At 40.8% G+C, this 991,974-nt stretch overlaps 4 protein-coding genes and 2 long non-coding RNA genes across 24 annotated transcripts; 2 read left to right on the top strand and 4 right to left on the bottom strand.

Annotated features, from left to right (window-relative positions):
• Nucleotides 1–294,004: 294,004 nt before the first annotated feature.
• On the bottom strand, nucleotides 294,005–304,969 carry OXSM (3-oxoacyl-ACP synthase, mitochondrial). Of its 4 annotated transcripts, none has more exons than XM_067561627.1 (3): nucleotides 304,963–304,969; nucleotides 298,403–299,419; nucleotides 294,005–295,332 (listed from the first exon to the last, which is right to left on the bottom strand). In XM_067561627.1, the coding sequence occupies exons 2-3, from the start codon at nucleotides 299,386–299,388 to the stop codon at nucleotides 294,930–294,932; spliced, it is 1,389 nt and encodes a 462-aa protein (XP_067417728.1). In that variant the 5' UTR covers nucleotides 299,389–299,419; nucleotides 304,963–304,969; the 3' UTR covers nucleotides 294,005–294,929. The 4 variants fall into 4 exon arrangements, with proteins under 4 accessions (XP_067417728.1, XP_067417725.1, XP_067417727.1 ...); XM_067561624.1 differs by lacking the exon at nucleotides 304,963–304,969 and adding an exon at nucleotides 304,869–304,921; XM_067561626.1 differs by lacking the exon at nucleotides 304,963–304,969 and adding an exon at nucleotides 303,953–303,994.
• Nucleotides 304,970–312,282: 7,313 nt separating this feature from the next.
• Nucleotides 312,283–342,587, top strand: NGLY1 (N-glycanase 1). The gene is made up of 12 exons (XM_067561892.1): nucleotides 312,283–312,809; nucleotides 315,235–315,349; nucleotides 316,354–316,596; nucleotides 328,488–328,650; nucleotides 332,512–332,731; nucleotides 333,505–333,626; nucleotides 334,099–334,244; nucleotides 334,459–334,569; nucleotides 336,025–336,189; nucleotides 337,608–337,796; nucleotides 340,656–340,833; nucleotides 341,350–342,587. Exons 1-12 carry the CDS (start codon nucleotides 312,682–312,684, stop codon nucleotides 341,523–341,525), a joined length of 1,956 nt encoding a protein of 651 aa, XP_067417993.1. The 5' UTR covers nucleotides 312,283–312,681; the 3' UTR covers nucleotides 341,526–342,587.
• Nucleotides 314,436–362,442, bottom strand: LOC137162269 (uncharacterized). Of its 2 annotated transcripts, XR_010922343.1 has the most exons (4): nucleotides 362,335–362,442; nucleotides 361,459–361,528; nucleotides 360,948–361,130; nucleotides 314,436–314,639 (listed from the first exon to the last, which is right to left on the bottom strand). It is a non-coding gene; the product is annotated as an uncharacterized lncRNA (long non-coding RNA). The 2 variants fall into 2 exon arrangements; XR_010922342.1 differs by lacking the exon at nucleotides 360,948–361,130.
• Nucleotides 362,443–373,161: 10,719 nt separating this feature from the next.
• TOP2B (DNA topoisomerase II beta) lies at nucleotides 373,162–482,231 on the top strand. Of its 3 annotated transcripts, none has more exons than XM_067561894.1 (36): nucleotides 373,168–373,437; nucleotides 405,498–405,671; nucleotides 406,363–406,453; nucleotides 408,871–408,934; nucleotides 409,863–410,008; nucleotides 411,675–411,772; nucleotides 412,903–413,115; nucleotides 413,197–413,370; nucleotides 424,084–424,185; nucleotides 424,284–424,421; nucleotides 426,498–426,636; nucleotides 428,435–428,592; nucleotides 429,022–429,147; nucleotides 437,658–437,768; nucleotides 437,870–437,975; nucleotides 438,159–438,268; nucleotides 440,100–440,192; nucleotides 440,289–440,403; nucleotides 442,621–442,742; nucleotides 443,638–443,786; nucleotides 445,261–445,492; nucleotides 446,174–446,308; nucleotides 446,827–447,027; nucleotides 449,065–449,260; nucleotides 449,406–449,497; nucleotides 457,433–457,588; nucleotides 457,749–457,832; nucleotides 461,427–461,624; nucleotides 468,323–468,467; nucleotides 469,733–469,891; nucleotides 470,482–470,683; nucleotides 471,442–471,521; nucleotides 471,862–471,972; nucleotides 474,063–474,185; nucleotides 481,395–481,492; nucleotides 481,744–482,231. In XM_067561894.1, the coding sequence occupies exons 1-36, from the start codon at nucleotides 373,387–373,389 to the stop codon at nucleotides 481,903–481,905; spliced, it is 4,854 nt and encodes a 1,617-aa protein (XP_067417995.1). In that variant the 5' UTR covers nucleotides 373,168–373,386; the 3' UTR covers nucleotides 481,906–482,231. The 3 variants fall into 3 exon arrangements, 2 of the variants coding, with proteins under 2 accessions (XP_067417995.1, XP_067417994.1); XM_067561893.1 differs by having other exon boundaries at nucleotides 373,169–373,437; nucleotides 471,439–471,521; XR_010922344.1 differs by lacking the exon at nucleotides 481,744–482,231 and having other exon boundaries at nucleotides 373,162–373,437; nucleotides 471,439–471,521; nucleotides 471,862–471,971; nucleotides 474,061–474,185.
• A 43-nt stretch (nucleotides 482,232–482,274) lies between these two features.
• On the bottom strand, nucleotides 482,275–965,589 carry RARB (retinoic acid receptor beta). Of its 13 annotated transcripts, XM_067561900.1 has the most exons (15): nucleotides 965,235–965,589; nucleotides 949,730–949,810; nucleotides 941,008–941,093; nucleotides 940,109–940,206; nucleotides 935,670–935,778; nucleotides 913,109–913,157; nucleotides 858,381–858,506; nucleotides 770,045–770,554; nucleotides 579,016–579,164; nucleotides 554,564–554,705; nucleotides 509,822–509,982; nucleotides 502,591–502,767; nucleotides 492,498–492,702; nucleotides 490,822–490,980; nucleotides 482,275–483,708 (listed from the first exon to the last, which is right to left on the bottom strand). In XM_067561900.1, the coding sequence occupies exons 8-15, from the start codon at nucleotides 770,220–770,222 to the stop codon at nucleotides 483,512–483,514; spliced, it is 1,368 nt and encodes a 455-aa protein (XP_067418001.1). In that variant the 5' UTR covers nucleotides 770,223–770,554; nucleotides 858,381–858,506; nucleotides 913,109–913,157; nucleotides 935,670–935,778; nucleotides 940,109–940,206; nucleotides 941,008–941,093; nucleotides 949,730–949,810; nucleotides 965,235–965,589; the 3' UTR covers nucleotides 482,275–483,511. The 13 variants fall into 13 exon arrangements, with proteins under 13 accessions (XP_067418001.1, XP_067417998.1, XP_067418002.1 ...); XM_067561897.1 differs by lacking the exon at nucleotides 940,109–940,206; XM_067561901.1 differs by lacking the exon at nucleotides 935,670–935,778.
• Nucleotides 965,590–967,263: 1,674 nt separating this feature from the next.
• On the bottom strand, nucleotides 967,264–974,638 carry LOC137162060 (uncharacterized). Its single transcript, XR_010922262.1, has 3 exons — nucleotides 974,086–974,638; nucleotides 973,824–974,012; nucleotides 967,264–967,423 (listed from the first exon to the last, which is right to left on the bottom strand). It is a non-coding gene; the product is annotated as an uncharacterized lncRNA (long non-coding RNA).
• Between the last annotated feature and the right edge of the window lie 17,336 nt (nucleotides 974,639–991,974).

Here is a 991,974-nt window from a genome sequence, read left to right on the forward strand (position 1 = left end):
TCTGGCTCTCTTTGTTGGTCCCAGTCTGGGCAATACATCTTTCAGATTTAGCATGAAGGTGGGCCAGGGTCCCACAAGATGGTGGGATGCCACGATGGTGAAACTCACTCCAGTGGCCCATTTGGCTCCCAAAGACTTTGAGGACCCCCAAAAGGGATTGATGAGTGGAAAAGCCCAGCACCTCATTTTGTCCACCACCAATTAGGCCTCGTTTCTGATACACCAAATTTAGTTCACTGATTTCTGCTTCCAACTCTCGTTTACCAGGCATGATCTTAACACAGTCCTTGAATTATATCAGTAGCCCTTTTTGTTTGGACTAATTCAGTCTGTCTCCTTTGTACCATCAACATTAGTTATAGAGTACTGTGACACTTCATGAACTTACATTCACTTCTTACAGTTGAGCTCAGAAATGGGGTAAGTTTGTAGGCCCAGTTATCACAACAGGTTACACAGTTTGCTAATAGTCTCCTGCTTGACTTTCTTGCCTCTCCCTCTCTCTGTTCTTGTCTCTTCCCAGTTTCTGTGTGATCTCTTCCCACCTCCAAATACACCCCTCCACCCAAAACAATTTTCAGTCAAAAGTTCCTGGGCAGGTTTACACACAACTGTTGTCTTAGGTGGGGTCTTATGCTTACAGTTATGTTAACTGATGGGTGAGTTCAATGAGGTTTTAACTCAACCCATAACAAGATTTCACCCAGCTCAAAAGAACCCCCTTCGATTATGTATTGTTGTTTTATTAAAACCATGTGTGCTTCCTCAAAAGTTCAGCAATCATTACACCTCTCCCTCAGTGTCTTTTGTATGGAATCATTCAACTATATTTGTCTCTTATTCTCCTCAGTCAGAAAAAACAGCTAATAATTATCCTTTAAATGCACAATTACCAACAACGTATGTAGTGCAGTTCATGCTCCGCTTTGCATCTGGTTATGCAATGATCCAGTGTCAAAGGAAAACCCGGGAGATATTTTTGTATTGTCTACATTTTAAATTTGACATGGCATTTCTACACTGAGGAAACTGACATTTCAAAGCTTTTACTACACTATGGCCCTTATAAAAAACTACAATAACCTGATGGCTGTGGGTGAATTTAGTATAGTGATCGGAAAGGGTAGGAGCTGGGAGAAGGCTAATAGCATTGGTTAGAGCCAAGCACATGTAGGCAAGAGCTGTGCAAACTTCCCTACAGGCAGCCTAATCCTGCGAGGTGCTGTCAATCAGAATGGAGGGTAGCAGCACCTTGCAGGGCTGTTAGCGCCCATAGCCTGGCTTCTGACCTCACACCCCCAAAACTTCAAGGACTGAACTTGTGTAAGGCTGCTTGTGTTCCAAGAGATGCTGAATGCCCGGAGCTCCTGTTGGGCTTCAAGGGCAGGTGCGGGCACTCAGCACATCTTGGAAGGTGCTTGACCATTCTAAAGATTGGTCCTCACATTTAGCTGGGATGAAGTCTAGTTTTCATTTGGCCCCATCTCTAATAGCAAGCAAGGCTTGTCTTTCAATTATCAACCCATTTAAAACATGATGGAAACTGGTTTACAATCTCTCTCCTTAGGTTTACATGCTGCAAGTGGAACCTGTGACACCCCTTTCCAGCAAGATAGATGCCTCCAGCAGTATGGTGAGTAATGCCAACTGCAATTAAACACTTTACAGTATTTCAGTTTATGAATAGTGACAAACACGTCTTGCCTTGTAGACTCCTAGGCTGTTGGGATGGGTGCAATTTTGCATCACGACTGCATCCTTTATCCACTCAAATCAACCAGAATTTTGCCATCACTTTAATGGGAGCCAGCTAGGATATGTATCAATCTGCGCATACATAACTCCCACTTCTTATGCATGCCGATTGAAGAAAGAATAGATCCTCTAAGGCGCACACTGCAACAATAGCTCTGATACAAAGGGGTGTGATGCAACTAATGCTAAAATGCATCCACTAGGGCATGTTTTATAGCTGAGTGTTTTGAATACTGCAGTTAGAAGGCATTTCCTTTTGAAAATAATGCATGGATCCAAAGAAGCTCTTTTGTTGAAAGGGGTTTGTTCTCCCTCCAGCCAAGCATAAGCAAAGCAAGTCGTTGCTCACCCCACATAGATTGATAATTCATGGGTCACCCTAATCTTCCTTAGCGAGGTGGGAAATGGAGGTAGTGGATGGTCTCATCCCCTTCAAGAGGGTGAGGTCCAACAAACTGTGAGACTAACCCTGTCCTCCGTGCACATGCATAGCACCCTCCTCCCCATTAGCATCAGTGGGAGGGAGGTATGTGTAGATATGGAAGGAGACTAGGTCGATGTATGGTCCTCTTCACAGTGTAATTCAAGCCATATCTTATTCTGGAAAAGACTGTATTTAAAGGGCCAGCTTCTGGCCCCCTTAAGGCTGCACTGCACCATCCTGGATTCACCAGGTGTGGGAAATGCCCAGCTGGTGTGTTCACTCTACTCTACTCGTTCCTAGATCCCAGCAGAGATGGTATGTTGGGGAACAGCCTGGGAGAAAAGGGATGTGGCCAGGGAGCTGCAATCTCCAGCTAACCCCTGTCTGTGGGAACAGCCAACGGGAGCTACTGGTTGCTGATTGTAAGATACATTAGCCTCAGGGCTGCTTTGTTCAAGCATGCCAACTACAGGGTGTTGCTGGGAGTGTTGTGATACGTTGATCTCTTTTGGTATCTGGCAGCATGCTGGGCGTACCACACGCACAGAGCTGAGCACTGTGGACACTCAGAGCACTTGGCTCTCCAGGCTCTTGCCCATGGTGGGTGCCCATAAACACTGTCATTTTTGGTAACACAATTCCTATGCAATGATTGCCAGAAACTGAACAGTGCAAATACTTTAGGCACAGTGGGTGAAATCCTCACCCCAGTGAACGAGGCGCAAAGCTCACTGACTTCAGCGGAGCCAGGATTTCACCCAGTGACAGTTACAACAAAAGACCAAACCCAACAGCTCCAAACCCAGCCCCTAAAGGCAGCCAAAGCTAACAGAGTCTCATAACCCCTCCATACCATCCCCTTTCCTGTAAGCTACTTTCCTGTATCTTCCTGCTGCAGCCATTGCTAGCCCTCTGCCTCCCCAAGTCTATTATACTCACCACCTATGAACACAGAGGTGGCTTAGAGCCAGATACAGCATGTTCAGTCTCCAGCTTCTGCCCCGTAAAATATGTATAAAAAAATGAGCTCTCAATTTAAAAAAACCCCAAAAATACACAATACCTTTTTCACTAGGAGGGTGGTGAAACACTGGAATGGGTTACCTAGGGAGGTGGTGGAATCACCATCCCTAGAGGTTTTTAAGGTGCAACTAGACAAAGCCTTGACCGGGATGATTTAGTTGGGATTGGTTCTGCTTTGAACAGGGAATTGGACTAGATGACCTCCTGAGGTCCCTTCCAATCCCAATCTTTTGTGAATCTATGATTCTTCAGCAGCCACTGTTGCTGCTTATGTAAAGGTGTGTGGAGTCCAAGTCTACCTTAGGACTGTTTTGAAAAAGATCTCCATATTTCTGTAAATAGGAGGAAAGATTTTTACCCTCCGGTAGAGTCACTTGTTTCCATTGAAATGTCTCACTTCACCACTAGAACTTGCAGTGATATGCAGAGAGCCACACTATAGGATCAAAGGAGAGTCTCAAATTTTTTTTTTTTTTAATCGTCTTCCCATCCCCCCCAAGGACAAATATTTCAGTGACTTTAGTACTTATGAAAAGTGTCACACTGAGAATACTGGGAGACCGTAAAGACATCTCTCCTTGACAGGTATAGTACCAGCAATGGTGTGGCACACTTCTCTATACCGTCCAGTAGATATATATCTTGGCACTGAAATGGAGGCTCCATACCTTGGGTTAAGAGTGTAGGGATCAGATTTTTAAAGATATTTAGGCACCTAAAGATGTAGATTGGCACCTCAGGCACTGGACTTTCATTGAATTAATGGGGGCTAGGCATTTAGGTACTTTTGAAAATCCAAGTAGGTGCCTGTCTGCACTTAAATTCATTTAAATATCTAGGCTGTGGTCCCTATATTCATCCAGTTGCTATCTTCTTGTGGAGGCCATCATCAGAGTTACGTAATTATTACAGGCGCTAGTGCTGAGGTACACCAAACTTAAGGTATCGCGCCAGATGTATCACAGCTCAGAGGCAAGTTCTACAGGTGCTTCAGATACTAGCTCCTGTAGGCACTGGTCCTGTTGAGGCCCAATTATGACTTGGACATATGGCTAAATAAAGAGCATTTTACTAGGGTTGACAGAAAGGGGAAGGTTGCAAATACGCTGGGTACAGTGACTTAAACATTGCAATCGAATGTTAAACAAGAACAGTTCCTCGTTGGGCTTTTTGGGGAGGGCAGACCACTGTTGGGCAAAGGCTCCTCAGGCCAAGGGCCTATCCAGTCCAGCCTCTGCTAGAGACTAATGAGAGCTTGCGTGTTTCCAGGTCAGGGTCACTTAGTGGTGAGTCTCAGAGCCCCTCTGCATTGGCTCCCTGCCCAGTCTCTGATGCTTCCCCACCAGTCCCACACAGACCTGCACACCATCCACAGTTACTCCCTGTCCCACATGCAGTTCCTTGTCTCCACTGCCCACAGTTCCCTGGTTGTTTCCCTTGCATTCAGCTGCTCTGCCACATTATGCTGCCCAGTTGCTCCTGCCTTTCCATGCTGCAGGGGCTTCTCCAAGTGTGAGGTTACTTGTCAGAGTCTTTCCCTAGAGTTTCTTCCCCCTCCCCCTGTGGGTCATAGATCAGTGGGGTGGGGGTTAACAGCAATAGCAGTTTCCTGCATAACTGATCCATCACAATTTCAAATTAGTGCCAGCTGTGATGGTGGAGTCTGTTGAGGACATACGTCCACTAGAGGCGGAACTGAACTCACCATCTCACTCCTCATGGACCACCAAGAAGCCATCACATGGAAACCACTTTTGGTCATGAATAATCTGGGCTGGGTGGCACTCAGGGACATAGAGGTAAATTCTGTTGATCATTCTACCAACCACCCTGAGCTGTACCGTTCCTAGGAAAAAAACCTCATCTAAATGCAAGAAATCCAGCTGCAGCTTAGAAATCAGTCTGTTCATTTTTCCTGATTACTTCTTGGTGACAAGTACGAGTAACAAAATGGCCTGGCAAATATGCCAAATGTATATGGGGCTATTACTATTTCCTCCTCTACTCTTATTAGTTATTGGCATGTGCAACTCTGTATTCATCTTAGAACGGTACCTAAAGTGCCTAAGGGTGCAGTGCTAGGGCAAGTAGGAGCCTCCTCCTACTTTATGTGTTGCCCTATATAACCCCTATGGGAAACATTCAGATTTGTCTCTGATTCATTTTCCTTATATAAATGCAATATTGCTTATTGTGAGCCTAGAAATAGAGTGAACAGCCTATGGTATATTTTTCTACCGTGTATTTTTTCCACAGTACTTTCATTGGGTGTATATAGTCTTATCTGATTTCCATCCAAAATATGATTGCTATAGAGTATTATACCAATCAAGTTGTCCGCCTACCTATGCATTTCCATATAGAATTTGCAAATGAGCCAGCAGATAAGACCTCCAGTATATTTAGCTAAGGACAGTTTTGTTAAATTGACCAGTACATCAAAGTTCAAGGCAAGTTAGAGCCACAAAAAAACCCCAAAAACCTTGTAAATACAGGGTCTCTGTCACAATGCCATGCAGCAAACATGTGGTGCTGTTACTATGTACCCATTTATTAAATACGATGGTTGAGTAAAGTAGATCAAGAAAGTTACCACTACAATGATATTTACCCTTCCATTATTAAAAACTAATCCTCACACCACCTGGAGGTATTTATACTATACCTTTTTTTTTCTTCCCAGGTGGCTAGTTCTAGAATGAATGCCTGATAAAATTCAGCACAATCAGATATGTAAGAAAAACCACTGTCATGCTGAAGAGATTTGGAATATTTTGTGATATGTTGCAAAAGCCATATTGAATGACGATGATAATATTGATATAGATTATGAAAAGATCTGTTTTAATTCTTAGTGGTTAATATATCTGATTACTGAGTAGAAAAGATAAGTCAATATACATGCTATTTGATCATTTTGGAAGGAAATTAAAAACTTGGTAGAGAAATATTGAAATGAAAGCTATTTGTCCTGTGCTTACTAATATGTACTAGGTCCCCAAATATCATGCAGCTGGTTTCTTTCTTTGCAAGTATAGTGTTCTAATGGATTAAATTTAGGAGTGTAAACTGGGAATCCTGAGTTCTCACGTCAGCTCTGCTGCTCAAATCTTAAATGAATCAAACAGTACCATAGAATCTCTATGGGTAGAAATTCCATGTTTGAATAATAAGAGTATATCAGTAGGAATATACTACTGACCACCTGACCAGGTTGGGGACGGTGATTGTGAAATGTTCAGAGAGATTAGAGGCTACAAATACAGAAAACCAAATAATAATGGGAGATTTCAACTATTCCTATATTGACTAGGAACATGTCATCTCAGGACAGGATGCAGAGATAAAATCTCTAGACAACATTAATGACTGCTTCTTGGAGCAACTGGTCCTGGAACCCACTAGGGGAGAGGCAATTACTGATTTAGTGCTAAGTGGCACACAAGATGTAGTCCAAAAGGTGAATATAGCTGAATCACTTGGTAATGGAGACCATAATGTAATTAAATGTAACATCCTTCTAGGGGGGGAAATTCCAAAGAACCCCAAAACAGTAGCATTTAACATAAAAAAGGAGAATTCCACTAAACTGAGCAGGCTAGTTAAACAGATTTTAAAAGGAACAGTCAAGAGAGAAATACCTGCAAGCTGCATGGAAGCTTTTTAAAAACAAGATAGAGGTTCAAACGATATGTATACCCAAATAAAAAACCACAATAGTAAGAGGGCCAAAAAATGCCACCATGACTAACCTGAGCAAAAGAGGTAATTAGAGTCAAAAAGGCATTCTTTAAAAATTGGAAGTCAAATATGAGGAAAATAGAAAGCAGAATAAACTCTGGCAAGTCAAGTGCAAAAGTATAATTAGGCAGGCCAAAAAAGAATTTGAAGACCAGCTAGCAAAAGACAAAAACTAACAGCAAAAAAACCAAACATTTAAGTACATCGGAAGCAGGAAGCCTGTCAAACAATCAATGTGGTCACTGGACGACTGAGGTGCTAAAAGAGCACTCACAGATGACAAGGCCATTGCAGAAAAGCTAAATCAAATCTTTGCACCAGTCTTCACTGCAGAGGAAGTGAAGGAGCCACCTGAGCCATTCTTTTCAGGGGACAAATCTGAGGACCAGTCCTAGATTGAGTTGTCAGTAGAGATAGTTTTGGAACAAACTGATAAATTAAACATTAATAGGCATCAGGACCAGATGGTATTCACCCATGAGTTCATAAGGAACTCAATTATGAAATTGCAGAACTACTAATGGTGGTACATAACCTATCACTTATATCAGCCTCTGTACCAGATGACTGGAGGATAGTTAATGTGATGCAGATTTTTTAAAAAGGCTCCAGAGGTGATCCTGGCAATTACAGGCCAGTAAGCTTAACTTCAGTCCCAGGCAAACTGGTTGAAACTATAGTAAAGAACAGAATTATCAGACACATAAATAACAAAATATATGGGGGATGAGTCAATATGGCTCTATTCTATTAGAATTTATTCTATTCTATTAGAATTCTCTGAGGAAGTCAAACACGTGGACAAGAGTAATCCACTGTATTTGTACTTTCAGAAAGTCTTTGTCAAGGTCCCTCACCAAAAACTCTTAAGCAAAGTGAGGAGTCATGATATAAAAGGGAAGGTCCTCTCATGGATCAGTAAGTTGTTAAAAGATAGGAAACAGAGGGTGGGAATAAAAGGACAGTTTTCACAATGGATAGAGGTAAATAACGGAGTCCCCCTGGGATCTGTACTGGGATAAGTGCTGTTCAACATATTCATAAACAATTTGGAAAAGAGGATAAGCAGCGAGGTGGCAAAGTTTTCAGATGATACAAAATTACTCAAGAGAGTTAAGTCCAAAGCTGACTGTGAAGAACTACAAAAGGATCTGACAAAACTGGGCGATTGGGCAAGAAAATAGCAGACAAAATTCAATGTTGATAACTGCAAAGAAATGCAAATTAGAAAACAATCCAATGATACATACAAAATGATGGGGTCTAAATTATCTGTTACCACTCCAAAAAAAAGCTATCTTGGAATCATCATGGACAGTTCTCTGAAAACATCTGCTCAACATGCAGCAGCAGTCAAAAAAGCAAACAGAATGTTAGGAGCCATTGGGAAAGGAACAGATCAGAAGACAGAAAAAATCATAATGCCACTATGAAAATCAATGGTATGCCTACACCTGAATACTGCTCTGGTCACCCCATCTCAAAAACATTTGTATTGGAAAAGGTAGAGAGGAGGGCAACAACAATGATAGGGGTACATAACAGCTTCCATAGGTGGAGAGATTAAATAGACTGGGACAGTTCAACTTGGAAAAAGAGATGACTGCTGGGGGATAGGATACAGGTCTATAAAATCATGAATGGTGTAGAGAAAGTAAATAGAGAAGTGTTCTTCACATAACAAATGAACCAGCAGTCAGCCAATGAAATTAATGGGCACCAAGTTTAACAAACATAAGGAAATACTTCATATAAAGTACCGTCAACCTGTGGAATTTATTGCCAAGGGATGCTGTGAAGGCCAAAAGTATAAGGGGATTAAAAAAGAATTAGATAAATTCCTGGAGGATAGGCCAATCAATAGCTATTAACCAAGATGGTCAGGGATGGGACCCCATGCTCTGGGTGTCCCTAAAGGTATGACTGCTAGAATCTGGGACTGGACAACAGGTGATGGATCACTCAGTAACTTGCCCTGTTCTGTTCCTCCCTCTGAAGCATCTGACATTGGCCACTGTCGAAAGACAAGATACAGGGCTAGATGGACATGGGATCAATTTGCTTTTTGTCTCTATTCAGTCACTAAAATAAAAACATTAATAGCTATTTATGTAATTACTGTTACTTAGGGAATGTGTGCACAGTGCTTTCCTAGCATGAAGATCTGCAAGTGATAAGGGGTAAAGAAAATGTTAAGAGTCTGAAAATATGTAAATTAACTCTTATGAAAATGATACTTGTTAACCAATTTACTTTCCTTAACTATATCACTCTTGTTGAACCCTATTGCTGAACTTTCCCTTTGCATAACAATCACCAGCTCTCTGATGAGCATGCTATTCACTTCATCCCTGAAAAGGCTCATTTATTTTAAAAAGAAATTGATCTTATGTCAAAAATACAGAGTCCAACTTTTGCTTTTGTTACTATTACCCCTTTGGCCCAAGCAATTAGACAATATTCAGGGCAATGTAGGGTTATTTTCATTAGGAGGATAAATCGATGATACAACCCAGGTTTATTCTTTGATGCAATACTGTTTATTTACCAGGAATGTACACAAAGTCCTGTTTCCCTGAACACAGTAGAAACAAACAGCAGGAAGTTTCCTTGCTCAGAAATCCCCAAGTCTGCCTCCCCAGTGAGTTCTGTAGCCAAGAAACTCAGTCTCTGCTCTCTCTCTCTCTCAGGGCTATACTCATTGCTGCTCCTCTCAGCATCTGCTGGCTCTCTCTTTTCTAACACACTAATTACTTTCCAAACAATCCCTTAGCCTCTGTTTTACCAGCTAATCCCAAGGAACCCCCTCAAACCACATAATTTAGAGCTGCTCAAACTTAACTATGTGGCCCCGTGCCTTGGGCAGTAGCTTTCTGTTGTTTTCAGCTATCATTCCATAAAGGGACATTAATTTCTCCTTCCATTTAGCCTGAAAGAATGGTGCTTAGTACACCCATCAGCTCTAGCCAGGTCTGTGACTATCTATAGCTCAAAACACACTTGATGGCATCCATTAACACCTTCCAGCATAACATCACAGAGCCAGAAATTAAGAACAAAGTGTTCAAGTTTCAAAGTGCCAATTTTGCTATAAGGACAAGTATCCGTCATTGGGCCAGTCAGACCAAGAGCTCTGGGAATTTGTCATTTTGTATGCACTACATTTGTATCCTGCCCCAGTCACTGCTGTCCTCAGAATCCGGAAGGTTGTCTTATAATTGTTACAATATTATCCTGTTTGAATTTTTAAATAAAGGTATGGAATGGGCCAGACTCTCAGCTAGTGTAATTAGGCTTCCATTGACTCTATTGCATTTTATGTATTTATTGTACTGCAGTTAATCAAAATCCAAATAATGCCTTTGCAGTGCTCCAGGAGCCCTTGACAATCTTGTAAGATTACAACAAACAGACACATCATTTCCCCTGGATCAAATCAAATAACCAGTGACAACATAAGTATCACAGGAATTGAATTAACCTCCCACATAATACCCAGAATCCCACAGCACTGCAACCCAGCTCTATGCAACCCCAGCTCCTCATGGAGGAGGGAGAACAGGCATGCTTTCAGCACACTGAAGGCTAACAAACTAGAGCAGTTATTAACCTTCGGATAAAGTGAGTCCCTTAAGTCCCCTGAGCCCTAACTGAGAATGCCCCTCCAGTCACCCCCACTTTCCTATACCAATGGGGCTTCAACACAGGCACTTCCACTGGCCACAACAGTGGCTGTAAGTGTGACATGGTAGAGAGACAGCATAGAAGATGAAATCATACTGTATCATTTCCTCTGGCACTACACTCTTCATCCTTTCCCCTTTGAAGATGGGGCAACAAACGGGATCCATCCAGTCTGCAGAAGTTCTGCCAAACTGGCTGGAGAGCTCAGCACTCAACACACAATCAGAAGCTGGTCACCAGTTCTAATCCAGCCAATGACAGCTGCTGTTGGGGGACGCAGAACAAGCAGTACCTTGGGGAGAGTGGTCCTACATTAATAAGGGCTGTAAATAATGACATTAAAATCTTAAAGTGCATACAGTGCAAGTGATAGGTGGCACCAACAGCCCCTGAATAGCCAGGCTATGTTCTGCAGTAGCTTGGCATGCGGAGAGATTTTTCAGGAGTATTCCCAAATGAAGTGATACAGCCTAAGGGCACAGTCAGTATATTGCCCCTCGTAGGAGGCGTTCCAGGGCAGAGGCACGAGAGGGAACACCCTGGCAATTATGTGCTGTTGCAGTGGTCTATAGAGGCCGTTGCAGAAGGGCACAAGTTAGGGCAGCCTCAGGGTTGGTGACCAACCAGCCACTAACAGACTCTGAACTGGCAAAGCACCGCTTCCCCACCCCAGCATCAGCACAGGGATGAATCAGGCCAATGTCCATAAAGGGAAGTGGAATGTATTTTACATTTCCACTGATCAGATTTCTATCGGGCCCAAGCCCATTGATACCACTGGACTTACACCAGAGATGGAATTGGCCCATTGACTCCAGAGGCAGTATTGTTTCACCAAGTGTAAGGAAGTTTCAATGCTATGGGGATAGTGCTCAGATTATGCCTTTTTTTCCATTTCTTTTCCCCCCTCTTTGGATAAAATGAATACCGTGGATTCTAGGCCATAAATACGCAACATGCAAAATGTTAACATGCAAACCAACCTACCAACCAACTTGAAAGCTGTAATATGCCCTCTTACGGATAGATTTTAATCTTAACTTTTGACAAACAGTGACTCTAGAAAATAGTGATGCACAATCCACACAAACTCTTACCCCTCCTGCTCATTCATTTTGTTGCCATAAATATATAAGGAGAGGAAAAATCTCAGCCAAAGCCTGGGAGCACAACTGTTTTCCCCATTTGATCAGGGCAGGGAGAGAGATTAAAAGTGAGAGGTTTCAGAACATTATGAGTAAACTCCCAGCTATTACCTGTTGGTACTTCTTTTTCTGTAAAACAATAGGCTTAAATCATCCACTTCATGGGAAAAGGAGGGAGTCCAAGGGGAAGAAATCTTTGTGAGGATATATCTAGGGAGAAAGAAGAGAGAGGATGAATAGGAAACAGGACCCACCCAGAACTGCTAAAGTTCTGCATAGTGCTCTCCAACTGCCAGTTCATGGCTGTGGATGCATCAAGGGGTCTAGGTATGGGGAGAGAGGGAGCACCAGAGAAAAGGTAGCACCACCACCTCTGGAATCAGTGGAATCCATGTGGAAATACAATGTGGGACAAAATTGCCCTGGTGTGGCTGATCTGGCTTTGAAAATGGGTCTATTGATCCCTGAGACAAGAGACTTAGCATCATGTGTTGGGGCAATGTAACAGTATGGTACCCACCTCTTGAGAGCACTCCCTCTGGTCAGGTGTATCTGCAGTCTTTCAGTTTATGGTGACATCCATCAGTGGCGTCTCACGCAGGTTTTCAGTGACTCAGCCCTCCACATGAGTCTCACACACAGTCTGTATGTGAAAAAGAACAGACCCTCCCAGGGTATATAGTCCACCAGGACACCTATCCCACTACCCCTCTGATGGTGCCTCTCTAGCCCTCCCCAGGCTCATTCTTTAAATAGCCCCGGCCCTGTTATGGGGCTGTATTCTAGGGCTTCCTCCCTGGAGACACTATCTTCCTGCAGCCCTCCCTGGGCTCAGTCCTTACTCAGCCCCAGCAGCCAGCCAAGAGCTCTCTACTGGTCCCTAAGAGCACTGAGCTGTCCATGGTTCTGCTGCTTCTTCAGCCACCCAGGAACACAGTCCTCACTCCTCCAGGTTCAGGCAGCAACTAAGGGACTCTGCCGCCTGCTGCTCCTTTTATGTGAGTCTGCTGGACCCTGATTGGCTGCTCCCTGCAGACTTTCTCACTGGCTTCTTCCCCACAACCACTCTAGGACTTCTCTTCTGCTCCTCTCTGGGATGGGGTGTGGCAGGACCCTGAGCCTCCACAGGTACTTTTTCTCAAAGTGAAGGCTGATATGCTCTACTTTTAGGCCTGGGTGGCATGTATGGGAAGATTCAGTGGATGCTTTGCTCCTATCATTTCCCTATGAAAACTTAGCTGCTCATTAGATCATCCAATCCTAGGTACTTTAGAGCAGGGATGGAAGGAACCTATGGTCTGGAGCCACTGAATCACTTGGGGAGGTAGAAAGGGAATGTATGTAAGTGGAACTGATGTGGTCTTTAGTACAGTATAATAGTTTTCAGTATAGATTTATTAGACAATAACTCTCCTTAGAAGGCTAGTCATTTTGACATTATGCAGACATACCAAAGATTGAAATCCCAAACACACAGACACAGGAAGTGGTCAGTTCAAGTACTGGTCCATGAACAGGGCTCTAAGGTGCTGCCATAATACAGATAATTAGTAAGTGTCACTGGTCTATATCTGGTCCTGAATACTTTATACAAAACCTACATCCATTGAGGAAATCATACAACTATGCAATTATGACAAGGAGTGAAATAATGAAATGATTCATGTGGGCTCATTATCATGAAAATCTTAAAATGGGATCATTCATTAAACGGGTGCATTTTATATTGTGAAATGCTAGCAAGAATATCATGAATTTAAGGTAAGCAGGAGGGATCTAATAGCAAGTATTGTGGCTTCTTTGATTTACTTTACTTGGGGAATTTTATTTATTTTTAATTTTTTTACAGAATGATAGATAAAACAACAACCTTGTGCTGGGATTTTTCTGCTATCTTGGTATATGCATATATGTTTCTTTAGGTAGTTGTTGGCCAGCATACAGGAATAGTTAACCAAGTAAACTTAGTTTGAAGTGATTACCATGGGATTCATGAAGAAATCTCAATTTTTAGCATTTGTAGATTAAGGTATATGGGCCAATATAGAGATCTGATGGAAGGGAAACAAACTAACATTAGTTAGCTACAAATAAGCCCCAAAACACCCTTGAAAGATAGTTCATTCTAATGAAAAAAGTAAACTGAATGAACATATAATGAACATATATGTGATTATGAAAAATATTTCATTCTAACTCTTGTAGGAAACCCAGATTTATTTATTTATATAAAAACAATGTCCATGTAATTTGAAGGCACTGTGTTATATAGATACAAAGTGTAATTGAAGTGATTCATACTAGCAATGGCATCTAATTGCACTGAAGGCTAGTTCACTGATACTACATTAATTCATGCTATGTTCAGTAGCTAGGATCAAGACTCTGGCACATTTAACTGAGTTGCAGGTTTAGGGAACATGAATCATACAACTATTGTTACATGCACTACCTGCCATGCCTCACTGAGCTTTTCTAGGATTCACGTTAGCTTGATCTACAGGGGAAAATACATCATAGCTTTTTTATTATTATTATTTTTAGGGAAAAAAGACATTTATTTCACTGCACTCTATGTGGACATGGAAAATTAGTTGCATCCATGTGTTTATGTAATGGTTTCCAATAATGCTTCATGTAAAAAGGATTAGCAAAAAACAACATGACAACAACAACTCAGTTTGCCCCCCACTCAGGGGGTATTGAAAGGGTAGCAGGGAATGAGTTATATGCTACCAAAGTACTAGCATTGTCCAAAACTCTTATACACACACATGTACATGCACACACACACACCAGCCACCTTAACCAGATAAAGCAGCATTATTTGGACTAGACTGCAAACTGTTTCGGATGAGGATTATCATTTACTCTACGTTTGTATCATGCTTACCACTATGGGGCTTGGGGCTCTAGCTTGGTTGCAGGGTTGCCAGCTCTCAAAATTTTACTGTGAGACTTGTGCTGTTAGGTGTTTTTCATAAAATCCCAGCTTCTGGAATCTAATGAGTCCATGAGAATCTCAGCTTTTACCCATACAATAAAATAAGCCTACATGGTTGCAGAGGGTGGAAAAAAGCTTGAAAATGTGAACTCAAAAGTCTCAAAAAACCAGAAAGCAAACAAAAAGACTCCATTTGTTATTTCTAAAAGCTCATGATTTTGAATGCTTGGTGCAGGCAATGCTGTGGTTGAGACCTATCGGTGCTACCATAGTACAAATGTTAAACTAATAAAAAGCACAGAATAAAAATTGAGAGAATATTCCATATTTTCTGTGGTCATTGAAATAAACAATGTAGTTTGCAGTCCTTGTTTGGGTATGTATGTGGGTGGGGAGCAGAGCATACTGTAAACTGATTCAATTTCCACTTGTTAACACAGTGTATAATCTACAACTCAGAGGAGGAGATTTCTAAAAAAGAAAATAATTCCAAGACTAAAGTTCCATCGCTGATGACAAAATTACGATTTGCAGTTCAGTGATGCCAGCAGTGAACATTATCCAGAGGAAGCAAGAAAACCAAATCGGAGATCAAAATGCAAATCAAGTTGTTATCCAGGTAAAACTAGTCTAATTAATCACGTTACTATCAGGTGATCATGTCAAAGCCTAAAGGCTGGCCTATGCTGAAAATTTACCTCAGCATAGCTACATCTCTCAGGGTCTGAAAAATCCATGCCCCTGAAAGACATAACTATGCCAACCTATTCCACAGCCTAAAGCAGTGGTGCTCAAATTTTTTCAGTCATGTCCCCCCTTACTAGTAACGGAATCTGTTTGCACTCCATCCCCTCCCCCGCCGCACCCCTATGCTTTTCCCCTGAGTTTATCAGCATCCTGCAAGGAGGAGAGCACAAGTAGCTGCAGCCAGAATCTGAGCTGCAACCCCCTCAGAGCAGAACAGCCAGTCTTCTAGGCCCACTCACCTACAGACACCTTGTTCCCCCTTCCTCACTCCCACTGAGCAACTGCAAAGAGGAGGAAGGAAGAAATCCTCACAAAGTCAATTTTCACTTCCTCACACTGAATTAAACAAACCATAGTGCCATAGGGAGAACATGCACATCCATTTTAAAGGGTAAATTTTGAAATCTCCTGTGCTGTATGTGTATGATAAACAGAATAGAAGTGCAAATGTTTCGTAATGGTGCAAAGAAACTTGTCTTATGCTGTGTCTTTATGACAAATGAAACAACACATTGCAACAGAGAGAGAATAGTTGTATTGCTATAGTTTTTGTTCATGAAAATTTGAATGAAAAGAAATAGAAATGTGCTAAACAACCTGTGTTGAAAATAAAATGGTATTTGAGGGCATATTCTACTACGTCAGATACTGTATTATTCCAAACAAATATGATGTCCTTAGATTGCCCAATTTAGCAAGGGAGGATTGTACTTTATTATATTAATCTCATTGAATTGGGCCCATTACATTTTTTTATAATTAAAAGAAGAGTTGGTTACTCTGACTCTCATGGTCAAATCACTGGGAACTTCTGTTTGTGCATCAGGTTTTCATAAGACAGTTTTCTAAAGCACATTTTCTTACCAAGATGATGATGCTCAGGCCAATGTTATTATGGCATAGATAGCTGATTGGAAGAATTACATTTAAAATGAGGAATGGCCTTGTGGACTGGACAATGGAATAGGATTTGGAGGTCTGACTTCAATTCTTTGTTCTGCCACAGACTGAGTGTGACTTTGTGCACATCAGTGTCTCTCTCTGTGCCTCAGTTCCCCCATCTAAAATGGGGATAACAGTATTTCTTTTCTTGTCTTGCCTAATTAGACTGCAAGTGCTTCATGGCAGGGACTGCCTCTTATCTGTTTGTACAGTGTCCAGCACTGGTTTAGGTGGAGACTGTGTAGCAATGGACTTTAACTACACTACAGCTCAATTTCAGCTTTGTTTTTACAAGATGCAGGCTATTTGGACAGGTCCACATCAGAGGAATAATTTAATGCTGTACTCTTCATTATATTGTATCAATCTTGCAAGAGCTGCAGCTTAATGCTACATCAAAGAAATTGTATTCTTATTTTAATTTGCATTGTGCTTACTAAAGAGAATCATTATTACGATTATGATTTAATAAACAGCAGCTTGAACCTGAGCCAGGTTAATACAGGCCCAGGCTGCCAGACATAACAGCAGGGGAAAGCATAAGAACTTCCATTTTCCAGGCTTAGAGAAAGCTTAATCCAGCAGGACATCAAACAACATATTCACTTGTGCACAGTTTGTAATTAAATAAGTAAAGTGGCTATTTTGCATCTAGAACCATAAAACAATCAGATTCTCATACCTAACATGTGACCTGGTTACACTGGACGGGTTAGAATGGGGACATCAGTGTCTAATCAGTACTATCTTTTCAGATCCTATTTAAAAGGAGCAAGAAACCTGGCAAGAAAATTTTACCAATGGGAAGGAAATCACAGCCACCAGCAATCAGTTTGGCCATCACTCTGGGTCATTTTTCAGTTTAATTCAACAACGACTTTTAGCTTAACATATTAAGCGGTAGTTGCTTGTTTATTTTTCACTAAGGGCTAGTTCAGAGCCTGGGGGCTGAGTATAAATCATCAAAGACTGTTGATGACAGATGTGGTAGCAAAAGACATATATACTCCTGCTTTTTTCTTTTTAACATCTGGACAGTCATTTAAAATATGTTTTGTTAAAGAATGTACCAGCTGCATAAGACAATAAACTAACCTTCATAAGACACCATATTCTCATTCCAGAGAAACTTCAGTCATATTGTCACTTGTCCAATTCAAAAAGAATATGCTGGTAAAAACCTGAGTGATAAAATGTAGACAGCATGTGTGAATAGGATGGCATTATGTGTATAGAAAGGTAATGTCAGCCAACATAGGACAGTAGCTACAATATTTCAATAGGATCTACATAAGTCTTGTAGACAAAAGAATGCTCCTAGGTTCATCTTCTGTGATATGATAAATAGAGAGATGTAAAATATTATATAGTTTCAAATTTGTGTTGTTGACCAAGTATTATTGCATGCGGTCAGCACTTGCCTGCTTCTGGATAAGCCTTTTAATTTACTGCAGTTTAAAATGTTTCAAAGCAGGTAAATTTCACAACAGAGTATGATAATCTGTACACAGGGAAAGTGCAGCAGTTTTTAATTTGGAGAATCTTTAGTCTACATTCTCTCCATTAGATGCATTTTAAATCCCAACTCCTGCCCAGGAAATGAATAAAACAATGTAGAGCGTTTTCCCACTATTCCCATCATACACAGAGGAAGAGAGTTGTTGAATGTTCTGGTTTTCTTGGGTTGCATCATTAAAAAAAAAGGTAAAAGAGGCAAGAAAGTAGACAGCAAAGATGTGTTAAAGTGATTAATTTGACTACTGTAATAAAATAGATTATTTTTAGGACTACTGTAGCTAAAGTTATTAATTTCATTGGAATTGCTGTGTTCTTGACACTTCGAAAATCACACCACTTATTTAGGTACCTAAAGATGGATTTATAAATCTGACTTTAGCAATTTTTTTTTTTAATCTTGGCCCCTAATTTTATATGGTCTCTCCCAAAGTGCCAAGCTGTCTTTCAACGGTAGTTTGTGGACCTGCAGCTACTGTAAATCACTTCTATTATAAAATTGAAATAATGAACTGTTTAATATTCCAAAGGAAAGGAAAGATATTTGAAGTTTACATCCACCTCCAAGATTTGTCAGATGAGCTAGATGTTTTTTAATATATAGGAATACTGTAAAGAGTGGGTTAAAAGTGGTTGGTTTGCCACTAACTCGTATTGAAAATGCAGCTGTGGGATAGTTAAACTACAGCACCTATTTTTTAAAATTCTGGCTTTTAATTTTAAACTACTCAATCTATATTTTAGGCACCTGAATAAATGCCTAGCATTCTGCTGCTCCTGTTAAAGTAATTAATTTTACTTATAATATTCCTCAAAAACAAGCTCATTTTATCATAATACTTAAATGGACCTATTCATATTTTGGAACTAATAAATGCACCAATTGTTCTTAATGAAGGCTGCCTTAACACAGTAGTCTTTAATTTAAGGCTCCTAAATTGAGGCCTCTTCAACTCAGTTATCTGTAAAAAACAAACAAAAAACCCTAACCCCTCCAAACACCTTTTGCATTCTATTATTACACCTGCAGGAAATTTGTGTCTTCAGACTTTCAAACCTCTAAAAATACTGACCAGTTGTCTTCAAACTTGACTTGTTTAAGATTCAGTGAACACTATCAAACAAACCAAAATTAAGGTTTCTCACTTCAGCAATTTTTGAGTTATACGAGTACAAATTTGCATATTGGAACATATGGGGAACATGTTTCTCTCTCCACCCTCACATAACTTAAAAATGGCTGAACCAAATTTACGCAAACTTTCCAACATAAAATTCTCCTTTGAGACCAAGCATGGAAATTTTATCTTAGAGAAAGTTAAGAGTCACTGAGATAGAGAAAGAGAAAATATATTTAAATCTTCACTTGTTCCTTAAGGTCCAATCTTGCTCCAGTTAAAATTAATGGGAATTTCACCACTGACTTCAACATGAGCAGGAACAAGTCCTTAGTTTTATTTTAAAATTGTACTGTTTAATACATAACCTACCATCATGCTGCATTCAGAATCTCACTACCTGTCTGATACAATTACAGTTAAGACAAATGTGACGTGTGTATGCACACATCCCCACTACACCACCAGCATAAACCCATTATTAAAAAGCCCCAAACCTGGAGTCATTTCAGAACTCCTGTTAACTTGAATTGGATTTTTGCATGTAGTAGGTCCTTGTCTACACACAAAAAATTTTTAGTGTAACTTTAGTTTTTTTCAGCATAAAATGCCTTATGTCCACACACAAAAGTGATGGGTTTGGTTTTGTTTTTTTAAAATCTGGCTTCTTATCACACTTTAATTAATCCCCTTTGGAAGCAACATAACTCTATTCTGGGATGAATTATACTGGTATAAAATTCATGTGGATGCCAGCCTATTTGAAATTAACTCTAATTAGCAGGCAGTCCTCCCACTGCTATCCCACAATGCATCGCTTCCTTTCTGAATGAGCCTGTGTGGTTCCTCTGCACCCTCTGCTGCTTGACCACATGTCTCACTCCTATTTAAATTCCGACACACTCAAGTTTGCCCCTTGGCAATTCCTGGTCCTGGCAAGTTCGCATCCTGAGTCCATTAAAGCAGCAATGCCCCAGGCTTCTGCATGGTCCCATCAGGAGGTCCTGGACTTCCTTATTCTTTGGGGAGAGGAGCATGTTCAGTCCTATCTCAACAGCAGTCACTGAAATGTGAAAATTTACAAGGAGCTAGCACAGAAAATGCAGGAGAAGGGGTACTCCCGGGAGATGGCCCAGTGCCTTGCCAAAGCCAAGGAGTTCTGGCAGAATTGCAAGAACACTGGAGACAAAAACCAGAACTTCTGGTAATGCCCACAGTACATACACTTACTATGAGGAGCTGGCCTAGATTTTGGCAGGGAGTCTAGAACAGAACCCTTTTATATGCAAGACAGTTTGCCCACAACATCGGAAAGCAGCTAATCGACCACAGATACCAGCAAGGAGGAGATTTCCCCCAGACAGCCAACATCTCTTTGGCCCATCCAAGCCCAGGCAGAGAAGGAACTGGAGATGGCCCCCAAGACCTACATGGAGAGCCAGCCTGACAGTACAGCAGAGAAGACTATATCAGCATTAGGTACAAGGTACTGTATTAAAATAAACTGTCTAGGTACTGACTTATAGGGAGATTTAAACAACTTTGTTTGGGGTATCGCCTGGGTGCTGCAATTTGGATGGACATTGCTATGTGAAAGGATTGATATGTGCCCTTAACTCTGCCTGCTCAGCTTTTATCACCTCTCCTTGCCTTGTGAGCTCAAAATGACATCCACGCCAAAGAGTTTAAGCTCAAGTGGTTTATTTCCCAGAAATATCAAATCCTGCAACCATGGACCTAACGTGCCAGCCACCACTCTCCTTCCCTTGCTGCTTGATGGCCCCTCTTCCTCACAGTTGGGCTCTATATTTCTGTTTAGAGAGACAGCTGTTATGAGGAATACAAGAATTAGATAGGTTATCAAGGATTTAAGTTGTTTGTGGGATGCTGTTGTGTGTTAGGAGGCACAATTATTTATTCTGTAATTTTGTAATTTGTAATTTTTAAAAACTTGTAATTTTTAAGCCCCTATCATGCACATTTTAATTTAAAAAAAGCAAATCTTGACCAATTATCCAAACACAAACTATAAAAACATGCAGGGTAGGATTTTCATAAGCACTTGTAATTTTTAAACCCCTGTCATGCACATTTTTGTTAAAACAAACAAACAAACAAACCCTGACTAATTATTCAAACACAAATCATAAAAACATGCATGGTAGGATTTTCATAAGCACTTAGCATTGGCCAGACTGCTCCCATTGCAGTCAATGGTACAAACTCCCGTTAGCTTCAGCTCGAGCAGAGTTAAGCCAATGCTGAGTGCTTCTACAAGTCGTCAGATACATGTGTAGGATTTCTGAAGTATTGGTATGGGCAAAATCCTAGAGGCTTCACTTAGTTATTCAGACCTTACTCAGGCAACATTCCTGCTGAAATCAATGAGAGTTTTGACTGAGTAAAGGCATCAGGATTTGATCTCATGCAAATATGATAAAAAATTGAATGCAAAACAATGTGTGCGCCAAGAAGAGGCGTAGCAGTATTTTTATACAAATACTTTATCATAATTTTTCATAGAAGGAATAACATAGCAGAGAAATAGATTAACCGATACATTGGTAGCCAGCATTTCCAGAGTACAACATTCATTTTATAAGACTATATACAAAGCTGTGAAACATTATGTATCCGAAATGCAAAATCAGATAAAATTATGAAGATGTTTACACGGCTTAATGATGGTCCTCTGGTACCAAGTCCAATCAGCTCCTTTGGAGAGTCTTGGGTTGGTATGTCTCCTATGGAGGGTTGACATATTTCTTTCTTAAAAAGCATAAAAGGTTCTTTTAATTAGATGGAACAAAAATATTATCTAAATTCTTGGTACATTATGTATGACTCCTTTATACTTATAATCAGACTGGAGTAACAGCAACTGTAAGTCACACACAACACAAATGAAGAAAAGTCAATGTTGCTATCTCTGTATTTAGGAACATGGGAATCCCCAAACTGGATCAGAGCAATGCTGCATCTTCTCTAGTATCTTGTCACCAACAGTGACTAGTAACAGCTGCTTCAGAGGAAGCCAGTTATGGAATAACCTGTCCATGAGGAAGTTTTCTTCCAAGCCCCCATTAGTGAAAAATCTGTTATGTCCTGAAGCATGAGGGTTTGTAGACTCCCAAAAGTCTTGAATTTTTTTAAAAGCTTCACTCTTCCACACTAAAACTGGAAACTCTGCCACTGTTAAGGTGAACCAGTAAAACTGAGTATTTAAAAAAGGAAATTATGTTGTTGATGTTATATCTACTGTACATTGTAACTGACCCCCCTGCAGGGAGTTACTGTGACTGTTGTGGTCAACCAATCCCCTAGATGTTTGGTTGTATACGAAGTGTACCACGTGCTTGGAGGCAAGTACGTTGGGGCTCTAAGGACTAGACTTTTCAGGCTCTGGCCATTGGTGGGTGCCTAAAGCCACTCAGACATGTTTTATAACTGAGGGTCCCTTTTCTAGGGTTGCCAGAAACTCAGGATTTGTTTTCACTGCAAAATTAATTTGAATTATAAGTTGAATAGTTCCCCTAACTTAAGTCCCATCCACACAAAAAAAACCCCAAATCCTTATCTCTTAACACAGTGGCCAGTAATAAATCAGCAGATTCATTACAATATCTTTAAAATATGCCCAGAACTATAACATTCATCAGCAAATGAGCCATGTGCTCCTCCGTAGGGCCTGCGAGTCATTCATTTTGAAAACATGCCATTTAAAAAAAACGCTGTCCAGCACATCAATAATGAGAGACAAGGCAATTTAGAAATGGCTCTGTACAGTATTTACCAAATGCAAATAAAAAATCCCCATTAAAATGCTAATGCAGATTGATCACATGCATGTTGTGAGATTTTTAATCTTCTTGTAACTCTCTGCAAGTCAGACAATTCTCATACAAAGCCACTGCTCCTCTGTCATGACCCGTTGCAGTAGAGAGGAATCATAAAGCTGTCTTTACCTGTGACTGTGAGCACTGTGCCCTTAAATAAAGAAGCAGTCCTTTATGTGATCAGATTTTTAAAAGAAGCTATGAGCCCGGCTACTCCTTCCTGCATGGAAAGCCATAGGAGGGAATGTAACGGTGGGACTCTTTTTGAAGTTCCTCTCAGGATGGGAATCTCAGGGGACTGAGGTTGCGGTCAAATAGGCTGCCAGTCCTAAACCCAAACCCTGCCAAATCCCCCAGAATCCACATGAAAACCTTGTGTCTCCTGTTCCCCAGCAACACAGCCTGAGGTACTGCAGCGACAGGAGCCATATATATAAAAAGATAGCCTTGAGACTCCCCTTAAAGGGGAGGCGAAATCCACATGCAGAGCTCAGGGTCATGGTAGAGATTGGTATTTTTAGATTAGTATTATAACGCAAATGCACTGTTCAGAATGAAATCCTGCTTGCCTTTCAATTGTTGTGTTAAGCCTCAATCCTGTACCAGGGTCTAGTAGCACCGACCCCTGCACCTGTGCCAACCCTTATTGAAATCTGCACAGGTGCAGGGGTCGGTGCAAGTAGATCCTGATGCAGGGTGGGAGTCTTAATCTTAAACTGCTATGGAAAGAGCAGAACCTTAACACATTCATAAGTCATTATTTTCTTTTCACATGTGGTGTACACACACACACACACGCTACTTTGAAATTTGCCCATCTTCCGGCATACGATGTGTGTGAACTTTCCTGATGGTCTCATTTAGGATGCAATCCAGCAGTGATGAAGAGGGAGGCTGGGAGAGAGCAGCACTGATCTGACAGGGCTGAGCAGCATGGTGCCTTGTTACTCAAAATAAGCTGAGTTGAGTGGCTGCTGCAGGCTGACTGCCAGACAAACATTGTGCCTTGTCCAAGCCATGAGCACTGAATAGGTGGCTGTTAAGAAAACTATTTTGTTAGACCATTTGAAGCGTTTCTAATCATGGCTGGGCTCTCCCAGTGGCCCCTGTTATTAATATCTTCTCTCTTATGCGCACTCATGTAGACTCTTCTCCTAGCTGGCAGTAAAAGTAATGGAAAAATCTCATAAGCAGCACATCATTTGCATCCATTGGATTGCACTTAAGTATGTATGGCAGGCCCACGCTCAATTTATCTCCTCACCCCCTCCCGTTCACCAATGGTCCGTTCAATGCTGAGCTTTGCTCACATTGTTGCATACTGTGCCTATTTCCCCATAACACATTGAAGCTGTTTTCATGAGTGCTGAGCGAACACTGAGGCCCAGATCCTCAAAGGTGTATTCACCATTCCCATCGAAATCAGTGGGAGTTAGGCACCGAAATATCTTTGAGGATCTGGGCTTGAGTGCTTTGATTCTATGCATTTTTCAGCCATACTCAGCATCCTGAAGGTTTGAGTCCTTATAAACTATGGGCCCTATTCTTATTTACACCAAGTTACATTTACATGACCAGAGTGATGTAAAGAGCCCATAGTACAAATGAGATTCAGGTGCCATGACTTCCTCTATTTAGTACAGCACTGAACATACTGACAGTGCTCAGTAAATCATAAACAACATCTGAGGACAAGGTGGCTCTCCAGCAGCTTGAAGATCCTTGGATTACTGCATTTTATAAGGCAAAAGACAGGAGGATTTGGATGAGCCATTCGTAGGAACTATGACCTGGTGTTGGGCTTAATTGCAGAACTGTTCAATCCTTTGCGGCTTTGCAAAACGAGCAAGGCTTTCCTGGATATAAATGTCACCAACAGGGTAATGTGAATGAAAGGCTGAGACCTTTCTTCAGCAGCGTGGGTATGTGGGGTCAGGTAGGGTCATGTTATTGTTAATGCATAAACGTTTGGAATAATTTGATGAAACAGAGTCTGGGCAGAGAATTCAGGGAACCTCTGAGAGAGACGGCAGATATTAACATGTCATTGTTAATGCACAGCTAAGCCACTAAAACAGGGCTGTTCTACCATATTAGCAACTGCTGCAATTACCTCTGACTAGATGGCTTTTAATGTTTTTATATCACTGCATAATATATGAAGATAGCAATTTGCAAGCACAATTCCTTTCTAATTAAGAAAAAAGAATGTTCATGAACACTGATTTTCCCAGTGACTTTAATGTTCCACAAAAAGGCTTTTAAATATCATGTGATTCACAAACATTTGCTAATGGTCTATGATGTCTATGATAAAAGAAAAAAGAAAAAGACTGAAGAACTTTAAAAATGTTTGTAAGTATTTCTGAAAACTACTAAATATAGGTTATTAAACACTGCTGGAGACCACAAACCCTTTTTATAAAAGATTAATTAAAAGCCCCCATTAAGTTGAGATCTACTCGGGTCACTGAAAACAACTCAAAATGGAGAAAAAAGGTATGATTGTCTTGTGAAACAAGAACCTTTATAAATAAAAAGTAATTTTCTTACTAGCTCATTGACAGTAGTGGCTCTAGGTGTAAATTAACCTAGGCCCAAACCTGCAGAGATTTACACATGTAAATAATTTTAAGGAAATGAGGCCATTGAAGTCAATAGGACTCCTCATATACACAGAATTATGCACATGTAACAGCTTTTGCAGAATTGGGGCCAGATTTATGTTTAACAGAGCCCTACATCAGCCAGAAGGCCAAAGGGCTGGGAAGAAAAGGGACAAAGTGTTGTTCCTCTCTTTAAAGGTGGTGCAGAGAAAGAAGGGGTATGGTTGTGAGTAGCCATAGTCCCAGGAGTTGTAGGAAAATCTATCAAAGTTAATGGGGTTTACAGTTACCTGATAGGTGTACACAGAGGCTTCGCAAAGGTTTCTAAACACAATTACTCTTTACTTTAGATAGCACAGAAGATATACAGAGCCTGACAGAAATAATAAAAACACCATATGCATTTCTATGCCTCAGTTTCCTCACCACTCTGGAGTAGTCTTTGGGCTTATATCAGAATCCTCTGGTGTATCCGGGATTTCTATCCTGCAGTTCATGGCTTCTCCTTTTAATCATAGTGACACTCTCTCACACCCATACCCCCTCACCCACCAGCAGTCAGTGCTCTTCCACACGCTCTGAAATAGCTAATGAGAGACCCTCTCTTTTACAAACTCCAGGCCCCTTTCAGATGATGCCCTGATCAGTCTTGTATGATCAATGTCCCTCACTGAGTGATCCATTGCTTAGTTACCTCCCCATTGGAGTTTAGACTTGAAAAACTGGTGTGCCCTGAGAAGCCACCATCTCTTTGTCCAAGGGGGCCCTCACTTGAATGGACGATCATCCGAATTTAACCACCATGAACTGTTAGTCTTGGGCCAGGTACAAGAATTTCTCCTTTGACCTCCTGTGGGATTTGGTTCAATATAGAGGCAAAAGACAGCAGAAAAGGCAAACAAGCTCCATATTCAAAATGGAATTTGCAGTCTGACACAGAAAGTCCCCAATATCAAGCAGAATTCATGAACTGTATATAGACAGATTCCCCCAAAATGTCACAACCAGCAAGTGATACAAATTGTTAAGGACAGGTAGGAAGGAAAGGGTGAGAGTGTATGAGATTAAGGAAACAAATGTATTTTCTTTTTGATATCTGACACAAAGATAGGTCCAGATGGATCACTATTGATCAATGGAAGCAGAATTAAAGGTTATCAAATCACGTTTGGCCTGTGTTCAAGACCATCCCCTCCTCCCCATGTGACACAAAAGTTCAAGAGCTAGTTGAAACTTTTTGAACAAAAGAGTCTTTGTTGAAAATTGCCTTTTTCAGCTGCCAAAACACACACGTGTACACATATATAGGTGTTTGTGTGCAAAGCAGGCTCTTATGCACGACGTCACCTTTCCTTGCTGGCAAATATAGATTTTTGAGAAGGAAACAGGTTCATATATATTTCTGGAGGCACAGCCTAAGGCAAGAGCCTCCTCAATTTTGCATCTCACCACCCCAAGGCAGAGCTGTAGCACAGATGCTCCATGCCCACTATCCTGGTCTTAGAACTGCAGACTATCCCAGTCATAAGACTTCACCTTCTGCAGGAAGAGAGAAACAGAGGATCTAGTAGCAGCAGCAACATTAATAGCAATTGTCATACTGATACCAAAATAGTGACCAGTCTTACCTGAAATAAGTGCCTGAAATATTTAAGACAGAAGTTCCCAACCTGTGGTTCCTGGATCCACATAGAGCTGATTGGTCATGTGATTCTAACACCTCTTTTTTCCAGAAGCTAAATTAGAATTAAGAAAATTAAATACTTTCCTAATATTATTTTTCCATGTAAACAATTGCTATAGTTGCCACAGAGATGTTCTGCGATAGGTGGTCCATGTGATTATGAATGGGAGAGGAATTGGCTCATGAGACATTCTCTGTGTTAATAATGTTCTACAATAAAGTCTCAGAACCCTTGCTTTAGATAAAGTCAAGCAAAACCACCTCCTGCCACCAACTGCCTCATAAGGCTACCCAACACTACAAAAATACATGAGTAAAAACAATTCTAATCTTATCTGGCAGTCAGGTACCACCCTGCAGGATTAATAAAGCTATGGTTCTGAATTATTTCCTATATAAACACTTATTTTCAAGGGTTTAAAGCTTTGCAAAAACTGTGCTTCTAGTTTTTATTAATCTCCCAGGGAAAAAGCTCAAGGACCACTACACAGTCACTTACACCCATTTCACAATGACCAGCATTTCACCTGCCTAAGGGTAGGCTCTGTGCACACTCCTACACAGACAGGCAGGAATTGCATAGATCCGATGTGCACATGGTGAAAAAAAAAACATTGTAAGAAAAAGTACGACAACCCTTCTGAATCTATTTTTAAAATTGTGTGGGTTTCCTATGATCCTCTTTCCCCTGCCCCCCTCCACTTCCTTTTCTCTTTAGAATGACTGAAGCAGGAAAGAAAAAGGGGGGGGAGAAGAATAATCCAAAGGTGGCATTTCAACTGCCTGAAGTGTTTTTTAACCTACTGTGTACATGGTGCCTGTTTAAACAGAATCTGATCATGCCATCAACATGGGTTGCACTGCAGGATTAATTGAAGATTTACGCTGCAGGGTGCTATGCTAGTCTAACAAAAATCTGTTATGTTACCTGAGCTACTGATCCTGTAAGGTTTGAGCTCAGTGATTTGCATTTTTCATACAATTTTAATGACAATATGTATTAAGCTTTAGGGCATTGTTAGGCTGGGATAATTTATTTTAGGTTTCATGGCAGATTATTTGTATTTAAAAAAAATAGCATAGAAGTAAGACTATTTGACGAATAAATGCCCTGTTTATCGCATTTTCCCCACTCCCATCTCTATACCATTTTTCCCCCCATGCTGCAGAGAATGCTTTTCCCATCTGGGTTAGCAAAGCCATCAACCTCCCCCATTTTCAAGCCTCTCCTGAAATCTTACTTCTCCAGTGATGTCCACCAAACAAAAAAACCAAAAAACAAACACACACACACATCTCCCAGTTACTGCTTCCCCTCTTCTTTCCAATGGATCCTCATTTTTCTCTTTCTGTTCATGAGGGCTGCAAGCTCTTCACTGCAGGGATTCCCTTATTTCTGTGTCTTGTACAGTGCTTAATCCCTTGTCAGCAATGAACTCATCATAACATCTGGGTAATCCTAGAATAATATTTAGGGAACTACTGGAACCCCATGCTACATGTAATATGTTTCTGTATTCACAAGTTTAAGGGTTTGGCAATCTGTTCAGATACAAGCTGATCCAATCAAGCCAAAGGTTTGTTGCCATGATTGTTCTGTACATTTCTTGAATGTGGTCTTGACTGGAAGAACGGAAATACCAGGAGATACACTGTTCTCATAATATGTCTGGCCTTTGACAGACCTGAACTACCAGATGTTAAATAAAATTATCTTACAATGAAGAATTTCAGACCAAAGCATTTACATACTTCGAACATAAATGCAAACATTCACCTGCTTTCTGGTTTCATTTCATATGTGAAACTTGGATCTAGTTTGCCAACTTTTGGGTGAATTTGGTTGGATGTGGAAACTATGCAAAACTTTTTTTTTTTTTTTTGGTCTTTGCAGTGTTACAACCCAAATATCATGCAAAATATAGTGCTTTTGCCTGGTTTGGGATTAAAAACAATGCAAAACACTAATTTTGTATGAGTTTCACTTTTTGATTTTGGGTTTGTCTGAAACTAAAGCTTAGAGGATATAAATCTACTTAAAATGAAACTGAAAAGAGATTTGCACTTATCCATGTAAACTAGAGACTCAATTTTGCAAGGTAATGGCTGTTTGTTTCCATTGCCTGATCAAACCTTTCTTTCTGTTTGTCAAAGGTATCAGTGGGTCAGAAATCAACGATGCCACTGGCCACATCTCTATTCACAACTTGCTGCTAGATAGCTATACTTCTCTGAGACACTGCAGTTTACAGAGCCTTGGATGCAGCAGGTGACAGCCAGAAGTAAAGCATTCTTGGTTGAGGGAATTTGACTATGTAACAAGAACCAGCTAATCCAGATTCTGACCACTTCCAGAATGAGCTACAAGAACTTCCTCTTTGACAAAGCATTTCCACCATAGCCTACATATGGGGGGAGCAGAAGCACAGAGAACCACCTGAATTCTACTGGGAATCACACCGTGCAGATTTAAACAATCTTGGAAGCACTTAGATAGTATGGCAATGGGCTCTGTAGAAAATCCAAAAAAATAGATTAACCCCAAATGAGAGTTCATGTCACTCAGTGACATTCAGAAGATGCTTGGAAGATCAGCTCTTAAGGACAACCCTTGGCTTCAGAGGGAGTTGCAGGTGCATGGCACTTCATAGGATATAGCCTTTAAAAAAAACAGACTTTCACACATTTCTACTCCTAACATTATCCAAATGAAACTGTGGGACAGAGTTTTAGATGATGTAAGTCAGCATACCTCTATTGACTTCAGCAGAGTTGTGGCAATTTACACCAGCTATATCTGTATCTCTGAGTCCATCACTAGTAATTATCGCTGCTAAAAAAAAACATAATAATACATTGTTCAGACTTTTTATATGAAGCATATGCCATTCTATTAAAAGAAATAATAGACATGATCAAAAACTAAACTGCACAGTTCTAATCAGGTAGCTACTTCACAGAAAAATGGAACACAAGAGCCTGCCAAGCAGGTTATTGTATAAATCAAATACAGCAGGGATTTCCTAACCACTTATCATACCACAGATGTAGTTTCTTTGATATACAAGGAACAGGCCATGGAAAAGGCCTGCCTCTCAGGCATAAAGGTAAGGAGCAAATGTGATTGAGAATCTTCTAATGAAGTCTGTGTGTATGAATGCCATTTGCCCAGATGCGCTGTATTAGAAATGTTGGAACTACTAATAGAGAGCTCAATTCTATGTACTTTGCAGCTCTGCGTTCAGAATTCAGAGACCAAGAAAGATTCACTACTTGAATTTCTAGTCATTTGAAAAGGTTTTCCTACCGCATTGCCATGAAATCAATAAGGGCCAGATCCTGCTTCCTTTGAAGATGATGGGAACTTTGCCATTGACTTCAGCGGAAGCAAGATCAGCCAGCTCTAAATCAACATGATCCTTAGGTGATGAATAATTGGTTTAGAAATTTCATGGACTGGATAAATGTGAGTAGAATATGCTCGGAGGGGTGCGGGTTGTGTTGACGACTAGAGCATGACTGGATTAGAATTGCTCACCAGTTCTTACTAGCTTGAACAAAGGAAATGAAAGAGTGATGATATTATGAAACAATTCAGGGAACGAAGGGAGTGATGAAAGTAGAAAGGACAAATAGGAAGGGAACAGTAAATATAATGAGGAGAGTAGAGAATTCTGGTCAGACTAAAAAAAATGGTTACTGTAGATAAGAGGTTCAGGCAATTAAAGGCAGAAAAATAATGGATTCGGAACAGAATATGAAATTAGAGAATCCCTGAGGTCTAGGATATGCTTAAACATAGGCATTAAGGCAAGTGTTTCTCACAGTTACACCAGTGTATATTTGAAGGAACTATGATGGAATACTCAGATTTTCAACCAGTGTAAACTGTGAGTAGAATCTGCCCCATTAAATATAACAGAAGAGAAATTATTCCAACACTGTGCAGTTAAAATTAGTTTGAAATGCTGCATGTGTATCTGGATCCCTGAATTACAAAAAGAAAAATTATGTTATCGGTATGGAACAGGTAGAATAGAGGCAAGCACAATAAGGCTCGCATTTGAGAATATTGGCTATTCAAAAGTGGGGGGGACCCCAAACAGGTAGGTATTGTTGGGACCAGAGTGAGGAGGGAGCTCCACTGTAAGTGCACATGATTTTGTTTTGTATTTTCAGATTTGTGATGATTTAAAACAAAACAAAGGTAAATAATTATGTTACCACAAGATATTCTTAATACAAGATAGGTACATTACAAAATAGGGAATATTCACATCAAATACAGCCAGGCTCACATTAAGGTTCCTACAAGGGGTGGGGAAGTACACTGGCAAGGGGCCTTTGGAGATATTGAGATTCATTGAGATTCATATAAATCAGGAACAAAATGTCCCTAGTGGCACTACAGGGAAGCATACTCTCTAACAGGCTCTGGGACACCCATCAGACAGATGTATTCTGTGCTCCCCTTACAACTGATGCACATTAGGTAAGACCTTGACCATGACCCAGCCCAGCTTAGACAAATCTGCTCTGGTTGGTGTGCATTGCAGACAGTCTTGTTGGCTTCACCTCCCTTCCCATACTGCATTCCCAGAACACAAACAGACAAACTATGGCCACATTCTGTAGTAGGATGTACGGGGGAGGAGCGGACGGGCAGCGGCGTGGTTGTTAGGATCGGTCCCCAGAACCTGTATGACAGAGACTATGAGTTGGCATTCAGAAGGATAGCACATAGAGTTGGTTGGGACCAGGTCCAGAAGAATAGCTCTGTGTAAGCTCGAAAGCTCATCTCTCTCACCAACAGAAGTTGGTCCAATAAAAGATATTACCTCACTCACCTAGTCTCGCTAATATCCTGGGACCAACCTGGCTACAACAACGCTGCATATCTCTTGAGAGAACTAGGACAAAAGATTTAATAAACTTAAAAAAAAAAAGTCAGGATGGCTACCTGTGAGACTACAATTTTCCACTGTCATTTCCTCTTATACTGAAACTCTACAGGATACCAGTGGAGACACACAGGGTACGTCTACACAGTGTTTTCGAGGCTGCAGGAATGAGCCTTCCAGTCTGCCCATCAGCTTTAACGATGACTGTGATTTGCCATAGATCAAAGAGATGCATGTTGTTAGCCATTAACACCTTCCAGAATAACAATATGTCTTGCATCTTCCATCTTCTCCTTAGTATGAGGTCAGAGACTTTACATACACCATAGATCTGGTCTGTATTGCAATTCATTCTGTGACCTGGCACTGGACACACACACACTCTACTGTAAATGCATAGCTAAATATGACTAGGGAACATAGGTGCAGAGTGCATCATAGTTAGGGGAGTGCAGAGATGTCTTGTGTAGACACAAAATGAACAATGTCATTCATATCCAATTAAAGCAGACGGGCTTAAAGTAGATTACAAAATCACTGTTAAAAGTTGCAGTGAAAACAGGGCTTCCACCAGACAAATTTCTGTTTCATAAAACCAGTTTTTCCAAAACATCCAAATAAAAAACAGTTCTTCTCCTCAAAGCATCTGTCCTACAATGTGCATCTCTCTCTCTCCTCAGAACCACCACTCTGTTTCTTTCTTCCCTGACAGTGATGCGTCTGTCCCCCCAGAGACACTTTCTTCCGTGGTAGAAAAAAGGTTTGATATTTCTGAAGCAGAACTTCTAACAGCAAGGGGCCTCTGGCTGTTTCCAGCTCTCCTCACTGCAGGAGATTGGGCATCGGACTCTTTATTTCTAACATTTGTTTGTTCACATTATTTCTCTCTTAAACTAGTGATGGGGGAAGGGGGGGGGGGAGGTAGGTAGAAGTTCAAGAATGATAAATAAAACTAACAAGGTCCTTTAATAATGGTTTCTTGTAGCATGGGTGTGCATTACAGAGAAAAGAATATAACATACCAGGGGTGCAAAAAGAGTAATATTTTTCTTCTTTAGGCTGTCATAACCTGGGAAGAGAGTCGGAGTTTTTAAAATAATTTTCTACTAATAACCAATAAAATGACCAATAACACTGGAGGATACATGCTATAGTTGAAATTTGTATCCACCCTCCATAAATCATATACCTATCATCTACCAAAAGTGACACCTATCATTTGTTGGAATGAAGGCTGATGCTTTAGGGCCCAGATTCACAAAGGAATTTAGACACCTAAGTATCTTTGTGACTCTGGGCCTTACAATACAGAGACTATAGGGTTTGGCTTTTTTAATTATCATCTACATGTGAATTACTTTTATTGGTGTTTGAAGTATAGGGTGTTGTGTATTTTGTGTCTTGCCTGATTATCAATGTTGCCGTAGCAACAGAGCTTAGCTTGTTGCCGTAGCAATAGAGTTAGACTATTAGGGGATAGCTCAGCCAGTCCTGGCTGGTTTTAGTGTTAGAGATGCAAACCCATGAAAAGTCTTTATCGAACTCTGTTCTGTGCTGCTTTCTCTCTGAATACAAGTACTTTCCAAGGATTTAACATATCAAAAGTGGCAACGGAGGATGGGATCGACCTGTGCTGCACTGGCAAAGAAGTAAAAGTCAATGTAAGAAAAAACCCTTTTTGCTGTCTTGGGGGTTGGGCTGTTTACATTGACAGTTCAAACTGAAACTAAAACAGGCTCTGCTTTGTTCTAACCGAAGTGAAGCAGACAGTCTGGGAACAGTGCTAGTAAATGGAAATCACCAGCAACTGTGTGTGAACGACCCCAACACACATGAATAAAAGACACTAAAAATCAAGAGAAAGAAAGGGAAAAAAAAAAAGAGGGGCAGCAATGGCTACATTTATGGGGCCCCTGGGGTCTTTTGATGAGACTCTACAGAATTGGAACTCATATACTGAGCGCTTTCAGCTTTTCGTTATTGCAAATGAAATTACAAATGCAAGGAAGGTGCCCATTTTCTTAAGTGTTGTAGGAGCTAAAACCTATACTTTATTGAGCAGCTTAGTGCACCCTGATAATCCAGAGACAAAATCTTACAGTGACATTTTGAAAATCCTGGAGGCATATTTTTCTCCAAAACCGCTGGTAATTGCAGAGATTTAGGTTCCACAAAAGGAATCAAGAAGAAGGTGAAACAATTGTGCAATTTGTAGCAGCTCTGAAGAAGCTTGCTGAGCACTGTGAATTTAATGATGTGTTAAATGACACCCTCTATGATAGGTTAGTGTGTGGTCTGCACAATGAAGCAGTACAGAAGTGCCTATTGACAGAGGCAGAAAGCCATTGAAATTGCAATCTCTATGGAGCTGGCCGCAAAGGAAGCCAACAGCTCAGTGCATCGACCAGAGTGCATAAGGTGTCACAAGAACCTACCCACAAGACAGTGGGGAGCCGGGAATGTTACTGCTGTGGGAAGCCAGGTCACCATGCATCAGAATGCTGGTGTAAAGACCTAGTGTGTCGACAGTGTGGCAAAAAGGGACACATTGAGTGTGCCTGCATACAAAAGAAAGAAGAGTCAAACAGAATAGGCAAACCGGAGAAAAAGCCTGCTGTCTGGCGGACCAAAACGGAAAATCTGCACACAGTAGAGCAGACTCAGGATAATCAAAGTGACACCCAGTCAGAAGAAGAAATGCCACTCCATGTCTTGTCCATGGCAGTTGGCTCACATGAATACTGGGTAACCCCATTGTTGGAAGGTAAACTGTACGCATGGAACTTGACACCAGTGCAGCAGTTTCGCTGGTCTCAGACACTGTGTATAAGGAGAAGCTAAAGCATCTTCCACTTAAGCTGACAAAAATTGCTGTGAAGATATACCTGGAGAAGCTGTACCTATGTTCGGCACTACCGATGTTAAGGTGTAGCTCAATGGACAGACTGCTCAATTGCCACTGTTTGTGGTGGAAGGCAATTACCCAGCCTTAATGAAAAGGTTATGGCTTAGGAAGATCCACCTGAACTGGGCAGAAGTGTACAGGATAACTAAAGAAGAAACAGGTCTGGCAGCTGTATTAAAGAAACATGCTGCTGTTTTTGAAGATGACCTGGGAAGCATGAAGGGAATCACTGTGAAATTGAACATTAAGCCTGACAACCAATCAAAATGTCTAAAAGCCAGAGCAATGCCATATGCCATCAGCCAAAAGTTGAAGCGGACCTGGAGCGCTTGATCAAAAATGGAGTCCTAGTACCAGTTACCCACAGCCAATGGGCAACCCCAATCGTTCCAGTATTGAAGAAAGATGGCTCCATTCAGATTTGTGGGGATTTTAAGGTCACTGTTAATCCAGTGTTGTGTGCAGAGCAACCCTCTTCCCTGCATCGATGACCTCTCACTGGCTTGGCTGGTGGACAAAAGTTCAGCAAGATTGATCTGAGTCAGGCATATTTACAGATGCACATCAGTGAGAAGTCCCAAGAGCTGTTGACTATCGTGACACATAAAAGGCTGTACCGATACTGTCGCTTGCCTTTCGGAATAACATCTGCTACAGCTTTGTTCCAGAGGCTATGGATCAGATCTTGAGTGGCTTGCCAGAGTCCAGTGCTATCTTGACGACACCCTGGTCACTGGCAAGAATGAGGAGGATCACCTTAAGAACTTAAGGGCTGCGACTGCCTTATAAAGACTGAAAGAGTATGGCCTATGAGTTCGCAAAGACAAATGTGAATTCTTCCAGCTCTCTGTTGAAGATCTGGGACATATCATAGATGCTGCTAGCCTTCATAAGGCTCCTGCAAAAGTCAAAGTTATTGTGGAAGCTCCACCTCCTCAAAACTAAGCCAACTTCGCTCTTTTTTAGGGTTATTGATCTATTATGGAAAGTTTATTCCACAGTTAGCAACACTGCTAAAACCACTATATGAACTCCTTGGCCAAAACAAGGTCTGGAAGTGGATGGAAGCCTGTGATGTTGCATTTAACAAGGCTAAACACGCATTGCTAAATTTAGAGATTCTGACGCATTTTGATCCGTCCTTACCTCTACAGTTGGCTTGCGATGCCTCCCCTTATGGAGTGGGAGCAGTCGTGTCACACATGCCTTTGGGAGAGAAGAGACCCATTGCTTTTGCCTCACGCACCTTATTCAAAGCAGAAATTAACTATGCCCAAATCGAATGTGAAGCACTGGGAATCATTTTCAGAATTTGGAAATTACACCAGTACCTGTATGGACTTCTCATCACACTTCTCATCAACCATCGACCTCTAACATCAATTTTTGGACCAAGCACAGGCATTCCACCATTGGCTGCTAGTCGTATGCAACGATGGGCATTGTTACTTTCCATGCACACATATGAGATCAAATATCGGAAATCCACTCTGCACTGCAACGCAGATGATCTCTCAAAGCTCCCTTTACCAGTTAAACATCAAGATATTGGCCAGAAAGAAATCTTCTACTTTGAACAGGTAGAGAACACACCCATCACTGCTACTCAAGTAAAGAAGGCAACTTGCATTGACCCAGTCCTGTCCCAAGTTATGGGCCTAGTGATGCATGGAACATCTCTACAGGACTCTCAGGTCTCACCTGACCTTCTTCCTACATGTCCAGGAGGATGGAGTTATCAATCCATTCTGGTTGCTTGTTGTAAGGGATGCACATCATTATTCCATCACTACTGAGATCACAGATGTTAGAACAGCTACATTCAGTTCACTGTGGAATAATGTTCATGAAAGAAATTGCACGAAGCTACTTTTGGTGGCCTGGCCTGGACAGTGCTATTGAAGAGAAGGCAAGAGCTTGTATTTCATATCCGAGTGTGAGGAACGCGCCTCAGGTGGCGCCCCTACTCATGGGACTGGTCTGAAAACCTGTGGCAGCGTATTCACGTTGATTTTGCTGGGCCATTTGAAGGAAACACGTTCCTGGTTGTTGTAGACACCCACTCTAAATGGCCAGAAGTCTCTGTAATGCCATCCACTACTGCTGAAAGTACTATCCAGAAACTGCGTGAAATCTTTAGTCATTTCAGTCTGCCAGAACAACTTGTGAGTGACAACAGACTGCAGTTCATCTCTCAGGAGTTTGGACATTTTATGAAAGCAAATGGGATACATCATGTCACTTCTTCACTGTATCATCCATCCACCAATGGATTAGCTGAAAGGTTTGTGCAGACCATGAAACTAGCTTTAAGATCCTCAAGGGGACATTCGTCCATTCAAAAGCATCTGGACACCTTCTCACTATCGTACAGAAACACACCTCATGCTACGACCAAAGCATTCCCAGCCTTTCTAATGATGGGACGACAGCTGCGCACTTGCTTTGATCTGCTGAAACCTGCCAAAGCACGACAAGTTGTGCAATGTCAACAGCAAAACCAAGTCATCAGACATGCACCCAGAGCAAAAGACCAAATCTTTAGACTTGGACAGCCTGTCCTATCTCGGAACTATGCTTCTGGAGCTAAATGGGTCCTGCTACAGTCATCACCCAAACAGGACTTGTTTCCTACACTGTCCAGACTGCAGATGATCTCATCTGGCTGCAGCATGTAGATCAGTTGTTGCCAGGTCATATATGTCCCAAGAATACATCTCCAGTTGAACTGCCTGACCTCACCATTACAGGTGAGATATCATAGAGTCAAGAGTTACCTGTTTCTGACTCCCCTTCTCCATCCACCTCTGCAGCAGATACAATCCCCTCCCCTGTTTAAGCGGATACAACATCCTCACCCGTCGAGCTACGAGTCCTGAGTCCATTATTAGACTCGCACCAATAACACCTTCCGGTGCAAGAACACCAGAAGTCCTACCATAATCCATCTAGAGAGAAAAGGCCTTCTCAGCAGCTGGATCTTTAGATAGGGCAAACCCACGTTACGGGACAGAATAATCTGCAGGGTTTAGCCGGGAACTGAGGCAGTCTACCCTCATTCCCTAGTTTAGTGATTGTTCTGTTAAATGGGAATTTTCATTAAGGGGGAAGAAATACGTTGTGTAGTTTGTATCTTGCCTAATTGCCTAGGTTGCGTAGCGACAGATCTTAGCTTGTTGCCATAGCAACAGAGTTAGACTATTCAGGGATAACTCAGCCAGTCCTGGCTGGTTTTAGTGTTAGTTCAATAAAGACTTTTCATGGGTTTACATCTCTCTGTGTTCCGTGCTGATTTCTCTCTGAATACAAGTACTTTCCAAGGTTTTAACATAACATAGGGAATAAATGTTATGTAGAGGGCCATCTCTGCTAAGACCTTATAGAAGACGCCTTCCTATGTTTTGAAATACTATTTAGTTCAATTGAGTACATTCCAAAAGCTTCCTCCTCCCCCAAGAAAGTGCACTCTTCAGAAATATCTTTATTAGCCAAGGACAAACGTAATCCCTGTCCGGAATGGTTTAGCAGTTGTCACAGGAGGCAATGAACCTCATCCAAGGAAGTATTTCTTCACACAACGCACAGTCAACTTGTGGAACTCCTTGCCAGAGGATGTTGTAAAGGCCAAGACTATAATGGGGTTCAAAAAAGAACTAGGTAAGTTAATAGAGGATAGGTCCATCAATGGCTATTAGCCAGAATAGGCAGGGATTGCTGTTTGCCAGAGGCTGGGAATGGCTGACGGGATGGATCACTTGATGATTACCTGTTCTGTTCATTCTCTCTGAAGCACCTGGCATTGGCCACTGTTGAAAGACAGGATACTGGACTAGATGGACCACTGGTCTGACCCAGTATGGCTGTTCTTATGTTCTTAAAGGAAATTCCCACCATGCCCACACCCCCTTTCAATTAAAAAAACTAACCGCTTCTATAGGCAAAGAGAATTTTTTGTCCCCTCACAGATTTAGTGCTAATGCAACATTAGAAACCTTGCTGCTGTATCATTTTTTATTAAAAAAAATAAAAGCACTGTTCTGTTTTATTCCAAAACTCACTTGCGATCCAGCAAGGAGGATCTAAATCTCAGTGTACAGGAGGTATGCGTCAGCCAGTGATGGAATTAGAATGTTTCTGACAAAGCAGATGGCAAAGAGCAAATCAGAGATGATTTTATAACCTAGAAGGATTTTATCGGGTATTCAAGGAGATGGAGTGTCCCTACATAGTTTCCAATGTGTCTGAAGGATTGATTCTACTTTTCTGGACCAAGAAATATTCTCTAAAGTATTCCATGAAAGCCCCCAAAGTCCTTGATCATTATTATGAATGGATTGAATATTTGATTAACTGTTACTCCCCATCTGTGATAGGGGTCTCAGAGGGACAGGTTGCTTAGTGGTTAGTACACTTGATGCCAATCCCTTGTCTTTCTATTGGGGGCACAGGCAGACAGTAGCGAAGCCTGGCTCCTGACTCCAGTCTGGGAGTGTTTGGTTCTCCCCATTGCATCATCTGGGCCTTTATCCTTAAGTGGGCCATGATAGGAGGACCCTTTCCATCAGGTCCCAGCCCAGAACCCTGTGGGAAGTAATGCCAGCAGGTTCCTCCCCATGGAGCACCTAAAGGTGTGACTACACTGCAATTAAAACCCGTGCCTGGCTGGTGCCAGCTGACTCAGGCTCAGGCTAAGAAGGGGCTGTTTAATTGCAATGTAGACATCTGGTCTTGGGCCCGAGCTATAAGACCCTATGAGTTGGGAGAGTCCTAGAGCTCAGGCTACAGCCTGAGCCAGAATGTCTACACCACAATTAAACAACCCCAAAGCCCAAGCCTCACAAGCCTGAGTCATCTGGCATGGGCCAGGCATAGGTGCTTAACTGCAATGCAGACAATAGCCAAGGGTGGTAGACTTAGGGTACTTCCTAGCCTATATGCTCCTTCGGTTTGGGGCATGGCCTCTACAGTCCAAACAGTCAATAATTTAAAAAATAAACTGCTAGCTCTCAAAAGGGGTGAGGGTTGAAGAAGATGCTGTCAAGGGCCTTACCTACTCTGTGGTGCCCTTTCAGGCTGCACCTTCTATCTGGCTTCCTGGAGAAGGATTCTTCTCACCTGCAGCCACCACCGAGGCTTCTGAGCTGCTTTTAACCTGCTACTCGAGTGGGAGCATGCTTGGTAGGCCTGTGAGGGTCAGGCTTTCTGTGCTCAGTGTTGTCTTTTAACCCCTTCGGGCCCAGTGTGGGGTTTGTATACCCCATCACATCATCTTGTCTACATTCCTATCTATAGCCCACTCCCATTTTAGGAGACTGCAGAAATCTTGGGTGGCCAGCTTATCAGTAAGTACAATGTAGTCTTTAGAACTGATAACTGTATAGATTATTGAGCATTTGAAGCAAATATTATTCTAATTAACTGCATTCACAAATAACCAAGGCTCTCTTGGCTTATGACTTCCCCTGACTCAAGAGGACAGCAGCACGATACATGATGGATGCATAATGCCAGCATGCATTTGATAAAAGAAACATTATAGTCTTCAAAGAGCAGTGTGCTGTCTGTAGCCATGTATGGACCATAAGTAAAAGAAAAGTGTCTGTCTGTCTGTTTACTATGTACTGAAGCTTCAAAAGGAGGGAGGGCAGCATCAGAAGGCTCTGGAATGCAGAGGAAAGCAGCCATTTTTTGCTTTATTTCAGATGCATCTAGGGTGACCAGATGTTCAGATTTTATAGGGACAGTCCCAATATTTGGGGCTTTGTCTTGTATAAGCACCTATTACCTCACACACCCCGCACCATCACCCCCATCCCAATATTTCACATTTGCTGTCTGGTCACCCTAGAGACAGGACATTCCAGGAAGTCAGCTGTGTTTTCTCTCTCCCTCCCAAAGACATTTATTTAACAAAGGACATTTAAACGATTCTGTGTCTCTAGCTGTATCCAATTTGGCAGGCAAGTTACTGCTTTAACTACTGGATCCAGGCACTGGTGCTGTAACTAGGAGTATGAGAGGGTGCTGCCACATCCCCTGGCTTGAAGTGGTTTCCATTATATACAGGATGTACAATTTGGTTCAATGGCTCTCAGCACCCCCACTATAAAAATTGTTCTAGCACCCCCGAATCCAGGTGGCTGTTTTTGCCACTATCTTGAGCACTTGCTACTTTTGTCACTGATAATCCTTCAGTGTTTTGAATAGGGAAATTAAATCCTCTCTCTAGGCAACTTTTGGGGGTTAAAAATGCTGAGATTCTCCCTTTGTTCTCTGGGAAGATAACCTGCCTTTGTTTTCAGTGACTACAGGTTATGTCAGTATAACTTATGTCGCTCAGTGGTGTGAATAAGCCTCTCCCCTGAGCGACATAAATTACACCGACCTAAGCGCCAGTACAGACAGTGCCATGTCAGCGGGAGAGTTTCACCGCTGCAGATGCGCTGTTGTAGCACTTTTGGTATAGACTAGACTATCTGATATACACTCGGGAAGCCTGTAGCATGCCAACCATTTAAAAAGTGATTTCCATACCAATTTCCATCTTGATAGTGATGTGGATGGTGGAGCCTGTTCTGTTTTGTCTTGTCTTAACACTTGAATATTCTCCTTCCTACATCTGAAGATTGCTGCCACTGCCAGATTGATCCTCTGTGACTAATACAGGAATTGATTCTCCTTCTTCACCCAGTGAGACACCTTCTTTTTTGGTCAAATTTGACATTTTACTGTCAAAAATCCACCAACAGTAATCCACTAACAGACTAACAGTTAGATTTTTCTCAATAAAATAACGTTAGTAAAAAAAAGCTAGGCACCAAACTACATTATTGCCTATCCATTGCCATTAGCTAAGGAGAGGAAGAGGGGAAGGAAAAAAATCAGATGAAATCCTTTATTTTGTATTGTTTTTTTTTCTTCAATGTAGCACTGCCGAAGCACTCTGGAAAAAAGGAATCTGATTCAAGGTTGCACTTTATATCACCAGCTACTGTGAAAATCTGATTTTTTTAATGCATCATTATTCTGACAAAGGCTAGTCTAAGATTGACTGTGTGTTGCTTTTGAGCTGTTTAAAAGGGAAATTTTTCAATGTGTTACTACTTGGTGAAAGTCTGACTGAAGAGCCGTGCAAGGAAGGGACAGGATTTCTTTTGCGTTCCTTTTATATGGTTTCTCCTTTCTTTCTACTATGCCAGGTTTTCCTGTAAGATGTCGTTTTTACATCTGTGTTGGTTTCCTTTGATATTTCTCCCCTTGAGAAATCCTGGTTTCTCTATAGCTCTTAGCAACTCATAAAATATCCCCTTCACAGCCAGTCAGAGAATAACAAAAGATTATAATACATGTTGTATAGAATGCTGAGTGGCCATTAATTGGACACATCAAATAATCTGACCAGATGGGATTGGATGGACTAGGTATAGTTTGGTGGTTCACACCGCACATTTAGGACCCACTTTCTCAAAAAGTGTAATCCTGCAGTTGAGATACAAATGAGCAGCTCCCAGGACATTGTGGTGGCACCCACATTTCTAGGAACAGAATTTGGCCTTTTAACATATGTAGGAATATAAATATGGGCTGCTGGTAAGTGTGACCCATAGTTCTGACATGATGCACATAGTCTCTAATCATCAGAAACACAGCCCACTTATGTAACCCTTATTTGCACTGGTGAACACTTACTCAGCCAAATAGTCCTATTGCCTCTGTGCTCCTTCCATTAGCCGCACCACAACTCAACCAAAGGGGTTGTTGGAGCACCCCTGGAGAAATCCAGAGGTCACCCTTCAAAAATTAATAACATTTACAGCTGGGGGCAACTAAAGTTATACATCAGTCCTCAGAGGCCTTCATTCTGGACTGGGGTTCTAGTTATGTTAGCTCTGGCAGCACCTAGCAATTTACTGTAAAATAGGACATAATGAGCAAACGTAATGAAAAATAAGGGAAGGGAGGGAGGATGAGGTTACCAGTAATAAAGAACATCTAGTTACAGAGACTAATAATGTGTACAACTTGATGGTTCTGAGTCACTCAGGGTCAGATCCTAATACCCTTGTCCTCATGCTGATTAGCACCATCCTTCACAAGCAGCCCCAAAGTGCAATCCAGAGAGACTGTGTTTGTGTGTGAAGGGGATACTCATTATGAGCAGGTATATCAGAATCTGGGCCTTAAACATTTTTAAAAATTACTTAAACAGTCCCCTCACATACTACAATCCCTTCTGCTCCATGGACCAGGTGACTGTGAGCTCTCTGCCACTTATGTTTGTTTACTGTATGTGGTTTTCTCAGATCATCCCCAACCTCCCCCGCTAACTAGCATAGTTCATCTTAAAAAAACCCCAAAAAACACAACAGCCCTCCCTCAGACTCTGGGCTCCTTGCCCCTAGGGGGCCTGCCCCACGTAGAGCTGGGAAGGTACCAGGGCCCTGGGATTTCTCTGATTCTTTCTGCTGCTGCCCAAGTGGAATGGGTGGATCCATGAAGGGGTCAGGTGAATTTTGGAGCTCCCACCGTGTTGTTGGAAATGGGCTGTGAAGGTCAGTCTCCCGATACCACAAAGCAGCGTAAAGAGTACAGGACCGCCGACATCACCAGAACTCCTGTGGCTTTAAAGGAGCTGCTTAGCAATTGCTGGCAGTTGCTGCTGAGTTTCTTCTTCCTGGAGGATGTGAGGGCTTCCTAAACTGCCCCGTCTCCTTGGGAAATTCTGTGAAGAGTTCCTGCCCACGTGGGGGTCTGGGTAGATGAGCTGCGGGTCTATGTACAAGTCTATCCTTACTAATTGACTTTGTTAGCACTGGCCCTCCCCGTTGTTATGTTTCTTACCCTTGGATGGATATATATACCTCCTATCTGTGATTTCCATTTCATGCATCTGAAGAAGTGGGTTGTAGCCCACAAAAGCTTATGCCCGCAGAAATTTGTTAGTATTTAAGGTGCTACAGGACTCTTGTTGTTTTTTCTGTTATTTCTGTATATCTGAATATCGGTTTTGACAACACAAAACAATTGGACCATTAGAACTGATTGCTAAGTGTAAACTTCATAGTATAATGGACCCTATTCAGGCTAATTCCTAAAGGACAGATGCCTCCCATGCCAGTCCTGCCGTGGCTGCATGCTGCCTAACGGGCAGCAGAACTACTGTGGTCCCAATGCATGGGATGGGGGACTGGATGCGGAGAATCCCTTCCCCCATGTACTTCACAGCTGTGTTCTATGGACACTGTAGCCATTTTAGCACTGAGGGAAAATGGAGTGTGTGTGTGGTGGTGGACACTGTATGGGACAGAGTGCGGGTGGGGAGGGGGGAAGGGGAGGTATGGCAGATGCAGCTGAACCCTGTGTTGCCACATTGGGACTAGAGGCTACAGCTGCCTGCAAGAGCGAGTGCTGTTCTGTGAATTGAGGGGAGGATTCTCTCTCCCCTCATCTCTGAGGAATTAGCCTGTGCAGAGTCTGTTTACTTTTGCTGTGAGCAGGAATCAGGATTCGCCCTACGTGCTTTCATTAAACAAACAGGCATCTGAGGTGGTGAAACAGAAATCTCAAGAAAGCCATACTAATTTATTCTAAGCCATAAAACAAACAAGAGACAAGGTGGGTGAGGTAATATCTTTCATTAAACCAACTTGAGAGACAAGCTTTCATGCTCACACTGAGCACTTCTTCACCAGAGTGCTCATTTCCCAGACCTGAGGAAGAGCTCTGTATAAGCTCAAAATTTTGTCTCTTTCACCAACAGAAGTTGGTACAATAAAAGACATTACCTCATGTGATATTCTGGGATGCAATCCTGACCAATCTGGGGTTGTGTCACCACCTGCCCTGCAACCTGGGCTGCCTCACAATGCTTCATTATTGTAGCTGGCCTCTCACAACAGCCAAATAGCATGTATGTCATACCCTGTGTCATGCTCTGGGTCCCATCATACTTGATTATCACTTCCAGTGTGACCCCAACACATTCCCAGTCCAAAAACATGTGTTCCACACTCTCCAGTCCTCTCCTGGAGCATTCAGATATTTTAGGTCTGTTGCATCTGTAAGTGAACAATATCCAGCAGTTTGCTACTTTAAATGGAGTTACCCAAACAATTCACAACACTGGATTAGTTTTGATTAAAGAATAAAACAAGGTTATTTAACTACACGAAGATAGATTTTAAGTGAGTACAAGTATAAGGCATTAAAGTCAGAAATTTTTACAAGATAAAACATTTCCTAGTACTAAAACTTAAAGTAGACTTGGGTCAAGATGAAATCACCTACCACATTTTCCCAGTGACACTGCTGACCAAATTCTCAGACCAGGAGCTGATCCCAAAGTCCATAGGCTGTTTCTTTTATTTTCATAGGTGAAAGAGAGAGATGGATAGGGAGAAATATCTTGGGGTGTTTTTGCCCCTTACTTTTATAGTCCAGTCCCCTTCTTGAGTGTTACCCCTAGATAAAGTTCATTCCTGCTGTGAGGACAGAGACAAGGAGTCTCATGGTGAAAGAAATTCCATGCTAAAATGCAGATTAATTTGTTCCTGCCCCTCTGTCTTGCCAAAGAATAGCCACTTGACAGATGATTTGGGCCATCATTTTTGTGACACCTAGCTAGAGGCATCAGTTTGTCTTTTGTGTTTAAGAAACTTGTTTACCCAGACTAATCTGGTAAACACATTTCAGACCTGGTATCAGCTTATGTTTATAACTTTATATATAAAGTTGCTACATACATGTCACTACAATATTGACCAGTGAGTTACTAGTTTTCAAATGATCCATCACAAGGCATATTTTGTTCAAAGATTATTACAATAGTGTGCACAGGATGAATGCTGGGATGCATTCGGTCACACCTCATCTCTCTACTATCCTGGGATCAACACGGCTACAACAACACTGCATAAAACAAACAAAGCAGTCAACAAAACCAAGGTCTAAGAATGAAGATACAACCGCAGTACTTCTCATACTCTGTGCAATACTCAAGAGTACAGGTTTATCCAAGGAGATTATAGTTCCTAAATCACTCTTCACTTATCAAGAATTAATTTACTTCCAACCTGGTTGACAAACCATTGACCTTCAAGCTTTTCTATAGGTTTCATAAGACAAGCCACACATCAAAACATTCACACAGTTTCTATGACACTGACAACATTTTAAATTTAAAAAATAAAGCTGTGCAAAGACAGCTCATTCATGGCTTCCAAAATACATCGCCTCATATCTTTGTAAATTAGCTGTACTCTCGAGTATGTGATTTCTTACTACTACTGTGTATGGCAACTTGACCCAAGCATTGGACAGCAGACCTGATTCCTTATCATCACCATCATCAGAGACACAATCTATTTGAGGACCTTTGCACCATCCTGAGTAACCATGGTTGAGACCCTATAATGCATAGCAAAGCGTAACATGATCTATAATTCCAGCTTGTTAGGGAATGAATCACACATACACTCCTCCCCCACATAAATTTTTTTGACAAAAACAATTTTTCTTGTTTTTTGTTTTTAAAATTGAAATTTTACAGGTTTTCATCAATAAACTGAGAATCTAAAAATTTTCTATGAATACAGTTTGCCTCCATTTTCTCTCACTTCATTCACTTATGCCCTCTGTTTTTTATTGTTTGTGTAAAACTTTCTATTAACTGACATCAATTTTCAAAGTAATTTCCATCTATAACCTATTTACATCTACCAGTGTCTCAACTGATGCCACCACAATTACCATTACCATAACTAACCACTTACCTCCAAACATACAGTTCAACTTGCTTGAGTGATACTAGTCCATCAGCATTCCTTTTGCTGAATTAGGGTAAAAAATGACGCTGTAAAAAGCTCCCTGCCTCAGAGTCATCACCATTGTAAATACTGGTATGGCAGCTCAACCTGAAACACCATTACACGTATTGTCATTATCACACAATGTGTTTGTCACTACTAGTCCACATGAAAGATTAGACGTGGTTATTGCTCCTACCCTCAGTAATCCCCTATTCTCATAAACATATTCCTATAATAATCAGGGCACTCTTCTTCCAATGGTGATGTTATAAATCCAATGGCCTGCACAGAAATAGGAAGAATATAATTTAAAGTTTGAGGTCATGACAGCTTTTGAGTTCTGTACTTCCTCTGTCTGAGAGAATTGAATTTCCCCAGTAAAGTAGAAAGAGGGAGAACAATCCAAACACAGCTTTTTTTTACTACCTGCCAACAAGATTCAGAGAATGTAAGGAAAGATGATGTACAGTATAAATACAAATCAACTGTGGAGAAGGACAATTCCTAAAGAATCCAGCCAGCATGTTCTTTTGCTTCAACTCCTGTCAGTTTATGCCAGAATTAAACTCTGATTCAGCCTAGACGGTGCGACTGGTACCTACGCATTATTTCTGTGTGTTTAAATCCATCCTCGTGTAGAGCCCACCACTGGTGAGCTGAGAGCTTGATGTTGACATAGGTAAAAAAAAAATCAAGCTATTAAGGACATACGAAATCCTGACTGGGAATAAGAATGCTAGTGAGACGCTTGCTGTATGAACATGGTGTTAATATTGAAACAAGTGACCCTGGGACACAAGATATCCCTCAGATCTGTGCAGCAGCTGCCCAAGCAGTCTGCACCTCCATCTTCTTTTGTTTCATTCTGTTATCTGCTCTCTTTTTGGTTGTTTATCATTAAAACTACACACACCTCTCCCAAATGTGAAATTGTTCACGGCCAAAACCATAATCAGGATTAGGTACAGGGGGCAGAGAAGTGGGGGCCAATAAAGTTTCCACAGAACACTTCTGCACACTGAGCTGACTGCAGAGGGAAACGAAGAATCATTTGCCTTCTGTATTGTTGTTTTTATATGCAGCAGAGCTGGTGGATCCTAACAATTTATAAAAAGCCGGAGGAGGAGTTGGGGGGAGGAGGAAGTAGGGGTAAGCCTGAGAAGAACTCTACACCTGTTACTTCTACTGAAGTAGATAGGATGTCTGGGTGTTCTGCATCTATTAGGATAAAAATCAAACCGAGGCATCAGTTTTCTTCCGCACAAGGGGTAGAAACCTTTCTAGGTAAAGTAAGCTAGGTAGGGAAACTCAATTCTAGTCCATTTCTGTTTGCCTTCTGTCAGGGCCAAATTAAGGAATAGGCATTACATGCCTGTGTCTAGGGCCTCAGCTCCCAGTGGCACAGGATGAAATCAGCATCCTAGCTTACAAAACAGATTTCTAGCCCCTAATGGATGCAAAAGGAAAGCTTGCATGAGCATGACTGATGCCTGTCTGAGTGTGCAGACAGCCTGAAACAATAGCTCCAAGAGGTATGTTTGGCCTCAATCATCATAACTGTGAAACCTGCTGCCACAGAGGAAGCTATGGCATGGCGTGGGACCACAGAAGTGTGAGGTGTGTATCAGGCCTGAATTCAGTCCTGGACTCAGTAGCTTTTCCTTGTGTAAAGTTTACAGCTTCTGATCTGGCTGAAAATTTTAAAAGTCACAAAGAGAAAAGGGGCAAATAAAGCCCAAAATAAGGTTGGGGAAGGGACAAAAAACCCAACAAATCACCTAAATAAAGACCTGAAACCTACCTGTACATCAATTAATATAATTGTTCCTATCTTGTATTGGTTAGGCAGCTGGAGAACTATGACTTCAGCTTTCCTCTTAAAGCTTATTTTATTGTTACTTCATTCTTCCACATTAAGGCCATTATGTTTCATCCACTTGTTGCATCCTCTCTGACATGTAGATTGTAAGCTCTCTGGGGCAGGGTCTGTCACATTTGTGACTTGTCTGTACAGCATCTCGCACAATGATTCTTGAATGAAGATTTTAGTTACTACAGTAATAATAAAAGTAGAAATGGCCCTGAGCGGCAGAATTTGGATATACATTGGATTTTTCCCTGAGTTTGGACCCATCTATAGAAATATGAGGAGGAAAAAGGAACTAAGAAGAGGATATAAGAGATAAAAAGTAGCTGCAGGAAGAAAGGAAGAAGGGAACAATATAGAGAAAAAGAATAAGAGATGGGGGGGAGGGGACAACAAGGGGGAACGCACACACACACACACACACAGATAATTATAACATTGCATTGCATTTAACTTTTTCTCTCTGCTATCCATAATACCTATGAAGATGTGAAGAGCAAGTGTCTTCACACACTTTTTATTTTACCACCTCCCAGAAGAACACTCACTCCCCAATAACATCACATTGGTAGGCGGGATGGTAGACTGAGCAAATTATTCCTGTTAAATCCTAAATTTGACAATGTATGTGTGCTTTATTTACAGGTTTTCAATGAAAAAACAGTTGCACCATGCGATAAGAAGTTCTGAAGAGCAAGCACTTTTCCTGCAACACTAAACACACATACTGTGCAACTGTACACTAAGAAAGAATGTCAAAAAAGAGTAAAGAGTAGCTGGAATTGGAACTCAAATGGAATACAGAAGAAAGAATAAAAGATAGCCCAGAGCCTCCTGCTCACTGCAGTTTCCTCAGACTACAGAGAATTTGGCCCAACTGTCTTCAAAGGTGATGTACTCTAGTAACATCCCTCTGGTGGGTATAGGCCCAGTAGCCTTTGTGAAGCACTTAAAGACCTACCAATTAGAAGTGCTATCTAAGAGTTAGGTATTATTCTTATTGCCAACCCCAAAAAATGATGAAAATAGCTAAAAAGGATTTTTAAAAATAATAAATGCTGTATTATTTTTCTTTACCTTCTAGTTTCTGAGCCTTTAGGATGCACTTTCTTCATGTTTTTAAGCTTCTCTCTGCAACCATGAGGACTAAAAAACATGCTCTCTTCATCTGAAATCTCAATATCAGAAGACTCATGATAACATCATGGGAGTTGGCAACGCTGTAGGTGAAGTGGGCTATTGATATTAATATTGCAGACTCCCACTGCCTGTTCACTCAAGCAAGTACTTAATAGATCGGGCAGGGCAACATATCAGACAATTACATTTTAAACTTACTATTTAGAAAGGAGGGGAAGCTTCATGGAACTTGTTTCTATTATAAATCCCTGAAACAACAACAAGAACAACCACCTCTAATCAAGCAGAGGACCCACCAACACTGTAAACACATCTTTTGCCCTAAAGAGATGTTGTCTCATGCTGTAGAAACTTTATATGTAGAACCACAAAGAGTAACAGAACATCTGCAAGATTCCATTACAGCAGAAACTGCAATGTGAATAGAGAGGGATGATGGTGGGAATTAAAATAAGTAGTTTTTTCCTCCTTACTGTCCATAATGTTCAATGCTTAACAAATCCAGGAAAACACCAAATTATCCAAAGGGCTTGAGGGCCAGCAGAAATCTCTGGATAATGATGTATTGAGATAATCAAGAGAGCTAATTCAACAGACTTTCTAGTCTGCGCTCAGCGTAAAGAGACCTGAGGGAACCAGTTCCCTCGATTACAAAAAGCTAGCCAGCCAGTTTCCCACAGGGCTGTGTTGCAGCAGGTCTTCAGTGAACAGAACAGGTTTTTAGTATTATTCACTATATGCAAGATAATAGTGCCTCTCCAGCAAGATCGGGGCTCTGTTGTGCTAGATACTGCATATAGACACTGTAAGAGAGAGTTCCTGTCACAAAAAGATTATAATTCAACTAAGACAATACAGAGAAAGGAAATACTATTGCCCCCATTTTACGGAGGGGGATCTAAGGCACAGGGAGATTAAGGGACTTGCCTGAGGCCACACAAGAAGTCTGTGTCAGAAGGCAACTGAACCCAGATTCACTGAGTAATAATCCAATGCCTTATCCACAAAATCACGCTTCCCCTCTTTGTATCTAAGTAGGATTTGTTGCTCATGATAGGTTTTTCATACACAAAGAGTCAAAATGTATTTTAAGTCTAGAAGATTTTGTGGAGATTAAGGAAAATTACAAATAAAGAACAAATCTCTTCACTGGTGCATGATCTGCCATCTTGGATTGCCTCACAGCAATATCCTTACTCCTTCCAACACACAGGCAGGAAGCAGGCCTGACCTTAGCCATAGGCGAAGCAGGCAATTGCCTAGGGTGGCAAAAGGTAAAAGACGGCTGCTGGGCTGCAGCTGCCCGCCTCCCGCCCGGTCCTGGCGCGCAAGCTAGCAACCCCTGAAGCGGCAGCTGACAGCAACCCCTGAAGCGGCAGCTACCCGTGTCCCCGCTGGCAGTGGGCAGCAGCCACCCTATCCCCTCCCAGAGCCAGGCTCCAGCTTCCCCTGACACCACCTGCACCGCTGCAAATACTCAAATTTTTCTCCTGGGTGGGGGATGGGTGCGCGTTTTTATTTTGCCTAGGGCGGCAAAACATTTAAAGCCGGCACTGGCAGGAAGACTCCTTACATTTAAAAGTGCAGTACAGAGAAAGCAGAATAATATCTTCTAACAGTCACGTAGCTACATACACCACAGCAATGTTTATACCTATGGCAAGCTTCTACACATGCCTCACATGAATTCCCAGAAATCTGAGCAGCCTGCTTATAAAATTAATGGAAGTGTTATGCCTCCTCCTCTGACCAACCTGCCTCCTGAGTGCTTGCTAAGATGTCATGTGCACATAAATCATGTACCTTTATTAATTTAGATTTATATTTAGCAATTTAATAATCACCCATCTGAACTGCTCAAGGTACTTATACATTATTAAACAGTCAAGGTATTAGAATAGTAACAACAAAACAACAAAACCCTGCCAAATACAAAGTGCATCCAAGTACATTTACCACCTCGAATAATCAACGTCCACCTGACAACTTAGCATAAACTCCATGCACATAACTCTCAGCCCCAGAGCCCCAAGACTCCATCCTTCAGTAAATGCCTGAGAAAAAAAGTCCAGGGGCCTTCACAGAGAACACCCTGCTAGCAGCTCCTTCTACTTTAAAACAAACCACTTCAGACGAAGTGGCTCAGTTGTTCTCAGCGGTGGCATGACGGCACGGGGAGGGACATGGTCTCTCTCACGTAGCTTGGTCCCAAGTTACTTAGGGTTTTGCAAGTCAAAACCAACACCATGAACTCCCCCTTAAAACCAAAAGGCAGTTAATCCAGATCATAGAACACAGATGTTCACCATTGTCAGCTTTTTAAAGGTTAAGCTACCCCATAGAAAGCACATTGCTATAGTCTGGTGTCAGTGACAAAGATATGGATAACTGTAGCAAGTTTCACATCTTCAATAAACGGCTGCACCACTCATTCCAGGCACAGATGAAAATGTGTGTTCTTAGTGACAGCAACTATATGAGCATCTAACAGAAGCTCTGGATCTAGCCCGATCGCTGAGGATATGTGTATTGTTTCTTTAAATTTGCAGCAGGAAGCCAGACAGGAATGGTCCTGGAATAAGCTCTAGGCAGAAGCTCTGTCGTGAAGAAGAGCAACTGACAGAGTAGTTTTACAGATGATACCATTTTCCTTAATTTAAGAAAGTTTCTTGTTCTGTGCTAGACGAAAGCAACTTGTTATGGGATTACCTTTGTCTCATGACAATCTCTAGTGCAACCTGTATTATAAACGGTGACCATACTACCTCAGTCAATAACCTCTACTAATTCTTCACATTACTTTTCTTCAACATCCCCTTGTTGCCTCTGCCTCACCTGGATTAAGCCTCAGACAGCTATCCTACATTCAAGCTACAGTCTGTCTCTGCTGCAGACCATTCATTCAATAGCTCAGGAAAGGCTGGATGAGATGGAGACCCAGAACTGGGTATTGCTACTTCTAAGAAGATTGAGCACCCCATGTCTCCTTACTAACCCAGTATCATAAATCCATTGAACATGGCTGGGGGGAGGAGACTTAGTAGGATATGATTAAGAGTTATGCTCATAAATGCTTGTACACAGAAGGTTAGACCATGGCATTTATCCCACAGGCTGATGAAAGATCATCACCAAAGAGATAACTCAGGAAGGCACAATCTCTTCCAGCACAGCCCTTGCACATAGGGATGGGCGATGATATTTGCAGAATGGGGCAGATTACTTCCCCAGCCAAGATGCTGGCCTCAATCCACCTCCTTCTTTCCCCCTGTTCAGCGTCCTCCCGGCCTAGAGTGCAAAGACTGCTGTTGTGTGGCCCTTGCATACAGGGCTCCCACATGGGGGGAAGGGAGAAGGGTACATTTTACCGGCCCAGGCTGCAACCCCCATTACCATGTGAAAAAATTTTTCATGGCTCATGAGATTATATGTATGGGATGAGGGATTGTGGTAAGTGTGTGTGTGGGAGGGGGGCCCGTGTTACAAGTTTGTACTGAAAATATTATGCTTGGGCCCTGCTTGCACAAGCACATAAGGGAAAGAGAAAGCTTCTTGCACCTGCATAAGTGTCTGTTACTATCTGGCCCTAAAGTCATGTTGACTAACTGACCTTGGAGACACTGGTCAGCTGTCTGTCACTGTGGGAACCAGCTGCTTTAAGAATAAACTTCAGAGCTTATTGAGCTGGCTCCCCCAATTAAGTATCAAAGACTTTATATGCTATGCCTGACTGCAGCTCATTCAAACTTCATGTGGAGTCAAACCTTGGGGGACTTATCTAAACTTCAGTTTTGGACATCTGCCTGCAAGTTTGTGTTCATTCTGGCTGGATGACATTTCCTGGGCCTCCACTCAGTTACTCTTTTTGCAATTTCATGACCATTCCCCTCCAGTTTCATGACACTTGCCACCATAAAAACCACAAGAACCCTTTACCAGAAAGAGCCAGGCAGTGGAAGCCTTAAAATTATATAGTATATTGTTTACAACTATTTGTACTGAGGGCTACAAAGATTCAGTAAGTTGAGAATCTACTGATGTCACTTAGGAAATTGGAAACTTATTATGCCAAGTTAGAATTCTGCAACACAGTGAGGTCATGCCTTTTCAGCTGCTGCACGTTCCACACAGCCTCATTCTCTGTTCTACCACTGTCCAGTTCCTTGCCCTTCCTTCTGGTACCCCAGCCATCTTCCTTTCCTGAAGTTCTTAGTAAAACTCAATGTGATGGCCAAAAATTAGCAAATAGTTAACAATGAAAAACCGCAAGAAAAAAGGATATTGTACTTATCCAGTTGAAGGCTTCCAGCAGAGCAGAGAGTTGGAGATTTAGTGTTTGCCAACTCAAGTTGTTTCCTTGGTAGCTTCCTCTTCCTTATTTAGACTTTACTTTCTAACCATTAAAACAATACAGCAGCTTCCCTATCCCAAATATCTGCTTTTATTTAAAAATGTTTGCCTGCTTTTTTAAAAACTGGTTTTCCTTTTGATTTAATTTTTCTGATCTATTTCACTGTTGTTCTCTTTATTCTCCATGTTCTTCATTTACATCCTTTTATTTATTTGGATCGGTAAAATCTAACTAATTCCTGCTGCACTGTTTTGCTGCTTTTGTTAAATTTGGTATTTTCACTACCTCTGTTTATTTAGATCTTCATTTCTTTTTTAATCCTTCTTTGTTTTGGGAGAAACCAAAACAGCCCATGTCCTATTGCTGAAGAGTGAAAAGTCCCCTACCTCCTCTTTCATCAGCCTGTTATGGACTTCCCATTCTCCTATTTTATTGGATGGTTGAACTCTCATTCTCATCTTTGACCAATTTCATTAAATGAATTTAAAATAAGGGTGGGTTTTCCGTCAAACTGCAGGAATTAACAGTTTGCCAGATTTATTTATTTGTAAATTGCACCAGGATATCTGAGGTAGAGCTGCGAAAACCTGTTCAGTCATAACACGTTTTTTCAACTAAATATGCAGCGTCCGGTCAACAGAGACGTTTCACAAATTCATGTCAAATTCACCAAATTATTTCCACTGGAAAAAAAAAACCTAAAAAATTCTGAAAAAAATTAAAACATTTGGTTTTGACTATTTCGAAAGAAATTTGGATTTTTTTTTAATTCAAAATGATATTTTCTTTAGAAATTTTATTTTATTTTAAAAAAATAAAAATAAAAAGCAGTTTTTAAAACTTGAAAACCAAATGAAACATTTTGTTTCAGTCTGAACAAAATATTTCATTGGACCCAAAATATTTTTTTTTACTTTATGGCTCATCAACAATTTTTGAAAATGTTATCCCCAAAACTAAATTCTTTTTCACTTTTTTGGTACAGCCAGTGAACTGAAAAATCAGTTATTCACACACCTCTAATCTGAGCACAAATTAGATATTTTTTAAATTCATCAGTAAGTGACACAAATAAAACCCATCCCAGACACCACCAGCCTCACTTTTTAGGAAGATTAGTACCACAGGCCCAAATGAAGAAAAAGCCAGAATGAACAAATGCATCTTTCATAGAGTCCTCAAACTCTGCCCACTGTGGACCATAAAAGACTGCAAGGTTCAGAGCCAAAAATCCATATTCACCCCCAGATATTTAACCCTTGGTACAGATAGCAAGAGTGTTTCAGCACAACAATATTTCTGTTTTCCTACCTAACATACAGGAGAACCTCAGAGTTACGAACACCTCCGGAATGGAAGTTGTTTGTAAAGCTGAACAAAACGTTATGGTTCTTTCAAAAGTTTACAACTGAACATTGACTTAATACAGCTTTGAAACTTTACTATGCAAAAGAAAAATGCTGCTTTTAACCATCTTAATTTAAATGAAGCAAGCACAGAAACAGTTTCCTTATCTTGTCAAATCCTTTTTTTTTTTAACTTTCTCTTTATTTTTTCGGTAGTTTACGCTTAACACAGTACTGTACTGTATTTGCTTTTTTTGGGTCTCTGCTGCTGCCTGACTGTGCACTACTTCCGGTTCCAAATGAAGTATGTGGTTGACCAGTCAGCTCATAATTCTGGTGTTCATAATTCTGAGTTTCTACTGTACATGCAGGTAAGGAGGGCAAGATTGCCTGATAGTTTTCTGATCTATCCTACACATCCTTGCTGATCTCTCTCTGAAACTTTATACCTCCATTTCTAATTAGTGAAAGTACTAGCTCCCCCTTTTCTCCTCCCAAATTCCTCAGACAAGATACCAGTACTTTTCAATTTGTGGTTGTCACTATAGGTGAAGTACTGCTCCCTCTCTTCTTTTCAAAAGAAAATGGATGTGGGGAGAACTAATATAGGGACTTTTTTTGGCATGACATCATTTGATGTCAGACATTTTCCTTCTGAAGGTAAACATGGCATCAGTAAATCTGTCTAACCTGTTTTCCCAACAACAACCAATCTGTCACTTTTCCTTCCTTAATAGCTTGCCACCAGCTACTTACTATGGACGAAGACTTAACTGGTATCCAGCCATACTCCATATTAGTGCATGTAATATTTATACCTGAACATGGGAATTTGTAATGCAAGTCTGGTAGTCAGATATGGACTAGCAGATATGCAGTGAATGTGTGGGCTATGGGCTATGTCCCATTCACACATACACATTTGGCTTGGCATATATAAATAAATGGGGAAGTGAAATTTTAATGGGGATTCTCTGCAGGCTGAGCATGTGCTAGAGTATTTTGAACAGTGTCTGTGTGAGAACACAAATGAACATGTGGTTGTGGGTGAGAATATTATGGCTTGTTATTCCTCTAGTCTCTTCCAAAGCTATCATTCTTCATTTTCAAAGAGCAAGCATCCTCAATAATAAATGCTGTTGCCAAAATCAGTTCACACCTCTTCTACGGTCAGGGTATGTTCTTGCTGTCGTACAGCTTGATGGATTTTAAAGTAACTGCCCTTTAAGAAGAAAGAGAAAAGAAACAAAAATCATTTTTTGTACTTCTAGTTTGGCTACCAGAGGATATTTAGAGTCATTTTACAACCTGATGATCAGAAAAATGTAAATGATGGGAAGGAGGAAATGACATTTTTTAAGATAACAACAGGAATTTCCACTGTGTCTTCACTTCTGTCTAGCTGGATAATTTGTGTGACACTCTTTCAAATCACCAACCAGATAAGTACCATTAACTGGTTGTTTTTAATGTATCTGGGAATACAGTTGCATTTAATCACAGTTCATGTGGTAGGGAGCAGCAGAAAAATATTTTCATTTTACAAATTAGGCCTTCCCTCCTCAAAACAAATCTAATATTTATAGACATTTTGACAGACTAATGAATAGATAGATACATTTGCATAGCAGGACACGTACTAGGCTTCGAGATGAAAGATGTGATAAAACATTAAAGAAAGACAAACATGTCATGTAGGTTCTGATTATACCATTTGACTGTCAAGAAAAATGGAAGTAGCTTGCCAACCACATGTTAAGTAGACAACCCGCTGATCAGAAGGACTTTGAAAATTTCATCAGAGTCTGAATAATTTAAATTTTTGGAGTTTGCCAATAATTACTATGCCAAGATGGGTTTTGCTCTTGTTACTAGGAATGTGCCTTAAAAATGATTATTGAGAGTTATCGTGTGTTTTCAGGAGATGCATTGACCAAGGGGAGAGGTGGGTGGACATTTTAATGTTAAAAAGCAGCCGGGAAGAATGTCGAATATATTACCTGTGTGATGATGTTATTATGGAGGAGAAATTTGATCTTATTGCTTTTTGGTATTCAGCAGGCTCATTATTCCACCCTCTCATACACATTTTTACTGTCATCATTAACAAGGAAATTGGCATAATGAAAGCAGTAAGAAGAGATCATTTAATTAAAAAATAAATCTATCAGCCAATCTGTAGTAAATAAATACTGGAATATTTAAATGCATAGCATGATACTGTGGGAACTAAGGAATCAGTATGTTTAAAAGAGAGATGAATCAGAATAACAACTTTTTATTTGTAGAGCTAAGAGGACATCTGTGTGCCTAACAAAATACAAGTGAAAACATAACTTAGTAAAGAGTGTTTATAATAGAGATGGCCTGGAGAGCTTAGCTGTGGCTAAACAGAATTGTTCAGAAGCCTTCAGGGTTGATAGGTTAGGTATTTTGTCTACCGGGATGCTGAAGGGTTTTGATTAACACCATAAATAGGAGTTTCAATCCTGGATGTTATTGAGTACTGTTCCTAACAGCAGTTTGTCCTGGACAGATATCACAGCATTAGGGAACAGGCTGGCCAGTGCTATGATAGGGAGAGAGAAGAAACACAAAGCATTTATAAGAACCCAATGATTACTCATGATTTTTTAACTCATTAATTGCCTACGGAAGTTGTGGAGATTTTTAAGAGCAGGTTAGATAAACGTCAGTCAGGGATGGTCTAGATAATACCTAGTCTTGCCATAAGTGCACTGGACTGGTCTAGATGACCTCTCCAGGTCCCTTCCAGTCTTACGATTCTGAGATAAGCCATACTTACTCATGGCCAGTAGTTCCATTGACCGGGACCACTTTCATGAAAAAAGGTTGCAGAGCTGGATTTTTAGTATTGTGGAATATGGTAGGCACCCTTCATATCTGCTCAGAAAGACTGCCTGAAGAGGATTGCCAAATAAGAGGATGGGGCCCAGCGTAGGAAGATGCAGAGCTAAGCTACCCTGAAGATGCAATGATGCAGCACTTCTCCTGGCTATTTTCTACTGGAGTCGGGCCTCTTGCCCTAATTCAGCAAGATACTTCACTATGTGCTGAACTTTAAGCATGTGATTAGTCCCAATTAGAACGGGTCAGGAATTTTCCAACAAAAAATTTTCATCAGAAAATGCTGATTGGTCAAAAACGAAATTGTTCATGGGAAAGGGTCAGTTTTGACTAATTTCCCAATATTCAAATGTTTGAAACATTTTTGGGGGAGAAAAGTTTCACAATTGTCAAAACAAGATGTTTCCACATTTTTTTAAAAAAAAGTTTCTTTTTCTGGTTCAAAATGACTTTTCATTTCAATTTTTTAGTTAATTTTTTCAAAAAGTTTTAAAAAATTATAAAGGTCAAACCTGAACAAAACTTTCAATTGACCCAATGTGAATTTTTTTTCAGATTCGAGATTGGATGGAAAAAAATTTGAACCCTCAAAAACTCTTACAGAATGGGAAAACCATTTCCCACCCAGCTCTACTGTCAGTGCAGTAAATAGGATTATGTACTCACTTGCGTGGTGTGAATTAAATACCTTGTTGAACCAGGGCCCTATGAAGCCTGAGGCAAACTTTACAGCTGAGCTTTGGGAGCAGAATACCAAGGGAATGTGGGAGAGACAGCTGCTACTGTTGTTGCTGAGGTGTGTAGTTATCATTTCTACAGGCACAGGTAGATGTATCTGGTCCAGTCAGTTTTCAGAGCAGGACAGCACTTTAATGCAGTCAGACTGAAACCATACTTGTACTTCCCAGAGTGGAAAGTAATTGTAACATAATAGCTAGATAAGGATCACACACATAACACAGAGAAGCACAAGTAAAACAACACTGCAATTACTTGCTATCAGTTATTAAGATTCATATCACACAGGCAGAATAACTTGATTTTAGTAAAGCTTTTGATACTGTGTTGCATGACCTTCTCTTAAACACACTAGGGAAATATAGCCTAGAGAGCTTCTATAAGGTGGGTGCATAACTGGTTGGAAAACCATGCCCAGAGAATAGTTATTAGTAGTTCACAGTCAAGCTGGAAGGGCATATCAAGTGGGGTCCTGCAGGGATTGGTCCTAAAGTCTGGTTCTGTTCAATATCTTCATAAATGAGTTAGATAATGGCATATAGAGAACACATATAAAATTGGTGGATGATACCAAGCTGGGAGGGATTGCAAGTACTTTGGATGATAGGATTAAAATTCAAAATTTTCTGCACAAACTGGAGAATGGACTGAACTAAATAGGATGAAATTTAATAAGGACAAATGCAAAGTATTCCAATTAGGAAGGAACAAGCAATTGCACACATGCAAAATGACTCCCTAGGAAAGAGTACTGTGGAAAGGGATATGGGGCTTTTAGTGGATCACAAGCTAAATATGAGTCAATAGTGTAACACTGTGGGGAAAAAAAGCAAACATGATTGGGATATATTAGCAGGAGTGAGGTAAGCAAGACAGGAGGAGTAATTCTTCCATTCTACTCCATGCTGATTAGGCCTCAACTGGAGTATTGTGTCCAGTTCTGAGTGCCATATTTCAGCACAGATGTGGAGAAAGTCCAGAGAAGAGCAACAAAAATGATTAAAAGGTCTAGAAAACATGACCTATATGGGAAGATTGAAAAAAATTGGGTTTGTGTCATCTGGAGAAGAGAAGACTAAGGGGGGGGGAACATGATAACAGTTTTCAAGTGCATAAAAGATTGTTACAAGGAAGAGTGTGAAAAATTGTTCTCATTTACCTCTGAGGATAGAACAAGAAGCAATGGGCTTAAGTAGCAGCAAGGAAGGTTTAGGTTGAACATTAGGAATAACTTCCTAACTCTCAGGGTAGTTAAGCATTGGAATAAATTGCCTGGGGGAATTGTGGAATCTCAGTCACTGGAGATTTTTACGAGCAGGTTGGACAGACATGTGTCAGTAATGCTCCAGTTATTACGTAGTCCTGCCTTGTGTGCGAGGGACTAGACTAGATGACTTATTGAGGTTCTTCTAGTCCTACACTTCTATGATTCTCTGTTATTTATTATAGCATTATTGGCTGAAGGTACATGGAATATCACAAAGGCAGATGCCTTAGCCGACTCTTACCTGCAATTTCATACAACAGGGTCCCATGGAAATTAGGGGCTAAATCTGTACTTAAGGATTGTCCCATATTTTCTAAGTTTGTCCCAAATTTACCCTGCAAACTCATACAAGAAGTCATGCTGGAGGATCAGTGCCTTGGATGTGCCTCAGACTAGTTTTTATTCCTCAGGTTATCAAGGCTTCCACTCTTTGATAACCTCTGCTGCTGGAAAAGCATTTCTGGCTTTGGACAGCAACACCACCACAACTAGCGAATCACTGGCACTAAGAATAGCTAAACCCCATTTTTGCTCTTTTCACCAAGGTAGAAGCTGTCTTTTTGGTAGTCGTCCATTTCCCCAAAACCATTTAAACATCTCTTAAAGGTTTATGTATTAGTATCTCACTTCTCAGCCTGATTTGATCATCATAAAAGTGTAGGGCTGGAAAGGACTCCCAGCTTGGTAACATCTGCAAACTTTAAAAGTGTACTCTCTGCGCCATGATCTAAATAATTTATTAAGTTATTGAACAGAACCAGACTCTGGACTGATCCACGCAGGAACCCATTCAATATGCCTTCCAGCCTTGACTGTGAACCACTGATAACTACTCTCTGGGAATGGTTTTCCAACCAATTATGCACCCACCTTATAGTAGCTCCATCTAATTTTTATTTCTCTAGTTTGTTAATGAGGTCATGCAAGACAGTATTAAAAGCCTTACTAAAGTCAAGATATATCACATCTACTGCTTCCCCCACCCACCCTCCTGCTTCCCTTCATCCCCAAGGCTTTTTACCCTGTCAAAGAAAGATATTAGGCTGGTATGACATGCTTTGTTCTTGACAAATCCATGCTGACTCTTACTTATCACCTTATTACCTTCTAAGTGTTTGCAAATTGATTGCTTGACTATTTGTTCCATTATCTTTCCAAGTAATAAAGTTAAGATGACTGTCTGTAATTCCCCAGGTTGTCCTTATTCCCCTTTTTATAGATTGGCACTATATTTACCCTAGAACCTCTCCTGTCTTCCAAGAGTTTTCAAAGATAATCACTAATGGCTCAGATATCTCCTCTGTCAGCTCCTGGAGTATTCTTGGATATATTTCATCAGGCTCTGCCAACTTGAAGACATCTAAACTTGTTTAAGTAATTTTTTATTTGTTTTTTCCCTATTTTAGCCTCAGATCCTGCCTCATTTTCACTGGTGTTCACTATGTTAGATGTCTGATTGCCACTAATCTTTTTGGTGAAAACTGCAACAAAAAAGTAATTTTGCACTTCTGCCATTTCCTGTTATTGTCACCACCCCTCCCCGCATCGAGCAATGGGCCTACCCTGTCTCTGGTCTTTTTCCTCTTGCTTCTAATGTATTTGTAGGATTCTTTCTATAATGATCTGACTGAACTAAAGTAAAGATCTTAACTGAAGTATTACTAGGACATATGTCCTATGTAGGTCAGTGACTAGGAGATGATGTGGTCACATACTCCTGAGCAGGTCCAACATTCTGGCCTACAGAGGGGAGCGATACACTTAGGTATCACCCAGTCTTCTGTATAGTTATTTTGTGAAATTCAAATTGTCAGGATATGTCAAGCTTGGGGATTAGCATCTGTGTTTTTATAAATCAAAAACATAAATAAATATGACATATAACAGCAGCAATAACTTCCCCCCTTAAATTTTAATCTTTCTATCGGTGCTTCTGTTGACATAATTGTAAAGCTAACCATTAAGCAAAACAAATTATAGATGCATGTAAATCCTCTGATGAATACATTATGGGAGTCACCATGACTTTCAAGAGTGTTGCAGCTTGGGACTAGGGCAGGATGCAAGTCTGAGATAAGAGTTCAGGTCTCCTACTACTGATGGTTAATGGAAAGTCTCGATAAACTCAGGGTCTGACTACACTGCCGGGGCTGCACAGATCGATGCACTGGGATCAATTGAGAGGGCAGTGGAGACCTGTTCAATCGATCCCGGAAGTGTTCTCTGGCCAACGCAGAAAATCCACCGCCCCAAAAAGAGTAAGGCTGCGGCAACCGGGCAGCATCTCCTGCCGACACAGCACATTGGAAACACGGTGGTAAGGGAGCGTAAGTAAGTAAGTGGGAGATACGCAAGCTACAACTATGACTTAGGGATACAAATGCTGTAGATCCAAGTTTCAGCTGGGAAGGATTCCTTCTTAATGCAAAAATGAAAAGAATCCCCTGAGGATAATCTTTCATTTGACTTTTACTTGGTAACCTTCCTACCTACATCTCTACTTTTTTTCACTCACCCCAATTTATTCTCACCATGTTCTGCTTATTTATTGTCTATTTCAGTTTCGGTGTTTCCTGTACAAAATTTTTAAATCTTTTCACAGGAAAAAAGATAAAGAATGAAGAGGCTTGTTTTGGGGAGATCAGTGCTGGTCCCATTCCACCAAAACATTTACTTGACCTTTTGAACTGCACTAGTGCCAGTAGACCATAGATTTTTACTCTGTAGCAAGTCATGCTATACAGATGGAAGGTCAGCCATTGAAGAAAGACAAGCCCATCCAAAACCCCCTCAGATCCCAGGTTCTCGAGTTTCAGAGCCACCTGGGAGGTGGCATTCTTTGAATATGAGCTTATCATCTCTTTAGCTACACTACCCTCAATCCATAGGCCCACATGAAAGGGCACTGATGGGCTCAAGCACAGATTTCCAGTTGTGAGGTTCTAGTTTGTTTTGTTTCTTCTAATTTTCTCTTAAAACCCAAGGAAATTAAATCAAATAACTTCTGTGAGGAAACTCTAAATTAGAGATTTTAAATCCACAACAGCCAGAAGTAAGATCCGGCATGTTAAAATCTTTTATGGGAGATGCAGATAACAGCATGTCTCAGGATTTGGCCCAATAAAAATAATGAACTCTGCATGCTAAATAGATTTGTTTTCATGATGGATATTGGACAGTTTTAAATATGTTGTTTTGAAAACAGGTCAAGTGACAATGAGTACTCATGAAGGGCAAGGGAAGTTCCCAGGTTCAGATTTGGAGACTTTTGGAACCAATCCTGCAAACCTTTATTAATGGTAACATTCTTAAGCCACTCACACATGAATGTGAGTTCTGAACTCAGTGGGAATATGCATGTGGGCAGGGATTACTCACACATGGAATGATTTGCAGGATCACGCCTAAAGGCTTTATTCAGTTTGGTGCTAAAAGTCTTCTTAAATTCAAGATCGTTCAATGAGCTACATGTGGACAGGTCTCTTCAATTCTCTTCAGGTCTCAGGATTGAGACTTTATTTTGCATTCTGTTAATTCAAAAACAGCCTAACCAAACGTGGTCAAACTGACACAGAAAATTAATTTTCAGACTGAGAACAGGGATAGAAAATTTCATCCTGGCAGGAATAATTCTGACAATTATGACTGAAAACAGGGGTTGTATATTCTCTTAAATTTGGGTCAGATTCTCATACCTATATATTGGGTAGTAACATACTCCATGAAGAGTCCCAACTACTCACAGGGCATAGTCATCAGAGTCCAGCCCTTAGCGATTAGTCATCCTCCCTCACAATAGTTATGCATAGGGCCTCTAGGATCTCTTCACTTGAGTCTAATACATCTATACTGCAAAAAAACAAAGAAACAAAAACTCATGGTGCCGAGTCCCAGAGCCCAGGTCAGCTGCTTTGGCACTGCAGCTAAAAATAGCAAGGTAGAAGTTCAGACTCAGGCTGAAGCCTGGACTCTGAAACCCACCCCACTTGTGGGGCCTCAGAACCCAGGCTCCAGCCCAAGCTTGACCATCTACACTACAATTTTATAGCCCTGCCTCCCGAGCCTTGTGAGGCCGAGGCAGCTGACCTGGGCCAGCCACGGCTGTGTGGCAGGTCTTTTATTGCAGTGTAGATGGAAAGCCTGGAAAAGGACTTGAGTTTCAATAAAGTTGGCATTTTATATATAGATTCATGCCCAAAAATTACCCCCTTGTATCTCAGTCCCTAAACTCTTATGATACATTTTGCAATGAGAGCTGTAAGTGATACCAGCTTAATCCATTCTTGTGACAAAGCATGGGGGCTGGCTCAGAATGAAGCCATGTTCATTATACTCCTACAATTGTTATCTCAAGTTCTTTCTCAGATGTAGTAGTTATGAGGCCAAGGTCAATGTGTTTATGTTCTAACTGATTATAAACACACAAGCATTGTCTGACCTAGTAATTAGCCTTTTTTACACTCTGAATTAAACATCTCCTTTTCTAACACATAAGATTAGGCTTGTGAATACATAGTTCTGCTCTGCACTCAGGTACAAATTGCTAGAATGAATCCCATGAGCAAAAATAGAGGCTTGAAGGCTAAATGTTATCAATTGCTTTTTCAATATTGCTATTAGCCTTGATTAATGTATCAGACTCCTTTGACAATACAAAATGTATAAGAATTATGAGCTCTGAAGAGAATCTCCATGTTCACTTCTTGAGGAGTTTTTTGTTGTTTTGTTTTAAACTGGGTTTATAATTTACAAGCAAATACTGTAATTGCCCACATAGACAAACATACAGCACTCCAGACGTGGAGAAGGTTTGAGAGATCATCATATCTCCAAGGATATTGCCATATAAGGATATAGGCACGTATTTTACACTGGAATGATATTACCAATCCTTATTCACTGACATCCAAAAGCTTGCCACTAACATGAATATAAAGCACTGCACAGCCCAACAAAATATCGGTCCAAAACAGCATATTCCCATTACTTATTTACATGTGGTACTAAGCAGTGCTCTAGCAAGGAGTAAGCATTTCCCAAGGCTGTTTTATACCTATTAATTATTAGACACTGATGAAAATAAATTTGCAAAGTATTCTTTTCTCTGTGTGAAATATATACCTAAAGCCAATCTCACACCAAGCCTGGGTGCTTTTCCTTCTTTGGCTCCCTTCAAAAAAATCTTGAAACTAACTAAAGTTAACACATTTGTTGCTGATTAAGAATTATGGTCACTGTCTGCTGTGGGCCCATTTCAGCTACTAGTAGATCTATGTCTAGAGATGTTGTAGGGCCTGACTTTGAACCAAACCAGAACTTTTCATGAGTTTTGGAAAGAGTGAGTTATCCCTTTATTCATGAGCTTCTAGTTTGCGCTTCCTGGTGTTGTTTACAAGTTAAAGCAGAGGTAATGGAAGTGCATGAGAAAGCTTACTCCCCTGAAGTTTCCAGTCTGCATACTAGAATAATGATTCCACTCAGAATGGCATTTTTAGGGATTACGGTATATACTACTCCATATTAGTAAAAATTATATATATATAATATATATATGATATAATATATAATATAATATATATATAATATATATATATATTAAGGTACTATATTAATTATTATTATTGATGATGATAACATCTGAGCCAGACTTATTAATATGCTTATAAGAACCATTATAAGCATTTATAAGTCAGAAAGCAACACTGAGCCAGAGGGAAAAATAAAATAAGTAGACATTTTAAATTATTAAAATTACTACTTAATGAAAAAAGGTGCAATTCACTGACTGGAATTTCTCCACTATTTGAGAGGCCTGATTTCATTTCCCAGTTCACATCTTTTGCTCCTAACTCCTGTTAGAACAGAGAGTGCTGTGGAAGTCATGTGTTGAGTGTTGGGGATGAGGAGTTTAGTGAATTACCCAACAATGATCACTGTTTGAAATGAATGCTAAGAGAATCCGAGCCAGTGCCGCTTCCAGTCCTTCTTCCAGAAGAATAGTGACAAAAATTCAGGGCTTTAGTGACAGTAATGTATATAGAGGGAAATTAGTAGGAGTCAGAGAGGGAAGAATTACTCAAGGGGAACCTACTTCTATCATGGAGGAGGTGGGATAGGGAAGGGAAGAGAGGCATTTGAATTTTATTTTCAGCTATTTTTAAATATTAGTGATAATTATTAATGGCACACCCCTGCTATCATTTAAATTATATAAAGTTTTGCCACTGACTTACAATAGGAAGATAATTGGACCCCAACTTTCTATATTCAGCATAAAATAACTTTGTTACTATCACTGTCAACTACATAGGAACGTTTTCTCTAAGGGTCGGATTCCAACATCAGGCTAAGGACGTTAGTCTACAAGTAGTCCAGTTGACTTAGACAGCATTATTTGTGAAATAAGGTGATACTCAGTGTAAGGCTATGAGAATCTAGGCCTATCAATTGTCTCTAAAAGAATCTCTTAAAATTCAAAAAATAAAAACCCTCTCCATGTTCTCTCTTTGATGAATCCAGCCCACTTTTGCTGCTCTTTAAAGATGGAAAGGAAAGTGATTTTCTGTATGTGTGAAGCACCAAACAAAGCAACAGAAAACAAGATACCCCAATGCTAAGTGGCACTAAATAGTGCACTACATATATCCTTTAATGATGACAAAAGCCAGACAGTGGGCAACAGTAATACTAAAACCAAAAATCTGTTTCATTCATCAAAATGATATTTTGTTGGCTGCCACAATGTTCCCATGCCAATGTATACAACCCCATATCCATCTGCCTCAAAGCTCATGACACTCCAAGGAGCAGTGACAATGCAATATAAGTAACAAATTGAAGTATTATATTTACCACATGTACTTGTCTTCCTCAGAAATGAGACGGTTTTAAAATAATGGCCTGTGTTTTTATATTCTGAATGGTGAACTCAATTTCCACCCTTCAATCTTTTCCTCGGGAGAAGTACAGTACCTCTTCAATACACAAGTAGTGTGGTGGGCATGAAATAAGAGATCAAAGTGGGTGAATCAGCAGAGATAACTAGAGCATTCAGTCTAATTCATAGGGACTGCAGTGCAAGTCTCCAGGCCAAGCCCCCAGGAAATCGATGCGTCTATGTATTTGTATCCACTATTGCCTTACCTCTGCTCCCACTGAAGTAAATGGAAATGTTCCCATTCACTTTAATGGAGCAGGATGATGCCCTATGTGCAAGTGTGCATTTACACTCATGCACATTACAAAAAATCAACAAAATGACCATTTAAAAATAGCCCAGTGATATTGTTAATGATGCCACAAATGTTCAGTTACTGTGAATTGTGCAAATGTAACTCAGACAACAAAGATCCCAACAATGAAAATGGAAGAACATTTGCTTTATTGCCCTAGTATACCGTCCACTGACACAGTAAGCCTCTGATTCCCTTGTCAGATCAGTTCTCTTCAGTGCAATTGGCATAACTTCCCTTTCACACTTCTCTCCCAACCAAGAGCAAGAAGGGTGGAACACATATCAGGGCTGTCCTTTGCTTTCGCTACCGTCTAATAGAGCATTGGATTTCCTGGTGGCTTCTGTTTGACAACACAGTCTAATGTGGTGGAAGAGGATCAGAAAAAGATTCTCTCTCTCTCTCTCAATCACACGCTGACAGTACCCTTTCTTTCACTTCCCAGTTGGATATTTTATTTCCCCACTGCCTGACCTCAATTGAGTCCTATGGCCTCCAATTTAGAATCACAATTAACTGGTCAAAATGTGAGGGATTATCCCTCTCCTGGGAAGTATAATTTTTCAACAACGGGTTTTAGATGGGGGCCCCTAAGAGCTATAAATACCTGGAAATACGGACACCCAAGTTACTTTCAGAGGCAGTTAAACATAAGCTGGACCCTCTACTAAACTCTGTCTTCATGGATTTGGCATGTGCTGGTGTTTGTTGTGTATATAATAAATATGATTAAAGCTAAGATGCTACCTAGATTGTTTTGCGCTCACTTCTAGTTTCTGCTTCTTCCATATATAAATGGAATAAATATGTTGCTGTTCACTACTTTCCTGTGGTCTATTGGGTAAAAAGGTGAATTTACCTTTTGCCAAAATGCATGTGCCCTTGCTTCAGGGAGCTGTTAGGTTATCTAATAATAAAGTGTCTGGGTAACATTTTCTCCAAGGAACAGACTCAAAATTGTAATATTTTTTAAAATGGTAAAGAGTCAACATTTTTGACCTTCTGAACTCTATATTTCAGTGTTTTACTTATCTGAAGAAAACCTTCACATTAGATGCCACCCTTTTTGAGGGCAATGTGTACCCACAAAATTCACATCTGCAGTTTAGCTAAGGCTGTAAACTGAAGTAACCTCTCCCGACCAGATTTGTTCCCAAAGTTCATTTTGTGGGTGCCAAAACATGGGCAGAAGATTTGAGGGTACCAATGCACATGCAAAGAGGCCGAGCCTGAGCCTACAACTTACAAAAATCCGTGCTACCTAGTGGCCACAACTTTTTGCCACACTGTTGCTCAACCAGCTTTTGAAAAACACCACTCTCCCTTTGGCTTCAATAAAGTAAAAAAGACCCAAAGGCAACCCTTGCACATTGGCTGGGAATTGGTGGTTTGTTTGGTCTTTTTGGTAGCTCTCAGATGTACTCAGTAACTGCTTCTATTTGCAACAGCAATAATGGTGTATCAGAAGATTCAATGAGAAACCTTGCTATAAGACAAAGGGGATGGTTGAGTTAACTAATTTGCTTAGCATTTTTTTTTCTTTTACACTAGTTCAGAAGTTAAAGTTTGATCATCTGGAAAACGTAAAAGAGCAAAACCAATGCATAGGCCATAAAGCAGAAAAGAAATGATCAAATCAAGCATGCTAGCAGACACAGAGATCAATTCCTTGTCAGGGTCAAGTAGAATAAATCAATAAATGTTTACCACTGAAGTTTTGCCATATTACTCTTGTCAATGGATTTTTCTGCACATTCCTCTGAACAGATATGGGCTGAGGCAAGCACTGAGTGAATAGGTTTGCAATAAGAAGTTATTTGATTGTTTTTGCCTTTCCCCCCTATTTGTGAATCGTTCATACAAATTAAATCTTCACATTATTATTGTTATTATTATTATTATTATTATTCATAGATTTCTACTGGGTGAAATTCACCCCTGTGGAGAGGCCAGCACAAGTCATAAGTGGGACTTGATGTCTGTGCCTTGTATGGGCCCACAGCACAAGGGTGAATTTCAGCATTAGGGAAAAATCTTGGTGTGCAGTTCATTTAAACTACAAACTGTTAAACTGACAGTTGAATACTTCACATTTTTTAATTTATGAAACCAGCAAATAGACGCTGCATAATTTGGAATTTTATACTGAATTGTTATATTTTTAATTTATGCTATGTTAGCGAGTTATCTATATCGGTCCATCAGGGAATAAATATAACATCACATAATTCAAGTTACTAACCAAACACTGCATGAATTTCAATATGTGACTCCTACAGTACAATAAACAATTCAAATTCTGTTAGTGGATATTTGAGCTAAAAATTCACTTTCCATGAGTACTAGTTCAAGTAAAGCTTGAGCACTGGAATATTTGTGGAAAGTTAAAAAACAAAACAAAACAAAAAAACCCACCAATCACATAAAAGGATTCTGACTCAAACAGCTTGCTTCCAAATTCAAAAGAATATTTGCAGAACATTATTCATTCAGCTCTGGTAGAAAACTAGAATATTTATTATCTAGATTTACATTAAAATATAGCTAATAGTTTGCTATTAAAATGCCATAATACTTTTGGTATGAAATGGGATTTTTGGAGATAGCTACTATGTTAATCCATTGAAAGTATCCTTTTTACATTTGTAATTTTTTTTAAAAAGGGGGGGGGGGGCTATAGGTTTTGTCTTGTTCAATGGAAATAGTAAGAACAAATAACTCAAATTTGACTCTGTTATCAATTACTAACTTTCTCACTGATTATTTCCGTTTCCAGTTTGAACATGGTGACCTTTCACTTTTCTGGGAGATCTGTTGTTCCTATGGGAGGTGCATGAAGAATTGTTCTCCCTAATTAATTCAGAGGTACATACATATAAAATAATCCTCTTGAAAAGAGAATTTATCACCTTCTTCAGTGGCTTTGACTTAAAAGCCTGCCACAGCTTGATAAACAGCATGCAATAAATATATATTTCCCTAAGCATTAAGCTACTTAATCTACACTCTAAATTAAAAAACAAAAGAAGATAAAACTTTTTTCCCCATTCAGTATTGCATTTAATTCCAAATGCCTAGAAGCTCCCATTTATGCAAATCACTCTTTCCCATTTTCTGTACTTACCCTTATACACAAAGTATTTAAAAACTCCTAAAAACTATTAAGTTTGCAGGTCATTATCAACATCTACAATTAGGAATGTCCAATACATCATTAATGAGGCAAAAATTAAAGTGAAACCAATCAAACAGAAAATAATTGAGGCCTAATTTTTCAAAAATGACTAGTGTTTATGGGTGCCCACTATGAAACACCAGAAATGGACCTGGTTTTAAGTGCTGAACCTTCCGAAAGATTCCTCACATTGGACACCTAAAAATTGAAGCACCCAAAAAAATAAAATCACTACTTATTTTTTAGCCTTGTTTACATTTTGCAAATTTTTAGTAGGCTAAAGTAAATTCCTTCAGCAAATATGGCAAATTAGAAGATAATGTTTTTTAACAAAAACCCAACCAGTTGGTCAAGTGAAAGTTCATCCACCATTCTGACACAGTAAAATCCCAGAACACAGCAAGCCCATAGATGATGTCAAAAGGTTGAGCTGCATTTGTTTTTCATTTTCCTGTCAATAAGATAGTTTCTCATGGACTTTCTGGCAGACAATGAAAACACACTTAAATATCACTTTAATGCAGTGATTTGAGGTGTTCCTAGGATTAGGGCAAATGGCTCATGTGCTTCAATTGGAAGAGAAAAAACCTTCTCCACTGCAAAGTATGTAGAGTAGGTTTATTTACATAAAGTGACAAACTATCTATAATGGGTCATAGTTATAACTTTAGTTAAGGCTGCAGGAGCCATGCTGCATTAGGCCTTATTTTTCATACCTTTTTGACTTTCACCAGAAAAATAAAATTCTTTGGGGCTGAAATGTCACATAATTTGTTCCAGCCCAGAAGCCTTTTTTTTTTTTTTTTTTTAAAGTTTGAGCCAAATGAAGTGAGACATTTTTACAGTATATGTTTTCCCTAAGTGGTTAATGCTAATTTAGAACCCAACAATGCATATAAGTAGTTCCAATTAATCTTTCCAATGAGCATTACCACGGATTTGTCAACAATGCATTCCATTTGCCATCATAGTGACCATTCCCATATACAGTGCATAGAAAAATATGAACTTTTGGGAGGTTTTTGGTTAAAAAAAAAAATCAAACTCAAAATTCAGAAAATGTTGGCCATGTCTATATAGCTGCTGTTCCTATGAGTTCTTCACAGTCTTTTGTAGAACTTAAATAATTGGGTTATCTTCAGGTTTTGACATGTCACTGCTGATCCCATTTTCCAAGTGACTAATATTTATCAGAGTTGGCTGAAGAAAGGAAATTTCATTCCACAGAAGATTTCAATATTTCAAAATTCAGATATTTTCTAATTCAGAATTAAAACCAAAATTTTGAAATTCTCCAGGCAAGAAAATGAAGCCATAGCTCTGAGTTAGCCTGCCCACGGACCTGCCACAGAATTGCAGACCCTGGAAGCCTGGGTTCCCCGGTAGCTCATCAAGAAGACTGCTGGGGATCTGGGCAGGCAAGCTGGCAGGTAAATAGGCTGATTTCCAACAACGCAACCTGGAATCTTTTGGAACATCATCAAAATCAAACTATGTCCACAGACCCACTAGCTTTTGACTAACGAAACATTTCATCAGAATTTTTTTCTGGTTCTAATAATTATGTTAAACGAAACTGGTCCTAGTACAGACCTTTTGATTATCCACTGTTAACCTTTAGCCATGTTGAAAGTTGACCAGTTATTCCTAAACTTAGTTTTGTGTCTCAGACAGTCTCCAGTCTATGACACAAATTTAGTTCTCACCCTATGACTACTTAGTTTCTTTAATAGCCTCCTCTGATAGACTTTGTCAGTGCTGAAATTAAAGTTAAGAGTATTAGAACACCTCTTGTTACTATTTTTCTAAAAAGATCCATAACAGTAGGAAATTCTTGAATGCACTAAAGTTAGACAATACAGTTGATTTATTGCCAAGGTTGATTTATTGATTGAGGAATTACCAATGATATAAGAAATAAGAGTTGATTTGATCAATTGATACATTCTTATTGTTATTAATTATGTATAATCAGATATTATAATTCAATCCTGTTTCTGGAAGCTCTTCATGTCATGGTAATGTAGTGATTGTAACAATGGGCTCTAGTCCCATGCAGAGCAGGTATAGCCAAGATCCGTTCTGCATGGGACTAGAGGAGGAGGCATTTATGCATCCCTGATTTTGGGGCTAGCCAGTGGCTGCTATAATTTGCACCTACCTGCAACAGCATCCAAGGGGCCATTCCAACAGTGAGGGATCTCACAATGAAGTCTTGTGGTCCTGGCTTACCTTTCCATCTTTAGGTCTAGCCACTGCCTTAATTTCCCTTTCTCTGTGCCTTGGCTTCCCTCTCTCTGATAGAGAAGTTTAGTCCTCCAATCATCTAAACAACCAGACCTCTTTGTCTTCTGAGAAGGGGAGAAACCAAAGTCTAAAACCCTTACCCTTCAATGCAGAACCTCACCTATCTTGGCCAAAAGGGCTAACAAATCCTTCACCTAAAAACAAGCAAACAAACCTTCTCCCCTCATTGTAGACCCCTCTCTGTCCCCTCAGCCCTCCCGCTCCAGCGCCTCATCAGCAGACCTTTAACACAGCCCTTTGGTGGAGACCCATGAGCATCTTCTGCTTTCTCCTGGACACCAGTTTCTAGCTCCAAATACCACCCCGCAGGGTATGTCTACAATGCAATGTTATCCCAGGGTTAGTAGAACTTGAGTTAGCAGTTCCCAAGTTTGTTAACCTAGGATTTGAGCATCTACACCCATTTGTAACCGCAGATTAGGAATTGTTGAACCCTGCGTCCCAATCTGGGGCTCCAGAGTCTACACTGCATTATGCAGACCTGAGTCCACCCACCCATAACCCAGACTTTCTAGAACCCTCCCAAAATGTGGCCGCTCATGGTGTAGTGTGGGAGAACTTGACTGTTCACCAAACTTGACTATCCAGAAGACAAAGAAAATTGCCCTATGGGATTGTGGGATACTTTTGGTGGACTTCCACACCATGAGTGCAGTGGGTCTGCATCTATACTGCAAAGCAATAGGGCTTGAACCCTGGGTCCCAGCTTGAGTCAGGCTCAGACCCTCCACCCCTGTGGGATCCTGAGTCCCTGGGTCTGAGCCCTGAGTTAGTGTGATGTGCGTAGGCAGAAGGAGAGTGGGCTTGAGCCTGTTAGAACCCTGGGCTAACATGGCAGTGTAAACATACCCTCAGAGTACTTACCTAGCACTTTGGCTGTCCCACTTCATCTTTCCCTATGTTCTTCCAAAATTCTCCCCAGACTCTTTGCCTATAGAGACCCAATATCAGGCATTGTTCCCCCAGGTAGAAAGACCAACAGCTCTTGCCTCTTCCTTTGTGTGTCTACACTTGAAAGAAAAACCCACAGTGCAGAGTCTCAGAGCCTGGGTCAACTGATCCGGGCTCATGGGGCTCAGGCTGCGGGGCAAACACAATGATGTAGACATTTGGGCTTGGGCTGGAACCTGGGGACTCGGAGCCTGGACTCCAGGCCAAGCCTGAATGTCTACATTGATACTGTTAGCCCCATAGCCTGTGGCCTACAAGCCCAAGTCAATTGACCTGGGCTGTAAGACTTGGTGACACAGGTTTTTCTTTGCATTGCTGACATGCCCTTACTAAAGGGAAAGTGACTTCTTTTATATCTCTGCCTCCTTTCTCAGCATACATTGCCATCCATCCTAGAACTTCCTTCAGTCCCTCTGTAGTACAAGTCCCAGAATGCTTTGGTTCTAGCCTGAAATAGGAACAGCGTGAGAGCTAAACCTTGAAAGGCCAGCTCCCCTGGGACATACCTAAATTAGTATAGCCTACTTTTTGAGTGCTTCCTCAACAATTTTTCATAATAATTTATCAAACAATTGTGTTATATTATTAAATTAATTGTGTAGATGACTACTGAGCAATCTGATGATTCCTGAATTATCTGTATGAGAAAACAAGTGACTCACTTCAGCCGGTGCTAACAATTGTTGGTTGTCATTTCCTGATTCGTGACATGAAGCCTTTGTAAAATCGAGCCTCTCCTCCCCCCAAAGTGATGGATTTTATTGGCTCTGAAAAAGATACATTTGTGTAAAAAGAGCTACTCTCTTTTATATGTTCACTATTAATTCTAATTGCTAGCCTATTTACTATCTATTCTAAAATATTTGACTTTCCCATTTTAAGAGTGTCATGCCCTTTCGTTTTTAATTTGCCACTTTGCAGTTGCAGCAGCACTTGGCTGTTTGAGACAGTGTTTGTTGAGCATTCATATTTATAAAACATTTCCTTTGTAAAGTGCTTTGAGATCTCCTGATGAAAAGTACTATACAAGAGCTAGATACTATTTATTATTACTTTTTTTGATTAAGTATGTTGTAGATTTATTTTAGTTTTGTCTTCTGGTGAATGTTTAAATGCTTTCTTGGTATGCTAATTATACTGTTATTTTAACATTTTAAAATTATCCAGTAGCAAAATGCCCAAACTATAGGAAAGAAAGGGAATAGGTTATATCAGGGATGTGCAAATTATACATTATTAGAAGATACTACAGCAGATCTAGTCTGTATTTTGGGCATTGAGAAAATTCAATTAACTGTTCTGTTGTTTTACTCTCTCCAGTGATTGCATATCTCATGGCTTTTGCCGGGGCTGAAAGCAGGTGTAATGAAAGACCACAGCTGACCAGAATCATAAAGCGCTGGAAATCTCACATGAATACCTATTTTCAATGATTCCTGGCTCACTTTCCAGACCAAAAAGAGTTTTAACTGCTTCAAATAAGCCTCTGAAATTTTGGATGCTTTCCTGGTCCAAACCTCAACATTCATTCATCACTAGTTTCTTTGGGGTCTCCTGAAACTGGCTAATAAAACTCCATGACATGTAAACCATGCTAGTTTGTAAGTGAGCTGTGCGTTTCTATTCCCACAGGCCTCAGTAGTCCCACACAGCTTCCTCTCCTGAGTGCATTGATAAGTAAATTAAAGAGTAAACTGAATGGTTGCCTTATTTGATTTCCCAAGAAATTAGTGAAATGACGGCTAGAACATTTACATGTGTAAATAGCTTAGATGAATAAAATTAGTTTGCGGTGTAATTGCTCTCTCTATCCCCCAGTCCCTCATTCCCCCTCGCCACGCACACCATTTCCTTCTAGATGACAAGGCTGACCATGCCTCTGATCAAGCATGCTGCCAATACTGACAATGACAAATCCTTTTCACAGCTCGGAAGCACCTTAAATAAATTCTCCAAAGCAGCTGGCCGACATTCTATTCCCCACACTGTCAATCAAGGCTGATTCAAAATTAAGGTGGGGGGGGGATTGTGGAATGCAAAATCTTGCTTGATGGGGAGTAAGTCAGAACTATAAAGTGCATTTCATTCCCTCTCCTTCCAACTTCAATTTTAATTAGGATTAAAATGTCACAAGCAGAAATTTTGGAATTATTTTTCATTTTCATGCATTATATATGAGTTTAGCTGCTTCACAGTATCATAAATGATAGTGTGGAATTAATCACTTTTGGGGGAAATAAAAAATGGCCTGCCAAAAAAATCCATGTCTCCCATCCATTCTTTTTGGATCCCCAAAAATAAAAGCATAGCTACAGGCATACCATAACATCCACACCCCAAATACTTTTCAGGCCCTCTTGTATTGTAACAGAGAGCCATTTTTTTTAGATATTACATCTGCAAATGACAAGTAAAAATGGAGGCAACAAGCAGAGGCTCCAATCCTGCCAGATGAAGTCAGTGGTGGTCATGGCCATGCAAGATCTTGACACCTCACAGGCCAATTGCCTATAAACAAAACCAGTGGCCCTCCAAACAAATAGGAATGGACAAATTGGGTCAGGATCAGTGAGAACCGACTCCAAGCTCAGCCCAAAATCTCGAAGTATTTTTACCTTTGAAAATATTCAGATAAGTGTCTCCCCTTCCCCAACAGGGCTTCTATAACCTTTACTGGAATCCATCTTGGACTACAACAGTCACTGCTGGGCCATCAGTGGTCTTCACATTCTGAGAGTCTGAGACTTTCCCAGGGGCATGACATGAGACAGTCATGTCTGGGGCACCTCTAACTCTGGAAACAGGGCCGTATTATCCATTAGGCACAATAGGCACGGTGCCCAGGGTCTATGAAACTTTCAGGGCCTACGAAAAAAAATTTATATATAACTTTTTTTATTTAAAAAACTATTTATTAATAGCTTAAAATCAAATTAGTTATTTCGGTCAGGGGGCCTACGAAGGCAAGTGTGCCTAGGGCCTACGAAGGTCTTAAAACGGCCCTGTCTGGAAACCATGGTCAACTAAGTCTGACTAATTAACGAAAGCCATTTTTGGAGAGTGCAAGACCCAACCTACTCTTAGCCCCAACAGAATCTCACCAAAGTGTGGACACTTCACTACAGTAATAAATCCACTGCCTGGAGCAGTTAGGCCAATAGAAGAATTCTTCCATCGACCTAGCCACATCTACACCGCAGCTTACGTTGGTTTAACTACCTCTCTCAATGGTGTGAAAAGTTGTCAACCTCAGTTTTAGGTGTAGACCAGGCCTTAGGTGCCTTCACACCACTCTCGCAGAATGAGAGGGCTTTAAAGTACATTAAGGGTATGCGTACACTGCAATCAAAGATGTGATTGCAGCCCAGAGAGGCCTACCCATGCCAGCTTTAACGTAGCTAGCACAGATAAAAGTAGCAGTGAAGATACGGCAGCAAGAGCTTCAGCATGGACTGTCAAGCCCAACCAGAACCCTGCGTACATACTTGCATTGCTAGCCCACATCAGGGTCCATGCCACCATGGCTTCATTGTTACATTTAGCTGTGCTAGCTAAATTAAACCCAGTATGGATATGCCGACCTGAGCTGCAAATCATCTCTCTGGTTTCAGTGTAGACACACCCTGACACCCACTTTATACTGCCAGAACCATGCGAAGGGGCCTTAGTGTAAATTATGCTCAGGCCCAATGTGTCCAATCATAATGTTTCCTGTGTTTTGCCATTTTGGTAACTACAAAAGCAGCAAAAAGCCTAAGCTTTAGACATAAGGTTGGCTGTTCCTACAGTTTCCCAGCACCAACCTCTGTCCTAAAAGCCATGTCCTCTGCCCAAAGAGCCACTCATCGCCCTTATATCTGGGGTGTAATTAATGAACTGTCCCTTCTACAATGTTTCAGCATCCTGCTGTAGGCACCCAAACCGGCTCACATGATGTCTCCCATCTTGGCTGACACACAGGGTATTGAATCAGGGAACATAAAAGCGGGAGTTGGTATTCACTGAGAGCTGTAACAGACTCACAACCTCCATAGATTGGACGCACAGGGGGACACATAACACACACTGTCCAGTGGGTTATACTAGCAGCCAGGGGAAGGCATCAACTGGGGAGACTTCAAAAACTTTCCTTAAGTTTGGATAAGCTTGAGATAAACCTTGAAACACTTTAGGGATTACACATACAGTTCAGGTATTTCTGCATATACAGACCCAGTTAGTATCCAATACACAGTCTAGTCTTCATTGAACCTGCTATGTCACCCTCAGGGTTGAAAGGAGTTGGTAATTCTTCAGAGGCAGTGTATTCAGTCCCAATAGGGAACAAATAACTTATCCCTCTTATCAATGAACTCTCTCTGTGGCACTGGTGGGCTCCAGAGGGACTACTGTCCACAGGAGTCTGAGTAAGGAGGGCTGTACACAGGGTGGATGGAGAGAAGTCTTTGGCCTTCAGGCCATTCTCATTAAAATCCACTAGGTTTAGACTACATCTGTGCCCCTAGCTAGTAGCATTAACCTTGCTTGCTTACACACACTCAAGTTAGCACTCATTGTGCCTCCATTGCTGCTACCCATGCTACTGCAGCTACATTGCTATCAAGAAAGCACAAGTATGTGCACATGAGCTGTCGCCTAAAAGAGCTTGTTCAGGCCTTTTCCACAAGGGGCTTCCTAGAATAAACAAAAGGGGGAGGAGAGACAGAGACTACAATATTTATAGTCACTATTCAAAGAAATAGGAGCATCCTTTTCCTTTTTGGTGGAATACTTCCGCTGTCAAGCATATGAAATACACTAATGCTAGAATCCACTCTACATTTCAACAAAAGGATTGAGTGTGTACTTACAAAAACTAGTAATGTATTTCTGATTTCAGAGAAATGATGTTAAAATAACCTGTAATTAATTGCTAAAGTTAATGCTAGTAAACTGTCGGGGGCGGGAGGGAGTTGAAAAGAAGGAGATTGTGAAGAGAGAAAGAGAAAAGGTGTGAGAAGACAGTAGAGGATGTCTGTCTGGATTTTTAGCAAGGGGGTTAAGTTTTTTAATTTCTATACAGCACAGCTCTGAATGAGCCCAAGACATTATTTTAACTGTAGTCTAATCTATTATATAGGAGCTCAGACTAGATGATCTAATGGTCTCTTCTAGCCTTAAACTCCATGAATCCACACAGGGCACACAGCTGTTTAGTCATTCTCTGTTGATGATTCCCAGACTAGATATGCAAACAACACAATCACATCCTCAGAAACACCCTGTTATTGCATAGGGCTCTGTTGTAGATTCTGTATTCCTATGGAACCCCTCTCTTATTCACAGTAAAAACTCATGTACTGCAGAAGAGCAAAAAAAAGAAAGCAGACATATGGAAGAAATTACAGTTTGTGTCTCTTGTTAAGTGTATGTCTCTGTAAGTATGTTTCCCTCAAGACCCCATTGACTTAAATGCCTGCAGGACTCGACTGTGTTAAAGCAGCTGGCTTGTTGACTATTTTGCTCTTGAGAGACCATCCTCAGATGTGAATGTGAGGCCAGTATTACTCAAACAAGTCAGAGGCATGAGCCATCAGTGTGAGTCACCCACTTCTCATATTGGAGAAAAGGGAAAAAATACTTCTTAGATTGTGCTAGAGCTAGTCAGGGGGGCTGCCAAAGTCCTGAGATCTATCTTCCAAACTCATGGAGTTACACTAACAAGTATTCTATTTGTGGATTATAGATGCTGTTTGAAGTGCATTGTCAAAATCAAACACTGAACTGGAAAAAGAATAGTCTGCCAACAGGCTAAGGAGTGGAGGATCTGGTGAGTCATTATGACTTATCAATAAGCCATCACCAACACAATGTCCCAACTGTCCCCTTCCTCCATAACACTCACAGAGATCCCAATGGTTCTAGGATGCCTCGTGTCTGATGAGAGGAGGTGGTTCCACAATATCTATTGACTTGAAGCTGTTATTACCTCAAGATATACATTCCTTTCATTTGTCTCAAAATAAAAAAATAGTTAACAACAACACACAAACATGACTTTTAATCCATAGATCTCAGCACATTTTACAAAGGTGGGAAGGTTTAATTATCAGTATTTTATAGATGGGCAACTGACACCCAGAAAGGTCAATGATAAAATTTTTGAATCTACTAATTTTCAGTGCCCGACTTAAGGCACCTTCCACGTGTCTTTCAGAAGTGCTCAGTACCTATAATTTTCAATGATTTTAATGAAAATAGAAGCCAGGCTTCCTGATTGCCAGACCAGCAGCTTATCGACTAGCCCACACTGCCTACAAACAATAAACAGATGCTTTGTCTATTCTAACAGCAGTGACTTCAGCATCAGCAGTACATTGTTACACCCTGTTAACTTTCATAGACACCATGAAGACTGCTGCAGAGTGTAGGACACTGCAATGATTTCAAATGAAGAGCAATACTCAGCAATATCAAGTGCTATCCCTTGGTAGAAAACTTCTTTTATCTCATTAGCATGGAGACAGCATCAAAGAATAAGAATGCACAATCACATTTATTTTTCTAAATGCATCTGACCTTGGCTATTTTCCCCATAGAGCTAGTGTCATGTTGCTAAAACAAATCTTTTCTTAATCATTTTTCTTAGTAGAATAAGAAGGTGTTTCTTTATGATTGAAGGTCAATCAACCCAAAGCAAGAACAGTAGTAATGACTATTGATTGGGAATGCCCAGCTTTTGTTTACCTGTCTGCTGATCTGGCATTTAAAAAATAATCAATAGCAACCAAGATGGGGAAAGGAAGGGAACAACTCAACAGGGGAAGGGGGTAAATTCACTTTAGACTTATGTAAATGGTTGTAATTTATTACTACAGTCTATTTAAGTGAAAGCCTTTGAAGAGCATTTTAAAAGATCACCATGTCACTTACGTAATGATGGAAACAAGGGTACTTTTGTTTTTATTTTAGCCTTTAGGGAAACATCAAGCCAAACCTGAATAAAAAATTCTAAGAGCATGATTATTTCTTTCAAACGGAACAACATGTATTTTGATCCTTCGCGTGAAATGCAATCTAGGCATAGAAAAAAGAAATGGCGTACACAAATTGGCCAGCCTAGTGGCAGCACACTGTAAGGTTGCCAACTTTCTAATTGCTGAAAACTGAACCCTCATGCTCCGCACCTTCCTCAGAGGCCCCGTCTCTCCACCCCTTCGTTGCTCCTCTCCCCTGGGACTCACCTAACGAGCCAGACTGAGAGGAGCTGGCCCGGAGCCTGCCCAATCGAGACACAGTGGGGCATGACAGGGGTCAGTACCTGGAGTGAGGGGCTGGGATGGGGATTCCCCTCCCATGAGTGGCCATGACACTGGTAGTGCCAGTACCTCATTTGGAACTGGGTCCGGGAGCTAGCCAGTTCTCTCTGTCAGGCATCAGCAGCTAAGCAAAGCAGCTCTTCCAGTCTCCAGCTGCAGCCCTTGGTCTGAACAAGGCAGAGGAGGTAGAAAGTGATCATTCCAGACACTGTGGAACTTCCTCTTGGCCTGTTAAAGGAAAAGCATTGGCATTCTTCCTGTGGTTACACGTTTGCCCTCATGTCCTGAGGATTAGCATAGCATAAGGGAGGGGATTCGAGATCCTGAAGAGAAGATGGTGGACCTACAATAAGAGGATGACAAGGGAAGGTCCATGCTTAGTGAGTGCCTGGGAGGAAGAGCTGCAGAAAACTGTTCTCTTGGGATTCTGACCACAATGAGTTCCTGGGAAGGCTACTTTTCTCATTGCCATCAGAGTGAAAGCTCACCCTCAGTCTGTTAGGCCTGGTCTACATCTGTAGCTCCGTTGATTCAAGTTACATTATGTAAGTAACATAACTGATGTCAATGTACTCTCCCGTTGACATAGCTTACACTTCTTGTTCCGGTGGAGTGCCAGAGTTGATGGGAGAAGCACTCAGCAATCGATTGAGCATGTCTTCACCTGACCCGCTCAATTGATGCTGCTGCATTGATGGCTGTAGCACCAATAGAGTCGCCCAGTGTAGACATGCCCTTAGTATTTGGAAAGTCAGTAATCCAGGAGGGAGAGAAGGGAACACTTTGTCAGCCCAGAACAACAAAAAGAAACCATTTACTTAGAAACACCTCCAAGAAATTAATTAAGCTTCCTCTGAACTTTCACTTTTCAGCAGAGTAAAATAAAGAGAGAGCGAGCGAGAGAGTCTGACCACCAGATGAGTTCAGCCAACCCCTCACCTTCCTTCTACTGGGATGCCTTTAACAAAAGTAAATTAATCCCTTTAAGCCTCATCCTGAGAGATTGGGACTCATGATCAGTTTATCTCAGGTCAGGCCACATAATAAGCCATGCAATTCCCTTTTTTCAGGTCAGTTTAGCAAACCAGTACATTGTCTGCATCTATGTACTACAAGACTGCTGCCTACATTATGCTAATGCAGTGAGATAACTTTTTGTCTAGGAATTTATATGGCCCCATCTCTACAGTAGCCAAGCACCTGCATTTTCCAAATGAATTGGAGGATGGCAATTCAAAATTGTAAAATAACACAAATTAACTGCACTAAAGGTAACTTCTGATGCACAAACAGTATAAACTTTCCCCACCTATTTCAAGGCAAGTCTGAAAAAATAGGTCTTCATTCTCGCAATCCAGAAAAGTCAAGTCATTGTGGCTTCTTTGCATGCAAATGCCTACTTATTCTAACTTGATCATGTAAATTCCATTTTTATGTATAATATCAATACAAAACAGAGACAACAAGCCACATTCTCCTCTCATTTTATATTGGTGTAAATCAGAAGCAGCTATAATGACTTTGATGGCGTTGCTCTTGATTTATACTATCTTACTGGAGCAGAGTGTGGCCAATTTTCTTCATCTTATTTCCAGATAGTGAAATTGTTATAGAGAAAAAGTTTAGGTGAGTGTAATTCATAACAATAATAATTTTTATCTTTTCCCGTAAGAAGACACTGTAGGACACACAATACATTCTTATATACTGCACTATTGTTCATAGAATTAATAGTATATTTAATATAAGGGAATTAGTGCAAAAACAATTACAAAATGTAGAAATGCAAATGTTTCTAAGGAGTCTATTACCATAGTCTGGGGAGACAGCATGGAGTAGGAGATAAAGCATTAGCTCAGGAGATATAGGTTCAATTCCCAGCTCTGCTGTGTGAACCTGAGTGAGCCTCTGTATTTCTGATTCCCCTTTTTCTAACTTGTCTATAAAGATTGCAAGTTCTTGGGATGGGGGTGGGAGGGTGAGGTTCTGTCTATTTGTTCAGGTGAAATCCTGGATCCACCAAAGTCAATGTACACTTTGCAATTTAAATAATCTCCCTTGTCTGAAATTTAGCCCTTGTGATCACAGTGCAGGACCAAATGGGGGGAAAAAAACAAACTACAAAGACTTATTTCCTTTAAAAATGTGTGAGAGCTTGTGCTTGTGAAAGATAATGTGGGCTTGTGAATGTCTAGTGCTCATAAGAGTTTGACAGCCCTGGAAACCTACATTCTTTATTTTTCCATAGATCAGGTATAGTATGGGCAGTAATGGTGCCATCTTCCCCAAACTGCTCTACTAATGTGACTTAAGTCTGACCTGGAAAGACAACTACTAAAGGAAGAGTGGTTTGTTTTTCATGCCTAGTCAACCCTTGGGCACTCTGGAGAGGCTGTAAACAATGATACCACAATTAATGTCAGATTTATTGGTGATTTTTTTGCTATGTGGACATTAACTGGAGTGAGAACACCAGATTCATTCCCCATAGGGTGCCAACTGACCATAAGATGGAGTAAAACCACTTTTGAGGCAAAGAAATATAAACAGGAAATGGGACAGGGGACTTCTGAAGGATATATATGTTCAGTCTAGTTTAGATTATTCAAAACTGGCAAGTAACTAATCCTTAAGGACCTGTTTTTTGCTTGCTTTGAAAAAAAAGTAAATATAACAAAGCTATTATATAACATTAAAAGAGGAGCCAGCTGAAAAGTTCATGAGCTGGAGATAAAATCATTCAGGTTGGCAGGGTAAGGGGTACATGAATCATGAAACAGCTCATGAAACTAAGACAAAGTTATTTTTGCACTGTTTACCTCTCACTTTTTACACCATGAACAAGATAAGCAAAAATAACTAAGAGAATATGTAAATAAGTTAATTTTTATTCATGCACATTACTCTCCTGGAATAGTCTGACTGGATCACTCATGTAGGGCATCTCTGAACTTCTCTTCTTTAACACAACAGTTTGTTGAATTAATTTCATGTATGGTCTGTATGCCTATATTTTGTTCTGCAACATAAGCTCCAATTGCTCTACTGTTTGGCTTTGGTTTATTACATCCGAAAATAATTAAACAAACATTTTCCTTTTAAAAAAGGGGTGGGCGATAACAGATTATTAATAATGCTTTAAAATATGTATGAGCGACATTTGATTTTTAAGCAGGGTCAGAAGGCAGAAGAAGAGTGATCCAATTGGGTTCCAGGTCTTCCCATAGGTTGGGATAGGACAAGAAATCAAGCAAACACCCAGGGGCTGGGGGGTGGGGGGCAGGCAACTAAACAAACATCGAAGGGTCGGGGCAGGGCAGGCAAACTAACAGAAACTCCTAAGGGACCAGGGTGAGGAAAAAGGGGGTGGGAAACAAGGTGAACAGCAAGGGGAAAGGGGGCAAGCTGCTGCAGAGAGGCCAGTGGGCAAAGCAGAGGTTGGGGGAAAGCCCTCCAGCCAAATGCAGTTGGGGAAGGGAGGGCAAGTCCAAGGGAAGGGAGAAGGCACATGCACCCACAAACACAGTCACTGCCTGCTTCTGTAAACAAAGTCCCAGATGGTAGCAGTATCAGGGTGAGCAGCCAGGTCGAGGAGCAAAGGCAGTCTCAAATGGTAATCAGGGATGTTGGAGGGGGTAGCAGTGGTGGTGGTAGGGGGGTTGGGTAGATGGATCCACCCCATGCCCCCTGTCCCCGAGATGACAGTAGTGACCACCACAAGCCCAAGAGACAGCAGAGAGAACACAGTCACTTAATCCAGGTGCAGCATCCACTCCATAGTGTGCTGAAGCAGCTTCACATTCTCCCCTAGCAGCAACAGCAGCTTCTTTCCTCCTCCTCCTCTTCTGCCGCGTCAGCAGCAAGCTTTTGGGCAGCAGCAGGCCAGCAGAGACCCTTGAGGTAAGGGTGGCAATAGGGGCCCTTCACTCCCTCCTTGGAAGGTGGACCAGCAGCGCCCCTCAAAGAGCAGCAGCAATGGCCAGGGGACAACCAGACAACAGGAGACTGATTGATGGGAGGTCTATCAGCCCCAGAATGATGAGAGCCTTGATCCTTGTGGACTGAGAGAGGTTACTACAGGTCATTTAGAGCACCTGAGGCCAGTCAAGGCCCTGCCAGGGACCTGATAAGAAACCCCTGCTCCAGCCACCCAGGGGAGAGAGTGAGGAGAGCTGGCGGTAGTGGTGGAGGAATGCTGGAACTGACTGAAGGACCAGGAAACTGGGTGAAGGAGAAACGCTGGGGGGAGGCTTGCCTCCTAAGCCCCCTGGCCCAAGGGTACAGAGACCTAGCTTGGGAAACCCTGCTTAGGCATGGTGGAGGGACTTCTCAGGCACAGAGGTGTGGGGGAAAAGAACCCTGCTACAAAGGGGCATGAGAGTGAGAAACTCCCCAAGTAGGAGGGCCAGGAGAGACCCTGTCCAAGGAGAAGGAGGGCAGGGAGCCCAAGCAGCTGCAGAGGCAGAGTGGGAAATAGACCAAGGGAAAAAATCACAACCTCAAGCACTGGAAGCTACTGGAGTGGCCAACGCCAGAAACAGGGACAAAAAGTGATGCCCTGACCCACCACAAGAGAGAAAAGCATGGGACCCACTATAGCAGAGTTGGTAATTGCCGGACAAGATAGCTACAAGGTCAATTTATATCTATTTCTTCAGTCCAGATAACTTGTACAGACAAAGATAAAGAAATTATGGACACATTTCCCTTACTAACTCCATGGGTAGAGGGGATGAAAACCGAGGGGCAGGAGGAAAAGGTAAGGAAGATAGGCATGCCACCTCACATTATCAGACAAGGCACTCTTCCCCACAACCTTGCAGAAGCTTCTCCATGGCAACTGAACTCTGCAAAATTTGAGGCTGTAGTTCAGCATCCTGGGTCATTCCTGGTAGACCTATGGATGCCTATGAGAACTGAACACTGCTCCAAGCAGTCACATGAACTCTGCAAAGTCCCCGCCATGGCTACTACAGAACAATGCCAGCATGACTCCAAATTTATAAAAATGGATTAAAAACAAGTATTTCTCAATGAAATGCACAGTTAGCAAGTGAAATGATTGCTACAGGATATTGTGCAGGTAAATAGTTTTAAAACAGTCTTTAAAAGAGAGCAGTGGTGAATGGATATGATTCAGGTTTACGAGCCAGGAACAACAGAGTTCTATGCTGACCCCAAATGCCCCAGAAATCAGGTACAATACAATCCAGTTGGGTTAAGTTGAAACAAGGCAAATTCATATAAGGAACAGGTTGTACATTTTGAATGGTGATGTTATTTAACCATTGGAACAACTTGCCCAGGGTTGTGGTGGATTCTCAATCACTGGAAATTTTTAAATCAAGATTGGATGTTTTTCAAAAAGACGTGCTGTAGTTCAGACAGGAATTAATTCAGGGAAGTTCTATAAATCTCCTGTACAATGTAGGCTGTCAGTCTAGATAATCATGATGGGCCCTTCTGGCTGTATAATCTATGAACTATCTGAGGCCTCATCTTTACTATAAAATTTAGCTGACACAATACATCATAAAACTGACCCTGGTCTACACTAACCACATTGTACACATTGTATCAGCTAACTTTACTCTGCACAGTCACGTTCTAACATGACAAAACTATGTAATGAAGACAAGGCCTCAGTTAGCTGGTCTTTAGACTCTCCTTCCTATAAATTTGGATGGATTTATTTTAAAGACAGTTATGTTTTTCTTTGTATCTGCTAAAAATAGATTTATTTTAGGCAGCACATATAGCTGCCATTATAGCCTGAAACAAGAAGTTTGGGTCTGGATCCAAACTTCCCTAAAATCCTTCAGAGAATGGATCTATTGTCCAGATGCAGCCCGACATAGAAATGAGCCCAAGCCAAGAAGTTTGTATCTGGACACAAAAATGAGTACATATTTTCCCAAGGTGTGTCCTCATGGAGTGGAAATCCAGTCAGAAGGGGCTTGGTAAGTAGCACCACAATGTGGCCTTGCCCTGGGGTGTGGATTTCATCTCCTTGACCACTTTGTATTATAGCTACATGAGCCTGAATACTGATGCTTTAAGTTGGTATGGTAGAGTTCATTCTGAGTGAATTTCACCTTTATATAGAGAGCTATTATAAATGAAATTGCAGTTACTGCAACGTATTGAAACAATTCAGGACATTTACTATATCTGCATGCACTGTAACATGGCTCCACTGTACTATAATATAGCTATATTCATTGTCAACATGTAATCATTGTCCTTAATATTAATACTCTGGGGCAAACACTACATAAGTGTGCTTAGAACCCTTATAATAATAAGGGGCATTACTGTAAGATGAGATAGCTGAGTTCTGTTAAACCATTAGTTAATGTCTCATCAATATTTTTTACTGCTTTGGATTGGTTTGCTGAGAGCAATTATAATACACTCCTAAATTACAAGGCACCATAAAACCATTTACATATACTCAACCTGCACTGTACTATTCTATTCCTGACTCCAATAAACCATTAAGCACATATTTCCTGAACCCTTTAAAAATGGTTGTTAGTACTCCAAAAAATTATTTTAGCTTTTGGATATTCTGAATCCATTACTGGGTAAATTTTTTTTTTATTTCTAAGCGATTTTACAAAGTGAATCTTAAGAAGATTTAATACACCAGAGCCATCTGAGTGAAAAGATCAAATGTTTAGTAAAAGAATAAAAGTCACCTTGGTTCTCATAAATCCTGGATAATAATATGGCAAAACTCCTTTATTTGAGACATGAATAGATAATGAGAACACTATGAAATGTTCCCTTGTATATTTTCAATCTTGTCTCTAAAAAAGCTTCCCAATTAGGACAAAGTCAAAATTTAATTACTGAAACTGAAACCCACTCTAAATTTACTGTTTATTTTTAGTTACAAAAGGTTATTACAAACAGGTTTTGCATTAACAGTTAATATGCAAGTGAATAAATATGCAGATATGAAAACATCTGCTTTAAAAATTAGAAGGAAAGGTATAACTATATTGATACACACATACGATATAATTCTGAAGATTCATTTATATATTTCTGGTGCAATAAAAGAATAAACTGACTTCTAGCTATCCAGGGGATAACTTACTATTCAAAATGTTATAATTTATTTATAAATAATCATGAACATGGAATGACTTAATAGTTGTCATGTAGTCAATCAGTGCTGGTTTCTAGAAGGCTACTTCCATTCATTGACGCTAGGCTTTATAAGAAAGAAAACATCTGAGAAGTTGACAACTGCAACATAATATGCTATAGATCATCACAGCACCCACTGGCCTCCCAGGCTGGTGTTTTTGAGACTGAGAGGACCGTTTTCACAGTCTAAGAGTATCTCAAGAATCCCTCAAGTATTTACTGATCACTTAAAAAGTCCTTTAAGGACAATCAATAGTGTTCTCTTGAAAGATCTGTCATTGTCTGGATGGTAACTGACAGGACGATGGAATGAAAATATGGTGGTCCAAAAAAAAATAAAGAATCTGGGATTTAAAAAAAATAATTTACCTGCAAGACATTCTGTGCATGTTTATATTAATTGGGGATGGTGCTTTGTCCCTTGTTTTGGAGGTTTTTCCCGGGTCTGTTTAGTAATGATCTACATTATAGAACTTATCCTAAAGTTCCTAGTCAGGACTCAGATCATGCCTCTAAGGCACAAACCTACACGGGTGGCAGTGAGTACTCACTACTACATCCTTTTATGGGATACACTTTAGTTTTACATACACTAGTCAGCTAGCCCTGCTGGCCAGCACACAGGAGGATGTAGCCATGGCTTAACCCCCAAAAGGCAGCAGGAAGTGGGCAGTGACTCATAATCAGGTGACAAATGACTGAGGATTTTACAGGTTAAAACCAACATCTTGAACTCACAGGCAGCCAGTGTAACTCAATGTAAAACTCCACTTAATAAACAGGCAACTGTATTCTGTATTAGCTTCAGTTTCAGAATGGTTTCAGGATTTAATTTAGTATAATACTCTATTAGAATGGTCTACTCTTGGGTATCAAAGACATAATTGTAGTAAGGTGCAACGACAACTCAATACAATATTAATTCTAGTTATAGTAAAAGCAGTGGATTATAGTCTTGACTGCTGATATAGCAATCAGGAGAGTATAGTAGTAGTATTAAGTTTGCCACTTCTGAGATGCACCAATTTGTATTACTTCTTGATAAGTTGTAACTTCCTATGTTAAATTAATTCATTTAAAGTGCAAAAATGATATAACCATCTTCATTTTACCTTCTGCAATTTCTTATTTATCTCTAAGTTCTGTTTTGTTTAATAACACTTACACACAAGAATTCTTGAGCCTATACTTCAGCTAAGCAACTTAAAATCAACACATTCATAAGAAACAAGGTGTGAGTAAGTAGAAAAGTAACATTTAATGAATGTGCATTTTATGCTGTATCTACCTGTGTCTTCTCAGCAACATCCACATCTCAAAGAATTAGTCACATTCGCCCCACCAAGGTTACATGGAATTAAAGGGCCCTTGGCCATAGCTGTTTCTGAGCATCCAGTCCCAGCCTTATGTTTAACAATACTCCTAAATTGTGAGTGTCAGAGAGGTGACTACTACCGCTTGACCTGGGACACACCAACAGAATGTTAGACCGCTGCTCTGGTTGCCTCCCACAGCCAACTAACATTATCTCATCTTTTTTGGCCTTAGCCAACGAGGCTTCATTCATGCTACAGTCTCCTGCAGACATTGGCTCATTCACTTTACTGCGCTGGCAGAGTCAGATGAAATGGAGGCATAGATAAAGATGCTGTCAGTGGGCTAAAGAACTGCAGAACATGGGTAAAATCCTGACACCACTGAAGTCAGTGGCAAAACTCCCATTGATTTCAGTGGGGCCAGGATTTCACCCCATGTCTCCTTACTAGTAGAGCTGGTCAAAAATTAAAATGCCATTTTCATCAAAATCAAAACCTTTAAAAATGTGTCAGTTTTGATGAAAGTTCCCATAGTAAAGTTATATTTGAAATGAAGACAAACTGTTTCAGAAAATGCTCATTTCCGAAAATTTTAAATGTTTGTTTCACATTTTATTTTTTCATTTCTATAATTTCATGACATTTCTGATCAAAGCGTTTCCTGTTGGTTTGTGTCAGTGTCAAACTATTTCATTACAACACAAACAGGAGAAACATTTATCTAGAAAAGATGTTTCAATCAGAACTAATTAGCAGCAGCCCTTGATGATTTTAAAAATCAAATCAAATAAAGGAATATTTCAACTATTATATCATATTATGACATGACAATTAGTAGTAGTGCATAATATTATGCATAGTACGCACAATTACATGTCATGAAATAATGTAAAAAATAAAAATATAAAAATGAAAAAAAATAAAACAAAGTACAAATTTTCAAAACAAAAATTTTCAGAAACTGACATTTTTTGGAACTTCCTTTTTGTGGGAAATGAAAAATAATTGGTTTTGTACTGAACTGGAAAAAAGCAAATTTTGAATGTTGAAATTTCCAGTGAAATGGAAAGTCCAAGTTTGACCAACTGTCATATACATTGACCGGAACAGGATGGGGAGACAGAATGGAACTCCAAGGTACCTCCAGTGCAAATGAACAATTTCCCATAATCACACTCTGGATTCTCCCACATATAAAGGAAGCAGAGCTGCTCCAAAGTATCTCCGTCTGCTCCTGCAAGACAGTACAGATGTATCCAACAACACCTCATGGTCAAGTATATCAAAGTCAGCCATTAAAGCTAACAGAGTACGGAATATGCTGCTTACAGTATTCTGCAGTCTGCACAAAATATTTAGGCAGAAGATGATCCCAAGCAGATTCTAAATTCAGTTTTTAGGAGAACGTAAACTTGAATATGTTATCTGTAAATATTCAGGGAAGAAGCTACAGAAAAACCTGTTTGATTTTTCTGTTCAGGAGTGTGATATCAGAATAGGCAACATAACTAAAGCCAGTAGCACGTACCTAGGTAGATATGAGGGGACATCTTGTGCACATACTTCAGGGTCCAAACTGATCAGCCACTAACCTATTTGCACATTGTACTTTGAAAAGAGGAGCTGCGGGATGTAGACTGCAAATCAGCACATACATCAGAATTTAACATCGCTTTAGTTAGTGTCCCTGGGCTTCAGAAACAGAATAATACAACAGCATGCAAATATGGTTGGTTCCCTTTGAACCATGTTTGCTTTGTTGCTGGCTGGCGGGGATAGAAAATATTGCATCTTTTTACTGTCCCTCATTAGATGGCACAAGCCTTGAGATGCAAATCTCCTTCTGTCCCATGTGGACCATAATTGTCCCATATACTGTTAATGTCTATTACTTCAAATATTTTGAATGATACAACTAAAAATTGGACAGCATTTTCCATCTTTAAAGGTTTCTCTCTTGCTAGTTTTTGCTGCGTCTTTCCTGTGGGTCCTTTATTTTTTTCATATTCTGAAAAAAAGCAGCATTTGGTTTCCAGAAACATCTTAACCTATGCAAAAGATTAACTAAATATTGTTTCATATATTCCCATCCCAACAGGCAAAATGTGGCAATCTATATATACACAGCATTGAAAGATCTCATAATGTAGGCCCTTATTCAGCACAACATTTAAGCATGTGTTACATTTTAAGCATATGTTTGGTACTTTTCTGACTAAAGATGAATGTAAGCACATGCTTAAGCATATATTTCAGAAGCTGCTGCATGACCAGATCACTAAGTTATCTTTTGATCTCTCTTTTCCCCCTCCATTCTCTTGGGAGTTATTTCTTCAGATTAAAGCTGAGAGAGCTAGTCACAATAAAAGAATTTTAAAAATTTAGCACCTTTTCCCCCTGTATGTAAATTATCCATATCTAGCCTTTGTTAGTGTTCTTTCGTCACTTACACTGGTTTTCTATTGTCTTCAGAAAAGAATCGAGTCCCTCTGATTTTTATTAATCTATTCATTAACTGTAAACGTGTCACGAACACTTCATCCAAACATATTTCAATCTATTGGTTGTTCATGACCTGTTTGCTTTAACTAGATCTTTGGCAGTTTGCCATTTGTGGCATGTGACTGGTCACCTAAGTCACTGGTTCTCAGCCAGGGGTATACGTACCCAACGTACGTACTCTAGTTTTACAAAAGGCTACAAAAAAAGCATTAGTGAATCAGTACAAACTAAAATTTCATACGACTTGTTTATGCCGCTCTATATATTATACACTGAAATGCAAGTACAGTATTTATATTCCAATTGATTTATTTTATAATTATACTGTAAAAATAAGTAAGCAATTTTCAATAATAGTATGTTGTGACACTTTTGTACTTTTTTCATGTTTGATTTTGTAAGCCAGTAGTTTTTAAGTGAAGTGAAATTTGGGATACGCAAGACAAATGAGACTCCTGAAAAGGGTACAGTGGTCTGGAAAGGTTGACAGCTACTGACCTAAGTCACATGATATTGTTCTGCTTCTTGTGGGATGACTGAAGCTACATGAACAAGGGCTGAGCCTTAATAGCACAAACAGTGAATTCCTTTCTTCACACACAAATTCTTTTGTTCACACATGACTATGGATACTCACACAATGAATAGGCACCTGGTTTATAGTCGCAGGCTCCTATTCTTCCTTGACTATTGGGTAGCAATGGTGGATTACAGGGATTTTAACACTGGCTGGCCAAGAAGTTATGGCTACTTCTCGCTACAGTGGATCTGGCAGCATACATCCAGAACTGAGCTACTTCCAATGTATTCTTAGGTCTGAGGAATACACAGCCTCCTCAACTGATGCAGAAAATATCTGCTTACCTTCTGAGTGGGGCAGGCCACTATGATATGCTTGTACTCAAATCTCGGCACTGTCTTCTGTTCACATCTGTGTCCAGTTCGAGGTCTTGATTCCACAGATGCTATGTCTATGTACGTTTCCATAAATTTTTAAAGCCAAAAAAAAGATGTTTCAAATAATTTATCTGACCTCTTCCATAGGACTGCACCATGTAATTTGTTTATCAAGACCAATAACTTTTGGTTACATTGGACCATATCTTTTAGCAAAAGACATCCAATCTAAAATTTAAAGACATCACTTGATGGAGAATCAACCACATCCCCTGGTAAGTATTCCAGTGATTAATTACCTTCATTATGAAAAACAGAACATATTTCTGATTTTATTTTTGTAGTGCCTACGAGCCCCGTTCATGGACCAGGACCCCATTGTGTTAGATGCTGTACAAACACACAAAAAAGGACTAAAGTTATAACAGAATGGTCTAATTACTGCATAGTCCTGCCTTGAGGGCAGGGGTCTGGACTAGATGACCTCTCAAGGTCCCTTCCAGTCCTACACTTCTATTATTCTATCTCTGCACCAAAGAGCTTACAATTAAGCATCTTAATCATCTCTTTAATAAGATAAAGAGATTGAGCCCCTTTAATCTCAAGTCATATTTTCCAGATTTTGAATAATTCTTATAGCTCTTCTGGACCATCTCCATTTTTCAAATTCCTTTTTGAAGTGTAGATACCAAAACAACATGCAGTATTCCAGTAGTGGGTTCACCAAAGAGGCACAGCACAGAATGCAATGCCTGAAATTTATCTTTCCAAGAATGGCAAAAATATCACTCAGAAAATGGCTGCAAACTTAGAAACATGCTCCCCTACTAAGGTTTTCAGAACCCCATCTAGGTAGATTTCAAGGTATGAGGCTTTTTTGTGTGTGTGTGTAATCTCATTCTTGTCTCCCCCACCACTCCCCCAGCAACATGACAGTTAATGTTTCTAAAAGAAGCAGTCATAGTGTTTAAATACCAGCCATATTGGATAACCTTAGCTAACTTGTGTTTTAATTTAATTTATAAATAAGCTGTTGTAACGATAGACACCTTAGTAACTAAAAACAAAATACATAAACATCGGCTTTGAGTCTGAGTCCCAAACAAGTGACTGGTGCATTTAGCATTTTGAGGAGAAGATATGGGCATTTTTGAGGAGAAGATATGGATGTGTCTTTGAGATTTGAACAGTTATTGTTGCCTAGTATTTGCTGTATCTGTCTTTTCTCCTCACAAATTCTCCTCCTAATGCTTTGATCTCCATTGTTCACTGGAGTGGCTGACAATAGCAGCTTTTTTTCCTTATTTCATAGAACTATAATCATTTGCCTCATAGGACACCAAAAACTTTTATTTTTAGTAAATTAAAAAAAAAGGTTCCTTCATCAGACACAACAACAAAGAGAAGGAAGGGGATGAGACACCAAAAGCCTGTAAGAAGGTATTTTTATGTAGTGTGGGGGATGCACAAGATGCACTGTGAATAACTCAAGACTTGAGGCAACTGATTACAAAGACAGTCAGTTAAAAGCAAGGACCAAATCTGGAGTAAGAAGTCACAAGGGAGTTGCTCCCAACAGAGTTCATTGGGTATTTCATCTTCTGCTTCACGATGGCATGTCCTAAAACCTTCGTGCTGTCTGACTGTCACAACATAATCTCCCTATAATCACTAGGGTTATACTCAGGCAGCCTTAATGGACGCTCCAGTAGCTCATCAAAAGCACCGTATAGTAAAGTATGACCCTTCCATACCTAGGGTAGCCACCTGAAAATGCCAAGGTCAGGGCAGGCTGCAAAAGGAGAGCAGATTCTCCCAGTACTGGTGGGTGGCACTGAAGCCAGACTTCCAAACCAGCCACAAACTGTGCTTTTGATTCCCCACACTGGTTATCAAGAAGCCAGAATACAAATACACACAGCCCCCTTTACTGCATTTCAGTCTCCGGCTCCCAATCAGCCAGTAGGTCCAGTAAAGAGACCAGTTATTTAAATTCTGTGCTCTTTACTAAAAAGGTTCCCTCTGCCCCAAAGGGTCAGCCACAGTACCAGATCAATATAAGTTTGGATCTTACCCAAAATATCATGCTACCAGCCAATCCTTTAGTAATTAAAACTAAAGGTTTATTATAAAAGGAAAGAAACAAACCATAAGAGAACTGTTAAAGGATTAAAGCAATCGGATACATACAAATGATTTGAAAGTCCATATACATCAGGTTTCTAGGAGAATTGTGGAGTTAGCAGGCTTGTATACATCCTCTGGTATACATCCAGTACCTGGATGGGTCTCAGTCCTTTGTTTCACAGCTTCAGTTTAGTTATAGATGAGCTGATCCAGAGAGAGGTAGGTTGGTAGCTGAAGCTGAATCCCGACAGAAGAACAAAATGGATTCCCAGGCCTTTGCCTTATATATCCTCTGGCCCCTGCCATGCTGTTTGTGGAATTTTACAGGAACCAAAATGGAGTTTAGAGTCACATGAGCAAGTCCTGGTGACTCATCAGGTATACCTCTGGCTTTTTCCCTGAGCCCCTTGCATGAGTGAATGTCTCAATGGGCCGTTAAGCAGGCTATTGTTCTGCAGCCACCTTGTCTAGGGTGTGTCTCAGACAGCACAATTTGAAATACAGATATGTCAAATATATCCATAACTTCCATTACACATATAACACGTGAACATAAACATTATCATCTTACTTAGCACATTATAGCCTTTCTAACAGTACCTGACATGGCATATCTTACATGAATTATTATGATTTTGACATACTGATGTCTCACAATATAATAAATGCCCTCCCCCCCCATCCAGCCAGCATGACACCCCCAACGCGAGACTGGTGTAGAAGGGAGTAATCAGAGCTCCTGAATACACCTCAAGGGCCCCCCTTATCCAGCCAATGTGACATAAAGTACTTAGGAAACCCGTCAAGCCCAGGATTTGATACTAAACACACATTGTAAAACTAAACACACAGGAAACTAAACACACAGGAAAGCGGGTCCAATTGAAGGAAACCTGAAAACCTCAGATGACTCAAATAATTAGTCATGTTTCTCTAACTCAGAGAAAATCTCTGAATGAAACCTTAAACCAGAAGAATCAAAGGAGCTTGTACAAGAGCCAGTCATGGGACTGCGCTCCAAGTTGCTGATGCTGAATCACCTTTCAGAAACTCTCTGCCCTCCTAAAGCAATTCACTAAACTGTGCTAGTAAATCAAACTATTGCTGGAACTAAAGTCCTCCAAAACAAATTGAAATCTTGAACCCAGAAGCAGGGTTGTGAGCAATGGAAATCTGTGCTGAAGCACCACACAAATCTCTCTTTGACTGACAGAGCTACAAATTGATGCAGCTAGAGGAATCCCACAGTTCCTGAAAGCTTTACTCACTACTCACTGCCAAACTGTTTATGTAGTTACTGTGCACAGGGGCTTAGTGAAGTACTTACATCCACTTGAATATCTTCATAAATTAAGTAATCAGATCTCATCAGAATGTAAATGAAGAAAGAGATGGAAGCTCTCCCTGGGAATTTCGTTACTTAGTGCATGGGTGGAAAAAGGTATCTTGAAAACACTTGAAAATCTGATCTGATACAAGGCTATTTCCTCCTGGTGAAAAAAGATTAAAACTGACAAGTAACTGTTTGATTTCTTAGATTATTAAAGCTGGGATCATGCCTAATTATGTGAAAAGATATTTTCAGGAAGCTTTCAGTGGGAGCTACTATATTTGAAATATTCAGTAAAAAGTTGCTATTTTTATCTCTCTCCGTTGCTTTCTTCAAAGAGAACAATGGTTTGAATGGTTTTCTCAATTATCATTTCACATGGCGTTTAACATTCTGCAAATGGTCTTTTCCTTAGGAAGCAGATTGTCCAGTTGCTTTACATGTTACATAGCAAAAACAGCTCTTTTGTTGTTCTGTAATTAAATACCAGCCATGTAATTTCATTACCATACTCACAAGGCTGTTTCTCATTTCTAAACTAGTACTTCACAAGAGATTAAAAAACCAAGAACAAAAATAATCAATCATTAGTTGACCCTCTGAATTACATGGTAACCTCAAATAAGGTAAACAACCCATGAAGCCTTATGAAAACAAGCACTCTTGGAAATCTTTCAATAAAGCAGATTTTAAAAAAAGATTTTCCATCCCAAATGTCCAATAATTTGACATTTGTTCTAATCCTAAATTGGAACAAAAATCCAAATATCGAATTTTTTTGACAAAAACATGCAAAAATATTTTGCTTTGGAAATGTCAAACTGAATCAAAACATTTCATTTCATTGATCTGTGCCCACCTAAGTTGCCATGGTGACTGATGGGCATTGTAGTTCAGGTATCTCATGCCACCATTTTCCCTTATGGGCTGGGCATTATCTTCTCTGTGCATTAAAGTCATGGGATTCCTTTGATGCACTGCAGCAGTTCAGCTAGAGGCAAAACCTAATGCATCATGGGAGATGTAGTCCAGGCAGAAAGCTGTCTCAGAGAAGAAGGGGAACATCAGGCTTCACAGCAGCTCAGACAGACAGATTAATGTTGAACTGTCTCAAAACACGTCTCAATTCAGTTTAACAAACTGAAATGTTTCAATATGGGACAACCCCACCATAGACAAAATATTTCATTTCAATTTTCCTCACAAAAAAATTGTCAAATTTCAGCAAAATTTAATGTGGAAATCAAATTTTCCATAAAAAAAAAAAACAAAAAAAAAACATTTGATGGAAAATTCCCAACCAACTCCAATTTCCAGAACTTTCTTTCTGCATTCTGCAGAAAACAGGCCCTTTCACATCATTTCTGCAATTCTGCTGCTATTCTCAGCCAGCACACAGAAGTGCAGAGTGGCACAAAATGAAATATACTAAAAAGAAAGTTAACCAAGCATTCTCTAACTTCACCAAGAGTTCAAAGGGTGCATTTGGGGTCGGGGGGATTTCTTATTCTATCTGCCTTCCTTCAGCCATCACTAATGGTAACTTCAAGTATAATTACTTAGTAATTTCCATGAACATATAATAATTGTGTTCTATGTTTACAGAATATTACATTTAGAACATTATTTCAGTGAAGCTTTATTGGATTTAAAACCTAGGCATTCCTGTCCTGCCCATTCACTGATTTTCTCCATCTCTCCATTGTTGCAGCGGTACTCATCTGGGAGGAGAAACCAAAAAAGCTTGTTTAATGAGTTACACTGTAAAACAGATTAAATCAGATTCTGTTACTTAAGGCCAAATCTTGCTCCCAGTGAAGTCCATTAATTCTGACTCCCAATTGCTTATGATCTTCATTGATTCAGTAGGCCCAAGATTTTGCCCTTGATACATAACATGACATTACATAGAGGAGAATGACAAGTATAATTTTTTAGTAGCAGATCATGTCATCAGGAGCCATCATTCTGAAGCTTTATGACAGAGAACAGAAGCAAGTTTATCCAGAACTGATTTCTTAAATCACAATTAGTGGTTACTGTTGAATGTGAAGCAGGAAATAAAGAAAGGCAGAGGAAGAAATACCCTGGCATACTGCTCTCCCTGATCCTTCCTCCATCCTGAGAAAAAGGAAATGAAATGCCAACCTTTTATCTTTTGAAGTACAGTACTGTTACAGAAAGAACTCAGACAGCAGAATTTACACAATTTGGTAATTTCAAACAATATACTAGCTTTAATGCACTATACAGGTTTTATTATCAATGGAGAAAGAAAAAAGAACAATCTCTTATCCAAAGTGCACACATTTCTTTTCTATGCACCTATACTTTATTGCATATGAAAACTTACATTAGACGGATGTCTGGTGGTACAGAGCAATTATTAGCCATTCAATGTGTGAGTGATGAATCCAGCTCCCAAAGCCTCTATAAGGATATTCAAATAAGAAGAAACAGGCTTTTCTTTATTCCCTTCCTCAGAGATAAATAATCTAAATAATAAGTAGGGCATGTCCAAAGAGGTTGGCCCCAATTCTTTACTCCGACCAACAAATTAACTCTTATAAAATGTTCCAAATCTACAAATGAACAAATTCTGGCTAACGTGACCCACACCGACACTTTCATGGACACATTTACATTAGGGCAGAAGATGATATAGTTCTTCCAGATACAGCCATCATGTAGTTAATCCATCATTCAATGGATCCTGAGCATGTTAGTTCATTGAATAATAGGCTTTGCTTTACTGTTAACCAGGTTATCGGTGCAGGAGCAGACTCTTTATTTGCTTACTGATTTGTGAATATAAAAATTTCAACCCATGTTTCTTAATATACACTTTAGTGCTAGTCACAATTTGTATAAAAAGTAGACTACTGGAAGGAATTTCTCTGGATTAGTTCAGGCCTAGTCTAGACTTAAATTTGATTACTTAAGTGGTTAGGCTTTGGCACAAATTTGGATTCCAAGAGAAATCTACTTAGTACTTCAGGGATATTATGTAAAGAGAAGTTACTGAATATTTTGCTATTATTCAGTTGTGGATGAAAAGAAAGACAACTCAAAACCAAGATGGTTTTAAAGTGATTGAGTGTCTGTCTGATTAAAACAGACTTTTGTCATTGTGCCGCAAGTGTCTCCTGTATTCATAATCTATTTGAAATTTAATGCTGGGTAAATACTATCAAACAGCACTGTAGCACTAGCACACTTTACCCCTCATAATTATCACGAAGCCTAAGGAGGAACAGTTTATGATACCAGAAGAGTGGTGTATTAAATCTCAGTGTGGCACTTCAAATTTATGAACTAATTAATGTGTAATGGTAATGGACTCTGTCTGTGTATACTATGCCGCGCAAGAGCAGAAAAAATAAATCTTTTCATTAACACTGTCTCAGCTCTGGAGCTGAGGAAGCTGAAAGTGTGGATTTAAGCAACCAATCAATCACCAGAGATTGGTGTTTCCTCTCCCAGCAAACTTTCACCTGACTCAAAGCCACTTCGTTTGTCATTCAAACCTAAGCTTTGCTTCACCACATCAGCAACAGACACTTACAGGCTGTGAGCTCTACCACAACTCTCACACTCTCCAAAAGAGTCATATTTTTGTGTGTGCTTTCCAAAACAAAAACCAAACCCCCCCCCCCCCCCCCCCCCCCCCCCACACACACACACACACACACACACACACACACACACCAGTGGTCAGGCTAGGCTATGCTAACTGTGAAGAGAGGCAGAGGCAAACCAAGACAAAAGGGATCATTTTAAATTGTTAGGACTTCATAAGGGAAAACCCACAAATTGTACCAGAAGCATAAATAATATAGGACATTACAAAAGATTTACTACTTACAATAATAAACCATAGGTTGCCAACCCATTAACCTTTGCAAACTTGTACATGCTACTCTTCCTCACTCTGTGCAGTTAATACCACATGCATTGTTATAAGGAAGAAAAGGAATTACTCAGCAATATACTGTGTTGCTTCAGAGAAGAATGAACTTTTCCTCTCCTTGGCTGTAAGGCCGGCTGCGCTTTTGCTGTGCTATTCTTTGCTTCTCTGGGGCTTGAAGTGCTCTTTTCACTCCATGTTCCTGTGGCTGTACCTCTTTTTTCACCAAGTTTATTCACAACTGGGTTTTCTTCACCTGGTTGGCCCTCACTTTTTTATTAGGCACCTTTGAACTGGTCCTTTTGGGGAGGGTTTCTCATTTACTATTTTAGGATCTGTTTTCATCTAACCCAGCTTTTTGATCAATTCTCCCTTTTTCACCAGTTATATTTCCTTTCCGGTTTTTCCCCTCTCCTGTACATATGTATATTTTATTTCCCTCTACTTCCTTTCTCTAATAGTGTCTGTTCACATATCTAGGTCTATTTTTTTTCTATTTCTCCTGATCTGGACCATTTCCTATTTTCTTTCTTTCTTTCTTTCTTCCTTCTCACTTCCTAGTCCCCTACTTTTATTCTCCTGTTCTTTAATTTTATCCCCAGTTCATCTGCTAGCTCAGTATCTAGATCCCTGTCCTTCTTCTCTAATACCTTTTTCTAGCTGCCCCCTTCAGGGGGCTTCTGAGCCCCTTCCCCAGCTCAATCTGCCCTCTCAATGACTCTATCTCCCCAGGACAGCAGCCTACGCTGCTGCATGGCAGCTGTAGCAGGTCTTAGTGCCAAGGTGAGAGTTACTACACTCAACGCCCTCCTTAACATACACGCCCCCATGTACATCTAGAGGGAACTCCTTTAATAACTAACTCATACTCCTATCATCCTTTATGTTACCTCTCGATTAGAATCATTCTATTCAGCATATACGCATGTACATTGTTCACTTTTCCCATAGGTACCATACACTCATAGGGTTGGTGGGGTCCCATCACTCCAATTCTTTGGTAACTGTGCATTTATTGCCTGCTGTAACACCTTTTTGGAGGTACCCCTTTTGTATTGTGTTCAGAGCATCTGGGCACTGGTTCACACACCTCATCTGTGTCAGTTTCTCCTTAGATTACACATACTTACAGGGGTCTGGGGAAAAGAAATACATTATACCAATGTATGACCAAGAGCCCTCAAAGCAAAAGATCTGGAAATGCACTTTGAATTCTAGTCATCATATACTAAGATTTGAAAACAGCAAAAGATCCATCTGCTTTTGAGGGATCTGGGGAAAGCAATCTGAATATCAGGTTCCATAAGTTCCTTCAAGCAGTCAAAGATGAAAATAATGCGTTCACTTTACAACATTGCAATGTGTCTTTTAATGTAGGGTAAATGGCTTCTGCTAATGTACTCCATTAACTTTATGGGCTTGTTAATCAGGCAGATCTATTCAGTGTTATTGTACTGACTCATTCATGACAACTGCTTCCTGAGTTTTGTTTTTAACTCATTAAGGGTGTGGATATGTACAGCCTGGTGAGAAGTAAATCTAGACACATATATGGGAACAAGTCCACCAATATTATATTAACAGACAGGCTTTACCCTCAGTAGCTGTTTGTTCACACCACTGACTGATTCTACCAATAGCCTCTAATTTTGTGTGCACCACTATATAAGTGCAACCTATGGAGCAGGCACATGAAAGAACTAAGCCAACTAAGTCCCATATTTCTTCTCTGCATAGTTTTACTTTCATTTTCAAAATGTGGAGGGAGCAGAGAGGTTATATATAATTGTTAGCCACATAGACCCTCTACTGAACAATGACATGTAAGAAACAGAGTCTTTAAGCTCAACCCTGCATAGATGGTGGCATACACAGTTTCTCCTGCGGTGGAGCAACTAGAAAGGAATTTTGACTCCTCTGCTCCCCTCTGCCTCGTGGGGAAACTGGGGAGGAAATAAATGATAACAGTCCTTGATAGGGTGTAATTTACTTCCCCCCTTACATTCTGGCTTGCAAGTGGGGGATAGGGGAGCATAGGCAGGACTCTGCTCATTCCACACTTCTCTCCACCGTATCACAGATGTAAACAGTATTCAGAAAGCAGAGACTGCACCTTGTTGCATTAGTGCCAGACCTGAGTAAGCTATTTACTCTAGCTCTCCTGATCAGCTGAATAATAGAAAGGCATAAATCAAGCCCATAAACTGATTAAACAGGTTCCTGAATGAATGGAGGAGGGTATTAGCAGATGCACATATTAGCAGATAAACCTCTATCTAAAGAAAAGCAAACCTGACTCAAAATGTATAACATATAAGAAGCTAGACAACTGTCAGCAAGGATCACATAATAAGTTATGAATTCAAAGGAGAGTCCTGTAGCAACCAAAGCTCTAGTTACATGGATCTGTTCCTCATTAAAGGGATGTAATTCACTCTCATCCAGACAAACCTGCTTAGACCTTATTGAGTTTAGAACCACTTGGACCACAGTACTGAAACAACACACATTTGAGTACAAAAATGCTTACCATGCAAAATCTTAACTTTCAGGAGGATTTGCATACTATCTACTGCTCTGCACACACGCAGCCAACATCCTGCCAACATAAAGAGCCTGCAAAACACCCCTAAAGACAAGGGAGCCTCTCCTACAGGTGCAGAGCTAGTTCTGCCAACTCTAACCCCTCGCTTTACCCCACACACAGGTACCCGGTGGTGGATTGACTATGAGGCAGCTGGAAAGGGGAATGCAGGGTTGGGAGAAAGCATAAGCAAGGAATTACATACAATGAATGCTTCAAGGCCTATAGCCAAGCTGCAAGTTAAGGCAGCCTGCAGGGCTCTCTTAACGTGCACCAGGGGCCAAATCAGCCCATCGCAGCCCTCGGCACTGGACAGGAAGAGGCCAAGCAGCCCCCTTTCTCAGCTATCCTTGAGCTGGCCTCTGAACCTGCACAGGGAGGAATTCCTCCCACAACTTTAAAAGCCAAAAGCACCACCCCAGAGTGTTTTATGTGAAAGTCCCAGTCTGGATTTATATTAAGACAACCAATTCCAGTGCCATCACTACCAGCATTAGGTGTGACCCTGACAATCTCACCATCATGCTGTGCCTGGAGTATTTCGTTTGGCATTTGTGTGTATAGAACTATAGATTAATCATTAATCAGCACGGGATAATATAATGAGTGGTGACATAGCTATGCAGCCTGAGTGGTGCACAGACTTTGAAACGCGACATAGCGGAAGGCTACACCAGCCTTGACTACAGTGGAGGTTGTTGCAGGAAAGTTGTTAAGTACAATGTCTGCTAGGCAGCCAGTCACTTAGGGACCCGTAAGGAAAATCATTCAGGTTGGTTGATAGATATAAACTGACCACTGTAAACCAGCCAAAAACATTCCTCACAAACCTCAAAGCACCATCCCATATGGAAAATAGCCACACAACACTGGCTTGAGAAAGGGCAGTGAGGACAACGGGCTGTCTCCCCTTCTCCCCAATCATCACTAGGGCAAATGTATCTAGTAGCCAGAGGCTAGTCAGTGCTGTGCTGGGGGGATCTCCTGACAGATAGTCAATGATCTTCTGCGATCCTGATGCTATCAGCTCAGGCCTGCTCACTGCCGGATCCAACCCCCCCACCAATCGCTTGGTCCCCCTCCTCTCTTCCACACCCCCTCTTCCTGCAGAGGGTGAGTGCCAGCTGGGGGGCTGAGCAGGGAGGGAGGGGAAAAGGCATGCAGCGAGCCATGGTGGGGGAGGAAAGGAGGGATATTCATGGCAAGGAGGGGACTTAGCAAGGAAAGGAGGGTGTGGAAGAGAGAAGGGGGGCCAAGCAGGGAGGTAGGCTGGTGGGGAGAGATGCAGCAGCGAGCGGGCCGAAGCAGGGGTGGACTGTGGTTGGGGCCATGGGCGGAAGAGGTGAGATTGGGAGCTAGCCTGCCCGAGGGGAAACTTTCACCCCCCCGACACCCATGGCCCAGGCCCCTTTTAAAATTGCCCCCCCACCCCATCAGCGGGCCTGCTAACAGCAGACTGTGACCAATAAGGAGAAGCAGCAGCTTGTCTTTGAACGTTTAAAGAACTGATCATCCCTTTTGCTTTAAAAATGCTTTTTGAAAGGCTCTGGGTAATTCGCCACCTCCTGCCTCAATCTTCTGTTTGGGAAGATGAGCTGGAGGCAGGAGCTAACAGCCATGAAGATTTAAATGACTGGAGGATTTAAGATTTAGTGTCAGAATGATAGTGGGGAATCATACTATCTTACTTTGTTAATGTTTCCCACCAGAGTGCCTGAGGAACATCTGTGTGGTGGCCGTCTGCAGCCTGCTCTGCATATATATTATTAAAAATCAGTCGGGGGTCCAATAATGTCAAAGAATTTCACCAACAAAACCTTGGCCTCTAGTTGCTGTTCTGCCTTTGTAATGATGCATCATGTGCACACAATGATTCTCTTCCTTCCCCAGGCTGGTTCTTTTATGTTCCTATAATAATTGTGTATACAACACTTGAAGTATGAGCCAAAATTTCAGTATGAACTGATTTTATACTTCTTTCTTATTTGTCTGATGAAAACCTTGCCAAGTCCCAGCACTGCTCGTTTGGGGTATAAATAGTGTTCTGCATTTTCATTTTTTACTGATTTTCACTGATAAATTACCAGGTTTTTTCATTCAAGGGGTTTGGTTTTTACTGATTTACACCAGTTTATCAATCCACTCAATATTTTGTGGGTATTTACCTCTGTTAAACACTAACACTTTACATGAGTGTTTTGTCCTGCAACTCTGAGATTGAAGCAGTTTCACAGTGTAAAACACAGAACACACACACAGTGGAGGTCAGAAAATCAAATAATGTTAATATCACGCTATGATTGGCTCACAAGGAGACACTGACCCCCTATTTATTTGCGTCTGTTTAGTGCAGCGTTGAATTTAAACAATCAATCCTCCAGAGATAAAGATAAGGTAAAAACATAAACATGGGGCAAAAACTCAAATCCACGCCAGAATACCAACAAGAAAATCAGGTGCTTAGAAATTTTCAAGAAAAGTAGATGGTAATGAAGAGGATGCAAGTACAGCAGCATTGAGGTCAGTGCTTGCACTGACAGAATAAAGGAACATGTCGAAAGCAAGCGAAACAAGAAACTCAAAGAAGAAAGTGAGCTTTGGGATAAACAGTCAATATCAGGAGCTTTCACCAAGGCTTAAATGAAAGAAAGGACGCAGCACGATTAGATCAATGAATTTGTGAGTGCTCTTTGTTTCACCAGACAACCGCTGTTAATTGCAATGGGGCATGTTGGTGACTTTGTGCGATGATACTGTCCAGCAGAAACCCTCCTTCCTAATGCAGACAACCTCACTCGTATCTGAAAGAAAATGACGATGCTTTAATATCTAAACTGATGGAACAAATTGATGGAAATGTAGTGGCTAGTCTGATTTTTGATGAGTCTCCTGATGATTTGGACCATCTGATTCTTAGCCTTTTGTTTTCATTTTTTGCTTTCAAAGCGAATAAACCCACATTGTTTTGTGCTAATGTGACGTTCATCCCCTCCGCTGACACCTGTTTATCAACAAGCAATAACTGACATGTTTGAGATGTAGCAACAAACTTGGGAAAACATGGCCACTGATAACACATATTCTGCTTCCTACATGGCTAAATTTGCATGGGAGATTAAACTCAATCAGAAACCAGAGCAGCTATGTATTACTTGTCCTGCTCGTCTGCACTATCAGCAGCTATTGCTACAGAAAAAATGAAAGACATGAAATTTTGCATCATTGGCCATTGCATCGGGGCCATTTTCAAACACGCAAACAAATTGAAAGTTTACAGCGCTAGAGGAGTACAGAGCTAACTGCTGATCACCTACCCCTGTTGTGCCACGTTGGTGGATGAGCCTGTACTTTGTTGCCTGTCACGTAAATAACACATGGATTGTGCTAATGAATCTCCTAGATCATCCTGAGTTTGTTGGATCTAAAGCAGAACCTCTAAAGACTGGCAAATAATCAAAATGACTGCCAGATTCTGCACACCAAGGTAATCTTCACTGAAAACTTGGAATCACTGTGTGACACACAGAAAACACTGGAATTTTCTCCAACTACTGCCAACATGTTTGCCAATACAAAAGATTCCTGGATCCTGACAACCAAAATCTCAGCTGAACTGAGCACAAAAGCTGCAGAAGAAACATATGGTGAGGATTTCCAGCTATTTCTGGAAATCCTACCAACCCTGGAAGACGAGAAAACCAAAAAAAGCATTCAAAACCTTCAACACAACACTCAGGGAGAAATCGGAGACAGCCATGGCCTGTAATCTGAATTCCTACGTATTTGGTGTAGAAGATTCTTTTTGGAATGTCATCCATGTTTTGCACCCCTTTCTCAGGGTGAATTTTCCAGCAGACTACCACCCTAATGCCAGAGTGTTTCAACCATTTGCCACTACAGATGAAATTTCAATTCTGAAAGGGGAATTTACTACTTACATGAACATGCCTAACCCTGACAATGTGAAACTGGATGTGCTGGCTTCTCAGAACAGTCATCAAGGCACACTTCACAACTTCAGCCAAGTGGCAACTGTGAACTTTTTGAGTGGAGCCCCTGGATCTATTGATGCAGAGCACATATTTTCAAAGTTGGACTATATCCAAGACAGCAAGAGGCTCAACATGTGAGGATACTTTGAAGAAAATTACGCATGTGTATGTAATCCAGGATTTCTGGAAAAACTCCTAGTTCTGAGAGAGACAAAAAATACCCTTGTACATGAAAAATAAATTTAAATTATACTATTCTAAAATGTATATATTCTGAAAGTTATTTTGTTTTACTCCGCCTCTTCCCCCAATTTTTTTTTTAATTAACCCAATTTCACCCCTGTTTTAATTTTGGAAAGTAAACATCGAAAAAGTCCTGGAATTTTTTTTTTTTTACAAATAAAAACTGAAAACGCATAACACTACTTACAAACATGTTTTGAATAAGATGCAATGAATTTGAAAATATTTTAGATGTCAAACAAATGATTAGCTTAGCAATAGCAATGAAATACCCATGTAAAGAGTCTGGACTACATGCCTAGAGGACAGAATAGAATTGGACTTAGTCTTTTTTATATTCAAAGTGCTTTAAAATAATCACTTAAATATTGGTGTAAACAAATGCAGTAGTTATAGTACATTCAGCAAAAGGTTACACAGCCCTGACCATTTTAACTTGTTTTTATTAAGAGAAAAGGACAGCTGGGTTAATAATCAATAATATCCCTTTTACTCCCTCATGTTTAGAGATTACTACAGACCATATTTCTGACCTTTCATATTTTGTTGCCTACCAGAGACCTGATCCAGCTCCCATTGAAGTCCATGAGAATCTATTTACTTCAATGATTATTGAATCAAGCCCTAAGAGAGCACTTGGAGATGGAGATATAATCCATGTCACCAGAGTGCTGGAAGTCAGGTAAGGATTACAATAGAATGCATTGCTTGTCGAAGAAGCTATTTGTCTCTCCATTTGAAGTACAATATAGCAGAGGACATTTCATCATTCTTGACTTTTCAGAATGCAGTCTAAAGCAAGGTGTATACCTGCAGTATGGGTGTGCAATATTAATACTGTCTTATTATTGGTATTTGTATTATTGTAACTCCTAGGGTTCCCAGTCATGGACCAGAATCCCATTGCACTAGACAGTGTACCAACATAATACAAAATAAATTTGATATTTGTGGTCCGAACATAAACAGTGGTGGGTCTGTACATCCTCAGAAAAAATAACGGAATTTAGGGAATAGACAGAGAGAGAGACACTGATGATGGGGCGGGGGCGAGGGTGACTCAGAAGGAAGAAAGCTTATTGGACTTTCATTAAGCTGTGCTTGTAGTCACATTAACAGCAAGGAAACATTCCCTTTGCAAACATCTTTGGCTGAAGATGTCACTGGGGTAAATGGGTACAACTCCACTGAAGACAATGAAGTTGACCTTTCTTTGTCAGAGGTGAATGTATCCCTTTGTACTCAATGAAATGTGTCAGGAAGAGATTTCACTTACTACTTCAGAGCACAAGATGGAGGTACTCTACAACATGAATATTTCAGTCCCTTAAACTCATTATAACGTCACAAGTTTTGGTAATGCCACATTTTTATGAACTTCAGCACAATGAAGATATTGCATTGATATGTGAATATGTCACTTTATAATTACCCTGATTTGATTTCAGAATGAAAAGTTCCTAATTATGCACTAATCAGGCTTCTAATCCTTCAACCCTCCCTTGCCTTTCCTCCTTTGGGAAACCACACAGACTTATCAAACCTAACATCTTCATTTTTTAATGTGTTCATAAAAAATCATCAAATAAGAGACACCCTGGCATAAGAAAGGTGATTAGGCTATTTACACAGAGCATATCCCACATTGTGATATGATTAATTCAACAAAGTCTACATTTTTAAAAAAATCAAATAAAAAGTCAATCCATTTTAGAATAATAAAGCTTCTTTTTTGTCTACTTTACAAACTAGCAATTATGCATCATATCACAGAGGATGGATCCATGTTACTCCACTGACATATGAAAAATAGAAATCAAAACTCTTGTTTACCCAAGAAAGAACAATATTCTTTCAGTGGATTTATCAAATAAACATATAAAATTGCCAGACCAAATTACACTTTGGTCCATTTTAGATCTAGTCCAGGAGCCTGTCTTTGGTAGTAACCAGCAACAGCTGTTCCAGGTAAAGGTGCATGAAACCACACAGTGGGCAACTGTGAGATAGCCTCTAAGTGAGAGTGGGTTGGGACTAAACACCCACCAATGGGTATGCTATCTTATGTTTTGAAGCATACAGGATAGGGTGACATACAGCAAATGTGAAAAATAGGGACAGAGGGTGGAGGGAATAAGTGCCTTTATAAGAAAAAGCCCCAAATATTGGGACTGTCTTTATAAAATCAGGACATCTGGTCACCCTAATACAGGAAAACATTTAAGCATGTGCTCAAGTCTATCCCTATTCAAGACAGCACTTAAGCACATGCTTAACTCCTATCCTGAATAGTGGATGCTTTCCTGAATGGTACCTGAAGCATGTGAGGTTATTTTTCTCCTAATCTTGGAAGGTTTGTTAGTCCTATCTAATTAAAATATGATGTTCTCATCATCCATATAAATATCCAGTCAGTTTTTGTATACAGACAGCTTGTGTCCTCCAATATCTTGTGGCAATGAGTCCTTGAATTTTGTGACCAATAAAAAACCTTTGATCATTTTTAAGTTTTCAGCCTTTCAGTTTCTTTGGCTGATGCCCTTCATTCTGCATTAGAAAGGTAGAAGAGAACACCTAATCTATTTTTGTCTATTGTTCATTATTTTGTATCCCCCTAACATTGTTTCTTCTTTTTCATCTCTTCTGAACGGTACCAATCTTTTCAATCTCTCTTCCTAGGGAAGTTTTCCATGCCTCTACTCATGATTGTTGCCCTTCTGAATGACCTCTATTTCTGCTACAGTTAATTTCTAACCCACTAAGGACCTTCTGGGGTTTCATGATTGCCTCTCTATTATCTGGATTATTATTATCCTGATTTAAACCTCTACTGCCTTAAGCTCAAACAGATCAAGATTTTTTTCCACTGGTACAAAGTTCATATTTCTAGCTTTCATAAGATATCAGACCTTAAGCCTGCTCCAAATCCAAGAATGAATATTACTTATCCTGTATTTCACACCAGTGTAATTTTGGGGAAGGAGAAGAGGTTGAGGGAAGGAAAGGAATAAATATATGTTTTGTTGGATTTTTTTTTTAATTGTGAGTTTTTGAATCAGGGGGTTGGAATGTTAGTAGTAGTCCTGTCAGAGATGGATTAATGGACAGAGTGCAGGTCAAACGTGAATCATAAATGCTATTAATCACATAGCTCTACAATTAAGTACATGGAAATCATCACTAAAAATGTGGTATGTTATGAGTCATTATGAACTTTGCCTCCATGCTGTTTTTAACCATTTCACTTCTTAACTAAAGCATATATACTAATATATATCTACACACGCATATGGACATGGGTATGTTAATGGAGATACTGTAATTAAGATGACAACTGGTTAAAACAGTATAAATCAGTGAAATCTAAAAAAATGTACAGTATACACACTAGCATAATCTACTATTACAAGTAAAATATGTAAAGGGACAAAAATTTCACGACTTTAATGGGACTACTCATATAAGTACTATGGTTTTTATTATAGAGGCATTAGTCTTTTGCAGTGTTGGTGTAGCTGTATTGGTCCCAGGGTATTAGAAAGCTAAGGTGGGTGATGTAATATATGTTATTTATCCAACTTCTGTTGGTGAAAGAGACAAGCTTTCAAGCATACACAGAGCTCTTCTGAGGTCTGGGAAAGTTACAGCTAAATACAAGTTGGAACAGATTGTTGGGTGTAAGGAGTTGGCAGGTGTTGCAAGAAGGTGAAGTGGGCAGTTCACACCTCTGCAGTCGTAGAACAAAGGAATCCTATGATGCAGAGATATTAACTGCCCACTTCCCCTCGAATGGTCTCCTGCAACATGTTGCAAATATCTATTGTGAGACAAGGTGGGTGAAGTAATGATTTTTTTTATTGAGCCAACTTCCGTTGGAGAAAGAGATGAGCTTTTTGAGTTTTGTCCTATAATCAGAGATGCTAACTGCTCATTTCGTCTTGAATGTTCTCTTGCAGCATAAGTTAACTCCTTATGCCTACCAATCTGTTCCATCTTGTATTAAGCGGTGACATATTGAGACTATGTCTACACTTAAATTGCTACAGCAGCACAGCTTCAGCACGGCAACTACACTGCTGTAGCACTTCAGTGTAGACACTATCTATGCTGGCAGGAGGGGTTCTCCTGTTGGCATAGGTAATCCACCTCAAGAGGCAGTAGCTAGGTCAATGGAAGACTTCTTCTATCAATCTAGTACAGTCTACACAGTCTACATCAGCATAGCTACATCTCTCAGGGGTCTGGATTTTTCATAGCCTTGAGTGTCGTAGGGCATGTCTACACTACAAAATTAAGTTTACCTAATTTACATCGGCATACAGCCATCACGGTAATTATATCACTTGGGCGTGTCTACACTTCACTCTTTGTGTCAGCGGTGCACATCCTCACCAGGAGCACTTGCCCAATCGAATGGTCAGTGTGGGGCATTGTGGGACAGCTTCTGAAAGCCAGTCAATGTGAGCAATGCAGTGTCTACACTGACACTGCATCGACTTAACTACATCAACATTGACTGTACACCTCTCAAGGAGATGGAGTTATTAAATCAGGCTGCAGTGGGTGAATTACATCAGCAGGAGTGAAATTTTAGTGTAGACACTTACATAGTTAAGTCAACATAAGCTGTCTTGTGTCGACCTAACTCTGTAGCATAGACCAGGGCGAAGCGTTTCCAATATAAGTACTCAGTGTTGATCAGCACTTAGTACCTTTCCCAGACCTCAAGAGCTTTATCTAAGCTCAAAAGTTTGCCTTTTTCACAAACAGAAGTTGGTCTAATAAAAGATATTACCATAGCCATCTTCTCTCGCATTAGTCTTTGGCATTTATGTAAGTAGTCAATTTGTGTTTGGGACACTGATCTATAGTCCTGTTATTTTATTTACATTTTTAAAACATACATACTAGGAATGCCCATCCCATACTCCAGGTGCCCCTTCCAGAATTTAACACACAATAAATCAATAATTACCACTAAAATCCTACTAATCACCATGCATACAATCATAATTAATTCCCAGCTCAGAATTTCCTGACACCACAATTAACAACTCCTCCTACCCTTTATTCTGTCCCTTCCCCAACCATCTACAAAAAAGAGAGCTTTGCAGCATGTCCAGACAGTCACTAAATAGGAGATTTTTTCAGACCCAGATGGAAAGTATATTCCTGATATAACAGCAATCAAAGTAATAAATAGGTAACAGTAAGTACTATATAGAATTGAGGGGCCTCATTGAGAATGCCCATTCCCCACTGGCAGCTCCCTTTCTTCTGTCTCCAGGGAGATCCAAGTAGATCACAACTCCAGTAGTCTGAAGTGAGATGGAAAGTAGTGTCTCTGGACTCAAACTATTTAAGGTCAAAACAGTCACCTTGGATTCCACCTGGAAACTCATGGACAGTCAGTTCAACTAGCAGAGCTCCAGTATTATGTGCTCCCCATGAAAAAGGCTACTTTACAGATGGGCTGCTACATTCTGGACTAGCTGTAGCTCCTAAAAAGTCCTAAGATTTAACCCTAAGCAGAGTACATGATAGTATTTTAATCTTGAGGTGACAACAGTTCTCATCTTCCCTTATCGTCTACTAAAAATACATCTACCTATTCAGTTAACTTGAAAAACTGTCAGTGTAATTCACAAAATTCCTAGAAGTCCAACTCAGTTAAATATTTCTTCAGTACCTAGTTGACAACTGACCCATTTCTTTGAGATGCTGACCACCCTTTACTCCCATTGAGGAGAATGGGAATGCAGCGAGCTCAGCATCCTGTATGGTCAGACATTAAAGGTATGTCTATACTGCAGCTGAGAGCATGCTTCCCAAAGTGGGTAGACATGTGCACGAGGTTTCCTTGAGCTAGCAAACTAAATACAGCAGTGTGACCATGGTAGAATGGGTGGCAGCTTGGGCTAGCTACCCAAGTACCAACCCTCCTGACCTCTTGGGTATATAATCAGGTGGCTTAATCCAAGCAGCTGCAGCCACGCTTCTATTTTAGCAAAGTGACTCAAGCAGAGCTAGCTCCCATCTGTCTGCCTGTTCTGGGAAGCATGTTCCCAGCTGCTGTGTAGACATACCTGAGAGAGGAATAAAGTTTGACTCTGGCACAAGCCAGTGAATCATAGATAATATTTAAACATTTCTGGTCAATTATAGCAAGTCTCAGACAGTGTTATACACAGAAAGAAAGCAAAAGGGAAGAGCAATTACTGTCATGCAATTCACTGCCTGGAGAGTTCAAAGACACAACAGCCAGGATTCTTTGTACTAGAAAACAGATATAACAGGACAAAATGTGCTAAATGTTACAGTGTTTCATAAGAGATACAAAATTCAAGTAAAAAATGTATTAGACAAATGTAAAACTTTAGTCGTTCAAAATAGAAAGGTTTATATGAACTCTGGATCTGGCTGCATCAATTCTAGCGCAGTGGCTTCCCTGTGTTTTAAGCAGGACACTTTAAAAGTTAAAGATCATCCTGCTGCTTAAACATACCTAGACATGTGGGGAGAGAAAATGAAACATAAAACTGACCCAGGCTCTCAAGGCAGAAGTAACTAACAAAACAAAAACAGTGTTCTGCCTCTTTAAAGGCTAAGTCAGACAAATTAACCAAGCCCTCCCCAGTGGGGGTACATGCAAGAAGGGAAAATTAACTAGGCTCACCTCACCCTGACCAGCAGCATTAGACTTTGCTTCATTATAGGGATTATAGAATAATAGAAGCTGTTGTGTATTTTGTGTTCTGCCTAGCTTGCCGTAGCTAAACTAAAGAGCTAAAATATTATGGGATAGCCCAGCCAGTTCTGGCTGGTCTTAGAGTAGAAGAATAAACTCAGTCTGTGTGTGTTTATATTTCTCCCTGTGTTCCTGTCTGCTGGTTTCTCTCTGAGTGCAAGAAACTTCCAAGTATCCAACCATAACAAAGAGGCAATGAGGATGACGGACCTGTGCCTGTACGGCTACCAGCAAGAAGCAAAAGCAAAATGTAAGGAAAACCTTTTGCTGTTCTGGGTGGCTGTGCTGTTTGTGCTGACAGTGGAAACCGAAAGTGAAGCAGATAGATTGGGAAGAGGGAGGAAGCAGTGCTAGTGAAAGGAAATTGCTAGTAATTGTGTTTGAATGACCCCCAACAGATGTGAATAAAAGGCACTAAAAGAAAAGAAAGAAAAAAAAGGCAGCAATGGCTACACTTACTGGGCCCCTGGAACATTTTGATGAAACTGTGGAGCAATGGAGCTCATATACTGAGTGTTTTGAGGGGGTTTTTTTGTTGCAAATAGAACTGGAGATGATAAGAAGGTGGCAACTTTCTTAAGTATTGTGGGAGCTAAAACATTTAGTTTGCTGCACAGCTTAGTGCAACCTGATAAGCCAGGCACAAAATCTTACAGTGACAATTTAAAATCCTGGAGGCACATTTTCCCCCCAAACCATTGGTAATTGCAGAGAGATTCAGGTTCCACAAAAGGAATCAAGAAGAAGATGTAACATCTCTTAAGAAGTTTGCGGAGCACTGTGAATTTAATGATGACACCCTGAGTGATAGGTTCGTGTGCGGTTTGCTCTGTGAAGCAATACAGAAGCGCCTATTGACAAAGGCCAAGTTTACCGTGCAGAAGGCCATTGAAATTGCAGTTTCCATGGAACTGGCAGCAAAGGAAGCACAACAACTAAGTGCATCAACCAGAGTGCATAAGGTGTCACAAGAACCTACCAACAAGATAGTGGGAAGCCAGGAATGTTACTGCTGTGGAAAGTCTGGTCATCATGTATCGGAATGCTGATGTAAAGATGTAGTGTGTCAACAATGTGGCAAAAAGGGACACATTGCGCGTGCCTGCAAACAAAAGAAAGAAGAAAGAACAAAAGAAAGAAAGAAGTGACATTCAGGTCACTGTGGAATAGTGTGCATGAAAGAAATTACACAAAGCTACTTTTGGTGGCCTGGCCTGGACAGTGCCATTGAAAAGAAGGCAAGAGCTTGTACTTCATGTCAGAGTGTGACAAACACACCTCAGTTGGCACCCTTACACCCACAGGACTGCCCTGAAAATCCATGGCAGAGTAGTCACGTTGATTTTTCCAGCCCATTTGAAGGAAGCATGTTCCTGGTTGTTGTCAACACCCACTCCAAATGGCCAGAAATCTCTGTAAGGCCGTCCACTACTGCTGAAAGTACTATCCAGAAACTGTGTGAAATCTTTCGTTGTTTCGGTCCACCAGAACAACTTGTTAGCAACAACAGACTGCAGTTCATCTCTCAGGTATTTGAAAATTTTATGAAAGCAAATGGGATACATCACATCACTTCAGCACCGTATTATCCACCCACCAATGGATTAGCTGAAAGGTTTGTGCAGACAACAAAACAAGCTTTAAAATATGCACGGGGACATTCGTCCATTCAAAAGCATCTGGACACCTTCTTACTATCCTACAAAAACACACCTCATGCTATGACCAAAGTGTCTCCGGCCTTTCTAATGATGGGACGACAGCTGCACACTTGTTTTGATCTGCTGAAACCTGCCAAAGCACGACAAGTTGTGCAATGTCAACAGCAAAACCAAGTCATCAGACGTGCACACAAATCAAAAGACCGAACCTTTAGTCCTGGACAGCCTGTTCTAGCTTGAAACTATGCTTCTGGAGCTAAATGGGTCCCTGCTACAGTCGTCGCCGAGACAGGACCTGTTTCCTACACTGTCCAGACTGCAAATGATCTCACCTGGAGTGACATGTAGATCAGCTGTTGCCAGGTCATACAAGTCCCAAGGACACATCTCCAGTTGAACTGCCTGACCTCACCATTGCAGGTGAGGTATCCTTGAGTCAAAAGTCACCCGTTCCTGACTCCCCTCCTCCATCCAGCCTTGCAGCAGATACAGCACCCTCAGTTGTTCAAGCTACAAGTCCTGAGCCCATTGTTAGATCCGCACCAATAACACCTTCCGGTGCAAGAACACCAGAAGCCTGCCATAATCCATGTAAAGAGAGAAGGCCTCCTCAATGGTTAAATCTTTAGCTAGGGCAAACCCACCTTTATGGGGCAAAATAATCCCCAGGGTTTAGCCAGGAAATGAGGCAGTCTACCCTCATTCCCTTGTTTAGTTATTGTTCTGTTAAATGGATCTTTTCATTAAGGGGGGGGGGAATATGTCGTGTATTTTGTGTCCTGCCTAGCTTGCCATAGCTAACATAGCTAGAATATTATGGGATAGCTTAGCCAATTCTGGCTGGTCTTAGATTAGAAGAAGAAACTCAGTCTGTGTGTTTACATTTCTCCCTGTGTTCCTGTCTGCTGGTTTCTCTCCAAGTGCAAGTAACTTCCAAGTATCCAAACATAACAGAAACATTGGGCTGGAAGGGACCCTGAGAGGTCATCTAGTCCAGCCCCATGCATTCAGGCAGGACCAAATAAACCTAGACTATTCTTGTTTGTCTGACCTGTTCTTAAAAACCTCCAAAGTTGAGGGTTCCATAACCTCTCTTGGTAACCTATTCCCATGCTTAATTCTCATGAGAAAGTTTTTCCTAAAATCTAACCTAAATCTCCCTTGCTTCAGATTAAGCCCATACTTCTTGTTCTACTTTTAGTGGACACAGAGAACAATTGATCACCATCCTCTTTATAACACTCCTTAACATATTTGGAAGACTTATCAGTTCTTCAGTCTTCTTTTCTCCAGACTAAAAATACCCAGTTTTTTTAACGTTTCCTTTTAGGTCAGGTTTTTAAAACCTTTTATCGTATTTCTTGTTTTCCTCTGTACTCTCGCCAACTTGTCCTTACCTTTTTTAAAGTGTGGCATCAAAAACTGGAGTACTCCAGCTGAGGCCACACCAGTACCAAGAAAAGTGGGACAATTACCTTCTGTGTGTTACATATGACATGCCTGTTAATAATCCCAGAATGATAGCTTTTTTTGCAATTACATCACATTGGTGGCTCGTGTTCAATTTGTGATCTACTACAATCCGCAGATCCTTTTCTGCAGTACTACTGACCAGCCAGTTATTCCCCATTTTATATTTGTGCATTTTATTTTTCTTAAGTGTAGTACTTTGCACTTGTTTTTACTGAATTTCATCTTGTTGATTTCAGACCATTGCTCCAATTTTTAAAAGTCCTTTTGAATAATCCAGTCCTCCAAAGTACTTGCAACCTCTCCTAGTTTGGACATCTGCAAATTTAATAAGCACACTCTCCACTCCATTAACCAAGTCATTAATGAAAATACTGACTGGTACCAGACCCTGTACAGACTCTTGCACACTCCACTAAATACATCCTCCCAGTTTGACAACAAAACATTGATAACCACTCTGAGTACAGTCTTTCAACCAGTTGTGCACCCACCTTGTAATAATTTCATCTAGACTACATTTCCCTTGTTTGCTTATGAAAATATCATGCGGAACTGTTTCAAAAACGTTACTAACATCAAGGTAAATCACATCTGCTGTTTCCCACCATCCACTAGTCCAGGAACCCTGTCAAAGAAGGAAAGTAAGTTGGGTTGGCATGATTTGTTCTTGACAAATCTATGTTAGTTATTATTTCTCACCCTATTATCTTGTAGGTGCTCACAAATTAATCATTTAATAATTTGTTCCAGCATCTTTCCAGGTATTGAAGTTAGACTGACTGGTCTATAATTCCCTGGGTCCTTTTTTGTTCCTTTTTTTTTAAAGATAGATACTATGTTTGCTTTTTTCCAGTCCTCTGGAACCTCAATGTTCTGAATGAGTTCTCAAAGATAATTTCTAACAATTCCAAGATTGCTTCAGGGTGCATTTCATTAGGCCTTGTTAACTTGTATACATCTAATTTATCTAAATATTCTTTCACCCGTTCTTCCCCTATTCTGTCTTGCATTCTTTACCCCAGTTGTTAATATTAAGTGTGTTAAGTATCTGATCACAGTTTACCTTTTTTGTGAAGGCTGACGCAAAACAGGCATTAAGTATTTCAGCCTTCTTGATGTCATCCATTATTCATTCTCCTTTCCCGCTAATTAGTGGACCTCTATTTCTTTCATCTTTCTCTTGCTCCTAATGTAGTGATGGAATCTCTTCTTATTGCTTTTTATGTCCCTTGCTACATGTAACTCATTTTGTAAACCTTACTAATTTTGTCCCTCTACATGCTTGTGCTATTCTTTTGTACACATTCTTAGTAGTTTGTCCGTATTTCCACTTTTAATAGGATTTCTATTTGATTTCAGGTCATTAAAGAGCTCTTAATGGGTCCATATTGACAACTTACTATTCTTGCTATCTTTCCTTCAATTTGTTGTTGCACCTTTAATATTGGCTCTTTGAGAAACTGCCAGCTCTCCTGAAGTCCTTTTTCCCTTAGATTTTCTTCCCATGGTAATTTACCTTCTAGTTCTCTGAGTTTGTTAAAGTCTGCCTTTTTGAAGTCCATTGTCCTTATTCTGCTGCTCTCACTCCTTCCTTTCCCTAGAATCATAAAATCTATAGTTTCATGATTATGTTCACCCAAATTGTCTTCAACCTTCAGATTTGCAACCAATTCTTCCCTATTAGTCAGAATTAAGCCTAAAATGGCTTTCCCCTTGGTTATTGCCTCAACCTTCTGAAACAAGAAGTTGTCTTCAACACATTCCAAGAATTTATTGGACATTTTGTGTTTTGTCAGATTACTTTTGCAACAGATATCAGGGAAAAGTCCCCTATCAATACCAGATCTTGTGTTTTTGATATTTGTTGTTTGTTTTAGAAATGCCTTCTCCACCTCCTCATTTGGTAGCCTATAGTAGATGTCTACAATAAAATCACCCATTTTCCCCCCTTTTATCTTCACCCCATGGACTTTTCACTTGGTCTGCCTCTCACCTACTTCGGGACCTTAAAACAAATATATGTATGCTTCATGTATAATCAACACCTTCTCCCTTTTTTCCTTCCTGAACAAACTATACCCTTCTATACCAGTATTCCAGTCATGAGATTTATCCCACCAAGCCTCGGGGATGGCAGTTAAACTAATTTATGACTTACATGCTAATACCTCTAGTTCTTCCTATGTATTCCCCATACTCCTTTAAATGTGTGTCTATAGTGGAATTGCAGCCCAGTAACTTCCTTCACTTCCATTTTCCACTGTCTCTGGAAAGAGAGTTACTGATTCCCTCCACAGCTGAGTTAGCCCAGCATCTAAACTGTTCCTTTGCAGATCCTTGCAATAAGTGCAGGCAAGCACAATGGTCTTTTGGTAAAGAAGCTGATGTTTTCCTCATTTCTCCAGGGATGGGATATATAGACACTCATAACGCTACTACTTTTATTAAGTGTCTCTTTGAAGAATGACACAAAAAACATGGCGACACTCCTCTTCTGCTAAATAGTGGTCAGGGTAACAAGAACAATCATGCCTTGCTTCTGGGATTGCAAACACTGTCCTCAATTCACACACACACACATACACAAATCCCATTTCTCTAACTGTTACAGCTTTTTCCCAGAAAGCTAATGTTTACAGATAAGGAACATGACAACCTGGAAGATTAAAAGATGACACGTTTCAGGAAACATCTAAACATTTAGTTTTTATTATGACCGTTGTTTTCACTTCAGAAAGCATTTTTGACAAAGATCCATATCAAAGGTTAATGGCAAAGTTTGAGGTGTGAGAATCATGAAATGAGTGGAAAGCTAGCCTAGAAAATGTAAAGCAGAGTTGCATGAAGCACCAGGAAAGGAGTGGGGAAAAAACTAGCCACATATACGATGATTGATAAAATATTGGAAGAATGGGTAACTAAGGAAAAATGAAGCAGACAGCCATAGAAAAGCTTTGATCATTTAAAGGCTCATAAATGACAGGGAGTTTAAAGTAGATGGACAGATGTAAAATGAGGATGAATAAAAGAAGAGTATGTCTGGCAAGGGCTTGCAGCTTCATTAGGGATGAAAGACAAAAGAGTAAAAAAAAATCCATTCTGGGTTCAAACACTAAATACAAATGGGCACTGATAAGGAAAAAATAGCATGAAGAACAAGCATATGGATGATCATAATCAAAACATCAAAGTTTGCTTCTTATCATATCAGGAAATAGCGGCAGTTTTTGCCCAAGTGGAAACAAAACAGAATGTGGATATGTATGCAGACTGTGGGAATGTAAAAGGGTTTATCAGCTGTTACCTGTCTACAGGTGGAATCTTGTCTTGCTTGTCCTTGATATAACAATGGATATAATAATACTGCTGCAGTGCATCTGCCTTCCACGGTCCTACACCTGCATGGATCTATCACACTAATGATAAAATTCAGATGTTGTCAGATTTGTTGCAATGAGGGCTTGCTGAAAATTTCTTGTCATCATGACTCAGAAGAAATGTTGAAATATTTATATTTTTCATTGAATGTAAACTTCTGAAAAAAATTGATTGAGAAATGTCAAAACATTAGCTTGGTTCAACAATAATCTGAGCTGCCAGAATGCCACATGGTAGTTGTAATTTGAGTCCCCCATGGTTCCATTCTCTTCTATGAGCTGTGGTCCTGGGCCAGAGTACATCTCCAGGGATGCACCACTGTGGTTCAAGTAGAAAGGAGACTGCCATATTTCATGGGGATGTATTCCAGTGAGGGAGCCCATCCTATAGAAGAGAATGGGAGCATGAAGTACAACTCCCATGAGGCAACACAGAACCTCAGGCAAACACAAATTAATGACAAACTGACCTGAAATGATTGTTTTGATTCAGGTTGACAAACCAAAATGTATTGATTTAGTGCTGGAATGACCCCAAGTCAACAATTTCATTTTTATTTTCCTGATAGAAAAAAAACCATGTTGGAGGATCAAATTTTTCCCACAGAAAATTTTGCTTTTGCAGAAACAGCATTTTCTGTCAGAAAAACAGCTCTGTCAACCAACTCTAATTACCACCAAACTCTGTTAACAGTCTCTAATTAGAGACTCAGCCTTCACAGTTGAAGTCAATGGGTGTTTTGCCAACAGGAGCAGGACAAGCCCTAGTGATTATGAGGTAGTGTCACTGCATTCTAGGCATAGGATAGTGCAAATGAATGATGTGCAAACCTAGCAAGACCTGACACTCACTATTATTCAAAGTATAATTCTCTCTCTCTCTCTCTCTCTCTAACACACACACACACACACATGTAATTTCAAACACTTCCCTGTCCCAGGTGGGTCAGGAATAACAGCTTTTCTTGTGGTATTTTGATACTGGTTCTGGCCAGCACTGGATGCAGCTGAATAAAAATGCAGAAAAATGGAAGAAACTGTAAATTTACTTAATAAATCATAGGCATTATTGGCATAGAATTGTCATCACACATCACAGCCAATCACATTGTCACCTGTGGTTTATTGACAATGTAACTTGACTGGACAGTTTAAAAAAAAACCCTAACGTTGGAAGAGCTTATATACTGTAAATCATGAACTGGAAATGGAGGGAGGGATGCTGATTTTTATCACAAACATCATGGTGGAATTATTTCAAAATATGGGTATTTGGGGAACTGATTAGAAATCATATAAACTTTAGCAAAGAGGAATGGTGATTAAATTCCAAGATTTTGGCTCTTCTGCGATCAAAGGATATTTTCCATAGGATAGGAATGAAGTATCTTATCCTATTAAGGTCCTGGAGCTTATATATGTGCTTAACTTGAGATCAGTGGAATTACTCTTGTTTAAAATATAACATGTACATAAAAGTCTTTACAGAACCAGGGCCTTAGCACAGATCTGTGTGTGCCACAAAACACAATTGTAAAGCAGCATTCCCTGGAGGCATACTCTCAGTAGAAGTGATTCAATAAAGTTTAGGCTAGCCTGTCAATGCAAAAGCTTACCACTCTGAAGAGGAGCACTTCTGGCACCTATATTAAGGTTTGAACTCCATTCCTCAAGTTTGCAGTGAGGTCAGCTGTACCCAAAAGCCTAACTCAATGACTTTGAATTATATTGTTTAAAGAGAAAGGACTCAGTTAACTATTTTTAAAATAATCTGTGCCTTTCACTAGAACTATTAGATGAGCATTTAAAGGTCATTTGCTGTAAGCAACCCAGTAATTTTCTTTTAGAGGTCAAACGGTAAAGGCATTTCTCTGCTCTGAGACAGTATTGATGGAGGTGCTTTAATAACCTTTTCCATGTTGGTGTTATGTTTAGAATTGTTAAATTTGGTGAAAGCTTTCAAAGCAAATGTTATAAATTTTCAGCACAAGAGGGGCGAAACATATTGAATGTTGGCAAACTGTAATGCTATTAACTTTTTCAACTACCATCAGAATACCATAAATCATCCAAAGAATAGGTAGCCTTCTAGTCATGTGAGTAAAGACTATTCCCAGGAGCCAAAAGGAGTCTAATTTTCTTGTGGGGTGCTGGTTGGTTATTTATATACAAAATGGCTCGCAGAGATCATCCCATCCATTCACCATGATGCCGCAATCCTTCGGAAATTCGAGAGGATCGTGGAAAACAAACATCTTCCCATCCACCAGGACCTTAACAACATCCCTCACCACCGCTTGAAGTCACATAAGCCGTTTTGGACCCATGTGTTTAACCTTCAACAGCGCAACTTCAATCCTGATGAAGCTTGGAAAGCTGAATGGAGTTTACAAGAAGTTACAGATAAAGGCCCCATAAAAGACCCGACACAGAAGATCCCTGGCTTTGATCTCCCATGAAGCTTATGAGCAACTGCATCCACCCAAACCATGGCAGATGTGAATACACTCCAGTGTACAATGGTGGTCACATAGAACACACCATGGACCATATAACAACTTAATGACTGATTCACAAATACAAAGGAGGCATCACAACAATACTCTCTGCTACTCCAGACACAATTATATGGCTTAACCATCTGAATGTAAAATTATAGTTGTTGCTCTACATTTACATCAGCCATATGAAGAAGAAATCATCCCTAAATGAAAATTCTACATTTATTTCACTTGTTACCTTATCCAGTTATTAACCTGAACAAGACTTCAGAGGTGAAATGCTAGTGTCACTAAATAAGCTATCCTACACGGACATTTTATAAGAAACACTTTGCCCCCACACACAATAGAACCATTTGATTGACACATTGCTACAAAAAAAATAGTATTGATCTAGAGAAGTTCAGAGAGAACAATCTGAACTTTGCTTATTTTGTAATTATCAGTCTCCTGATGGTCGATCTCATTGTGATTCTACAGTAGGTGGTGCAGGTTTGAGCAGTATAAAGGATCTGCAGGAAAGTATCCTGGTCCCAGGGTCCACAGTGCTACATACCAACTACTCTTGACTTCATTTTCTTCCTGCTAGGAGAACATAAGTTATTTTTGCACCATGGCATTTTCCTGTGGGCTCAGATCCCTCTTTCTGTGTTCATCCCTCGTGTCTATACTGTGAGTGGAACAGTACTATGAGGGCTAAAGGCAAAGGAATCTCTGTGGCCCCATGGCTACATAGAGCAATAGCAAAGTTGTTTCTAGGCAAATTAAATGAGGCTGACAGTCTTACATTAAGGATTGAAGGAAGTCAGTGGAACTATGACAATTTACACCAGCTAAGCATCTGCCCCTTGGATTGCCAAATGTTCCTGACAACACATTTTGGGTTCTAATCACACAGTTTGTAAGGCAAGTAGGGAGTGTATCCTTTGCATTTCCACAAAGACCTCAGAAGTGTTACAGTCATCCAAACACTCGGACTTCAAGTCTTGCGCTCAGGTAAGTGGGGTTTCTCCTTAATACATTTCCAGCATAGTGTCTTTGACTAGAGAAAGGCTAATAAGAGTTAATATTGGTGAGAGCCAATATTTTCCTCATATTTTTCCATCCCAATTTCCACCTACATTATATTATATTATATTATTGGTCCTGGTTTGGAGGACATGAGAGCTTCCTCTAATGTTGTCACTTGTTCAGCCAATAAGGAAGCATAAGAGGAATTCAGCCATTCTCTTTCTTTCTAGAGACAACAGACTCTTCCCTTCTGTCTATGGACTTGCTTTTTCTATGGCCATCTTTTTCTACTCTCAGTCTTGCCATCTGTATTATTATTTTGCCACTGCCAACAAGCTTTGCTTAAAAGACTCAGAGCTGAATCATATCATAAGGGTCATCCTCATCTGAACCCTCTAGTTCCATAGTGTAGATAAAAGAGCATGTATGGTAATACATTAACGTTTCCAGTCCATTCTACTTTTATTTTTCAGAAATCCCAAAGTATTTATTTTATTCAAAAAAGGTCATTCTTGTTCAAACAGATTTAATTGCCAAAATACCATTATGGAAAATTAACATTTATTATGATTAATGGCTTGGAATGGACATTCCTGTTCCTTTCCAATCAAAAGTGGACATTTCTGGCTAGCCATGCTTCCATAATGCAAATCAGTAAGGAAGGCTCCCTGTCCCATCTTGTAAACCCACACAGATGCAGTCACAAGCTGATCCAGAGTGTTTACTTTTGATTTAAAAGGTACACTGATTTCAGAATCAAGACCCTAGTCATCATTAAAGGTTGGTATCCTATAAATCTAGCACCAGCACTGGTACTAGTTCTCCCAAATCTAGCACAAAGAGTTATAACTAGATCCAAAGGCTGGAAGTTGAAATGGAATTTGACAAATTCAGGCTAAAAACCAGGCACAAATTGTGATTGTAGCTAGGGCTGTCAAATGATTTAAAAAATTAATCGCAATTAATCACAGTTTTAATTACACTGTTAAACAATAATAGAATACCATTTATTTAAATATTTTTAATGTTTTCTAGATTTTATATATATTGATTTCAATTTCAACGGAATAGAAAGCGTATAATGCTCACTTTATATTATTTTTATTACAAATATTTGCACTGTAAAAAAGATGAACAAAAGAAATAGTATTTTTCAATTCACCTTCTACAAGTACCGTAGTGCAATTTCTTTATCCTGAAAGTGCAACTTACAAATGTAGATTTTTTTGTTACATAATTGCACTCAAAAAATCAAACAATTGTGATAAAGTCAGGCCTAAATCCCTGGTTCCTGCAAACAGGAGAGAGATGATTGCAGGGCAATTAGAGACACCTGGACACAATGAAGGACTAGTCCAGGTGTACTTAAACCCTGCCTTCCCTAGAGGGAGGGGGGGAAAAGCACAAGAGGAGGAAGCTGCCAGAAGGCAGGTAGCAGCTAAAGAAGAACCCCCTGGCCATGAGACAGTGCTTCTCTGCAGCTACAGAAGGAGAAAAACCCTGGCCCCAGCCAACAGAAGGAAGCTGGAGCAAGGTACTGTCAAGGGGAGACAGGGTTACTGGGGACTCCCTGGCCCACTACAAGGGGTTGAAGTGTGAGACCCATTAGGGAGGAGCTGGCTGTTTGCCACACAATGTAAAACTTTAGATCCTTCAAGTCCACTCAATCCTACTTCTTGTTCAGCCAATCTCTAAGACAAACAAGCTTGTTTACATTTATGGGAGATAATGCTGCCAGATTCTTATTTACAATGCCACCTGAAAGTGAGAACAGGTGTTTGCATGGCACTTTTGTAGCCAGCATTGCAAGGTATTTACATGCCAGATATAACATTTGTATGCTTTGGCCACCGATTCAGATGACATGATTCCATGCCATCACTATTGGACCTGAAACAGGAATTAATTCAGGGGAGTCCTATGGCCAATGTTATTCAGGAATTTAGACTAGATATTCATAATAGTCCCTTTTGGCTTTCCCTCTATGAAGAGGGTCATGGGCTTCTGCTACTTACATACAGGTCAGCAAAGCTGAGCTAGCTTTTGAGGTGGAATGAAGAACACACAAAACATCTTTCAAAAACCAGTGGAGCTCCCCCAGAAGCCCCCAAAGAAATTCTGACTAAGTCAGCCAGAATGCCTCTGGGAACAACTCCTGCTAGCCTATCCATATTTGTAATGCAGGGTAGAGTTTAAAAGCTAAAGTATAGACTATCTACTTATTTTTCCATACTATATGAAGTTATTAATATAATACACCAGGAAGAGTGGTTGCTAACTAATAGGTTCTGTTTCATAAGGTTATGAGGTTGGCTAACTATTGGTATTGGATTGCTTATTAATATGCTGCAGAAATAAACTAGCCAATAAAACATGTGACTATCATTTATTTCTTTACCTGCTACTAGGCTTCTAGTGTGATTTAAACCATGTACAATTTCCAGTTATTTACAATTCAGCTGAATACTGCCACTAGATGTTCTATGCATTCCTAGAGCTAAATCCTTGCTAAGTGAAGTCAATGGCAAAACTCCCATGAGGCCAGAATTCAACTCTAGTCTCTTTTCCTGTTTAAAGGATGCCTGTTCAAAGCACATTAAAGTTGGCAATGGAACTTCTTCAATTCCAACTGTAAATTTCTTCATCGACATCAAAGGCCACATAGGTTGATACATTGTGTTTTTACTTTGGCTGTAATCTGCACATTTTTAAATGAATAAACAAGAAACCATTTGCAATCTGGAACTGGAAAAGTGTGGCTCTGTTTGTGACGTTATTTACGATTCAGCTGAATACTGCCACTAGATGTTCTCTGCATTCCTAGCCTACCATGTGTGAGTGGATTAGAATTTTCTATATAAATGTCTGCCCATTTTTAATATGATGTCATGGGATAAAGAGCCATAAAAATGCAAACCATTTACTGATAAATTTATTAGTGGATTTTTTTTTAAAGGCTATTTCCAAATTGCTACCCAAATAGTAAAGGATGGCACCCAAGCTTCCTATTTCCTTGGAATAAAGGAACATGAGCATAAAAGGAAATTGACAAGTTAGTAAGGTATTGCCCACATCTGTCCTTGGAAGAATTAGGCAAAGATATCTTATACATAGAAGAGGCTGAGATCATTTAAAGGCTCAGATAGAACCCTCTGGCTTACAGTCATGTGTTGGCAGCTTGCATCAAGTCTCTGGCACAAAGCAAATAGTCCCATTAAAGATCACTTTGAAATGAGCTGCACATTACAGTACTGATGTACAAGCCAAAACACAGCTGCTTTGACCAATGAGTTGCTGCAAAATATCAGTTTATAACATAGCTAAATTAGGGTTTCTGATTTTAGGTTTTAGCTGATAAACACCAATAAAACACTCTTCATATCAAAAAGAGAGAAGTCACTGTTTATCCAATAAACACTGGACAAACACCAGAAAATGTTTGCTTATCTACATGGATCAGTAACATGGATGTCGGGGGTGTGATTTCTAAAGTGCACAAGTGTGTTTCACATTAATTGGTCCATGTAGATCCTTCTAGTGAGCACTTCAGGTTCCCTCGTGTGCATTAACATAGTGCTGTTTCAATGTGAAATTGCACTAGAGAACAGTGCAAAGAGGTTACTCATCACAGTATATACTCATATACTACTGTGATGAGTAAATGTATATAAACATACATTATTAATTACAATATATACAAAAAGAAATCCCCAACCTCCACTCCCACCCCCAATTTTTGGACAGCTACATACAATTCAAATTGCTTTAAACCCCCCAAAAATGAAATTAATAAATCCTGAGAAACAGAAATCCTATAAATAGCGCACCAACAATGGGTACTTTGAAGAGGTGTCATTTTGGTTTTTAAGTCAGTGCTTTGAAAGTTACAAATTTTAAAACAAATCAAGTACAAAAGTAATTAACTCCTAATCATGCTAAAAAGAAACAACCCTAATTACTATCTTTTAGAATAAGATTGTATCAACTGTGTTAATCCCTGTGGCAGCTGCTGTAAAAGTTGGTAGGAGCCTAGGGACAGAATTTTTATGATGTGTGTGGCAGTGGTAATATTTCTGACCCTCCACAGGTAACTCCTTTCTCATGTGCTACTCCGTCAGGTGGCTGGATGATTCCTTGGCAAAAGAGTGCTAGTTTTATAGGATTATCAAAAGGCATCATCTAAGTGTTAAAAAACACATAATAGCAACACAAGACTTATTTGATAATGGAACTGGGGCTGCTTAAGTTCTAGCCGTGGCTGGACCTGAACAGTTGTGCTGCCTAAAGCTTTTCTTGTAAGCAAACTTTTGAGATGAAAATAAATTTGTATTTTATTTTATTTTCAGAACTATAAAAGTACTAGACTACAATCCCCTTTTTTAACCTATGCTTTTTGGGGGGAAAACCATATCACTGTTGCAGTGGATAGTGGCATTTTTGGTTTCTATTACTCTTCACATAATCCCTTTTATAGATATAGATCCCCCTCTATAAAAAGAACAAAGCCTAACTTTTCATAAATTACTAGTAATTTGCGGTGACTCAATTTTTTTTGTGTGCCTTCGACTACATCTACACTTACAGTGGTGTGTAGAGTATAAACACTGCCCATCTTGCAAGGGTATAAATAGCAGTGTAGACTGTGAAACATGGTTTAGGCAAGTAAAGTAGATGGAGTACCCCACAGACCTGAACCACTATGCTATATACCCTACACAGCTCTCTGCATTCCCATGCAGTGCCTCCCACATCTACACTGCTTTTTTTAACAGTGTAGTGTCCCCCTGCCGGAGCCTTTTCTGGTTGCAGAAAAGTGGTGAAAGGCTCTGGCAGGGGGGAGCTGTCAGAGCTTTTCCCCTGCAGCCTTTCCCTGATGCCTCCCCACTGCCCGTGCCTTTCCCTGCTGCCACCTTTCATGTAGCTACATATAAGTATGGATGCATCCAGCCTTTTTACCGTGGTGTGTAGCTACACATGTAGTGCCTGTACTCTACACATCACCGTAAGTGTAGACATAACCATATGTAAGACACCTTGAAGGGCCTGATTATCTGGGGGTGGATGTTTAAAACTTTCTGGGGTGGGGAGAAAACAAAACACAAACCATAGGCCCCTCTGAGGTATCTCAGAGTAAAGACCCCAAAAATTAAGGCATCCAAAAATCACTTAGTTTGCTTTTGAAAACTTAGGCCTTTCTGTTTGTGAAAGATGCCAGATTAACTGTGCTGGAGATTGAAATCCTCTCTTCATCAATAAACCAGTTACAGCATGGGAGCAGCAGTACAAGTTTCACCACACTGCATCTTCACCTAGAAGGGCCAGCTCAAGAGGGAGGGTGTAATTCACACTCCTCACTCGCTCACTTCATGGCACCTCTAGACTGCCAACAGGTCATGTCGGGTTTTGTTACATGACATGAATTAGTTACCAATAGGAACTGAAATGAAACCACCTCTGCATTTCACTTAGATTGCAGAACAGCCAAAAAGTGGAGACAATTTCAATTTATAAATAAGCATTTGTAATTACTGATTTGTAATTCCAAATCATGCCTGGAAGTGATAGTCCTCCCTGCCTTCTTGCATTCGGACTCTGACCTAGAGTTCCCCCAAAACAGAAAACTACTCACTTATATTTTTCAACAAGGAAAGAGACAATTTAATTTGTGATAACACAGTATTCATTGTTCATGAGTACTCAGATACCGCCCAGCAGCTTGTAGAATTTTCATGTCAAGTTTTTAGTTATTTTCCTGTTTAAAAAAGTTTTCCTCCTGGGTGACAGAAAATATTACTTTGTGACATTTAGATGGCCACTTGCACACCAACAGCAAATGCTCAAAAAAAACAAACCCCCAAAAAACCCCACAGCTCTCAAACAGCCTATGGGTTGATTTCTTTCTCCTCACAAGCTCTTTAGCAAAGACTAATGAATAATAAAATACACTTGTAAAACTCAGGATTGATTCATGAACAAAACAAAGGGCTAATTTCACAACAAATATTATTCACAGTGAATAGTTTAACCAACTGTTCTTTTAATCAATTTGTACTGTGGTTGTACTTGAGGTAAACCTTACCCTTGAGGAGCACTTATCCTTTTCTTTTTGTGAGCATTTCACCACCTGTTTATTAAAACTATCCATCATGACCATATCTGTATTTTGCCCCAATGTGATTGGCTCTTCTATGTTGCATAAGACATCCTGTCCCTTTCTTGTCTCACTTATCCCACTAAAGCTTTATTCCTCTATTTAATTTTTGACCAATTACTATTTCTCATCTTTTTTCCCCTCTCGTATTGGGCTCTTCCACCCTCTGTGGTTTTTCCTTAAACACTTACTCTTCAAAAATTAATTAATTAACTTTTTTCTCTCTCCATCGATTCCTTTTTGTCTTCTCACATATGCTTATTTATGTAATTTTTTAAATTCTAAAACGTGTCCTTACACAGAACATTTTAGACCAGATTCTGACACTCCTACTCATGCTGAGTACCAACTTACTATCTCTATAGTCCCATTGATTTCAATGGAGTTGCTTGCAGATAAAGATACTACTCAATGTAAAACTATTGAGTTGATATAGCTGATTTTAATCCACCTAACAGGATGTTTTTCCCCCAGCGTTATCCTTAAAATCAGTAACTCAGTTAGGTATTTTTTGGATTCACCTAAGATTTGATATTACATACTGTACCTGGCACACCTGTTGTGAAAATTTAACCATAACTATTGCGTAATCTGGAATTTACCATGGAAAGTGGGTCAAGTTATTTTCAATAAAGAATGTTATAAACAGGCTCAGAGAACCAACAGAGAAACTAGATTAGTTTAAACCAAAAAGTACACGGTGACGTAATCCAAGGACTATTGAAACTATGCTTGTTAAAAGCAGATGATGTGGAGCTGGAACTCAATGAACCAAAATTGGTGTGTTAAATGTTAGGCTAATTGGTGGACAAAATAATGAGGAGATGGGCTATTCCAGTCAGCATTCCCTGTGTGGGTCCTTAAAGAAAGACTTTGAGGGGAAAGACAGAATGAATAGACTGAGAAAGAAAAGACTGAGGCTACTGAAGTAAGCTTCACCATAATGTCTGCCACCACCACCATCTACTAAGACCTCAGGCCTTCATCATCCTGATTCTGAAAGAAGTCCTGACCAGACTGGTCCAGAGAGAGGGATCCACAGATGACCTCATCACTCCTATGAGCTCCAGCTGAATCCCAAACATCACCGGAGATGAAATGGGATCAGATCTTAACAACAACTGCAGCCGTAGCTGCTGCTGAAACACATCTCAAGTAACTTCTCTTTTACCCAAAAGGACAGTTACCATCTAAGAGACTGTCAAACAAGGGGTGGGGGTTCCTTCTAAAACTCTCTCTAGCATAGGGAAAGGGAAGAAGAAATGTTGTTACAATGAAAGCTTGACTGAAATTTGCCCTTTGATTATGCAGATTTGTTCAAAGTAACCTATTACTGCTGAGGGAGTGAACACCTGTGTACGGTAAGCTCTGCTCAGATAAAAAAAATTATTGCAATTAATTAAAAGAATTCCACGGATGGAAGTAAAATATGTCAGGACAAGAGGGAGCTTGGTCAGAGGGCCACCAAAGACATATTGGCAGGCCTAAGGAGAGCTACGGGGGTCTGGGAGACAGCACAGAAGCACAGGAACCCCATTTGGATAAGGCAAACTCCATTTTTGACTTTCCCTTTCCCATATAATTCATGGTGGAAACTCTGACAGGGGAACATCCTAGTTTCCTGTACTCTGCATGGGTTTTTTCCATATAATCAAAGCCTATAATATTTAGAGGTAATAGGTTTACCCATCCAAAGCAGGTCCCTTTTGGGTTTTCACAGGCAGAAGAATAGCAAAATACATCCTGACTCCTTTTAATGATGTCATTGCTAGTGAAATGATAATAGCATTTCCTTTCTTTGTCTTTTCAGGTACTGGGTGTCATGGACTCACAGGGCCTGGTCTATGCCCCAGCCTGTAACTAGTCTCTTGGGAATAATCTCTTTAATGTGTCAAACCTCAAGGGTCCACACAGTTCTCCCCAGGGGCAGGCTCGCGATCTCCATAGCTCTGAAACTGGGCCTTCGGACACCAGTATCCTTCCATGCTGCAGCAAGACTTCCAGGGAAGGCTTGTACTGTATCTCTTCAGGGCACAGTGCTCTCAGTAAGTACTTGCAGTGACAACAGGCAGCCTTTTCAAGAACAAGGTAACAATTGATTAGTCACGTGGAAACTGAAAGTCCTTAGGTTAGCATAGAGAAGCAAAGGTTAAGACTGGCCAGTATCAGAGCTCCAACCAGCCAAACTACTGTAGAATCCATTTTGGCTTCTCTCTGTCAGATGGTCAGTCCGAATTGAGCACTTCTATCTTTCCAAAGTCCAGCTCTTAACACAGCCATCTGACACCTTCCCCTTTTTTCTCCTGCTCAGGGCCTTTGCTCTGCTCTCCCACAGAGAGGCAGGGTTGCGGGGGAATTCTCCTTCCTTTCAGCCTTTGGTTACTAGGTACCAATGTCCTGGTCATTGGGGTTCCTACTCTCTTTCTGGATCCTCCACTGACATGGGTCACTTTCCCCAGTTCTTAACGATCTATTCATACCAGTTACATGACCCCAACACTTCATGTCTCTTGTTTTGCCCCAGGAGCATTTTAACCTTTTAATCTTTTTGACTAGCAGTCCCTAGTCAATTAAGTCACTGCCACACATCTCTTTCATAAAAATATTACAGAAAGTTCCCACTTTGTCACACTTGGTTCCAGTATGATTTAGTCGTCATATCACATCAAGGAGCTTCTCCCACGGGTGGTTAGTAATATCTTGTTAGAGCAATGAAATTATTCTGGTTGGGTTTTATTTAACTAAATCATATGTATTTAAATAAAAAGGATAAAAATTACTTTCCTCTGCATCACAATGAAAGAGACTTGTAATTAATTCTTGGCCAGTTGGACTGAATATTTCAGCTTTTGTCATTTTTTCTTTATAATCTTGGGACCTGAACCAACTCACACTGAAGCCAATGGAAGTCTTTCAATGGGAGCTGGATTGGGCCCTTGATACTTTACAGTGCAGGGTGAAAAAAAAAACCACACTTACTAAACACTTTTTTAATTTCTATATATTTTAAATAGGAGTTTTGGATACTCGCTTAAAATATCAATTTCATCATAAAAGATAAGACCTTTCCACAGAAATAATCTACATCTTACTTCAGTATTTCTTACTCCCATCCGTGGAATACTTTTCATTAATTGCAATAATTTTTTGATCTGAGCAGATCTTATCGTACATAAGTGTTCACCCCCTCAATAGTAATAGGTTATTTTGAAAAAGTCTGCCTAATCAAAGGTCAAATCACTTTGAAACCAAATGGAAAGCATTTCTTTGCTCTTGAAATAATGAGCTCATCTCATTGGAAAATGTGTGCCTATTACAAAACTGGAAAGCCGTTAAAATCAAAATGTTATTCAGCGCTTACCTCTTCTTAGATGTCCTACTGTTTGTCTCTTCTTTAATCTCCACTTAAGATTTTTATTTAGAGGACATTTTCAAAGGCATAAATGGGAGTTCAGCTCCTAGCTCCCATTGCCTTTAAAGTTTAAAGGGCAAAGAATTCATTAACTATCACACTTACATTAATTATCTTTTTTTTAAAGGGAGCGGGGAATTCCAAGAAAAATAATTGACATTATCTCTTCCAAATGTTTTATTCTTTTTAATTTCAAGTGTGTCCTTGTAGTTGGACTATGAAACTGATGGATATATTTCATTCCCTAATTGTTTCTAATTAGTACTGTAATTTTATCCACCATAAAAAGTGAGTCCTCTCAGAGGAAAGACAATCTACTTCACAGCACATCTGTGATGCATGCTTCCAATGAACTCCTCAAATAGTAAGGGGGAGAAAGTCTTGTCTCTATCCTGGGGCTTTCTTGCCTGCAATTTATTATGCTGCATGTGGTGCTACTAGGCCTTCATATGGTCACAAGCACAATGATTAGAATTCAGCAAGGAACTGTGAAATATGAGGCCATGATGGCTAAGACTCATTCACATAAAACACTTTGAAACAGTGGAAGGTGCACATACATCGTACTAACAGAATATTTTAGAAGTTAAAAGGGATGTTATCAAGGTTGACAGACCTGTCACCTACATTCATAGGTTTATTGAAAGTTTTACATTCCATGTACCTGACTATTGTCCCCACAACAAGAAATTACACCCCCGCCTCCCCAAAAGAAACAAACAAACCACATCGGTAGCGCACATCTAGATTGATTTGTTTGTTGTCAGTCTATGTCACATGTCTGGAGAGGACAGGAAGTTTCTATTCTAAATGTCTCTGGATCTTTTCTCAGCTATTTTACATCTTTCTGTATGCAGAAGCATTTCTGGACAGTTTTACAGAATTGCACCTTTTTTTTTTCAAGCAAGATCCATGACACGCTTGTGCTTGAACATTCCTCTACAAGGATAATGTAACATCCTGCATCATGCCATTCCAGTGGTGAATATATCTTAGGATGCTTTTGTTTTATTGAAAATGATCATCATTAAGTTTAAAATAACCTTCATCTTCCACATACCTGAAATCCACAAGGTTTTGGTTGATAAGTAGCAAAGCAGTTTCCATACAGCAGTGCTCAGAAGCTCTACATAGAAAAGGTAAAGTACAGATGTTTAACTCCACTGGTAAGCCAAGAGTTTCTAGTCAGAGCCATAATTATGTGTTCACTATTGTCCTGAATTGGTCAGAGTTACTGGGGGTAAATTAGGATTCCTTTACTGTATTGGAGAGATTGCTGGAGACACAAAGGATCAATTTATGAATGGAGAAAACAGTTGTAAGAGCTGCGGGTAGGGTGACCAGATGTCCTGATTTTATAGGGACAGTTCCAATATTCAGGGCTTTGTCTTTTATAGGTGTCTATTACCCTCCTCCCTGTCCCGATTTTTCACACTTTCTGTCTGGTCACACTAATTGTGGGCATAGTTTCTGTTCTTTGCTTCATACTTTTTAGATCTACAACCCCTCCCTCCCTGCTGGAGTTTTCTCCCTTTGCTTCACCCTGGCCATCCAACTGTTTTCTTTTCTCCTCTCCTTCTCCCCCACTGCTGAGAAGGTACTGTTCAACCTCTCACAACTCTACGCCATGCTCTTACCCTCAGAAGAGATTGAGGCAGAGCATACTGCAAAATTAGACTCATCTCACCCTGATCTGTACATTCAGCCAGGATGTCTAATTCAACGCTATTCCCTTCCACTAGGGGAGTTCATTCATGAGAGTTCAGTTGGGGCAGTAATGAACTGCAAATTGCATCACACCATCATTAACACAATCGATCCAAGGTCACCATTAAAAAAGAACGAACATTTAGCAGTGGTTAACTTCATATACCACTGGATATTCCTCTGCTTAGAATAAGTAATAACTGCAACGACTGACAATGTGATCTTGAAACTGTTGATAAATGTTGACTTTTTTCTGATAACCATTGTTCTGTGTATATTTGTAAATACTTTCAACAACTTGGCCTAATGACATCTTGGTCTTAGGAGACAGCACTTCTTAGTAAAATGCGTAGAATATTGCTCATTAAGATTAACTGTTTTGTTCCTTTTATAATGTCTTCTGGTATTCTATTTTCTTCTGCCACACACCAGCAGACTTCTTATTGCAAAATCCTTTTTCCTTAGATAATCCAATACATTCAGCACATATGTACATATAGACATTTTTTACTATTTTTGTCAATCTGCAATAACTACAGTATTTTATATTTAATAGATGCTGAATATCATCTGCCATTATACTGCCCAATGTGCTCAAATCCACTTAGAAATTGTCACAATCCAGACTTTTTAGTGTCTGAAATAACTATGTCATCAAACTTCCCCAATAGGTTATTTTTTCTAAGGTTATGAGGTTGGCTGTCTACTGGAATTGGACTGGTTATTAACACATTCACTTTCTGCAAATCGTTAATAAATATATAAACCATCACTGGTGCTTATACCAGCCATTGGTTTATTAACCTTTTTCTACTGTGAAGAACAACTGTTCATTAAAACAACTGTCATTGAACTAGTTTAATCTCACATACAGTGTGAATAGAACTTGACGTTCTGTTCCAAAAATTCAGACCACTTGCCCCTAAAAAAAGAAATGTTTATTAGCCTTAATTAAGATTCGGATTGGTTTGTCACCTGCCTCGCTCTATGCCATCCACTTATGGATGAGAGAGTCACCAACACATTTGATTTCACCCAGTTGAGGGCAGTGATACACATACACAAAAGCCTAAATATCATGATGAGACACAGTTAAAAATAAAATCAGCATCAAACAAACCAGTCATCCAGACACACCTTTAAAAGCTTATTCTAACATCATGTGAAATTGTGTGTGTTTGTAACCCTTTGGCTAAGTGTTGTCAGCAGCAACAAGGGCTGGCTTCAAATAGGTAGGGGGCCTTCTTAAAAGCTAATAAACACCACCAGCTCAAGCCCACACCCAGAATTTCTGGGATCATTAACTATCTCCCCTAGATGCCCTTAACAAACAATACATCCCCACTGGCAAGCACTAAGTCTGAATGAAACAAGAAAAACATTATTAGGGAAAAAGAGAATAGAGTATAAGTTTGAAAAACCACAGCAACAATATATCTATATGAATGTTAAGTAAACATGCCCCCATGGCAACTTCAGCAGTAGTCCATTAACTCGGTTCCCCACCATCGTGAACATCCAATAGGCAAATGTTCTCTGCCATGTCCCTTCTCCCTCCACTAAACCCCACTCATGGTTTGATGTCACAGATATCATAGTTTCAGAGTTCCTGAGGTGCACGCTTGGGAAGTGCTGCCTGTTCCCGTCCTGAAACTCCATCATTTAACCCAACGACAGCTGACTCAGCTGTACTGCTGTGTTCTGTGGCTTCAGCAAAGGGCCACCCTTTCTACAGTCTCTCCTATTAAAGAGACTTCCCAATAGAGACTTGAGCAGAGTCTCTCCCATAAAGTAGGAGCTCTTATCCTCTTCTCTCTCATTTCAGTTCCATTGCCCAACAATTCTAAGTTTGTGTACAGTTATGGTGATGTCCAAAGTGTCACTTGAAGGAATTCTGGGGAGAAAAATTATACAAATGAAAGTCATATGGATCCTGATCATCAATAGATAGATAATGCCTTCACCTCTGGAGTATCAGTTCATCTGGAGTTCTGAGTAAATAATTTATGCAGATATAGCAGTTCTGTGGCTGTTCTTCCCTCTGTTCACCAACAGATGGGCGCAGAGTGCTCCTTACCCTTTGGAACTTCAGGCCACAGAGTTACATGTACAGAATACAATAGAATTGTATTTCCCCAAAAACAATGAGACAAATTAAGACCTGAATTTTAAATTTCATTGAAACAAAGTGGTATGTGCTTACTCCAAGTACAATTTTGACCTTGTAGATATAATTTAGTAATAAATACTAAGATGAAAAGAAAATTCAAGGAAAGTCAGAGGCTCTCTCATTGGAAAGGAATGAAGTTAAGATATTTATTTTCTTTGCCTTTTTTGTGTCTTGTTGAATGACAGAATTTCCAGTAGTGACATCTTACATCCCAATATGTGCTTGAAGATGGCAATATGTAAGGCAAAATCAATTTCAAATCAATGGAACTACTCAAGTGAGTATAGCAGGATTCAGTCCATCATGCCTTTACACGTAAGGGATCCAGAATAAGAGTGTTAATTGCAATTTCTATTTGGTCCTGAAATTACATCTGCTAAAACAAAATGATCAAATGCCTCAGAGTTTTGTTTCATTTGGTGAATTACAAAAAATTCAACAGGAAAAATTAAAAGCTACTTCATAGGGAAAAAAAAAAAAAAAAAGAATTTTGCCATGGTCAAGGTTTCACAGCATCAGATAATTTTTTTGGTGAATTATCCCTTGTTAAAAATTTCAACAGGAATTTTATACTGTAAAAATTAAAAGCTGAAATAATACCTGCCAATACTAACACCCCATTTTGCCTACTGGGGCAAGTCACTCTGTGAGGGGGTCCACTCACCTCTCACAAGCACTCTCTATTTGGTCTGTGTGTATGCCTCCCGCCAGCTACCGCCCTTATCAGGTGGATCTTTGGTCACTCAACCCTTCAACCAAGTCTCACACAGCCCATATGTGAACAAAACAAACTCCTTCCAGGGTACAAATCCAACAGGCCAATCACAGTACCCATTGTTGGGCCCCCTCCTGCAGTGTCCCTCAGCCCCTTCTGGGCTCTCTCTCAAATTGCCCCAGTCTTGGTATGAAGCAGTGCCCCAGGGCTTCATCCTTGGAGACTCTTCACCAGTTGCCCCAGCTCTCTAGCTGGGTCACTCTTTCAAGTTCAGTTCCCCCCCTGCTGGGGTTAACACAGTTCCACAAACACTAACCCTCTTCTGTGCCTTCTGCCTTTTCTCTGGGCCTATATAAACCCCCTTTCTCAGGGCTTGGTTAAACTCCCTTCTCTGGGCTTAAGCCACTTCACTAGAGGCTGGTGTGGAGGACCTGGGCCTGCCCACTACTCTAGGTCCCAAGCCAGGAACCATATAATAGCAGTCACCTGCTGCATCCCTTTTTACTCTTTTGTTGCTCCTCTTTTCTGAGCCATTTCCCCACAGCCCCAGCAGCTTCACCCCTATACTAGGGCTGAAGTCCTGCTTGCATCCCTTCAGTCCCTGCTAGCAACTGCTGTGTCCAGCCCTGCAGCTAGCCAGGAGCAACTTTCTTGCTCCCCTGGCTCCAGCCAGCAACTCAATCTGCTTTGTCCAGCAGCTTGTTTTAAATGAACCTGCTGGACTCTAATTGGCTGCTTCCCCACAGCCTCTCTAGGCAGCCTGGAGAACATACCTCTACGGCTTTTTCCTGGGGCAGGGCATGGTAGGACAGTGAAGCCTCCAGCAGGGGGCTTCTGGGCCATCATACATGCCTTTCTCAGAATTATTGTTTTAGCCTGGATCCTTGAAACACTTAAACACATATTTAACTTTGACACAGACTTCAGTGGGAATACTCAGCTGCTTAAAATTAAGCACTGTGCAAGTGTTAGAAGGATTGGGACCATAGTCTGTGTAGACTCACGTAAACTCATTAGGCAAGAAACTTTTTCTGAAACACAATGCTGCAGCAAAGGATGGATTCTGTGGCTAATGGGGCCCTGGTCATGGTGGTGTTTAAACAGTTCCGTTTTTGTAACTGTTTAGCACCTTTGCATTTAAAAGCCACATTCAAAACATCTAAACATCATTTCTTCAAAAAGGTGTTAATATTCCACTTCTTTGAGCTTTTTGGACAAAAATAATGTGTTATGAGAGCAGTAATTTCCATCAAGAACAGTCTCAATAGTGTTTCAGTGGGTTCGATTCCATTAACTGAACGAACATTTAGTTTAATTTCCAAGCCAAACTAAATTATAATGGAATGCTTGGCACATGAAGGATACATATTTCTATTGGACTTTTTCAGTCCAATCAATGCTTATTCAGCCACAAAAGTCAGCAATAAGAATTTAGTGTGGTAAAAAGAAATTTGCCACGTGAAATCATTTTAGCTTTGTCTTTGGCAATAGATACTCTGTCATCCACAGTGACACTGAGTAGGAATTATTTTCCTCTCTGCCAAAAGGTCTGCAAGCTGAACATAGCTATTTTGCTGTCTGGCATGTCAAGACTCCAGGCTATAAAGCAGCATTTATAAATACAGTGCTTGGGAAATGTCTGGAGCTTCTATTGCAGATTTCTATCTGTCTATCTTGTGTTCTCACTGGCTGATAGAGGCTGCGATCACTATGGACACAGTACACTCAGGTTCCTCTTGGGGACAAAGAACAACCCCTCAGGCCTCTTCAGAAGCAGTACTGAATGGAGCAACCTATCTTGGCTGGATGGGCAACCATCATTATATGCAGTCTTGGGGATAAGCGAACAAAGCAGGTCAAAATTGGATTCTAAAGAATTTAGAAGACAGCTTTCTCTTCCATGTAAAAAAGGAGTTTGTTCCTCTCAAATATTGACATTAGAGCATTCCAATAGATTGGAGGGGGCAAAAAAAGCTAACGCCCGAAAGGTTATTTGAGAAATCATGTTCTTTCGGCAGCTGGATTAAAAATTCTCTTTGTTTTTCTAGTGACCATATCATTCGTGGATTTTATATGTTATAGGAAATGTATTGCAAACAGAAGGTGGCTGCTGTAAACACAACCATAAGGTGAAAGTGGCAAACATTTCCTGAGCTTATTCTCTGATACACACCTGTTGTTACCCTCTTACCTGTATTTATAAAATGCATAGTTAAGTATGCTCTGCTGCAAATGTCATGTTACTGCCCTGCGGTGTTTAGTCTTTATAAACCACAGTAAGAAACTATTCACAATTGGGGAGGAAAAACCCACAAACAAGTAGTTAAGGAGATTTCCATTTCCAGTCCTTTCGTAGCCAACAGGAAAGAAAGAAAAAAGCCATGGAGAGGCTACAGAGTGAGGCAGTGAGAGAGATCAATCCATGCATTCTTCAGCACACTGACCCTAAGTTCCGTAGCAAAGGTCCCAGATTGCTGTGGCACCGTGGAAATTTTATCACTGCTTGAAACATAGGAATAGCCACACGAGAGCAGACAGTAATCCATCTAGTCTAATAGCCTACCTCTGTCAGTAGCCAAAACCTACTGCTTCAGAAGGAGGAACAAGAAATCCATCAGAAGGTAGTTTCAGAATAATCTACTCATAGAGAACGTTTCCTCCCAGCCCCCATGCATCACATGAGTCAGAGGTTGGCTTATGGAGCATGAGGGTTTATAGAAATTCTAGAAAAATTAGCTATATTTAATCCATGAAATGACTTTTAAATACTGAAAACCTGGGTTTAAATTTCTTCTCTCTTTATCAATTACCAAAATACTCTAATTACCTTAATGAAAATATGAGGTTATGTTTGTTAAGAGAAAAAGACTGGAATGCAACAGGTAAGGATCCTAGTAACACTGTTACACTGCCCACCTTACATAACCAGCATATTTTAAGGCATGCAACATATCATACTGGAATACATTAAACAAAAATCTTCACAGTAAGGGAATTACACTCAGTTAAGAAGAACAAGAAACTGTAAAATAATCTATACCTGCAACATGGCTGGGTTAGTGTTACTGTGGGAACTTCACTTTTTGCATTTCCCAACTTTCTGTTTTGTCTCTGCAGTCTTAGTGATGCATTACTGTAGATTTGCATACATAACAGATGTATTGACTCTTTCACTACAGTGATGTTTTTATGATGTAAGAGATTTCAATTCTTTTTATAAATTTAAAGCTCAGTGGAGGCTAGGAAGGTTAATTTATGGTAACAGCCTAGGAGATTGCTCATTTTCTCAGTGACATTAATGGTTTAATTATTCCTATTATTCCCATAGCTCTTATTTCCTTTGAACTTTCTTTGAAGACCAGATTTAGGGCTCTTGTCTAATCTGATTTATTTATATCTCCCATATATTCCACTTCTAAGCAGATCTTCTGCTGTACTTGGATTTCATGATTCGTAGTATTATGTTCCGAATACTGGAAATACAAAGGCCTGAACAATATGAGGTGAGACAATAAAAGACATATAAAAATGGGAAATTTAAGTATGATCATGGGAATTCTTGTTTCAAAAACTTAAAGTATGAGAGAAATGTGAAAGATACAGGCTATTTCTACGCTACAGAGCCTTTGTCGGCATAGTCCCCTAGAGTAGACACAGTGTGCCTGACAGAGGAGTTTTTCTGCTGGTGTAGTAACCCCACCTCTGCGGATGACATTAGCTATGCCAACAGAAGCACTCTTCCATCAGCATCCGCACTGGGAGTTTTGTTGATATCAATTGTGTTGATCAGGAGTGTGGGTTTTTTCACACCCATAACCAACTCAGTTATACTAGTATAAGTTTTAAGTGTCACCCAATAAAATCCTCAAACAACCTCAGGAACAGGGATTTGTCCCTCATGTATCATCGTAACCACCCAGCTACCAAGAATCTTACTGATGTGGGACATCAGATAGGAGTTAAAACGCCATGAGTCTGATTCTCTGTAGCCCTTGTGTCGTCATTTTAGCTAACAGTTAAGTAAGTGTTGAATGCTACTAAATCAGAGATAGTATTTTCCCTACTTCACACTGAAGCAAAGCCTTGTCTTCACCAAGAAAAAAAGGTGTGTTATTCAAGGTAAACCCCTAATGAAGACAAGGGAGTTGGTAGTTTTCATAGAAGTTAGCAAATGGAGTTAATTCATGTGAAAACTACCAACTGCCTTGTCTTCACTACGATTTTACCTTGAGTTAAGAACATATTCTTTTTCCCTAGTAAAGATACAGCCTAAATATCTCCACAAGGTGCCAAGCAATGGGGAATTAAGTCTAATTTCGTGATTATTTAAGGTACATGTCTTCACTGCAGAGTTAATTCTAGTTATCTACACTGAAGTTACTTCTCTCGAGTTTGCCTAGCTTAACTGACAATGGCCAAATGGCAAAATAAAGTTCCCAAGTCCAAATTGGTGCTTCGCTCACTCGTGTGTGGCGCTAAGACATATGGGGGCACATCCCACCATCCTTAGTGTGCCAGTAAGCTGAGTCACTCTATGGATTTTTTCCCAGTGAATTGTGGGAGAACCTTTCTGCCCTTTCTGGGCACGGGGGGGAACTGCGGGAAGGTATTGGAAGTGGGTGGTATTTAAGGGGCAGGAGCTGGTATCCACACTACAGAGTGATCGTGTTAGCAGCTGATGAGTTGTGCTACCTCAGACTTTAGCCTATAGCCCCTGACACATAAGCCAACTCAAGTTAAAAGCACTACTGCACTTGAGTTAATGGGTTTTTTGTGTCACAATTCCCAAGGTAACTGCACTCTGATCCCTTTGTGGCCTCCTTTAAAGCACCCCACTCAGGTCTCAGGCCTCTAGCTCTCACCTTTCTCAGCATGGAGTCCTGTGATTTTTTTTTCCTTCTGCACTGAGGATTTAGGCTCTAATTCCTCCTACAAGTCACCAAGATCACCTCAGCAAGTCTGACAAATTCAGCATCTGCAGTCCTGTTTTTCAGGGGCAATGACAGGGTTAACCAGTGACCAACCAGCTTTCAAAAGTAAAGTATTATTTATTCAGAACAAACCATTTCAGGGAAAACAATCTGAAAACAATGAAGAGCTTATATGCATGCCTAGCTTACCAGGCGTCACCCATCTTCCACATGGAGGCCCTGACAGATTTCAAAGTACTTCTTCAGGTCCTCTCTCGGGGCCTATCCCTCTAGATCACAGTCTCATATCAGTAAGTTCTTGGAAAGAGTGTGGGTGACCTTCCTCCCTATATCAGGCTGGTCACGTTATATTGTTTTCAGTTGTTTGTTCAGCATCTTTAACAAGGTCAAACCAATCTATGCAATTTTACCTAGGGAATGAGGTATCTCCAGACTTGTCACCAGCCTATGGATTTGAATTCTTTACTCCCCAGTGATTTTAGTTCCTGCAAGAAATTCTATAATGCCCCATAGAACCAAAATACAATCCCTAGTCCATAAAGATACATGCAGCAGTTATAAAGTTGACACAGTAGTCTTCAAACAGTCCATGTGTCCATAGTATGTGTCAGACATGACATTAGGGCTCCTCCGCCCAGTCCGCTCTCAGTTCCCAGACACAGTTTGCCAGAAAGCAACAGCGTAGAGTTCAATCTACAGGCACTCCGCGAAAGGTTTATTGAGGGTTACACTGACAAGCTTAGAACCATAACTGTATCTCCAAGCCGTTCACACTAGTTGGGCTTAATCCTCTATACATCAATAGTTTCCTCCCCCAACCCTAGTTCTATATGCCCATAGAACTCCCTCTTTCCCTGACCATAGTTCCAGATGCCAACGAAACCCCCTTCCCCTTCTTCTTCTTGATAGCCTTAATTATACCTGTAGTCCCCTCCCCCCCAGTACCACCCCTTTCAATAATGGTCATATTCCGTTTTCGGGGATCTGGGTCTGGGGGCTTTGGTACAACCCTTTTTGTACTCCATGGGAGGGTCAGGGAGTGGGGTCACATCTTGGCCATGGTCAGTTTATGGCCCTATGTTTGTTTCTTTTTAATACCTCCCTTCACCTCCTTCACTTTCCCAGCCGGTTGGTTGGCCTTGCTCTGGCATCTGTTTTGAAGAGGAGTCAGAGCTATCCCTCACTTGTGCATTCATAAATCACACCTTCACTATGCCTTGAAACATTTTAACTGCATCCCTTAGCTTTTCACAATAATAAAGAAAAACCCATCTAATTGCAGACAGGCAAGAGGAACACATTATGTCTTTTTCTTTGCTAACATATGTAGCTCAGAGACTTTGACTTTCAGGAAGGCATAGAGGTCCAGAATCCCATCTCAGGCAGATACATAGGCCTAAATATTTATATGAATTTACATTATATACTTATACCCTAACACATAAGACTCGAGTTAGGAGCAATTTTGCAGTGAAGACAACTCATAAAACACTGAGGTTGACCCTTGGCTGGTGTAAATCAGCATAATTCAGTTTACTTCAACAAAGCTATGCTGATTTAGATGAGCTCAAATTCCCTTTTTTTTTTTCTTCTTTTTTTTTGCAAAAATTTTCGCAAGCTATTTGTTTGGGGGTTTTTTTCCAACCAAAATTTTGAAAATTTCCAGCCTGGTCTGTAGTAAATTATTCTCTTGACTTGTCTCATTCCACCATATCAGCACTCCAAAGAAAAGAACATGAAATCTGGTGGCAGACTTTCATTTTCCCAGATGCCAATATTTCCTATCAAATCACTCCATATGCAACTGTAGCTTACCCAAAACGTCTGAACAAAGACTACATAGCGTCCTGGGGAAACTGTTTATAATAATGACATTAATATATTACTAACTATTACAGATTGGGAGTTTCTGAACTTGTAGCAACAGTAGCATATTCTCCACTCTCCATCCTCCCACCTATCAATAGTGTTTTCAAGTCTTTCTGATTTATGGCATGGTTGAGTGTACCTGACTGAATTATGATTCATATCAGAATCTGTTGTTCCAAGATGATGACCTGGCCAGATTCCCTTTTTGTCTATTAGTGAGGGCACATCTTTTATAAATACAAGGCCTTTCAGGTAATCATAGATTATGGGAAAATAAAGGACCCAATTCTGCAAAGCCTTAATCATGTAATTCTTATTCACACAAACAATCCCCATTGTCTTGAATATTTATTGTCATGGGAGGTAGCTGCAGGACTGAGCCCTAAATATTTATATTACTTTAAAAAACTGCCAGGCTTTTTTTAGTTTTGTATGTATGGCATAGCCATTTTATTCCCTTATAGGCTCAAATGAACTAACCCAAGTAAAAAACAAAATCCTTTGAGTGCACCAATTTAATTTGAGTCCAGAGATAAGCATGATCTGAGCATCCTTCTAATCTATAAACCCTCAGACACCAAAGGCTTCTCAGATGAAGTAATATAGATATTATCTGACAGGGTAAAGGAGTTCACGAGACGCATCATCCTGAGAGATTTCAATATCCATGTAGATGACATACCGATACACTAGTGCAGTATCTCCTATATGAACTTTCTTCATTATGTTTCCTTATAGGCAACCTCTGAAACCATACACAAAGTTAGCCATACACTGGACTGGATCTTCAGGTTGGCTGTGGACACAAATGCAAGAACAACATACCCCTATCTTGGTCAGACCACCTTCTGTTCCACAATCCAAAATCCCCCACATTGCAAGGCACATGGAAGCCATCACCAATGGTCTGCCTCCAAAAAACTCTTGGACCTGGCCAAATTCTAAAACTTATGGAAAACTCTACTGGAAGGGAAAAAGTAGATGCATATAGATCACTATAACCAGCCTCTAATGGAGCCCTTTGTTCCACCTCACTATACACATAGATTGCTTGGGTCTCAGATGATCTACAAAAGGAGATTATGTTCGGATAAGTTATTCCTCTACCTACAATCCTCTCACTTGAGGAGTTCTGCAAAGCCCAGCTATCTAATCAATATCTATATGATACTGTTGGGAGAGCTAGTGAGTTGACACAGACTAAAACATAAGGTGTTTGTAACTACAAAGATATGGATCTTTAATTATTATAACATATATACACATTAATTTTAAAGACATTATCCTTTTAACAAATATAAATGATGAGATCAGCACAGCTCTCTCTTCACTGTCTTCTAATGTTGGCTTTGTTTATCTCAAGTTACTATGAGAATATCTAGGTCAGGTCTAGCCCACTGCTCCAAATATATACTCAGTACCTGCAAAATACAGAGATTCTATCATGATCAGCCCAATTGTCATGGGAAACTGAACCCATAACAATTTAATAAAACACAAACAAGCAGGAAAAACTCATATATTTCTCTATTGCATTAAGAGTCAACAAACCAAAAAAAAAATGTAAACCACCATTTGTTAATGGCAATAAATCTAGAATGTACAGATGAAGAGCAGTACATCACTGATGTCTGGTGTCCTGACCATTTTTAAAGCAACTTGTTCATCTCATTTGGATGTTGCCCTGAATTTTAGAAAGCCCCCTTGAATCTTCTGCACATTGATGAAGTCCTACTATAGTTACTAAATAAGGACAGATTCTGATACTTTACTCATGTTCAATAGTATCTTACTTCACAAATAGTGCCAATGAAGCCAAATAGACTATTTTGCATAATAAGGGCCTCCCACTAATATGTTTAGCAAACTTTGGCCCTAAATAAGTATTAAATATAAGAATGACCAAATTCTGTTCCATTTTTTACTATCTATACAACTCTTTCAAACAATATTCACAGAATTATTTTCATCTCAATCACAGATCCCACCAAAAATAGATTTTTAAATTCCCTTCCTCACAAGTTTCAGGAAAGTATGACAAGAATGTGAGTCAAGTGCTTGTTCACACAGATGTATAAGGGTAATTTACTAAAAACAGTCTCTAACATTGCACCAACAAGCATCTGTATCTGCATGCATTTGTATGGCTTTCATGTATGTTAGTTGGACACCTGCACAACTCTCACCATAACAAATGAGGGGTTTAGTGTCTGTCAAATAAAAGACATGAAAAACTTAGGGTGATAAGTTAGAAGAAAGGTGAAGGCTTTTTGAAAATTTGGCCCACTGAATTCAATTACTTATCTGAATCTTGTTTTGGTTCCTTTCCATGTCTGTACTGTGCTCTGGAGAACATCATAATAAGAGGATCCCAAATTTATCACCCTCATATTGAGAACGTCTTTAGTGATCACAGAATCAGAGGCAAATGCAATGTGCATCTCTGCGATGGGTGTAACTGGCTCTTCGAGGCCTTGTGCTGCAGGCCCTGAAGTCCTAGCACACCCCGCCTCAGGAAAGGAGCAGCAAAGGTGAATCCTCCGGGCCTGCCTAGGAAGGCAGCATGGAAGCAGCCAGTCAGAGCCCTGCAGACTCAGATAAAAGCAGCTGCAGGGCCTAAGCAGGTCAGTGCTTGGCTTGGATCAGAGGAGCAGGGAAGGGTGCTCCTTTCCTGTCACAGAAGCTCAGGGAAGAACCAGAAGATGGGTTCTGGTGATATTTTGCATTCAGCAAGGAGGAAGAGGATCTGAGAACTTCAGTCCTGAGGTAAGGGTGAAGAGAAGGGGTCTATGTGGGAAAAGGCCCGGGAATAGCTACAGCACTGAATTGGAGGGAGAAGTATGTTGCTGCTGTGTATAGGGTCCCCTCAACAGCCAATGCTGGAATGTCCTAAGCCCTGGAAAGGGGACATGGCTAGTTTAAAAATCCTAAGAAAAGATGCTAGACTCAAAGGGCCCAGAGGAAGGACTGAAGACCCTAGTGAGGGCAGACAATTTTGTTGAACTCTTTGCTACCCCTGGAAGGGGTTCATTCAATTTTGGTTGTGTGATTTAGCAGGAGGACTGAGCTGCTGAAGACCTGCCTAACAATGTTGACAACTTACAGCGGGCTCGAGGAGAAAAAAAAATATTGCAGCACCACACCCAGCCAGTAGGAGGCACTCATGAGAGATGAGAGTCCCCGTCACAGTATCTCACCAGGGGCACAATTCCACAAGGCATTCAGCCAACACCATCATCAATTCCCATTGCCTATGGGCCAGATCCTGTTCCCATTCAAGCAGCTGGGGGAAAAGCACCAAGCACCTTGCAGGATTAAACCCTAACTGCCTGTCTGTGAGCCAATACACACAAAATCACAGGTCGCCTACATATGTAAGTATCAGAACACCAAGATCTAATTCAGTATCATCCTATACTGCAATATTTTTGTTTCTATTGACTTGCTGTTCCCGTCTCAAGAAGGATAGCCATTTTCAAGTGGAATGTAGGAAGTAATCGCAGCAGCTCCACCGTTGTTTTCCATGGTAGCAGGCAAATACATGCAGAGTTGTTTTAAATGTGTGGTTAGTTCTCATGGTAGTTCTAGGAATAGGTATCATGCAGCTGATAAGGGCAGGTGCTTCTTAAATTCAGTGCTGTGGGGTACTGTGGTGAACAAGATGCTCCAAGAAAAATCAGGACACTGAAATGTCAGTGGTGTCCTTCCTTTCATCTGTGCATTAAATAATTACTGCTGTTCCTATGGGGAAGGATGTGGGGGAGGGTGGCTCAAATTGTATTTTGTTGGGAAATGAATTGTTGTCTATGTTAGAGGTACTTCAGTGTGCTCAGCCTCTTAGAAGACTATGGGGGGAAACATCTCTAACTTGCTGTCAACAATTACTCCATCAGGGCATTAAAAATGAAAGCAAAATAACTCTTACTGCTCATTACAGTGGATTAAAGAACTCTACAAATCCTAATAGATAACATGTCTTTTGCAACTTGCATTGTATTACCAACAGGGAGTGTGCTACCAGTGCTCTGTTCCATCATGTATGATATGACTACTGTCCTTTATTGCCCTGAAAGAACTAAATATAATCGGGAGTTAATTTACCATGAAAATCTTAATGATATTTGAAATTACAGATTAATGCACTGGAAAGATAACAATGAAAACTGTCATCCTAGGAAAATATGAACAATAATAGCAGTAATAAAATCACAATGTTTTTAAATGCTGCCTATTAACACCTGCAATCTTTTGCAAGATTTGCAAGCAAATGTGTTACTTTTCATTTTATTCTTTGCTTTGTTCATTCAGAGCTTCTCAATCTCTCATCTTTCAGGGAAACACTAGCAAAATTTTTAAAAAAAGCCTATGTCCTTTCATGCCCTCTAGCTAAATACCATTCTATGTGTCTATATTCTCTGCTGCATCAAGTCCCAGTAAAGAAGCTATTTCAGGCAACATTCTTTTTGCCAAAATTGGCCTAAAATTTATGGTGCTTGAATTTAAGTGGGACAATTTAAATTGTGCCTCGGAGAGGGGTGTTGAGAGGTTGTGAAGGGCAGTAGACACAATTGAGTATCATTCTCTTCATTACAGTCTGTCTCTCAGCAGAAATATCACTCTTGTCTTAGTCTCTAAATGGTACAGTCAATATCACTGAAATTTGTGATCCTCTTTTCACATTCATTATTTTCAGTTAAAATTAATCCACTTATTTCCACAAAGGGATCTGCCATCATCTCTAATTTGTTCATTCCTTAGCCTGCTTACAAGGTATTTCCCACTCTCTCTGATATCTGTGCTACATCTAAAAACATATTAAAGAGCCTTTACTAAGGCCTGGTCTACACTGGCGATGGAGGTCGACGTAAAGTCATGTATGTTGATCTCCGAACACCTGCGTCTCCACTGGCACTACTGTTAAGTTGACTTAAGTCACAGCAAAAGTCGACTTAATAAGACCACCTCTGCAAGTGGCATAGCTCCTAATTCAAATTTATTAATTTGATTTAGTGTCAGTGTAGACACAACTTCACTTAAATCGACTTTATTGGCCTCCGGGAGGTATCCCACAATGCCCCATTGTGACCGCTCTGGACATTCGCGCTGTGCTGTACTGTGGTCACACTACCAGGAAATGTCCCCTTCCCTCAAGCCCTGGGAAGATTTGAATTTTCATTTCCTGTGCTGCCAGCATGGAGAGAGCTTTGTCGCTTTATTCCTCATGGCTACTGCAAAGCCCAAACGCGCTCCAGCATGGAGTTGAGCAGAGGTCTTAGACCTCATCGGTCTGTGGGGTGAGGAGTCCATTCTGGCTCAGCTCAGAGCCAGCAAAAGGAATCTGGACATTTATGGGAAGATATCCCAGGGCATGCTGGCGAAGGGACACAAGAGGGATGCGCAGCAGTGCCACGTGAAGATCAAGGAGCTGCATCAGTCATATCAGAAAGCCAGGGAAGCTAACAGCCGTTCTGGCTCCTTGCCCAAAACATGCCGCTTCTACGATTAGGTGCATGCAATTCTCGGTGGTGATCTCACCACAGTGCCACCCCACAGCTTCAATACCTCCACTGGGTCACAGTCCATGGACAATGATGAGGAATCTGTGGATGAGGAGGAGGAGGCGGCTGAGGAGAGCAGGGTGCATGAGAGCAGGGTGTCCGTTCTCCGTGAAAGTCAGGACATATTCTTGACCCCAGAGCAGTCCAGCAGCACACAGGACAGCAATAATGATCCCTGGGAAGGCACATCTGGTGAGTTTTTTTTATTCTCAGCAGTTCTGTACTTTTACATTGGGGGGGCAGGAAGGGGATTTCAGGCGTTTCGGTGACTGTACTGGGGGGTTAGCCAGGGAACAGTTTATTTCTGTGATGAGATATGCTCCGATAATCATCAGTTGATATCTCACGGAAACTTTGCAAAAAGGTTCTGGGGAGGGCTGCCTTGTTCCTCCCTCCACGGTAGGATACTTTGCCGTGCCACACTGCAATCAAGGGAGCCTGCATCATGGCGGAAAACAGCTGGTTCTCCGCTGCGTGCAGCAAGTCTTTCCTTTCCTCGTGAGTGATCCTCAGGAGACTGATATCGCTTATGGTCACCAAGGGAAGACGGCACATGTTTAAAATACCCGAGCTATACAGCAGATGCCCTGTACCTTTGTATTCCCCATTGTAGTGTCCTACCAAGTCACTTTGATTACTTTTATTTGGTTTAAGGAGAGACTATAACCACCCCCCTCTCTGGTGTCTGCAGATCCCCTATGTAAGGGCACAGCAAGCAGACCCCTCTTGGATGCCAGGAATGGCATGAGGGTCTGTGTTTGCCCTGTGCACTGCATGGGGAGTATTGTCTACATTGTTGCAGTTGCATCATTTTCTTCAGTCTGCTAACAGTGGCTACCTTGTGAATTTTTTTTCATTCTGTAGACACCTCGGCCTTGGCCCCACCCTCAAGAAATGCTGTGGAAAGACTATCGCAGATTAAAAAGAGGGAAAAAACCCAAGAGATGACATGTTTGGTGAGCTCATGAACGCCTCAGCGGCCACAGAGACCAAGTTCAGAGCGTGGCAGCTCACCTTGTCCCAGAATATGGACATGGACAGGAAGAGTCGCAGAGAAATGCAGGAGAATAATCGCAGTACCACGCAGGAGATGCTGTGAATCATGGGCGACCAGGCAGACATGCGCCGGCAGCTTGTGGAGATTCAGGAGGAGCGGAGGCAGGACAGAGTCCCACTGCAGCCCCTCCATAATGCTCCTCAACGGAGGGCTTTGCTGCCCTGCCCCTCCCCCGCCCCTAAGAGGTCTCGGAGGAGATTGGCCAGGCTGCAGTACGTGCTCGCCTCCACCCCGGTGGAGGCAAGCAGAAAGCAGCGGCGCCACGCTGACAGCTGACCAGCAAGCTACCACCATACCCCTTGAAAGAGTGAATGAACACTCCCTCCTCCTCACCCATGACTTGAATGTTCATAAATAAAAGTTTGCATCATTTCAACACGTTTCTTTATAAAATCATATCTTGTTCTGGAGGGATTTGGAGGGTACAGATATCGAATGAGGGGGGATGTTCACCAAAGGCAAACAACATACAGGAACAGAACTAGTCCTGCATCCCATTGCAGAACCTGGTTTTCAAAGCTTCCCTAATGCAAAGCACTCTGCGGGTAGCTCTCAGTGTAGTGCTGGCATCTGGCTGCTCTTAATTGTCGGCCAGTCTTTCTGCCTCCACAGCCCAACCCTGGGGGAACCTGTCACCCTTCATTTCACACACATTATGAAGAACACAGCATGCAGATATCACCGAAGGGAGGTTCTTTTCACTCATGCACAGCCTAGTGATGAGACTCCTCCATGTACCCTTTAAACGCCCAAAGGCACATTCTACAACCATTCTGCAACTGCTTAACCTCTTATTAAAACACTTCTTGTTGCTGTCAAGGTGCTCGGCGTATGGCTTCATTAGTCAAGGTAGCAATGGGTAAGCAGGATCCCCCAGGATCACTATTGGCATTTCCACACCCCCAATGTGAATTTTTTGGTCAGGGAAGAAAGTGCCCGTCTGCCTATTAGAGAACAGCCCCGAATTCCGAAATATGCATGCGTCATGCACCCTCCCAGACCACCCCACATAGATGTCGGTAAAATGACCCCTGTGATCTACAAGGCCCTGCAAGACCATGGCAAAGTCCCCCTTGTGTTTATGTACTCGGTTGCTAGGTGGGCAAGCGCTAAGATAGGGATGTGCATCCCATCAATGGACCCCTGCAGTTTGGGAACCCCATCGTGGCAAACCCGTCCACTATGTTCTGCACATTTCCCAAAGTCACTATCCTTCGTAGCAGAAGTCTATTGATGGCCCTGCATACTTGAATCACGGCAGCGCCCACGGTAGATTTACCAACTCCAAATTGATTCCCAACCAAGCGGTAACAGTAGGGAGATGCCAGCTTCCACAGCGTGATGGCAACTCTCTTCTCCACCATCAGAGCTTGTCTCAAGCGAGCATTCACACGCTTCAGGGATGGGGCCAGCTCCGAGCACAGTTCCAGGAAAGTTGCCTTTCGCATACAAAAGTTTTGCAGCTACTGATCATCATCCCACAGCTGCATAACGATGCAGTCCCACCAGTCTGTGCTTGTTTCCCTGCACCAGAACCGGCGCTCCACGGACTGCAGATGATTCGTTACAGCCTGCAGCAATTGGGAATTGTTCTGATCAATGGCTTGTAGCAGGGCAACCTTGGTGGCATCACTGTTTCCTGTGCTTTGGCTTCTTGCTTTACTTCAAAAATACTTGATGATAAGCCACGATGTATTTTGACACTCACAATTATAATGCAGAGTTGAGCTGGCTCCATGTCTCCGCAGCAATGGCGAGTGCGGGGAGTAAAAAAATGGCACAAAAACAGTTTTCCTGTTTGTTTGGGGGAAGAAGGGAGGGGGAAGCAGCGTTGCATCATGGGATGATAACACTCGTCCCAACAGCCACCACGGCTGATTGCACTGTGGGATAGCAACCCACAGTGCACTGGTCTGAAAGTCGAAATAAGCATGGACGCACGAGGCCTGCACAAACAGCATGGTGTGTACACGCTGCTGCGACTTCTAAAAATCGGCTGCTGAAAGTAAGTCGACTTCACTCGGCAGTGTAGACATAACCTCAGTAAGAAACACTGGCTGTGTTGGGTGTTAGATTAAATTGTTTCCCCTTAATGCAGTAGCCTTTTCACAGAAGAGGCATACCAAGGAATGCAGAAATGAAGAACTGAAAAACATTCTGTTTTGAAAACTGTAAATAGTTTTAGGAGAGAAGATTCAACTGAGTGGCTTAACATCAACATGTCATGGAATTGTCACACGCTGACTGCCAAATGAGTACATTCCATCTGAAGTGCTGAAGGGAAGAGAGACACTGCAGGATTGTATAGAGGAGATATGCATCAACGCATGCTAATCTATTTCTTGCTAGCCCCAGCGAATATATGCCAATGGGGAGTTAAAAGGGATTATAGGAGCGGTGCACTACTTATTGGGGGGGAGCAGAAAATCAGCCCGAGATAAAGTGTTCATCACAATCAGTGTAGCTTGCTGGTGAGGTGAGGTAATAAGAGATGAGAATACTGTGCAAACTGGAGAGTGAAGAGGATCATTATCTGTTAATGTACGGCAGTACAGGGAAACACGAGCACTAAGTGGTCCCCACTAGAAAGTTTTGAAAGTGCAGCATAATGAACTAAGAAGGTGAGCCCTTAACTGATGTCATCTGCGCTGGTGGGACCTAAAGATTGTGAAATGTGATAAAATGTAAAGCAATGGAATTCTCTCTGCCTCAGGCTGAAGGGACATATGGACATAAGAAATACAGTGATAATCTGATCTTGATTTTTCTAAAGAAAGTGAAAAGAAAGAAAGACTAGAAAATTCACAACTCTACCAATAAAATTTGTAGATAATTCCTAAAAGATGCATTCCTAAGGTGTCATGGGACTTTATTTGCAAATCTGGCCTGAAGCAGAGTTGTACTGAAGGCTACTTGTTTGTGTTTATTCCTGAACATGTTTTGGGGAAAAAAATCCATCTCTCTCCAACACAAATTGCCACCTTCTAGTTGCCCTCAAAAATATTTTTTTTAGACAAAACTTGTGAGGATGAAGATTCTGACTTCTCCCTTTGCCCCTACCCAAATCCAGCTTTGCACAAGGAAGCTCAGAAAAAGTATGACTTTATGACACAGAGATTTTATAAAGTAATAGAAACTGCTTATAACAACTATATTATCTTTGTACACACACACTCAAACACAAACCATCAAAGCTAGTCAAACACATCACGCCTCAAACATCAACAACTTAAATCAAATGTAGAGTTTTTAGTCCAAGCAGTTTGGAAATATGATGAACCAAAAGTACGTTAGGAAATTGACCCAGAAATTAAATTCACCTTAGTTTCTCACTACTGGTAGGATTTGACTCCTGCTGATTTTGATTTCAAACCCATGATCCCAATTGCCTCAAATGTACGTAAACATTTTACACTGAAGTAAGATTGCACCTGTGAAATGTCAGGCAAAGCACTTCCACACCTGACACTTAGGAAATAAGCTTGCTCCCAGCTGTCATCCATCTGACAATTAGTGAGTTTCCTATTGCTTATTGTTTAGTTTTTATTATTTTTAAGTTTACTAATATGCAGTTTTGAAAAAATGTTTAAAATTTTAGTTGGATTTTAAAAAAATAATAATAATGGGCCTAACCCTTCAAGGTGCTGAGCATCTCCTGTGAAGTATGAAGCATCCTCAGCTTTCATTGCTGAAGTTAATGGGAGGGGAGGATCCTCAGTAAGCAGCAGGATTTAGTCCTAAAATAGACATTACTCAGGTGTTTGCAACCTGAAGTTAGCAGCATTGTGCTAGGGTCTTAGAATAAATGAAACTTACTCAGAGGTCAGTTAAGAAAACCATTTAAGTTCATGCTTAAGTTTAAGCATGTGCTTGAATGTCAATGACTTCACTTTGACTTAAGCACATCCTTACCACCTTTTGCCATCTTGGTCCTATCATTATTATTTTTATGGTGGTAGATAATAAATGACCAGTGGAGAATACTTAAACAGGTGCTTAAGTTTTTTATCAAATAGGATGGACTTAAGCAAGTGCTTTGTTGTGCTGAATCAGGGCCTAACCACACATTAACTTGGTCTCACAGTCCACAATGAGAGAAATGTAAAAAAGCAAACAATATGCATGGTACAAAATTAATTAGATTTAAAAAATTCTCTCTGTTTCAAGAAATCCATGTTGGTGTTACAAACAAAACTAAGTCAAAACATATTTTTTAAACTTTTAATAAAAAGAATGAAACAAGCAGCCCATGCTCATATTCTGGGCAAAGGACATTGCTAAGGTGGGCATTTTGCTCACTTTAAAGAACCAACTATGTAGTGCTGGTTTATGCCCAGATGCTATCATGGAAGTGTTATTTAATGGACAATAAATAATAGAAAGTAAATTACCAACTATTTATTGGGATGATCCAAAGGGGTAAATCCTTCAGCCATATTTAATTATAAATAAATTACTCAGACCAAATCGGTAAGACTATGATTTCTAGGTTTGTTTTGATTTTACTTGTTCTTCCTTTTTATCTTGACTTCTCTCTGCCTCTCACAAAAACCCGCTGGCTTTGGCACACTCATTCTCGCCACATAATACTTTCATTCATTAACTGGGTTTCTTGGGAATGCAATGGTTAGCATGCTAATAGTTTTGTCTGTGTTTCTGCTCAGACAGCTGGCACAGGATAAAGACAAAAGTGATGCTGGATTTAATCACCTATCAAAAACTTTAGTGCAGCACTGTTAACCCATGTGTCAACTTTAAAAATTAATGGGTAAAAAGCACTGGGAAAGGGGTGGGCAAAGTGACAAAGAAGCAGTAAATTGACATATTACCGGTCAGTAGTTACTTTTACAAGAAGACTCTGGAAGGCCAAATTTTCAACAGGCCTCTTTAAATCCATCCACAATAATCAAATATCTGACTGCATGTGCAAAAGCTAGCATTTGCAAGCAAATACAATTCTGTAGTAGCAAACCTAACTAAACAATTTATGTATACAAGATTATTGCATGCAAGTATGGATTTTGCATGTTTACACGAATGTGCTTGCACACATGGGCACAGTCAGGGATAATCATTATATAATTGGGTCTCAGTTCCCAATGAGCAGTGGGGCCATCACAGAGCTAGCTACAGCTCCCTGATTCTTCACTGGTCCACCAGAGCATCAATTAGAGTAGTCTAGGTGCTGCTCTAACTCACACCAGTGGAGATCTGGCATACCGGAGATCTGCCTTGTCACTGACACATCCTATCCTGGGACGTCCCCTATATAAAGCCACTTCCAGGGGATGTGGGGCAGTAGATGACTACTCTAGAGGAGGAAAGTTATTTATAACCAGAATCCAGCCCCTTTGTGCACCTGAGTGATGCAATGGAACCATACTGTACTTGAGGATGTGGCCCTTAGTCTTTAGTGTCCAAGTATGTGCAATGAGCAAGAAGGGTTTTCCTTTGGACTGAGTGTCTTCTTCAAATTTCCCACAATTGTATTATCAATGGTAGGAGTTCCACTGTAACCAAGTTGCTTGTAGTTGGCAGTATGTTTACCATCATATTGCCTAGACTTGCGCTGAGCACAGTTAGGCAACATAACGGTAAGTAAAGTGGCACCTTGTTTATACTAGATCTCCCAGAAGTGCTACTAATATTGTAGATACCAGTCTGTATTACTTAAGTTTCAGGATATGGAGTAGTAATTACAGAAAATGGATTCCTAGAGCAGAGTTGTAACATGTAATGACTCACTGCTGAATGCTCACTGGATCCCCCGCATTTCTGAATGCACAGTGAAGTAAGCCAAAACCACATTGAGTGTTCATCATAGAACAGGCAGAGCCATTTAACCATAAGTGCCCCCCCTGCCTCCCTGCCCCTCCTCCAGGGCAAGACATTTTATCTCAGCCAATAAGAAACTTCCTGATTTCCTCTATTGGACAGCTTTGTCTAAATCTGAGAGCCTGCCATAAAAACGTAATATCTGAGATCTCGATAACACCCTACTATGGTATGCAACATTCCAAACATTACAGATAGCTGTTGCTGTCTGTGAATAGTGTTGTCTGTAAGGTAAGGTGCAAAGGTAGGATCCTTCCATCATGATTCATGCTGAATATAGAGTAATAGATTTTAAGGCCAGGAGGAACCAACAGATCATCTAGTCTGATCTCCTGTATATCCCAGGCCACCAACTCCACCCAGCACCCACACACTAAACCCAACAACTGAAAGGAGACCAAAGTATTACAGCCTCCAGAAGACTAGACTATTACATGACAGAGGCAGAGAATAAGCGAGGCCAAGACGCATCAGGGTTCAAGGACCCTGCAATGACAAGGAAATGCTTAAGTGAGAGAAGCACAGTTAATCCTGGCAACTGACCCACAAGCTGCAAATGAAGGTGTAAAAAAAAAACCCCCCAAAAACCCCAGCTCTCTGCCAATCTGAACTGAGAGAAAATTCCTTCCCAACCCCACATATGGCGATCAGTTAGACAATGAGCCTCTGAGCAAGAACCAGCCAGCCAAACATCTGAGAGAGAAAATGCTTGGTGCCACCTCAGGGCCCTGGCCAACCCCATCTAGTGTCCCATCTCCAGCCTCAGCCATCTCTGATACTTCAGAAGAAGGAGATTTTAAAAAACACCATCCCAGAATACACTGGGAGGCAGGAGGAGGAACGCCGGGGGCCAGTTAAAACTCAGTGTTAGTAACATAAGACTGCCCCCTACCATCGCAAGCAACCCTGTAGTTTCTTACTCGGTGAGACATCCCACTGATTTCAGTGGGACTATTCTAGGAGCAGTGTTTTAAGGGTGACAAATTCTGGCCCTGAATCGTTAATTAACTATGGGCTAATTTGTGGCAGTTATGCACAGCCCATAGTAGTAGGGAGCAGTGCTCTGAGACACAGTGCCTCCCAGGGCTCCTTATTTGCGATGAAGCGATTGGGGGGGGGGGGGGAGGGAAGGAAGAAAGAGAGGAAGGAGAGAGGAATTGCCTTCAACCCTTTAAGGAGTGCAGCATGCTGCCTCTCATTGTGGCGAGCCAGCATTGCTTCCTGCTGCAGGCAGAAGGGAGGAATGCAGCCATGGCTTTGCCCGCACCGGACCCCTCCCTGTCCCTTCTTTTCCAATATGCTCCCATGAAGGAGCAACTTGGTAGTAAGGCCTTTGCTCTATCCAGTCAGATATCTTGCCTCCAACAGTGGACATATCTAGCCACATATTACTATATCAAGGGATGATGTCTCCACTGTCAGCTGAAGTTACACACTGAAGCATGAGGATGTTCCCTAGATATTGTACTTTAACAGAATGTGTAATAGACTAGCATATTAATAAAGCACTGCATGTTCTAAGGTTACACATGTTCTAAGGTTATGCATATTTGTTCTCAATTCTAATACTTGCCCTGGCTATCTCCCCATCTGTGACTTCACTAATACCCACATTGCTCCCTCCACACCACTCAGAATACATCTACTAGAATGATTTCTCTCACCCATTGATCAGAACTTGTCAGTCTCCACTTTGAATCTCTACATGGGCTCCCCTTTGGTCTCCACATCAACTTTAAACTTCCTTTCATCTTCAAGCTGTGTAGGGTGACCAGATGTCGTGATTTTATAGGGTCAGTTCTGATATTTGGGGCTTTTTCTTATATAGGTGCCTATCACCGCCACCACCCAATCCTGATCTTTCACACTTGCTCTTTGGTCACCCTAAACCTGCACAGCTCTATCATGGCCTAAATTTCAGATCAGATTACCTATGCTCCTCCTGCTAGCCTCACTATTAGAGCTGGTCAGAAAATGGGAGGGAGGGGGTTCTTGTTGAAAGTTTCTGCTTTTTGTTGGAAAAACTGGAAACCTGAAAACTAAAATTTTTCCACCAAAAATACCCCAAAGTTTCAAAACAATTCCAAAAGCCAAAGCATTTTAAACCCAACACTGCCAAAATATATATATATATATATATATATATATTAACCCAAAACAGAAAAATATTCAGTTTTCAGCCAAAGAATTTCAGTTGGAGGGGAAAGAGAGTTGGACCAAACAAAATAAAAAAAATTATGGAAAGCAGATGTTTATGAAATTTTTCATTTAATCAAAAACTCGATTTTTTCATTGCAAAAAGTTTTGATGGACATTTTTCAACCAGCACTATACGAAGAGGAGTGAAGTCAGACGCATATTTTCTCCTTAGTGTAATCCTCACGTTTGCTTCTTTGTGGCCCACAGGGCCATGATGGTGTTAACATCTCTTGGTGAAGAAAATACAGTATTCATGCAGGCTGCACTGTATCAAGGACATATTTCTTGATTGTGCTTGATTTCCCAATATTACTAGCGCTGCTACCAGCAAGAAGCAAGCTACACTTGCCTTGGGCTGTGCTGATGAAATGATACTTTTGAGGAGGATTAATGAAAGCAAAATGAGACTGAGAAGGGATTTTCCATGATTAGATTTCTGGGGAAGGTTGGGGCACTCGAAGCTGCTACTCAGTCAATGAAAAAGTTGTGATTTTTAAATCACCGTTAGAAGACCTGTACCATCGCAGTGCTGATAACAGCATTAGACTTATGTAATGCAGTCAGGGCCCTTTCTAGTGATTTGTTTGACATTTGTACTTCATTTCAATGGGAGCTCCAGGTGCTCAGCATCCTTCAGAATATGCCCATTTAATTTGTATTTTAAGCATCTCTGAGACACTTTATTAAGGAGATTCATTAATCCCTGCCTTTTCATATATTCTGTATGGAAATGTGCTGCCTAAACAACATCTTGTTTTGACTCAGCTAGCGTAGGGATTTTCTTGCTAGCAGACTTAATATGTACAATATTATTGCGAGGTGCTGACTGAGCCTCCAATGCGGATATTCAATGCAGAGACAGGTATGCAAGAAGCCTCTCAAAAGCAGATACCCCTTCACTAAACAGGATTGTACTAACCGTGTGCCATATGGTCAGACAACCCCAGTTGTACCATTACAGCGAGCTTGTAATATTCATCTGTAAATTAAATATAGTGAAATCATTTCCAAAAGGCAAGTGATCAGCGGATTAGGGTCTCTGAGCACAATCAGCATAGGAATTGCCTGAGCAGAACACACAGTAACAATCCAGCTAATCTGATATCCTCTCTTCACCAATGGCCAATGCTGGATTCTCCTGAGGAAGGCATAACGCTGCTTTCAAAATACACCTCGCTGCTAGAGCTGGTTAAAAACATTTCAAAGGAAAAATTTCATTTGAAAAATGTTTTTTTCATCAAAATGGAAACATCCACCAAAAGTGTTCTGGTTTGAGGAAATATTTAAAAAAAAAAAATCCAGAAACTGCACATTTTTGGGTTTGTCAGTGAAAGTATTTGGTCAAAACCAAACTATTTTTGGTTTTCAGCAGACGTGTTTCTGTTTGCAATTTTTGGAAGAAAACCTGGAAACTTTTGAAGAAAAACTTTCAACAAAAAGTTAAAATTTTGTTATTAATTGCATTTTTTATAGGAACAAAAAGAATTTCAGGATCAGCTGTACTAGCTATGCGCTGCTATACCAGGGGAGCATGTTCCATGTGATCAGCCAATCTTACATTCTGAAACATGAAGATTGCAAATATATGCTAATTTCCATCATAACAACACCAATTTCTTGATTTTTCTGAATTTTTAAAAAAGGAGACACACTATTTATTGTTCTTAATCCTTGAAGGATATTTTCCCCCTCACATATAAAATATTCCATTTTTAGCTTGTTATACTCTGGGGGTAATTTCTGCACTTTCTGATTTATCAAATACTGGCCACTTTCAGAGGCAAGGCACAAGACATAAGTGACCAGGAGTGTGATCTGGTATAACAAACCTTGTGCAACACCCTGCCAGAGTCCAAGGGACAACTGTAGCTAGGGAAAAGTTGATGGAACCATGTTGCCGAGGAATTTAGGGGGGTCTTTCCAAGTGTCAGAGCTACTGTGGAGATATGAGGCCTCTGGACAAATGGCTATGAAGACTCACCAGGTTTGAGGCAGGCCGCAAGGCCATATTGCAGGAGAGCAAATCTTCCCTGGTGGGATGATGTGGGAAACCTTTGAGATGGGAGCTCATAGAGATTAAGTTCCCGGAAAACACTCACAGATTTTATTGTGAGAAGGGTTAATCTGGATTTGTGTATGGATTTTACTTGGCAGGCTAGTGTTTAATACAATCCAGCCTGAATTAATGACTTTACTATGAGTGATGGCTATTAGATTGCCTTTATGAATATACATAAATACATCTCTGGTTCTTGGTGGTGTTCCAAGAAGAGGGAATGAACAGCACCGTGGTTAACACTTGCTAACTAATATTGTTTGTTTTTAAATCCCCAGGCCCTGTGATCTTCACGTTGCTTTACTTTTACTTTAACAAGAATATGACTTCTATTGGCTGTGAAACTGAACCTAAGAGTTGCTGGGAAACGGCAGCTCCCTTTGTTTCCAATTCCTGAGAACTGCAGGAGCTCAGTCCCACTCATGATCAAGCCCTGAGAGTAGATGTCTTCCTGGACTGATAATGAAAAATTTCTTGATCACTGGTATGAATCCAGCCATGGGCAGTAATAACCAGATTTCATTACTGTGGGTTCTTTGGTGGCCTGTGTGAAATGATTTGGTGGCTTCAGTCCAGATTTGCATTGTGAAAACCAGCCCTGCCACTTCTAGCACTAATAAGCCCCCTCACTGGCAGTGCTGGACTAGTTGTATGGGCACAATACTATTTGACTATCTGTATAATTATATAGAACTTGTTATCAAAGAGTTTTATAAACATTGACTAATTAATCATGGAGAATGACCTACCCTGTTACCCCTGGGAGGTGATCCAAGGAGGTCAGGATTGAGGCACACAGATGAAACAGTGGAAGGAATCTGGTTCTCTTACTGGAATTGTTTTGTGGGCAAAAAAAGCAGAGCTCAGTTTGCAAAGCTGCTACTCTGGGAGCTACTCTCCTGCATTACATTCACTTTAAAATGGTTTATAAAATAGAATAAAGGACTGGTGGCAATAGCTATTAATTCTGAACATGAATTGATGAATTCCACAAAACATTCTATATTCCAAGCAAAAAAAAATCCAAAAACCATAAAAACTATCATTAATGCAAGATTAAGGTTTACAAATCAATCATATAAGTCAAGAAATATGGCAATGGGGTTAAAAGCTCAACTTTAGTTATGCTTCCTTGTATTTCATAGAATCATAGAATATTAGGGTTGGAATGGACTTCAGGAGGTCAACTAGTCCAACCCCCTGCTCAAAGCAGGACCAACCCCAACTAAATCATCCCAGCCAGGGCTTTGTCAAGCCGCAGCTTAAAAGCCTTTAAGGATGGAAATTCCACACCTCCTTAGGAAACCCATTCCAGTGCTTCACCACCCTCCTAGTGAAAAACTTTTTCCTAATATCTAACCTAGACCTCCCCCACTGCAACTTGAAACCATTGCTCCTTGTTCTGTCATCTGCCACCACTAAGAACAGCCTAGCTTTATCCTCTTTGGAACCCCACTTCAGGTAGTTGAAGGCTGCTATCCAATCTCCCCTCACTCTTCTCTTCTTCAGATTAAATAAACCCAGTTCCCTCAGCCTTTCCTCATAAGTCTTGTGCTCCAGCCCTCTAATAATTTTTGTTGCCCTCTGCTGGCTCCCTCCAATTTGTCCACATCCTTCTTGTAGTGGGGGGCCCAAAACTGGACACAATACCCCAAATGCAGCCTCACCAGTGCTGAATAGAGGGGAATAACCTACTAATGCAGCCCAATATGCCATTAGCCTTCTTGGCAATAAGGGCACCCTGTTGACTCATATCCAGCTTCTTGTCCCCTGTAACCCCCAGGTCCTTTTCTTCAGAACTGCTGCTTAGCCAATTGGTCCCCAGTCTGTAGCCATGCATGGGATTCTTCCGTCCTAAATGCAGGACTCTGCATTTGTCCTTGTTGAACCTCATCAGATTTCTTTTGGCCCAATCCTTCAATTGTCTAGGTCACTCTGTAGCCTATCCCTCCCTTCCAGCATATCTATCACTACCCCCATCTTAGTGTCATCTGCAAACTTGCTGAGGATGCAATCCACCCCATCACCCAGATCATTAATGAAGATGTTGAACAAAACCAGCCCCAGGACTGACCTCTGGGGCACTCCGCTTGTTAACAGCTGCCAACTAGACATCAAGCTGTTGATCAATACCCATTGAGCCTAACGATCTAGCCAGCTTTCTATTCACCTTATGGCTTAAAATATGGTCTATCACTATGAATTATTTGTCAGTCCATGCAATCTGTAACACAAGCTTTTATGTAGCTTTACAAATTTCCATCCTGATTCAGACGCCCCATTCCAATTTTAACTTTGGTGTCAGATTTAAAATGCAAAATGAAAGCCTAAACAAAAAGAAACACAATTTTGCATTAAGTAGGAAACATTTCTTGTCATGTTAAATTATTCTAAAAATATGTAGCTACCATTTTAGTAATGCCTTTTACATAAACAATTCCCATGATATTAATGAATTAACACTGAACACACCTGTGAGGTAAGTAAGCCTTATTATCCACATATTAAATATGGGGGAGGGAGGGAAATTGAGACACAGACATTAAGGCTCAAATTTTAGCTTTGGGTGCCTTCCTTTTGGATGCCCACTTTATTATTCACTCATACGATAGACATTCAGATCCTAGTTGTCACACCTGTTGCACACCCACAGCTCCCAGCTTCGATTGGGGTTGTGGGTGCTCAACACTCGGATATTTAGGCCCCACACATCTAAAGCTGGGCAACAAAAGCGGAGGTGCTCAAAATGAGAAAGCCGTTTTGAAAAATTGTCTTAAATGACTTGTCCAAGCTCACAAAGGGTCACTGTCAGAACCAAGATTAGAATATAGGTGGTTTTGCCCCAATAAAATCTAATGATGCTACATTTGGCAATGAAGACAGACTTTGGCCTCCGTATACCACTTGTCTAACCAATCAGTGAAGAAAACAATGGTAACTAGTAATTTTTTTGAAACTGTTATTTTATTCAGGACTAAAACCCATTCCAGGCCTGGACAGAATGGCAAAGTTTATTGGACACAGGCTGAATCCTGTGAATCGTATACTGAAAGACTGAAGCATTTTTTGTTCTAGCAGTGTAGCAGATGATAAGTACCTTCACTCTTGAGTCTATTGGAAGAAAAACCTATCAACCATTATACACACTCCATGGCACCAACGAAGCCAAAAAGAAGAGATTTGAGCTATTTTAGAAAGGTATTTGACTCCTGACTATAAATGGACTCAGTAGTCTGCAGAGGGCATAAAAACGGCATACCTGAAGACATTACACCAGTATGTGAATCTGGAGCAAATCTGGAAGATCCGTTGAGGGCTCCATTAGTGAAGGGTCTGAGACATTAAGCCACAAAGAATCATATGCTAATATCTTACTTATTCGTAACATCTGGATGTCGCTCTGTCAATGAAAACTACGGCAAAAAACATGGATAAAACTAAAAAAAACCCAGGTTGACACAGGCCAAATTAATGTCAATTTTGCCCACTATTGGACTGAGCAACTTAATTTTAAACTCTTTGGTCAAACAGATCATAAATCAGAACATTGTCATTTTAAGGGGGAATTGTGTTGAAATTACTGTAAGAAAGGACATATACAACATACACGTAATAATAAATGCAGTTGGTGATTGATTCAGCCAACAGAATAAAGCAGATCTGCCTGGGATACATCAGGGTTGTAAAGATTTATGGTGATTTCAAATTAAAATTTAATCCCATTTTTACAATAGAGAATGGCACTTTATCGTGCATAAAAGTTATTTTGCTAAAAGCAGGTGGACAGACACACACAAAACTGGATTTACCTTATGTTCATTTACAGATGGCGATGAGCTCTGAATTTTGTTTGCCACCCACACTGAATACTCATAAGGGACTCTTTCAGTTTAATAACTGCCCTTTGGAATAGCATCAGCTCCCACAATATGGCAAAGAGCCACAGAACAAGCATTGCTAGGAATCCCTGGAAACCTGTGCTGTTTAGATATTCATGTCACACAAAAAGCTAATGCTTTGATAGGAACTGCAGGGTGCTTACTTTTGAAAATCAGGACACTTAATTAGGTATCTAAATATGGATTTAGAGGCCTAATATTAAGCATTCACATTTGAAATTCCTGGCTTTTTGCAAGAATTGATATACCTAAGCAAATTGACAGTGATAATGTGGGCCACAGTTTACTTCATCAAAATTCCAGGAATTCATGAAGTTACGTGGAATCGTACATATAACAACCCTATATCGTCCCATCACAAGCTTATAGCATCTATAGGCTTTCCTAGGAAAAAGTTGCAATGTAAGGCAGGCACACATAGAGCCAGTTTTGAGCTAAATGTGTTAACAAATATCTGGAAGAACAGAACAAGAACAGCCTGTAACTTGTTATATACAGAAACACCATTGGGGGCAAGCTATTACTCATTCCATTTCCATGCAACTCATTTTAAAAGTAAAAATCTTTGTATCTAGGCATATTGCACAGTATTCAAATACTGAAGTTATGCTAGGCTGCCACTTCTCCACTGCCAGAGATCCTAAATAATACATATAAAGAAAAGGGCGGCTTATTTTCTCATATCCCAGATATGGTCTAGAATTGAAAAAAGGACTTTAATCAGAGCCTACCTGTTTTTCTGCATGCTTTCTCAATCTGTCTACACATTTATCCTCCAATTCTTCCTTTCCAGCTAGATACTGTCTTGGCACAAGCACACAGAAGGACATCATCATCTCTACAGACATGCCCACTCTCATGAATTTATCATGATAGACACAATTTCTAAGTAAAATTAATTTTAGGGTGAGAGTTGATCTCATGATAGAACTCTTAAAGCTCAGGATTTTTTTTCCAGCCCACATGGCAGGGCTCCGGTCTGTCAGCCTGGGAAGTGGGAGAGGAGACCGCCACTGCAGTGTCCCCAGGTGTGGGGAGGGTGAAGAACCCTAAGAGGAGCAGAGGTGAGGCTGGGAGGGCTGACCTATGCTTGGGGTCTCCAGAGGGACTGAAATGAGGGGGTGGGTGATGAGGCTATATTGATGGTGGGGTCTGAGCAGATGGGGTGAGTGCTAAGCGGGTGAACTGAGGGCAGTGGGAGGTTGATGAAATAGGAGGCTGAACTGATGAGGTAGTAATGCTGGGGGCTGGGAGACTGAACTGAGGTGGGTCTGAATTAAGGGTTGAGTGGGGACAGAAATGATCGGGGACAGGATTAATTGCTGAGCAGGAGATGGGCAGATGTGGGGGTGAGAGCCCCTGCAGTAGGGCCAAAAATCACCTTATCCAGTACATGTGGGAGCGTAGTTAACAATAATTGTCACATATACACACTCTGGGGATGTGCAGGGTGGTGTGTGCAAAAATTAATCAAGAGACTGACTAAAAAACACAATATGATCTTTTTTTTAAAATCTCACGATTTTTTGGATCAATTGTGATGGGGGGGGGGGGGTCCGACTCATGATTTTCATCTCTTGAAGTTGGCAATATTGACTCTGAAATAGGAAGGCGAGCAAGCATGGTGACGGCTGTCTATAGAAAGAGTTGAACCAAGAACTAAGCTAGATGAGAGCAAAGACAAAAGCAAACCGAATATCAAAGTGATGCAAGAGAAATCTAGGAAGCGTGCCTTACATCTTCAAGGAAAAAAAAAGAACTTGTTAACATGCTGACAGCATATGTGTCTGTTTCATATTCTTCTTAGCAGCACTGAAAATCTGAGTTACCCTTATACATCTATAAGTATTCTTAATATAAATATATATCATATAAAATTACATCCCAAAAATCACATGAAAAGAACGTTAGGGCTGAAAAGTCAAACACTGAAAAGTTAGGAAATGTCAGAATTAAGGTTGCCTGTGCAACCTTAACTAGGCCTCTTGTGCATATTCATTATGATATAGTCTGAATAATTATGGTAATAATAGGCAGCACTATATTATTTATCCTCTCCATAATACTGTGGCGAGCTAGCAAGTTATTTTACCTATTATGATTCAACTGAATGCATAAAGATTTTCTCTTTAAAAAAATACACATGTATTTTATTATTGTTTTCCACCTGCTTTCAATTTAGCTTGTTTGTTTTTTACTGTATTCTTACTGGGAGCTGCACTTGCATAATGCTCTCTGTTCTCCCCTATTCCAGAAACCTAGCAGCGAAGCCTGCTGCAAATCGTGGTACTCTTTGTAGCATGGTGACTGACTAGGCAATTCTGAAGTTAAAATGAAATCTGAAAGTTTATGAATATTTCACACGCCATCAAGGCTCCTCCATGCACTTTTCCAGCTCTACAACCTCAGAAATAAAATGTTTCATTTTTCAAGCCTTATAAGTTTTAACTTTAAAATAAACACTGAAGGAACCTGTGCTAGTTTACCTGACCCTATAGATCCCATGGCTATTGCCATCTCAAGTGTAATACACCATCGGAGCAATAACAATTTGATGTTCATTTATGTTCAGAATGGTTTCTCAGCTAGAAGATTAAGAGGTCAGGAAATGCACTCAATGTATATCTTTTGTTTGTTGCTTTAGACTAACATTTTAAGCAGGAAGCTTTTTTATTGTTCAGAGTTCTAGGAGCTTTCCAGTGATGGTAAATAAGCTACCCCTTAAGGATTTTAAAAAAATCTCCTTTAAAAAGAATTTGTAAAAAAAAATGGGTGGGGGGCAGGGGGTGAACCTTGTTAATGCAACTTTATACTATCTGCTGAAGGTAACAAAAGGGACAGCTGAGTGCTGCTGCAGTTCAGAAATTGCTTTATTATCTGACTCACACTCACAGCAGCCTTCAGTCTTGGCACCTATCACAAAGCATCGCAAGAACAGCACTAGAATGTAATTTTAAAATTACAAGGGAAAGGGGCTATTATTCCACTTTGTAAGAGTCTGACGGAAGCCAGATCCCTGCTATCTAGAATAGCTATTTTCCCCGCTTCTGATTGGGGATCATTAGAAGTTAATTGTTCTGTCTAAATATTGTTGTTTCTTAGAGTTACAGGGCATAAGTCTGAAAGAAATTTAGTAACATTTTCTGTTGGGTTCCCTATTAATATAATGATTTGGTATATTAACTACAAATTGCATTTATGTGTATCTATAGCAGTAATTATGAATTATAGTTAATAAAGTTTACAAAAACAACTAATGAGTCTCTTACTGCAGAGAGTCTGCTTCTTTATGGGTCTCTCAGTATATAGCAGCTGCTTTCCTTTCCCCATCATATTCACTTCAAGTGAATAAACAAAGAAGTGTAATCCCCGTCTTCAAAAAAATGCAATACTTGGCTGTTGTCTGGGGCTTGCTTGTCCTAAACAGCCCTGCCTCACTCCTGTTGAAGGGAGTTAACCCTGCCGCTGTAGATCAAATCCTGGCTGCTGATAGAACTTGAGGTAGCCCAGAAAAGTGCTCTCTCATGCCAGCAGAGCAGACTAACTACCACAAGTATCAGTCCCTCAAACCCCTGTCCATAAACAGGGCTGGTTCTAGGGGTGAGTGAGCAGGGAGGTTGCCCTTGGTTCCAACTTCCAGGGGGTGCTGGACCGCTGTGCCGCATGGCTTCCCCGCCTCTTATCAGCCAGCTTCTCTGTCTGTTTCTTCTCGACTGATTTTTTCTTTCTTAGCCACTCAGAGAATTTTCCTCCTGGCTGGCAAAGTGACTCCTGTCCATAATAACCTCATCTCACCCACACAACTCAAGGTTTTTACTGTCTAAAGCATGCTCCCTAGCCATTTTGAGTACTATTAATTCTTTAATATATTCATCTTCCTCCTCCCAAACTACCCCTTCCCTGTCTATCTTCTCCACATCAGCCAAGCCAGTGCCTACAACACACAAAACTCCACTCTTGAAGATTACAACTCTCTCTCTCTAGAGAGGTTCAGAGAGAGGTACTAGGCCAGGCTCTAGGTAGTTCTGGCCCAGGTTGCAGCTCTGATCCATGACTCCCTCACAGTGATGCTGTTCTGTGGTGGAGATAGGCAGGCTCTTTCAACGCTCACTCTGGGCCTTTTTTCCCCAGGAGAGGCAGGGACAGAGGCCAGGTCAGATTAAAGCAGCAGTGCAGATCCACGGCTCTCTCACAGTGTTGCTGTGTTACTACACTGAGTCTCCGGTAACGTTGGGGGGGGGAACCCCACTCAAAGTTCATTCTGATGGTTTATACCAGAACACCTCAGTTGAATTAAAGCTTCGTTGTGGACCACATTTCCCTTGTCACTTCCATGGGCAAAAGGGTGCCAGACATATCAAAACCACAGGCGTCGGAAGACAGAGTATGCTGGGTCCATAACACACTATCCCCCTCTACGTCCCCTGATCCTGTTGTAACCCTTCTATGGGCACTCCAGAGGAGCCAACTGGCAAGCCGTATTCAGCATGGATTTCACACAGAAAACATGATGGGGAGTTAATCCTCCTGCAGCCAGTAATAACTCCTGCTGGGTTCTTTCCAGACATCTACTTCCATGGCATAGCTAATGGGGGCAAGCAGCTAATGGTGGAGGGAATCAGCAGGGCAGCTATGCAGAGGCACTGGGTCTTTGGGGTTGTCCCAAGATACACACGTATCTCAGCACATCCGCTGGTTTGCAGAGCTGGACCCCTTTCTTGTGCTACAGACACCATCTCACAAACCACACACAGAACCTTGAGGTTGAAATTCCATGAGTTTTATCCCGAGCAATAGAGAATATGTCTAACTGGTGGTAGGTACAGTATGTTACCCCTCACATGAAGTCAGCCTGCATCAGTTAACTAAACCAAAGGCAAAAAGAAGCTGGAAGCCACTTATGGTCTTCACACACATGCATTAATGCACCCACAGTTACTGAGATGGAAAAAAAAGAATAAAAGGACAATAATAGATTTACTGCTCTGGACCTATCTTAATTGGATAAAATATGAAGCTTTGGTATCCAAGCAACACTGAGAGAATAAGAGGGTTTCATTGAAGTTGGATCATGACCTGCTTTAGTTGTTAACTTGCACCCTTCTTCCATCTCATGTCAGATTAACCCCTTACTCAGTATGCAAATGGAATTACTTTTTATATCAAATGTAATGCTAGTGAAGGTGCCAGACTGACAGCCCCGGAGAATGCATTCTCTCTTTATACACAGAACAGGTACAGCAAAGACCAAAGCAGTACAAGCCTCCACACATTTTACCTGCTAATCAGCCTCATCCCATCTCTGGAGAAACCACTTCTAGGGACGAGAGGGTAGTTTGCTCTCTGTGACCCTTTCAATTCTTGGCTGCTTTGCTGAGACTACCAACAGTTTTGATGGTGGTGGTTGTGAAGGAGGAAGTTTTGTACAACACTGATTAGTATGAAGGACTGGAAGTCAGGACACCAAGTTTCTGTTCCCAGCACTTTGCCTCACAGAAACATTGTAGAATTTAAGTATTTTTCAGTCGTCAGTTCAGAATATTATTACCTGTGATGCAAACAGCTATTCATTAGTAACCGAGCTAAGGATTACAAGAATAATAACTGAAATAGACTTATAGCTTTAAAGAGAGACCCTAAGGCATATTGTCAATTATTTTTAAGGGGGAAATACATTTTATCTACATGGGTCGGTTGTTTTTTTCCTCCCCTATAACTACTGAACTGTACAAATAAATTCTGGGTTTACTGCACCACTGTGTTACTGCAGTTTTACAGTGGTGAAAGTCCATTGATTTCATTGGAGTTCCATGAATGTAAAATGGGAAAAACATAGGAGTGAATCAAGCCCTCCATTTGTATTTTCATCTTAAAATCACTTTTTTTAAAATAGTATCAGCATTACTGGTATCTCTACTGCTTGTTACTTACAAGATTTGGGCCAAATCCTGGTCTCACTGAAGTCCATGAGAATTTTGCCATTGACTTCAATGGAAATGGGAACTGGTCTCTTGCCTTTTTCAACCTTCTGTTTTAGGCTGGCTACATAAATGTCAACAACGCACTTGCATTGATTGCATTTTTAATGATGTAGTGTTTGGTACCTGTGGTAATGCCAACACTCTTGTGCTCTTCCGTTCATTATTACTTTGGAATAAGATACAGTAAGACTGCAGTATCAGCACTGCTGTAGTATTTGAGTTTAGACTGTCAACTCTTCTCTTACACACATAATTAACAGAGTTTCTGCCATCCCTGTCCCATGGCATTTAGCATAACAGACACCTGCTCAGGTTTATACAGTGCCATTGTGTGAGCACCCTAAGGCATTGTACAATAATAAAAAGATACTAACAGGTTGCAAGGAAAGGATGATCTAATATGAAAACACTAACTAAACAGGGGTTCTAACTTTGTTTTTGAAATTACACAAATGTGAAATCTGACTGCCTTCAACTTTGCCCTCCTTTGCAGCATCTGACATTCTGAAACCGAACCATGGTGCATTGTACTGAAAGATTGTGGAAGAATACAAAGGCATACGTCAGTTAAGATTGTCAAAACATATGCAAGTCCTCACTGAATGACAGGAAGGGTCCAAAGTTTATGGGAGGACTGGTTCAAATGGTGTCTCAGAAGTTGACACAACAGTACAATTTGCTTTCCTCCTGTATTCCTGTGTAGCAATTTCTGTCCAAATAATCGTGATGTCTCACTTCTTTGATATTGCATTCTGTTTCTGTGCTATGTTGAGGGAGTACCAAGAACTGTACCAGATACACTGAATATGGTGGCCAAAATTTCCAGAAATGCCCACTAATTTGAGATGCCTCAAGTTTTGGGTGCTCAACTTGAGACACCTAGAGCTTGTCTATACTTACCTCCAAGATTCGGCAGCAGTCGACCAGAGTTACGCAAGCTACGCAAAAAACTTGCGTAACTCCTGTCAACTTCTCTGCTTCTCTTCTGCGTGCCGTCTTCACTGCACTGTGCCGATGGGAACCATGTTCCCGTCAATGCAGCGCTACACCACTTGAGAAGGTGGTCTTAATACGTCGATTTCTGGATCAACTAAGTGGGTCTTCACTGACTGCTCAGTCGATCCAGAGAAATTGATCTGACGGCGGCGAATTTGCCGCCGTCAATGAAGATGTAGCCCTAGACCTTAATTTACAGAGAGACTGAGCATTCGTGGCACCCATCGACTCCAGTTTAGGTAGAAAACACCAGAACCAACGCATAACGGTAAACTTTATATTCTTTCTATGGGCCAGCCACTAGAGGGATTCAACATTACACACACTTGACTAGATCTAACATACCTGCCAATAAAAGACGATGGTATATACTTGCACAGGTAAATAGAATGGGCAATACACACGTTTATCTCTGACTCTGCTGTGGAAGACAAGCTTCATATGTTCAAAAGGATGGTATTATTTACATAGCCCTTTCCATGCATGTGCATTAGCTGTCACAGTGATTTGACTCTTGATTTCTCCCCGCCGCCCCTCCCAGGTATCATGCTCATTACCCTTGTTAGTATAATCTCCTCAATGTATTTGGCTCCAGAGAAATAGCAAAAGCACATTCCCACTGGGCATTTGAATCCCATCAAAAAATCTCAGTCTTATGAATTCATTCTTCAAACAAAAAACATTTTCTGCCAAAATGATAATGGCAACAGGCAGGCCAGGCAACTGTGGGTGCTCATACATTTTGAAATCAAGGCTTAAGTGTCAGAACAATATTAGAACTCAGTTTTTAAAGGGTTACCAAAAAGTACAACAAAATACTCTTCTCCGTAACATTCAAAGTGTTTTACTGTTCTTCTCTAATACTGTTATTATAGACCACGGGTCCCCAAATTTTTAGCTGCCAGGGCCACATCACTCAGTATTGTTCTTTTGGTGGGCGAGAGCAGCTCCTCCTGGCCAGGGCACTGGGCCCGCAACATATGGGAGAGGGAAGGGAGGAAAGGGTGGGGCCAGGAGGGGGAAGCAACCGTCACGCAGCACTGCTTGGGGCTGGGAGCAGCTCCTGGCTAGGGTGCTGGATCCATGTCATGTGGGAGAGGGGTGGGGATAAGAGACGGGGCCGCGAGAGAGGAGCAGACTCAGCGGGCTGGTCAAAATGTGTCAGTGGGCCGAAGTGGCCTGCGGGCCATAGTTTGGGGACCCCTGTTATAGACCCCAATCATGTGATTAATCTGTCACAATTGATCACCATACCTTATATGGATTACTGTCAGCACCCGACCATTTTCAAAACCAGTAGCCATCAAATAAGAGATCTCTATGCTTATCTAGTGCCTTACTGCCCATTACAAATATCAAAAAAGGACACCTTAACTCTTTCATGTTACACCACACATCCCATCCTTTCCATTCTTGCCCAGACATCTGCAGCACAAGGAGATACTGGCAAGCCAGAAATTGCACTGGTAGCAGCTGGAGCTGTTGCATCAGGAGGGCTAGTTGCAACAGGAGCCCCTGATGGGGCTTTCAGAGTCTCTGAATCCCCCTGACATGGTTGGAATCTTCTGGACATTTTTGCAGTTTGATCCTGGTATCTGTGACAACCTCCAAAGGAAGCCCCATCCTTTCCCACAATAGAAGGACCATAAGGGCCCTCCACTAAAAACTCTCGACCTCATTCCAAAATATCCAGGAACCACAGAGGGCTAAAAGCCATTTCTTGTGTGCTAACTTACCAGAAAGACATTGCCAGGCTGCCTGCTCAATGAGAGAGTTTTGTTTGAGTAAAAAGTGAGTAAGGATGTTAAGATTTGACCCAGATTCAATTCCTCTGAAAAAAGCTGAATTGTACCTTCCCCGATTATTTTTGTACATCATGACCCCATTTCTGCTGGTTTATGTTTTCTACCATTTTCAGCAACTCCAAATTGGCAGCATTTGCAAAGTGTAATTTGTCATATTATATTATTTTTAGACTTTTCTTCCAGCCATTGGTTCTAGAACTGAGCTAACAACGTGCAATCAGGAGAACAGGTTTACACTTTATGCCATTTTTGTTTCTCAGTCTCGGTCACTGAGAGAAGGTGAGGATGGCAATTCTCATGCCAGGTGACCATTCTTCCAATGTCATATTTTGTGACACTGCCTGCTGATGCTTTCTACATCTCTAGCATAAGACTGAGTTATTACAGAATTCTCATTCATCTCTAATAAACCCGGTTCTGCTTTCTACTCTCCTCTTTTATTCTGTGACAAAGATTGTAGTCAGAGTAGAAGTTAAGTGTAAACTCCTCTTCTCCATTAAAAATAATTTTTTAAAAAATAGAATATGGAAGATGATTAAACCCACAATAGAGAAAATATTGGTAGCCGTATATGCTACATTTGTGTCTAGCTTATCCAAGTTTGATAAACAATTCCTTTTTTAAAATACAAAACCTGAAACAGCAATATACAAAAAGAACAGTAAGAACCATCCTATATCTCACCAACTCCAAACCTCTAAAAGGATTGGGTAAATCATTCAAACCTCTGGCTCAGAGGGACCCATATTGTAGAATTTACATCCAGCTCTGATCTGTTCTGTAGTATGGGATTGGTTAAGATTCATGCCCATCTCTGCTGTTGAGATACTGCCAGCAGCTACTACCCAGGTGCTTTATAAGGTATTCCCATTTAGCCTTAGATAACTTTGTCTTGCTATTTGCAGTATAGCATCAAGTAGAAAGAATGTCTCAGGAGCACTGCACACAACTGAGACAACCTTATTTAGTCATCTAAAACAAGCGACCACTTTTTATCCACAGTTATAAATATTTATTTGTTGGCATACACTTCAATAGGAACGCTAAGCTTAAAGCCCATTTTCCAGCAAGATATGAGCTAAAGCAACTGTCTAGTTAAACTAAAAGGTTTCTGCTGCCGTCCATAAGATCTAGCAATATGGCATCAGCATTGCGCCATGGATTGGACTCAACACTTAAAATCTCTGAAGGACAGAAGGGATCATTCTGATCATCTAGCCTGACCCTGTGCATAACACAAGCCAAATAGACTCATCTAGGAAAGTCTCAGTCTTACAAACTGATACATCAGTAACAAAAACACAAAGACAGAGAAGGAAATTGAAACAAAAAGACAAACGTGAATTTACTCCATTTAAGTTCTTATACTGTGCCCATTGGTGTGGTATCTCAGCAACCATTTAATTGAGAACCCATGAAAATGAAGAACTAGCAACATTAGCTACAGCCAGGAGTAGCGTAGGCATGTTCTGTGCAAACCTCCACACACAGTACCATAAATTTACAATGGGTGAAATTCACCCCTATGCAGAGGACCGGCACAGGGCCTTCAGAATGGTGTAGGACTTAAATGATGCTGATGCATTGTGGTAGCCCTCTGTTTATCCAAACACTATCCCATGGGAGAATTGGCTTTGATTCTTGGAACTGATCTTGCCCTATTCAATCAATGGCATATTCAGTCACTTGAGAAAATGCCTTGCTTTGCTCAACACTATGGCCCATAGTGCAAATAGTCATGTATATTAATAACTTTACACACAAGTAGTCCCCATTGATTTCAATGGTCCTGCTCACATGCATAAAGTTACACGTGGCATAGCTGTTTGCAGGATCAGGGCCAATGGCAATAAAAGGGTCCAAAAGTAAATCGCATCTGGTCAGATGAAGTATGGTAGCCAGTTATAACACATGAAGGGTCATGGTGGATACAGACAGAGTTAGAACCTCAAGGATTTGGATCATCAGGCAGTCAAGGTGACATTCAGACTAAGGCCTGGCAAAAAAAAATAATCAACTATAACTAGATTCAATTTATGGCCAAAATAACATCCAGGCTGACAACTTGCATGCCAGCTAAGTGATTTTCCTTTAAATTATAATTACTTTTCCTGCACTGTTGAGGAAATAAAACAAGAAATAAATTCAATGTATTAAAAGATCATCTCTCACTAAGCATTGTTACTGATGTTGGACTAAATTCAGTCTTGGCACAAGCAGAGTGAATGAGAATTCCCCCATTTAAGACAGGGTTGAATTTGGCTCATTGTACTGATAATTTGCTTTAACCTGCAGCTCTGAATATGGCAACAGCAACACAACTGCAGAATTCTTACCTTCTCTCTACTACCCTAGACCTGAGAAAGGAACAGAACTTGTGAAAACTCTAGTACATGACAGGATGTAATAACACATACCGCTGCTAAGAGTTATATGAACTAAGGGTTTCTGTGGGAAACAGAGAGTAGTTCAGGCCAATCATTATCATGAAGGGCACCTTCTGAGGCACAGCCAATGAGCTCAGAGTGCTTTAATATACACCATGAATAAACAAGATGTTACAGAATACTAAATTCTATTCTATTCACATCTCTCCCCACAAACAGGCCAGTCATCAAACTCAGACATATAATGTAGACAGCAGATAGGCAGCTGTCATGTCATTTTGACATCTGTGGAACAGTGGCTTAAGTCAGTCAAATTGAACTACAGACTCAAGTTGAAGCAGCACCAGAACCTCATGCAGTGCTCACCTGTCAAGTCCTCATTGCCTGTGTGGGTGGAGGTGAGACATGGTAGCTCCCTGTCTGAGGGAGGGGACAGTCCAGCTGGGCTCATTAATGCTGGTGACATAATAAGGTTATCTTCTTGATTTGCGTGGCAGCCAATAACTCACAAAATCTCATGGTCAGAGAGGTATACAAGTCAAAGAAGAGATTAGTCGGTACAACCTGTTCCTTTGTGATTTATAGGTGAAAAGCTTTGCATTAATATATTTGATGAGGGAGCAACATCTTGCATTCCGATCCACAAGCATGAGACAAAGTGAAGACTGGCAAGGGTAAAGCAGAAGGCCATTATTTTTTAGGATGCAATGTGCTGTGATTATAGCTACTCTGCAAATTTAATTCATATTGATAACGTCTCATGTAGTGAGCAAACTATTTTGAAGAATTAAACCTTCCAGTTTCTTCCCAGCCATACACAGAGCAGTAGAACATTTCAAAATAAATGCCACTGTCTTTTCCTCTCCATCCTGTGGATTAAAATGAGATTTAATTCCTTAGCCAAAAAAAATACCATTACTAACTGTGATTTATTTCTTCGCACTGTGTGTAAGAAAAATATTCTCAGTTGTTTGACATTTTGCCTTATGAGCAGGAGTCAAAATATCTGCTGTTGCTGATAGTTACCAGATAAAACTATGCCTTAGAGACATCACCTACTGGGACGGGAATGGAAGGGCACCCCTTATTTTCCACTTGTCTTATTCACAAGCGTTCCATCACAGCAACTGGACACCTGTGACTGGCCTGTGCCAGCTGGCTCAGGCTCATGGAGCTCGGGCTGTGGGGCTGTTTCATTGTGGAGTAGACTTCTGGGCTCAGGCTGGAGCCTGGGCTATAGGATCCTGCGAGGTAGGAAGGTCCTAGAGCTCAGCTCCAGCCCAGACCTAGATGTCTACACAGCAGTGAAAGAGTCCTGCAGTCCGAGTCGGCTGGCACAGTCCAGCTGTGGGTGCCTAGTTGCTGGATGTAGACATACCCTGAGAACTGAGTGGGAGCACCGCCAGTATCTGTCCCATGGTGTTGCTGTGTCAGAAGAGCTGCTGTACCCAAGAGCAGAGATCCAAAGGGAATGTGTAAGGGAAAGAAATAAAGATTTCACCATTGCCTATCTTCTCCATAATGGGGTGGGTATATGTGTACAGATGCCAGGAGCACAGTTTGAGAGTGGAGTTCTGGGGCTGGTCGAGGCAGGGAGAGAGAAAGGGTTTGACAGAAGCACAGCTGGGAACACCAGTGAGACTTCCTATAAATCTCTGGGAGGAAAATTATGATTTCTATATAACTTATTAGAGGAAAAATTCACTGTGACAAATTTATAACCTAGGGCTTGGTCTTGCCCTCATTGAAATCAATTGCAAAATCCCATTAATTTCAATGAAAGCAGGATTGAGACTGCAATCTGGCAAAGCATGTGCCTAAACACTTGCTTAAGTGCTTCACTTGATCAGGCCTGAGTGAAGTCAGTGGAAATAATTCAATTGACTTCAGTGGAAACTGGATCAGACTCATAGCCATTAAAATATATACAGACTCACTCACAGCTATCTTTGAATCACAAAGTGCTAGAAATATCTACTTTAAAAGAAAATTAATGAAAGTGGAATTTAGGAAGAGTGGAGTTTGTATTATTTGCTCGGCCTTAAACTGAAGTTATAATGTGAAATTTACCTCTAATAGCTAACAGCATGTGTAATCCAAGGCCCTGATCCTCCAGTTCAATCCACACTGATGAAACCCTGTACTGGTCTGGAGCCCCATTGAAATCTATGGGGTTCTTTATGGACACAGGACTCTGCCCACATAGATCCATTTTGGAGATTGGGGCCCACTCTGGTAAAAGTACTCCTCTGTGCTAGTTCTCAGTGGAAATTCATATTTATGGTTGAAAGCTTTTATATCAAGCCACTTTAAAATTCCAAGTGGACTTTTAAGAAGTTGAACAAATTTCAAGTTGTGAAAAACTAAGATTCTTAAAAACATTACACATAAAACCCAACTGATCTGATTCAACTCACATGTTCAAGAAAATGTATGCTCTGAGAAGGGACTACACATAAAAATTTTATGGAAAAAGAAGCTTTTTCCAGAAAATCTAAGTCTTTTCAATTATAGGCTTACAGTGATTGATGACTTATAATTAGAGCTCAGATACTACGGTGATGAGCACAATATAGGAACTTAAAAGAGAACAGAATAGAATAGAAACTACAAGATTTAAAAAAAGGTTCCTATCTTGAATTGGGCCAAAGTCAAAATCTCAAAAGATTGTGAACCAAAACTTCTAAAATAAATAAATAAATACATACATAAATTTAGATTGGATCAATTGAAATATTTTGTTTTTATTTCAACCTTTTAAAATCACTTTATTTTACTTTTTTTAATGTAAAATTATTTAAATTTCAAACTATGACATCATCTTATAGTGGTCAATGTTAAAATTTACCATTTACCAAATTTGTCCCCTAAACTTAGAATAGGACATATCTGAAATAACTGCATGTTAATGGTTGGTAAATGTTAGTGTTTTAATGGTGTCTATTGAACATATATCCCTCAATTTGTGATGATCATGAATATCATATAAAATCATGCATAATATCTGTAACAAACACCATTGTTTTGCTCAGATTTGTCTTCACCAGTTACATGAATTTTTTTTTTACTTCATTCTTAAATCTGAAAAAAAACAACTTGTGATTTCTCGTACAGTGGATGCTATTAAAATAAAAAACAGCCTGTAACAGCAACTACTACATCATGGTAATTGAGATACAGAACTATTTCCCTATACTTAGAATATAAAACAAATATGGTAACCGTTGGTAAATTCTGACCTTTCAATGGCAACTATTCTAATTAGTCATGTTTGAGAAGAATTTTAAGCTGCATGAAAAACACGAATAATATTCAAACTGGTTTAATGATATTGGCAATTTTGTAATCAGTTTCATGAATCCATTTAATTTAATTAAACTGGTTACAAAATTTCCAATTTCATGAAACCTGTGAAGTACTTAAAATATTTTTCATGCAGTTAAAATTCTTAAACTTATATATTTAGAGTTTCTGTCAGTCATCTTTTAATAGTTACATTTGTTTAATATTCCAAGTATAAGAAAATATTGCTGAATCTCAGATATACAATGCACTAGACTACACTGATTTTACTAGATTTATTTAATTAATGAATACATTTTACATACTCACACCCTAGCTTACAAATTCTATGCTAAATAAATATTTTAGCAGCACAAGAATAATTACTTTTTCTTCTTTACTCAATCAGTAAAAACAGAAATTGATTCATTATACTATTATCATTAAAATCTTCTTCCTTATGGTCCTACTTGGAGAACAGTTTTGTTAGTTCTATTCTTGTAATTTAAATTACTTTCATTAAGATATTTAGTCTATAACAGTGGAAGTGACACATAGTGGCAATGCTGTGAAATTTCTTGCATAACTGTGGTGTTTGAGTGCCTAGATTTTCACACCACAAAACTAACATGAAAGGCATTACAAAGCTGTGAAATCAAATTATAGATGCAATGGAAATTCACAGCTGGAACTGAAACATGCCAGGTAGGGTCGAACACCATCACAGATTTTATATTATATCCTTGTTTTTTTCCCAAAAAATAAATGCTGTTATGAGCCTTGATTCCTGGTGTTTTTTTAAGGGTTTTTATACTTTAAAGAGCCCTCTTGGTTTTAAATTTAAGAAAAGCTACTATGTAATATCTGTAGTTGTTGTTTTTAAAAAAAATACCACCACCCTTGTCAATGACAGTGGGCCAAATACATCCCATTGCCCGTTATTATTTTACCATTTATTTTAACACAACTTGGCAATATTACCAAGTTTTTAAGATGATCCCTCTGCAAATCTGTGTGGAGACCATGAGCTGATAAGATGAAGAGTAAAACATCAATAAATATATACTCCACAGACACACTAATCTCAAAATAAAACCACAACAGTGAAATAGAATGATAATGACAGGACAAGGTCAAAACAAATCAAAGGCTTAAACTAGGGGCAACTAGGCGAAATACTGCTCTCCTTGCAATAATGACAGTTATTTAGGGTGAGGATTCCAACTCATATTAGACAGGGAAGGGAATAAAAGGAGGAGAGAGACCCCCCACACTTAGGTCCCTGTGGGGGACTTTCTGATTCTTGAGTCCAGACACATACAAGTAATTCAGTCTAATCATCCACATACCTGCCTCCTAGAACTGGTGAGTGGAGAGGGTCAAGGAATGGAAGGAGCCATAACTCCACCCCTTCTATTCACTGGCCAGAATAATTGAGCCAGCATGGAAGAAGGCAGCAATTTACCTCTGACCTATACCTATATTCATGTAGGCCACTTGTGAATTACTATTCCCAGGAAGCAAGGACGAAGGAGGAGTGGGACAGTCTCTATTTTACCATATTAAATGATTTCTTTACCTCACTGTTTTCACCCATTAAAGATTTGTAGGATGAATGCATGTTCCCCCCTTAGTCATCACTTAGACAAATATATATTTTATTTGTAATCTTTCCTCTAAAAAAATAAATAAATCACTCTCTCAGCCCCCACCTAGTTTTTTTGCTTTTCTCTGAACTCTCTCGTTCTTTCTGGTAATGAGATACCCAGAAATCAACATAGTATTTGATTTATGGACTGTTACCTCCCTGCTTCATGATATGATGTCTCTGTAGGCCAAAACTGCATTGGCCTTTTTATATATGGATAAACCCATATATAATGAAGATGCTGATGGGCATGCACTTCCAAAATCCCATTTCAATGGGGTTACAGAGTTGGTACTTCTTAACTGAGATGCCCACTCTCAGGGAAAGCATATCCAAGTAGTTAGTCCTTTCAGACATCATGGTCAGTACAACAATGTGCATAATCCCAAATAAAATTTGTTGGATGGCTGCAAAATACATAGCCTACCATCTGATCAGTGAATCCTTCCAGGATCAGTGTCTGTGAGTTCCTGTGACTTCTCAGATCTCTACCTTACAATTATTTTAAATCACATTTTCTTTCTGTTTAATCAGATAAGGTTTCTTCAGACATTAGTGGCAGTGAGTGAATATCTACAAGATTGGTGCTACTTATACATCTCAAACCATGCACTCCTTTGTCACCTTTTTGTCCATTATCTTTTCTAAGAGACAACTAGCTATGACGTAATGACACAAGTAAATAAGGACTGACAAAAAGCCAAGAGTTTACCATACAGCTGAATATCTCCAGGAGCCTTACATTAATCAAATGTGTATGGCAGTGGTTGAATTTATTGTGCAGCACTACCTAAATAAACTGGCAGACCTGCAACACACATCATTCTGCAAATAATGACATAGCATAACAGAACACAATATAGCTCAGTGTCCTGTGACACACCAATGGCATCTGTAAATTATTACTTAATAAAAGTAAACCTGTAGACCAAGTGGTTTGCAATTATTCTAGAAAGGACATCGGCCAGGACTAGATGAAATGTGATCATGTCTTCAAAAACAACAAAACCATCATGAAAATTCCTTTTTGGATCTCAGTGGTAGCTTCCAAATACCAAGTCTAATTGGTTGTACAGACCATCCAATTCCAAAGCCAATGACAGAGGCAGAGGATACAAATATAACAACAGAATTAATCTCTACCCAAGAAAGAAAAAGAAATTAAAGCATTTGAGATAAATCCCAGATTTTTACAAACAAATATGAAAAGCAGCCAAGATTTTCAAAAGTGATTAGTGATTTTTGGTGCCTTGGTTTTGGGTACCAACTTGAAACAAACCTGAGGGATCTGATGTCAGTAAGTACAGAGGACCTACTCACAGAAAGTCAAGACTCTTTAAGAGGAATCAAATTGAGCAGCCAAAAAGTGAAACGCCCCAGGTCATTAGTCTCTTTTGAAAATCTTGACCTCTAAGAGTCTTACCTCTTTTCCTCTCTCTCTAATACAAATGGTAGATCTTCCCAAATGCCCCGCAAATGAGAAATGTGGATCTATGAACAGCTAACAAAGACCTGTTAAAGAATCTTTCAGAGATAAAGCAAAACATTCAGATACTGAAATCACTTAGGGATTGCATGCATGGTAAATCACCTAACATATAAGCTGATATATGCTGCAGAGCACTGAAGGCGTCTTTAAAAAAAGAAAATCAAACTAGACATCCTTCTGTATTCTCTTAATTGTACAGCAGAGACCAATGTAGAGCCATGACCTTATTAATCAGATTATTGAGGCAAAACAAGGTGTGTTCATTCTTATGGGAAATCCTATTAGGCCTTCTACTTTCCTAAGGCGGCAGCAACTTGGGTATAATTATCCATAGTAAAATGAATGAGAGGTCACAGTGCACTAACCTTGCCCCCCTCCCCCCGTCTCTCAAAAAAAAAATCCAACCAACTCTATTCTGGTACTCATCTATATAGGGGAGTTATAGCCACTTCACACCGAAGCCTTGATCTTACAAGTCCTTCTGCATTGCACAGTAGGGTATACACAAGCTGGCATGCTATAGCACAACTGTGACCAGTGGTTGCAACTGCACAAGTAAGATTAAATGCAAAGCATAGTGCACTGCACTGCACAGCAGTAAGCCTTGCTCCCTTACAGTGCACAGGGTGAAAGGGGAATGGGAAATGGGCAGAGAATGGTCATATCTGAGGAGACAAGTGCTTGCTTGGTGTTATCCCACTTAGACTGCAAGCTCTTCAGGGCAGGGATATAGTGTCTTTATTATATGTTTGAACTGTATCTAGCCTGTTCTCCAGTTGCTACTGTAATTCAAATATTAAATAATTATCATCATCATCTTAATGAGGAAATCTACTGGGTTGTCTTCTTGAGTTCAACTCACACGGCACATAGGCCTTGCACTCACCCTTTGCACAGAGGTGAATTTCCGGTTGCAGGAGTAACATGACCAGCATGCCGCAGCACCCATTAAGTCAAGGAATCCCCTACATTTTTTGTTCTCCTCGTCACTTTCCTCTTATGTGTGCAACACTCCACACGTGGGCTGTGCAGGATCAGGTACTGCATAACCACCACCACAGCTGGGCTATTCTACATATTCATGGTCATCACAATTAAAAATGCCTGTCTATTATAACGAGTAGAAAGAAGGCTAGACAAAAGTGTGGTCTGCCATTCTGAGCACAACACTGGGGAGGCCAATAATCACTGGGTTCTAATTTTACTTCTGCCTCCCTCTGTGGGTTGAAGATAAATAATTTAACCTCTGTGCCTCCGTTTCCAAAGTCTGCAGAACGGTGATAATAATACCTGCTTGATGTATACGGGTTTTGTGAGTGTTAAGTAATTGTTTCTAAAGTCCAATGAAAATGAGAAGCACCATAGAAGTGATAAAGTATTATTATGAATAGAGAAGGCCAACCCAGGAAATACATGATTTTAAAGTTTACAATGCCTGTGATAAGAATGAAGGAACACTATCTAAAAAATAAAAAACAAAAACAAAAAACCAGACGTGTGGGGACATGATAACCCTAACACATTTGATGGCCAGCAATACACGATAAGACAATGGGACTATTCACACTAAATATGAGCTGGAAAATAAGCTAAGGTTCAGAAAGAATAAAATTTAGACTGGATAAAGACATAAGGAAAACTATTTTGAACAGTAGGATAATTCAGACAGTGAAATCTTATGCCTAGTGCTATAGATATAAGCATACATGCTAGAAGTTTTCAAGGATGGATTAAATCAGTGGGCATGAATAATATTACAATGGGCATGACTAAAAAGTCAACATTCACTAGCAGGTGTGACCTGTCCGTACCTAGGGTAGCCACCTGAAAATGCCAAGGTCAGGGCAGGCTGTAAAAGGAGAGCAGATTCTTCCAGCACTGGTGGGTGACACTGAAGTCAGACTTCCCAACCAGCCACAAACTGTGCTTCTGATTCCCCACACTGGTTATCAAGAAGCCAAAATAAAAATATACACAGCCCCCTTTACTGCATTTCAGTCTCTGGCTCCCAATCAGCCACTAGGTCCAGTAAAGAGACCACTTATTTAAAACTCTATGCTCTTTACCAAAAAGGTTTCTCCTGACCTCAAAGGGTCAGCCACAGTACCAGATCAATATAAGTTTAGTTCTTACCCAAAATACCATTCTGCCAGCTAATCCTTTATTAACTAAAACTAAAGGTTTATAATAAAAAGAAAGAAAGAAACTATAAGAGAAATGTTAAAGGATTAAAGCAATCAGACACATACAAATGATTTGAAAGTCCATATAGATCAGGTTTCTAGTAGAATTGTGGAGTTTGCAGGCTTGTATAGTCCTCCTGGTGTACATCCAGTACTTGGATGGGTCTCAGTCCTTTGTTTCCCAGCTTAAGTTCAGTTCAGTTGTAGATGAGTTGATCCAGAGTTAGGCTGGAGACTAAAGTCAAAGACGGACTAAAGACAAAATGGATGTCGGGCAGCTGCCTTTTATGTCCTTTTCTTTGCCATGCTGCTTGTGGAACTTTACAGGAATAAAATGGAGTCCAGAGTCACATGAGTAAGTCCTGGTGACTCATCAGGTATATCCCTGGCTTCTCCCCGTTGGCCCCTTGTACCTGTGAATTTCTTAATGGGCCATTAAGCAGGCTATTGCTGCAGCCATCCTGACTGTGGTGAAATATTAACCATATCCATAACTTCCATTACACATATAACACATGAACATAAATATGATCCTCTTACTTAACATATTATAGCCTTTCTAACAGTATCTGACATGGCATATCTCACTTGAATTATTGTAATTTTGACATATTGATGTTAAATAATATAATAAATGCCCCCCCAATCTAGCCAGCGTGACAGCAGGAATCACATAATGGTAACTACTATTGAAAGGGATCTTCTTACTCGAACCTGGATGTCAAACTAGAGGAATAAAGGTGTTCCATCCAATTCTATCCTCTATAATGTTACCTAATGCACCTGATTCTATTTTCAAGTTTTGACCAAGGCGGACTGAGTAAACTTCAGACTGAAAAGAAAGAATAGAAGTGAACAGCCTCAGATCATTCATGAGTGTCCCCATTTTTTTCAAATACAGCCTGTATTTGAAAATGGGCATGGAAGTGTCTATGCAAATTGGTGGCATTGGTACTTCAGAAGCCAGTAAGTACATTTGGCATAGATATAGGGCTGTATTAGATTACCGTGGATGAAGTAAAGAAAGACTAAAGGCCTGATTTTCAAAGGTGTTTGAATACACCCATATCAGTGAATGCTAGACATTGAGGAGGAGGGAATAAGATGGAGGAACCCTTTGAGCTCTAATTAATATACAGTATGCACTTCTTGTTATGGCCATCAATTCATGACTAAATAATATAATTTAGGATTTTTCTGTGATCCCATGTGCAGTTACCTGAACCATCACAAACTTCTTGTGTGACCTTGGATAAACCCCTTAGTCCCTCTGTACAGATTGGGATCTGACGCAAAGTGGGGCTAATTTGAATAGTTCTTCCCTACCTCAGATATTGAAAGGATAAATATGTTTGATTGTGAGGTGCTCAGATAATGGGTGCCATACATTATAATATCCATTCATATGGGCTATTCAATGGATTTTGAAAATTATCTTAAAATAAAGAATATTTTACATCTCCCTTTGCCACTCTACCACAAACAGCCAGAGCATGATTTTTTGTATAAATTTCCTATGTGGCAACAAATTAATATGAATTAAAATTTCACATACTGGGAGTTTTCCTATGTTTTCATTGTGGAGGGTTTTTTAATTAAAAGTCTGGCATAACCATTTTTTGCTGTGATAAACGTATGACTTTCCCCATGACAAACAACCAGCCTTCTTCATGATGAATAGATGCCAATGGTTGGTTTATTGACTCAGCGCACACGCCTTTTTCCCCCGAAGCCCATTTCACTTCAGTGAGTTAGTTATTGGGGAAAAAGGAGAAAACAGGAGGCTCAGATCACTAGTCGAAGGCAAATAGCAAAAAAGACAGCTTCCCACTAATGTCAGTCACCTTGTTGGAACTGCTTCTCACCCTCTCTCTTTCATTCAAATACTTACATTCATCTGTACCTTTATGTGTGTATTAGAACTGCAAATGGCTGGGTTGGGTGACTCTATTCTCCAATGTGATTATTCTTCATCCATAATTATAGGCAGCACTGGACTGGTAACCTTTATTGTCAAAGTTGCCTAAACACCCCATAATACGAACACCCAGTTTTCAGTTACTTATCCGTTTGCCAAACTAACGGTTTGGGCTCAAATTTTCCATCCTTGCTCTCTGGCTCCAGGTGTTGTTGGGGTTTTTTGTTTTGTTTAAATTACCATTAAAAAAAATATCAATACAGCTGTTTCAAAACAGCAAAATTAGAGGAAAAGGTAGATTAGAGGAAAGAGGTAGTTTTGCCAATATTAGCCTATTTTTTGGAAAGGTTATTTGTTTTGTTTTTTAAAAGAGCTCTGGCACTTTGCAGGGCTATAGCAGAAATTTGACTGGGGAATCTTTCTTTCTTGCCTAAGACTGTTTGGAAAAGGAGGGGCTGAAGTGGATATACTTATGAGCCGTTCTTTGTTTACGTTGTGATTTTTAATTCATGGAAGGGGCTCACATCACTCCAGGCTACATTCCCTAGTCTTCTACGTAACACAGAGTTTGTCTGACAAACTCTAGCGGGAGCTGCAACCGCTCCTCCTCTCTACAGTTTGGATAAGAGGATGATGTGGGCTAAATAAAAGGATCGTGGAGAACATGCTACCTTTTTAAAAGAGGAAAGATAGTATTCTGCAAATCCATCAGGCTTAAAGATCTTATTAATATAGATCATTGTTGGCATTTGCAATCTTAATAGTTCTAATGAAGTCTTTTAATGATCGTTGCCAATAAATATGCTAAAAGTCTAAATGCAAACTTTTTCCTCCTCCTCGGGGTATATGGTTTTGGTGCAACAGCTGGTAGCAGTCTCTAATTATTGTGTCAGTCACCCCTGTTGTCTGTTAGATTTTCAGTTGCAGTTGTTGTAACTGACAATACCATCTGTCTTAAAAAACCTGGCCTGGAGCCCACCAGTTTTGTTGCCTTTTTACTTGTAATTTTCTTTCATATTCTCCCCCTGACACCAAAACAAAAAATAATATCCACACTTGCACTCTGTCGAAGTTTTACAGACCTTCTGGCCTCCTTAAATAATCAGAGAAGTCAAAATAGCTTTTGTGGAATCAGCTTTTCTGACATGGAAGTAGCAGCAGCAGCCGCCGCCGCCTGTTCTTTTCAGTCTGGTTCCAAGATCATGTTGTTACTTCATCTGTTGTGCTCTCTTTCTGGCGTCTATCCCTGTGGTGAATTATTTGGCTCATCTCCATGCAAAATATAGGCGCTTTAGGGAAATGTCTGTTGTGGGGACTCTGCTCTTCATCCACAGGAATAGGTAACATTTCTAAATTCACCTTCATGAAATAAGGAATCATTGAACAGCCAGACAGTGGTAAGCTTGTCTATTCCTTCCCTGTGGGCAGTGGCAGAGAGCTTGATTACTCTTGGTCTTTTGATTGACCAGCCTCTATAAGATAGAGAATGAAGAAACAAAGGAGTCTATTCTAAAGTGACAATAATGAAGGTTTGAGAAAGAATGCAACATCTCACGGTTTCATTATGCAACAACACTTGAAACATGGATTTGAATAGCTGGACATGTGTAGTACTGGAGATACTATTTCTAAAGAGAGGATTTAATGTCAGCTTTGGAGACAGGATCTGATGGTTACTGTGGTAAACCTATTCTCAATCCTATTCATCCACAAATGTATGCATTCCCACCCCATGAAGGTGGAAAGTTGACATTTCCAGAGATACAAAAGATTTCTTTTCTACTTCTCACCCCCCTTCAATAGAAAAACATAGGTGTGAATTTAGTACTTGTGAAAAACCTGTCATGACAATGCTCAGGGGAAAATCCTATATTCATCCACTGAGCAGACACATACTGGGCAGTGTGGTGAACGTTTCCCCTCTAGGCCTCACCTCTGACCTACCTCTATCCACGGTAGCCATGACAGAAATAAATAGTTTGATCTCCAAGCCCATTAAGTCTTTGGCCTTTTGGTCAAAGTTGTCAACACTAGAGCCAAATGTGGTGGTGATTGTTTTAAAATGTTACAAAGAAAGACTTGATTAATTTAGTGGTACATTTTGGCCAAGATTTTCAAAATGGATGGAATAAGAGACCCTTAATTTATTCCCAACTTGAGATAGTTTAAAAGGAACCTGATTTGCAGTGGGTGATTGCTAAGCATTTTCTGTAAAGCAGCTTCCCTTTAAGGCATCTCACACTGGGCACACAGAAAATTCAGGCATCCACATTTGCTAGTCCCATTTGAGAATCCTGGCCATAGCTTTTAATTTTGTATCTCTAACATTAGTATTAATACTATTCATTGACTAGTTCAATCAGGACCTGACTAATCCAAATGAAAGTTAGAGCTTATTCCTGTATTGTTAACCGGGTGTTATGATATAAAATATAGGAATTCATCTTAACTGATGTTGAAAGAGCAATAGCTAGGGTTATTAGCAGCCACACTTGATAAAGAAAAATGGTTTCACTGACCAATCAGAGTGCTATTAAAAAGGCCTGAAGAAATATGTAATTTTGGTTTTTTGAGAAGGCTAAATTAGTAAGAAAATTCAGTTAATTCTGGTTACAGTGGGACTCCTGTGCCAGGTGCTAAATACAATAAAAAGCACCCGATTCAATACAATATGATGTCTAGGTTTACAGCTAGAAGCCCTTTTCTTAACGAAGGAAAGAACCTTATTCATACTTAAGAGTATAAGCAACTTAAAACTAAGAACCCAGCAACTTTTAGTAGTACTCCTTCTATACACTGTAAGCACTTTATGGAGCCTGGTCACACAACTATTTCTCTATTACCAGGCAGAGGCAGGGACATCGGCAGAAAATGAAGGGATCCCATAATGTCCCTCCCTCCCAATGCTCTCTTGCGTCCTCCCCTGAGGCCAGCTGCACCAGACTTTTCCCTAACAGAAACTCTTAGCCAGGGCCGGTCCTAGACCAAATGTCTTCGGTGCCCCCACCCTCTCCATTTGTTAAACTTTTGAATGCCTTATTTTTTATAGCATTTGTAGCCCATTTCACAACTTTGATTCCCTGTCATATAGGACAATAAATTAGCACACTAGGATCTGTAAATCTGTATTTATTTATTTATAAACAAATAGAAGGAATTTCCTTAAGCTTACAGAAACTTTTGTTGTTCTTAAAATTTAAAGATGTATTAACATCAAGAAATTGAACTGTGCACCAACACTGGGTAATCCAGTATTAAATAGTGTTACAGTATGTGACAGCCTTAGAATGTTAACCTTAGTCCTGTATTTCAAAAGGTCGCTTTTCTCACCTTTGCCCTTGTGAACTGAAGCACAGTGTCAGAGAAATCCAAAGACTGGCCAATGGCATATTCAATGGCAACAACAATCAATCAATGTCAGTTTCCCAATGGGCATTGTCAATCAATGTTTTAATAAGCCTGAGCTTCAAAAAGCTGCTCTCACCACTCGTGACTGTAACAGGCAGCATGAGCAGAATCCTCAAAGCTATCAACACATTAGGGGGAAAAGCATCCTTCAGCTCTGCATCATGAATGAATTGGAGAACTTGGAGTGGACAGTGCTTCCCATATGACAAAATGTGATGGGTGTTGTCCAATTTGACATAGAGGTCTTTTTCATTGATGTCCAAATATTCCCCATGTGTCAGCATTTGCTGAAGGTCTGTACAATTGTTCAAGAGTGTTTTCCTGTCCACCGGCAGCTTATTAAGGCCATACAAAGACCCCAGGTCTTTTTTGTGGTGTTTCATTTGTCTACACCTTTCTTCGATGGACACTTGAGGAGTGTCAACAAGCGAGCAAAAAAAATACTCCTTCTTGAATTTTTCTTCCAAGTTTCCCATCTCTGCCCTCGTAGCAAAACTCTCTCTTTTCTGAAGAATATGAGTTTCCTTGAAGATGGGCTCAAAAAAGTTTTCTACCATTTCTTTGGCAGTAGTGATGGCATCTTCAAATCTGTTGCCTCTGTAGGCCACATCAAAATCAAGGCAGCTTCTCAAAGTAGTGGTTTTGATGTCCATCGACTGAGTTTGTAATGCCTTGCTTACAACGTTTACTTGGAACAGGATATTGTGCCAAGCCACAATTAAAACCAGTAATGTAGAAGTCAGTGATCTGGTTTGCCAGGCTTTGCACCTCATGTCAGATTTCAGCCTTGGCTTTACTCGACTGCACCAGTTTCACCAGGACATCATCAATCTCAGTCATTTGGTACCTCACTGTCCTCACGCTGTCACAGCAGCTCCCTCAGCAAGCATCACTTAGTGGCTTCACAGTCAATTTTGTAACATTGTCCATGAGGATCTTTCACCTGATAGTTGATGCTAAAAACAAGACATATATCCTTTGCAGTACTCCAAAGAGAGAGATACTGAATCTAAAGAAGAGGATGCTGCATCTGACATAACCAGGTTGAAGATATGGCTGCCATAAGGCATGAAGAAATCTCTTGGATTCTGTGCAAGGATCCTTGCCTGGATGCCACTGTTGCTCTCCTTCATGTTCGCTCCGTTGCCATAGAATCATAGACGATTAGGGTTGGAAGAGACCTCAGGAGGTCACCTAGTCCAATCCCCTACTCAAAGCAGGACCAACCCTAACTAGTTGTAGCCTTGGCCATGACAGTCCTGAAGCTTTATTTTATTCTCATTCAAAATGTTCATAAACAGTTCTGTTAGGCCTTTTCTAGTAGCATCATCCACAGACCAGCAACAGATAAAGTGTTCCTTTACTTGGAGACAGCCATCCTTATAGTAAGCAAATCTTACTATAAATGTCATCTTTTCATAGATCAATGTTGGAAATTTAGTCCATTATTACAGCGTAATAATTCGCTTTGCCAAGCTGCATCAATATGTTATCAAGCACCTTCCTTACCATAAAGTCAATCAATTCGTTTTGAATTGTTTTGCTGCAGTAATGGCCCATAGTTTCGTGTTGCTTTAGAGCATCAGCTAAATTATGCTAGTAATTGTAGCCAGAAAGCACAAGCAAACATTTGGCATTTTTTTCAAATACTTTGCAACAAAAACAGACCACTGTCAGTTGATTTTGAGTAAACTAGCCAATGTTGGTTCAGACGTGTCACTTATGCTCATTTACTGGAAATGTCATATCTTCAATTTTGCCCAGCCCATTCAAAATCGTACAATCAATATCGGCAGAGTTTAGCATCGCTAGCCATAAAGCAGAATTTGATGCATCAATTTGTGGTGTGCAATTTTCTCACTGCTGTTTCTGTCATCATACAAGGCTGATTCTTCTTTATTGTTTCTCTCCTCTTCATGTAAACCAGAATTTTTTCTTTGCCACTCTTTTCTATGCCACCAGGAAAACGGGATGATTCTCCATCACTTTCCTTACATTTCCATGCTTTATCTTCAGGTAAAATTTATTAATTCCTTAGTAGTTGGTCTTCCATTATTTACACTTTGCTCCTCAATTTCTTCTGCACTGGGATGATTGCTATTGCCCATAGTCTGGTCTATATTTTCCTGTTTCAGATATTTTCCCATCAAATTTGCCCCTTGTTGAAAGCTAGATTGCATCTGAGCTTTTCACTTCCTATACTGAGCTACTGAAGGCTCCATTGGGAGCATCTTTTATTTTCTGTTGGGGTAAAAACAGTATTAGGGAGAGCAAAAGTCTATGTTCTGCAGTGTTAGAAAGTCATCAAACATGTATTAAGCATGACAAAGGTAATAACAATATTTCTTTTATATTGTTGCATAGATAGGGGTTCGATATCTGACATCTCATTAAATATGTCCTTTATTAGTTGCTACTCTTCAAGTCTCAAAACACAAGTACACTTTCACAATTACACAATAAAACAAGGTTCACAATATTGCAGCTGGGCTCTCACTTCACTTCAGTTCGCTTTCATACCTCACTGACTGGCGACGCTCCACCCGTTATATACCCACGAGGGCATGGCTGCCAACAGTCTAGGAAGGTCAAGGAAAATGTAGTTCTCAGAAAGTCTGGAAGGTTCCACAAGATTCTACGACAGTCCAGAACATTCTAGGAGGTTAGTAAAAAATGAATGCACACACGGAATACCTGAAACATTTTACTTCAAACATTATATTTTCTCTTTTGTCACTAACAAAGAACAGCACCCTGAGTCCAGTGGCCCCCAAACCCGGCACTCCAGGTGGTCACCTGTCCCTAAATCTTGCCCTGCTCCTAGTCCCGTCTCCTCTCAGCCTTTTGCTCCCAGGATTCCCACCTGCCTACCCAGTACCCGTTACCTCAGCATTCTCTATCCACAGGAACTCCCTGCCCCTCAATGCAACATTCATATGAACAATAGACAGACGGGCACTCCCATTACAGCTGTATCTCTTGTGTTTTATAATGGTATTTTTTCAGTTGATTCGTCAATACAATTTTTGTGTTAAACTTGCTGAGGGCAGAGTACTGCTACATTTAATGCATACCTACACACAAGCCAAAGTGCCACATCTCAATCTCATTATTGATTTAAGGCTTGTCTTCCCTGTGCTGTTAGCTCAAGGTATTAACTCCCATTCCCACACAAAAATTTCTAGCTAAGCAGTGCTTTAATCTGAAACTAGCTGGGATGGAGTGAAGCTCAAGTGCAGCTAATGCTGGAACTAATAATACAGTGGAGACCCAGCCATTCTATGCTGCGAATTCAAAACACACAGCTCGAGTGGTGTTTTGCAGTGTCACCACTCTCACTCAACTAGTATTGTATACCTAAATATGTATGCAAAAATGCAGTGAGGCAACATAATGCAGAAAAAATAGGGCACAATCATAAATCTGGACTCTGTCTTCTACTCTCCAGGTCAGCAAGAGACTGAAGTATTGCAAACCTATCTATCTATGGAGTCTCCAGAAATGCAATTCAGGTCTTGTGATTGTCATTCAGCAGCGCCCTCTTGCCAAGTGACTTATACAACTGCTTGCAGAAGCGATCAAATTGAAAAAAAAAAAAAAAGCCATGTGACTGTCCTACATTATAAATTTCTACTGAAGGATAGATTGGGAAATTAAAGGTAAACTTTGCAGTGACAGAAAAGTAGGAAAAACCCACTATTTCCTTCTTAAATTCACATTCTGAAGAGAGAACAAACAAAAAGTTTTTTCTGAGCAAAATGTGGGTGGATGAATATGAATATAAAGATAAAGGGCCTCATTCTGCTCAGAGTTATGCTAGCATAAGTCAGGAGTAAAACTGTGCAAATAATTGATTTTTTTGATTCAGTGGCTGTATTTAAAAAAGTTGTTTCAGGTTGATTCAAAATGAAAAATTTTCAAATTTTTTGTGAACCGAAAGAGTAAGGGGAAAAAGCATGTGTGTGTCAAACAAAATAATTAGTTTAACCCAAAATTAAAGTTTTTTAAATTTGTACCTTTAAATTGAAACAATTCAAATGAGAAGTCATTTTGCATTGAAAAGTTGAAATGTTTAAAAAAACAGTCAAGACAAAAGAGTTTCAACTTTCAAGATTGTTATTTATGGAAACAATTTGGTGAACTCAATAAAAATTGATAAAATGTTTCTGTCAACCCAAATCTGCATTTTTCAGAGAGAAAAATTTTCATCCCCCCCCAAAAAAAAAAAAATTGCCCAGTTCTAGTCAGGAGAAAGTCTGATTAAAGCCACTGGAGTAACACCAATATAAAACTGATGTGAGATCAAAAGCAAGTCCGGAGTTTTATAACATCCCTACTTCAGATATTCTATTTGAAGGGGGGAAAAAAAGTCTAAATCCACTGGATAAGGTATTTGTTGCAAATTATTTGCTCAGCCATAGTGAGGGGTTTGGAAAAGCTCATTACACCATTCCATAAACAGTCACATAAAAGGAAAATAAATGTTATTTAAGTCACTCAAAAATCCTAACTTGGAATTATCCTTGTGGAATTCATGGTTTTGTCTGATCCTTTTTCAGACAGCAGGGCTAAACTAATCCTTGGTGCAACTCTGCCAGCTTCACTTGAGTTACACTAAGGATGAATTACTTCTCAAAATTGATTTTATTCCTCTCTTTGGAACTCTCCATAGGACGAGTGTCTGTTTGTCTCTAGGTCCACATAGGAGACAATCTTCTTTGGTGGCAGTTCAGGCAACTTATTCCCAAAATACATCTTCCAAAAGACATATTGACCTTTCATTAGAATCCACCCTGTGAGATTTATAGTAGCTTTTTAACATTCTTCTTGTGCACCTCTTTTCTGGGTGTCTGTGGGTATGTCTACACTGGAGCTTAAATGAGAGATATCTGCATTAGCTTTAATTGAGTTAGCACACCAAAAATTGAAGCATAGCCATGATGGCACCAGTGACAAGAGGGGCTAACTTCCCTGATTACATAGCTATGGTCTGAGATCAGATTTTACTCGAGGCAGCTATCCCCTCCTGCTGCTTTAACAGCAGCACCTATACTTCTAATTTTAGTGCATTCGTTTGATGAGAGCTAGAGTGAGTAGGTCTCCTCAAGATGGAATTTACACAACGGCGTACTGTGGGTCTCCAGCATCCAGGGGCCAAACCTATGTTTCTGACCCCCCCAGCTCACACACCCCACCCCCCACCCAGTTGCCCCAGGGAGGGGGGTCTGTACCTGCGGGGTGGGAGGGAGGCATGAGACCTGGATGGGACGCAAATGCAGGCTTGGCTCCAGCGTACACCCCCCCACCACCACACACACACACACACACACACACACACACACACTTACTCACCATGCGGCGCCCACCTTTCCTACTCTAGCCCTGCAGCCCAATGCCTGCTCAGACAGGGGTGGCCTCATCCCCCATCCTGAGGGGGAGAGGGTGTTAGGCCAGCCCTTCATGATGCATGGGGGGGGGGGCCTGGGAGCAGGAGCAGCTGCCCCTCAGGCTCCTGAGCCCCCCACCTGTCATGAAGGGCCGGCCTGGTATCCCACATTTACCCTCCTCTCCAGCCCCACAGTCCAGCGCTGGCTCAAACAGGGGGGCCTCTCCCCCTAGCCTGGGAGGAGGGATGCCAGTCCAGCCCTTCACGATCTGCAGGGGATGGGGGCGCTGGAGGGGCTGGTGCCCCATCTCCTGTGTGTCATAAAGGGTGGGGCTGGCGCCCCCCTCCCCCACAGAACAGCACCTGGGAGCCTGCCCCCTGCTTCCCCCTTTGGTAAGCCACTGGATTTACACCTTCCACCGCTAGTGATGACATACTCTGTGGGTCAAATAGAGCACAACAATGAAGTACTTGGAATGTCAGTCAAAAGTGATTCCTTGACTCAACAATTCTATGATAATTGTCTACTTCTTTGTACAGCACAGGGCACAATGCCCACTCTATTCTATCTGTCACTGTAATAGAAGTGTTAAATAATCATAGTGATCAGCAGGTATACATACTTTTTAAAGTTTAGCCACTTCCTCTGGAGCTATCATTCTAAGGGCTTGAGTTATCTGTGCTCAAGTTAATTCCTCTCCATTTAGCTTAGCTGAGTGTGATCTGTCACACTGCAAAACAACATTGGCAATAACTGGAAGTTTCACACTTGTATGCTGAATTACAAGCATCGCTAGGGATATGAAGGTACCAGTAGTCACTGCAGTCAGTGGAAACGGACCCTGGCCATGTGACAGTGGTGTAACCTTTTGTAACCCTGAGGCATGGCATACGACTGGCCCAGGGAACAGAAATCTGTCTCTTACAAGCACACCTGTCTGCTTCCCCTTTAAGACACTGCTCTTTCCTCTGCATAACTGACAATATGGCAGCTAATGCTACCACTACTGTGTGGGTAAGTTTGTCTTTCTCCAGACCATTTTGTAAGAGGGCGATCAGCATAGAAAAGGCTCCCTCAATCATTACAACAGCCTCTATGGATCACTGTTGTTTCACAGACCATTGCCTGAGAACCTGTTGATAAATACACTCCCACCTCCAGTACTGAAAGGTGTCAGAACTTCAAAACACAATTAAATTCACTCAAACATTTTAAAAAGGAAAAGGAAACACATAGTTCAGAAAGAAAATAACTCAGCCTGCCATCAAGAGCTTAATGATAATTGATAAATGCTTTACCAAAACATGAATGGATTCTGACACTTCTCTCAGATATTTACAGGAGGGAGAGGAATTATTCTGTCCAATTGACACTGAAATCTATATGTTCAATTATTTGGATAGGTAGAGGGAGAACAAACCTGAACCCATCACCACAGAAATATTTTAAAAAATCATCAAGAAAAACCAAGAGTGGGACCTAAACTACCCACTTTACATCTTCTTAATAATTTCAGAAGTTCACTAAGCCTCCATCCTGCAGCTTCTTTAAACACACAGTAAACACAACATGTGGGGTTGTTCAAACCAGAACAGCTTCACGTTTCCTCAAAAATAAACTGCCAGATTGTGAGGTCTTTACTTAGTGCTTGCTCAGCTAAAACTGCCACTGCTGACTTCACATAGGACTTTTGCCTGAATAAGAAGTGAGTAAAAAACTGGTAATCTCGGGATATGGCCAAAGGAGGTAAATAATGAGAAGCAATAAGATGACATTAGAAAAGATAAATGAGGACGAAGTATCAGGAAACACATCCCTATGTGAGAGCTATTAGATTGCAGACTGCGTCCCAGGAAGTGGGGAGTGTCCCAATGCTTGAAACATTTCAAACAGGTCTGAACCACACTCTAGAACGTACTCTGTAGGGAAATCCTGCAGTAGCATAGTGATAGACTGGAGGACTAAAAGAGGCCTTTACTATTTGTCTTCCATAGTCCTGCTAAACCAAGCTATTTTCCTACTGAGCATTACTCAGACCCCAATCCAACAGAGCACTTAGACTTAATGTTAAGCAAGTGAGCAGTTCCATGGAGTGGGGAAAAAAATTCTCATACATCACATAGGAGAGAGGGGAAATTCTAAACTGGTTTTACTTTATAAATGCCAGAGCTTGATCAAATGTGGACACAGGAATCAACAGGTCCACAGCTAAAGTCCTGAGGAAAGTAAACCAAAAAAGGATCATATACAAAATGTTTACATGGCAATGATGGGGTGTGATTGCAGCTCACAGAGACATACCCAAGCTACCAGAGCATTGACACCACAACAGCATAGACTTCAGCCTGGACTCACTGCCTGAGCAAGTATGCAGGGTCCCAGATGGGCTTGTACAGCCTGCGCTGATGTCCGTGCTGCAGCTCTTCTGGTCCAGATTAAAAACTAGCTCAGGCATATCTGCACAAGCTACAGTCACACCCCATGACTCCAGTGTAGATAAGTTGCACTGAATCTGCCGCATGCAGACTATTTCCTCTCCTAGACCTAGGATCAAATCTTGGTCCTACCGACACGAATTGTAAAATGGACCATGATTTGTCCCTGAGTCTTTCTTTTGGAGTTATAGTATGTGTGCTGTATAATCAAAAGTAAAATGATTTATTACTCTGATACCATTAGTGACAACCCTCATTTCTGCAGAGTAGTGTGATCATCTCAGGCCTTTAGCATACTGACTGGAGTGTTCCCCAGTAGCTGTCTGTGGCACATCTCCATTTCACTAATGGTTGACCAAGGGAACACTAAAGACTAAACACCCCAAGATGCATTAGACATGAAATACCATGTGATACAGAGGGGTGCCAACTGGCAAAAGGTTCACTGTTCTTTACTAACAACGTCTATCTCAGATCTGACAAATTACACTTAACTCACTGCTTTCAGGGTGTTCATCCATGAAGGGGAGCATGTGAGGTCTTTACTGAAAACTTGTAACTTAGCAATATTAAATCATTGTGGGATGTGTGTACAGGTAATATTTAAGGAATAATGTAACTACAATGAAAATTATGCCTTTATGGCTTTGGAGTGGAAGTGAGTCATCAGGGAATCATAGGTCTTGGTGATGGCCCATTCAAAAGGGAGGGAGTTGCCATCCCTCCTGGTTAGCTGATTATGAACATATTGCTCAGTTGTCCACCATTGCAACAACCCAGAAAAATCAAAAGACAAACTACACATCACAACTATTAGGAAGTGAAAATGCATGAAATAATAGCAAGAAGAGCACCTTGTGTGGGAATAAGGATAAAAGCCTGATTCAGTATAGCACAGGGTGGAGAAAGATGGATCCATTCACTGAGGAGGTACCTTGATGAGTGGGGGTATTTCATGAAAAAGTGCTAGCAAGTGCTGAAAAAACCTGAACTTTGGGGTAAGATTAGGTAGGAAAGGTAACCATTAATCAGAGTAGGTCCTAGTTCATGTTTTATATGTAGTCATTTGTTTCCATCACTATACTTGTTTCTATTTAAATAAATCTCTTTTTGGCCTAATAATTGAAATCAAGTATTGCGTGAGTTACAGAAGCAGTAGAATCATAGGTTAGGGTTGGAAGGACCTCAGAAGGTCATCTAGTCCAACCCCCTGCTCAAAACAGGACCAATCCCAACTAAATCATCCCAGCCAGAGCTTTGTCAAGTCACACCTTAAAAACCTCTAAGGATGGAGATTCCACCACCTCCTTCGGTAACCTATTAGGTAACTCCTTAGGTAACCCATTCAAGTGCTTCCCTACTATACAACCTAGACCTCCCCCACTGCAACTTGAGACCCTTGCTCCTAGTCTGTCATCTACTACCACTGAGAACAGCCTAGTTCCATCCTCCCGGAACCCCCTTTCAGTTAATTAAAGGCTGCTATCAAATCCCCCCTCATTCTTCTCTTCTGCAGACTGAACAAGCCTAGTTCCCTCAGCCTCTCCTCTTAAGTCATGTGCTCCAGCCCCCTAACTATTTTTATTGCCCTCCCTCCAATTTGTCCACATCCTTTCTGTAGTGGAGGGCCCAACACTGGACACAGTACTCCAAATGAGGCATCATCAATGCCAAATATAGGGGAATAATCACTTCCCTCGATCCGCTGGCAATGCTCCTACTAATGACTATTGTCATTCTTGACAATAAGGGCACACTGTTGACTCATATCCAGCTGCTTGTCCACTATAACTCCCAGGTCCTTTTCTCCTGAACTGTTGCCTAGATAGTCGGTCCTCAGTCTGTAGCAGTCCATGGGATTTTTCTGTCCTAAGTGCAGGACTCTGCACTGGTCCTTGTGAACCTTATCAGATTTCTTTTGGCCCAATCCTCCAATTTTTCTGGGTCACTCCATATCCTGTCCCTACCCTCCAGGGTATCTACTACCCCTCCCCTCCCCCAGCTTAGTGTCATTTGCAAGCTTGCTGAAGGTGCAATCCACCTCATCCTCCAGATCATAAATCAAGATGTTAAACAAAACCAGCCCCGGGACCAACCCCTGCGGCACTCTGCTTGTTACCAGTTGCCAACTAGACATCAAGCCATTGATCACTATCCATTGAACCCAATGATCTAGCCAGCTTTCTATCCATCTTATAGTCCATTCATCCAACTCATACTTCTTTAACTTGCTAATAAGAATACTGTGGGAGACCATATCAAAAGCTTTGCTAAAGTCAAGGTATATCACATCCACCACTTTCCCCACATCCACAGAGTCAGTCATCTCATCATAGAAGGCAATCAGGTTGGTCAGACATGACTTGCCATTGGTGAATCCATGCTGACTGTTCCTGATCACTTAGTAGTCTACGGTAAAACTGGGATACACTCTTCCTTTCAGAACAGAAGATCTGGGTTTTCTGTGGGTGTCCAGTGATCAGGGGCTGGATACCTCAGGGTCACTTTGAAGGGACGTGAGGGCTGGGGTGCATCTGTTGTCAACCTGCAGAGAAAAGGTAGGGCTGATGTAGCCCACAGAAGAGTGCTTGTGTGGGTGATAGGCTGGTTATGTGAGGAAGCGAACACCCAGGTGGCACAGGCAAGACTCCCTCATGCTGGAGGTAAGTGGCAAGGATGTGGCTTGCTCAGCCCTGAGGGCTCTGAGAAGCATCACAACATATTTCTTCATTTTGAATCCATCTCATTTAGTAGCAGCATCTTTACCAAGCAAGCCGCAAAGGAAAATAATTAAGTTTAATAAAAAAACCAGCCTTGATTTAAAACTGCAGGGAGAAATAATTAAGTTTCATAGAAGCCATAGTTTCTGAATGAAGATTTACTGTATGTAACAGAAAATTAATGTCTTGATCCACATGATAAGTCATTCATTTTTTGTAGAATAGAGAATTTAGGCTTGAAAAATCATTCTAATATCTTCCTTGTTTGGTCTACTATTTATTTGATTAAAAAATTCACTATTCAGCTTTCTAACTGATGTGTAAATATAAACTCAACTGAATAAAGGGGGGGAAAATAGCATGCCATAAATTCACAGTGCTGGACTCCGAAAATAAATAAATTTTGAAGACTGTTTTTCCCCTCATCCATTTATGATATCAATATACACACAGCTCATTTAAGTTTTGTTCTCTGTAATTCCACAGGACAATGTTTAGCTTTTTATTTCTCTTTCATAAATTTTCATTGTAGGATCCCTTTAGGTACAACAATTTTAAATCTACATACACCATTTTAGGGATGCCAGTGTCACTGACAGAGCTGTCTTGGTGAAGCTCCATAACTAAGTTCAGCCGATGAAAGAACAGACTAGCATTTTTCTATCCCATACTCATATTTATCCTCCCAAATATTGTTAATGCTTATCAGTGTTTTAAAATCAATCCACTTTTTCCCCAAAATATCTTCCATCATATAAAAACTTTACATACATATTCATGTACCTACCAATGTTTATCCATATATTTATCCACATGGCAAGCTGCCAATACAGTTCAATAGATGAAACAGATTCTAAAGAGTGATTAAAGCTTGAAAGTACTTAGTGCACGATATCCACCATGCTTTGGGATGGTTCAGAAAAAAATCTGTCCTTAAAACGTCCTGTTATCAGACAATAACATTCTCCATAATTTTATGTTCCAAAAACTTTTGGCAGCAGCAAAGAACAAAGGACCTTGTAATTGGCTTTTAAGATGATAGAATTACAGCATTGTTTTTCATAAGAAAAATGAAGGTTATTGTTCAAGGCCATGTACTTCACCCTTACTGTATTAACTGATTAATCAACATTGGTACCACAAATATAATGGATCAAAAATGTTCTTTTGTCATATAAAGCAGCTCTCTTGAATTGATTACAAATGGCAAGGCACACGATTGTTACATTACTTACAGAGATCAATTATGTAAACGCTGCGTAGCTAGACCCTATTCCTTGGTTGGCAGTTCCATGCACCATTCACATCTATGGGTGTTGGGGGTGCATATTGAACTAAGAGCAAGTAGGCCACTGATTCATCGTGTTGTCATATTATGCGTTTGACTATGATGCAGAACTTTCCCCCATCTGTCTGACAACTTGTCCATTATTTTCTTGTGTTTGTATATTTACTAGCATTTACACTTGTAGCTTGAGTGTCTTAAGGGTATAATTCAAGGCTGATAATGCTTAATATCATTGTAGCCAGGGGATGAACAAGTTGGTATAATAGTTCTGTAACCAGGACATACATAGATCAAGCTGTGCATCACAAGGTTCTAGAGTTCAGAAGCCTAATCTAAAATTGGAATCAAGTGGTATGGAAAGAAACCTGCTGAATTATCTGATAAATCTAATAAATATGGAGGTTATGAGAACTACTGAAGTCTACTGGGGCCGGTGAGCAAAAAGATTAAAAAACCTTTTGTGCATTGATATAAATCTCTTACAATGTTACCAGTCTGAGTTACAAAGCAGGACTCAAATTCCACAACTTTTCAGTTACAGAAATATATTTTCTCAGTGAGAAGGCTTTTTATTTAATTCATTTATTTTGAGCAATGATCGCAGTAAGCCCTTTGCATACCCCTTTAGTCAATCTACCTCTGGACTGGGTTTGTAGCAATAATATTCAAGAGCTGTGCTGATCTATATATTGGAGAGTCAGCGTAGTCCAGTGGAACATGCAGTGCACTGGGATTCATTAGACTATGGTTCTAACCAGGCTTTGCCATGGACCTCAAGAAAGTCACTTGAGCTCTTTGTGCTTCTGTTTCCCTTCCCACTTTTTATGTAGCACTAGCATCTCTATTTAGACTGAAAGCTTTTTTGGAGCAGGAGCTGTCTCTTACTAACAGTTTGTACAGCACATAACACAATTTTCCCTGATCTCACCTGAGGTCTCCAGGCACCAAGCTCATACAAATAAAATAAATAAATAAATAAATCACTAAGTGTTTCTTTTCTTTGAACTGGACCTGACTTAAAATTTATGTTTCCTGATAGCAACAAGATCAGGACCATCCTCGTATAAATAAAATGTTCTTGTATCTCAACAAGATGTCAAATATGAATTATTAGAATGTATCAAGATTACAAGTGTAAGTTACATGTGGTCTTTTGGTCCTGTAGCCATGCCTCGGGGTCAGCCAGCTTTCCCCCAAGTCCCTATCAACTGCAGCCAGTTTTTGGTCTGCGTTGCTTTAGCAGTTGCCACAACCAAGAGCTTCAAATTAGGGATCTTTGGCTCCACATCCGCCTCTCAAGGGGTTATCAGGTTGTTTCCATTTCAAGGATGGATCACGGTGAACTTGCTTCAAAAATCTAAGATCCAAACTGGTTCTTATTAAAACCAAGGATTAGGCTTACTCTGACTAGACAGAGAAAAATAGAGCAAACAGAAAAGGGTGCAAACATGCTAGGTTAGCATTTCACAAATTTAAAGCAAGGTAAATACAGGTATGTATTTACACTAAAAGCAAAGAGCTATTTATAAAACACAGGCGGGTTTCTTTTTTCGGTTATTCGAGGTAAGGGTTATCCCCAGGTGGCCCGTCCAACCTAGTTTTGCCAAGTCAGGTGATTCCAGTCATGAATTATTATAATCATTACGAGAACTCCACCACTGTGTTGGTTTTATTGGTTATGTTTACAGCATTCTTCTCGATATTTGCAAAGATGTTAATTACATCGGCAGAGTATAGTAAAGCCCTCCTACTAAACAGTTTTGCAACTGTCCCCTGTCTACCTTCCGATAGCCCGAGATCCGTCAAAAGTTTATAATTAATCTTGGGCCATTTCCCTCTCGCGCCGATTGGGAAGCCATAATATAGTATAGTCTTAGCACAGGTCAGTGCTTTGATTTCTTCTGTCAAGTCCTGGTAATGCCATGCCTTTTCAACAGCTGCATCTGTGAACACTTTGTCTTTATATTCAAAGCGAACCATGACATCAACTACCAGGGCTACTCCATCCTTGTTGAATATTAAGTTTGGCTTCCTCAGCTCGCCATTCTTCATGTGTAGTCTAGGTTCTTGATAGACCTCCCATTTCAACGTTTTAGCTTCTGTTTTTAAGATTTTGCATAATTTATTGTGCCGTGATATTCTGGCATCCTGTACAGCTGGGCATTGTCCCAGTATGTGGGATAGGGATTCGTATTTGGCAGAGCAGTGCCTGCATGTAATGAGAGCTTTGTTTTTTCCCCGCCCTAGGTATTCACAGGTTGGATACACCTTTGCCTTGATTTTTAAGGCTGTCAAGAACTGGTGTTCAGAGAATCCACCGTGGTTTCTGATCCAGTCATTACTGACTGGATCGTTATGAAACTGATCAATGCCACTGCCCTGGCATGGTAAGTTTTTCCAGTGGGAGAATTCAACCTCTCTCCAGTTGCATGGGATCGGATATATAGCTTTGGGAGTTGGTTTTTCCCATTCATTTAGTGTTTCCAGGACGTGTTGGGGTATTCTGGTCTCTCTGAACTGCATTATTGGGTGTGTTATCACAGGCAAATCTTCTTTAGTTCTCCCTGCAGCTAGCCATAGCCTCTCATACTCTTCATTGATGTTATTTTCCCATGCAATATTTCTTGTCACTTAATCTGAGGAGTACGCAATACGGTGTACACACCATGTCTGGACTGGGACAAGGCTAGCAAGTTTAATTACGCCTAGGCCGCTGTTCCTCATGCTAGCATAGATAAGTCCATTGCTTGTGTCGGCAGGTAAGTGCAGCCACTCCTTGACAGCCCTCCTGATGTCATCATTGAGGGATGATAGCATGGTCTTTTTGCAGTCATTGTGGTCAGCCAAGTATATCAACCTTGGAATTGTGAAGGTGTTCAATATTTCCAGCTTCTGGGATGGTTTGAGAGGGGCATTGGTGATTCTTTCCAGCCAGGTAGTAAGCTTGTGAGCTAGGGTTGGTTTAGAGAACCCAATCCAGGGATCAACTCTGACCCCAAGGTATTTCTCAGATTGTCCTGGTTCTATCATATTAAGCGTGCCCATTCTGATTTTCCAAGCTTCATAATTGTTGATGGTATAGGAATCATGTGTTGGGCTCAGGAAGAACCCATGGCACTTTTTGGCTTGTACCTTCAGGCCGGATAGTCTGCAAAATGATTCCAGGATATTGATGTTTTCATTCATGCCTTCCCATGAATCACTTAGTAGGACTAAGTCATCAGCAAAAGCAAGAGCTGTTGTTTCCTTCGTCCCGCACAAGAATCCCTTTCCGCTCTTTTCAAGCATTGTGAGCAACGGATCGAGTGCCAAGTTGAACAGCAGTGGTGACATTGGATCTCCTTGTTTTATGCCAACTTTAATCGCAATGGGCAGGGTGAGCTCTTCCCCTACCTCCATTCGGGTATTGACATTCTGGTAGGAGTCATCAATGATGTTAATGACATGTTGATCAAGGCCTCTTTCTCTCAGCACCCACATGATGTACTCGTGGGAAACGGAATCAAAAGCTTTAGCAATGTTCACAAACACAACTCCCAGGGGCTTTTTGTTGTTCTTGGCATACTTGGTTAATATCTGGAGGGTCTTAAGATTTTCCGAGCAGACAGGTACTGCTATAAACCCCCTTTGTCTTCTATTTATTGGGCATGCCTTTGCCAGTCTGTTTGTTAGTATTCAGGGAAAAAGTTGCAGCTCTATGGATCCGATGGTGAGAGGTCTCCAATTCCCTATATTTTACAGCACCTCTGGATCCATGGTTTCTGGAATAAAGAGGGATCTGCATTCCTTGATGGTATCTGGAATGATACCTGTGGTCATCCATGTATTGAAGAGCCCTGCCAGTGTCTCTCCCTCATTGTCTCTGTGCACCAGATCCTTCAGGCTCACTTTGTCAGGGCCAGGAGCAGAGTTTTTATTCATCTCTTTTACGTTTTTGATTATTTCTTTGACCGATAACTTTAGTTCAAATGCTGAGTTTTCAGCTTTTCCATAGGATTTAAATCGAAGGGAGTGTCCGTTTCCCACTTGTCCTTGTACACTTTATGGATTTCAGCAAGGGAGATTTGACATTGGTGTCATTCTGTGCCATCTAGGATGATGGATGCGAGCTTTCCCCTCTTGGTCTCATATAGATGTTGGTATTTACAGTATGCGCCTCTTTTCTCTGCTCTCTTCCTCATCCATGATTTTTCCTTGCCTGTCCTTTTGTTGTTATTTGGCTTGGATCTTATTCTGGGTTTTGGTCCTTCATGCAGAAAGGTGGAGAGGACATCAATACTTGTTGATTCGACCCTTGATCTTATGTTGGGCTCACCCTTGACCCACGCATTGAGGATGTTGGCCTCAAAGATTTCCAGCACTGGTCATTTTCGCTCTCTGTAGGTATATGACTCTCAGCCCGATTGTGGCTCTCTGTCGTTCAGATGGAGCCTCTAGATTACAAACAACTGTTCCAGGTTCTGGCATAGTGGCTTTTGTGCCTATTTTGTTCAACAGACCCATTGTCGCCCTTTTGTCTCTAATCTGAATAGCCGTTTTAGTTGTTAGTTTGTCTGCTATGAGTTTGTTGATAAGTCTCTGTCCCAGGTACATAAAGTGGAGCTCAATGAGAAGTTTTTCCTCCTCCTCAGTTCAGCAGCTCTTGTGTTTGCCTCGCTGTGAGTATGTTTTGGGCAGGCTTGCCTGAATACGTTCAGCATTGTGGGTTACTGGATGAGTCAGTCTCTTGTGTTGGGAGAGACCTGACTTGGTGCCAAACTGTCTGGCCCATATCTCGCATTCTCATTCTCCAGGTGGTTCTTGCATTCTCGTCCCTTTGCATTTTGGGATGTGGCATAGGATGCTGAGAGGCTTCTGATCTGTTTTTCCACACATGGAACATTGGAAAACAGCCTCTTTGTCCCCGTGTTGTCATTCAAGGCGAGCAGCTTACTGACATGATCCCCACAGAATGGGCAGGCTGGGTTGTTGTTGGGAAGCTTCACCACTGCCTTATCTTTTGGCCTGTGTCTCACTCGAATTATCAAGTTGCTCTTCGGTGTTCTCACTCTGGACATTTACGATTGATTCAGGTTCAGTAATGTTCCTTCCTTCCTTATTCACAGGGGCATCACTTTCATATAACTTTTAATTTCCATCACCCTCATTAGATGTTCTCTTTTCATTGCTGGCGGTGGTACCTAAGACATGAGGGTCTGGAGGCATAGTGGTATTTTTGCACCCCTTTCTTGTGTTCTCTATCTCCATAGGAAAAATTGGGCGACGAGGCTTCACCCTTTTATGTCTTGCTGCAGTTCCCTTACTGGCAGCTTCACTATTAGTGGTTGTCTGTGGGTTCTCCACTATGGGGAGCACACCACTTCTCAGTCTCACTGTGGACTCAAACTTGATAACAAGTCAGGGGTTCGAAGAGTCTGATGATTCACCTACCCCAAGGTACAATCATCTTGTCTAGCAGCATAGAGTGAGTCAGCTGACTCGGGCAAATCTTGGCACACATTGGTGCTGCCATTTTCCTTGGTTCCATCTTCCTCTGAACCTTAGCGGGGGAGCACCTTGAAGCTCTTCCTTGGTACAAAATATCTGCTGTCAATCTCTTCCCTTATATTCCTGGCAACAATCCAGTTGTACTTTCCAGGTTACCCTGATGCTGCCACCTTTGATCTTCATAATACCAGGAATTTTACAAATTTGCTTATACAGGGCTCCCCTCAGAGGGGGAAGATGGGAAAGGACAGTGTGTCTCATGCAATAACTACCCTGTTTTCCATAGTCATTCCCTATTATAATCCTTAAGAAAATACATACCTTTTAAATATATTTTAGTCTTCTATGGCTAATAAATGCCTCTGACTAGTCTGCTAGAAATAGGTTGGAGGAGGGGTTGCAAGCCCCTTTTGGGCAAGCAATATTTTCCCATTCACCTTTCCAAGACCACATTCAAAAAGCAGCTTGGTGTATGGCACTTGCCAAGACTAAGTTAGAAAACAGGCCAGCATCCATTCAGACTGTTCACAATAGCTTCCTGTGGGCCCATCAGTCACTACAGAATTCATAGAGGCAAATGGTATGACAAATTTATTCTTGTCAGACTTCCAGCTTTCACTGGCCTGGGGGGAGAGTGTATGAAAGTCTCAAAGCAAAGTCAAAACTGAGGTCCCTTGCAGTAGTAATAGACACAATGTCACTAAAAGCAGATTCTACAAGTCAGTGCCTTTGTGTTTAGTCAGTCATTTGACACTGGAACACATTTTTGCCAGTTTTACTTTAATAATTTTCAACTTGATTTTTAAAATAATTATGAAAAGAGGGATCAAACCAGATTATTTTAGGGAAAGGTGACAAGCAGTAGATGTCAGGAACTGCCTCTGGAAGAATACCCACCATAGCAGTCCAGAGCCATAATACCATGAGCTGCTTGGGGTGCAATAAAAGGACTAAAACCACATTAGACATAGCATCTAGTTTTGTTTAGTTGTCCATCTAGGGCCTGATTTTCAAACACCGATCATCTGCAGTTCCCATTGGTTTTATTGAAGTGTGGGTGCTCTGCACGTCTGTAAATTAGGCTTGGTGGGGGGGAGATTTACATTTTAGGTACTCCAAAAATAGGGCACCCAAATTTAGGGGCACTTTTGAAAATTCAGACTATAGTATCTTTCTGAGAAGAACCCCATGCAAATTCTGATCATGAGATAATCAATACCAAGATACTTCCTATTTATGAACTGGACAAAAGTAAATGTATAGATTGATTTCCCTTGATGCATATTAAGGTGTTATTTTTGTTCATGGTGTTCCTTTGAAAGGCATGTAGCTTTCTTCTCTACCTCTGTGTTTTATATAAAAACAGGAATTTTTTTTTCTGCTGCAAAATGGCTTTTTGGGGGGAATTTATTCCATTCATAGCTTTTCAAAACTGATTGCAGTTGTATTTAGATACCAGACCCACCAAATCACCCTCTCATCACTCTTATCTTAGACCTTAAGTGTAGACTTTATGAACAGCTAATGTTGATTATGAGGAACCTTAACTGGAGGGCATCTTTGGAATATGTGCAGATTAGATAGTTTTTTATTTGTATCCAACTTTAGTGTCTATCAGCCTCAAGTAAGCCTGAACTTGAAGAATTTTTGGATCTGGATTTCAACTCTGCAGCTCAGGGCCAAGTACACAATTGATTATTTAAATCTCTTTTCATGCTCCTCCCATCTTTTAGATAAGGTTTAAAAACCAAAAACAAAACTGGTATATAATTTACTTCACTCCAACATTGCCACCAGATTGTACTGGCAGACAAAAAGGCTATGAGATCAATGGGTTGGTTTTGTTTTTTTTTAAATTGAGCTACAGAACTCCCTAGGCTTTGGTCCTTATCTAGCAGAGACTCTCCCTCCACCCCCCATGCTGATTCACTTCCCTCCTTCCTAGCACACTGGTCTTCTGGTAGTTCCTCCTGTACAATTGAATTTGGCAAGTGCAAGAGCATTTGCTTCTACTGTGCTCAAACTGTAGAACTCTCTGCAACATCCTCTGAGACTTTAAAAGAACATTGAAAACTTTATTGACAAAAGGTTCACATCTGGGCCTCCCTTCACTGACTTGTTATAGGAAACTTTTACTGTACTTTTATACAGGCCTTGCATAAATCTTGAGAGGTTTGTCTGAACATTTAAAAGGTGCCATTTGGGGGACTTGAAAATTCATCTTCTCTCATTCTTCCTCTGCCATTGATGCTTTTGTTGGAGAAGCCGCGCATGGAAGTGTCATTGGGACCCTCTCTCCTTTTTTCAGTTCTTCCCTGCAGCAATTACCAGTTGAACTCTCCTTAGTTCCACACAGAATCAAACATTCATAATGCAACTGTACTCTAGTAAACACATTCAGGAGGTCATCTCACATTTTAACAGTTCGTTGGCCATGTGCTTGCAAAGATTTGAATTTCCCACTGGTTTGGTGGCATGATCATTTTGAAAGTCAGTGTGCACTTGATCACTAGCGTCTCAGACATTGCCAGAAAAGCTATTTCCCCCATTTCCAGAGCAAAGTCAATTGAGATTAATGTTTTCAAGTTTGCGAAAAATGCCAGGTTTTTTTAAACTCTCTCTTTTTTAAATAAGAGCAGCACAGGAGAAAATCTAAGGACCTAAGAAGTGCTCAGAACACCCACAATGACAACTGAAATCAGTAGGAGCTGCAGGTGTTCAACACCTCTGAAAATGAGGCCTAGCTCTATATTTATGCCATGCTCATTACCGTGATCTTGAGCAGGTGCTCAGCTACCAATGTGATAAAGTCGCAAGAGTTGGCAACAAGTTGCATGATATTTGGCATTTTTATTGAAGATCCAGCTTCTGAACCCGCGTCATTTCATGAGAATCTCAACTTTCATTAAAAACCACAGTAAATTTCTAGTCCTCTGGCATCCAAAGAAAAGCATGAAAACATGACCCAGGTGCACCCTAAGTGTTCAAAAATCAGAAGGCAAATAAAATAGGGTCTCTCTCACCACGTCAGTTCCCTGCCATTGCAGTGACCTCAGGCACTGGTGGCACCTTGGTCTCTCCTGTTCTCTGCCTGTGGCGCACACTAGTTTAGTCTCCTGAGGACTGAAATGCTTTAATCAAATGAAAGTCATTGGGCTTAATATAGGGTATCTGGGTGAAGTGTAATAGCCTGTGATAGACAGGAATTCAGACTAGATGATTTAATGGTCCCTTTTGGTGTTAAACTCTATGAAATTGAACCCCACATTTATTAGTAAAAATCTCATTTTTTATGGGGCATACTCAAGATGTTTGAATAACTAGGGTTGGCAAGATTGATCTGAGGTCTCATAGGACCTGAATAAATTTAAAATTTCCATGCGCAAATGAAGAATTTAGTAGGTCCCACATGTGAGGGAGGAATGGAACTTGGACTGTATGAGAAGCCCAAATTAGTACAACTCCAGCCCAACTAAGCCAATATTTTCCTTCACCTGCATAAAAATTTCTCTGTGTGATCCTGCATGATACAGTGGGGACATCTGACACATCCCTACTATCCAAGGAGATAAGACCTGAAAGGTTGTGGGTTTCTTCAGGTAAAAATAGAAGGTATACTAGGTCAATGCTAGAAAACCTGGGCAAATGCTGCCACACATTTTGTCTAACTGATCATTCACTTTTAATTATTTGCTTAATTAATTATTTAAGACCCTTGTGTTAACTTTCCACAGCCATTCTAGCCAGCAAGGTCATTGGCAGGAATGTTCACTGAAACAGCGATCACAGAATTTCCATGGAAAGCAAATTTCCTGAAGCCTGATTCTAAGAGCTATACTCGTCCAAACAGGAAACCTAAACATACCATGTAATATATGCATCCAATCAAGACAGCTCAGATTTTGAATACTGAACGCTCACAGCCAACGACATATATACGCGCTACAGTCCTAGAATTAGTCACTGAAGTTACTTGGCAATTAATTTCAAGCAACGAAGTGTGCGAATCATAATCCCTTTGCAGACAAATAGAAGCTCATCAGATAAGTGACTTATTGATTCAGCTCAAGTCCATGCCTAATAAGTCTTTTTCTTTCTCTCCAGGGCTTTGATTGCATATAAACAGTCTTTACTTAAGGGCTGATCCAGCTCCCATGGAATCCCATGGGAATCACCAAAGCATCAGAGGTTTCCCATATGAGCTGATAGAAATGGTGTCTAACACTCACCATCTTGGCAGACTTCCACATCCACTCAGCTGACACCTCTGATAAGGTAACCAAATATCCTCCGAGACAAAATGGAGCATTTAGCTTTTGTCACAGGCAATCTCCTGGGATATAAAATTGGTGGTAGAGATTGGACATTTACTTAGTTTAAGCTTGCCGTGACAAACTTTTTGAGTTTCAGTGGACACCACTGATCTTTTCATTAACACTCACACTGTGCCATCCTCTATACAGCGGGTATTGGGACTTCGAGGCATCTGTAAGGCTTTGCTGGTCTTAGCTGTTATTCTTCATTGTGATGTAATAGTATTGGGGATGTGTGTGTGTCATGGTGGTTATATCTTTTCACCTTTATTGTTTGCAGTTTAAGGAAACAGAGGAACATTATTGTTCTGGTATGGTATTTGTATTGTTTGCTATAATGACAATTGCTATTATGCACCTACTCTGCAATGCTGTCTCCAGAAGTGGCCTACAAAAGATACTTCAGAGGAAAGTGGGTCAAACATACACGAGTACCTTAAAGTAACTGATTAGCTCTGCCACAACATAGTGTATAATTAGAAATTTCTTCCTAAACCTACCTGTTAACTTGCTTATGCCCTGAAACAAAGATTGATGGCTTTTCCCATTTTTTATCCTATGGAGCACTTTCATGTGTCTAGTCCTTTTTAATTCACTCTACTTGCCTTAATGTCTCATCACAATGAGATGCACAGGTTAGTTATGTGTTACATACATGGCCTACCAAATTCTCTTTTTCAGAAGGTTTATGTCATCAGCTAGACTGTCCCCTTGGTTTCTTGAATTATGGAGCAGCACTTGTCTCGACTAAAATAAATATTTTAGCTTGCTGTCTAAAATGGTTCTTAAGGGCCTGGGTTTGATAATCCTTTGGATAATTACTGCTGAGCTCAACAGTAAATTGCTTTGTAAATTGAGAAACCCTGTAGCCTTTTAAAAGCTATTGCATGTTGGAGAATATTTGAGGGTATCTCGGAGGGGCAAGTAGCCTAATTCCAGGCCTTTTAGAAATCTACTCATTCTGTTTCATACCAGATCATGAGCCTACAAAAAAAAAAAACAATTTAGAATGTGTGGGGAGTTGGATGAAATCTTTTCATTAACTGGTTCACTCATAGGGAGGTGGGGGTGGGGAGTGATTTCTTGGAAATAAGTAAGTAATATCCTAGCCTTTAATCTTACAGTTTTCCTAATGAAGTCAAGTAAGTGCAATTCCCAGCCCATAAATTATTAATTTTTTTCACCTATTTTTACTTCAGTACTATTTATAAACTGACTGTACATATTCAGTGCATCTACATACTTTTAATCAATACCAGCTTTTATCTAAACACACAGTTTTACTGAATGGACTTACTCAAGAACTTTAAACCTTATGAACAATACCTAAAAATGAAGTGCTAGCAAAAAATCCTATTGTACAAAGAGAAAAAAAATAATTTTTCATGTTTGCTCTGAAAAGGAAATTTGCCATAAAAGGTTCTTCTTCTTTGATTTTAATTGCAATTTGTTTTTGTATCGATTTCTTGTAAACATTGTAATTAGTGGCACTTGCCTGTCAGCAATATACTGTAAAAGACATTTTCTGACAGAGTGGGCAGGGAGGAAAGGTAAATGTTATCCAAGAACAACATTGACATGGTTTTTAATAGAACATGTGAAAGATGAGTTTACTTTGGAGGTTGCATCAAATCAAGAAAGTCAGAGAAACTTCAAGGGATCTCCAAATTACTTGGTGTGTGTAAAGAGGCTAGTTCAAGGGGCCTAGAAATCAAAATATACTTTCAGTTCAGATTATGTATTTTGTGTGCATTAGGAGGCCACGTTAGTGTTTCCTACAAGAAATTTAGGCTAATACTAAAACCATAATTCAGGAAAATAAAAGGACAATAGCACATCAGCAGAGGCCCAGTTAGGACATGAACCAAGAAGGTGAAAATAGACAAGGGGAGAATACCATTTACTGACAATGAAGACAGCAACCATAAGAGAGGGCCCACACTGACATGTATAGCTGTGATGAATACCATGTGGAGCATCTCATCTGGAAGAGTCTTCTTCAGTCACCCAGGCCTACAATTCACAACACAGCAGTGGTGTCTTCACTGTACTGACACAGCTTCACTAGTGGTTGCTGCAGAGATACATAGTAGGAAAGGGAGGAGGCCATGGGTGTATAAAGTGAGCTGTGATACTAGTCCTTCAAGCAATGAATGAGTATCACATCCTTGTCCTTCAGAACCCCACCACAGTTTGTACTGTTCCCCAAATCCTCAGGAGACTGAGCAATACAGAACTGGGAGGGGTAGATCATCCTGCAGTAGCCACATGCAATAGAGTCACAAGGTACTGTGCATGAGTTCTGGAGGGCACAGGGCATCAGTGATGCTGCATGCCCATGGCAATTGAGTGGGTATAACACAAGAACCAACACTAATCAGAACCCACAAGCACTGTCTGGTGCACATGGAAGCAATTAAGTTGTAGTGCACCTGCATGCACAGTCTTGCCAGTCCTCCCTCCCCAGCACACACGCTGCCTGTGCACAAAAAGGGGCAGTACATGTCATTGGGGTAAAGAGCTGAATTCTATATACCAGACTAATAAAGCAACATGCACATTTTGAGTTTCAGTAACATGATAGTGACCTTAATCCCTATCAGCTGCAATACCTCATTCAGTCAAAGGCATTTGCTAAGGGGTGAAAGCTGTCTGAGAAGGCAGGCTCCAGCTTCCAGTGGGGTGAAACTAGAGCAGCACACACAGGAAAAGGCCACATACACTTATAAACAGCCAACTTCCATTAGCAGACGCCATTAGGCCAGAGTTGCTGCAGGAGGCCTGCTCAAGCAAGACATGGACAGTGGGCCAGACACTACCACGAGGCATTTTTAGTAGGGAGAGAGGGTGAGGAGGGAGAAAGATGGCCCTGTGACTAAAATCACTGATTAGGACTCAGGAGAACTCAGACTGAGTCAGTTATTCCATCAACTAACTACCTGTGTCACCTTGGGCAAGTCGCACAACCCCATTTAACAGGTATGGAACAGAGAGACTAATAATACTTGCCCACCTCTCAGGAGTTTTGTACACACGTGAAGAGCTCAGAGACTATAGTGATGGCAATCATACCTGGATCTAGATAGACTGAATGAGTACCTAGCCATGGTATTTTTAAGAGCACCCACGCTATCATACTTAAGCACATTTTATAATGCAATCACTTGTAAGTGACATACAAAAAAAAAAGAAGTTATTTTATACTAGAGACAGGCTCATGTGGAGAATGGAAATATAACTGTGGAAGCTGCCAGAGAATGCAGTTCGTAGGGCATCTGGTTACTGCTATGATACAGTAATTTATTATACAGTTAGAAGTGCGAGACAGGCTGCTATACAAAAAGCAAAGGTTGTTTTGCCTTCCTCCAGTAGAGGAGAATATCCACATGACAGCCTTAGTGACACACATGTACAATAGCAAACAGACAATATCCAAGAAAATAGCACAGTAGAGACACTTTAGAACAAGCAGGAAGAAACAACACACAGATAATTACAGTTGTGATGAGCAACCCGTACTGGACACCAACTTCAACCTGGTCAGGAAGCATAAGTAGAACGTGTACCTGATCTCAAATTCCAAAGGTATTTGAGCTCCCCTAGACATGAGCAGATCAAGCACTGCATTGACCAAAGAGTCACATGTGGAAAGTCTGGTTGAGGGTATTCACAAGAAGAGAGATCCTTTCCCAGCCCGCACACATAGTCAGACAAACAAACACTTTGCCACCAAGTAGTTTTTCCATCCTCCCTAAAACCAATGTCAAAGCCCAGCACTCTCACAGTTAGAGAGTTAGTCTCTATTGCCAAACGTATGGCAGCAGTGATTGTAATCAGCATGCATTCCAAGCCTGAAGGAAAGGGCGCACACATGCACAAAGAACCACACTCCGATTTGAAATTCCCGTATTTACACATCCAGGGCAGCACTGCAGGTAATAAGTAAGATCACCCTGGAATGCCAGCCCCCCATGCTCATATTGCTGGTGTGGTTTTATTCTGAAAGACCAATGCAGTGCCCATTCTAAAGCTTCAAATGGGCAAATGAGCTAATGGGTAAGTCACAGCAATAATCAACAGCCCTAAGGTCTGTATCGATATATCATTCTGAGGGCCCAGGTACTTCTAGTCTCTCTTGCAATAATTCATCCTTTCATTTCTCTGCATTCCTCTCTCTTTACACATCCCTTCTCCCCACAAGTGCAGCTATTAAAAATGCAGTTAAATGATAAAGGAAAGATGACATCCAATAGATATTTAGCACTTTCAAAATCTGACTCGGTACTGTCTCACCTGAAGAACAAAATGAGATAAATTCATCCCTGATGTAATGCCACTGATTTCAATGAAGTTACTTCAGTGATTTATAAATTATAAAACCAGAGGGGACTATTGCAATTATCTACTATGACCTGTATAACACTTGCCACACAACTTCCAAAAATAATTCCTTTTGATCTAGAGCCTCTTTCTTTTGGAAAAACATCCATTCTTGATGTTAAAGTTGCCAGTGATGGAGAATCCACCACAGTCCTTGAGAAGTTGTTCCAACAGTTAATACCCTGCACTGTTAAAAATGTGCACCTTAATTCTAGTTTGAATTAAACCTTGCTTTAATTTCCAATCATTGGCTCTTGTTATACCCTTTGTCTGCTAGATTGAGGAGCCAATTATCTATGCTTTTCTCCTTTTGAAGGTATTTATATACTTATCAAGTCACCTCTCTGCCTTTTCTTGGTTAAACTAAACTGATTGAGCTCCTTGAGTCTATCGCTATAAACTTTGTTTTCCAATCCTTTAATCATTTTTGTGGCTCTTCTCTGAACCCTCTCCAATTTATCAATATCCTCCCTGAACCGTGGATACTTGAAATAGCCAGTAGCTGTCACACCAGTGCCAAATATAGAGGTAATTAACTGCCTTACTCCTACTTGAGATTTATATATCCAAGGGCATTAGCTCTTTTGGCAACACTGACAAACTCATGTTCTGACCAACAAGTCTTTATCAGAGTTTCTGCTTCCCAGGATGGAGTCCCCCCTCCCCAAGTATGGCCTACATTTTTTTTGTTCCTAGATGAATATGTATTTGACCATATTCAAATGCATATTGTTTAGGCAGCTTCGTGCAAGCAATTAATACAGTGACCAGTCCTATTAATTGTTTACCATTCCTGCAGTCATCTGCAAACTTTGTCAGTAATGAATCTGTGTGTTTATCCAGGTCATTGATAAAAATGTTAAAATAGCATAGGGCCAAAATCCAATCCCTGTGGGACTCCACTAGAAATATACCCACTCAGTTATGGTTCCCTATTTACCATTACATTTTGAGACCTGTCAGCTATACGGTTTTTTAATCTAGTTAATGTGCGCCATGTTTTTGTATCTTTCTAGTTTCTTAATCAAAATGTCATGCAGTACCAAGTCAAATGACTTACAAAAGTCTATCACATCAACACTTTATCAACCAAATTTATAATCCATCAAAAATATATGAAGTTCATTTGACAGATCTATTTTCCATAAACTCATGTTGTTTGGCATTGATTATATGATGATGAATGTGCCCTATTAGTTTCTTAAAGTCAGGAAATTAAAGTGGATTTTCATATTTGTATCTAATGAATAAAAAAAATGAATGTGTATCCCTGAATTCTAAAGTGATTATGCTTCTGCTGCAATTGCCATGGCTTTTTGCCTTGAGAGTTACTGTGAATCAGTTGTAAAATATTCTTGACTTGCGTTATGCATCTAGTCCTTGTGCCTGTAAAAAAATTGGCTCAGCCCAGCACGTGTTTCTCACTGGTAGCCAGAAGAGGGAGTTCAGATGAAGAAACAAACATCCTTTACAATTCTCTCTACAGTGGGTAATGAAAAGCAGCTTTGTAAAATATGCTTCCCCAATCACAAACATAGGCCAGCAAACAATAGCTGGTGCTTCCAAACAGCAAACCTGGCATCTGGTCACTGCAGTTGATTTGGCTGCCTGAGTGCCCATGGTTACATAGCATCTGTCCTGTACAGCATATTTCATACTGCCTTAGGATGACTGCTGTATGTTCAGATGTTGCTTGTCAACTCTCCACTGACAAAAGAAAAGAAGTCCTTACTTAGAAAGACAGCCTGGGGTGAACTATAATAATGGTCTTTGTCCATGAGAGCAAGGAGGAGATGAGCACCAGCCTTGGTATGATCATCATCAATTACTAGCAATAGTTATTGTATTACACTAGCACCGAGAAGCCCCAATTGCAGTCACAGCCTCCATGCACTAGGCACTGTCCAAGGAAAGTTTACCATAAAAATATACAAGGGGGACAGAGGGTGAAGAGGAAAGACGCCAGAGAAGTGACATGATTGATCCAAGGTCCCAGAGGTCAGTGGCAGAATCTGACTCTCAGATCTGTCAACTGGACTACACTGCCACTCAGTGGATTGATCTGAGATGTGCCTTTCCCATGCACTAGTAAGTTGAAGAGAAGTGTGTTCTTCCAATATCCAATTATAAAGAGGCTATAAATGTGTCCTTGTGGGTCCTGCTACAACACCTGACGCAAGGACGCTCCTCACGTTCAAACTGAATTCCATTGAAACACTTAAATACACCCAAGGATTTTTATTTACCAATCCCCCCCCTTTTTTTTTCAAATGCCAGTTTAAACAGGGATGGCCAGAAATTAAATCAAGTAGTTTTCCCTCTTTCAATCTTAAATTCTGCATTTACTTTTTACTGTACATATCTGGTCAGGGCAAGCAATGTCATTATCATTCTGACAAAAAGTTGAATTCATTCATTCCCATTCAACCTCACAGGTGAAATTCAGCTCTGGGTGGCAACACAGCCATCCTCTTTCACCAGGGTTCAGTTTGGCTTTAGATTCCCACCTCAGATAAGTTAAACCTGGAACAGATAATTATAGCAATTCTATGTCTTCCTTGTGGCTTCAGTCACAGGCAGGGACAAAAGAAAAAAGGTAGATTCCTAACTATTATCAGAATTGTACACCATTGTCACATACCTGGTGCTGTTTTGATCCTTAGAACTTTAAAAAAAACCAACCATAATATTTTCAACCTTTAATAAAAAGATATTGATAACATGGAAAGTCACTACAAATGCATGCAGATAGATAGATAGATGACAGGAGAGGTCCTAAAAGAATTGAGAAGGGCTAACGTAATGCCAATCTTTAAAAAGGGGGGAGAAAGAAGGAGCCAGGGAACTATAAATCAGTCAGCCTGACTACAATACCTGGGAAGCTACTAGAGCAATGTATAAAACATTCAGTTCGCAAATACCTGGAGGATGAAAGGGTAAAGCAGATGGCATGGATTTACTAAGAAGAAATCATGCCAAACCAGCTTGATTTCTTTCTTTGACAAGAAAAACTGGTTTGCTGGATAAGGGAAATGTGGTGGACATAATATGCTCGGATTTTAGCAACGCTTTTGACATAGTCCCACATGACATTTTTATAAGTAAGCTGGAGAAATGAACTACCATCAGAACTACCATTAAGTGGATACGTAATTGGGTTAAACAACCACAAAGAATAACTATTAATGTAATTATGTCAGATTGGAGGGAGGTCTCAAGTGGGGTTCCACAGGGATCTGTTCTGGGTCCGGTGTTTAATATCTTTATTAATGACCTGGATGTAGGAATAGAGAACATACTGATCAAATTTATAGATGAAACAGAACTAGGGAGGTTTGCAAACACTTCAGAGGATAGAGCTAAAATTCAAAGGGATCTTGATAAATTGGAGAACTGGGTCATAGACAACAAAATGAAATTCAACAAAGACGGATGTAAGATGCTACACTTAGGGAAGAAAAACCAAATGCATAAATACAGAATGGAGGATAACTGGCTTGGCAGCAGCACTGCTAAAAAGTATCTGAGAGTTGTGGTGGATCACAACCTCAACATGAGTCAACAGTGTGATGTTTCTGGGGGAAAAAAAGTGCAAATGCAATTTTGGGTTGCATTAACAGAGGCCTAGCATGTAAGTCATAGGAGGTGGTGGTACTGCTCTACTCGGCGATAGACAGGCCTTGGATGTAGTACTGTGTCCAATTTTGGTCACCAATGTATAGAAAGGATGTAGGGAAACTGGAAAGGATCCAGAGACCAGCAACAAAGATGCTCAAAGGGATGGAATGCAAGCCACATAAGCAAAGGCTGAAAGAAGTGGGCATGTTTAGTTTGAAAAAAAAGAGATGGGGGGCATGATAGTGGTCTTCAAATACTGTAAAGGCTGCCATAAAAACAGATGGAGAAAAATTGTTCTCTCGTGCCACAAAGGGCAGGAAAAGAGGCAATGGGTTCAAACTACAGCATAGAAGTTTTAGATTAAAACTCAGGGGGAGGGGGGAACTTACTAAAACAGTAAGAACAGTAGGACAATGGAACAAACTGCCTTGGGAAGTTGTGGAAGCTCCTTCACTGGAGGTTTTCGAGAGAGGCTGGCCATCTGTCTTGGATGGCTTAGACACAACAAATCCTGCATCTTGGCAGAGGGTTAGACTAGATGACCCTGGAAGTCCGTTCTAACTCTGTGGTTCTATGAATAGAAAACTTTGGCAGAGCAACATTGATGGATGCAACAGAATTACAGTTTGGTAATATGTATAAATAAGTTGTACCTATTGTGAAGTGTTTTTGTATTTATCATTGTATTACTTTCAAAATTATGCATTGTATTGACACAGTTTTGGTTTTAAAATCTTTTCTTTAGCCACTTTCTAAATGCATCCAGTCATGTATAAATATAGAGGCAATTTGTAAATTAATCTTAGAAATTGCTACAGCTGATTGACCTATGGAAACATCTGCTGTGGACCAGGAAAAATTCTTTGACTATGACGTGTATATGATATGGATCTGCAGGGGGTCAGTGAGCCAAGAAACTGAAGGAAAATTTAGGTTGAATATCAGAAGCAGCTTCTTGACAGTAAGATGTATTCAGCAGTGGAATACTCCCACCACTTCTCTTGGGAAATGTCCCATCACATTAAAAGTTAAAGTATCAGAACAATAGCATTATAATGTACGGAAGAATCTTGCATTGACAGGGAGGTGGAGTGGATGAACAGATGGGTCTTTCCATCTTATATATATATATATTGCAGTGAAGTAAGGCATTCTACTTCCAGCCATCAAACGATCACATGAAATGCCAAAGAAGAGAAAGAACGATGCCAACTGTATAAGAGTGATACACACAGAAGGGCAGGGAGGGGGTGGCGGGGGGAATTGTATTTTCCTTTACCCATGTTTATGGCCACTGATTGGCTCATACAACTTACTTCCTATGGGAATTTAAGGCAACTTACATTTGTTTTATGTACTTTATTTTGGGGGTGCAGGCTGGTATTAAGGGGAATTATTTTGCTTTAAAAGTTTGGTGTATTTATGTAGTGGGTTTTTGTTTTTATTATTACTGGTAGGTTAAATCATATTTAACCCAGGTTATGTAATTTATGAAGTACCTACAGAGTGCATAAAGGAGATTTGCTTAATAGCCTCAAAGACAAATGGTAACTTTCATGATTCAGACAGCCACACACATCCAGTTACAGAGTAACTTCAATAAAACCAGTGTGTCAGAGAGAGTACACACTAGAATTTCCCATCCCACTTTTTCATAATGGAATACAGGATGCTTTTGGAACATACAGATTTTACTCATATTTAGGTTTCCAAAGACAGTTTTCCATTTAATTCTCCAGCATTTTTGCCTGAGTAAATGTTTGAGTTTAGGCATTAATTTTAAGAAGGCTAAGTGAGTCATGAAGGACGCAATATTTGACAGGCCTTTCTATATGCACATACAGCGAAGGAAGCGAATGCTAAAATGTTTCCTTCCAACTGGAAGACAGTTACTGGATGTTGTGCACTGCATGCTTTGAAACTCTAGCTGAATGTATGTCAATAGATGAAGTAATTTGCCACAATCCTCCTAGGCTACCTAAACTAAGAATTATTTCTTCTAACAGAAAAAGCTAAAAGCTTCTCATGGAGTACTATCCTAATTATATACCGTACTTAAAGATTTTTATGTCCTAACAATACAATACAAAGAGGTGTGGGTTTTAAATGTAACACTAGAAAATAAAAATTTGGAAAGCATATGGATGGATTTACTGAAAGCTTCACAAATAATTGTAACCATAAATTATAGCACAGCTCATAGTTTATTACTCCTAAAATGTTAATAAGCTGTGCATATGAACATAAGAATGGCCATACTGGGTCAGAACAATGGTCCATCTAGCCCAGCATCCTGTCTTCTGACAGTGGCCAATGCCAGGTTCTTCAGAGGGAATGGATAGAACAAATAATCAAATGATCCATCCCATCGGCCTTTCCCAGCCTCTGGCAATCAACAATCCCTGCTTATCGTGGCTAACAGCCATTGATGGGCCTATTCTCCATGAACTTATCTAGTTCTTTTTTGAACCCCATTATAGTCTTGGCCATCACAACATCCTCTGGCAAGGAGTTCCATAGGTTGACTGTGCATTTTGTGAAGAAATATTCCTTTTGTTCATTTTAAACCTGCTGTCTATTAATTTCATTTGATGAGCCCTAGTTTGTGTTATGAGAAGGCGTAAACAACACACTTCCTTATTTACTTTCTCCACACCAGTCATGATTTTATAGACCTCTATCATATATGCCCCCTTAGTCATCTCTTTTCCAAGCTGAAAAGTCCCAGTCTTATTAATCTCTCCTCATATGGAAGCTTTTCCATACCCCTAATCATTTTAGTTGCCTTTTTCTGCACCTTTTCCAATTCCAATATATCTTTTTTTGAGATGGGGTGGACCAGATCTGCACTCAGTATAAATCCATGGTACGCCCACATCTTGAATAAAGAGACAATATAATATTTTCTGTCTTATTCTCTCTCCCTTTCCTAATGATTCCCAACTTTCTTTTAGCTTTTTTGACTGCTGCTGCACATTGAGTGGATATTTCCTGTGAATTATCCACAGTGACTCGAGATTTTTCTTGAGTGGTAACAGCTAATTTAGACCCCATCATTTCATATGCATAGTAGGGATTGTTTTCCCATGTGCGTTATTTGCATTTATCCACTTTGGGCAACAAAAAGGCAGATGAAATTCAGTCATCCAGTTTTGTGAGACCCCTTTGAAACTCTTTGCAGTCTGCTTTGGAATTAACTATCTTGAGTATTTGTATCATCTGCAAATTTTGCCATCTCACTGCTTACCCCTTTTTCCAGCTCATTTATGAACATGTTAACAGTACTGTTCGCCCCTGTGGAAACCACTATTTTACCTCTCTCCATTCTGAAAGGTGACCATTTATTCCTACCCTTTATTTCCCATCTTTTAACCAGTTACTGATCCCGGAGAGGACCTTCCCTCTTATCCCAGGACCGCTTAATTTGTTGGCATTATAATGCAGTACAAGGGGACGCTGCCAATGTATTTCTATTGTAAACCTTTTGTGCTATTCAGGACGTTCTATGGATCACCTGTTTTGCTATGTCTGCATTTAATAGTGCATCCTTTCTGGCTTTGTATTTGCTAGATTTCAAAAGGGAAATTATAACTGGACAAAATAGCCATACATAGTAAATCTAGCAACAGCTGTGGCCAAGCAGCAAATCACAGGTAACGAAATCAGCATGGAATCACTTAATGAATAGATGACTGACAGCTTTTTCAAGCTCCAGATACAAAAACACAGTCTGTAAGCCATAAGGAATAGTAGTATTTAGAGAGATACCTATTGGCCAAATCTAAAAACTATTTGGAAGATTTAAGATTCCTGAATTAGTTATGGGATACATTTGTACATATACAATATTAAAAAATTAATTTATTCTTAAATAACGTTTTACTGGAAGCCAGTAAGTAAGCAGCATATATTAAAGGCAACCACTAATGTGATCATCAATGTATTGAATTTTTTGTCCTGCTATTCATTACCCTCCCAAGATATGCTAGATATATACTAAATCATCAGTAAAAACAAAAGAAATCTGTTAAGAAAAAAACCCCTATCTAACCCCTGTAGATTGAGCAGACCCAGTATTGGCCAGTATTGTTTAAACAGAAAACAAAAGTCCCCACTGAAGTCAGTAGAGCACATAGGTGGTAGGTCAACACATGTAGATCCATTTGCAGGATCAAGGCCTATTTCTTCATCTTTTAATCAAAATGATATTATTTATTTCCATTAGAGCCAATAATGTGCTAGGAACTCAAACACAAAAGAAGGTTCAGTTTTGCCCAGAGGAGTTTCACTCAAATAAAAAAAAAGTGTTACTCTCATCCAACCATGGGACAATATCACGTATGTGACATCTGGGAACAGAAACAACCACCAACATGTTAGCCAGCATAGCTTGAATTTCAAATACTGAGTCCCGAATGCCCATAGTGAATGGTTATCAGTGACCATTTAAATATTGTCTTGAGTTCCAATTTTAAATATTTAATATATATGCTAAACCTGCATTAAAAGTAAGATGAATATATGGAACAAAATTCTACTCGCTTACACCCATACAACCTCGTTGAATTTGATCCTATTGTCTGTGCTTATGATGAATTACCACTGTGACCACAGTTATCATGCTGACCAATATTGTCTCACTGCACTCCCCTGTCTGTTGTCTCCTATCTTCTACTTAAATTATAAACTCTTTGGGTCAGGACTGGTTTCTTTGTTTGGTGTTTGTACAGCATCTAGCACAAAGGGTCCTGACCTGTGACTAGTGTTTACATGTACAATATTTTAATAGTCATTAACATATACTAAATTTTACATCTATAGAGCAAACATTTTGTAACCGTACTTTTAGCAATTTAATTTTCACATCTGTTTGTGCAATATGTATTAAGCTGGTTTTAAAGCATGCCATTAAAAGCCACACACAAGTTTTAGATCTTTTAATCTAGAAAATATTCAGTCTGTGCTGTGCATTGTAATAGAATATAGACAACACAGTTGTCTTGGCCTATCAAAAAAATGATTGAGCAAGGAGGCAGCAGCTGGATGTCTCAGAGAACAGACCGTGGAATAAGCAACCTCTCCCCTAGATCATTGCTAATTGAAATCCAGCCCATAACAACAGTAACCCAGGTCACTATAATTTGATGACTGCTTGATGATGATAGCCTATTTCATACAGCAGACTGAGGTTTTTTCCATGTTTTATTTTAAAGAACTAAATTTAGCTAGTGACTGATCATAGCAGCTGGTCTACTAGGTACTGCTGCTATGAATTCATTCATATTTTAAAGAATTAAGAAAAATCTGGATCATAGGTTATTAGAATTATTCACCAAAAACCTTAAGCCACAGCATGATTATATAACTGCTGTTTTGTAGTACGACTGTGGCTGCTGGTATCAGTACTACTCTGAAATGAAGACTAAGAACTGCTGTCTATTAGACGCAAACATAATTTATGTTCCTGAATGCATAAAGACACTTCAGTCTTGCCAATACTTATGTGCCTTATTTCAACCTGTGCTGCTTCAACAAATAGTTAAAGCAGCTGACGTATATCATTGGGTTTTTATAACAGTTGACTTAGTTATTTTTGTTTTTTCAGCAGAGAATTATCCCCTGATAAATCATAGGGCAGAAACACATATAGATCACCTTTTTCTCTAAGCTGTAATGAAGTTACAGGTTATAACAGCAATATTTATACTGAATTTAACTGACATGGGAACCAGATCATTATATCCATGAATAAGCGTGCTACAATACACATAAACTAATTTGACCTGTAAATGCACATTGTTTGCTGTGTTCTATTCATTTCAGAAGAGAATACCATTAATATATTTATGTGAGTTTCTCAACAGGCTTGTGATTTTTGGTACATCTGCAGCAAATAGCGTAATAGATCTCATTTCAAGTAATGCTTCATAGTCTCACAGATTTTAAGGCCAGACGGGACCATCATGATCTAGTCTGACCTCCTGCACATTACTGACCACAGAACCTCACTCACCCACTCCTGTAATAGACCCATAACCTCAGTTTATAGGAAGCCAACAAACAAACAAACCAATGCACCCTGGGATTAAAGTTGTTTCTCTTCTTTCTTATCTGGAAATACAAGGCAGAGCAGAATAACTTGTATTTCATTTCTAATTCTGACAGCATTTTAAACATAGTTTGTCAACTTTACCTTATCTTTCAGTATAGTTGCTGGAAACCCAGTTCCTTTTCAGTAGTCTCTTTCTTCCATAGGAACTGCATAAAAGATTATTTGACTTCTTTGAAGCCCCTGACAGACGTGCATCCTGCTGCTTCAGAACCGTAAAGACTCGGTTTGATATGCTAAATTAGACTGGTTCATTCCCTGCAAAGAATATGTTAAAGTTACCTTGAAATAGGTGTTTGTGGAAGAATCCCAATACAGAGTTCCTGTGTGAAGGGCAAGAAAATTATCTGGAACAGGCATCACCCTTCAGAATCAAACAGATGTTTCACAGAGTATTTGCACAGTTTACTGCAAATATTACAGTATGTGTACACTAAATATATATTTCACTGCAACTGATATCACAATTCTTTCCAAGTCCCCAGGTCCAAGTTTCTGCAGTAATCTCTTGCTTTCACAGTAAATAGAAGTTTTTACTGCATGTTACTAGTTCCAAGGCAAAAATCTTTAGTGATCCTAACAAGGAGTAAGGTCAGACCTTTTGCTAACATCCCTTTTCTTTCAGTTGGGAGGAACAGGGTGTTACAAAAAGACACCTGAATAGGACCAGTAGTGCCTTGAACTAGGATCAGAGAGGCAGTAGCTGGCCTTGGAAAAGGGTCCTTAATGAATGTTCAGCTACAACATTCAGCAGCTAAAACAATCTTCCTTTCCATTTCCTTGAACCATATTACTCACACCTTCAAGTAAACTCACTAGCTCCCTGTGTCTTTGACAGGGTTACCAGCCTAGTGGAAGGGGAGGAAGCTGCAGATGTGAAATATCTTGATTTTAGTAAGGCTTTTGACAGTCACACATGACATTCTCATAAGCAAACTAGGGAAATGTGGCCTAGACAGAATTACTAAAGGGTGGGTGCACAACTTGTTGAAAGCCTGTACTGAAAATGGTTTGATGTCAAACTGGTAGGACATATCTAATGGGATCCTGCAGAGGTCTGTCCTGGGTCTGGTACTATTCAATATTTTCATTAATGACTTGGATAATGAATTGGCTAGAATGCTCATAAACTTTGCAGTTGACACCAAGCTGGGAGGGGCTGCAAGCGCTTTGGGGGACAGGATTAGAATTCAAAGTGACCTTGACAAATTGGAGAATTGCTCTGAAATCAACAAGATGAAATTTAATAAAGGCAAGTGGAAAGTCCTACACTTAGGAAGGGGGGGCGGGAGGAAATCAAAGCACAAGTACAAAATGGGTAATAAATGGCTAGGTGGCAGTACTGCTGGAAAAGATTTGAGGGTTACAGTGAATCACAAATTGAATAAGAGTCAACAATGTGATGCAGCTGCAAAAAAGGCTAATATTCTGGGATATATTAACAGGGGTGTTGTATGTATGCAAGACATGGGAAGTAATTGTCCTACTCTATTCAGTACTAGAAAGGCCTCAGCTGGAGAACCATGTCCAATTCTGGGCAGCACACTTCAGGAAAGATGTGGATGAATTGGAGAGAGTCCAAAAAAGAGCAACAAAAATGATAAAAGGTTTAGGAAAACCTGACCTCTGAGGAAAGGTTTAAAAAAACTGGGTATGTTTAATCCTAAGAAAAAAAGACTGAGGGGGACCTGAAAACAGTCTTCAAATATGTTAAAGGCTGTTATAAAGAGGATAGTGATCATTGTTATCCATGTCCACAGAAGGTAGGACAAGAAGTAATGGGTATAATCGGCAGGGAGAGAGAATTAGGTTTTTTCCCACACATATCTAACCTAACTATAAAGGGTAGTTAAGCTCTGAAATAGGCTTCCAAGGGAGGTTTTTAAAAATATGTTGGACAAACACCTGTCAGGGATGGTCTAGGTTTACTTGGTCCCGCCACAACACAGGAGACTGGATAACTTCTTGAGGTCCCTTCCATTCTTACATTTCTAGGATTCTTTCCGTATAATGTTAAACACTGTTTTTTCACTTTTAAGACTCTGCTTAGCTCTGCTACTGCCTACTTGAGCTGGTTGAAAAAATGGGGAAATGATTTTTGCACCATATTTCAAAATATTGAAGTTGTTTCCATTTAACACTGACCCATTTTCTATTAAAAAAAATATTTGCAACTTTAACTGAAATTCAAATATATGTAATCAAAATATTTTTAAGTTAGAGATTTTTCATTTACCAAAAACTGTTTTCTTACTGAAAACTGGGTTTTCAGAAAAGTAAAATTTCAGTGATGATTTCAGTGCACATTTAGACAGAATTTCCATATGAATACTGATAAAAAGTCTAAGGAAGTGTCATCCTTGGTCTCTTCTTCCCACTTTCACCTTCTTGCTTTCTTTCTTGCTGCTTCCTATGCTTTGAAGAATGCCCGCTTTCTGTAAATCTTTCCTCAATACCCAGTTCTTTTGCCTTGATTTCTACTTCTTTGTCTACTCTTGCCCCACCTCACATTCTACTTAATGAGATCAGAACTGCTCTGATTCACTCCAGAATATACGACTTATTGTTTTACCCTTTCCTTTATACCTTTGCTTTTTCTGTCTTAATGATCTATTACTATTAACTGTAGATTATAAGATATTTGAGGCAGGGGTCATTATGCCTTTTTTAAAATTTCTGTGGAGTGTCATGCAAAATTATGGTGCTTTGTGAAAGTATGTGAATAAGAAGGTAACAAGAACAAGTCCTCTTGTGGTGAATTTTACATAGCTACAGCCCACCTTTGCAAATGTTTATAATGGAGTTCAGGATATTTGGTGTTTGTCTTAACAGCCCAAATGCTGGAATCAAGAGAGTGCGTGTGAATCTCAGCTTTCATTAAAAGCCAAAACACAAGTTTCACACCATTATGGTTGCATAGAAAAGCTTGCAAAAGTGAAGCAACTGCACCCTAAGGCTCAGAAACAAGGAGGCAAAGAAAAGAACCCCAAGATTATGTTTTCAACCAATTTATTAATTTTGGGGGCCTAATTCATGATTTTTGAATGTTTGGGGGTGGCAAAACACAGCAGCTATGTTGAAATTGAGGACACCTACAAATGGCATGTTTCTAGACCCAAACCAAAAAGATGGTAGACCACTGGAAATAATCAAGGCATCACCCTTCTCACTAGAGTTTACCACCATAATGATGATTTCCATTGTACGTTGTCTATCAAGAAAACAATTTTAGGTAATGGATTCAATAGCCCTTCAGCGCCGAGTCTCAGAGTTTTCTTGCAGCTATGCATAGATGTGGTAAAAAATTTCATTTACCTGTGCAAATTGCAAATCTTATCAGACTCCTGGTGACAATCCTGTTAGTTTGTAAGATTACAGATTGAGGCTTTATCCTGTGAGGTCTCATAGCTCCATTGGTGTAAATTGTTCATTAACTAAAGTGGAGCTATAACAATTTTCACCAGCTGAGAATCTCTGCCTCCATATCTGTTTCAGTGTTTTTTCCCCAGACTTAATTCCCCACGGTTGTCACCATTTACATACTAGCTCAGAGCAAAGCTCAAAGGTTGGTTTCATCTTACTGTAATAAAGGTGTCACCCATGTGAGTGCTAATAAGAGACTTACCTTTATATCCTGACCTCTGTCACATGGTTACCAAAATCTGTACCCCTGTGAGGTGGCAGAGATAAGTATCAACTGACCCTAGTAACTAGTGTTATACTTAATACAATAAATCTAAGAACACCCTATAAAACTGATGTTAGACCGCATGCAAAAATATAGCATGCACTGATGATATAGGTATAGAAAGAAATTCCCAGACTACAAAGTAAAGATAATATAAAACTTATTAATTAAAATAAAACTGATGAGTGGTTTTGATAATGGCAGTTTTTCTGTTTAATCTTATGTGGGATTCAAAGGAATAGTTTACAGGTAGATGTGCTGTTAGATACGCTCAGCCATGACAGACACTGCCTTGTGCAAAGTCCTAATTTAAGCTGCCTGGGAAAAAGGGGCTTTCATTAAATCAACAAGAAAAAAGGCAGTCCATGATTATAACATAAGTGAGCCCCATAGCCCCCAAGGCTTCCATCTCTGGTTACCTGACTTGTACTTCTAGGAGGTAATAAGCCTCTCAGAGGCAATCTGGTACCAAATCCTTTAGCACAAAGTTGGTACTCCTTGAGAGCTCAAGATCTCCTGTCCTTTCTTTGCAGGTTCTTCCTTCTTTATGCTTGGTCTTTCCCCCATTAGCTAAGCAGTCTCCCAAATTGACATTTCTCACAGCTGAGCCAGGTTGCCATTTGCAGTACTGGGACAGGCAGGTGTCAGGCTGTCCGAAACTAAAGGCTTTCCCCCTCAGTCAAGGGAGAGGCACCACTAATCCCAGGCTACAATTGATTACTGGGGACAACAAAGGAGAAAACAGGAATGGGAGTGAGGTCAAAGGTTGAAAATTAGGGAACAAGAGGGTGACACCAAGTAGAGAACCCCATGGTGAAGCTAGTTTTGCTGTCTGCAAGCAGAAAGTGTTCTTAATGTCGTCTGCTTGTGTTTTGTAGACCTCATCACAGTTCACAAGTAGAAATACAAGCAGCATAAGTAAAGTGACAGGATTTTCAAAAATCTATACGTTTCTTAGGAGCACCTGTCCCATTAAAAGTAAATGGGACACATGCTCCTAAGTTAAGTGATTTTCAAAAGGAGCTTTTGAAAATCCAACCCATTATTATTTGTTATTTAGATTGCAGTATCATCCAGGCACTTTTCAAAGGAAGAATGTTCAATCTAAAAAAATTCTAAAACAAAGTTAGATGGGAAGTTCTAGATACAGTTAGGTTAACGGTCAGTTGTTACACAGACAAGCTGGGTGAGGTAATGTGTTTTATTGGACCAACGGGAAAAGAAATGCACAACGTTGCCATTGTTAGCAGATACAGAAAACTGAAGCAAATGCAACAATGTTTAAAATACTCCCCTTAGTGTGCACAAGGCTAAGCCAGACCCTCATTCCATTCCGAACATCTCAGGAAGGTTGGCTTTACAGAGATGGCAAGCCAGGGGCACTTTACTCTGCTACAGAGAGGATTAATGATCTCTAAAAAGCTAATTTCAAATGCCCTCTAAGAGAGGGGTGACCGGGCGCTATGGTATAATTAAGATGACCATTTTGTCCAGAGGTGACCACAGGGGATCTGAGGACAGTGCAGAGGGGTTAACAGTCTCATCATAAACCAAAGCAAAACAATTAAAGTAACTCCGTAGGACAATACAATGGGGAATAGAGAGGTATAGGTATCGGCTGTATCGCTCGGGTATTTTAAACATGTGCCGTCTTCCCTAGGTGACCATGAATGATATCAGTCTCCTGAGGGTAATGCACAAGGAAAGGGAAGATTTGCTGCACGAAGTGGGTACCAGCCTGGCCCTTATGCAGCTGTGCTGTGTTCTGCCATGATTCCAGCTCACTTGATTGCAGTGTGGCGCAGCAAAGTATCCTACTGGGGAGGAAGGAACAAGGCTGCCCTCCCTCAAAACCTTCTGCATAGGAAAACAGATTACCTACATGAAAGTTTCCTTAAGCTATCAACGGATGATTCTCGGAGCATACCTCTGCACATAAATACTCTGCTCCTGGAGTAACCCCCCAGAAAAGTCCACTAAACCCCTGAAATCCCCTCCCCCACACCTTTTAAAAGGACATAACTGCTAAGAAGAAAAATAAAACTCACCAGATGTGCCTTCCCCGGGATCATTATTGCTGTCCTGTGTACTGCTGGATTGCTCTGGGGTCAGGAATAGGTCCTGACTGTCTGGGAGAAGGGGACCGCTCTCCTGCACCCTGCTCTCTTCATCCTCATCCATGGAGTCCTCATCATTCTCCTTGGACTGGAATGCAATGGAGGTATCAATGCTGCATGGCGGCACCGTGGTGGGGTCCCCGCCAAGAATTGCATGCAACTCCTCATAGAAGCAGCATATTTTGGGCGAGGAGCCAGAATGTCTGTTAGCTTCCCTGGCTTTTTGATATGCCTGTCATAGCTCCTTGATCTTCATGTGGCACTGCTGCGCATCCCGGTTGTGCCCCTTCTCCCACATGCCCTGCGAAATCTTCCCGTAAATGTCAAAATTTCTTTTGCTGGCTCTGAGCTGAGCCATACTGGACTACTCGCCCCAAAGACCGATGAGATCTAAGACCTCTGGTCGACTCCATGCTGGAGCGCGTTTGGGCTTTGCAGTAGCCATAACGAGTTCAGCTACAAGCTCCCTCCACGCTGGCTGCACAGGAAATGAAAATTCAAATTTTCCCAGGGCATGAGGGGAGGGGCCATTTCTGGTTGGCATGACCACATAACAGCAGAGCGCAAATGTCCAGAGTGGTCTCAACAGGGCATTGTGGGATACCTCCCGGAGGCCATTAACGTTGAATTACATTACGCTCTGTGTACACTGATGCAAAATCGACCCAACAAAATCGAATTAGGCACTACGCCACTTGTGGAAGTGGTTTAATTACGTCGACTTTTGCTGTGCTTTAAATCGACGGAACTACCGTGCCAGTGTACCTTGTGTACCTCAGCCTTGGCACCCCCCTCTTGAAATGCTATGGAAAGACTATTGCAGATTAGAAAGAGGGGGAAAAAAATCAAGAGACGACATGTTTTGTGAGCTCATGAACGCCTCAGCAGCCACAGAGACAGAGCTCCAAGCATGGTGGCTGACCTTGTCCCAGAATATGGACATGGACAGTCGAAGAGCGATGCAGGAGATGTTGCGAATCATGTGCGACCAGGCAGACATGCTCTGGCGGCTTGTGGAGCTTCAGGGGGAGCGGTGGCTGGACAGAGTCCCACTGCAGCCCCTCCAGAACACTCCTCCGCCTATGGCTTTGCTGCTCTTCCACTCCCCCACCCCCAAGTGGTCTCAGAGGGGAATGGCCAGGTTGCAGTACGTGGTGCACTCCACCCCGGTGGACGCGAGCAGAAAGCAGCGGCGGCACTGCTGACAGCTGGCCTGCAAGCAAATGCGCTACCCCTTGAGACTGTGAATGAACACTAGTTCCCTGCCCACACCGACTTGAATGTTCATAAATAGAAGTTTGCATCATTTCAATACATGTTTCTTTATTAAATCATATCTTGTTTGGGAGGGATCTGGAGGGTACTGATATCGATGGTAGGGGGGATGTTAAGCAAAGGCACATAACATACAGGAACAGAAATCAGTACTGCATCTCATTGAGGAACCTGTTTTTTCAATGCTTCCCTAATGCAAAGTGCTCCACGGTCAGCTTTCAGCATAGTGCTGGCATCTGGCTGGTCATAATTGGCGGCCAGTCTTTCTGCCTCCACAGCCCAACCCTGGGAGAACCTTTCCTCCTTTACTTCACACAAATTATGAAAAACACAGCATGCAGATATAACTGATGGCATGTTCTTTTCACTCATGTCCAGCCTAATAAGGAGACTTCTCCATCTGGCCTTTAAATGCCCAAACGCACATTCTACAACCATTCTGCAACTGCTTAACCTCTTATTAAAATGCTCCTTGTCGCTGTCAAGGTGCCCGGTGTATGGCTTCATTAGCCAAGGGAGAAAGGGCTAAGCAGGATCCCCCAGGATCACTATTGGCATTTCCACACCCCCGATGTGAATTGTTTGGTCTGGGAAGGAAGTGCCCGCCTGCATGTTAGAGAACAGCCCCGAATTCCAAAATACCCGTGCATCATGCACCTTTCCAGACCACCCCACACAGATGTCGGTAAAACGACCCCTGTGATCCACAAGGGCCTGCAGGACCATGTAAAAGTACCCCTTACGGTTTATGTACTCAGTTGCTAGGTGGGCAGGTGCTAAGATAGGGACGAGCATCCCATCAATGGCCCCTCCCCCCCGCAGTTTGGGAACCCCATTGCGGAAAACCCATCCACTATGTCCTGCACGTTTTCCAAAATCACTAGCCTTCATAGAAGAAGTCTATTGATGGCCCTGCACACTTGAATCATGGCAGCTCCCACTATAGATTTACCAACTCCAAACTGATTCCCAACCGAGCAGTAAGTTGGGGGTTGCTAGTTTCCACAGAGTGATGGCCACTTTCTTCTCCACTGTCAGAGTTTGTCTCAAGTGAGTATTCATACACTTCTGAGACGGGGCCAGCTCTGAGCAAAGTTCAAGGAAAGTGGCCTTTCGCATACGAAAGTTTTGCAGCCACTGGTCATCATCCCACAGCTGCATAACGATGCAGTCCCACCAGTCTGTGCTTGTTTCCTGGGACCAGAACCGGCACTCCATGGACTGCAGATGATGCGTTACAGCCTGCAGCAATTGGGAATTGTTCCGCTCGATGGCTTGTAGCAAGGCAGCCTCAGTGGCACAGCAGTTGCCTGTGCTTCGGGCTCTTATTCTACTTCAAAAATACTCAATGATAAGCTGCAATGTATTTGTGACACTCACAATAATAGTGCAGAGTTGAGCTGGCTCCATGTCTCCGCAGCAATGGTGAGCACGCGGCATAACAAATGGCAAGAAAATCGGTTTCCTATTTGTTTGGGGGAAGAAGAGAGGGGGAAGGAGCATTGCATCATAGGACGATGAAACTCATCCCAACAGCCACTATGGCTATTTGCACTGTGGGATAGCAACCCACAGTGCATTTCTTTAACTGCCGACACAAGCGTGGCGAGTGTGGACACACGAGCCCAGCGCAAGGAGCATGGTGTGGACACGATTCAGTGCCTTCTAAAAATCGGCAGGTGAAAGTCGATTTTAAGTAAGTCAACTTCACTCTGCAGCGTAGATATACCCTTATTTATTACATCAGAAGCACATGTTTGCAAGAGACAAGTTTTGTGCTTTTGTTGTTAATTTGCATTGTGGTAGTGTCTAGGAGCCCCAGCCATGGACTGCGTTCACTGTTGTGCAAACACAACAAAAAGGTGGTCTTGGCCCAAAGACCTTATATTCTAAGTAGCCTTTGCCACATGCTACTTGGGACGACACCTTAAATCCATTCAGAAGCTGAACCTAGTGCAAAATACAGCAGCCCACTTGTTAAGTGACATATCTCCATGGGTATGTCTACACTGCAATTAGGTGCCAGCTGACTCGGAGTCACGGGGCTAAGTCTAAGGGACTGTTTAATTGCTGTGCGGACGCTGAGGCTCAGGCTAGAGCCCAGGCTCTAGGACCCTGTGCGGTGAGAGGTTCCCAGATCTTGGGCTACAACCCAAGCCCAAACATCTACAGCCCAGTTAAACAGCCTTTTAGTCTGAGCCCTGTAGCCTGAACCAGCTGGCAAGAGCCAGCCGTGGGTTTTTAATTGCAGCATAGACATACCCTGTATGCACATCCTGGGGCCTGTGCTGGCTATCGACTGGCTTGAAGGTGAAGTTTAAGGCATTGGTGTTCACCTACAAAGCCCTACGGCCCGGGATCTGCTCTCCCGGTGTGATACTGCCAAAGCTCAGGTCAGAGAGTGCTCTCTATTTGAAAGTCCCTTGGTAGAGAGGAAACTGGCAAGAGACCAGTCTCCGTGAGTTGCCTCTTGACTTTGGAATTCCATTCCTTTTCCCTTCTTTGTCTGAAATACTCAAATGTGTTGATTTCAAAGCACACTATAAAGCCCATCCTTTTCAACAGGTATTTGGGAGGGGCTTTTGTGGAAATATAAGGGAGGGGGAGACTCGGTTATCCCTGCTGACTGGTTGTTTTATGTAGGTGAGATTTGAGGGGGGGGGGGGGGGTTATTAATTACTATGTACTTTGTTTTCAGTTAATGGGAAAGGGAGGCTAAAATCTCAGATAAATAGAACAGAACAGTAAATGCATTAGGGGTCCAACTATATGAATACCTGGCTGATGCACGAGCACTTTTCATTGTGACTATTTGCTATTCAAAATAAAATTGTTTTTATTGGGAGAGCTAATAGTTCGTCTTCTTTAAAAGTGACCTGCCAACCCACAAGGAAAATCAGATATGCACACTGAATATTCCCATTAAATAGCCCTTAGAGAGGGATTGTTCAGCACAGAAATAAGTTTATTACAGCTTAAAAATACTTTCCACTGTAACATTGTGTGGTTTTGCTAAAGGCATTCTTTGCCTTCAAAGAATCTGATCCTGATATCCAGCTGAACTCAGTGGAGGGTCATTGGGAGGGTCCAAAGTTGGCATAAAGCTCACATTTATACTCTTCCAATTCTGGGCCATTGTGGGCAAACCTGTTTTCAAACCGTAAAATATCAGCTGGTAGAAGGGCAAATTGCAAACAGTGATTGGAACATTGTAGGATTATAATGTGTGAAGAATAAGAGTATTATATTTTATGAATATCCTATGTACCTCAATTTACCTGCTTGATATTAGCCTGCCTGTCTCCATAAGTTAAGTCAAAGAAGGCTGTTAAGAGGAAACAAACAGGAAATGAAACAATGGTAAAGATAATACACTTGGGGAAAACAAACTCAGGGGAGCTAACATAACTGCAAGTGGGCCAAAAAGAGGGAAGATGCATCTGCAGTGACCATCTTTTTGTTCTGTGTTTGTACAGCACCTAGACCAATAGGGGCCTAGTCCATGACTGGAGCTCCTAAGCTCTACTGCAATTCAAAAAATAAATAATATTTTAAAGGCACAAGGTGGAGTTAGACAGCTGGATTGCCAAGGATGAAAGTCTAGAGCTCAAAAAGAACATAAACGGTTAAAAAGATCCCCTGGAACAAGGAAGGAGAAAGAATTATCAGTAGTTGCCACAGGAGGAGGAAAGGGTGAGGGTAAACACTGACAGAGACAAATGTAGAAACTGTTGCAAGCAGAATAACCCTCCTAGCCAAAGATGGAGGAGATAAAGGAGCTGGGTGGGACTTACCAAAGCTTGCAAGGAAAAATTAAGATTTAGGTAAGGAGAAACTTGTGTATAGTTAAGGCTCTACTTGAATTGTAGGATGATTATCAAAAAATTGTGTCTGAGTTGCTGACAAACCACGGTAAATTGCAGAAAAATAATAATGGAGAATATTATTTGCAGTAATAAAGTCTATTATTACTTTTCTGCGATTTTCCACTGGCGGGTGCCCGGGGCTGACAGCAGGAACACAGGGCTCCCACTGTCAGCCCTGCGCCCAGCAGGGCTCCTGCTGTCAAACTGCAGTGGAAGCCTAATATTGTGCAATCCACACCATCACAAGTTAAATAAGGCCTTACTTATAGGCCTTTATTGTTTTAATCCTAGTCTCGGATCGCTGTGTTCCTTTGGGTGAATAAATAATGCTTTGTTTTGAAGAAACAGTTTGTGAGTCCCTTTAAGCAGCTGCAGTCACAAGCTACTGGAGTGAAATAGTTTGCAGGTGCCAAACACAGTAAGGCCTGCCAGGTTAACACAATTGGTAAACGGTGAGCTATAGCCTAGAAATCCTGTCCAAAAGTGGTAGAAATGCTAGGTTCAACCTGGAGGAGGGAGAAGGTAGCAAAACCTGTCCCGAAAGAATGCACTCAAGAAGGACTACAAGGGGTCTAAAGCACAGTTTATCTTGTAACGTGACAAATGGCTGTGGTTCCTATGCCAGAAACAGAGAGCATGAAGGTGTAGGAGTCTCAGATACTGGCTTCATACCACCAGAGAATCCCCCTTGAACTGGGGAAATCCTTCCAGGACTAGCGCTTCCTGTTATCAGCTAGAATACGCCATGGTCACACCACACAGGAAATGCAAAAGATGTCGTTAGCAAACCAGATTGTGCCAAAGGATTTCATGCAGCAAGGAGAGAATTTTAAAATAAGTTAAAACTTATTTGATGAACACTCCTAGTAACCCAGTTAATGAGGGTACTCTTTACATATTTCTAGGGTTAATTCAGTTTTCCTTGTAGCTTGCAGTTCACCTTGAAAGCATCTGCTTTTATTTGATTCCTGCTCTGCTATTTAAATAACTAACCATATAGTAAATCAGTACAGGCTGTTGTAAATTAAAGATTGAGTCAAATTGCACAGTAAGGACATAAGCAACTCTTCTGTAAATCTACATAATAAATTGCTGTTGAAGTTCAGCGTACTATTATTTGTCTTGTGATTCATGATTGCTGCTGCCATAGAAATGCTGTGCTGATCATTTTAAACATAATGCAATGGATTCCAACTGATTCCTCATAAACAGACACTCCCCTCTTTATTCTGAACTGCATGTGTGTCCCATAGTGTAGACTCATTTTTTAAAAGGTGTTTTTCATTAAAGCAGATTATTCTACGTACATAGTCAAATTCTTTATTATTTCATTAAACACAGTGTTTCTTCAAAGCAGCAGGCACTCTTCAGAAACTCACAAGAGACAGAAAGACCAATTACCTATCCCACAATGCCAGTTTCAATGAGACATCAGACTTCCAGCTAAACTCTACTGGCTCACAAATTCTCACATATATATTTACAACTTTAAAAGCATCCCATCTTTGTAGCTCCTGTAACTATGCAAAATTCACACAGAAAAGTAGAATATTTGGGGGCTGCTCAAGGTAGCCAACTTACTGCCAAACTCATCTCTGGGTCAGTCTTTCATCCTCATTCATGACCCTTGCTCTATGGCAGAATTCTCACTGATGGAGTTATAGGCAAGCAAATAGAGGGTAGTATCTGAGCCTCTGTTTATGTACTGCTTATTTGTTACACTCTGTCACCACTGACAGTAACTCCCCTACTGTGCATCTTAATAAAATATATTTTATCCTTCATTGCATGGAATGTTCTCTTAGAAGTCTGAATGTGATGCACTTCCCCTAAATCTTTTGTCCTTTATTAGCCTAGATTGATTTCTTGGCCCCTGCATGCAAGTACAGACAAAACACCACTGTGTGTCAAAGTAGAAATAAAGCCATCATAGTTCCATTTTGCCAAACTGCCGAAGTGTTCCACTTCTTCTTGCACAAGCATCAGTGGCAGTATTAGCAGAAGTGTGCACATCTGTGCACATACCTCTTTATCTGCAGCTGAACTAGCAAAAGATAGTACCCATTGTTTTTATAGGCCCCACAGAAATGGTGGCTATGCTGGTTTCGGTAATTTTAATTTTCCATCAGATTATTAAGATGTATGTGTAGGTCAAATATTGGGCCTAAGCTGCCTCATCGGAATTTAAAACTTTTTGTACCTTTAACTTTTCACATGAGGAAAAATAAATTAAAGCAATGGACCCTGTGAACCAAAATCAAAGCTAGATGCGTGAGTCTAAAAAATAAATTTACCATTTCCTGATCTTTATTCATAAAGCTAAGGTGAACTAATGCCAAGAGCATTTGGTCTCTTAACTTACATAGGTGCATTTACCTGAGTACCTAGAAGATTTTATTTATTTGCCATTTTGAATAAAAAAAAAGACACCTAAGTTTTTATATTATTTATTTATTGATGTGTTCCACTAGCTTTTCATTCTGTGTCTAGCATCCAGTAGAACATAGACAATATATTAAATCATGCAGGTTGTAATTTTTTCATATCATAAACAAAAACATTGTTGCATAGGGCCAAATAAATAAAGTTACTTTTACTTTGTTTTCTTTAACAACTGTATTTTATATATATGGAACAGATGGTAGGTAGGTAGGTAGGTATATTTTCTTGGGAAAAACAAGACCACCATATCATAACCTTAAAGGACAAAGTTTATGTTGTTGGTGTTGCTTCAGATTTCATAATAGGATAGTCCTCACGTGGTGGTAAAATGCAGAAGCTTGAAGTAGTAGTAACTGGGCCAGTTAGCTTCTTTCTTGAAGGCATTTTGCTTCATATGTCCCATCTGCTCCACCCACTACATCAAAATGGTGATCTTCTGTGCACCAAGATTAAATATTGCTGTTCTGGGAGCTGAATGCACTTACTGCCTGCCCAGAATCAAAGAGCCAAACCTCATTCTCTAACTTGGATGCCCTAATCTCTAGCTCTCATACACTCCCATTATTTCACGCCTATTTTTCTTGCTATGGGTTTCCCTTGCAACATAGGCACTGGAAATTATTCCCTTCCTTTCTCTTCCTCCTAACCCCCTCTTTTCAGGAGATAAGAGCTTTTCTGCTTCTTCCTGCTATATGGCATGGAGAGGACCAGAAAAGCACACAAAGCAGTATGTTCAGCAATATGCTCCCACCCTTCACAGGGATCTGCATATGTTCCTCCACTGCAATTTCATACAGTCAGGATCTGTTGTTTTGGGTGAGGAGCAGGACTGAGCCTGGGAGCAACTGTTTTATAATATATTCTCCCCTGCCTCATAGGCAGTATTTCTCTGAATTTCTGAGATGAAATCAAAGCTTCTATAAGGAGCATTAGCTCTGATCTGCACTCTTCCCTTCCTGTGAAAGGGAAGTAGGACATAGAGGTAGCAGAAAGAGCCAATTGTTGCTAAGGGAGCTGTGCAGCTAGGGCAGAAGGAGGTCCAGACAGCAATGAAGAGTGGCTGGCCCCATAGATCCATGGGAGGGCGAGCAAATTTCATCATGGTTCTTGCCTTCTGCTGGTTTAAAGAACTACACTTCCTGGCATCTGTGCAGGCCAGTATACTCTGCTCCATGGAAGAGGGCATTAAAGAGAAAATGCCTCAAGATTCAGCAGTTTTCCTAAGTGCTTTTTCATCCTGCTGAGGTTTCACCCAGAAATCCTACAATATGTTCCTAATGCGCTGCTAGTGGCTGCTCAAAACACCTCCTCCCTCCCGCTAACAGGGGTTGTTCCTACTGCAGAATGTTAGAAGGGTTCATCTGACTTACTAAGGCAGTTGGTTCATTGCCCCCCCAGTTAAGAAAGGGATCTAAGATGCATGTTGAGCACTTAGAACGCAGACATTGTATCAGACCCGAAGTCCATCTAGTTAAGTATTCTGTCTGATAATGGCCAGTGTCAGATGCTTCAGAAGCAGGTGTAAGAACCTTGCAGTGGGCAGATGTGGAATAATCCACCCCTCACATTTGGTCTTGTGCTGATCTTCAATACTTAGAGATTGGTTTATGCTCCGAAGCATGAGGTTTAACATCCCTATCAAATTTGTTATTATTTATCACAATTGTGTATAATCTTGGTACCTGCATAAATGTCCAATCCCTATTTGAATCTTAAATTCTTTGCCTCAATGACTTCCTATGGTAATGAGTTTCCCAATCCAATCACACACTGCAAAAAGATTTCCTTTGCTCAATTGTGAATTTCCCACCTTTTGATTTCATTGAATGTCTCCCTTGTTCTTGTGTTATGGGACAGGGATAACAGAAGTTTCCAAACTACCTTCTCTATACAATGCATTATTTTACACTTGTGTCATGTCCCCTCTTATTCATCTAATTTCTAATGTAAACAACCCCTATCTGTTCAATCTCTTTTCATTAGAGTTTCCATGCCCTTGATCATTCTCATCACCCGTTTCTGAACCTCATATTATTCACCATCCCATTCCTTAAGCATCCTAACATCTATTGGTTGGGGTTTTTTTTAAACCAACTGCACATTGATCAGCAGTCTTATCTGAACTATGAACAATGATATCCAGGTCCCTTTCTGGAGTTAGTGTAGTCAAAACCCTCTGAGGGTTTTCTTTTCCCCTCCAATATGCATTACTTTTCATTTATAGGAGGAGGAAAAGCAGCAGCCCTTGCTGGGGAGAAGGTTTGAGTTGAAGTTTGTTATCTTATTCTTAGTTGCTATATTTATAAAGCCAAACCTCAGGAAGTAGATGATTTTGGATTCTATGCTGCGTATGGACTAGATCTGAAAATAGGCTGGGAAAGGTACCTGCTCACTATGGAAGTAAAACAGCAATCAGTAAAGCTAATCTTAAAGAAAAATGGGCAATGCAGTTTTCAGAAAACTCTTTTTTGTATTCTCTCCAAGTTTTTCTATTGATAAATAGTTTTTGAAAATGTTCTACAAAGCTCCTGCTCACAAACCAAGCTCATGCTGGAAAATGATAAGGGCTCTTACCCATCCTGTGCTAATTAAGCCTGTTTATATTCTGCCTAATTGACTACAGTACATCCTCCCAGGAATCCTCAAACAATTTACAGCCCAGCTCATCATTTTGTTTTATCACATCTGTACCAATCCTACTGCTAGAGTTAAAGGTCTGTCAGCATTTCCTATATAATAAATACTCTACTCTTGGAGGTTTATAAATCAAGTTTACCAATTTGCTTCAGCTGAAATTTGGCACACTAGATTTCAGCTCAGTGATGTGGGGATTTTTCTAGACATGATGCACCAATATAACTTCAACAACAACATAACTGAACCTTCACCCAAAATGCAAATTTTATCCTTGAGATTCAAAGATATTTGATTAAACTTATTCATTAGTTGCTTTTATTGCTTACCTCTCTGCTTCCACTTCCCACCTAGAAGCAAAGAAATGCACTGGGCACCCAGCTGGAAACAAGCAGCACTAGAAAGTTTCTGACAGCCTTTTCTCATAAGATTACCAGCCCAAATTAGTGGATCCAGGAAGTTCAAATGGTGTAAATAAGGATCTAAACTGAAACTCCAAACCTTTCAGTGTTCTCTCATCTCTTTTTTACCTCTGCTTTATATTCCTGGGTTAGAGAAGTACAAAATGGAAAGAAAGGCTTTATAACTCATGCTCTATTTTTTGTGCTTACACAGTATAACTAAAAATACTTCTATTTGTTTTTACAACAATACAAACTAACACAAACACCTCCCTCCTTTCACATTTAATGGACACAAAGGCGGGGATTTTGAAAGGGGCTTTCCAAGAGGTTTGTACCCTATCCCACTGAAATTCAGAAGAAGTTAGGTACCACCTGACTTTAAGCCACTTGAACACCCAGCCAAATTATACAAGTAAACAGTCAATTAACTCTTAAGCATTAATACAACACCTAAATTGGCAGAGATTGCATTTCACCTGAAAACACAAAAGCCAGAGGTTCCAATAGGTGTTTAATTCTTGTACCTGCACCCAGAACTTCAGAGGCTCACGCATGTGTTTAAAAATAAAAACAAAACAAACCCATAGTAAAAAAAAGAAACATTCTAAATATACTGCCAGAATTCACCATCTGATTAACTAAACTCCAGGTGCTTCTGAATCTACTCCAATAAACACTCATCCTCCAGGGAATCACAGATTTAATGTAGAGGGACAAATTCACCCCTCCTGTAAATCCTTTGACTTCAGAGAGCTTCTATAGAAATTGATTTGTCCCATAGTGCCCACATATATTAGGCTGTCAACCAAACATTTAAAGTAACTGCCTGCATCAACAAGAAATCCAAACAATGTGAAAGGGGCCTTTTGACCAGATTTTTCCTCATGTGAGTAGTCCCATGAAACCAGAGCAACACTTTAAATCAATGACACTACTTGCAAGAGTAATGATTATTTGCATGAATAAGTGTGGCAGGATTGGGCCCATTGTTAGCATCCACCCTGTGCCCCACTAATGATGCTTCCAACTATTGTGAAATCCAAAGATTAGGAGCTGAGGAAACCGAAAAAAAATCTGTGTTCATAACCCTTCAGACTCATTTTATGTGTCTGGTTTGCCAATGCATGAGCACTACATATTTTATTTATCCCAGAGGCAGAGACAATTTCAACTTGTGTGATGTTCTTACTTCATGTACAAAAAACTCAAAATGGCATTCTATCTATATTGAATTCAATAAAAACATTCCTAAAATTTATAACAGGCAGCTACAAATGCAAATTAAAATTCTGTTCATAGATTCCCACAGAATGTTTGGTACACCTAATACAAAGCCTGGATATGCAGTACATAATATATTAGAATAGCCTCAAGTCATAATTTTTGTTACTCCCTTATAACCACTATAATATCTGGTTTTACATAGCTGCCTTATGACATATTTATGCCACAGAAAAAGCCATTCTAGTCTTGTGAAATTACACACACACACCCTATGCAAAAAAAAAGCCAGACACCTGCAGTGTGAGGTTGAGAAACCATACAATGGACAAAGGGAAACTTCATCTGCTCAAAAACAGAACCAGCTACACTCATCAAAAGTTAAGGAGTCTCAACCTTAAGTTCAGTCTGCACCCATTTTGCTAAGTGAATGAATTTCCATATGGGAAGAAGAATTTAATTGTAACCAGTGACATTTGTCTTGCATACGTGTGACATCATTTGCAATACCTTTAAGAAATGCTGCACAAGATGCTCAGTCAGGCACCACAAGCGGACTCTAGTCTGATTAAATCGTAGTCCTCCATCTGGCAGATGTAATGTGCTATATGCACAGGTCTACACAATTCACTACATTCCACTGCAGCATTTGTGACTTTAAAGCACTGCGTAAACATCTAGAATTGTCCCAAGAAAGCTGCTTGAATAATTTCGATAATTTGTTTTAAGTGATTGGAAACTTACTTCATTTAGTGCGGGGGGGAGGAGGGGGGGGGAGAATTACCTATTTCTTGTGAGCTTCTGCCCATTAAAACAGATTCCCAAATATCCATGTCCCATGCAAGTATGTTTGACTACGTTAAAATAACTTGGAATGTCAAATACTAACATATTTCTGATTATTCAAGAGGTAATAAAAAAGGAAGAAAGCTACATTACAGCCTTGCACCCTGATCCTGCAAACACCCACGCATGTGTTAACTTTAAGAACGTGAGCAGTCCCAAAGAATTCACTGGATTAGTCAAGTTGTGCTTGAAGTTAAGCACGTGTGTAAGTGTTTGTAGGATCAGGCCATTACACCGACATCTCAACCTGCTGATGTTATAAAGGCTCACTATTATGAAATGCACAAGAATAAAACAAATGCTACATTTTGGCATGATGAATGTAAATTGCCTACGGGCACTGTGTGGCTTTGTATAGTTAACATGTAGAATGCTTTTTGGCTGTAAATATGCTAAGCAGTCACAGGAGTCTTAAGTTTTCTGTTTGTTGAAATATCTAAGGGCACAGGTGCCAACTCCAAGAGGGCTGAAGTACTCACGGGGAGGAGGGGGGGGATAGTGGGTGCTCAGCACCCACCCCGAGGATCCATTCTCTGCCCATCAGCTATTCCCCCACATGGCTGCTGCTGAGCTGTTCGGCTAGCTCAGCCTGCTGACTGATCAGCTTGATCTAATCAGCTGTTCGACCGCATCTCTCTGCTCTGGCAGGGGCTGTCAGCCCTCCCCTTCCGGAGGCTGTTCTGGCAGTCAGGGGTCAGGGAGGCTTCAGGTGCTAACAAGGAGAGCAGGCCACAGGGCCATGTAACAAACAAACAAAAAGCCTTAGAGATAGGGAGGGATGGGGTGTGTGAGTGGTCAAAGAGCACTGGCCCTGGCTGGGCGGGGCTTGTGTTCAGCTGCTAAGGTGCTCACTCACCTGCTGGGGACACCCCTTCTGCAGTGTCTTTTCCTTGGCTACCGCATCTATTCTGGGTGGGCAGCAGATGGTGAGTGACTTGCCTGAATTGTGTGTGTCTGCAGCCGCTCCCCCTTCGCAGCCAGGCTTTAAAAAGAACTCACACAGACAGTCATGGTTCTTTGCCCAGAGGATCTTTTTAAACTTTGCACAAAGTTTGACACCATGGAATAAAAAAAAAATCTACTTCTCTCCCAATCCTTTCATCCAGCAGCAGGCAGAGAAAAGGAAAAGTGAGTCTTCACAGGTTTGTTTGGAGTTGCTCCAGGTTAGCAAAGTGGAGCTCTTAATTCCTGGCCTAAATAAACAAGTGGTATTTTTTTCCTTTTTTGTTGTTTAATTAACCAGTGGGGTCACATGCACTGATTTCTTTCAGCAAGCTTTATCAGTAGTTTATTGCCTATCCAACTGTGTAAAAGAAATACTCACTAACGCTTAGTCAAACACTTTGTGAGCATTTTACCTGGTCTTGAAATAGCCAGCAACAGATCAACATGCTCCATGCAGTCACGAAGTATGATGAGGCAAAGCAAGATGACAAAGGTCACACAGAGAGCACCCTCCATACTTCTTCAGTCCCGCAAATCCTCAGATAATTGAGTTGGAAAGAGGTGAAGATGAAGAAACAGATTTGTTCAGAGTAATCCTGAAGGAAATAGGAAAAGGTAAGTTACTGCTCCAATACTAAACAATTTGCAGACATTTAAAAAAAAAAAAAGCTTCCTGACTTGAATGCCAGCACCAATGTGAAAGAAGATAGAATCAGTAATGTTGCAGGTGCCACTGCAAGTCTCCAAGAAAATAAAGAAACGTATGATAAAAAATTAATACCACTGGTAGGCAAAAATAAATTATGAGAAAACTACCATAGAATAATGAAGGCTGTAGGTATTCTATGAGGGTGCAGAAATTGGCAGTTTTATATATATACGCATCTTATGTGAAAAGTTAGATACTGGAGGGGTCATGATATAAGGAATCCCTATCAGTCTTAAACTGGTAGCATTAAAGAAAACTCAAACTATACACACATACAAACAGGCTTCCATACAAGTTGAGTCCCTTGTTTATCAGGGACCACATCCTGTCTGGAACTGTGTAACATGCCACTTCACCTTGAATGGTCCCTTCAAATATGTGTTAACCACTTATGCTAAACAATCTGTTCCACTTTGTATTTAGTTGTGATACCGAATAAATTTCCCAGACCTGAAGAAGAGCTCTATGTAAGCTCAAAAGCTTGTCTCTGTCACCAACAGAAGCTGGTCTAGTAAAAGATATTACTTCAACCACCTCGTGTCTCAACATCCCACAGAGGCGGCTAGTGGCTGAATAGTACACTACACTGTAAATCTATCCAGGATGTGGGGAAATCTTTCTTCCCTGGATCTCCAGTTTTAGAAAGAGCTTAGAGTTGGCTTGCCTGTTGAGTATTCTTGACCCTGTTGAGTATTCTTTACAAATTGTTAAACTTTCACTGGCTAGTTTTAAAATGGCTTTGGGGGGGAAACTATTAATTTTTTTTTTAAAAGATTCCAGTTTTTCCACTGGGCATTTTAGAAGATGTCAAATTTTTTTGGTCAGGTAAAAAGAAAAATTCCTTGCCAGCTCTGGGATAAGGCATTTTAAATATTCAGCAAAATTAAGCAAAATTCATCTTGGATAAGACAGAGATTCTTTTCTAACAAGACTGCCAAGAGCTCTCACTTTATTCAATCAAAAGGGCTCCTGCTGGATAATAAAAGAGAGAGAGAGTGTGTGTTCTCCAGGAAAATAAGGCCATCTGGTTGTCCCAATAGAATCAATAGTTGTTGATTAGATCAGTTCAGTGGGATGTGCAAGTTGTTATTTGATTTTGACTAGGTAGTGTCCTAACAGTGGAGGGGATTGACAAAGACTTATAAAAAGAAAGCACTAATAAAGATGGAAAATAAATTAAAACAGAATCTAATTTTTAAAAGCCAATGGTGTGTTTGTAATTGGGAAAATTATTGGTTCAATCACAGGTTTGAAAAAAGATTTTTTTTTAAATAGATTAAGATTTAAGATTTTTTTAAATAGAGAAAAAACTGACTGATGATTATCATGGGGCATGGCTCAGATATAAACCTACATGGCTAAACAGTTTGGGAAACCTTTGCCTCATCAGCCTCTCATATTCATACTTCCTGAAAAAATCCAAAGAGAGCAGAAAAAAACTAAGAATTCTCTCTACAATTTTTCTTTTTTTTTAAATTCTTATTTAAAAAAATACATTATAGTCATTAGGTTCCTGGGGTTCCTAAGGTCTTCAAGGAGAAGACAAGATTCGCATCTTCACAGCAGGTTCTTTTCTTGCCCTATTCCAAACTCCACGCAGAATTTTACAGGGAGCCAAATGTTGGCAGGGGTATGACACATCAGCAAATACATATCACCCTCTTTAAAGGCTCTCCTGAGGAAAAGCTTGCAACAAAGTTAATGCAGACTGAGCAGATCCCCTTCACAAGGGGTGATCTGCCAGCTGGGAATGCACTTGTGATGTGGTTTTATGGAAGCATCCTGTCAGAGACCCACAGGGTAAACAGGAGCTGAAAAGTCAGAGCCTAGGCACAGGTTTATCTATGGCCTCCAACACGTCTCACAGACAGAACCATGCCCACTCCACAAGGAGCAGCCAATAGCTCCACCCCTAGATCAAATCAGGGTATTTCTATGAGAGGAAGTGATGCCCCCAAATGCCCTTCCCTGGCTCTGAAGCTTCCCCATGTGGAGTTCAATGCCCCTGGTCCAAATAGTACATAGCTCCTGTCCTTTCCCAGATATATCCTCTCTAGTCTTTTATTCTGATCAACACATTTCTAAGGGAAGTTAGGCAAGGAATAACTCTAATTTATTTAATCTCCTGCAAATTACAATAGAGAAGCTCATTTTAGGACTTGTCTATGCGAACAACTAGTTCACAGCAAGATGAGGTGTGAATCTACCCCCGCACTAGCCTGCCATGCACTAATAGCCCATGTGGACACTGCTGATGTGTAGTAATAGTTCCTTAGCAAGCTGTGATCTAGTCCCATTTCAAAGCAGGATAAATCGAAGTGCACTAAGGAACGGTTAGTGCGCCACAGCAGGATCCACACAGATACTTAGTGTGCAGCATGCTAGTGCAGGGTAGATTTACACCCCAGAAAGCCGCAAACTAAATGTTTGTGTATACAAGCCCTTAGAGAGACTGAGCTGTGGAACATTTTCCCTTCTTATAAAAAAGAGCCAGCAGAAGCCAACATTTAATCCACTTGCTCCCTCCAAAAATAAAACAATAATGGCTTTTAAAAATGAATAAAACTTTTCCAGTGCTGGAGAGAGACTATTATATTTTCTTATTCTAAGATGTGCAGGAACCAAAAATCAAGATCAAAACCATCTTAAAATAGAGGCAATCAGACAATTCAGGCAGAAGGAATACTTCCACTGGTTGCCTAATAACCGTCAAATAAATCTGTTGTACATTCACACCAGCAGTGTGATGTTTGTATTCCCTTTCATATACTGTAGCTCTGCTGAAACAATCCATTAGCAAATTATATAATTTATGCCCTAATCTTTATTATTAGGCTTCAATGTCACATTTAAAACCAATAAACTATTAAAGTGATATCACTCCAAGGCTTAGTGTGAGAACCAAAGACCAAATGGGTGGAGGTGGTCAGGTTTTTAGGTTGATCGGCTAATATACATCCAGGTCCTCAAGAATTCAAGACCAATGTTGCTTATTGAAAGAATCATAATTCAGTATCTTTTAATAAGAGATATTAAAACTGTTAACGAAAATTAAGAAAACAAATTAGTCTCAGCACTGGACTGGAATTAAATCACAAAATGAGTTAAATCAATTTAGTTATAGAAATAATAAATCCTTGTATGTTCTAAAGAGGATTCTAAAAAGGTGGCTGTCCATTTAGTTAGAACTCCCAAGTAAAAAAAAATTATCAAAGTCAAACAAATCTATGACTTGGAGCTGGTTATCAATGCAATACTGAAACCTGAAATATTGAAATTATGTTTTGGGGGCTACTTAAGCTTGGGGAACTTTCTCTCTTGTACCTTCCCTGCATGGACTTTTTGGGTGCTCATGCACCCAATCACATCTCACACCCTAAATTTAAAAAATATGAAAGTCATCTTCCCACTAATACAGGGCATGTCTACACTATGGAAACTATACTGGCAAAGCTATGGTTGGTATAGTTATGTCAGCATCACCCCATAGTGCAGACTCAGCCTACACTGACAGAAGGGGTTTTTCAGTCAGTGTAGGAACGCCACCTCCCAAATGACATTATGTCAAGGGAAGCCCTCTTCTGTCAATATAGCTGTGTCTACACTGGGAAGGGGGAGGAGGGGCAGGGCATGGCTACATTGGTCAGGGATGTGCTTTATTCAGAGCAGACCAGGCTAAAAAACAGAAGACTAAAATAAGATACTTAAGATGACAAGGTGTTCACAAACTCTTCAGCTCTCACGGTCTTCTGGACTCTTCCATGGCAGGAGCTGGGATTGTGGTCAAGAAGCCAGACGATGATCTTGCTGGCATGGTGCTTCCTGCTAGTGGGACCTCTTCAGATGCAGGGACACTAGTCAAAGGCTGATATAGCCTGTTTGTCAATATCTTGACTTCTTCTCCACAAGATGACTGGGTTCAGGATTACAAGGAATGTCAGTCTTCTTATGGGTGGCTTGATGATCCAACAGACAAATTCTCAGTTCTGCCATTGGTTCTTACAGTTTGCATCAAACTTTGCTTACTCAGTCCTGCAGTGACTCCTCAAAGGTCTTTGGACAAATCAGGTGCAAGGTTTACCATAGAGCTTTGTGAATTAGGTCATCTTGAGACAAGGTGAAAAAGTCTGATTTAATATCATTGAGGGCTACATCCCACAGAGATAGAACATCCATGACCTCACAAAATCCAGACATGAAACTACCTTTGAGGAAGCTGATGTCACAGTATGTCACCAATTTACAGAAAAAAAAACAAAAAACGTACATACACACACCTCCTTAGCGACAATCAATCACTCAGTCACTCGCCTGGCAATAAATTTTTTTGAAAATGTGACAAATATACAGTAATCTTCCTGTTTTACAATAAGACAAATGTACAGTAACATTTGAAACATTCAAATATCTTATATCCTGAAGTTTCACCTTGATAGAGGAAAATTATAGTAAAGCCTCATTTAAAACATAAGATTTTCAATTTTCAATTCAATAGTCTCAGATAGGCTATTTCTCTCACACTAGTGAGGATCAGATCCCCATTGTCTCAGGTGCTATAAAAAGATAGTCTAATTTGAAACAAAATGCAACAAAATAATTGTAAGCAAACAGCAGGAGTAAAGTTCAGGGAAGTCCACATGAGGATAACAATACGATCATACAGTTATGGAAGACAGTTATATGCACAGGTGGATGGTTGTGAATCACTTGAAAGTTATTTTAAAATAAATCAGTAAATACTAGCTATCCCTGAGTGCCATTCAATCAATCCACTACTAGTTGGTTGATTTCTTGTAGGCATCCCCACAAAAGTGGATCTAGAGGAGGGATTTGAAGGAGGAGAGGAAAGTGGCCTTGTGGATCAGTTTAGGGAAGGTGTTCCAAGGGGCAGAATGGAAGAAAGAACAGATTAGTTTATGGGAGAAACAGACAAATAGTTGTAAAAAATAATCCAAAGAGGCAAAAATGTGAGTGTAGTGATTTCCATGAAAACCTGCAGTAATGGGAAACGTAACATTTTTTAAGTGGTCAAGAGAGTTTGTGGAAAGAATTACACTGGCAGCTCCTTCGTGTGTGTGCAGACCTTTAGAGCCCTTGTTTTTGTTTTGATGTTGGTGCTTTGGTTTGTTATACAATTCAAGAAAAGCAATTTTGTAAACACAGATTAAAAAAAAAAAAAAACCAATGTATCCAACCTTTCAGAGTCAAAAAAGTTCAGTTCGGATGAAATTTTGAAATAGTTCTTACTAACTTTATCCAAACTGGTTAACTCAAATGTAGTAATAGCCCTGGAGAAATCACATTGATCTTTAAAATGTGGTTCTACTATGAAACACGACTATATTTCTTCTTATTTTACTTGTCAAGTTGAAACATTACTGTTTTTCCTTGTTAGCACTGCAGAGCTAATGCAGTGAACTAGATTCTACTGGCTCATGTCAAAAGAATTGTTTTGGTTTTTTTAAAAGGCCCTAACTGAGCCCCGGTCTACACTTACCTGGAGATTCGGCGGCAGTAGACTGCAGCCATGTAAATTGTGCAGGTGTAGACAATGCTACTTGGCAGGAGAGGTTCTCCCACCAACATAGCTACTGCCTCTTGTAGGAGATGGAGTAATTAAGCCGGCGGGAGAGGTCTCTCACATCAGCTTACAGCATCTCCACCACAAGTGCTGCAATTGCACGCTGTAAATGCTGTAATGTAGATATAGCCTTGTTGTGACAGAGTTCTGGGAATTAGCAACTGAACCAGCACTCTGGTCACTGATTAATGAATTAGGCCCCAGGGAGGACCTGATTAAGGAGAGGAGTTCCTGACTTCCAAATTAGATTGGGGTAAAGAAACTAATGACCTAGATAACCCATTAACAAGGAAACTAGACAAAGAGCAGAAACAGGAAGTGCAAGAGATGGGGGGAAGCAGGAGAGAGAGAATTCTCTGGGCAAAGACACCTTTACCGTCTTTCCCCCATCCCTATTAAGGAGAAGGGGTAGTGAACACTGGAAATACCACAGCTGCTCTAGTATGTAAAGGTGGTGGAGGGAATACTGTAAATAAACTGCATGGGGGTATCTACAAAAGTGAAGGTCTGAGTGGTCGTGGGAAGCAGAGAAGACTGGAGCAGTGATGGCCCTGTTACACTTGTACTAATAGGTAATGTCTTTATTTCTCACCCCTCAAAAGTGTATCTTTTAGAAGCAGATGAGACATCAGTAAACAGTTTGAATACCTTCTCCCTACACTATTGGTGAAAGATCTTCACCTCAGAACTTCTCTGCTCTGGCTTCTGCAGCTATTTTTTTTTTTAATTAAAAAAAAAAGGACAAAAATCAGACCTAGAGGAAGATTACATTTAAAATATGCATTGTTTTCATTTTAGATTGCTGTAATTTACAAATGCTTCAGGCCTGATTAGTAAATGTTTCCTAAAAGTGATAATGAAGTGCATTATTAAGCAAACCTAACTGAACAGTGAGTATCTCCAGTATGGACTGGGGGATATGAAATTATTATTTATTTCATTTTAGATTCCCCTTCTAGTTTTATTTCTAAAACACATCTATAATGTGATAACAAAATGCTATAAAACAAATACAGAATGCAGAAATCTAAAAAAACGTAAATGTTTCTATATGCGTTTTCAAACAAGATAGGATGTGGAAGTAGGAACTGAGTCAAAAGGCTTTCATTGAAATTAATAGCGATTGTGTGGCTAACTCCCCATGGATTGCTTTGCAAATGAACTCATTACATTTATAATATTCTATTAGAATGTACAAGGAATCAGTCACTGTGAGAAAGCCAAAGTAGAATATTGTTTTGGGAGCTACCACTAAAGGAAGTGCCACCCACCTGCCTCAGTGGGTGGGGACCTTGATGTGGCCTGCAGTGAAAGGGGATAGTCCCAGCAGCAAGGAAGGAGACACATGCTGAGGGACACCAGATAGAGACTCCCAAGGGGGAAGTGTGGGGGGAGGATCTGGCACCCATTGGCCAGCTTGGGGGAGAGGTGCTGATTGGCCAGCATTCTCTAGTTCCAAGAATTTAATGTTGAACAGGAGCCATGTGAAGCCTCTTTCATTAGCTGATTTCTGTGGGGTAGGTTGAGGAGAGCCTATCCTGCATTACGGGTTATGTGGTAAGAGCCATAAAACCCCTGCACTGGAACCCATCATATGCCTGGTATAGGAGAGTGTGATGTGTGATGATGGGCATGTAGCGCCCCTCTCCTGTGTTAAAGCTTAATAAAAGTTGCAGCCTGCCACTTAAATCCATCCATGTGTCTGTCCTCATTTTGACGCTATGTCTGCATCAAGGATGCTGGGGGGGGGGAGGAAGAGAGGGGAGAAGGGAAGCCGTTCCAGTGTTTATAGTCCATTTCTGACCCCTAACTCAAAGTAAATTACTGAAGTCTCTGGGAGTTGGCCTGAGAGAGGACATCAGCACTGGGTCCCACGTGTTTTAAAAACTGTCCTTATTGTAGTAGTTTACCTGGCAGCCTTTCTTCCTAAAGGACATTTCATTTTGGCTTATTTTGGCTTTTGGACATTTCATTTTGGCTTATTTTCAGATCAGATATTATATACATTACACATCTCCTCTTTTTGGCCATATTCACCAAAGCTCTTAAACATGTTCTTAGGCCTAAGCACAGGAATAGTTCCACTGGAGTCAATGCTGAATCAGGACTTCTGATAATACACAGACTATCACCCGTTGTAACACCCTCTTGAGTATCCGTGTTCCAACATCCCTGTCTTCAACAAAAAATCTATCAGTAATATCATTTCTGGCTTTCTTACTAATCTCTCTCATAGGAAAGAAAGATTCTGAAGAGGATTGTCTCGTCTTTACAGAGCATATTCTCCGTGTGTCAGGCACAGAAATGTAAAATTGTATCATTTTGTCAACTGGACTTTAACTACATTCTTGATAATCTGAGTTGCTGACTCAAATGTGGAAAAGAAAAGTAATGGTGCATCTACCGTCTGTCTAATAATGCAGTCCTCAGAGCAGCATTTCTAAAAATTGGCTGTTCTGTTGAGTTATCAGATTCAATTAGACCCTTTCAGGAAAGTAATCGATACCCTGCCTGTTTCACTAGATTTAACAAAGTTGCTATGCTGTTGGTTTGTAATGAGAAAGTCCACATTTTGTTTGAGTATCTACTGCCACTGTCTCCTTTCTTGTGTCATAAAACATTTGAGTTACGTATCAATTCCTGATTTATAAGAAAAAAAACAAACTGAGCTATTGTGCTGTACAATGCCATTTGGACTGTCTCTAGTTAATTGTAGGCCTATTCTCTCCTCACTCCAGTCTTACTCAATGTAACATCATTGGCTTCAATGGAGTTACTATTAATTTACATTGGTGTGAGGAAAATGAGTGGCACACTGAACCCTATACTTTATTTACAGTTGTTTTTAATTCTCACTCCTTTTAAATTAGTATCTCTAATCATATTAGTAGCTCTTGTTCTTGTACCTTAACTTCCTACCTATTATTATGATGCATCCAGATTGAAAATCACAGATTTAAATAAAGCTATTTTGTTTCCTCTCTTTAAAAAATGAAATTGATATATTAAGGTGTTAATCCTGATCTGAGATCTGTGATCATGTTACTTGTCAAAATGATATGTTCACAAGTGCAGTAGCTTAATTATGTGAAATATGGGAAACAGACAAGCTTAGGTCTGAGGTCTAAAAAGAAGCTAATGAAGTTCACAAATCAAGTTGTGCAACCCTCTTAATAACCGGCCATTTGTATTTTGCATGAACTGAGAGTGGAAGAGCAGTGACATTAGTAGCCCAGCAATTAACTAAAAATGGCTACCCACAAGAGTGAATAAGTGTTTCTGCATAACCTTAGTAGAGAGAACCAAGCCTTTGCAATATTGTATAAATGCTAATAGATAGACATTAATGTGTCAGAGAAATCAGTTTTAAAATATAAAACATTATCTGAGTGACTCCACATGAATGAAGGCTGAATATATTTCAGCGTAAGTTACAAGATTACTCTATTTTACAGGAGTGAAGTTACATAGTGAATTAAGTCTTGAAGGCATTATGCAGAATAATATTAGCAGTCCAATTCTGTATGGTTGAGAAGCAATTCTGAAGAATAGCAACCAATGAGATGCCCTTTTTACTCAAAGTAGAACTATGAGAGTCATTTGCACGAAGATGGAAATTCATTCCAAAGCTCTCAGTAACATTACCCGAGGGAAAGATGGAAAGCAAAATCAGGGGACTGCTGCAGCGCATTAGATTTCAAAGAATCATTTTCAGGACTATTCTTCTTCAGGAAACCATTTGGCTATTTCTGTGAGATCAGACCATAACCACTGAGTGATATTTGGGTCAAAACCACAATTGTAAGCTATTCAACATAATGTAAGCTATTCGACAGTATTAAAGGCAATTGAAATAACTAGAAGAAAAAGATAGTGATGTGACCTATGAGGTAGTTGATGCCAGTAACAAATCATTTGTAAAGCACTATAGTCAGTGCTACAGTATGTACACATAGGCAGCAGGTGCCTGGGGCTAGAGGGGACTCAGACCCCCAAATCTATTTTCTGAGCCACTCTGCCAGCCATGCACATGCCCCGTTCAGCAGGCAAAGCCTTATGTCTGGCCATGCTAGGGACAGGAAGGGAGTGGGGCTGAGGGAGAGCTCTGCCTGCGCATGGATGTATGTATCAGTGATGCTGCAATGGGGTCCTCCAAATCTGTGAGTGGCAAGAGCCAATGCGACGGGAGCTGCTGCTGTGGACAGAGTGTAAGGCTCACTCATCTCCCTGAAAAAATATTTTTATCAGCTAACAATTTATGTATACATCAAAGGGATAAGTACCAGGGAGGGAGAGGAGTTATTTAAGGAGTTATTTAAGTTATTTAAGGAGTTATTTAAGGCTATGTCTACACTTACCTCAGCGATTCAGCGGCAGTTGACCGGAGTTACGCAAAGTACGCAAAAAACGTGCATAACTCCCGTTGACTTCTGTGCTTCTCTTCTGCACTCCGTCTTCACTGCACTGCACCGATGGGAACCACGATCCCGTCGACGAAGCACTACACCATTTGAGAAGGTGGTCTTCGTACGTCGACTTCTGGATCGACTGTGCAGGTCTCCACTGACCATTCAGATGATCCAGATAAGTCGATCTGATGGCGGCGACTTTGCCACCATCAGTGTAGACATAGCCTAAGTTAAGTTAAGGAACAGTGTTCCAAGGGGAGCAGTGGGGGCAAAAAACCTAACTAGCTTCAAGACTGAGCTTGATAAGTTTATGGGGGGGATCTGCGACTGCTAGATATCCCCAACAGCTAGTGATGGGACTCTAGATGTGAGTTACTACAGAGAATTCTATCCCAGATGTCTAGCTGGTGGCTCTTGCTAAATGCTCAGAGTCCAATTGATCACCATATTTGGGATCAGGAAGGAGTTTTCCCCCAAGTCAGATTGGCAGAGACCCTGGGGGGTTTTCACCTTCCTCTGCAACATGGGGCCTGGGTCACTTATAGGTTTAAATTAGTGTAAATGGTGAATTCTCTGTAATTTGAAGTCTTTATATGATTTGAGGACTTGAGTAACTCAGCCACAGATTAGGGGTCGATTACAGGAGTGAGTGGGTGACGTTCTGAGGTCAGATAGATGATCATGATGATCGCTTCTGGCCTTAAAGTCTATAAGTATGTACAACAAAAAAGAAAGACTGAAGCCTGTAAAGCAGTCTGTTAAGGCAGATAGCTGATCAATCACCACTCTTTCAAAAACCACATAAGAAAGGAGAGGCTGATACACAAACCCCAGATGGGGGACTGGGTACAGGAGCATGGGAGCAGGGAGGGACACTGGAGGAAAATGTTGGCCTGGGTAGGATAAGACTCAATGGGGGCCTTTTTTTTTCGAAGTGCCACTCTTTGAAAGAGCCAAATTCTGGACTCTGCAAGGAGGCAGACTCAGCCAGTGCCGCCCACAGCCATACTCACCTTACACACGGTGCATGCCATTACCTGGCTGCCGATGGCTCCTCGAGATCTCTGGACAGAAGGAGGCTTCCCCATTGTCCCTCAGGTTTGGCCCTGCAGCCCTTCCATCATGATGGGGAAGGAGAGGCAGCAGGGCCAAAACTGAGCAGTGCTGCAATGCCTCTCCTCCCCCCATGTGCTAGATCACAACACCACTCACTATTTTGTCCTCCCTTACATCATGATGGAGGGGCTGCTGGGTCAAACCTGAGAAGCGCTGTGACCCCCATGACCCAATGTGATGGCTGAGACTCCTGCTCCTCTTGGCACTGGAACGCAGAATGGATCCAAGGTTCACCAGCAGGGAGGGGTCAGGACTTGGGTGAGGGAGGCAGAGGCTCCTGGGAAAGGGTGGTAAGGGGACCCCCTGAACTGAGGGTCCTGGGAGGGGTGGGTGTAAGGGTTAATGAGCCAGGGAGAAGGAACACCTGAAAGGGGAAGAGGAGGTTGGATATGAGAGGTACAAACCATGTGAAAAATTTCTGGGGTGCCCTTGGATTCAGCAGCACCAAGACATTTCATGAATTCATGTCAGTTTTAGCAAAATAGTTTATGTTAAAAAAAAAAAAAAAAAAAAAGAGGTTTTGTTTTGACATTTCCAAAACATTTTGATTTTTCAGGTCAAACTGACTTTTCATTTCAAAATTTCCTTCAATTCTTTTTTTTTTAAATGCAAAAATATTTTAAAAGGCTTGGAATTGAAACAAAATATATAAAATGTTTTATTTGACCTGAAACTTTTTTTTTTTTTATTTTTCCATTCACCAAAAATTTCAAAAAAAATTCTGTTTTTCCAGTTGACTGAAAATTAATTTTTTAAAATTATTCTCTGGAACTGTCAGTGAACCAAAAAATTCATTATTCACATAGCTCTAGCTAATACATACTGATAGTTGTCTATTCCAAAATAACTATCAATGTTTATACACACTTCCAAAAAACCTGAAAAATGTACACACCAAAATCTAACTATGAGTTAAAATTTCTCAATTGCACAGTCCACCAATGCAAGCCACAAAAAGCAAGAAAATAAACAGCGAAGTCCACCTACACTCCACTCATTAGTTATCACTCTCAAATTCAATTATCTCCACACACATTGAATAGCCAACACCTTAATTCTGACCATAAATATAATACACCAGAGTAATTTTAGCATGGCAATTTCTACATAAAAATCAATACCACATTTAGAACAAGCACTAACAACATAGATCACTCATTATAATAGAATTATAGCAAAACATCTCAGAGCCACCGTTTTCAGTCTCACACTCTGCCTCAGTCACTCACACACCCCAATACAAAAGTGCACACAGTGTAATTTATGAAAGCCGCAGTATGCATCGGACATGTCAGTCAAAAGACAAACAAATACAAATGTCCAAAAGTGCCTATTGACTATCCAGGATGAAGGAGGAGATATGTAGGCTATGGATGGTGGAAGGGAGGTTGCTGAGGTTGAGAAGTGGAACAGATGATTGGGGTGTAGAGGGGCAGTTGAGTGACTTAACCAGGGCCCCCACATGGAGGGGAAGGTTACACTTTACTGGGGCCCGGAGGCCCTGGGGGGCCCAGTGCAGGCTGCGACCCCCAATACCATGAGGAAAAAAATTTTCATGGCTCATGAGATTGTATGTATGAGATTAGAGATTGTGGTATGTGTGAGGGAGGGGGCCTGTGTTACAAGTTTATACTGGGCCTGAAAAAATTATGTTTGGTCCTTGCCAGTGGCGGCTTTGCAACAGGATCTGATCTTGGCGGGGAGCAGCTCCTGCAGCCTGTCTGCAGGACCTACCAGTTTAGGACTGCTGCCTTGCTCTGTCCACTCTGACTGAGCTGGGCCATTCCCTTTTGAGCTCTGCTTCCACTGTGAGCATACACAGCAGATGTGGCTGGGTGGGGTCTTCTGGGCACAAAAGTTGCTAGTTAACCCTTGGTTCCCCAGTGTGGGGTCTATACACCTATCATAGATGGATACAACAAATTGATTCAAGCAGTACAAGTATCATATAGATCGTGTGTGGTAAGTCTAACTCCTATGTTCTTGAATACAAAAATAAAATAAATACTCAATGCAACATTGTGTTTAATTTGAATGAGCAGTCATGGAAAATCTCAATGCACATTTGTATGAAACCAAACCAAATAAATGAGTACATTTATTTCAGTGTGTGATTATTCTGTTTGTCATGCTGTCTGGAGTGGCTCACAAACATGAGTGCCTATCTCAGGGCAGACTGTCAAAAACAGGGCGGACATTCCCAAACTGGTGGTATGTTCTATAATTAGATTTCACCAAGCCAACAACAAATGTGACCTCCTGGATCACTATAACAGTCTTACCATGGAGTCAAAGACAATCTTCTTAGACTCTCCAGTCCGTCTTGCCACCCAGGCAGCTGGAGTTAGTGATAAATGGTCACTTACACCAAAAAAAATCACAAAATATTGCTTCCAGTAGCAAGAGACCAGTCACTTTTCCCTGAACAATTGATACCCTAGATCTTATACCAAAGACAATACCTGTAGCCAATCCTGTAATACACTATCTAAAGATTTATTAACTAGGAAAAAGAAATAAGAGTTATTTACAGGTTAAAACAAGCAAACATATACACACAATTTTGTAAAGATAAATATGTTTGCTTACTTTTTAATAAGATCTTTAAGGCATTATGATGCTCACAAAGGGTGTTACTTTACCATTTGTGTACTGGAAGGAAATATTTCAACAGCAGACTAGTAATCAGTTTTTATGTATAATTAGTAAAAGCAATGCTTCACCCATTTACTGACAGTTAAAGATTGTGCAGGTTATAAATAAGTCTTTTTGATTTTTCAAAAAAAATCTTCAAAAGAATCGCACAAGATTAAAGATCATCATGACACTTAAATTCAAAGTGAAATGTCTCAATTTTCAACAGTTCTTCATATGTCTTGGCAATTCACTGGGTTCCAAACAATGACGCCTGGAGAGTGAACCTCAAAAGACCCAAGAACACTTAATAAAATTAGTTTGGTCTGGGGGCAGGGAGAAATCAGAATAGAGATAATATATTTCTACCCTAATTTTTCAGATTAAATAAATATGATAACACACTCATACAGGAGTTCCTATATATGTATACAATATGCTGAGATTAGATACTTATGTATCTTTAACTGATAATTCCTAGGGTCTTGCTTTAATAAGGAGCTATTCCAGTTTTAACCTGGGGCACTTGGTTTTTTTAATGTGTCAGCTTTCTGAGACCCTAGAATTAATATGGTGAGACTGACCAGTGTTGTAATGAAACAGTTGTCTTATTGAACACATCGCTTCTTACTAGAGGTCTGTAGTACATAAAACCAAGTGATAGTTGTGAAGTCATTTCCTAGAATCACTGAGACTATGTGAAAACCTAGACTGAAATCCTGGCCCTATTGAAATAAATGTGAGTTTTGCCATTGACTTCATGTTCCATCATAGGGGTAAAATCCTGGCCCCCAATGAAGTCTTTGGACTTTCGTGAAACTCCCATTCACCTCAGTAGAGCTAGACTTTCACCCCTGGAATGGACTATGAAAGAGATATTTGCAAAATATTACTCCAAATACCTGGAAAGGATTTTGCATGTTAGTCACCATAAAAGTACATGGGAGTGTTGAACAGGTAAGAACAATGATGAGAAAATATTCTTTTAGTACTTAAATATTGTCATTTCCTATCCTATTTGATTCCAAATAATGCAAAAGTTTCAAAAATCTTTTTGAATAAAGCTTTTGAGACTTTGGATTAATTTTTTCAAGCTTTTCTCTGCAATCATGAAGGCTAGAAAATGATCTTTTGAACAAAAAGGGAAACCTGAGATTCTTACAAACATAGGACTGAAGGAGCTGGAGCTTTAAGAAAAATACCAAATATTGTAAGAGTTGGCAACACTGCATAAGATATTTGAATCAAGATCAACAACATTTAAGACTATGTCCCAAAGATATTTGGGGCATATGGATATAAGCTAGCAGGGAAGATTTACAGTGAGTATAATATAAATGGTCTTCGAGTTAGTTCAATATTCTCTCTCTCTAACATAGCCTCTAGGCGTTTCAAGCTCTTATCTTGAAAGCTGGGGAAAGAGTATCTTCATTCTTGAATGGTAAAATAAATAATCCCAAATAGCTGATAAAACCGTAGGCTTCAAACACAAAAAAGATAGAGGACTACATTGACCCAAAAGGAAGCTTTCTCAAATGACTTTCACTGCTACCTTGACTAACATGCAAATCCTTTTCTGGTATTTGGAGTAATATTTTGCAAATATCTCTTTCATAGTCCATTCCAGGGGTGAAAGTCTAGCTCTACTGAGGTAAATGGGAGTTTCACGAAAGTCCGAAGACTTCATTGGGGGCCAGGATTTTACCCCTAAGATGGAACATCAAGTCAATGGCAAAACTCACATTTATTTCAATAGGGCCAGGATTTCAGTCTAGGTTTTTACATAGTCTCAGTGATTCTAGGAAATGACTTCACAACTATCACTTGGTTTTATGTACTACAGACCTCTAGTAAGAAGCGATGTGTTCAATAAGACAACTGTTTCATTACAACACTGGTCAGTCTCACCATATTAATTCTAGGGTCTCAGAAAGCTGACACATTAAAAAAACCAAGTGCCCCAGGTTAAAACTGGAATAGCTCCTTATTAAAGCAAGACCCTAGGAATTATCAGTTAAAGATACATAAGTATCTAATCTCAGCATATTGTATACTGCTGGAAAATAATTAACACAATTCATTACAAAAATCCCCACTCACATCATTTTGGGTTTATACATGAAGAAACTTCCCGATAAAAGGAAACCAAAGGAAACCCTATTTTCTTGCCCCCAAACAACTTTTATTCTTTCTGCCTAAGGTTCCCACTTTGTTTGTTTCATCCACTCTTGTCTTTACCCCCATTTCCTCCTTCCCCAACTAACAGGAATAATCTCCCTCCTAGTTTACACAAAACTCCTTTCTTTTCCTCCTTCAAGGAGGAAACAAAAATCCACCTATTCCATGAAGCATACAAGTTCTAATGGCCAAATTCTGCTCTGTTTGTTCCATTTGTCTTCATTTGCCTTGTTTGCCAGCCCTTCAAGAACTTTTGTCCCATGTACATTTATGGTGCTATATAAATGATTTTATTCATACTGGGATAATGAGATACAGGATGGGTTTATAGTACTTCACACCTGTTATAGAGAGAACAGTTCTTAACATATGCAGAGAAATAAGTGAGGCAAAGACTTAGAAAAGGAGACATCTCTCTTTATCTAAGGTTTTTCTATAGAACTTATTACCTCTCTATCTAAGCAAGATTTTTTAGTAATACAGTGAATTCAATTTAATCAGCACCTGAAGCATATCAGGTCTGCATAATTGGTACATGTGCCAGGAAAAAGATTCAGTGCAGTGCATTTCAGCAAAACTGTACAATGAATAAATTGCAGACATAGCCACTACTTCACTAGATAGCCAGTCTGCTCACCAGAAGCAGTTTGCAAATAAGATGCTCCATGAGATATATAGGATTTTGCTTTTAATTGGGCCATTTCTGTTTCCACCAAATCAGTGCTAATTAAGAGGATTCTACTGTGTAGAAAGAAGGGAATATATATGCAACAGATTTTAGGAAATTGGATTAACTATCCAAAATGTGCAAGGGTAGATAATTACAGAGCATACAGTTTCAGGTGAATCAGGCCTTCATGGAGTCCTTCTACTGAATGCCTGGTTGCATATTGACTCACAGCTGCCATGGGAGTCAGATTCTAGGACACATTAAAAACATCTATAACTTTTGACATATTTGGGATTTTTGCTCACTAATTAGTGAGAGGATGAAAAGGTGGGTGAGGGCACAGCCCTATAAAGTTCTGAGGTTGCATATTCTCACTGAAGCTGCATATTTGGCATTTGGTACTGTGATAGGGTATACAACCCCACACTGGTCAACAAGTGCTTAAGGAGTTGCTCTGGCCTCAGCCAGCTCCACCACACCACACTTGCAAGGCATGCACAGGCAGAAGAAGGAGGAGCTTAAGAGAGGAGCAGAACAGTTCACTTGTGGGCAGACCAGAGAGGAGAAGATAACAGACCTTCCTGAGGAAAAGGATAATTTAAGGCAGGAACTTCCCAGACAACCACTGCCTGAAGGCCCCTCCCTCAGGGAAAGGAGGCCCAGATCCTGATACACCCTGAGAAGGAGCATTCCTCTCTAAATCCATTTATTTGTGTTACTTCCTCTTGCTTTTTGTTCATGGACCACCCCAGAAGGGGAGAGACTTTGAAGTGACCCTGCCAGAAGGCCAAGTCATAAGAAGAGGCAGGCCACTGCGGAGGTGGAGCAGCCACTGTCAGCAGACCCCAGCAGGGAGAGAGCTGCCATTTCATGCCTGACCATGAGGAAACACCAGCAATGAATCAAGCCTTTCACAAATACCCATTTGAATGAAAAAAGCCCAATTTGCAAGCACAATTGTACAAACTGCTCAAACAAAATAGTCATTGAACATGCACTTGGACCTCAACTTTCTGAAAACTGTACACTTAATCTCTAACTAGTGGTTTGCTAATTGCTAAATTCACAGTGGAAATATAATGGAGAAACAGCATGATGTTAATAAAACTGATGTAAAAGTCTGATATTCCACACCCTTCCGAAGACAAAACACTTTGGCAGGAGCAGTACGTTTTCCAATCACTGCTATTGGGCCAAAAAATTTCAGTCACTCGACATTTAAAATTCACCCAGACCTATCTATTACAATAACAACACAGCAACAGCTCAGCAACAAGGTTATAGGTCTAACCAATTCAGCAGACAACAGTGATACACATACCACAACTAGTTGGCCACAAGTCCAATCAATATTCTTAAAGTCAAATTATTTTCATCATTACCAACATCATTCACAAACAGGCTTGAATTTTATTTCCTGGTTTAATACACACAAGTAATGTTCCACTAGTGAAGTTGCTATAGGAGGCTAGTGATTCATCAGCAATTTCTGTGCAAAAGAATGTATGTGTAATAACTAGAGCTGACGGGAGGATGACAATTCTGTTTCACAACAATTTTTAACGTTTTGAAATTTGTTTTTTTTTCCACATTGGAACAAAATCGAAACCTTTCAAAAGTTTTTGCAAATATTGAATTGGGTAAATCTGAGAAAATTGGACAATACTTCATTTTCTTCACAAAAATATGAAAGAAATAAAATAAAGTATATGAAATTAAACCTTTGTAGGTAAATATCGTCTATATAAGAATTTCTGATCAAAATGTATAGATACAAGTGAAATCCAGACCCAGTAAATTCAACGGGAAAACTTCCACTGAGTTCAGTGAGGCCTGGATTGCACCTTAGATTTTTATTACAGTGAATGAGTCTTTTATTTCAAACAAGCAGCTTCTCTTTGTGGAATAATTGGCAGTTATTAGTGTCAGTTTGCCAGATACAAGGTTGCATGGGTCTGTGTGAAATTGTGCCTGCCAGTCTGTCATGCTAAATTGTAACTTGCTGCATAAGGTGCAGATTCATTGCCATACCTATAACATAACTAAAAATATCTACAGAGAGTTCAAGGAAACGTAATATTGATTCAAAATAAAATAAAGGGTTCAAGTGTGTTCTGGCCTTTGACACCTACACTAAAAAAATATTGGTAACTCACAAAAGTGAAATGATCCACCCTCAAGTTTTAACTTTAATAAATTTGTGAGACACCCAGAAACCACAGTGATGGTGTAGACAGGTGCCAGTCACTCCTCCCCCTCTGGGTCACCTCACCACCTCACTCACTCACTGTCTATTGGCAGGGGGATTTAGCTAATCAACCAAGTAGCAAGCTATTGCCCCTAGTCATCAGGCAGGGCTGGGCAAGCAAATAGTCTATAGCCCAAGTCCTTAAGCAGGATGAGGCAAACAAACAGTCCATAGCCCTAAGGCAGGGCTAAACCAGACAAACGGGTTGTGGCTCAATGAAGCTTCACAGGCCGGGGTGAGGCTGTCACCTCAGGGTTCGGGTGGCAAGGAGGGAGAGGGAAGCGGGCCCTCCCGACTCCACCATGTCCCAGCCCCAGGGCCCTAACAATGGCAGAGCACCCTGCCACTGGGTCAGCAGGGCTCCAGTCAAAACTTGCTAACCGGCTTCAGCCTGGTTCCCCTGGGCTTCCTTCCTAACCACCTTCCTTATAGTACTTGGCCCCAGGGTCGCCATCAGTCTCCCCAGGGTAAACTGCAAGTAGCAGCCCCAGCAGGTCCTCAGCGTCGCAGGCTGCTCCTCCGGGTCACAGGTGGCAGGCAGCTCCTCAGCAGTGTAATGGTCAGGCTTGAGCCCAGATTAAATAAGGGAGTTCGATGAAGTCTTGTCTTTTTGGCATTTAGCACTACTGCTTATCCTGAAATGAAAACTTCCAGAAACATCAGGAGAGCAATGAAAGAAAATAAGGTTTATTTTTTCTGTTGTGAAGTTTCTGTTCTGTGATGGATCCACGGCAAGTAAAGCACATGCACATACTGCAAAAGGATCAGCAGCTATATCAAGTGTACTGTATCATACATGGCCACTTCCAATTTTGTATGTACCAGCTACGCAGCCTCAGCCTATATTTTTTGGAGATTTGCACACAGATATGAGAATACTTCACCTATGAACTTATATACATTCAGTTCCGAAGCTATTGCTCTTGATCCCTTGCCATCTTCCTCTTGAGAGAGCAAAATAAATTAATTACAAGTGGGCAAAAGTAGATTTGAATCTATGCCTAATTCTAAGATACACACAAACCTTTTCATGCAATTAAAGAAGCCCATCAAGCCCAGGACTGGCTGCTTGTATTCAAGTTTTGTGAATTCCTGGGCTTCCCCTGGGTCTGAGAGAGCTGCATCTTCTGAGGCATATCTGACCCAGGGAAGTCCCAGATTACATAAAATCTGTATAGAAAAGTCAGTTACCAGCACTGAGAACGACAGGCCTGAGAAACACCTACTATCTTCACCAGTAAGATATCACAAAGAAAGAGCTAGTCCAAATGTCCCAAATTTCAAGTTTTCAAGGAAACATTAAACTTGAACATTTTCAACAAAACGTTAGTCTAAAATTTTCATTTTTTCCCCCAACCAGCTCTTTTTTCACAATAGAAAAATTGTGATGAAATTTTGAAAAACTAGTTTAAAAAATCTTGAAAAATTCTTGTAAAATTTTTTATTTTTTTCCCCCAGCTCTAGTCACGAAACAGAAGCCAGATAGGGACTTCAAAAGAGGAGTTATATTTTCACTGGTGACTCAGGGACTCAGTAAGGGTCAGGAGAAGGAAGGTGGGAGGGTAACAAAAGGCTGAGATCAGGTGTGGGGAGGGGAAGAGTGATATACACAAGTTAAGGAGAAGGATGTGAAGTAAATAAAGCGTAAGTAAAGTAATTAAAGCATAAAATTTTAATGGAGAGAGAAATTAACCATGGGAACAGTTTACCAAAGGTAATGGTGGATTCTCCAGCACTGACAATTTTTAAATGAAGATTGAATGTTTTTTCTCAAATAGATGCTCTAAGAATTATTCAGGGAAGTTCTATGGCCTGTTTTATACAGGAGGTTAGACTAAATTATTACAATGATTCTTCTCATCTTGACTCTATGAATAAGTGGAGAAGGGAGACCAGAAAAAATGTGGATAGGTTCCAAAGGAATACCTGAGCTTTGAGAGATTTACATAAAACATTTAGGTTTGCCCACCACTGAAAACAATGGGGGGGCGGGAAAAGAGGAGTGAAAGTAGAAAGGGTGATAGGAGAGTACACTGTTCTCCCTGGTCTGCCAGAGGAGCAGGAGAACTGTAAATGCACTCATTAACAAAGGCTTCTGTTCAAATATTTATGTTTACTCCAAGATTGTTTTCAACTTTTAGAACACAATGCAGGTGGACAACTTGTAGTAACACAATTATCACAGGTCCACTGTAGTGTAAGAAAATAAATGTCTTTGTTTGCCTCATTGAGCTTCAAATCACTATGCAGATTTGGAGATAAGGATGTCAAGGTATTGTGTGTGAAGTGTGAAATGTTACATTTACACTGAATGTGTACATTTTCATATGTATTTACAGGCCCTATTCCTGATGTCCCACTAGCTCCTTTACATTCATTTCCACAAAGATTGTAGAAATAACAGTTTAACTGAATGAGGAATTTCAACTGAAGGTTAAATCCTCCAACCTAAATCCAGGCTGAAGAAGGCTATGCGGTTCAGCTAGGGACCAGGCTGCAAAGAGGTTACACCTGGGGTCCCTGCCAGTGAGCCTGTGGAGAATGGGGATTTTCAGGGCATGTCAGGAGGCACGGATAGTGAGTGTGTAACTAAGGCCTTGTTTATGCTAGGAAATAGCACCATTTCAGCCAATGTTTCTCAGGAATTCATTTAGCTAAACAGGTGCTGATTGTAGTTGAACTTAGCTGACAAGCACAAACTGTAGCCAGTTACATGGATTTCTAAAATTGTGTCATTTTTTAATGTAGGCAAGACCTAAGAAGATTCACTGACTGAATCCCATGTTTATGGGCTGCATAGTGCAAGATGGACACTAATGCAGCTTGAGGCTGATGTGATATCTCCAGAGGAGCTCTGCAAGTAAATCATACCCTGCCCCCATTTTCGGGGAGTGGGAAAGCTTCCGTAAGCTCCCCTGCACACAGTCCATGGAAACCAAATCCCTTCAGTGAGTTTTCCTTATATTCTTCCTCATATTTAAGCTCCTTGTGCTTGCCTTCCAGACCCTTCAGAATTTAGCTTCTCCCTTCCTCTCTCTCATTCCCATCTGTCTACCCAAGCTATTTGACTAATTGCCCCTTTGTCGTCCTCTCACACTTCTGTCTATTCTTCCAAATGGATACATCTCCCTATAACTCTTCTTCTTGACCCAGCACGGAAAAATTCTCCTCCGACAGATTCCTTTTTAAAACACACATCTTCCTGAAGGCCATGGACCCTAGGTCAACCCCACCCAAAGTTTACTGAATAGGTGGTGATAAAAAAAAAAAAAGCTACAAAAATTGTGAAATTGATAAATTGTAAGAAAAGCACAATGCTTGATTACTTCATTTGCTGCTCCCTTCCCCTATTCCTCTGTACAGACTGTAAAAAAAGGAAATTTTCTACAAACCTTTCTGTTGAGGCTACATAAATACTAAATAATAATAATAGTTTACAAGGGCTGTGACCAGATACCAGGATTTGGCACGTAGTAAACACTAGTTATCTGAACTCATCACAAGTGGGATTACTCTAATGATTTTTTCCCTAGTAGCTATTTTATATGTCTGTATAATTTTCTTAACACAATCATCAAGTGGCCTTAGTAATTGGGGTCCCCCATTCACATTAAATATCTTGTGATTGTTTCTGCTATAGAGAAACTGCCTGTCACAGTGTGCAGCACTCACTGCTGATCCGGCACCTCCTCCTGATCAATCTGGGAATTAGCTCAAGGCCAACACACCCTGTCCATAGTTTGCCCACCATCGCTCCTCTCTATTGTCCACCCGCAGTCCCTCTCACAGCCTCTGGAACCACAGTGTCCTGTTCATGGCTCAATCTGCTGCTCCACTCAGTCCTGGATCTGCAGCTCTCTCCTCATGGATTGGCCCTCCAGCCAGGTCATTTAAGTTCTCTCCTTCCAGAGAATCACAATTTTTTCACACCCTGTTGTTGGGTGGGAGTCTTCCATGCCCTTAGCCACTACCTAGTGGCTGGGGTGGGGACCTAGGCCTACCCACTGCTCTGTGTCCCCACCCACAGACCCTCTGAATCACAGTCATCTACTGTTTTCCTTTGCCTTGACTATCGCTGCACTTCCCTGGGCCACTTCCCCATGGCCACAGCACCCTACTCAGTCCCGGTAGCCCATCCGGAACTCCTGATCTACTCCCAGATCCTTGCCTGCACTGCTCTGCCTAAGGTGCTGTAGGGTTGCAGCCTACTAAGGACACAGTCCTCTCTCTTCAAGCTCCCAGAAACCACTAGCCCTACTCTACCCTATGGTTCTTCTTATATGGGCCTGGATTGGCTGCTCCTTACAACTCCTCCCTGATTGGCTGAGCCTCATGCAGCTTCTCCAGGTCATTTGCCGCTCCACTGCTCCCTGCGGAGATTAACCCTTTCTAAAACAGCATGGGGCAGACACCCCATCACACAGCCTAAGCACATATGGCCAAATCCCCAGGCCGAGAGCTGCAGAGAGCATTGATCTTAAAAGAACAAGTGCAGTTGCTCTGTGTAGTGGCAGGTGACAGATGGCGCAAAGCCCTTGAATTGATAAGCTGAGCTCTGCGGCAGTTGCCTCCATCATTGCATGTAGGGTGGGGGTAGGGCACTACCAGTGGAGAAGCAACTAGCTTGATTTTGCCCAAGTTTTCCTTTAGTTTCCTTCCCTCTTTTGTCAAATGCCAAAATAGAATTTACTCTCCAGTCAGACTTCTTAAAGACATACAAGACTGATCTTAATATTCCTCCCCAGTGCTACAGTAGAAGCCAGTGTGACTGGTATCCGCCTTCCCTTCTGTGACACATCCCTTCTTCACAGGTGGACATCCTAATGTCATTTCCAAACCCAGGTTCTCCCTCATGGCAACATGCTGCTCTACAGTCAATTCACTGGAACCAAATTCAGAGACTTTTAGTGGAGCCAGAAAATTATTTATTCTATTCCAAATTCTTTAATGGCTCATTTACACTACTGAGCTGTAGATACTGGAGCTTGGGGGGAAGAGCACTAAGTTTACAGGCTCTGGTTCCGATCACTCAGAAATGTTATCAGTTTTACAACGAGGTTAACTCCACTCCTCACAGCTGTGAACCAGAGCAAAATCAGACATAACATAATCACATTTAGATTTAGAGTTACACAGGAGATTAATTTGATCCAGTCAATTTTTCAAATGACGAAGCCTAACTGCTTGTTTCTGGTACTCTTTCTAACCCAATCAAGCTTTGTTCAAACTAGCAATATTAAACTGAGCGAAGAGATTACCTTTAGAAGATAGTACTAAGGGAAGAGAAATAACTCATGTGAAAGGCTTTTTAAACAGTTGAGAAATGTAGCCACATCATAGAATCCTTTTTAATCCCTCGAGTGCTGAATGACATGAAGTGCAGGGCACATTCCGGCCTGACATACTAATGAAATAAAGGGATTTCCTATTGGAAAATTCCATAAACATCTACTGTATTTTCCAGCAGTAACAATGGGTCAAAATCAGATAGCTCCCTGAAAATTAGTATTCAGGATTTGAATATTTCATCTGTTTTGTTATTTGCCTCTTAGTGCTAATCCTAAAAAATAACAGAGAAAAACACCACTAGCCAGATAATTATAATCACAGACAATAAGGTGCCTATAACCTAGTATCTACGTGCCATCCATGTCTGAAGTAGGTGGGAAGAACCTAAGGTCCTAAATTTCTCTTCTGAGGAGCACTGCAGGCCAAATATATTAAGTTTAGATCTTAGGATTGATTCTTAATATTAAGATTCACCCACCCTTCACAGATACAGGACTGAGAAAAGTTGGGTGGCTACTGCCATTTTTCTGAAAGTTTTTTTTTAATAAATCTTAGTTTAGTTAATAAGAATTGTTTTGAGGAGAGTCAATAGCACATTTAAGATAATTTTTAGCAGATTTATTGAGTTATTTATTGATCATTAGAAGCTAGATAGAAAGTGGAAGATGAATGTGTGTCTTCAGCACCTTGCACAATGGAGTCATGATCTCAGTTGGGACTGCTAGGCACTACTTCAATAAATACAAAAATAATAAAAGGCAGAAGCTGAGGTGCTGTCAATCAAACAGATTGTCAATCAGAAAAGAAGAGGTGTGTGAAGGACTGAGATGGAGACCCTGGCTTCTTGGCTCCCCCAGACATTTCAGTGGCAGTGATAATAGCATAAAGATGTCTATTTTACCTCATTCGAATTGGCTCTAGCTGTCTGTATAATAAAGCCAACCTGTTGCTTGACAAGAAGTTGTTTGTCTCCCTGATTGTGTCTGCCATTTCTGTGATGGTTTCAACGGTAGAAAGAGGCTTGAATGAGAGAGTCAATCTTTTTCTTGTCATCAGTGCTGAAGTCAGAATGTTAAATATTGCTTTTTATAAATAGCAAGGTTAATTGAAGCTTGGAGCTATAAGGCTCCTCCCTCCCTTTTCAATAGAAAGTCATTCTTGTGTCCTGAATATGTTGTTTTGTGTAAAAGTACAGAGGAGGAGTGTTCTTTTTGGTAATTCAGCCTGCATGTCTGGAAAATCTCTCTCTCTCTCTCACTCACTCTGCAAACTGCAGATCAATTGTTCCAGTAGCAACATTCAGAAGAAGAGCTGGATTTCTCAGAAAGTATTAGATCCTTACAGAAGGACAGTAACTTGGGGTGAATTCCTGGCCCCATTGTAGTGAATGGCAAAACTCCCATTGACTTCATGAAGCCCATGATTTCATCTCAGATGAGGAAAGTGTTTGAAAGTTCAATGCTGGCTTGCAGGGCACTCAGAATTAGCATCTGTTGCAATAGGCACTGGCAGGTACACATTATACCATCTTTGACATCTGCCAGACATGCAGGTATCCATCTACTTTTGACTTAATGGTAAATATATTATTTGTCAGTGGCTGTAATTTTCTATGCCATTTCTGAAGGGAGAGCCATTCTTCAAAGTGGTACAGCACGTCTGGAACTGACATCATAGAATTAGGCAATCAAAACTGTCACTTTCAAATAATTTCCCATAATGAAATTATAAATGACGCCCTCTCAGTGTTCAGGAAGTCAGATAACCACCCTGAACATTTAGATGATTTTCTGAACCACCAATGAACTACCTGAGGTTGGTTTCTCCAGCACCATTAAAATCAGGTATGAGAATTTATTGCAATTTTGCTATCTTTCCTCTTCTTTTCTCTTTTCTTCTAAATGGTTATTAAGCAGTATGTATCATCATTCATCTAGGAATGTGATTTGAAAATTTTCTTTCAAGTCCCCCTAAAGACTTCCTTTTGTTTCCGTAATTACAAAACACCAAGCTTAGCAATTTGAGAATCTCTCCAGGGAGTGGGGAGGAAGAGGGAGGCAGAGGGAAACAAGTATGTAATAAGTAACATTAAGGACAAAGTCACATTCATTATTTCATTCATAAGAAGAACTTTTAGGCTACCTCTATTTCAGTTTAACAAATGATCTGATATTCTGCAGGAAACTAATGGTGCTAAAATATTAATGATGAAGATTGAGAACAAGGAAATTTATAGGGAGATATATATTCAATCTCCCCTGGATACTAAGGTACCTCCAAACAGGGGGGATTCAGAGGCCCCGTAAGGTACTAGACCACATGCTCTATTAGACTAGACTTCTGAAAATGAGATGCAGCCTTTCAAGTATTTGGAGATTTTATGTCTGTGCCAGAAATTCAATAAGGTGGTGGAAGTTTCATTTTCACACCTTAAAGCTTCTTCAAGGCTAGACAGGAATGTCTCTCTCTCTGCAAATACCTACACGCAGAGACATTTAACAACTTAGAGTCACCTCCATTATTGTTCTTTAATCTTGTTTTTTTACCTTCTTTTCTGTGTGTGTGTGTCTGTGTGGATTTGATCCTTAGGAAAGAAGTTCACTGGCAGAGTTTCCACCACTGCCAATATCCCTCATTCCTCATGTTGTAGCACTACAGCTTTTCCAAGTCTTCCTCCCTCCCAAGTCTGTCCAGTTAGTATGATGGGCCTGTGGCCTGCTGTTTACTCATGAAGCTGAATGAGAGGAGTTTTTTTCAGGGAGGGGCAAAAATTTTATGACATTTGCTTACTGCAGCAGTCCTTCTTCCTCTCACGCATCTCCTTTCTCTTCTCCTTCTCTATAACTAATGCCACGGTTGTTGCTGTGTTAAAGAAAAGTGATTATTTAAATTGAGGTGGGAAGTGATTGGTTACTTCTCAGAGTCAGTCTATACCACATACAGCCACCTAACTACTGAGGTTTTGGTGCCACCATGTGGTCATTCTGATTTTGCCCAAGGATGATATGGTTCTCTCTGTTCAGAATAACAGTGCTTGATTTGGTTATAATCTTGTGATAACAATGTAGGATCTAGCCTGTATTTGTGAGAAAAGGACTGAGACATAGTGACTTAAATGGATCTACATGGGTCTAACCAAAGCTGTATTTGAACCACATTTAATAGCTTCTGTAGCATGGGTAGGCAGGTATTTGGCATCTTTGCTCATGCCCAGCGGATCCCCCACTTATGCCCTCTGATGCTTCTGCCCTTTCTTCTCCACCCCTGAGGGTCAGCAGAGATATGGAGAAAGGCAGCAGTTGGAACTTGACTTCTGCTTATAGAAACAGCTCCTGCAGGGACCCTGGACTCAGGAATCATTAAGCACTTTGGAACTGAAGGGGCAGGATTTACACTCACAGGCAAGGAATGGTTCAGTTCTGCAGCTCTGTGCCCATTCCTGAGGGACAGGCTAAAGGCCCCTGTCTGGGGAAGAGTAGGGTGAGTATACACAATATACAGCTGTCACTATAAACATTAGAGATCAGGGTAGTCCCAAGGCAATGACAAGACAGGTGATGACAGCTTCTGGGCAAAGAGGAGGCTTCATACATTTCTCTAGTAGTTCTTTCCACAACACACTGACAACAGACCACAGACTTATATAACACCTTTCATAATTGCCATAACAAAGCGTTTTACAATAGTGACTGAGACAGCAGTAATTCAGGCACTGTGCATACAAATGCAGCAGACATTACATAGTCAACAAGTTATCACACAACGTTGGACATCCAGGGTCAAATTCATCCCTGCTATAACTCCACTGATTTCCAGGGCATATACCAATGATGGATGTGATTCTGGAATTTTATTCAGAAAGCATATTAACCAAGAAACCAGGACACTCAGCCATACTCTCTTTAAGTCTCATGGGTTCTTTAAACTTGCATCTGAACAGCTGCCTGAGATAAGCAGAGAGACTATTAACTTCCTATACAGATATTACTGCTTACAGAATATCTCTCCAGTGTGCTACTCTGTAGCATAAGCAATAGGCGTGGACCAATCCTGCCTGAGACAGGGCTGTAATCCCTACTATATTGGCTCAGATCTGAGAGTGCTACCAAATGAACCTGACAGCCGATTAATCCAGGTGACTCAGCTGTGCTGTGAAGTACATTCCTTGTTAGTTGCTGCAAAAGTATGCAGTGCTATGGTTGGATGCCTGTGGAATTGGAATGAATCATTCAAAGCAAAAAATTCCAAAGATATGGGCAAACATTCCCACAGGACAGTGATCAGGTATACTTTTTTCCTATTTAGTTTGCAATCTTGTGGACATGGATGGCACAAGGGATGATAACAACATATGGGGCATTATACCTGAAAATTTAAGCTCAGGTCGTTGGTAATTCTGGTAATTTCCAAATAAGATGGTCTATGGGAACTGAATATGTTGTGTTGGTCCATCTCCTAGTTGACAGGTGTCCATATCCAAAATATAACCATCACCCTCAGTGGCACCCTCAGTCTGAGGGGGAACAAAGACTAATTGAACCCAAGCCTGAATTACTCTCTCACATTTAGAGGCTGTTGGTCCAGATCAAGGTTGAGGAACAGTGTAGGGAAGCTAGTATAGACCCTATGGCTGCTCTTTGGATAAACAGATTATCTCAATCTCCAGGACTGTCAACTTAGTACTAGTAACAGCAGCCAGTAAAGATGGAGATGACTGCCAGGTTTCAGTGGATTTGAGTTTTGAAAGCAAGACAGTTTGGTTCCTGTTTGATTCAGAGACTTAACATTTTTCTTTAGGGGTCTCTGTGTAATGGAAGTTCATTCTTTTTTTCTATTACACATCAGAGTGCTGTCCTAATCCTGTATAAACACCCAAAATAAAGGGGAGGGGGTTAAAACTTGCACATCTTAACATTAGAAAATTAAATTCTGGGGCCAGATTGTTGCTGGTCCTGCATGGGGGAGGTAGGGCCCAATGAGTTTTCTCCTCCCTTATCTCTTTGCACACCTGCAAAAGGGACAACCCCATTTTCCACCCAGGTAGCAAGTGACAAGTGGAAGATATTGCCTCCAGTGATGGTCCCACCCTTTCTGTACTGTTACACCAAAGTTGGCATGAAGTGCATTCTGCATCCTTTTGAAGGTTGCAGCAGTTGCCATTCTGGCATACCCCCAGGGTTCCCAACCCTAGTCCTGCCTCTCCTATTACTGTGCTGGGGTGGAGTGAAAGTAAGAATGCCTCTAAACCTGCTGCTAGCATAGACTCCCTCCTCCCTGTCTATGCCAAAGCAGTAAAATCCCTAATGGATGTTTTGCTAAGAGTTTGAATAGCCAAATTAGCCCGCCTGACTTTTCAATATTATTATAAAAGTCTCTTCAAAATTAATATAGCATCGTTCCAATAAAGGTCATCCAACCTTTTCTATTAAAAAGAGCATGCTGTATTTTCATATTTTACATGGCTTTATTACATGGATAGCCTTGTCAAAAATCAGACACTGGCTATGATAGACCCACTCAATATCCTGCTTTCCCAAATGGGCTGTTATTTTTGTGGTCTCTCTCTGTCTCTCTCTCTCTCACACGTGTAATCATTCCTCATGTTTTTATACAGATGTGGATTGGGACATCAAAGCAAGACCCGCACAGGAAATAAACCAGAGATGAGCCCCAGCTGCAAGATTTTTAACCAAAGCAGGATCCAACCTTCCCCAAAACATGTGGATGTTTGGATACAAGGACTGAGTCTGACCATGGCAAATATCCAAAGTAAACGGGAATGACAGAGAATCTTCTCCTATCCCTCCTCTTGTAGCCAGATGCCTACAAGTGAACTGGCTCCTATCCAACTATGCTAGTGGGGTCTAGTGGACTAGATATTGGACAGAGAACAAAGAACTCCCCACATTGTATTCCCAGCTCTGATTCAGACTCCTTCAAGTCACCTTATCTTCTGTAAAATGGAGGCAATAATGCTAACCCCACAGTATGGGGACAGGGTGAAAGTTGTAAAGATTAAGAAGATCATATTTGTAAAACTCATGGAAAAATCACAGACCCCTCCTGTTACTGGCAAACTAGCAACGCCGAGACCCCATTTTACTTGGGCAAGCATCTATTTCAAACCTTTTAAAAGCTGGCACCAATGCACTGAACCCAGCAAAAGCTCCCTCTCTGCCCATCCCTCTATTTCAAGGACTCAATGCAGCACCCTTCCTCCCTCCCTCATGCCTGGGGTTCTATGTACCCCCTCCCCCATACCAGGCACTTCCATTCTCCCACCCCCACCATGGCAGGGGCCCTATCTCCTTTTTCCCCAATGCCACTATCCCCCAATGCCAGTGGGCTCTGGGTGTGCCTCCTGTTCCCTTCACCATTAATTTCTTTTCTGACAGAGATAGTTTAAACTGTGTGGGCAGATCTAAAATTGGTATTATTGTTACGATTCAATGTGTTAATGGCTGTCATCAACCAGTTGTCTATAGATGAAATAACTACAGAGGTGGTTAAAATGGATGGGTCTAATAACCAGATGGCAGGGGCTCTGTGGGTCATATAATCATAGAATATTAGGGACCTCAGGAGGTCACCTAGTCCAGTGCCCTGCTCAAAGCAGGACCAACCCCAACTAAATCATCGCAGTCAGGGCTTTGTCAAGTCAGGCCTTAAAACCTCTAAGGATGGAGAATCCACCACCTCCCTTCTGATTTTCCAATTTTCACCAAAATCAATAGAATTCTACCCAATGATATCTAAAATATTCCCTGAAATTTTGGAATTGATTGAATGTGAAGTTCAAATGTTATCCTGTTACATACAGACAAAAGCCATCAAGTTGAGTGTAAGGTCTCACTTCACTTGATCAATTAATTCCCTTCTTGTGGGGTTCATGGGAGAAGTAAGTCTTTGGGAGGGACTCGAATAAGAAGGTGGTGACTCCTCTTTAACTCTTAAAATAGTTGGCATGGTTAATCATTCTTTTTAGAAGCTCTTTCTGAACTAACCGCTTGGAAATTTTATATTATATATTTTATATTAAATTAAATATAAATTATATTAAATTATATTAATTATAATTTCATATAAAATCAGTGGCAAGAGCACCAAAAATGTTTCCAAAAATCAGCAAAGCGTTTACTTTTGCTTTCCTGTAGCCTACACTCAGCAAACTGGATTATTTCTCAAAGTAAATTGTGCTCCTAGTACAATGGTAATGCTGTATTTCAGCCCACAGCAAATTTTGATAGCGTTCAGAACCCATGAAAACAGGGAGTTATAAGGGAAACTGTCTATAGCTAATGACAATAAGACTTACATGCAGTTGGGTTAATTTTTTTTTCTCCACTTACATTTTCTGATATCCTGATGCGGACATTATGATGAAACTGTAAAATTATAATAGCGAACTTCTGGATGTTCAGCTATTTAACATCAACTCCTTTAGAAAATTATAAAATCTATATCATAAACCAACCCTCTCCTTTCAGTGTTTTTTTATAAATGTATGTCTTTGTCCAACCCCTCATTACTATTTTATTTTACTTTAATCCTATTTCACATTTTGCCAGAAACCTTGTGCTGCAGTAGTCTTCTATATTACCATCTGGTAATCCCGTATATTAGTTGTCATAGTAAAATTATTGTGCCTCCTACCCAGAGTCACTGAGATTCTAAGAAATGGATATTGACATTTCTTTACAGTTCACTGACTAATAGTGGAAAATAGGTTTTCTACCAAGCTAAAATTAATCACCACTGTTACAGAAGTTGGAATGATGTCTACTGCCTTGGCAAAAACTATTATATGCTTTGCTTGGGTTATGCAACTGCTTTCATCTATGTTTCTTATACCAGTGATGCTATTCTCTGAAATCAATAAGGACCCTATTTTCTTCCCAGAGAGAGGACTGAAGTGCATACCTAATATGTGATATAGAGAAACAGTTATTCCTCATTCACAAAGAGAATTCAATGCACATTAAATTTAGAGTGCCTTCCACGGAGGTAGAAATATCCAGTACGAATCCAACAAAAAGTGATATTTTGTCACTAGTCTATATCTCTGGCAAATGCAAACTGCACTCTCCATATATTTTACTTTACAAAATCTAGCTAGCTAGCTTAGGAATTTACATAGCACCCATTACCATAGTATCCGAACACCACAGTCTTCAATGTTTTAGCCTCACAGCACACCTCATTACCTCCATTTTACAAATGGGGAACTGAAGCACAGAACCATGAAGTGTGAGCATCACAGCACCTAACTTTAGAAAACCACAGGAGCAATGCTGTGATCTACAAAGCTGAGTCAGGTACCTAGGCTTCCCATACAATGCTTGGGGGAAACAGGTGCCTTAGAATGGGAACCACAAAAGTCAGCATGCTTGGAGGGGAGCCACCGAAACGTGACAATGGGAGATGCCAACAGCAGGGGTATGTCCTAAGCTCTGCCCCTCTCTCACCTAGTTCCAGCATGCAGGGAGGCGCCTAGCTCCACCTAGTGATCCACGAACTGGAATCAGCCCCCGGGAGTCAGGCAGCTTAGGCCCACAAAGCGTTTCTTGCGGGAAAGAGTTAGGAAACTGCTTCACTCCACACAAATGAGTTGTGGTGGAGGAGGTTGTGCTAGTACCTATCCTATACCTATTAGCCCAGGAGTTAGATCACTCCCCTGGGATGTGGGAGTCCCAGGTTGAATTCTCCCTGGGGGAGGGGAAGAAAGCACTTAAACGGGGGTCTCCCTACCACTCAGGCTCCTACCACTGGACTACAGCGTCAAACTCACTCTTACTCTCTCTCTGGCCCAATGACAGTTCCACTGTGAATAAATAGTCATTTGGCCAGACAAAGGGAAGGGCACTCACTTGGCAGATGGGAGACCCTGGGACCAGTCTCTCTGCTCCCATCACTCTTTCACTAGTTATCCAATAGTGGAACAGCTTCACTGAGAGAGACTGAGGGAGCCCCATGTCACAATATTCCAGAGCTAAATGGTTGGTGGTCTCCTGAGACGTGGGAGATATGGCAGAGAGGGGGCAATTGAACCGAGGTCTCCCATATCGCAGGCAAGTGCAAGGCAACACCACTGGGCTAAAAGTTGTGAAGTGGACAGCACCACCACCACCTCCTCTGGCCAGATATTGACTGGGACCTGATACAGTAGATGGTTCCTATGCACATCTATTGGATTGGCTCCAGGCTCAACTTAGGAAGCCAAATTACTATCTTCCTCTGGTTTGTGAATTGTTGTGGGGCTTATGTGGGAATTAGGTGGCGGGTTGCCTGGAGTGGGTCAGCACTACACATGCCCGGAGGCTGAAACTTAGCACCTGGGAAACTTTTGCTCTGAAAACTTAGGTTCTGAGTAAGTTTAGGTGCCTGCAGCATTTGGCAGGAGTTTTGTGGATTGCAATGGAGCTAAACCTAGACTTTATAACCTAAGCGGAGCTGGGCCTAAGATTCACAGGAAGAGCAAGTAATTGAAACTAGCTTTTCTAAGGCCCAGTCTAGCACCTTAGCCATTGTACCACGTTTCCTGTCCTGCAAAAGGCAGCTTGGGTGGTGCTCTGAAAATCCATTGAATGTAGACAATCCAGAAAAACTAGTCTGATCAGGCTTTTTTTCCCTTCCTCTAAAAAAAAGTTAACGGTTCACTCTCCACATCACAAAAAGCCATGCCACTTCCTTATGAAAGCATTTAACTCCCTGTAAGGGCTTGGTATCTCTCTGCTATCTGCCGCTTTTTTATTTTTTTATGTTCCAAGCTATTTTTATTGCTGCAAAATCATACACGGCTTTGAGACTAAAACTGACAAAATACAGCAAGAGGTTTTTCTTTTTCAAATAGCAAGATACAATGGTCACAATATTTAAACAAGTAGGGAAGGAAATGAGACAGAGGAATGGAAAAAGAAAAGAGAGGGAGGCAAAAGTGAGCTTTCCTGTTTATTCTTCATAACAGAAGCAAGCATGTATTGCAGGACCAAGTCCTACCCTTGACTGTGGTGTGGTAAAGGTCATAGCAAGTCTTCCCCTCTCATAGGAACAAGGTAGGAACTCTCCATATAGTGTTCAAAAGACAGAAGGATGGCTCTTGTACCAGGCCTGTTTAGCCCTGCCCTGCATGGCTTCCTAAAGGAAGGGCAGAGTTTTGCCCTAGAAATAGACATAGGAATTCCCCTGGCCGGGATCTTTGATTAAATTATCTTATTATTTTTCCAACAGCTGTTAATGTGAAACTTTACCAAGTAAAATATTTCACACTGAACAAATCTGCTCTAAATCTAACCTACAAGCAAATTTGTACCATCCCTTATTTCACATTGCCCTAAATGAAACACTCAGCCCCAAAGGAATGTTGTGCATTTTGGCCCAGTCCAAAAATCCATTCCTGCAGGATATTTATTTTTTATCATACTTCAAAAGCCAATACAACTTTTTATACTCTTTATCATGTAGATTTCCCCTTCGGGCTTAATTTCAATGCATACCCATTCTCCAATCCATTCCCCAAAAATATTTCAACAAATATATTTACATCCTGTGACAATCTTCAAATCCACTTCTCTTTCATTAAAGTGGATATAAACTTATAAGACTACTTCACAAAGAATTGGAAACTAACCACTTTTCTTTTTGCCTTCTACCAGGCAGCTTTACCTCCAGTGACTGCGGCCTGGTCTATACTATGAAATTAGGTCGATGGAACCCGCCATCTGTTGACCACATAATCTATGCATCTCCACTGCCAGGTCCGTTCCGCTGACCTAACTCGCTGGAAACATCAGCTTAATAAATCTACCTCTGCAAGAGGTGTAGCACTAAAATCGAAGTGGCTGCGTCAAATGAGAGGCAGTGTGGGCAGAGTGTTGCATACATCAACCTCATTGGCCTCCAGAAGGTGTCCCACAATGCTTCACTGTGACTGCTCTGGACATTGTTTTTAACTCCACCGCACCACAGCAACATGCACAGGAAAAAGCCCTTCCCCTGGTCAAGCCGCAGGAAATTTTGAATTCCCATTTCTATTTGGTCAGCATAAAGAGCTTGCAAGCACAACTAATCGTGGCAACTGAACACCCCTAATGCACTCCTGGAGTAGACCTGAGGTGTTGGATCTCATCTTTCTTTGGGAAGAAGAGTCTGTTCAGGCACTGCTCCAATCCAGCAGAAGAAGCATTGATATCTACAAAAAGATATCGCAGTGAATGTTGGAGAAGGGGCACAGAAGGGACACGCAGCAATGTTGCGTTAAAATCAAAGAACTCAGGCAGGCATATCAAAAAACAAGGGAGGCGAACTCTCGTTCTGGTTCGGCACCAATGACATGCCACTTCTACAATGATCTGCATGCAATTCTCAGTGGCGACCCCACCACTGCCCCCAGACGCAGCGTGGATACCTCAGGGAATCTGAGTTCCGGGTCAATGATGATGAGACTGTGGACGAGGAAGAAGAGGAGGAGGAGAATGGTGGGGGCAGGCAAGTGGGATATCCATTCTCCCCGACAGCCAGGAGCTGTTTTTAACCCCTAAGTAGTCCAGCCGGATCATAGAATCATAGAATATTAGAGTTGGAAGGGACCTCAGGAGGTCATCTAGTCCAACCCCCTGCTCAAAGCAGGACTAACCTCAGCTATATCATCCCAACTAGGGCTTTGTCAAGCCTCAGCTTAAAAACCTCTAAAGATGGAGATTCCACCACCTCCCTAGGTAACCTATTCCAGTGCTTCACCACCCTCCTAGTAAAAAACTTTTTCCTAATGTCCAACCTAGACCTCCCGCCCTGCAACTTGAGACCGTTGCTCCTTGTTCTGTCATCTGCCACCACCGAGAACAGCCTAGCCCCATCCTCCCTGGAACCCCCTTTCAGGTAGTTAAAGGCCGCTATCAAATCCCCCCTCACTCTTCTCTTTTGCAGACTAAACAAGCCCAGTTCCCTCAGCCTCTCCTCATAAGTCCTGTGCTCCAGCCCCCTAATCATTTTGGTTGCCCTCCGCTGCACTCTCTCCAACTTATCCACATCCTTTTTGTAGTGGGGGGCCCAAAACTGGACACAATATTCTAAATGCGGCCTCACCAATGCCGAATAGAGGGGAATAATCACTTCCCGTGACCTGCTGGCAATGCCCCTCCTAATGCAGCCCAATATGCCATTAGCCTTCTTGACAACCAGGGCACACTGCTGACTCATATCCAGCTTTTTATCCACCGTTACCCCCAGGTCCCTTTCTGCAGAGCTGCTGCCCAGTTCGTTGGTCCCCAGTCTATAGCTGTGCATGGGATTCTTCCTTCCTAAGCGGAGGACTCTGCACTTATCTTTGTTGAACCTCATTAGGTTTCTTTTGGCCCAATCCTCCAGTTTGTTTAGGTCACTCTGTATCCTATCCCTACCTTGCAGGGTATCTACCACTCCCCCCAGCATCCTGGCTGATCAAGATGCCAGGGAAAGCACCTCTGGTGAGTATGGAATTTCAATCACAATGTTGGGGTTATATTCTCTGATATGTTCTGTTTAATATGAAAAAATATTAGGTATAGTGGGAGTGGGCTTCCCTGTACATGCTCCAGCTATGCAGAGGGTTGCCCCCGAAAAAGACTGTTTATATGCACAGAGATGGGCCGAGAATCCTCCATGAATATCTCCAGGAAACATTTCAAAATATCTCCAGGAAACTTCAGAAGGTCTCTTGGGAAGTCAGCCTTATTTCTTCCACCAAGATAGGACACTTTCCCACAGCACTCCATTATTAAATCTGAAGGCATCATCATGGAACGCAGCATAAGGACCAGGTCTGCACCCAGACACTTGCAGCAACTGCTCCCTTTTTGCCTATCTTACCCTCAGGAGACTAATATCACATAGGGTCACCTAGGGGAGATGGTGCAAGTTTACAATACACATGCTCATACCAGAAACAACAGTGCATGTGATCCATCATGCTGGGAGAATTCTGGGTCCCTCAACCACAGTTTCCCTAACATGAGATTGTTCTGGGGGGCAGGGATCTGGGAATGGGTCTTAATGTTTTTTCTCTGGAGCAAATCCCTCCCAAACCCTCTAGGGCTGCATCCTTCAAAAAAAAAAAAAATTTAGGGAGGCTAAATGATGTTCCCTACTAAGGTTGCTGGGGAAGGGGGCTCTTGTCCAGAGATGTGCACTTGTCCAGGGGTGAGGTCGAGATTTCCCAAAACTGGAGCTGCAAGCCCCTTACTCACCATTGCTGGCACACCAAACCGACCTATGGAATAGGTAGAGATTGTGATTCAATATTACCATTCACTTGAGAATAATGAGGAGAGTGATTTTTACATTGCAACCTTGAATTTCACCCATGGTATGCACTAACAACAGTTGCCTTGTGCTTTGCGTGCCTTTTCACTGGAAAGCGTGATGAATCCTCCACTCGTGGTGAGGCTGTCGCAGTGGAAAAAGGGACCTCGGGATGACATGTTCAACGAGATAATGAATGCCTCCAGAGCTGACATGGAGCGAAGAGCCTGGAGGATTTCATTGTCTGAAAAACTGGACATGGAAATGGAGAGCAGCCCAGAAGCATGAGCACGCCACACAGGACGAGATGCTGCAGATAATGAGGGATGAATCAAACATGTCGAGGCATCTGGTTGAGCTTCAGGAACAGCAGCAGCAGGATAGCCTCCCTCTGCAGCTCTTGCAGAACTGCCAGCAACAATCACCCTCTTCCAAAGCCTCCACCCCCAAACGATCCAGGAGGAGAGTGGGCACGGTGCAGCATATGCGCCACTCAACACTGGGGGAGGGGAATAGGAAGAGAAGGCAGCCATTCTAAAAACTTTTAATGTGCAGGCTTTGGTGCTTGCACAGATAAGCTGCATTTTTTTCTCCCCTCTCACTTCCATGAAAATGGTTGCTAACAGTTAAATTATTTTTCTGTCCCTCAACTGTTACATGCAATAAAAGTCAACTTCTTTGTAACTAAGTACTCTTTATTTATTACAATCATGGGGGTGATGGAGAAAGAGATGGTGAAGGGACAATGCTGCGATGGAGGGGATGGTATGGAAAGGCACAGCATAGATAAGTGGCGTGCATTACTGTGATTCATGCAAAAACAGGTTTTCAATGCCTACCTGAGGCACAGAGCTCCTCATTATGCTCTCAGCATTGTGCTGGTATCTGACTGCTCAAGGTTTGCGACCAGCTGATCTGCCTCCACGACCCAACCCAATGGAAATTTCACTCTCTTTGTCTCGCAGACATTATGGAGAACACAGCAGGCAGAAATAATAATGGGAATATTACTTTCACTGAGGTCTAACATAGTGAGCAAACTGCACCAGCGAGCCTTTCAACATCCAAAGGCACATTCCACAAGCATTCTGCACTTGCTCAGCCTATTATTGAATCACTCCTTTTCACTGTCCAGGTGTCCGGCTTCATGAGTCATGGGAGCAAGGGGTACACTGGGTCTCCCAGGATCACTACTGGCATTTCACCATCATTTAATAGTTATTTTTGGTCTGGAAAAAAAGTCCCTGCTTGCATCTTTCTGAACAGACCTGAGTTCCTAAAGATGCGTGCGTCATGCACCTTTCCAGATCACCCTATGTTGATGTTGGTGAAATGCCCCCTGTGATCCACCAGTGCTTGCAACACCATGAAAAAGTATCTTTTTCGATTTATGTACTCTGTGGCAAGGTGGTCTGGTGCTAAGATAGATGGCACACAGATCCCTATCGCCCCACCACAGTTAGGAAACACCATCATGCCAAACCCACCTGCTATGTCCTGCACATTTCCCAAACTCACTACGTTTCTTAGCAGAAGTCTATTAATGGCCCTGCACACTTGTATCACAGTAGTTCCCATGGTGGATTTACCCACCCCGAATTGATTCCCAACTGACCAGTAGCAGTCTGGCATTGCTAGCTTTCATAGAGTGATGGCCACTCGCTTCTCCACTGTCAGAGCAGGTCTCAAGTTAGTATTCCCATGCTTCAGGACTGGGAACAGCTCTGTGCAAAGTTACAGGAAAGTGGCCTTACGCATCCAAAAGCTCTGCAGCCACTGCTTGTCATCCCAGAGCTTTATAATGATGTGATCCCACCAGTCAGTGCTTTTTTTCCTGGGACCAAAAACGGCGCTCCACCGAGTTCAGCTGCTGTGTGACAGCCAGCAGCAACTGGGAATTGTTTCATTCTATGGCTTGTAGCAGGGCGGCTTGAGTAACATCGCAATTTTCCGTGCTGCAGCTCCTCTCTCGGCCTTGGAAATGCTGCAGGATAAGTCGCGAGGTGTTTGTGATGCTCACGATAGTGCACAGCTGAGTGGTCTCCATGCTTCTCGGGCAATGGCATACACACAGCTGAGCCAGGGTTTCATGTGGCGCGAAAAACTATTCGTTTTTTTGCTGTTGACATCAGGAGGAGGGAGGACCATTGCATCATGGGAGTCCAAAGACCTTCCCCAAAGCCCCTGTGGCTAGTTGCACTGTGGGAGAGCTACCCATGGTGCACGGCTCTGTTCATCGATACAAGCACAGCTGGTGGGATCGCACTCCCCCAACGCAATGAGCGTGGTGTGATCATGCCTGACAAACTTCATGAGTTCAGCGACTGGATGTCGACTGAAATTAAATCGACTTCATTTGTAGACATACCGAGACACTGCAGTAACATGACAAAGAGATTCTTTTCCACTCTCCCACAACATGGTAATAAATCTAAATCTGCCAGTGAATTGCCTGTGTTACAGATTTCATTGTTTTGAATTAAGTGTCCCAGTGCTTTGAGGTACTTGCAGAGCTGTCTTAACATTCCCCAAGATAAGACTAATGAAATACAATAAAAAATATTTTAATCTACACTACAAAAAAAAAAAAAAATTGGTGTTAGCTGAACCCATCTTAAAAAACAAAGTGCATTGGCCAAAGAGTGAGTAATTAGGGACTTGAAAATAGTTTTAAAAAATGGTATAAGCATGCTTTTCCCACTGACCAATCAAAGCATTGGAAACACATTTTAGGCTGACTATGCTTTTCAAAAATGGATTCACATAAAACAAGGTTACTTCCCAGTAACTGCTGTTCTTCAAGATGTGTTGCTCATGTCCATTCCACTATAGGTGTGTGGACACCTCCGTGCACAGTTACCCGGAACTTTTTTCCCCTTACCAGACCCCGTAGGGCTGGCTTCAGCGGCCCCTGGAGCCCCGCGCACATGTCGCAGTATATGAAGCACTGCCGGCCCTACACACCCTCCATCCCTTCTTTCTGCCAACTCCGGCAGTGGGGACGGGGGTGGGTTGTGGAATGGACATGAGCAACACATCTCAAAGAACATCAGTTACTGATAAGTAACCTTGTTTTCTTCTTTGAGTGCCTACTCATGTCCATTCCACTATAGGTGACTAACAAGCAATACCTTCGGAGGTGGGTCAGAGTTACCAATGAGCTGCCCTCAGCGCCGCTCTGCCAAAACCCGCATCCTCTCTCACCTGCTGGACAATGGCATAGTGGGACATGAAGGTGTGCACCGACGACCAGGTGGCAACTTTGCACATGTCCTGCATTGGCACTCCCTCCAGGAAGGCTATAGATGAGGCTTGAGCTCTGGTTGAGTGTGCTGTGATGGTTCCTGGGAGCGGCACCCTCACCTGCTTGTAGTAGAACTTGATGCATGACGTGATCCACAAGGAGATGTGCTAGGTGGAGACAGGTGAGCCTTTCATCCAGTCAGCCACTGCGACGAAGATCTGCGTCAATTTCCGGAACGGCTTTGTGCGCGCGATGTAGAAGGGCCAGGGCCCGTCTCACGTCCAGCAAGTGCCACTTCCTCTCCTCCTCCGAACCGTGAGGTTTGGAAAGAAACACAGGGAGAAAAATATCCTGATTACAATGAAACTGGGAAACCACCTTGGGCAGAAAGGCTGGGTGTGGCCTTAACTGAACCTTGTCTTTATAAAACATCGTATAAGGGGGCGCCGAGGTCAGTGCCCTAATCTTGGAGACCCTCCTAGCTGAGGTAATGGCCACCAGGAAGGCCACCTTCCATGAAAGCAGGAGCAGAGGGCATGAAGCTATGGGTTCAAATGGGGGCCCCGTGAGTCTCAAGAGGACTAGGTTGAGATCCCAGGGAGGCACCAGGTCATGGACCTGCGGATAAAGCCTCTCCACACCCTTGAGGAACCTGACCGACATAGGGTGGAAGAACAGCAATCTCCCCTCTAGTGGCTAATGGAAGGCCGAAATAGCCGCCAGGTGAACCTTCAACGAGGCCAGCACCAGACCCTGGAGCTTTAGCTAGAGCAGATACTCCAGGATCGCCTGTATAGACGAGAGGCTGTGCGGGATATCCCGGGACTCCGCCCAACAGGTAAACCGTCTCCACTTAGCCCGATACACGACCTTCGTAGAAGGCTTCCTGCTGCCAAGCAGGACTTGTTGGACCTGCACCAAGCAGGCTCTCTCATCTTCCATCAGCCATAGACTCCATGCCGTAAGGTGCAGGGAGTTCAGGTCCAGGTACAACAGGCGACCACGGTCCTGGGACAGAAGGTCGTGCTGTCTTGGGAGCTCCAGGGGTGGGGCGATTAAGAGGTCCAGCAGCATGCTGAACCAGTGCTGTCTCAGCCAGGCTGGAGCGATTAGTATAACGTCTGCTTTGTCCCTCTTTATTGTCAGCAGAACCCTGAGAAGGAGCGGAATGGGCGGGAATGCGTATATAGGGTCCCCATCCAATCCATGAGGAACGCTTCAGAAATCAACCCAGTCTCGACCCCAGAGAGAGCAGAATCATGAACACTTCTTGTTCCAGGCCGATGCAAACAGGTCCACTTGGGGAACACCCCACTTCCAGAAGATCATAGATGCCACCTGTGTGTGTAGCGACCAGTCATGGCGGGGTAGAAATGACCTGCTGAGGCAATCCGCCTCATCATCCCTCACTCCCAGAAGGTGAGAAGCCGTCAAGTGGAAATCGTGCCTCATGGCGAAGTCCCACAGATGGATAGCTTCCTTGCAGAGGGCTGAGGAGTGCGCTCCTCCCTGCCTGTTTATGTAGAACATGGCTGTGGTGTTGTCTGTCAGAACCTGCACCACCCGGCCTGTCAGGAATCGAAGGAACACCCCATACTCTAGGCGAATGGCCCTCAGCTCTTTCACATTGATGTGCAGGCGCCTCTTCTCCATCAACCAGATCCCCTGAGTGCCTAGGTTGGCGCTGATGTGGGCCCCCGATCCTATATCCAAAGCATTGGAAATTAGGGTAATCGACGAGACTAGTTCCTCAAATGGAACGCCCTTCAGCACTGTCCAGGGAGTCCGCCACCAGTCGAGGGAGGTTAGGCTGGGTGAGGGAACTGAGACCACCCGGTCCAGTGGGTGTCTGCTCGGGACATATACCGAGGTCAGCCATGCCTGAAGCGGTCTGAGTCTCAGACGAGCGAGTCTCACCACATAAGTGCAGGCCACCATGTGACCCAACAGCTGCAGGCAATGCCTGGCTGTTGTTGTGGGACATCGGTGCAGCTGGGAGATGATGGAGATCATCGCCTCAAAGCGCAGCTGGGGCAGAAAGGCTCTGGCCTGGGAAATGTCCAGGGTAGCCCCAATTAACTCTATGTGTTGCACTGGAGTTAAGGTGGACTTCTGTTCGTTTATGACTAGACCCAGCCGCAGCCAATCGTCCAAGTAAGGAAAAATTTGCACACCTTTTTGTCTCTGGTGGGCAGCCACTACTGCCATACACTTGGTAAACACCCTTGGAGCTGAAGACAGGCCAAAGGGCAGGGCTGTGAACTAGTAGTGGGAGCCAGCCACCATGAAACGGAGAAAACGCCTGTGGCTGGGGAGGATAGATACATGAAAGTATGTGTCTTTGAAGTCAAGGGCGGCATACAAGTCTCCTGGATCCAGGGAAGGGATTATGGAAGCTAGGGACACCATGTGAAACTTGAGTCTCTTGATATATTTGTTTAGACGACGCAGATCTAATATGGGCCTTAGACCCCCTTTCACCTTGGAGATGAGGAAGTACCTCGAATAGAACCCTTTCCCCTTTCAGCCCTGAGGGACAGTTTCCACCGCTCCCAGACTAAGAAGGGTGTCCACCTCCTGTAAGAGGAGCTGCTCATGAGAGGGGTCCCTGAAGCGGGACGGAGGGGGAGGGTTGTTGGGGGGAGTAGATGTGAATTGTAGGGCATAGCCAACCGAGACTACCCCAAGGACCCAGCAGTCTGAAGTAATTTTGGCCCCCTCGGACGGAAGGGCCCTAGCTGGTTTAAAAAGGGGCGGGATGGATCCAGGAGAATGGTCGGGGCACCATCCTCGGGCGCACCATCAAAAGTGCCTCCTTTGGTTGCCCGACCTCCTAGAGGACCCTTGCTGGGGGGCTGAGGATGAACTAGGGGGCTGATTCCATCTTCTAGACCCCCAATTTCTGTCCTGTTGTCTATAGGACTGGAATGGCCTAGGCTGAAATCTTGGCTGCTGCTGCGCCTAGGGGCATGACGGACACCTAGAAGACTGAAGCATGTAAAGGCCCAGGGAGCAAAGCGTGGCCCTTGAGTCCTTCAGACCGTGCAACTTCACATCAGTCTGGTCCAAAAACAAGGCCGACCCATCAAAGGGAAGGTCCTGGATGGACTGCTGAACCTCCTGGGACAGCCCGGAGGATTGGAGCCACGAGCACCTTTGCATGCAAATTGTGGAGGCTATAGCCCTGCCCACAAAGTCAGCCACATCCGAGGACGCCTGGAGCACTGCTCTAGATACCACGGTACCCTCCTCCACAATAGTGTTAAAATCTACGTCCTGGTCGTGGGGCAGGGCCACAGCAAAGCATCACAGGGAGTCCCACAGGTTAAAATTATACCTGCCCAAGAGAGCCTGCTGATTGGCAATCCTAAACTGGAAACTTGCCATTGAATAAATTTTTCTCCCAAACAAGTCCAGCTTCTTGTTATCCTTGCCCTTGGGAGTCGACCCAGGCTGTCCCTGCCTATCCCTCTGGTTGGCCGCATCAACCACCAGGGTTCCAGGGGCGGGATGAGTAAATATATACTCAAACCCCTTAGTCGGAACGTAATATTTCTTCTCAGCCGCCTTTGACGTCGGGGCAACCGAGGAAGGGGTTTGCCACAGGGCCTTCACTATTTTAAGGACCCCTTCGTGGACTGGAAGGGCTACACGAGCTGGGGCAGCCACCACAGCCACATTAAAGAGACTGTCTGTGGCCTCTTTTAGTTCCTCAACCTCCAGCCCCAAGTTGGAGGCAACCCTCTTGAGCAGCAGAGTGGTCCTGAGAGACAGCCTCGTCCAGCGAGGAGGAGGATTGCAGGGATGCAGCCTGAGGGTGTGCCCCCTCCTGGCGATGCGCAGTACTCGCTGAGGTTCCCTCATGCAGGTCTGACTCCTCATGCAAGGAGTGATGATGATAGGCCTTCTCCGGTACTAGAGGCATGGATTGCAAACCCGAAGATTTGATTGATTGGGGTCCTGGCCCCACCTGGAGACCCCAGGAGGCCCAACAGCTCAATGCATCTCAGGACTCGACCCCACCCATACCAAAGGTGTCAGGGAGTGTCCACGTTCCGTGCGCTGCTTCTTCCTCTTCTTCGGTACCGGAGAAGCAGCATGGTGCCAAGTTGCGGACGGTGCCGACCGGCGCACTCTGTACCAATGCCACACTCGGCACCGAGGTGGAGTGGGCTGGCTCGGAGGCGAGGAAAAGCGCTGCCTCCATAAGCAAAGCTTTCAAGCAGATTTCTTTGTTTTTGAGTCCTCGGTTTGAACGCTTTGCAGATTTTACATTTATTCCTTGTGGTGGGCTTCCCGCAGCCAGGACTACCTTATCTCTAACTACTCTATTAACAACTACTTAACTAAACTATCTACAAAACAGAATAATCAAGTCCAAAAATGGGGAATAGTGCTTGCAATGCAAGCAAGGCTAGTTCCAGCAACCGTCATGGGTGGAAAGAAGGAACTGGGGGGGTGTAGGGCTAGCAGCACCTTATATACTGTGGCACATGCACAAAGCTCCAGGGGGCACCAAAGCCAGCCCTACAGGATTTGCTAAGGGGAAAAAAATTCCGGGTAACCATGCATGGGGGCGTACACACACCTATAGTTGAATGGACAAGAGCAAGCACTCGAAGAAGAACATGATTTTTTTGTATTCTTTCCAGGGATTAAAAATAAAATTAAGCAAGGATATGCCTACTCACTATTAGGCAGGTATGCAATTGTTTGAATAATTGCCAGTTAAAGCTGTGATTCTGCCATCTTTACTTGTACGAATAATATTTACTCAGCTAAGTATTCCTATTGTCACAGTGGGATCGTTCATAAGAGTATGTTTGTAAGATAAGGCTATAAAAAAACATCTCAAATAACATGTGGCTTAAATTCACTAATAGGGAATCCTTTTTTCCCCAATAGCTTAAATGAAATTCTTGTCTTAAGTACATTTCTTCCACTTGGAGATTACAGATATGTGATAATAGCCTTTCTGCATCTTATTTGGTTTTGTTATTTGAGACTAATAAAAATATACAAACAAACAGTAATAAGTTACACAGCATCTACCCTACCCCTTTTTTTCATTCACAAAAATTCAATTAACACACATACATTTTACTCATACTTACAGAAAGAAGTAACAGTATTTCTTCTTTTTGCATATTCAGGATATGGATGCATGAGTCCAAGAGAGGAGTCATAAAAGTGCATCTGTGTCATCTTGGAGAGAAAATCCAGTTTAAATATTGTCCTTCATTCCTCTCACACTCTTTATCTCCCCATAAATTAGCTATCCCATCACTTGACATTGGTGCCTAACCGTAGCTATGAGAATCAATAAAACTTTCATTAGGATCCAGGTTTTCATACATTAACTAGCAGTCAGTATAGGTCACAGTAACTGAAATGGAAACCTAGCTTCTGTTCTCAGCTCCATTAATGTCCTCAACTGTGCAAGCTTGGCCCAAGTCACTTATCTTTTCTGTGCTGCAGTTTCCCCATTACCAAACCTAATGGGGATAATACTATTGTAAAGCACTTAGAGATCTTTTCAAAAAGACCTATGTAACTCTTAAAATAAAAATGTCCTAGGCTAGCACTCAGAAAGGAGCCAGGAAACCATGAGTTCAAGCCTTTGTTTTCAATGACTGCTTTTCATATTTCTGTGCATTTAATAGCCCTTTTATACATAACGAGGCCAAAAGCTCAGCATGATTAAAAAAGGATTGGACATTTATATTTATAATAAGACTATCTAGAATTATAATTGTGAATATTTTTAAAAGACTTGGAAGATACATGAACCCTGATGGTTTAGATCATAAACCAATCTTTAACAACTGGGAGGTGAGGGAGAAACTTTCACTGTAACTGCCTACTGCAGGATTTCTTGCACCTTGCCCCAGAGCAGCTGGTACTGGCTACTGCTGGAGACAGTATATGGGACTAGATGGATCACTTTTCTGATCCAACATAGCAATGCCTACATTATCATATGGTATTATATAGCACAACAAAAGCATAAATTTTCATCTGTTCCTTTCTGTCTCTCTGTGAGAAAGTTTAATCTCATATCTTCTTTTACTAAATGAAATAGATATCCACATGTATAACCAGAAGTAATTTAATCTTGATTCCGGGGAAGATTTTTGTACTCAAATATTTAACTGATAATGTGAGGGGCAAATGTAAAAAAAAGTTTCTAAGGTAAATATTTCAGTGTGAAATTTTATATTTGAATTTCATTTTTAACTGAACAACTAAGTTGTTTATATAGAGTCAAATGGACAGACTCATAATGAAGTTACCAGGTACGGGATGCAGCAGCTATACCTTCAGAACTTCATTTGAATTCAATATTACCATTTTGATGTATCAAATAGCTCTGTTTATGAAGTTAACGAAACACTGTCAAGATAAACATGATATATTACCAGAAAACAGAAGCTTCATACCTATGCATCCTAACTTGCAAGGTGCTGAATCCACTTACCATCCATTGATTTCAATGGCAATGAATCCTGCATTAACAGCACAGATTAGTAAAATTTTGAAAATGTAATTTACTTTTCACTATTTATGCTCTATATCTTTGGATTTCACTGATGATAGAAAATTAAAATAGATGAGTCAGTTTTTCTTCAAGGCAGTTATGCGCTAGGACAAGAGCGGAATGTTTGGACTGCAAACATAGCAGGGGAATTTATATTTATTTTTAATCTTTCTATTAAAATTTAAAATAAAATCAGAGTTACCAATATATACAAAGAAGACACAAAAACATCATGCTTTCAATTCAAATAAATTTCTGTTCACTGTTAAGTCTTTTAAGAAAAAGGCAATTCAGCTGAGTCTACTTCTTTGATGTTGCAAAAGATATAGTATTGATGTAAATAAAGCCCTCAGTTTAGACAGCATCTCCCTCACTCAGAAAAGTTAAAATAGGTTTATTTTTCCATATAACTACATCTTACCACACCATTTGCAAGAACAATTCCATTTAGAATCTTTTTACATTCTTGACCTTACTGACCAAAAAAATAGAGCAATTAAAAGGTTTTTTTTACAGTGGTATCTACTTTTGAATATTTAATTTAATATAAAACATTTTAGAGCATATCAAACTTTAATACCTTTCTTTTTAAAAGAGGACATTTCTAATTAAAGTGCTGAATTTGGTATTTCAAAGTTATGCATAACCTGAAGTAATGCAAACAATATCTTAAAGGGGAGAATGAGATGAATGGGGGAGTTGATCAAGCAAGAGTTACAATAAGGACTAAATCCTGCCAAGTGCAGAGCATCCTAAACATCCAGTGAAGTGCACGGAATCCAAGGAAGCACTTCACATTTGCAAGATCAGACTCCAAAGGAGCAATGCTCATTCTTTTCTCAGCTGTAGTATAAATTGGTAAGGACTGGAAGACTTAAAAGAAAAAAATAAGCAAATCTCAACTATGATTGAATGGAAAGCAATATGGTTTATGTGTTATAGTACAACAAATAATTATGCAGTACCACAAATCATTTTTCAGGCCTTTTACCAATCTGCATTTGTAGTATTCTCTCTCTCTCTCTCTCTCTCACACACACACACAAAGCTAAATTAAGCTAAGCTAAACATTAGCAAAGCACAGTGTTGCATTTGTGCCACCAAAGCCAAATGAATTAGTGAGAGCAATGCGTCGTTTTTCACATTTCCACTTTTGGGCTCTTAGTGGAACATAATTGAGGTCAAACTCTGGCTCGGTTCTATCCAGGTTGAGAGTAGGTGGTAAAATTCCATGGTAACAGGACAGTGCAGTAAAAGCTGCCTCTATCGCCCCTGCACCCCCCAGGAGATGTCCTGTTGCTCCCTTTGTTGATGAAACTGCAAGATTGTATGCATGCTCTTTAAAAAGTCTCTTGATAGCTTGATTCTCAACAGCATCTCCTAGTAGCGTAGAAGTGGCATGTGCGTTGACATATGTTACATCCTCAGGACATATTCCAGAATTTTTTATTGCTGCAGACATACATCTAAAGAAAAAGAAAAATAGAGAGCTTGATTTCCCAGCCTTTTGTAGTCACTGCCATCTGTACAGAGTGGAAGTGATTATTAAATGCTAAAATCAGAATGGTAGCATTTCACATGCATTTTGCTCAAACGTAAATGATTACACAAGATGCAAGGCAGGGAAGAATCAGACCCATACACTTTATCAATAACACAAGAATAATATACTCACTTAGATCTTGGTCATATTAAATGTTTTATTCTTATATAGAATATACGGACTGGAGGTAAAGTCTACAGTGGAAAAACTGTTATCCGACAGGTTGAAAAAGGGGGAGTATAATAAATGAAGCCACAAGCCATAGATATTGTTGTCCATTAGAGGTCAGTTTTCAATCCAAAGATCAATCATTCTCCTTCTACAATAAAAGCCAGTTGATAAGCTTTATTATTTTAACAATTATTTTTGTCCCAACTATTTTACAACTTCAATTATCTTCTGCTGAAGTTTCTCTGGTTTAGCCAACCGCCTTAAATGGTACTCAATCAAAAGCAGAGTTCCCTCAATGATTACAGCAATCATTAAATGAAAAGTTTCCTAATTTTTTACATTTTCTGTCCCTGATATTTACATTGTTCCCTTTTGCTCACAACATCTATAGACACACCATCACTAATGTTTGTAACTTCGGTGCAAATTGCTTTCTCCCCTGGAAAAAACCAGAGGGGCAGGAAAATTCCACCGTTCTCCTTGTGAGCTTCTTTTGAATTCTTCCATCAGGGTTAGGGAGGGTTTGCCTTCCTTCCTCTAGAAGGTAGATAACAGAAGATTCACTGGAAGCACAGTGCCAATATGGAGAACCTGTACCTCCATTCTAGCTCCAAGGTCCCAGCTACTCTTTCTAGAAGTGCATCTCAAATGCCTGGGGCTGATTCTGGCACCCCTTTTTAAAGTAAGTTCTACTCTAAGGAGAGATTCCACAAGAAGATTAATATAGCTCCACTCTGTATTGACTATCTGACAGATTTCCGACAGAGGAAGGGGGATCATGAGCGCATCTTTCCCTGCTCCCTCTGCCTACATGGATGACACATCTGGAAAGCAACAGACAAGTAAAAAGTGAGCGTCATTAGGTATACAAAACATTGCATAAATTAAAACATCTCTGACTTTGAATCTTCCACTCTTTCAGGCATGTTGCAGTGTCCAGCTTCTAAGTTAGTTCAGAGAGTCCAGTGATCCTGTCTGTCACTTACTAGTAAGCCACAATACTGGCAACAAAGAGTTACTAACCAACCAGAACAGATATAGTTAAATTAATTTAGGTTATTATGCTCCTTAGGGCTACTATATTATCCAAGGATACATCACATATATTATACAGTACGCACTTCAAACACAAGTTTTGGGCCCAGTCCTGTTCTCCTTCGCTGAGAGTTTTGCCTGAATAACACATGTAGGATCATGTCCTACTTATATATTATTATTGGGTTGAAGTAGCTCTTAAAATATCACAGAAAATATATGCCCTTGAATTTATGTAAATTGGGATGCCAATAATAGAGAAATTATTGGGAGATATTGAGATTAACTCTCATCATAACTATCTCATTATAAATGTCTTAAGTCTCTAAAGCAATTAAGTAAGAATCAAGTATTATAAGGAGAAAACTGGTATATTATTCTTCTACTTTAAAATGAGCTAATCCAGCAAAGATATGATATTAAATACATAGACAGTCAGAACAACCTAAAATATAGAGGACCATCTCTTTGATCATTTAGTCTATTTCCTTGCCAGGGCAGTTCTCCTTTGGAAAGGAAAAAATCCCTGGAGGCATGGCATATTGAGAACAGAAGAACTGAACTGACTAAACTATGATATAATTCCATTGTGATCAGTACAGTGCATTGACTCACATGGACACGCTATGATCAAACCCAGATTGTAGACAAATAGGTTTAGCTTTGATGAGGTCCCACTGTCATCCATGCTTTCACTTTTTATTCGGTCTGTATTCTTGGACAGTTGTACCATATTTGCTTTTGCTTTGACCATTTGATATGGTAACAACAATATTACATAAACACAAAGGGCATCACATCTGCTATGAAAACCATTACTTTGTGTAGTCTGGAGAAGAAAAGACTGAGGGGGACATGATAACAGTTTTCAAGTACATAAAAGATTGTTACAAGGAGGAGGGGAAAAGATTTTTCTCCTTGACTGAGGATAGGACAAGAAGCAATGGTCTTAAATTGCAGCAAGGGCAGTTTAGGTTGGACATTAGGAAAAGTTTCCTAAGGATCAGGGTAATTAAGTACTGGAATCAATTGCCTAGAGAGGCTGTGGAATTGCCATCATTGGAGATTTTTAAGAGCAGATTAGACAAACACCTGTCAGGAATGGTCTAAATAATGCCTGGTCCTGCCATAAGTGCAGGGGACTGAACTAAATGACCTCTCAAGGTCCCTTCCAGTCCGTACAATTCTATAATTCTATGCTGATAAAATCTAAGGTAATTATTCTGGGAATTGAGCTTCTCCAATTACTACACAATTGTTTATGTACTTTTCGGGAGTTCAGTGTGGGCTAATTAAATAGCATTCCTAAATTAAACAGGTGGCAGCATTACCTGCTTTCAGAACTGAATGTCTCTCCTATTAAATAGAGGTTCAAAAGATTTTATTGTACTAACAGACCCTTCAACATTAAGCTGTAGTTCAAAGTCATTTATGTGAACAGCTGTGTACGTCAAAAGTAAAAGTGAAATACTTTCCACATCGAATAAAGCTTCCATAATATTACATGAGAAGGCTGAATCTAGTGAGAGTCTACCTTCCTCCTACATCACTTAAAAAAACAAAAAAGATAAAACTTTACAAAAATCTTCCATTGTTCAAATTAAGTTTTCAGGCTTTTTCAAAATCTGCATGCCATTTTATTTTAAACACTCCTACATTGGTTAAAAGATATGTGGGTGGTATTCATGCTGAGGTGCACAATATTTCTCTAGACAAATTTACAGAGAATGTTGACTAACAGAAGATAATAGCTGAATAATATATCAAATTAATCCACAAATTCTTACCTAAAAGGACCATCTCCATCTGGACTAGGTGCTGTTATGTGGAAAGCATCACCAGAGAGTCCATAACCTAAAATTTCTGCATAGATCCTGGCTCCTCTTTGCATAGCATGTTCATATTCTTCCAACACCAAAACAGCTGCACCCTCTCCCATTACAAATCCTTCTCTTTGTGCGTGGAATGGTCGACATGCCAGTTTAGGGCTTGAGTTAAAGTTAGTGCTGAGTGCTCGAACTCTTGCAAATGCAGCCAAGGAAAAGGAGCTAATAAGAGCCTCTGTTCCTCCAGCCAACATCACATCAGCATCACCATAAGATATAAATCTAAAGGAATCTCCAACAGCATGTGATCCTGAGGTACAAGCAGTTGACACAGCATGATTTGGCCCTTTCAGTTGGTATCTAATGCTGACGTGACCTGCTGCCATATTGATTAAGATCTTAGGGATAAAGAACGGGCTGACTTTGTTATAACCTTTTGTTTTAAACATCAAGGCTGTATTGAAAATTTCTTCCAGTGGAGCCATTCCCATTCCAATTGCCACACCAGCAGTTAAGTGATCCTGTTCAGACTGTGGATGCCAGCCAGAGTCTTTTATTGCTAGTTCTGCAGCACCCATGGCCATGATAGTGGCAGAAGACATAGATTTGCTCTCTGATTTTGACACAAAATTTTCTTCATTGAACTGACCCTGGCCATTTCCTCTTGGCACACAAGCAGCTACTTTACATGGGACACCTGTATATTCTTCCCCATCCAAAGAAATAATCCCACTTTCTCCTTGGAGAAGGCGATTCCACACAAATTCAGTCCCAACACCAAGTGGAGACACTAAGCCAATACCCGTGACAACTACTTGCCTTCGATGTTTGGAAAGTGACTTGGTGCTGAAACCATTTTTGCTACTTCTTAAGCACTGATATAATTTGGGACTCTGAAGATGAAAATTTACAATTTTTAATAAATCTTGTAAGCACCGTGAGAACATGGTGGAGACCACGGTAGCCTGAAATGCGTTTCTGTAACAGAAGGAAAAAAAAGGTAACAATGAAGTAGCTGATGAAAAAAGCATTTAACGTACACTACATAAAAATGACCATACCCAGTCAGACCAATGGTCCATCTACCCTAGTATCCTGTCTTCTGACAGTGGCCAATGCCAGGTGCTTCAGAGGGAATGAACAGAACAGGTAACCATCAAGTGATCCAACCTGTTGCCTATTCCCAGCTTCTGGCAAACAGTTATAGTCTTGGCCTTCACAACATTCTCTGGCAGAGTTCCACAGGTTGACTGTGTGTTATGGAAAGAAATACTTCCTTTTGTTCGTTTTAAACCTGCTGCCTATTAATTTCACTTGGTAACGCCTAATTCCTGTGTTATGAGGAGGAGTAAACACTTATTGACTTTCTCCACACCAGTCATGTTTTATAGACCTCTATCATATCTCTCCTTAGTCGTCTCTTTCCCAAACTAAAAAGTCCCAGTCTTATCAAACTCTCCTCATATGGAAGCTGTTCCATACCCCTAATCATTTTTGTTACCCATTTCCAATTCCAGTATCTCTTTTTTGAGATGGGGTGACATGGGCGTACCAGGGATTTATAAAGAGGCAATATGATATTTTCTGTCTTATCATCTATCCCTTTCCTAAGGATTCACAACATTCCATTAGCTTTTTTGACTGCCACTGCACATTGAGTGGATGTTTTCAGAGAACTATCCACAATGACGCCAAGATCTCTTTCTTGAGTGGTAACAGCTAATTTAGACCCCATCATTTTATATGTATAGTTGGGATTATGTTTTCCAACGTGCATTACTTTGTATTTATCAACATTGAATTTCATCTGCCATATTTTGCCCAGTCACCCAGTTTTGTGAGATCCCTTTGTAACTCTTCGCACTCTGCTTTGGACTTGACTATCTTGAGTAGTTTTGTATCATGATAATTTGTATCATCTAAAATTAGGACTTGCCTTTTAAATTCATGTCTGTTTTCTAATTGCGGAGTCATGTTCCTTGTGTGACTAGTGCCCTATCGTAACTATTTGTTACAGTAAGTTAATGACCTCATCAAAACCTTTATGGGAGACAGCATGGTCTTGTGAATAGGGTACTAGACTGGATGTTGGGAGACTTGGATTCTGTTTCCAGTTCTACTACTGATCTGATGCGACACCTTAGGAAAGTCACTTCACCTCTCCATGCCTCTTCTTCCCCCTTGCACATTTTGTCTGTCTTGTCTATTTAGATTGTAAGCTCTCTGGGACAGGGACTGTCTCTTACGATATGTTTGTACAGCACCTATTACAATAGGGCCTCGATCTCAGATGGGGTCTCTTGCTGGTATTGTAACACAAATAACTAAGAGTCTTCACTTAGCGATCCCTTACTTTGTACTAACATAGAGATTTATATTTTCAATATGCTGTAAAAAATATTAACTAATCCTTTGATTGCCCTTAATCTTAGTTTAACATTACTTTACTTTATTTCTTCTTATAGAACATTAATAACCATTAAAAGGAACAGTGGTGTCTAAGCATTGTTTTTTCAGAACACACCTTGTTAGAAGGTTTTTTCTGACAATATATCATAATGTATTAAGTCACATGCTGAAGTCTGACTGCCAAATATGCTGACTGTTGACCCACAGCAGAATATAAAAATGAAAGCTGCAGCCTTAAGATACAATAGTGCTGCTGTGAATTTAAAATGAACAGTGTTTTGTAGTCCATTGTCATGGGAAATAAAATTACTTTCACTTTTTCGTCCCCTTTATTCCAACTGGAAAAGATATTCACCGAACTTGAAGAAGCTAAATGCAAAAAATAAAATAGGTTTCCCTGTGCTTTCAATGCTCTTCATTTTTGCCTCTGGCCATGACTTTGATATGTATGAAGAGGATAAATCATGAGAAAAAAAGTGAGAAAAGTTTTACTAGTACTTGTCCTTGGCAAAAACAACAACGGCAACATCCAAAATACCTAGTGTTCTACAATCACATTTTTACTCACATAAAACAACATTACACCATTAGACATTTGGCACAATAGAATTAAAGTTACCACTAGAACCAAATGCTGTCAGAGGATTAATACTCTCTATTCAAAAATAACCATCCAAGTTTTTATCTAGCAGCAGGAGTATATAACAACATTCTATTACAGTGATATTACCTCCAAGGGCAGTTCCCTTTGTAAAAACAATTTGGTAAAAAAATGGCATAGTGGGGTTCCAAGTTTATTTGTTTCTCCTGGATGTGAAACCAAATTTGCTTCATTTAGAAGAGAAAAAAATTGTTTCTCCATTTGGAAACCCTGCAAACTCTGTTTGGATTCTTAATAGTCAAGTTGGGTTATTTCTTTTTTGTACATCATCACCAGTAATAAAGTTCCTACAAGCCAAGTCATACCCTCATTAGTACCTGCACAACAACAGAAACACAAATTGCCAAACCAGATCAGACCAACAGTGATCAATACCAGATTTTTCAGATGAAGGTGTACTTTAAAAGATAACATTAATACAGTAACACAGTTTTATGGTGCTAGATATGGTTATTTTCAAAGTGAGAGCTATTAATTCTGTGACAGCATTATGTTCCAGTGCATTTATTTTCACTATACCAATACAACTAATAGTATAGATGTCATCTGATGAAAGCAAATACACGATTGTGTGACATAGTGTGTTTTGAAGACTTTTCAAATCATTTCTTAAAATGAGCAAGTGGCCATATTTTATGGCCTTCTCAATCACAACTGTACTACATTTTTAATAAATATAAATGAACTGCTGCAGACACAGTGTTGGAAACACTTCATTTTTTTCTTGGTTTGACAGAATGGAAAACTTGCATGCCTATCCACACACTTTCCATAATATTTATAAGGCTTGGTTTACACTGACCGGGAAAATCAGCAGCAGTCGACAGGAGATATGCAAGCTACATAGCTCCCATCGACTTCCTAACTTCTACTTACTGTGGCGTCTTCACTTCACTGATGGGAAATGCACTCCCATCAGCGCAGCGTTACTCTTTTTCTGGGGGTGGATATATTAGATCGACTTCAAGATCGATTGAGCAACTCTCCACTTCCACTCAGTTGATCCTGAGGAATCGATCTGACGGCAGCAAATTTGCTGCCGTCAGTGAAGACATACCCCTAAGACAGTAACACTTCTTAGGCAGAATGCTCAATTTCACAATTAAACTACAGCAAAGAAAATGAAAATAATATGAGCTACTGAGCAGCAACTAGGTGCTGTTGAGAAGTGTATCAGCCTGGAATCAGAACAGAAGCTAAAACAAAAGTCAAATTAATAAAGTTCTATGGGCTGTCAAGCCCATCCAAGTAACTGCATGATTGCAATTGACAGTATGTTTCCCTGCACTTTATTTACAGAGCCCAGCTAATACGCACATACCCGCGGACCATGTTCGTAAATCACAGATCAGATGCAGATACCCACTTTTGAATTTATCTACTCTAGTGTTTGCTGTTACTATCTGATCTCTATTGCATAGCAAACCAGCTCCTTTGGGAGCAGTTTACACTTGCCACTAGAGCAGCATTGCCAGGTGTCATGATTTTGTCATGAGTCTCATGATAATTATTATTTTCCTTAAAGCCCCAGCTCTAGCATCAAGTGGCTATGTGATGATTTCAGCCTTCATTCTTAAAAGAAAATTAAATCTCTAGCCCTTGTGGTTATGGAAAAAGCTTAAAAATATGACCCCTAAAAGCAAATAAAGAGACCACCACACCTATTATGTTTACATAATCTCAAGTTTTTTTGGTGAGCCTAGCTCACGATTTTTGAACACTTGTGGCTGGCAATGCTGCTAGAGTAGCTGAGATTATTACATAGACTATTATTTTGTTATAGGGGCCAAACCTCACAGTTCACCAGTGACGGAGTGGTGGAGCCCTCTAAACTGAAAATGATGCGGGGGGGGGCCCGGTTTATTTTAGTGTTTTGCTCCCTTGGCTTCACCGCCATGCCCCAGGCATAGCAGGGAAAACCACCACGGCTTTTCAATCCTCACCCCTCTTAACCAGACGGGGGCAGGACGGGTTGCACCACACACTGGAGGGGGGGGGGGAGCTAACGGCCTGACGTTGAGCGATGCCAACAGGGCAAGTGACAGCCCAGCACCTCTAGGACCGGAGGCGGCTCCCTCCCCACAGCAATGCCGGGGCTCTGCGGCGAGCGGGGGGAGCCCCCGGCGCGGGGCGTCTCTCAACCAGCCCGGCTTGGGTCAGACTCGTCCGACAGGACAGCCCAGCCCAGCCCAACCCCCGCCCCGCGTTCAATCCAGCCGCCAGCTCGCCCGGCGCCGCCTGTGGGGCCGGCCCCTTATCTCAGGGCGGGGGGAACACCCTCCCGCAGTGCCCGGCGGAGGAGGAGGAAGCGGAACCTTCCCGCACCCGCTCCGCGCTCTTCCGGCACCTCCGTCTTTCCCGTCCCGCCGTGCAGCCCAGCCCAGCCCTGAGAGCGGCGCGGAAACTCAGGGACGTTCCCTCCCCTGCGCTGTCTATCTCACCTACCTCCCCTCCGCCTCTGTGGTCCGCCCCAGTCGCCCTCTCCTTCTCCAATGGCGGTGGACTAAACCACGTGAGGGAAAAAAAAAGGGGGGGAGGGGTGTGAAAGCTCAATGACTCGACAATCGAATACCGATTCCTCGATTGGTCAGACGCTCCTGCGCCAATCGAGAAAGCGGAGCTGGGCTCGCAGGCCGTGTGACCTGCTGCTGCTGTACTGCGGTGCTCCGTCTCGCGCCTCTGCCTGCCCATGTACTCTGTGAGGCTGGCTGCGTGCGTAGGTTAAGGGGCTTCTGTATTCATGTCACAGGGGGCGCTAGAAACATGCGTTTGAATCCCCCACGTGACACTAAGAGAAGCCTCTCCCGAATTTGCTCGCAGAGGGAAATGTTCTCCCTACTTACCATAGAGCACAGTCCAAAGCTATTAGAGTTTATCTACAGAGACCCAAAAGAAGTGACAGAACACAAGCAGCAAGGAGGATCCCTATAAGGTGGAATCAGAGAGTAAACGAAGACACAGAATAAAATGATATTAAAAAGCAAATTAATAGGCAGGAAAAGGAGAGCCAAGCACTCCCCCAAAAGTCACCTCCAGAAGTAGAAAACATGCAAAAGAGAGAGTCAAAAACAACAGATAATTAGAAAATATGTATTACAAGGACTAAAAGAAAAATTCACTTCCCCTTATTTTATCTTTTTCACATCATCTTATTTAGTATTACATACATAAAACTTTGTTAAAAAGAACATTAAGGTTGCAAACTCAGAAGTTGGGAAATGCCAGAATGAAGATTGCTTATCACAAAAACAATCTTTAATCACACTATTACATAATATAAAGCATACCCTCAAGGGGACCAAATTAAGATTGCACAGTCTGTCCTTGTCCCAGTCCTATATTATCACCCACACCTACCTTAACTCCTTGTTCCAGTGGGAACCCCTTGAGCTTCACGTCCCAGTTCTCTCTCTCCCACCCGTGCCCCACCTCCTTGTCCCAGTCTCCCCACCTCAATAGCTTCCTCGGCCATATTCCAGTCAAGTGGCTTCCTCCTTATTTCCTCTCTGCCTGGATGGGGGAGGAGGGATTAAGAGCAGGGGAAAGACAGGCTCCTGGCTCCAGTTGCCTTGTGCCCTGCAGCTCTCAGCAATCTCCAACAGCTGGGAGGAGCAACTGAGAAAGTCCTGCTCAGCCTAGTCTGCATCCCTGTGGCAGAGTATGCCCCACTAAAGCAAATGGAATCGTCAGAGGAGTGAGCTGCCATGCTCCCCTGAGCATGTGCAAAATGAGATTTTTCAGAGTAGAGGCTCATACCTTGACCAGAGTTGGACAGATTTTCATGGGGATCAGATGGCAAAAAGGCACATCCCTGATGCCAGGGCCACCCTCCCCCCTCCACCACTGCCATCACCAAATTACAGGGCGACCCCTGCCCCCACCAAATTTTAAGTCCCTACTCCAAAGTATGGAGGCACTAGAGTTGCTAAACAAAATGAATTTTTTTACCTGGGCAAAACATATTTTTCCATAACTTTGTTCTGAGAAACAATAGCAGTTTTTGCTGAAATTTTCCAAAAAATAGTTCAGTGTGAGGCTGACATGTCAGCATGGAAAATTTCAGCCCAAACGTTTAAATCAGGCAGTTATAAACCACTGAAAACCGGGTCTTATAACAGAAAGTGTCCAAGCAACATTAAAACGATGGCTGTTGCTATCTGTGTTGCCTGTAATAAACTCACTGACTCACCCTGTGCTCTTGCCTCAATTTACTCATTTATAAAATGGGGATCACTTTACCTCACAGGGATGCTAAGGATTAATAAACCAAGCTGAGTTTATAAAATACTAAGAGATGCTTGGATAAAAGCACCTGTAAATGCACATTATTTGGTAGAAGGAAGTTTCTCAGGTGTGTAAATGAGCTGCTCTGGTTCAAAGACCCAGGTACTCTTTGGCTTCATGGGAGCCTTATCTCTGAAGAAAGTTGTGTATGACTATCCCTAGAGTTTCAATGCAAACAGACAAAAATGAAATATGTTGGTACTTCCTTATAGGCAAAAGAATTATGAAATGGAGAGGCCATACTGATGTAGGTACAGTACTCAACACCAGAGGAGACACAGATGTGGGTGGTGTTCAGGCAGTTGCCTTTTGACTGCATCTGACTTCCATAGCATTCGTTGGAGAACTGAGGCATTAGCTGGTTTTTGAATTAAGCATTTTGTTCTCTCGTTTTCACGCTTGTGGGAAAATAGTCTGTAGATAGTTTCCTGTGTCCTTGTCTATTTGTTGAGAGCACTTCCAACCGAAAAAATATTTGGAAATGTTAGTTTTTATATGCAATTAGTATTATATGTTTACACTATTGTAACGGATAGTATTCAATAACAGACATTTGTCTCTCTACTATTCTGGGACTGACACGACTACAACTACACTGCATACGACAGGTAAAATTAGACAGTAAAAGAGGAAACATTAATATTTATTGTTCATGTATTTAAATAAAATTGTGATTTTTCCCAAACACTCTTTAAAATCTTATGTTAATAATCCATAGTGCATTATTTTATAAAGGGATTCACATATGATAAACTGCATTCCATGATGTTGGACGCATTAAAGTGGCTTCCAGTGCAGATACATAGCAACAACTTATATTTATAGTATCTCATCATTAAGGAACCCCAGGTGCTTTACAAACTGTTGTGCATCAATTCAGGAATAATTTCAACTAACAGGCACCACTGTAGTGGAATGTGAAAACTGTTTGTCAGTGCACAGCAACAGTACATTATTTATCTACGTTGTTGTATTATGCTCATGAGTCCTCTACATGATTTTTGGTAACACACAACAGAGAAGTTCAGAAAGTGAATAAAACCCTCATCCACCTGAAGAGAGAGAGAAAATTTTAGGTAGCCAGATGATATTGGAGTTTGGGCAGAACACCTGAAACAGTGTGACCAACACTTAGTGTTTAATCACCAATACCCAATTTTAGGCCCTGCTGAAGCCAGTCTCAGGGTAACACACGGAGCTCTGAGAAATCCCTGTCTGACTGGCTGCCTTTCCCAGTGTGACATTCCCCTCTGCAATCTGGACTGGTATATCACTGTGTCACCCCAATCTCCCCACTCCTGGGGCTGTCTTGCACTTGCCTCGCTATGTGAACCCCCATTTCTGGGTCAGCCCATGCCTAGCCACCTGCAGCAAGCGGTCCCTGACCTAGTGAATGAGTGCTTCTGGCCAGCCACTCATGTGATTATGCAATGGTGTGACCCTCAACCACCACCCCCAGTCACAGATGCAACCTTAGGAACTGCCATTTTACAGAGTTCAGTGCTGCCTGCTGGACTCTGCAATCTCCTTGGTTAGTCAATTTATCAAAGAAATTGATATGCACCAGCTCTGTTGCTCTAAATGAAGTCATTTAGACACACACCCATACCACATGAACTGCTTTAAATAAAACAAACAATTAAGTTTATTAAGTACAAAATGATTTTAAGTGATTATAAACTGGAATAATGTAAGTCAGATTTGGTCAGGAAGAAATAAAAGCAAATCACATTCTAAACTAAGCTGAACACTTTCAGTAGCCTTGCAGTCTTAGATGGTTCTCACTACAGGCTGTTGGTTATTGGCCACCAACCTGGCTCCCCCTCTGGGGGGGGCAGTCTATCTTGATGTTGTTTTGTAGATGGATTGGAAGAGAGAGCTCAAGAAACCAAAACGTCTCTGCCTTTAACCCGTTTCTTTGCCACCCCCTGGGATCAAGTGAACGGTAATGTCTTGCATGGTTTCCTCCACTTCAGTCAATGAGCATCCCCTTATCAGATACTTAGGCCAGTCCATTGTTCCTCTATGCATGCCTCAGCGAGGTGTGAATTATCTTTGTAGTCAGTGTTTACCTGGATCTGCTCCAAACAATGTGAGACACGTATTTGGGAATATTACATAGCAGAGCTTCATAACCACATGTATGACACTGCAAGAAACACACAATCATAACATTAATGTTCTGTATGTCATGAGCATTCCAAAAACACCTTACATGACATACTTTGCATTACACAATACACAGTACACTCTAAGGATGAACATGAATGATATACAATCACACCATGAGGGTGTACATGGGGTACATTGTGTCACACCCAGTTCTCCGCCATCTGGGAAAAGCAGCCAATCAGAGCTGCAACAAGAGACAGGCAGAGCTTTCCCCTCTATTCCTCAGACAGGAGCCCAGATACATTTTTGGATAAGGAGATGGGAGAGAGAGCAATTGACACCATTCTCACAAGAGGGAGGTGAGAGCAGAAAGAGCCCACCAGCTCAGAGTGGCTCTGCTCCCTCTCCTCCAGTGAAAAATGGGTCAGTCTTCTCTCTGTTCCCCCACCTCCTGCAATATCTCCCCTGAGAATAGGCCTGGGAGAGAGGAGTTAGAGGCAAAGGGCAGATGCATGCTGCATTATCCAGAACCATCCATCCAGAAGCATCATCCAGCATCATCATTCTGCACCATCCAGAAGCACTTTATACAAATTCTTGTATAAATTTGATGTCACTTGCATCTTTCAACAAGAATTCCTGCAGTGAGGGCAAAATAGCCTTTCTCTATAAATCTGAGAGAGCTGGCAACACTGTTAACACACACAAAGGATGAATAAGGGGAGTTCAAAAATCAAGACATCAAAATCACAGTATCTTATTTTAATCACATGATTTTTGGATCAATCTCATGATTTTTTGGGGTCTCGCTCATGATGTTTGAACTTGTGGGGTTGGCGTTACTATTGGAATAATATTCCCACTCTTAGCAAAAGTGCTATTCAAGCTTTTATAATTAATACAAGGATTTCAGTTTTAATTATCATCCAAAAGACTCCAGGAGCACAGTACCCCCCAGCTGAAACTTCTATTTTGTATTGCCTAGTGGACAGAGTGCCACCTACTGAAATATCCACTTCCTGTAGCCACATACATTCTCCTTGGAGGTCTCACACCAGAATCTACCCAAATTAATTCATGACATCTGAAGAGATCACCTCACCACCCTAGGTGGTATACGTGTGCACTTTTATCCCTTCATTCCTCTTCTAATGGTATTTTTAACAACAGTGCCACCAAGTGCTAATTAAAAATGTCACCACTGATTAACATAAATGTAGTAATTTAAAGTGAAGCAAGAAAGCACAAATATAAGAGAAAATATTAGATGAATCACAGGTCTGGTATTAGCATATTTGTTGCCAAGAAGAACTATAAACTGAATGTGTCTTTTACATACAAGGGGAGGAATGAGTCAGGATACTTACACATTTTACATACTTCTTGTGAAATGGGATGGATCTGTTCTTGCATGGTAAAAGGTCCATTTTAGGGGTAAAATGCAAAACATGTACTGCCTGTTAATAGTGGAAATACAGGGCTTTATAGGACCACAGTATGAAAAAAGCAGCTTCAAAATTACTGTAAAAGCAAAGCAACCAGACCACACCATGTAGGAACTGACCAATAGAAATTATTTTGTATTTTATATACTACATACACTAGGGCCTTATTTTCTGAGGGCCTAAACACCCACAACTCCAACTGAAGTCAAGGGACACTGCATGTGGTTAGCACATCTACAAATCAGATGTATAAAGTACATTTTTAGCTAAAGGGATTTAAAAAAAACATGAGACTTACTAGGACAGATTTTTTAAAGGACCCATTTTTAATTAACTGTAACTCAATCTAACAGATTTATTTGAAAATTCTCAGAAAATTCAAAGTATACTCACTCCTTATCTGCTGTAAATTTGGGGGAAGATGCTATATTTTTCATATAAAACGAAGAAGTTGAATCCTAACTTTAAGTGGAAAACTCAATGGAATTTCACTATGGAGGCACTGGTTGTGATTCCATAATATAACATGGTGCAACTAGAATATATATTTTAATTGTATTACTGTATATGCTCTTATTTTTCTGGATGCGGAGGGAAAGATCTTCCATGCCTCCATCAGAATTTCCAACGGAAAAGAGTGACTACAACTATTTAATAAATTTGTTTGTTAAACTGCTCCTACTAAACTTGGGATTTTATACAGCAAAAGTGTGTGTGTGAGAGAGAGTGAGAGAGAGAGACCACATCTCAGTGGTTGCTATTTGATATTATCAGTCAGAAGAAAAAAGCACATCCACAAAAGTGTCAAAAACAAGCCATACCTGTATATTTTTACAATGGTCACTAAAAGATCTGTCACTCAAAAAATCTGAAACATTGTCTCATTCAAACAATACTAAACATATATAAAAACCTTTATTAAAGATAATGTTTTTAAAAAAAAGATCAGGTACGGAGTTTAAACACGACAGTTTCTGGACATCCGGGCATAATGTACAGATTATCAGTGGGTACAGAGATTGGTTTTAAATTGGAGCATACAAGGAAAGCATAATCTGTGGTATCCCGGATGGAGGGTAATAGGTTTGACGGTTAAAAATACAAGCAGTCAGGTAAGAGGGTACAAAATCCTTTCCCCAAGCCCCATCCTCTCCCCACTAGATTGGAGAAAAGTGTCACACACAAATAGCAAAAAATAAAATAACATGAATACATACACACACACACCCTTACCTCTCCAAAACTACCACCAGCATAATCATTTAGACATGAAGGCAGTAGGTGCTATAGGCCTGTCTACACTAGAAAATTTAACACTGATATTATAGCAACTGCCAGCACAGGTGGCACCATGCCAGTAGTAGCAGTGGTGTAAATACTACCATAGACAAGACTAAGGTGTTTTTATCATTGGAAAAACTGCTAACTTTTGTGAGATGGTGATAAAAACATCTGTGTCCAGTTTTCAGGAACAATTTAGCAATTGTGCAGCTGCACCATTGTTGGAATACACGCATTAATTTTTCTGGTATTGACGTAACATTCGGCAATGTCTACACTCATCCATTTCCTCCTAAGATTTCCCATCATTGCTACTCCACCACTGATAGTAAAGATGGGAGCTTTAGGATAAACAAGCTGGTGGTGGCAGCTGACATTTTACTACCTTGTTACCCAGACATGCTTCAAGCAAGCTTCAACAACACAGTGGTAAAAACATTGGTGGCATTACCACCATTTCTATCACAGGTGGAGTTGAGCTGAAGGCAGCAATAGTAGGAAATTTTGGGCAAAAAAGGCTAGTATAGAAACAGCCCAAACATGCCACCACCATCCAGCTAGAAGGTACCATCTCTAGAGACTTAAGGGCCTATGGAAACATCCCTGGAAACTGTCTCTAGAGACAGTAAGGGCCTATGTACACTACATAAGTAGCTATATCAGGGTGTACATGGTTAAAATTAGTGATGTGGACATAAACTGGTATAATTTGGCTGCATAACCTGAAGCCAGGGCGGGGGCAGAGGGGGAGGCAGGGGAAATAATGGCTTTAGACACTGTTGCCAGCTTTTGCAACTGTATCACAGACCTCATGATATTCATTATTTTTCTTAAAGCCCCAGCTGTAGTAATCCTGTGATTGCCCCTAAGGGCTAGTCTAAGCTGGAAGCGCTACATCAGCACTGCTGTCTGGGCATCTAGTGAAGACGCTCTACGCTGAGAGGAAGGCACCCTCCCGTCAGTTTAATTACTCCACTTCTGCGAGAGATTGAAGCTATGTCGGTGGGAGAGCATCTCCCACAGACAGCACTGGTGTGGACAATGCTTAGGTCACTGTAACTTGCATCGCTTGGAGGGGCGGGGGTGGCTTTTACACACCCAAGCGAGGTCCGTTACATTATCTTAAGCTGTAGGGTAGACCTGCCCTCAAGACACTCAGCTTTCATTACCGAAAAACCAACATCCACTCCCTACGGTTGCAGAGAAAAGCTTATGAACCTGACCAAGGACACACTAAACTAAAGGCTGCAAAAACAGCCAACCTCCTTGAACTCTCAGGAAGGTTTGGAGCCTGACTGCAGGTCGTTCACTGGCAGGGTGACAGGGCAGTAGTCAGGGGCCCAGCTCCACCACACACTTGAACCCTGCAGAAAGATGACGGGGGGAGGGAGGGAGGTAAAGCCTCCCCCCCCCAACCCCTGAGCTGATCTCGCCAGTTCTGGAGCTGGTCTCACGACGCGTGTGTCGCATGGGAGTGTCCCACGTGTCCCGCACAGAGGCTGCACTAGCTACGCTCAGCTGCAGCTGCAGCAGCACCACCCGAGGGCTCTGGCCCTTTAAGGGCCGCCCGCGCCAGGGTTCTGATGTCCGCCGGTGGGGTCAGGGAGCAGTAGGCCCGCCGGCCGGGCAGCGGCCTCACGGTTGATACCGCGCATGCGCAGAAAGGCCAATGCTGACACCTTCCCCCCCGCGACCTCCTCGGAGGACCGAAGAAGCAGCCGCGAATCGCTGTCGATTCACCAATCGCGCTCCGCGTTGTGTCCCTTCTGCAGCAGCGCGGTTGGTCCCCTCCCCCCCCCCCGCCTGTGAAGGACACAGGCGCGGAAGGGCTCGCTCTGCTGGCTGCTCGCGCTGAGGAATTGCCCATGAAGCTGTTGTTGAAACTGAAAGGGAAACTTGCCCGCCCGCTCCACGTTCGGCCTCCGGGTGACTCAGCGCGCGTGCTCGTCTCGGAGATTCCGGGGGCGGGTGGGCGCTAGACGACAGCGCCAGCTCATCATTCTCACTGGGGAGGACATCGCCCTCGGCCCCCCAGGAGAGTAGGTCGGATGGCGGCCGTGGGGGGTCCCTCCGCGCCACCCCTCTCTCGAGCCGTGAGCGAGCTCTGCCAGAACGCCCGAGACACCTTCCTAGAGGCCTCGCGGCTACTGCTCACCTACGCGGACAACATCATCAGGTGAGCTGAGCAGGGCGCGCGGGCCCGCGCCGAGGGGGGGGGCACCGTCCCTTTGCAGGGTATAAAGCTTTTGACTCACAGACTGCGGCCTGGTGGCGGCGTCGCGGGCGGGCGGGCACGGCCTGACCTTTTGTACCTGGAAGAGCTGTTGACTCAGCAGGGGAGGGGGCGGCTTAGCCCAGCCTGTGCTGAGTCAGTTGCACCCACCCCCGGCCTCAGAGAGCTCCCAGAGGTGGAAATTGCCCCCAGGCTGCATCGCCCCAAGTAGCTTGGCTGCCATGTCCCCATGGGGCAGCCCCCTTGATGCCATGTCCTGCTGGGCCACATCTCATGCGCCTAGACCTGGCTTCGTGACCTGCCTCCTCGCCCATTGCCCTGGCAACCCCTGAATTGGCCCACCTGGCAGCCCTGGCTCCGGCTTTCCCCTGGCGTCAGGGTGGACAGGGCGAGGGCACAAGATTGACTCTAATGAGTCCATTGCTTTTCCTGCCATGAGGGCACAGGCCTTGTGCATTTCACACCTGTCACCCAGGCACCTGTGCAATCTGTGAGGGGTTCGGGTGCTTATATCATGCCCATCACCACAGTGTTTTAGCATTGTGGTGTTCCTGTATTGCACAATATATTGCTATGGGGGTGTGCGTATGGTAAATGGCGATTCATCCCAGGTTTGTTCCTCTTGGTTCGTTTCTTTTTAGTGATGATTTTAAAAGGTCCAGGTCTTTCCTTTGTGCATTTCTCTCTATTTGCTTAATGGAAAAGCAAGTAAATTGGTTTTATTTTCAGGTTACCTCAGCTGCAGTATCTGACTTTCAGATGCTATGAATGTTCTTTAAAAATTGTTTTGATTCCCTCCACCCTTTAAATTCTGTGTGCGTGTGTAATCTCAGATGTCATAGGATGTTTTACAAAAATTTAAAATTGGGGTCACATTGAAGTGGAGTGCACCACTTAAACATATGGCCAAAGTTTTCTAGATGTCAACATTTACATTCAGGATCAAATCCGTATTTAGGCTCTTAAAATGGCCTGATTTTTAGAAGGTTGAGCACTAAAATCTCACTGAAGTCCATGGGATCTGCAGATGCTCAGCTCCTTTGCAAATCAGACCCCTTTGATTTGTGTTTCTGAAAAATGGATTTTATAACCTGATTCATCAAAACTCAGGCTTGACCTATATTTATTATCTTCAGCAAGAGCTGTAACCACTTTGGGTTACTTTATGAGATATTGCATTTTTGTTTATGAAAAACTAAGGCCCCTTCCCCTCCTCCCCCCCCCCCCAAAAAAACCAAAAAAACAAAAAAAACACAACAACCTGGGAGATAACCCTGTCCATGATCTTAATATCTCCTATTAGGTTACTAACACAACTTTAAAAATGCTTGTACTGTACAGCAACTTCCTGTGGGCTTAATGGCATCTCTGTGCAATTTACACCTCTATCAACCAAAAAACCAGAGGTGGCCAATTTAGGTAATTGAGGCACTGTTAGTACATACTTAGTACATATAGCAGCTAAATGAAAAAGTCAAAAATTATTTTCAGAATTTTCCAAATATGTGTAAAATGGACCACGGAACTTTTTTTTTTTTTTTTTTTTTTTTTTTTTTAAATAAGCACAATAAAAACTTTCAGATGCTTAAACATTCAAATACAAATTGGCCCTGATACTACAAACACTTAAGCACATGCTTGTTTTTAGATGTTTGAGTAGTCCCGTTGAAGTGATTTAGAATTATCTTGGTCTCTATGCCCATTTCATCCTCTCTCCACTTGCTAAGACTAGCATCAAGAATCCATTCTGATAGTATTTTGTGATGTAGACACCTGTTCACAAGAAGACATGTTATACAAAATGTTTATGTAAAGTTAAATTGGTCCAAATCTGAATAACGCTATTGACTTCAGGCACATGCATGAACTTTGAGGGGGTTCTAAACTTAAGCATATGACTTATGCTTAACTCTTTAAGTTATTATTATATTTATATTATCAAAGCACCTAGGAGCCCTAGTCATTGACCAGGAGCACATTGTGCTAGGTGCTGCACAAACACACACAAAGATAGCACCCATCCCAAAGAGCTTACAAAAGTAAGTGTAAGACAGATGGACACAGAAATGGGGGAGGACAAGGAAACAATGAGATATTAGCACTATGAGTAGTGATGTCAGCACAGCAGTGGTCTAACCATTGTCAGGTTTTTTGTAGGATGAATTAATAGTGTAGATTTAGAAACTATCTTTCATGTGCTGCCTACACTCTATATATGAAAGCAAGTATAAGTTTCTTAGCTTCTAAAAATGTTAGCACCTTGAATCCAGTGAAAGGTGTCAGTACCCACACTATATGTTTCTAAGTTTTTTAGCTGATATTTACTTATTTGTTCAAATATAGTTTTAATTTTTTTTATTTGTATCAGACACCCAAATGAAGAAAAATATAGGTCTATTCGGATTGGAAATCCAGCGTTTTCTACTCGATTGTTACCGGTCAGAGGAGCAGTTGAATGTTTGTTTGAAATGGGATTTGAAGAGGTGAGTAATCTAGATGTTTGTCTCCCAGGTTTGTTTCATCCTGTTGTAACTTCAGCAGTTACATTGTAATAGGTGATTTTTCCGTCTTCTGGTGTCATTCTGAGTTCACGGGTAACTTTACAATTGCAAAGCTATAGGGCCTTCCCTGGAGGTGGCACCTTGACATGGTGAGAAGGCTTGTGTGTTCCATGATCCAGCAGGAGTCCAGTTGGACAGGTCAGAGGGTAGACACCAGACAAAAAGTCCATTACTGAGGTTAATCAGACTCCTTAGCCTCGATAGGCACCTGGTTGAAGGAGAAGGCATACTCTGTATTCAAACTGGGGTTGTCCAACCTGCTCACCAGTTATGGCCATAGACTTCAGTGGAACAGCCACTTTCTGTTTCAATCTGTAATGGAGTTAGCAAGCTAGTTTGGCACTGCTGCACAGCCCGGACACTGGGCTGTGTTCACTTTGACCTTCAATGGGTTCAGCAAGCAATTTTCTTGATTTGTTTCACCTGCACCTTGCAGAGAGCTGTGTTGTCAACCCTTGCATTGCAGCCTTCTGCATCAATGGACAAAATAGCCAACAAGGATGAGAAAGTGTGACTAGTCATGCACAACGTAGTATCACTTTAAACAATTCTTTGTGCAGGTCTATAGTCCTTCTTCCTTGCTTCTAGGTTTCCTTTGAGGCATGGCGGTTTCCTTACCAGCCTTCCCACTGCATAGCTGCAGCACAAGACCTTGTTTAGAGGAGAAATTAGACACTTCCCCTTACTTCTGGAGTAATAAGAAAAATAAAAATGTGAGGCCCTTTTCCTCCTTCTTTCCTCTTAATCCAAGTTGAAGATAGGCAAGTTCTTTTAGAAACATCTTGTTCCAGTTTTCCTGGGTCTCTAAGGATAAGGGTGCCTCTTTTCTCTGCAGCAAGGCCAGTAGAGAAAGGATTAAACTGTATTGTTTTATTTGCATGCACTAAATACAGAAAAATTAACTTTTCTGTGTTTCTACATTTCAGGGAGAAACTCATCTTGTTTTTCCTAAGGAAGCCTCAATTGAACAACTACACAAAATCAGAGATCTGATTGCTGGAGAGAGAAATAGCAGATTAAGTGAATCAAGTGAAACCCAAAGATCAGGATCTTCTCAAACTATAACCAGTATGCAGCCTATTGTACCTCAGTCTTCAAGAGCTGCTGACTCCACCCCAATCCCTGTGAATAGGCAACTACAAACATCCACTGCACAACTTGCTGCAACGGTAAGCACTTTTTAAAACCCTCTTAATACCTACCATGTAAAAGGGATTAGTATTTATAAGACTTGGAAAAACTTCCATAAGGGCAGAAATAGAAATGAGAACTAGGGACAACTGAAAATTTAATTCCCTTGGTAACATCTTTTCCCATTACTTTAATGAGTTGTGGAAATTCTGCTTTGTCTGCATCAGGCCTTAAAGTTGAATATGCTATAGGCCAAACAAAAACAAGTGATGCAACAGAAAAGGTTTTTGGGTGTGCAATTTCCAGAAGAAGGTTCACTAAATGTATGTTTTTTAGATGGAAAACTTTTCCAAAGTAACAGTGAATTTCATCCAACTCAGTAACTTACAGTCAAGAATGAGCAATGCTGAATAGTTCAGAAGAAAACTCTATTTTTAAAAAAAATCCTGTTTGTGATAGGCAAGAGGTTCTCATAGCTTTTTCCCTTGCATTTGCATTCTTTTAGTAGTAATTACATCATTGTGTATAGCAATTACATGGAGAAGTAAATATTAGGAAAGTATTGTATTTTTAGCTGGTTTGTATGTGATATACCAGAGGGAAATGAGGAGAGCCAGTATCATGTGATCAGCCAGCTCTCTACAGACTACTAGTGAATTCCACAAGTTAGTTAACTAAACACTGTGGAAGTGTAGGTTACACTTTGCCCTCTGAGTATTACATTTTCTAAGACTATATGTTAAGAAGTTAATATTAGTGGAATCAGTAAGGAGGATGTTTAGCTTTTCAGTTAATCTTGTTTTTAACTTCAATTCTTTAAAAATCCGTTTCTCTATTCTTTAAATTTCAGCACAACTCTGTGCTTCTGTAAAAAGGTTAATAATTGTTTCTAGTATAGCTCTTTTTAGATGATCTGATTTTATAAATGTTAGTTAAACCTTGTAATATGCCAGTATATAAAGTATTATACCCATTTACAAATGAAGACACAGAAGCCCCTCCTCTCCCCTCCCCTCCCTTCCCCTGGGGGAGGAGGGGATTAAGTAATTTAAATTCACCCAGTGGTAGAATTAGGAATAAACCCAAGACGTCCTGATTTTAGTTCTCCTGTTCTACCCATTAGACACTTCTGTCTCCCTTATTTACAAAAAGGACCTAGACAACTTAAGTACAAAATGGCTTAATTCTCAAACATATGAGGTAAAATACAAAGAACTATCTACCTACTTAACTTTAGGGGTCTTCTGTCTCCCATTGCTGTAGGATCTGAGCACCTTCCATGTAAAATCAATAGCAAAGTCTCTAATGGATTTAATGGATTTTCTGGTTCTTCACCCTTTATACGGTTTATACTCTGCTTGGGGTAGGTTTTTTTTTGGTGGAGGTAAGGGAAAGAGTTGGTAGTTTGGAAATAAAAGGGATTTTTATGGTGCAAAAGCTTTCTCTTTGAGAGAGCCTTCCTACCATGTTGGGTGGGATTCAAACCCATGCCTCCAAAGGGGATGGTGACATGAACACAGTACTGTAGACCACTCAGCCAACCTGATGGCCTCTGGGCTGGCCATTCAGCTACCTGTCATTGAAGAGGGCAATACTCAGTCACACTGAAGTCAAGGCCTGCTCCCGCAGGAGATGGTTAGACTCTAGATTTGCCTGATCTTCTCTGCAAGATTGTTCCATAGCCATGTCCTGTCAGAGAATGCTTTGTCCCTAGCTCTCACAAGCTTCATCCTGCTTTTTATGATCTACGTTGTCCCAGAAGAGTGCAGCTGTTGCAATGGTTTATAGATCAACATTTGGTCTTTGATGTAGCTGCAGTTTGAGCTGTTGATTACTTTGAAAACTAGGATCAAGGTCATTAAAAACTGGCATCAGAAGCTGATTGGGAGCCAGTGGAAGGACTTCAGCACAGGCCTGGTCTGCTCACAGTGTCTTAATGCATGAAGAAGCTGGTCAAACATATTCTGTACCAAAAGGAGCCTGTGCACAGCCTTCACATTCAGCATCAGCTGCAGTGAGTTACAATAATCCAATGGGAAGATGACATAGTTGGATTACTGTGGCTAGGTTCTCATTGGGAATGAATGGATGATGTTTCCTAGCAACCTGGAGGTGAAAGAAGGCATTTCTGGAAATTGTGATGTTACCTGGTCACCCAGGTTTAACAAGGAGTCAGACAGGAGCTGGAGACTATGTCCATGGCCATGAAGAAATCATCTTTTAAGTGCCACAAGAGTGGTTTAAGCTGTGTCCTGGCCTGAACATGATTGTGAGGCATCCAGGATGTAGACACTTGGTAGTTACTACTTTTTCAATTATTTTTGCTCAGGAACAGGAATTTGGGGACATGATGCTGGTTTGAGAGATCTGCAGGGTGAGTGTTGGCTTCTTGAGGATTGGGTGAACTATTGCATTTTTTCAAGGAGCTTGGTAGATATTTCTCTGAAGGAGGCTTGACTATTTCCATTAGGAGAGATATTATCGATCCATTTAACGGATTGTGGTTCTAATATTTCTTAGGGCTTCTTGAGCTTTGGCATCAGTGATGGAGTCAAATTCCAGGGTGGTGGGGCAAATAATACCCTATTTTCAGAGTGGAATTGTCCCAGTTAGTTCCATACACATTTGATTGATCTTAGCAATGGAATACGCTGACAGCTCTTCACAACAGTCAGTGCTGGGTCTGATGTGTGGGCTATGCCGTATGGGTTGATTAGACGGGTAACTACAAAATAGCTCTGCTGGTTGTGGTTCTGTTGCATTAATTGCAGATAAGTGGATGGTTTGTTATGTCTCCTTTACTGCAATGGCATAGTCCTGTGAGTGTTTTGTGCTGCTGACAGGGATTCAGAATGATTTTTTGTACCACTTGCATTCTAACTTTTAGTCTCTGCACTTCACCTGCCATAGTTCTTGATGATCTTCAAGGTTTGGGGAGGGGGGGAATGGATGGCTTGTAGCCATGGTATTGATGGTAGCGGACCATGAGTGATTGTTTTGGTGTACTAACTCATCAGCGCCTTGGATTTGGGTGGCTTGTATTCCTAGGGTGAGTTGAAAACCTAGGAACGTCAGGAATTTTCAGGGATGGAATACTTTTGGTTGCTCAGTGCCCTAGTGGGAAGGCAGGATGGCTCTGATCTCTGCCTAGATGAGGTGATGATCAGACCAAAAGAGTGGTATGTTGATGTCTCCAATACCCAGTCCTACACTGAAGATAAGATCCAGCATATGGTCAGTTGAATTTATAGGTCCAGAGGATGCTTGGGAAAATCCAAGCGTTTCCCTGTAGGCCATGAGATCAAGTGCTACTGTATCACTGAAGTGGTCTGTGAAGGTTGGTCACTGTAGACAAGGAATCTGTGGATTCCAGTACCATGGTGGGAAGCAGCAGCTCCATATGTACCTGTAAAAAAGTTGACCGTGTTTCCATCTGGAGATATGTACACCACTAGGAGTCCTAGATTCCTTTTGTCTTCCACCTTGCAGTGCATATGGATGCACTGAAATGTTTGTTTCTTGGATGGAACATCTTCTGAATACCATCATAATATATTCAATAAGTTATAAATGAAGCTTTTTGCTAAAACTATACAATATTTGACCATTTATAGACTGCAACAGGCTTTTAAAATAAGTTATTTAAAACCTTCTAATGAGGTCAGGGAGTGCAGGATTGGCAATTTTCTGGGGATAAACTAGTTTAGGACAGGACACTGGTAAATCTGGCTTAAACGTGGTTTAAACCGGGAAACTAGTAAAAAAAGTATTGCATCACTGTGCAGCAAGTTCAGCAAGCATAGAATGAATCTTTTCAACCTTTGAATACATCCATTCAAAACTGAAGAATAGGATTGGTGTATCTACTACATCAGAGTTGGTCTTCTGCTGCAGGACGCTGTGTGGCCAAATGGACCTGGACTGGTAGTCTGCAACTGTGCATGCTTCTGATTGTTTAAAGTTTCAAGCCTACAACTCTGTATTATTGTCATTTTTATATAATCAGATGTTTTGACTTTTGTTTATATAATATTGAAAACTGAAATATTAGTCATCACATGTGTAACTTCCTTGAGAAAATATCAAACCAAAATGTATACAGACATTCCGTTGCTCAGTATTATAGTTATATACATTAGTATTACACCCACTGCCATATTATTTACTGTTTGTACAATAATAAATTAATCTGAATCTACTGCCTTATGTAACCACAATTTGAATATATAACTAAAACTAAGCTAGTAAAAAACATGATTTTACTGGTGAAAACTATCTCTGCTAAATACCATGCCACCTCCGGGAGGGTGGGGAATATATGCTTCCCACATTCTACCATGACTTATGCTCCATGCAACTGCATTGAGGTGAATCAGGGCAGATCTTGGTCTGTTATATTAAACCAGTTACCTACAGCTGATGAGCTCCAGGAAGAGCGAAACCAGTTCCGCCCTGTTTCAATAGTTATGAAAAGTTCGGACTGGTCCTGTAGTACTGTCCTGCAGCAAAAGGGTCACTCCTGAGTTAAGAATAATGTTGTGAAGGAAGCTCTCTTCCTGGGATTCTCCTACTCACCAATGTCATATTTGCTTTTGGTTTCCCATATATACAGGTGTCTCAGTGCTAATGAAGGATGCTAGATTCACACCACTGAAGAATGCTGTAGCCCCAGAAAAGATTTAGCAGTAGCATTGCATGCTTCCCTGAGTGTATCTTAACCATATTCTGAAAGGATAGCCTGTGAGATAAGTTTAGTTTTCATGTCCAGTCAGTCTTTAGCTATTATAGAGGCTCTTTATGAGGCCACAAGTTTTATATAGATCCTTGTATAACCATCAAATAGTAATTGCTTCAGACCAGGAAAAATCCTATTGGCTGAAAACGGGAGCAACCAAAAGTCTGGTCTGGACAAGAAAAAGCTGAATGACTTGCTGCCTGCTGGACAGGCCTTAATTTAGTTCTCCCATCTCACTTTCCTTGTCCTGTTATGCTAAATGGGAGGGCAGGGAATGCATTTGTCTACTCAGCTACTACTCTGCTAAATTCCTCAGCTAATTACTTCAGTAGAGAAGGTGTCATGTGTAGCAGGATGTAGTTGCTATTACATGGTACTTCGAGAAACTCACTGGAGGAGGCCAGTTCCCATCTTCATCAATTATATTTATAAGGCACCATTGTGATCATCTAGTTTGACCTCTTCGAGAGTACAGGCCTAAATTAATTCCAGTTTGATGGTGAGATATGCTACTAAAAAAAAAAAAAAAAAACCTGGCTGCACTCAGTAAGTACAGTAAGTAAGGCAGCAGCTGCCTCTAGAAAGAAGGAAGAAACATACAAGAATCTTCTTTTCATCCAGGTGTCAGTCTAGTTTTAGATGACAGACCGTAGTGGCCTGCTATCCTTTCCTACTTTCACCTCTGACCTCAGTACCAAAAAACTCTTTCAGAAATGGAGGAGGGCCAGTGACTAACTGAAAACATACATACAATAAGTCAGACAAGTGTGGCATACATACAATGCAACTTAGCTTTAAAAAGTGGAAAAGCATTTTATTAGACAACCAGATGATGTGCAACTCAGTTAACAAGCTTCCTTAGCCTGAAAAACAGTTGATCACTGTTCACTTAGGCAGATTTTGACTACTGAATGGTAAAAGGCTCCATACTTCATTATTAAGCCTCCCCTTAGCAAATTCTGTTTACCTTAGCAAGTTGTATTTTCTTATCTTCACTGTAACAAATTATTAATGCACCTAATCATGCTAAAGGTGTTTTCACAAGATCCATCTCTATATAACTATTGCATTTCCTATCCTGTGTCAATTACGTCTCTGTGCTAAACTTTCTAATTCAGTGGTTTGCTGGCAGACACTTCACCTATTCCACTTAATTTAGTACACTAAATGGGCTTCTGAAAGATGACTTATGTTAAAAAATGAGTGTGTGTGCTCTAACTTGCTGAATAATCATCAGCCTTAGCAGGAACCAAGGATATACTAAACACACCATCAGTGAAACCACAGCTACTGTACTGAGTGCAAGTCCATACACTGTCACCAGAAATATATTGATATATTGGAGAGTATTCAAAGAAAAACAATTAAAATAAGAAACAAAAGTAATTAATTTGAGTGAGTGAACAACATATGTATAATGTGGTCGGCCAGGTGATTAAGGGGAGAGAAAATAATCTACAGCTACTGTAAGGATATAAAGGAATTATATAGGAAAGCACGGGGGGGCTGGTGGGGGCTCTCCAAGACCCAATCAAATTCAATATGAAACAGCATAAAGTATGATGCCATCTTAAGCAGCAGATAATGAAAGAACATAACTGTCAGAAAATATGACCAGTCTCAGTGAAAAGTAGCAGAAACAGACCATACTAGTAGTGAGGAGAAAATAGAGCTAGAAGGAAAAAAATCTGCATCTCAGAGCATGTAGAGGGAATCACTTCTACATTCATAGAAACCAGTTTCTCTTTATATGGTTTAGTGGAAGCCAGATGCCATATTGGAGGCTTAGAGAATAGAGGCCATTGAGAGCAGCTAAATGGAGTGGGTTTAAGTGACTGGACAGATAATTTGAAGGACAGATTGATTTGATCCAATATTCACTTATTAGGCCTCTGTGAACAGGCAGCCTTCCCACCCATTGCAAGATAGTCAATTTGTGTTATGTAAGATGAAAACTCACTATTTTTAAGCAGTCATTTTAGATAGATTCACTTTCAATTACATTGTTGAACATCATGAGGCTGTATCATAACACAATACTGTCTTGGCTTACCAGTACTTCATACATAAATACATGCAGGCTTCCCCACTCTCCCCCCTCCCCTCCCAAAAAAATTGTTGACATAAGAGAAAAGTCCAACAACACAAACATTGTTTCCTTTTGCATACTGAGATTGATATTACCCAGGGTTTGCATAGCTGGCATGTTGTCTGCTTTATGGACTTCTGAGGCTTTTGTACAAGACTTCCTCATGCTGAAGACAAAGTTATTTGCCTACAATTGTCTGAAACCATAAGCTGTAAGAGTGCTACATTCTTGAGGTCCCGTGGCTCCAGTGTTTCACTGGTAGAGCTTGCTAGCCAGCAAAAAAAAATTCACCCTTATTAAAGTCAGAGTTATGTGATCTGAGGTTAGAATGCTCACAAAATTGCTGTTCCTTAATTCTACTCCAGAGCAATCTGATTGGCTGGGAAAGAGCGACAACTGTTCATTGAGACCTCCTCTGACCACTCCCAAATCTGTAGGTATGCTGTCATTCCTAGTATCAAAAAGAGAATCTGAGCATGTTGGACCTCTTCTTGAAAGACAGTAACAGTTCTTACAGAATCTGTTGTAATGTATAAAATGAAGATATAGGTACTTATATTTTAATTACTAACTCTATTTTATCTACATATTTCAAACAGTGAAGCACAGCAGCTTCCTGAGAGGCATACCAGCAGTGCACACTATTCTGCCTACAGGTCAATTGGTTAGCTCAACAACCCATATTATGAAAGCCATAATGTATACAATCAATGGTGCATGTGGTGCAAGGAGGAAACAGCACTTTTCCTCAGTAAATTGTAATTAACATCCATTGCATACCTTGTTTCCTATAAGAGCATAAAATTCTAGTTATATTTACACGGTAAAGGAAACGTGATCAACTGCTACTTGATCTTAAATTACTCAAACTGTGACGTGCCTATTCGAATGACTTGTTTTTAGGTCAGAGTGCAGAGAGAGATTTCGGCATTACATTTCCTTGGAAATTTAGAGAGCACCAGTAATGCTGAACCAACCACCATGGCACACCTTCAGGGCTTGACACAGTGAGGAGAACAAGCTATCTAGCACTCTAAATATGGTACACTAAAGTGTCAGAGAGGTTTCAGCATCTCTTGAGACTTAAGTATTCCAGAATGTTTTGTCATCCCTAAATGTAACTATCCCCAATAAGATGCACTCTAGAAATCCTGGTGGCTCACGTGAGACACCCCTTGAGGTTAGAAGTTACTCAGGATTAAGGGAGCATCTCTCATGGAGCTGATGCCTGCTCAGGCTATCAGTTGATAATCAGACAACTCCTTGAGGCAGCATAATCTCTCTCAAGGAATCAAAAACTTTTCCAAGGTCATGAGCTGAGAATCCTTTGGAAACACCAAGAAATTCCTTCAGGGCGGCTGATGTCATAAGACACCAAATCTCTGTATAAATGGTGAGAGTAACACATCCTCAAAGTCACGGGAAGCTGCTCAAAACAGCAGGGAGGTGCCACAGAACTGTTGGAGGTACCAGCTGTGCTTCCAACAACTACGGAATGCAAATCTGGCTTCAAGTCATTCAGAATGGACCAAAGCCAAATTCAAGATACCCAACAACCTAAATCCAGATAATTCACTTCAGCACTATGTAGAGTTAGGAGAACCATCCTGACTGGCATAATTTTTGCCAGAAGTTTTACATATCAGTCAGTGAACACTGAATGGCAGCTGAGAGCCAGTGCTGACTGCCCATTGACTTTCTTTGACAAACTTCTAAATGCCTTTCTGTAGGAAGACACTGTTACTGCCTGTAATGTGCAGGGAATATACCCTTCAGATTACTTACCAAGACTTTGGTAAGTGAAGTGATTGCCCCAAAGGAGTTTATTCTACTTTTGCAGTGAGTCCAGTGCATGCTCTCACAGGACTTTAGAGAATTTAGTGAATGCTTTGTGAATATTTATACAGTCCAGACATGAGTAATAACATTTGTGTTCTAGATATCTTGTTAAAGAGTTTTAGCATGTAGTCTGTTATCCTGTCTCCCCATCCCAGAAAGGATTAAGGCCATGCCCAGAGTCTGTTCATGTTCTTTTTTCAGCTTTTTTCACCTTTTATTGGTTGTACTGACAGTATTTAGCTGACCCCCCCCCCGCCAAAAAAACAGTTCAACATAAATACAACAGCTACCTTTTCCCTGACCCGGGGGGGCTTCCCTACCAGACCCTTCCTGCTCCTGGCAGCTCTTTTCCAGCCTATAACCAGTCTGCTTAGGCATGCCCCAGCACAGGAGCCAACCTGCTTCCATAGTTCTCAATAGAGCTTTTTCAGCCTTTATAGAAATCGAGTACTCATCAGACAGTCACAAGTCCCTTTCCCAGCTGGCTCTGATAATCCCCTCTACCAGACCCAAACACCTGTTTTTAAAGGGCCTTTGCCTCAGAAGAGGGCTGGCTGGCCCCAAACCCACTGACCTTTAAAGAAGCAAACCACACTGTTACACGTGGCTTTGGTTTAAAGTGATCACAGTAAGAATGGCCCATCACAGGATATATGAAAGAATCCTTCTAGGAAACAGCCAAACTGAACAAAATCATTAAGGAGGAGTTAGGACAAACAGGGAATCTCAGGAATATATAATTCTATGGATCGTGCACAGAATAAGTTTGTAGAAGTTGGATTCTAGCGACATATGAAAGCCAAAAAGAGAAACAGTAGAGTATGGCACTGAAATAGACCATGCAAATAGAGATGTCAGCTCCCAACATCCAAGGGATGTACTTCATCTGGAACCAATTGAAAGGGATATTCTTCTGCATCAACATCCACAGCTCCTGGCTGAATGGGCAAAAAGCTTTCAGAACTTATTATCTTTGATCAAGCTACTTGTCTGCATGTATCTCTCCAAACTGTATATAACAGCAGATTGCCTAATAGAGTAATACAGATGATGAAACAGCCTTTATCAGTGGAGGTGGCAGACCCACTTGTCTTAAATTAGTAGCTTAAATGTCCTTGTCTACAACGACATTGATGTCTGTAAACCAAGGGACTGAGTTTATTGGACATGAGTGGGGGCTGATGTTGAAGCTTGTCAATCAGCTGATCAAGCACCAAAACTAACCATGTCCCCCTGGGGAAAGCCATCTATGATCCAGGCCAATAAATTGCTTACCTCTTGAAAACCCCCTGAAGCATACTATGCCCTATAATTCAGGTTAAGATTTTGTCATAATTATTTTTAGTAAAAGTCAGAGGCAGGTCATGATCAATAAACAAAAATTCACAAAAGCCTGTGACTTGTCTGTGAGTTTTACTAAAATAATGGGGGGTATGGGACTGATGGCAGATAACTGAAGCCCGAGCCAGGGTGGCAGGATGAGAACCTGAGCCCTGCTGCAGGAGGGTGGTCTGGGAACTGCAAGCCTGCCCCTCCCCTCCGAGCAGCTGAAAGCAGTGGGGCCTCCAGCAGCTCAGATCTCCAGGGTCCCTGCAGACTGACATCTTTAGCCCCGCCATCCTGTGGCTGAAGTGGAGAATGTTTTGGAGGCCTCTGAAAGTCATAGATATTGAGACACAAGTCTGAAGTCCAAAAGCATGCAGAAATTAGTCATTCAAATATCCATCTCCATTTTTGTTTTTGTTCATTTTTTAAAAAATGTGAACATTTTTAATTAAATTTATTTATGGGTGATTTATTTGTTTGGTTTTTATTGGGGGTGGGAGAGGAGAAAGGAAGGATGTGAACAGCCCACACAAAACATGGTTGTTTGGGGACTAAAGTAGACAAAATAATATGGCTATTGCCATGCTGGCCAATTCAGTGTTGATATTTTATTGTTAGTAAATGTGCATATGGTGGGTGAGTGGAATGAAAGTCTCAAATCTAGTGGCTGGATGGTACCAGCTGAGACCCTCCCCCATGCCCAGTTACCAGCTCCTGAGCCAAAAGATACTGCTGAAAAAGCAGTGTTGAGGTTGATAGTCTTGCACCATTACACTGATAAGCTTCACCCTACCCAACACAACAAATGGATGAAACAGAAGGACATGAGTATCTGTATGCTGTCATACCTAGTATGAGTTCTGCATCTAATTGATGATCAATCCTCCAAATCTTGGGGTACTCTATAATATGTGCACCAGAGGGTATAATGGCCAGAGATCAGAAACCCCACCAAATAAGAGCAAGGTCATTCTCCTTAACTACCATTCCTATTTGCCTCATACAGCGTGGGAAAATGGACTTCTAATCTGAGCTCTCTCTGAGAAAGGAAGAAGTATGTAAAGTCTATCCATTGTGACTGCAGGAATGGGCCATGAAGCACTTTTGTCAATGCCAAATCCCTTGTGCTTCAGCTTTAGGACTATGCCGGCCTTGTTGTAGGCTTCAGCCTGGCTTTTCGAGTAACTGTCAAACACCTTTCCCACTAGTGACAAGAAAGAAAATTAGTAATGTTGTTAGTAATGCCTATAACATGCATATCCCTGAGAGTGCAAGTTTGATGAAGTTGGGGCATATATTGCTTTTGGGTATTTTTTGGATGTGGAAGAGAAAGCCTTATATGACATGTTGGAGTCTATCATCAACTGTGTTGTAGGCAATGAAGGTGGCAGAGCATACAAGAGACTTCTACCGTAACTTCTTATGTCCATGCTTTTAAGGTTTTAAGTGGGTGGGTGTCTCCTTAATTGCTGCTAAACATTGTTTTGGGTAGTTGATTTCCTAGGGTTTTTTATATAGCTTTAAGGTACCTCAGTGGATAGGGAGAAAGGGAGCTGCACCTGCTTGGGAATTGGAAGGAGAAGCTGTGCTGCCAAAGCTGCTCCTGACTGTGTTGACCCTCCTGAAGGATATGAAAGGCCGTGATATGCCTAATTAGAAATAGGATAACCAAAACTCGTTTAGTCAATCTGATGGTGTGGTACAGTAAACAAGATGAAGGTAGGAGAGCTGAGAATAGAATCTAGGTTTCCTGAGTCTCACTCCAGTACATCTTATAACAAGAAATGTTCAAAAACCTTAACAGTAGACATCACTACCTCCAATAAAGGGTTTTTCAGTTTACACCTTAATGAAGAAAAGACCAGATGTTTTTAACTCATCCAATTACTAGAAAATGTTTTCCATAGATTGTAATAATACCTATGTTTTTTCCATATTAGGAGGCTGAAATAATCTTCTTTAAAACCCTTCAATCAAACTTTCAGCATGTGCTAGTATATGAGAACCAGTCGCTTCAGAAAAAAGCATTGGCTTCTATTCCAGTCCAAAAATTGAAAGAGAGAGCTCAAGAAAAGTTAGCGCAAGCCAGAAAAGTGGACAAAGGTATTAGTTCTGATAATTTACGAGACACTAAAAATATTAGGTTAAACATTTGGGCATAATGTGTATGTCTATTACATGTTATAGGGTAGGATTGTCATTATATTTTTGTGAGTTCAGAATTCTAGTTTTAAGTTACACTAATATTCAGAATTGTGTAGTATGCCATGTTATTCAATTAGTTTATCTTCTTTGTCAAAAAAGAAAAGTGCTTGGAGAATTAATACTAATTCTTTGTTTAGTTTTGTTTTCTTTGTCTAGAATCATATTAGATGAAGTTTTGAGGCTCACATTTCTTCTATCCTTCAGGTTAACCTATTGAGTAACAGCACATCATATGCATTTAAAATCCATATGTGCACAGGGCTGAAGCAAAGTACTGTGTTGTTTACAGATGGGGCTTTGAGAGGTTTCATAAATTCAGTTCAGTTGAACCCTTTCTTAAATTTATTAACTCTCTGTCTTATCTTCCATTCTCATCTGTCCTCCCTTCATCCACTGTGCACTGATCTCTTAAATTTTGTATTTTCTCTTCCTTTGCATGCTTTTCTTTTATGCCCATCTGCTGTCCATCTGTTCATGGCTGGGAGTGGGAGGAGGGATGAGAGAGCAAAGAAAATTTACTTGAATCCAGATTTTTAAACTAGCAGCAAATAGCACTAGATGCAGCAGGATTCTGTATGTATTACTTGGCTGCTTGCATCTGGAGTAGAATGAAGATAATAAATGGACGTCTTTAAGGAAAGGCGGAGCAATTTAAATCATTGATTAAAATCACTGTTTATTTTTTTAAATAATTGATTTAGATCATCTTGAGACTTTGTAAAATTAATTTGAAAACTTGTACTATTGCAACTTTAGTTTATAACGTATAATGAACTAAATTACAAATGCTGTTTCTATTTTAAAATGCCACTTTTGGTAGTGTCTTTTCTGAATTTTATAGAAATATAAAAGGCAAAAACCAAAATAATGGAAGTTAAGGCCATGATCCTGCAAACAAGTATGTGACTTCACTCACATGAATAATCCCTTTGATTATTTGCCTAAAGTGAAGCATGTGCAGAAGTGTGTCCAGCATCAGGATCTTAAACTGTATGTTTAATAAAAACTACTTTTAGTGGCATAAAATCTTTGCCACTTCAAAATAAAATTGCTTCAGTTTTAACAGTGAAAAGTTTGACTTTCTATATTTTAAGAAATATATTTTGAAATTTTTATGCACACATGTTAAAAAATTCCATTAACAGAAGTGTAAAATTAGGCCTCTATACCCAGATTTAGGAACCAAAAGGTGGGATTTTCAAAAGTACTGTAGTGATTTAGGCACATAAGTCCTATTGACTTCAAACTGTAAACCCTGATGGATGAGTATCAGAGAATTTCAGCTTTCTTTACTTGTAGAAGTTTAGTATATTACAAGGTTATGTTGGTTACAAATATAGGATGAGGTATTTGCTTATCAGTTTTATGTTTGAGATTGTGTTCACATAATAAGAATACTGAGCATTTAAAGTATGAAATTACCTAAAAGAAAAAAATCACTATGTAAAATGTGAAATTCTTCCAACAATTAAGAAACTAAAAAAGTTACTACAACACATCTGCTGTAACAATTTGAGACTACAATAAAGGGAAAGAACTAACTAGTAATAGGTAAACAAGAAATATTATTTAACTTTAAAAAGTTGATTCAAACCAAAAAATTGATGTTTTTGGTATTTTTTAAAAATAATGATTTTTATCCACTCTGCTTTAAGGGGGATGGGGCTTGTGTTCATGTGACCTCATCCTCTACAGCTGATGTATCCAAAGCAGTACTCAAGGTTTCAGACCTTGCATCTTAAACTCAGGGTGTAAAAGAATGTGGGAAAACCACTGCCATTTGTTAGGCAATGACAACTTAAAAGCAACAGTAGTGTGTTAGCTTTAATTTTAAAAAGCTATATAGAAAGACATACTCCATTGAGAATGGGTTGGTTGAAAGAGGGTAGCTACTGCTGCTAGGAAATAATTTGCTCTTCCCGTTTCTTTGTAAATCTGTCACTGTTGTATTAAGTCAGCCACCTAAAGAAATTGCCATTGCTGTTGGAGAACAGTTATTAGAGGCAGATCTAAAACATTTTGGGGATTTTGAAAACCAAGTCAAAGCTATAGGCATTTGGCTCATAAAAACCACCCTGATAAAGTTATGGTCATTTGAACAAGAGATTACGTTTGTCTTCATCCTCATTGGCCACATAGCAATGTAAATTGACCAGAATTGTGTATACGTTTAACTTTTGTAATACCTGGATATTTTCAAACAATCATTTCTTGTTGAAACAGATCATATTTGTCATTGCTTTATGCTGAGCCTTTTATGGAGGATTCACTTTATGAACCCAGAGAAGGATATTTATGTTATAGCAGCAATTTTCTTTTCGTAGAGGGGCATCGTTATATTCACCACTAACCAACAGAAAGAAAAAATTGTCCATTGATTGAAATTACCTCATTCAGTTTCTGGCTCACAGCTCAGAGAAAAGGTAGCAGTGAAATAAACACAAAGCATATCCAGCATATAAGCAAAAGATGTTATTTCTGTAGAATCATTTATGGAACATTTTTCATTTGTATAATGCTAAAAAGGAGGTTTTATTCAATCAAAATTCAGTCTTAAATACCAGACTTATCTGCTTGCACTTTGCTTAACAGACTACCCTCTTTTATCATGCCCTTCACATTTCTGGCACTGTAAGTTTAATGGCGTTGGTGACACAAGGAGTATTATGACCTAGACAAACAAATTGTGAAATCCATAGGAAGATTCAGATCAGGCTTATAAAAGAGTAGCACCAACTTGGATCATCTAATCCATCTCCGTATACCACATCTTTTTTTCGGGATGTTGAAAATGTAGTGCAACTTTGTTTTGTACAGCATCTTCATTATAAAAATATCATATTATAATTAGTCCAATTTGTAAATACAAACAAGCAAATAGGTAAATTATTGTATAGGCATTAACATCTGTGACTGTGATATGGTCAGGGTGATGAAAGTGCAAATGTCAGATTTATGGAAAATGTTTATGAATGGGGGAGGGAGGAACACTCAAGGTATAATATTCAAAATATATTTAAATTAGAGGTGATGAGGAGTCAGAACAAAGAAAAGATGGGTCTCAAAATTGGATTTTAAAATCAATTAGATGCAATGGGGTTGTACGAGATGGTGGGTTATCAACAGTAGGAGAGAAGGCTATACACCTCTTCCTGTGAATAGAAGAGTCTGGTATTCAAGCATAGATAAGGGAAATGGCTGGACAATAGAAAGATATGGGGCCAGACAGCTATGTCTAGTTTGGATAAGTTGAAGTGAAAGGGCACATTTGCTTAAGAGTTATGAATGAACTCAAAAATTTGTTCACAAACCTTAATTATTGAAAAATATGCACAGTGCAGTACAATTTTAAAAAGTCTGTTCGTACTACACGTATTTGGCTACACTGCCACTAGCTTCTGGTTAAAAAACTTTTGGTATTTTGGAGTCAAAACAATTGTTATTCATTGCTTAAAAGCTATTCCATATCTCTGTTTGGAAGAATATGAGTTAATACATTCTATGGTAAAGTTCTCTGTGTTCAGTTCTCTTCTGCTCAGTTCCTTATTCTAATTTCTTTTTGGCTTTTTTTAAACATGATATTATTTACCATTATTCAATCTTTAAATATTACTTTAAAAAAAGACATCTGTATCATAATTTGTTTGTTCATACTTCAACTCTAAGTTATGATAAAGGTCTAGACATAGTAATTATGTAGATGTTGGAAAGGTCAATTGAATCTGAACTTGTTTGAATCGCTATGTTTTAATGTTATAGGCACCCATGTGAATGAAGATGATTTTTTGTTGTTGGAGCTCTTGCACTGGTTTAAGGGTGAATTTTTTCAGTGGGTAAATAACCTTCCTTGCAGCAAGTGTGGTGGTCCAACAGAGTCTAAAGGTAGCTTATCACCTAATGATGATGATCTGAGATGGGATGCAAACAGAGTTGAAAATCATCACTGTAACCAGTGCCAGTTCAGCAGTAGATTCCCAAGGTGAGCATAACCTTGGATTTTCTAAAATGCCACTTTGGATTTGTGTATTCTGTAAAGTGTTGGGAGATTGTTGCTTGTATTTTGTTCTACACAGATTGAAATCCATGCTATGGATCCATAAATAGAGAGATCATTTTAAACAGTGCCATGGGGATGTTGTTGGCGCTGTTATTTATATTTAATCACCAATCAGCATAGAATGCTTAATTTTTTTTTAAATGATTGCTTTTAAAAAAGAGGGCCCTGATTTTTTACTGAATATTTGACTGATGTTAAAACTGTTAAAATTTACAAGTGCATTTTCGACATGTAATGATTTTAACTAATAAATACACCATTATCAAAGAGGTTTTAAAAAAGACACAAATACACTATTGCACTCTTCTGGGAGCCCACAAAAGAGGGCGTATTTCTGCTGACTGTAGCAGTAGATATATACGAATTTCAGAATTGTGCTGACATCTGTCAATAAGATTAGGGTACAAAAACCTTACCTAAGTTGAGTTTTTTAAAATAAGAACAGTCATGTAAATTTTAGCTCTCCTAGAAACAAGGAGATGGTTAGTCAAATGTTAATTTTGTCCAGTGCAACTGTCATCTTAGCAACTAGTGTGAAGTCAGTGGCACTGAGAACAGATCCCCTGTGAACCCAAAGAACATCAAGAGGATTATAATGGTTCAAAGATTTAGAAGGGGGAAATATATATTCCTGTTAAAGTCTACTAACATGTACAAAGCACATAATTTACAATGAATAAAGTTTAATTTTCTAGGTACAATAATCCTGAGAAACTTCTGGAAACAAGACGTGGACGTTGTGGAGAGTGGGCTAACTGTTTTACACTGTGCTGCAGAGCTCTGGGGTTTGAAGCTAGATATGTCTGGGATTCAACAGGTATCAGTGCTCTAGAACAACTTAAACTTAATATAAGCATGCATAAAAATGGCACTTACAACTATTAGATGTGTGTGTTCATGTTAGCTAACTGGTAACCTCTGAAGTTTTATTGTATCTAATGAATAAAATGGCATAAGTTAAATTTCCATTGGCTGATTACATGAAATAGTCTACAACTGAAGTCAGACTGCTGCTTTCAGCATGATGAAATCTTGATATCTTACATTACATCTTACATTCAGGGTCTCCTATTTCCAATAAAAGGAAGCAGAATTTATTGTTTGTGCTTTCACATTTAACAGGAGATGTTTCTGAATATATATGAACTGAAAATGCAGTCTTCCCTCTAAACAGTTCCAAGTTATGCTCCCCATTTAATTGATTTGGAAGAGTTTTAATATCTCAGACTGTAAGAATAGAAAACCCATCTAAAACATTCAGTGTCATCCTCTGCCTCTCTCTCATGCAGATCACGTGTGGACTGAGGTATATTCTTCATCCCAGCAGAGGTGGCTTCATTGTGACCCTTGTGAAAATGTCTGTGATAAACCTCTTCTCTATGAGATTGGCTGGGGAAAGACGCTCTCCTATATAATTGCATTCTCCAAGGATGAGGTAGGGGTAGGGACAATAATATGCTATGAAATAAAAAATACAACTTTGCCTTGAGAAAGAAGTGGTGCAAAGTGTATCATTTTTAATGGGATCTGCTAGATTATTGTAAGGGAAGACAGTCTCTTGATCATGTTGTCTATTTAAAATACACCGATATTTAAGAGGCAGAGCATTATATGTATTTTTTTTTTAACTTCTGCAATTTATGCTTGAGGTTGTTGATGTCACCTGGAGATATTCCTGTAAACATGAAGAACTACTTTCTAGAAGGACACAGATCACAGAAGCAGCATTGCGTGAAACAGTTGACAGACTTAATAAAATGGTACGTAGCTTTTCCTCAACTGATTTGTTAAAACGATGTGTATTGGAAACAGACTATGTAAATTCTTTGGACAAGGGACTATGTTTTCAAATGTATTTGTACTGGGGGCCCCAGTCCTGATAATGGCCTCTATGTACCACAGAATTTAAACATTGCTTTTTATATGTACTTTATGATTTTATATAAGACCAATTAAGAACCAGTCACAGCATAGGATTTTTGTCAGCTGAGAATTCTTAAAGTGCCATTCTCCTCTGTGAAAGTAACAGTATAAAAATGTCACCTACTTATACCAGTCTGTTCTTTGTATAGTCAGTCATATCTCCTTACTTTAGTGGGGAAAAGGAAATTATTACCTTTTACTCCTGTTGGCTCTGCAGAGAAAATGAGCTGGATTCTATTCTGTGTTGTGCATCAACAGATATGTCAACTAAATTTCTATCAGCTATACCTATACAAACAGTTGAGTTGCATAACATCAATGAGAGTATAATTTTAAGACCATAAGGTGGTATAGTTGTAAGAGAGGATCTAATTCATTGTGCAGAATTTTTTTTACTGGCTATAAGAGAAGAACCCAGCCTGACTCTCAGGCTGTTTGCAGGACTGTCTGTGAAGAAATAAAAAGTGTTACATGTCAGCTTAGCATATTTGACATGGGAATCATTGAGACAAAAATGGATTCTCTCAATCCAATGCATTTTTTAAAGTTGTTTTCTTAAGAAAACCCACCCTTTTAATCATATGGTAAAAAAATGTTATATAATAACTCTTGTTATGTTAATAACAATGTTAATAACATAGTGGACATCTTTGGGCTCACTTGATTTACCTTGAAGTGGAATGGCATGATTTTACTCAAATTGTATTACTTCTTAAAAATATGCAACTCATACTGCATTTGTAATGGCGTTCATCATGGTGAATCTGCTGTACAGGCATCACGTGATTTTTATGCTTAGACTTAATCACCAAACCAAGACTGCTAGTAACCAGAACAGTCCACCATGTAGAAGAAAGGCTAATTCAATAATCATGCCTTCTTTCTATTCCCAGACAAAAAATTAATTAAGGTTGAGAGTACATATCAGTAATTAGGATAAAAATAAGTTACAAGGATGTTTTAACAATGCAAAAATATGCATTATCATCCCAGGAAATTCAGTTAGAGTTTACGTTAAAAGAAATCCCAACAGATTAAGGTATGGGAATATGCAGTTAGGGCACTCAATTGTTTTTTAAAGTCACTGCATGATGACATGCAGTAACCATACAATTAGGATTGAGGCATATTAGTGCATGTGATCCCAGTTTAATGCTTTAACAATCAGTTTAATCTAGAGTCTTTCATGTTTATTTCCTTATGGTATCATTCCAAGGCAGAGCTACAGTTGGAACTAATTTGAAAGATTATTTTTTCTTTGAGGTTTTTTGCACTTTTTTTTCTTATTACAGAGACAACAATCCTTTTCAGAAAGCAGAAAGAGAGAGCTCCTGGAGAGGATAATTGTGGAGCTTGTTGAGTTCATTTCTCCCAAAACTCCTAAACCTGGTGAACTTGGTGGAAGGATATCTGGTTCAATGGCTTGGAGAGTAGCCAGGGGTGAAATTGGTTCAGAGGTATTTAATTTGTGAACTGGTGATCATTTTAGAGGTGACTAAAGTGTTTGTCTCTGAATTGTAGGTTCATGGCTGACTTTCTTTTGATTAAAGCTACAACATAACAAAAGCGGGAAATGTAAGAAGACTAGCAGTAAGGTGTTTTACTTCCAGTTTTCCTAAATTTCCTGCTTTTATGTTGTGGCTTTAATCAAAAGAATGGCAGTTATGAAATTCTGAAATAAACAAACACCTTAAATTGTTGACAATTGCCTCAAGAATCCTGGGGAGTCTAAACTAATTAAGCTTGAGAGCAATTTTCTGCAGACTATTTCTTTTGTGAATAAAATGTAAATCAGTGCCCACTGCGAATGTGTAAATGCAGCCCCCACAAAATGGGATTAATGTTTACATAATTCCCCCTTACTTCAGGGTTCTTGGCTAAATGTAGTTTTTTATTTTTGTAATCCCTTATGCTGACACAGAATTTCCTAAAAATAACCACCCTAGATAGGCCAGGACACAAAGGTATGAATTATTCCTGCCATTTTGCACATCCTTTTCTGAGTGATCCTGTCATTTGATGTAAAATAGGTGAATTAGAGCTAGTTATGTGGAACTAATGGATTTTATGGCCATGTTCAAATTTGAGAAACTAGAGTTTATTTCAACTATACATGTTTTATAGACTTTATTTCTTTTGCGTTACTGAATCTCATGATATGAAAGATGATTAGAAATCTATTTTAAGTGCATGTACTCCATTTCCTCTTGTTTTCTAATTTTTACAGTTATCTTTATCAAATTCATATGTACTCTTAATTTTGAAAGCCCATCTTTATTATTGTTTCCTATCAGATTTAGAAAGACATTGTTCTGTAAATTGCTATAGTTAGCTGCAACTTTCGATGTTAGTCATTGAGCTACACTTGTTCTCTTAATATAGTTTAATAATTTGCTTTTTTGTCAGTCTGTTAAATTTTTTAACACACTTAACTCCTGCAGCCCCCTGTCATCAATCAGCATGAAAATGCTTTTGTAAACAACAATTTACTTTAGACAGATTCATGATACCAATTCTTTTAAAATAAATTATTGCCCCTTTCTCTGGGAAGGATGTATATTTATTCTAGCGAAGTAGTGTAAAATTTCTAAGTTGGGGGCAAATATTTTTCAATGGAAAAAAATTCTGGCATTTTTTAATTGGCTGCTGTACAGTTTTTCATGAAGAACTGTGAACCTCTTTGGTGTACTGCTTATAGAATAGATAAGGGCATGGTGATCTACTTTATCTATCTACTTTATCAAATATATATCTACTTTATCAAATATATATATTTGCCAGATGTTTATGCTAAACAAAAAGCAAAAACAAAACTAGCATGATCCCCTTCAAATATATTGCAAAACACCAATATATTGTTTTTGGTTTTGTTCAGAAGAGAAAAGAAGTCATTTTTATTCCATCTGGGAAAGAGAAGATCTCTAAACTTTTCCACCTCAGTTACAATATAGTGGAAGATAGCTATACACGAGTTTCCAATAATAATGAAAAAATCACTGGCTGGGAGAAAGGTGTGTGGAAGATGGAGTCTCTATGGAGAAAGGTTGAAACGGATTGGAAAATGGTAAGGATTGCAATAAAATAAGTTACTGTAGAATCTTCTAGATTATTAATATAATAGTCCCAATGAAGTCTAAAATTACTAAGCATATTATGCATCAAAATCTGTCTTAATGCTTAAGGATTCAGTTGGAGTAGCCAAATTTTACTGTCCTGCTTCAGATAAGATTGTTAATTGATATGAGAAATTGGAAATAAAGTCAACTTGCCTTTCAGAATGGGATGACTGACATTTCTGCAGATAACAAGAACCCTGCTGGAGCACTAACGTTTAAGACCTACCTTCGCTCTGTGTTCACACAGACACACACAATACTGCATGTATTAAAAAGGAATACTTCTTTACAAAGTCTAAATTATTTTTCAGCTGTGGTGAAATAGCTTTGTAGGATATCATATCTTTTCATTGCACAGAAAAGGAAGAAGTTCCTTTTCCTAAATATTACAGCTCCATCTGCAAGAGGGGAAAAAACTGTCAATTACCGAGATTATTGAAGACCCTGACCAAACCCTTCCCATATGCTTAGACACTGAGCAACAGAAGGATCATACACTCCAAATCGAAAGAGGCAGAGGAATTAAGGCTAAGATTGGGAAGGGGACATTCAGCAAACAACCAACACGTCTGGAACTGAGCATTCTATATTAGCAACTATTGTTTTGTTCTCCCTAACATCTTGTTAGCCTGACTGCTCCCTCTGTCCAGTCATACCACCAACTTAGGCCAGGCTTTGCCTCCTATCCACAATGGAAAATGAAGTTTACCAGAGAAGTTAATTTCACTCTGAAGTTTGTATGCTCCGTATACTCTGTATACTGTGCTGGCCCAGTACACAGAAACCTGTAAGAGCACCATGGGAGAACAGGTTAGGGAAGCGCACATTGAAGAAAGGAGAGAAACAGCTAGCAGGTAAGATGAAGAGTAACAGAAGATGCAACAGAATGAGATAGTGGAGGAAGAAGAATAGGGAAGGCTATGAAATCAGATCGAGAGATATGAGGCTACTTCTCAGCCTTCCCTGGTCTGCTAACAACATGGCTGTACCTCATTCCTTTAGGTACTCATATGATCAGTCTTCCTATTTTTGCCAGAAACATACGGTCCTGGTGATGAAACTAGCCACTAATCAGGGGAGTGCTCTGTTTAAATACAGATATCTGCTCTTTTGCTTAGCTGTCTACTCTGGCTATATGTAACAAGTGGGGCAGGGAGCACTAATTTGTGTGACTGAGCAAGAAGAGTTTACCAGCAATAAGCAGCTCTTCCATGAAGTTGGAAGAATTGGGGGTGGGTAGGAGAACTGACAGCAGATATCCCCTCAGGCCTGTAACTCTGACGTGGCACTTCTACAGAATGCCACCTTGTGGAATGTTCAGTCTGTTAACTTGAGCAGATGTACAACGTAAGAAGTTGGAGTCCAGATAAGCAACTGTCCAAGAAACAATTCAGCCAGAGAAGCCTTCATTTGAAAAGAAAAAAAAAAAAGGTTCATTCTTTAGTTTGGAATGAAGGGAGAGGAAACTACCAAAGGCTACCCAAAAGGTAAAGTTACCCTAAAGCTAGCTATGGATCTCAGCCCAGAAGCTGTAGAGAAGAAATGCCAACTGAAATGCAAAACAGATAAGAACGGTAAACTGATACAAGTAAAATGGATTTGCTGATCCTCCTTGCTAGTATCCTGATTAGCAGTAATCACCACCTTATTAATATGCTCCAGTGCTATAAACAAACATGTCCATGAGGTAAAATGTCATAGAATTAGAGCCAGCCAGCTGAAGAGAACTAGAATTCAATAGACCAGATTCCCCCAAAACCATCTGGTGGAAACATGCACAATGTAAGGAGCAATATAAGAACCTGTTCATCTAAAATCCACAGATTTTTAAAACCTTGTATCCTCAGGTTTTTTCTTAAAGTCTACATTAACCATCTTCCAAAAAAATTTTACTCATGGATGAGAATGTAACCTGGATTTTATCCTTCTAAATTCAGACTGCTTGCAGTCCCTTCAATAAAGCTGAGCAGTATAAACAAGTAGGCACAAATAAAGAAGCACTATGGCACTATGTAATATAGGCAAGAAACGTCAGGGATACTCTAAGCTATGCCAGCTGCTGATGGCCCCAAAAGGATAATCACAGTGATTGGGGTTGCTGGAGTGTAGTGGACTCTGGTCAACCCTTCTCTTACTCCTGGCATGCCACGGCCTAGAAAGAGTGGCACAGAGCCAGCTGCACCAGTTCAGGAGTCCCACACATCTGTTTGTTGTTACACAGGCTTTCCCGACCCTTTTACGCTACCATAAAAGGGCAAAGGACCCAAAACAGGATGAAGAATCGGTGCCCATTGAATTTAGTAAAAAGCAGAACCCTACGTACTTAAAACAGTTTGAGTCTATTTCACTAAAATACCATGCAGCACATTAAATCTTCCCCTACTATTTCAATTAAGTAAATTTCACTGAAAATGTACAAGTATCCAATATCACTATAAAAACAAGAGTGAGGAATTAGAAAGAGATTCTATACAAAGTTTTATTGTGTACAAACTTATTACAGTAGACCCATTTGCAGCAACACCTGGTAAGAACAACTGCCACTTACAAGTTACATTTCCCCTGGGAACGCTTTCCCTATTGTGAATTGTCAACACTCCCCATAACAGCAACAGTCACTTAAGAGCAACATAGCAAAAAGGCACCGACATGTTGCTACTAATGTACTACTGTATTCAATGACTTAATAAAGACTAAATTTTTTACTTGACGGTTTGGTGTCCTTATACAATAGTTAAAGACATTTAATTTGATCTGTGCTCAGCATCCATCTTTTAATACTTTAACCATGATGTCTTTCCATCTAGGTTTATTTAGCCCGAAAAGAAGGGTCATCCTCTGCTTACATCTGCTGGAAGTTTGAGTGTGGGTCAGTTGGTTTAAAAATAGACAACATTTCAGTTAGAACAAACAGTCAGACATTTCACAGTGGAAAAATAAGGTGGAGCTTGCGCTCTAGCACGGCAGAAGTTGATCTGACTGGAGGTAAGTGTGAAATCTGATTGATTTTATTTTTTAAATCATGAAGTATAAGGGCTAATGCAAGCGGAATGCACTAGTAAGTGGGAAGTGGAGGTGGAAGAAACAAAGGAACCATTTCCTACTCAAGCTTTTTACCAAAGATAAGGAAAAATGTGAGAACAATCAATATACAACTCCCACCCGCCACATTTTTCCATATTTGGAGAAAATAGCTAAAATTAGGATCCAGCAAAACTCCCTTAAGTGGACACAGGGGAGATATATGGGTTCTTCAAAGCAGGGACTGTCTTTGTATTTGTAGATCATGTAGCAGAATGGGGCCTCTGGAGACTATCACAATACAAATAATAATAATTTGTAGGGGACTTTTTCCACCAGTGGAATTAATAGATATATTTGATTATCTGCAAGTCAGACACTTAAATGTTCATTACAGATTGCCTCTTGAACATGTATTCTATCAATATAAATTATCTCTGGCAGAACTTTAATTGTTTGGGGTTTTTTCTGTCCCAACAGACAAAATTCTTCATTCCTATTCAGATTTCTCTGATGCAACAGAAGTTATTTTGGAAGCTGAACTAAGTGGAGGGGATGGTGATATTGCATGGCAGCACACCCAGCTGTTTAGAGAGAGCTTAAGTAACGATGGAGAAAATTGTTTGGAGATAATTATAAAACTCAGTGGTCTCTGAGAACATAAACAGAGGAGAAATGTTGTTGGCAAACGGATTTATTGTATAAAATACGCTGTGAATACAGTGTAAGGACTTGATTGTCAATTACCATGGTTCATACTTCTGGCATTTTATTTCCCATTTGCCAGTTTTCATTTCCATCATGAAAATAATAAATTTTTTTACTATGGACCATAAAGAAACCTTGGAATTTTGTAAGTTTTCTTCCTGTGTAAACTTGTAGCAAATATGTAAATGTCAAAGTAAAAAACCTGTTTCATCCAAAACACAAACATGGAAATTAAGGTATTAAAAGTTACAATTGACACTCCATCCTAAACTTGCTTCATAGTGAGAGGGGGAAATAATTATTGGAAAGCCAAACTGAGTGAGAAACATACAGCAGTTTTAACTTTGAATTTGGGGGCTGGTTTGTTTCACGATCTCTGCTGTTATTTGGAGTTCCCCTCTGCACTTAATTGTCTGGTAGGTAACATATTATGTTGTTTTTAATTTTTGAAGACTTGTATAAAGGGTAGTATTGGCCCCTAACATCTCCTGCGGTTAAATCTATACCCTATTCAGGAATTTAAAAGATAAAAAAATGTTATTTTATGTGATACACCAGAACAGCAGCTTTGGATAAATATTAAGGCAGTTTTTAAAGATGGCCTAGTTATATGCGTGTGTTTGGTGTAAGCAATAAACATATTTTAGAGTATGATAGTATACTGGTAAATACCTTAATTTGAAAGTCCTGTTCAGCATATACTTAAAAATTCTGTTATGGTCTATCATGTAAAATAGAAATTTAAAATTGGATAAAACAAATAATTGTTATCCTGGAAACTACCATGTTTGTTATACATATTTTTGTACTGTATTAATCCATTTTTATCCAATTTTTTGTTAAGCTGTTTATTGAGCTGATAGATTATGATCACTTTTTAAGCAGCATATTATCTTGTGTCAGGCCTGGTCTATACTGCTGGCTGCCATCAACAGGAGATACGCTACATAAGCTACATATAAGATATGATAAGCTACATACTGTCGCTTGCAAATCTCCTGTCGACTTACTTACACTCCCTTACCGCAGTGTCTCCACTGTATTGCGTCGACAGAAGATGCCCTGCGATCAACGCAGCCTTACTCTTTTCAAGGAAAAGGGGGTGGATTTACTGCTTCGGCTGGAGAGCATTTCCGGGATCGATTGAGCAGGTCTCCACTGCCCGCTTAATTGATTCCACTGCATCAATCTGTGCAGCCCCAGCAGTGAAGACTAGGGATTCTCAAACTGGGGATCGGGACCCTATAAGGGGTTGTGAGGTTATAGGGAGGTCGCAAGCTGTCAGCCCCCCCGCACATGCTGTGGCTGCGGCTGTAAGCCCCGTGCATGGCTGACAGCCAGAGCCCTTCAGAGCTGGGTGGCCAGAGAGCAGTGGCTGCTGGCAGTGCCGCCTGCAGTAGCAGCGCAGAAGTAAGGGTGGCATGGCATGGGGTCACTTTTTTGACGGGGGTTGTCACAGCCTGCAATATTTTCAAAGGGGGTCCCAGAAAAAAAAGTTTGAGAACTCCTGGTGTACCCTCAGTCTGAGTCATGTGCACCAAATTTGGTGCTAGAAGTACAGGAGGTGCTTTTTTTCCCCTTGATACATAAAATTTTTCAGACCTTAAAATTCAGTTTTTAACTTTTTTGCCCCAAACAGAACCAACACTACCATCCAGGATATTGGATTTTGATTTTCAGTCCTGGTCTAGCTCCCTGGCCTATCACGGACTGGGAGTTCTGTGGCTGCAGTATACTGGGCCACTGGAGAGTGAATGCTTGGTTTCAACAGCCCCCAAGAATTACTAGAAAATTGTGTAACTCTGTCCCCTCCTCCCTCACGCGCGTGCACACACACGCGCACACACACACAAAATCAACAAACATCTGAGGGACTTAGAGGGATTTTGAAAAGTGATGGATTATCTTATTACCCATGTAGTTATGCAAACGAAGAAGAAACTTCAGGATTTAAACTGATCATTTATGGGGCATTAGGAAGAAACACTTTGCACTCCCTATATATATACACATGACATTTGAGCAACTCCACACATGTGAAATGCACAGAATTGTGTCTAACAGAATAATATTAATATACACGTATATACTCCCATGCACACTTAGGACAACCTGACAGCATACCTTAATTAACCTGTAGCTTTAAAGAAAAAATCAAAAAGTACTAATAGTGAGGAATTCTGGATAAGACAGAACTAAACAGTAAGGAAATAGTTCATGTAGAATAAGAGTTTGTATAAAACATAGGAGAGTTTGAAAGAACTAATTATCAAGTAGAATCAATGGAAAACACACAAAAGAAGAGGGAATAAAGTGATAGCACAATCTTTTACATGCTGCTTGATCAGCAAGGGCAGCAAGAATTACAAAGATGAGGAAAACTAGTAGGAATGAAGATCTCAAAGCAAGACAGTAAAGAGAAGGAATAAATTGATTAAGTTTGCGGACATGTTTCAAGGCCATTTCTCTATAAATTATGGACTTCATCACCCATTGAAGTCAATAGCAAAGCTCAGAGCTTTATTATAAGGAGAATTGAAAGGGGTTTGCAATGTTTAGTAACACAAAGGATGACTGGTGATATAAAAGCGAGGAAGCATCCCTATACCGGTAACTAATAAAAAGCAGAAATATTCCTTTTCTGTAGGATGATGCTCAAGGAAACCAAAACCACAGTTTCCTATAAAACAGACCCATAACAGGATGGGTTTGGAGGACCAAGTGTGTTTTGGAGGAAGTAAGGCCTCACAGCCATCTTCATCTATGCAGGAAGACATAATCTGCAGAAGACTGCATACTCCTTCCTCTGTAGATCTCCATTCCCATGGTGAGCAAAAGCAGTGCAGTGTCAGTCACTGAGGGCACACACTGGGAGTTAGTGTTGAGTTACAAGAAAATTCTCAGCTTTCCCTGGTGTCATGAATTGTTTTATAGGAAAAAAAACCAAGCATCAAGAGACTTGCAATCACAGGAGTTAGTAACTCGAAACATGAAACCTATTGTCTCTTAGCTCTGCATTTAGTCCACAATTAATATCGCTTTTTTTAAGGGGCATTAGTAAGAGGAGTAGCCTTCTCCTCCCCAAAAACGTTTTGAGATTTATATAATTGTGATTTTTTTGGGGGGTCAAAATGGCTGCCTTGCTATTTATGTGCAAACTTTTGAATCATCTCAAAATAAAATACATAGCTAGATGTGGATTTCATAACTCCATCTGAAATGTTGGGGTTCTTAAAAAACACCAGACATTTATTTATTTTTACAGAAAAATAAATGGAAAAATTGTTTGCAGTGTTGTAACCATGCCAGATTCTTCCAGTGACAGCACTTGCTTTCTTTCATCAAAGATTCCTTGACAACACCTTACGCTATACTGGACTTAAAATACTGTAATGTAAAAAGTTTCTGTGCTATGAAGTGCTTCAAAAGTTTGGGTATCTATTTGTGTAGACTGTGGTGTGTGTTCTTGATTGAGTTAAATGGGGAAATTGTCAGGCCATGTATAGATGGAAGACATCACTTATATGGCTTTTAGGAGTTTGGAGTGTGAACAGAAAAAAAATACAGGTTCCAAAAAAAGCTGCAAGGCCAAATCATAATATATGGACCTCAGCTAATTACTGAATTCAATGTAATTGTGTACAGTTAAGGAATATATAGCTACATGGCATACCCACACTACCTCCAAAGCATCACTGAGATGTAACACAGTAATCTTTCAAACAAGTTCTTCTAATAAGCAGAAAAATTGCCAAATTAACACTTGCAACATAATTTTAAATGCCATTGCTACTCAAACTTATATTAACTTGATTTTGTAGACCTCTATCACAGTTCTCTTTTCTAAAATGGACTGCCTAAGTCTTTTTAATTTCTCCTAGTATAGAAGCTATACCCCTAATCACTTTTGTTGTTCTTCCCTGTACCTTTCCAGTTCTAATATATCTTTTTTTGAGATGAAGTGATCAGAATTGCACACGGTATTCAAGGTGTGCGTGTACCATCAATTTAAATAGACGCATTATTATATTTCCTGCTTTATCATCTATCCCTTTGCTAATGGTTCCTAACATTCTGTTAGCCTTTTTGACTGCCAGTGCATATTTTTCAGAGAACTATCCACAATGACTCCAAGATCTCTTTCTTGAGTGCTTACAGCTCATTTACACTCCATCATTTTGCATGTATAGCTGGGATTATTTTTTCCAATGTACATTAATTTGCACTTACCAACATTGAATTTCATATACCATTTTGTCACCCAATCATCCAGTTTAATAAGATCACTTTGTAACTCTTCACAGTCAGCTTTGGATTTAACTGTTTTGAGTAATTTTCACCAGAGAGAAAACTCAGGCATACAGGAATCAAGGGGACAGATCTTAACACAAATTAGGGCTTGTCTACATGTACAGTGCTGCAGCTGCGCCACTGTAGCATTTTAGTGAAGATGCTACTACACCAAAAGTAGAGCTTCTCCCATCAGCATAGTTAATCCACCTCCATGAGAGGAGGTAGCTATGTCGAAGAGAGAAGCTCTCCCATTAACATAGTGCAGTCTACACTGGGGGTTCGATTGATATAACTATGTCCCTCGGAAACACCCATCAGCAGAGTTCTGACAGCATGAAACGAAAACCAAAGGAAATTCCGTTAAACGCCAGTGATGATCACAGGCAGCTACCAGGAGTCCCCCATCTCCCTTTCCACCCCCATGTGTGGCAATGTTACTGTCTCCTGGCATATGTTCAGTTAATGTATTAATGGCCATTAACATGGACCACCTTCCATATTGGAATAGTACAGTCTTGTGTTATGATAGGGTGAAGGGTCTAGTCAAAGCACAAAATCTAAACTGTATGGGGTTGAGAAAAAATAGTCATTGTTGACTTGGCAAAAACCAACTCATAATACCTTTGCTTAACCCCTGCAATCAGAATTATGGAACAGGGATCGTATGCTAACTAGACAGATAATGACAGAAACACCATCAACTCTCATATAGCACTTTATAAATGAGGGTAAGAATCACCCCTATTTTACAGATGAGGAAACAGGCACGTGTGGAAGTGATTTACGCAAATTCACACAGCTCATTAATGGCAGCAGCAGGAGCAGAAACTGATCTTCTGATGACCTAGCCTCTGAACTACATAGTCTAGTTCTCACACTGTGGTGATTTCTTATTGCAGACAACAAAATACAATACACAACAAAACATCAAAATTGAGATGCTACTTTAGGCTCCCTTCAATTCTTAGATGGTGTTTTACCTACGGTCACATTGTTCGGTTCCAGACTGCAGCTTCAGCATGCTGTGGCCTAGCAGAGCAATCCTCTCTCTCAATAACTCCCCTTTCAAACTATCCTGAGTTTGTCAGCAGCACAGCTTTTACAGCCCTGAAGTCTCCAAAAAGCTTTTGTCACTCTCTCTTTCCCCCTCTGTATCTTGCCTCTGCATCTTATTTCAGACTTCTATAGCTGATCAGGGCACAGTTTCCTCAGTAAAGATCCTTCAAGGCAATCTGTCTCTCATTTTTCTCCTTCCATTCTCCCAGTTGGTCTGTTTTCCCTGTACTGCTTAAACATCAGCAAATATTTTTTCGTTCTCTGTTTAGTAGGGTCTGGGTTAAGGGCTTTTTCTAAATACTCTTACTTGGGAGACAAGATCCTCTAGCAGGACTTGACAGTTCGGGGAAGCGTGGGTTCCTCTCTTCCATCTTGAAATACAAAGTGCCTGGAAGAAATAGTCAAACACTCAACATCAGACATCCATCATGCAGTTCTGAGATTTTGGAAAGGGAAATCAGACCTCACAAATCTACTAGAATTCTTTGAGGGAGTCAATAAACATGTAGATAAGCATGATCCACTGGATATAGTGTACTTAGATTTCCAGAAAGCCTTTGACAAGGTTCCTCCCCAAAGCCTCTTAAACAAAATAAGCGGTCATGAGATAAGAGGGAAGGTCCTTTCCTGAATCAGTAACTGGTTAAAAGATAGGAAACAAAGAGTAGAAATAAATGGTCAGTTTTCAGAATGGAGAGAGGTAAATAGTGGTGTCCCCAGGGATCTGTACTGGGACCAGTTCTGTTCAACATATTCATAAATGATCTGGAAAAAGGGGTAACAGTGAGGTGGCAAAATTTGCAGATGATACAAAACTACTCAATAGTTAAGTTAAAGTAGACTGTGAAGAGTTACAAAGGGATCTCACAAAACTGGGTGGCTGGGCAACAAAATAGCAGATGAAATTTAACGTTGATAAATGCAAAGTAATCCACATTGGAAAACATAATTCCAAGTATAAATATAAATTGATGGGGTCTTAATTAGCTGTTACCACTTAAGAAAGAGATCTTGGATTCATTGTGGATAGTTCTCTGAAAACATCCACTCGATGTGCAGCAGCAGTCAAAAAAGCTAACAGAATGTTGGGAATCAGTAGGAAACAGATAGATAATAAGACAGAAAATATCGTATTGCTTTTTTATAAAATTGTTTTTTATAAAACCATGTTACACCCACATCTTGAATACTGTGTGCAGATCTGTTCATCCCATCTCAAAAAAGATATATTGGAATTGGAAAAGTACAAAAAAGGGCAACTAAAATGATTAGGAGTATGGAAAAGCTTCCGTATGAGGAGAGATAAATAAGACTGGGACTTTTCAGCTTGGAAAAGAGATGACTAAGGGGGGATATGATAGAGGTCTATAAAATCATGACTGGTGTGGAGAAAGTAAATAAGGAAGTGTTATTTACTCCTTCTCATAATACAAAAACTAGGGGTTACCAAATGAAATTAATAGGCAGCAGGTTTAAAACAAACAAAAGGAAGTATTTCTTCACACAACACACAGTCAACCTGTGGAAATTCTTGCCAGAGGATGTTGTGAAAGCCAGGACTATAGTGGGGTTCAAAGAAGAACTAGATAAGTTAATAGAGAATAGGTCCATCAATGGTTATTAGCCAGGATAGGCAGGGATTGCTGTTTGCCAGAGGCTGGGAATGGCCGATGGGATGAATCACTTGATGATTATCTGTTCTATTCATTCTCTCTGAAGCACCTGGCATTGGCCACTGTTGGAAGACAGGATACTGGGCTAAATGGACCATTGGTCTGACCCAGTATGGATGTTCTTATGTTCTGAGATGGATTATCTCATTGACACTAGGGTTGCCTAAACTAAACTGATATACACAATATGTTAAGAAATCTATATTATTTTACAGTGACTAATAAGGTTTCCAATTTGCTACATATCAAAATTTATTAAATACAATTCATTTTTAAATAAATCAGTCATTCCCAGCATTGGTTCAACACCATGGATTTCCTCTAATATCCAATAGTCTTAAATTTCTACTTCTAATTTAGTTCTCCACATATCCTTTTTTCCTTGCATAAGAAGTATAGAAGTATAGTATAGTATATTGTGTCATGCTATCTAAGGCTATTGTTAAATCAGTATATTGGTATTAATAGACTGATCAGACAACAATTGCCATTTTATCCTCAAGCTTAAAAGTTCTTGAAGCAAAATGTTTAAATTCTGACAATATGTCTTACAAATGACCTGATAACTTGTAAAACTGTTTGTGGTGAAACCTTAGAAGAACCCTTCTATTACTACTGCCTCATATATTGAGGACCAGGAAGAACCTTATAGACTAGTGACTTCTGATACATGTTTCCCGTAAACTTCAGTTAGAGATCTTGAATACATATCTAAAGATCTCTGGGACTGTTCCAGCTCATCAATCGATTTCAGTCACTGCACTTTCTAAGGTGCTTCCATTGACAGAGCATATTAAACTGCTGGGACAGAACAAGATCCTGGCTATACTAAGGACATTTTTATAAACTTTCCCAATGATACTGACATCAGTCCAGCATAATCAGTGTTAGCAAGATTGGTTAGCAAGATTGGCCCTAGTCTAGATGGGTCACTGGTTATCACTGCTGTTTTAAGCACCATGTTCTGAGCAATGTTAGATGTCAGGATGCTTAATGCTGGGGGCCTGTCTACATTAAAACTCCCAACACTGTTAACACAGATGGAGTTGAGCCAATGTTAGCAATGGTAAATTGGGCCAAAGTGAGCCCACCATATTGTCACGTTCAATGCTCAGCCCAGCCTGAAAGATAATACAAAACAGTGAAGTAAAATATCTCAGGGCCATTAGTACATTGACAGCCAGAGGAGCAGGTACTTCAGTGACCTGGGGAGCCTAGTCAGGACTAACAACAAGGAGCCAGAGCAAGAGGATTTGGAAGCAGGGCCCCCACATGGGGGGAAGGGGTACACTTTACCAGGGCCTGGAGGCTCTGGGGGGCCCAGCCCAGGCTGCAACCCACCATTACCATGAGGAAAAAATTGAGGCTAAATTGTAGATCATGTCTAAGGATATTTATAGAATATAGTGCACGTGCTGATGCTGTCCATCCACTCACAAAGCATCTTCTAGGTATTCTGGAAGCACTGGAATGTGCTCTTGAATTAAACTTGACACATGAAGCTCAATCACAAGTAGAAGCACTGAAAAGGTACTTCAGCTCATTTTTATGCCTTTTGATGGCTAGCTTCTGGTACAAAGTTATTTCAAGTACTGAGGACAGAAACAAGATTTTACAAGCCAGAGGAATCTCTCTTAAATCAGAGGTAGCTCTCATTACTGATATTATTGAAGAAATAAAACAACTTAGAGATCAGTGGCTCAAAATTTTACAGGAAGCATGTCTTGTAGCAGAAGGCATGGGAATTTTGGCATAATTGCTAAAGAAGAGAGGAATGAAATGGAAAAGATTTCATGATGAGACATCTGAGCCTGAGGAATCATATTCCACCATCTCTGAAAATGAACCAGTCTTTATTCAGAAGGAATGTTTTCGATGCAACTTTGGACAATGTCATCTGTAAATTAGAGCACAGATTCAAAGCAACCAATAACATTTGTTTGGCATTCCATTCAGTCCTAAAATATGATACACTAGAGAAGAAGTTTCCAAATGTCTACTTCACAAGTATCCTACAGATCTTTCTGAGAATATTCCTTGTGAAATGTTGCACCTGAAATAAATCTTGAAGTCTACTTTTAGAAAAGAATATGAACTACCCCCACTTATCTTATTAAATGAGATTTACAAAAAACAACTGCAACTAATTTTCAGTGAAGTGTGCATAGCCCTACGGATTATTTGCACACTGCCAGTGACTGGTAGACGCTGAAAGAAGTTTCAGCAAGCTGGCACTCATCAAAAACTGTAGGTGTTCTACAATGGGGCAAGAATGGTTAAGCCACCTAGCTATCTTGTCTATTGAGTGTGAACTTGCAAGAGAAATTGACTTTGGGTGGCTAATTAATGATTTTACAATGAAAAAGGCAAAAAAATAAAGCTTTAAAGTTAATTGGCCTAATTATAAAATGTTTGCAGTCACATTGGTCCATTAAAATAAAAAAAATCAAGACATTGACAGGATATAATACCTTTAAAATGATCAAAAATTTACAGAATAGTCAGCAAACTTGTAGGACTCTCAGGCTGGGTGTTATGTTAAACAAAAATAGCAAAGGGGGGCATTTTTCAGAAATGTAGAATATGTAACAGTAATTTCAGAATTCAAACTTTTTTTTCATGGCTCATGAGATTGTATGTATGGGATGAGGGATTGTGGTATGTGTGTGGGTGGGGGCCCGTGTTACAAGTTTGTATTGGGCCCAAAAAAATTATGTTTGGGCTCTCTTTGGAAGACTCCTGGGATGCGGGGATTGGGAATGGCAAAGTGGCAAGCCAAGTCAAGATCAAGTAGGCTCCAGCTGAACCACAGAGTTAGGCACTGTGATTTCTATGAGAATTTGAGCACCCATCTTTTGAATGCAAGCAAATAGTTTAATTCTTTGGATTTTATATCTGTGTTTTTAAGCTTCATTTTGATATTGAGCTTTATAATGACGCCATAGTTCAATTTATGGTTAGATTACATCAATTTATTCAGCTTCATCTGTTTTCTACATATATTATAATTCCCATTTTATTCATACAGAAGATTGTAACCATATAGCTGCAAATACACTATGTCAAGAAAATCAAGCTATTTTAAATCAAGAGCAAACTAAACTGATAGATTAAACTCAGCAAAAAGAATTAGTAATTGAAATGTTGATGACACCCATAAACCATCAAAAATGACAAGATTTAACAGAATTTAATGTAGAACCAATATTCACTGGGCTCCTCACAAGTTAGTATCAGCAAGAGTACTTTGCACTGTAGACCCCAATTTCCCTCTCTGCTCATTTACATTGCATTCAACAAGAACTAGAAGTTTTCAGTCTAGGAAAAACAATTTTTTTTCAGAACAACTGATAGATTGCCTTACAATTAAAAATGGCTCTAAAAATTAAGATGTTTCATATGTCAGGTTTTTGTTTCTGAAGGGTTGCGGGGTTTTTTAACCAGTTTAAGTTACAGCAATAATTTTAAAATGAAATTATTTCTTGATGTAGGTTAGTAATGTTTTTGTTTTCTAGTGAATATCTTAGATCTTGGGAAACAGTGTTGAAGTTTATTAATGAAAGGAACATCATCTGTAATAATAACAGGATTGTAGTGGTTCATGATGCACTAGCACAAAGACTTTCTACACCGGATGTAAAAAGCATGTGTCTCCATTTTAAAACAAAGATTCCATTAGAATATTTTGTACATGAAACTTATGTGATCTGTCTAAGCATTTGTTACCAATGAGCCTCTGCTAGAGCCCTTTTAAGTTGAAGAAAAGAAAATTGCACTGGATATTTTGAATGTAATCTAATCTTTCCATTTATGTTGTAATCATTTCTAAGAAAACACATCAGTTATTTTTAAACAGTGATCATCTAATTGCATAATACTTTGTATTATCATCATCATGCTATAGCCAAGATATTAATTAAAAAATCTTATTTACCCATTTCCCCAGAGTCCAGCATGATCATTTTTAGTATCTCTCAAAGGACATACTTTGCCATCTATTGACTAAGGGCAGGTCTACACTGCCGCTTAAGTCAATCTAACTTATGTCGCTCAGGGGAGTGAAAAAGACACTTAGGCAAGTTACAATGACCTAAACGTTGTCCACACCAGCACTGTGTCGGTGGAAGATACTCTTCTACTGACATAGCTTCCGCCTCTCACGGAGGTGGAGTAATTTTGCTGATGGGAGAGCATTCTTCACCAGACGCATCTTCACCAGACCACTCACAGAGGCGCAGCTGCATCAGTGCAGCTGCGCTGTTGTAGTGCTTCTAATATAGACCTGCCCCAATCGAGAGTGTCATCTTACTCTCAGAGTTAAAGAACTGCAAAGTGAAACAAAGAAAAGTCCTTTAGATATTATGATGATGGGGCACTATAGAAAACCCTAAAATAGAAAGAATCTGATTAGTACATACAGAAGCCTACCTATTATTAATCATTCTAAGAGCATGGACATGCTTTAAAAGATGAGGGAGGCATGATATTATTCTTCTATTGCAGTCTTCTAGAAATTATATATTCATATTTTATTATGTAATTTTAATATATTATAACTATATAATAATAATGTCCATATATGTTATATACAATTCTGAAAATTTGTGAGAATGTTGTAGAAGCTATTTGGAGAGGGAAGTAGGCTTCGCCACAACCCCTGCCTTGCAGTGCTGATATATTCTTCTCTCGGTCTTGGCAATAGTCTTCATTAAACATAATGAGAGTTATGCATGCACAATAAGAGGTGAATGTAGCCTTTAGTTCACCAGCTACACACACCAGTACACAGATGTCATGACTCAGAGATGAAAGATCTTAGTGCCAAAGAAGCCACAAAGTTAAAAGCCAGGTATCTGACAATTAGGGTCACTCAGTGATGGGTGACTGAAGGGTGACCTAGTTCTTTCTCAAACATATTGAGACAGAAGGTTATAAGCACAAAATAACCGTTCCTTGAGTCTTGCCAATGATCACACTTATTTATTGTATTGTTTGCTGTGCTGATTGAAGCACGTCATCTCCATGATATATGGCAGGGGTGGCCAAACTGTGGCTTGTGAGCTAAATGCAGCTCTTTTACCCTGCACACTATTGGAATAATTTTTGTACAAGGCATGTCTTGTGAAGTATCATTTAAAGACTCATAACTTGCTGACCAATATCACCATGGCTAAGGATAAGATTCTGTCATGGGTATTTTTAGTAAAAGTCAGGGACAGGTCGTGGGCTATAAACAAAAATTCATGGAGTTTGCAACCAGTCTCTGACTTTTACTAAAAATACTCTGGTGAAAGAGGGTAAACAGCTGCCGGGGCTTGCAGCCGCTCCAGCCTGCTGCTCCAACTGGCGAGCTGGCTGATCAGCTGTTCAGTAGTGGCCCTGGGGCTTACAGTCGCTCCAGCCCTGTCCCAGAAGTCATGGAGGTCCAGAAAGTCACAGAATATGTGACCTCCATGACCAAATCGGATCCTTAATCATGGCAAAATGCACATAGCAGTATTATATGTGAAGTTATAAACATAAGATGAAATCATGACTGAAAGTATGTTTTTCAGATAAGCTTGCAAAGTGGCTAAATCAGTTCCTCAAAGACAAAGGATAAGTTGATGACTCAGCCAGGTGTAAACAAGGCTGATGGGCCTTTATCTGCTAAGTCAATGTTTCTCAACGACCTGTCCCTGGACCAGCATCGGTCCCTGAGATCTCCTTGAAACAGTATAGGAAGCCGGTCCCTGAAGCATTGCCCTAAGTGGCCATTCTTTGGCAGGAAAGGGGGCAGAAGCAAAAATTTACATCTTAGTAAAGAAACAGCATGGAGTTCCCTTCCACCCAGACTGCCTGTTGCCTTGTTCCCAGCTGGAAATCCTTCTCTGAGGGGTAATAGGACTATAAAAAGAAGTGGCAGACATCTCTTCCTGCCCATTGCATTCACTGCACCTAAAGAGACAAAGGAAGCAGTTGTTTGACTCTGGAGGAGGGGTCCTGACCTAAAGAGTTTGGCCAGTAAAACTGCTCAAAGCATGTGTGGAGAAACTTTGCTTTGAATCTAATGTAGCTTGTTACTCTAGGCACCAATAAGCATTTTATCTTTATTTCTTTTGTAACCAGTTCTGACTTTTATGCCTCATTACTTGTACTCACTTAAAATCTCTCCTTTTGTAGTTAATAAACTTGTTTTATTGTTTTATCTAATCCAGTGTGTTCAAGTTAAAGTGTCTGGGTAATTCCATTTGGGGTAACAAGTTGTGTGCATATTACTCCCTTAAAGGAATAACGGATTTAATATATTCATGCTGTCAAGAAAAGGGCAGGGCAGTACAGGAAATAAATTTCTGGGGCAAAACTTGGGACTGGGAGTGTGTTGTGGTCACTCTGTGGTAATCTCTTAGGCTGGTAAGAGCCAAGGTGTGTCACAGCTGGGAGTGACTTACATGGTGGTGGCGGTTTGTGAACAGTCCAGGTTGGAGGCTACAGAAGCAAGGCATTGTAAAGGGCACCCCTAGTTATAAGGCAGGGTGACACAGCTACATGTTAATCTGGATTTTATCCTGGTATGTCACTTAGATTGAATTTTTGTCAATCAACAAATAGCAAGGCATTTGACACTTAAAAGAAACTGGAGAAAGGTTTTTTCTACATGGTGCCTTTCTTTGTCCACACTAGTTGGGGTGTAAATTTCTAATTCACACTGGAGTGTTGTGCACTAACTGGCCTCTGTGGACCCTTTAACACACACGGGAAGGTGTTTTTAGTGCATGCCAACAGGGTCCACGCCGGGCAGTTAGTGTGCAACACGGTGGGGTGCCCATTAAAATTTACACTCCAGCTACTGTGGACTAAGCCACCATGTAGAGAATCCCAAAGATAGAAGCCCAAGGGACAAAAAACCAGCACACATTGAAAAGGGGAATACAAAGCAAAGTTATTCAGAGGGACAGAAAAGTAAAGTAATTCCAGAAAGACAACTTTTGGACTTGATCATGCAAGATCTGTAGCACCCTGAACTATCCTGGTCAGTAGCTTGCAGGTTAAGGCCTTTAAACAGAAAGGAAATTACCCTACCTTCACCACTAACAAAACTGAAGCTTAAAGACAACACTGAAAAAGTAATGTGATGAGGTGTTCACTCCACACAAGACCTGAACAGGTTAATGTGGGCCAGAAGGGCCCTTATATGCTGCACCTGGAGGGAATCCAGGGATTGATAAGCACTAACTAGAGATGAATCCCAGCTACGGGATGAACTGGGATAGTATAAAGCCAGAAAGTGAGCGAAGGAAGAGGCTCCAGGGAGGAGATCTGTAGTCAATCCCTAGAGGGAAAGGGAGTTGGCCAGGGACAAGCAGGAAGTCTAGGAGGAAAGTAAGCTGTGGGGTCCTGCCCTGGAATAGGAAGTTTTACACGAGGTCTAGAGGGATGGAAGTAGCAATGGGGGAAGCACCATTGGTAAACCCAGAGATAGAGCTGTGGATTAAGAAGGAGCCCAAGGAAACAGCAACTGGAGACTGAGCAAACCTAGGTTGTTAGGCATAGGTCCCTAGACTGGAACCCAGAGTAGCAGGCAGAACTGGGTTCCCCTATCAGTCACTGGAAAAGTGGCACAGGACCAGAATCAGAATGATAGACTGCCTGAAACAGCAAATGGACATATTGTCCAGTGGGACTTTGAAGGAGGGGACCTGGCTGGAGGGCCAAGTCATAAAGACGGCACACCCTGTATCATTTAGAGAGAGAGAAAGAGTGAGAGAGAGAGAAGAACCCCAATACACACAACCAGTGAAAGAGATGCCAAATGGGTAGGGCCCTACCAAATTCATGGACATGAAAAACAAGTTGCGAACCTGTGAAATCTGGCTAGTGTAAGGGAGGGACAGGGCTCCTACCATGCGCTTTGCTTCAGTTACTTGTCCCAGTTGGCTGGGGAGGAATGGGACATCCCCTTCCCCTGCAGAGGCCACTCCCAGGGCCGGGTCAGACCCACCTCTGAAAACCTCCCCAGCTGCTGGCTGAGAGCCCAGCTCTGAAGGCAGCACCGCCACCAGCAGCAGCGCAGAAGTATGGGTGGCAATACTGAGACCCTCCCCTACAATAGCCTTGCAACCCCCTCTCACTACCCTCTTTTGGGTCAGGACCCTCATGGTTCCAACACCGTGAAATTTCAGATTTAAGTATCTGAAAATATGAAATTTTATTTTTAAAATCCTATGACCATGAATTTGGCCAAATGGACCATGAATTTGGTAGGGTCCTACACATGGGGCAAGAACTAATTTCAAGACCCAGCCACAAGGAAGGGCCCATTGTGGATTATACCAATTGGTATGAAAGTAAACTTTGTTGCTTTATGTTTCTGACTAAAGATATTCTAAAGTATTTTTGGTTTGGATGTTTTCTTTGTTGGGAAGAAGTCTGCCTATATCTTTGTATAGCAACTCCCATAAGGGGAGTAATAGTTTATGCAGATCTAGCACGAGCAAACAAAACCTAAAATGATACTCTGGAATTCCAAAAAGAAATACCAGAGAGAGAAGAGTTTGGGGGATTGTTCCTATAGCTAATTGCCATGCAATTTTCAACACATTTTGAATGTAAACTGTTATGACTACAGTTTTTTATTCAAACAAAGTAAGTCAATATGTCCAGCTATTAGGTTATACTTCATCTCTCTCAGGAAGGGAAGAAAATTAATGTCTTGGAAACCTACAAAGAAAACCAGTATCCCTATAAATGAAACAGTTCAAGTCCAAGAACTTTTCACAACATTTTTTCATTAGGAAAAGTTCACAGTTTCCAAACAATATTATGATTGAAATCAGTAATTCAGTGTATGAATACTTGACCATTCATCAAGGATCAAAACCTAAGGATCATATTTCAGTGGGAGTTTGAGTAAGAACTTCAGGATTGGTTTTTTTACTACATGCTGTGGATCTACAGAACCATGATTATATCACCTCTAGTGTATGGAACTTAAATATGAGTGCTGACGAAGGCTAAACACTGGATTAACATTTTTATTCTTGCCATTTTTGTCCATATCAAGTGGCAGGACAAGATCAGAATATAGGATATTCGAAGCCACACCCAGCAACTGCATCCAAGAGCAGTGGTTCAGTTTTGACAGCTTTCTTAGTATCGATATATTATTAGAATGGAAGACCAACACATTCCAGGGCATGCGTATCAGAGAATGCTGCTACATGGCTGGCTATCACATGGGTGTCAAAAGCTTTGGTGACGCATTAAGATTGCCAGTGAAAGACGTAAACTGAATATCCAGACAGACCACTTAAGCACCTTGCCAGGGATCCATCTGGGTGGTGCTCGACATGAAAGAAGGCCATGCCCCTTCAGGATTTGCCACAATTATACCATACTTGCTGTTACAATCTATATTTTACTCCTATTTCACACTGTTAGAATTTTGATGTTTGTCATGGATTCTGAATTATTTAGGGAAAGAATGTGTAGTCCCTATTTGGTTCTCAACTCCCTTGCTTTATTGCTTCAGCAGAAGTGTATCTTTTTAGTATGGGCTGAAAGATTCACAACTTTCAGAACTTTGCTTTCCCACATGTAGCTCCTTTGCTACCTGATCTATCAATAAATAATAATAGTCTACTTGAAAAATTTCTTGTTTTTAAAATGGAATACTTACTGTATGTTATACAGTCTTTAATAGTATGAGATAATCCTTTATTAATAAATAAGGAATTATTGAGTGACAAAATGAGGCAAAGAAACAGGCATTGCTTGTTGTATTTGCCCAGCAGAGCCAAAAACCATGATTGAAAACAGAAAAAAGCTAAATAGAAACAAGTATGGCCAGAGGCAATTTGTCTATATGTTTTAAAATGTTGTATTTTATTGCATTTGCTTTTCACCCAGTATTAGTTACAGATCATATAAGGAAATTCAGGAAATTGTGTAGCTCAGCCATTTGTGAATATTCAATGCCAAAACAAAAGCACAAAGTCCAGATTCCCACGGGACACACAGGCAATGTATATGGTAATAAACAGGAGTGAGTCAAATTCAAAGAAAAAAAATTCATTTCAGAGATAGGGTAGGTGGAAGGAAAAGGAAGAGAAAGGGGAAATAATGTATAATTCAGTTTGTAAAACATGTAGATTTGCTGATATAGAATTAGCATGATAACAAGTTGACCTTTTTTTAAAGAAAAACTAGATTTAGTACATTCTAAGCATTGCACATTAAATCACCACTGGAAAAATATTTACAGAGATGTAAACTGCTGGTATGCTGAGACCACTGCCCATCATTCTGATCAATTATCTCACTGTGTATTTCTACTTCCCTGTCCATCTGCATCCATCTGCTATCTCTTGTCTTAAACTTAGATAGTAAGCTCCTGGAGGCAGGGACCATCTTTTTGTTCTGTATTGTACAGCACTTAGTGCATTAGAGTCTTGGTTGAAGAATAGGGCTCCTAGATACTATGGTAATATTAATATATGAATGGAAAACTCATTTGTGGAAAATTCTAATTCATTCACTGCTGTTTGGGAGTCATTAAACAATCACCACCCATTTGCTATATTTATCACCACTTCCACATTTACTACAGTTAAAGTGAGAGTCTAATTAATCCAGCACTGACAATGGAAAAGTAAGATGAACTGGACAGTTATATATGAATCAGATGTCCTGCCCACCTTCCAGAAGATTCTATATTCTATTGAACCAAGCCCTCCTTCTCCTCTCACCCATTCCACAACTTCACTCACTTCCCTCTTCAACATCTAATGATAGCGGAGTCCACCCTCTAACTGTGCTCCTTCACCCCACTCAATGATCCCACTCATTCTCCTTCCCCAAAAAAATTCTAAGTTTTCTATTGTTTCCTAATAGGCATAACAAAAACCTTGATGTTTTCATTACTTCCCTTGTAAATTTTTTAGAATAGTTGAAGTTCTCATTCATAGATCAAAATTAGAACCTAATGTTTCAAGTACAAAGAAAAAAACCCTTTGAAATATGTACATGAACATAGTATATATTTGCAAGGGACAAAAGTTAAATAAACGACAACTTGATAAAACCCAATAAAACCCAATAAACCCAATAAAAATCAGCTAAGATTTTTTTCTTGGAAAAAACTTTTCCTGAGTTGTGAAAAACAATAAGGTTCTATAGAAATTGCAAAATACCTATACAATTGAATAGAGAATTATATCCTGTGTATAGTCTTTTTTAAACCATCAGATAAAATTTTATAGCAGGGATATAAGTCTCTATTCTACATCATAGGATGAGAAAAAAAATCACATAGAGTTGGATATATTTTTTCTACTGGAGTTTTGCATAAGGGGTAACTGCTACTTTTTTATAGCGCAGACTAAGATTTAACTCTTTAAGGCTTTTAAAACTGGCAACATTGTATGGAACTAACATACAGCACAATACCAACATATAAATGCACCAGTCCCATCGACACCGAATGCAAGAGGTAGTGTCAGTTTGAGGGGTCAGTATCTCTTTAAAGGCCTCTGGAAACTGACTAAGCTATCCTCATGGTATTTTCTGGGATGGTTACAGAGCCTGTTGAACAACCCCATCTCCCTGGCACAGTTACATCCCTGGAGGGGCCATCACACCCCTCATCAATCATGTGAGATCCCTTTATGAACAACATGAAATATAAGGATGTTTACTGGGAGTAGCACAGATGAAGGGAAGCATGCTAGACTATGCAGGCCTTCTTACTGGTTAAGGAATGCACTGGTGCCTAACTGATAGTTAGCTCTCAAATGTGATCTAAGAACCCCTTGATTTCAGCTGGTCAGGGGTTACAAAGATATCCTGATTTTGGTATGCACATTCTGGTTCAACAAAGAATGTTATGTGATGTTGTGATGAGGCGCTGCCTCCTAGCAATTCTGGGGATTAGCTCTGCCAGGCCAATACCCTTTCCTGCAGTTGCTCTCTCTCTCTCTCTTTCTCTCTCTCTGTGTTCACAGCCCCTCTCTTGCTCCAGGTGCTCCTGCTTCCTCTTCGTGACTCGGCCCTCCGGCCAGGTCGCTTAGTGGTTTCCCCTTCTGGGGTACCAAAGTCTTCCACCACAAATTGTCCCAGGCAGTCCTCTCTCCCCTGCCTGGTCTATGCCGCTTTCCCAGTGGCTGGTAGGGGAATCCAGTCCCACCCTCTACTCCTGGTTCCAGCTCAGGGTCCATCCAATCAACAGCAAAGGTCTGCCCTATCCCATATCTCACTGCTTCTCCCCTAAACCTTTCCTACCTTTCTGGTTCTCCCCATTCTCTGGATTTGCCAGCCCAAATTTCTTCCTCCCTCAGGGAGTAACTGTAGGCTACTTACCTCCCCACCTACCTTGCTTTTACTAGGGAGCAACTGCAGCCTACTTCTGCTCTCAGCTCCCGGGCTTTCTACATGCCCTTCCTGTTCCCTGCTTCCTGGCTCCTCTTCCAGGTGCAGCCCAGGCAGTTAGTTGGTCTACCTCGTCACTTTAACCCCTTCTGGCCTTGTATGGGGTGGACACCTCATCATGGATGTCTTAAATGGAAACCAAGGTCACAGTGGTTGTAACTATCATTGTGAACTGTATGTACAGATACTATGTAAGGCGTTTATATATATATATAAAAATATACAAACACATACTAAAAATATATTTTAAAATCTGTATCAAGGCAAAGTTGACAAACAGGGTTTCTGCCAGATACAGGATGTTTATTCACCAGACTCTCTGCTGAAATGAAAAGTAAGTATTCTCTCATTCACAAGGGTCTCCCATCACCCCCTCAGATGAATGCAGATGAAGGCTTATAAAAATATTAGAAAGGAACAGGTAAAGAAACACAGTGGGGGAAGAGAACCTTACCTTGAGGGACACATCAAAGGTTTGCTAGACTATATTTGGGGAACAAAGAAGACGTCTCATCATCCTACACCTACGAAGTAAACAAGCAATGCATTTACATTCATGAAAAATGGAATCACAGCCAGCTTTGGTTAAAGATACTGCTAACGGTGTCGGGTGAGATAAGCCTCCTTCGATAGGAGGAAAGCCTAATAGTTAAATTTATTCTCTAGAAAGCACGCTATGATTTTGTTTTATATGTGACCTTTTGTTTCCATTATCCTTACTCACTACCTCTTCAATCTTTGATAATAAACGTATTGTTGTTTTCCACTATAAATATATCTCAGTGCTGTGATATTAAGCTAGGTGCTGATCCTGAGTTGAATCATGCAAGCTGGTGTGTAATCTGTTCTCCTAGGGACAGCAGACCTGGTATTTCTGGGAGTGTTCAATGGATAAGTGGCTGGACACTACAGGGGAATGCTTCAAAGGGGCTTGGAGATTGGGCTACACCTACTGTTAATCTGCAAGGCACAGTAAGAGTTTACACAGGCCAGAAGAGAATGCTTGGGTGGCCCACAGGCTGATTGGGTCAGGGAGCTGACACCTACTTAGGCACAAGTAAATCTGTTTCATGATGGAGACAGGGGGTGTCAGGCACTGCCTCTGATAAGCAGACCTAGTGGTTGGAGCAAAAAAGTTGGGCCTGGGCCAAGGATGGTCCTAGTATTGAGATCTGGGGGCAGCCGAGAGTCAAAACTGAGATCAGACTATGTAGACAAACCAGAATCAGAACTGTAGCCAGAGTCCAGCTGCAGGCCAAATGTCAAAGCTGAGTGGTCAGTGTTCAAAGACAAGGCAAGCTGATACTGAAGCCAGAGTCCAGATACTCACTGAAGGTTAAAACCAGGTAGTCAGAGTCCGAGGGGGGAGAGGAGGGAGAGACTTGGAGTCACATGCACGGCAAGGCACCAGAAGTATTCCTGATCACATAGTACTGTTGCTCAGACTGACCTGTAGCTCTGCTGGAGTTGTAGAAATACCTGAGCCTGGAGTCATCTGACCCAGGCTCTGTGCAGTGATAGGTTGCTGCTGCATGCCTGAGGGCTGACTCATTGCAGCTCAATAGCTAGCAGCCCTGGTTTGGCTGTGAGTTTTCCTCACTGGGAGGCAACAGGATGACTCACAGTCCTGGGTACCCTGAGAACTGTCAAAACAAGGAAGATTTAAAGACCCAAAAGAAGCTATACAGAAACTTAAGAGTATGAAATTGTACTCCATGCAGCATTACAAAGCAATTTACTTTATGTGACAAAGTTATAAGGCTGGTTTTGTGAAGCAATTTGGAACTAATCATGTACCTCAGTGTGCAGCTTGCATTATGTTAGATTGCTGCAGCCTGTGCTTTGTTCTCTTGGGTTTGTGAGCATGTCTCACCCTATCCTCTGTAATGAGTGTGTCCCTGCCTTTAATATCCTTTTATAATTTATACTGTTTTTAATGTTTTATTGCACTTTAATAAAAACTGTCAGATGAAAGTTTCTCTGTTGTGTTTGGGTTTCTTCCACATAGCACAGCAATTAGAGAATAGTTCTCAAAGGTTGTGAGAACAATAATCCTGATTAAAGAGATGAAGAAAATCTAGTATGTATATTGGCAATTTCAAAGTCACAAAGTGTAGAGTCTAAAGTGCATAAACTTGCTCTTCAAATTTGAGCTGATTTGTTACTTTACATTAAATTATTGCATTGCCTGTTCGATCATTCTTTGCTTTTGCTTGAGCTACTGAATGATTGTTAATGTCTGGATTGTGGGAGCACTGAGCTGTCTGTCCCACAAATTTGGGGTATCCCTCTGACACTGTGCTGCTGTGTCAACCCACAAACCTCTGGCAGGTACTGCACTTACACAGGCATCCATAGGCAGGGATACACCCAACTGAGTTACATGAATGATCTCCCAAACACTCATGAACCACTAATAGGGAGGCTCCAGCCAATTCTTCCCAGCTCCCCAACCTTGCACCCCAGAACTGTACTGTCTCTCACTGGTCAGAAACCAGGCCAGTGTAAGTTTATTACCACTCCTCACTCAGAGTGGAGAAGACACACACTAGCCTTTTGTAAACTGAGCTCTGATTGCCCAAGCACTTCAACCAAAACACAGTGTTTTAGATAAAATATAAAACAGATTTATTAACTATTGAAAGATAGATTTTAGGTGATTATAAGTAGCAAGCATAGGGATAAAAATTGGCTACGTCAGAAATAAAAATAAATTCACAGTCTGAGTTATACAAACGAAACAGGATTTGAATCAAGCAGTCTTTCACTCTGACAGATGGTACAAACAGGTTAGATCCTCAATACACTGGATTCATTCCAGCCTAGGACTCCCTTCCTCCGATCAAAGTCTTTGTCCTCCAGATGTTCCTCCAGGTGTTGAGTTTGGGGGGGGGGGGGAGAGGCGGGAGAGAGGCCAAGTGATGATGTCACTTCCCCTCTTTTATATGTTCTTCCAGCTTGCTGGAAAGATCTTTGTGTAATGTAGATCTCTGTGTAATGTAGATCTCAGGCAGTCCGCATTGGTCAAGCAGTCTCCATTGCACAAAGTCTCTGGGATAGTGGATTTCTTCCTTGATGAGTGTTGATAGCCATTAACTGCTGTCTGGCTACTCCACTATAGTACCGGAAAGACTGGTTGTGGGTGTTCCCAACCTTACAATATATTTCAGTGACATATACAGCAATAATTCATAACTTCACATATAATGACAGCACATACAATCCAACAGGATATTAATGTTCAACAGATCAAGACTTTTAAAATGATTCTTCACATGGCATACTTTGTACAAATCATATTATAATTATATGAAAGTGGTGAATGTGGGGGTTTCAGGGTACTACTTTGAGGTATGGAGTGCCACAATCTCTCAAGGGAATAAGTATAGAATACTTAGGGAATAGGACGGAAAACAAAGAACACATCCAGGACAGCATTAACAAATTTGAGATGCCTATGTTTACATTATTTGAGAGCATCACAAAGCTTTTTCAAAAAGCTGAAATGTAGGATCTGATGCAAAAGAGGACCTTTGGCTCATCCCTGCCACCCACCACAGAGAAGAAAGGAATTCAACAGAGGGAAATCATGTTCACCATATATGAATATAGAGGAGCTCATAAAATCTGTGCCTCTTCATAAAGAGATGGCTTGCCACTTTTCAGAACGGTCTGTGGTGGAGGATAAATGGGATTCTAATGCGCTGTACTGAGTTACAAAAAATAAAAGATCTGCAAATGTGAGGACAGATATTGATACAGGGGCTGCATTTTTTAATTTTTGAAGATATATACAAGAAAAAACATTAATGTTACACAAAGAGAAACTGACATAGTGTTGAAAAATTCTGTTTAAGATGTACCACCTCCTCAGGAAAATGAAGGGAAAAACATAACAAAAGTTAACGCTTACCAAATAGAGATGTAAGATGCAACAGCTATTTGCAAAATGGTCATTTTAGGGCTGCAGATGCTTCTTCTACCAGATTTAAAGAGCCACTCCTACTTCTCAAATGCATACTGGGAAAGAGTTCCAGTAAAAAGGGTGAGCCTAGAAGAAAGGCTTATTAAAGACCAAATATAAAAGAAAAGGCTGTTGTTTGTATATGCCATTTTATCATAGGTAAAGACTTTATGATGTTTGGTAGTCAACGCAGAGTACAAGGATACTTATTTGTTATCTTGAATTTATTTACTGTAGCTAGATTTATTTATCGTATACCTTTTATTAGATTTTATTGATGTTTAAAAATATATGTAAACACTTTTCAATACAGACGGGTTTGAAGACAAGCATATACAACAAAACTTGGAATTCAATATCATAGTCTCCTTTTTAAGGTTTATCCTATGCTCCATCTTTTGCAAGAATCTGTAGAAAGGTAGCTAGAAGAACTGAAGAAGCAGGAAATAGTTTTATCTATAAAGTTCATTAAATAGGATGCACCAGTTGTGTTGTGTGTATGTTCCTAAGAAAAATGTGAAATTGTGAAAACTTATAAGTAACCATATTCTCCTGGATGAAAATGCATCTCTATATAATTCCAAAACAAGAGACTTATTTGCCATAGTGGTAGGAAGTGTGAAGGTTACAAAAAGTGACTTAATTCAGGCTTTTCACCAGGTGACATAATAATACCTAGCTTTTAGAATATAAAAAACCTCTTTATGGCAAGCACACTTTCAAGTATGAAAACTACTACATTGTGTAGCTAGTGCCAATGACCTATTCCAAAGTATTATGGATTCCATTCTCTTAGTTTTATATTTTGTTGGTTCTTTAGGAGATATGTTAATAACAAGTAGAAAGAAATATGGAGCAATACTTTTAATGCCTTGAAGAGGTTCTAAGAAGGCTGCAAAAATATGAGTTTAGAGATAAGCAATTTGCACTTTTTTCTAGAACCAAGGTGCTTATTTAAGAATGGTATAGATGCAGAGGGGCCATTTTTCTTAAAGAAGGAAAAACTGAGCAAATAGATGCACTTGAGTGTTTCAGAATTAATTTAGCTACAGTATTTAAACTATTATGGCAAGATTTCTTCTATGTTTGTCCACATTAATGAGTCTGTTGACTTCTTTGCTGCAAAAACTGCAAAATGGGTTGGAACTATGTAAATAAAACTTTGAAGTAGAAAAACCAAGACTGAGTAGTTCTAACATTTTGGTATATTTTATCCAGACCTTTCCTTAATATTAACATTACAGTGTTTCTCCAGCAGTAGGTAGATGTTATTTCACATATATGCAAAGGTGAAGAGGAGAAATTCATAACTAACTTCCAGAACATTAAATATTGAAAATAATTTCTCTCATTTCTCATTGGAGATTATGTTTAGAAGAACTCAATTCCATGAGTTCTTACCAAACCAAGACTTCTGAATGGAGGGAAACATTCTGGGACTATCTTGCAGATGTGGTACATTTGGCAATCTTTTGCTGTGCAGCTTTTAAAATAACACAACTTGAAGTAAATCCACTATGTATAATGGTGACTAATGGTAAGGTAAAGTGACATAGGCCCAAATTCAACAAAACACTTAAGCACTAAAGGAGTTGTTTATCTGCCTTTTACAGGTATGAAGAGACACTAAATCCAATAGGTGAATGCCGAGGAGTCAACATTCTTAGTGTGTGGCAGAGGGAGGGATGCTTCTGGCAGCCAATCTGGACTGAGGATGATCCAGATGCTTTTGCTTCAACAAAAGATGGAGGTAATTGATTCCTTTTTCCACTTCAGAAGAAAAGATGGTACTAAGAAAATAAAGTGTCTACCACAGTAAAGGAGGGAAGTGTAAAATGGTAAGTAGAAAGAAAAGACAGGTATGTTACAGTAAAAACAGAACAGGAGAACCATAGCCTGAGCATTCAGATTAAAACTGAACATAAAAACAAAACCCTTAGTTTAGACACTTAATCTTTTCCACCCAGTAAATATGGTATGAATTAAGAACAAAGAAGAAACATCCCAGGAACAGTAACAGACAATCATCTGAGTTGACATATAACTGTCAAGAGAGTGGTACGGTAACTAGGACTGACACAGTCTCAAAACTCAGGAGGCTTGGAATGTTTAACAGTATAAAAAGAGATAATGGAAGCGTGTTCTTAGCTGTTTAATATATAACATCAGCCATTTCCAGATCTTGTTTGCTTAATATAAGTTACTATTCAGTGAAGAGTTAAAGAACTGCAGTCATCTAGAAAACAATGTTCACAAATAGGATATTCCTGCATAAAACTTCTTCTTATAGATAAATTGTTTTCTAGTTATCTGAAGCACATAATGAGTGTGTTCTCTAAATTCCATTCAGAGTTAGGAAAATAGACACAGTAAACAACCATTATTTCACAGTACTGTCATTCATTAAATAAAATTAGACATAGCAATTACATTAATATGTTCTGATTAAGATTTTTATATGCACAAAAGTCAGGCAATAACTCTGACCTTTTGTAAATGTAAGTATTTTGTATTACTACGTATGGTGTTCACTTATACCTTATTGCAGCTATGTGCAAGATGGTAGATTTACAATTGTCACAGTGTCATAACTTAGCATCAAGATTTATTTTGGATTAACATTTCAAATAACACTGTATTTATACAGTTTCTAGCCATGTAACTTCTTCTGCCTTTGGAAAGCAAGAACTATGATTACACATTGAGATAAGTGCTGGTATCTGAAAGTGTTTTCAGAATAATTGAATGTACATAGCTCCAGATATAGGCAAGCTCAACACACATCAAACTAGTTTTCCTGCCCTTCACGTCTGGTACCAAGAAAATCATAGAAAAAAAAATAGTTTTAATAAATAGCAAGTTACAAAAGCAGTCAGACTCAAATGATTTAAAATAGATAGTAAGTCTATATACAACAAAACATACTGAAACTTTTAAATACCATCACACATGACCACAATGGTTACTAACAAAATATCTTACTGGTCTATAATATGAAAACTATTGCTAAACTCACTATATAAACTAGAGCTATGCTAAGTGCTTAACTTAGTGCCTAAAAACATCAAAATTCAGTACTCAGTTGTCATTGAAATTATTAGAGACCATGTGTTTGTATTAAGGTCAAATTTAGGACCTGACCCTGAGAGGTGCTGAGCACTCAGAAGTCTCATTGATTTAAGTGGGAATTGAGGTGCTTTTCAGCTCCCAGGATTATTTTAAGGCCTAAAACATTTCACACAATAAGTGTCAAGTTTTTCCCATAAAATAGAAGCTAGTGGATTTACCCATTTTATCTATGGGATTGGGGCTCTAATAGGAGAGATTCCACTCCCCATAAAATTTTACCTCATGTTTTAAATGTAATACTTTAACTACTTGTTTCTTTCCAGCAAGAGTCAACTGAATCATAAACTATCTAGGATAACTCCTTTGCAACAAATCCCAAAGAGTCATAATGGACAGCTGTCTCATCCTCCCAAGAACTCTGTCACAGTCTCACAGGGCAGTCATGCCACCACTCAACATATATGTAGTACCAAGGGGGATATTCTGAGCCAAGCCAGCTGTGATGCCAGTGATATGCAGCTCTATAGATCTTTTTAATCAAGCACAGACAGTGCTGCTTCCCATTTCTCTCAGTGCATGAAGAGAACTGGACCGGGATGAAGAATAACTGGAATAAGATTATCCAGGAAAAACTAAACTAATGCTAATAGGAAGAGGGAAATGCTCCGAGGAACCATCATCTCCCCTCAGTTGGAGACACCTCCCTTCCAGTAGTTAAGATAGTCCTGAATGACCTAGAGGCTGTGCATTCATTTCTGATCTTGCTCACTCAACACAGCAACAGTTGCCAAGAATACCTTCCATTTCTGGCTAGCAAGAAGATTCCATTATTCATGGAGAATGATCTGCCTATAATATTTCAAGTGTTTGCCACCTCCAATCTGGACTATTATAACTTAATACCCGAGTCTAGATAAGTGAATTAAGATATACTTGTTACACTTAGCATAGTCCATCTCCTAAGCAAGATTAGGTAATGGCAGCATAATACACTAGTGCTCTGCAACCTGTACTCATGCCTCTCATTAATGGACCTACTTCAAGATTCTCTATTGGTCTACAAAAAGCCTTAATAAATAGGCCCATCCAGTGACCATCTCTGGATCTTCCCAGACCCACTATGTATGGCTTACTACAACTAACAGAGTCGAAGTATACACTTTAAGGAGCTGGAAAGAGTCTTAACAGGAGGCCCAAGATTCTGGAACCACATCCAGAAGATCAGGAAGAGTCCTACCACTGCCATCTTCAGGTTGCTCTGTTAGACACACTTCTCAAGAGCAATACCCAAAGTAACAGCAGAAGAAACTGCAGCAGTATGCTCAGAGATATAAGGCTGCAGATAAAAATAATAATAAATAAGGGTATGTCTACTCCACAGCAACTATAACAGCATAGTCATGATGCTGTAGCTGCTGGTGTAGTGTAGATGCTACCTGCAATGGAAGGAATCAATTTTTACTTCAATGTGAGTAGTCCACCTCTCTGAGCGGTAGTAGCTAAGGCGGATGGAAGAATTCTGTCAACCGAGCTGCATCTACAGTGGAAGTTACATTGACCTAATTACATCGTACTGGGCACAAAATTTTTCACAGCTCTGAGTGATGTAGCCAGATGGATCTAATTTTTAGGTGTACACTAGACCTAATTTACTGTCCCTTCTGTACAGTTATCACTATTTCATATAATCCTGCTGTAGCACTTTTAGATATTATGCTCATAGACTTCAGAAACTGGCAGATGTAAATATTGCTTACTTTGCAGAATTTAATAGAAATTCTTTTTGTGCCTCCCTGAGGGATAATTGAACATTACTATTGATTTTTGACAAGCAGCTGCTCAATTTTTAATACCTTTACTTACTAGGAAAAGCATTAAGGAAAAGGAAAACTGTTAAGTTACTACTCTTCTGTTTAAAACTACTTATTCTCTTTACATACTAATTTGTCTACTAACTCTGATGCAGGTCTGTTATCAATCCCACCTTTTGTGTTGAAACATTGGGAATAACTCAAGGAGAAAGGGCTGGCTACATTTGTAGCCAGGTCTTTGAATCTCTTATAAAAAAGCTGAAAGTAATTGTTACTAATGGAGAAGTTATATGGTATGCAAACAATTAGGGCAGATCTACACTTAAAAGCTGCAGCAGGGCAGTAAAGATGCTACAACGCTGACTGAAGATTTTCTCCCATCAATATAATTAATCTCCCTCCACAAGAGGCAATAGTTATGTCAACAGGAATAGCCCTCCATTCAACATAGCACTTTATACACCAGGGTTTGGTTGGTATAACTGCGTCACTAAGGGGTATAGATTTTCACACCCTCATGTGATATAGTTATACCAATGTAGGTTTGTAGCATAGACCTGGCATTGTTTCTTCAAGTTTGTCTAAGGCCTGTGACCATGACATTTCTTAAGTTGAAAGCTCTGAGTTTGTTTGGCACAATGTGAAAATATCTTATATTGTAAATTTTTATGCTCATATCTAAAATAATTAAACTGAGTTTTAAACTTTATAAACATACCATCTGGGCTCAGAAAAAGGTTGGTCTATTAAATCATAAATCATAATTTTTCAAATGTGACAAATACCTGAAAATAAGGCCCTATAAAAGTGTCTTATTATGTGATTATTTAACAAAGCAACAAATCTCCAGATAAAAATATTTATCAAGTACACCACATGTTGTAATATGTAAATGTAGGATCCATGGATCTTGAAAGGTGTGGTGTGTGTGTGTGTGTGTGTGTGGGGGGGGGGGGGTGCTAATCAATATAGCAGTGGAGAAATGTCTGTAGGTTTTGCATCTGTTATTCTGGCATGGTATACCTCATCAGTGCACTAAATGTCCCAATAACAACTATGTGGGTGAAACCAGACAATCACGATGCTCTCGAATAAATGCACACAGGAAAATGATAAAAGACAAAAACACCCTATCACCTGTGGTTAAACACTTTTCACAAAGCGATCACTTGATGTCTGACTTATCAGTCCTCATCCTCAAAGGAAGCCTGTACAACATTTCAAAAGATGATCCTAGGAACTTAAATTCATAATTCTACTAGACACTAAAAATCATGGACTGAACAGACACTGGATTTATAGCTTATTACAACAAGCTGTAACACACTAATCACCTCTTTTTGTCCTATGACTGCAGACGTTAACAGGCCTCTCTACCTTGGATGGTACCTTAAAATATGTGCTAACTACTTATGCTAAACAATCTGTTCCACCTTGCATTTAACTGTGATGCTCAGAATACCTTTCCCAGACATGAAGAAGAGCTCTGTGTGACTCAAAGGCTTGTCTCTCTCAACAACAGAAGTTGGTCTAATAAAAGATACCACCTCACACACTTTGCCTCTCTAACCTCCTATCAGCACAGTTGAGAGTGCCAGTAGAGGGCAGTAGCATACTCTACACCAGTGTTTCTCAATTAAATTTGGTCACGGAACCCTTTTGAACTCCATAAATAATTGTGGAACCCCCCAAACTCTTAGCAGTCTTCAAATGTTGAAATAAGCAAAGGTCAGCATTTCTCACTTAAATTACACTTGCACTGGATACCCTCCGCCGGAAAATCCGAGACATCTTCCCTTTTTCGGCGGCGCGAAGAACAGCTGCTCGCGGAACCCTAACAGTGTTCCCATGGAACACCAATTGAGAAACACTGGTCTACACCTTAACTGCCATTTCTATTCTTACTTAAGAGGTATTAAGCAAGGCCTTAATTACTTCTTGAAATGCAGCAAAATTGTTAGCTTTTCATTGGATGCGACACCAGCAGCACTTTAAAAAAATTGCAGACTGTAGCTGTATAGCTGCTAGCAATGGCAGAAATAGGCAGAAACAGAGGGGTTAACATTTGGGCCCTATAATATGTATTTATTAACCTAATCTGGTTTACAAAACTAGATCCCTTAAGGATACCTATTACTCCAATTTGAAAGACTAGGAAAGTGAAGCCCTGGAGTCTGACAGCACCAGTAGGCGGTTTAAAACTCAGGAGTTCCTGTTCCAGCACAGACCACTCGGGCACACTACCCCCCACCCCACCTATCACCCTAAAATGGCTTCCATGTCTGCCAGCCCCCTGCCCCACTCCCCAGTTACAATCAGAGCCTCCTGAAGTCAGGAAAAAGCTTCCCGTGTTGGCGCGGGCGCTTTCAGCGAGCTCAGAGCTGAAGAAATGATGCCCCTGCCCTGGCTCTTCTACCCCAGGCCGCTTCTTTTCGCCCGCCCTGTTCCCTCTTCAGAACCGCTGGACAACCAACACCAGCCCCCGGCCCCGGCCCGCATCACTCTCGCATCCTCAGCAGCACCGCGGACGGTCCCTCCCTAGGCCGGCAGTTTCCGCACCGCGCTGGAGCGCCCCCGCTTGGAGAGATTCTTCTTCCCTGTTGCCACCCGCAGTGACGTAGGCTAGGCCCACCGGGGCGCTTTGTTCTTTTTTTTCTGATTGGCTGGCTTTGGGCGCGGAGTGCCCGCCCCTGGCCGGGGATTGGCGGGATGGCGGGGGGCCGGGCCGGCGGTGTTTGGCTGCGGCCGCGGCGGTTATGCCGGACGGGGGCAGCGCAGTTATTGTCTGAGAGCTGGGCCTCCTCAGTGCGGCGGGGGGCGGGGAAGCGGGCCGGTGACGGCGGCAGCGGGCTGGCGCGGGGGTTGGGCCGGCTCCTTTAATCCCGTTTTTAACGTATTCCTCGGGGCCGCTGTGGGCTCGGGAGCCGCCGCGGAGCCGCCTCGGGACCAGCCGCCCCCGCCCGCCGCCTCGGTGTGAGCGAGAGCCGCAGGCCGGGCCCGCCTGCGTCGCCGCCCAGCCTCGAGTTTGAGAGCGGCCGGCGGACGAGCGCCTTGTGCGGGCTCGGCGCGGCCCGGCCTGGCCTGGCGCACGCGGAGCGAGGGGTGATCCGCGACTTTGTAGTACGCGGCTGCACGCCGCAGAATGACATAGACGCCGGGCCGGGACCGAGGGGACTGGCAGCCGGGTGTGGGTGTGTGTGAGGGGGGAGCCAGGTGCCAACTGTGTGTGTGTGTGCGCGCGCAAGGGGGTAGCCCGAGCCAGCTGTGTGTGTGTGTGCGGGTGCAAGGGGGGAAGTGAGCCCGAGCTAGCTCTGTGTGTGCGCGCAAGAGGGGAGCCCGAGCCAGCTGTGTGTGTGTGTCCGTGCGCGCGCAAGGGGGGGAGCCTGAGCCAGTTGTGTGTGTGTGTGTGTGTGTGTGTACCTGCAAGGGGTGGGAGCCCAAGTCAGTTGGGTGTGTACTGTGAAGTGAGGGGTGAAGCCCTGTCTTGGCCCGGGGCCTTTTAGCTCGTCCTTATTTATATTGAGGCAACGGGAAGAAAATGGCTAAATCCGGAGGAGGTGGCGGTGGCAGCGGGGGACTGACTTGGGTGGTAAGTTATTTTTCCCACTGTTCTCTTATGAGGCTTGAACCAGGGGGAAAGACTGCAGATTTAGAAATTGGAGTCTTGTCCACTCATGGAGTTAAGTATGGAGCTTTTAATATCTCCCTATGAGGGCAAGCTCCAGCGGAGTAGATGGTGCGTGGAGGGAAACTGGGATGGTGGGGAAAGGTTACAGAGATGGAGAGCATGGTGCTGAGTTTGGGATTGTAGGAAGAGGATGGTATTGGGTGACTTTGGGCTGTGTATGTGAACTGTGTGGGAGGGAGGCTCCTGTGTTTCAACTAGTAGTGAGGACAGGTTGTTTGAGTGGTAAATTGGTGCCCTGGGAGGGGCTGGAGGACAGGAATAGAATATGCTCTATAGCCATCTCTCTCCAGAGTGAGGGGCCGTCCATCACCCTCTTCATGCTGCTGAGAGTTTTGTGGTGCTAGATTGTTGGATTAGAATGAAAAGTTCTGGGGGTTAGAAAAGGGTTACGGAGGTGAACTTCTGTCCCACACTGACATCCTCAATTCCCAGTTGTCACTTTAAAATGATGAAAGTTAAGCTTTATGTAAGTGATTTTAATCATTTTAGCTTTAGTCTTAAGGATATTCATATCTCAGAACCTAGAAGTAAGGGGAGAGGAGGCTGTCCAGCTGGGATGTTGAAAGCTTCACAGTGTACCCATGAATTAAACTTTACAACCTTTTGAAAGTTCTCTTTTCTGTGACAGATAGAGACGGTTTTGGCCTCTCTTCTTAAGCTGAGCAGACAGAACTAAATTCAGGATTTTGGGGATGTTAAGTGACTTTGGAACTGGTGAAGGTCTTTCAACTTCTCAAAAGCATTTGGCAATGGTAGGAATAGGAAGGATGAAGAGAAATGCCATCCTGGCCTGTTAACAATAGGTCTCCCTGGTTCTGGAAAGACCCCAGGACAGAGGAGAGAAGACCTGAAGGGACCCGGTTCCCACGCACGATCAATAATTCACCAGCATTTGTCTTGCTCAGCATAGAGTTCAGAGTAGGGTCACTTCCTTAATATAGTGAACAAGAAAAGGCAATATAGCTGAATGGGTAGTAAAGCAGCAGCAAACAGGCATTCACTGTCTTACTAGGGAATGTCAGTGCAATATTCCCCTTTAATAGGGGGCCTAGATATTCTCCATCCACAACCCCACAGCAAAGATTTTTAATGAATTCATAAGCTTGGTGGGGTGTACCCTACAACTGCAGAATTGAAAATGTAGTGCATGTATTTAAGAAAGGAAAAGAAACAATCAGGGAAACGATAGGCCTGTTAGTTTATCCTCAGTTGTATGCATTTTCCCCCCCTTTTTAAAAGGATTTATAAATCTAAAGAGGGGGAAAAAGCATTATCAGCTTCTGGAACCTTTGTTTTTTCCCCGTTTTAAAGACTACATGTTTAAAACAAAATGTTGTAAGTAATTAAAAGCCGAGGTAAATGGTAATTTAGATAAAATACAACAGAAGATACTTTTGTAAAAAGATATCAGGTTGGTCTGGCACAATCTCTTTCTTTGAGAGAATAATGAATTTTCTAGACAAAGGAAATGCAATAGATCTAACCTATCTGGATTTCAGTTAAGCATTTGATACAGTTCCACATGGGAGATTAGTTAAATTAGAAAAGATGGGTATTTAATATGAGAATTGAAAGGTGGGTAAGGAACTGGTTAAAGGAGAGTCTACAATGGGTCATGCTGAAAGGTAAACTGTCAGACTAGAGGTAGGTTACTAGTGGAGTTCCTTAACATTTCTTTTTCACATTTTCATTAATGACCTTGGCACAAAAAATGTGAATGTGCTGTTAAAACTTGTGGATGACAAAGTAGGGAAATACTGTCAATACAGAAAAGGATTGGAATATCATACAAGATTTGGAATGGGATGAATTTAATATTGCAAAATGCAAGTTAATGAATTTAGGGACTAACAACAAGGGTTTTTGCTTTAAGCTGGGGATTTACCAGTGGAAAGTGACAGAGTAGGAAAAAGACTTGGGTGTATTTGTTGATCACACAACCCACCACTGTAATGCGGCCATGAAAAAGGCTAATTGAATCTTAAAATATGGTAAGTGAGAGAGAAGTGTTACTGCTGGGTACAAGGCACTGCTGAGACCTCAGCTGGAATACTGTGTGCTATTCTGATCTCCCATGTTTAAGAAAGATGAATTCAGAATGGAACAGGTGTACAGAAGGTCTACTAGGATGAAGAACCTGCTTTATGAAAGGAGAATTAAATAGCTTGGCTTGTTTAGCCTAACTAAATGAAAGCTGAGGGGAAATATGATTTGTCCCTCTGATGTATTTATAGAGAGAAACTCCAGGAAAGGAGTTGGCACAAGAACAAATGGATATAAACTGGCTATTGACAAGTTTAGGCTTGAAATTAGACAAAGGTTTCTAACCATCAGAGGAGTGAAGTTCTGCAATAGCCTTTTCAGTGGAGTAGTGGGGGCAAAACCCCTCATTTGTTTCAAGACTGAGCTTGACAAGTTGATGGAGGAGAAGGTATGATAAGGTTGTCTACAATGGTATTTGGTCCATCTACGTGTGCTATTACCAAATATCTCCAATGGCAGGCAGTGGGGAGGGTTAGGAGTTTCTAGAGAGAATTCTTTCTGAGGTGTCTGGCTGGTAGGTCTCACCTCATGTCAGGGTCTAACTGGTAGCCACATTTGGGAGTGGTGGAAATTTTCCCCTAGGTGAGATTGGCAGAGACCACCTTAAGGGTTTTTCATCTTCTTCTGTAGTGCAGGGGACGGGTCACTTGCAGATTTTAACGAGAGCAATTGTTGTTCCTTTTAACTTGAAGTCATTAAATCAAGATTTGAGGACTTCAGTAACTGAGCCAGAGGTTATGGGCCCACTGCAGGAGTGAGCGGGTGAGGTTCTGTGTCCTGAAATGTGCAGGAAGTCAGACTAGATGATGATGGTTCCTTCTGACCTTAAAGTTTGAGACAGATGTTTTGGTGCTCTCTCCTCTCACTCTCTCCCTTCCCCCACGGTTGGGTATCCCCTTTCCCATTTTCAAGTTTTCATAAGAAAAGAAAAGAAATGTTATGGAGATTAACAGATCTTGTATACATCTTACCAGGCTATCTTCTTTCCATTTTATGTTAAAGAAATAACTTCTATGAGAAGGCAATTACTAGATTAAATTTCTTATATTGAAAATTAGTGTAGCAGAAGTTTCTTGCTAAACCAGTTTAAAAAATACAGAATTGTGGTTTAGATATAGGAGATACCTATTAGATAATTACTTTTTCTAAAACTTGGTTCAATTTATTCTTAAATGGGAGTTTTTTAGTAAAAAAGTGAGATTCTTGGAGGCTGGAGTAGATGTTGGTATAGTGTGTGGGGATAAGAGTCCAAAAATCAGTCTTATAGCTCATGAAGACAGTTAACTTTACAGTTCATTTTGCAATTGAAAAGATTTTTTTTTGGTTTTGTTTGCCTTTTTAAATAAAGGCTTTTTAAATCTAAAGAGGGGAAGGCATTATCATTTTCTGGAACCTTCATTTTTCCCCCATTTTAAATGTATGAATCTTTATTCCTGTTAAGTCAGGATAGGGATCTAATAGTTATGAAGTTTTAACTGAGTTCAGCTAACAGTTTAGGGCAGTAGTGCTCCCTCTTTTGTGCTTTGAAACATTGAAATTAGAGAGCTCAGCTCTTAAAAGCACACCTTTCCAATGGCAACTGTAGTGGGTAGGTACCTGAAAAAGGCATATAAGGAGACAATTCATTTTAATCATCAGTTTAGCTATAGCATCTTCCCTATTTCCTTACACACTATGTGGTTGTCTTTCTGAGTAAAGGGTTTGTGTTTTAATACCTAATCTTCCCTAGCAACTTACACTGCTCTATCTATCCTCTTCAGATCCCTCTACAGCTTGGTTCAATCTTATGTGTTTGCCCTTCCAACTTGGGTGTGTTCTGTAAATATGATGAACTGATTTTGCTTAGGCACATGGCAGACATGACCAAGCCAAACAGGGTACAGCATTACTTGTTTAGTTCATCAAAAACTAAAGACAAAACTCTGAATATGCTTGTTGTCCAAAAGAATAGAGACCAACTCCTGAACTATGAGAGCTACAAGGCATTGATAAACATGACATCACTGCTTTATGGCAGGCAAGCGTTTCAGACCATCCTGAAATTGCTCTGCAGACCTGCAAGATGGATACCCTGTTTAGAGATTTGTAATGAGACCATCTTTAGCTCTAGGGCAATGATTCAACCACTAATGGAGAAGTTACCATTTCAATATCATTTTATGAGTGTTTGATAGTTTGAAATTAGTTTGGTTTTAGGCCTTGCATTAGATAAACTGAAATAAGTGTCGTCAAAACAGTTAAGTGTCTTATTTCTGTTCAGCTTAAATCTGGTCCTTGTCAATTTAACAGGAATAAGCATAGTTTAAACCAAAATGTCTAAGTTTAGCACCAGTTTAAATAAATCATTAAATTTACACCACAAGTTAAATTTGCATGTAGACAATCCCTTACTCTGGTTGATAGTAGAGAGCTGCCTCCATCAAGCTACCACCACAATTGGCATTAATTGCACTCTTATTGATAGTCATCAGCCAAAAAGCCAGTAATTGAAAGAAAAAGATTGAACAAACCTTCTCATTCCAAGAAATGGTCACAAGGACGAGAGGCACATTGCATTTAATTGTGAAGGAACACCACCTCTAGCCCAGGCACATACTTGAGTTGTGCACCCCTGGTGTAAAGGTGGTAACCCTACCCACACTAGATCTGACATCTGTCATATCACGGCCTTATATATTCAGCCCTTCTTTCAACATATGGCTCATATTAGTTGGTAAGTATAGAATCCCGTGGAAAATTGGGTGTTGGGGTACTTATTAAAATTTTCAGACGTTAGGGGGTACTTGCTACTTAAAAGGTTGAGAAACACTGGTCTAGGTTCACTTGGTCCTGCTACAGTGGACTTGATAACTTCACAAGGTCCCTTCCAGCCTTACACTTATATGATCAGATTTTAGTCAAATGTGACAACACTTATCATCCCATGTATAAAGCTACTTGTTTGGGGCTGTGACTATATTAAAGTTTTCCAAAATCATTTCTTGGATAAGTTTGAATAGCCAGGATTACTTAATATACATTTTTATTAACTGGCTGGGAAACAAGCAAGGCAAAGCTATGTAAATCTAGGTCTTTAAAGATTTTTTTTTTGGCAAGGCGGAGTCATAACCCAGGATAATTTATGATTTACAAACTAATAGTATGAGGGTAGTACTCATGAAACTTCCTTAAACATTTTTTTCTGCTTGTTGCTTGGCCTTAATTCAATTAGGACTCCTTTTGGATAAAATTAGTCTGAAGCATGTCACTTGTGTAAAATTGACTTTCTTGTAAGTGTTATCGTTTTTGAACTTCTACATTCCTAAAACAAAAGTCAGTGGTTAATTCTATGTCTGATTTCCAAATCAAACAATTTTTCAAATGGCACTCCAGTATGTGAAAGGGGTTGGGGAGGCAGATAAAAACCAACAAAAAGCCCTCCCCCAAAGATGGTGGTAGATTTTATGTAAAGGAAACAATTTATATATGATTTGGAACAGAGATCAAAGGATCATGTTCAAGAGTTATCTTTTTAGGGAAGATAGGCATTAATCTCAAAGTATTAGTTCGTAACTAAAGTGTCAAACTAAGGATGGTCGTGTTTGGATTACTGCAGAATTTCCCACTCTTTTGAAATCTGAGTTATTCCCCCCCAGTTCAGGAAAAAGAAAATCAGTCACATTCACCTTCAGCCTTGCCACACATTAGATGTTGTAACAGGGTTGGCACCTACCTCTAACAAGCACCGTCTTTTCTTGTTGATACATGTCTGCTATCTCTCTGGTTTTTGAGCAGGGCAACATCCACATCTCAAGTGCCCCCACCCCTTCTGGTTAGGTTTTACAACAGGAGGGCCTTCTTGGAGGCAACGCCTTCTTCGACAACCCCATGGTGGCCAATCTTGGTACCCTCAGTTGGTGTCCTTTCAGCAGCCCTCTCTGGGCTCAGTCTGCAGCCAAACCAGCAGAGCTCATCACACTACCATCACATGGTCTGGCTAAGTTCTAGGCTCAGCCCTCCTGTACTTACCTGTTCATGGTCCTGCCACTCTGCTAGCCAGCCAGGCACCTGGTCTTCATTAGCCTTCACTGGGCTCAGTTGTGCCTGCACGAGCTGGCCCACAGTCTTGTTGCTCTTTTAGCCAGACAGGCACCCACTTCTCCTTTAAGCTCCAGGCAGCAACTAAATGCTTTGCCGCTGCTGCTTGCTTTTATATGGCCCTTCTAGCCCCTGATTGGCTGCTCCAGCAGCCCCTCTAATTGGCTGCTCCAGCAGCCCCTCTAATTGGCTGCCGGAGGACTTCTCCTCTGCTTTTTTCTGGGGTCAGGTGAGGGAAGGCCATATGTTTCTCTCAGCAGTTTTAATGGACAAGCTTTAAGTTGATTTCTGATTTCTTGTGTGAAAGCTAGCAGGTGTATGAGTTGGGATAAAAGTATTAGTTCTTTTGAATCAAACATTGGAGCATGATCTGTCTTTAGTTAGACTTGACAGTTGACATTAGAGGGAGCTTGTCTTCCCCTCATTTAAAGTCCATTTAAAAGTAAATGGAATATACAGAATGAATCAGACCCTTTTCAGTTAATTATGTTGAAAATGAAGGGATAGCTTTCAGTTTTGATTGATAGTTTAAATAAATCTGCTGTTCTGCTTTAGCAGGAGAAAGACAAGTACTTCTTTGAAACAATGTCCAGAAATCGCCACAGATACCCCTCTTCATAATTCACTAAAACTTGCTTTGAGGACTCTGCATTAGCTGATCTTCCTTTACCTTTTTGTTCCATTTTGTATCTAGCTAATTGTAGAATGTACATGACACTTGCCTACCTTAACTATTCATTCTGATTTGTCCACCCTTAGTCTTGTCTGTTTGCTTTGTAGCTCTTTGGGCAGGGACCATCCTTCACTATTTGTATGGTGCCTGAAATAAGAGGGTCCTAATCTGATTGGTACTTGTGGGTGCTGTTGTACTACATACAATGGATAAGTAGCCTTTAAATCAAGCTTGGCAAAATTCCGATTATTAAAAGAAGTAGTAACACTTTCTATGTATGTATGTCCAGTACCATCAACCGCTGCATAATTTAGGTTGTACTTTTAAAAAAAAGCTTAGCCTGTATGACACACAAAAGACCCTTTAATATGAGAAACAAGCCTAAGTGATGCTGTTGCTTCTTTTCTTACTATCAGGTTTGTAGACAGACCGCCCCTAATATTTGTTCTGTTCAACTGCAGAGCAAGTGGCGGAGGAAGAGCTGTGGTGACCCCTGCTGAATCCTCCAGATTCCTTTTATCCTGGGCCTGTGAGGAGGGGAATTGAAGATCAGCATCTTCATTGTCTTGCCACTCTCTCTCTGGATTAGGCCTGTTTTCTCCTTACTTCTTGGCCAGCTGAGGCCAGGTCTAGAACACTCCCGTTCTAAGCCACTTTGATATTCTCCGTCAAGCCCCTCCTTAAAATTCTTCTCTTTTTGCTAATCAGGAAGATACACTGTCTATACATTTAAGCAATTATATAGTTTAACATGCATTTATTGAGGTTCTTAATTTGTATGTTTTCTATCACATTGAAAATGGCAAATGATAAATTATGTATTACTCATGATTTGTATCAAGCTACATTGGGATGGAAATTGGAATTCAATTAAATGCACAAAAACAGCATCTTAGAACGTTTTAGTTAACTAAAACTATCTTTAATGTGCTGGATATGTAAGAAAAATGTATGTTTACCTAAACACATTTTGCATTTAAAACTGATTCATTAAACAGAAGTAGTATTTGTAGTTAGTAAACTGAATTAATTGTTTCTGTTCACTGAGTCCTTTAAGATTTTGGAGGTTAATAGATCTCATCTTCTCACCTTGTTTTTTATTCATGGAGGTTTCAACTCTCAATCAGTGTTTCAAATTTGAATGAACTAGTCATTGAACTGAACTAATTGAATAAACTGAAATGAAGAAAATATTCTTTGTAGCTGAAAAAGAGGCTCTAGCTGTCAAAAGTTGATTTAGCATTTAAACAAACTTTCTGGTTCTTGGTGCTTAGCCAATGACTTCCACTGATTCAGTGGTTTGACTTTCTTTAAAGCTTTGGCAGTTAACATGTAAAATTCATATGTTTTTGTTTCATTTAAAAGGCTAATTATATTACATTTTAGGCCTTAATATAGGTTATCATAACTTCAAATTTAATTTTGAATTGATTTAGGAAATTAAATAAAATCCAACTTTTAAATAAAATCACTTTTTAATTTTTTTTTTTAAATCAATTATTTTTATCCACCATGTTTTTACCCATCTTTCAAGTTTCATGTCTTTCATATTCTTTGTAGATTGTAAACTCCTTAGGCTAGGGGACTTTTTTCAGTGCCTACCACACTGGGTCATGATCTATGGTTGGGGTGTAGGCTGTACAGTAATTCAAATAATATACTCTGTTGTTCTTCAGCCTCATCTGGGGTTTTGAATACCAGGTAGCTCCAAATACCTAGCTCATTTCTTCCTACTGAGGGGCCAGAATTCTCAACAGCTCCAGTGGGAGTAGGGAAGTTGTGTTTCAAATGGAATACACAAGAGCAGCAGGGCATTTGCTATCAGGAGAACATTTTGAGGCTTGACTTGGGAAGAGGAGGTGTGACATCAGCCACTGCAGTCCTGAAGAGAGACCATGGTTTGGTCAGAAAAGAATTTTACTTGTTTTGGTGTTGGTGGGAGAGACCTGAACTTTTGTTTGTAAGTAGCGCTAAGAGGCAGTGTAGTTATGATTGATTGGAAATCTTTGTCACTCAACCAAAATAAGTTTCACAGAGTACTTAAAGACCTACATTCACTGTAGCAGGTGGGAATGAAGCAGGTCTAGCAAAACTATCCCCACTTTGGAATCCTCTTCAGGAAGGTCTGAGGAGGGGAGCCACTATATCTGCTCAGCATAGTTAGTACCATAAAGGTGGGTGCGAGTGATAGGACTGTAGGGAACCTTCAGCTTTGCTTGGAAGAAGCCCTCTTTAGCCACCTCACTGTCCGTTGTCTAGTAACATTGGGGATTCTTGGCTTTCTAGGGCTTTCCTTAAAAAAATATTTTCTGCATACTGAAACTGAGTTGTCCATCTACTTTTGTTCACATAGGCATCAGTGCTATTAGTTGCTCAGAGTCTCAGCTGATAGTTTTAAGTCAACAAGTAGCCATTAGAATGGAGGAGCTTAGATCTTGAAAGGAAGAGCTCACAAGCACCCATTCCCACTACCAAACAGTTGGATGTGGGGGAGGGTGGCTGTTAGATTGCCAGATTGAAGAACAAAGGGGTAGGTGTGGTGAAGGAAGACTTCTGGGCTTTGCAAGGAAGAAAAGATGACCCCAGATATGTGGGAGAGGGGAACTAGGTGGCAAAGTTTAGCAACTTGAGGATGCCCTCATCCAGAACACTGAATTATAACCTTGGGTATGTGGCCAAACTTTGTGTCAGAATAAAGTGTAAGTTTCTGTGCTTTCTAGCTGAGAGGTTTCACTCATAGTTTAAGATCAGGTAAGAAAGCAGGAGGTCATTAGAGTATGAAAGTTTTGCACTTTTTATGTTGAACAGTTTAAAAAGTAGAATTAAGAAACTTTTGTTGGAAGTTATAAAAACAAAATAAATTACATCACGCTCTGTTTAAAATTCATTTGAAAAGTAGATTTTTGTCAGTAATCATTGATGTTAATAGTAACTTTTGGGGAAGAAATTCTTATACTTGTTTGCTGGAACATGATGAATCATCCATCTTGAATCAGCAGGGAAGATTAAAGTTCTAGTGGGATTTCCTTTTTAAAATAGCGGTACTTGTAATGAGCCACGTCCAGAAGACTCTCCCATTAACTTCTGTGGGAATGATGGTAGAGGTGGGAGTATGCAGAGAACAAACACACAAATTTCAGATACCCATGGTTAAGGGCCCTTCCTGATAGAAATTCTTTGATTTTCTAGATTTAATTTCTCTGTTTACAGTCATCCTTCTATATCTCTGGATTGTTATAAATAAATATCTGTCTGAAACGCCTGTGATCCTCTTCATGGAGTTCTCTGGGGTCAGAGTTTTTAGCAAACTTATTGGGCTTGTGAAAAACTCGTGATCAATAAAATCTCAATGGAATTACCATTTGCTGTGCAACAAGATTCAAATAGCTAAAATGAGATATGCTGGATTCATATTTCCTTTAATCTGTAACACTGGAAGACAAACTTTTAATCATTCCAAGATACTATTTTGTTAATAAAAAGTGGTTGTGTTGGCATAGTCACGTAAGATGAAAGTGTAAGACGTATAATGTCCTAGGATAGTTTTGTTATCCTAATGGAAGAAGTATGAGAATATGATTGCTTTTAAATTTCTAACTGTTCCATGTGAAAAAACATGAAAAAGGGACTAGTCTTATTAATTTTCATTTGTTATCTGGTCCATAGTATTAAGGGAAATATACTGCAGCTGTTTCTTTGCCCCCTAGAATCTTAATCTATTGTAATGGCTGTAATTGATCATATACTTTATTCTTTCACAGGGCAATATTGCATAAGCCTTAAAAGTGTGGTTCTGCAAAAGAACTTAAGATACACTGTACAGTATATAAATGCATGTTCAGCAGTAGTACTCTACTATAAAGTCATTAGTCAGTAAGCATAAAATTATACCAATCCTAAAGTACCAGTTGCAGTTCCATAGTTAGGATTGTAAAGCTCTTTTTATTCTAAGCCTGATTTTTGGACTTTTGTAAGTTTTGTTGGAGAAAAACCTGAAATTTTGCATGGATTCTCTTATGCCATTCTTTTATTAGGATAATAGGGGTATAAAGGATGGAATCTAGTTTATAATTTGAAAATTATTTATTGGGGATAATCTCTTTCCCAACATGGTCCTTTTATGCTACTTTGGCAGCATGAAGGGACCATAAGAGTCCTGAATCTGTCTGAAAGATAACTTCCCTTTGAAGCACAGATCAGCACAAAATATCCTTCTAGGTCTTTTTTTTAAGAGTGGTCCAGCTCCTCATGTAGTGTAAATCAGTTTGGCTCCACTGAATTCAATAGCACCACGCCGAGTGTATGTTCACACTTTTTTTTCCTCTCATAAGTCTGAAGCTTTCAAACTTTTCACCTCCATTTAAAAACAGGTGCATGGGCCTAGTTTTATATTTTTAGGATCCCACAACCAAAGTTTTTTTTTTCCACCTACAAGCATGGTAAACTCCACATACTCCCATATAGCATTTATAACATTTCATATGGTGGCCTGTGGACATGGTAATAGCCACATCAGAGATTAAAAGGTGAAAATATAGGCTCAGATGTGAGAGGGAGGAGAAGTATCTGGTTCAGGCATAGCCTTGAGTTCTGAGGACTTGAAATTTGTTGCAGAATTTACTTTTCCTGCAGAATTGTGCGCTAGAATCTAATCTTTAATTTAAAAAAAAATGCAACCTGTACAGTTAGAGAAACCTTGAAAACCTGAATTGAGTGTGAACTGATGCGCTGTGGTCTTCCTGAGTGTGCATAGCTTAAAACAATAGCTCTGAGAGGTGTGAGAAAGTCCAAATAATATACTTTATGCTACAATCCCCAGCTACTTTCTACAACTCCCTGTCTGCCAAAGGCCCCAACCGTCAGTCTCCAGCTGTGGGATATTTCTGTATTGTATTGATGGGATTACTTCTTTTCTCCCAGAGAATTGTGGGAGTTTGGACACACATGTTCCTCCTCCCACATACCACAAAGTCCAGCAGAAAGGTTGTAGGCTAATGCTGCAAGATAAGGGTGAACTGGAGCCAGGCCTACACAGGTGTGTCTGCAGAGTTGATAGGGAAAGAGGCATTTCCAAAATATACTGGGATTTATAAATGGGAAGAAGTGGCCTGCTGGTCATTGACTTCTGGGCAGCAGAGTTCAAAATAACAGAGGTCACTGCTGTAGGGACAGCTGCATTGTGGGGCTCATTGCTGGAGGACTGCTTATAGCTGTACAGATACTTCTGCATCAACACCATCATTTTGGTGGTAGAAGGCTTAGTTTTATTATTATTTCACAACTTATTTTGACTCAATTGTGTAGATGCTTATACTACCAGAAAGAAAATTTTGTGCTGGTAAAACACTATAGTGAGAGCACTCCTGGGAATTATTCAGGGCTAAAGTCGTCCTCTGGAAACAGACTTTGATTCTGCTTTAGCCAGCACTATCCTGTGGATCCTCAGCAAAGGATCAGTAAAGGTAACCTTGACATGTAATGCAACAAAGGCATTATTGGCCAGTGTGGATTGATTAAATCAAGGCGATTTAAATCATGATTTAAATTACCAAGAGAAAATCATTGATTTAAATCAAGTTTCCCAATGATACTACTTCACATATTTCTTAAACAATGGTGCAAATCTGATCATTAAAACATGTTAATTTACAACTCAGTACAGCATTTTACAACATCTAGGAGGGAATACTTTTGTGTAATTTTTTAGATAACTTGATTTTTATTAATTTAGGAAATAGTACCTAATATTCATTACCTGTGTCAAGCTGCAGATACAGCAGCAATATGTTAGGAATGGTAAGGACTAAATCACACACACAAATAATAGCACTTATATCTTATTAAACTAAATCTTAAATGTTACATAAATGTTTCACATTTGCAGTTGCAGTAGTCTCCTGAGTTGCTGGCTGTCCTTAAACTCTTCTTTCCCCCAAATTTTATTAATTCTAACAGACAAGTCATCACAACACTAAACATATGCTGTCCTTAAAACTTCTACAACTAGCTCTCATCTTCCCCACTCACACTGTGAGACACTTCTACTCCCACTCTGAAATAGAGAAAGCTACTGCTGTGAAAAGTTGGCTTAGCAACTGAAGGAACTCTGTTTCAAGGTGCCTGGCTAATGATTTCCACCAATTCAGGGGAGTGACTTTGTTCAAAACATCATCAGTAAATGTACAAATGGTTCCGATCCAGCCCTGAAATTTATTATAACTGGCATAACTGAGGAGTGATTTTGAGATGTCCATGCCATGGCAGCATTATCTTCAGAAGCTGGCATCTACCTTCATATCTGGGGTCGAGAATGTTCACAAGAAAATGAGGTGGAGTTAGTGCTTGATCCATTCGCTTCTTTATTGCCTGCAGTTTAACTTTCTGATGAGGTATTTCTTTCTTTAATGTCTTGAAGTGCCTTCCAGATTTTGACAGCATCAGCAATGGAGCAACAATTTCTCTGAAGTTTGTTTAAGGCTATGGATATAAGCTTCAGTGTACTGAACATATCCTCTACATTCCTCTTTAATCCAATGTTAGATACTTTGGAAGAGATACTTCCATCTATTTTATCACAATTTTCTTCAGAACGTTTTATGAGAATAGGTCAGTTCTTAATAAATTGTTAAAAACAATCAACCACAGAATTCCATCGAACATCTTGAGGGAGAATTAGTTTGAATCTTCCTGCTCTCAGGAACCTGAGAGTGAAACTTCAGTGAAACTGAAGCAAAATGGTTGTTGTGGAAGTATTTTGCAACTACAACATTTTCTTTTATTCCTGGAGAAGATGTACTTAAGTCTTTGGCTAAAAAATGCATTAAATGGGCACCGCAGCCATGTTATTAAGGAGCATCCTTCTGTTTCTTCTTCTAAGTTTCTTCTCATCTTTACCACCTTTGCAGCATTGTCTTTGACAAAACTGCACACGTGAGAGTTGAATTTCTGTTCACAGTTTATTACAGATCTCACTGCCACTTCTTTTAAATATTCTGTTGTGTGGGCATTTCCTGATGTATCTATTGTTTATGAAAGATATGCAACCCCATCTTCTGTTGTCACTCAGGCACATATTACTGGATCATTGTGTACATTGCTTCACCCATCAAGGCTTAAACTGGCAAATTTCCCCTCAGTATTTCTTGCACGCTGTTCAAGTTCCTTCTCATATACTGAATCTAGCAACCTTCCACCAATGTCTGCTATACCAGGTGGAGTGTAGCCTGGTCGTAAGGACTCAACCATGTCAATGAAGTGTTTATTGTTAACAATGCGAAAAGGAGAATTTGTGGCATAAATGAACAGAGCAACCTTTTCATCTATGGTGTCTTGTTGGTATTTGCTGGTCCTTACTACAAACCCATCCATGGTGGTGGTTTTACTGGATGATTGAAATCTTTTGCTTGCTACTGATACTTTGTTTGTCTGAAATACATTTAGTTGCAGCACTGCTGCTAAAAGTACCAATGGATGACTCTGAAGTTGTTGCAGATAGACAGTCACAGTTAAAGTCTCTTATGCTTAAATGGAATCCTGAAACAAAATTCAAAAATGATTTTTGAATAGTCATTCTTCTCAGTTCCTCTCACTCTATTATTCAGTTAATCATTTTTTACATTTCTTACATATTTTTCAGCAAGGATGCAGATCTGATTCCAAATTACCAAAAAAGCTAAGACCGACTGCACTTAGAGTGCACTTAATTTTGGAGTAAGACCCATAGAACTCACTGGCACGTCTGTTTTTTGAGAAAACAAGTATAGGATGGGGTTCCCTTGAGAAAGCTGAGTTATGCTGAAATAAAATAGGGAATAGACTTTTGGTATCACCATTATGGTCTGTGGCCATGATGTTTCAAAATAAAGGGGCATGTATTGTGTAATATAAAATAAGAAAATGACACCCAGGGGCAACTGGCAACTCTAGATTTCTCTTACTGAAGCTTTCTGTGCCGTATACTTGGGTGATAGATTTTAAACTTAGTTAACTAATTAAACAAGCCTTAAAGATTAACTAAGCTAAACTTATTTTTCTAACAGCATCCAACATAGCAAACAGCTTAGGAATTTACTTGTTAAATCACATTTATACTAAAAGGCATAGAGAGAGTCTTGAAGAATGATGCATTGCAAAGTGAATTATTTAAGTTACTAACCAGTTGATCCACATTGTTCTTCAGACATATTCACGTCTTCATCCACATCATTTTCTCCCAATAAGCAGTTTTCATTATGGATGTTTCATTTTTGCAAGTAGGCCCTGCATCTCCTTCTTGCATTGCTTACACTTGACACGTTTTCCTTTTTTACCCAGGGAAGGAATTTCTTCAAAATATTCCACAAAGGGTCTCTCTTGTGCCCAGAAGCCATGACAGCTTTTCTGTGGCAAAAGTGTGGGGGAATATAAGAAGCTGTGTGTGTACTGAATAATGTCTTCCCTTTTTCTTTCCAGTCCACTCCACAGTTTTTCTTCTCTGCCTCTGTCCTTTGTCTCTCTCTGTCTTTAAGACTGTCTTAACTAACTGCTCTGCCTTGCTTGGCCCAGCTCCACCACCACATAAGCACAAAACAACAGTTCTATTCAGCCTGTGTCTTTCTTTGCATATGTGACTTTAGTCTGCTGAGAAACTGAAACAGAAACTGAAAGCCCAGAACTTTCAAGAAGCAAGAGCTGGTAGTTAGGCTGGACAGACTAGAACCATTAATTCATTTTTATGAGACTGTAAGAGTAGGTTTAGCATGTTTGTAATGAGATTTAATTGTAACTATTATTTTTAAATGAGAGAAAGTTAGTATTTTATTGATGATTTAAAAAAAACAAAAAACAAAAAAAAATCTTTTAAAAAAAAATCCTTGATTTTTATACACCCTGTTTAATGCTACTGCTGCAGGACCCTCAGTGCTGGAGTGTCAGCCTATGCCCTCTCCATGTCTGCTTAGGCTGTTGCTGTCAGCTATTTGGGTGCACAGGGTGTTCTTGGCCTCGGAGATACCTGTTGACCCTTATTCTGCCACTGGTGCCATGTCACCATTGGATCAGGCAGTGCAGTTGGATTTAAAATTTCTAAGTGGACTGAGTCTTCTGTCCTTTGCCCTCAAATCTGAGTACAAGAGGAAGAGGAGCTCTGTGGTGTACTTGGTGCCAAAGGATTCTTGATCTCCAAAGAAATATTTGTACAGACATACATCAAAGGAGCTGGTCAGAAATCATGGTTCCGTCTTCCCCAGAACCAAGGGTGCATCTAGCCCTCGCAGTGCTGTCAGTTCTCTGGATTGTGTCTCTCTCCTAAAGAGAAGAGACTTATCCTATAGCACCAGACTGCTCCTGCTCCATGACACTGCATACCCATTGATTGGATCTGATAAGTGTTTCTTTGAATGTCCCTCTGTTGATGCCTCTGTTCCAGAAGTTGTCAGAGTTGACTCTGGTACTATCTGGGATAAGTTTGGAGGGTCCTTCTGGGCACTTCCTGGAATAAACTAGCCCAAACTGTGATAAGATCCTGCCTTGGTTAGGAGACTTAAAAATAGAAGTCTCTTGTGGTGACTTAATTCAGCACCTTCTTTCTGGCTTCTGTTAAATGAATTTGGCCTCTCTGGTAGACCCCTATGTCAGGTATTCTTCAGACCACAGGAGGGAGGCCACGTCTGCAGTCCAGTCTACTCTTCCAGCCTCTTGCAGAATCATGGTCCTTAGAAGCCTCTCATCTCCTCCCTCCAGCAGCTGAATCACATGTTCCTTCCTCTCCTTCACTAGCCGGCATTGTAGATGATCTGTCTGAATCTGAAGGATAACATCCTATGTAGGATATGGGAGGTGATACTGTACAGACCAAGATAGCCTAGCTTAATTGGTCATCAACTGAGAATGTCATGGTTTCTTTTACATCCCCCTCTAATGGCAGATGCTCTGAATATTGGGACTCTGTCATTCCAGAAGGCACATCATTATTTATAGCTTCAAAGGATAAAAACAGGATTACTTTACCTATGAATCAATGCCCTGGTGGTAATCAGGGATAGATGACACTTCCACTTTCTGTATCCAAGGCTGATAAATTTTACCAACTTCCTCAACAGGTTTTGTGCACTCTTTTATGCACCCATCACCAAAATCCCTTGTCTGCATCTTCTGAGATCAAAGTATGTCAGTTGACAAGGAAGAGAGAGAAGAGAAATGGTTTGTGCAGAAACATCTCCTTTGGGATTTAGAAATTGTATTTTCAAATTAGCAGGCAGTTACCAGTTTACTCTCTGGGAGTGTATACAACCCATTAAACCAACTGCTGGAGGAGCAAGATGAAAACAGGCCAAGATGCCATATCTGAAGGTCACTTGGTAACAACACTCTGTGAACCTCAGTTGGTATCTTGGACTTTGATTGCAAGGGCTGTAGCACTATGAGTATCTCTATGGCAATATGCACCTGCAGTTTCCAGGCCTTTTATCATATACTCAGGTCAGGGTAAATCCCTCAATGGAGAGGGGCCTATTCAGTGAAAAGAGAAGTTATTGCTCACCCTTTACGTAACTACCCTAGAAAAGACGATTCCAAATGCTGTCATACTTTAGGTGTCTTCAGCAGTATACTTCCTTGACACCTTATTTGGCCTAGTACAGGTGTCAGCCTTATCAGAGGAAGCTGTACAAATCCAAGTCCAGCAAACATTTGATTGCTCAGAAGTCATTAGCATACTAGTTATTTCTCCTTCCTTTTTAATGACATCCTAATTCCTTGCATTAATGTATGGAATTACCACAAATAGTTCAGTTCTGGAAGACATGAAATTTGGCAACCTAAACCAATTCTACTCCATGCCATTCTACCTCTCATCCTGTATCAGAGATCATGGACCTCACAAAGCTATGCAGTTATGAGGTTCACATTTTGGATGTTCATTTGGCCTTTACTCCTTAACTTTCCTGTAAGACTAATTCAGAATTCTCTATTTAAAGGATACTTATTTTCATACTGCCATCAAATAATTCCACTAGTATGTGCAGTGATGAGGTGAGACTATTAAGTCTGTATTAGTGTTAAAACTTTTAGGTAACAGCACAGTGTCTAATATATGCACATAAAAATTAGGATATTAAAACTATATCCAAACTTTTAAATTAATAATATTGCCAAGTGTATTGTCTGTTTTGGAAATCCAATAAATCAAATAAACGATGTAGTGAGACTGATGGTGTATTAGTAATTTAACACAGAATCAGCAATCATTGGGTATAGATTTCCTCTCTTTTGAAATGTAGGTAAGTGGATTAATCCCTTATTTTGACCATGCAAAGTCTTTATCAAGGATGCCTGAGCAAAATTTGGGATTTGCTTTCTTTATATTGAAATAGATTGCATTTATGTAACATTGCTTTTGAATACAGTGTAGTCTGTATAGACTTTGGCTTCTCTGTGATAAAGGTCCACTAATTATATCATTTCCGTTTTTTGTTGTGTAGCTCTCCAAAACCCGCTAGTCACTGTACAGCAGCTATAAAACACACATGATCCTGTCCCCAAACAGTTAACAGTCTAAGGTCCTGGTCCCTCCAGGTGATCTCTGAGAATAACCATTGCTAAGAGAGTTCTACTGAGTTCTTCAGAGGGACTCCGATGTGGCCAAAAGGATACATCTTTGTGGATCATTTTGCAAGATTGGACTAAATAAAAGCATGACAGAGGAAACAGATACAAGGAAAACATGGGAGGCAGGGTGAAAGGAGGCTAAGGGTTGTTTAGAATAGTGTGCATAACCCATTCATTGGTTTATAAAACTGACTTTTTATAGAGGCTAATCTGCAAGTGTTTCTCAGATATCCCTGTGTAAGATTTACAGTTTTCACTTAAGATCAGGAAATACGGTGACTATTTTTTCAAGAAGGCTTCGGTTTAAACTCGTGTATTAGAGGCAGGATACAGTCTCAATAGTCCATACTTATTAAATGAAATAATCCTTAACATTATTGTCATGCACATTACATTACCAGCTTAAACACTTCATGGGCCCAGTTCTGCAAGATGCTAAGTGCCTTCTGCAAAGTCATGAATGCTCTTTAGGTCTCATTGATACTTGAAGATACTCATCATTGTTCATGATAGGGCATAGATTTACAAAAACTACAAACCTGGAATGTTGGTTCTTAAAACCTAATGACTCATTTTTACACTAGGGCAGCTTTTGAAAAATGTGTCTCACTATTGCTAACATCAGTTTACATAAACCTGTGTTGACAACAGTGCTACTGAAGACAACCTACCATTGGTTGATGCTGTTTTCGGAACTGTGATTAGTCTTGTTCAAGAGTATGGCTAGGTCAGTAGTTCCCAACCTTTTTGACTAGCGGGCCACAGATATCATTGTTACAACTCTGAAGGACCACCAGTCTCCACCAGCAGCCCTCGCCCTGTCCCCCTGTCTCCCACTGCAGCCAGACAGAAGGAGTTTAACGAAGAGGCTGCCTCCCTCTTCACTGATCTTGCATCTCCCTGGCTGCAGCAGGGAAACTGTACACGTCCTGTAGTCCTGTGCACTCCACCTGGGTACCTAGGCAGTGGCTCCCTTCTGCAGCCAGGGGGATGGGAGATCAGTGCTCCCCTCTCTCTGGCTCCAGCAGGGACCTCAGTGCCTATGGACCTAGGCAGAGTACTTTGCCATGCTCCCTGCTACAGAGAGGGGGAGGAAAGAGCTGATCTCCCATCCCCTTGGCTGCAACAAGGAGCCCTTACCGCTCTTTTAGCACTGTGGAAACGCGCTCCGCCTGGGTTCTTAGGCAGCAGCTCCCTTCTGCAGCCAGAGGGAGGGGAGCTGCGGGCCACTTTGAAAGCCCCCGTGAGCCACTTTTGGCCCCCAGGCCACAGGTTGGGAATCACTGGGCTAGATGATACACTTGCAAACGGCTCTCTGAATGGTGGTATTACCAGTTCAGGTGAATGGGTAATATCAACAATACAAAATTGTTAAAAATTTTCCATACTGTAGACAAGGAACACCGGTTGAAGACTATGAAAATGATCACTTATGGTCATGTGGAGTTTAATTTTCCTGCCCTGAAGATATTAGTCTAAATAGCAAGATGGTGGGGGAGGAAAGGATGCAACAGAGTGATGTGTGGCAAATGCTGTTTTCTGTGGGGTTTTTTGTTTTTTCTTGATATATAATGAGGGATTGGACAAAAGAAGAATGTGGAGATAAGTTCCCACATGCATGAGAGTAGGGGAAGTAATGAAGTGATGGGCAACAGTGAGTGAGGTGGGAAAAAACGAGGGGAAGGGAATTAGTTTGCAAAGTGGAACTATGATGGAGGGATTGGGGAGTCAAGCAGTTATGTAGAAAAAATGTGCAGTCAAAACAGAAGAAAGATCCCAATGATGTCACTGCTTCAGTTCCTGCAACATAACACACTTTCATGCTTTGAATTCAAATGGTTGTCTTTCACTCTGCAACGAGCCCTCCACAACAAATGTACAAGCAGAATTATTAAATAAACTGCATCAGTGTGCAGAACCAGGACTGGAATGCTGCTTTGTGTCCCCGCCTATTCTCCCCCACCAAAAAAGACCACTACCACTTAAATGAAAAGTTAACTTTTTGTAGGCAGCTGTGTTTCCTTGTACTATTCCGCTGCATACCACACAAAATACTCCAAAAATTATATTCTCCCCTCCCCTCTCCCCCTGGATATTTTCCTTTATTCTGTGGATTTAGAAACATCAGTAATAAAGTCTTGGAAACAGGACTACTCTATATCAGTTCTCCTTAGACTTTCCCCTAAGCTTGCTCTCAGGCTGGCGTATTACTATGGTCTCTTATTGTAGAAGTTTTGTTTCTTCCTCTAGCTTCCAGGGCTAATCTTTGAACTACTGCACATGCATACAGGTTTCTAAAGCCAGACCTATATATTGCCTGCATAGTCTTGCAATTACTTTTATAATTATAATACAACTGTAAATAATTTTGCTTGGGTACAGCTTTAGTCCTTCAAATAGAGCTTGAGTGCTAGTTTTCAAATAGATTTAATTATATGGGAGGAAAAAATAGATTCTGATGGAATCCTCATTGTATCCTTACCTAATGATCCGTGACCTGAATGGTGCCTTAATATTGGGTGACCTGTGTTTCTAGTTGTTGTAATAAACTTTCTTTTTTGGATACAGTTTCAGTAGTCATGTTTTAAACTTACCATTTGTAAATTGGCAACTTAATTTACATCTACAACTGACCTGAAAACATCTGGTTTGTGATGATCCTGTCCAGAAGAGACATTAGTCATATGTTTCACATTATTTTACTCAGTAGAGTAGAACCTGGGAAAATGTAATGGTTGTCTGTTGAAACCTGTTCCAAATCAAAATGTAATCGCTTGCAATATGCATGATGTTTTTCAGTTTGAAAATAGTTATTGCAGAACCATGCTAATTTGCACAAAAGGATGGTCTCTCTTCACTTCTCAAAGATGTTGTGATACCTTATTCTTGCCTTGTTTCTTTTATTTGCTAATTCACAAAGTTCAGTAATTTAAAGTGTGACTCCTATGGAAGGGGAAGCTAGACTACTATTTAAAGTCTAACTCTAAGGCTGAGCCCCCTTTACCAAACTTTGCTAAATCTAAACCAGTATCATAGAAACTTCATGGGAATAGGATAGTGTTTTTTCCCTGAATGAGAGGCAAATACTACACCGCAATAGGGATAAATGGGGATTTAAAAAATGAGCTTCTCGGTGCTTGAGCTACTCCCCGCCGTCCCCCAACTTCCCTAGCCCCAGAATAGTTTGGGCTGGAAACTCCTAAACTAATTCTAATTGGTTCTGGAGAGAACTGGTGCCTTTGGTTAGTTTGAGAAGCAGGTGGTAAAAATATTTTTCATTATACTAAGGTCCACAGCTCTGTTACAGTTTTCAGCCTGCTTGCAAGTTGGAGCAGAACCAGACCTCTCATCACTGGCAGCAGAGGAATGGCCTATTTCCTGAAGTCCTCTCCAGTTCCATCTGCCTGCACAGTGGAAGGCATGCCCAATCAGACCTCTCTGCAGAACTTTTCTGAGTAAAGTTCCAAACTTTATTTCAAATTCTGATGAACAATTTGTCTCAGTAATGTGACTGTCTAATTTTCACTGGGGGTTTCTAGGGCTACATTTGCTTTTGAGGAGACTTACCTATTGGTCTTCTTTACTTCTGAGATATTTGCAGCAGCTTGTACCCCTGTTAGCATCAGGGAGAGAGCTAGGCCAAGAAAGTTTTAGCCCACTCAACCCCAAGGCAAAGAGGCAGGCAGGTTTGGAATAATTGACAGCAGGGGCAAGCAGCTCCCCTTCTCCCATGTACATGAGCATTATGACACCAGAGGGGCAGCTAGCCAGATGGAAAATCACATCTAAGTCCAGATTGTGTCTCAGCAGCCACTGACAGTGGAGTTGTGCTGTGTCTTCTCCTCAGGATGTGATGAAGGCACTGGACACGGCAAAGACACTGTCAGTGCTAAAGAATGCAGTAAGATTCCTAGCTCAGTCCACCCTCCAGTCCATCCTCTGTAGTACCCCCCTGCAGGGAATCCTTACAGATATCCCAGGCTGTAGTCTCCCAAGGAAATGCAGACCAATAAGGATCTCCTTCTGTAAAATGAGGGGGAAAGCCTGTGGGGATTCGGTTTATGAACCCCAGTACCTTCCATGAGAGACCCATAAGGGCTCCTTTTTGAGGAGCGAAGACAGTAAGCCCAGCATTTTTGAGGACAGGGCAATCACTAAACACTTGAAATACTTTTTGAGCAATATCTGGCCCAGTTTTGCTTTTCCTTCTGAAGCACGATCATTGTGACAGACTCCCAAAGGGGATATCAATAAAATCAGCACTGGTTCCCCTGCTCATCTTCATGGAGTGCATCATGGTGGATTAATGCAGAAAAGGCTAAACCAAAGATCTGTATTGATTTCTCTGGGTGCATGCACTTGCTAAAAAAGGAAATTCTTCCTCCATGGGCCAGCAAGTCCAGCTCTCTGAATTACAGTTAGGTGATCAAATAATGTATAATATTAAAAAGTAAACAGAAGAGATACTCATTCAGGTAGAGTACAGAGTACTCTGAAACTATGCTTAGCACCTCTGTGGCTGCTCTACTATAGCTATTTATCCATCCCCATCTTCCCTGGGAAGATATAGTAGATGAATGGGGATTTCCTACCATACCGAAAAGACTAGGGAAGTATTGGACTATCATTCTGGTTGCCTTGGTAGATAGCCATGCTGTAATATACAGATTATTTCTAGCTGCTCCTGCCAGTTGCCATGCCTCGCCACCACTTTACTCTCCTCCCTGCCCAGCTCACTATGGAATAACACGAGGGAGGGCAGCCCAGATGACAACAAGCAGGCACAGAGAGACTTTTTTGGCCCACTATTTAATTATTTCTAGCCCACCTCTATCTATTTTATGAGGCCTTATTGTTCCTCAGTGTGCACCAGTTCAGATTCAGCCTGGTGTCACTACTGAAGGTAAACACTGCTATCTTTGCTGGTGATCAGGATCATGGTGTTTCTAATGGAGGACACTGTTTATCTGAAAGTGGCCTCACTAAACAGGTCTTTCCACTTAGTTCCCTCTTTTGGGCGTAAAAACTGTCTGGTGACATCAGAACAACATCAACAGAAATAAAAAATTTGACATGCTCCACATGCTTTCACAAGCAGTGCTAATGTCGGTGGTTACTTTTGCAAGTATTCTCTCTCTCATTGTAAACTAAATACTCCTTGAAAAAGATAATGGGACACATCTTTTTCTTGAAGGCTTTTGTCATTGAGATCAGAGGGTCAGGGAGATCAGTTCCCAGCTCTCTTAAGCTATGTCTACACTTCCGTGGGAATTCAACTTTAATTCAACTTTCAGCAGCCAATTTTTAGAAATCGCAGCAGAGTGTACACACTATGCTGTTTGCACTGGTCCCTTGCATTCACACTGGCCAGCCTTAATTCAAATTAGAAAGCAGTGTAGTGTGGGTAGCTATCCCACAGTGCAACTAGCCATGGTGGCTGTTTGGACAAGTGTCTTTGTCCCAGGATGCAATGCTGCTTCCTCCCCCTCCCCCCTCTTCCTCCCCCAACAAACAGGAAAAGGATTTTCGCGCCGTTTTTTTACTCACCGCGATTGCCATTGCTGCAGAGACATGGAGCCAGCTCAACTCTGCACTATAATTGTGAGCGTGACAAATACATTGCGGCTTATCATGGAGTACTTTTAGAAATAGAGCAAGAAGGCGAAGCAGATATAACACCTATGCCACCGAGGCTGCCTTGCTACACGCCGTCGAGCAGAACAATTCACGATTGCTGCAGACTGTAACATGTCATCTGTAGTCATCTGCAGGGAAACAAGCACAGATTGGTGGGACCACATCGTTATGCAGCTGTGGGATGATGATCAGTGGCTGCAAAACTTTCGTATGTGAAAGGCAACTTTCCTCGAACTGTGCTCGGAGCTGGCACCATCCTGAAGCGCGTGAACACTCGCTTGAGACAAGCTATGACGGTGGAGAAGAGAGTGGCCATCGCTCTGTGGAACCTGGCAACCCCCGACTGTTACCGCTCGGTTGGGAATCAATTCAGAGTCGGTAAATGTACAGTGGGCATAGCCATGAATCAAGCATGCAGTGTCATAAATAGACTTCTGCTACGAAGGATAGTGACTTTGGGAAATGTGCAGAACATAGTGGAAGGGTTTGCCACAATGGGCTTCCCAAACTGCGGGGGGGCCATTGATGGGATGCTCTTAGCGCCCGCACACCTAGCGACCGAGTACATAAACTGCAAGGGGTACTTTTCCATGGTCCTGCAGGGGCTTGTGGATCACAGGGGTCATTTCACAGACATCTGTGTCAGGTGGTCTGGAAAGATGCATGACGCTCATGTATTTTGTAACTCAGGGCTGTTCTCTAAGAAGCAGGCGGGAACTTTTTTCCCCGAACAAAATATTCAGATTGAGAGTGTGGAAATGCCCATAGTGATCCTGGGGGATCCTGCTTACCCCTTGCTCCCTTGGCTAATGAAGCCATACACCCGTCACCTTGACAGTGACAAGGAGTGTTTTAATAAGAGGTTAAGCAGTTGCAGAATGGTTGTAGAATGTGCCTTTGGGCGTTTAAAGAGTAGATGGAGGAGTCTCCTCACTAGGCTGGATATGAGTGAGAAGTACCTCCCTTCTGTTCTATCTGCTTGCTGTGTTCTTCATAATGTGTGTGAAGCGAAGGGTGAGCGGTTCCCCCCGGGTTAGGCTGTGGAGGCAGAAAGACCTGCCGCCAATTATGAGCAGCTAGATGCCAGCATTATGCTGAGAACTATTTGCGGAGCACTTTGCATTAGGGAAGCTTTGAAAACCAGGTTCTGCAATGAGATGCAAGAGTGATTTCTGTTCTTGTATGTTGTTTGTCTTTGATGATCCCCCCCCCCGACCCCCTTCAATATCTGTGCCTGACAAATTCCTCCTGAACAAGATACGATTTAATAAAGAAACATTTTGGAATGATGCAAAACTTTATTTTTTTAACATTAAAGTCATGGGGGAAGGGGGGGGAGGGTTCATTCACTGTCTCCAGGGGCAGGGTGGTAGCTCGCTGGCCAGCAGTCAGCGTGGTTGCTGCAGCTTTCTGCTCCCCTCCACCGGAGTGGAGGAGAGCACATACTGCATGCTGGACAATCTTCTCTGAGACCTATTGGGGGTAGGGGAGGGGGAAGGCGGCATAGCCCTCGGTTGTGGAGCATTATTGAGGGGCTGCAGTGGGACTCTGTCCTGCCTCCGCTCCTCCTGAAGCTCCACAAGATGCCGGAGCATATCTGACTGGTCCTGCAGGAGTCGCAGCATCTCCTTCGTGGTACTGCAGTCATGCTTCTGCATTTGTATTTGACTCTCCGTGACCCTGTCCATGTTCTGGGAGAAGGTCAGCCACCTCACTCTTTGCTCTGTTTCTGCTGCTGCTGAGGCGTTCATGAGCTCCGAAAACATGTAATCTCTGCTACCCCCCTCCCCCCCAAAAATCTGAGACAGTCTGTCCGCAGCATTTCTTAAGGTCCGTCCACTGCCTAGTGTCTACAGAATGAAAGAAAAATAACAAGGTAGCCACAGTTAGCATAGTGAAGAACATCATGCAGATGTTACAATTTAGAGAATGATCCCATGATACAGTGTAGCAAATGATTTCCTCTCTCTGCTTGTATTTCAAACCCTTGCAGAGAGGAACTGCGGACAGCGTGGTGGTGGTGGTGGGGAGACTGTGCTTAAAACACATGAAGCCGTGATGCTGGCTACCTTGATTGCAGAGAAGAATCCTACCGTGGAGGGAGGAACAAGGCAGCCCTCCCCTGAAAAGTTTTTCGAAGCGAGGGTTAACAGATTACATACATTAAATTTTCCACGTGATATCAAGTGATGATAAACGTAGCATTTTTCATCACATAAAAAAACAGATCCCTGGGTAACCGCCCAGTACAGTCAACTAAATGCCTGAGATCCCCTTTGTGCTCCCCCTCCCCCAATGTACAAGGACAGAAATGCTAATAAGAAAGAAAACTCACCAGATGTGCCTTCCCTGGTATCATTTGTGCTGTCATGTGTGCTGCTGGACTGCTCTGGGGTCAGGAATAAGTCCTGAGTTTCTGGGAGAACGGACACCCCACTCAGCCTGCTCTCCACAGCTTCCTCCTCCTCCTCGTCCACAGAGTCCTCCTCATCGATCATGGACTGTGAACTAGCGGAGGTATTGATGCACCGTGGTGGGATTGCAACCAAGAATTGCGTGCACCTCGTCATAGAACCTGCATGTTTTGGGAGAGGAGCTAGAGTGGCTGTTAGCTTCCCTGACTTTCTGATACGACTGGCGCTGCTCTTTGATCTTCACTCGGCGTTGCTGAACGTCCCTCTGGTGTCCCTTCTCCAGCATGCCCTTTAATATCTTCCCATAAATTTCCAGATTCCTTTTGCTGGCTCTGAGGTGAGCCAGAACGGACTCCTTGCCCCACAGCCCGATGAGGTTTAAGACTTCTGGTCAACTCCATGCTGGAGCGCATTTGGGCTTTACAGCAGCCATGCGGAGAACAGTGGCAAAGCTCTCTCCATGCTGGCAACAAGCACAGGAAATGAACATTCAAATCTTCCCAGGGCTTGAGGGGAGGGGACTTTTCCTGCTAGCGTGACCACAGAGCAGCACAGCGCGACTGTCCAGAGCGGTCAAAATGGGGCATTGTGGGATACATTCCAGAGGTCAATTAATTCGATTTAAGTCCCGTTGCATCTACATTGACACTAAATCGATTTAACAAATTCGAAATAGGCGCTATGCCACTTTCAGAGGTGGTCTTAAGTCAATTTTACAGGCATCTTAATTCGAATTAACAGTGGGGTCAGTGTAGACACGGGTGTAATTAAATCAAATTAAGGGAGTTTAATTCAACCTAAGTCACCAGTGTAGACCAGGGAAAGCTGAGGCTATTGGAGTCACTGGAAAAGTATAATCCTGGCTCTTGCCAGACACTATGAAAAGAAATACAGGTTACATGGCAAGTTGAAGTCCTGAAAGTATGAGAGAGAATACCACTTTGTAAGTGGTAGCTTGAACAAATCAGGTGAGGTCTGTAATGGTCTTCAGTTGCCTCAGAGCAATTTACATGACTCCCACCCACTCTTATTTGGACTTAGACCTCAGTTTGGGGGTAAATGGCTACCTATGTCTTTGGTCAAAATGAGGTCACTGGACATTGCCCAAAGGGGATACTTTAGGGAGCTTTGCAAGAATCACAGACACAGTCTTGTCCCGCTTCTAATCTCAAGTAGCCCAGGGAAATGCCAGGATATTATTACCACTTGATCTCATAAGGGCTCCCAAGATCACGGTAGTATTAATACTGACTTCAAGGAAAAAATAAATTGATTTTCTGCCTTTTTCTAGAAAGTTCTCCTCATCAGGCTCTGCAAAAAGCTGAAAAACACAGCGTGAGGTAGTTTCTGGAGTTTTGTGTATTCTTGATAAACACAAAGATATGGCACCTGCGAAGTAAATCATAGTCCTGGGCTGAGGATGAATCCTATTAGGCATAACATCTCATCTCATAAAAACGTTAACAGAAGATGAAGATAGGGAAACAAGTGGTGTCAAAGAAACAAAAGTACAGTTCTTAGTGAAGCCTGGTGGTGGAATGCTGATCTCATGCACAGACATGCTTCAGTGCTTCCCCTTCCCCCAGCATCCCACTGGACCCAGAACTTCAGGGAGGACACCCTCCTGCCCTCCTCAGTGGCACTGAGACTCAAATAGTGCCTTGTCCACTTCCGTCCATGGGGCGTTTGGGGGAGAACAGCAGATAGGAGCCATTCAGAGACAGCAGCTGGTAGGAGCAGCTGCAGAAACAGCCAAAGCAGGGAACTTCAGACATTTTGGAGAACTTTTCACAATTTTGACTGGATTTTCTCTGCACTGTGATGATTAGTTGTTTGCACCAACCTTCTCCTTCCCCCTCCTCACAGTCTCTTCACCTCAGGCTCACTCCGCACCTTTCACTCTTACTTCCTTCTTCCCTACTCCCACCCTTCCCTTAACTTTTTCTTTCCATTTAGCTTATCTCCTCCTAGTAACCCTAATTGCCTGAACAAAAATTATAGAACTAACAGGACATTTGCTGCCATCACTATAGTCACTCTGCTTTTATGTTATACTCCATCTTATGTCTGTCTTGTCCATGTAGATTGTAAGCATTTCAGGGCAGGGACTGTCTACTACTCTCTTCATACAGTGTCTAGCACAATGGGCCCAATTCTTGGTTGTCCCTTAGGCACTACCATAATAAATACGATTAATAATAATCATGAGCCAGAATTAATGAGCGGTGAAATTGACAAGAATGACAGCCCCTCCATCACTGTAAGGGAATGCAGTGTCTACACTGACACTGTGTCGCCCTAGCTATGCTGACAAAAGCCCTACATCTCTCGTTGAGATGGTTTTATTTTGTTGAGAAAACGGCAGTTTTGTTGGTGGGGGAGAGGAGGCGAGGGGGGCGTGATTGCAGTGTGTACACCAGCACTGTTTTGCTGACTTTTGTCAATAAAACTCTCTAATATAGACCAGGCCTTACCTCACCCACCTTGTTCTTCTCATATCCTGGGACCAGTACGGCTACAGCACCACTGCAGACTGGGATAACGTTATGTCTATGTGACTTTTGACCTCTTCCGTTGCTTCTCAGTGGTAGGAAGTAGAGAGCACCACTGAAAAAAAGAAGTCAACAAACAAAACATATTCCAGTAGATGAAGCAAAAGTCCAGGGTTTCACTGCCACGTTAAACAACTGAACCATAGCCTTGAATTCTTCCAAGAGGGTATATGAGAGTGTCCAAGTAAAAGGTCAAATCTCTGTACTGTAATGTTCTCAGAAAGCTCAAGAAAAAAGAAGCTTTGTATAAACCTCAACATTAAATACTCCTTGATGGTATCTATCCTAATTCCAGCCCCACAGGAATTGAGTGCACATCCTTGGAACCCCATTCTGGTCCTGTACATGCTACTCCAGTTGAACCCTTGTGGCAGGTGTCAGTGTACTTTCCATTCATTAAAGTAGACTTCCTGATAACTACTATTTTCAGTAAGATTTCTGAATTTTGAAGCTGAGAGCTTTCTCTGATGACACCTAGTATTGTACTTCTGATTCAGACATGTAGTCTTCATAACTGTCACAGCATTTATTCCAAAGCAAATCCTTCCCTCTGTGAAGTGACAAAATCCGATCTGTGGAAGCACTGACAATCTCAGAGAAGAGAAGTCATGTGTCTTCTAATGAGATCCGCTACGTGGTCATGTGGCTGTCAGTACATACATTCATCATATTCTACATATTGATCATTCAGTCTTTATCCACAACAGGGGAAGATAAGATGTGTAGGCACATTTCTTTGGCCTTCCTTTTGTTAATATAAACACATAGCAACAATATATTAAAAAGCATTCTACCAAAACAACATCTGGGGAGAGAATGAGAGAACAAACAATGTGTGAAAGATGTGTCATGTTGCTTAATGCATTACTAGAAGGCACTCAGGTACTATCGTGATGATCAAGATATAACAAACTTGTATAACATCTCCTTAACATCTGAGGATAAGACAAGAAGCAATGGGCTTAAATTGCAGCAAGGAAGATGTAGGTTGGACATTAGTAAAAAATTCCTAACTGTCAGCGTAGTTAAGCACTGGAACAAATTGCCTAGAGAGGTTGTGGAATCTCTGTCATTTGAAGTTTTTAAGAACAAGTTAGACAAACACCTGACAGGAATGGTTTCGTCAGTCCTGCCTTTAGTGCAGGTGACTGGACTAGACAACCTGTTGAGCTCTCTTCCAGTCCTACATGTCTATGATTCTGTGATTTCAGTGAAGCTATACCCTTAGAAATTACATCTCCTTTGTTAGGCTAGTAGAGGTATGTTCATGAAATGTTAAATAATTGATGTAGTCAACTTCAGGGTCTCACTGGTTGCTGTGCCTTAGCACTCAGAGCCTTAATCCTGGTTCTGCTGAGATCATTTTACACTGGTTTTGCATAAAGCTAGCCAAATGAGTGCATTGGGAACTCCTTTGGCATTGGAGGATCCCCAGGATGGCATAGCAATGGCAGAATACCTGTATGCCATCCTGTTTCTCGGTTTTTTGATTTGGGGGGTCCAGGATGGAGTGCCATTGTGTTTGATCCTTTGGATTTATGATAGTTGAATGTAAGTAGTGCAGCCATTGGGCTGCTCTAGTTTATAACTTATGTGGCTTCAGATTCAGGGGTGGGGAAGGGCACAAAGAGGTATTGTCACTTTGTCTGTCCTCCCATAGCTGCACTGAGTTTAGAATCAGAACCCAGGTGTCTGTATTGATAAACTGGTTAAAGAGAAATGCGCTTTCTTACTTTTATATAAACTTCTTTTCTGGAATCACCCACACAGTCCTCCTCCCTTCTTTCTTGTTTCCCTTCCCTTTCCCTCTTCAGAAAATATGCTTGTTGGCCTAATTGGTTTATTGATGCTTTTAAATGTTTATATCGATAGTTGCTTCTAAGTCAGTGAACTGGCTTTATGAGAGAAGACTGTTTCATATACTAGGGGAATACCGCCAGTATTATGTCTCCTACTAACTTCTCTGCCTGTCAGGCAAATGTGTGATATGGGACCAGGTACCTTTGGGGGTGATTCCAATTAAAAGAATCCTTATGTACAAATAAGGATAAATACCATAGCATTTCTGTATCTAGTCATTCACTAGATTTGCTCTGGCTGGCACAGAGAAGTGTTTCAGTAAAGCCTGTTACTCTGAGAGGATTTAACCTCTCCTTTGGAGTTTATGTTGTGGGAGGGAAATGTTTTAACCAGAGGGAGATGCCCCGAATTAGCATATTACTGGAAGACTTGGCCATACTTCTCCTCCCACACCCTCCCAGTACGGTACACTGTACAAGTTACAACTGTGATTCTCCTCTCCTTATACCAACTGATGGGAGGTTGTGTCTGTTTTCTCTCATTGTAGCCTCTCCATCTTTCTGGTGCTGAATGCCCTGCATCCAGCTTACTTCATCATAAACCAGTGTAAATCACTTTTGAATCCGGTCTTAATTACTCAGTGGGCTAAAAAGGATGTGTAAATTATGTTTGGTGTGCTTTAAGGCCTATAGTCCAGAAAGCATTCCTGTTCAGGACAGTACTTTTACATATTCTTAAGCCCTACTGAAATTGATCAGGGCCTAACAGTCCACACCAAAATTTAAAGGAATTTAGTTTCATTGTTTAGAGTACTGCTAGTTGGATGAGTTCAGCATTAGTACATTTAAGCACAAAATTGAAATTTTCAGTGTCATCTCAGAAACAGAAAGAACCTTACTTAAATTATTCCTTTTGTAACATACTATTTTACCATAATATGATGTCTCGCACAGAGTAAGTTGCAAGAGGTTTAAAACCTGTGGAAATTAGTATGCAAACCATCTAGTAATGTGCTCAATTATTTCTGTAACCAGTGTTCTGAGCTCAAGAATTGAATTTGAAAATGAATCTCTAAATTAATTTAAAGCTCAATCAAGATTTGTTTACAGCTTTAGAGAGTTATAAAGATGGATTGAGTGAACTAGATTGTTAGTAACTTGCTTCATTCTCTTTTTTTAGACTTTATTTGATAATCAGAACAATGCTTCAAAAAAAGAAGAGTCAGAAAACGTTAGTAAGAATGATACTTCAAAGAAGATGTCAGTTGAGAGAGTTTATCAGAAAAAGACTCAACTTGAGCATATCCTTCTTCGTCCTGATACGTATATTGGATCAGTGGAACCTTTAACTCAGGTGGGTTTCCATTAAATTCAGTTTTCCTGGTGTGCAAGATTACTAGTTTCTCAGTGTGTTTGTTGGTATTTTTAGAATGTCCAGCCACTGAAATGCAACCTATCAGGATTTGTTATTTATTCTGATAAGGTAAAATTTGTACATAATAACTTTTTCTGACCATGGATCTGACTATGAACCCAGGGAAAATGGGAGTTACTATACGCACTTTTGTATCTTCCAAATTCTGGGCTGCTTTAGGGTCGAAATAGTTCCCACTATAAGTTAGCGCAGTCTGCACTATGTTGCCTGTGGCCTATACTGCTCTTGTATGCTGCCAGAGTGGCATATAGAGGTCAGAGAGGGAGACAGAATTCATCCCCATAACTGTAATTTGAAGTAAGTAGAAAGTAAATAACTGCAATAGCTTTCCCTGTGGGGAAATCTAGATCCATCTAACATAATATGTCTATCAGATGGTTACAAATGCCTAAGATATAAAAATAGAAGCAATTACTCCCCCCCCCCCTTTTTTTTTTTTCAAAGGGCTGACAGATTGGTTTAATGTCAAATAAGATATCAGATGAAGGGATTAAAATAAAATTTTACATCAAATTCTTTAAATGTTAAGTAATCCATATTATATCAGCATGAACATTTCCTTTTGAATACAAGACAATAAGTATTTTTATTTTATTTTCCTTATATGTAGTTAATGTGGATTTATGATGAAGATATTGGAATGAACTGCAGAGAAGTCACTTTTGTCCCAGGCTTGTACAAGATCTTTGATGAAATTCTTGGTAAGTATTTTTAATAATGATAATGATCTTAAAGCTCTGCCACATATTTCCTCCTGAAAGTTCTGAAACTACTTAACATATTAAACGGATATACAAACTACAGACAGAAATACCTTGATCCACTACTGAAATGAAGTGTAATAACTGTTCAGTGCACATCAGCTCTACAGAACAGTTTAGAAAAGGAGGTGAACGTTTGGAGGAAGAAGTACTATATCCAGAATATAAATACCCAAATTTGACTTTTTACCAGGACATTAGAATCAGTTGCTATGGAATTTTTTAATAAGCAAAAAAGGTCATGACTTCATCAACTGATTTGAAAGAAGAAACATCCAGCAGCACATCTAGCACTGTGGAGGGAAGTTGATTCAGTATTGACTCAGATGAAGGAGTACCACTTCCTGAATCACCAACACTGCCTCCTGCAGCACCTAGGTGTCTCTTGAAAATTTTGTAAGCAAGCATTTGAGTTAATCCTTTGGCTGGTAGGTGATTTTTAAAATCCTGAGATTGGCCCTAATCCTTCCACATACCGTGTGTGAAATTCTGGCCCCATGTAAGTCAGTTGGAGTTTTGCTATTTACATCATTGAGGCCAGAATTTCACCTCATACCACTAAAGCTGTGCTGATATCTGAAATGAAAAGGAAAGAATACATTTTAGCTAAATGGAGAGGAAGAGAGATTTTTATTTCAAATTTCTAAATATATTATAAACAGTGAGAGGCATGAAAATGAGTACCATGCATCACTTTTTCTATGCTCCTGTTGCTGACTCAGTAATAGAATTTACAGACTTTAAAAAGGAACCATTTCCAGCCTGCCTCTTTCAAAAGGAAGGTGCCTAACAAAGGTTCATGACAGGAGAAGTTAGTATCATATAGTTTGTCACCTCTCTGCAGATTACCAGCAAATGCTTCAGAGACGATTGTTTGAGGACCCGTGGCGTATATAAAAACAACATAAAAATTACAGTTGTAATTGTGCATGCTTTTTAATGAAGTTTCCTGCTTGATGGTCTTTAACAAGAACACTTGAAATGTGCCTGATTTCATATTGCACTGGGATATACTGTATTCTCTTTCTATCCATTAAAATGTGTTTTATTTTTCTCTGAGTTTATCTTTCTGTCCTTGGGGTGTTTGTTTTAATCCATATTTTGTCTGAGGAGGCATATTCTGAAAATTACTGTAATATATTTTCATGTTCGATGACCACCTTAGAATTTCTCAGTTCAGTTGCTTGTCATTCATAGAAATTCAAATGTAGTTTGATTAATTTCCTGATCAAATTTTAACTTCTTTATAACCTGGCTTTTACAGCTATTCTGAGTTAACACAGTCTGCAATCAATCATTCAAGCCCTTTAAAAAAGAATTTCCCTGTGACTTCAGCACAAGTCCCACTTATGGTGTGCTGCAGGATTGGGCTTGCAGTGGGGAATGGGTATAAATATATTTTGGGAGGTCAGCTAATTTGGTGATGCATGCTATGTGTAAGTTTTTTAGTTAATATTTTTAGTTATTATAACGTCTGATGTTAAGAAATTTCAGAACATAATAAACTGAATTTCCTCCATACTACACTTGATTGTATTCAAATACTTGGTCCAATAAAAGATAAAACCTCATCCATGGTGTCTTTCTACTAGGAAAACAGTAATTTCAGTATAATAGATGTAATTAATTGTGTATTCAAAACACCACTGAGCAAGGGTTAGTCTAGAACCAAAATTAAAATGTTGGTATGAATGTCTGTTTTGTACTGTAGTCAGCTTATAATACTAATTAGTTGTAAATTTAACCCCCATCCTATTTGTGTTGGGCTCATCTTTTTGCTATGTGTTTGTACAATGCCAATCACAGTGGGACCTTGGCATGGGATAAGACACTACTGCAATACAAATAAATAATAATAGCAATCTGTAAAAGCTGATGAATTTTTAATTTGTGTTTAACTTTAGGAATATTCTTCTCCAAGAGATTATCTCAGGATTTGAGGCCAGGAAGAAATAGTTAATAATGAGTGAAAGTATAATAAAATTTGTAGTTAGATTCCATAGCATTGCAAAATGGAAATAATGATGGTTGAGATGTACAGTATGTTAGAATCAATTATGAAAATGGGCTTATGACCTATTCTTTTGTGTTTACTAATAACATAGCCTAGTTGTTTGAAATAGAAAACGTAACCCAGAAAGTCTGATTGAAGGAATCAAATCATTTCCTTCAGCTTGTTATATTTACCTAGTTATATTTCCTGATTTCAGTAAGAGGTAAAGAAAATGTCAAAAGGGGAGTTTCTCAAACATTTTCTGTACATTGTAACTTGTAATGGCGCGTGTATGTAATTAGTTTCGTACATCAAGTAATTGGTTGTTATTTATTGGCCCTAAAAATGTTAATTTTTTTCATAGTAAATGCCGCTGACAATAAGCAGAGGGACAAGAATATGACCTGTATTAAAATTTCCATTGATCCGTAAGTAGAAGCACTTGCTAGCTGACCTTCTCTGTCTGGGAAATGAGAGTTGAACTTTTTACAACAGATCATATTTATTTAAATATACCATTTTCTCATATCTTATTGAAAGTATTTATTCTGTTATATTTGAAGGAGAAATTGTTCTGAAATTGTGAAGAATAATTATCACCACTTTGAATTCAAAGTAACTTGCTTACCTAAACCACCCTTTAATAAATTTTGTGTACAGAGCTGATAAAACCTGAAATAATCTAAACATTCAAAGTTGAAGCAAGTTTGGCAGTGTACTTTAATACCAGAAATGGAGTTTGAATCAACCTTGATCTCTGCTGCATAAACTTCTACTTCTTGAGCTATGGAACTAATTACTTTAGCAGGCAACAGCATACGGCTATTTTACATGAATCATTTACAAGGGGAGGTTGCATAACACACTGAACTGGTTGGTTGTGTGTGTGTATGTATGTCTATATATATATATATATATGAATATAAACAGCATAGCTAAGGATAAGAATATGGCAGATTCTTTCTGAGCGGCATCCTTGTAGCTATGTGGATGGGATCTGGGTTTGCCATATTAAAGACCTGGATTCTGTTTGCAGTTTGTCTAATTTCTCAGTAGGATATGAGGTATTACTTAATAATATTGAGTTGTTAAGAGCATAGAATTATTAACGCCAGTCAGTAGGACAAGAGAGTAAAAAATTCATGGTTATCTGCTTTCCAGTGCATTGCACATTCTCCTTGGACAAAAAGATTTTTATGGCAGGGAATGGGAGAAGGAAGAAGATGATTATCAAGAGTACAGTCCTTGATAGTATATTCTTGATTGATATTAATTGAATCTGTGTAAAAACTTCTGTAGGAGTGTTTTGGTACTAATAAATTATTTGAATGGATGTCACTATTTGTTCATTTGCAGTGAATCAAACATTATTAGTATCTGGAATAATGGGAAAGGAATTCCAGTTGTGGAACACAAAGTAGAAAAGGTGTATGTTCCTGCTTTAATCTTTGGACAGCTGTTAACATCTAGCAATTATGACGATGATGAGAAAAAAGTTACAGGCAAGAATCTTATTAATATGTTTTTGGCTGGTTAAACAACTAATTCTGAGTTTTCTTTTCTTGATTCGTGGTGAGAGATGACGATTTGTGAACTTCCTAATCATTATTTGCCAGTTTTTCTGTTTCTATAAAATTGTCAGAAACAAACTGCGTTTGCATGGATTTTTTTGTTTTATTTTTTGCACAAACATTGTTTATAGAGAACTGTATTCTTGCAAGTAACTAACAGTACCCATTTATATGTAATTATCCCCTTAGCATTGTCCTAACAAAGAAAATCCCAATTCTTAGATTTTAAAAATACTATATTTTCTTTTACACAATTTCAGGATTCAAAATATATTATAAAATACAAATTTACATTTAATACATTATATAGTATTAATCTGAAATAGTAGTTTATATGCATACTCAAATATTAAACATTTTAAACTGGCAAAACAGAAGGAAAAGTTTAGTGGGCTAGATGATGCAGTCAGTTAGGCTCTGGATCAGCACTTAAACACATGCTAATCCTGATTTAGGTCACGAATGAAAGTAAATTTTGTTTCATTCTAGTGTATTTGCACCACTAAACTATGATGATTTGGCATGGTTTCAAGATTCTTCTCAAGTGACACCCAAGAATGAAATAATATATACATTACTGGTTGGGTTTCAGATGCATTGCTAAAGATTTTTTGGGAACTTGTATATGGTTTTTTTGCTCCATGCTTGATTTAAGCCAGGAATACTATTCTCTCACCTTCTTGAATATTAAATTGAGCTGTGATGTATAATTATAGCTTAAATATTTACATTTGTAATCGGGGTTCTTGTGTGCCCTCCATTCCATGTAATTAATAGGCACAAAAGAGTAAAACGTGCCCACATTTGGGTAGAAGAGGGAAGCAGTAGCTATAGTGATTATTTTTTACCTCATCTCTGGGAACCCAGGAAAATTTCTCTATGCAGACAATACGCAAATAGGGATCTGTGTGTCTGGGGATGTATGCACAGATAGGTAGTGATGGAGTTGGGGAGCAGTCACGCTGTGGCATATGCCTCTATGTACACAGGATCTGATTCTGTTAAGTTAACTGCACTTTGTACCCAATCCCTAGTGAATTTCTAAGTGGAAATATGAACTGTAGATAATACCAGATTAACTAACCATACACTGTACCTTCTGTTCCCCTTCAAATAGGGGTTTTGTTGTGCTGACATGTCAGGCAGAATCATTGGCAGCAGGGTTTCTGAGAGTTTTGCCAGCAGAGGGGGCATAAGGTGTGTGGAGATGTTTTCTTTCCTCAAAGAAATATCAAGATTCATGGGATTTGGCCAGGAGTTGCCCATGGAGTTAGTGCATCCATGGGAATTCCAGGACTGCATCCCTTTACCTCCTCTGCAAAGCTGCCCCCCATGAATGGGGGTAACATTTAGTCCCAGGTTGATACCCAGTTAGCTTGTAAAATGAAAACAGCATGTGCAACTTCCTTGTGAATGTCCAAGGCAAAAAGTTACTAAATTAGGTCCCAGTCCTTTACTGATGTCTGTTAGCATGGTCCCTTGCACCTGGTAGAAGTCCTTAATAATGGGAACACTTTACTTCATTGAAGTAATTTGCAAATATGATACGTGTAATTTCTGCTTTAAAAAAACTTAATGTTTTTAATTGTTGTTCCAGGTGGTCGTAATGGTTATGGTGCGAAACTTTGTAATATATTCAGTACAAAATTTACAGTTGAAACAGCTTGCAAAGAATACAAACACAGTTTCAAACAGGTATGCAGATGTTCTTTGATTTTTCTCATCTTCATTTTTCTAACTAGAAACTTAATTTTTAACATATTTTCTGAGCTCCATAAAATAAATTATTGAAAATTCAGCAGGAACAATTACATAAGCACCAGAGTTAATTGATTATAAAATTGTTAATTGTTAATAAAATTATTGTTGGTATTCATTGGAGTTGTTGAATTTTTCTCAAGTAACAAATTTATATTTGTTCTTGATAATCTTATTAATGTGTTAAAAATTGATAGGAACTGCAGTAGTCTGGGAATCCTAATATTTAAAGACTGTCCTTGTCCTTCTATAAAAATATAAATAAAACAAAACCTTATACAATCGTATATTAAATAATTTTTTTCTGTGTATGTTTCTCATTGATGTCGTTAACACTATTGGACAGACAACCACTTTGCAAAATATACCAACCCATATAGTCCATTGTTGAATTCTCTGCACAGAGACCAAGGATTGACTGGGCATGTACATTATCTACCTTCTCACTCTTAGAGGTGGTCACTTTGATATATGTTTGAGGCACTTTGGTTAGGGTACTCCGTTTGTAATCTTTCACAGCTGTTGCTTTTACTATGTCTCTGGTGGATAAATAGGACTTCAGTTTCCAGCTATTCTTAGGCTTTTAATTTTTTCAGTGGACTGCTAAAAATCATGTTAATGATGGCATGAGTGTATATTTCTATAGAGTGCTTTAAAATGTTCACAGTTTAACATTGGATATTTTCAAGAAAAATTATGTAAGAAAAAAATTTGCACAAGTGAGCTGTTTATTCTCCTGTTCACTTCCCCACATCAGAGAATCAGCTAGCTGCTTGGTTTGTTCTTATACACTTAGATGTCATGGTCTGTCAGCATAATTTCACTTCCACAAAGCCCTTGAGCCTATCACCATATTAATACTCATGCAGAACATGGGAAAGCAGTTGATTCTGTGTTTTTTGTGTTAGCAGTAAGGTGAAGTATGCAAATTTTTCATGCTGCTGTTTAATGTAAAGTTAGCATAGCTGGAAACTGGAAAAAAAGAAGGGTTTTAGTTATGTTGTTTAATTTTTATTAAATTATATTTAGAGAAGATTCTTACTAACATCTAAAATTTGTTTCCAAAGACTTGGCTGAACAATATGATGAAGACTTCTGATCCCAAGATTAAGCATTTTGAAGGAGATGACTTCACATGCATCACATTCCAACCAGATCTTTCTAAATTTAAGATGGAAAAGCTTGACAAGGATATTATGGCCCTCATGACAAGAAGAGCTTATGATTTAGCTGGGTCATGCAAAGGGGTCAAAGTTATGTTTAATGGGAAGAAACTACCTGTAAGAATACAATTTAAAATATTTTATAAATTGCATAGGTTGGTGTAAAGACAGTAATTGCTTATCTTTTTAAACCCTTAGGTAAACGGATTCCGTAGTTACGTAGATCTTTACGTAAAGGACAAGTTGGATGAAACTGGAGTTGCACTCAAAGTTATTCATGAACTTGCGAATGAACGATGGGATGTGTGCCTCACTTTAAGTGAAAAAGGGTTTCAGCAAATCAGCTTTGTAAATAGCATAGCTACCACAAAGGTGAGTAGTTTTATATATTTCAAATGAGAGAAATATAAGGGATAAAAAATGTACACTAAAGTTATGTCTACTCAGCTATTTAATAAATATAAATCTTAATTATAAAAAATAATTAAAATGGGTGAACTAATCCTATTGCATGAAATACAATAGTCTGTCAAGGCAGTTGAGTGCAATCAAAATATCTTCATGGCAGAACTGAATTTCTAAATACATTTTCTGATTTACTTTAAAATACTAGTAGTCATTTGGAGTGACGCAAATAACTTATTAATACATATAATGATATTGGGAAGGGTGTGAAATGAACTGCAATTATTGTTTAGTACCGACAGTGTTTTATACTTACCTTTTAAAAAATATACTGCAATAAAATATTACTGATCCTTGTTTGGAGATTACATTATGTACAAAAATTAATTTACAAAGTGTGGGGGGGGAATGAACTTGAGCTCCGCTCCCCTCCCCCCGCACCTTTTTCTTTCTTTCCTGTTATTTCTTTATGACATATAAAGCAGGCCTGAAGTGCATGGGCTATTTTTTCCCTTGCTTGCGTTTTTACATTAGATATCCAAGTGTTCTCAACACTGGAAGGCTCGATGTTGACTAAAGAAGTCACAAATTGATAAGAGCCAAATCCAAAGCTATAGCCAAGAAGCAGTCTACTCACCTCACACGGTGCAAAATTCACTTTAAGTCATCTTATGAATCCCCCTGGTTGAGATCCACTAGCTTAAACCATTTTAGGGAAACATAGCTGTGAATTTCCCCGAAAGGTGAAATACTGAGAGGGAAAGGGATTTTCAGACAGTTTAAAACTCTTTGGTCAGGTCTGTGCTAGGCAATAGTACAAAAAAGTAGTAATAATCCCACCAATGCAATGCTGCCACTGCTTCAGCAGCACCAGTGGTAGCACTAAGTGAGAGCCCTACTGTTGTCAAGGCTCCAGTGAAATCAGAGGCAGTACTGGTGGGAGCTTAAGTATAGATATGGCTCTTGTGGCTTCTGTCATTTTTACTACACAGTCCCTCCAGTGCTGTCTTCAGTGCAGCTGAACTAGTGACAGATATGTTAGGAATATTTTGCTAAAAATCCATAGTACAGACATGGTTATTTTTTAAAAAACATCTATCTATTTAATATGAATTCCTTACTGACAACAGTCAAAACCAGGGAAAAACAGACTTAACATTCCTGGTATTTCTGAAATAATAATTAAAAAATCCAAGGAGAACCTCCTTGTTTTAATTCAGGCCTTTTTTATACAACATAAAGAGGCAAAAAAAGTGTGCAAATACCATTTTTAAAAGTCTGTCACAGGTCACCTTTTAATATTAAGTTTGTGAAAAAAGTCAAGAATGGAGGGGAAATCATATCTACAGCTAATTTCACATACAGAGTAAAAAATAAATGTCTCTAATAGAAAGTTATTACATATATTATTTATCTGAGGGGAAAAAGAGCAGTTGTTGAATCTTAAGTAAATATTACATACTTTACTCAGAGAATCGAGAATGACTCCTTTGGATCATGCACTTACACATCTGTACTATCAGAAATTCTTTATGAAAAATCTTGTGTATTCTTCAAAGGTAAGTGTTGTAATTTCTAGTTTCTCCCACTCTTGGATCCATGCCTTATGTATGTGACTGGATGTGGAGTGTTCGGAGCCGGTGATCCACCTCACCAGCAATTGATGTGCAACTACCTACTGATGAGACATAATGGCTAGTAACTAACTGCATCAACTGCCTGTTCCCTTTAATCTGCTAACAGGTGAGGAGCTCATTTCAGCTGTTTTTTGGTTGTATATCGCTCTGTTTGCCAAAATCCTTTTATTTTCTGTTTCTAGATACATTTCAGCCAGTGGTAATTTTTCCCCTGCCTTCTTTTTTTTTAAAAAAAACCTGTCAGTTACAAAATAAGTTTTCTTCAGGTAGCATGTTGAGGCATCACTTCCTGTTTTTTGTAAAATTGTTGTCTTGTCTATTATGGCCAGGTCCCTGTGTATTCACAATTCTGCAGAATCCACCACCTGCTATAGAATTATACTTGGGAATTTAAGATTTCATTTAAAAGAATGTTTCTAGCTATTATGGTTATGTAGCTAACCTTCCAAATATGAATCATTTGTAAACTGATTAAATGTTGTTGTCTTTCTGATTTCTCAAACAGCTTCAATAATAGCTGTAATAGAGGTATGAACTGTATTATTCAGCTCAGTTGTTAGCTCTGAAGTCTAATGATGATTTTAAATAAGTCAACATTGTTAATTGTTTCACTACTGATCATTTTAGCAGAAACATTCAACTAATATGGGTGCTGTGAAATTTAAGGTGGGTGCAGGGGCTCTGATGTGTGTTTCTAAGATTTTTTGGTGTTGGCAGTGAGAAATTCAAGGCCCTCCCAGAATTTAAAATAATATGCAACCTCATCCACAAGAGTGGAGGAGATGCATTCCACCTTCCACAACTCTTTAGATAATCAAAGTCTCAGTTGTAAATTGGAAATGTGGTGACATTCTAAAATAAATTGAATTTAATATTAATAGAAAAATAAATACCACAAGGGATACTGTAACAATTGTATTTACATATATAATTCATAGATAAACTCTGCTTTTGAAATTCATTTAAATAAGCTATAGAAATGTCAGTTTGCCACACAAACTATTGGCCTTTCCTTAGAATTTAGGTTTAGTTTACCACAAAATACTGGGTACCATGGCTCTTAATGGTACTTTTAGGCCATGTCTACGGGCGCAGTTGTGTCATAACTGTAGCACTGCAGCTGTGCTGCTATGCATTCTAGTATAGATATTTCCTACAGCAACAGAAGGGATTTTTCCATCACTGTAGGTAATCCATCTCTCTGAGTGGTGGTTGCAAGGTTGACGGAAGAATTTTCCGTCGACGTAGCCATGTCTATGCCAGGGATTAGGTCATCATAGCTATGGTGCTCAGGGCCATAGCTATGTTGACCTAACTTTTAAGTGTAGACCAGGCCTCATTGTGACATATGTAGAAACCAACCAGTTACGATTTATTACACACATCCCTTGAATCTCCAAGAGTAGGGTGCAATTATAACACTTACCTTTTGGGAAAAGAAAATTATGTGCCTGTAATTATCTTTCTCAGAAGGTGGTAGTTATAATAGTTACCCATCCATATCCCCTCAGAGTTGCAAGATAGATCTAACTTTTCAATCTTGTGAACTTGCATTAAAGTGTACTGACAGTTGGGGCAGTTACAGGCTATAAGTTATTGGGTAAGTATGCCACCTACTGATGAGATGGTTAAAAGGCTCCTAACTTCGAGCTCTCAACATTCCTCACTCAATTATGCACACTAGGAATGGACCCAAGAGTGGGAAACTATTATAACTATTATCTTCTGAGACCAAGAATTACAGGTAAGTAGTTATAATTTTTTGATATATCAACAGCTACATTTTTCACAAAATATTAAGAGTGGTAAAAGCAGATTTCTATAACCCCACTATAAACATTTGAAATAGGGTTTATAAGAGAGATATTGACAAAGTCTGAGCTATAGTGATGTGGTGAGTAAAATTATAACAAAACTAGTTGAAAACACTTTTTTAAAAGAATTGTTCTGCCAATTGTTTTATGGACATTTTCAGTAGGAATGATCTAGATAACACTTAATCTTGCCTTGAGTGCAGGGGACTGGACTAGAAGACCTCTCGAGGTCCCTTCCAGTCCTACAGTACTATGATTCTATGAATATAGAGGTCAGTAGATATTAAATTTCAGTAAACTGAACTACCTCGCACTGTTAGAGAGGCAGTACTATCTTACTGTGAATAAAGTACACTAATAATAATACACTACTGGAGTGTAGTGCTTTATAATGAGACAAATAATGGATAGATTTTTTTAAAAATCACTATTATTTTTTGAAAAGTGTGGTTATTCTAGCTCCCACAGTGATTGTTTGTGGTACTATTTATGTTGATAGGCTCTGCATGGATGCAGGGATCTGCCTGACTTGGCCAGAGGGCAGGATTGGAGTGTAAGGGTATGTTTGCACTTCTGATTAGGAGTGTGATTCCCATCATAAGGAGACACACTCTCACTAGCTCTAACTGAGCTGGTGTGCAAAAAATAGAATCTAACTGAGGCAGCACAAGCAGTGGGGAGGGGTTAGATGCCCAGTATGAATGCCCTTCAAAGACCCTAGGTATGTATTTAGGATGGCTAGTCCCTCCCGCTGCTTGTACCATTGTAGCTACATTCTGTTTTTAGTATGCTAGCTCTATGAGGGGTAGTGTGAGTATGTCTCCTTAAGCTGGGATTCATACCCCCAGCTTCAAGTGTAGCCATTTACTTAGTGTAAACTTCCCCATCACTCTTCTTTTTTACAGAATCTTGTCAAATAGAATATACACTTCAAATTTCTGTGTTCCTACTTCTCCTGAGATACTAAATTGTAACGTAAAATGGAAGGGGAACTAGATGGCTCAGAGGATTGGTAATGTATATAGATTCCTTGACAATTAGGTTGCCAGCCTTGTTTGGTAATGACCAAAAGTCGTTATCATCTCATGGCTGTTTTGTGATCTCTGTGGAGTGAGTTCAGTTCCCAGTGGTTCAGCTGTTCAAATCGCAAAGTCCATACTGAGTATTGGAGTTATTTGAAACCACTACCTGCAGTCTCAGCAGAGATCAAGGACTGAATGGGAATGGAGACTGACCTACTATCTTCACCCATATCTTGTCCCTCACTAAATCTAGCCATCTCTTTTTCTGATATCACCAATGTCCTCCCTTCTACTAAAACCTTTGGTCACTTCTTGATCATTTCTTGCCATGTTTACTGCACCCTTCTCTTCTTTGGCATTCTTTCTTTTAATCTCTTCCCCCTACAGTACATTGAAAACACAGCTACTATTTCTTGTCACTCCAACCATATTACCTCTTCGCCAATCCCTTCACTGAGTTCCTGTGTTTACAATTTTATAGTCAAACTCCCTGTGTTCTTTGAACCACAAAAAGTGTGTATTCATTGGTCTTCTCATCAATGATGTCTCCATAGCTTAACTGTTTTATTTATTTTCATGTCTGTTAGATTATAAACTCTTTGAGGGAGGGACCTTGATTTAATACTTTACAAAATACAGAATGTATGTTGTTGTACATATCTACAATAGAGGTGGTCCACCCGCTCAGAGAGTTAGTGAGCACTGAGTTAGAAGGGAAGCTTACATTGCTGTTTTCTGTGTTGCACCTTTTTTGTAATAACTTAGGATTTCAGTTTCCAGTATTGTTGTGTGGCAAATTTCACAACCACTGTATTCAAACACATTTTTTCTTATGTGAATTATGCTCAGATAGTACTAAACCAAAATATTTATTTTTAAAAGTTCTTGTATTCACATTTTAGATTCATCCCCACTCCACCCTTTGAGTTTAAAGACATTGCAACAGGTTTTATCTGTTACCGTGCTTTTGTTAAAGAATTTGTCCAAATGGACAAGGTCATTCTCAAGGTCATTTAAAATACCCTTGACTAGGCATGGAATTTTGGAGCACCATAGAGGTTGTCTCAAGACTCCTGTCAGCTTTCTTAATTATACTCTGTTTTGCAGAGAGTGAACAACATGAATGTTTTGCTCTCAATCTTCCTTTCTGAGCATTCACTTTTGCCTCACTTACTCTGATGTTAGTTAGGCCCGCGACCTAATTAAATGGTTGAAAAACTGGGGAATGCTAATAAGAAAATCAGTAAATGCCTTCAGGGCAACTGTTGTATGACATAGTAAGGCCAGGTCTCTCTGCTTCTTATACAAAACTTTGTAACAGTTGTGGTTGGTGGTGTTTAAGAAATAAGTCTCTTAGCCACAACTACAGCTGTAAAGGAGCAACTCAGCAGTTGAAGAGCCATAGGTATGCATACACCAGAGACCTTAAAACAAACTCAGACTTTGACGTATGATTGTACTCTCCCCTTTTCTCCCAAACTTACCTTTTCTTTTGACCAAATTATTTGGGTCTTCCAGAGTTTAGCTGGATAATTGCAAGCCTAAAAATAAATTAAAGAAAAGGCCCATTTTAAACTTCTTCAGACCCATCAATCAAGGCTAAATTGTACATTCTTCTTCTGTTCAGTCTGATAATGAGCCTTTAAACAAACTGCAAACAGTTGTTACAGAGGAGTTTGCTTTCTGCCCTTTGAGTTACTCTTCATCTCTCTCCAATTGGTTTAATAAATATACTTATCTGAACCTGACTTCTCTGGTACCTTCAGGAAAAACTTGGTAATTAGCTTTGCTGTTTTTGTACTTCAAGATTTGTCTTGATGAGGAAGAGCTGTTGTATAAATATGAGAACAAGCCAGATGATGCTGTTCCCCATTTCGTAACTGTACAGAAAAAAATGTTGATATATAGGTTCTAATTTCACCTGTCATAGTGATAAGAATTATTTAGATATTATTTTGATACAATCTGGCTAGCATGATATTTTAGGTTTTTTTTTAATGGTCTTGGTGGTTAACCTTCTACTTTGTTAGCCTAAGTGTCCAAAAAATTGCAAGTTACAAAAACAGCATTGGTTTAACCTGTTTTTTAAATGATGGAATGGTTGCTTACAAAGTTAAGAATTTTTTTTAGTCAGTTTCCCTAACTAAATGCAGACAAACAAATATAGACAAAAAGAAGACATGAGAAGGGATAAGGAAACGAATAGGTACTCCCACTACAGTTTTGGTGGTAGGTAGGTGTTAACTGTTGTCAGATACAGAATTAAGTCATGAATTTCAGCTTGGATTGGCACTCTATGGTCCGTCTGAGGACAAGTTGAAAAGCCTGGTTTGTTAACATGGGCTCCTTGCTGAATGACGTTTCTTCTCTCTCTTAGTGGTAGGAACTAGTCAAGACAGTGTCTGATGAGCAGGCAAAACTAAATCCTGGAACAAATTAAGATACAAGAAACACTGTAGCCTGAGATTCAACAGGCTTGATGCCTACAAGTTGGGGCAGAAAATAAAGAAAAGAAAAAGACATGCACAGAACAAATGCAAAGACACAGACCAGCCAATCTGAGCCCCTCTTTTGGATTATTCTCTTTTTAGTCCTTCTGGCTTTTATATTTCTCAGTTTGTGAAAAACTTTGCAGCAGTCCTTCCAGAATTTTCCAGCAGTTCTTTCAACCCAAACAATCCTAACTCCAAGACAAGGAATCTTGAGCAAATGCTAAACAAATCAACAAGAGTCTAGTTCTACAGATTGGTTATTGAAAAAATGAAGATCCTTCTCTCTCCTGACAAAAATTGTCATCATCCCTTGAGATCCTAGTCAAACAAATAGCCTTCTGAAGTGCTTCCATAAATTCTATCTTGGCTGAAGGTTTCTGTTCACCATCTTTACAACACTAAGATTTTCCTCTCCCACACAACCAGAAGGATCTTCATATTGTTAGATAAGATGTCATAATATTTGGATAATGGCTTTCATGAATCTGTCAGAGAGACAAGGTGGGTGAGGTAAAATCTTTTATTGGACCAACTTCTGTTGGTGAGAGAGACAAGCTTTTGAGCCACACAGAGATCTTCTTCAGAGAGCTCTGTATGGCTCAAAAGCTTGTCTCTCTCACAAACAGAAATTGGTCCAATAAAAGATATTAACTCAGCCACCCTGTCTCTCTGATATCCTTGGATCAACGCGGCTACAACTACACTGGATGAATTTGTCAGATTCAACTAGATTAGTGGCTATGTTAATTCTAGTCTAAAGTGCACTTAAACAGAGATCCTGATTTGGAGGAGAATTGTCAGTGAAATACAAATTCCCTATGGCAGCAGACATCTGTTTGGGAACTTCTAAATCAAGCACTTAAAAGTCCTAAAGAATAAAAGCTCTCATAACCTCCATTTAATAGGTGGGGGGATGGAAGTCTCAACCTTAAAGTTTTACTCTTGCCCCAAACCTAACTTCAGGTATTCATTCTCTTTTAAGAAGCAATGAAAGTAAGAGACTTACCATACTTACAAGATGAGAGGATCATCCTGCAAGGCTGCAGAGTATAGACTTATTATTAGAGAAAGAATAATTTTATCTTAGTGTACCCAAACTTCTATATATGCAGGATTTCTTGCTTCATTTTCAGTACTTGAGGTATATCATCATCTTGGACTGCTGAATAATATGTGTTGTTGCAGATGGTTATTACATACTTCTATGAGCTTCCCATTCTCCGGTCCCTCCTCTCAACTCTCAGAAAAGATATCCGGGGCATTAAAAATAGTCCAGCACCTCTTTGCCATAAGAGGAGTGATGTCATTTCTCCTAGATAAAATTCCAATTCACTCTATGGGGAGATTGTCCCACCTTGGACTTGAAATCTTTAAACAGATTCATCACCATCAGTCTGATTGGTCTTACTAGCTGTTGTCCCAGGGAATTACTTACTATCGCAGATTTGCAGGATGCCTACCTGCATGTACTGATTGCTCATCGCCATCAGCAGTACCTCTGGTTCTGTTTATCAGTGATGTTTACAATGATTAGGGCTTACTTCTGGGAATATGGCTCATTTCATAAGAACCATTGCCAACTCACGGGCTGAGAGGCAATATTTTCCTAGAACAGATCTGAAGAGCTCCTAGTTGGTCCTCTATGCATGCTTTAATTAGACATTATCTGACATAAAATAAATGCATATACAGCTACATATGCAGTATTTGATAAAATTATTCTATTTTCTGCTCTTAAAAATAATTTTGTCCTACTGTGTTAAGGAAATATGTATATCCCATCTAACTATAGACTAAATTTGTTCATTCAGATAATGGATAGTTTTTCTTATCTAATGGATAAGAATATTTTATACTGCCTCACTCTTTGTGATGTTATTTTAATTATAGTTATCTATTTTAGGATATAAGATATATCTTATATAAGATATATATATATATTTAGGATATAAGATATATGCCTTTTTTTAAGGACAGTCACTGTTAGTGTTTAATTTGATTTTTTTTCCTGCATAAAGCTTTTGTGAAATGCCTTTATTTCCCTAACCAGTTTAATTCCAAATAGGTGTGTCTGATCCTGCAGTTTATAAGTTTTTTTTTTTTTTTTTTTTAGTGTAATTGCTCTGAGAATTGCAGCTGGGGAAGCTAATAGGAGTTACAAGATAACTTCTGTAGGTGGTTAGCATTTTTTTTATTTGCTTGTGACATATCTGTGCCTGTTCTAATGTGACCAAAGTGAAAACCCATCTGTTTAGCGACTGAGCTTATTCATTGGAGAAATACCGTTTACAGGTTATTACATCAGAACTGTTTGGGTTTTTTTTAGAGTCTGATTGCAAAACCTGTAGTAATTGGCTTTTACAAATGGTAGCTGAGTATTCTTCCTATTTGAACTCAGAAGTTTAGGGATGAGATTGTGTCCTATATTCAGTTTCCATTGTACTGAAGTTGGAAGGTAGAAGTCTTAGTTGGGGGTTAAATACATTGTCCCAGTTCATTAATGTAAAATAATAATAATTCTGGCCCATCTGAAGACAATAGCTAGTTGAAGAATTCTCTACAAGGAAGATGAACCAGATTTGTGAGCCACCTTTTGTGGACAGGAGGGAGCTGACAGGCATTGTGGATTCTGTACTTTCAGCTTTTGTGGTGGAATAAAGACAAAACGCTCTTTGATCTTGCATTTTATGCTCTCGGCTGTGGTAGAGAGTGCATATTAGTGCTTTCCTCTTCTCCTTCATCCAGGCAGTAGCTGGACAGGATTCCAATAGACTGCTCTTGAGTGCTAGACAAGTGGCTGCATGCTAATGCACCCAAAAGTAATTGCTCCATGGTCCCAAGAGTGGGCAGTCTGCTGGCTTTTGTGATATGGTCAGGTAGATGGACCCCAGTGTGTATGGTGTCATAGCAGCAGGCATTGAATAAGGGGAACGTGTCATGCCTAAGCAGTAGTAAGAAGGCTACTGACCTTCGCCAAGTCATCTTGCTCTGTACTGGTGGGATGTTTCTTGGATCCTTTACTAGTTCATTACTGGTCTGCTGTTCTTTCTATGTATTGACATGAGGCACAGGGTAGCAAAGAAAAGGTTTTGCTTCAAGTTAACAGCACACAAATAGCTCTCAGTGTTATTCCAGGAGTGTTTTATAAGTTCTGCTAAGAAAAAAATAGATGGATTGCGTAAGTGGAGGAAGGAATCTGGGCCTAAATCCCTGCAGTGAGAAGAATTTGACTTGATGAGACAGAATCTCACATTCAGATGCTTATGCTATCATACTCTAAAACCAGTTGTGCTGTTTTTACCAGTTGTGCTGGGGGGTCACGGAAAGTTGCTTATACCATTCCTGAGCTTCAGAGTCATCTGTCTCTAGAGTTGTCAGGAACACAAGGATGGCATGCATGCTACTACATTGTGAAGCCATGGATTATATTTGTTGTCTGCCATTGCACAGTGGGTGCAAAAGATAATGCTACTTTTGCCTTATACCCCTCCTGTGTATCCACACAGATGATTACTACTATATCTGGTATTATAAAAGCTTTAAACTAATTTTTCAAGCATTATATTATAATATTGTGATAAATATTCTTGAATAAGTGATTGCTCACTGTATTTAGATCATTCAGCCTCAGTATGAATACAGTAATTTTTGGTAACACAATTGCAAGATGTTTGGAATTTCAGTGGTTTTGTTCTTTTTTTTTTTTTTCATTAAGGGTGGTAGGCATGTTGATTATGTAGTGGATCAGATTGTTGGTAAATTGATTGAGGTGGTGAAGAAGAAGAACAAAGCTGGAGTTTCAGTGAAACCGTTTCAGGCAAGTAGTTGAATATGTACTAAATTAAATATTAAAATATTGAAAAAGGATGGAGGCAACAGTTTTGATAAATGAATTGATTTCTGTGTTTTCAACAGGTGAAGAATCATATATGGGTTTTTGTGAATTGCTTAATAGAAAATCCAACTTTTGATTCTCAGACAAAGGAAAACATGACCCTTCAGCCTAAAAGTTTTGGATCCAAGTGTCAGCTATCAGAGAAATTTTTCAAAGCAGTAAGTATTGCACATTTCTTTTATGATAGGAACATAGGCATTACCATCCTGGATCTGGTACTCATGTGTTCCCAAATGAAGTACAGATGAATTGGGCTGTGGAATCTGCATTTTCATGAATCCAGAGGCTCCAGCGAATAGTGCAAGTGGCATGGAGGGATTTCTGCTGCTCTTCTAGTCTGAGTAGTGGGGGCAATGGGCTCCACTGCAGCCCTTGCTCAATTTGCATGTGGATTTCATCTCCATGCCCCACCTGTGGCAAATTACATGCTATTTATGCTGGTAAAGTGGATTTAACTGTTCCAATACAAAGACAGGCATTTAGAAATTTTAGTAGTACAGTACCTTTTGAGTTGAGGAATATTATTGTCTCTACTTTAACCTTTGAAATGTGTCTTCAGCTCTTTATGAAAGGATGCATTGAAGAACTTGTCTTTTCTTCTGTGAATCAAGTAACATACAACTATTAATATGCCATTCAAAAATGTATATTCTCCAATTATATAATATGAAAATACAGGTTTGTGTTTCAATTCAGACAGTTTAGGTATAGCCTCTTTAAACAAATGCACTGGTGTAAATGCAAGTTCCCCCCACCAGGGGCTCTTTATAAGGCTCTATTAAGGAAGAAAAACTAGAATTAAATTTCAGCCAGAAGTCATTAAGCTGAGTCCTCTTTAGTGCTAGTAACCTAAATGGAAATGTAGCAGCATGTGAATAGGAGATTTACGACTTGTACTCCTAACATCAAACACAGATTTACACTGAATAAATAAAAAAATTCAACCTCCTGCTCTTAAAATACTAGTTCCATACCCTGTGTGAAAGCTTTTCCATTACAAGGACAGTTTATATTTGACTATATCACAACCAAATATGTATACAATAGAAGCACCAAAAAGTGGAAGGTATTTAGAAATTTGGACACCTGTTTTAGAAAACTCAGATGGGGAAGGCTCCCCACCCAGCAAGCCAGAATTGTTAGCTAGGTTCTTTGAACATTAACCTGATCTTGAATAAGTAATATATCTTGTAGTACGTTAATATTTTATTGTAACTTTGCCTTAATTAAAAGTTTTAAAAAAAAAACTACTAGTTCCATCACATGAAATCAGCTACATTCTTCAAACCTTTTAGTACTTAAGTGAAAAACAGCTAACCAAAATAATGAGAGACTGGATACAACCTCTAGAATTGCACTTTATTGTGTCTTTTCTATTTCTGGCAGTATTTTTGATTTGCAGTGTTTGTACTCTTTCCTTGAAGTGTACATTTATATTTAAAGGTATTAAATGTTACGGGTATTAAGGGCAGTGAAGTCTCTAACCAGTGAATTCTTTATGACTAGGGAATAGTGAAAAGCCAAAGCATGTGGAATCTGCCTATAGTAGTGGTTTCTTTTGGTGTGAAATTATCTTGACAACTAGTTACTCCATGGAAATATTTGCCATAGAAACATGTTATTCATGCTGAAGAAATTTGTCTTACATTGGCTTATAATTCCTGGGTAAAGTTCTAGTGGTTTGCTGATATAGGGCCCAATTCTCATTTACGCTCAGGCCGTTTTATACCATACTGACCATATAATGGGATCTTTAAAGTGAGCATAAATGTAGCTCATTCCCATTGTAAGACCCTTTTATGCTGCCAGAAAGGTATAAAGTGGCCTTAGTATAAATAGAATCAGGCTCATGGTATCTAAAATGTATTCACAAATCTAGTATAAGACAGGTCCCTTACTTCAAAAGTTTATAGTTTAATAGACAATTCAGAGATAAAATACTGACAAAGAAGTGGGGAAAGGAAGCAGGAAGGTGGGAGAAGGATAATAAACGTGGGGAGATATAAAAGAGAAGAAAGGAAAACATAAGGTAGGTTAGGGGGTTGTTTGGGCAATGTACATGTGATGTTAGTTCCTTGAATTTTTTAATCATGCTTTTACAAAATTGTTTAGGGGGAATTTGAAAACCATTGATTGATCTTTGATTGGATTCCTTCACTTTACTGCATTATTTTAAGTTAGTGTGTGAAGCTCTACTTCTGTGTTCATGCACAACTCTAATCTATCATTTATAGGCCTCTAATTGTGGTATCGTAGAGAGTATTCTGAACTGGGTCAAATTCAAGGCACAGACTCAGCTGAACAAAAAATGTTCGTCGGTGAAGCACAGTAAAATCAAGGGCATTCCAAAATTAGATGATGCTAATGATGCTGGTAAGAGCTTTAAAATGTTTACTTTATGCTAAGAAGTTTATTATGTAAATACCTTTAATTTTATCAGTGATTGTTGTAAAGATAGTTTATCATTATGTTAGTGGTCTGTCAAAAAAAGTATACTTTTGTTCTGTTCAAACATTATTATCTTGAACAGAACTGCATACTTACGTCTTTATGCAAACTTTTAACGATCAGTGAAATAAAGGTGAACCTCTCACTATCGTAATTACCATTGCAGCTGTCAGTTTGATGCTAGGACAGCAGATGCTTTATGGTAAGGAGTTAATAATTCTGACTTAGTGTCTGTTAAGGGGTACATAGCAATAAGGAACGTGTCCAATTTAGTTTTTTAAATATATGTCACTATTCACTGAATATATAAAAATAATAATTCAGTATGACTATGTAGCACCATGTAAGACTGCTGAGGAGGCTTCATAATCCCTTTTCTGAAAATTTTCTAGTTTTTTATCCAGAGAAACCTCGGGAGAAATTGTTCCATCACCTGAGATTAGGGTTTTTTTTAGGTTTTCTTTAGGTAGAGATGAGATTTTAGGGACAGAGAAGCAGTCTGACTTTTGGGCATTATAATTTGAGGCAGAGTTTGTTTACTGATCTCTTTGCACCAGGAACAAACCATTCTGAGTACACTGTACCTTTCAGAAAATTAGGAATTTGAAAGGAGTAGCCCCTTTTAAACATTTTCATTTTAAGGGTTTTGATTTGGGGTTTTCTGAGAATGTAGGGTATGTCTACTGCAATTAAAAACCCATGGCTGGCCTGTGCCAGCTGACTCGGACTTGTAGGGCTAGGGCTAAGGGGCTGTTTAATTGCAGTGTAGACGTTCAGACTCAGGGTGGAACTTGGGCTTTAGAACCTTGTGAGGTGGGAGGACTGCAGCCAGAGCCTGAATGTCTACACCACATTTAAACAGTTGGAGCCCCACGAGCCTGAGTTTCTAATTGCAATGTAGACATACTTTTAGAGTCCATCTTTTCAATTTTTCAATCTTTTCAAATGAGAACTGCTTGTGGAGAAGTCCCAAGTTTGAGGCCTTTCCCTAGGCAAACAAGTATTCTTGTCTTGTTATTCTGCTTCTGTCAGATGGATGCAGAATACTGGGAATATGGCTTCGTTCCTGAGAAACCAGAGGGGGCACAAGACTTTGATACATTGAGCAACTTCCATGTGTGTGTACTTTTGTATGTGGTTACCCAGTAGTCTCTTCCAGACTAGTAGATTGTGTGTGTATGAGAAAGCCGGATGTGGAGGATGAAGTTACATGTATAAAAATTATGCAGATATATGGGCGGAGGGATGAATAAGCCCTCTGTAGTGTATTTGTGTTTATATGTGTATGTCATTTGGAGACAGAGTGTAGGGCTGCAAGACAGGCCCCCAGAAGTGGCTATTCAATCAAAGGTATAATAACAGCCTCTGCTCCTCTATTTTCCTTATGCAGGAGTTTTGGGTCCCTGCATTTGTGAGGGATACCTCCACCCTCTTCCACTGCATCCATCCTCCCCCTCCACATCAGCCCATCCATCACTGGGATGAGGACCTCCTCCAAGTAGGGGTGGGTGAGGAGGCTGCTTCACTCCCACTGTGGAGCTTAAGTGGTATGGATGTCCCTCACATCCTGAGTGAAATTCTCCCTGTATTGAAGAATTATCTATCATTTTGGTTTAGGGAGAATACTGGTAATTCAGCACAATCACATTTCCCTGTATTTGAATTTAATATTCTTTCTATTTTGGTTTGCTTTGTTTCTTTCCTCTTTCCCACCCCTCCCTAGGTGGCAAACATTCTTTGGACTGCACGTTGATTTTAACAGAAGGAGACTCTGCCAAATCTTTAGCTGTATCTGGCTTAGGGGTCATTGGACGAGACAGATATGGGGTATTCCCACTCAGGGGTAAAATTCTTAATGTTCGGGAAGCTTCTCACAAACAGGTAAGCATTACTGCCAACCCCCAATGTTAAAAAATCTTGTCAGCCTCAGTATATATGATGACTTAAAAATTGTGAGATTTTAAAAATAGTGATTTTTGGTCTTTATTTGGTATTTGAGCCTTCAGAGTTTGCATATTCAAAAAGTTTCTCAGCAGATATGAGGGCCAGAAACTTACTTTTTAATTGAAATCTGAGATTCCCACCTAATAAAGTGACTTTTGGAGATGGGACTTCTAGAATATATCATTTATTGCAAAACTTGTGATAAGATCATGCGAGTTGGCAACATTGGGAAGAACAGCATTGGAACTAAGAGATTTTTTTTAAATATAGGGGCTTTTGGTATAGTTGACTTAATATTAAACAAATATCAAGGTATCAAAATATGATGCTTTCTCACCCCATGCTGAATCTTTGCTTTTTACACAGATTATGGAAAATGCAGAAATCAACAACATTATCAAAATAGTTGGTCTGCAGTACAAGAAAAGTTATGAAGATCCAGAATCTCTAAAAAGCTTGAGATATGGAAAGATTATGATTATGACTGATCAGGTCAGTTTGAGATTTACAGATTTTAAAAATACAAAACTAAGATATTTTAGAGTCCTTAGCTTTTTGTTTTTGCTAGTTTTGTAAATATCATTTTTACCCAGCCTTTGTAGAACTTGGGCACAGATCTGTGCAGAGAAGCTCCCCATTGCATGATGTTCTGTGTGGGGATGAAGTCCCCATACACATTGTATAGGCTACAACAGGTATCAAACAGATAACCAAAATCTGCTTTGCTATACCAGAGCAACCATATTGATTTCAAATCTTTGTCACATTGGTGTAAATGAGAACATATCTGACCTAGCAAATGTTGGGACATGAGTGGGAAAAAATGGTATGAAAGCCACATTTTAGGGCAAATGACACTAGAAGGCTCAGGAGATAGTAGATATACTGTTAGTAGTGTCTTTTTTTAAAAAGAGATAAATGTTAGCAGAAAATATTGTATGAACCCTTTCCAAAATGGCTGGTATTAAAATGAGTGTCCTTTTGTTAGGAATTATGAAAACAAAACACTGATAAGCTAAATCAAACAAGATTTTATACATTGTGTTTGAAGCTCACTGATAATAATTAGTACTTGCGTAGTACTTCCCTTTTTGAAAGCACTTTACAAACAATCCTTAAATACCCCTCTGATGTATGTATGTATTATCCCCATTTTACAGATGTGAAACTGAGGGGGAAACGAAGATCCACATTTTAAAAAATCTAGCTGATCTGATTTTTGTCAAAGGTGCTGAACCACCACAACACTAATTGAAATTAGTTGTGGTTTCTTACTGGCCCTGAAAATCAGGCTTAGGAGTCTAAAGTTGGGGACACACACGAAAGTAGACAACAATTTTGAATATTTGGGCTTTAGTGATTTGCCAAAGGCCATGCAGTGAATAAGTGATAGAACAGGGATTAGAATTCAGGAATGTTTGATTCCTAAACTTGTGCCATATCAATTAGATCATGCTATCTTACTAGACAATCAGTATGTTAGATAGCCGCAGGAAACAAATTCCAGTGGTAGGGGTTCTCAACTGGGTGAACTCTTTTACTTGATTTCAATGGGAGTTAGATTCATAGGCACCTAAGAAAATCCCATTAGTCAATCTGCATCTTTAGTTGCCTAAATACCTTTGAAAAACTTGTCCAACCTACTTAACCCCTGGGATTGACAGTGAAGTTCTCCATATTAATGTTAACTGCTGCAATGGGATATAGAATGAAAGGTGATGTCTAAATTGAGTGCCAGATCACTCTGGGCTCTGAAGATTATCACCAACATTTATAATTACACCTGGAAGTGAATATGACATCACCACAGATACATCAGTGCAGGTGTTTTATGGTTGTGGTGGCTCATCTTTCTCAGGTTATCAACTGTCACAGGAAGTAATATTTTCTACCAGCTAAAAATTCTGGGTGGATTTCAAGGATAAACATAAGAACAACACTGCAGTAATCTAGCGTGGAAGTAACAAAAGCATGGATGACTGTTGTACTATACGTTTTAGAGAAGAATAGTTGCAGTTTTTCAGCCATTCACAGATGATGAAAACCAGTTGTCTTTTGCTGCCACCTGAGAATGTAGGTGCATCAGTGGATTCAGTAGTCATTTGGGACTATATACTGCTACTGTGAAATGCAATCATGCAATCTGTAGCTTGATATTGGGCTAATCACAGTTTGCTGAGTCACTGGAGACCAATGTGCCCTTTGGTGTATTCACTTGCAGAAAAGTGTACAGGATTTAATTGGGAAAGGCAGCTTCTTCTTCAGGTAGTGTCCCTATGGGTGCTTCACTGTAGATGTGCTTGCTCCCTCTTCGGCCTTTAATCAGAGATATCTCATAGCAATGTCTGTTCCTCCTGCACATGTGTTACTCAGTCTCCTGGTATGTGCTGTTGTTATATAATACTGCATGAGCATACTGCCTTCAGTTCCTTCTCAACCATCTCAGCCTGAGATGGAGCCTTAACAGTTGTCTGTGTTTAGTTTTACCTCAACTGTGCTCCTTAGCTCTTTTAGTAGTTAATTTATTGTAGTTGTTCTTAGTAGTACTTCTTAGTCATTTTAGCTGTAGTACTTTAAGAACAAAAACTTAAAAAAAAATTATATATAGCTTTTAGATAGTTTCTCCCCTCCTGGGAGTTTTTACTTTACTGAGAGGACATGCCCAAAAGCACATGACTTATTCGGAGAGGCTGAGGGAACTAGGCTTGTTTAGTCTACAGAAAAGAAGAATGAGGAGGGATTTGATAGCAGCCTTTAACTACTTGAAGCGGGTTCCAAAAAGGATGGAGCTAGGCTGTTCTCAGTGGTAGTAGATGACAGAATGAGGAGCAATGGTCTCAAGTTGCAGTGGGGGAGGTCTAGGTTGCATATTAGGAAAATCTTTTTCACCAGGATGATGGTGAAGCACTGGACTGGGTTATCTAGGGAGGTGGCAGAATCTCCATCCTTAGAGGTTTTTAAGATGTGGCTTGACAAAGCCCTGGCTGGGGTGATTTAGTTGGGGTTGGCCCTGCTTTGAGCAGAGCGTTGGACTAGGTGACCTCCTGATGTCCCTTCCAACCCTAATCTTCTATAATTCTATGATTAAAATCTAGAGCCAGAAAAAACAGGGAGATCAAACTTTGATTCTTCATGATGGAGTGCTCTCTGCGCCTAGCCTCTGTCCCTGGCCAGGGGATCCCCCCATATGTTGGTCTCTGAGTAAGTCTAGTGCTTTCACTGTCTCTGAACCACACTCCTCATTGACATCTAAGAGGAGGACCCAAGATTGCTCTGTAAGACTCCTAAAGACTGTCCCTCCTGAGTTCTCCATGTAGGGTATCTACCTCAAAGAAGTCATGGTCTCTGATGACTCCAGCAACTTTGGCACCCACTGCTGTCTGACCTGAGGCTGCTGGTTGCTCAGGTACTAAAGGCACTGTGATATATAAAAACTGTAAAGTTCTGATTTCTGAGCAGTCATCGGTTACTGTCAGTAGAGAGAGGTGGTAAGAAGAACCTCTTCTCATCTGGTACTGAAGAAGCCCGCTAGGGCTCCATCTGGACACTCCTTGGAGCAGTTGAGATTCATGGTACTGTCAACTCCCTCAGCCACTTTCATTTAGCACAGGCAGTGTACACAGTACTGACAACACTCTCGGTACCACAGGAGTTGCACTTTCCCTGACACCTTGCTGCGTCCAAGACGTCCAACTCACCATTGCTCAGCTCTGATATACTCCTGGTACCAAGGATTTCTTGATCTGATTTTTCCCTGGTACCAATAGTTTCACCTCATGTTTCTTCCAGTGCTCTACTGCTACAGAGTGATTTAGAAGAGGAGGATTCTGATGAAGATCTTTCCTCGATCTCCCAAATATCTGTGCAAGGCTCTTCTATCCATTCCTAGAGAGCAGTGGTTCTCAACCTGTGGGCCGCTTGCAGCCCAGTTAGCACACAGCTGTGGCCCATTTGACATCCTCAGGGCCATACAGGTAGTATATATATTGTGTAGATGTCGCCCACATAACCGATAGAGAGCTGCATATGTGGCCCACAATGGTAACTAGGTTAAGAACCACTGCTGTAGAGACTCTTTTCCAGAGATCTCAGAGGAGATTGGTGTCTCTTGAGAGACGGCCACAAGCACAATCTCACTGGTATGAACATCCATGGATGCTTCCACCCATGCCATATATTTTGTCAGACCTTGAGCATTGCCCGTCATAGAGAAAGACAGCTTTCTTCACCCTCCCTTTCGAGACACCAGTACCTCAGGAAGAAACCTTTGAGGAACAGGAAGCTGGTGCTGATGAAGATGTCTCTCCATTGGTCAACCTCTCTCCTTCATCCCTGGATAAAGTGGTTATGCCACCTCCTCTATACCTGGCAGATGATTTCAAGCGATTTCAGGACCTTGTCAAGAGAATTGCAGATTCTTTGTAGATTCCTCTTGAGTAGGTTAAAGAATTACATCATAAGCTGCTTGACATCCTTCATTCAGCTTCATCTGCCTGCTTTGCCTTGCCTGTTAACCTTTGCAGGGTCCTGTAGGGCCTTGTTATCTGGCACACCTCAGCCACAATTTTGCCTACATACAAGAGAATAGATAAGAAATATTATGTTCCATCTAAGGACTCAGGATATTTATTCTTTTATCCCTCTCCTAACTCTCCATGAGGTTAACAAAGATGGGAGTCAGTACCTTACTAAATCCACACCCTAAGGCAAAGATCATAAGCGTCTTCATCTGTTTGGTAGAAAATTATATTTGTCAGCTACTTTATAATTCAGAATTGCCAATTACCAAGCTTTAAAGGTGAAATACAATCATACAAATTATACCGAGCTGAACTCATTTATTGAGTACCTAACCACAGAACATAGAGAGCAATTTCAGGCAATTATTGCAGAAGGTCAGCTGCTCACTAGAACATCTCTGCAGGCCTCCTTTGACTCTGCTGATACTGCCGCCCAGTCAGGTTCTACAGCAGTAGTTATGAGGAGAGCCTCCTAGCTCCAGCTGTCAGGATTTCCAAAGGCAGTCCAAAATATGGTCAAAGACTTCACTTTTGATGACGTTAAACTGTTTGCTGATAACATGGATGAATCTGCACTTGTTAAATGGGCTACTTTGTGTTCTCTCAGGATCTATGCACCTGCCCCAAAGAGAAAGTTTAGTAAGTCTCAGAAGGCACAGAGATCCCTTCCCACCCAGTTGTCAAACTCCCTGAGATCATAAGAACCTCAACACAAGAGACAGAGGTTCCAGAGACGAAAACCACCCACTTCTCAACCTTTGACCTCACAGCCTTTTACCTCCAAGCACCAATTTGACAGTGTGGTCGAGTCTTGACTTATCATCCTCATTTTTACTAGCTGCATTGATTCAGCTGCCTTTCGCCCTTCGATGACCATCTTTACCACTTCCAACAGGCTTGGGAGTCAATCACTATAGACAAATGGGTTTTGGAGATGATCTTTGCAGGGTACTCCATCCACTTTACTTCTCTTGTGGCTGCCAAACCCCTTCCCTGTCACTTTTCAGGAACCCTTCATGAGAACCTTCTGCCAACAGGAAATAGGCTATCTCCTACTCTTGGGTGCTATAGAACTGGTTCCCACACAACACAGAGGGAAGGGGTTTTATTCCAGGAATTTTCTGGTTCCAAAAAAGAACGGCAGTTGGAGACCCATCCTACCTAGAGGCTCTTCAGCGCCTTTGTGAAGGCAAAAATTCAAAATGGTGATGCAGCAATAATTCCATCACTGGACCAAAGGAATTGGATCTCAGCACTTGGTTTTCATAAATAAATACATTTTCATAAATACACATATTTCCATGTAGCCATTCACCCACCTCACAAAAGATTCCTACACTTCATTGTTGGACAAGACCACTTTCAGTACAGAGTGTTCCTTTTCAGGCTCTGATTCCAAGGATCTTTTCAAAAGTTATGTCAGTAGTAGGGGCACACCCACACAGAAGAGGAATTCTGGTGTTCCCTTACCTAGATGGCTGGCTTCTGAAAGGTCGCTCCCTGGACACAACTTTACGGGAAACTTGCAAAGCCATAGACCTCTTCCTCAAAGTGTGCCTACAATTGAACACTCATAAATCCATCTTAGCCACTGTGAAAAAGTTAGAATTAATAGGAGCTCATCTTGATTCAGTAGCGGCAAGAGCCTACCTCCTAATGCACAGATTTATGGCCCTATCCAACATTGTCAACAAAATCCAGATCAGCCCTAAAACCACAGTCAAGAACTGTCTTCAGCTGTTGGGGCATATGGCAGCTGGTGCTTTCATTATAGACCATGCAAGAGTGAGAATGTGTTGCTTCCAAGGGTAGCTCAGGTCTGTTTATTTGCCAAATAGACACAGTCTAACGACACTACCTTCCGTATTCACCTTCAGAAAGGAATCTCTCAGTTGGAGGAAATACCCTCATAATGTTTGTGCAGGAGTTCCTTTCGCCTGCCCTCCCCAACGACAGATGCATCTCTGTTGGGGTGGAGAGCACATCTAGATACCCACATGGCCCGGAGCAGGTGGATGCCTCCAGAAACCACTCTGCACATCAGTTTTCTGGAACTCAGGACAGTCAGATATACCGGTCTCCAGTTTCTATCACTAATCAGGGGCAAACATATAAAGGTCATGATGGACAACATATTATGTATGTACTATATTAACCTCCCTCTTTGACAAGGCAGTCAAGCTTTGGAATTGGTACATACATAATCACATCGTCATCACTGCAGTTTTACCTTCCAGGAATTCAGAATCTGACCGTGGATACACTCAGCAGGCATGTCTCTCAAGACCATGAGTAGGAGATAGATTCCATCATACTTCACCACATATTTTGGCAATGGGGCACCCCTTGAATAGACCTGTTCACCACAGCGATAAGTAAGATATGCGCCCAATTTTGCTCCAGAGGCAGGCTGGGTCACCAATCCTTGGGGGATGCCTTTCACCTTCAGTAGGCATCGTATCTACTGTATGCATTGCCCCCGACACTGCTAATATTCAAAGTGCTACTCAAAATAAAAAAGGACAAAGCCAGAATTATTGTAATAGTTCCGACCTGATCCAGGTTCCTTACCAGATATAGCTGGCCATTTACTCAATCATCACTCTCCAGGCTGCTCCTCATCTCCTCTCCTAGAAAGACAGGAAGTTCCTTCACCCCAATCTTGCAGTTCTTCGCCTCAAAGAATGGGTGGTCAATGGTTCATGGGAGTAAAAATAACCTGTTCAGAGTAAGAAAAAAAAAAGTGCTATTATATAGCAGAAAACAGTTTACATAGTGCACTTACTTACACAAATGGACAGGATTTGCCTGCTGATATGACCTCAAAACATATTCCAGCAACAATCTCATCACTTTCAGATATACTGAACTACATCTGAGAACTAAAAAACTCGGGACTGTTGTTGAGCTCCATTAAAGTCCACCTGGCAGCCATCACGGCTTTCCATTCTCCAATAGAAGGTTATTCTGTATTCGCCTGCTCAATGACAAGCCCTCATGGGGCTCAGAAATCTCTTTCCACCAGTGAGATGTCCTGCTCTGATTTGGAACCTCAATCTGGTTCTTAAATGCCTTACAAGATCTCTGTCTGAACTGATGGCTACCTGCTCACTCCTCCATTTATCAATGTAAACAGCATTTCTAGTAGCTATCCTGTCAGCTCAATGAGTTAGGGAAATAGGGGCCCTTCAGTATTCCCCCTTTTCGCAGTATTTTTCAAAGACAAGGTCACATTACGACCACAGCCCAAGATTTTACCAAAAATATCTTCTCAGATCCACATTAACCAACCTATTCACCTTCTGATCTAACACCCTGAATCTCACCTTGGCAAAAAAGAAGCATTCTTACACACACCTGAGGTCAGAACAGCCCTGGCCTTCTATCCTGACAGGATCCTTTCAGAAAGACACCCAAATTATTGTCTTGATCTCAGACAGATTAGAAGGGTCTGAGATCTCTAACCAAAGACTTTCCAAGTGGATATCCAACTGCATTAGTTGTTGCTATCAATCTTGTAATCTCCCAACACCCATAGACATATGAATTTACTCTTCGAGGTCTATTGCCACCTCTAGTCTTTCTCAAAAATGTTCCCATCATTGAAATATGTAGAGCTGCGACCTGGACTTTACGTTTGCTGAGCTGTATGCAGTAACTCACAACTCTGCTTCCAATACTGCGTTCAGGTCAGCTATCCTTTCCTCTATATTGGACTCAACTCCAAAGTCCCCTTCTTCTTACGGGGAACTGCTCAGTAGTCATCTGGTGGAGCATCCATAGGGACACTATTTGAAGAAAAAGAAATGGTTATTCACCCTATGCAATAACTGCGGTTCTTTGAGATGTGTCTCCCTGTGGGTGCTCCACTACCCGCCCTCCTTCCTCTCTGCTTTGCAGTTCTCTGCTGTAGAGCATTGCAGTAGAGAAGGAACTGAGGGTGTTTCTCCTACACAATGCTATATAATAATAGCACGGAGCACAAGGCTGAGTAACATACATGTGTGGGCTGAATGAACACTGCTATGAAATATTGCTGATCAAAGTCACAAGGGGACACAAGTGCACCCAGAGTGGAGCACCCATAGGGACACACATCTCAAAGAATCACAGGTACTGCACAGGGGAGGATGTGAGGCTGCTGAAGAGCCCTATCAACAAAACCTGCCTACGGGATCCACTCAGCCACTCCCCTTTTAGTTCAAGCCATACACTTCTGCATCTGTGCTGGCTTGCTGATGATGAAAAGAAGGTTGTAGGTGCTTTGTGCTTTGGCAACCACCCTCTGAGGCCTTCTGCTATAGGAGGTCTTGTCCCCTGTACTGTACTGTAACCCAGCACTGAAACTACCCATTCCATTAGATGTTTCCCACCAAAAAACATGCTGACTCCTTAATCACACATTTTCTTTGTTTTTGTCAGTTCAATTGCACTGGAGCTAACATGCGGTATTCACTAATAGTGTTCCTTTTTCATATTTAGGATCAGGATGGATCTCACATAAAAGGCTTGTTAATCAATTTTATTCATCACAATTGGCCATCTCTTTTGAAACATGGTTTTCTTGAGGAATTCATTACTCCCATTGTAAAGGTACAGCTTATACTGACATTATAAAGTTTTTATAATGTTACCTACAATTATACTGTTATCCACCAAAAAGGTTGACCAGGTATATTTTTGTTGTTTTTAAGGCAAGCAAAAGTAAGCAGGAACTTGCCTTCTATAGTATTCCTGAATTTGATGAGTGGAAGAAACATATGGAGAATCATAAAGCATGGAAGATAAAATACTACAAAGGTTTGTTTTTAAAAAAACACTCATAGACCTGAAAAAGCAATAATTGGGTGGTATCTGTTTTAGTAGGCACTTCTAGAATTGTATCTAGAAGTTATTTCAAAGTCAACCCCAGAAAATTGTCAGGAAAACATGATAATTAAAATAGTATGATTATGTAGTAATAATTTTCTCCTCATCATGCAGGTTTAGGTACCAGCACTGCTAAAGAAGCAAAGGAATACTTTGCTGACATGGAGAGGCATCGGATCTTATTCAGATATGCAGGTCCTGAAGATGATGCTGCCATTACATTGGTAAGGACATGTAAAACTCCTATGTGCCAGGTTTTATGAATGCCATCACTTGCAGCAGGTTTTGGATCAAGAAATCATGATTCTTAGTGTCCAGTGGTTACTTATTTTATTTCTTCATTTTTCAGGTTATTTTGTAAATGTTTGGAAAATATTATTTACTCTTGGATTAAGTGTGGTTTAACGTACTAAGGCAATAGCTTTATTCTCTGCTTGTTAGTTTTGATCAGCTTAAATAACAAGGATATCAAGAAGCATTACAGTTAGATTCACTACTGAAAGACATAGGTAGCAAAGAAATGCCTGCTTTGATTAAAGCTCTGAAGGAGATTATAAAACAAATGGCTGAGTGATCATTTCAGACACAAATCGGAAACATACATCTGACAGTCCAAGTGAGATTAGAGATAGAAGGATCATTTATAATTTCACGTGTGATTGTATTATTAAAGAAGGAAGAGATGGTTTGGGTACTGTGGCACAAAAAGAAATAAAACATTTGAAACAAAATTTGGAAAACAATAACTATATTGCGTAATCTGAAAACATTTCTACAGGATGTATATCACTGTGGATTGTGTTCAGATGAGAGGTAGCTCATGCTGGTTTTTATCAATAGTTATCAGACAAATAGGGAAAAAAAGGGTGCAAAAGTAGCCTTCCTTTCAATAAGGGGAAGTAGGATTGAGTAATTTAGGGAGAAGGCAGGAGCATTTTTCCGTAGGACACTGTTGATGTAAGAAGCCTCCTGGCCTCATGATTTTTGGTGGGAGAATCCTCACGGCCAAGTATTTAAAAACATTTCCCATTCAGAGGCTGAGCCTCATGGACATCTGTCTCACCACATGACATTATGCCAGGGCATTACAATAGCTCTTAAAGAGATACTGTCAATATGATTTTTTTAATTAACTAATTTCAACCAAAAAAATTCTTTAAGCTCTGTTAGTGTCTTTTGGAGAGGGGACCTGTAAATCTGGAGTTGTAGGGGGGCAGGAGGTAGCAAACTCATATATACTCATTGAATCTTTCTTTCAGACTCCACCCTGACAGCTCCACTTTTCTCCTTAGGAGCAGGTTTTTTTGGAGGATGGAAGTGGGAACTATGGCCTTCTAGGGCTTACATGGTTGGAATTCTAAAAAGAGTTGTACTGGATTGTATCAGAGCAGAATAAAATTAATTTTTAAAGTTCAGATAATTTTTTTAGGGACGTTTATTGAATGGTTTATAACTGAAATAGAATAGCATACAGAAAATAATTGCCACATACACGGTCTTTTAAAACATTTTTGCTCTGTGCTGGAGAAGCATGATGCACTTAGAAAGCACAGATAAACAGCTACAGAATTCTCTAGTTCCAAAGCCATTTATTTAAGCTTCATGTTGGTATGAAACTGTGGTTCAAAGGGCTCTATCTTGCAATCCATATGTGAGAGAAGCTCACAGCTATTTAAAGTTTAATTTGAAAGTATATTTCTACTCTGAAAAATGGGTTTTTTTTCTTGAGAAAGGCCTATAGGATTTGGCCATTATATGTGGATCTCAGAAAGTGTTGTAAAGCTCAAGCACCTGCTGCAATCTGAAAACCTACCAACAATTGTTCTCACTATAGTGAGAATAGTTTGCTGTGAGCAGGTGTATAAAACGATATGTATTAAACTAATGCCTCTATTGGAGCAGTAATTTATACAGATTGTTTTTTATAATTTTTACCTTTAATAAAAAAAGTTACTGTATATTTAAAAGATCACTGCAACATTTTACAGTGATTATTAAAACTACACATGTATAATGCTGTATGCTAACGGTTTAGATTATCTGAAATATTTGCAGGCCTTCAGTAAAAAGAAAATTGATGACCGAAAAGAGTGGTTAACAAACTTCATGGAAGACAGACGACAACGTCGGTTACATGGCCTACCAGAGGTTAGTTCTAAATAAGGAGAAGAGGCCTGTAGGAAGCTGGCTAAAAGTAATGCAATTTCAATGTTGAAATTATACTGATATATACATTTCTTTTAGCAATTTCTGTATGGTACAGCAACGAAGCATTTGACTTACAATGACTTTATTAACAAGGAGTTGATTCTCTTCTCAAACTCAGACAATGAGAGATCCATTCCATCCCTTGTTGATGGTAAGTAGATATTCATGATGATTTATGAGGATGTACCTTTTTATCCTTGTCATTTGATTGTATTAGAAAAGAAGTTTGTACTCTGAGAGTGAAATGTTGGAATTAGTGGGAGAAATTGAGAACCTGTATGTTTCTGCTTCATTATATTGCCACTGATGTACAATACTGAGTTGTCTCCTCTCTCTAGTGCACCAGAGGCGGTAGCTTAACCTATCCACTTGGCCAAACCTCATCCCTGTGCTGTTCAGGTGCTCTACTTTTGGTGCCGGTGTTCCTGTCTTTCAGTGCTCATATTCATCAACATTAAATTCAAATTAGCAATAGGGAGCAGATTAGGCTGAAAATCCTGTTCTCTTCCCTTCTCACATCAAGGACAGTGTTTTGGAGGCATTGGACCATGCTGGGAATTCAGTCAGGTTCACCATCTTTTCTCCCATTCAGCAACATGGGCGTGCAAAGAAGCACCCAGACACAAATCATGCTCCATTTGTAAAGCTCACAGCAGACAGCAGGAGAAGGAGATCTATGCCTATCCTGTTTTCAGCTCATGTACTCTTGCTCATCCAGGAAAAAGGGGCTTGGAGTCTCATAGGTGAGATAGGATTTCCCCTTCCCCTCAACAACATAGACTTCACAGCAAAGCACAAGGCTTGCTTAAGGCAGGTGTTATCCAGAGAAAGGAACACACAGACCACAGTTCTCATCCAGCTGCAACAGAGAAGAACCATTTATCAGACAACTTCTAATTTAGGTGAGAACCCCAAGAACTAATGTTCCTTGCTCATAGTACTTAAATGGGGACTAGCCTGCCTGGGGGGAAGGCAGATATCTTCTCCTTTCATGCAAGGGGAATCCTTCTACTACCCCTTCTCTATTGACCTCTTCTCAGATGAGGAAGAATAGCATACAAGCTCCCAACCAAAAGCATCCAGGGAAAGCATATCCAAACATCTCAAAATCCCCTTAAGGATCCTATGGAAAGAGAGTATTTGATCATGTAAATAAAGACTGTATCATTGTGCATCTTCACAAGAGGTTGAATTAAGATTGCATGGATTACATTGATTATGTCATTTCTTAACTTTTGAGTGCTTGACTTTGCAACCTTAATGTTCTTTTAACATAATTTTTTATGTAGTCTCCTCAGTTTTTAAATAAAGCAAACTGAAAGAAATTTCATCATGTGGAACCATATTCATCCCCACATAGGTTATTAGTGGGGTTGAAACTTTAAATCCACAGCACAAACCTCTACTGCCTGAGAAAGAGAAAACTGTTAGCAGTAGCTGTTGTCCTCTATGTAGACAAGTCACTAGAGGGGAATGACATACAGTTCGCTAGTGGATTTCACAGCTACTTGCTAGAGAGCAGACGAGTGTTTGGCACTCAGGAATCCTGGGTTCTGTTCCAAGTTCTGGAAGGAAGTGTGTTTTTATGGTTACATACCCTTCTGCAGCTATCCCCCTAACATTGCTCTCTTCACCTCCTGTCCCCACTGTACATCAGTTCACTCTGTAGTGTGACCCTTTGCACTCCCTAGCCTGCCCCTGTTTCTCTCTGCTGCTCACCCCTCTTTGTTTGAGTCCCTTCTCTCATGCTGTTTGGGCACCAGCAGAGGGAGCACTGAGCGCATAAGGGAGTCCTTGCTCTTAGTTCTGGTGCCTAACACCACCCTAGATCCCAGCAGCTGTGAGCAACAATTTCAGGGAAAGTCTGCTTAGCCTTGGACTGGAGCATGCTCAATGCATATGAAATGTTCCTAACATTTAGCCTCCACTCTCTAACAGATGTATGTAGAGCATGTGCAAGAGGCAATTTTCAGAAACAACAGCCATATTTGGGTGGATTTTCAGGGGAAAGCAAAAGGCACCTCTTTGAATCCTGGGGTAGGATTGAGATTTAGCAGGATAGTGCGGGGAACTATTGAATGCTGCATGTTAATATTAAGTTAATTGGCTAGAAAACATCAGTTTATAGTGCTCTCTCTTTTCATGAGCACAATGCTCACTTACACTTAGTTTAAAAAACACATTTATATTAAATACGTTTATTAATTTTCTAAATATCATATAGATTTGTTTTTATTCTACATGGAAGTTAGCTCCCTTTCAAAAGAAATTAGAAATGTGTTGTCTTAAAGAGAGAGATAGAAATTATAATTTCAAAACGGGGTGTGTGTGTATATATGTATTTAAAAAGCTTTATTCTTGTACACAGGTTTTAAACCAGGGCAGCGCAAAGTCTTGTACACTTGCTTTAAGAGAAACGATAAACGTGAAGTCAAAGTTGCTCAGCTGGCTGGTTCTGTTGCTGAAATGTCAGCCTATCATCATGGAGAGGTGAGTATGAAGAATGGGAAGGATGTATTTTTTCTATATCGAATACAGGTGAATTTATTTAATCAAAAGCACTTACCAACTGACCAAGAATCGTACCAGTAAAAGTGTTTAGAACCTTTCTAAGGAAGTGAACCAAATTGAATCCAGTTTGTTACGAAGACAGTAGTTTCATTCTTCCAGGCACAGCCATGTCCCAAACAAAGGTTCTGGGCTGGGGCAGCTACTTAGTGAACTTGGACCAAGTCCTCAGTTATGCCAGCTCTATACCTGACCACATTTTAGACTTAGCAAAGAAAGATAAATTGTTTTATGCAAAAGTAAAGAAAGTTAAAATGGGATTCTGGTTATCTCTTTACAGAACATTTTGAAAAAGTCTGATACAATTTCTTGCATTTCATCAAATTAAAGTATTTCAGATAAAATATTGTTTTCTAGTTTTTCTGTTATTTATCTGGAGTATTAACAATACTGCCAAAGACTAGCATTGTCAAAATATACGTTTAAAAAGCCACCATCAACATTTTGTGGGAGAGGAGGGATGATGCACAATGAACAGAGGTTATCCTCTCCTGTACACAAAGGTGCACGTTTGAAAACTCAAACCAAAAAAAAGCATGTGTATGAGGTTAGAGGTGAGAAAATAATGCATATGAAAACTTTCCTGTAGGGAGGAACAATGAGAGAGATCACAGTATCCTCACAGTTGTAGTTCAGCAGTTGATTCCCTATTTCTGTAACAAATTATAGCCTTCCATGTTTCAGAGAGACCATGTTTGAAATCAGAGTAGAATGAGGTATGCATTACCTGGAAATGAAAACATTTTATACTAGCTGATTAGGAAAGAGTACAATTTCTTACATTGAATAGTAACAATGTGTATGTATTTTCTTTCAGCAAGCATTAATGATGACTATTGTCAACTTGGCTCAGAATTTTGTTGGAAGTAACAATGTTAATCTACTGCAGCCTATTGGTCAGTTTGGTACCAGACTTCATGGTGGCAAAGATGCTGCTAGCCCTCGTTATATTTTCACAATGTTAAGGTAAACCCTTGCTCAAAACAAATTAAACTAAAAACACATAGAGCCAAATTTTCAAATTGCCTTTCTTACTGCACCACAAGATTTGCAAGCATGTATTTGTGTTTATGAGCATGCATGTAAGAGACAGAGAAAATCAAATAGCTGTGTGTGCTAAAATTCCTGATTTGCATGTGCAAATACAATTTTGCACACAGATTTTCCTGCCAATTTTGTGAGAATAGTACTTGAGGACTTTTAAAAAGTTAGCTCTACAGATTTTACTTCGAATCATAAGGTTAGAGATTGAAAAGGCAGATCATCTAGTCCAATTGTCAGTCTTCAAGTGTGGCTCTTAGAAGAACACATTTGGAAAAACGGAACTGTGGGATTTCATGTTCAGTGTCTTTCTGATTCTACATAAAATGTGTTACGATTCTTTTACCCGTAAATTTATTTCTATGTGGCAGTCCTACAACTCAATATAGCCTTTGAAAGTCAAGCTGTGTGGTTTCCTTCTTCCACTTGACCGGTATTAAGATTCTTCAAACAAAATTAAGATTTCAGTTGCACCTGTGCAGTCACAATGCAAACTAATGGGATTCCTAAATGTAATCAAGAGCATAATTTAAAGACAGTGAGGTGGCCTGGAAATAAATTAGGGTGTGGATTAGCAGACAGAATTTGATCCCTACAGTAAATTCTATTATTTTGTACAGTTTGATTGTAAATGTTACAAGCAATGTGGCTTCTACCATTTCCCTTCATAAATTATTTCACATTGATATTGACCCGTAATTTCCTTTTGTTAATTTCATTAGATTTGTCTAGTTAATTCCCCCTTCTGCATGAATAGGAGTTTTGGATCTCTTCCATATATAGATGTTTCTGTGGTATGTTTCTGTGGTACCGTACTTAAATAGATTTAACATGTTCTCCAGTTTATTTGATCCATATGTGCTGGAAGGCTTATTTGCCTAGTTCATTGTGCGTAATTGGCAAAGGGTCCACTGATGAAACCTCTGTTTGCAAAGTGTTTCATGGACTATAGTTGAGGCTGTCATGCCTACAATTAAGGCTGACTTTTTTGGTTTGGTTTGAAACTCTGTGAGTATTGCTGTTTTCTGACTGTCTGCTTGACCTACCTCTAGTCTTTTGAGTAGAGGTATTGAAATACATGAGTCTTGAGTTCTTTAATGTACTGGATTTCTGTATGTTTTAAACATCAGTCAGTAAGCTACATACACACATTGTCACAAAAAACTGAGCACCTGGCATTTATTATGAACTGGTTGTTCCACTGTGAAGATTCAGTAATACCTCTGTCCTTGTTTCACAGGACAGTATTTTCAGCATCATAATGACAATTAGAAAGAGAGAAAATACATTTTTTTTAATTAGATGAAATTTTGGCCCATTAATCTTCATAGTGTAACAACGTTTTGATGTACTGGACTCTGATTAAATTATGTTTTTTTCTTTTATCTTTTTTTCAAAGCACTTTAGCAAGGCTGCTTTTTCCTGCAGTGGATGACAACCTGCTTAAGTTCCTTTATGATGATAACCAGCGCGTAGAACCAGAGTGGTATATTCCCATCATTCCCATGGTTTTAATAAATGGTGCGGAGGGAATTGGTACAGGATGGGCTTGTAAACTTCCTAACTATGATACCAGAGAGATTGTGAACAATGTCAGACGAATGCTGGATGGCTTGGATCCCCATCCTATGGTAATGTAACTTACATTGCATGCTGCTATTTTATATATTTTTTAAAAAACCTTAGGTTTGCTTTTATAAAGACATCTTATATCACTTTAGAAACGTTTCACAGCCAAATAATTACCACCTCAGAAGAGGAATTGATTGTCTTATGCAAGGACACTACACAACTATTGGAGTGAAGCTAGAGAAATGAAGATTTTTATTCCTATTGAAACCAGTACATTGTAATTTTACTGATCTTTTAAAGGGTTTTTCTCCATTCTACTCATTGATTTGTCAGTGTGCTCTCAAAATCATAACTGTTGTGGAAAAATCTATTGCATTTTGTGATCTGCTGGATAAAAAGCTGTATCAATCATTCCTTTATGATAAATTACAATATATCTTCAGCCAACCTTAAAGCCTCTATGGCTTGCATTGGAATCTCTAAAGTCTCCTTTGTTTCAAGTAAACTGTGTTCCGTTTTATGTTCCTCCATAACTACAAGAAAGATATTGTTATTAAACCGGAAAACCAACAATTCCTAAATTATAACTCCTATGTGTTCATTTGTTTAAAGTTCTTTTGGGGAAGCTCTCAATTTTGCCACATACCGGAAAAGGCTCCAAATGCTAGAAGAAAAGAAGAGACCAGCAACATTTTGTATTAAAGAACATTACTAATGTGTATTATTACTTGCACTTGCAGCTTCCAAACTACAAAAACTTTAAAGGAACTATCCAGGAACTTGGTCAGAATCAGTATGCAGTTAGTGGTGAAATATTTGTGGTGGATAGGAATACAGTAGAGATTACAGAGCTTCCAGTGAGAACATGGACCCAGGTTAGTAACAGTGAAATACATTTAGTTTAAAATAGCTTCCCTAGACTACTTAATCGCATATTCAGATGAATTCTTCAGACTGATGGTAGTGTGCATTGCAGGAAACAAAGTGTGGGTTTCCTTTTGCTTTGCCTCAGTAGAAGGTGTGTTTATTCTCATGCTACCTTCTGTACTTTACTTTCAGGAATACCATTTTTTCCTCTTGAATTAATCCACAATCCCTTTTCTCCTCTGGATGGCTTCAAACATGCTGTCAATCTTTTGCCCAGGGACGTCAAATGCCTGAGAAACTGCTGCCAATTCTGGTCTGCATTCTGCAGATTGTCTTGTCAAAGGGTTCAAGCACTGATTTTTTTTACCAAGTGGCTCTATAAGTGACTCCTGGTGACACAGGGCATTATAATCCCTTAACATTGTGTGACTTTGGAGTTTATCCATTTACATTGCTTAGTCACCTTGAGGAATTACAATTCTTGCTTTAAATAGTTCATTTGTACTGTTTGATATTTTTGTTGTAGGTATACAAAGAACAGGTGCTAGAACCTATGTTGAATGGGACCGAAAAAACTCCAGCATTAATTTCCGATTACAAAGAGTACCACACTGACACAACTGTGAAATTTGTTGTGAAAATGACAGAAGAAAAACTTGCTCAAGCAGAAGCTGCTGGATTGCACAAAGTCTTTAAACTTCAAACAAGTCTTACTTGTAATTCTATGGTAACTTTTCTATGTTTGACTACCAAAATCATAACGGTAGCTTGTTGTGCACTTACCTGTTTTTGTGATGGCCCAGTAGTGGCATTTTATCAGTCCAGTACATGACTTAACACATCTCTTTCATGTGTTGTTTCTGACAAAAAGAATTACTGAGCATTTAAGTTGTTAGTTCTGTGAGACAACAGATTTGTCTCTGGCTTATTCATTCATACTGGTGCATTAGACAATGGTGTGTACTTAAAGAATTTTTTTAAATATCAGTTATCATTATAGAATGACGGCTATAATATAGTTCAGAGGCTGTAGAATATCGATCTTCATTATAGTGCTAAGATATCTTTCAACTGCATTTTTTTCTGCCACCTAGACAGTTTACATTTCTTTTCACCCAAAAGCTGTTCAGCTAGGCAATAACATTTAAATATAAAAGATACTATCATATGAACACTTATTTTCTGCCTTGCCTTACCTTACACTACATCTACACTATGAGCTAGGAGGTGATTCCCCTGCTTGTGCACATATACCTACGCTAGCTTTCATCGAGCTGGCATAAGTATAAATAGCAGTGTTGCCTTGGTAGCATTGGTAGTGGCAGTGGAGGCAAAGCTGTTTTGATCGGAGTACAAACCCACCTGAAACAGGTGAATATGTACGTGGCACAACTCAGCTGTGCTTTTGCTGCCACTACCAGCGCTAACATGGCTACTCTGCTGTTGATACTCACGCTAGTTTGATGAGAGGTAGTGCAGGTATGTATACATAAGCAGGGGACTCTCAGCCTAACTCGTAGTCTTAGATAAATCTGAGTCTCAAACTTCAGTCAAATGACATTTTCATGTTCCCATTTTACTTAGCTTCCACTGTAGGATCAGGGTTTGAGTGGGCACAACAGTCTATCTGCACAGTTCTTATTTTGGGATCGAGGTCATAGAAAGCTTTTATTTAGGCCTCTATCACACAAACTTTTAAACATATACATAATTTTTCATGTGAGTTGTCCTGTTTGAAGCCAAATAGGATTATCCATGTTAGTAAATCTATGCATATGTTTACAAGATTATACCATGAAGGCTCGAGTTGTAAACTCTTTGGGTCAGAAATTGTGTTTTAACTATGTGTTTGCATAGAGACTGGGAGAATGGAGCTCCAATTCTGCTTCGGGTGTCTAGGTCTTACCATAAGATAATAATTGATATAAAAAATGTAACTTAAAGTACCTGATCATAGTATTTACTGCAAGATCACAGAGAGTGCCTTGCACCTGACATAGTTATTTAAACCATGGAAAGTGAGTATTGTATACCAAATAAAAATGATGGCATTTTATATCCACCTTGTACAGATTTAAATAACTACACAGGACACTAAAAATGGGGACTAATGCCCAAAATATCTGCTTTTAGGCTTATTAGAATTTAAAGCCTAATCCTCCATTTCCCACACATCCAAATGCATACTAAAGGGATGGATACTAAATGGATACTAGAATTGAATCATTATTTTATGGGTTTTGTATTCAAAGTATTGCTGAAGTGGCAATTTACATAATTGACCCGAGAGGCAAAGTTTCTTTATTTCTACGTTATCACAGATGCTCTTCAAGTGTTACCTGACAATTATTATAAATCAGTATGCTTTATTAAACTATTGCTTTATATATGTTAAAATTAGGCCCTGAATGTCTATGCTAAATACCGGAATTTTAGCAAATATTTTAAATAGTGTTTGAAATTATTCATGCATTAGCTGGCTGGGATTTATTTCTATTACTATGCATGTCCATTGTCTGTAGGATTGTAAGGGCCGGATTTTAATCTCACACCAATTGTACATAGGTACAACTACAGTGATGTTAATGTAGTTATTCTTGATTTACACCTCTGTGAGATTATAATCTGTAAGAAATTTTTAAAAAATCGAACTCAGTATACATTGTATCTGTATATGTAATGTTACAATATACATAAACTCACACTTATGGTGTTTTAACAAAATTTAACTTCCAAACAAAATAATATTTTATATCTTCTGTAGGTGCTGTTTGATCATATGGGATGTCTGAAGAAGTATGAAACTGTGCAAGATATTCTGAAGGAATTCTTTGATTTACGATTAAATTATTATAGTTTGCGCAAAGAGTGGCTTGTAGGAATGTTGGGAGCAGAATCTACCAAACTCAACAATCAAGCTCGCTTCATCCTAGAGAAGATACAGGGGAAAATTACCATAGGTAAGAAGAAAAACTATAGAACTTAAAAGTTAGAACTGATAAATGTAGAAAAAAACATTTCTAGAAGTAATTTAGCTCAACAGAATATATAGACAAAAGGGCATCAATTTTCTTGACCCAAACTTTTTTTTATCTCCTCACATAGAGAATAGGTCAAAGAGAGATTTGATTCAAATGTTAGTCCAGAGAGGTTTTGAATCTGACCCAGTGAAAGCCTGGAAGGAAGCGCAAGAAAAGGTAATGATCTGAGGCCACCTCGATTCTTTGCAGATTAAATAATGTGGTATTTGTAGGGGAGAGAGGTAGAAATTGTTTTATAGTTATGGATAAGATTTATTATTCTTGTGTGGAATTGTGAAATTTTTAATAGATTAATGTTAAGAACTATAAACCTCTGTGTAATTTAAATGGTTATAGAATCATAGAAGATTAGTGTTGGAAGGGAACTCAGGAGGTCACCTAGTCCAATGCCCTGCTCAAAGCAGGACCAACACCAACTAAATCATCCCAGCCAGGGCTTTGTCAAGCCGGGCCTAGTGAAAAAGTTTTTCCTAATATCCAACCTAGACCTCTCCCCCACTGCAACTTGAGACCATTGCTCTTTGTCCTGTCATCTACCACCACTAGCTCCGTCCTCTCTGGAACCCCCCCTGTTCAGGTAGTTGAAGGCTGCTATCAAATTCCCCCTCACTCTTCTCTTCTGCAGACTAAATAAGCCCAGTTCCCTCAGCCTCTTCTCAAAAGTCATGTGCCCCAGCCCCTAATCATTTTCATTGCCCTCTGCTGGACACTCTCTATTTTGTCCACATCCTTTCTGTAGTGGGGGGCCCAAAACTGGACACAATACTCCAGATGTGGCCTCACCAGTGCCAAATAGAGGGGAATAATAACTTCCCTCAGTCTGCTGGCAGTGCTCCTACTAATGCAGTGCAATATGTTGTTAGCCTTCTTGGCAGCATGGGCACAGTGTTGACTTATATCCAGTTTCTTGTCCACTGTAACCCCCACGTCCTTTTCTACAGAACTGCTGCTTAGCCAGTGTAGGTCCCCCAATCTGTAGCAGTTCATGGGATTCCTCAATCTTAAACGCAGGACTCTGCATTTGTCCTTGTTGAACCTCCTGAGATTTCTTTTGGCCCAATCTTCCAATTTATCTGGGTCATTCTGTATCCTGTCCGTACCATCCAGTGTGGTGTCATCCCCAGCTTAGTGTCATCTGCGAACTAGCTGAGGGTGCAATACGTCCCATTATCCAGATCATTAATGAATATGTTGAACAAAACCAGCCTCAACCGAGCACCAACCCCTGGGGCACTTCGCTTGATACCGGCTGCCAACTAGACATCGAGCCGTTGATCATTACCTATTGAGCCCGATGATCTATCCACCTCATAGTTCATTCATCCAACTCATACTGCTTTAATTTGCTGGCAAGAATACTGTGGGAGACCGTATCCAAAGTTTTGCTAAAGTCAAGGTATATCACGTCCACCACTTTCCCCACATCCACAAAACCAGTTATCTCATCATAGAAGGCAATTGAGTTCGTCAGGCATGATTTGCCCTTGGTGAATCCATGCTGACTGTTCCTGATCACCTTCCTCTCCTCCAGGTGCTTCAAAATGAATTCCCTGAGGACCTGCTCTATGCTTTTTCCAGAGACTGATGTGAGGCCAATTGGTCTGTAGTTCCCCGGATCCTCCTCCTTCCCTTTTTTAAAGATGGGCACTATATTGGCTTTGTTTCAAATGTCCGGGACCTCCTCCGATTGCCACGGGTTTTGAGAGATAATGGCCAATGGCTTTGCAATCACATCAGCCAACTCCCTCAGCACTCTTGGATGCATTGCATCCGACCCCATGGACTTCTGCATGTCCTGAACCTGTTCTTTCACCACTGAGGCAGCTCACCTCCTTCCCATACTGTACTGGCCAGTGTAGTAGTCTGGGAGCTGACCTTGTCTGTGAAGATAGAGGCAAAAAAAACATTGAGTACTTCAGCTTTCTCCACATTAACTGTCACTAGGTTGCCTCCCCCAGTTAGTAAGGGGCCCACACTTTCCCAGACCACCTTCTTGTTGCTAACATACATGTAGAAACCCTTCTTTTTACCCTTCATATGTCTTGCTAGCTGCAACTCCAATTGTGCTTTGGCCTTCCTGATTTCACCTATGTATGCTCGAGCAGTATTTTTATATTCCTCCTTAGTCATCTTTCTAAGCTTCCACTTCTTGTAAGCTTCCTTTTTGTGTTTAAGTTCACAGACTATTTCTCTGTTAAGCCAAGCTGGTCGCCTGCCATATTTGCTATTGTTTCTGTACACTGGGTTGGTTTGTTCCTGTGCCCTCAAAAAGATTTCTTTAAAATACAGCCAGCTCTCCTGGATTCCTTTCCCCCTCATATTAGCCTCACAGGGATCCTGCCCATCAGTTCCCTGAGAGAGTCAAAGTCTGCTTTTCTGAAGTCAAGGGTCCGTATTCTGCTACTCTCCTTTCTTCCTTTTGTCAGGATTTTGAACTCAGTCATCTCATGGTCACTGCCGCCCAGGCTGCCATCCAGGTCTACTTCTTCTTCGAGTGGTGTCCCTGTGGATGCTTCGCTTTAGGTGTCGGCGCATCCTTGTGTCCCTTGATCAGAGATTTTACAGCTGTACTCATCTGGGTCACTCATTCACAACTCCCGTCCTGTGGTGCCGTTGGCGACTCTTTTGGCGCAACCCTACCCCGTCAGTTCCTTCTCAACCTTTTGTGGTCTGAGACAGATCCTCAGCAGTTCCTACTAACCTCGTCTCATTTTTACTTATACCTGTTAGGAAAAATGTTAGTTTAGTCAGTAGTTTGTTTTAGTCAGTTAGTACTTACCTTTATGTCTTACCTAAAAAAAATTTTAAAAACATTTTTTTTTTCCTCTCCTCTTCAGTTTTTCAAAATACCTGACAACATGCCTGGTTTGCCAGGTTTTAAAAGGTGCACATCATGCAGAGAGGTCATGCCAGCTTCAGATGGACACGCAGAATGTGTCCACTGTCTGGGTGGGAGCCATGAACCTCAAAAACGCATACATTGCAGCAACCTCAAAGCCAGAGCCAGGAGAGAGAGGGATCTCAGACTTAAGCTAATCCTGATTGAAAAGTCTATGAGACCCTCTTCTGACCCAGGGCTGGATAATCCTCCAACAGATCAGTCAGAGAGATCCTCAAGAAAGAGATCTTCAACCTCACCTAGGAGGGAGCCACCGAAGAAGAGGAGTTTGCCCCTAGCGGTAACAAAAACCACAAGGTCAAATACCTATAAGACGTCAGGTTCCTCAGGTATGGTGCAGGCTGTAGTACTAACGAGCTCTTAGTGTGGAGTCGAGAGTCAAAACGAAGCCAACTTCCTCCAGTACAGCACCGACAAAAGCTACAGTACAGACATTGCAAGCTAAACAGCAAAGTGAGAAATCTTCGGTACCAACAGAGTATGTGGCACCGGCTATGGCACCACATAGGACAAAGGTGCCGTTGGCTAACATGGCACCAACTGCGGCACCCCATAAAGAGATGGCGCTGATGATGGACATAGCACCTCTAACTACTTTGACATCAAGTACAGCACCGACATCAACGCCGGCACCAACAGCTGATGGTGGTGGTACCGAATCAAGATAGCGCATCGACATTGGCTCCGATGCTAAAGAGAAGAGAGAAGACACCCCTACCAGCAAATCAAGATGACACTAACATCATCACCTCTGTCACCATTGCTCGAGACAGAAACATCCCCAGTGCATTTCGCACATGATGAGGCTCTTTCCCATCAAAAATGACAGCAGGAGTGACAAAGGCAAATTCTCTTTCCAACACTCCTCCCTCACCAGACCAACTTCAGAAGGACCCAGATGTACACCACACTTGGGACGTCATGTGCACTGATGGTACAGACCACCATGGTTTGGACCACACATGCCTTATCATATGCGATGGCTGGGTTGGGACACTTGGTCAAACTACAGCAGGGCTTTCAGTAAAACTCCCAACCCCTACACACACAGATCCAGATCTTATGCAACATTGGTTCCATCGGTCGCTGAACCAATGCCAGAAACTGGGGAGGAAAGAGAGGAAAGTGTCGAACAGGACACGTCACCTCCTGCACATAACTCCTCCTCCTCACCAGACAAAACAATAATGCCCCCTCTACCAACCAACACAGATGACTTCGAACCATTTCATGATCTGTTCAAAAGGGTGTTAGCAGAAGATCATGAAGTCCCTCCTGAAGAAGTCAAAGAATTTCACTAACCACATAAACACGGTTTGAACAGAACACTAATGATGCAAACAAGGTCAAGGAATCACTACTATGGTGGACCAATCCACCAACATGATGACTGAAATCCCAATTGCACAACAACCACCCTCAGTTATGATCACCACGGATGCATCCCTACTCGGTTGGGGAGCACATTTACAAAACGGTATGATACAAGGCCGATGGTCCAAAACCAAAACGGGTTTATATATAGAGCTTCACGCAGTTCGGAATGCATGCTGCCACTTTTTTCCACTCATAAAGAACAAGACAATAAAGGTAATCATGGACAACATCGCGTGCATATTTTACATAAACCAACAGAGAGGAGCAAGATCCCATTCCCTATGTGCCGAAGTGTTAAAACTCTGGAATTGGTGCATCCAACACAACATCAACATATACTGCGGTGTACTTTAAGTATGCCAGAATCCGGGATGCCAGAAAATCACCGCAGATGCCCTCAGCAGACAATTTGGCTAAAACCATGAGTGGGAATTGAACAATATGGTTCTGAAAAACATTTTCCAACAATGGGGTCACCCAACGATTGACCTCTTCACGATTACACAAAATCACAAATGTCTGCTTTTCTGCTCAAGGGTGGGAATGGGAAGGGGTTGATATGGGATGCATTTCTTCTCAATCGGAGTGGACACCTCCTGTACGCATTCCCACCCATTCCTCTGATACCCAGAGTTATTCACAAGATACACATGGACAGGGCGATGGTGATAATGATAGCGCCCTCATGGCCCAGACAAATTTGGTACTTCTATCTATTTCAGATGTCCATGTACACACCAGTCATTCTCCCACATCGCACATGATCTTCTCTCTCAGCACAATGGACGGATTTTCCACCTGGATCTACAGAAGCTTCACCTAACAGCATGGCTCCTAAATGGTTTGATATAGAAGAACTAGCAGGTTGAACACATCTTTTTAAATAGTAGAAAACCGATGACAAGGAAATGGTCTTCAGAATGGTCTTCTGTCTTCAGAAATGGTGTAGATTTGTGGCCTGGTACAAAGAGAGACATATTGCCACAATATCTTCACCCATTCCAACCATCCTGGAATACATCCTAGAATTAAAAAAATCGTGACTATTGATTAGCTTGCTAAAGGTCCATTTAGCAGCCATTGTGGTCTTTCACAACAAAAACAATGATAAAACAGTGTTCACTCACCCAACAATAAAACAATTTATGTCAGGGATACAAAAGGTATGCCCCAGTATACATACCTCTACAACACTGTGGGACTTAAACCTAGTACTAAGGACCATTACCAAAACCCAATTTGAACCTTTAGCAACATGTTCACTTCTATGTATGTCAATGGAAGTGTCCTTTTAGTAGCTGTTACATCGGCTCAGTGGGTAGAAGAGATTGAAGCACTCATGGCCCATTCACCCTACATGATTTTCCACAAGGATAAAATTATGCTCAGATCTCACCCAAGGTTCCTCCCAAAAATTGTATCAGACTTCCATATAAACCAGCCAATTCATTTACTTATTTTCTATCCTAAACCTCATCAAAACGCACAGGAAGCCATACTGCACACTCTAGATGTAAGATGGGAAATAGCTTTCTACCTAGACAGAACAATACCCTTTAGAAAATCAGGGCTGGTTTACGTTTACCTCGCGATTCGGCGGTAGTCGACGGGAGTTACGCAAACTATGCAGAGTAGTTTGCATAACTCAACATCGACTGCTCAGCTTCCCTTCTGCGCGCTGTTCACACTGTGCTGCGCCGACGGGAACAGCGTTTCCATCGACGCAGCGCTACGCTTCTTGATGGGGTGGATTTACTCAGTCGACTTTCTGATTGATTGAGCAGGTCTATACTGACCGCTCAATCGATCCTGAAAGATCGAACTGGCGGCGGTGAATTTGCTGCCGTCAGTATAAACATAGCCTCAGAAAAGCTCTTTGTATCAGTGGCGGAACGCACAAAAGGCAATCCAATATCTACTCAGAGATTATCAAAGTGGATAACGGTGCATCCATTCATGCTATGAACTAAAAAATTTACAAGCTCCCTTGGAGACCAAAACACATTCAACGAGAGCAATGTCCGCTTCCATAGCATACCTCAACAACCTGTTATAGATATATGTAAGGCAGCTTCGTGGGCCTCTGCACATACATTCACAAAACATTATACCATCGATCGCACATCTAGAAGAGATGCTGCCATAGGACTGTTAGTACTTTCAACCATCCAACCAAAAGACTCCGAAGTCCCTTCCCCTGAATGGGGCAGTGCTCTAGAGTCACCTAAAGTGGAGCACCCACAGGGACACCAGTCAAAGAAAAAGAGAGGGTTACTCACTTTGTGTAGTAACTGAGGTTCTTTGAGAGGTGTGTCCCTGGAGGTGCTCCACTATACCCCTCCCTACTTTGGAGTTCATACACTGGACTCTACGATGGAGAAGGAACAGAGGGGGTCGGGTCACGCTTGCGCCAAAAGAGGCGCCTATGGTGCCGCGAGATAGGAGCTGTGCATGTGCAACCTGAATGAGTACTGCTGTAAAATCTCAGATTAAGGGATGCAAGGATGCGCCAACACATAAAGTGGAGCACCCTCAGGGACACACATCTTGAAGAACCTTAGTTACTGCACGAAGTGAATAATCCTCTCTTCCCCTACCAATTATTCCCTGTTTGTGAGCAGCACTTGCACCAGAAAGTTGTCCCCAACACTCTCCAAAAACTTCCTGAATTGTTTGTGCACTGCAGTATTGCTTTCCCAGCAAATGTCAGAGTGATTAAAGTCCCCCATGAGAACCAGGGCCTGTGATCTGGAAACTTCTGTTAGTTGTCTGAAGAAAGCCTCGTCTACCTCATCCTCCTGGTCTTGTAGTCAATAGCAGACAACCACCACAACGTTATTTTTTTTCATGTATGTCAATGACAATAAAAAAAATAGATTCTCCTTCTCTTCTTCCGTCTGCCAGTTTACCATTTAAATTAGTATAAAGAGAAATACTTAAGTAAGAACATTGTCATATATCACTCTCCTGCATATAAATACATTAAAAACACAAAACTAGGCTAATGCAAAGTTGAAATTTAAACACATAAAAATAAGAAAATTCAAAGTTATCATTTCCAGAAGAACAATAATTTCACCTCCTCAAACATTATTTACAGAGTATTATTACATCAGTAACTTTGAAGTGTAACCCGTACGTTCATGATTAATCATTCTCTAATAGTATGATCATGTGAGCATACAGTATGATACTTGCACATGAAAGAAATATCTGATTGACCTTTGGAATACAAAATGAATATTGTCTTTGTTCTTTGTAATTATACATTAGTTAGGGTCAAATTTACTAGAGTATTTCATTTTTTAAAAGTTTTTTATTTAAAGTAACTTACGTGAGTGAAAGATGTAAGAGCTCTTTTTTGCCTCTACAAGATTCATAGTTGATTTCGCTTTATCTTCCAACTTTTAAACGTTAGAAATCACTTAAGAAAGAGGTTTTTAATTTTAATCACAGTTAATTTTCAATGCTGCTGCTGAATTTGGCTGTTTGGTTTAATTATTCATTGTTTATTTGTTTTGTATTGTGTTTGTGTTTTAATTATTTTCTATTTATTGCTCCCATATTTGAATTGTAGGTAATGTATAGTATTTAATAATAGAATTTCTGCTAGAGAAGGGGAAATGTTGATTCCGTACAAAATTAAAATTCATAATACCCTTGTTTATGGCAGCAGTTCCGTATAAGAACTAAAATATTAGTGCCCCTTCCCAAAAGAGACAGTTGTATAATGTGATTGGAATGCACTGTTATCTAATTCAGTCTCTTTTTATAGTTTAATTTAAAATTATAGTTTTAATATGATTTCATTGCAGGCAGCAGAAGAGGAGGAAACACAGAACCTGAATGATGATGCGTCCTCCTCTTCTGGCTCTACCTCAGGCCCTGATTTTAACTACATCCTAAACATGTCTCTGTGGTGTCTTACTAAGGAGAAAGTAGAAGAGCTGATTAAACAGAGAGATTCAAAGGTTTGCATATCGTGAAAAAACTATTTTGAAACCATTTCATCTGCGCCAGTATAATGAATATAAAGCATTTATATTGTGAATGTTTAAGTTTGGTATTCTTCATATTGTTTAGTAATTGAAATAGCTACTACTATAGTTACATGCTAACTTTATGTTTTAGGGGAGAGAACTCACTGACCTCAGGAGGAAATCTCCTTCAGATCTCTGGAAAGAAGATTTAGCAGCTTTCATTGAAGAGCTTGATGTATGTTTAAAAATCTTTCTGAATAACTATTTATTAAGAATTAATGGGAATTTTTAGTGTTTTCCTTAAAAAGCATTTATAGACATAATGTACAATAAATTGAGAGCAGGAAATCTTTTGATACATCGTGCCAGGATGGCTGTTTTCTTTCATCAATATATAATCATAGAAATGTAGGGCTGGAAGGGACTGTGAGAAGTCATTTATTCCAGCGCCCCATGCCAGGGCAGGACCAAGTATACCTAGATCATTTCTGGCAGATGTTTGTCTAACCTGTTCTTAAAACCTCCAATGACAGAGATTGCATAACCTCCCTTGGAAACCTGTTTCAGAATTTAACTCTCCTTATAGTTAGAACATTTTTGCTAATATCTAACCTAAATCTCCTTTGATGCAAATTAAGCCCATTACTACTACTTCTATTTTCAGTGGACATGAAGCACAATTGATTACCATTCTCTTTATAGCAGCCCTTAGCATATTTGAAGACTGTTATCAGATCCCCTCTGAGTCTTCTTTCTCCAGACTAGAAATGCCCAATTTTTTTAACCTTTCCACATAGGGCAGGTGTTTTAAATCTTTTATCATTTTTGTTGCTTTCCTTTGGACTCTCTCCAATTTGTCCACATCTTTTTTTAAAATGTGGCACTCAAAACTGGACGCAGTACTCCAGCCTCACTATTGTCGGGACATTTACCTCCCATGTTTTATATACAAGACTCCTGTTAATACATCCCAGAATATTAGCCTTTTTTGCAGCTGCATCATATTGTTGACTCATATTCAATTGGTGATCCACTGTAACCTCCATGTCCTTTTCAGCAGTACTATTGCTTAGCCTGTTCTTACCCATTTTGTATTTGTGCATATGATTTTTCCTTCCTAAATGTAGTACTTTGCACTTGTCTTTATTGAATTTCACTTGTTGATTTCAGACCAATTCTCCAATTTGTCAATGTCATTTTGAATTCTAATCCTGTCTTCCAGTGTTTTTGCAACCCTTCCAAGCTTAGTGTCATCTGCAGATTTTATAAGCATACTCTCCACTCCATTATCTAAGTCATTAATCAAAATGTTGCAAAGTACCTGATCCAGGACAGACCTTATTGGACCTGACTAGATATGTCCTCCCAGTTTTACTGTGAGCCATTGATGATAACTCTTGAGTATGTTCTTTCAACCAGTTGTGCATTCGCTTTGTAATAATTTCAGCTAGATCACATTTCCCTGGTTTTCTTATGAGAATGTGTTGGGGGACTGTATCAAAAACCTTACAAATATAAAGATATGCCACATCTGCAGCTTCTCCCCTTTCTAATAGGCCAGTAACTCTGTCAAAGAAGGAGATTAGGTTTATTTTGGCATGATTTGTTCTTGACAGATCCTTGCTCACTATTTTTTATAATCCTATTATGCTTTAAGTGCTTAAAAATTGATTATTTAATAATTTTTTCCAGTATCTTTCCAGGTATCAAAGTTAGGCTTATTGGTCTGTGATTCCCCAGGTCTTCTTTGTTCCCCTTTTTAAAGATAGATACTATGTTTGGCCTTCTCCCATCCTCAGGGACCTTACCTGTTCTCAAAGTTAATTGCTAACAGTTCCAAGATTACTTCATCTTAAGTACCAAAGGTTGAAGTTCATCAGGCCCTGCTGACTTGAACACATCTAATTTATCTAAATATTTTAACCTGTTCTTTCCCTATTCTGGCTTGTGTTCAATCCCCTATGTTTGTTCCATCCCCTATGTTATTAATATTAATTGAAAAAGCATCAATGTTTTTGGTGAACGCTGAAGCAAAATAGACACGAAACACCTCAGCCTTCTTGCTTTTTTGTCCGTTATTAGCTCCCCTTCCCTGCTAAGTAATGAACCTACACTTTCCTTAGTATTTCTCTTGTCCTAATGTATTTATAGAACCTCTTTTTATTGCCTTTTTATGTCCCTTGCTAGGTATAACTCACATTATAAGATTCTTTGCTCACATGTTAATTGCAGATCCTATCCCAGATTTCCTTTTTCATGCGAAACACTGTCTGCTCAGAGTGTCTCTTTCTTCAATTCCCAATACCTGTGGCAATAGGAACAAACTGAAAGAAGTGATTTTTGGAATAGCTGCTGTGCAAAAGATCATTCCTTTGAAAACTGAATGTAAAGTCAAGTTTCATGTGGTTCCAGCTACACTTGGATCAGTCTGTCCAGAATTAGATGAAGTCTGTAATTCCAAAAGTTAAAAAGACAATTGAGCTAAATGGCAGTGCCCAGAAAATCCTCACATGCTCAGAATTTTAATGTCTATAGAATTGATCTAACTCCTAAATAGGTCTAATACATTGTAATATAATTAATGCCAATCAGAATGAGTTTATGGAAGATCAATCTTGTCAAACTAATTTGATATCATTTTTTATGAGATCACAAGTTTGGTTGATAAAGGTAATAAGTTGATACACGTAGACTTCTGTAAGGCATTTGACTTGGTACCATACAACATTGTGACTGAGAAACTAGAATGATGCAAAATCAACATGGCACACCTTAAACTGAGTAAAAACCGGTTAAGCAATAGGTCTCAAAATATATTGTAAACAGGGAATCATCATTGAATGGGTGTGTTTCTAGTAGGGTTCTTCAGGGATCAATTCTTGGCCCTACACTATTTAACATTTTTATTAATGATCTGAAAGAAAAAAATATTGCTGCTAAAGATGACACAAAGATTGGGGGAGAGGTGAATAACGGAGAGGAAAGGGCACTGAAACAGAGCAATCTGGATCACTTGGTATTCTGTATGCAAGCAAACAATGTGCACTTTAATACAGCCAAATATAGTCATACAGTTAGGCCATCCTTACAGGATGGGGGACTGTATCTGGGAACAGTAATTCTGAAAAGGACTTGGGTATGTTAGAAAATCAGCTGAACAGAAGCTCCCAGTATGACCAAAAAGGCTAATGAAATCCTTCAGTGTATAAAAAGGGGAATATTGAGTAAAAGTAGGGATGTTATATTACATCTGCATTCGGCATGTGGTGCAACAGCTATGTCCAGTTCTGGTGTCTGCAATTCAAGAAGGATGTTGATAAGTTGGGCAGGGTTCAGAGAAGATCACAAGAATGATTAAAGAATTGGAAAATATTCCTTTATCACGAAAGACTCAAGAAGCCCCGTCAGTCTGTTTAGCTTATCAAAGAGAAGGTTAAGGGTTGACTTGATCACAGACTATATGTACCTATGTGGGGAACCAAAATTTGATAATAGAAGGCTCTTCAGTCTAGCAAGCAAAGAAATCCAGTGCCTGGAAGTCGAAGCTAGGCAAATTCAAACTAGAAATAATATGTAATATTTGAACAGTGTGGGTTACTGACTGTTGAATAACTTGCCAGGTGTTGTGGTGGATTCTCCATCACTGGAAGTTTCTAAATCAAGTTTGTATGTTGTTCTAACTAAAAGATATGCTAAGCAGAAATTAATTCAAGGAAGTCAGTTGAGACTACCTTAACTAGGTGGTCCTAATGGTCCCTTTTGTCCATATAGTCTATGAATTGTGTTTAACAAGTTACTTACATTACTTTTTCCCCTTATTGCTCATTAGAAAGTAGAAGCTCAAGAAAGAGAAGATGCTTTGGCTGGCATGGCTGGCAAACCAATAAAGGGTAAAGTTGGTAAACCCAAGATGAAGAAACTTCAGTTAGAAGAGACCATGCCATCACCATATGGTAGAAGAATAGTTCCACAGGTTACATCTGCCATGAAAGCTGATGCTAGTAAGAAATTGCTTAAGAAGAAGAAGGCAAGTCAAAATATTTAATTTATTATTTTGATACTAGTTCTGTAAAATCCCCCTGCGAAGTGCTACTGCTTTTTATGTTAGCAGTTTGCACAGGAAAAAACTAAACTATTAGACCCAGAGAACTATAAAGACACTTTTGTTCTATGTTGCCCACATAATGTACACAGAAGGACAGCATTAAATTTCTAGTTGTTTTATATTGGCAGGCTTATTGTAATTACTTATTGCTGATTTTTTCACCAATAATAACTCAGTATTGGCCTGTTTGTTCTTTGGCAAAGAATAATAAATTTATTCCAGTTTGGTCTTGAAGCACATAGTATTGTTAGTTCTCTCTTTGAGTGATTGCTCATATGCATTCCAATTTAGGTGTGTGCGCGCCCTGTGCACAGATTCCCGGAACCTTTTTCCCTTAGCCCGCCCGCAGGGCCAGCTCAGGCGCCCCCTGGAGTGCCGCGCTCATGTTGCGGTATAAAGGGCGCTGCTGGCCCCGCAGGTCCCCAGTTCCTTCTTTCCGCCTCTGACGGTTGCTGGAACTTCTGCCCTTGCCATTGCAAGCAGCAGTCTTTAGCCTCATTACTATAGTTCAAGCTACTAGTTCTCAGTTAGTTCGTTGTTATTCAAATTCAGTTGATCGTCGGCAGTTCAACACTGTCAATTGCCCTTAGGGGTTCTTCGAAACTAAAGAACCATGCCGAGCTCGGCTGGTTTCAAGAGCTGTTCCATCTGCTCCAAGCAATTTGCGGTGAGTGACCCTCATGACCGCTGCCTCCGGTGCCTCGGAGAGCAGCACTGCAAAGAGAAGTGTAAAATCTGCAAGTCCTTCAAGCCCCGCACCCAAAAAGAAAGGGATGCCAGGCTGAAGGTCTTGCTCATGGAATCTGCACTCCGTCTGGCCTCAGAGCCATCAAGATCACCAGCACCGAGCAGATGCTCGGTGCAGAGCGCACTGCCGGCACCGACGACGGCACCGAAGCCTTCGGTGCCGAAGAAATCAAAGCGATCCGGCACCACCTCCATGGACTCCTCCCTGCGACCAACGAAGCAGGGAGAAGCTCAGGAGACACCCCAGCCACGTGCCGTGGAGGTTCCTCCGGCACCGGTGTCTCCTCGCAGGGAGCCTCCCCCGACTCCTGGAAGTGGGGGAGTGCCCTTGCAAGGGCCGTCGACGCCGGAGGCGTTCGTCGCGGCAAAGGCCCTCTTAGCCTTGCCTACTCCTCCGTCCCCCCCTCCGCCGAGGGGCGCGGGACTAGCGTCTCGGGGCAAACCCGCGCTGGGTAGCCCCGGTGGGTGGAGGAAACATCACTCCCCATCCTCACCCAGACAGCCAAGGAGGGTGGAGAGCACATCCCCTCCAAGCTCCGACTCCAAGTCGTCGAGCGCCTCAGCACCGCGGCACCGGCGGCAGTCAGGAGGCACCAAGAGCCGGCGCAGAAGTGTCAGCGCCGACTCTGACACCACCCACAGCTCGGGCTCGAGCTCTCCGGTGCGGGGGAGGTCGTGGCATCGCTCTCCAAGCAACACCCGGGCGGCACCGAGTACTGTTGACCCCGAGACCTCCTCAGCCCCGGCAGCAGCAGCACCGTCTCTTCCGGCACCGACTGCAGCACAGACGATGTCGGGACCGATTACGACGCCGGCTTTGTCAGCGGCATCACACATCTCCTTGGCGTGGTCTGCCTTAATGGGCCAGTCCACAGTACCTCCAGGACTACCGGCACCGGGGGATGCGGTACCGCCGGCACAGATGTATCCGCCGGCACCGATGTATGCGGCTCCGCCATCAGCATTTGCGCCACCAATGGCACTGACCTATGCGGCACCGGGGCTCCCGGCACCGCTGACTTCGGCACTGGGAAAACCAGTGCGTTCCTGCTCCGCTTCGACGGCACGCAGCCGAAGGAGCCGTCACTCCCGGTCCCGTAGTGGGAAGCGCCGCTACAAACAGTCGGGACGCAGACGCAGGAGGTCCACCAGTTCCTCCAGCCGATCCTCCTCAAGGAGACACCATAGGCGTCGGCACCGGTCCTACTCCTCTTCCCAGAGCTGTTCCCCGCCGAAAGGTCGCAAGAGACCATCTGGAGGCTCAAGCCACAAGAGACAATATGTGGACACCCAGCAGCCACCTATGTCAGGGTGGCCGCAAGGGCCTTGGCAGTGGCCATATTGGGGACCTTGGACTGCTCAGCCTGGTCAGGTTGCTGAGTCGCTCCCCTCTGGGGTGCTACAGCCCCCACCTCTCCCGACACAGCTGCCTCCACAGCTCCCTTCTGATATGGAGTCATACCCGGAGGAAGGTCCCTCCACAGGGCCTGTCCCCCCGTCCTCCTCTTCATCCCCGGATGAAGGGACGTCCAGGGACCATAAGGCGCCCCTTTTCGATTTCCGGGCGCTCCAAGACCTCCTTAAGCAGGTAGCCTCCAATTTGGGCCTACCGCTTAAGGAGATGTCAGAAGAGGATGACCCCCTCTTTGGCCCTTCGGGGTCCTCAGGCCTCTCTCGAGTGGCCCTCCCAGTCCATGAGAGGGTAATGAAAATTGTGAAGGCTCTTTGGCAAATGCCTTCCTCTGTTCCCCCAACATCGAAGGGAACAGAAAGGAAGTACTATGTGCTGAAGGAAAACTTAGAGTTCCTGTACAATCATCCCCTCCCAGGGACTCTAGTTGTGGATGCGGCAAACCAAAGAGATCGACAGGGAGGTCAGGGAAGTACCCGCAAAGATAAGGAGGGGAAGAACTTAGATCTCTTCGGCCGCAAGGTTTATTCCACGGCTGCTTTACAACTAAGAGTGGCGAACCATCAGGCCCTCTTGGGAAAATATAATCAGAACCTGTGGGGATCAATGCAACGTCTGATCTCAGCGCTTCCTGCAGATCAAGCTGCAGACCTGGCCACACTGGCACGGGAGGGTGAGACAGTGGCCCAAGCAGCTCTGCAATCCGCCAGCGATGCGGCAGATACCTCAGGCAGGGCAATGGCCTCTGCCATAGTAATGCGCCGATGTTCCTGGCTGCAGGCATCAGCAAGCCATCCAGGACCTCCCCTTTGAGGGTTCTGCCCTCTTCTCAGAGAGGACGGATGATAAATTACACGCCCTTAAAGATTCGAGGGCTACCCTGAGGTCCTTAGGGTTATACACCCCTCAGGCATCGAGACGTCAGTCTCGCCCCTAGCCTCAAAGGCAGCCATCTCCCCCACCAAGACAAGCCCCCAGGGCTGCTCAGCAGAGACGGGGGCAGGAGCGCTTCAGAGGCCCTAACCGCCGTGGTCGGCAGGGCTCGTCGGCGCGGGCGCAGCATGGCGCAAAAACCGGGAGTGGCAACAGTAATAAACGCTTTTGACAGCGACTATGAGGGTGGCGCTCTTCCTTTTCCCCAGGAGCTTGACCCACCCTTTGAAAATATTCTTCGGCCTTACTATCAGGCTTGGGAATCGATTACTATGGACCGTTGGGTCCTTGGGGTGGTCCTCAGGGGTTACGCCCTTCAGCTTATGTCCTTTCCCCCGGACTCCCCTCCCATTCTATCCCCTATCAGGGACCCCGCGCATAAGCAACTACTCATTCAGGAAGTCCATTCGGTCCTGAGCCTCGGTGCGATTGAGGAGGTCCCGGGGAGGGAAAAGGGAAAGGGATTTTATTCCAGATACTTCCTGATCCCCAAGGCCAAGGGCGGCCTAAGACCGATCCTGGACCTCCGCTGTCTGAATAGATATATCAGATGTATTAAGTTCCGTATGGTTTCCCTAGCCTCCATAATTCCGGCATTAGATCCAGGGGATTGGTACGCGGCCCTTGATTTAAAGGATGCCTACTTTCACATCTCCATTTTGCCAGGGCATAGCAGATTCTTGAGATTCACGATAGAAGGAGGTCACTACCAATTTGCTGCCCTCCCATTTGGCCTGTCTTCAGCCCCAAGGGTTTTCACAAAGTGTATGGCTGTAGTGGCGGCCTACTTACGCCGTACGGGGGTTCAGATCTTCCCCTACCTGGATGACTGGCTCATTAAGGGCAGATCCAGGTCTCAAGTGCAAAATAGCCTGGAGTTGGTCTGCGCCACATGCACCAGACTGGGGCTTCTTATCAATGAACAAAAGTCCACACTTACCCCGGTGCAGCGCATTGACTTTATTGGGGCTACGCTTGATGCTGTTCAGGCCAGAGCCTTCCTGCCACGACCGCGTTTCGAGGCAATGGGTTCCATTATCGCAGAGCTGCATAGGTCCCCCATGACGACAGCTAGGCGCTGCCTACAGCTGTTGGGACATAGGTCGCCTCAAGCTAAGACCCTTGCAGGTCCGGTTAGCTTCGGTTTAAGTTCCCTCTACAAATGTACTGACCAAGCTGGTCACGATTCCCCCACAAGTGCTGTCCTCCCTCCATTGGTGGATGAACCCGAGGGAGGTGCTCAAAGGAGTCCCATTCAGAGATCTGGCTCCGTCCGTAATCCTTATCACGGATGCCTCGGATGTGGGATGGGGAGCCCACATCAGCGGCAATCTGGGCACCCAAGGGTTATGGTCACCGATGGAGAGAGCCCTACACATCAACGTCTGCGAGCTCAGGGCGGTCCGTTTAGCCTGCAAAACCTTCCTCAGATTCCTGAAGGGCAGGGCGGTACGGGTCCTCACGGACAATACAGCAGCCATGTTCTATATGAACAGGCAGGGGGGAGCGCGTTCCTCGGCCCTGTGCAAGAAAGCCACGCGTCTCTGGGAATTCACAGTGAGGCACGACTTTCATTTGTTTGCCTATCACCTCCCGGGGAACAGGAACGACGAGGCGGACCGCCTCAGTCGGTTGTTCTCACCCAGACACGAGTGGTCGCTGCACCAGGAGGTGGCAGCTTTAATCTTCCGAGAGTGGGGAGTTCCCCAAATGGACCTGTTCGCGTCGTCTTGGAACAGGAAGTGCCCCACATACTGCTCGCTTCGAGGTCGCGAGCCGGGCTTCCTATCCGACGCGTTCCTAGTGGAATGGGGAGGGGTCCTGATGTATGCATTTCCCCCCATTCCACTCCTCCCTCAGGCCCTTCTCAAGATCAAGAGGGACAAAGCGAATGTCATATTGATTGCCCCAGCGTGGCCGAGACAGTACTGGTACAGTACACTACTCCACCTATCTATCGCCACACCGATTACACTCCCCAGGCGATACGACCTGCTCTCCCAGGACCAGGGGCGCCTTCTGCACCTGGAACTGGATTCCCTCCATCTAACAGCCTGGAGACTCTCTGACTGACGGAAAGTGAAAGGGCCTGTTCTTTACAGGTCCAACAGATTCTGCTTGGTAGCAGAAAACCCTCCACACAGGTTACATACCGAGCTAAGTGGAGGTGCTTTACGGGTTGGGCAGAAGCCAGGGGTATCACACCAACCTGCTCACCTATACAGGTGATTCTGGAGTACCTTCTACACCTTAAAACCCAGGGCCTAGCCTTGGCATCCCTGAAGGTACACTTGGCGGCTATTTCGGCTTTTCACCAGCCGCTGCAAGGGTGGTCGCTGTTCTCCCATCCCATGTCGGTTAGATTTTTGAAAGGGGTGGAGAGGGTGTTTCCTCAGGTTCGAGATCCAATCCCCCCCTGGGATTTAAACCTGGTCCTCACCATGTTGACAGGACCCCCCTTTGAACCCATGGCCACATGCTCCCTGCTACTCCTCTCTTGGAAGGTAGCGTTCCTGGTGGCCATCACTTCGGCCAGGAGGGTCTCTGAGAGAAGAGCCTTAACTTCGGAGCCCCCCTATACAGTCTTTTACAAGGATAAGGTCAGGTTGAGGCCCCACCCGGCCTTCCTTCCCAAGGTGGTGTCCCACTTCCACTGTAACCAAGATATTTTCCTCCCTGTGTTTTTCCCAAAACCCCACGGTTCGGAAGAGGAACGGAGATGCATTCGCTGGATGTCAGGCGGGCCCTGGCACACTACGTGGAGAGGACCAGACCCTTCCATAAATCATCACAGCTGTTCGTAGCAGTGGCAGACAGGATGAAGGGCTCTCCCGTCTCCACCCAGCGGATCTCTTCTTGGATAACGTCTTGCATTAAGGCATGTTACGAGCAGGTGAAAGTGCCTTTGCCAGGAATGGTGACGGCACATTCGACTAGGGCTCAGGCCTCATCGGCAGCCTTCCTAGAGAATGTGCCACTGCAGGACATCTGCAGGGCAGCCACCTGGTCGTCAGTTCACACTTTCACGACCCATTATGCCATTGTTCAACAGGCGAGAGACAACGCAGTGGTTGGCAGAGCCGTATTGAGTAGAGCTGCTCGTCAGTGACTCCTACCCGCCTCCATGGGTATGGCTACTCAATCACCTAAATTGGAATGCATATGAGCAATCACTCGAAGAGAGAAAACAAGGTTACTTACCAGTAACTGTTCTTCGAGATGTATTGCTCATATCCATTCCAAACCCACCCCCGTCCCTGCTGTCGGAGTCGGCAGAAAGAAGGGACTGGGGCCCCGCGGGGCCAGCAGCGCCCTTTATACCGCGACATGAGCGCGGCACTCCAGGGGGCGCCTGAGCTGGCCCTGCGGGCAGGCTAAGGGAAAAAGGTTCCGGGAATCTGTGCATGGGGCGCGCACACACCTAAATTGGAATGGATATGAGCAACACATCTCGAAGAACAACAGTTACTGGTAAGTAACCTTGTTTTCTTTTCACTTCAGATTTATCCATCTCCTTTTTAATTTGTAGGGTGATCTTGATTCTCTAGCAATAAAAATGGAATTTGATGAGGAATTTGGTGGAACCCCAGCAGAGGGCGGTGGAGAGGACTCACTGAATACATCAGTCTCAGTGACTAAAACTCCCAAACCCAAGAGGGAGAAAAAGGAGCCTGGTAAGTTACTTGCACAGCGTAATTAAACTCATTATATATTATATGTGCTTAAGATACAGCTGGCTCAAGCTATGTGCTGTATTTATGTTCATTATATTATCAAGTTTTTTTTGTACTTTTAGTTTGTTAGAGGCTGTAGGAATCTTAAACATGCAGTTTTTGTTTTATACTGTATTAGTGTACCAGAAGAGACCTTATGCATTTTTAAAATCATCGTCACAGGAGAAACATACCATAATAATTACCACTGTATAGCTTTATATAATCCTTCTCATGCTAAGGTATGTCCAAATGCTTTAGAAATGCTATACAATAGTTTAGTAACACAGTAGCGATGACAGCAGGCGTGGTAGTAAATGCTGTAGTTAGTTGCATAATCATATCCATTCTAACCCTTGGTTTTAGTAACTAGTAATTTAACAAAAATTTCCACTATTGAGCTGAATTTTTCCAGGCTTTATCTCTGTCCAGAGATGATTTTTTTTTTTTAATTGAGCCAAAATTCTTACATTTTGGGAGTATAAGTAGAGTAGAAAAATACATCTATTTATTATAAAAAGAGAACTGTTTTCTAACAATCTTTGGGGTTGCCAGACTACTGCAAAGGTAGAGGTGAGGAGCAGGGAGGCAACACTGCATGACCTTAGATCAGCTGTGGATTTCCATAGTCTAGACAAGCTTTTGAATCTCAAGAACAAATGTGCTCCTGTGTGTAGTAAAAGGCAGCTCGAAGTAGCCCCAATACCACTGGTCATAGTTCATACATACAGAGCTACAGGGTCATGAAGCAGCTCAGTACCCAGGCTATGAATGTCTCTTCTTAGAACATATAATTCAGTTTCCGGAGTGTGTGTCCTGGCACCACAGAGTAAACAGTGGATGCCTCTGCCCTGAGCAGCATATATAACCCTCAATTGATACAAGAAATAGGTGATGAAAGCAAAAAAAGAGAAAATAAAAATAGGTTGGCGCCGCCCCCCCCCCCCAAAAGGATGCAAAATGAGAATGGAAAACACAGAGCAGGAGAGGTATGTGTATAAGAGAAGGGGCTTCAGTGTTCTGTGAGGTTGTATTACCCAGACCTCAGAATAGTGGTAAATGTCCTTCAGGAAGAAGAGGGAAATGAGAATTTGATATTCCTTTCGGAAAAGCTTTTACAAAAATGTAGGAAGCCAATTTTAGACATTATAAAGAATAAGAAAAAAACCCATAAATCGGTGTCCTCTCCACTCCGCTACTGTTTTAAGTATTTCATTTTACTGTAGGTACCAGGGTGAGAAGAACACCATCTTCCACAAAGTCCACTGCAAAAAAAGTGAAGAAACGAAACCCTTGGTCAGATGACGAATCCAAGTCTGAAAGTGATTTAGAAGAAAACGAACCTGTGATTATTCCAAGGGATTCTTTGCTTAGAAGAGCTGCAGGTACTCCCGGTTTCTTTGTAAAAGAATCACTATATATTATAGAATGAGTGTAGGTGAACTATTATATGAACAGAATATGCAAATGTAAGTGTTAAATATGCTTCTCAAAATATCTTTAGCCATGATCTTTTCTTATTTTAAACAGGGAACTTGATCACTTGCCTATAGCTTGTGTTGTAAATTCTGCTGAAAATATTGCTAACATTCTGCTTAAAACACTAAGCTTTATATTAAAGAAGGTGATGCATTCAGTTATTTATGTTCCCTCATAAGAGGTAGATTTCAAATCCTTCCTTAAGAACTGAATGTATGTGGCATTAATTAATGTCGACAGAACACTACCATCTGACAGTGGCTGGGCATTGACAAGCTGTGATTTCTGCTTGTTATGCAAAATGTGTTAATTTTATTACCTTGCCCTCCCAATCCCCAAATTACCATTTGTTTGGTTTTTCCACCTGTTGCATCTTGTCATAAACTTAGATTGCATACGCCATCTTTTTATTAATTATGTGTGGCTAGCTCATGGGGATACTGATATGCTACCGCAAAACAAAGAACTACATTTAAATACTTTTCATTTTTCTTAGCTGAAAGACCCAAATATACTTTTGATTTCTCAGAAGAGGAAGATGATGCTGATGATGATGATGCCAACAATAATGATTTAGATGAACTAAAAGTAAAAGCATCTCCAGTCATAAATGACAGAGAGGATGAGTTTGTTCCTTCGGACAGTTTAGATAAAGATGAATATGACTTCTCCCCAATTAAATCAAAACCTTCTCCGGAGTAAGTACGGTAACCAAATAGTTACTTTAATATTATTCTTTAATTTAAAATAACTTTTTAGAGCCAATGATTTTGGCCCATCTCCAATCAGAAACATGGAGATCATGTTGGGGACAGTAGGGCAATGGATTAACATATTAATAATATGCATACACACTATGAGCATATCAAAGGCTAAATTATACGCGACTGGGAAGGAGTGGAGGTGTGTATCACTTGAGTGTGTCAGTGAAGCATAATGTGTTCTAGGAATACTTCCTGATCCCTTTGAGAGTTTGGCCCATACCGACATGCCCGCTTTGGAACCTAGAGCTATCCTAACCGTATGCTCATCCATACATCCTAAACACCATCTGCAATCTCCTTATGAGTGCCTCCGGTACAGGTGGATTGGAGAGCAGGGAAGAGATTCTCAGCATATTCTCATCTTTTCAATGCATCTATGCAGAAGCAAACATATAGTGTTGAAGATACTGCTTGCAAGTTTGCATTGATAAGTTTCTCTCTGCTTCTAACAATGCCCCTGTCTGTTTTAGTCTACAAAATTGGTTGACAAAAATAGCAACATTGACATTTTCCAATAATGTCAAATGGCCAAACAATTTGGCTAACAAATAGTTATATAGTGGTAGTTTTTTGCAAACAGGTAGCAAAAATGCTATATTTTTGTAATGCTAGTTTAAACTCTGAAGTATATAGTACAGTGCTTGTATAGTACAATGCATATACAGTTTCTTTTTTCATATTTTTTAAAGTAGAAAAACATCCCAAGACAAGAAGAATCAAGATTTTGGGAACCTGTTCTCATTTCCATCTTATTCTCGGAAGACAGATGATGGTATGTGTACTCAGCCTGTACTCAGTCAATGAACACTTCAGTGCTGGGCATAGAATAAATTAGATGGATATATATATATATATATACACACACACATATATATAGTCAATACAGACTTTGTAGTTTTTTGGGTCAGATTTGGTCAAAGCAGAAAAATGCCCAGATTTACAGGTAGAGTAATGCTGGTAATCTTTAGAAAAACAAAGCATATGCCAAACGTTTTGTGGGATTATCACAGATAAGAACAAGTTGCAGTGTCCTTACAGGATCTCTAGAATGTCAGATGTACATGCTTATATCATGTCCTGATTTAAAAAAAAAAATTTTTTTTTGCTTTTAGATGCAACAAAATTAGACAGTGATGAAGAGGATTCTACTCCAGTTTTCTCATCTTCTTTTACACTGAAACAAACAGAGAAAACTCCAAGTAAAACAGTAGCTGCTAAAAAAGGTAAGTAGCTGGATTTGTAGTAACCCAACCTATTTATTTAACGCTTAGTTCTCCTACATAACATTACTCCTGCAGATCCCCATACTAGGAGTGCCTTTCCTTGGACCCAGTGATGTGGAACAGAAGGTACAAACCCCTTCCAGCTCCTTAGTGAACTTAGTCTCTCTCTCTTCACTAGCCACTGTGATCACAGATTGTAATTCTTTCATGTCTGGGATTAGTGTTAAAATTCAGATTGGTGTTTATTAACTTTTTTTTGCCATTAGAGGCTCCATCACCTGAGTGAAACTCCAGGTCCATCTCAGATAGCTCCAAGAGGCACTTTTAAACAAAAGTAGTCACTCTGAGGTGCTTATGCTTTCAAGACTTTGAAGTCTTCTTCAGTGGATTGAGCAAGTAATCTAAAGGCTCAGAGCACTTCTTGGATCCTCTATTGCTGTTCGTAAAAGAAATAAAAGATAGCATGAGGATAGAGGAGGAATCACCAGGATTCTTTGAATCCGGTAGGGAGTTGTTCAGTTTCAATTAGTGTAGTTGTCTTTCTTGGGTATCAGGAATCCTGAGGATAACAGGTCCTCCTTGAAGCATTGGGCACCCTCCATTTGTTCCAGTGAGGTTTTCAGAACTGGTCTCTCACACGGCCTTTGCATGCACTGCAGAGAACTATATGGAAACAGTTCATCCATTCCAAGTGCAGACTATTCATCAGCTGGATCTGGTCCTGTGGTGGTGTAGGAGGTTTTTTTTAGAGCTGTTAGCCAGAGCCAAGACTCATGAGGGAGTAAAGCTCTATCAGTCATGGTTATGAAGAGAAATTGAGGTACAAAGCTACTAATCTCTCCGGGCAACCCTCAGATACTGCCATTTGTATTTCTGCTTCCTATTTTCATTTTGAACTGTGCCCCACCGAGTATTTCTTCTGGGCAAATTCCTTCCTTATGGGTTCCATCTCATGGGGTATAAGCCTGTGGACCACTTGCACAGTGAGACCCTTTTTAAGTGCTTTGCTAGCTCTTGGCCTTAGTGAATGATGAGATACTTGTTTTTCTTACCACTCACATTAACTTATGATGCTGAACATACAGTTCTCCTCCACATGGTGTTCAGACTTCTTGGTCCTTGCCTTTCAGCCACTGCAGAACTCTTCTCCTCCCAACCTTTCTGCTCATCTCACATTATTTTCCTTCCACTCTCCTGCACCCAGCTGATCTGCTCTTTCATGGCACTGGCCTCTGTACCCTGCCTCATCTCCTTCATGCCCAACAGTTTCATAATCTCTTTCCTGCTACCCCTCCTTTTTCATATCCTTCCTCAAACAGAAAAATGTTTCTCTCCTGTGCTGTTCACTAGCCCTCATTAAATTACTACATTATATCTTACTGCTGTTATCTTATCCTTCCTCCCCAAGTCCCTGACTGACCTGTACCCCTTTGTCACATCATGTCTGATACTTTTCACGGCAGTGATTGTCAGTTTTTGGGACATATTTCACAAGTATTTGGACTTTGTGATATATAATAACTATTATTAATTTATTATGTAAGTCTAAAACAGTAAAACTGAATATTGAAATAAAAACGTCTGTTCTAATAGAATATTCTTCCATTCTGAGGTTAACTTTCTTGGCTGCCAAAAATATGGAAAAGAAATATGCACACTTGAATATCTCTACACATGGATGCAGACAATTTAACTTTGTGCAAAACTGAAGTGATGCGTTGTCATTAAAAACAAATACCCATTTTTAGACTTTAAAACAAAGCTTTGTTTGAGTTATTTGAGCACAAAACAAGTGTCGTAACTACATTTCAGTTTTTGAACTCCAGTACCTCATTGATGCAACTAATTCCACACATGACAAAAAACTGAACTCCAGCTGATGTAACACGTAGAAAGCTTCAGTCTGAGTACAAAGGGAATCATTTTCCCAAGTACAGAAAGCTCTTCCTACCTATTAATTTGCTAGGGAAATTGAGTAGACATGATAATTTTGCTATAAGCACTGTGTCTAGTACTTCTTATTTAACTACAAGTTTTATTAACCTAATATGTGAATTCAGCATCTTTAGTATCTCTGATTTTGTGAACAGCAAAACCAGCTTCAGACACACCCCCTAAACCTAAAAGATCTCCCAAGACGAAGAAGATGGAAATTATAAACTCTGATTCAGATTCAGAATTTGGCATTCCAAAGAAGACTGCACCACCCAAAGGTAAGGATTTTGGTGCACTGCATCTTTAGGTTACTACATTGTATTATTATATTATTATTCTTGTGTGTGTGTATGTGTGTGTAACTGTAGAATTACTACATGATATCTTACTAATGTTACCCAATGACCACTGATGTTTCCAAGCATGTTGTATTAAGTGAAGTGTCTGGCTATCTCAGCTTCTCTGCATAATACAGGGGTCATGTTCAGTTTTGTGAATGAAAAGAACAGCACTGGCCCTAAAACTAGAGCTCAGTGTCCTGAAAACTATGTTCATTATATATGCTAGTCAGTCATGAGATGTTGTACCACTGAGAAACATTACACATGGATTTGGTACTTCTCACAATAGACAGTGTTGTAAAACTGTGCTAAATGAACTGTACTTTATGGGAATTCATTTAAATGCACAAAACCTCTGTTCTTCTTCGAGTGCTTGCTCATGTCCATTCCACTATAAGTGAGTGCACATCTCTGTGCACGGTTCCCAGAACTTTTTTCCCCTTAGCAGATCTCGTAGGGCCGGCTCCGGCACCCCCTGGACCCCTGCGCACATGCTGCAGTATATGAGGCACCGCCGGTCCTATACCCCCTCAGATCCTTCTTTCCACCCGTGACAGTTGCTGGAACTAGCCTTGCTCTCAGCAAGTACTATTCCCCTTGTTTGTTGTTCCAAGTTAGTTTTAGTTAGTTAAGTGTTGTTAAGAATAGCTAGAGATAAGGCAAGTCCCTGCGGGGACTTCGAGCAGTCGGGCTATGCCCTGATCGCCGGGATTCAAGCCCTGTGCCTCCTGCGGGAAGGCCTTCCTGCTCAGCGACCCCCATGACCGCTGCCTTAAGTGCTTGGGGGAAGCACACAGAAAAGTGTAAGATCTGCAAGACTTTTAAACCAAGGACTCAAAAGGACCGAGAAATCCAGTTGAAAGCCCTGCTGATGGAGGCAGCGCTCCACCCAGTGTCTGAGCCAGCCCACTCCACCGTGGCACAGCGCATGACCTCGGTGCAGAGCGCATTGCCGGCACAGGCCTTGACTCGGCACTGCTCAACATCACCGGCACCGAAGAGGAAGCGCGGAGTGTGGACAGTCCCCTGTGCTGTCGATACGGGCAGGGTTGAGTACGGAGATGCACTGGTCCCGGCCCATTAAGTCTTCTCCGGTGCCTGCATCTCCGGTCAGGGAACCTCCCCAGACTCCTGGGAATGGGAGAATGCCCCTGCCGATGCCGTCGACACCGGAAGCTTTTCAGGCAGCAAGAGCCTTCTTGGCCTTGCCTACGCCCACTCCATCCTCCCCCACCGAGGGAGAAAGGGCTAGTGTCACGGGGGAAACCCGTGAAGGATGGTGGAGATCCCTAGTACGGGGAGGAAAATCTCCCGCCAGATGGTCTCCAAGGGTAGAGCAGAGCTGCTCCCCCAGCAGTCGCTTCAAGTCGGAGTCACTGAGCCGACCTGCACCGGCACGGGACATGGAGTTTCCCTCTCAGCGCCAATGTCAATCCCCAGCACTAGAGGCAGTGCGTGCCAGGAGGGGGCACCAGTTGAGGTCTGCCAGAAAGCGCTCGGACAGCTCCCGGTCCAGATCCCTGGCAAGGCGTTCACCTGCACCGAGGTGGCGCAGAACCTGGTCGCTGTCGGAGGACCCGGCACCGCTCAGTCCACGATGCGGAACCCGGTCGCCAGAGTCAAGCTTGTCACCAAGGAGTTTGGAGTGGTGCCAACCCCGGTCACCGAAGGTGTCTGCAGAGCCGCAAGGCAACCGGCACCTGAAATCATCGGTACTGAGATGACACTCTGGTACCTCTAGCTCTTCGGAGCACACCTCCATTTGTCAGCACCGCTCGCGGCGATGGAGGCATTCTTCATCGTCCTCCAGGTCGGAGGCATTGAGAGGGTGATCTACGGCACGGAAGGGCACCCGGGTCCAAGGATGGACATGGCACCACTGGTCCAGTGACTCGGGGTCTCCCAGGGGGGACAGTCATCAGGAGAGCCGATACCCCCCCAAAGCATCACAGCCTGTGGTGCAGTCAGCCCCGGTTTGGCCTCAGGGTCAATGGCCGCAACAATGGCCTTATTGGGCCCCTTGGGGTATCCGGATGGGGCCAGGGCCCCAATCCTTTATGTCATCAGGGCTGCAGTCTGTGCCTCTGGCACAGGAGAAGGCCCCTAGACACCACCCATGGAGGGACTCTCAACAGGTGCAATCCTTCGCCACGAGGGGCGCACCCACAGGACGTGCCTCAACAGTCCTTTTCCTCCTCCCCGCCGAGACAGTTTCCCAGAACCACTCACCGCCACTGAAGGATTTCAAGGCACACCAGGAGCTGCTCAAGAGGGTGGCCTCCAACTTGGGGCTGGATGTGAAGGAGTTAGAAGAGGCCGAGGATAGCCTCTTTAATGTGCTGGTGGCGGCTGCCCCAGTGAGAGTGGCCCTCTTAGTCCATGAAAGGGTCCTTAAGATTGTAAAGGCCCTGTGGCAAACCCCTTCCTTGGTCGCCCCTACGTCAAGGGTGGCCAAGAAAAAATATTATGTCCTGACTGAAGGGTTTGAGTATTTATTCACTTGCCCTGCGCCGGAAACCCTGGTGGTAGATGCAGCTAGCCAGCGAGACAGGCAAGGTCAGCCAGGGTCCACTCCCAAAAACAAAGACAATAAGAAGCTGGATTTGTTTGGGAGAAAGGTTTATTCCCCCACAAGCCTGCAGTTTAGGATTGCCAATCATCAGGCCCTCCTGGCTAGATACAGTTTCAACCTGTGGGACTCCTGCAGGCAGTTCGCTGAGGCCCTAGCCCAGGACCAGACTGCAGACTTTAGCACCATTGTGGAGGAAGGAACCACAGTAGCTAGGGCAGCGCTCCAGACATCCTGTGACGCTGCTGACTCGGCGGGTAGGGCCATAGCCTCCACCAACAGCATGAGAAGGTGTTCGTGGCTGCAATCCTTGGGCCTGTCCCGGAAGGTGCAGCAGTCTATTCAGGACTTCCCCTTTGATGGGTCGGCAAAGATCACTTTGGACCATTGGATCCTTGGGATAGTCTCAGGGGGCTATGCTCTATGGTTTACATCTACCCCCCCAACAACCCTCCCCCTCCGTCCCCCTTTAGGGACCCCTCTCATGAGCAACTCCTCTTGCAGGAGGTGGACACCCTCCTCAACATAGGAGCGGTGAAAATGGTCCCTCAAAGCAGAAGGGGGAAGGGGTTTTATTGGAGGTACTTTCTCATCCCCAAGGCGAAGGGGGCCTGAGACTCATATTAGACCTGCGTCGACTAAACAAATATGTCAAACGACTCAGGTTCCGCATGGTCTCCCTAGCCTCCATAATCCCTTCCCTGGATCCAGGAGACCGGTATGCCACCCTTGACCTCAAGGACGCATACTTTCATGTGTCTATCTTCCCCAGCCACAGGCGTTTTCTCAGTTTCACGGTGGCTGGCTCCCACTACCAGTTTACAGCCCTACCCTTTGGCCTATCTTCGGCTCCAAGGCTGTTCACCAAGTGCATGGTGGTAGTGGCTGCCCAGCTAAGGGTGTGCAAATTTTTCCTTACCTGGACGATTGGCTGATCAGGGGCAGGTCCCAAGTGCAGGAGAGTGTGACCCTCACTTGCTCCACGTGCAGCAGGCTGGGACTGCTCAGAAACGAGCAGAAGTCCACACTAACCCCAGAATAGAATAGAATTCATTGGGGCCACCCTGGATGCTTTCCAGGCTAGAGCCTTCCTGCTTTAGCCACGTTTCAAGGCGATGGTCTCTATCATCTCTCAGCTGCACCGATGCCCCATGACAACAGCCAGGCACTGCCTACAGCTGTTAGGCCACTGGCGGCCTGCACGTACATAGTGAGACTAGCTTGCCTGAGGCTCAGACCATTTCAGGTATGGTTGGCCTCGGTATATGTGCCGAGCAGACACCCACTGGACCGGGTGGTCACAGTTCCCCCGCCCATCTTAGCCTCCCTAAACTGGTGGCGGATTCCCAGGGGAGTGATGAATGGTGTTCCGTTCAGGGAACTGGTCCCTTCAGTCACCCTAATTTCTGACGCTTCGGATGTAGGATGGGGAGCCCACATCAGTGCCAACCTAGTCACTCAGGGGCCCTGGTCAGGGGAGGAGAGGCGCCTGCACATCAACATGAAGGAACTGAAGGCCATTCACCTAGTGTGCAAGGTGTTCCTCCAATTCCTGACAGGCAGAGCGGTGTAGGTGCTGACAGACAACACATCAGCCATGTTTTACATAAACAGGCAGGGGGGAGCGCACTCCTCAGCCCTCTGCAAGGAAGCTATCCGTCTGTGGGACTTTGCCCTGAGGCACGATTTCCACTTGACTGCCTCTCACCTCCCGGGAGTGAGGAACGACGAGGCAGATCACCTTAACATGTCGTTTCTACCCTGCCACGACTGGTCGTTGCACCTAAAGGTGGTGCCTATGATCTTCCAGAAGTGGGGTGTTCCCCAACTGGACCTATTCGCATCAGTCTGGAACACGAAGTGTCCGAGGTTCTGCTCAGTCCGGGGTTGCGAGATTGGGTCGATTTCCGACGCGTTCCTCATGGACTGGATGGGGACCCTCATGTACGCGTTTCTGCCCATTCCGCTCCTGCCCAAGGTCCTGCTGAAAATAAAGAGGGACAGGGTGGACATTATACTCATCGCTCTGACCTGGCCGAGACAGCACTGGTTCAGCATGCTGATGGACCTTTTGATTGCCCCACCTCTAGAGCTCCCGAGGCGGCACGACCTTCTATCCTAGGACCATGGTCGCCTGTTGCACCTGGACCTGGACTCTCTGCACCTCACAGCCTGGAGGCTCTGTGGCTGACAGAAGGAGAGTGAGCCTGTTCGGTGCAGGTCCAACAAGTCCTGCTTGGCAGCAGGAAACCTTCTACACAGATCGTGTATCGGGCTAAGTGGAAACGGTTTACCTCTTGGGCTGAGTCCTGGGGCATTCCGTCCAGCCTCTCGCCTGTACAGGTGATCCTGGAATACCTGCTCCAGCTAAAGCTCCAGGGTCTGGCGCTGGCCTCGCTGAAGGTTCACCTGGCGGCCATTTCGGCCTTCCATTAGCCACTAGAGGGGAGATTCCTGTTCTCCCACCCCATGTTGGTCAGGTTCCTCAAGGGGGTGGAGAGGCTTTATCCACAGGTCTGTGACCTGGTGCCTCCCTGGGATCTCAACCTAGTCCTCTCGAGACTCACGGGCCTCCCTTTGAACCCATGGCTTCGTGCCCACTACTCATGCTTTCATGGAACGTAGCCTTCCTGGTGGCCATTACCTCAGCTAGGAGGGTCTCCGAAATTAGGGCCTTGACCTCGGAGCCCCCTTATACAGTATTCTATAAGGATAAGGCGCAGTTGAAGCCGCATCCAGCCTTCCTGCCCCAGGTGGTTTCCCAATTTCATTGTAATCAAGATATTTTTCTCCCCGTGTTTTTTCCCAAACCGCACGGTTCAGAGGAGGAGAGGAGATTGAGACGAGTCCTGGCCTACATCGAGCGTACAAAGCTGTTTCGGAAATCGATGCAGCTCCTTGTCCCAGTGGCTGACTGGATGAAAGGCTCACTTTTCTCTACCCAGCGAATCTCCTCATGGATTACATCATGCATCATGTTCTGCTACAAGCAGGCGAAGGTGCTGCTTCCAGGAACCATCACAGCGCACTCAACCAGAGCTGAAGCCTCGTCTGCAGCCTTCCTGGAGAGAGTGCCCTGCAGGACATCTGCAAAGCTGCCACCTGGTTGTCTGTGCATACCTACACGTCCCACTACACCATCGTCCAGCAGGCGCGAGAGGACATGGGATTCGGCAGAGCAGTGCTGAGGACAGCTCACCAGTAACTCCTACCCATCTCCAAAGGTATTGCTTGTTAGTCACCTATAGTGGAATGGACATGAGCAAGCACTTGAAGAAGAAAACAAGGTTACTTACCAGTGACTGATGTTCTTCGAAATGTGTTGCTCATGTCCATTCCACAACCCATCCCCCATCCCCACTTCCAGAGTTGGCAGAAAGAAGGGACTGAGGGGGCGTAGGTCCGGTGGCGCCTCATATACTGCGGCATGTGCGTGGAGCTCCAGGGGGCACCGGAACCAGCCCTACGGGATCTGCTAAGGGGAAAAAAGTTCCAGGAACTGTGCACAGAGGCGTGCACTCACCTATAGTAGAATGGACATGAGCAACACATCTCGAAGAACATCAGTTACTGGTAAGTAACCTTGTTTTTCTTCATTATTACTAATGTTTCTTATAGATACTATAAGATAACTATAAGATAGTTTCTTTAGATACTATTTTCACTCTTGGGTGTCATGTTCCCAGTAAAAGACAGAGCAAAGCTCTCCTAGGCTATGTCTACACGGATGGCAGCAAAGTCGCTGCCATCAGATAGATTTATCTGGATCGACTGAGCGGTCAGTGAAGACCCACTCAGTCGATCTAGAAGTTGACGTACTAAAACCATCTCCTCAAGTGATGTAGCGCTGCATCGACGGGAACACACGCAGTGCATTGAAAACAGCACACAGAATAGAAGCAAAGAAGTCGACGGGAGTAAAGCAAGTTTTTTGTGTACTTTGCGTAACTCCCGTCAACTGCCGCCAAGTCGCTGAGGTAAGTGTAGACCAAGTCCTAGTGTAGAAGGTTTTGTCTCTTCGAATCAGTTCAGTTCGCCCCTCACTACAGCCACATTAGGATTTTTATGGTAGAGCCACTCCATCACAGCTGAGAGCTCTGAAGTGGCTACAACACAGAAGACCAAGCAGAATAGTCACAAACACCAGACAGAAAGAATGCCTTAGTAATGAGAGGCCAGGCTAATTCCTCTAAATAGATGGTAATGACGGTTGGTCACAAAGAGCTTGTAAGGGGAGTGCAGGTTTCATTTAACTGCTACCGCCTCAGAGATCCAACTGTACATCAAGTAGAGCACTCCCCTGTCTTGAACTAAGAGCATGAAATCCAAGAGTGAGAATCCTATGAGAAGATGATAGCTTCAAAGAAGCAGAATTAAAGATATGAAAGAGAAAGTGAGCTACATTGGAATGTTATCATTTTACTTACCTTTTGCCTAGGTAGAAGTGAAACTGTAGGATAAGTTTTGACCTCTAGATGAAATTAAACTGTTTTAGTAATAGATCTGCTAGCATTCAAAACACAGAAATTTCACTTTTTTAGTATCAGTAAAATTATATTTTATTTTCTCTCAACCAGGAAAGGGTAGGGGATCAAAGAAAAGGAAAGCATCCGGTTCTGAAAATGAAGGTGAATACCATCCTGGGAAGAAAACACCCAAGTCAGCCCCAAGCAAGGTCAGTTCAAAGTCTGTTGTTGCATGTAAATGACAAGATTTGGCTTCTTGGTCTGGATATTATTTTCTGTATCACATGAAGCATCTTTTACAATATTTTAAAATATGTCTATAACTAATCATTATTCTGAACTGGGATTTTAGGTGGGTCTAGAATCTAGATGATATAGAAATGTTGTTTCCAGTATGAATGCCAGAATTCAGTATTTTTATGGCATCATTGGGTTTTTTCTCCATTTTTTTTTTTTAAAGAAATCCAAGAAGGCCTCCTTTGACCAAGATTCTGATGTAGACATCTTTCAATCAGACTTTGCTTCTGAAGCAACAGCTAAGCCACGGATGGGTCGGGCTAGAAAAGAAGTGAAATATTTTGTAGAGTCTGATGAAGATGACGATTTTGCTATGTTTAATTAAGTGCCCGAAGAGCACACAAACATTTTCCAACAAATAACTTGTGTTGTCCTTTTGTCCCTTCTGTCGCAGACTTTTGTACATTTGACTTATTTTATGTGATGATGTAATTGATGGTTTTTATCGTGTGTAGGCATTTTAACATTTTGTTCTTACACCTACAGTTTTATGATCTTTTTTACTCATTGAAATGTCATGTATTTGTCTGATTGGCTTGTAGAAATGTTCTAGACAGCTGTGCTAAAGCACACATTTTAATTGTCATGGTTGCAAACTGCAAACCTGCTTTTTTGAAATGAAGTTTAAACATTAAAAATGAAAAAGCGTCAGTCGTGTGTGAAGATTTGGACTACAGAACTACTTCTACACAGCTTTAAAATAAATATATTTTATTCTTTGCCAGGAGACTCCATGGAAAAAGGTAAACAGTATATGAACATAGAAAGCATTGTTAAACAATCTCAATGTACAAACAGAGCCAGTGAAAGTACATCACAGACTTGCTAGAATATATATATATATAAAAAAATCCACTAGTGCTTTAAATGAAACCTAAGAAACTGACACTTTTTTAACCAGTTAACCATTCTACCACAGTTTTCACTCTGCTTCATGATGATTTAACAAGGTCAAGAAGCCAGGTTCTCGCCCCCCTATGTTTTGGAAGTCCTAGTGGTAGCCCGTTGGCATCAGGCAGGTTGGGAAAGCCCAACTCCCAGCACCAGTTTCTTAAGGAAATAAACTAGACTCACCAGTTCAAAAATAGTGAAAAAGCCTGTTGATTATCCCATGAAGTTTCCCTAATGGCTTGTGAACAAGTAAACAAAAACATGGTAACACTGAAAAAAAGTGTTTCTGCCTTGGAGGCTATCATTATTGAAAAAAAGTATTTTTTTTAATATGTGTAGATATGTCATCAGCCAAGTAATAAATCACTTTGTAAAGTGACATTAACAGTGGAACAAATGACATCTGAATCACTGATCTGGCAGTTACACTGATACAGAAGTCCCTTCTGCTAGTGCAGACTTTTTGTATATGTTTATGGGGAAGGAGATGCAAACTTGAGGGCATCAAAAAGAGCAATGACAAGTTTTCATACTAACTAAATCAGAATGTCTTTTTAAATGTTCTTATCTGGACATGTACAAGTAGTCCATTTTATAAGCATGATGGCCTGATCATTGTATGTATGCAAGACAAAAAAAGGAAAGCACCAAACATCCAGTATAGAAAGTAGAACCATACATTTGTATGTACAAAGTCATCAGAAATGTAACGAGAATTTAAAGTTTGAGATTGGTCTTGTCACCATGCAGTCTTGGTTGTTCAGAAGAGAAAATAGAAGTTTAACTACTTTCTTGTTGCTGATTGCTAGTTTCTTGAAATGGCTGATTTAGAGTTTCAAACTTTTGCATTTTCTAGTTTTAAGAATTTAAACAGCAGGAGTAATATACTGATACATATGAAAACGTCTTGGTCCTTGTTGAGTTTTAATATAATATATATATTAAGTCCAGAAACTAAGCAGCAGTAAAAATGGTTTTCTTGCTTTTTTTCATCCCTGTACATAAGGTATTAGGAATGTCTAAAGTAACTGTAAAATGTCTTATTGCACCAGTGGAGATTGACTGACACTGCTGTTATCCACTGAGCTTGGTGAGATGCTAGGACTGTGCTCTGCTGTATTTCCACTTGAGCTTGGTGTCAGTGGTTCGTGTCCCTCAGAGTTCTCCAACATTTCCTGAATAAGAGGTGGCATTGATCCAGGGATTTCCATTTTCAATGTAATGACACGTTCTGCACCTTTAAAAACAAAAGAAAAACCCTTTTGGTTAACAGAAGTAATGTGGTTGTCCATATTACTATTTAGTATTACTTTTAGAAATCTCGGTTCAGGACAAAATAGTTTGAAGCATTGAGATGGGATACAGTACAACCTTTGGGTTAATATTTTAAACTCCTTGCCTGTAATCAATTTATTAAATATTTTGCTGTCAGTGGTTTAATGTCCTTCAGAGTTGAGTTGCACAAGGTCTTGTAAGCAAAATATTTCATAAATTGTAGTAGTGCAAAAAAAAAAAAAAAAAAAAGCAGTACTTGGACTATATTAAAAACTATGAAATAGTCAAAATTATTTGCCACTAAAAAAGCAGCATGAGATCAACTCCTTTTGAACATTTTGTGAAGTTTCAAAATAAATGATACCAGCAAATACAAGGTACAGTATGGGTTAAAAGGACTGAGAAGTAACTATTTTTATTGAAGGAAAATGGTTTTCAACAACTCTTCTGAATCACCCAAAATCACTTCCAACCTGAAGTCTCAATGTACCATGAAGTAGTTCACAGTTCCTTTCATTTTCTCTTTTAATATGTCATCATATCCCTACTAACAAAACGTTTGTACTCTGAACTACATTCTTGGGGTATTTTATTTCTTAGTAAAGTATTTGGAAACTACATGGGCTGTCTTGAGGACATTGGTAATAACACCAGTTTCCTCTGAATTGTATTTTTATGGAGAAATGGCACTGTAGAAAGTCTTACAAAGAGGGCTTATAAACCCTCATTGCTTGAAAGCATGAGCAAGCAGTTGCTGATGGAATAGGAAGAAACTTACCCTCTGTTGTATAGGTTGTTTCATAATTATATACTAAGGTTTCTCTGTATCTTCTTCTGAATGATCTATTATAGGCTACTATTAGATAAAAGACAATTAACTAGAGAAGCCTCTGTTTGATCCCGTATGCCATTTCCTATATGGAAAGTTCTCCATGCCTGCACCCTAAAAGAACAATGGATTTCATTTCCCTCACTTCTTGGATTGCCCTCAAATGAACCTCAGCTCTACCCTGAATTCAAGAAATTTTGATAACAGTACACTGGGTTTAAAGTAGCTACTATGGAGGGGATTTTTGAAGGCCACCCAAGGGAATTAGGTCCCTTTGAAAATCCCAGTCCTTTTCAGTTACCATAGTAATACATTTCTGTTGCTCCTAGGAGTTATCTTAGTATACACAGAGAGTGGGATTTAGGATGAGCATTGGAAGCACGTAAGTTGTAGGCGCCCTGCCACCGAGTCAAATTCACATCCCCAGGTTAGGCATCCGGGCTGCCTCTACAATGGAGAGGGAGAGTTAAGTGCTTAAGAATGGGATTTTTAAAAGCCAGCATACTGAGCAGGGAGCTGTATAAACTAACTCATAGGAAAGGCAGAGTGAGAGGTGTGCCCATCAAAAGGAGGTAGGCATCTAACTCTGGAGGGAGGTGCCTCCCTTTGTATTACACAGGATTCAGAGCTTTTAACCTCTCCTGTAGTTAGGTGCCTAAGCCAGTAAGTCCTTTCTTAAAAAAAACCTAAAACAGCAACTGAGCAGTCTGCACTGGGTGAGGTGAATCCATGTTTGGGTAGTTATTCATTGGGCCACAGAGAGAGAGACTATACCCACTGATCAGGACACTCTCTTGGGACATGGGAATCCCACATCCCTGCTACATATCAGGCAGGCTGGAGTTTTGAATGCAGGTCTAACCACTGGGATGAACGTTGGTGGATATTTTATGCAGGACTCAATCTGATAGACATGCTCCAAATTAGCCTCAGAGTATGTCTACCAGACTGAGCCTGGCAGACAAAATGGGGGGGGGCGGGGGGGGGGGTTTGTGAACCTTATGGGGACTTTACCAGTGAAAAGTGAGATACCTATAGGGTTAGAGGGGAGCCAAACAGGCATTTTGAATGGCTAAATTTTGGACTTAGATGCCTGGATGCAATTTGCTTGCATAAGAGCAAACAAAGCTGGTCATATAGAGAACATGATATCACAATTCACAACAAAGAAACCTTTTGCTGGCAGAGTCCAGAACCTGGAGTTAGTGGAAAGCCTTCAGAAAGAAATGCATCTCGGAACTTGGTCATGTTTGCAGTCATATATTTCTAGCAGGAGTGAATTTCAGAGGCAAAAGCCCATTACTAAGAATTCCCAATCCTCAAGTGCTTGCTCTTAAGCAGAAGTGTTCCAGTTAAATGGAAGTGCCTTAAAGGGAGACTGGAACCCAGGTGATTTCTGAGGTGTGAACTGGCAGTGTACTGATACACAACTGTTTGCTGTGCTTCTCAAAAGTCATGCAACCATATTCTGCACTTGCTCAGTTTCTGAATATTCAAGGATAGTCTAAATTAGAAAGTGTTGTAGTAATTAAGCCTTGAGGGATCTACTAAGGTCTGAATGACCATGGTAAGGTATGCAGAAAGGCAGTGTTTTCAGTCACTACTGCTAACTGGGACCTCAGGTGCAGAGATTAACTCAATGAGATGCTGAGATGGTGACCCACTTTGATAGTAGTCCCAACTGACAAGTGGGTAAAGACATCTCAAGTTCCATAAAATGATTCACTCTGTCAACCGCATCACTTCCATCTACCCTGTATTGACTGTAAACTATTGGTCACTGTCTGCCAGCTACCAGGAAAATGCATAAGGCTCTGTAGTCAGTTTATTGATAAAACTATCACCCAGAAGGGCTCTCAGTTTCCTTCATCAGCTTGACTGAACCATGCAGAACTTCAAAACTAATGCTCAAGGAAGAAAAGCACGACTGGCCTACATTCTCTTAGAACAGAACAAGTGAAACCATTCTAGAGCCATTCCCAGCACTGGATCAGCAGTACCTCATAATAAACAGTATTGACAGGTGCCAAAAGCTCAATAAATACTGGCAAAGCAGCAGGAATATCCTACAATATCATACAGCATTCACCTGACCTACACTTTTTAAAATCTGGATTTAAAAGGTACGGATTCGTATTAATTAAAAGTTTGTTGTTTCTTTAAAAAGAAAATGACAGAGAATAAGTATAAGAAAGCAGAAAAATAAAATTATGGAGCCATGGAAAAAGGAGAAGACTGCTGGGCATTTGTATTTATTTAGGGGCTTTGGGAAGAGAGCACTATTAATAACACTGATGATCCCGGTTTAGAAGGGTGGACAGTTTACCCTCACACTTTAATTGAGAAGTTTCAGAAATCAAAGTCTAGTGCCTGTTACATTTCCAAAGGTAATGACCAACTCTCCAACTAAGTACAGATAAAGAAGACAAGTTTCCTAATAAGCTGTCAGGGACAAAGGGATGTGCATTGTAATCAGAAAGCGTACATTGGTACAGAATCACCTATTGAATTTATCTGGAAGTAATACCTGAACTAGGATGAAGGAACTGTATTTGGATTTAATTAGAAAGTGGAATATTTGAAGATGAAGTTTCCTTTCTAATAGTGGAATGATATGGGTTGGTAGCAGTAGTCCGGTACTCAGAGTGGTCTAGAGGTACCATTTGCCACTTTGAAACTTCCCCAGACTTTCCAATGTCTTAGGAAAACATAAGCTATTTCAGGAGGTGTGCTGTTGCTTCAGTTCCAGGAGCACTTACTCTAAATTCTCCATATTTGAAGTATATAGTTGCATATAAAGCCTATCACTGTGTTCAGCTCTTAGTTTGGTACTTGCTTTTAAAGATCATATGCAGTCAACAGTCACTATCTTCTTATGTACATTACTGCAAATGAAGTTTACTTTTATAGGGACACTCTCAAGATACCACCAACCTGTTCTTTACTGTGATTTAGTTTCTGGTACTAAACATTAATGGAATTACATTCAATGCCTGAGAACAAATTCTTCTTTCCCTCTTGACAGACACATTTAATTCTTAAGACACAGAGATGTGTTCTCAAAGAGGAACTTGATGACTATGGTAAAAAAAACCCGAAAAGTGGAAATAAGACAAAACTTCCTAGAAGCACGCATGATAGACTGGATGGCCTTTCCTAAACATTTTTGTAGCTGTATATTGCTACAAGCTGACTTAAGTTCAGAAAGTTAATTGTGTCACCACCAGGCTAAATCTACAAATTATTAACTTTATTAAACTATGTATGGTATGTAGATCTTCGAGGACCACTTTTGCTTTCTACTCCAGTTCTAGAACTCCCCTCTCGAATAATCTTAATTTGCATCAATCCATAAAGGTAACTTCTCACTTCTGTGTATAAATCTGACTTCAACATATGAATTGAATTCTAACCTCTTAATCTAGATCCATGTGGTCTTAAAGTATGGCAATTTAGATTTTAAATTAAAGCAAGTATACTCAGATACTGACTTCTTTTCTGGGACCTGACTGGGAAAAGTTTTGAGCCACACTGTCAAATATAAATGCAGTCAGTTCAAAAAATATATATAACAGATTTCATTCATTTACATATAGAAAGCTCATGACAAATCTAGGAGCTGAAGGAAACCTAACATTGCTTTTGATACCTGCAGGAGAGGAGAGAGAGGCCAGAAACTTTCAAGAAAGTAGCCCAATACTGACCATTAAAAATGGGGTAGGTGGTGCAATGGGTCAATACATTAACGGTTCATCTGGAGATTTATGGCCCGGCTCTGCTCTAACATTGGTGTAAGTCAGATGTAACTCCTCTCAAGCCAGTGCAGTTCACCTATGTAAAACTGATGAGTGGCGCATCAGGTCCACAGCATCAAAGTCTGACATTGGATGCAATCACATACTTAACAAAGGTGGCAGTGTGGGTACCAAAGCAGAGCAGTCTCTGTTCAGGACTAGAACTATCTCACAGTGCAAGATGGCTCAGGGTGTTCGGGAGAGTGGTGTTGGGGAGACATGCTGCCGATCGTTCATAATTCTTTTTCAGATCTAGCTGCTAGAGATCATTCCCTCTTGGAACCAAGGTGAACCATATGGTATAGGAGTCAGTCCTCTCTTTAGCACTAAGTAGAGATCCTGCCTACCGGAAGAATCCAATTTCCAATAATTACTAGTAAGTAGAGAATTTATTTTGTGTGGGCAGGAAATGTATTTATTCTGTCTGACAGACCCACTAAGCTCTAAGTTTCTCAGACACTGTCAATAAGAAGTTCAAATATGTGAAAAATAGGGTAGTTTGAATTAGATGGGCTAAGTTTCTAAAGTTCAGGAGTGTTTGGATCCAGGAATCTGGTCCATGAGACCATTGCTTAGGAGAGTTTTGCATCTGTTAGATTTTTTGGTGCTGTCTGATAAATAGGTTTTCTACTTGAAAGCAATTTCTGATGTGCTAATTCAATTAGGCTGTGTCCAACTAGAAACATTAACAAAGGTGGCTGTGTTCAGCTCTGAATGTCAGTGAAACACTGTGCAGCAGTTTTGGGGCTGGAGCAAATACCAGTGCCAGGACTGAATAAAACATTTGTCTCTGCTCCCCAGGAAGTTCCAGCTTGTTTCTAGATCAAGGCAGGTGATCTTTTTCTTTAAGCATTGTAGATGGGACCAGTACATTAGATTGCAGTCCATTCTGATTCCTAAATAAGTGACAACTGGCTGGAAAAGGAGTGGACAATCCTCAACACACACTGTAAGGGATCAACTGGCTTGGTAATTGTTCAGATGGAAGGTTGTGACCACCTTCTTAGACTCACTTAATGTAAGTCTCCTCTGATGAAGGTAAGTGGCCAGAGCATTCATGTCCTGGTTGAGTGACCCTTCAATATCATGTAGATCGTTTCCCACATCAGCGAGACAGATGTCATCCGAATATACATACTTATCAGCCTTAGCTCTTGGTCGGTCATAAGTATATATGTTAAAAAGGAGAGAAGTTAGACTGAATCTTGCGGAAGTCCATTACAGAGATGCATAAGCCAGACAGCTTTATCTCCAGCCTAAACCCCCCCCTCCAATTTGTTATCATTTCCATGATAAACTGCTCCATGGGCTTACAGGAAATAGTTCGCAACAACTTGGCGGTGAGCCCCACATGCCAGATAGTATCACATGCAGCTGACAGATCTGTCAGAAGGGTGCCGACTTCCTTGCCCTCCTTGAAGGCATCTTTGAGATGTCTTGTGTGAGGCAAATTATGTGATCTTGCTATCTGTACCATTAGTGCCTTAGCCACAGATTAACATTTCATTTGTGTGTGCTGGCTCAGAGAGATCCCTCAAAACTTTGACGAGATGTCATTACCATTAAAACTATATGGAAGGCTATGTTGGATGAAAACAACCTGCTGTACACAAGGCTGACAATGGTTCCAATAGGTATAAATAAGCAACGCACACTTCTTATAAGATCTCCCTGCCTCCAGGAGAAAAACCTACACCTGCTGACTTGCCATGACTGACTATGACATCCTTTTTCAGCAGCCACTTTCATACACTCATGTCCAGTGCTGCCAGCCCAGTGCCAATTTCAGATGAACAATGGCATATCAGGGCCAACAGTTACATCCTTACAGAGTGGCAGCAACTGTGGACAGAAATGCTGATGAATTTCAGATGTTCTAACTCACAACCAGCTGTTTGCAAGGATGGATACAGATCCTGGACTATGCTGTCAGGGAGTGGCTGCCACAATGCAGAACTTAGCCCAACCTTCACAGTGCGACTGCAGGGCAGAAATGCAGATAGTCAAATGTGGTGGAGAGAGTGCACAATGAGAAGATTGGAGGGTGGACTGCAACAGCTTGTCACCCTTGATGATGCAGCAGGTATATGGCCGAACAATCCACGAATCAACTAGTGATGCACACAAAAGAAGATTAACAACGGCCAGTTCAGAGGTTGATTCTGATATTAAAATAACTGGTAGACAGTTCCTGGTGATGTGTAATTTCATTCCTAACTCGTTGTTACCCAAAATCTGATTTTCAGTATAAATAACGATGCATATCTAGTGGAGGCTGCTGTACAAACATAGATAAAAAGAATTAAATAAAGGTTTCCCAACAAAGAAAAATAAAAGGGTTTTTTTTTTTTTTCTGTTTTCTTAAAAATGTTTAAATTAAATTCTACATGTCAGCTGTGTCCTGGATATAAACATGACACTGTGATAGTGAAGGTGCTATAGCATACCATACCTTTTGCACTGATGCTGCGGAGATCTGTGATTTTCATTAAGATCTTTGGAAACATGTGAGGCTTGTTGGGTCGTCTCTTTCTGATATAAATTTTCAGTGCTTCCAACAATGGCTCCTGTAGCTTATCCACTTTTGCTGGTTCTTCAAGGTCCTGACGGTCTGGAGAGAATAAAAATTCTGCCATTGGTATAAATTTAACAAGTTTTCACAACCTTCAAATAACTCCATGGCCTTGACTGAAACTCTGTAGATCTCCCTATTTTTATTTCATTCCTCTTTCACACACACTCCTCTGTGTCTCTTCTTTCAGTCATCATCCTTCTGCTGCCTGAAGAGAACAAGCTGGGAGTCTCCTCACAGCTTGCCCATGCAGTTCCGACAGTTATTTGGAGAAATTACAATATAAGCAATGCAAAACTCTTACTACCCTGCTTCCTGTTTCCCCCCACCACAGGGGATGAGCATGCTGCTAAATATAATATTTTAAAATTCATTTTGTATGTGTTTGTTTTTATAATGAGACTTAAAGTTACACAACTAAGTTAAAAGGCCACATTTGGTTATTTGGACACTAGATCCAAAAGCAAGTCAATTAGCTTCACATATCAGCAGATGGCAGCACTAACCTGAACTACAACAAATGTCACTCAAAACACTAAGGATTCTGATTTGCCACTACCACCTCACATTAATGATAATAAATGTTTCCCATTAAGAAAAGCAGTTATTCTGATGGGTTATGCTTAGAAAAATATTGAAATAAAAGATATGCAAGAGTTATATTACAGGGACACCATCAACTTAACAATCACACTACTGTCTCAAAAGTTTTTACTAGCTGTTGCTACGGATAACACCTAAGAGTATTATAGCTGAAAAAAACTAGAGAGAAATATTTTTGTTTGCTTTGTGCATTTGACTGCACTTTGCATATACCTTGAATTTAACAGTCAGTTTCTCATGCTTGTGTCAGAGTTTTGCACAGTAAAAGGCAAGGGAAAAGCATTATAAAAAAAGAGTGGGGAAAATAGTAAGATTTGTCAGAGGGACTCAGATGCAGGTGTAGTATCTGAAACTACTTTTGAAATTGACTAAACTTGACTTAAGAATTTCAGCTTGACAGTGTCTGTTTATATAGGTCATAGTCAAACCCAAGAAATCAAGTCAGCACCAGTAGTGTACTTGTCTGAGTAAAATCTTGTTCATACTTAATTTTATAAAGGAGGATTGAGCCCATGAATACTCTGTCTATAAGCATGTGTGTGTGTGTGTGTGTGTGTGTGTATTTACAGACAGCAGTTGGATAAAAAATTAAAAATCCCTCTTGCACAAAAAAACCCCCAGCTATTTTATTTTGTGTGCACATAACACCATATATAGCTTACAATAAAAAAAACACAATGAGATAAATCCTGCAGTCCTCTCTCAGGCAAAACTCCCAGTGATCTAAATGACTGATTTCAATGGCAATTTTACGTGTGTAAGGACTACAAACTTTGACCAAATGAAAAACCCTGAATGTAACTTGCTTATAGAAAAATTACATATCTATGTAATATGTAATTTCTATTATCTATGTTAGCATGCAAAAGCAAATCAATGTAAAGCATTAAGAAAGGAGAGATCTTAATGTGTTTGTTTTTTTTAAAAGTATCCAAGCCCACGCTGTACAATACCTCCACAAATTAAGCAGATGGCACTAAGGAGGCCTGTTTCTGTGTCATCCATTTCCAAAGGCAGGAGTTGGTTGGCAAATGTGAACACAAGATCAGTTAGTGGACCAAATCCAGCATTGTGCATCTGAGTTCGATTTAGGGTAAGGCCATCTGAAAATGTCATAGTGTCTTGCTCTGGAGTGTATCTTGTGCAAATTCTAAGGATCTGTGGGAGAGGGAAAAAGAATGAAATTTGATGTGTTCATTCTGGAAAAGATTTGTCATGAAGAGTCCAGCTAGCTTTTGTGATAAAGTCAACTACTCATGAGGCCATAGTATACATACTCCAAAATATTTATTACATGAAGTTAACAGCTTTGTGCTATTACTACCAAAATTAATTATTACAAAGTACATGGAGACAAAATGAAAATGCCCAGTTTTCACTCTGCTAAATGTTTAAAGTAGAAGTTGGCAATTTTCTAGGCCAGTCAAATTCTCCAATTAATTCCCATTCACTCAAAACGATCACAAGACTTTGATTCCCAAGGGTTGTGTAAGTCATTAACATTATCCTGATGGATATACAACAAACCTTTAGTACCCACTCACTACCAGGCTAAATGTAAGGTGCTGTTTCCTTGTAACTCTGGCCCCTACCATACAGTCCTTGGTCCCATCCGTCACACCACACCAGTTTCTGTTTGGGCTTCCACACACTTGAGTGTTTTGTTGGATCAGTTTTGTACAACAGTGCTCCAATTCCAGGTAAATTCTCAAAAATATTATGAATGAGGAAAGACAAAAACTTTCCTGAGCCTGTGTCCTCTGTGTGTGCATCAGAGAGGTAACAGAATCTAATGGAACTGCAGGGGCCAGAGGTAGACTTGATAGCAAACAGGACTATGCATCACCTGTACACAATCAGCTATGTAGGAGTCAGCAGATCTAGTAGGCAGAGGGCCAAAATGGGAGTGGCAGGACAGGTAAAGGAGCAAAGGCAAATTCACAGTTGTGGTTTTTCAAACAAACAGATCACCACCACAGAACAATACACTTTTAGTTCAGACCCAACACATACTGAAGTGTTCGTCCACTATCACTCTGTTCCCTACCACCTCTCCTAGATCGTTGCATTTCCTGGGAGACCGTCAGGCCTGATAGCTAGCAGGTGAGCAGGCAGCACAGAGGTAATAGTTCTTTTGAAGCGTAAAAGCACTTTTCGCTTACAACAAATACTGCATTTCGTTACTATTTCCTGACAATATGCAACTGAGTATGGTGCTGACATTTGAGAACATTCTAGTTTTGGGCGGTCACTTTAGTGAAAAGTCATGATGATACAGTGACATGTTGTTTACGTTGCCCCATCAATGATGTGATTTTTATCTTTTGTTCATCTAAATAGCTCTACATTCCCAGAAAGCTTTGCTATAGACACGCATTACGCTTGCTCCTGCCACCATTTCAAGTCAGTGGGATTTTTGCCTCTGACTTTAATGGGGCAAGGATCTGAACCTGTTGCTATGTTTCATTTTTCTCTTGGGGTGCAAGGAGACAGCCCCTCAGAGACTAAAATTATCCCAGTTTCCCCCTTTCACATCACTTACCCTCAAAGATCTTCTGTCATGGTGACCCTTCCTGGTTTTGAAGGCACACCAGTGCCCACTCCTTGAGTTGGTAGAATGATCCCTAGAGATCAAAACAAAGTTCTCCATCCCCCAGTGGCTGAGTTTACTACTTGTATGAGCGCTCCTTTCCTTTGCCAGCCTGGGAACTCACTTCCGAGCTTGTGACAGAGTTTGATCCCCTACCTGGCAGCATGTTGCACTGCAAACTGTCTGTAGTGCTGGCCCAACTTTTTCTTCTTTTATTATAATATTTTCTGCATGTTTTAAGTTATAACCTGTTCACTGGCCAATCAGAATCCAGACTTCCTCAAGGTTCTGAAGCGCCTTTACTTTGTCCTGTGCAGCAATCAGAACACTGGGAATCCTGAATGGCTGGCAAAGAGGTTCATTTCCCTGCCATTAATAGTATCTTTTACTGTTTTACAAGTTGAGACAGTGCAGATTTCAGTAGGTTTACTCGCACGCATAAGGCCAGCCACGACTGACCTTCAGAAAATAGAACATTCCATTGTAGGATGGAGAGGACGCATCATAGGAAATAACTACACAGGTAAAACATTTAGAATGCTCTGCATTCGATGAGTAAATGCTGCCAGGGGTAGCTCTATAGTACAAGAGCAATGCATTAGGTGTGTAGGTGCCAGGCATTTCTTAAGAGATAGAAAGAACTCATACGCCAATCAAAACAAAACCATTATAAGTAGAGATTTCCTGGATGGTCTGGATTAATGTATACAGTTGTTGAGTTAATAAAGAATATGGGCACCAGGATCTAAGTAAAACTGATTCACATACATTCAGGCTACATATGGTGAAAAACAGCTCATAACATTTTAGGTTTTACTTTTAAAAAACCCACAAAATAATAATTGATTAGTTGGCTAAACTCACACTCATATTCTTTGCCTTCACAATGCTACTTTATCAGGGCTTGACTGCATGCATTTCCTGTACAGCTAGCTTACTTTGTTTAAGAGACTCAACCAAAAAAAAAAAAAAGATTTACACAAATATAACCTCGCACGGAGAGAACTTTAATTATTCCATGGCTACAAAAGCTCTTACTCAGAAGCCCTCAAATTCTTGGCTGCTGACCAATCTGCGGTTGGTTCTTTCATCTTTGCCTGGCAACAATGTCAAATGAGTGGGGAGGAGAATCAGGAGGGAATGGCATTTAAGAGACCTACAGGGAAGCCTTCTCTTCCTTTTTAAACCTCCTGTAAAATCCCTAATATGGTATATTTCTGTACAAGGTCCCTCCCCTATTTTCTATCTCAGCCCATAGTCTGGGCACAAATCAAAGTATTAAGAATTTGGGTTGAGGCGGTGTGTGTGTGTGTCAGAATTAAATATATTTTTCTTTGAATTAGAATATGCTCTCACAATTCCTTTTTAATCAATCATCAAAAGAGGTGTAACGGCAAATATCTGTTTGCAACATGAACCGTTCTGATTAATTCATGGCTCTTCTAACACTTGGCTACCCACAAGCTCCCTCCAGGGTAAATGTTCTTGTTTAAGACAGTGTTGGGTAGGGTCAGATGTTCTTTTACAGAAGAATGGATAGTAGCCCACTGTATATTTCAGGATTATTAGCAGATACTAACATTCTACACGGGTATATTGTCAATAAGCAAGGTGGGCAAAGCATGTTTTCCACTTTCATTGACCAGGAACTTATAATACCATGTTTTGCACTTCAGAGACTGGGTCCCTGTTTCCCATAGCTCCCTACAGTTTCTCACAGGTTTTTTGTCAATGATTTGTTTTCTGAAATCATTTAACGAAAATTGTAATTAAAAGAAGAGATCAGATGAACTGCCAAAGAAGCATGGATATCAATACAGGTTAACCCCATAGACTGTAGAGAAAACAAATTTGCCTACTGCTTAGCAGTGCATGCTGTTTCTTGTGAACAGTGTGATTTGCTTTGCTCTTTCTATCATGGAACTCAGGGCTGGAGAAAACCTATCAGAGTTATCTAGTGTACTCCCCTGCTGGTGCTATTTGGGAACACTTAAGCTTACTTTGGTAAAACCTATCCGGCTGTAACTCCTTCCATAGGAAAACCACAACCACATAATCGTATCTCAATATGGCAGTAGTCAATGGCAGTCAGATTTCCAGCTTTCTGAGTGGCAATTCTCAGTTCTTTTGAATTTAAAGATGCAATATAACTTGCAAAGATAAGCCATAGCCCAAGTGCAGAGCCCTTTATTCTAGTACATTCACCCCCTTCCCATTCTTCCTTCAATAACGCACACAGGTGGGTCTCAGAGTGGGGTTAGATGACACGGTACTAAAAATACCTGAATGCCGTCTACACTACACTTTCCAATTCATAGGTACCAGGGAGCTGCACTAGTAGGCAATGATGCATCCATTTTTTGCCAGAATGGCCTAGCCATGGAGGCTGTGCTGTGGACCAAGTGATAGAGAAGTGGCAACTAAAACACTGGCACAGCTGAAGTTTGGACACATCTCTTCTGCAATGCACCTGAATCTGACTGGAGCAATCAGTTCCCAGATTATTTTCCAGTAGCTCCTTCCACAACACCATGTGATTAAACTATGGGATAGGTCATTTAAAACATCCTGAACTGTGTAGTACTGGTGCCCGTCATGCAGAACTGAAAAACACAATCGCCCATACCTCATGGGCCTTACATAATCATCACTAAGCCCTTTCCTCAGCAAACTCCTGGGCATGTAAATATGAAGCTTAGATTCATTGCAGAACATATGGGGAATGTCAGTACTTTGAAAGGCGAATACAGTGATATTTCTGTTTTAAACTAAACCACTGTCTAGAAACATCCTCCCCTAACATCTTTAATATTGTTCAGATTCCGGAATGAAGCCAAGTGTTTTAATTGTCACACTGCAGCTAAATGCCAATTGCAGCCATAAATAAAGTTCTTATCCATGAGTAAAGCATCCTTTGTTTTAAGGAATATTTTTATCTTAAAATCTCTGGATTCCTCATGAGGGAAAAACAAATAGCAAAAAACCATGTTACACAAAAGGAGAAGGAATGCATCCAGAAAGCCACATTTACAAAGCCATCACTGCTATAAAATGGTCTCTTTTAAGAAGATGTATAAAGGCAGTTCTGACTTTCTTTTAGAAATACTGTTTTCGCTTTTTTAAACAGTGTTTCTGGGTTTATGAGAATTCCACATCCCACACTGGATGGAGTTTATGAAGTTCATAGCCACAGTCTAATTGCTAGGGCATAAGGGATTTTAAGAGTCCACAGTGGTAGTCAGTTAGTGTACAAAGCCCACAAGGCCTCTAATAGTTTATAAACTCTACAGAATCCCTGGGCATGATTCATGTTAGCAGGGTTGAACTAAGGCAATCTGGGCATTTTTTACATACCTTAGGCATGTAAAAAAACATGGGGCCCCTCACCTCCACAGCTCCATTCCTAGTGGCACCACCTACATCTGCTACTTGTGCAGGGATCTCCACAGGAAAGGGACCACAGCATCCCCACAGGGTTTACTACTTTAGGGCTGGTGGTGAGGGTCCAACAGAGGCCCAGCTACTCAGTTGGTGACTGTGGTAGGGTATCCTAAAGAGTGGAACCAGACCAGAGAGGAAAAAAAATCAGAATCGAGCTAGGGTCCCCATCCTTCCTGGTCCACCCAGCATGGAGGCAGCAGTGGCCACAAGGAAAGGCATCACTGGTGATGGACTAGGAAACCCCTTTTCCTTTGTGTATGCAAAGAATGGCAGGAGCTCCCAGCCTGCCTCAAAACAAGAATCAGTGGAGGGTTGGGAAAGAAGGTGCTCCCAAGCCCACGTGAAGAGGAATAACACTAGCAGGACAGTGCAGGTTGTGAGCCTACTTCTTCCACTCTCCTCCTGTCTAGTGACCCAAAGCTGAGAAATGACAGCATCTCCTATTTACCAGAATAGGGTGGTGGATGAAATTCCATTGTGGAGAGAGGTGCCCCACTTTACAAGACTATCCAGACTAACCCTGCACTCCACAGAACTGATGGGCCTTTTTTACAGGGCCAGACATCCTTCTGGCCCTGCAGTTTAAAAGCTCTGCAGGCTTCTCAGATCTTGTGTGTCCCAGAATCCATGGCTCTTGAGGCCTGGAGGGTATATATACCCAGATAAACCAAAAAGCAGCCGGGCGAATACTCCTGCAGAGTTCATAAGCTCTCCAGGAGCAAAGCTCATGTAGAGTTTAGTAAACAGCAGAAACTTCAAGGAAACTTCCGTATGCCCAGGCAGCGCATCCTTGTCTGTCCAGAGGTGGAGCTGCCTGGGAAGGACTCCCTGGCTCATTACTACTGTACGTATCAACACACGTGACTATTTGAATCTATATGAGGGTGTGTGTCAGAATGTGAGAGTACACAAGGTAATACTTTTCTGTTTCTCTTGGGAGAGCACACCACCATTGGTGCAGGAAAAAGACCATCACATCCTGCTGGATTGAATGTAGAAGGAAGACTGGAGTGTTTAGGGCAGGCTGCTCCAGACAAGCGACTGTCCTGGAGTCAGTCAGCCTACCTGTACAGAGAGGAGCAAAAAAGTAGCCCATTCCCCAAGACTGGGGAAACATCAGGCAGAAAGTTGTGAGGGTAGATTTTTGATAGGTTTAATCTGTGGAAGCAGCGTGGAATCCAAGAAGTGATATGGGAAAGACAGAAAGATATGGCAGGGAGCGAGAGACTGAATGAGATACACACAGTCCACACATAAATAACAACAGATTCGAGACTCCTTAACAGGGAGGTGAGAATGGAAACTCATGGGAGAGGAAGGGAGAGTCACCAGGAAGACAAGTGAAGAGGCAAAAAAGAAGTGGTCCCGGGACAGACTGCTAGCGGAACCCCAACCGAGACAGGGGGATGGAGAAAGAGAAGAATCCACCAAACGCAACTGGGAAAGAGCAGCTGGGAAGGTAGGATAAGAGCAGGAAATATACAAACCACAGAAACCCCATGAAGAGACCAAGTGGATGGTCCATAGTGTCAAAAGCAGCAGAAAGTGGAGGAATACAAGTATGGAGGAGTAGCTTTTAGACATGGCAAAGAGAAGGAAATCATCAATCAGAACACCTGAAATTTTTTCTTATTGGATCTGAGTTTGTGTTGTGCACCCTACAAAACCTTTGTTTTAGCTGACAAGGTTAGTGCATATACTTCAAAGCTATATTTCCCCCCATTAGAATGCAGGTATATTCCAGATGTGAAAACATGATCTCATCCTATGTCCACATTAGACAAATAACAGTGGACACCATTTGCTGAGTTCCCAAGGCAGAAACAAAAATGGTGTCGTGAAAGGAACTGACGCATCAGGCATGTCCTCCAGCTGCCCTCAGCCTGCGCCATTCCCTTAGACCACCAATGTGATTCATTTCCCACCGCTCACAAAACAAGGAAAGAAATAACTGTGAATGTGTATGTGTACAAAGGAGCAATACATGTGCAGTGTATATTCAGTGTGTGCGCATTATGATATCTCAGTAATGCTCGGCACTGCATGGTGTATACATGGAAGCACAATGTTCATGCAGTGTGTGTGGTGTGTAAACAATGTGCAGATGTGTGCTGCATTTGTGTAGATAGTGTGCATTCTGTGTACAAATGTAAAACCAAATAAAGGATTTGAAATACCCCCTTATAATGATGGGAAATAGATTACCAAAAGAAAAAAACATGCATTATTAATACATTGCTAAAATTACTGATATTTAACTTAAATAAAGACACGGAATTGCATTCTTATTCAGATTAGATACAGGTAGTGCAGGTTTAACGGATGTGCTGGGCATTTCACAGACAGTATATGATTCAGTGGTTGTTATGGTAATTATCTTCTTTTCTTTTTAAGCGGAACATAAAATGGTCACATAAAACCTGCATAAATGTCAAAGGAAAAACTTAAGGCTCTCCACTATATAGAAGCCTGAATTTATTTTTGACAAACTTCAGATTTTTGTCCTTTGTTAGTAATTTAAGTTTTTTTGCTGTAACGTTCACTTTTTTCTCTTTCCCCTTTTAAGGGGAGTAGAGAAAAGGTGGGCAGATAATTGGGAGGGCCACACTTTGGGAGGCACATGCTTTGATAAACTTCTGAAGTGTAGCTTGAAGGTTGCCATGTTTCCTGTGATCTGGTGAATCACTTCCCCAAGAATCAGCCTTTGCTAAGTACTTGCAGAGTTAAACATCCATCATTTTGTTACTACTAAGATAAAGATCGCTGATGTTTTTGTAAAATCTACCAAGTAAATTTTCACTCAGTCACTTTGAACATAGGCTAGGGGTATTTGAAAATTTAAGATAAAATACCAGCTACGAAGTCTTCACCTCAGATTTTTTAAAATTTTAGTAACCTACAGTTAAGGAATATACAGTGCAACTAGTATAGCTGTAAGAGAGGCACACAAAATAGAAACAGAGCATATCCTCAGAACTAAGCCAGCATTCAGTGCTGAGGAGGAGTTAACATTTGGACCTTAACCAATCAGAATTACAAATGATTGCGACTGGCAGCTGATGAGCATTCCTATAGAAGGACAGGCCCCAAATAGAAGGGAAGCCGCTAAAGAGCTAAAGTTTAGGGGTGAAGAATTAAGATACGTATATTCTCTCTAGACCTTTCTGCAGCAATGTATTAACCATTTGTTACTTCAATTATAAATCAATTCTCTTCCCATAACTCAGGCAGAATGCGCTTGAGACATGTCATACTTTATAAATTACTGTATGCCTTCTGGTGTAAGAAGAACTTAACTGGGTCTTATCATAACAGTGCTAACAATGACAGGCATGCAATTGGTAATAAATGGTTCTGCCTTGTGGAGAGACCACACACAATAATGATGAGACAGTCCAGTATGAATGAAAGCCTATAAGCCAGGGGCCAATGAGAGGTGAATCTTGGAAACTGTAGGGAAACCTCAACTTTCCCTTTTTTCTGGGCCAGAGAATAATCTCTCTCCCTCTCTCTCTGTCTCTCTCATATATCAGTGTCACCTATAAGAGATCCTTCAAAACAGCTTTTGACAAAACAAGAAGAAAGGGTCAGAGCAGTTACTATTCTCCTTAATATGATTTTGTTTGAAGTTGTGCATTTTTAGGGATTCAGTGATTAATTACTTTAACTGAAAATTCTCTAGAATAAACTCCTGGCGGAGCCAAGCAAAATACACACAGTACAGCCATCCACCAGAGGGCTTATCTGGCCCACTCAGGAATTGCATACACGTTGGGGTTTACTAAAGACAAGAATAGTTCTGCTCGTCAGAAAACCAGACAAGACGATCAATTTTCTCCCCCCCCCAACACATTTTGCTCTTAGCACAATTTCAGTTTTATTATAAATTACAATAGTGATTAACAATAGTTCATTTGCATTTCTAGAGCACCTTTCATCTCAGAGTCTCTGAGCACTCTTTGCAAATTAATAATTCATCCTCATGCACTCTGTTGAGGAATAGTAGGTCATTGTTGTTACTCCCGCCCTCCTTTGTCAGTTGGGGAAACTGAGGCAGGGGAAAGTTAAGTGACTTGCCCAAACTGACAAAGTGAAAATCGATTGCAGAATCAGGAGTCAAACCCCGAAGTTCTATTGGCCCAGTTCCCTGCTCTCGAATATACTCCCTCCCATTTGATTTTTAAATTAAACTTGGTGTTTTATAGTTAAAGTGCAGCTCGCGGAGCCCCCATCCCACCTCCCATTCTCTGCCTGCCAGATGGAGTGGGGAGCTCACAGCTTCTGCCCTGCGGCAGGGTGGTGGGGCTAAAGGATTCTGCTCTGCGGGGAGGAGGGTTTTGGGGGTTAATAAGTTTGGCCATTCCTGACATATTGTTCTTTTAAGGGTTGGCGCTGCACCTGCCTCCACCTCTAGGTTCAGCAGATTCCATCATGACAACTTGGGAAAATCTTGGTCTAAAGATTCATCATCATTGTACTCTTTCAATCCATGACATCAGAGACACAAGCCATCCCAAGGCTATTATACAGTGAACTGGTGTCTTTCTAGGCATCCTCTACGCAGAGCCATCATTATAGTGTTGAAAATAAAATCTCACTTTCACAATGATAACAGGGAGGCAACAAATTTTTTTCACCACAACTTGAACACATTCTAGTAGATACATAGGGTCAAATTCTGCTCTTCGTGAAGCCATGCTAAAATCAACAGAGCCTAAGGACAGATTCCATGTCATTTGAAAGGGTAACCTTTATTTTCCCTTCTCTTCTCCCGTGTATTCATTGCCACGTTACTGGTGACAGATGTTTTTAGAAGGGTAGGATCATCCTAAGTAATATATCTGTATGTGCACACTAATGTCTGCTCTCAGTTACATTAGACTATCCCATTGATTCATTTGAACCAGTAGACCTGGCACAGAACCTGGCTCTATCTCACTAATGCCTTCTGCAAAACTGTGCAGCATAAAATACATCTGTAATGCAACAATAGACTGTAAGGTACAGATACATACCAAGATGTCCAGGCAGGCTGCTTTAAGCAGAGTGATCTGGTCTGCAATGGTCAAACTTGTAAAGCCAGGCAATCGTTTTGCAAATTCCACTATTTTAATAATGCACTTTGTAGCAAGTTCACTGAATTTGTCCCAAAGCCCAAGGTCCAGTCGAACCCGATGGTCTGCACTAGAGTTCTGGAAAGAAGAGAAGATATCATAAATCAACAGTCTCCTGTTCAGTGAAGTAACCGATTTGCTAGTAAAGTAATAACCGAGTATTCCTGCTAGAAGTGCTTTCAATTAGCATTCCAGGCATTTTCTGCGAAGTTTGCTGTTGTGATGCTGCTGTTTTTAAACTTGGATTAGTCTCCTAAAAATTCTTTGAATGTTTCTGTTACTTATGATTACAGAGGCCAGCTGTACACAGAATACAAATGAACTTAAACATTTCCAAATGCCACTATCATCATTCTTCTCTGTCATTATATAATGAGTGCATTGAGACAGACAATTTACATTTGAACCCCCTGAAAATAAAATGAACGGTGGATCTTGAACATTGGTTCCTCATCTGGAAAAAGCAGCAAAATATTTTGGAACACAGTTTCACATACTTAGGCTCTTAGAAAATTTGTTCTACTTAATTGATCTCTCTGTGGCTCTATGAAGGTTGTACAGCTCTTTCAGGATACTGTCCCTCATGAATTGAAGAGTAATTCTTTACATAATGCTACAGCTCTCTCTCTGACTAAGAAAAATACTATGCACAATGTTGAAGGTTGCACATTCATTTCAGAGAACAGAGTTCAATATTTTACAACGTATTTGACTATCAAACTTGGGGTATTATGGAGACATTCTAAAAAGACATATTTCCTCACTAGTTGTGCCTATATATAAACACACAGATGGACTTTGGATTAAGATGTCGCCTTGCAAGATCCATGTGGAAGTGATGGAGTTTATATTTTCACAATTTTAAAAGGAGGATAATCTCCCTTCCCTCACTCCCAAATCCACGATGGAGTGGAGACTCAAGTCTGTAACATTTACATGAGCCCATACCTTTAATAGTCATCTCTATGTTTCAATGTCCCTAATGTCTTTTTAAAAAGACAGAAACAATACCCCATCATTTCTATTTAAAATCTATCCTGAGGAGTTATTAAAATCAGCTTTATTTTTTAATGATAGAAGGGAAGACAAGAGGAAATCTCTCTATAACTCTAAACATAAAGAATCGCCTTCAAAAGGGACCAAAAAGTAATGGGTTAACAGTCACTGTCACGTTCTTTGAAACATTTCTTGCAGTTATTGTGTATGCATCCTTCAGATTTATTTTATTTCATCCTCAAGGACCTTGGTGAAATACAGTACATCGGGGGAAAAATAAGATCAAGATGTGCAGTCATTCAGGCTGTAATTAAATTTAATAAGCAGTTTATCCAGTTCATAGAAAGCTGGCATAGTGTAGAGCTACACAAAGCAGAGCCTAAAGCAGGAAATCATTTTACAATAGGGTATCCATCTGGAAAAAAGACATTGCATGAAACCAGCAAGTGTGAACAAAATCTTCATCAGTATCATATAAGGTTACTTTATCATGCTACACTTCTGGGAAAAGGAAGTTTGACATGTCTTCTATTAAAAGTAATGCACACAGCAGTCTTAACAAAATGTAAATCTAACTATTATGCAAACTGAAGAGAAGAGGCAGTTAATAAAACACAATAATATGGTGGTTAATTATACTCGTTGCCAGATTCATAAGCATTGGATCTAAAATTGCTTATGTATTATTTTCCAAACGCTGCAAATAGAAAGCCTTTTAACATTTTATTTGGTAATGAATACACTCATGAGTCTCATTTTTTAGCAGCAGTCCTGCATATGGAAAAATAAAACTGATTCTACATCATCAAAGTATAAGCTGAACAATAAAACATGGGGTTAATGAAATGCCTTTTGGAAATAGAAACTCTGATTAGCCATGCCTGGGGATCTTCTCTATCCATGCTGTGAAAAAAATTCAAACATGGTAAGTTTTGCTGGAGCCAGTTTTTTGTGTGCTTTTTCCAAGAGCAATCCATGCACAAGTTTAAGGACTGTGCTTCCCGTACTTCCCCATACTGGTGTACATATGATGGAACAATACTTAATGCACCTTAGTGACATCTTTATCAGTGGTAAAGTCCAACCATACTATGGAATCCAATTAAATAGTCATTTTTGCCCCATAAGTTGATCCCATTTTTTCAATCATTTTTCTTCTCCACTGCAATCTGCTCTATCTCCACGTAACAACACAGAACAATGTATACGCACAGTACTGGAATCCCTACTGTCTTTAAAACACACTTTACAAATGAAACAAGGCTTAAAGGTACCCGCTATGGTTTCATCAAGGACACTTGCTATCTATCCCTCCTTAGCAAAAGCAGCAATGCACTAAGTCTAATGCAACTGTGGTGATCAAGGAATTCAGCACATACCTTTGCTGAATCCCAGTGTTAAGATATATTTATTAATATATTATCTCTGTAACAGTACAGAACAGTAGACATGTAATTTTAAAGTAGAACTGCTGCAAAGAACAAAATACCAGAAGGATGCCTAACACTCCCAGATAGCAAAGTGCTGTTTGGGACAACTCGAAGCAGGAGTCCACAGAGTATTTTTTGTTTAATTTCTTCCTCTATCTTGAGGCCGGATGTAACACAGCTGTAGAATTACAAATAATATCAGTCTCAAGGGATAAGAAGCATAGTTAACTCAATTATATTATAAAGTATGACATCTCTAGAGAAATTACTAAGGCACTTTCTCTTAGCTGGATGACAGTAATAAAACAGATCTATTTATGATGGACTTTTGAAATCCATTATGTTTAAACAGCTTGCTAGTTCTCATCATTAAAAGAGCTACACTTGCCCAGCAAATGTACCTGTTAATTCAAATGACCTGGGAAATTTAAGAGGAGAGAGTTATTCTTCAATTATTTTAAGCAGACTCCTTTTTCTCCTCTTTGTAATTGTTAGGGATGGGGACACCTTTTTGAAGGGATAAATTAACTTATATTTTCACAGAACACAAATAATTTTTAAATGGGGAAAATATATTTCCTCCAAGCTAGAACACCTAGTACAAAAAGTCTTGGTTTCCTAAATAAATTGCTTCTTGCAGAATTCAAGAATAAATAAAAATATTCTGATACTTACAATCCAAATGCTCGGATAGATTTCCTAGTGTTGCCTGCCTCTGCAGTGTTTTTTTTTAATCTTAGATATTTTGCCCCACTGTCTTCTGCTGTTACAGATTCTAGAGCCCTTTGCTCTTCTTAGAAACAAAAATACCAAAAGCAGTGCTACTAAAAATGTAAAAGAATCCTACCGATGGAGCATAGTTTCCTCTTTCAAAAGGTCCAGGTCAGTAAGTGAATTTGGAGCTCATGAGGTTTGAGCAGTTCTACTCTTTATTTCAATATGTTTTTTAACCACCTCTACCATTTTGGGGTTTTTTTGCTTGTTAGTTTTTTTAAATTGAGAAGTAGTTTACAGAACCAATCCACACACTGAACGTGGTAGCAGAATGGTCTTTCACAAGATGTCTAGATTCAGTCTTCTACTAAATGATGAATAAGGCCCCCAGTAAAAGCATGACAAGGTAATCGTCTGGCTGCAATATATTATTACCATTAACAAAGTTGAAAAGAACTTTATAAACTTCTAGCTTTCTTGGGCCTCATAATTTATTTAAATGATGGTTTATTTCTAATATCTTAGTACTCCTCTGATTTACATATTTCAATTTCATGTGCCTCATAAAGGACAGCTTACTGTGTTACCAAACCCTATATATTATATGTATCTATATAAACATTTATACCATGCTCTTCAAGATGGCATGAGCATGTTACAAATTCTAGAGTACATGGCTCTTCCATTTCTCCCTTCCATCCCAGTAAGGCAAGAACTTTTTAAACCTTTGGCATTATAAAACTACTAAGTCAAAGAAGTGAGATTGTATTTTGTTCTGAACAGTGAGGTTTGTGATCATTTTGAACCCCCAAGTTCCATAATCGGGGGCAAGCAGCTGGGAAAACCCCAAACCCAGTGCCCAGTGAGTCTAACCTTTAAGATTTAAGCAGATACATGACATAGAAATGATGAGTTCATAAAACAGATTCCCATCTAAAACGCTAAGCTGGTAACTAGAGCATAGTCAGACCAGTGATTTAAATAGTCTACAATTCAAATATATGGTGAAGGTGTCTGTGAACCTGAAGACAGTAGTGATATTCAATCAGATTTTATGTATCTATGGCTCAGAGCCTGTGAACTTTTTCTCCAGCTGCAGGACCAGAAGATCCAGATTAAGCCAAAATAACCCTCTCTTGGGGTGATGGGGGTACTTTTTTTTTTTTTAAATAAACAAGACTCTCATTCAACCCAAGCACCACAAAGCAGCAGTCGCTCGCCACATTCTCTGCATTGAGATAAACCGTCAGTGAATGCAATAAAGTATTACAAAACCAGCCCAACAGATTGCTGATTTGGAGTCAGAACAGAGAACTCTGGAGGCATAGGGGAGCAACCACTTGTCTCAGCTTCCCATGAGGTACGACTAGATCATCCCCTTTAAAGCTCTAAGTCAAACTAGGTTCAGCTTCATCAGGTTACTCAGCTCAGGGAGGCATGCCCAGCGAGGACTCTGAAATCTCTGTTGGCAGTCAAGCCCGCTGTTTGGCTCAGCGGTGGCTCTCGCCAGGAGACATCTGATTGGGGTGGGATGTGGTAGCAACACTACAGACAGTACTAAATGAGCTGTGTTCTCATATATGGCACCTATATTTATATTGTTCCAAGAACAACAAAAAATATAATTATACCTTAGCATCCAATGTACAGTGCAAAAAATAGGGGCCCCTGTTTACATTTTGATAGCACACTAGCCACACAAAACACCAGGACAATAGAGCTACTGTATGATCCTAACATAAAGCTAACACAATAACATATTCATATCAGATGGATACGGTTCATTTGCAACACAGCCTGTGAGCATAAAACTCTGGAATGCATTCCTGTCTGAGGACATACATTCCAGCTGTGGACATATGATCAGCTCTGACATGGACAAAAAGTGGTTTTTCCTAAGCCCAGAAATGTTTTCCACAGTTATCTTTCAGAAATGGCTTTATGTTTACTGAACTGAGAGTCTATTTAGATGCCATTTAGTTTAAGATGAGTTAAGTCACAACCTATTTTTTGGTAGGAAATTAACACAGGAGATTCACTGAAAAGCCACCCACAAATCCCACAATCTTGATGTCTGAAGTTAAGAACTTCCAATTATGTCACCAGCTGGCTGTTATCAAGCTTACAGCACAGCACAGTGCACAAGTCCCAGGAGAGCTGAACGTGCTTGGCCACTCCAGTGATTCCTGTTATTTAACGGCGTGCCTGCATTGATTGTTTTGACTAAGTCTAACACGAGCAGGAGTAAGGAGATACTGCCAGAGAAGCACGTAGCTGTATAGGCTTTTTCCAGGGCAAACAATTTTATGCTGTTGTCAAAATCAAATGTGTAAAAGGTTTGTGAAAATGTTACATTCTTCTTATTTTTCAACTCTGTGCATTTGAGATCACAATATTTACACTAGCTTTCTTGCAATTTAATTTCGAGATCTTATAAAGAGGGAACTAAGAGTTTAAACCTGACTTCTCCCATACGTAGTAAAAGAAAAAAAAAGAGTATACTGACTGGGGAACATAGTGAGCCAGTGAACATCAATGCTGGCGTTTTCCTCAATTAAGGTTTGAATAATTGAAAATTTTCAATTCTGATCAAGCATTACAGGATAGAGCTTCTCATGCACAGACCTAGGATGGATCCCCAGATCTTGGCTCCATAGCACAAGTATCACAACATCTATCCAGCCCCTTTGGCCATTTAAGCTGTCTCAGATCTCATGGCCAAACAAGTGAGAACACATACTTAGTCTTATAAAGTGCCTGCTGGAAGGTATTTTGCACCTGCCTCTGAAACATCTGGTACTGGCCACTGTTAGTGACAAACCACTGGATTATATAGAGCACAGGTCAGTTCTAGTACAGAAATTCCTATGTTCCTATGACTTTCAAGGTGACTTTATGCATATCTAGTATATCTTTAATTATTGCTTCTGAAAAGCTTGACATGTTTTTTTGCTGCAGTCTTTTATCCATTTGCCAACACAAACTACACATATACGCACACAGGAAAACTTTGAGAAAGGAAATCTACCTTTTAACCTTTCTACATAGAAATTATTGTATATGCTGCATAAACTATTTGGGGGAAGGGCAGCCTGAATTACAGATTGGCATTTTGGAAGCTGTTTTATTTGTGATTTAAAATGTAAAATATAATGTTCACATTCTTCTGGTTTTAGTAACTAATCTACACCAGTTCGGGGACTGGGATTAGTCAAGTTTTTTTTTAGCCACCATCCAGTACCATTTTGGAGCACCTCACCCAGAAAGCTCTAATCTTGTGGCACACAAACATAGTTTGTCACCTTGTGAAGGAGTTTAACAATTAAGATATTTCTTGCAAAAACTTATGCACAGGCTTGACTTGACGCATGCAAGTAGTTCCAGGGACTATAAATCCATTTATTTGCTAGCTCGAGACCTTAATCTTTCAATCCATAACTGGCAACTTTTGAATGAAGATTGGATTTTTTTCCTAAAAAAGAGATACCTTACCTTATACAATAACTGGCGTTCTCTGAGATGCATGTCCCACTTCAGGATGCATGCATGCCTGTGCACTCTTCCCTGGAGATTTTCAGCAGTGTCCATGTGTCCTAGATAACTTAGTGCTCCATTGTGAGGGTATGTGAGGGTGGACCCACTGCCACATCAATTCCTTCCCAACCACGAAAGTCCAGCAAGAAGACTCCGAGACAAAGGGGAAGGAGGGCGGGTAGTGGAGTGTCCATAGGCATTCACATCTCGAAGAACACCAGTTACTGTACAGAGTAAGTAACCTCTCCTTCTTCTTCGAGTAGTGTCCATATGGGTCCTCCACTTCAGGAGATTCCCGAGCAGAGTACCTCAGCTACAGAGGTGGGTGCCAAGGAGGCGGACACAGTACAGACCGTAGCACAGCATCACCGAAATTTGAAAGTATCTTAACATATCCATTCTAACACTCCTGTCACTCTTGTACATTTATGAGCGTGTCCTTTACAAACAGCACTTACCGTAGTGTATTTCCCCAACTGGCAGAGAGAGGGGAAGGTTTCCTGGTGAGCTTTCCGAATTTTCTCAGTGAGATCATCCAACTCTGCTGTCATTTCATAGTTTTCCGTAAACTCTTGCTTTGAAGGCTCCTTCTTCTTTTTGTTCCTGTCGTTTCTGACAGCTAGAGACAAGAGAGGTGGGGTTAATGAAACTCCTGCATGTTGCTTTCACAGCTCTTCTCCGAAGTACTGCCACTGGTTTTTTGTTTTTTTTTTTTTTACTTTAAACATTAAAGAAGTTAACTTGGATATAAAATTGTTGCATAAGTGTAGAAGAAAAGTAATTTTGTTTGTTAAAAATGCTATCAGTAAAAGTTAAATTGTGATGGGCTAATGTACCAATTTCTCCTCATGTGCACATACAGAAAATAAAAGCTAACTTTCTATACCAAGTTTGAGACTTTCCAGAGATATGTCATTTATAAATGTAGCTACACTAACATACTTTATATTTCTGAAGTGTTTTCCACCTGAAGAGCCCTACCATAACTTTACACACATTAATGAAATGTCTCACAATAACTTTGTGAGGCAAGAGTTAATAGCCCTCTTTTATTTATTTATTTAACAGATGGGGAAATTGATGCACAGAAAGTTGATGTGATTTGCTCAAGTTAACAAAGCCAGTGGTAGAGCTAGGAACAGAACCTAGACCTCCAGGTTCCAATGTCCTGTATTTTAACCATAAAACCATCTCTTCCTCATAGGAAACTTTTTCTCAAAATAGTACTATACAAAAGATATACCTTTTATGAATCCATTGTATTATAAACAGTAAAAACTTAACTCTGTAAAAGCATGCAGACAATGGTCAAATTCTGGCAGGTATTTTTAAATCAATAGTGAAAATTCCAATTTTAAAAAATCCTCATAGATTCCAAGGCCAGAAGGAACTATTGTGATAATCTAGTCTGACCTCCTGTATAACAAAGAACTTCCCCAAAATAATACCTAGAGCAGATATTTTAGAAAAACATCAAATCTTGATTTTAAAATGGTCAGTGATCCATCATGACCCTTGATAAATTGTTATCACGGTTAATGACTCTCACTGTTAAAAATTTACACCGTATTACCAATGTGAATTTACCAGGCTTCAGCCACTGGATCATATACCTTTCTCTGCTAGACTGAAGAACGCTTATTAAATATTTGTTCCCCATATATGTATTTATAGAGTACACACAAGTCGCCCCTTAACCTTCTCTTTGTTAAGCTAAGGATGGAACTCCTTGGGTCTATCACTATAAGGAAGGTTTTCTAATCCTTTAATCATTCTCGTAGCTCTTCTCTGAACCCTCTCCAATTTATCAACAGCCCTCTTGAATTGGGGGGGACCAGAACTGGATACAGTATTCCAGCAATGGTCGCACCAGTGCCAAAAGAGAAGTAAAAAAACCTCTTTACTCCTACTCGAGATTTCCACTGTCTATGCATCCCTGAATTGCATAATTTTGGCCTCTTTTGGCCACAGCAGATGTTCAAATGATTATCCGCGATGACCCCCAAATCTTTTGCAGAGTCACTGCTTTTCAGGATAGAGTCCCCCATCCTGTAAGTATGGCCTACACTCTTTGTACCTATTATGTATAAGTTTACATTTAGCTGTATTAAAATACATATCGTTTGATTGCACCCAGTTTACCAAGCAGTCCAGATCATTATGAATCAGTGACCTATCCTCTTTATTATTTACCACTCCCTCAATTTTGTGTCATCTCAAAACTTTACCAGTGATTTTATATTTTCTTCCAAGTCATTGATAAAGTTAAAATGTTAAATAGCGTAGGACCAGGAACCAATCCCTGCATGACCCCGCTGAAAACACACCCACTCACTGTCGATTCTCAATTTAAAGTCACATTTTGAGACCTATCAGTTAGCCAGTTTTTAATCCATTTAATGTGCATCATGTTAACTTTATATTGTTCTAGTTATTTAATCAAAATGTTATGTGGTACCAATTCAAATGCCTTAGAGAAGTCTATTTCATCAACACTGTTATCTTTATCAACCAAACTTGTAATCTCCTCAAAAAAAGATATAAACTTAGTTTGACAGGATATATTTTCCATTAACCCATGCTGATTTGCATTAATTACATTACCTTCCTTTAATTCTTGGTTAATCAAGTCCCATGCTCCATTATCTTGCCCAGGATCAATGTCAGGCTGATAAGTCTATAATTACCCATGTCATCCCATTTATTCTTTTTAAAAATTGGCACAACATTAGCTTTCCTCCAGTCTTCTGGTACCTTCCCAGTGCTCCACAACGCATTGAAAATCAATGTTAAAGGTCCTATAATTGTCAGGATCACCTCTGGAGCCCTTTTTAATAATTGGCATCACATTAGCTATTCTGCAGTGATCTGGTACAGGAGATGATTTAAATCATAGGTTACATACCACTGTTAGTAGTTCTGCAATTTCAAATTTGAGTTCCTTCAAAACTCTTGGGAGGATACTATCTGGTCCTGGTGATTTATTACTGTTTAATTTATCAGTTTGTTCCAAAATCTCCTCAATTTGGGACAGTGCTTCAGATTTGTTACCTAAGAAGAATGGCTCAGGTTTGGGAATCTCCCTCACAACCTTAGTCATGAAGACCAATGCAAAGAATTCATTTAGTTTCTCTGCAATAACCTCATCTTCCTTGAGTGCTCCTTAAGTATCTCGATCATCCAGTGGCCCAGTCGAGTCAAATTCTACTAAGGAAAATATAAACTCTGGCAAGTCAAGTATAAGAGTATAATTAGGCAGGCCAAAAAAGAATCTGAAGAACAACTAGCCAAACACTCAAAAACTAACAGCAAAAAAAAAAAAAAAAAAAAAAAGTAAGTACATAAGAAGCAGGAAGCCTGTCAAACAATCAGTGGGGCCACTGGACAACCGAGGTACTAAAGGCGCACTCAAGGCCACTGTGAAGAAACTAAATTAATTTCTTGCTTCAGTCTTCACTGCAGGAGATGCAAAGAAGATTCCCACACCTGGCTCATTCTTTTTATGCGACAAATCTGAGGAACTTTCCCAGATTGAGATGTCAATAGAGGAGGTTTTGGAACAAATCGATAAATTAAATAGCAATAAGTCACCAGGACCAGATGGTATTCACGCAAGAGTTCTGAAGGAATTCATATGAGATTGTAGAACTATTAAGTGTGGCATGTAACCTATCATTTAAATCAGCTTTTGCACCAGATGACTGGAGATGACTAAAGTGACACCAATTTTTAAAAAAGGCTCCAGAGGCATTTATCAACATTGAATTTCATCTGCCATTTTGTTGCCCAGTCACCCAGTTTTGTGAGATCCCTTTGTAACTCTTCACAGTCTGTTTTGGACTTAGCTATGCAGCAGGTTTAAAACAAACAAAAGGAAGTACTTCTTCACAGAATGCACAGTCAGCCTGCGGATCTCATTGCTGGGGCATATTATGAAGGCCAAAAACTATAACAGGGTTAAAAAAAGAACTAGATACATTCATGGAGAATAGGTCCATCAACTGCTATTCGTCAAGATGGCCAAGGATGCAACCCCATGTTCTTAATGTCCCTTGCCTGTTTGTCAGAAGCTGGAAGTGGACAACAGTGGATGGCTCACTCGTTCTGTTCATTCCCTTTTAACTGCCAGTGGCCTGTGCTAGATGCAGGATACTGGGCTAGATGGACCACTGGTCTGACTCATTATAGCCATTCTTATATTCATGTATAGTGAAGTATTTGTGAAAGGGAAGCTTTAAGCCTGAAAAGAAAATGCTATTCCCTCTAGCCAATAGCATCAGGTTTTAATTTTATTAACAGCTTTTTTTTCCAGTGAACAACTAAATTTATAACTAAGCATGGAGGAAATGTAATGGAGAAATTATCTTCAGTGCTGTAATTGATTTTAAATAACGCAATAAGGAAAGAAAAGAACTGTGTTCTTTCTTTCTGAATCACATTGTATGCAATAGTAGCAAAATCCACATTAATATAAAATCCCCTAACCAAACCAAACACCACAGGAATTCAGAAGTTAAGGTTGAACTTTAAAGAAACAAAATTTGAAATATGAAAATTCATAGTGAAAGTACCTAAACTTCCCTAACTTCTGCTCTGAACTAATGCCAGCCTCTGATCTTCCTTTCCTTGCAGGCATAGTACTTAAAATGTGCACCACAGAACATCAGTTCTATAACTGATATACTTGTGGTCTCATAAGAAAAAGCGACGGATGCTTCATCACCACACTGACCTTTTCTCTTTTAATACAAAGTGCTATAATTTCATTTAACTGGCTCATCAGATTTGTGTATATTCAATGTGTTGCTCACACTTGTAATTTTATCATGACTCTTAAAAAGCTCCAGTTCCTGGAATCATGTGATCATGTGAGACTCTCAGCTTTCATTTAAAAAAATCATCACTAGCTGTCATGATTGTGGTATTGCCAACCTCAAGAATTCAAAACTCGTGTGGGTAAGCCCCTCAGAAATTACAACATTGGCTTAAAAGTCAAGATTTTTAAAATTATAATTTTTTGCTTTTTATTATTATTGTTTATTTATTGTTTGTATTACTGTAGCACCCAGGAGCCCTAATCCTGGATCAGGACCCCCCTGTACTAGACACTGTTCACACAGAACTAAATGACAGCTGAGATTCTCATGACTCCAGGAGCTGGGGAGTTAAAAAAAAATTGCAAGACTTGCAATAAAATTGCAAGGATCAAAAACCATGACACAAACAGGAAGAAAAAAGAAAAAAAAAAAACCCCAACCAATGAATTAGTTTTAAAAATCTCATGATTGATTTTTAAGCCAATCTGCTAAATTCTTTAGGTCCTGATTCATGATTTTGGAACACCTGGGATTGGCAATACTATATTGCTAGCTCTGACCCATGTTGTTCCCTTGCAGAGGCAAGGTTTGTTCCTGCCACAGAAAATGCAGCATGGTAAACCTGGCAGATCCCAGGGATGTGCAGGAGGTCTTGTGTCTCTACATTAGCTCTCGTCCCTGGTGGGTTCCCCAGACCATCTCCACAGCAGCATATGAGAAACGATTGCTTTCTGTACATTGTACCCCATTTTGTTTCCTAGAGAGTATGTACGACCTTAAAGAAGGCACAAGTACTGTATATTTATGAAAAAGTTGTTCTAGTTTTTGTGGCCACTGCAGAGATGAACCTTTTTGGAAGAATGGATAACATACAGCCGTTTGATTTTCTCAGGGTGTCACTACCAAAGCAAGTTTCAGGCCAATATGTCATAAGGTATGGAGAAAAGGAGGCATAAACAAACAAACAAATAAAATCAGGCTTATAATGGAAAATGAGTTGCTACCTTAACTGTGCAACAGCTGTCACTCCATAATGACAAAACATTCATTCATTAGGCATTTTCTACTATAGCCAATGTAGCAGCAAGATGCACTGATGTCCACCTTCAGAGCTTGACTGTGTTCCAGCAAAGCACTTAAGCAGAAGCTTAGCTTTAAGGATCTGAGCACCCCATTAACTTCAGCAGAAGTGCCTGAATGCTTAAAGTCAAGCACATGCTTAAGTGCTTGGTAGGATCACGGTCAGACTTCTCAGCATCTTACAGGGCTGAGCTACAACTTGGACTGCTAGATTCTATCTCGTTGCAAGTCTAAAAAGACCATCAGAGAGCTGGAAAGATGCAGCAGGAAAGGCAAAGAAGTAGCCCTGCTTCTAAAGGCTGCATGTTCCCCTTCCCCCCACCCTTTGCAAACAACGCCATAAGGCCAAAAAAACATGATTTGTTTACTGGCTCTTAGGACAGAGTTTAAGAACATTCCTAGCCACTGAACAAATGTTCATGGCCTACATTTACATCATGATCACTTCCAAACTTACTGCACTCCAGAAGTAAATTCTAATCATTGCTGTACTTAGAGATAAAAGGGCGCTTAGAAAATTATGTAAACTCCCACACAGTTGCAAAGAGCAATAAACCTTTTGTAATAAAGCCCCATTTACTTATACTTCCCTGAGCTGATTGACAAATTTGTTAAACATACGGCCTCAGCAACTACTTAGCTCAATAGCTTTGAACTGCTTGTAGAACACAAACACATTATTTAGGCCGTCTTATGAACTGCTGCCAAGAACTTGCAGCTACAAGGAGATGATTCACACGGGAATCACTTTACTGTTCCTTTGCTACTACTGTACAGCTCTTGCTGCTCCAGCTCTTCACTTAGTTTTACTCACAGTTGTCAATCTTCTGAAGGCCTCTTAGCAGGATACTAGCTGGCGCAGACCACATAACCAAACAGATCCTGCTCTGTCCTGGTTCTTTCTTAGTCTCTAGTGAACTATGGCTAGAACTGGGGTGGATTGGGGGGAATTAAACTGTGCTGAAAAATAAAGAGTCTTCTTCATTCACTCGTTTCTTTGATGTAATTTTGGTGACTTAAACCCTCCCAGCCCCTCACACATAATTCAGATAGTCTACCCCTAACTTCCACATCTGCCTCAACTAGGGCTAAACAAGTCAAATCAGAACCAGTGGTGAGTCTACATTCCACTTAAAGTAACACCATAAAGCACTGTAATGTAGTATCTGATTTCAGATATGGTACAGACTTTCAACTGTACAGAGCATTCCATATGTACAACTACACCTGTAAGTCAATACAAAAGTTGAGGGTAAGGCACAGTTACGTTTAAAGGAATTAAATATACACACGCACGCACACACACACACACACACACACACACACACGCGTCAATTCAAAAGATATAGTCACCGTGGGAACACTAACGGTCACATTGTGCATGTGCAGAATTTTGGATGACCGCCTATGCTGTATATTATAAATCATACCTTTCAATAACTTGCTATCTATATGTACATGATCACATTAATCCCTGGTGTAACTCCACTGACTTTAATAAAGTTACAACAGCAATGAATTTCACCTATAATCTTTAATGTGCCTGAGTTAATGTTACTGTAGGAAATCTCAATTGATTTTTTTGGTTTTGTGCACTACATTTTGAGGACTCACATGCTGCGTTATTTAAGTTAGTTTGGTCGACTGTTCATGTGCACAGAAAACTGTTGCGCACTACTTTGGCAGTCCTCCAGCGGCTACACACGGTTCTCCAAGCAATGGCTGACCTGCCGCGCCTGATTACTGGTGTGGCCTCCAGTGCTCTGGTGTCAAGATGACCAGATGTCCCCATCTCTATTTAAAAATGGGCCTGGTGCCATCATTTGCCCATTTGCTCACTGCTGTGGTGTTACTCCAGAAGCCATGCCTTGAGCAGCTGCTTGCAGCCATTTTGAGGCCCTGGATCTCACTGCCATCTGGGAAAAAGCATCAGTACAGGAAACTCTTGTGGCCAGCCCATGGAACAAAGAACTTCTGGGGGACATTGCTAGGCAGACGTCCATGGGGGACCATAACTGGGATAACAAACAGCTCAGGAAAAAGAACGAACAGCTCAGGACTCGCATTCAAGCCAGAGATGACAGGAAAAAGACCAGGAGTGGAAATGTGACCTCTCCATTTTTTGAAGAGCTGGACAGGATTTTGATCAATTACACAACCGCCCAACCCAGGAAGGTTGTGGACCCTGATGCCTGCTCTGTCCCTATCACGCCCATGGACAAACATCAAGACTCATCAGAGGATGAGCACGAAGAAGCCAGTGAAGAGCCGTGCTCTGAAAACCAAGATCTCTTTGGGACTCAGGACTCTGTTGCTGGCCACGCAGAAGGTGAGCCCAATTCCTGCTGAGCAGCAACCAAGCCCAGTTCCCAACCAGAAACCTAAGCTGGGATTGAACAAACAGATCCTCTCAAGGAAATCTCAGCATATAAGCATCCATCTTTACAATTTATTATTACTTTGCTGTCATGCTGTGCTAGCTTCTGTTCTGGGTGCCCTATGGCCACAGCTATTTTAGGCTGATGTGAGTCAGCCTTTACAAGTCTCCAGCCCCTGCCTTCCCTTCTTCTGCTGCCACTGTCTGTTCGGCTCCCTTCCCCCCCATTTTGAAAATGTCAGCTGCCTTGGCCGGGCAATTGGCCAATGTCACACTAAAGCTCAAATTATTGACCTGTTTCAAGCCCATGCCATGGAGAGCATATGCCCATCTACCTCTGTTCCTGGCCCTTCGCCACATCTGTTCTACCCAGATAACTCCACTGCCAAAAACCAAACCAAAAGCTGTTTTGCCAGGTCGAAATGGTGGCTGGCAGCATGCCCTGTACCCAAGTCCCCTCCACAAGTATATTCAAATAAGGAAAATATTAATTTGTGCAAAAATTCAACAGTTTATTGAGACAGTGGTTACAGGAAAAGAAGTTTGGTTAGTGTTCTCATAGGAACATAAGAATGGCCATACTAGGTCAGACCAATGGTCCACCTAGCCCAGTATCCTGTCTTCCGACAGTGGCCAATGCCAGGTGCTTCAGAAGGAATGAACAGAACAGGTAATCATCAAGTGATCCATCCTGTCATTCTCAGATTACATGAGGCAGACATGGGCATTGCATGCCCACAAAGATACAAAGACTACAGATTCCTGTAACAGTATAAACGCCTTGTAACAGTGAATGCTTCTGACAATCATTGCAGAATCCTATCTATTTATCTCTGTACTTTCATTCTAAGACTGACATATTGCTCAATTTCAGTCCAGACATTATGTGAGACGGCTGTACAGCCATTCCCTTCACTGTAGCTTGCAACTTCCTTCCACTCCTGCCCTTCAGAGGGGACCATCTTGCTGAATAACTTTGCATCATACCTCAGTGGTCTGCCCTTTGCCTTTTTGAATATGGCCATTCTCTGCCTTCTAGTCATTTGCCTCAGTATAATGTTAGTGAGAGTCAGGACAGCCTAAAGAGGATTACTATCCAGGTCAAATCCAGAAGCTCGTTGCTAACCTCTCTGACACCATATAAGCAAAACTGCAAACTCAGATAGGGAACATAATCCCCAATCCCCGCATAGATTCCAAGTCACAAAGGCAAACCTGAATAGCATATGCTTTGGCAGACAAAAATCCCAATATAGATCTCCTTATGCACACATCGCTTATCATCTCTGAGGTTCCCCCATGACTGGGAAGAATCGCAGGGAGAAAATGTCTGAAACACATATCAAAATGCTACCATAGCCTCTGTAGAATATGAACAATAACCACTTGTGTTTTTTTCCCTACTCCAACAGCCACAGCATCTGCAGCAGCTAGAGCCTGAAAGACAAGGCCTTTATCAACAGCTGAAAGGCTGGCTAATCTGAGAGGAAAAACGGAAGACTCAGGATGAAATGTTCACAGACCTCATTACAGAGTCCTAAAGAAAAATAAAAACAATGGAAAAGTGGAGGCTGTAGTTGAGGATAGAGAGGAATAAATAGATGGAGCTCTTTAGAGTGATTGTTAGAGAGGTCAAAGTCAGTGTCACAGTGGCCAGGTACAGTATTGCCATGACAAAAGACATCTAGCACCCCTAATAACTTTGAGCCTTGCCATAACACCAGAAAGCTCAAGAACAGGAAGAGGCAGAGGCAAGGTATATACTCACCTCGTTATGTCGTGCCCCCGCACTGTGCCACTTTGAATTTTTGTTTCATTACAGTTCTAATTAAAGGTTTCTGATATAATACTTTGTTTCATAATAAAAAAATGTAATATTCATTTATAAAGAGTCACCAATTTTACCCTAAAAATCCATAGACTAAATAATTCATGTGGTTTTACAGAGGTATCTAGGCACAGACACAAGGCAAAATAAGGATTCACTTCACTTCACGTTCTACTTCACGTCTACAGCCCACAAACAACACTGTACTGCTCCCAAGCTGCCCCCTCCTTCCAGGTTAATGGATGGATGTACAGGTGAACATTTTTCAGGCCTGAGACTCAACGTAAGAGCAACAGGCATCCCTGGCAACATTGCTCCGTTTCCATTTTCTATTAGACACCTTCCTGCTGTTCAAACCCTGAGCAAGTCTCTGCCCCTCAGCCTTTATGATGGGTGGGAGGCTTTCTCCCTTAGTTACAAATGCGGTGCAAAATTCAACATGCAGTTATCACCTTAGGCACATTTTTTCTACAGCATCCAGCCTACTTCACAAATAGTGTCACCGTTCTTTCAAACAGCCAAATGCACACTCCACTACCAGTCTGCATTTACTGAGGCAATAGTTAAACAGTTCCTTCCTTCTGTCCACGTGACCTCTGAACAGCTTCATTAATCAGGAAAGCAGAGGACAAGCCGGATCTCCACACCCTTAATGTCCATAGTGATCTGGTGGACAAACTGCCCTTTATCCATTAAGGTAAAGGGCTGAGTTCTGAAAGACCCTTGCACTGTGGATCCTTCCTGACCACCTTGCAGACTTATGTCTGTAAACCTGCCACAGTAGTCAACCAGCCCTTGGAGCATCATGGAGAAATAACTCTTTCTGTTTATAAATTCTGAGCCCTGGTGGTAGTGAGGGAGGGAATAATAGGCACATGAGTCTCATCAGTTGCCCCAGTACAGTTTGGGAACATTATGCATGCAAAGCCATCAATACTCTCCTGAGCATTACCAAGCTTTATAACCTGGTGCAACAGTGCCTTTACCATTGCATCACACATCTGCCTGGCAATGGCCCCAACAACTGATCTACTCACATCAAATTGGTTGGCTATGGACTGGTAGCATTCAGGGATGTCCAGCTTCTAGATGTCAATGGTGACCTACTTCTCCACAGGTATGACTACATAAGTCTCATAAGAATGGCCACAATGGGTCAGAACAATGGTCCATCTTGCCCACTATCCTGTCTCTGACAGCAGTTAGTGCCAGATACTTCTGGTAGTTGAAGGCTTAGGGACACCCGGAACATGCGGTTATATCCCTGACCTTCCTGACTAATAGCCATTGATGGACCTTTTCTCCATAATCTTATATCATTATTTTCTGAGCCCCGTTACAGTTTTGGCCTTCACAACATCCCATGGCAAAGAGTTCTACAGGTCGACTGGATGTTGTGTGAACAAGTTTGTTTGTTTTAAATCTGCGGCCTATTAATTTCATCAGGTGACCCCTAGCTTTTGTGTTATGTGAAGGGTTAAGTAGCCCATCCTTATTCACTTTCTCCACACCATTCATGATTTTATAGACCTCTATCACAAGCCCCCTTAAGTCATCTCTTTTTTAAGGTGAACAGTTCCAGTCTTTTTAACCTCTCCTCACAGGGTACTCATGTTGGTATGCTGCCAGTGCAGTTTCAGGGCTAAGTTAGTACACATCTCAAAAGAGGTTGCCATCATCATCCTGAAATTTTCCCTCTACTGCTGGTCATCCCTGATCTGCAGAATGATTTTTTTCCCATCAGTACTTGCTAGTTTCTTGACCCAGAAATGGCACTGCACAGTGTGAAGTTGCTCCAGGAACCACTTCTCTAGTATCTGTTACTTAGGCTATGTTCAGACTGACGGTGGCAAAATCGCCGCCACCAGATCGATCTTTCTTGATCGATTGAGCGGCTAGTGAGACGCGCTCAATCGATCAGGAAGTTTACTGACTAAGTCTACCCCCTCAAGTAGCGTAGCGCTGAGCCGACGGGAATACTGTTCCCATTATCTCAGCACAGTGAGAACAGCACGCAGAAGGGAAGCAGAGCAGTCGACGTCAGTTACGCAAACTACTCCACGTAGTTTGTGTAACTCCCGTCGACTGCTGCCCAATCACGCGGTAAGTGTGAACCAGCCCTTAGTCTCGTCCTCACCCTCATCCTACTGCCTCCACCACCACGGACGCTGCTGGAGGAGCTCCTACTGCTGACACACCATCTGCTCAGGGGTGCAGCAAAGTCCAAAAACAAATCCATTTGGCTTTGGGTGCTGAAACACAACCCAAGCAGCTTCTGATAGCAGCACAAAGCATTGCTGGGCCCATGCCGGCTGACAGCAATTTGAAAATGGCGCTGCCCCGCTCACAAAGGAAGCATGAAAGAGAGACAGTGGGATTTTTTAAAAATATGAACCTGCCTGGTTTCAGATACGCAGCCTACAATACAGGGTGAGAAAAATACCAGAACGCACACTACTTAGCAGTGAAACAAAGAACCATGGGAGCCCCTCTGAGAATGCCACATGCTTAATAAGCACAAACCCAAGACTATGTGACACAACGATGCAAACTGAAAGAGGCATAGCCATCCCCTATGCACTCTATTAGTGAGGCTTACGTGCGGCAAGTTAAATAACATGCATCAAATCAATCACTTTTAAATGCACCCCCTCATCTCCGGGGTTTTATAACCTGGTTACATCCTGGTTTGGTTACCATCTGTGCCAGTCAGCCAAGCTAGTTAGCAGTGTTCACATTGGGTTACAACTGGTTGGATGTTGGTTGAGTCACAACCAACCAGCTCTAACTTTTATTTACACACACAGACACACAAAACTAGTCAGTTATGACTGAACTATGTTTCAAAATGAAAATAACTTCAACATGTTTCATAAAACTAGGTTTTCATTATTCAACCAGCTCTTTTAAGTCAATTTTTAAACACAACTCAGAGCCTTGTGCAGATGGGACCTATAGAAAGGTTCTACATAGAGCTGGATGAAAAATTTCAAACATTTTACCAAAAAAGGACACATTTTTTTTACAAAGATTTAAAAAAAAAATCTTTCCATTTTCAACCAGCTCTAGCTGTAGACACATTATTTACAGTCCTATACACAGACCAACATTTCCAAACTTGGGTGCCTACCACAGGCACCTAGTCATATTCAGGTACGTAATGTGGATTTTAGTGCTTAACTACAGGCATTCAAGTTTGAAAATTTTGGCCAGAGGTTTATATCATGCATGAATGTAGCCTCCTTTCCATGTCAAAAGAAAGTATATAGGACTGCAAATACAGCCATACATGCCATCACAAGTATGCCAAACTCGGTAATTATAAATAAATTGACTTTCTAAAGTAATGATTTTCAGACGATATAATATTTTGCTGAACACGTATGCTGCACAATCTTTAAACTGAGCAGGAAACTATCTTAAATGAATTCATACACCAATACTTGGGTTTTGACATATTTGGAATGATTGGAGGCAATAAAAATGTCAACTGCCTAATCCAATCTCTATGGACAGAGCTAATAGAAAATATCAGAGTAAAAATAATCATAATCAGTTCATATGGCTGCAAGTATAAAAGCAAAGCATACTGAAATTGGATTCCCTGTAGTTTATCAGAGAAATCAACATGTGAGCTGTCCACGTCAATAGATACAAGATAATACTTAGAATCAAGTGTGGTAGTGTCTCTTTACAGTTGTGTATTAAAATCAGGGAGGTAGAGATATATTGTGGATGAAATTTGATAAAGAACTTGTCATGTTGTCTCTTTTCTCCAGGTGCAAAGCAAACATATATATTTTCAAGGGTTCAAACCTACAGATGGATTCTTGTTCAAAAATAATGTTCTGTTCTAGCAAGTCTGCCCTGAACTATCTCCAGAATCTTCTGACATTATTCTATTCAGTCCAAGAGCAATGAAAAATATTGTGCAGCATTCAAAAGACATCATACAGCAGCACATTGCATCCATGTAAATTAGCTGTTCCAGGCATCAGTGGTAACTGTTTTAAAAATCAGGTGAATCTGAACTCTGTCTGGTAGCTTTGCATTATTCATTGCATAATTGCTGTGTTTTATTAGAAATATGATCTATTATAACCTTGAATACAGTATATTAAATTATATTGAAAATTAGATTATTCTGATTATTAGAGAAGTGAGAAAGGTACTAAACATTCGTATGACTGATAATTAATCAGTGTATCCATCGGAGTGTAATAAAAATCCATCAGGGGCTAGTGCATTTAAATCTAATTTTTTAAGCATGACATTTTCCTCCGAGTTTCTTTCTTAAATGTCACCCTCTTCTACAACAGTGATTGATTCTGTCCCCAGGGATAGTCAGTCACTCCAACTGTTTCATCTACTGCACAGAAAACCTTTGGTCCACATTTTTTCTAAATATCAAATTAATCACAGTAATAACAATATATTTTCATCAAAATGTGAAATTTGTTGGAGAGCTATAAATTTGTGTCACCAAATGGGGAGAAATAAGATTCTTAAATTTAAATAGGTGAGATCCTAATGAATGTATTTTCACTGGCAATTTACCGACACCTAGAAAAGCAACACATTCCACTAAGCTTCATATTTTTCTGGGACAAGGATTTGCTTGTTTAAAATAAAATTCCTTTACAAGTTTTCAATTAAAGACTAACAAACTGCTAGCTATAGCTATCTATGAATAAATGTCCAGCCCTCCAAACTATCATTAGACCATTGTAAGTACCGGGCAATACCTTGTTACCAATAGTGCTGGGGGCTCTATTCTTCTATTTATGCATGGGCGATGCACATGGTATCTCCCATTACAACTAATGATTGCTAAACCTCTATAATCGCTCTGTGTGTGAGGAAAATGTATGGTTAATATATCAGGGTCTGAGTAAAAAGAGTAGGTTGCATTATATGAATGATTGATATAAATGGGTGTACTTCTATAGCTTTAATGGTCTAACCCAATTTTTGGTATAAGGGGTTCTGTCAACCTGAAGTCACATTTCTTCCAGGAAATTTTGTATCTGCTGTTGTCACAAGTAACCTATACCGGTTAGTAAAACTAAAAGAAAGTTAGCAAGAAGAGTTCTAAATCCTTATTGTTTACGTGGACTGAGCAGGACTTGAGCTGGGAAGCAAGTACAAAAGATAAGTTCAGAGTGGAAGAGACGTGTTAGAAGAAAGCTGAAAAACAACAAAAAAAAGTTTCCTTGAAGTTTTCTTTAGTCTACCTTCCCTGTCATTTTAAAGTTAAAAGAAACAATGATAGAAAACAAAATAAAGAATAAAATGAAACTGTGTAAACAAATTCCTTTTCTTTTCTTGCTTTTAGATCAATCCCTTCTTAATTCCTCACAATTTTCAGGTGAACTTAACAGTTTGCATAGTATATAGTTGCTTTGGTTTTCTGAACTACTGATCCAAGACTTATACCCAAATCCAATGTCAAAGGAGAATCCTGGTCTAAAAGGCTGTTTTACCTAACTACTAAAGGAAAAACAAGGTTACTTACCAGTAACTGATGTTCTTCGAGATGTGTTGCTCATGTCCATTCCACTATAGATGTGTGCACGCCTCCATGCACGGTTCCCGGAACTTTTTTCCCCTTAGCAGATCCCATAGGGCTGGTTCCAGCGCCCCCTGGAACCTCAGGCACATGCCACGGTATATGAGGCGCTGCTGGCCCCCTCAGTCCCTTCTTTCTGCCAACTCCAGCAGCGGGGATGGGGCGTGGGTTGTGGAATGGACATAAGCAACACATCTCAAAGAACATCAGTTACTAGTAAGTAACCTTGTTTTCTTTTTTGAGTGCTTGCTCATGTCCATTCCACTATAGGTGACTAACAAGCAGTACCTTGGAGGTGGGTCGGAATTACCGGTGAACTGCCCTCAGCACTGCTCTGCCGAATCCCGAGTCCTCTCCTGCCTGCTGGATGATGGCGTAGTGGGATGTGAAGGTTTGCACTGACGACCAGGTGGCAACTTTGCAGATGTCCTGCAGGGGCACTCTCTCCAGGAAGGCTGTAGATGAGGCTTGAGCTCTGGTTGAGTGCGCTGTGATGGTTCCTGGAAGCGGCACCCTCACCTGCTTGTAGCAGAACTTGATGCATGATGTAATCCACGAGGAGATGACATCTCCTCTCCTCCTCCAAACCATGCAGTTTGGGGAAAAACACAGGGAGAAAAATATCTTGATTATAATGAAACTGGGAAACCACCTGGGGCAGGAAGGCTGGATGCGGCTTCAACTGCGCCTTATCCTTATAGAATACTGTATAAGGGGGCTCCGAGGTCAAGGCCCTAATCTCGGAGACCCTCCTAGCTAAGGTAATGGCCACCAGGAAGGCTACCTTCCATGAAAGCATGGGTAGCGTCCCCGTGAGTCTCTAGAGGACCCGGTTGAGTTCCCAGGGAGGCACCGTGTCACGGACCTGTGGATAAAGCCTCTCCACCCCCTTGAGGAACCTGACTGACATGGGGTGGGAGAACAGGGATCTCCCCTCTAGCATCTGATGGAAGGCCGAAATGGCCACCAGGTGAACCTTCAGCGAGGCCAGCGCCAGACCCTGGAGCTTTAGCTGGAACAGGAACTCCAGGATCGCCTGTACAGGCAAGAGGTTGGTGGAATGCCCCAGGACTCCGTCCAAGAGGTAAACCATTTCCACTCAGCCCGATACACGATCTGTGTAGAAGGTTTCCTGCTGCCAAGCAGGACTTGTTGGACCTGCGCCAAGCAGGCTCTCTCTCCCTCCGTCAGCCTGAAAGCCTCCAGGCCATGAGGTGCAGGAGTCCAGGTCCAGGTGCAAAAGGCGACCATGGTCTTGGGATAGAAGGTCGTGCCGCCTCAGGAGCTCCAGGGGTGGGGTGATTGAAAGGTCCATCAGCATGCTGAACCAGTGCTGTCTCAGCCAGACCAGAGAGATGAGTATAACGTCTGCCCTGTCCCTCTTTATTTTCAGCAGGACCTTGGGCAGGAGCGGAATGGGCGAAAACACGTACATGAGGATCCCCGTCCAGTCCATGAGGAACGCATTGGAAATCAACTCAATCTCGCGACTCTGGAGCGAGCAGAACCTTGGACACTTCGTGTTCCAGGCCAACGCGAATAGGTCCAGTTGGGAAATACCCCATTTCGAGAAGATCATAGCCACCACCTCTGGCTGCAACGACCAGTCGTGGTGGGTAGAAACGACCTGCTGAGGCTATCTGCCTTGTCGTTCCTCACTCCCGGGAGGTGAGAGGCAGTCAAGTGGAAATCGTGCCTCAGGGCAAAGTCCCACAGATGGATAGCTTCCTTGCAGAGCGCTGAGGAGCGCACTCCCTCCTGCCTTTTTATGTAAATCATGGCTGATATGTTGTCCGTTAGCACCTGCACCGCTCTGCCTGTCAGGAATCGGAGGAACAGCTTGCATGTTAGGCGAATGGCACTCAACTCCTTCACGTTGATGTGCAAGCGCCTCTCCTCCCGACCAGAGCCCTGAATGCCTAGGTTAGCACTAAAGTGGGCTCCCCATCCTACATCCAAAGTGTCAGAAATTAGGGTGACCATTGGGACCAGCTCCCTGAATGGAATGGCCTTCATCACTGCCCTGGGGGTCCCCCACCAGTTTTGGGAGGCTAAGATGGGCGGGGGAACTGTGACCACCCAGTCCAATGGGTGTCTGCTCGGCACATATACCGAGGCCAACCATGCCTGAAGCGGTCTGAGCCTCAGGCGAGCTAGTCTCACTATGTATGTGCAGGCCGCCATGTTGCCTAACAGCTGTAGGTAGTGCCTGGATGTTGTCATGGGGCAGCTGGGAGATGATAGAGACCATCGCCTCGAAACGTGGCTGAGGCAGGAAGGCTCTGGCCTGGGAAGCGTCCAGTGTGGCCCCAATTAATTCTATGCATTGCAGTGGGGTTAGTGTGGACTTCTGCTCATTTCTGAGCAGTCCCAGCCTGCTGCATATGGAGCAAGTGAGGGTCACGCTCTCCTGCACTTGGGACCTGGACCTGCCGCTGATCAGCCAATCGTCCAGGTAAGGAAAAATTTGCACACCCTCTTGTCTCAAGTGGGCAGCCACTACCACCATGCACTTGGTGAACACCCTTGGAGCTGAAGACAGGCCAAAGGGTAGGGCTGTAAACTGGTAGTGGGAGCCAGCTACCGTGTGGGGATAAGGAAGTACCTCGCATAGAACCCCTTCCCCCTTCTGCCTTGAAGGACCATTTCCACTGCTCCTATGTAGAGGAGGGTGTCCACCTCCTGCAAGAAGAATTGCTCGTGAGAGGGGTCCCTGAAGAGGGATGGAGGGAGAGGGTTGTTGGGGGGGGGGGGTAGATGTAAACTGCAAGGCATAGCCCCCTGAGACTATCCCAAGGACCCAACGGTCCGACGTGATCTTTGCCCATTTGGGATAGAAGGGCCTTACCCTGTTTAGGAAGGAGTGGGGCGGATCCAGGAGAGCAGTCAGGGCGCCACCTTCGGACACACCATCAAATTGTCTCCTCTAGTTGCCCGACCTCCTGGGGGCCTCTTGCTGGGGAGCTGAGGACGAGCTGGGGGGCTGATTTCTCCTTCTAAACCCCCTATCCCTATCGGGTTGGAAAGGCCTAGGTGCGGGCCTTGGCTGCTGCTGCACCTAGGGCCATGACTGACACTTGGGAAACTGGGGTGGATACAGGCCCAGGGAGCGAAGCGTGGCCTTGGAGTCCTTCAGACCGTGCAGCTTTGCATCGGTATGGTCAGAGAATAGGGCCGACCCATCAAAGGGGAGGTCCTGAATTGACTGCTGCACCTCCTGGGACAGCCCCAAGGATTGCAGCCACGAGCACCTTCTCATGGAGATGGCAGAAGCTATGGCCCTGCCCGCCGAGTCAGCAGCATCACAGGATGTCTGGAGCGCTGCCCTAGCCACCATGGTTCCTTCCTCCACAATGGTGTTAAAGTTTGTGGCCTGGTCCTGGGGCAGGGCCTCAGCGAACCGCCTGAGGGAGTCCCATATATTGAAATTATATCTATCCAGGAGGGCCTGATGGGTGGCAATCCTGAACTGCAGGCTTGCCGAGGAATAAACCTTTTTCTCCCAAACAAATCCAATTTTTATTGTCTTTGTTCTTGGGAGTGGACCCTTGCCTGTCTCGCTGGTTAGCTGCGTCTACCACCTGGGTTCCCAGGGCGGGATTAGTGAACAAATACTGAAACCCTTCGACCGGGACATAATACTTTTTCTCAGCCACCTTTGACATAGGGACAACCAAGGAAGGGGTTTGCCACAGGGCCTTTACAATTTTCCTCCCTTTCATGGACTGGGAGGGCCACTCTCACTGGGGCAGCCGCCACCAGCACATTAAAGAGGCTATGCTTGGCCTCTTCTAACTCCTTCATCTCCAGCCCCAAGTTGGAGGCCACCCTCTTGAGCAGCTCCTGGTGTGCTGTGAAATCCTCCAGTGGCACTAAGTGGTCCTGGGAAACTGCCTCATCTGGTGAGGAGGAAGAGGACTGCTGAGGTGTGTCCTGTGGGTGCACCCCCTCGTGGCGAAGGGTTGCACCCGTTGAGGGTCCCTCCATGGGGTTCGACTCCTCGTCCAAGGAATGGTGTCTATGGATCTTCTCCTGTGCTGGAGGCACAGACTGCATCCCCAATGACAAGATGGATTGGGACCCCGGCCCCATCTGGATACCCCATGGGGCCCAATAAGGCCATTGTTGCGGTCATTGATCCTGAGGCGAACCTGGGGCTGACTGCGCCACAGGCTGTGAAATTTTGTGGGGGCATTGGCTCTCCCGACGACTGTCCCCCCTGGGAGACCCCAAGTCACTGGACTGGCGGTGCCATGCATGTCCTCGGTTACGGGCACCCTTCTGTGCCGGGGACCACCCTCTTGACACCCCTGACCTAGAGGACAACAAGGACTGCCTCTGTCGCTGTGAGCAGTGCCAACGAACGGAGGTATGCTCCGAAGAGCTAGAGGTACCAGAGCTTCGTCTCGGTACTGATGATTTCCGGTGCCACTTGCCTTGAGGTCCTGCAGACCCCTTCGGTGACCAAGATTGGCGCTGCTCCAAACTCCTCGGTGCCGAGCCGGACTCCGGCGACTGGGTGCCGCGTCGTAGACTGTGCGGTGCTGGGTCCTCTGATGGTGACCAGATTCTGCGCCGCCTTGGTGCAGGCAAACTCCTTGGTGCTGGGGATCTGGAATGGGAGCTGTCCGAGCGCCGCCTGGGCAGACCTCGACTGGTGCCGCCTCCTGGCATGTGCCACCTCCAGTGCCAGGGATCGATGTTGGTGCCGAGAGGGAGACTCCACATCCTGTGTCGAAGCAGGTTGGCTCGACAACGCCAACCTGGAGCAACTGCTGGGGGAGTGTTTCTGCTCTACCCCTGGAGGCCGTCCAGGGGGAGATCTTCCTCCCCATATCGGGGATCTCCACCGCCCTTCAGGGGGACCCAACGTGGGTTTCCCCCATGACACCGGCCCCTTCTCCTTCGGTGGAGGGGGGGCCGGAGGTGGCGTAGGCAAGGCCAACAAGGCTCTTGCCACCTGAAAAGCCTCCGGTGTCAACGGCGTTGGCAGGGGCACTCTCCCACTCCCAGGAGTCGGGGGAGGCTCTCTGACCGAAGATGCAGGCACCGGAGAAGACTCAATGGGCCGGGGCCGGTGCATCTCCGTGCTCGACCCTGCCCGTACCGACAGCGCAGGGGAGTGTCCGCACTCCGCTTCTTCCTCTTCGGTGCTGGCGATGTTGTGCGGTGCCGAGTCGTGGCCGGTGCCGTTGGTGTGCTCTGCAACGAGGTCATGCTCGGTGCTGAGGTGGAGCGGGCTGGCTCGGATGCCGGGTGGAACGCTGCCTCCATCAGAACTAAAGCAGCTTTGGACGCAACTGCATTGTCCAAATACGTTAATCGAACATATGGATTAACAAAACTCCCCAACAACATATGAGAAATTCATTTCTTATATATTATATTCCACACAGTTGCAATCACCAATATAAAGCAGTTAAACAGAAACTTCTAATGGAGTGACTGACATTTAATTTCCATGGTTCCACTGAACTAGCTTTTTGAAATTTGGTACACTAATTCTTTATGGATAGCTGATTATGGTAAAAATGTCTCAAATTTGACCATTGTATCACAGAGCACCAAAAGGTCAATTCCTAACAATTCACAAACGTTACATTAATTTCTTCTATGAGACAGTCAGTCCTCCCGCTTTGGAGAAACGTAGGTCATCAATTCTATTTACTGGATTTTACCCAAGAAAATTGACAATGAGTGAGTGTGCTGCCCCACAGGGGGACTGTTGTCAGCTAAAACTAGATATTGTGCTGTATAGCTGTTCAGTATTTGCATGTAGTGCTGGTTCTAGCATTTCATGGCCCTTAGTGTAATCTAGGCCTCATTCCAAAAATAAAAGAGTGTGACTTACCTTTGACTTCACTGAAAACTATGTGCCCTGTGTAGCTGCAATTTACAATTCATAGTCTCTTGTGTCTTCACTCTCATGAGAAATAAAATTAAGACTATTTCCAAAGAGTGCGGCAACTCATGGCTTCCAGCCACTGCTTGCATTGTGTGTGGAGCCAGGAGGAGCTTCTCTGGGGAAGCATGTGTTGGAGGTGAGAGCTCTGCCATCCTTTGAAAGGGTGCAGCATGCACACTCCCTCTTCCCTGCATGAACTCAGCTTTGCTGGCCAGGGTGAAGGGCTGTTGGGACTTCCGTGGAATCTTGAATTGGCAGCAGTGGAATGTTATTACCGTTATTACTGAATCTGGCCCTGTGGGAGGTTGTATGTGGCTCCTTGCATCTCCCTCTTCCCCTTTTTCACCCAGGGTCAGTCCCAGCCTTCTCTTTAATTGCTAACATGTATCATATTATACTTGTTTTATTAGATGAGAAATAATGGGCCCAATTCACCACTGTGCTACTCCAGTTTCATACTGGTGTAACTCCATGAATTTCAACAGATTCACACCAGTGTAAAACTGGAGTAACAGCATGGTAAATCAGGTCCAGTAGCTTCATCTGTAGATTGAAAACACTACATATATAGAGAGGTGTCATCCATACATAATGTCTCTGAGTGCTAGATTCTGCAGTCGTACCTCTGAGTTACTTGAGCAATTGTGTAAAATCTCATGTAGCCAGTGATACATTTGCTTCAGAGAGTGATAGATAAATGATTTATGAATAGGACCTGCAACCTCTTTCTTTGCAGAGCCAATTTTTGGATTCATAAAATTGCAGCCATGGACTTCCTCTGAGCTGGGGACAAGCAGGACAAAGGAAAAGCTCAGCTATTATTTACACCTTTTCCCTGTGAGATAACAATGGGGTTATATTAGTTCATACTGGTTTGTTTACAAAGCTAAGGACAAAGGCTTGTCACTGATTTTTCTTAAAAGATCACAAGGTTATTCACTGTTTCCTTTTCAGTCCCCCAGGGCTGGGCACAGGAATCACTGAATAGGTGAGTGACAGGCCCTCTGTTTTGGGAGGCTCACCTTTCAGTTTGTCTCTGCGGGAAGGCAATCCTACAAAAGGTGATACTGAAGGGAGGCACTGCAGCTACTGCAACTCCACTCCCATTCCCGCGGTAGCAAAATGGGGGGTCTACTGCTGAGTGACCTCTAGGCACCAGGAGGGGCAGCTCAATAGTATAAAGGGGAGGATGGAGTAGGACTAAGGATAGGACTGAGAGAGAAGGCCTTCCGCTTTCTAATCCCAGCTCCAAGACCAACTCCAACTATGGCTTAGTCAAGTCACTTAACCTTAGCCTTCCAATCTGCAAAATGGGGAGAACACCCATCTGCTGTACCACACAGGCACAATGGAGATGATTCAGTAGTTAAAGGTCTAAGCGCTACATATGCTTATAGAAGAGCTTCTAAGATGTAGGGGAAAAAATCTTACTCTGTGTTTGCACACAGTGTACATCACACTGGAGCTCTTAGTCTAAAAGGGGCGTCTGGGTGCAACCATAATACTAAATAAATAAACAAACAAAACAACATGCTATAATTTAGGTGCAGACAAATCCCCTAGTGACTGAGGCCTGAGCAGCCACTAGCACCCCAACTTCTACAGACATCTACAACATCCCTATTTAAAATACTGACAATTAGGCATGCAGCACAGCACAAATAGCTGGGGCACCACTTCTGCAGCAGGAGGTAGAAGACACTTAAACATCACTTCACCCCCTCAGAAATCATATTTCCCACCCCCACACCGGGAGGGCAGCAAAAGGGTCAGTTGCCTAGGGGTCAATTTAAACAGGCCCTGGCGGATGGGATAGATCCATGGGTGGCAGGTGAAACCGAGGCTAGCTCCCCGTCCCACCTCTTGTACCCATGGCCCCGCTCACACTTCAACTGCCTCTGCATCCCTCTTTCCCCCACCCCAGTCAAACCCCCTGCCATTGCTTGCCACCTCAGGGGAAGGGGTGTGTGGAAGAAGGGTGGGGGAGGGGTCGAGCAGGGAAGGGGGAGGAGGGGAGAGAAGAGAGGAGGGGAGCTGAGCCAGGGGAGAGGAGGGATGCGGGGTGGAGTGTGAGCGAGGCTGCGGGCAGAAGAGGTGGGACAGGGAGCTAGCCTCCCCCACCCGCCCATGGTTGTAAACCTCAGCCATCCCTTTCTAGGGGGGCCACTGAGTGTTTGGCCCTGAGGACCAGAATTGCTGTTGGAGGGCCTGCGCATTCCAACAGTTAAGACTCATTTTACATGGAAAAAAAAAACCCCTATCTTAATTATCATCACATTGACTCTTGTAAAAATGCTCATCCAGCCTTGGGCTAAGTGGTGTGAATGATCATGATGGACTGGAGTTAGTAGTGTGGAAGAAGGGGTGTAGCAAGAACAATATTTTCAGATCCACCTAAAAGTGCAGAGATTGGTTTGTACCACTTTAGGTCAAACCACACCTCATGTTTGGGATCACTGAGTGCAGCAGTACATGAGATTTAACAGGCATTTTAAAAGAAAGTTTGTAGTCCCTCAGTTGCATATATTATTCCATTCTCTGAAAACGGGCCTCTGCATATCTAAATGTGCCTCTTTCTGGAAAACCACATCTCTGCCTTGCATAATGAAAATGGGATCGCACATATGGGGCTGGAATCTTCCAAAGTGTGTGCAGAAACCTGAACTTTTACACTGTTTTTTCCCCTTCAGATTATGACATGAATTCCTAACCACATACCAAAATAGACTATTTGGACATATTTTACTTTTCATATATAGGGCCAAAGCAAATTCTTTAAAATGAGTTCCCCTTCATTAAAAAACATCCATGACTCAGTTCTGATTTAACAGAAGTAATTGAACTGGATTACTGAATTAGAATTAGAAGGCTAGCTAGTAATTATCAAGCGTCCCTAGCCTCTGATTGCCAGAAACTGGGAATGGGCGACAGGATGAATCACTTGATGATTACCTGTTCTGTTCATTCCTTCTGAAGCACCTGGCATTGGCCACTGTTGGAAGACAGGCTACTGCGCTAGATGAACCATTGGTCTGACCCAGTATGGCCATTCTTATGATTTAAAAGATCGCATTCTGTGAGGTAAGGTAAAAACCTGACTTGACCTGCTGCTCTTCCCTATTCTTTATACTATTTTCTAATCTGCATTTGTACTAGCACATAACCTTTTTACATGAAGTACATGAAGTACTTTCACAATAAGAAAGGCCAGTCTGATTTAGTGATCAAGCCAGGAACAAAGCAGACAGACACTTGTTTCCAGGAAATATCAGACTAAAAAAAGAAGCCTCTTTATTGTTGATTTGAAATCAAAGTGATTGCTGGAGGCTCCGGAAACTTCCACTGCAAGACGTATTGCACACAAGGGAGTTCATTTCGATAAGGCAAAGAGGCAGTAGTTCATCACAGAGTTAACTCAATAAAAGAATACTTTCTATTTGGATAAACTGACCCAGTTTTCCCAGACTCCTGTGTGGAAACAAAGGATGCAATGTGGACATTAGATGACGTCTGAAATGCAGGCAAGGGGCTGGGTGTTCTGTCTGTCTTTTACCTCTGGGCCACTGCCTGAATTCAACATGTGGTCCCTATTTAAATGAGGGGTCCATGATAAGTCCCCCAATTGATAGAAATTTACATCACAAATGATCACACATAACATGGCATAATCTGGCAGAACAGTCAGCTTCTCATCCCAGAGAGAGAGGAATAAGGGCTTGATCCTGCTTGCATTGAGTCAATAGCAAAAAACGTATTGCCTTCAATAATGCAAAATCTTTTACACATAATTAATTCTCAATTCCATCCTAAATGGGTAATCTGAGGCACGGGGAGATTAAGTGACTTGCCCACAGTACACACTCAGTCAAGAGCAGAGCCAAGACTTTAAACCAGGAGTCCTCATTCTAACCAGTAGGCAACATTTTTATATACAGGACTTAGCAGTTGTGATGCCTTTTAATTATGTATTTTTACTTCACACTGTTTCTTGGGACTAAAAATTTTCGAAGCGTTATTTCGGACTGTTTGTAAAGCCCATAAACAGTCTTTTCCTATCATATAAACACCCATATTTACTATCTAGTTTAATATTGCAGGTCTTGTGGGAAGCAATGTGCTAGTGGATAGGGCACAGGACCAAGATTTGGGTTCTATTCTACTGTCTGTCTTACCTGTTTAGACTGCACGCTCTTCAGGGCAGGGGCGGTCTCTCACTGGGTGTTTGTATCATGCCAAGTGCAATCGGGCCTTGACCCCAGTTGGGCCAAAGGGATACATTATCCCTAAACCACAGGAAGTTCAAAAAGTCAAAACAAAATACTGAAGCAATACTTTTTGGTGTGTGGGTAGTGCCTGGCACGATGGGGCTCCAGGCCCTGACAGAGACCTCTAGGTGCCACCACAATACAAATTAAAATCAGCCTATGAAATATCTTAAAACGGGATTTATTTTCATGGGAATAGAGGGAGTAGAAGTAATGTGTTTGATTTAATGATGCTGAAACAGCTGAGCTTGCCTACTTGTCCCTGGGCATTCAATGTCTTATTTTGTTTCCCACTTGTATCAAGTCTATGAGTCTCACTACGTGCCCTCAACTACTTAATATCTTTTAAGTTTTTCAAAAGTCCAATTTGGAAAAAGCTATTGAAAGACTGATGCAATCTTCTCTAAAGTACCCTATCAAGTCTGATTCCTGCACTTTTAGGCCTGGTCTATACTTACCGGGAAATTCGGTGACAGTCAACGGGAATTACGAAAGCTACTCTGTGTAGCTTGCGTAACTCTCATCGACTTCGTAACTTCCCTTTAGCGCACTGTCTCCACTGTGCTGTGCCGACGGGAAATGTGTTCCCATTGAATCAGTGCTATGCCTTTTGAGGAGGTGGTTTAATTGAATTGACTTCCGGATCGATTGAGCAGGTCTTCACTTCCACTCAATCGATCCAGATAGATCAATCTGACAGCTGTCAGTCTAGACATACCCTTAGTCTCAAGACTCCCCACCCTCAGATAACTTCTCATTAAGAAGTTAAAATCCCTCCCTGCATATAGTGACAACATTCCCCAGCTTGTGAAATAATTTAATTTCAGATCCCAAACCACACTGAAACTCTCCTCTCACTGGAACAAACTTATTTACACATTATGTCATGTCCAACTACCCTGTCCACTTTGGATAATTTTTATTACTATTGCTGGGAGGAGTAATGGACAAGCCTTTAGAGAAGTAATTAGCAAGTCTGAGGGTCAAATCCAGGTTCAATTTAAGAGTGAAAGCTCTCATTGCCTTGGCACCAAATTCTGGGCCCACTGAAATGTTAATTTCATATCTGGTTACTAAAGGTCTCAGAAAAGCTGCTACAATTTTACATAATTTGGACACAGATTCTTGACTACTTTTCCTTCCGCTGTAACTTTGCAAGAAAATCCCAATCACACCAGTAGTTTTACACAGCAGTTTCTCAGTATAAGGCTATAGACACTAGCTAGCATGGCAAAGTTATTTCACAAACAGACACAGTCACCGGTGGGAAAAAGGGACCACAACTGGATTTCTTGAGCTAAAAATAAGAAACTCCCTGTGCACTTATATTTAAGTGGAAAGAAAAATGTAACTGCATAATTTTGTGTGTTTATGGCTTGCGAAGTGTAAGCACTGTTGAAGAAATGTTTACTGAAAACATATTTCAAATCAGAAACCATAATAAATGCCTTAGATAGTCACATTACTACACTAATTCATACCACATGCTAATTATAGAACATGTACATAAGCCACATGTAAACTGTATCTAAATCCTGGCAAAAGTGTTTCCTAGCTTATTTTCAGTACACTGCCAAAATTTTGAGTCCTTTGAGAAACTCACCTGAAACACAATGGATGAAATTGAAAGTTTATGCAAAGTTGACATCAGTCTTAAAACATTTCACTAAAACTTAACAGAAAGTACCATATACCTCTTTCTAAACAACTCAAAACCCACTCAAACCTTTACTTTAATATTTAACATTAACAGACAAGGCAGCTTTTTAATTCTCTTTGCCACTAGACTCTGTTTCTCCAAATGTAACGCAAGTCAGATTTTTACTTTCTCTGTGGTACAAAGAAGCTGCAAGTACCTCACACTAGAGAATTTAAAGAATAAAGGAATTTCATTTTTCCCTCTTCACTTCTTACTTTAATTTTTACTTTGGCAGAGGGCAAGATAAATGTAGGGTGCACGTTGTGCTAGCATTTGCCATCTCCCTTCTTCCCTTATTTGTTTTTCCTCTCCATGTTTACTTTCCTTTTCAGTTTAAAACTTACTTGTGGTCTGGCTGCTCTCTATCACCGACTGGGTTTCTTTGAGGAAAAATCCAAAACAGAAGACCAGTCATTTTTAGAATGAGCTCCTCCCACAGGTGGGAGTATGTTAATTCTAAAAAGGGGCAGAACAACACCTTTTTATTTTAAACACACACACACATAGGCTCAAAGTAGTTTGCTAAGATTAACTCTGAAGGAGGTAAGAGCTAGAGAGGCTCAAGTTGCTCAAAGCCATTTTTCTTTTGATACGGTCATATAGCTTAATTTATTGTCCTGTTTGTTATTTGTGTTCACATTCACTTGTGCTCTTCTTTTGTGTGTGTAGGTATTGCACAAGCATAGTGATAGTTCATGCTATCTCTAGTTGCACAATGTATTCTCCAGTGGTTCAAGTACTCTAGAAAAGGATACCCTATAACCTGGTAAGATCAAAAACCAAGAAGAACATGCTGAGCATCAAATGGTCACATGATGTTAGGCTCAATCTAACACAAAAGCAGGGAGGTTTCTACAGAACTAACAGACAAGGTGAGCAGAAATGCTGTGCTCTGTAAAGATATCTGTGCAAGTTGTGGAACCTTTAAAAACAAGAATCGATCTCCATGAGAAGTGGAAAGATGACACTGTTGAATCCCAGCATTTGTCCCTGTCCCCTCTTGAACAACATATAATTTACATGTTCAAAGTGTGGTTAAAAACTTTAATGAACAAACTGATTTTAAAACAGAAGCTTTTGCCCAGGACAGATAATAATTAAAGAATTTGCAGCAGGATTTATCAGTAGAAGGGCTAAAGACTTCTTACCTGTGCCTCAATTCAAACTAACCTGTGAAGTGGAGAATCCACTATTGACTCAGAGATTCAGAGAATAGTATGCCTACATCTAGCTATAAACCAAGGGACTACGAACTTTCTCTCTCTGAACTTCATCTCAAGTCTCGTCTCCAAATCTATCCGCTGCTGGCTAGCAAATAAAAATACATCTCTCTGCAAGAGATACAGCCATATGTAGTATATCTGATCCATGTGCAGAATAAACCATGTGCTAGTTGTTTTCCTAGGTGTAGGATGGTACCTTAGGAATCATTGTTAGTGAAAGACTACAGCCAGGGCTGGATTTAGGGGCAGGCAACACAGGCGACTGCAGGGGATGTTGGGCTTGAGGGGCGCTGGGCTTGGAGTGCTGTTTTTGCTGTTAGTGACAAAAAGGAAAATAGAAAGTTTGAAATAAAATGTTTCAGGTATTCCGCATGTGGATTAATTTTTCACTTACTGCCTAGAATGTTCTGGACCTTTGTAGAATCTTGTGGAATCTTCCAGACTTTCTGAGAACTACATTTTCCACGAGCAAAGCCAAGGCCGAATCTGACATGAGGCATAAAGCCTGGCAATTCAGATCGCTGACTTCAAATTTAAGATCTCAGCTGTGGTGTGGTCCGATATCCTGTTCCAAGTAAACATTGTAAGCAAGACATTACAAACTCAGTCGATAGACATCGCGACCACGAGAAGCTGCCTTGATCTCATCATGGCCTATGGCCTACAGAGACAATGGATTTAAAGATGCCCAAGAAATGGTGGAAAACTAAAGAATTGAGCCTGTCTTCAAAGAAACTCATATTCATTGGTAGAAGAGACAGTTGCGAGGGCAGAAACGAGGTGATGGGAAGCTCGGAAGAAAAATTCAAGAGGAAGTTTTTTTGCTCACTCATTGACACTGCTTGAGAGTCCATCGAAGAAAGATTCGGACAAATGAAACACCACAAAAAGACCTGGATATTTTTATGACCTTAGTAAGCTGCTGGCAGACAAGAAAACACTCTTGAACAATTGTATGGACCTTGACCAGATGCTGACACATGGAGAATGTTTGGATGTCAATGATAAAGTCCTTGCTCCCCAGTTTTAAATTTTTTTGTTTATTTTAATTATCTTTCCCCAGCCCCTCAAGCTGAGCAAGCTTTTCTGGTGAGCTTTTCCCAGTTTAAATATTTTGTTGAAATCAGAACTTAAAAGGCACAAGCTCAAATATTTGTAATATTTTAATAAAAGAATCTCAAGTGCAAAAATATCTCAGTAGTTGCTAGTAATTTTTAAAAGAGTTTAAAGGCCAGAAACATTTTTTTTAAAATTACAATGGGATAAAAATGATGCACGTGTAACAGAATTTGCTAGTCTGTCATTTTAAATAGTTCCTAAAGCTTTCCCTGAGAGGATTTGCACTAAATCATTCACTAATCTTAAAGCTGATTTCCTTCTATCGGGGAAGGGGAGGTAGAAGAAAGTGTTGAAGTTGGGGAGTGGGGTGAGATTTTCAAACAACCCAATTTCCCACTGAAAACAGAATATCCCAATGAAGCTTAGACTCCAAATGCTTCCTCTGCAAAAACTCCTCAGAAAATTAGAGTTTATAAATGAACATTTAATTTGCTTGCAGTGGTTAAAAAAAAAGAAAAAGAAAAAGAAAAAGAAAAAAGTAGGTCAGCGTGTTTCCCTTTGAATGTCTTTCTGACTCCATTAAAAGTGTCTGTCAGATGACTAACCAACCCTGTAATCCACAGTAAAAGCATGTTTGCATTCAGCTGCACTTTTTGTCAGGGGAAAGGCGGAATTCCATTTAGCTTTAACTTTGAAATTTAGGTACGCGCCTTGAAAACTGAAAGAAAGAAAGAATTTCTTCATACTTATTTAAACAAATCCATTTATATCTGCAATAAACAACGTTATGTATACAGAACCCGGAGATAGTATCCCACAGATAATTAAATGCTTATCAACCTTAGACACTGCCTGTAGGCCTTCTAGCTACAGCTTTTTAAAGTCAGTTTCAGAACCTTCTTCGTTTGAGAGCAATAGACCTTTCATTACATCTAGAGTTAAAAATTGATAGTTTTCATAAATATGTAAACATGCTAACAAGTATTCTGGGAAAAAAAAGACTGGCAAAATTGCTTCAGTTAATTTTTAGGTTTTACCAGGATGAAAAACAATCCATTGTCTTGTGATCTTTGTTATCACTCATATTGTGTTACCAGCAAAATGCTAACTATATTTCTATCATAAATGATTATTTCTTTTTTCTATGTGGCTATTTAATTTTTTAAATTTAAATAATCCCTCAAATTTTCCTCATGAAAGCTGAAGAAATAAAAGTGAATTGTTCCAATAGGCTTTAAGTCAGGTATGTAATACACAGAGTCCAAATACACTCAACTTGAAGTTATTTTTGTAGCATAGTGATAAGACTGGCATCCTGGCCTGAGGACCTGAAATGTGGTAAGTGGCCACGGTCAGCTGGTTCATCATGGCCATGGCTTTGGGAAACTCCCGATACAACAATTCAGTGGGTAAAAAAGCATATGGGTTTAACAGAGAGGGGATTCTGTGGTCTTTTGAACATATATGTTGGAACCTTTCCATACACCATCTCTGAAGAGGATGCTCACTTACCAGCAGCTGCCTTTCCACTTCCTGCCTCTATAGGATTAATGAATGAGGTACTGACCTCAGCAGAGGAGACAAAGGCCACCCATGTCTCTTTGCCTTATGCAGAGGCCTTTGCCTAACCCACTCAAAAGGTCCTCCTCAGTGAACAAAAGGATCTCAAAGTGTTCTTATATTATATATGGACCTCTGTATCACACATATCAAAGGCTACCTGTGCCTGATGCACAGCCAGTTCTATGCTCTCATGTCTATGTCCACACAAGCTTGCACATCTTCTGGGAAAAGATTTAGCCAGGGCATGAGCCTTCTTCCATAACATAGCATGTCTTCTGGCCTTCACCCTCTAAAGCAAGAGCTACAGAGCGGTGAACCCACTTACTAAATGAATCCCAGTGATAAAGTTCAGGGGTTCAGTACTAAAATTTGGCTAGTCTTCCTGCCAACCATAATCCCCTCAACCACCAACCTCTACTGTTGAGAGACACAGCCAGTAGCATCCTCATGTAAGATATACGTCTTGACCACCACAGGAAAAAGGAGAAAGTATTGAAGGTGAGGGAGACGCCTCACAACAACTCATCAAGAATAGGATGCAAGGACATAGCAATGTTATCTGAAAGATGTTCTGATTTAAGGAGCTGTTTATTTTGATCTTTGAGGATTCCTGAACAGGAGTGAAGTCAAATCTAGATGTCCTAGGCAGATTCTTTAAAAAAAGGAGAGAAAAAACGGATCATCAGAGCAGAGCCTCTGGCTCACTGCTATTCTTCTGTGTAGTACTATTTAGCCAAGCACATTTTGCATCTTCCCCACATCATCAGTATCCAAACAGTACACATCCTCTATCACTCCCTCTCAGGAGACTCCATCAAAGCAACAATGAGCAAAATATCAATTCAGTTTGGAGAACTCAGCCTTGGGGGAATGAATGGTGAAGATCACTGAGACAGCCAAGGAATGATGAAGTGCATCTAAGTACACCAGTCGGAAGTTGAGTCTGTGTTCACATGAGCATCCTCAAAGCATGGGGTCTTGACCTAGGCTTATCCTCAGAGCAAGTACTCAAAGCACTCTGAGATAACCGCCAGCGAGACTTGCTGGAGATTTTTGGGAATGGCTCCAGGAACAACTTTAGGCATTCCCCATGAAACCTGGCAGCTCTGGGTGACATTTTTAAGGCAGACCTGACAATCATGCATGTCATGCTCACTCCAAGGCAGAAGATTCAGCCAGTGTATTTCATCCCAAACTGACATATTTCTGCCACATCTACTCTTCTTCATTCTCCAGGTTCTGAGAGGACCATATCCTGAAATATATGTGTGCAAAGACAAAAAGATAATAGGAACACAAAGAATGCAGATGCTGAGAATTGTTGGGAAAATCCAGTGAATCATTAGGGGAAAACACCATTACATCGCACCGTGGGGCCAAGAAGGAAGAGACCTGTCAGTGTATCAAAGTTACCCCAAGCACCTGACCAAACATCAAAGGCTAGAGAGAATGCCGAAGCACTGAGCTAAGCATCAAAGGAAGCATGAGAGCACTGAAACAAGGCTGATAAAGTCATGAGATTGGATTGCAACAGTCTCCAGGGAGCAAGGTTTGGCACAATGCTTAACAACAAAACAAAATCACACAAGTCAGATCAAAAAGGGCCAGGTCATAAAGGAGCAACAGGAAAGCTAGAGCAAACCAAGTCAGCATTTCAGGGCCATGATGAAGAAGCACTGAAAGACATATCCGAGACTGAACTAATTTAATACATTTTAGTAAGAAACTGACTGATAAGGTAGAGCCACAAGGATACTGAGAGAGCAAAATTGTGGGTTGACAAAAAAAAGTGAACGGGCAACCAAAGAAATCCTAGTCACTTCTTGTTGATAATTCCTTCACTGAAAAGACCTGAATCTCCAGAATCTTCCACTGAGGTAACGGAAACTGTGGAATGTGGCTGAACATTAAGAGAAACCTTGCATGCTGGCCACCATTACCTGTTACTGCTGTCTCCGAAGATCAAGACACTTAGCGCTATGGGAGTTGTGCCCTGTCCTGCATGGAACCTGTCTTACTCACAGATGAAGTACCCCAAATAGCTTTCTTTTGCTGCTAGCCACTAATGGTCCTGTGCCAGAGGAAACATTCAGTCTGCCATAAGGGGGTGGGAGTTAGTAAAGAATCTGTACAGGCTCAGGCATGGGATTCAGCTGGAGAGACTTCCAGGTGTGTCAACTTATGTGATGGTTTTATGGAGGTTCAAACTTGAGAAGTGCCACTTCATTTTACGTAGCAGATCTCAAGGAGAGCACCAGCTTTGTCTCCAAAGTAAAAAGAACAAAAACAAAAGTAAAAAGCCACAAGCATTGCATGCAGCTAGAAACTTCCATTTTGTACCACAAATTACTGATTTTAAAAGAAATGGTTAAAAAGTGTAGAAAAACTGTATGGTTAGAATAATGTTACTAAGTGGAGGAGGAAAAAACCTGCGTGTGACCCCTAATTAAATGTATTCCCCTTAAAATAAGAAAGGGTGGCCTTGGGGGTTCAGCGAATTCAGCTCTGTTCCTCACTCTGCCAAAGACTTGCTGTGTCATCTTGGATAAAGTAACTCCCTTCTCTGAGCCTTCATTTTTCCTTCTGCAAAAACAGGAATAATGATACCTCACTGGAGTGCATTATAGCTTAATTCATTAAAGTTAGCAAAGCACTTTGAGATAATTAGACAGAAGGCCTTAAAAAAGTGCAAAGTGTCTGTTAAAATTTCACCTATACTGTAGGAAAAATACCATAATTTTTACAGGAAGTCAGTGTTATTCAATGCAATTTACCCTGTATGACAGGAAACCCTGTACAAGGGCCAAAGGCAGTTTGAGGCTCCAGGACTTTAAAATACAAAACATCCAAACGCCACATATTCTGAAGTGTGAACCTTGCCCCCTCCCTCCAAAAATCATTGTCAATTTCAGAGGTAAATGATATTGCAGTGATGAAGTTACAATTCTATGTGATCATTTTGAGTGTCACAAATGTAATAAAAAATCTTGTTAAACAAAATATGGGAAAGGTTCACATTTATTGTTGGCAAGGAGGACTAGGCTTTATGGATGCAAATGAATGCCACAGACATGGTGTACAAGATCAAATAAGTTTTGTCTCTTTGACAATGTGGATACTACAGCAGAGACCACTGAAAGGATCACTGTTGTAGCTATGCCTTAGTGTAGCTTCCAGATGAGGACATGTGATCATTCTTTATGTGAACCTAGCAGAAATGTTTCCCTCACACTTACTCTGTTCTCAAAGAAAGCAAGAGCTCATTGGAGGCAAACTGTTTTTAAAAATATTGTTCCTGTTAACAGAGAAGGAGCCACGGCCTAGCATTTCCCCTTGTATTCAGAAATAAATGATTCTTACTATTTCACTTGAACAAGAAGAAATGATAGGGACTGAAATAATTGAAACAGAAAATGAAAAGAAATTCAGTTTTAAAGGAGAAGGGAAAGAAAAGGCACTTCTAGAGTCAGACTGGCATGTCCTGCAGTATGTACCAGTGCTTTTCCCTGGGGCTTTGCTTTCTCCCAGTTTCCCTGGGGTTCTGAACCCCAGCTCTGTTCTCAGTTTTTACATTCTCTATCATTCCTTCTTGTCCTGGTGACACATTAAGAACTTGACTCTCCCTGTGTTTTGCTTAGCAGAGTTATAGAATTTCCCTCACTTTTTCTTTTCCAGTTGGTGCTGTAATGTTAACAGTTGATTTTCATGTGCTCCAGCAACACCTCCTCACCCTTTCCCTGACCCACTTTCTACCCCAGATTAAGCGTACAGTAGAACCCCAGAGTTATGAACATCAGAGTTAGGAACTGACCAGTCAACCACACACCTCATTTGGAACCAGATTTATGCAATCAGGGAGAGCAGAGACAAAAAAAGTTTTAAAAAGCAAATACGGTACAGTACTGTGTTAATTCTAAACTACTAAAAATAAAAGGAAAGTTTAAAAAAGATTTGACAAGGTAAGGAAACTTTCTGTGCTTGTTTCACTTAGCAGCATTTTTCTTCTGCATAGCAAAGTTTCAAAGCTGTATTAAGTGAATGTTCAATTGAAAATTTTTGAAAGAACAACTGTAATGTTTTGTTCAGAGTTACGAACAGCCTCCATTCCCGAGATGTTCGTAACTCTGAGGTTCTACTGTACATCATCGGAGTATTGGCCACAAAAAGAAACACAGGAATTATGCCAAGTGTCGTTGGGCCTTCAATTTCTAGTTCATACTTCATATTTTCTCTCTCTTCAAGACAAAACAAAAGTAAATGCTGCACCATGATCATGTCATGGTTTAAAGTTACAAATATCTATGTAATACTTGAAAAGCAATGAATGAAATTGCAGCGGCTTAGAACACAATTTCCTTTATCTCTTAACATTTAAGAAAATAAAGAACAGATTAATTATCAAACTCTGTTTTGACTAGAGCAACATTCAAGATTCAGTTGTGATTGAGTCAGAAATTAGAAGAGAATTTACTTAGATCACACAATGAAAGTCACAAGTAAATTGTTCAGCTGGAGAGTTAACATAGATAAAAAAAATCATTTTTGTTATTTTCTTTAGCAGTTTATTAATTGCCGCCTGAAATATTTTCTGAAACGCAACGAGCTGCAAATGAATTCATGGGCTATTAATCTGCTGTACATGGCGCTGGAAGAAAGCGCATTAGATGAGTTGATGCAATTACTGCTATTACATAACCATCTTCACAGAACATAGAGTAAATTATGAATAATAACATTCGATATAAGTTGATCCTTTAAATGTTAAAACTGGCATTAAAAACAGTGCAAAAATCAGAAGGAAAGAGACAGACCTCAACAGAGAAAATAAAGGGATCTGCTTCTCTGAAGACATTAAAACCTCAATACCAAAGATGTTTGTATAACCATAGGAAACAATGTGCAACCAATAGATCTCCACTCTCCACAACAAAACCGATCCATTATTCATTTTCAGGACCAAATCATAGAGAACACATTTTCTATAGCATGCGATTGACCTTGACATTAGGCTACTGTATTTCAAACACACAAAACTAACATACTGTGCTCTCAAACACATGAAGCATCCTTGTGTCTGTTTTTCTCTCTCTCTCTACCCAAAACAGGCCCACCTTGGGGACACAAGAATGTTTGGGCTTGATGTTCTGAGCCTGTGCAATTTCACAGAGTGCAGAACCTGATTTGGGAGGCTTGGTTTCAGAGTTTCCCTGCTTTCCTGTCGCTCAAATTCTTCCCTTCAGTGGCATTATCACAGTTAGGATTTTTCTTCTTCTTCAAACCACTTTCCAAACACTAACTGGTTTTCCCAGAACTCCTGACAGTCAGGTTATCATCCACATTTGACACTCAGGGAAATTGGCTGGCCAAAGAGGACAGAGGAGGCAGACATTTTCACCTGTGATATAAATTCAGGAGTTCTTGGCTCCGACTTGAGGACTAACTCACACCTCTCTCAAGATCTGAAAAGAGATCCCATTCTCGTTGATAAAATGTTGTGTTTAGTCCTCAGCCTTCCCCCACCACTTTAGAAGTCAACCATATGCCCAGAGAAGCATGGACCCCTAAATATTCGAAGGCCCAGAATTCTAAAATAATGTTAGTAAAGAGGGGGGTTGTGTTTTTAAATACACTGGGTTCCCCACTTAATGGCAATGTTTCCCCACAGGGGAGGTTAATTGTAAGCAGAATCACAAATTTACACGTGGGGCAGGTCTGGAGAGGGGCTATGGGGTTAGCAACTACAATATGTGACTCCCGTGGTCTAAAGCTTTCACACAAAGAGGGTGAGGAAGGTCAGAAGCTGTCCTGCAGAGCTGAAAGGTGTGGCATGGAAGGTGGCTCCCCACAACATGGGGATGGAAGGAGCTTAGATCCCCACAAAAATCCAGGATACTCTGGATTTGTACTAAGAGGGATACATTTCAACTTATAAGGTGGTTTCTCCCATATCCTGCTTGAAAAAGCCCATTGTTGAAGCAATTCTACCCCCCTTTCCTGCCTATGCTATAATTGTACAATGCCTCACTATGTGCCTGTGTTAGGTCTAGGGAAATACCAGTCCACAAACACAGGCAGCCGTGTGCCTTGTTTCCAATACCTGAGGGCAGAGCAGGATGATGCCTCAACCTTAACACGAATGTCATGTCAGAAAAAGGCAGAGGTTAGTTTCCTGAGGTTTTATCAGATAATGAAACACTGTCAACCACAGCCGGCCTCCTCAGTCGGTAGCAGCTCAAAGTCCCGTGTGACATAACATAATTACAGCCTCCTAAGTTTTAAATTAAAAAAAAAAAAAAATTGTTGAGATGTATTTTTAAAAAGAATTGAAAGAAATTCCTTGACTGATGCTCCCTGCTGGTGTTTGGGTCGTAACCCCGCTTGCCCCACATCACCAGAGCATAAGCCTCTGGGCATGCACCATGTGATCTTGCATAGCTAGCTCAAACAACATAACTAATCCCTAATGTATTGCACACTGTTGGCACTTGAGACTGAATCCAAAGAGCTGAGCTCATTGCTTCCCAAAGCAGCATGGTCTGGTGGATGAAGCACTGAGCTAGGAGTCATGAGATGTGAATTCTATTCCTAGCTCTGTTTCTTGACCTGTGCAAAATAATTTATCTTTTCTATGCCTCTGTTTCCACTCCCACCCTTTGTCTGGTTAAATTGTACACTCTTTGGGGCCAGGGCCATCTTTCACTCTCTATTTGCTAGCACAATAGAGCGCAATCTCAGTTGGAGCTCACCGTCACTACCATAACACAAATAATCACATAGCTGCACTGCAGGCAGGTCTGTCACTACCTCTCTCAATGAATCATATCCACAAAGTAAGTTACAGTTGAAAGAAAATAAGCTAGTAAGGAAATATAAATTCATTGCACTTTACCTTTCACTGATTTTTATTTCCAAATATGCGAGAAATGCACAAGTCTGTTGTTGTCTTCCAAAATACTGCGCCTTTAAAATCCTATCCACTGCACTGAGTGGAGGTCAGTTCTACCCTCAGATACGTATGCATAACTCTCTCTGAACTCCCAAGAAGATGCATGTGAGGGCAAGTATTTTTGCACCTTCTTTAAAAGAAAATATAGGGATTTCTCTTCTGTGTTTTTATAAGTAAGCTACAGAACTGCACTGCACGCACACAGAATTCTGCACAGTTGAAGCTATGTATTCATTCTTCCTTTGCCCTCAGGAATAGTCATTTGAGGTCCAATTTGCAGTTGCCCAACATGATTAACTTTTCCATTTGGGGCTGGTTAAATATCATAGGCTTGTTTCCCTACATGCCCCCGAAGTACTTTTACTGTCCTTTGTTCATGGAATGAATGCCATGGGGTAAAATAGCTGCAGCCAGATACTGCTCCAATAAGAAGGCAGGTGAAATAGGGAAAAGGGTAGTTTAAAAAAAAATAGATCCTAACAAACCTCTAATACATGTGCCTTTATTTATATAAACATCTGAAGAAATGCATTGAAAAATTAGAGACATTTGTGTAAGAAGACCAGATTAAAGATTTAAGGTCTTTCATTTCTGAAATACTACTGCTTTTAAAGGGATAACACTAGATAGTTTAGGTCTCTAATATTAATATTGTGGGGAAGGCACTTTGTATTCTAACTGCTATAATTTAAAAGAATTTCTCCATTCAGCTTCAATGAAATGTTAAATAAAGCATGTTTATGTAAGATCTACAGTGTTTTGTGGTCTGCTGTTGAAAATTAGCAGGATTACAAGTTAATTGAAGGTGATGGGAAAAGAGTATTGTAATAATTCATTCATCCTTATCAATATGTGCTGAATGCCCTCAACACGTAGGCTGACAGGGGCAATGAATACATTATCACCCTATTTGTTGTTTTTAAGTATCATTTAATCCGGCTGAGATTTCCAAAACCCACTCTGATGTGATGTTTCAGAACATAATATGCTGGTTATTTCACAACAGCTACAGAACCCGTGGAAGCCAGCATACACTGGGGCAAGGTGACTTTTCTCACTCTCTAAAAACTGTATCATGTTGATTTTACCAGTAAACAATATTAAAAAAAAAGTCACAGAACTACACACTGTAGTGGTCTGTAAGTGACAAGACATCATGTCAATATGTCAATTACTTGTTACCCGAAATGATCCTGCCTGGATGAAGACTGCTGGCAGCTCTGTACTGTGGCATTTACTCCCCATGTGGTGGAGGAACAAGTGAGGGTCCGGCTCACATAAAAACCAAACTGCTCAGGGTTTGGGGACAAAAAACACAGCATAGAAGACAGTCCTCCTTATGGATGCCCTCAGCATCACCGATCCCCAAGTGGTTTGAAAGCCATGCCCTTTCCTCTGGCCACAATGCTCTACTCCCTGAGGGAAGCTGGATTCAGGAACTGCTCCATGTTCACCGCAAGGTATTTCCTACTCCTCCCCTACTCCCCTTCCCCGCCCCCCCAGGTTTTTCCTTAGTGGGAGGAGGGGAAGAGAAGCATTTAGACCTCTGTATATCCTCACACACAAATAAAAAGGAATGTGCCACAGAATTCAGTGTGCATTGTGGGAGCTCTAGGGCTCATCTAGATGAAGAGATAGTGCACAGCCAGCTGGAATGTAAATCTACAGCACACTAGCATGCTGTGCCCTAACTGTTCATCTAGATAAGCCCTAAGGATATGTCTACATTGCAGCTTGCAGCATGTTCCCAAACTGGGCAGACAGACTCACACTAGTTCTGCTCAAGCTAGCACACTAAAAATAGCTCAGTGGACATCTCGGCACAGGTTGGCTTGGACTCAGGTGGCTTGGGCTATCTGTCCACACTCAGACCCTGGGGGGGCAGGTAGGCTTGGACTCAGGTGGCATACCGAGGGGGGCTGTGGTGATCAGAGCATGTCACGCCTACCCCCACCGGGCAGCCCCCACTGCGTCCACAGTGGGGGGAGAGTGGGAAACGGGCCCGCAGACACCCCCCCACGGGGCACTGCTGACGCTGCTACTGCTGCCGACAAAGGGGGGAAGAAGGGGAGTGGGGGAGAGCAGAACATGGGCCGCATATCCACACACCCCCCCCCGCAGGGCGCTGCTGACTGGGGGTTGAAAGGGGGGGGGGGGGGGCGGATGTAAGTATGGCCCTCGGGCACCAGAGACGCACAGTACGCCACTGCACCCATGCCCTAACATCCGCACTGCTATTTTTAGCATGCTCACGTAAGCAAAGCTAATGAGTCTCCTAGGCTGCTCCACAGGTAGCAGGACTCGTGCTAGCGCTCTAAAAATAGCTGTGAAGACGTTGTGGCTCAAGTTCATAAGCCCACCCTTCTCCCCCTCCCCCGGCTTCAGATCTTGAGCCCCAGCCTGAGCTGCAATGCCTACACGTCTATTTTTAGAGCACTAGCATGAGCCCTGCCCCAGCACTGGTCTTTGAACTTGGGCTGGAAGGCTTGTTCCCGAATGCAATGTAGACATTCCCTTAAAGGCCTGAGTCAGGGATCTGGGCTCCATTTTACTAGGCACTGTACATACGCTAATCAAAATGGTCCCTTACAATTTAAGGAGAAACAGCTAAAACAAGCATGTTTAAACACAAAACACATTTTTTTTTATAAAAGGTTTCTCTTTTATAAAAAAAAAATTATTATTCATGAGTTTCATGGGTACAGTATAAATGTCCCTAACATCATTCACACCTGTGAAAGTTCTTACAGTGAGTCGTATCTAGCCAAACACCTTGTCAGCCACTGCAGTCTAAGGCTATGTCTACACTGTAATTGCAGTCTAAGGCCATGTTTACACGAAGGCTGTGCCACTGTAGCGCTTCTGGTGAAGACACTCTGAGCTGACGGGAGAGAGCTCTCCCACTGATTCAGTAACTCCTGCCTCCACAAGAGGCGGTACCTATATCGGTAGGAGAAGCTTTCCTGCCAACATAATGCGGTCTACATTGGTGCATAGGTCGGTAAAATTTACATCGCTCAGAAATGTGAATTATTCACACCCCTGGACAACGTAAGCTATACCGAAATTGTAGTGCAGATTTAGCCTAACACACATTCTGAATTTACAGACTACATTAATCTGTGTTTTAACCCAATATGAAAAAGGTGGGCATGTCAATGAATGGCACGTTGTGGCGCCATTTACACCAGTGTAAAGGTGGTGTAAAATACTACTAACTTAGAATGGCAGAATTTCACACCCACTTCGCACTGCTGTAAGTGATGACACAAGGTCTAAAACAGAGAATCTGGACCCTGGAGTCATCATTCAACATCTGATGCGAAGTGAGAGCAGTGCGGATGTGAAACTGCCATTCTGATTGGTAGCATTTTACAGACGCTTTGCACTGATGCACATGGAGACACAATGTACAAGACAGGGGAGAATCAGGCCCATAGGCCCTTAAATCCATGGATTATTCAACTGCCAGGAGTGTCTATGAAAATTCCACTGTTCATGTCCAGTAAACCCTTTTCCTAAACCAAATAGATCAATCATATTCTTTCTTCCCTCCCCAAAGGATCCAAAGTATTAGTCCAGTTTATATATTAAATGACTAGCAACATTTCAAATGGAAAAGAAAAATGCTGCTTCTGAGTTACAAAGGCCTTATCCAGCAAAAGAAATAAACTCGTATTTCATGTCATCCACAAGTAAAGATTATTTTTCAAAGCTCCCATAGGCTTGAGAAGGCATTTGTGCTACTGTTGCTAGATGCAGTTTTAGCCTCATTTGCTCCAAAGACTTCAAATATCAGTAGCTTTTATTCCTCACCTCCACTAACTCCTGTAATTTAGAGTACATCTACACTATGGCAGCCAAACCAGTATAACTATGTTGCTGTAGCTATGCTGGCAGAACTCTGTAGCACAGACGCAGCCAACACTAAAAGAAAGGTTTTCTCTGTTGCTGTAGGAACATTGCCTCCCCAAAGGGTAGCTAGATCGATGGAAGCATTCTACACTGGGGGTTTGGTCAGCACAGCAATGTTGGTCAGGGGTGTGGATTTTTCCACACGCCAACCCATGTAGCTATGTCAACCAAAATTTTAAGTGTAGACTAAGCCTTAGAAAAACAATCAGATGGTTTATTCTTGGTTGACTTATTGCAGGCTAAATTTCTGCACTAAGGGAATTTTGTTGTTACAGAGTTATAAATTCAGGAAGATATTGGTTTATATTATAAATGTTCAGTCACTCACGTTCTTTAATTATAGTGGCACATGCAGTGCTCTGTTAATGTGAGTGTGAGAAAGATCTCATCACATGAAGGCAGATTGTTTTTCAGATTCCTTATGCTGGAGCCTGGCCAATAGGAGACTCTGGGATCTGTTTGGCTCTCCGTGTACCACTTTGTATTCCATTTGGGAAGTTTCATGTAATTTAAGGAGGACAGTTGCTTAGATTAGTTCTCTAGCTTAAGTTAGAGTTTGGTTATAATTCCCTCTTCAGTGTTATACTCTTTCGTCAAGAGTCTCTAGGGGGACTTCTGCGGGTGAATCTAACAATGGAATCTTCATTTCTATTTTTTTCTCTCTCAGAGTTTCTGTACTGGTTATGACCACATGCTGGAGATTTGACTGAGGAAGGACAACAGAATTAGATCATTCATTATGTGGCGTGTGCATGCATTCATAGCCATCCTTATCATTGATAAATTTTACAGACGCACAATGGTGCAGTTAATATATTTTACAAACACTTATTTCACTTATCAATTTATTTTTCCACACAAAAATTGGTATGCAGGCTAGTCTTCAATGAGTATGAGCAAACAGGAAAAGTGCCAGCTTCTAAACGTCAGTCATTTTTGAGTGGCCTATGTACAAAAAATACAATGAAAATAACCTTAAAATTAAAATGGAAAAAAAGTATTTTTGCCACAATTACATGACTCAAAAAAAAAACAAAAAAACTTTTTTTTAAGTCACCCTTGCAAATTTGAGAATAAGCATGAAAACTTTCACTATGGGAAGTAAAAGGCCACCCTCAACTTGGAAGAAAAATAAATCACATTGCCCTCCGAACACTTTGCACCAAACAACGTCCATCACAAGTAACCCCAAATATTACTAGAACAGAGAGAGATGCAAATAATTCTTTTTTTCTCTTTTGTTTGCTTACTTTGAACATTTGGCAGCACTTTGTGTACAGTCAAATTCATGGTTGGGGGTGGGGGGAGGGAGGGACAGGGCTGAAACTAGGGCTGAAACTATTTGGAGTAACAGGGCTGAAACTAGGGTGACCACCTTTGTTGGCTGGAAATAAGGGAAAAACACATGAAAAATAAGGGACAACGCTTTATTTTAAGGGACATGTAGGTACCATTTCTCTTAGCATAGCATGTATTTTTCTCTTAAGTGTACATTTGTACTGAGTCAGTGCAATACCTCATAAACTTCATACAACGCAATTATCATAAACTTCAATGTAATGTTTAAAATGGCCAAGGGACAGGTGGTCACCCTAACAAGAAAGAGACCAGGCAGCAAAAGTAGCAGGCAGATGTGTGCAGAAAGAAAAAGGGGAGAGAGATGAAAGGCCGAACTTCAGCTCATTTGTGTGTGTGGCTCTTATGCCTACCAAAAACATTTCTTAACCAAAAAACAGGGGGGAGAAAAATCCTTATTGGGACAGACATTGTAATCCCATGCAATATATTTGGGGACCAGATTGTGTTAAGTTTATGGATCACTGGGGGCCAAGGATTGTATGCAACTCCAGGGAGGAAGATTCCAGTACTTCTCCAGGAGTCAAAACCAGTATGTGTGTGTGTGGGGTGGATGATTAAGGTGAATCACTTAGGCTGTACACTCTCCCACAGAGCACCAAGTCCCTCTCCCCACCCCCAGGAAGCTTGAATACACTGGTTCCAACAAGGTTTTCAGAGACCAACAAACAAAGAAAGGGCTTTGGGATCCAAAGGCAACATTTGCACTGACACAAGGCCTTCTTTCTCATCCAGCGAATGGACAGGAACTTAGATCCTAGGGGAACCTCAACTCTTGCAGAAGGGTTAGAAAGACTGACTCCTACCAGAGCCCGATATTAGAGTTGGGGGTGACCTCTGATTAACATGTGTGTAGTAGGTTCTTTTTATTGGTTTTGTGTGTTTTCTCTATAACGCTTTTACCTTCAGAATAAATGTGCTTGCTTAGAAAGAACTGTGTGGTGACTTGTAACTGCTGTCAGTACACTAGACATAGCCCCCAGAGAGGAAGCAAAAGCCAGGTGCTGGCCGTTAGACAGATTGGCTTGCTGGGGATATCACAGTGTAAGGCAGGGAGCTATGCAGTCTTAAAATTCCTGATCAGAAGGGAGTGGGACAAGGGTTCCTGCTCAGAGTCAGGTGAAGACCTGACTGGGAACTCATGGAGTAGATCACAGAGGGAAGGGTACAGGTGCAGCTATCTTGCAACTGACACACGCTTAATTTTTTTAAATAGGAATTTGTTTAAAGGATTTTGTTTTCAAATTCAGGACATATTATTGAAAGGGTTCCCTTACCAAAAACTAACCAATGGCAAAAAAAAAAGATGAAAGTGTCCCTTTAATGTTTTCACATCCACATTCGCTTGACCATATTGCACATGTTGTATATTGCATTAAAAACACATTAAAATAAAGTTACTTAAGTCGTAAGGTCAAGCACTCATGAGTTAGGAAATGCCAGATTTAAGGTTGCCTACGAAACTGAAGTTCTGTTCCTTTGTGCATATGCATTATGATAGTTCTTTAATTATATGATAATGTACTATTACTTCCCACATGATCCCCATATATACAGGGTAACACAAATGAGAGAAACTGTTTCTAGAAACAACTTACATTCTTTGGACATTCCCACTTCAAAGCACTTCTGTAGTCTGCAGTACTGGCAGCGATTTCTAGTGACTTTATTAATAACGCAATTCTTATCTCTGTGACATGTGTAAACCATGTTCTTCTGAATACTTCTGCGGAAAAATCCCTGCAATTAAGCAGAAAAATAATGAAATAAACCCCCTGGGCTTCAAACATAAATCATAGCCAATCTCATATCACCACCTGTTCTTTTAAGTTAATAACATGAGTGCAACATTATGGTTGGATATGATAACCTTACTGACTTTATGAAATATTAAAAGTTGAATATTCTTTTCTTGCAACATAAGGAGCACCTTTTAATCAAAAATAAAGGGAACTTGTTTTACTGTCAGGGTAAAGACGGCTGAAGTAAGTAGAAGCATTCAAAAAATGAGGCTTCAGGTTATAATATAACATCCAGGCTAAAATAAAACAGGTGAGCTTGGGTTTATAGATTTAGTTATAAACACTGTAAACACCGTTCCGTCCTGATTGATTTTAAAGTGAATCAAACTCCCTAACCCAGTATGGCACATGTCCTTCCAATGCCATCTCCATTTGTTTTTTGGAAGGATTTTTATTTTTAATTTTGTGTTGAGAGGTGAAATAACTGCACAGGGGGCCCAATCCCAACACGGATCAGAACCCCTGCTGAAATTAACCAGAATTCCACATGGGGAAGATTTTCAGCATCAGGATTGATTATCCATTTGTGAACCTGGAAACCTTCCCAAATATAAGTCCACTATCTATATCGAGAGAGTGTGTTTACAGAGCAACGGGAGAAATGAGAGTCAGGGAGTACTTCTATTCTTTGAGAAAGTTAATGGGTATTTTGGGTGCAGTGTGTAAGAAAATATTGGCGGAGCTTAAAAAACAACAAAAAAAAAAAACCCCAAAACAAGACACATTGGCCTAAGAATTTTAACAGATCAGCCCACAGATATTCAGCAAAAGTATTTCTATAACTGAGCTCTATTAGGAAGCTTCATAGTACGATTCAAATTTTCAACAGTGTTTCACCATCCAGCAGGATAAAATCTTAGCCAACACCACTCCACTGTGTAGGAACACTTACTGATTCAATATTTGGAGGGGTTTCTGTCTTTTAAAATGTGTTCTACAAACCACAGGTGTACAACCTGAGAGCAGCACAATGTCTGATCACAAGGGATGTAATGATAGTTCTGCTTCCATAATGCATTTGTTCCAAGATGCAGTCATTGAAGACTGTATGAAAGGGTTTCTTAATAGCAATTTTATAGATATGTAAGTAGATAATTTTATGGTCTTTTAGCTTCTTAACAGCTAGCTATGACTTCCAGATAATATAACTAGGGAGTGGGAGGCAGATGAGGGCTAATCATAAATCCCTTGCATCCCCAGAGCTTTTCTGATGCCAATGCTATGAATGAGAGATTTTCAATCAGAAGAATTGAAAAGTACTTTCTTAATCATGCCCCTTGTGCAATATCTCATGGGACCTTCTAGCCCCAAAGGAGACTTTGACTCCAGTGCTTTTGCCTGACGTTAGAAGACATTTGACAGTACGGTCAAGTGGTAGAGAACTTCTGTTTCTTTAAGTTATCCAACATGACGTCACAAAAACCAAATAAAAACTTTCTAAGCTATTGAGACCCCATTACAGGTGTCAATACCAGCTGTTCATGCTAGATGTTAAACCTATTGCTTGAAACCGTTCTAGAGAAAAATAGGAAGTAAAAACAAATAGACATGTTTGTACGAAGGGAAAAACATTTGTCCCTTAACTTAACGATGTAACAATAATTATATTTACATCTAACTCTATTATTTAGGTACTTAGACATCCCTCCACATAGCAACATCTAAATCCCTCACAATTATTCATGGATTTGATGCTCATAATACCCCTCTGATGGAAGGAACTATTATCCTCTGATGGCACTGGTAGACTGAAGAGCCAGATTTTTAAAAGGTATTTAGATGTTGCTCCGCTCAGCATTGCAATGCCTAATTGACCTAAGTTTCCTTTTCAAGAGTGAGTTAGGCACTTCGGAGCCTAAGGATTATTCTACACTTAAAACTTACAGTTGCACAGCTGTATCAGTATAGCTGTGCCGCTGTAAGAGCGCTTGTGTAGCCACGTTATGTCAATGGGAGAAAGCTTTCCCGCCGACACAATAAAACCACCTAAATGAGCAGCGGTAGCTATGTCGGCAGGAGAGCGTCTTCTGCTGACATAGCGCTGTCCACACTAGCGCTTATGCCAACAAAAGTTATGTCGCTCCAGGGGGTGTTTTTTCCCCTATACCCCTTAGTGACAAAAGTTTTGCTGGTATAAGCGCTAGCGTAGCAAAGCCTAAGTCAGTTAGGCATTGCAACACTGAGCGGAACAACACAGCCACTTGTCCAGGGAGATTAAATGAGTTGCTCAAGTACAGAGGGTATTTTACCAACTTCCAAATGCACAAATGATGAATGCAGTGCACCACAAATCAGTTCACAGCTGGCATGTGCAGTAGTGAGCCTACCTGTCCTGTTTCCCCAAGATGTACATTTAACATTTTCAGCTTCTATTGTGCCACATGACCTGTCTATACCTCACTGGCAGTCAACATTTCCCTCGACTCTAGGACATTATGAATGTAAATTGAATCTCTGGTGAAATTTCATCTCAGCTACTAAGGGAAATGTATTGCTTACATCCATCATACAAACCAAGCAGCAAGCTGCCCTGAATGAACAGACAACACAAAAAGTCTCCAGTGATGCAGCTGAATCCTCTCAGAATGAATGAGATAGTAGAATAATTTAACAAAATGGTAATCAACATTGCAAGATGCCATAAAAATACAAAAAAGATTGCCAGCTCTTTCTTAAATTGCAAGTTCTTTGGGGCAGGAACTAGATAGCACCTAGTACCTTGTGGGCACTGCTGGAATTAAAACAACCAACAACAAAAACAAATCACCCAACCCAGAGAACAGAGGAAACAAAACCCAAAATATATCAGCAATACATAGGTCATTATAGCTACTTGACACCCATTAGCAGGTCACTTGTTCTGATAGCCTTCTCATTTTCCTTCCTGATGGATTGTAATGAAATCCCAGGTTAAAAGGGTTGCTTAGATCTGGTGGCCTAGCAGAAAGGCTCTCTCACTCCTCAGCAGAGAGAACGTGAACTTACAGTGAAATGGAACACGGAGATCCAACTCCAGAAGGGAGACACACAGCCCTACCATCCATGAGTTCAAGTATCCATTAATAATATAGGAGAAAGCTTAAATAAAAAAAATATAGGTATTTAGGTTAAAAAAAACAACCCCAAATCAAACACCCCTCAAAATACACTAGTTTCTTTCATGGGACAAATTCTATGTAATAGAAGATTAACTGCAGAATTTCTTAAGAAAATATTCTATAAAAATTCTTTTAAGGTAATGTTTAATTTTCTTTCTGAATTTAGCACAAAAATGCAGAAAAAAATCCAGACCCATTAGGTTTCATAGACTGGATATTTACAAATTTATCACACTGGTCCTGACCCAAAACTAAATTACTGAAATGCCGTTGGGAAATATAATCCACATGCTAAATACTGCTCTGTAAGGCAATAAAGCAGTGCCAGCTTTAGAAATGTTTGTGGTACCAGATTCATTTAAAAAGCTCAACAAAATTGCATTTGAAAATATTTGGTTTTCATAATCTCCTCTCAACAGGCACTGAAAAAGATGTCCAGACTACAAGTCTGTTATTTTGCATCCTTTCATAGTAAATTCCACACTAGTACTGACTGCCACTTTGATAAGAGGGGTTTTCCCGATTATAAAGGGGCCCATCAGAAATTACATTTTTGTGATCTGATTTTGAAACGTGCTTCAACGAAGCCTCTTTTTTTGGGAGGCCCTATGGTGGACTAAGAAATATTTGGGCACCAAATAAAGCTTGCATACGAAATTTTCTGAAGTATTTGTTGAGAGTGACATACCTTTCCAACATGAGTACTTTTATTCGATTTATAACACATTCCCCCCCACACTATGTTGGACATTTTGTCACTTTGATATGATGGCCTCTGTATTTATGGCAAACAGATCTAATTGTTGCTGTTTAGTTACCAATACGTTCAGTCTTCAGCAAATTGGGGACAAATCTTGGCCCCATTGAAATCAGTGGCAAAATGCTCATTGTTTTCACTTTCATCAAGAATTTCACCCAAAGTATGCATTTTTTATTAGATGCATTTCTGTTCCTTCACTACTTAACATTTTCATTTGGAAAGCTGTTTTTGCCAGCACTGTAAATATTCACTGTTCACAATACAAATCACATAGAGCTCTTAGAATACTTTTGCCTTGATCTGATCATCAATTTTTCCAAACTAATTTAGTCTCTAATTAGTCCATCTACTAACTGTTCAAATTTATGAGACTCAACTTTATTACATCAGTATGTAACAGGATGGTCAATGGTCTCACCTGGCAACTGCTTACTAGCAAAGAAAATGTACATTATGCAAATTATATGCTTATATAGATCGCAGTATTCTTGACATCGAATACCAAGAATCTTTGGAAAATATTGTAGCTCTCTAGTTCATTCTTGGCCAGGTACATATAGCAAGGTGGAAGATTTATCCTCTACAATTTCTTTTCAAAATGTGCTTCCAGGAAAGTCTGAAAATATTGCCAGTCACCTCCATTCTACACACCCTTCCGAGTGATATAGTTGCACTCAGCGGTTGCAGAATCTCACCCATGGTTCTTGTTTTACCAACTGGCTGCTGGTATAGTGTGTCAAAAACGCTTCTTAATTACCCAGGTGGGAAGACTCCACTTTTATCTTGTTTCCTGAATGGCTATTACACTTCCCCAATCTCCTCTATTCCCCCTCCAAAAGGGGCATCATTTCATTTAGAGATTTACTCCAATTAAGTAATAATTCAAGATGCAACAATTAAATCTAAGGCATAAGCACCCACACAATCTTGGATTCTACAGCTCATCCTCAACACATGGTATCTGGAACATTTGACCCTGACTATGAGACCTTCCCCTTGCTCATTTAATGTTTATTCTTTGCTGTACTGCATAGCTGAGGATTTGCTACACAGTCTCTGGTACACCTATCCCATTTTGTAGTTCACAGCAGAGGAGTTTGGGGGGTGCGGATGAGTTATTGTGTGTCTATTGAATTCCAGGTATTTATAGCAGGTTGCGATAGTATTTGATCAACAGTGGTCACAATATAATATATCTGTGCACTCTCATTATACAGTGCACATTTGTTAAGGCCCAGTGTTCAGTTATAGCCACAACCATTGCTCTATATAAATCTGGAGGTATTTATTTCTGTTTACACCACTGGAGGGCTAGATTCCAAAAGGTAGGCTAGCTAAAACACCCTGCAGTGATCCTTTTTGCTGCTTTGGCCAGTGCATCCAGCTATGGGCAAGAAACAAGTCTTGCCTGTCTTGACATGTTCATAGGCCATACGTTTCCTAGAATTCTTTTTTTTGCTGGGGAAAGATTCTGGTTGAAAACTGACACTGTTCAACACTACTTGCATGGAACGCTGGGCCTGCTGCCATCTTTTGCCCCCCACACACAAGCACAAACAGAGGCAGATGTCGGGTTAGATATTCTGGAAATTCACAATCTTTGGATGGATTGAGACTTTCACTTTGGCTTGCAAGTCTGGTAAGTTTACATCCATAATAAAACCTCTTCAAGTACATTCTGATTTGCCCTATATTTAATAAAAAGAAAGACGGCATCTTCACTCACTAGAGTTTATAATTAATAGCCACCAGCCACACTGTTAGTCACTTATTAGAAGTGAACAAAAAATGGAGCTAGCATCCATCTGAACATAATTCATGTTTTGTTTTATTAGTGTTGAATACCATTGCTAGGAATCTATTGTGCGGAATCTGTGAGGCACAGGGCATTTACATGAACAGTTTCCATTACTGTTAATGGGTGTTACAGTATTGCACAAATCCCCTGTGATGGGGCAATAGAGACCTCAGCACCAAAAGTAAACAGAAGTGATATTTTTGTAATTTAAGATGTTCATTCCATACAGGAAAATATTCTGCAAAACAAATGCTGTTTGTTTTCAATAGCATCTGTAGTGTACTTGAATCAGAGAAAGGGAAGCTCAAAGCACAGTGTGTTTTATGCCTACATCTGGGGAAAGGAACACAACACCTGTGTTTTTAATTTAGTGAAAAAAAATGAAAAGTTTACAAGAGTCTCACAGACTTTGAATTAATTTAACATTTCAGTTTTCAAAATGTCTCTTATCAGCTCACTTACACAAAGTGTTCTGGACAAATGTCTCCTTTTTAAATTTTTATCCTTTCTGTACTCCAAAAATGCAGTAATCTGAAGCATACCTTCTCCTCTTCCCCTCCACCCCAATCTTGTTGTCTTAATGGGTGACGGATAGAGTATCATCCTAGCTGCATTAGGTGTCCTCATTTACAGATTGCAAGAAAAAAAAGTGCTGGGTATAAATTATTCAAAACCTATTGTATCAGTGTATGTTCCCTGAGCATTCTCCACTGGCAAAGCAGACAGATTATTTTTCACTTTTAATTGTGTTGATATTTTATCTGCTCTGTTGAAAGTAGAGCGCGGCACATGAAACCACATGTACAGAGGAGCAAATAAAGCCAGTTACTAGGTCTATTATTTAAAGCCAAAGTAATCCATGTAACTTTAACACAATGCCAGATAAATCCCATCCCAACCCTAGTTGCTATTTACTTTTGTAGTGCTTGTCTATTACTATGTCAAACATGAAAGAGTTTAGTACAGAGCTAGGCTACTTAAAGAACATCTGAACCGATTTAATAACCAGTGACATAAAGGACTTCAGAATGCCATCTGGATACAAAGGAAGTTATTGTGTAAATGAAACCTTTGATAATGCTAAACTGAACATGTTTTTACTCAATTCTTAGAGGTATTATAAACCCATAAAATCCTATGGAATGGTTATCCTGATACAACACCAATAAAATGTTGGATGTGTCCACACAATGCAACAGAGCTCTCTCTCTTCACAGATTATAAATCACGTGATTTAAAGCCATTGTTACACACACTTTTTGTCGGAGAAGGATTACCTGATCCCGAAGTTTTATTAAACATGTTTTGCTACCCTACTGTATGTCACATCTTATTTACAGCAGCAAATAGCTTAAGTGAAGTGGCAAGCAACTGAGAAGGAATAGGTACAAACTCACATCTCAGAAGCAGCCTGCTCAGCTCATTTGCATTAACTGTGATAGTCCTCATATACAGTCACTATGAATTTAGCGGCTTTGTGAATGGACTTTAAAATGAACTTCTACATCAAATGTCTTCCTAGGATATTAGTAAAAGGAAAAGAAAGATGGACTAGGACAGGCTTCTCTACAACCCAATTTATCAAATAATTTCTAAATTCAGATTGGCTAGTTTTTGTACTAGAAAACATATTGGGCCCTGGACCTTATTAATGTGTGGCTCCTACTTTTAATCTGGACCATGTGAATATGGCACCTTTTAAAAGAACAATTCTGCCCCTTGTGTGTATTCTCAGTTGTATGTTTACTTTAATGACTAAAATAAACTTTTGTGCTTTTTAGCCCATCAGAATTTACAACAGCAAAGATAAGAAATAGCTGTGATGCCAGAACTCTGTATCAGAATTGTTTATTATGTTTCAGTTAGTTACAGCTGCGCAAAACCATTCTGCTAGCAAGATGGGGGGGAGGGAGGGTTCCCACAGGTGTCAATGGGAGCTGAATTTGGCCAGAAAAAACACCTTGAGTACTTGTGATGGTTGAGAAAAAAGAATCCAGATTGACTCTTAGCTTCCAAGTTGAGTTTGCAAGGCTGGCATTTAGAAGAAAGCAACCTTCAGTTGTAAGCCATACACATTTGATCTGAAAGTCAGTCATGAACATGGAACTCCATGATGGCAGTTTTACATAGTCATTTTTCAGAGTAAAACTGCACTTCAATATTGGGCCATATTGCTGCCACATGAAAAATGTCATTGGGTTAGGTGTACTAGATATCAAAATACTATGAAAAATGGCTGCTTATAAGACATGTATGTTTGAATGGTTTCACACCATGAGTAGTTAAAACGCAAAAGACAGTAGAATCATGGAAGGTTGAAATAAGGGCATTCTTAGTTACACAGTATGAGAAAGTATTTCTTTTCCAAGATGCTATGCTTTGCAAACTGTATATTTATTTTTTAAATTGCAAGTTCAGGCAACTCTGGGCAGTCAGAATGTGAATGATTTGCCTGAGTCACATGGTGGAAGAGGCAAAAGCACAAGTGTGACAAAGTGGAAATTTTTTTATATTTTTATGAATCTTATGTGTGCCTCAGTTTCCTGCTGTACTTTTTGCCCTACTGGGGAGCAATGCAAAGACAACGCTCCTGGAACAACCCAGGAGACATAGGTGTATGTGTGACCTCACTGTATGGGTGAAATAAATAGAGTTAAGAAACTGGTTGAAACTGAGCCAGATCAGAAAGGGGTCCGGACAGATAATGAGCCGCAAACATACAGACCTCCCCCACCCCAGAGCCAGGTACGACAATAGAGCAGGACAACATATTTTGCCAAAGAGAGGCATAGGAGACACATTGGTTATGCATGTCCATGCAAGATAATAGACTCTTTTCAAAGAACGTTTGCAGCATGTGCATGTAGCTTTGGCAATACCCAGCTGTCTGACAGAAAAATGGTTGTGTGTGAAATTTCAATGTCAGACTGTGGCAAAAAGTGGTTTGCCATTTTCCATGGTGATTTTCAGCATAACTTTCCACCTTCCTTTTTTATTTCACCTTGTCCAGCCCGCTCTGTACATAAAGCACTATTTACTCTTGAGCTTAATGGCAATTGTTTTTTCACACTTTTATAAGTACCAAGTATTGTTAAACAGAACTTTTCATCTCTAGAGCTCAGACCACTTTACAAATGTGAGTAAATATTATCCCCATTTCAGAGACAAAAAATGGAGACTTGGGAGGTTACAGGTGATCCATGAAGGAAAGATATTGGGCTAATGCCCTTTTTCCTTCTATATGGTGTACCAAGGCCTGGGAGGTTTTGGTTAAATATATATTTTTAAATCACAAGAAATTCTGGTCTCATCTGCCCTGAAAGACTTTGGGCCAGATCTTCAACTTGTGGTAGTTGTCATAACTCCAATAGAGCTATGGGAATTTAAACAAGTTAAGAATCTGGCCTTCTAAAGTCACTGGACAAGTACTGAAATTGTCACATGCAACAAGGGACTGAAAGTTGATTCTGAGGATAGAGGAGCTGGATTTTTACTCAGACCATTTACAGCTCTGCATTTTGTTGAGATGAAACCTATTTAATATCAAATGCCTAATGAACTCTTGGGAGAAATTCAATTAAGGTGTGAACTCACAGTTCACATCTGCAACCTCAAGGAGTACTCCATCAGATTCAGAGAAGGCCAAATTTGATATTCCTAACATTTCTAAAGATGAGAAAAATGTTTGGGATTTTTTTTTTTTTAAATCCTTGGTAGGCCTTCAAACAGAAGCAAACGTCAAAGAGAAGCCACCATAATTTTTTTTTTTTTTTAATATTTGCAGGTCACCTTTATGTGACTTGTCTGTGGTCACATAGCAAGTCAGTAAGACAGCAGGGAACAGAACCCAGCTTTCCTGACTACCAGTGCAACATCCTAGCCAATGGAGCATACGTGTACACTAAGGTATTCCTTAGTGTGATGCCTCAGCTCTGCAAAGGTGACTGCATTCAGCTTGATTTGATACAAATTGGTATGCACTAGAGTAGTCAAAACCCAGAACGTGAATAATTTTTGCAATGAGCTAGAAATAGATTTTCTGCTGGCCAGCTGGCAAAAAGACAACTCACGGGAGAGAATGAAAATGAATGGCATCGTACATGAAGTTTGTGGTTTCATTCCTGCCTTGTCAAATATAGATGAAAGCTGGTTGCCACAAGTTATATTATCTATAAGACTATTCTTTATCCCCCCACCCTCCACCAACTGAGATTTAAATCGAACTTCTGATCCTTTTAGTAAACAGGCCACAAAGCCTCCTGACAGAGCAATCATCACCTTAAACCAATGTGGTTGGAATTTTCTGCTTCTGCTCTTCAATAATATCACCAGAGACGAAGACGTCTGGATGCATTTCCATCTGGTTTCTTCAATTAAAAAAATGGAAATGAAAAGTATACAATTAAAAAAATTACAGTTAACTTCCTTTCAGTAATGTCTGTAAAATGATTTTTTGCCTGGTAGGAAACTCCAGATGGGAAGTGTAATGAACATAATTTAATATGAATAACAGGAGATCACAGAAACATTATTCTGAGTTGGCATGTGTAGGGTTGCTTCACACTGTTTATTGCAAAACACAGGGATGAAATATTGCAATTTTTTTTTTGCACAATTTAATGCCCTCTAACCTAATTTGGGTAGGACCAGACCTATAACCCACTAAAACCATAAACTGTCACTATCTGAGATGGTAATACAACTGGCTAACACTTACCAAAAGCCCTACACTGTTAGCTACCCTTCTTTGCTCCCCCCCCTCCAGAGCCTCAGGATTTATACCACCAATTAAGACAATAATGAGTGCTCCAGGTTGACCTCCCGGGAGCAAGAATTAATTAAGCACAGTATTTCTTAGTAAAGAATGACAGTTTCCCAAACCATTTATGTAGCTGCTCTCTTTCCTGATATTATTGCTTCTCCATGCAAGACTGCCAGTTGCTAATGCCAAAATGCATGAATTCTTTGTGTATTTTTTCCAGTATGTTCAGCAGTACAGTATACTTTGTTTTTCTTTATTGATTGTTCTCCCTTCACTCCTTGTATTTTTCACATTTCATGCACATTTGTGACAAGCTTACTAGAAATACAGAATAACTGACGGGTATAATGTAGGGTTTTTTAGTGCCCATAATGCAACTACAGAAGAAAAGCAAAATGAACAGGAGCTACCATAAATAATTCTCCACCCAGGTTCTCCAATATGAATTAGGTTTTATGTCCCATCCCCCCTTGTTTAACAGTTTCCACTGCATATCTGACATTTAATGTATTTAATACTGAAGTGCTAGAAGGATTTTTGGACATATGTCATTTTGGTAGACAATACTAGCTTCCCAAGGAACTTTTTAGCCTTGCAAAATGTTAACATAACCATGTGCAATTGAGTATTTATAACGTTAATTTACAATTTATAATGAAAGAATAAAGCAAATTAAAGGGCAAATATTCATAGATGCCTGTAAATAGATTCATACATGCCCAACAAAAGGCTGCAGTTACCCCCACCCTGGGGTTTGGCTTCAATACCAACTCAAATTGAACATAATTAATTCCAGATTAAGCTTTCTCTCAAGTCTTGACTGCCCTAGGGTTCTTACCTTACAACCCCTCTGTCCCAGACTTCACCTCCCTCTCTAGCAGGCTGTTCCACAACCCTTATGTTCACAGGGTGGAGTTTAATGAGTGACACCTGCCTCAGTGAGCCAGCAGATTCCTGCAAGGTTCCAACACCTGCTAACAGGATGGAGGTAACAACAGGATCCCGCCACTCTCTTGCAGTGCCCAATGCACGTTTTAAAATAACTGGCATTTTATAAACATACATCGCTCTCTATCCAACATAAGAGCTCCTAGTCAGGCTAATGATAAGATGGTATTTTAAACAGCATCCAATCAGCCAGTGACTAGACACATACATTCACTGGGTTTTTCAGGGAGATTAGGTGACATACCCAAAAAAAAAAAAAAAAGTGTCTTTTCACATTCAGATTTATGACTCCTGAGAAGCTTTCCAGGCACCCAACTGATGATTCTCGAGCACACCATTCATTATCTCTTTTCATCTGTTCCTCACAGTTTTGGTGTCTCCAAACAAGTATATTTCATTAGTATAAACTCCTTGAATCATGACAGGACATGTAACCATACTGTGACACCTTCTCTCTCTCTGACACATACACACACACACACAGCACCTCCAGTGAAAGGCAGGCAGGCAGGCAGGCAGGCAAGTAGGCAGCTCATAGGGAAGAGCAGCCTACAATGAGTAAAGGGAGGAACTGGGACAGCTAGGAGGGTCAGAAGAGTAAGGAACAGAGGAGGAGAGCTAAGCTGACTGTCTTTGATCCAAGGGTTGTACTACTCCAGAAGTGCTACAACCCTGTGTTTACAATAGATGGTGCAAGGGCCAGTCTCCACTTGCCAACACTGTCTCCTAGTAAATTTCCTTACTGAAGAGAGCTTGAAATGAGAACACGTACATACTAAACAGGAATCTACTCGACCAGACATTTTCTATATTACTTTCGCTTACATTCCAGATATTGCTCACCCATTGTGGTAGCTGAGACTGGACGAGAAGTTCCTGGCATTTCCCTTTAGGACTAGTTGGGGCCTCATTGCTGAACTGTGTTCTCTTGGAGGTTCGTCAGGGCCTGATTCAAGTGGAAATACTGGGCACAATACTTGACCTATGAATTTGGCATAGCTTCAGTCTGATGCCTTGCTTGGTAAGTGTTGCCTGTTTTATTCCAAATAAAGTGCCAATATGGTTAGGGAGAAGTTACAGGATCCAGAGACTTGGACTGTGCTAGAAATTCTGCTGCAGACGGCGCGTGCGTGCGCACACACACACTTGCACGCATAACAGTGCACCCCTGAGCATATGCATTAGGATACAGTCTTTAATATCATGATCATATACTATTTCTCAAATAATAAAAAAGATTAAGGACCTGGTTTCTATAATCTTGTAAGATATGCACTTTAAAGTGAGCATCCTCAGAGCTCTTCCTTCGTTCATGGCACATAAATGATTTACGATAAGTTCTGTTTAGAATAAACAGAAAAGCATACCACATGACACAGAAGTATTTTGCACTGGACTGTGATTCAGAAATCCAAGTTCTATTCCCAATTCTGCCACTGTCCTGCGTGGGTGACCCTGGGCACATCATTCACTTCTCCGTGCCTTAGTTTCCCCAACGGATCTACTGATGAAAAGTGCAAGAGCTAGATATTATTATTGTTATTATTACAAGATGCTGCACATGTGGATTTATGGTTGTGTTTTATTTGAAAAACAGTAAGTAAACATGCAGTCAATCAAAGATTAGGCAAATACATGAGAGGGAGAAATGAACCTGTGGGTGCAATTTTTGACACTTCCTAACATTTGAGTGCTTATCCATCCAACTGTACCTTCTTCTAATGCTTTTTTTTTAAAGACTATAAATAGCAGCCTTTATAGAACAAAATACCAAGAGAGAAAGAATGCACCATTAAAGTCAATTCTGATGCCCAGTCTCCTAAAAATTAAATACCACTGCGTTTTTGCTACAGTGCAAGACTGGTGTTTCACCAGCTGTTTAGAATAAACACACCACACACGAGATGGCCCACACCACAACCTACACCACAGATGAGATGGCACTCCTATTGCTCATAAGAAGCAAAACAAAAACACCCGTTTAGAAAAATCTCCTCAAAGGAACGTTTCATTTGGGATTAAAAAGAGCTTCTGTTTCCATCAGCCATTCAGTCAATGGGCACCAAAAGCAGCACAAGGTCACATTCTTAGGCAAATCAGAATATTTCTGCACACTAGGGAGCAGACAATGTTCACTGGCTGGAGAGGAGGTAATAATTCACAAATAACCAATGGAAACAGGAACAAGGGGTAGGTGTATTTTTCATAATAAAAGTAATTCAATAATAAATAATATCTGTATAAATTTAACATGCACATAAATAAAATGAGGCAACAAATAATTCTATATATTTGTGCATTTAGAAGACATTCAATCATTTATTTAACTACTCTAATTTCCAAAATGTGCCAATCATACAATCACTAAGCACATTTAAGAAAAAAACACAATTTAAAGCCATAATTCAAAAATACTGTAACGGCTCAGTGGAACAGTCTTCCCAGCCATTTCATCAACATTCATCCTCAGTTCTCACCCAGAACGTAACTTGCTTCCCTATTAAGTACCCTCCATATGATTTCAGGAAAAACCCTGGAATACATATGCACTTTATAGTGCCTCTTGCAGGTCATCAAATCTAATCTTATGCATTGATTGGCTGTATATTCTTTGTTGTGAACTATTTTCTACTCAGTTTTGAATGACAGAATTTCAACTTAAACTGTCTGAGATATAATTAATTGTTTATTTTCATTTAATTCTACATGTCAGTGTCTACATAGTAAACATAAAAGTGAGGTACAAATATAGTCATTACATAGTATAGCATCAGAGTAAAAGGAAGCTAGCTGTATAACATGCTCTCAACAAACTCATAATTCATACTAAACCATCTACAAAAACCCAAATGCATCTCATCTGAATTTCTGAGAGCCATGTTTAAGCATTCCTCATTTCCGTACTCACTGATGTATCCCTGCAAAGTACTTTTCAAGATCATATTTTGAAACATCATATTAAATAACAGTGAAAAACTGCATTTTCATCCACCATATCATTGCTTTCGGAATTAGGCACAGGAATTTATTTACATTTAGCTCAAATGACCATTTCTGCAAGGAGCTACAATTAAAAGGCCATATACTGCCCTTGATCTATGCCACAACTCCCTGTTGACTTCAATGGGAGTTGAGTGGGTGGAACAAAAGTAGTGTATGTTCCAAAGTGAGGAGAGGTAACACAATCCTAGTCTGAATTTAACACAATGGAACTTATATTAAGTAAAAAATAACAAATTCACTCAGAATGGCCTGGAATCAATTACATAAAAATTGTGTTAAAAGAAGTCTTGGAAGGAAAAGTATAATGGATTGAACTACAGTTCATTTGCTTCTAACATCATTTGTCACTATGTTTTCACAGCTCTGCATAGATTACAGTTGTATAAAAACATATTATTTACTTATTTCCTTCTCTCTTGAAGTTGATGCAAATTATGCATATCCTACTGATCTGGAGTGAGCTTCACTTCATCTGTAAACAAACCACAACAGTTACTGGCAGGTGATAGATGGGAGGAAGTGGCCAAACATGGTTCTCAGTGACAAACACAGCACAGAGCAAAGACTGCTGAAAACTGTTTAATACCTATCTCTGAGCAAGGAAAAATAACTCTATAGAGAGCTCTGATGTCAGCAGCAGTAAATAGGTAAATGTGAAGTTTCCTCTTCTATTGCACTGTATGTATTCACAGGTATAAAAATGGCAGGTCCTGGTGGGAGAGGCAGACTGGCTTGAGACTGACAATAATAATAGGTAAATAATATCCAGCTCTTGTACAGCTGTTATAGATTTGCAGTGGGATACAGATCCTGATAGGTCAGCAGAGACCAAGGGCTTGATCCTGCCTTTCGTACTCAGGCAAACCTCCCATTGACTTCATTGGAAGTTTTGCCCACTGTGGAGTGCAGGATTCAGCCCCAAAAGTTATCTGATAACTCTTTGGGACTGGCTTATGTGAAATGAGCTGGTGGTGTCCAATTCCAATTCTTACAGGACAGTAGGCGTCATGCCTACAACTAATTGGAATAGCAGGGTTATGTGGGGTAATTAGGGATTGTCTATACATTTTATATAGCACTGCGGGCCCTACTGGAAACAAATGATTATTATGAATAATAAATAACCATCCCTATTGTTAGAGATCACTCTTTAAACTAAGTTTGAGGTAGACTGGCAGGGCAGTGGGGAGAAGTTGCATTGTTGCTGCATGTGTTCTACCCGCTCTGTGGATAGAGTGGCATTCTCTAAGGTCTGACTATTGTTGAGATATTTGTCCAGGTGTAGCTACACTACTGCAAACTCCCATTGTAGCTGAACTGCACAGCTGTAAACCAAGGCTTGTTCCAGAGCTCTTTACCCTACAGTACCTTACGATAATACCCCATAGCATTGGAAAGTAAATTCGATATTTAGCTGTATGACATTTAATTTTTTGCTTTTACTATCCTTTGTGTTTGGAAATGAAGTTTTCATATGGACATACACAATTCAGCAAAAGATTTTTAAATAAATGATAATACAGAAAGTAATGCAACACTTGAAGTGGCTTTTTAATTCTAACCCTGTATATTTCAGGATGCGTCTTCGATTTTCACTGTTTATTTGCTCTGGATGGAGAAATTTTATCTGAAAATACTCCCTCCATTCTTCAAAAAAACAGCATGAAAGAAATTCAGCATTGACAAAAATTTTATCTCCCAAACAAAAAGAAAAATAAGGGAATATTTCATACTTTGAGAATTTGCAGAAATCAACATGCTACCTTTTAAAAAGATTGCCAAGTTCTGTGATTTTAAGGTCTGAAATCTCAAAGAACCAGAACATAAAAATGAGGACTTCCCTGGCAGCCAGATGTAGTAAAATACTACATGGTTCACAAACCAGTTTACACCTCCAGTTTGTCCGTACTACATTTATATAACTTACAAACCATTTCACATCTTTCTGCCATTGTTCTAAGCCATTTTATCTGGAGAAAACATTTCTCCACTATGAAAAGCCCACAGTTTAAGACCACTTTCCATTGTGAGTATATAGAAATGTGACCCAAAATATAATTTTCAATTTTCCCTCAAACAGTTCTAGGATGATTACTGGATTTGGCTAAATCTAGGAGCAATTTGCATGAGCCGTGAGGTGTTTCCATCAGTGTGCATGAATGACGACACCGTGTATTTGTGCTGCTGGCACTATCACATTCAGTAATATAAATGGAGACAAATATAGCTTGATCAGTCAAGCTTTCCTATGTTTTCTTTTCAGATAGAAACTTTTCCAACTACACACACACGCACACACACAGCACATTTCTTCTTACACTGAAATAATTCAGATAAGTTTGCTGCAGCTGATTAAGCTCAGTAGAAACATTTTCAACTTTGAGTTTTTTTATCACTATGTGAAGTTTTTGAAGGGGCACGTTTCGAAGCCAAACCAACATGCTATATTCGTTCATATGTTTTCTGAAGGTTTTTTTTTTTTGTTTTCCCAGCAACAGCTCTGTCAACCATATGTTACATGGTTTGAGAGAAGATAATGGGCCAGATTCTCGTTCACACCAAGGCCCTTCACCCTTGTACACCAATCTTGCAGTGTAAAGGAGGCCTGAAGTGGGTGCAAATGTAATTGCATTACAGCTGGAGGTGGACATGTAGAGGATTGGTGTCACCACAAACATCCATCACTTTAAGGCCCTTTTCCACTGCCAGAACCAACTAAAGGAGCCTTAGTGTAAATAAGAATTTGGCCCAATTTGATTTAAAAGGCAAAGCAAATACTTACCTATAGAAAAAAAGGCATCTGTCCTGGAAGGGAATGCTTGATTAGACTCCAGTGTCCACAGTGACACATCCATGGAGAACATAATGAATTTGTATGCAACTCCTGAAGGGTTATGAAATGCTAGTTAGGGAGAAATTTCAGGACTGAAGATGCAGAGACTTGGACTATGCTACCAACTTTGGGGGCAGACTACACACACACACACAAGCATAACTGTTCACCCTTGAGCATATGTATTAGCATATTTTTCTACTCATGAATCAACAACATGGAACAAAGCAAGAACTGTTTAACACACACACACACAAGCCTCTTTTCTACAGCCTGAAGTCTGACCTCTTTGCAATAAAACTACTTGTTCGGATGTAGGGAGGGAGCAAAACAAGTGGGTGTAATATTTCCATGGCCAAAGTTCACTGGAATATATTGATGTAGCTACTTTCTAAATTAGCTGATCCCGATAAGGTATGAAGCTTTATATAAAAATACTAACATAGGGAAGATACTCTTCTTTTGAGATAAGAGCTGACTTGGGGAATACTCAGTGAAACAGACTGATTTACATTTTGTTCATGATCAATAATAAGATAGGCACTTTGATAGTACAAACAAATTTGCTGGCATGTAATACAAAAATACTACTCTCTTTTGTACACTTTGCAGTCTACTCTTTCTCCCCACTCCTTTAAATTGTTGTCAGCAACTTTGCTACCCACCGAATTAGTGCCAGAAATCCACGCAGTGTATTGCCAGCAAAGGAATGTCGCCTTTTAAATGCTTAGAACAAGGGACAAGCCTCAAACAGACAGCAGAATCTGCCAGAGCACCAGTTTCTCCTCTTCACCCACACAATGCTGACATTGTTTGGGAAAGCAGCTCACTACACTCAATCCCCCTTTTTTTCTGCAGACCTTGCTACAATGAAGAGTGAAGTCAGAGTACCAAAGAGTGGAGCTTTCAATAAGAGCCTTGCAACCCCTTGCCCCAGCTGGGTGGATCTGAGTTGCTCATTTTGCAAGGAATTTCTTAGCTTGCTCTGCAGCAACACCCTAAGACTAGTGCAATTTTCTTTTAATAATATCCTGCAATTTGAAGGTCATAAAATACACCAGTATATTACAAAGGGTACTTCTGAAATAATATGCAGTTAACATAATGGAGAATTTAAACATGAGAACATGAACACTGTACATGTAACTGTATGGTTCTGTGTACGTGTTATTTTATACATAAAAAAATTCTTGTTAGCTCTGAAATTTCCATTATGAATACATTTGCTTTTCAGTTAATTTGTGAAGATCTAATATAAGAAGGGATAGACAAGACATAATGCAGATTTCATAGTTCTGTCTCTGGCTGTAGACTACCCAGAAATAAAACAAAAACCCAATATTTTGGGTGCCAAACCTAAAACATCTTAAAGAAGCCTGCTTTTCAGAAAGTGCTGAGTATCCACCTTCTGAAAATCAGACCCCCCCCTCTGATGTCTCAAGTAGGAAATTCAAAAAATTGAGAAACTCCAAATCACTACTCACTCAGGAAAATCTTGGGCAAACACTGGTCATATTAGTGCATTAGGATTAGAAAACAAAAGGGGAATTTATTATTATTTAAAATAATTTATACAGCCACATATATTTACATGGTATTTTATGAGCAGAGATGATGGCACATTCCATGTCTTGAAGATCTTAAAATACACAGGTTCAGGTGATGGGTGTGAGGATTAGGGAGGAGAAAGGATTGCTTGAAAAGGCTGGATTAAGAAGGGATGAAGAGAGAAAACTTGACAGAGGAGAATGGCAGATTATTTCTCAGTTTAGAAGAAAGAATGGTGAAAACTGAATCTGAAGAGAGAGTGGGGACTGGGAGGAGGGAGAAATGGAAGAGGGAGCAAGAAGGCAAGTTAAGCAAGATGAAAGATGACCGGTGCATTGACAAGGGTTTTGACAAAGAAGGGTTGAAAGCGGATTCTGGTGCAGAAATAACAGCACTCAGTGAGACTCAATATAGTAAAGAGTCAAATGTGAGACCATGGTAACAAGCCTGGGAAATAGAAAAGATAGTGGATTTGTTTGTGGAGATCAAAAAGGAATAGGGACTGAAAGTTCAATTTTCAAGAGACTTGAATATGAGTTGGCAGTTAGACAAGTAAGAGGACATGTCAGAGGCATTTAAACATGGATAGAAGGGGAAGAGAGGTAAATTTGGGAATCAGTCATTGAAACCATGGATTATCTAGAGATAAGGGAAGAGAAGAGCACCAAGACTAGAAGTTTGGGTAATAAGAAATGGGAGAGGTAGAGACACGAGGAGCTATTTAAAGAGACACTGACCAAGCAGTCAGCAAGATAGGAGGACAGAGTCATGTAAGCCAAGACAGAGAAAGTGGCAAAAAAACAACAATCAACAGTGTGAAAAAGGCAGTAAATAAACTAAGTACTTAAGGATAGAAAATTACCACAAGTTGATAAGAGATCAGAAATGACCTTTGGGATGGCAGTTACAGTGGAGTAGAAAGCAAGGAACCAAACAAGAGAAGAACCAGGGGAAAATGAGAAGAAAGGAAATCAAGGGAGAATAAGCAGCATGCTCTGTTATTCTGGAGACAAAATAATACACAGAAGAAAGAAGACAGAACCGTAGTTACACCACAGACATGCAGGATCTAGGACTTTTATTTATTTATTTATTTTACAAGAGTGTCTTGTACTTGAAGGCAGAAGGAAATGAGCCAGATGAGAAAGAAACTACAAAGATGAGAGAAAAGGAGGCAGGGGATGGCAGGAGGTGAGAAGGCATGAAATGAAGGGTTAGCAGCAGAGAGAAGGGACTCAATCAGAAACAGAAATGAAGATGGGAAGCTGGAAAAAGAGGTGCATGAGGATGGGGAAGGAAAGGAAGAGGTCATGCTGGATTAGCATGCTTTTTTATTTTGCAAAAAAGCTGGCTATATTCTGAGTGAAGGAGAACGCAGAGGACAAGAAAGTTAGAGAGAGGGTTTATGGAGGCAACTGAAGGTGGAGAAGAACGGGCTGTAACCAGTGGCCTAAATGTGATTAGAGAGAGAAAGTGAAGCTGATTAGGCAGAAAGAATGGAATCAGCAGATTTTCTCTGGACATGCTGTGTGGTCCAAGAGCAGGAATGGAACAAGTGAAGCAAGAGGAGAGCAATGCTTGAGGAATGGAAGAATGGACAGAATGGTAAAAAGGGGGAGTGAAGAAGAGAATGTAAAATTTTTGAAAAGAGGAAAGATCAGTGCTCTCAGTCTAGAAGTCTCAGAGGTTGGTAGGGTTCTAGGTACCTATGGCATTAGTACTCCGCCTTTACAAACTGCCGGCCTTCTATCAGTGAAGGTATAACTTCTTGTTGACAAAAAAGCTCATCAGACAATCTCTAATCACTGAATATAGTGCACCACCTTAGTTCACCAACCCCAAGTACTGACAGCTGCATGCATTTAAACCACTACATTAGAATCTTGCTAATTTTCACTGACTAACATACCCATTATTGTCTCTATATCTTTAACTTAGAATTTACTTCTAACATCAGCTATCAATATGGTATCTAAGTGCAGATGTACCCATTTTGCAAATCAGCAAGCAAAAAAATCCATTACAAAATTGACTTTTTCATTTATTTTGACAAGTGTGGTTTTGTTTTAATTATGTATGATAATGCTTTGGAGTGAGCCAGTAAAAGTTGTATAGTATTGTGACAAAATATATCCCTGTGTCTACACACTATTGTATTAATTTTTGGACAAGGCACGTCTTGCGAGGTATCACCTAAAAACCCATCATTTGTTGATCAGTGATATCATGGCAAAATGCACATAGCAGCGTTATATGTGAAGTTATAAACAAACTGAAACCATGACTAAAAGTATGGTTCCCAGATAAGTCTGGGGGTGGCCAAACCAGTTCCTCAGAGACAAAGGGCAAGCTGATGCCTCAGCCAGATATAAACAAGGCTGATGGACCAATGCCTGTTGCATTCTTTGGCAGGAAAGGGGGCAGAGACAAAAACAACTACATTTTAGCAAAGAAAAAGTATGGAGTTCCCTTCCATACAGACTGCCTGTCGCATTGCTCCCAGATGGAAATGCTTCTCAAAGGGGAGACAGGCTATAAAAAGCAGCAGCAGAAACCCCAAGATACCCCTCTCTCTCTCTTCCTGCTCATCACATTCACTACACCTGGAGAGACAAAGGAAGCAGCCATTGGTCTGAGGGAGGGGTCCCGACCTATGATCAATAAATCCACTGAAAACGTATAATGAGAATAGTTTAAGTTAGGCATCTGTTGTGTTTTACCTTTATTTCTCTTCTAATCATTTCTGACTTTTATGCCTCATTACTTGTACTCACTTAAAATGTCTCTCTTTGTAGTTAGTACATTTGTTTTCCTGTTTTATCTAATCCAGTGTGTTTAAATTGAAGTGTCTGGGTAACTCCATTTGGGGTAGCAAGTTGTGTGCATATTAAAGGAATAACAAACTCAGTATATCTGTACTGTCCAGGAAAGAGCTGCACAGTAGAGAGGACGTGTTTCTAGGGGGAAAATCTGGGACTGGGAGTGTGTTGTGGTCACCCTGTGGTAATCTTTAAAGCTAGTAAGAACCAAGGTATGGCTGGCTGGCTGCAGTATACAAAGACATAGGTGGGAATGATTTACATGCTGGAGGCTGTTTCTGAATAGTCCAGGTTGGCAGCTGTAGCAGCAAAACATTGTAAAAGGCACCCCAGGTTACAGGGCAAGGGTGACACCGCTACTCATGGGTCTGGATTGTACCCTGGTATGTCATAAGTATATTTTAACATATTTTTTAAAAAATAATGAAGTCTTAGAAACCAGCTAACTCTCTGTTGCATTCTTCAATTACATTCTTGCTGAAAAAGAGGAAGGATATCATCATTTTTGTGTATGCATCTCAGGAAAAGCAGATGTGCAATTAAGTGAAGTGAGATTTACAAGTTTCTACTGTACTTTTTCAAACACAAAAGGAAATTTCAGCAGCCTGGCAACAACCACAGCACTACAAGTACTTGAGAACATGGCTAAAGAATACAAGCAAAAACTCAACTCTGAAAGGAGAATTTAAAACACTGGTAGGTAATCTTATATGCTGACTTTCAAACACCTCAATATTTATGGTATATTTATGGAGCAAAAATATCAGGCTGAGATCCTGTAACTTCTTGCCTGAAGAAGTCAGAACACCATTGAAATCAAAATCACAACAGTGCAAACTAACTGGGGTGAGGAGAGGGGGTCCCGAGCAGCAGACCCACTGCATGCAAGAAGCTGCAGGACTGGGGGCCAAATGCGTAGCTGACTAAGAACATAAAATCAGAAAAAAATCCAGTATTTCATATACAAGTTCACCAATATATATATAATTTCTTTTAATAAATGCATATGTTCTAAATGGAAGGTTAAAATATTTTTCCTTTTTATAGTGTGTTACCATAATTAGTGTGTGTTAGCATAGGACAAAATGGTCCAAGGTGTGTAATCCTAGGGTGACCAGATAGCAAGTGTGAAAAATCAGGATGGGGCTGGGGGTTGGGGTGTAATAGGGTAATAAGAAAAAGCCCCAAATATCAGGACTGTCCCTATAAAATCAGGACATCTGGTCACTCCAATTATCCCATATTAATATAATTTCTTGTCCTGCATTAAGGTCCCATCTTGCAGGTGCTGCATTCCTTCTGAAGAAGGCTGAGCACCTTCATCACAAGTCTTCCCACTGAATTTGTGGGACACTATAATCATGCTGCAGGACTGAGACTGTTCTGTGCAAGAAACATCAACCCTAAATTCAAACCTCTCATATAGCAACACACACCAATGTTCATACCTGCACACTATTGCTCTTTCCAAACTGTCTAATAATATCTGGCAGGACTTGCATAGAATATTGGCCTAAAAACATCACTAAACTTAGCTTTGTGTGTGTATATGCACTTGTGTAGGGGGTGCATGCACACCTGTGTGGACTACAGAACCAGATTTCCAAATACAGTAATGCTTCTGCTCTATAACCACTCTCACATACCAAAACAGGTATTGTACAGTAGGTACTAATCACTAATAAAACCAAAAGCTATATATTCCCTACTTAAAGGCACCTTTTCTTCATAATTTTCCCCCAATGTATTTTTATATGTCCCTCTAACATTGCCAGAAAAAACTGTCGCTATCATATGGTCACTTTGCACAATATCCCCTCCCCAACTCTTCTATATATTCTCTCTTGCGCACGAGTGCAAACATACACACACGACTCAGCTCAAATAACCTCTTTGATGCATGTTCAGTCTCCACAAGTACATACTCTAGAACTCCAATTCCAGATGCCATAAATTCATCACACACTGTGTGTGTAATAGGTTTGGATAGTCAACTAAAATTCTGACAATCACAATGTTGAAAAGTAGCTGGCAAATACATCCTTATTTCTACTTTGTAGCCTGTCAAAGTAAGTTTTACAGCTGCCATTCTGCTTTGTCTGTGGTCCATAACCAAAACTCAGATCTGACTATTGACACATTTTTGGAAAGTTTGGAACAATATCCACATTTTAACTTTACACTGGCTCTTAATTGTGTGAGGGGTATTGATGATGTGAATTCTGTTGAACTTTGACCTCTACATCTCTAAACATACTATAGGCAGTATACCACATAAAAGTACCACAGATAGGATGAACTAAGGATAGTAAAGGATCATGTGAATCCCGCCTTCCAATGTAATACTTAGTTTACCCGTGGACACAATAAATTAAGAGAAGGAGCCATCATGTATTTGTATATCATTCTGTGAAGTACCACATCTAAAAAGATGTACTTCCAATTACATCCTCATGTCAGCCAATCCTTTCTGACATCTCTGCCAGAAGTACTGCTGTAAGGGTGGAGAGGACAGGTAGCTCCAGGAATGACAACTACTTGTCTGGCCTTACTCACCAAGTCAGAATTAATTCAAGCAGGCAAATTATCCTGTCTTTAGAGGCATTCAATCCAGTCTGAACCTAATCTGCTTAGTCCTTCCTAAAAGAAATTTAGGGCTTTCTAACAAAATATACTCACCTTACATCCCTCACAAGCACTGACGCCATAATGATATCCAGATGACTTGTCCTGGCAGACAAAACAGGGCTTGTAAACACGAGGGGGAGGAAGCGGGGAAGGTGGGCTTGGGACAAGCTCCTCAGAACTGGTGCTCTGAGTTTCGATGGCTACAAAAGAAAAAGAAGAAAAGAAAAAACATCATCTTAGTGAATTACCATTGACTTTTATACGCTCTGTTAGTTATCTCTTTATAACTACTAAAAATTTTGTGTATCACAAGCATGTTTCGCTTTCCGACCAAATTTAAGAAGAGATGCCATCAGATCCACACACTATCTTCCCAAACACAGGTGTCTTTTTAAAAAATGAACAGGATGCATAAATTCAGCCTCTTCCGTAATCTTGCCATTCCATATTCCAAAAGGCACATGTTGTCATAGCCACATGCTGGGCCAAATTCCACTCTAGGATACCCAAGCACAAATCCTTTAGAATAGATTAGGAAATGAATTTGGATATCAGAGGGCAGAATTTAGCTCATATTCTAGATTCTGCCCTTGGAATTAAACATGAGCTATGGGTGCACGTCTGAGCACAGAATTTGTCCTTTGATGGGGAATGACTTGTGAAATATCTATCCATTCAGTATCTTCCTTTTAGCTAAATATTCTATGAAGTCTCTCATCTACCTGCCCAACAGAGGCAACATTTTCAGGATGCAACTTTGTCATGGAAGGATATGGAAACTCCTCAACGTGCATTAAGAGACAGATGATTTAAGCATAAGACTGGGAGCAAAGCATGACCAAATTCTAATCCTACAGTTTCTCCATCTGTATAATTGACATAATGCAGTAACACTTATTTATCTACTTTATGGGATGTTAATGTTTGTAAACCCCTTTGCAAAGGGGCTACTTGAGTATAATGACATCTTGTCACTTTACTAACAATGTTCCTGGATGGCAATTCATTTTTAATCTATTGAGGCGTTAGTTACCCCTTTCTGGGAAACAACATGAAAGCTTTGTGAAGCAGGATAAGAGATGTGAATTAGATCTTTTCCAAACATCTGCATTAGTTTTCTCTGATACACCCCCATAACTATTCATATTTGCTATAGATGTGCAATACATTTTCTTGTTTCACTAAGTTGCTCTGCTTCTTCTTAAACAAATACCTCTAATTTTTCAACAGATACATAGAAATTACGAAACCTATGGACTTGTATCCATCCAGAAACATTAGACATTATTCACACAGCCAACTCTCAAAAGACCTAACTGTGAACCCCTAAAGAATATTACTCAATAGAAAATTTTGGACAAGATTTACTATACATGATGGTTTCCACATTTCTAAAACGTTACATTTGTATGACATCCAGGATTCATCCCAAACCCGCATTTTCAGAATTCATTAACAGGGCCTTTCGGTGTCAGACAACTCTTCATTATTTGTCAGAGAATTGAGTAATTTCGGTTGTCCTTATTCAGGTAAAGTTACTATCAACTTCAAGAAGTTAGTAAGTTAGTGCCTCCAATATGCACGTATTCATTGCAAGCAAATAAATGACTATTAGTAGGAATCCATTTCTGATTTATACATCTATGAGGCATATTTCTATGAAAAACAGGGAATCAAAGAATTACATAGGGTGAAATACAAGATTAAAGCAATAACCACACTTGTTCTGTGCTGTGTTTCAACAGCATTCACACTAACTTAGCAAAACCAGTTACAAGCAAAATTCCACAGGTTCCAGCTCTGCTGAGCAAAGTTTAAGTTTTTTTATTAACCAAAAAAAAAAAAAAGAGGGAGACAAAACCCACTATATTCTTTCTTTCAAGAGTCATTTTTAGCATTTAAGGTAGACACAGTGTGTGCTGTTATTGATTTGTGCAGTCATCCTGCTTAAATCAATAATTGATGAATCCTTTTAAATTAAAGTTAGATTCATCAAATGCCCTTGAGAGATCTCAAACGTTCTGTTCCTTATTTCATGCTAGTATATGCATTGTAGTGGCTCCCAATCAGTATTTGGAATGATAAAAATTTTAGCTCTAAAACTCTGCAATCTCAGCAGACTATGTGTTCTGTATTAGCTCATTCAGCTATCTCAGGCTAAAAAGCAGTTTTTAGATATGCCATGGGGAATGAGGGTTGTGTCATTCGGTAAAATAACTCGCACTCTTGCCATTCTTATGTGATTTTACTTTATGGAAAGCAGTCTTTTAGGAATAATTCTGATCTGCTTTTATTTTTTGATGGTTTCATTCCAAACAAGAAGCAGCATCCAATAGTTTTGTTCCAATTGCTAACCATAAGCGCAACAAAGCTCTGTCAGACTCCCAACAAGCCACAGGAACTTGTGTTACTTAGGCGAGATAAGACACCCGGCTCTGTTCATAAATGCACAAAGCAGAGTCAGCAACTGAAGATGCTGAGGAGTCTGCTATAGAACTGCCTACCTAGACAATTTGAAAATGGATACGACAATCAAAAAACAACAAAAACAAGAAACAAACCTCCCAGACCAGCTCAGCTATATCTGCTATTAAATTGCCTTAACCCATATACTGGAAACATGTGTCACAAGAACAAACACCTAGTGAGTTTTATTTGTCACTAGAAAACACAATTATAGGGCTTGTTTCGCAGAATCGCAGTTTTGCAGAAGGCTTGGATTCAGATCACATGGGTTCTATTCCTATCTCTGTTACCGTGACTTCTTGGACTCAGCCTCCTGGCCTCAGTTTATCTATCTGTAAAATGGTATGCTGGCTGCTCCCAGGAATGGTGCCAGCAGCTTAATCAATTCATGTTTGTAAAGCACTTTGCATTTGCAGGATGAAAGATACTATGTATAGGTACAAAGCACTATTATTAGTTCACATAGGTTGTTTGGGCAAGAGCAGCAGGAAAAAAGGCATTCTGTATGTATGTATATGTGTTATAAACAGGAGGGTGGAGTCCCAGCTACTGCAATTTTAAGGTAATTCTACAATTATAGGCACTGATTTCCCCAAAGTGGGGAGAACAAAACAAAACAAAACTTGTTTTTTTAATGTCCTGCTATTAGCACCGGATGTGACACATGGGAATCCCAAATCACTTGAGAAAATACAGCATAAATGAAGTTACAAAACACCCAAGTTCCATTTAAGCATTCAGGGATTCTCATACAAAAGATCATTTCATGATTCCTAACATGTTTGAAATTTTTCTAAAGGTTAGATAAAGTAGCAGATAAGATCCTTAGGAGACTGTATAAGAGCTAATTTACTGCTAGCTAAACCATGTTGACAGACAGACAGGTATTTGATTTTGTGGCTGATTAGAAGCAGAGAAGCAGTATGAAACCCCTTTCATTTTACTAGAAACTTTAGATTATTAAGACTGTATTTTAAGGCACACTTTGGACAGCTGAGTCTTAAAAGAAATAAGAAGTTGTAAAGCAAATGGCATTTCCTGGATAGCCCCAAGGGAACTTTGAACATTGAGCTCTGAGTCCCTGGTGGGAAGGAGCAATTTCAGCTAATTAGGGTGAATAGCAAAGTGTTGCATTTGGTCAAAACATTCTGTTAACCCTCATTTTTGTTGGCACCAAGAAGAGTCAGTCTGGATTTTTTTGTGTGTGTGTGTGTGAATTCACTGCTGGAGTGCAAAGCACACAGCTCACATACATTAGGCAGAAAGTCAAAGGAAACGCCAAAGTTCAGCTAAAGTACAAGCAATTAGAACCAGATTCTCTGCTGCTTGTGTGCGTGCATTTCATTGTAGATGTTATTTATAAGCCTCCAAACATTTGAAAAAATAACTATATACTGTAGATCATTTAACTTTTATGTCTAGTCTGGAAAAAAAGTCTGTTTTGAATCATTTTCCAGTAAAAATCGAGGCAGTGGAAAAGTGGGCTTCATTTGTTTCCATACACATTTATTTCTTTCATGTGTCATTCAAAACTATACCATTAAATTAAATCCAAAATATCACTGATTCCTGCTCTGCCCAACTTTTTTAAATAATAAAGTGCTTTGAATTTGTCATACTTAAATAGTTTGCATTGTTTTGAGGATTTGGGTTTTTTGTTTTTTTGGTTTTTTTTTTTAAAGAAAAAACGCTTGTTTGAAAGACGGACAAAAAAAAAAAAAAAAAAAGATTAAGAGAAATAAAGAAAACATTATCATGGAGACTTGCCAGCCTTGACTTAGTAACCTGCCCATGACCCTAGAGTGAGTGTGTGTTTGACCCGGTCACACAGGATTCTGGCTGAGTACGGTTGCTGGGCTATGAATCTCTGCTATTCTTACCATATATACAACAGGTGCAGATCACAGACAATGGGTTGAAAACAAAAGGACACCATAGGTAAAAACATTGATTTTTTTTCTTTTTTTTAAATAAAGGTGCTTTATCATCAGAAAAAACCTCTTAAAATCTGCTCCCCTCAGTCATGTCTTCTTGACCATTACAGTGAATGAGGATTTTAAATTTACAGCAAACCATGTATATTCGCTTAACCCAGAGCCATAATTAACTCAAAACACGAAAAAACAATTTAAAAGAAACATTTCAGCTTAAATTTTTATTAGTAAATTGGGGTACCAGTACCACCATCATCATCATCCCTTTTGAGTATTTTAGGAGTGAACACTATGAGCTGGGATTGAAACAAAGACCACCATTATTGGTCCATATGGAGACAATACATCTAAATTTTTAGACGTGTGTAAGTACTTATATTTCTTTACTTTCCATATCTTCTATTTTCCCTCCCCCCTCTAATAAGCTCATGTCTTGTCAGCTGCACACATCTGTCTTTAATCTATGATGTTACATTACTTATTTCATTTTAACTCATTTTTCAAGCATCTTTTTTATTCATGACATAGTTCAGCTCTACAAGACAGCTTAGGCCTCAAAAAAAGGGCTTAGAATCAACTAATCACCGTATATTGTAACTACATGACTTGGGCTGAAGGCCAAAAAAAAAAATTAAAAAATTAGTCCTCAGGCTGACTTTTATTATGGGAAGTGGCACTGCATTTTCATAAGGGACACCAGAAGATTAAATATCTACATTTAAATTTTATAACATGGTTTTCCACTTCAGAGATCCAAAGCTATCCTTGTCTTTTTGTTGAAAAGCTAAACATGATTCTTTAGATCATTATTATATACCATGTAGAATTCTTACGGTATGCTTCAAATAATGTATCTGTCAAAATCACTTAACGTATCAACATCATTAAATACTTAACAATGAGCCCAACCACAGACATCAAATTGAAAATAAGGAACCTAGTCTAGCCGTCCTTACTAGTGTAAGGCCACAAGACTGGACCCAATAAGCAGCACACTTTGAGAAGAAAAATGCTATTGTGTATGAGGAACGAAACTGTGATTCTAAAGATCTGTGTTCAGTTCACGGCCTGGACGCTAATTTCCTCGGGCAACTCATTTAATTTGTCTGAACCTCAGTTAGCCATATGTAAAATGGGGATAATAATATTTCCTTTCTCCCACCCTTTGTGTGTCTGATCTACTTAAATGGTAGAGAGACCAGATGGGTTAGATAATATCTTTTATTGGTCCAACTTCTGTTGGTCAGAGAGACAAGCTTTTGAGCATCCACAGAGCTCTTCTTCAGGTCTGGGAAACTAACTCAGTGCCACAGCTAAATACAAAGTTAAACAGATTGTTTAGCATAAGTAGTTAACACATATTTCACGGGACACTACAAGGTGAGGCCCGTGAAGGCTGTTTTGGGCAGGGATTTTATCTTTTTAGATACTTGTACAATAACTAGCACAGCCTGGCCCTGATCTTGACTGGGGCTTCAAGGCATTACTGTAATACAAATAGTAATCATCCTGCTAAATTAACAGAAGTTTTGATGAATAAATCTTGAAAAGCCTCAGTAATAATTGGTGAATCAAGCTAATTGCATAACAACAACACACACAAACAGGTTTTCAATACAAAGGGCTTGATCTTTCATCACTTATACATGATTTAGATGGGAATTTTGTGTGCAGAGGGAATACAAACTCAAAAAGAGATTAGCAATATACTTCAAATTATTAGCTTCACAATTTATTTATTGATTTGTTTGTGTTTGTTTGTTAACTATTAGGCTTTATTATTGGGAGTCAATGGGTGGAAGTTAGGAAGTTAATATGAAATTACATTATAAAAGTAACTCTGCGCAAGGGCACAATTCTGCTTCCATTGAAGCTGATGGAGCTTTTCACTGCAATGGGAGTAGGCCGAGGTTCCCAAGATGTGAAAATATACTGCTCAAAGTTGTTTAAAGAAATCCCTAAAGAAATCAGAAATCTGGGTTACAGCCCACGAAAGCTTATGCCTGGAGAAATTAAATTTGTTAGTCTTTAAAGTGCAACAGGACTCTCGTTGTTTTTGCCGTAATATTCTGTAAACCTTACATTCTTACTTTCAATTTTCTACTAACCAGGATTACACCACTGTTTTAATAAACTGTGTTTTTAAACCAAAATTCAAAAAGAAACATTGTAAAGCCCAGTTTTCAATCCAATATGTAAACTGAAATTAAAACAAATTGTGTATTTTGTTAGTTTAATGGTCACCAAAAAGAAACTGTGACTGGGTATCACAGTAATGGGTCACATAAGTGATTCATCATTCTGGGATTAAATTTCTCAGCTTGTCCGAGATATTGCAGTACAATTAGCTTCATTTACAAATGAATAGTGATGTTGTTCAAGTGTTTGTTTTATTGTAACTGATGACAGAACTGAAATGGCCTACTGTCTCTTTTAAATTAGCATATGCAGGTACACTGAGGCAAAAATTAGCACAGCAAAGCAGCAATTAAGAGTGCAGATGGTTTCCGTATAATTACATCTGGCAGAAAATTGGGAACCCCACAGTAAAATCTAGCCTCAGTCTGAGGCCTGGTCCACGCTACCTGGTTAAGCTGCCTTATGTCAACCTATCTGTGCTTTCACTTAAATTTGATTCCCACTGAATAAGTGCCTCTCTATGCAAATTTAGTAACACCACCTCCCTGAGCAGTGTAGAGTCACGGTCGATGTAATCAGGCAGACCTGAATTGCTTATGTCGACTCTTACTGGCTTTCAGGAGTCATCCCACAATGCCCCACACTGACCATACAACTGAAACAAGTACTCCTGCTGAGGCCACGCACTGCTGACACAAGGAGCCAAGTATACACACAAGCAATTTCATAACTGCGGTGGCTGCATGCCAGTGTAAGTTAGGTCAACATAACTGTGTAGTATAGACATGGCCTTAGGGTATGTCTACACAACAAGCGCAAGAGCAGCACAGCTGCAGCTATGCCACTGGAGCACACTTGCTACAGTGATGGAAGAGGTTTTTCTATTGTAGAAAATCTGCCCCCTTGAGAGGTGGTGACCGTTCGGGGCGGTGGTGCTGCGGGACCTGGGCCTGCACCATGGGATCCGGGGAGGGAGCGCCACCCACTCTGCTCCAGGCTCAGCTCCTGGCCTCGGCTCTGCTTCTAGCCCCAGCCCCGCCCTCAGCCACAGACCCACCCCCTGCTGTGGCCCTGGCCTCAGCCCCTGGCTCCCATCCTGGCCGCGACTCTGGCCCAAGCCTCAGTTCCCAGTCCTGAACACGGCCCCACTCCCAGCCCCGTCCCCATCTCCCAACCGCGGTGGGGGGGAGGAGTGCAGACAGGGATTAAGAGGGAGTGTGAGGTAAAAAGTTTGGGGATCACTGCTATAGTGGTTACACATTTTCCTGGAAGCAAGTGGTAGCAAAGAGAGATGCTGATTGTATTCCTTGCTCTATGAGATCTTGCAAGTTACTTAGCCAGATTTTGAAAGATATTTAAGTGCCTAAAGATGCAGTTGGGTACCTAGGTGCTTTTGAAAATCCCACTAGGCGCCTGTTTGCATCTTTAGACACCTAAATACTTTTATAAAACTGGTCCTTAGTTTCTCTGTGCCTCAGTTCTCCCTTTTTAGTTTGAAAAATAAAGTTTCAGCTTTTGGTTTCTTACAGAAAAATCAGAACATTTTAAAGGAAAAAATTCTCTGTGAAATTATAGCCTTTTTTGTGGAAAAAAATTATATTGACATTTTTTTTGAATACCAGCTCTCCTTTTAGTTGCATCTTTCTCCTACACCCTTTCTATCTTGCTTGTCATAAATTATAAGATCTTTGGGGCAAGGATTGTGCCTCCCTACAGCACCTACCACAACGGGTCCTACCTGGTGCAAGTTGGTAATGCAGGGGGACAGGATGTGTATGAGACAGCTTACAGACCGGCTTTGAGTGCACATTAATATTGTGTTAATAGTTTACTTGTGAGCCTGTTTAGGTGGGCATTTGCATCCTGATGCAAAGTTAGGCTCTTACTCTAAGGTGGTGAGAGACTTGTCTTCTTCCTGAGAGCTGGTCTAAACTGAAAAAAAAATTAAAATGGCATAGCTACGTCTCTCAGGGGTGTGAAAAAACCACACCCCTAAGAAATGTAGTTATGCCAACCTAACCTCCAGGGTAGACAGCGCTAGGTTGACGGAAGAATTCTTTCATTGTCCTAACCCCCTCCAAGGGAGGTGGTTTACTGACACCAATGGGAGAACCTCTCCCATTGCTTTAGCTAGTGTCTACACCATGCCCTCAAGCCTTGTCTACATTAGAGAGACACACTACACTACGAATTTTGGTTGACACAAGTTACATCAGCATAAAGCTCCCGTAGTTGCTCTATCACTTGTGCTCATGCATGCTTGGCTTCTTGCATCGGCGCTACCCATCCTCACCAGGTGTACTTGTGTCACTGTAAAGTGCAGTGCACCATGGGTAGGTATTCCAGTATGCAACCCGCCACCGTCCAGTGCACTGTCTTTTGGGAAGTTTTGGCAATGCATGGTGGGGCAGAAATAAGCCACGCAGTGGTGACTGGGAGCAATTACCCAGCATGCAACCGTCTTCATTCCATGTCATCTACATCCCATAATTTTCATACCTTTTTAAAAAACACCATGAACCTATGGAGCCTGCACATAGCTCTGCATTATTGTCAAGAGTGTTGCAAGTACAGGACACATGATCCTCCAGTATTGGCAGAGCTGTAAGAGGAACCCACCATGAAGATTTCCTGGAGGACAGATTGTTGTGGGACACAGCAAAAACCAATTCAAGATTGTTAGTGGCATTCACGGAGCAACTGCAAGACGGTGGAGCACCATTTCTGGGCCCGAGAATTGAGCACTGACTGGTGGGATTGCATCATAATGCAGGCGTGGGATGGCAAGCAGTGGCCGCAAAACTTTCAGATGTGGAAGGCCACATTCCTGGATCTTTGTGCCGAGATTGTCCCAGCCATGCAGCATAGGGCCGCCAAAACGAGAAATGCACTGACAGTGGAAAAGAGAGCGGTGATCGCACTGTGGAAACTTAGAAATCCAGCACTGCATCCGTCAGTGAGAAATCAATTTGGAATTGGAAAATCTCTGCGAGGGCCATTGTCATGCAAATGTGCAGGGCCACTGATCGTCTCCTTGTATGTAGGGCTGTGACTCTCAGCAATGTGCAGGTCATAATGGATGGATTTGCCACAGTAAGGTTCCTGAACTGTGGTGGAGAAAAAGACGGCACACATATCCCTAGTTTTGCACCAGACCACCTTGCCACAGAGTACACCAACAGAAAGGGCCACTTTTCTATGTTTCTGCAACCATTGGTGGATCACCAGGGATGCTTCACCCAATCAGCGTTTGCTGGTCAGGGAAGTTGCATGACGCTCATATCTTTAAGAAAACAGGACTCTTCAGAAAGTTACAAGCAGGGACTTTCTTTCCCAACTGCCAGATTGCCACTGGCAATGTTGAAATGCCAATAGTGACCCTGGGGGACCCAGCCTACTCCTTGCTCTGTTGGTCCGCAAAGCTGTACACCAGCCACCTCGACAGCCCCATGAAAAGATTCAACTACCAACTCAACAGATGCAGAATAAGAGTTAAATGTGCTCTTGGTAGATTGAAGGGATGCTAGCAGGGGCATGCACAAGAATAAAAATTTGGCTGCTTTTGGAGGAGCTCGCTTTCCACACCTTGGCCTCGGAGATGTTCTGTGTCCCTGCTGATTTTGGGGGGGGGGGGGGGGGGCCCTTTTTGCACGTCCCTGGATACTGGTGTTGTTTACTCACCAAGAATGGATGTCAGTGGGAAAATGGTTATAGCTACCTGCTGCATCCTGCATAATATCTATGAAACAAAGGGGGCAGATGGCCGAGGTGGAGCAGCTGCCTGCTGCACTGGCCTATCACATGCCCCCGGGCGCTGGTCGGGCCCTCGGAGGAGGAGCAGCTCCCGGCTGTCGCAGGCGGCCAGGGTCCTGTGGCCGTGTCAAGTGTAGTATCGATAACTAGGACCTATCAGAATTTGAGACCATTCCAGACCCAGGACCCAAGTTTAGTCCCAGGTCCTAGTTATTGGCACTACACTGGCAGCTGAGGGCTCCTGCTGCAGGAGCAAGGAGGCAGCCCCTCTGCCTCCGTGCTGGGAGCAATGAGGGAGCCACGGGGACCAGAGCCCATCATGCCATCCCTCCCCACGTGGACTCCGAGCTGCACCCCACACAGTGGGGGGAGGGGGGAAAGGGGCTTGCAGATCCCCACCCCATGGGGTTCTGCTGCTGCTGATGGGGGGACAGTGGGAGAGAGCAGGAAACGAGCCTGCAGACAGTGGTGTACTGAGGGGGGGCCTCCTGCGCCTCCCGCTCCCTGCGCATCGTGAAGGGTTGGCACGATCCCACCCCCCAGGCCGAGGGATAAGGCTGGCCCATCTGAGGCAGCACCAGGCTGTGGGGCTGGAGTAGAAGAGGCAGGTGCCACGCAGTGGGTAAGTACGGAGGGGCAGGACGGCGAGCCAAGCCTGCATTTGCGCCCCCTCAAGGCCTCATGCCCTCCTCCCCCTACAGGTACAGATTCCCCCTCCCTACGGCAGCTGGGGGGCGGCACCGGGACCCCTCTTGCCCTGCACGGGGGAGGGCGCAAATGTAGGCTTGGCCTCCGGGTGCCAGAGACCCACGGTATGCCACAGGCCTGCTGAGTTTGAACAGCCAGACACAAGGGCTATTAGAAGAACTCAACTTGGAGCTATGCATCTCAGAGAAGTTTCCAAGAGAATTTTAACAGTGAGCCACAGTACTGCATTATAGCGTTCTCTGCCTGGCCCTGCTGATTTGGGGCATGTGGGTGTACATGTAACACTGTCAATGCATCTATTAAATGTACGGCAAGCACAGCAAAATGATGATCGTTACAAAGTGTTTGTCTCTATCCTATCTGTTGTGTCACACTGTACAGTAACAAGTAAGCGGGTGCTTTCAAAACTGTTAGGCACTCTGCACCATATGTTGTGAAGTAATAAAGATGAATTATTTTCCAAATAATAGAATTTTATTCAGGGCAAATAAATCTGTGCAATTTAAAAGAAAATACATAAAAAAACTTAATAAATTAATGGAACAGAGCTTAAGGGGAAAGAACATCCATGTCCATTTTACCTGCACACACAGCAACTGTGGCTATCACAGCTCAGAATATGTGAAGCTATAGCTATCCTTAATATTCCCTGGAGTTGGAGTGGCGGGTGGGGGATTGGACCCCAATGCCATGTGGAATGTAGAGGGAAGTGTTTGGAGATGCTGTAATGGAGTTCTCCATTCACTGCCCAGGGAGGCAAGCCTGTGACGGTTGAACATGTAGGTCCATAGGAGTCTGCAGCATCTGTGTTCGTTGCTGGAGAAGCCCCATTATATACTGGTGCATCTCCCTCTCCTCTTCCTGCTGGGACTTTCTCCTGTCCACCCTTTCCTCCTCCAGGCTGTCTGCAACGTTCACCACTTAGGCCCTTTCCTCACAGTCTGCTGCCAGCTCTCTCTGAATATGTCATCCTGAGTCCTCTTCTTTCTCCTTGTATTGAGCTCAGGCATTCCGTGGGTGTGGAGAGGGAATCCCTCAAGGCCACAACGGCAGCAGTTGCAGATAAAACAGAGTTACCATTGTTAATACAGTCACAACAGAAAGCGAAAGTTAAGATTCAGAACTCCCTTCCCTTCCTCCCCTAAAGTTTTAAACAAGACATGCTTCTTGACGCTTCTGCTTCGGAGTGCTTGTGCCTGGCGCCACTCACAGCACCTGCCAAGGCGGGTATGGCCCACCAAGGGTGAGGGAAATGAGGAGGGAAGTTGCTTGATTGCACGAAACTATGAGTACGGGGCAATGGCACCAAATATTGGCAGCATTGTCCACAGGCAGTGCTGATTTTAGCTGATCTCTCACTCCTGAGGGTAACAAAGGCACAGACAGCACAGCTGCTGCTGGCATTCCAAAGCTGCCTGGGCCTGTACGCTGCTAGCCTGAGTACTGCAATGGTGCCTGCTGAAGGTATCGCTGACTGGTGTGGGAAAGAAATAAGGCTGCCATGTCTAGAAACCTTTGGCAGAGGACTGCAGAGTACCTCCATGAAAGCCTCACCCAGATCTCTCAGGAGGGTTCAAGGGATATCCATGTGTACACAAAAAAATTGCTCCATGTAGCCCACCCGTGCCTAACAATAGAGGGGAATGAAAAGCAGATAACAATGCTACCTTTCTCTGTTGTTCTGCTACCTCTTTTAGTAGGAGTAAATTAATAAGAAGTCAACAGCTGTGTCCTGTCAAGTTGGGGACACCATCGCTGTAATGGGAAATAAATTTAGACTTACCTGAGGATCCTTCCCCTGCATCGGGCTTGCCCATACTCGACTGCTGGGACTGACTGGACTGTGGTGGTGTCTCATAGCTGGAACCCCGGTCACATGTCCCCCATCCTCCTCCTCTTTCTCCTCCACCTCCTCATTGTTCATGCCAGGGCCTGTATCCCGGGCTCCTTGGAGATATCCACACAGTGATCTGCCAGGTGGTGGTGGTGAGGTCTCTTTGTAAATGCAGCAGGTCCGTGGCACAGCACTGGATTGACTGTTGGCACCCCTGGCCTTCTGATATGCCTGCCGCAGTTCCTTCACTTTCACACAGCGCTGCTGCTGGTCTCTGCATATTCTTTCTCCAGCATTCTCTGGACAATCTGCTCATAGATATGATTTCTACATTTCTACGGCTGGTCCATCGCTGTGTTTGCACAGCCTCTTCTCCCCACAGGCCTGGAGATCCAGGATCTCCTGTGTACTCCATGTTGGATCAAGTCTGGCGCACGTAACCAGCGTGGTCAGCTGAACACAACAACAGAGCTGCTAGGTGTGCTTAGCAAGCTGGACAACCAGGAAAAGGAATTCCAAAAATGTGCAGAGCTTTAAAGGAGAAGGGGGTCTGCAGGTCTCTGGGACCCCTGGGCAGTGGAGTTCACAATTGTGACCAGAGCGATCAGTGTGGACACTGTGGGATAGCTGCTGGAGGATTGTTAGGGTCGACATAAGTAACAGTGTCTATGCTTGCATTGCATCAACCTCAATACATCGACCATGGCTCAACACTGCTCAGTGTTACTGCAATGGGGCACTCATATAGGTGGGAAACAATCTCTGTGTAGACACATGCACAACTAGGTTGATGCAAGGGGGCTTTTATCAACCTAGCAGTGTAGTGTAGAAAAAGCTTTCACTAGAAACACTATAGCAGCACAGTTATAACTGTGCCGCTGTGGCGCTTCAGCATAGACACTCAATATAACGACAGGAGGGGCTTCCTCAAGTAAACAACATAGGTACAACAATGAAGTCACCAGCAAGTGAGTGTGCACACATAAGGTGTGAGCCAAAGATCTGGCATGTAAAACTGAGTTTACAGGGCAGCAGCTCATCAGTTTACACTAGGGGGTGTATCTTCACAGAGGAAAAATAAAAAAACCTGTTAAGTGAAAGCTTAGATTTTATGGAAAGTGGTTGAAAAAAATCCTTAACATACTGGCTTTGTGGGGGCGGGGGAGAGGAGGTGTTCCCTCTCTCCAAGCCAGTGATTTTACCCTCACTCAGGTCAAGAAAGAGTACCACAATTCAGAAGTGTGATTTCTAAACGGGTACAAAATTGAAAAACGAGAATATCTTACCAAAAGCAATTTTGTGGTGTTGCTTTTGTGATATCAGGTTTTATTTTTGCATAAGAACCTCACAACCCACTTTCTCTTGCTTGGTCTTGCAGGTGACCTCATGGGGCCAGATCCTCAAGCCGAGTAAAGTGCCTAGCTCCAGAGAAGTCAAAGGAGTTGTACTGATTTACAGCAGGAGAGAATCTGTCCGTTTTGTACTTTGTTTAAAACATTAGCATCTACTGCCTTTCCATACAATTCTGATGTCCCAAATTCAGCATGATTTCCCTGCAGGGTCAATTACAAGAAGATGGGTAATGAGGGACAAGACATTTAAAACATAAATGGGTCTAATTATCTTCTCACACCTGTTTTACATGGTTGTAGCTTCCCTGACCTTGATGAGTTACTCCTGATATGCAACCATCTAAATGAGAGGAGAAACTGGGCAATATCTTTGATAATAAACTAAAATCACCAGGGAAATGGACTTGTGACTAGAGCGTGTGTACGCAATGCCCATCCTCCTTCCCTCCTCCCCATATGTATGAAAATTTCTCTTTATATTAACCATAAATGTTTTATAATATTTGGAGCCTTTTTATCTTCAAAAGCTCTGGATCTGAATCAGTTCTTCTTAACAAGGCTACATATTTGAAGCAAGCCAACAGAATAATCTGGAGTGCTACTTTAAAAGAGTGATATATTCTTCTTCAGATCTAATCTCCAATATAAGTTTTTATTAGTTTTGGGTGTTAACATGTGTACCATAAATATAGTTTAAATTCCTTCCTAGCTAGTCTTCATATAACATTATTTATAAAGCATCTTATCATGGCTTGGAGCCAGAGAGAATATGGGAGTTTTAATATCCTTAATCCATTACATTGTTGTCCAGTATCACATAGATAAAAATAAAACTGTTGTGTTCTAATCATAAATGTAGTAAAAGGGACTTGTTAGGTAATATTTCACTTCATTTTACTTCTCCAATTTATGACTGTTTACTTTAGAAAGTTTTAAACACTGGGTTATTTTTAAATCCTGAAATCAATACACTGACTCAACCAATGCTAATTCTGTGATTACAAGTATTACAGGTAGATACAGTAGCATCTAAAAGGCTGATTATCCCAATTAATGTGGATTACAGGTACTCTCCTGGATGACACTAACTGATTCATATACAGCAGCAGGGGGGCCATTAACTGAGCACCTCTCCCAGCCCAGGGGCTACTTTATGGGCCTCCTGTCCCCATTAGTAGGCCCCCTTAAGAACTGCACACAGCTTCCATGGGTACCCCCATGCCTCAGTTTAGTAACAGAATCTATTCTTCTGTGCATTAAGACACCTCTGCCTGGAGCTAGTTTAAGTAACAGAAGTCATTCCTAACGGTCCTCAGGGTCCCCAAAACAAAGTCCATCACCCCATAAAAGCCCATACTTCACTCTGGTGTCTTCTTTCACAGGCAGAGCTCTTCTCTTCCACTCTGGTCTCACAGTCCATCCTCCCAGCTTTAGCAGCCTTTCCCCACAGAAGCTTCCTTCTCCCTGGGCTCCTCTCAGTCACAGCTCCCTGGGTTTCAGGGTCTTTCCTGCAAGACCCTTTCACAGTACGCCACACCACTCCCCCCCCTTCACTACAATATCCTGAGCAAGCTCCCACTCCCCCATTGTAGCCTCTGGCTTGCTGCTCCTTACCTGGCTATTACCCTGATCTCTCCCAGGTATGACTCGTTCTGTAATCAGGGTTAGCTAGCCCCAGCCCTTAAGGGGCAAGCCACCCTGTTACAGATACCTTCTTTTGCATGTCCATTTACAAGGGTAATTAGAAACTGCATCACAGCTGAGTAAATGGGTTACTTGTTCAGAATTATATTAAGAAGCTGAAATGTTTAAGAGCAGGTAAATGCCTCATTACACTGTATGATCTCAATCCATTACAAATGGCTTATTACTTTTTAAGTCAGACTGTATGATTATTTCACTTTTCACAGGGAATATAGGGCTTGCTTCCAGTGATGAACTGAACTGTCTTTTGTTGTTCTTGTTTTAAAAATTGCATATTATAGGTGGCAATAAACACTTACCAGTTGATGAGTGTAATGTCATTCACTATCTTTTGAAGAACATATTTTGTACAAGCAAGTTGAAAATTAATACATCTGTAAATAATCAGTGTAAGTACGCAGAACTTAATGAACAGAGGCATAAAAAGAAATTGAACAGTAGGGTGCAGCAAGTAGAGTAACTGTCCATTTTATTAAAAATATATTGTTTCCAGCTTTCACTTAAAAAGACTTACAGCTCTGCAATTTTCTGGTTTCCTTCCCTCAGAAAGTTCCCTTCACTCTGCAGATTGTTCTTTCGCTGACAGCCCATAGTCATTTGCAAAAGAAAGGACTGTTTACCAGGCAACAGCCCATTGTTCATTATAACTCATTGCTCAAGAGCTCTATAGGGTTTGGGTTTTATTAATACTAAGGCCCAGTCTACACATAGTTATCAGTGTAACTGTATTAATGGTGTAATTTTTTATTAATATAGTTATAACAATCTAACACCTAATGTGGATGCAGTTATACCAGTAGACCTTATTTCCCTTCCCATACAGGACATTTATATCAGTATAATTGCATCCATGCTGGAGGGGGCGGGGGTTATATAGCTTAGTTATATGGCTATAGTTAAAGCAGTACAACTTTTGCATGTAGACAAGACCTTAATCAAATAAAGTAATTGTTTAACAAACTGGGCTTGTCTGCATTTGGAAATAACTCCGCTTCAGCCATTCGTGGTCAAAAATCAGTGTAGCTGCACTGGTTCTGATCTCTGATTGAAACGCCACAGTGGAGTCGGAAGAAAGGACAAGTTTCTATTACAGAATTCACAGCATATATAAGGCAACTTCTTCTTCTGGAAGAGGTGAAAGGAGGGAGGGTGTTGGCCCAGATCTTAAAACCTTTCTTTCTGGTGTGATCTTCAGAAATTCCCCTGCCTCCAGCTCTCCCTAGATTTCAAAGGCATCGGAAGCATTCTGGGAAAAATTAACACACACACAACACGCACACACCCTCTGAGACCATGCCTTCATATGCTTTACCAAGAAGAGGGGGTGTCTCTGCTCAGTCTTCAGATAGAGAATTGGAAGTACATTAGCTGTAGTACTGCACTCCAAGCTTGCTGATACTGACAGAAACAGCCAGGATGGGTGAATATTTATGAACGGAATAGCACCAATATTCATGCTATGGAGCAAATGCAGTACTCAATTTCATCCAACTCAAGTGGACATGCACTCATACCCCTTGAAACTTTTGAATAACATTTTTGTTATACAAAAAGATTGATAATGTGTTGGGGAAGTCGTCGGAAAAATGACTAGCTAATATTGTACCAAATTTTCCCTCATCATAATTCAGCACCATTGTCGTGTTTATTTATATAAGCACTTTAAATTTAAAAGTATCCTGTAGACATTAATTATTTCTCACAACAACCATATCTAATAGCTAAGTATTATTATCCCCTATATACAGATGGTGCAATGGAGGCACAGAAAGCTATAAGTGACTTATCTGGAGTTCCATGGCAAATCTGTGACAATACTAGGATTAGAACATCAGATTCTAGCTACTTTCTCAATCTAATAGACGAAGGATGAAGAAAAGACAGACACACAAGAGAGACTATTCTCTGGCTTGTTCTGCAATGGATTCTTCTGACCACCCACTCTGAGTCAAAAAGCTGACTAGTAGCACTCCATACATTCCTCAGCACCTGGTCTGAAATGGCTTTTCTAACCAACCAGTATCAGTCCCATGTAAGAGGGGAGGGAAGTACGATTATACACACACACACAAGCCTGGTCTACACTTACCTTCAAATTCGGCAGCAGTCGACAGGAGTTACGCAAGCTATGCAGAGTAGCTTGCATAACTCCTGTCGACTTCGTAACTCCTCTTCTACACGGCTTCACTGACCGCTCAATCGATCCAGATAGATTGATCTGATGGCAGCAAATTTGCCGACATCGGTGAAGATGTACCCACAGTGTACAGTACATACACACATGCATTCAGTGTACCACGTATGAGATAGTGGTGTCCATGAGATAACTAGCATTTATTATTCATCATGCACCTTTAACGCTGGCTCACTTTATTTTTTTTCCCACTAGTCCATCTCCTGAGAACCTAGTAGAATATTCCAAACCTCTGAACAGCTTCAAATTTCCACTATACTTTCGACAAAACATTGTGACAGAAAAATATTCTTTCCCTTCAAATGTGGAATTTCCTTACAAAATTCCATTGGCCCAAGACCCAAGACTAGCTACATACAGTCCTGGACTAGAGACAAGTTTAAGGTCCAATGTCTTGTGAAATTTAAGGGTAAAAACAGGATGATTTATGCTATTGGAAAGGGGAGATTTCTCTTTCAAATGGGATGCATGTGCTTTTAGTCCTAAAAGATCCCTCAATATGGACTTTAATTATGATATTATATATGGAAAAGCCATCTTAAGTAATTTTACATGTTTCTAAAATGTAGTCTTATCTTATATTACATATAAATTTGTAATGTAATGTAATACAGTGTTATATACTAAAAGCACAAACACAAATCTTGACTCTCTGTAGACTATAGGAAGCTTTTCTCAGCATGCATGGGGGACCTAAGCCATTGCTTTCTGCAGAAATTAAGCTTATTTTTAAAAGTAATTTTCTATTTTCATGGTTGGAAAGAGAACTTTTTGAACACGAATCAATTCAGTACTGTCTTCCTGAGTTTGCAGAACAATACCCCTAGTGCCTCCACTGAAGCTGAAAACATTCCCAAACTGCAGAGAAGTATAACTGACAAGATTCCAGTGAATTTCACCACTGCTATTCAGAACATTGTGGAAAGCCTCAATCTGTCAAGAATCATGTCAATTTCACTGTGCAGCGCAGGAAAGCTCTGAGAAGTGGCTGAGGTCTTTAATGCAGTTATTCACAGGGAAGGACTTTAAAACAGATCCTGCAGGAGGGTAGAGAAGCACGGACTACCTCCCCACAACAGCCAAGCCAAGGTTTTTTTAACCAGCAAAGATTCAGAGTCTCAGGGCTGAGAGTTAGAAATAAAAACATTTTTTTACTTGTAACCTGAGCAATTTTTATAAGAAATTATTAAGACACAATAAAAATAGGAGATCCCATGCCTGCCCATGTTTAGAGTCATTTGTCAGAACTGCTCTTTAATTATTTAAGAGTAATTAAACAGAACAGACGTGCCCTTTAATTAGTTAATCCTTGCACAACTCTGGCAAATGTGAAGCACTTTTGTAAGTGCTAAGCATTCTTTTGATCTACCCTCCCCCCCACCACCAAATTTTCATAAAATAAGCAGCCCAGTATATCTTCCCTTTACTTCCTCACCTGGGGTCTGATCCTACAATCGTAACGCACGCAAATCTCCCACTGAGCCCTTTATTTGTGGGTTGCTATCAGTATAACTTCAAAATTTTAGAAAATTGTTTTTGTTCTTTTTCCAAACAATAATCCACCTAGACCAGTGGCTCTCAACCTTTCTAGACCACTGTACCCTTTTCCTGAGTTTGATTTGTCTTGCGTACCCTCAAGTTTCACCTCACTTAAAAATTACTTGCTTACAAGATCAGACATAAAAATACAAAAATGTCACAGCACACTATTCCTGAAAAATTGCTAACTTTCTTATTTTTACCATATAATTATAAAATAAATCATTTGGAATATAAATATTGTACTCACATTTCAGTGCATAGTATATAGTGCAGTATAAACAAATCACTGTCTATATGAAATTTTAGTTTGTACTAACTTCACTAGTGCTTTTTATGTAGCCTGTTGTAAAATTAGGCAAATATCTAGATGAGCTGATGTACTCCCTGGAAGAGCCTGTGTACCCCCAGGGGTACACGTACCCTGGTAGAGAACCACTGACCTAGACAATATGCTGCCTGTTACCCAGAGAAACTGAAATGGTTGGAAGGAAAGAAATCCCCATGAAGCAAAGAGAAGCTCTTTGAAAAAATTCTCCCCATGCATCTGCCCCAGGGATGGCCAAGATGGATAATCATCATGTGGGCTGGTGCATGATTTGGAAAACTCTCACTTCACCCATAGACAGGAGCCATCTTGTTGTCTGATGGTATCCACAGCCTTTGCAAACCAGTTTGTCCGATCACTAGCTTCTATTGTTCCCTCAGATAAGCAGGGCCCCAGTGAACAATTAAAGCTTTCAATAAATAAATAATCTGTAAGCACATTCATTTGACTTACTGTTATTTGATACAGCAGTTAGTTTCAATGGGGCAGTTAATATTGATCACGCAAAGTACTACAGACGAACATGAAACACTTCCAGAACTCCATGGATTATTACTCTTTATCTGCCACTCATCTGGGTTACTTGTAATGGTTGTGAAATTCAAAATCAATAACAACAATTAGAGTTCTGTACACTCTGAGGAATGAATCATGTGAAATATGTTTCATTACAAAAATAAAACATAAAAGAGCTTATAAACATAAAAGATGCTTCAAAAAAATGCAGGGAAAACTCTGAAGTAATTTTCTCACAACACTGTAAAATAGACAATGAAAAGAATAAAAAAAAGTAAAACATGGATCAGTAAATGCAGGTGGTTAAAAAACAAACAACATATACAATTCAGGGTATGTTTTTTAGGGCTAAGGAGGGGGAAGATTGTCAAAAGTTCCTGGAAAGAGTTAGGAACACAAATCCCACTGAAGTCAATGGGAATTGTTCTCCTAACTCTCTCGGGCTCTTTTGAAAACACCAACCCAAATCCCGCAGTTCACGCTCACTCCCTGAGTCCAGCTAGTAAGAACAGCAGGGTTTGTCCTAAATCAGGAAATGAAAGAACACAAAAAAAGTCAAATTCTACTCTCACTGAGTTCAACGAAGCAAAATTAATCACCAAATTGGAGCTAAATATATGTAATAAAAGCTTACTAAAATTAATAGAGTTGGCAATTTGTTGTATGTGATATACTAATAAAGACACCTTTCCTTGGCTTCAGATTCATATAAATTAGTTGTGAATATAACGAAATGCATGGAAACAACATTTCAACATCTCTGCTAGAATAATAATTCTAGATAATTAAAATGCAAAGCAATAAGAGAAATATTTTATCATTAAACTGTAACCAGAGCTCTGTGTGAAATCATCCATTCAGAAGACTTGTTTTTCATCAATTATTTGTTATTTATCTGATATAAATATAAGGGCTAATTAAAATGTATGACTCCTTATGCAGCTTCTTGTCATTAAGGCCAATGAAAACATTCTGAAGACCATAATGAAATAATTATGTTTGCCTTTAAGAATTCTCTTCAAAAACACATGGCAGTACCGCACTAAATTAAAACATCAGGAACTAAATTTCACTTGCATCTATTTCCATTTTAGCTAATTATACCCCCAAGCTTTCCAATACACCAGGCCTTAAAAATCTTTTTGAACCTAAGGAACAGCAGCTTTTTATAATTATGGACTTTGATGAAGAAACAAAGATAATGCAGCCTTCGAAGCTTTAATATTCCAAGAAGGGTTATCATATGAAATCCCCATTAGCTATGAAAAATGGGGCAAAACTGGGGTGACTGTAAACCAAACATTTGTGTTCTGAGTAAATGATATTCTGATTTAATCAAAACATATTTCACCTGCATCATTTCCACCACAGCTCTTGTACTCATATTATTTTCTAAATCTGAAGAATGTGCACATTTTGATGCACAGGATATTAGGATTAGTTAGAGAGCAAGAAAGGGTGGAGCTGCAGAGCAGAGCAGGTATACCATGCTGTGACTGAGCTCCACATGTACATAAAATAGGAGTCACACAGTCACTTCAGCACATTCAAAATCATACATGGGGAGTCAGCTTCTCCTCTATGTAGCAATCTCATAACAACCCCCTATGGGCTCATGCTTCAGTCATGAAGTATTCTGTACACGGAATGTTTGCAGGATCTGGCCCAAAACATGGGGAAAGGAAAGGATGTGGCTAAGGAAAGGACACAGTAGGAACGGAGTCAGCCCCAGACATCATGCTGCTGACTGAAGAGTAATTCTTTGCTTTTAAACTTTAGAGAGATGATAAATGTCAATCTACAGGGTCTCAGAGAAGCGTGTGTGGAAACACAAGCAAAAATAGAGAGACTGGTGGCTCATGTAACTAGCCTGGAGAACACGTGAGACAATATGCTACTAGAAAAACACTGGTCAAAGGTGCTCTCAAAATCCATTGGGTGTGGGGACTTGAGGAAAATAATTTACTTTAAAAAAAAAAAAGTTTTTGACCACAAAGATTTCAAACACGGAGAGGCCAAATTATAGCAAAACATTTATGTGATGAAGTAGAAGGAGCTTTAGACATATTAGAAAACTGGGTCCCAAAGGTATTCAAACTAGACAGTAAAGTGGATCCTGTAATATTTAGAGAGCCTATCAGGTAGTTAAGAAGATTTCTAAAATATATATATATAGAGAGAGGAAGATTCTGAAAAGTGAAAGATCTCCTTTATCTCAGGCTTCAGTGAGAAAAGTAAGAGCAACAAGAAAATTTTAAGAATTTAAGATGCACATGCAAGACTTTTCTCTTTTAGCTTTGCCCTTTGGCCCAAGCTAAAATTGGAGACTACTATTCTCTTAGGAAAGCATCCATCTTTTTCTAAGATGTATATTTCAGTGGCACCCAAAAATGGTTTGACTATGCTAAACATCACTAGGTGGCACTGTTATACAGTCTTGTTAGTTTCCCAGTGTTAGCGTGCGAGCAAGTGTTCAATCTTGGGAAGATATAGTGTGCTGTTGTTAGTTTTTGTTATCCACATTTTTGTGAAGAGGCAGTATGCCTTGGAGAAGGTGCTGTACAAGCAGCAGGAGAGTCTGCTCTCTTGATCTCTGAGTCAATTCCTGAGACAGAGTCGCTGTTTGAAAACTGGGTATTAATGCTGGGGCAAGATTTCAGAAAGAAGGAATTGCCTGCATGCTGCCTGAACACCTCCTGGACAGGTGTATGTGTGTAAATAAAAAAAAGTTATACTTACAATATACCCACAGCCCACAAACACTGAACCTGACTTGCAAGGCCCAGGAAAACTGTTCCCACTCAGTGGAGGAGTGACTCTGGTGCCAGAATGAAACACTGGTGTTGAAGAAAGAGCAACAATCTACTTTTCCATAAGATACTAATGCCTCTGTTCTACATTCTGCTAAGCTACCAGAAAAGCACAGTGAGAAAGAATAAAACAGTTTGTTATGTGCCACTAATTTAATGGAAAGACTGTTGCAGAAACTTTTGCAACCTTAGCCATTTGGATTCAGATACAGAATGATGGGAATCAATAGATTTTTAATTTGGTTGTTTATTTGCTTATATGCTCCTTGAATGAGGTATAACTTTAATTGTATACTGAAGATGGTTTTGTGGTTAAAAAGCACTGGTCTGGGATTCAAAGAAACGTGGATTTAATTCCTGGTTCTGTCATAGGCTTTTTGTATAAGATTGGTCAAGTCACAAACTCTGCCTGAGTTCCATATTTTTTAAATGGAGATCATTCTTCCTTCTTTCCTCCTACATCTGTATAGCTTGTATATTGAGATTATAAACCCTTCAGGGCACGGATTGTCTCTTCCTCCTATGTGTTTGTACAATACTTTGCACAATCTTGGTTGGGGCTCTAAGCAGTACTTAATATAAATAAGCACAATACATAAAGCATGTTAATGGCTCAGTTGTACAAGCACACTCTGTGCACAGAACTCCTATCAAAGTCATGGGGATCTGTGTGTATGGGTATCTACCAATATGTCTAGCCTACAATTTAAAAACCACAGCTGGTTCATGCCAGCTGACTCAGGCTGGCCGGGCTTGGACTAAGAAGCTGCTTCATTGCAGTGTAGACTTCCAGGCTCCGGCCGCTGCTGCTGCTGCCGCCAGGGCTGTAGGCCTGCGAAGTGGGAGGATCCCCAAGCTTGGACTACAGCCTGAGCCTGGAAGCCCACACTGCAATAAAACAGCAGCTCGAGCCCCTTGAGCCGAAGTCAGCTGGCCTGGGCTAGTCACCGGTTTTTAACTGCAGTGTAAACATAGCCTAAATGTTGTAATTTGTCATCTTATCATTCAAAGAATCAGATACAATGCATGCCCTAGGACAATATGGTTCAATGCAAATAGATCCTCCAAGTCACTGAGTGAAACTAATTGCTGCTAAACACACCTTTGGTCTGAGATTTTACTGATTCTTTCTCTCCAGAAGTGCAACTGTATGATAAAATGTCAGTCACTGAAAGTGTATAAAATGGAAAGCCCTTCAAACGATGAATGGACTTTAACAATGGTAAAAATCCAAAACTGGTAAAAATCCAAAACAACCTGGATATTTATAAATGCTCATTCAGCTTTAACCTAGTTAAATCTATACAAATTCCATTTGTATGTATATATTTAGTTGCCTTCAATTTTACATATGCCATAGATCGGGGGGAAATCATTTGGTCTGCCGAAAACAGAAGGTATAAATACTCCAAATCCAGGATTCTTCATATTGACTTGCTGATTGATAATTTTCTCTTTTAACAGAAGTATTTTAAGAGGCTGTAAAACTCAAACAGGATGTTAAAACAAAGAAGGGTTAGTTATAAAGGGCTGCATTAGGAAATTACCTTTCTTCCTGCCCGCTTCCAAAATAAAGGCACAACTAAGTTAACTTTGTGGGCAAGTGTCCCTAAACCACAAGATGTCCTTCTCAGACTGTCATGTATAGATCAGATTCTCACATTATAGTTCATGGAATACTTACTGGTGGTCTGCAAAGCGCTGGCTAGTCACATGGTGTTGGTTCCCTTCTCCTATTTCTAACCGCTAAAAAGCACATTACTTTCCTACAAATATTTTTCCAAGTAAGCAATGGCTGTAATCATCACAGGGATGTTATTTCATTGCCAATGGAAGAATGGTAAGTTCAATTGTGAATAGAAGGGCAGAATATGTGCATAAAATAATCTCTATATTAAAATGCAGACTACAATGAAAATTTTTTAAACCAGCTAACATATAGACACTCATGAATGACAAATGCAAGGAAGTGTATATAAAGTAGAGAAATGGCCTGGGGGAACTGAGATTGATATTTCTGCTGTTAAAATCTGCAGTTTTATTAGAACAATTCTATCCTTCTTGTCAATTTACAGTGTGCTATTAAACAGAGTCCATGTTTTGCCCCAGAAGTGGGGGCATTTCTCTGGTGGATGAAGTAATCTCAGTGGCTGGTTTGTATATCAGTTTCTTTTTTAATGTGCTTTGGAAAGCCCTTACCCAAGTTTTGAAAAATAAGAGGCTAAAATCAAACTCCTAAATCCTTATTGGGACACACAAACAAGTGGTCTGTTTTCAAATATGCTGAGAACAACAGGAGCTGTTGGACACTCAGTAATTTTTAAAATCAGGCCACTTATTAAGATACCCAAATATGGACTTAGGAGCCTAACTTTAGGCTCTTAGTTTTGAAAATTTCAGCCTCTGAAATCTGTGAAAGCCTGTCATGCCTGATTAAGAGAATAATACACACTATTTAGAATATTTTTAGAGACACTGTAAAAAACTCAAACTTCTGTCTCAAAAATGTTTTACTAATAACTCAGGTAACTATGACTTAAGAGAACACTGAAAAAAGTCATCTCTATTTTGTTAGTTTAGTTTGTGCATCTGACAGCCCCTTTTGAATACCTGTAGTCAGTTGCACAGTTGTAACAGTTGCACAGTTGCTTTTCCACAAAAGATTTCAGTGGAACTACTTCTGGTGTAAGGTACTATTCAATGCCAGTAAAGGTGCTTTTTGTAAGCAGCACCTACCTGCTGCTTAAGTGGGACTTTCACAAACCAACAGCATGGAGAACATTTTTAAAGAAATAGGAAAATGTGATTGTGAAAACCACAAAAACTGGCAGGGGGCAGAATTTGAAGCTACATTTAACTGTTTTGAAAATGAACAAGAGATACATTTCATGATGTCTCTTCAGCTTTTTTTCCCTCTCTCTTACAAAATGATACTGTTAATGCATTCCTATGGGCATGTTCCCACCTAGTAACTGCCCCCTCTCCAATTCTACGTTGTTTGCAAGGGATATTGGTCATCACAGCCTATACCAGATTTCAGGAATGCCTGGTGCCAGATTAACAACCCCACCCCTCAAGATGATATCACGGCATCACCAGATCATATTGAGCTGCCTTTATTAAAGTATATGTGACTGATCTATTACAGGGGTGGCCAAACTCACTGATCCTCCCAGAGCCCCACTCTCTGCTGGGCAGAATCCTCTGGCCCCATCACCCTGCTGCAGGGCAGAAGCTCTGAGCTCCCCATCCCAGCCTGGTAGCGCAGTGGGGGGCTCCACACTGCACTTTAACTGTAAAAGAGCTGCATGCAGCTCACAAGCCACAGTTTGGCCACCTCTGAAATATTATATGCCCTTGTCAGGTTCTGCGGCTGGCTGGTGGGAGATGGTTCTACTCACAAAAGGGCAGAGCCAAAGGAAAGACGCTCTTCCTGATTTACCCACCACTATCTATGTCCATTCTCCTGTATCAGTGCCAACACCACTGTTCTGTTATATGGATTGCCCACTTTATGGTTAGAATAATGTCATGCATTTCACACCTTTTATTTTGCAGTTCCATTTGATTGATGGGATTTTGGCTTTCAGCAAGTGGTGACATGGGTCTCACTGCATGATATGGACTCCCTGAGTATGAGCACAGGTCAAAATCAACTCGGATTTGGTACTTCATAGGATTACAACTTTGAGCCGTGTATCCTGGCAGAAGGGGCTATAATATTGGCTTCCCATAAGGAGTAAACATGGAGAAGAGGCAAGAGGGTGGTCTTGCCTCCCAACCATCCAGTGATATAGAACCAGAGGGAGGACGGGGGACAGAGGACGGGAGAGAGGCGGAATGCTCTATCCTTTGGAATAGGCATTCACTTACCCTCCTGTGATCTGCAGGATCAAAACACTCAGTGCAAAGTTTGGGGATTTCACAGTGCTGTAGCCTGTGCGAGATGGTGTGCCTGTTTAGGCATTTGTGTTATGCAGGCTTTGTTATTAGGCAGCCCTGCTCAGTCCCAGAAAGTCTGGATAATCAAAAATGTCCAAGTACAGGAAGGGGAAAATACAGCCCCACCTTCCTTTTCAACTGCTGCCAGAGCCTTTAGATTCTACAGAGTAAAATCTATTTATTAAAGTTCCAGTTTCCTGGCCATTTTATACATGCACTGGTGTCCTCGATGAGCTCTGCACTACAAGTAGTGGAGATATGGAAACTCCTCTGAAGCCATGACTAATTTTTGCTCCCATTAGTTGCACATTCAATTTCAGTGTTCCCAGGCTGACACCAATTCTTGATTCCCTCCTTCCATGCAGGGCTTGGGCGAGGGAAACGAAAGACCACATTTTTCACCAAAACTGGTCCTTCTGATCGATGAGACTGTGATTCAGAAACTCACCACAGTTCCATGCTTCATTTGGAGTTTTCAATACGACTGCATGTCGTGGCACAGAGCAGAAGGCAAAGGAGCCCTATAGAATATAGTGCATCAGAGTATGCAGGCACTGTGCCGGGCCTAACCACCATTGTTTTTTAAACACTATTCTAGAAGATCTAAAATCCAACTTTATAATGCAGGCTCAATTCATCAACTGCATAGAGGGCGGTGTATAACTTAGACAAGAGCAAAACGGTCACTTGGGGCATGTAAGCGAGATGAAAATGTAATTTGCTGTCTGGTGCATATCATTATTGGTGTAACCAAGTGTAAAGACCCTTAGCAGAGGTTGGCTGGAGGGTGGGAGCGCAGGCATGAACCATACATGGTTAAGGGACATGGTTTGTGTAAATGGCTTCTGGAAAGTGTACTCATACAGTGGTAAGTGGTGATGTCAGTGGATGTAAGGATGACTAACTTCAGTTTCTAACAGTCTCCTTCTCCCGCCCTTTTTTAGTATAGAACTGCCTTCCAGTCAACACCGTGCAAACACAGATTTGCCCTCCTTGGGCATGCCCTTACTGCACAGGACTATCAAACAAACAGAAAGCCACCACAGATATATCATTTTTGCTCCAACCTTTTTTCTACACCAGGACCACCAATGAATCCCTCCCAGATTTTGCACCCTCAAGAGTTTTTAACAGCAGTGCACTTCAGTCATAGTTTGCATGCTGGGAACTGAATCGGGCCTGCTTTATCAGACTCTAAAATACAGGATCAGTTATTTTAGTTTCAGTTCATTCAGAAAAAATATTCATAACATGCTTTTTCAAGAGAAGGTAATGAACACAGGATAACGCAGAGGATGAGAAAGAATTTAATCTGATGCTTGATGTAAAATACAGGGAAGACTGTGTCAGATTTCATTACATCTTACCAATGCTCTTACTTGTTTTCTTTGCAGACTGACTAAATTATAGGAGATCAAGCTCAGATATTTTAAATAAAGTACATAACACTTAGCAACTCTTTCTTAACCACCTCGCTTTGAAGTTTATAACAAACATTAAAGAAAATAACCTGTTTCGAACAGACCTTGCAGTATCTAGTGCCATTATGCGATTTACCAACACACCTGCAGCAATCTGATACATGGGAATGCAGATTTCAAGTCCCACACTTCAAAATGTTTTTTTTTAAATTCAGAAAGATGAAAGAAAATAAAGTATGGAGCTCTTTGAATGGCACAGATATTTCTAGTGCCTGCAAAGAACAAGAACCTCCCCCAACCCACACTTAACAACAACCTGGGATTTAGAAGTAAATTTTATGCTCCTGGCTTTACTTTTTTAACAAGACTTCTGAAAGTTAACACCTGCAGTTCTTACTCAGCCAAACCACCCAGTGAAGCCAACTGGGAATTTTTCCTTGAGTAAGGACCATGCGCTACAGGGATTATACTGTTCGTATTTATATCCTACATGAACTACCATAGTTTTTATCTTTATCGAATTCTCTATTTTTATAACTGTAACGAAATACACTAGATGAATAGCGGTTTTCTATATTATTTACTAAACACTGCTTTCACATGAATACTTAGGTTATTCTTGTTTTGGGCTTCTCATTTGAGGTCACCTGTTAAATGAATCAAATGAAAATTTTTTTATAGGATCTTCTAGGACAAGGGGAAATCTGCTATTCCTCCTTTTTTCATGTCCTATCTGGTCTGACCTTGGGTGCACCTATGCTTCCATGCTATTCAGCTGTTTCATGTTTCAACAGAAGTTATTCAATCTCTATTCATTTTTTGTAGCTAATTACTGAAGCTGTGCAACAGGGAAGCAGAAAATTATATTGTACTTTAAAATACAAATGAGGCATTCTTATAATCTTAATTTTAGTCTATATTCTCCTCTTTAAATGTCTATATTTTCCTCTTCAAATCTAGTCGTCTGATTTTGATATATTGACCAGATTTCTCTCAAGAGAGAGTTAAGAGGAGTGCTTACTACTGATGTTTAAAAATTCAATCAATCAGTTTTATTCCCTTTCTTTGAGTCCATTACTTCTTTGTAAATGAATTATTTCTTCTCTTTAATCCATAACAATAAAATTAAATCCACATGGAAAATATACATACATATATTTTAATATTGAAAAAATGACTAAGCACTCCATGTGTGTATACATTCTAATATGTGCGTGTGTACGTATGTATGTATTCTGTGTGTGCGCACAAGTAAACATATATACTTACATACACTTGTCTGTAATACATGATTTATGCTTGATTTGCAAACAGTGGGGGAAGGAAAAAATAGTGCACAAACACAAGTCATGTTTGGACTGCATCTTACCTTCCATTTCAATTTGCAGACCTTCCATAGGGCTAGGATAATTCATAATATTACAGGATTGCATTCTGCACATTGAACTGCAATGGAATTAATGTGCTGAACCTTGGGGACGTACAATACTCTAAATTAAGTACAACAAGGATCAATTCTGCCAGCATCTCAACTGGAACATTGACGCTGTTCAGGATTGTTACTGGGCTCTTTTGAGTCTGCAATATGCATGCATTATTCCCTTAACATCCATTTACCTCCTACTCCAGACTCTCCATCTCTATCAAAGCAGCATTTATAAGGCCTAAATCAACTGCTGCAGGCGCATCATTTGTATCGCTGAGCCAAAAAAGAAAAAAAAGAAAAATCCTACTAAGAGCTAATACTTTTGAATCTCAGCTATGATTACTTTACACAAAACCAGATAGGTATAAATAGGAAACAGGAAATACTTGCAGTTGGAATTAAGCACGGTTATCGTTACATTTACAGCATTGGAGCAAACTTTAGTCATTGTGCTCTTTCTATCACCTCCCCCAAAATTCTTCATATAGGTAATAAAATAATTTATTTCAATATTATTTTAATAATTTAAAATATGTGCACATATTTTCATATGTACACGCAAACACACATATTTAGAGTGCTTGCTCATTTGTTCAGAATAAAAAAATAATGCTACGTAAATTAAACTGAACACTATTTAGAAAGTAACCCGCTAACCTGCTTTCCAGTATGAGTGTCACTAACAGTCACAGTTCAAATTATAGACAAACAAATTATAATTCAGGTTCAGACTGATTTTAAGTTGCCTTGCAGTAAAGTTTAATTGTACTGCTTACAAAATTGAGATTGAATTTCTGAAAGCACTTTCCTGTTTTTCTTTATTTACTCTTGTTCATATGAGTTTCTTTGATTAGCTGACCTTTACTGTTATCAACACTTGTCTCTTATCGCTGGCCTTAGGCAAATGACATATTTACCACTCTTCCACTCTGATAAAGATAATCCTATGTTTAACTTGTTCAAGAACAAAAAACATTTTTCAGAGTATGTTTCTAGTTAATAGCAAAAGCATAGGAAAGTGCACATAAAAGCTGTATTTTACCTAAAAATTATTTAAAGAATGATCAGAATGTGATGAACAATATTTTTCCAGTGAAAGTTTTATATTATGGGACTTGCTTACTTATGAGGCAATTTCTGGGATTCAAAGCATTTTTGTTATCACAGTTAAACTTATATTAATGCTTAATCATGGTAACAAGGTAATATAATACATTTTTAGTGAAATGTCTTTAGTTTCTTAACTATTGGTTATGAAAGAACTTTAAAGTAGGTTTCTTTCATATCAAATGTAGAAACATTTTGAAAGTAGCTGTGGGGAAATAAGTAAAATATATTGATTTTTTTTCTTTTTTACTTAGTTTAATTCTTTTGAATTGAAAAGATGTTAAACATTTGAATCCATACAGTTACCAACAGTTACAGTTTTTTACAATTCTCTTCTCATTACTGGTTCTGGACATGTTCTGATAAAAAAGTTTTGCAGAGAGTCACAAATATGACAATCCATCAGCACCTCTTTTAAGAACTTTTTTTTTTTTAATTCCCTCTAGATAAACAACATTGAAGGGAAAACTACATTTATTATTCTTATGCAGATTTGAACTCTTTGGAAAAATAAAGATTTCAAATATAATTCTACATCTAATGCTGCACTGAAGTGTCAAAGAGTGTGTTAAAAACATTTTGATAGATAGCCAAGTCATTTATCTTAATCAGCGTCAGAGCAGAGAAGCATCCTCCAAGCTCCTTAATGCAGAGTATAGGGTGATGTGTTCTGGTACCTGTAATTTCTCAGACTTGAAACTACAGTGTTAAAACACTGCCACCGTTTATCATCTATGTTTCTCAGCACTATGTCAAAATCAGATAACAAAACAATATTTTTTTAAAAACTACACTACAATATGTATGCTTCCGTCCCTACTAGTTCAAGACTCTGACTGAATCTGAAGGTATGAAAATAATTAATGGCTAAACACAAGGGGAGTTCACAGTTAGTAGTTTTCTAGCAAAACAGCAACTTCTTATAGCAACAAAGTGAAGAAGAAAGGTGGCAGCAAGGTCAGTACAAAGAAATATTGCTTTTTCTTAGCAAGGGAAATATTAATGGAAGCCTAAAACTATTGCCTGATTTCATGAACATCACCTACACTATACAGTTTAAAGTCTTTGTAAAGAATGTACAGAATAACATTTTAATTGCTTGGCTGCACTGTTGAAATGTACATTAAGAAAATATGCAACCAATTATCAAATGTGATGAGAAATTAAAATAGGGAGGCAAAGGAAAGAAAACTACAACAGAGATATTGTGTTAATTTGTCCCTCACTGGACAGTTTAAAAAGTCATGCTGTACTATATTATTGTTTTTCATTTTCCTGTTATCTATAAAACTGGTTTAAGTGTTGATATGCTGTGTAAAAATGGTGAAGCAAAAAACATGTTTTAAATATATATATATATTTTTTTTTGCAAAAAAAAAAAATACACAACCAATCACATTTTGCATAAGAAAAAGTCCTCCCAATCTCTACTGCAAATTAAAAGTTGTTTTTTTTTTTGTTTTTTTTAACTGCATGCAAATAATTTTTTTTTTTTAGTCTGGAAAAAAATAATAATGGGACCTACATTGAGCACTGTGCCGGTGTTGCCACTCTGTTTGTGCCAATCCACTGAAGCACGCTTTCAGAGCCTTCTCCTGGAGCATGCAAGAAGACGGACTCGCAGTGTAGAAATCCAGAATTTGACCAGGGCTCACTGCTAGAACATCCATACAGTCAAACATGATTCCCCCTCTACAGAACGTCTGCAAAAGTGCTTTCCTCTAGGTGTAGAGGAAAATGGCATATAAAAGTACACCCAACTCCATCAAACTCTGCCCCTTTTTTGGCACGTATGCTGTTGGTCTTTTTCCCAGACCAGAATCATGAATTATGACAGACAACACAGCTAAAAGCCTGTAATTGATCCAAATGATCATTTACCATTTTCCAGGCTGCTCAGCCAATCCAGCAAGATAGGGGGAAACAAGCAGCATTCCAAGTTTTAGTTCCAATCAAATTATTCCAAAAATCCTTTAGAATCAGTCCTGTCTCGTAGGTTGTTGCTGAAGATAAGATCTTTTTCACATCACACATATCATCAAAGTCCCTGTAATAAAAGACCTTTGATAGGAACTCTGGATCCCCCTCACCAATGAATAGATCCTTCTGCCTCTGAACAGCTCACTTCCTACTATTTGTGTCACACAGAATGAAAGATTGAATTGCCTAATATATGCGAGTGAACTTTCCATGAACCCTTCCCAGGCTGCTAACCTTCAAATGACCCAAACCAGTCTGACATCACCAACTCCCAGGATTCTCACACAGCTTAAAAACTCCCAGCTGCCCTGCAAAAGCAGAAAGGCAGAGAAGCAGGCAACTATTAGCCATTGCCTTTATAATTTCTTATCTTTAAATAATAAAATAAATAAAAAAAAATAAAGAGGAAGATTAAATTGCAAAAAGGCTGCTTCTGGGTCCTGTTTGCACAAAAACAAACCTTGTATACATATCAGCTTATTATAGGTGTGTGGATTATTTTAAGTGCCAGTCTATTTCCTAAATCCCCTGCATGTTTCCTACCTACTCTGTAGAAAGCCTCAGCAACACACAGGCACATTCACCACTCCATAAGAACATGGCTACAGACGCCAGCTTCCCTACAACTTCTCATCTTGGGGAGAAAGCCACTAAGGAACATCACAGGCTACATTCATCCCTGTGCAAATCTGTGTGAATGTTTTGGCTGATATTTGTGACACAGTATCCCTGACAGTATAGAGCTAAAACTATTGATGCCAGCATCCGCTTACTTGAAAATTCTCATAGGCCCATAACTAAGCGAGTGATAGGTGCTTCATAATCCACCCCACGTCCACCCCCTCCAGACATCCATGTAAATGTAATTAAACACAGCAGATGAATCATTACAGTCTGAATCCTGCAGGCTACTCAGGCTGCTGAAAGAAGTGCAGAGAGCCAAAGTGATAGCATTTGGCACTCAGCAAATCAGATGGTGACGGAACACACCCCTGTGTTCACACCCTACACACTAGTGTAATAATCTTTGTACAAAGTTGGCCTTGTAAGGGATCATTTGAAAACTCATAATTGGCTGGTCAGTACTGTCCTGGTAAAATATACGTGGCACTGCTGTATGTGAAGTTATAAGATTCCCCTGTATGGTGTTCACAAATGTTCCAAACCCCACAGCCCTGCCCAAACAGAAGTTGGCAAACAGGTATGTCCTCAACAAAAGTATATGTGCACTCTGCTTAATTTGCATATAAGATGTAAAAAGAGTCACCAAGTAAGGAGGGAAAACAAGGGAAGTCCAAACAGTTTAAGAAAAACCAGCAGGGAACATCCTTCCAATCCAGACTCTGGCTGCTGGTTTTCAGCTGGAAATATTTTTCAAGAGGGGGACTGAAATTATAGAAAGGAGGGACAAACATCCCAAGCACCTCTCTCTGCCTGTCGCATTCACTGCACCTGAAGAGACAAAGCAAGCAGGCATCGGACTCTGGGGGAGGGGACCTGATCTACAGAGTTTGTTCAGTAAGACTGCTGAAAGCAAGGGGGTGAGATGATGACTAAAAATGCACCACCCTCAGCTGTCTCACTGCTGGTTCAGTGCTGCTCTCTTACAACTCTCATCTGCACCCCAGAGGATCAAGCGGTACACAAAGTTCTGTATTTTTATATAATAGTCTCCTCCCTATGCAATCTTGCTTATCGGTCTGAATCCTGTTAGCGCTTTACCTGGATGAACTGCTCTAGGTATTTTAATAAAAAGGAAAATATCAAGTTCTGAGATACTGTTTTTCCCCCTTAATTCCCCCCTCACCCCCCACCCCCAAAAAAGTGTCCTCTTATCTCAGGAGCTTGCCTTGAGACACCTTGGATCAGAGGTGCTGAGAACATGCATCTTATATTGCCTTTGGGTTAGATTTTCTAAGGGACAAGCGGAAGTTAGGAGCCCAACTTCCGTCAAAAATCAGACCCTACATGTTTCAGACTGGGCACCCAAAACAAAAACCCCAAATTAATGGACATCTTTTGAAAATTTCACCCATAATGTCTAGTGAACCTGGGAACGCGGTGGGTGGAAAATGCACACAAGAAAAGACTGAAAAGAAATACCGAGGAGAGATTCACTCTGGGACCTGACCAACTTGCTTAACTGACATGATGTTCTTTCTCTGTAGAAAGTCCTTTGATGTGTTAAAAGCTCTGAGACAATACCTGTAGATTGTTAACAAAAGTTTCTGTAAAGATTCAAGAAGATTAAAAAAAAAAAAAAAGCTTTGTCCCTTGAAACTGATATATCCACACTAAAAACAAACCACCCATCAAAAAGCCCTGTTGTAATCTAGAAGCAAAATCCCTTTGAAGAGATACAAACAAAACGTTTTCTTAATTTTTTTCCCCACTCAGACAGAAGAGATTTAGCTGTGCCTACAGAAGACACTCTCTCATTCCATCGCCTATCCTGATGGAGGAATTATAGGGCTGGAATGCAACACTGGCATCCAGGGGCTTTTAAAGTCTGTCAGGAGCAACTTACCCCATGCTGAAATTGCTCAAACTAAAAAAAATGGCTAAGTGGCACTTACACTGTGATGTGAAAAGTACGCACAGTGCACACTTGCCCCAATCAAAAGATCCTTTTGCCTAAGAACATTACAACAAATGTCAGCACAGCAAGCAGAGTTCTCACTATTTACAAGGGAAAAAGAAGTAGACACCTTTTACCAAAATCTGATTTTAATCACGTGGCTGCTGCTTTTTTGTTTTGTTTTGTTTGTTTGCTCATTTGTTGAGGATAACAAAACCTCATTAAAGTCACTATTTTATAGCCAGATAAAACCTGTTATCTCAAGACATGCAGGCAAGAGAAATTAGGAACGTCTAGTGTGTCATCATTAAGATGACTGGAAAGCTACACACAAAACATGACATCTTTTGCCAGTTTCCAAGTTAGGAAGAAAGGGGGCTCTCTACAGTTCAGAGTTCTGCAAATAGTGGAAAATTAAATCAAGAAGGTACCTGATGAATTAAAGTGAACAAAATCATATTGATCAAACAAATATGGCTATGTTTATTTTTTAACTGCTTTAAAAATATATATTTAATATAAAACCCATTTGGGGTGCTCTTAATTGCAGATAAGTCATGGGCAGCTTCTGAAAGCAACTGTCAGTAATTCATGCTTAATTGCATATGGATGCAATAAGATGGCTTTTTCATACTATATCTAAATAGGCTAGGTAGTTCATCATGTTTGATTATGAATTATAGTTGTGCTAATGATTACAGTTGTTACAGAACCATGTGTAATTAACAAATTCCTCAAATAATCTAACAGCTCACCTATATAGTATTTCTTCTCAGTTCTAGATGTTAATTAGTTTATTTATCTCTTCTATCTATTTGGAGACTTTTTGCAAAAAATAATATTCATATAGTGTATATTAGACCAGCACTAACTATAGCCATTTTGAATATACATTGAAGGAATAATTAATAAATTGGTTAATTCAAATGTAACAAAGCTTGAATTATTGACATGCATTTTATCCAGTTCTTGAAAGATTCAAGTGGAAAAGAACGCTCCAAAATTCTCCCCTTAGATCATACAAAAAACAAACAAACCCAAAAAAAACTGATTTCATGGCATCACCTTGATCTGTTTTTTCTCAATCTGTGGTGGCAGAAATTTAACAATAAACATTTTCTTATCCACAAATGAAATAAAAAGAAAAGTTCAGGTTGAAAATCTATTTCTTTCAGCGTTACTGTCTATTTCTCAGTGTTACATAGCACATTTAAAAGCCATAATCATAAAACAAAAATTTACAGCTAAGGTTTAGGGTCTACATCTGTTTCTCTGGTTTTTGTACAGCAATTACCCACTGGACAATTCAGAATGAAGCACCATGAATCATGTTCTGCACACATGTTTGTGCTGGTCACTTTTTGTAAAGAACAAGAGTCTGAGGATGCAATAATGTGCTTCACAGAGAGAGTTGTCCAGAATTAGGTTGAATGCTGTGTGCTGTCTAAATAAAAAAGCTTTTACTAGCACCAACATATTATTCGTGGACTGTTAACAGCCATATGTGAAATACAGAACAAAAAAATCTTTAAAAGAAAGCATGTTGGCAGAAGCCTACCTTTTTTATATGCATTTTACTATTAATCACATGTAACTCTCTCTTGAAACCGTTTTGACAGCAGAGTAAATGGTTACTAGTGAATAATGTGTGTGTTTAAGCAGTAAAAGCAGAGACAAAGTGAGGTTTCTTCTACTCCCTAGGCAAGTGCTGACACTGAGCTTGCTGCCTCAACTCTCATACTCAGAGATTCCTTTGTGTCAGTTGCTGGGAGAAATCACTGGCAGTTAAATCACTGCCTTCACTCACACAGAGGCTTTGATTTTTACCTCTTTATTCAGAATAGATGCTAATATGAAATATTACCTGCCTTTTCTTCCGCCTCCCCCCCCCTTCATTCTTTTCTTTTCTTTTTTTTTTTACCCCTTTTCTTTTTAAAGTTTAATGACATGGGTTTTAAAATCTGGCTGCCCAAATCCCACTGTATTTACTCGTTAATATTGTAGGATGTTTTCACATGTTTGAAGAGTAAGAATGATGTCAAGGAATTAGGAAAAAGATGGCTGAACCAGGGAAATGACTGAATATTTAGAATATCAAGACACTATTGAAAGGATATGAAACACATAGCAGGAATCAGACTAGAACCATATTGAACCTCAAGAAAATATATCACAGTACAAATATTATGATTGGCACAAAAGAGACAGTTTTGATAGATGTGAAGTACAATAAAAAATAGTCCCAGTGGCAATTCTCGGTTGCTGTATTCCAGAACTCTCAGTGACTTTAATGGGGATTTCCACATAACATGCAAGACCAGGCCCTAACTCCAGGGTTATGTGCTAGATGCATTAATAGCAATGGGAAAAAGGGCATGCGGCACACACAGCACAGTTTAATTTAAGAGGGGGAAAGTGGGTCTGGTTTCAGGTTCACCAAAATTTAGGTCACCACCATAGAATGCTCCGGGAGCATACAGCTGGCCCATGAATCAGTTACTGCACATGGTTTTTTGTTTTACCATTAGGTTCGTATTTTCAAAGATATTTTTGAAAAAAATATTTTATAACCTAAAGGATATTACTATTACCATTATTACTATTACATGCATATAAAGATATCCAACACCACAGTATCTGGGCATAATTTACATTTTTAAAATTGGGTAGTTGCATTTCATTCTCCTGCTGCCTGCAGCTTTAGGAACACAGGAATTGCCATGGTGGGTCGTATCCAAAGTTCACCTAGCCCAGTATGCTGTCTCTTACAGTGGCCAGTGCCAGGTGCTTCAGAGGAAGCTGTCAAAACCTTGCAGTGGGCAGCAGTGGGATAATGTGCTCCCCGCAACTGGCCTCCTGCAGATCTCGAATAGAGACTGGCTCAATATCCTTTCCACAAATGTTGTTATTAACTATGATAATTGGATAGTCTTGATAGCCACATAAATGCCCAATCCTTCTTCTTTTTTTTTTTTTTTTTTTTTTTTGAGTCCTGTTACATTCTTGGCCTCTCTGATTGAGATGGAAAATACATTATTGGCTTTTGAAACAGAAAGGAATAATACTTTTAAAAAACATTGTAATACTCATCTATATAGTAAATAAAAAAAGACAAGACAAAAAACCAAACAGCACCTCCCTGACGCGCCATAGGCTGACTGTAGACTCCAGCAAAGCTCAGTAATGCTTGTGACATCACCAACATAGTGCACCGGAGAGGGAGGAGGTGGCCTGCAATTTTGAGAGATCCAAAAAGAAAAAGTAGTCCACTTCAATTTAGCTTTATACTGAATTCCCCTCTCCCAAGGCGCTGTTTGAGGGGTGGAGGTGGTGGTCCAGAATACGGCAATTACTAAACGTCTTCCACTAAAAGCTATTGGCAAATAATATTTTTTAAAATGGACTGAGAACTGGTATTTCAAGTTTTACCTTTAAAGAGATTTTTACAACTTGATTATGAATCGCCCCAGATACATAGTTTCAATGGAAATGCTGAAGCAACCGTAGCTCTAGAATCATGAATGGCTCTGACATACCGTATTATATAATCTGGGTGAGACTGTGGACTGGGAGATCTACAAAATGCAAGCAGAAGCAAGATAAAAGAAGGAATAGAAAAGCAAGTAGAAATATTGAAGACTAAACTGCAGAGAATCTTTCTGCTAATTGTAAGCATTCTTCATGCTGAATATGCTCACAGTTGGTTGAAGATGCAAATGCACAATGATCCACTAAAAATAATAGTAGAGAATGCAAGAGGCTGTTTGAATAATTGTTTTGTTTCTGTCTTTTCTAAGGAGGAAAAGGATGGAGACCTAACTAAGAAAGGGATTACATTTCCTGGCATGACTGGGAGGAGTAAGATAATGTGTACGGAGGAGTAAGATAATGCATACAAAACAACAGATGGAGCTGTGGAAAGACTGGACAATTTAAAACAGACAAAGTACCAGCTCCAGATAACATACAACCCCAAGCATTAAAGGAAATGAGGGCAGAAATTAGTGAGAACTAGTATTTTTAGAAGTTTTTTGTTGACAGATCAGATTCCTGGGGACTGGGTACACAAAGCTGAATTACTCAAACAAATGCCACAATATTCAGCAAATGATTGTGAAATTCAGCCCTGTGCACAGGACCATAATAAGGACTATACCTGACATAAGGCATATTTTGAAAGTTTAAGAGGTACTGACGTGGTGCATGGACCTTGTGGTGATCCTCTGCACAAGGGAGAATTTCACATAGATTTAGGTTAGAATTCATCATGAACTGAACACAAGAAACAAATTCCTGGAACACTGTGATGGTGGAAAATCTAATATAAAGGCAATGGACCAGATTCTCATCTGGTGTAAACTGGCACAGCTCCACTGACTTCAACAGACTTACTTGTGTATTTATGACATGCACTTCTTTCTTAATTAGTTCACAGAGAAAAGTAGCGCTGTATACTGTATATCTAAGTTTTCAATAGGCATTTGCTAGGGAACAATGCAAAAGATTTTTAGCTGCAAATGGCCAAAAAACAAAAAGATATGGTGGAATAGTTGAAATAGTCTACTGGCTTGTTCAAGGTGATAAAAATCAGTTTAATGGGCAGTGACAGCCTTCTGATTTATACTTACTAAAAAAGAATGCCAAAGAAACCGCCCAAAGAACTGAAGTAAGAACTCTACAGTGAACAGGGAAAGGCAATGAGAATATATAGCGGCAAAATTCACCAACAGTTACCACACTTTGGAATCTGAGAAAACTCAGTATTCCCAGAAGACTGATTTTTTTTTTTTTTTAATTTCTGCCAAATTTACAGAAGTGTGTACCTGATTTTGAAACATGAAATTTTGAAAATGAGATGTTTCAATATTGAAGAAATCTCACAATGTGACTAAACTGACCAATCAAAGTAGATAATGTACTAAATATACTAATGTGCTAATACTAAATATGCTAGATAATGTAGTAAAAATAACAAACTCACTTCCAAAACCAAACAAATGAAAAATGAGCAATGCATTTGGCCTCATGGAGTACATAGGCCATATGACAAACCAACACAGACAAATGACACAAGACAAACCATGTAAACAAGCTTCTCTCAGGCTTACATTTGTCACTCATTTATGTCCAAAAATGTTGAAAGTTTTCAGAAACACCAAAATGTTTTTTTAATTTAGAACGTTTCAACTGGTTTTATTTGTGAAAACCATGTTCTCACAATCAAAAAGAAAGTGTACATTCAACTGATTTCATTTAATAGTTTCTACTCCTCCTCTCTGGTTAGTAGGAAGGGACTTCAGGGGAAGGAAATCTCAATGAAGAACCCCTTCAAGGAGCTCCACCTCCCATATGAACTTGTCAAGAGTCACCACTAGAGCAGGTTGAAATTTTTCCACTCTAAGATTTTATCAACAGAAAGTGGCTTTTCAATCAAAACAAAAAAATTTGTAAAAAGATTTTGTTATGGTAAAAATCTTTTGTCATCCTCCCCCCGAAAAACAAATTATGGAAAATTGTGGACAAAATTATTGAAATGTCTCATAAGCATCTTTTTTACCAAATCTAGTTGCTACCCCCCAAGAAAATGTAGCTGGGTCTGCCCAATAAACTTGGTAGATCCCCAGGGATCTATAAGAGGCCAGTCCAATGGAGCACAGACAATTGTATCAAGGACCTCAAAGGAGATAGAGTTGGGCCAATGGAGTAGCACTGGTGCACCCTTCCAAAATGATGTTGCAGATCTCCTCCAGGTGTGCATTCCCATAAACATCCAGAGCCATATCTCACTGAGTCAGCAAAATAACTCTGGGTTACTGCTGGGGTGGAGTCTCTCTGAGCAGAGAAACTAAGCTACCGGACACTCCAGTTACTATGCAACTGGAGCTTCGGGCAGCTTAGTGATTCTCTGCTGGTTGCTTCCTGAACTTCCTGCTTCCGGTCAGGTGGCCACAAGCAGGAAGTTTGGGTAGTGACCAGCTGAAAACTGCCTGACACTCCAGGGTAGCTTAAGCGTAGCATTGGCAGCAGAAGCAACAGATTGGGTGGGCCTGCTTTCAAAGTGGGTGGGTCATGGCCACCCGTAGCTACGACCCTGCCGGTCAGTCCCTGTCCCCCACATCCCCATGTTATTTTTAATACAAGTCACAGACAGGTCGTAAGCTTCCATGAATTTCTGTTTATTGACTGTGATCTGTCCATGACTTTTACTAAAAATAACTGTGCCAAAATCTTAACCTTACTGATGAGGTAAAACAGGAGTCTTATAACCTGCTCACTAAACTAGCAGATGCTTTATGCCTGGTGAAAATAAGCTGTATAAACCATGAGAAGAGGAAATAACACAATAAGGTGAGTAGTTATTTTTTAATGTCCGCTAAGGTATATCATTATCATATCTCAGGTATATCATCAGTTTCATAATGCATTTTTCCAGAAATTCTTCTTTGAGGTGGCCCCTGAAGACGCTGGTATACTGGGGAGCCATTCTAATATCCAAGCCTGGTCCCGTGGTTTGGACAAAGTGTTTGCTGTTAAACATGAAGGATGAAATGGATGAGTTTGGCAATGTGTTTTGGGTGGATCTCTGAGCATTGGGCATTATCTTGTAGGCATATGAGGCAGGCAGCAATGCCGTCATGGTGAGTGATATTGGTGTATAGGGACCATGCATGTCAAGAATGGTGTTCTGGGGAGGTTGTTAAAGTTGTAGAGTTTCTGAAGGAAGTTGGTAGTGTCTTGGAGGAAGCAGGCCTTTTGTGTGGTGAGTGGTTTAAGGATGGTGTCTGTGTGTTCTGATATTCCTTCAGTAAGAGTACCCTGACCAGATATGAAGGGTTTGCCTGGGTTCCCCTTGTTTGTATATCTTGGGAAGCACATAAAAGGTCCCTGGGCTGCATTTCGTGGGGGATGATGTTGTAGGGTTTTTCTTGGAGTTGTTTGGGAAAGGATTTGATGGTCTCTCTAAATTCCTTTGTGAATTGTGGTGTGGGATCTTCTTTCAGTTCTTTATAGTGGATGGTGTCAGAGAGTTGTGTGTTGGCCTCATTGACGTAGTCATCAAGATTAAGGACTGTGACAGCAGTGCCCCCTTTATCTGCTGGTCTGATCACATCTAATGGTTTGCTTTCAGGTACTGTATAGCTATCCTCTTGATGTAAAAAGATTGCGATGAAGGCGTGTTGAAGATTTCATAGTCAATTTTTTTCTTGAAGCAACTGATGTAATGATTCAGTGTGTGGGATTTTTTTACGACTGTCAGTGGGCATTTGGTAGTTGTAGGTGGTGTCATCTTTATTCTGAAAGAATTCCTTGAGGCAGTGTCTGCAGAAGAATTGTTCTAGTTCTCCATGTTTGTATGTGATCAGGTTCTGTGCTGGGGCAAAAGTTCAGTCTCTTGGAGAGAACACATACTGCAGTTCTGATTAGGGGTAGTCTTGAGTGATTGATGATGTAGGTCTGTCATGTAGTATCCATATGATGGGTCATGGTGTCTTGGTCTTTCCCATAGGTGATGTTCTGTGGAGTTGTTGTGTTTGGTCCCACTTTTAGTCTTTGTGTTGGATAGCTGTCATCAAGATTTTTTTTAATAGTTGTTTTGCATTTCCTGTACGATCTCTAGGTAGGTTTCCTGATTTTTTTCTTCCAGTGTGTGAGACCATGTGATGATTTCTTGTTTGAAGAGGTCCCTTCTGGAGTATGTAAGGTGTAGGAAATGGTTCCTCAGTTTTTCTGTGGTCCTTCTGCAGAGCTGTTCAACTTATTTGGAGTTGTATGTAGTGGTCACAGGCTTATATATGGTAAGTCCTCTGGGGATGATTTTTGTTTCTTGCATTTGCAAAGGAAGCAGATGTCACTGTTTAGTTTGTTTAGTCATGTTGTCAAGTTTCCATTTTAAATGGCAAAATTCAATATCTTTCATAGTTGTTAGCAGTGTTGTAGCCATGTTGGTCCCAGGATAGGAGAGAAACAAGGTAGGTAAGGTAATATCTTTTACTGGAGCAACTTCTGTTGGTGGAATGTACACATTTTTGAGCATATAAGGTGCCAATAAAGGAGGTTTTAGAAAGAAATGGGAAAAACAAAAGCAAGAACCACTACTAAGAGCTAGGCAAGTGGGGCAGTGTTAAATGGCAAATTGGCTTCTCTTTTCTGGAGCAATTAACACAATAATGCAGTTGCAGGATTCAGGTCACAGCTAGCGTTGTGTGAACTGTTAAGGGCTTGCTGATACTAGAAAGTTGTACCACTGTCAGGAACTACGGGTCTTGAACACTGGTCCACAGGGCTTTTAGAAACTAGTAAATTCCAACCTGACTCCCAGTGATTTGCTAACAGTTGTCAGAATATAATCCAAACTCTGACAGAAGACTACAGTTCTGGGATCTGATTAGCAGAACATTGGGGATCCTGATTGTTTCATAGCTTCTATTTTAACCAAACACAGGAACAGGAAGTTATCCATGCAACTGAGCTTCCCCTGCAATACCTGCTCCTACTGATTTCCTGACAACCAGTGTGTCCTCTGGTCTGTCTTAGACATGGATCTCTTGGCATTTGACCTGGCCTGACTCCTGCTCTAACACGAGGTCAGACGGCCCACATCCTGATATGCACTTTAACTGTATTAGTGTACTCAAAGTGGTACAATCACTCTAGTGTGGATGCAGTTATACCAGTATAAAGATGCTTTACACTGTTACAGCAATTCCCACATGGGAAGGGGAATAACTGTTCTTGTATATGTCATCGTTATCCTGGTATACACTGTATACTGGTATACACTAGGGCTTTAACCAGTATAATTATTTTGGTTAAAATAAATTATATCCTTAACCAACTTAGTTGTACCAGTACAACTTTCAAGTACAAGCATTAAATAACAGACATCAGCCTTGGGTTGGGTTCCTACACCTCTAACTGCCAATAGCTTGGACTGGATGACTGGGGTGGATCACTCAATAACTGCCCTGTTCTGTTCATTCCCTCGGAAACATCTGGCACTAGCCAAGGTCAGAAGACATGCTACCGGGCTAGATGGACCATTGGCCTGACTCAGTATGGCCGTTCTGATGTTCCTATTGCGTCCATGGAATAGCAGCAATTAGTATCAATTGTGCTGTGACTGAATTGTCTGTAGAAGCTTTTCCAAACCTTTTTTATTCTCTCTGGATACTCACAACTTTCAAGCTGCTCTTTGTAGTGTATTTCCACTCCTACTTGATTCCTCTGGTCAAGTCCATGTGATAAAAGTTATATAGTATTACCCTTGTGCCTCTGAGTGGCTGGCCAGGAATATCAGCCCGGCTCAGGAGAAGCCATTTCATCTTGGTTTCTTGCAGAGAGAGGCTGCATTTCAGCTGGAGTTTTCAATCCATTGAGACTCTGGCTGAACTCTTCAGCACAGCCCTTGCCATCCTACACAGAAAAGAGTTCCCTTTATTCCATCCTCAGCTCTGGGCAAATCTCCATGTGCAAAGACATCAAGTGAGTGGGGCATTAATCTCCCGAGCCATATGAAGGTTACTACAGGTTAATTTAGGATCAGGCTCTGCCTACCACTTACACGGAGGTGAAGCGTGTGGAAGATAGGGCTAACGAGCCTTAACGCCTTGTGCATTCTGTATAAGGGGTCAAGCAGAATTCCAGCCTGTGTGTTCCTGGAAGTGTGCATGAGCTGATCCTTCCCTCCTGCCCTGGCATGCATGGCATCCCAAAGGAAGTTAAATGGGGGAACGGAAGCAGGACCATTGCCAAAGCCCCCATGAAGCTTGCGGGCTGCATGGGTCAGAAATAATCCTCATCCCACAAAGGGTGTAGTAGAAGTTGTACAGGCTCCTGCTGTTCTCCTGAGGCAGAACAGCATCATGTTCCACCTTACTATAGGCTAAATGGCAGAACTCAGGCTGAAATGAATAGCTTCTTAATACCCATCTTTAAAATCTTTCCAAAGTTAAAACTCTATCTCCTTGATTCCTAACCTTGCCCTTTTAATAATTATGTGTATCAGAAAAAGAGAGCTTGCTAGCAGGACTGATGCACACCATTGTGATATACCACTGAGTTCAACTAACTTAACAACGCTGGAATGTTGTGTCACTATGAGCCAGTGCCTTGTAAGCATGTCAGAAAAGTTAAGAGCTTTGCTAACACCAATCATCAGACAGAAAGCCTCACTGGAAAGAATGAGGCAAGGAGATATAAGTGAAGTGTAAAACATATTGAGAATTCAACGACACTTTGACAAATACCACTCCACTCTTTTTCTCCCTATCAGAACTTAACAGCCGAAGCAGAGATTTCTAAGTGGTGTTTTCACAGGCCAGGCTTGACTTCTCCCTCATCTTATCAGTAGCCTTCAAAGGCTCCAGATGAATCTCTTCTAGAAAAAAAAATCCCCACTTATTCTGTATAAATATATGGGCTCTGTCACAGAGGCCTTGCTAGAGCTGTGAGACTTTGGAAAAACACACCTGGCTCTTTTAAAAGATTTCACCCCTAAAAAAATAGTTCTCCCCCATGCACAAGAAAATCTTTGAGCCCTGAAACCAGCAAATGCAGGTGACAGTACTAGAAAAGTGTGCATGCACAACATAAGTCTGGAATGAGGACCCACTAAAAATCAGTCTCTCTTTTATTCTTGTATGTTTACAGAGGGAGTTTTTGGAATCTCAAATTTAAAAAACATTTTCCATTTTTTAAGCAGGAAATGAACCTCACTGTTAAAAATTCTTTTTTTATTTACTGCTTACAGTTATCAAATGTAACATTTTCAGAGGGGAAAATAAGCATTTGAACTGTCATCTTGAAAGAAGCTGGAGTTTAATTCCAGTTCAGAAAAACTCCACTCACAATACGTAACCAATGAATCATAAGATAGAACCATTATATTGTCAGAAAAAAATCTCATTGGCTGAAAGTCTCTGACCTTTACAGCAGGATATTGTAACCTAGCAACTCCTCACAACAGATTAACCCTTTTCTGGTTGTCTCATATGCCACCTGACTCAGAAGGCCTTTTTCTTCTCCCAATGCAAACTAATTATGCAAATGTGCAACATTTGTTTAGAATAACAAAACAAAACAAAAACCCTGTGCCCTAAAGGGGTAGCAACAGAATGCCCCTCTAAGGTCACAGGAGGATATGCAATGGGAGGGCGTTAAAATTGGCATGGGCTTTGACGACTCTGGTCAAAAATCATCAAATTTACTAAAAATAAAATGTATTTTTCATAAAGTATTGTACGTGTATCATGGTGTGGTCATATCCAAGTGATGAATTGCATTTATTGTACAGCTCACCTGCACTCTGCTCACTAATCTATGTCCATCAGGACTACAATTAACATTCTACATATCTGAGCAGACTCAAACATATGGTACATAATTAAAGAAAAGGACCCTAGAAGAGAAATGCTGCTTCTCCCCCAAATGTAGAATTTTCCCTCAGAATAACCCAGTGTTGCCAACTCTATTATTACTGAGAGTCGCATGGGCGGCGTGTGTACTCCCTCCTTCAGGAAGGCTAGCCTCCACCCCATCCCTTCTGCCCAAGGCTCAGCCCCCATCCTACCCCTTCTGCCCGACGCCATGCCCCCCTCGCTCGCCAGCAGAGCCCCGGCTGGCCTCCCCAAAATGCCCCCCTGAGCCCCGGTCAGAGCCGAGCAGCCCCCTTGAACCCCAGCTGGCTTCTGGTCAGAGCTGAGCAACATCCCCTCCCCTGAGCATCTTACTGAAGCAGAGTAGCCCCTCCCACGCCCTGGCCAGCCCACTGGCTCCTGGAGCAGCCTTGGCCAGGCCAACCCACCAGTTTCTCCATTACCCGCTGCCTGCCCGCCCATGAGGGATGGGAAGAGGTGGAGCCACCATGGCCCATGCATTCGGCAGCATGATGGCTGCACTAGGGAAGGCTTAACTTTCCCTGGCCTTTGAAACCCGCCGCCTCTGGAGTCTCATAATATTTGCTGGTTTGGTTTTGGTTTGTTTCTTTTAAAGCCTCAGCTACAAGCATCAAGTGATTATGAGAGAATCTCCACTTTCATTTAAAAAAAAAAAGTTTCTAGCCTTCATGGTTACTGGGAAGAGCTTGAAAATGTGAACACTATAAAGTCAAAAACCAGAAGACCAATAAAAAGAATCCAAAATTAATTATTTCTAAAATCTCAAGATTTTTAAGTTCCCCTCATGGTTTTTGAATGTTTGGGGATGGCAATACTGCAGGTCTGAGGGGTAGTATAGGCATTCAGTCCTAAATTAGTAACAGAATGAAGGTCAGATGTTTTGTGACACTTCACAACTAAAAACAGGAGTTTAATATCATTAGAAATTCGAGCTACCTAGCTTTCCAATGGGAAAAACAATACCAAGAGATCACACTGTCATCATCCACATATAAAAGTTCATTTGTGGTCATTTTTAGATGTTACGAACATTTATTCATTATGATTTTCCTCCCTCATTGAGGCCTGCATAGTTAGACTCATGGTACACAGGGAGGCTTGCTAATCTAGGGGAGGATAGGCATTATTATCAACACTGCCCTATCTCAGGTATTACATGTGGTAAAGACAACTAGTTTCCTTTGAAAGAGCTTCAGGAAATCCTCAGGTGGAGGATGCAGAGGACATGCCCTGAATTAGCACACTTCTCTGTAGTCTTGGCCATGCCCCTTCCCCAGCCAGAGTCACCTACTTATAGCTCCTGTTGGTGGAAGAGATGATGTAGCTATCTTGTGCTGATGTAATTTCCCTTCACATAAGACCTTCACTGCCTTTTGGTGGCCCTTTATCCTTGCTTATGCCAGTAGAAACTAGTATAAAACAGAGATGAATCAAGCCTTATAATCAAGCCTTTCCAAACAGAAAGGACACACTCCATGCAGCACAGAGTATGCTCAGATGGTATAAACTGGCATCGTTCTATTGAAGTCATTGGAGCTATGCCAATTTACACCATCCGTGAACCTGGACCTATTTTACTTTTGGTAACCAACTCTTACCAGTTCAGCTTTTTCTCAATACTAACCAATTGACCACTGTGCCATATGTTTTCTTTTAAAACCAAATAAAATGGGTTACGTACATGTTTTTGGTAGTAAATAAAGCACTTTCCTTTTCTACACTTTAAAAAAATGTCTGTTTTTCTTAGTAGAGTTTTAACAGTTTGCCTGAGAAACCACAAGGCAATGAGAAAAATGGCATTTTCAAATTATATTTACAATACAGCAACATTCAGTTTCATGCATTAAAACTAAAAGGTTCTCCTTGGACAGCTTAACTATTTTCTTCATCTAAGGAAAAAAAAAATATATCTGGATTGCTAATGGCAGTTTTGTCTATGTAAAAAGAAAAAGTACTTTAAGGAGGTTTTGCTCAAATTCTGCAGTCCTTACTCAGAAATATCACAGACATTACTGGGAGTTTTGCCAGCGTAAAGGTAAAGACTAAAGGATGGTGTTTAATATGTTTATATCATGTTGAAAATATCTTTTCAAATAAATGCAATGGGTTCCCATCAAACATTTTTATCCTTCATTAAACTAATGCTTTCTACATAACGAAGAAAAGGCTACAAAATGTAAGTGTATTGTAATGTTCTGGTATTAAGTTAGAGATATCAAAATAAATTTGCAACTATATCATTATATCAATCTCCAGTATTACTGCATCAGTACCATAACCATAATTAACTAGCTGCAGGTCAAATTACTAATAAATCTTTAGAAATTAAATGTACAATTTGTCAAAACCACATGCCTTCACAAATTGATTATTCAGAATTTAGAAGCTTTTTAATTAGGAAGAAATTTATGCAATACTGCACGTAATAATTAGGAATCAGCTCTTCTGCAATATTTTTGTACATCAGCAAAAATTAAAATATTGGAAAATATTACTAGGTCATTGCACTATTTCAATGTCAAAATCAACACATAGTTCAAATTAGAGGTTAAAGATATCTTCCCGTATCTTTTACATCGTACAAAGCTTTATGATCTCAGGACTGGAATCATTAACAGAATACAAAATCAATGAGAAAAAGATCTAAACTGACCATTTTAGAGTGCAGAGTCACTAAATGTGATTTATACCACTGTAAAACTTTTACCCGAGCTCTAGAGTTCTACTAAACTGCATATATTCCATATCAAACTTCCACAGTTTTGCCATACTACACAGTATTTTGCATATCTGCAGTGTCTTCTGGACAAAGTTCTCAAAATATTTTACAGGCATTAGTAAATGTCACCTTCAACAACCATGCAAGTTAGATATTTTGATCCTTGCTTTGCTAATAAAAAACTGAGGCAGAGTGCTGTTAAGTGACATGACCCAAGATCACACAAGGAGTTTTAGGATGGAGCTGAAACTATACTCCACTTCACCTAATTTCCACTCCGGTGCTTTAACCACAAGTCTATTCAAATTCTTCACCCCCCATGATAGCGCTGGGTACTTCTATCAATATTTCATAGGAAACTTTTTTTATTTATATTTTTAAACAGAGAACACAAAAGCTGCTTTGTTAAGACATCTGGACTTTTTTTCTACCTAATAAAAACATGACTAAAGTGGGACCTCAGTCAGCATCTGGCAGAAAGTCTGGACTAACTAAAAAAAGGGGCCTGGAAGAGTTTGCTCCCTGTCACTCTCAAACAAATTTGCTTCTAAATGTATATGGTGGAAGTAAGAGGTATGCAGAGCAGGCCATAATGGAATATTGTTTGTATATATATCTTGGCGAATGCATATGCAGCACAGAGACTATTTCCAAGCACAACATAAACACAAAAGGAGAGTGATGACAAACAAGTATTCCAAGACAAGAAAAAATGTTGTTTCATATACAAACTAAACAAACTGAAGTAGTTTCCCCCTGCTATGATCCAAATGACAGCTCTCAGCTGCACACATTATGTAGCTGCTGAAGAAACGAGAGATGACTGTCTTACCTTGAATGCTGATCTTAGATTTCTCTTTTCCTAAGCAGCCTGTTCTCACTGCCAAAAGAAAAACACGGTTGGGATTTTTTCCCCCAAGAAACCAATTTTTCCAGCCTGAACAGAAGTTGGGAGTGTTTGTATCGAACAGATACGGCAAGGAGGTAAGCAACAGCTTCCCTCTTTTGAGTTCTCATTGAAAGATATAGAGCCATTTCTTTCTTCTGCAGGTGTCTCTCACAAACCTCTTACTTTGTTAAGTGACACAAGTGTGACAATAACAGAGATATTTTTATTCTTGGTAGAATTTTTCCTTTTAGTCATTGCTCATAAAAAGAAGGAGGATCTGTGAAATCTCCAAATCTCTGCAGTTTACAGATAGCAATCCAGGGCTCAACTGTTTTTTTTGTTTTGTTTTGTTTTGTTTTTTTGGGGGGGCGGGGGGGTTGGCTTTTTTAATGGGGGAGGAGTTATTTACTTCTACAGGACAGAATATCATGCTTTGACAGCTGAAAGAGGAAGCAAAGATCACAAGGAAGAAAACAGCAGGTAGAGTGACCACAGAACCATAGAGGGTAAACTGATAAAGCAGAGATTTTTATGTAATTAATTGGCCTCTTTAAGATATTAGGCAGTGAAAGGAAAAAGCTTTAATAGGGGATTGTACAGGCGCCTAAGTAAAATGTCCTGCAATGCCTTTCATAAAAACCTAAAACTAGACTTCAATTGCCATTTCTTTTAAGGTGCTTAAAATAGACATAGGCTTTCTAAAGCCCAGGATTCTCATTTAATGGAGCTTTGAGGGGATAGTCAAACTCTGAACCCACCACTACGTCAGATATTTTAAGTCTATCTTAGTGGCTGAATCAAACCCTGGACTCAAAAGTCACTGAACTTAGGCATATATGAAATCTGGATCTGAAATTTCTAGCTTGGATCCACCTCTCATTTAAACAAGAGAGGAACCAATACTGGAAACATAGATCAGAACCTTTTCACATATACCCAAACTTTAGGTGTTCAGATGATGGTAGAATGAGGGGAAATAGCATTGGCATGATTTTTTGTTTTTATTTTGTAAAATCAAAATCTGATCAACGACGTTTTACAAAACCACCTGACACACACGTTCACTTGTTTCCAATATAACACTAACATTTTAAAGTTAAGTCTTAAATATAAAACCAAAACATTTTTTTCAGTTCAAATTTGTAATAACCAAATATTCTTCTCCGCACACCTCCAGCCCCAGCATGATCTTGGATATGCCTGACACTCATGTTAATAGTTTAGCAGCATTTTGCGTAGAGTTTGCATTGTGCTTCAGGAAACAACACATTTCCAACAATTACTCCTTGCTAAGCCATATCTACATGACTGCAACAACTGTGCATCTGTCGTGTCGAATGTACAGTATATCAAACCACCCACTATTATGATGCCAATCCTTATAAAGCAAACCACATTCTCAAAGGAGAAAGAATGTTGACCGCTTACAGCTCTATTTTTACACAGCAACAACGGTGCAGAGAAATCTGTAGTATGAGCTGATGCACTCCCCACCTCATTACAGAACAATTTTTGGTCGCTGAATATCTTAAGTGTTTTAGCATTGTAGATCACACAGAGAGCTGTTGTAATCTGCATTAGCACTGTATAATGGTGAAATGCCAGCTCTGCCTCCCCTTGAAGTGGCATCTAGTTTCACATGAATTCTTACCATGGGTGACTGTACTGCAAACTGTTAGTTCTGAGAAGATACTGGGTGTAGCAAAATTAAATCAAAGTGGGATATGGTCATCATTTTAACAGATAACACCTGCTAACACTGCATTTGTTGCAAAAGAATACAAAGTACGGGTAGAATGTTAAACAATGTTGCTGACTCTCTCAAATTTACCAGGAGACTTGCAATACTTTTTGTTCTTCAAGCCCAACTCTTGAAGTCAAGAGATTATGTGAGGATCTCAGTTTTCACTTAAAAATAGCAAGTTTCTAGCCTTCCTCATGGGAGAAAAGTCTGGACACATGATCAGAGTGGTGCACCCTAAAGATTTGAAACAGAAAGGCAAATACAAAAAATGTATTATTTTTAAATCTCATGAGTTTTACCCCCCATCTCATTATTTTTGAATACTCAGGGTTGGCAAAACTGATGTGTGTAAACCAGAAATACTACATATTACCCATCTATTAATGTCAAAGTGAATTCAGGGTCCATGAAATAAGCCAGACAGAAAGTACTGGAAACTGAAGTGCTCAGCTTACCTCCAGAACAGACACAGCACATGCAGTGACCGTTCAGCTTCCCTAACTCCCTTGCCAATACACAGGGTTCCACCTCCAGAGGTGAGAAAGTGGCTGAATCTCCAGGCTGATTCATTCCCACCTCTTTGCAGCCAGTTCCACCAAAGGTATTGTTTTGAACAAATGCATGGTGGTGATGATTTGTGGCGGCAACCTCTCTCTACCAAATACTGGACTGAAACCACTAATTCATTTCACACGGACCAAACAGCCATTAGATAGTAACGACTTTGGTCACTATAGACCTGGCTTAATTTCAAACGGGTGACTCTGTGAGGAAAGACTATTTATTTCTAATAATTCCCCTCACCCCAGCTATATAGTCCTGCACACTTCATCTTACTAGGAAACAGCACGGAAAATAATATTCTTTACCCCGCCCCCCCAAAAAAAATCCGACTTCATTTGTTATTTTAACTCTGGACAAGCATGTAATAGTGTGATGACTATAAATTTGGATGATTGCAAAAATCCCTCACTTCATCCTCAGCACAGTGGAGAAGGTCTTATAGATCTGCCATCCGAGAGGGAGGCAACAGCTTCAGGGCTTGGCATTTTCTTGCTAGTAGGCTTGCTGAATGCTGCTAATAAGATCATGCTGGTGGGACTAGAAACAGTTTTTCATGAGGAGACTCTGCTGTGAGGAAAGGAGAGATTTCCCTGAAAGTACGTTTAATAAAAGGCGTAAAGTTTATGAAGGTTTGATCCGAGTCTAATAATAGCCAAAAATGCCTCTGAATACCCAGAAACAAGTATTAAATATAAAAATATAATGAAGTTGACACGTTTGAAGAGTATGCATAGAATATATCCACATGCCTACCCATTTCTGCCTCCTATAAATGAGATAATTGCATGGCTAATGACCACGGGGAGATCCTCACACTCACTTTGGCCTTTTTTCACTAAATAGAAGGACCCGAGTGCCATGAAGGGGTCTTAAGAGCCCCATATCTACTCAGGATAAAATTCCCCCAGTGCAGAAATGGTGGAAGGATGTCATGTCTTCACTGCTAGTGTGACTCAAGTTAGCTAATATGAGTAGCTAACCCAAGGTAAGAACACATCTTTTATTTGAAGTACAGACATGCCCTAAGGATACCTCTACACCACAGCTGGGAGGTGTAATTCCCAACTCAGGTACATACACTAGCTCTGCTTGTGTTAGAGTGCTAAAAATAGTAGTATGGCCATGGCAAAGTGGATGGTGGGGTGGGCTATCTACCCTGAGTAAAACCCTGTCTGAAATCCTAGGTAGATACTCAGGTGACTAGCCTGAGTTGTGTTGCTATTTTTAGAATCCTGGCTTGAGCACAACATATATGTCTAGTGCATATATGTCTACAAAAGCACAGATTTACACCTCTCAGCTGCAGTGTAGACGTATCCTGAGTTAGGCCAGGGATGCAGGGCAGCCCAGAATGAGGAGAGTGCAGAGGTGGCTTAAAGCCATTACAGCCATCCCCATTCCCATGAGCTGTGAATACTTGGCTGTTCGTCTCAGAGGCACAGCTCAGCATCCAACCACATATTGGCATGCACAAATGGGGTAGCTATCTGTACAAACTGGTGTGTGTGTGGGAAAGGAAAACCCTTTAAAATATTAACCAGATCTTTTCTGCTTGCAACTATTACTGATGAATCCTCCTAAAGAATACTAGTTTTCTAAACAAATGAACTATTGGAAATTAGCATTAGAGCTATCTATTAAATTGGGAAAACAAATATAAATATTAAAAAAGGCATTTAATTGTAACAGTTTTGCAAAGTGTTATTTGGTATACACTGACAATATTTTTGGCGCTGTACATGGTACAGAAGAAGATACACTGAAAAGTTGATGATCTGAATAACTTAAATATTTTCATGGCAACAACATGTTTTTATCCCTGAGCTTGATTTTCAGTGGTACCAAACTTTCACAGCTTCTGTGACTTCGAATGGAGTTGCAGGTGATCAGCATCTCTAAAAATCAGGCCAATTATTAGGAAAAAATAGTGCCAAAAAATATATTAAAATACAATTAAGTCTACAACAGCAGTTTTGAAGGCACAAAACATTGGCTGGAACACCCTTTGACTAATTTTGCTGTTTCTAGGTAAAAGCAAGGCCAAAAACCACTGTGAGATTGTTGCACAGTTGGGCAGGACAGAGTTGTTTAAAAGTCCTTTCCACAAATTGTGCTTTTGAAACTGGCCTCATCGCTTGTAACTGTCAGAAACTTGGTGATATTTCTGATGCTGATAAAAATTATGCCCATTTAAATCATCATGGGATGGAGCAGGCACTGCATATTTAAAATACCTGTTTTTACATCTAATATGTAGCTAGTAAGATGATTCTGAACCCTGTTTAAATGAAAAAAACAAAACCGGAGCACTCCAAAATCTAAATGGACCAGCCAGAACTTTCTTGGCCACCTTTTATAGAATCATAGAGTTGGAAGGGACCTCAGGAGGTCATCTAGTCCAACCCCTTGCTCAAAGCAGGACTAACCTCAGCTAAATAATCCCAGCGAGAGTTTTGTCAAGCCGCATTTTAAAAACCTCTAAAGATGGAGATTCCACCACCTCCCCAGGTAACCCATTCCAGTGCTTCACCACCCTCCTAGTGAAAAACTTTTTCCTAACATCCAACCTAGACCTCCCCCACTGCAATTTGAGACCGTTGCTCCTTGTTCTGTCATCTGCCACCACTGAGAACAGCCTAGCTACATCCTCCCTGGAACCCCCTTTTAGGTAGATAAAGGCTGCTATCAAATCCCCCCTCATTCTTCTCTTCTGCAGATTAAACAAGCCTAGTTCCTTCAGCCTTTCCTCATAAGTCTTGCACTCCAGCCCCCTAATCATTTTTGTTGCCCTCCACTGGAATCTCTCCAACTTCTCCACATCCTTTTTGTAGGGGGGTGGGGGGTGGGGGGGGGGCAAAACTGGACACAATACTCCAAATGCGGCCTCACCAATGCCGAATAGAGGGGAATAATCACTTCCCGTGATCTGCTGGCAATGCTCCTACTAATGCAGCCCAATATTCTATTAGCCTTTTTGGCAACTAGGGCACACTGCTGACTCATATCCAGCTTCTTATCCACTGTTACTCCCAGGTCCTTTTCTGCAGAACTGCTGCCTAGCTCATCGGTCCCCAGTCTGTAGCTGTGCATGGGATTCTTCTGTCCTAAGTGCAGGACTCTGCACTTGTCCTTGTTGAACCTCATCACATTTCTTTTGGCCCAATCCTCCAATTTGTCTAGGTCCCTCTGTATCCTATCCCTACCTTCCAGGGTATCTACCACTCCCCCTAGCTTAGTGTCATCTGCAAACTTGCTGAAGGTACAATCTACCCCATCCTCCAGATCATAAATGAAGATGTTGAACAAAACCGGCCCCAGGACTGACCCCTGGGGCATTCTGCTTGTAACCGGCTGCCAGCTAGACATGGAGCCATTTATCACTATTCTTTAAGCCCTATGCTCTAGCCAGTTCTCTATCCATTTTATAGTCCATTCATCCAACCCATACTTCCTTAACTTGCTGATAAGAATACTGTGAGAGACCGTATCAAAAGCTTTGCTAAAGTCAAGGTATATCACATCCACCGCTTTCCCCACATCTACAGAGCCAGTCACCTCATCATAGAAAGCAATCAGGTTGGTCAGGCATGACTTTCCCTTGGTGAATCCATGTTGACTGTTCCTGATCACCTTCCTCTCTTCCAAGTGCCTTAAAATGGATTCCTTGAGGATCTGCTCCATGATTTTTCCAGGGATTGAGGTGAGGCTGACCGGTCTGTAGTTCCCTGGATCCTCTTTCCTCCCTTTTTTGAAGATGGGCAATATATTTGCTTTTTTCTAGTCATCAGGGACCTTCCCCAATTGCCACGAGCTTTCAAAGATAATAGCCAAGGGCTCTGAAATCACATCAGCCAACTCCCTCAGCACCCTCGGGTGCATTGCTTCCGGCCCCATGGACTTGTGTATGTCCAATCTTTCTAAATAGTCTTGGACCTGTTCCTTCAGCACTGCGGGATGTTCACCTCCTTCCCATTCTGTGCCTCCCAGTGCAGTAGTCTGGGAGCTGACCTTGTCTGTGAAGACAGAGGCAAAAAATGCATTGAGTACCTCAGCTTTCTCCACATCCTCTGTCACTAGGTTGCCTCCCCCATTCTGTAAGGGGCCCACACTTTCCCTAATCTTCCTCTTGTTGGTAACATACCTGTAGAAACCCTTCTTGTTCCCCTTCACATCCCTTGCCAGCCACAACTCCAATTGTGCTTTGGTCTTCCTGATTTCATTCCTGCATGTTCGAGCAGTATTTTTATAATCCTCCCTAGTCATCTGACCAAGCTTCCACTTCTTGTAAGCTTCTTTTTTGTGTTTAAGTTCACCAAAGACTTCTTTGTTAAGCCAAGCTGGACACCTACCATATTTGCTATTCTTTCTGCACATCGGGATGGTTTGTTCATGTGCCCTCAATAAGGTTTCTTTAAAATACAGCCAGCTCTCTTGGATTCCTTTCCCCCTCATATTAACCTCCCAGGGGATCCTGCTCATCAGCTCCCTGAGGGAGTCAAAGTCTGCTTTTCTTAAGTCCATGGTCCGTATCCTGCTGTTCTCCTTTCTTCCTTTTATCAGGATCCTGAACTCGACTATCTCATGGTCACTGCTGCCTAGGTTGCCACCCACTTCTACTTCCCCTACTAAATCTTCCCTGTTTGTGAGCAGCAAGAGCAGGTCAAGAGAAGCACGTCCCCTAGTTGGTTGCTCCAGCACTTGCACCAGGAAGTTGTCTGCAACACTCTCCAAAAACTTCCTGGATTGTTTGTATTGCTCTTCCAGCAGATGTCAGGGTGATTGAAGTCCCCCATAAGAATCAGGTCCTGTGAACTGGAAACTTTCCCTAGTTGACTGAAGAAAGCCTCATCTACCTCGTCCTCCTGGTCTGGTGATCTATAACAGACACCCACTACGACATCACCCTTATTGTTCTTGCTTCTAAGCTTAACCCGGAGACTCTCGACTGGCTTATCTCCAGTTTCATACTGGAGCTCAGAGCAATCGTAGTGTTCTTTTACATACAATGCAACTCCTCCACTCTTTCGCCCCTGCCTGTCCTTCCTGAATTGTTTATAATTATTATTTATTATAATTGTTTATAATTATTTATGGTTTATATCCACCTGTATTGTTTTCCAAGGCAATGAATGATTTAATAGCTGTGGAATTTTCAACAGATCAGGGATCCTGGAATTTTGCAATCCACATGGAATTTAGGGTAATTTCAGATAAGGATGGATACATGTCTTTACTGATAGATACAGCAAGTAAAAAATGACAGTGATTTTTTCTTTCCTGTATTGCATACATCTAGCCAAATAATGTAGGTGTAAATCCATTGGAGACAACAGAGTTACTCTGGATTACCACCAGTGTGACAAAACAGAATTTGGTCCATGTGTTTATACAATTACAGCATGCCTGTTACATGATATGCAACTGCAGAAGCTGAGTAAAAACAGTAAAATTACGTTAATTTTTCCTTAAAACCCTATAAAATACTTATATAGATTTACAGATCCACATATTACACAGGCGGATTGATCAAGTTAGTTTTCTTTTGGTTTTGGTTTTAAATTCTCATTCCAATGTTTAGAGGAGAGTGGATTAGAGAGATGACACAAAAATTTAAAATTTAGGTCAACATTTCAAACTTGGCTGTTTAAAATTGGACCCAGGAATCCATACTTGGGCACCATTTTCAAAAGTTCTGAGCATTCACAGTCCCCACACACTTCAATGAGTTCCACAAGTGGTAAGCAATGCTGAAAATCAGGCCATTTATTTATTTAAGAGCATAAATATGAATTTAGCTGCTTAACTCTAGTCCCCACCAACTCAGACAATTTTGGCTTTGGTCCACTTCAAGAGAAACAGCCCTAAAAACTGAAAACACAAGGGACCTCTCAAAAGACTCATATAGGCATGGAAAAGCAGAAGGATATGATAGCCTGTGACAATTATTTGGATATAATACAATTACTTTCATTTATGCCAACAAAATACAATCTGAACACTTTCAAAAACCATTCTTGTCCTAGAAATTAAGAAATGGTAGTTTGGAGTATGACAAATGTGTACATACAGTGGCATCATTAAAACTGATTAAAACTTTGTCCTATACCAAAGTATTTACCATTATTGTAGTGTTTGTAGTATTCCCTCAGAATGAAAGATACCACAGTAAATTTAAATACAACTGGGTTTTCAGGGTGATTACTGTTTATTGCCAAATCTCCCCCCTCCACTCCTGCCCCAGTACTTTTAAGTAATTTTTTTTAGGGCATTAGTTGGTGCAACATCAAAGAATCCTAAAATCTTGTGTGCCAACAAATTTATATGCTTAAAAATCAAATCCCTAAAATCAATTTAACTCAGCACAACAGTTGAATTTCCTATTTGTTTGCTTTCAGACTTCCTGTGTGTTGAACCTAGGGTCGAGTTCAGTTAGGCACAAAGACAATGTAAAGTCAGAACTCTTTTCTTTTCCTCTAGCTGCTGAGGAAATCCCTGCTTTAGATTAGAAAATAACTAATGATTGTGTGTCCCTGTATGCTTTGGAATGGGGCCCCTTATTTTATCTACATGGCAGCTACCTGTCAACGTGTGGTACTTGGAGTAGCGCACAGGGAGTTCATACACACCAAGACTATCTAAACAGACCATTAAGTGCTAGTAAAGTAACACATGTGAACGACAGGTCAATAAATTTTAAACAACTTATGTTCACTGCAAAAAGCTGGCTGTTTTAGAACAAGCAGTGTTTACATAAAATCAATTTTACAAGCATCTAAATAATTAGGGAGTACATCACAATAATAATTATATTCTGAATTCAATACAATAGTTACACTACAATCTAACTGATCCCATAGTTTATTTGCTTTTGTTTTTTTCCAAGGTTCTAGTTTCTTAAATAACTCCTTTCATCTTTACGGGAAAAAATGATTATTAATCTGTAACTGTTGTTCTTCGAGATGTTGCTCATCTCCAATCCAAATAGGTGTGTCCGTGCTGAATGCACAGTAGCTAGAAGGTTTTTTCCCTAGTGGTGTCCATAGGGTCAGACCCCTGCAGTTGTGCCCTCATGGCGCCATATATAGGGTCCTGCCGCCCCCCACCTCTTCAGTTCCTTCTTGCCAGTTGACTCCAACAGACGAGTAGGCGGGTGGGCCTTGGAATAGACATGAGCAACCCAGTTTGAAGAACAACAATTACAGAAGGTTAGTAACCGTTTTTCTTCTTTGAGAGCTTGCCCCTGTCGATTCCAAGTAGGTGACTCTCAACCTGGTCCATTGGAGGAGAAGTTGGAGTTCAAAGCCCCGCAGATTGTAATACTGTTTTGGCAAAGGCAGCATAATCTCTGGCGTAGTGTGTAATAGCGTAGAGTGCAGCGAAGGTGTGAACAGATGACCACGTACGTTGCTGCTCTGTAAATGTCCTGGACAGGGATTTGGGCCAGGAATGCCGCCCAAGATGCCTGTGCCCTTGTAGAATGAGTCATCAGTGCAGGGGCAGGCACTCTCGCCAAGTCGTAACACGTCCATATACATGATGTGATCCAAGAAGAAATTCTTTGGGAAGAAACAGGAGACCTTTCATCCTATCTGCTACTGCTATGAAGAGCATATTGTTTTCCTGAATGGCCTTATCCTCTTGATATAGAAGACCAAAGCCCACCTGACATCCAGAGAATGCAGCTTGCGTTCCTGACTGTTGGTGTGTGGTTTCAGATAGAAGACTGGGACAAATATTGTCTGTTTTGTATGGAATTGGGAAATCACCTTTGAAAGGAAGGCTGGGTGAGGGCAAAGTTGAACTTTGTCCTTGAAGAAAGTTATGTGATGTGACAGCCTTGAGTTCGGACAACCTCCTGGCTGAAGTTATGGCCACCAGAAAAGCTACCTTAGAGGAGTAAGCATGTTGCTAAGGACTCAAATAGTGGTCCCATCAGCCTTGACAGCATGACATTAAGGTCCCATTGTGGAATCGGCTGACGTACATGAGGATATAGCCTGTCTAGCCCCTTAAGGAAACTCCCAACTATGGGGTTAGCACAAAAACCGAATGGCCTGCAACCCACAGGTGCAAAGCTGAGATGGTGGCCAGGTGGACCTTAACTGATGACACGGACAGACTCTGTTGCTTCAGATGTAACAAATAGTCCAAAATAGAGGACACCGAAGACAGCATAGGTGGGATGCCCTCCTAAGTCACCCAAATCGAAAATCTCTTCCACTTAGCGAGGTAAGTAGCTCTCGTGGAAGGTTTTCTGCTGCCAAGGAGGACCTTCGTAACTGGTTCGAGCATGCTAGTTCCATGGAGCTTCCACGCTGTGAGATGAAGAGGTCACTCTAATGACCTGGGTGATCAGGTCTGGAATTAGAGGCAGAGTGATTGGGGCTTCCATTGAGAGGTTGAGAAGCATGGTGTACCAAAGTTGCTATAGCCAGGCTGGGGCTATCAGAATCATGGAGGATCTTTCCTTCCTGATCTTCAGCAGAATCTTGTGAACGAGCGGGGCAGGTGGGAATGCGTTGAAAAGCTGACCTGTCCATGGGATGAGAAATGCATCCGCGATTGATCCTGGGCTGTGATTCTGGAAGGAGCAAAACTGCAGCCACTTTCTGTTGAGCTTCATTATGAACAAGTCTATGTGGAGAATTTGCCACCGTTGGAAGGTGTTGCTCGCCACATCTGGGCAAACAGACCATTTGTGACTGAAAAAGGATCTGTGAGGCTGTTCGCCAACTTGTTCTGAGCTCTGGGAAGGTAGGATACTTCCAGGTGTATCGATAAGCGATACAGAAGTCCCAGTCTGAGGGCTTCCTGGCACAGGGAAGAGAAACATGCTCCACCCTCTCTGTCTATATAAAACATCGCTGTTATATTGTCTGTCATGACCGATACACAGTTGCTTTCCAGAGGGGCTTGGAAGGCCTGGCAGGCCAGGCATTCTGCTCTCAGTTCCCCTACATTGATGTGGAGTAAGAGTTCTGCGTGAAACCAAAGACCTTGGGTCCCGAGTTCCCCTAGATGAGCTCCCCAGTCCATCACTGAGGCATCCATCACTAGCCAAAGTGAGGGGTGAGATGCAGAGAAAGATACTCCTGAGACTACTTTGTCTATGTGGTCCCAAGCCGGATGGTACACTGAGGCTAGCCATGCCTGAAGGGGCTTGAGGGATAATCTCGCATGCTGAACTAACTATGTGCATGCTGCCATGTGCAGGTAGTTTTGAGCCATGGTGGTGGGGTAGCACTTTGAGTCCTCTAAAGGACAGGAAACAAGATTCCATGGGAAATGCTCTGGCCTGAACCAAGTCTAACACCGCCTTGATAAATTCTATTGTCCGAGTGGGCATGAGAGTTGACTTCTCCTTGTTGACAAAGAACCTCATTGACTTTAGGAGGTTCATCTGCCTCCACTTGCACTCTGATGCGTCCCTCGATAAGCCAGTCATTGAAGTAAGGATATACTTGTACCTTCCACTTCTGCTGGAACGCTGCAACTATCATACAGTTGGTGAATACATGGGGGGCTGCAGATAGATCGAAAGGTACGACCATGAATTGGTAGTGGGTTCGATTGACAACAAATCGGAGGAACCTCTTGAGACTTGGGAAGATGACCATATGGAAGGATGCATTCTTCAAATCAAGGCGACATACCAATCCCCCAGATCCAGAGAGGGAATAATGGAGGCCAAAAAGATCATGTAGAATTCCTTCTTCATGAATCTGTAGAGTTTCGCATGTTGAGGATGGGCCTGAACCAGCCTTTGGCTTTCGGGATTAGGAAATATTGGGAATAAAATCCCCTGCCCCTTGGCTTCTGAGGAACCTCCTCCAATGCTCCTATTTCTAGGAGAGCTTGCACCTCTTGTAGCAGAAGTTGCTCGTGAGAGGGGTCCCTGAGGAGGAACTCGGAGGGTGAGGATTGGGTAGTGGGGAGGAAAAAAAATTGGAGTGAGTAACCTCGTGCCACCATGCGTAATACCCAGCAGTCTGATGAGATAGGCAGTCCAAAAATAAAAGGGGTGGTGGGTCTGAGTCTATAACTGGTGCATCCTCAAAAGTTTTGTTTGGGACCGGACAGATCCTTGATTGGAGGAAGGCTGAGGAGACCTCCTCTAGTAATTTCTGCCCCTCTTTCGATTATAGTCCTGCCTAGGCTGATGTTGAAAAACTGAGGCAGGGATTGAGGTTTGAAATGCCTCCTTTGGGACTCCGGAGCATGGAAGCCCAGGGACTTCAAGGTAGCCGAAGAGTCCTTAAGGCTGTGGAGTTTAGAATCCATCTGTTCAGAGAACAGAGGTCCCTCAAAGGGAAGGTCTTGGATAGTTTGTTGGACCTCATGAGGGAGACCTGAGGCTTGTAGCCAGGAGCTTCTTCACATGGCTACAGCAAATAACAAAGGTACAGGCTACTGCAACTCCCATATCGAGTGCTGCCTGGAGTGAGGCCTTTGCTACAACCTTACTCTCATCTACTAAGGCTGTGAATTCTGGCTTAGAGTCTGGTGGTACTGATTTCATGAACTTGGCCATAGACTCCCAACAGTTAAAAGTAATCACTGGCTGATTGGCAACGTGGATATGGAGCCCCCAGTAGAGTACACTTTTCTACCACAAAGGTCCACTTTCTTGGCATCTTTGGCCTGGGGCCCTCCTGACCCTGCCTCTCACGCTCATTAGCTGCTGCCATTACAAGCGATCCTGGTGAAGGATGAGTGTAAAGGTTCTCATGATCCCTGGAGGACACGAAGTACTTTCTCTCCACTCTCTTTGCCGTGGGAGGCAAAGAGGCTGAAGTTTGGCATAGTGATTTCGTGGTGTCACGTATGGTCTTTATTAGTGGCAAAGTGACTCTAAAGGGACCTGCCAGGGCTACAATGTCAACCATGGGATCTGCACTTTCTGAGACCTCCTCTATTTGGAGCCCCATGATCTGTGCCACTCTGAGAAATAGCTCCTGGTGAGCCCTGCTGTCGTTCACAGTAGGTGCAGCCACTGCTCTGGCCACTGCTTTGTTTGGGGACGAAGAAGAAGAAACTGTGACAGGCACCATGCCCTGTTCTTGCCCTTTGTCACCGAAGGGATCCTGTGGTACTGGTTCCTCGTCCTCGGTGCTGGGCTTGACAGCAGCTTCGGTCCCAGGTTCAGTGCCACATGGTATTTTTCCATGAGTTGCCCAGGTTCTGCTCTCAGAAACAAGTGAGAGCAACCATCCAGAGTGAGACCCCTGCACCTGGTGGAATGCCAGAATGGTCATTGGGCTGACATCTGCCACTGAAGAGGCCAAGGTATGGAAAGGGGTTGTGCTGCCTCAACCCTCTGGTCCAGTCTGCCCGAGCAGTGCCACCTCCTTCTTCAGCTGTATGACTCCACCTCACTCTAGGCAACCAGGAATTGGACGCACCCAGTGTCTGATATCATTGTGCACAAGACAAAGAGTAACATACAGACGACTAGGGCGGGGCGGTGCAGTGCTGGACGGTGCTGGGGAGCCGTGCTGTGGGAAGGGTGACCGTGGCATCATGGATGATTTGTCCCTAGATGGCACTGGGAGCTTTTTTGAACCTGGTGGTCGGGGGTCCTGGTCTCAATCCTGCCTAGGAGCGGTGTCAGTGCCATGCCCTCTATGAGCTCTCTCGCCACCTCAACGGCCTCCAGCATGGAAGGGAGCTGTAACGCCTCCTCATGGCTCTCCCTGGTGGGGAGTCCAAGGGTACCAGACTCAACAGAACTCTCAGAGGGGCCGGAGTTGACGAAGCCACGCCCAAGGATCCAGGACTGAAGTGGCCTGCACTCTGCTCAAGTCTTTACGTCCACATGTTTTCAGTGTCAGTGAATGGCCTCTGTCCACCTTCTTTTGCTTTTTATGCGGGACCAGGGATTCAGAGCGGTGCTGTGTGTCTCCATGTGCAGTGTCCCTCGGTGCCAGTTATGCATTCCAGAGCCTAGACTCTCTATGAACAGAGTCCTTCCTCAGTGTCGTATCCCTTACCGGCACTGATGTGCTCCACACCAAAGCTGAAATGCTGGGTCTCAGCTCCGCCAGATTGCTCCAGGGGTCGAAGAATTGCTTCCATTAGGATAAGTTTTAGTCTCTGGCTTTTTTCTTTCTGGGTTCTGGGGCGGAAACCCCTCCAGATCTTGCAGCGATCTCTCCCCTAGGCACTTTAGACAGGTTGAATGCAGATTGTTCTTGGCATAGGCTACTTCATAGCCTCACACAGCTTTAAGCCAGTGGATCAAGGCATGCCCCAGCCCCAGGGGAAGAGGGGAAACAACCCCGATAAGCAGGATCCTAACTACTTCAACTAATCTATGAAATATTACTACTCATGCTAAATCTTAACTATTTACAGGTATGTAAGAAAAATCCACTGGGGAACAGTGATGTTCCAGCGACCTTCACAGGTGGTAAGAAAGAATTGAAGAGGCGGGAGGTCGGCAGGGCTCTATATATGGCGCCATGATGGTGCGACTCCAGGGAGCTCCAGAGCCGACCCTAAGGATATTATTAGGGGAAAAACCTTCTGGTGACTGTGCATGCAGCACACACACCCCTACTTGGAATCGACATGAGCAAGCACTCGAAGAAGAACTGTAGAAATTCCGACTTGTGTCCAAATAAGTAGCAGTTATTGTAGTCTATACTAATTAATGGGTGCTGATGCATATTTTACTCAGCATATAACTGCAAAATAGTATCAAGAATCAATTCATGCTGTGAATATATGCTATTATTTTTATCCTTTCTAGAAATATTTAGAAAGCCTACTGTATAAAATCAATCAACCATCACTGAGCAATCTATAAATATGCCCAGAAAATTGAAATTTTCCATTCAATTTTATGTCACAAATTAAGAACATTTAGATTAAATGCTGCTTGTTCTCTTAACTCTCTGACCTTTGTGTGTCACGCAGGTCTATTAATTATAAAGGGTGCATACACACACAGAGTTATGAGCAAGTGAATGGAATCAATGTGGTACTCAAAAGATCTCAAATTTCAGTAAGACTAAACTAAATCTTATCTGGATCTAAACGGGCAAAGCATGGGCACATTGATTTACAGTGCTCAGCTTCTACATAATTTTTGTTGCTTTTTCAGCTACAGGCAAAAGACTTAACCATGTTGTGAGTACTATAAATTCACATTTGCCATCAGAACCCATGATGCCATCTGTTCTCTAAAGCATCTACATAACTTATGCCAATGTAAACCATCTGCAAACTGTTCTTGCTTGCGAATTCTTGTGATAATGCAATGTAGTGCATATGTGATTTCAAACGAAGACCACTCCAGTTTCTTTTTAATTGTCATTGCTTAAATCAAATGTTCTACAAAAACCTCTCCTTAGCGGATTTGTTTTTTAAAGGCCTTGATGTTCATTCACTACCATTGTTCTCAGATTTCTTAATGGCATTGTAAGATAATGATGCACCTTAGTGAAAGGGAAAGAGAAGAGCAGAAAGGGAGGAACAGACTCTGTGACAGACTGAGTACCCTCCACTCCCAGTGAGTTTAGCACAGTTCTCAGCCCTTTAATGGAGGCTCTCGGTATTTTGGAGTCAAAAGTGAAGAGAGAAAGAATTTGGCTCCTTGTATAAAGGAATTGGATGAACCCAGTGTATGATATCATTGTGCACAATACAAAGAGTAACATACAGCTTTTGGTACATTGTAGAACTCCCATTTCTATCAGGAGGAGCTGCACATAAGGATCCAGAGAAGTGTAATAATAGTAATTATGGCTTGATCTACCCCGGTGATTCGGCGGCAGTTGACGGGAGTTATGCAAAGTATGCAAAGAACTTGCGTAACTCCCGTCAACTTCTTTGCTTCTCTTCTGTGTGCCATCTTCACTGCACTGTGCTGATGGGAACCGCGTTCCTGTCAACGCAGTGCTACGCCACTTGAGGAGGTGGTTTTAGTATGTCAACTTCTGGATCAACTGAGTGGGTCTTGACTGACTGCTCAGTTGATCCAGATACATTGATCTGACGGCAGTGACCTTGCCGTCGTCAGTGTAGACATAGCCTATATCAAAATGAACATCACTGAATATGCAGTCTCTCACTAGGTAGCAATCTATCTTTTGCTTTTCACCAAGCAAAACCAAGGACACCTCTTCATGAGCAGTTACACAGGTATGAACTATAATGATTATTTCCAAGAGTTCCAGACTGGGATAAGAATCCCTGTGACTATTTTAACAAGGTCCATCTAAAAGTGACCTTGTAAGAAGGAGAAAGTAACTAGTGTCTGCTTGCTATGTGGTTCGGTGTTCATTTGTTGCCAAGAGAGCCCTTCGATCATTTTTCCTTCTCTCTCAATTTTTTCTCCCAAAGCTTGATATTTTTACATGTTGATTTGAAACACAGCAATCAAAAACTACAAACTGATGTGCTCTGAATGACACCACAAGTTTGGGATGAAAGCAGTTTGATAGCAGCCTTTAACTACCTGAAAGGGGATTCCAGGGAGATGGAACTAGGCTGTTCTCAATGGAATTAGACAACAGAACAAGGAGCAATGGTCTCAAGTTGCAGCAGGGAAGGTCTAGGTTGGAAATTAGGAAAAGGTTTTTCACTAGGAGGGTGCTGAAGCACTGGAATGGGTTACCTAGGGAGGTGGTGGAATCTCCATCTTCAGAAATTTTTAAGCTGCGGCTTGACAAAGCCCTGGCTGGGATGATTTAGCTGAGGTTAGTCCTGCTTTGAGCAGGGGATTGGACTAGATGACCTCCTGAGGTCCCTTCCAACTCTAATCTTCCATGATTCTATGAAAGGTTAAGCGCATGAAGCAACAGCAGGAATGTGTGTAGATTCCATAGTTGTATGATCCCCATTTCACTCTTTTGCTGAACTGATAAGAGTACTGAGTTTTTAGGTCATTTTCCATGTTAAGCCATCTGTCCAGCACCTGTGTCTATATTCTCCCCAGAACTTGTGTTATGGCAATTTGTATGGATGGTTTGTGTTTTCTCTTATGAATCATTATAAAAGAATGGCCAATATCAAAAATGGAGCATATCTCCTTACAATAGTTGGGTATCTGTGTGCTCTTATATACGGCATAACTGCTTTCACTTTTGTCTTGTTCCTAACAATCATTGTAATACCTCACTCTGATTTCGTGCACTGTTCAGACATGACAACAAACTATTTGAGAGAACAAAAATACATGTCTGTGGATAGGTGGTATTCCTAATTAGACACTGTGACACAAATGTGCATTCGGTATTATGCAACATAACTGACTGATTTCCAATTACAAACTTATCCAATCCAAGTGTACTAACTGATGATTGAAGGGCATGCTGAAGGCTGGCTCTTTAGAAATTATTAGCAACAAAGGTTTTACAATTCTTAAAAGAGTCTATCTGCTTGTAATTTGGTTCAGCCAGAACTCTTGCTCTGAGGTACTCCTGTCAGTCTGAATCTTCCATATGCAGTGAGTACCACTACCTGGAAACAGTCTCTTGTCACCTACCCCTCTCCACCAGCCTTCTAACTAAATGATTATAAATATAGCTCTGAGATTTTAATTTCCATTACTCAACTACTCCAAACAATGTTAAACATTGTGAAGACTGACATGGTTGATATAATTAACTATGACTGACAGTCTTCATTTGCTTAAGCGCAAAGGCTCTATTTCCATTAACCCCCTTTTAAAGTAGAAATGAAAGAGGACATTTATGTATACAGTGCCTCTTACATATCTATTGCCACTTCTACCCTCTGCGAAGGCTAATTTTTAGTGTTAACTCTGCCTCTTACGCCAACAAACCTGTTTCTTGGCTGTCTCCTGGATCTGTGGGACTAATGCTCAGTCATTTCTAGGCTGTTTACAAGAGGGAGTGATGTCTTGTTTTGTTGGAGTTTTCAGCACACTCCGAATGTAAGCAAAAGACAAAGGTAGATCAAAGTTACAAAAATACCTGAGTTTCCACCACTGCTGATAAGCTGACTTTCACTGAGCAAGTCCCAACAGCATCTGTCATTAACACAATGTATTGCTTTGTTCAAACATCTGCAGGTCACATTATTTCTTGACAAAGCAGCAAGAGGGGAAAGTAGAACTGAGGCAGGTTATTAATCACTTACTCGATGTTTCCTGTACAACCTAGAGGAAATAATCAAGCAGCATAATGGGTTATAAGAGGGGATTCTTGAAAAACAGAAATACACAGTTCATTTAATACGTTTCAGGGGGCCATGCAATACAGTCAGATCCAGATTATGGAAATTTGCCTTTATTTATGAGATTAAGTAAATGACAACTGTGTCTATGCTCGAATGAGGGTATGATAGTATCCTCTCAGCCTCCACAAAAAGCAGCCCTCCAGAGTTACAAGACTTTCTACTGAATGCCCCAAAAAGCATGTTGTTTGACCCAAAGTAGGTGGAATGAGCCCAAAATCATGCTCAGTGATATTACAACATCAGGAATGCAAATCTTGAGGGAATTTTTCATACAAAAATTAATGCCAGCCTTAATTGGAATAACTCTGACTCATCAATATATACAGCTGTGTCCTCCTGAGGGTGTTTTCTGGCTAAATGTGATTTTACACATCTGTCAGCTCTTAATAAGAGATCCAAGTACAAAGTGTAGCACTCAGGAACATTATGTTAATTTGCTGATGTCCCTTGGGAATTCTCAGTCCATAAAGCAATGAATAACCAGGGAATCATAAATATAATGGGCAAAGTTCTCTCAGTTTTACCCATCCAACCCCACTGATTTCAATGGTGTTACGTAGTAGTGACTGAGAACAAAGCTGGACCCAACATTTATTTTAATCCGTAGCAGATATAATCTGGTCCATTATTGTTTCTGTTATACAAAGGGAAAAGGGGCATCCCTTTTCTACAGGCTGACACTCTGAAATGTCAAAGGACAAGAAGCACCTGTGAGAATGAATATATTGGGAACTGTATGAGATAAAATTCTTCATCATTCTCACATTTCTTGGACAAACAACAGTGGTAAAGATCTCTCTGAATAAGTTCTTAACACTATATTTAAGCAAACAAGCAAAACCCAACAGATTGTTTATACAAAACAGGAGATGTGGTGGGCAGCACGCTGTGTTTGTGTAGACTTTATAGCTATACTTAGACAGGTAGGCTTGAGATTGCAACCTCTGTTGATTTATGCAGGAAAGTGCTGATATTGATGGGATGTTCCAGTAGGTTTGCAGGACATCAGAAGCTTGTCCCTGCTCCGACTGAAGTCAATGGCCAAACTGTGTTAACTTCAAAGGGAGCAGGACTGTGCCCAAAAGGATTTTCAAAGCCAGCATGCCATCACATCGTGTTGCAACGTAATGATTCAACAGCTTTGTATTCAAGTACCAAATTTGTTTAAAAAAATTGTAGTCCTAATTAATCTGTGCCAACCTAGAGGTAACAATCATTTACCATGGTCAAAATGTCTCACACTTCTCAGCCCACAAATGTTACAACTGCCACCAAATAATGTTGCAATGTGTAATAAAATCAGATTTGGCATATTACATTACTAGGCTGTATGTATTTAGAAGTATCCTAACTGTGAGATGATGAGAATACGGAAGGAACACTATATTGCAGAATGGACAGAGTCTGTGCAAGACTAACAGCCTTTGGCCTGGTCTACACTTACCTTAAAATTCGGTAGCAGTCGACGGGAGTTACGCAAGCTACACAGAGTAGCTTGCGTAACTCCTGTTCACTTCTTAACTTCCGTTGTGCACGGCGTCTTCACTGTGCTGCACCACGGGAGGGGGTGGTTTTAACAAGTCAACTTTCGGATCGATTGAGTGGGTCTTCATTGACCACTCCATCAATCCGGATAGATTGATGTGGCGGCGGCGAATTTGCCTCTGTCAGTGAAGATGTATCCTTAGATACTGACACTGTGCTGCCTCTGTTACTACACTGCCACAAGGTACACTCCTTAGAATGGACATTTGGTCAACATTTGTGATGTGTGATAAGTTTTGTAGGGCAAATACTGCTCTGGACAAATGTCATGGATTACTCTTTTGACAATTAGGACCCTGTTTTATTTTCCCAACGCAAGCATGAATATGCATCAGTTAATATTAGTACCAGTTTGAAAGACGCTGAGTGTATTTTTAGTTAGAAAATTAATAGGGAGTCTGTTCCAGTGTTAAAAGAAGTGACTGGAAAACAGAAAAGCACACTTAAATCTGTCCTTGAAATAGGATTAGCTTAAGGAGGAATGTGATGGGGCAGGTTGTTTTTATGCATAGAGATTACAAAACCCTATTACTGTCAGGTCTGCAAAATCAAAGGGCAGAATCTGGTAGAAATTTTACTACTTCATTAGGGTCAAATTCTGCCCCTGGATGTACACAGAGCTCCCTCTGATTGCAAGTCAATGGAAGCCCAATGAATGAATCCCAGAGCAGAATGTTCTTGCAGGAAAAAAAAAATCCCAAATGTTTGATGTAGCAGATTTCTTTTCTTTTAAAAGCACAGCATCTGGCCTTAAGTATTTTAACGCACTGACATTGATGAGTTTGACATATTGTAGACTTGCTGAGTTCCTTCCTTTATTTGGAGATACTGAACTTGACAGCAGCCAGCATTACCAGGTGATTACTCAGGTTGGTTTTTTAAAGGTTATCTGTTAAAACTACAGTTGATTAATATGGCCCAATGACAGAAGAGGAGCAATAGATCCCTTATGGCTGACCCTTAGATCAGCACTGTATAACACTAGGCAGATTTCATTTATAATGTAGTGAACTCACCTGCAAATCTGTTTGTAATTAGGAGGTGATAATTAATCCATCTATCAACAGAAGGCCTCTTTGTCAGCAGCTCTGGATGCAAAACCAGATATTCACTGTAAATCCCTCAGGCTTTCTATAGAAGCTGCACTGACAAATATAAACCTGAAAACTGGTTCTTTCAGTCTCTGGTCTAGCTCTGAGGAAGACATTTTTGTTCTTTTTATGCATATGCCTCTAATACACAGCAAAATTTAAAATAACGGGTTGCATCCATAAAAATCTTTTATTTCATACACAACTGGGGGTACGTCTACACTGCTGGGGCTGCATGGATCAATGCAGCGGGGTCAACAGAGCGGGCTGTGAAGATCTGCTCAATCAATCCCAGAAGTGCTCTCTAGTAGATGCCATTAATCCACACCCTCCCGAAAAGAGTAAGGCTGACTGGAGGGCATCTCCTTTTGATGCAGTGCAGTGAAGACTCCGCAGTATGGCAATGTAAGTAAGTCGACAGGAGATTTCCCATCGTGTCAGTGTAGACCAGACCTGAGTTTCTCTCAGCAGAGGAATAAGGTGCTCAAGAGTTTTTGCTGTGATAAGTACTAAAGCAAGAGAGCCCTATGCAAACTGCAAATACTTGTGGGACGTAGCAATAAAGAGACTTGTAGATAATGATTTATCAGGACAGCTGTGATAAAGAGAGGTATACACAGCTCAACTTCCTCACAAGGTCACTCAAAACCTGCAAAGACTATTCAGATGATACTAAGACTGTTTCCGAAGAAAGGTCAGACGCAAAGAAGACTTTGAGATTACCGGCTTTAGAAACTGGAAAAACAGACCTACCATCAAAGTAAACTGTCAGGAAGGATAAAAAGGAATGGAAGGAGTCAGGAAGGGCTTTGACAGTAAGAGCGCTCTTAGCAGATACCAAAATCTGAGCTTCAAAATAAATAAATAAATAAATAAATAAAGTAACAGAAACCCAACCCATTTCTACTGGCATCTGGGTGCCTCTGGCATGCCAGGCAAGTGACACCGAAGAGAACAGTGTAAATAATATTGTTGAGAGCATGCAAAACAATCAAGGTGCTAATGTTGACTCCTACAAGAAACCAAAACAATCTAAACAATACCAAAACCAACTAAAAGTTAGTTTTTAGCATAAAAGTCAGATTCAATCCAAGGAAGTGTTCCACTAGAAAGCCAATACAAACACTCACCTGTGGCAACAAAAGGACAACAAAAACATCCGCAGGTCACCACCATAAGGCTTACAAGCAGCAATAATTTACAAAACTGGTATGTTGAGCAGCTATGCACAGATTATTAAAGAATAAAGCATGAAAGTCAGACTAATATTTGTCAAATAAGTATTTTTTAATAGAGGGATTTTAATGTTTACCTCAACCACCTTCTCAGCAATCAACTAATTACCTTCTTACATCTTCTGAGTGATTTAAGAAACTTAAATCCTCTCATATGAACTCTTGCCAAAGAAAAAAGACTTCCAAGGTACTGTTCAAGATGGAAGTCCATTCTACGCGACACTATGGCTGTATGTTAGCCTTGTGAATCTTCTGTGATACCTTTTTAAGAAGAAAGGGAAACCAGAAAGAGGCTATTAACATATCAGATGTTCCCCAGCAAGTCTAAGCCTTCTTCAGACATTACAAAAGGCAGCTTTTACTAGAGGAAGAACAGCAACGTCCATAACAACACTACTCAAAAAATCCAAACACTCCTTGAGTTCCCAGTCTTCCCAACCATTTTCTGAAAAATAGTCCATTAAGGAAACGTAAGAATATACACAGACGTAGGAAAGTGAACAATCCATGCTAAGAGGCTAACTGGATATTAACCTTGTGCAATCATCTCAAAGATACTCTAGCCATGTGTTTGGCTTTTATTTCTCTGAGCTCTTCAGAACACTGTGTCAATGACAAAATAAAATAATCTATGATAGTTTTTGGCCGGGGGCAGTTATAAAGATGCCACTTGATCTTTTCTGAGGATTCACTTGTGGATTTGCCACAAGCCCTGGACAAGGCGCAGCAGCACATAGTTGCTCTGTCACAAGAGCAAACCAGAAACCAGATTAGGTACCTTAATTCAGTTCCCCTCTTGCTCTGATGGTGGGGAGGAAGGAATCAGATTCCTTCCCCTACCAGCTCAGCTGTGCAGGCTACACAGCAAAGGGCAGAGCCAAGGCTCCATTCACTCTCCACCCATACATGTAGGAGGAGGAATAGCAGATCCACATAGGCAGCTCTCCTCTCCCCGCAGCCTAGATAGCCCACGAATGGGAGTGAGGGAATGCCAGATGCCTTTACTCCCTTGTGCAAGCACATAAGATAGCTCACCACAGAGCCCCAAAGGGTTTATAATGTGGGAGGAGCATACAAATAGGTAGGATTTTGAAGAAATGTGGTGATCATCTGGGGAATAATAAGAGATAATAAAAAAAAATGAGCTGACAGAAAAAACAGTGGTGAGAAAATGGCCTGGGGACGGTCACACTTGAACTTGAAGCTTAAAAAAAAAAAAAAAAAAAAAAAAAAAAAAAAAAAAAAAAAAATCCTAGTGTGTGACCTCTAACACAAATGAAGTTTAACCAAAAGAATCCAAGTGTTTAAAACCAAGATTGTAAGAGACAAGCAATGGATTGAGCATTAAAATTAAATTCACCAAAACTGAGGTTCAGATGACCCAATCACCAAATCAGATGCAAGCACATAAAACTCATTAAGAAAATTTGATTAGTTTCTCTGCAGTTGATAAACAATCAAGAGTAAATGAACAAAAGGATGAGCAGGAAGAGATGACATGCTGGAGAGAGTATGAGGGAGCAAAACTAACAGGCTAATGGAGAAGAAAGAAATAACTCATTCAGTCGCTGTATAACACCCAAGAGGAAGGCAGAGAGAACTGTATATGCCTTATTTTGGAAATTTTTATATCAGATGCCTCCAGCCAAGCTTTAGGCACAGTATTAGCTAGATTTTAAATGGAAATATCATCTGGTTCCGCTGGCACATTATTCCTGAGATGTTAAATCAGTCCATGGTCCAAGGAGAGCTGGAAGGTGACATGGTGCTGGTTCATCTCCTTAATTCCAGGCGTTTCTATAGGAATCCATTGCAAACACATGGAGGTCTGTAACAGGAGTTAGCTACAAACAAAGAGGAGGAGCCAACCTAGTTGCCACATAAAAAGAATGGATCAAAACCAGCAGTGGCATTCCACTGGGGCTGCAAGCTACCAGAAGAAGCGAGAAGTCCAGGGGAAAAAGGAATGAGGCAGTTTAGACAAAGTATACAGAGATGAAAGAACTAAGCAGGAGGGAAACATGCATGGAGAAGAGAACCAAGAAGCAGAGTTGCAGGTGGGGGCAGAAGAGAAGGAAGGATGAAAGAAGAATTGAACAGATTGGTGGGAGAGATGAAACAGAGAGAAACACGGTGTGGTTAGCTTTTTTCTAATAGGATCGAGCCCCCCCGCAATTGCTACAGTTCTCACAGGGATGCTGGGTGATTGGCCTGCACTCCATGCATGTCACCACCCACACCATCTCACAACCTGTGGAAGGCAGGCAGTCTTCTAGCCAGTGCTTTGGTGCCAGGTTGGAGTGCAAGACAGTTGACTGGCAAGCATTGAGGTTTCAAACTCCACATGGGGATGGCTTTTGACTAATAAAATATAATATATTTATTAGTGCCATGTTATTTTTAACTATTTTAAAATTACTTACTTTGCATCACATGAAAGAGGTTTTGGGGGTGGAAACAGAAAGGTCCCCCTATAATCTCACTGGGGAAGAAGCTTGCAGGATGGCAGTGTTGGGCTGGGAGCATGTGCATAGATGAAGCGTTGGGGACCAGGAGCATGGCGGTAATGCTAGCCGTGATTATGCTGCTATCATGGGCAGTTCAATGAGGAGCAAGTTCTACAAGATGCTGAGTACTTCCAAGGCGGGCTGAACATGGCAGGATTAGGCCTGGAGTTCAGTGCTATCAAGAGGAAGAAATGCTAACAATGAATTCCTATAAAGGAGGACACAGCCAATTAGTTAATGTCCAGAAAGCGCTATAGAAGCTCCAAGGTGTACGAACATCTAATGATGCTGGTGCACAAGCAGGGATGTAAACAAAGGATCTGGTTCATTTCAGCTCCTTTAGAAACAGAGAGGACAACATCAGTTCTAGCCAAATGGGAAAAAACAGAAATTGTTAATGAACAAAAATTAATTTGAATCTCCTAAGAAACAAAAACAAACAATGGAATGTAAAAACAAAATCAGAATAATTATCAGTGTCTTTTTAACCAAGTTGAGAGCCAACTTAAACAATTTAAAGTGAACCCCAACAATCAGAAATTGGATTTTTTAAAATATTTGTAAAAGGTAAAACTGTATCAGCTATACCATTAGGTACGCATGATCCTGAAAGTCTAATAAGCCCCTTTTGTTATGAATAGACAGCAATTGGAGCCACCTTTAATATCAAGCAGACAGTAATTAGGAAATAAAAATAGAAAATTTCAATAAACACATCACATCTTGCCTTACAGCAGAGTGTTGCTGAAGTTAAACATATCTGATCAGATCATACGTATTTGAAGAGCCAGATCCTGCTATAGCTCTGCTTAATGAGTCCCCTCACATACCATTTTGTAGAAAATATCAGTACATCCATTCAAAAGTATAAACAGATAAATGTAAAAGCATCAGTTCATTCATCTTTGAAGTAGTAACAAAGATTTATATCTAGCTATGCCATTAAATTATATTGCCCTCATTTGACAGGCTTAGTTAAAAAATATTACCCAATATAGGGCTATGTTTACAATCTACAGGGCTGCATGTAGCTCCATTGCTCCACTGTCATATTTATCTTCCTAGCACCTTGGTTGCTCCAGGAAAAGCAATCTGCTACTGAGCTATACTCAGAGCAGGTTACTTCCCCCATTGTGCCAGCTCAATTCCATGGGTTGACATATTAGGGGTAAGGGCTGAGCCTCTGCCCTCCCATTTGTGCAGGAATGGAAGTAGAAAAATGGTAGAGGCAACGCTCTCCCCGTCAAAGTGAAATGAGAGGCACTGTAGGCCCCTTATTTTCCTGTGAAGCCACCGGGTACGGGACAGTCTTGTTCACAATTAGTAACTCCTTTTACTTTATTTACCTAAAAAGCCTCACTGCAAGATATACCAACAGCTGCTTCCTAACTCCCCATCTTCTTTGGCTTTACCATCTTCCCCACTCAGCCAGGTCGACCTCTCCAATCCCTTAAAGCAAGAGTATCCTAAACTGCAAAACACAACCAATTATTCTAACACGGTCATTGCACCCACTGAAACCAAAGGGAGTCTTGAATGCATAATATCTACCGGTCTTTGTGTGAACTTGATGGATACAACTCTTCGACACAGTTTCAGCTGTTCCTGTCAGATCAATCATTTAATCCTGTTCTAGCATTGTTCTTTATGAATAGCATAGGAATCAATCTGAAAGCAAACAAATCCTGACTGCAAGATTTGAAATGAGGTTATTAGGGAAACAAGGACACATTTTGGCAGACCCAAGAGAAGTTGAATTACTACTAACTTCTGTAGGTTGCAATAATAAGGTCCAACCCTACTGATCTTTGATATTATCATCTTTAGGCACTAAACATACCTCACTGGCCATATCTATAAAAGAACACCGCAACAACGCCTTAGCAAAAATGTAATTACATACATCTTTATGAGAGAGGAAAGTACAATCAGAGAATAAATTCATCCTCTAGAATAATCATCCCGAAAGAATTGTACTATAAGCACTTCGTAACTGATGAACCTCTTGGTAGTTGAAAAATTCAGTTGTATTCTCACACACCACCAGATTTCCTTCCTTTGTCTTTCCTTTCTGTATTCTGAACTCAACTGAGAAAGTTATTTTTATTTCATTCTTCCTAAAACTAAACTCTGGCTACCATTTCTGTGAATGTTTAGTGCTTGTGCAAGGTCCTTGTAGCGGGCCGTGACTCTGAGCTGGCTTCTCCCAGCTGGCCCTTTCAATTACTGCCACCCAGATCTGGCCAGACTGACTGCGAAGCCTTTCAAATAAACAAAATTGCAACAGAAACTTTCACAAGAACATCCTGTTCTCCCAGGGGACCCTGCTGGGATGCGATTTTCCCTACAATCCTTCATAGCTTGGAGACAGAGTCTCATTCCCCCTCTTATGAGAGAAGGAGCAGATCAATATGCTGCCCTGCTTCCTGGAACCTATCTGATTTGCTGACAAAGACAGGAGCCCTATCCCAAAAAGGAACAATGGCCTGGGTGTTTTTTTTAGACATCAACTTCCCACTTACTTAACCCAGAACCACTCTCTCTCTCAGGGCACATCTCCACTGTAGCTTGGAGGTGTGCTTCCCAGCACTGGCCGACATACAGGTGCTGGCCCTTCTCGAGCTAGTGCCCAAAAACAGGAGTATGGACGACGTGTCACAGGCAGCGCTTGGAAAGCCAACTAGTTCATATCCAGGGGACTAAGCGGGAATGTAGTTGGGTAGCTAATACGAGGCCCACTGTGACCACATTGCTATTTTCAGGTACTAGCCTGAGCAAAGCTTGTGTATATACGTCCCCCCAAGCTGGGAATCACACCTCCCAGTTGTGGTGTAGATACACCCTCACCGTCCAGCTCTGTCGATCCCTGGGTGTCTGTCTGCTCCAGAACTCTTGGAACATGACAGCCTGTCCCCGGAGATTTCCCCCTCTGGCCAATATACCCCATTAAAATCCTGGATTGACAGGCCAGGAGACTTGGGGGCAGATTATTTGTCCTGCTCTGCTCTCTGTGTGAAATCAGGCAATGGCAAACAGAGCAGAAATTGACCACCAACCCCTAGCTGGGGGATATTCTGGGCATGGAGGAGTTCCCAGCAGGCAAAGAGCTGGGCAGAACTGACTCCTACTCTACACTCTGGCCCCTGACAAAGAGGGCATGGCCAAAGCACACTGCTCTCCAGCAATCCCCAGCTAGTGTATAGTTAGTTGGGATCACCATAGTCAGCTGGTGAAGGTAACAGCAGCCAACAAAAGCTTGGCACAGCAGATAATCTGGCCAGCTACAAAGATGAACAACACAGGAAAGAGCTGTGCAAACTTCCCTATGTTACCCCACTGATGTACCTCAAACCTGCTCTGGAACATCTACCTCTATGGGTCTGAGGACAGTTCCATTTTTATGCCAGTTGTCCTTGGCCTTTCTGCTCATTGGGTTTTAATCAATCAGTGCCAACTGTGACGGTGAATACTGTAACGCAACAGTTCCTAGTCAGCTTTTCTCTTCAGAACAGCAGAGCTTCAAATAACTATGAAACATCATTACTGCCAAAATTACATATTTTTCACACAAAACCTAAACAAACAAAAACTTGCATTGTGAGCGGCTATCAGGTTTCCCCTTGTGTTACTTATGTACACAACCAAGAAAACAAATGAGGGAGGAGTTGACTCGATGATTCAAAGAGCTTTGATAAACTCTCAATTTGCTGAAGCTTTTTAATGCTCTAAAGGATTTCAGTGCTAATGATTTTTGGCAAATGAACCCATTTTCTGCATTTGTGCTTGAGTCAGCAGCTGGGTTAAAGTGTCTGAACACGTGTAGCCTTTCCTAGGTGTGAACTTGTCCAAATGAAGCCTGGCTGGCTAATATTCTACCACTATTTCTTTTCTCACACATAATTAGACATTTTTTGGTCAAAACACACACTCATTTTTCTATAGAGAGTGAAGGAAGAAAAAAGGAAAGACCAATTTTGATTTAAGTTTGAGTGACTCTTAATACTTGAGCCCCCTCAAAAAGGTTTGAATAAGAAAGAAAAACATGCTGGGATTTGAACTGTATTCCAGAAGGTCTTTGCAGTCATATAAAATGACCCAGACTGATTTGAGCTTCAAAAGACACACATAGTTAATACTGATTTTATCAAATAGCATAATAATACCCAGGCTAGAGTTGTTTTTACAAGCATTTCATAATGAATAACATGCCAACCTGTGTAAACCCTTATATTTTTAGGTTTTTCATCTAGAGAGCTTTCAAATGAGGTCAAAAGGAAACTCATATGTTTATTTTATTTTTTTACTTTTAAAACAGTCAGCAGAAAAAAAGACTTATTTTTCAAACACAAATGGGACCCCCCTTCGTTTTAGCAAGGAGAAGGTGACATATCACATATGACATATGATATGGGTTTTTGGAAGAATCTTTTACTGATTAACCATGCCGTGAAATGAAATGCTTAATACAAAACACTTGGCACAGTTCCCTGTTCAAAATGTCACCTTGAAAATGGCTCTAATTCATTTGTCTTTGTAAAGTTTCTCCATATTACACAATACTCATACTAATCAACTGCAATTGTGACCAGGTAGACCAGGTTAGAAAGTATGCTAAGGCTTCTGTTTATGATGACGACAAAGTTATATGCATTATTCCTTTGGATGTCCAGCATGCACCACAGAAAAGGAGCAGCTCTCATCTGCTTTCAAGTTGTACACTTATTCAGGGAGTGTAGTTTCTAACAATTTGGGGAATGCTGAACCAAACGTGGTGCGGATGTAAGCACTAAATTCAATGAAGCTGCAGCTGCTTACAACAGGACCAAATTTGGCTCATTTGTGCTTGTCGTCTGTAGAGCTGTGTGCTTGATGTAAGAGCAAGTGCCCTTCAGAGCTCAATTTCCACAGACCCTGCTTTCATTTGTGTGTGTGCAAAGTATTTGTAAAAAATGAAATGAAGCATGAGTATGGACGAGAGCTTGGATTTTTTTAACTGAGTCAAATGATAGTTTTGTTTGTTTTTCCTGCCAAGAGAGGTATGGACCTTCCATTTATGCAGAAAACAAGCTCCAAGTGAGAAATTAAATCAGCACTAGTACGTACAGTGCCCCTTCTGATTCCAATCACACTGAGGATCCACAGACAGGCAACACAGTGCCCTCTCAAAGGGTAAAGAGTCAGATACCGCCCTTTCGAAGAAAAACATTGGCAGTTCTCTGCGTGTTCCAAGGACGCTTTATTCTGCCATACAATTTCCACAGATATGGCTGAGAACAAATATGGTTAGTGTTCCACCCAGGCACAGGTATCTACTTCATATTCGTATGTCTCCAGTATTGCTTTAATATTCCTGTGCAAGCCTGAATTGATTTCTTAATTATGCCTTTTGGGGAATGATAAGTGAAACAAACAACGTTTGGTAGAAATGCCACAGTCCAAACTTTTTATCCAGTATAGGTACCATGTGCAACCGAAATCCAATATATTCTAATTGCCCCCAGTTCTGATATCCTCATTGTGACTTAGGCACCCTAAATACAAAACCCAGCAATATAATATAGTTCAGCAAGATCACCAATTCTCATTGTATCTTCCCTTTGCTCTTTCAGAATCCCTCACATTTTTCCATTCCCTCCTTCATCTGCTCCATATTTCAGTGACCATTCCTACAACAAAAAGAACTAGCTGCAACCTCCCTTTAAAGTTCATTATCATTCATTTGGTCAAGGTGAGGGTGTAACAATGGAGCAGCGCAAGTCCTTCTTTCTCCACAGTGGCGAGGCCAAGCCGAGCTGCAGTACTTCCTGCTGGTGAGGGGAACATGTATCCAGTGTAGAACCTAAAATATGATCCCCCTACGTTATGCAGCCATTACATCACTAACTGCATGATGTCAAACTTTCCTCCAGGCTGGAACTTGACAGAGGAAGAAATGTGACTTCTCCATTAAAAAGAATTGCTGCATTGTCATATGCATAAATGGCTATGTCTACATGGCCCTGCTGTTTGGACTACAGAGGTGTGAACTGCAGCATGGTGCTGGTCCAAACTAAAAGGTGCCTAAGTTCTCATTAATAGAGTCCTCTTTCAACCAGGACTAAGCTAATGTGAACTAAGTACCTTTTAGTTTGCACCTGCAATGTCCACACAGGGGAGTTACAGCATGGTAATGGCACACTGCAATTCACACACTCTGCCCCCCATAGTCTGAACTGGGGCCTGGGTAGACATACCCTTAGTTAACATTGTGGGGGAAACTTTTTTTTTTTTAAATAGAAAATTTTTAAAAGACAAGTTGAGACATCTGACGATGCTAAATTTGTCAGTATCTTTCTTTCTTTCTATGTGCATTTGCATTCTCAATTTGGTTGAGCAGCACCATACAGCCTTTGCTTCACAGCTCTGTTTGCTTCACCAGAGAACACTTAGGTGCTAATATCCAGTACATGAGCAACTTACTAATGCTAAAAGTGTTCTCTCTCACTGAACATGCTGTGGCGTATATCTTTTCAGAGAATCATACGAGATTAAGGTCGGAAGGGATCTTAGGAGCTCATCTAGTCCAACCCCCTGCTCAAAGGGAAAAAAACCCCAAATAAATAGCACAGTTATCATAGTAGTAACATTAACCTTTAGGTAACTGAGCTATAATTCAGGAATGGTTCAAGGCAGTTCAGAAAAATTACATGGGAACACGAAGAGGCAGATATTAAACTCTCATCTTGGATTTACCCATGCAGTGAGTGGGGCATGGAAATTGGTCACATTTTAAAGTACGGTTTCTGTGGCCCATACTTGTGCAGCCTATAGAACTGCAATGTCATCTGTTCTTTCCCAGATATGCTGATATTCCTGCATAAAATAACCGCTGCAAGAACAAAGCAACAAAATCTCCTGGCCTGAAAAGAATGTGTGGCAGAAGGCATTTTCTGTCTTATTTTTTTAAATGAAAAGAGGGCTTTTTCCTCTGCATTTTCACTTCCCTCCTAATAAATTCAAAATGCTTGTGGAGGAGGGGATTTCTCTTCAAAGGTAATACATGTGTCAATGACCTTCTCCTTGTCCCTTGTCTTGTAAAGTCTGTTACGCAGATAAGAAGAGTGTGCTAATAATATCTATTGTGTCAGGCTCCTTCCCTCTGTTAATTCATTTGGAATAAGGAGGAGAAAAACCTGAATATTAGTGTGCGCCATTTAATGAGGCTAAAATGAACTCCAGCACTTTCTACTACTTCATCATAATCTACAAATCCTCTGCTGCACACAATTTAAATGACTGGCCCAACATAAAAAATGCTGAGCACCCACAGCTTGTACTTCAGAAAAACAGGCCATATGTTTACATACAGTCTGCCACCAGATCACAAATAGAAAATAATTTACAGCTCATAAAATCCTATTCTCAGGGAGATTCAGTATACAAATTCAGACAGGAAGTTGGCTTCTGTGGCCTTTTGGCAAACATGTTGAGATGTAAAACACTCACTAGTCAGGTGTATAATTTGTTTGGCAGTTCCAGTTTGGCAGTTCTCAGGTACCCAACTTACTAAGGCCTCTGAGATATGACAGACAAAGTATGCTACAACAACACAAAAAAATACCCTGTTTTATATTTCAATACGTTGACACAGTGCATCAGAAGGCAGTCAAATGATGTTACTTTGTAGTTAATCAGTTTTGTTCAGTGCATATGTAAATAGTTCATTTCATTGTTCTTGTGTGCCAAACTGAAGGCTGGTGTAAATGGTTACATCACAGCTTCACTTCTCATTGTTGTGGCCTTAAAAATGTGAATAAAATGTAAGTTGAAAATGTTGGTGATACAGAATATACCATCACTGTTTTCTCCAGTTCAGGCACTGCATGGCCATATTTAGCATACCTGAGATTAAGCGTCAAGTTCAACAGACTCGCACCTAAAGCCCTGGCTCTGGAACCACACGTTTACATGAAGTGTGCAATAACATAACGCATCATGTACAAGCTTGAGCCCATGAGAAGTACAGCTCCTGCATGAGTTCTTTTTCAGTAGAGTTCTTCTCCAACAGAAGGACCATACCTCCCCACTTCTGTCTACAAAGTAAGGAAGAAGTCCTGACTAGTGTGCGCTCTTGGTCCAGATTCCAGATCACCTGAAGATAGGAAGCTGCAGGCCAGGAGACAGGGCCTCGCCTAATGACCTGTGTTGTTCACTTGTCCCATCCTAGCCTAAGGGTGTTGTGCATAGTTCTTGCCATTACCAACTCCAGTAGGGGTCATTGTGGGATTAGAGCTGTACCAACCCTACATGTGAGTGTTGCTGTGACCCTGAATAGTGTTTATCCGGCCCTGATTATATACGTTAGCTGTGCAGTGTCAGCATTGAAGCTACTTGCATTGGAGACTGCACATAAGCTCATAAACTTGTCAACACTACATCTTTAGTTCTCTTCAGTAAGGATACTGAGGCCTACTATATGTGGGTACCCACTCCACTGAAATCAATGAGGCACCACAGATTTCCACTGGTTCTGAGTATATAGAGTAATGATACACCAACAGAAACTATAAGCAGAATTCCATTCTTGGATGAGTGCACTGAAATCAATGGGGAGCCAGAAGAACACATCTGAGGGCAGAATTTGTTCCTTCCAGTGTATCTCTAAGAAAAAAAAATTAATATCACTTCAGTGCACAGGCACCACATGGCTAATGACGCATGATGAAGTGCTACAACTTGCTCAGATTCCTTGGCACTGATCACCATAGTAACCCTGATAGGTAAATAATCAAATAAACAATAATATTTAGTTTTAGGTAGTGCTTTTTATCCATAAATTGCAAATAAATCTTGGTTGGCAAAACATCTCAAGGACCTCAGAGACTGAGATTCTCAGTATTAGAAGAATCCCAGGAACAATAACATTTGGTTAGACATATAGCCAGGGTTGCCCTCTTTGCAGTTAGGATTCTACCACTGGGTCTTAGTAGCGTTTGCCTGAATCTGTCCCTACAGTAAATATGTGATACAAAAACTATATTGACCAGGGGAAAATCCACTAAACAACAGAGGCAGGAATTACTCTATCTTCATTTCTAGTTGCAGATGAAATGGAACAAAATGTTGCTACGTGACTCCTGAAATAAGAAGCCGTATACTCCACACGCTATCTAAATTAAGTGTTTAGTGGGTGCTATTAAAATGTCATTTGCCACATACACAGAGTAGTAACAGAAATACCAGAGTTTACACTTGTACTTTCAACAGGAAATACCTACAGTAAATGCTTGGTATCTACTGGCAAATACTGCCTTCTAAAGACAGCTGTTTGTAGATCTATCACAACCAGAACTAGTCAGAAAATGGGGAGAAAAATGTCAATGTTGACAAAAATTTCTGTTTCTCTATTTCATCAAACTTTTGTTTTTTAATTTTCCCAAACAGCATTAATAATGACACCACTAAATACTGTAGTGAATATTTTTATGGTATATAAGCTCCTCTTGAAGACAAACAAACAAAAAGCAAGCAAACAAAAACTGTCCAAGGAGTTTCCCCTCAGTAAATAAATCTCTGTAATGCACACAAAGCAGATTCCACTGTAAAAACATTATTTTTCTGTTCAGGAATGTAAAATTCTTTAACTCTATGAATACACAGTGCTATACACATCATGACCCATGTGGAATAGAACTGTCTACGTTGTTAGTCTGGCTGTGGAATCTTAATGTTAACGTGGACATACAAACTTCTTCAAACCATTTCACCTTAAAGAACAATTAGCATAGAATAAAGATCTCATTTACACATTGAATCTGTGAGAGACTTTTTAACATTCTTATGACAATATATTGAATTCTCTCTCCTCTTTTGAAGTAGATGGAGAGTAGCTCAGATTGAGGTTAAATACTTGCAATTGCAAAGGCTCTGAATGTGGTGGTGCCTTCTCTCTGCCATCCACAATGCAGTCAACACCACAGAATAAGAGTTTCTTTTCATTGCCCCAAAACAACTGCTCAATTTTGGGAAGAGAAGGTGGGGGGATTAACAGGAATGGGATGGGTACTATGGTTCCGCATCCTGGCTTTAACTGTGCAGGAGGGCACACTGTGACCAACTGCATCACAATATGTTTGTGGTCACACACTCAGTGCTGACAAGAAGGTGAAGTGGAAATACCAAATATCCTGAACTTGAGGTAGCAGCAACCTGGACTTGAGCTGTAACATGAGGTAAAAAAGTTAGCCCTCCATCTGTCAATACATTTTCAACCTGACTCCCTCCCAGGTTGAGCAGAATGTAAATAAACTTATAGAAACCAAAGGAATCAACTTTTTCCTATTTAAAACAACAAATTTAAACGTATAAATTTTACATTTATATATACACACACACACAAATGTGGTATTTATATATTGTATACTTATATACACAATTATATATATACACACATTTATATGTTTCCTACTAACCAGAGAAATTGGACCTTTAACTGAATTCTTTTCTACAATCTCAGGGAGTCAAGTCTGGATGTTAACACGGTGCGTGTTAAGATATAATTTATACTGGGCTTCAAATGAGTTTCAAATGAGGGACTGAGAAATTTACATCAAGGGTACATGTAGCTTATGGTAATAAAGCCTAGTAAGAATGTCCTTTAGTATGATCCTATGCAAATTATAATCTTAGAGAAATTCCTGTCCATCTTTAAAACCACAATCTATTGCCCACAGATGATCTTCAAACCTGTAGATATATTCAAATTCAAGCATGCTAAATACTGCGATAGCCTGTGTAGCACAAAACATCCTTTCACAGAGATCAAAGTGCTAGGCATTTTCTTCTAAAGAGGGCCCTTCTTTAATAAGAGTTTCATCCGATCACTGTCATTGTTCTAGATAACGGATTACCTGCACATACATTTTCAAGTGTAATGACACTCTTGCTTATTAAAGACCTCTCAGCTGAAGGGGCAGAATATTATGAACTGGCCAATCCATTCATTTCCTTGAATATGTTATTCAGTATTTTATGCTAAACCAGCAATACACCATCCATTTTACTACAATGATCCTTATGTTCAATAAAACTGAAGTGCCGCACCATAAATCATTATACTCATTTATTTTACATTAGACACATTAGCCACTATATTCCATAATCTATTACAATAAGGTGGATTTAAATGTACCCCAAGGAACTGCAATAATAACTTGAGAACCAAATATAGCAATTATGGATAAAATATGCTTAACCTAAAACTGCACTAGCTGAGTACACTGCTGTGAACTTTAAATAAAATTTAGGGAGGATGATAACTGACCTGAAATAAACAAGCAACAAAGGAAGATCAGAACCTTCGCCATATACTTTGTTCAGAAGGTTCAAAAATTCTTATATAAAGGAGTGTTGTGAGATTTAATTACTTAATGTTCTGAATACCCTTCCTGGATCATACTAAACAATTACTCTTCTTTCCTGGAGTTTATAGTCTGCCTACGCTCTTAAATAGTTCTCTTTTTCTTTAGCTGTTGTTTGGTCAACCTATTTAGTGCTCTTAAATGTTCTTCATTAAACATTATTATTTTTGTTCATCTGTTCTCAACTCCTTCCAATTTGTCACCATCATTCTGGTAGTCAGGTGCCTCAAACTGTATATAATATTTTGGGTATGGTCTGACCAATAGTGTAGAGAAAGGGCCATTTGCCTCCATGTTCCATGATATAATGCCTCAGTATGGAGCACAAAAGGGCATTAGCATTTTTTAACCATTATGCAAGCTCATATTTAATTTGTTGTTTATGAATATCTTTTAGTCTCTTTCAGAATTACTGCTTTCCAAACATTAAAAATAATAATAAAAAAATAAGTCAAATTGATTTTACACAGAGGGTCTGGGTCCAAAGACCATCAAAGTCAATGGGAATCTTTTCATTGACTTCAGTGGGCTTTGGATCAGGCTCTTTTACAGCACCACTTATCATGAAAGAGCCCCAAGTGTTTTGCAAACCTTATATAGCAGTTTCTCAGACTGTACTCTTTGAACCACTGGTGGTCTGCAGAGCTGGCTCATGACACAGTGCTGGTTTTCTTTTATTTTCTGTACTAAATCCGAGTAAAAGAAAATTATGTACTCATTCAATATTTTCCTAATGTTACTTTTCCAGATAAGCAATTGCTGTTTTTACCAGCAGAGAAATTATGTGAACATGAATGGGAGGACAGATGGGCTACACAATCATAAATAGGAGACCAGGTGATTTTGGCCAATATGTTTGAGAGAAGAGGTGATCTGCAAGGCAATCTCTGTAGGAAAATGTGATCCACACTATGGCCACACCCTTACAAACATTTTTTAGTCTTTAAAAAAAAAAATGCTGCTTATTTCTCAAGTTCCATTATCCTCTAGATCAAGCTGTGGTGGGAACATTCGGGGGGCGGGGAGGAGGGGCGTGGCGTGGCCTGGGCCAGCCCCCACAAGTGGCAGGGAGGGAGCACCACCCAGATCTGTTCTGCCTCGAGCTCCACTCCAGCCCCGCCCCTGGCCCCAGCTGCAGTTCCAGCTCCTGCCCCACTTCTGCTCCCAGCTCCGGCTCCTAATCGTGGCTCCCGACCATGCTCCTGGAGGCATGGGGGCCAGGGGCTGACAGATTCCATTACAATGGGGGGAGGCAATGACAGAAAAAGTTTGGGGACCACCGCTCCAGATGTTTTCCTCATACTGCACATTCCATTATTTATTATGGACTGAAATTAGAGTTCTCATCACCAGAAACACTCTCTTCCTTTTTTTGAAATATGCAGGAGCTAGACGTCTGCTCAGGCCTCATTTTTGGCCTGACCTGACCCAAGCCTGAGAGGGATGAGTCATTTTGCAATTTTATCCCTAGATCCTTCCTCCCAAACCTGAGCCAAAGCTGCCTCCTGACCTTGGGGTCACCTCTCCTCCTGCTTGGGGTTGGTGTGGTGGTGGCTCCAGGCCCTGCACTTGCCATTTTCCACACCTTGCACTGCATGGCACCAACTTTGCAGGCAAGAGAAGTAGAGGTGACCTGACCCAAGCCTGAGAGGGTTCAATTGCTTTACCACCTGACCCGACCTGGACCCAATACTTGTAGTTAGGTCCCATCAGTTTAGTTGCAGGGCCCTAATTGAAGATACCCTGTTTACTACTACGACTCCTTTGGTACCCACTAATTCTCCATGATGTTCCCAAATTAACTGCCACCAATTTAAGTTCATTAATGGATTTCCTTAAAACCCAGGTAACAATATTAGCTAGATCGGCTGATTTGTACAGTAATAATAATAATTCCTAGCTCTAATATAGGACGTCTCATCTGTAGATCTCAAAGCATTTTTCAAAGGAGGTCAGTATCATTATACTAGATGTTCAATTTTTCCACCTATTCTCTTACCTGTTCTTTTTTTTTTTATTAAAAGCTCTGTTTACATAGTCTTCCTTACTTCCTCACTGCTCATACTTCTTTTCCTTAGAGGCCAAGGTTTGACTGGAGATGGGGACTGAACTACTCACTCAGTTCCTAGAGGTGATCCCTCCAGGTCAAAGCTGAAGCACATTGGCAGGGCATGGCTAGAATAAGGTGCCTGGCTGCGTCCTGGTCCGTGGATAATCAGACTTCAGTCTCCAGTGCTGTCAGCCAGGCACCTTCCAGAAGAACTAATATAAGCATGAGAAAATGTCCAGATATCAATTACAAATTACACAAACACACATAAAAGAAAACTTGGCTTTTTCTTAAAAACAAGAAGATTCGTGTATTCATTCAAGTCAGGGAATCCAGACCACGCAGAGAGATGCTGCTTTTCAAATACTATTGTCGTATCCTTTGTAACATCACCCCAAGAAAAGACAAGGTGTATGCTTTGTATAATAAGCCTTTTATCGGCTGTAACCTTTTCTAACTCCGTGCAAATTAGAAATCCTCCAACTGACCTGTCTATTTTCATTTCATTTCATCTCTGCCCTTTATTCGCTTTTTTCCTTGAATGTAGCTGTCATGGTGCCACCAAGATAAGAACAACTCACTGGGCTGTGTGTGTTTTGGAACAAAAAGTAAATATTTTGCACAACCGTTATTGTTAAATAAGAAATGTTTCTGATAAATAAACATTGAGATTCTGTATATTTTATGAAGGAATTCAAATCCCCAAGGTGGTTTTAAACTATGAGAGCCTGTTCAAGTTCTTAACAAGAGCTTTAAGTGTATGGAGAAAATTAGAGATTCTCCCAGTTATATTGAGCCAGCTTTTTCCTGAGCATATACTTTACATTCTTTCATATTCTTAAATGCACACACATACTGCATACATATAAACTGAACACACAAGAGCAAGTTATGTGATGATGGTACTCAGTGAAGTCAATAGAAATTTTGCCTGAGGTAGAACTGCAGGTTTTGGCCCTATGTAATGAACTGTAGAATCATGTGATACATTTCAACTATTGTGCACCTTTGACCATCTCATTTGCACTCTGTTCATTTATCCATCTCTGTCACAACTATTTCTAGCAACCCCAACCTCTGAGCAGCCAGCATTTTAAAATCAATCTGCAAAAAATATTTGCTTCATTTTCTTCAAATGTGAAATTTCCCCTCAAAATTACTCTGGCCCAACAGACAGGACTGGCCGGGTTCAATCTTATTCCATTGATACGTTTATGGCCACACGTCATGAGCAAAGACAGCTAGAAATGCTTGCTTTATTCAGCTGAAGAGACAGAAATTCCCTTTTCCACTGCAGTATAGCTCTCTTCTCTAGTTTTGACAAGTCATGAGACATTGGGCCTTAAAATCATGACATTATGATTTATAGAAAAGCTATTTTAGATCATTTTTTAAAGTGTCTAAAATTTATTATTTACAATATTTCCCACTCTCCAAAGCCTACGAATTACATAAAGCAGCCTGGTTTTACAGGTGGAAGGATATGAAAAATAGTTCCAATATATTTTTTTACACTATCAAACATTTCTGAAGGTTTTTTCCTGTAAAAATATGGCACTGAAATACACAATGGTACATATTTATTTAAGTTTTATTACCACTCCGGCTGGCCTGCATAATTCTTTGGTCAATTTGCCATCCTAAACTCATGCCAATAAAAACTTTATATACCACCCCTGCACGCATTCTATATATCAGATGTGTTCACAGAGAGCTAGCTGCTCCTGTGATGCTGGCTCTCTTCCTTGTTGCTCATTGAGAGAAACAAAACAGATGTGCGTGAGAGATGAAAGTAAAGGCAGGAAAAATAGACAGTACATCTCATTTTGCTCAGAACAAGACAAAGGCCCAGATTTTAAAGGTGTTTAGGCACTGCTCTGCTCAACATTTGCAATGCATAAGTGACTTAGGAACCTAAGTCTAATTTTCAAAAGAAACTTAGGGCTTATCTACATGACAAGGTACTGCACAGCAAGTCGGGGTGTGAATCTACAGCACACCACCCCAGCTTGCCACACAGTGGAGTCCCATGTGGACACTGCTACAGTGCACTGAAAGTCCTGGAGTGCAGCTTGGCCTACCATAGTAGTAGACCAAGCTGCACTCTAGGACTGTATCGGTGCTGTAACAGCTTCCACATGGGACATAACTGCCCAGCCAGCTGGTGTGCTATAAATTGACACCCTGGCTTGACACACAGTAGCTGCCATGTAGACGAGCCCTTAGATTCCTAAATTAGGCAGGCATTGCAACACAGATCACAGCAATCCCTAAATATCTTTAAAAATTTGGACCAAAAGTGCTTAGTGTATTAATTAGACAGCTAAAAATACAGATACTTTCCTAATGTAACTTTCCCATGTAGCACTAGCAGCTACAGCAATTGCTTTCAAGGATGTTGAGCAATCAGAAATGGGAGAAGAGAGCTCCCATGACATTGCAAATGGGAAGGTACATGGTATACAAGAGAATCCTTATTATGGCACGTGCCACACTGTGAAAGCTGGAGGATCCCAGCTTTATGCATATGTGAGAAATGGAGAAATTTTTAAAATTCCTTAAAAATACTCTAAGTGCAAATCTGACTTGCTAGGGTGCCTCTATAATTACTTGTGTGTGAAATAATATATAATTTTAAAACATTGTCACTGACAGATTCTCTGAAAGCAGTGCTTAATTTGTGCCAGGGCTTGCCAGGGGAGCCCTGGCACCTGCTAGGCTTGCCGCATCAGTTATGCAAGTAAAAAAAATGGCTTGAGTCCCGACACCTCTTCCATTACAAATTAAGCACTCTCTGAAAGCCGTGATTAGAAGGGATGGAACCTGAGGGTCTCTTATCTACCAAGTAAACTTTTCAGTAAAGCTAGAATGCTGTTACTTTCATACAGTACCACAGCATCATTGGGTTTAATCGTTAAGGCAATTCCCCAGAATGAGCAGAGACAACACTAAAGACCTGTGTAGACTGATACAAAAGCCTGAGGAATCTTAGGTCCCTATGAGGAAAACAAATACTGATTTTGGATTGGGTGAAGCAGAGCCTTAAAAAATGTGCAGTGAAATTTTAAAAATGTGCACTGACTTTTTAGAAATATGTATCCAGTCCTGAATTTCCTTGTGCCAGTGCCTTGAACCAGCATTTCATTCCCTATTAAAGTATATGCAGTGACTTTTCATAATTGTTTGAGGCTATGGGCAAAGGTGAGAGAGTGAGCTAGATTCTGCACTCAGTTGCACCACTGGGATCCAGAGTAACTCTTTACTCTTCTGTAACTGAGCACAATTTTATCCACTGAGCTTAGAGAGAGACTTCTCTAATGGGAAAAGCTTATAAATCTATCTGACAAACTGGTGAAAAGTAAATGGTTAGTGAGAAGGACTTATACACATTTTCTTTGCTGTTTTTAACTCCCCTGCAGCCCCATCTTCTCTTTTATTACAGTATATTGAAATCATAATGCTAAATATTGGTGATAAATATATTAATTTCAGTGACTACAGGATTACAACTTCTCTACAAGATAAGCAAAAAGGAAACAGACAGTCTGTCAGAGAGCGCTCAAAACTAAATGCAACTACGGGGCATGACTGCAAGCAAATGAAAAAGTTACTGGTGAAATAAAATGATATTGGGACAATCTCATCCCTGGTGTAATTCCATTTAATTCAATGTGTGTGTGTGTACACACCCTTTTCCTATTCTCTTTTTCTTAATTTGTCTCAATGTGAAAGCCCCTGTTGAAAAGAGAAATTAAGCCACACTGGATGCAGGAAATAGTCTATTGACTTTAATGCACTTAAACCTGGGCTGAATTTGGCCTTAAATTTCCCAATCTGCCAATCGAGAATCTGCTAGCACAACATCAGCATCTTTAAAGTCTCCATTAAGAATCGGTGAAAACATTCAGTGAAGTCAGGAGCAGCTGTGGGAATTGGTACTAGAAATGTTTGCTGTACTGCAGATCAAAATAACATTTTGACTCATTGATCCCTTGAACACCATAAAACCTGAAGCAAGATCCTTGTGCTTAGTGGGGGAGAAGGGGAATGAGTTTCTTAGAAGTGAATGAATGAAGTGTCCTCCCCCCCCCAAAAAAAGGCAGATCTAAAGCTCAAGATGAGAATAAAATAAAGACAAACCAGCAATTAAAAAAGATAAATGCACTACTAGTTAAAATATGTATATATAAGCCACCACACTGTCAGCATGTTCAGATCTGAGTCAAGCATTATTACAATTGCATGCAAATGACAGAAAGGCAGGACATTCCTTCAAACTATGTTTTCATTAAAGATTCTGCTTTTTCCAGAATAATAGTAAATGACATGTGAACTTCATATGAACTATAGGTCATGAAAGGATTTAGTATTGGCATTTTTAATCTAAAAAGTCTGTGCCAGAAAAATCAATATGTTTCAGTTGCAGCATTCGAATGCAATTTTCTTCACGTAACAGGGTTTCTTTCTTTCTTTCTCTCTTTTTTTTAAAAATAATGAATAATTCCCAGTTTTTCTATGAAACAAGCAGTCGTATTATAAGGTAATGACATCAATAACACATTACATGTAAACAGAAAATGAACAAAAAAATCATTCAAGACCCTTTTCAAACTGGTATGCTTTTCATCAGTGCTATTACAGGTTCCATTCACATTATCGGATTGAACCACGCTGCATAACCAAGGTGCTGACAAGCCTTGATTACCCAATAACTCCTGTATTCCTTTCAGGCAGGTTCACCGAAAGGACAGGAATGCAGGGCCTTCCTGTGGGGCTGACTGCCTTCCACAGAGACCAAGTCAATGAAACCAAATGCCCTCTCCATTCTGTACACAAAAATGGGCTTTGCATTTCCTGATATGTAATTATGACTTTTTCTCCTTTGTTCTCAATTGTTTCAGATAACAATTTATTGTACATCAGAGGGGCCAATCTAAACATTTAATCTCTTTTCATAACCCTTTAAGGGGAGGGCTAAGCAATCTCTGTAGTAAATCTGTTGTCGGTTCTTTCCCATGCTGCAGAGTCAACAAATCCGCTTCACACCCAGGGCAAGCCAGGCACTACAAAAACAATAGAAAATGAATAGAGTGTCCAAAACCCCATGTCTCCTCTTGCACTGGCTCTCAGAACTTTTGTTAGCAGACTATCTTTTGTTTTCTCCATTCCACTGCACTCTTGAATGATAATCTCACAAAAGCGTGCAATTTCAGTCAGCCTGAAGTGCTTTCCTTGTTTAGATTAAAGTCTGCTTCAGTCTGACGTAGCATATTATGCACTCTTTTTAACAACTTCGTTTGGAGTGCTAACGAAAACCAGCAGTCCAGCTTGGCTGCCAGATGTGCGGTGGGGATTCTACCCACGGGAGTCGAGCCATTACAGCTAGGAATACAACAGAGGCTAATTCCCTTTCCCAACTCCTTATAGAGAATTCATACTTCAACCAATAAGTGTGCAGGCATGAAGTCAATCAAGCAAATTAAACATTTGATACAAACTGATTTTTGGTAGCAATTTATATTGAACTTACTGTTCTCTCTCTTTAACGAATCACTTTTAGTCCTTTTCTATGGGCTCCCTTAGTGAAACATCTGCTTTAGTATCATTTAACACGCAGAGCAGTGAGTCTTTCTCACTGTATGTGCTTCTCTAATTAATGTGTAGTGACATGAATTATCTGTACCTTTTTTATTTTTAAAGACACAACCACAATTAAATTCTTACATGTGTTTACCACACACAGTCTCTCTCTGCCCATACTCCTGTACCTCCGACACAAAAAGTTTCACTAATATGATGCTAAGATTGTAGAGCTAAAGTTTTTAAAAAGTCAGGAAATGCAAAAGTTAAGACTCCGACTGCAATATAAATGTGGCCACATTGTTCCCACACCAGCAGCTGCCACTTCAGTTTCCTCAGCGCAGCAGCTCTGGGACCAAGAATTCCTCCTGGCCACAGCACAGAGGTTCCATAATAGGCTGTGGTATCTTTTCTGACTCTAAGGGGTCAGAGGAAAGGCTTACCTATTCCTTTCCCTAGCTCACAGAATCTTTGCCCCCTCTCAGCACAAAGAGAGATCCAGAGGACAGGGAGGTGATGACACAGAGGCAGTTTTAGAAGGAGGGTGAGGGAAGAGAACCATGTGCATAAAGAGGGTGCCCTCTGTATGCAGATCTTGGGAAAGGAGAGGGTCACATGATCCAGGTCTACAGGAGGCAAGCATGTTTAAGCTACTTTAAGACTATGTAAGTCCCATAGGCAGACTCTTAGCCTGCAGAGTGTCCCATTGGCGCTTAGGGCCAACACAGTTCCCCCTTTCCATAATCAGTGCCTCAGTCTAGTAGTATTTAAAGTGGCTAAATGCATCAACTGCTAACAATTTACACTAAGAGCACATAAAAGGAATATACACATGCACAGAACTCTGCAAGTGTGAGCACTGAGGGAATTCTCCCACAGTATCCAGGTTTCAATTGTTCATAACTTTATTCATGTGCGATCTGTTTTTTCTAAACATTGCTGCAAACAGATGGTCCTCACTGTGGACTATCTGCATGCCACATACGCGGTTTAAAAGGGCAGATGTTCCAAGTTATCAGTGTGAAAAGAACGTGGCAATTTTTTTTGAGGAAAAAAACATACTGTTTTTTCTACTAAATATGGCTGAAGGGATTTTATGCTCAAACCATTAAAAAAATTACTATTGGCCAGAGAAACAAGCTCAGTACATTTCACACCAGAACAAGACTCTGGGAAAGATACAAGCTTGTGAAAACTGCCTTATCCTTGAAATTGTACCTCTACTACCGCTTTCACTAACAAGCAAATACTATAATGCATTTGCAATTAAAAACCTTCAAAAATATATGCATCACATAAGCTAACATTAAACTAGATATTGTAAATAAGTCTCTGGAAAAAGTGGTCTCCTCCCAGACTCACGCTCTCATTTAACAGGGTAGAGAGAGCTAGTAGAACAATGCTGGTAAACTTAAACTCCAAAAAAAAAAAAATGTAATTATATATATGAAACTAGGACCTCTCTTGTATAAATAAAAGTTTGTTTTGACCTATACCTACAGTAACTTGCTATTAAGAAAAGAGAACAACTGAACTATTAAAAGATGTGATAACAATGAATTAATATTCAGTACAGTACGGAAGAGATTAGGAAAATTGTGTTATGGATTTGCCGATATCTGGCTGACTGAATAACTTATGGGAATCCTAGAGCTTCCAAGCAGAATACCGTGAGCACATAAGTCTTCACTTCAGTGTTAATTTAGTCATGGATTTTTATTTTAGTTACTCTTAGACTTGCTGAAGAAAACAAATCAAAATTGAGTCTCATCTTCTTTGTCAGATATCACACTCTCATTTAACTGTAATTGTTATTGACCAAAATACTGCAAGGAAAATTTATTAAATATGACTTCGTATTTTAGTCCATCTCAGAACAAAATTACAGTACTGTATGGCAGCTTTAAAGAATTTTGGCATATGGCAAAAAAAAGCCCAGGTGAACTCTCTGACTTCTTCAATTCAGTCTCATTCTCTCACTATATGAATCTTTTTGCTTTGCAGTTACCTGCATTTTTCAGTTTTACAACAGCTACTGTTCCAGTGTTTGCCATAAAGAAGAAGTTTGGTATAGTCATTTTCTTAAGTCAGTTTAAATGCAAACAAATGGACACCACTTTACTTGCTTTCAAAAGCAATGTTAAAATATAGCAGCCTTGGCTTTACAATTTTACCATTATTGAGCAGTACAGTTTTTAAATTTTCTCAGGATGATTCTTCCTAATTGTGCTGAACAACATGTAATGATATTTTTTATAGACACTCGGGGAGAACTCATAAAAACTCCATGCACAATTTAAATTAGGGTATTGTGGAATTTAACTAGATGAAGGTGGAATTAATCCTTTTTGGAAAATCTATTGTCCATATGCTTGGCCACTCTGAAATAATTTTCTTCAATATGGCCAAACAAATCTCTTTTACCATCTGGTGGGCAGATAAGTATCCCCCCAAAAAAAAGGGTGGGAGGAAGGCAGAGTAAAACACAAAAGAAACACAACTGACTTGAGCATAAACAATCATCAATCTATATTCACACACCCCCATTAAAGTCATTGAAGGTTCCATGTACAGAACATTGGCAGGTGTGGTCTCAAAATTAAATGTTCCTAGTTTATAAATTATGCAGCCTCTAGGCACACAACACCATATAAATTAAGCAACCAAGATGATTATGTCAACTAAAGATAATTCCAAACACCTCTCTAAATCCTAGAAAAAAACTCAACCAGCCTCCTTAGGAAAAAGCCCGTAATGTGACCAAAAGGTAAGCAAAACTTGGTATCTGTCCGACCAAATCAAGGAAGAGAATTCTAGAGTTGAGGGGCCACCTCTTCCCTGTGGTGAGAAGATCTGAACATTAACTTTCAGGGATCTCACCAGGTGTGCCGTACTTAATCTCAGGTACTGGGACAGAGCTTGGGAAAAGAGATAGACTCTACAACAGCTCAACCCCAAACCACATGCACTATGTATTTATCATTCATTTACATGTGATGAGTATGATGAAAGGTTTATGTTCCAGATTACCATCTCTGGAGGAGAGTCAGTCTTTCTATTCAGGAGATTTGTTTTAAAAGATGTATTCTTGCTGCCCTGGATCTTGACAGTGCTTTCATCCAGTGTGACCTCTATATCTTCTCTTTAGATCCAGCCCACACAAACTCTCTCTCTCTGGCATACAACCAACGGACAGAATGTCACTCACACCACTTCCTATCTTTTTAAAGACTGGCGTCATTCTCAGACTTCAGTGCTTTCACAAATAATCCTATTATACTTTCGATTACAGAACAGTGACTATCACTTATCTCATAGAATGGCTGAAATCTGCCACACCTGTCCAGTGGAATGGCTCTTTACAGCCCTGAAGCTTAAAACTCCATCCAGCAAAAGTGTCTTTTACAGACACTCAATGTTATTAAACAGAATCTACCCTGCAGTGCAGGAAATCTCCCATATGACATGTACAATGTTATCTTCAAAATTAACTTTGTTTTAGGTGTCTCGGGGGAAAAAATCACTTTAATCTTTCCGAGGTACATATTAGGCCCCCTAATGTGACTGAGGGATTTTCTCCCCTTATTGTGTAAACTGTTGGGACTCTCAAAGAAGCCCAAACCAAAGGGTAAATTAAGGTTCAAAAGTGCACTATACAGAAAGGAGAACCCTGCCCAGGGAAGCTAAGGAGAAACCAGGATAAGAAACTTTTAAATGATGGTTTCAATATTATTGCAAAGGTTTCATTCAGCTTCCCATGCAAGCGTTTTTGTGACTGTATATTCCTCCCAACCCCCACCTTTATTTAGAGCGCAACATATGCTCTTGCTTGTATTTGCCTTGTCTAGGAGTTCAGATAATATGGTGATGTTGCACCATATGAATACCTAGACAAATAGATAGTCTTTCATGTTGAATTCACTTGTCTAAATGCAGAAGGTAATCATTGAGGTGTTCAATGTTATCTTTGGAGGCAGGACTGACATACACACCCTGCAACTGCCACATTAAGTGTCCATGGGATTGAATGCTGCTGCAAAAGGCTTTTTTCATGAATTAGTCCCTTAGGAAATTCTTTACCTAAAAGCAAAATGCCAGCAGCGGGAGATGGATGTAAACTCTGTTTGCTGCACAACAGTATGCAGAGGAAAACAACATTAGAACAGTGTGCAGTAATTCTTCATCATTATGCAGCAAAACTTACTTTTTCACCCAGAACAACAGATTTGGTACAATACGTGCGAGCACAAAATTCGACAAGTATTTACATAGTAAAAACAGTGCTCTTGTATCTGCACAAATAAATAATATTCCCCTTTCTTTGAAGAAACAGCACATGCTCAACAGTCCTTTGTCCCATATCACAATAGAAAACCTTCTGCACTGGAATATCTGAATCATTTCTTGGCAGTCTCTCAAGGCAAACAGAGTAAATTTAAAATGAATATTTATCATAGGTGTGCACACAAATACACATAAGCAAAGTGGAGTGCAGTATTTGCCTGTCAAACATTAGAAGTGAATGAACCCATCAGTCATTTAAACAAGCAACTAAAAAGTGAAAATAATGGGATGACAACATCAGAAAGCAGCGTCCCAGAAAGATACGCAGTTTTTCGTAGCCACTTGTCTTGTCTAATTAATCCCACATGTAGGACTAGACTGGAATATTAGAAAAAAATTAAGTATAAAATATCACTTTCACCTGAAAGCATTAGAGGTACAATGGAACCAGAAATGCTATACGGGCTTACAAAATAGTTTTTCACTTATAATCATCCTCTAAATTTAGAGTCGCTAACAGACTCAGATAATGGTGGGCTGGAAGAAAAGAAGTTGAAAGAATTAGTGACAATCATATAATTACCCCTATTAAGAAGGCAAGATGTCAATTTGTAACAGGCTAACAATCTGGGTATTAGATCGTGGACTACTCCTGAATGCCCATGTAGTAGATGTGGCCAAGAGCACCTTTTCTAACTAGACTGATGAAAAAAGCATGACATACTACTTCAGTGCAAACCTTGCCATAGTTCATCCACGTTTTTGTCATCTCAACATTCTTCAGCTGTTACAAACTATATAGGGCAAAACAAAACACAGAAGCTACTCCAGAATGTGTCACTCACCATTTACTGGAGTTTCATGCCAGGAACACATTGTCCTACAATGCATAGGGATCAGCAGTAGGAATCAATTCACTCCTCACTCATGGCCTGAAATAACCAAAATATGTAAACCTTTCGAGCATGCTGAGATGCTCATCTTTTTGCCAGGTACTTGGGGAAAGAATGGACTCAAGGTTGGCCAGTATTTATGATTGTATCTGCTATGGAAGCGTCTTATGTTATTTTTTTGGAGGGACAAGATGTCCATTTTTATATTATTCTTAACATGAATTACATAAAGCTGGCTGGAGCACAGGATGGGCACCATTATTATATTTTGTACAACAAACTAAATAAATATGATCCCTTTCACATGCATAAAATTTGCCTCCAGGGAAAAATTAAAACTGGCACCTCTTGGTTTTGTGGCTACAGAGTTCCTGCTGTACCATCTGCTATGCAAGGATTAAACTAACACTGGGTGGGGCTACGTCCAAAGGGAAAAACACCCCCTTGGAACTGAGACTGCAGAGAACTCTTCAGAAGTTCAAGGAGGGAAAAAACCCAAGAATTCATATTCCATATTAGGCCTCAATCCAGCATCATAGACACAGCTCATTTAAACACACGTCCGTCCCCCCTCCTTTCTCTCCATCCCATCTAGATGGAAGAAGAAGAATTAAAGTAGGAATCAAATAGCTTGTTTTGGACAGTCACATATGTATTAGCAGATCCACTGGCTTTCCACATGGGGCACTATCTATTTTCCAATGAATCACTGGTGCAATTTTATGAAGGGAATTTTTTTTTTTTTTTAAACTTCTCATCAGCACCTTAAGGGGCATTTTCTGAATCCTACTGAAGAGACTTTGCTCTACATTTAGCAAGATGCTGCTTCTCCTCACTCCCAAACTCCATTGTGCTTATATTTTCAGAATGAGGGAAACAGTTACTCAAATCCTTATACTGTAGACAGAAAGTGACTGAAGTGTTTTGTCCCCCTCTCAATACTTCAATGGAATACTCTCCCTTAACTCATAGGAAGGGTGCCATATCCATGGCAAAAGGCAGGCTCTGATACATTTACAGTGTTCATTGTTTTGTTTCCCTCCCCCCCGCTCAAAGAATGCCTCACTGCAGCACTTCTGCTGTGATTGTGCAATCCAACCCAAATGCTTTTTCTTTTAGAAGAACTGTTTCAACTGAAGACACTTAACTTCTTATTTTAAAGAAGAAATGCTAATTTCTGTTGCAATATACCTTAAAGCTATATCTATATCTATCCTTCTATTTTTGTTCCCTACCAAAAATAAAAGTGGATATAGTGTATTTTCCTCCTTCTTTGAAGGAAATCTTGCTGTTCAATTATTGATGTAACTCCAGCCCTCACATCAAAAGGTCTGAGCTAGTTCTATTTCATTTCTACTATATGGCATTTCTGATGACTTGATAAAACAAGTCATTTTATTTTAGTATTTTCCATTTGTATTTTTACAAGTCTGAAATCTAGTTATCAATCACAAAAATTTCAAGCTCTTGATTGCACCAAACTGCCTGGAGATGGGGTAAGAAGGGGATTACTGGAATTTCCTGATCATTAACCAAAGTTTACATCAGAAGGGCTAGCAGTGAGAACATCCATCTCCCTCATCGGAAATCTCTGTAGGAAAACAGCCAGCTCATAGAATTGGCAAAAGAGCTTGAGAAATTTATCAATACATATCAAGATTTAGAAAAAACAATAGCAGAGAGATCTGTACTCCCACCACCAGTAATAAATAAGGTATTAAATCGTTAAGATTTCAATTACAGGAAAGAATGTGGCTAACCAAATAACAGCGGGAGGAGTTGAAATAAGTAGTAGGTTAAAGATTAATATTCTGGTTTCAGAACAAAAGGATGCTCTTTTGTGGCACTGTGCTTATGCCTCTGAATGTAAACATTGTTCCAAGAACCATTTTTTCTTTGCCTGATCTTTAAAGGGTAATAAATTAGACCTTGGACAGCCATACAAGCTGCTACTAGATGTGAATGTGAATGTGTCTGTAGAAAAGGCTGACTTTCAATCAAAGTCTATTGAGAGAATAGTTGGATTTTCTAAAGAAGCATGTTGTGCCTATTAACCAACTTACAAAAGGGGCCATTTTCTTGATTTATGTTTGGTTGCTATAGAGATCTTGCAGTACAGACGGGCAGGTGAAGCTTCCATTTAACAATCTCAGAGGTTTCCCATAGCTGTACTCAGAGGACATGCAACTACAGTAGGTAAAATTCACTGCATAAACATGCCATGTCTGGCAGGATCAAAGATCAGATTTAAGCTTTTTCAAGAATTTATTGCGAATATGGTGGAAATTATTACACAATTTTTGTACATGAACATTTTCTACACATAAAAATCTTATCACAAGGAATTGTTTCAGCTCTGTTACATTTTGTCATTGATACACTTTTTACTCTGTAGGTAATTACTGGTTAATAAAATTCCAGTGCATCAGGAGACCATTTTTCCCTCAGCATTCAGTATATTCACAAGCCTCTGATCTTGGTATTTAACAGCGGCACCGTAACATTAGGATGGTGGATTTTTTGTTAAAAAACTTGCTCTGCAGCCATGAGCTACAAAATACTCAAGGGAGGGTATAAATAACTGTGAAACCAAAAATGTTAATATTTGAGTTGCAAGGAAAACTTTATATATGTCAGTGGGTCACACACAAAGCAAGATTTATACTGAGAACTTTATATTTGGTGAGACCATCTCTTAAGCATAAAGCTCTGTGCCAAAGGTAGTTACATGGAAATTGGTGTCCTTAAAGAGGTCAGCACAACACAGACAGTTCATTAGCAGCCTGTACGACAGACCCATAATCAACTCAGGAGAATGTCAAATTTGCTAAGCACTCTATGCTGCAAGTAAATAAATCAATAAATGAATAAAAAGTGCTATGCTTTTTACTATCTGGGCCTTCCTTTGCTAGTCCATGGTGCATCAAAATTCCTGATTTATACAGAACAGATATAAAATAAGATGACTCCAGAAGGGAAAGCTTGCCCTTTACTGTGCTTTTAACAGAGGGGTAAATTCAGTTCTCAGTTATACCCATGAAACCTCAATGATTTCAACATGAAATTTTTATTGCCATGTCAAAAGAGTCTGAATTCCAGTGCCAGGAAATGGGATTATTGTTATTAAGGTTCCATACATTTTTGGGAAAAAGTGTGGATCATTCTGAATGAGAGGTACTTTATAATTACCTCGTTAATCATCGTTCTCTTCATTGCCTGTAACTACTTGTAAAAACGTAATTAAATTACATATAAAATAAAATAAGAATAAATTAAAATAACATTTCTTTTAATTTAAATAGCACCTTTCATCTGAGGAACTCAAAGTGCTTTGGAATGGTGAGCAAATATATCCCCATTTTATAGAAGTTGAATGTAAAGCAGATATGTCTTAACTGCAGAGTTCACCTGGGTGATTGCAAACTGGGCTTAAGTACCAGGATGAGCTTAGCTCGGGCGTGAGTAGCCACACTGCAAAGATATACTTGAGTTGCTGTGTCCTCAGTGGTGTTGCGCTCTCGTGTGTGTGTCACTACTTCTCGGGAGATATCCCACAGTTCTTTGTCCTGCTGTATGCTAAATCACTCTGTGATTCTTCCTACGAATTGTGGGAGAACCTATATGGGAGGAATTGTGGGGAAGCACTGGAGGGCTATCAGCACTCAAGTGATTTAGCTTAGGTCCTCACTTACAGGGTTACCAGCCTGAGTACAAGTGGAACCCAGGTTCTACCCCACATCCCCACCATTCCAACTAGTCTAGGTTGAAAACACCACTTACCTCAGATAAGGTTTGTGTGGGTACAGAGAAGGAGGGGTGAGGGGCAACACCTGAGTAAGAGCACAGCCCACTCTGCAGTTAAGACATATCCTCAGGCCCATACCCACAAAGGGACTTAGGCATTGCAGTACCTAACTTTTACTCACCTTAAAAATCATTGGAATCCACAAAGCCTGACCTATAGGTGCCTATGCTCCCCATACAATGAAAGGGGAGAGACAGGCACCTTAGAAGACAAGCCACAAAAGCCAGCTCGCTAGCGGGGAGCCACCCAAGACAGCCAATCGGAGATGCTGAGGACAGTGGTGTGTTCTAAGCCCTGCCCTTCTCTCGGAGCTAGGTGCCTACATCCAGGCTGCAGGGAGGCACCTATCATTGCTTGTGATCCACAGCCAGGAACACTATCCAGGAGCCAGATGGCCTAGACACCTATGCTGTTTCTTGTGAGAATGGCTTAGGCGCCTGATAAACTCCACTCAAAACGGCTTGTGGGCGAGGAGGCAGCAGCAGAACTAAGCCTACAATTCTGGCATGGAAATGTTTAGTTAATTTCACGGCAGAAGTGAAGAGAAAAAAGCCTGATAAATCACAGGTGGTGTGTGGTGGGAACTGGAGAGCTAGTTTACCCTGCACTCACCCTGCATTGGTGACTCCCGGGCTAGCTCTTGGTGTCCGTTGCAACCGGGTGGCACAGAGTCACAGTGCCACTGAGATTTGGCCCATCCACCCGCCATAAATGGAGATAGACAGGGAACCGAGCTGAACTGGAGTGGTGTCGTGATCCTGGGAGCCTGCTCTGTGACTCTGCATGCCAGGTTGCAATGTGCACCAGGAGCCAGGCCCAAACCACCACCACTCGGTTTGGGGCCTAATCAAATAGTTTTTACAGGCCATTTCCAAGATTTCACAGACTTTATTCAAATTCATGATTTCTGAGACCACTTTGACAAATTATAGCTCTACTTAAAACCTTCCCCATCTCTCGGGTGAGTGCCCTAACCACTGGACTATGGAGTGATTCTTACTTTTTTTGAGCCAATTAACATTTCATTATTTAATCAAAGTGAAACAACTAGAGAGATTGAGAGATCCCCACAGAGTATCCCAGAGCCTACTGGCTAGAAGAGTCACTGGACTTGTGGGGAACCCCTTTTCAAACTCCTGTATCCCCATCAGGCAGGGGGGAACTGAACCGGGGACCCACATCCTGTATAAATACCCTAGCCATGGGGCTAAAAGTTACACGGGAGGCCTTCTCTTCACCCCGATTCCCCACTCATAGGCGTGCGCAGCACATTTTATTAGGGTGTGCACCCAGGGAATTTTTTTTTTTTTAAAGGCGAACATTTATTGAATACTCAATCATAAAGGACATTATTTTTATTCATCAAACAAACTAAAGAAACTAAAACTTAACTAAACTTAATTGTTTTTAAATTAACAACTTAACTTTACTTAAAAAATACAAACTTAAAAAATGAGACACAAAATATCAAATTTTGGCTGTAGTGATAACCAGGCGTATACAAAGATACAGTCAATTTTCATGATCTTTATCAGGGGGTGTCAAACTGAATTCCACCAGCAGGCCACATCTGAATTACCTGCCGGCAGAATTCTCTGCCGTGAAATGTCACGAGGAATGGTATTTCGGCAGCAGATCATGGCGTGTTCCCATCCACTGCAAAATCTCGCAGCTCCTTCTTTTTCGGTGGCAGCTCGCTGTGTCTTGCCGTCCGCCAAGAAATCGCGCGCCCTCCACTCTTTTGGCGGCAGCTCTACCCTCCAGCATCAGCTTGAAACACAGCAAAATGGCACTGCGGGCCACATCAAAAAGGTTTGCGGACCAGATAAAAAAGGTTCGCGGGCCATATGTTTGACACCCCTGCATTAGGGTGTGCCTGGGCACACCCCGTACGCACGCCTATGTCCCCACTCTTGTGGGTAGTTGGGTTGCCTCTGAACACACCTTCAGACTGGGTCCCACAGACAAGACAGGCAGAGAAGCACCTATCTTCCCCCAATTTGTGGATCACACCAGGGCTTAGGTATCCAGCTGCCTGGAGCGAAGCTGCAGCGTGCACACTCAAATCAAAGAAGTTACATGTCTAGGGAAATTTTACAGCAAAAGTTTAGGTGCCTAGTGAGTTCAGGCGCAGACAAGGTTAGGCAGTGGGTCAGAGGAGCTTTTGTGGGTTGAAGTAATGCCTGAAACTGAGATTTAGGAACCTAAATCTGGAGTTTAAAATCCCTTTTTAGACCTGTGATTTGTGTAAAGGTCAGACAGAGTGACAAATCTTGATGTTTACATAGATAGATGGAAATAGGAAAATAGAGGCATCCAGTTTAATAGGAAACCACAACCACTTACTTCTGAAACGCAGCTACCACTGGGGTGAAATGTGGCAAATGTTACTTGTGCCCAAGAAAACTATTCCACATTTAAGAACAGAAAAGAAAGAAGAGTATCTTATCCAGTTGGAGCAACAGGAAAAATTTTCAGTTAGGTAGAAATCAACTACTCAAAACGATCCCATTGATAATAAAGATTAAAAGAGAATTTTTATAGACTAGTGAAACAGTAGTCATGGGAATAATTTAACTGACTATTCCAGCCCCTCTTTATCTCGATTGCTTTTCATGCTTACTTGGTCAAAAATAAAAATTACACTGCTCTACAATGAAAGCAGAAAGGTTGCTTGATGGCACTGTGATTACTGCTCCAGGCTGGCACCAAAGAGGTCTGACCTCAGTTCCCAGGATATGTCTATCACTTGCTGGGTTAAAAGAATGCTCTCGGGAGAGAGTAGCTTTAACTGCAGTTGATGGGGGGATCACCATTAAGTGTCCCTTGGAATGGGCTATACACAGATGTTCATATGCAAAGAGTGTTCCCATCCAGCCTTTGTAAGCTAAAGGAGGTGGAAGTGATAAAGCAGGAGAAGAACAGGCGAAGTCTTTTGTTATGGACAAAGTGGATGTTTTTTCTTTTGAGGCCTGATCCTACTCCACTGATGTCAATGGCAGTTTTGCCACTTACTTCAATGAGCGCAGGATTGATCCCCTACAGAGCATGCATTTAGTTGTGCAGAATTACACCTCTCTTGGAAAGACCACTCCTTTTTATTTGCCCTTGGCAGGAGAGCAGAAAAACTTGCTCACATTTAAAAGGAGGAGGAGGTGGAGGAGGATAATTGCACTAATCTTCAAAGGATTTGCTCTAATTTGTGCTGAAAGAACAGCAGTTCTCTTATTGTTTGAACATATGGCATTTGGGAAGAGGGCACCAAGTTATTTCACTGTTTTGTTGTGGAATTTTGCTGATTATTAGGAACAAATATGGCCTTAGTACTGACATGGTGATGAAGAGAGATTATATTATTTCCTTATAAGGCTCCCAATTGTTTGCATTACAGTAATTATTCAACAAATGGGTTCCACCTGTCGTACATCAACTAGCACATGCAAATGAGACTAAACTATTTCCTGGACTTATATTTTATTTGGACTAACAAAGCCAGGATTTGAACTCAAGTGACAACAAGAGAACTGAGAATGTTCTGCATCAGAGACTTGGAAAAAGAAATACAGGACTTCAGTTGTGGCCCTTCTACTCAAATTATCTCCAAATAATTTACAGTAATTCTCCCTGAATGCAACGACTCCTACTAATGAAGGCAAAAGTGATCAAATCCACTCTGCTCTGCTGTTGCACTCTGTCTCAGAGCTGCTCAACACACATTTTACCTCTCGTTATTTATTTTTTACATTTAAATTACTGAAAATATTTTAGTCAATTCCTTCCTTTATCCCCAAACAAGAACAGAAACAGTTTCCTTACCTTGTCAAATCTTTTTTTTTGTAATTTTCCCTTTTTTTCAGTAGTTTAGGTTTAACACAGTACTGTACCGTACTTGCTTTATTTATTTATTGTCTCTGCTACTGCCTGATTTCATATTTCCAGTTCCAAATGAGGAGTGTGGCTGACCGGACAGTTCCTAACTCTGGTGTCTGTAAAACTCTGAGGTTCTACTGTATTTTGTTTTTATGCCTTGCACATGTTTTCAGTGTTGAACTTGGCTTTTTCAGGAAGGTTATAAATTCGGGCCCCATTGAAGTCAATGCGAGTTTTGCCACTGACTGCAGTGGGGCAAGGATTTCACCTCCCACGTGCTCACGCACCCTCACAAAATATGTTAATATATACACTCTATGGCAAAATATTTCAGACTTCAGTGACCAAAACTAGGTACCCAAAGAGATGTATGCTGATTCTTAGGAGATGCTGAGCATCACACTCCTCTACCCATCACTGTGATCAGTGGAAGCTGTGGATGCACAGCACCTTTCAGTGTGAGGCCATTTTTCATTTACATGGCCAGTAGATTTGGGTGCCTCAATATCTCAACTGTTTTCATTTTGCAGGATTTGAAATGTACTATTTTCCATTGTTGGTGAGAGAAACTAGTGGTAAAATGTCACAGAAACTATCAGAGTTTGTTCAAAATTATTGAACATTTGGTTTACCAAAAATATACATTTTTGCAGAAAACTGAACATTTCAAAGGTGGCAGTAGTTTTGTACACTAAGTGACAACTGTGATAAAAGGCTTTTGTTTGCGGAGGAAAACATGCAAAAATGTTGACCAGCTGTAACATATATGAATATGTGTGAACATTCACTCACATACATACAGATCACATATTTTGCAAGGAACAGGCAGAATATGTGGAGCAAGAAGCGTCGTGCCAGGCCAGCCACCCAAATGGCACCTCAGGCCATTCAGAATTGTATTCCCCCCTAGTCCTGTAGCCTGCAAAGTAGGCCATTTCAAGAGACTGCACCATCCTAAAGAGTAATGCAGCCTACGCACACCCCCTGCAGAGCATCCAGAGGCAAAATCCCTGCCTGAATTCATGTCCCCCTACGTGATTTAATGCCCCAAAAGGAACAATTTGGTCCTTAGGAGAGCTGAGCAAATACTTGATTTTTTTTTGTAAATTCAGCAACAAAAAAATTCAGAAAAAAATTCTGTTAACTTCAAACTACAACTGAATTTTTTGGTTTTTCTGAACAAAACAAAAACAAAAAATGTCATTTGGATCACATAAAACATTTCAAACATCAATTTGAAACAAAATGTCATTTCAAAACATTTTCAAAACAAAGTGTTAATTTCAATCCGTCATTTTGAAACTAAATTTCAAAACATTTCATGTCTAAAATATCAGAACAAAATATTTCAATATTTCCAAAATTTCTTTTTAAAATTTATTTTCCCTGAAGGTATTCACCGAATTTGACCCAAATTCTTGAATGGTTTGGTGCGCCGAAAAATGCATTGTTTCGTGAACTGTAATTTTGCAAAAAAATATCACTCAGCTCTCATCTTTAGCATGTATGTGTACACAATGTGGTGATGATATCCATGTGGAAAATGACCGGGTCAGGTAACAAATTAGTTCATCATGTGGTTCACCTGCTGTCTGTTTATCAATCTATCTATCTCCCCAGGCTTAATTCTACTGTTCCAATCCTCTAAGCATTTTCAGATAGCTGCCGTATTTTATTATTGAAATGTGCATAGAAACTACCAGGATAGGGGAAGATTCATTCCTCAGCCAGAAACAGTTTTACTATACAAAAAAGTCAGATTTTAAGGTTTCATAGCTCTGCAAAGCTAAATAATAATCCTTCCTTCCAGTGCAAAGGGAAAATCCCTGAGTTCTTAATGAGACTCAGTAGTTGCTTCTTACCCTAAAAGAGTATGAGATATCAGATCATAAAGCACTGATATTTTTATGCCTAGAAAAGTGGTTTTTTGACTCATTTTTGGAGGCATTTTGCATTTATTAGTTTTATATTTATCTCTCTGTGACCCCTGCTCAGATGGATTTAAGGTAACTAAGGCACCTGACTTTGCAGGGGAAGGGACATGAAAAATGGTTCCCATAAAATGTAAAACTTTCTAAAATAATCTGAAATAGTTTTTCTATAATCCATGTGGCGTATACAGAATACATGATGTTGTAATTTTATTGGCACTCATTTGGTATGGCCATATTATTCACATCTTTAGTGAGCTATGTCATCCTTTAAGTCATCCTAATCCTGATAAAACCTTTAACACACCACTCCATTATGTATTGAATTTCACACACACACACACACACACACACACACACACACACACACACACACACACACACACACACACACACACACACACACCCTTATTCTTTGAGTAACCTTATTCTTTGAGATTACTCAAAGAATATAATTTACTAATTTCTTTGGTTTTGTTTCTGTAAACCTAGCACAAATACTTAAAGCAGTAGTAAATTTCTCCATCATTAACAAAACCTCAAAGTTTTGAACTAGTAAAAAAAAATGTTCTTGACATTTGTTAAGCAACTATTACTGCTTGTGAAGGTTACTGGTCTGGTAACAATGGAAACTGAAGTTTTATGTTTATCTTCAGGCCAGGATGGATGAAGATAGCAACAGTACATGCTTTTCCAAACTGACCTGCTAATGACCTCAATCCTGGCCTGGAGGGACTAGTATCCCTTGGAGTGAGAGTTAACTCTGATGCTAACTCCACTCTGGGACTCCCTTAGAAGAAATTGCCTCTTAACTCCAAAATTAAATATTTGCATACAAATTTTCCAGAAAATCTTATTTGCTCAGACATAAATGCTAAACATGAAGAAAGATCCATATTTTCAATATTTAAAAGTCAAACATTTTCTTGTGAAATCTGGATATATGAGGCAGTTTTAGCTAGATGTTTAACCACATTTGAGGAGTTTACGTAGGAGCAAGCTGGAACAAAAAGTTTAATTTCCAAGATATATAACAATTTTGATTGAATAGGATGTTGATAAGAAAACAACTCAGATGAAAAGATGGGACAGGGATTTGAACAAAGAAATTGCTCTGGGTGAGTAGGTCTCTATATGGGAAAGGGGATATACATCTTCAATTTGTCCAGCTCAATTTTTTTTTTTTTAAATAAATGGCATTTGACTCCAGTTAAGATTCATCATATTTTTGCTACTAGGGAGGTACTCTGTTGGAGGGATTGCAAGGAAATGGGAACATACTTGCACATGTGATGGCTGTGTCCAGGAATCAGATGGTTTTGGGAGGAAATTATTAGAAATTCATCTTATGACAAAATGCCAGCTTCCCAGAGAGTCCCTAAAGAGCCTTCCTACAGATCCAGTAAAGGATCTACATTTTAAACAGAACAAATTAATTTATTTTGTTACTGTTAGCAGTTAAACTTTGTATTGGACATTATTTGAAAAGTTTGACCTATATCCTCCTATGGAATTGTGGTATTGTAAAATATGGACTTATCCTTTTAATTGAAAAGCTTTCACACCAAGAGAAGCACCAAAATGAGGACAGGTGTTTAGAAATTTGGATACCCTTTCTGGCATACTCAGAGGAGGAGGGCCCAGCTAGCAAGGCAGAATTTTTAGCCAGATTCTTCTAATATTAACTTGATCCAAATAATGCACGATGTACTATGTTGTATTGTACCTGGGTGGTTTTTAATATTTATGGTGACAGTGGAGTGGCCAATGCAAACTCTTGTATATTAAGCCCCAATCTTACATTTATTTTTGATGTTACTTGACTTCAATGGGACTACTCATGGTGTAGTAAAGTAAAACATGTTCTTAAGTCCTGGCAAATTTGAGGACTTAGTACTATACTTAACTGTGTACTGCCTAGTTGCCTTCATTAAATGCCAATAATATTTAGGACGATTAATGCAGTCGGCATAAAATAAAAAAGGACCCAAAATTTTGCCCCAAACGCAAACTGTATCCATCCTGAGGTTTGAAAAAATTCAGTTAACATTTTAACACTCATAATTTCCATTAACACGAGCCTGTTTATTGTTCCTGGTTCAAGACCAGAGGTCAAAATGCCAAAATATAACAGAGAAAGGATATGTTCTCTGTGTTTCCTGGCACAAATGGTGGAGATTCTACCAAAAATCTTCTAGGGGAACCTGTTCTTATTAGATTTCCAATCTAACATTCCAAGAGATTGGAATAGTTTGGAAGAGATCTGAATATCTGAGAGCTTATCCAAACCAAAACTTTCGGGTTTCATCCATCACTAGCAGTGGTGCTGGAACAATTTGTGTAGTGGGGGAGCTGAGAGCCATTGAACCAAACTGTAAATATGATGGAAACCTCTTCAAGCCAGGGGGTGTGGCAGCACACCCAGCACCCCTAATTCTAGCACCTGTGAGTACCAGCAATATATATTGTCTGCCATAATTTTCTTCATTATGGCACAATGATCAGATCTATGGTAATGATGTGACCAGAATGTATAGGCACTGAAGACTATATCTTATTGCCCTCACTTTTGTTGCTACATTTGTTACACAATAGTGTCCAATTGCTGTAGATAGAGACTGATCCTGCTGAAATCAATAAAAAATGTACTGACTTCAAGAGGAGGAGAAGCAGATATATACACACAAATATAACCTTTGTGTGTATATGTTGTTGTAGTTGTTTTTTTATTTTCTATTGAGTACATCCTCTATCAGCCTAAAGGTTTTCCTATAGTGCTCATCATTAAGGTATTTAGCATCCTGATTAGTGACAAATACCATGTGTATGCACATACACAACTAGAACCCCATTTACCATGTTTTAGTGATGTACATGACCAGTAATACATTAAAATTAAAACTACAGTGAAATAATGTATTTCACTTTCTCTAGACTTCAGTACATTTTCCAAAGAGATATACCTGTAGTTTATTGCAGCCCAACTAAAGTATATGTTAATTAATAGTACTAGGATAGGAAATTGCTAAGATTGTGGTATAATAGCATTCATTACTGGAGTTCAAACACAGACAGTGCCTATAACAAGAAAGAGGAAGGGAAGTCTCAAATAAAGTCAGTACAGCTGAAGTCATTTGGGATGAAATTTTCAAAAGTGCCTAAATCCATGTTCAAAAGTGATTTAGGCACTTGGAGCCAAATTCCCACTGCCTTTCAATGAATGGAAGACTTGAGAAAGTGAAACTTAAGCTCCTAAATCACTTAATCACTTTTGGAACTTTTACCCATGGTCAATTTAACAAGCATAAAGAGGATAAAACAGTAAAAAAGTTTATTTATTTCAAACTCGGACAAATTCTACCCTCAGATGCAGGTATGCAGGAAGTCAACGGGAGATACTTTTGCATATCCAACAGTAAGATTTAATCATAGGGCTTCTGTGGTTGTACAAGTTAATTTACCACCACACAACCGTACACAAATCTATATGTTGTCTTATTTATCACAACCATGAATCGTTGTTTCCAGTACCACAGCCTGTCCATGAGATTTCACAAAAGGTATAAAATTAGCTCCCAATCTAATTGCCTAATTAAGTTTAAAAAACTTCATATATTGCAACCCAACTCCCACTGAAGTTAAACCCAATGACTCCTAAAAGGTTTTCCTCAGACTTGATTGGTAATAGCAAATGCAAAACACAATATTATACAGCAAATAGCATACTTCTGGGTGCTAAACAACTAATTATCAATAATGTTAATCAGGGATACAAATGCTTGAGAATTACATGCCAGTGACTTCAGAACTTTGTTTGAGATGATCAGAAAAAAAGTTAAGCCAAAGTCTCCATCCTTTTCAAGTGCACACATAGTGACCAAAGAGCTGAAGTTAAGTTGGACAAACACAATTTTTGAAGGCCAATCCTGCCATCTGGCTAAAGTTAAGACACTAAACTTCAGCATATTAAAACGTTGGCTCCTACCAGCCATTATTTCTACTCCTGCCAAAGTTACATCTGACTCAGTCGACACTGCAGTTACTCTGCCATCTCCCCCTGCTGCACTGACCCAAGGTTGACTATGAAGGGCCAATTCAGAGTGAAGTGGGAACTTGGCAGCATATGGGCTTCACGACCTGCAGAGGCTCAGACGTGTTGTCACAAAAAAGACATGTCAAGTCATTAGCAGCCTGACATCTAAAGCCTTTATTTCTCTGCATTACAACTGACAGGTCTACACTAGAGACCTTAGAGTGGCACACCTATATTGCTGCAGCTGCGCCTCTATAAGGTCTCCCATGTAGCTACTCTATGCCAACAGGAGAGAGCTCTCCCACCAGCATAATTAAACCACCCTCAACAGGCGGTGGGGTAGCTATGTCAGCAGGAGAGCATCTCTCACTGACATAGGCCTTATCTACAGTAAAGAGTGTTGTTGATGCAAGTTACAGCGCTGATCAAAAAGTGCTATAATTACAACACTTGTGCCTATCCACACAACTCATTGTGTCACCGAAGCGTGTCTACAGTTGGTGCTCTAGCATCGACGGTGAGAGCAGTGCACTGTGGGTGGCTATCCCACTGTGCAACTCGCCACCTTGTGCCGCTAGGAGTTGTGGGAAGGTGGAGAGGATCACTGTGCATCAACGTCCCATGATGCACTGATTTCAATCCTGTCATTCTATGGGTTTCTGACTGTTTCGTGGCAGTTTTTTGTGCACCTGCCCACCATCTCTATCTGGAAGGATGGATCCTGTATCACTCTCCACTGTTGTTGCCAGTGTTCTGAACATATCGCCGCTGCTCATGCAGTATATCATGAGCTCCCAATCAGAACAGGAATCTGAGGTGCCTGACCTGCTGTGTGCCTTGCAAACAAACACCACCAGATTACTGTTTGCATTCACAAAGCATTTGCACACGGTGCACCACTGCTTTTGGGCATGTGAAACAAGCACTGAGTGGTGGGATAACATCATTATTCAGTTCTGGGATGATGAGCAGTGGCTGCAGAACTTTCGAATGCGCAAAGCCACCTTCATGGAACTCTGTGCAGAGCTTGCCCCTGCCCTACGGCGCAAGGACACCAGAATGAGAGCTGCCCTCTCGGTGAAGAAGCACATGACAATCGCTGTGTGGAAGCTGGCAACTCCAGACTGCTACCGGTCGGTTACTAATCAGTTTGGAGTCAGGAAGGCCACCATTGGCGCTGTGTTATCGCAAGTGTGCAGGGCCATTAATCACATTCTGCTATGAAAGACTGAGAGTCTTGGAAATGTGCAAGAAATAGTGGATGGCTTTGCAGCAATGGGATTCCCGAACTATGGCGGGGCAAGAGATGGCACATATATCCCAATTTTGGTCCTGGAGCATCTTGCGACAGAGTACATCAATAGAAGGGGGTACTTCTCTATGGTACTGCAGGTGCTTGTGGGTCACCGTGGGCTGACCTCACTGACATCAACGCAGGTTGCTCAGGGAAGGTGCATGACACATGTATCTTCAGAAACACTGGTCTGTACAGAAAGCTGCAAGCAGGGACTTTCTTTCTAGACCAAAAGATTCCAGTAGGGGATGGTGAAATGCCCATAGCGATCCTGGGAGACCCAGCCTATCCCCTACTGCCATGGCTTATGAAGCCTTATATGTGAAACCTGTATAGCAGCAAGGAGTGCTTCAATGACAGGTTGAGCAGGTGTCGAATGACCGTTGAATATGCGTTTGGCCTATTAAAAGATCGCTGGTGATGTCTTTATGGCAGGTTAGATTTAAATGAGGAAAATACTCCCATTGTTATAGTCATCTGCTTTGTGTTCCAAAATATTTGTGAAGCTAAGGGTGAAAAGTTTCCCCTGGGTGAAGCACAGAGGTGGATCGCCTTGTGGCTGAATATGAACAACCAGATGTCAGGGCTATTAGAGAGGCACAACGGGGGGCCATTCGAATCAGGGAGGCCTTGAGGAACCATTTTGACAATGAGCACCAATAAGATGTCTTTGTAAATAGTACTGTGCCTTGCTACGACTCGTAGCCAGCTTGCAATTTGTATCAACGTAAGTTGCAACCACCATGTGCAAGAGACAAATAAAGATTGCTTATCCTTCACAAAAATATGTCTTTATTAAATAACTACTATTCAAAACATACACAAAAAGCTGGGCTGGAGGGGAGAAAGCAGCAAGGGACAGTGTGAGCTATGACAGTGGGTGAAAGTCAGTTATCATTCTGGAAGCTGTCTGCAGGGGTGGGGTGAACGGGGTACTGAGACAGGCCGGGAGTTTGGTAGGAATGTGTGGGTGGAGTTTGGGGAGGGAATGGAAAGCAGTTCTGTATTGGCTAAAAGGGAAAGCGAGCAAGCATGAAGTCAGTCTGCAGCATTATGAGTGACTTTAGCAGCCCAGTTTGCTCCTCCATGGCTTTTATCATGTGCTTGTGACATGTTATCACTCACACCTGGTTTTCCCTCCTCTCCTGCCCATCAATTTTTTGATTTTCTGTCACACTGTGTCTCCATGCCCTTTCTTCTTTTTTTCTGCCTCAGGGGACTGGAAGAGTTCTTGGCACATCTCCTTTTTGCTTCTCTGTGGTCATTTTCTTAACAGCTGCAGGCGCTCAGGAGGTGTGGAGGGGTTTCCCCCCAAGGGCATATCTGTAGAAGCACAATGAACAGAAGCATGATTGTGAGTGCAATAACAGCATTGGTTCTTTCCTGTAAAATGCAGCTCTTTCTCACTGTCCCCTAGCAAGCGCACAGATCGACGATTGCCCAGGGCATGCTGACTTGTACCTGAGGGGAAGGGGCTCTCAAGTTGGGGAAAAAGGTTCTGGGTGGTTGTATGGGATATGGATGCAGGTAGATACGGACAAAATTTCAAATAGTGCCACCATTTTCCACAGATGGAGGCCATAGAAGCAGGGATGCTAGAGTGCATCTCCTCCATGCAAGAAGCTTCAAACCAGTGCTACTCGCCTGTGTGCCGCGTTGATCTCTGCACAAGTGACTGCGATTGGCGCAGGAAAGTTTCCTATGATGGGGGAAGAAACAAAGCAGTTCTGCCAAGGAATCTCTGGCAGAGGATTAACGAGTACCTCCAGGAAAGTTTCCTAGAGATCTCTCTGGAGTATTCCCGTGAAATCTCAGTATGCATCAACACATTTTTCCACTGCACTGCCTAGCTGCACAGGGTAATGGGAAGCACATGCAAACACAGCTACTCTTGCGCATTTCTATCCCTTCAACCGGCTGCATAATGCAACAAAGCAATGGATATCTGTACCTCATGTAACCGAGCAGCATCAGATAAAAAAAATCACTTACCAGAGTTCCCGTCTCCCGCATCCTGCACTCCAGAGCTGGAGGTCTGGGACTGGCTCAAACCCTCCACCAAATGACCCTCCCCTCTTCTGCATCGACCTCCAACTCAATCTTCTCGTCCATGACTTCTTTGTCAGGGTTGAGACCGGTGTCCACTGTCTCCGGGCCCACAGAAGTATCCATGGGTCTCTTGGCAGTGGAGCTGGGGTCATCACCGAGGATGGCTTCCAGCTCCTTATAGAAGTGGTAGGTCTTAAGCTCTGCACAGGGCAACAGTTTGACTCCCTAGCCTTTTGGTACCCCTGCCAGATCTTTGATTTTCACATGGCACTGCAGTGTATCCCGTTCATAGCTTTCTCCACCATGACATGAGAAATCTGACCATGGGTATCAAAGTTCCTTTAGCTGGAGCGAAGCTGGGACTGCACAGCCTCCTCTCCCCAAATGCTGATCAGATCCAGAAGCTCCAGTTTTATGCAAGCAGGAGAGCATTTGGTGTGTGGAGATGCCATGGTCAGCTGGGAAGATGCGATGTGAATTCTCTACGCCTATCGTGCAGAAAGTGGAATTCCAAAAATTCCCAGGACTTTAAAGGAGCAGGGGCGGAGTTCATACTGATGGCCAGAGTAGTCAGGATGGGAATTGTGGGATACTTGCTGGAGGCCATTTACCATGACATAACCAAGTGCGATGTCTACACTGACGCTTTGTCGCTAAAAGTTTGGTGCAAAAAGCTCTATGCCTCCCGTTGAGGTGGTTTTATTTTGTTGAAAAATATGGGGAGGTGGGTCGGGGAAAAGGGGCTTGCAGTGTGCACACCACCGTTTTGATGCAAAAAGCTGACTTTGGTCGACAAAGGTCTGTAGTGTAGACCAAGCCATAGTGCTGTCCACACCGGTATTTGTGTCGGTGAAATTTGTGCCAGTCAGGGGTGTATTTTTTTCACACCCATGACCAACAAAAGTTTTACTGACAAAACTGCTAGTATAGACAAAGCCTAAGTGGGTTAAAAAGATGTGGGAAAAGGAGGTCTAAACTGACACAGGAACTTACCATCATACTCAGCAGAAACTTCTCTTATAGATAGTGTTCAACCTGTTTCCATTAAACTAGTATTATAAGTACCCCAAATAGCAAACCTGACTCAGTCAATTGTATCAAGCAGAACTTTTACAAAACATGTTTAGCTATATGGCCAAAGCCTAGCAGTCTCTGGCTCATAGCTCCCCAAGGAGGAGGGTGACCTTTATATTGGATGCTCTATTCTAGGTAGCACTGAATGCTATTCTGTCACACATGCCTTGAAAAAGCACGTGAGAGTCCCTGCTCCAGGTATATTGTGTGCAAATATACCCTCCTCACAGAGCCTGGAGAATAATACATTTTGTATTCTAATGAAGTAATTATTAAAATATGTAATTATTGAAATAACTACATCAACACCCAGTCATTAAAATCCTTCTAAACAGAGCAGCATGATGGCTTAGGCTATTAGAAAGCTTGGCAGCCACCCAACGCCTACAATAGCTTCTAATTAATTGATCTCACCTCTAATCTGCTATTGTTAGCCTAGTGCTGATCATTTGTTTGGCCTACAGAGCCTATTGCCCCTTTCATTTGATTGTATTTGTTACTGTACCCTCTCTATCTCTTTCAATTAAGCACAGGTTAAGTGGTTCAACCACAAGAGAATAGGAGATAATGGCACCAATCAAAGTAATCTCTTTAATTTGCTAAATGGATTACAGGGAAACCCCAGCCAAAGTGAAGTCATAGCTGGTGGCCTTCACTTGAACTATACACAAAGAGTATTAATTATTAACCCACCGCATGCCAAACTTTATAGCTATATAATAAAACTGTATGGCATTATGATACTGGTAGTGATGTTCTCATTACAGAGAACTCTGTTACAAAATTATTCCCACTGTAAAAAAATCTTCATTGGCTCACCCCCAAATATGCCACATACCTTACTTTCAAGTGCAACAAACATCTAGATATAACAATCAGAAAACAGCAGTGCCTTCAAGTCAAGCGAGTGGATTTATAATCTCTATAAGGACATGCTCGTAGTAGACTTCATTTTTCATATTTGTACTATAAATGCAAATTCGGTTTCATAGTCACTATTGCTTTTGCTGACTGTGTAAAAATTTTCATACTAACCAAGCTTTGTCCTTAAACCGGTAAGTGGGCTTCTCCTCCCCTTCTTCTCCTAAAGTATTTTTGAGCAAGCTCTCTGGCAAAAGAGCTACATGACCAATATTTGGGTGACTGTGTCCTTGGCTAATCAGTCAGGCAGTGAATTTAACAATGTGAGCTGCATAAGACAGAAGGTCATTTCCATATAACGAAAAGGAAATCAAGGGTATTGGAAAGAAAAAAGGTAGGAGGGACAATAAAATTTCACAGTAAGTGAAACTTCTCTTATCCAGGAGACTGGACCTTTTATAAGTACTTGGTCTCCTCGCATTTTAAAAATTAAATTTCTTTATTATGGTAAAACAGAGGTTATCAGGTATAATTCTACAGCATCTGGAAGAACTCAACATGCACCAGATGTTACAGGACAGTAACATGTGCTACTAAGTATTATTCCCATTTTACCTATGAAGAAAGTGAGGCAAATGGAAAGAGGAGGCCAAACCCTCAGCTGGTATAAATCAGTATAGCTCCATTGAAGGACTGATCCTAAATGCCTTGCTCAAGATCCTGAAAAAAAGCCCGTTAAAACAAACAAACAAACAAAAAAAATTAGGACTAGAACACAGGTGTCCTAATTTCCAGTCCAGTGTTTTACCATAGATCATATTTTCTTCCTAATGGACAGGGACATTTTACAACGCAAGATCAAGAACCACAATTCCAATTCCCAACCAAGTTTTAAAGTTTTGTTCACACACCCAACTTTTTGCACTGGGAGCCTTCTTCTCACCATTCTTTTCTAGCAATTCTTGTGATGTTCATTGTTCCAGGCAATGTTCATATTCACATAGTACAAGTTTGAGCACAGGTATGACTACATTCAGATGTTTCCTAGTTTGTGAGGTGATTACCCAGTTTTCCAGTAATTTTTTAATACAACATATTTGTGATCTAATAGGAGGTCATCTTTCTATTTAACAATATGTTTTCTGTTTGCATAATAAATGTCCAATAATTCGGCATTCTCCTATAGTACCACTTTTGGCCCCAATTCAACAATGCACTAACACATGTACTTGAGTGATCCTGAAGTTGGATCTACATGTACAACATTATTGTCCTCAGCAAAACATTTCCAAAAATTGCTTGTATAGATAGCATAGTCCTACTTTGGCCTTACTATAGCATTATAAAGATCACGGAGGGATCTAATTCTGCAACACACAGTTATGTTGGAGGGTATCTAAAAATTCCCATCAGACTACTTGTGTAAGAAAGGTGCAACTGAACATGAGTAAAGATAGCAGAATCAGGCCTAAGTGTTGTAAATGACATGTACTAGTGCACAAGTACCCGTCAACTCCTCCTCTTCAATAAGCATTGCTTGTAATTTTGCTTCATAGAATCATAGAATATTAGAGTTGGAAGGGACCTCAGGAGGTCATCTAGTCCAAACCCCTGCTCAAAGCAGGACTAACCTCAGCTATATCATCCCAACCAGGGCTTTGTCAAGCCTCAGCTTAAAAACCTCTAAGGATGGAGATTCCACCACCTCCCTAGATAACCCATTCCAGTGCTTCACCACCCTCCTAGTAAAAAACTTTTTCCTAATGTCCAACCTAGACCTCCCGCCCTGCAACTTGAGACCGTTGCTCCTTGTTCTGTCATCTGCCACCACCGAGAACAGCGTAGCCCCATCCTCCCTGGAACCCCCTTTCAGGTAGTTAAAGGCTGCTATCAAATCCCCCCTCACTCTTCTCTTTTGCAGACTAAACAAGCCCAGTTCCCTCAGCCTCTCCTCATAAGTCCTGTGCTCCAGCCCCCTAATCATTTTGGTTGCCCTCCGCTGCACTCTCTCTAACTTGTCCACATCCTTTTTGTAGTGGGGGGCCCAACACTGGACACAATATTCTAAATGCGGCCTCACCAATGCCGAATAGAGGGGAATAATCACTTCCCGTGACCTGCTGGCAATGCCCCTCCTAATGCAGCCCAATATGCCATTAGCCTTCTTGACAACCAGGGCACACTGCTGACTCATATCCAGCTTTTTATCCACTGTTACCCCCAGGTCCTTTTCTGCAGAACTGCTGCCTAGCTCGTCGGTCCCCAGTCTATAGCTGTGCATGGGATTCTTCCTTCCTAAGTGGAGGACTCTGCACTTGTCCTTGTTGAACCTCATTAGATTTCTTGGCCCAATCTTCCAGTTTGTTTAGGTCACTCTGTATCCTATCCCTACCCTCCAGGGTATCTACCACTCCCCCCAGCTTAGTGTCGTCCGCAAACTTGCTGAGGGTACAATCTACCCCATCCTCCAGATCATTAATAAAGATGTTGAACAAAACCGGCCCCAGGACCGACCCCTGGGGAACTCCGCTTGTGACCGGTTGCCAGCTAGACATGGAGCCATTGATCACTACTTGTTGAGCCTTATGCTCTAGCCAGTTCTCTATCCATTTTATAGTCCATTCATCCAACCCATACTTCTTTAACTTGCTGATAAGAATACTGTGTGAGACAGTATCAAAAGCTTTGCTAAAGTCAAGGTATATCACATCCACCGCCTTCCCTACATCCACAGAGCCAGTCACCTCATCATAGAAAGCAATCAGGTTGATCCCATACCTTCTTGGGAGGTAAGTTTTCTGTTGATTTCTTCCATATATAAATGTGACTATTATTTATAGATGATTTATTTACCTTCATGTGTGGAGCAAATCTAATGTCTGATTTCCAAATATTGGTAAAGGGTTGTATCTGGGAGTGCACAAAGGGCTAAATACACCCCTGGTGAACTCCAACAAGCTCAATGGAGTTAACACAAGGGATACATATGATTTATTGGGCTTTATATGTCAAACATCTCTGTAAATGTAAAGGAATCTTCAAGTATTTAAAATCATTCTACTTTCCATTTACTTAATATAAACTTAGACTTTAAAAGGTAACAATAGGAATTTGGGATTTACCTGATGGGCATCACCACTAGGGACTGGATCTGAAATTCTGAAGTTCAGAGGTATTGGGATCTGAGATTCTGACTCTGCTCATTATTGAGTTAGGGGCTAGCTGCACAATTTCACTGAAATTAAGAGGTATTCAGATGTGGAATTTTCGCCCATCTACAGCGGAAGCCATTCTACCATTTCTCTGGGGGTTTTGCCTATTTTTTCCCATCTTTTTGTTCAATCTGTATCCATTTGTCCTACTGTTCCCCGTATCCATTTGGGTTAGTTCTGCTTTTCATTAAATAAATCAATAGCACAATCTGATGGCCCAATAGTAATTCAGTAAATATGGCATAAATAACCCTGTTTTAGTGTATGATGCTGAAACTGTATTTCTGGAGAGCCTTGTTTGTGACTCCATAAAAATGAATGAAATAATAAATGTGCCAGCCCTATTTAATTCAGCTGCACTGGTGTTAATAAAATGGTGAAGCCTAGAATATATGACACACTGGCTCCAGCAACTGTTCAATACCATGTAAATTAAACCTGCTCCAAGCAAATCTAATCAACATGGTATTTCAAATGGCTTATGAAGGCAGGGAGCTGTCTACACCAGGGTTTTCAGTGTCATACATGCAGCTTGAAGCACTGTTAAGTATCAGTGGCAATTCCTGGTGCTGACAAGGCTTAATTATTTGAGCAAATAGTTCAAGAAAGATTCTAAAGAACAATGAGGGCAGAGAACATTCCTTTTCGGTTCTTCTTTTCAGCTGACGGGAGAGACACATTTGATTGTGTAAATTCTTGTGATATCTATATGGATATATGTCAGAACTTGAGTACCCTGAATTAAATGAGGATATTGATATAATAGGCATCCCAGGATCTTGGTGGAATGAAGATAATCAATGGGACACAGTAATATCAGAGTAAAAAATATACTGGAAGGATAGAATAGGTCGTACTGGTGTGGAAGTGGTACTGTACGTGAAAAAACGTATAGGGTCAAAGGAAATAAAAATCTTAAATGAACCAAACTATGCCATAGAATCTCTATGGATAGAAATTACATGCTTGAATAACAAGAATATGGCAGTAGGGATATACTACCAACTACATGGCCAGGATGGTGATAGTGATTGTGAAATGCTTAGGGAGATTAGAGAGGCTATAAAAATAAAAAACTCATTAATAATGGGGGATTTCAACTATCCCCATATTGATTGGGTATATGTCACCTCAGGATGTGATGCAGAGATGTGATCTTGACACCTTAAATGACTGATTCTTGGAGCAGCTAGCCTTGGAACCCATAAGAGGAGAGGCAATTCTTGATTTAGTCCTAAGTGGAGCACACGATCTGGTCCAAGAGGTGAATATAGCTGAACTACTTGGCAATAGTGACCATACCATAATAAAAATTAACATTCCTGGAGGCGGAGGGAGGGAGGAGTAGAGGGAACCAAAGCAGCCCACAAGGGTAGCATTTAATTTCAGAAAGGGGAACTACACAAAAATGAGGAAGTTAGTTAAACAGAAATTAAAAAGTACAGTGCCAAAAGCGAAATCCCTGCAAGCTGCAATAAAACGTTTTAAAGACACCATAATAGAAGCTCAATTTAATGCATACCCTAAATTAAAAACACAGTAAGAAGACCAAAAAAGTGCAACTGTGGCTAAGCAGCAAAGTAAAAGAAGTAGTTAGTGACAAAAAGGCATTTTTGAAAAACTGGAAAATCCTACTGAGGAAAATAGAAAGGAGCATAAACTCTGGCAAGTGAAGTGTAAAAATATAATTAGGAAGGCCAAAAAAGAATTTGAAGAACAGCTAGCCAAAGTCTGAAAAAGTAACAGCAAAAAAAAAAAAAAGTATATCAGAAGCAGGAAACCTGTTAAATAACCAGGGGCCACTGGATGATGGAGATGCTAAAGGAGCACTCAAAGAAGATGAAATTATTGCGGAGAAACTAAATTAATTCTTTGCATCAGTCTTCATGGATGAGGATGTGAGGGAGATCCCCAAACCTGTGCCATTCTTTTTAGGTGACAAATCTGAGGAACTGTCACAGATTGAGGTGGCATTAGAGGAGGTTTTGGAACAAACTGATAAATTAAACAGTAATAAGTCACTAGGACCAGATGATATTCCCCCAAGATTCTGAAGGAACTCAAATGTGAAATTGCAGAACTTCTAACAGTGATATGTAACCTATCATTTAAATCAGCTTCTCTACCAAGTGACTGGAAGATGGCTAATGTGACACCAAAAAAGGCTCCAGAGGCAATCCCAGCAATTACTGTCCAGTATGCCTAACTTCAGTACCAGGCAAATTGGTTGAAACTATAGTAAAGAACGGAATTTTCAGACACATGGATGAATATGATTTGTTGGGGAAGAGTTAACATGGTTTTTGTAATGGGAAATCATGCCTCACCAATCTAGTAGAATTCTTTGAGGGAGTCAACAAGCATGTGGACAAGGGTGATCCAGTGAATATAATGTACTTAGATTTTCAGCAAACCTTTGACAACATTCCTCACCAAAGGCTCTGAAGCAAAGTAAGTCGTCTATGGAATAAGAGAAAAGGTCCTCTACTGGAGCAGTAACTGGTTAAAAGATTAGAAACAAAGGGTAGGAATAAACGGTCATTTTTCAGAATGGAGAGAGGTAAATAGTGGTGTCCCCCAGGAGTCTGTACTAGGACCAGTACTGTTCAACATATTCATAAATGATCTGGAAAAAGGGGTAAGCAGTGAGGTGGCAAGATGATGCAAAACTACTCAAGATAGCTAAGTCCAAAGCCGACTGCGAAGAGTTACAAAGGGATCTCACAAAACTGGGTGACTGGGCAACAAAATGGCAAATGAAATTTAATGGTTATAAATGCAAAGTAATATACATTGGAAAACAAGAGATCTTGGAGTTATTGTGGATAGTTCTCTGAAAACATCCACTCAGTGTGCAGTGGCAGTCAAAAAAGCTAACAGAATTTTGGGAATCATTAGGAAAAGGATATATAATAAGACAGATATTGTTGTATTGCCTCTTTATAAATCCATGGTATGCCCACATCTTGAATATTGCATGCAGATCTGGTTGCGCCATCTCAAAAAAGATATATTGGAATTGGAAAAGGTTCAGAAAAGGGCAACTAAAATTATTAGGTGTATTATTAGGTCTATAAAATCATGACTGATGTGGAGAACCTAAATAAGGAAGTGTTATTTACTCCTTCTCATAACACAAAAATTAGGGATCACCAGATGAAATTAATAGGCAGCAGGTTTAAAAGGAACAAAAGGAATTATTTCTTCACACAATCAACCTGTGGAAATCCTTGCCAGAGGATGTTGTGAAGGTCAAGACTATAACGGGGTTCAAAAAAGAACTAGATAAATTCACAGAGGATAGGTCTATCAATGGTTATTAGTCAGGATAGGAAGGATTTGCTGTTTGTCAGAGGCTGGGAATGGCCAATGGGATGGATCACTTGATGATTATCTGTTCTATTAATTCCCTCTAAAGCACCTAGCATTAGCCACTGTTGGAAGACATGATATTGGGCTAGATGGACCATTGGTCTGACCCAGAATGGCCGTTCTTATGTTGTAAATGGTATTTCTTTGCGTACTGATGTGACCTGAATCCAGTTTTTCCTTTTAATATTGCAATATGAATTTCCCATTCTACCCTGTCAAGTGCTATGCCTAAATTGGTTACTATTTCTTCATTCTCACTGCATGAAGTCCTCTACTAACATAATTATTCTATGAAAGATACCTAAGAAGTTTCTTCTTCCTACAAATCCTCTGATGCTAAAGGAAATTGTTGCAAGAAGCTTTTATTTCTGGATGATGGAATAAAGGTCTGGTCTATACAACAGAGTGAGGTCAGTGTAAGGCATCTCATGTCGACCTAACTCTGTAAGCATCTACACTAAAATATAGCTCCCACTGATGTAAATGGAGGTAACTTACTGTAACTGGTGGTTCTTTGAGATATGTGGGTGCACATGTGCGCCATGCGCCAGAGCCACAACTGTTTGCAATCTGTCGGCTTGCATGTGCATCATGCCACGTGGTGTGGATGAAGTCTTATGAGGCTGCATGGGTTAAAGTCCCTCCAGGTCCCTTTTACTGACAAGCATAGAGCCCATAGCAAATGTGCTGAGGGCAGGATTGGAATCCAGATAGGGACCACACATCTCAAAGAACCTCCAGTTACAGTAAGTATCCTCCATTTCTTCTTCAAGTGCTGGTCCCTATTTGGTTTCCATATGTGGATAGCATAGCGAGTAGTATTCAGTGTGGAGGCAGGAGCAAGGGCTTTGGTAGAAGTGAGAGTCTGTAGGACTACATGGCCAACTGCCACATGTGCTGCTGCTCGTGTGATGGCATAGTGAGTGGTAAACGTGTGAATGGAGGACCACATGACCACACTGCAAATGTCCTGCCACAGGACGTCTGTGAAAAGGGCTTCTGCCTGCATGGAGCATGCAGTGATGTCAGGTGGTGGAGAGACTTGGGAAAGTGAGTAACACTCTATGATGCACTGGGAGGTCCACTTGGAGAGTTGTTGGGAGGAGAGAGCACGGCCTTGACAGTGTTCCGCAATAGTGATGAAGAGTCTGCGCGAGGCTCGGAAAGCATGGGTTTCACGGGAAGTAAAAGGCTAGCACACATTGGACATTGAGGGAATGTAACCCGTGCTCTCTGGGAGAGGTGTGTGATTAGGGGTAGAAGGTGAATGACTTCGTTGAGGTGAAACAGAGAAGCCACCTTACAGAGAAACTTGGGATAGAGTCACAGGGAGATCTAGTCCTTATGAAACACACTAAAGGGCGAGTTTCTCATCATGGCCACCAGTTTGCTAACTCGTTGAGTGGAAGTGATTGCTACCAAAAAGATCACCTTCCCTGAGAGATTGATGAGGGAACAAGTGTCCAAGGGCAGGAAGGGCGGTCTGGTAAGGACTGAAAGGACAAGGTTAAGGTTTTAAGGAAGGATGGGTTGTCGGACTAAAGGGAAAGTGTTGAGGAGACCATGCAAGAATCGAGTGCTTGGGTGGCTAAAGACAGAGAAGTCATCCATAGGTGGAAGGAAGGCACTAAGTGCTGCCAGATGGACTTGAATGGAGGAATGGGCATGACCCAAATGTCAAACGTGAAGAAAGGAGTCAAGGATGGTGGGTATGTAAATGGAGTCCAGGTGGTGATGGTGGTGGGATGCCCATGCAGTGAAACATCTCCAGTTGACTTGGTAACATGCCCTGGTAGATGGGCATCTGCTCTGTGAGAGATGTCGCGCACTGGTGCGTAGCATGCGTTCTCTACTCACAAGCTCCATCCAAATACCAGGCCGTGAGGTGATGAGGGTCTGGACTAGGGTGCTGGAACTGACTGGGTACTTGTGAGTGAGGGGAGGTGGATCGGAGCGCAACTGGAGAGGTGAAGAAGGTCGGAAAACCAGTATTGGCAAAGTCAACAAGGGGCTGTGAAGATGAGGACTGCTCAATCCTGCCTCAACCTGCGGAGAACTTCGGGGAGGAGTGGTATGGGCAAGAAGGCATCGCCGAGCCCCAATGTCCATGGGAGGAGAAGCACGTCTCTCCTTGAGAGCCATGCCCTAGAACGCCCCTGGAACAGAAGAGGGGAAATTTGTAGTTGGTTGCCATCGCTAAGAGGTCCAAGCGAGGCGTACCCCACTGATGGAAGATGGAGAGAAAAGAGGGGTCATGGAGTTCCCACTCATGGTTGTTGTGTAAGAAGCAGCTGAGAGCATCCACAAGGTTGTTGTCAGTACCCGGCAGAGGATGGTATGAAGTGTGATGTGATGTTGGAGGCACCAGTTCCATAGGTGGATAGCTTTTAGGCAAAAGGTCGGAGATCTGGCTCTGCCTTGTTTGTTTATATGTATAATGGCCATTATGTTGTCCAAAAGGAGTTGCACATGCCAGAGTGGATGAGAGGGAGAAACACCTGACAGATGAGTCAGACAGCTCACAGTTCTAGGATGTTGATGTGCATCCTCACTTCCCTGGGGGACCAGAGGCTTTGGGCCGTGTGACCCTCCAGGTGAGAGCCCTAGCCCACTAGTGAAGCATCCGTGGCGAGGGTGGTGCTGGGCTTATGAGGGTGGAAAGGAATGATGTCCATGACATTGGCTGGGTTACACCACCATGAAAGGGAAGTCAAAACCGATGGGGGAAGGATGACCCGTTTGTTGAGGTGATCCATCTGGGGACTGTAGACAGAGCGAAGCCATAGTTGAAGGCATCTCATGTGTAGGTGGACATATGAGGTGACGGAGGTGCAGGCTGCCATATGTCCCAGAAGTGACAGACACTGTCAGAGTACGTGCGAGATCAATGACACAGTTGTATGATGAGAGAAGTGAGGTCGGCGAAAGGGTCCACCAGGAAGAAGGCTCGTCTCATATGGGAGTCCAGTTGAGCTCCTTTGAAAATAAGTTCATGGGTAAGCACTAGAATAGACTTGTCCTTGTTGATGCAGATCTGCAAGTTGGTGAGGAGATCTCACAATGTATGGATAGGGACTAGGAGTTGTTCGCAGGATGACACAACCAGAAGACAATCGTCCAGGTACAGGAATAAGGAGTGTCCAGGGCATCACATGTAAACCACAATGACTGTGAAGAACTTTGTGAAAACTTGGGGGGAAGTGGCGTTCCTGAAAGGGAGCACCAGGAATTGATAGTGGGAGTGTCTGACCATGAAGCAAAGGAATTTGTGATGGATGGGATGGATGTCTGCATGGAAGTATGCATTCCTCATATCAAGAACCGCAAACCAGGCTCCAGGGAGGATGGAGGGAATGATCTGAGTAAGAGTGAACATCTGGAAGCGGAACTTGCGGATGAAATGATTCAGAGCCCATAGGTCCAAAATGGGGCGAAGAGCACCCCCCTATTTCGGCATCAGGAAATGGGGGAATAGAATCCATGACCATGGTATTGGTGTGGAACATGTTTTTTGGAGCCCTTCTGGAGGAGGGTGTGTGCTTTCTCTTGGAGGAGGTCTTGTTAGGATGGGTCCCCTAGGCCACCATGGGGAGGGAAGAAGAGGGACTCTATGAGGTACTCCCGGTGGATGACATCCGGTATCCAATGGTCAGTGGTAATCTTGCACCAATTGTAAGCAAAGAGCAAGATGGGCCCCAAAAACAACTAGAGGGACCACAGAAGGAGTGGAGGAAGATTCACAAGTCTTGATGGAGAAGTCAAAAGGGTTATTTGCAAGTGCGCTGCGAGAAAGCAGAGGAAATTGATGTGGAAATGGCAGGATACCATGGATGTTGAGAACATTGATGATGGTGGGGCTGTTCTTGCTGGTGTGGAGGATAGGGTTGGTAGGTAGGATGAGTGGGGTATTGAGGATGGAAAAGAGGTCTGATGCTGGCAGCAAGATGGAGCCGGGGTATAAAGGCCCAAGGACTGAAGTATGGCACAAGATTCTTTGAGGGAATGAAGACTCTCATCGGTCTTGTCACTGAAAAGCTTCTGGTTTTTGAACAGGAGGTCCTCAAGGGTAGTCTGGACCTCCATAGGGAAATCAAAAGTCTGGAGCCAGGAGTTCCTACAAAGAACTACCCCAATGCCAAAGAGCGGGATGCCATGTGTACTGCATCAATCATTGCTTGGAGAGATACTTTGGCCACAAATTCACTCTCATCAATGAGGGACTTAAATTCTGTTTGTTTATCCTCCATGAAGGAGGCCTGAAACTCTGGCAACTTAAGAGTATGACAGAAAGTTGTACTTTGCCAGTATAGCCTGGTAGCTAGCAACATGAAACAGTATATGAATGAATAAACTTTGCGCCCAATCAGATCTAGCTTTTTGGACACTCAATCTGGAGTAGTGGTCTTAAAGTGTTGCTGTTGGGCTTGCTCAGTTGCCGCTTGGACCATGAGAGAGTTTGCTGTTGGGTGCAATGCTATGTTTTGAGGTGGTCCCTCTCAGAGAGCCACTCTTATGCCCAGGGTTGAGCTTCTTATGAGCACAATGAGGCTTTGTCAGTGCCGCCAGTACTGCTGGTGGCGCCGGTGCTGCTCTCATTGGAGAAGCTCTCACTGATGGTGAGGCTGAGTGCTCCAGTGGATCTACCAGTGCCACACTGAAGTGCGCATGCTGATGCATTGCCTTCCCTATGAGGTGTTTACAGAGTAAGTTCTCAAACCTCACAGGTCTGTGGTGGAAAGGAGCTGCAGATGGAGCAGCAGGTGATGATGTGCATTTCCATGAGGCAATAAAGGCAGAGTCGGTGCTCATCACTCACTGAGAAGGAACGCGAACACAAAGCAGTTTTTTAAACCAGCTTGCCGGGGCATAGTTCCCCTGGCAGGTGGGACACTAGCTAACTACGAACTACTAACTATAAACTACGAACGAAGAACTATATACGATGAGGTATAAAAACAGTCTTTTGGGGACAAAGAGAATCTACACAGTCCAAGAATGAGGAGGAGGAAGGGTTCCGACTCTGTCCATGCAGCGGTAAGAGGGAACTGGAGGGACATTGACCTGTACAGCCTTATAAGACCTCGGATGCACCACGTAGCTGACGCATGACACACACTTGGGCTGATGGATACTAATAGTTGCAGCTTTAGCACATGGCATGCATGTGCAGCCACATATGGAATCCACATTGAGACCATCACGCAAAGAAGAACTTGCCCACTACTTTGACTTAATAACTCCACCTCTGCAAGAAGTGTAACACTTAGGTCAATGTAGTCAGGTTGACGTGGCAGCAGGGTAGACTTTGCATTGCTTACATCGACTGTTGCTGCCTTTCAGAAGCTATCCGACAATGCTCCACACTAACAGTTAAATTGGTGCAATCGCTTCTCGTGAGGATGTGCACTGCTGACACAAGGAATGACGTGCAAAAGAGATTTAATTATTGTGGTAGCAGTACATCAACGTAACTTGGGTCGACTTAATTTTATGGTGTAGAGTTGTGTTAACAATTAGATAATACTAGGCATAGCCCTGAGCAAGAGAGTCTGTACCCAACTTCAAGATAAAAAAGCACTGGTATAATTGCTTCACAGAGCTTTAGTAGTTGCTGCTGTACTAGTCATGGAAATTCGGCCAGTGAACATATGTAGCTGTGGACTCACCAGGATGTCTTCTTGTGCCCATTTCTCCCATTCACACTGCCATGAAGCTCTATTCCATGGACCACAGGAGAGTCCTCCTGTGCAACAGAATTATAAATGGTGTCACTGCTTTTAAGGCCCACCTCACCTGTGTGCCCAAGGAGGTGAGAAGCAGTATTTTGCTTTAAAATTTAACATAACAGATCACAGCAAATATGGAACTAGATTATGGTGGAGCTGTGCAAGTAAGCCAGTGGGTGGGTGGTCAGGGGAAGGAGAACACAAGAAAGCCTCTGCTTACACACCTGAAAAGGGGGTTGCCACGATTCTTCTCTGTGTATGCTTGGGCATGTGTATGTAAGGGCAAAGAAGGGTGCTAGTGGCACCAGGCGTTCTTCAAGGGCTGAAATAACAATGAACCAGCATAAAGGTGATGTGCACATCCTGAGCATCATAGAGTGGTTCTGCCTCCCTGTGTGCATGCAAAATGGATGCCTCTGGGGAATGGAATCCTGACTTCCTTTCTTCACCATGGACGTGCCTTCTAGAGTCACTACAATGCACTTTGACTGCAAAAGATCAGGGCCAAAATCAATAGCGTCTGTAAAATTCAACGATTTAGTCTCTTCTGGGTGAACTTGCTGTCTCCTGAAAGGAAATCTTTTTATTTTGGGGAGGAACAAAAGAGTACAGTTCACTTTTTAAAGCAAAAAACAAAAACAAAAAACAAAAATTACTTTTTACAGTTTGAAAACACTTGTGAAAGACCTAATTTAAGCAGCCACATATAAAACAACAGGGAAGATGTGGATCAATTAAACAACTTAAAGCCAGAAATATACTTTTGCTGAATCACCTAAATATTAGCACTAAACTCATCATGACTCTTCAAAGGAAATTTTACTTATAAAATTTGGTATGCTAGAGAATACATACCATCAAATACGAAAGGGAGTCGAAACCTTTTTGGAATTCTTAGATTTAGAGGTTACAGAGAGTGGTTCTGACCGATACTTACCAAACCTCAACACAATCCTAAAAGGCTTTTAGACTAGGCCGAGTTTGTTTTGTTTTAAATGAAGAAACCTTTTCTGAGCTCTCTTAACGTCAAGCAAAGAATGAAACTATCATTCAGAGCTACCAAAACAGGACTGAAAAGAAGATAGGGCACAAGAGTAAACCAGCCCACGATCACACTACAGAAATGATCTTGCTGTGAAACTGTGAAAGGAACAACAGAAGTACTCTATAAAATGTGTTGTACTACCACTGGAAAAAATAACTTTTTCAACATTAGTAGAGGATGTAATGCAACTGGAAAAAGAAATGAACTCCATGGATTTTCAAGCTTTTAAAAATCAATACCTGATTTTCAAAGCAAGATTTAAATCCATCTACTCCTCAACAGCTTCCCAGTTTAATAAGCAAGACAATTTTTGCAAATCCTATTACAAACAAAACAAAACAGGATAGAAAAAGGAGTTTGTAAGTAACAAGCAAGTAGCCAATATTTACATCTAAAAAGAATCTGGTTTAGTTTCTAGAAGTTAGACAGTGATAAGATAATTATGGACAAAATACTCAAGAGAACAACCTCTGAGGAAGAAGAAACATGTTCAGCCAAGTACACACAGAAGCATCTAAAATTACCATCTTTTATTCCAACTCCTGATTATTCAATATCTAATCTGTAATGGAGAAAGGTAACTAAATACAAATGAATTGTTAAGAAAAACAGAGTGTATGCCTGAATATTTAGCAGCTGGCACAGCTGGACTGGATTACTGAACAATGAAATTCAATGTGTTGTCCAGCAGTAAAGGGAAAAAGCTCCCCAAATTAAACCATAATTTCAGAAGTTATAGTAATGAGTATTTATAATGGTAAATAAGATTTTCATGCAACTCAACCAGCTATTAGATCTCACAATGAAGATGCCATTTCACAAATACAGACAAATTAAATCCTGGTGCCCAGCATCCAGTTTGTTCTAGACTGCCTATTAGAGTGAATAGCTTCTTAACTTCATTTTATAATGAAAAAACAAAATAGGGTTTCTTTGAGAATATTTTTTTAAAATGGTAATCAAATATGTTGAATTCTCAATGCTGAAGGAAACAGTCTCTGAATGCCTTCATTCTCTTTAAAGCATATAAGAGAAATCTTATGAACATTTTCAATCAACTCTTATCTATATTGGATGCTGTCACTGTAAGTGAGAAGCTTATCTTGGATATTGACCTGCTGAATTCTGCTTCATTCTTTTTATTGAAACTGTGCAAAATTGTTCTGCTACTTTCAATAATATGGAAGAGCACACTATAAAGAACACTGGACTGCATCAACTTTCTGGGGTTACAAAACCCCAATATGCCTATGGATGGGAAGTAGTTTGCTTGGGAGTAGGGATAAGAAGTTAAAAGTTATGTCCCCTTTTAAACTTTCTATTCCTTGGTACTAAAGCCCCATCAATCTCCTCCCAATCAAGTAACACTTTCCCCTTCATCTGTACATTTTCCTATTGTTTGCATTGTCGTTTTCTGTTTATTTTGGTCCTCAGATTTCAGACCTTATATGGCTTCTCTGTCTAAGGGTATGTTTATGCTATGGAGACCATACTGCAGTGCACAGCTACATCACTGTAGCTATTCCAGCATAACCCCTTAGTGTAGATCAGCCTACTCTGAGAGAAGGGGTTTTCCGTCAGCATATGAACACTACCTCCCTGAGTGACAGAAGCTACCTTGACAGCTGTGTCGACCTAGCTGTTCCTACACTGGGGGTTAGGTTGACATAGCTATATTGAATGGGGGTGTGGCTTTTTACCGATGTAGCTATGTTGACTGATCTTTTCAGGGTAGACCAAGACTAAGAATTTGGCAACTAAATTACTAAGGACATTGGTAAGTGAGCATGCTACTTTTTGTGGGAACTGGTAATGTAATGAATGGTGTTATCTGTACTGAAACATTGTAAGGAGCAATCCTGCATTGGCAGGGAGATAGATTAGATTATTTGACAGATCTTTTCAATTTCTAATTTAGTGGATTCTCCAGTTCCCAGAGATGCCAGCTGCATAAGACAACTCTTCTGATGTTAATACCACAGCCAGGCAACGCAAATATCTGGGTGTGGTATAAATGCCTAAGTAGACTGATCACCAATCAATGATTCAGAATGACATGATGGAATTATTGCAAGAATTTCTAAGAAGAACCCTAGACAGTACTTCCTAGGGATGACACAAATCTCTCAAAACCAAACATCAAGTTTAGAGAGGCAATAAGAATGGCCATACTGGGTCAGACCAATGGTCCATCTAGCCCAGTATCCCGTCTTCTGACAGTGGCCAATGCCAGGTGCTTCAGAAGGAATGAATAGAACAAGTAATCATCAAGTGATCCATCCTGTTCGTCATGCCCAGCCTCTGGAAAACAGCAATCCCTGCTTATCCTGGCAAATAGCCATTGATGGACCTATCCTCCATGAACTTATCTTTTTTGAACCCCATTATACACTTGGCCTTCACAACATCCTCTGGCAGGAGGTCCACAGTTTGACTGTTGTGTGAAGAAATATTTCCTTTTGTTCATTTTAAACCTGCTGCCTATTAATTTCATTTGGTGAGCCCTAGTTCTTATGAGGAGTAAATAACAATTCCTTATTTACTTTCTCCTCACCAGTCATGATTTTATAGACCTCTATCATGGCCCCCCCTTAGTCGTCTCTTTTCCAAGCTGAAAAGTCCCAGTCTTATTAATCTCTCTGCATATGGAAGCTTTTCCATACCCCTAATCATTTTTGTTGCTCTTTTCTGTACCTTTTCTAATTCTAAAATATCTTTTTTTGAGATGGGGCGACAAGATCTGCACATGGGATTCAAGATGTGGACATACATGGATTTATAAAGATACTATGTATAGCTACTCAGGCTTCTGAAGTTGAATCAGGTGCTGACCCACTTTGCCAAATATTTCTGACTTGATTTACATTCTTCTGAAGAGTGCCAAAACTTTGCAAGTCAAGCCAGACAACAATCCCAGCCAAAGCGTCCACCTGTGTAAAATGTTTATTTTTAGCAACTGCAGACTTAGGAGAGTGTATTAGCAAATCTGATCAAATGCTGTGTCAACAAATGGCAAGCTGGCAGCAAAAACTTCAAACACAACAGACTCAAATGTATTCAGAATGTTACTGATCAGCATGCACAGGAGAGCTGGTTTCAGAAAAGAGATCTGGGCTCTTGTTCATCAGACTGAGTAAAGATCTGGATCTTCACAGAGCTTTACCTGCCTCCTCTTTTTACCTGAATGGTATCAGTGTCCATTCTTGGATAATGGTGTTTGTTTACTCACCTTTCAGATAAAGTAATCCCTGACAGCAGCAGCCTAATTGAAGTCAAGAGAGGGGCAGTTACTGTGAATATTAGAGGGAGAACGTGGACTCAGACTGAAAAGCTGCACTTCTGCCAGCATAATTTATTCACCACAGACACACCCAGAATAAAACCAACTGTGCCATCAAAAAGCACAGTCTTGACAGTGTAATTGCATCTATAATGTGGTCTTCAGCTGGCACAGCTATGTCGGTCAGGAATAACACCTCTTCACATTCCTGATTAACATAACTATGCTGGAAAAAATTTGTAGTGTAGACCTGGCCAAAGAAATACCTAAGAGTTGTATCTGAACTCTCCTTTGGACAGAGGGCAAATTCAGATGCCAATGCAAATAAACCCACATGGAAAGAAAAAGAGAGAATCAGAATATAGCCATCTTAATAGCAAAGCTAATACCACTAAATTGGCCTAATCCGATGCTTACCTGAAGTCAGTGGAGAGATTCCCATTGATTTCAATGGGCTTTGGATCAGGCCCCATATTTCTATACGTAAAACCCAGAAAAGGTGGGTGAGATAATATCTTTTATTGGACCAACTCCTGTTGGCGAGAAAGATGGGACCTGAAGAAGAGCTCTGTGTAAGCTCAAAAGCTTGTCTCTCTCATCAACAGAAGTTGGTTCAATGAAAGATACTACCTCACCCGCCTTATCTCTCTAATATCCTGGGACTGACATAGCTATAACAACACTGCAAAAACCCAGGTATCAGAGTGACATAGGAATTGTCACCTTCTTTGCCAGTGAACACTGGAGAGAGAGTGCGCTGGAAAGGTGAAATATTCAGTTTCAGGTAATAGGGAGGTTGTCAACTGCTTTCCTTTTTCCAGTATCCTTGCCAGCTGATTAATAAATGAATCTAAATGGTAAAGAGTTTCACTGATGAAACATAAATACCATACAGTACCACATGCTACCTTGGTATCATACTATCTTGGCCAAGTTTCCCCCCAAATTCTATCACCTTGAATGGTGATACACACTGTTAAGGATACCAGTGTGACTGATTGGGAGACAGCACTAACATCAAGCACAGGCTTGTTCAGATACTCAGAACAGAATTCAGTATTCAAAGGCTAAAATGCCAGCTTTTTGGTGTGGAGCTCGCATGGCAGCAAATCCACAGCTGGGAAAAAACTCACTGAACAGAGAGAAAAAAAACCACAGGTGATTGTCAAATCCCCCAAGATCTTTCTTATCTCATCTTTCTTATCTCATCTTTCTTATCTCATCTTATCTCACAACTTAAAACAAAGAAATATACAGAAGATAAATTATTTCATGCAAGACGGACAGACATTGGGGTCCAAATCCTGAATAGTACTGAGCACCTGCAATTTTCACTAGGAAGCCAAGAGAGCATAAACTACATATTTTTTCCCTGGTACTGGACCTATGCCTGTGCAGTAATTAAATCTGAACTGAATTCCAAAGCCAATTGGAATACAAGAGGGGTTCTCAAAACAGAGGTATACAAAGGCCCGGGAACAATTCAGATATTTTAGAAACTAACTTGCTTCATGGCATGTCTCTGTACCTCCAACAGCTGAATATAGCATCAGCCAATACTGACTGGAGTGTCTCCCCTTTGTAAATATGGCACTTCCAGACTTCTGAGGACACGCAGGAGAACAACAGCCTGGCCTCATCCCCACATGAGCTGATTAATTCCCTCTGTGGCTTTTGGCAAGTCAATACATCTCTGTGCCTGTAAAATAAAGATAATACTACTTCCTCTTCCTCTCACTCTTTGTCTGGCCTCTCTATTTGGATGGTAAAATTGTCAAAGCATGAACAGTCTCCTACACAGTGTATTCGTTCAGCGCCTAGCACAATGTGACTGGACACAGGTTGGTGCATATAGGAACTACGGAAACGTAAATAAAATAATAAAGTTCAATAAGAAAAATTACATAACATTCGTATGTCATAAGAGTCTAATTCATTTCTTGCTTAGGTAAAACTCCTTTTAAACTGAATGCGAATTTTGCCTGAGCAAGAACTGTAAAATCAGTTACTAAATCTGTAAAAACCATGAAAATCTAAACTATTTGTATGTGATCTGTTGTCCTGAGACTTTTATAAGGCCTATAGCTTGTCTATGAGCCAGACTTCCCCATGAAGCTTTGGGTAAGTCACGCTAAGAAGAGAAGCAGAACACAAATAACTAATGTCAATTGGCTTTGTTGGTTAGCAACTAAACCATACATTTGCAATAGGTGTCTCTTTGGGTACATCAATGCTTCTATGGAGTTTAACATCTGTTTGAACAAGGCTATGTCTGATGTAAATGTCAAAAGTGAATTAGTAAATGAACACAGAGTAATCCAAAACCCTGCTCATAACCCCTCTGACCTGCAAAGTATGGTGGCAGGGTAGAGAGAGGGTAGCGATGGGGAGGGAGTAGGAAAAAGAGCAAAAGTAAAGCCCTTAGGTAAATTAAAGTATTAAGCATACATCTAGAATGTTTTGTTGCTTGCTTACGGGTTATGTGGCTTATTAGCTGAAGGTTGCTGGCTTCATATGTTAATAGATGTAGAAGAGGAGTGGATATTTTTGTCCTATGTGAAGAAAACTCTTAGAAACGGTTGTGAGTAATTCCATTCCTTTCTTCCCCACTTGAGGAACAAATAAAGTATGTGTTGTTGTTATTTTTAAAATAATGTCCTTTTGCTTTTTCTCCTCCGATATATTGACGATTTTTGCCTTGCTACAGACACTCAAGGAAAACACCTTTGGCCCCTGACTGTATTACTGGATTACGCCAACAAATTTATTATTATTAATTTAAATAGTTTTTTTCTAGGTATCACTCTGTTTAAGGATGGTCAGGTTTCCAGTGCCCATCTGCCTCATTGGTCATTACTGCTACTGAGTGAGTTCAGTAAAATTAATGATTTTAATTCTTCAGGAATTCTGAAGTTAAAAGTAACTTTTAACTATTTTTAACTTGTTTAAAAATATGGTTGCTAAGCAACAAAATGCTAATTACTTTTAATCCTGGCGTAACTACTAAAGCTTTTACCCCCTTTTTAACTAGCCATGAAATAATATATGAAATATGGATTTTTTTTCTCATTGTTAGAGAGTAGTATTTTAACGTAAAAAAATGTAAATTGCCTTGAGTAATATTAATATTACTCAGTGAGCAAATAAATTAAAAGGAATTTAAGCAAGTCTTATTGAAAGTTTTTAAATGGAAAAGTAATAGGTAACCTGTCTAATCAATTGTTTGATTTTTCTTTTCAACTTTTACTTTTCTAGTATATATTATAGAATCATAGAATCATAGAATATTAGAGTTGGAAGGGACCTCAGGAGGTCATCTAGTCCAACCCCCTGCTCAAAGCAGGACTAACCTCTGCTATATCATCCCAACCAGGGCTTTGTCAAGCCGCAGCTTAAAAACCTCTAAGGATGGAGATTCCACCACCTCCCTAGGTAACCCATTCCAGTGCTTCACCACCCTCCTAGTAAAAAACTTTTTCCTAATGTCCAACCTAGACCTCCCTGCCTGCAACTTGAGACCGTTGCTCCTTGTTCTGTCATCTGCCACCACCGAGAACAGCCTAGCCCCATCCTCCCTAGAACCCCCTTTAAGGTAGTTAAAGGCCGCTATCAAATCCCCCCTCACTCTTCTCTTTTGCAGACTAAACAAGCCCAGTTCCCTCAGCCTCTCCTCATAAGTCCTGTGCTCCAGCCCCCTAATCATTTTTGTTGCCCTCCGCTGGACTCTCTCCAACTTCTCCACATCCTTTTTGTAGTGGGGGGCCCAAAACTGGACACAATATTCTAAATGCGGCCTCACCAATGCCGAATAGAGGGGAATAATCACTTCCCGTGACCTGCTAGCAATGCCCCTCCTAATGCAGCCCAATATGCCATTGGCCTTCTTGACAACCAGGGCACACTGCTGACTCATATCCAGCTTTTTATCCACTGTTACCCCCAGGTCCTTTTCTGCAGAGCTGCTGCCCAGCTCGTCGGTCCCCAGTCTATAGCTGTGCATGGGATTCTTTCTTCCTAAGTGGAGGACTCTGCACTTTTCTTTGTTGAACCTCATTAGATTTCTTTTGGCCCAATCCTCCAGTTTGTTTAGGTCACTCTGTATCCTATCCCTACCTTGCAGGGTATCTACCACTCCCCCCAGCTTAGTGTCGTCCGCAAACTTGCTGAGGGTGCAATCTACCCCATCCTCCAGATCATTAATAAAGATGTTGAACAAAACCGGCCCCAGGACCGACCCCTGGGGAACTCCGCTTGTGACCGGTTGCCAGCTAGACATGGAGCCATTGATCACTACTCGTTGAGCCCTATGCTCTAGCCAGTTCACTATCCATTTTATAGTCCTTTCATCCAACCCATACTTCTTTAACTTGCTGATAAGAATACTGTGAGAAACCGTATCAAAAGCTTTGCTAAAGTCAAGGTATATCACATCCACCGCCTTCCCTGCATCCACAGAGCCAGTCACCTCATCATAGAAAGCAATCAGGTTGGTCAGGCATGATTTTCCCTTGGTGAATCCGTGTTGACTGTTCCTGATCACCTTCCTCTCTTCCAAGTGCCTTAAAATGGATTCCTTAAGGACCTGCTCCATGATCTTTCCAGGGATTGAGGTGAGGCTGACCGGTCTGTAGTTCCCCGGATCCTCTTTCCTCCCTTTTTTGAAGATGGGCACTATATTTGCTTTTTTCCAGTCCTCAGGGACCTCCCCCTGTTGCCACGAGCTTTCAAAGATAATAGCCAATGGCTCTGAAATCACCTCAGCCAACTCCCTCAGCACCCTCGGGTGCATTGCATCCGGCCCCATGGACTTGTGAATGTCCAATCCTTCTAAATAGTCTTGAACCTGTTCCTTCAGCACTGCGGGATGTTCGCCTCCTTCCCATTCTGTGCCACCCAGTACAGCAGTCTGGGAGCTGATCTTGTCTGTGAAGACAGAGGCAAAAAAGGCATTGAGTACCTCAGCTTTCTCCACATCCTCCGTCACTAGGTCGCCTCCCTCTTTCTTTAAGGGGCCTACACTTTCCCGAATCTTCCTCTTGTTGGCAACATGCCTGTAGAAACCCTTTTTGTTCCCCTTCACGTCCCTTGCTAGCTGCAACTCCAATTGTGCTTTGGCCTTCCTCATTTCATTCCTGCACGTTCGAGCAGTGTTTATATAATCCTCCCTAGTCATCTGACCAAGCTTCCACTTCTTGTAAGCTTCTTTTTTGCGTTTAAGTTCGCCAAAGACTTCTTTGTTAAGCCAAGCTGGACGCCTACCATATTTGCTATTCTTTCTGCACATCGGGATGGTTTGCTCTTGTGCCCTCAATAAGGTCTCCTTAAAATACAGCCAGCTCTCTTGGGTTCCTTTCCCCCTCATATTAGCCTCCCAGGGAATCCTGCCCATCAGTTCCCTGAGGGAATCAAAGTCCGCTTTTCTGAAGTCCATGGTCCGTATCCTGCTGTTCCCCTTTCTTCCTTTCATCAGGATCCTGAACTCGACCATCTCATGGTCACTGCTGCCTAGGTTGCCACCCACTTCTACTTCCCCTACCAAATCTTCCCTGTTTGTGAGCAGCAGGTCAAGAGAAGCACGGCCCCTAGTTGGTTGCTCCAGCACTTGCACCAGGAAATTGTCAGCGACACTCTCCAAAAACTTCCTGGATTGTTTGTGCTCTGCTGTATTGCTCTTCCAGCAGATATCAGGGTGATTGAAGTCTCCCATGAGAATCAGGCCCTGTGAACTGGAAACTTTCCCCAGTTGAGTAAAGAAAGCCTCATCTACCTCATCCTCCTGGTCTGGTGGTCTGTAACAGACACCCACCACGACATCACGCTTATTGTTCTTGCTTCTAAGCTTAACCCAGAGACACTCAACTGACTTATCTCCAGTTTCATACTGGAGCTCAGAGCAGTCATAGTGCTCTCTTACATACAGTGCAACTCCTCCCCCTTTCGCCCCTGCCTGTCCTTCCTGAACAGTTTATACCCATCCATGACAGCGCTCCAATCGTGAGAGTTATTCCACCAAGTCTCAGTTATTCCAATCATGTCGTAGTTTCTTGACTGTGCCAGGACTTCCAGTTCCTCTTGCTTGTTTCCCAGGCTTCTTGCATTTGTGTACAGGCACTTGAGATAAGTAGCCGACTGGCCTACTTTCACAGTATGAATCGGGAGGCCTCCCCTGCTGCCCCCTCCTCCTTCTGCTTCCTTGCGGTGTCCCTCTTCCCCACTAACCTTCCTTAATTATTGCCTTAATTAATTTAAACTTTTAATGTTTCATTTATATATATTTAAATATAATACTTTGGGGCATTATTTGTCTTAATTATAAGTTGTCCTATATGTTATATATTTTGTGTCATGTGACTACTCTTTATTTCTATTTTGGCTTTTATTTTGTTGCAACAAAATTTGAATTTGTGTGCATAAATACAACTCCCCCTCCCCCCCCCCAGTTTTTTGTGGTACCACACTACTTTCATGTTATGGTCATAAACATAATCAAAGTATCATAATTTAATTTTTTTGTAAGCTTGAGAAAAGTTCAAGAACGTCTCAGTTATAAATATATGTAGATATATTTTGCCTCTTCTAGTAATTTGATTACAAACAAAAAATTATTTGGTTGTACTTTTATTCAAAAGAAAAAACTATAGGCAAGAGACTTTAATATTAATGTAAAACAATATTAATAAGCTATAATAAAATATAGCCACATTCAAATAAAACTTTAAGTATGTTATAGCCGGAATGATTAAAAATATAATAATATATAATGTTTAGTTACTTATGTTGCAAGATGTCAAAGCTGATCTAAAAAAATTCCAAAGCTGTTTTACTGTTATCGCCTAAGAATAGACAAATGTCAACCATTTATTATCCTCAAAGTGTTTATACAAACTTGAAAAAACTCAACTTTATTTTGTTTTAATTTTTATATTATTTTCCTTTATAGACTTAATGGAGGAAATGGTAAAATTTGTATATATCGTGAGAACCCTTGTTTTACCTATTACCATTATAGATATAGGATGGTATAATGAAACCTTAGCAACCATTATAGTGGACAGTCGACCAATCCATGACACGCAGACAGTTTACGGATCAGTCATCTTAGTAATAAGGGTTCTTCCAACTCCTGAGCCACCCACACCTGCTACAGTACCAGAGAAAATTGTGACCATCTCTGTTCCTTTAAGATGCCCCACACAGAGTCTGGACCAACAAGTGGTTCAACTGCTATCTGAGTACCTGGAACAATGATATACAATGTATGTGAATACCTGCTGTCTTCAACCTTTCTCACTGAAATAGGCTGAATTTGGTTAATGAATCAAAGTAAATGTATCACTGTGTATATTTCCCTGCTAATTGATGTAACAGCATCCTATCAGGAACGAGGTCAATATCCAATAGCAAGGCAAGAAACAGTGCAAAATTAGGAGTTTTTAGGAACAGAAAATTGTAGCGTTTAGATGGGCTTATTGGCTCTATTTCAGGGTTATGTGGTTCAAAAATATCCATGTAGAACAGGGCTGAGAAGGAAAATATAAAAATACATATTGGATATTTTCAGCATGAACAAACAACAAAAAAGGTTTTATAGCCCACAATAACAGGAGTCAAATGGCTAGTTATAGAAGAGAAATATACTATTTATAACATGCATAATATTGCTGCACTATTTAATCAAATACAAATAAAAGTTAATGAACTAATTAGTATAAACAATGAAAAGGCAAAAACTTCCCACATGGGCAGCTAACTGTCTTGTTTACATGCTGCAAGAATGGATTCTCACAGACTATGGCGAAGTATCTCTTTTTCGGTAATGTGCTGTCTAATTAACTAATTATCTTAATAAATCCAAGCAAGATGATTTATCCTGAGGTCTCTCTAATTACAAAATAAATTCAAACCTTACTAAACCCTTGTTGGTAACAAACTGGTAACAGATTCCATTCTGGAACAATGAATAATGTTGCTTGTCTTGCTAGTAATAAAAATCTATGACACACAAAAGGCATGTTCAGGCCTGGTTAGCTATTAAAATGCCTAGATACCCAACTCTGATTTCATTGCTTTGAAAAGCAGCAGGCTTGGGGATCCCATGATCCCTCTGCAAGGCCCAGAAAATAAAATACATTTATTTACTGAAGGAAGAAAATTGGAATCCTACTAATTTATTTATTCCCAAAACTTGACATAGGCAACTGTCGCATATTGGCTTCAATGGAGCTATTGTATACCAAGGATGAATTGTGCCTACTCCCTTTTTTGGGTTTCAGTGACTGACAGGGGTTACCAATGTCCTTCAACTTAGTATCTGTCTTTGAACTCTACCTTTGGGATGTCTTTTAATGGCTCATTGGCACCATTACAATCTAAAGAGTCCACTAGCCAATCACAATAAGTTAGTAGAATGGTAATAGGTTTCCTGGAATCTTCATTGAAAAATGTACTAGCACCTAACAGCAAAGTCATATATTCTTTAAACTAGCTGTTAAATGTCTATTTTAATTTTAATGACAAATCTTATGGAAGAGACATATTAGAAGAGCAATAAATAAGTTATTGTACATGATCTTTCATTTCTAAATAGTTAAGGAGATCAACACACTCATCTGCATTACTGTTCCCAGCTATTCTGAAATGAAACATCATGCACAGTATCTTATTCTTTATTGTTTATGTATCAAATCATTGTCACGTTCTGCCACATGCCTCCACAACATACCCTGCAGCTTCTTATTTGGATTTCTTTTCGAAATAAAGAAGAGATCAATAAAACTATCACTATTCAATTAGCACTTTAGAATAGCGGTGATTAGATCTGACACCCAATGGAAGAAATCTAAACAACTTCAAAGACATCCAGGCAATTAACTTGAGTCTCTCTAAAGAGCTAGATCAAGACTGTACTACAGATTTAAATAGCCCAACTTGCATTTTTCCCCCAGGAGCACATTAGCCTGGCACCCACCAGCAATACTATCATTAAAGGGATCTGTCTGTATTTCCATGACAACCCTTTTCCCCATTTTAGAAAGCTTTTTAATCAGAGCCACAGGAAATCTGTGAAACACTGAGTTACTTCAGTGATTGTTTCTGTAACAAGATAGGGAGAGTGAGAGACAAAATTTTATACTGTAACTCCTGTGGCACTTCTCAGTGATGTGCTGCCAATATTTTAAACCAGGGCCTGCTATAAAATTTTTTTTTAGACCCCATGTATGAAGCATGCATGCACTTTGCAGAGAGCATGAGTGCACGAGGCACACTGGAGATTTATTAGTTTCTTTTCCCATTTAAACAAAAAAACGCTTTCTCTAACCAAGAGAGGAGGCGGCAAACGTACATTAAGCTGCACTTTGTTGGAAATACTCATACTTTGGTCTACAATAATATACTGAGTACACTGACAGTACTGCAGATCGTTAATTTGTATAATCTGAAGACAGGCCATGGGATGAAGACTTTATTATAAGCGCACACAAGTGAAATCCTCTCCCAAGAAAGATTCTGTTAAAATTCTTGTCATTTTGGTTCAGTCTGGTCAACTCTAAAAGCAAAAATTTGCTCTTCAGAAGTATTTTGATAAGCCATCACTGGCAGGAATGATTTAGTAACATCCAGAGACAGGATGACTCCATCAGAGACAGGGAAACCATCCTTGCCTTCCCTTTTTATTGGGTGCAAACATTTTAACACAGGGCTCAGGAGTGCCTGATAGCTCCTTCCAGCATGACAGTAGCATTTCTTCAGCTGTGATATTTTGCACACGTTGAACAACTATCCTAAGCCCCTTTAAAGCAGTTGTGATTGGCTGGAATTCTCTTGCTTTCTGTCCCTACGTTTCAACTCCCAGAGGTGAGCAGAGAGAGCATTTGCAGTCGGGCACTTGGATTCTGGTATTCGCTCCTTCTCATGGCCTGACAATAACCTGAAACTAGCAATATTTGGGATGTAAAACAAGATGTATTTACCTTCACATGCCTTATAGTGACAGACTCAAGGAGCTCAAGCTATTTAGCTTAACAAAGAGAAGGTTAAGGGATGATTTAATCATCACAGTCTATAAGTAGAGAAATGTATAACACAATCCAAAGTCTGGAAACTTAATCTTGACAAATTCAGACAGGAAATAAGGTGCAAATTTTTAACAACAAGGGTAATTAACTATTGGAATAATTTACCAATGCTACCATCACAAGCAATTTTTAAATCAAGATTGGATGTTTTCTAAAAGATCTACTCTAGGGATTATTTGGAGACGTTCTATGGCCTGTGATATAGAGAAGGTCAGATAAAATTATCACAATGGTCCCTTCTGGCCTTAGAATCTATAAAAAATTAGTCTTTTTGAAAATCTGGCCCTTCAGTCATGGAACTGAGGGGAAGACAAAAAGCAGTATACTTATTTTGTCAGATGATTTTTGGTAGAAACCAATGTAGGTAGGATTTATTACAATAGCTGATGATCTTTGTATTAGGCCTCTTGCTATCACAATGATGGGTGCACAGTAAAGCTTATTAATAAACAAATAGAGACATCACATTTCCTTGCTGTAATATTAACAAAACATTTTTAGTTTAAAGCTCTTCAGTATTGAATTTTAGGAAACTGGGTTGGCTAACATTTACTTCGTGCTGTTGATGATACATACTTTTTAAAAAAATTTGCTCCTAAAAATCTTTTCAAATAAAAATAAAGGTTACCAGTGCCTCTGCTAGATGCGAGCACAGGACTAGCAAGGTTCAATTCTGGCCCTACAGACATCTGTGGCAAAACTCCCATCAACTTCAATAGGTCTATGATTTCAATCTAAGGGTGAGGCTGGAGCTGCTGTTGGGGTTTCATATTCCTTCCCTCAAAAGACCACTGACTTTACCTCTCCTTACTGCAACCCACACTATCACTTCTTTGGTTTTCAGGATTTGGTTGCAAGGCCTAGTAGGTCTGGCAGACTCTCTGCTAGACTTTTTGCTACTGTGGTGCAGTTTATAATTTGAGACTATCCCACTCCAAAATGCTGTACACCCGGGAATTGCAGTAGTATGTTGTCAGGCTCGCCTCCCCATTTCTTAGCCTGCAATAATCCTGTGAATTAGCTATATTGTTGCAGAGTGGAGGGACAAGGTGATGATGGGGAATAGATTCATTTGTTTCTCCCCTGCAAACAGTGCTTGGGAATTAAGGAGGGATACAACATCATTTGGCAAACAAATTAATATTTTGTGCAATTACTGGAAATACTTTTACTTTGTTCCTATCCTGAACAAGCTATACAGATAATGCAGTCTGTCTCATACTAGTGTAGTGTGTGTGTGTGTGTGTGTGTGTGTGTGTGTGTGTGTGTGTGTTTTCCCATGGGGATATCTGTTTAACTATTTGTCAGTTGGTAAAATCCAGTATCATCAAGAGGCAAAAAGCTATTCTTCAGAAATATTTTTATGAGGCCCTGGAATGCCATTCTGAGTAACGATTTCGTAGCACTCAGATTCACATAAAACTCCACGTGCAGAGAAAGCAGCCCAGTCAATACCACAGTTTTGTTAGACGATTTTTAAGAAGAGTTTACCAAAAAGCCCCTTTATCACTCATAGCAAGAAAAAGTTTGTGGAAAGGACATGTGATATTTTGGAACCGTATGGTATGTCTCTGACATTTTAATTCCAAAATAGGATTCTAGTTCTGTTTGTCTATATCCCTACTGTCTTTTCTATTAGTCTCCTGATAGAGCTGAGATTAAGACAAAAGATTTAAAATCTTAAAACAATTTTTTAAAGCTTCCTGTTTCCCTTTCAGCTTTCCCCTTACTCTGCTTTTTTCTTTCCTGATCAGTCTACTTCCTACTTTTCTGCCTCCCATCCCACTCCTGGGGCCAAATTCAGCCCATGCAGAAATCAGGGTGATTTCACTGATCTCAAGAGAGTTGAATCCACTTTTGTCAAGGGCTGAACTTGAGCCTTTGTTGCTTTCTGTTTTCACTCTGAAATAGTCTCAATCTCTCAGCCCTGGAAATGTCAGAAAATCAGGCTTTCCTGTGCAATTTTTCAGTACTTTCAGGTATCAGCCTACCTAAAAATAGTGAAATATCACTCATTATCATAAGCCAAATTCTATTACTAGGTTATGCTGCAACAAGGGGTAAAAGTTCAAACAGGCAGCGTACGCGAGCTGTATGATAGACAGACCAGTTCTGAGAATGGCCTAATCCTATGGCAAAAGGTGCAGGTGATCTAAAAAAATATTTTCTCACTTTTTTCTTCCTCTTAGTTATACTTAAAGCAATTTTCAGGTGCACCAAATTTTTAAAAAATACCCTTAATGTTCATGGAAAATGAAAGACTGCTTTTAAAAGCCAATGACCCATGTACAAGATGTTTAAAATGGAAAAACAAGAGAGCTGTGCTCCAGAGTGGTGACTTCCATTGACTCTCAAACCAAATCCCAGAACAATTACTTTTGACAAAAAAAGATATTTGTATGCATAAGCATTGATATTTCTATTTATTCTTAAAGAGTCAAGCAACTTTAGTTACTCATGTCTCAAGCACCTAAAAATATCTCTTGATATAAGGTCAGTAGCAAAACATTGAATAAAAACTTTTCTCATCTTTGGTTTGTATTTTTGCCTTTTTGAGGAAATAAACCTTCCTAGAGTTTCTTCAAAAGAAAAACCACATCTTCCCAGACTCAGCAACAATGCACAGTAAAGAGGTGTTGAAAAAAAAAATGCTTTAGCTCATTTCTTCAACACCCTGGACCTCTGAAGAGCATAAATAATGGCAGAAATCTACAAAGCAAGTTTAAAAAGTGTCACAAATAATTCTTTGAAAATGTATCTGTTCTCTTCCTTTGTAATATACTAATCAAATACCTGACCAGCCTCCTGTTCACGAAGGGCTTCATTCAGTGAAAAACAGAGCCAGCTCTCCTAGCTGTAATTTCCTTCTTATATACAGAATCGGGCTTTAATAGAGATGGTACTGAAAAGCAACACATATTTCTCAATTCACCTTGCTGCTAATTAAACTTATTTCTTGGTAATTTACAAAGAAACCTAAACTATGTGAATTCAGCTCAAATGTGCAAAGGAAACTTGTAATATCTACTTCCTCTCCTAATTTCTGTCAAATTCTATAACACATAAAAATAACCTTGTCAGTACAAAATGCCTAAAAGGAATCTCCCATCAAAACCACAGAGAAGACAAACTGTTGAGTGAAAAGAGGAGATCAGTGCAATCTGTTGAGATGGTATCAAAGACAGAGACTATATGCAATATCAGATTTAATAGATCTCTCTCTTCCATCTATGCATTCTAGGATGCCAGCCATCTTGAGAATGAATATCTCACATCAAACAGAGAGAAGAATGCTCAGTAATGGACTTAAAATTAAGCTTACATGATTTCACAAATGACCAGGGTGTTTTTGAAAGTAAAATATATAGCTGAATTTTGAACAAGGAAAACAGTGAATGCTATGCTTGCTCAGCAGTGCTGATTAATCCAATTCCCCTGCCCCACAAAAGCATCATTCAGAACATAGTCCAACATAAAATTACTAATGTTTACACTTACAACACTTTTATATCTTCAGTTAAATGTATAAAATAGCAAGATCATTAAATTATTTATTAAAAAATGATAAAATACCTCCAAATTAAGGGTTGTCATCCTGAGTAGAATGAAAGATTTGAATTATGAGATGCAAAACCTAAAGAATTCGGGCCACTGAAGGAAGTGTCTCAAAACCTCAAGAAGTTTTCAGAAGTTCTAGAATAGGAGGCTCCCAAACTTCTTCAGAACGTGGATCACATAATAATGAGTTTATATCTATTAAGACACTAGGCTCCAGCTGGTATTAGGGGGAAAATAGCCTCTGATTCTAAAATGTAACCTGCATCTCTTCACTTGCACCTGGCTCACATGGAACTTTTTTAAAGTTCAAAATTGGAAGTTTTTGAGTGTCTTCAGCATTTAATAATTTAACCAAGAAAAAATAAAAACCTTATCTTAGGGCTTAAACTGCTTTTACATGATGTAAAGCTGCAATGCTCCAACAACCTACAACATTGCTTTTTCTGTTGTACTAGCATCACTGTCCCAGCTCTAAGGCACGATGGCTGATACTTACTCACTGAGATAAAATGGTAGCTTTCCTCTTCCTTGCTTACATGCTGCACAGTGATTAAACATTTTTTGCTCCACAAGGAGAAACATTGGCTTGAATCCTGAGCGTGTGTGGGATTTTTTTTTAATTGTCTCTATGAAAAACGAGGCCAGAAGCAACAATATGTCCAATAATGGTATTAAAATAGATAATACAGCTACAAAGAATCCATAAAGATGCAGGGTTATTGGAAATCTCTTAATAAGTGATGGATGACCTTACATGACTCACCAGTAACAAATACAGAAACGATGATGTTCTGAAACTGTCCCCTCTCCTTCTCCAAACATACACAACCTGAAACCATTAAACTTTACACCATCTTTAAGAGTACATAGTGATAATATTTCAAACAGCATACTGCACACCAGTACTGGATATTCAGGTTCACTTGATGGGCCTGTGTGTTTCTACAATGCCTCCTGGGGCCAGAGCTCACTGTGCTAGTTGGTCGTGCTTGCTTTAAAAATGTGTGTGTGGCTTGCACCCTCTTCCACTGCTCTCTAATTCGCTACAGTCTAGTGTGTAGGTTCGTGAGGGCCTTGTCCTGCTCATACTGTGGACTGCTACAGCTTGTGAACTCAGAACATCTCTACCACCAGTCCTTGCGGTATCCCCCACTTTAAGCACATTTCATAATAGACTATACGTTTTAAATGCAACCACCATAATCACTTTTGACACCACTAGTGCCTTCTTCACGACCCTTGTGCTGCTAGGACAGCCAACCAAACTATGGCTGTCTCTTGTGCAGGTGCACTGAAGTGTGGGGCTGGGAAACACCCTCTGCTGTCTCTTCCCTCTAAGTGCATCAACTCAGTGCTAGCCATACAGCGGCCCATTGTTTTTGCAACACGTAGATAATATTTCTAAGATAAGGAGGAGTACTGCGGTTGCAGCAGAATAAGACTACAGAGGTGAATTAGAGATATTACAGTCAGTTGCATTAACAGAGATTTATTCAAACTACACAAGCAGGAGAGCTAATGGGTTCATTAAAGCTAGTTCACCCCACATCTGCAAATTATCTTGCTCTACCTTGCAACTGGGATCAGAAAAATACAAAGATGGCATAGTCACTGTTTTTGACCTCTTGGGCACAATAGGGCTGGTTCCCAGGATCTGGTCCTTTGACAGAATGATTCCTCTTCTCACCTTTGTCCTTTCTCTTATTTCTCAATAACTTTTATATTGAATGGTGGAAACCTGGGTAAATATTGTGATAAGACTATTTCTCATCTGGGAAAATATCTTCATCTGATCTGAATGCACATAAATAATTATAATAATCACAAACTGATGCACTAGCAACACTGTGACTATCTGATTCCTAAACTACATTCTCAGAAGAGATAATCCTGCCACACTCCCTTTCCCAGGTATAAAAATCTCCAGCTTCTATTCACACTGCCATTACCAGGAGTTTATGATCCATGCAAGACATGGAGGGCAGATGACAATGTTCCAGTTCTGCGGCCATCCTGTGGTATAATCAAACATTCAATCAATTCAGCAGCACAATAAAGAACTTTTCTGACCAGCAACACTTAACTTGGATTACTCTATAATCTATATAATACATTACACACAAAAAACTACATTAAAAACATTATTAAGGTTGCAAAGTTAAAGCACTCAAAATTTAGAAAATGCCAGAATTAAGGTTTCCTGTACAACATTAATTTGGCCCCCTTGTGAGTATGCATTATGATACCATCCTTAATTACATGACTACATATTATATTTTCCCCCTGCCTCATTCAGTACACAGGATGGATGGTAATTACCTAATGAGCAACTACTCAATATTTTATTCCATCCTCTTTGTTCAATGTGTGATCCCATGCTTTACCTATTGCACTCAATACAAAATTATAAGTTGACTTGCTCTGGGGATGAATCAGGGTTGTACAGTGAAGGTGGCTATTGGTTCCAATACGTTTGGTCTCATTTGTTGCAGAAGTTGATAGGTGTATCATGAATGAGGTGCAAGGGATTGCTGGAAGAAAAAGGATGGTCTCATGGTAAAGGCAGTGCAATGCCACCCTGGAGAACTGGATTCTATCCCTACATCTGCCAGAGAGTTCCAGTGTGATGCTGGGCTTAAATCACATTTTTCACAGGTGGTCATTAATTATATGCTCCTCATTTTCTGAGTACCTGACATGAGACCTTGGAGTCTTCAAAGGTTTACTCATGATGTTTCACATGATGTAATCTGATATGCAAAAATACAGCGCACTCACATCAACTGAAGTCAATAAGATGTGCTGTGAACATATAACGTGCTATGTAATGCTAACTATTCTGGAAAACCAGGTTGTAGGAATCACAGATTGGGCACCCAAAATTAATGGATACTTTTGACCTTAATCTCTCTGTGCTTCAAATTCCTATCTGTAAAATGGGGATAATACCACTCTCTCACCTCACAAGGACATTATAAAAATAAATTCACTAATACTTGGGAAGCACTTGGATACTAAAGTGATGAGCACCATAGTAAAGCTCAGGAGGAAATTAATTCTGTCTTCAGAGCAGGGTCTGAATATTGTGCAGTAAATAAGGCTCTGCCTATAAGGTGGTAAATGGCCTCAAATACTTTTCTCTGAAGTATTTTTTAAAATAATAATTGTCAAGCATCTATATCTTTCAAACATCCTTCCTTTCCCAAATAAAAACAAAACAAAAATCCTACCCCCAGCAAACTTTTTACTCCAGAAAAGGAGAAGGACAGAGTACTTCATCAAGTGCACCAGAAACTTCATTGTTATTATTGATTATACATATGAGGTGGTGAGGGGTGGCAATATAAAACTCTAAGATAGATAGACACCCAATCATGGTGTAAATGGGTCCAATTCCATTATGTTACATCAAAGTTGATTTGCTCCCTGGATTCTATGACTGATTCATTCACGTAACTCTGGTGCCTAGAAGACAGAAAATTGTGGTGGTGAAGAGCCTTAATTCTTGAATGAGTTTACTCTTGATGTAATGCAAATCATAACTTTACTTAGGGATAACTTTAGGCAATAATAGTAGGTACTACATCTTTCTCTCTCTCTCTTTTCACTTTGGCAATTTTATGTCAGTTCAGTAATGATCTAGAGACATGAAAAGGGACAGACTTCCAAGTAACTTAAAAGAATGTGTCAAAATTCTGAAGAATCTTTCTACCAGCCAAATACAGAATTATATTATTGTCATTATTATTACTACAATGCCCAAACTTTGTTTAGCCTCTACTCTTAGCTCTTCCCCTTTCTTCCATGGAAATATTTCTCTACCTCTATCTTTTCATAAGCACACCCATCACTATATTATCTATGTGCATTTTTTTTAGCTACTTGTCCTCCAGAATGGCACGGGCTAGATGACTAGGCATTGCTCTTCTTTGGCCTCTCCACCTGTCCTTTATTTTTTCACTGATGTGCGTTTTGTGAGAGGTTAGTTGGCTCATGACATTGGAGAAATTGATGCTCACTGGTATATCAATTTTTTTTTTTTTTAGACATTTTATGTGACTTTGTTTGTGTTTTAAACAGATGCCAGTACTACAGGCTAAATGTGAAGATTCTGTTTACATGGATATTTTCACTCCATTGCTGACATTTTTTATTTTAAAATTATAAAACAGTCAGTGCACAGTGTTCTTCTAAAATAAATGATAGCTTTTGTAACAAAAATAGAGGTTACTTACCTGTAACTGAAGGTTCTGTAGTCCCTATGTATATTCCATCCCTGGTACGCATGTGCCCCATGCACCTGATATCGAAGATTTGTAGCAAGCAGTGTCCATTGGTTCATGCCTGAGCAATTGTTCTCCTCATTCTCAGATTCAAGGGTGTAGGTGGCAGTGCAGACTGATGCTTCTCCAGTTCCTGTTCTTACTGTGAATCAGATAACATCTGAAGTAGAAGGGAAAGAGAGCAAGTAGTGGAATACAGATAGGAACCACATGTCTCAAAGAACCTCCAGTTATAGGTAACTTCAATTTCTTCTTCAAGTGCTGGTCCATATGTGTATTCTACACATGGGCGATTGATAAGCAGTATTTAAACAGGAGGAGGGTGCAAGGATACAATTGGTATAGATGTTTTTAATACTGCTGTCCCAACAGCTGCAGTTGCAGAAGAGGCCTGGACCAGAGCGTAGAGCTTTCTGAAGGTGTGGATGGAACTCCAGGGTAGCTGCCTTACAAATGTCTAGCATCGGTACTTCTTGAAGTGATGCTGTTGAAGTTGTCTGTGCCCAAATGTGGTTTGGGGAAGAGAGATGTGCTAACTGATAGCAAAGAAGGATACGGGCAAAAGTCCACTTAGAGAATCTTTGAGCAGATAACACTTACTTGTTCCAGTGTTCATTCTGCTATAGCAACAAATACTATAGACATTTTTCTAATTGATTTTATTTCTTGCAGACAGAATGCCAAAGATTGCCTGTAGCCCCTCGTTTGAGGAGAGAGTCCACCTCCTGACAAAGAATGTCCTCATGAGAGTGGTCCTTGAAGAGGGGCTGGGAAGGAGGATTGTGAGGGGAAAGGGAGAGAAACTTAATAACGTAGCTGAAGTAGATGATCTCTAGTAACCACTTGTCTATTGCTATTGCCCTCCAGGTGTGGACGAAGAGGGTGAGATGGCCACTTAAAGTTTGGGGGGCAGTGCGGACAGACTTCAATAGAGGTACATGGTTCTGGAGCATTCCATCAAAAGAAACTCCTGGTTGATACGTGGTGTCGAGAAGCAGCTGTTGAAGTGGAGGAAGCCACGTATCTGGGTCTTTGCACCCTCTGTCATGTACATGGAGGTTCTTAAGATCGCTGGTAATAAAATATCTGGAGGAGGGAAGAGGTCTGGGCCTGTAAGTTTGTTTGTGTTGTTTCCTCACTGGGGCCAGGAAAGGAGCACAGCATTGTCCTAGAGCCTTCAGAGGATGTAGTGACTTCTCTGTCTTTTCCTTGAACAAATTAGACTCAAAGGGCAAGTCCACAATGTTATTCTGGACCTCCCCTGGAGTGGTCCTCTGAAGCCAAGATTTGCACCTCATGACTATGGCTCTAGATGCAGCATGAGCTGAGTCCATTACCATCTGTAGTGATGTCTTAGCCTTCATTGATGAGGACTTGGATTTGGGCCCTGTCCTCCTGGGGAAGTCTGTCCCTGAATTCCACACATTTAGTGTAATTTGTTAAATCATTTTTTGCTAACAGGGCCTGGTAGTTAACAATTCGGAACTGGAGGGTGGCAAATGAAAATACCTTCTTCTTCAAAAGCATCTTCTTCTTTAGCATCTTTGTCAGGTGGCGCTGCTCTGGGATCACTGGCTGCCTGGAGTTAGGCACTAGGTGGGTAAACAGGAATTCTGCCCCTTCAGCTGGAACAAAGTGATGTTTTTGGACCTTTTTGGAGTAGAAGCAGGAGGTAGGAGTGTGCCGGGCTGTCCTGGGAAGTTCCATAATGGCCTCATTCACTGGGAAAGCCACCCTGCTAGGACCAGAGGGTTGTAGGATGTCCAGAAGTCTATGCTGCATGTCATGGACCTTCTCAAAAGGGATCTGAAATTTGGTTAGCACCCTCTGCAACAGCTCCTGGTATAGTCTGTGGTCATCAGGCAGGGAAAGGGATGATGGAGCAATTGTATCATCAGGTGAGGATGACACACTTATCAGAACCAGAGAATCTGACTCAGTTTCCTCTTTTGTGTACACCAACGAAGCCAGTTGGTATTGGCTAAGGGAAGGTGGTCGTAGTCATTCCTGCATGGATCCAGAGTGTCTTGTATACAGATCTCATGGACTCCAATAAGTCCAGCATAATGGGTCGACCAGTTGAGGGGACCCAAAGGCTTTGGGTACCATCAGTCCCCTTGATAGTCATGTCTGAGAAGAGGATGGCTCCAAGACCTCCTGGAGGTTCTAGCTGGGCTGCTCTCTTACAGGGAGTGAAAGCTCATCTGGAACATCAGATTCTTCTGATGAAGAAGTCAATCCATCTTCCACCAGCAGTACTGGAGGAAGAATGCTCTGGCTTGTAGACATGATAGGGGAGAGTCTCATTCTCCTTGAAGTGGTTTCCTCTTATGCTGAGATGTCTCTGATGAGGACTGGACTCAGGAGAGGAGACTGCATGTATGGTAAGGTGAAAATATCTTCTGGTGAGGTAAAAGCCTCAGTTTGTCCCAGAGTTTGGGGAGTTCTGGAGTTCGGTACCGACAGATCCAGTGTGTCCAAGGACTGATCCTTCCTAGAATGAGGCAGTGCCATGGAAGAGAAGCCCAACAAGGAGCTCCCAGACAAAGCCATAGGATGCTGATCCTTCGGTCTATGAGTTGAAACGGGAGTAGGTACCAATGGATCCTTCCCCTTTCGCGCCTCACAGATTCATAGAGTGAATCATAGAAGATTAGGGTTGGAAGTGACCTCAGGAGGTCATCTAGTCCAATCCCCTGCTCAAAGCAGGACCAACCCCAACTAAATCATCCCAGCCAGGGCTTTGTCAAGCTGCAGCTTAAAAACCTCTAAGGATGGAGATTCCACCACCTCCCTAGGGAACCCATTCCAGTGCTTCACCACCCTCCTAGTGAAAAAACTTTTCCTAATATCCAACCTAGACCTCCCCTGCTGCAACTTGAGACCATTGCTCCTCATTCTGTCATTTACTACCACTGAACAGACTAGCTCCATCCTCCCTGGAATCCCCCTTTAGGTAGTTGAAGGCTGCTATCAAATCCCCCCTCATTCTTCTCTCCTGCAGACTAAACAAGCCTAGTACCCTCAGCTTCTCCTCATAAGTCATGTGTTCCAGTCCCCTAATCACTTTTGTTGCCCTCCGCTGGACTGTCTGCAATTTGTCCACATCCTTTCTGTAATGGGGGCCCCAAAACTGGACATAATACTCCAAATGTGGCCTCACCAGTGCTGAATTGAGGGGAATAATCACTTCCCTCGATCTGCTGGCAATGCTCCTACTAATGCAACCCAATATGCCGTTAGCCTTCTTGGCAATAAGGGCACTCTACTGATTCCAGCTTCTTGTCCACTGCTGCATGCGGAGACAATGTGAGCTTTTCCAAGACAATAAAGGCAGCACTTGCTTTCATGAAGAAGGAATGGGGCAGAAGATACAGTTCTTGAACTCTGGGACTCTGGGCACAATCTGTCTCTGCAGGGAAAAACTCCCCAAGGTGGAGAGAACTAAACTAACTGTAAAACACTAAAAACAGTAAAATACTAATACTAAGAATGAGACTATTACAACTATGTATAATATATATATCTACAGGCTCTGGAAAGAACAGAGATTGTTTTGGACACAGAGGATTCTGACTCAGGCAATGCGGCAATAAGAAGAAACTGGAGCGGCATTGGGTCACACCACCACTTATACCCTCAGATCAGAGCACAAGAACTACTGTGCGGGCACAGACTAACAGACACTGCTTGCTACAAATCTCTGATCTCAGATGCATAGAGCACACGTACCCACATGTGGAATACATATAGGGACCAACACTCAAATATGAAAACGTAGTTCCTAATACTGTGCATTGTCATATCATGTATGACACTTCAGAGTTAGTTTCTCAATGGATTTAAGAATTTTGTGACAAATATTTATTCTTGAAATAGCATTAGCTCCTTTTGGAGCACTTCTGCATCCATGGCTCAGCAACAGAGGAACTCTGCCAATGGCATCATTGCTCTTGAAGGACCATGAATCCAAGGGGCAGGAGATCAACAGAGCAGCACAAAAGGACTTGCCTTCAGTGCAGACACCTCCACATCTGCAGTACTGGAACTTCCCTCCCCATGTAGTCCCATGAAGTTGTATCCCTTGCCCACACAGCACCTCCCACGTCCCTTTTCACATGAGAAAAATTATTACCTGAAACTGCACAAAGTGAACCTTATGGAGTTTCCTGGCTATTCTAAATCTCTTCTGAAGATTTCTCTGTGGGAGAGGAACGTCTACTGCTATATACTGTGCATATGTCTAACACGAAAGGGCAAGTCCTCCACTGGAGGATGAATAAACCCAATGGAAACATTGTAGTAAGAAATTACGGTAAGAAATTGCCCAGGTAGTGTGATGAAGAGGCAATGAGATATGAGAGCTCACTCATATCCACAAATAGTTTGCAAATGCACACATTTGATGGGCCTGTTTCGTTTGCTGGCTTTGTCAGTATTTCTGTAGCTTACAAACACTAGTTCAGTACCCATTTACACACTAATATTATATAATGTACAAAATATATAAAAATTATATAATGTAATATATCACTGAGAAACTCATGCTGTTTAACCAATAAGAATGCATGACTGTGAAACACTTCCTTGGAAAGGAGGTGGTCTCAGGAGGCTTTGGCGGGAAGTGGTAGTGGATACTTCAGCAGCAACCCCATCCTATTTTCCCCAGTCTTCTGGGGAAGTTCCAGAGATCTGGAAAAAGCTAATGTTTTGTCAAGATTAAAGAAGATAAACAGGATGTGCTGCATATCTATAAATCAGTTAACCTGACACTGACTCTGAGAAAAATCATGGAAAGGCTGTTACAGGAGGTAATCGATAAAGAATTAAAGGATGGCAGCATAATTAATAGCCCTCAACATGGTTTTATGGAAAATAAGTCTTGTCAAACAAACTTCATATCATTACAAGTTTAGTTGATAAATTAACTATTCGAACAATATACTTAGACTTCTGTAGGGCACTTCACTAAGCAAGAAACATCAGGTAGAAGAAGAGAGGTGATATTACTGCTCTATATGACATTACTGAGACATGATTTTGGACTACTATATCCAGTTCAGGTGCCCACACTTTAAAAATATTTGAAAAATTAGAAAGGGTTCAGAATACAAGAATGATTAGAGATCTGGAAACCTGCGTTACATTGAGGGAATTAGAAATCTCTATTTAGTTTATCTGAAAGACGGTTACAGTCAAGGTTGATCAAAGTCTAAAAGTATCTCCATGTAGAGATGATTTCTGATAGTAGAGGGCTCTTTAATCCAGTAGACAAAGGATTACAAATCCAATGGCTGAAAGTTGAAGCTAGACAAATTTAGACTAGAAATAAGATGCAAATTTAGAAATAAGACTAGAAATGAGCTGCTTCAGCAAGGGTAATTAATCATCAGACCAATTTACCAAAAGATCTGGAGTATTCTTTTTCATTTACTTTAAATCAAGACTAGAATTTCGATGTGTTTCTAAAATATAGGCTATTGCTTAGCTGGAAGTTATGGGCTTAATACAGGAACTATTGGATGAAATGCTATACCCTATGTTATACAGGAGGCCCAACTAGCTGATCCCTTCTGGCCTTACAATCTATGAATAAGACACAGAGTGAAGTAGGGAATAAACTCTGCACTCAAATAGCTCTCTTGTGATTAGTTGGTTCTTTACTTGAAATCCCTTCTGATTAGGCATGTGAAAACATGCTGATGACTACTGGGAGTAAGGGAAAAGGCTTGGTTTCCTTTTTAAAGAGATGAAGCCCTTTGAACATCCAGCCCTAGTTTCAAAAAGGAAAGAGAAGATGGCCATTTTAATAGGTCAGTAAGAAGACTGTACTAAAGGGAACTAAATTAAGATGCCAGAAGGTTATATCTAGTCCTTCTCGGAAATACAAGGTGAGCTATAAGAATCTATTAACCCACCCTCTGAAGTTCATTAACTGGCAACTTCTTGTTTGATGGGTAGGAGAATGTAGCTCTTCAGTATTCTCTTCATTTCTGGCACTGGGTTTGGAAAGCAGGAGGACGGTGGCATCTGAAGAACCCAGTAAGTCTACTGATAAGTAAGTCTACAATGCTAGTAAGTCTACAACGCCGTGGTAACTTGTTTTAGGGTGTACTTTATTATTAATTATAAATTATTATTATTAATTATTTTGTTGGCGTCAACAAACAACATTGCTTTGGTTTGTTTACAGAAAGTCTATCATTGGGACTCTTCTTTACTACCTGTCTTCAGGGCAACCCTGTTTTCTAGCAGTACCACAGCTCAGGGTATGTCTATACTACACAGATTATACCAGCATAGTTACATTGCTGTAGCTATACCAGCATAATCCCACCACCATAGCTATGCTGGCATAACCTATACTGTAGATGCAGACTACACCAATGAAAGGGGCTTTTCCATCGGTCTAGGAACACCACCTTCCCAAATGATGGTAACCATGTCAATAACAACTACTAAAGTGTGTTATTCTATTGACATAGCATCACCTACACTGTGGGTTAGGTCAGCAAAGCTATGTTGGTCAAGGATGTGGATTTTTCATGCACCTTACCAACACAGTAATGTTGATCTAAATTTTAAGCCTCGTTTCATTATCCAATATCTCCTAAGTGAGGCTAAGATACATTTTTGGGTGATCCGTCACACTAAACAATCAATTACATCTTTTGTCAAAACTGTTTATTCTTTCACACTGTGCTTAAGCCATTAAGAAAGAACACCAAGCAGGATTGGTTATTTATCCTTCTCCTCTTGACCTGGTAGGGAATTAATCTTAAACTTTCCATTTAATGATTTCAACAAAGACCCACTGTAAAAGACAGCACTGGTTGCATAAACAAATATTTAAAACAGAAAGTCTTTGAACAATAGAGATGATCAAGACAACTCCCTCCCCAACAAATTCATCAAATGATATGGAAATGCAGTCTTAACATGTGTTGCCAGCCATTCAAGTAGCTACATAAATCATGCAGCAATTAATATGGTCTGGGCATTTACTCAAATTTAGAAAGAAATATCAAGTAAAAGACACTGATTGAAAAAAGTAAAAGCAACTGTTGAAAATGCTGAAAGATTACATTTGAGTTCTGTTGGGTTATGTGAAGAAAATTTATGCTTTTTATCAAACAAGTACAATTAGTGAATGCTCTGCAAATAATCTAGAGTGTATACATCAGATCATTAATCCTATAAAGCCTGTGAACGAATCAAGCAAGATTATTATTCCCATTTTACAGATAAGTAAAGACACTGACAGGACACAGAGAAGTTAAGAGACTTATCCAAGGCTACACACAGCTAGTGGCAGCACTAGGATGAGAAAATTCCTGTCTCCCAGTACCTTACTCAGTATATTACAGTACAGGATCGTACAGTTCCTAATGCAAAACAAGCTCTATTTAAAAAAAAACACAAACTTGCAAAGCAGAACAAACCAGGGTATATTATGTTTTATTTAAGGGTGAAATTCACCCTGATAAAAAGAGCATGTAGGGTGTATATGTATGTGGCTCAGGTATGGAAGACTTTGAGCAAGTCCTGTGTACTCAGGGGAATTTCATTCCAAAGTTTATAGGGTTTATCTGTGTTATTTGCAGATATAGATTTTTCCCCCCTGAAAATCTCTCTCTCCATTTGCTTTAACAGTTTTAATTCCAGTTTTTGTAAAACAATTTAATTTTGTCATTTCTTTCCCTTGATTTAACCACTTCACCCCTTAGACCTCCTTTTACCAGAGCAGAGCTGACATACTTCCCCACAGCAGTCAGCTACACTGATGGCCATCATCTAATTCATATGCACACTCAGAGCACTATACATCTGCTCAAATATCATCCCTCCCCAAGGGCAATGTTTTTTCAGAACATCTACATTGCTAGCTGCAGAAATTTGTCCTTTTAATTAACTTACAGGTCCCAACTACCACCAGCTGGAACAAAAGAACACAGACAGAGTAGAATGCACTGAAGCTGACTCAAGGAAGGATGATGTCAGCTATAGTTCCCTTGCTTCTTTCTTTTCTTTTTTCATTTCACATTCAGGATATTGAAGGCTACTGTACCTTTTATGAACACATGAATGGATGGTGAATAATCCATGAACTGAAACTATCCAGAGAACTCTAAACTATCTGCTTTTAGTGGTATTGTTATTGGACATGTCACATCACATTACATTTCTAACATGTCATGTTGTGTCTGAGTCAGAGTGCAACATGATGTAAAAGGACAAAGCACAACAGTGCAATAGCACATGTTGGAAAGGTGAAGAGAGAGATACTGTTTTTGACTGAATATCTGCTAGTAATTCAGGTAGCAGTTAATCCCTTCTAAAACATAGAGCTCAGGGATCAAGATGGGCACAAGGTAAAATTGTATCCAAATACTGTTCCATAATATGTTAATGTAATAACATGTCATATATGAATATGTGATAGGCTGGCTGAAACACTTCAGCTTGTCAGCAATGTTAATTCTGTTGGAAAAGCACTCTGGTGATTGGCTCACTACTCCACCTAAATACAAAGGAAATGGCAGTGGCTCTATGAAAAGAGGATTTAGGGTGTGGGCTGAGCTGTTCTGAGGTAGGAACCTTAGGACGAGGCAGGCCTGGAGAAAAATTTGAGTGGAATTATCTTATTTTTAATTGTTGTTAATAAAGCCAAAAATGCTGGAAAATTTTGAGCATGTTGGGAAAGATACTTGGTCCCTGAAGAGTTTCCAGTGACTGCAAATTTGACACCCTTAAGCCTTAGCCATTCTAAAAGTAAGCACATTAAAAGATCAGGCTTTCCATTCCCCCTCCCTCAATTTTGCCAGCTTGATTTTGTTTTGTGAGTGTTTTTTGTTTCTCACACAAGACAAAGAGAAAGAACGGAGTTTACTTTTTTATCTAAAAGCAGAGACTTACTCATGGAAATCCTAATCTTTTCTGGAATGTAGTAAATTACACAACCATGAGTCAACCTCCACTGCTCAACTTTTCTGCCTGCAGTGCATTCATCTCACTCTTGAGGTTGAGTGTTCCATTACCACAAAGAAACCTAGCTGTTATGACAGGTCATGATCTTGGAGAGTGAGGCAGAACCTCACATAGCTTGGGCAAATTTCATGCAGTGACATCAATGGGAGCAAGATTGGGTCTGTTAATTTACTGTGTATTACTTATAGCAGGAACAAATAAACGAATGTTAAAGAAACGTGACCGCTGTTGATGAAATTAAACCACCGCTGAAGAAGTTAACCCAACATCATTTAAAAGATTGAATTATGGTCTTTTAGGGCAGTTCAGATGTAGGTCAAATGGCTTCAACGGTTTAACAACAAAGATGATTTTGGGTTGGAATGTTGCTTCATTACTGAAATCAGAGATAAACATAGAAATGTCCAGTCTTCCAAAGGACTGGAATTGCACTGCTCAGACAGCATATTTTACTGAACTACCTGAATCTCTTGTATAAGTCATTTCTCGCTTAGTCTTTTAATCAGTTCTATGGTATTTGCTGCATTTTATACAGACAGTTCAACAAAATTTTCAAAAGTGACTTTAATTTTGTAATTTGACTTTGTAATAATGAAAAATTTCATTTCATTTTTGGGGGAACCCAACACCTTAAATGACCTGATTACAGAGACTACATACTTAACTGTTTTTGAAACTTAGGCTCTTTTAAGGTGTCCCATGTTGGATACCCCAAATGGACACATTCAAAATCACAAGTGACTTGAAAAATCTTGGCTCCGTGTAAAATTACATGTCAGAAATTATTTCCTTTATGACAAGAATTCATCCAATCTCATTATAATCTTACTATATCCTGTGATACAAGACGTTTGTCCTAATGCTAAACTACTTGGATAACTTGCAAATATATTTCTCCATACATGGATCCTTGGAACTGATGTAATCCCACGTTGAGTGCCTCATTAAAACCACCATTATGATTCAAAATCATAAGCAAAATCATCTGATTTCCCTGCACACTGAAGTAAATTAAGTATGGGAGACAGTTCCTGTAGGAAGGTGGATTGTTTTGCTACAGGATCTTGCAGATTGAATAAAATCAGTGGTTTGATACAGTGAATGGATATTATTTAACTTTGGGGATGCAGCACCTTTTCTTTTTTTAATTGTATAAAGGGAGTTCTAACAACAAACTGGAGATGCATTCCAATGACAAAAAGAAAAAATAGTATTAAAGCAGTGTTAGTTTTGGGTTGTGTTTTATTTAAAAGAACCCTAATCACTACAGAACAGTTGTTGTGATGTAACAGGCATCCTATCCTGACAGAGAGACTGATGGCTTTATATTCAAGCACTCAGCCATTAATCTGAGGAATGAATTCTAGCTATCTCTAGGACAGAAATGCAAATCAGGGTATGCTATCTCTGGGAATGCAACTGCAAAGTCACTGGGTGGAGAGGGCACTCAGGCACCCACTTAAAAACAACTGCAAAACTGTCAAGCTGTATCCATCTTTGCCATTATGGTGTGCTCTGCCTGATATTATCCTGAAATTGCAGCACTGACTGCTGGATGCTTTCTTCACTGGATAGCACCATACCTTAAGTGATATGTTATTAGTGGGACTCCCCTGATGATGTACTACACTAATGCATCATTAGGACGACGTGCCACACTGATGATATATTACTGTGAAACCTAATGAGAGCAATAGCTCAATTGGTGTACAATCCTGCCAGGCACTCACTGCCTGCCTCTCTCTGACTTCATATGGAGTTCTAGAGGCCAGATACTTTGTTGGATTAGATTCTTGGACATCTATGGTTTACAGAATGTTATAGTCAGGGAAGAGCCAGCCTACAAGTAGATACAATTTAATCACAGGATATAATATACAATATGCTAAAGATGTATTGTGACACCACATTTTTGGCACCTGTGAAAAACTGATTTACATCTCTGAACTATCACTGAGAAATTATTATTGGCGGGGCTGGAAGCATCACCTGTTATTAAGATTGCCTGACATTTCCTATTGTAATATGCTAGTTTCAGTTACTTATAACCTTGCCATACTTGGTGTTGTAAAGATTAATTAATTAATATTTGTGAAGCATTCAGATAATATAATGATGAGCGCCACAGAAAATCTGCAAGAGAAAATGAATAATTTGGTCTTCAGAGCAAAGTTTGAATAGTATACAGTCAATAAGGCCTAGGGTAAACCACTGAATGAGGAGAATACAAAGTATTAAATAGCTGCTCATTAAGTGAGCATCATCTACCTTGTGAAAGATCTCTGAAGGAAGCAGAGATCCTGTGGAAAAAATAGTATGTGACCGTATAATTAAAGACTATATCATCATACACATAGCTCAGGCAACCTTAATTCTTCCATTCTCTAACTTTTCAGTGTTTGAATTTGCAGCATTAATGATGTTTTTTAACATAGATTTTTTGCGTGTAATACAAATATACTGTCTCAGGCTAAGATGTCTGCCATGGCACTCACGTTGTTTCCCTGACTGAAATGCAATATGATTCCACCGCAAATAACTAAACACATCACTTTCAACATTCAAGGTTACTGCCACTTTCTTCCTGCCTCAGAAAATGCACAACTACCAACAAGTCTGCTATATACCATACAACAACTCACTTTCAGGTCAACAGAACATATCATTTAAAAGCTGTCCCTCCCCCTTTTAAGTCAACTCTTCCACATTGTCGTTTTCCCCCACTACAAACATAGCTATTTGACCTGTATGAATTTTTAAAAAGACCTTTGCATTATGATCAAGATTACTGGCAGGAAACCATCATTTTAAGAGTTGTGAACCAAACATTGTGAAACCATATAAAATATTCAAAGAAAGGGCAAATGATAATAAACCAGAAATACACAAACCAGTTTGGATAACATCAGAACCCCTCTGTAATCAAAACTTGGAACAAATTTTTTGTATGTTTGAAGAAGTCCAGAACTTTATTTCTTTCCTTTTCATTTTCACACCTCTGTGGTTCTGGCTGGGTCTGGTAGTAGTGGAAGTGCTAAAATACCACACAAAAAAGCTGTTTTCTGTGAGATTTCTGCCTGAGGCTCAAGAGGTTCTGAGAAACATCCTGTCTTTTGGGCAATTATTTGAACTGCTTTGAACCTTCCTCCATCAGGTTCACTCATCACTAATAATACTCCAATAATGGAAGGATCTAGATAAATAACAGCAGCTTCTGTGTTCAGAGAAATTCCAAAAACTGGCTTTCACAATCTCTTCCTGCAGCAGAGAAATCAGATAGCTTTTGCTGAATCTGGCACAAGTGCAGCAAGAATACTTATTTACCAATCACTGAATACTTCCATGGTATTTTTATGAATGAGCAACTACCTTTCCTTGATATTACACATTGATAGAGGAACTGTCATGTAGCTTTAGTGACAATGGAATTAAAATCCATCATTCTATATGAAAGGCTTACATCCAGCCAGACACTGGGGGTTTTTTTTCTCATTTTTTTTTAAATGCTCCACATGATGCCTTGCAGACTGACTGCACAAATGTGCTCTGCCTTCCAAATGTGACTTCTGGCCACCTCAGTGAGCAACCCAGAAATACAGAAGCAACACCTACTCCTTCTGATTCTAAATTTTGATCCATCTCCCTACAAAGTTCGTACTTGAAAGCCAGGGGAGTAATTTGAGAAAACCACCTCTGCCCAATCAGAGCCCCAGGACCTCTGGATATAAATGAATTTAAGCCAAGTTTTCTGCAATTTTCTTTAAAATTTATAAGGGCCAGGGCCTCCACATGGGGCGGGAGGGGGAAGGGTACACTTTATCGGGGCCCGGAAGCCCTGGGGGGCCTAGCCCAGGCCGCAACCCCCATTACCATGAAGAAAATTTTTTTCATGGCTCATAAGATTGTATGTATGGTATGAAAGATTGTGGCATGTGTGTGGGTAGGTGCCCATATTACAAGTTTGTACTGGGCCCAAAAAAATTATACTTGGGCTCTGCTAAGGGCTAGATTATGCCAGATATGCACAGAGCTCACTAAGGTGCAGTGTGAATCCACACACATTTCTTAGGAATTTTGAAGATGGACTATGACATCCCCAAGCTCTCCAGTGCACAGGGAAGGGGTGAGCAGGGAGTACCCTTTAGGCTACTGTGGGCAGAGAGTGGAACTGTGTCCTGCCTCCTTCTTTTAGGGCAATGTGCATACAAAGAGAACAATCATGGCTCTCCACAACTCTAGGGACTGTGATGGAGACCTGCTCCTTAAATGGGACACAAAAGGGATGGGGAAGGCGCTATGTGTTGTCTCCACAATGCACCCATATAAGGGCCAATCACATTCCATCCATAAATTCTCCCGTATAGGAGCATTATACCAGCTGAAAGCAATAGTTTTCCATCTGTGTATTTCCCCTAAGGCATTCACTTGATAATGAAAGCAGTTAAGGTCTTTGGGTTCACAATGTTATTATACTTGGATAATATTTTGTTTGCTGCAGAGCCTGAAGAGCTCCCAGGTAGCATATTACAACCACTGTACACCTGTTAAGCCATAGTGTTTCTTCTGTAAGTGGATGAATCTATTTCAGCCCTCTTTCCCACTCCAGAGATTTTCAGTTCACAGTTAATAATAAAGAACTGACCTTACTCATTTCCTGATCTTAAAGGGAATCTAGAACAAATTTATGCCAGAGGTGAAGTCTGCTCCTCTGTATCTCAAAAAATTAGGAAGGCTATTAATGACTCAGGCTGCAAAGTTCCCAGCCTTCTCAGTGGCTGCTCCCTAAACAAAGACATCCTGTGGCATCTCTCTAATGCAAGGACATTGGTAACCAGTTGAAAAGCAAGAGTGTGCCGGTCACAGGCTGCTTACCTAGACCTAATGTGGTGGAAAATAAATCTGATGTTATTAGAGCATCCGTTAAACATCAAAAAATTGCCCTGCATAATGTGCAGTCATTTAAACCTCTGTAAAGAAGGTGCAAAGAGCTACCAAAACATAATGGTAGCATTTTATGCGCTCTTTGCACAAAATGGATGCAAATTACAAGGTGCAATGCATGGAAAACAAGGGCCAGATATCCCACAACAGAGCAAGGAGTATTTTTGCATAGAGTGGATTTTATCAGAAAGTTCTCCTCACTTGAACTTGAGACCAACTGAAACCACTTTCATCCTGCAACATTTCTGCTAGATACTCATGTGCAGTTACTCTCAATCAATGGTCCATGGTGTCTTATGTGGGAAAATCAGGTTAGAAAAGATAACCACCTAGAAAAACCACAATGAACAAAAACTATGGGTACGTCAGGCTCTGGCATAAGTCGTCTACCTACCAATATGTTTCTGTAAAAGGGGAATGTGAAGGCTAATGCCAGATCCAAGGGTCTGAGCCTCTGGGAGCAAGCCTCCCTGATCATAGGTGCTGTCACCTTTGGGAAACTCAAAAACCAGACCAGTTTGTCAGCTCCAAGTTCTTCACAACCTTTTGTTTGTTTGTATACCAAGTAGCAGAAAACACATATGCCTCTCTATCACCCAGATACATGCCCAGTTCTTGAACAATGCTTCCCCTTTTCCAGTAAGCTTTAAAAACATCTATGAAGAACTATATCCAATTTTGCTGCAAAGCACTCCCATATAATCCCATGTTGTTGTTATGCTGGGGAGCTGGGTGAAATCTCACTGAGGTTGATGGGCATAACTGCCACTTTCTGTCAGGATAAATGTAAGAAACAATCAAGCTTCTTTATGGAACCAGATCGCTAAAAAGAGGCACCACCACCCAAAACACAGGCACAAGGCTTGAATAGAAACTGACCCATGTGGCCTAAGGGATTTATCTGAGGACTGACATAGAAAATGCAGTGGCTGGGGTATTGCTTGGTGTGTGTGTGTGTGTGTGTGTGTGTGTGTGTGTGTGTGTGTGTGTGTGTGTGTGTGTGTGTGTGTGTGTGTGTGTGTGTGTGTGTGTGTGTGTGTGTGTGTGTGTGTGTGTAAGGGAAGCAACAAAAACACACAGGAGACATAAAAGGACAAAAGAAGCCCAGATGTGGCCAAAGAAGCCTGTTATGTTTGGATCCATCAGAAAAGGAGATAGACCCAGACAGAGGGAGCTTATAGAAACACATCTGTCTGCTGTGGAAACTTTACTGTTCTTCTGGCAGCAAAATTTAAACTAACATGAAAGTGATGCTTTGCACTGGGGATTGGGGGAGTGCTCAAACATTTAAAGGGGTAGGACATCACATTCCTCTGTCCTACTTTTAAAAAGCCTCCCCCCCCCACGCACGGCTAACAAACCACTATAATAATCTATAATCTAATCTAATAATTATTATTAATAACATAACATAACATATAATCTCATTAAAAGTTGTGGGTGGACTACCACAGACTCTTAAATTGCATGAGATTATTTTGCCCGAGAATAACAACTCACTAACTAAAGATGGATCTGGGATCTTTCTTCCACCAAATCAACTGAAATTAGCAGGTGTAAAAGAAGTTCAGTCAGAAGATCAAAAGTCCTACTGGGGCATCCCCAGACTCTGGTTCTTGTTGATACTGCAAATACCATCAGATAGCGTTCCCACAAATGAAACAGGCCCCGTACATTTTACAAGTTCTCCAGGTACCCATTTCACTTCACAACCGTAGCTGCAAGTCCACTCTAAGTTTCCTACTTGAAAAGGATGACGACAAGTTTCACATCATTGGTCAATTTGCGTAGCTTGGGATTTGGCTACATCAGGATGTAGCAGGTTCCAACAGATAGGCAAAGATCACTTCAAAAGTTGTAGGGTAGTAACACATGGCACATTCCTGTAGAGAAGTAAGAAATTATCCAATTTCTGCTGATGACTCAAAATAGACTTGTTAGCTCTTAAGGCATTCTTAAAGGTTTGTACAAAGCGTTCTGCTAGTCCAGTGATCCCCAAACTGTGGAGTGTGCCGACCCAGAGGGGAGTGGAGGAACATTTGGTGGGGGTGGCAGGAAGGGAGCACCACCCAGTCCCACTCTGCCCCCAGCTCCCAGCCCCAACTGTGGCCCCACTCCCGGCTGCAGCCCCACTCCTATCCCCAGCCCCGGCCCCACTTCCAGCCGCAACTCCAGACCCCAGCTCTCGCGGCAGCTCTGGCCCCAGCTCCCAGGAGCATACAACCGAGTAAGGAGGGTGCAGACCAAAAACGTTTGGGGACCACTGTGCTAGTCCATTTACAGCAGGATGGTATGAAGCTGAACCTATGTGCTGAATTCCATTTGAAGTTAGGAACCTCTGAAATTCTTCAAACAGAACTGAGGTTCATTGTCACTCAGCAACTAACTCACTACCAGTAAACCAAATTGGCTAAACAAGGTACAAAGATGTCCAATAGACTTGCTAGCTGTAGTAGAAGTCATTCTGAAAACTTCTGGCCATTATGAATGGGTATGCACTATGACCAAAAAAAAAAAAACCTTCTAAAGGGTCAGCCAAGTCCACATGAATATGTATCCAAGGAGTCTGAGGCCACAATCAAGGGTGAAGACTAGCTGATGAATTTGCTGACACATAGTACAGCACTTCGCTTTCCTCTCAATGTCTCTGTCCATGTCTGGTCTTTGTTAATGTCATGTCAGACATGTGTCTGGGCTATGGCCTTCATCGGTGCTATGCCATAACGACCTTCATGAAGAGCTTACAAAACTGGAGATTGAAGCCATTTCAGAATGACCACCTGAATTCCCCATAAGAAGCAATGATGATTCACAACTGACGTGATACGAATTATGTAAACTGGGGATTCTTTTGATCCAACACTGTATCTTGTAGTACCATTCCCTTCACAAAAGAAAGCACTTCATCCTTAGCAGTTTCTTTGCTGATGTCTGTGTTAGTAATGCGTAATCTATCCATCAAACTGACACAGAACACTTCGTCTGAAGTTTCTTTGGGTTGACGAGAGCTTGGGCATGGCAGGCGTGACAACCCATCAGAATTAGTATGGCGAGTCCCTTTACAGAATGGAATAGTATAGGAATAAGCTGAAAGCAGCAATCCCCATCATTGCATACAAGCAGCAAAGGATGGAATTCCATGTTTCGATGCAAATGTTGAACATAACGGGCGATAATCCATCAGAAAGGTAAAATGTCTGCCATACAGCTAGGCATGAAACTTCTGAAGAAAATGCTGAGAGCTTCTTGCTCTATTTGCACATAGTTTTTCTTAGGCTTCATGAGTGTTTGTGAAGCAAAAAGCAATTGTTTCTCCTGCCCCCCCTAACAATCGCGCCCCCCCTTCCCTCAACTCCCTCCTTTGAGGAAAAAACAGGGCCTACAACGCGGAAAGTGGCCCCCTGTTTTTTTCTGAAAGGGCCTCCCATTTCAGAAGGGGAAAAGGGGGGTGCGATTCAGGGTTGGGGAGCCGATTGTTAGACAAAAGTCCACAGGGCGGGGGGGGAGCCTCCATGTAAAAAGTTTGAGAACAACTGCACTAAGCCATCCAAATCAGCTTCCACCAGAGGCTTCTGAGCATAAGACACAACTCTGCGCGTGCAATATTTTGGCTGGCTGTCAGATTTAACAGTGGACTTCGCTGACATTGCTCATCTGTCCAAGTTCTTTTTCAAAAAGTTTGGAGTGTCTGCCCAGGATTCATGGAGTTTTTGAGGTGTTTTGTGATCACCTTGATCTTGATCCAATTTACCTTCAGCTTCTCAAGCCAAAATCTGCCAAATAATAGTGGACAGTTTCCTTCAGTTACATATAAGGGTAAAACAACTGATTGTCCATCTAGTTGAACTTTTACATGGAGTATCCTTTTGGGGACTAACTTTTCTCCATTATAAATCTTCAAAATCATGGAGGTTTCATTCACAGGAACTTGTGACAATGTCTAGTGATAAACAGATGCAGAAATCATTGAGACAGCAGCCGCAGTATCAATCTTGATTTTTTGTAGGAACCCCTTCAATCAAGGGTAGGATCCAGATGTCATCTCTGACTCCAGCTTCCAATAACATATGTATTGCTAGGTCTTGATCAGTGTCACTGGAGCGCTTGTCTTTTTTCACATTATGAATTCCTGACTCCTGTCCTCCATTCTAAGGTTCAGTGTTCACAGGTATCCTCTTGGATGTATGGTTACTTTAGGTTGTTGAACTGTGAGACAGGTCATGGTGATGCGCCCTTTCTTTTGCAACTTTCGGCAAATAATCTGGCATGCTCAGCAATCCTTCTCCGAGTGCATAGTTTATGCACAACAGAAATTCCTTACATTCCCATGAGCCTCTCTCTCACCAATTCAGGAGGTGTACTTCTCGGATCAGATTAAAATCAAGAGAATCCTTCTCTGCTATCTCCATGGCAATAGCTGCTTCAACAACCTTCTTGAAGATTGGCTCTGATACAGTCAGTACCTTTTTCCATATCTGGTCATTGCATAATCCAGAGACAAACTGGTCATGCAGGGCATAACTTAATTTTTGTCCAAAATGACAATTTTCTGACAACTTCTTTAGTGTAGCAATGAACTGTGCTACTGACTCTCCACTTCTGTGATGTTGCTGATGGAACTATTATCATTTTGCTATCACTGATGGAATAGGAGAAAAATGTTCCTGCACTGCTGCAGTAATTGCAGCATGTGTGACGGTCTGTGCACAGCTGGAGACCATAGGTCACGCAGCAAGCAGTCCCTGTGCCATTGGGCTCATCACAGTCAGCAAGGTTGAAACTCTTTGTGCATCTGGAGCTGCAAGCTACAAATTGCTCAAAATATTCAAGGTACATCACCCATGATTCGTGGTTTTTGTCAAACTCACCAACAAATTGCCACTTTACTGCTCTCCTGGTGGACTTCACACCTCCTGGAGCAATTCCCTCCCATAGCAAAATCCACCCCAACTCCCACTTATTTTTTTTTTTATAAACTATGCACTATCTGTGCCTGATATCCCCCAAGGGCAAAGAAAAAGAAAATGGATTACATACCCTTTCAGGACACAATAATTTGTGTGTGTATTTGGACCCAGGAAAAGAGAGAGACACAGACAGAGGAAGCTGATAAAAACACAGCTGTCTGCTGTGGAGAATTATTGTTCTTCTGGCAGCAAAACTGAAACTAACATGAAAGTGAGCCTTTGCACTGAGAAGGGAGGGAGTACTCAAACATTTAAAGGGACATGATATCATAAACCCCTGGTAGCGTGACTAAGAATAATAGCTAAGAGAAAGAGTTTTGGGGTAAAGTGTTGGCTGAAAGGGCTGCAATATATCTCTTGTTTAATTCCTAATGTGTTCAAGGAAACAGGACTTTCTACACTCTTTGTACATAAACAGGATTGCATCAAAGAAATATCTGGCTTCATCATAAATTTCTCCTCTTAATATAAACAATCCATTAAATCCCAGAATTGGCTAACTGCTTGGTCCCATTTCCACTGAACCATTCTTCAGATGACTAGGCTTTTAACAAGAACTTTGTTAAACGTTACCAATGATCCACTAAATGTGGACCAGGGCAGCTGGCAGCTACAAATGTCAAGTACTATAAATTTATTACCTTCTCAATTGCTTCCCTCCTGTCACCTACCAACTCCCTCAGCTCCTGTTAGTCACTTTTCAGGTGTCTGCACCATTGCCAAATTACCTTAGCTACACTTTCCCCTTGACATGTCCTGAAATGCCTTCTTTCTGACTAACCTTCATTTTTCAATCTCCATCCCTTCTCTTCATTCTGCCCTCCAGGTGACTACATGGAGTTAACCTCTTTTGTATAACTAATGAATTTCAAGGTGGGGCAACTTCCAGAAGACAACTTTGGAACATGTGGAGTCAGTGAATACCTACCCCTGTTTTGTGATTTACACACCCAGTATGCAGATTACATTTTCATTTACACAACCAAACAATTTTTCACAGTATCTCAGTATTTCCTACTAAACCAAAATTACCTGTTTTTCAAATCACAAGCACTGCACGATATTTTTATCCAGGTGTTTCCATTACCTAGGTAACTAAATATTAAAATGGTAAATGTCCCTTCAAATCACATTTCAGCAAATCTAGCTTTTTCTGCAAATAATAAATGTGGATTGGGGCAAGTCTTGCACCAACACACGTTTCGCTACCATGGTATTAATCAGCTGATGTATTCCAAATAATTGTCAAACATAAGAGCAAAAAACACCACAGATAATCTACAATGAACATTTCTTTCTTTCTAGTTTAATTATATTTTTGCTTTGTTAAAAAGAAGAAAATTGCCAGTTAGTTGGTCCCTGTTGAACCATGCAGTTAGGGGGAAAGCTCCCATCAAACTGACTGGTTTAGTTAGAGTTATGAAGATGCAGTTCAATTACAATATTTAATCAATCACTGACTGTATGTGCAGGTTTTTGTGAAATATATTAGTTACAGCACTGTACTGCTGTCGTTTAAAATAACTGTGTCAATTGTCAATGACCATCTCATTTAAAAAAATAGTCCCTTTTTAAGCATCAAAATCCAGTTTACATTGAACGATTCATCACCCTCATCATTTGGCTTGTATGCTGTATCCCTTTCTCCTAACCCTCTTTTAGACCATAACTCTTCTCTAATTCTCTAACTCTAACTCTTCAGAACACGGACTGCATCCTCCTCTGTTTGGAAAGCACCTGCCCCAATGTAATAAATAAACAGTAATAAAGACAGTGTTGTCATCAAGTGTGAATCAGAACTCAGAAGATGAAACAGGCACATTCTTTTTACAATTACTCATTCTGTAGCTATTTAATGAATAATGTCAGGAAGATCTAGGACTTGAAATGAATTTATATTAATTTTTCTAAGACTCCACCATTCAGAGAATGATGTTACACAGCAAAATCTGTTTTACCAGCTGCATGGCTTCTCATGCTGCTTTTTCAAGTGCTTCTAAAGATGTTCAATTTAAAAGTCTATAGATACCAATAGGCATATAGTTCTGCATAAATTGAAGCAATAGATGTACCCTGCATTATGTTTTACTATTCTCTTTATGAATTAATATTTTACCTCATGGATTTATAGATAGTTAATTTTACAATAATTCAAGCAGAATTTAATTTCTTAAATAACAGAAAGCATAATCTTGGAACTGCTATGTGAAAGAAAAAACAATTTTATTTACAAGAGATACCCTTATTTCCCACCAAATGTCTTCACTGATAGCTTTTAAGTAGTGCAGGTATGCAGATGAGCTCTATAAAAGGCTGTAGATTTACCTTATGCTTAGCTCCAGGACTCTAGGCTTAATGTCTATGCATTTCTCTACATGTTATGTTCCAAAGAGCATTGTTTAGTGCTTAGGAGGAATCTGAGTAAGAAGGAATGAAAATAAAAATGACATTTCCATGGAATCCACTGTAACTCTAAGGGTATGTCTACACTGCAAAGTGAAGTCGATTTAATTTCAGTCGACATTCATCCGCTGAACTAATGAAGTCAGTCAGGCATGATCACACCACGCTCTTTGACTCAGGGGTGTGTCCCCACTAGCCGCATTTGTATCGATGGACAGAACGGTGCACCATGGGTAGCTCTCCGACAGGGTAACTAGCCTGCGGGCTTTGGGGAAGGTCTTTGGACTCCCATGATGCAATGTGCTCCCTCCTCCTGATGTCAACAGCAAACAAACGAACATTTTTTTATGCCACTTTTTGAAACCCTGCATCAGGCGCACATATGCCACTGCCCGAGAAGCATGGAGCCCTCTCGGCTCTGCACTGTTGTTGTGAGCATCACAAACACCTCGCGACTTACCCTGCAGCATTTCCAAGACCAAGAGAGGAGCAGTGTGGAAAACTGCGATGTTATTCAAGCCACCCTGCTGCAAGCCATAGAGCAAAACAATTCCCGGTTGCTGCTGGCTGTCACGCAGCAGCTGAACTCAGTGGAGCGCTGTTTCCTGTCCCGTGAAACAAACACTGACTGGTGGGATCGTATCAATATGAAGCTCTGGGATGACAAGCTGTGGCTGCAGAACTTTCAGATGTGTAAGGTCACTTTCCTGGAACTTTATGCAGCGCTGTCCCCAGCCCTGAAGCACAGAAATATTAACTTGAGACCTTCTCTGACAGTGGAAAAGCAAGTGGCCATCGCTCTGTGGAAGCTAGCAACGCCAGACTGTTACCCGGTCGGTTGTGAATCAATTCGGGGTCGGTAAATCCACCATGAGAGCTGCTGTGATACAAGTGTTAAGGGCCATTAACAGACTTCTGCTAAGAAGGGTAGTGAGTTTGGGAAATGTGCAGGACATAGTGGATGGGTGGGCTGGGTGATAAATGGCGTGCATATCCCTGTCTTTGCACCGGACCACCTTGCCACAGAGTACATAAACCAAAAGGGATCCTTTTCCATGGTGTTGCAAGCACTAATGGACCATAGGGGGCATTTCACCGACATCAATGTGGAGTAGTCTGGAAACGTGCATGATGCCAGGTTTGTTTTGTTACCTCTGCCTGCTGTGTGCTCCATAATGTCTGCAAGACAAAGGGAGAGAAGTTTCCGTTGTGTTGGGTCATGGAGACAGATCAGCTGGCCACAAACTATGAGCAGCCAGATAGCAGTGCAATGCTGAGAGCCCATTGAGGAGCTCTGCACCTCAGGGAGGCTTTGAAACCCCATTTTTGTAATGAGCCACAGCAATGAGCCACTTATCTGTGCTTTGCCTTCTCATACCATCCCCTCCGTTGCTGCACTGTCACAGCACCTCTCCTTCCCCCACCACCCGCATGAATTTAATAAATAAAGAGTATTCAATTACAAAGAAGTTGACTTTTATTGCACATGCATAACAGTAGAAGGAAAGGAATATAACGTAACTGTTAGCAACCATTCTCATTGAATTGGGGGAGGGAAGGGACAAATGCTGCTTATCTGTGCAAGCACAAAAGCCTGCAGGCTGAAAGTTCTTAGAATGGCTGCCTTTTCTTCCTACTCCCCTCTTCTGGTGTCGAGTGGAGCACATACTGCAACCTGCCCAACCTCCTCCTGGAATGCTTGGAGTTGGGGATTTGGGACAATGTCGATTGTTGCTGCATGTTCTGCAGGGGCTGCAGAGGGAGTCTATTCTGCCTCTGCTGTTTCTGAAGCTCAACAAGACGCTTCAACATGTCTGATTGTCCCTCATTATCCACAGCATCTCATCCTGCGTTGCGTGCTCTTGCTCCTGGGCTGCTCTCCTGCTCTCCATCCATGCCCAGTTTTCAGACAATGAAATCCTCCAGGTTCTGAGCTCCACGTCAGCTGCCCTGGAAGCGTTCATTATCTTGTTGAATATGTTATCCCAAGTTGTCTTTTTCCACTTTCTAACCCGTGACAACCTCTCCGCAGGAGTGGAGGATGCGTTGAAGGCCACGCTTTCCACTGCAAGGCACACAAAGCACAAGGCACCCATTGTTAGTGCAAACCATGGGTGAAATGCAAGGTCGCAATGTAAAAATCACTCCCCTTATTATTCTCAAGTGAACGGCGGCCCAGAATCACAATCACTACCTCTTCCATGGGTCTGTGTGGTGTGGCAGCCATGGTGAATAAAGGGCTCATGCCTCCAGTTTTTGGAAATCCCTGGAGCACAGAATGTGTTTTGGGACATTTCCCCTCTTCCCCCCAGAATCATGACCAGGGAACATCGTTTAGCTTCCCAAAATTGCGTTTTTGAAGGAGGCTGCCCTAGAGGAGATGGGAGGTAGAGGGGAATCAGGCAGGAGAAAACACATTAACACGCAATCCCAGATCCCTGCCACCCAGAACAACCTCATGTTAGGAAAACTTTGGTTGTGGGAGCCAGAAACCAACCCAGGAGGGAGATCACATGCACTGTTGTTTTCTGTATGAGCACATGTATTGTAAACTTGCACCGTCTACCCTAGGTGACCCTATGTGATATTAGTCTCCTGAGGGTAACATAGGCAGAAAGGGAGCAGTTGCTGCAAGTGTCTGGGTGCAGACCTGGTCCCTATGCTGCTATGCTGTGTTCCACGATGATGCCAGCAGATTTAATAATGGAGTGGCATGGCAAAGTGTCATATCGCAGTGGAAGAAATAAGGCTGCCCTCCCAAGAAACCTTCTGCAAAGGATTGCAGAGTATCTCCATGAAAGTTTCCTGGAGACATCTGTGGAGTGTTCTCGGACCATCTCTGTGGACATTAACAGTCTTTTCCGGGGGCAACCCTCTGCACAGGTGGAGCACCTAGGGAAGCCCATCCCCACTACACCTTAAAATGTTTTTTTTGTATTAAATGGAACACATCAGTGGATGTAACCCCAACACTGTGATTGAAATTCCATACTCACCAGAGGTGCCTTCCCTGGCATCTCGACAGCCAAGATGCTGTCCTGAGTCTGACTGGGCTGTTCTGGGGTTTAAAACAGCTCCTGGCTCTCGGAGAGAATGGATACCCTGCTCGGCTGCCCTCTGTTCTCCTCTTCCTCATCCACAGTCTCATCATCAACGGCCCTGGACTCAGATTCCCCCGAGGTATCAGTGCTGTGTCTGGGGGCAGTGATGGGGTCGCTGCCAAGAATTGCATGCAGCTCTTTGGAGACAAACCAGAACAACTATTCGCCTCCCTTGTCTTTTGATATGCCTGCCTGGGTTCTTTGATTTTAATATGGCACTGCTGTGAGTCCCTGTTGTGCCCCTTCTACAACATGCCCCAGGATATCTTTTCGTAGATATCAACATTTCTTCTACTGGATCAGAGCTGTGCTTGAACAGACTCTTCTCCTCACAGACCAATAAGATCCAACACCTCAGGTCTACTCCATGCTGGAGCGCGTTTGGGGTGTTCAGTCACCACAATCAGTTGTGCTAGTGACCTCTCTCCATGCTGACCAAACAGGAAATGGGAATTCAAAATTTCCTGGAGCTTGAGCAGGGGAGGGGCTTTTTCCTGTGCACGCTGCCGCAGTGTAGCAGAGTTAAAAAACATGCCCAGAGTGGTCTCAGTGGAGCAACGTGGGACACCTTCTGGAGGCCAATGATGTCAATTTACACAACGCTCCGCATACACTGCCTCTCATTAGACCCATCCACTTCGATTTTAGTGCTATGCCTCTCGTGGAGGGGGATTTATTGAGTCGATGTTTCCGCCGAGTTAGGTCGGAGGAATAGACCTGGCAGTGGAGACGCATACATTAAATTTGCAGTGTAGACCAGGCCTAAGTATAGGCCTGATCTGTCAAGGTGCTCCATTCAATCATACCTTCACCACTTGAACGGAGCCCAAATGAAATCAGTTGGTCTCTACACAAACACAAGGGCTGCCTGTCCATTTTGGCTTACAGGATCAGGGCCTCAGTATGTCATATCAATTGAGCATTCAAAAAATACAATGAAATAACATTAGGACACATTATGGACTAAATGCTTGCCACATTTAATTTTATAAATCAGAGCCCATTTTGAGTAGTTGTAACACTACAGCCTGTTTTTAGTGCCACTGAGATGAGCTATCCTATTGATTTTAATAGAACCAGAATTTCTCACACATGATTGCAAAGAGACTTAAATTACATCAATTCCATGGCCTTATAAAGAATATGGCTCTCTCTGTTGAGCATGCCATGGAAGAATACTTAGGGGTTGAGTCTTTCATTATTGGTGCACTCAAGTGACCAATATTTTGTTTTCTTTGCTAAAATATATACTTTGTAAAAAAGACTGTAAAATAACATTTCTCTTTTTCTTTTAACACAAGAAAATTGTGCTACTGAAATTAAATTTAACGGGCTTACCAACATTTCCTTTTTAACACCTAATTTTTAGAAATTTATATATTGACTGTAAAAAGTGTGTTCCAAGATATAACTTGGTTATAGGGTATTCTTAGCTAGAATGAATATTAAAAATTAATGTTTTAAAAAATCAGCTTGAGTGTTTTTATGAATATAAAGTTACAAAGACATATATTATTGGTTCCAAATGCTTAAAATTGACTGAACAACTCAAAATGATTATGATTTATAACATAAATCTGGTTAGCAAGTATTCCACAATAGGTTCTAGTAGAGTTATTTATGTCATGAAACTTTGAAAAATAGATTAAATCTTTAGCTTTGAAAAGTGATTACTGGATACGCACAAACTATTTTTTCTACAGAAACTGCATTATTTGTATCCTCAAATTACTGAGCAGTGCGCATGTCAACATGCACATCAAGTACAAATCTGATTTTTTGAAAAACAATCTCAGTATTAGATTTATAGTATAAACTGTATACATACTTATGTGGCTGCACAGATCCAATGGCAGGGTCAGGGCTTTACTTTCTAAGAAGCAGTGAAAGACTCTTGAGTAAATAATGCACACATATAAAATGGTCTAAGGGCCAAATTCTGCCCTCAAAAGGCTCCAGGACTCCAATGAGAGTTGTGTGTGTATATCTAAGGCCAGAATTCTACCCTAAACACTTATTTACAAAGGAAGAACATATGAATGTTTCAAGTTAATTTTTCTTCCTTTAAAGACAGATTTTCTTTTGTCTTGTTGTCTTCCATTCCAGACACTTTAGAAAAGGAATGTACACACACAAAACTTTGCTAAAATTAAGTCTCAGGTCCAACTTAATCAGATGAAATTCAAGAAATTTAGAACAAAGGCAAGGCTTACTCCATTACACTTCATTATTACAAATTGTACCTTTGTTTCTACATGTACTGTTTGTATTGACTTCCATTTAAATTGCAACTATAAGTGCACCTCTTGTTGATCTGCAGCCAACTTGCTAAGCTTTTTTAGAAAATCTGGTCTATATGTTCAGGAGCCTTCCAATATATTAAGAGTATAATATTTAGAGTACACAGGAGTTGTCTTATAAGTGAAGTTTAAATATCTGAAATTTACTCTGACCATGTGTGGTGTCAGAGAAGGAAAGGGGTACTTTAATTAAGGCAAGACCTTACTGTTTCTTTTTTTCCTTCTTCAAACATAAAGCATCAATATTATTCACACACAAAGTTAAGTCTAATTTCATACAAGTGGCAAAAGAGAACCTAACAATTTTATGGAATATGGTTACTTTTCTTGAGGGAGAGTAGGAGTGTGTGTTTGCTTCAGGGAATTTATTCTGACTAGATTTATCACAAGTTTTTTGAACCAGATAATTTTGTTTGATAGCACATCTGGCAGCATCATAAAATCTTGAAGTCCCAAGCTATTACACAGGAATTACTTTTGTAAATCATTTATGAATATTACTGATGTAAGCCTATTCTAGGCAGTAAGAAAGGGAAACATAATACTCGAAGACAAAGAAAGGGAAAATGGATCCCATACCCTTTCAGGACTCAGCAGTTTGGGTTGGTATTTATCATTTTAAATTGGAAATCTGCTACCTTTAACATAGCTGAAAATAATTAAACATACGTAATGCAAGAATTATTCCTAACTTTCCCAAAATAGGCAAAAGGGGAAAATAATCCCTAGCTGAGGAAAAAGTTAAAGTTCTCTTAATAAAAATGTGGGATATCCTAATCTTAAATAACATTTTCTGATTAAATGTCACATGCTGTTCAGAATGTAATACACACCAAAAAACATAAAAAGAGCAAAGAATAAAAATCACCAAGGGACATCCACTAACTCCTCCCCCCAAAAAAATCACAATTTTGCACCCCAAAGTTACTTTCTTTCCAGAATTCTACAATGGAGCTCCATACGATCACAGGAATGTGCTTGAGTGGATCCTTTACAAGATCTAGTCCATATAATACAATTCACGCTGAAAAAAAAAAGTCTGATCATGTTAGTTGCTACACATATAGCTTAAAAGTGGAGGTTACTTATTGCAACTGGAGGTTCTTTGAGAAGTGTGGTCCCAAGCTGTATTCCACAGGTGGGTACACATGTGCGCCATGCACCCAAGTCCAGAAATTCTTCACAGCAGCATCTGTTGGCCCATAGATGTACAGTAGTTCTCTTCATGCTCCCAATCCAGGGTATAAGAGGCAGTGCAGGTCTCGAGTTCCTCTTCTTACCACAAATCCAACAGGATTCGAAGCACAGGGGATAAAGCATGGGTAGTGATATACAGATAGGGACCACACATCTCGAAGAATCTCCAATTATAGTAAGAAATCTCCACTTCTTCTTTGAGTGCTGGTCCCTATGTGTATTCCAGACATGGGTGACTGGCAAGCAGTGTTCAGACTGGAGGCAGTTTTACAAGGAAGCCAGTAGCAAAGTGGTCCCTGTAGGGAGTCATACAGGAGTGGTGAGCATAACCCCTTGACTATCTGTCGGGGCTCAGGTGTCTCTATGGAGATACCAGTGTAGTTATCTCCCCTGATTCATCCAAGTCTGAGAACTGTTCGATCAGTAGTGGCGATGCTATTGGCACCAGGACACTCCTGCCAGATGGCTGGAGATGGGATTGCTCCTGGGACATTGGTATAGACTTCTCCTCCAGAATAAGGTCATCCCTTAAGAGGGCAGGGCCGGAAAGAAGTGGAGACTGTGGATAAGGGAGGAGTACATCCTCCAATGTTATGAATGTCTCCATACACTCTAATGTTCAAGGGGTTCCAGCAGTCAACTTTGAGGGACACAGTGCATCTGTGGCAGCCAGATAATCTTTAGCTAAATGAAGCAGTACCAGTGATGGGTCCAGACCAGCACTCATAGACAGAACTAGTGAACATCTATCCTTATGCTTCGGTATCGAGGTGACAGATGGAACTGGTGGATTTTTATTTTTATATGCTTTGTTCTCCAATCTGGGAGGTCTTCATTGGAGCTGGTTCCATACATGACATCTCACCCAGCCTGGACAGACTCAGGGAGAAAGCACGTTTCTTATGGACAGTCCTCGAAGGGGATCTGTCCTGGAGACCATGAGACTGCCCTCTACTCTCATGGGAAGCCCAAGAAGAAGAACCATTGGGTTTATATGTCGAAGGCTCTGCTCCATGGCACGTGCTTAGAGGGGCAATATTGGTCAATTGAGGCCAGCATACAGGGGGTGATTTCTTTGGCCTAGATTGGACAGGGGCCTCATAGCCTTCTCCATCAGGTGCTTTTGTAGGCGAAGCTCTTGGGCTTCTTGAGTTCTGGGTCAGAAGGAGTGAGAGATACTGCACTTTGCAGAGTTATGTGCTGCACCCAGACAGTGTAGGTACCACTGGTGGAGAAGGAGCAAGAGACACAATTCATGAATCCTGGGAGTCTGGGCATAGTCTCGGAGCTGGGGAGAGGCTCCCCAACTGGGAGAAAGAAATGCCTGTGCTTACTATAAACTTTAACTACTAAGTTAAGATATATAACTATTTATAAACATTTTCTTTCTTCACTAGTTAAACAATGGAATGAAGGAGGACACAATGCCAGGTCAGGCCATACTGTGGTAAGAAGGAACTGGAGAGGCATCAACCCGAAGTGCCTCTTATACCCTCAGCTGGGAGCATAAGGAGAGCTACTACACATGTGCAGGCCAACAGACACTGCTCTGAAGAATTTCCAGACTTGGGTTCAGTGCTGTGCACAAATTTCCAGACTTGGGTTCATTTGTACCCCTATGTGGAATACACGTAAGGACCAGCACTCAAAGAATACCAACTTTCAGAATTGTGCAGCACTGTATGATCAACACGCTTCATAGCAATACACAGCTCCATCATTCCCATTTGAGTCAGAAAGATATTCTTTTACTGCAACACTGTGAGAAAATTTAAAGATCTCTGACAAATTTACCACCACTTGGCCTGGGGATTATATTCCATTTGAAAAGTTTCCAACGTATTTCATTAGCAATATATAAAATCAACAGTTTACATGAACAGAATATTTCTTTCAAAGAACCAAGAAAGAAGCCACAGCTAAGGTAGGATAAATGAGTGATGGAGGTCTATGCAGTAACAGGGGACTAGAGAGATCCCTCAAATATTTATTTCCAAACTTCCTAACATTTGGAGTTGTTGGATTTTATATTTTATTTGTGGGGGGTACGGGGGAAAGGGCGGTAGGAAGAGTGTGAGGAAGGAGAGTGGTTTGGGGGGGGGGGTTTGTTAGTTTCAATTATAGCTTTTTTTAACTAAATGTTTTGTTGCGGAATTTCCATGCTTTAAGGTCTACAAGTGGGGGAACAATTCTGTGATAGATCAAATGAGACCTACCAAAAGCTAGGCTCTCTCCTTTTAGATTTTAGCAAGTCTATGGGCAATGTGAAAAGAAATTATGGGGGTAAGTGCTAGAATCAGTATGATTCATCCATCTGTATGCTAAAAGACTTAACAGAATTTCTAAAAATTGGTTCTTATCTGAAAGCTGGTCTACACTCTCCCTCTACCTGGAGAATTGATTCTCTAAGTCCAGGAAAGCTGGTTGCTAGCTTCTTAAGTGATTTATACCTGTGGGATTCCCATGGTTCACTCTGATAGGGTGGAGTTGTGACCTGTCTGTGCCTAGGGTAGCCCATCTGAAAATGCCAAGGTCAGGGCAGGCTACAAAAAGGAGAGCAGATTCTCCCAAACTGGTGGCTAATACTGTAGTTAGAGTCACCATACAGTCACAAACAGTGCTTCTGATCCCCCACACTGGTTATCAAGAAACTAAAAACAAGAAGTTACATATTGCATTTCAGTCTCTGGCTCCCAATTAGCAACTAGCTCCAGTAAAGAGGTATGTTATTAAAACTCTTATTTCCTTTAACAAAAATGTTCTCCTGATCCCCAAAGGGTCAGCCACATTGCCAGATCAATATGAGTTTGGATCTTACTAAAAATACCACGCTGCCAGCCAATCCTTTAAGTAACTAAAACAGTGTTTCTTAACCTGGGGTTATAGAGGGGTCGCAAGTGCAGAACTGGTATTGGGGGTGGCAAGAAAGGCAATTGCCTGGAGCCACAGGGGCGCCATGAAACTAAGTTACATGCCTCAGCCCCGTGGGGGTGGGACTCAGGTTTCAGGGGTACAGTAGTTTGGAAAGGTTAAGAACCACTGAACTAAAACTAAAGGTTTATTATAAAAGGAAAGAAACAAATAAGAAGAGAGATGTTAAATGACTAAAGCAATCGGATACATACAAGTGACTTCAAAGTCCATGTATATCAGATTCTTAGCAGAATTGTTGAGTTTGCAGGCTTGTACAGTTCCTTTGCTGTACATCCAGTACCTGGATGGGTCTCAGTCCTTTGTCTCACAGCTTCAGATGTAGAATAGTTGATCCAGAGGTAGGAAGCAGGGATGAAGATTATAACTTATAATACAAAACTGATAAATACATATAAACGTGCTTATCAATCTCAGCAAATCAGGACTTTTCCATCAGTACCTTGCATGGCATATTTTATATGATATTTATGGCAATTCTGTAATATTGGTATCAGTAATATTATAAATGGTCACTCATATGCCAGACAGTGTCACAGGAGTTACAAAAGGAGTCCTGGGCATTTACTCTGAGGGAAGAGCTATTACTAAGTAGTTTAATTTGAGTAACTTTTAGGGGGAACACCTTTAAAAGTGTTATGCTTCATAGAGCTTATTAGGAGATAACAATACTATAAGAGAGTTCGAAAATTTCTCAACTGAAGTTTAAAATTGTTCATAAGTTAAGATAGTTTTATATTATGAAAACCATCACAGAACATATTACATAGTTTTGTAAATCTAGTCTGATTGTTTCAGAAACCTAAGATTAAATAAACCCAGGAAGAATTGAAGGCAGCTTGTTCCAAAAGCAGTGGGTCTTTTAAGGTCAGGGCTGATGTCATTAGCAAGGTATTATATTTGGGGATCTCTCATCAGAATTCCCAGCATGATAACACATTGCCTGTGTGTAATGGAATTAATATTCAAATTCTGCCTATCCTAAATTCTGAATATAAGAACTTGAACTATGTTTAAAAATAAAAGAGGCACAGGTGATGATAAAAGGTGATGCCCAAAGATAGCTGGCAATTGCAGAGATGTGCAAATGGTAAAGAGTATATGGCAAGCCTTCAATATGAGATGGGATTTAAAGGAAGAGGAGGCAATAAAGGCGAAAAGCAGAATAATGAGGAAGCTGTAACTACTGAAAAACAAACAGCTGAAGTCATTCAAGGTCTTAATTCATACTGGATTTTTTTTCCTAATTCAATACAAATATAACATTATTATTAGACTAATGCACAGCTGTTGAAAACTATAACTATGCTAAGTGAAAAAAATCCACCACTGGAAATATTCCCCTCTTGTAGCACTGCAAGATAGAGTGGGAACTGGGAGTCCTTGACCTTCTAAGTAATTAAGGGAAACAGAGATATATTCTTATTTTTATTAGAGATACAGAAAGACACTGAACTATTTGAATAACTGGAGAATTTGCCTGTATTTGCCTGTTCCTGAGTAGTGTGGATAGTTTAGCGCTCTCTTGGGGGCAACACATCGTAATGAATATCCGCTATTCATATTTAATGCAATCTGCCAAAGAGTGCTTTTGGGAGGACTTTTTGTGTCAATACAATGATTAACAAGTGAACTGGAAAAGTAAATGAATGCCTACAAGGGGTGGAGCTGGGGAAAATATGTTGTAACACACTAAAAATACTGCATTCTACTGTATTAGTTTAATGATGTCAGTCAGGCCCGATCTATCCCCAGAAAAAAAAACTTTGAGCTGGAATTCAGGTTCTAAATAGCCAATAATATTAGGAAAAACAATCCTAATAGAAAATAATGTTTTAAAACAACAATCTGCCTGAGTATTTCAAAAGGGCCTCAACCATAGCATCTAGCTACTACGTATAGTAATGGTTCACATAGCATTCATTGTCAGAGGGGATTCTATTCCCTGCCTCTCCTACATTCTTGAATAATTTAATTTTCCAGATATCTACACGTCTGAAAGACCTCTACAGAATAGAACAGATGGGACATTCTATTTTAAAATTACACTTTTAAAACTCCAAACCCTGGGAAGTATGGAAATTTGCAGTTAAACTACCTTAACTCTGTTCTTATACCCTGGCCACCCCACAGACTCTCCATATAAGATGGTTATGATTATCTAATAAGTGGACCAGTTACTCACCTTACTGACTTTATATCAAAATCCTTTACAGTACCAGGTTCCCATCTCCCAATCCCTCTCCTACATTCCCTGGGACAAATAAAGGCAGGATCCTTGGGATCCAAGTCTCATGGACAAGGGGCTTGAGAACTAGATTGGAGCCATGAGTCAGAGAGAGAGTAATAGGTGAATCATCACATGATTGTTACTAGTTAACTGCTCCCTGGGTTGCCTCATTTGGGAATATGACAAGAGACCATCTCAGCAGAAAGCAGACTGTCCCAAATTAGGGGATTTTTTTTTAAGCGGGCTCAATATGTTTGTGCATCTAGCCCCCATTTTGGAATAAATCCAAACCATTTCTATCCATGTGGAGGTATTAAATCTCAGTTAAAAGTCCCAGAAGATGAACAACTACTCCATATCATAGTTTAGTGATATCTGTATTCAGACTGCATTGTAAACACATTGCTATTTATGTTGCCAGCCCACTAAATATTATATTAAGATAGAATTTGCCCTTTCAATTTTGGTACAAATACATATTGGCAACAGGTGATTTTTTTCTGGCTTTTATATAGTTTCCTGATAACTTTTTAAAATACGTTTCTATTTTTACATCACATTCTAATTCAGACCCCAACAGGAACAGGCAGCATACCCCTCTTCTCCCTCCCCCTTTCCCCCCACCACTGTGTCTTTATGATGTGCCCACACAGTCTGACCTGTTTTTAGGTAACTTTTATTTTAACAATCTTTAGGGTAATTATTCTTTTCTCAAGTTTATTCACCCCTAGTTATGTCAAAACATTTTTCCTGTTACCTTGTTGTTGATTTCTTCAGTATTGTTGCTTTTAGAGAGCTCTTGCTAAGGAAATGTACAATGAAGCTATTTCAGCAGTTAAGTCTGAGGCACCCACAGTGAATACCCACAGGGACCACTACTCAAAGAACTTCAAGGTTAACCTCATTCCACTAGATCATCCATCCCTAGTTATGTCAAAACATTTTTATCATTACCTTGTTGTAGAATTCTTCAATATTGTTACTTTTATGGAGCAACTGCTAAGGAAATATACAAGCAAGCTATTCCAACAGTTAGGGAACTAACCCAATAGTTGCTGGTGCATGGCCCTGACTTAAAAGGTACTAAAGGGACTCTGAGCTCCATTTTCTTTTTTGTTGTCCTGGCTCCCTGCTTATAGTTCCCTAGAAGAACTTCCCTAGAAGAAGAAGTTCCCTAGAAGAACTTACTTGTCTAGACAGAGGACTACCAGTGCACGTTTTTCATGGGTTCATATCCAGAAGAACTGAGAACTAAGTGATCCACTGAAGCATGAAATTCCATAACTAAATCAGCTAACCTGAAACTATCTCAGACCATTTTTTTAATGTAGAAAAAGTTTGTGGGTTTATCATTATGAATGCCATTGCATGAGCCAACACACTGAACACACTCTCAAACATGACTACTGAAAATCTCTGCTTTGTACTGCCCAGGGTTAGTACAGCATTAGGTGAATCAATCATGCTTACAAAAGTAATTATCTTCTTAACCACAGTCTCTCTTTTATTCATTCAATGTTAATATACAGTTCACCTATGTGTAAAGGTAATATTTTTTCTGTTACTGACCTTTTTAGCATTGTGACCAACCTTATAATTATTAAGTATTTTGCACTATGTATCTCAGTCTAAAAACAGAAGTCAAGTCAGAGGTGAAGGAGTCAACACCATTATCAACATCAGTGAATTAAATCACTATACCACAGTTCTCTTACTGTAGGCCACTTATGCTCATAAAATTAATCTGACTAAAAGCCTTTTGCCTCTTTAATAGGAGAGGGGGCTGGGGATGAGGCCTCTCATTTCTGAGATGTCAGTCCCAACTGTAGATAGAAGATGGCTGAATTTACAGATACTTGGTAGAATGGAAAGAGTCTCAAGTCAAGACAGAACAAAATAGTACAGTAAAATAATATGGTGTCTTTCAGCATAAACTGTAGCAACTTTGATAGCTCTGAACAAAAGCTGATAAATTACACTGTTTTAAGATGATTAAAGGGACCAGAGGTCTTTATTCCTAACAGAGTTCCTATTATCTAAAATATTGTTACCCATTGAAGTTGAAAGATAAATAGCACTGAGGATAGAGCCACATATAGTGCAGGGCTTCAGGCAGATACTGGGCAAGTTTCCCCACATATGGCTTCTCACTACAGATCTGTGTTTCCCAGTGTCCAGTTCTGGCTCTCACGTTAATAAGAGAGACCGCAGACCATGCTGAACTGTACCAAACTGTGTGGCAATTTTGTGAAGTGCAAAAATTAGTTAGGATAGGCCACTCTGACTACTTTCAAGAATCTGAACCCAGGCCTCTTGAAGTATAAACTCAATGCACTAGGTTCCTTTCTCATGGAACAGGAATGATTTATAAATAACTTACGAGAACTCTAAAAGTCTAAATTCAGAAAAGGCTGCCACTTCTATAACAACGGAAAAAACAGTAAGTAAGAGATATCAACCAAAAGCGTCAGCAGTCTTGCAGGGATCTCTTCCAAGAAATTTTTGTTTAACTGAGTCCTCAAAATATTTCACACAGAGGCCATAATTTTCAAATGTAGGTACCTAGTGTTAGGCTCTGAAGTGACCAGATTTTTATGCTCAGTGAAGTCAATGGGAGCTGTTGGTGCTCAGCATATCTTTAAAGAATCAGGCTAATTTTACTTACATATCTAAATATGGATAAAAATGTCTGTCTTAAGGCAAGCACCTTTGAAAATACTGAAAATTGGAGGATCAGACCATGACAGTAGAGACTTAAAGAGACATTCCCAAACTTTCAGAAGTGGCCATTTGTTTTGAGTTCCTCCAATATACATCGGGCTTGATTTTTAGAAGTGCTGAGCAGTCAGAATTCCTATTGATTTGATTTCAATACAATCTTAATTTAATAAGAACATGCTTGTGGTGAAGAACAATTGTGGATATACACTCCTATATATTTTGGATATTTACCAAAACATGTCTTCAAAAACGTGCTGTGGACTAATAATCTGTCTGATCCATTTGACAGAAGAACTTTCTTGCAATATCGGGGCAAAAAGTTCAGTATTCTGATAATAAACCAGGATCATTTCTAAAGGGACTGGGAACCTAAATGCTTAAAATGTTTTCTAACTTTTAAGTGTTTCTTCTTAACACCCTACAAAAGAATCCATATAGTCAATAAAACAGGGGAAACTGAAAGCCTGACCCTGAAAACACTCAATACTCCTGAATGAGGTCTCATGTAAGTCTATACACATGGGGAAATCACGTCCCCCTTGAAGTTAATAACAAAACTCACATTTATTTCAAGTGAGGCCAGGAGTTCATCCATAATGTGTAAGTGGATCAAGGAGGGACTGCACATGCAATTGGCATTAAAGAGTGTTTGAATTTCTTCATTCTTTGTGTATCATGCTAAAATGTTGCTTTCCTTCTTTGTCGCTATGGTTCTCTCTTCTCCTCTGTTCTCCTTCCTTGTCTAGAACTCAGAACTTTGCATGCTTTTTCACTCCAGCACCCAGAGACCACCCGTGCTTGCCAATAGTAGGGGGCAGAGTGAAAGCAGCTGACTTAATCAGCAGTGTTACTGAGCATGCTCACTCCGTGTAAACATGCTCAGTACAAGCCAAGCACTAAATCTGGGGAGCCATGTGACCCCACATGCCCTCCCCCCACGTGTCACCTCTGTCAGCACATATTTTAGTAGCTGTTATAACACTTTTTCCTCTGTTTCACTAACAAATATCAATGCTCTGCAAGCCCTCTGCAGCTTTTTGTTAGTCAAGAGACCTCTTCACATGGAGCATTCACAGCAAGGTCCTTTAACAAACATCTGTACAATAAATGTGAGCTGTGAAACAGAATACCCCCCCAATATCCCATTGACCATGCACTGCTTTTCCTCATGTGGGGCCCAACTCCGCACTGTTACACCACTGAAAATGTGGAGTAACCCACTTTCCTTAAATGATGTTACCCTATATTTACATCACTGCAATTGAGACCATCATTTGAACCCCTGGCCCTTCCTTTCAATGAATTTGAAAGTAAGTCCTAGCAAGAAATATGGCATTGTTCATTATAAAAGTACTGAAAACGAATCACTTTGGCTAGTGCACTTAGTAATGTTGAACTCCATCATTTCAAAGAGGATATACCAGAGAGCAGAGCACTGTAACACTGTATATGAGTTTCAAATGCATACACACAGGACCTACAAAACACCTATTGATTCTAGTGGGAGTTCTGTGTGCAGCTACAGAAATGGGACCTTAGTATGGCATACAACTAAGAAGTAGTTTCTACTTAAAACGAAACAGAAGAGTGCTGTTAATTATGTACTAACATAAGCAATAGCCATTTGCTAATTGGAGGTGAAATGATTTTTCTGCATGATTTGTTAACAAAACACAAGCATGGTCTGACCTGCAGTGGTATGATAGGATATCACCACAGCTACTAATGAATGATAATGCAAGATTTCCTAACATTATTTGTCTATTTTACCACTGATGATTTTTACAGCTGGAGTATTTCATACGATTGAATGTTTATTATCTTTTTTTTAAGGCAGAGAGAAAAATAAAAATCATATTTCAAAACAAATTTGTTTTTCAAGAGAGGAGACGTAGCAAATGAATAGCTGTAATAAACTTTATAATAATCAACATTTTCATTCTTTCATAAAGAAAATATAGCAAACAACAGCCATAAGAATCAATAACTGGACACTTACTTGCAGGTGATGGGGTGCTGCATCCACTTGTTGGTGGGTTACCCTGGATTCCATGAAGGGAAGGAAGTGAAAGTCCACCAATGACTGGAGGAAAAAGTAATGGATACGGGGCTGTTGGATAGTGACTCATATGTCCATTCACTGTTGGTACAGGACACGTTCGGCTGCTGGTTGTCATGTTAATACTTCAAAGGCTATGCAGCGTACAAATACTATGTTGCATTACTCCAGGCCAGCAAATGAATATCTTTAACTTGTGAACGGCAGGCTGTCAAACCTGCAGGCACTGCTTGAACTGGATTGTGCGAAGATGAGAAGATATTCACTAAATAACAATCCTTTATTTCATTGCTGCTTTCTACTGTTTTTCCGGTACATTCTTTCTGTGCAGATTGAGAATAGAAAATCTTCTTTTCCTAATCTGTGCATGTGGGGTGCAGTTCATCTGCTTATTTAAATAACTTTTTTCTAGAAGGATAGCTTCACTCTACAGATGCATGCTGATTTAATCTGGAGGGGGAAAAACAAAATATATTGGTATATTACACACAAAGGCTGAAAATCTTTCCCTTTTGTGCTTATTTTGTAAACAGAGGTATTTACCAGAGTCCCATAATGCAGGCCTGACAATCACTGAAGGTGAAATCCTGACCCCATTGGTCTTAATGGGCCAAGATTTCAGCACTAAATGTTTAACTGCTAACCAGACACAACCTCTATTTTAGAAACTGCCAAATTCTGAACTTTGATCAATCAAATGAGCTGTAAAAAAATCAAGTCAAGATTAATGTTCTTGAATATACAATGTAGCAGCACAAGTCAAATTCAATAAATATATAGTGGGGGAGGTTTTTTTTAAAGTGTGTTTATCATACACAAAAGATTCCAGTTTCAGTCCTGAAGATTCATCCGCATAACAGATACAGAATGAGTGGCTGGAGTGTAAGCTCCCCACTCTACTTCACCAGAAGAGCCACCTCTGTGGTTCATTGCCAATATCATAGAATCATAGAGTTGGAAGGGACCTCAGGAGGTCATCTAGTCCAACCCCCTGCTCAGAGCAGGACTAACCTCAGCTAAATAATCCCAGCGAGGGTTTTGTCAAGCCGCAGCTTAAAAACCTCTAAAGATGGAGATTCCACCACCTCCCTAGCTAACCCATTCCAGTGCTTCACCACCCTCCTAGTGAAAAACTTTTTCCTAACGTCCAACCTAGACCTCCCCCACTGCAACTTGAGACCGTTGCTCCTAGTTCTGTCATCTGCCACCACTGAGAACAGTCTAGCTCCAACCTCTCTGGAACTCCCTTTCAGGGAGTTAAAGGCTGCTATCAAATCCCCCCTCAATCTTCTCTTCTGTAGACTGAACAAGCCTAGTTCCTTCAGCCTCTCCTCATAAGTCTTGTGCTCCAGACCCCTAATCATTTTTGTTGCCCTCCGCTGGACTCTCTCTCTAACTTCTCCACATCCTTGTTGTAGTGGGGGGCCCAAAACTGGACACAATACTCCAAATGCGGCCTCACCAATGCCGAATAGAGGGGAATGATCACTTCCCGCGATTTGCTGGCAATGCTTCTAGTAATGCAGCCCAATATGCTATTAGCCTTCTTGGCAAGCAGGGCACACTGCTGACTCATATCCAGCTTCTTATCCACTGTTACCCCCAGGTCTTTTCTGCAGAACTGCTGCCTAGCTCATCGATCCCCAGTCTGTAGCTGTGCATGGGATTCTTCCGTCCTAGGTGCAGGACTCTGCACTTGTCCTTGTTGAACCTCATCAGATTACTTTTGGCCCAATCCTCCAGTTTGTTTAGGTCCTTCTGTATCCTATCCCTCCCTTCCAGGGTATCTACCACTCCCCCTAGCTTAGTGTCAATCTGCAAACTTGCTGAAGGTGCAATCTACCCCATCCTCCAGATCATTGATGAAGATGTTGAACAAAACCGGCCCCAGGACCGACCCCTGAGGCACTCCGCTTGTGACCAGCTGCCAGCTAGACATGGAGCCATTGATCACTACTCGTTGAGCCCTATGCTCTAGCCAGTTCTCTATCCATTTTATAGTCCATTCGTCCAACCCATAACTCCTTAACTTGCTGATAAGAATACTGTGAGAGACCGTATCAAAAGCTTTGCTAAAGTCAAGGTATATCACATCCACCGCTTTCCCCACATCCACAGAGCCAGTCACCTCTTCATAGAAAGCAATCAGGTTGGTCAGGCATGACTTTCCTTTGGTGAATCCATGTTGACTGTTCCTGATCACTGTCCTCTCTTCCAAGTGCCTTAAAATGGATTCCTTGAGGACCTGCTCCATGATTTTTCCAGGGACTGAGGTGAGGCTGACCGGTCTGTAGTTCCCCGGTTCCTCTTTCCTCCCTTTCTTGAAGATGGGCACTATATTTGCTTTTTTCCAGTCATCAGGGACCTCCCTCAATTGCCACTAAATATCCCACTAAATCCTTGACCTTTCATCTTAGGGTATGGTCTCTACTGGGAAAACATATCCTGTATTAACTAAAACATGAAGACAGTGTAAACAAGCCCTTAGACTGTCAAGAAGAGTATTTATCAGTTCAAGTCATTATAGTGTTTTATATAATGACCTCTATTTCGGAGTTCCCTTGAAGAACACTCAGAAGCTTCAGCTATTTCATAAAGAGTAGCAGTAGGCTGGCATGACGATAGTAAACTACACCTGGGCTCTGCTCTGGCTGTTCTTCTGCTTTTAAGCGCAAGGAAAGGCGGTGATTACAATTTTTAAAGCCCTATATCAATAGGGGCCTAGTTTCCTCCTTTCATGCCTCATCAAAATAACTGAGATGCTCCTCTTTGTGCTAGTCTCATGATTCCAAACCTTTAACTGGAGAAGCGGCATTTTGGTGGTGTCTTAAACAGTGAAAAGTCAGGGTATGCTCTATGGCTCATCTTTTCAGCCAGTCATTTGCTTGATCTTTGCCAAGGCTTTACAATTTTTGAAATCTAGTGAGAGGTTGCTATTATTGCTGACTGTGAACACTACTGGTTGATGTTTGTTTTTAACTTATGCCATGGCGTTGGGTGCACAATAATTTTGACGCTATGCTGAACTCTTGTCACTAGGAGTTTTAGCAATCAGAATGAGTACACTTCAGTTTTGTTTGCTTAATGATGTACCAAATCCCCAAGTCCATATATATATACACATGACCTTATAAAAAGACCAAAATGTGAACCATTAACAGGGCAAAAGCATGAGAAGTCAGCAAATGCAATAGGGCTGGCTCCTCAAATTCTCCCACAAGAGAAGCCATTAGGCTCTCACAACATCTCCAACTGGAGTGAAGGGAGGGAGAGCCACGTGGCAATCTTAGCCTCTCCCATCAGCAAATAGTCAGTAGGCATCCCTGACATCTCCTGCTTTTATGCAGTGAAGTACTCAGATGTATAAAGACTTTAAAGCATAAGGGTGTCAGCCCAGAAGTGGTTGCAGAGAATGAATAATAATAAAACTTCCCTCTATTTCATCCTATTTCCCGCTTTTCATCCACAGATCACCAAGTGATTTACAAAGGAGGGTGAGTATTATTAGCCCCATTTTAGAGATGGGGAAACTATGCCATAGAAGTCAAGTGACTTGCTCAAGATGATGCAGCAGATCAGTGGCAGAGGTGGGAAATGGTGACAACACGGTTTTTAGGACAGGTGCTGCTAGTCAGTCAATGGGTTGGCATTAAGAATTAAAATGAGAAATAAAAACCAAATTCATATGTGTTTGCATGCCTGGCAAGTCACACAGAAATGGAATATTTCTGCTACATGTGGAATTTTGACACAGCAATTTGACACAGCAATTTGAGGATAACAAAGGTAGTTGCAAGTATTTAATAATTGCGTACATTATGTGTGAATAGCTTTAACACTAATGAAGCTAGATGCCAGGGGAGGAGAATATAATGATTGGTATATTGCACTAAACACACAGTTTTGGTGGAAGGGAGAAAAAGGGCTGATCATGTTGCTTTTGAGGACCATCTTCCAGGAGAATACTGAAACAATACTGTTCTTGGAGGAAACTACTCATAGCCAAAATAATAGGTCACAATTTATCTTGATGATATCAAGATAAAACTGAAAATTAATATCTAACTTCCCTCATCTCTTAAAGAATCCCACAATGAAGGAACAAAAATAAAATGGCACTGAATTTCTAGGAGCAATTCAACAACAGTACGGGAGGATCCCATGCACCAACAACTTCAGGTTGGAATAAACATTAATCAACCTAAAAATCAAGTATTTAAAAGTTGGGGAGGTACATAGACCAAATTCACCTGAAGTCAAGGAATTTGCACCAGGATGAATGAGGCCCTTTATAGTTATTTATTCAATGATTCTTAGGTCAAGGTCCCCTATTTTTAAATGAAGCCTCCAAAAATAAAATGCAGCTTACAAAACTATCAGATACTTCCAACTGTATTTCTGTTAGTTCAATCATGCAGAGCTCAGCACACATTATCAAAATGCGCACAGCAGTGGCCTTTGATGATATTTCAGATAGAGCAGAAATATGACTACTGTGTGATGAGCTAAGCAGGCAACATCTTATACATATGATTCTTAACTGGCTTTCTTTTATCTTCAATTCATTTATTATACAGTAACTACTAGCAAGTTTTTAAACTTATCAGGTAGAAGTGCAAATGAGAGGGGGAAAAAAGTACTATTTCAGATTACTTTTTGTCTTTAATGTCTAAAATGAAAAAAATTGCAGCTTATTAGTAAATAAAGGTGGACTAGGTCCTTTGATTTCCATTTTTTAAAAATATAAGGCCCAGTTCTTTCAATACTTATTCATACAACTAGCCTTCTGGGAGGCTAGTTTCAGATGGAAATCAATGGACAAGTGTTGAAGTCGTAAGACATGAATGTTTAAACCTCAGCTATATTGCTCTCTCCAGAATTACTAAAAAGAGATATACCTGTATACTTGAATGTTAGTTTATTCTTTATGAAAAATAACTACTTTTTGTAAAAAAAATAAAAAGTAGAAACTAAAATAATGTCATGTAGTCATTTCTCAAACAATGCTGGAATATTATCTACAATACAGTTTCTAGTGATTTGCACATGTATCAACATTTTCAAAGTGTATGTCCACATGAATATTATTATAGCTCCAAACTATGATCATCACATAATTATAAACTCTGGCAGTCCATATATAAATCATTATTATATACAAATTACAGAGTCCTGGAACATTAAATCTTTTCCTGCCTTTTAAAAAACTATTCATTAATTTCAGTCTTCAGGGAAGAAAATGTCCTGCAAAACAAGAAGGATATTAAGCCTCCTTCACTATCTTGCTCTGTATGTACATGCGGACAGGCAACATGGTATGATAAGGTGGCGGTGGCTCCAGTACTGGGTCTTCAAATGCAGTATGAGTGGATCAACACTTATAAGATACCCAAAGTGGAAATCACAGCTGTGAAGTCAGGCTAATCTCTTGGCCTAATAGACTGTAGAGAAGAGTATTAGGAAGGATAACCAATATCACTGGATTCATATCCAAACCTCACTGCTGTGGTTTCTAAGAGTCTGGCATTAGACATCATTCTCAAATGTGGAGAAAGAAGGAGCCAGTGATGGTTACAGTTCCACAGTGACATTCTTTTTTTCTCAGCTATGCCTGAAACGAAGTTTCCTAGGACAGTAGAGGCAGCACTACCGTTGCCAGCTGCAAAGAGAGGTGCTCCATCTCACTGCCCATTTGGTGCTGTTAAAATGAACAAACACCCACTGCCAAAGGAATACTTCCTGCAGGTGTGGCGTGCCATTAGTGACGGTGTGCCTGACTGCAACCCTCTCTCCATCAGGCAGTCCCATGGGCTTCAATCCTATGCCCAATCGGTAGGGTTTTCAAAAATGTCCAATTCACTTTGGAGCTTCTGAAAATCCCACCCAATACATAAAATCAGCTTTCATGAGACTATTATCATGAATGAGTGTTCAGCAGAATAAGGGTTGCACAATAGAACCCGTAGCAGGAAAAGCAAGGCCAAAGGGGATCGTATGGAAGGCCTTTTCAAACACAAACTATAAGACATCCATACTGGGCAGTAGACTGAGCACTAGCCAGTGACTCTTCTTTGACAGAACATATACTTCCTTTTTGCATTCTACAGACCTTTGGTTGACTTGCCTATAGTGATACAGCAGGAGTATGAAGACAGAAGGCTAGAATAGTTTCTAAAGCATAACAACATATTTACCAGCTATAGTTAACCTACCAGGTGTACCTATCTCTTTTCCATTTCTTCTTGTGTTTTATGTCATTGAAGAGTGGTTATAATCTGCTGCTTTATTATGTACAAAACCATCTGTGACTGGGAGGAGGGAGTGGCCCCATTTTTCATATTGTCTTCCTATTATTTTAATTGCATATACATTTTGCATAAGATCAGTCTTGGAAAGCAACTTTGTTTTCTGAGCATCTGCTGATACTCCTAGAGTTTATTAAATTTACTTCACTTTCATTTGCTTCCATTTATTTTACTATGATGTGATTCTACTGACTTCGGTGAAGCTGCTTTCTCTTAAACAAGGCCCAAATTCAGTTCATGAAATCCTTTCGTTGCCACAGGCAACTATGCATGTCATTGACTTGGCATAATATATATCAATGGCAGGAAGAGATCTTGGTCAGGGAGCCAGTGCAGGAGGCCTGGTCGACTGCAAACTGTCAGCAGACAGATTGTGCCCCGTCTTCCCGTCTGACACACTGGGATTCAACACCAGACCAGCATTCTTCTCCTGCCATTCTCCAATCTCCACAACAAGAGAACTAACATATACAGAGTCTCAACATCAGAATCTTTGTTCTCCTTTACTCTGTTTCTCCTTTCCCCAGAAAGAACATTAATAAAAGTGGTTTCTGTTATGGCTTCTCAAAACAGCATGGTGGGGTTCTACCTTATCTACAGCTCCCACTGAAATTCTCAGGTACTTAGAAAGACCCCATTACTCTGGTAGATAAGCACGTCATCATCTTTAATCTGTTTGTCCTCACAACACCCCTGTGACTGCTACTGCTCCTATTTTACAGACAGGGAGCTGAGACACAGAGACTAAGGTTCAGATTTTTTAAAGGTATTTAGGCACTGCTGTGCTCAGTGTTGCAAAGCCCAGGTGCCTAAATCCCTTCTGACAAGGAGACAGGCTCCTAAAGCAGTTAGGCATTGCAGTGCTGAGCGCAACAAGGCCTAAGAGCCTCAGATCTCACAAGAAGTCTGTGGTAGAGCAGGTCACTGAACCTGGGTCTCCTAAATCCCAGGCTAGGGCCCTAACCACTGAACCCCTCTTCCTTTCTGAGGGGGGGAGTCTGGCTCTTCTTGATTGGGGTTGTTCTGTATGCTCCATAGAAAGGCAAATCCCTTCCCTCTCCTCCCCGCCCTCAGAACAATGCAGGAGGAATTTCACAAGGAAAACCTTTCAGTGATTTCTTCCCACTTACCCCAGGAGAGGGTGTTGATCAAGCCCTTAGCTATTATGCAGCTTTAAGACAAATTTTAATGCTGTTTTCATAATAAATCAAGATCTGATAGGTTAAACAAACCACTGTACCTAATGTATAAACAATTTGTAGTTTATACTGAAATCCTTGGTTATGCATATGCTTTCTATTATTCTACCTGATGGTATCACACTGAATAGAATTGAATAATTCAAGAGATTTACCAGGAGTCAAGTGTAAATTAGTCAGATATAGTAACATGATATTCATGTTGTCTTTACGACTATGTAAAAAATTTAGATGGAAACTTTGTTTTTTTTAAAAAGCAACGTTTAGTTTTTCACAGATCATCTTTGAATGTGAGATGTTACGTTTTGTTTCCTTACCTATACAAAGAGACTTAATTAAACAATAAACTAGTTACAATGGAGAAGTAAAAAAGCCTTCAGAGTGTTATGTTTCCTTTATTAGCATAGTGATGTGAAACTAAACAGAAGAAGCAATCTAATAACAAACATTCCTTTGAGAACTGTTCAGGGAGCAAAAGGACATCCACTTATTGTTCAGCCCATCCCATTGGTCCATATATGGCAATAAAGGTACAATAGAAGGAAACAGGAAACAGCCTGGCACATCTACATTATCTTATTAGAGACTAATGGATATCTCAGAGGAACATGCATCTGATTCTGAATAGTCTGTACCAATCTCCTAAGCAATTATTCTTAATTAGTAGATTCTGTTTATAGATGGAACTTAGTGTACCCTGCTGTATCAAAGAAAGGCAGACATCTGGAGGGAGATATGCTTTTCTTAAAGGGAAAGAGCTGCAGCTATGTTTTTATTTTGGCAAATAAAAGCTCTTTCAGGCATAACATCTTCTACTGTATTATTAATCAAATATGCATGATGATGAAAAAAGACCACCCTGTTAATCTCAAACTATGAAAGTAAACATAGGAAACTAATAGCTGTATATGAATTTTATGACAAAAATCACTCTGATAAGCAAATAAACAATGGAGTCCTAAAATTTTCAACCAATAGTCTTAATATAGCAGATTATGTCACAAGAACAACATCTGCATTTTGTATCTGCCAAGTCTGCAGCCAAAAAAAGTAAATCACTTCATGTGACCAGATGCATCAATATAAAGGAAGGAGTATGAAATAGGCCTTTGAGGCCAAACTATTGAAGAGCAGATCTGCAGTTCATAGAGTCCAAATAACCAAATTATCAAATACTTGAAGCTAAAGGTGCAGGATAAACTGTGAAAAAGATCAAATAAATTGCAGTAACAAAAATTAAAGAACACATATTGTCTAGCACTGAGACCTTTCCCCTATCTCTGAGTTTGTAAGGCTGTCATCTTATGAGACAGAGATTTCTTTTTTTGACATGTTGTTAATACTATGTGGGATTTTTCTGTTTTTCGCCTGAGTGCAATTATTAACACAATTAATGGAACTAGTGGTTAATGTACAAAAGTTGCTGGGGAGTGCATTGAAAAGCTTTCTAATTTTTTCCTAAGCACTTAGGCTTTATATGCCTTGTGTCTTAAGCACATGTTGACACACTCCAGGAAAACTGCATATCTAAATTTGAAAGGGGGGGAAAAAGTGACACACATAATGGCACCCACTTATTTACACACTACACAACAGTAACCTGCGGGGGCAACTATTGACTTTAACCTTACTGAGAATCTGGGCTGGAAAGCAGCCGCTGCAAGTATGTAACCCCCAGAAGCATAATCATCTATTTCAAGGGGGTAACCTTTGTTTCAGCCAGCCTTTATCTGTAATACACAACATTCAGAAATGTACACCCCTTACATTTGAAGGTTTGAAAGGCACAATGCCTATTTCCTCAGAGTTGCTCAGAAAAGTTACTAATCTGTGCTAGTACAATGTTGGCAATTAAATAAGTTACACGGAATTGAAAAATAAGATATAGCAGGGCTTTGTAGTTAGAGTTGCTGTTGGTCTGCAGAGATGCTACAGAATATCATTTGTCATTCTATCTTAGCTATATTTAAGAACCACGCACCACATTATAAATGCATGTCTTTCTGTTTTGGGGGTGTGTTAGCTTTTAAAAAAAAACCTATCTGCATTCCATATTTCTTTCATTACTCAGCAGTTGTCAAATCTATACTGAGAAGAAAAGATAAATGGTTAGGTCAGGTGATGGGGTTAACAATTTACTGCATGTACATCCTGAGAAGACAAATATGGTAGAACTGGTTCATGTTTATGGGATCAGAAGTTGAATTTCCTGTGCAGCCACTTCTCAATCACCCTGCCAGAGAATCTGCTGCAGTGTTCTGCACAGAATATAAGGGTTTTGGAAGACTTTTTGTCCTGGTACAAATGTTTTTTCCCCAATGACACAATGTTTTTTCCCCAAATGTACTTCCCACATCCAAAATTCCTTTTAATATGAACATTTCTAATAATAAACATGAGAGGAGTCAGCACTTTGGTAAATAAAAGGGGGCCAAATAAGCTTTCAGTATACTGAATTTAGCTGGCACTAAATTAATTTCCCAAAAATCTTTTAGAGTTAATTTCTTAATATTTAAATTTCTTAATATTTCACCTGCAGCAACATTTCTGTTCTTTTGCTGCTGACTCTGTTGAAGTAGCTCATAGTGAGGCAGTCCCAGGCAATAGGACTTCCCTAAATACCAAGTGTTAAAGGGTTGTATAGGTCTAGAAGAGCAAAGAGTTTCCAGCCTATTATTCAAAGCCACCGTTTTTCTCCTATTGAACATAAACCCTAATTCTTTCCACGTGCCAATGCCTACACGTACTCCAGTTTGGAGGACAAAATATACCAGCTCTTATTAGTTGTAATTGCATTGTTCCACTACTTAACCAGTAGAGGGCTATATAACTGATCCTGCCACCAAAACTAGCTCTTCATGAAGACTAAGCGGGACATGCCTAACCAGGAGCTCTCATTTTAAGGTCCTTCCCAAACCAAGGTGCCACACAAAATATTCAAGGACAAGGCACTGTTTCCCCAAGCCAGCTGCTACATTTTCATCTTGATTCTATATGCTTTAACTTGCCCTACACCATTTATTTTAATACCTTTCTGCAATATACAGGTTAACTGGCTTGCCATGATTCCCCAAATGTCACAAACATCACTTATTTATGATTGATCTAATTGCGCCCGGGTGAGATAATATTTTTGATAATGACTGTATAGATGGTGAGCAGGTATCTATTTTCCTTTTCTGCTAGGTACCTAACTAATGTATGCTCCAAGTGCTGTTTAAACATGCTCATTATTACTTGTACTTTCACATTATCTTATTCTGGTTTTAGACTGTCTTTAATTTTGTATAATTTCAACGTAAAGTTTTGGAAGCAAAACTGATAATAATATTAATCTAAGAGAAACCTGAAACAAACTTACAAAGCCGAAGGATGGGCCTAAGCTTTGAAGTTCTTATCCAGGTCCAGATCTGGCTCTAAGAAAGCTGAGGAGATAGGGAGAGTGTTGGATCTAAGAATTTAGACTAGCCAATTAAAAAGAGAGGGGTTAACTAGCTGCAATATTTGGACCCTCAACGTTCAGGAGTATTTGGATCTAGGTCACACATTGGGTCTTTCGTGAAGGCATCGAGGACAAGAAGGGTGGCAAGTGGGAAGAGAGGAATGGGCTGGGATAACTGGTTCAGGAATCTATGATGACCATAAGCTAATGTTTGAACCGTGAATCTCAACCACATAACCAGAAGTAGCTGTATGCCCCTAATATCTGGGAAGCATGGAGAATGTGCTACTAAGGAATACTGAACACAGCTGCTTTGGCTTATCTCTTTCCTTAAATATATCATATTCAGTAATACCCTGCTGAAAGACAGTATAATTCTTCTGAGTCATTAAAGGCTCCTTAAACATCATGTACTCAAAAAATGACATTTCCATTGCCTGTTTTAGGCTCCAGAGCCTTCATTTATAATGAGTTGTAAGTTTTAGTGTATTCTGAGTAAGAATCTCACATGGTAAGCAGGATATGCCACTGAGCTGGTGGAGATTATGGACATTTATTTTGAAACCTATGTTTTCTGTAGCTTCTTGTCAAAGTAACCATAAGATAGCAACATTAGGCAAAGGCATTAACTAGGAGAGGACAAAACCACGCAATGGCTTGTAGGACAAAAATAGCAACTTTACTGTCAATATTGTGCTTAACAGGGAGCCAATAAAGCAACTGCAAAATGCAAATAATACACTGAGATAATCTAGCACATGTAAACACCCTGGGATTAGTGTTCTGAATCATCTTCAAATGCTGCAAAACCTTACTGGTGTGGTCATTATGACAGAGCTGCAACCATCAATTCTAGAAGCCACAAAAGCAGCAGCATCATTGTCATATCATGATGCATTAGGAAGGGATGCATTAGGAAAAATTCGGAGATACAGGTTAGATTACAGATAACATTTTCAAAAGCATCTATGTGACTCTGGAGCCTAAATCTCATTTTTAAAAGTGACATAAGGAGCCTAAGTGCTTAAATCCCTTTTGAAAATGGGACTTATGTGCTTTTGAAAATGCTATCGATAGTCAAGTCTAACCAGATTAAACAGAGCATTCAACAGGGCAGGAGCAAACCTGTGAATACATCACTCAACGTCACAAGCTAGAGCATGTTTACAACACTTCCTTCTAACAGGGTTCTGTAAAATAATAGAAAATAAAACATTTTCATATTTGTGTCATAAGCAATAGTAACTGAGGCAAGGTCCAGAGCTATGCAAAACATTCCCACTGAACTTCTTGCCTATAAGACCATGACTTAAATTCAAGGTTTCAGTCTTAATATTCCTGACCCAGTTCCATCCGCCCCATCCCTGCAACTGCCTCTCTCAATCCCCACTTACCTTCAATGGATTTAAGCCTGCCCCTTTCTATTCCCCTGAATGAGGTTTACTGTCCATCACAGCCCGGGGAGAATTTCAGATGAGGAAAGATAAATTTCCTTGCATAGTTCAACAAGAGAAAGGAAGTACTACTGCTGCCAGTCAGCTCAATGTAAAACACCTTTGCATTCCCTGGCATCTGTGCACTAGGAACAATTTATTACTATTGCAGTAGCACCTAGAGGACCAGTCATGGTTAGGGCCCCATCACACTCAGCACTGTACAAACACAGAACCACCATTGTCAAAAACTATGGGGTACTGCTTCTAACATTGACTGCAGTCCCATGGGTTCCCTAATGGCCCTCTGTGGGATAATAAATGCACCTATGCTCCAACTCAGTAAAGAACCAGCAGCTGCAACTAGACTATTTCTATGGTCCTGCTGTTCTAGAGTCAGATGGCCCACACCAGATGATCCCCCCCCCCACACTTCCCCCGAAACACCAAAAAACTGCTAGGACGACAGCTCCATGGTATCCATGAAGACTTCAGTAACTCAGCCAGAGGTGATGGGTTTATTACAGGAGTGGATGGGTGAAGTTCTATGGCCAGCAATATGTAGGAGGACAAACTAGGTGATCATGAGGGTTCTTGCCCTGGGATGGGGAGGAGGGGTTGAAGGGCTAGATAAAGGTAAGCAATGAGGTCCTGAGAATTGTTGGGGGAAGTTGGACAAATCGATAATCTTGACACAACATGATCAGATGTCCCCATTGGAGCCTGTAAGTTTGGTTCACTCAACCTTTGCAACCAAATTGCACAATTCAGTTCACAAGCCCTTGGGTAATAAAATCATGTGGGTTTGCACATTTCTAACCACCACCAAAGGAACCCGATCCTCTTATCATTGCATCAGGTATACTGCAGGCTGGGCAATCTCACCTCATGGTCCAGGCTGCTCACTCCCAGCAACATACACTTTTCTAACAGAACTCCCTCAAAGACATCATGGCATATCATACAATTGTTCTGAGACGTTATTAGTAGCATTAGAAATCATTTTAATTTTAAAGGGTACTTAATTCAATCTATTTGTTAGGACAATTCACAGGAAGAAATTCCAATGTGAGGAGCTGTTAGAGTAGATTCAGCCCACAGTTTGCAACAGCCAGTTCGCTGAAGAAGGTGCAAAGAGATGTAAATTCTACCTCAAGGGTGATTCACCCTGAGCAAAGGCAAATAATGTTGCCACACGGGATTTTCTTCAGGAATGGGTGAATATGGGCTGGTGAGATATAGTGAATCCGCATATCCTCAACCATTCCGCTTTCCTGCCAGCTCCAGTCAGTGTTGTTCAATTACAGGCCTCCTAGCAGGCAGGAGGTTACAGCAATTTTCTAATAGTGCAACCTTGTCCCCTGGTGGAGTTTCCATCATGGGGTCTCTAACAGCTGGCTGAATCTGGCCTATTGTATAGTTAAAATACAGAAGAGTTTGAGAAATTGAACCCTAGGAAAACAAAACCAGTTGCGTATCAAAGGTTGATGATGCAATCTGCTTTAACAGTCTGTGTAAATGTTAGAGGCCAGGTAGAACAAATATTTGGATGGTAATGTCGAAAGAGAGATGTTAAAGAAGACACACTTTTTAACTGCAATTAAAGCTTCTTCAAACGGGGAATGGTTGCATAAAACAAAAGAGATAATCAGTTTCTCAGCTGAGCAGAGAGAGAGAGATGAACTGGAAATGCATGGAGCCAGTCAAACATCCAAATATTGACCTATATGATCCAAAACAATTTGAAAATGGATTGAGCAGAGGTAGCCCAATCAGAGTATGTCTGGAAAGAACACACTGGTTCACAAGTATACCTCTTAACCTGCCAAATCCAAGTGTGGAATAGAGTCTACAACAAAGACTCAAAAAGAGGGACACCACAAATTATTTTATGCTGAAATTTTAAAATGTTGCAGAAGTCTTTCCTTTAGTGTGTGTGATTCCTTCTATAAAGAACAGTCACTTACTTTACAGTAACTGTGGCTCTTCAAGAAGACTTGTCCATGTGGATCCCATGATCTGCACTCCATCCCCACTCCTTTGGGGTCCATCTCTGCTTGGATTCTGAATTAGTGATGGAACTGAGAGGCGGCTGGGCTATTTGGTAATGTATGTCCTCAGGTGGAAGGGCACAAGGACATTCTGGGTACGGGCTGGCTGCTAAAGACTCCAGTCTAGCACATGGAAGGCATACATGCAGCATAAGTGAGACCCCACACAGACAAAGACGCAAAGAACTGCCTCAGTATCATGATTTTTATTTTTGATCATATAATTTTTAAAAATGAAAATGAGAGAACAGTGAAATTGTGTGGAACATAATGTGGAACTTCAGGACAAAAACAAGTAATGCCCCTCAAAATAAATAATATTTAAGAAGTATGTTCATGAGAAAAGTGATATAGAGTTTTAACACACAGAGAGTCCTCAGAGACTTGAGACAGAACACTAAGGTTATGAAAAATTCCTTTGCCTAAGTAGCCTTTTTTGCTACACTGATTCTCATCTATACTGATTTGGCCTTATCTTCACTAGGAAAAAACTGTATTTTAACATGTTTCAGCTAAAACATGTTAACTAACATGCTGCATTTTTAACATGTTAGGTAGTTAAGGTAAAACTTAGTGTCCCCCCGCCCCAGGATTAACACAAGTTAAAACTACAACTGCCTTGTCTACACTAGGATTTTAACATGTATCAACTAACGTGTTAAAAACACACCTTTTTCATAGTGTAGACATGGCTTTTAAGGCCCCTTTATACTGCTGGGGCGGGGGGTGTTAAAGGGCCTTAATGTAAAAAAGAATCAGTTCCATTGTCTTTATTATGAGTAAATAGGATTGTCTGTAACAGGCACATATATTTATTCTCTCTTAAGACAATGAACATAAAAACATTGCAGCATTTGAAAGTCAGAGCTGCAAGTCAAAGACCAAATGGTTAGAGAGAATTGGAATGGCAAAATGTGAAAAATGCTATAGCTAGATCCTAAACTCCAGTCCAGCATTTCCAAGACACGTGATTTAGTGACAATTCCCCAAAAGCAGCTCTGCATCTTATAAATACTGGTCCGGGAATTTGTTGTGGGCAGAGGGTGAGGAAAAGAAATGTATTCTTTCTATAGGAAGTACACATTTTTCTGGGTGTAACAAAGCAAACTTCCATCCCGTGACTAAGGCACCTTTAAGAGTCACAGAGGACTCAGAGCCATCTACATGGAGCAATTTTGTCTGACTTGCTAAAAAGACTTGACTTAAAACAGCTTGACTGTCTCATATACTCCTAAACTTTAGAAAAACAAGTAAATCCAATTTGGGATTTACACAGCAAATCCAAGGCATGCAGTTTCTCAGCATTACACCTCTGCTTCACATTCCTCAGTGCCAAGGTAACTTGGTCACTGCCCCTCTTTCAGTCTAACTAAATGCATTCCTAAACAAAAGCTCTTTGCTAAAATGGAGTTAAGATGAAAAGTCTGCTTCAGTGGAGTCCAGCTAACACCCAAGAATAATATTAAACTTTCTTTTAGAAAACTCTACACCTTTAAAGAACAAACAAACGTTAGAATGTCTGGGAATGAACTGTTAAGAGACCCAGCCAATTCTCGCTGCCATATAATCCTTCATCACTCACTCTTATGCCATCCACACAACCTTAATGCTGCTCCCTACAATTTCCAAAAGCACAAAGTTCTAAATAAACACATAACTCAAAGATTACTGAAAATGGATCTCTTGAACAGGATATGAAATTTTATAACTTAAGAAAAAAGGAAGACTGGCATTCAAGGAGAAGAATGCACATTTTCAAATAATCTACAAAATAATACAGTAGTATTGTAAAAATCTTCTAGTCACATCCCCCTTTCTATCCCTACATGCGGGACTTCTTCCAGGAGAACAATCCCCAATGGACAAATGTTTACTGGGTCGGTCACCGGTCCATTTAATACAGTATCATCTTCATGAGAGGCCAACCCCAGATGCTTCGAGGAAGGAGCAAGAAACCACAAATTGAGCAATTATGGAATAAGCTGCCTAGAGGGAAAATTTCTTCTTAACTCCCATCAATTAGTGGATGGTTTACACGCTTGTGACTGAAAGCACCCCTATATTCACACCCTACACACTACTATACTTTGTACAAAATATACCTTGTGAAGTAACATTTGAAAACTAATAATTCTCTGGTCAACAGTCTCATGGTGAAATGTATGTAGCAACATTATATATAAAGATATGAAATCCCTCTGGATGATATTATGTTTAAAACCACATAGCTCTAACTAGGCAAAAGCTGTTAAACAGGTCCATCCTAAAGAAAGGAATGTGGTTACCTCAATTTACATATAAGTAACAAACAGAATCCTCGAGACATCAAAGGGAGACAATGGCAAGAGACAAGGCAAATCTGCATTTCAGCAAACACTGGTGAGAAGGTACAGTATGGAGCCTCCTACACCACCAGACTACAAGTTGCCTTATTGTTTGAATAAACTTGGCTTTGAGAGGTAATCTTCAGAAGAATCCACTTCAAAAGATGACTGGATTATAAAAGTGAGGGGCAAAAACACACAAAATCATCTCTCTTCTATCTAAGAAGACAAAGGAACCAGCCCTTTAACTTTGGGGGGAGATCCTGACCTGACAATTTGGTCAGCCATGTTGCGGGGAACATGTAAGGATTTTACTCTGAACCAACTCTAACTTGTTGCATTGTAGTTACTACAAAGTGTTTATCTTTATTCCTCTTGTAACCATTTCTGACTTTAATACCTCCCTGATACTTGAATTCACTTAAAATCCTATCTTCTTTTGTTAATACATTTGTTTTATTTTTTTCAATCTAAACAAACCTAATGCTGTGTTTAAACTAAACTGTTTGCGAAATCCAGTTAAAGTAGCAAGCTGTTGAATATTGACCCTTTACAGGGGCAACAGACCTTTAATATCAGAACTGTCCAAGAGAGGGCTGGATAGTTCAAAATACCCGTTTTGGGGAAAATTTTGGACTGGGAGTGTTCTGAGGTCACCTTGCAAGAGTAGCCAAGGCTGGTGGAAGCCAGAGTGTGACTGGCATGTTGCTGACAGGCTGCTGGGGTTAGAGTTCATGGATCAGGGCTGCGGTTATACAGACTCAGGGTGTGACCTGCATGCTGGTAGCTGTTTGTGAGAGGCCCAGGTTGGGAGCTATAACAGCAAAGCATTGTGAGGCACCCAAGATTGCGCGGCAGTCAGTGACACAACGCCGCACTCGTCTGGTTGCACTGAAGCATAAAAGTTTCCTCTGATATCTGATACCTCTCTATATTCTCATTATCCTTATTGATGTCTAATAATTTTTGAATGCTGCAAGTCCCTTTGCTTCAATGAATTTCAGAGGTTACTTAAGCATTGTGTAAAAATAATTTCATTTTATATTTGTATTAATTTGGTTGCCTTTCAGTTTCATTGACTGTTCCCTTGTTCTTGTATTATGAGAGGGTAAATATGGTGCCTGACTGACCTCCGTGGATCTTTATTGCTCTATTTTTGTAATTAGAATAGATGACTTTCCTCAATACGACTATTGTTATTTTATAACAAGTATAGAGGTGGAGAGAGGGATACAAGGGTATCTGAACCTGACAAGAGTTTCCAGTTTGCTTGAGTAGATGGGCAGATGTGCACTTCAGTTGTTATTTTTCCTACATTGTTTGTTCATTCTAATTTTGATACAATTTTCTGAATACTACTCTTCTAGATAACAACCTCCTTAGATTTCAGCTTGAGTACTTGTGATGGCAGGAAAATCAATTTTTGAACAAGTAAATCAAGAGTAGTGGGTCATTTCTCTAATTAGGGAACTGACGTTCTTCTGAGGTTACACTAGATTTATCTATACAGTGACTTTAATACCAAAGCACAAGAAAAATATTAGTAAGAAAAAACAAAATCAGCAGAAATATGATACAAAGAATACAAAGAGTAGTCTCCAAAGCAAATGCAATGCCAGTCTACACATGAGGAGAGAAGTGGTCCTGAAAAAAACGTGTTTATGGTTGCACATAAACACTTATGTAAATATCAACTAATTGTTAGTCTGCCTTGAAGTTTCTCAACTAGTCTATACAATGGGAAGTGCTAATAGAGTGAGAACTACCAGGCGACTATGCATATTCAAGTTCTTAGACAGCTTTCCTCCGTTTTTCTTTGGATGGCTATTGTTACATTTCAACTTCGTTGATATTGGCTGAAAACTGGGAGCTGGCTCTGTGACTTTGGAGAGGGATATATGTTTGCAATCATTAGTACTTGCTTCACATATTTTTATGTCCATATGTCTTGATTTGCAAATCAGCACAATCATGATAACGAGGATAGCACAGCAGGACTTACACTAATTTCCCTAAACCACCTCAACAAATATAGCCAGTTTTGTGAATCAGATTTTGCAAAAGCAAAATGTATTTTCAGGCTCAGACTATATCTACACTACAAGTGCTGGAGCAGCACAGTTGTAGCACTGTAGTGTAGACACTTGCCACAGCAACAGAAAGGGTTTTGCCACTGCTATAGTTAATCAGTAGTTATGATGCAGTAGTTAGGTTGACAGAAGAATTCTTTATTCTTTACCTGGGGCAACTCAAAAAAGGGCAAGAATGGGAGTGAGGTCAAAGGGGTGCCACATGGAAACACTGAGCAGAGAACCCAGAAGTAGGCTGTGAAAACTATGGTCCTATTTGATCTCTGTGACATGAGTAGAGCCCCTGAAGAACGGCTCACAAAAAACAGCAGTGGACAACAACTGGAAGGAGCCTTGGAAACATGGGGGTCAACTAAACGGCTTGGGACAATTACAAAAGACTAATAAGGTGAGTGAGGTAAGGAAAATGGTGCCAGCAAGGAACACTGAGTAGAGAACCCCGAAGAAGACTGTGAGAAGTGTGGGACTGACTCCACAAAACATGAAAAGCCTGGGTACCATCACTGCAAGCTTACCAACTCTGCCATGCCACACTGTACCTCAGTGCTCTTCTGGACTAACCACCTCAGAGATGGTTAGTTTCTATAGCCCATTTTCATTCCTTGGTCTCCTCCACTAAGAACGCCAGCAATGGTGCTAATGATAGTTATGGATTTTGTGATATGGATGGATGACTCTTTAATGAACAGGAACCAAACTCAGACTGTCTAAGCTACAAAGTTTTTCAGGATATATTCTTTCCAGCTGAGGTTTGCAAAATTAATGTCAGACTGACTTAAGTCACGAGATGGGGATATCTGGCTGGTCACACACACAACACACACAGAATACTATAGATGTACACAGGGATTATGGCACACACACTTATGAACACCAACCAGTTGACTGTGAACTCTTGTATCACCAGAGCAGAATGAAGGTGTACCTTAGTTCACACTAGCCTTTCTATGCAGATGACTTTTTCTGAAAATCAGACATCATTTACTACACTGTTGCAGGGTGCGCCACTCAGCACTGGTCTGGGGCCTCCTCTGGGTCATTCTGGGGATTAGCTCTTAAGGCAGACGCCTCCTTCTGTGGTTTGCACGTGGTGGGAGAATGCAGGCACACTGTCGCCCCTGATACAAGGGGAGGATGAAAGACTGGGCACGCAATTACAGTAGATGCCACTTCTATCAGAGGTAAAGGGCTGCCTAAGCCAGTCACCCCAGATGCAAGGGAGAGTGAAGAGACTGAAGTAGTAGAAAGGACAAGGGACAATGGAGCTACCATGTGTGGAAGCCTTTTCTGCAGAAGGCAAGTGTATTTTCCCAAGTTGGACTCCAGCATTGCTGCTCCCATACTAGGGGACTGAGAAACAACTAAAGGGGATTCAGGCACTTATTATGCAGGTCTTAGAGATCCTACAGAGACAATGGGAAATGCAGTTATACAGGTTATTTGGCAACACTGGCCGAACAGCAACAGGGTTTGCTTAGGATCCTCTGGGCACAGATTGGCAGATGCTACGAAGGAGCCAGGGAGCTAATTGAAAGCAGGCTCTGCGGGGCAGGAACAGGCAGGGTCTATAAACCCAGACAGCTGGCAACAGAATGGGGCTACTGCTGCTGGGAAGAGGGAGGAAGGTTTGAAGCTGGTACACCCAGAGAGAGGAGGCAAACCAGAGTGGTAGGAAGCAGTCCAGGGAAGGAGCAGTGAGGGCAGAAAGAGGAAAGCCAGAACTGCTGCTTTAAGGGTCCCTGGACTTGAACCCAGAGTAGAGGGCAGGCCCAGGGTCTCCTACCAGCCACCAAGGGCATGGGATAGACCAGCAGGGCGGTGAATGGGAAAACTGCCTGAGACTGCTAGCATGGAGAGAGAGACTTTGAAAGACTTTGATACCCAGGAAGAGGGAATGCTGAGTGACCTAGCCAGAGGGCTGAACCACAAAGGAGACACTGCAGATTCTAGAGCAAGAGAGAGGAGCTGCAGACCAGGAAGAGAGTCAGAGTGATGGCATGCAAACTGTGGAAGGGGGTGTTTGCCTCAAGAGCTAATCCCCAGAGTGATCAGGAGGATGTGCCAACCCAGCAATGAGTGGTGCGCCACGTGACATACATGCACAGCTTTTTCAAGGTATTTCCCTCCTTGACTTTTGACTCTGGATTTTTGCATTGATAGCAAACCTACCTACAATGATTATTATATTTCATGTTAAAGTGAAGAGGCATGCACAGAAGCACAAAACGGGAAACAAAAAGTGCTGATGACTGAGGACAGTGTGGTGATATACCATCCACACTTGCTTGTGAAGTTGAGCTCATGTTTAGATAATCCGGGCAGCATCAAGTTTTTCCTAACTTGATAGGATTCACCGCATAGGTTAGAAAAACTTAGTAATAATACAGAATATAAAGGAATACACTACTCTACAGCACCTGGGGACACAGTCACTCTCATACCTCTTTGAGGTACAATTCCTTCACTGCCACCTCCATGCTGCTGGGGGAAATGGGAGAAGTAGTAGCCATGCAGTGCATGCCTCCCCCTGTGGGCCTGCACTCTTGGTTGGAGCAGTAGAATTATGATGGGGCCTCTTAGTCCCCTACACAGCTGGGTAGGACAAACAACAATCTAGTCTAAAATCCTTTTTTCCTCAGAAGGCTCTTTTTTTGGTCTCACAGAACTCTAAGCTTTCATGAGCTGATTCAGCTCCCACTGAAGTCAATAGAAAGATTTCCAACAACTTCACTGGTAGTTGGATTAGGCTCTTACTAACCCCTTGAAATCCTGCGTGTTGGAAGATTGGTTGACCATGTCACTCAGCAGTGCCAGTACTCACTTCTCCATCCATGACAGGCTCAGCATGCTCTTTCTGCAGTTATTCTAGCTCCCACCATCCTGGCCTTGGAATTCCACAAACCAGATATCAAATCCAAGTCTCTTCCTTACCAATGTAGAAAATTGCTACTAAGCTATTGCACCACTCAGTTAAAGTAATTGTATAGCAGCTCAATGCCAAGAAACAGCATCTAATCTTCCAAGAAGTATGTGAAAGCACATATACACATTTCTGCAACAGCTGTGCTATTTTGCAAGAGAGAGGTTTCTTTCTCTGACACCAAGAACCAATCATTTTAGACTCTGTTTAAATCACAGTTATTTCCCAGAGCTGTCCCATGTGTTTCCTTGCAGGCTAGCCTTAGTTTCACTGCTTTTTAATTAATTGTACACACAAGAACTAGATTCTGCATAAATCTAGTTAGCAGCTTTCAATGTCTCGTGGTTAGGAACAGTCTCAGAGCTATACATTAAAGGAAGTATACTTTTCTTCTATTATAAATAGACATCTTCACAAATTTCAGAGAACCTCAATATTTTATCATTTTCTTTATGGGATAAAAAAAGGACTCAGCATTTCACTATGACAAACAGATTTTAGTGGAACTTTTTCAGCTATGTATTTCATTTTCAACTTATAAGGAATCCATTAACAGCAAAAACACTTGAATCCATTCATTATGCAATTACTATTCAGATTTACAATATAGAATACAATATAATATAGTCTGTCAAAGTTGATGGGCATCGATATTCTTATGTTTTAAAAATTTAACTATGTTTGAAATGAATTTAATGCTGAGGAATGGTCCCAGGCTGAGAGGATTGGAAAGGGAAGCCACTGTTTATTCACAGAGCACAGGCAGCGCCAACATGATTCGCTTTCCGGTAGCACACAAAGTATGCTAGGAGTTTCCAAATACACAGTAAGGCAAATCACTGCCCCACCAAGTTCACATGATAAGACAACAAGCACCATAGGAAATGTGAGAGAAAAAGAGGGGGGGGGGGGGAATCAAACATACAAGCAGACACTTTCTGTAACAGTATCAATGAGATGGCCCTCTTCCACTTGTGTGTAGCAGCCAGTGGAGAGAAAACCCAGATGTAGCATTTGTGCTTCCAGGCACAGCTCCTTCCCTATATTGGCAGCAAGGAGGAGGGTACCGGCACCACTAGGATGCAAATTCTTGATGGACAGCACCTTTCCTTGCCAAACTCAGCAGCAAGGCACATGCAGCAATGAGAGACCTGGGACAGAATGAGAACCATCTGAGATATAGGATCATGGGAGAAAAAGTTGGCTATCTTGAGATCATGAGTGGGAAGGCTGAGAACCACTTCTTCTCTAGGTACTGAAGTGAAAGCAACAACTCATTTCAGACAGGCCACCAAACAATTCTAGCTGGTGATTTTAGGTCTTGCAGATAGGGAGGGAAGAGGGTCTACTGCCCTGGAGGGGACCCTACAGTGCTATTGTGCTGTACACCACCCCAGCTGGGTGGTAGAAAGGAACTCCCGTGAAGCCAGAAAGTTGCCTGGGCTTGCTGGGATAAATACCCAGTAAAGATTATGGGGCACCCGAGGGAGGAACACCCTATCTGGGAGCTAATCAGGCCCATCTGATCCTCAGGAGGGATTAGAGTACTCCCATGGCTGAGAAAGATGGGTGTCTTGCTGATCAAAAAGACAGGACTAGAAGGAGTGGGAAAACAAGAGCTACCTCACATGATGTGTGCTGTTCTGCCGGCAGTTTATTGCTTAAGTGTACGAAAATGATGCAGCCAGAGACTTTGTTGCCAGATTTGTATTTTGATTAAATCAGAACTAGGAATTAATATAATAAAAAAAAAATCCCCAAACTTCACAGTGATTTTCTTGAGGGTGATAGGGAAGATGTATAGTTCACTATGAACAAATATTTGACTTGAACTGACATTCAGAAAAGGGATATTTATGACCATCCAAGTGAATTGCATAATCCAGTTCAATTTTGTATACAAAAAGGAAAACTGTGATGAGGTTGCTAGGCTCAGAGGCCACCTGCTGAAGGCCTTAGGGTCCTGCCACACCCTGTCCAAGAGAGGAGCAGAAGAGAAGTCCTCCAAGAAGCCTAGAGTGGCTGCAGAAGCAGCCAATTAAGGGTCAGGAGGATCATATAAAAAGGAGCAGCAGACAGAGCCTGGTCTATGCTTACCTGGAAATTCGGCGACAGTCGACGGGAGTTACGCAAGGTACACAGAGTAGCTTGCGTAACTCATCAACTGCTGTGCTTCCCTTCTGTGCGCCGTCTTTACTTCACTGCGCCAATGGGAGCCGCGTTCCTGTCGACACAGCGCTATGCCACTTGAAGAGATGAATTACCAGCGTTGATTTCCTGATCGATTGACCGGGTCTACACTGACCGCTCAATCAATCCAGAAAGATCGATATGACGGCAGCGACTTTGCTGCCATCAGTATAGACATACCCAGAGTCGGTCAGTTGCTGCATGGCGGTAGAAGAGAGAGGACCAGGTTCCTGGTTGGCTGAAAGAGCAGAAGGACCATGGACAACTCAGTGTGGGCAGGCACAGGGGAGCAAAGACAACACTCCAGGCTAGCTGTTTGGATTGAGCAAGGACTGAGCCCAGGAGGGATGCAGGAAGACAGTGTCTCCTGGGAGGAAGAACTGGGGGTTCAGTCCCATACCAGGGCAGGGAGAAGGTAAAGATTATATAGCCCAGAAGGAATTTATTTTATTCCACCTACAGACAGTGTGTGAGCCCTCAGCCCTCCAGCTGAGTCACTGATGATCCACTGAAGAAATCAACGACTGGGGGGGAGGGGTTTGAAGGAAGTGGGTCCCACATTGTTCCACAAATTGAGTGATTGCAGGCATATAGTTGACCAAAGGGACGCTCGCGAGAGGCAGGTGCAACCTGCTCCACAAACTGAGAAACTGCAGGCACATGCATTCAACCAAGGAGGTACTCATAAGAGATGGGTGCTGACCCCACTACAGAAACATTGTATGAAAAATGAGGTAATATATTCTGAGAAGCCCATTTTTATCTACCTGATACGCTTCCTCATGGTGAATTACAGTAATAGATAATAACAAGGATCTTGCTTGATCCTCTTTGTTGATAATACAATACATTGCTACTCTGTCGTCCAGCATTTCCCTGACAGAGTGGCCCTGAAGGATGTGAAGGATGTGTTGAGAAGCAAACTGAACTGCTCTCAGCTCCAGGATGTTGATGTAAAGGGTGATCTCTTGTGTGGACCACTTGCCCTTGGCTGTGGCCCCTTGAAAGTGAGCATCCCATCCCAAAAGAGAAAAGGATCTTTGAGGCAGGCGATGTGAGAATGGGATTCCCATGCAGGCCTTCAGTGGGTCCTTCCACCAACTGAGAGAGACCAGAACTTTGAGGTACTGTGATGCATTTAGAGAGACTGTCTATTTAAGATGTAAACCATCCTCAACTATGTCTGAAGGCACCTGAGGTGAAGTCTCACATGAGTTGTAGGCAGGTCCTTGCAGATGTTTGCAGGCTGCACTGTATTGTCAAGATTAGACTGTATGCAAGGTCATTGTAGCCAGGTCGATCCCAGGATATTAGAGAGACAAGGTGGAGGTAATGTATTTTATTGGACCACCTTCTGTTCGTGAGAAAGACAAGTTTTTGAGCCACACAGAGAATCTGTCCTTGGGGAGGTAGGCTCTGGCAGTTGGGGAGTTCAGAGTAGTTCCGATGAAGTCTATTCTTTGCACTGGGGTCAATGTAGGCTTCTCCCAATTGATACAAAGGGACTTAAATAAGGCTGGAGTCATGGCGGTTACCAACTGGATGTCCAGAGCTGATTGACCTCTGAGGAGCCAATCATCCAGGTATAAAAATACTGCTATGTTCCACTGACATAAATGGGCTGCCATTCCTGACAGAAGCTTTGTGGAGACCCTCAGGGCTATGGAAAGCCCAAAAGGAAGGACCTGGTACTGGTAGTGTTCTGAGGCAATTATGAAACATAGGAAACATTTGTGAGATGGGTGGATAGCTGTATGAAAGTAGGCATCCTGAAGACTGAGGGCGGCAAACCAGTCTCCCAGATCTAAGGATGGGATTATAGTGGCTAACATCACTATCCTGAAGTACTGTGAAAGGATATGAGTATTCAGGTTTACATCCCTTCCCTTCGTGGATCATCTCCATCCTCTGTCCCTCTTGAGAACTAGGAAATAGTTGGAATAGAACCTTCCTTCAATGAATTCTGGGGGAACCAGTTCGATCACCACCAAGATCAGGAAAGACTGAACCTCTTGTTTTAAGAGCTCTTCATGAGAGGGGTCACTGAAGGACAAGGAAGGGGAGTGGAGGTGGATGGAATATCCCACATGGATCACCTCCAAGATCCATTTGTTTGAGGTTCCCAGCCAGGGATGAAGTGGGATAGTCGATCTCCAAAGGGGTGGTGTATGGAATCAGTCATTGTAGGGTCTGGAAATTAGATTGCTTGAGGCCCTCCAGAAAGACGTCAAAAGCGTTCCTTAGAGGGGGTTGCTGTAGAAGGAGGCGGTCCCCTTTTTTTTTGAGGTCTAGATCCCCTTCTCTGGGAAAAGTCTCTTGCAAACGGTATTGAAACAGTTTAGAGCACAGTGATATTTGGGAACTACTAAACTGTCTCTTTGTTGCAATATCAAAGTTCCAGTGACCATAAGCTCACCTTCAAATCCTTCAGGGTCTGAAGAGAGGAATCTATATCTGTACTGAAGAGCTTGGGTCCTTCAAAGGGAACGTCTTCAACTGTATTGTGCAGTGCTCAGGAGACTGGAGCCAGGACGCTTTCTGCATGATCACAGCCATGGCTAAGCATCTAGAAGCTGTGTTGGCGGCATTGAGGGCAGCCTTGAATGGAGGGCAGCTATCAACTTACTCTGCAAAATGAGGGCCTGAAATTGTTCCCTTTGGTGCTATGGCAGATGTCCAATAAAATGTGTGCATTTGGAATAAGCGTTAAAATCACATTTTGACAACAGGGCTTGAGTAGTTTGCCACCCGAAATAGGAGAGCTGCCAAGTAATAGCTTTTTTCCACACAGGTCTAAATGTTTGGATTTCTCATCATAAGGAGAGGGTCTAAAGCGGATTTGTCAGTTTCTTTCATTAGCCACACCCACTGCCAGGGAATTAGGAGTGGAGTAGGAAAAGAAGTGCTCCATTCCCTTAGACAGAACATAATCCATTTTATCTGCCTACTTACAGATGGGCTGGATAGTAGCAGGTATTTGCAAGACTGTGGAAGCAGGTGATAGCAGAGTCTCTCTGATTTGGAGGGCAATTTTCCTGAGGGGTGGTATCTAAAATGTCCACCAAGGAGTGTTGAAACTTCTGGATTTCCTCTGAAGGGTTATGAAGGAATTCTGTCAGGTATTCCATGAGATCTTGGAAGGCCTGAAAGTCATAGGTATAAGCGGGTGGTGGAGGCATTGCCACCTCATTGGGGCATGAAGAGAACTTCACCGACAGGGGCGATCTTCCTTCAACCTGTAGATCCTGCTGTTCTTGAGTGTCTCCCAGTGCCAAAGGGACATAAATACCCAAGGGTAATCATGCGGTAATGAAGTTTGGTTAGTCAGTGCCTGTGAGTGATGTGGTACTTGCAGGACTGGGGTCTCTTTCGGGCTGGTACCCTACAACGCTTTCAACAAGATGACCCCAGGGGTTCCCGTAAGCCCACTGAGGAGGTGAATAGGGGAAGGGTTCCCACAAATATTCATAACTAAGGCTACAAGTCGGTCATGAAGGTCACAGATTTCATTATGTTACATGATCGCTGTGACTTCAGCCATGGGCAGCAGGGCTCTGGTGGTCAGCCAAGGGTAGTGGGGCTTGGGCTTGCATGATTTATTGCCCGTGTCTTTTACTAAAAATACCCACGCAAAAATCTTAGCCTTACTCCTAATCCCAGGATGTAGGGTATCTGGTGGGGTCCGGCAGATCCTCTTCAATATTTTGACTCAGTGGGGTGTGATGGCATGGTGTCTAAAGAGAGCCCTGTACCGAGACCTCAGAGTCGGAAGCATCATCATCCCTTGGGCAGAAGGGGAGAGGCACGCATAAGTGCTGGTAGCCATGGCTGGAAGTCCAAACGGGATTCAATCCAGGAGGATTACAGTTGCTGGTGTCTGAACAGTACCAGGGAAGAGGATATCCTAGAGGTCTGTAACAGGGGAGACTCCAGTTCCTCCCGTATGAAAAGGTCCTTCAGTGAAAGAAATCTGGAGGATGCTGAGGGCTTTGGCATCCAGAAATCTGAATCAATATCAAGGTCTGGAGAATGGTGTCAAGATGGTAAGTGGGGAACTGGAGAGGCTTGTAGACGAACTTCTCTGACCCCAGAGCTCTGGAGTAGGGAAGGCAATGGTACCAGAGCATGAATAGGAGGCCTGTACGCATCTTGATACTTGGTACTTGATTAATTTTGTTTAGTTATTTCATTTATTTGTAGTTTCAGCACAGTTTTGTTTGGAAGACAGGTTCCCCCCTGCTTTCTTTTGGACCTCCAGCAGCACCTTCAGAAGCTTGGACATCTAAGAAGAAACCTCTTTCCCCAACAGGGAAATAAGAAAGAGGGGTAGGTCACTCCATAAATCCTAATCTAAGGGGATCTCCCATCCCTCAAGGGGTGCAGCTGGGTGTACCAAGGCAGATGGCTGCTTGTGCTATCTATTAGAATTCTTCTCCACACACTATTTCTAGGATGGTACCAGCATCTTAGTACCAGAATCAGATGTAGCCCCAGCTGCACCCCTTGAGGGATGGGAGATCCCCTTAGATTAGGATTTATGGAGTGACCTACCCCTCTTTCTTATTTCCCTGTTGGGGAAAGAGGTTTCTTAGATGTCCAAGCTTCTGAAGGTACTGCTGGAGGTCCAAAAGAAAGCAGGGGGGAACCTGTCTTCCAAATAAAACTGTGCTGAAACTAAAAATAAATGAAATAACTAAACAAAATGAAGGAAAAACTAAGAATAAATTGCTACATTAAGAAAGGCGGGAAGCTGAGACCAGCAGACACTATCACTCCATCTCAAGCCACAGGTACTTGCGAAGGAAATGAGTGCTGGCAGGCCCATATCTCTTTATATGTCCTTGTTTAGAAACACAAAGTGCTGCTCTGCACAGATGCAGGCCCATGGACACTACTTTGCATTCTCCGGTCAAGCTGTACCTGTGCAGTGCTGAGAGATATATGTGAAGAAGAAGGAGCAGTTTTGGGAGGATGTCTTAGTTGGGAGGCATGGAAAGGTTGCCACTAGGGAAGGTGTTTATCTGGGAAGGCCTAAGAAAGGAATTTCAACAACTCAATAAATGGTAGTTCAGACAGTTCTGATTTTTCGGCAACAAAACTCAATGTAACATACAATCTATCAAGACAATCTATGGAAGTCCCATGATTGAAGAACTCCTCGTGCGAATTAAATCATTGATTAAAAGTCAACACACACATTTCCTAGTCTCTTCTGTTTTAATAAAAAAAGCTGTAAAAGAAAATATAGTATCAATCATCACAATCCTATCAGTATGATCAGAGAGCCAGGTACAGTGAGAAAGACCGAAAAGATAGATAAAACTGTGGCCTGCTTAAAAATAAAATCTCTCCTTTGGAAATGGAAAGAGTTATAAGAAAACTTAGAACTTAAAAGCAACAAGAGTTCTGTGGCACTTTAAAGACTAACAAATTAAATTTTTGTAGGCATAAGCTTTCGTGAGACTCAGCTCACTTCGTCAGATGCAGACGTAGAACTTAAGTCTCTCATGTTCGCTGATCGGATGCTGTGCTGAGATAATTTAATTTCCTTATCTGCTTCTCAGAAGAAGCAAAGAGTGAACAACTGCAAGGAAGATTTAGAAAAACTGCATAAAGGAAGTGGGCCAGCTCAAATACAGGCAGCTGGAAACTAAAACAGGGAACTAAAAGCTTTATTAATTGAGATGACTGAACACAGACAGAGGCAAAACTATCAAGAGGGAAGATAAAGCAGACAAACCATTATCAATGATGGAAAAACAGCACTAAACAGAACAGATATGATAAAAAAACACAGTAACATATATACAATTTCCACAGACACCACTTCTGAATTTGATTAATTTTATCTTAAGTTACAGTATATGCCACAGAACTAGCTGTAAATAAATTAAACCCTTCCGGATATCTTGCTAATAACCCCACAATGAGAACAGAATTGGATGCCCAGACATCACTAGCTAAAACAAATGAAAAGGTGGCCAAAACCCAACTGGCCAGAAAGGCACTAGGCAGGGTATCTAACCTTATTAACAGCTGAAACTGTAATTTTATGGCTAACAGAACTTTTAATACTAAGATAGCCTGATACAATGGAGATGGCTATTCTATTAGTTTGCATATGGATAACTAAGAGGTACAGAAGACTCCTATAGGTCAATCTTCCTTTTTAATTATGATGTTAATTCTTTATGATAAAAGGACTAGTTCCTTGTCTTTCTTGTTCTTTCCCCAGGCAAAACAATGAGATTTTTGCAATCAACAGAAGTATAGAATTTAGTCATGCATTTCAGGAAGTTTTCCCACTACAAATGGGCGATATACTAAAAACACAGTATAATTAGTACCCCATCTACCAGTATGCTCATATGTTGTACTAAATTTTCAGATGAAAGGGCCGGAGAGACTCCATCTTCCAGTCAGAGTGGAAGAAATGGGCTTCTTAGTCTTCAATGGGCTTTTAAAGAAACCAAGAGGCAACAAAATAACCCTTCCTAAAGGTTAAAAATTGACTTGTAATCACTAACTCAGAAAAGTATTAGGAGACTGAAAGATTTACCAACAGTAAGGCTTCTGTGTATATAGTCCATCTTGATACCCAATATATATTCTGTTAAGAAAATTCCCACTACACCAGGAGTTCTCACAACAAATTATTTGGTGGCCTCAGAGTGTGGCCACCAACTCTTGCTGGTGGCCTCTCTGACAATTTTTCCTAAAATACTTAATTAACTTTAGGAAAAACAAATAAATATGCACATATACATGCCCAAATCATTTGAATTTATTTATGTAGGGCTTCTTTGCAAACTCAATGATAAAAATAATGTACAGTTGTCTCTGTTCTTTACTGGGCACTGTGAGATCATTGAGATCTGTGCCCCATCCTAGGAAAGATACGTTGGTGGGTCAGGAGTAGCAATGGGGGAGGCTTGAACAAACGGGAGCCCTGTGCAGATGTTTATTGGTTCTTTCCACCAATTCAAGGATTGTTTGATTTTGGTGGGCATCAATAGTAGTTTGTTTATGTTGTCTCCTTTCGGTCTCAAAACAGAACTGAACCATATTTGGAGGCATCTCCTATGCAAACTGCACTAAGCTATAACTGATGTGCCTGTGGCCACATGCCCCAGAAGCTGGAGGCAGTGTCTGGCCGAAATTTGGCAGCTGGATTGCACTGTCTCTAAAATCATGGAGAGACTGAGGAATCTGTGATGTGTGAGGAGCACCTTGGCCTGGACAGAGTTGAGGTTAGTTCCTATGAATTCTAACCTCTTTACTGGCGTTAATGTCATTTTTGTGCATTGATTTGTAGGCCCAGATTCTGCAATAACTCCACTGTGATATGGATAATTCGTTGGTCTTCGGTAAAGGAACATGCCCTGAGGAGACAATCATCCAGGTAAGGATAAATCATAATACCCTGGGAGCGTGTATGCACCACTACCGAGAAAACCTTGCAGAATACTCTGGGGGCTGATGAGAGACCAAAAGGGAATACTCTGTACTGGTAGTGGACTTGACCTAGTGTAAACCTGAGGTATCATCTGTGACACTTGGTATGATCAAAATGTGTGAATATGTATCTTGAAGCTTGAGGGTTGAGAACCAGTCTTCTTTTTCTAGTGCTGGAATAATTGTCGCTAATGTGATCATCTTGAACTTCTGAGCCTTGACAAATTTGTTCAGTGCTCTGAAATCTAGTATGGGTCTCCAACCTCCCTTTTTCTTCAGTATCAGGAAGTAGTGAGAGTAGAAACCTTTGCCTCTTAGATACGCGGGCACTGGCTCTATGGTTCCTATGCTGAAGAAAGGGTTTATCTCATGTCGTAGCAGGCTCTCGTGAGAAGGGCCCCTGATGAGAGACAGGGAAGGGTGTTTGGAACGAGGGAGAAATAGATGGAGTACCCATCTCAATCTCCAGCACCCATTTGTCGGAGGTTATCCGTTCCCAGGTGCTATGGAACAGGGTGAGACAGCATCTGAAGGGATGGGTGAGGTTTTCCATCATCAGGTGCTGTTGAGGACAGTGGTCTAAGGGCACCTTGACCAACCTGTCAAAACTGTCACTTTGAGATGGAAGGTTGAGCGGAAGTAGGTTAAGATCCCAACGGTTTCTGTCTGGATAATTTGGACTTCTTCCGAGGTTAATGTGACTTTTGAGATGAATATTGCGATGAGCAGAGTTTGAATGATGGCTGAGAGCTATACTTTCTCTTATACTCAGGTGTGTAGATCCTGAAGGATGAAAGAGTAGCCCTGGAGTCTTTTAAGGTGCAGAGGGAGGTCCTTTCGGCAAAGAGTTTTGTCCTTTCAAAAGGAAGGTCCTCCACAGTTGTTTGAACACTTTTTGGGACGCCAGATAGGTGTAGCCAAGACACTTGTCTCATCACAATGGCAGTAGAGATGTAATGCCCCGCCGTGTCAGCTGCATAGAGTGCAGACTGGAGTGATGTCTTTGCCATCAGTTGGCCTTCATTGACAATGGCCTTAAATTGTTCCTTGTGCGAATCTGGGAGCTGCTCAACAAGGGACTTCAGTTTTGACTAGTTTTGGTAATCATATTTCGCCATTAGGGTTTGATAGTTTGCAATGAGGAACTGAAAAGTGGCTGAGGAGTATGTTTTCCTGCCAAAAAGATTGAGACACTTCCAGTCCTGGTAGTAGGGGGTGGATTTGAGTTAACGGAAGAAAAAATCCCAATCTGTATCTCAAATGATTATTGAGAGTCTCAGTGAATTTAATGTTTGTACAGTGCTTTGAGTTCATTAGATCATAGCAATTTTGAAATTGTATAGTATGGTTATTATAACTTGTATAAAAACATGCTTTGGAAATAATACATTATGAAGAAAACTATATGTGGTAACTGCTGTACTGGACTTGAAAAGGGAAATAAAACATGAGACTAATTTACTGATCTTCCTTTTAATGGCAACTGCTATAATTATGATTGCAGTCAGACTGACTCAGCTGTTGTATACCTGACCTACAGTAAATAAGCATTCAATGAAATCTAGGATACAATTATCATGGGACAATTCACACATCTGAGGAAAGCCTTACGAAATATATCCCAACCTCATCTATATCAGTTAATATATCTAACGTACCCAATTAGTGGGACTGTGTGTCATATCCAAACTTCTCACAATATTAAAGCCAATTCTATGACATTTTTACTGAACCAGACTGAAAATTCACTGTTATAGATGAGGATATTGTGTCCAATAAGGCACTACAGAAAAGTTCAGCTAGACTCCTCTTAATTGCTTTGTATGATCCATGAGAGCAACTGTAATATGCTTCCCTCTTGGGAAGTGTTTGGTGTTTACTGTAATGTAAATGTAATAATTTTGCCTTGTTATTTCACTGATATGAAAGTTAAAATCCCAAATAAAAACAAGTCAAAATCCCAAATGAAATATGTTATCACGAAGATTGTGTCAATGATCAGGTGTTCACTGTGGGGTTGTTAATTATCCCCAATTAATTATACTACTCAACAGTGTTTTCACTGACATTATAAAGAATAAACATTTACTCCTACCACATTTGAATTAATTTGTGTAAACTATAATATTCTAAATATTTTAGCAAGTCTAAGACCATCGATTGGAATATAATCTTTCACACACTGGTTTCTGACCTTGTGGCTTTTCCAAACGAAATAACAAAAATCCTGTTGTGAACTTCATAATTATATTGTGTTTCTTGTCATGCTGGGATTAGTAATAGCAGTGCTATCAAATATTACTGTGCAATAAAACCTGTGGTTTGCATTTAGATTACATTTGATTTCTTCATGTGGAAAATACATGCTCTAATTTTCCTCTTACGGTAAAATTGATAATACATACAATACGACATCACAGCTGATGACACTGACTACAAGGCAGGTATGACTTGTTTTATAGTGATAATGCTTCTACTTCTGGCTGTGATTTTATGAGCCAGACATTCGAAAAGTGTACAAAAATATTTATAAATAAAGGAGCACAACAGTAAATAGGAAAGGAGACCATGCTCTAGGAACAGATTGAATTGGATACAATCAGTACCAAGAAGCTTTCACAAGAACTGCAAATTTAGCCCTGGTATATCTCACCAGGAAGAAATGTCATATAGCAACAGCCTTCTTTAGCAAAAAGAAAGCAATGCTATTAAGAAAAATAATGCAAAACAGGGCTATCAGAAGGACATCCTCACCATGCAAAAATATTTGCTTGAATGTTTGCAGTCTGAGTTTATGGTACCTCTCCTCCCCTGCACCACTCCCACCCCCAGAAAACCTAAAAACGATCTGTTGCTATTTTTGTATCAGTTATGATTTTTTTTTTAAATCTAGCAAAGTACTCATTTTACAGGTAGCTTTTTACAATATGTCTCGAAGACGTCTTGGTGCACATAAAGGATCTTATTAACTGCAAAAAATGAGGCACACACAGCACATGATCTCCATGGGGACATTCTACATAGCAGAAACTGTGAAGAGAGCAATTCTATCAAGAAAGGCACCAAAGTAGAATTATTCAATAAGAAACAGAGTGGAGAGCTCATTATCATGTAAAAACCATAGTCCTATACGCATTGTTATTTTTTGTATGCCCTTACATTAACAAATTGCTGTTTATTAACCATGATTTACTGAATCAGGCATTGCAAAGCTGGGCACTAGCTGAAGTAAAGCAGCTGGATGTAAAACTAATACAAACAGCTATGAGGAAAGTGATGTCTTAACTGCTTCTCTGCATATCTTGATCAACTGGCCACCAGATGAACTTATTACACATCATAACAAAAATTTCACCTTGTATTGACCTGCAATAATTCCTGAATAAATACAAAATCATAATTCTGGACAAATTGATGTATGAAGAGTTACAAAAATGACTCCCAATCTCCACTAAGGATTACGCCATAAATGTCACAAGAAGTAAGTGTTTTGCTGAAGTGGGTTACTGTTCTTACATGTAAAGCAACCAAGGGAAGATTCCAAAGAGACTAAATTTTTTAAATTGCTTTGATTTTTGTTTTCATTTGCTAAGACGCACACATGAACCAAATCACCAACACATCCTATTTACCTCACCTTGTCATATGGCCCTTTTGCCCTTCCCCCCTTTTGATTTGGCCTCATCCTCACTTTTTGTCATGTTTAAAATCAAAGGGTAAAATCCTGATTCCACAGAAGTCAATGGCAAAATTCCCTGCGACTTCAGTGGGTCCAGGATTTCAACCCAGTGTAACTCCTCAAAGGAGGCAAGAATCTAACTATCCATTTTGCAAAGTGTCTAACTTTTGGCCACACTAGAACTAATAAATAATACTGTTTAGAAACAGAGGCTATTACAGTTTAGGACAAATAGTACTACAGTAACTTTATGTTCTGTTCATTGACTTCAATGGGCTTTGCATCTGGTGGAAAATAAGTCCCATATTAAGGCTATTAACACTTAAAGGAGAAACAATGCATCACCATTCAAGTGTCACACACATGATTTTATTAAAAATTGGTGAGCATTTTTTTCCTTTTGACTTGAAAGTTGTTTGATTCCCTGTTCCTCTCCCACCAAGAAAAGAAAGGGAAAGGAAAAATACCTATATCTAGCCACTGAAACATTTTATTAGCACTACTATTAACAACACTGAAGATAAGTGTTCACTCCCTAAGATCTTGAGAAATCTGAGTTGCAGACTTCTGGTTGTCTCTGCCTGGAAGCAACAATGCAAGTAGAATTGTGCAAATGAAGACACTTTCTATATGTAGAGGTTTATGCAAATGATTGCTTCAGTTTTAGTTTATCTTCTCTTGAACCACTGATTTTGTTTTGAATTTTAAGATTCACACTACCACAGCACTGAAGGAAATTCATTTTAAATACAGTTTCTCGTGGTTTCACACAGAACTCGTATGCAAAACTGAGTTCCATGTGGTATAAATATGACACCATTAAACAGGCCAAGTTTACTTGAAACTTAACCTAGATTCATTCAAAAGTAGAGATGAGCCTGAGACTTGGAGCTTGGATTCCAATTTTCTCTAATTTGGTGTGATGAAGCTGGATTTGGTGTTCAGTTTTTCAGTTCAGTCTTTATTCAGAATATTTGTGAGGGACTTTATGAACCTTTTGAAAACAGAAACCACGTGAGTTCTGTGTGGTTTCAAGTATCAAAGTGAAAGTTTCACACCACCGTAATCACAACTGTCAATCATTCTGGGTAAAATCCTGGCCCCATTGAAGTCAGTGAGAGCTTTGCTTTTGATTTCTATATAAGCCTATATAATTCTATATAAGCCTAGAATTTCACCCACTGTTTTAAAAGTTCCAGAATAATTAGTCAAGCAGATTTACGCAATGTTAGCATTAAAAAACAACAAACAAAAGGACACCACTATTTACAATCCTTTTTTAAAAATGGGGTCTTTTCACATAAGCCTTACAAACTATTCTGCTTACACCGGTGGGTACTTGGCATGAATTTCATTGATTATGGGGAAATGTGTAGAAAAGTTCCCTTGATACAAACTATTTGCTAATATTCTTGATATAGTAAGTTCTCACATCTGAAAAGATACTGCCTCTGAACTCTATTGTGAAAACATGTATTTTTGGGAGATGGCACAAGAGAAAAAGACATTCACAAAATGAGAACCACTCTCAAGGATTGTTTCTGCTTTTATTTCCACCGATGTAAATAAGGAATAAATCCACTGAAGTCAGTGGGTACACTGATCTAAAACCAGTGTAACTCCAACAGAATCAGACCATCAGTCTCTTTAAACGAACACAAGTACGGTTTGAAAAGAATAAGAAACACAATACAATTTCCATGACATTGGAGCCTTCAAGAAAACTTCATACAGACAAGTGTGAATGAAGAATCCATAGTCAAGCATTTTTCCTGAGATCCTATATGAGGGGGACAGGGAAAATCTTAACACTACCAGAGAGTGATAATCCTTCAATGGTCACAATAAATATGTTTGGTGAAAAAAAATAGATGGAAACAAAAAGCATGCATGCCTGAGTGATGTTGAAGAGAAACACGCTTGCACCTAGCACAATGGAAAAACTGTTGAAGAATAGCTAATCTGTGTGACGCTATGACCCCAGTAATGCTGCGAGGAGCAGTGAGAACTGTGGAAATCTACTGAATAGGTGATGACTGATCAAGCTAAAGCTGTATGTTGGGATCTCTCTACCCATTCATCCACCACACATGTAGTGGTGGTATCCATGTGATAAATTGCATTTAATATGCACCTGCAATCTGCCTATTAATCCATCTTCACTTTCTAACATTACTTCTAACATTACAGATCTCTGAACAACCTCAACCCACTACTTTTGGTTTATATTACCACTGACATTTTTCCTTCTTTCCCTACAATAGAAAAATGTATCTCAGAAATGTATAGGCAAAAAGCCAGGAGAGAGTTAAGGTCTGGTATCTTGCAATTCATCAGAGTTAGAAGTGGGAGCCTTAGTGTTAATTTCCCAGATGGTGTCTGACCTCCAGATCCACCCACATACGGGTGGGGTCTTGTTCAGTGCAGAAGATGATGGGGGCTATGGGACAAGCAGTACAGCCCTAGGCTTTCCATAGGAAAGTCCGTCACATTGACAGAGGTACCATGTGCAGCTGCTCCAGCCTCACCTCTATATAGCTCACCCCTTCCTCCAGCTAGCGTCCGAGTCCTCTCCCACCCACATACAGCCATTAACAAAGTCCATGGAAAGAAAAGATGCAGGAGAGGCACCTTATCTCTGCCCTACTGTATGTGGAGGACCACACATAAATACAACCAGGCTTTTTATTAGTTTTGAATCAGGGAAATCTGAAAATATCTTCAATAGTTGGGCCCAAACTGGAAAACTCTGCAGAAAAGAGAATCATGTAATCTGCTGATTTGTGATAGCACTCCCCTGTCCGTCCCTCCCCCATTTTCTCTGTCCTTTTGAGGATGTATATACAATGTACCCTACACTCCTCTAAAAAACTTAGCAATTCTCCTGGGATAAACAAACTACACATTATTAAGAAAACACAGTGGTTGTGCTCCATGGGGTGACAGACAGCAGAGAGGCCTAGCAGTGCATCCCATGGAGCACTACTTCATAGCTGCTCAATCATCGACAGGATGGAGGGTTGAGGCATAATAAGTGGGTCCATTGCTATACAAATCCACTACCCAAAATACTCACAGGGGCAGGTGTCATTCCGCATGCAGGAACACTCCCTGCACTGCGGGGACAGGTTCTTTCTCCCCAGACCCTGGATAGATCCTTTTGTGCAAAGTCCAATTACTCTGAGCTTCTGGAAGAGGGTCAGGACAGGCTCTGAGTTAATATTGTAAGGATAGACCTTCAGAGTCAAATTCTGTAGTCACTCCATACACACATTCCCCCTGAAATCAGTAAGTACTTGGCATGGAATGAAGGACTATGGTACTAAGTACACACGGCTTCACAGGTTAGGTATGAGCATAACTTCGTCATTCTAAATGTGTGTTGTTTATAAATAAATAAAATCAGCAAGCCCTGATTGTTGTTCATCTAAGCTTTGAGTTGATTTATTTCTTGTAGGCCCTACTATTACTTATTGTTTGCATTATGGAAGCACCAAGGAGCCCCAGTCATGGACCAGGACGCCATTATGATAGGTGGTGCGTACAAACACGGAACAAAAAGATGGCCTTGTGGTACAGTAGCTTTTGAACAGTGTTTTCAAGGACAGGGTAGTGGCTTATCAGAGTAGCTTGAGGTTTCATCTGTAAAGTGTAATGTGGAAGAAAGTGCAGATACATTGCAGGAGAAATGGGCACATAGTGACATCAGATTTGAATGCCTATTAGAGAGGAGAGAGAGTAGTTCAGGGTGCAGTTGTTCACTCATCTGTTCCCTTTTGAACTTCAAATACCTGGCTTTCCATCCTCAACAGCCACAAATATCCACCATAACCAATGTGCAGCTTTAAAACTACGATTATAAATATAATACTTCAACGCCCATGCAGATTTCAATTCTGTAATCTCAACAAAAAATAAAATCACATTTTAAACAAATCACAAAGATCACAGGCCACCCATTCGCAAAACGTTACCTAAAGATTACAGAGAAACATCTCTCTCAACTATGAATTGGAACTAGAAAGCATAGCCCACTTTACTCACACCAAACCAAAACCACATACAAAACTACAAACATCGTAATTTATGAAAACCAGAGCAACCCAATATCAATCACCGTAATACATGTACATAGACCCAACAAATATGGTCTGAGTTAAGGCTGCCTCTCAGTTGTTCAGGATGAGACTGGAGATATGTGGCTTCAGAGTGCAGCAAGGGAGACAGATGAAGTTGAAATGGGGAATTAATGAATGGAGTGTAGATGGGGTGGCTAAGTGACATATGATTTCCTTCCTTTTTACATTTTACATTGGTGGAATACACAGGCTAGCAACCTGATTCTCATTTATACTGAGCCCTTTGCTTTCTGGCAGTGTAAAGAGCATCAGAGTGGGCGCAAATATAACTCACTTCCACTTTGAAGTGCCAACACGCTGCCAGAATGGTGTAAAGGAGCCTTAGTATTCACGAGACTCAGGCATTTTAGATGAACAGTTTTTTGTATGGAAATGATATAAAACCTAGGCAAACATTTATTAAAGTTAAGGGAGCACTCATGAAGAAAACTAAACATATGATTTAAAAATGGCTCTTATGTTTTCAGATCAGGAATCAAAGCGCATCCCCCTTGACTGGTCTTGCTCTCAGCTAAAGCTACAGAATCAGTTGATTAAATAATGGCAGCATTTAGGCTTGTTTTTTTCATACAAGACCACTAAGTGAACAAAAGTTTGAACTGTTTCAAGTGAGTCCAAAAGATGCTTGCTCATCAGTTTGAATCTGTTGCAAACAGCTCATTGCTGTTCAACCACAGAGGAATTGCTCTCATTTTTCCAACGTTAGAAAGCAGTAAGCTAGCTAAGTAGGTGAGGCATATCATCAGTTAAAACACCGCTCAATCAAAAAAGGGCTAAAAAACAGTGTATGTTATTTTAGTGGAGATTAAATTTTGTGTTTCAAAGATCTCAAAAATTAATCCTTGGATGTAATTAATTTAAGTCCATCTTATGTATTTGTGTCTGTTTTTAAAGAATTTATGGAAAAACATTTCTAAACAAAAGCCTGAAATTAAAATCGACACCAGAAAAATTAGGCTAATTGATAGTTTACTGAAAATAAGATAACAGATTCAGTTTCAAATGAATACATATTCAAAATTAAAGTTTTAAACCACTTCTAAATTGTGTTATAAAGTGACAAATACATTAGTACATGAGAAAATTATAAAACATTGCGATAAGAATTAAGTACATGCACTGATTTTTTCAAGCAAACAGGGATCAGAAATGATGAACTAAAAGTAAAGCAATCTTGAAAACCACAAATATTACGTTTTCTCTATATTAAAGAGGAGACTGTATTTTGAATGAGGCAGGAAAAAAAACAAGGCACTGCTGCTTCGTTACCAGTTCAGGGTTTAGTTATGATGCAGAATATTTACTGGATAAAAAACAATTCCTGTAGCATCTGCTTTTATCAGAAACTCACCTGTTTCCAAATAGAGGATAGTGCCTTGTAAATCCACTTTGGTACGGAAATTATTAAAAAACCCTTGAAATGCAAAGCTCAGCATTCAACATTTGCCACCAGTAGACACTGCTCTTAAACAAAATGGGAAGCAGCCTTTGAAAGCATACATATAGCACAGAAAATTTTAGTCTCCCTGTAAATCCAGCAAAAATACAACTCATTCACTTGTGTGGATCTCTTTATTGCAGTTGACATGGGCTTGCCCAGGGGACTAACTTCTTGTTCCATAAAGATCCTTAAATAGGCACTACTGATGAAACATTTAATCCAAGCCCTGGTATCAAATGGCTGCTATTGCCAGTGACAGAAAAATCTATTTGCCAATTAAATAATTGCATGCAAAGCTACAACTCTTTATTATGCCTTTTAACACAGTTCAGCTGTTCTGGAACATATCCATCACACTTCATATTTTGCTAAAATAAAGTGTATTCCATATGATTTATACAGAATATGTTTTAAACATTTATTCTGAAAGCTACACCTTTTTTCACTTATTTTGCTGTTAATATTTATTTGGGCAAGGAATATATTTTGCACCCAAAATGTCATTTATATTATTCAAGCACATGGATTTCTTTTGACCTCTTTCTGTTGATAATAAATTGATGATTTATATTTAGAACATATGGCTGCATTTTTTTAGCTGTTGAAAAACATTTTAAATGCATGTTATGTTTGGTTTAAATGTGAAGGACAGTACAAAGGCTATTAATCTTATGGAAACTAGGGAATATATTTTGATCCCATGTGTCCAACAAAACTCCAAATAAATGGCCTGTAATAAAAAAAAACCACACATACAATTTATTCTAGTTAAGATGAAAACTTATTTTTGAACTTTATTTCATTTGGATCTCAATCAAGCCTAGAAACAAGAACACAAGGGAAAGGGTCCTAGTTAAAAGGGATTTAAGATTACAGGCAGCATTTTGTCCATATGTAGAACACCACCTACATAATGCACAGAAAGGACACTTTTATTTCTTTTTTAAAATCAAAGAAATAATTGTTAACCAACAGCAGCCTAATATAGCAAAGTGCTTAAGCACATGCTTCACTTTAAAATTATGGGCAATTCATGAAAAAATCAATTTTCCAGAAAATACTTATGCACATGAATAACTTTAAAGCATTAATTTAAAGTTAAGCATGGGCTTAAGTGCTTTGCTGGATCAGAGACCAAAAGTGTAACAGACATGAAAGAAAAAAGATACTGTAAATTACAGTGTATACACAACTAAAACAAATCTCTGTCCATAAACAGTGAAAAAGACAAACCAAGATAGGTCTGTTGCCATCACAGCAGAATTTATTCTATAGAGCAGCCAAAAAAAAAACAAAAAACCCAGAAATGTTAAAAATGTTATATTTTTCTTTTCCTCTCCAATTACTTTAAATGAGGTTCTAATGTGCTAAAGTGTACATTCATTCTTCTACTGCTGTACCAGTGTTCATATTTCGTGCAATAAATCAGGCTAATGTTATGGATTTTAATTACTGTTTGCAGTGCTTCTGTTAACAGATATTTTTGTGATGATACACATCAGTAGAACATGACTGAATCTGCGCCTATAACAAGTCAGTTTGAAGGTATTGTTACCCAGGCTAATAGATTTTGTTGTCAATCAGATGAGCTGTGGTGTTAATGTTCCAGCTTCTGGGAAATTCACTTCTCATTTCCCAGAATTTCAAAATAACAGAGTATAATCTATGAAAAGCAGTATTTCCATTTTGGATTTCAGCATCATTCATGGAAACTATGCATCAGTTCTAGCAGCCTCTTTAAAGTATATAAAAGAAATTGAAATCATTACTGGCTAGCATTCCAGGTAGTGTGCTTCAGTTAAAGAGCTTTTGAGAAGTAGAACAATTCAAAGTAAAACAAACAGCTTAAATATGGAACTGCATCAGAGGTTCATGAGAAAATAAACTGTAGCATTCTTACCTTTGACTGAATTGAATTTAGCTTCTAAATAATAAGCTGTTGTTTAGTAAATAAAGTGAATGTTATGTGGTATTAAAACAGCCCATTTCCCATGCTGTGTGGTTATTTATATGGGATAAGGTCCAGATTGTCAGTGCTTAAAAACTTTATTTGATTGCCTCTTGACTTTATTTCTCCCTACTGAACAGAAATTTCTAATCACAAAAATACCTCTTATAAATCCATCTTAAATCCAACTTACTTAGCTATACTCAAATTCTGGTACAATCACTTTGTTGTAAAACTATTTTCTGAGCAGTCACAACTGGGATCCCTTATTAGCAGTTTGCTGCTGTCAAGCTAATTTTTAGGAAGAATACAAAATGCCTGCAGAACCAGTCAGGCACCAATTCTGCAAACACTGACTTCTCACGTGCTTTAAATTAACCGCATGCTAAAGTGCTGTGCTGGATCAGGGCCAGAGTGTCAGCATCCTGAGCTCAAAGTGAAGAACTGAAGAGATCCTTCCTATTTGTAGAGGTTACTTCTAGTTGATTTCAGAATCTTGTTATCAATCTTTGTGATTTAAAATCTCTCTTTGAACTTAAAGGGTTTCACAGGCTTCCCCCCCCCCCCCCCAGTTTTAAATCTGACATCTTTGTTAGCAATCCCACCCGAGTTTCAGCAACTGCACTTTTAATTTTAGGATAGATCTTTACACAGGCTTTTCTCTTGCAAACATCTTCAACAAATGTACTCTTCATTCCTTATCTGTTGCTTTAAAAGTTTCTGTTTTAAAGCAGTAATATCTCAAATATTCTTTTCTATTATGACTCTAGTCTCTGATTTCTGAAATTATACTGACCACTGGGTTCAAATAACTTTGAAGTGTCAAATCTATTTGAATAAATATGCTTCAATACAATTAGCAATGCATAAACTATTCTTTTTTGATGTATCACAATGAATACATTAACTTTAAAATCTATTCTCTTGATAAGTCATTTTGAGGTGGTCCACTTTTGTTTTCCTTACTTTCACAAACATGCTTGCAGCCAGTAAGAGACTCTTCACTATGATTAATGGCCTCCCATTGGGTATACAGAAAATTTCCCAGCCTGGTTCCCTTGAGAATGCACCACTACATGGATTTCTAGGCAAAGCTAGATTAAAAGAGGAGGAGCAATAGCTATAGTCCACCTACCCCACAGCCATCAATTATATATAGTTATAAATCAAAGTTTGAGCCAGAACAAAGACTAGTGTGGCAAACAAACAAGGGCGTTCACAGCAAATTGTTTTGAAGCAGAATAAAACTCTTGATAGAAACAATGGAGTTAGCAAAGCCACTGTCAATATCACTATAAAGTTCTGTTGATTTATTAAGAATTAGACACAGTATATCCAATTACTGCTGAATTAACTTAAACAGAAAGCAGCAAGTGGAAAAAAGAAATAAGCGGTGAGCTGGTCTTCCTTTTTTCTCTCTTCTTCTCCTTTTTTCTTAAAGAAAAAAAATGAAGCAATTCCATATTGTAGCTAGTTGAATACTGTAATATGAATCCAAAAAGTATCCATCCGTCTTTTACCACTTTATATTTTCAATTCTTGGCTTTTGGGTTTAAGCTCTCTCCTTCATGAAACTGGTATATGTATCTCATTCATATTTCATCTTCTTTCCTGTTTGCTTTCCTTGCTATTTTTGCTTCTGTACCACAGATGATTTTGCTCGTTTCAGATATATTTAAAGTAACTTTCACACAAAATCCATTTTTAAAAGAGACACTAGAGAATACTTTTCTTCCCATATGGGAAGAAAAGTAATGTCAAGGTTTTCTTGATTATTTTCTTCCCTTTCATTTTTATTTTAATGATTTGGGGGGGGGGGGAAGGAAGGGGAGGATAGGGCAGAGGTTGTCGGTGTGTTCTAAAATTTACACATGAATTAGGTGCTCATGAAAGTGAGGGATTGGTAACACTGGTTGAGTCACATATAAGTAGGCTTGGAAAGATAGATTTTTATCAATAAATGTTGGTAAACATCGATTTGACCATACACACACAGTGACAAAAATATTGCCAGTGATAATAATAAAAATTTACGGATAGGCAAAGCAAGAAAAATGTGACATGAGAACTAATTGAAGATTGATGTAAAGATATTTACATTGTATATTTTGACATAAGATGTTGATAATTTGTGTTATAACAATTACAAACTACTTTTTTTGAATCTCATCGTCTACTGCCATTAAATAATTTCTGTCTGACACCACCCCATAATTTCCCACAATTTAAATTAATACAAATAAAAAAGATACTTAAAAATAAAATCATTATCATCTGTTGAAATTATAATCAAAATCTGCCAAGCCTATACATAAGGGGCAGATCTGCTTTCTCTGGGTACCCAAAACTCCAGTTCCCTTTTGGGGTACATAAAGAACACAGCATCAGTCCTAAATGTAGAACTGCTGTCCAAGATAACCCCATGGAGCTCTGCTACTGAGCCCAGACATTTAATTCAAGTCCTATCCACCTCTCCAGCAAAAAGCATGAGTCAGTAATTGTTTTGTGATGTGGAAAGTGCTCAGTAGTCTTCAGCAAGAAATTAATTTTCTGCAGATATTTGTTAAGCATTCTTTTAGACAACTCTAAGCAACTCTGTCCAGCTGCAGGCCAAAGAATCCCAGGTAGTATAATATTTGTCTATGGGTCAAATCCTGCCTGTGCTACATTTGCACCCGTCCTGCTCGGTGCTTTGAGCCTCTTCAGCTTGGAGCAGGACAAGATGCTACCTAGCATCCAGAAAAGAGCTAGAAGGAAGACCTAATTTCTGTACTAAGCCAGCACACCACCAACCCACTAACTCTTCTGGCTAAAAAATGTGGCTGGCCAGTCCCTCCCACCCATTTAGATCACATACTGAGATATGCAGCATATGCTAACCTGGGTGAAAAAGCTTCCATTTTAAAGCAGTAACAGACCAGCTGAAAAGCTCCTGTATCACACATGTAAATATACAGAGGGCCTTAGTGTTCCCCTAAAGGCAAGAGTGAGGAAAGGATCCTCTTTGCAGATCTACCTAGTGTTATATGAAGGACAGTGTTACATGAAGGAGGCCTCTGCAGTCACCTCAATTTTACTCTTGGGGGAATTCTCTGCCACTGCACATGTGCAGAATTCAGGTCCCCTGCAAATTTATTTGCTTCCATGCAGAAAATGACTTTCTGACGGAGAAGCAAAGGGAAGCCACAAGAGTGGGCACATGCCCCTCCTCAACAGCACGGGCGCATCGTTTTCGGCACCAGGAGCAGTCGTCTGAGATGTAAAGCACTGTGGGGCTGGGGATGTCCTGGCTTGTGGCTTCTACCCTGCACCGGGCTCTGCTACTAGTCACAGCTGGGCTAGGAGAAGGGGAGAAGAGGACTTTCTCTTCCTCTGCATGGAGCGGCCAGATCAGATTCACCTCCAGAAACCTGCCCCAGTTGCAGAAAGCTCTGCACCAACCCCCGACTTCCTGCCCTCATTGCTCCTCAGCTGTGGGGGAGGGGTCGCTGTATGGGGAGCTGCTCCCCTCTCTGCCCAACCTCCGTGCATCCAAACCCCTCATACGCAGGACCCCGCTACTGAGCCTCACTGCCCCACCTGCAGAATCTCCCATTGAGCCCTCCACACCTGAACCCGCACGCGCCTGCACTTGGACCACCCCGATCAGCCCCCAGAACCTGGACACCACTCCCCAACCAGCCCCAACACCAAGCCCCAACTAGCTGCACCCAGACCCCCACCCCACCAAGTCCCACTTCCCCAGTACCCAGACTCCCCTGGTAAGTCTCCTACACTCAGACTCCCGCCCCAGCCAAGTCCCATCCCCTCACACTCAGACTCCCCCTGCTGAGTCATAATCACCTTCACCTGGACCCCCCTTCAGAGTCCCATTGTCCCTTCATCTGAAAGCCCTCTGATGAGGCCCTGTGCATCCAGATACCCCCGGCACTCAGACTGCGCCACATATAACCCTCTCGCCCCACACCTGGATCCCCTCACACTAAGCCCCTCCATATTTGGATCCTGCCAGGCTGAGCCTACCTACCTGCCCACCTGCACCTGGGGCGCCTGGCGTGAAGGGGCAGAACCTCAGGGTGTTTCTGGGGCAGGCCCTACCCAGACCTTGCACTGTGTCAGGGTTGGATGCAGTCTCACCACTGAGTCTGTGTCCCCCAGTGGGGCAGAGGGGGAAATCTGTGTCCAGAGGGGAAGGGGTGCAGGGTGATCTCTCACCTCTATGCAGCCAGTGGCCTGTGCTCCCCACTGCCATACTGGAGCCTCCACATTTATTTATTGACAAATAAAATTTTGCAGAATTTTAAAATATTCTGTGCAGAATTTTTTGGCACAGAATTTCCTCAGGAGTACGCAACAGTGGCATAATGTGGATCACGTTTGTGCCCCCCCCAGGCCTCACGCAACCCCTCCACGCAGGGCAGCAGGGGTCCCAGTGCCCAGGTGTCCCCAGCTGCCCCTTGGAGGGAGGATCTGTACCTAGGGGAAGGGAAGGCGCAAATTCAGGCTTGGCTCCGCCACTCTCTTCCCCCACACCCACTTACCTGTCGTGTGGCACCCACCTCTCTCACTCCATCCCCGCAGCCTGCTCCAGCTTGGATGGGGGCAGCCTCACACCCCTTTGGACTAATCCTCTCTGGGTCCCATTTGTCCCATGGAATAATAATATTTATCTATCTACCTCACAGGAGCTTTGTAAAGATTAATTACTTAGTCTTTGTAAACACAAAGGGATACGTTATTCTTCTTCATCACTAGTTTCTTTCAGACTATCAAAAGGTGTCTCAAACTACAACAAAGATTATTATATAATATAGTTCTTTAAATATCGTCTCCTAGTTTTACACAATGAAATTCTCTCTCCAGCAAGTTATGCGATTTGTCTTGCAAGTAATACATTCAAATAAGACTATCTAATTTTGGTATAAGCAATGGCCGTGTTTCTGCAAAAATGGGCTTCCCTTCCAACGTGCTTTCACATGTGAATAAAAAAGCACTTGTAAAAATGCGCAGAAACCCGAAGAAAGGTGTATTCTTCCTTTTCAGTTTCCACATTAAGTAATTTATTTTCTCTATTTATTTATTTATTTATTTATTTATTTGTGTATACTTAAAAACAAAAAAACTAATCCTGAATAATTTTCAGTATGTCAGGTTCATTTCTAACCCACCTAAAACCATAATCCAGCAAACACTTACATATGTGAGTAATTTTAGGCATATCAATAAATTCCACTGAATTCAAAGAGAATATCTTATCTGTAAAGTTACTTACATCCATAAGTATATTCAAACTCAGGACCTAGATTTATTTTAGTATTATTCTTCCATAAAAAAAACCAATACGGCCAACCATCTAGCCCTCATGAGCTACAAAATCAGTGTGAGTGTATGAGAGAGATCATTCAATTTAAAAAAAAAAGAAAAAGAAAAACAACGAGAAAGCAAACTTCCACGGGATTTAAACTTCCACGGGATTGTTAGAAACTGACTAAAAATAGGTTTCCAAATACCAGTGGGCCAACTCCATGGCTGGTGTAAATTCACCATTGATTGCAATGGATCTATAACAATTTCCATCAGCTGAAGAATTGACACTGATTTGTTTAAAATTACAGTTCACAAACAATATCCTTTAACACAGAGGTCCCTTTTGGGTTAAACTGTGTAGTCAACACAAACAAGGATAAATACGGTTTTGAATTTTATACTACTCACTGTAGTGACAGCTAAACTTAAGTTTGCAAAACAGTTTCCATCATAATCCATTGACACAACATTCTCATCACTTTTGAAAACATTCTAAGTAAGAACTATGCACATCTTTCCATTTTTGTTCCCCCTTCTCTCCTTACCTCCCCAACCACCTATTATGTATTGTCTTTCAAAGTGTAAGCTCTTTGGGAGCAGGTACTGTTATTTACTACATTTGTTCAGCACCCAGCACAAAGGGGCCCGACCTGGCTGAGGCCTCTAGTTGCTACTGCAATACAGATGTTAAATATTATTAACAAAAACAATCACTTCTTAGCTCAAAGTTTGTTTGGTTTTGGGGGTTTTTTTGGTGCGGCGGGGGGAAGGTTGCCTTGGTTTCTGCCTGAAAATGAATTTTTGAGACTACAGGTTGAAGCAAAATTGCTTCAGACATTAAGTAGCATATGAAAAAAATAAATTTTCCAAACCATAAAAAACAAAAACTTCTCATCCTCCCCATCAGGGTCGGCCCTAGACCAAATGGTGCCCTAGGCCAGGAATGTCTTCGGCACCCTCTCCCCTCCATTTGTTAAACTTTTGACTACCTTATTTTTTATTGCATTTGTAGCCCATTTCATGACTTTGATGCATGATTTGCATGTATGATTTATCCCTGTCATATAAGATAATAAATTTGCATGCTAGGACCTGTTTATCTGTATTTATTCAGGCCACATACAAGCAAATAAAAATAAATTGTTTACTCTAAGCTTATAGAAACTTTTTAATTTTAAGAATAATTGAAATGTACTAACATCAAGAAATTGAAATGTCCCCCAACTTGGGTGGACCAGTATTAAATAGTGTTACAGTAGCTGACAGTCTTAGAATGTTAACCCTAGTCCTTTAGTTCAAAAGGTCGCTTTTCTTGCCTTTGCCCTTGCAAACTGAAGCATCACAGAGATTAAAAGACTGGCCAATGGCATTTTCAAGCAATAAAATAGCAAGTGATGTCAGTCTCTTGTTGGCCATCATCGATCAAAGATATGTTTCAATAAGCCTGAGTTTCAAAGAGCTGTGCTCACCACTCACAACTGACTGGCAGCATGAGCATAATCCTCAAAGCTATCCACGCATTAGGAAAAGCATCTTTCAGCTTTGCATCATGAATGAATTGGGGAACTTGGAGTGAAGAGTGCTTCCCATGTGGCAAAATGTGACAGATGTTGTCTAATTCGACACAGAGGTCTTCATCATTGACATCCGAACATTCCCTATGTGTCAGCATCTGGTGAAGGTCCATACAATTGTTCAAGAGTGTTTTCCTGTCCACTGGCAGCTTAGCAAAGTCATGCAAAACCCACAAGGTCTTTTCATGGCACTTCATTTGTCCAAAACTTTCTTTGATGGACACTTGAGCAGTGTCAACAAACGAGCAAAAATTTTTGAATTTTTCTTCCGAGCTTCCCATCACCTCATCTCTGCCCTCATAACCAAACTGTCTCTTCTTCTGATGAGATTCCTTAAAGACAGGCTCAACTCCTAAGTTTTCCGCCATTTTTTTTTTTGGCAGCAGTGATGGCATCTTCAAATCCGTTGTCTCTGTAGGCCACGATGAAATCGGGGCAGCTTCTCATCAAAGTAGTAGCAGTTGTGATGACCATCAACTGAGTTCACTTGGAACAGGATATCATGCCAAATCACAAACCATAAATTTGAAGTCAGTGATCTGGCTTGCCAGGCTTTGCGCTTCATGTCGGATTCCAGCCCCGGCTTTACTCCAGGAAAATGTAGTTCTCAGAAAGCCTGGAAAGTGCCACGAGATTCTACAAAGGTCCAGAACATTGTAGGCAGTAAGTGAAAAATGAATCCACGTACAGAATACCTGAAATATTTTACTTCAAGTGTTCCATTTTCCCTTTTGTCGTTAACAACAAAAACAGCACATCAAGCCTGGTGCCCCCCAAGCCTGGCACCCCAGGTGATCGCTTGAGTCACCTGCCCCTAAATCCAGACCTGCTCCCCATTCCCAGGGAAAAACCCCATAAGCACATAAACCTTTAAATCTGAAATGTGTACGTATGTGGTGCATGCTTTGGAGAGTTTGAAAAAAGCATGGTTGTAAAATATAAAAGTTATACATTTTGAAAGTATGTCATGGCACATGCACACTAAAAACCAGTCGTCCCTTACAAAGAGATCAAACATCGATGCAATTCATAAGTAGTAATGACAAGCCTAGGAAACTGAGCTACTCTAAATATGAAGCAACTACTTTTAAAAATCTATCTCCTGCTGCTGCTAGAGACTGCATGGCATCAATTCAAAGCGACTTGGGCTTATAGTATTGATCTCTTCTCGACTTCTCTGGCCTCCCAACTCTAAAGATTTATCATTTTAGATCTCCTTAAGTTGTTTTCTTCAAACTTTGTTTTGTATATCTCATTCAAACCAACTCTCAAGATCATATTTAGCATGACTTATTCTATCTAACATTGTATCAGAAATTCCAATTTGTATCATATTGACATGATTTATATTGATATAGAGTAAAGACAGAAGCATCAAGGAGGATCGGTTGAATTTAGCTTTCAACTCAAACAGGGCATGCTGGCCTGTTAAATAAAAGCCCCAGGTCCACTATGTTCCTGTTACTTTTCAGTCTAGAACCAAGGAAGTCTGATTGTTACAGTTCCCAGAGACCACAGAAATTGTAGACTTGGCAGCAATGCATGCTGGGGAAGAGGAACAGGATATGAGAGACCTAAAGTAGATTAAGGTTCCCATTCTGGATCTCCTGAGACTTGATAGAAGGAGTGGCTGTACCCCTGAAGCCTGAGTCCCACCCCCACGGGGGGGGTCTTTAGAAGGACTTGGGAAACAAGTTCAGCAAACAGCATGGGGCAAAAAGCAACAGCATGGACTGGAGACCTAAAGTAGATATTTACTTATTATTCAAGCTGCTACCCTTCTAACCATGAGACAAATTCTGTCCATGGACATGCATGAATGGGATCCATGTAAGCAAACAGGAATCTTGAAGGACAGAATTTGGCCAGGCATATCTAACTTTCCAATGAAAATGAAAATTACATTTTTTCTTTATTTTCACAGCTTTATGTAAAAGAAACACCAATATAGATGCTATCTCTGGTCTTAACAATACTAGGTTCTAGGTCATGGAGGGATATATAAGACAGCTAAAACAGTAAAATGTACAGCTAAAAAATGTAGTTCTCTGTGGCAACTTGGCACATGGATGTGGAAGTACACAAAAATCAGGAGAATGAAAAACTCCTTTTACCCACCAAAGTTAAGCCTGATTCATTTAAATTTAACAATCGTCCCCAAATGCCTTTCTGAAGGAGTTACTAATTCAGAAAGAGCACCTCATCATGGAAGAAACTCAAGCAGCCTGGCATGAAAGCTTCTAGTTTTTTATTTGTACAAAATAAACATCTACCAAAGTTAATTTCAGTTGCATAGAGCCCCCATGTTTGTGATCTTTGCCTACAAGAATATTAAATTTCCGTTCATCAGTCTTCTCTCTAGGGGCTTCTCCAGGGAATGCAAGAGTCTATTTGTTTTTCTATAGATCTTGTATCTAAATATTGTTTTCTCTTTCTTAGAAAACGAGCTGCCAAAGAATCAGCAATGTCACTGTAAAAACGTTTATTCTTAGCTGGATGAAGTGATAGCAAGGCAAGATTGGGAAAAATATTTTTCAAATCCACTTTAATAAGCGTACTTCCAAATAGGAATATACTAGATATTGGTCTAGGCATGCCCCAGGCCTATGATCCATCTTTCATCCTTTTTACCAATTTCAGACTGACAGCTAAATTAGCTCATGGAAAAGGCTCCTGTAGGCAGTAACCAATAACCCGCCATTCAAGGTAGGTTTTAATAGTAAGGGGCACAGGAGATGGAAAGCTGCATTTATGTCAGCTGACTGGAGTAGGGTTGGAGAGCGGAGGAATATATGGATATAGGAAAGTAGGAAAAACAGAAAAAAAAGAAAAGAAAAGAAAATTACATGGGAAGGAGAAATATAATTGTGGTTTAATCATTTTGTCAGATGGCCGACACAAACTAAACGCTTGGAATGTGGGGAGCCAGGGTCTTGAGTTTCTATTTTTGCTGGCAAAGCTACTGACTCCATATTTATACACTTGCAAACAGAGTAACTTTCTGTTTCTGTAATATTCATATTGGCAAGCTATGCACTGAGATATTTTCTTTTCTAAAGGGGGAAAAATAGGTGATCATAAAAGATGATATGTTATCAACAGCCTTTCAAATCACAATACCTAATTTATTCTTGGGCAAAATAAAATACTCAGCATGGGACTTTTCATGTTATAGTACCAGTACAGCAGACATACTGAATAATTTAAAAAATAATATAGATAGGAGAGGAATGATATATCTGCTGCTTCACAAACAAAGCCATCAGTTTGGTATTTGCACAGCATCTCTCTGACAAAGCAATTTGAGTTTCTAAAGCTGACATTTAATATGCAGTTCTCCACCAAAATAATTGTAGCAAGCACCTAGAATAAGCTCCTGAATAAGTTCAGCACTGGTTACATCTGAACTTGCATTTTGTTCGCACTGTTATTTGTCATCAAGCTCCATAGTAGGTAAATTGTATTTTGAAACCGGGGACTTCCACAGAGCACTGTACCTATCATCAACTTTTTTCATATTGGCAATTTTCTGTAACATTATTTATTATACTCTATCACATGAGCAATAATATTCACAATTATGGTGCAAAATATCTCCTTGTACTGTATAATGCAACATTAGCAATTTTTCCTTTGTTTTATTGGTCTATACCATAGTAGAATCCCTACTATTGTTACCACACTACTAAAATCTTAACATGGAAATTTGTAAAATTACCAGCTATTAATCTGGATAGCAGAAAACATGTAGTGCCTGTCTACCCTGTGCTGATGAGATGGGTATTTTGCTGCATTCTGCAGCTGTGTACCTGCTTTTGAAAAACATTTTTAATTTAAACATGCAAAGCAATGCCTGAGGGTGCATTGCATTGCAAATGTAAAGAAAGGCTGATTTTCTTCAAAGGAGGTTGATAATAACCCACAAACAGCAGGTATTTTCTGCTACCAGCATGTAGCTGGCATGTCATGGCTAGTACATCTTTAATCATAATAATGAGTTCTGTAGTAATCTTGATAAAATATGTTTTAACTGCCACTGTTTTTAACTGCCACTGTTACCCCCAATGAGAATTAGCTGACTTTGTGTACATTCCTAGCCTTACTAGAATATCTTTTGAAGCAGCTGTGTCACTAGCTGGTATACGAATCTGGTAAGTACTTTTTATTGTTCCTTAAGGCAGTAAAGTCTTAAATATTCATTTAGTAGCATCGGACTCAACTGACTGTCTGCAACAAGGAACACAGGTCCTTTGATTGTTTAGCCTTTGGTTATAAAGAAAAAAGTAGAAGCATCTTCCCCGGTTGCCATTTTTTTTCCTGAGAAATGCCAACAGATATTTCCCTTATATATTGTTGCTTTGACTCTTTCTCATGTTTAATTCATTCTCCACACCTGCAACCTTGTGTGTTCATGAATTTTTCCTTAATTGTCTTCATACTTCTCCAAAACTACCATATTTTTGCTCTTTGTTGAAAGAGCCACGTTCTGGTAGGATCTCCTCCCATCATCAAGCTCAGTTTTTGACATAATCTACATTAACATCCTATAATAGGTCTACTATGATGCCTTCTATAGCTAATGGATAGTATCCTGAGCCTCTTCATCAACAATACCAAAATCACTCAACAGTCTTAATTAGTGTGACTAGCAACTCCCTGCTGCCCATTACAAGGATGCATCGTAATCTGACTATACACTCATTACCCTTCCTTTGAAAAACTTATTCCTTAAAACGTGTCAGATTAGCCATTTTTTTTCAAAAGACAAGTCAATGTACAGAAGACATCTTTTGCTTTTTCATATTATTTACACACACACACACACACACACACACACAAGCATGACTAGAACTCTATGAAAATCAGGGCTGGGGGTGTGGATTAAACAAAATTATTTACAAGTAAACTGCACAATGAACCATCCTGTCTGTAATTTTTCAGAATTACAAAACATTCAGTATTTAAAAAAATAAAAAATAAAAATTTTGTGCTACAACCCCTCAGTTTTCTGACTAGCATTAATGCCCTTAAGGATAAATCTTGTCCTCTCCTCCATGCTATGGGAGATTCATTGAGAGCAGACTTGGTGTGATTCCACTGTGCAAAGCAGAGGCAGGAATGCGAGGGAGAGGATTACAGCACTGAGTTGGGGCATGTGCCACCGTGCAGTGCAGAGACCTACTCCATAGGAGCTTTGGCAGACCTTCTGGAGGATGGCTGGGCCCAGAGGATATGCTGCTACTGGCTTCCTTTGTTCTCCATCCCGCAACAATGAAATAGAGAATACGCCAAGCCACTGGACTGAAGAAATCTCCACTGAGCATCACCGCAGCCATTCCACTGCCAGAGCTGGGGGTACATGGATTCCTCTTTCCTAACTCCTGTGATCTGCCCAGAACTTGGCCTGGGAACCTGAGCTGGATATTAGGCTCAGGATTTGTCCCTTGATAAACAAGAATTAATCCAATATTTTCACAGAAAATTAGATGATTAATAATTATGAAACAGAATAATTGTCTGATAGCTGAGAACAGTAGACAGAAAGAATGGTTCAGTGGTTAGGGTGCTTGTCTGAGACTAAGACTTGGATTTAGTTCTCTGTTCTGTCACACACTTCCTGTGGGACCTTGAGCAAGTCATTTAGGCTCAGATTCTCAAACATATTTAGCTGCCTAATTCCCACTGAAATCAATGAGACTCGGCACCTAAATATCTTTTGAATCTGGGCCTCAGTCCCCCATCTGTAACATGGAGATAATAGTACTTCCCTACCTCCCACGAATGTTGTGAGGATAAATGCATTAAGAGGCTGTGAGGCGTTCAGATCATATGGCAATGTAAGATACATAGTAATATATATAGTAAAGCCTTAGATACATAGTAAAATGTAAGTGGTACAAACTGGCACTACTAGGAAGAGATTACCCTCTGCTAAAAACATTTTAGTGCAACAAGAACAAAACAAAGAAATAATATTTGAAATTTCTTTACTGTAGACATTTATAAGAATCCCTTCTAGTTTTCTGTCTATTTATTAAAGTTTGGAGAAAGATGCTGAAAGGACATTTCTCGTTATAACTTTGAATCCTAACTTCTTAACCATACCAGAAGTCACAATTCTGTTGTTTTTCATTGTCACCACTGCTATACAGTTTTTTGGTGTCTCAAAAAAGGACGACCTTTGGAATGGACAGAAAGCTGAAGAAGTAATTTTCTGAAGTAGCAGCCTCCTGTTTAAATTTGCCTTCTTCAGTGAACAGTTGTCAGAAGCCAAAAGAAATGAGCACATGTAGGTTTATCTAAATAAAGATGTGACTTGACAGTGCTGTTTCAAGTTCAGTATGACTGTATGACACAATGCTGTTGAATAATTGTTAAACTACTGATCAATATTCTGTCATGCATCAATAAAAATGTGAAAACATTACAAGCAGGGCTAATAGAATAATCCATGGGTGCTACAGAGCTAAATCTGCACCTATCATGTTGAAAATTATCCTCTAGTGTTGGAGGAAATGTCAGTCCTATTTTTGGCAACACAATTTTCTTTCTTTATGGCATCACTGGGTCAGTCATTTTATTCTCTGCTACTTGTTGCCAAATCTCCAACTTTAGCTATATCAGGACTAAAAATTATAGAGTAATGTTTGTTCTACATGGAGGTCACCCTTCTCAATATTTATTTGATTAAGGTCAGCATGAAATTCTCTAGTATATTGATATATTTATAAATAATATGAAACTATTTCATACTGATCTGAGAGCAAAGAGGCACTCCAAGAGTGTAACTAGGATCCTGAAACGGCTAAATGCACATGTGAGTAAAACGGCAGAAGAAAACAAGCACTCCAGTGTCTTTCATAGACTACTGAGTTCCGTAGATTAGAATGCTACTAAAACATATTGTACATACTACACCTAAAGTTTAGCTAATACAACTTTAATTAAGCATAACCTCATTTTTTGAGGACAGAAAATGTGCAAAATCAAATGTGAAACTGGAAAATGAACCATCTATCTCTCCAGCTTCTCATTTAAATTTACTCTCTATATATTTTAAAAGAACAGAGCTGTCCTGTGAAGGCCCAAAATATAGTTTCCTGAAAATAAAGTAGCCAACATAGAATGCCTTGAGAATGTCTTTTAATGGTATCGTAACCCTTCCGCCAGGGAGTGTCAGCAACAAGGGCCAGATTCAATATCTAGGGATTCGTCTTAACATTACATAACAAATCCAGCTCCAGCCCTCACCCAGTAATTTAGGGAAATAAACACCATCTCTAAGAGGCAATACTTCCCTGCTCACAAACACTAAGTCTATGTATAAAAAAATAAAATTTGTATTAAAAGGGCGAGAGAACTCAGTATTAATGTGGGGAAACATCACCACGACAATAATTTTAAAGTATGCAAACACTAAGTAAACACTCACCCCACAGCATCTGGGGAAGTAGTCATTTGTCTCAGTTTCCCATCTTGCAGTGTGAAAATCCAATGGATGTATGTCCCATTCAGTCCTTTAGACCATCTTATCAGTCATTTCAACTTCAGTGATCACAAAGCAGAAACAAGGACTCTAAGCTGAGTCTGATCTGGCTTTGATTTGCTAAAAGCTAAAGATTTGGCTTTAAATATTGGAGAGGGAGTGTCAAATGGTATCTAGGACTCTTTAAACAGTCATAACAGCATGGCACCCACCTCTTGTGAGTGCCCCTTCTAGTCAGGTGTGTCTGCAGTCTTTAACCAGTCCCGACCCTTGTATCAGACCATACTCCCAGGGCTTCCTTCCTGGAGGCAATGGTTTTGCCTTCTTGGTCTGTTCTGGCTCCAGCTCTCCAGCTGGGCATCTTAACAGTTCAGGTCCCCCCTTCCAGGCGTTTATTGGCCTTCCAATTGTAGGCCACTTCCCCAGTGGCCTATGCGGGGAACAAAGGCCCACCCACTACTCTGGGTCCCAACCCTGAGAGCCTAAGAATAACAGCCACGGGTTGCCATGTCCCTTTACAAAACAGGCCACTTCCCCACGGTCCCAGCCTTCACCAGTGCTTCACTCTTAGCTCAGGGCTTTTCTGTGTTCAAGCCCAGCAGCCAAACAGGAGCTCTTTCTGGCTCCCTAGTCTCTGCCACCACTGAGCTGTCCAGGGTGCTGTAGTTCCCTTTGGCTCCAGGAAGGAACTGACTTTCTCTGGCTCTGCAGCTCTTTTTTATAGGGCCCTCCTGGACCCTAATTGGCTGTTTCCTGCAACATTTTCTCCAGGGCACTTGTAGGATTTCGCTCCACTGCTCCTTTCTTGGGACACATGTGGAAGGACCCTGAGGCCTCCAACAGGGTGCCTCTGGGCCTGTCCACCCCATCAGTCCACATCACCAAGTAGCAAAACCTGTCCCCTCCCTCTCTGACTTTTATTTGAATTTGGCACTACTACCCCGTGCTTAGTAAGTGAAGTTAAATTTAGGATGAACCTCTCAATTAGAACATATTAAGGACATTTCTGCTGCCCTTTAGTCATAGAATAGGTAGAACAACATTTCATTATCTCTGCATCCATGACCAAAGTGCATTTTAACACAAAACAGCCGATCACTTTGGCAAAGCAGCTCAGTCCATTGATCACCTGGGACAAGTAGGTGTATCTCTACAAATATGGTCTGATCCTGAAGTCTTTTCCCCCAGTTCATCAACAGATGGCAGGGGACAGCTCATTCAGACCCCAGTTTATATGTATATATTAATATTTTTTTCAGTTAAAAGCAGTACTGTTTAGGTCCTTAATATCTCAGAACGCTAAATACAAGATCCTCTTAAAAAGAAATTATATAAAGTATGGGCCAGATTCTCAGCTGGTGTTCTCATAGATCCACTGAAGCCAAAGGAGCTATGACAATTTACACCAGCTAAACATTTGGCCCCATGTTGGTACACACTTTTTTATTTTTACACACACACACACACACACACACACACACACACACACACACACGTATAATAAAGTGAATGTGTGAGAAATAGGGTCTTCTGTGGCTGGGCGGCCTAGTGGCTAGATTGCTGGTCTTTCAGTCTGTAAGTCCAGAGGAGTATGGGGGACCTGGGCCCTCCCTCTCCCTTAGCTCCCAGCCCAGGACCCTGTGTAGGTCAACCCCTAAACCGGGGAGATGGATCTCCCTCCAAGTGGGGGGGTGGGGGGGAGGAGGAAGGAGAGAGGGATCAAGACCCACTTCCCTGGGCTGCTTCCTACAAGTCTCTTTAATTTGGGGGCACGACCCAGCTAGTCCAGCTGTCCCATGGCTGGGGCTTATCTGCAGGTTTCCCGTGTCAAGGGAACCCTTATTTACCTAAAGTGGCCACACTGGCTGGGAGGTCACTGATCTGTCTCTTCAGGCCAGCAGACAGAGAACTCCTGCCCCATCACCAGTCAGCCCCCGAATGAACCAGGTTCCCATCTTTTATCCCCCATCCAGGCCTGGCATTGGCTGCAGGTATAGCAGGGCAGGGCTTTAACCCCTGCTGTGCCAGACAGCAGTTTCTCTGCTCCCTCAGAGGGTGTTATATATGCATGTATGTATATTAATTTTACACTAGCATGTATTACATATGCTGTATATACATTGAAACTCATTTTGCTACAGAATGGTAATGTCTCTGACAATTTCCTTCCCTGAATTTCTTGAGCCAATTCTTTCCTCAGTTACATTAGTGAAAACCCAGACTAAGTCCACTGATGTCAGTAAAGTTACCCCATTGTAACTAACAGGAAAATCTGGCCCTTTGGGTATTTTCTTAGATTTCTAACAAACATGATGAACAAAGTCCTTCATAGATTATTATTAACATATTTTGCAAGAAGACATGGATGCACCACCTAAAGTATTCTGGATGAAGCTGTAAAGCAGAAAAAATTCTCAGGTCTTGATGCAATACTTTAAAAAAAAAAAAAAAATCTACAAATATGGTGCCAGTATACTTGCTAGCGAGCAACATCCCTTTAAAGCAATATAATCTTCTCTATCTCATGGATGCAACCATCGCTATCATCTCTAAATGCAAAGGGAAGAAAATTGTCTGGCAATTATTGCGCTCCTCTTAATCTGAACTGCAGGAAAAAATATTTTTCTCAGTGTTACTTAACATGTTGATGACTAATACCTAGTCAAACCTTCACAATGTGGCTTTAAATAGTGGTTGGTGCTTGACGATAACAGGAAAAATGTAGGTAACAGAACATGTGTCTATATGTAACTTCAAGATCTTAAAAAGTTACTGAGATCTGCTGAATTGAACCGTACAAAGTCCTGCAAAAGTTTCAATGCCAAGAAAAATTTTTCTAGTTTATCTGTCAACTGTACAACAGAATTCTGGATACAATCTCTGTGGATGGCACTTTATTCAAGCAAGGATGTTCATAGATTTAAAAACCAAAAGATACCATTCTGATCAGCTAGACCGACCTCCTGCATAATACAGGCCATTGCATTTTGGGATCTATTCTCTTTGGAGTTTTCTTTACAACAGTGATGCCAGGAATACTTTTATTACATTTTAAACATTTGACAAGCTCTTTACCTTGAGCAAATCAATAATCTCTACAAAACTAACCAGTAATGAATGCTAGCTCCTTTATGCATATGACTGGACTTTTGGTTTGCACATTACTGCCTACCTCCAGTTCATCACCAACAAGTTTGCTGAGGTAGTTAAAAGCTATGGATTAACCATCAGTCTGAAAAAAGCTGAGATAATGTACCAGCCTACACCTGAGAAAGGATATACAAGACATAGCATGACAATTAATGGAGATGAACTCAGTGGAATAATGGATTTCACTTACTTGTAATGGTTTTGTTAAAATACTGCCTTTAGTGATCAAGAAATCATTATTCAAATTTAAAAGATGTATTCTGCATTCAGCAGATTTGACACACTGAGTCTGGAACCAGCACAGTATCATATAAAAGACACTATTAATTATGTATTATTAATGATGTATTAGGGCACTTACAACCTTGTATAGGTAACATTATTATTTAAATGTGAATAAGTAAAAGAACAATGTGTATATATTAACCATGCTATAGTACATTCCACTGTACTCTAGAACCACTAAATATACACAAATTATCACCGAGACATCAAAGAAGTAAATAAAAAAAATCAATACTGTATTCAAGCATACTATGATTTTTTTTAAATGTGACTTGTCCAAGGACAACCTGAATCTCAAATCTGATTTTTAACAACAAAATAGAGTTTCCACAATTTTTTTGTAGTGATACCTAATTAGCTGTGTGCAATAGGGAGTGCTACTGGATGCCTGAAATGGAATTAAATAAAACAGCAGACCACTCTGGTATATCTGCATCTTCTGTCCTCCAGCAGCAATCTCAAGAAAAAGTATGTATGTAAAGAGGTTCCACAACCAGCGCTGAAGCAATATTTATAAGAGAAGAGTCATACTGGAGCAGACATCATCCATATGGAGGTTATTGGGCTGCCACAGAAGATAACATATAGTGAGTGAACAAAAGCCAAGAGACAGTCAGAGGGAGACATTACAAAGAAAAAAGTACCTTACCTATTGTGATATCAAGATCATCTTCATAAGTAGTTGGTAACACAATGGGTTTGGTAAGGCAAAGTAAAGTCTCATGGAAAAAATTATGAAACAAGATATGTAAATCAACATCAAGAGAACAGGATGCTTTTCAAGTTAGGAGCACAGGAGTTACAGATTCACCTAACCAACACTAGTGCATACTCAGACTCCTAGATTTTAAGGTCAGAAGGGACCATTATGATTATCTAGTCCAACCTGCACAATGCAAGCCACGGAACCTCACCCACCCACTCCTCTATACCTGTGTCCAAAGCCCGTAATCAAGAACTGGAATCTTTAGCAATCTATAAGATCACAACTCTTGGTAAAATTCAAATGATCTTGCCTCAGACAGAAATGCTTCTAGCTTTTGTATTTTTAGGGGGGCCCTCCAGAATTTGACTCTTTTGCCCTTTCCTGCTCTCACCTGACTAAATGATAGTTCATTCCGGATATCTGGCAGAGGAGGGGGAGGAAGAAATGACAGCAGATACATTGTTCTTGTATTTTAACTAATTTGTTTCATGAAGTAGAGGCATATCTCCAGACCATAGTGTTCTCCACGGATGTTTTCAGCCAGGGAAGAACTCCCTCTTATGGCTGAACCTAGGGTAAATTCCCTGGCTGGAATAAACATTAGAGGAGTGTTCAGAAAAGTTTTTACAAACATGTTAACTACCTCTAGTTCACTGCAAATCAATTAACTAGAGGAAAAATCTCTAATGTAGACATATCCCATATCCTTGTGTATTGCTTGATGACTAAGCCTACAGTCCAAACAAGACTGAGATAATGTTGATGAGTTGGGAGAAGAATCCTTGTAACCTATTACAGTGTAGCCATTGTATTTATAACATAAATGCATAATTCTTGGGCATTTAGATCCTGAGCTATTCCAGGATGTCCAAGTAGCAGCAGTGGTCAGGGGTTCTTGTTTCCACTTGTGCCTGGAAAAAAGCACGTGACCATTCTTCTCAAATGCAGATCTTGTCCCCAACTACTATCACCTTTGTCACCTAAAGATGCACTCTATGTTGGGCAACAGCTGGAGACTATGAGTACAGAATGCTGCCACTCACTTAGAAAGTGGAGTGTTATGTGCAGATTACCCCAGGGTTTTCCGACAGTTGCCAGTAGGTTTCTAGGTAGAATTTATTGATTTTATCTAGTAAAACCTTAAGTGTTTTGGGCTCTATTTACCAGAGAGATACCTTCTCTCTACCATATTACTCTAGTTATGATAAGGTGAGGTGCTCAAACTGAAACTCTCTTGCTGAAGATCAGAGAGAACTGCTGGCAGGGTATTCTACATTTAAGGTCCTCTACATTACATTTCACTGCCAGCCTTGGTCCACAGGAGCCTGGATTTGTGAGTCTTCCAGGAACACAAATCCCACCTTATTCCACAGGCTGAAAGTTGGAAATATTTGGGTTTTTTTTATCCTCATTATATTTCCTCATGAATAGGTATGTTTCTGTCACGATGGGATGAACCATCCTTTATAACCTACCGCTATTTGTAACGTATGTTTTAATTTATTGTAAGGGCACTGTGATAGCTCTTCCTCTACCTCAGTGCTCCAGTGCTTCCTTCTAGTGGTAGGTCAGGGAACTGCTTCACCCTTCAGTGTTCTTCCACCCTCTAGTGGTGGGGGAGAGTAATACAGCCTCTCTAAGATGGCCGCTCCCTGCTGGCTCCCGGTCCTGTCTCTGGTTCTCACAGGCCTTTGCCTCTTTGCTGGGGCTCTTGCCCTTCCAGTGAATGGCCAGTAGGAGATAGAGGGGGCCCTGTCCCACCCTCAATTCCGGGCCCCAACCCGGGGACCCTACAAGTATCAGCCTCACGCTGTGGCTTCAGGAAAGCTGCTGGCTTCCCCGGGTTACTTCCCCATGTGCCTTGACTTAATGTCCATACAGTGCTCAGACAGGGGTCCTTCCTGGCCTCCTTGCCAGGAAAGGCTCTTGGCCCTTGATAGCCCCACTGGGTGTGGTAATGCCCAAACCAAATGTCCAGTTCAGTCTTCCCCTTCTGGCAGGGTTTCTTCTCTCAGGGCTCCACTACTCCCAGGTTGAGGAAGATCTCTACATCTCGAATGTGGAGTTGCCATTGAGAGAGGTCCCTGAAGAGGGATGGAGGGTTGTTGGGAGGGGAAGAAACTAATTGAAGGGCATAGCCCGCCGAAGACATTCCAATGATCCAGCGGTCCAAAGTCATTTTGGCCTGCACGGACTGAAAGGGGACTAAGTGGTTTAGAAAGGACAGGAGGGAACCAGGATGCAGTCTGGGGTGCCGCCCTGGGGGCACCATCAAAAAAGGCCTCTTTGATTGCCTGACTGCCGAGATGACCCTTATTGAGCAGCTGAGGAGGAACTCGGGGGTGGATGTGTCTCCCAGACCCTCTATATCTGTTCCCTTGTCTGTAGGTTGTGAATGGCCGTGACTGAGACCTCTGCTGCTGCTGACCCTGGTGCGGCATGTAAAGGCCCAGGGAGCAGAGCGTGGTCTTGGAGACCTTCAGACCATGCAACTTCGCATCCATCTGATCCGAGGACAAGGCTGACCCATCAAAAGGGAGGTCCTGGATGGACTGTTGGACCTTTTGGGACAGCCTGAAGGATTGAAGCCATGAACATCTGGGCATGCTGATGGCGGGGACTATGGTTCTGCCCACCAAATCAGCAGCGTCTGAGGATGCCTGGAGCACTGCTCTAGCCCCCGTGGTACCCTCTTCCACCATGGTATTGAAGTCTAGCGCCTGATGTGGGGGCACAGCCTCAGTGAACTCCAAGAGCTCAACTTATACCAGCTGGTTGGCAATCCTAAACTGTAGGCTTGCTGTTGCATAAATTTTCCTCCCAAACAAGTCTGGCTTTTTAATTACCCTTGTTGGTAGTATTTTGTTTTTTGGGGTTTTTTTGTTTTGGAGTAGAGCCCAGCTGCCCTGCCTACCCCTGTGGTTGGCAGCATCCACTACCAGGGACTCAGGGAAGGGGTGGGTGAACAAGTATTCAAGCCCCTTGACTGGGGCGTAATATTTTCTCTCGGCCTGTTTAGATATCGGGCTATGGAGGAGGGGGTTTGCCACGAGGCCCTCATTATCTTGAGCACCCTTTCATAGACAGTGAGGGCTACCCACACTGTGGGACCCGCTGCTAGTACATTAAGAGGCTGTCTGACACCCCTTTAGCTCCTTCGCCTACAGCCCCCAGTTGGAGGCCACCCCCTCGAGCGGCTCCTGGTATGCTCTAAAATCATCCAGGGAACTAAGTGGCCCTGGGAGAGTGCTTCATTCGTTGAGGAGGAGGGGAATTGGAGGGCAGAGCGGGAGGTAGCACCTCCTCCCGTCGACAAGCAGTCCCCACAGAAGTTCCTCCTTGGTGCCGAGTCTGTCTCCGGCAACTGGGTTTGACCCCGCCTCAGTGCGGGGCAAACTCCTCGATGCCGAATCTGTCTCTGGCGACCGGGCTCGGCACCGCCCAGGTGAATTCCTCAGTGCCAAGTCTGTCTCCAATGACTGGGATTGGCGTCACGTCGTTGCAGGTGAACTCTTTAGTGCTGGAGAGTGGGAACAGCGAGTTCCATCTGGGGAACAGCACCCAGCGGGCGTGGACCTCTCCCGGTGCCGGGGATCGAGATCGGTGTCGGGCAGGTGACTTCGCTCCCCACCTCAATGCAGGTTGGTCCGGCGACCACGACCTGGGAGAACTTCTAGGGAAGTGGCTCTGCTCTACCCTAGGAAACCGGCCTACAAGAGATCTTCCTCCCCATACTGGGGATCTCCTGAGCCATTCGGAGGGTGCCAATGCGGGCTTCTCCTGTAACACCAGCCCCTTCTCTCTCGTGGAGGTAGGGGCAGCGGAGGCGTATGCAAGGCCAACAAGGCTCTTGCCGCCCAAAAGGCCTCTGGTGTCGATGGTGCCGGAAGGTGCCAAGGGGATCCCCCACTCCAAAAAGTCGGGGATGGCTCCCTGGCTGGAGACGCTGGCTCAGGCAGTGGGTCTCTGTGATCCGACCTTGGTACTTAACCCCACCTGCTTAGATGGTGCACAGGAGAGTCCGCACTCCGACTGCTGTTTCCATCTCTTCACAGTGCCGAGTCCGGGTTGGTGCCCTCTGCACCCATGACACGCTGGGTACCAAGGCAGAGCAGGTTGGCTGAGAGTCGGTCGAAGCCTCCATGAGCAAGGCTTTCAGGAGGAACAACGAGAGTCCTGTAGCATCTTAAAGACTAACAAATTTCTGCAGGCATAAGCTTTCGTGGGCTGCAACCCACTTCGTCAGATGCATGAAGTGGAAATCACAGATAAGAGTTATATATATACATCCAAGGGTAAGAAACATAACAGAGAGGGCAAGTGCTAACAAAGTCAATTCAGTTAGAGTAGATGAGGCCTATTCACAACCATTGATTAGAGGGTGAGAATGTGTGAACGGTGAAAATTACTTCTTGTAATGAGATAACCATTCCAAGTCCCTATTCAGACACAGTCTGATTGTGTCAAGTTTGCATATGAGTTCCAGCTCCGCAGTTTCTTGCTGAAGTCTGTTTTTGAAGTTTTTTTTGTTGAAGAATGGCAACTTTCAAGTCAGCTACAGAGTGTCCTGGGAGATTGAAGTGCTCTCCTACTGGCTTATGGATGTTACCATTTTTTTTTGTCTGATTTGTGTCCATTTATTCTTTTGCGTAGTGACATTCCAGTTTGGCCGATGTACATGGCAGAGGGGCATTGCTGGCACGTGATGGCATATATCACATTAGTAGATGTGCAGATGAACGAGCTCCTGATGGTGTGGCTGATGTGGTTAGGACCTGTGATGGTGTGACTAGAGTCGATGTGCAGGCAGAGTTGCAACAGGGTATGTTGCAGGGATAGGTTCCTGGGTTAGTGTTCTTGCTGTATGGTGTATGGTTGATGGTGAGTATCTGCTTCAGGTTGGGGGGGCTGTCTGTAAGCAAGGATAGGCCTGTCTCCCACGGCTTGAATGAGTGAGGAATCATCTTCTAGGATAGGTTGTAAATCCTTAATGATGTGTTGGAGAGATTTTAGCTGAGGGCTGTAGGTGATGGTCAGTGGTGCTCTGTTGTTTTCTTTGTTTGGTCTGTCCTGTAGTAGGTGACTTCTGGATACCCGTTTGGCTCTGTCAATTTGTTTCAGGAGGATTTTTCTGGAGGTCTGAAAGCCTTGCAGATCTGTCCTCCTTACAATGGACTCCCACTCCAGCTGAGGGGGCATAGGGCTGGCAGTGCCTCATCTACCGCGGCATGTGCGCAGGGCTCCAGGGGGTGCCAGAGCAGGCCCTATGGGATCTGCTAAGGTGAAAAAATTCCGGTAACTGTGCACGAAGGCGTGCACACACCTGTAAAGGAATGGACATGAGCAAGCACTCAAAGAAGAACCAGTGGTTCACACTGGAGTAAGGCTTTTAACTACTGGCATAGGCAGAGCCAATTCTTGTATTTTGTGCATACACTTTAAACTGCCAAACAGAGTTTATGTACCGATTAGTGGAGATTATGTAGAGAGGTACTGCCATTTTTAAAAAATACAATATTATTACAAAGAATCCCTAGAGGTTCATATGAAGATGGTCTCTATTTCAGAGACAGTAAAATCACTGAGGCACATCATCACAGCAATGACTTACTACTCCTTCAGGAGCCAGTGGAGATGAGCTAAGGATTGTTAATGCAGAAAACAGCGCTCCCCACCAAGTGGATGTATGTGACAGTTTATAACTTGTAGGTTTTTATTAGATTTTGAATATAGTGCTAACACATCTGCATAATTTGTCAGCCCCTCCAGCCTCTCACAAATTGTAATAAATTAAAAATACCTACCCACATATATAATATTTGAGAAGTTTTTACTTCTTGTCAATTCTAATAATACCAGAGGTGGCTATAAATCTTTGTCATGCTTTTGGGAAAAGTCACTTTCACAATCCAACTACATGCATGGGAGGATATTAAATATTGAGACGTTTGAGTTGGTATGTCTCAGGCCTTGTTAAAATATACGTCCAGCATTTTAATCAGTGTAAGACAATTTATCTTCATTAGGGTTATTTATAATTGAAGCAAGTTGTGGTTTCTGAAGCTTTCAAACACAAACTGCTGATTCTACCTACAGTAGCTCTAAGATAAAGAATATTTGTAAATCTTACTTAACTGTCTTTATAATATAAAATATTCAAGTAGAACTTCATCAACATTTTCATACAAATACTTCAGAGATAGATTTAGCAATGTATATGAACAGCCGTGCAGCACAACTGGCTTGGAGGAAAAGGAACAGATTTTCCCTATTTCTGTTTTATCCTCAAACATACATAATTTGAACCCCCTCATCCTACCCCATCCCACCCAACCAGAATCCATGCAGTATAACATTTCATGCATCTTTACTCAACACCACATTCTCTGCCATGTTTACCCCTGTGTCTGGAATATCCTCCCTAATGCAACCTCCTCCCTCTACTTTATATCCTTCCTCAAAACCTACGTAGTTCTACAATAACTGACCCTGACTCCCCCATGATGCTAATAAAATCTAACTGTAAGAACAAAAGCAACCCACACAACTCTGTGACACAGTCAATGCCAAAACCTTATTTCATGGAATCCTGCCTCTTCCTCACTCAGTGTCACTTTCCTTGTGTCAAGTCATAATTCACTTGGGGCCTGATGCTAAAACAACTCATATAAGCAATCCTATTCAAATGAACAGTACAATTACTCATATAAGCGTTTACAAGAACATGCCATGAAACCATAAAGTCCTTAGTAAAAAACCTGTAGGCCAGGTCTTCAGCTGGCATAAACTGGTCTAGCTCCACTGATTTCAATGGAGCTACGCCAATTCAGACCAGGTAAGGATCTGACCGTGTCTTTAATCCCACCTCAGCAGTTAGGAAAGGGAAAGTGAAGATCACTTCTGAAGAGCCAGTGGGGAGATCTATGTGTTAGCATATATATTTGAGGTTGAATTTTGCACCTGAGATGCTCACTGACAGTATAGAAGTTGACAAATTCCCTCGACAGGCTCAAAAAACAAAACAAAAATATATTATTTTTAAACCAACCACAGGATTTTTGTGGGTATGACACAGAATTGTTGAATGCCTGGGGTTGGCAATGATGTCTTTCACAGGCCTGAATTTGAAAATTTGTCCACTGCCATCATCGTATGGGGCAATCAGTCTCTGTGGTAGAAAGGAGACACTAGCAGTTTCTTTCCTCAGCCTCAGTCCGAAGAGCAAGAATTTTACAGAAGCTGCAGATCATAGTTATTAGGCTCGCTCTGGCTGATAGTTTTGTTCCATAAGTCAGCTAGGGAAAGGGAGGAAGGGGCCATAAAGCTAAGGAACCAGATAGCTTGGAAATGAGACACTATTACAATACCATTTCCTCTCCACATCACCTAAAAACCCAGAAAAGAATAAAGGCAAAGATGGGTGAATGTATCCATATAAGAAGTCTAAACCACTAGGGTGCCCTACAGCAGATTGATGATGGATGGGAGAGCCCTCACTAGCAGACTAGTGATTGATCAGAGTCTCCATGCAGCAGAACAGTGCAGGAGAGAAAGCACCCTGCAGCCAACTGGCAATGGAGAGTGAAGAGAGAGGTAGCAAACCAATGATAGAGTGTGCAAAAAGTTTTCATTAACCACAAATTTTTAAACCTGGCTGACAGAAGAACAGTCCCAAGCCAGGCAGTCCCCTCCATCCACAATCACGTGAAACTTAATTTAACCCTAGAGTTTCATTAACCATGCAGCCACTCAGAGATCTTTCGCTCCATAAATTGGTAGTATTAGAGCATGAGATGTTGAAAGATGCTTTGCATGAGCTCTGACTTCCTCTAGGCACAATAAGAATTTGGAGGGATAAGAGTCTAATGTCCGTTTGTGGCCCAACTTGAGTTTTTCTCAGAATAGCAGAGATACTATGTATGGCCTCCAAAATCCCACACATAAGCAGGTATGAAATATGTACAGAGCCTTGTCTATTCCTTCTATGCTGCATTCAACTATTTGCATGAATCAGAAGACTGAGATATTAGTACATAGGTCAGGTTCAGCTTCATTTAATTTTTTAAGAACACATCCATTTTTGAACAAATAATGTTATTTCTTATACTTAATTTATTTCATATACACAAGTATATTCACAATATATGTATCAAAAGGACACTTTTAAGGTATGCCAGACAATAAAGGAATGATTAACGAGTGTGTTCAATTATCAGCTTCATGCATATTTAAGAAAACACACAATTTAAGAATATTTAATCAAAAATAAAGTTAAAATAAAACAAATATAGGCGTTTTACTATAATTTGAGAATGTAGCCTTTATTATTATTATTATTTACTTATTTGTACTGAGGGAACACTCAAAGGCCTCAATCAGGAACCCATTGTACTAGATAATGTACATACATATATCAAAATACCCCTATAATAGAATCTAAAATCCCAAAATTAACCCAAAATAAGCATTTAGTTGTTTTTGTTTTGGTATCATTGTAATTTTAAGCTAAATGTTGTAACCACTAAAATCAGATTTGATAGGAAAAGTAAAAAAATTGCCCTCCTTTCCCATCTTCCTCCTCTGGTTGACATCTACTTACAACCAGGTCTGATTCTCAAGCATTATCAGTATGTATATTTAGGGATGTTCCACAAAAGAAAGTTGTACCAATTTAATGGTTAAATATTGATTTATATTGATTTTGCTTAAGGCACTCAATACAATTTTAAGGGTGTCCACTCAATGGGGTTGCACCAATTTTACTAAAACAATTACTAAACCGATATAAAAGTTTGTAAAATTTGTGCATGTGGACAATGCCTAAGACTATTAACCTGCAGAAAAAACCACACAGGAAGGCCCCTAAACCTAAATGGAGCCCCAATGGGTTTGACCATGCAGTTCCTGGTACTTGTTTGGGAGAGTGTATATATAATTATGCATGTGTATATTTATTCACGTGAGTAATATGTACAGATTTTAAGCAGCACATACCTAGATTTACAGTCTAAATCTAGATATCATATGGTTCCTATCTCACTATCCCTGATCCATAGGATCAGGGTTTATTGAACAAAATGCCCACAATTAGATAGCACATTCATAAGGGTACCTCAACGTGGATTGTAAGGGTGGGATTTTAAAAATCACTCACTGTTGGCCTGTCTCTGCTCCCAAAGAAGTCTCTTCAGTGAGAGCAATTAAGCCAATAACAAGCACTTTTGAAAATCTCAACTGTAAATGTTTTCTTTCATAAAAATATCTTTCTCGAGCCTTTGCACTGAATAAAGGGGGCCATTGAGGATTGAAAATTTTTCTTGCCATTAACTGCACCTCTATAAACCTATGCAAAAGCTAGAGACAATTTGGACTTGTAAGAAAATAAAAAATATAGGCAAAGATAATTAGATATGAACCATATGAGATCTAGATTTAGACTGTAATTCTAGGTATATGCTACTTAAAATCTGTGCATATTACTCACATGAATTATACACATGAATAATTATACATACACACTCCCAAACAAGTACAACTAATTTAATAAAGGTGCTCTGAATTTTGAATGATACATAGCTGAAAGAACATGAAACATTGTGAAATTCAGCTGCAAACCATATCCCATTGAATTTACACAACACATTTATACAAAGCTGCCATAACTTTTACAATGCATTGCATTAGCTGATTTTTATTTTGTATAGAGTACATATTACTATATTTTTTATTGTATATATTTAGTTAGGATTAGATTTACCAAATAAAACATGAATTTAAAATAAAGAAATACTGTGAACATGTTTTTTGAATACAACTGCATTTCAATTATAATTTAGATTCCATTAAAAAAATCTTTTCAAATCACATGGACTTAAATGTAATGTTTGCTCCTTTTCCTTCCATTCAGTGATCCTCAGTTAAGCACTAAAGCTGAAAATCTTGTCAGCAGTTTACTTCATCTTAAATTGTAATTTTAAGAAAACATGACTTAAATGGTTTGAAGTAAGTCCTCTTTGTACCATACTTTTAATTCTGTATAGTACCCATTGATACGAGCTCAAAAACAACTGGAGGTCATACAGCACAATATTAGTCACACAAGTGCTTCTGCCAATGAAAAATGAAAAAAACCAGATGTGACACTTACAAGGCTACTGTATACTGTACTGTATGGGGTGAAAAGAGACCCTGTCATTCTACAGGGGAGAAGCATATCAAGTAGGCAATAGTTTTATTATAGTGAAATTGCATTTACAATGAAGATTTTGTGAAGGGAAAAAAACCCAAAAACAAACAGTTTATGGGCCCGATCTACATCTTAGTGAAGTCAATGGTGATCTTTCTTTTGATTTTAATGGGCTTTGAATCAAGCTCTGTATGAGATTCCACTATATGATTAAAGAAGGTGGTATGTGATGAAATCCAGACCCTACTGTGTGGTGAAATCTAGACCCTACTGAAGTCAATGAGAGTTCTGTCACTGATTTCAGCTGGGCCAGGATTTTACCCGTGATATCCATATGTTCTATAGATTGACAGAAGACTACAGAATATAGGATTGTCAATCCATCACCCTTTCACAAGCAAAAAACTGAGTTAAAATAACTCTCAGATAGCAAATCAGTCTGTATGCAAATGAAAAAAAGAAAAAGCACTCAGGAAAGAATATTTAGTTTCAAAGTTCCAAGAAATTTACAAACAGAAAATAAAATCAAAGAAAATATAATACAACACATAGTACTAGACATTTTTAAAAAGTTTTTAAAGAGTCCATCAACACATCACCATTGAAAGGAAAACAAGTTAGAAGGAACTGTATTGCTTATTTTCTTAGCCTTGTGTTTTAATGAAGTTCTAAAATATTAACTACCATTAAATCATCAATCTTCAGAAGCATTTTAAAAGAGGTAAAGAAAAAAATGTTAATGCAAAACTAAAATACAGCATAAAGTACAGTCAAAGTTGAAATTACAGATATCTAGGGTCCCTTTTAAGGATATTATATTTTATTTAAATTTATAATTAGTTCAGTAACATATTACTTAGAAACCACCTTTAAATTGTTTATTTACCAATGTTTTATAGTTGCAGACCGAATGTACACTTTTATTTTATGGTCTGATCTCAACTTATGACGTGCTTCTCACATCAAGTTTAGTATTTCAGTGGGAAAATTTTCTTGACAGGCACACTTGTTATGTTTAAAAGCAGTGGTGAGACCATTCCTGGTTCCCCACTGAGCTAAAGAGTTTCAAAGTAATACTCCAGTTAATCAATGATTGCAGCAAAAATTCTAGAGAAGTGCTTACAACAGTCACATTAATACTAAATGGAGTCAGTGTAATTAATGACATTACAATAAATATCATAAGAATGAGTGAATATTAGTCTATTATTGTAAAGTTTTACCTTTTTATGTGTACAGTATGACCTGCTCCAATACCCACTGAACTCAACAGAATGATACCTGGACGTTTTTTACCCCTTAGAGGGTAAATGCTTATGGGTGGTATCAATATTTGTTATAGTATACGTCTACTTTTATTTTTGTATAATAAGTAAAATAAGTAAAACAGCAAAGTGATGGTCACAAAAACATTTTAAAAAATAAGGGCACTATGCAGCCTGGTATATTTGCAGAATTCTGAGCCAATAAACTGTGGAAGGATGTTTAAACTGGCTCCCCAGCAGACTGAATTTAAGGTCTAGATGATAGGAATTCACACAGCTGAAAGCCTTGCCTTCTTAGTCTTGGGATTCCCTCTGACACCTCTTTCCACTCAACTTCCCAAGAACTCAGTTATTTTTATTTGGGATACAGGCATGCTATGTTGAGTTGATCAGACTCAAAAGCAGGGGGGAAGGATGCAGGGTACATCACAGCTCCAAAATTATACATACTGGCAAGTCACATAAAAACAAAAACATTAATAGAAAATAAGTTTTTTTTTTTTTTTTTTTTTTTTTTTTTTTATAAACAAGACATGTAATTTAAACACTTGTTTTCTGAAAGCCATACCCTAATTTGTTCGGTGTTGAAATTGATTTCTGCTGGCCTTTAAAAAAAATAAATTAATACTAATAATCCAGAGGATTAGGGATCAAAGGTTAGTGCACAACCTTTTAAAATGAGCAAAGTATTTAAAGACTGATGACACAGTATATTTTTACTCTTCAGTAATTTAGTACAGAAGTTCACATTGATTGCTTAAAAGACCATTCGATTTTATTTCCTATATTTAATTGTTCTTACTGACCGATAAATGGTTGCCTGAAGAGAGTAAAAGATTCTTTTATTCATTTGGTGTCATTAAAAACACTTTCAGCCTAACTCTCTCATTCACGTGCCCGCTACATGCCCTTCATGTTTTCATAAAACTGTGCACATTATTTGTGTTTCATTACCGCAAAACCTAAAACCCCACCAACCTTTCTAACCTGAACTATACCCCCCCACAATGCATGAAACAAAAAGGGGACATTCTACCATTCCAAGGAGCTCTTTTACATACAGCGAAGGAAAAAGTATTGGCTTGCACAGAAAATTTTTGTATCATCTGACAATTTATCTTCTCTGAGAAAGGCCTGTCGCCTGATCCCAATCTTATGAGTTGACCGTCTTTAGCGCTTGTGATGAAGTCTGATGGAGCTGGTGAACAAGGGCCAAGCTTAGGCCTCAAATCAGCAAAGCACTTTAAGCATATATTTAAAGTTAAACTCCTGCTTAAGTCCTATTAATTTCAATGGGACTTAATTGCATGCTTAAAGTCTAGAATATGCTTATTTGCTTTCCTGGAATGGGTCCCCATAGGCGCCACTCATCTACTCATCTCCCAGAACTGCTTCCAATCTGTTGTGAAAGGTGCTCAAAAAAGGTTCCTGCTTCTCAGCATCTTTTAACTTTGGGTAAAATCCTGGCTCCACTGAAGATGACTTCCACTAACATCATTGGGGTCAAGATGTCACCCATGATAGTCAGGGATTTTTCCAAGCGGTTTCCCTTTCTCCTCATCTTTATCAGATCCTCCACTCCATCTCATTCTCCTCTGTCACCCCTGACACACACAAAGGGAAGGCAGGCCACTCAACTCTGCTGTGACAAAAGCCTGCTTGAGCTGTCTAAGAAACCTAAGAGACATCCACATCCCCATGAACGGGTCAAGTGGCTTATTCAGAGGTGAGCAAGCAGATGCATGATATAGGTAAATATTCTTAAAGCAAGGCAAGGTAGAAGTCCATTTCCTCTGTGAATAGAAAAGTAAGGCACTCCTCTGCTTTTATCAATGTCATATGCCCCCAATTCCCCAGAACCTCTGGGGACACTCACTTCACTAATGTATCCTCCAAGTACAGGGACCATTGAATCTTGGAAGTAAATGCGTGGCTACACATGTGGTGTTGGTGAGAAGAATTTGGCTTCTTCGACAATGAGCTGACGTTCCAGGAAAGAGATGAGATGTGATGAGATGGGCTCCATCAATTACTGGTAAGAGCATCTTTGGACATCATCTGGCTAACCTGATAAAGAGAGCTTTAAACTATGTCCTATGGGGATGGTGACAAAAAACTGGCCAAAGCACATCTAGGCTCAAGTAATGAAAACAAGGGAAAGAGGCTAATTTCTGGAGAAGGGTCTAGAAATCACAACTCCATTAAAAAGGCAAAATAAAAGCAACAGCTCAGTCTGCAAAATATCTTTGATGCCTGTATACAAATGTAAGAAATATGGGGAACAAGCGGGATTAACTGAAAATCACGGTATATGAAGAAAATAATGACTTAACTGGCATCACAGAGCTCTGGTGGGACAACTCCCATGATTGGAGTACCAGTATTGAGGGATACAGCGTGTTCCAAAAGGATAGGTATGGGAGGAAAAGGTGCTGTGCTGTACATCAAGAATGTATACACTTGCTCCGAGGTCCCAGGGGAAGTGACAGACCTACTGAGAGTCTCTGGGTGAGGATAACAAGGAAAAGAACAGTTACGATTTCATGGTGGGGGTCTATTATAGGTCACTAAATCAGCAAGAGGAAGTGGATGAGTCATTCTACAAGTAGGTAACAAGATCAGCTTACAGTCATGAGCTAGCGTTAATGGAGGATTTTAACTTCCCTGATATCTGTTGGAAGACTATTGCAGCAACACATAATATGTCCCTCAAATTCTTAGTGTGTGTAGGAGACAGCTTTCTGATTCAGAAAGTTGAGGAAACAAAAAAGAGCTGCCAACCTTTCGTAACTGCTGTTCTTCAAGATGTGTGGCTCATGTCCATTCCATGTTAGGTGTGCGTGCACCATGTGCATGGTTGCCGGAGATTTTTCCCCTATTAGTATCCTTAGGACCAGCTCTAGTACCATCTGGAACCACGCATGTATGTGCCAGTATAAGGGGCACAGCCAGACCCACACCTTCTCAGGTCCTTCTTGCCAGTGACTCCGACAGAGGGGTAGGAGGTTGGGTACTGGAATGGACATGAGCAACACATCTCGAAGAACAACAGTTATGAAAGGTTGGTAACGGTTTGTACTTCTTTGAATGCTTGTCCAAGTCAATTCCATGTTAAGTGACGCACAATCAGTACCCCCAGAGATGGACTCAAAGTTCATAGTTGTGCTGACTGCAACATTGCCGTCCCAAAACTGGCATCGTCTCAGGCTTTTTGAGTGATAGCCTCATGGGATGTGAAGGTATGCACCGATGACCATGTCACGGCTCTGCAGATGTCCTGGATTGGCACCTAAGCAAGGAAAGCTGCCGAGGATGCTTGGGCTCTGGTGGGATGGGCTGTCATGATGGCTGGAGGCATGATGTTCGCCTGCTCATAGCAAGCCTTGATACAGACGGTTATCCAGGATGATATTCTCTGGGATGATACTGGTAGTCCTTTCATTCTCTCTGCTATCACTACAAAGAGCTACGTTGACTTGCGGAAAGACTTAGTCCTCTCATTGTAAAAGGCGAGGGCTCTCCTAACATCTAATGTATAGAGCCTCTGCTCTTCAACGGATTTGTGAGGTTTTGGGAAGAAAACCTATATAAAGATGTCCTGACTGATATGAAACTGCAACACCACCTTTGGCAAAAAGGATGGGTAGGGACACAATTGGACCTTGTCCTAGAAGAAAACTGTGGCTTCGACGTGAGGGCCTTAATCTCACAAACCCTTCTGGCTGATGTGACTGTGACCAGGAAGGCAACCTTCCAAGAGAGAAGAAGCAGGAAGCGCAAGACCAACGGCTCGAAGAGGGGCCCTGTAAGCCTGGACAGGACCAGATTCAAGTCCCATGGCAGAGTAGGATCATGAACTTGAGGGTAGAGCCTCTCCAGCCCTTTGAGGAACCTATCGTTTCATAAAAGAACACTGACCTGCTGCTCACCAGCGGGTGAGAGGCTGAGATGCCTGCCAAGTAGACCTTCATAGATGAGAGTGCCAAGGCCTGGTGCTTCAGATGGAGCAGATAGTCTAATATGGCCTTCACTGAAGACCGAGATGGAGAGAGATTCCGTTCAGAGGCCCAGTAAGTGAAACGTTTCCATTTCACCAGGTAAATTGCTCTGGTGGAAGGCTTTCTACTGCCTAACAAGACCTTTCTAACTTGTTCCGAAGAGGCCTGCTCTTCAGAATTCAGTCATGGCATCAGATGCATGGAGGCAAAGTTCAGGTGCAGTAACTTGCTGGGGCCCTGCAAAATCAGATCCAGATGGAGTGGAAGCGTAAGGGGCTCTGCCACTGAGAGGTCCATCAGCGTGCCGAACCAATGCTGGTGTAGCAATACTGGTGCTATGAGGATGACCTTCGCCTTGTCCCATCTGATTTTCAGGAGGACTCTATGAACCAGAGAGATCAGAGGAAAGGCATACAGAAGATGGTCTGTCCATGAGAGCAGAAAGGAATCCGAAAAGGAGCCTGGGCTGTGCTCACTCAGTGAGTAGTCACTGCTGTCATTTCCTATTCTTCTTGGTGGCGAATAGGTCCACCTGGTAAAAACCCCACCTCTGCAAGATGAACCTGATGAACTCCAGGTGGAGGGACCACTTGTGATGAGAAGAGAATGTCCTGCTGAGGTGATCCGCGAGCATATTTCTGACCCCTGGAAAGCATGCTGCTTCAAGGTGAATGTTGTCCTGCACACAGAAGTTCCAGAGATGCAGGGCCTCCTGACACAGGGCCGAGGACCGTACTCCCCTCTGCTTGTTTATGTAAAACATAGAAGTGGCCAAGTGCCAAGTGGGAGGGTGCGGTGCCCTATTTTTCTGACGCCCCAGAGTATAAGCAATGCGAGGGAGGGCCCTGTACTGGAGGGAGCTATCAGAGATTCCAACAGGGCCAATGCATTGGTCATTGGCCAGCTGGCCAATCACCTGCTGGAGGGCCAGTGCAGAAGCCCGAGGGGAAGGTAGTTGGCTGCCTATGGTGACCCCTCACTTGCATCTCTTCTCCCTCGGATCCCAAGGAGGATTCTTCTCCCAGCGACCATGGTGGAGTGATGCCAGCTTCTGCCTCTGTCGGGTGCCAGGGCTCTGGGGACCAATATCATGCCGGGGACCGGCACCGCGCCAAGGAGCAGGATGCCAGAATCATCTGGCCTTGCCTCTGAAAGGTGCCCAAGGGCCCAGAGCCAGGAAGATTCCTTGCTCCCTGAGGGGATTGTTGATGCTTGGTGTTGTGACAGAGTTGGGGGAACCGGCAGAGACAGCAGGTCTCTGGCTGCTTAGAAAGCTTCTGGCATTGACAGGACTGCCAAACGGCTGGTCATGCCCGAAGTTGGCAAGGGTTCCTGCACTGGACTCAATGCTCCCAGCAGAATTGATGGTGCCAACATAGGTTGCACTCCCTCTGCCTGCTTATCCTTCCTCTGCACCAACGAATGCCTTCTGTCAGCGCAATGCTTTTTGTGCTTCTTCCTTGGAACCGGAGATGGAGAATGTTTCGGGAGGAGCTAGGTACAAGTGACGCACTTCACACCAAGGCAGATGTGCTCAGTGCGGAATCAGAGTGGCTGGGCTCTGAGCCCAGTTGGAGGGTGGCTTCCATAAGAATACCCTTTAGTCTTATATCTCACTCCTTCTTAGTGTGCGACTCCCCCAGGCACTTCAAACAATTGGTGTGCGGGTTGCTAATGGGCAAGCGTTTTCCACAGGAGACAAAGGGTTTGAAACCCGGGGACTGGGTATACCCGTCCCCGGAAACTACAAGTCCCCCTACAACGGGGACTTATGCCCTATTACTACACTATTAAATACAACAAACATAAAAACTATATACACTAAAACTATTATGTAAATATGAATAAAAATGAGCACCACTGCGTGAGAGCCAGGCCAAAGCAAGAGAGAAAGCATTCCAGCAAGCATCATGGGCGGTAAGAAGGAACTGAGAGGGCAAGGGGCTGGTGGTACCCCTTATACCAGTGCATACGCACACAGCTCCAGAGGATGCTAGAGCAAAGGTAATAATGGTGGTCAGGAGTTTAGGAGGAAGTGCATGAGTTGATAGAATTCAAGATCCTATGGAAAGGAGGACGAAGTTTTTGGAGAGTGTTGCAGACAATTTCCTGGTGCAAGTGCTGGAGCAACCAACTAGGGGCCATGCTTTTCTTGACCTGCTGCTCACAAACAGGGAAGATTTGGTAGGGGAAGTACAAGTGGGTGGCAACCTAGGCAGCAGTGACCATGAGATGGTCGAGTTCAGGATCCTGACGAAAGGAAGAAAGGAGAGCAGCAGGATACGGACCATGGACTTCAGAAAAGCGGACTTTGACTCCCTCAGGGAACTGATGGGCAGGATTCCCTGGGAGGCTAATATGAGGGGGAAAGGAACCCAAGAGAGCTGGCTGTATTTTAAAGAGACCTTATTGAGGGCACAAGAGCAAACCATCCCGATGTGCAGAAAGAATAGCAAATATGGTAGGCGTCCAGCTTGGCTTAACAAAGATGTCCTTGGCGAACTTAAACGCAAAAAAGAAGCTTACAAGAAGTGGAAGCTTGGTCAGATGACTAGGGAGGATTATATAAACACTGCTTGAACGTGCAGGAATGAAATCAGGAAGGCCAAAGCACAATTGGAGTTGCAGCTAGCAAGGGACGTGAAGGGGAACAAGAAGGGTTTCTACAGGCATGTTGCCAACAAGAGGAAGATTAGAGAAAGTGTGGGCCCCTTAGAGAATGAGGGAGGCGACCTAGTGACGCAGGATGTGGAGAAAGCTGAGGTACTCAATGTCTTTTTTGCCTCTGTCTTCACAGACAAGATCAGCTCTCAGACTGCTGCACTGGGTGGCACAGAATGGGAAGGAGGCGAACATCCCGCAGTGCTGAAGGAACGGGTCCAAGACTATTTAGAAGGATTGGACATTCACAAGTCCATGGGGCCGGATGCAATGCACCCGAGGGTGCTGAGGGAGTTGGCTGAGGTGATTTCAGAGCCATTGGCTATTATCTTTGAAAGCTCGTGGGAACAGGGGGAGGTCCCTGACGACTGGAAAAAAGCAAATATAGTGCCCATCTTTAAAAAAGGGAGGAAAGAGGATCCAGGGAACTACAGACCGGTCAGCCTCACCTCAATCCCTGGAAAAATCATGGAGCAGGTCCTTAAGGAAACCATTTTAAGGCACTTGGAGGAGAGGAAGGTGATCAGGAACAGTCAACATGGATTCACCAAGGGAAAGTCATGCCTGACCAACCTGATTGCTTTCTATGATGAGGTGACTGGCTCTGTGGATGTAGGGAAGGCGGTGGATGTGATATACCTTGACTTTAGCAAAGCTTTTGATACTGTCTCACACAGTATTCTTATCAGCAAGTTAAAGTAGTATGGGTTGGATGAATGGACTATAAAATGGATAGAGAACTGGCTAGAGCATAGGGCTCAACGAGTAGTGATCAATGGCTCCATGTCTAGCTGGCAACCGGTCACAAGCGGAGTGCCCCAGGGGTCAGTCCTGGGGCCGGTTTTGTTCAACATCTTTATTAATGATCTGGAGGATGGGGTAGATTGCACCCTCAGCAAGTTTGCGGACGACACTAAGCTGGGGGGAGTGGTAGATACCCTGGAGGGTAGGGATAGGATACAGAGTGACCTAAACAAACTGGAGGATTGGGCCAAAAGAAATCTAATGAAGTTCAACAAGGACAAGTGCAGAGTCCTCCACTTAGGAAGGAAGAATCCCATGCACAGCTATAGACTGGGGACCGACGAGCTGGGCAGCAGCTCTGCAGAAAAGGACCTGGGGATAACGGTGGATAAAAAGCTGGATATGAGTCAGCAGTGTGCCCTGGTTGTCAAGAAGGCTAATGGCATATTGGGCTGCATTAGGAGGGGCATTGCCAGCAGGTCACAGGAAGTGATTATTCCCCTCTATTCGGCATTGGTGAGGCCGCATTTAGAATATTGTGTCCAGTTTTGGGCCCCCCACTACAAAAGGGATGTGGACAAGTTGGAGAGAGTGCAGCGGAGGGCAACCAAAATGATTAGGGGGCTGGAGCACAGGACTTATGAGGAGAGGCTGAGGGAACTGGGCTTGTTTAGTCTGCAAAAGAGAAGAGTGAGCGGGGATTTGATAGCGGCCTTTAACTACCTGAAAGGGGGTTCCAGGGAGGATGGGGCTAGGCTGTTCTCGGTGGTGGCAGATGACCGAACAAGGAGCAACGGTCTCAAGTTGCAGGGCGGGAGGTCTAAGTTGCACATTAGGAAAAAGTTTTTTACTAGGAGGGTGGTGAAGCACTGGAATGGGTTACCTAGGGAGGTGGTGGAATCTCCATCCTTAGAGGTTTTTAAGGTGAGGCTTGACAAAGCCCTGGTTGGGATGATATAGCTGAGGTTAGTCCTGCTTTGAGCAGGGGGTTGGACTAGATGACCTCCTGAGGTCCCTTCCAACTCTAATATTCTATGATTCTATGAGAACAGCAAAACAAGAATACTGGTCTTCAAAAAGGTGAATTTCAACCAATTCAGAGAAATATTAGGCAAGGTTCAAGGGAAAGACCAGTTGGAAAGAAAATGAGCTGAAGGGGGCTGGTATTTCTTTAAAAATGTAATACTAGAGCTCAACATCAAGCTATTCCTACACAGAGGAAAGATAAGAAGAGCCACAGGAGGCTAATGTGGCTGCACAAGGAGCTTTTTAGCTATCTAAAAACCAAATGGGATACATGCAGGAAATGGAAGGAGGGGCATGTCACCAAGGAAGTATATATGGGAATAGCACAAGCTTGTAGGGACAAAATCAGGAAAGCCGAAGCAAAGAATGAGTTACAGCTGGCAGGAAATATTAGAGACAACCAGGGATTCTTCAAATATGTCAGACAAAAAAGAAAGATCAAGGATGGTGTGGGTAAGCTGCTCACTTGAGAAGGCGATTTGGTAATGGAAGATAATAGGAAGGCAGAGCTGCTCAATGCCTATTTTGCTTTAGTCTTCTCCCAAAAATGACATATGATTGGACGACTAGCGAAGTTACCATAGACAATAAAGGGGAAGGGATACAAATTGGGATAAGTAAAGAACACATCAGAGATCTTCTGATGAATCTGAATGAATTCAAATCAACGGAGCTGGATGCTATTCACCTGAGGTTACTGAAGGAATTAGCTGAAGAAATCTTGGAGCCACTAGCAATTACATTTGCAAATTCATGGTTGATAGGAGGGCTCCTGGAAGACTAGAGAACAGCTAATGTAATGCCAATCTTTACAAAGGGGGAAAAGGAGGAGCCAGGGACTATAAACCAGTCGGCCTGACTTCGATATCTGGCATTAAAGCATTCAATTTGCAAATACCAAGAGGATAAAGGAGTAATCACTAGCAGCCAGCATGGATTTACCAAGAACAAATCATGCCAAACTAGCTTGATTTCCTTCTTTGACAGGGTAACTGGTTTGGTGGATAGGGGGAATGCGGTGGACATAACATTCCTGGACTTCAGCAAGGCTTTAGATACAGTCCCACATGATATTCTGATAAGTAAACTGGAGAAATGGAAGCTTGGTAGAACTACCATTAAGTGGATATATAATTGGTTGAACAACCACAAACAAAGAATAACTATTAATGGAATGATGTCAGATTGGAGGGAGGTCTCAAGTGGAGTTCCACAGGGATCTGTTCTGGGTCTGGTGTTGTTTCATATCTTTATTAATGACCTGAATGTAGGTATAGAGAACATACTGATCAAGTCTGCAGATGACACAAAGCTGGAGGGAAGCTGCCAATACTTTGGATGATAGAGCTAAAATTCAGAGGGATCTTGATAAATTGGAGAACTGGGCCATAGACAACAAAATTAAATTCAGCAAAGACAAATGTAACGTGTTACTCTTAGGAAAGAAAAACCAAATGCACAAATACAGAATGGGGGCTAATTGGCTTGGCAGCAGCACTGCTGAGAAGGATTTGGGAGCTGTGGTGGATCACAACCTCAAAGAGTCAACAATGTGATGCTGTTGGAAAAAAAAAAAAGCAAATGCAATTTTAAGCTGCATTAACAGAAGCACAGCATGCAAGTCATGAGAGGCGATAGTATCACTCTACTCGGCACTCTTTAGGCCTCAGATGGAGTACTGTGTCCAATTTTGGTCATCAATGTATAGAAAGGATGCAGAAAAACTGGAAAGGATCCAGAAGCAAGCAACAAAGACTACCAAAGGATGGAATACAAGCCATATGAACAAAGACTGAAGGAATTGGGTATGTTTAGTTTCGAAAAGTGGAGGTTACAGAGAATACGATAGCAGTCTTAGGATACTTGAAAGGCTGCCATAAAAAAGACGGAGAAAAATTGTTGTCTTTTATCACAGAGGGCAGGACAAGAGGTATTAGGTTCAAACTACCGCATAGCAGATTTAGATTAAATCTCAGGAACAACTTCCTAACTGTAAGAACAGTAGGACAATGGAACAGACTGCTTGGGAGTTTGTGGAAGCTTCTTCACTGGAGGTTTTTAAAAGGAGGCTGTCTAGCCATCTGTCTTGGATGGTTTAGACACAACAAATCCTGCATCTTGGCAGTGAGTTAGCCTAGATGACCCTCGTGGCCCCTTCTAACCCTATGATTCTATGAAAGTAACCAAGTGAATGGTCCCGCCACTGGAAAAGCATGCAGGAGTAAGCTTCAGTTCCCACAGCCTAACCACTCACTTACCAGTTGAGTGACGGTGTCTGCTGCCCCAGAGGGTCCTTTTTTCAGTGACTATATATTACCGTGGCAAAGAGCATGATTAGAAAACTCAAGAAAAAGGGATCAAAGTATGCTCACAGTTACCTATTTGACCTTTCCGATTCTTCTAACAGATCACAGCAAACTAACCCAAAAGACCATTACACATAAATAAACAAAAAGCAGAGGAGACATATAGATGTGTAGTGATCCTCCCCTTCCTCCTTGATTGAGAGTGAAGAGTGAGTGTCACTGTGGTGCTGCCACTGTCAAAGTACTATTCCAAACAGTACTATGTTAATGTGCATAAGGAAACTCAGTGCATGCCAGCAAGGTCTACACGGTCCAGTTAGTGCACGACATACTAATGTGCACTAGAATTTATACCCCCCTGGTGCAGACTAATGCATTGTGTAGACAAGGCCTCACTAATAACTACACATCAATGAAATATCAGTTAATGAGTGCCATATCAACTTCGGAAGCATGAAATAATGTCTACATTTTCCCTAGAATTATCTACTTATCCAAAAACAAAAAATGCTTTTAGGGTCTTAAAGACCATGCAAGTGTTGAGGTAGTAATTACTTGTTGAACCCAGCTAGATATTTAAACAGCTTCATGCGGCTTCCATCACTGTAGAATCTGAACAACTGGCAATCTTTAATACACATGCTCACAATATTCTTGGGGTGAGATAGAGAATATTACCCCAATTTACAGATGGGGAACGCAAGTAAAGAGAGATTATAGCTGGAGTTTTCAAAAGGTCCCTTTGAAAATTACAACCTGAATGACATGCCTCATGTGACACAGGAAGTCTGTGGCACAATCAGGGACTAAACAAAAATGTCATGAGTCCCAGTCCGGTGCATCAACATTTTTTCCTTTCCCCAACTCCCCAAAGTCTGTCCATAATTAGGATTTTTTAAAATGAGCAGCAGCAGCCATCAAGTTTATCTGATATAATGGAGGTCTGGCCAGATCCTCCACGTTTTAATCCCAATGTCTTACAACCATTCCTATTCAGACATACCTCTGGGGTGAAATTCTGACCCCACTAACTCAGTGGAAGTTTTTCCATTGACTTCAATAGGTCCAGGACTTCACCCTCTGACTTCAATGGGCTTTGCATGGATGACAAGCAACAGCATTTCGTGATACATCTCTAAGTAACATAAAAGATTACTTGTCTCACCACTGTATTTAAAAAGTGCCAGAGTCTTATTCAGAGAAACATTACAGATTTTTAATAACAGAAAAATATATATTAATAGAGGACTTTAATGGCTGTTTGTTGTAAATAGCATTTCTTTCTCTCATCAAAACTTAATCATGTGTACAAAAAAAGCCAAGTCTATCTTTTTGGTTAATGTTTTCCAAGCAGTTATATTTTCCATCTGGAAAGTCGTTATAATAAAAAAGGTATGGTGAAACTTCAGCAAACAAGGGAAAAGTAATTTAAATTTCCCTTTTAAAGATAGCAGAATAGAGTTTTTGAAGTTTAATTACATAGTTGAAACCAATACAATAACATATCTGTAATTTGCTTAAGCAATTATCGATTCAAATCCATGACTGAATAACTATTGCTCCAGTAAGATTCATATCTAACATTTTTTAAGTTTCACAAATAGTTCACATGGTACATTTACAAATAAATCAATTAATGTTGTCTGAAAGACCAATATATGCACAATATGAAAAAGAGGTTTAGCTATTTTATGCTCTCCACAGAACAGCTTTACCTTCTGATGATTAACTTTAATTTACTTTAAAAGATTTCATTGGACTGAAACTTTAATTAAAAAAGAAATGGAAAAGTCTATATAAGGTCTGCATAGCATCAATTACTTTGACTTGATATCTTGCACTTCAACTACCCTTTGTACATATGGTTCCTGTTAAAATAATTGAAAAGTACTTATGAACAATGTCACCCACACATCCACTTTAAAAGCTAGAGGATATATTAACATTAAACTTCACTAATATTAATAAAGAAACAATTAATTCTTCACTACCTGTTTCTAAAATACAACATCAAACTCCTTCAGTTCAAACACAAATAAAACATTACATATGCCTGCCAGTGGAAAGGGTAATCATCATCATTATAATTTATACTGCTTTGTTATAAGTCTAATGTCTCATTTATTTAAAAAACTCCTTGGCTGCCATTTAACTAACCTCTCTGAAATATTAAAATATAATCTGGCTGTTACTAAGCAAACTCCCACATCCTCCCTCAACTATTCCCTTATAAAATGTTGCCTCTAATTTACATTATACTTTCTTTAAGGGAAGAAGGCATCATTTATATTTGCATGTGTTAGTGCATCGGTAAAACATACTAAAAACAGTATTTTCTGTTAATTTATCTATAAAACATACGTGCAGTGGGCCAAATTCAACCCCAATGAATGTGTCCATTTAAAAAAAAAAAATCAATAAAATAAGGAATAACTGTGAGATACTCAAAGAAGTTACTCCAGGAATCAATTATACAGTGTTTTTTTAACTAGGCCCTTAAGTCAGTGAAGAGACTCCCATTCATTCCCAACTGGTTTTGGATCAGGCAAAAAAATACCTCAATATTTTAATTATTAAAATACACAGAATTTTCACAACCTTTGTCAACCATTACCAGTTTACAAGCCCCTGAAGTGTACCTGGCACATTGCCTGGTATGTTTATTGCTATTTATAAATTAGGCACTTGTGTAAGAATGCAAATTTTATGCATCTTTGACTACATAAGCCTGTTAAGAGATGACCAGATATCCTTTTTATGGGACTACTAAATAATTATATTCCACAAAGATAAATTATGAATTTAACATTAAAAATGTTATGAATAATATTAAACAATATCTTGTCAAAACTTTTAAAAAAAAATATAGAAAAATAACATTACGATGCTATGCCTAACAAGAATAATTCCTGAGATCTATGTATAAGAGTAATAAAAAAAAATCTACAGTGCCTCTATTAATCCTGATAATACTGTACTAACAATTATTTTTGTATTTTACATCCATAAGTTAAAATATGATCCCAATGCCTACTGTAGTGGTCATTAAAGTTTCCCCTGCTTCAATCAGCATAACTAATGATGCCATGTAATGACAGAATACAGTCTCTAATGAAAAGCTGAACAAAGTCTCATTGCAGCAATACTGTTCATGATTTAGTATTCTGAACTTGTTCAGTCCAACATTATTTTATTCTGTGGATATTATCACTTCTCAGAAAATTACAATTCAATGAACTTGTCAAGAAAAAAAACAATGAAATAACCAGGCAACATAAATCAATTACTGTAGTTTGTTGTGTGTTATTCTTTTAGGGTCTAACCCTGCAAAAAATACTAGCTGTGGTGCTTACTTCTATGGTAAGTCCCACTGGGTTTAATGAGACTACAGCTGGTAATAAACACTACTACTAGAGGTAGAGGTGAAATTCTGACAATGTTCAAGTGAATGGGAATTTTGCCATTGATTTCAATGGAGGCAGGATTTCACCCTAGGCATTCAGCGGATTAGGCCCTTGGTTTTTCTGTGTTTATTTGCTAGAATGTCATACCATTTAAGATGGAGATGTCCTGTGGCAATCATGTTTTTGTGAGCAAATTCACTGCCCATACCTTCAGGGTCACATCATACCATTGTTCTACTTGTGCAAATACTGTTGACATCAATGAAAATCCAGCATAAATATCAAGGATGGAATATGATCTAAATTAAGCCCCATATTCCAACAGCCTGTTTCCTACGTGACAGCAAAAAGCCAGGAGAACAAGATACAGTTCCCTACCTTGTATCATCAGTAGAGATCACTACATTAATTATTTAAAGAATAGTAGCTAGATTTGCAAAGGTATTTAGGCACCTAAAGACACAGATAGGTGCCTAATGAGATTTTCAAAGGTGCCTAAGCAAGATAGGGAGGTAACTCACACTGATACCAATTCAGTGGGAGTAAAGCATGTACCCTGCTTAGGCATTTTAAAAAATCTTATTAGGTGCCCACTTGTACCTTTAAGATCCTAAATATCATTGAAAAATATGATCCAGACTCCCTTCTTCACCCAAATCCCTCTTTTCCCCCGCACAGACAAAGCAAGAACCTTCAATCCCATTTTCAAAAGCATCTATGTGACTTAGAAGCCTACGTCCCATTGAAAGTTAGTGGGACTTAACTCCTAAGTCATCTAGACATTCATTAAAAATTTCCCACTGTTTCTGCAACATTGCCAGTCTTAGGACCACGATTTTCAGATAAAACTTAGCTTAAAAAGTTTTACTGCTTTTTACGCCTAATAGCACGGCACAGTCAACACATTTCAGATAGAGTGAGCTGCAGACTATATTCTTCTTGTGCTTCAAGAAAATAGATTTACCAAGTTCCAATCAATCACACCTATGTCAGCCAACCAAATACAATAGATTTTTAAAGGTATATCTAGGCCATAATTTGAAGAACACATCTTAAATGTTAGCAGCTGAGACCATTTATTATTCGTGTAATTTCTACTAACATGATCAGCAAATAAATAATTAGCAATATTGTCATATGAATTTTCATCCAAAGACTTTCAGAGCTAAGTCACTGGGATGATCGGGGCAGTACAAGTCTCTCACAGCTATAGTTTCTGACTGTCTGAAGTTTCAGTAATACAACAGTATATTGGTTTACATTGAATTTACAGTTTTATGGTTATCTTAATACATACAGAAACTAGAAAGATTTTTAAAATCTTAGATTCTGAAGCACAATTCTATGGCGAAATGTGGGAGTCCATGGGCAAATGCTACAGCTGCAGAATGAAAAGAAAAGAAAAGAAATACACATGGCCCCAGACAAGGCAGACATCATTGACTAGACACGTAACAGTGGATCAGACAAGATCCAATCTCAAAACAGTATAAGCATTTCCTTATTTAGCTCTTGCACAAAAAATATCTGATTACATGGACATCTGTCAGACTACAGCCTACCTTACGGGAGAGGACTCCTTCGTCTATGCCCTTTTGAGTGAAAATCCAAAGCAGGTTAGGCTCCAGGCATTCTTCTTTCACTACCTCTTCTTAGAGGTTGAAAGTTGTTTCACCGCTCTGAACAGTCTGCATGAAATTCCCAAATAACAGTTTAAGTCTCAAGTAATCTAATCAGAAACAAGATTATTAAACCAGATCAAAACAAGAGAAACTGTTTGTACAACATATGTTGTTTTATATTTGGTATAAAATAAGCCAGATGGGTGCAGTGCATATTAAGGTTATGTCTACATGAGGACACTCAAGAAAGTTAAGACAAATCAACTAAAAGGTGTGAAATTAATGCATATAAATTAAAGTGAATTAAAACCCATGTGGATGCTCTCATTCTGTGTAACTGTACAACAGAACTCTGGATATAGTCTCTGTGGATGGCACTCTGTTGGATCCATGTAGTATGAAATCGTCCAAGCAAGGATATTCTTAGATTTAAAGTCCAAAAAAGGAATGATCTGGTCATCTAGGATCCTTGAAGGAGGATTAAGTTGCAGAGAAGTAAGTCCATTTTACTTCGGAGCATCTACATGAAGGTTTCACAAACTTTAATTTCTGAGCATTGACTTCACACCTTCAGGTGATTCACCTGAACTTTCTTGAGTGTTCCTAGATAGACATGACCTAAGTTATAGTTACAGTGAATTTTTTAAAAACGGAAATAGCTACACAGTGCTTTTACTTGGTCTCCCATCTGATCCAGTATGACAGAGCTACATTCCACCTTGCTTTGCTACTCAGATGCCACTGATGTCCCTGTCATATTCTCAGATTAGGCCCCTCCCACCACAAAAGTGGTGATCCCGCAGAATCTGTCCTTAAATTCATTGAGGATTATATTCAATATGGCTAAACAGTTTCGGTTTCTGTTTTCTTGCTCCTGTCTTTGCATCTTATTACCTTTGAAAGTAGCTCCAAAGAATGGAGTACTTTCAGCTCACATTTACAATCCCCCATCCTCTGCTGTCACTAACCAATGGTTCCAGAGGGGTAGCCGTGTTAGTCTGTATACAGCAAAAACAACAAGAGTTCTGTGGCACTTTAAAGACTAACAATTTTAATATTTGCAGGCATAAGCTTTCGAGAGACTTCAGCTCTCTTCTTCAGATGCAGTAATACAGAAAATAAGATGCCTCTGTGTTACCTATTTTCTGTATTATGTTCTATATTAAACATGACAGAGCAAAAACCAATCTGCCACATTCACTGTGTTAATAGAACACACAAGCAAACATAGGCTGACAGTTTCAATGTGTACATACAACACAGGGAAAAAAATTCCTGTGAATTAAAATTCAATGAGTAGCTAATTTTCCTCAACTGAAGTTTGTATGCTATTTTAGCAATTTTTGGTGATGCAATTTACAGCTCACCAGTGAAAAACATTTTAACAAAATGAGTAAGTTATATTTTTTTAATACATTTTTACAAAAATCGGAAAAGATTTATGAGGTCAACCAGCCTATTTTGCCGCCAGATTTCCCTGACAATCTATTGTATTCTCCAGCATTTAGTTCAGTTTTCAGTGACAAGAGATGAGACTTCTCCCAGTTCTCTTGTGTGACAATGTGCAGTAGATCAAGCCATTAAGAAACGTTCCTTCATATTCAGCTTAAATTTCTTTCGTATAATTTTTTTCATATTATCGTAATTATGTCTCATTGGACCACACTAAACAATTCCTCTCCTTTTTGGGAATTTACAACATTCAAATGTAGGTAAGTGATTAGTCACCATTAGCCAATATTCAGGTTGGGTTTTTTAAATAAATCTTTGCTCACAAGTTAATTCCTCAGCCTGTTAATCAAGGTTTAGTTTACTAATTTTCAGTGAACAGTATCCTGGCGTCAGATGCTTTATCTTACTTTCCAGTGAGAAGAAAATGATCCAATAACACTCACTTCAATGTTTTGCTATTTTGGGGAAAAAAATACACTGACTTTTCCCCCCCATTTGCCCTTAATTTGACTTCACTACACTCCACATTAACAGGAGCAGCAGCTATACCTTCTTTGAAACTTTATTCACCATAGCCAGAAAAAAAGAGCTGGCGAAATTCCTTTAAAACATGCTTTAATCTAGCTGGAATGCTATAAATTGCTTCCAGATGTGCTCCGTGCAAAAGTCAATCATAGCTATTTATACTGACACTCTGCAGTCCAAACAATCTGAATCCGAATGCCATGTCTCCGCTACAATAAAGCTATAAATGTCAGTTTTGTTGAATTTGGAGAGGTGTTGAAGAGTTCATGCTAGTTTGCTTTTGAGCTATTTGTTAGCCAGCAATTATTAAAAAAAAAAGAATTTTTTTTAATAGACCCTGTCCTTGTTGAGCAATTCTTAAAGCACACCTGACACCTTCCAATTATGACCTTGAAAGTGCCACAGGTTACAAGTTGAAATTCATTTCACAAGTTAGAAAAATGTAGCACTTAGGCAGAGGGCCAAGAAAACCCGAAGCACTTGGCAGGACTCCCATGCCCTCTCTTATACCGAACACACACATAGTACACCTGGGACTAAATGAACTACAGTACAATGAAGCGACACAGTTTCACTGTAATAATATCTCTATTCAAGAAACTTCCAGAGTATGGGAAAAAGCATCTTTTCACACTGCAAAAAAAGGCAGTCAGGAAACTATATCCTAACCAATTGTTTTGCATGCAAAACAGTCAAAGTATTCCTCACTTGGGAAAATTATATAACGAACATTCAGATCAAACGATAACCTATGGTATTATTCCACATTATTTCAGAAAAATACATAATGTATGTATATTATGCACAGAATGTTCTGGTTAGTTGGATAGGCTTCATTATGAAACATTTTTTCTAGATATCTGCATCTATAGTTTGATTTATGCAGAATTTTAATTTAATTTTGGTGTTTTGTTTGCATAGGAGGTGGGGAATTTTCTTACCTTTTCCTTGGTTGAAGAGTTTAAAATGTTTAGGAGAGACATGATAAGTAACGACCCTGCAATTACTATGTTATTCTTCAACATCCTTGTCCTTTATTTCTCTTTATGTTTTCCTTTCCTCTGCTTTTTCATCCCCTCCTCCCGTTTCTCTTTCCTTCACCTATTCTTTGCCCTTCCCAAGGGTAGGAGGACTCTCCTTACAAGGTCCTTGCTACCTGCTAAGTGGAGCAATAACACTTAGGCCTTGTCTACACTACAAAATTAAGTTGACCTATGTTAAGTCAACATACAGCCACTGTAGTAATTACTGCAGTTTTTCAAATTGACACTACCCTCCTTCTGCCGGTCGTGTGTGTCCAAATCAGGAATGCTTGCACTGACTTAAGTGGGACAGTTTGGGAGGCAGGGAGCTCTGCATGGTGCCTACAGGAGATATAATGCAGTGTCTGTGTAGATACTGCGTCGCTCTAACTACATCGACCTAAGCGCTATGCCTCTCTCGTGGAGGTGGAGTTAATAAGTCAGTATAGTGGGGGACTTACATCGACGGGAGCAATGCTGTAGTATAGACACTTAGGAGTTAGGTCAACATAAGCTGCCTTATGTCAACCTAACTCTGTAGTGTAGACCTGGCCTGAGAGTCATTTGTTAGTGAATAGACTAGGACATGTTATAACAAATATGCATTTAAGAGCCAAAGTCTGACAATCGTGGCTTAAGCTGTTTTCTGAATTTTCAGAGAAAAATTGTACATTGTACGTTGTACATCCAGAATGTGGAGGTTTAAATGCAAACATGCTTCTTACACTATTTTTCCTAATTTATTATCCAGACAGTGCTTAATCTTTTTTTTTTTTTCTTATAAATAAGCATCTCACACTTACACTCAGTTTACAGCCATTGTGGTTTACATTGTCAATTATACATTTACTAATGATCCCCAATATACAAATTGACATAATCAGCTAGAACATATCTGAATCAGCTATTACCGCCTTTGGTCTCAATGATTCACAGAATAGGAATCTTGGACACTTACATTCAAACTATTTTCCTCTTTTGTCTTATTCTAAAAATCTGCTAAAAAAAAGAAAAATATGCTTGATTAATGTTACGTTTTAGATACAAATCCAGAAGAAGATGGAAACTCATAATTAGACTCAGACTCATAGACTTTAAGGCCAGAAAGGAACATCATGATCACCTAGTCTGAACTCCTTCACAATGCAGGCCACAGAACCTCACCCACACATTCCGATAATAGACCCCATCACCTTTGGCTGAATTACTGAAGTCCTCAAATCATGATTTAAAGACTTCAAGTTACAGAGAATCCACCATTTACACGAGTTTAGGCCTGCAAGTGACTCATGCCCCATACAAAAGAGGAAGGCAAAAAAACCCTGCCAATCTGCCTCGGGGAAAAATTCTTTCCTGACCCCAAATATGGCAATCATTTAGACTCTGAGCACATGGAGAAAGACCCACCAGCCAGATACGTAGGAAAGAATTTTCTGCAGTAACTCAGAGCCCTCTCCAGCTAGTGTACCATCATCAGCCATTGGAGACATTTGCTGCTGGCAGTCGCAGATCAGCTACATGCCATTGTAGGCAGTCTATCATACCATCCCATCCATAAATTTAACCAAGTTTGGATTTGAAGCCAGTTAGGTTTTTTGTCCCCACTGTTCCCCTTAGAAGGCTTTTCCAGAACTTCACTCCTCTGATGGTTAGAAACCTTCATCTAATTTTGAGCCTAAACTAGTTGGTAGCTAGATTACACCCATTCGTTCTTGTATCCACATTAGTGCTTAATTTAAATAACTCTTCTCCCTCCCTGGTATTTATCCCTCTGATGTATGTATAGAGAACAATCCTCTCAGCCTTCTTTTAGCTAAGCTAAACAAGCCAAGCTCTTTGACTCTCGTTTTATAAGGTAGGTTTTCCATTCCTCTGATCATCCTAGTAGCCCTTTCTCAGCACCAGTTAAGGATTATATTCTCACTCTACCTTGCTTTATTAAGGGTTCATATCAGACAATGGGATTTTTCCAGGGTGCATCACACTGAGTCAATACAGTAGTAATTAAATCTTTCAGTGAAAGCTCAAGTAGCTGCCTAAGGCAATGTAGGGAAGCAAGTAGAGTGGGTGAGTGAAGTTCTATGGCCTGCATTGTGCAGGAGGTCAGACTAGATGATGATCATAATGGTCCCTTCTGACCTTAGAGTCTATGAGTCTAAGTGCCATGCTATAGTAGTTCCAATACATATTTCTGACCTGGTCTCCTTTTGCATTTCCCTTGCCTTTTCCATTCCAGTGATGTCAACCTTATTTGCCTGTCTCTCAAACATCTCCAGGTTTTACTCCACAAAAAGCTTTTTATTCTTGGAATGCTAAAATCTATTTGTCAAGCCCTTTCCTCATTCCAATAACTCCTCAAGACCCACTTCTGTAGCATGGTCTACAAAAATAAAAAATGAGTGTATTTCATACACACCACATTTTAACTTCTAAGATGTATGTTTGTGTGAAGTGAGTTGTATCCACAACTCATGTTACTCCTCAATGCTCTCTCTTTTCTCCTGAGTTATAGCCTTACTTGTTTGTCAAGCCTACCACTGAGGCTGTAAACTCTTTGAATTAGGGACCTATCATTGGCACACTTTCTGTGAAGCACCTACTAGCAGCCTTGTGGGCACTACAAAATCTCATAATTTGGACAATGATAATAATCACCACTGCCAGCATTAGATACCAGAGGTCTATTCTGCCTTCACAAGTGTGTTTTGAATCTCCTAAAGCATGAAGGGGGCTGCGAGAATCCTCTAAATCAAACTATTAATCCATCCCATTCGAGCATCCAGCAAAAAAGCATCACATCTCCTGATATGCATAGCTCCTGCATCTGAAGTGGCTAGTCCCCAAAAAGAGGGAAAATGAGAGCAAAAGTGAGTGGATTTAGCAAAACACGTAAGTTCTTCATTGGCTACTGTTTCAAACAGGCAATTCTGCAGCCATTCGTTGACTAGTACAATCAATTTCAATCAGAATCTTGGAATGTTTTTGTTTTGTTTCTTTAGATTTTTTCATTGCCTATTTGAAACTGAGACCTTTACACTTTTTTTTTTTTTTAAAAACCAGCAATATGTCTACAACATTTATACTAATGTTAAAGTAACAAATGAAGATCTTGAGCCTCAGATGTGTAACCAGTAGGCAACTGGCTGAATGAATCATTTTTTGCACCTTTTTCAGTTAAATCACAGATCCAAATGCAAAATCTAGCACTCAGTAGTGACTGTTTAACACTCCCTGGAGGAGCATGTCCATAAACCATTCAATGGATTACACTCAGCCATACAATACGATATATATTTCCACACACAAAAAAAAAACTTCACTAAGGTTAAATTAAGGTTGCAAGACCCATATGTCGTATTTATCGTATTTCTGCATTTTCTTTCATGGACTTTATTAGAACAACATGTCACTGTTGTTCTGTTATCACAAACTGATCCATCTTTCAAATAGCCCCTTGGCCTGACCTGTGCTCCAACCAAGACTCAGTGACATACAACATGGTCGTACGTGATTTACCAGGGCCCTCAGGCCATAGAGGCTGCATTCAACACACCTGATATTCCATTTCAGCAAACACTGGGCTGACCTTTCCTTAAAATGTCCTCAATGATATTCTCTCTAGAATTTCAAGTTACTCTTTATCCGTTCCTGAGCTTGCTAGGAACAAAGTCTCTCTATCTCTAGGTATTCTTACTGGTAAAGTAACACTTCATGCCACCTCTTTAGCTGATATAAATCAGCATAGCTCCAGTGACACCTACAGAGCTATGATGATTTGCAGCAGCTGAGGATCCAGCCTTGTATGGTGCACCTCAGCGTCCATGATCTATAGGATCATGTGCTCAATACTCAAAGTTCAGTATATGCAAAAACAAACTGAGTATTTCTAATGACCAATCCAGTAAAAGAAACAAAAAAAAATAAATAAAACCCAGCAACAAATATCGGGCTCTCTGGATCCACTGAATGTCACACTTGTGTCCTGTTGTAAAAAAACAGTTGCAGTGCTGTTGATGCAAGTCTCCTACTTCTACTTCCACAGTTTATTGCCACAAACTCTAATAGTAGCTGCAAGGCAAACAAGATAATATCCTTTAGCCAAGGTGAGGGCTGTGCAATGCCCTGAATGCAAAGAAATGGCACAATTCCACTCTGCACTGGAGAAACGGGATCTACAGAACTGTACAGGGGATCAACAACCTGCAAGAACCCCACCTGAACTAAATCATTCTAATTGTACAGGAGTTTTGGAGGGATGCTATAGGTGGGCTTGTAGATTAATTTGCCAGAAGTCCCCTCAGCTGCCACAAGGCTGCAATATCAGTCACTGGGCAAAGGGCAGAGTTCAGTTCCCTTTTCCCCTGACTTCTGTGTAAACTTTGCTGCCAAAAGCCCCATTTTCTGATTTTGCACCAGGGAGAGGATTTGGCTGACAAGAGAGGAAAATATTTAATAATTCACAAATGACTGTCACCCATTTGCTGTATATCTTCAACCACACAAGCTCTGTGGCTGTTCCCTCTAACAGTTTTCTGAAGTTATTGCTTTTATGAAATTTTTTTCATAATAATTTTGGACTAATTGGCTATTAAGTCCTTATGGGTGTTTTAACAGAGAGCCTCAGAACTGCAACTTGTTTCAGCCAATCAAATTATTCTTTTTAGAAAATGCCTGTTACTCAAATTTCCATAGCTATTATAATTTCCTGAGTCTGTCTGAATTAAATTATAACTCTCCTGAGAAAAGCTCCACCAATTCTCTAACAGTTTATCTATGATGGTAACATTCAAAAGCCAATGACCTATATATGTGCACTGTGGTCATGGGGTTTGTTTGTTTGTTTTTTGATTGCATCAACTAGTTATCCATTGGCCTCGAAACAAACGTTTCAAATCAGTGACCTAGTGACCTTGAAAAAAATGTCACAGGTCCCCAATATGTTTTAAGTGACTGGTTCCGACAAACTAGAGACAAAAGAGTAAATTTACACTGAAAACCTACTCCACTGTGTGTTCAAGAAATGGGAGCAAATAAAAGCGATAAATTAATTAGTACAGACTACCACATAATACTGCATATACAGTTTACCTTCAACTCTTGCACCAGCAGTCATAATGATACATTCCAGTAATAATAGCGGCTTCACCACAAAAATTTTACACCACAGGAAAGTCCCAGATATAATAAATCAGTTTCTGTTTGCTGAAAAGCCTTGCTTCAGAAGCACTATTTTAAAAGAAACAAGCAGCACTGGCACATCAGCTGCAGTTTCTCCTACTCCTTAAGATAAGCCAAAACCCAAGTGGACTGGGTCAAGTTTAGAGGAAGAGCAATGACATGTTGATCCATTATTCTGGCCCTATACTAAGGAAAAAGATATATAGAGATTATGCTCAAGTGACTATCAACTCAATTAGTCAATTAAAGTAATTATGCCCTCAAGTATTAGTAAAGTGAAAAGTAAGCTTGCAAATAAAGCATACAAGGAATGTTAATATTAAGGTCAGTAAGACAGAAGCACACTTACTCATTTTATATTTTATCTAGTCCTCAAATGTAGCTCTTGGTGCTTCCAATACAAGATTTTCACTAAATGTTATATAGCCAATTGAGAGGACAGAGCCACAACACCAAGAAAAACTCAAGTGCACAGACTAACAGCATTTACAATAAATATAAGACAGTGTGTATGTTACACGAGTTACACAGATAGTCAATTTTTGAGGCATACAAGCCAAATAAAGAAAATCACAAAAAAAATTAAAAGGAGTTTGGTGAGCAATTCTAGATAATAGTTCATGTGTTGATAATCCAAGTCCCATAGACCAGCCTCCACCAATTATATAGCTCTCTCTCTTCATGCCATATTTCATTTACCACATCTCTATGCTAATTTTGTAATATTTTTCTTTCCCCTGACTCTATCTTAAGATAGCTACCCTAATTCTTTTCTTATTATACCTTTCTGTTGAACTTCCATTATCCCGAAAAAATATTAAATTGGATTCAATATTTTCAATGCATTTTCTTCTTTTAAATCAGCTAATAGAAGTCATATCAGACATTACAGTACAGGTAAAGAATCCCTCTTTTCTCTCCTCAGTGAAATCTAAGAAAATACTGCAGCACGATGCTCAAATGAGGTATACTGCAATGTGTACGAGAACTTGGGAAATTGTATTCTTATTTCAACCCCCATGAGACTGTTCTCCATTCAAGTCATTTGACTTTAAAAACTAGTTCATTGTCTGAACAACACACTATTTATTCCCTTTCAATATTTAAACATGGATCACTTTAAAAATCAATCATAAATTCAAACCTCTGTAAATTCTGAAACAGTTTCAGTATTTAAATGGGTTTTTATAACAGCAGCTCTTAGGCTTCAGGAGCAGAACTGTCTAAAGATCTTCAAGAGTGATGTTGTTTTACTGTCAATTCACACAAGAGGCAATTCCAGGAACAAATAAAAGCGAGTTTATATTTTGCCTCTGAGTTCTAAGAATGAAGTGTGGACAAAGGACACACATTATCAAATCCTCTCCCCTGCACTGTGCTTGAACAAACAGGTTTGGTGCAGGCATGCTTTTCAGACAACAAAATCCTAATCCTATGTTATTCCACATTCTCAGAACTGCAATAGCCTCTGAATTCACATCCCTACATGGGGTATCTGAGTGAGGGGAACTGGCCAGTGGGATCCGTGCTGACAGAGCAACCAACTCTACTTGCCAAAAAACCCACTGATTTAATCAGTGAGACTACCACACAGAGCACAGTTTCACAATTCGGAAGAGGACACACATCCCTTTTGTCAGCTACTCATAACCCACTGCCATTACCCATCCAGTGGATTCTCACCCATTCTACTGTGTTTCAGGCCTCATATTTCAGCAGAGGTTGCAGCACTGGATAGGATTTGCCCATGGGCGGAGTTTGGGGGTGACATGGGGGGCACTGCCCCCCCAATTTATGATGGTTGGGTGTGGGGACCGCCTGGGAGGCAGGCGGCTGCAGCTCACCTCCTGGCTGCATGCTGGGACCAGGCGGGAGGGGGCTGCTGTTGCCGGGGTCCTGGCTTTGTGCCAGGACTGGCCAGAAGGCAGGAGGCTGCAGCCCGCCTGCTCACCTCCCAGCTGGGAGAGGGGACCAGTCAGGAGTCAGGTAGCTGGTTGGGGCAGACTGGCCAGGCCAAGGCCAGGGCGGGTCAGCAGGCCAGCTGGCTACAGGCTAGCCCGGGGGTGCTGGAGCAGCACTCAGGTGAGCCGGTGCAACGCAGGCCGATGGCGTTCCGGCAGCTGGGAGTGCTTGGGCTGGTGGCGCCAGCCTGGAGGCAGGGCAGGGTGGGCTGATGTTGTGGCCCGGCATGAGCCAGCAGCATTCCGGGGACTGGGGGCGCCCAAGCCAGCGGCCCTCCAGAGGGCAGCTGGCCATCAGCCAGCCTGGGGTTCGGGTGGGCTGGCGGCACTCCGGGGGCCGGGGGCGGCCGGCCAGCCTGGGGGGGCTAGGGTGGGTTGGGGCAGCACAGCACTGGGGCACGGACTCTGGGGGCACTCGGGCTGCCTGCCACTGGTGCTGGGGCACTCCAGCACTGCACACCCAGCCAGTCTGGCTCGTGCCTGGTGCTCGGGACACTCAGGACAGGCCTGGGGCTATGACGGGAGAGAGGATGGAAGGGGTGGGACTTCAGGCGGAAGGGGCAGGTCAGGGGGCTAGCCTCTCCAAACAGGCTGAGGTGGTCATGAGCTGCCAACAGTGGCTACCCCTCCCCTCCTCCCCCCCAATTAAGCGGTCAAACTCTGTCTATGGATTTGCTCCACTAAAAGCACAAAGCTGATAAATACTTTGCATTTCTATAGCACTTTTCATCCAAAGATCTGAAAAGGCCTTACAAAAAGCAGTTAGGATCATTAAGCCAATTCTACAGATGGAAAACCGATACAAAGAGGCCAAGTAACATGCCCAAGGTCACACAGTGAGTTAATGGCAGAAAGAAAAAGAGAACCTCAGTTTCCTGATTCCCCATCCAGTGCCCTATCTATGGGTCCGTGCTGCTGTAATTTGACCAAGAATTCAAATCTTGATTCGTTACTGAGAATAGGTCATACTCTACTACATACAGATCCTTAGGTAATATTCCCATTGAAAAGGGTAGAATGTTCCAATAGGAATAGCTTCGAGTCCAAAGTGGTGTTACAACATAGTGAGGTCTATGTAAAATAAGAAAAACAAACCACTTCTTATGAGGAAAACAATCCTACTAACCACAGGAATGGACCCTTTCTGGTTTCCAGTCAACTACTGTATTCATATTCAGCCTGTAAGAGCCAGTAAAACACGTTAAGGATCCTTGTTAGCAGGAGGCCAGAGGATAATTGCAGGAATTAAGCTCTCTCTTTGTGATAATGCACTTAACCACCTATAACTTTGCATGAATCCAGAAAATATCATTTGGCTGTAAACGGTATGCTTTTATGCACAACATGACCAGTTTGCAACTCATCTGTGCCTGTAGTAATCATGCTTTTCAGCCACTAATACCACCAAGCACCCAGCATCCTGAGACTGCCACTCTCCACACAGGGAGAAACTGCCATTCATAACTATTTTCTGTATATCAAGCAATGGATGACCCTATTTTCAGAGCTGTAGCCATGTTGGTCCCAGGATATACGAGAGACAAGGACCAATAAAAGATATTACCTTACCTACCTTGTCTCTTTGCTATTTTCAGAAGCAGTAGTCCACTCTGTAGCTTTTTTCTCTATCCTTTTTACATACCTCTAATAAAATATCAGTTGTGGTTGACACAGTATTAACAGGCTGTCTTCCCACATCTCATATATGACGTGTCATAGAATGCTCAGTTTTGAGAAGAAAGGTATTTGATGAATCAAGTAAATGAAGCCAAGATGTAGTTATGAGATGCATTACATCTTTAGCACATCATCTGTAAAAACGTCCTGGGTAAACTAATGCTCCAGGGGAAACCTGACCTTTAAGAGCCTTGCTAATACTATATCTAAATTAATGTCAATGACAAGCCCTTAAATTTAAAATAGCAGTGTTCTTCCATTCCATCTATACTATCTATTTATCCATTTGTCTTTGTGTAAATGTATGTATGTGTAAATAAATTTATGTCACTTTTGGCACTGAAAAAAAATAGAAGTTCCCAGAGTTTGGACTCATTCTCCTTTCTACAAGATGTGGAAATTATTTATTTTGGGGCATATGTATTATAGCTATCATCTCTTGAAGGAAGGACAAATGCAATCAGAATTATTAAAAAAAGCACTTTTACAGTAACTAAATCTATTTCTCCAACGCTTTGATCTTACATAGCAAGATAAATGCGCTTTAATCGGAGAGGCATGGAACTATTGAAGAAATCTATTTAACAAGTAATTATGGATTAGAACTAAAGACTAGGCTGTGCACTGACATGTCTGGTGGCCAAGATCAAAATCCTAAATGTAATCAGTTTTGCAATTTTAGAACAAAACACTGCAAATAAATTCAGGACAACTCACACTCCCTGATTTGAAGAAATCTACTTCAACATGCTGATAATGGAATGACCTCTTATAGGCTTAGATTTGGGCACCAAGCCACCGTTAAGCACTAGGAGTGATGCTGGTTGATGCGTAGGAGGTTAAGCCCCAGCTGCCTGCTCTTTGCCAACCATCTTTTTGATGAGTTTAATTCCATTATCAGCCTCAAGCGCAAAGATTCCATTCTGACTGGCCCATACATGGGCTGCAGAAGAGAGATGCAGACTATCCTTACTCCTGCCATTCACACTACGCAGCTGCTTAGGAGATACTACTACAATATAGCCCATAGTGAAGTAAATCTCCCTCTCAACCCTACAATAAAGAGAAATAAACTTATTTCACCGTTGCCTTTTCACATGATAGAGTAGGTGTAGTCCTCATGCCAAAGTCTGTACTCTGATTAAAAGGATTCCACTCTATCTGAAATAAGGACAGTCACATTACCCAAATCCAAGTGGACTAAAGCTGCAAGGATCTTTCACATTTTTTTGATCAAGAAACTTTTTATCTGAACGTTTTTCATTTCAAATTTCAGGTGCATAATAAGCTGTGCTCTAATTGGTTTCTCTGCAGCAAAGAGCTACTTGGTGTTTTCTGTACAGTTATACTTCCTTGCAGAGAAGAAATTATCTTGATTCCACATAGGGATGCACACACTGTGTGCTGTACCAAATGTTAAAAGCCAGTGAACAGAAACATAGACATGACATGTTTCAACTTTGCTCTGAGCTAAACAATCTGCCTCTTTCTTATTAACATCATCCTTCAGCCCTGGGGCTACATAAACACTGTCAAACCTGGTTTCAGTATGAAGAGAGCACATTAATATTCTCATTAATATACATTTTCCATAGCTTTCCCATTAGATTGCTTATTTAGAACCCTATGGCAAATCCCATCAAATACTTCAGATTCACCAATGCTAAAGCTATGGACAGCCCTGGCTTCATAAAGTAAAAATAGAAAAAAGTTATTTGTTCTACAAGCCATAATCTGCAGACCCCCACTCAGTCAAAACCTCCACTGAATCCACATTTGCACCAAAGTGAGGACTGCAAGATTGCTGGGCCCGTAGTTTAGTCAGTGGGATTCATTCATCTCCTCACAAAGCATAAGTAAATAGGCTTCGTTCAGGAAGCTAAACAGGGGTTGGTCAGCTAGGCTGGTCTTATGCCAGCCTACAGGAATAAAAGCTAATTCCCTTCCATAACTGCAGGAAATGTGATGGGGGATGACTGGATGCAGTGTACCCTTTCTAAGCCTGTCCCAAATGCACCCCAGTGGATGAGCTATTCAGAGCTGCGTGTAGGTAATGTGGAGGCTCTCCTAGGTTCTAACTCAATTTTGCTTTGGGCTTTAAAGTTCATTTTTAAATTCTGCATCCTCTCCCATTGTCAGGCTTCAAGTATAAAGCTTAACCACCATTCTTAAGAGTTAAAAACTCACTGATGAACTCTTGATATTTTCTTCTTAAATGTACGGTATGCTTATGAGAACTCAAGTCTCCAAAACCCAATGATTTGAATATAGTATTATTATTTCAATAGCTTAGAAAACATAACCCCAGAAATCCCAGTGAGAACTAAACACTATGGAGGCTCTTCCAAGTCTGTGGACATGAACCATTAAAAGTAAGCAGTTAAAGTCACTGATGGGGTTGTTCATCACGGATAATTTTGTCAAAATACTGTATATTAAATAGAATTGCCAGAAAAGATGTTATACGTGGGCTCACAGCCTCAAGTGCAGCTGTCTGACACATATATAAGGACTGGAGGGTGTATTAAGATGTGCAATTCTATAAAAATGGGCAAGGCAATGTGAGAAAGTACGTCAGTTAAAGTTTAATGAAATTCCCAATGCACTGGACATTTTGCACGTTGTAAATATCAATGTAAATTAACAAGGTGTAAATTCACTAGTTTCAGGCCAGTGCATGTCTAATTTGAGTTTGTAATATTTGAGTTCATTACAACTAATATCTGGCAAAACCAACCTACTGTACGTAAAGACATAGCCTTCACTCAGAGAGTACATCTACACTTTGAACTCAGTAAGTGATTCCCAGCTCAAAGAGACATGCTCGCATTAGCTGTCATCAAGTCAGAGCACTAAAAAGGGAATGTAGCCATGAGAGGGGCTAGCCAGCCCAACTACGTATGTAAGATACACATCTGGAGCCGCCAACCCCTCCCTCAATTTGCACTGCCACAGCTACTCTCTATTTTTAGCGCACTAGCTTGATGGGAGCTAGCACTAGTATATGCTGGAAATCACACTCCCAGCTCAAAGTGCAGACACACCCATAAATTGGATACATGGAGGTAGAAGTGACAGAAAGAGATCTTATAAGGGTGTGTGTGAAAAATGTAGTTTAAATAAATTCTTAAGAATAGGACTCCAGAATTCTTGTTGTGCAGGCCTTAGGAACAATTTCTCCACAGGGCCTCCACTATGTTTGGGTGGTTTAGACTGAAGGAAGCAAGTTCAAAAAAGTAAAAGTTGGGAAGTCTTGGATTTAAACTTGGAAATATACCCCCAAAAAGCCCTCAGTGAGAGCACTGTTCCAGGAGCATTTAAATCCTGCTTCTCTCAAGCAAGAATGAACGTCAGCCTTAAGCCTCCTGCCAAACTGAACTTTCAGAGATGCAGGTTCAATCCAGCTCATTTAAGCTTTCTTCACTCCTTCCATAACCATGACACTAACCCCATTCTTGCTGATGAAATATATCACAGACCAGTATGTCTCCAGTCTTGCTGCTGGACTCAGGCTAGTTTCTCACATCATATACATATGCTTCTGTTAAAGCTGCATAATATATTTGGGGGCATAATCGGGATGAGTTCCAGATTGTTACCATCACTGAAAGGAGAAAACATTCTTAGCCCAGTAGAGAAACAAGTGATCTCTGCTGGGCATGTGGTTGTTCATAAAAGGTAAAGGGTCAGATCTATATAGGAAAAGTGGGTTGGGAAGATGCTATATTTTGGCGAAGGCATATGCAAGAGGTGGAGCCGAACCTTTTGGGAGACTGTCCATAATTAACACAAAGCTCATTCTTTCCCTCACCCAGTTATTCTCACCCCTCCCTTACTATTTTACCTCAGGAATCAAACAGCTTGAACTTGGTACTCATTAGATTCCCAAGGAATAGCAAGAAGTTGACACAGTATTGGTACAAATGGAAAGCTGAGATAATTGTAAATATAGCTGTTGAAGTGCTTTTGAGTGTCTTGGCAGGGTCTAATGATAATTGACTGATACTATCCCTTTATAGGAGGTCATGCTCTTGAGAATAATGTAACAACACAGCAAAGCCCTCAGTTGAATATGCTGTAGTAAGTTAAGTATAGTTTCATAAAGTTTAAGGCCAGAAGGGATCATTACATCATGTAGACCTCCAGCATATCACAGGCCATTAAATTTCACCCCAAATACCCCTAATACAGAGCCAAATGACTTTAGTTAGACTAAAGCATTTCAGTTTTCAGGAGATTAAACTGTTGTGTGCCACAGGAGAGACCAAGATGTCATGAATGACCAAGGCCCTTACAATGTCAGAGAACTGATTAGGTGAAATACACCCAGATAATCCTAGCAGGTGATCCACATCCCACACTGCAGAGGAAGGGCAAAAAAAAAAAAAAAAACCCAGCAAGGTCCCCGAACCGAACTGGGGAAAAATTTCTTTCCAACCCCAAATCTGGCAATCACTTAGACCTGAGCATATAAACAAGATACACCAGCCAGCAATTTAAGAGAGAGGATTCTCTGTTCTGTTCTGTTCTGTCTCAAACCACTTGTCCACCCCATCAGTGTTCTGCCTCTAGCTGTGGCCAATCTTTGTTGCCTCAGAGGAAGGCAAAAAAAAAAACTGTAGAACACATCCAGCCAATTGTGCATCTGGGGAAAAATCCTTCCTGACCCCTGCAGGTCACTAGCTGAAGTCCTAGCATGAAATTTGATTATAGTCATCGTCTTAACACAGAGCTGAAAGTGTTACGTGTATGATGAGGGCAATGCAAAGCTTTCTGTTCTCTCCCGGGCACATGAAGGAAAGGGTTGAACAGGTGGGATTCATACATTCAGACTAAGGCCAGAAGGAACTGTCATGAACCTCTGCACGCACACACTATAGAACTTCTCCCAGAAACTGGATTAAATCATATCTGTCCGAAAGAAATCTAATTTATCTAACGTGTGACCTGTTAATTCCATACAATGCAAGATTTTTTTAAAAACAAAATATCACACAGTACTAAGTCGCATACCTTGGAGACATGCAAGTATACTACATCAACACATACCTGCTTCTGTTTTTTCCTTCTTCTTTCTCTGGCCATGACAATCCAGCACCAAGTGTCTCTAACCCTGCATGCCATACATGACATCTTTCTAAACAGTGTTGCACAACCCCCTCCCTCATCACACACATACAAAGGATGGAGCATTGCTGTGCAGGAGCAATCTAGCTGAGACATGAAATCAGAAGCCCACATGAAATCACTGGGGTGCCTGGCAGAAAACTCTTTCTTTCCATTTATGCCATGATTTCTCCTTATGCAGTTTCCTTCCTTCCTAATTGTTATTTCTGATGCTGAATAATAAAGAACATCCTTGTCTCTTCTCCACCATCCTCAATCAGGGACCTCAGTGTACGACTCTGGGATTTAAATATGGACCTCAGACTTGGAGAGGCATAACTTTATCTCTAGGCCACTGAGCCAGCCTTCTGTAAATCATTTCTGATCTATTCCTGTGCCTTGATGCTTCAGTTTCCTTTCCCTTCTCATCAAACTGCAGCTGTGATATGACCACACTGCACAAATCTGAGCAGGTACAATATTCCGAAGTGCAGCATTGCCTCTCATGTTTAGGAGATTGCTCCAGATTAATCAAGGCTCCCTTTGCGGCTCACATTGACTTGTTCAGGTCAGAGGGCACATACTGCAATTTCCTTTGCCTTTTGATTTGTATTAATCAGTAATTTTGGACTGTGTAACTTTCCATTTCCTTACAGGTCTCTTAACCATCACTGCATTACAGCGGCACCTGGTGGGATTGGCTGGAGCTGAAAATGCAATGTTGCAAGCAAGCGCACCCAGGACTGAAAATGACTTATCTTCAGAAACCCTATGATATTCATAATGCAAATAAAAATTGCAATCATTTTTCTGCCACTCTCTATAATACCCTATTAATATGAAAAATCCAAAATGTGTGTCCCTGAACATTATTTTAGTATTCACTGAAGATACACAGCCACTGCAAGTTAAGGAATTCAAGAGACCAGATGGTGATTTCTAAGCCACACCTGAGCATTAGATCCTAGCCACTGGGCTCTAAAAGATTATCAATGCACTGAAGCACAGAACCGCAAAGGAGAACCAGATGAATAATCTATCTTTGGGGCCTATCAATTTTTGATTCATTAGCTATCATTAAAAATTAATAGAAGCACATTAGCAATAAGGCTTGGTTTAACCAGAAGCATGTATTCTAGCAACAGAGTGACACATTGAGCCCTTTTTCTTTTGATTACCGAATTCAATCTCATAATTTTTATTTTATGGGACACAAAGCATCTAATACAGCTTCAAAAATATAATGTTCAAAATATAGTGGCCAATAAACGTTTAATCTTTTTTCCACAAACTAGACCTTAAAAACAGCTTTAGTTATTTATTTTTATAGCAGTAGCATACATGTGTGTATGACAGTAAAGGATACTGATCTCTGAAGACCTCAGATATCTTAAACTCAAAAAAATCAATATCAAGTCCTGTTTTTATGATAGGCCCTAAAATAAATAATGAAAACTAAGAAAGTAGACCATGTCTGCTACAAATTTTTGATAAAATCAAACAAAAAAAAAAAGTTGTAGGATCTAGAGATCAAAAACTATACAACCAAAGAAAAATACAACCCAATAAATGAAATGATTGGGGTTTATCATAAATGAAACATTTCCCTTAAAATGCCCACATATTATTTGTATCCGTTTTATAACTTTAGGTCCCAATCCTACAACGGATAACAAGTGAGTGGACTAAAGCCAATGGGGCTCCTGACAGGTGCAGCAATATGCCAGAGCACTATCAGATACAACACTGGAGCCTTAAGAATAGTTGCCCCCAAACAATCAGAGCAATGGGCTTTTCAGCACATATCCTCATTTCAACTGAAAGTCACCCCCTGCACATCACTGAAGCATGCACGTTACTTATAAGGACAATACCTATTAACTGATTCAATTTATAAAATATACCTCTTGCATCCTCTAAATGTAGGCATTTAAAAGATATAAACCCATTACATTAAACCACTTGGATGGATACAGCATCCAATAACAATGATAAGAATTTTCATTCCTTCAGACAAAAGTATAGTTGTTGCAAGGTCCCTGTCGAGCCAACGGAAAAAGCAAAGTCCAAAATATAGGGTACTCCACTAAGAATAATTCCCCAGGTCAGCAAATGTCCCACCTAGGATGAAGCACGAGGAGAAATCAGGACTGTGACAATGAGCCAGCGAGGATTAAGCAGCCAGCAAGGCAGTTGAACTAAAAGCAACCTTTAAGAACATAGTAGAAAAGTGCTGAAATGGTAAACAGGGCCATTCCTTGTACATAGTTACCAAAGCCACGTTGAGTAGACTAGAAATTAATATGTAGACCTGTATTGTCAGAGAATCAGAAATAGATACTAATTGTACTGATATCTTGACAGAAGTTTAACAATGTGTTCTAATTAGCTTGTAGGTGCTAAACTTCTATTCCTGTCTACAGTGTTTCACTACTACATTCTATTAAGTCAGAGATTAAAAAGGGATACTAACATTTAGATGACACTTGTGGTGTAATAATATCATTGTCTTTATTTCTCTTTGAAGTTTGTAGTAAACGGCCACTGAACCCTTTCAATGGTTAGTTGCCTAACACTAACCAATGCAACTAGATATTGGTGTATGCCTAGGAAATAGAGATTTACTTCAAAGCAACAATGTATATTACCTATTCTTCATCCAAGGAATGCCTGCTGTGATCAGTTGCTGCCAAGAGGTTTATCAGCTGAACTTCAGCTACAAAAAGAACTTTAGGACCTGATCCTTACCATCTCAGATCTACTTAAACTTTGACAGGGAAAGTCGAAGCCTTAAGGACTGATGGCTACAGGTTGACTCTAGATTATCCCTGCAAATTCTAATGGAAGAATTTGAATGAACTCTGCACATGGACTGCCTATTGGACTATAATCTGTGGAACGGATTCTAGAAGAATTTTTACAAATCATCAGCCTCACCATCTCTGCTATGAAACTGACCTAACAACTTTATTTATATCTTTACATATAGTGATTTTTCAACCACAGTAACTGTTTCTTTTCTTTTTAATAAATCTTTGATTAGTTAATAAGAATTGCTGTAAGCGAGTATTTGAGTAAGATCTGAAATATTCATTGACCGGGTGGGTAATGAGCCCGATCTCTTGGGATTGGTAGAAGTTTATATATGGTAAATAAGACTTTAAGCAATCCTCACTATATAGATTTGGCTGTCTGGATGGGAGCCAAAGGCTGGATTGCTTAAAGGGAATTGTATTTTAGCTTCTTGGTGACCAGTAAGGTATTATAGAAGCAGTTCGGTTACTGGCTTGGTGAAATTGAAGTAATGAATAAATCACTAGTTTTGGGATCGTTTGCCCTATTCTCTGAAGTTTGCCCTGACTGAGCATTCTCAGTATCACCTCTCCTGCAACCCCGGTCACAGGGACCCAAGTTACAAAGGGCCCAAATTATAAACTATAAAAATACTATGACAAAAAAGTTAATATTCTTATAGTTGGTATCTATTCTTCATATACCTATATATCCTATGTCTCACTGCTGCAAATATATAAAGGCAATTTTCAGGTGTCCATTAGCATAATATAGATGTTAGATTCTATCACTGTACCTACTTTACCATAACTTTTTATTTACATACTTTTGCACATTTTACTTAGGTTTCTTTTTTTTAGACTATGAATTCTCTTTATGCACCTAAGCCATTGTTTCACACTATATAAGTACCTCCTCTACCAACACAAATTCAATCAACTAATTGTTAAAATGCTTAATGAAGAGGATGGAAAATATTACTGAACATATTACAATCCTATTGAATAAATCAATGGTATACTCTCTAAAATACCATGTTCTGTTCTCATTACCCTATCTTAAAAAAAATAGAAGGGTAATGATAATGATTAGAGAGACATGGAAATGATTCTACAAGAAGAAAGACTGAAAAATACTGAAACTGCTTATTAAGAGAGCAGAAATATAAAAGGGGACATGGTGGAGAGAGACAAAATAAATTAATGAATGGTGTGGACAAGGTAAATCAAGTAATCCTATTTACCTTCTCTCACAATACGAGAACAAAGGGACAATCAATTAAACATAAAGGCAGAAACTTGAAACCAACAAGAAGATACACATTTTTAAACAATTAACTTGCAGAACTCACTGCCACACGATTTCATGGACATAAAGCTTACCAGAATTAAAAAAAGGTTTAGACATTTATGCGGATAATGGGAACATCAACAGTTACATTACAGAAGGTTTTAAAACACCAGAAGGGATATAAATCTTCTTGCTACAAGGTATTAACCAAGCTAATTGACAGGGGTTAAGAAAGAAGTTCTACTACGTGCAGGCTATTTCATAGTTTATTATAGTGTTTCTTGCCTCTCTGTCTGAAAGATCTGGTTCTGACCATTGTCACAGATAGGATACTGGCTAAATGGACGATTGGTCTGATCCCATACGACAATTCCTCTCTTCTTATGTTCCTATCCTGGTACTCCATGGTAACTAGAGTGACAATGGATGGGTACCCACTCTAGTAAAATAATCTATCATTCTACTTCTTAGTGCACTGAACTGGATTATGTTAGGTTAAGTGTTGTCACACTGAATAATCTCATTCTATATCACATATTCAAAGACAACAGAATGTAATACGTAGGACAATACACTAAAGTTTGCTATAGCTTTGTATTCAGGACAGGAGAATGAGGATGAGTTGGGGGGGGGGGGGGGGAACTTGTGCCACTTCTTAGCATAATAGCCACAAAATATTTTAGAATTCTTAAATTTAAAACTTTAAATTTAAAAAATTTAAAAAAGAAATTACTCAAAATATAAACATTTCTCCACTTGCTTCCTTCCCCTGTGTGTCCATCTCTCATTTCCCTACCTGAATTAACAAAAAAATTAATCAGGAGCAGTGATTAGCGACTAAGAAATTAAGCATCATCACTGCTCAGTGCAGAGAGAGAGATGACATGAACTCCACAGATTAAAATTGTACCACCCCAGCAGGGCCTGCTGGTTGAAGATACGCAAGTGGAGGCCGCCTGTTGAATAAATCTTATGACCACACAAGTCTGGTCTTTTGGCCTCTTTATTTTTGGGGGTGGCACTCAGTTGCCTGTCTGTCCTACTCATTCATCGTTGACTCTTCTACAGGATCGGGGGATGTGAGTAAAGGTAATCAAACCCACTGGCTAGGACACAGTATTTCTTCTCTGCCCTTTTTAGAGGTGGGAGTCAGAGAACAAGGGATCTGCCATAGTTTCCTGACAGGCCCCATCACCACTTCACTAACAGGTAAGACCATTCTGGAGGGAGCTGCTGCAGCCAGGATGTCAATCAGGCTGTGCGCTGACTCCTTAAGTCCTCAACTTCCAGGCCCATGTTTGCTGCGCCCCTTTTCAGGAGCTCCTGTTGGGCCCTGAAGTCGTCTTGTAGGTCGGGCTACTAGGCTCTGTGACTGCCTTTCCCAGGAATGACGGGAAGGCCCGTGCTGGAGGTGGGGTTCCCTCTTCCTCCTTGATCTCTGCCACATCCATTGGGGCCATTTCCTGGACATCAGCACCGCAGTCAGGGACCAGGGCTGGACAGGAAGAGGTAGTAGCCCATGTTTGACTCCACCGTGTAGGAGTGATGGGGCAAGGAGCCCAGTACCAGGGGAAAACCCCAAGGATTCCAGTACTGCCACTGCATTGGCCAGTGACTCGGTGGTCAGGGGCCTGCAGGAGGGCCAGAACCGAAGTCCAGTGTAAATAGGGTGGTCAGGTAGGTTCCGGGAGGAGCGAAGGATTCCCCTTTGGAGGCCGATGACGATTCTTCCCTTGGAGACCATAGCCATGCAGTACCTGCTTCTGCCTCTTGGTGATGCCAGGGAACCTGGAACCAGTAACAGGCTGGTGACCACTGCATCAAGACCATGGAGGCCTTCCCACTGCATGGTGCTACAATGAAGCTCGCTGCACCTTGCTCCTTTCTGTCTCCAGTCGCCTTGGTGGGCAAGGGACCTTAAGGGGTCATGGGAATCAGAAGAGACAGCAGGTCCTTTGCTGCCTGGAAAGCCTCTGCGGTCGAAGGGTCCAGCAGACGCCCACCAGATGCCCGGCTGCTCCCAGGAGTTGGTAGCAGGTCACATACGAGACTCAGAGCTCTAGGCACAGTTGGCAGAGCCATCAGAGGCTTGGGAGAGGACAAGTGGCCTGACGTGGGTCTCACTATATTAGTCATTCCCCGCTTGTCCAGCTTCCGCACCGGAGAACATCCTCTCTCAGTGTGTTGTTTCTTATACCTTTTCTTTGGCACCATGGATGGAAAGCGGTGCCGGAAAGAGCACTTCACATGAATGCCGGGGAGCACTCCACATGGATGCCGAGGTGTTTGGTGCCAATTTGGAGTGGCGTGGCTCCGAGGCTGGTGTAAAGGATGTCTCCATGAGAATGACCTTCAGCTGAACGTGTCTATCTTTTCTTGTGCAAGGTCTGAAGTCCTTGGATCTGGCACTTCTCCTTAATGTGAGACTCTCCCAGGCATTTTAGGCAGCTAGTGTGCAGGTCACTCACTGGCACTGGATTATTGCACAAGGCACACAGTCTGAAACACATGGCATGCCCAGCCCCTGGGGTAAAAAATGCCTTGACGACAGGGAAAATTACTAACCCTACTATGGACACTAGCTCTAACTAAGAACCATATACACTAACTACAACTATACAAACAGAAAGTCCAAACCATCGAGAAGAAGCCTTGCCACAGCAAGATGGATCATTCCAGCAACCGTCACAAATGGTAAAAGGAACTGAGAGGACACGGGGCTGGCCATGCCCTTTATACCGGTGCATACGCATGTGGCTCCAGAGGGTGCTAGAACCAGTCCTACGGATACCACTGAGGGAACAATCTCCGGCAACTACGCACACAGCATGCATACACCAAGCATGGAATGGAGAGAAGTAAGCACTCGAAGAAGAATGTAATTTACTCATTCAAATTTGGTCAGGATGCTGGGGTTAACACCCATTCTCTTGAGAGAAGTTCTAGAAGATCTTTAATGAGCAAGACCTAGATAACATCTCATATGAAAAAACAACAGAGGATGGTCAGGGGAAAGTCATTTCCATAAAGATTCCCTTCCTGATATTGTTAACATTGCACTCGGGCATTGGTTCATTACTGAATCAAAGGAACAAGCCACCTATTAAAATTAAAAAAACTTCCTGTAGTACCTAGATATTTTTTTCGAGGTCTCTCATCAAAATAATAATCTAGTTTGACCCAGTTTAGCTTGAGAGATCTAAAAAGATCACAACAAAGGTAGTACGGCTAAAGGAAAATGCATTATTCTGTTTGACATCTACAGAGAGTTGCTTTTAGTTCCTATGTATCTTCTTGCCCTATGCTATCATTTAAAGAATATACCTAATTTTGAATTTGTACTTGCTATTAATATTAGGTTTGAGAAGCATCTAGTTTTTACAATGTTCTGTTTTACACTATATATGGTGTTATGCTGCTAATGCCTCTGCAAAGCTCTATTTGTTGTAAGTCTTGACTGCCCATGTACAGTAGCAGCAGGCACTCGCTTCAGTGCTGTGACATATCTATTTAATTAACACAGCTGTTCTAGCTACTGTGTGAAGCAATAAGCAATGGAGCCATATTGGAAATAGTGATTCATAAAAAGAAAAAAAAATGTACAAAGCAACTTTAAAAATGAAACACCAAGAAATTGTGCTTTAAAGAACTGGATAAATGTGTTTTTATAGGTTTTGTCAGTATCCCTCCATGCAGTCAGATAACTTAGGATATTGTAAAAGGATGAAAAAAAGGTATTATCTGATATTCTAAATCCATCTCCCTTGTCTTCATTAAGAACCTCATCAGCATACACACAAAAACAAAGAATCCACCTGAAACAACATAAGGACGTTTATTAGCAATCCCTATTGCTTATTATATACAGTAATTATAAGTATTTCGTATGTCTACATTGCAATAAAAGACTCGTGGCTTGGCCGTGGCTGGCCCAGGTCAGCTGACTCAGAGTGCAGGGGTAAAAATGGCTGAGTAGATGTTCCAGCTCCGGCTGGAGCCCTGCTCAAGACCCACCACCCTCATGGGGTTTCAGAACCCAGGCTCTAGCCCAAGCCCGAACATCTACATTGCACTTTTTAGCCCTGCAGCCCAAGTCAATTGATCTGGGTTCTGAGACTCAGTACTGCGGTTTATTATTGTAGTGTAGGTGTATCCTAATGCATCCATTTTGCATTCTATTGTGTCTGTAGATATTTGCAACATAAGACAGGATATAGGAACAGGGCCTACCAACACCAGACATTGAGCACTGCTTCATGGAAGATTTTCTTTAGTTTAAAAAAAAAAAAAAAATTAATAGATGGACATCTCCTTTCCTGTTAATTTTGAACACTGGTTTAGTTTTGAAGCTACTATTTTGCAGCATCAGTTTTAATGACAACAAGCAAGGCTTTAATAAATTGAATAGCACAAGTTCACTTCACAGGAGTGATAATGGGAAAGTAAATATAACTGAAAATGTGTTTCCTGAAAACCATGGGAATTAAATCCCTGGGAGTCAGTTTCATTAATGCAGAGCACATGAACTATCCTCTTTTCCTGTAAATGCTTGTAAATCCTGACGTAGGTGGACAGCATCCACTTGAAAATTTCTGTGCACTAATCAGGCCTCATCTTTATTATATTTAAGATCTAGCTGATACTTCCTTAGCACCAGACACTGGTTATTTTAACACATACAAAACATTTTGTTTTTTAAATCTAACAATCCCGTTAACTAAACTTGCAACCTGGTGGCACTTCTGGATTGGTGGGATTGATTTGCAAAAATCCAATTAACTGGAGGAATAAAAGGTATTTTTTGTTCATCTTTAACACTGAAAATAAAATAGAAGTCTCTGATCAATGACAGAGAGGTAATCTGACCTGAGGAGCCTTAGAATATTGCATTTAGCATGTGTCCAGAAAGCTGTATTCAAGCAATATCTGACTTCCCAGTACCAAGTGAAGCAATGAGTGGGAAGCCAAATAGCTGAATAGAAAACCTTTTCAACTGAAACAGGTTCTCAGTACACCCAAGAGGCAGTCATATATTACAAGTTCTTAATGCTACAGGTAATGGTAAGATACAAACGGTAAGATTCTCTAATGTGAGATCTGTTCCAACCCGCAACTGCAGACCTTGAAATGCACTGACCTTTCCTTTGACCCTTTTAAGAAGGATGAATTTTGTCAAGTTTTTGGTTTTATGAACATAACATGTTAGAGCCCTTACCAAATCCAAAGTATGCTTTGTAGCTCTTCTCTGAGACACACTAATTTAGACAAATACTTGGAAAATTAATTTGTTGGCTCCTCTCTGAAGTTGAATCCATTTTAAAGATAAAACTAGAACTTGTCTTCAATTACACCTCGTCACTATAAAATAAAAATAAAAAGGTACTGACAGGAAAGTTCAGTTGCCTCATCCAACCACTTGTTCAAGGTCATTTCCATGGAAAACAACATCAGCAGTTAACTACATGAACCAACAGAATATAAAGTTTCAGGCAGAGGACATTAACAATCTTAACACACATTCAGAAACCATAAAAAAACCTAATATTCTTAGGTCAATAGAAGTATGTCTAGAAAAGAACCTATGGAGATGCATTATTAAAGGATCACATTCTACTGAACAGTCATTACAGCTACCCCGATTGTTGAGACTTGACCTGATTGTATTAGATTTAAGGTGCTGTTTGTGTATTTTTAGTTATGTCAAAAGCATAAAGAATGGCTGTATAGGTGCATTTTTAATTTGTAGAACTCCAAAGAAAATAAACCATTCATTCCAGATTTAAATGAATATTACAGGATATCTGCAATGGATAATAAACTTCCTTGAAATTGTCAGGAACACTGTGATTCATAAAAAAATCTCTAGTTTTGACAGTACTTATCAGAAGTAAAAGGGTGTCTGGAATGTAGGGTAACAGAATGTTGATGCCCTTCGAGAATAAGCCGGACTTCTTTGGGGTTTGCTTTTCAGAAATCACATCACCAGACAAAATCATGGTGGAGAGTTAACTGGTTTCTCCCTATTTTTAATTTGAAGGATCTAGACTTTCTTGCCAGCTGAGAGACTAGTTGACTAAAAAAGGAAAATTGGTTGTGTTGGTTAGTTTATATTTCTGCATTCCAGAACCCACATAGACAAGAAGATTTTGACAAAAGAATGAGAATATATTCTGGCCCAGTTGACTGCAAAACTAAAGATACAGGGGCTTTGAATGGAAATGTTCCTGCAGGCTAAACTATGGTTGTTGCCAATGCTCCAGCTATAACAATAGTGTCAGGAATATAAATGCTGAGAAAAATAAAGGGAGAACAGATGTGCATTACCATTACAGTAATATGTATTTTGCATTTGTGTCTATTGAAATAAAGATTTTTGTTCACAACTGTGTTTTCGTTAATTGACGTTTTTTTGTTCCCAAATAATCATTTTTATTAAAGCTGAATGTGTTTGACTTACAGATCATTGTCAAAAGATAATGAAAACTACCCATTAACATTCTTCTCTAAGCAGGATTATTCATGAAGTGCTACATCCAAAGTTTAAGAGCAATTTTTAAAAATAATGCGGCATTGTAAAAGACAGTAATGGGATTAAACAAAAAAACCTTTATTTTAATCATGCAATTGACTGACTTGGGAGACTTATAATGAATATGGAGCCTCTCACCTCTAGATCAGTTGTACAAATCTGGCTCCATCAGTAACAGGATATTTCAACTATTAATTCCCATGCTATATATTTAATCTGATCCAAAGTAGTGGTCATTCCTAGAAGTACCATTTTGAGGACTTGTGAGAATGGCAATAACGAACACTATGATGTTCACCAATTTGGAGGAAGCAGGTAGACACTATAGTGGCGGAGTGGATGGATAGTAGATACTATAGCGATGGGATGTATGAATAAAGTCAGCAGCCCCCTCCGTGACTTCTTAGTCTACATCAGGACTTTGGTAGACCCACCGTGGTATCACTACACAGCACAGGCTGTGTTTATTTATTCTGGGAGCCAGAGATCCAATGGTAGTGGCAGGGTTTCAATCATTTTTCAGCAGTCACAGTAAAGTATCTCCTTTATTTTAATTACAATTCTGGGCTCTCGCTTCATTTCTCTACTGCAAAGGCATTACAAATACATTATCTTACACACTTCAAAGAACCCCCACTAATCATAAGTGGTGAGTAGTTAACCTCAAAAGGTTGCAGCGTTCACTTTGGCTAAACACCTCCATATTTGAAAGCTTCTCAAACGATAGCCAAACTATCCAAATTATTTGTGTCTGTAAAATCTGTGTAGTTGAAAAGCTCACAAGAAGAGCCTCTCTCAACTCAAGGTTAAGATGCGTGTAGATTCTGGTTCTGGTCAAAGAGGAAATACCAACAACAGTATTTCTTGTGGTAGTTGGCACTTCTGCTTCTGATTCCACCTGGAATCAGGAAATACAGATGCGAAAATGAAAACGAAAGTTAACCAAATTTTCAAAATCTTGGAGACGTTCGAGTCACTTTTTACTTTTTCCAGACCAGTTCACCTGTCTCCAGTTGCAATTACTAAAAAACTGGATTGCTTTATTTTCTATTGGAGACTTAAAAGATATCTTAAAGGAAGTAAAACAGCAGAGCAATAATGAAACAATTACATATATTCAGAATGTTCCTGGGAAATTGAACACTGTTAAAGTATTAAACTGAGCGAGTTTCTTCTTTCTTTTCAAGAACCATCATCCGTTGTCATCCACTGAGTGTACTGGAAAAACAACAAGGTTGATGTTGGGTTAACTTCACCTAACTTGCAAAGTTCACCTTGTACCTTATAAAAATGAGATGTATTTTCCTGAACCTTAAAAACAGTTTTCTGCTATGCAAACTCTCTCATCCCTCCCCACCCCTACCCCCTTTCTTGTATTTTTGTCCTATTCAGTGGCAGACTAAGCATTTGGGGCTTCATTCTCTATGGCAATCATGCTGCATCCATGCAGACTGAGAGAGGGTGCTGTCCGAGAGCTGGTTATAGCTTCCTGATTCTTAGCTGCTTGGCTCCAGCACATGTTAAATCTACAGTGGGCAGCTTTAACTTATGTAATTGACATATTATCCCTCAGAATTAACACCAATAGAGAATCAAATCAGGTGTAGCAGAGTCTCACTCTGCCATGCCCTCTCCCCTTGTAATGCTCCATCCCTGGCCCCAACACATTCCTTCTCTCTCCTTATACTGGAAGAATAGTTTCCAACACCAGAGAAGTTTTCCAGTGGGACACTGTCCATTTTAGGTTAATATCCACCAAGTTTAGCTGGTACCATTTATATGGCAGACTGCAGAATCCAGCCCTTTATCCAGAGAATCCAGCCCTCACAATGATCCCTAAACAAGATGTTAAAGGAAATAATATCTTGGCAAAGCATAAACTTGTCCATCTATCGGTGTTTGGAAAACCAACCTCTCCTAAATCCTGAGATAACTTGAGTTTGGTTACTCCAATTACTGCTGGTTTGACAATCTATGAGAGATGTAATAATAACCTACTCCCTTATTACTAGGTGATTATGGATTAGGTCCAGTCTTCATGAAGCATGGAAGCAGTAGAGCTGTCAATCACAGATGAGTCACATCAAGCAAAGATCAAGAGAGAATTATTTGAAAACTGACAAAATAAGGAGATTGTCCACTATTTACAGTGTTGTTGTAGCCATGTTGGTCTCAGAATATGAGCGAAACATGGAAGGTTTGGACCAACTTCTGTTAGCAGCTATAAAAGACTGAACCATTACCATCTGCAGTACATGCTGAAAGCTCAATATCTGAATATAAAAGATGGAGATTCACTGTGTGTATTCTGAGAAGTACTGGTAAATCTGTGTACCCTTTCCATTTCAAAGAAACTTTCAATATTCAGTTTGATCAATTCTGCTACTATATTTTCAATATCAATCAAGCTATTTCTGGATGTCCAGATAGTCTTAAATTTGTTTTTGCTGCTCCTATTCTCTTGATTCTCCAAAGATCATTTCCAGAAGCTTGATTTGATTACGAGTCTTTTAACATAAGCTATTCTTCCTCACATACACTGAGATGTTCTTTCAGCTTCATTCACCTTTTCTTTAATTTCATTTAGGCTGGCTTTCATTTGAGCTACCTCAATTTTAACCTGTGTAAAAGCTCCATCTACCTTATTTACTGTTTCTCTGATTTGAAAGATCTCCTCCATTAAGTCATTAAGCGACAGCTCAGTGGCCATTTTTGGCTCCAGCTGTTTGTCAAAAGAGGTCAGCAACTGCTTCAGTCTTTTATTTGTCTGAACAACATTCAAATTGGTTTCAGAGCAATTGTTTTGTTCCTGTTCCATGCCATGCTAGCTTTAAAATAATAACAAATTACCTCATTTCTAGTGTGGGTTTTATTTCTTTACCACATTACCAGGGGCACGGAGCCAGACAGCAGTTTCAGAACTACCTTCCCGAGGACATATTGCCCTTGAGTTCTGCTATATTAGGTTTGTCGTATATACAGTTATTTTCACTAATATAGCATCTTCCATCCAAGGATTTCAAGATGCTCCATAGACAATAATTAATTTACCCTCATAACATCCCTGTCAGATAGTAATACTTACCTATCTATTTTATAAGTGAGGGAATTGAGAATCAGGAAACTAAAGGCCCAATTTTATAAACCTTATTTATAAAAAGTCTTACTCATGTGAGTAAGGGTTTGTAGGATTAAGCTATAAGTCATACAAGTAGTCTGTGGCGGTTGTGGAAATAGAATCTAGGTTTCTGATATCCAGCCCTGTTCTTTAACCACAGGATCATCTTTCCTCCTTCATATGAGCATAGCAGAGGACAACCAAAGGAAGTTAGATAAAGCACATATAGTATTCATGAAACTGGAGGGCACTTAGTCCGAAAAGGGTGTGCTGGTGTTCATGACATTCAGTTGTCAGCAAGCCTGTATGTGTCTTATTACCTTATGTGTTTATCAAAGGCAGAGCCTTAAATCAGTGGATGAGAAAGATATAATCTTCTATAATATGGGGTTGCTGTGAGACAGACCGGAATGATTTAAATTAAAGTGATTGAAATGAAACTTGACTTTTAAAAAAAAAATAAATCAAATATTTAAATCAGATTAAGGCTCTGTAAAACTCATCTGAAAATTTGTGCTATTGCAATTTTAGATTAAATGAATGATGTTCTAAAAACAAGGTTACTTACCAGTAACTGCTGTTCTTAGAGATGTGTTGCTCATATCCATTCCAAATTAGGTATGTGCGCGCCCCGTGCACAGATTCCCGGAACTTCTTCCCTTAGCATGCCCACAGGGCCGGGTGGCGCCCCTTGGAGTGCTGCGCTCATGTCACGGTATATAGGGCGCTCCAGCCCCGTGGGTCCCCAGTCCCTTCTTTCTGCCGACTCCAACAGCGGGGACGGGGGGTGGGTTTGGAATGGATATGAGCAACACATCTCGAAGAACAGCAGTTACTGGTAAGTAACCTTGTTTTCTCTCTTCGAGTGATTGCTCATATGCATTCCGATTTAGATGATTAAGTAGCCATACCCAAGGAGACGGGTAGGAGTCACTGATGAGTGGCTCTACTCAGCACGGCTCTGCCAACAGCTGCGTCGTCTCTCTCCTGTTGAACAATGGCGTAGTGGGTCGTGAAAGTAAGGACTGACGACCAGGTGGCTGCCCTGCAGATGTCCTGCAGTGGCATGTTCTCTAGGAAGGCCGCCGATGAGGCTTGAGCCCTGGTCGAATGTGCCGTTACTGTTCCTGGCAGGGGCACTTTCGCTTGCTCGTAACATGTCTTAATACAGGACGTGATCCAAGAAGAGATTCGCTGGGTGGAGACGGGAGAGCCCTTCATCCGGTCTGCCACTGCTACGAACAGCTGTGTCGATTTTGCAGAAGGGTCTGGTTCTCTCCACGTAGTATGCCAGGGCCCGCCTGACATCCAGCAAATGCCATCTCCGTTCCTCTTCCGAACCATGCGGTTTTGGGAAATGGAACTGGGACACTACCTTGGGTAGGAAGGCCGGGTGAGGCCTCAGCCTGACCTTGTCCTTGTAAAAAAACATATAGGGGGCTCCGATGTTAATGCCCTTATCTCAGAGACCCTCCTGGCCGAAGTAATGGCCACCAGGAATGCTACCTTCCAAGAGAGGAGCAGCAGGGAGCATGTAGCCATGGGTTCAAAGGGGGGTCCTGTCAACACAGTGAGGACCAGGTTTAAATCCCAGGGGGGGGATTGGGTCCCGAACCTGTGGAAACACCCTCTCCACCCCTTTCAGGAATCTGACCGACATGGGGTGGGAAAACAGTGACTGCCCTTCCATCAGCTGGTGAAAAGCCGAGATGGCCACCAGGTGTACCTTCAGGGAGGCCAAAGCTAGGCCTTGGAGTTTAAAATGGAGCAGGTATTCCAGAATCACCTATATTGGCGAGCAGGTTGGCGTGATAAAGCGCCTCCACTTAGCCCGGTATGTAACCTGTGTGGAGGGTTTTCTGCTACCCAACAGAATCTGTTGAACCTGCAAGGAGCAGGCTCTTTCTCCCTCTGTCAGCCAGAGAGTCTCCATGCTGTCAGATGGAGGGAGTCCAGGTCCGGGTGCAGCAGGCGCCCCTGGTCCTGGGAGAGCAGGTTGTATCGCCTGGGGAGCGTAATCGGTGTGGCAATGGATAGGTCGAGCAGCATACTGTACCAGTACTGTCTCGGCCACGCTGGGGCAATCAGGATGATGTTCGCCCTGTCCCTCTTGATCCTGAGCAGGACTTGAGGGAGGAGCAGAATGGGGGGAAATGCATACATCAGGCCCCCCACCCATTCTATTAGGAACGCATCGGACAGGGAGCCTGGTTCGAGACCTTGGAGCGAGCAGTATTTCGGGCACTTCCTGTTCCAAGATGACGCGAACAGGTCCAGTTGGGGAACACCCCACTCTTGGAAGATTGAAGCCGCTACCTCCTGGTGCAGCGACCACTCGTGTCGGGGTGAGAACGACCTGCTGAGGCGGTCCGCCTTGTCGTTCCTGCTCCCCGGGAGGTGAGAGGCAAATAAATGAAAGTCATGCCTCACTGCAAATTCCCATAGACGTGTAGCCTCCTGGCACAGGGCCAAGGAACGCGCTCCCCCCTGCCTGTTCATGTAGAACATGGCTGCAGTATTGTCCGTGAGGACCCGTACCCCCCTGCCCTTCAGGAATCTGAGGAAGGTCTTGCAGGCCAAACGGACCGCTCTGAGCTCGCGAACGTTGATATGTAGAGCTCTCTCCATCGGTGACCATAACCCTTGGGTGCCCAGGTCGCTGCTGATGTGGACTCCCCATCCCACATCCGAGGCATCCGTGATAAGGGTCACGGACAGAGCCAGGTCTCTGAACGGGACTCCCTTGAGCACCTCCCTCGGGTTCCTCCACCAACGGAGGGAGGACAGCACCTATGGGGGAACCGTGACCACCTTGGTCAGTAAGTGTCTGGAGGGTACGTAGACCAAAGCTAACCATTCTTGTAAGGGCCTTAGCTTGAGACAAGCCAGCCTTACCACGCAAGTAGAGGCTGCCATATGTCCCAACAGCTGTAGACAGTGCCTGGCTGTCGTCATGGGGGACCTATGCAGTTCTGCGATAATGGATCCCATTGCCTCGAAACGCGGTCGTGGCAGGAAGGCTCTGGCCTGTATGGCGTCCAGGGTAGCCCCTATAAAGTCAATGCGCTGCACCAGGGCGAGTGTGGACTTTTGCTCATTGAGGAGCAGCCCCAATCTGGTGCATGTGGCGCAAGCCAGCTCCAGGCTGCTCTGCACATGATTCCTGGGTCTGCCCTTGATGAGCCAGTCATCCAGGTAGGGGAAGATCTGTACCCCCTTGCGGCACAAGTAGGCTGCCACTACAGCCATACACTTGGTGAAGACCCTCAGGGCTGAGGAGAGGCCAAATGGGAAGGCTGCAAATTGGTAATGGCCTCCCTCTATCATGAATCTCAGGAACCTCCTATGCCCTGGTAAAATGGAGATGTGGAAATAGGCGTCCTTTAAATCGAGGGCAACGTACCAGTCCCCTGGATCTAGGACTGGAATTATGGAGGCTAGGGAAACCATACGGAACCTGACACGTCTGATATATCTATTCAGACGATGGAAGTCCAGGATTGGTCTCAGGCCGCCTTTGGCCTTGGGGATCAGGAAATATCTAGAGTAAAATCCCCTTCCTGCCCAGGGGACCTCCTCAATCACACCGAGCTTCAGCTGCGGCTGAGTGCTGTTGAGGCTGAACAGGAACGCGCTGGTTTTCCTGGTGCCGCGAAGCCCGGTGCCGAGGCGGTCGGTGCCATAGTCGCCGGTGCCGGTAGCCTCGGTTCTGAATACATCGGTGCCGGCGGTGCCGGAAACCCTGGAGGCACCAAGATCTGGCCCATCGGTGCCTGGGTCCCCAATGGAGCTGGGGGCAGCAATGGCGTGAACCACGCCAGGGAGACATGTGACGCTGCTGTAGAAGCCGGCATAGTTATCGGTCCCGGCATCATCTGTACAGCAGTCAGTGCCGGAATGGACGGTGCCGCTGCAGTTGGTGCCGAGGTGAGGGGAGCCTCCAGGACGTCGCTGCTCGGTGCCACCAGACTGCCTACTGGCGAGCGGTTGCGGTGCCGCGACATCCCCCGCACCAGAGAGCTCGAGCCCGAGCTGCGGGTGGTGTCGGAGTTCGCGCTGACACTCCTCCGCTGGCTCTTAGGGCCTCTTGACCGCCCCCGGTGCCGCGGTGCTCGACGACCGTGAGTCAGAGCTCGGAGGGGATGCACTCTCCACCCTCCGTGGCCGTCCGGGTGAGGATTGGGAGCGTTGCTTCCTCCACCCACCGGGCTAACCAGCGCGGGTTTGCCCCGAGACGCAAGTCCCTCGCCCCTCGGGCGAGGGGGGGACGGAGGCGTGGGCAAGGCCATGAGTGCCCTTGCCGTGACGAACGCCTGGCGTCGACGGCCCTTGCAGAGGCACTCCCCCACACCCAGGAGTCGGGGGAGGCTCCCTACGAGGAGACACCGGTGCCCGAGGAACCTCCATGGCACGTGGCTGGGGTGTCTCCTGTCCTTCTCCCCGCTTCGCTGGTTGCAGGGAGGAGTCCATGGAGGTGGTGCCAGACCGCTTCGTCTTCTTCAGCACCGAAGACTTCGGTGCCGATATCAGTGCCGGCGGTGCGCTTTGCACCAAGCGTCCACTCGGTGCCGGGGATCTCGACAGCTCGGATGCCGGACGGAGCGCAGACTCCATGAGCAGCACCTTCAGCCTTGCATCCCTTTCTTTTTGGATACGGGGCTTGAAGGATTTGCAAATCCTACATTTTTCTTTGCAGTGCTGCTCTCCAAGACAACGGAGGCAGCGGTCATGAGGATCACTCATTGCGAATTGCTTTGAGCATAGGGAACAGCTTTTGAAGCCAGCGGAGCCCGGCATGGTTCTTGCAGAGCCCCTGAGGGCACTTGACACTACAACAGCTATCTAAATAACTGTCTGAACAACAACTAACTAACTAACAAATCTAGAACTCTAACTAGAGCGAAGAGGCTAAGGACTGCTGCTTGCAATAGCAAGGGGGAGAAGTTCCAGCAACCGTCAGAGGTGGAAAGAAGGAACTGGGGACCCACGGGGCCGGAGCGCCCTATATACCGCGACATGAGCGCGGCACTCCAGGGGGCGCCGCCCGGCCCTGCGGGCGTGCTAAGGAAAAATGTTCCGGGAATCTGTGCACGGGCGCGCACACACCTAAATTGGAATGCATATGAGCAATCACTCGAAGAGAGAATTATGGATGATTTTTTAAAATGCTGTTATTAGTAGGGTATCTGATATGAATTTTACAAAATTTTTGTATGCAAAAAAAATGAAACACTGAAAATTAAGGCTCCAATCATTTAAACACTAAAGTAGGTATGTAACTTTATTCGCGTGAATAGCCCCTATTGACTTCAACTGGACTACTCGTGTTTAAAGTTAAGCATGTGCCTAACTGTTTGCAGCATCAAGGCCTGAATTTGTATTTTTATTAAAATCTTTTATCTTGTGGGCTAAAATATTTGTCACACCAGTAGCTTCAGTGCTAATAGTGTAAAGTTATTTAGATTTTCAACACATTGAGAAAGTTATTAGGAACTTTTTTATACACATAGGACAAATTTATTTTAAAACAGGAGTTTAAACTTAGACACCTAAATCCATATTTAGGCCCCTAAATTTGGGATTTTCAAAAGCACGTAAGTGACTTAGGCGTACAAGACCCACTGACTTCAAACTGCAAACTCTGATGGAGGAGCATAGCTTGAAGTATTTTGGCCTTCTTGACTAACAGCTATGTTGGCAGCTGATGTAGGTTGCAAATACAGGTTGGGCTATTTGCTTATCAATTTTGGGTTTGGGTTTGAATTGTTCTCACAGCAAGAAGGCTCTGGACTTGGTTTTGTCAGCTAGATGACCATTCTAAGTGTGAAACTTCTTCATACAAAAAAATCTACATCAAATCTGAAAGTCAACCAACAATTAGGAAACTCATTATGGAAAAAGATATGAAGCATCCACATTAACAATTTAAGACTATAAAATGGAAAAAGAGTGAAGTACTTTCAGCATGTAAATAAAAACATCTGATTAACATTTTTAAATCAATGCTTTTCATTTAAAAAGATTATCAAAATTTTTATCCAACCTGCTGCGATATATTTAGAAAAAAATCCTAACGAGAAAAGACAGATGGGGCCTGATTCACATTTCCACATAGGCCCCTTTTCACTGTTCGAATGGTGTAAAGTAGCCTTTGTGTAAATGAAACTCATGCTGAGATGAATGTGTACCACTGCAAAGTGGTATGTGGTAGCTGTTAGGAGAAATCCAGAACAGGATGCTGGAATGTGGCAGGAACTGAACATGGAGAAATGGAGGCTTCCTCTGGGTATGAGATTACTATATGCAGGAGTGCCATGGCAAAGAATTAAGGAACAATTAATAATTATTTATATTTATAATATATTAATAATTAATCATTAAAATAATAACTGAGCAACACTGGGGAGATGGCTGTAACATTATGGCAATGATACAAAGGTGAGCTATCAAAATTGGTGAACCACACCTGCCTACCATCAAAAGTAGAGATGAAGCTTTATGAAAATGATTTAAAACAGTCTTAGTGCTCCAGCACAAAAACAGCCATTTTGAAATTCTGACTCTTCCTTCCTTGCTGTGTGCCTCACCAATTGCGTACAAAACTGTGTACTGAAAATCACTAGCCAAGCAAAATTTATGGTAGTTTAACTTCACAGTCTGGCTTCCAGTGACTAATACAATGTTTAATGGTTGCACAGCAAAATAAATCCTATGATTGCAGCATTTTTTAAAAAGGTAAATACTGTGTTTGCTATATTATTTGCCAGGTCTTCAGTCACAACCCAAGAATGTAGATCTTTCACCCATTCATTATAGAAAATACTGCTCGAGGGAAACTGCTTTAAACTGATTTATGTGGTACTCATCGAAAGACAACCCAGTCAAATTGGACAATGTGGCAGATGGTAATGGATTTATGCATATTTATGTAGCATGTATTTACTTGTCGACTTTGTTATCCATCTTCCACCTCCCGTCAACCCCCAAAAAAGTAGATGGTAATTTATAATAACTGTGATGCTGTGACTGGCTGACACTCCCTTCACAGTCTTTTCCTTTGGACAGCCTAGAAACCAGCATGCTTTGTAAAGCTATTTTAATTGTTTTACAGTTTTATTACAAAACATCCTGTCTGTTACACTTGCTTCCTGAAGCTATCATAACAATGTTAGTTGCTACTGCTTATATCTCCCTCAGGGTATCTATTTTTACAGTTACAATTAAAGTCGGTAAGTAGCTCACCAGTATGATAACATTAATTTGTTTTTCTAATTTATTTGACCTTTTAAATTAAGCAACTAACATATTAAGGTAGACGATGTACATCAAACAAGATTTCATCATTGGCACACATCTTTGCAATATCAGGCTTTTTGCTTCTTTTTTGCCAAAGCAGCAAGCATATTAATTGTGAGATACTTTTATTTATTCTGAATTGCTTCGGCACAGTTGTAATACACTCATACGGTATTTAACATAAATATGTAAAATTTATACATAAAAACCACATCATGGTTCTTTCTGGTTTTAAAACTCAAAAAAGGCCACCAAAGAAAGAATCTGATAACAGGTTTTTAGAACAGATACATTAAAATTACTCCAAATGTACACATTTTTTTCTAGTATTTAAATTCAGTTGCAGAAGGAGCAGCAAAAACAAGGAAAATAAAGACCACAACCCAAAACACTAAATGGAGATAAAAGAATATACCAGGTGTGGCCAAACTGTGGCTTGTAAGCCACATGCAGCTTTACAGTTAAAGTGCGGCTCACAGAGTCCACTATGCCCCCACCATTCTCCGCCTACCAGACTGGGGTGGGGAGCTCGGAGCTTCTGTTCTGTGGAAGGGTAGTGGGGCTAGAGAATTCTGCCCAGCCGGGAGGTGGGGCCTCAGGCGATCAGTAAGTTTGGCCACTCCTGCAATATACTGTCTAAGTTCTGAAAACATATATTCATACAGGTATAACTAATGTAAAAGAATACCTACCAAAGCATTAGGCACCCTAGCCAGTAATTAAAAATACAATCTTATGCCTGGTCTACACACAAACTTGTACCACTTTACTAAAGATATATTTTAAAATTGAACTCATTAAACCAATGCAAAAACCTCTATAGACTCTCTTATTTTGATTCTAAGGGTAGCTTATATCAATGTAGTTTAAGCTGATTCCTTACTCATTTAACATTATACTGAATCGATAAACTGAGGTAACACTGTCTATGCAGTGTTTTGCATGAATTTAAGTCAGTCCGTCTTTAAGAACTTATCTTCACAAAGAGATTTAGTCTATGTTCCTGCAATTGACCGCATGTGGCTGAACTGCTGAACCCACACAGAACTTTACTGAAGTCAATGAGTCTACAATAATCTCAGGAGCACTTCCTATTAAATTGGGGGAGTGGGAGATATTAATTAAATAGTTCTTACTGTGGGAGCCATTCAGTCCCAAATGGAAGAAAGGTGGGGGGAGGAAGGAGGATGGGAAGAAAATAAATTCTTGGCCCCTGGGGTTGATGAGTATGGAGAAGGCAGAGGAGATTAGTTATCTAAGACTAAAGAGTACCACTCCTTTTAGTAGATAGATGTGGTAGATCCTCATTAAAGCAAGGGAAGGGTATATTCCCTCCATTGCAGTGACTAAAATCTTCAATTCACCTCCATGGTACCAAATCCTCCTCTAAGCAATCAAAGCCCTGACCCTCCCCACTTTAGGTTAAGACTATCATCTGCCTCCAAGCTATCAAATCTTTCCTTCAGCAATAAATACCCTTATTTACCCTCCACCTATCCAGCTACCAAGGGATCTGACCCTTCCATCCTCCAAACCCAACACTGTTACAGTGCAGTTATGTAAGGTTAACACTAAAGTTTGCATCAAATTGTAAATTATGTCACAAAAATAAGCTTATTTCTGGAAATTATAAAATATTCAAAAGCAAGATGTTATGACCAAATGAAATATTATCTTACTAATAAAATTAATACTGAACCCCCATGTTAACTTTGATATTTGATAATGCATGTGATTCTTTTAAATATATAGTACAATTAAAAGAATCAATTAAACTTTTCTGCTTATCATTCTTTCTGCTTTCTGCCTTTCCTTCATAAAGTGATTTTTGGTGAATTGCTCACCCTTTAAAATTCTATTATCTTCCAATTTTTTGAAGAAAGAAAAAAGCCACTGCTGAAGAAGAGTTGTATTTTCATGAAACATATCCATAAGGGGGTTCTTTCCATAAGTTGCAAGTCATTCAGTTGAAAGACGTGGTTCTTAGCCATGCTGACTGGGTGGCTCAGGGTACTGAGCAAAGCACTGGCATGGGAAAGGAATGGATACGTGGCAACATCAGAGAAGTAGCCACGGAGTGCTAAGCCACCATAAAATAAGCCAGAAAAGGCTTTTGGATGAGACTCAGGAAAAGGAAAGCCAGCTAAAAAGCAACCAGTGTACCCTGCAGGGAGCAGCAAGGCAGTTTCTAATTTTATTCGTGACAAACTACAAGATCAGTCATACTGGTGTAAGGACGTTGGTGTAGTTACACTAGTGCAAACCCCTTCATGTAGATTTGCCGCACTAATATAAAATGGGGCTTACCATGGTGACACTTACTGCAGAAATTTACCAGATAAACTGCTTTGTGCCAAGGCAGCACCTCTACATTGCACTGGTATAACATCAATGTAGTGACACTGGGGCAATTTTTAATTTTTTCCTCTCCCTCATGCAGCAAGCCTTAATAGGCCCTTGTAGAAGTAATCCACCACACTGTATTAACACTTGAGCTTGCACTGATCTTCAGAGACATCAGAAACCCCTGCTGGGATTAAATGACATCTGCATACCATAGCCCAGTTCCTAATAAAAAGCTGTCTACTGAAAACCAAATGTATTTGTTCTGTCCTAAGAAGGAAAGCTCATTGTATCATATATGGCCAGAAAATATGTAAAGGCACTGTAGACAGACACACACTGTGCGCTCAGTACCTCTCCAGATCAGGACCAAAGGACTGATATTACCAGTGCTGTCAATTCCATACCTTTGAGAAACGTAAGCATTGGGCAAAAATGTATAAAAATCAAGCAGAAAGGAAAGCCATTGTAAAAATGTGTTTGGTATCTGCTTCTCACTCTTATAATATACTCTAAGGAATCATTTCCCAGGGATAGGCCCCCTCTGCTGGTCACTGTTTTTCACAAGGTGATTTAGAGCATCTAAATGCATAAAGATTACTGTGAGTTACTGTGGTTTTTCTTATGTTGAAATAAGTCATGAATGAAATATGAAAAAAATACATTTGATGTTGCTTATGAAGAAAAGTAAACCAATAGATTAGTGATTCGTTAGTTACAATTTCTATAAAGGGAATAAATAAGTGGGCTGGTTTTTATTAGAATTAGCTGGATAATTTCTTACATTTTGCTTTATCAAAAAAAAAAAAATAACCATCCTTTAGTAAAATCTATACGCACTTTACTTTTAAAAAAAATACCCAAAATCTGAACAGTCCTGGACACATAAATATATAGTGGATTACAAAGAATAGCAAAAGGAACTCAACCAGTATTCAAAAGGGTAGGCTTGTTTCTCAAAAACTGATATTTTGTTATTTCATGTTTACAGTGTATTCAGCATTCCAAAATTAGGTTTATGATTAGCAACATTACAATAAATTATCTTACCTTCCCAAGATGTTAGAGTACCTAATTCCTGCAAAGCAAGCCACGTTCAGGAGTTAACTAACGTAGCAGCCAGGCTCGGGAGCTGGCATTAAGGTCACTTGTAGCATCCCAAACAACTAATCAAGGACGAGAATGGATATTTCTGGTGCCTGTTCAGAAATTAGATATTCTCTCTCTCTCACACACACACACACACACACACACACACACCCCTCACAATTTCTCCCCAATGTAAAGGGCCTGATTCAGTCTGAGCTTGTGCAGGGAATTCAGGACAGATAGCTCAGGTGCCTGTTCTTGCTGGGTAGGGTCTGTAAGGAAGGCTGCCCTGGGACACAGTTTTCACCAAACACGCAGAGGCACACAAAACTCTACTTCTCCAAATGCAGTTGTTATTATTTAATTATTTTTACTGCAGTATACTGCCCAGAGATATCAATCAAGAATCAGAGTTTACAGTCTAGTGCTCCAGTCCTGCAATGAGAACAAATCAGGCAGACCCCGGGATCCGTGCAATTCTCAGTACAAGATGAGGATCCAGGAGGTAATAACAAGATGCATGGATATTTTATCTTCTTCACCCACTTTGATCCAAAGCTCTGCTGCAGGTTCATTAGCATTTGGCATCTTTAAATCTACCCAGTGTAAAGAAATCAATAAAATATATAAATAAAAGATATCCAAGAAAGTATCAAGTTCCACATACACGAATTCCACCATCTAGTCGAAGCTGCATATTTCTAAAGCAACACTAACAACTTAACAGTAAATCAATGGAATACAGCAAGTCTACAAAAAATTAAGCCCTCCATTAAAATGACATTCAAGGCTTTCTTCTTTTTTATCTCCATTTTAAAATGTGAGGTGATACGGTATTTTGAAATTAAATTAATTTAATCCATACATTAACTCAAGAATGGAAACATCCAAGCTGCAAGAAAGGATCTAGGCTGATCCATCAACACACTAAGTACATGCTTAGCTTTAAGCATGGGAATAGTCCCACTGAAGTCATTGCTGGATCAAGGCCCCCCATGTTCATTTTACACAGCCATCTAGGAACTGCTTCTATAAAATACAGAAGTTGACATACAGAATGTTTATCAATCCACTGAATGCTTCAGTCTGTCAGGCATCGATACTTTCCAAGGTATCTGAGTGTGGTTTGCAGCCCAAGGTGGGTTCAATAAATAACATTTATTTAAACTAAATCTATTACCACAGGCTGTGATCTGTCTCAAGCAGCCCAAAGTGAAGAAAATATAATATTCTACCTTGAAATTTCAAATGCAACTATGGAAAAACTTCTAATCCATCTACTTCTTCTGTACCAGTGTACTATCAATGATTTTTATTAATATTTATATTCCAGGAGCACCTAACAGCCCCAGTCAGGATGGATGCCCCATTTTGCTATCTGCTATGCAAACACCTAAGACAACATATTCTTTGCACCAAAGAATTGACAATCTAAACAGACAAGATAAACAGTAATGCAAAGACACCAAATAAGCAAAATGTTAAAGGTAAATCTTAGTGTGTGTGTGTACATATATCTATATCGATATAGATATATATGTATATGTAACTCACAAAAACTTTGGTTAAAGAACATTATTAAGGTTGCAAAATCAAGCATTCAAAAATACCAGAATTATAGCTGACCGTGTTCAAACTTAATTCCACCCCTTGTGCATATATATTGTGATATAGTATTTAAATTACCTGATCCCCTACAATTTTTTTCCAGGACTCTTGCCAGCCTCCAGTCCCTGTCAAGTGTCTATTCCCCTCACATCCTTCTTTGCTCTTTATTCAAATCTGCTCCCTCCTCTCACCCCCCATCCATTCCATCCAGCTCTTGTCCTCACTGCACTGAGGAAGCTTCTTCCTCCATCCTGCCTGAGTATCAAGCGGGGTGGGGTTGCTCAGAAACACGAAAAAGAGACTCTTTGCTTTCAGTTTCAGTGCTTGGTCCGGCATTGCCCACAGCACCAAGAGCTGCAATTGCAGGGAAAGTCTTGCTCAGCTCCGCGATGGAGCATGCTCAGCACAGATGGAACCTTCAGAGATTTTAGCGTGAAGTTTGAGGAAGTTTCTACTGAGCATGCGCAAACTGCAATTTTTCAAAAGGCTTATACCTTGGCCTAATTTGGGCTGATTTTCACAGGAATAGTGACAGACACATAAATCCATGTCACAAAGGCCACCTCCCTGCCAAAGTTCAAATCCAAAGCATGGGGCAGCTAAAGGTCTACAAAGAAAAGGCCACTAGTTTTTAATAAGGGCAAAACAATGCTTTTTTCACTAGCCTCACTCTCAGAAACAGCTGGCCTGTTTTGGCTGGAATTTTCCCAGAAAAATTCAGCCTGAGGCACACACCCAGCATGGAAAATTCCAGCCCAGACAGTTAATATTTCACAAAGTTACAAGCCTCTGTAAACAGAATCTTATAGGAAGTATCAGACAACCTAAATAGTAGGTTGATGCTACCAGACCCACGAACGATGCACACTCAGACTTTAACGTAAATTATATCTACGCTGAGCTGCAGTGCAGACTATGAAGTATGAGCGGCAGGTCACACCAAAGCATTGCACACTAACTGCCCTGTGGGGACACTGCTGGCATGAACTATGAGATACCTAATTCGCCTAAACATAGTCCTATTTGACTGTGTCCATAGTCTCCCTAGTAAATGCTGAACAAATAAAACACCTGTACGCTGTGACTTTCAGAGCATTCACCCCATTTCACAGAATGGCCAGAATTTGTAGAGTTGTACAGTATCACCGAAACTATACTGCATTTACTCTAAGAAAATCTTCTCCATTAACTCCATTATGTGCTAAGCTACTTCAAGTCCCATGGGAAGTCAACAGGAGTTAAGGACACTCAGCACCATGTAGAAAGATTGGATCTTAAGTAATTTCACATAAAGGGTAATTAGCCATTTATAATCATTCCACTTCACAATGTTACTTTGGTCATGCATCCTATAAATTGGTGAAAAACACTGACACAACAAAAAAAGTTTTAGATGCCCATTGCTATATAATACAGTCCTTGACACTTAACTTGAACAGACTAAAGGTGTTTGTTCAACCTAGCTCATCACTTGATGGATGTGGAATAGTATCTTTAGAATAGGATACCATAGATGTCTTGTAGTGATTTACAATAATGAAATGATGCCTTAGAAATCCTAGTTTTATTTTTTAAAAAGTACAGCTAATCCACTTCTGAGATGCCTAATTTTCATTTACACTTATACTACTCTGGATTTGTAAAAGTGGGCATAAATGTAAGGTCCTTTACATCCCCTGGGGAATGAGGCCCTTTATCTAGGCACTAACCAGAACCGTATATTATATTTCATTATTAATCATAGTCACTCTTAGTACTAAGACTATCATAACGTTGGTTTACAATATATAGGCAGTAGTATTGTGAAATCAAGCTTATTATGGAACTAAGGGCAGTCATTAACCAACCATGAGACAGGCTCAGCAGCCTTTGCTTATGTTGATAGAACCTTGCTCCTTGTGTACTTCCATTCATTTCAGTAGGACTACCTGAGGAGTAAGATATTACTCCAGATCGGTAAGGGGAGCAGAATCTGACCCTGTAAAGTACACATCTCTCCAAAATCTTAGACTGTAAGTGAACGTGCGATGTATGAATAGTATTAAATTATTACTGTATTAACATTTAACGAGGTTTATGCAGCAGATGTCAAAAAGTGTATGTTAGCCTCAGGTGTAGGAGAGATAGAACTTGGAGAAGAGAATGATTTGTGGTGCCCTGATAGCTGCAGTCAGAGTATCAAATGCTGGGCCCAGCATGAGCCTCCGTAGGTTTCAGAATGATCACCAGAGATAAGTCTGAGGAAAAGAGACACACACAGAGATACTGAAGAGAAAAGAAAAAGCTGGAGTGAAGCAAGACAAAAGAGATGAAAAAAATCAAGGTAGGCAAAGAAAATTATATTTTATATTATAGAAAGCCTGCTGCCCAAATATATGATAAAGTGTCAATACACTTAGAACAGTTATTATTAAAATCACTTCCAGCATCATAAATGTACACAACATTTTATAGAGTAAGATAGGTTCCCTGTCCAGAAAAGATAAGAAATTATAAAAGTTTGTGTATAGGCTCAGACACACACAAGTATACATACACCCTGGGCTAGCTGTGACTCCGATGAGACACTCCCACAGACGAGTAAAGAGGAGCAGTGTAAAGGGATCTCACAGTAAATAAGAAGCAGGCCAACAAACCTTTATGAAGACAGTGGGCCTGGCTTTCATTTACATCAATGTCTCTTCACACCACTCTAGCAGTGAAAAGCACCCTTTGAGTTTAACTTTTGTCCACTTTAAGGCACCTCCACATCTGCAAAACAGTGTAGACTGGCCTTAGTGTAAGGGAAAATCAGAGCCAGTGTGTGTCTTGACACACAATGCGATATCAGGAATCTTTTGGGAAAAAACACCCTATAAGTAGAGAGAAAATCCCAGATGTCTCTTTCTGTTTTAAGCCTATGTGAAAAGGAAAAAAAGGAATTACCATGTACAAGAGAGAGCTGGGGGTCTGGTTCCTAACTAAATTGTAAGATTGGGAAAGTTCCTTTGTGTTTATTGTTTTTATCATAAACAAATATTTGGTTACAATGGATTTTTTTTTTTTTTTTAAACTTTGGACCATGAGCTAATGGTGTGTCATACTGTATTAGCTTAATGTATAAAATCATGTCTCCCTCTAGCAGCTGGCTCCAGTGACTATAAAAACTAAATAAGTTTCATTTAGCTCAAGTGGAAAAGACTGAAGTTTTTTGTGCAGATGGTCCCAAGATTGACACCCATGAATGTTTTACCCATATGCATGTAGCATGGATGCACATTCAGAATGGTACCCCACATGGGACTTCAGCTCTTGCAGACCCTAGACACTGGGGTAAATGTACATAATAGGTGATGTACGTAAGGTATTAGCTTAGTGCATGTGACCATGTCTCCGTGGGTTCTACCCGATGACGACTATGGTACCTGCACATATGCTGCCAATACGTAAGTGTTAAAATAGACTATTAATGGCCTAATTTTTAGGAGCACTGCACTTCTGTCTTTCCAATTTCTAATTTTAATACTCTGTCTTTCCAAGATGGGTGTCAGCAAGAAAGAAAGAAATATGGAGGCTGTTGAGTCAGGAAGATTTAATAACATGATTTCCTAGATTAGGTACCAATTAACCTCATCTTTAAAATACACGTCCTGATTTTCAGAGGTGCAGTGCAATGCCACAGTCCTTTCTTTGCAGTTTGTTTGGCTATTTGCCCCATAACCTTTTCTCTTCTCTATTTCGCCCATCCTCCCCTTTTCTGTATACTTTTTTCTTCTGTCTCCCCGATTCTTTATTGTTATCTGTCCTGTCTCTATTCTTAGCAAAGGCTGACTCATCTTTTTCCTTTCCTACTCCCTTCCTTTCCCATAAGGTCCACCAATCCATTCCCTTTCTTCTTCCCCTTCTCTCCCCACAACATAGGTCTCCCCTGATGAACTCTATTCCCTTCTCAGGCCCCCCATATCACTTCACTGTCTTCTCATTCCACCACCATCAACCTGACAGGATAGGAATGAAGCTGATGCTGGCACGTCCTGTTACTTAGAGAGTAACCCAGTCACTAACACTTCCACTTTTGTTTCTGCATCCCAAGCTCTACACACACAAAAATAACTATAACTGCTTCTGTCTTAGGCTGCACCCTGAACAAACACAACTTCCTTCTTCTGAATGCCCTCTCCTCACCCAAACATACCGCCTGCCTTTCTGGGATCCCCCTCCATGCCCTAACACAAACATATCTCCCTATCTCTTGGACCTGGTCTACATTTACCGGCAAATTCAGTGGCAGTCGACGGGAGTTACACAAGCTACATACAGTAGCTTGCATAACTTACGTTGACTTCCTAAAATCTGTTCTGCACACCATCTCCACTATGCTGCACCAACAGGAAATGTGTACCCATCGATGCAGAGTTACTCTTTTTTCAGAGGTGGTTTTATTAAATCGACTTCCAGATTGATTGAGTGGGTCTTCACTTCCGCTCAATTAATCTGGATAAATCGATCTGACAGCAGTGAATTTGCCACCATCAGTGTAGACATACCCTTGGATTCTCCAATCTCTTCCATCATCACTACCAGGCTCCTATTTCAGAATCTCTTCCCCACTCTCTTACAGTTCCACTTTCTTTAGTAATTATTATTGTAGTACGTAGGAGCCCTAGTCATGGACCAGGACACTCTACCTCCAGTTTTCTTACCTTCCTGGGTGTCCAGTCTCTCTCCCACTCTGCTCTTCCCTCTCCAAGATGTTGGACCCTTTCCTTCTTTTTCCCTCCCCAAACAACGCAATTTTACCTACCCTCAATACATTCCCAATAGCGTCCCTCCTGCAACTCCGTCCCTTACATCAGGGGTTCCCAAACCTTTTTTCCTGAGGCCCACCTGTGCATCTGCAATAGGCATTGTGGCCCTCTATTAACACTTCTTGAGGAAAATTATTGATTTTAATTATTACATACATATAAAACTGTAACACTGTAAATAAATAATGGACATGTTTCTTTTTCATTTTATGTAAATAACTAATGACAGAAATCCCTAGCAACATGCACTCAAAGAAATGCTTCAAGATCTTTGAAACCAAACAGTTTTAGTAAAATTACATTTTAAAAAAACATTGAGAGCAAGATGTTGTGTTCAAACAGGGAAAACAATTTTGTATAAAACTGAACAGTAAGCAACACAACATTAACAAAATTGTTAAAAACACATTGTGTTTATTCTAAAACAAAACAGTTGCCCAAATATGAACACTATATTGTGTTTTCAACTTTTTTTTAAAGTGTAAAATCTGAACTGTGCTGTGTAAGTAAAGACCCAACCCTACTCCCTGCTAATTAGAAAAGAATCAAATATTGTAAATAAAAAGATAAAATAACTTACAGACCCAGGAATCATCTTAATGGGATGGATGTGCCTGGACACAGGCGCAGTTTGACTTCTATATTGGGTAGGCAAGGGACCAGTACTCACAGTGTGTATCTTTCCACTCCCCTCCCGAACCTGGCCCTCCAATGCTATGGCCTGAGGGCAGGTACCAACCCTCCTCCCCAAAGGCAGTAAACCCCATTGATGCCCAGCATCCCTTCCCTTGCAAAGTCAGGGGCAAAAGCCCTGACTTCACCTTCCAAGTTGAGCCAAAGCTCTATGTCCCTCCCCTTACCATAAGCAGGGTCCCCCTGGCCTCTGCCTCCCCTCCTAGGGGTGCTGGGGGGTGTGGCTGAGGTCCCTTTGTGCTGCCAGTCACCAGTGGCAGGCACAGCGCAGCACGTTCCACTCCACCCTGGGACTGCCACAGCACCAGCTCAGTCTGCAGGGCCCGACTCTCCTGCAGCAGGCATCGAGAGCGCTCCTTCCAACAAGGGAGATCGAGAGGGGGCATAAAAAGGAGACAGAACCCATTACCCCAGCCCCAGAGAACCCCAGCCAGGCCCTGCGGCAGACGGGTGAGGGGGAGACGGAGACCCAGTTTGGTCCAAGATGAAGTACACTGATAGGGAGTGGAGAGGGTGGGGTGGGCTGTGGCGTATGAAGAATTAAGGGTGTTTCAGAAGGGGTAGGGCAGCCATGTTGTGGAGGAGGAGCTAGGAGATGTGGGGTGAGGGAACCCCAAGTTTGGGGGGAAATGGGGCAGGGAACCCTGGGTTAGGCAGGGGAGGCCCCAGTCAACAAAATGGCTAAGCAAGCCCAGCTGCCAGGGACAGGTTGAGGATGCGCCCATTGCCAGCTGCATGCTCCACCCTGGCGATGGATGGATGGCTGGGGAGGGCACCATGTGCAATATGCAGGGGGGGGGGGGGGGGAGGAGGAGGAGGGCAGTTGTCTCCTAGCATGGAGAACGGAGACAGAAGGGGGGAAGAAGACAGGTCAGTAACCTGGGGAGTCCCAGATACCCCCCACTCCCCCCCAACCCACTGCCTGCAAGCCAGATGCTGAGGAAGAGAGAAGGAAACCTTCTAGCTGAGCCTCTGCTACTCCCCAAACCCAACTTTTCCCCACACAAAAAACTCCCCCTCTTCCAAACCCTCCTCCCAAACTCCCCCCTACACATGTTCTCCATGCAGCCTCTGTCAGGCTGGACAAATGGACCAGGCTCAGTGCCCTGGTGCTGTGCTGAAAACCAGGAAGTGAGTGGAAAGATGCAGTTTGGGGGAGCAGGGCAACACTCCTACGTGTCCCGCCCCTAATCTCCACCCGTGGTGGGACTGGAGAATGCAGTTGTGTCAACAGACCACCCAGGACTGTGTCCTGCCCATCTTCGAGTCACAGCCCACAGTTTGGGAATCCCTGCCTTACATTATGGAGCCAGCTCTCCACTTTCTCAACATTCTCCCACCCCAAGTTCCCCTGCTCCCACTGGGGAGAAGAGAATCCTGACACATGTAGCATCTCAGTGCCCCTCTCCTGCTAGCTTGAGGGTGGTTGCTGTGGGAGGAGCTAGGAATGCCAGAGGAGTGGGATGAGCCCGAACAAGATATAGGTCCTTCAGTTTGAGGTGGGGACAGAGTCAATCTTTGAGGGGAGAAGGAGGAGTATAACAGATCAAAGTGCTGCAACCTTTAGCACTGAATCACTATGTTTACATGTTAGACAATGACTCCAGTCAACATTAGCCCAAATTTATTTATTTTTTTAAATGAGACATGATGTGAATAAGGAGACTAAGAAGTTTGAAGAGAAGAGCTTTAAGGAAGGCTATGAGCTTTCCAAGACAGAATGCAAATAAAATATATTAAAAAGGAGCGTGTTTTCAGTTAATCAGGTTACCTGGTATCAGTGTCTAAAGACTAACTACAGAAGGGATCATCAGTTTGAATCTTTTGTCTTGGGACCACAGAACAAAGGAGAAACCAGATGTCAGTTATGTAGAATTCACATTTTATAAAGCTGTCACCTGCATCAAAAGAAACAAAACAGTGTGCCTTTAATAAACAGCCACGCCAGGAATATCATTTCCATGTGTACAAGCGGAAGACTTGTAGGCAGTGTGAGTTACGCCAGAGTAAGGACTACAGCATTAGATCAGAATTAATTAAGAACCTTTTCCTTGAAATTCTATGTGGATTCAATTTTCATCATGCTTTTTGAAGACGACTCATCACTGGAGTAATCTTTTGGACCATCAACAGTATTAAAGTACGACACATAATATTTATATGATAACAGCATATTACAAATTGATCCTGAGGGCAGGAACAGTAATTTTGCTGTCTACATAAGCCATCTCTAAATGCAGTTAAAAAAAATCATTTCACAGGCTAAAGTATATAATAAAATAAAGTTAATAAGCATGACTGAGACACAGAGGGAACAAATTATTTTCTGGTAATGCACCCTAATGTTAAGGCTGGATGAGTCCGATAACCTAAAGCAGTGCAGAAGTTTTACGATCTGCAGGGGTTCCTTCCTCTAAAACAGATGAAAAGGCCACCAATGCTTGACAAAACAATAGGCAGGCATTTAAGTTACATGCCCAGTTATGTAGAACACCAAAACAGGACATGAGCCAGTGTAAAATGTATTTATATGGCATTACAAACTTTAAAGAATTGCTTTATTTGACTAGAAAATGCTAATTAATAGGTCAAAGGTATCATGGAGCAACATTCTACTTCTGTTCACTCATATCTTTATGCTGACATAACTGCTGCAAACTATTCTCTATTGCTCCCCACCCTGTCTTACAGATTGTAGTTGATCTAATACTTGAAATTAAATTCAAGTAAATTGAGAAAAGATTTCCTATGAAATAATTACTTGCTTGTGCTGTATGCGTGAACTACAGGTACTTCCCCTTTTGTAATTAAACAACACTCATCTTTCACATACAAAGTCTCAGTTTATTATTTCTTGTCAGAACAGGTTTTGAGAATGGAATTGTGAAATGATTAGTAATAATGTCACTGAAAGATTACTCTGCATAATTGACCATCTACTGTAGTTCCAGTCCTAGTTCTGGAAGCAGAATGTACAGTTATAATTAAAGAAATTATTCAATATATTAAATGAACACACTTCCAATGCTCATTTAAGCAGATCAGCAATATAAAACAATTTATTTGATATACAATCATTTCCTTTTATCATAAGAGATAATACATGGCATCTCTCCGCACTCAGCAGGAAGAAAGAACTTCTCTTCTAACACTCCTACACTGAAACTAACTAGGCATACATGTCTAAACGTACAGCAAATGCAACAATATCTCTGAATCGCTAAAGCAAAGTGCAAGCATCTGACATCAAGACTCCGCATCTCCATTCACAGTCCCAGAGTCTGCTACCCTTGTTACACTTATGTTACTTAAATTATCTAGTGCCTGAAGGCCTGAGGGTGAAACTGCTGCAGTGATGTATATGTACATAAGTGCTAAGGACAGGAATTAAATAATGAGGAGAGTGAGCCCAGGTTGTGAGAGAATGTTGGTGAATTTGCAAATACCTGATCTAAAAAGGTGGTGGGAACCCATATTTTGTTAATTCTAGCCCACTGCATACATTGAAGTATAAAAGCTATAGGTTTTAGCTTAGTCAACCAATGCCTGCTTTCAAAATTGCTATAAACAAAGGTATGTTTAAACAACACTCATACTGTAGACATCACTGACCATCCCAAGATAAGGAAAAGAAATCAGAGTTAAAGAAAAACTGGTGTTTTGCTTTCTTTTTTAATGTCAAATTCAAATAAGTGGTCAGTTTCATTCTGTCTTGGAATCTTCATCATTTCAGTCAACCTGCATAAAAAAACAAAATAGAACCCACTTTCTGTTTAAAAAATTATCAGAACACGCTTGCATAATGTAGAGTTTTCATCCAGATGCTAAACATGCTTTATGAACATTCATTAATCTTCACAAAAACCCTGAGCTAACTTTATCATTCCCACTTCACTGGTGAATGAACTGAGGCATGGAGAAGTTGTGGTATGCCTAAAGTCACAGACCCAGACAATGACATAGCTGAGAATGGAGACAAGGGTTTTTGACTCCCAGGTTTCTGTTCTATCTACCCGCCACACTTGACCAAATGCACTTACTTGCATCATATCTAAATTTGGCCTGCTGCCTCTGAATAACCTAACCTAAATACATATTTCAATGTATCCATGATAACAAATCCTTTGTGTATTATATTTTGTAACAAGTCTATTTTTACAAGTGTGTGTTTTGTACCATTTTACAGCAGAAAAAAAAATGAGCACACACATACAGATCTATATTAGCTTTATCAGAAACCACAACTATATTATATTTACAAAATATAGCTACTCTTTGCTGACATAGCCAATACTTTCCTAAAGATTGTGGGTGACATTTTTTAGTCTTCTAAGGGATTTAGATACACATCTTCAATTAATATTCATGAAAAGTATGTGCCTATATCCCTTAAATGGCTTTGAAAATCTCAGCCTACAAGTCCTACCTTCCCTTGTTCTCTTCCTATTCTATTTCATAGGGTGTATCTACATTGGAATAAAAGTAGGTCAGCTGATTCTGGCTCACAGGGCTCAAAACTGCTGTGTAGACATTCAGGCTCAGGCTGGAGCCTGGGCTCTGGGACCTGCCCTCCCCCTGAGCCCAAATGTCAACACAGCAATTTTACAGCCCCGCAGCCTGAGCTCTATGAGCCAGAATCAGATGACTCAGGCCAGCTGCGGGTGTTTAATTGCTGTGTAGACGTACCCATAGTTATCACATTAAATCCTTAACTAATCTGCAAAGGTTAAAATGTACATGAGCCAAAGTGAAATATAATGCCCCCATTCCACAGTAATATCCATATCACATATACAACTACAGGAACACACATGACTGCAGCCCCAAGCTTAATGTTTATAGTTCCAAAGGTGCAATGATGCTAAATGAGTTTAACACTTCATTTGGTATGACTCAACATAGCCCATTCAGATAATGAATCCCTAGTATATCCGCAGGTGCAAACCGCTATTCTTGTTTTCCTGCAAGATGGCATCTTAAAATAGTCTGACAAAACGTTCAAAGTGTCAGTGCTTCTTATAGTTAGACAAATAAAGACAATGGATAGCCATGCAAAGCTATTAACATCTGCTCAAAACCTGCAGTTCTCCTTTTCTTCTTCCAGCACTTATTCAAGTTAGCATTCATTTGTATAATTCTTTAGACCACTGCACGTTTAAGCATGTCACATTTCCACTATGTCTCATTTATATAATTAGTACTAACATATGGCCCACAATCAATATAGAAAATTTAGAATAATTTTTAGCAAGCCATCAGACCTAAATGGGTCTATTTTCAACATGGAGTGAAGGGAATTAAACATGCAAACCCCATTTTCAATAAAAGGAGCATAGAAATGGAAATTTACCCCAAAAGGTGAGGCTGCTTATCACATCAAATGCAGAAAATTACATTGCTACTAACTTACAAAGAATAGAATAAAATGCAATAGATTTTATAGAATGCCTTTCCTGTATCCAAGTGTACTGTTAAAAAATGAGTTGGCTACAGGTAGTGCAGCAGAAATGTATACAGTAGGTAAACCCAAGTCCACTCTTAGTTAGCAATAGTTTGCATGGGCAATAGTTCACATTAGAATACATCCTAATGAGAGAGATTTTATTAATACTTTTTCTTTCTGAAAAAAATCTAGAGATATTTTCTCGTAGTCAGAAATGGACAGAGAGATCATTTTAACATCTCCACTGATAGGTGTAATACAGCACACACTAGATCTATGCTATGGTGCTAGGTATTTGTATATGAGCTCACTCCATAGTAAAGCAACAGATTTATGACGACTTTTCATTCAGATGTGAGAGTACACCAGCCCTAAAAATCTTTGGCCTGATTTTCCATTCTGTTACATTAATTTTACACTCCAGCATAAAAATGATGTAAATGGGAGGAGAATCGCAGGCATAATCTATAATGTCAATAGACTATTTGCCACTTCCCTGAAATAAACCTTCTGCAGCAACAGTGAATTTATTCTGTGGAAAGAGTTATGTTGCAGTTTCACTGATGATCAATAAGTCAAATGTACAAAGTTAGAATAATAAACTACTCTCAATGCATAGAAGATCTTCCAGTGATGACAATGGACCTGACCCAGAAAGAGCTTCAACGGAGCTGCAGCAGATCAGGCATACAAAGATCAAAGATATACTGGAATAGAATGGTCCTAACTAAAATTTTAAGACCAAATTCTTAGCTCACCTACACAATGCATCTCAAATTAACTTCACCAGGAACTGCAACAGTATAACTGCGAAGAGAAATTGGACATTAGTTAATAACGTTACTGTTGAGTTCAGCATTATTCAGTGGAAAAAATAACTGTCATGGTATGTACAATTATGTGATTTGCACAAAAAATGCAAGCGCATGTTTGGTGCATAGCTGGGCACTTAAGATACCTTAAAATCTGGAACATAAAGTGCCATTGTTAGGTTTCAGAGTTACTACCCCATTGAGATGAATAGGACAGGTCACATCACTCTCACAGCTGTTGCTTTAAGCAGTGTAAGAAAGGTCTTCATTGAGTCACATTGAAAAGGACATCACTACTTTTATGGTTAGCAGTTTACTTTTTATCTAAAATGAAAGCTTGCACTGTGCAGATTCATAACCTGCCAAGTAGGTCACAAATTCACCAAGAAGGCTGACACCAGTGGTTTACAAGCAAGAGGTAGTAAGAATATTAATAATCACTTTAGTTGTAAGGAATCTAACAGTAAAACAAATGCTGAGAATCTGAAGATGTGGGGCAAATACTGACCTGACATAAGCAGGTGACACTCCTGACTTCAGTGAGTGCCACTTGCTCATATCAGATGTAAATTTGGCTCTTTACATGTTTAGCACCATTTATCATTACGTGCATTCATCCTTAAAAACACAGAAGAGTAAGTGTGTTTCAAATGTGTGAACAGCAGTGTGGTGACATAAAATTTAATTGAGTCTTAGAGTAAGCCCTAAATGTGCAACATTTGCCTACAATAAGAGCTACACAAAGCTGGAAATCTGACAGTTGTGAAAAGGAATTAAATGTGTTAACAGGTATTGAAAAAACATTTAGCTATTACGTTTTATATATGTCAAAATGCATTCAGAGGCCTCAGGCATCATGAGGGAAGGAAGAAGATGGAGGAAGGAAGACTGAGCTGGTTGCTGCATTTACAACATTGGCTAGCACTGCCATTATTAATGAGATTCACAATGGGCACTGAGGCTAGGGAGCCGTAATGACTAGGAGAAGAGAGAGGGATAAATCAACACAGATGGAAGGAATTCTTTATGATGCAAAAATTGTTCTTTACAATGTTAAAATGCAATGGTCTTTCCTTATACTCTTAACCACAGTCAAATGATCTGCTTACTTTATTCAAATTCTCATGATAACCTGCTTGACACTGAAAGCTCTGTGATACATTTTTACAAATGTAGAAGAAGAAATATGTTGAGGAATTATGCTTTAGTCTGTCTATATGAGATTTTTTAGATGACTATCACTTTTATCTAAGCTTTGTGCAACAAACACAGAACTGAGTGTACTGTAAACAGGAGTGGCCATATCCAGATGTTCATACTCATATTTAATAACTACACATTTACTCCCCTTGATTCAGAGAGAGCAAAAGTGTCAGACTCTGGCATAATATTCCCACAGACTTGTTTCTGGCATAAATATATGGGTGAGTTTTGTTTTCCCTTCTTCCTCATTTCTTTTTCTTCTTTGACTTCTACTTTTTCTGTTCCATGCCATCAGTTAGTATTATTACAAGGAACAAATGGTAAAATATGAACTGTAAATACAAAGATATCATAACTTTAAAAGTGGCTTAGGTTTCAATCGACTTCTGCTTCACCATGCATTCTTTCTAGCTTCCATGCAGCCAACAAGATTGACTCTGCTTGGAAAAGAGGGTTAATGGACAATTGGGAAGGCATGTTGAACGGAGGTCACAGAATTAAATATTACTTAGGAGCACAATATGCAGTGACAAAATTGACATCATCACAGAGGAATGGTGACATTAGCCTTAGAGTACGTGAATGATGAGCATCCTTCCCACAGTTAAACTACTCTTTAGTAGAGACAAAGCATGAGAAAGCATGCAAGGACTTTTAACCACAAAGGAGGTTACAACCCAAAACATCAGGCCTAATTCTCATTTACACTAAGGATGTAAAGGGGATTTAACGTGAGTGTAATTTACACCTCTTTATACTGTCAGAGTGGACTGAAGCATCCTTACTGTAAATAAGAATTGTGATTTTATCATGATTCAAATCTAGGTGCATATATACACAACCACATATGCTCATAGGAGGCATTAGGGATGCAGGTAGCCTATAGCCTCTGTTTGATTCTTTTCCTAAATTCCAACAGCAAAGCAAGACCTTTCCATATTTCAGTCTGAAATCTGTGTAAGGTCAAGGTTACTGGTCTAATTTAAGATAAAACACTAAAAATTAAATTTGTGATTTTAAATTACACTAAAAATACTTTGCAAGATGAGTTTTGCTACTCCTTCCATCCGTACCAGTCTCTCATTACTGTCTACTTGCCATTGTTTCCCAATAAATTTAAAGAACATTTCACATATTTGACCTGGAATTTTCTTAACAATTTCAGCATGGCCCAGCTCACATGACAAACAGTGTTTAAGTAGCAGAGCTAGTGCATACTTAAGTAATGGACCAGGTCACTACTCTGGCTATATAAATCATAAAAAGGTCTAGGGTAATATCACTTACAGTGGCATGAACCATTACACAGAAAGACTAACAATGAACAGCTAGTTTGGTGCCAAGAAGATAGGTTTTTAGCAGCATTAAAGGCACACCACAGCTAAGTCCAGACAGGGTGTGATGGTATCATTAGTTAAGTTTAAAGAGCCTTGCCAATATAATTAACAGAAAAGGAGGAGGCCATTTACAGAGCTGAATATTAATTAAAAAAAATTCATAAAATATCTGTAACTATGTTAATGAAAACAGTTTTTTTTCCCATTTAAAGGGTGTCCTGCGGGGTTATGAAACCATACAAATATAATTGTATAATGTATCAGAATAGAATGTGAAAATGGCTAAAAATAATAATGAAAATTACCAGACTAGTTTCACTGAAGAAGCAGAGTGAAATAATAAGTAAATTATATTTTTTTACAGTGTTTTCCTTTTTCAATCAGGGAAGTTATTAGTAACAACAGACAAGAAAAAAATACATGAGGTTTTGATAACATCCCATGCAAACCCACTATCTTCAATGAGGCTGTACCAGTGTATACCAGTGCAAACCCTGGCTCATGAAACCTATGATAGTAAAATAATGTACAGAATGAAAAACTGATTTATCATATCTCATCTCCAGTATGACAGTTATGATCACCTTGCACTTTGTTTTCCTACACTGTTAATACCTGCAAAATGTTAGAAGAGCATAAACAATGTCTTACAAAGCCAATGATACAATCTGGGGGAGGAGGTTAGACTGCACGATATATGAATACATGATTATTCAGACCATCACTGTGTCATCATCAGTCTACATACTCGCTTCCAAAAGCAATTCGCTCTTTTTCTGAAACTCAGTGACATTGTCTGGAAGCACCTTGTGGACTAAATTAATCTATTATGTAGAACTGTTTCATGAGCATGAATGACAACACCTTTTCCAGCTACGTAGTGCTGATTTGACAAATTTGTAGAGGGATCATGAGAACTGAATAGGGCACCAGTTTCTTTTACCCCCTCCTGCCCTTTCCCCTCCAGATGAGTTCGACTGCTACCCTATGAGCTCTCAATGATCTCTCAGGTGAGAACCTAATGCTCAGCCCCTCATTAGGAAATTCTCAGAGCTCCATTTCTTACTGTTCAAAATAATATTTATGCATTTTGTCACAGCTCCAATTTCCACCAAGTTGCGGGCCTCCTCTTTTCCATGCCCCTCATGTGACCGCACTGTTTACACTTCCCTAGAAACAGCTCTGGTGCTAAATTTGAAGAATTCATGGTGAGTGTCAGGTTAACACAACTTTGACCCAACAATAATGTACACAAGTGCCACAACGCACCATTGTATGTTCACCAGGCAGTTCCTCTCTTCTGCAAAATAGATCTCATTCTTTTAGCCGGTAGTATAAGTGATTACAGTGCTTCTCTCATAAAAACTCTACCACCACCAAATCCTAAGAAAAATTAGTAAATTGGGAAATCAGCTACAAGAAAATAAAATGGCATCTGTTCAGGACTGTCAAAGGAAAAACCTAAACTACAGTGTGAATTTCTTTAAAATAAAACTACATGCTAATATATTTCACATTTTAATACAAAAGACAGGGATACACAAATACAAGCTACTATTATACACAACAAGATGGAAAAATTGTTGTGAAAAAAATAACTGTACAGATATCAATTAAGGAACAAGGATTTTTAATAATATGAATTTTTTGTCTATTCATTAAGGGCAACGTTTTCAAAAGCACCTAAATAAGTTAGATGCTTTTGAAAATGCTACCCATTGAGTTTAAAAAGGCAAAATACAATTTAACAAAAATAATCATAATCTAATACACAGCCAGCAAAGGTGAGCAGATTTTAATCTTTACATCTACTCTATAAAACCCAGAAGGAATTGTTACACTAGCCAGGAATATCTGTCAAATAACCTCTCCATTATATTTACACAGCCTCTGAAGTGAATCCTTTACCACTCTTCCTGCTGCACAGCTGGAATGGTTGGTCAGCACTGCCAGATGTTAGAAGACTATCAAACTGAAGCATCTGAGTTTTTATTCTGGAAAGAGCCGGCATAACACCTGGTCTTTTTCATTTTGACTGGCCTGTATAATATCGCACAGCTGAGTTTCACGAGTCACAATGAATGTGACAGTTCAAACAATACCCTTTGGTGATGCAATGACTGAAACAGCATGATTATTTGTCATTGTGCTTTTGCAAAGGGGAACTTCATCGGGAAGCTGCAGGAGCTCTCTTTTAAAAAAAAAAATCTTGCTTGGTTGGCTCTTTGATATCTACAAAGGGTCTTATTCTATTATTAGTGTGTGCATATAGTTTCCATTGATAATAAAAGCCAAGTTCCACATGTACATCAAGGAAAGAGTAAGGCCCATAATCTCCATAATAGCATCCTCCAGTTGAAACACAGCTTTCCACCAAGATCCTGTATTTGCAAAAGAATAAAGTACACTTTTAAAAGTTAAAATGAATCCAATGCATTTAAAGCAGTAACTGCATGAGGCATGCTGCCTAAGGTAATCAACCCCTGGGTCCAGGCCTATCTAGATAACCTCAGCAATCTCTCTCTCAACTCTGTATATAATTATGAACAAATGCAAAAGGAAACAGGAGTCTAACTTGGATTTTATACACATGGTGAAATTCTGTCATTGCACTGAGATAGCGGAAGATCTATGCACCAGTTAAATTCCACGTACACCCTGTTTTCAAGCCTAATGTGGTGTGTAGGCATTGTGCTGCCACTCTGTACAATGGTAAAATCTGCCCTCTATGAATACAATAATTCCATACACACAAAACATTATATTAACATATGTGTTTCTGAGAAACTATGTAAGAATATTTGGAAATAAAAAAATCACATTCACTTCACCTCTAGTCTTACCCATACATTTTTTCTTCACAAATTTTAATGGAACAATTTGTTTGATTTGTTCTACACAGAACTGTGTTTCCCCTCTTTTTCTGACTGAAGAATCACAACCTTCATATTATGAATGTGTTTCCTAAATAAAGGAGAGATGTAGCTAGAATATGATAACTTGAAACACTAACAAAATCAAATTTCATAAAATATAACTAAGCAATTTCCTCACTACAAATGCAAAACCAATAAAGAACAGGTGATTATCATCTTTCGGGCCTCCTTACATAAATGTAGAATGGGGATATATGAAGCAGCAGTCATTTTTTAATGCTCACTGTCTTGAGAGAGTCATATATATTGATAACAGCTAGTGTCCTTGAATGAAGCCCAATGTAAATTCCATCAATTACCTTGTTTCAAGAGAATTTGTTAGCCATAACATGCACAGCATTAGAGGTTTCTCCAAATCAGCACTTGATTCTATTGAAAGGGAAAATCCACACAGAGCTGGTTCCGGAACACACATAAGTATACACTCTATTCCATATGACCTCTTTGACTATTGTACATGGAATCCTTGGTCAGATTAACACTCATTTAATATGACTCAATACCTGCCTTTATTTGGAATTTTTCCATGAATAATGTCTAAATTTAGATCCCTAGATATCTATCAAAAACTCCCTTTACTAAGAAATCAGGAAGGCCAAAGCACAATTGGAGTTGCGGTTAGCAAGGGACGTGAAGAGGAACAAGAAGGGTTTCTACAGGTATGTTACCAACAAGAGGAAGATTAGGGAAAGTGTGGGACCGTTACAGAATGGGGGAGGCAACCTAGTGACAGAGGATGTGGAGAAAGCTGAGGTACTCAATGCCTCTTTTACCGCTGTCTTCACAGACAGAGTCAGCTCCCAGACTACTGCACTGGGAGGCACAGAATAGGAAAGAGGTGAACATCCCGCAGTGCTGAAGGAACAGGTTCAGGACTACTTAGAAAGATTGGACATACACAAGTCCATGGGGCCAGATGCAATGCACCGAGGGTGCTGAGGGAGCTGGCTGATGTGATTTCAGAGCCATTAACTATTATCTTTGAAAGCTCGTGGCAATTGGGGGAGGTCCCTGATGACTGGAAAAAAGCAAATATAGTGCCCATCTTCAAGAAAGGGAGGAAAGAGGATCCAGGGAATTACAGACCAGTCAGCCTCACCTCAACCCCTGGAAAAATCATGGAGCAGGTCCTCAAGGAATCCATTTTAAGGCACTTGAAAGAGAGGAGTGATCAGGAACAGTCAACATGGATTCTCCAAGGGAAAGACATGCCTGACCAATCTGATTGCTTTCTATGAAGAAGTGACTGGCTTTGTGGATGTGGGGAAAGCGGTGGACGTGATATACCTTGACTTTAGCAAGGCTTTTGATACAGTCTCTCACAGTATTCTTATCAGCAAGTTAAGGAAGTATGGGTTGGATAAATGGATTATAAAATGGATAGAGAACTGGCTAGAGCATAGGGCTCAACAAGTAGTGATCAATGGCTCCATGTCTAACTGGCAGCCGGTCACAAGCGGAGTGCCCCAGGGGTCGGTCCTGGGGCCGGTTTTGTTCAACATCTTCATTAATGATCTGGAGGATGGGGTAGATTGCACCTTCAGCAAATTTGCAGATGATATTAAGCTAGGGAGAGTGGTAGATACCCTGGAAGGTAGGGATAGGATACAGAGGGACCTAGACAAATTGGAGGATTGGGCCAAAAGAAATCTGATGAGGTTCAACAAGGACAAGTGTAGAGTCCTGCACTTAGGACAGACGAATCCCATGCACAGTTACAGACTGAGGACCAATGAGCTAGGCAGCAGTTCTGCAGAAAAGGACCTGGGGGTAACAGTGGATAAGAAGCTGGATATGAGTCAGCAGTATGCCCTGCTTGCCAAGAAGGCTAATAGCATATTGGGCTGCATTAATAGGATAATTGCCAGCAGATTGTGGGAAGTGATCATTCCCCTCTATTCGGCATTGGTGAGGCCACATTTGGAGTATTGTGTCCAGTTTTAGGCCCCCCACTACAAAAAGGATGTGGACAAGTTGGAGAGAGTACAGCAGAGGGCAACAAAAATGATTAGGGGGCTGGAGCACAAGACTCATGAGGAGAGGCTGAGGGAACTAGGCTTGTTCAGTCTACAGAAGAGAAGAATGAGGGGGGATTTGATAGCGGCCTTTAACTACCTGAAAGTGGGTTCCAGGGAGGATGGAGCTAGGCTGTTCTCAGTGGTGGCAGATGACAGAACAAGGAGCAATGGTATCAAGTTGCAGTGGGGGAGATCTAGGTTGGACATTAGGAAAAAGTTTTTCACTAGGAGGGTGGTGAAGCACTGGAATGGGTTACCTAGGAAGGTGGTGGAATCTTCATCTTTGGAGGTTTTTAAGCTGCAGCTTGACAAAGCCCTGACTGGGATTATTTAGCTGAGGTTAGTCCTGGTTAGTCCTGCTTTGAGCAGGGAGTTGGACTAAATGACCTCCTGAGGTCCCTTCCAACTCTATGATTCTATGAAATAGCTCTCCTCCTGTGAATAAGCTATGGAACAATAATGAACAATATCTTCCCACCTTCAGAACCAAGTCTGAATGATGAGAAGCTTGAGATCTTGGTTGCTTCTGTATTCAAGGCAAAAATACAAGTAACTCTGAAATAGATAAAAGTGTGTTAAAAATAAACTAACAAACAAACAAACCTTCGGGACATTAGAAATACCCAACAACTGAAATTGAATTGTTAAAGTAGGTCAGACCAGTGGCCTGTCTAATCCAATATCTGGACCCTGATAGTGACCAGAACCAGTTGTTCCTGAGGAAGACGCAACAAGATGCAAGAAATCCTATAATGTATAATTATAGAATAATCTGTCCATAATGGAAGTTTCTTTCTAACCCAGGCAATTAGTGATTGATTTATACTCTGAAGCATGAAGGTTTACATCTAATTTTTTAATCCCATCTAATGTAACTGATTGTTCTATCATCCATATAAATGTCTGATTTTTTTTTTTAATTCCATACTCTTGGGCTCAATGATGTATTTTGGCTGAGAACTACCCTTCTTTCATAATGCTCAGGTCTTTTTCCTAAGTGGTCACAGTTAATTTAGAACTCAACCATGTGTGATTAGGACAAATTATTCCTTCTGAGGTATTTTTCCTTGCAGTTGTCAAAAATAACTTTCATCTGCCATAGTGCTGCCCTTTCATCTAGATTTGTTAGGTCCCTCTGGAGCTCTTTGCATTTTTTCTAGTCCTGACTTCCCTAAATAATTTTATGTCATCTGCGAATGTTGTCACCTCTTTCTTCACCACCTTTTCTACATCATTAATGGATATATTAACCACACCCACTCTACTATACAAACTCGGAGCACCTCGCTGTTAACCTTTTGCCATGCTGAAAATTCACTATGTATTCTGACCGTCTCTTTATGCATCCTGTCTCTTGGCTAGTTTCTAATCCATGAGCGTACTATACTGAACCTGCTGACTCCTTACTGGGAACTGTGTTAACCCCCACTGCAACATCCAGCCAACGAAGTGCTCCATGAACAGCACAGGAAAGGGAAATACTGCCAGAGATGAAAGGGCACCTGGCTCAGGAGGGTGAGAGCACAGGAGCAGCAGACCAGAGGCAGAAGTCTGGGAGCTGGCTGTGGAGAGAAGGCCAAGCACCACAGGCACTGGGACTGAAAAGCTTAGAGCCAGGCTTGTCACAAACGTAGAGGCCTGCATGTGACTGCCCCTGGGAGACAGGTGGCTTGGAGTTAGTGTTCTTGCTACCAGGCCCCATCTGGACTGAATTGCTCTGAGGGGCTGAGTTAGCAGGTGCAGGTTCATCTTTTGTTTGTGACTTAAAACCACTGTGCCGAGGACAACTGCCTCTGTTTATGTCTGGCTCCCCGGCAAACAATCCACTGTTCTTCAACGGACTATGAGCAGAGCTTAAAGCACATGGGAACGCAGACCCCATAAGTACGATTTCTACATCGTGAGCACCAGGGGCACACATTTCAGCCCTGCCTGGAAGAAACCTCCCCTCTGATTGGCTGCTTTCCCAACTTACCCACCCCACTGGGTATAAGCAGCCAGTAAGAGCTGCAGTTGGAGACAGGCCGAGCTCTCTCCTCTCCCTCAAGAAGCTGAAGCCATTCTCACCGGAGGGGGAGGAGGGAGCAGAAAGAGCCCATCAGCCCTGGGCAGTTCCATTACCTCCTCCCCTCTCTCCCCTGCCCTCCTGTGAGCAATGGGGATGGATCCTCTGCTCCCCCCCTTTAACTCCTGGCCACAGGAGAGAGCAGCCCACTGCAAACTCCATTCTAGGCCTGAAAGAGGGGAATGAAAAACCCCAGAATCTGCAGGAAGAGTAGATATAAAGCTGGAGGCACACAGCTGATGCAGAAGCAGAACTGATCGGGGTGGATGCAGGATGACAGGTCAGCTTAAAGCATGTGTATTAGGAAGATTCACTGCTGCTGTCTGAAGAGCACTACGTCCACAAAAGGCAGTCATATAACCCCAAAAGCCAGCAAACAACAAGCTTTTAACAGCTCACACCTAACTCAGAGAATACGTTGCACCCTTTCAAACTCCATCTGATAAATGTCTCTAAAAAGGCACCTCCATTTCTGGGGTTTTAGTAAGTTCTTTTGTACACTGAATTGAATTCATCCTTCAGTAAGAAATTACTCCAGTGCATCAGACATGATTTTCTAACACTCTAAAAGTACTGCATTTAGACTCCATTTTCATCTCAGACCCCCGCCCTCCTCCCCCCGCTTTTTTTTTTTTTATTAAAGAATACCTTCCACTTTTACAGTAGTTTGCAACTGTTTACTTTGGCTATAGTGTCTCCCATCTAAAACCAGCAGACTCAATAGTTCAGAAGTATCTCTTATGGGAAAGTTTTTTCTTAATGCACAATATCAAATGGTCATTTCTATCTTAAGAAACAACTTTCCAAACTAAAAAAAGAATATTGATCTCCATAGGGATAAGAACAATGTCTGAGTCCATCCAGGAGAGGGGAAAATATTTTGCTTCCCCGTACCTTTACCAGAAGCATAAACTTTAAAGTATTGAAGCTACAGAAGGTAATGAGCCATACTCGTTATTGTATCTGGGTGAGCAAATGGGTAGTCCAATAGCTTAGGACACAGACCATTTAATCATAAAGCGCTCAAGAATATGGCTTTGAATCAAGTACTTTAAAAGAGAGACCTCGTGAATGACTTCTTCCTGAAATGTATTAATTTGAATGTAGGCTTGATTTAGGGTATATTACACTAGCTTTTTGTAATCCACTGGACTACTATTCTTCAATGAGATATTGTTTACTCATACTGTATAGAGAGTGTTTGCATTTGCTCTACAAATAAAGTGTGTGATAAGGTGTTTAAGCCTCACAAGTCCCAGGAATTTACACCTACTACTATTTTAGTTAGCCAGTTACTCAAAAACAAAAAAACAAAAAAAACAAAACCACACCCTAGCAGATCAATAGCTCTATGGAGTGATGACTTTTGCTCTAATTCCTGCAGAAGTCTCCCAAAAAGTTAAGACTAACTTTGAATCAAGGGTCTGATCCAAAGCCTATTGAAGTCAATGCGAGCTTTCTCCCCATTGACTTCAAATGGGCTCTGAAGCAGGCTCCAAGAGGGTAAACACAAACTGAGCTGCCACGCTTACAATTCTATTCTTCACATTTTTCAAAATAGTGAGGAGATTGTAAATTTTAAGACAATAAAAAGAGGTTTGATTTTCTTAGGGTAGGTGCTCAGTACTGCATGTTCCTTAAAAATCAGGTTTCTTTTATGCATCTGAGGGAATGTCTACACTTCTGGTGGCATTGTCAGCAGTGCAGGATCAATTAAGCGGCAGTGGAGACCCGCTCAATTGATTCAGAAGTCAACTCAATAAATCCACCCCCGCAAAAAGATTAACTCTGCATCGATGGGAGAGCATTTCCCATCGGCACAGCATGGGGGAATGCTGCGCTAATTAGAATTTAGGAAGTCGACGGGAAAAACGCAACCTACTCTATTTAGCTTGGGTATATCCCGTCGACCGCCACCAAACTTCACTAGCACTGTAGACCAGGCCTAAATTGGATACCCAAAGCTCAAACATCCAAATTCAACATTCACTTTTGAAAATGTAGGCATTTGTTTTGTTGTCGCTGTTTAATCATTGTAGTTTAATTTTAGTTATTTAGGGTGATCTTGCATAACATGAGCCAACTCACGATTTTATCACAAATATTGGTGTTTTTTCTTAAACCCCCAAAGCCTAGGCCATCTACAGTCATGTAATTTCCTAAGAACAGCAGCTTCCATTTAAAAAATTAAGTACATTTCTAGTCCTCATGGTTGCACAGGAAAGCCTGAAGAGGTAAACACTTCAGGCTGTAAAATGAGAACGCATATCAAAAGAATCCAAAATATATTGTTTTTATTTTTAAGCCTCAATTTTTCGGAACCTGACTCATTATTTTTGAACGCTTGGGATTGGAAATACTGTAATTGTACTTGTTACCACTAGGACACTTCTTTGCTGCTCTGGGGATTAGTGCCATCCAGATCTGACGCCCCTCTCTCTCTTGCCACATTCTTTCTTGCTCTCCGGGGCTCTGCACACTTTCTCTTTGCGACTCAGCTCTCCAGCCTTCTCTGCTCTATCTACTAGTCCCTCTCCACTCTGGATTTACCAGCCCAAACACCCTCCTCCCAGGGAGTAACTGCAGACTACTTAGCTCTGTAGCCTTTTTCTGCTGCAAACTTCCTGACTTTACACCAGCCCTGCCTATTCCTTCTCAGCTGGACTTCATCATCAGTCAGGCTTTCAATCCCAGGCTCTCCCCCCCAAGTGCAGCCTGTCAGGTTAATTAACCTAATTTAACCTGTTTTGCCCTGTGTGGGGTGGACACCCCACCACAGTACTGTACTATATGTTGTAAAATAATAAGTTGTAAGTATAACTATAGCATCCAACCATCTTTCCAGAGGAAGAGTAGAGAGACTGCCATTTTTCTGTCTATGAATTATGAAGTGTGAATTAGTGAAGTGCAGATCATCAAGGTGAAAAGACAATTACTTACCTTCATAAATGTTGTTCTTCAAAATGTGTTGCTCATGTCCATTCCAGTCTAGGTATGTGTGTGCCCAAGTGTATGATCACCGGAATTTTTTTTCCCTTAGCATCTGTAGGGCTGGCCCCAGCGCCCTCTGGAGCCCCGCACCCATGCCATGGTATATGGGGCGCCACCAGCCCTGCGCCCCCTCATTTCCTTCTTGCCATCAACTCCAACAGCGGGAACGGAGGGCGGGTCATGGAATGGATATGAGCAACACATCTCAAAGAACAACAGTTACGAAGGTAAGTAACCGTCTTTTCTTCTTTGAGAGCTTGCTCGTGTTGATTCCATTCTAGGTGACTCACAAACAATATCCCCAGACGTGGGCTCCGCATTTACAGATGTGCCGTTTGCAGCACTTCTCTGCCAAAGTTGACATAGTCCCTCGCCTGCTGGGTGATGGCGTAATGGGATGGTGAAGGTGTGGACCGACAACCAGGTAGCGGCCTTTTCCTGTATTGGTACCTGTGCCAGAAAAGCTGCAAAAGAGGCTTGCACTCTGGTGGAGTGGGCTGTGACGATTCCTGGTGGAGGAACATTTGCCTGCTTGTAACAGAAGTTGACGCAGGAAGTTATCCATGAGGAGATCCTGTGAGAGAAAACCAGTAAGTCTTTCTTCCTTTCTGCCACTGCAACAAAGAGTTCGTGGTTTTACAGAAGTGTTTTGTCCTCTCGATGTAGAAGACTAAAGCATGCCTAAAATCAAATGTGTCACTTACATTCCCTGTTTGAGCCACATTGTTTCAGAAAAAATACTGGAAGAAAGATGTCTTGGTTGTTATGGAATTGAGTGTGGGTAAGAAAGCCAAGTGAGGATGCAACCGGATTTTGTTCTTATAGAACACTGTGTACGGTGATCCTGAGGTAAATGCTCTAATCTCAGACACCCTTCATGCTGAGGTGATTGCTACTAGGATGGACACCTTCCAAGAGAGTAGCAACAAGAAGCAGATAGCCATGGGTTCAAAGGCGGGTGTTGTGAGTTTTGACAGAACTAGGTTCAGATCCCAGGGGGTCAACAGGTCCCAAACTTGAGGGTAAAGCCTTTCTAGGCCTTTCAGGAACCTAACTAACTGTCATGCAATGGGGAAAAAAATGATTGCCCTTATATAGGAGGATAGAATGTGGAGATGGCTACCAGATGAACCTTTAATGAAGAAATAGCTAGGCCCATGCATCAAGCAGAACTGATGACACTTCTCGTTCAGTTTGGATGCAAAAAAGTCCACTCGGGAAGATCATGCTGGCCACCTCTGGGTGGAGGGACCATTCATGGCACGGTAAGAAGGACTTGCTGAGGAGGACTGCTGTGGCATTCTTGACACCCGGGAGATGGGAAGCCATGATGTAGATATTGTGTCGGATGACAGGGTTCCACAGACACATGGCCTCTTGGCACAGGGCTGGTAAGCGGACTCCACCTTGCTTATTGATGTAGTACATTGCAGCAGTGTTGTCTGTCAGAACCTGAACTACCTTGCCTGCCATGAAGGGAAGGAACACTTGGCACGACAGACGTAACGGCCTGAGTTCCCTGATGTTTATGAGCAGGGTGCAATCTTCCTGTGACCAAGTCCCTTGGGTACTTTGATTGGAACTGATATGAGCCCCCCAGCCCAAGTCCAAGGCATCAGACAACAGGGTGACTGAGGGGACTAACTCTTTGAAAAGCATGCCTTGCATTACTGAATGAGGATTCAACCACCAACTCAGGGAGGACAAGATATGCAGGGGCACTGTGACCATGCAGTCCAGGCTGTGCCTGCTCGGGGTATACCTCAAGGCCGCCATAAATGTTGTGGCCTGAGCCTTAGACATGCATGGCACACCACATAAATGCAAGCCGCCATATGGCCCAGCAGCTGCAGGCAAATTTGGGCTGTTGTCAGGGGAAAATCGCGGATGTGTGTGATGAGGTTTGACATGGCTTTGAATCAGGGCTCTGGCAGGAAAGCCTTGGCTTGTGTGGAATCGAGGACTGCTCCAATGAATTCTACTTGCTGGACCAATGATAACGTCGATTTTTGTTCATCATAGGCCCAGGCTGTGACAGGTGGTACGTACCAGGTCAAAGCTGTTCTGGACCTGACACTGGGACCTGCTTTTGATCAGCCAATTGTCCAGGTAAGGGTAAATCTGCACTCCCCAGCGCCTTAGGTGCACAGCCACCACTGCCATGCATTTTGTGAATACCCTTGTTGCAGAAGACAGGCCAAATGGCAGAGCCGTAAACTAAAAGTGGAAACAACCCACCACAAACTGAAGGAAATGACTGTGTCCAGAGAATACCACAATGAGGAAATACGCATCCTTTAGGTCAAGAGTGGCATACCAGTCTTCTTGATTCAGTGACAAGATGATGGAGGCTAGGGAGACCATGCAGAACATCAGTCTCTTGAGATACTTGTTGAGATGTCACAGTCTAGGATGGGTCTGCGGCCCCCTTTTGCCTTGGGGATGAGAAAGTACCGGGAGTAAAACTGTTTCCTCCACATGTGTGGAGGAACTTCCTCTACAGTCCCACTCTGAGAAGGTTCTCCTCCTCCTGCACGAGAAGTTGCTCGTGAGAGGGGTCCCTGATGAGGGACACGGGGGACTAGGAGGGAGAACTGTTGAGTGTAGCCCGCTGAAATGATGCTGAGGATCCAATGATCCAATGTAATCTGGGCCCACAAAGGAAGAAAGGGGGCAAGGCAGTTCAGGAATAATTGGGAAGAAGGATCCTGGACTGAAACCGGAACACTGTCTTCAGGCACATTCTCAAAATAACTGACATTGCCTGCCTGAGCACTGGGAGGGCCCCAGGTGGGTAGTAGACGAGGAGGTCAGGGCTGAATGGCGCCTTCTGAAGCCCTTGTCCTCATGCCTCCTCCTGTAGGGGCCAAAACGTGGAGCCTGAAACCTGGGCTGCTGCTGAGGAGGGTGAAACTGTCGTCTGGAGGCCTGTGGTGTATATAGACCTAAAGATCGCAGGGTGGCTTTTGAATCTTTTACCTTATGGAGCCTAGTGTCGGTCTGATCTGAGAAGAGTGCACTTCCAACCAACGGAAGGTCTTGGATAGATTGTTGTACTTCCTGGGATAGACTTGACGATTGCAGCCACGAGCACTGGTGTATGGAAACGGCAGAGGCCATAGATCTTGTTGCCGAGTCTGCCTGCAGAGCAGCCCGGGCCACTGCCTTGCCCTCCTCCAAGAGTCCTGAGCCTGCTCTTCTGGCAGCACATCTCCAAACTTCTTAAGGGAGTCCCAGATATTATGATTGCATGCCTGCTGGTTGGCAAATCTAAATTGGAGGCTGGCCATCAAATAAATCTTCCCAAACAAATCTAACTTTTTTGGAGTCTTTATTTTTTGGGGTTGAGCTCTTCTGATCCTGTCTATCCCGCTCATTAGCAGCTGCCACCACTATCGATCCCTGGGAAGTTTTCATGAACAGACAGTCAAATCCCTTGGCTAAGATGTAGTATTTCTTTTCTGCCCTTTTGGATGCCGGAGGCAGAGAAGATGGTGTTTGCCACAGGGTCTTGACCACTTTGAGCACTCCTTCGTGTATTGGCTGGGTGGCCTGGGCCAGCGCCGCAGCTGTCAGCACATCAAGAGGTTGTCCACGGTTTCCTTGAGCTCCTCTGCCTCCAAGCCCAGATTGGAGGCCACCCTCTTGAGGAACTCTTGGTGGGCTCTAAAATCATCTAATAGGATCAAGGGTCCTGCGGTGATGAAGACGACAACAGCAGCGGTAGGGCAGGCGGGACATCTCCTCCTCCTGCAAAGGGACTGATGTAGATGCCCCCTCCTGAGACTCAGTGCCTGCCTCCGATCCTGAGTCCAGAGCCTCCTCTAGGCCCACCGGCGCTGCTGAATGTTTTCCCAGTGACTGGTAAGAGTAGGGCCTTGGTGTCATGAGAAATTCCCACAGATTCCAATATGGCCATCGGGCCAGTCACTTACCCTGGGGCCAACCCAATGTTGAAGGGCCCGGACCAGCTCTTGCACCTTTGATGGTTGGCAGTGGCTGGTTCTGGCAATGGGCCTGTCACCAATCAAGGAGTAGGAGTCCTCTCCTGGAGACCATGGAGGAGTTAATGTCACCTCCCTCCAGCTGTCCTGCGGTGCAGAGAGACGGTGCCAGGGACAGGAGGACCAGTGCCTGGAACCCATGGTCCCATGATATTCCGCTGAGCGCCGATGTGAGTAACGTGGTGCCAGAGTGAGGTCAGAGACCGGTGGTGGGACTCCTGAGATCAGTGCCACATTATAGGGGACCGGTGCCAGGAAGAGGACTGGGATCTGTGCTGCCAAGCTGCAGATGAGTTCCTTGAGCAGAGGATCGGGATTGGTGCTGATCAGTGAATATCGGTGCTGCGGGAGAATATCTTGGCGCGGGTGAATGCCTTGGTGTCAGGGACTGGAACTGGTGCACTTAGCTGCGGGAGAGCACCTCGGTTCCAGGGACCAATGCCATAAATGTGGGGACCTTCTCTTGGCAACCAGGGCCGCAGTGATACGCAGCGGCGTTGTGGTTCATGGGAGCAATGTAGCCACTGTAGGGGCCCCATTTTGGGCTTCCCTCTTGATATTGTTGCCTTTCCTCTTTCCGGCACTGAGAAGAGTCTAGGTGAGGGAAGCAGGGGGAGGCCCATCAGGTCTCTCACCACTTGAAACGCCTCTGGCATTGATGGCACCCTAAGTTGGAGTGGCCCCCTTATGCTCCCCGGAGTCGGGGGTAGCTCCCTGAGTGGCAAACCCACACCCGTCTGCCTCGGCACAGGTGGCTGGGTCCAATGCAGGACCTATACTTGACCCCACTTCTCTGCTCCTTTTCGGTCCGGGGGAATCACCTCTGTCAGGGCGCTGCTTTTTTTGCCGCTTCTTCAGTGACAGAGAAGGAGAGCAACATTGAGAAGCCACCAGTGCAGAAGTGTTCGGCACCGAGATAGAACGGTGAGGTTCTGAAGCCAGTCTCAGTGCCGCATCCGGCAGCAGGGCTTTCAGGAGGATTTCTCTCTTGCTTTTTTTTGTCCTCGGCCTGAATTCCTCACAAATCCTGCACTTGTCCTTCTTATGCGATTCCCTCAGATGCTTTAGGCAACTGTCATGGGAGGGAAGGGGGGTTGCTAAGCAGGGAGGGTTTGTTGCAGGCAGAACAAGGCTTGAAGCCCAGGGACCGGGACCTGCCCCACTCCCAGGCAGCGGTCCCTAACGGGACTAACACTTAACTAACTATATACAGATCAAAACTAACTAAAAACAAAGAAGACAACTAAACTAACTACTAAGGAAACTCAGAACACTTGCAGTAGCAAGCAAAAGCGAGGGCTCCAGCAACCGTCAGGGGAGGAAAGAAGGAACTGAGGGGGTGCAGGACTGGCAGCACCTCATATACCGCGGCATGGGCGTGGGGCTCCAGAGGGCGCCAGAGCCGGCCCTACGGATACTGCTAAGGGAAAAAAATTCCAGAGACTGTGCATGTGGGTGCACAAACACCTAGAATGGAATCGATATGAGCAGGCACTCGAGGAAGAATCATGTGAACCACAGACTTGATCCAAAAGTCCACTAAAGTCAATAAAAAATATCCTACTGACTTTGATGGGCTTTGATTCAAGTCCCATCATCACTGTCCTATCACCAGAACAGCACACAGTACTTGCAGGTAACTCTCTCCTGTGCATCTGAGTAAGATGTCCAGCCTTACAACTTTTGTGGTTGTTCATGACAAAGATATAATTTCCCTGTATTCTTTGACAAATATAGCTCTGATCTGATGCTCATGTGTGCAGCAGAATACCTGAGGCTTCTTGATCATTAAGGTGTTCAAGAACAATACAAACACCCCTGAAACTCCTCCTGACTGGGTAGGCTGAGCAGAAAATTTTATTCCTCAATTCACAAAAGCAGTCAAGCAAGAGCTTACATCCATCCCTGTTAATGCAAGTACTTAAGTAAATGCTTAACTTTAAACATGTGCAACATCCCACTGACTTCATTACATGTTTAAAATTAAGCTCTTGGTTAAATGATCTCTGTAAATAAGGATGTTTTCTGAATTGGGCCTCAGTGCTGATTCTGGAGCAAGTGTACATAGGATGTGAGAAGAGAGAATTCATTTGCCAAAGATGCAAGAAATTTTGATTGAGTAAATGCTGAAGTTACATCAATGTTGAAGCAGCTGAGAAAAGGACAACTCAAGAGGATAATTTATGTTCTGAAGCAGGAGCATGTATCAACGCAGTAGGCTTGCGTAGTAACACTAGCTAGCACTACAGTATGTGTCAGTGGGGCAAGCTTGTTATGCAACCTCACTGTAAAGTTTAGTTTTGTCTGTCTAAACTGTTTGTTAGGAGGAAATAACATTTTGCTGCAGGCAACGTGAACAGAATACAAAGAAACAATACACAAGATAAAACCATCCAATTTTCATTTGAAAAAGCATGCTGGCCACAAATTCCCTGTTGACAGGGAAAAACCATGATGCAAAACACAATTTTTTTCTTTTTAAAAACAAACAAGAGGCCTATCCATGAGCAACCAAATTTTCAGTTTTTAACTGGATTGCTATGTTGGCAAATTTCCTTGTTAAAAGGAAAAATCCTGCTGGCTGACTACAGTTTCCTTCTATAACAACAACAACAAAATATCCATAAAAATGGCCATTCTGGGTCAGACCAATGGTCCATCTAGCCCAGTATCCTGTCTTCTGACAGTGGCCAATGCCAGATGCTTCAAAGAGAATAAACAGAACAGGGCAATTACTGGGCAATCCATCCTGTCATCCAGTCCCAGCATCTGGCAGGCTTAGGGATACCCAGAGCAGGGGATTACATCCCTGACCATTATGGCTAAGCATTATCCACCTATCCTCCAAATTTCAAATGCTAGCCACCCAAGTTTTCAAATAAAAAACATGATCCTTATCCTCAATTGCCTGCACCTTGTGCAGTCATTTACACCATTCCAAACAGGTTATAAAATGCTATTGAATCAAAATGGTAACAGCACTCCCTTTAGACCAATATAAAGAACTATACCTAGGGTAGGGCAATGGAGAATTCAGTCCCATATTTGCAACAAACATAACTATTTTTTTAATGGACAATATAGTTTCTTGGGGGGGGTGAGGGTGGGGGTAAATTATATCATTTTAAAAACAGATCATATGGGTAGAAAGCTTAATTACTTGTTTTAGAAAAACTGGAAGCAATTCTTTATAAAGGAGAAAGAAAAAGGGAAAGGAAACACTAACTCAAAAAAAATAACTTTTGCTAAAAAGATTTTGTTAAGAAACAGTCATCTTCTTTAAAACTTTTTTTAAAATTTTAATTTAGCAAAGAAAATTCTCCCAGACAAACCTTACTTTTTTTCTTATTCTGGTTTAATCCCTGCGTCTTGAACAACTTGTCTTGGGGTTCCTAAATCAGGTGTTTTCAAGATATTTTGGATTCTTTAGGACACTGACTTTGGCATGACTAAAAGCTCATCCTGTATAAGACGGTCATTTTCACCAAACCATTCTTGGTAGTGACGTTTGAAAAATTCAATGTTTCTGTAGAGTTTTAATTGTCATCAGTGTTTTCAAATTTCTACAAATTCACTGTCATCTATCTGCCCCCAGTTTAGTCTTGATTCTTTTCTTTAAATTCTTCCTTGGTAGTAATAGTGCCAAGGGGATATATAAGGATTCTTTTGGGTAGTTCTTTTATGCTCATAATCTTCTTTGTAGTGTTATGAGCAGGGCATTCAATGCTCTTGGGATTTTAATCTGTTGTAGGTGTCTTTGCACAGTATGATGTAGTCAGCTTCTGCTTGTACTGTAATCTTGAGTGCAATCCATACTGTTCCATATTTATGAGTCTAGTCTAGTGGGAGACTTATTTTGTTGATAATGAGTTGGAAAGGTGAATAGACAGTGATTGTATTAGGAGCAAGATAATAAATGAAACAATAAAAATAAATATCCAACAATATAATGATTAACAATACATACCTTCCAATGCCTGATACAATGTACAGCTAAAAAGGTCAAAAGATACAAAAGTCCCCATGTGTTTTTAATCATTCACTGATATTTAGTTTACCATTTTAAAATTGCAATACATCTTTTAAGGAACAGTACATCCAATATTAGAAAGCAGAGAGCAGTTCTCTAAGTAATTTTGTGCATTTTCTATATTTCTCTCTTCAAAACCTCCCAGATCCTTATCACAATACTATAGTTTTTTCTACTTTAGAGTGTTAGATTCCAGGATTAATATTAAAAACCACTGCAATTACTAATTTCAAAAATCATTTTTCTTCAAGTATGCCTCATACTTACCATAGTATTTCTATTACTATCTCTCACATAAACACCTCAGCACAGAAATGAAGAGATAATGTTATATCAATTTTCAAAAGCTGCTGTTTTAGAAAAACCATGAGCAAGTTTGAAGGAATATGCTAACATAAATATTAAACATAACAATATGGTGCCTGATACGATGCATTAACAGTCCTTAATGTTATTGAACAGACTAGAAGAGAGACACTTTGCTTGCACTTGCTTGGCAGACAATTACTCTTTGCTACTGTAATACTTCATGTGCATACTTCCAAGGAAGACTCATGAATGCACAGGTTCATTAAGGGAATGAGAGAATCGATTGTAAAATGGAAAAGGCCGAGTGAGGTCATATTTCAAAGAGATGAATATGGTACACTCCATTATGTTGTAATCAGCCTCTCACTTTCATCTTAAGAACTGTAATAGTCTATCCTAATTTTGAGAAAGGAAAAAAAAAAATCTTGCTGCCATCATCCCAAACACAGTGAGGAATTCAAATGTGCTGCAAGCAGTTTCCATTTACAATGGTCTTTGAAGCAGACCATCTTGATATTGCTGACAATTTTTCTTCTTAATAAGAAAAACACTCAAATGCTGCTAATATTGCTGCCTTGGCAAACCTCATATAATAGATGGGGCTTGCCCTGTACATGACACATAGAACATCAGTCAAGACTGAATTTTATTTCAATTTATTATGGTTGCCATCTAAATGAAAAAATGTTTACCTTGTAGGACATTTGAACAACATAAGTGTGCAAATGATGTAATCACCCATTTTGGGAGAAAATTCTGATTTTGATTAAAAATATGTACATTTGAAAAACTAAATATTTAATTAATATGAAATAACAAAAAACCCACAAGCACATTAAGAGACTATGGTCACTGGTATTCGTGGTGTAATGCCATAATCGCATGGTTGATAATTTGTATCTTTATATGGCAAATGTATTGCATTTTCTTCTTTTAAAATGGTAAACCCTGATATTTTTGAAGAATAACGAATATATTTTAATAATTTTTCATTCATGAATCATGTGCTTCATTTTTTCAAGACAATCATTTATTACAGTATCTCACTTACTAGTGTAGGCTCTGTAGATTCTGCAGCTGCAGAAACCTTACAGGTCTCCAGGGCTAAGCAACCAGAGACACTGTACACTAGTCCAAAGGGGAATGTCTACCTCATAAGCAGCCGTGAAATGTTGTTTTCATTACTATATGGCCGCCTGACCTGTCCAGAGGCAGAGTCTATGGCTCAGCCAAACCCAGTTGCCATATGCAGTAACTGGAGTCAGAGGAAAAATTCATGATGGGTTCTTCCCTAACTGGTACACTCAGGATTATACAAGATAATGGTCATGATGTGGCGGGTGTCATGGAACTCTATAAAATCCAGGCCACTCTTTAGTACTTATGCTTAAATCCCATTAAATTTTCATGTACTCTTTCTATATTTCCTTCTCTCCCCCCCCCCCCATTGCTTTTTACCAGATTATTCGTGTATAAATAAAAGCTTTGCCCTTTGTAATCAGTTGGCTCCTTTTGCTTGATTTGTGCAATGATGCTGAAAAAATCAGAGCCTAAATGCATCATCATTCGTCATCATGGAAACAACTGTTTATATATAATGCCATGAGAACGTACCAGGCAAGAAAAGCAGACTTGCTATAAAAGAAAGCAATTCAGTCTGGATCTGCAGGCAAATCACGAAATCTTCTTTACTCAGGCAAAATTCCCACTGAAGCTGGAATTTCTACACAGAAGACAAAATCAGGACTTCAGGAACTGGATCAAAGAGTGTATAGAGAAATAATCTGTTAGTGTATTTGATATATTTTGCACAATCATGTGAGGTCTTTAGCATGGTTCCACAATGTACCGTGCAGTTCTACAACTCATCACACAGGGCAAAATCTTACAGCCCTCACTCTCAGGCAAAATTAAAGACAATGGGAGTTTTTCCTGAGTAAGGATTACAGAATTTGGCGGAGAAGTGACAGCAGTTGGCCTTTAAAAAAAATTGGATAAATAAATGGAAAAGAAAGAAGTACTGGAAAACTACATAACACTTAAATGAGATTTCATAAAACATTACCTATTGTAAAGTTTGCCAGAATGTGTTGAAAGCAAAGGAGCCAGTTACATTGTATCCTGCTGTAGCTGTCCAACTTCATAGCTAAAATGTTCATGATAATTACACATTAAACAAGTAGAAAAGGAAATCCACAATATTATTAAGAGGATTTTGGCTTGACGGTTGCTTTTTGAGATTAAATGACAGATACAGTACTATCAACTGCAAAGGGTGATGAATTTGTACAAACTTTAGGAAATCACACCCTTGGGACTGCACAGTCTCTATGTAGTTCTGCAGAAACCCTACAAAATATTGTCAACTTCACCATAATAGGTCTTACATTAGACCAGTGTTTCTCAAATGGTGTTCCGCGGAACCCCAGGGTTCCGTGGGCTGAGTTGAAGGGTTCCGCAAAGAAGCGGAACTGCGCCACCGAAAGTACCAAAAATTGCACCCCGCCGAACAGCTGTTCACGCGCTGCCGAACAGCTGATGGGGCCGCCGAAAACGGCTCAGAAAGCACGCCGCCGAAACAACCCTACACCGTGCCGCCAAAAAGAGGAAGATTTCCTCGACTTTTCGGCGGAGGGTATGGCATGGGCGCGCAAGGGTTCCGGGGGGGAGAAATAAAATTGAGAAACACTGCATTAGACATTACAGAAAAGATAGGAAGGACAGTCTTGTGGTTAAAGCACTGTTCTGTGACTCAGGAGATCTAGGTTTAATTCCTGCTTCTGCTACAAACTTCCTGTGTCATGTTGGGAAAGGTAATATATCTTCTGTACATCAATTCCCCATCTGTAAAATGGGGGCCATTTAACTACATGAATCAATACAGCAATTTTTAAGCAAAGGGGGAAAAAAATCTCCTTTTTTGCTATTTTGCTTTTTTTACAAAATAAAAATCTTCTTCCCTGTTCATGTGAAAAAAAAAAATCACGTAATAGTTGAAGCTTCCAACACCCAGTGTTATATATTTTTAAACCACAGAATGATAGAACCCTAGAAATGTAGGGCTGGAAGGGAGCTTGAGAAATCATCAAATCAAGCCACCATGCTGTGGCAGGACCAGGTAAACCTAGACCATCCCCGAGAAGTGTTTTTAAAAACCTCCAATGATGGGTATTCCACAACCTCCACTAGAAGCCTATTCCAGAGCATAACTACCCTTATAGTTAGAACATTTTTCCTAATATCCAACCTAAATCTCCCTTGTTACAGACTAAACCAATTACTTCTTCTCCTACCTTCAGTGCACATGGACAACATGGTGAACTGATGAGAGAGAGAGACACCTTTATTTATTGATTTGATAAACAACATCACCAATATGTTGCTGGTGTCAGAGGATATTGTTACATTTACATAATACAGCTCTGTTATAGAAAAGATATAGAAGAACCAGCACTGGAGAAGTTAATAAACAAAATGCATTCATGGTGCATTACTTCAAATAACTTTACTATATAAATAGTCTACTCATAAAGAAATGGCCTCATTTAACATTTAATTCTCACACAATGCATTCAGAATGTATTGCAAGTATTAAAAATTATGCATGAATGTTACTGTTATACAAATGCAGTAACAAGAAAAACATTACCATTTTCCCCACTCATTTTTAAGTGTTTCCTGGTGCTTCATTTTCCTCAGGCTCCTATTGCTAGAGCCTTATTATTTTAAATCTTTTTTTGTAACTATTCCATGTATTGTAGCACCTGTTCTCCTAGTTAACAATGATGCCCAACCATATCTCTGAAAATCGAACACCATGTTGGTATTAATGCAGCCATGCTATGCGTCAAGGAACTGATCCAAGGATTTAAGAATGGGCCCACTTTAGTACTCCTAATAATAAAAGGGAGTTATTTCAATGTGCTCCAGGTACACTGTGGAATAAAAGACCTACACCAAAATCTTTAATTTCCTTGAGGACAACTGCTTCACTCACGGTGGGCAAGGCCATGGCATCAGTAGCAGTGTCTTGCCTGACCGGATGCTAACAGAGTCTTGCTGACAATATGCAGGACAATTACAACAATACGAAATACAAGGACATTTTTAAATTTAAAAAAAAACAAAAAACAAACAAAAAAAAACCTTTAAAAACTCCCTATCCAGATTTTTAATGATTCTGAAGCACTCTAGGACAAATGAAGTGCTTGACACCCTCTGTTTAAGCCGAAAAAACTGAGGAATTGGTTGGAAAAGATAGAACAACCTCATGCTATAAAGACTGGGCTAAATTCTGCGCTCATACTCATGCAATACTATTGATGGGTCTGAGAGAAAAATATGGCCCATTAAATTAACTAAATAGCAACTCAGGCCAGGCTGTTTGCGACCACTAGACTGGTTTCACACCATCAATGAACACACTTTATAGCACTTTTATAGCAATGACACTAATAGTGGCATTTTAGGAAGCAACTCTAGTACACATGTAAGTTTTTTAAGTCATGGGGACTTGGCCAACACCTGTAGAAAAATCTACCAGAGCAGATCAAGCTAGCACCATGTCTACAGAAGAACCTCAGAGATACGAACCGATCAGTCAACCACACACTTTATTTGGAACCAGAGGTACACAAGCAGGCAGCAGCAGAGGAAAAAAAAAAAAAGAAAAAGCAAGCAAGTACAGTACTATTTTAAATGTAAACTACCACCACCAAAATGGAAAACAGCATTTTCCTTCCGCACAGTAGTCTCAAAGTTGTAAGCTGTATTAAGTCAATGTTCACTTGTAAACTTTTGAAAGAACAACCATAAATGCTTTGTTCAGAGTTACGAACATTTAAGAGTTACAAACAACCTCCATTTCCCAAGATGTTCGTAACTCTAAGGTTCTACTGTAATTGCTTTTAGAAGATGCTGAAAAACCCAGATTCTTGATCAAGCTTTTCCACCAAAATTCCCAAGAAATGTTTCCCAGAACTATGGAAGGAGAAGAGTAGAACGATCCATGAAGTCCACTATGGATCTCATCATATCATAATTTACCCCTGCAGTTCTTCATTATTATATGATAGCTGCTACAGACAATTAATAGCAGAAGACAGAGATCTAAATCTAAAATCTACCAGTGCATATCATCATCCGTAACTTATTTAGGGTTGCTTTGGAATTTCTGCCTGTAGGTAAACTATAAGGGTCTGGAATATAAGACAGGAAAATTGAAACACACAGAAAACAACTTGCTTTCCTTCTATTATTTTCCTTCATAAAAGTTGCCTTATTTTCAATTTGCTAGTATGGTGTGTTAGCAGATGTCTTTAATATGCTTTGTATACAGCAGTAAAAACTGCATACACCAAAAAACAGAATGCTTCTGGTTTTGCACATCATATGGCTTTTTTATTTGATATGTTCTCTCTCGAAAACTATTCCTTCACAAAATGAAAATTCAGCAGAATCTCTAATAGCTTTCATATTTCAGTCTAATAAGTATCATGGCATTGCACTGCCACCCACCTTCACTACAATATTGCACAGCACATTTAACAGACATTTTCTTCCTTCAGAGATAGACCTTATGCGCGGTTTCTGCAGGACCTTAGTATTAACATTTAACAGAGTCTATGGGCATAAAGCACATTTGTGAACACCTGCTGGAACACTTTATTTGCCTTAAAAATTTTATTACAACTGTTAAATTTTCTTACTATGCTTTATGGGCCAAATCATAGCTCTATTTTAGTCTAAACTCCTACTGACTTCAATAGGACCCAGATTTGGCTGTATGGTGCAGATCCTAAAGGTATTTAAGTGCTTAACTTTCATTGCAATCCTGGGCCTACGTGACGTGCTATAAACACCACAAAATCATTGGTAACCTGTAGCCAATGATGGACAGAAAGGGCAAATATTTCAAAGAACCAGCCAAAACACTGACCTACCTTCCCATCAAAGGAGACTACCCCTCCATTCTTTAAAACAGAGCAGAGTCCATTTCATTACTAAGTGTAAATCAGTGGTTCTCAAACTTTTTCAGTCATGCTCCCTCTTACCAGTAACAGAACGTGTCTGTGCCTCCCCCTCCATTATGGCACAGCCAAGGTTTTCCTCATCAGTGGAGCTTGGGCTGAAGGCAGAGCTGCGGGCAGAACTGAGGATGGGAGAGGAAACGGGACAAGAGTCGGAGCTGGTCTGGAGGCGGAAAGGGAATGAGAGCAGAGCCTGGCTGGGGGTGGAGCAGGGAATGGACCTGTGGCTGGGGCCAGAGCTAGGGTCTGGGGCAGATAAGGAGTGAAGGTGGAGGTGGGCCTGGAGGAGGAGCAAGGCTGGAGGCAAAGCCGGGCTGGGTGTGGAGCGCAGCAGGGCTGGCAACGTGGTGCTCTCTCCCCACCCCCCATGGGGGCTGGTCTTGGCCCTGCTGCACACACCCCTGAATGCCCCGCCATGCCCATCTGGGGAGATGTGCCCCCCCAGTTTGGGGACCACTGGTGTAAATGAACAGCTGGTGAAAATTATTTTTTTCTGCTTTAGCTAAACAGGAAACCTTGCCCCTTCCTCCTGTACTAGGATCTGGTCACAGTGACCCAAGCTTCTGTCATCTCCAAACTAGATTAACATAACAAGTGGAAGCAATACAGAGGTTTCAGGTCGTGGAAAACACATAAATCCAACTCCTCACTGGGACGTGCTACCATGAGTACACCACCCCTGTGCTCTGTTCCTTCACAGATACTTCAGTTGCCAGTCCGAGATCTTGATCCTGATTTCTAAAGTCATCAATGGATAAACACCTACCTCTCTAACTATGACACACCAAGACAGCTGTGCTGCTCTGTAACAACGCAGCACAGTGAAGAACAAAGTATGTGAAAGCACTCTTAGTGAAGGGATTTCAGATGTGGAATGAGGTTAGAGAGGAGATTACAGCTAGTAAGGGTATGTCTTCACTCACGACAGCGCTGTCGGCATCGCTGGATCGATTCTTCAGCAGTGGACACCCGCTCGATCGATTAAGTAGCTGACGGCATTACTCCACCCCTGCAAAAAGATTAACGCTGCATCAATGGGAGGGCATTTCCCATCGGCGCAACGTCGTGGGGACGTCACAATATTTAGAAGGTAGGAAGTCAACAGGAGGTGTAGCTTGTGTATCTCCCGTCGACTGCCGCTGAATTTTGCCGTCAATGTAGATCAGGCCTAAGAATCTAATCACTTTTAAGGGCACTCTGAAAGACCCTTCCCTTTTTAGCTTTCACACCATAATCGGAAGAATTTATAATATTTTTTTTAAAGTAGGCACAAATAAATACATATATATAAAAGCAACCGAGCTTCCTATAACCAGGAAAGAGAAAAGTATAGATGACTCTCTGAAGTTCACTTGGAATTTCTCTAAGAAGATTTAATTTAACTTGGAAATATTTAGATATTATGCTGATGGCCACTATAGAAAACTCTAAAACATTTAGCTAGACACAGAGACAGTAAACTGTATTCACACTTGGAAGGATTAGATTTTTATCAGTAAATGTCAGTAAACATAGATTTCATTGTACAACACAAACCAATGACAAAATACCTCCAGATAGACAAAGTAAGAAAAATGCCACTTGCAAATTATTACAGTTTGATTTAAGGTTATTTACTTTGTGTATTTTGACAAGTGATGGTTACAATTTTGTTTTAATAATCAGAAAGCTTTAACTGTTTTAATCTTAACATCTTGTCATTAAATAATTACTGTCTGAGCCCCACATAATTTCCCACCACTGTGAAAATTTAAATTGAAAAACTATTAAAAATGCTTACAATCCATAATTTTGTGCAACAGTGAAAAGGTAAATGGTAAAAAAAAATGAAAATGCTTAAAAATAAACATTGATATTATCTTTCAAAATTATAAAAAAATAAAAATAAAATTCTGCCAAACCTAACTGAATAGCAGCATAGAATCACAGAAATGTAGGGCTGGAAGGGACCTCAAATCCAGCCCCTGCACTAAGGCAGATGAAGTGTACCTAGACCACCCCTGACAAGTCTTTATCTAACCTATGCTTTAAAACCTCTGATAAAGGGGATTCCACAACCAGTGGCGTACCGTGGGTCTCCAGCGCCCGGGGGCCAAGCTTGCATTTGCACACGCCCCCCCTGCACAGGGCAGGAGGGGGTCCCTGGATCCTACCAGACGGCACCACCCCCCAGCTGCCCTAGCAAGGGGGGGGTCTGTACCTGTGGAGGGGGGTGAGTGGGAGGAACACAACGCTTACCTCCTCCTGCTTGGGGGACTTTCTATGGCTTATTGCGATCGCTCTGGCTGGACTCCGTCACGGCCCCCCCGCACTTACCCGCAGTGCCCACCTCCCTCGCTCCAGCCCCACATCCCAGCACCGGCTCAGGCGGGGAGCGCAGGAGGCTCTAAGGGGCAGCAGCCACCTCTTAGAGCCTCCGATGCCCCCCTGCGAATTGTGAAAGGTTGGCCCGGTGCCTCTCCCCAGGCTCCCCCCCCCTCGGCATGACACTGTCCACAACCTCCCTTAAAAGCCTATTCCACTGCTTAATTACCCTTTCAGCTAAAAAGTTTTTCTTAACATCTAACCTAAATCTCCCTTGCTACAGATTAAGCCCTTTACTTTTTGTCCTACCTTCACCTAACATGGAGAACAACTGACCACTATCCTCTTTATAACAGCCCTTAGCACGTTTGAAGACTGTTATCAGGTTCCCCTCAGTCATCTTTTCTCAAGACTAAACATGCCTAGTTTTTTCAACCTTTCCTCATAGGTTGGGCCCTATCAAATTCACAGCTTTGAAAAATGCATCATGGACCATGAAATCTGGTCTCCCCTGTGAAATCTGCCAGGAAAAGGCAAGGCTGGGAGCGCCCCAGCTGGGGTTCCTACCATGCGCCAGGCTCCAGTTGCTAGTCCTGGTGGGGTTGGGGAGGGATGGGATTTCTTCTTCTGCTGCAGGGGCCACTTTCAGGGCTGGGTCAGACCCACCTCCAGGAATCCACCCTGCCACCATCACTCCCCAACTGTACAGGGAGCAGCAGTGGAGTTTCTTACAGCCAAATCATTGTTCTTGATCTTAATCATTATCATCAGCTCCCTCTGCAGTTTGGAGGGCAACGCTACTCCCTGTCCCCTAAATTACACCCATGTTAAAAAGTAGAGGACATGTAAATATAAATATCTGAAGCCATGAAACTGATTATTTTTAAAATCCTATGACCGTGAAATTGACCAAAATGGACCATGAATTTGGTAGGACCCTACTCATAGGCAAGGTTTTCTAAACCTTTTACCATTTTTGTTGCTCTCTGGACTCGCTCCAATTTGTCCACATCTTTCCTAAAGCATGGTTCCCACAACTGGACACTGTACTCCAGCTGAAGCCTCACCAGTGGGACAATTACCTCCCGCATCTTATATAGGACACTCCTGTAAATGCAGCCCAGAATTATATTAGCCTTTTTTCACAACTGCATCATATTGCTGGCTCACATTGAACTGTGATGCACAATAAACTCCAGATTCTCTTCCACAGTACTACTTGCCAAGCCAGTTATTTCCCAAGCCATGTCCATTATAAAACAAAAAACAAAAAAAGTCAAAATAATTATAAAAATGAAATTATAGACACAATGATGAATGGAGTCAGGTGAAATGTTAAAAGATCTAGCACCATGCACAAAAATTATTGATATTTTTTCTGATTACTGCTTAGATGATCAGAATGTATTAGGTACTTGTTGCCTTTTTGCACCGTGTTTTATAAATGCTCCAGATCAGACACCCAATTTGGAAATCAATGCTTACTTCATCATTTTTCTCTGAAGGGTTCTATTATTCACAATTGATTTAACAGAAATGAAAGGCTTACCATTAACAAGGCCCAGCTGCTGACACTTCTTAAATGAATTATTGAACTTCTAAAAGTGAATTAACTTAAACATCATCAAGACTTACTGGTTGATGCTTCTCACACCAGAGCCACTGTATTTATAATTACAGAACCAAAACAATTGAAAGAGCTTCTTAGTCATCTCCCTCAGAGATTTACCATTTCCAGTAACTGAAAATGAATGAGAAGATTTTCAAAAGCAGAAATGGGAGCTAGGTGCTAAACTCCCACTGACTTCAAATGGATTTGAATGCCTAATTGCCCTTTGTGCCTCTTAAAAATCTCTCCTTTCATGCACAAAACATTCAAAGAGACATTGCATTTCAAATTCAGAAAAAAATGTTTATTTAATGGGGGTGCTATCTTTTATTAGGTAGCATGAGGTTTCTGAAATTGAAGATTTAAGTTCAAAAGAGGGTCAGAAAGTTTGCTAGTTATTTTCAAAATTCTTTTATAAATACAATGCACAGATCGCTGTTTTTTTGAACCATTAATACACTATATCATTAATATACTAATACATTAGTTAGAAAATATTAGACGAAAATATGACTAGCAAATGCAAAAATCCCATGCATGTAGAAACTATAATCAATAGATGGAACTTGCCATCTGAGCTAACAGGACATCTGCTCAGAAAACGCATTCACCATGCTCATTATCCAGTCTAACAAAGATTATAATCATTGCCACAAGGTGAAGTTTGGTTCCTAAGAAAGGACATGAAGTACCTTTTTTTTTTTTAATTTGAGTCATTCCACCAGGTTACATCACTCTTATTAGTGATCGCAGCAGAGGGACCAAGTAGTAAGCAGATATGGAGAAAGGTGGTCCCTCCAGATCAGCAAAAGAAAGCATGCACTGACCCTGCCTCTGATGTAGCTGTTTTATGAATAAAACGACTCCAGGGATACCAGTTCAGCAACTGTTGGCTGAGCCTGCCAGTGTATTCAAGCATCTCGACACTGGGAAGTGATTTAAGGACCGAGTAAAAGCCATAATTGCTAAGCAAGTAAGTAAAATCCATTTGTTCATGTTTGAACATGGGTGACATCATCGTAGAATTTTCAGAAGTCTTCTTGATCCATTGCTAGCTTCGAGCACTCAGCAGCTGACCTCCCAGTGATCTGCCACACACCAGCTATCCATCTCCTCAGTGGCTGCCACTACTATGATGATCCACCATCATTCCTTCCATGATAACTTTCTCAAGGTTATCTCCCTCTCTACAACTGATGTGACCTAAGTACATAAATTTATGCCTGTTGATTTCCGACATCAGGGTCTGCATCTCTCCAGGCACCAAAAGCAGTCTGCATCTCAGGGTCTTACTCGAACACTCACTACTGTACACACTCACAAAGCATTCTTTCACTTACATCTAGAAAGGAGACCGCAAATTTTCCTACCAAATGCAGAATCCACTTTGATCATACATGCCTTTGTATAATTTCTCAAATCTCCCCTAAGGAGATGAGAACCAAGGATTTTTCCCCTGGGCTAATTAGAAAATGCCAGATTTACAGTTGCCTGTGCAATCTTAATTCTGCCCCTTTATGAAACCATCCTGTGCAATGAATGCAGTAGGAGTCATGTGGAAACAACAGCGTGGGCTTACATAATTAAGAAGACTGCATCATAATGCATATGGAAGCAGAGGTTGTACAGGCCAGCACAAATCTGACATTTCTTACCTATTGAGTGCTTGACTTTGCAACCTAAACAATGTTTTTAAAATATAGTTTTTTATGTTATTTCCTAGATTGTTTCACAAAACATGGTAAATACAAACTCTAGTATATACAACTGTGACAATCCTCTGCTCCCCCTTTCCTAATTGCACATCATCACCAGCCTTTGAATCCCCAACACTGTTGCACAGATAGGTACCACACTAGCAACATCAGATACCAGCAGGAGAAGGCCGTTTACCAGAGTGAAAGATAAGTTGCTGGGTTCAGGTGCTAGGGTGGGCAGTGGTTGGTGAAACTCAGAGCAACCCACATCTGTTTCTCAAGGCACCACCCCAAGTTCCCAGGTGTGGGGTGGTGCCTTGGGAGGGAGGGGTTGTAAATGGGTCCATATGCTTGATCCAAGGCTTACAAGGAGAGAGGGGCAATATGGAGCCCACTACACCTGGTACAGTATCTGCTATTTTAGCAGCCGTGTGATCTCAGCTTTGGAATAGTCCGTGACTTTGATAGGCTGCCAAAATTTGCCTGAAGAACACAAGTGAAAGGAAAAAAAATGGTGATTTTTAACTCTTTATACCTTAGCCAAATCTCAGTGGAATTTCATTGGACAAAGAAAAGGCATTTCTCCAGCCAGAGATTTGCCCTGCCAAATATCAAGAACTACTGCAAACAATGAAGGGATGAGACCTGATCAAAGAAAAGATCTCAAGAATCCTCCATAACAGAAAGGGTTAGGAAATCTAAATATAGGAGTCGCTAACAGCTTCCTTCATATTTAATATAGCTGTACTGAACCATGTACATCTATGGACAATGGCCCAGATCCTCAAGGTATTTGATTTTGACTTCAATGGGAGTTAAGTGCCTAAATGTCGTTGAGGATCTGGCCCAACATCACTTGAATTCAAGAAGTATGTTATTGTAATTCTAATGATGAAATTTTCCTTTAGCCTATTTATTGTTTTACAGCTGTTGGCTGTAACAAAAACAAAAAACCAAGCATTGTAGAGTGGGTTATATTACTTAGGATTCTTGAGAATTTGGATCCAGTGTGTTACAGCTCACTGACCATGTATGAGGATCCAGCTAAGCTTATTTGTAATATGTGATTCTAAACGGCAAGGTGACCACACAAGATGAATAAATGTCTCTTCAACAAATGCAGCACCGATTTTATTTTAACCTTTTATCAATGCCAGAGAGTTCAACAGTTTGTGAGAAAACAGGAAGCTGAAAAAAGGATAATTGTCTTCTGACCAGACTCAGAGTTTTAATTTAATAGATGAATCTTGTGAGTGCAATTATAAATCATCAAAATGAGCTTAACATATGTTGATATGTTATGACTAGATTCAATAAAAACATTTCCAGTTTTCCCACTGCAAAAATCTGTGCATAACCCGACAAGCCTTAAAAACAAATCTGTTTTGGCTTTTAAATGGGCTTTCGTCTCATAACTAGAGGGTTTTTTTTATTCCAGCCTTTTGTAATTAATGTGCACTAATAGAAAATCCTAAAAATAAAGCTCAAACAGAGCCCCATGCATTCCATGATTCTACAGCTGTGGAATTCATCTCTTGCTACTAAATACAAGCTATCATACTTTGACTATGAAAATTAGAAAGTTTTGTGATTCTAGCACTTAGGGTTGTGCAAATAGCCTGGAAAATAAGAACCGAGCATACAAGGATTCAGTGTTGGCTCCCTGAGTTTGCAGAAAGCCTAACAAAGTAACTCATAGGCATGACCTGCCCCCTTCATTACAAAGGGATATTAACTATGAAACCTAAAGATGGCCATTAAATATCAAGATGGGGGAGGCAATATCTTTTATTGGACCAACTTCTGTTGGTGGAAGAGACAAGCTTTCAAGCTACACAGAGCTCTTTTTCAGGTTTGGACAAAATTTTCCAGACCTAAAGAGCTCTGTGCACCTCAAAAGCTTGATTTCCACCATAAGAAGTTGGTCCAATAAAATATATCACTCACCCCCATCTTGTCTCGCTCATATCTTGGGACTGAAATGATTATAACACTACTCCAAACATTAAATTAGTTAACACATAATGTCCACATAATGTGCCTCTCCAGCTGCCAAGCCTCCAACTTCCACCCTTGATACCTGCTACAGTGCAGTAAGGCATTCTTCATAATGGATTCCGTGGCATACTCAAATTGTGGGTACAGTGGAAAATAAAATGAATTGAATATAAAAAATGACTCTCCAGCTATGTTGCTGACTGTATTATTCAGTTTCAGATTTAATTTAATAAAGCCTTCATTTTTAAATGTCACTGAAGCTGCCACAGAATTTCTAGCAGGGATCTTTCAGAATTTAGGTCCAAAACATGCCATAGAGTACATGGGCCTTCTTTATCTATATCATCAAATAACATTTTTTTCACTGTGGAAATAACATCACAGATGCTTCAGGAAGACTCAGTTTTGAAAGCCAGAGGTCTATTTCCACCCATATGTTATTTGCTCTAACAGAAAAAAGGAGGCATGTAAAACTACTTTGTTTTTACTTAAGTTAAATCATGCCCTTACAGGACACGCTTATGTGGAAGAAAGGAAGACATGCAACTAGCACTTGAGACACATTGCTAGTGCAAAGCTGCCAAAAACACAGAGCAGGGAGCATGTTTAGGCTCTCATGAGCAGGATCAGCAAGCACTCCTTAACCACAGCCAGCTGGCACTTCCTGCTGAATGCACAACACTCATTAGGCAGCCTGGAGCACTGGACGTACCTCTCAACCCTAGACCAGTGTTTCTCAATTGGTGTTCCGCGGAACCCTGGGGTTCCGTGGGAACACTGTTAGGGTTCCGAGAGCAGCTGCTCTCCACGCCGCCGAAAAAGGAAGATGTCTCGGATTTTCCAGTGGAGGGTATTCAGTGTAAGTGTAATTTAAGTAAGAAATGCTGACCTTTGCTTATTTTGACATTTGAAGACTGTTAAGAGTTTGGGGGGTTCCACAATTATTTATGGAGTTCAAAAGGGTTCCGTGGCCAAATTTAATTGAGAAACACTGCCCTAGACCATGCTCCCATGGGGGATGTGTGTCCAAGCTAACACATTAGCCAAGCCTGCCTCCCAGATCCAAGAAATCCTGCCCGCCTTCCGACGGAAGGCAGAGGAGGCTCCCTAGTCTCTTCTTTCCACCAAGCATCACAACACCAACGCAGAATTGAGATCTTTGGGGCAAATCATGTTCTGTCCCTACCCATAACTGCACTGTCAGGCAAGTCTCAAGGAGCAGCAGAACTACAATTCCATTGCACGCAGACAATCCACAAAAAAGGAGCCTCCCCAACTCCTGCCCGCCATGAAGATTCATGGATGGGGAATAGGAGTGGCAGAGATGGTGGCCAGTGGGTCTACAAACCACTCTGTTTCACTATGTAAAACTCATGAGTAGAGGGTAAGAGAGAACCACAGCCACTGCTACAGCTCAGAGTCTGTGGAGAGAGCTATAGAGCAGCTGACTGTTCTGTGCACTGGATCTGGTCTGAGGTGAGAGGAGGTTTCCATCCCCCCAACCATTATGCAAGTCCCCTGGATTTTGCACAGATGATGGGAAGTTGCCCTTAGTGTGCAATAGGAAATAGGAGTGCTTGTTAATTCCTATATTCAGAAATGTTTCTCATATTTCCAGTGACATTACCAGTTACTAAATGTGTAGCTATTTCAACCTTACTTTTATCTGTAGGGAAAAAACACACTCTTTTATCAACATACAGTGCAACTATTTCCTATTGATTTTCAAAGTAAAATATTTAAAAGGAAATAAAAACCAACAGTGAGGCACTTTTTGCTTTTAGAGACCTCAGCTGATGCAGTTTGCATTGGTGTTTTCCCTATACAGTGTTATTTTCGTTAACTTTTTGCTGCCTCTTCAAAATGGATCCATTCCTTTAGATTTCCATGTCTTTCTTGGTGGCAGTCTACTGTCATGAACCGAATGGCTCTGCAGGAGGAAATGTACCAAGGGTTGCCTTGCAGAGAGCATGACACCAATTACAACTGTAATTCTTTCCAGGGGATTTTGAAAATAAACCCTAACTTACTTCTTACCTGTACCTTCACACCAGGGAACTGGACGCTGGGGAAGTTAACTCTGGTGTTACCTTCTTGTACCCGGGAGAGTTTAAAATCCTGGAAAAGGAAAGAACTGTTAGAGTACAACTCCAACATAATATGGCAGAGATTTTAATAACTTCCAACACATCTATAGTAAAAGCAAATGAAGAGCTCAATGTTACCCTTTTGCTCCACTCCTTCCTGACCCCGCAGAATACCCTCTGCAGGTGCTCCAGGCAATTCCGCCTTCACAGCTTTGGAGGGAGCAAGCAAGAGGAAAGCTGCTGGATGCAGCATCATCCGCTGTTAACCCCACAGGAAATCTTAGCACACGTTAATGATCATCAAAATCCACATTAACACATGCTGGTTTTCTCACAGCCAAAGTGGGGTTTCAAGGTACCTGTCAGTAAAATTGAGAATACAAAAGAATTTCGCCTTTTAAAAAATGAAGTTAAACAATGTAAATGAATCCACTGCACTTTTATTGACTCAGCTGACAGACTGATCAAGTTGGCTAAAAGTAAATAAAACTGTAAATTTTCCCCTCTTTAGTCTCCAACACCTGTCTATGCCAGCATCCTCAAGCACCTGCCTTAGCTCAGTCAGACTTTACTAGTCATTCAGTAATTACATCCACAAATGCTATTTGTATCTCTTATCTTTAAATAGGTTTTTCTGAGATACTATGAGTGTTGAACAAACAAAGTGCTCCGCTACCCCACCTCTTGAGACAGACTAGATTGCTTTGATAACACTTTTCTATTGACATACCACAAAACATGCCAGGAAATACACCAAGTCACTGATATTCTATTTACTAATATCAACAAGGCACCAGGTTCAATAAGCCAGCAAAGAAACAGTAACCTAGAAGGATTCTCATGAAACCACAAACCTGGCTCAGTGCTGCCAACTCCCACGATTTTATTATAAATCTAGCAATATTCGGTGTTTCTCTTAAAGCCACAGCTCCTCAAGTTTTGTAATTACAAGGAAACCTCTGCTTTCATTTAAAAAAACAAAAAACAAAAAACCAGTACATTTCTAGCCCTGTTATTGTGCAGAAAAACTTGAAAAAGTGACTCAAGAGTAACCCAAAGGCTCAAAACCCAGAAAGCAACTAAAAAGAACTCACATTTGTTTAATTTTGTGATTTTTACACCAGCCTCATGATTTTGAACATCTGGGGTTGACAATGCTCTACAACAAGTATGGTTAAGGATAATGATAATTTTAAAGAAGCACAGCTCATTGTAAGGGGCAGTATAGAGCTTCAGCCTCAGCCTCCTCCCCCCCCGGGAGCACTAAGAGTCAGTTTTCCTTCAGGAACTACCCATGCACATAGAAAGAGTGTGCCCACTACTACAACCCAGTATGAGGTGTGTTATGTTAAATCCTTGGAAAGTACTTGTATTCAGAGAGAAATCAGCACGGAACACAGAGATACAAACCCATGAAAAGTCTTTATTGAACTACACTAAAACCAGCCAGGACTGGCTAAGCTATCCCCTAATAAACTAACTCTATTGCTATGGCAACAAGCTAAGCTCTGTTGCTACGGCAACCTAGGCAATAACAAAATACATAACATATTCCTCCCCCCCTTAATGAAAACACCCATTTAACAGAACAATCACTAAACTAGGGAATGCCTCAGTTCCCAGCTAAACCTCAGTGATTATTCTGCCCCGTAACGTGGGTTTGGCCTATCTAAAGATCCAGCCGTTGAGGAGGCCTTCTCTCTCTAGGTGGATTACAGTGGGACTTCTGGTGTTATTGGTGCGGGTCTAACGATGGGCTCAGGACTCGTAGCTTGAACAGGTGAGGATGTTGTATCTGCTTGAAGAGGGGTTGTATCTGCTGCAGAGGTGGATGGAGAAGGGGAGTCAAGAACGGGTGACTCTTGACTCTATGATATCTAACCTGTAATAGTGAGGTCAGGCAGTTCAACTGGAGAAGTGTCCTGGGGACATGTATGACCTGGCAACAACTGATCTACATGCTGCAGCCAGATGAGACAGACAGTCCAGTTGTCTGGACAGTGTAGGAAACAGGTCCTTTTTGGGCGATGACTGTAGCAGGACCCATTTAGCTCCAGATGCATAGTTCCGAGATAGGACAGGCTGTCCAGGACTAAAGATCTGGTTTATTGCTCTGGGTGCACATCTGATGACTTGGTTTTGCTGTTGACATTGCACAACTTGTCATGCTTTGGCAGGTTTCAGCAGATCAAAGCAAGTGCGCAGCTGTTGTCCCATCATTAGAAAGGCCAGGGACTCTTTGGTTATAGCATAAGGTATGTTTCTGTAGGATAGTAAGAAGGTGTCCAGATGCTTTTGAATGGACGAATGTCCCCTTACAGATATTAAAGCTTGTTTCATGGTCTGCACAAACCTTTCAGCTAATCCATTGGTGGATGGATGATACGGTGCTGAAGTGATGTGACGTATCCCATTTGCTTTCATAAAATTTTCAAACTCCTGAGAGTCGAACTGCGGTCCATTGTCACTCACAAGTTGTTCTGGCAGACCGAAATGACTAAAGATTTCATGCAGTTTCTGGATAGTACTTTCAGCAATAGTGGATGGCATTACCATTTAGAGTGGGTGTCTACAACAACCAGGAACATGCTACCTTCAAATGGGCCAGCAAAATCAACATGAATACGCTGCCACGGGTTTTCAGGCCAGTCCCATGGGTGTAGGGGCACCAACTGAGGCATGTTCCTCACACTCTGACATGAAGTTCAAGCTCATGTTTTCTCTTCAGGCCAGGCCACCAAAAGTAGCTTCATGCAATTACTTTCATGCGCACTATTCCACAGTGACCTGAACGTAGCTATTCTAAAATCTGTGATCTCAGTAGTGGTGGAATAATGACGTGCATTCCCCACAACAAGCAACCAGAATGGATTGATAACTCCATTCTCCTGGACATGTAGGGAAGAAGGTCAGGTGAGTCCTGAGAGTCCTTTAGAGATGTTCCATGCATCACTAGGTCCATAACTTGGGATAGTAATGGGTCAACGCAAGCTGCCTTCTTTACTTGAGTAGCAGTGATGGGTGTGTTCTCTACCTGTTCAAAGTAGAAGATTTCTTTCTGGCCAATATCTTGATGTATAACTGGTAAAGGCAGGTTTGAGAGACCAGCTGCATTGCAGTGCAGAGTGGATTTCTGATACTTGATCTCGTGTGTGTGTGTGCGGAAAGCAACAATGCCCATCGTTGCATACGACTAGCAACCAATGGTGGAATGCCTGTGCATGGTCCAAAAATTGATATTAGAGGTTGATGGTCGGTGAGCAGTGTGAACTTCCATCCAAACAGGTACTGGTGAAATTTCCAAATTCCGAAAACAATTCCCAGTGCTTCACGTTCGATTTGGGCATAGTTAGTTTCTGCTTTGCTTAAGGTGCGTGAGGCAAAAGCAATGGGTCTCTCCTCTCCCGAAGGCATAATGTGTGATACAACCACACCCACTCCATAAGGGGAGGCATCGCAGGCCAACTGTAGAGGTAAGAACAGATCAAAATGCATCAGAACCTCTGAATTTAGCAATGCGCATTTAGCCTTGTTAAATGCAACATCACAGGCTTCAGTCCATTTCCAGACCTTGTTCTGGCTAAAGAGTTCATGCTGTGGTTTAGTAGTGTTGCTAACTGTGGAATAAACTTTCCATAATAGTTCAATAGCCCTAAAAAAGAGCAAAGTTGGCTTACGTTTTGAGGAGGTGGAGCTTCCACAATAGCCTTGACTTTTGCAGGAGTCTTACGAAGGCCAGTAGCATCTATGATATGTCCCAAATCTTCAGCAGAGGGCTGGAAGAATTCACGTGTGTCTTTGCAGACTTGTAGGCCATACTTCTCCAGTCTTCGTAGGGTAGCCTTCAGGTAATCTTAAGGTAATCCTCCTCATTCTTGCCAGTGACCAGGATGTCATCAAGATAGCACTGGACTCCTGGCAAGCCACTCGAGATCTGGTCTATAGTCCTCTGGAACAAAGCTGGAACAGATGTTATTCCGAAAGGAAAGCAACAGTATCATGACACACAAAGGGCTGTACCGATAGTCAACAGCTCTTGAGCTTCTCATCGACATGCATCTGTAAAAACACTTGACTCAGATCAATCTTGCTGAACTTTTGTCCACCAGCCAAGCCAATGAAGAGGTCATCAGTGGGGGGAAGAGGGTAGTGCTCTGCACACAACACTGGGTTAACAGTGACCTTAAAATCCCCACAAATCCAAATGGAGCCATCTTTCTTCAATACTGGAACGACTGGGGTTGCCCATTGGCTGTGGGTAACTGGTATCAGGACTCCATTTTTGATCAGGCGCTCCAAGTCTACTTCAACTTTTGGTCTAATGGAATATGGCACAGTTCTGGCTTTCAGACATTTTGGTTGGCTGTCCGGCTTAATGTTCAATTTCACAGTCAATTTCATACATCCCAGGTCCTCTCAAAAAACAGCAGCATGTTCCTTAATACAGCTGTCAGACCTTGTTTCTTCTTTGGTCATCCTGTGCACTTCTGCCCAGTTCAGGTGGATCTTCCTAAGCCATGACCTCCCCATTAGGGCTGGGTAATTGCCTTCCACCACAAACAGTGGCAATTTAGCAGTCTGTCCATTGAGCTGCACCTTAACATCAGTAGTGCCCAACATGGATACAACTTCTCCAGTATACATCTTCAGAGCAATTTTTGTCGGCGTAAGCGGGAGATGCTTCAGCTTCTCCTTATACACAGTGTCTGAGACCAGCAAAACTGCTGCGCCAGTGTCCAGTTCCATGCATTTACCTTCGAACAGCAGGGTTACCTGGTATTCATGTGAGCCAACTGCCATGGACAAGACATGGAGTGGCATTTCTTCTTCTGACTGGGTGTCACTTTGATCATCCTGAGTCTGCTCTACCACGTGCAGATTTTCCTTTTTGGTCCGCCAGAGAGCAGGCCTCTTTTTCTCCAGTTTGCCTGTTCTGTTTGACTCTTCTTTCTTTTGTTTGCAGGCACACTCAATGTGTCCCTTTTTGCCACACTGTCGACCCACTACATCTTTACACCAGCATTCCGATGCATGGTGACCCAGCATTCCACAGCGGTAATATTCCCAGCTCCCCACTGTCTTGTGGGTACGTACTTGTGACACCTTATGCACTCTGGTTGATGTACTGAACTGTTGGGCTTCCTTTGTAGCCAGCTCCATAGAGATTGTAATTTCAATGGCTTTCTGCCAGGTGAGCTGGGCCTCTGTCAATAGGCACTTCTGTACTGCTTCATTGTGCAGACGACACACTAACCTATTACGGAGGGTGTCATTTAACACATCATTAAATTCACAGAGCTCGGCAAGCTTCTTCAGAGCTGCTATAAATTGCACAATTGTTTCACCTTCTTCTTGATTCCTTTTGTGGAACCTAAATCTCTCTGCAATTATCAGCGGTTTTGGAAAAAAATATGTCTCCAGGATTTTCACAATGTCACTGTAAGATTTTGTCTCTGGCTTATCAGGGTTTTAATGTGTTCAATAAAATATAGGTTTTAGCTCCTACAACACTTAAGAAAATGGGCACCTTCTTTAAATCTGTAATTTCATTTGCAATAACGAAAAGTTGAAAACGCTCAGTATATGAGTTCTAATTCTCTAGAGTCTCATCAAAAGATCCGAGGGGCCCCCCGTAAGTGTAGCCATTGCTGCCCTCTCTTTTTTTTTTCTTCCTTTCTCTTGTCTTTTAGTGTCTTTTATTCATGTGTGTGTTTGGGGTCCTTCACACACAATTGCTGGTGATTTCCATTCACTAGCACTGCTTTTGTTCCTTCCCAGATCCCAGTCAGTCTGCTTCACTTCGGTCAGAACAAAGCAGAGCCTGTTTTAGTTTCAGTTTGAACCGTCAGTGTAAACAGCCCAGCCCCCAAAACAGCAAAAAGGGTTTTTTTTTACATTGATTTTTACTTTTGCCCATGCAGCACAGGTCGATCCCATCTTCCGTCGTCACTTTTGATATGTTAAATCCTTGGAAAGTACTTGTATTCAGAGAGAAATCAGCATGGAACACAAAGATGCTAACCCATGAAAAGTCTTCATTGAACTACACTAAAACCAGCCAGGACTGGCTGAGCTATCCCCTAATAGTCTAACTCTATTGCTACGGCAACCTAGGCAATAAGGCAAGACACAAAATACACAACAGGGTGCAGCCTGTTCCCCTTTATATACCAGTCCCATTCAATAAGTCAGTGCAGGAGGGCAGAAGCTGAAGCTTCTGCATCCCCCAGAGTCAGGAGCATGCAGAGGAACAAAAATTTGGCTGCTTTTGGAGGGGCACAAAGTGCCCCCTGCAGCCAGAGGAGCTGGCTCTCCCTGCCCCACCGTTCTGTACCCCCCTTGTTTGCCCCCCCTTGTGCATGCCCCTGCCCAGAGTGAAGTCTAGCTCTTATGAAGGCCATGTAAAGGAAGGAACGGGTGTTGGAAAGAATCCTTGAGCCTCTCCCTGGGCCCAGTGTACACTCTCAGGAAGGCCAGGCAGGATCTGGGCCATAGATAATGAGGAACTCTGCACAGAAGATTTACCAGCTAGAATGACAGCCTCTTCTGAACGGCATCTCTTTACAATGTGATCAGGCAACAGTGACAGCTTCCTTTGTCACTCGGTATTTCTGAAAAGCTGAGCTGGATTCCCAACCTAACTTACTTAACCTATGTTTCAGTAATTCTGTACAGTATCACATAGTGCATATACTAAAAAGTGTAATATTCTTTGATTGCAGATGCATTTCCCCCCCTTTACACTATTTTACATTGAATTAAATGGGAAGACTAAGAAAAATCACACTCATTGTCCAGGAACATTGTATATTGCCCTGCGTTGCAGAATCTTTGGAGAATGGACCATACATGCAGTAAATACTCCCTCAATGATCCACATACTTTTTTGTATGACTATAATACTGTTCATTATTCTTACTGCTTATCAGCTATTTGGTCATCATCTCTAACTCATGAAGACATACAATAGCCAAACATATGGACATTTAACTTCCAGTGAAGCCAGTGGGCGCCCCATAAAAGCATTCAAGGCAAGAAACTTTGTACATAAGCACAGATCTCTCCGGGACAGTATTTTTAAAACTGAAGTGAAGAAGTAAAGAAACACGCAGACTCAAAAGAAAATTAATATGGTTTTGAATGTTGCCATACAACTTCCTGCATTTGACCTCAAAAAATAAAAGACATATGATCTGTAACCTCCTCTGACTTTTCTTTGATCTCTGGATGGAAAACCTAAAAAGCAGATTTTCTTATTAACTGCTGCTGGGTTTTTTAGTTTGTTTAATTAAACTCCCAAATAATCTCTAATGTTATAACATCTATCTATCTATATATTATATATATATATATATATACACACACATACACACACACATATACACACATATACACACACACACACACACACACTATGGGCTAGATCATACCCTCCTGCAGGAAAACAAATGGAAGTTTCTAAGGTATTGTGATATCAAGGAATGGGTTGAACTATATTCTGATAAAGTAGATAGTGGCCTCTACAAGTCAACTGAATAGACAGAGAACTGCAGGGACTCTAGAGACAAGACAAACCTGTGCATCTGTTGGGAAGGAGGGAGAACAAAGGGAGGTGGATTAGATATGGGAAAAGAGGAAGGTTCCAGGGCATATACCTCGGAGAAGCAGCAGAGCCTCATACTTAGCAGTACAAGACAGAGTAACCTCACTCTGTCTGTGAGATACAGGGGAGCTGTGAAACAAGGCTTTACATGACACTTCATGTATGAACCCTGATTTTATCAGCGTTAATGTACACATTTATTTGTAGCCTGTTTTCCCCTATTTCGCTGGGGATTGCTCCTGCAGGGAGTAGTTCTGTCGCATCTAGCCAGCCAATGCCCCAAAACCTGAGGAATCACAACTGCATGGAGTTTGCACACAGGGCCTTCTGCAGGGTCTGAAGAAGGGGTATTCTGTTATTTAAGTTCTACACCTCTTTCTATAACAGATGTAGGATTCCACCAAATAGTGGAAGAGGTAATACACACACACACATATGTATGTCTACATCTAGAATACACAGTGTAGATATAGACACAGATAAAATCTCTGCGTATTACAGACACATACAACTTTGACAAAGAAATCTTGAGCAATGTAACAAAATATTTAGATGCCAATTATATTGTATATGCAGTGAAAATATGAAAAACAGAACTTACTGCATGTATATAGCTCTTCCAGTGCCACCAAAAGCTAAAGATTCTCTACTCCAGTCTGACATTTTTACTTCTTCACGTCTTTTTCTTTCTTCTCTTTTCTCTGCCCATTCCATTCATTTTTTGCCATTCACTATCATCGAAAGCTAACTCTAATGGGCCAATTTAATTCACAGAACAGTAACCAGGCACTTCATATTGATATTACATGTACAACTGAAATAGCCAAAACCAGCAAGTGAAAAAAAAATAAAGACACTGAATTAATAAATACTTTTCATATGTGACTTTAATATTGACATACGCTGAATTATATCCAAGTTATTTTAATTTTGTCTGGAAGCAGCCAGTAGAGCCTAGTCTGATTTATAACTTTATTTCCATGGACGTATAGACACTTAGTAAATTAGGTCATAACCATTTACCTGTGAAGGAAACTTTCAATTAAATGAACCTGTGGGGCCAAAGAATAGATTTTGGCTCCTACCCTGCAAAAGGTACAAACGTGCTTTACCACTGTGAGTAGTCACATTGTCTTCAATGGGACACAAAGCTCATAGCTTTGCAGAACTGGGCCCTGAGATAGTATGTTTCTGGCCTGGTTTGTTTATGCAACAATAGAAACAAACTTTTAAATTTACATATTTTCTTCATACATAATTTGAAAATATTTATATATTATGTAATTTTTCTAGACACTATGGACATTACTGTGTAACTCTGGAGAACACTGGGTTATACAATCTACTTGGAAAATATACAGCTTGATCAAGACACTGAAATTTGAGTACGAATGTTGTACACTAATGCCATACTCATTTATTAAAAACCAGAAAAAAATATAAATTCATGATGCATGGGTCACTATTAAACTCATTGCAACATAATTCAAAGAAGACGTCAATGGTACAGAAAATTTAACTTGATTTAGAAAACAAGACTGATAACCACAGACAAAACTATTACTTCAACAACCAAATTATTTATCAGAGATAAAGTTCTTTTTGTTTTCATTAATATTTGTTGCTTCAAAACAATAAATGTCATGTTGCTTTATATATTCTACAAACATTCTACCCTTTCCTGTATTTCACAACCATTTGGCTTGTTTCCAGTATATCTCATTCTTTCTTTTTATTTCTGTATCTGTTAACATTATTCAATGTTTTTTCCAGTTTGCTTATCTACCTTGAATATTAGGTTCACTGTGGATTGTAATGAATAAAAATGTAAGTGTCTCTTCAGTTTCTAAAGGGTTCCAAATACTGGAGCAAAGTGAATATTGCACATTGCTCTGAAGGAAAGAGATTATTTCATTGACACTTTGCTAACACCTTGGGACTGCTAAGTATTGCCTTCCATAGCAGAGAATGTTTAATTAGAACATTTAACAAAGAAACAACAAACAATTGAAATTAAACTGTGACCTTTTCCCAATTTCAAATATAAGTTTAAATAATACTCTTTGTTTTCATACAAGGCATATACATGTATTTTACTATAATAATTCAATTGTTTTGTGATTGGGCAGTGGTTCCCAACCTTTTTGGCTTAAGGGCCACAGATATCATTTTTGCAATCCTGAAGAGACACCAGTCTGCACCAGCAGCCAAGACTGCCTGGCTCCTTGTTGATCTCCCCTCCTCCTGGCTGCAGCAGGGAAACCGCACTTGTCCTGTAGCCCCATCCACTTCACCTGGGTCCTTAGACAGTGGCTCCCTTCTGCAGCCACTGCCAGGGGGACAGGAGATCAGTGATCCCTTCCCTCTGGCTCCAGCAGAGACACCAGCACCTAGAGACCCAGGCATAGCACTTTGCTCTCTGTTGGAGCCAGGGAAGGGAAATGCTGATCTCCCCTCCCTCTGGCTCTAGCAGGGACCCAAGCGCCTATGGACCCAGACGGAGCACTTTGCCATGCTCCCTGCTATAGCTGGAGGAGGTAAGCACTGATCTCCCATCCCCTTGGCTGCACCAAAGAGCTTGCACCGTCTTTCAGCCCCACAGCAACGCACTCTGCCTTGGTCCTTAGGCAGCAGCTCCCTATGCAGCCAGCAAGAGGGGAGCAGTGGGCCACTTTGAAAGCCACTGCGGGCCGCAGGTTGGGAACCACTGCATTAGGGCATTCAGATTTATCCTGTCTCAATACAAAAACAAGGGGACATTCAATGAAACTGAAAGTCAAGAAATTTAACACAGGTAAGTAATTTATGGAACCCATTGTCCCAAGAGACCAAGAGCTTACTGAGATTCAGAAAAGGAGTAAGACATTACAGAGCTAATGTGAACAAAGATTCTTTTAGAAGGGAAGTAAACCTTCATGCTTCAAGGCATAAGCTAGCTACCCCCTGACAGGGGCTACAAAGAAACTTCTCCTATGCTCAAATTATTCCATAACAGTCCACTACAGGACACCTTCCTGTGATAGAGAGAGGATACTGAACTAGATAACCACCTGGTCTGATTCACTAAGGCATTTCCCATGAACCACATGTGAAACTGGCAGCATTTTAATTCTTTAGGGTATAATTCTCCAGGTGTAAATGGAGTGTAAGGCAGTGAAGAATTAGACATGCATAATCTAGGAAATATTGATATTTCAAAGAAGAAATGTAAATACTTCTATGGGCCTGACTCATTACTGTATTATTCCCATTTTACACTGGTTTGAATCCATGGAAATCAAGAGTGACACCAGTAGACAGATTGCTGTTGTAGCCATGTTGGTCCCAGGATATTAGAGAGAGAATCTACAATGATCAACACCCCACACAACACACCTTTCAAAATCCATTACTCATGCCCATCACAATATGTGGTATACCTCATTCAGAGCCCTAAATGTCCCCATAACAACTATATGGGTGAAATCAGACAATCGTTGCACTCTCAAACTCAACACCATATCACCTATGGGTAAACTCTTTTCACAAAGCAATCACCCCATATCTGACCTCTCAGTCCTCATCCTCAAACATTTATTACAATAATCTATAACTTAACAACTCCCCCCACCTCAATGACTGGAGAGGTGTTAACAGGCCACTTCACCTTGAATGGGCCCTTGAAATATGTGTTAACTACTTGTGCTAAACAACCTGTTCCACTTTCTATTTAGCTGGGACACTCATTATCTTCCCCAGACCAGACTTGAAGAAGAGCTCTGTTGGCGATAGAGACAAGCTTCACAGAAGTTGGTCTACTAAAAGATACTACCTCATCCACCTTGTCTCACCAGCAGGAAGAAACTGGAGCAAGTGATGAACCTCTGTTATTCTTTCTGGCTTCTTTTAAAATCAACAAGATGTGATTCTCATGTAATACTAAGGCCGCTTTACACCACTCTGGCAGAGTAAATAGGTCCTAAAGATCACACCCCCTTTCAGGCACCTTTACATTACCAGGGCAGTGTAAAGGGGGTTTAATTTTATGTAAATGAGAAGCTGGTTCATATTATATAATTTGTCACAAACCTGATTATCATGCCTAACCCACTAATGCCACCACATTTCGTCATCCACAGGTCCATTCTTGCAGTTCTTATTCAGGCAAAATTTACTTCACTGGCAGGTTTGCATGCATAAGTACCTGAGGAATGAGCCTTTTGTGGGCTATCAGATCAGTACATATTGGGTCTGATACATATACCCTTAAGGCTTATCTACACAGGAAAGTTTTACTAGTTAAATCGCTAGAATTATATCAGTATAAACCAGTGTATAGTTAACCAATATAGCCATACCCGTTATAAACCACCACATGGACATTCTTATTCCAGTATAAGAGTGGCTGTTTTCCGTTCAACTTAAATCCCTGCCCAAGCAACTAAGTGAAGACCCTCTTATACTCCAGTAAGAGTGCCCACACAGTTATACCAGTATAACTGCACTGGTTTACTCTGACACCTTAGCCTATATTGGTATAACTTTCCTATGTAGACAAGTCCTTACACAAGTAGTCCCAATGACAAATATATTGCATTACGTTATGACTAGTAGGTATGCTCTTGCAAACTCTTTCATGAGTAGTCCTGATAGACCCAAGCAGTCTCATTGATTTTTACTCTCTTTTGGGTATCGATTGTACTGTGTTATGGTAAATTCCCTGAATCCAACACACTCCTCCCAGCATAAAAAAGTGTTGAGTTGATATTAAACAAGTCTCTCTTAACTTGATTAAAAGTGTATTCATTTCAGAATTAGTTACAATAATTTACAGTTTTTAAAAGAGAGAAATAAATAAAATATCACAGATTTAAATAAACGTAGTAGTAGTTACATTTTATATTTTAACAAGATCTGTATTTGACCAAATTATTATAAATGGTTCCTATAAAGTGTGTTTTTAACCCAGGGTGAAATCCCTACCCTATTGAAGTCAAGGGAGTTCTGTCATTGACATTAAGGAGCAGGATTTCACCCCAATCAAAATAAAAATGTATTACTAAGAATTTAATATTTTAGGTGTATAATTGCAATATTTTCACATCCTAGCATAGAGCCTTGAAATTAGAAAAATACAAATACTGCTGAGCCTTTATATATATACTTATATACTAATATACTTGCTAAATATATTTCATTGTTACAGATAGTGGACTTAATCCTACAGACTTTATGCGAATAGACCTTATTCACACAAGTAATCCCACTGAAAGAGGGATATTGGATTATGGGAATTTACAATGATTAAGTGTAAGCAGTACCCAAAAGGCAAAAAAAACCCTAAGTAAACTAAGTAAATTACAAGCTGGGCTAACTGTAAAACTGCCTTTTTCCTTGCAAAATTAGTTGATCAGTAGTGTCCCTTGTTCAGAAAAAAAGTATGATGTCCATTTATTAGTTTTATTTAAATAAGAAACTGTTCAGAATTAGTGAGGGTGAAATAAGTGCCTGGTTAAAGGAAATCTAATGTCCAATGTGATTGTTTTGCACACAAATTTTATTCTACAAAATGTACAATCTCTAAAATTATACTTTGGCTCACTTTTTATAGCTAATATTGCTAATAACTCTTAATTTTTGAACAAACGTGAACATTAAGTATTTTTTCCACCAGAAAGGGAGGTGGTATACAATTTAGTTATTCATTTATGCAAATGACAGTAAACAGACTTATAAAAGACAAATAAACAACAAATGAGGTTAGTTTGCCCCACGCTTTATGTTGTAGAGTTCTGAGCATAGTTTAGTGTTTTCTATTCATGACTTTATTATCAAATTACTCCCTGATGATGTCTCAGATGTGCTTTTGTCTGCAAATGAGAAGGAATAAAATACCAAGGCATTACCGTTAAATTACAATAGTTAATGATGTAAATACCAAAATAATTACTGCATCATACCATCAATTGTTATGTGTTCATTACTGAAGTTCTTGTAAAGCCGTCATTTTCTTGTTACAATTAATTTTTTTGTTGTTGTTTTTGTCTGGCTATTTTATAGCCTTGATAGTACTTTAATAGCATTCAGCAGTTACACAACCCATTTAATCCTGTTTAAAGCTTCATTTTAAACTTCATTTTAACTATTTCTTATGTATGCAGAAACGCTTTCACTTCTGTCCTGAAAGTCAGAAGTAACACGGGAACAGGTGCAATATTCATCAAATGGGATTATCTAAATCCACCAATAAAATAACAGAAGGTTTACAAATCTGCTTTACCGCCCTCTCTCAAATACAGTAGTTCTGCAAAATAATCAAACTAATTGCCATTGCAGTGTATCTTTAGCATTCTCCTCCAAGTTTCAATGCTAACATCTCTTTCACAAAATACAGACCATTACAGTAACTAGCCAAGCATGAAGTTTTTTTGTTACTGCTCCTCCTCTCTCTCCAGCACAACTGCAACTTCTCCACAAGCACGGTGTTGCTGCTTATGGCTAAAAGTGCAACTGCCACAGTGCTCTTTCGCCTGTGATTTTTTTTTTTTTTTAATTATTTAAATCTGGCTAATTTTTTCACCGTTTGGATCGATTCTGCTTCAACTCCAGCTGTCTTACCAGTCATTAGGTACTGCCACACACAAATACATGGATTCGCAAACGCTCCGATCCCCCCACATAAAGCAGCACACATGCACCCTGCCATGTTACATCTCCCTGAGGTCCCAAGAAGTCATCTGAACGTTTCCAATGAGCCGGGATAAAACTTAAAGCGCGCCTCTCTAACTGAACATTACCCAGTTTCCTTGTATAAAAACACACAGCAGCAAGAAATATACAGAAGTCACAAGCTCTGAGCTCAGGTGTATATACCACTAAAAACAAAAAAACTTCTCTCTCCATCCCTTTCTGCCCCACACAAAGCACTGCACCTCAGAGCTTGAGACCTTACATGCCAAGTAGTTACACACGGGCTCTTATGCTTCAGACAAGGGGGGGGGAGGTTTACTGCCCTAAACCTAGAAGCAGACCTGAAGAAGAGCTCTGTGGGGCTCCAAAGCTCGTCTCTCTCACCAACAGAAGTTGGTCCAGGGAAAGATCCCGCCTCACCCACCTTGTCTCTCTAACCCTACTACAGCCCCCGATAAGCCCACTTCTAGCTGGAGCAGCAGCCGCTGGGCTGCAAACTTTGCTCCTCAGCCATTGTGCTAATGGAATCACGCAACTGTTGCAATTAAACCTCCAGCTAAGAGCGGTGTGAAAAACGCCAGACACAGGCGCAGCGGCAGCACCCCGGCACAGCGTGACTGCTGCAGCCTCTCCAGGCTGCCCGTGCTACCCTGGGGAAACGAACGGCTCCGGGACCTACTCAGGGTCACCGCCGTGGACAGCTGCAACCTGGCAGCAGCGCCGCCACCCTCCAGCCCGCCGCGGCCCGATCCTGGAGCCTTGGCTCAGGCAGTTTTTACTCCGGGGCAAAACTCCTATGGAAAGTCAGCCCCCCGGGGCGCGTGGCTAGAGGACGGCAGGATCGGGCCCCGAGAGGGAACGCAGCGCTGCGCTGCAGAGCAAACCCCCCAGGGCAGCCACAGCCCCCCCGGGTTACCTGAACTGCGCGGGACCGGGGGGGCAAGCGCAGACGTTATTTAGTTGTCCGCGCAGCGCACAGCTGCAGGGGCCAGTCCCCGCTACCGAGCAGCAGCGGCGATGCATGCCCGCCACGCCCCCCTCCGCGGCTCCCGGGTACCACGCGCTCCGCACCCACCTCCAGCTGCACCGCACCCCGCCGGTGCATGGCCAGCATCGAGCCGAGACACACACGCGGGCACGGCTCGCTCTAGCCCCCCGCAGCCATCCCATTCCCTGCCTTTACCTCAGCGCTCGCTCGCTCCCAGCAGCCACCCGCCTGCTCCCGGTGCTGGCCGCGGCCGCCGCCGCCGCCTCTCCGCCCGTTGCCTCCCCGAGTTGAGAGAGCGCAGCAGCAGTAGCAAGAGTCAGGGACACCCCCCGCTGCCCGCTTCTCCCGCCCTCTGCGCCCCGCCCCTGTGGCGGAGCTGGCAGGGGCCGCAGCTTCTGATTGCCTCTGGCTGCGAGCGGCCAGGCTGCGGAGCCAGTCTCTGCTCGAGCGTGGCCCGTCTCCCCCTCCCCCGCCGAGAAGCAGCTGAGGAGCTGCTGGGCAGTGGCTCCCACGCACCCTGCTGTTCCAGGGTGCTTCCAAGACCAGTGTAGAGAGGATCAAGGGCAAAGCCTTGAGGAGAGCTTCAAAATGCAAGTGCAAGCAGGAGTCCAGGGGGTTATTTGGGCAGGAGAGACAACTACTGTGACCCACACCCTTCAACAGGCACCCCTGAAGCCTCCCCCCACACATACACACACAAATACAATTTAAGTAGCACCTTGTGGCCTGCCAAACTGTAGGGGCAGCTTTGTAGGTAGCTGCTTCACAGGCAGGCAGGAGAAAGGATGCACCCATCCGTCTTTGGCCGCCTTACTGCCCCCTGTAACCCGTGAAAATGTTCAAACATCATGAGCCAGGCTCACCGAAAATCCTCAGATTGTGTAAAAATAATAGATGTGGTGTTCCTTTTATTTGCCTTCTGCTGTTTGAGCCTTTAGGGTGCACTGATGTCACCACCAGGGCTAGAAACTTCATACTTTTTTTTTAAAGAAAGACAGAAATCATCACATATCCACTTGACTCCAGGAGCTGGGCCTTTAAGGAAAACAATAATTATCATGAGATTCATGACAATATCATAAGAATTGGCAAAACGGACATGGGTAAGCTGCCTGAAAACACCTGCGGGCATGACCATGGCCCTTCGACCCATGCCGTTGGCACCAACCAGCACAGCTGGCCTGACACGGAAGAAGTGTGTGCAGCTCCACTTGCAAGACGTATGACAGAGAGGAGTTGTGGTTAAGCTAGCCAATATACCTACTGGGGAATGCAGCAGTGTCATGTTTCTCTGCACCCCTCCAGCATATTTCTGCCTACAAAAAGGCAGATTCTAGCCCCATAAGTGAAAATTTCACATGGACTAAGTTTATAATTTGAGTTTTTCCAAACACAGGGCCTGATACTCCATTCGGGCTGGGCTGAGCTAAGCACAGTGCAGAAGAGCGGGAGATTGGGAAGGGAATCCCCCTATTCTGGGGCCAGCTGCTGGTATAAATTAGAGCAGCCTCAAGGCTATTTTAATTTATGATGGGCTTCCTGAGGCCTGTGGGAACAGCCACTCCCCCTGTATGCCCACTATATTGGAAGGTAGCGGAGAGTGGGTTATACCAGCTCTATAGCATCTAATGAAGCCCTTAATGGGTAGCTCCCCATGAGAAAATATGCTGCCTTTACAACTCCTTTTGCTGCCACAGCATCATAAAATGGCTGTATTGCAATGGGGCCCACCATTTTCAGCCCAGTGTAGATAGAAGCCTTAAATAAAACAAACTTCTGCTAGGCAACAGATTCTTCCTGCTCTCTTGGGTGGTACAAAACAGGGATAAGGGAGATAATGCTGCTCAAAGTATTCCTGAGTTCCTCAGAGCAGTATGTAAAATCTACTGTTAGCTTTCCATCCCAGCAGCTCTGCACAAGGAATCCTCTGTCTTCTCATCACTGCAATTTATCTTGGTTTAGTGACTGCAAAGTCTTTAGAGATAAACACAGGGGAAAAAATACTACATTCCAATTTTTGACAGCTATAATGAGTTCAAGGAAGAATTATGTAAACATTATTAAGTGTAATAAACACATGTCAGCATTAGGCAATCTTGTGTAGAAATGCTGGTAAAAGCCATGATGAACATTTTATTCATAATGTCTTTTTAACTTTATGTAGCTGTGTAATAGGCCTTGTGCTTTACTGTTGCCTTGATGGAAAATCATTACCCACTAACAGATGAGCCAGTTCTGAAAGAGTGCCACTGGGATACTGTACACTTTCTTTCATGGATGCTGTGCACTGGAGGAAGTAGCAGGAGGCCTGCCAACTTTCCCAATTTAATTATTAAGCTGTCAGTTCCTGACTTCTTGTTTCAACTTCCTGAGGCAACATCTGGCTGTAATAGCAAAAATAAATAAAATAAAATTTGATCATTCATTCAGCAACATTCTATCGGTAATATCCTTTTTACTGCACATTCTATGAAAACTCGATACTGCAAATCTGGACCAGCAATCTCTTTCTCCCTCTGTCTGAATAAATCTAAAGTAAAGCATGAAACAGTTTGTATTCTGATCAAGGCAAAGATCTTTATGATAATGCATCATAATCAAACCTCTCCCAACAAGTCCTATGTGGTGCATATTAACCTTCCTAATGTTTGGGAGGGGTTGGTATTCAAAAGGATTTCAAAGATTTTCATTGTGAGACACTGAGAAGTACGAATCTGGAAAATAAAAGTTCTTGGGTAACAGTGGCTTATTTTACATTTTGGTAAAATAATTTATTTTTCTCAAAAGGCACATTTTTTAGATTGAAACAAACATGTAATATTAGATATATTATTTAAAAGAAAAGTTTTAAAATGTGTTTTCTGTGCATTCCCTGGATGGAGCCACACTCCATATAGCATGCATGCTCTCGCCTTACAAATTCAGATTGCAATGTCATTTGAGACTGCATGTCTCTCTCCTCATATCCACACACCCATAAATAAGAGGACGCACACTAAAGTGCCACTCATTTCCTTTTGAATTCAGCAGGCAGTGAGCATGAATTCATCCCTACCCCCATCAATCCCGTTTTAAAGGAATTTTATTTGTTTGTTTTCGTAGTGTTAGAATGGTTAGATAATTTTTGACAAATGTTATGGCCTTGTTGGATCTTTCACTCAGGCACACCCAAGCATCCCAGAGCTTTGTTGAAAGTCCCTTTCTCTGTATTTGGGATGACTGAAGTCACATCTATCTTCTTCAAGCTGTTTCCTTCCTGCAGTGGCATCGTGTATTTGACAGAGGAAATACCAGATGTCTTTTTCGTCTTAGAAAAGGACATAGTCCTGTTAGGCACTTCACATGCAAAGAATTCTCCAGACGTGCATATTAAGCTTGTGAGAATCACTGCTTCTCGTAGAGGTGGCCATATAAGTCTGAAACCTCTGGAATCAAATGTCTATCAGACTTGCAATCAAGATCCTAGTCCATTAACTCCAGTGCTGATAGTCAACTGAGTTTGATGCCTAAGAAAGGTCCAATGCATACAACTCAGCATCCAGTAAAGATGGTGAATCCAAGCCACCAAAAACAGGCTCCTCAACCTTAAATCTTGCTTTCCTAAATGCATGTCTGAAGGTTAGAAGGGGTGACCTCTATCATTAAGCAATATATAGGCTTTGGTGTTGACCTCACTAAGCAGGTGTAAGGAGTCTTCAAGAGACTCTTCTTCCCAGCACTGTGACTCTCATTTACAGCTAAGGAAGAAGAAAAAGAAATGGCACCATAAGTCCTGTGAGCCTGTCCAAACCATGATTACACTGTACCAAAACAGCTCTGGACAGTCACACAGCATAAGGAATATTTTCATCACTGGCCTTTAGATGCTTCATCATTTGGCATTTTGTTATAGAGTATCCCAGATTCAGGTCCCTGGACCTTGGTTTGTCCTGTGCCAGATGCTTTGACATCACCTTTTGCGGTAGTTCTGGTCATACACGAGTTGGGTACCTATAACATCAATACCTTGTTTAGCCCTGTGAGTTTGACCCTTGTTCTATGGCATCGAGTAAGGTATCCTGTGTTGATTTCCCCAATCATCCTCTGTCCCATTCCATGAGGATCTGAGGTCAACCTTGCCCTCTTTTGTGCTGATGTTCAAGGTTTACTCCTTGACCCCTTGTCTTCAGAAGCTACCCATCCCCCTGAGGTTGGATGTACATTAGGACCTTTTTCAGGGTTCCTTAGCAGGTCCACCTTGGATCCTTCCTAGTTCCTGGGCTCCTAAAGTTTTATTGCAGCATTACTAGCCTCCTTGGCTAGCCTCTCTTTGTTATTCTTTAGTCCAAAACTCTGAAAAACCAACTGGAAAAACAAAACTTTCACAGTATGAATTAAAAAACGACTTTTGCAGTGTTAATAAGTGTAACTGCTTATAGACAACAGAAGAAGGTCATCCAGTGTGGGTTGCAAAGCATAATATATAAACTCTAGTTTATGTACAATATGAGAATGTTTCTTTCTGTTAACAGGAAAGAAGAGTAACTGTGTCATACTATGCTATCAAACCAATAGCATGGTTGTTGGTTATTAAAGGATAAATTGTAGAAAAACCAAACCAATAACATAGCAGTAATTCTCAAATAGTGGTCCACAGAGAACTAGTTGATCAGTTGGTGCTGGAAGCTCTTCTTTGTTTCTTGCTACTAAATTGTATCAAAAGAAGCTATAAAGACATTAAATACTTTTCCAGTGTTGAATGCATGCAGTTGCCTTTCTTTCCACAAGGCAGTTATATGGTTGTGAAGGGGGGAAGTGAGGTGGTTTGTGTGACCACAAATGAAATGGAGGGGGTCAGTCAACCCTCTCTCTATTAACATGATATCCACACTATGAAGAAGACTGAGAATTATTGCAGTTTATCATATTTGCTAGTAAAGAATCCTCTATTCAATATCACATAATGAAATGTGTAAAAAAGAATAAAGGTAAATGATATTTGGGGAGGGAAACAGCAATCACATGTAAATCATGTTCATTTTGTCTTCTGCACTCACCCACTATACTCTAACACAAGTGCACAGAAAATGCAGCTGATATTTGACTAGAGAATATTAACAAATATCTTATGTTCATAGTTGGATAGTCTCTCATGTATGTTTCTCAAAGAAATTGCTGTTGTATAAAATGACTGAAAAGTTGCTGAATATTAAAGAAATATGTATCTTGTGATTAATGAAATGCACCACTTTTCAGGGGGCTACCACAAGCACTGTGTGCCACTTAAATGCTCAGATTACAACCTTGCACTGGTTCTCTGCACAGGGATGAATCTCACCCTAGGAGAATATTTTACTCAATTCACAACTCTTTTTAGCCACGCAAATAAGGATACAATAAAACTGGAGGTGTACGTGACTATGTTAATGTCTGAACCTATTCAATTCGAGCAGGCTAGCCTTTTAGCTACACACTGTAAAACTCATGGTCAAAAGCGCTTTTTATAAGTGACCATCTGCTTAGAATTCCTATTGCATCACTTGGGGTTGAATTTCTTTAGTGTAGAAGTGAGTATAAAACAGACTTTTAGGAAGATTATAGTGCCACAGGGATGTTTAATGGTGAAATTACTTTCTGTACTTCTCATCTCTGAGAGCAAAGGTCCCAAGTGAAATGAATTTGGTGATCTCAGATTAGTCCTCAATGGGCAGAGGTCCATGTCTCAAGTCAACTGCATGTATCATTAGGTGTAATTTCTATATCTGTTCAATAGAGGTTAACTGTTCTATCATAATAATGGAATTGCTGTACTTCAGATTTTTCCATACAAACTATTCCTTCAAGATCAGGGCCAATGTATGTATCATGTACTGTACTTATAGGAAATTCATATTGCATTATTCTGACTGGAAAATGCCAATATACTGTATCAACCAACAAAGCAGATACCAAATGTTTACACAGAAATAATCACCCCAAACTTTCAAAATAAAAAAGAGACAAAGGAAACATTTCATAAAATGTTCTATGTCATTTACAGTGGTTTTATATCAAGGCTTGATCATGTCCTAAAGGAACACTCAAAACTGATAGGATAGCCTCTGACCCACTACAAGAGCTCCAGTGATCTGGTCCAAATATCCTGCTGAAAACACCTCCGCTGTTTTCTGGTAGAATTTTAGATTAGGATTGTATTGTGAATTTATTTGATAAACAAACAAACTGTGCATTGGTTTTGAAACTAAAACAACACAGCAGTCTACTTTTTTCTCTACGATCATAGGTATGCATGTTCACCATGAAAGTTTATGCCTGAATGCTTTTCCTTGCTGTGTATATTTACTCTACTGTGTATGCAGGCAATTACATGAAATTTACAAGGTTATTGCTCACTCAGCCAGAATTCTGGTAAATTTTATTTTACTGCCTCTCTACAAGAGAGAAGACAGGCACTGCAGAGGATAGCTTTCATTCATGCTCACACCTGGGATCTAAACCACAACGTGTGCAGTAAGGCATATTTCAGTCATACTAGTCTTAACAGCTCCTCTTTAAAAATGTTAGTGAACACATTCTTTTAATTTAATTTGAATTTAAGGATTGTGGAAAATACCAGCCTTGAAAACTGAAGTCCTCTATGCACATCAGCACTCAAGTATAGCATGAACAGCAGTAGTGGAAGGTTTTCTGCCCCTAAACAAAGCTCTGGAGATGTCTTCTAGGGATGCTAATACAACCACTGGTTTCTGAGCTGGGACAGGCAAAGGTGCCAGTTAGAGCTGATCAGAAAAAGGGTCCTTCCCTTCCCTCCCAGCACCACCACACATATAAGAAGTTTAGATCTCTCAGCCAGGAAAAAAAAAAAAAAATCAAAGACCAAAATATTTTTGCTGAAAATCAAAATATAGTTTTATTTGAAAATGCCTCAGTGCCTCCTGGGAGTGGTAGATTGGGTTACTCCTCTGTTAGCTGTGCTCCCTAGCCTGTTGGTGAAGATAGGTGGTGCATCATCTGAGTCTCTAGTTGTGATCCCTCTTTGTAAATGTAGTCCAGCTGGGCAGCCCACTTATATAGGACAGTGGGGACGTGAGGCGACCAAACTACAATTCCCATGAAGCATCATAGCGGCACATCAGAATCGAAATATTTTGATTCTCAGCCAAAAAAATAAACGCATTTGTGAAGAAAGCCTGGCTACCAATCTACTAGAAACTGAACTGAGCCCACCAAGCCACTTCACATATGCCAGTGAATAGCCATCATATAAACTCTTGGCCACAACTAGGCTGGGCTAGAGCCAATCCAGTAATATAGGCTATTAGAACAACTGTAGTCAATGGAAGTTTCCAGCATGCAAGGAATGCTGAACTGGTCCTTATGTGTGCATGTCAAGAAGAAAATTTGCAACTTGAGCCCATAAACCAATTTTAGTGACACACTGAAGTTCAGTGTATCGAAAGTCATTGTAAACCATAAAAAAATTACCCCCTTGTGTGGTATAAATCAAGATAACTATTCAACAATTAAATCTACAATGAATATATTTTTTAGATTACCAAGTATATGTTTCGTTTTACAAGCTTGTGCGTGCATTCTTCATAGCTTACTGTCATGTAATGCTTTATAACGGATACTTGATAAACAACAGCTGTATGATCTTGGAAATATTCATCAAGGGACAAATGCATCAGTGGTAAATCACTTTTGACTTGTACGATGCTGGTGGCCTGGCATATAATCTTTTAACTACTTGCATGTGGAACATTGCAGGACCATGGAACTATGCTTTGTGAGACCAAAATACATTCAGAAAACATATTTGGGTATCAGTAGCAAGTAAGAATGACAAAAGTCTGTTAAGTGTATAATAATTAAAGCACAAGTCTTACAGTATTTGCTATATTTATGACACACCATCATGCATACTGTTTATTTTTAAATTATAACTGTGCTACACTCATTTTCACAGTTTATTAGCACTAAAAGCTAATGGCTTAGTGTGGATATAGCACTAAGGTTTGTACTAATTCTCACACAAACTAATACAAGTTGTAGTTCTCACTCTTGCTCTTGTGTACTGGTTCTGTAGAACCTCTACTGATTCCTAAGCCCATGTCATAGTTTAATTATAGGTTAATTTTCCATTTCTTAAAAGTATTTAGCTTTCAAAAATTTTCTTCTGAGGCAGAACATAGAGTGGAATACTATACATCAGTTGTACCCTCAGATACACTTGCATAACTCATATGGGCCAAATAGGACAGTCCACACAGCAACAGGAGTTTTCAATAGAATTAAATCAAGACTACAAGCATTCACCCACTGATATCAATAGCATTTGGACTACAGAGTCGAACTGGGCCCAGACTGTTATTCTTGGACACTTTATCCAGTTAAATTACTTGTTATGGCAGCCTCTCCCCAATTTGTTGCATTTAAGCCACAGTATCTTACATTTAAAAATTTATATTTTAAAGTGTAGATTCTTCACTGTAGTTGTCCAACAAATATTAAAAATTTTGTTTTAAAAGTGAGCAAACAAAAGATCCACAATGGTCCAAATCCTGTGCACATCTCACTCAAGAAGTCCCATTAACTTCAGTGGGACAACTTGCATCATTTATTTGCAAATCTTCCTCAAAATCCACCCTTAGTTTTCATGCATTACACCCCCACGGTCTTTACTACAAAGCACGTAGGCTATCAAAGTTTTCATGCATACAGGACAGAATTTGGCCTATAAGTTCACAAACCGGGCTAGGTTCAGGAAAACAGAGAAATGCAAAGCTCATCCACATGGTATACCTGCTGAAACTTGATGTTCCCAAGAAGAAAATGAACCCATAAGCAGATAAGTAGTGTTTCTCCTTCTTCCCAGTCTTGCCTTACGTTAGGAGGGGGATGTTTGCAGTGAGTTTCTTCGGAGCTGCACTATATGGAGCTTCTACAGAGAACCACTGGATGAACAGGCTTTTTGGCCACCCTCTTTTGCATCTGTAAAGCAATATGAGCGTCCTGAAGCAATATTATGTAAACTATTACACTCTTGTGATAGGGCTGTGCTTACCAGTGGTCCCTCATAGCAGTTATATCACTGGGTCCCCGCTTTCCCTTGTCTCTGGCATCCATTTCCAGCAATCACTCCAGCTCTGTGGCAGTTCCTCTTCTGGTAAGTAGTGACTCAGCCCTCCTGCCAGGTCACCAGTTGAGTCCCTTCATTGTAGGGTAACCAAGTTCAACAAAATACATGTATCCAGTGTCCCCACCTCCACACGCCTCTTTATCCCCACTAACCTCTGGGCAGGGAGAGTAGAAGGGGTTTGGTCTTACTTCACAGGAGGGTGGTTGGTGTCAAGGCCCTCCTTTTCCACCAGGCTCTGTTCCAGGGCCCTATAAAGTGGTAGCAATATTGAGCCCCCAATAGTGCTCCAAAGTTGCCTCCCAGAGCCAATTCCTACCACTTAAGTCTTCCAGTCCAGGGTGTGGTCACAGTCTCACAAACAATCCAAATGAAGGGTTTCTTAATCCTTAAAGACAAACTAGTCCCTCCTCTGGGACATGGGGTAGATATCACTTGTGGATCCTGCTTTTCTGCAGCAAGGGCTACTCCCTGTACTCTAAACCAGGAGCTCTCAGGATTGACCCATCCCCCTATGCTAGCTAGTATGCCCTCCTCTAATGAGCTGTCTGGTCCTCTTTCAAACTCCTCCTGGTGCTGAAGCAGGCTTTGCAGGTGCAGGGGGCGCTACTTGAGCTCAGAGCTGCTCCTTAGCCTCTTCTCTCCCACTGTGAGGTTTATATACTCCAGTACAACTTCCCTTTTTCCTGCGCCTCAGTTTAATTCTTTGCTGAAGCACAGGCCAGAGTTCTGTTTTCTAAGGACTTTTCAGAAAGCATTACACAGAGTTAAATTTCAGGGCTATTGGACGCAAAGCCCTGATAAATAGATGTTAATAATACCCAGTCAACTTCAAACAAAGAGAGCCATGCAGTTTCTTGGTAAAACAAACATGTAATGCACACAGTAAACATTAAAATAGTATAAAACACTGTACATAGTATTTGGAACACTATGAATAATGTTTACACAAAGGCTGTCCGACAGAAAATCTACTGGCATGCCTTATACAGATTTCCCCACTTTTCTGCTGTTACATATATTCAAATATAAGGTTTTGACATAACATTTTCTGTACGTTAGCACACACATCAAAACACATTCCCCTCTGATCCTCTCTCAGAGATGATTTCTCAGTCTGCATAGTGTGGCTCTGATATGTATGTTGGGTCATGTGGACTCTTCAGAGCATGAGAAGAATGGCAGCACCTCAGTCCTTTCAAACTCTTCAGGAGCATGTCAGCAAACAAATAGTCTGGGGCTCTGTAGCTAGCTACATTCCAGTTAACAGATGACTGGTCCTCAGTTGCTGGAGAAACAGAAACCTGTAGCCTGTATTCAAAGCAGCACAGCTATTGAGATTCATCCGAACCATTTCTTGATCCTGGGTGGATCAGCCACTGACTGTCTACAGAGCTGTCTTTAACTCTTATATTTATAACCTTCCCCCACTTTGCATTCTGATTGGCTCAGTTCTCAGAGGGTGACAGGCTGTGACCTGCCACATGTATTGCCCACAATGAAAATGGCCAATAAATCTTCAGAAGCAGCCTAACGATCATGACTAGTTACTGCAACACTCTATTTCTGGATGTTTCTGTGCCCTTCTAGCTGAGTTGCCCTGCCCTGCGCTGTGTTCAGAGACACAACAACTAAGATACATGATTTCTGCACTCTGCTTCTCTCCCTTTCTTTGGGAGAAACAAAGTCAAATGCTGCAGTATAAAGCATGCAGGTTACATATCCATGCCATTTACTTTTGGGACTCTGCTGCCCTTGCAACCCTAAATTTTGTAGGCACTGTCTGACACGTAACCCAGTCTCAATAGAGAATTCCCATTCCCCTGGTTGGGAATCTCTGTCTGTGTAAGAGAATGGCAGACTCCTTAAAGCCCTGCTTCTGGAATCCCCTCTGTTGAATCAACCTGCTGTCAGGTGATTGAACCCTGCCTACAAATTTAGGGTAATTAGTGCAAAGTTCTTTTGGCAGGTGCATGTATTTAACTCCACCCAGCATGGAAGAGGGTGGAGTGTCTTTTTCTTTCTCTTGCAGTTCCAGAGGTAACTGGGAGCTTGAACAGAGAGGGTGTTGTAGAAAAACCTCTCCAACTAGTTCAGCCTGGAGAAAAACCTTAGGCTGAAGTTTGGGTTCCATTATTGTTTGAGTCTGAAGTGAATACGAGTTAGGTAATATGACTTCTTTCCAAAACAAAATTTGACATATGAGAAACAGAAAATTATCCAACTTTGTTTCATCATTATCATTTGTAGATTTGTAGTATATTTTTCTTTTGTATTTCTTTGCCATTTGTGCTGAAAGCAACAATTTTAGCAAAGTCATTGTTTTTATTATATGACATCCCAACCCTGGGGCTGGATGTCTTTGCATTGATTTGTGATTGTCCCCATATTTTTACAAACAAATCTGGTCCCTGACATATGTTGCTCTTGTATTAGAATAATAGAATATTAAGAGTTGGAAGGGACCTCAGGAGGTCATCTAGTCCAACCCCCTGCTCAAAGCAGGACTAACCTCAGCATTCTGTCTCTGTGCCTTGTTATACATATTTAACAAGATGCACTTTGGTTCTTTCACTGCTTGTTAGACACTTTCATGGTCCAGGAGCCTCATCCTTTGAGGTGTTGAGCTTTTCAGCTTTTCCTGAAGTTTGCTGAGCTCCCTCAACTCCAGTGGATATCAGAAAGAGTTGTTCTCTCTCAGCACTTCCTGAAAGATCTTCAGTACCTTGCTGGATTGAACTGGTAGTAACCAACTAAACTCTTCTTCCATTAGGCACATGCTAATAGTATACATTGAAAGCAAAAGGTAAAAAAGAAAAGGCAAGTAGATGTGACTGAAGCTATTTAGAAGATACCTCAAAACTCACCATTAATGTCACACACACCTAAGTATAGATTGAAACAAGCTTTACACTGTAAATTGCTGTCAATTAGTTTTTGCCAAAGATAAGGGTGTAATTATAAGGGAAAATACTGCAGGTAAGTGCAAGGACCAGAGTGAAACCCCTATTCTTTTCAAGTTTACATTCCTTTATCACTGACTGAAAAGGATTAATAATAAATAACCTACCACAGCTTTATACTTTGCTAGCTGTACAGAATATATTAAAATAACATTGTCTGACATTTTAGCTTTTAATTGTACTATTTGCTGTGTGAGTATTGGAGTTTGAAACTACAGGACAGATTCTGATCTCACTTCTGTCTGTTTTGCAGCAATGTGACTGTTTATGTCAGTAGAGTTACCTCTGATTTATGCAGTTAAACAGTGGTCTGAGATCAAAATCAAGTCCTAAATGTGCAGAAATAGCTAGAGACATTGAATTTCATTCCAGCACAGACATCTGTTATTTGGTCATTTTCAAGCAGCATATTATTTCTGCTGCTTTCCCTCTTCATAGTAACTTTAAATTTATGATTTCTGTGATTTACTTCTTAATGAACTTACCATTGAGAATCAGCAGCTCTACAAATCTTCTGACTAGCTAACTTTCACTTTCCCTGCTAATTTGTGTACTTACAAAGAAATGCAGCTATAAATCACAGATAACACAACTATCTTAGCAAAACTAAATGTTGTCCCATTTGTTTGACTTCCAGTCTCTCTCTCACACACACACACACACACACACAATGCTGAGGTGTGGGGGGATGATGAGTAAGAACACTGCACGGTTGTGCATTTAATTTTTCCATTTGTCATATCATGTCAACTCATGCACTTCAACTTCTTGCCATTTAACATGTAAGCAGGAGTATCTGTCAATATAATCTTCAAAACATCTACAAACAAATGTAATTGACTGAACACAAGGGTGACTAATAAACTCCAAAGAGAATTAAAAATGTACTCTGGAAGTAGAAGAGATGTTAGTGCTCTGCTCTCGAGTTTATCTATGTCATTGTCCTGCAGTCTTGCACTAAGTGCCCTCTTCTGATCTTTTGCACCAGTGCACATAAATCTTCACTTGCGTACTGTACCAGGTGTTTCATCCAATCATCATATATAACACAGTGCCACAGATTAATGCAGAGAAGGGGGTTTTGAACCATGCACAGTTCTATGACATTTCAATCCAGGTCAAAGCTCCAAGGACTAGTTTTAATAACAGAAAAGTGGATTCAGGAGTGTGGAAGTGTGGGGAAGTCTCTGATATACTGAAATTTTCCCCAAATTAAATGCATATTTAATCCTGAGGCTGTCCATCCAGTCCAGTATTCTTTCTCTGAAACAGGATGAACCAGATATTTCAGAGGAAAGTGGAAACACCATAGCTTCAGTATCCTCTTTTTACAGATCACACAGTATGTCTCTGTTGTCCTAGTGTTCCCCTTTTTCTATGAGCTTCAAATACTTTGGCTATTTTTAGTGTCTATTCCTTTATTTGTGCTACTCATCCTCAGAATCTATGTTCTATAAAAAATGTGACACTCCAGCTTATGGATGTCATCCCCTTGTTCATTATGGAGAAGAAGCATTCGAATTTCATACCTTCATTGTGGCTATTCATTCCTCAACCCCAATGCCTGGCATCTCACAAGTAACAAAATTTTATCCATGGAGATGCATTTTTCTTCAATTCTGAAATCTTTGTTTTGTGCACAGTGTACAGTAGTTTAAAAATATGTACAGTGTTATGACTATTGTATTTTATCAGTCGGAGGTAGGGACATTATGTGTGGAAAAGTGGGCTGCTTGTAAAAGAAATTATACTGCTTTCTGCTTTAGCTCTATATCCTGCAGGTAAACTGACTGATATTTTAATTTCTTTGGACTCTTTTGAAAGCTTTCTAAATGAAGGTTCTGAAGAAAATATAAAACTTTGGTTATCATACTTTATGGTTATTACTGTGTACACATTAAATGTGAATTAATGCAATAAAACAGTACATTTCACATTAAAAATACTGTGAATTTCACTGCTCTTGCTGACATGCCACATGTATCAATATAATTATGGGTTACAAATCCTTGGTGAGAGAGGCAGAATTACACCTTTTGAAATTCCCCATTGTGTGAATTCAGAATACAATCTGTATTTAATTTGTCTGATCTGATAGGCCTTTCAGAAAAACAGTATTGATGTCTGATTTATCTTTAATTTGATAACAGCAAAAGTAAATGGGCACGGGCCATATAGTAGAGTCAAGGAAAATATTGGGCCTTGCTTCTCTCTGGAGTGTGAGGGTTGCATGGAGTCGTTGTAGTCAAGTGAGTTGAGAGGCTCTGAGACATTATTGCAGGGCAGATGTAGAGAGAACACATCAGGGAACACTCTGCAGGGCTCATTACACTGCTGCCTCCCAACAGCTTCCTTCAGGATGCCTGAAAGTCCTGGTTTTTCAATTCATCAATCAAAAATGTTCAGTTTTAAACTAACTATAAAATGCTTACATTTAAGAACAGTTAGGTTGCAAAAATTACATACTCAAAAGTTAGAAAATAGCAGAACTAAGATTAATCATGCATCATTATTAGAATACAGTTATTCATTACATGGACACATACTATTTGTTCTTCTGTAGCTCTGGCAGAGGGCTGTAAGGAAACAAAAGAGGTAGCTAAGGCTTTGGACTGGAACCCAAAAATATTGGACTCTAAACCTGGTCCTGGCTGCAGACTTCCTTTGGGATATTGGGCAAAACTTTATCATTGTGCATATGCATGAGAGGGCCAAATTAAGTATTCATAGGTAACCTAAATTCTGGTATTTCTTATCTTTTAAGTGCTTAACTTTGCCACATTAATATTCTTTTATCATAGTTTTTTTTTTTTGTATGCAATATACAACATGGGTCACATTCTTGAAGGGCCATATTCTGCCCTCAGTTACTTCCAGGCAACTGATTAGACTGATGTTGCACTGGTATAAACAACAGCAGAATATGACATATTTTAACGTTCTCTCAGAAACATTTAGCTCCTATTAGTGATATATGGCTAGGGGAAGGAGACCTCATTTATGGGTGAGCCAGAGCTACTTTTTTAACTGAGAGTTTTATAATGGAAAAGTCTTTTTTCTCCCTCCAATAGCAGGGGTCCTGCTAGACGTGTAAAACAAATTTTAGACTGTTAAGAAAATATAAAAGTGACAACCACATATTACTGGGGGTTTTTTTTGTGTGAATAAATCATTACATTCAACTTTCGAACATTAAGAACAGCTTTCAGTGGCTTCTGTAGAGAAGTTCTTACAAAAAGGGATGATTTTGTTTGTTTCAGATCAGAATTTTATTAGCACAAACAATAGTAGATAAATTAGTTGAAATGGATGGAACTCTGTTTTTTAATGAAGGGTCATATCCACTACTATCCAACTAGCACCTCTCCAGATGTCCTGCCTCTCTCATCCCTTTTGCAGCATTCTCCCGTCCCATCTTTGTGCCTTCTTTCATGCTGCCCCTGATGCCTGGCACTCTCTTCCACCTCTTTTCATTCAAATTGGTCCTTCAATCTCACATCTTCCATGAAACCGGCCTTTGTGTTAATAAAGCCACGTGTTAACCCACTGATGTACAAAATGCTGTCATAATGCTATCATTTAAAATATCAGTATGCCCAATGGGAGGGAGGATGGCTTATTGGTTAAGCTATTGGTCTAGGACTCTGGAGACTTCAGCTCAACTCCTGGCTCTGTCACAGTCTTCCTCTGTGACCCTAGGCAAGTCACTTGTCATTAGTCTCCTATTTGTAAAATAGGAATGTTACTTCCCTACATGACAGCAGTGTTGTAAGGATAGAATCCATTAACGATTGTAAGATGTCATGTATTATGGTAATGAGGGCCGTATAAGCATCTAGAGGAACAAAGCATCTTCTATTTGAATTGTTTTGCTTTCTCCTGATGGCCTCTGGTTGAGCACATTTAACTTCCACTAAAATCAATGGGAGACAAGAGATGCAGATGCTCAGGATTAGGCCTTTGATTGTATGGTCCTTCAGACAATGACCTTTGGTTGTACAGTGCCCAGCACACTGTCAGTACTTAGTGCAAAACAAAAACAAAAACCCAAACAAATCATGGGCTAACAGTGCTTTCTCAGTCACTTCCAGTGCATATAGTAATGTTACTCCTTTTTGGCCCAAGCAGTGAGTCAATATTAAGAGTCTTGCTTCTGGTTTCCATGAGGAGGAGAAATTTATTTACCAAGAACGTACACAAAGTCCTCTTTCCCTGGAAACACACAGTAGAAATCAAACAACAGAAGTCCTTTCCCTGCTCAAAAATCCAAGTCTTTTTCCAGCCAGCACGCTACACAAAAAGCTCTCTCTTCTCTAACTCACAGAACCAAGGAACAAGTACTTCTCTTGCTGTCTCCTTGGCTTTCCTGCTCTCTTGTTTGTCTGCTTCTGGTTCAGAGACACACTGCTCCACATAAACAATATCTCGTTCTGCCATTTGTATTCAGACCACAGACCACATGGCCCAACTCCTATTCCGGCCTTGACATGCTGGTATGGGATTTGGGTAGTGTCCTCTGTTGTTTTGGCTATTACTAAACAATGGGCCATATAACTACTCCCTCATTTAGACTGAATTAAAGGTGGCTATTACACCCACCAAGGATGTTTGTGACTGCCCACAGATCAAAGATACACTTTCTGGGAACCAATCTCCAGTAAAACAGTAAATTACAATGTTCCTACTGGGAGAAGGTGGGTGAAGTAATATCTTCTATTGGACCAACTTCTATTGATGAGAGAGACAAGCTTTTGAGCTTACACAGAGCTCCTCTTCAGGTCTGGGAAACATAATCAGAGTGTCACAGCTCAATACAATGTGGAACAGATAGTTTAGCATAAGTAGTTAACACATATTTCAAGGGCCCATTCAAGGGGAAATGGTCCATTTACACCTCTCCAGTCATATGGGAGGAAAGGGGAGGGGAGGAGTTAAGTGGGTTATAGGTTGCTGTAATAAGCCATAAATTCAGCATCTCTATTCAGTCCATGATTTTTAGAGTCTAGCCAAGTTATGAATTTAAGCTCCCAGGAGAAGTTGGGGTGTTGTTTGAAGGCCAGAAGAGGGGTTCAGGAAAGATTTCTTTCAGGACATAGTCCCCATGTAAGCTCGAAAGCTTGTTTTCTCTCACCAACAGAAGTTGGTCCAATAAAAGATATTATCTCACCCACCTTACTTCTCTCATATTCTGGGACCTGTACAGCTACAACAATGCTGCATACAACAGTGTTTCTGCTCTCATTCAATTTGCTTTCAGCGCTGCTCTTTTCATCTGAAAGTGGCTGCTGTCTATCAGTTTGCATAACATGACTCCTGTTGTTAGTCTCTGTGGATAATCTGATAAATATGATGGCAGAGGTTCAAGGGATGTAAAGAAATAATTGGCTATGATAACATGTGGTATATTTTCTTAGCTTCTAAACTTTTCTTTCATGCCACAACATCTTTAGGGTCCTTTGTTATCACTATAGTCGGCTATGAGCATTAAAATTTACTGTATTTATAGTTGAAATCTCAAATCCAGGTTGTCATGTCTATAAAGAAGATATTGCTATAAAGATTAAATTCAGCTAAGGCTTTTCACATACATGGACAGAATAAATACTGAAAAATCTCCTTTTATATAGACAAATATTTATATATAAAAAGAACAGAAAACAATGATGACAAACACATCTATTTCTATTTGACACAAAATGCTTTTAAACAATATATGACCATTATCAGTCAATACTCCAAGAGATTGCTGTTGTTACTAGTTCTCAGGAAGATACTTTCTTTGATGACCTTTAAATGCTACATCCCAAATGATGATGCAGAAAGAATGTCCCTCATTTCAATATCTGCCACAAACAAATCAAAATGCCTTTGTGTATAAGTAGTGTGCCTGATACTGGGTTATATCTTTAACTTGGCTTTGAGATATTCTACTAAATAAGAAGCAAAGAATATTGCGAACTGAATTCTAAATCATTACTTTGATTTGACATTTTGACATTTCCTGTTGCCATTAGCCTTCATTTGTTATGTTTTTACACACTATAGCAGTGATTTTTCTCCATCTCCAGCTTCTCATCTTTTCTCTAATTTTCCTTTACCAACTCATCAGACATAACAATATGCTTCTAACCACAGTTACAATATATGCAGTATTAGCCTAGATGGCAGGAACATGATTTTGCCTGTGTCCATTTATCCAGCCATCTGGATATGAAGAACTTCCAGAGTTAAATTAATAAAGATTTTTAGAAAAAACTTAGGAAAGGATAGAAAGCTTCAGGGCATAAACCAACAGCAGGGGCTAGAAAGAAACTTTCCATAATTTACTCCACAATTGCTTACTTCAGGATTTTTTGCTTCTTCCTCTGAAGTACCTGATACTGGCCACTGTTGACGACAGGACAGTGAGCTAGATGGACCACTAGTCAGATGCAGTAGGTCCTATATGAGGGTGTTCAAGATAGGGAAAGTCTGCCTTGTGACTTTTTACACAGCTTTGGGAAACTGGGCCTGAGGCTCCTCTGTGTGCTCTGTGTTGTGTGTGTCAGTGTGTATTCACTCAGACCAGACCCACTCAGACTAATCACCAGGAACGAGGTTTTATTCTGCAAGGAAACATATAACAGGATTACAGTCCTTCAGCTTCCTCCCTCCTTGTCTGCCACATGCTCCCAGCCAAAGTCAGTGCAGAAACTCCCTCCCGGGAGAGCAGAGGGTGCATCTTGGCAAGAGCCAGGAAGTTCTCCTAACATGCCGCAGTTTGTAGTTCACAACTTGTAGTTCCCACTGCTGCTGTTGAAGCACACCAGACCTTGGGCTACACTATGATTTTAATACTGCTTGCCTCACTTCAGCTGGAACTACTCCCATACACACGGTGTCTATGATTTGGCCCAATGTGGTGATATTTTCCTCCAAAGACACAAAATCAGAAAGAACCCTATTGTAGATGAAGACCCTTGCAGTTACCACTTAGTGTCAATTTATATTTCAGACTTTAATTCCATACTTCAATTCAGTGTTGTTGGCACCAGCTGTAATATAAACCATGGCTCAGCCAGAGGGGGAACTGCAGTGCATCATGGGAGAAATGTCATCTGGCTGGGAAACCTGTTCCTTAGGGGAGAATGGATGCATGAGGCACCTGAACTACAGATCTTATGAGGCAATGCAGTGGCTCAGGTGACAGCAGATTAAATACTGAACCAACTGTAAAAAGAAATATTTTGATTCAGGTTGACCCCAAATAAAGTGAACTATTGCCTTTTGATTTTCCCAATAGAAACAAACAATCAGCAACAAAAATCTACATTTTTCAACAGAAAATGTTGATTTTTTTTTAAGCCAGATTTTCTGTCAAAGAATCATTTCAGTGGAAAATTCTCAACCAGCTCTAGCTAAGAACTAGCAAGGAGATTCACCATCGAAATTTTGCAACCCTAACTACAGTTTTCACTACTAGTGAAAGCTTTGGTCATAGCTGTGCTATTTTTGAAAGACATGGCAGTGGAGTATGGCTGCACCTATTTACCAACAGAAAAGATGTGTTATAGAATCATAGAATATTAGAGTTGGAAGGGTCCTCAAAACAGGACTAACCTCAGCTAAATCATCCCAGCCAGGGCTTTGTCAAGCTGCAGCTTAAAAACCTCAAAAGATGGAGATTTCCACCACCTCCCTAGGTAACCCATTCCAGTGCATCACCACCCTCCTAGTGAAAAACAGATTCTTATTGGAGGAAATTATTATTGTTGGTCCCAGAGAAGAAGTCTCTCTTTCTGTACAACAAATGGGGGAAATTCTGGCAGCTATTTGCTCTGCAATCTAATGCATAGTGTATATAAGCTGAGTTATATCTATCATACTGATTCATTTGCAGAATACACCACATGTCCGTTGCTTGACTCAGGTACTTTAGGAAGGAAATCTAGCAGAAAACATAAGGAACTCTGTGTCACAAAGTAAAAAATGTTGCTGCTCTGCTTTTACTGACCTTCTTTAAGAAGGCGTCTCTTTCTCATGTTTAACAATCCATTATAGTTTTTATGTTCCCTTTCATACACAGATTCTACAACCATTAATGAATGAATTAAGCTGTCCATCATCTTTGTGAAGCAGGTACATACAATTATGCTTATTTTTCACAAGAAGAAGCTGGAGTATAGAAAGGTTAAGTGACTTGCACAAGAAATCTGTAGCAGAACTGGGAACGGAACCCAGAGCTCTTGGTTCTAAGACCTGGGTCTCTTAACTACAAAATTGCTTCTTCCTGTCTTCTTATTTTATTTTCATTTTACTTTATAGCAATGGTGCTGAATGCGGAGGTGACAAGATGTGGTACAACATTTGTTCATTCATTTTGGGGAAATTTTGCTAAAATCTAAGTTCCAAAAGCACTGTTTGATTAATGGGCAGATCATGTTACCCACTATTCTTTTCCCCATAATAGAGGCATGCTATCAGTTTCGGCCTGCACAGCAAGACCATCAAGAGGACCAAACAGTGTCTGCTGCTGTTATATCTCCAGAGGATCCATGGTTTTAAGTCCTTCTGATGACTTTAACTGGTCAATGAGATAGCTTGATTTGCCTGAGTAGATGGAAGTGAGGGGGAAGAGAGAGAAAGAAACTGTTTCTTCCCTCCCAATTATATTAATAATTATTTCATATGAGGGACATTGGAGAAGATGAGAAGGACTGACCAAGGCACAGCTCATATGTTTCTCTTCTCACATCCTATATGTCTATTGTGAAAATAAGACAGTTATGAAATAAAGTGGACTGTGAGGCAATAATTGGGGTTTCTTGTCAGTCCTGTATTTAAAGCTCTGCTGACCTCACCAGGGTGGATTAAAAAAAAAAGTAAATATTTTTTTCCCATTTAAATTAGGTTTTTATTTAAATTAAATACCTTTTTCTTTAAAAATTTTTATGTAAAATTAAAATTGAAATTATGACAACCGTGTTATTGCCTAAACTTACTATAATATATTAAAATAATTTAAATTAAATTTAAAAAATAATATTAAACTGTACATGTGTGCTGCTGAAGTTTTAAAGAAAGTCAACTGAGTGAACTGGTAGAAGTCCCTGGCTAAGCACCTGTAACCAGAGTTTGCTGAAGGGCTGCACCAGCTTTTGACAACAGTAGCCTCTTTGGCAGGTGAAGAGAGAATATCTTCTTCATTTTAGTTTATTTAACTAGTTCAGTTCAAGGACGAGTTCATTTAAAGTTAGGAAACTAATTGGGAGTTAAAAAAGCAGGGAAGTTTATTTCCTTTTTCCAAACTATAAATAAAAACTGAATGTGAAAGGATAAGATCTACTAATTCTAAGATCTTGAAAGAACATAGTGACCACAAACAATCAGTTCATTTCATTGCAGATATATCAATTAGTTTTAAATGCAAAAAAACACATTTTGATAAACTTGTTGATACTTTTTTTGTTATGTATCCAGCACTGTAACGAGGTGTGGTTGTCCCGTGGTGTCAGCCTCTGAGGACGCAGCCTGGTAGTCTGCACGGTAGGGGGAAGTCTCCAGAGGCAAAAGCGGTGGGGGTTAGTGGCAGTCTGTGTGCTATTCTGGCAGAGCGTGGCTGCAAACAGTTAGGCTCTGGTCCACAACCACGCAGTCCCAAAGTAGTCTACAAGCCCAGGCCCTCTGACAATTAGAGTTCTCTGGCAGGGGTGAGTGCTGATATGGGCTAGGAGCTCAGGTAGAGGTGAACGCTGACAGAAGCCTTCTGGCCTAGTGAGGGGGAGTTGGCCACAACAGGGTTGGGGGCAGGAGGACCCCATCCTACTCCACTGGGGTCCCGGCCCAGGGGCCTCAAAGGGGCGGAGTGTTCTGCCACTGGGTCAGTGGGACTCCAGCCGAAACACGCCGATTGGTGTTCAGGCAGGAACACAGTCAGACTGCAGTCGGCTCTCCCTAGGCTACTTCCTACACCACGCCCACTTCATAGTATATTTGCAGCGTGGAGTTGTCCTCCATCTCCCCTTGGTACACTGCAAACAACAGTCCCAGCACCTCCTCAGCATCCGCGTGGTCAGGCACCGCCGGTGGGTCCAGCCAGTCCACCATGCAGCAGCAGTCCACTCTGACTTTCCAATCCCACAGCAGGCGAGAGATGACAATGTCCTCCTTCTCCAGCAATGCTCCCCTGACTGAACTGCAGGCCAGGGCCTGGCTTTTAGACTTCCTTCCTGTCCTGCCCTGGGGCTTCCAGCAGGCAGGCCGTGATTCATCTGGTTTTGCCCAACAGGTGGCGTGCATTGACCTCCGAGGGAGGCCACGTCTCCTAGTTACATTCAAGGTAGTTTTAGTTAATGAATAACCATTTTAAAATGCTGTTTTTGTGAATTTTAATTTAATTTGAATTTACAACCAAATAGAGCTTGACAAAAATTACAAATGAAACATTAAACTAGTGAATTAGAAATGCATCATTCACCATTTTCTAACATCATAAAAATGTAAAAATTACAAATCTGAATAAATGAAGTTAAGCTATATAATTGCTTAAATAAATGTGTATGGATACAGTGTATATCCTGATTAGCAAAAACACACCAAAATTTAGTATAAAAGGCTATATTTTGCTTCAAATCAACATGTTTTAATGATTATCAGAGAATAAGACTCAATCTTTCTTAAGGGAAAATAACTAAAAAGTACAACAGAACACATGGTTTAAATCAATGATTTAAATCAAGGTTTTCTGGTTGCTGATTAAAATAGTGATTACAAAGTAAATATCTTGGATTTAAATCATTGCACCATGCTCACGACACAAGGGAAAAAAATCTTTAGCCTATTTTTTATGCTATGATTAAGTTTGTATGAGCTCCAAAAGCAGACACTATTTCCAGTGGTAAAGAGCTCTGTCCTGGGATATTTAGTTGTGATTCTGCACTTCTGTGAAGGTCATCCCTTCTTTCCATCACAATGAGTGATTGACTCAACAAGAAGTTCATATTGCACCACGTACTTTCAAAAGTGATTCATGTTAATGGCATGTCTCAGGGGATTGATGCTGAAATGATGCTACATCTAAAGCTTAAAAAATGATTTAGCAATATGAAAGTCTACAGACCAGAGCTCACATAGACACAAGTGGGTGGTAAATATCAACAAATAAATACAACTAAAAGTCATAACATTGGATGGACAATAAATCTGACAGTTCAAGACCTTTTGGGGCATGAAACAAAAAAATAAAATGACTTACACAGCCATTCCTTGATTTTTGCCATGCATCTTTTATAGAGTAGTGAACAGAACATTTTCACACTTCTGACATTTGGTGCAACTTAAACTGTGTGAAAAAAATCAAAGGAAGATATTGAAGAAATATTACTTCCCCCCCTGCATAACACTGATCACTTGTCCCTACCTGGTGCTTACATGAAATTTATTTTCAACAAAGTGGCACGTGAAACCTTTTTCAGACTTCCAAATGAAGCAACATAAACAGTGACACAGAATAGATGTGACGTATCTAATTCACTCCAGTAGTTTTCTAGCGCTACTGTTCTTTTCTCTCTCTCTCAAACTGCAACAATCTGATTTTTGTATTTATACAAAAACTATCATTGTTTAATGTTAAATAGTTCTGGGACCCCATTATCTGGGAGATCACTTGTCCCACCATGGGACTTAAGAGTGCTCCTTTGCACTTGCTCTTAGTTCTGAGAACATACTTTTTAGCCCAACCCAGCCCAGCCTTACCAGGAGCAGACCCTGCCTGAGTAAAGGGCTAAGCAGTGCTGCACCCTGGCACTACAGGTCCTCAGCTCATCTTTGGCTCTTCCTGTCCCCACACCTCAAGGCCAAGGAGGATGTGAAAATGCTGGCACAGCCCCCCTTCCCTCCTCAAAGTTTACTTCTGGCCAGTGAGGGCAGGTTGGAGGTGGGGAGGGGGGGCATGAAGCTCCCAATAACTTTAATCCCATCCCAAGATGCCAGGCCTCCCCCCCATGTATCCCTGCCCCCATGTTCTGCTACCCCTTTACCCCCACGCCTAGCCCTAGGTCCCAGATTCCCTCTTACCACAGATAACTTCTTGCTCTTTCCCCTGGCTTTAGGGCTACTCAGCTGCCCCCCATCTTTCAGTCTTCGGGGGGGGGGGTACCAAGAATGAGCCACTTTGCTCCTAACCCCAGAGAGAGGTAGAGCAGAGCTCAGCCCAGACTTGCTGGTAGATTGAGTTCTGCTTATTCACTGAGCAAATTTGCTGGACAGGGCTCCCCATCGCATAAGTAGGAGCCATAATGGGCCAGAAGTACTAGACTGGCAGCTAGTACAGCCCGGAGGGGCTTTATCTGCCTCTCACTGTTTGTGGCTGTCTCTGTGGGATTAGGGGCAATGGCCCCTAACATTGGGAGGGGCGGAGGTAACTGGATAGCCGCTGAAGCCAGTGGGAAGAACAGGAAGCTCCCTGTAGTGAGAGGGGAGCTGGGACTGGGGTTAGGTGTGAATGTGGGGAGAACAAACAGCACATAGAGATAACTTGGTGGGGGTGGCAGCATAATGGAGGAGTGACGGGTGAGCAGCCCCACACTGGGGATGCAGACAGCAAATAGGGGGGAAGCACATGAGGCCATGGGCATCAGCTCCTCGCCTCAAGGAAGTCGGGGATTCCAGCATCCTTGGATTTCTGGATCACATGACCACCGCCGCGCCACCAGCAGCATCTTCACCCCCTTCACTGCCCTAAGAAGGGAACAGCTGCTTATCCAGTAGCTGGGAGCAGCTGTTCACGGTTAGAAAGCAGGGCCTGCAGCAGAAACAGTCTCTGACCTAACGAGCACAGCCGGCCTGTAGTAGGCTGCCTGATTAGTGGGATGAGCCAGCAAACTGGCTTTTAAACCCAGCAGCAGGCATTCACTCACTGTGCAAAGCATTTGCCTACAGCTGTGATTGTTCTTGCACCTGCCTTGGCTTCAGCCTTGCCTTACTCCAGGTAATCTAGTCCTGGTCCTTGGCTCCAACCCTTTGCTCTGGCTCTGCCACTGGGCTCCAATTCTTGACTCCTGCTCCAACCACGAGGCATAGTCCACCACATCCAAGTCATAGAGACTTATAGCTGGGGAGAGGGGTTGATGGGGCTGCCCGCTGCACAAGCTCAGAGACCAGACTTTCCATCAGCCTGTGTAGCTGCTCTTGCAGAAGCTGAGACATCTATAAGGTTATTCAGTCTCTGCCAAGTGGAAGCTGTCATGCTACTGGGGTCGGAATAGCCAAGCAAGCAACTGGAGCTATGCTAGGTCTGTAGGACAGTGGTCAAGCAACTCAAATTGCTCAAACTCTGACTAGCTACCTTTCCCCTGCAAGGGGGAAAGAGCCATTCAGATGGGAATTTCCCTAGACATCCATAGAAGTGTCTGAAAACCCATAGTCTACAAGAAAACCACATAGACTTGGCAGACCTGGGAATGGGTGTAGGTACCTCTGGATTGGGTGGACTTGACGTGTGGGGAAGTGTATGGAAAAATGTGTGTGTCTGTGTAAGTGGAAAGACTGAAAGTGAGTGTAGAATGATTGGATGTGAAATATAAATATTGAATGCATGATAGGCAAGCAGGCAACGTTTATACAGTTATACGTTTTAATTAATCTGTTTTTTCATTTTCAAATATCAGCAGGTCTGTGAGTAAGGGGGTTATAATCTGGCATTTTGGCAGCCTATTAAAACCTGATTATGAAAAATTTCTGGCTATAGTGTAAAACTTATTGGTTTGGCCAGAATGTTGATAGACTTTATAACTGGGAATAGAGTTTTTATTAAGAGGCAGAGTTCTGTTACATTCTGTCGATTTGTGATTCCTTCCTCTAACCTTAGTCTCTTCTATATGTGGTCGGCTCTTTGAATCCTTCTCTTCCATTCCAGGCTGTCTTGAAGCAGTTCCTTGGATACTCTGCTAATCAAATCCTTTCATATGACATCTATCCATCTAGTTTTAGGTCTTCCAACCCTTCTTTTCCCTTTTTGTTTCCAAGTTTAACACCCTATCTCCTATATTTTCTATTAATCTTTTTTTTCACATGCCCAAACCATCTAAGTCTGGATTCCTTCAGCTCTTCTATAATTGGTACCACCTTCACATTTTCCCCTAATTCATTCGTTCAGAACATGGTTCATCCTTATAACTCCATGCATCCATTTTAACATTTTTCATTTCCACTGTTTTCAGGATCTGTTCCTGTCTCTTCTTCAGTGCCCAGCATTCAGAGCCATACAAAAGTGCAGGCCAAATTACTGTCTTGTAGATCTCACTTTTCAATTTGATAGGTGATCTCCTATCGCAGATCACTCCACTCACTTCATTGAGTTACTGTTCTGCTTATAAGTTTGTCCCTGAGTTCACCATTATCCTGTACTATCAAACCTAGGTACTCAAACTTCTGTATCTTTGGTAGAGGCTAGCTCCCCAATATCATCAAATCTATAGATTATATACTCTGTTTTGTTTCTGCTGTTTGTTTGTTTTGTTTTTCTTTTTTTTGTTTTTGTTTTTGTTTTTTTTTGGAAGGCCATTTCTTTCAAAGACACACCTTCTTCTCTCTAAATCTTCTTGCACTCCTCTTTGCTCTCCCCCCTGAGCATCACATCATTTATGGTTTTTTAAAAAAAACAAAAAACAAAACAAAAAAAACATGCACCAGGGTGCCACTCTCTGGATGTTTCCTATACATGCATTGTGCACTAATAAAGAGGGGCTTAGTGTCATGACTTGATGTACTCCAACTCTTAGTAGAAACTATTCAATTTCTCCACATGGCCTTCTAACTATGTTAGCAGCAACATCATACATGTTCTGGACACGTTTGACATAGTCCTCAGGTATCT

This window comes from Emydura macquarii, unplaced genomic scaffold, assembly GCF_026122565.2.
Source record: "Emydura macquarii macquarii isolate MOO-44397 ecotype Brisbane River unplaced genomic scaffold, CSIRO-AGI_Emac_v2 contig_2422, whole genome shotgun sequence".
In the NCBI taxonomy this organism is placed as follows: Eukaryota; Metazoa; Chordata; order Testudines; family Chelidae; genus Emydura; species Emydura macquarii.

Bases quoted from the DNA above. Each gene is read 5' to 3' on its own strand.
- OXSM (XM_067561627.1), bottom strand. From the start codon at position 299,388: ATGTTCTCACGGTGCTTACAAGATTTATTAAAAATTGTAAATTTTCAT. The intron at 295,333-298,402 runs GTAAGAATTTGT...CTTTTTCTTTAG, and splicing joins GATGGAGATGGTCCTTTTAG to ATGTATGTCTGCAGCAATAA.
- NGLY1 (XM_067561892.1), top strand. From the start codon at position 312,682: ATGGCGGCCGTGGGGGGTCCCTCCGCGCCACCCCTCTCTCGAGCCGTG. The intron at 328,651-332,511 runs GTATTAGTTCTG...TTAATGTTATAG, and splicing joins AGCCAGAAAAGTGGACAAAG to GCACCCATGTGAATGAAGAT. The intron at 336,190-337,607 runs GTATTTAATTTG...GGTTTTGTTCAG, and splicing joins GGGGTGAAATTGGTTCAGAG to AAGAGAAAAGAAGTCATTTT.
- TOP2B (XM_067561893.1), top strand. From the start codon at position 373,387: ATGGCTAAATCCGGAGGAGGTGGCGGTGGCAGCGGGGGACTGACTTGG. The intron at 406,454-408,870 runs GTAAGTATTTTT...TTTTTTTCATAG, and splicing joins GATCTTTGATGAAATTCTTG to TAAATGCCGCTGACAATAAG. The intron at 474,186-481,394 runs GTAAGGATTTTG...TCTCTCAACCAG, and splicing joins GAAGACTGCACCACCCAAAG to GAAAGGGTAGGGGATCAAAG.
- RARB (XM_067561902.1), bottom strand. From the start codon at position 770,222: ATGACAACCAGCAGCCGAACGTGTCCTGTACCAACAGTGAATGGACAT. The intron at 579,165-770,044 runs GTAAGTGTCCAG...TTTCTTTTGTAG, and splicing joins CAGCACCCCATCACCTGCAA to CCATCGAAACTCAGAGCACC. The intron at 492,703-502,590 runs GTATGTATCTGT...CCTCTCCCACAG, and splicing joins CAGCCTGCCTGGACATCTTG to ATCCTTAGAATTTGCACAAG.